We start from the raw sequence: 1153433 nt of genomic DNA, 5'->3' as shown, positions 1-1153433 counted from the left end.
ACTAGCAAGTCGTCACATAAATTATATGTCCCTCTCTCAATAGCGATCCCCGTTCCCATAGCTCTTACGTCTCAGGCCTGGGTGTTATAGTGAATAGGATCCAATAAGTCCCCCCCCCACCCCCCACTGTCCGTTTGGGCATATGTAACTTTTGAGCTTACGTCAGGGTTGGTGCTGTTGCTGGGTCAGTGGGTTGGGGTAGTGGCTCAGCGTCTGAGTGGGTATAGGTCTCCCAGTAAAACAGCATAGAGCAGTAGAAATCTAGTCTGTTGGTTTTATGATAGTGGAATTTTTCTAGGGTTAATAGATGCGTGACATTGCGCCTCCACTCGGGCAAAGAGGGTATGACACATTGTTTCCATAATCTGGGAATTAATTGTTTAGCGCTGCTGAGCATGATGTATAGCAAAACAGTTTTGTATCTACATTTAATCCTGGGTGGTTTATTAAATAACATTGTCCAGGGGTCCATGGGAATAGATTGTGTGAGAACTTTTTGAATCTCCCCATGTATGGCCTTCCAGAACGGTTGGAGAAGAGGGCAATCCCACCAGATATGACTAAGAGTACCGGGATATTTACAGCCTCTCCAGCAAAGGGGGTCAGCTTGTGGATAAATCTTAGCCAGCCTGCTGGGGTATAAGTACCACCTCCCTAATAGTTTCTTGTTGGTTTCTGTGATGCTCATTGATGAGGGTGCCTTGCCCATCTGCTGGAATATGACTTCCCAAGTTTTTGGCGGGACAGACAGACCCAACTCTTCTTCCCAGGCTTTGGTGTAGGACGGAAGAATTTTAGAGTGATTTGCGAGTAAAATTTTATACGTTGCAGAGAGTATGCCCCTTGACACTTGTGGGGACCAGCAGAGTGCCTCAAAAGGGGTTAAACTGCGAACAAGGTTAGGCTTGTTTTTATGGCTTGAGAGGAAGTGGGAGAGTTGGAGATACTCCAGCCATCTAGCAAAGAAAGGTATACCCCTATCAGCTATCGCAGTTTTAGACAATATAGTTCCACTCTCTATAACCTGACAGCAAGGAAGGCCAGTTGAAATCATATAAGGATCCCCTATCCAACTGTGTTTCAATGGTGGGAAATCGTTATTATGAAGTAGGGGAGTCAGTGGGGAGGGGATTGATGAAATCCCCCTCTGATGGTTAGCTAGGTTATCCCATGTAGAGAGCGTGTCTGACACTAGGGTAGGGGAGAGTGGAGATCTATTTATGTGATGTCTGGAGATCCAGCAGAGCGCCCCCAAGCTTTTAATGCCTTCTAAATCATGTTCAAGTTTCACCCATTCCTTATCTTTTATATTTTTACACCAGTCAACTATTCTAGTCAGTTGCGCTGCTTGGTGATAGTATAGAAGGTTGGGTACTCCCAAGCCCCCTCTGTCTCTATTTCTATAAAGTATGGACTTAGACATTCTAGGATGCTTGTGTGCCCATGTGAAATCATTCACAAGTGCCTGTGCAGCTCTTATATATTGGAGGGGTAGTTGTATGGGAACAGTTTGAAATAGGTAAAGAAAACGGGGTAGAATGCTCATTTTGAAAGCCTGTATCCTGCCTAGCCATGAGAGACTTTTACTCCGCCATGCCAGCAGGTCCGATCTAATAGTTTTAAGTAAGCTCTGGAAATTCATTTGGAGAAAGGAATCCCTAGAAAGCGAGAGCTGTATCCCTAGGTATTTTATGGAGTCTTGTTTCTGTGTAAAGTGGAATTGTGAAGCAATCTGGTGAGCCGTTCGCCCGGTGATCCCTACTCCCAGGAATTCAGATTTGGACATGTTAATTTTAAAATTTTATAGATTGCTGTATTGTTTAATGACAGGCATTAGTGCAATAAGAGATTATATAGGGGAGGTAAATGAGAAAAGCACATCATCGGCATAAAGGGTAGTTTTGTATTGTGTGTCTGCAATTTGGATGCCATGTATTTTATCGTCCTCTCGGACCCTGGCTGCTAGCACTTCCATTGCAAGGATAAAAAGTAGGGGGGGAAAGGGGACAACCCTGCCTCGTGCCATTCATTATGGGAAGGGGGTCTGACAAGGTATCATTCAGTTTGATGCGAGCCTTCGGGGTGTTATAGAGAGCAAATATCTTCCCTATCAGGACCTCCCCCATGCCAAACCTTTCCAGGGTGGACTTCAAGAATAGCCAGTCCAGCCTATCAAATGCCTTCTCGGCATCTATTGCTAAATAGATAGAGGGTATGCTGTGAGTTTGTGAATATTCTATCAGGTTAAGAACCTTGAGCGTATTGTCCCGTGCCTCTCTATTAGGCACAAAACCAACTTGGTTGAGATGTATCAGTAGCGGTAGGAACTTATTGATTCTGATGGCTATCAATTTCGCATAAAGTTTTACATCAACGTTTAATAGTGATATAGGACGGAAGTTGGATGGGGTGTCAGGAGGCTTGCCAGGCTTGGGGATAACAGCGATATGGGCTTCAAGCATGGTGGGGAGGAAGGGATGATCATTATCTGTGGCGTTGAATAAGGTGCATAACTGAGGGAGGAGAATTGGTGCAAATTTCTTATAGTATGTGACGGTAAAACCATCCTGGCCTGGGCTTTTGCCCATGGGGAGCTGTTTAAGTGCAGCCAATAATTCCATTGTTGAGAAAGGGGCTTCTAGTTCCTCCACCTGCGCGGTAGTGAGTTGGGGGAGAGGCGTATTTAGTAAATATGCTTTTATGGCGCTTACTCTATCGCTGGGCGAGGTGGGCTTTGGTAGATTATATAATTCAGAGTAGTACGTCCGAAATTGAGTGAGAATCTTGGGCGTAGTGTTCGCTTTTTGATGTGTAGGGGTACGAACCTCGTGTATGAAGGATTTTAACTTTTTCAGTTTGAGAGGGAGCGGGCCAAAAGTTTGCCAGCTCGATTGCTCTCTAAGTGAAATTTCTGCTTGGTTTTTAAGGCTAAGACGTTTGCCTCCTGCAACAGTTGGTCGTGTACTGTCTTTCTTGCCTTTTCTAGGTCTGCAAGAATTTGTGGGGAAGTGGGGGCACATTTGTGTTCATATTCTAGTTTAGATAGCAGTTCAGTAGAGGTTTTATATAGTGAACGCGCTTTGTGTCTAATATGGGCTTTGTATTTTATGAATTCCCCTTTAATGAAACATTTGTGAGCTTCCCACACAATCTGGGGGTCTGTCTCGGGTAAGGAGTTGAGCTGGAAGTACTCGGGGAGAAGTTTTTCTATCTTATCTTTAAAGTTGGGAAAGTTTAGTAAGCTGTCGTCCAGCCTCCAGAAGAAGGTGGATTTAGGGACTGAGGGCCACTGAAGCTGTGTGAGGACTGCAGAGTGGTCTGACCAAACAGTGTGAGAGAGCCGGGAAGAGAGGACATAGGCTAGGCCATTCTGATTTGTTATGTGATAGTCAATTCTGCTATAGGAGTGATGGGGAGCCGAGAAGAAGGTATAATCCCTCTTTCCCGGATTTTTAAATCTCCAAACATCAAACAGTGTCTGCTCTAGCATTGTCCGCCATAGGTTCTTGGTTGTATGCTTTGAGATTGAAGGTCGGGGGTTTGTGGTGTCAAGGTTCGGTTGCAAAGGAATATTGAAGTCACCCCCTATGTAAAGGGCACCAATCCCATGGTCTAATACTTGAGCAAAGCATTTTTTTAAGAAAGGGAGCTGTCTAGAGTTTGGAGAGTACATACTGACCAAAGTTACAGGGGAGCCATACAATAAGCCTGTGACACACAAAAATCTGCCTTCGGAGTCTGTGTACGTTTGTATGGGGGCGTAGGGTAAATGTTTGCTCAAGAGGATACTGACACCGTTACATTTATGATCATAAGAGCTATGAAAACATTGTGTGTAGTATCCCCCAAAGTAACCTGGTTCTTTGCTCTTTAAAAAATGAGTCTCCTGTAAAAAAATTATGTCGCCTCCCATAGCTAGAGAGCGTTTTTGGGCTGAGTTAAGACCCCTGGAGTTCTGGCTGAGCAGTGTTATGGTTCTGTTATTGTTTGTGGTCATTGGGAGGTGTTGGTGATAAAAGTATAGAAATATCTAGATATATGTCGACTCCTAACTTTCCGGTAGCCTGATTCTGGAAAAAGAGGACAGAACAATCCTGCATACCCGTGCCTCCGCTGCGCAGCATGAACATTAAAATCATTAGAATAAGATTTTGCAAATAGCATAAATTACATGTGAGTACAAAGTATCTTAACAATTAAGAAATCATATGACAATAAACCTTGTATGAGGGGAAAGAAATCAATCCGCAACCACTTCATAACATATTAATTTGAAATCTGACTATTGCCCAGCCGCCGTTTCGACTAACCTCCGTTGTGGGGGGTGTCCACCGCTGCAGGCCCCCACCCCGGAAGCCAGAGGAAGTGCGCTATAAGTTTTATATAGTAACAAATCACTTTTTGCATATAAAAGAACAAACAGTAAATAGCATATAAAAAGAGAGCAAGAGAAGAAAAGATCAGGCATAACCGTTAAACAAAACATATATAAACTTGAGAACAAAAGTCAAAGGAAGGGATAGGTGAAGGTGTAATGACAGGAACTCCCCACATGTACGTCTGTATTATATATATATATATATATATATATATATATATATATATATATATATATATATATATATATCCCCAACAATTGCTGCTGCTCCAACTGTGAAGTGAAGGAATAAATATATACAATGTAACACTAGAGAGTCCTCTGACAGGAGTCTGCCCACAAAACGTGTCCCACACAACACTAGTGGTAATGCAAGGTGTATAAGATTAGCTGTGCTCTATAGCCGGAGTTCACATAGAGAGCATACAGACGGCATGGAGTACACAATATCCACAGTGTTAAAAGCTGTCATTACCCGGATCATGTAAGACAAACATACAAATAGGCCAGCATAAGTCAGTCACTATACCTTCGTGTTTGATGCCTGTGCGTCCTGCTTGATATCGCAGCTGAGTCCTGTGTCCACCTTCCACAGCGGTCAATCTTAGAACCTCCTCCTGTTGCAAACGCCAAAACTGTGTGTGTGTATTTACGGTCTTCACCCTAGGAATAGTGCTCACTTCCTGGCCAAAAGTCAATGATAGCAAAACGGAAAAATATGGAGGAGCACAAACCGGGTGGAATGCAAAATAAAAGGTTTATTTAAACCATGCGCCGTAGCGCGGCATGAGAATAGACACAAATACAAATAACAACGGTTCACAAATTAATGTGGTGGAGGGGATAAGCACCCCAGGTTAAACACGGAATACCATACAAATGGCTGGGACTGAAAATATATCTGGTAAACGCGTTTCAGCGTATAGCCTTACTCATTACCTAATCTAAAATAGTACAATGTGCACTATTAAAACCCTCAGCCCAGCTTCTCATTGATCAGCAGGTACACGCCCTCCTCCTTAACCTGACCAATAGGTAGATGGTGTAGAACCAGCCCCTTTCTGACAAGTAAAGAAAAACATTGTAATACAAGCTAGCAGGTAAATGTTGCTACATTAATATGCATACAAAGAACAATGTTATATAATATAATCTAGTGAAGGGAACACATTGAGGACCAGTGCTGGAAATAACTAATTATAAGTATATATATAATATAATAATATGGGCTCAGCAAAAAGATTAATAAATAAATAGATGAATGTGAACAGAAACACGTTCACCTCCACTAACCTCATATTAACCCCTGCCAACAAAAGCTGATAGGCAGATAAAGGTGAATCATTCTCAACTATAAATATATATAAATAAATGAATAAATGAGTGGGTTACATGTTGGGTATACAAACAAAATATTTAAATAAATAAATAAATAAATGTAGACGATAAGTACATTTCTCCAAGGAGCGTAAACTTCAGTGGACAGCAGGATCTCCTGTATAAAAGAGAATCAAACAGTTAAACCAACGGAAGCTAATTATCAATTCCTAATATATAATGAACTATACCTATGCACATCTGAATACCCTGAAACCCTGGTAGCTGGAGGGACAAGTGTTTAGGATGTAACAACATCCCACAGACCATCACTGCTCCACAAAAATAATAATAATATAAATGAAAATTAAATAAATAAGTGAATATCGCCAAGCGGTAAATTGACTCATTACGAGGCACGAATGATTAAATTTAAAGAAGGAGTGAGAGTAAAAATTAAAAATTAGCGTCATTTCTTGGAAAGAATACAGGGAGAGAGAAGAGAGTGGAGTAGGGGGGAGTGCAGACTCATTGACCCTACATGGTCACCAAAAGTTGATGAGGTCATACTCTGAATTGAGGCCCCCTGGTATTACAATGTTTTTCTTTACTTGTCAGAAAGGGGCTGGTTCTACACCATCTATCTATTGGTCAGGTTAAGGAGGAGGGCGTGTACCCGCTGACCAATGAGAAGCTGGGCTGAGGGATTTAATAGTGCACATTGTACTATTTTAGATTAGGTAATGAGTAAGGCTATACGCTGAAACGCGTTTACCAGATATATTTTCAGTCCCAGCCATTTGTATGGTATTCCGTGTTTAACCTGGGGTGCTTATCCCCTCCACCACATTCATTTGTGAACCGTTGTTATTTGTATTTGTGCCTATTCTCATGCCGCGCTACGGCGCATGGTTTAAATAAACCTTTTATTTTGCATTCCACCCGGTTTGTGCTCCTCCATATTTTTCCGTTTTGCTATCATATGTAAACTTGGCCATACTTTACCACTTCACCCGGCCATATATCCAACTTGAAAATCAATACAGTCTTTCTGGGTCTCTAATATAGAATATAAGGAAAAAGTCCCACTTGTAGGAGGGTCCTCCCAGAGAGAGATAGCATGTGCCGTTGACTGAGTGTTCTTGGCTTTAGAGGACACTCAATGCCAGTTTTCCTGCTCTGGCCTAGCCAATTTTTTCTTCCTGGGGGTTTCCACAGAGTCCTCTGCTGAGAACCCCGCCGGGGGATCTATTTCCAGTGCAGCACAAAAATTGCTAATGTCATCTTACGTTTTGCATATTAATTCTCTGTTACCAAGGAGTGTGGTCAAGCAAGACAAATCCCTTCTCCTCTTTAAAGTCCTCTGCAACAGATCTTGATAGAATTGGAGGACCACCCCCGAAACTTCACGGGCTGTTTTTTTCGGGAGAGGTTCAAGAGCTCCTCTTTCTCACGAAACTCCTTAAACTTCATGATGATGTCTCTCGGGGGCGCCGTATCTGAGGGCTTTGGTCGGAGGGCCCTATGGGCTCTGACCCATGGTATTTCCGTGGTAGGTGAGGTATTCCTGAGATGGGCGAACAGAGCGGGAAGATAGAGTGGGAAGTCTTTAGGTAGTACCGCTTCTGGCACACCACGGATCCTTAGATTCTTCCGACGACTACGATTTTCCAGATCTTCAATCTTATCATAAAGGTCAGCAATAATCTCTGTATGGTGGTTCGCGGTATCCTGGGTCTCGTTGATTTCTACCTGTAGTTGGTCTGTAAATTCTTCTAGTGCCTCCACCCTACCGCCCACCGAGTGAAGGTCTTGCCTTATCTCGGCAATTTCCTCACGAATGCAAGAACGAATGATATCTGCGATATCCTGCTTAGACGCCAGTGTAGATAGAATTGTGTTAGGTACAGAAGTACTTTCCTCCGTGTCATCTGTTGATCTCTGTGGGGTGAGCATCTTTTTCTGTGGTGAGACACCAATTTCTTTAGGCGCTATAGTTTTTGAGACTGAGGGGGAGAAGAAATTATCTACCAAGTTGTCTTTTGGACCCGACAACTTAGATATCTTGTTAAGTTTTGCTGCACGTTTGGGATTCATGACGAACAGCAGTTCTGTAGATAACGATATGATAAACCTCTCTTCTCTGAGCTACCTCTGTTGCACCTATAGAGCAAGTGACAATCCCTTTAAGTGTAACCCTGTTCCATAAAGTCTCACCAGAAGATGAGTTTCATATATTGCTACAGAGGTTGTATTTCAAAGATGAATTCTTTCTCCTCCTGCTGCTGCAGAGTGATCCCTTATACCTGAGCTCTCCCACCTCTCTCCACCTCTCAGCTTCTTTTCTCTCCCTTCTTTCTTTCCTTTACCCTCCTTTATTGTAGGAGCCTGTATTTATCTATTTTCTACTTTTTCCTCCTCCCTTCTTTTTTATGAGGGTTGCTTTATTATGTGAAAATTATGTGGAAAGTGAACGTGGAAAAGAGTTCTCTGTTACCACTCACAAGGGTTCCTTTTCTAGGGACTCTGATAGATTCTGTAGAGATGAAGATTTACCTGACGGAGTCCAGGTTATCAAAGATTCTAAATGCTTGCCGTGTTCTTCATTCCATTCCAAGGCCACCAGTAGCTCAGTGCATGGAAGTAATCGGCTTAATGGTCACGGCAATGGACATAGTGCCAATTGTGCGCCTGCATCTCAGACCGCTGCAATTATGCATGCTAAGTCAGTGGAATGGGGATTATTCAGATCTGTCCCCTCTACTGAATCTGGACCAGAAGGCCAGAGATTCTCTTCTCTGGTGGTTGTCGCGGGTTCATCTGTCCAAAGGAATGACTTTTCGCAGGCCAGATAGGACGATTGTAACAACAGATGCCAGCCTACTAGGCTGGGGCGCAGTCTGGAACTCCCTGAAGGCTCAGGGATCGTGGACTCAGGAGGAGAAACTCCTCCCAATAAATATTCTGGAATTAAGAGCAATATTCAATGCTCTTCCAGCTTGGCCTCAGTTAGCAACACTGAGGTTCATCAGATTTCAGTCGGACAACATCACGACTGTGGCTTACATCAACCATCAAGGGGGAACCAGGAGTTCCCTAGCGATGTTAGAAGTCTCCAAGATAATTCGCTGGACAGAGTCTCACTCTTGCCACCTGTCAGCGATCCACATCCCAGGCGTGGAGAACTGGGAGGCGGACTTTCTAAGTCGCCAGACTTTTCATCCTGGGGAGTGGGAACTTCATCCGGAGGTCTTTGCTCAACTGATTCATCGTTGGGGCAAACCAGAACTGGATCTCATGGCGTCTCGCCAGAACGCCAAGCTTCCTTGTTACGGATCCAGATCCAGGGACCCGGGAGCGGTGCTGATAGTTGCTCTAGCAGCCCCTTGGGGTTTCAAGATGGCTTATGTGTTTCCTCCGTTTCCGTTGCTGCCTCGATTGATTGCCAGGATCAAACAGGAGAGAGCATCGGTGATTTTGATAGCGCCTGCGTGGCCACGCAGGACCTGGTATGCAGACCTAGTGGACATGTCGTCCTGTCCACCATGGTCTCTGCCTCTGAGGCAGGACCTTCTAATTCAGGGTCCTTTCAACCATCCAAGCCTAATTTCTCTGAGGCTGACTGCATGGAGATTGAACGCTTGATTCTATCAAAGCGTGGTTTCTCGGAGTCGGTTATTGATACATTAATACAGGCTCGGAAACCTGTTACCAGAAAAATTTACCATAAGATATGGCGTAAATATTTATATTGGTGTGAATCCAAGAGTTACTCATGGAGTAAGGTCAGGATTCCTAGGATATTGTCTTTTCTACAAGAGGGTTTAGAAAAGGGTTTATCCGCTAGTTCGTTAAAGGGACAGATTTCTGCTCTGTCTATTCTTTTACACAAACATCTGGCGGAAGTTCCAGACGTTCAGGCTTTTTGTCAGGCTTTAGCTAGGATTAAGCCTGTGTTTAGGACTGTTGCTCCGCCGTGGAGCTTAAACTTAGTTCTTAAAGTTCTTCAAGGTGTTCCGTTTGAACCCCTTCATTCCATTGATATTAAGCTGTTATCTTGGAAAGTTCTGTTTTTGATGGCTATTTCCTCGGCTCGAAGAGTCTCTGAGTTATCTGCCTTACATTGTGATTCTCCTTATCTGATTTTTCATTCAGACATGGTAGTTCTGCGTACTAAACCTGGGTTTTTACCTAAGGTAGTTTCTAACAGGAATATCAATCAAGAGATTGTTGTTCCATCATTATGTCCTAATCCTTCTTCAAAGATGGAACGTCTTTTGCATAATCTGGATGTAGTCCGTGCCCTGAAGTTCTACTTACAGGCAACTAAAGATTTTAGACAAACTTCTTCTCTGTTTGTCGTTTATTCTGGACAGAGGAGAGGTCAAAAGGCTTTGGCCACCTCTCTCTCTTTTTGGCTTCGTAGCATAATTCGTTTAGCCTATGAGACTGCCGGACAGCAGCCCCCTGAAAGAATTACAGCTCATTCCACTAGAGCTGTGGCTTCCACCTGGGCCTTTAGGAATGAGGCCTCTGTTGAACAGATTTGCAAGGCTGCAACTTGGTCTTCACTTCATACCTTTTCAAAATTTTACAAATTTGACACTTTTGCTTCTTCGGAGGCTGTTTTTGGGAGAAAGGTTCTACAGGCAGTGGTTCCCTCTGTTTAATGTTTCCTGCCTTGTCCCTCCCATCATCTGTGTACTTTAGCTTTGGTATTGGTATCCCATAAGTAATGGATGACCCATGGACTGAACACACTTAACAAGAGAAAACATCATTTATGCTTACCTGATAAATTTATTTCTCTTGTAGTGTGTTCAGTCCACGGCCCGCCCTGTCTTTTTTAGGCAGTTCTAAATTTTAATTAAAACTCCAGTCACCACTGCACCCTATAGTTTCTCCTTTCTCGTCTTGTTTCGGTCGAATGACTGGATATGACATGTGAGGGGAGGAGCTATATAGCAGCTCTGCTTGGGTGATCCTCTTGCAACTTCCTGTTGGGAAGGAGAATATATCCCATAAGTAATGGATGACCCGTGGACTGAACACACTACAAGAGAAATAAATTTATCAGGTAAGCATAAATTATGTTTTTCTATCCCTGTCTCTCTTCCTCCCCCTCTGACTCTCTCATCCCTTATGTGTCTCTCTAACCCTCTGTGTGATTGTGTCTCTCTTTCTCTCTAACCCTCTTTGTGTCTCTCTCCCTCTCCCCTGTCTCTCTCTCCCTCTCCCCTGTCTCTCTCTCCCTCTCCCCCGTCTCTCTCTCCCTCTCCCCCCGTCTCTCTCTCCCTCTCCCCCCGTCTCTCTCTCCCTCTCCCCCCGTCTCTCTCTCCCTCTCCCCCCGTCTCTCTCTCCCTCTCCCCCCGTCTCTCTCTCCCTCTCCCCCCGTCTCTCTCTCCCTCTCCCCCCGTCTCTCTCTCCCTCTCCCCCCGTCTCTCTCTCCCTCTCCCCCCGTCTCTCTCTCCCTCTCCACCCCTCTCTCTCTCCCTCTCCCCCCGTCTCTCTCTCCCTCTCCCCCCAAGTGCTTTTCTGTATTTCGGTCTTCCTTTTATTTATTTAATTAATGAATTGGTGGTTCCATCTGAGGATGTGGCTTTATTTAAAGGGGTGAGGTCAATTTCACCAGCTGCCACTGGATGAAGATATTTTTATATTTACTGAATAATGAAGGAATCTATGAGCATAATTTGCAGCATTAAAGTAAAAAGTATGTTTTAAACATATTTAAATGGGCCTGGATTTCTAGATCTCATTATCAGAGCAAGCATTTTGTTATCTGGCAAGACTTTGTTACAATCCTTTAGACTAAAATCAGATGTTTACTAAGTTGACCAGTTTTCCAAGACACCATTTAAAGGGACATGAAACCCATATGTTTTCTTTCATGATTTAGAAAGAACATGCAATTTTAAATAACTTTCCAATTTACATCTAATATCTAATTTTCTTCATTCTTTTGATATTATTTGTTTAAAATCATATATAAATATGCTAAGTAGCTGCTGATTGGTGGCTGTACATAGATACCTCATGCGATTGGCTCACCCATGTGCATTGCTATTTCTTCAACAAAGGATATCTAAAGAATGAAGGCTTATCCTAGCCCCTGCCTCACTAGCCTCTGATGTCACCGCACGTTACTGGTATAACGCTACTATCTACCCTCATAATGAGAATACGAAATAAGCTTAAAAAAGGGGGAATTATTTATTTTTGGAATCTCTATGAACATCTACATGATCACTTTTCTATTGTATACCACTTTAGACTTGCGGAGATTCTTCATTATAATCTTCACATATAAAATATTAATGTATTTGGATATTATTATAAGTCCTTGCAAAGAAATATATATATATATATATATATATATATATATATATATTTTTTTTTTTTTTTTTTTTTTTTTTTATTTTTTTATTTCTTGTAATTGGCAAGAGTCCATGAGCTAGTGACTTATGGGATATACATTCCTACAAGGAGGGGCAAAGTTTCCCAAACCTCAAAATGCCTAAAATTACGCCCCCCACCACACCCACAATTCAGTTTTACAAACTTTGCCTCCTATGGAGGTGGTGAAGTAAGTTTGTGCTAGATTTCTACGTTGCTATGCGCTTCTCAGCATGCTGAAGCACGGTTCCTCTCAGAGTGCAGTAAATGACAGAGGGATGTGAAGGGAATCTTACCTATTGAATACAATGGTCATCCTAACGGGATCTATTTCATAGGTTCTCTGTTATCGGTCGTAGAGATTTATCTCCTACCTCCCTTTTCAGATCGATGATATACTCTTATATACCATTACCTCTACTGATTCTCGTTTCAGTACTGGTTTGGCTGTCTACTTTATGTAGATGATTGTCTTTTGGTGAGTATGTTTTCTTTTATTTAAGACACTCTCAGCTATGGTTTTGCACTTTATATGTAAAGTTCTAAATATATGTTTTGTACTTATATTTGCCATGATTCAGGTTAATCAGTATATTTCCTTTCTGCAGACTGTCAGTTTCATATTGGGAAATGCATATAAAAAAAAAAAATTCTTACCTGAATTTTTTCAAATTGACTCTTTTTCTAAATTGCGGGCTGTTAGGCTCGCGGGAGCGCAAAATGCTATAATTTATTCCGTCATTCTTGGCGCAAGACGTTTTTGGCGCGAGAATTACGTTTGTTGACATAATTTCGTCATTTCCGGCGTCTTAGTTGGCACCGAGAGTTTTCACGTAGTTGCGTCATCTATGATGCTCGTGTTTGTTGCAGACATTCTTGGCGCCAAAAAATATTTTGTCAGTTGTGGGCGTCATACTTGGTGCCAGATTTTTGACATTTTTTAAAGGGCCATTATACACTCATTTTTTTCTTTGCATAAATGTTTTGTAGATGATCTATTTATAAAGCCCATAAAGTTTTTTTTTTTTTTTTTTTAAATGTATAGTTTTGCTTATTTTTAAATAACATTGCTCTGATTTTCAGACTCCTAACCAAGCCCCAAAGTTTTATTTTAATACCGTCAGCTACCTTCTCCAGCTTGCTCCTGTTTTTGTAAAGGGTCTTTTCATATGCAAAAGAAGGGGGAGGGGGGGAGTGTCTTATTTCCGACTTGCTGTGGGCTTTCCAACTGCCTTTTTAACAATTAAACTGAAAGCTTCTAAGTACATTTTTAAACCATTTTATACTGGATTTTTATATCAGTATCTGTGCATCTTATTCTTTATAGTAGTGTCTATTACATGCAGTTATATGAAAATGAGTGTATACTGTCCCTTTAAGTCTTTATTTCATTTTGCTTCTGGTTTCCAGAGGCTTATTTTGTTTGCATTTTTTCCCATTCCTGAAACTGTCATATAAGGAAATTGATAATTTTGCTTTATATGTTATTTTTTCTATTACATATTGCATGATGTCTCAATCTGATCCTGTCTCAGAATCTACTACTGGAATCCTGCTGCCTGATGTCAGTTCTACTAAAGCTAAGTGCATTTGTTGTAAACTTGTGGTAACTGTTCCTCCGGCTGTAGTTTGTGTAAGTTGTCATGATAAACTTTCAAATGCAGACAATATTTCCATTAGTAGTAATCCATTACCTGTTGTTGTTCCTTGAACATCTAATGCTCAGGATATTCCTGTTAATGTGAGAGAATTTGTTTCTAATACCATTCAGAAGGCTTTGTCTGTCATACCACCTTCTAATAAATGTTAAAGGTCTTTTAAAACTTCTCATAAAATTGATGAATTTTTAAATGACTGACAGCATTCTGATTTATCTATCTCTGATGAGGATCTATCTGGTTCAGAAGATTCTGCCTCAGATATTGACACTGACAAATCTTCATACTTATTTATAGAGCTGCAACAACTAATCGTCATAATCGATAATAATCGATTATGAAAATAGTTGTCAACTAATCTCATAATCGATTAATTGGTTAGTTGGTTTGCAATTAGTTGGTCTGTGCACAACACCATCTGCTACACTCCAATGAACTCCTGCATATGGTATTGTGTTTTATGGTTATGTACTTAGCCTAAAGGACGTCTACAGACATCTACTTTTCACTTTTTCAGGACAGTATAAGTTTACAACTACCCCTGGCTTATGTGCAACCCAGATATAATAGGAGTCATTTGGATTGTTTATATTAAATCTGGTGATTTGGAACTATGCTTTTCATGATATAGTGCCAAGCTTGTTGTTTACACCTTGCCCCTAGATTGATGGGAGTTATTTAAATTGATGTGCACTATTATCTGTTTGCACAATTATTAGCATATTACTTGCTATTGCTGATTATATGTACTGTATAAATAAATGTGTAAGGCTTTGTCCTGTTATTGATATACAGTCCTTGTTTTTCTCTTGTAAGTTGTATCCAGTCTATGGATCATCCATTACTTGTGGGATATTCTCCTTCCCAACAGGAAGCTGCAAGAGGATCACCCACAGCAGAGCTGTCTATATAGCTCCTCCCCTAACTGCCACCTCCCAGTCATTCTCTTGCAGCTCTCGACAATAAAGGAAGTAGCTAGAGAGATGTGGTGAATTAATGTAGTTTATCTTCAATCAAAAGTTTGTTATTTTCAAATGGTACCGGAGTTGTACTATTTTAGCCTCAGGCAGAAAGTTGAAGAAGAGTCTGCCTGTGGTCTTTGATGATCTTAGCAGGTTGTAACTAAGATCCATTAATGTTCTCACACATAACTGAAGAGATGGGTAACTTCAGCTGGGGGAATGTCGATCAGGGTCTCCTGCTCTGAGGTATGTGCAGTTTTAAATTTTTCTAGAGAAATGAATATGCTAGAAAATGCTGACAATACCGGATTTATTTAAGGTAAGCCTGATTACAGTGATTTAATAACGACTGGTATCATGCTTGCTGTAAAGGGTAATATTTTTACTATTTACTCACATTACTGAATAGATATAACGTTTGCTTGAAGTGTATAAACGTTTATTACATATTGGTGATAAAACTTTATTCTGGGGCCCAGTTTTCTCTTGTTAAGTGTATCCAGTCCACGGATCATCCATTACTTGTGGGATATTCTCCTTCCCAACAGGAAGTTGCAAGAGGATCACCCTCAGCAGAGCTGCTATATAGCTCCTCCCCTCACTGCCATATACAGTCATTCTCTTGCAACTCTCAACAAAGATGGACGTAGTAAGAGGAGAGTGGTGTATTATAGTTAGTTTTTTAACTTCAATCAAAAGTTTGTTTTCTTCTGTTAGGTGTGATCAGTCCACGGGTCATCATTACTTCTGGGATATTACTCCTCCCCAACAGGAAGTGCAAGAGGATTCACCCAGCAGAGCTGCATATAGCTCCTCCCCTCTACGTCACTCCCAGTCATTCTCTTGCACCCAACGACTAGATAGGATGTGTGAGAGGACTATGGTGATTATACTTAGTTTTATATCTTCAATCAAAAGTTTGTTATTTTAAAATAGCACCGGAGTGTGTTATTACCTCTCTGGCAGAGTTTGAAGAAGAATCTACCAGAGTTTTTGCTATGATTTTAGCCGGAGTAGTTAAGATCATATTGCTGTTTCTCGGCCATCTGAGGAGAGGTAAACTTCAGATCAGGGGACAGCGGGCAGATGAATCTGCATAGAGGTATGTAGCAGCTTTTATTTTCTGACAATGGAATTGATGAGAAAATCCTGCCATACCGATATAATGTCATGTATGTATACTTTACACTTCAGTATTCTGGGGAATGGTACTTCACTAGAATTACACTGTAAGAAGTACATAAAGCTGTTTATTAACTAGAAATTATGTTTAACGTTTTTGCTGGAATGTAAAATCGTTTTCATTTGCTGAGGTACTGAGTGAATAAATGTTTGGGCACTATTTTTCCACTTGGCAGTTGCTTAATCTTTTTTCTGACAGTTTCTGTTCTCTCTCACTGTTGTGTGTGAGGGGGAGGGGCCGTTTTTTGGCGCTTTTGCTACGCATCAAATATTTCAGTCAGCAGCTCATGGTATTTCCTGCATGATCCGGTTCATCTCTACAGAGCTCAGGGGTCTTCAAAACTTATTTTGAGGGAGGTAATTTCTCTCAGCAGAGCTGTGAGAATTATAGTTGACTGAGATAAAAAACGTTTATTCTGTAATTTGTTTCCTGCTTTCAGAATTTGTTATCTTTGCTAATGGGATTAAACCTTTGCTAAAGTTGTGTTGTTTACACTATAACTGTTTTCAATTTATTAATTTTCAACTGTCATAGATCTTCTGTGCTTCTTAAAGGCACATTACGTTTTTAATATTATTCTAATTGAATTGTATTCCAAGTTGCAAGTTTATTTGCTAGTGTGTTAAACATGTCTGATTCAGAGGATGATACCTGTGTCATTTGTTGCAATGCCAAAGTGGAGCCCAATAGAAATTTATGTACTAACTGTATTGATGCTACTTTAAATAAAAGTCAATCTGTACAAATTGAACAAATTTCAACAAACAACGAGGGGAGAGTTATGCCGACTAACTCGCCTCACGTGTCAGTACCTGCATCTCCCGATCGGGAGGTGCGTGATATTGTAGCGCCGAGTACATCTGGGCGGCCATTACAAATCACATTACAGGATATGGCTGCTGTTATGACTGAAGTTTTGGCTAAATTACCAGAACTAAGAGGTATGCGTGATCACTCTGGGGTGAGAACAGAGTGCGCTGATAATATTAGGGCCATGTCAGACACTGCGTCACAGGTGGCAGAACATGAGGACGGAGAACTTCATTCTGTGGGTGACGGTTCTGATCCAAACAGACTGGATTCAGATATTTCAAATTTTAAATTTAAACTGGAAAACCTCCGTGTATTACTAGGGGAGGTGTTAGCGGCTCTGAATGATTGTAACACAGTTGCAATACCAGAGAAAATGTGTAGGTTGGATAAATATTTTGCGGTACCGGCGAGTACTGAGGTTTTTCCTATACCTAAGAGACTTACTGAAATTGTTACTAAGGAGTGGGATAGACCCGGTGTGCCGTTCTCACCCCCTCCGATATTTAGAAAAATGTTTCCAATAGACTCCACCACACGGGACTTATGGCAAACGGTCCCTAAGGTGGAGGGAGCAGTTTCTACTTTAGCTAAGCGTACCACTATCCCGGTGGAGGATTGCTGTGCTTTTTCAGATCCAATGGATAAAAAATTAGAGGGTTACCTTAAGAAAATGTTTGTTCAACAAGGTTTTATATTGCAACCCCTTGCATGCATTGCGCCGATCACGGCTGCAGCGGCATTCTGGATTGAGTCTCTGGAAGAGAACATTAGTTCAGCTACTCTGGACGACATTACGGACAGGCTTAGAGTCCTTAAACTAGCTAATTCATTCATTTCGGAGGCCGTAGTACATCTTACTAAACTTACGGCGAAGAATTCAGGATTCGCCATTCAGGCACGCAGGGCGCTGTGGCTAAAATCCTGGTCAGCTGATGTTACTTCTAAGTCTAAATTACTTAATATACCTTTCAAAGGGCAGACCTTATTCGGGCCCGGGTTGAAAGAGATTATCGCTGACATTACAGGAGGTAAAGGCCATGCCCTGCCTCAGGACAAAGCCAAAGCTAAGGCTAGACAGTCTAATTTTCGTTCCTTTCGTAATTTCAAAGCTGGAGCAGCATCAACTTCCTCTGCACCAAAACAGGAAGGAGCAGTTGCTCGCTACAGACAAGGCTGGAAACCTAACCAGTCCTGGAACAAGGGCAAGCAGACCAGGAAACCTGCTGCTGCCCCTAAAACAGCATGAATTGAGGGCCCCCGATCCGGGATCGGATCTAGTGGGGGGCAGACTTTCTCTCTTCGCCCAGGCTTGGGCAAGAGATGTCCAGGATCCCTGGGCGCTAGAGATAATATCTCAGGGATACCTTCTGGACTTCAAATACTCTCCTCCAAGAGAGAGATTTCATCTGTCAAGGTTGTCAACAATCCAGACAAAGAAAGAGGCGTTTCTACGCTGCGTACAAGAGCTCTTGTTAATGGGAGTAATCCATCCTGTTCCACGATCGGAACAGGGACAGGGGTTTTACTCAAATCTGTTTGTGGTTCCCAAAAAAGAGGGAACTTTCAGACCAATCCTGGACTTAAAGATCCTAAACAAATTCCTAAGAGTTCCATCGTTCAAGATGGAGACTATTCGGACAATTTTACCTATGATCCAAGAGGGTCAGTACATGACCACTGTAGATTTAAAAGATGCCTACCTTCACATACCGATTCACAAAGATCATTACCGGTACCTAAGGTTTGCCTTCCTAGACAGGCATTACCAGTTTGTGGCTCTTCCATTCGGATTGGCTACAGCTCCAAGAATCTTCACAAAGGTTCTGGGTGCTCTTCTGGCGGTACTAAGACCGCGGGGAATCTCGGTAGCTCCATACCTAGACGACATTCTGATTCAAGCTTCAAGCTTTCAAACTGCCAAGTCTCATACAGAGTTAGTACTGGCATTTCTAAGGTCACATGGATGGAAGGTGAACGAAAAGAAAAGTTCACTCGTTCCACTCACAAGAGTTCCCTTCCTGGGGACTCTTATAGATTCTGTAGAAATGAAGATTTACCTGACAGAGGACAGGCTAACAAGACTTCAAAGTGCTTGCCGCACCCTTCATTCCATTCAACACCCGTCAGTGGCTCAATGCATGGAGGTAATCGGCTTAATGGTAGCGGCAATGGACATAGTACCCTTTGCACGCTTACACCTCAGACCACTGCAACTGTGCATGCTAAGTCAGTGGAATGGGGATTACTCAGACTTATCCCCTTCTCTGAATCTGGATCAAGAGACCAGAAATTCTCTTCTATGGTGGCTTTCTCGGCCACATCTGTCCAGGGGGATGCCATTCAGCAGACCAGACTGGACAATTGTAACAACAGACGCCAGCCTTCTAGGTTGGGGTGCCGTCTGGAATTCTCTGAAGGCTCAGGGACAATGGAGTCAGGAGGAGAGTCTCCTGCCAATAAACATTCTGGAATTGAGAGCAGTTCTCAATGCCCTCTTGGCTTGGCCCCAGTTGACAACTCGGGGGTTCATCAGGTTTCAGTCGGACAACATCACGACTGTAGCTTACATCAACCATCAGGGAGGGACAAGAAGCTCCCTAGCTATGATGGAAGTATCAAAGATAATTCGCTGGGCAGAGTCTCACTCTTGCCACCTGTCAGCAATCCACATCCCGGGAGTGGAGAACTGGGAGGCGGATTTCTTAAGTCGTCAGTCTTTTCATCCGGGGGAGTGGGAACTCCATCCGGAGGTCTTTGCCCAAATACTTCGACGTTGGGGCAAACCAGAGATAGATCTCATGGCGTCTCGACAGAACGCCAAGCTTCCTCGTTACGGGTCCAGATCCAGGGATCCAGGAGCAGTCCTGATAGATGCCCTGACAGCACCTTGGGACTTCAGGATGGCTTACGTGTTTCCACCCTTCCCGATGCTTCCTCGATTGATTGCCAGAATCAAACAAGAGAGAGCATCAGTGATTCTAATAGCTCCTGCGTGGCCACGCAGGACTTGGTATGCAGACCTGGTGGACATGTCATCCTGTCCACCTTGGTCTCTACCTCTGAAACAGGACCTTCTGATACAGGGTCCCTTCAAATATCAAAATCTAACTTCTCTGAAGCTGACTGCTTGGAAATTGAACGCTTGATTTTATCAAGACGTGGGTTTTCTGAGTCAGTTATTGATACCTTAATACAGGCTAGGAAGCCTGTTACCAGAAAGATTTACCATAAGATATGGCGTAAATACCTATATTGGTGTGAATCCAAATGTTACTCTTGGAGTAAGGTTAGGATTCCTAGGATATTGTCTTTTCTACAAGAAGGTTTAGAAAAGGGTTTATCTGCTAGTTCATTAAAGGGACAGATCTCAGCTCTGTCCATTCTGTTACACAAACGTCTGTCAGAAGTTCCTGACGTCCAGGCTTTTTGTCAGGCTTTGGCCAGGATTAAGCCTGTGTTTAAAACTGTTGCTCCACCATGGAGTTTAAACCTTGTTCTTAATGTTTTACAGGGCGTTCCGTTTGAACCCCTTCATTCCATTGATATAAAGTTGTTATCTTGGAAAGTTCTATTTTTAATGGCTAGTTCCTCGACTCGAAGAGTCTCTGAATTATCAGCCTTACATTGTGATTCTCCTTATTTGATTTTTCATTCGGATAAGGTAGTTCTGCGTACTAAACCTGGGTTCTTACCTAAGGTAGTTACTAACAGGAATATCAATCAAGAGATTGTTGTTCCTTCCTTGTGCCCAAATCCTTCTTCGAAGAAAGAATGTCTACTGCACAACCTGGATGTAGTCCGTGCTCTGAAATTTTACTTACAGGCAACTAAGGAATTTCGACAAACGTCTTCTCTGTTTGTCGTTTACTCTGGGCAGAGGAGAGGTCAAAAAGCTTCTGCTACCTCTCTTTCTTTTTGGCTTCGTAGCATAATTCGTTTAGCTTATGAGACTGCTGGACAGCAGCCTCCTGAAAGAATTACAGCTCATTCTACTAGAGCTGTGGCTTCCACTTGGGCCTTCAAGAATGAGGCCTCTGTTGAGCAGATTTGCAAGGCTGCAACTTGGTCTTCGCTTCATACTTTTTCCAAATTTTACAAATTTGACACTTTTGCTTCATCGGAGGCTATTTTTGGGAGAAAGGTTCTTCAGGCAGTGGTTCCTTCTGTATAAAGAGCCTGCCTATCCCTCCCGTCATCCGTGTAATTTTGCTTTGGTATTGGTATCCCAGAAGTAATGATGACCCGTGGACTGATCACACTTAACAGAAGAAAACATAATTTATGCTTACCTGATAAATTCCTTTCTTCTGTAGTGTGATCAGTCCACGGCCCGCCCTGTTTTTAAGGCAGGTAAATATTTTTTAATTTATACTCCAGTCACCACTTCACCCTTGGCTTTTCCTTTCTCGTTGGTCCTTGGTCGAATGACTGGGAGTGACGTAGAGGGGAGGAGCTATATGCAGCTCTGCTGGGTGAATCCTCTTGCACTTCCTGTTGGGGAGGAGTAATATCCCAGAAGTAATGATGACCCGTGGACTGATCACACTACAGAAGAAAGGAATTTATCAGGTAAGCATAAATTATGTTTATTTTTAAATGGTACCGGAGTGTACTGTTTCATCTCAGGCAGCATTAGAAGAAGAATCTGCCTGTGATTTCTATGATCTTAGCATAAGTAACTAAGATCCACTGCCGTTCTCACATAATTCTGAGGAGTGAGGTAACTTCAGAGGGGGAATGGCGTGCAGGTTTTCCTGCAATAAGGTATGTGCAGTTAACATATTTCTAGGGATGGAATTTGCTAGAAAAATGCTGCTGATACCGGATTAATGTAAGTTAAGCCTTAAATGCAGTGATAGCGACTGGTATCAGGCTTATTAACAGAGATACATACTCTTATAAAGGTGTAATATAAAATGTTTGCTGGCATGTTATTAGTTTTTATATATGTTTGGTGACAAAACTTATTGGGGCCTAGTTTTTTTCCACATGGCTGGCTTGATTTTTGCCTAGAAACAGTTTCCTGAGGCTTTCCACTGTTGTAATATGAGTGGGAGGGGCCTATTTTAGCTTTTTTCTGGGCAGCTAGAATTACAGACTGAGACACTCTGCTTCCTTCTGCATGATACAGGACATCTCTGATGGGCTCAAAAGGCTTCAAAGTCGTGTTTGAGGAGGGTAACAACCACAGTAGACTGTAGCAGTTGTTGTGACTGTGTTTTAAAAAACGTTTTTGTCATTTATTATTCCGTTTTTGGTATTAAGGGGTTAATCATCGATTTGCAAGTGGGTGCAATGCTCTGCTGACTTGTTACATACACTGTAAAAATTTTGTTAGTGTAACTGCCTTTTTTCACTGTTATTTCAAATTTTGTCAAAATTTGTTTCTCTTAAAGGCACAGTAGCGTTTTTTATATTGCTTGTTAACTTGCTTTAAAGTGTTTTCCAAGCTTGCTAGTCTCATTGCTAGTCTGTACAAACATGTCTGAAACAGAGGATACTTGTTCATTATGTTTAAAAGCCATGGTGGAGCCCCATAGGAGAATGTGTACTAAATGTATTGATTTCACCTTAAACAGTGAAGATCAGTCTTTATCTATAAAAGAATTGTCACCAGAGGGGTCTGTCGAGGGGGAAGTTATGCCAACTAACTCTCCCCACGTGTCGGACCCTTCGCCTCCCGCTCAAGGGACGCACGCTAATATGGCGCCAAGTACATCAGGGACGCCCATAGCGATTACTTTGCAGGACATGGCTGCAATCATGAATAATACCCTGTTAGAGGTATTATCCAGATTGCCTGAATTGAGAGGCAAGCGCGATAGCTCTGGGGTTAGACGAGATACAGAGCGCGTAGATGCTGTAAGAGCCATGTCTGATACTGCGTCACGATATGCAGAACCTGAGGACGGAGAGCTTCAGTCTGTGGGTGACGTCTCTGAATCGGGGAGACCTGATTCAGAGATTTCTAATCTTAAATTTAAGCTTGAGAACCTCCGTGTATTGCTTGGGGAGGTATTAGCTGCTCTGAAAAACTGTGACACAATTGCAGTGCCAGAGAAATTGTGTAGGCTGGATAAATACTATGCAGTGCCGGTGAGTACTGATGTTTTTCCAATACCTAAAAGGCTTACAGAAATTATTAGTAAGGAGTGGGATAGGCCCGGTGTGCCCTTTTCCCCACCTCCTATATTTAGAAAAATGTTTCCAATAGATGCCACTACACGGGACTTATGGCAGACAGTCCCTAAGGTGGAGGGAGCAGTTTCTACTTTAGCAAAGCGTACCACTATCCCGGTTGAGGACAGTTGTGCTTTTTCTGATCCAATGGATAAAAAATTAGAGGGTTACCTTAAGAAAATGTTTATTCAACAAGGTTTTATTTTACAGCCCCTTGCATGCATTGCGCCTGTCACTGCTGCGGCGGCATTCTGGTTTGAGGCCCTGGAAGAGGCCATCCATACAGCTCCATTGACTGAAATTGTTGACAAGCTTAAAACTCTTAAGCTAGCTAACTCATTTGTTTCTGATGCCATTGTTCATTTGACTAAACTAACGGCTAAGAATTCCGGATTCGCCATCCAGGCGCGTAGGGCGCTATGGCTCAAATCCTGGTCAGCTGATGTGACTTCTGGTTTGAAAGAAATTATTGCTGACATTACTGGAGGTAAGGGTCATACCCTTCCTCAGGACAGGGCCAAATCAAAGGCCAAACAGTCTAATTTTCGTGCCTTTCGAAATTTCAAGGCAGGTGCAGCATCAACTTCCTCTGCTTCAAAACAAGAGGGAACTTTTGCTCAATCCAAGCAGGCCTGGAAACCTAACCAGTCCTGGAACAAGGGCAAGCAGGCCAGAAAGCCTGCTGCTGTCTCTAAGACAGCATGAAGGAGCGGCCCCCTATCTGACAACGGATCTAGTAGGGAGCAGACTCTCTCTCTTCGCCCAGGCGTGGGCAAGAGATGTTCAGGATCCCTGGGCATTGGAGATCATATCTCAGGGATATCTTCTGGACTTCAAAGCTTCTCCTCCACAAGGGAGATTTCACCTTTCAAGATTATCTGCAAACCAGATAAAGAAAGAGGCATTCCTAAGCTGCGTACAAGATCTCCTTGTAATGAGAGTGATCCATCCAGTTCCGCGGTCGGAACAAGGACAGGGGTTTTATTCAAATCTGTTTGTGGTTCCCAAAAAAGAGGGAACCTTCAGACCAATTTTGGATTTAAAGATCCTAAACAAATTCCTCAGAGTTCCGTCATTCAAGATGGAAACTATTCGAACCATTTTACCCATGATCCAAGAGGGTCAGTACATGACCACAGTGGACTTAAAGGATGCCTACCTTCACATTCCGATTCACAAGAATCCTCATCAGTTCCTGAGGTTTGCCTTTCTAGACAGGCATTACCAATTTGTAGCCCTTCCATTCAGGTTGGCTACAGCCCCAAGAATTTTTACAAAGGTTCTGGGCTCTCTTCTTGCGGTCCTAAGACCGCGAGGCATAGCGGTGGCTCCTTACCTGGATGACATCCTGATACAGGCGTCAAGCTTTCAAATTGCCAAATCTCATACAGAGATAGTTCTGGCATTCCTGAGGTCGCATGGGTGGAAAATGAACGAAGAAAAGAGTTCTCTATCTCCTCTCACAAGGGTTTCCTTCCTAGGGACTCTTATAGATTCTGTAGAAATGAAAATTTACCTGACGGAGTCCAGGTTATCAAAACTTCTAAATGCTTGCCGTGTTCTTCACTCCATTCCGCGCCCCACTGTGGCTCAGTGCATGGAAGTAATCGGCTTAATGGTAGCGGCGATAGACATAGTGCCATTCGCGCGACTGCATTTCAGACCGCTGCAATTATGCATGCTCAGTCAGTGGAATGGGGATTACACAGATTTGTCCCCTCTACTAAATCTGGATCAGGAAAGCAGAGATTCTCTTCTCTGGTGGTTATCTCGGGCCCATCTGTCCAAGGGTATGACCTTTCGCAGACCAGATTGGACAATTGTAACAACAGATGCCAGCCTTCTAGGTTGGGGTGCAGTCTGGAACTCCCTGAAGGCTCAGGGTTCATGGACTCAGGAGGAGAAATTCCTCCCAATAAATATTTTGGAGTTAAGAGCAATATTCAATGCTCTTCTAGCTTGGCCTCAGTTAGCAACACTGAGGTTCATCAGATTTCAGTCGGACAACATCACGACTGTGGCTTACATCAACCATCAAGGGGGAACCAGGAGTTCCCTAGCGATGTCAGAAGTCTCCAAGATAATTCGCTGGGCAGACACTCACTCTTGCCACCTGTCAGCGATCCATATCCCAGGTGTAGAGAACTGGGAGGCGGATTTTCTAAGTCGACAGACTTTTCATCCGGGGGAGTGGAAACTCCATCCGGAGGTGTTTGCTCTATTGGTTCTCCGTTGGGGCAAACCAGAATTGGATCTCATGGCGTCTCGCCAGAACGCCAAGCTTCCTTGTTACGGATCCAGGTCCAGGGACCCAGAAGCGGCAATGATAGATGCTCTAGCAGCGCCTTGGTTCTTCAACCTGGCTTATGTGTTTCCACCGTTTCCTCTGCTCCCTCGTCTGATTGCCAAAATCAAACAGGAGAGAACATCAGTGATATTGATAGCGCCTGCGTGGCCATGCAGGACCTGGTATGCAGACTTAGTGGACATGTCATCCTTTCCACCATGGACTCTGCCTCTGAGACAAGACCTTCTAATACAAGGTCCTTTCAATCATCCGAATCTGCTTTCTCTGAGACTGACTGCATGGAGATTGAACGCTTGATCCTATCAAAGCGTGGCTTCTCCGAGTCAGTAATTGATACCTTAATACAGGCACGAAAGCCTGTCACCAGGAAAATTTACCACAAGATATGGCGTAAATATCTTCATTGGTGTGAATCCAAGAATTACTCATGGAGTAGGGTTAGGATTCCTAGGATATTGTCCTTCCTCCAAGAGGGTTTGGACAAAGGACTGTCAGCTAGTTCTTTAAAGGGACAGATTTCTGCTCTGTCTATTCTTTTACACAAGCGTCTGGCAGAAGTTCCAGACATTCAGGCATTTTGTCAGGCTTTAGTTAGAATTAAGCCTGTGTTTAAACCTGTTGCTCCTCCATGGAGCTTAAACTTGGTTCTTAAAGTTCTTCAAGGGGTTCCGTTTGAACCCCTTCATTCTATTGATATCAAACTTCTATCATGGAAAGTTCTTTTTCTGATGGCTATTTCCTCGGCTCGAAGAGTCTCTGAGTTATCTGCCTTACATTGTGATTCTCCTTATCTGATCTTTCATTCAGATAAAGTTTTTCTACGTACAAAACCTGGGTTTTTACCTAAGGTGGTTTCTAACAAGAATATCAATCAAGAGATTGTTGTTCCATCATTATGTCCTAATCCTTCTTCAAAGAAGGAACGTCTTTTGCATAATCTAGACATAGCTGTGCCTTTAAGTTTTACTTACAGGCTACTAAAGATTTTCGCCAAACATCTAACCTGTTTGTTGTTTACTCTGGACAGAGGAGAGGTCAGAAGCCTATGAGACTGCTGGACAGCAGCCTCCTGAAAGGATTACAGCTCATTCTACTAGAGCTGTGGTTTCCACCTGGGCCTTTAAAAATGAGGCCTCTGTTGAACAGATTTGCAAGGCTGCAACTTGGTCTTCGCTTCATACTTTTTCCAAATTTTACAAATTTGATACTTTTGCTTCTTTGGAGGCTGTTTTTGGGAGAAAGGTTCTACAGGCAGTGGTTCCTTCCGTTTAAGTTCCTGCCTTGTCCCTCCCATCATCTGTGTACTTTAGCTTTGGTATTGGTATCCCACAAGTAATGGATGATCCGTGGACTGGATACACTTAACAAGAGAAAACATAATTTATGCTTACCTGATAAATTTATTTCTCTTGTAGTGTATCCAGTCCACGGCCCGCCCTGTCCTTTTAAGGCAGGTCTAAATTTTTAATTAAACTACAGTCACCACTGCACCCTATGGTTTCTCCTTTCTCGGCTTGTTTCGGTCGAATGACTGGATATGGCAGTGAGGGGAGGAGCTATATAGCAGCTCTGCTGTGGGTGATCCTCTTGCAACTTCCTGTTGGGAAGGAGAATATCCCACAAGTAATGGATGATCCGTGGACTGGATACACTACAAGAGAAATAAATTTATCAGGTAAGCATAAATTATGTTTTTTCCACATGGTTTCCTAGATTTTGCCTAGGGATAGTTTTTTAAGGCCCTCTCACTGTGAATACAGGTTGAGAGGGGCCTATTTTCGTTTTTGCATTGAGACATCCAGCTTCCCTGAAGGAGTCCCCTGAACATTTAGGACCTCTCTAAAGGTTTTTCTGCCTTCCAAAGTTTTCGTATGGGCAGGTAGGGCCACAGTAGAGCTGTGGCAGTTTGTTGTGACTGTTTAAAAATGTTTATATTGTTTTTTTGATCCAGTTTTGAAACTAAGGGGTAATCATCCATTTGCAAGTGGGTGCAATGCTCTTTCAGCCTATTATACACACTGTAAAAATTTCGTAAGATTTACTGCTTTTTTCACTGTTTTGCAGTTTCTGTGATTTTTTTTTCTCTTAAAGGCACAGTACCGTTTTTATTTTTTGCTTGTTCACAGTTATTAAAGTGTTTTCCAAGCTTGATGATCTCATTACTAGTCTGTTTAAACATGTCTGACATAGAGGAAACTCATTGTTCATTATGTTTAGAAGCCATTGTGCAACCCCCTCTTAGAATGTGTACCAAATGCACTGATTTTACTATAGATTATAAAGACCATATTCTGGCTTTAAAAAAATTATCACCAGAAAAAATTGACAAGGAGGAAGTTATGCCGGCTAACTCTCTCCACGTGTCAGATTCTATAAATCCCGCTCAGGGGACGCCTAGTACTTCTAGCACGCCAATTGCGTATACCTTGCAAGACATGGCGGCAGTTATGAATCATACCCTTACAGAGGTATTATCTAAACTGCCAGGATTGCAGGGAAAGCGAGACAGCTCTGGGAATAGAATAAATACAGAGCTCTCTGACGCTTTAGTAGCTATGTCTGATACACCTTCACATTATACTGAAGCTGAAGCAGGGGGGCTTCAATCTGTGGGTGATTTTTCTGATTCAGGGAAGATATTTCACTCTGATTCTGATATGTCTACATTTAAATTTAAGCTTGAACACCTCCGCGTATTGCTCAGGGAGGTTTTAGCAACTCTGGATGACTGTGACACTATTGTAGTCCCAGAGAAATTATGTAGATTGGATAAATACTATGCAGTACCTACTTACACTGATGTTTTTCCAATCCCTAAAAGGTTTTCTGAAATTATTACTAAGGAATGGGATAGACCAGGTGTACCGTTCTCTTCCCCTCCTGTTTTTAAAAAGATGTTTCCTATAGACGCCGCTACACAGGACTTATGGCAGACGGTCTCTAAGGTGGAGAGAGCAGTTTCTACCCTAGCTAAGCGTACCACTATCCCTGTCGAGGACAGTTGTGCTTTCTTTCATGTAATTAGCAAGAGTCCATGAGCTAGTGACATATGGGATATACATTCCTACCAGGAGGGGCAAAGTTTCCCAAACCTCAAAATGCCTATAAATACACCCCTCACCACACCCACAATTCAGTTTTTACAAACTTTGCCTCCCATGGAGGTGGTGAAGTAAGTTTGTGCTAGATTCTACGTTGATATGCGCTTTGCAGCAGGCTGAAGCCCGGTTTTCCTCTCAGAGTGCAGTGAATGTCAGAGGGATGTGAAGAGAGTATTGCCTATTTGAATTCAATGGTCTCCTTCTACGGGATCTGTTTCATAGGTTCTCTGTTATCGGTCGTAGAGATTCATCTCTTACCTCCCTTTTCAGATCGACGATATACTCTTATATACCATTACCTCTACTGATTCTCGTTTCAGTACTGGTTTGGCTGTCTACTATATGTAGATGAGTGTCTTAGGGTAAGTAAGTCTTATTTTATTATGACACTCTAAGCTATGGTTGGGCACTTTATATGTAAAGTTCTAAATATATGTCTTTAAACTTATATTTGCCTTGATTCAGGATAATCAGTATTCCTTATTTCTCCTGTTAAGTGTAGTCAGTCCACGGGTCATCCATTACTTATGGGATTATATCTCCTCCCTAACAGGAAGTGCAAGAGGATCACCCAAGCAGAGCTGCTATATAGCTCCTCCCCTCTATGTCATACCCAGTCATTCTCTTGCACCTAACTAATAGGACGTGTGAGAGGACTAGACAGTCTAATTTTCGTGCCTTTCGTAACTTCAAGGCAGGAGCAGCATCAACTTCCTCAGCTCCAAAACAGGAAGGAACTGTTGCTCGCTACAGACAGGGCTGGAAACCTAACCAGTCCTGGAACAAGGGCAAGCAGGCCAGAAAACCTGCTGCTGCCCCTAAGACAGCATGAAGTGAGGGCCCCCGATCCGGAAACGGATCTAGTGGGGGGCAGACTTTCTCTCTTCGCCCAGGCGTGGGCAAGAGATGTCCAGGATCCCTGGTCTTTAGAGATCATATCTCAGGGATATCTTCTGGACTTCAAAGCTTCTCCTCCAAAAGGGAGATTTCATCTTTCAAGGCTGTCAGCAAACCAGCTAAAGAGAGAAGCGTTTCTACGCTGTGTACAAGACCTTTTACTAATGGGAGTGATCCATCCAGTTCCGCGGTCGGAACACGGACAAGGGTTTTACTCAAATCTGTTTGTGGTTCCCAAAAAAGAGGGAACCTTCAGACCAATTTTGGACTTAAAGATCTTAAACAAATTCCTAAGAGTTCCATCGTTCAAAATGGAGACTATTCGGACAATCTTACCTATGATCCAAAGGGGTCAATACATGACCACAGTGGATTTAAAGGATGCCTACCTCCACATACCGATTCACAAGGATCATTATCGGTACCTAAGGTTTGCCTTCCTAGACAGGCATTACCAGTTTGTAGCTCTTCCCTTCGGGTTAGCCACGGCTCCAAGAATCTTTACAAAGGTTCTGGGCTCTCTTCTGGTGGTACTAAGACCGCGAGGAATTTCGGTAGCTCCGTACCTAGACGACATTCTGATACAAGCGTCAAGTTTCCAGACTGCCAAGTCTCATACAGAGTTGGTTCTGGCATTTCTAAGATCGCATGGGTGGAAGGTGAACGTAGAAAAGAGTTCTCTAAGGCCACTCACAAGAGTTCCTTTCTTGGGGACTCTTATAGATCCTGTAGAAATTAAAATTTACCTGACAGAAGACAGGTTAACAAAACTTCTAAATGCTTGCCGTGTCCTTCATTCCATTCAACACCCGTCAGTGGCTCAATGCATGGAGGTAATTGGCTTAATGGTAGCGGCAATGGACATGGTACCTTTTGCATGCCTGCATCTCAGACCACTACAATTGTGCATGCTAAGTCAGTGGAATGGGGATTACTCAGATTTGTCCCCTATGCTGAATCTGGATCAAGAGACCAGAGATTCTCTTCTATGGTGGCTTTCTCGGCCACATCTGTCCAGGGGGACGCCCTTCAGCAGGCCAGACTGGACAATTGTAACAACAGACGCCAGCCTACTAGGTTGGGGCGCTGTCTGGAATTCCCTGAAGGCTCAGGGATCATGGACTCAGGAGGAGAGTCTCCTTTCAATAAACATTCTGGAATTGAGAGCAGTTCTCAATGCTCTTCTGGCTTGGCCTCAGCTAGCAACTCTGAGGTTCATCAGGTTCCAGTCGGACAACATCACGACTGTGGCTTACATCAACCATCAGGGAGGGACAAGGAGTTCCCTAGCGATGATGGAAGTCTCAAAGATAATTCGCTGGGCAGAGTCTCACTCTTGCCACCTATCAGCGATCCACATCCCAGGAGTGGAGAACTGGGAGGCGGATTTTCTAAGTCGCCAGACTTTTCATCCGGGGGAGTGGGAACTTCACCCGGAGGTATTTGCACAACTGCTTCGGCGTTGGGGCAAACCAGATCTGGATCTCATGGCGTCTCGCCAGAACGCCAAGCTTCTTTGTTACGGATCAAGATCCAGGGACCCGGAAGCGGTTCTGATAGATGCTCTGACAGCACCTTGGGTCTTCAACATGGCTTATGTGTTTCCACCCTTCCCGATACTTCCTCGCCTGATTGCCAGGATCAAGCAGGAGAGAGCATCGGTGATTCTAATAGCGCCTGCGTGGCCACGCAGGACCTGGTATGCAGATCTAGTGGACATGTCGTCCTGTCCACCATGGTCTCTGCCTCTGAGACAGGACCTTCTGGTTCAGGGTCCTTTCAAACATCCAAATCTAATTTCTCTGAGGCTGACTGCATGGAGATTGAACGCTTGATTCTATCAAAGCGTGGATTCTCGGAGTCAGTGATTGATACCTTAATACAGGCTAGGAAACCTGTTACCAGGAAAATTTACCATAAAATATGGCGTAAATACTTACATTGGTGCGAATCCAAGAGTTACTCATGGAGTAAGGTTAGGATTCCTAGGATATTGTCTTTTCTACAAGAAGGCTTAGAAAAGGGTTTATCTGCTAGTTCGTTAAAGGGACAGATCTCAGCTCTGTCCATTCTTTTGCACAAGCGTCTGTCAGAAGTTCCAGACGTTCAGGCTTTTTGTCAGGCTTTGGCCAGGATTAAGCCTGTGTTTAAAACTGTTGCTCCGCCATGGAGCTTAAACTTAGTTCTTAATGTTTTACAGGGTGTTCCGTTTGAACCCCTTCATTCCATTGATATCAAGCTGTTATCTTGGAAAGTTCTGTTCCTAATGGCTATTTCCTCGGCTCGAAGAGTCTCTGAGTTATCAGCCTTACATTGTGATTCCCCTTATCTGATTTTTCATTCAGACAAGGTAGTTCTGCGTACTAAACCTGGGTTCTTACCTAAGGTAGTCACTAAAAAGAATATCAATCAAGAGATTGTTGTTCCTTCATTGTGCCCTAATCCTTCCTCAAAGAAGGAACGACTTCTGCACAATCTGGACGTTGTCCGGGCCCTGAAATTCTATTTACAGGCAACTAAAGATTTTCGACAAACTTCTTCCCTGTTTGTCGTTTATTCGGGACAGAGGAGAGGTCAAAAGGCTTTCTGGCTTCGTAGCATAATACGTTTAGCCTATGAGACTGCTGGACAGCAGCCTTCTGAAAGAATTACAGCTCATTCTACCAGAGCTGTGGCTTCCACTTGGGCCTTTAAAAATGAGGCCTCTGTTGAACAGATTTGCAAGGCTGCAACTTGGTCTTCTCTTCACACCTTTTCCAAATTTTACAAATTTGACACTTTTGCTTCTTCGGAGGCTGTTTTTGGGAGAAAGGTTCTTCAGGCAGTGGTTCCTTCCGTGTAAAGGTCCTGCCTGTCCCTCCTGTCATCCGTGTACTTTTAGCTTTGGTATTGGTATCCCATAAGTAATGGATGACCCGTGGACTGACTACACTTAACAGTAGAAAACATAATTTATGCTTACCTGATAAATTCCTTTCTCCTGTAGTGTAGTCAGTCCACGGCCCGCCCTGTTTTTACGGCAGGTCTAAATTTTAAATTAAACTCCAGTCACCACTGCACCCTATAGTTTATCCTTTCTCGTTTGGTTTTGGTCGAATGACTGGGTATGACGTAGAGGGGAGGAGCTATATAGCAGCTCTGCTTGGGTGATCCTCTTGCACTTCCTGTTAGGGAGGAGATATAATCCCATAAGTAATGGATGACCCGTGGACTGACTACACTACAGGAGAAAGGAATTTATCAGGTAAGCATAAATTATGTTTTTCAGACAGTCAGTTTCGTTATTGGGATAATGCATATGAAATATTTTTTTCTTACCTTTAAAGAATTTTTGTCAATTGACCTTTTTTTCCCTGTGGGCTGTTAGGCTCGCGGGGGCTGAATATGCTTCAATTTATTGTGTCATTCTTGGCGCAGACTTTTTTTTCGCAAAAAAATTCATTTCCGGCGCCCTAATTGACGCTGGAAGTTTATGCATGGTTGCGTCATTTTGTTTTGCGCCAAAATTGTGGGTGTCGTTTTTTTTTGGCGTCACAGGAAGTGGCGTCATACTTGGCGCCAAAAAATATGGGCGTTGTACTTGGCGCCAGTAATGTGGGCGTCATTCTTGGCGCCAAAAATGTGGGCGTCATTCTTGTCTCCACCTTTTTTTCACATTATTTCAGTCTCATTTTTCATTACTTCTCGTTACTAGAAGCTTGTTCATTTGGCATTTTTTCCCATTCCTGAAACTGTCATTTAAGGAATTTGATAATTTTGCTTTATATGTTGTTTTTTCTATTACATATTGCAAGATGTCTCAACATGACCCTGGATCAGAATCTACTTCTGGAAAGACGCTGCCTGATGCTGGTTCTATCAAAGTTAAGTGCATCTGTTGTAAACTTTTGGTATCTGTTCCTCCGGCTGTTGTTTGTGATAACTGTCATGATAAACTTTCTAATGCAGATTGTATTTCTATTAGTAATAATTCATTACCTGTTGTTGTTCTTTCAACATCTAATGTTCAGGATGTCCCTGTTAATGTAAAAGAATTTGTTTCTAAATCTATTAGGAAGGCTCTGTCTGTTATTCCTCCTTCCAGTAAGCGTAAAAGGTCTTTTAAAACTTCTCATATTTCAGATGAATTTTTAAGTGACCATCATCATTCTGACTTATCTGTTTCTGATGAGGATCTATCTGGTTCAGAAGATTCTACCTCAGATATTGACACTGATAAATCTTCATATTTATTTAAGATGGAGTTTATTCGTTCTTTACTTAAAGAAGTGTTAATTGCATTTGATATGGAAGAGTCTAGTCCTCTTGATACTAAATCTACTAAGCGTTTAAATTCGGTTTTTAAACCTCATGTAGTTATTCCAGAAGTTTTTCCAGTTCCTGATGCTATTTCAGAAGTAATTTCTAGGGAATGGAATAGTCTGGGTACTTAATTTACTCCTTCTCAAAGGTTTAAGAAATTGTACCCTGTGCCATCTGATAGATTAGAATTTTGGGATAAAATCTCTAAAGTTGATGGGGCTATTTCTACTCTTGCTAAACGTACTACTATTCCTACGACAGATAGTACTTCCTTTAAGGATCCTTTAGACAGGAAGATTGAATCCTTTCTAAGGAGAGCTTATTTATGTTCAGGTAATCTTCTTAGACCTGCTATTTCTTTGGCTGATGTTGCTGCAGCTTCAACTTTCTGGTTGGAGGCTTTAGCACAACAAGTGTCAGACCATAATGTTTATAGCATTGTTAAACTTCTTCAACATGCTAATAACTTTATTTGTGATGCCATTTTTGATATCATTAGAATTGATGTCAGGTATATGTCTTTAGCTATTTTAGCTAGAAGAGCTTTATGGCTTAAATCTTGGAATGCAGATATGACTTCTAAGTCAACTTTGCTTTCTCTTTCTTTCCAAGGTAATAAATTATTTGGTTCACAGTTGGATTCTATTATTTCAACTGTTACTGGGTTGAAAGGAACCTTTTTGCCGCAGGACAAAAAATCTAAAGGTAAATTCAGGGCTAATCGTTTTTGTTCCTTTCGTCAGAACAAGGAACAGAAGCCTGACCCTTCCCCTAAAGGAACGGTTTCCGTTTGGAAGCCTTCTCCAGTCTGGAATAAATCCAAGCCTTTTAGAAAGTCAAAACCAGCTCCCAAATCCGCATGAAGGTGCGGCCCTCATTCCAGCACAGCTGGTAGGGGGCAGGTTACAATTTCTTCTGTTATGTGTGATCAGTCCACGGGTCATCATTACTTCTGGGATATAACTCCTCCCCAACAGGAAATGCAAGAGGATTCACCCAGCAGAGCTGCATATAGCTCCTCCCCTCTACGTCACTCCCAGTCATTCTCTTGCACCCAACGACTAGATAGGATGTGTGAGAGGACTATGGTGATTATACTTAGTTTTTATAACTTCAATCAAAAGTTTGTTATTTTACAATAGCACCGGAGCGTGTTATTGCCTCTCTGGCAGAGTTTGAAGAAGAATCTACCAGAGTTTTTACTATGATTTTAACCGGAGTAGTTAAGATCATATTGCTGTTTCTCGGCCATCTGAGGGAGGTAAAAGCTTCAGATCAGGGGACAGCGGGCAGATGAATCTGCATTGAGGTATGTAGCAGTTTTTATTTTCTGAATGGAATTGATGAGAAAATCCTGCCATACCGTCATAATGACATGTATGTATACTCTACACTTCAGTATTCTGGGGATGGTATTTCACTGGAATTACTCTGTTAAAAGTACATTAAACCTTTGAATAGGTATTTATTATGTTAAACGTTTTTGCTGGAATGTAGAATCGTTTGCATTTTCTGAGGTACTGAGTGAATAAATGTTTGGGCATTATTTTTCCACTTGGCAGTTGCTTGTTTTAAATTGTGACAGTTTCGTTTCTCTCTCACTGCTGTGTGTGAGGGGGAGGGGCCGTTTTTGGCGCTCTTTGCTACGCATCAAAAATTTCCAGTCAGTTACTCTTGTATTTCCTGCATGATCCGGTTCATCTCTAACAGAACTCAGGGGTCTTCAAACTTCTTTGGAGGGAGGTAGATTCTCTCAGCAGAGCTGTGAGACTTATATATTGACTGTGATTAAAAACGTTGCTCTGTAATTTTTATGTTTCAAATTTAATTATTGTTACTTTACTAAGGGGAACAAACCTTTGCTAAAAGTTGTGTTGTTTTTAAGGATTGATGCTATAACTGTTTTTCAGTTCATTATTTCAACTGTCATTTAATCGTTTAGTGCTTCTTTGAGGCACAGTACGTTTTTGTTAAATAAGATTGTAACCAAGTTGCAAGTTTATTGCTAGTGTGTTAAACATGTCTGATTCAGAGGAAGATACCTGTGTCATTTGTTCCAATGCCAAGGTGGAGCCCAATAGAAATTTATGTACTAACTGTATTGATGCTACTTTAAATAAAAGCCAATCTGTACAAATTGAACAAATTTCACCAAACAGCGAGGGGAGAGTTATGCCGACTAACTCGCCTCACGTGTCAGTACCTGCATCTCCCGCCCGGGAGGTGCGTGATATTGTGGCGCCTAGTACATCTGGGCGGCCATTACAGATAACATTACAAGATATGGCTACTGTTATGACTGAAGTTTTGGCTAAATTACCAGAACTAAGAGGCAAGCGTGATCACTCTGGGGTGAGAACAGAGTGCGCTGATAATACTAGGGCCATGTCTGATACTGCGTCACAGCTTGCAGAGCATGAGGACGGAGAGCTTCATTCTGTGGGTGACGGTTCTGATCCAAACAGATTGGATTCAGATATTTCAAATTTTAAATTTAAATTGGAGAACCTCCGTGTATTACTAGGGGAGGTTTTAGCGGCTCTTAATGATTGTAACACTGTTGCAATACCAGAGAAATTGTGTAGGTTGGATAAATACTTTGCGGTACCGGCGAGTACTGACGTTTTTCCTATACCGAAGAGACTAACTGAAATTGTTACTAAGGAGTGGGATAGACCCGGTGTGCCGTTCTCACCCCCTCCAATATTTAGAAAGATGTTTCCAATAGACGCCACCACACGGGACTTATGGCAAACGGTCCCTAAGGTGGAGGGAGCAGTTTCTACTTTAGCTAAGCGTACCACTATCCCGGTGGAGGATAGCTGTGCTTTTTCAGATCCAATGGATAAAAAATTAGAGGGTTACCTTAAGAAAATGTTTGTTCAACAAGGTTTTATATTGCAACCCCTTGCATGCATCGCGCCGATTACGGCTGCGGCAGCATTTTGGATTGAGTCTCTGGAAGAGAACCTTAGTTCAGCTACGCTGGACGACATTACGGACAGGCTTAGAGTCCTTAAACTAGCTAATTCATTCATTTCGGAGGCCGTAGTACATTTAACCAAACTTACGGCTAAGAACTCAGGATTCGCCATTCAGGCACGTAGGGCGCTGTGGCTAAAATCCTGGTCAGCTGATGTAACTTCTAAGTCCAAATTACTTAATATACCTTTCAAGGGGCAATCTTTATTTGGGCCCGGTTTGAAAGAAATTATCGCTGACATTACAGGAGGTAAGGGCCACGCCCTGCCTCAAGACAAAGCCAAAGCTAAGGCTAGACAGTCTAATTTTCGTCCCTTTCGGAATTTCAAAGCAGGAGCAGCACCAACTTCCACTGCACCAAAACAGGAAGGAGCTGTTGCTCGTTACAGACAAGGCTGGAAACCTAACCAGTCCTGGAACAAGGGCAAGCAGGCCAGGAAACCTGCTGCTGCCCCAAAGACAGCATGAACCGAGGGCCCCCGATCCGGGACCGGATCTAGTGGGGGGCAGACTCTCTCTCTTCGCCCAGGCTTGGGCAAGAGATGTTCAGGATCCCTGGGCGCTAGAGATCATATCTCAGGGATACCTTCTAGACTTCAAATTCTCTCCCCCAAGAGGGAGATTTCATCTGTCAAGGTTGTCAACAAACCAGATAAAGAAAGAAGCGTTTCTACGCTGTGTACAAGATCTGTTATTAATGGGAGTGATCCATCCGGTTCCGCGGTCGGAACAAGGACAAGGGTTTTACTCAAACCTGTTTGTGGTTCCCAAAAAAGAGGGAACTTTCAGGCCAATCTTGGATTTAAAGATCCTAAACAAATTCCTAAGAGTTCCATCGTTCAAAATGGAAACTATTCGGACAATCTTACCCATGATCCAAAAGGGTCAGTACATGACCACAGTGGATTTAAAGGATGCTTACCTTCACATACCGATTCACAAAGATCATTACCGGTATCTAAGGTTTGCCTTCTTAGACAGGCATTACCAGTTTGTAGCTCTTCCATTCGGATTGGCTACGGCTCCAAGAATCTTCACAAAGGTTCTGGGTGCCCTTCTGGCGGTACTAAGACCGCGAGGAATTTCGGTAGCTCCGTACCTAGACGACATTCTGATACAAGCTTCAAGCTTTCAAACTGCCAAGTCTCATACAGAGTTAGTTCTGGCATTTCTAAGGTCGCATGGATGGAAAGTGAACGAAAAGAAAAGTTCTCTCTTTCCTCTCACAAGAGTTCCATTCTTGGGGACTCTTATAGATTCTGTAGAAATGAAGATTTATCTGACAGAAGACAGATTAACAAAGCTTCTAAATGCATGCCGTGTCCTTCATTCCATTCAACTCCCGTCAGTAGCTCAATGCATGGAGGTGATCGGCTTAATGGTAGCAGCAATGGACATAGTACCCTTTGCACGTCTACATCTCAGACCGCTGCAATTGTGCATGCTGAGTCAGTGGAATGGGAATTACTCAGACTTGTCCCCTACTCTGAATCTGGATCAAGAGACCAGAAACTCTCTTCTATGGTGGCTTTCTCGGCCACATCTGTCCAGGGGGATGCCATTCAGCAGGCCGGACTGGACAATTGTAACAACAGACGCCAGCCTACTAGGTTGGGGCGCTGTCTGGAATTCTCTGAAGGCTCAGGGACAATGGAATCAGGAGGAAAGTCTCCTGCCAATAAACATTCTGGAATTGAGAGCAGTTCTCAATGCCCTTCTGGCTTGGCCCCAGTTAAAAACTCGGGGGTTCATCAGGTTTCAGTCGGACAACATCACGACTGTAGCTTACATCAACCATCAAGGAGGGACAAGAAGCTCCCTAGCAATGATGGAAGTATCAAACATAATTCGCTGGGCAGAGTCTCACTCTTGCCACCTGTCAGCAATCCACATCCCGGGAGTGGAGAACTGGGAGGCGGATTTCTTGAGTCGCCAGACTTTTCATCCGGGGGAGTGGGAACTTCATCCGGAGGTCTTTGCCCAAATACTTCGACGTTGGGGCAAACCAGAGATAGATCTCATGGCGTCTCGCCAGAACGCCAAACTTCCTCGCTACGGGTCCAGATCCAGGGATCCGGGAGCGGTTCTGATAGATGCTTTGACAGCACCTTGGAACTTCGGGATGGCTTATGTGTTTCCACCCTTCCCGCTGCTTCCTCGATTGATTGCCAAAATCAAACAGGAGAGAGCATCAGTGATTCTAATAGCGCCTGCATGGCCACGCAGGACTTGGTATGCAGATCTAGTGGACATGTCATCCTGTCCGCCTTGGTCTCTACCTCTAAGACAGGACCTTCTGATACAGGGTCCATTCAAACATCAAAATCTAACTTCTCTGAAGCTGACTGCTTGGAAATTGAACGCTTGATTTTATCAAAACGTGGTTTTTCTGAGTCGGTTATTGATACCCTGATACAGGCTAGGAAGCCTGTTACCAGAAGGATTTACCACAAGATATGGCGTAAATACCTATACTGGTGCGAATCCAAAGGTTACTCCTGGAGTAAGGTTAGGATTCCTAGGATATTGTCCTTTCTACAAGAAGGTTTAGAAAAGGGTTTATCGGCTAGCTCATTAAAGGGACAGATCTCAGCTCTGTCCATCTTGTTACACAGGCGTCTGTCAGAAAATCCAGACGTCCAGGCCTTTTGTCAGGCTTTAGCTAGGATCAAGCCTGTGTTTAAAACTGTTGCTCCGCCATGGAGTTTAAACCTTGTTCTTAACGTTCTACAAGGAGTTCCGTTTGAACCCCTTCATTCCATTGATATAAAGTTGTTATCTTGGAAAGTGTTATTTTTAATGGCTATTTCTTCGGCTCGGAGAGTCTCTGAGTTATCAGCTTTACATTGTGATTCTCCTTATTTGATTTTTCATTCAGATAAGGTAGTTCTGCGTACAAAACCTGGGTTCTTACCTAAGGTAGTCACTAACAAGAACATCAATCAAGAGATCGTGGTGCCTTCTCTGTGCCCGAATCCTTCTTCAAAGAAGGAACGTCTTCTACACAATCTGGATGTAGTTCGTGCCCTCAAGTTCTACTTGCAGGCAACTAAGGATTTTCGACAAACGTCTTCCCTGTTTGTCGTGTACTCTGGTCAGAGGAGAGGTCATAAGGCTTCGGCTACCTCTCTCTCCTTCTGGCTTCGTAGCATAATTCGTTTAGCCTATGAGACTGCTGGACAGCAGCCTCCTGAAAGAATTACAGCTCATTCTACTAGAGCTGTGGCTTCCACTTGGGCCTTTAAGAATGAGGCCTCTGTTGAACAGATTTGCAAGGCTGCAACTTGGTCTTCGCTTCATACTTTTTCCAAATTTTACAAATTTGACACTTTTGCTTCTTCGGAGGCTATTTTTGGGAGAAAGGTTCTTCAGGCAGTGGTTCCTTCTGTATAATGAGCCTGCCTATCCCTCCCGTCATCCGTGTACTTTTGCTTTGGTATTGGTATCCCAGAAGTAATGATGACCCGTGGACTGATCACACATAACAGAAGAAAACATAATTTATGCTTACCTGATAAATTCCTTTCTTCTGTTGTGTGATCAGTCCACGGCCCGCCCTGTTTTTTAAGGCAGGTAAATATCTTTTAAATTATACTCCAGTCACCACTTCACCCTTGGTTTCTCCTTTCTCGTTGATTCTTGGTCGAATGACTGGGAGTGACGTAGAGGGGAGGAGCTATATGCAGCTCTGCTGGGTGAATCCTCTTGCATTTCCTGTTGGGGAGGAGTTATATCCCAGAAGTAATGATGACCCGTGGACTGATCACACAACAGAAGAAAGGAATTTATCAGGTAAGCATAAATTATGTTTTTTCAAAGATATTTGGATCAATTCGGTTCACAGTCTTTGGATTCAGAACATTGTTTCTCAAGGATACAGAATAGGTTTCAAGATAAGACCTCCTGTGAGAAGATTTTTTCTCTCTCGCATTCCAGTAAACCCAGTAAAGGCTCAGGCATTTCTGAAATGTGTTTCAGATCTAAAGTTGGCTGGGGTAATTGTGCCAGTTCCAGTTCTGGAACGGGGTCTGGGGTTTTATTCAAATCTATTCATTGTACCAAAGAAGGAGAATTCCTTCAGACCGGTTCTGGATCTAAAAATATTGAATCGTTGAATAGTTATGTAAGAATTTCAACATTCAAAATAGTGACTATAAGGACTATTCTGCCTTTTTTTCAGCAAGGGCATTATATGTCCACAATAGATTTACAGGATGCATATCTTCATATTCCAATTCATCCAGATCACTATCAGTTTCTGAGATTCTCTTTTCTAGACAAGCATTACCAGTTTGTTGCCTTTCCGTTTGGCCTAGCAACAGCTCCGAGGATCTTTTCAAAGGTTCTCGGTGCCCTTCTCTCTGTCATCAGAGAACAGGGTATTGCGGTATTTCCTTATTTGGATGATATCTTGGTACTTGCTCAGTCTTTACATTCTGCAGAATCTCATACGAATCAACTTGTGTTGTTTCTTCAAAGACATGGTTGGAGGATCAATTTACCAAAGAGTTCTTTCATTCCTCAGACAAAGGTAACCTTTTTGGGCTTTCAAATAGATTGTGTCCATGACTTTGTCTCTAACAGAAAAGAGACGTATGAAGTTGGTTTCAGCTTGTCGAAACCTTCAGTCTCAGTCATTCCCTTCGGTAGCTTTTTGCATGGAAATTCTAGGTCTCATGACTGCTGCATGGGACGCGATCCCCTTTGCTCGTTTTCACATGAGACCTCTTCAGCTTTGTATGTGAACCAGTGATGCAGGGATTATACAAGGATATCACAAATAATATCCTTAAATCCCAATGTTCGATCTCTGACTTGGTGGTTGAATCACCATTGTTTAATTCGAGGGGCCTCTTTTGTTCGTCCAACCTGGACTGTGAACTCAACAGATGCGAGTCTTTCAGGTTGGGAAGCTGTATGGGGATCTCTGACAGCGCAGGGGGTTTGGGAATCTCAGGTGGCGAGATTACCAATCAACATTTTGGAACTCTGTGTGATTTTCAGAGCTCTCCAGTTCTGGCTTCTTCTGAGGAGAGAATCGTTTATTTGTTTTCAGATGGACAATGTCACAACTGTGGTGTATGTCAATCAACAAGGTGGGACTCACAGTCCTCAAGCTATGAAAGAAGTATCTTGGATACTTGTATGGGCGGAATCCAGCTCCTGTCTAATTTCTCCGGTTCACATCCCAGGTGTAAACAATTGGGAAGCGGATTATCTCAGTCGCCAGACGTTTCATCCGGGCGAATGGTCTCTTCACCCAGAGGTATTTAGTCAGATTGTTCAGATCTGGGGACTTCCAGAAATAGATCTGAAGGCTTCTCATCTAAACAAGAAACTTCCCAGGTATCTGTCCAGATCCAGGGATCCTCAGGCGGAGGCAGTGGACGCGCTGTTGCTTCCTTGGAATTATCATCCTGCCTATATCTTTCCGCCTCTAGTTCTTCTTCCAAGAGTGATTTCCAAAATTCTATTGGAACGTTTGTTTGTACTGCTGGTGGCTCCAGCATGGCTTCACAGGTTTTGGTATGCTGATCTCATTCGTATGGCCAGTTGCCAACCTTGGACACTTCCGTTAAGACCAGACCTTCTTTCTCAAGGCCCTTTTTTCCATCAGGATCTCAAATCATTAAATTTGAAGGTATGGAAATTGAACGCCTGATTCTTAGTCATAGAGGTTTCTCTGACTCAGTAATTAATACTATGTTACAGGCTCGTAAATCTGTGTCTCGAAAGATTTATTATCGAGTCTGGAAGACTTACATTTCTTGGTGTTCTTCTCATAAGTTCTCCTGGCATTCTTTTAGAATTCCTAGAATTTTACAGTTTCTACAGGATGGTTTGGATAAAGGTTTATCTGCAAGTTCTTTGAAAGGACAAATCTCTGCTCTTTCTGTTCTTTTTCACAGAAAGATTGCTAATCTTCCTGATATTCATTGTTTTGTACAGGCTTTGGTTCGTATCAAGCCTGTCATTAAGTCAATCTCTCCTCCTTGGAGTCTTAATTTGGTTCTGAGGGCTTTACAGGCTCCTCCGTTTGAACCTATGCATTCTTTGGATATTAAATTACTTTCTTGGAAAGTATTGTTCCTTTTGGCTATATCTTCTGCTAGAAGAGTTTCTGAGTTATCTGCTCTTTCTTGTGAATCTCCTTTTCTGATTTTTCATCAGGATAAGGCAGTGTTGCGGACTTCATTTCAATTTTTACCTAAGGTTGTGAATTCTAACAACATTAGTAGAGAAATTGTTGTCCCTTCATTGTGCCCTAATCCTAAGAATTCAAAGGAGAGATCTTTACATTCTTTGGATGTAGTAAGAGCTTTGAAATATTATGTTGAAGCTACTAAAGATTTTAGAAAGACTAGTCTATTTGTTATCTTTTCTGGTTCCAGGAAAGGTCAGAAAGCTTCTTGCATTTCTTTGGCATCTTGGTTAAAGTCTTTGATTCATCATGCTTATGTGGAGTCGGGCAAGTCCCCGCCTCAAAGGATTACGGCTCATTCTACTAGGTCAGTTTCTACTTCCTGGGCTTTTAGGAATGAAGCTTCTGTTGATCAGATTTGCAAAGCAGCAACTTGGTCTTCTTTGTATACTAAATTCTACCATTTTGATGTTTTCTCTTCTTCTGAAGCAGTTTTTTTGTAGAAAAGTACTTCAGGCAGCTGTTTCAGTTTGATTCTTCTGCTTATGATTTCAGTTTTTTTCATTATTTAGATTAAAACTTTTGATTTGGGTTGTGGATTATTTTTTCAGCGGAATTGGCTGTCTTTATTTTATCCCTCCCTCTCTAGTGACTCTTGCGTGGAAGTTCCACATCTTGGGTATCTACTATCCCATACGTCACTAGCTCATGGACTCTTGCTAATTACATGAAAGAAAACATAATTTATGTAAGAACTTACCTGATAAATTCATTTCTTTCATATTAGCAAGAGTCCATGAGACCCACCCTTTTTGTGGTTGTTATGATTTTTTTGTATAAAGCACAATTATTCCAATTCCTTATTTTTTATGCTTTCGCACCTTTCTTATCACCCCACTTCTTGGCTATTCGTTAAACTGAATTGTGGGTGTGGTGAGGGGTGTCTTTATAGGCATTTTGAGGTTTGGGAAACTTTGCCCCTCCTGGTAGGAATGTATATTCCATATGTCACTAGCTCATGGACTCTTGCTAATATGAAAGAAATGAATTTATCAGGTAAGTTCTTACATAAATTATGTTTTTCTAGATCCAATGGACAAAAAATTAGAGGGTTACCTTAAGAAAATTTTTATTCAACAAGGGTTTATTCTCCAGCCCCTTGCATGCATTGCCCCCGTCACTGCTGCTGCGGCCTTCTGGTTTGAGTCTCTGGAAGAGGCTCTACAGGTAGAAACCCCATTGGATGATATCCTTGACAAGCTTAAAGCCCTTAAGCTAGCCAATTCATTTGTTTCTTATGCCATTGTTCATTTAACCAAACTGACGGCTAAGAACTCAGGTTTTGCTATTCAGGCGCGTAGGGCGCTATGGCTTAAATCCTGGTCAGCTGACGTTACTTCAAAGTCTAAGCTTCTCAACATTCCCTTCAAGGAGCAGACCCTATTCGGGCCTGGACTGAAGGAGATCATTTCTGATATTACTGGAGGAAAAGGTCACGCCCTTCCTCAGGATAGGTCCAGCAAATTAAGGACCAAACAGCCTAATTTTCGTGCCTTTCGAAATTTCAAGAGTGGTGCAGCTTCAACTTCCTCTAATACAAAACAAGAGGGACATTTTGCCCAGTCCAAGCCGGTCTGGAGACCTAACCAGGCTTGGAACAAAGGAAAGCAGGCCAAGAAGCCTGCTGCTGCCTCTAAGACAGCATGAAAGATCAGCCCCCGATCCGGTAACGGATCTAGTAGGGGGCAGACTTTCTCTCTTAGCCCAGGCTTGGGCAAGAGATGTCCAGGATCCCTGGGCGTTGGAAATTGTGTCCCAGGGATACCTTTTGGACTTCAAAGCTTCTTCCCCAAAAGAAAGATTTCACCTCTCACAATTATCTGCAAATCAGATAAAGAGAAAGGCATTCTTACATTGTCTTCAAGACCTCCTAGTTATGGGAGTGATCCACCCAGTTCCAAAAGAGGAACAGGGGCAAGGCTTCTATTCAAATCTGTTTGTGGTTCCCAAGAAAGAGGGAACCTTCAGACAAATCTTAGATCTTAAGATCCTAAACAAATTTCTCAGAGTCCCATTCTTCAAGATGGAGACTATTCAAACCATCCTTCCTATGATCCAGGAGGGTTAATATATGACTACAGTGGATTTAAAGGATGCTTATCTTCACATTCCGATACACAGAGATCATCATCGGTTTCTCAGATTCACCTTCCTAGACAGGCATTACTAGTTTGTGGCTCTTCCCTTTGGGTTGGCCACGGCACCAAGAATCTTTACAAAGGTTCTGGGGTTACTCCTGGCGGTCCTAAGGCCACGGGGTATAGCAGTAGCCCCTTGCCTAGACGACATTCTGATACAGGCGTCAAATTTTCAAATTGCCAAGTCCCATACGGACACTGTTCTGGCATTCCTGAGGTCTCATGGGTGGAAAGTGAACGAAGAAAAGAGTTCTCTATCCCCTCTCACAAGAGATTCTGTAGAAATTAAGATTTACCTGACAGAGGCCAGGATGTCAAAACTTCTAAATTCCTGCCGTGTTCTTTATTCTACTTCTCACCCTTCAGTGGCTCAGTGTATGGAAGTAATCGGCTTAATGGTAGCGACAATGGACATAGTGCCGTTTGTCCACCTACATCTCAGACCGCTGCAAGTCTGGAAGCTCAGTCAGTGGAATGGGGATTACACGGATTTGTCCCCTCTACTAAATCTGGATCAAGAGACCAGGGATTCTCTTCTCTGGTGGCTATCTCGGGTCCATCTGTCCAAAGGTATGACCTTCCACAGGCCAGATTGGACAATAGTAACAACAGATGCCAGCCTTCTGGGCTGGGGTGCAGTTTGGAACTCCCTGAAGGCTCAGGGATCGTGGACTCAGGAGGAGGCACTCCTTCTGATAAACATTCTGGAACTAAGAGCGATATTCAATGCTCTTCAGGCTTGGCCTCAGCTAGCTGCGGTCAGGTTCATCAGATTTCAGTCGGACAACATCACAACTGTAGCTTACATCAACCATCAAGGGGGAACAAGGAGTTCCCTAGCAATGTTGGAGGTTTCAAAGATAATTTGATGGGCAGAGATTCACTCTTGCCATCTATCAGCTATCCATATCCCAGGAGTAGAGAACTGGGAGGCGGATTTTCTAAGTCAACAGACTTTTCATCCGGGGGAGTGGGAGCTCCATCCGGAGGTGTTTGCACAGTTGATTCAACTTTAGGGCAAACCATAACTGGATCTCATGGCGTCTCGTCAGAACGCCAAGCTTCCTTGTTACGGATCCAGGTCCAGGGATCCCAAGGCAGCACTGATAGATGCTCTAGCAGCACCTTGGTCCTTCAACCTGGCTTATGTGTTTCCACCGTTTCCTCTGCTCCCTCGTCTGATTGCCAAGATCAAGCAGGAGAGAGCATCAGTGATTTTGATAGCACCTGCGTGGCCACGCAGGACTTGGTATGCAGATCTGGTGGACATGTCATCCTTTCCACCATGGACTCTGCCTCTGAGACAGGACCTTCTACTTCAGGGTCCTTTCAATCATCCAAATCTAGTTTCTCTGTGTCTGACTGCTTGGAGATTGAACGCTTGATTTTATCAAAGCGTGGTTTCTCCGAGTCGGTCATTGATACCTTAATACAGGCGCGAAAGCCTGTCACCAGGAAAATCTATCATAAGATATGGTGTAAATATCTTCATTGGTGTGAATCCAAGGGTTACTCATGGAGTAAGGTCAGGATTCCTAAGATATTATCTTTTCTCCAAGAAGGATTGGAGAAGGGTTTATCAGCTAGTTCCTTAAAGGGACAGATTTCTGCTCTGTCTATTCTTTTGCACAAATGTCTGACTGAGGTTCCAGACGTTCAGGTGTTTTGCCAGGCTTTAGTTAGAATCAAGCCTGTGTTTAAACCTCCGCCATATAGTTTAAATTTAGTTCTTTAGGTTCTTCAAGGGGTTCCGTTTGAACCTTTGCATTCCATAGATATTAAGCTCCTATCTTGGAAAGTTCTGTTTTTAGTAGCTATCTCCTCGGCTCGAAGAGTTTCGGAGTTATCTGCTTTAGAATGTGATTCCCCTTATCTCATTTTCCATGCAGATAAGGTAGTGTTATGTACCAAACCGGGTTTTCTACCTAAGGTGGTATCTAATAAAAATATCAATCAGGAGATTGTTGTACCGTCACTGTGTCCTAATCCTTCTTCAAAGAAGGAACATCTTTTACACAATCTTGACGTGGTTCATGCTTTAAAGTTTTATTTGCAAGCTACTTAAGATTTTCGTCAAACATCTACATTGTTTGTTGTCTACTCTGGACAGAGGAGAGGCCAAAAGGCTTCCGCAACTTCTCTTTCTTTTTGGCTAAGGAGTATAATACGCTTAGCTTATGAGACTGCTGGCCAGCAGCCTCCTGAAAGAATTACAGCTCATTCTACTAGAGCGGTAGCTTCCACATGGGCTTTTAAGAATGAGGCTTCTGTTGAACAGATTTGTAAGGCGGCGAATTGGTTTTCGCTTCATACTTTTTCTAAATTCTATAAATTTGATACTTTTGCTTCTTCGGAGGCTATTTTTGAGAGAAAGGTCTTACAGGCAGTGGTGCCTTCCGTTTAAGCGCCTGCCTTGTCCCTCCCTTCATCCGTGTCCTATAGCTTTGGTATTGGTATCCCACAAGTAATGGATGATCCGTGGACTGGATACACCTTACAAGAGAAAACAAAATTTATGCTTACCTGATAAATTTATTTCTCTTGTGGTGTATCCAGTCCATGGCCCGCCCTGTCATTTTAAGGCAGGTGTTTTTTATTTGTAAGCTACAGTCACCACTGCACCCTATAGTTTCTCCTTTCTCTTGCTTGTCTTCGGTCGAATGACTGGGAGGTGGCAGTTAGGGGAGGAGCTTTATAGACAGCTCTGCTGTGGGTGATCCTCTTGCAGCTTCCTGTTGGGAAGGAGAATATCCCACAAGTAATGGATGATCCGTGGACTGGATACACCACAAGAGAAATAAATTTATCAGGTAAGCATAAATTTAGTTTTTTTATATTTTTAATAAATTGTGATATGTACCAGATTCAACCTTTATAAGTATATATTCGTTATTTTTAGAGCAGACTAGATATTTCCCCTAACCTTATAGCTGGTAATTTACCATTGCATATAGATATTCAAGTAGAGCCGGATTGGTCAGCCGGGATACCGGGAAAAATCCCGGTGGGCCGCCAGCTGACAGCTCAGCTGCGCTGGCCTGGACTCCAGGGCTCAGAGTCAGCTGCAGCTGCGGCAGAAGAGAGCAGCAATTTTGATGTGTAGTGTAACTCTCAGAATCTGATATATTTGCTTTATTTATATTATACATTGCAATTTGTATGTATACGGTATACCTGTTGTTGTTATTTAAGTTGTTACGTTACTGACTGACTCTCAAATCCCTGCTCACTCTTACTGTGTGTAATTAAGAGTCTAAAAACCATTCAATGTTAACCCCCTCTCTGGCCAGGGCCGTTCCGCAGCGATTCGCTACCTTACCGCAATGCAAGCCAAGCAATCAGACTGATCTGTCTGACTGTCAATCACACAGGCAGATCAGTCTGTCACTGTATGAGGGCGGCCAGGGACTCAGAGAGTAAGGAATGCGGGGGTGGGCCGGGTCGGCCCGGCTGCGGCTTACGTGACCCACGTGACATATTGTGGAGGGACCCTCAGCCTGGGAGTCTGGGACGCTACCAGCCAGGCTGGGGAGCGTGAGCGTCAGCAACAAGCATATTTGAGCTTCAGACAGTAGTTGGAGGAGGCAGCCTGGAGGCCATGTGGGGTCACACACGCAGAGGCAGGCAGCCAGCAATTCCAGCCAGAGAAGTGAGTATAGATTCGGAGTCAGTACTGTCAGTCTGTCTCAGACTCTCTGTAAAGTATTCAGTGTCACTGTCAGACAATGAGTGAATAATAGAACTACCACCATCAGCTCGTTCAGACGGTGCAGCATAATTATAAATGTATGTAAAATTTAAATTATTTAAATTAAATTACCCTTGTGTTTAAAAAAAATGAACAAAAATAGTAGTATTAACTGCTCAACTGTTATGTACTTAGTTTTGGCATTAATGGCATTGATTATAATACTACTACACCATCATTGCTGTGTGTGTATATATATATATATATATATATGACTCATTGATTTTGGTTTTAGCCCCCATGATTTCATAATCCCCCCACTATATATATATATATATATATATATATATATATATATATATATATATATATATATATATATATACTATGTGAATCTAATGCAAGGAAACGGATGAACAGCCAGCAGTGAGTACTATGCCTCTTGACAGATGACTTAACACACGTTTTGCTGACAGTGCACTATAGGTTCAAAGCAGCATGTTTGTTAGGCTGCACCTCTCCCTATTTGTAAATGCTGTCTTTGCATTAAGTACACAAATAAAAGGCAATTAAGTCTTGTAGCAGTATTCTATTTTTTTGTATATTTAGTGTATGGATCACCCCAGGAGCTGACACATAAATGCTTAGGGGTTATAATAACAGGTAAATAGCAATTCAGTAGGTAAATATTTTCCCCAGGATGAGAGACAGATAGTGAATAGGAAATTTATTTTCTTGTGGTGTATCCAGTCCACGGGTTCAGCCATTACTTGTGGGATATTCTCCTTCCCAACAGGAAGTTTCAAGAGGACACCCACAGCAGAGCTGTCTATATAGCTCCTCCCCTAACTGCCACCCCCAGTCATTCGACCGAAGACAAGCAAGAAAAAAGGAGAAACTATAGGGTGCAGTGGTGACTGTAGTTTAAAAATAAAAAACACCTGCCTTAAAATGACAGGGCGGGCCATGGACTGGATACACCACAAGAGAAATACATTTATCAGGTAAGCATACATTTTGTTTTCTCTTGTAAAGGTGTATCCAGTCCACGGGTTCATCCATTACTTGTGGGATACCAATACCAAAGCTTTAGGACGCGGATGAATGGAGGGACAAGGCAGGAACTTAAACGGAAGGCACCACTGTCTGTAAGACCTTTCTCCCAAAAATAGCCTCGGAAGAAGCAAAAGTATCGAATTTGTGGAATTTAGAAAAAGTGTGAAGCGAAGACCAAGTTGCCGCCTTACAAATCTGTTCAACAGAGGCCTCATTTTTAAAAGCCCATGTGGAAGCCACCGCTCTAGTGGAATGAGCTGTAATTCTTTTAGGAGGCTGCTGGCCAGCAGTCTCATAAGCTAAGCGGATTATTCTTCTCAGCCAAAAAGAAAGAGAAGTTGCCAAAGCCTTTTGGCCCCTCCTGTCCAGAGTAGACAACAAACAAAGCAGATGTTTGACGAAAATCCTTCGTAGCTTGTAAATAAAACTTTAAAGCAAGAACCACATCAAGATTGTGTAAAAGACGTTCCTTCTTTGAGGAAGGATTAGGATATAATGAAGGAACAACAATCTCCTGATTGATGTTCTTATTAGATACTACCTTAGGAAGAAACCCAGGTTTGGTACGCAAAGCTACCTTATCTGCATGGAAAATCAGATAAGGGGAATCACACTGTAAAGCAGATAACTCCCAAACTCTTCGAGCCGAAGAGATAGCTACTAGAAACAGAACTTTCCAAGATAAAAGTTTAATATCTATGGAATGCAAAGGTTCAAATGGAACCCCTTGAAGAACTTTAAGAACCAAATTTAGCAACAGGTTTAAACACAGGCTTAATTCTAACTAAAGCCTGACAAAATGCCTGAACGTCTGGAACCTCAGCCAGACCTTTGTGCAAAAGCATAGACAGAGCAGAAATCTGTCCCTTTAAGGAACTAGCAGACAATCCTTTCTCCAATCCCTCTTGGAGAAAGGATAAGATTCTAGGAATCCTGACTTTACTCCATGAGTAACCCTTGGATTCACACCAATGAAGATATTTACACCATATCTTATGATAGATTTTCCTGGTGACAGGCTTTCGAGCCTGGATTAAGGTATCAATGACCGACTCGGAAAAACCACGCTTTGATAGAATCAAGCGTTCAATCTCCAAGCAGTCAGACGCAGAGAAATTAGATTTGGATGTTTGAAAGGACCTTGAAGTAGAAGGTCCTGCCTCAGCGGCAGAGTCCATGGTGGAAAGGATGACATGTCCACCAGATCTGCATACCAAGTCCTGCTTGGCCACGCAGGAGCTATCAAAATCACAGAAGCTCTCACCTGCTTGATCTTGGCAATCGGACGAGGGAGCAGAGGAAACGGTGGAAACACATAAGCCAGGCTGAAGGACCAGGGCGCTGCTAGAGCATCTATCAGCGCTGCCTTGGGATCCCTGGACCTGGACCCGTAACGAGGAAGCTTGGCGTTCTGACGAGACGCCATGAGATCCAGTTCTGGTTTGCCCCATAGTTGAATCAACTGGGCAAATACCTCCGGATGGAGCTCCCACTCCCCCGGATGAAAAGTCTGCCGATGGATAGCTGAGAGATGGCAAGAGTGAACCTCTGCCCATAGAATTATCTTTGAAACCTCCAACATTGCCAGGGGGCTCCTTGTACCCCCCTGATGGTTGATATAGGCTACAGTCGTGATGTTGTCCGACTAAAATCTGATGAACCTGACCGCAGCTAGCTGAGGCCAAGCCTGAAGAGCATTGAATATCGCTCTTAGTTCCAGAATGTTTATCGGAAGGAGGGCTTCCTCCTGAGACCACGAGCCCTGAGCCTTCAGGGAGTTCCAGACTGCGCCCCAACCCAGAAGGCTGGCATCTGTCGTCACTATAGTCCATTCTGGTCTGCGGAAGCTCATTCCCCTGGACAGATGGACCCGAGATAGCCACCAGAGAAGAGAATCCCTGGTATCCTGATCCAGATTTAGCAGTGGGGACTAATCTGGTAATCCCCATTCCACTGACTGAGCATGCAAAGTTGCAGCGGTCTGAGATGTAGGTTGGCAAACGGAACTATGTCCATTGCCGCTACCATTAAGCCGATTACTTCCATACACTGAGCCACTGACGGCTGAGAAGTGGAATAAAGAGCATGTCAGGAAGTTAGAAGTTTTGACAACCTGACTTCTGTCAGAAAAATCTTCATTTCTCCAACATAGGTGTGTCCGGTCCACGGCGTCATCCTTACTTGTGGGATATTCTCCTCCCCAACAGGAAATGGCAAAGAGCCCAGCAAAGCTGGTCACATGATCCCTCCTAGGCTCCGCCTACCCCAGTCATTCTCTTTGCCGTTGTACAGGCAACATCTCCACGGAGATGGCTTAGAGTTTTTTAGTGTTTTGCAGATAAGGTGGTTTTACGTACTAAACCTGGTTTTCTTCCAAAAGTTGTTTCTAACAAAAACATTAACCAGGAGATTATCGTACCTTCTCTGTGTCCGAAACCAGTTTCGAAGAAGGAACGTTTGTTGCACAATTTGGATGTTGTTCGCGCTCTAAAATTCTATTTAGATGCTACAAAGGATTTTAGACAAACATCTTCCTTGTTTGTTGTTTATTCCGGTAAAAGGAGAGGTCAAAAAGCAACTTCTACCTCTCTCTCTTTTTGGATTAAAAGCATCATCAGATTGGCTTACGAGACTGCCGGACGGCAGCCTCCCGAAAGAATCACAGCTCATTCCACTAGGGCTGTGGCTTCCACATGGGCCTTCAAGAACGAGGCTTCTGTTGATCAGATATGTAGGGCAGCGACTTGGTCTTCACTGCACACTTTTACCAAATTTTACAAGTTTGATACTTTTGCTTCTTCTGAGGCTATTTTTGGGAGAAAGGTTTTGCAAGCCGTGGTGCCTTCCATCTAGGTGACCTGATTTGCTCCCTCCCATCATCCGTGTCCTAAAGCTTTGGTATTGGTTCCCACAAGTAAGGATGACGCCGTGGACCGGACACACCTATGTTGGAGAAAACAGAATTTATGTTTACCTGATAAATTACTTTCTCCAACGGTGTGTCCGGTCCACGGCCCGCCCTGGTTTTTTAATCAGGTCTGATAATTTATTTTCTTTAACTACAGTCACCACGGTATCATATGGTTTCTCCTATGCAAATATTCCTCCTTAACGTCGGTCGAATGACTGGGGTAGGCGGAGCCTAGGAGGGATCATGTGACCAGCTTTGCTGGGCTCTTTGCCATTTCCTGTTGGGGAGGAGAATATCCCACAAGTAAGGATGACGCCGTGGACCGGACACACCGTTGGAGAAAGTAATTTATCAGGTAAACATAAATTCTGTTTTCTACTGAATCGATCAGAGTTCCTAGGAAGGAAACTCTTGTGAGAGGGGAGAGAGAACTCTTTTCTTCGTTCACCTTCCACCCGTGAGACCTCAGGAATGCCAGAACAATGTCCGTATGGGACTTGGCGATTTGAAAAGTCGATGCCTGTATCAGAATGTCGTCTAGGTAAGGAGCCACCGCTATGCCTCGTGGCCTTAGAACCGCCAGTAGGGACCCTAGAACCTTCGTAAATATTCTTGGTGCCGTGGCTAACCCGAAGGGAAGAGCCACAAACTGGTAATGCCTGTCTAGGAAGGCAAACCTGAGAAACAGATGATGATCTCTGTGTATCGGAATGTGGAGATAAGCATCCTTTAGATCCATGGTAGTCATATATTGACCCTCCTGGATCATGGTTCAAATAGTCTCCCAAGGATGGGACCCTGAGAAATTTGTTTAAGATCTTGAGATCCAAGATTGGTCTGAAAGTTCCCTCTTTTTTGAGAACTATGAACAGATTTGAATAGAATCCCTGCCCCTGTTCCTCCCTTGGAACTGGGTGGATCACTCCCATGACCAGAAGGTCTTGAACACAACGTAAGAATGCATCTCTCTTTATCTGGTTTGCAGATAATTGTGAGAGATGAAATCTCCCCTTTGGAGATGAGGCTTTGAAATCCAGAAGATATCCCTGGGAAACAATCTCCAGAGCCCAGGTATCCTGGACGTCTCTTGCCCAAGCTTGGGCAAAGAGAGAAAGTCTGCCGCCAACTAGATCCGGTCCCGGATCGGGGGCTACTCCTTCATGCTGTCTTAGAGGCAGCAGCAGGTTTTTTGGCCTGCTTTCCCTTGTTCCAAGCCTGATTTGGTCTCCAGACTGGCTTGGACTGGGCAAAATTTCCTTCTTGTTTTGCAGCAGAGGAAGTCGAAGCTGCGCCACTCTTGAAGTTTCGAAAGGAACGAAAATTGGTCTGTTTGGTCCTTGATTTGTTGGACCTATCCTGGGGAAGGGCGTGGCCTTTCCCTCCAGTAATATCAGAAATGATCTCCTTCAATCCAGGCCCGAATAAGGTCTGCCCTTTGAAGGGGATGTTAAGAAGCTTAGACTTTGAAGTAACGTTAGCTGACCAGGATTTAAGCCATAGAGCCCTACGCGCCTGAATGGCAAAACCTGAATTCTTAGCCGTTAGCTTTGTTAAATGAAAAACGGCGTCAGAAATAAATGAATTGGCTAACTTAAAGGGCCATAATAGCCAAATGTTTAAACACTTGAAAGTGATGCAGCATAGCTGTAAAAAGCTGATTAGAAAATATCACCTGAACATCTCTATGTAAAAAAGAAATATTTTTTACCTCAAAAGTTCCTCAGTAGCCACCTCCCATTGTAAAGGATTTCTAAGCAGCATATTAGTGTGTCTGTCCTGGGGCAGCTGAAAGGATGAGCATCGTGCACTCTCATATTATTTCACCAATCAGGTAAACGAAGCTTACTATGAAATCTCATGAGTGTTAAGTCAAATCTGATGAGATCACAGTAAGAGTTCATGACCTCAGCACTGCTGATGCTGATTGGCTGCTGTTCATTTGTTTTTATTTTTTTTTACCTGCAGCTGGGAGCAGCTGAGTATAACTTTCTCCAACATAGGTGTGTCCGGTCCACGGCGTCATCCTTACTTGTGGGATATTCTCTTCCCCAACAGGAAATGGCAAAGAGCCCAGCAAAGCTGGTCACATGATCCCTCCTAGGCTCCGCCTACCCCAGTCATTCTCTTTGCCGTTGTACAGGCAACATCTCCACGGAGATGGCTTAGAGTTTTTTAGTGTTTAACTGTAGTTTTTATTATTCAATCAAGAGTTTGTTATTTTGAAATAGTGCTGGTATGTACTATTTACTCAGAAACAGAAAAGAGATGAAGATTTCTGTTTGTATGAGGAAAATGATTTTAGCAACCGTAACTAAAATCCATGGCTGTTCCACACAGGACTGTTGAGAGCAATTAACTTCAGTTGGGGGAACAGTGTGCAGTCTCTTGCTGCTTGAGGTATGACACATTCTAACAAGACGATGTAATGCTGGAAGCTGTCATTTTCCCTATGGGATCCGGTAAGCCATGTTTATTACGATGGTAAATAAGGGCTTCACAAGGGCTTATTAAGACTGTAGACTTTTCTGGGCTAAATCGATTCATTATTAACACATATTTAGCCTTGAGGAATCATTTTATCTGGGTATATTGATATTATAATATCGGCAGGCACTGTATTAGACACCTTATTTCTTAGGGGCTTTCCCAAAGCATAAGCAGAGCCTCATTTTCGCGCCGGTGTGGCGCACTTGTTTTTGAGAAGCATGGCATGCAGTCGCATGTGAGAGGAGCTCTGATACTTAGAAAAGACTTTCTGAAGGCGTCATTTGGTATCGTATTCCCCTTTGGGTTTGGTTGGGTCTCAGCAAAGCAGATACCAGGGACTGTAAAGGGGTTAAAGTGTTAAAACGGCTCCGGTTCCGTTATTTTAAGGGTTAAAGCTTCCAAATTTGGGGTGCAATACTTTTAAGGCTTTAAGACACTGTGGTGAAAATTTGGTGAATTTTGTACAATTCCTTCATGTTTTTTCGCAATTGCAGTAATAAAGTGTGTTCAGTTTAAAATTTAAAGTGACAGTAACGGTTTTATTTTAAAACGTTTTTTGTACTTTATTATCAAGTTTATGCCTGTTTAACATGTCTGAACTACCAGATAGACTGTGTTCTGAATGTGGGGAAGCCAGAATTCCTGTTCATTTAAATAAATGTGATTTATGTGATAATGACAATGATGCCCAAGATGATTCCTCAAGTGAGGGGAGTAAGCATGGTACTGCATCATTCCCTCCTTCGTCTACACGAGTCTTGCCCACTCAGGAGGCCCCTAGTACATCTAGCGCGCCAATACTCCTTACTATGCAACAATTAACGGCTGTAATGGATAATTCTGTCAAAAACATTTTAGCCAAAATGAACCCTTGTCAGCGTAAGCGTGGCTGCTCTGTTTTAGTTACTGAAGAGCATGACGACGCTGATATTAATATCTCTGAAGGGCCCCTAACCCAATCTGAGGGGGCCAGGGAGGTTTTGTCTGAGGGAGAAATTACTGATTCAGGGAACATTTCTCAACAGGCTGAACCTGATGTAATTGCATTTAAATTTAAGTTGGAACATCTCCGCATTCTGCTTAAGGAGGTATTATCCACTCTGGATGATTGTGAAAAGTTGGTCATCCCAGAGAAACTATGTAAAATGGACAAGTTCCTAGAGGTGCCGGGGCTCCCAGAAGCTTTTCCTATACCCAAGCGGGTGGCGGACATTGTTAATAAAGAATGGGAAAGGCCCGGTATTCCTTTCGTCCCTCCCCCCATATTTAAAAAATTGTTTCCTATGGTCGACCCCAGAAAGGACTTATGGCAGACAGTCCCCAAGGTCGAGGGAGCGGTTTCTACTTTAAACAAACGCACCACTATACCCATAGAGGATAGTTGTGCTTTCAAAGATCCTATGGATAAAAAATTAGAAGGTTTGCTTAAAAAGATGTTTGTTCAGCAGGGTTACCTTCTACAACCAATTTCATGCATTGTCCCTGTCACTACTGCCGCATGTTTCTGGTTTGATGAGCTGATAAAGGCGCTCGATAGTGATTCTCCTCCTTATGAGGAGATTATGGACAGAATCAATGCTCTCAAATTGGCTAATTCTTTCACCCTAGACGCCACTTTGCAATTGGCTAGGTTAGCGGCTAAGAATTCTGGGTTTGCTATTGTGGCGCGCAGAGCGCTTTGGTTGAAATCTTGGTCGGCTGATGCGTCTTCCAAGAACAAGCTACTAAACATTCCTTTCAAGGGGAAAACGCTGTTTGGCCCTGACTTGAAAGAGATTATCTCTGATATCACTGGGGGTAAGGGCCACGCCCTTCCTCAGGATCGGCCTTTCAAGGCGAAAAATAGACCTAATTTTCGTCCCTTTCGTAAAAACGGACCAGCCCAAAGTGCTACGTCCTCTAAGCAAGAGGGTAATACTTCTCAAGCCAAGCCAGCTTGGAGACCAATGCAAGGCTGGAATAAGGGAAAGCAGGCCAAGAAACCTGCCGCTGCTACCAAGACAGCATGAAATATTGGCCCCCGATCCGGGACCGGATCTGGTGGGGGGCAGACTCTCTCTCTTCGCTCAGGCTTGGGCAAGAGATGTTCTGGATCCTTGGGCGCTAGAAATAGTCTCCCAGGGTTATCTTCTGGAATTCAAGGGACTTCCCCCAAGGGGGAGGTTCCACAGGTCTCAGTTGTCTTCAGACCACATAAAAAGACAGGCGTTCTTACATTGTGTAGAAGACCTGTTAAAAATGGGAGTGATTCATCCTGTTCCACTAAGAGAACAAGGGATAGGGTTCTACTCCAATCTGTTCATAGTTCCCAAAAAAGAGGGAACGTTCAGACCAATCTTAGATCTCAAGATCTTAAACAAGTTTCTCAAGGTTCCATCGTTCAAGATGGAAACCATTCGAACTATTCTTCCTTCCATCCAGGAAGGTCAATTCATGACCACGGTGGATTTAAAGGATGCGTATCTACATATTCCTATCCACAAGGAACATCATCGGTTCCTAAGGTTCGCATTCCTGGACAAACATTACCAGTTCGTGGCGCTTCCTTTCGGATTAGCCACTGCTCCAAGGATTTTCACAAAGGTACTAGGGTCCCTTCTAGCGGTGCTAAGACCAAGGGGCATTGCAGTAGTACCTTACCTGGACGACATTCTGATTCAAGCGTCGTCCCTTCCTCAAGCAAAGGCTCACACGGACATCGTCCTGGCCTTTCTCAGATCTCACGGCTGGAAAGTGAACGTGGAAAAGAGTTCTCTATCCCCGTCAACAAGGGTTCCCTTCTTGGGAACAATTATAGACTCCTTAGAAATGAGGATCTTTCTAACAGAGGCCAGAAAAACAAAACTTCTAGACTCTTGTCGGATACTTCATTCCGTTCCTCTTCCTTCCATAGCTCAGTGCATGGAAGTGATCGGGTTGATGGTAGCGGCAATGGACATAGTTCCTTTTGCGCGCATTCATCTAAGACCATTACAACTGTGCATGCTCAGTCAGTGGAATGGGGACTATACAGACTTGTCTCCGAAGATACATGTAAATCAGAGGACCAGAGACTCACTCCGTTGGTGGCTGTCCCTGGACAATCTGTCACAAGGGATGACGTTCCGCAGACCAGAGTGGGTCATTGTCACGACCGACGCCAGTCTGATGGGCTGGGGCGCGGTCTGGGGATCCCTGAAAGCTCAGGGTCTTTGGTCTCGGGAAGAATCTCTTCTACCGATAAATATTCTGGAGCTGAGAGCGATATTCAATGCTCTCAAGGCTTGGCCTCAGCTAGCGAGGACCAAGTTCATACGGTTTCAATCAGACAACATGACGACTGTTGCGTACATCAACCATCAGGGGGGAACAAGGAGTTCCCTAGCGATGGAAGAAGTGACCAAAATCATTCTATGGGCGGAGTCTCACTCCTGCCACCTGTCTGTTATCCACATCCCAGGAGTGGAAAATTGGGAAGCGGATTTTCTGAGTCGTCAGACTTTGCATCCGGGGGAGTGGGAACTCCATCCGGAAATCTTTGCCCAAGTCACCCAGCGGTGGGGCATTCCAGACATGGATCTAATGGCCTCTCGTCAGAACTGCAAAGTTCCTTGCTACGGGTCCAGATCCAGGGATCCCAAGGCGGCTCTAGTGGATGCACTAGTAGCACCTTGGACCTTCAAACTAGCTTATGTGTTCCCGCCGTTTCCTCTCATCCCCAGGCTGGTAGCCAGGATCAATCAGGAGAGGGCGTCGGTGATCTTGATAGCTCCTGCGTGGCCATGCAGGACTTGGTATGCAGATCTGGTGAATATGTCATCGGCTCCACCTTGGAAGCTACCTTTGAGACGAGACCTTCTTGTTCAGGGTCCGTTCGAACATCCGAATCTGGTTTCACTCCAGCTGACTGCTTGGAGATTGAACGCTTGATTCTATCGAAGCGAGGATTCTCAGATTCTGTTATTGATACTCTTGTTCAGGCCAGAAAGCCTGTAACTAGAAAGATTTACCACAAGATTTGGAAAAAGTATATCTGTTGGTGTGAATCTAAAGGATTCCCTTGGGACAAGGTTAAGATTCCTAAGATTTTATCCTTCCTTCAAGACGGATTAGAAAAAGGATTATCTGCAAGTTCCCTGAAGGGACAGATTTCTGCCTTGTCTGTGTTACTTCACAAAAAGCTGGCAGCTGTGCCAGATGTTCAAGCTTTTGTTCAGGCTCTGGTTAGAATTAAGCCTGTTTACAAACCTTTGACTCCTCCTTGGAGTCTCAATTTAGTTCTTTCAGTTCTTCAGGGGGTTCCGTTTGAACCCTTACATTTCGTTGATATTAAGTTATTATCTTGGAAAGTTTTGTTTTTAGTTGCAATTTCTTCTGCTAGAAGAGTTTCAGAATTATCTGCTCTGCAGTGTTCTCCTCCTTATCTGGTGTTCCATGCAGATAAGGTGGTTTTACGTACTAAACCTGGTTTTCTTCCAAAAGTTGTTTCTAACAAAAACATTAACCAGGAGATTATCGTACCTTCTCTGTGTCCGAAACCAGTTTCAAAGAAGGAACGTTTGTTGCACAATTTGGATGTTGTTCGCGCTCTAAAATTCTATTTAGATGCTACAAAGGATTTTAGACAAACATCTTCCTTGTTTGTTGTTTACTCCGGTAAAAGGAGAGGTCAAAAAGCAACGTCTACCTCTCTCTCCTTTTGGATTAAAAGCATCATCAGATTGGCTTACGAGACTGCAGGACGGCAGCCTCCCGAAAGAATCACAGCTCATTCCACTAGGGCTGTGGCTTCCACATGGGCCTTCAAGAACGAGGCTTCTGTTGATCAGATATGTAGGGCAGCGACTTGGTCTTCACTGCACACTTTTACCAAATTTTACAAGTTTGATACTTTTGCTTCTTCTGAGGCTATTTTTGGGAGAAAGGTTTTGCAAGCCGTGGTGCCTTCCATTTAGGTGACCTGATTTGCTCCCTCCCTTCATCCGTGTCCTAAAGCTTTGGTATTGGTTCCCACAAGTAAGGATGACGCCGTGGACCGGACACACCTATGTTGGAGAAAACAGAATTTATGTTTACCTGATAAATTACTTTCTCCAACGGTGTGTCCGGTCCACGGCCCGCCCTGGTTTTTTTAATCAGGTCTGATATTTTATTTTCTTTAACTACAGTCACCACGGTACCATATGGTTTCTCCTATGCAAATATTCCTCCTTAACGTCGGTCGAATGACTGGGGTAGGCGGAGCCTAGGAGGGATCATGTGACCAGCTTTGCTGGGCTCTTTGCCATTTCCTGTTGGGGAAGAGAATATCCCACAAGTAAGGATGACGCCGTGGACCGGACACACCGTTGGAGAAAGTAATTTATCAGGTAAACATAAATTCTGTTTTTTACACAGAACTTATTCTGCTGAGCTGAGGAGAATGTGAGGTAAAATATCTTCCTTTTTTACATAGAGATGCTCAGGTGATATTTTCCTGTCAGCTTTATACAGTTATACTGCATCAGTTTCAAGTGATTTCGCATATGAGTATTATGTCCCTTTAAGGGTTTTAAGCCTGTCTAGGATATCATCCAACGGGGTCTCCACCTGTAGAGCCTCTTCAAGAGACTCGAACCAGAAAGCCGCTGCAGCAGTGACTGGGGCAATGCATGCAAGAGGCTGGAGAATAAAACCTTGTTGTATAAAGATTTTCTTAAGGAAACCCTCTAATTTTTTATCCATTGGATCTAGGAAAGCACAACTGTCCTCGACGGGGATAGTTGTACGCTTAGCTAGGGTAGAGACTGCTCCCTCCACCTTAGGGGACCGTCTGCCACGAGTCCCGTTTAGCGGCATCTACGGGAAACATCTTTTTAAAGGCAGGAGGGGGAGAGAACAGTACACCTGGTCTATCCCATTCCTTCGTAATAATTTCTGAAAACCTCTTAGGGATTGGAAAAACATCAGTGTAAACAGGCACAGCAAAGTATTTGTCCATTTTACACAACTTCTCTGGGACTACAATGTTGTCACAGTCATCCAGAGTCGCTAAAACCTCCCTGAGCAACACGCGGAGGTGTTCAAGTTTAAATTTAAATGCTGTCATTTCAGAGTCAGACTAAAGTAACGCCTTCCCTGAATCAGAAATGTCACCCACAGATAGAAGCTCTCCTGCTTCGGCTTCTGTACATTGTGAGGGTATATCAGACATAGCTACTAAAGCGTCAGAAAGCTCTGTATTTATTCTAGCCCCAGAGCTGTCTCGCTTTGCTTGTAACCCTGGCAGTTTGGACAATACCTCTGTGAGAGTATGATTCATAACTGCCACCATGTCCTGTCAAGTAAACGCATTGGACGTGCCAGATGTACTTGGCGTACTTGGCATCACTTGAGCGGGAGTTATAGGTTCTGACACATGTGGAGAGTTAGATGGCATAATCTCCCTTTTGTCAGTCTGAGAAACCTCTGGTGATAAATCTTTAAAAGCCATAATATGGTCTTTATAACTTATAGAAAGGTCAATGCATTTGGTACACATTCTAATAGGGGGTTCCACAATGGCTTCTAAACATAATGAACAAGGAGTTTCTTCTATGTCAGACATGTTTAACAGACTAGTAATGAGACCAGCAAGCTTGGAAACACTTTAATAAATGTGAAAAGCAATTAAACACTAATGGTACTGTACGTTTAAGAGAAGAAAACTACCATATAAACTGCAAATCAGTGTTAAAAAGCAGTAAACTCTACAAAATTTTTACAGTGTGTACAAGAGACTAAAGCAGCATTGCACCCACTTGCAAATGGATGATTAACCCCTTAGGCCCAAAAACGGATTAGAAAAACGGTAAAACCGTTAAAAAACAGTCAAACACACTGCCACAGCTCTACTGTGGCTCCTACCTGCGCTTAAACAAGATTTTCGCAGGAAAGAACCCCTCTATAGTGGTCCTAGATGCCAGAGGACTCCTTTAGGGAAGCTGGATGTCTCAGTCTGTATAACAACTGTGCATAAAGTGTGCGAAAATAGGCCCCTCCCACCATGCACTCACAGTCAGAGGGCCATAAAAAACTACTCCTAGGAGTAAAATAACAGCCATGTGGAAAACTAGGCCCCAAATAAAGATTTATCACCCTTAGAGAAAAAACGTTTTTTCTGTTAAGTAATGCAAACGTTTTAACACTAAGTACTATGAGATAACATAAAAGTTACCCTTATCTTGTAAGCATGATCCCAGTCGCTGTTAAAACACTGTATCAGGCTTACCTCAAATATATCAGGCACTGTCAGCATTTTCTAGACTTTATCATCTCTCTAGAAAAAAATATACTGAACATCAGTATAAATCAGGTGATTTGCCAACCGTCCCGCCAACTGAAGTTTTCTTTCCATACTCTTCAGTTATGTGTGAGAACAGTAATGGACCTTAGTTACAAACCGCTAAGATCATCAACCTCCAGGCAGATTCTTCTTCCAATTTCTGCCTGAGAGTGAAACAGTACAACGCCGGTACCGTTTAAAAATAACAAACTTTTGATTGAAGGTAAAACTACACTAAGTCACCACATATCTCTTGATACTTCCTTTCTTGTCGAGAGCTTGCAAGAGAATGACTGGGGGTGGCAGTTAGGGGAGGAGCTATATAGACAGCTCTGCTGTGGGTGTCCTCTTGCAACTTCCTGTTGGGAAGGAGAATATCCCACAAGTAATGGATGAACCTGTGGACTGGATACACCTTTACAAGAGAAATGGGCGTCTGCATTCTACAAACTCAATGAAAAATAGGGCTGGTCTTCAAATTTTTCCAGGGCTGCTTTTTGATCCATGTCCGGCCCTGTATTCAAAATATTTTTATTATGTTAGAATTAAGTCAAGGGTTACTTTATTGAGAGGCCCCTTGCCAAGGTAGAAAACACTTAGCGTTGGTGAAGAGCTAAGAAAGATAAATATCCCACTTTGGTGAAATTGGCAAAACCCTACTTATGCACCTCAACAGCCTTTTCTCTGCTGCAGGAAATATAGCTGCAAACAGAGAACCAGCCTTAGCCAGAAGCATGTGGACATGTTGAGATTTTTGCATTTCAATGCAAAGTTTCTGAAAGAGTGAACAGAATGTTATTAAAAGTGATAGTCTAACTCTTTCTAATTCTACCACTTTTCAAACAGTTTGTGGTTTTGTTTTGTTTAATTATAAAACTGTGCTCTGCTGCTTAAAAATTGAAGAAACAGTTGTGTTAATGTAAAGTTTTAGTCTGAAGTTTATATTTGTAACACTCATTATGTGGATTGTATTTAATACATGGAAAACTATTATTGATTCTCTTTTTATCCGATTAGTCGATTAATCGAAAAAATAATCGGCCGATTAATCGATTATGAAAATAATCGTTAGTTGCAGCCCTACTTATTTAAAATGGAGTATATTTGTTCCTTATTAGAAGAGGTGTTGATTGCATTATATGTGGAGGAGACTAGTCCTCTTGATATTAAAACCAGTAAACGTTTAAATTTGGTTTTTAAACCTCATGTAGTTATTCCAGAGGTTTTTCCAGTTCCTGATGCTATTTCAGATGTAATTACTAGGGAATGGAATAGACTGGGTACTTCTTTTACTCCTTCTTCAAGGTTTAAGAAACTGGATCCTTTGCCGACTGATAGATTGGAGTTTTGGGAAAAGATCCCCAAAGTTGATGGTTCCATCTCTACTCTTGCTAAACGTACTACTATTCCTATGGCAGATAGTACTTCTTTTAAAGATCCTTTATATAGGAAACTTGAATCTTATCTAAGGAAGGCTTATTTATGTTCAGGTCATCTTCTTAGGCCTGCTATTTCTTTGGCTGATGTTGCTGCTGCTTCAACTTTTTGGTTGGAAACTTTTGCACAACAAGTACCAGATCATAATGTGTATAGCATTGTTAAGCTAATTCAGCATGCTAATAATTTCATTTGTGATGCCATTTTTAATATCATTAGAATTGATGTCAGATATATGTCTTTTGCTATATTAGCTAGAAGAGGTTTATGGCTTAAATCTTGGAATGCTGATATGACTTCTAAATCAACGTTGCTATCTCTCTCTTTCCAAGGTAATAAATTATTTGGTTCTCAGTTGGATTCTATTATTTCAACTGTCACTGGGGGGAAGGGAGCTTTTTTGCCTCAGGATAAAAAATCTAAGGGTAAATTTAGGGCTGCTAACCGTTTTCGTTCCTTTCGTCAAAATAAGGAACAGAAACCTGACCCTTCCCCTAAGGGAACGGTTTCCAATTGGAAGCCTTCTCCAGTCTGGAATAAATCCAAGCCATTTAAAAGATCTAAATCAGCCCCCATGTCCGCATGAAGGTGCAGCCCTCATTCCAGCCCAGCTGGTAATGGGCAGACTAAGATTTTACAAGGATGTTTGGATCAATTCAATCCAATATCATTGGATTCAGAACATTCTCAAGGGTACAGAATAGGTTTCAAAGTAAGACCGCCAGTGAGAAGTTTCTTTCTCTCACGCATTCCAGTGAACCCAGTAAAGGCTCAGGCTTTCCTGAAGTGTGTTTCAGACCTGGAGTTATCTGGGGTAATTGTGCCAGTTCCTTTTCAGGAACGGGGTCTGTGATTTTATTCAAATCTGTTCATTGTTCCAAAGAAGAAGAATTCTTTCAGACCAGTTCTGGATCTAAAAATTTTGAATCGTTATGTAAGAATACAAACATTCAAGATGGTGACTATAAGGACTATTCTGCCTTTTGTTCAGCAAGGGCATTATTATATGTCCACAATAGACTTATAGGATGCATATCTTCATATTCCGATTCATCCAGATCACTATCAGTTCCTGAGATTCTCTTTTCTAGACAAGCATTACCAATTTGTTTCACTTCCTTTTGACCTAGCAACAGCTCCAAGGACCTTTTCAAAGGTTCTTGTTGCCCTACTCTCTGTAATCAGAGAGCGGGGTATTGCGGTGTTTCCTTATTTGGACGGTATCTTGGTACTTGCTCAGTCTTTACATTCTGCAGAATCTCACACGAATCAACTAGTGTTGTTGGAGGATCAATTAACCAAAAAGTTCCTTGATTCCTCAGACAAGGGTAACCTTTTTAGGATTCCAAATAGATTCAGTATCCATGACTTTGTCTCTAACAGACAAAAGACGTCTGAAATTTGTTTCAGCTTGTCGGAGCCTTCAGTTTCAATCATTCCCTTCAGTAGCTATGTGCATGAAGGTATTGGGTCTCATGACTGCAGCATCGGACGCGATACCCTTTGCTCGTTTTCACATGAGACCTCTTCAGCTTTGTATGCTGAGCCAATGGTGCGGGGATTATACAAAGATATCTCAATTAATATCCTTAAATCCCAATGTTCGAATATCTCTGACTTGGTGGTTAGATCACCATTGTTTAGTTCAAGGGGCCTCTTTTGTTCGTCCAACCTGGACTGTGATCACAACAGATGCAAGTCTTTCAGGTTGGGGAGCTGTCTGGGGACCTCTGACAGCGCTGGGGGTTTGGAAATCTCAAGAGGCGAGATTACCAATCAATATTTTGGAACCTTGTGCGATTCTCAGAGCTCTTCAGTTTTGGCCTCTACTAAAGAGAGAACCGTTTATTTGTTTTCAGACAGACAATGTCACAACCTTGGCGTATGCCAATCATCAGGGTGGGACTCACAGTCCTCAGGCTATGAAAGAAGTATCTCGGATACTTGCTTGGGCGGAATCCAGCTCCTGTCTAATATCTGCGGTCCATATCCCAGGTATAGACAATTGGGAAGCGGATTATCTCAGTCGTCAGACTTTACATCCGGGAAAGTGGTCTCTTCACCCAGATGTGTTTTTTCAGATTGTTCAGATGTGGGGGCTTCCAGAAATAGATCTGATGGCTTCTCATCTAAACAGGAAACTTCCCAGGTATTTGTCCAGGTCCAGGGATCCTCAGGCGGAAGCAGTGGATGCGTTGACACTTCCTTGGAATTATCAACCTGCTTATATTTTTCCGCCTCTAGTTCTTCTTCCAAGAGTGATTTCCAAAATCATAATGGAGTGTTAGTTTGTACTGCTGGTGGCTCCAGCATGGCCACACAGGTTTTGGTATGAGGATCTTATTCGGATGTCCAGTGGCCAACCTTGGCCACTTCCGTTAAGGCCAGACCTTCTATCTCAAGGCCCGTTTTTCTATCAGGATCTCAAATCATTAAATTTGGTATGGAGATTGAACGCTTAGTGCTTAGTCATAGAGGTTTCTCTGACTCAGTGATTGATACTATGTTGCAGGATCGTAAATCTGTGTCTAGAAAGATTTATTATCGAGTTTGGAAGACTTACATTTAATAGTGCTCTTCTCATAAATTCTCTTGGCATTCTTTTAGAATTCCTAGAATTTTACAGTTTCTTCAGGATGGTTTAGATAAAGGTTTGTCTGCAAGTTCCTTGAAAGGACAAATCTCTGCTCTTTCTGTTCTGTTCCACAGAAAAATTGCTAATCTTCCTGATATTCATTGTTTTGTTCAAGCTTTGGTTTGTATCAGGCCTGTCATTAAATCAATCTCTCCTTCTTGGAGTCTTAATTTGGTTTTGAAGGCTTTACAGGCTCCTCCGTTTGAGCCTATGCATTATCTGGACATTAAATTACTTTCTTGGAAAGTGTTGTTCCTTTTGGCCATCTCTTCTGCTAGAAGAGTTTCTGAATTATCTGCTCTTTCTTGTGAATCTCCTTTTCTGATTTTTCATCAGGATAAGGCGGTTTTGCGGACTTCGTTTAAATTTTTACCTAAAGTTGTGAACTCCAACAACATTAGTAGAGAAATTGTTGTCCATTCTTTGTGTCCTAATCCTAAAAATTCTCTGGAGAGATCTTTACATTCTTTGGATGTGGTAAGAGCTTTGAAATATTATGTTGAAGCTACTAAAGATTTCAGGAAGTCTTCTAGTTTATTTGTTATCTTTTCTGGTTCTAGGAAAGGTCAGAAGGCCTCTTCTATTTCCTTGGCTTCTTGGTTAAAGCTTTTGATTCATCATGCTTATTTGGAGTCGGGTAAATCCCCGCCTCAGAGGATTACGGCTCATTCTACCAGGTCAGTTTCTACTTCCTGGACTTTTAAGAATGAAGCTTCTGTTGATCAGATTTGCAAAGCAGCAACTTTGTCTTCTTTTTTACTAAATTCTACCATTTTGATGTTTTTTCTTCTTCAGAAGCAGTTTTTGGTAGAAAAGTACTTCAGGCTGCTGTTTCAGTTTGATTCTTCTGCTTATGATTTCAGTTTTTTTCATTATTAAGATTAAAACTTTTGATTTGAGTTGTGGATTTATTTTTCAGCGGGATTGGCTGTCTTTATTTTTATCCCTCCCTCTCTAGTGACTCTTGCGTGGAGTTCCACATCTTGGGCATTTGCTATGCCATACATCACTAGCTCATGGACTCTTGCCAATTACATGAAAGAAAACATAATTTATGTAAGAATTTACCTGATAAATTCATTTCTTTCATATTGGCAAGAGTCCATGAGACCCACCCTTTTTATGGTGGTTATGATTTTTTTGTATAAAGCACAATTATTCCAATTCCTTGTCAGGGGTTCACACCTAATCAAAATATTTTTGGTGTATCCCACTGTCTGCCTATACTGTTAGTTTTTATAAAATATGAAAAGACAACAATAAATATTGTACATATACATATATATACACGTAAACTCATTTATATATATACATGTATATAAGCAAATCTCTTGAGCTATCTTCACATTCCTTGTGACTTATTGACGTATTCTCCTGCTATTACAATCCTATAGTAAATGATTAATTGTTGTAGCAAAATGTGTGTATGTATTTCTTTTCTTATTTATGCTTACAAAATGGCTTTAGAAACTGTTAATTCATATGGTTAATTTCTATTAGTCAATTATAGGTTTTTTCTCTATTAGTGTGTTTTCTCACTATCTTTTCCTATGTATATCCTTTTAATAAATATGGTTCCTACTGTGATACAAGTATGGTCCTACTCTGTATCTTTATCTCTATACTATTATATTGATTTAGATAGGATTAAGTTTATTTGGAATTTCGATTTTAAAGAAATGCTGCTAGGTCCATGTCTTCATTTAGACTTGTGGGAGTCATAGTGCCCATGTAATGTATCCAAAAAGATTCTCTTTGTCTTAATCTTTGAAATCTATCTCCTCCCCTATTAGGTACAGAGAAATGTTCTAAAATAGTTCCTCGCACAAATTGGCGGTTTTGTTGATGGACTTTTCTGAAGTGTCGGGGGAGGCTATGGTCCTTGAACCCTGTCTCTATATTTTTTATATGTTCAAGTAGACCTGTCTTGTAGGTTTGTTTGGTGCGCCCTATATACTGTAACTTACAAGGACATTCCAGTAGATAAACTACAAAAGTGGTCTTGCAATTGGTTAGTTTATTGATAATGCAATTTTTATCTGGAAATGTATTGGATGTAATTATTTTTGTTGGTTTTTTAGGGTCATAAGCATGTTCACAACCTATACAATTTAATCTATTGCACTTAAAAAACCCTTTGCTGTTGTCTGTTAACCAATTATTTCCTGTTCTCTGTTTTATTTGGCTTGGTTTCAGCATCTGTTTAAAATTTCTATTTTTCCTAAACGTTATTTTGGGTGTATATCCAATATTATCTTTTAGGAACTTGTCCTGTTGAAGAATAGTCCAATATTTTTTCAGGATTTTTTTTATCTCGGGTGCGGCCTCACTGTAGGTAGTTATCATATTAATATTCCTATTTTGATGGTTCTGTTTTTTTCCGAGATTTCTCCCATTTGTTAGTAGACTTTTTCTTTCTAAGTTTTTTACTCTGTTTCTAGCGTTTTCTATCATTTTTTTTTTCCGGATATTTATTTTTAAGAATTTCTGCTTCTTTATTATAGTCACTTAGTTTGGTACAATTCCTTTTTAAACGTTGAAATTGTCCGAACGGGATGTTATTGATCTATGAGGGTATATAGTAGCGTTATACAGATCGCGGGACTAGTCCCGAGAGAAAGTAATCAGTAATCGTTAGCTTGGAAACACCAGACGCACGTTCTAACACTTGATGCCGGGATCCTGTGACGTGCCCACGTCACGCCGTAGAAGGAAAAACCACACCCACAAATTATCTTTTAAAATTTAAAGCCGGTCGAGCTGTACACTAACTTACCTCTGACGAAGAAGTAGCTAACACTTCGAAACGCGTAAGGAATTGGAAGTCACAAGTGGGTGTACAGTTTTTCTTTCTACGATATAGATACCAGCATTATTTGACTTTGAGTGAATTTGAAGCTCATTGTTTTCATAACCGCAAACATTGCATAGGCTTGTTTCCCTGTCTCACTGTATTCTTAAGACTCTTGCAAGTGCACTGCATTATTTGGAATAAAGAACAGGACAGTGAGACTAGAACCGGGAGCATTCCATTGTTTTTACACTTGCACCCCTCATACGCAAAGTTATGAAAAGATATCCATATGAATAGTATATAACATAAGGATATGGTGCAATTTTTATACAATCAGTTTTAAAAAATTTTGAATTTTAAAGAATATTTGTTATTAGGTCAAAGTTACCTACCAACTAAAAGAGTGGAGAACTATCTACAATAGCAGTATAAGTACAACCTTATATCTGTGTATAAGTGTGAATGCTTACCTCATCAAGGATTGAGGGCATGAAATGTAAGTGCAAATCGTTTTACATGTAACAGAATAAATAATTTGCTTAACAGAGTTATGCTATGTGCCTTTTTCTTGTTTCTTCCTCTATACCTTGCTGAAAAAATTGGTGAATAAGGAACATACACCATATATACCATACTCCTGGGAGACACCAAGATATATCGCAGGGGGAGTTGGAAGTTTCTACCAGAAAAGGGGTTCTAAAAAGCCAACAGAGACATACTGATTAAAAGCCTTAGAAGATTTTCTTCCACACCCTCCTTCTCTAAAAGGATCAACGGAGGAAAACAACTACAGACCAGGGATTAGACCAGTATTGGCCCTCCTGTGCGCATACATTACCTCATATGATTGGGGTAATCTCTGGTAAGAAGAAAACCATTTACCAGCAATATTAATGCCATATTGATTTTGTGACTGTACTACTATTTACTACACATTCTTTTAAGTTATATGGAACTTTAGTATTTAGTAGCAGAACCATCCAGTTGTATCTTTGTGCACTGAATTATATTGATTTGTTCTCTTGTTTATTAATATATGTATATATATATGTGTGTGTAAAATATATATATATATATATATATATATTAACACACTGTAAGTAAAAGCGCACACAGAGACTATTACGTAAAGAGCAAATTAACTCAGAAGTACCTGTAACTTGCTTGCTGTCTGATAATACGCTGGGGAGCAGATGAGTCTGAATGTGTGGAGATCTGCAGCTGTGACATCCGAGCCGGTCTGTAATCAGCGTCCCAAATAAATGTCATATGTTCCACAAGATTGATCACCACATAAAGCGCAAAGGATCTCCTTGATACAATAAAACTTCCTTTATTAGTCGTAACAAAAGTAAAAACATGACAGCCTACACACAGCTGTAATAAAGCACTATAGGTAAAAACACAATGTCAGCGATCGAGACCACACGCAGACATGTTTCGTGCGGTTGCGCACTTGATCACTGCTTGAAAGCAATCCTGATCGCTCTTGCTTTATAGCAATTTTCTTAAAGAGACACTTATAAATATAGAAGACATTGTGTTTGTTTTCACTGATCACTACCTTTTCTTTGTTGAAAGACATCTTAAGTAATTTCTTTTTGCATAATTATTGATACTTAATTCTAAACATTGACTAAACACCATATAGATGTTTTTATTATTCCATTTGGTATATTTCATATGCAGGTCTTTCATTTTTTCTTTTTTGCTTAGTTCCTTGAATATATTTTATATACAATATTAAATATAGAGATACTCAAGTTATTATGTTTAGCTGAAACTCTTAATATCATGAAATGATTTTATTATATCATGCAATGTTTGGTTATTATTACATAATTTAATTTTATAAATGAAAAAAAGGATTTTGTATAATTGTATGTATGTTAAGCTCATATTATTTATAGCTATATTTTGTTTCTCCCTGCCTAATATGTTCAATTTAACATACCTGCACCACAAATGTTGCTGTGAAATACGATTTATTTCATGTAATTAGCAAGAGTCCATGAGCTAGTGACGTATGGGATATACATTCCTACCAGGAGGTGCAAAGTTTCCCAAACCTCAAAATGCCTATAAATACACCCCTCACCACACCCACAAATCAGTTTTACAAACTTTGCCTCCTGTGGAAGTGGTGAAGTAAGTTTGTGCTAGATTCTACGTTGATATGCGCTCTGCAACAGGTTGGAGCCCGGTTTTCCTCTCAGCGTGCAGTGAATGTCAGAGGGATGTGAAGAGAGTATTGCCTATTTGAATTCAATTATCTCCTTCTACGGGGTCTATTTCATAGTTTCTCTGTTATCGGTCGTAGAGATTTATCTCTTACCTCCCTTTTCAGATCAACGATATACTCTTATATATACCATTACCTCTACTGATTCTCGTTTCAGTACTGGTTTGGCTTTCTACTATATGTAGATGAGTGTCCTGGGGTAAGTAAGTCTTATTTTCTGTGACACTCTAAGCTATGGTTGGGCACTTTTTTTTATAAAGTTCTAAATATATGTGTTTAAACATTTATTTGCCTTGATTCAGGATGTTCAACGTTCCTTATTTCAGACAGTCCGTTTCATATTTGGGATAATGCATATGAATTAATCATTTTTTCTTACCTTAAAATTTGACTTTTTCCTGTGGGCTGTTAGGCTCGCGGGGGCTGAAAATGCTTCATTTTATTGCGTCATTCTTGGCGCGGACTTTCTTGGCGCAAAAATGTTCTTGTCATTTCCGGCGTCATACGTGTCACCGGAAGTTGCGTCATTTTTTTGACGTTTTTTGTTCGCCAAAAAAATGTCGGCGTTACCGGATGTGGCATTTAGGCGCCAAATAATGTGGGCGGCTTTTTTGGCGCTAAAAAATTTGAGCGTTGTTGTTTCCACAATATTTAAGTCTCATTATTTATTGCTTCTGGTTGCTAGAAGCTTGTTCATTGGCATTTTTTTTCCCATTCCTGAAACTGTCATTTAAGGAATTTGATAAATTTTGCTTTATATGTTGTTTTTTCTATTACATATTGCAAGATGTCTCATATTGACCCTGAATCAGAAGCCACTTCTGGAAAAACGCTTAACTGAGTTTCAGTTCTACCAAAGCTAAGTTCATTTATTTTAAATGTTATACATGCTTATCTTTAGCTATGGTTTGTAATAAGTTATTATGATATACTTTTACATGCAGCATCCATTAGTGTTTATGCTTTATATATTTCCATTCTTACATCTTATGTACAAGAAATATTTAGAAGATTTATAAGAAATATTTTTCTGATTCTATTTTAAAGGCTTTGTCTGACTTCATGCCTTGTAATACATTTTTTAGGTCTTTTTCACTTCTTTTTTAATTATTGAAGTTTCAAATGACCAACAACATACTGATTTATCCTTCTCTGATCATGTTTTTTCTCTTTCAGAAATTTTCTTCATCAGATATTGACACTAACAAATCTACTTTTTTATTATTTTTCTATTATTAAAGTACATTTGTTCTTTGTTGAAAAGGTGTTGATTATTTTGGATATTAAGGTAACTAGTTCTTTAAGACTAGCTGACACTATTTCTGCCTATTTATTTCTTCTGTGTTTTCAGAGGTTTTTCTTTCCAATTCCCCATTCTAGGGAATGGAATAGGCTGAGAATTTTCTTTTATTCCTTCTTCTAAGGTTTTAAACTATATTCTTTGCCAGCAGTTAAATTCAATTTGGAGGGTTCTCCAATTTATTGGGGCTATCTCTACTTCTACTAATTATGCTATTGTTTCTATAGCAAAATAGTATTTATTTTCCTTTAGATAGTTGTATCTTATTTATGGAGAATTATTTAGTTTCAGGTACTTTTCTTGGTCCTGTAATTTATTTGGATATTGCAATTGCTTCATTTTTTCTGTTTACTTTAAGATCAAGTATCAGATTATGATTTATTTTAGCATTGTTAAGGGACAACATTTACTAGACTAGGTGCTGTTGCATTTGTCTTGTTATTTTGCATTTGATTATGCAAGTCCACTGTATTGACTGGTCCTTTAAACTGGACTATCATGCTAATGATTTCATTTGTGTCTTTATTTTATTGAATATTTTCGCAAATGGGGGTTAATCTATGGTTTAAGCTATTTTAGCTAGAAGAATTTTGTGATTTTTAAAAAATAAATAAAAAAAAATCCATATTTCTTTGATTTTATTCCAGTAAGGCTAACACTTTCTTTAAGTGTGTTTCTGTCCTATATATTTTGGATACTGTTGAAGCATGGCTAGGCACCCATGGGGTTCAAGCGCTGCTCAGACCTGGAATCTTCTGGGGTATTTCTTCCAGTTCCTTTTTTAGGAACCGGGTTTGGAGTTTTATTCAAACTATTTTGCCTTTTTATGGTCATTGATAGCATTATTTGTTTTCCTTAGATACAATAAATGCATATTTTCATTTTTCTGTTTTCATTCAGATTATTTTCTGAGGATGCGGAATCTCATATGATTCACTTGCTCTTCAGGACATAGTTAGAGGATCTTTTTTTCGAAAGCTCTTGATTCCTCAAACAAGGGTCACCTTTTTTAGGTTTCCAGATAGTTTGTGTCACTGTCTTTGTCTCTATCAGACAAAGGGAAAATTCTATTGGGTTCCGTCTGTCGGTACCTTTAGTCTCTATTATTTCCTTCAGTTGCTATATATGCACAGAAGTTTTAGGTCTTATGGCCTCAGCATTGGATTCAATTCCCTTTGCTCATTTTCACTAGAAAGAACCTTTCCAGTCTTTTATGAGTGTTGTTTCTTCTAGAACATGGTTGGAGGATCAATTTACCAAAAAGTTTGTTGATTCCTCAGACAAGGGTAACCTTTTTAGGTTTCCTGATAGATTCAGTGTCCTTGACTCTTTCTCTGACAGACAAGAGACGTCTGAAATTGGTTTCAGCTTGTCGAAACCTTCAGTCTCAATCTTTCCCTTCGGTAGCTTTATGCATGGAAATTCTAGGTCTTAGGACTGCTGCATTGGACGCGGTCCCCTTTGCTCGTTTTCACATGCGACTTCTTCAGCTCTGTATGCTGAACCAGTGGTGTAGGGATTATACAAAGATATCTCAATTAATATCTTTGAAACCGATTGTACGACACTCTGACGTGGTGGACAGACCACCATTGTTTAGTTCAGGGGGCTTCTTTATGTTCTTCCAACTTGGACTGTGATTTCAACAGATGCAAGTCTGACAGGTTGGGGAGCTGTTTGGGGGTCTCTGACAGCACAAGGGGTTTGGGAATCTCATGAGGTGAGATTACCAATCAATATTTTGAAACTCCGTGCAATTTTCAAAGCTCTTCAGTCATGGCCTCTTCTAAAGAGAGAGTCGTTCATTTGTTTTCAGACGGACAATGTCACAACTGTGGCATATGTCAATCATCAAGGAGGGACTCTCAGTCCTCTGGCTATGAAAGAAGTATCTCGAATTCTGGTATGGGCGGAATCCAGCTCCTGTCTAATTTCTGCGGTTCATATCCCAGGTATAGACAATTGGGAAGCGGATTATCTCAGTCGCCAAACGTTACATCCGGGCGAATGGTCTCTTCACCCAGAGGTATTTCTTCAGATTGTTCAAATGTGGGGACTTCCAGAAATAGATCTGATGGCTTCTCATCTAAACAAGAAGCTTCCCAGGTATCTGTCCAGATCCAGGGATCCTCAGGCGGAGGCAGTGGATGCATTGTCACTTCCTTGGAAGTATCATCCTGCCTATATCTTTCCGCCTCTAGTTCTTCTTCTAAGATTCTAAGGAGTGCTCGTTTGTTCTGCTGGTGGCTCCAGCATGGCCTTACAGGTTTTGGTATGCGGTTCTTGTCCGGATGGCCACTTTCCAACTGTGGACTCTTCCGTTAAGACCAGACCTTCTATCACAAGGTCCTTTTTTTCCATCAGGATCTCAAATCCTTAAATTTGAACGCTTGATTCTCAGTCATAGAGGTTTCTCTGACTCTCTGATTAATACTATGTTACAGGCTCGTAAATCTGTATCTAGGAAGATATATTATCGAGTCTGGAAGATTTACATTTCTTGGTGTTTTTCTCATCATTTTTCTTGGCATTCTTTTAGAATTCCGAGAATTTTACAGTATCTTCAGGATGGTTTGGATAAAGGTTTGTCTGCAAGTTCATTGAAAGGACAAATCTCTGCTCTTTCTGTTCTTTTTCACAGAAAGATTGCTAGTCTTCCTGATATTCATTGTTTTGTACAAGCTTTGGTTCGTATAAAACCTGTTATTAAGTCAATTTCTCCTCCTTGAAGTTTGAATTTGGTTCTGGGGGCTCTTCAAGCTCCTCCGTTTGAACCTATGCATTCGCTGGACATTAAATTACTTTCTTGGGAAGTTTTGTTTCTTTTGGCCATCTCTTCTGCTAGAAGAGTTTCTGATTTCTCTGCTCTTTCCTGTGAGTCTCCTTTTCTGATTTTTCATCAGGATAAGGCGGTGTTGCGAACTTCTTTTAATTTTTACCTAAGGTTGTGAATTCTGACAACATTAGTAGAGAAATTGTGGTTCCTTTATTGTGTCCTAATCCTAAGAATTCTAAGGGAAGATCGTTGCATTCTTTGGATGTAGTTAGAGCTTTGAAATATTATGTTGAAGCTACTAAAAATTTCAGAAAGACTTCTAGTCTATTTGTTATCTTTTCCGGTTCTAGGAAAGGTCAGAAGGCCTCTGCCATTTCTTTGGCGTCTTGGTTAAAGTCTTTGATTCATCATTCTTATGTCGAGTCGGGTAAAACTCCGCCTCAAAGGATTACAGCTCATTCTACTAGGTCAGTTTCTACTTCCTGGGCGTTTTAGGAATGAAGCTTCGGTTGATCAGATTTGCAAAGCAGCAACTTGGTCTTTGCATACTTTTACTAAATTCTACCATTTTTGATGTGTTTTCTTCTTCTGAAGCAGTTTTTGGTAGAAAAGTACTTCAGGCAGCTGTTTCAGTTTGATTCTTCTGCTTATAATTTCATTTTTTTTCATTATAAGATTTAAACTTTATTTTGGGTGTGGATTATTTTCAGCGGAATTGGCTGTCTTTATTTTATCCCTCCCTCTCTAGTGACTCTTGCGTGGAAGATCCACATCTTGGGTATTCATTATCCCATACGTCACTAGCTCATGGACTCTTGCTAATTACATGAAAGAAAACATAATTTATGTAAGAACTTACCTGATAAATTCATTTCTTTCATATTAGCAAGAGTCCATGAGGCCCACCCTTTTTTGTGGTGGTTATGATTTTTTTTTTATAAAGCACAATTATTCCAATTCCTTATTTTTTATGCTTTCGCACTTTTGTCTTATCACCCCACTTCTTGGCTATGCGTTAAACTGATTTGTGGGTGTGGTGAGGGGTGTATTTATAGGCATTTTGAGGTTTGGGGAACTTTGCCCCTTCTGGTAGGAATGTATATCCCATACGTCACTAGCTCATGGACTCTTGCTAATATGAAATAAATGAATTTATCAGGTAAGTTCTTACATAAATTATGTTTTTTCTAAAGGGGAGAGAAAATTAGTATTGAAGATACAAGAGATAAGGACTTTATCAACCCATATACACTACGGTGATTGGAATTATATGAATCCCTGGTCTCTGAACAAACAAAAGTATCAGCCATTACACACAATAAAGCACTTATTTACACATAATATGTTTGTGTTTATAATTTTCACTACTCAATATCCTTGAATGAAATGGATAATTTAAGAGAACAAAGCTATGTATTAGGGGATTTTCAAGATGACATCTCTGAAACATATAATCAAATTATACATACTATAGACAGCTTATTATTTTAAATGGATACCTTAAGAAAAAAGGATATTAAACTGGATCTAGATCTTAAATCATTTTCCATATATAAACAGGATCATAGGATACCAAGAGGTCTCCGTATCAAGAAATGTCCATCTTTTGTGGTGATGGACATAGAATTTGTCTCTAAATGGAACAGTATTTTAGATGCATGTTCATTTGCATTAATTGATTTGCTCATGGAACACAAGAGAAAACAAAGAGCAGAGCTGTTACAGGAGATGAAAGAGGTGCAAAACAAACTCAGAGATTTCCAACATCATAAAGACTTCAAGGAATATGATAAAAAGTTTGAAACCACCCTGAATACATTTAGACAAGAAATATGGCAATTCAAGTCAAGAAAAATGACAAGAGACAAGAAGGATTACGATCAGAAGCAAGTTTACAGATGGACACAAGAGGAATATCCTAGGAGATTCCAGAGAAGACAACAAAGAAGAATACACAAAGGAGGAAAAACAGTGACATTTTCAGACACGGAATACGAAATGGACTCATCTGATAATGATACACAGATTGAGGAAGAAATACCAGCAGTGTTTCAGGAACTAGAAGAACAAGCTATAACATCAAGATCTCATAAGGAGTCAAAAAACAAGGACCCCCAGACTTTCCCAAGAAAAACACAAAAAAACACAGAGGAAGAAGGGGCAAGAGGAGAAATCGGCAACAGATACAACAAACAACATCAGAGGAAAGGACAACAGAAGAAATACATCACGAGATCACAGGGACAGAACAAACAGAAATAAATAAGGATTTGAATGTCTGCAATCTATCTGACATTACCCTGAGTCACACAGAAATCAAACTGTTATACAAAGGTCTCAACTTTGTGCCATCAGCTCACTTCAATCTGTTTGAAACAGTATTAGATGTAAATAAGTTTGTGCGCAAGCTTACTTTGAAAAAACATTTTTTTTCTGAAAGTGAGCACATGACACAAATTGGGACCAAAGATTCCACTAATGAGAGTGTCACGTCAGCCATTAATGATGTCTTGTCATTTTCTGATTTATGTGCCATTAAAGATTTGCAAGATCTAGCTGAAGAGAGTAATAAGGAGTCTATTGATAAGATAGTAGAAGAGGAAATTAAACTCAGTCATCTAAAGAAAAAAAGCACCTTTTACCCAGTCCACACTAGACCAAAGGTGTTAGATATTTTTCAGAAAACAGTGGAAAATAAGTTAAGGATTTTACATGAAAAGAACCTTAAAAGTAAAAAAAAGAGATATTCTAATTTAACAAATAAAGAAAAGGCAGCTTTATTGACCCTTCAGGAAAACAAAAACATAATGATCCGTCCTTCAGACAAAGGAGGAAATGTGGTCATTTTAAATACTGCAGACTATATTAAAGAAGCAAAGAGACAGTTGTCTGATCAGGAAGTATACATTAAATTGGATGGAAATCCCACAAGAGAGTTTAGGAAAGAGTTATCAAAAATAACTAACATAGCCAAACTAAACAACATCATTACTCCTACATTGGAAGAAGTCTTAACCCCATCCAACTCAGTAATTCCAATATTCCATTACTTCCCTAAACTACATAAAGATCTAGTTTGTCCACCGGGACGTCCCATAATTGCGGGCATTAACTCATTAAATGAACCGTTATCAGACCTAGTGGATACTTTTCTTCAACCACTGGTCAAAAACTTACTTAGCTACATACAAGACAGTACATCACTTCTTAACAAATTACAGAATATCAAGTGGAAAGAGAAATATAGGTTCTTAGTAGTGGATGTATTGTCTTTATATACGTGTATAGATCACAATTTAGGCTTAACAGCCATAGAGGTTTTTTTTTAATCAATATACTGATTATGAATCAGCAACAAAAGCATTTATACTTAATGCAATTGAATATCTCTTGTCACATAATTTTTTTATGTTTGGATCAGATTTCTTTCTCCAAAGGCGTGGAACAGCCATGGGGGCCAAGTTTGCCCCATCTTGCGCCAACCTATTTATGGGTTGGTGGGAGCTGTTCCACGTCTTTGGAGAGAGAAATCCCCACAGAGAGAGGGTCATACATTTTTTTTAGATATATAGACGATTTACTGTTCATTTATGAAGGAGACACAGAACAAGTGGAATAATTTTATATATACCTCAATAATAACAGATGTGGGTTGAAATTCACAGGAGAACAGAGTACAGAGTCAATAGATTTTTTAGATCGGACGTTAAAAGCAGATATAGAACATGAAAAGATAATATCTACACTCTATAGAAAGCCAACAGCAGGAAATACCACACTTCTATACAAATCATGTCATCCAAGACACGTCCTAAAAGGTATACCAAAAGGCGAATTTATTAGGGCTAAAAGAAACTGCTCTAATGAGGAAGATTACACTAAACAATGTACAATTATTGAAGCAAGATTAAAACAGAGAGGATATAGTGAGGATGCCCTCAATAAAGCCAAAGAAAGTGTACAACAAAGAACAAGGGAGGACTTACTCAAATACAAAAAGAAAGACTTGAAATTGAGGGATATTGAGAAACCTAGGTTTATCACCACCTATAGTACTGATTTTAAAAACATCAGTAAAATCATTAAAGACACTATCCCTATACTATACTCAGATCCAGTATTAAAAACAATAACGAGTGAAGGTGTTGATGTAATATCTTAAAGAGGAAAAACACTTTCTAATTACCTCTCTCCATCTAATCTTCCAACAAAACAAAATAAGTGTTGGCTAAAAGAAAGAAAGGGATTCTTTAGGTGTAGAAGAAATATATGTAAAACCTGCAATCATGTAATTGAGGGTGACAGTTTTTCTTCATCTGTAACACAGCAAGAATACAAAATTAAATACTACATAAATTGTTCAACTAAGCATGTAGTATATCTATTAACATGTGACCTTTGCAAAATCCAATATGTAGGTAAAACCAAGCGAAGTATCAAAGATAGGTTCCTACAGCATCTAAGATCGATTGAGGGTGACGATACAGACACTCCAGTGTCTAGGCATTTTAAAAGTCAACATAATTCAGATGTATCTCTACTAAAGATTCAAGGTATTGATCACGTTCCTCTATGGAAACGTGGAGTTGACAGAGAAGACAAACTTAACAAACGTGAAGTCTTTTGGATTTTCACATTAAAAACATGTAATCCACAAGGACTAAATATGCGTAGAGATGTAGATCTATTTGTGAATTAAAAAGCCTAGTGAAATTGAACATATTAGGCAGGGAGAAACAAAATATAGCTATAAATAAAATGAGCTTAACATACATACAATTATACAAAATCCTTTTTTTCATTTATAAAATTAAATTATGTAATAATAACCAAACATTGCATGATATAATAAAATCATTTCATGATATTAAGAGTTTCAGCTAAACATAATAACTTGAGTATCTCTATATTTAATATTGTATATAAAATATATTCAAGGAACTAAGCAAAAAAGAAAAAATGAAAGACCTGCATATGAAATACACCAAATGGAATAATAAAAACATCTATATAGTGTTTAGTCAATGTTTAGAATTAAGTTCACAAACATTATCAATAATTATGCAAAAAGAAATTTCTTAAGATGTCTTTCAACAAAGAAAAGGTAGTGATCAGTGAAAACAAACACAATGTCTTCTATATTTATAAGTGTCTCTCTAAGAAAATTGCTATAAAGCACGAGCGATCAGGATTGCTTTCAAGCAGTGATCAAGTGCGCAACCGCACAAACCATGTCTGCGTGTGGTCTCGATCGCTGACATTGTGTTTTTACCTATACTGCTTTATTACAGCTGTGTGTAGGCTGTCATGTTTTTACTTTTGTTACGACTAATAAAGGAAGTTTTATTGTATCAAGGAGATCCTTTGCGCTTTATGTGGTGATCAATCTTGTGGAATATATATATATATATATATATATATATATATATATATATATATTGTTTTAAGAAAAAAGAAAAAATGTTAGACCGTTGGCCCACACTTGTTTCCCTGATTCCAGCACCAGAGCATAAGGTCCATTATATCCTAACCATTTTGATAGTGATAATAGCCGCCACAAAATAGGGTTCCCTAAAGCCTCCTAAACAACTTAAACAATTCTATACTATTACTATGTTACAAAATGAGATCAATACATTGATATACTAAGTGATTACTTTATTGCTACAAGAGATAACACAGTCATTTATTGCAAATTACTAAACGTGGGCCAAATTTTTTTAGCAGACTGAGAAAAGAGTTCCTTAAAGGGTATTGATGTTTAAAGTCCCATACAGTTTGTCTGATAACTTATGCACCACATTTACGTTACTTTGTTGCAATCTTCAGTGGGAGATTATGGCAAGGTATTTTAACACTCTCGGGTATTTAACACTCACTGGTATTTATATTCCAACAGTCACAGCTTTAGTTGTATTGTAGGTGTATACGGAAAACTGAGTCATTATCACTTGTCTCAAACGCTCAACTTGTATTGCATGCAAACAACGCCTCACCAGGTAGGCTTGTAGTACTCCTCCCTGCTTATTATTTCAAGCAAGTTGTGAATGCAGCTTAATCTTATCCTGCACTTACCTTGATTGCAGATCCTCAATGACTTTGCTTTCGTTCCTACTTACAAGACAGCTGTAGTCGGCAACCTGCGTTCCGTTCCGCTTCTGTGGCGGTTTCCCATCCGTGAGTGTACCTGCTACTCAACCACTCCTGTGATTCAATATCTCCGGTTAGCAAACAACATAGAGGGTACAGCTGTTACCCTCACAGAAACTGATTGCTTTTAGCTAGCGACGCGTGTTTCACCTATATATATATATATATATATATATATATATATCCACTGCAATCCCCTAAAACCCCATAGCATGTAAGCCTATGAGCCCAGCTGTTTGTCGTTCACCTTCATAAGAGCCGACTACAACAGTGCAACTATCAGCAGGACCCTTGACCCATTTGATCCTTGTAATCGTTTTTATTTACCACCCATGTTCATAATGCTGCGGAACCTGTTGGCGCTCTACAAATACCTGATGATGATGATGATAATAATATATATATATATATAGTACAAAAATATCAGATACTGTATATGTAGAAATATTTATTTATGAATAAATAGAAAATATTCAGTTATGTGAAGCACATTGGAATGTGAAATATTCATATGTTCTTGTTGGGTTAGCGCAGATGAAAATATGCAATCGAGTTTCCACTTTTTTTTCTCCATTGACTTTTATGGGGGAATACCTTTTACGGGCATACAATATTGTAAATTCAGTTTTTTGTGTTCGTCTGATTAGCGTGCAAGCAAAACCAGTTTACTTTCAACTCATAATAGGAGTGCAATCCTACACTCAAAAAATGCTTCTTTCTAGCACAATTGACTTTCAAGCGGGAGCATTAATTAGCATTCCACTCGTAATCTGGCCTTATATGTAATCATTAATGAAGGGAAGTGTTCAATATTTTAATAAATTGTTATTAGTTTGTTCAAAATGAATGAGTGTGTAATATAAAATGAGTATACAAATTTTTGACATTTAAATGTGTGTGTAATGTGTGTATGTATATATTTTTTTGAATTAATAAAATTCCATTTTTTATTTAATTGTCAATTTGGTTTCTCCGTACTTGCTTTAGCTGTGCATGAAGACCATACGAAACTTTGTGGATTTTAAAGAAATACCATTTTTAAGGCGCGCAGGTGAGTATAGTGTACTTGTAATTATATTTTAAATGATTGCTTTTACGTTAAATTAGGTTTTCTTTCATGTAATTGGCAAGAGTGCATGAGATAGTGACATATGGGATATACAATCCTACCAGGAGGGGCAAAGTTTCCCAAACCTCAAAATGCCTATAAATACACCCCTCACCACACCCACAATTCAGTTTTACAAACTTTGCCTCCTATGGAGGTGGTGAAGTAAGTTTGTGCTAAGATTTCTACGTTGATATGCGCTTCTCAGCATTTTTGAAGCCTGATTCCTCTCCGAGTACAGCGAAAGTCAGAGGGACGTGAAGGGAGTATCACCTATTGAATACGATGATTTCCCTAACGGGGGTCTTTTTCATGGGTTCTCTGTTATCGGTTGTAGAGATTCATCTCCTACCTCCCTTTTCAGATCGACGCTATACTCTCAAATTTACCATTACCTCTACTAAAGAACTGTTTTAGTACTGGTTTGGCTATCTGCTATATGTGGATGGGTGTCTTTTGGTAAGCTATGGTTTGGCACTTTATGCAAATTATATAAAGTTCTAAATAGTCATATAACAACAACACAAAGAAGAAATGCAAGGATAAATCTCCAATGAAAAAAAATATGAAATGAAATACAAATAACATAATCATGTCCTCACCGGATCAATAGAGTCTAACAAATCCCAAATAATTCAAGAATATATCATCATTCAAAGAATTTTTGCATAGTCTTACAACCGTAGTCCTATTATCGACTCTGAATTACTCTAATAGGAGATTATCCTAAAGTGGCTATTCCTTTTTTTTCCCTATTTTCCTACTCATAACATTACAAAACAAAAAGACAAAACAAAAAACAAACAAAATAAAGAGAAGAGAGAGAAAGGGGAAAAAAATCCTCCTCACACCGGAATTTACCTAAAATATCAACCCAAAATAGGGATTATCCAACCATATTCCTATTTCTTATCCATGAATCTGGAAACACCCCATGTATAACCAGTTCTGCAAAACTTATTGAAGCCACAAATGGTCTCAGGATCTGTCTCTGTGAGCCGATAGGAAATGTCTTAATGACCACCGCCCAATCTTCAAAGAAATTTCTAATTTTCCTTTCAGAGACAAATTGTATATGGAAGGATTAAAAAATAATCTGCGCTTGTATATCTCTTAAGACTTGAGACAAACTAGGGGCCTTTTTCACCATCCAATTTTTAAAAATATTATATCTAACTATAAGTATAATTGTGTTGAGTATTTAATCTATCCCCTCTTCTTATTTCATGAAAAAGTAGGACTATTTCCTCAAATGTAAACGAAATAGTAGAATTAAACTCTCAATTGTACCAAAATTGGACTTTCGCCCATAGCTGAAATATCTTCGGGCAGGTCCATAACATGTGGCGGAGGTCAGCCCGGCTAAAGGCACAATGTTCACAACGGTAGTTTTTATCAGGATAGAATTTGGACAGACGGGCCAGCGAAAGATAAGAGTTATTTATTATCTTTAAATGGGATTCTTTCCAGTTAACCGGTACAATAAGTTTAGCGACTCTCTCCAGACTATCACTAACCTTATCAAAATCTATAGACATCATAAATGGACGCCAGGAGTTAATTATTTTCTCCTCCATCAGTATACCTTGCTTAGTCAGCATGATGTCGTAAATCAAAGAAATTGAGAGTCACCTAAAATAAATCTTCTAATGCATCCCTTAATCTCAGTCCAGTCACTCGCTCTACTTGCCTGCCAATCTTGGGCATTCACAAAATGCCGGACCTGAAAATATGCGAACCGCTGCCACCTAGAAAGAGAAAATTGTTCCCTAATAGTATACCATGAAAGCATCTGAAAATCATCATCCACTAATTGCTGAACAAATTCTAATCCCTTAACCTGCCAGTCGTAAAAAGATTTCTGATCAATACCTGGAAGAAATAATGGATTCTTATTAATTGGTAGATATTCAGAGAAGGAAGCATCAATTTTCATCAGTCTACATAGTTTGTCCCAAGCTATAATTATATTCCTGAAAGACAACAGTGAAGATACCTCCAGTGGGAGAGACTGCGGAGGACAATGAACGAGGGCTTTTAATGACCATGGTTTAACCATGTAAGATTCGATATCAAAAATGTAAACCGCTCAGTTTGGGCAATCCAATTAAAGACCAACTTAATTAAAGCAGCATAATTGTATAACCTTATACTAGGTAGTGCTAGTCCTGCACTGGTGTATTTTTGTGCGAGCCTATCCAGGGATAAACAGGGTTTTTTCGATTTCCAAATAAATTTTGAAAAACTGGCTGTCAGTTTCCTGAGATCCTTGTTGGAAGTCACAAGGGGTAAATTTTGGAGATAATAAAGAATTTTTGGAAAAATTATCGTTTTAATGAGAGTAACCGCTGCCGTAAGGGATAACGGAAATGTTACCCAATTCTTAAGATCCTCTTGGATTTTCTGAAATAATCCTTCAAAATTGGCCTGATACCAAAGTTTTGGATTTCTATTAATCTCACGGCCAAGGTATCGCACCGCCTCCACCATATGAAAAATAGTTAAGGGATAATCCTTGCTCGGTTCCCCTAACCACATCAATTCACTTTTTTCCATGTTGATCTTGTAACCTGCAAATGAACTAAATTGATTTATCACGTATATTACATTCGGGATTGTTTCAGCCACTTTATTAAGAAAAAGAAGGATAGTCCGCGTTGAGGACAGAGATAGGCCTATATGCGGCCGGATCTTTTGGATTTTTCCCTTTTTTAAGGATCAAAGAGATATTAGCAGCTGTAAAAAATGAAGAGGGGGTATTATCTGCTGTAAAATAACTATTAAATAACTTTTCTAATATTGGAATATGCGGCTCTGACAGGGTTTTGTAAAATTTGGATGGAAATCCATCCGGACCTGCAGCGTTATTCAATTTAACCCTTGAGATTGCCCTACTGATTTCTTCCCTTGAAATGGGGGCATTCAACATATCCAAATCTTCTGGTTGTACTTGAGGGACCAGAATCGAAGACCAGAAGTTCGTTTCATTATCTTGATTAAAATCCCCTTCCGTATATAATTGTTTGTAAAAGTCAAGAAAAATTCCAGAGATTTCTTCCGAATCCGATGTGGATCTACCCTCATGCTGTAACACCGGGATGAAATTCTTATGTTTCCTTACTTTGACTAATCTGGCCAGGCTCTTAGCAGAGCACCCATGAATACTCTTAAAACACAAGTTGATTTTTTACCTCTTCTTGTTGGTGTTTTTGTATCAAAACAACATCTCTCTCTTTCTTGGCGTTCAGATAAATATTCCAATTAATCCTAGTAGGTGAACCACAATAATTCCTAAAGGCATTTCTTACCTGGTTAGATAATAGTACTTCTCTAGCGCGGATTATCTTATTCCACAAATATAAAAATCCCTTTATTTCACCCCTTAAGACCGCTTTACCTGCCTCCCAAAAAGTTTCAATTTTATGAAGATAATCCACATTATGTCTGAAATACTCATTCCATCTTTCTTCTAGCCAGGCCATAAATCTGGGCTCATTAGATAGATACCTAGGATAAAAAAAAACTAGAATTCTTATCCTCCAATCCATTTTGTATAAATAAGGAGACCGAGATTATCGCATGATCAGAAATCATAATATCTCCTATTTCAGCCTCCAATTTACCACTTGAAATTGAGCCTGCTACCAAAAAAAAGATCTATTCGCGAAAACGTTCTATGAGCTTTAGATTCACAAGTAAATTTTTGAATATCCGGATTTAATCTGCGCCACACATCATGAACCTGTAATTTCTGACAAAATTTCAGAAAATATTTTGAGCTTCTCTTATTTTCTGAATTTTTTTTAGCTGAAAGCCTGTCCATTTCCGGATATAGGGTCATATTGAAATCCCCTCCAATTATTAAGTTTTCTTTAATAAAGGGGAATAATTTGGTCTTCATTTTATCCCAGAATCCTCCATTAAATTTATTGGGACCATAAATATTACATAGAGTAAATTTAGTTTTGTTTATATTGATATGTAGAATAATAAATCTAGGTTCCGCGTCTATCTCAGCCTGGATAATGTTATAATCAAGGGCCTTATTTATCAAAATCGCTACTCCACATTTCCTACCTTTAGCCGCAGAGGTTATCACCTCCCCTACCCACTTAATCTTGAGCTTATTGGCTACCTTTTCATCTAAAAGCGTTTCTTGGAGGAAGGAGATATCTGAATTCTTCCTTGCTAGGAGTTTGACAATAAGCTTACGTTTGGAGGGAGAAGAAATCCCCCCCACATTCCAAGAAGTTATCCTAAGCACCATTGAGTACTAAAAAGTACATATCTTAGGACCTGTGGCTAGCAAAAGAGGAAGGGAGGAAGTGGAAGAGGGAGAGAGAGAGAAAAAAAAAAGGGGAAAATATTTAATGGACATGCAACATTCTTATCTTGCATAGCATAAAAAAAACAATCTTGATTGAAATTTAACCCAACAAATTTAGAATCAAAAGATATAAGGAGGGTGGTGCATATAGAACATACACCACACTCCTAGGGGGCGCTAACAATAAGCAGCAAACAGTAAGCAGATATATACAGATAATTAAGAGAATATACAATAAACCTAGCAGACTTATATCAGATTATTAGAGATGATATGCTCACAAGTGGACCCAGATGATATTGGTATAATCAAATAACAAAATGTCCACACAAAGAATAATCCAAAAGAAAGAAGGCAGCTCTCTGTCATTGGACGGTCATCCTGGTGTGGCGTGATCTATAAGAGAAAGAAGCACAGAGGCGCCAACATGGCCTAGTAACGTCACGGCAGTCGGATACAAAACATCAGCAGGATAGGAAATATACTCACAAGCGTAGCGCACCCAAATGGTGCTATTGTGGCAGCCTGGAACATCAAACAGTGGTCCAGCTCACTGGTGTCTCCAGCCAGATAGAGATGATCCTTGGCGAGGGCCTATCCTATGATGCCTATAAGGGCAAAAAAGGCACACACATAGCCCAGTAACGTTTGTACACCAGATAAAAAAGGATTCAAGGTTGTACTTACAGGAAACAAAGCACCACCAGGTGCAATATCAGCAGTACTGGGACCTCTCAGCCGCCCAGTAGACTGTGGAATCCAATTTGCAGGATGCAGAAAATCACCATTTTGGAAGATAGAACTAGCACACACACTCTGCCCCCAAACAGGAGCAGAATAATTGTGATAAAGCAAGTGTATATTTAAAAACTTTTATTTTAAAAACAGCAACATGTTTCTCAGCCACCACAGGCTGTTTCCTCAGGCTATGTTAAAATGTTAACAACACTTGCTTTATAAAGACAATAGAACACATAAAACTAAATCTGATAGGCTAATTAATTTCTAAAGTGTGAACACCTGTTGCACAGGTCAGCAGTTGGTAGGCATGGAAACCCCTATATACAAAGCTCTCATATGTAACACAAACCATTTTGAGCAAATCCCAAATAAGAATAGATATCTCTGTATTAACCTCCATACCATTGCCATACCCAAAATAGACAATAGCAATAACCTTGTAACCCTTCAAATTAAGATTAAAAAATAAAAAATGGAAAACAGTAATATAACAATCACAATAAAAACATTTGTTATACACCTCAAAATAAAATAATCACAATATGTACAACAATATAATATACCCACATAAAAAACATAAGCAGGATATTTAGAATCAAGCATAGCTAGAGTCACTAAACATCTCTGAATTTTAACACATTTTTGTATTCTCGTAAGCCATTTTATCATACTAATACTGACAAACCTCAGGGTTATTTGTCTCATCGAGCTTATTTATCTTTAAGGAATTATTTAGCTTCCTCAGCCTCAGAGAAGCTCAGACGAGATCCTCCGTACTCAACTATAATTTTTTCAGGATAAATCATACGTGCCTGAATTCCTTTATTAATAATTTGAGTACATAGGGGGGCCATCGTCCGTCTTCTCTGGGAGGTTTCCACCGAAAAATCCTGCAACAGCATAACTGTGTTATTACCAAAAATCAGGGGCTCCTTTAGTTTTTTGTATAGTTTCATTATTTCCGTTTTATCTTGAAAGTTCAATACTTTGCATATAGAGATCCTATTTCTACCCTGCGCTGATTCTAAGGGTTTCTTTTGACCAATCCTATGGGCTCTCTCAATTGCAATAGGAAGCATTGATTGAGGGACTCCCAGTCTCTGCGGTAATACCGTAGACGTAAACTGTAACAGATCTTCAAACTCCGCTGACTCTGGGAGACCCACAATCCTTATATTGTTCCTTCTGGCCCTATCCTCCAGGTCATCCAACCGCCCCTGTAAGAAATTAACTTTCACATCTTGTCGGGTAATGATATTATCTTGAGCGCTGACCTGGTCCTCTAAGTCGGATATCCTGCTCTCAGCTTCCTGCATTCGATTAGCGGATTGTCTTACCTCAGCTGACAGAGATGTAATTTCAGTGGATATTGAACCCAATTCTTTTTTAATCATATCGAATTGAGGTGAAAATAAATCGGACAATTGGGTAATCAAAGAATGTGTCTCAGTAGTATTACATAGTAACTCTGCTGAATCATCAGTATTAACCTCTAGGACTTTCGCTCTTTTGTCTTTTATTTTGCTCGGCATTCTGGGGGAGGAAGATTTCCCTTATGAAAGGTATTTATCCATATAATAATACGTGAAAAATCAAAGTGAACCAAAAAAAAAAAAAAAGTGGAAAGAATTTGTGAAGTGCTCGCGTGAATATTTTATTGTGAAGAGCTCGCGTGAATATTTTAACTTATACAAAATAAGCCGTGTTGTCGACAGAAAACAATAAATGATTTATAAAAGTGTTCTAGACCAGAAATTTCCTAAGAGGGGCACGTGATTTCTCTTTGATCGCCGCTAATATCCCCAAGCACCAGGTGAGTGTAACCACATAATAAGGTGAATTAAAGTGAAAAGAAAAAAAAATTCCTCCACAGAACGCCACTCCACTATTTATCCGTATTAAACTATATACACTCCACCAGCATATAGACAATTCCTAGCAGGGCTATCTGCAATCTACAATCTAGCAATCCGCAATCTCGCTAGCTTAATGTGAAATACAGAGTTAAACAGCAATCAGCTCCGTCTTTGTCATACAACCGTAATATAAATCAAGCACTTAGATCTATCAAGGCAAAATATACTAACAAAGCAACACATATGTTCTAAGTGCAAGATAGCTAGGCTAGTAACTAGATTTTAGCACCTTTAGTAATGACAACTAGCACTATATTATTGTGGAAAACAGAAGGAGAGACATTAAGATTATTCAAAACAGTCAATCTAAGTATCTACATATCACATAATCTATACAGCAGAAGAGAGATTCATTAGATTAACAAACCACTGTACAACACCCATAAGTCTTAAATACACATAAACATTAAATCTCTTATTGTTTTAGTTCCCCCCCTTCTACTGCCTTTAGGTAATGGTATCCCCACTATTATCTAACTTCCCTCCTAATATACAACAGCAAAGACAAGATTATCACAACAGGTCCTAATTGGGGCCCAACACATAACAATATTTACTATCGAATTGGTATATTCGATCAATATAGTCCCAATTAGTGACTCAGAATGGTGTCTGTTCCAGGATCATTATACAGTCCTGTCACTATATTCCTCAGGACTACCAGACCCCACTTCGTGAAGCATTCAAAAACAAAACCAATCAGAAATTTGCAATTGCAATACTTATCGGGATAGCGTCTTTCATGTGTCTGTTGTTATACCATTGGCTGCCAGGGATCCCTCAGGTAGGTATGATCTTTATCTGCTTTTATCGCTCACCAGGGAGCGCCTGTGGGAATATATTCAAGACCGGCACTGGATCTCACTGTGTGATTTCGCTGGGTATTCGGTCCCCCTCGCCAACCCGTGTAGCCACTCAGCAACCAATACTTTCACTCGGGCTTACGTTCAGGCTTACCCAATCAGCAACGGACCAAGCCGCCACGGCTCACAAACGGAAGCACCGTACAATCTCCACCATAGATGATCACCCCGGACCAGACGACCACAGTCACCGGACACCCACACCGGCTCCACAGCCCACCCGGGGGCCCTCAGTGTGGATCAAACCGGTAGCGTGTCCCCAATGCAAAAGGGTTCCTGGGAGAAATCAGGTATTTATAGGCCTCTGTAGAGCCCGCCCAGAGTTAGACTGATTCAGTTGTTTCAGAGTTCCAGTTTAGAGTACCGTAGCTAATTACAGCTCACCAGGGAGTGGCTACGCTCAGCAACATGCGGCTATACGATCCCCATTGCCACCAGGTCTCATGCAGCTGTATTTATCTCCAGATAGCTTTATCTCCAGGTAGCTTGTTGCAAAGGACGGGGCACTTGTAAAGCAGCAATAGCAAAATAAGGAAAGTTTAAAATCACAGCAGCTGAAAAGCAGGTGCAGCCGTTTGGCTCGTATAGACTTCAGCTCTCGTGTGGGTCGAAGCCCAGCTGAGTGCCACACTCAATCGCCTGGGGACATTTACCAGGACAAGTGGCAGAGAGCGGGAAACTGCTGGAATCGGCGTCCTCTCACAACACCGGCATGTAGCCGACCTGCATGTCTCCTCCCCCAACGGAAGTCCTCCCATACACTCTCGATGTTCTTGTACGTTGATATGCGCTTCTCAGCATTTTTGAAGCCCGATTCCTCTCCGAGTACAGCGAATGTCAGAGGGACGTGAAGGGAGTATCACCTATTGAATACGATGATTTCCCTAACGGGGGTCTTTTTCATGGGTTCTCTGTTATCGGTCGTAGAGATTCATCTCCTACCTCCGTTTTCAGATCGACAATATACTCTCAAATTTACCATTACCTCTACTAAAGAACTGTTTTAGTACTGGTTTGGCTATCTGCTATATGTGGATGGTTGTCTTTTGGTAAGTATGTTTTCATTTACTTAAGACACTCTCAGCTATGGTTTGGCACTTTATGCAAATTATATAAAGTTCTAAATATATATATTATACTTATATTTGCCATGAGTCAGGTTCATGTATTTCCTTCTGCAGACTGTCAGTTTCATATTTGGGAATATAAACACTTTAAGAAATGTGTTTCTTACCTGGGGTTTAGTCTTTTTCAATTTGACTACTTTTTCATTTGCGGGTATTAGGCCCACGGGTGCGTCAAATGTTAGACTTTATTGCGTCATTTTTGGCGCAAACTTTTTTGGCGCAGGAAATTACGTTTTTGACGCAACTTCGTCATTCCCGGCATCATACATGACGTCAAGACCTTTCACACGGCGGCGTCATTAGTGACGCAAGTGTGTCATTTCCGGTCATTTTTGTCGCCAAAAAAGTTTTCGTTACGATGTGCGTCATACTTGGCGCCAATTTTTCTTCATTATTTCATTACCCCATTGTTGTTTGCCTCCTGCTTTCTTTTCTATCAAGAGGCCTATGCTTTTGCATTTTTTCCCATTCCTGAAACTGTCATTTAAGGAAATAGATAATTTTGCTTTATAGGTTGTTTTTTCTCTTACATTGAGCAAGATGTCCCAATCTGATCCTGTCTCTGAAGTTTCTGCTGGAACATTGCTGCCTGACATCGGTTCTACCAAAGTTAAGTGCATTTGTTGTAAAATTGTAGAAATTATTCCACCAAATGTCATTTGTAATAAATTCCACTAGTGTGGCGCTTACCGTTCCTGCGAGGGTCCGGGGTCCTTTCACTGAGCAGCGTCACTTCAGCGTGTCTGAGAGATAATAGTGTATCACGTCCGTTCCGCTCCTCCGTGCAGACTGTGTGAGAAATCCGGAAGTAGGGAGCCCAGCCGACACGCCTCTGTCCAGGCGTGATGAGAATACAAAGTGCAACGTGAGAGAACGGCTACAGGGCTACAAACCTACTTAATCCAGTGAAAAAGGGGACAGCAAAAACAAAGTTTGTAAAAGTAAAAAGGCTTTATTGTGTAACACTAAAAACAAGTAGAGCCGTAGCTCAAAACAGCATACACTGACAAAAGGGGTAACAGTGCAGCACAGCAGACATGTTTCGTGTGTCCTCAGCACACTTGTTCACTGCTATCTGATTGCTGCCGCTGTTACTCCTATTTAAAGGAACAACACACATTAATTAAAAACAAAAATTAACCCCTTATTGTCCTATAGAATTGAGTATGTTAGGCTAAAAAATTGACAGAATGGCATAGGGTACAGAGAGGGAGTTCAAGCAGCTAGATTATAGGCACATTAGTATATTATATAACAAAAATTAACTAGAAATCCAAACTGGCTCAATTAAGAGCAACTTAAAAAGAATAAGAATGTATATACATTTGTATGTGTTCTTAAATTATGCTGCTGATGACTCATATTAGGGGTACCTTAAATAGATTTGAGGAAGGGGATACAGACACAGACAAAGTCCTAGATGTAAGAGTGCAACAAACCAAAAGTACCCATAATCCCTAGTTACTGAGCCCTAGATTAGGTATGTTATAATTTGGTGAGCAGTTATAATACACTATTATTGGCTATATGCACTGTTGGTTTTTAGAAAAAGTATAATTATACCGGATATCACTTTAGTATAACAAAAAAGGAAATGTAATGTTAGATAAACAGATTGACATCGCTTTCTTTATTAATGCCATATGGATATCTGGTGTTAAGTAGAAAAATCCATTGGGCTTCCTTATAGTCCAGCCTTTGGATTCCCTAAGAAACAACAAACAGATAGTGATCAAGGAATCAGATAAAGGGGGGAATGTTGTGATAATGAACCGAGATTATTACACTAAGGAAGCCTATAGACAGCTGAATGAGGAAGCGGTTTACACTAAACTAACATTTAACCCCACAAACAAATTTAAAGATAAATTAGGGGACATTCTCACCCTAGGCAAGCAAATAGGAGCCTTCACAGAATCCTTTTTTGATACGTTATTACCATCCACACCTTATACACCAATTTTTTACTTTCTGCCAAAGTTGCATAAGGATAACAAAGAGCCTCCAGGCCGACCCATTATTTCGGGGGTGGGTTCACTTCTTGAGCCCCTCTCGGAATTGGTAGATTCATATCTCCAACCTTTGGTTGTTAATTTGATGAGTTACATTAAGGACTCTACAGATGTCCTTCAGCGTTTAAATAATCTTGCATGGAAAGAGACCTATTGCTTAATGACAATTGATGTAACTGCATTATACACATCCATCCCACATCGCCAGGGGTTAGAGGCTTTGTCATATTTTTTAAATAACTTCTCTAGCTACAACAAAGATATTGTATATTTTTTACTAACGGCTGTGGAATTTCTTTTAACGCACAATTATTTTCTTTTTGAGGGACAATGCTATCTCCAGAGACGTGGCACGGCCATGGGAGCAAGGTTTGCCCCCTCCTACGCTAACCTCTATATGGGGTGGTGGGAGGCTGCCCACGTCTATGGAGATAGCAATCCCCACAAGGAACATATTATTTACTATGGTAGGTATATTGATGACCTGCTGGTGGTGTGGGATGGAGATGTGGAATCTGCCAAAGTTTTTGTCAAGGACATCAATGAAAATGATGTGAATCTTAAATTTACTTCACAGATAAGTCTTGACCATATAGAATTTTTGGATGTTGACATTATAGTCAATACAGCACAAAAAACCATTAATACCTCGGTGTATAGGAAACCCACAGGGGGGAATACTATACTAAATTATAAATCTGGCCATCCTCAACATGTCAAGAAAGCTATCCCTAAGGGACAATTTATTAGAACTAAGAGACTCTGCTCAGATAAACAAACTTTTGAAACTCAGTGTCAAATACTAGAGCACAGACTCTTACAAAGGGACTATCCTCTACCCTTGTTGAGGCAAACCAAAGAAGAAGTGGATAAAATTCCAAGAGATAATTTGTTAGTGTATAAACATAAAACTAACAAACAAAGTGGTGCCAGACAAAATACACAAAAAGAGGGCAAACTTGTGTTCAGTACACCGTACAGTTTAGAATATCACAAAATTTGTGACATTATAAAACAATCATTACCTATTCTGGCCACCGATACAAACTTGACACAGATAGTTACGGAGGGTTGCAGATATGTAGCAAGAAAGAGTAAGACTATTGGAAATATTATAGCACCCTCCGATCTTGCAAGTGCCAATACACGTACTTGGCTCCCACAAAGGTTTGGTTTTTTCAAATGTAGGACACAAAGGTGCAAAACCTGTAGACACGTAGTGGAAGGGGCAAATTTTTCCTCAACTTCAACAAGTCGCACATATAATATTAGATTCAATCTTAACTGTAAATCCAATCATGTGATTTACCTGCTGACCTGCAGGGGGTGCAACATACAATATGTCGGGAAAACCAAACGACTTGTTAGGGACAGAGCCCAGGAACATGTCAGGGATATAGAAGACCCAGATATCTTCACTCCCGTAGCCAGACACTTCAAATCTGAACACTCGGGCAATGCTGCCCTTTTGTCCATACAGGCAATTGACCATGTACCACCACATAAAAGAGGTGGTGATAGAATCCAAAGGCTGGACTATAAGGAAGCCCAATGGATTTTTCTACTTAACACCAGATATCCATATGGCATTAATAAAGAAAGCGATGTCAATCTGTTTATCTAACATTACATTTCCTTTTTTGTTACACTAAAGTGATATCCGGTATAATTATACTTTTTCTAAAAACCAACAGTGCATATAGCCAATAATAGTGTATTATAACTGCTCACCAAATTATAACATACCTAATCTAGGGCTCAGTAACTAGGGATTATGGGTACTTTTGGTTTGTTGCACTCTTACATCTAGGACTTTGTCTGTGTCTGTATCCCCTTCCTCAAATCTATTTAAGGTACCCCTAATATGAGTCATCAGCAGCATAATTTAAGAACACATACAAATGTATATACATTCTTATTCTTTTTAAGTTGCTCTTAATTGAGCCAGTTTGGATTTCTAGTTAATTTTTGTTATATAATATACTAATGTGCCTATAATCTAGCTGCTTGAACTCCCTCTCTGTACCCTATGCCATTCTGTCAATTTTTTAGCCTAACATACTCAATTCTATAGGACAATAAGGGGTTAATTTTTGTTTTTAATTAATGTGTGTTGTTCCTTTAAATAGGAGTAACAGCGGCAGCAATCAGATAGCAGTGAACAAGTGTGCTGAGGACACACGAAACATGTCTGCTGTGCTGCACTGTTACCCCTTTTGTCAGTGTATGCTGTTTTGAGCTACGGCTCTACTTGTTTTTAGTGTTACACAATAAAGCCTTTTTACTTTTACAAACTTTGTTTTTGCTGTCCCCTTTTTCACTGGATTAAGTAGGTTTGTAGCCCTGTAGCCGTTCTCTCACGTTGCACGTCATTTGTAATAGTTGTCATGATAAACTTTTACATGCAGATAGTGTTTCCATCAGTAATAGTACATTGCCAGTTGCAGTTCCTTCAACTTCTAATGTGCATGATATGCCTGTAAATTTTAAAGAATTTGTTTCTGAATCTATTATGAAGGCTTTGTCTGCATTTCCACCTTCTAATAAACGTAAAAGTTATTTTAAAACTTCTCATTTAGCTGATGAAATTTCAAATGACCAACAACATAATAATTCATCCTCTTCTGATGAGGATCTATCTGAAACAGAAGATCCTTCCTCAGATATTGACACTGACAAATCTACTTATTTATTTAAAATAGAGTATATGCGTTCTTTATTAAAAGAAGTTGTTAATTACTTTGGATATTGAGGTAACCAGTCCTATTGACGTTCAGTCTAATAAACGTTTAAATGCTATTTTTAAACCTCCTGTGGTTTCTCCAGGTGTTTTTCCTATTCCTGAGGCTATTTCTGATATGATTTCTAGGGAATGGAATAAGCCAGGTACTTTCTTTATTCCTTCTTCAAGGTTTAAGAGATATTGTATCCTTTACCAGCAAAATCTATAGAGTTTTGGGAAAAAATCCCCAAAGTTGATGGGGCTATTTCTACTCTTGCTAAACGTACCACTATTCCTATGGAAGATAGCACTTCCTTTAAGGATCCTTTAGATAGGAAGCTTGAATCTTATCTAAGGATGGCCTATTTATATTCAGGTCATCTTCTCAGACCTGCTATTTCTTTGGGTGATGTTGCGGCTGCATCAGCTTTCTGGTTGGAAAATTTAGCGCAACATGAATTGGATTCTGACATATCTAGCATTGTTCGCCTACTACAACATGCTAATCATTTTATTTGTGATGCCATTTTTGATATTATCAAAATTGATGTTAGAGCTATGTCTTTAGCTGTATTAGCTAGAAGAGCTTTGTGGCTTAAATCTTGGAATGCTGATATGACATATAAATCTAGATTACTATCTCTTTCTTTCCAAGGTAATAATTTATTTGGTTCTCAGTTGGATTCTATTATTTCAACAATCACTGGAGGAAAAGGAATTTTTTTGCCTCAGGATAAAAAACCTAAGGGTAAATCTAAGGCTTCTAACCGTTTTCGTTCCTTTCGTCAGAATAAGGAACAAAAAATCAATCCTCCTCCCAAGGAATCTGCTTCCAGTTGGAAGCCTTCCTCAAATTGGAATAAATCCAAGCCATTTAGGAAACCAAAGTCTGCCCCTAAGTCTGCATGAAGGTGCGGCCCTCATTCCAACTCAGCTGGTAGGGGACAGATTAAGGTTTTTCAAGGATTTTTGGATAAAATCTGTCCAAAATCATTGGATTCAGAGCATTGTCTCTCAAGGGTATCGAATAGGATTCAAAGTAAGACCTCCTGTGAGAAGATTTTTTCTCTCACACATGTGAATCCAGTAAAAGCTCAGGCTTTTCTGAAGTGTGTTTCAGACCTGGAGTTTTCAGGGGTAATCATGCCAGTTCCTCCTCAGGAACAAGGTTTGGGGTTTTATTCAAACCTATTCATTGTACCAAAGAAAGAAAATTTGTTCAGACTAGTTCTGGATCTGAAAATTTTGAATCGTTATGTAAGAGTACCAACTTTCAAGATGGTGACTATAAGGACTATTCTGCCTTTTGTTCAGCAAGGACATTATATGTCCACAATAGACTTGCAGGATGCATACCTTCATATTCCGATTCATCCAGAACACTATCAGTTTCTGAGATTCTCTTTTCTAGACAAGCATTACCAATTTGTTGCTCTTCCATTTGGCCTAGCAACAGCTCCAAGAATCTTTTCAAAGGTTCTGGGTGCCCTATTATCTGTAATCAGAGAACAGGGTATTGCTGTGTTTCCTTATTTGGACAATATCTTGGTACTAGCTCAGTCTTTACATACTGCAGAATCTCACACGAATCAACTAGTGTTGTTTCTTCGGAAACATGGTTGGAGGATCAATTTACCAAAAAGTTTCTTGATTCCTCAGACAAGGGTCACCTTTTTAGGCTTCCAGATAGATTCAGTGTCCATGACTCTGTCTCTAACAGACAAGAGACGTTTAAGATTGGTCGCAGCATGTCGGCTCCTTCAGTCTCAGTCATTCCCTTCAGTGGCTATGTGCATGGAAGTCTGCTTTGTATGCAGAATCAATGGTGCAGGGATTATACACATATATCACAATTAATATCCTTGAATTCCAATGTACAACACTCTCTGACATGGTGGATAGATCACCATTGTTTGGTTCAAGGTGCTTCTTTTGTTCGCCCAACCTGGACTGTGATCACAACAGATGCAAATCTTTCAGGTTGGGGAGCTGTTTGGGGGTCTTTGACAGCACAAGGGGTTTGGAAATCTCAAGAGGCGAGATTACCAATAAATATTTTAGAACTCCGTGCAATTCTCAGGGCTCTTCAGTTCTGGCCTCTACTAAAGAGAGAACCGTTTATTTGTTTTCAGACAGACAATATCACAACTGTGGCTTATGTCAATCATCAGGGTGGGACTCACAGTCCCCAAGCTATGAAAGAAGTATCTCGGATACTTGCTTGGGCGGAATCCAGCTCCTGTCTAATCTCTGCGGTGCATATCCCAGGTGTAGACAATTGGGAGGCGGATTATCTCAGCCGCCAGTCTTTACATCCAGGGGAGTGGTCTCTCCATCCAGATGTGTTTTCTCAGATTATTCAGATGTGGGGGCTTCCAGAGATAGATCTCATGGCCTCTCATCTAAACAAGAAACTTCCCAGATACCTGTCCAGGTCCAGGGATGTTCAGGTGGAAGCAGTGGATGCGCTGACACTTCCTTGGTGTTATCAACCTGCTTACATCTTCCCGCCTCTAGTTCTCCTTCCAAGAGTGATTTCCAAAATCATCATGGAACAGTCTTTTGTGTTGCTGGTGGCTCCAGCATGGCCACACAGGTTTTTGTATGCGGATCTGGTTTGGATGTCCAGTTGCCCGCCTTGGCCACTTCCGTTACGGCCGGACTTACTATCTCAAGGTCCATTTTTCCATCAGGATCTCAAATCATTAAATTTGAATGTATGGAAATTGAACTCTTAGTTCTAAGTCATAGAGGTTTCTCTGATTCAGTGATTAATACTATGTTACAAGCTCGTAAATCTGTCTCTAGAAAGATTTATTCTAGAGTTTGGAAGACTTACATTTCATGGTGGTGTTCTCATAATTTCTCCTGGCATTCTTTTAGAATTCCTAGAATTTTGCAGTTTCTTCAGGATGGTTTGGATAAGGGTTTGTCTGCAAGTTCCTTGAAAGGACAAATCTCCGCTCTTTGTTTTATTTCACAGAAAAATTGCTATACTTCCTGATATACACTGTTTTGTACAGACTTTAGTTCGTATTAAGCCTGTCATTAAGTCAATTTCTCCTCCTTGGAGTCTTAATTTGGTTCTGAGGGCTTTACAGGCTCCTCCATTTGAACCTATGCATTCTTTGGACATTAAACTACTTTCTTGGAAAGTGTTGTTCCTTTTGGCTATCTCTTCTGCTAGAAGAGTTTCTGAGCTATCTGCTCTTTCTTGTGAGTCTCCTTTTCTGATTTTTCATCAGGATAAGGCTGTTTTGCGGACTTCTTTTCAATTTTTACCTAAGGTTGTGAATTCTAACAACATTAGTAGAGAAATTGTTGTCCCTTCCTTATGTCCTAATCCTAAGAATTCTTTGGAGAAATCCTTACATTCTTTGGATGTGGTAAGAGCTTTGAAATATTATGTGGAAGCTACTAAAAATTTCAGGAAGACTTCTAGTCTATTTGTTTTATTTTCTGGTCCTAGGAAAGGTCAGAAAGCTTCTGCTATTTCTTTGGCTTCTTGGTTGAAACTTTTGATTCATCAAGCTTATTTGGAGTCGGGTCAAACCCCGCCTCAGAGAATTACAGCTCATTCTACTAGATCAGTCTCTACTTCATGGGCTTTTAAGAATGAAGCTTCAGTTGATCAGATTTGCAAAGCAACCACTTGGTCCTCTTTGTATACATTTACTAAATTCTACCATTTTGATGTATTTGCTTCTTCGGAAGCAGTTTTTGGTAGAAAAGTTTTCAGGCAGCTGTTTCAGTTTGATTCTTCTGCTTTTTTATTTAAGTTTTTTTTCTTTCAAAAGTGAAAATAACTTATTTTTGGGTTGTGGATTATTTTCTCTGTGGAATATGGCTGTTTTTTTTGTTTTATTCCCTCCCTCTCTAGTGACTCTTGAGTGGAAGACCCCACATCTTGGGTATTGATATCCCATATGTCACTAGCTCATGGACTCTTGCCAATTACATGAAAGAAAACATAATTTATGTAAGAACTTACCTGATAAATTCATTTTTTTCATATTGGCAAGAGTCCATGAGGCCCACCCTTTTTATGGTGGTTATGATTTTTTGTATAAAGCACAATTATTTCCAAATTTCCTTGTTGATGCTTTCTACTCCTTTCTTTTTCACCCCACTGCTTGGCTATTCGTTAAACTGAATTGTGGGTGTGGTGAGGGGTGTATTTATAGGCATTTTGAGGTTTGGGAAACTTTGCCCCTCCTGGTAAGATTGTATATCCCATATGTCACTAGCTCATGGACTCTTGCCAATATGAAATAAATAAATTTATCAGGTAAGTTCTTACATAAATTATGTTTTTTTTTTTGTTTTTGTTTTTTAAAAACTTGTAAAGTTTTCAAAAGTCAGTTATCGGGCAGTAAAACATAAAGGGTCATTCTAGTGTATACAATTATTTTCTTCCTAAATGGAGAGAGTACACAGCTGCATTCATTACTTTTGGGAAATAAGAACCTGGCCACCAGGAGGAGGCAAAGACACGCCAGCCAAAGGCTTAAATAATCCTCCCACTTCCCTCATCCCCCTTTTTTCTTTCAAAAGTGAAAATAACTTATTTTTGGGCTGTGGATTATTTTCTCAGCGGAATATGGCTGTTTTTTGTTTTATTCCCTCCCTCTCTAGTGACTCTTGAGTGGAAGACTCCACATCTTGGGTATTGATATCCCATATGTCACTAGCTCATGGACTCTTGCCAATTACATGAAAGAAAACCATAATTTATGTAAGAACTTACCTGATAAATTCATTTCTTTCATATTGGCAAGAGTCCATGAGGCCCACCCTTTTTATGGTGGTTATGATTTTTTGTATAAAGCACAATTGTTTCCAAATTTCCTTGTTGATGCTTTCTACTCCTTTCTTTATCACCCCACTGCTTGGCTATTCGTTAAACTGAATTGTGGGTGTGGTGAGGGGTGTATTTATAGGCATTTTGAGGTTTGGGAAACTTTGCCCCTCCTGGTAGGATTGTATATCCCATATATATTGTATATCCCATATCCCAGAAGTTTATTTTGTCTCTTATGGAGTGTAGTACTCTTCGACATGGGACGGGAGCTTTAAGTAATCCTATCAGTCTCTCAGTGAGGGCCTGGATGAAAATTAGAGTCCGGAGATGCAGGGAGGGTCTTTCTGCGAAACCATCCCGACTCATATTAACAGCTCCACAAGCAACCAGTGTTGTTGAACTTTGCTTCGCTGCCTGCTTTCTTCTCTCAAGTCCGTGGCGAAGGCGCTGCTACTATTCGTCACACTTGGAGGGCTGTTTTCCTGTTCCACGGCGTAGATTCCGGTAAGATCATTTCATTTTTCTACATCAGAATGTACTGCAACTTGTTTCCCGTAAGGAACTATCTTGCAGGACCTATTAAGTGTGTGTGTATATATATATATATATATATATATATATATATATATATATATATATATAGTGAGGCTCCTTTGGTATCTTGGAATCGAGGGTTAATATCTCCCGAGGGGGATTATTGAACGGGGGGGGGGGTTGTTAAATCATGTTTGTTATGTGATTCAGCTTTTTTTTTTTTTACTGTACGGTTCACCTTGTGACTGGATGTGTTTATGTTCTGGTCTTCCATTTCCGCATTTCTGACCGTGTGGCGACTGAAAAATTAGAGTCTGCTAGTGTCTGGTGCTGGTGCATTGTGGGTGTCAGGTGCCGTTGTATTCTCTTTCTAGTTATAGAGGATTCTGATGATGAGACTGTTTAATTTTCAGATTCTTTGACTTGTGAAGAATGCAAATTGGCCCCTGTTGACGCAGGTCAATCAGTTATGTTTTATATGCCGTATTAAAGTGCCCTGTTGCTCGAGCTCGGGGAACCAGGGGTCTGCTGAGCCATCCGCCTCTGGGGGTTCTGCCCTCCGAGAGGCGAATTCCCTCCCTACTACTACACATGCGGGTATCCCAGATTATGTTTATCCCTCCTTACAGGGCTGCTTGTTCCCCCCTGGAGGTTGCAGCTTGATTTTGCTTTCACATATTTTTGGCGATTGTGCGTCTGCAAAGTCCAGACATTTATTTGCGTTTGTGCTCGTGCCCGATCGTCCTGGTGGGTCTACCGGCCTTGGGTGGGACTATACAGTTCCCTGTGGGTGTAGTTGTCCCTGAGTGTTGTGCATTTCGTTACAGAATAGCACGTCTTCACGTTTTACTCACACGTTTTTAAGTTATTAGAGGATCCTAACCTTAACGGATACAGGAATCCGCAGTATTTTACTTCAAATGGCTCACCTCATTAGACATGAGGGGATGACGTAATTTCCAAATTGTCTGCTTATTGAGATCTTTCCCAGTTTTTTGTTGGAAGAGCAGGGTTCCGTTTGGCTGGCCCTGCGGGCATGCCTGTTTTCTTCCGGGGTTTTAACCTACGGTTGCCTTATATTTTCTGTTATCTGGTTAGGATGTCTTTTAATTTTGATTATGTGTTTCCTTCTGGAACTTCTGGGATCAATTCTCTCTGGTTGCTTCTTCGGAAGTTGGTTAAGGGACACGTTAGTCATATGTTTGTCTATTTTACCTTCCCCTCTGAGGGAGGTTTTAGGCAACTTGACAGTTATGACCTCAGCTGCCGCTGGTCCTGCTGGGATTCAGATCTTCTGTCCTGTGGCTTATTCAGACACATGGCACCTGTTCTGCCTGGCTGGTCCGGTGGGGCGCTGAGTGCTCACAATGATTATTTGTGTGTTTACTTGTTTTTATTTACAAGTTCAGCTAAACACTCTAAAAGGATCTGTATGGCAGGGAGGATTGTGTCAGTCCTTATTCAAACTTCAATCTGGTTGACCGGGTTAGTCACTCTCTTTGCTCCGATTTCCTTGGGGCCTAGAGTTTCTTTCCTCTCTTGGGAGGATTGGGGGCTTAGCGCCTCCTTACAGTCATTTTGTGCGGTTTGGCCTTCTAAGGCTCTGGAATGTTCCTTGGACTTGTTCCTGCTGTGGTTCTGTTCTTGAGACCTTTCGGACTTCGTCCGTTCCTTGGGTTCCTTAGGGGGACCTGGTTCCCTTCGGGAGTTGGTTCCTTTGTATTGACATGGGCAGTATGGTCTCCTTGAGCTCTGTTTAGGGTTTCTTCCCCAGAGCTGGGGGATGCTCTGCATCCTTCTTTCTTCTTCTCCTCTGATTTTTGGGGCTGATGTGGAGACTAACCTTTGTTTGAGTTACTTTGTCCTTGAGGTATCCCCTTATTCTTGTTCTCTAGTAACCTTGTTTCGGTCTTTACTTCCTTAGCTCCTTGGAGCATTAGTCTCTGGCAAGGGGTGGTCTCGTCTTTTGGTCAGGACTTGCAAGTTTTTCTTGTTGTACATTTTACTTTGGACATTGTATTGTTATCTACCGGGGGTCAGTTTTTTATATCAGACGGGGGATTTCAGTTTTCGGGTTCTTGTTTGTTTGGGGGCTCAGACCTCTCCTCACTGGTTCTTCCGGTGGCTGAGGTTCTTACTCAGCATTTCCTTTGTGGATCCCGTTGCGGGTTGTACCGGACTGTTAGGATCTAGAGCTGGTCCAGGGATCCCCAGTTCCAGGAAACTTGGGCTGTCTCCTTTGGTTGGGCTAGTTGAACTGGTTCAGTTGGCCAGGTTTTTCTGGGTGCCGATGCCCTTTGGGCTTGCCTTTCGCCTATTGGTCGGTTTCCCTTGGTCGGCTTGCTGAAATAGTGTGATGGCTTCGCTGCTCTGCAAGCAAAGGGTTCGCTGTGGAACCACTGCAGCTATGGCACCTTGTCTGTGTGCTAGCAAGTTAAAATCTTCAGGGGATTACTTCCAGGCCAGGGCATTGGAGATTTGTTCTCTCGGTTCAGCTTATGGCTGTGTCCTGGGGGCAGGTGCTCTGTCCTTCTGTCCCTTTTGCCGGCCTCCTTTGTCTTGGGTGGGGCCTATATCCTTCTTTCGGAAGAGTGGTCCCTATCTTAGGGCTTCTCCTATCTTCAGGAGGTTTGGACAGACGGGTTATCCTATTTCGGAGAGAGGTATGCTCTCTGGGTTGTTCTGTCCATCTGGAGAGTTGCTGGCTCTGCCTTGAGTTTATGTTGGGCTTTTAGCTAGATCTCTAGGTCTACGGTCTCCATGTGGTGTTTCGGGTTGGCATCCAAGCACTGTTGTAATGGCTGTGCCATTTTTCCGCTCGTTTTTTGAGCTGGGGTTTTTCTGGTCCCCTGGTTTCAGACCTGCCAATGCTTGGGCTTGTCCAGCTGGAGGTAGGTACTGTGATCTGTTGTTCTTTTCGGATCTTGGGGGCGCATTGGTCCTCGTTGAGGTTCTGGGCTCTGCTTTTATTTTCGAGACCTATGTGTAGATCTGACGTTTTTGGTTGCCTAGAGTGTGCTTTCTGTAGTGGAGGTTTAGCACTCTACATTTTGGTAGCCGCTTCTAGCAAGTATTTCTTATGTGTCATCCTGAGGATCGCTGCGTGTGCCTGAATACTTCAGTGTTCTGAGTTTGGATGATGTTTGGTCTCCGTTTTCATTTGTTCCAAGGCGCTGGTTGACTTGCTGCCTGGCAAGTGAAGAGTTGCTCTTTAAAAACCAGCGGCAGCTCTTTGCGCCTTGATCGTGTGCTAGCTAGCTGTTCCAATCCTTTGCAGGATTTTTGGTGAACCTTCTCTCTGTTCTGCTACCTGGCTCTAAACCTTGTGGTTTCTATTTGGATTGGGCGTTGTTTTCTCTTATTGTCAGGACCCATTTAGGATTTGCAAGCATGGTTTGATTTGGGTGTTTTCTTCTACTAGATACGACGAGTCCACAGATTCATCCTTGTGGGATATTATCCTCCTGCTAACAGGAAGTGGGAAAGAGCATCACAGCAGAGCTGTATATATAGCTCCTCCCTTCTCTCCACCCCCAGTCATTCTTTTTGCCTATACTAAGTAATTGGAAGAGGTAAAGTGAAAGAGGTGATAAAATAATGGTTTTTATTTTCTTCAAGCAAGACTGTTTTATTTTAAATGGTACCGGTGAGTGCTATTTTGCCTCAGGCAGCAAATGGAAGAAGATTCCTGCCTGGAGGTTGATGATCTTAGCAGTGGTTACTAAGATCCAGAGGAGCTCCCACAGAATGGCTGAGGAGTACATGAGAAGCTTCAGTGTGGGGAAAGGTCTTCATGCTACAAGCATTGAGGTATGTTCAGTCATTTTTTTCTGAAGAGACTGTGGTATTTCAGAACCGGCTGACATAGTTCCCATGAGGGAAGGGGTAAGCAGTAATCCTACAATGAAGGGATGTTACTGGGTCCTGTTATATTATGGGCTATAAATTGAAAGACACTGGTTGCATAATGTTTGTGTGTAAACGATTTATGTGCAGTTGCAAATAACGTTTTTTTCTGAACTAACGTTTGTGTGTTTATGGTACTGGAGGGTTTCACATGGCTGACAATATTGTACTGGGTAAATGAAAACCCACATGGCTAGTTCCTATAACGCTTTACAGGGTTTTCACTAGGCTGTGACATTGTGTATGATGGGCGGGGCCTAATTTCGCGCCTTAGATGTGCAGTTGTATTTCACTGAATGCAGCAAGCTCCATCTCCAGTGGGCCTCAACTGCAGAGATAGCCTTATCGAAGTGAGAGTGTATTTCTCAGAACCCAGAGGGCAGGTAGGCGCCACAGCAGAGCTGTGGCAAGGTGCAGGGGGTTGCTAGTTTATTTTTCATAACGTTTTTTGGGTAACGTTTTTGTTAATAGAGGGTTAATAGTCCCTTACTTGTGGTGCAATCTTAGGCTGCCAGATTAGACACATATATGAACAAATTGGGAGTGTTATAACTTTTTAGAGCAGTTTTGGAAAAATTGTATGCTTTTTTTCTCTTAAAGGCGCAGTACCGTTTTTCAGATTGTTGTGTTTTTCATTAAATAAAGTGTTTTCAAGTCTTTTTGTGGTTATTACTAGCCTGTTCAACATGTCTGACATTGAGGAAAGTCAATGCTCTATGTGTTTAGAAGCCATGGTGGAACCCCCACTTAAAATGTGTCCCTCATGTACTGAAAGGGCCTTACATTGCAAAGAACATATTTTAGCTGATAAAAGTATGTCTCAGGATGATTCTCAGTCTGAAGAGAATCAGGTTATGCCATCCAAGTGTCAACCTTTAACGCCCGCTCAAGCGACGCCAAGTACTTCTAGTGCGTCTAATTATTTCACCCAGCAAGATATGGCTGCAGTAATGTCTACTACCCTTTAAGACGTATTGTCTAAACTGCCAGGTTTACAGGGTAAGCGCAGTAGGTCAGGTATTAGAGTAATTGCTGAGCCCTCTGATGCTTTATTGGCCATCTCCGATATACCCTCACAGTGTTCTGAGTTGGGGGTGGGGGATTTACTGTCTGAGGGAGAGCTTTCAGACTCAGGAAAGATGTTCCCTCTAACAGACTCAGATGTGACGGCCTTTAAGTTTAAAGGGCCACTGTAAGTAAATATTTTCTATGCCTGTTACTAACTAACTACCCCAAATACGCTTTTTATCAATAGCATTTCATTAACATATCTCTACCGTATATCAGAAATCTTGTCTGCAAATTTAATTGTTTTCCAAACCCACTCCATGGGTATCCTTTGCTCTGTACCAATCCGCTTACAATACCTAGGTTTCAAAATGGCGTTTTAAACACAAAGTTATTGGTTTAAGTATTTTGAACACGCAGTGCTGAAAATAGTGGGCAGGATAACGTGACATCATCGGCGAATAAAAGATATAACTTTTAGAACGTTATGAAACTTCGTTTTGGAGAAAATATAGGTCAGTAGGTTTTAATTAATGTTTATTAACTTTAATATGTTAGATGTTTAGCTTAAAAATTATAACAGAAAGTAATCCTTTAAGCTTGAACACCTCCGCTTGCTACTCCGGGAGGTTTTAGCGACTCTGGATGATTGTGACCCTATTGTAATACCACCAGAGAAATTGTTTAAAATGGATAAATATCTAGAAGTACCTACTTACACTAATGTTTTTCCGGTCCCTAGAAGGATTTCGGACATTGTTACTAAGGAATGGGATAGACCAGGCATTCCGTTCTCTTCCCCTCCTACTTTTAAGAATATGTTTCCCATATCTGACACCATTCGGGATTCATGGCAGACGGGCCCTAAGGTGGAGGGAGCTATTTCTACCTTGGCTAAGCGTACAACTATACCTATTGAGGACAGTTGTGCTTTCAAAGATCCTATGGATTAAAAACTAGAGGGTCTTTTAAAGAAATTGTTTATTCATCAGGGTTTTCTTCTACAACCTATAGCGTGCATTGTTCCTGTAACTACTGCAGCAGCTTTTTGGTTTGAGGCTCTAGAGGAGTCTCTTAAGGTTGAGACCCCATTAGATGATATTTTGGATAGAATTAAGGCTCTCAAGCTAGCTAATTCTTTCATTACCGATGCCGCTTTTCAAATGGCAAAATTAGCGGCAAAAAATGCAGGCTTTGCCATTTTAGCGCGTGGAGCGTTATGGCTTAAGTCTTGGTCTGCTGATGTGTCATCAAAATCTAAACTTTTAGCTATTCCTTTTAAAGGTAAGACACTATTCGGGCCTGAACTAAAGGAGATCATTTCCGACATTACTGGAGGTAAAGGTCATGCCCTTCCTCAGGACAAGACGGTTAAAATGAGGACCAAACAAAATAATTTTTGTTCCTTTTGAAATTTTAAAGGTGGACCCTCTACTTCCTCATCAGCCACAAAGCAGGAGGGGAGATTTGCACAATCCAAGTCAGTTGAGACCTAACCAGACCTGGAATAAAGGTAAACAGGCCAAGAAGCCCGCTGCTGCTACTAAGACAGCATGAAGGGGCAGCCCCCGATCCGGGACCGGATCTAGTAGGGGGCAGACTTTCTCTCTTCGCTCAGGCTTGGGCAAGGGAGGTTCAGGATCCTTGGGCATTAGAAATCGTTACCCAGGGGTATCCACTAGAGTTCAAGTATTTTCTCCCAAGGGGAAGATTTCATCTTTCACGTTTGTCTGTAGACCAGACAAAAAGAGAGGCGTTCTTACGCTGTGTAGAAGACCTATTTACCATGGGTGTAATCTGCCCAGTTCCAAAACTAGAACGGGGCAGGGGTTTTACTCAAATCTGTTTGTGGTTCCCAAAAAATAGGGAACATTCAGACTGATTTTAGATCTCAAATGCCTAAACAAATTTCTCAGAGTCCCATTGTTCAAGATGGAGACCATTCAAACTATTTTACCAATGATCCAGGAGGGTCAATATATGACTACCGTGGACTTAAAGGATGCATATCTTCACATTCCTATCCACAGAGATCATTACCAGTTTCTCAGGTTCTCATTCCTGGACAAACACTTCCAGTTTGTGACCCTTCCTTTCGGGTTGGCCACAGCTCCCAGAATCTTTATAAAGGTGCTAGGGTCCCTTCTGGCAGTTCTAAGGCCGCGGGGCATAGCAGTGGCGTCCTATCTGGACGATATTTTTATTCAGGTGTCAACTTACCAGCTAGCTAAATCTCACACGGACATCGTGTTGGCTTTTCTGAGAACTCACGGGTGGAAGGTGAATATACAAAATAGTTCACTAGTTCCACTGACAAGAGTTCCTTTCTTAGGAACTCTGATAGACTCGGTATACATGAAAATATTTCTGACGGAGGTCAGAAAGTCAAAGATCCTAACTACTTGCCGAGCACTTCAGTCCACTCCTCGGTCATCAGTGGTGCAGTGTATGGAGATCATCGGATTAATGGTAGCGGCAATGGACATTGTGCCGTTTGCTCGCTTACATCTCACACCACTGCAGCTGTTCATGCTCAGATAGTGGAATGGGGATTATGTGGATTTATCTCCTCGGATAAATCTGGATCTAGAAACCAGAGAATCTCTTCTTTGGTGGTTGTCACAGGATCATCTGTCCTAGGGAATGTGCTTCCGCAGGCCAGCATGGGTCATAGTGACGACGGACGCCAGCCTCTTGGGCTGGGGTGCAGTCTGGAATTCCCTGAAAGCTAAGGGTTGTTTGGACTCAGGAGGATTCCCTACTTCCAATCAATATTCTGGAACTGAGAGCAATATTCAACGCGCTTCAAGGGTGGCCTCAGTTGGCCTTGGCCAAATTCATAAGATTCCAGTCGGACAATATCACGACTGTAGCATATATCAATCATCAAGGGGGAACAAAGAGTTCTCTAGCTATGATAGAGGTTTCCAAGATAATTCAATGGGCAAAGACTCACTCTTGCCATCTATCAGCAATCTATATCCCAGGAGTAGAGAACTGGGAAGCGGATTTTCTAAGTCGACAGACTTTTCATTCGGGGGAGTGGGAGCTCCATCCGGAGGTGTTTGCGGCATTGATCCGTCAATGGGGCACACCGGAATTGGATCTGATGGCATCTCGTCAGAATGGCAAACTTCCTTGTTACGGGTCCAGATCAAGGGATCCCCAAGCAGTACTGATAGATGCCCTAGCAGTACCTGGCTTATGTGTTTCCTCCTTTTCCTCTCCTACCTCGTCTGATTGCCAGAATCAAACAGGAGAGGGCTTCGTTAATCTTGATAGCGCCTGCTTGGCCACGCAGGACTTGGTATGCAGATCTAGTGGAAATGTCATCTGTGCCACCATGGAAACTGCCACTGAGACAGGACCTTCTCATTCAAGGTCCGTTCCAACATCCAAATCTAAATTCTCTGCAGCTGACTGCCTGGAGATTGAACGCTTGATTTTATCTAAGCGAGGATTCTCTGAGTTGGTCATTGATACCTTGATTCAGGCTCGAAAGCCTGTCACTAGGAAAATTTACCATAAGTTATGGCGTAAATATCTTTACTGTTGCGAATCCAAGGGCTACTCATGGAGTAGGGTTAGGATTCCTAGGATTTTGTCCTTTTCTCCAAGAAGGATTGGAGAAGGGATTATCAGCTAGTTCCTTAAAGGGACAGATTTCTTCTTTGTCAATTTTACTACACAAATGTCTGGCGGATGTCCCAGACGTTCAGTCTTTTTGTCAGGCTTTAGTCAGAATCAAGCCTGTGTTTAAACCTGTTGCTCCGCCATGGAGTTTGAATTTAGTTCTAAATGTTCTTCAAGGGGTTCCGTTTGAACCCATGCATTCCATAGATATTAAGCTTTTATCTTGGAAAGTTTTTTTTTTTTGTTTGCTATCTCTTCTGCTCGAAGAGTTTCTGAGCTTTCTGCGCTACAATGCGATTCACCTTATCTTCTATTCCATTCTGATAAGGTGGTTTTGCGCACTAAACCTGGATTCCTTCCTAAGGTTGTTTCAAATAAGAATATTAATCAGGAAATTGTTGTTCATTCTCTATGTCCTAATCATTTTTCTAAGAAGGAGCGTCTGTTACATAACTTGGACGTGGTTTGTGCCTTGAAGTTTTACTTACAAGCAACCAAGGATTTCCGTCAAAAATCTTCTTTTTTTGTTGTTTATTCTGGAAAGCGCAGGGGTCAAAAAGCTACGGCTACCTCTCTTTCTTTTTGGCTGAAAAGCATCATCCGTTTGACATACGAGACTGCTGGACATCAGCCTCCTGAAAAAAATTACAGCTCATTCTACTAGAGCGGTGGCTTCCACATGGGCTTTTAAAAACGATGCTTCTGTTGAACAGATTTGTAAGGCTGCGACTTTGTCCTCCCTTCATACTTTTTCCAAATTTGATACTTTTGCTTCTTCTGAGGCTTTTTTTGGGAGAAAAGTTCTTCAAGCAGTGGTGCCTTCTGTTTAGGTATCTGACTTGTCCCTCCCGTTCATCCGTGTCCTGTAGCTTTGGTATTGTATCCCACAAGTAAGGATGAATCCGTGGACTTGTCGTATCTAGTAGAAGAAAAGCAAATTTATGCTTACCTGATAAATTGATTTCTTCTACGATACGACGAGTCCACGGCCCTCCCTATCATTTTAGACATATTATATTTTTGTTTTTCAAAACTTCAGTCACCTCTGCACCTTTTAGCTTTTCTTTTCTCTTCCTATACCTTCGGTCGAATGACTGATGGTGGAGAGAAGGGAGGAGCTATATATACAGCTCAGCTGTGGTGCTCTTTGCCACTTCCTGTTAGCAGGAGGATAATATCCCACAAGTAAGGATGAGTCTGTGGACTCGTCGTATCGTAGAAAAAATCAATTTATCAGGTAAGCATAAATTTCCTTTTCCCTTTTATGGCGTTTGTGGTAACCTTTCGGTTTCCATGTGGTTCTTCCTTGCCTTATTCTTTTGGGAGTTTCGGCTAGGGTCCCCTTCGGTGGTGGGGGACCTAATGTTGGGCGACGGTATCTCCCGGAGGACTGTTTTCTCATTTGAGTCTTAAGTTTGTGGTCTCTAGCTAGGCTTCCGGGCTATCTGCTGGTCAGTATCCTTGGGGCCTTTTCCCTTCCTGTTTTCTCGGCTTCGGCTTTTTTTTTTTTTACAAAGATATGACGAGTCCACGGATTTCATCCTTGTGGGATATTATCCTCCTGCTAACAGGAAGTGGCAAAGAGCACCACAGCAGAGCTGTATATATAGCTCCTCCTTTCCCCTCCACCCCCAGTCATTCTCTTTGCCTGTGTTATACTAGGAAGAGGTAAAGTGAGGTCTTAGTTTTAGTTTCTTCAATCAAGAAGTTTTTTATTTTAAAATGGTACCGGTGTGTACTATTTTCCTCAGGGAGATATGGAAGAAGATTTCTGCCCTGAGGTTAATGATCTTAACAGTCGTAACTAAGATCCATGTTGGTTCCCACAGAGTGCTGAAGGTAGTGCAAGAGAAATCTTCAGTGTTGAGAACGGTTGCATGCTACAAGCATTGAGATATAAATAAAAAGAGAGAAGCGCTCAACCTGGGAACGAACAATAGCATAATAGCTTGTTCTATGGCTATTTACCACCCTAGAAGCAGCCTCTTTTTGCTCAATATGTGCCTTTCACAGAGAAGAACTTTCCTGTAGCATATCAGTCTGATCCTAACTTCACAGTACAGTCCAGCCCCAAAATACCAGGCAATCCCTCTCTAAACGAGAGAAACAGCAAAACCCCAGACGTACGTTTCGGCCTATTGTGGGCCTCCTCAGTGAGGTGCAGCCATATCCCTCTAGGCACACTGAGCAACGGGTTCATGTCTGGATTCCCGCATCACACTTAGGGAGACTTCCCTAAGTATCACAATTTGCATAAATAAAAAGAGAGAAGCGCTCAACCTGGGAACGAACAATAGGATAATAGCTTGTTCTATGGCTAGTTACCACCCTAGAAGCAGCCTCTTTTTGCTCAATATGTGCCTTTCACAGAGAAGAACTTTCCTGTAGCATATCAGTCTGATCCTGACTTCACAGTACAGTCCAGCCCCGAAATACCAGGCAATCCCGCTCTGAACAAGAGAAACAGCAAAACCCCAGACGTAAGTTTCAGCCTCTTGTGGGCCTCGTCAGTGAGGTGCAGCCATATCCCTCTAGGCACACTGAGCAACGGGTCCACATCTGGATTCCCGCATCACACTTAGGGAGACTTCCCTAAGTGTCATAATTTGCATAAATAAAAAGAGAGAAGCGCTCAACCTGGGAACGAACAATAGCATAATAGTTTGTTCTATGGCTATTGGCTAGTTAACACCCTAGAAGCAGCCTATTTTTGCTCAATATGTGCCTTTCACAGAGAAGAACTTTCCTGTAGCATATCAGTTTGATCCTGACTTCACAGTACAGTCCAGCCCCGAAATACCAGGCAATCCCTCTCTGAACAAGAGAAAAAGCAAAACCCCAGACGTACGTTTCGTCCTATTGTGGGCCTCGTCAGTGAGGTGCAGCCATATCCCTCTAGGCACACTGAGCAACGGGTCCACATCTGGATTCCCGCATCACACTTAGGGAGACTTCCCTAAGTGTCATAATTTGCATAAATAAAAAGAGAGAAGCGCTCAACCTGGGAACGAACAATAGCATAATAGCTTGTTCTATGGCTAGTTACCACCCTAGAAGCAGCCTCTTTTTGCTCAATATGTGCCTTTCACAGAGAAGAACTTTCCTGTAGCATATCAGTCTGATCCTGACTTCACAGTACAGTCCAGCCCCGAAATACCAGGCAATCCCTCTCTGAACAAGAGAAACAGCAAAACCCCAGACGTACGTTTCGGCCTCTTGTGGGCCTCGTCAGTGAGGTGCAGCCATATCCCTCTAGGCACACTGAGCAACGGGTCCACGTCTGGATTCCCGCATCACACTTAGGGAGACTTCCCTAAGTGTCATAATTTGCATAAACAATAGGCCGAAACGTACGTCTGGGGTTTTGCTGTTTCTCTCGTCCAGAGAGGGATTGCCTGGTATTTCGGGGCTGGACTGTACTGTGAAGTCAGGATCAGACTGATATGCTTCAGGAAAGTTCTTCTCTGTGAAAGGCACATGTTGAGCAAAAAGAGGCTGCTTCTTGTGTGGTAACTAGCCATAGAACAAGATATTATGCTATTGTTCGTTCTCAGGTTGAGCGCTTCTCCCTTTTTATTTATGCAAATTGACATTTCGGGAAGTCTCCCTAAGTGTGATGCGGGAAGCCAGACATGGACCCTTTGCTCAGTGTGCCTAGAGTGATATGGCTGCACCTAACTGACGAGGCCCACAATAGGCCGAAACTTACGTCTGGGTTTTGCTGTTTCTCTCGTTTAGAGAGGGATTGCCTGGTTTTTCGGTGCTGGACTGTACTGTAAAGTCAGGATCAGACTGATATGCTTCAGGAAAGTTCTTCTCTGTGAAAGGCACATGTTGAGCAAAAAGAGGCTGCTTCTTGGGTGGTAACTAGCCATAGAACAAGCTATTATGCTATTGTTCATTCTCAGGTTGAGCGCTTCTCTCTTTATTTAAGCATTGAGGTATGTTCAGTCTTTTATTTCTGAGGAGACCTGTTATATCCGAATTGGCTGACATTTTGTTCCCTGCAAGGGACGGGGTAAGAAGTAGACCTGTGCACAAAGGGTGTTACTTAAAATCCTGTGTTTAACGTTTTTTATTGACATAGTTCTGGGCTGAAGTGTTATTAAAAGGGACATTTGGAGAGGCAGCTTATCGTTTTATTTGAGACACAAATATCAGTATGGCTGCAGCATTACTGTGCTTTTTTCTCTTGTTAAGTCTGTTCAGTCCACGGGTCATCCATTACTTATGGGATATATTCTCCTTCCCAACAGGAAGTTGCAAGAGGATCACCCAAGCAGAGCTGCTACATAGCTCCTCCCCTCACATGTCATACCCAGTCATTCTCTTGCAACCCTCAACAAAGAAGGAGGTCGCGAGAGGAGCTGGAGTTTTTACTTAACTATTCTTCAATCAAAAGTTTGTTATTTTAAATGGCATCGGAGTGTGCTGTTTTTCTATCTCAGGCAGTATTTGGAAGAAGAAACTGCCTGTGTTTTTTATCTATGATCTTAGCAGGCGTAACTAAGATCCACTGGCTGTTCTCGACATTCTGAGGAGTGGGGTAACTTCAGAAACTGGGAATAGCATGCGGGGTCCTCCGCAAATGAGGTATGTGCAGTACTTTATTTCTCCAACATAGGTGTGTCCGGTCCACGGCGTCATCCTTACTTGTGGGATATTCTCTTCCCCAACAGGAAATGGCAAAGAGCCCAGCAAAGCTGGTCACATGATCCCTCCTAGGCCCCGCCTTCCCCAGTCATTCTCTTTGCCGTTGCACAGGCAACATCTCCACGGAGATGGCTCAGAGTTTTTTGGTGTTTAAATGTAGTTTTTATTCTTCTATCAAGAGTTTGTTATTTTAAAATAGTGCTGGTATGTACTATTTACTCTGAAACAGAAAAGAGATGAAGATTTCTGTTTGTAAGAGGAAAATGATTTTAGCAACCGTTACTAAAATCGATGGCTGTTTCCACACAGGACTGTTGAGAGGAATTAACTTCAGTTGGGGGAAACAGTGAGCAGACTTTGGCTGCTTGAGGTATGACACATTTCTAACAAGACTTGGTAATGCTGGAAGCTGTCATTTTCCCTATGGGATCCGGTAAACCATTTTCTTAATTTTCAATATAAGAATAAAAGGGCTTCACAAGGGCTTTAAAGACTGGTAGACATTTTTCTGGGCCAAAACGATTACTTTATAAGCATATTTAATGGTTTATAACTTTGGAGAGTTATTTTAATCTTGGGAATTTTGTTAAAAAAACGGCAGGCACTGTATTGGACACCTTTTTCACTGGGGGCCTTTTCTAGTCATAGGCAGAGCCTCATTTTCGCGCCACTAATGCGCAGTTGTTTTTGAGAAGCAAGGCATGCAGATGCATGTGTGAGGAGCTCAGGTCCACTGAAAAAGCTTATTGAAGGCGTCATTTGGTATCGTATTCCCCTCTGGGCTTGGTTGGGTCTCAGCAAAGCAGATACCAGGGTTAAATGTAAAAACGGCTCCGGTTCCGTTATTTTAATAGTTAAAGCTTTCAAATTTGGTGTGCAATACTTTTAAGGCTTTATGACACTGTGGTGAACTTTGAACATTTCCTTCATACTTTTGCGTATATTCAGTAAAAAAGTGTGTTCAGTTTAAAATTTAAAGAGACAGTAACGGTTTTATTTTAAAATGTTTTTTGTGCTTTGTTATCAAGTTTATGCCTATTAACATGTCTGAATTATCAGATAGACTATGTTCTGTATGTTCGGAAGCCAAGGTTCCTCTCCATTTAAATATATGTGATGAATGTGACAAACAAAGTAGGGACAATGATGCCACTGATAATAATGTTGCCCAAAATGATTCCTTAAGTGAGGGGAGTAAGCATGGTACTGCATCATCTCCTTCTATGTCTACACCAGTCTTGCCCACTCAGGAGGCCCCTAGTGCATCTAGTGCGCCAATCCTCCTTACTATGCAACAATTAACGGCTGTAATGGATAATTCTATTAAAAACATTTTAGCCAAAATGCCCACTTATCAGCGAAAGCGCGACTGCTCTGTTTTAGATACTGAAGAGCATGAGGACGCTGATGATAATGGTTCTGTCATGCCCTTACACCAGTCTGAAGGGACTAGGGAGGTTTTGTCTGAGGGAGAAATTTCAGATTCAGGAAAAATTTCTCAACAAGCTGAACCTGACGTTATTACATTTAAATTTAAATTGGAACATCTCCGCGCTCTGCTTAAGGAGGTGTTATCTACTCTGGATGATTGTGACAATTTGGTCATTCCAGAGAAATTATGTAAGATGGACAGGTTCCTAGAGGTCCCGGTGCCCCCCGAAGCTTTTCCTATACCCAAGCGGGTGGCGGACATTGTAAATAAAGAATGGGAAAGGACCGGCATACCTTTTGTCCCTCCCCCTATATTTAAGAAATTATTTCCTATGGTCGACCCCAGGAAGGACTTATGGCAGACAGTCCCCAAGGTCGAGGGGGCGGTTTCTACTCTAAACAAACGCACCACTATCCCTATAGAAGATAGTTGTGCTTTCAAAGATCCTATGGATAAAAAATTAGAGGGTTTGCTTAAAAAGATGTTTGTTCAGCAAGGTTACCTTCTACAACCAATTTCATGCATTGTTCCTGTCACTACAGCAGCGTGTTTCTGGTTCGAGGAACTAGAAAAGTCGCTCAATCAAGCATCCTCTTATGAGGAGGTTATGGACAGAGTTCAAGCACTTAAGTTGGCTAACTCTTTTACCTTAGACGCCACTTTGCAATTAGCTAGATTAGCGGCGAAAAATTCAGGTTTTGCTATTGTGGCGCGCAGAGCGCTTTGGCTGAAGTCTTGGTCAGCGGATGTGTCCTCCAAGAACAGATTGCTTAACATCCCTTTCAAGGGGAAAACGCTGTTTGGCCCTGACTTGAAAGAGATTATTTCAGACATCACTGGGGGAAAGGGCCACGCCCTTCCTCAGGATAGGTCTTTTAAGGCTAAAAATAAAACAAATTTTCGTCCCTTTCGCAGAAACGGACCAGCCTCAAATTCTACATCCTCTAAGCAAGAGGGTAATTCTTCTCAAACCAAGCCAGCCTGGAGACCGATGCAAGGCTGGAACAAAGGTAAGCAGGCCAAGAAGCCCTGCTACCGCTACCAAGACAGCATGAGATGCTGGCCCCCGATCCGGGACCGGATCTGGTGGGGGGCAGACTCTCTCTCTTCGCTCAGGCTTGGGCAAGAGATGTTCAGGATCCTTGGGCGCTAGAAATAGTTTCTCAAGGTTATCTCCTGGAATTCAAGGAACTACCCCCAAGGGGAAGGTTCCACAGGTCTCAATTGTCTTCAGACCAAATAAAAAGACAGGCATTCTTACATTGTGTAGAAGACCTGTTAAAAATGGGAGTGATTCATCCTGTTCCATTAGGAGAACAAGGGATGGGGTTTTACTCCAATCTGTTCATAGTTCCCAAAAAAGAGGGAACATTCAGGCCAATTTTGGATCTCAAGATCCTAAACAAATTTCTCAAGGTCCCATCGTTCAAGATGGAAACCATTCGGACAATTCTTCCTACCATCCAGGAAGGTCAATTCATGACCACGGTGGATTTAAAGGATGCGTATCTACATATTCCTATCCACAAGGAACATCATCGGTTCCTAAGATTCGCCTTTCTGGACAAGCATTACCAGTTTGTGGCACTTCCATTCGGACTAGCCACTGCTCCAAGAATTTTCACAAAGGTACTAGGGTCCCTTCTAGCGGTGCTAAGGCCAAGGGGCATTGCAGTAGTACCCTACTTGGACGACATACTGATTCAAGCGTCGTCTCTGCCACAAGCAAAGGCTCATACGGACATTGTCCTAGCCTTTCTCAGATCTCACGGGTGGAAAGTGAACGTAGAAAAAAGTTCTCTATTCCCGTCAACAAGAGTTCCCTTCTTGGGAACAATAATAGACTCCTTGGAAATGAAGATTTTTCTGACAGAAGCCAGAAAATCAAAACTTCTAAGCTCTTGTCAAGTACTTCATTCTGTTCTTCTTCCTTCCATAGCGCAGTGCATGGAAGTAATAGGTTTGATGGTTGCGGCAATGGACATAGTTCCTTTTGCGCAAATTCATCTAAGACCATTACAACTGTGCATGCTCAGTCAGTGGAATGGGGATTATACAGATTTGTCCCCGACGATCCAAGTAGATCAGAGGACCAGAGATTCACTCCGTTGGTGGCTGACCCTGGACAACCTGTCCCAAGGGATGAGCTTCAGAAGACCAGAGTGGGTCATTGTAACGACCGACGCCAGCCTGGTGGGCTGGGGCGCGGTCTGGAAACACCTGAAGGCTCAGGGTCTATGGTCTCGGGAAGAATCTCTTATCCCGATAAACATTCTGGAACTGAGAGCGATATTCAATGCTCTCAAGGCTTGGCCTCAACTAGCAAAGGCCAAATTCATAAGGTTTCAATCAGACAACATGACGACTGTTGCATATATCAACCATCAGGGGGGAACAAGGAGTTCCCTGGCGATGGAAGAAGTGACCAAAGCAATTCACTGGGCGGAGCTTCACTCCTGCCACTTGTCTGCTATCCACATCCCAGGAGTGGAAAATTGGGAAGTGGATTTTCTGAGTCGTCAGACTTTTCATCCGGGGGAGTGGGAACTCCATCCGGAAATCTTTGCCCAAATAACTCAATTATGGGGCATTCCAGACATGGATCTGATGGCGTCTCGTCAGAACTTCAAGGTTCCTTGCTACGGGTCCAGATCCAGGGATCCCAAGGCGACTCTAGTAGATGCACTAGTAGCGCCCTGGACCTTCAACCTAGCTTATGTGTTCCCACCGTTTCCTCTCATTCCCAGGCTGGTAGCCAGGATCAATCAGGAGAGGGCTTCGGTGATCTTGATAGCTCCTGCTTGGCCACGCAGAACTTGGTATGCAGACCTGGTGAATATGTCATCGGCTCCACCATGGAAGCTACCTTTGAGACGGGACCTTCTTGTTCAAGGTCCGTTCGAACATCCGAATCTGGCATCACTCCAACTGACTGCTTGGAGATTGAACGCTTGATTTTATCAAAGCGTGGGTTCTCAGATTCTGTCATTGATACTCTTATTCAGGCTAGAAAGCCTGTAACTAGAAAAATTTACCATAAAGTATGGAAGAAATATATCTGTTGGTGCGAATCGAAAGGATTCCCATGGAACAGGGTAAAAATTCCTAAGATTCTGTCCTTTCTACAAGAGGGTTTGGAGAAAGGATTATCTGCAAGTTCTTTGAAGGGACAGATTTCTGCTTTATCTGTTTTACTTCACAAGAAGCTGGCGGCTGTGCCAGATGTTCAGGCTTTTGTTCAGGCTCTGGTTAGAATCAAGCCTGTTTACAAACCTTTGACTCCTCCTTGGAGTCTCAATTTAGTTCTTTCAGTTCTTCAAGGGGTTCCGTTTGAACCCTTACATTCCGTAGATATTAAGTTATTATCTTGGAAAGTTTTGTTTTTGGTTGCAATTTCTTCTGCTAGAAGAGTTTCAGAGTTATCTGCTCTGCAGTGTTCTCCTCCTTATCTGGTGTTCCATGTAGATAAGGTGGTTTTGCGTACTAAACCTGGTTTTCTTCCGAAAGTTGTCTCTAACAAAAATATTAACCAGGAGATAGTTGTGCCTTCTTTGTGTCCGAATCCAGTTTCAAAGAAGGAACGTTTGTTGCACAATTTGGATGTAGTTTGTGCTCTAAAATTCTATTTAGAGGCTACAAAGGATTTCAGACAAACATCTTCCTTGTTTGTTGTTTATTCTGGTAAAAGGAGAGGTCAAAAAGCAACTTCCACCTCTCTCTCTTTTTGGCTTAAAAGCATCATCAGATTGGCTTATGAGACTGCCGGACGGCAGCCTCCTGAAAGAATCACAGCTCATTCCACTAGGGCTGTGGCTTCCACATGGGCCTTCAAGAACGAGGCTTCTGTTGATCAGATATGTAAGGCAGCGACTTGGTCTTCACTGCACACTTTTACCAAATTTTACAAATTTGATACTTTTGCTTCTTCTGAGGCTATTTTTGGGTGAAAGGTTTTGCAAACCGTGGTGCCTTCCATCTAGGTGACCTGATTTGCTCCCTCCCATCATCCGTGTCCTAAAGCTTTGGTATTGGTTCCCACAAGTAAGGATGACGCCGTGGACCGGACACACCTATGTTGGAGAAAACAGAATTTATGTTTACCTGATAAATTACTTTCTCCAACGGTGTGTCCGGTCCACGGCCCGCCCTGGTTTTTTAATCAGGTCTGATGATTTATTTTCTCTAACTACAGTCACCACGGTATCATATGATTTCTCCTATGCAAATATTCCTCCTTTACGTCGGTCGAATGACTGGGGAAGGCGGAGCCTAGGAGGGATCATGTGACCAGCTTTGCTGGGCTCTTTGCCATTTCCTGTTGGGGAAGAGAATATCCCACAAGTAAGGATGACGCCGTGGACCGGACACACCGTTGGAGAAAGTAATTTATCAGGTAAACATAAATTCTGTTTTTCTGGGAATGGAATTGACTAAGAAAATACTGCTGTTACCGTATGATGTAAGTACAGCCTTAAATGCAGTAGTAGCAACTGGTATCAGGCTGATAAATGTATGCGCAGTCGAGTTATATTCTAGGGACTAGAATTTGACTGAGAAATTACTGTTAACACTGAAATAATACTTAAGCCTTCTCTGCAGTGGTAGCGACTGGTAGCAGGCTTAGTGATAGCTTTGCATGACATTGAAAAATGTTGTTTTTAGTAAAACGTTTACTGGCATGTTATTCGTTTTTTGTGAGGTACTTTGGTGATAAATCGCTTTGGGCATGATTTTTTCCACATGGCTAACATATTTTTCTGCATGGAAACAGTTATATCAGGGCTCCCACTGTTGTGATTGGAGTGGGAGGGCCCTTGTTTTAGCGCCTTTTTGCGCAGTTAAAATTATTGCACAGTCTTTCTGCTTCTTCCTCCTTGATCCAGGACGTCTCTAGAGAGCTCAGGGGTCTGCAAATTTCATTTGTGAGGGAGGTAATCAGTCACAGCAGATCTGTGACAGTGTGCTGACTGTGATTAAAAGCGTTAAATCTTAATTGATATCTGTTTTATCCGTTTTAGGTATCGAGGGGTTAATCATCCTTTTGCTAATGGGTGCAATCCTCTGCTAATAGTACACTTCTTGTTAAGAATTGTTTAATTATATCTGTATTTTTGAAGCGCTGCAGCGGTTTTTTTTTTTATATTGCTTGTAAAACTTATTGAAAGTGATTTCCAAGCTTGTTAGTTTCATTGCTAAGTCTGTTTTAAACATGTCTGATTCAGAGGAAACTGTTTGTTCATCATGTTCAAAAGCCAATGTGGAGCCCAATAGAACGATGTGTACCAATTGTATTGATATTGCTTTGAATAAAAGTCAATCTGTACCGATAAAGAAGCTATCACCAGACAACGAGGGGGAAGTTATGACGCCTAACTTTCCTCACGTGTCAGTACCTGCGTCTCCCGCTCGGGAGATGCGTAGGATTGAGACACCTAGTACATCTAGGCCCTTACAAATCACTTTACATGATATGGCTAATGTTATGAAAGAAGTATTATATAATATGCCCGAATTAAGGGGCAAACGCGATAGCTCTGGGTTAAGGACAGAGCGCGCTGATGACACGAGAGCCATGTCTGATACTGCGTCACAACTTGCAGAACATGAGGACGGTGAGCTTCATTCTGTCGGTGACGGTTCTGATTCGGGGAGACCGGATTCAGAAATTTCAAATTTTAAATTTAAGCTTGAGAACCTCCGTGTGTTACTAGGGGAGGTATTAGCGGCTCTGAATGATTGCGACACGGTGGCAATTCCAGAGAAATTGTGTAGGATAGACCCGGTGTGCCTTTTTCCCCTCCCCCTATATTTACAAAAATGTTACCTATAGACGCCACCACACGAGACTTATGGCAGACGGTCCCTAAGGTGGAGGGAGCAGTTTCTACGTTAGCCAAGCGTACCACTATCCCGGTGGAGGATAGCTGTGCTTTCTCAGATCCAATGGATAAAAAATTAGAGGCTTATCTTAAGAAAATGTTTGTTCAACAGGGTTTCATATTGCAGCCTCTTGCATGCATTGCGCCTGTCACGGCTGCAGCGGCATTCTGGTTTGAGTCTCTGGAAGAGGCGATTCGCACAGAGCCGTTGGATGAGGCCTTGAGCAAAGTTAGAACCCTTAAGCAAGCTAATGCGTTTGTTTCAGATGCCGTAGTACATCTAACCAAACTTACGGCTAAAAATTCCGGATTCGCCATACAGGCGCGCAGAGCGCTCTGGCTTAAATCCTGGTCAGCGGATGTAACTTCCAAGTCTAAACTACTTAACATTCCTTTCAAAGGGCAGACCTTATTCGGGCCCGGCTTGAAGGAAATTATTGCTGACATTTCGGGAGGTAAGGGCCACGCCCTTCCTCAGGACAGGGCCAAACCAAAGGCCAAACAGTCTAATTTTCGTGCCTTTCGTAACTTCAAGGCAGGAGCAGCATCGACTTCCTCCGCTCCAAAACAGGAAGGAACTACTGCTCGTTACAGACAAGGTTGGAAAGGCAACCAGTCATGGAACAAGGGCAAGCAGGCCAGAAAGCCTACTCCCGCCCCTAAGACAGCATGAAGTCAGGGCCCCCTATCCAGAGACGGATTTAGTGGGGGGCAGACTTTCTCTCTTTGCCCAGGCTTGGGCAAGAGATGTGCAGGATCCCTGGACGTTAAAGATTATATCTCAGGGATACCTTCTGGATTTCAAATCCTCTCCTCCACAAGGGAGGTTCCATCTTTCGAGGTTATCGAAAAACCTAGTAAAGAGAGAGGCATTTCTACAATGTGTACAAGACCTCTTAATCATGGGGGTGATCCACTCAGTTCCGCGATCGGAACAGGGGCAAGGATTTTACTCAAATCTATTTGTGGTTCCCAAAAAAGAGGGAACCTTCAGACCAATCTTGGACTTAAAGATCTTAAACAAATTCCTAAGGGTACCGTTGTTCAAGATGGAAACCATTCGAACCATCTTACCCATGATCCAAGAGGGTCAACATATGACCACGGTGGACTTAAAGGATGCTTACCTTCATATACCGATTCACAAAGATCATTATCGGTACCTGAGGTTTGCCTTTCTAGACAGGCATTACCAGTTTGTGGCTCTTCCCTTCGGGTTAGCCACGGCCCCGAGAATTTTTACGAAGGTTCTGGGCTCACTTCTGGCGGTACTAAGACCACGAGGCATAGCGGTGGCTCCGTACCTAGACGACATTCTGATACAAGCGTCAAGTTTTCAGAATGCAAAGTCTCATACAGAGATAGTTCTAGCATTTCTGAGGTCGCATGGGTGGAAAGTGAACGTGGAAAAGAGTTCTCTGTTACCACTCACACGGGTTCCTTTTCTAGGGACTCTTATAGATTCTGTAGAGATGAAGATTTACCTGACGGAGTCCAGGTTATCAAAGATTATCAGTGCTTGCCGTGTCCTTCATTCCATTCCAAGCCCATCGGTAGCTCAGTGCATGGAGGTAATCGGCTTAATGGTAGCGGCAATGGACATAGTGCCATTTGCGCGCCTGCATCTCAGACCGCTGCAACTATGCATGCTCAGTCAATGGAACGGGGATTACTCAGATCTGTACCCTTTGCTAAATCTGGACCAGGAGACCAGAGATTCGCTTCTCTGGTGGTTGTCACCGGATCATCTGTCCAAAGGAATGACCTTTCGCAGGCCAGATTGGACGATTGTAACAACGGATGCCAGCCTTCTAGGCTGGGGAGCAGTCTGGAATTCCCTGAAGGCTCAGGGATCGTGGACTCAGGAGGAGAAACTCCTCCCAATAAACATTCTGGAATTAAGAGCAATATTCAATGCTCTTCTGGCTTAGCCTCAGTTAGCAAATCTGAGGTTCACCAGATTTCAGTCGGACAATATCACGACTGTGGCTTACATCAATCATCAAGGGGGAACCAGGAGTTCCCTAGCGATGTTGGAAGTCTCGAAGATAATTCGCTGGGCAGAGTCTCACTCTTGCCACCTGTCAGCGGTTCACATCCCAGGCGTAGAGAACTGGGAGGCGGATTTCCTAAGTCGCCAGACTTTTCATCCGGGAGAGTGGGAACTTCACCCGGAGGTATTTGCCCAACTGATTCGTCGTTGGGGCAAACCGGATCTGGATCTCATGGCATCTCGCCAGAACGCGAAGCTTCCTTGTTACGGATCCAGGTCCAGGGACCCGGGAGCGGTGCTGGTAGATGCATTAGCAGCCCCTTGGGTTTTCAACATAGCTTATGTGTTTCCACCATTTCCGTTGCTACCTCGGCTGATTGCCAGGATCAAACAGGATAGGGCATCTGTAATTCTGATAGTGCCTGCGTGGCCACGCAGGACCTGGTATGCAGACCTAGTGGACATGTCGTCCTGTCCACCATGGTCTCTTCCTCTGAGGCAGGACCTTCTAATTCAGGGTCCTTTCGACCATCCAAACCTAATTTCTCTGAGGCTGACTGCCTGGAAATTGAACGCTTGATTCTATCAAAGCGTGGGTTTTCGGATTCGGTTATTGATACATTAATACAGGCTCGGAAACCTGTGACAAGAAAAATTTACCATAAGATATGGCGTAAATATTTATATTGGTGCGAATCCAAGAGTTACTCATGGAGTAAGGTTAGGATTCCTAGGATATTAGCTTTTCTACAAGAGGGTTTAGAAAAGGGTTTATCTGCTAGTTCGCTAAAGGGACAGATTTCAGCTCTGTCTATTCTTTTACACAAACGTCTGGCAGAGCATCCAGACGTCCAGGCCTTTTGTCAGGCTTTGGCTAGAATTAAGCCTGTGTTTAAAGCTGTTGCTCCTCCGTGGAGCTTAAACTTGATTCTTAAAGTTCTTCAGGGTGTTCCGTTTGAACCCCTTCATTCCATTGATATTAAGCTTTTATCTTGGAAAGTTTTGTTTTTGATGGCTATTTCCTCGGCTCGAAGAGTATCTGAGTTATCTGCCTTACATTGTGATTCTCCTTATCTGATCTTTCATTCAGATAAGGTAGTTCTGCGTACTAAACCTGGGTTTTTACCTAAGGTTGTTTCTAACAGGAATATCAATCAAGAGATTGTTGTTCCATCATTATGTCCTAATCCTTCTTCAAAGAAGGAACGTCTTTTGCATAATCTAGACGTGGTCCGTGCTCTGAAGTTCTACTTACAGGCAACTAAAGATTTTAGACCAACTTCTTCTCTGTTTGTCGTTTACTCTGGACAGAGGAGAGGTCAAAAGGCTTCGGCTACCTCTCTCTCTTTTTGGCTTTGTAGCATAATACGTTTAGCCTATGAGACTGCTGGACAGCAGCCTCCTGAAAGAATTACAGCTCATTCCACTAGAGCTGTGGCTTCTACCTGGGCCTTTAAGAATGAGGCCTCTGTTGAACAGATTTGCAAGGCTGCAACTTGGTCTTCACTTCATACTTTTTCCAAATTTTCCAAATTTGACACTTTCGCTTCTTCAGAGGCTGGTTTTGGGAGAAAGGTTCTACAGGCAGTGGTTCCTTCTGTTTAATGTTCCTGCCTTGTCCCTCCCATCATCCGTGTACTTAGCTTTGGTATTGGTATCCCATAAGTAATGGATGACCCGTGGACTGAACACACTTAACAAGAAAAAACATAATTTATGCTTACCTGATAAATTTATTTCTTTTGTAGTGTGTTCAGTCCACGGCCCGCCCTGTTTTTTTCAGGCAGGTTCTAAATTTTAAAATTATAACTCCAGTCACCACTGCACCTTATAGTTTCTCCTTTCTCGTCTTGTTTCGGTCGAATGACTGGATATGACATGTGAGGGGAGGAGCTATGTAGCAGCTCTGCTTGGGTGATCCTCTTGCAACTTCCTGTTGGGAAGGAGAATATATCCCTTAAGTAATGGATGACCCGTGGACTGAACACACTACAAGAGAAATAAATTCATCAGGTAAGCATAAATTATGTTTTTTTGGGGTGACCACATGGTTTTTCTTTCTAACCGCTTCCCATGCGGTATTACAGATTACTTGTTTGCCTTCCATGATGGGTGGGGCCTATTTTCGCGCGCTCAGACGCACAGTATACTCTGACTGATAAAGCATCAGGCATTAGCTCTGGTTGGGCCTAAACTTATGTTCTGATGACCGGATCGTTATAGAGTCATTTTGGGGTACCCTGAGGGCAGGTAGGCGCTACAGCAGAGCTGTGGCGAGGTGCAGGGGTCATTTTTTCAAACAAATTATATTTTTTGCTATAAATGTCCTGTAAAGGTTAATTTAGTCCTTTGCTCTTAAGGTGCAATAATTTTTGGCCACATTAAACATGTGTATGTATTCTTATTGCGTTATTTAGCATTTTTAAGCAGTTTTGGGAAATATTTACGCTTTTTTATTTCTTAAAGACGCAGTACATTTTTTTTGTAAAATCATTGAAATAAATAAATAAATAAATAAGGTGTTTAACGACTATTGTGGTTATTGCTAGTCTGTTCAACATGTCTGACATTGAGGATACTAATTGCTCTATGTTTTTAGAAGCCATTGTGGAACCCCCGCTTACTTTGTGTACTTCTTGTTCTGAAAAGGCCTTATAATGTAAAAAAGAATATTTTTAGGTAAATAAAGTGTGCCTAAGGATGATTCTCAGTCTGAAGAGAATCAGGATATGCCATCCAATTCTCCCCAAGTGTCACAACCTTTAACGCTCACACAAGCGACGCCAAGTACCTTTAGTGCGTCTAATTCCTTTACTCTGCAGGAGATGGCTGCAGTTATGCCAACTACCCTTACTGAGGTATTATCTAAATTACCAGTGTTACAGGGTAAACGCAGTAGGTCAGGTATTGCTGTGAATACTGAATCCTCTGATGCTTTATTAACTATTTCCGATGTCCCCTCACAGTGTTCTGAGTTGGGGGTTAGGGAATTGCTGTCTGAGGGAGAACTTTCAGACCAAGAAATATGTTACCTCTGACAGATTCGGATGTTCTGTCCTTTAAATTTAAGCTTGAACACCTCCGCCTGTTACTACGGGAGGTTTTAGCGACTCTGGATGATTGTGACCCTATTGTGATACCACCAGAGAAATTGTGTAAGATGGACAAATATCTAGAAGTGCCTACTTACACTGATGTTTTTCCGGTTCCTAAAAGTATTTCGGAAATTGTAAAAAAGGAATGGGATAGACCAGGTATACCGTTCTCTCCCCCTCCTAATTTTAAGAAAATGTTTCCCATATCAGACGTCATTCGGGACTCGTGGCAAACGATCCCTAAGGTGGAGGGAGCTATATCTACCCTGTCTGTGTACAACTATACCTATTGAGGACAGTTGTGCTTTCAAAGACCCTATGGATAAAAAGCTAGAGGGTCTTCTAAAGAAATTATTTATTCATCACGGTTTCCTTTTACAACCTACGGCTTGCATTGTTCCAGTAACTACTGCAGCAGCTTTTTGGTTTGATGCTCTTGAAGAGTCTCTGAAGGTTGAGACTCCATTAGATGACATTTTGGATAGAATTAAGGCTCTCAAGCTAGCTATTTTTTTTATTACTGATGCCGCTTTTCAAATTGCTAAATTAGCGGCGAAAAATGCAGGATTTGCCATTCTAGCGTGTAGAGCGTTATGGCTCAAATCTTGGTCTGCTGATGTGTCATGAAATTCTAAACTTTTAGCTATTCCTTTTAAAGGTAAGACCCTATTCGGGCCTGAGTTAAAGGAGATCATTTCTGACATTACTGGAGTTAAAGGCCATACACTTCCTCAGGATAAGTCTGTTAAAATGAGGGGTAAACAAAATAATTTTCATTCCTTTCGAAACTTTAAAGCAGGACCCTCTGCTTCCTCTGCCTCCATAAAGCACCAAGGGATTTTTGCCCAATCTAAGTCAGTTTGGAGACCCAACCAGACTTGGAATAAAGTTAAACAATCCAAGAAACCTGCTGCTGCTACCAAGACAGCATGAAGGGGCGGCCCCCGATCCGGGACCATATCTAGTAGGGGGCAGACTTTCTTTCTTTGCTCAGGCTTGGGCAAGGGATGTTCAGGACCCCTGGGCACTGGAAATAGTGACCCACGGGTATCAACTGGAATTCAAGGATTTTCTTCCAAGAGGGAGATTTCATCTTTCACGATTATCTGTAGACCAGATAAAAAGAGAGGTGTTCTTACGCTGTGTAAAAGACCTCTCTACCATGGGAGTAATTTGTCCCTTTCCAAAACAGGGACAGGGGTTTTACTCAAATCTTTTCGTGGTTCCCAAATAAGAGGGAACTTTCTGACCCATTTTAGATCTCAAGTTTCTCAGAGTCCCATCGTTCAAGATGGAGACTATACGAACTATCTTACCAATGATCCAGGAGGGTCAATATATGACTACAGTGGACTTGAAGGATGCTTACCTTCATATCTCTATTCACAAGGATCATCATCAGTTTCTAAGATTTGTCTTCCTGGACAAACATTATCAGTTCATGTCACAGCACCCAGAATCTTCACAAAGGTTCTAGAGTCTCTTCTAGTGGTTCTCAGACCACGGGGCATAGCAGTGGCACCTTATCTGGATGATATTCTGATTCAGGCGTCAACTTATCATTTAACAAAATCTCACACGGACATAGTATTGTCTTTCCTGAGAACTCACGTTTGGAAAGTGAACATAGAAAAGAGTTCATTAGTTCCACGGACAAGGCTTCCCTTCTTGGGGACTCTTATAGACTCGGTAGACATGAAAATATTTCTGACGGAGGTCAGAAAAACAAAGATTCTGAATACTTGCCGAGCACTTCAGTCCATTCATCGGCCTTCAGTGGCTCAGTGCATGGAGGTCATTGGATTAATGGTAGCGGCAATGGATATCATTCCATTTGCCCGCTTTCATCTCAGACCACTGCAGCTGTGCATGCTCAGACAGTGGAATGGGGACTATGCAAATTTATCTCCTCAGATAAATCTGGATCAAGAGACCAGAGACTCTCTTCTTTGGTGGTTGTCGCCGGATCATCTGTCCCAGGGGACATGTTTCCGCAGACCCTCGTGGGTGATAGTGACAACGGACGCCTGTCTTTTGGCTGGGGTGCATTCTGGAATTCCCTGAAGGCTCAGGGTGTTTGGACTCAGGTGGAGTCTATACTTCCAATCAATATCCTGGAACTGAGAGCAATCTTCAATGCGCTTCAGGCATGGCCTCAGTTGGCTTCGGCCAAATTCATCAGATTCCAGTCGGACAACATGACGACTGTGGCCTATATCAATCATCAGGGGGAACGAGGGGTTCCTTAGCGATGATAGAAGTATCCAAGATAATCCGATGGGCGGAGGCCCATTCTTGTTATCTGTCGGCAATCTACATCCCAGGAGTAGAAAACTGGGAAGTGGATTTTCTAAGTCGGCAGACTTTTCATCCGGGGAGTGGGAACTCCATCCGGAAGTGTTTGCTTCATTGATTCGCCAATGGGGCAGACCAGAACTGGATTTGATGGCATCTTGTCAGAATGCCAAACTTCCACGTTACGGATCCAGGTCGAAGGATCCACAGGCCAAACTGATAGATGCCCTGGCAGTGCCTTGGTCGTTCAGCCTAGCTTATGTGTTTCCACCGTTTCCTCTCCTTCCACGCGTGATTACTCGAATCAAACAGGAGAGAGCTTCAGTAATCCTGATAGCGCCTGTGTGGCCATGCAGGACTTGGTATGCGGATCTAGGGGACATGTCCTCTCTACCACCGTGGAAACTTCCTTTGAGACAGGACCTTCTCATTCAAGGTCCGTTCCAACATCCAAATCTAAATTCTCTGCAGCTGACTGCTTGGAGATTGAACACTTTATTTCTCTTGTAAGATGTATCGAGTCCACGGATTCATCCTTACTTGTGGGATATTCTCCTCCCCTACAGGAAGTGGCAGAGAAAGCACCCACAGCAGAGCTGCCTATATAGCTCCCCCCTTAGCTCCAACCCCCAGTCATTCTCTCTGCCTGATTAACTACTAGGAAGGGCAAAGAGGAGTGTGGTGACAAAAATGTTAGGTTTTTATTTTCTCAAGCAAAAGTTTATTTTAAATGGTACCGGTGTGTACTATTTACTCTCTGGTAGAAAAGGGATGAAGATTTCTGCAAGGAGGATGATGATCTTAGCATTTTGTAACTAAGATCCACTGCTGTTCTCACAGGGGCTGAAGAGTACAGGAAAACTTCAGATGGGGGAACAGTTTGCATGCTAAACTGCATTAAGGTATGTTCAGTCTATTTTTTTCTAGACAGACACTGTTATTTCTAGAAAGGCTGGCAATATTCCCATGAGGGAAGGGTAAGCTGTATTCAGACACTTGGATAGGAATTTCAGCTTGCATGAAGGGCTCATTAGTTACTGGTGACACTGTTTGGTAAAAACGTTTTTGTTTATTCAGTAAATGATGCAATTATAACGTTTTTTTTTTGAAGGGACAAAAGGGGTCATTGTGGCTTGTTTTTTTGTTTTTTTTAACCCACATGGTTAATTTAGAGACACTCTAGTGTTTTTCTAATAGGCCTCTAAACTCGAATGAGGTGGGAGGGGCCTATTTTCACGCCTCAGTTGTGCAGTTTCTTTTCCTCTGAGACTTCTAACTGTTTCTCCAGAGGTTCCTGACGTGTTTGTGGGGGGAAAAAAAATTCTTTTACAGCCCTCAAATTGTTCTGAAGGGCAGGTAGGCGCCACAGCAGAGCTGTGGCAAGGTGATGAAAGTCTTTTTTACCGTTTTTGATGTTTTTTCAATAAGGTTTTGCCATTAAGGGATTAATTGTTTATTTGCATAGCTGTGCAAAGTTACTACGGCTTTATGATACTACTGTAAAAATTTTGTTAAGTTTACTGCTTTTTTACACTGTTTTGCAGAATTTGTGCAGCTTTTTTTCTCTTAAAGGCACAGTACCGTTTTATTTCTAAGTGTTATTTACTTTGATTACATTGTTTTCCAAGCTTGCTTGTTACATTACTAGCCTGTTTAACATGTCTGACACCAAGGACAGGTACCCCCCTCTTAGAATGTGTCCCAATTGTACTGATATGTCTATAAACTATAAAGAACATATATTAGCACTTTAAAATAGAGCAATAGATGATTCTCAGTCAGAAGTTAATGAGGGTTCGCCATCTAGCTCTCCCCAAGTGTCACAACCAGTAACGCCCCCGCACAAGTGACGCCAAGTACCTCTAGTGCGTCGAATTCATTTATTTTACAAGACATGGCCACAGTTATGAATATAACCCTCACAGATGTTTTATCCTAACTGCCTGGTTTACAATGAATGCGGGACAGCTCTGGGTTAAGGAAAAATGCTGAGCAGTCTGACGCTTTAGTACCCGTATCTGATATGCCCTCACAATTCTCTGAGGTAGGGGTGAGGGATTTGTTATCTGAGGGAGAAATTTCTGATTCAGGAAAGATGCTTCCTCAGACAGATTCTGATATGACGGCCTTTAAATTTAAGCTTGAACACCTCTGCTTATTGCTCAGGGAGGTATTAGTGGCTCTAGATCATTGTGACCTTATAGTGGTCCCAGAGAAATTGTGTACGATGGATAAATACTTAGAGGTTCCTGTTTACACTGAGGTTTTTTTCCAGTCCCTAAGAGGATTGTGAATAGTATTGCTACGGAGTGGGATAGACCAGGTATTCCGTTTATTCCCCCTCCTGTTTTTAAGAAAATGTTTACCATATCTGACACCATGCAGGACTCGTAGCAGACAGTTCCTAAGGTGGAGGGAGCTATTTCTACTCTGTCTAAGCATACAACTATACCTATTGAAGTCAGTTGTGCTTTCAAAGATCCTATGGATAAGAAATTAGAGGGTCTCCTGAAGAAAATTTTTGTTCATCAAGGTTTTCTTCTTCAACCTATTGTGTGCATTGTTCCTGCAACTTCTGCAGCTGCTTTCTGGTTTGAGGCTGTAGAAGAGGCTCTTCAGATGAAGACTCCATTAGAAGAAATTTTGGACAGAATTAAGGCCCTTAAATTGGCTAATACTTTTATTACAGATGCCGCTTTTCAACTGGCTAAATTAGCGGCAAAGAATTCAGGTTTTGCCATTTTAGCACGCAGGGCGTTATGGCTTAAATCCTGGTCTGCTGATGTTTCATCTAAAACTAAGCTTTTGAACATCCCTTTCAAGGGAAAGACCCTATTTGGGCCTGTATTGAAAGAGAATATTTCAGACATCACTGGAGGGAAAGGTCATGCCCTCCCTCAGGATAGATCAAATAAGATGAGGACCAAACAAAATAATTTTTGTTCCTTTTGGAATTTCAAGAGTGGTCCCGCTTCAGCTTCCTCTGTTGCAAAGCAAGAGGGGAATTTTGCTCAGTCCAAGTCAGTCTGGAGAACTAACCAGGCTTGGAACAAGGGTAAACAGGCCAAGAAGCCTGCAGCTGCCTCTAAGACAGCATGAAGGGGTAGCCCCCGTTCCAGGACCGGATCTAGTAGGCGGCAGACACTCTCTCTTCGTTCAGGCTTGGGCAAGAGATGTTCACGATCCCTGGGCTTTAGAAATTATGTCCCAGGGATATTTTCTGGAGTTCAAAGGCTCTCTTCCAACGGGGACTTTTCACAATTCTCGATAGTCTGTAAACCAGACAAAGAGAGAGGCGTTCTCACACTGTGTAGAAGACCTACATACCATGGGGGGTGATTCGCCCAGTCCCAAAAGAGGAACAGGGGCTAGGATTTTACTAAAACCTGTTTGTGGTTTCCAAAAAAGAGGGAACTTTCAGATCAATCTTGGATCTTAAAATTCTAAACAAGTTCCTCAAAGTCCCATCATTCAAAATGGAGACTATTCGGTCTATTCTACCTCTGATCCAGAAGGGGCAATATATGACCACCGTGGACTTAAAGGATGCATATCTACACATCCCTATTCACAGAATTTTCCCAAGGGTGCTAGGGTCCCTTCTGGCGGTTATACGACCACGGGGCATAGCAGTGGCGCCTTTTCTTTATTCAGACGTCAACTTTCCAGTTATCCAAGTCTCACATGGACATTGTGTTGGCTTTTCTGAAATCTCACGGGTGGACGGTGAACATAAAGGGTTCTCTCTTCCCTCTTATAAGAGTTTCCTTCCTAGGGACTCTGATAGACTCTGTAGAAATGAAAATATTTCTGACGGAGGTCAGAAAATAAAAACTTCGGACTCATGGTAGCAGCAATGGACATAGTTCCTTTTGCCCGCCTACACCTCAGACCACTGCAACTGTGCATGCTCAAACAGTGGAATGGGGATTATACAGATTTGTCTCCTCAACTGCATCTGGACCATGAGACCAGAGATTCTCTTCTCTGGTGGTTGTCTCAGGACCACCTGTCTCAGGGAATGTTCCCACAGGCCAGAGTGGCTCATTGTAACAACAGATGCCAGCCTGCTAGGCTGGGGTGCAGTCTGGAACTCCCTGAAAGCACAGGGCTTATGGTCTCGGGAGGAATCTCTTCTCCCGACAAATATTCTAGAACTGAGAGCGATATTCAATGCGCTTCAGGCATGGCCTCAGCTTGCTGCGGCCAAATTTATCAGGTTTCAGTCGGACAACATCACGACTGTAGCTTATATCAATCGTCAAGGAGGAACAAGGAGTTCTCTAGCGATGATGGAGGTAACCAAAATAATCGGATGGGCAGAGGATCACTCTTGCCATCTCTCAGCAATCCACTTCCCAGGAGTAGTGAACTGGGAGGCGGATTTCCTAAGTCGTTAGACTTTTCATTTCCGGGAGTGGGAACTCCATCCGGAGGTATTTGCCCAGCTGATTCAGCTATGGGGCACACCAGAATTGGATCTGATGGCGTCCCGTCAGAATGCCAAACTTCCTTGTTACGGGTCCAGGTCCCGGGATCCCTAGGCGCTACTAATAGATGCTCTAGCAGTGCCTTGGTCCTTCAATCTGGCCTATGTATTTCCTTTCCTTCTACGTCTGGTTGCCATAATAAAGCAGGAGAGAGCTTCTGTGATTCTGATAGCACCTGCGTGGCCACGCAGGACTTGGTATGCAAACCTAGTGGACATGTCCTTGGTTCTACCATGATCTCTGCCAATGAGGCGGGACCTTCTAATCCAAGGTCTGTTCATGCATCCAAATCTAATTTCTCTGCGCCTGACTGCTTGGAGATTGAACGCCTGATTCTATCAAAGCGTGGTTTCTCTGAGTCGGTCATTGATACCCTGATTCAGGCTAGAAAGCCTGTCACCAGGAAGATCTATCATAAGATTTGGTGCAAGTATTTTTATTGGTGCGAATCCAAAGGTTACTCGTGGAATAAGATTAGGATTCCTAGAATATTGTCTTTTCTCCAAGAAGGTTTGGAGAAAGGATTATCGGCTAGTTCCCTAAAAGGACAAATATCTGCTTTGTCTATTCTATTACACAATCGTCTGGCAGATGTCCCAGACGTTCAAGCATTTAGTCAGGCTTTGGTCAGAATCAAGCCTGTATTTAAACCTGTTGCTCCGCCATGGAGCCTAAACTTAGTTCTTAAAGTTCTTCAAGGGGTTCCGTTTGAACCTATGCATTCCATGGATATTAAGCTTCTATCTTGGAAAGTTTTATTTTTAGTAGCTATCTCTTTTCGGCTCAAAGAGTTTCTGAGCTATCTGCTTTACTGTGTGATTCCCCTTACCTTGTTTTCCATGCAGATAAGGTGCTTACCAAACCTGGGTTTCTTCCTAAGGTTGTTTCTAATAAGAATATCAATCAAGAGATTGTTGTTCCTTCACTGTGTACTAATCCTTCATCAAAGAAGGAACGTCTGTTACACAATCTTGATGTGGTTTGTGTTTTAAAGTTCTACTTACAAGCAACTAAAGATTTCTGTCAAACATCTTCATTGTTTGTTGTTTATTCTGGTAAGCGGAGAGGTCAGAAGGCTACGGATACCTCTTTCCTTTTGGCTGAAAAGCATAATCCGTTTGGCCTATGAGACTGCTGGACAGCAGCCTCCTGAAAGAATTACTGCTCATTCTACTAGAGCTGTGGCTTCCACATGGCTTTTAAAAATGAGGCTTCTGTTGAACAGATTTGTAATGCGGCGACTTGGTCTTCGCTTCATACTTTTTACAAATTTTACAAATTTTATACTTTTGCTTCTTCGGAGGCTATTTTTGGGAGAAAGGTTCTACAAGTAGTGGTGCCTTCCGTTTAAGGTCCCTGTCTTGTCCCTCCCTTCATCCGTGTTCTAAAGCTTTGGTATTGGTATCCCACAAATAAGGATGAATCCGTGGACTCGATACATCTTACAAGAGAAAACATAATTTATGCTTACCTGATAAATTTATTTCTCTTGTGATGTATCGAGTCCTTACTTGTGGGATATTCTCCTCCCCTACAGGAAGTGGCAAAGAGAGCACCCACAGCAGAGCTGCCTATATAGCTCCCCCTTAGCTCCACCCCCCGACCGAAGGCTAGGAAGAAAAAGGAGAAACTATAGGGTGCAGTGGTGACTGAAAGTTTAAAAATAAAAACATATATGCCTGTCTTAATAAACAGGGCGGGCCGTGGACTCGATGTATCGAGTCCACGGCCCGCCCTGTTTATTAAGACAGGCATATATATTTTTATTTTGATTTTGACAGGCGCGAGCTGCACTTTTATTGTGACAGGAGCGATCTGCACTTAGTCTTATGGCGCGGTCGGGCCAGGCTGTGACTATACAGCTGGCCCGATGCGCTGAGGAAATATAACAGACCCGCTCAGCAGAGAGCAGAGAGCAGGTCTGTGAAACAGCGCTTTCTTTGAAAAATGAATAGGGGAAATTACGTTTAAATAATGTTTAGCTAATATAATGTTATATAATTCTGCACTATGTGCAGAATTATATAATATTATTTTTAAGGTTTACTGTCCCTTTAAGGTCACATATATCATTGGGCATAATGTAAGCACTGACCAGGGGCATGGGCCCTCTACCCCTAGGTCAAGAGTAGGACTCGCAGCTTCCCAATATATAGTATAGTATAAAAATATAACTAGTATAAAAAGGATAAAGGGCTGACAAATATATATATATATATATATATATATATATATATATATATTGGAACAGTAGAACTTGGGTCTAAAAATACTCTAGCGATATACATTAAACTAGAGATGGATCTCAGCAATAATAATCCGTCAATAAAGCTATATATGTAAGGTCCTGGATGAAAAATTTCACAATCAACCATTGTTTGGTGTGGAATACATATACATATATACATTGTAAGCTTTATAAACTTCCTTGTTATGTCCTGCACACTACACCAGCACTATGTCACTAAACATATAATCCCATTATTGTTATCAAGCACAAGCTGGCATGCCTCTAACAGGGAGCAAAATATACATATAGGTAGACACTACTATGTCTAAACATATATATTATATTGGAGCAATCGGTACAATAACAATTTTAACTGTATAAACAATATGTAAAGTACAGGAATCCTAAAAAAAAATAAAAAAATAAGGAAGTCTAAAACTGCGGAGCTAAGGTGAGAGGGGAGCTCACGAGTTACATCATTAAAAATTCTTTACACCAACCCTATCACTGTATTCACATATGAATTATATGTGGGAATGTGAAAGAAACAAAATAAGCTATAGTGAGCTAATAGCACCTATCCTTGGTCTATAGTGCCTAGATATATATATATTCGCTATTGATAGACAGTACTATGGCTAGATAATATCACAATAAAGAAAAGACAACCTAGGTATATATAAATAATATATGTCCAGTAACTAAGTACTGAAATAGTGACCCAGTGTGCACAACAGTACTGTCATTCCTCTAAGAGAGGTACAATCAAATATAGATGAGGTTAAAATTACACTTTATTTACATATATGCTAACTAGACGTTACCACAGGAAGAATGCTGCCAAGGTATATTAAGAAATGGGTATATTCGCCTCCAGATTCTTACTATCATAAACCTTATTAGTCAGCATACACCTGTTAATAATCACACAAAAAAAGATGCAAGAGTGGGCAATTAGGGGTGGGAATTATCACTTCCACCACTATAAATTCTGCAGCCTCTACTACATTGCATCTTAGGATAAAAATGGAAAAAAAATAATAAGGGCTAGTGGACCCGGTGTGCATGTATGGTCACTAATGTAACAATAGGATACAGCAAATAGCAGGCTATTAGGGGTTAAACCACACTAGACACTATTCACACTAGGTGTCAAACAGGCTATGCGCTCGAGGGCGTCCTCCTACCTGCGTACTGCTTTGATTGAACAAAGTCAGCTGATTTCTAGCTAGTATCCCTAAGTTGTAAAATAAATCAGACCCCATACATACACAGCATTCACAATCCTAACTCATGCGTTTAAATAAAGGCTCAAATAAGTCTATATGTTAACCCAGTTTTTCTCAGCCGGCTAAGTATCTTATACATGTAGTTGATACAGTGTATTTGTATATGTGATTACGATGTAGTAATATAATCAGTGTGTGCTACAATGTAAACTTGGTTAATCACCAGAGACCAACTTTATTTGAAGCCCAACATGGTATCAAAAGGTTTTAGCATAAAAGTTTCTATAGCTCTATTAGGAGAGAACCGCTGTGAATGCTCTGTGTTAGTGTATTTGGATCACGCTCAACACCAGGCCACGCCCACCGACGCGTTTCCGTCACATGAACGTGACTTCGTCAGGGCATAGGGCCAGCCCAGCGTTAGGTTCCACTCTTTATTCATGATCGTTGTCATAGCAACGTTAGTATTATTTACTCAAAGTTATGCGGAAGTGTAACACCGCAATGGCCTATACTATTTTTATCAATAGGAATAATCCGTACGAATGGATGATTGCTTCAAAATATGCCAACTGGATATTTAAACGGCTCAATTGTGGCACTCATATGGAGTATTAGTAATGTTATCTATACATGCAATGGGTGACTGTTATTAATATTGACAATATGTTGCTTATTGTACATAAACATATATTGATCCTAATTCACTATGTAGCTTCTTATCGAAAATATTGACTGGGATTATCAAAAGGAAAAAAAGAAGAAAAAAGAGTGTAAATTGGCCATAGATACGTGGTAAACCACAGATATTATCAATTCTAACTGTCCATCACTCAGATATTTCAAACACTCATACCGGAATGAATGCTCATGTCTCTCAGAGAAATCTTTGACATTTTCATTTGTATAGAGTTAGCAGAATTTCTAAAATGTATTTAGACAGTATTAGTACCACCATAGTTATCAGTCAAAACTAACCATCAATAAAGTATAATAGACACTCATCAGAATGATTGCTGGTATCACTCACAACGATCATCAATAGTTATACTAGATAAGGTTTGCAAATTTTTAACATAATGTTTTAATCTTCCAGTCCCTGAGGGTATTAATTGTTATTTAGTATATGAAAAATTTTCTCATCTATGTTTTCCCCTACTCTATAACTGACAAGTCTAACACCACAAATATAGTGCCATAATTTTAGGAAGGTTCAAAATTAATCTGGTGAATCGTCCGCACGTGTATTTGTATGTGACAATAGACACAGTTTTAGACAGAGTAGATTATATTCAACTCATCATACCCACTGATTGTGGATTAAACTTTATTGTATGTTATGCTGACCCACTGCTTTGATTCCAAAATAATCTTCTGAGTCTGGTATATCAGTAGAGCGCATATCAATGACAGATCCACTCCCAAGTCTCTTGATGTTTTGCCACATTTTATAAGAAGCATTTGTATGATATTGCTTCATTCAGGCCCCTAGGTGCAGTGGATTGTAATTCATGAATCCATCTGCATTCTTTCTGTAGTAACATCCTTGTGATATCACCCCGTCTTCCTTTAAGTTTTATTTGCTCAATTGCAAAAAAATAAATTTCATATTTATGTCCCTGATGTGCATTGTTCATGTGTTGTGCAACCGGTACATTTCTATTCCATTTTATGTCGCCAATATGTTCCAGTACCCTGGTGCGTAGTTCCCTTGCTGTTTCACCCACATAGATTCTAGGGCATTTGCACATCGCAATATAGATCACTCGTTTTGATCGGCAGTTCAAAAAATCTTTGATTTCATACCATTTGTCTGTATTTGGATGTACGAAGATTTTTGTAGGGGTCATGTTTTTACAGGCTTGACATCTCCCACATTTATGGAAGCCTTTAGTTTCTCTTAGCCAAGTTCTTGGTTGTTCTCTAGAGTAATGGCTCTCCATGAGAATATCTTTTAGATTTTTGGACCTTCTATATGTTATTGTTGGCTTTTCGGAGATTACCTCTCTCAAGTCTTCATCCTCTTGAATTACATGCCAATGTCTTTGAATGATGTTTTTGATGCAAATGTTTTTGTCATCATAGGGTCCCTATTATTCTTATAGAGTTTAACTCATTTATTTGTGGTTCCTTCACCTTGTTTGTATTATTTGTCTTATTTAAGAGTGAAGCTCTGTCTAGAGATTTGGCTCTTTGATGTGCCTTCTTCAGACATCTGCCTGGATACCCCCCTCTCTTTGAATCTTCTTCGTAGTTCTCTGGCCTCTGCCTCAAAGTCAGATTCCGTACTGCAATTTCGTCTGGCTCTCAGATACTGGCCAAATGGAATGCCCATTTTTTGTTTCTTTGGGTGAAAACTGTCCCATTGCAGAAGACTATTCGTGGATGTCTCCTTTCTGTAAAGTTTAGTATTCAGGGTACCATCATTTTCTTTCCTGATTTCCAGATCCAGGAATGAAATTTGCGTACATTAGTGTTAGTGTTACATTAGTGACCATACACACACACCGGGTCCACTAGCCCTTATTAGTTTTTTCCATTTTTATCCTAAGATGCAATGTAGTATAGGCGGCAGAATTTATAGTGGTGGAAGTGATCATTCCCACCCCTAATTGCCCACTCTAGCATCTTTTTTTTTATCTTTTTGTGTGATTATTAACAGGTGTATGCTGACTAATAAGGTTTATGATAGTAAGAATCTGGAGGCGAATATACCCATTTCTTAATTACCTTGGCAGCATTCTTCCTGTGGTAACGTCTAGTTAGCATATATGTAAATAAAGTGTAATTTTAACCCCATCTATATTTGATTATCCTAGTGTATAATTCTACACTTGACTTTAATGTCACAAATCCCCTCTTCCTTCCCTAACCTTTATTATTGTATCTAAGTGATTTAATTCACAATCACAAATTTGGGACTAGAGTGGTATCTAGTTTAGATAGTTATGGCCGGCTATCTATCCTCTACTATAGATTTTGACCAATGGAAACAGGAAGCAGAGAGAGTATTTACTCTAAATGTGGGAAATGTATGCCCACAAGCTACCAATATTGAAGAAGCTTTTAAAAGTATTGCCAAAATAAATGAAGAAACAAGTAAAATAATTCTGGGAAGTTTTTAGCCTAGAGAGTTATGTTAAAAATAAATTAATCCCTAGAGGACTGAGGATTTAGTTAGCACCATCTTTCCGTATTTCAGATGAAAATTTTGTACTTAGGTGGCAGGAAATATCGACACAATGTTCTCTAGATCTATTGAAGTTAACTTTGGAGTATGAAAGAAAACAATACGAACAGTTAACTAAATTAATAGATGAAGCTAAGATACAAACTAATAAATTTATCACATATAAAGATTTTGAAACTAATAAATTTACCACACATAAAGATTTTGAGACATTGGATATAAAACTCAAATTCCACATTGACAAATTAAAGGAAGAGTTAAGTCAAGCCAAGAATAGAAAATTACAAAGAGACTGGTCTGACCACCAATAAGGCAATATTTATAAAGTACACCAGAAACGTAGAAATTTTAGAAACACACAAGACCCTAGAGGTAGTAATAAGAATACCACCCCTGATAATTCCACTACTGATTCAGAACCCTCAGGTGAGGAAGTAATACAAACACCCATAGCGAGTGCAGCAACATCAGAACCATCTATAACTAGGATTTTTTTAGAGAAAGATCTTTTTCCCCCAAAGAGGACAATAAGAACAAGACAGCAAAACAAATTAAAACCTCCCAACAAACAAAAGTAGCTATGGATAATTTACAAATAATCTGACAGAAACAACTCTAGAAAAAGAACATCACACATTATTATCAAAAGGATTGACTTTTATACCAACCCCACATTATGATACATTCAATTGGATCAAGGACATACATCTTTTTGCTAGAAAACTAGCATTACATAAATTCCATAAAATGGCTAATACAAACTCCCTTAAAGACATGGGTATAGAGCAAGAGGACCATGAAATGGTCAATTTAATGCTGACATTATTAAATTAAAATGATGACACACCTGAGATGAGAAAAGAAAGTGTGGTTAAACCAAAAAGCAAATTTATGCCTGTGCTTTCTAAATATATTTATCCATTGAAAAATTTGTAGCTTTGGTGACAACTGAAATTGAGGGACTGAATCAAAAGAGTAAAGTGAACAAGAACTTGAGCTATAAGTAAGGGAGAGCCCTCAAACAGTTACAAAATAATAAAGAAATCACCATAAAAAATGCAGACAAGGGAGGGAATATGGTCATTATGACTAATACTCAATATGAACAAATATGTAGTGACATTCTGGGTAATGTGGAAAACTACAAAGTCCTAACACATGATCCAACCAATATTTTTACAAAGGAATTGAAATCTCTTTTGGATAGGGGTCTACAGGAAAGAGTAATAACAAAAGCAGAATATCTGTTTATGAGTAATGTGACACCTAGAATTGCGCCATTCTATAGCCTTCCTAAAGTCCATAAGAATATGGAAAACCGCCCCGGTAGACCTATAGTCTCCGGGAATGGCTGTTTAACTGAAAATGCTAGTATATTTTTAGATAAAAAACTTAGACACTTTGTACACACTCTCACATCATTTGTGCAAGATACAAAAGATGTCTTGAAATGTCTGGCAGACATTAGAGTTGATGACAACACTTTACTAGCAAGTATAGATGTGGAAAGTCTTTACTCCAACATCTCTCACAACTTAGGCTTGGAAGCAGTCGCATTTTTTCAAAGAACTACGAATCCCAAAGGCAGTGATGAAGATGAATTCATCATTGACCTATTGGATTATGTACTAAAACATAACTACTTTCTGTTTAATAAAAAGGTCTTTTTGCAGAAAAGGGGCACAGCAATGGGCACATGCTGTGCTCCAACTTATGCGAACATCTTTCTGGGTTGGATCGAAAACACAAGCATTCTGAATGAAGATATCAATCCATATATGAAATATATGGATCTATATATTAGATATATAGATGATGTCCTAATCTTATGGACAGGCACACAGAATGACTTTGCACATTTTATGCTATGGCTAAATAACAACAAAGATGGGATGAGGTACACCTCTACAATTAACTTTCATTCATGGATCTGGAAATCAGGAAAGAAAATGATGGTACCCTGAATACTAAACTTTACAGAAAGGAGACATCCACGAATAGTCTTCTGCAATGGAACAGTTTTCATTCTAAAAGATATATAAGAAGCGCTCACAAGGGCTAAAGACAATTTAAATTTATTAATTACAAATTCAACTTTGATTAAAATAAAAAAAAAAAAAAAAAAAACGGTTAAGATTTGAAAATACCAAATAACGTTCTGTGTATCCTTTGTGTCCTATCATCAACGCGTTTCCGCTCACAATGAGCCTTTTTCAAGATGCAAGATGCTTGAAAAAGGCTCATTGTGAGCGGAAACGCGTTGATGATAGGACACAAAGGATACACAGAATCAGACACACAGCCTTAGAAGTCTGATTTGGACATAAAGGAGTGATTTCCAAGGATCGGCTTCCACAAAAGCTGTGCAAACTTGCTAAGGAGACCGCAAGTAAATATCGGGTGTGAAAATCAAGAACCCGCATCTATAAGCAAATGAGAGGATTCCCTTTAGCCTGGAGGCAATAGAGGCTGACTGTCCGTTGTCATCGGAGGGCGGGGATTTCTTCTTGTTCTTACAAGTGAAGATCAGCGGTTGAAAAATCACGGTAAGCCGTATCTGTTACACCGCTAAAAATAACTGTGTGAAGCCAAAATAGATACTTTTTTACACAAAGAACTGCAACATTAAAAGTAACAAGTATCTTAAAGAGACTAAAGAACTTTGGTTTTAAAATAGCCTGGATACAATCACCGGTAAAACGGTTAAGATTTGAAAATACCAAATAACGTAAACAGAGAGACCTGATTGGTTATTGGATTTGAATCTAATTGAACTTAAGGAGCTAAATCGATCTCCCCACCTTTGTTATATAAATCTTGCTTAGAAATAAACAAGAGACTTGGGAAAGTTTGTTTTATCACCAATATCTGCTAACAGCACCTTTTGCACATAAGAAAAGAAAAGTTGGCTTAAGATAAAGTTTTTTTGAATTAATTAAAGAATTGTTGTAAGGTTTAGTTTAAATTGTCTTGTAAGAGTGCGCACTCTGAAGTTTTATTTTATTTTATTTTAATCAAAGTTGAATTTGTAATTAATAAATTTAAATTGTCTTTAGCCCTTGTGAGCGCTTCTTATATATCTTTTAGAATTTAATATATATTAACTGTTTACAGGTCAGTTTTTTATAAGAAGTTTGACAACATTTACTATTAAAACGTTTTAAACAATTTATTTTTATGGAACAGTTTTCACCCAAAGAAACAAAAAATGGGCATTCCATTTGGCCAGTATCTGAGAGCCAGACGAAATTGCAGTACGGAATCTGACTTTGAGGCAGAGGCCAGAGAACTACGAAGAAGATTCAAAGAGAGGGGGGTATCCAGGCAGATGTCTGAAGAAGGCACATCAAAGAGCCAAATCTCTAGACAGAGCTTCACTCTTAAATAAGACAAATAATACAAACAAGGTGAAGGAACCACAAATAAATGAGTTAAACTCTATAAGAATAATAGGGACCCTATGATGACAAAAACATTTGCATCAAAAACATCATTCAAAGACATTGGCATGTAATTCAAGAGGATGAAGACTTGAGAGAGGTAATCTCCGAAAAGCCAACAATAACATATAGAAGGTCCAAAAATCTAAAAGATATTCTCATGGAGAGCCATTACTCTAGAGAACAACCAAGAACTTGGCTAAGAGAAACTAAAGGCTTCCATAAATGTGGGAGATGTCAAGCCTGTAAAAACATGACCCCTACAAAAATCTTCGTACATCCAAATACAGACAAACGGTATGAAATCAAAGATTTTTTGAACTGCCGATCAAAACGAGTGATCTATATTGCGATGTGCAAATGTCCTTGAATCTATGTGGGTGAAACATCAAGGGAACTGCGCACCAGGGTACTGGAACATATTGGCGACATAAAATGGAATAGAATTGTACCGGTTGCACAACACATGAAAAATGCACATCAGGGACATAAATATGAAATTTATTTTCTCTTGTTAAGTGTATCCAGTCCACGGATCATCCATTACTTATGGGATATTCTCCTTCCCAACAGGAAGTTGCAAGAGGATCACCCACAGCAGAGCTGCTATATAGCTCCTCCCCTCACTGTCATATCCAGTCATTCTCTTGCAACTCTCAACAAAGATGGAGGTCGTAAGAGGACTGTGGTGTTTTATACTTAGTTTATTTCTTCAATCAAAAGTTTGTTATTTTTAAATGGTACCCGAGTGTACTGTTTATCTCAGGCAGTATTTAGAAGAAGAATCTGCCTGCGTTTTCTATGATCTTAGCAGAAGTAACTAAGATCCTTTGCTGTTCTCACATATTCTGAGGAGTGAGGTAACTTCAGAGGGGGAATAGCGTGCAGGTTTTCCTGCAATAAGGTATGTGCAGTTAAATTATTTTTCTAGGGATGGAATTTGCTAGAAAATGCTGCTGATACCGAAGTAATGTAAGTAAAGCCATAAATGCAGTGATAGCGACTGGTATCAGGCTTATTAATAGAGAGACATACTCTTATAAAAGTGTAATATAAAACGTTTGCTGGCATATTTAATCGTTTTTTATATATGTTTGGTGATAAAACTTCTTGGGGCCTAGATTTTTCCACATGGCTGGCTTGAATTTTGCCTAGAAACAGTTCCTGGAGGCTTTCCACTGTTGTAATATGAGTGGGAGGGGCCTATTTTAGCGCTTTTTTGCGCAGCAAAAATTACAGACACAGACATCCAGCTTCTTCCTGCATGATCCAGGACTTCTCTGAAGGGCTCAAAAGGCTTCAAAAGTCGTATTGAGGGAGGTAAAAAGCCACAGTAGAGCTGTGGCAGTTGTGACTGTTTAAAAAACGTTTTTTGTCATTTGTTATTCCGTTTTTGGTATTAAGGGGTTAATCATCCATTTGCAAGTGGGTGCAATGCTCTGCTAACTTGTTACATACACTGTAAAAATTTTGTTAGTGTAACTGCCTTTTTTCACTGTTATTTCAAATTTTGACAAAATTTGTGTTTCTTAAAGGCGCAGTAACGTTTTTTATATTGCTTGTAAACTTGTTTTAAGTGTTTTCCAAGCTTGCTAGTTTCATTGCTAGTCTGTTTAAACATGTCTGATACAGAGGAACCTACTTGTCCATTATGTTTGAAAGCCATGGTGGAGCCACATAGGAGAATGTTTACTAAATGTATTGATTTCACCTTAAACAGTAAAGATCAGTCTTTATCTATAAAAGAATTATCACCAGAGGGTTCTGTCGAGGGGGAAGTTATGCCGACTAACTCTCCCCACGTGTCAGACCCTTCGCCTCCCGCTCAAGGGACGCACGCTAATATGGCGCCAAGTACATCAGGGGCGCCCATAGCGATTACCTTGCAGGACATGGCTGCAATCATGAATAATACCCTGTCAGAGGTATTATCTAGATTGCCTGAATTAAGAGGCAAGCACGATAGCTCTGGGGTTAGGAGAGATACAGAGCGCGCAAATGCTGTAAGAGCCATGTCTGATACTGCGTCACAGTATGCAGAACATGAGGACAGAGAGCTTCAGTCTGTGGGTGACATCTCTGACGCGGGGAAACCTGATTCAGAGATTTCTAATTTTAAATTTAAGCTTGAGAACCTCCGTGTATTGCTTGGGGAGGTATTAGCTGCTCTGAATGACTGTAACACAGTTGCAATTCCAGAGAAATTGTGTAGGCTGGATAGATACTATGTGGTGCCGGTGTGTACTGACATTTTTCCTATACCTAAAAGGCTTACAGAAATTATTAGCAAGGAGTGGGATAGACCCGGGGGGGCCCTTTTCCCCACCTCCTATATTTAGAAAAATGTTTCCAATAGACGCCACTACACGGGACTTATGGCAGACGGTCCCTAAGGTGGAGGGAGCAGTTTCTACTTTAGCAAAGCGTACCACTATCCCGGTTGAGGACAGTTGTGCTTTTTCAGTTTACCTTAAGAAAATGTTTATTCAACAAGGTTTTATTCTACAGCCCCTTGCATGCATTGCGCCTGTTACTGCTGCGGCGGCATTCTGGTTTGAGGCCCTAGAAGAGGCCATCCGTACAGCTCCATTGGATGAAATTATGGACAAGCTTAGAACGCTTAAGCTAGCTAACTCATTTGTTTCTGATGCCATTGTTCATTTGACTAAACTAACGGCTAAGAATTCCGGATTCGCCATCCAGGTGCGCAGTGCGCTATGGCTTAAATCCTGGTCAGCTGAAGTGACTTCAAAGTCTAAGTTACTCAACATTCCTTTCAAAGGGCAGACCTTATTCGGGCCTGGCTTGAAGGAAATTATTGCTGACATTACTGGAGGCAAGGGTCATACCCTTCCTCAGGACAGGGTCAAATCAAAGACCAAACAGTCTAATTTTCGTGCCTTTTGAAATTTCAAGGCAGGAGCAGCATCAACTTCCTCCGCTTCAAAACTAGAGGGAACTGTTGCTCATTCCAGACAGGCCTGGAAACCTAACCAGTCCTGGAACAAGGGCAAGCAGGCCAGAAAGCCTGCTGCTGCCCCCAAGACAGCATGAAGGGACGGCCCCCTATCCGGAAACGGATCTAGTGGGGGGCAGACTTTCTCTCTTCTCCCAGGGGTGGGCAAGAGATGTTTAGGGTCCCTGGGCGTTGGAGATCATATCTCAGGGATATCTTCTGGACTTCAAAGCTTCTCCTCCACAAGGGAGATTTCATCTTTCAAGGTTATCAGCAAATCAGATAAAGAAAGAGGCATTCCTAAGCTGTGTGCAAGAACTCCTAGTAATGGGAGTGATCCATCCAGTTCCGCGGACGGAACAGGGACAGGGGTTTTATTCAAATCTGTTTGTGGTTCCCAAGAAAGAGGGAACCTTCAGACCAATTTTGGATCTAAAGATCTTAAACAAATTCCTCAGAGTTCCATCATTCAAAATGGAAACTATTCGGACCATCCTACTCAATGATCCAAGAGGGTCAGTACATGACCACAGTGGACTTAAAGGATGCCTACCTTCACATACCGATTCACAAAGATCATTATCGGTTCCTAAGGTTTGCCTTTCTAGACAGGCATTACCAATTTGTAGCTCTTCCCTTCGGGTTGGCCACAGCCCTGAGAATTTTTAGAAAGGTTCTGGGCTCACTTCTGGCGGTTCTAAGACCACGAGGCATAGCGGTGGCTCCGTATCTAGACGACATCCTGATACAGGCGTCAAGCTTTCAAATTGCCAAGGCTCATACAGAGATAGTTCTGGCATTTCTGAGGTCGCACGGGTGGAAAGTGAACGTGGAAAAGAGTTCTCTATCCCCACTCACAAGAGTCTCCTTCCTAGGGACTCTTATAGATTCTGTAGAGATGAAAATTTACCTGACGGAGTCCAGGTTATCAAAACTTCTAAATGCTTGCCGTGTCCTTCATTCCATTCCACGTCCGTCAGTGGCTCAGTGCATGGAAGTAATCAGCTTAATGGTAGCGGCAATGGACATAGTGCCATTTGCGCGCCTGCATCTCAGACCGCTGCAATTATGCATGCTAAGTCAGTGGAATGGGTATTACTCAGATTTGTCCCCTCTACTAAATCTGGATCAAGAGACCAGAGATTCTCTTCTCTGGTGGTTATCTCGGTTCCATCTGTCCAAGGGTATCAACTTTTGCAGGCCAGATTGAACGATTGTAACAACAGATGCCAGCCTTCTAGGTTGGGGCGCAGTCTGGAACTCCCTGAAGGCTCAGGGATCGTGGACTCAGGAGGAGAGACTCCTCCCAATCAATGTTCTGGAGTTAAGAGCAATATTCAGTGCTCTTCTGGCTTGGCCTCAGTTAGCAACCCTGAGGTTCATCAGATTTCAGTCGGACAACATCACAACTGTGGCTTACATCAACCATCAAGGGGGAACCAGGAGTTCCCTAGCGATATTAGAAGTCTCAAAGATAATTCGCTGGGCAGAGTCTCACTCTTGCCACCTGTCAGCGATCCACATCCCAGGTGTAGAGAACTGGGAGGCGGATTTTCTAAGTCGTCAGACTTTTCATCCGGGGGAGTGGGAACTCCATCCGGAGGTATTTGCTCAACTGATCCATCGTTGGGGCAAACCAGAACTGGATCTCATGGCGTCTCGCCAGAACGCCAAGCTTCCTTGTTACGGATCCAGGTCCAGGGACCCGGGAGCGACGCTGATAGATGCTCTAGCAGCTCCTTGGTTTTTCAACCTGGCTTATGTGTTTCCACCGTTTCCTCTGCTCCCTCGATTGATTGCCAAAATCAAGCAGGAGAGAGCATCAGTGATTCTGATAGCGCCTGCGTGGCCACGCAGACCTAGTGGACATGTCATCCTTTCCACCATGGACTCTGCCTCTGAGGCAGGACCTTCTAATACAAGGTCCCTTCAATCATCCAAATCTAATTTCTCTGAGACTGACTGCATGGAGATTGAACTCTTGATTCTATCAAGGCGTGGCTTCTCCGAGTCAGTCATTGATACCTTAATACAGGCACGAAAGCCTGTCACCAGGAAAATCTACTATAAGATATGGCGTAAATACCTTTATTTGTGTGAATCCAAGAATTACTCATGGAGTAAGGTTAGGATTCCTAGGATATTGTCCTTTCTCCAAGAGGGTTTGGACAAAGGATTATCAGCTAGTTCTTTAAAAGGACAGATTTCTGCTCTGTCTATTCTTTTGCACAAGCGTCTGGCAGAGGTTCCAGACGTCCAGGCATTCTGTCAGGCTTTGGTTAGAATTAAGCCTGTGTTTAAAACTGTTGCTCCCCCGTGGAGCTTAAACTTGGTTCTTAAAGTTCTTCAGGGAGTTCCGTTTGAACCCCTTCATTCCATTGATATTAAACTTTTATCTTGGAAAGTTCTGTTTTTAATTGCTATTTCCTCGGCTCGAAGAGTCTCTGAGCTATCTGCCTTACAATGTGATTCTCCTTATCTGATTTTTCATGCAGATAAGGTAGTTCTGTGTACCAAACCTGGGTTTTTACCTAAGGTGGTTTCTAATAAGAATATCAATCAAGAGATTGTTGTTCCATCATTGTGTCCTAAACCTTCTTCAAAGAAGGAACGTCTTTTACATAATCTGGACGTAGTCCGTGCCTTGAAGTTTTACTTACAAGCTACTAAAGATTTTCGCCAAACATCTTCCCTGTTTGTCGTTTACTCTGGACAGAGGAGAGGTCAAAAAGCTTTGGCAACCTCTCTTTCCTTTTGGCTTCGGAGCATAATTCGCTTAGCCTATGAGACTGCTGGACAGCAGCCCCCTGAAAAGATTACAGCTCATTCTACTAGAGCTGTGGCTTCCACCTGGGCCTTTAAAAATGAGGCCTCTGTTGAACAGATTTGCAAGGCTGCGACTTGGTCTTCGCTTCACACCTTTTCAAAATTTTACAAATTTGATACTTTTGCTTCTTCGGAGACTGTTTTTGGGAGAAAGGTTCTTCAGGCAGTGGTTCCCTCCGTATAATCCTGCCTTGTCCCTCCCATCATCCGTGTACTATAGCTTTGGTATTGGTATCCCATAAGTAATGGATGATCCGTGGACTGGATACACTTAACAAGAGAAAACATAATTTATGGTTACCTGATAAATTTATTTCTCTTGTAGTGTACCCAGTCCACTGCCTGCCCTGTCCTTTTAAGGCAGGTCTAAATTTTAATTAAACTACAGTCACCACTGCACCCTATGGTTTCTCCTTTCTCGTCTTGTTTCGGTCGAATGACTGGATATGACAGTGAGGGGAGGAGCTATATAGCAGCTCTGCTGTGGGTGATCCTCTTGCAACTTCCTGTTGGGAAGGAGAATATCTCATAAGTAATGGATTATCCGTAGACTGGATACACTACAAGAGAAATAAATTTATCAGTTAAGCATAAATTATGGTTTTTTTTGCAATTGAGCAAATAAAACTTAAAGAAAGACGGGGTGATATCACAAGGATGTTACTATAGAAAGAATGCAGATGGATTCATGAATTACAATCCACTGCACCTAGGGGCCTGAATGAAGCAATATCATACAAATGATTATTTTAAAATGTGGCAAAACATCAAGAGACTTGGGAGTGGATCTGTCATAGATATGCGCTCTACTGATATACCAGACTCAGAAGATTATTTTGGAATCAAAGCAGTGGGTCAGCATAACATACAATAAAGTTTAATCCACAATCAGTGGGTATGATGAGTTGAATATAATCTACTCCGTCTAAAACTGTGAATTCAGGACTGTGTCTATTGTCACATACAAATACACCTGCGGACGATTCACCAGATTAATTTTGAACCTTCCTAAAATGATGGCACTATATTTGTGGTCTTAGACTTGTCAGTTATAGAGTAGGAGATAACATAGATGAGAAAAATTTTCATATACTAAATAATAATTAGAACCCTCAGGGATTGGAAGATTAAAACATAATGTTAAAAATTTGCAAACCTTATCTAGTATAACTATTGATGATCGTTGTGAGTGATACCAGCAATCATTCTGATAAAAGTGTCTATTATACTTTATTTGGTTAGTTTTGACTGATAACTATGGTGGTACTAATACTGTCTAAATACATTTTAGAAATTCTTCTAACTCTATACAAATGAAAATGTCAGATTTCTCTGAGAGACATGAGCATTCATTCCGGTATGAGTGTTTGAAATATCTGAGTGATGGACAGTCAGAATTGATAATATCTGTGGTTTACCACGTATCTATGGCCAATTCCACATTTACACTCTTTTTTCCTCTTTTTTTTCCTTTTGATAATCCCATTCAATATTTTAACCAAGCATTGTCATGTTAGTTGTGCCCTAATGTTTACATATATTAACCTTGTCATATGTAAATATAAGAAGCTACATAGTGAATTAGGATCGATATATGTTTATGTACAATAAGCAACATATTGCCAATATTAATAACAGTCAGCCATTGCATGTATAGATAACATTACTAATACTCCATACGAGTGCCGCAATTGAGCCGTTTAAATATCCAGTTGGCATATTTTGAAGCAATCATCCATTCGTACTGATTATTCCTATTGATAAAAATAGTATAGGCCATTGCGGTGTTACACTTCCGCATAACTTTGAGTAAATAATACTAACGTTGCTATGACAACGATCATGAATAAAGAGTGCAACCTAACGCTGGGCTGGCCCTATGCCCTTACGAAGTCACGTTCATGTGACGGAAACGCATCGGTTGAGCGTGATCCGAATACACTAACACAGAGCATTCATAGCGGTTCTCTCCTAATAGCGCTATAGAAACTATTATGCTAAAACCTTTTGATACCATGTTGGGCTTCAAATAAAGCCGGTCTGTGGTGATTAACCAAGTTTACTTTGTAGCACACACTGATTATATTACTACATCGTAATCACATATACAAATACACTGTATCAACTACATGTATAAGATACTTAGCCGGCTGAGAAAAACTGGGCTAACATATAGACTTATTTGAGCCTTTATTTAAACGCATGAGTTAGGATTGTGAATGCTGTGTGTGTATGGTGTCTGATTTATTTTACAACTTAGGGATACTAGCTAGAAATCGTCTGACTTTGTTCAATCAAAGCAGTACGCAGGTAGGAGAACGTCCTTGAGCGCATAGCCTGTTTGACACCTAGTGTGAATACGAGTGTCTAGTGTGGTTTAACCCCTAATATCCTCCTATTTGCTGTATCCTATTGTTACACTAGTGACCATACACGCACACCGGGTCCACTAGCCCTTATTATTTTTTTCCATTTTTATCCTAAGATGCAATGTAGTAGAGGCTGCAGAATTTATAGTGGTGGAAGTGATCATTTCCACCCCGAATTGCCCACTCTAACATCTTTTTTATCTTTTTGTGTGATTATTAATAGGTGTATGCTGACTAATAAGGTTTATGATAGTAAGAATCTGAAGGCGAATATACCCATTTCTTAATATACCTTGGCAGCATTCTTCCTGTGGTAACGTCTAGTTAACATATATGTAAATAAAGTGTAATTTTAACTCCATCTATATTTGATTATCCTAGTGTATAATTCTACACTTGGCTTTAATGTCACAAATCCCCTCTTCCTTCCCTAACCTTTATTAAGAGAGGTACAATGTAAGTAATATTAAAGTCCATGTATATTATTATAACGATAAGCATAAACTAGGGATAACCATATGAAAACAGCATAAATGAACATCTAAAGTCCTCATATGAAGGTCTCAAGTAAAACAAGCCTCAGTCTCATAGAAGCATCATGCTACATTTGGGCATATGAGACTCGCAAATATAGTTCTTGGTGTGGAGCCATGTTACCGTTCTTTTATCCTATCCCATGTCTACTCCGCAAGATTGCTTCAACCTGTAATTGCACTTCACACAAGGAATATGCCCTGTGCCAGTATGCCCCTATGGCCATTGATGGGCTTTGTATACACTCAAAGAGAGGACATCCTCTTATGGCTCCATCTAAGGTCAAACCAACCTCATCACACCGCTGCTATTTATCACAGAGTTCGGTAGAGAACCTCTCCATCCTCCTCGGTTCCCCAGATTGGAATGCCAGAGCTTCCGGGACTCAATCTGCTACTCCCCAGCCAGTAAGTATTATGGCTTCATCCGTCTCCAGCAGAAACCCCTGATGCTCATCACAAAATCTCCCCCAGGGACCGGCCGCATCCCCCGGTGAGCGAGTGGGTGGGAAGGACTGAAGGGGGTTCCGACTAGAGGGATCCAGTGATATAGCTTGCAGAACAACTGGGGAGCATGTAGCTGTCTACCGGATATATATTGGCCCCTTGTTATCCGTTGGCATCTGTGAGACGATCCCTCTAGGCCTCAGAGATGGAGGAGGGCACTTGAAATGTATTCCATGCTGTATGCTCCGGGAAGATCAGTAGGACAAATTGTGGTAATAGCAGCGTTTTTGTTAAAACAAGCCTTTTGCTGGGAAGCTACATCGTGGCTTTAGTAGCACAGTGCGGATATCCAGGATTCGCAGCATAAGGTCATAATTACTTCATCACACCGTTGTACCTCAGTTTCTCATTGATTTTAATGAAGATTGCTTCAGAATCCATACGATTTTAGGGCTATTTTAAAAAAAAAGGGTTATGTAAAAGCAGGAGCTCTCGAGGTACACGTCCTGTCGCAACGGTAGTTAGCTCCGCCCCCCCCCCCCCCCCCCCCGTCCCTTCATACTTTTTTACAAATTTGATACTTTTGCTTCTTCTGAGACTGTTTTTTGGAGAAAAGTTCTTCAAGCAGTGGTGCCTTCCGTTTAGGTCTCTGTCTTGTCCCTCCCGTTTCATCCGTGTCCTATAGCTTTGGTATTGGTATCCCACAAGTAAGGATGAAATCCGTGGACTCGTCATATCTTTGTAAAAGAAAAGTAAATTTATGCTTACCTGATAAATTAATTTCTTTTACAATATGACGAGTCCACGGCCCACCCTATTCTTTTAAGACAGATTTATTTTATTTTTTGTAAACTTCAGTCACGTCTGCACCTTTAGCTTTTCCTTTCTCTTCCTAAACCTTCGGTTGAATGACTGGGGGTGGAGGGGAAGGGAGGAGCTATATATACAGCTCTGCTGTGGTGCTCTTTGCCACTTCCTGTTAGCAGGAGGATAATATCCCACAAGTAAGGATGACATCCGTGGACTCGTCATATCGTAAAAGAAATGAATTTATCAGGTTAGCATAAATTTACTTTCTTTCATGTAATTAGCAAGAGTCCATGAGCTAGTGATGTATGGGATATACATTCCTACCAGGAGGGGCAAAGTTTTCCAAACCTTAAAATGCCTATAAATACACCCCTCACCACACCCACAATTCAGTTTTACAAACTTTGCCTCCCATGGAGGTGGTGAAGTAAGTTTGTGCTAGATTCTATGTTGATATGCGCTTCGCAGCAGGCTGAAGCCCGGTTTTCCTCTCAGAGTGCAGTGAATGTCAGAGGGATGTGAAGAGAGTATTGCCTATTTGAATTCAATGGTCTTCCTCTAGGGGATCTATTTCATAGGTTCTCTGTTATCGGTCATAGAGATTTCTTCTCCTACCTCCCTTTTCAGATCGACGATATACTCTTATATACCATTACCTCTACTGATTCTCGTTTCAGTACTGGTTTGGCTATCTACTATATGTAGATGAGTGTCTTAGGGTAAGTAAGTCTTATTTCTATTTATGACACTCAAAGCTATGGTGGGCACTTTATATGTAAAGTTTTAAATATATGTGTTTAAACTTATATTTGCCATGATTCAGGATATTCAGTATTCCTTCATTCAGACTGTCAGTTTCATTTTGGGAAAATGCATATAATTTCATATTTCTTACCTTCAATTTTCAATTGACTTTTTTTCAAAATTGCGGGCTGTTAGGCTCGCGGGTGCAGAAAATGATTCAATTTATTGCGTCATTTTTGGCGCAAACATTTTGTCATTTCCGGCGTCATAGTTGGCGCCGGAAGTTTTTTCGTAATTGCGTCATTTTTGACGTATGTGTATTGCGGACGGTTTTTTTGCGCCAAAAAATATGGCCGCCATTCTTGGTGCCAAAATGTGTGGGCGTCATTCTTGGCGCCAGTGTTTTTCACATTATTTCAGTCTCACTTTTCAGTTGCTTCTGGTTTTCTAGAAGCTTGTTTCATTTGCATTTTTTTCCCATTCCTGAAACTGTCATTTAAGGAATTTAATAATTTTTCTTTATATGTTGTTTTTCTATTACATATTGCAAGATATTCCAAAAACTGTTCCTGTATCAGAAAATACTGAGGGATTCCTGATGACTGATATCAGTCCTACCAAAGCTAAGTTCATTTATTTTAATGTTATGAATGTTTATCTTTAGCTATGGTTTGTAATAAGTTATTATGATAAACTTTTACATGCAGAGTCCATTAGTATTTATGCATTATCTATTGCTATTCTTTTTACATCTAATGTACAAGATATATTTAGGAATTTATAAGAATATTTTTCTGATTCTATTCTAAAGGCTTTGTCTGCCATCCCACCTTCTAATAAAATTTTTAGGTATTTTTTAAACTTCTCATTTAGTTGATGAAGTTTCAAATGACCAACAACATAATGAATTATCCTTCTCTGATGGTGTTTTTTCTCATTCAGAATATTCTTCATCAGATATTGACACTAACAAATCTACTTTTTTATTTTTAAATAGAGTACATTCGTTCTTTGTTGAAAAGGTGTTGATTATTTTGGATATTAAAGTAACTAGTTCTTTTGATTAAGACTAGCTAACATTTAAATTCTGCTTATTAACCTTTTGTGGTTTCTTCAGAGGTTTTCTCCAGTTCCTGATACTAGAGAATGGAATAGGTCGGGAATTTATTTTATTCCTTCTTTAAGGTTTTTAAATTGTATCCTTTGCCGGCAGTTAGTTTTAAGTTTTGAGGAAAGATTCCCCAAGTTAATGGGGCTATCTCTACTCTTGCTTAACATACTACTATTCCTATAGCAAATAGTATTTATTTTTTTCCTTCAGATGGGAAACTTGTATCTTATTTAAGGAAAATTATTTATTTTCAGGTACTTTTTTTAGACCTGTAATTTATTTGGCTGATGTTGCAACAACATGCTAATAATTTCATTTGTGTCAACATTTTTTTGATATTTTCGCAAATGAGGTTTAATCTATGTCTTTAGCTATTTTAGCTAGAAGAACTTTGTGACTTCAATCTTGGAATGCTAATTTGATTTCTAAATTCCATATTTCTTTTTTTCCAAGGTAATCAATTATTTGGTTCACAATTGGATTCAATTCTTCTACTGTTACTCTGGGCTTCAAGATTGAGCTCTAAGACTAAATCTTAAGCTTATATTAGTTTTTGTTCTAACTAAGGAACGGAATCCTATTTCTTCCCCAAGTAACATGTTTATAATTGGAAGTTTTCTTCATTCAATTTAAGCCATTTAAAATATCAAAGTCAGCTCCCCAAATTTGCATGTAGGTGCGGTTCTTATTACAGCTTAGCTGGTAAGGGGCAGGTTAAGACTTTTTTAAGATTGTTTGGTTCAATTCGGTCCAAACTTCTTAGATTTGGGTACAGAATAGGATTCAGAGTAAAACCGCCTGTGAGAAGTCTTTTTTTCTCTAACATATTCCAGCTATTCCAGTAAGGCTCACACTTTCCTGAAGTGTGTTTCAGACCTGTATGTATTGGGTTCTTGTGAAGAGCGGCTGGTCACCCGTTGGGGCTCAAGGCGCTGCTCAGACCTGGAGTTTTCTGGGGTATTTATGCCAGTTCCATTTTAGGAACAGGGTTTGGGGGTTTTATTCAAAACTATTCATTGTCCCAAAGATAGAAAATCTTTTTGAATTGTCATAAGTGTACCATCTTTTAGAATGGTGTTTATATGGTCTATTCTGCCTTTTGGTCAGTGAGGGCATTATTTGCTTACAATAGATACAATAGATGCATATCTTCATTTTCTGTTTTCATTCAGATTATTTTCATTTTCTGAGATTCTCTTTTTTTGACAAGCATTACCATTTTGTTGCTTTTCCTTCTGGTCTAGCGACAGCTCTAAGAATCTTTTCAAGGTTCTCAGTGTTTCCTTATTTGGATGGTCTCGTGGTACTGGCTCAGTCTTTTCGTTCTGCGGAATCTCATACGATTCAACTTTTGTTGTTTCTTCAAAGACATGGTTAGAGGATCTTTTTATCAAAAGCTCTTTGATTCCTCAGACAAGGGTCACCTTTTTTAGGTTTCCAGATAGATTGTGTCAATAACTTTGTCTCTAACAGACAAGTGACAATTTTATTGAGTTCCGTTTGTCGGAACCTTCAGTCTCTATTATTTCCTTCAGTTGCTATATGCATGGAAGTTTTAGGTGTCATGGCTGCAGCATTGGATTCGATTCTCTTTGCTCATTTTCATAGGAAACCTTTCCAGTTTTTTTATACTGAATTAATGGTGCAGGGATTCTAGGATATCACTTTTTATATCTTTGAATCCCAATGTTCAACTATCTTTGACTTGGTGGTTAGATCACCATCATATAGTTCTATGGGTCTCTTCGGTTCATTCAACCTGGACCATGATCACTACAGACGCGAGACTTTTAGGTTGGGAGGCTGTCTGGGGATCTCTGTCAGCACAAGGGGTTTTGAAATCTCAGGAGGCGAGATTACCATTCAATATTTTGGAACTCCGTGCATTTCTTAGAGTTCTTCAGTTTTGGCTTCTTTTTGAAGAAAGAGACGTTTATTGTTTTGCAGACAGACAATGTCACAACTGTGGCGTATGTCAATCATCAGGGTGGGACTCTCAGTCATTAGGCTGTGAAAGAAGTATCTTGGATACTTGCTTGGGCTAAATCCAGCTCTTGTCTAATTTCTGCGGTCCATTTCCCAGGTATAGACATTTGGGAAGCGGATTATCTCTGTTTATCAAGCTTTACATCCGGAAGAATGGTCTCTTTACCCAGATGTGTTTTTTTCAAATTGTTCAGATGTGAGGGCTTCCAGAAATAGATCTGATGGCATCTCATCTAAACAAGGAACTTCCCAGGGGCCTATTCAGGTCCAGGGATCCTCAGGCGGAAGCAGTGTATGCATTGACACTTCCTTGGAGTTTTCAAACTGCCTATATTTTTTCGCCTCTGGTTCTTCTTTTTAGAGTCATTTTCAAAATCATCAGGGAGCAATCTTTTGTATTGCTGGTGGCTCCAGCATGGCCACACAGGTTTTGGTATATGGTTCTTGTTTGGATGTCCAGTTGCCAATCTTGGTCACTTCCATTAAGGCCAGACCTTATATCTTTTTTTTTTTTTTTTTTTTTTTTTTTTTATCATATTTTTATTGAGGTTGAAAACAGGTTACAACATACATGTCATGCCTCAAGAAGTATGTTAATACAGAAAGAAAAAACAAAACAGAATTACGTCCAGTGTACTTTCAGAGATATAGTCATAAACATTGTAACACAAAGAAATTTAAACATACAGAATAAATACCTCACATTTTTAAATTTAGTTTAGCTTTGAGACATTCAGCAGGCATGCATGACTAATTTTATAACATAGAGAATTAAGAGATTCCCTTATTTCTTGAAACACTCCATAGATATACCGTATACTTATGTTACCACATAGATGAGTTTAATGAGTGCTACATTAATGCTTGTGAGATTTAAGGGAAACATTTTATAGACATGCATGACTAGTTTTGTAATAGAAAAAAAATTAAGAGATTCCCTAGGGGCTGCAAGAAGCGTGAAGTACTGTATACTTAGAAGGAATCTCTCAGCTTCAAACTTAATTATACTTTGAGACATTCTATAGACATATATAACTAGTGACACAATATAGGCGAGATTAAGGAATGTCACATTAATACTTGTATTATTTAGAGTTGCGGTACGTGTCAGATAAACCGCGTGAGTGGCCCTCCTGAACAAGGAGGTACATTATATAGAAATAGGGGTGGTGGGTAGGAGGTGGTCATTTGGATGTGATTGGTGATATAAATTAAAAGCTATGGCAAGGGAATAATTGTTGATAGTACAGAAGGAATTGCTCAGCAGGTAAGGAAGCTTAAGAAGATGCACAGACATTTGAAACATGTTAGACTGGTCTGTAATGTACCATAAGTATTCACTTCATGAGAAAATGGGGGAAGCCAATTATAGTAGGAGTTTTTAGATATAATGTTAGCTCCTATGTATTTGGCTATCTCAGTATTAGTTCACCACAGGAATTAGCATTAATTCAGACACCATAACACATGTAGGATTCTCATAAAAGAGACTTGTAAGCAAGACAATCTCTGATAGGCTACACCGTGATTACATGGGTGGACAAAGTGATAATAGATCTACCACAGGGCATGGGCCCTATGCCCTGCAGTATTAGATATATAAATCCAACATGCAATCGAGCACAAACTGAGTAACATAATCTTTCAAAGCAGCTATAGCATAGAAGGGAGTCTGAGTTATGCTGATGCTAAAATATGTAGTTTTGAGAATATAACTATATTGTTGAGAAATACGTAGTGATACAGGCTGAATAGTGTTAATTACAGACAACCATAAAAATGATCTCAAGCTATATAAACAATAAGGAGCCTGTATATAATTGTACATAGTATATAGACATTGTCATCATCCCATATAACAATCTAGGTAGTATATAAAAAGTATAGCTGAACTAGTTAGGAGGAAACTTTAATAAGGATGCCTAATCACACTGAAATCAAAAGGTAAAACCTTAGCATATTAATATGAGTAGTCCCAAGTCTGTAATACAAGAGTCCAGCTTTTGAGACAAATAGAAGGGCGCAGGCCTCCGTTAACTTATGTCCATCTTGAGAGCTGTAACAACTAACTGTAACGTTCTTCTCTGCAGCACTGTTCTTCTCTGCAGCGTCAGTCGAAATGGCTTTAAAGTTAATAAGTACCAAAGGTGAACTTATATAGGTGAAGAAACTATACTTATAGAAACAGCACCGCAGACTATATCAAACTGAACCAGAAAATAATCAGTGTCTTCATGGTGCATTGAGATAACGTATATTCAAGGTAGTCAGTCATAAACAAGTAGGTATGTAGCTCATCGCTGGAAAGTATTGCTGTATCAAGGACAAGAAACTTATGGGCGACATTACTGCTAAGTTCGGCTTCCGCTATGTCTGTCCAGTCTCATGTCAGTATACCTTCAACCAATGCCTCTAGGGATCGAGGATTCTGTGCTCATCCGTAACGACCACTCCAAGAGGCTGTCTGAAGGGTTATCTCTTACAGCATGGTCAGCATCGAGGATGGTAAGTGTAGACACGTTGCGTCCCTTAGCTGCGCTACGGAGCACAGGGAGAGCACTCCAAGTGAGATTGCCGGCTGAGCCAATACCATGCCCCGTGACTACGCGAATGCTCGGGAGAGTGGTGCGGTCTGTTCCCCGGTCTGACGACCCGCCTTGTAGCCTAGGTTTAGTGTGATTGTCAGGGTGGTCATCCACCACACCTTCCGCGAACATGTCCTTCCCATATACGGCACAATTGTTGTCACGGCAGTCAGGTAGGTCGCCATATTGTAAAGAGTCGGGCAGGGAGCACAAGGACCCGGGGGTTAGAGATGCAGTATGGTTACCCCGATCCAGGTCAATGACATCGGCAATCAAGCTAGGGGCAGCAGACACTGGTAAGCTAGACCTAGACCAACACTCCATTAATGTTTTCTCCATCCTCATGAAATGTTCCTGTAGGAGCTGCGCCACGGCCAGCTCCTAGTTAATCGGGGCCTCCATTCCGGTCATATCCTCTGTAGAGATAGTCCTTTGATCAAAAAGATCCACTCAAGCTTCACTTGGATCTGTGATGCTAGCAAGAAGTACAGGATCTCCTTATTGTGCATAAACACTTTATTTGAAGGGAAATAAGCATTTTAAAACTAAATAGAACCAGGAGCTTCACTCATGGACGCCTGTTTCCCTTGGCAGTTGGCTCCGCCCCCTCCCAGACCTTATATCTTAACATTCGTTTTTTCCATCAGGAACTCAAATTACTAATTTGATGGTATGGAAATTTAACACTTAGTACTTAGTCATAGAAGTTTCTCTGACTCAGTGATTAATACTATGTTGCAGGCTCGTAAATCTGTGTCTAGTAAGATTTATTTTCGAGTTTGGAAGATTTACATCTCATGATGCTCTTCTCATAAATTATCTTGGCATTCTTTTGGAATTCCTACGATTTTATAGTTTCTTCAGGATAGGTTTGGATAAGGGTTTTTTTCTGCAAGTTCTTTGAAAGGACAAATCTCTGTTTTTTCTGTGCTGTTTTCACAGAAAAATTTGCTAATCTTTCTGTTATTCATTGTTTTGTTCAGGCTTTGGTTCGTATCAAGCCTGTCATTAAGCCAATTTCTCCTCCTTGGAGTCTTAATTTGGTTTTGAGGGCTTTACAGGCTCCTCCGTTTGAGCATATGCATTCTTTGGACATTTAATTACTTTCATGGAAAGTATTGTTCCTTTTGGCCATCTCTTCTCCTAGAAGAGTTTTTGAATTATCTGCTCTTTCTTGTGAGTCTCCTTCTCTGATTTTTCATCAGGATAAGGTGGTTTTGCTGTCTTCATTTCGATTTTTACCTAAGTTGTGAATTCTAACAACATTAGTAGAGGAATTATTGTCCCTTTCTTGTGTCCTAATCCTAAGAATTCTTTGGAAAGATTCTTACATTCTTTGGATGTGGTAAGGGTTTTGAAATATTATGTTGAAGCTACTCAGATTTCAGAAAGACTTCAGTCTATTTGTTATCTTTTCTGGTTTTAGGAAAGGTCAGAAGGCTTCTGCCATTTCTTTGGCATCTTGGTTAAAGCTTTTGATTCATCATGCTTATGTGGAGTCGGGTAAATCCCCTCCTCAGAGGATTACGGCTCATTCTACTAGGTCAGTTTCTACTTCCTGTGCTTTTAAGAATGAAGCTTCTGTTGTTCAGATTTGCAAAGCAACGACTTGGTCTTCTTTGCATACTGTTTTCTCTTCTTCAGAAGCAGTTTTTGGTAGAATAGTACTTCAGGCAGCTGTTTCAGTTTGATTCTTCTGCTTATAATTTCAGTTTTTTTTCATTATAAAAATTGAAACTTTTGATTTGGGTTGTGGATTATTTTTTCAGCGGAATTGGCTGTCTTTATTTTATCCCTCCCTCTCTAGTGACTCTTGGGTGGAAGTTCCACATCTTGGGTATCTGCTATCCCATACGTCACTAGCTCATGGACTCTTGCTAATTACATGAAAGAAAACATAATTTATGTAGGAACTTACCTGATAAAATTCATTTCTTTCATATTAGCAAGAGTCAATGAGGCTCACCCTTTTTGTGGTGGTTATGATTTTTTTGTATAAAGCACAATTATTTCAATTCCTTATTTTTGATGCTTTCCCTCCTTTCTTATCACCCCACTTCTTGGCTATTCGTTAAACTGAATTGTGGGTGTGGTGAGGGGTGTATTTATAGGCATTTTAAGGTTTGGGAAACTTTGCCCCTCCTGGTAGGAATGTATATCCCATACGTCACTAGCTCATGGACTCTTGCTAATATGAAAGAAATTAATTTATCAGGTAAGTTCCTACATAAATTATGTTTTTTTGGGTAGTGGTTTCAGGCCTGGTGCCCTCAGAATGGGCCACCTCTTGTACCCTCCCATTTTGGCATTCAGTGTCCTCTATAGCTTGGGTATTGTTTTCCCAAAATTAATGAATGCAGCTTTGGACTCTTTCCATTTAGGAAGAAAAACATAAATTATGCTTACCTGATAATTTTCTTTTCTTCCGATGGATGCTGGTTTGTTACTTAAAGGGACACTAAACCAAAAAAAATTATTTCATAATTCAAGTAGAGAATAACATTTTAAACAACATTCCAATTTACTTCTGTTATCTAATTTGCTTAATTTTTTTTATATATCCTTTGTTGAAGAAATAGCAATGCACATGGGTGAGCCAATCACACGAGGCATCTATGTGCAGTCACCAATCAGCAGCTAATGAGCCTATCTAGATACGCTTTTCAGCAAATAATATCAAGAAAATGAAGCAAATTAGAAAATAGAAGTAAATTAGAAAGTTGTTTAAAATTACATACTCTTTCTATATCATGAAATAAAAAATTTGGCTTTCATTTCCCTTTCAGAGCATGCAAGATTCATGCGCACCAGTCAGCAGCCCTTCAAACGTGGTGGAATTATGTAATACTTGGAAACTGGTGTCAAAGTTATAAGAAGCCATTTTTTGAATCTTGAATCCAAAACATGCTTAAAGTGACATTAAAGAATGTTTTGTATGCATAGTATATATTAGCAATTAAGTAATGCTTTGCAAATTATATGCATACATCAAGTAATATATAAATATTTTCCAAAATATGCAGTCCTCTCTAGTTCAAGACATACATTTTTATAAAGCCTTTTAAAGGGACATTAAACCCCAAGAATGTATTTAATGATTCAGATAGATAATACCATTTTTTAAAAGTTTCCAATTTACTTCTATTATCAAATGTATTTAATTCTTATGCTATTCTTTGTTGAAGAGATACCTAGGTAGGTAGCGTGCACATGCCTGAAGCACTACATGACAGGAAATAGTGCCGCCATCTAGTGCTCCTGCTAATGTATAACAATGTTGCAAAACTGCTGCTATATAGTGCTGCAGACACGTGCACACTCTTGAGCTTACATTTCTGCTTTTTACCAAAGGATATCAAGAAAACGAAAAAAAAATGGTAAGTTAATTAGAAAGTTGTTTAAAATGTTATGTTCTATCTAAATCATGAAAGAAAATTTTGGGGTTTTATGTCCCTTTAAGTGTGATTTTAGCTTCTTTTCTTTTTTAAGATACGATGAGTCCATGGATTTCATCCTTACTTGTGGATTACGCCTCCTTGCCAGCAGGAGGAGGCAAAGAGCACCACAGCAGAGCTCTATATATATATAGCTCCTCCCTTTCCTCCCACTCTAGTCATTCTCTTTGCCTGTGTTAGTGATAGGAAGAGGTAAAGTGAGGTGTTAGTTATAGATTCTTCAATCAAGAGTTTATTATTTTTAAAGTAGTACCAAAGAGTGCTACTTTGTTCTAGGGTGTAGCCTAGACCAGATCATTCTCTGCAGTAGAGCATTTGGTGGCTTTAAAGCAATGGGAACTTGTGAGACATAATTCTCACTGCGCCTCCCATACTGATGCTGCCCTGCTTGTAAAGTCTGAGGTAAGAGAGAAACTCAGTACTTTTTATTTCCACAGGCCAATGTGAGGAGAAAATTAGGACCTTGCAAGCCGGGTGGACTGCCTTTGCTGTCGGGCAGAATAAGGTAAGTGCTGACTTTTATTTCTGGGGTTACAAGAAGAAAAAACTCAAGAAGTTGGGCACTTGCTTTGTACTGGATTGGGCACTTTATTTTTATTTGGCATAACTTGTCTCTGATACATAGGAGACTAAATGCGACAGCTAGCGCAGGCACTGGAGGGCTCTCTTTATTAAACATATAACAATGGTGGTAGTCATATCTCCCGGCGGTTCTTAGAGAAAACATACCGACCGGGAGATGTCTCTACTGATATCGCCCGTGGCGGGCATAATTGGACACTTTTGTTTTTCTTTTAGACAAGTACCTCAGCAGTTTTTTCATGCTGAGGGGTGTTGATAATTCACTGCGGCTGTGCTCTAAATTGCAGAGGCTTTCAAGCTTTTAAAACAGTTAATGAAAAAAAAAAAAAAAGATTACCCTTTAAAATTTAAAGGGACAGTAACATTTCTGCATTTATTATAGAATTACAGAATTCTTTGGAAAATCTTGTTTTTTTTTTTTTTTTTGTGAAAAATGGACCAAGAGGCTATGCAGGGACTCTTTCTTTTGTGTTGTTGCACAATGTTTTATCCACCAATTAATTTGCAATTTCTCCTGTATGTGAGGAATTTTATTTTTAGAAATCTAATTACACATCCCAAATTGTATTGCCCTCACATGCAGTGGCCTGCGTTTCCTATATAACTCATTTGGGTTGCTTTCTAGACTTTGCTCTCTTCATGAGTTCTGATGCGGTGTCTGCTTTCCAGATATTGGGGAAGCGTTAGAGGAAGAACAGAGATTCAGTTTATTTTTTATAAGTGTTTTTTTAAAAAAAAAAAAGTTAGCTTTTAAAATTTAAAGAGACGGTAAAGTTTTTTTATTGTTAACTTTTATTACAAAATGTAACATGTTGATTGGTTTAATTCATCCTTGTGATTTAGGATGGCTTTTGAGCACACAAAAATTAACGTTACTTTTAACATTTAAAGGGACAGTAACGTTTTTGTATATACATTTTTTTTTTATTGAAAATGTATGTATTGCTGTCTAGGAGTCTGTTGACAATGATCAATCTCTGCCACACTCTTCTACTATAGTGTCCCTCTAAACTTTATGGACACATACAGTGCTCTGTGCTTCCTTTCTCACTCCACTCGGAGTTGTTCTGCATTCGTACATTATATGTTTTTCCCACAAGAAAACTTCACTAGAGGTTTTATTTTCAATCATTTAGAATTGAAACTTAATTGATTAAGTAGTTTCTATTTCGAATGGTTTTTCCCTGTTACCTGAAATAGGAAGATACTTCGGTTTACCTGAGGGAGAATTATCATACTCGGATGGAACATTATTTATTTTAATCCTGAGGTTGTTTTTTCTTTCAGTTTTTAGCTTGCACACCTCCATTTGTTACTTTAGGAGGTTTTAGCTACCCTGGGCGACTCCAACATTACCAGTGTCAGTGTTCCTAGTGCGTCCAGCAAGTTGTAAAGAATGGAAACAGCCAGCTGTAGTAGCCTGATGGTTAGCTTAGCTGTCTAGCTAGCGGAAGGTTTGCAGTTTGCAACCAACTGCAGCTATTCACTGCATTCCCTATGTTTAAGGAGTTGTTTTCCATAGCCGTCTCGGCTATGGAGGCTGGGCAATCATTCCCTAGGGTTGAAGGAGTAGTTTCCAGCTTAGATAAGAGAACTTTTATACCCTTATAGGATAGTTGGGTTTTTCAAAGATCCTATGGACAAAAATTAGAGGGGGGGTGTACACCAGGGGTTACAATGGCAGCCAGTGGTGTACTTTGCTAATGTCATTGGTATGACGGCATATTGGTTTGATGTGTTGTCTGATACTATTACATCAGAAACTCCCCTGGATAAGATCCAGGATGGGATATAGACTTTCAAATTGGCTTATTTCAAATTCTTACCTTGAGGTTATCAAAGTGGAGCGTAGGTTTCAGGTTTTTCTGTCCCAGCTCACTGAGCCTTATAATTAGAGCCTTGTTATACAGATGTATTCTCTAAGTCTAAATTTTTTTAACGGTTCTTTATAAGAAGGCTTTGTTGGAACCTTGCTTGATGGAGATCAGGCTTGGGTTTGAGATGTTCAGAATCCCTAGACAATGGAAAATAGTGTTTCCAGGATTCAAAGTGTACAGGTGTCTGCCTTCTGCAGACCAGGTAAAAAAGAGGCATTTTCACATTGTGTATGAGACCTCTATTCCATGGGAGTACTTTGTCCTGTTCCTATACAGGAACAAGGGCAGGGTTTTTATTCAAATCTGTTTGTAGTTCCCAAAAAGGAGGGAACTTTCAGACCTATCTTAGACCTCAAGAGTCTATATAAGTTTCTCAGAGTTCCATCTTTTAGGATGGAAATTATTCGTACCATCCTTCCATTGATACAGGAGGGTCAATTTATGACGACAGTGGATCTGATGGATGCATTTCTGCATGTTAATCAGGAGATTGTTGTTCCTTCCTTGTGTCCTAATCCTCCTCCTCAGAAGGAACGCCTGCTTCACAATTTAGACGTAGTCCGTGCTTTAAAGTTATACTTTCAAGCGACTATGTATTTTTGTCAATTGTTTTCTTTGTCATTTTTCCAGGAAATCGTAGGGGTCAGAAAGCTACGGCTACCTCTCTTTCTTTTTGGCTGAAGAGTATCTTACGGTTTGCATATGTGACTGCTGGACAGCAGCCACCTGAAAGAATTATAGCTCATTCCGCTAGGGCTGTTGCTTTCTCATGGGCATTCAAAAATAATGCTTCTGTTGAACAGATTTGCAAGGCTGCATCTTGGTCCTCTCTTCACGTTTTTTCTAAATTTTACAAATTTGATACCTTTGCCTCGGCTGAGGCTGTTTTTGGGAGAAAGGTTCTTCAAGCAGTGGTGCCTTCCGTTTAGGTTCCGTGTCTTGTCTTTTCATCCGTGTACTATAGCTTTGGTATTGTATCCCACAAGTAAGGATGAAATCCGTGGACTCATTGTATCTTAAAAAAAGAAAAGAAAATTTATGCTTACCTAATAAATGTATTTCATTTTGGATACAATGAATCCACGGCCCGCCATGTTTTATGAGACAGGTCTTTATTTTTGTTAAACTTCAGTCACACCTGCACCTTGGCTTTTCCTTTCTCTTCCTAACTTCAGTCGAATGACTGGAGTGGGAGGAGCTATATATACAGCTCTTCTGTGGTGCTCTTTGCCTCCTCCTGCTGTCCAGGAGGCGTAATCCACAAGTAAGGATGAAATCCGTGGACTCATCGTATCAGGTAAGCATACATATTTATTTTTTTTACTTCCATAAAACTATATCCCCATCATTCATGGTCATGGGTAGATAACCTTGGGGTAGGTAGAAACTCTCCTTCCTTGAGTCAGTCCGTCACAGCAATATCAACAACCATATCCGCCAACGACTTTAAGTAACAGCTTATTATTTTGGTGTGTGCTAACTTACAAAGGTTTGTTCATAGATTGCTTGTGTACTGCAACCACATGTATCAGTCATGTTAAGTTACTCCAAGTTGCCAAGCAAAGCTTGTACAAAGGCTTCCGGATTCCTGTATTCCTGAGTTGCTTATGTGCATCAAAAATTAACAGCTAAATTGCGAGTTTTGTGGTAAGCTGAAAAAGCAGTGTTATCAGGTTATAACGCTGCTTTTTTACTACCGCTGGTATTACGAGTCTTGAAGATTTAGGGGCACCGCACACTTTTTTGGCCTTACCGCAAATCGACTTACGCAATTTGCATATAGTCTTCTTTCAATGGGACTCACATAGCGATGGTATTACGAGTTTGTCTTGGGAGGCCAGAAAGTGAGCGGTACACCCTATCCTGTCAAGATTCCTACCGCATTTTAAAGTCCGTAGTTATGAGTTTTATACTACAAAGCCGTAGCATAAAACTCATAACTAAAGTGCTAAAAATTACACTAACACCCATAAACTACCTATTAACCCCTAAATTGAGGCCCTCCCGCATCGCAAACACTAAAATAAAATTATTAACCCCTAATCTGCCGCTCCGGACATCGCTGCCACTATAATAAACATATTAACCCCTAATCCGCCACACTTCCGCCTTGCAAACAGTAGTTAAATATTATTAACCCCTAATCTGCTGTCCCTAACATCGCCACCACCTGTCTACATTTATTAACCCCTAATCTGCCACCCCCATTATATTAAATTTATTAACCCCTAAATCTAAGTCTAATCTTAACACCCATTAACTTAAATATAATTTAAATAAATCTAAATACAATTACTATTATCACCTAAATTATTCCTATTTAAAACTGAATACTTACCTATAAAATAAACCCTAATCTAGCTACAATATAACTAATAGTTACATTGTATCTAGCTTAGGTTTTATTTTTATTTTACAGGCAAGTTTGTATTTATTTTAACTAGGTAGAATAGTTATTAAATAGTTATTAACTATTTAATAACTACCTAGCTAAAATAAATACAAATTGACCTGTAAAATAAAACCTAACCTAAGTTACACTAACACCTAACCTAACCCTACAATTAAATAAATTACCTAAATTAAATACAATTAAATAAATTAAATAAAATTAGCTAAATTACAAAACCCCACTAAATTACAGAAAATTAAAAACAAATTACTAATTACACCTAATCTAAGAGTCCTATCAAAATAAAAAAAAAGCCCACCCAAAATAAAAAAAAAAACCTTAGCCTAAACTAAACTATCAATAGCCCTTAAAAGGGCCTTTTGCGGGGCATTGCCCCAAAGAAATCAGCTCTTTTACCTGAGAAAGAAATACAAACACCCCCCCAACAGTAAAACCCACCACCCACACAACCAACCCCCCAAATAAAAGCCTAACTAAAAAAGCCTAAGCTCCCCATTGCCCTGAAAAGGGCCTTTGGATGGGCATTGCCCTTAAAAGGGCATTTAGCTCTATTGCTGCCCAAAGCCCTAACCTAAAAATAAAACCCACCCAATACACCCTTAAAAAATCCTAACACTAACCCCCGAAGATTCACTTACCGGGAGAAGTCTTCATCCAAGCGGCAAGATGTCCTCAACAAAGCCGGCAGAAGTGGCCCTCCAGACGGCATTGTCTATCTTCATCCATCCGGCGCGGAGCGAGTCCATATTCAAGACATCCGACGCGGAGCATCCTCTTCTTCTGACGGACTAACGACGAATGAAGGTTCCTTTAAATGACGTCATCCAAGATGGTGTCCCTTAGATTCTGATTGGCTGATAGAATTCTATTAATTCCGATTGGCTGATAGAATTCTATCAGCCAATCGGAATCTAAGGGATGCCATCTTGGATGACGTCATTTAAAGGAACCTTCAGTCATCGTTGTCAGTCTGTCGGAAGAAGAGGATTCTCCGCGTCGGATGTCTTGAAGATGGACCCGCTCCGCGCCGGATGGATGAAGATAGAAGATGCCGTCTGGAGGACCACTTCTGCCGGCTTCATTGAGGACATCTTGATGCTTGGATGAAGACTTCTCTCGGTAAGTGAATCTTTGGGGGTTAGTGTTAGGATTTTTTAATGGTGTATTTGTGTGGGTTTTATTTTTAGGTTAGGGCTTTGGGCAGCAATAGAGCTAAATGCCCTTTTAAGGGCAATGCCCATCCAAATGCCCTTTTCAGGGCAATGGGGAGCTTAGGTTTTTTTTAGTTAGGCTTTTATTTGGGGGGTTGGTTGTGTGGGTGGTGGGTTTTTTCCTGTTGGGGGGGGGGTTGTTTGTATTTCTTTTTCAGGTAAAAGAGCTGATTTCTTTGGGGCTCTTAGATAAGGTGTAATTAGTTTAAAGATCTTGTAATTTGTTTTTTATTTACTATAATTTAGTGGGGGGGGTTTTGTAATTTAGATAATTGTATTTAATTTTATTTAATTTAGGTATTTTTTTAATTGTAGGGTTAGGTTAGGTGTTAGTGTAAATTAGTGTAAATTAGGTTAGGTTTTATTTTGCAGGTCAATTTGTATTTATTTTAGCTAGGTAGTTATTAAATAGTTAATAAATATTTAATAACTATTCTACCTAGTTAAAATAAATACAAACTTGCCTGTAAAATAGAAACAAAACCTAAGCTAGATACAATGTAACTATTAGGGTTTATTTTATAGGTATTTAGTTTTAAATAGGAATAATTTAGGTGATAATAGTAATTTTATTTAGATTTATTTAAATTATATTTAAGTTAGGGGTTGTTAGGGTTAGACTTAGATTTAGGGGTTAATAAATTTAATATAGTGGCAGTGACGTTGTGGGCGGCAGATTGGGGGCTAATAAATGTAGGTAGGTGGCGGCGATGTTAGGGACAGCAGATTAGGGGTATATGTATAATTTAGGTGGTGGCGATGTCCGGAGCGGCAGATTAGGGGTTAATAAGTATAATGTCGGTGTTGGCGATGTCGGGGGCGGCAGATTAGGGGTTAATAAGTGTAAGATTAGGGGTGTTTAGACTCGGGGTTCATGTTAGGGTGTTTGGTGTAAACATACATTTTATTTCCCCATAGGAATCAATGGGGCTGCGTTACTGTCTTATACGCTGCTTGTTTGCAGGTGTTAGACTTTTTCTCAGCCGGCTCTCCCCATTGATGTCTATGGGGAAATCGTGCATGAGCACGTACAACCAGCTCACCGCTGATGTAAGCAGCGCTGGTATTGGAGTGCAGTGTGGAGCTCAATTTTGCTCTACGCTCACTTCTTACCTGTTAACGCCAGGTTTGTAAAAACCCGTAATACCAGTGCTGCAGGTAAGTGAGTGGTGACAATAAAGTGCACGTTAGCAACACACCCCTGTTACCACAAAACTCGTTATCTATGTATAAGTTTCTTCAGCACTTATATTTACTTTTAAGTACAGTAAAGCCTGTATGTATTATATGCATAGGTTTGGCAAGGATTTCTTCCATACACTTTTAAGCAATGGATCTGCTGCACATGGTTTTTTTATAAATGTATAGTTTTGCTTATTTTTAAATAACATTGCTCTGATTTTCAGACTCCTAACCAAGCCCAAAAGTTTTATGAGAATACCATCAGATACCTACTCCAGCTTGCTCCTGTTTGTGTAAAGGGTCTATTCATATGCAAAAGCAGGGGTAGGGGGGAGAATCTTATTTCCCACTTGCAGTGGGCTTTCCAGCTACCTTTTCAATGGAGCTAAACTGAGAGCTTCTAAGTAAGTTTTTAAACAGTTTTATACTGGATTTTTATATCAGTATCTGTGCATCTTATTCTTTATAGTAGTGTCTTTTACTTGCAGTTATATGAAAATTGGTGTTTACTGTCCCTTTAAGGCTTGTTGTAATGATTTCAGCCCTTTTATCAATTGATAATTAAAGGGATAGGAAAGTCAAAATTAAACTTGCATGATTCAGATATAGCATATCATTTTAAGACACTTAAATTCACTTCTATTTTCAAATGTGCTTCGTTCTCTTAGTATCCCTTGTTATAAAATGAATATGCACATATCATACACTAGTGGGAACTACTGCTAATTGGTGCCTGCACACATTTGTCTCTTGTGATTGGCTAACTAGATGTTTTCAGCTAGCTGCCAGTAGTGCAATGCTGTCCCTTCAGCAATGGATAACAAGAGAATGAAGCAAGTTTGATAATAGAATTAAATTGGAAAGTTGTTTAAAATTGTATGTTCTATCTTAATCATAAAAGAAAAATTTGGGGTTTACTATCCCTTTAACATGGTGCCATTAGTCCCAGGGATGGCATTTTCTACAATCATATTGTACTGACATTTTTAATGATACCAATCTTTTGGTTGTCGACGGTGTTGGATTTGTATTGTCCTAGAATGTTTTGCCAACAAGGTAACATTATGAAGTAGCTAGGTGGGGATGAAGTAATCATTTGCAATGTTATAACATTTTCTCTTATTTAAAAAAAAAAAAAAAATATGCAGAGAGGTAAAAATTTAAATATGCATAGGTGCATTTCAATTTTAAATATACACATTTTTACGATATACATCCATTAGCAAAAATGCTTCTAGTAAGTTATTACTATTTCCTTTATACAGGTGGTGAAAGCCCACAATCCATTACTCCTCCATTACTTCCCTGCCACTAGGAGGAGGCAAAGATTCCCAAACCCCAAGAGCTCTATAAAACCGATCCAGCCTTACTGGCAAAATAGTCTTGTCTTTGCCTCCGCTGGAGAAAGGTGTAGAATGAAGATGTGTTTTTTATTCTTCAGTGAGAGGGGTTCTAAGACCAAGTTGAGTCCCGTTTCCCCTTAAGAGCATAGTGTTTGTCAGAGGGTTGTATATTGAGTATGGGTAGTGACTGTTTCCTCATGGGAAATTAGTCACAAACATTCCACAAGTGTTGCATGGACTTGTCCTTTGCCTCCTTATGTTGGGTCTACAGTATTCTCCATAATCAAAATTCTCTGCTGATATTTTTCAGCACTGGTTTGGCTTTCTACTGGTTCTACCAGTAGATGAGTTTCTCTTGGTGAGTAGTATTTTCTTTTATACCACTAGGAAGAGGCAAATATTCCCAACCCCAATAACTCTATAAAAACACTGGCTACAATGCAACTCTTTTAAAAAAATAACTGAAATAAGGAGGCAGTTTGCAGAGGCTTAGATACAAGATAATCACAGAGGTAAAAAGTGTATTAATATAACAGTGTTGGTTATGCTAAAATAGGGAATGGGTAATAAAGGGATTATCTATTTTTTAAAACAATAAAAATTCTGGTGTAGACTGTCCCTTTAATGCTTTGTCTTGGGTGTCTTCAACTCCTGGTTGCCAGGTGAAGTATTTCCTATCAGTTTTGAATGGATTTTGTGGACTCTCACTGAAAAGAAAGAAAACAATGTGTGTGTGCTCATGTCTTTCAGGAGAGTGGGCGTTTTTCTTTCTTTTTAAAGATACGATGAGTCCACGGATTTCATCCTTACTTGTGGGATTACACCTCCTGGTCAACAGGAGGAGGCAAAGAGCACCACAGCAGAGCTGTATATTTAGCTCCTCCCTTCCCTCCCACTCCAGTCATTCCTTTTGCCTCTGTTAGTAATTGGAAGAGGTAAAGTGAGGCGTTAGTTTAGATTCTTCAATCAAGAGTTTTTTATTTTTAAAATGGTGCTAGTGAGTACTATTTTATTACAGGGTGTAGCCGTATTCCTTGTCAGCCTCTGGAGTAGAGCAACAGGTGGCTTTAAAGCATTGGGAACTGGTGGGATTAAATTCTCACTGCGCCTCCCATACTGTGTGCTGCCCTTCTGATGATGGTCTTGGCAGATATTAACTAAGACCCTGTATGTCTCCACAGAACTGCAGGAGGGAAAGAAGACCTCTTGATCCTGTGGGACCGTTCATGCTGTCGCTCAGCATTAAGGTATGTGCAGCGTTATTTTCTGGGACAGTACTAACTCAGAGACAGCTGTAACTTTTCTTCATCTGATTCCCCTAATTTAATTGCACCTCAGGGCTTCTCTATTTAATACGAGGGAAGATGCGGTGGGGGAAGTTCAGGACAAGGAGCGCTCAGGATATAAAATGGAGGTTATACACACTTTCTTATTGTAGCGCATGACAGCTGTGGGCTAGACGCTGGGGACCCTGGTTACGGAGTTACCAAATTAAGACTCTGGTGTAGGGGTAATTGTTTTGTATTGAGGTTCCAGATAGTGGTAGACATAAGTGTGCGTTCAACGTATTATTCAGTAAATTATGCTGGGCATTAGTTATCGGCATTTTTCTAACAGGAAGTACTAGTGTGTTCTTTAACGCCCACGAAAGGCGGGGTTATCTACGCGCGCTCAAGGAAAAGCCGTGCAGTTGTTTGTAATTAGCAAGAGTCCATGAGCTAGTGACGTATGGGATATACATTCCTACCAGGAGGGGCAAAGTTTCCCAAACCTCAAAATGCCTATAAATACACCCCTCACCACACCCACAAATCAGTTTTACAAACTTTGCCTCCCATGGAGGTGGTGAAGTAAGTTTGTGCTAGATTCTTTGTTGATATGCGCTTCGCAGCAGGCTGGAGCCCGGTTTTCCTCTCAGTGTGCAGTGAATGTCAGAGGGATGTGAAGATAGTATTGCCTATTTGAATTCAATGATCTCCTTCTACGGGGTCTATTTCATAGGTTCTCTGTTATCGGTCGTAGAGATTCATCTCTTACCTCCCTTTTCAGATCGACGATATACTCTTATACCTTTACCTCTACTGATTCTCGTTTCAGTACTGGTTTGGCTTTCTACTACATGTAGATGAGTGTCCTGGGGTAAGTAAGTCTTATTTTTGTGACACTCTAAGCTATGGTTGGGCACTTTTATATAAAGTTCTAAATATATGTGTTTAAACATTTATTTGCCTTGATTCAGGATGTTCAACATTCCTTATTTCAGACAGTCAGTTTCATTATTTGGGATAATGCATTTGAATAATCAATTTTTCTTACCTTAAAATTTGACTTTTTTTCCTGTGGGCTGTTAGGCTCCCGGGGGCTGAAAATGCTTCATTTTATTGCGTCATTCTTGGCGCAGACTTTTTTGGCGCAAAATTTTCTTTGTCATTTCCGGCGTCATACTTGTCGCCGGAAGTTGCGTCATTTTTTTGACGTTTTTGCGCCAAAAATGTCGGCGTCACCGGATGTGGCGTCATTTTTGGCGCTTAAAGCATTTAGGTGCTAAATAATGTGGGCGTCTTTTTTGGCGCTAAAAAATATGGGCGTCATTATTGTCTCCACATTATTTAAGTCTCATTATTTATTTGCTTCTGGTTGCTAAAAGCTTGTTCATTGGCATTTTTTCCCATTCCTGAAACTGTCTTTTAAGGAATTTGATCAATTTTGCTTTATATGTTGTTTTTTTCTATTACATATTGCAAGATGTCTCAGATTGACCCTGAATCAGAAGATACTTCTGGAAAATAGCTGCCTGATGCTGGTTCTACCAAAGTTAAGTGTATTTGTTGTAAACTTGTGGTAACTGTTCCTCCGGCTGTTGTTTGTAATGAATGTCATGACAAACTTGTTAATGCAGATAATATTTCCTTTAGTGATGTTACATTACCTGTTGCTGTTCCATCAACATCTAATATTCAGGGTGTTTCTGTTAACATAAGAGATTTTGTTTCCAAATCTATTAAGAAGGCTATGTCTGTTATTCCTCCTTCTAGTAAACGTAAAAGGTCTTTTAAAACTTCTCATTTTTCAGATGAATTTCTAAATGAACATCATCATTCTGATTCTGACAATGATTCTTCTGGTTAAGAGGATTCTGTTTCAGAGGTTGATACTGATAAATCTTCATATTTATTTAAAATGGAATTTATTTGTTCTTTGCTTAAAGAAGTCTTAATTGCATTAGAAATAGAGGAATCTAGTCCTCTTGATACTAAATCTAAACGTTTGAATACGGTTTTTAAACCTACTGTAGTTATTCCAGAGGTTTATCCTGTCCCTGATGCTATTTCTGAAGTAATTTCCAGGGAATGGAATAATTTGGGTAATTCATTTACTCCTTCTAAACGGTTTAAGCAATTATATCCTGTGCCATCTGACAGATTAGAGTTTTGGGACAAAATCCCTAAGGTTGATGGGGCTATCTCTACTCTTGCTAAACGTACTACTATTCCTACGGCAGATAGTACTTCCTTTAAGGATCCTTTAGATAGGAAAATTGAATCCTTTCTAAGAAAAGCTTACTTATGTTCAGGTAATCTTCTTAGACCTGCTATATCTTTGGCGGATGTTGCTGCAGCTTCAACTTTCTGGTTGGAAGCTTTAGCACAACAAGTAACAGATCATAATACTCATAGCATTGTTAATCTTCTTCAACATGCTAATAATTTTATTTGTGATGCCATCTTTGATATCATTAGGGTTGATGTCAGGTATATGTCTTTAGCTATTTTAGCTAGAAGAGCTTTATGGCTTAAATCTTGGAATGCTGATATGTCTTCTAAGTCAACTTTGCTTTCCCTTTCTTTCCAGGGTAATAAATTGTTTGGTTCACAGTTGGATTCTATTATTTCAACTGTTACTGGGGGGAAAGGAACTTTTTTACCACAGGATAAAAAATCTAAAGGTAAATTTAGGTCTGCTAATCGTTTTCGTTCCTTTCGTCACAATAAGGAACAAAAGCCTGATCCTTCCCCTACAGGAGCAGTAATGGTTTGGAAACCATCTCTAGTCTGGAATAAATCCAAGCCTTTTAGAAAGCCAAAGCCAGCTCCCAAGTCCACATGAAGGTGCGGCCCTCATTCCAGCCCAGCTGGTAGGGGGCAGATTACAATTTTTCAAAGAAATTTGGATCAATTCGATTCACAATCTTTGGATTCAGAACATTGTTTCACAAGGGTACAGAATAGGCTTCAAGAGAAGGCCTCCTTCAAGAAGATTTTTTTCTTTCCCGTGTCCCAATAAATCCAGTGAAGGCTCAAGCATTTCTGAAATGTGTTTCAGATCTAGAGTTGGCTGGAGTAATTATGCCAGTTCCAGTTCTGGAACAGGGGCTGGGGTTTTACTCAAATCTCTTCATTGTACCAAAGAAGGAGAATTCCTTCAGACCAGTTCTGGATTTAAAAATATTGAATCGTTATGTAAGGATACCAACATTCAAAATGGTAACTATAAGGACTATTCTGCCTTTTGTTCAGCAAGGGCATTATATGTCCACAATAGATTTACAAGATGCATATCTGCATATTCCGATTCATCCAGATCACTATCAGTTTCTGAGATTCTCTTTCCTAGACAAGCATTACCAGTTTGTGGCTCTGCCGTTTGGCCTAGCAAGAGCTCCAAGGATTTTTACAAAGGTTCTCGGTGCCCTTCTATCTGTAATCAGAGAACAGGGTATTGTGGTATTTCCTTATTTGGACGATATCTTGGTACTTGCTCAGTCTTCACATTTAGCAGAATCTCATACGAATCGACTTGTATCGTTTCTTCGAGAACATGGTTGGAGGATCAATTTACCAAAGAGTTTGTTGATTCCTCAGACAAGGGTAACCTTTTTAGGTTTCCAGATAGATTCAGTGTCCATGACTCTGTCCCTGACGGACAAGAGACGTCTGAAATTGGTTTCAGCTTCTCGAAACCTTCAGTCTCAATCATTCCCTTTGGTAGCCTTATGCATGGAAATTCTAGGTCTTATGACTGCTGCATCGGACGCGATCCCCTTTGCTCGTTTTCACGTGCGACCTCTTCATCTCTGTATGCTGAACCAGTGGTGCAGGGATTATACAAAGATATCTCAATTAATATCTTTAAAACCGATTGTACGACACTCTCTGACGTGGTGGTCAGACCACCATCGTTTAGTTCAGGGGGCTTCTTTTGTTCTTCCGACCTGGACTGTGATCTCAACAGATGCAAGTCTGACAGGTTGGGGAGCTGTATGGGGGTCTCTGACAGCACAAGGGGTTTGGGAATCTCAGGAGGCGAGATTACCAATCAACATTTTGGAACTCCGTGCAATTTTCAGAGCTCTTCAGTCGTGGCCTCTTCTAAAGAGAGAGTTGTTCATTTGTTTTCAGACGGACAATGTCACAACCATGGCATATGTCAATCATCAAGGAGGGACTCACAGTCCTCTGGCTATGAAAGAAGTATCTTGAATACTTGTATGGGCGGAATCCAGCTCCTGTCTAATTTCTGTGGTTCATATCCCAGGTATAGACAATTGGGAAGCGGATTATCTCAGTCGCCAAACGTTACATCCGGGCAAATGGTCTCTTCACCCAGAGGTATTTCTTCAGATTGTTCAAATGTGGGGATTTCCAGAAATAGATCTGATGGCTTCTCATCTAAACAAGAAACTTCCCAGGTATCTGTCCAGATCCAGGGATCCTCAGGCGGAGGCAGTGGATGCATTGTCGATTCCTTGGAAGTATCATCCTGCCAATATATTTCCGCCTCTAGTTCTTCCAAGAGTGATTTCCAAGATTCTAAAGGAGCGTTCGTTTGTTCTGCTGGTGGCTCCAGCATGGCCTCACAGGTTTTGGTATGCGGATCTTGTCCGGATGGCTTCTTGCCAACCGTGGACTCTTCCGTTAAGACCAGACCTTCTATCGCAAGGTCCTTTTTTCCATCAGGATCTCAAATCCTTAAATTTGAAGGTATGGAGATTGAACGCTTGATTCTCAGTCATAGAGGTTTCTCTGACTCCGTAATTAATACTATGTTACAGGCTCGTCCTCCTTGGAGTTTGAATTTGGTTCTGGGGGCTCTTCAAGCTTCTCCGTTTGAACCTATGCATTCGCTGGATATTAAATTACTTTCTTGGAAAGTTTTGTTTCTTTTGGCCATCTCTTCTGCTAGAAGAGTTTCTGAATTATCTGCTCTTTCTTGTGAGTCTCCTTTTCTGATTTTTCATCAGGATAAGGCGGTGTTGCGAACTTCATTTAAATTTTTTCCTAAGGTTGTGAATTCTAACAACATTAGTAGAGAAATTGTGGTTCCTTCATTGTGTCCTAATCCTAAGAATTCTAAGGAAACATCGTTGCATTCTTTGGATGTAGTTAGAGCTTTGAAATATTATGTTGAAGCTACTAAAGATTTCCGAAAGACTTCTAGTCTATTTGTTATCTTTTCTGGTTCTAGGAAAGGTCAGAAGGCTTCTGCCATTTCTTTGGCATCTTGGTTAAAGTCTTTGATTCATCATGCTTATGTCGGGTAGAACTCCGCCTCAAAGGATTACAGCTCATTCGACTAGGTCAGTCTCTTCTTCCTGGGCATTTAAGAATGAAGCTTCGGTTGATCAGATTTGCAAAGCAGCAACTTGGTCTTCTTTGCATACTTTTACTAAATTCTACCATTTTGATGTGTTTTCTTCTTCTGAAGCAGTTTTTGGTAGAAAAGTACTTCAGGCAGCTGTTTCAGTTTGATTCTTCTGCTTATAATTTCAGTTTTTTTCATTATAAGATTTAAACTTTGTTTTGGGTGTGGATTATTTTTCAGCGGAATTGGCTGTCTTTATTTTATCCCTCCCTCTCTAGTGACTCTTGCATGGAAGATCCACATCTTGGGTATTCATTATCCCATACGTCACTAGCTCATGGACTCTTGCTAATTACATGAAAGAAAACATAATTTATGTAAGAACTTGCCTGATAAATTCATTTCTTTCACATTAGCAAGAGTCTATGAGGCCCGCCCTTTTTGTGGTGGTTATGATTTTTTTGTATTCCAATTCCTTATTTTTTATGCTTTCACACTTTTTTCTTATCACCCCACTTCTTGGCTATTCGTTAAACTGATTTGTGGGTGTGGTGAGGGGTGTATTTATAGGCATTTTGAGGTTTGGGAAACTTTGCCCCTCCTGGTAGGAATGTATATCCCATACGTCACTAGCTCATGGACTCTTGCTAATATGAAAGAAATTAATTTATCAGGTAAGTTCTTACATAAATTATGTTTTTCTGGCTACAGAGCATCTGGATCAGTGACTTTGCTGGCATTGCTAAGACTGCATGGTTAGACATTGAAGCAAGTGGTCTTAGGCAGTGGTAAACTCGGCAGGCAGTGGTCGGAGTAACGTGGGAGCAGGTAGGCGCCTCAGCAGAGCTGTTGAGGCGACAGGTGTACTATTTCATTGTCATTTTTTTGCCAAGCACATTAGATTAACGGCAGACTTGCTTTTAAAAAATTGGGCTTATTTTGTTTTAACCATACTGTTACATCAGTGTGAGTGCTGTTAATTTGAAGTTTAAAGGCACAGTTACACGTTATTTTCAGGAGAATTTTGAGAACAGTCATATTAGGCTGTACTAATACTATTTTTAGTTATTTCTTTTTGCAACCCACGACCAACTTTGCCTTGCTTAATTTGTTCCCATGGAAGATCTTCAGAACGTTCCATGTGTTTGCATGTGGAACCTCCTGTTACTTTTTGTCCCTCATGCACTGAGAGGGCATTGCAGTTTAGAGACCAAATTTTCTTTGATAAAAGTTTGACAAAGGTGGATGCTTCTCAGGGTTCTACCGATGAGATACAGAGTATGCCACAACTTTCTCCCCAAGCGTCACAGCCCTTAACGCCCGCTCAGGCGCAGCCTAGTACCTTTGCAGCTTCTGCTGCAATTACACTGAAGGACATAGCTGCAGTTACGTCATCTACACTTTCAGGTGCGTTATCTGCCTTCCCCGTATTTCAAGTCAAACGCAGAAGCAAGGACACCCACGGGGTCCATACAGCTTCTGAGGCTTTGATAGCGATCTCAGATGTACCCTCCCAGGGCTCTGAATTGGAGGGTATGGAGGTCCTTTCCGAAGGCGAACTTTCTGACTCAGAAAGTGTCTTACCACTGACAGATTAAGAAGTGGTTTCTTTCAGGTTCAAACTGGAACACCTCCGCCTGTTACTGAGGGAGGTTTTAGTGACTCTGGACGACTGCGATTCAATTGTAGTTCCTCCAGAAAAGTTGAATAAGTTGGACAGATATCTAGAAGTCCCTTCTTATTCTGATGTTTTTCCAGTTCCCAAGAGAATTTCAGAGATGTATCCTATAGCTGACGCTATCAGGGATTCTTGGCAGACGGTTCCTAAGATGGTAGGAGCTATTTCCACCTTGGCTAAACGAACTGCTATTCCTATTGAGGATAGTTGTGCTTTCAAAGACCCTATGGATAAGAAATTAGAGGGTCTCCTTTAAGAAGATTTATGTTCATCAAGGGTTGCTTTTGCAACCGGCAGCTTGCATTGTCACGGTTACGAGTGTGGCTGCATATTGGTTTGATGCTCTGGAAGAGTCTCTTAAGACTGAGACTTCTTTGGAAGAGATACAGGATAGAATTAAAGCTCTTAAATTCTTTTATTACAGATGCTTCTCTGCAGATTACCAAATTGGCTGCTAAGAGTTCGGGGTTTTCCATCTTAGCACGTAGAGCCTTATGGTTGAAAGCCTTATGGTTAAAATCTTGATCTGCAGGTGTGCCATCCAAGTCTAAGCTTTTGGCCATTCCTTACAAGGGGAAGACCCTGTTTGGACCTGACTTGAAGGAAATTATTTCAGACATCACGGGAGGCAAGGGTCATCTCCTCCCTCAGGATAAAAAATCCAAACAGAGAGGTCGACAGAGTAATTTTCGTTCCTTTCGAAATTACAAGGGTATGCCCCCTTCTTCTTCTTCTAAAAAGGAAGGGAACTATTCGCAAACTAAGTCTACCTGGAGACCAAACCAGTCTTGGAACAAGGGTAAACAGTCCAAGAAGCCCGCTGCTGCGCTCAAGTCAGCATGAAGGGTTGGCCCCCGATCCAGGACCGGATCTAGTAGGGGGCAGACTATCCTTCTTCATCCAGACTTGGGTGAGATACGTTCAGGATCCCTAGGCAATAGATATAGTGTCTCAGGGATACAAAGTGGAGTTCAGAAATTCTCCTCCCAGAGGAAGGTTTCTTCTTTCTCGATTGTCTGTAGACCAGATAAAGAGAGAGGCGTTCTTACGCTGTATAAGAGACCTCTCCTCCATGGGAGTAATCTGTCCCATTCCAATTCAGGAACAGGGACAGGGATTTTATTCAAATCTGTTTGTAGTTCCCAAAAAAGAGGGAACTTTCAGACCTATCTTAGATCTTAAGAGTCTAAACAAGTTTCTCAGAGTTCCATCCTTCAAGATGGAAACTATTCGTACCATTCTTCCATTGATCCAGGAGGGCCAATTTATGACGGTGGATCTAAAGGATGCGTATCTTCATGTGCCTATCCACAGAGATCATCACAAGTTCCTAAGGTTTGCCTTTCTGGTCAAACATTTTCAGTTTGTGGCTCTCCCTTTCGGTCTGGCCACGGCGCCCAGAATTTTCACGAAGGTTCTGGGGTCTTTGTTGGCGGTTCTGAGGCCACGGGGCATTGCGGTGGCGCCTTATCTGGACGATATACTGATCCAGGCGTCATTATTTCAACTAGCTAAGTCCCATACCGAAATTGTGCTTTATATATATATATATATATATATATATATATATATATATATATATATATATATATATATATATATATATATATATATATGAAACACTGAAACATTTTTACTGTATACAGTTTTACAGTTGTATGTGGCTTAGGTAGGCCTAAATAATCTTTGAATTAAAGATACTTTGTTGTACTCTCATTTTCTTCCCACCCTAAATACATTAGAACTGGTTTGTATTCATCTCACCTGGTAAATGTTGAACTAAATATGCTAAGATAACTAGAATTTAAAGCAACAAACCAAAATGTCCATATCTTTATCATAGTTAAAACTTACCAATGATTGTCAGTGCCTTATTGCTCTTTTCATCCCATTATGGACAGCATATGAGTGACTTGATGCAGAACAGACACCTTTTAACTTGGTAAATGTAAATTAGGATATAAGATCTATCATATATAGGAACGTCTGTGCTTTTTTAATTTTTTTTATTTATTATTTTTCTCATTTTATAATAAAATAACATACTGTGTCATTGTATTTTACATGAGATAGTTAATACAATACCCTGATCAGGTTCCAGAGATAAATTCAAAAAACAACAACCAATGTATACTTAACAAGCTTCTAAGAAAAAAGAAAATAAGAAAGAGTTCTTCTAAATGTCCAGTTGGTCTCTACTTATTCTATTTTTAAAAGCACAAGTGGGTGGGTAGAACTACATTTCTACTGTCCTATTAACAGTTGTTAATCTAGAGACAAAAGTACATCTGAGCGTAGTCACGCCCCAATGAACATATACAATTCAATACTCCATTTCTCTTAAGATCCATACCTGATCTCCCCCTCTCTCGTCCCGAGGCTGAAGGATGCCCCATCCTCAAGGTGTTCGCTGACATGTCTGTGTTGTGTGTGTGAGCCCCATATTGAAAATTGTAGGACCTATAGTGAGTGTAGTGATTCTTCCCATAAAAATTTGGCATTAAGAAAAAAAGTGGATTTATTACGTTTCAAGTAGCCAAACTCTTCTAAGCTCCAGAGCTCCGCTATTCTATCCAACCAGTTTGTTTTCGAGGGGACTTCAGGGGTTTTCCATGCCCGGGCTATTAGGGATCTGGCACCATTCAGCCCCATCTGCATTACCAGGGCTCTTAGTTTACAGGATATCTTAGGTACGTCATTTAAAAGTGCGATTTTTGGTGACGGAACTAATTCCCCTCCCAGAATTAACTGGAGATGAGTCTCCACCTCCTTCCATAAAGGCTTGACTTTAGGGCAAAACCACCACATGTGTGCTAAGCTACCTAATTCCCTGCATCTCCTCCAACACATACGCGACGACTCAGGGTATATTGTATTCAGTCTGGTCGGTGTAAGGTACCAGCGTGTCAGTATTTTATAGTTCATCTCAAGTATCTGAGGGGAGGTCGAGGATCTCCTAGTAGCTTTGAAAATTCTGTGCCATTCTTTTATGTCCAAGTCTGTGTTCAGCTCCCTTGACCATTTGGTTGTATATAACGGTAATTGCGTTGTGTGCTGTGCTACAAGTAGTTTGCGGGATAAGGAAAGGGGGTAGGCAACTAGAGTACCACTCTCGCACAGTCTTTCGAATGGGGTGAGGGGTCTCAGCAAATCTTGTTTATATTGTGAAGTTTGTATAAAGTGATGCAATTGTGCATATTTTAACCACCCTGCATAAGCCCCGTCTGCTACGTCTCTAAGCCTATATCTATCCTTGAGCTTCCCTCCTTCTAATAAAACGACTAAGAGGGACAGTGTAACCCCATTCCGCTAGCCTCCTAAATCCCCTATCTAAGCCTCCAATCATTTCTACATTTTTCACAATTGGAAATAAGGAGGACCTACTTGAAGTTATGTGGGGTGTAGACTTGGAACGTCTGTGCTTTTAATGTCTGGTTTTCTTGATTTTCTTCCCCTTGAGTGATGGGAGTATATTCACAGATTGATAAATGTATGCAAAATAGACTTGCTCTTTTTGCAGTTTTCAGGGGTGCAACAGTTTTAACAAGGGAGTTCTGCATGTAGGATGGCTGTGGTGTTAGAGAAGGTGACAGACAACGGGAAAGACCCAAGTTGCCAGTCTAGAGTAGTTTATTTTTTTTACTGTTGGTTCCTTTTATTAAAAAAATTCTGGGCTAAACTAATTAGCATAAATACATGTATACAATAACCTAAAATGCCATACTTTTTTAGGGTGCTATTTAGAATGACATTTTCATACTGTTTAATTGTAATTATTATTATACAGGAAGTAATTTACATATGACCCTAACTGGGCACAGCAAGGGAGACAGGATAAACATATATAAGGGGTTATAGGTAATATTCTGGACTACTATAAATAACAAAATCTTCTTAATTTTATTAACAAAATGTTTGAAACACTTCAGACATTTACTTTAATGCAGTTTTCTTTTTGCAATGCGTGATTAATTGCTGATACATACAATGAAAATATAAATAAAGCGTTTAATAAAGGATATATATTTAATCATTTAGAGTGTTGCTAATATCATATGTCGCATGTATGATGTAATCTGGCCAATACCTATAATAAAATGTTTTAATGCGTTAATTCTCTACAAGCAATACTAAAATAAACTCCCACAGTTAAAGTCAGCTTGGGAACAGCACTGTACTGGTATGGAGCATGTGTGCCTAGCTGCCAGTAAGCAAACCTTTTTAGTTTAGGATTGGCTGTGCTTTTCTGAATCTCACTTTGGCTATGTGTTTAACCCCATTGATGGGTCTGTGTAAGCAATAATTCAATAATAAAATGCTCTAGCACATTAGTAACATTTTATTATTGATATGCCCCTTTAAATTGTACAGTCAGCTGTGCTGCACTTGAACCCTAGTAGAGACAAACCTTCCATAAAACTTTACTCTGACATGTTTAAAAAAAAATGAAAAATTAGTTAAATTGGTTATAAATGTGTTTTTATTTCTCCAACATAGGTGTGTCCGGTCCACGGCGTCATCCTTACTTGTGGGATATTCTCTTCCCCAACAGGAAATGGCAAAGAGCCCAGCAAAGCTGGTCACATGATCCCTCCTAGGCTCCGCCTACCCCAGTCATTCTCTTTGCCGTTGTACAGGCAACATCTCCACGGAGATGGCTTAGAGTTTTTTAGTGTTTAACTGTAGTTTTTATTATTCAATCAAGAGTTTGTTATTTTAAAATAGTGCTGGTATGTACTATTTACTCAGAAACAGAAAAGAGATGAAGATTTCTGTTTGTATGAGGAAAATGATTTTAGCACCGTAACTAAAATCCATGGCTGTTCCACACAGGACTGTTGAGAGCAATTAACTTCAGTTGGGGGAACAGTGTGCAGTCTCTTACTGCTTGAGGTATGACACATTCTAACAAGACGATGTAATCCTGGAAGCTGTCATTTTCCCTATGGGATCCGGTAAGCCATGTTTATTAAGATAGTAAATAAGGGCTTCACAAGGGCTTATTAAGACTGTAGACTTTTTCTGGGCTAAATCGATTCATTATTAACACATATTTAGCCTTGAGGAATCATTTATTCTGGGTATTTTGATATGATTATATCGGCAGGCACTGTTTTAGACACCTTATTCTTTAGGGGCTTTCCCTAATCATAGTCAGAGCCTCATTTTCGCGCCGGTATGGCGCACTTGTTTTTGAGGACAGCATGGCATGCAGCTGCATGTGTGTGGAGCTCTGATACATAGAAAAGTCTTTCTGAAGGCATCATTTGGTATCGTATTCCCCTTTGGGCTTGGTTGGGTCTCCGCAAAGCAGATTCCAGGGACTGTAAAGGGGTTAAATATAAAAACGGCTCCGGTTCCGTTATTTTAAGGGTTAAAGCTTCCAAATTTGGTGTGCAATACTTTTAAGGCTTTAAGACACTGTGGTGAAATTTTGGTGAATTTTGAACAATTTCTTCATACTTTTTCGCAATTGCAGTAATAAAGTGTGTTCAGTTTAAAATTTAAAGTGACAGTAACGGTTTTATTTTAAAACGTTTTTTGTGCTTTGTTATCAAGTTTATGCCTGTTTAACATGTCTGAACTACCAGATAGATTGTCTTCTGACTGTGGGGAAACCAAGGTTCCTTCTCATTTAACTATATGTATTTTATGTCATAAAAAAATTTAGTAAAAATGATGCCCAAGATGATTCCTCAAGTGAGGGGAGTAAGCATGGTACTGCATCATCCCCTCCTTCGTCTACACCAGTCTTGCCCATACAGGAGGCCCCTAGTACATCTAGTGCGCCAATACTCCTTACTATGCAACATTTAACGGCTGTAATGGATAATTCTATCAAAAACATTTTAGCCAATATGCCCACTTATCAGCGAAAGCGCGACTGCTCTGTTTTAGAAAATTCTGTAGAGCATGAGAACGCTGATGATATGGTTTCTGAAGGGCCCCTACACCAGTCTGAGGGGGCCAGGGAGGTTTTGTCTGAAGGAGAAATTTCAGATTCAGGAAACATTTCTCAACAAGCTGAACCTGATGTGATTACTTTTAAATTTAAGTTGGAACATCTCCGCGCTCTGCTTAAGGAGGTGTTATCCAATTTGGATGATTGTGATTATCTGGTCATTCCAGAACCACTATGTAAAATGGAAAAGTTCTTAGAGGCCCCGGGGCCCCCCGAAGCTTTTCCTATATCCAAGCGGGTGGCGTACATTGTTAGTAAAGAATGGGACAGGCCCGGTATACCTTTAGTACCTCCCCCCATATTTATAAAATTGTTTTCCTATAGTCGACCCCAGAAAGGACTGATGGCAGACAGTCCCCAAGGTCGAGGGGGCGGTTTCTACTCTACACAAGCGCGCCACTATACCCATAGAAGATAGTTGTGCTTTCCAAGATCCTATGGATAAAAAATTAGAAGGTCTGCTAAAGATGTTTGTTCAGCAAGGTTGCCTTCTACAACCAATTGCATGCATTGTCCCTGTCACTGCAGCCGCGTGTTTCTAGTTTGATGAGCTAGGAAAGGCGATTATTAGTAATTCTTCTTCTTATGAGGAGATTATGGACAGAATTCGTGCTCTTAAATTGGCTAATTCTTTCACCCTAGACGCCACCTTGCAATTGGCTAGGTTAGCGGCGAAAAAATTCTGGGTTTGCTATTGTGGCGCAGAGCGCTTTGGTTAAAATCTTGGGCAGCGGATGCGTCTTCCAAGAACAAATTGCTTGACATTCCTTTCAAGGGGAAAACACTCTTTGGCCCTGACTTGAAAGAGATTATCTCTGATATCACTGGGGGCAAGGGCCACGCCCTTCCTCAGGATAGGTCTTTTCAAGACCAAAAATAAACCTAAGTTTCGTCCCTTTCGCAGAAACGGATCAGCCCCAGGGCTACGTCCTCTAAGCAGGAAGGTAATACTTCTCAAGCCAATCCAGCCTGGAGACCTATGCAAGGCTGGAACAAAGGAAAGCAGGCCAGGAAACCTGCCACTGCTACCAAGACAGCATGAAATGCGGGCCCCCGATCCGGGACCGGATCTGGTGGGGGGCAGACTCTCTCTCTTCGCTCAGGCTTGGGCAAGAGATGTTCTGGATCCTTGGGCGCTAGAAATAGTCTCCCAAGGTTATTCTCTGGAGTTCAAGGGGCTTCCTCCAAGGGGGAGGTTCCACAGGTCTCAGTTGTCTTCAGACCACATAAGAAGACAGGCATTCTTACATTGGGTAGAAGACCTGCTAAAAATGGGAGTGATTCATCCTGTTCCATTAGGAGAACAAGGGATGGGGTTCTACTCCAATCTGTTCATAGTTCCCAAAAAAGAGGGAACGTTCAGACCAATCTTAGATCTCAAGATCTTGAACAAGTTCTCAAGGTTCCATCGTTCAAGATGGAAACCATTCGAACACTTCTTCCTTCCATCCAGGAAGGTCAATTCATGACCAAGGTGGATTTCAAGGACGCGTATCTACATATTCCTATCCACAAGGAACATCATCGGTTCCTAAGGTTTGCATTCCTGGACAAGCATTTCCAGTTCGTGGCGTTTTCTTTCGGATTAGCCACTGCTCCTAGGATTTTCTCATAGGTACTAGGGTCCCTTCTGGCGGTGCTAAGACCAAGGGGCATTGCTGTAGTACCTTACTTGGACGACATTCTGATTCGAGCGTCGTCCCTTCCTCAAGTAAAGGCTCACACGGACATTGTCCTGGCCTTTCTCAGATCTCACGGATGGAAAGTGAACGTGGAAAAGAGTTCTCTATCTCCGTCAACGAGGGTTCCCTTCTTGGGAACTATAATAGACTCCTTAGAAATGAGGATTTTTCTGACAGAAGCCAGAAAAACAAAACTTCTAGACTCTTGTCGGATACTTCATTCCGTTCCTCTTCCTTCCATAGCGCAGTGCATGGAAGTGATAGGTTTGATGGTAGCGGCAATGGACATAGTTCCTTTTGTGCGCATTCATCTAAGACCATTACAACTGTTCATGCTCAGTCAGTGGAATGGGGACTATTCAGACTTGTCTCCAAAGATACAAGTAAATCAGAGGACCAGAGACTCATTCCGTTGGTGGCCGTCCCTGGACAACCTGTCACAAGGGATGACCTTCCGCAGACCAGAGTGGGTCATTGTCACGACCGACGCCAGTCTGATGGGCTGGGGCGCGGTCTGGGGATCCCTGAAAGCTCAGGGTCTTTGGTCTCGGGTAGAATCTCTTCTACCGATAAATATTCTGGAACTGAGAGCGATATTCAATGCTCTCAAAGCTTGGCCTCAGCTAGCGAGGGCCAAGTTCATACATCAACCATCAGGGGGGAACAAGGAGTTCCCTAGCGATGGAAGAAGTGACCAAAATCATTCTATGGGCGGAGTCTCACTCCTGCCACCTGTCTGCTATCCACATCCCAGGAGTGGAAAATTGGGAAGCGGATTTTCTGAGTCGTCAGACATTGCATCCGGGGGAGTGGGAACTCCATCCGGAAATCTTTGCCCAAGTCACTCAACCGTGGGGCATTCCAGACATGGATCTGATGGCCTCTCGTCAGAACTTCAGAGTTCCTTACTACGGGTACAGATCCAGGGATCCCAAGGCGGCTCTAGTGGATGCACTAGTAGCACCTTGGACCTTCAAACTAGCTTATGTGTTCCCGCCGTTTCCTCTCATCCCCAGGCTGGTAGCCAGGATCAATCAGGAGAGGGCGTCGGTGATTTTGATAGCTCCTGCGTGGCCACGCAGGACTTGGTATGCAGATCTGGTGAATATGTCATCGGCTCCACCATGGAAGCTACCTTTGAGAGACCTTCTTGTTCTAGGTCCGTTCGACCCACTCCAGCTGACTGCTTGGAGATTGAACGCTTGATCTTATCAAAGCGAGGGTTCTCAGATTCTGTTATTAATACTCTTGTTCAGGCCTGAAAGCCTGTAACCAGAAAAAGTACCACATAATTTGGTATATCTGTTGGTGTGAATCTGCAGGATTCCCTTGGGACAAGGTTAAGATTCCTAAGAGTCTATCCTTCCTTCGAGAAGGATTGGAAAAAGGATTATCTGCAAGTTCCTTGATGGGACAGATTTCTGCCTTGTCTGTGTTACTTCACAAAAAGCTGGCAGCTGTGCCAGATGTTCTAGCCTTTGTTCAGGCTCTGGTTAGAATCAAGCCTGTTTACAAAATTTTGACTCCTCCTTGGAGTCTCAACCTAGTTCTTTCAGTTCTTCAGGGGGTTCCGTTTGAACCCTTACATTCCGTTGATATTAAGTTATTATCTTGGAAAGTTTTGTTTTTGGTTGCAATTTCTTCTGCTAGAAGAGTTTCAGAATTATCTGCTCTGCAGTGTTCTTCTCCTTATCTGGTGTTCCATGCAGATAAGGTGGTTTTGCGTACTAAACCTGGTTTTCTTCCAAAAGTTGTTTCTAACAAAAACATTAACCAGGAGATAGTTGTGCCTTCTTTGTGTCCTAATCCAGTTTCAAAGAAGGAACGTTTGTTGCACAACTTGGATGTAGTTCGTGCTCTCAAATTTTACTTAGCAGCTACTAAGGATTTCAGACAAACTTTGTCTTTGTTTGTTGTTTATTCTGGTAAACGGAGAGGTCAAAAAGCAACTTCTACCTCTCTCTCCTTCTGGATTAAAAGCATTATCCGATTGGCTTATGAGACTGCCGGACGGCAGCCTCCTGAAAGAATCACAGCTCACTCCACTAGGGCTGTGGCTTCCACATGGGCCTTCAAGAACGAGGCTTCTGTTGATCAGATATGTAAGGCAGCGACTTGGTCTTCACTGCACACTTTTTCTAAATTTTACAAATTTGATACTTTTGCTTCTTCTGAGGCTATTTTTGGGAGAAAGGTTTTGCAAGCCGTGGTGCCTTCCATTTAGGTGACCTGATTTGCTCCCTCCCTTCATCCGTGTCCTAAAGCTTTGGTATTGGTTCCCACAAGTAAGGATGACGCCGTGGACCGGACACACCTATGTTGGAGAAAACAGAATTTATGTTTACCTGATAAATTACTTTCTCCAACGGTGTGTCCGGTCCACGGCCCGCCCTGGTTTTTTTTTTAATCAGGTCTGATAATTTATTTTCTTTAACTACAGTCACCACGGTAACATATGGTTTCTCCTATGCAAATATTCCTCCTTAACGTCGGTCGAATGACTGGGGTAGGCGGAGCCTAGGAGGGATCATGTGACCAGCTTTGCTGGGCTCTTTGCCATTTCCTGTTGGGGAAGAGAATATCCCACAAGTAAGGATGACGCCGTGGACCGGACACACCGTTGGAGAAAGTAATTTATCAGGTAAACATAAATTCTGTTTTTTAACAATGTTATCTTTGTTTTCTTTCTAGTTTGGTTATTTACAAATTATTACCATTTATACTTACCTGGAGTTCATTATTGTTCAGAAGTACTGACTGACCTCACCAATACATTGCTAAACAGGAGCATGTGGCAAGAAGTACTTTGTTTGATGGAAGCTGGGTCTGTTGTTAAAATACTGGTAAGTGTTTTTCACCAGGAATAAATCTAAATGTTGAGTTAAATAGATTAGAATTTCTTTCCACTGGCATGGAGCGTCCACGAATCCATTCAATTACTAGTGGGAATTCAACTCCTGGCTACCAGGTGGAGGCAAAGAACACCCCAGCAGAGCTGTTAAAGGGACAGTCAAGTCCGAAAAAATATTTCATGGTTCAAATAGGGCATGTAATTTTGAACAACTTTCCAATTTACTTTTATCACCAATTTTGCTTTGTTCTCTTAGTATTCTTAGTTGAAAGCTAAACCTAGGAGGTTCATATGCTAATTTCTTAGACCTTGAAGGACTCCTCTGCATTTGACAGTTTTCTTGAAGGCCTTCTCTGCATTTGACAGTTTTTCACCACTAGAGGGCATTAGTTCATGTGTTTCATATAGATAACCATGAGCTCATGCACGTGAATTTACTGAGGATTGGCTAAAATGCAAGTCTGTCAAAAGAACTGAAATAATTCTGACAGTCTGTAGAGGCTTAGATACAAGGTAATGACAGAGGTAAAATGTGTATTATTATAACTCTGTTGGTTATGCAAAATGGGGGAATGGGTCATTAAGGGATTATCTATCTTTTAAAACAACAAAACTTCTGGTGTTGACTGTCCCTTTAAGTATCACTTCCCCTTCCCATAAACCCCCAGTCATTCTTTGTCTTGTACATCAGGTGGATGTGCAAAAATGGTGGCTACAGATATTAATCCTTTAATGGGTACTTTTCCCTGCAAGCAAGGATTGGGGCTATACTGTGTCCATGTAATCCTCTTTAGTAAGAGTAATGGTGTCTTTTAGCAGTTGGAAGACGACAAGGTTATCCTTGCTTAACTTCCAACATGTATGCTACCCCTATATAGAAAACCAGGGTTGGTCTGTCATACCTAAGAAGCTGTTCCTGCCCTGCAGCTATTTTCCACAGGTAGGTGTTTTTTTTTCCTTTTAGGTTAGGAGGATATATCACTTCAGGGTGTGAATCTGGGTATAATATCCCTTTACTTTGGGTGGGGATTATATTGGGCAGCAGACCCAGGGTACTTCTGCTTGGGAGTCCCCCTTTTTTTTATATTTTTATTTTTGTGTGCATCTACAGAAAATAATTACTTTCAGCATAGTTTACATACAACATGTTTACATTGCATAAGGTACATATTATACTGATTACACCTCTCCTTCTAACATCCAAGATAGTAAGGACTAATTGTCCCAAAGTATTGTTTCTGTTCTTTGAGAAAAGATGTCTCTTATCTGTACATTAATAGATTATGAATTTCCATAGTGCACTATTTTCTTTTTTTTCCTTCACATCATTTAAATTTCTCCTGACCAGTTAGTCAGTCTTTAACAAATTTGCATTGGGCTGCCCAGTTATAAAGTTCAAAATTGGGCAATGCCAGTCCTCACATCTCCCGTGATGCTGTGAGCTTCAAGTAGCTAAACCTATGCTTTTTATTGTTCCATACAAAATTGAGAACCATTTGTGTAATGAATTTGAGGTAGTTTATTTAAGTATTCCTGGTACTGCTTGGAAGAAATAGAGCAATTTAGGAAAATAGATCATCTTTATGAGACCTACTGTACCAGACAAAGAGAGTGGTAGCTGAGCCCATCATTTTATTAAGCTATATCGTTTTTTGAGCAGTGGAGTATAGTTAGAGTACCATTTACGTGGGTCTATATGCAGGGTTATGCCTAGGTATTTAAAATTCCCTTCTACTGTTTTAAAGTCATATCCCGAAATGTGTTTCTCTCTGTGTGATAACAGCCAAATTAATTCCATTTTATCTGTGTTAATCTTATACCCAGAAACTTGACTAAACTCTGTGGTTAGTTCCATTATCTTTGGTATGTTGTTATGTGAGTCATGAATATAGAGCACCATGTCATCTGCAAATAGTGAGACATGCAGAGAGGTCTCGCCAATTTGTAATCCTTCCAATTGTTGCCTAATTTTCCATGCCAGGGGTTCTATAGCTATGTCGAATAGAAGTGGGGAGAGGGGGATGGCCGTTCAATTTATCAGTAAGGATGCCTGCTGGATTCTGTACAAATTAGTGATAGCCTTAAAAAACGAGCCTTCTATTCCCATCCTCCCTAGGTAAACAGGTGGTCCCACAAAACCTTATGCTTATCAAAGGCTTTTTCGGCATCTATTAATAGCACCGCTTTTGCATGTTCCTCCCTTCTCTTTTTGTCCCGTGAGATCATCCAGTAATGTTGAATGAGTGTTTTTACTCTCCTAATATTAAGCACAGAGGATCTCCCCTTGACAAAACCTGTCTGATCACTATGCACTATAGATGGTAAAATTATCACTAGTCTGTTTGCTAGGATTTTAGTTAGAATTTTGTAATTCTGGTTAAGCATTGAGATGGGGCGGTATGATTGTGCCAGGAGGGGATCACGTCCCTCCTTCATGATAATACTTATATTAGCCTCTGAAAATCTAGGGGAGGGTTTAACAGTGTCGTCTAGCAAACCGTTATACAACCGCGCTAGGGGTGAGCATATATCTTGGCCCATAATTTTGTAGAACTCCGCCAGTAGCCCATCCGGGCCCGGAGTTTTCTCTAGTTTTAACTCTTTAATTGTTTCAAGTATCTCTTCGCGGGTAATGAGTCGATTGAGACCCTCTAGTTGGGAATTACCTACTTTAGGTAGCTGTATTTGTTGCCAGAAGCTCGCTTTCTCAGTGGATTGTATGTGCTGTACCGAGTAGAGATCCTTATAAAAATTGATAAATGTCTCTTGAATGTCTGCTTCCTTATTTAGGATGTTGTTCCCTTGCTTAACTGCTAATATTGAGCTTTTTTTCTTAGTTAGTCTAGTGATGTTAGCTAGTAATCTTCCAGTTTTATTCCCAAACCTATAGAATTTGGCTAGAGTTTTAGCGTGGGAGTTATTTGCCTGTTGGAAGATGTAATTATCCCTAGTAACATGAGTCAAAATTCAAAGAAAGATCTACACGACCTTTCAAGTTATGACGTTGAACATGCATTGAGTATCACACTATAAAACAATCAAACGTGGTAGGCTACATAACAATATCTATATAATAGTAGACAACTTCAGACATTAGTAAGGGTAGAAAGTCCTATACTCAAGATAAACATAATAGGTGCATATCAGGAACAAAGGGGAGCTTGGAGCTTACTAAGTAACAACGGTCATCATCAGAACCGGCGTAATATTATAACTTTAAGTAATGTAGAGAAACAGTTGTCTAACATTGAGCTATTATACATTATGAAAAAAAAAGCTGAAATGTCATACATATCTTATATATTAATAGTAACATGTGATAGAATGATCAGGAACCTCATTTCTTTTACAAAGATATGACGAGTCCATGGATTTCATCCTTACTTGTGGGATATTAACCTCCTGCTAACAGGAAGTGGCAGAGCTGTATATATAGCCCCTCCCTTCACCTCCACCCCCAGTCATTCTCTTTGCCTGTGTTATACTAGGAAGACATGGTAAAGTGAGGTGTTAGTTTTACTTTCTTCAATCAAGCAGTTTTTTATTTTAAATGGTACCGGTGAGTACTATTTTCCTCAGGGGGATATGAAAGAAGATTTCTGCCCTGAGGTTAATGATCTTAGCAGTTGTAACTAAAATCCACGTTGTTTCCCACAAGACTTCTGAAGGTAACCATGAGACATCTTCAGTGTGGAGACCGGTTTCATGCTACAAGCAGCATTAAGGTATGTGCAGCCTTTTTTATTCGGAGGAGACTTGATATATCAGAACTGGCTGGCATTTTTTTCCCTGTATAGGGAATGGGGTAAGCAGTATTCCTATGTTATATAAAGGGTATTACTGGAGTCTCTGATTTTATTTAATTGACTTATGGGCATTGTGTAACACTATGGGCATTCAAAGAAAAATGATACATAACGTTTTTTATTTCTGATATTCATATGTTTGCTTTCTGGTGCATTTGAGGGGTTGTAGGACATTAGCTGTTTAAACTTAGGTGTGAAACCGCTTTCCATGTGGTTATGTTTGGGCCTACTTCGGCATCGACCTTAAGGGGCGTGGACTATTTTTGTGCGCTCAGATGCGCACTTCCTTCAGGCTAGGCAGCAGCAAGCAGTAACTCCGGTGGCTCCTGGACTGTGCAAGCTGGTCTGAAGTGTTGGAAAGTTATTTTGAAGTACCCTGGGGGCAGGTAGGCGCCACAGCAGAGCTGTGGCGAGGTGCAGAGGGTATTTTTGACTATAAAATGACTAATTGTTGATATAAGTACTTTAGAGCAGTGATTTTCAACCAGTGTCAATGGACCCGCACATATGTTTATATGTCTGTGTGTGTGTGTGTGTATGTATGCATGTGTGACTGTATGTATGTATGTGTATTTATGTGTATATGTATGTGTATATATATATATATATATATATATATATTCCAGGCTCCACATATAATCTTGTGCTCCACAGATAACACTTTTCCCAGTTTTTTATATTTTGAAATTATATATATATATATATATATATATATATATACATACTGTATAATTAGGCTACAACGTGTGATTTTGTAAAATTTTGGGATGGTGGTGTGCCACGGGATTTTTTTAAAGGAAAAAAATGTGACACGGCAAAAAAAAGTTGAAAATCACTGCTTTAGAGCCTTATTTCTGCCCTTGCTTCAGGGTGCAGTAATTTTTGGATAAACCAACGATCTTAGGTTAAATTTTGAGATTTCACGTTATTTGAGCTTGGAAAAATTGTTCACTTTTTCTTTTCTTAAAGGCGCAGTACACGTTTTTTCTAAAGTTTATTTTATGCAATAAATTATTGTTTAAACGACTTTTGTGGTTATTACTAGTCTGTTCAACATGTCTGACATTGAGGATTCTGAGTGTTTAGAAGCTATTGTGCAACCCCCTCTAACATTGTGTAACTCTTGTACTTAAAGATCCTTACATTGTAAAGACCATATATTAGGTCAAGAAAGTGTGCCTAAGGATGATTCTCAGTCTGAAGAGAATCAGGATATGCCATCCAATTCTCCCCCCAAGTGTCACAACCTTTAACGCCCACACAAAAGCGACGCCAGGTTCCTCAACCGCGTCTAATTCATTTACTCTGCAGGAGATGGCTGCAGTTATGTCAACTACCCTTACAGAGGTATTGTCTAAATTACCAGTGTTGCAGGGTAAACGCAGTAGGTCAGGTATTAATGTAAATACTGAATCCTCAGATGCTTTATTAGCTATTTATGTTCCCTCACAGTGCTCTGAGTTGGGGATCAGGGAATTACTGTCTGAGGGTGAAATTTCGGACAGATTCGGACGCTATGTCTTTTAAATTTAAGCTTGAACACCTCCGCCTGTTACTTAGGGAGGTTTTAGGGACTCTGGATGATTGTGACCCTATTGTGATTCCTCCAGAGAAATTGTGTAAAATGGATAAATATTTGAAAGTACCTACTTACACTTATGTTTTCTTTGATGTAATTAGCAAGAGTCCATGAGCTAGTGACGTATGGGATATACATTCCTACCAGGAGGGGCAAAGTTTCCCAAACCTCAAAATGCCTATAAATACACCCCTCACCACACCCACAATTCAGTTTTACAAACTTTGCCTCCTATGGAGGTGGTGAAGTAAGTTTGTGCTAGATTCTACCTTGATATGCGCTCCGCAGCAAGTTGGAGCCCGGTTTTCCTCTCAGCGTGCAGTGAATGTCAGAGGGATGTGAGGAGAGTATTGCCTATTTGAATGCAGTGATCTCCTTCTACGGGGTCTATTTCATAGGTTCTCTGTTATCGGTCGTAGAGATTCATCTCTTACCTCCCTTTTCAGATCGACGATATACTCTTATTTATATACCATTACCTCTGCTGATTTTCGTTTCAGTACTGGTTTGGCTTTCTACAAACATGTAGATGAGTGTCCTGGGGTAAGTAAATCTTATTTTCTGTGACACTCTAAGCTATGGTTGGGCACTTTATTTATAAAGTTCTAAATATATGTATTCAAACATTTATTTGCCTTGACTCAGAATGTTCAACATTCCTTATTTTCAGACAGTCAGTTTCATATTTGGGATAATGCATTTGAATCAATCATTTTTTCTTACCTTAAAAATTTGACTTTTTTTCCCTGTGGGCTGTTAGGCTCGCGGGGGCTGAAAATGCTTCATTTTATTGCGTCATTCTTGGCGCGGACTTTTTTGGCGCAAAAAATATTTTCTGTTTCCGGCGTCATACGTGTCGCCGGAAGTTGCGTCATTTTTTGACGTCCTTTTGCGCCAAAAATGTCGGCGTTCCGGATGTGGCGTCATTTTTGGCGCCAAAAAGCATTTAGGCGCCAAATAATGTGGACGTATTATTTGGCGCCAAAAAATATGGGCGTCACTTTTGTCTCCACATTATTTCAATCTCATTTTTTCTTTGCTTCTGGTTACTAGAAGCTTGTTTATTGGCATTTTTCCCATTCCTGAAACTGTCATTTAAGGAATTTGATCAATTTTGCTTTATATGTTGTTTTTTCTCTTACATATTGCAAGATGTCTCACGTTGCATCTGAGTCAGAAGATACTTCAGGAAAATCACTGTCTAGTGCTGGAACTACCAAAGCTCTGCTGTAAACTTTTGGTAACTATTCCTCCGGCTGTTGTTTGTATTAATTGTCATGACAAACTTGTTAAGCAGATAATATTTCCTTTAGTAATGTACCATTGCCTGTTGCAGTTCCCTCAACATCTAAGGTGCAGAATGTTCCTGATAACATAAGAGATTTTGTTTCTGAATCCATCAAGAAGGCTATGTCTGTTATTTCTCCTTCTAGTAAACATAAAAAATCTTTTAAAACTTCTCTCTCTACAGATGAATTTTTAAATGAACATCATCATTCTGATTCTGATGACTCTTCTGGTTCAGAGGATTCTGTCTCAGAGATTGATGCTGATAAATCTTCATATTTATTTAAAATGGAATTTATTCGTTCTTTACTTAAAGAAGTACTAATTGCTTTAGAAATAGAGGATTCTGGTCCTCTTGATACTAATTCTAAACGTTTAGATAAGGTATTTAAATCTCCTGTGGTTATTCCAGAAGTTTTTCCTGTTCCTAATGCTATTTCTGAAGTAATTTCCAGAGAATGGGATAAATTGGGTAATTCATTTACTCCTTCTAAACGTTTTAAGCAATTATATCCTGTGCCGTCTGACAGATTAGAATTTTGGGACAAAAAGTCGATGGGGCTATTTCTACCCTTGCTAAACGTACTACTTTTCCTACGTCAGATGGTACTTCGTTTAAAGATCCTTTAGATAGGAAAATTGAATTCTTTCCAAGAAAAGCTTATCTGTGTTCAGGTAATCTTCTTAGACCTGCTATATCTTTGGCTGATGTTGCTGCAGCTTCAACTTTTTGGTTGGAGACTTTAGCGCAACAAGTAACAGATCATGATTCTCATAATATTATTATTCTTCTTCAGCATGCTAATAATTTTATCTGTGATGCCATTTTTGATATTATCAGAGTTGATGTCAGGTTTATGTCTCTAGCTATTTTAGCTAGAAGAGCTTTATGGCTTAATACTTGGAATGCTGATATGGCTTCTAAATCAACTCTACTTTCCATTTCTTTCCAGGGTAACAAATTATTTGGTTCTCAGTTGGATTCCATTATCTCAACTGTTACTGGTGGGAAAGGAACTTTTTTACCACAGGATAAAAAATCTAAGGGTAAAAACAGGGCTAATAATCGTTTTCGTTCCTTTCGTTTCAACAAAGAACAAAAGCCTGAACCTTCATCCTCAGGAGCAGTTTCAGTTTGGAAACCATCTCCAGTCTAGAATAAATCCAAGCCTTCTAGAAAGACAAAGCCTGCTTCTAAGTCCACATGAAGGTGCGGCCCTCATTCCAGCTCAGCTGGTAGGGGACAGGTTACATTTTTTCAAAGAAATTTGGATCAATTCTGTTCACAATCTTTGGATTCAGAACATTGTTTCAGAAGGGTACAGAATTGGTTTCAAGATGAGACCTCCTGCAAAGAGATTTTTTCTTTCCCGTGTCCCAGTAAATCCAGTGAAAGCTCAAGCATTTCTGAATTGTGTTTCAGATCTAGAGTTGGCTGGAGTAATTATGCCAGTTCCAGTTCTGGAACAGGGGATGGGGTTTTATTCAAATCTCTTCATTGTACCAAAGAAGGAGAATTCCTTCAGACCAGTTCTGGATCTAAAAATATTGAATCGTTATGTAAGGATACCAACGTTCAAAATGGTAACTGTAAGGACTATCTTGCCTTTTGTTCAGCAAGGGCATTTTATGTCCACAATAGATTTACAGGATGCATATCTGCATATTCCGATTCATCCAGATCATTATCAGTTCCTGAGATTCTCTTTTCTGGACAAGCATTACCAGTTTGTGGCTCTGCCGTTTGGCCTAGCTACAGCTCCAAGAATTTTTACAAAGGTTCTCGGTGCCCTTCTGTCTGTAATCAGAGAACAGGGTATTGTGGTATTTCCTTATTTGGACGATATTTTGGTACTTGCTCAGTCTTTACATTTAGCAGAATCTCATACGAATCGACTTGGACATGGTTGGAGGATCAATTCACCAAAAAGTTCATTGATTCCTCAGACAAGGGTAACCTTTCTGGGTTTCCAGATAGATTCAGTGTCCATGACTCTGTCTTTAACAGACAAGAGACGTCTAAAATTGATTTCAGCTTGTCGAAACCTTCAGTCACAATCATTCCCTTCGGTAGCCTTATGCATGGAAATTCTAGGTCTTATGACTGCTGCATCGGACGCGATCCCCTTTGCTCGTTTTCACATGCGACCTCTTCAGCTCTGTATGCTGAATCAATGGTGCAAGGATTACACAAAGATATCTCAATTAATATCTTTAAAACCGATTGTACGACACTCTAACGTGGTGGACAGATCACCATCGTTTAATTCAGGGGGCTTCTTTTGTGCTTCCGACCTGGACTGTAATTTCAACAGATGCAAGTCTCACAGGTTGGGGAGCTGTGTGGGGATCTCTGACGGCACAAGGAGTTTGGGAATCTCAGGAGGTGAGATTACCGATCAATATTTTGGAACTCCGTGCAATTTTCAGAGCTCTTCAGTCTTGGCCTCTTCTGAAGAGAGAATCGTTCATTTGTTTTCAGACAGACAATGTCACTACTGTGGCATACATCAATCATCAAGGAGGGACTCACAGTCCTCTGGCTATGAAAGAAGTATCTCGAATTCTGGTTTGGGCGGAATCCAGCTCCTGTCTAATCTCTGCGGTTCATATCCCAGGTATAGACAATTGGGAAGCGGATTATCTCAGTCGCCAAACGTTGCATCCGGGCGAATGGTCTCTTCACCCAGAGGTATTTCTTCAGATTGTTCAAATGTGGGAGCTTCCAGAAATAGATCTGATGGCGTCTCATCTAAACAAGAAACTTCCCAGGTATCTGTCCAGATCCCGGGATCCTCAGGCGGAAGCAGTGGATGCATTATCACTTCCTTGGAAGTATCATCCTGCTTATATCTTTCCGCCTCTAGTTCTTCTTCCAAGAGTAATCTCCAAGATTCTGAAGGAATGCTCGTTTGTTCTGCTGGTAGCTCCGGCATGGCCTCACAGGTTTTGGTATGCGGATCTTGTCCGGATGGCCTCTTGCCATGCGTGGACTCTTCCGCTACGACCAGACCTTCTGTCGCAAGGTCCTTTTTTCCATCAGGATCTCAATTCCTTAAATTTAAAGGTATGGAGATTGAACACTTGATTCTTGGTCAAAGAGGTTTCTCTGACTCTGTGATTAATACTATGTTACAGGCTCGTAAATCTGTATCCAGAGAGATATATTATAGAGTCTGGAAGACTTATATTTCTTGGTGTCTTTCTCATCATTTTTCTTGGCATTCTTTTAGAATTCCGAGAATTTTACAGTTTCTTCAGGATGGTTTAGATAAAGGTTTATCCGCAAGTTCTTTGAAAGGACAAATCTCTGCTCTTTCTGTTCTTTTTCACAGAAAGATTGCTAATCTTCCTGATATTCATTGTTTTGTACAAGCTTTGGTTTGTATAAAACCTGTCATTAAGTCAATTTCTCCTCCTTGGAGTTTGAATTTGGTTCTGGGGGCTCTTCAAGCTCCTCCGTTTGAACCTATGCATTCATTGGACATTAAATTACTTTCTTGGAAAGTTTTGTTCCTTTTGGCAATCTCTTCTGCCAGAAGAGTTTCTGAATTATCTGCTCTTTCTTGTGAGTCTCCTTTTCTGATTTTTCATCAGGATAAGGCAGTGTTGCGAACTTCTTTTGAATTTTTACCTAAAGTTGTGAATTCTAACAACATTAGTAGAGAAATTGTGGTTCCTTCATTATGTCCTAATCCTAAGAATTCTAAGGAGAAATCATTGCATTCTTTGGATGTTGTTAGAGCTTTGAAATATTATGTTGAAGCTACTAAGTCTTTCCGAAAGACTTCTAGTTTATTTGTTATCTTTTCTGGTTCTAGAAAAGGCCAGAAAGCTTCTGCCATTTCTTTGGCATCTTGGTTTAAATCTTTAATTCATCTTGCCTATGTTGAGTCGGGTAAAACTCCGCCTCAAAGGATTACAGCTCATTCTACTAGGTCAGTTTCTACTTCCTGGGCGTTTAGGAATGAAGCTTCGATTGATCAGATTTGCAAAGCAGCAACTTGGTCCTCTTTGCATACTTTTACTAAATTCTACCATTTTGATGTATTTTCTTCTTCTGAAGCAGTTTTTGGTAGAAAAGTACTTCAGGCAGCGGTTTCAGTTTGAATCTTCTGCTTATGTTTTTCATTAAACTTTATTTTGGGTGTGGATTATTTTCAGCAGGAATTGGCTGTCTTTATTTTATCCCTCCCTCTCTAGGGACTCTTGCGTGGAAAGATCCACATCTTGGGTAATCATTATCCCATACGTCACTAGCTCACGGACTCTTGCTAATTACATGAAAGAAAACATAATTTATGTAAGAACTTACCTGATAAATTAATTTCTTTCATATTAGCAAGAGTCCATGAGGCCCGCCCTTTTTTTGGGGTGGTTATGATTTTTGTATAAAGCACAATTATTCCAATTCCTTATTTTATATGCTTTCGCACTTTTTTATCACCCCACTTCTTGGCTATTCGTTAAACTGAATTGTGGGTGTGGTGAGGGGTGTATTTATAGGCATTTTGAGGTTTGGGAAAATTTGCCCCTCCTGGTAGGAATGTATATCCCATACGTCACTAGCTCATGGACTCTTGCTAATATGAAAGAAATGAATTTATCAGGTAAGTTCTTACATAAATTATGTTTTTCCGGTTCCTAAGAGAATTTCGGAAATTATTAGAAAGGAATGGGATAGACCAGGTATACCGTTTTTTCCCCCTCCTAATTTTAAGAAAATGTTTCCCATAGCAGATAATATCCGGGACTCATGGCAAACGGTCCCTAAGGTAGAGGGAGCTATATCTACCCTAGCTAAGCGTACTACTATACCCATTGAGGATAGTTGTGCTTTCAAAGACCCTATGGATAAGAAATTAGAGGGTCTACTAAAAAAATTATTTGTTAATCAGGGGTTTCTTTTACAACCTACGGCTTGCATTGTTCCAGTAACTACTGCAGCAGCTTTTTGGTTTAAAGCTCTAGAAGAGTCTCTTAAGGTTGATACTCCATTAGATGACATCTTAGATAGAATTAAGGCTCTCAAGCTAGTTAATTCTTTTATTACTGATGCCGCTTTTCAAATTGCTAAATTAGCGGCAAAGAATGCAGGATTTGCTATTTTAGCACGTAGAGCATTGTGGCTCAAATCTTGGTCTGCTGATGTATCGTCAAAACATAAGCTTTTAGCTATTCCCTTTAAAGGTAAGAAACCTTTTCGGGCCAGAATTGAAGGAAATCATTTCTGATATTACAGGAGGTAAAGGCCATGCCCTACCTCAGGATAAGTCGGTTAAAATGAGGGGTAAACAGAATAATTTTCGTTCCTTTCGGAACTGTAAAGGAGGACCCCCGCTTCTTTTTCTTCCTCAAAGCAGGAAGGGAATTTTACCCAATCTAAGTCAGTCTGGAGACCCAATTAGAACTGGAATAAGGGTAAACAATCCAAAAAGCCCGCTGCTGCTCCTAAGACAGCATGAAAGGGCGGCCCCTGATCCGGGACCGGATCTAGTAGGGGGCAGACTTTCTTTCTTTGCTCAGGCTTGGGCAAGAGATGTTCAGGATCCCTGGGCACTAGAAATAGTGACCCACTGTTATCAATTGGAATTCAAGGACTTTCTCCCAAGAGGGAGATTTCATCTTTCAAAGTTATCTGCAAACCAAAAAAAAAAAGAGAGGCGTTTTTACGCTGTGTAAAAGACCTTTCTACTATGGGATTCATTTTTCCAGTTCCAAAATTGGAACAGTGACAGGGGTTTTACTCAAACCTATTTGTGGTTCCCAAAAAAGAGGGAATGTTCAGACCCATCTTAGAGTTCCATCATTCAAGATGGAGACAATACGAACAATTTTACCAATGATCCAGGAGGGTCAATATATGACTACCGTGGATTTGAAGGATGATTACCTTCATATCCCAATCCACAAGGATCATCATCAGTTTCTAAGGTTTGCCTTCTTGGACAAACATTATCAGTTTGTGTCTCTTCCCTTCGGGTTGGCCACAGAACCCAGAATCTTCACAAAGGTTCTAGGGTCTCTTTTGGCGGTTCTCAGACTGCGAGGCATAGCGGGGTTGCCTTATCTGGACGATATTTTGATTCAGGCGTCAACATATCATCTGACAAAATATCACACGGACACTGTGTTGTCCTTTCTGAGAACTCACGGCTGGAAGGTGAACATAGAGAAGAGTTCACTTGTCCCACAGACAAGGGTTCCTTTCTTGGGAACTCTGATAGACTCGGTAGCCATGAAAATATTTTTGACGGAGGTCAGAAAATCAAAGATTCTAAATACTTGCAGAGCACTTCAGTCCATTCCTCAGCCATCAGTGGCTCGGTGTATGGAGGTAATTGGATTAATGGTAGCGGCAATGGACATCCGTTTGCTCGCTTTCATCTCAGACCACTGCAGCTGTGCATGCTCGGACAGTGGAATGTGGATTATGCGGACTTATCTCCTCAGATAAATCTGGATCAAGAGACCAGAAAGTCTCTTCTTTGGTGGTTGTCGCCGGATCATCTGCCCCAAGGGACTTGTTTCCGCAGACCCGCGTGGGTGATAGTGACAACGGAGGCTAGCCTTCTGGGCTGGGGTGCAGTTTGGAACTCCCTGAAGGCTCAGGGTATTTGGACTCAAGTGGAGTCTCTTCTTCCAATCATTATTCTTGAACTGAGAGCAATATTTAATGTGCTTCGGCCAAATTCATCAGATTCCAGTCGGACAACATTACGACTGTGGCATATATCAATCATCAGGGGGGAACAAGGAGTTCCTTAGCGATGATAGAAGTATCCAAGATAATTTGTTGGGTGGAGGCCCACTCTTGTCATCTGTCAGCGATCTACATCCCAGGAGTAGACAACTGTGAAGCGGATTTTCTAAGTCAACAGACTTTTCATATGGGGGAGTTTGCCTCATTGATTCTCAGATGGAGCAGACTAGAATTGGATTTGATGGCATCTCGACAAAATGCCAAGCTTCCAAGATACGGATCCCGGTCAAGGGATCCTCAGGCCGGACTGATAGATGCTTTGGCAGTGCCTTGGTTGTTCAGCCTAGCTTATGTGTTTCCACCGTTTCCTCTCCTCCCACGCGTGATTGCTCGAATCAAACAGGAGAGAGCATCAGTGATCCTGATAGCACCTGCGTGGCCACGCAGGACTTGGTATGCGGATCTAGTGGACATGTCCTCTCTGCCACCGTGGAAACTTCCATTGAGACAGGACCTTCTCATTCAAGGTCCTTTCCAACATCCAAATCTAATTTCTCTGCAGCTGACTGCGTGGAGATTGAACGCTTGATTTTATTGAAGCGAGGATTCTCTGATTCGGTCATCAATACTTTGATACAGGCCAGAAAGCCTGTCACTAGAAAAATCTATCATAAGATATGGCGTAAATATCTTTATTGGTGTGAATCCAAGGGTTACTCATGGAGTAAAGTTAGGATTCCTAGGATTCTGTCTTTTCTCCAAGATGGAGTTCCTTAAAGGGACAAATTTCAGCTTTGTCAATTCTGTTTCATAAACGTTTGGCAAATGTTCCAGACGTTCAGTCTTTTTGTCATGCTCTGTCTAGAATTAGGGCCTGTATATAGACCCATTACTCCTCCCTGGAGTTTGAATTTAGTTCTTCGAGTTCTTCAAGGGGTTCCGTTTGAACCTATGCATTCCATGGATATGAAATTGTTATCTTGGAAAGTTCTGTTTTTAGTTGCTCTTCCTTCTGCTCGAAGAGTTTCTGAGCTTACAGTGCGTTTCCCCTTATCTTATTTTTCATTCTGATAAGGTGGTGTTACGTACCAAACCTGGATTCCTTCCTAAGGTTGTTTGAAATAAGAATATTAATCAGGAAATTGTTGTTCCTTCCTTGTGTCCTAACCCTTCTTCTATGAAGGAGCGTATGTTGCATTATTTGGATGTGGTCCGTGCCTTAAAGTTTTACTTACAGGCAACTAAGGATTTCCATCAATCATCTTCATTATTCATTGTTTATTCTGGAAAGCGTAGGGGTCAGAAAGCTACGGCTACCTCTCTTTCTTTTTGGCTGAGAGGTATCATCCGCCTGGCATATGAGACTGCTGGACAGCAGCCTCCTGAAAAAATTACGGCTTATTCTACTAGGGCTGTGGCTTCCACATGGGCTTTTAAAAACGATGCATCTGTTGAACAGATTTGTAAGGCTGTAACTTGGTCTTCCCTTCACACTTTTTCCAAATTTTCCAAATTTGATACTTTTGCTTCTTCTGAGGCTATTTTTGGGAGAAAGGTTCTTCAAGCAGTGGTGCCTTCTGTTTAGGTTCCTGTCTTGTCCCTCCCTTTCATTCGTGTCCTATTGCTTTGGTATTGGTTTCCCACAAGTACGGATGAAATCCGTGGACTCGTCATATCTTTGTAAAAGAAAAGTAAATGTATGCTTACCTGATAAATTAATTTATTTTATGATATGACGAGTCCATGGCCCACCCTGTTCTTTTTAAGACAGTTTTTCTTTATATTTTTTGTAAACTTCAGTCACCTCTGCACCGTTTAGCTTTTCCTTTTCTCTTCCTATACCTTCGGCCGAATGACTGTGGGTGGAGGGGAAGGGAGGGGCTATATATACAGCTCTGCTGTTGTGCTCTTTGCCACTTCCTTTTAGCAGGAGGTTAATATCCCACAAGTAAGGATGAAATCCGTGGACACGTCATATCGTAAAAGAAATTAATTTATCAGGTAAGCATAAATTTACTCCATAAGTAGGGTCTGCTGGGATTGGAGTATGTGACACTCTGACCGACTAACAATTTCTAAATAATAGTGGAGTGTAAGAGATTTGTGGGAGCAGGGAAACATCACTAGAGTTGAGGGTCTGGCCTTGCTAGGCTAGTTATTTACAGGCTACTCTCACCAGCCATGTAGTAACCTAGCCACCTCTATTAATCGCACTAGGTGCTTATGTGGGATGGATCTCTACCGATAATCTAAATGATCAGATCTCACCATGAATGTTATACCTAATAATAGTTCTTCTACAAAGAGGTGACAACCACTACAATTAATATAAAAACAACAGACATGGTGTATATGGGGTCTAGTGCTTAATGTTAAGGTAAATAGGTTCCATTCATTATATGTATAGTGGTGTATGGTAGGTCAGATCTATTTGGGTCTGCATCTGAAGAGTTAACTGCAGGGTAAAACTACTATTAAGGAGCCTAATTGTGAGTTTAGGAGAATCTGGGTCTGTGAGAGGGTTAATCTATTTAGCTTGTCATAGCAATCTGTGCAGGTACTCAAACTGATGTGAGAAGTGTAAGGTCTGAATTGGGAGCATGTGTAGTATAAGCTGAACAATTCCACTGAGTTTATTCCCAGCATCATAAATCAATCCCTCTAACTAGAGAGCCCAGGATATAGAGATTGTTTAATACAAGAGAAGCTTCAACAATAAGCAAAAGATAGTTGGTCGTAGTATGGGCAGGCACAATCACAAACAGAGAGAAAAGGAGAAGAAAAAAGACAAAGAAAGAAAAAGGTCGGGAATCAGCAAGTACATAGCTTATCAGTATAGGCGAGTGTTTTGCTTAGAGTGCAAAAGGCCAGGACCTTAATAGAAAAATATTAATCATTCCCTCTTGGTGTTCAGAGTGACTTTCGTATTAGCCCACACCATGTCTACAAAAAACTTTCTGTGGAGCGGGTACCGTTACCCCGCAATAGACTTGTATTGTGTGGGATGGAAGGTGGAAATAGCGATCTGTCTCTGTAGAAGATTTGACAAAATCCCCAAGAAGTTTAGGCAGCAAGACTGAGGTTCCGGCTTCGTGGTAAGTAACTACAGGTTTTTGCCGGGTCCCTGTCAATAGTGACTCATATCTATTGAAGCTGATGGTTACAGTCATGTCACCGGATCTGGTCGGGGCCCCTACTAAGGAATGCTGTGTTCTAGGACTCTGAGTACTCCAGTGACCATAAGGAGCATGATAGAGGCTACGAGGTCCATCTAGACATTCTGCTCGGGGGTCAGTCGTATCCTCCCAAGTAATCGCCGAGAACCGGTCCTCTTCTACTGTCAAGCCGTAATAACTTGAGGTAGGTGTGGTAGATTGTCCTTTAAAGATAGCTTACTCGTTAATTATCTGTGCGTTTTGGCTATGCAACCAAGACATCGCTGAGGTGGAGGAGGAAAAGTCTAGGTCAAAGATCGATGGGTTCTCTCTCACCTCTAGTATGATGTCCGGATTGGGGTGAGCGGTTGGTGTTGGTTGAGGGTGTGGGGCTGCTTTTAGTCACTTGCCTCCGGTTATCTATAGGTATAGTAGGTTCCAAGTTGGGGGGTCTCAGTGAAGGGTCCTCAGATGTTCCCCCTCTTAGTATCAAAGTTAGGTCATTGAAGCTACTCTGCATTTGTTTCTCCAGACCAGCTTGGAGAATATGCATTGCATCGTGGAATTCCTCCCTGTTGAGAGAAGGCAGGTTGAGCTTTTTAAGCCTGTGCTCCGGATGGAGGGGGGGGGGCTGATTGAATGCGTGGTAGGCCCCAGCTAAATGTCTCGTCGGCAAAGGTTGTCTTTAGGAGATCACAGAAGTAAAGGTTTTACATGGATCTATGCAGCAAAGCTTCACAAATCTGTTGATTCACTTTCTAGTAGAGAATTCAACCTTTATTTAATGATATTTAGTGGATCGTCTTGATCTCTGCCAGAGTCTCAGCAAATAATCATGGCGCTGCTTAGACAAGCCCCCTGGTCTGAGATAGTTATTGGGTCAATGGTAGTATCTATTATTCTGGGGCATAGATTTGTTGATACAAGAAAATAGTCAAGTCTGGACAGTGTGTCGTTTGCTACCGACATTCATGTATAATTTTTCTGCTCTGGATGCCTGGCTCTCCAGACATCCTGTAGGTTTAAAGATCTCATAAGTGTGCAGAGTATAAGAGATTCCTTCCTAGAATTTCGGAACATTTGGGTTGTGACAATAGTCTTATCAGGATTATGAAACCTATCTGCAGGCACCTGAGGTGCAATGTTATAGACCCCACCAATTATAATACAGTGTGTGGCAAACTGTATTATTTTAGACTGTATAGTCCTCCAGAATACTTGCTTCTGTTTCTGTTGGCCATAAACTCCAACTAGTGTGAATGAGAAGCCCTGGACCTCCAACTGCAACATGATAAACCTCCCTGGTCAATGATTGATTTGGTAATGGTGTATTCCAAGTTTTTCCTCAACAGAATCGCCACCCCTCTAGCTCTTTTTTGTTCAAATGGTGTGAATATATCCTCCCCCACCCAACTCTGCTTCGTTTTCTGGTGTTCTAAATTAGATAAATGTGTCTCCTCCAAAATAGCAATATCAGCCTTTTTAGAATGCAAATAGCGTAGTATTGATCTGCGTTTTTGTGGTGACGTTATGCCTCCTACATTCCAGCTTATAATGTGTAAGTTGTTAGTCGTCATAATATATTACCATGAGTGTATGGTGCGGCAAAAGGTACCTTACTTGAAGAAATTGCAATGTAGAGGCATTATAGTGCAATTTCTCTTTCAATAAGAGCCTGTCCGTTTGATCCAGTTTGAGGAGCACTTCCCCACCTGTGAAACCCCAGGGAGAAAGGAGAGCTTTCCGTCGGCTAAACAAGAGAGTAAGTAGTGATAGAAAAAAAATAACAAAATAATATTAGTTTCAAAACATCTATAACAGGTTGAATAGGTTGAACTATTCATGAAAACAATTTCCCTCTTATTCAGTTAAGTTATCCTAATGTAATCATGCACCAAACCTCCACTCTTTTTAAGTAAGGAAAATACACCAAGTATGAGAGTTGTCTGGAAGTTTATATTCCCCAGGGAAATAGGAGGCAGCCCAACAAAGTGCCCACCCCTCCCCACCTGAGGCTGGTTGTTATAGTTGATTGATCTCCCACTTCTAACTCATGACACCTTGGGTTCAAGATCTAGAGCAAGTGTTAAACATTACTAAACTAAAATGACAGATGAGTCCTCCATCAGAGTCTTTAACAGTACCTTATTAACCTATTGTTCCTTACTTAGAGGTGAATTCAAATACCCCCTAACTATTCTAGTACAAAGAATTGTTGAACAATCTGACTGCCTAACATTTACTATACTGTTACCTAAACTATGTAGAACACTGCCTCCTGCTCGGCTTCCCACCCGTCACTTTCTCAAGAGAATCATTATCAACATTATTATTATTATTCTTTATTTATAAAGCGCCAACAGATTCCGCAGCGCTGTCCATGGGTACAAAGATAAAAGTACAGTACAATACAAAGTTTAACAAACAAATACAGGGGGAATTGGGTGCCCTGTTCCTGTGGGAACTTACAATCTAGATGGGTAGGTGGTTGAGAAACAGAAGGTGGGGACTGCAAAGGTGAGAATGATGTTAGTGTGGAGTTAGATGAGGACAGCAATTAGGCAAGTGGAATTCATTTGTTACTGATTTGGAGATAGGCTTCCATGAACAGAAAGGTCTTTAGGGAGCGTTTAAAGGATGAAAGGTTAGGGGAGAGTCTGACAGCTCTATGAAGTGCATTCCAGATGGTTGGTGACGCACGAGAGAAGTCCTGTAGCCTGGCATGGGAGGAGGTGATGGTAGAAGATGCAAGGAGCAGGTCATTGTTGGATCTTAGGGGGCGGGTTGGAGTATATTTGTTGATGAGTGAGGACAGGTGGGGTGGGGGGCTGCGTTGGTAAGGGCTTTGTAGGTCAGGATGAGAATTTAGAATTCTGCTGTGGATGGGGAGCCAGTGAAGAGACTTGCAGAGAGGTGCAGCAGATGCAGAGCGTCGGAAGAGGTGTCCTCAAAAAACTTGATTCCCTGTTGGGTTTGAAAGCCTTGCTGGGAACAGTAGGGACACTGAGGGTCCAGCTTCCAGCAGTGATTTACAATACAATGAAAACTCTCTACGCCTCCTATAGATCTCCGCTGAGTAGTCCTGGAATATAAGGATTTCCTTCCCTTCATAAAGTAGGGGTGAGTTTTGACAGTAAGCTCTCAGAAGAAGGATTTTATCCTTGAAGTTTACATAACGAATCATGACTTGACGTGGTCCCCTTGTATTCTTTGGATCCTGATTGATGTTGCCCACTCTATGGGCTCTCTCGGCCACACATGGGATTTCTTCTGGCTTTACTTTCAGCAGTGCAGGCAATGTTCGCTCAGCAAACATTATTAGCTCCGTGCTTGGGACAGACTCTGACAGCCCAACAATATGCAGATTGTTGCGTCTTAAGCGGTTCCATCAATAATCTGTTTTGAGCTTCAAGCGCATTAACCTTTATGGAGCTTTCACCTACTCTTTGTTCAATATGTTGGAGTCTAGAGGAAAAGGACTTAAACTCTGATGATAATGAGTCCATCCTGGACTGTAGTTGCTCTATTTTGGGCAAGAATATAGCCAATATCTGGGAATCAATTGTGTGCGTCTCCTGGGTGATAGTATCTGCAGACTCCTAAGCCATGTTTTCCGCAGCATGCACCTCCACTGTGGGTTTCAATTTCTTTTCCTGGTGTTTTTGCCTGTTGGAAATGCTACCTGTGGTTTTGACAAAGCTGGAGTAATAATTCTGCATGCACTTTTCAGACAATGTTGCTTCTTTCTTTTTGATATGGCAGTTATTAACAGCAGCAGAAGCTCAAACCACAGAGCCTCAGGTGTGTAGTTATCCACTAGGGGCCTCAGAGTTTATCAGCTCTTAGTAGTAGTAAGTTGTCTAGAGGTGTTGCAGATGTCTGGAAGTCCGGTGCACATCTCAATCACTGTCTCATTCTGTCTCCCCCCCACTTCTACCAAACCAAGCAGAACTTGAAACCAATTCCTTCATAGTTGTCCGAGGTCGCCTTGCAGTATTAACTTGAATGTTGGTAAGTAGAGGTAGGAAAAGTGCCTTGTCTTGTCTTGCTAATTTTTATTGTCTTCTCATACAGTGTAGGCTGTACTACAGCAGTTTTAGGCTCTGCGCAGCAGTCCCCCTGTTGTTTTTTTAAAATACAGTTTTGCCTCTGTGGTAGGAACTGTTTGATGTTTTAATTCCTCCCTTCTCTTGATCTCCGTTTAACTGTAGTCTATTACCTTTTCCTTTCTACAAGTGTGTCCCAGCACTGTATTGATTGTATTAAAATACCAATGAGCTGTATGTTTGTCTGAGCCTACCACATGGCTGGTACAGAAGCTATATTTGCTAACTTATTCTCCCGTACAGTCCCTTATAAAATGGGCCCTCTTCTGTGGTATTATATTATGTCTGGGAATTGAATTTGCTCAGCGCTCCCCCCTTCCGTGAGTGCAAACTTACTGACGCTTCACGCCTAATGGCGGTAAGATGGTGGCCTTCCGCAGCACAGTCTGTGGGGTTGTAAGAGCTTACACCACTTTCCTTGCTGGCTATCCTCCACTAACTCCGATCAGATTTGTGGTAATGCAAGTGTGGCACTGAACGGCTATAGTAAGGACCGGAAGACTCCTGTGTCTGTCGCAATCGCGGCTCTCCTCATCTTCCTCCGAAGTTGGTGCTAGCCGGTGGGGGAGCCGATGACACTGGCTACTTGCTCTTAATTATCCAGACAGGTTAATGTCCTTCCCTGCCAAGGATTGCAAACTTTTTAGGAAAAGTTGAGAGAACGGTTTTGGGTTTTACAGAACTACAATAACGGAGCCCCTTCTCCCTGCGACCGTTTGCGGTGCCTGCCCACCGGAAGTGGAAGTCCCTTTTTACTTATTCAGTCCTTTCCCTTAGCATCTTCAGGGAAGTGGGGACATTGAAAGGTGTCCAGCTGGCACCTCATTACCTTATAGAAGAGTCTGGAGACATTGGTTATATCCTCTGCTGGGAATATCAATTTAATCTGAACAGCCTAGAACGAAGAAGCGGGCTGAAAATCCCTGCTCTCATGCAAACGGCGGGGCTGACCTTTCTCTCCTTAACAGGAGCCGCTATACACCATATTTTGATATCCCAGGATTCAGTATACCACTAATGGGGAAGGCTGTATTAATGTGAGTAAAGCAGGGGGTTATTCTAAACATTCTTAGTTATGGGACCTCCGCTGTTCATATCCTATTTACTAAGGGATATTTACAGCTATTTTTCACAGAGGAGGTTAAGACGCTTACTTTTTAGTAGGCACGTAGTTTATCCCTCCAGTTTTATTCCCTTGTTTATTTTAAGTTTGATAAAGGGTTTTTTTCTTCGCCAGTCAAGGATCTGGTAGAGATGGGGTGAAGCAACACCGCTTCCATGTGGTCCCTGTTCTGCGCAATTACCTCATGAGGTAGGGCTGGTACACCAGTCTATGGGTTAAGGTACAGTTTACTTTCGTCCGGCTTATACTTTTAAGTATTTTAGAGGAGACAAGACGGGGTCTAGAAAGACTGCTTGCTCATACAGTCCGCTCACGCTCCTCTGATCTCTCTGTCTCATGTAGTAGGACCGGCAATATTAGGCTTTAGCGTTTTTTCTTCAGCCGGCTTCTGGCTCCCTACTTCTCTGGGAGAGCCCTTAAGACAGGATGACTGTTTTTGGTTGCCGGTCACAATACTGATTATAGGCATATACGTCTGTATTTGGTGGCGATAGCTATGCGCACAATTAGCGCATCGCCTTACTTGTATGCTCTTTGTTGGGACAGGTTTTTATGAAAGGGGTTTTCTTTTATTGGGCTCCTATTATATTTTCCCTACAAGGTTAATCCTCAGTGGTACCCGAAATACACCATTAGGCTATGTTTTTTCTTTGGCACCATTTTATATATTCCTTGGCGGCGGTACGCACTTTAGTCTGCGCTTTCTGCCACGACCAGTGTTTCCTTCTTAATATGAGGAGAGTCCACGGCTTCATTCCTTACTTGTGGGAAATACTGAACCTGGCCACCAGGAGTAGGCAAAAACACCCCAACCAAAGGCTTAAATACCTCCCCCACTTCCCTCATCCCCCAGTCATTCTTTGCCTTTCATCACAGGAGGTTTTCAGAGAAGTGTCAGAAGATACAGAGTAGTTCCTTATGGAGGTAGTTCCCATTCGGAATGGGACTGGAGATTTCAGTCTTGTCAGCCTCTCAGTGAGAGCATTGGCGAATGTTAGAGTCTGGAGATTCAAGGAGAGTCTTTCTGCGAACCCATTCAGACTCGTATTAACAGCTCCTAAGCAATCAGTGTTGACGAGTTTCACTGCCTGTTTCTATCACTCAAGTCCATGTCAGGAGCGATTCGACAAGACTGTCAAACTTGAGGGGCTGTGTTTCTGTTCTACGGCATAGATTCCGGTAAGATTGTTTCATTTTTTATACACATTTGATAAAGCAAGAAGACAGGATCAAAGTGTGATTCCTTTTATCTGAATGGAATCAAGGGTCATTGTCTCCGGAAGGGGATTATTGAACAGGAGGGATTAATCACATATTTTTAATATTGTGTTTATGCTGTGACATGTGTGAGATGAGGCTCAAGTAGATGTTGGAACGTACAGGTTTTACTTTCATTTTGGAGTGCTGCGCAGCCTGTTAGGCTTTTAGTGGTGCAGGGGCGGTCCTGCATGGCACACCACGTGACCTGGTGTTGCCACATTGATTCTCTTCTTCCTGACCGTGCGGTTTTCTGGAGATGAAGCGGTTTCTCTCTTGGGCCTGGGTCATAAGAGGTGGTGAGTGCCCAGCCATTCTGGGTATAAAGGTGCCATTTATCTTTGTCTATAGTCCTAATAATAATTGCAAGGTATGGAGGACTATACGATACGTTAGAGGGTACTCTCTCTTTACCTAAATCTAATGTCTGTCAATATTGTGAGGAGGCCATAGTATACCCGCCTGCTCAATTATGTTCCACATGCCTTGATAAAGTAATATTATCAAAGAAAGCTAATATGTTTAGCACTATTGAGCCTTCTACCTCTGAGGAGTCTCCATCCCGTGAGGTGCGCACCCTACAGTCATCTCCTAATACACATGCAGCTTCCTGTAGCACTCCTATTCCTCCATCTGGAGGGGCCCTTTTACCTCCAGACTTTACTGAACAGTTAGTGTCTGCGGCCTTTAGTGCTTTACCTCGCCCTGCTAAGCGCAAGCGAAAGGTTAAATATTGCTATCCTTCCCAGGGGTCATCTACTAGCTTATTGGATTTATCTGATACAAGATTATCCGATGATGAAGATGCCTCTGATACTTCAGAGGATGCTCTTTCTGGGTCGGTATCTGTTGCCTCCAGCTGCGGAGGAACCAGACTTTAGATTTAGGATTGAACACTTACGCTTTCTGCCAATGGAAGTTTTGGCTACTTTAGAGGTTCCAGAACCTAAATTACCTGAGGAACCTTGTATTCCTAAATTAGATAAGGTCTACGAGGACAGACTTTCCCGGTTCCCATAAAGATGGCGAACATTATTAAGAATGAATGGGAAAGACGCGGTTCTTCTTTTTCCCCTTCAACTTTAAGAAATTGTTCCCGGTTCCGGAACTCTCAGTTGGAGTTGTGGGGTTCCGTCCCTAAAGTAGACGGTGCTATCTCCACGCTTGCTAAACGCACTACAATCCCTCCTGAGGATAGTTTGTCGTTTAGAGAGCCCATGGATAAGAAGCTGGAAACTCTATTAAGAAAAATGTTTCAGCATACGGGATATTTGTTTCAACTGGCAGTGGCTGTTGCTGCGGTTGCGGGAGCGGCTACATATTGGTGCGACTCTTTATCTGAGTTGATCGAGGTGGAGGGTCCCCTCGATATGATCCAGCAAAGAAATAAGGCCTTAAGGGTAGCTAATTCTTTTATTTGTGATGCAAATATGCAGATTATTTGCCTAAACGCCAAGGCTTCAGGTTTTCTTTCTAATGACACAGTGAGTCCATGGATCATCTTAATTACTGTTGGGAATATCACTCCTGACCAACAGGAGGAGGCAAAGAGCACCAAAGCATAAGCAGCTAAATGCCACTCCCCTTACCCACAATCCCCAGTCATTCTCTTTGCTTGTATCAGTTGCAAGGAGGGGTAAAGATAGGTGTTTGATTCTTCAATCAAGAGTTTATTTTTTAAGCAGAGCAAGTTTGCTCTGGTTTTCTTTGGGGTTTAGCTGTAGTCCATGTCAGTCTCTTCAGTAGAGCAAGTGGTGCCTTTTAAGCATTTGGGAACTTGTGGGGTATAATCCCCACTGCGCCTCACAAGTAATTTTACGCTGCCCTTGGTTGAAAGTTTGTGTAAGTTTACTCAGCCTTTACTTTTTTCACAGGTCCATGTGAGGTAGGAAGCCCCATCTCATACCAAGTGAGCTGTCCTTCTGCAGGACAGATTTCAGAGGAAAGTGCCTATTTCTTTCCCTGTTTTGATATAGGAGAATTTGGCACTTTGACAGTTAATTCTGTCTAAATATACAATCGGCCTTCTAGGTTAACGGTTTATTGTAAGGCAGTTTTGCAGGCACTGGGGATGTTTGGCTCAGTTTATTATGTTTTCACTTTGGTGTACATGTTTTTTGTTTGTGTATTAATGGCTACCGGGAGCTTTGTCTGTTTAAAATTTAAAGGGACAGTAACGTTTTTTTGTTTCATTAAAATTCTGATTTGAATTTAGGATTTTTTATTGATTAAGGTTTTTTCCTTTGGAATTCTTATTATTATTATCGGTTATTTGTAGAGCGCCAACAGATTCCGCAGGAATAAGATAGACCAAGAGGCCCTGCAAGCTGTTGCTTGTTCTCTATGTTTAAATACTAATGTTGAGCCTCCTATCCCTTTTCTTTCATGTAATTAGCAAGAGTCCATGAGCTAGTGACGTATGGGATATACATTCCTACCAGGAGGGGCAAAGTTTCCCAAACCTCAAAATGCCTATAAATAAACCCCTCGCCACACCCACAAATCAGTTTTACAAACTTTGCCTCCTGTGGAGGTGGTGAAGTAAGTTTGTGCTAGATTCTACGTTGATATGCGCTTCTCAGCAGGCTGGAGCCCGGTTTTCCTCTCAGCGTGCAGTGAATGTCAGAGGGATGTGAAGAGAGTATTGCCTATTTGAATTCAATGATCTCCTTCTACGGGGTCTATTTCATAGGTTCTCTGTTATCGGTCGTAGAGATTCATCTCTTACCTCCCTTTTCAGATATACTCTTATATATACCATTACCTCTACTGATTCTCGTTTCAGTACTGGTTTGGCTTTCTACTACATGTAGATGAGTGTCCTGGGGTAAGTAAGTCTTATTTTTGTGACACTCTAAGCTATGGTTGGGCACTTTTATATAAAGTTCTAAATATTTGTGTTTAAACATTTATTTGCCTTGATTCAGGATGTTCAATATTCCTTATTTCAGACAGTCAGTTTCATTATTTGGGATAATGCATTTGAATAATCATTTTTTTCTTACCTTAAAATTTGACTTTTTCCCTGTGGGCTGTTAGGCTCGCGGGGGCTGAAAATGCTTCATTTTATTGCATCATTCTTGGCGCTGACTTTTTTGGCGCAAAAAATTTTCTTTGTTATTTCCGGCGTCATACTTGTCACCGGAATTTGCGTCATTTTTTGACGTTTTTGCGCCAAGAATGTCGGCGTTACCGGATGTGGCGTTATTTTGGCGCTAAAAGCATTTAGGCGCCAAATAATGTGGGCGTCTTTTTTGGCGCTAAAAAATATGGGCGTCATTATTGTCTCCACATTATTTAAGTCTCATTGTTTATTTGCTTCTGGTTGCTAGAAGCTTGTTCACTGGCATTTTTTCCCATTCCTGAAACTGTCATTTAAGGAATTTGATCAATTTTGCTTTATATGTTGTTTTTTCTATTACATATTGCAAGATGTCTCAGATTGACCCTGAATCAGAAGATACTTCTGGAAAATCGCTGCCTGATGCTGGACCTACCAAAGTTAAGTGTATTTGCTGTAAACTTGTGGTATCTGTTCCTCCAGCTGTTGTTTATAATGAATGTCATGACAAACTTGTTAATGCAGATAATATTTCCTTTAGTAATGTTACATTACCTGTTGCTGTTCCATCAACATCTAATACTCAGAGTGTTCCTGTTAACATAAGAGATTTTGTTTCTAAATCCATTAAGAAGGCTATGTCTGTTATTCCTCCTTCTAGTAAACGTAAAAGGTCTTTTAAAACTTCTCATTTTTCAGATGAATTTTTAAATGAACATCATCATTCTGATTCTTATAATGATTCCTCTGGTTCAGAGGATTCTGTTTCAGAGGTTGATGCTGATAAATCTTCATATTTATTCAAAATGGAATTTATTCGTTCTTTACTTAAAGAAGTCTTAATTGCATTAGAAATAGAGGATTCTGGTCCTCTTGATACTAAATCTAAACGTTTAAATAAGGTTTTTAAATCTCCTGTAGTTATTCCAGAAGTCTTTCCTGTCCCTGATGCTATTTCTGAAGTAATTTCCAGGGAATGGAATAATTTGGGTAATTCATTTACTCCTTCTAAACGGTTTAAGCAATTATATCCTGTGCCATCTGACAGATTAGAGTTTTGGGACAAAATCCCTAAAGTTGATGGGGCTATCTCTACTCTTGCTAAACGTACTACTATTCCCATGGCAGATAGTACTTCCTTTAAGGATCCTTTAGATAGGAAAATTGAATCCTTTCTAAGAAAAGCTTACTTATGTTCAGGTAATCTTCTTAGACCTGCTATATCTTTAGCGGATGTTGCTGCAGCTTCAACTTTTTGGTTAGAAGCTTTAGCGCAACAAGTAACAGATCATAATTCTCATAGCATTGTTAATCTTCTTCAACATGCTAATAATTTTATTTGTGATGCCATCTTTGATATCATTAGGGTTGATGTCAGGTATATGTCTCTAGCTATTTTAGCTAGAAGAGCTTTATGGCTTAAAACTTGGAATGCTGATATGTCTTCTAAGTCAACTTTGCTTTCCCTTTCTTTCCAGGGTAATAAATTATTTGGTTCACAGTTGGATTCTATTATTTCAACTGTTACTGGGGGGAAAGGAACTTTTTTACCACAGGATAAAAAATCTAAAGGTAAATTTAGGTCTAATAATCGTTTTCGTTCCTTTCGTCACAATAAGGAACAAAAGCCTGATCCTTTCCTTACAGGAGCGGTATCAGTTTGGAAACCATCTCCAGTCTGGAATAAATCCAAGCCTTTTAGAAAGCCAAAGCCAGCTCCCAAGTCAACATGAAGGTGCGGCCCTCATTCCAGCCCAGCTGGTAGGGGGCAGATTACGATTTTTAAAAGAAATTTGGATCAATTCGATTCACAATCTTTGGATTCAGAACATTGTTTCAGAAGGGTACAGAATAGGCTTCAAGATAAGGCCTCCTGCAAGAAGATTTTTTCTTTCCCGTGTCCCAGTAAATCCAGTGAAGGCTCAAGCATTTCTGAAATGTGTTTCAGATCTAGAGTTGGCTGGAGTAATTATGCCAGTTCCAGTTCTGGAACAGGGGCTTGGGTTTTACTCAAATCTCTTCATTGTACCAAAGAAGGAGAATTCCTTCAGACCAGTTCTGGATCTAAAAATATTGAATCGTTATGTAAGAATACCAACATTCAAAATGGTAACTATAAGGACTATTCTGCCTTTTGTTCAGCAAGGGCATTATATGTCCACAATAAATTTACAGGATGCATATCTGCATATTCCGATTCATCCAGATCACTATCAGTTTCTGAGATTCTCTTTCCTAGACAAGCATTACCAGTTTGTGGCTCTGCCGTTTGGCCTAGCAACAGCTCCAAGGATTTTTTACAAAGGTTCTCGGTGCCCTTCTGTCTGTAATCAGAGAACAGGGTATTGTGGTATTTCCTTATTTGGACGATATCTTGGTTCTTGCTCAGTCTTCACATTTAGCAGAATCTCATACGAATCGACTTGTTTTGTTTCTTCGAGAACATGGTTGGAAGATCAATTTACCAAAAAGTTCATTGATTCCTCAGACATGGGTAACCTTTTTAGGTTTCCAGATAGATTCAGTGTCCATGACTCTGTCTCTGACAGACAAGAGACGTCTAAAATAGGTTTCAGCTTGTCGAAACCTTCAGTCTCAATCATTCCCTTCGGTAGCCTTATGCATGGAAATTCTAGGTCTTATGACTGCTGCATCGGACGCGATCCCCTTTGCTCGTTTTCACATGCGACCTCTTCAGCTTTGTATGCTGAACCAGTGGTGCAGGGATTATACAAAGATATCTCAATTAATATCTTTAAAACCGATTGTACGACACTCTCTGACGTGGTGGACAGACCACCATCGTTTAGTTCAGGGGGCTTCTTTTGTTCTTCAAACCTGGACTGTGATTTTAACAGATGCAAGTCTGACAGGTTGGGGAGCTGTTTGGGGGTCTCTGACAGCACAAGGGGTTTGGGAATCTCAGGAGGTGAGATTACCGATCAATATTTTGAAACTCTGTGCAATTTTCAGAGCTCTTCAGTCATGGCCTCTTCTAAAGAGAGAGTCGTTCATTTGTTTTCAGACGGACAATGTCACTACTGTGGCATATGTCAATCATCAAGGAGGGACTCACAGTCCTCTGGCTATGAAAGAAGTATCTCGAATACTAGTATGGGCGGAATCCAGCTCCTATCTAATTTCTGCGGTTCATATCCCAGGTATAGACAATTGGGAAGCGGATTATCTCATTCGCCAAATGTTACATCCGGGCGAATGGTCTCTTCACCCAGAGGTATTTCTTCAGATTGTTCAAATGTGGGGACTTCCAGAAATAGATCTGATGGCTTCTCATCTAAACAAGAAACTTCCCAGGTATCTGTCCAGATCCAGGGATCCTCAGGCAGAGGCAGTGGATGCATTGTCACTTCCTTGGAAGTATCATCCTGCCTATATCTTTCCGCCTCTAGTTCTTCTTCCAAGAGTAATTTCCAAGATTCTAAAGGAGTGCTCGTTTGTTCTGCTGGTGGCTCCAGCATGGCCTCACAGGTTTTGGTATGCGGATCTTGTCCGGATGGCCACTTGCCAACCGTGGACTCTTCCGTTAAGACCAGACCTTCTATCGCAAGGTCCTTTTTTCCATCAGGATCTCAAATCCTTAAATTTGAAGGTATGGAGATTGAACGCTTGATTCTCAGTCATAGAGGTTTCTCTGACTCTGTGATTAATACTATGTTACAGGCTCGTAAATCTGTATCTAGGAAGATATATTATCGAGTCTGGAAGATTTACATTTCTTGGTGTCTTTCTCATCATTTTTCTTGGCATTCTTTTAGAATTCCTAGAATTTTACAGTTTCTTCAGGATGGTTTGGATAAAGGTTTGTCTGCAAGTTCCTTGAAAGGACAAATCTCTGCTCTTTCTGTTCTTTTTCACAGAAAGATTGCTAGTCTTCCTGATATTCATTGTTTTGTACAAGCTTTGGTTCATATAAAACCTGTTATTAAGTCAATTTCTCCTCCTTGGAGTTTGAATTTGGTTCTGGGGGCTCTTCGAGCTCCTCCGTTTGAACCTATGCATTCGCTGGACATTAAATTACTTTCTTGGAAAGTTTTGTTTCTTTTTGCCATCTCTTCTGCTAGAAGAGTTTCTGAATTATCTGCTCTTTCTTGTGAGTCTCCTTTTCTGATTTTTCATCTGGATAAGGCGGTGTTGCGAACTTCTTTTAAATTTTTACCTAAGGTTGTGAATTCCAATAACATTAGTAGAGAAATTGTGGTTCCTTCATTGTGTCCTAATCCTAAGAATTCTAAGGAAAGAGTGTTGCATTCTTTGGATGTAGTTAGAGCTTTGAAATATTATGTTGAAGCTACTAAAAATTTCCGAAAGACTTCTAGTCTATTTGTTATCTTTTCCGGTTCTAGGAAAGGTCAGAAGGCCTCTGCCATTTCTTTGGCGTCTTGGTTAAAGTCTTTGATTCATCATGCTTATGTCGAGTTGGGTAAAACTCCGCCTCAAAGGATTACAGCTCATTCTACTAGGTCAGTTTCTACTTCCTGGGCGTTTAGGAATGAAGCTTCGGTTGATCAAATTTGCAAAGCAGCAACTTGGTCTTCTTTGCATACTTTTACTAAATTCTACCATTTTGATGTGTTTTCTTCTTCTGAAGCAGTTTTTGGTAGAAAAGTACTTCAGGCAGCTGTTTCAGTTTGATTCTTCTGCTTATAATTTCAGTTTTTTTCATTATAAGATTTAAACTTTATTTTGGGTGTGTATTATTTTCAGCGGAATTGGCTGTCTTTATTTTATCCCTCCCTCTCTAGTGACTCTTGCGTGGAAGATCCACATCTTGGGTATTCATTATCCCATACGTCACTAGCTCATGGACTCTTGCTAATTACATGAAAGAAAACATAATTTATGTAAGAACGTACTTGATAAATTCATTTCTTTCATATTAGCAAGAGTCCATGAGGCCCACCCTTTTTGTGGTGGTTATGATTTTTTTGTATAAAGCACAATTATTCCAATTCCTTATTTTTTATGCTTTCACACTTTTGTCTTATCACCCCACTTCTTGGCTATTCGTTAAACTGATTTGTGGGTGTGGTGAGGGGTGTATTTATAGGCATTTTGAGGTTTGGGAAACTTTGCCCCTCCTGGTAGGAATGTATATCCCATACGTCACTAGCTCATGGACTCTTGCTAATATGAAAGAAATGAATTTATCAGGTAAGTTCTTACATAAATTATGTTTTTGTTCCTCTTGTATTGAGAGAACATTACATTACAAGGATAGACTTTTTTATTCTGAGCCTTCATTGTCTAGGGCGGATGTTGTTCAGGAGTCTCCTGTTCAGGCTAATCCGCAGCTTTCTCCTCATACGTCCCAATCTTCTGCAGTGCCCTGTGTTTCATGTCAGGTTGATTTTTCCTTGCAGGATATGGCTACCCATATATCCTCGGCAGTATCTGAGGCTTTGTTTGCTTTTCCTATGTTACAGGGGAAGTGCAAGAGGAAATATAAGGTTTCTGATTCTGTTGCAATTGTGTCTAGTGTTTCTTCTCATAAGTCTGAGGAGGAAGATACTTCAGTAGCATCTGAGGGTGAGATCTCGGATTCTGATAGTGTAAATCCTTCTTCAGAACCTGAGGTTGTTTCCTTTAGGTTTAAGTTGGAGCACCTCTGTTTGTTACTAAAGGAGGTGTTGGCTACCTTGGATGACTCTGAGGCATCAGTCATAGTTATTCCTAAGAAATCTAGTAAACTTAATACGTTTTTTTGATGTCCCTTCCTCGGTGGAAGTTTTTCCTATAACAGATCGTTTTTCAGATATTATTGCACGAGAATGGGAGAAGCCTGGGATTCCTTTTTCCCCTTCTCCAATTTTTAGGAAGATGTTTCCTATTGCTGATTCTATTAAGGAATCTTGGCAGATGGTTCCTAAGGTGGAGGGAGCAGTTTCCACTCTGACCAAGAGGACCACTTTTCCTATTCAGGACAGCTGTTCCTTTAAAGATCCTATGGATAAGAAGTTGGAAGCTTTGCTTAAAAAGATTTATGTTCACCAGGGGTATCAATTGCAACCGGCTGCATGTATTGCTACGGTTACTAGTGTGGCGGCATATTTTTTTGATGCATTGTCTGATTCTATTCAGCAAGATACTCCTCTTGAAGAAACTCAAGATAGAATCAAGGCTTTGAAGTTGGCTAATTCCTTTATTGCAGATGCTGCTCTACAGGTCATCAAGTTGGGAGATAAAATTTCTGGTTTTGCCATTTTAGCTCGCAGAGCTTTATGGTTAAAATCCTGGTCTGTGGATGTGTCCCCTAAGTCTAAGCTTTTGTCTATTCCTTACAGAATAATATTACAGATTATTTCTGATATTACGGGAGGGAAGGGGCATTCTCTTCCTCAGGTTAAAAGAAATAAACAGAAGGGTCGGCTGAGTAATTTCCGTTCCTTTCGTAACTTCTCTGGTAAATCTTCCTCTTCTTCCTCCAAGCAAGAACAGTCCAAGCCATCTTGGAAGTCAAATCAGTCTTGGAATAAGGGGAAGCCGTCCAGGAAGCCTTTTGCTGACTTAAAATCAGCATGAAGGGTCTGCCCCTGATCTGTGAATGGATCTCGTGGGGGGCAAACTCTTTCTTCGCTCAAGCTTGGGTTCAAGATGTTCAGGATCCCTGGGTGGTAGATATCGTTTCCCAGGGTTACAAACTGGAGTTCAATAATTTTCCTCCCAGAGGCAGGCTTCTTCTCTACAGGTTATCTGTAAACTAGATAAAAGGAGAGGCGTTCTTACATTGTGTTTAGAATCTTTCCGACATGGGAGTGATAGTTCCTGTTCCGGTTCAGGAACAGGGTCTGGGTTTTCTCTTGTAAGGTGTATCCAGTCCATGGATTCATCCTTTACTTGTGGGATATTCTCCTTCCTAACAGGAAGTGGCAAAGAGAGCACACAGCAGAGCTGTCCATATAGCTCCCCCTCTAGCTCAACCCCCCAGTCATTCTCTTTGCCGGCTCTAAGCAACAGGGTCTCTCTCGGAAGGGTAAAGTGAATGTGGTGATAGAATTGTAATTTTTGTTCTACAAGCAAAAGTTTGTTATTTTTAAATGGTACCGGTTTGTACTATTTACTCTCCAGCAGAAAAGGGATGAAGATTTCTGCAGAGAGGAAGATGATTTTAGCATGTTGTAACTAAAATCCACTGCTGTTCCCACACAGGACTGAGGAGTACAAGAAAACTTCAGTTGGGGGGAACGGTTTGCAGATTAGGCTGCAATAAGGTATGTTCAGTCATTTATTTCTAGACAAGACTGTGATAATGCTAGAAAAGGACTGATAAGATCCCCATGAGGGAAGGGTAAGCTTTATTCAGAGACTAAGTATGGAATTACAAGCTTATATAACAGGGCTATTTTATGCTGGTTGACACTATTTATTTCATGTAATTAGCAAGAGTCCATGAGCTAGTGACGTATGGGATATACATTCCTACCAAGAGGGGCAAAGTTTCCCAAACCTCAAAATGCCTACAAATACACCCCTCACCACACCCACAATTCAGTTTTACAAACTTTGCCTCCCGTGGAGGTGGTGAAGTAAGTTTGTGCTAGATTCTACATTGATATGCGCTTCTCAGCAGGCTGGAGCCCGGTTTTCCTCTCAGAGTGCAGTGAATGTCAGAGGGATGTGAAGAGAGTATTGCCTATTTGAATTCAATGGTCTCCTTCTACGGGATCTATTTCATAGGTTCTCTGTTATCGGTCGTAGAGATTCATCTCTTACCTCCCTTTTCAGATCGACGATATACTCTTATATATACCATTACCTCTACTGATTTCGTTTCAGTACTGGTTTGGCTATCTACTATATGTAGATGAGTGTCCTGGGGTAAGTAAGTCTTATTTTTTGTGACACTCTAAGCTATGGTTGGGCACTTTTTATATAAAGTTCTAAATATATGTCTTTAAACTTATATTTGCCATGATTCAGGATGATCAATATTCCTTATTTCAGACAGTCAGTTTCATTATTTGGGATAATGCATATGAATAATCAATATTTTTCTTACCTTAAAAATTGTTTCAATTGACTTTTTTCCCTGTGGGCTGTTAGGCTCGCGGGGGCTGAAAATGCTTCAATTTATTGCGTCATTCTTGGCGCGGACTTTTTTGGCGCCCAAAAAATTTTTTTTGTCATATACGGTGTCATACTTGACGCCGGAAGTTGTTTGTGTTTGCGTAATTTTTTTGACGTTTTGCGCCAAAAATGTCGGCGTCACCGGATGTGGCGTCATTCCTGGCGCCAAAAAATGTAAGGCGACAATAATGTGGGCGTCTTTTTTGGCGCTAAAAAATGTTGGCGTCATTCTTGTCTCCACCTTTTTTTCACATTATTTCAGTCTCATTTTTCATTGATTTGTATGGCAAACGTTTTTACTTATAAATAACGTTTTTGAGACACTTAGAAGGTCCCTTTGGGTTTTCTTTCAGGGGTTGTTACCCACATGGCTAATATTATAACTCCTAAGAGTGTTTATTTAGGCCTCACATCACCGGAGTAAGGTGGGAGGGGCCTAATTTTGCGCCTCAGGTGCGCAGTTAGATTGACTAGATCTTCAGGCTGTGTTCACATGGTGGCTCCTGCTACAGTTTGAGGACCCATAAGAAGCTTTTTCCCCATAAATTGTGTGCCTTTTTTATTTCTTAGAGGCACAGTAACGTTTTTTTGCAAAGTGTGTTTTTGCTTGATTAATGTGATTTCTAAGCCTGTTTGTCTTACTACTAGTCTGTTAAACATGTCTGTCACCAAGGAAAATCCTTGTTCAATGTGTTTAGATGCCATGGTGGAACCCCCTCTCAAAATGTGTCCCACGTGTACTGATATATCTATACATTTTAAAGACCATATTGTTGCACTTAAAAATGTGGCCCAAGATGATTCTCAGACAGAAGGTAATGAGGTTAGCCCGTTGACCTCTGCACAAGTGTCACAACCAGTTACGCCTGCTCAAGCGACGCCTAGCACCTCTAGTGCGTCTAACTCTTTTACCTTACAAGATTTGGCGGCAGTTATGGATAATACCCTCTCAGTATTTTTTATCTTAGCTGCCTGTGTTACCTGCAAAGCGTGATAGCTCTCTTTTAAGAACAGATTATGAGCATTCTGACGCTTTAGTAGCCGTATCCGATATACACTCACAACGCTCTGAAATGGGGGCGAGGGATGTGCTGTCTGAGGGAGAAATTTCCGATTCGGGAAAGGTTGCTCCTCAGACAGACTCAGATACGTTGGCTTTAAATTTAAACTAGAACACCTCCGTTTATTACTCAGGGAGGTATTAGTTACTCTGGATGACTGTGACCCTTTGGTGGTTCCAGAGAAATTGTGTAAAATGGACAAGTACCTAGAAGTTCCTGTTTACACTGATGTGTTCCCGGTCCCTAAGAGGATTGCGGATATAGTAACTAGGCAGTGGGATAGACCAGGTATTCCGTTAGTTCCCCCTCCTGTTTTTAAGAAAATGTTCCCCATATCTGACACCACGCGGGACTCATGGCAGACGGTCCCTAAGGTGGAGGGGGCTGTTTCTTCACTTGCTAAACGCACAACCATACCAATTGAGGACAGTTGTGCTTTTAAAGACCCTATGGAAAAAAAGTTAGAGGGTTTACTTAAGAAAATTTTTGTTCATCAAGGTTTTCTTCTCCAACCTATAGCGTGCATTGTTCCTGTAACTACTGCAGCTGCTTTCTGGTTCGAGGCGCTGGAAGATGCGCTCCAGGCGGAGACCTCATATGAGGATATTATTGACAGAATTAATGTTCTTAAGCTGGCTAATTCTTTTATCACAGATGCCGCTTTCCAACTAGCTAAGTTAGCGGCAAAGAATTCAGGTTTCGCCATTCTGGCTCAAGTCCTGGTCGGCCGATGTGTCTTCAAAATCCAAACTGCTGAACATCCCTTTCAAAGGAAAGACCCTTTTCGGGCCTGAATTGAAAGAGATTATCTCAGAAATCACTGGGGGAAAAGGCCATGCTCTCCCTCAGGACAAGTCCTTTAAGACAAAGAACAAACAAAATAATTTTAGTTCCTTTCGAAATTTCAGGAGCGGTCTCGCTTCATCCTCCCCTGCTGCAAAGCAAGAGGGTAACACTTCACAACCCAGGGCAGCCTGTAAACCTTACCAGGGCTGGAACAAGGGTAAACAGGCCAAGAAGCCTGCAGCTGCCCTCAAGACAGCATGAAGGGGTAGCCCCCGATCCGGGACCGGATCTAGTAGGGGGCAGACTCTCTCTCTTCGTTCAGGCCTGGGCAAGAGACGTACACTATCCCTGGGCCTTAGAGATTGTATCCCAGGGATATCTTCTAGAATTCAAGGACTCCCCTCCAAGGGGAAGGTTCCATATTTCTCGTCTGTCTACAGACACGACAAAGAAAGAGGTGTTCTTACGCTGTGTAGAAGACCTACATACAATGGGAGTGATCCACCCAGTTCCAATTGCGGAACAAGGGCTGGGGTTTTACTCAAACCTGTTTGTGGTTCCCAAAAAAGAGGGAAATTTTAGACCAATCCTGGTCAATATATGACTACCGTGGATCTAAAGGATACGTATCTAAATATTCCTATCCACAAAGATCATCACCAGTTTCTTAGGTTTGCTTTTCTGGACATGCATTTTCAGTTTGTGGCTATCCCTTTCGGGTTGGCCACTGCTCCCAGAATTTTCACAAAGGCGCTAGGGTCCCTCCTGGCGGTGCTAAGACCGCGGGGCATAGCAGTGGCGCCTTATCTAGACGACATCTTAATTCAGTTATTAGAAACAAGTTTGAGCAATGGCACTACACTTGGACACACTCCCCAATGTGTATACAGTGGTTGGTCACAATTAGTTATTATAAAATATTCCTGTAATGTTGAAGGGAGGGGTGCTACCGCACAAAAGATACATTAACACTGAAAGTGAAGGTGATAAAGTCACTTCCACGAAAGAATGCGGATGAAGCACTCACTGTCTAGACCACTGGGCGGCGTAAAATTCCTGAGTGTAAAACTTAACTTTTATTTAATATTAATAAAAATGAGGGAGAAGGGGGAAACATAAACGATTAAAAACCTAGGGTAGAGTAGTCATGTATAGATTCCTTAATATACAAAAATTGTATAAATAGGCCTTTGGGGTATGATAACCCAAATAGTAATATTACGGTATGATCTATACATAGATCACTGTGGCAACAAGACTCAATTAAGTACAGCTTGAGTAAATGTTGTGTAGGTTAGTATAAGACACAAGAGTGAGTGATTACTTCTTGTTGCAACTGATTGTAGGTTGTTTGATCACAGTAATTATTTAAATATTGAGTGAGATAACTAGTCAATTTAATACTGACATAGTGCACTTATATAAGTATTACTGTAATCCATGATATGAGTTTGTAATTTATTTGAAGTGACAGTCACATGTGAAATAATATACACAAAAAATAATAGGATGATATGGGTTGTCCAGTGATGGAAACAATGTGTGTTACTGTGTTGGGCTTTAATTTATATATAAGATACCTTAGATGTTATAACTAACAATGTTATTGAGCCAGGTACTAAATGTGGTATTGATGTGAATAACTAAAAATAACTAGTATTGTTCTAAGTATATTGTATCCAATCTAGAGGTGTATATTTCCCATCATCTGGTAGTATTGTATTCACCAGAGTATGGTTAATTTTATTTGTTCACTGTTTGCAAATTCTTGCTATAGCGAGTGCCTAATATAACAATGAACTGCCAGTCTCAGGTTGGTATCTGAATACAGTCTATCTCGTATAAACAGACCTCTGTGAAGTACAACTAGATTGATTCACTTATAGTTCCCTGAAAAGTCGGTAGCATAGAGGTTTATATTAAATAAAAATAATTTTCATCAACTAAAAGGTCCCAACAGTAATATTATAATAGTACGTGATCGTTTGGTCTGGAATAGATTCACATTAGTAGTAACCTTAATATTGGATGTTGTCAAAATATTATTGTTTCGAACTTGAGTGTGATCTGCTATATATATACCCAATATGTTTAACAATAGCTATTTGAGCATTGAAAAGGCACTTAATAATATGCACTATCACGTCAGAGCAGCAGTGTATATGTTTTCGTGATATATTTTTAGTAGTAAATGTATTAGGTAACTTTGTTTTTATAAGCAGCAGTAATTTTGCTACAGTAGTATCACTACAAATGCCAAGGTATAATATTATGCACTAACGGTAGTTGTTATAATGATTAACTTCAATAATTGTGTTGCAGTAGTATCGCTACAAGTACCAAAGTATATTCTTATGTAACAGTGATCATTGATATGACAATGAACTTTATTTCTTATAGACGGTAGTGATGTTACTACAAGTGCCCAGGTATAGTCTTCTGCAGCAATGGTAGTTAAATAAAATAATTAACTTCGGTTCTGTAGAGAGTAATGGTATTGCTATAGTAGTATTGCTACAGGTACCAGAGTATAGTATTGTGCAACAACGGTAGTGACTGTAATGATTAACTTAAGTTCCATAAGCGTTGATAATACTGCTTTAATAGTATCACTATCGGTACCTAGGTGTAGTATTCTGCAACAATAGTAGATTGACTTAGACTCTATAAGCGGCAATAATGTTGCTGCAGTAATATCGCTGCGAGTGCCACAGTAAAATAATGCTGTAAATCAGGGGTGTCCAAACTTTGCTCTCCAGAGGTTTTGGAACTACATTTCCCATGATGCTCAGCTAGATAAAATGCTGGCTGAGCATCATCGGAAATGTAGTTCTAAAAACCTCTGGAGGGCAAAGTTTGGACACCCCTGCTGTAAATGATTTAAAACACTTGTGAGATGTATTTACATGCTATTTAAATTGTCTGTTCTATTCACAGGATAATTATAAAACTGCCGACGGGTAGTTAATTGTGTTTGTTTGCTATTGTAAATCTGTTTGTGTGTCAGTTGCCTGATCTTACAGCAGATTATTATGTTTGGTTTTGCTATTAGTATTGGCTAGCTTGGTTTCACATGTAAACAACCCTATCAGGATACAACCATATTAGTTAACCTATAATTTGCTGGGATATCGGGAGGTCATTAGTTTGTATTCTATCATAAATAAAGTTTACTGTGATTATCAGTGTGGGGATGACCCTCTCAATACCCGTTCCCAATGGTTTAACAACAAAGATATCCTATCGTTGCCAATATGCCACGATTTAAAGTAAAGAACTACTCATTCCTAATATTAAAAAAAGAGCTAACAATGCTCTAACACTACACCTAACGTGTTTCGCCCGTACAGGGCTTTATCAATAATACCGATAATCACAGTAAACTTTATTTATGATAGAATACAAACTACCTTTGCTGCATTGGAAACAGTGTAGTCAGATAATTTCTGGGTTTAAAGCAAGTCTTCTGACTTGTTTAGATTTGTAAATGGTTTACACAATGAGTTATTTTCTCTATATTTTGTATTTAGTGAAGGATTTTAAACTCACTTTTCGCCTCCCCATAATTTTATTTGTTGTTGAATTTCCCTCAGAAATGAACTTTACCAAGCAGTGATTCAACCTACTCCCAGCTGATGAGTGGCAAAACCACGAAACAGCTGTCCTGGGATTGGTTAGAATCACTATACTAACCCTAGCTAAGCATAAAAGCTGTGTAATGCAGCAGTGCTATGGCGTAAAGGGAAGTCTGTCTTTAAAAAGCAGGCTAAAAGTAAAAAGGTGAGTCGTGAACCTCATTTGCATATCTTACCCGGATTCCATTGCTGCATTGGAAACAGTGTAGTCAGAGAGTTTCTGGGTTTAAAGCAAGTCTTCTGACTTGTTTAGATTTGTAAATGGTTTACACAATGAGTTATTTTCTCTATATTTTGTATTTAGTGGAGGATGTTAAACTCACTTTTCGCCTCCCCATAATTTTAATTGTTGTTGAATTTCCCCCAGAAATGAACTTTACCAAGCAGTGATTCAACCTACTCCCAGCTGATGAGTGGCAAAACCATGAAACAGCTGTCCTGGGATTGGTTAGAATCACTGTACTAACCCTAGCTAAGCATAAAAGCTGTGTAATGCAGCAGTGCTATGGCGTAAAGGGAAGTCTGTCTTTAAAAAGCAGGCTAAAAGTAAAAAGGTGAGTCATTGTGAACCTCATTTGCATATCTTACCCGGATTCCTTTGCTGCATTGGAAACAGTGTAGTCAGAGAGTTTCTGGGTTTAAAGCAAGTCTTCTGACTTGTTTAGATTTGTAAATGGTTTACACAATGAGTTATTTTCTTTATATTTTGTATTTAGTGGAGGATTTTAAACTCACTTTTCGCCTCCCCATAATTTTAATTGTTGTTGGATCTCAAGAGTGCAAACAAGTTTCTCAGGGTTCCGTCTTTCAAATATTCATGCCATTCTTCCTTTGGTTCAGGAAGGTCAGTTCATGACCACAGTGGATCTAAAGGATGTGTATCTGCATATTCTCATTCACAGGGATTATTACAGGTTCCTAAGATTTCCATTTCTAGACAAACATTTTCAGTTTGTAGCTCTTTCTTTTGGTCTGGCAACAGCTCCCAGAATTTTTTCAAAGGTCCTGGGAGCATTGTTGGTGGTGCTTCGATTGAAGGGTGTTGTAGTGGTTCCTTATCTGGACGACATTCTAGTTAAGGCTCCATCTTTTCAACTAGCAAACTCCCACGCGGAGTTGTTGTCTTTTCTGCGCTCCCACAGTTGGAAGGTGAATTTAGGAAAAAGTTCCTTAATAACGGCTACAAGAGTGGTATTTTTGGGGACCATTATAGATTCTCTAGAGATGAAAATTTCTCTTGTAAGGTGTATCCAGTCCACGGATTCATCCATTACTTGTGGGATATTCTCCTTCCCAACAGGAAGCTGCAAGAGGATCACCCACAGCAGAGCTGTCTATATAGCTCCTCCCCTAACTGCCACCCCCAGTCATTCTCTTGCCGCTCTCGACAAGGGAAGTAGCTAGAGATATGTGGTGACTCAGTGTAGTTTATCTTCAATCAAAAGTTTGTTATTTTTAAATGGTACCGGCGTTGTACTGTTTTTACCTCAGGCAGAAATTAGAAGAAGAGTTTTGCCTGAGGTTTTTGATGATCTTAGCAGGTTGTAACTAAGATCCACTGCTGTTCTCACACATACAGTGGGGAAAAAAAGTATTTAGTCAGCCACCAATTGTGCAAGTTCTCCCACTTAAGAAGATGAGAGAGGCCTGTAATTTTCATCATAGGTATACCTCAACTATGAGAGACAAAATGTGGAAACAAATCCAGACAATCACATTGTCTGATTTGGAAATAATTTATTTGCAAATTATGGTGGAAAATAAGTATTTGGTCACCTACAAACAAGCAAGATTTCTGGCTCTCACATACCTGTATCTTATTCTTTAAGAGGCTCCTCTGTCCTATACTCATTACCTGTATTAATGGCATCTGTTTGTACTTGTTATCAGTATAAAAGACACCTGTCCACAATCTCAAACAGTCACACTCCAAACTCCACTATGGTGAAGACCAAAGAGCTGTTGAAGGAGACCAGAAACAAAATTGTAGACCTGCACCAGGCTGGGAAGACTGAATCTGCAATAGGCAAGCAGCTTGGTGTGAAGAAATCAACTGTGGGAGCAATAATTAGAAAATGGAAGACATACAAGACCACTGATAATCTCCCTCGATCTGGGGCTCCACGCAAGCTCTCACCCCGTGGGGTCAAAATGATCACAAGAACGGTAAGCAAACATCCCAGAACCACACGGGGGGACCTAGTGAATGACCTGCAGAGAGCTGTACCAACATAACAAAGGCTACCATCAGTAACACACTACGCTGCCAGGGACTCAGATCCTGCAGTGCCAGACGTGTCCCCCTGCTTAAGCCAGTACATGTCCGGGCCCATCTGAAGTATGCTAGAGAGCATTTGGATGATCCAGAAGCAGATTGGGAGAATGTCATATGGCCAGATGAAACCAAAGTAGAACTGTTTGGTAGAAACACAACTTGTCGTGTTTGGAGGAGAGAGAACACCATACCTACTGTGAAACATAGGGGTGGCAACATCATGCTTTGGGGCTGTTTCTCTGCAAAGGGAACAGGACGACTGATCCGTGTACATGAAAGAATGAATGGGGCCATGTATCGTGAGATTTTGAGTGCAAACCTCCTTCCATCAGCAAGGGCATTGAAGATGAAATGTGGCTGGGTCTTTCAGCATGACAATGATCCCAAACACACCACCCAGGCAATGAAGGAGTGGCTTCGTAAGAAGCATTTCAAGGTCCTGGAGTGGCCTAGACAGTCTCCAGATCTCAACCCCATAGAAAACCTTTGGAGGGAGTTGGAAGTCTGTGTTGCCCAGCGACAGCCCCAAAACATCACTGCTCTAGAGGAGATCTGCATGCAGGAATGGGCCAACATACCAGCAACAGTGTGTGACAACCTTGTGAAGACTTACAGAAAACGTTTGACCTCTGTCATTGCCAACAAAGGATATATAACAAAGTATTGAGATGAACTTTTGATATTGACCAAATACTTATTTTCCACCATAATTTGCAAATAAATTCTTTCCAAATCAGACAATGTGATTGTCTGTATTTGTTTACACATTTTGTCTCTCATAGTTGAGGTATACCTATGATGAAAATTACAGGCCTCTCTCATCTTCTTAAGTGGGAGAACTTTCACAATTGGTGGCTGACTAAATACTTTTTTTCCCCACTGTAACTGAAGAGTATGGGAAAACTTCAGCTGGGGGAACGGCCTGCAGAATTAACTGCCCTGAGGTATGTTCAGTATATTTTTTTCTAGAGAGATGATAAGAAGTCTAGAAAATGCTGACAGTGCCTGATATATTTAAGGTAAGCCTGATTGCAGTGATTTAACAAACGACTGGCATCATGCTTGCAGTAAAGGGTAATGTTCATGTTACTTACGCTTATGGCTTAGTATGTTAAACGTTTACAGGATTTATAAAGAACGTTTTTTTACTAAGGGTGATAAATCTTTATTTGGGGCCTAGTTTTCCACATGGCTGTTATTTTATTCCTAGGAATAGTTTTTTAAGGCCCTCTGACTTTGAGTGCATGGTGGGAGGGGCCTATTTTCGTGCTCTAATTGCGCAGTAGTTTTTACATTCTGAGACATCCAGCTTCCCTGAAGGAGTCCCCTGACATATTGGACCTCTATAAAGGGTTTTTGTGCCTACAAAAGTTGTTTTATGGGAAGATAGGAGCCACAGTAGAGCTGTGGCAGTTTGCTTGTGATTGTTATAACGGTTTTACAGTTTTTATGCTTGGTTTTTGAGCCTGAGGGGTTAATCATCCATTTGCAAGTGGGTGCAATGCTATTTGAGTCTATTATATACACTGTAAAAATTTTGTAGAGTTAACTGCTTTTTCTCTTGTTAAGTGTGTTCAGTCCACGGGTCATCCATTACTTATGGGATATATTCTCCTTCCCAACAGGAAGTTGCAAGAGGATCACCCAGCATTCTCTTGCAACCCTCAACAAAGAAGGAGGTCGCGAGAGGAGTTGGAGTTTTTACTTAATTATTCTTCAATCAAAAGTTTGATATTTTAAATGGCACCGGAGTGTGCTGTTTTTCTATCTCAGGCAGTATTTGGAAGAAGAAACTGCCTGCGTTTTCTATGATCTTAGCAGGCGTAACTAAGATCCACTGGCTGTTCTCGACATTCTGAGGAGTGGGGTAACTTCAGAAAATGGGAATAGCATGCGGGGTCCCCCGCAAATGAGGTATGTGCAGTACAATATTTTCTGGGAATGGAATTGACTAAGAAAACACTGCTGTTACCCGTATGATGTAAGTACAGCCTTAAATGCAGTAGTAGCGACTGGTATCAGGCTGATAAATGTATGCACAGTAGAGTTATTTTCTAGGGACTAGAATTTGACTGAGAAAATACTGTTAATACTGAAATAATGCTTAAGCCTTATCTGCAGTGGAAGCGACTGGTAGCAGGCTTAGTGATAACTTTGCATGACATTAAAAAAGTTTGTTTTTAAAACGTTTACTGGCATGTTATTCGTTTTGTGAGGTACTTTGGTTATAAATCCTTTTGGGCATGATTTTGTTCCACATGGCTAACGTATATTTCTGCATAGAAACCGTTATATCAGGTCTCCCACTGTTGTAAATGAGTGGGAGGGACCTTTTTTTTTTTTTTAGCGCCTTGTTGCGCAGTTAAAATTCTAGCACAGTCTTCCTGCTTCTTCCTCCTTGATCCAGGACGTCTCTAGAGAGCTCAGGGGTCTTCAAAATTCGTTTTTGAGGGAGGTAATCAGTCACAGCAGACCTGTGACAGTGTGTTTCACTGTGATAAAAGCGTTAAATCTTAATGATATCCATTTTTTGGGTATTGAGGGGTTAATCATCCTTTTGCTAATGGGTGCAATCCTCTGCTAATTAATTCATTTACCGTTAAGAATTGTTGACTAATACTGAATTAGTTCTTTGTTATTCAACTGTGTTTGTTAAAAACGCTGCAGCGTTTTTTATATTGCTTGTAATTTTATTGAAAGTAATTCCAAGCTTGCTAGCTTCATTGCTAGTCTGTTTAAACATGTCTGATACAGAGGAATCTGCTTGTTCATTATGTTTAAAAGCCGATGTGGAGCCCAATAGAAATATGTGTGTATTGATATTACTTTGAATAAAAAGTCAATCTGTACCGATAAAGAAATTATCACCAAACAACGAGGGGGAAGTTATGCCGTCTAACTCTCCTCACGTGTCAGTACCTTCGTCTCCCGCTCGGGAGGTGCGTGAGATTGAGGCGCCAAGTACATCAAGGCCCTTACAAATCACTTTACATGATATGGCTAATGTTATGAAAGAAGTATTATACAATATGCCCGAGTTAAGAGGCAAGCGCGATAGCTCTGGGTTAAGGACAGAGCGCGCCGATGACACGAGAGCCATGTCTGATACTGCGTCACAATTTGCAGAACATGAGGACGGAGAGCTTCATTCTGTGGGTGACGGTTCTGATTCGGGGAGACCGGATTCAGAAATTTCAAATTTTAAATTTAAGCTTGAGAACCTCCGCGTGTTACTAGGGGAGGTGTTAGCGGCTCTGAATGATTGTGACACGGTAGCAATCCCAGAGAAATTATGTAGGCTGGATAAATACTATGTGGTACCGGTGTGTACTGACGTTTTTCCTATACCAGAAAGGCTTACAGAGATTATTAGCAAGGAGTGGGATAGACCCGGTGTGCCTTTTTCCCCCCCTCCGATATTTAGAAAAATGTTCCCTATAGACGCCACCACATGAGACTTATGGCAGACGGTCCCTAAGGTGGAGGGAGCAGTTTCTACTTTAGCCAAGCGTACCACTATCCCGGTGGAGGATAGCTGTGCTTTCTCAGATCCAATGGATAAAAAATTATAGGGTTACCTTAAGAAAATGTTTATTCAACAAGGTTTTATATTACAGCCTCTTGCATGCATTGCGCCTGTCACTGCTGCAGCGGCATTCTGGTTTGAGTCTCTGGAAGAGGCGATTTGCGCAGCACCATTGGATGAGACTTTGAGCAAGCTAAGAACGCTTAAGCTGGCTAATGCGTTTGTTTCAGATGCCGTAGTGCATTTAACCAAACTTACGGCTAAGAATTCCGGATTCGCCATACAGGCGCGCAGAGCGTTATGGCTTAAATCCTGGTCAGCAGATGTAACTTCTAAGTCTAAACTACTGAACATTCCTTTCAAAGGGCAGACCTTATTCGGGCCCGGCTTGAAGGAAATTATTGCTGACATTACTGGAGGTAAGGGCCACACCCTTCCTCAGGACAGGGCCAAATCAAAGGCCAAACAGTCTAATTTTCGTGCCTTTCGTAATTTCAAGGCAGGAGCAGCATCAACTTCCTCCGCTCCAAAACAGGAAGGAACTACTGCTCGTTACAGACAGGGTTGGAAAGGCAACCAGTCATGGAACAAGGGCAAGCAGGCCAGAAAGCCTACTTCCGCCCCTAAGACAGCATGAAGACAGGGCCCCCTTTCCGGAGACGGATCTAGTGGGGGGCAGACTTTCTCTCTTCGCCCAGGCTTGGGCAAGAGATGTACAGGATCCCTGGACGTTGGAGATTATATCTCAGGGATACCTTCTGGATTTCAAAACTTCTCCACAAGGGAGGTTTCATCTGTCGAGGTTATCAACAAACCTAGTAAAGAAAGAGGCATTTCTACAATGTGTACAAGACCTCTTAGTGATGGGAGTAATCCACCCAGTTCCGCGAACGGAACAAGGGCAAGGGTTTTACTCAAATCTGTTTGTGGTTCCAAAAAAAGAGGGAACCTTCAGACCAATCTTAGACTTAAAAATCTTAAACAAATTCCTAAGGGTTCCATCGTTCAAGATGGAAACCATTCGGACCATCCTACCCATGATCCAAGAGGGTCAATATATGACCACAGTGGACTTAAAGGATGCCTACCTTCACATACCGATTCACAAAGATCATTATCGGTACCTAAGGTTTGCCTTTCTAGACAGGCATTACCAGTTTGTAGCTCTTCCCTTCAGGTTAGCTACGGCCCCGAGAATTTTTACAAAGGTTCTGGGCTCACTTCTGGCGGTACTAAGACCACGAGGCATAGCGGTGGCTCCGTACCTAGACGACATTCTGATACAAGCGTCAAGTTTTCAAAATGCAAAGTCTCATACAGAGATAGTTCTAGCATTTCTGAGGTCGCATGGGTGGAAAGTGAACGTGGAAAAGAGTTCTCTGTTACCACTCACAAGGGTTCCTTTTCTAGGGACTCTTATAGATTCTGTAGAGATGAAGATTTACCTGACGGAGTCCAGGTTATCAAAGATTCTCAATGCTTGCCGTGTCCTTCACTCCATTCCAAGCCCATCAGTAGCTCAGTGCATGGAAGTAATCGGCTTAATGGTCGCGGCAATGGACATAGTGCCATTTGCGCGCCTACATCTCAGACCGCTGCAACTATGCATGCTAAGTCAATGGAACGGGGATTACTCAGATCTGTCCCCTTTGCTAAATCTGGACCAGGAGACCAGAGATTCTCTTCTCTGGTGGTTGTCACGGGTTCATCTGTCCAAAGGAATGACCTTTCGCAGACCAGATTGGACGATTGTAACAACAGATGCCAGCCTGCTAGGCTGGGGAGCAGTCTGGAACTCCCTGAAGGCTCAGGGATCGTGGACTCAGGAGGAGAAACTCCTCCCAATAAACATTCTATAATTAAGAGCAATATTCAATGCTCTTCTAGCTTGGCCTCAGTTAGCAACACTGAGGTTCATCAGATTTCAGTCGGACAACATCACGACTGTGGCTTACATCAATCATCAAGGGGGAACCAGGAGTTCCCTAGCGATGTTGGAAGTCTCGAAGATAATTCGCTGGGTAGAGTCTCACTCTTGCCATCTGTCAGCGATCTACATCCCAGGCGTGGAGAACTGGGAGGCGGATTTTCTAAGTCGCCAGACTTTTCATCCGGGGGAGTGGGAACTTCACCCGGAGGTATTTGCTCAACTAATTAGTCGTTGGGGCGAACCGGATCTGGATCTCATGGCATCTCGCCAGAACGCCAAGCTTCCTTGTTACGGATCCAGGTCCAGGGACCCGGGAGCGGTGCTGGTAGATGCACTAGCAGCCCCTTGGGTTTTCAACATAGCTTATGTGTTTCCACCTTTTCCGTTGCTACCTCGACTGATTGCCAGGATCAAACAGGAGAGAGCATCAGTGATTCTGATAGCGCCTGCGTGGCCACGCAGGACCTGGTATGCAGACCTAGTGGACATGTCGTCCTGTCCACCATGGTCTCTACCCCTGAGGCAGGACCTTCTAATTCAGGGTCCTTTCAACCATCCAAACCTAATTTCTCTGAGGCTGACTGCATGGAGATTGAACGCTTGATTCTATCGAAGCGTGGTTTCTCGGAGTCGGTTATTGATACATTGATACAGGCTCGGAAACCTGTGACCAGAAAAATTTACCATAAGATATGGCGCAAATATTTATATTGGTGTGAATCCAAGAGTTACTCATGGAGTAAGGTTAGGATTCCTAGGATATTGGCTTTTCTACAAGAGGGTTTAGAAAAGAGTTTATCCGCTAGTTCGCTAAAGGGACAGATTTCTGCTCTGTCTATTCTTTTACACAAACGTCTGGCAGAGAACCCAGACGTCCAGGCTTTTTGTCAGGCCTTGGCTAGGATTAAGCCTGTGTTTAAAGCTGTTGCTCCTCCGTGGAGCTTAAACTTGGTTCTTAAAGTTCTTCAGGGTGTTCCGTTTGAACCCCTTCATTCCATTGATATTAAGCTTTTATCTTGGAAAGTTCTGTTTTTGATGGCTATCCAACAGGCTATTCCAACAGGAATATCAATCAAGAGATTGTTGTTCCATCATTATGTCCTAATCCTTCTTCAAAGAAGGAACGTCTTTTGCATAATCTAGACGTGGTCCGTGCCCTGAAGTTCTACTTACAGGCAACTAAAGATTTTCGGCAAACTTCTTCTCTGTTTGTCGTTTATTCTGGACAGAGGAGAGGTCAAAAGGCTTCGGCTACCTCTCTCTCTTTTTGGCTTTGTAGCATAATACGTTTAGCCTATGAGACTGCTGGACAGCAGCCTCCTGAAAGAATTACAGCTCATTCCACTAGAGCTGTGGCTTCCACCTGGGCCTTTAAGAATGAGGCCTCTGTTGAACAGATTTGCAAGGCTGCAACTTGGTCTTCACTTCATACTTTCTCCAAATTTTCCAAATTTGACACGTTTGCTTCTTCGGAGTCTGTTTTTGGGAGAGAGGTTCTACAGGCAGTGGTTCCTTCTGTTTAATGTTCCTGCCTTGTCCCTCCCATCATCCGTGTACTTTAGCTTTGGTATTGGTATCCCATAAGTAATGGATGACCCGTGGACTGAACACACTTAACAAGAGAAAACATAATTTATGCTTACCTGATAAATTTATTTCTCTTGTAGTGTGTTCAGTCCACGGCCTGCCCTGTCTTTTTTGAGGCAGGTTCTAAATTTTAAATTATAACTCCAGTCACCACTGCACCCTGTAATTTCTCCTTTCTCGTCTTGTTTCGGTCGAATGACTGGATATGACATGTGAGGGGAGGAGCTATATAGCAGATCTGCTGGGTGATCCTCTTGCAACTTCCTGTTGGGAAGGAGAATATATCCCATAAGTAATGGATGACCCGTGGACTGAACACACTACAAGAGAAATAAATTTATCAGGTAAGCATAAATTATGTTTTTCACTGTTTTGCAGTTTTGGTGTTTGTTTTTTTTTCCCTTAAAGGCACAGTACCATTTTTTATATTCTGCTTTTTCACATTAATTAAAGTGTTTTCAAAGCTTGCTGGTCTCATTACTAGTCTGTTAAACATGTCTGACATAGAGGAAACTCCTTGTTCATTATGTTTAGAAGCCATTGTGGAACCCCCTCTTAGAATGTGTACCAAATGCACTGATCTTACTATAAGTTATAAAGACCATATTCTGGCTTTAAAAGATTTATCACCAGAGGAAATTGACAAGGGGAAAGTTATGCCGACTAACTCTCCCCACGTGTCAGAACCTATAACTCCCGCTCAAGGGGCGCCAAGTACATCTAGCGCGCCCATTGCGTATACTTTACAAGACATGGCGGCAGTTATGAATCATACCCTTACAGAGGTATTGTCTAAACTGCCAGGGTTGCAAGGAAAACGAGACAGCTCTGGGGCTAGGAAAAATACAGAGCTCTCTGACGCTTTAGTAGCTATGTCTGATATACCCTCACAATGTACAGAAGCCGAGGCAGGAGAGCTTCTATCTGTGGGTGATTTTTCTGACTCAGGGAAGACACTTCAACCTGATTCTGATATGTCTACATTTAAATTTAAGCTTGAACACCTCCGCGTGTTGCTCAGGGAGGTTTTAGCAACTCTGGATGACTGTGACGCCATTGTAGTCCCAGAGAAATTGTGTAAATTGGATAAATACTATGCAGTGCCTGCTTACACTGATGTTTTTCCAATACCTAAGAGGTTTTCAGAAATTATTACTAAGGAATGGGATAGACCAGGTGTACCGTTCTCTCCCCCTCCTGTTTTTAAAAAGATGTTTCCCATAGATGCCGCTACACGGGACTTGTGGCAAATGGTCCCTAAGGTGGAGGGAGCAGTCTCTACCCTGGCGAAGCGTACAACTATCCCTGTCGAGGACAGTTGTGCTTTTCTAGATCCAATGGACAAAAAATTAGAGGGTTACCTTAAGAAATTTTTTATTCAACAAGGTTTTATTCTCCAGCCCCTTGCATGCATTGCCCCTGTCACTGCTGCTGCGGCCTTCTGGTTTGAGTCTCTAGAAGAGGCTCTACAGGTAGACACCCCATTGGATGATATCCTTGACAAGCTTAAAGCTCTTAAGCTAGCCAATTCATTTGTTTCTGACGCCGTTGTTAATTTAACCAAACTAATGGCTAAGAACTCAGGTTTTGCTGTTCAGGCGCGTAGGGCGCTATGGCTTAAATCCTGGTCAGCTGACGTTACTTCAAAGTCTAAGCTTCTCAACATTCCCTTCAAGGGGCAGACCCTATTCGGGCCTGGACTGAAGGAGATCATTTCTGATATTACTGGAGGAAAAGGTCACGCCCTTCCTCAGGATAGGTCCAACAAATTAAGGACCAAACAGCCTAATTTTTGTGCCTTTCGAAACTTCAAGAGTGGCGCAGCTTCAACTTCCTCTAATACAAAACAAGAGGGAAATTTTGCCCAGTCCAAGCAGGTCTGGAGACCTAACCAGGCTTGGAACAAAGGAAAGCATGCCAAAAAACCTGCTGCTGCCTCTAAGACAGCATGAAAGATCAGCCCCCGAGCCGGTAACGTATCTAGTAGGGGGCAGACTTTCTCTCTTCGCCCAGGCTTGGGCAAGAGATGTCCAGGATCCCTGGGCGTTGGAAATTGTGTCCCAGGGATATCTTCTGGACTTCAAAGCTTCTTCCCCAAAAGGAAGATTTCATCTCTCACAATTATCTGCAAACCAGATAAAGAGAGAGGCATTCTTACATTGTGTTCAAGACCTCCTAGTTATGGGAGTGATCCACCCAGTTCCAAAGGAGGAACAGGGGCAAGGCTTCTATTCAAATCTGTTTGTAGTTCCCAAGAAAGAGGGAACCTTCAGGCCAATCTTAGATCTCAAGATCCTAAACAAATTTCTCAGGGTCCCATCCTTCAAGATGGAGAATATTCGAACCATCCTACCTATGATCCAGGAGGGTCAATAATATATGACCATGGATTTAAAGGATGCTTATCTTCACATTCCGATACACAGAGATCATCATCGGTTTCTCAGGTTCGCCTTCCTAGACAGGCATTACCAGTTTGTGACTCTCCCTTTGGGTTAGCTACGGCACCAAGAATCTTTACAAAGGTTCTGGGGTCACTCCTGGCAGTCCTAAGGCCGCGGGGTATAGCAGTAGCCCCTTACCTAGATGACATTCTGATACAGGCGTCGAATTTTAAAATCGCCAGGTCCCATACAGACATTGTTCTGGCATTCCTGAGGTCTCATGGGTGGAAAGTGAACGAAGAAAAGAGTTCTCTATCCCCTCTCACAAGAGTTTCCTTCCTAGGAACTCTGATAAATTCTGTAGAAATGAAGATTTACCTGACAGAGGCCAGGTTGTCAAATCTTCTAAATTCCTGCCGTGTTCTTTATTCTACTTCTCGCCCTTCAGTGGCTCAGTGTATGGAAGTAATCGGCTTAATGGTAGCTGCAATGGACATAGTGCCATTTGCCCTCCTACATCTCAGACCGCTGCAACTCTGCATGCTCAGTCAGTGGAATGGGGATTACACATATTTGGATCAAGAGACCAGGGATTCTCTTCTCTGGTGGCTATCTCGGGTCCATCTGTCCAAGGGTATGACCTTCCGCAGGCCAGATTGGACAATAGTAACAACAGATGCCAGCCTTTTGGGCTGGGGTGCAGTCTGGAACTCCCTGAAGGCTCAGGGCTCGTGGACTCAGGAGGAGGCACTTCTTCCGATAAACATTCTGGAACTAAGAGTGATATTCAATGCTCTTCAGGCTTGGCCTCGGCTTGCTGCGGTCAGGTTCATCAGATTTCAGTCGGACAATATCACGTCTGTAGCCTACATCAACCATCAAGGGAGAACAAGGAGTTCCCTAGCAATGTTGGAGGTTTCAAAAATAATTCTATGGGCAGAGGTTCACTCTGCCGTCTATCAGCTATCCATATCCCAGGAGTAGAGAACTGGGAGGCGGATTTTCTAAGTCGACAGACTTTTCATCCGGGGGAGTGGGAACTCCATCCGGAGGTGTTTGCGCAGTTGATTCAACTTTGGGGCAAACCAGAACTGGATCTCATGGCGTCTCGTCAGAACGCCAAGCTTCCTCGTTACGGATCCAGGTCCAGGGATCCCAAGGCAGCACTGATAGATGCTCTAGCAGCACCTTGGTCCTTCAACCTGGCTTATGTGTTTCCACCGTTTCCTCTGCTCCCTCGTCTGATTGCCAAGATCAAGCAGGAGAGAGTTTCTGTGATTTTGATAGCACCTGCGTGGCCACGCAGGACTTGGTATGCAGATCTGGTGGACATGTCATCCCTTCCACCATGGACTCTGCCGCTGAGGCAGGACCTTCTACTTCAGGGTCCTTTTAACCATCCAAATCTAATTTCTCTGCGTCTGACTGCTTGGAGATTGAACGCTTGATTTTATCAAAGCGTGGTTTCTCTGAGTCGGTCATTGATACCTTAATACAGGCTCGAAAGCCTGTCACCAGGAAAATCTATCATAAGATATGGTGTAAATATCTTCATTGGCGTGAATCCAAGGGTTACTCATGGAGTAAAGTCAGGATTCCTAGGATATTATCTTTTCTCCAACAAGGATTGGAGAAGGGATTGTTAGCTAGTTCCTTAAAGGGACAGATTTCTGCTCTGTCTAGTCTTTTGCACAAGTGTCTGGCAGATGTACCAGACGTTCAGGTGTTTTGTCAGGCTTTAGTTAGAATCAAGCCTTTCTTTAAACCTGTTGCTCCGCCATGGAGTTTAAATTTAGTTCTTAAGGTTCTTCAAGGGGTTCCGTTTGAACCTCTGCATTCCATAGCTATCAAGCTTTTATCTTGGAAAGTTCTGTTTTTGGTAGCTATCTTTTCGGCTCGAAGAGTTTCAGAGTTATCTGCTTTACAGTGTGATTCCCCTTATCTGATCTTCCATGCAGATAAGGTAGCTTTGCGTACCAAACCTGGTTTTCTTCCTAAGGTGGTATCTAATAAGAATATCAATCAGGAGATTGTTGTTCCGTCACTGTGTCCTAATCCTTCTTCAAAGAAGGAACGTCTTTTACACAATCTTGACGTGGTTCGTGCTTTAAAGTTTTATTTACAAGCTACTAAGGATTTTCGTCAAACATCTGCATTGTTTGTTGTCTACTCTGGACAGAGGAGAGGCCAAAAGGCTTCAGCAACTTCTCTTTCTTTTTGGTTAAGAAGTATAATCCGCTTATGAGACAGCTGGCCAGCAGCCTCCTGAAAGAATTACAGCTCATTCCACTAGAGCGGTGGCTTCCACATGGGCTTTTAAAAATGAGGCTTCTGTTGAACATATTTGTAAGGCGGCGACTTGGTCTTCGCTTCATACTTTTTCTAAATTCTACAAATTTGGTACTTTTGCTTCTTCGGAGGCTATTTTTGGGAGAAAGGTCTTACAGGCAGTGGTGCCTTCCGTTTAAGCGCCTGCCTTGTCCCTCCCTTCATCCGTGTCCTATAGCTTTGGTATTGGTATCCCACAAGTAATGGATGAATCCGTGGACTGGATACACCTTACAAGAGAAAACAAAATTTATGCTTACCTGATAAATTTATTTCTCTTGTGGTGTATCCAGTCCACGGCCCGCCCTGTCATTTTAAGGCAGGTGTTTTTTATTTTTAAACTACAGTCACCACTGCACCCTATAGTTTCTCCTTTCTCTTGCTTGTCTTCGGTCGAATGACTGGAGGTGGCAGTTAGGGGAGGAGCTATATAGACAGCTCTGCTGTGGGTGATCCTCTTGCAGCTTCCTGTTGGGAAGGAGAATATCCCACAAGTAATGGATGAATCCGTGGACTGGATACACCACAAAAGAAATAAATTTATCAGGTAAGCATACATTTTGTTTTTTCTGACAGATGCAAGAAAGTCAAAGATTTTCAATATGTGTCTTGTTCTTCAGTACTTTCCTCGGCCGTCAGTGGATGCATGGAGGTTATTGGTCTGATGGTTTCAGTCATGGACATCATTCCGTTTGCTCGGTTCTATCTCAGACCTTTGCAGTTATGCTTGCTCAGGCAGTGGAACGGGGATTATGCGGATCTATCTCCAAAGACTGTTCTAGATCAGATGTCCAGAGATTCTCTTCCATGGTGGTTGTCTCAGGATCTTCTCAGGGAACTTGCTTTCGCAGACCTGCCTGGGTGATTGTAACCATGGATGCCAGTTTGCTGGCCTAGAGTGCTGTCTTGGGTTCATTAAGGGCGCAGGATCTGTGCACTTGGGAGGAGTCAGTTCTTCCTATAAATGTTTTGGAACTGAGAGCAATTTTTAATGCTCTTCTAGCCTGACCTCAGCTAGCTTCAACCCAGTTTATCAGGTTTCAGTCGGACAACATAACGTCAGTAGCTTACATCAATCATCAGGGTGGAACTCTGAGTTCCTTGGCCATGACAGTGGTAGCCAAGATTATTCAGTGAGCGAAGATTAACAACTCTTGTCTGTCTGCTATCCACATTCCAGGGGTGGACATTTGGGAAGCGGATTTTTTGAGCAGATAGACTTTTTATCCAGGGGAGTGGGAAATTCAAGTAGAGGTATTTTCCAGCTTGATTCTCAGTTGGGAGCAGCCGGAGTTGGATCTCATGGCGTCTCGTCAGAATGCCAAGATCCCAAGGTACTAGTCGAGGTCAAAGGATCCTCAGGCTGCTCTGATAGATGCTCTGGCAGTTCCTTGGACTTTCAGTCTGGCATATGTGTTCCCTCCGTTTGCTCTTCTTCCTCGGGTCATTGCTCGGGTCAAACAAGAGAGGGCATCGGTAATTCTCATTGCTCCGGCGTGGCCTCGCAGAATCTGGTTTGCAGATCTGGTGGAGATGTCTTCCCCTTTCACCTTGGCGTCTTCCATTAAGGAAGGACCTGCTTTTGCAGGGTCCCTTTATTTATCCAAATCTCATTTCTCTGAAGCTGACTGCTTTGAGATTGAACGCTTGATTCTTTCTAAGCGGGGTTTTTCTGAGTCAGTCATTGAGACTATGATTCAGGCTCGTAAGCCTGTGACTAGGAAGATTTATCATAAGATTTGGCATACATATTTGTATTGGAGCGAATCCAAAGGCTACTTGTGGAGTAGAGTTAGGATTCCTAGGATTTTGTCTTTTCTCCAGGAGGGTTTGGAGAAAGGTTTATCTGCTAGTACCCTGAAGGGTCAAATTTCTGCTTTATCTATTTTATTGCACAAGCGCCTGGCGGATGTGCCAGATGTTCATTCTTTTTGTCAGGCCTTGGTTAGAATTCGGCCTGTGTTAAGGTCTACTACTCCACCTTGGAGTCTTAATTTGGTTCTTAGAGTCCTTCAACAGGCTCCATTTGAACCCTATGCATTCTTTGGATATTACGATGTTATCTTGAAAGATTTTGTTTCTGGTGGCTATTTCTTCGGCTCAAAGAGTTTCAGAGCTTTCAGCCTTATAGTATGAATTGCCTTTTCTTACTTTTCACTATGATAAGGTAGTTCTGCGTACTGCCCTGGGTTTTCTTCCCAAGGTTGTTTCTGATAAGAATATTAATCAAGAGATTGTTGTTGTTCCTTCTTTGTGTCATAATCCTTCTCATAAGGAGCATTTGTTTTACATCCTGGATGTGGTTTGTGCATTGAAATATTATTTGTAGATGACTAAGGATTTTCGCCAGTCTTCTTCTTTATTTGTTGTATTTTCTGGGAAGCGTAAGGGTAAGAAAGCTACGGCTACTTCAATTTCTTGTTGATTGAGGAGTGTTATTCGCTTGGCATATGAGACTGCTGGTCAGCAGCCTCCTGAGAGAATCACGGCTCATTCCATGAGGGCTGTTTCATCTTCTTGGGCTTTCAAAAATAGAGCTTCTGTAGATCAGCTTTGCAAGGCTGCGACTTGGTCATCTGCATACTTTTTCTAAATTTTACAAATTTGATACTTTTGCTTCAGCAGAGGCTTCTTTTGGGAGAAAGGTTCTTCAAACAGTGGTGCCTTCTGTTTAGGTTAACTGTCTTGTCCCTCCCTTATCATCCGTGTCCTCTAGCTTGGGTATTGGTTCCCAACAGTAATTAAGATGATCCGTGTGACTTACTGTGTCATTAGAAAGAAAACATAATTTATTCTTACCTGATGATGAATTTATTTATTTCTTGACACAGTGAGTCCACGGCCCGCCCTGTTTATCAGACAATTTGCTTCTCTATAAACTTCAGGCACCTCTGCACCTTAGATTACTTCCTTTCTCCTTTCCCTTTGGTCGAATGACTGGGGATTGTGTGTAGGGGGAGTGGTATTTAACAGCTTTTGCTGTTGTGCTCTTTGCCTCCTCCTGCTGGTCAGGAGTGATATTCCCAACAGTAATTAAGATGATCCGTGGACTCACTGTGTCAAGAAATACATTTATCAGGTAAGAATAAATAGTTTTTCTGTGCTAGCCCGTAGGCCACTCTGGCTGAAGTCTTAGTCTGCAGACATGACTTCGAAGTCTAGACTTCTTTCCCTCCCATTTAAGGGAAAGTTTATTTTTGGTCCAGGCCTGGACTTTTTCATATCCACTGTTACTGGAGGCAAAGGTGCCTTTTTACAGCAGGATAAGAAGAATAAACCTAAGGGACAAGGTCCTAATTTTCGTTCCTTTCGTTTAGATAAATCCCAATGTCAGCAGCCCTCTGCAAAGCCGGAGCAGTCCAGGGGAACTTGGAAACCTCCTCAGTCCTGGAATAAATCCAAGCAGAATAAGAAGCCCGCCGAGTCAAAGTCGGCATGAAGGGGCTTTGGATCTGGTAGGCCGCAGACTGTTACTCTTTTCAGAAGCTTGGTTTGGGGACATGCAAGACACTTGGGTACTGGAGGTCATCGCTTAGGGATACAGGATAGGTTTCAAGTCTCATCCTCCCAAGGGCAGATTCCTCTTATCAAACCTGTCTTCAAGGCCAGAAAAGAGACTTTTCTAGGGAGTGTGAGGGATCTCTCAGCCCTGGGGGGCATTGTACCGGTACCTCCAGCAGAGAGAGGTCTGGGATACTACTCAAACCTGTTTGTGGTCCCAAAGGAGGGTACTTTTCATCCAATTGTGGACCTAACGTGTTTAAACAAATTCCTGTTTGTCCCCTTGTTCAAGATGTAGACAATAAGGTCCATTCTTCGAAAGAGAGAGAACAGCACTCTATGAGATAGAACAAAAGCTAGAATGACTTCCATGCTTGTTCATTTTTATTACAACTCTTGCACATTATGCCCCTTCACAGAGAAAAAATATCCTGTAGCATATCAGTCTGACCCTGCCCAACGACCGAAAATACCAGGCAATTCTTCTCTGAACAAGGGAAGCAACAATCCCAGACGATTGTTTCGGCCTCCTATGGGCCTCGTCAGTGAAGTGCAGTTGTATCTCTCTAAGGGCAAGTGTGCATGGAGTCCACTTCTGGTTTCCCCATTACTCTTAGGGTGACCCAAGAGCAATTTGCATAAAAATCGAAAGAGAGAGAACAGCACTCCATGAGATAGAACAAAAGCTAGAATGACTTCCATACATGTTCATTATTATTACAACTCCTCAGGGTGCACGTTCTTTTTGCACACTATGCCCCTTCACAGAAAAAAAATATACTGTAGCATATCAGTCTGACCCTGCCCAATGACCAGCACCCTGATATACCAGACAATTCTTCTCTGAACAAGGGAAGCAACAACCCCAGAGAATCGAGTGCTGTTCTCTCTCTTTCGATTTTTAAGGTCCATTCTTCCTTTAGTCCAGGAAGGACAATTTAGGACTACCATAGACCTGAAGGATGCCTACCTGCACGTCCCAATACAAAAGGAACATTTCAGGTTCCTTAGATTTGCGTTCCTGGACCTGCACATCCAGTTGTTGCACTACCGTTTTGTCTAGCTACTGATCCAAGAGTTTTTACGAAGGTTCTAGGGGCTCTGCTCGCAGTGGCCAGAACCCGAGGGATTGCAGTGGCGCAGTACTTAGATGACATTTTGATTAAAGCACCGTCCTGTCGTCTGACAGAGGACTATTCGAAAGCCCTTCTTTCTCTTCTTCGATCTCATGGATGGAAGATAAACTTAGAAAAGAGTTCTCTTATTCCCAGTACCAGGGTGGAGTTCCCAGATATGATAATAGACTCCATATCCATTAGGATATTTCTTACAGACCAGAGATGTTACAAGCTAACTTCCAATTGTCTTGCCCTCCAGATCTCCTTCAGGCCATCTGTGGCTCAATGTATGGAGGTAATTTGGGCTCATGGTGTCCTGCATAGACATCATCCCCTTTGCCAGATTTCATCTCATACCTCTTCAGCTGTGCATGCTAAAACAGTGGAACGGCAATCATTCAGATCTGTCTCAAAAGATTTCTCTGCCAGCCAGTCGAGAGAATCGCTCTTCTGGTTGCTCAGTCCAGATCACTCCCAAGGGACGTCCTTCTTGAGACCATCCTGGGAGATTGTGACTACGGATGCGAGTCTCAAAGGATGGGGAGCTGTTTGGGGTGCCAGGAAGGCATAGGGCCTCTGGACTCAAGAGGAATCCCTCCTCCTGATCAACATATTGTAACTTCGAGTGATCTTCAATGCTCTGAAGGCTTGGCCTCTTCTGGGTTCGGCCCAGTTTCTCAGATTCCAATCGGACAACATAACATCGGTGGCTTACATAAACTATCAGTGGGGGGGGGACGAGGAGCTCCCTAGCAATGAGGGTAGTATCTCAAATTCTGGAATGGGCAGAGGCCCACAACTGCTGGCTGTGAGCGATCCACATTCCGGGTGTAGACAACTGGGAAGTGGTTTTCCTCAGCAGACAATCCTTTCACCCGGGGGAATGGTCTCTCCATCCCGAGGTGTTTGGGGAGATTTTCAACAGATGGGGGACGCTGGAGATTGATCTCATGGCTTCCCGGCTCAATTCCAAGCTACCCAGATATGGGTCGCGGTCCAGGGATCCTCAAGCGGAGCTAATATATGCATTAGCATAGCCCTGGAAGTTCAGTCTGATCTACATTTTTCTATCGTTACCACTTCTCCCTCGTGTAGTGGCCCGCATCAAGCAGGAGCAAGCATCAGTGATTCTAATAGCTCCATCGTGGCCACGGAGGATGTGGTTCGCGGACCTGATGGGGATGTCCTCATCTCCTCCATGGAGGAGGTTACCTTGTTGCAGGGATCTGTTGGAGCAAGGTCCTTCTGTTCATCAAAATCTAGATTCTCTGAGGCAACTGCATGGAGATTGAATGCTTAGTCCTAGCCAAGAGAGGTTTCTCTGAAAGAGTTATTGATACTCTCATTCAAGCTCGTAAGCCGGTTACTCATTGCCTGGCATAAGGTCAGGGTTTCCAGGATTCTTTCTTTTCTCCAAGATGGTCTGGAGAAGGACTTTCGGCTAGCTCTCTTAAGGGACAGATTTCGGCCCTATCTGTTTTACTGCACAAGAGACTCGCTGAGCTTCCAGATCGCCAGTCTTTTGTTCACGCTGTGGCCTGTGTTTAGATCTAGTGCTCCTCCTTGGAGTTTAAATCTTGTTCTTAAAGTTTTGCAGAAGGCTCCGTTTAAGCCTATGCATGGAGTTGACATTAAATTACTGTCTTGGAAGGTTCTTTTCCATCTAAAGGGGAGGAGAGTCCACTGCTTCATTCATCACTTGTGGGAAATTAGAACCTGGCCACCATTAGTAGGCAAAGACACCCCAGTCAAAGGCTTAAATACCTCCCCCACTTCCCTCATCCACCAGTCATTCTTTGCCTTTCGTCACAGGAGGTTGGCAGAGAAGTGTCGGAAGATTCGGAGTAGTTTCTTATGGAGGGTAGTACTCTTCGCAGTGGGACTGGAGTTTTTAGTAGTCCTGTCAGCCTCTTAGCGAGAGCATGGGTGAAAGTTAGAGTCCGGAGATGCAGGGGGAGTTCTGCTGAAACCATCCCGACTCGTATTAACAACTCCTTAAGCAATCAGCATTGACGAGTTACGCCGCCTGCTTTTATTCTCTCAAGTCCATGTCAGAAGCGACGCTACTAACCTCTCACACTTGAAGGGCCGTGTTTCTGTTCCATGGCGATGATTTTTGTATGATCGTTCCATTTTATATATATATATATATATGTGTGTGTGTGTGTGTGATAACGCAAGAAGACAGGGTCACAGTGTGACTCCTTTTATCTGAAAAGAATCTAGGGTAATACCCTTGGTAGGGGGTTATGGAACAGGGGGGATTTTAATATTCATAATAATCTTTATTGTGTTTTTTACTGCACTTGTGTGAGATGAGGCTCTGTCAGTGTGGAACAGTTAGAGAGAGATTGAGGCAGGCTTTTTTTGCGCATCTCTTGCTCAGTGCAGGGGCGGTCCTGCATGGCACCCCATGTGACCAAGTGCCCTGGCTATTGGGATATAAAGGTGCCATTGAATCAATAATAAATTCTGTAATAAAGGCACAAGCTATGGAGGACTGATATGTTGGAGGATACTCCTTCTTAATCTAAGCCTACTAACTGTGTATACTGTGAGGAGGTTCCTGTGGAACTGCCGTTACAGCTCTGTTCCACATGTTATGACAATATTACTTCCCAAAAGAATAAAGTATTTAGTACAACTGAGCCGTCCACCTCTGAGGGTTCTCCGTCCCGCGAGGTGCGTTCCCTACAAGCATCTCCAATTACACAAGCAGTTCCCCAGGGAACTACTAACCCTTTGGCCTCCAGATTTCGCCGATCAATTGCAGACGGCAGTCTCGGCGGCCATAATTGCTATGCCTCGTCCTACTAAGCGCAAGCGTAAGGTACGGCACTACTTTCCGTCTCAGGGGTCTTCGACTCTGCTGGATATCTCGGACAGATTATTTGCGGAGGACAATTCCGACTTGTCGGAGGATGTCGCTTCTGAATTGGAATCGTCTATTTCTCCAACATAGGTGTGTCCGGTCCACGGCGTCATCCTTACTTGTGGGATATTCTCTTCCCCAACAGGAAATGGCAAAGAGCCCAGCAAAGCTGGTCACATGATCCCTCCTAGGCTCCGCCTACCCCAGTCATTCTCTTTGCCGTTGTACAGGCAACATCTCCACGGAGATGGCTTAGAGTTTTTTAGTGTTTAACTGTAGTTTTTATTATTCAATCAAGAGTTTGTTATTTTAAAATAGTGCTGGTATGTACTATTTACTCTGAAACAGAAAAGAGATGAAGATTTCTGTTTGTATGAGGAAAATGATTTTAGCAACCGTTACTAAAATCCATGGCTGTTCCACACAGGACTGTTGAGAGGAATTAACTTCAGTTGGGGGAACAGTGAGCAGTCTTTTGCTGCTTGAGGTATGACACATTCTAACAAGACGATGTAATGCTGGAAGCTGTCATTTTCCCTATGGGATCCGGTAAGCCATTTTTATTCAGACAGTAAATAAGGGCTTCACAAGGGCTTATTAAGACTGTAGACATTTTCTGGGCTAAATCGATTCATATATTACACATATTTAGCCTTGAGGAATAATTTAATCTGGGTATTTTTGTTAAATAATATCGGCAGGCACTGTTTTAGACACCTTATTCTCTAGGGGCTTTCCCTAATCATAGGCAGAGCCTCATTTTCGCGCCGGTATTGCGCACTTGTTTTTGAGAAGCATGACATGCAGTCGCATGTGTGAGGAGCTCTGATACATAGAAAAGACTTTCTGAAGGCGTCATTTGGTATCGTATTCCCCTTTGGGCTTGGTTGGGTCTCAGCAAAGCAGATACCAGGGACTGTAAAGGGGTTAAAGTTAAAAACGGCTCCGGTTCCGTTATTTTAAGGGTTAAAGCTTCCAAATTTGGTGTGCAATACTTTTAAGGCTTTAAGACACTGTGGTGAAATTTTGGTGAATTTTGAACAATTCCTTCATACTTTTTCGCAATTGCAGTAATAAAGTGTGTTCAGTTTAAAATTTAAAGTGACAGTAACAATTTTATTTTAAAACGTTTTTTGTACTTTGTTATCAAGTTTATGCCTGTTTAACATGTCTGAACTACCAGATAGACTGTGTTCTGAATGTGGGGAAGCCAAGGTTCCTTCTCATTTAAATAAATGTGATTTATGTGACACTGAAAATGATGCCCAAGATGATTCCTCAAGTGAGGGGAGTAAGCATGGTACTGCATCATTCCCTCCTTCGTCTACACGAGTCTTGCCCACTCAGGAGGCCCCTAGTACATCTAGCGCGCCAATACTCCTTACTATGCAACAATTAACGGCTGTAATGGATAATTCTATCAAAAACATTTTAGCCAAAATGCCCACTTATCAGCGTAAGCGCGACTGCTCTGTTTTAGATACTGAAGAGCATGAGGACGCTGATGATAATGGTTCTGAAATGCCCCTACACCAGTCTGAGGGGGCCAGGGAGGTTTTGTCTGAGGGAGAAATTTCAGATTCAGGGAAAATTTCTCAACAAGCTGAACCCGATGTGATTACATTTAAATTTAAGTTGGAACATCTCCGCGCTCTGCTTAAGGAGGTATTATCCACTCTGGATGATTGTGAGAATTTGATCATCCCAGAGCAACTATGTAAAATGGACAAGTTCCTAGAGGTCCCGGGGCTCCCAGAAGCTTTTCCTATACCCAAGCGGGTGGCGGACATTGTAAATAAAGAATGGGAAAGGCCCGGTATACCTTTCGTCCCTCCCCCCATATTTAAAAAATTGTTTCCTATGGTCGACCCTAGAAAGGACTTATGGCAGACTGTCCCCAAGGTCGAGGGAGCGGTTTCTACTTTAAACAAACGCACCACTATACCCATAGAAGATAGTTGTGCTTTCAAAGATCCTATGGATAAAAAATTAGAAGGTTTGCTTAAAAAGATGTTTGTTCAGCAAGGTTACCTTCTACAACCAATTTCATGCATTGTCCCTGTCACTACAGCCGCGTGTTTCTGGTTCGATGAGCTAGTAAAGGCGATCGATAGTGATTCTCCTCCTTATGAGGAGATTATGGACAGAATCCGTGCTCTCAAATTGGCTAATTCTTTCACCCTAGACGCCACTTTGCAATTGGCTAGGTTAGCGGCGAAGAATTCTGGGTTTGCTATTGTGGCGCGTAGAGCGCTTTGGTTGAAATCTTGGTCAGCGGATGCGTCTTCCAAGAACAAACTCCTTAACATTCCTTTCAAGGGGAAAACGCTGTTTGGCCCTGACTTGAAAGAGATTATCTCTGATATCACTGGGGGTAAGGGCCACGCCCTTCCGCAGGATAGGTCTTTCAAGGCCAAAAATAAACCTAATTTTCGTCCCTTTCGTAGAAACGGACCAGCCCCAAGTGCTACGTCCTCTAAGCAAGAGGGTAATACTTCTCAAGCCAAGCCAGCCTGGAGACCAATGCAAGGCTGGAACAAGGGAAAGCAGGCCAAGAAACCTGCCACTGCTACCAAGACAGCATGAAATGTTGGCCCCCGATCCGGGACCGGATCTGGTGGGGGGCAGACTCTCTCTCTTCGCTCAGGCTTGGGCAAGAGATGTTCTGGATCCTTGGGCACTAGAAATAGTCTCCCAAGGTTATCTTCTGGAATTCAAGGGGCTCCCCCCAAGGGGGAGGTTCCACAGGTCTCAATTGTCTTCAGACCACATAAAGAGACAGGCATTCTTACATTGTGTAGAAGACCTGTTAAAAATGGGAGTGATTCATCCTGTTCCATTAGGAGAACAAGGGATGGGGTTCTACTCCAATCTGTTCATAGTTCCCAAAAAAGAGGGAACGTTCAGACCAATCTTAGATCTCAAGATCTTAAACAAGTTTCTCAAGGTTCCATCGTTCAAAATGGAAACCATTCGAACAATTCTTCCTTCCATCCAGGAAGGTCAATTCATGACCACGGTGGATTTAAAGGATGCGTATCTACATATTCCTATCCACAAGGAACATCATCGGTTCCTAAGGTTCGCATTCCTGGACAAGCATTACCAGTTCGTGGCGCTTCCTTTCGGATTAGCCACTGCTCCAAGGATTTTCACAAAGGTACTAGGGTCCCTTCTAGCGGTGCTAAGACCAAGGGGCATTGCAGTAGTACCTTACTTGGACGACATTCTGATTCAAGCGTCGTCCCTTCCTCAAGCAAAGGCTCACACGGACATAGTCCTGGCCTTTCTCAGATCTCACGGATGGAAAGTGAACGTGGAAAAGAGTTCTCTATCTCCGTCGACAAGGGTTCCCTTCTTGGGAACAATAATAGACTCCTTAGAAATGAGGATTTTTCTGACAGAGGCCAGAAAAACAAAACTTCTAAACTCTTGTCAAACACTTCATTCCGTTCCTCTTCCTTCCATAGCGCAGTGCATGGAAGTAATAGGTTTGATGGTAGCGGCAATGGACATAGTTCCTTTGGCGCGCATTCATCTAAGACCATTACAACTGTGCATGCTCAGTCAGTGGAATGGGGACTATACAGACTTGTCTCCGAAGATACAAGTAAATCAGAGGACCAGAGACTCACTCCGTTGGTGGCTGTCCCTGGACAACCTGTCACAAGGGATGACCTTCCGGATAGCTCCTGCGTGGCCACGCAGGACTTGGTATGCAGATCTGGTGAATATGTCATCGGCTCCACCATGGAAGCTACCTTTGAGACGAGACCTTCTTGTTCAAGGTCCGTTCGAACATCCGAATCTGGTCTCACTCCAGCTGACTGCTTGGAGATTGAACGCTTGATCTTATCAAAAAGAGGGTTCTCAGATTCTGTTATTGATACTCTTGTTCAGGCCAGAAAGCCTGTAACTAGAAAAATTTACCACAAAATATGGAAAAAATATATCTGTTGGTGTGAATCTAAAGGATTCCCTTGGGACAAGGTAAAGATTCCTAAGATTCTATCCTTTCTTCAAGAAGGATTGGAGAAAGGATTATCTGCAAGTTCCTTGAAGGGACAGATTTCTGCCTTGTCTGTGTTACTTCACAAAAAACTGGCAGCTGTGCCAGATGTTCAAGCCTTTGTTCAGGCTCTGGTTAGAATCAAGCCTGTTTACAAACCTTTGACTCCTCCTTGGAGTCTCAACTTAGTTCTTTCAGTTCTTCAGGGGGTTCCGTTTGAACCCTTACATTCCGTTGATATTAAGTTATTATCTTGGAAAGTTTTGTTTTTGGTTGCAATTTCTTCTGCTAGAAGAGTTTCAGAATTATCTGCTCTGCAGTGTTCTCCTCCTTATCTGGTGTTCCATGCAGATAAGGTGGTTTTACGTACTAAACCTGGTTTTCTTCCAAAAGTTGTTTCTAACAAAAACATTAACCAGGAGATAGTCGTGCCTTCTTTGTGTCCGAAACCAGTTTCGAAGAAGGAACGTTTGTTGCACAATTTGGATGTTGTTCGCGCTCTAAAATTCTATTTAGATGCTACAAAGGATTTTAGACAAACATCTTCCTTGTTTGTTGTTTATTCTGGTAAAAGGAGAGGTCAAAAAGCAACTTCTACCTCTCTCTCTTTTTGGATTAAAAGCATCATCAGATTGGCTTACGAGACTGCCGGACGGCAGCCTCCTGAAAGAATCACAGCTCATTCCACTAGGGCTGTGGCTTCCACATGGGCCTTCAAGAACGAGGCTTCTGTTGATCAGATATGTAGGGCAGCGACTTGGTCTTCACTGCACACTTTTACCAAATTTTACAAGTTTGATACGTTTGCTTCTTCTGAGGCTATTTTTGGGAGAAAGGTTTTGCAAGCCGTGGTGCCTTCCATTTAGGTGACCTGATTTGCTCCCTCCCTTCATCCGTGTCCTAAAGCTTTGGTATTGGTTCCCACAAGTAAGGATGACGCCGTGGACCGGACACACCTATGTTGGAGAAAACAGAATTTATGTTTACCTGATAAATTACTTTCTCCAACGGTGTGTCCGGTCCACGGCCCGCCCTGGTTTTTTAATCAGGTCTGATAATTTATTTTCTTTAACTACAGTCACCACGGTATCATATGGTTTCTCCTATGCAAATATTCCTCCTTAACGTCGGTCGAATGACTGGGGTAGGCGGAGCCTAGGAGGGATCATGTGACCAGCTTTGCTGGGCTCTTTGCCATTTCCTGTTGGGGAAGAGAATATCCCACAAGTAAGGATGACGCCGTGGACCGGACACACCGTTGGAGAAAGTAATTTATCAGGTAAACATAAATTCTGTTTTCTTGGCCTCCGTTCATTGAGGAACCAGATTTAAGATGGAGCATTTGCGTTTCCTACTGAAGGAAATGCTTGATTTGCTGGAGGTTCTGGAACTGACGCTACTGGAGGAACCTTTAATATCTAAATTGGATAGGGTTTACGAGTACAGGGTAGTGCCCCAGGCCTTCCTGTTTCCTATCAAAATGGCGAACATTATTAAAAATGAATGGGAGACACTAGGTACGCCCTTTTCTTCCTCGTCTTCTTTTAAGAAGCTTTTCCCTGTTCTGGATGCGCAGCTTGAACTGTGGGGAAACGTCCCTAAGGTGGATGGTGCTATCTCCACGCTCGCTAAGAGAACGACCATTCCGCTTGAGTATAGCTCCTCTTTTAAGGAACCCATGGATAAAAAGATGGAGTCCATGTTGCGGAGGATGTTCCAACTGATGGGGTTCGTTTTCCAACCAGCGGCGGCTGTCGCTGCGGTGGCTGGGGCGGCTACTTATTGGTGTGACGCACTAGCATTAATGGTCGAGGTGGAGACCCCCCTCGAGGAGATTTTGTATCGAATCAAAGCCTTAAAGGTAGCACATTCGTTCATTTGTGATGCTAACATGCATATTATTCGCCTGAATGCTAAGACGACAGGATTTTCTGTTTTAGCTCGCAGGGCTCTGTGGCTAAAATCGTGCTCTGCAGACATGACATCTAAGTCTTGCTTGCTTATCCTTCCATAAAAGGGGAAGGTTTTGTTTGGCCCGGGCCTGGATTCTGTTATATCTACAGTCACTTGTGGCAAGGGTGCCTTTTTACTTTTTTGTCCTTTTCGTGCAGACAAGTCTCAGCGCCAGCAGCCTTCTGCTAAATCGGAGCAATCCAAGGGATCGTCCAAGCAGACCAAGAAACCCGCTGAGTCAAAGTCGGCATGAAGGGGCAGCCCCCGACCCATCCTTGGGCCAGGTAGGGGGCAGACTATCTCTTTTTGTGGCGGCCTGGAGAGGCAGGTTCCTCCTGTCAAACACCTCTTCAAAACCAGAAAAGAGAGAAGCCTTCCTGGGATATGTTAAGGATCTTTCATCTCTCGGGGTAATCGTCCCAGTTCCTCCTGCAGAAAGAGGTCTGGGGTATTATTCAAACCTTTTCGTGCTCACAAAGGAGGGGGGTACGTTTCGTCCAATTCTGGATCTAAAGGCCCTAAACAAGTTTCTGTCAGTCCCATCGTTCAAGATAGAGACGATCAGGTCAATTTTGCCCTTGGTTCAAGAGGGGCAATTCATGGCAACTATAGACCTGAAGGATGCTTACCTTCATGTTCCAATCCACAAGGATCATTTCAAGTTCCTAAGGTTCGTCTTACTGGACCAGCATTTCCAGTTTGTGGCACTTCCGTTTGTTCTGGTGATGGCCCCAATAGTCTTTACAAAGGTTCTGGGAGCTCTTCTCGCAGTAGCGAGAGCCAGAGGAATTGCAGTGGCTACGTATCTGGACGATATCCTGGTCCAGGCTCCATCCTACAGTCTGGCGGAGGACCATTCGGGAGCACTTCTACTACGATCCCACGGGTGGAAGATAAACGAAGGGAAGAGTTCATTGGTCCCATGGTGGAGTTTCTGGTTACGATAATAGATCCTTCGGTGATGAAGATATTCCTGACAGACCAGAGACGTTGCAAGCTGGTGTTCAACTGTCTAACCCTGCAGACATCCTCCAGGATATCTGCAGCCAGATGTATGGAGGTAATCGGGCTCATGGTATCCAGCATAGATGTCTTTCCATTCGCCAGATTTCATCTTAGACTTCTGCAGCTGTGCATGTTGAGACAATGGAACGGCGATCATTCAGATTTGCCCCAACAGATATCTCTGGACAGACCTTTTAGGGAGTCCCTGTCTTGGTGGACACGGCGGGGCCAGTTGTCCCAGGGGACTTCTTTCCTGAGACCATCCTGGGAGATTGTAACCATGAATGCAAGTCTATCAGTTTGGCTAGCCGTTTGGGGTGCCAGAAAGGCACAAGGCAGATGGAGGAATCAAACCTACCTATAAACATTATGAAACTTTGAGCGATTTTCAACGGACAATATCACCTTGGTGGCTTATATAAACCACCAGGGGGGGACTAGAAGCTCCCTAGCATTGAGGGAAGTATCTGGAGTGGGCAGAGACTCACAGTTGTTCACTCTCAGCGATCCACATTCCAGGTGTGGATATTCTGAGCAGACAGACGTTTCATCCAGGGGAATGGTCTCTCCACCCCGAGATGTCTGCAGCAGCCAAGAGAGGTTTTTCGGAGAGGGTGATCGACGCACTCATCCAGGCCAGGAAGCCGGTCACTAGACGCATCTACCACAAGGTGTGGAGGAACAAGGATACCCTTGACGCAAGGTCAAGGTATCCAGGATTTTGGCCTTTCTCCAGGATGGTCTGGATAAGGGTCTTGCCGCCAGTTCCCTAAGGGGGCAGATCTCGGCTTTATCTGTACTGTTGCACAAGAAGCTTGCTGAGCTTCCTGATATTCAGCCCTTTGTTCAGGCTCTGGTCAGGATTAGACCGGTCTTCAGAAATCTGGCTCCTCTTTGGAGTTTAAACTTGGTGCTTAAGGTCTTGCAGAGGGCTCCGTTTGAGCCTATGCATGCTCTGGACATTAAGATTCTCTCATGGAAGGTCCTGTTATTGGCTATTGCTTCAGCACGCAGAGTCTCTGAGTTAGCGGCCTTTCAATTTCAGCCTCCTTATTTGGTTTTTCCTGCTGAAAAAGCCGTTCTGCAAACTGGTTTGGGATTTCTCCCCAAGGTTGTGTTGAGTCGTGACATTAACCAGGAAATAGTGGTTCCTTCCTTGTGTCCTAACCCATCCTCTTCAAACTAGAGGTTACTTCATAATCTGGATGTGGTTCGGGCCTTGTAGTTTTATCTTCAAGCCACAAAGGAGTTCAGGCAGACGTTGTCCTTATTTGTTGTGTATTCTGGAAGGCGCAGGGGGCAGAGGGCCTCTGCAACATCTCTATCCTTTTGGTTGAGGAGTATGATCCGTCTGGCTTATGAGACAGTGGGACACAAGCCTCCTCAGAAGATTAAGGGTCACTCGACTAGAGCTGTGGCCTCTTCTTGGGCCTTTAAGAATGAGGCTTGTATGGAGCAGATTTGTAAGGCATCTACCTGGTCATCCTTACACACTTTTGCAAAATGTTACAAAATTTAAGTTTTTTCTTTCAGCGGAGGCAGCTTTTGGGAGAAAGGTTCTGCAGGCTGTGGTTGTTCCCACAAGTGATGAATGAAGCAATAGGGACTTCTTCCCTTTAGATGGAAAACATAAATTATGCTTACGTGATAATTTTATTTCCATCGTGGGGAGGAGAGTCTGCTGCACCCGCCCGTTCTCTGGTCCCAAATTTATTTTTCGTTCTTCTGGCACCATTTATTCCCTGATATTTCTTCTACTGTTCCTTGTTCCCTTTGCAGAATGACTGGGGGATGAGGGAAGTGGGGGAGGTATTTAAGCCTTTGGCTGGGGTGTTTTTGCCTCCTCCTGGTGGCCAGGTTCTTATTTCCCACAAGTGATGAATGAAGTAGTGGACTTTCCTCCCCACGATGAAAATGAAATTATCAGGTAAGCATAATTTATGTTTTTCTACTGGCTATTGCCTCAGCGCGCAGAGTATCCGAGATGGCTGCCTTGCAATTGCAGCCCCCTTACCTAGTATTCCATGCTGATAAGGCTGTTCTTTGTACTGGGTTAAGTTTTCTTCCTAAGGTTGTTTCAGATAGCAACATCAATCAGGAGATTGTGGTTCCTTCCCTGTGTCCTAATCCTTCTTCTTCGAACGAGCGGTTACTTCATAATTTGGATGTGGTTCGGACCTTGAAGTTCTATCTTTAGGCTACAAAGGAGTTTAGACAAACTTCTTCCTTGTTTGTTGTCTACTCTGGGAAGCGTAGGGGGCAGAAAGCCTCGTCCACTTCCTTGTGCTTTTGGTTGAGGAGCATTATTTGCTTAGCTTATGAGACAGCGGGATATAAACCTCTTCAGAGGATTAAGGCTCATTCAACTAGAGCTGTGTCTTTCTCTTAGGCCTTCAAGAATGAGGCCTCTATGGATCAGATTTGTAGGGCGGCTACCTGGTCTTCCTTACATACCTTTTCAAAATTTTACAAGTTTGACGTTTTTGCTTCGGCTGAAGCAGCTTTTGGGAGAAAGGTTTTGCAGACTGTGATGCACTCAGAATAGGATCCGCCTTTCTTTTTACCCTCCCTTTTTATTCAGTGTCCTCTAGAGCTTGGGTATATGTTTCCCACAAGTAAGGAATGAAGCCGTGGACTCTCCTCATATTAAGAAGGAAAACATAAATTATGCTTACCAAATAATTTCCTTTCCTTCTGTATTAGGAGAGTCCACGACTCCCGTCTGTATTCTCCGTTGGGCGGACCTAAATTTGTTTTGTTCTTCTGGCACCATTTATACCCTGATATTTCTCCTACTGTTCCTTGTTCCCTTGACAGAATGACTGGGGGATGCGGGAAGTGGGGAAGGTATTTAAGCCTTTGGCTGGGGTGTCTTTGCCTCCTCCTGGTGGCCAGGTTTAGTATTTCCCACAAGTAAGGAATGAAGCTGTGGACTCTCCTCATACAGAAGGAAAGGAAATTATCTGGTAAGCATAATTTATGTTTTTTGGCGCCCTTTGTTGCATTGCACCATAGTGCCTTGCGTTACGTTTTATTTAATATGAAAGTAGTTATGGAGGGGGATTGAGTTGCTTTGCGCTTAAAGCTTATATACAGTTGGCAGGACATTTTCTCCTGTCCTTTTCCATGTTTCCCTGGTGTTTGCTGCCATCTTGTGGCAGATTGATGTTACTGCATGTTTTATTTTATGCTTTTTATTGTATGGATGCCAACTTTTATCTCCTTCATAATGATTTTTTCTTCATTTATTGCGGCCAATTCTATTTGTATTTTGTAAAATCAAACTTATATTTGCTGCAGCATCCTTGGGTAATACGTAGAAGACATATTTATATATTTATTCAATTTCCTGCTTATGTTTTTATTATTCAAGGGAACAATTTTATAATCTCTCTCATAGCAAGGACATTTTTTAGCCCTTATGTTCATTTGCATGTGACTCTGTTTTGTATATGGAGACAATTTTTTTAGCACTCTCATATTGAGGGGTTGTTCCTTATGTCTGTGACATCATGGATCCCTACATAACATATTTCTATTTCTTTCATGTAATTAGCAAGAGTCCATGAGCTAGTGACGTATGGGATATACATTCCTACCAGGAGGGGCAAAGTTTCCCAAACCTCAAAATGCCTATAAATACACCCCTCACCACACCCACAAATCAGTTTTTACAAACTTTGCCTCCTATGGAGGTGGTGAAGTAAGTTTGTGCTAGATTCTACGTTGATATGCGCTCCGCAGCAGGTTGGAGCCCGGTTTTCCTCTCAGCGTGCAGTGAATGTCAGAGGGATGTGAGGAGAGTATTGCCTATTTGAATTCAATGATCTCCTTCTACGGTGTCTATTTCATAGGTTCTCTGTTATCGGTCGTAGAGATTCATCTCTTACCTCCCTTTTCAGATCGACGATATACTCTTATATATATACCATTACCTCTACTGATTTTCGTTTCAGTACTGGTTTGGCTTTCTACAACATGTAGATGAGTGTCCTGGGGTAAGTAAGTCTTATTTTCTGTGACACTCTAAGCTATGGTTGGGCACTTTTTTATAAAGTTCTAAATATATGTATTCAAACATTTATTTGCCTTGACTCAGGATGTTCAACTTTCCTTATTTCAGACAGTCAGTTTCATATTTGGGATAATGCATATGAATAAATCAATTTTTTCTTACCTTAAATTTGACTTTTTCCCTGTGGGCTGTTAGGCTAGCGGGGGCTGAAAATGCTTCATTTTATTGCGTCATTCTTGGCGTGTACTTTTTTGGCGCAAAATTTTTTTTCTTATGTTTCCGGCGTCATACGTATCGCCGGAAGTTGCGTCATTTTTTACGTTCTTCTGTGCCAAAAGTGTCGGCGTTCCGGATGTGGCGTCATTTTTGGCGCCAAAAGCATTTAGGCGCCAAATAATGTGGGCGACTTTTTTGGCGCTAAAAAAATATGGGCGTCACTATTGTCTCCACATTATTTAAGTCTCATTATTTATTGCTTCTGGTTGCTAGAAGCTTGTTCACTGGCATTTTTTTCCCATTCCTGAAACTGTCATTTAAGGAATTTGATCAATTTTGCTTTATATGTTGTTTTTTCTATTACATATTGCAAGATGTCCCACGTTGAAACTGAGTCAGAAGATACTTCTGGAAAATCGCTGCCTGGTGCTGGAGCTACCAAAGCTAAGTGTATCTGCTGTAAACTTATGGTATCTGTTCCTCCAGCTGTTGTTTGTACTGATTGTCATGACAAACTTGTTAATGCAGATAATATTTCCTTTAGTACTGTTACATTACCTGTTGCTGTTCCGTCAACATCTAATACTCAGAGTGTTCCTGATAACATAAGAGATTTTGTTTCTAAATCCTTTAAGAAGGCTATGTCTGTTATTCCTCCTTCTAGTAAACGTAAAAAGTCTTTTAAAACTTCTCATTTTTCAGATGAATTTTTAAATGAACATCATCATTCTGATTCTGATAATGATTCCTCTGGTTCAGAGGATTCTGTCTCAGAGGTTGATGCTGATAAATCTTCATATTTATTCAAAATGGAATTTATTCGTTCTTTACTTAAAGAAGTCCTAATTGCATTGGAAATTGAGGATTCTGGTCCTCTTGATACTAAATCTAAACGTTTAGATAAGGTTTTTAAATCTCCTGTGGTTATTCCAGAGGTTTTTCCTGTCCCTGGTGCTATTTCTGAAGTAATTTCCAGGGAATGGAATAATTTGGGTAATTCATTTACTCCTGCTAAACGTTTTAAGCAATTATATCCTGTGCCATCTGACAGATTAGTGTTTTGGGACAAAATCCCTAAGGTTGATGGGGCTGTCTCTACTCTTGCTAAGCGTACTACTATTCCTACGGCAGATGGGACTTCCTTTAAGGATCCTTTAGATAGGAAAATTGAATCCTTTCTAAGAAAAGCTTACTTGTGTTCAGGTAATCTTCTTAGACCTGCTATATCTTTAGCGGATGTTGCTGCAGCTTCAACTTTTTGGTTAGAAGCTTTAGCGCAACAAGTAACAGATCATAATTCTCATAGCATTATTATTCTTCTTCAACATGCTAATAATTTTATTTGTGATGCCATCTTTGATATTATTAGAGTTGATGTCAGGTATATGTCTCTAACTATTTTAGCTAGAAGAGCTTTATGGCTTAAAACTTGGAATGCTGATATGTCTTCTAAGTCTACTTTGCTTTCCCTTTCTTTCCAGGGTAATAAATTATTTGGTTCTCAGTTGGATTCTATTATCTCAACTGTTACTGGAGGGAAAGGAACTTTTTTACCACTGGATAAAAAATCTAAAGGTAAATTTAGGTCTAATAATCGTTTTCGTTACTTTCGTCACAACAAGGAACAAAAGCCTGATCCTTCATCCTCAGGAGCGGTATCAGTTTGGAAACCATCTCCAGTCTGAAATAAATCCAAGCCTTTTAGAAAATCAAAGCCAGCTCCTAAGTCCACATGAAGGTGCGGCCCTCATTCCAGCTCAGCTGGTAGGGGGCAGATTACGTTTTTTCAAAGAAATTTGGATCAATTCCGTTCACAATCTTTGGATTCAGAACATTTTTTCACAAGGGTACAGAATTGGCTTCAAGATAAGGCCTCCTGCAAAGAGATTTTTTCTTTCCCGTGTCCCAGTAAACCCAGCGAAGGCTCAAGCATTTCTGAAATGTGTTTCAGATCTAGAGTTGGCTGGAGTAATTATGCCAGTTCCAGTGCTGGAACAGGGACTGGGGTTTTATTCAAATCTCTTCATTGTACCAAAGAAGGAGAATTCCTTCAGACCAGTTCTGGATCTAAAAATATTGAATCATTATGTAAGGATACCAACATTCAAAATGGTAACTGTAAGGACTATCCTGCCTTTTGTTCAGCAAGGGCATTATATGTCCACAATAGATTTACAGGATGCATATCTGCATATTCCGATTCATCCAGATCACTATCAGTTTCTGAGATTCTCTTTCCTAGACAAGCATTACCAGTTTGTGGCTCTGCCGTTTGGCCTAGCAACAGCTCCAAGAATTTTTACAAAGGTTCTCGGTGCCCTTCTGTCTGTAATCAGAGAACAGGGTATTGTGGTATTTCCTTATTTGGACGATATCTTGGTACTTGCTCAGTCTTCACATTTAGCAGAATCTCATACGAATCGACTTGTGTTGTTTCTTCAAGATCATGGTTGGAGGATCAATTTACCAAAAAGTTCATTGATTCCTCAGACAAGGGTAACCTTTTTAGGTTTCCAGATAGATTCAGTGTCCATGACTCTATCTTTGACAGACAAGAGATGTCTAAAATTGATATCAGCTTGTCGAAACCTTCAGTCACAATCATTCCCTTCGGTAGCCTTATGCATGGAAATTCTAGGTCTTATGACTGCTGCATCGGACGCGATCCCCTTTGCTCGTTTTCACATGCGACCTCTTCAGCTCTGTATGCTGAACCAGTGGTGCAGGGATTACACAAAGATATCTCAATATCTTTAAATCCGATTGTACGACACTCTCTCTGACGTGGTGGACAGATCACCATCGTTTAGTTCAGGGGGCTTCTTTTGTTCTTCTGACCTGGACTGTAATTTCAACAGATGCAAGTCTTACAGGTTGGGGAGCTGTGTGGGGGTCTCTGACAGCACAAGGGGTTTGGGAATCTCAGGAGGTGAGATTACCGATCAATATTTTGGAACTCCGTGCAATTTTCAGAGCTCTTCAGTCTTGGCCTCTTCTAAAGAGAGAATCGTTCATTTGTTTTCAGACAGACAATGTCACAACTGTGGCATACATCAATCATCAAGGAGGGACTCACAGTCCTCTGGCTATGAAAGAAGTATCTCGAATTCTGTTATGGGCGGAATCCAGCTCCTGTCTAGTTTCTGCAGTTCATATCCCAGGTATAGACAATTGGGAAGCGGATTATCTCAGTCGCCAGACGTTACATCCGGGCGAATGGACTCTTCACCCAGAGGTATTTCTTCAGATTGTTTAAATGTGGGGACTTCCAGAAATAGATCTGATGGCCTCTCATCTAAACAAGAAACTTCCCAGGTATCTGTCCAGATCCAGAGATCCTCAAGCGGAAGCAGTGGATGCATTGTCACTTCCTTGGAAGTATCATCCTGCCTATATCTTTCCGCCTCTAGTTCTTCTTCCAAGAGTAATCTCCAAGATTCTGAAGGAATGATAGTTTGTTCTGCTGGTAGCTCCAGCATGGCCTCACAGGTTTTGGTATGCGGATCTTGTCTGGATGGCCTCTTGCCAACCGTGGACTCTTCCGTTAAAACCAGACCTTCTGTCACAAGGTCCTTTTTTCCATCAGGATCTCAAATCCTTAAATTTAAAGGTATGGAGATTAAAACTTGATTCATAGTCAAAGAGGTTTCTCTGACTCTGTTATTAATACTATGTTACAGGCTCGTAAATCTGTATCTAGTGAGATATATTATAGAGTCTGGAAGACTTATATTTCTTGGTGTCTTTCTCATCATTTTTCCTGGCATTCTTTTAGAATTCCGAGAATTTTACAGTTTCTTCAGGATGGTTTGGATAAAGGTTTGTCTGCAAGTTCTTTGAAAGGACAAATCTCTGCTCTTTCTGTTCTTTTCCACAGAAAGATTGCTAATCTTCCTGATATTCATTGTTTTGTACAAGCTTTGGTTCGTATAAAACCTGTCATTAAGTCAATTTCTCCTCCTTGGAGTTTGAATTTGGTTCTGGGGGCTCTTCAAACTCCTCCGTTTGAACCTATGCATTCATTGGACATTAAATTACTTTCTTGGAAAGTTTTGTTCCTTGTGGCCATCTCTTCTGCCAGAAGAGTTTCTGAATTATCTGCTCTTTCTTGTGAGTCTCCTTTTCTGATTTTTCATCAGGATAAGGCAGTGTTGCGAACTTCTTTTAACTTTTTACCTAAGGTTGTGAATTCTAACAACATTAGTAGAGAAATTGTGGTTCCTTCATTATGTCCTAATCCTAAGAATTCTAAGGAGAAATCATTGCATTCTTTGGATGTAGTTAGAGCTTTGAAATATTATGTTGAATTTCCGAAAGACTTCTAGTCTATTTGTTATCTTTTCCGGTTCTAGGAAAGGTCAGAAGGCCTCTGCCATTTCTTTGGCATCTTGGTTGAAATCTTTAATTCATCATGCTTATGTCGAGTCGGGTAAAACTCCGCCTCAAAGGATTACAGCTCATTCTACTAGGTCAGTTTCTACTTCCTGGGCGTTTAGGAATGAAGCTTCGGTTGATCAGATTTGCAAAGCAGCAACTTGGTCTTCTTTGCATACTTTTACTAAATTCTACCATTTTGATGTGTTTTCTTCTTCTGAAGCTGTCTTTGGTAGAAAAGTACTTCAGGCAGCTGTTTCAGTTTGAATCTTCTGCTTATTTTTTCAGTTTTTTTCTTTATAAAATTTAAACTTTATTTTTGGGTGTGGATTTTTTTCAGCGGAATTGGCTGTCTTTATTTTATCCCTCCCTCTCTAGTGACTCTTGCGTGGAAGATCCACATCTTGGGTAGTCGTTATCCCATACGTCACTAGCTCATGGACTCTTGCTAATTACATGAAAGAAAACATAATTTATGTAAGAACTTACCTGATAAATTCATTTCTTTCATATTAGCAAGAGTCCATGAGGCCCACCCTTTTTTGTGGTGGTTATGATTTTTTTGTATAAAGCACAATTATTCCAATTCCTTATATTTATGCTTCGCACTTTTTTCTTATCACCCCACTTCTTGGCTATTCGTTAAACTGATTTGTGGGTGTGGTGAGGGGTGTATTTATAGGCATTTTGAGGTTTGGGAAACTTTGCCCCTCCTGGTAGGAATGTATATCCCATACGTCACTAGCTCATGGACTCTTGCTAATTACATGAAAGAAATGAATTTATCAGGTAAGTTCTTACATAAATTATGTTTTTTTATTAGTGATATTTGGTCACTAATATGTTTATATTTTCATTAACCTAATTTTATGTATAGGGGCACTATGATATAATTTCCCTCATGTTGAGGGAAATTATATCATAGTGCCCCTATACATAAAATTAGGGAACATTTCAAGTTCCTGCGGTTTGCCTTTTTGGACAAACACTTCCAATTTGTAGTTCTACGTTTCGGCCTCGCCACTGCCCCTCAAATCTTTACGAAAGTTCTAGGGGCTCTTCTGGCTGTGGCCAGATCTCAAGGAATTGCGGTGGCTCCTTACCTGGCCGATATCTTGGTTTAGGTGCCATCTTTTCATTTAGCAAGATCCCATACAGATTCACTGTTGTCTATTCTCCGCTCTCATGGGTGGAAGGTGAATCTGGAGAAGAGTTCTTTGGTGGCAGATACCAGGGTATGTTTTCTGGGGATAATCATAGACTTGATCCCCATGAATATTTTCCTTCTTACTGCCTGTTCAGTTCACTTTCCGTCCATAAGTAGCGATGTATATGGAAGTAATGGTCTCATAGTGACTTCCATGGACATTATTTTGTTTGCTCGTTTTCATCTGAGACCTCTACAGTATGCATGCTCAAACAATGGAAAGGAAACCACTCAGATCTATCTCAGAGGATAGTCCTAGACATTCGGACAAGAGATTCTCTGTCCTGGTGGCTCTATCAGTACAATCCGTCCCAGGGCACATGCTTCCTGAGACCGTCTTGGGAGATCGTTGCCACAGACGCCTGCCTTTCAGGCTCGGGTGCAGTTTGGGGTTCCTTAAGAGCTCAGGGATTTTAGACTCAGGAGGAGTCTGCCCTCCCAATAAATATTCTAGAGTTGAGAGCCATTTTTAATGCACTTATAGCTTGGCCTCAACTGTGTTTGGTCCGGTTTATCAGATTCCACTCGGACAACATTACCTCGGTGGAGTACATCAACCACCAGGGAGGAACTCTGAGCTCCTTGGCTACGAAGGAGGTGACTCGCATTCTTCAGTGGATGGAGTCTTAAATTTGTCACCTTTCTGCCATCCACATCCTAGGGGTGGACAACTGAAGTATTATATGCAGGCAACTAGAGACTTTCGACAATTTTCTGCCCCTTTTGTCATGTTCTCTGGTAAACATAAGGGTCATTATTTTACTCTTTCCTTTTGGTTGAGAAGTGTCGTCCAGCTGTCTCATAAGCCGAATAACAGCCTCCTGAGAGGATTGTAGCTCTTTCCACTAGGGCTGTCTATTCCTCCTGGGCCTTTAAGAACGAGGCTTCTGTGGAACAAATCTACAATGTGGTCACTTGTTCCTTGTTGCATATTTTTTCCAAATTCTACAAATTCAATGTTTTGAGGCTTTTTTTGGGAGGAAAGTTCTTCAAGTAGTGGTGCCTTCTGTTTAGATCTGTCTTTCTTGTTCTCCCTCCCTTCCATTCTGTGTCCTCAAGCTTGGGTATTGGTTCCCACTAGTAATTGAATGGATTTGTTGACTCACCATGCCATTGGAAAGAAAACAAAATGTATGCTTACCTGATAAATTATTTTCTTTCCTGACATGGACAGTGCACGACCTGCCCTTATTGAATGAAGGCAGCTTTATGTCATTTTCTAAACCTCAGGCACTTCTATACCTTTGTGTCCTCTTCTCTTTCCATATTCCTTCGGCTGAATGACGGGGGGTTTATGGGAAGGGAGAAGTGATACTTAAAGGGACATAAACCAATTTTTTTCTTTCATGATTTAGATAGAGCACCAAATTTTAAACAACTTTCTAATTTACTTTTATTATCATATTTTCTTCATTTTCTTGTTATCCTTATTTGAAAAGCAGAAATGTAAGCTCAAGAGTGTGCACATTTCTGCAGCACTATATACCAGCAGTTTTGCAACAATGTTATACATTAGCAAGAGCACTAGATGGCAGCACTATTTCCTGTCATGTAGAGCTTCATTAGACATCCATATCCTCAAGTCCCATACTCCAGGCTCTCTATGTTGGCTACCTAAACAAAGTAGACCCATCACTTGCAAGATTTCCCCTTTTTACAGGCACATCTTTGAATCTTGGGATCGGCTGATTAAGGTGTTTGCATGTATTTCCCCCCCTCTTCCCTATATCTCCAAACATGGAATTCTTGAGTGGTTTTGAACCTAAAGGGAAAATTTTATATAATACACAAAATCACAGATACCGTACCCAATGCAGCATTGCTGGATCAAGGTAAACTGAAGTCACGCCACAACCTCAAACAGGTTTTAAAAGGCTCATTTGCATCATGGCTAAAATACTCCCAACTACATCACTTTCTGCAAAACACTCAATTTAGACAGGACCTTACTAGACCTCCGACCACATCTGAACGTTGTGCCTGTCGGCCACAATATCTAGGGGTTGCTTCTCACTTTCTAAAAAAATTACTTGATTCAGCTCAGTACATCACTCTCCCCTCATAAACTACACAATGACACCTAGAATTAGGGACACACTTAGAGAATAAAGAATGGATCCAAATTTATAACAGCACCTGCAAATCCTCTACCTACGCTGTTATCTAACGCCAGTCAGACTTAAAGGGGCATTAAAGTCATAATGAGACATTCATGATTTAGACAAAGCATACAATTTTAAACAATATACCAATGTACTTCTTTTATTTAATTTGCTTCCTTCTCTTGTTATCCTTTGCAGAAAGGTTTATCTAGGTGAGCTCAGGAGCAGCTAATAACTCAGGTTCTAGCTGCTGATTGGTGGCTGCATAAATATACCGATAGTCATTGGCTCACCCATGTGTCCAGGTAGCAACCAGCTGCTCCTTCAACAAATGATACCAAGAGAATGGAACAGATTTGATAATAGAAGTAAACTGGAAAGTTGTTTAAAATTGTATGTTCTACCTAAATTATGAAAGAAAAATGTTGTGTTTCATGTCCCTTTAAAAAAAGTATCCAGCAACTTCTTCCCAGTGTTGGTGAGGTTGTCTCTCAAGGCATTATGCTTTATATGTGGTGGTCATGCCCTCTTCTGGAAATCCGTAGAGAGAGTTTTCCGTGCATTACTTGGTGCAGACTTCACTTTATCATCCACCATAGCACTGTTGAACAAAAGCTTAAAATGCAGATGTAAAATGTGTTCCACTTTGCTGGGTATGGAAATCATACCCAGCTACCTACCTTAGATTTGTGGTTCCACAAAACAGAGGAACTGTTGCTCCTGGAAGAGAGTTTGCTTTATATCTCAGAAATAAGATATATCATTTTTTGCAGATATGACATTTTAGACATTTTATTGGGAGATGATTCGCCACACATCTCATAACTATACCACTTTCCTTTGCACATATACTATATTGTGGCTACTATACCCCTCCTTATCCTTTTGCACTTTGGCAACTTTGCAATTTCGTTTTTTTTTTCTCAAGTCTAGTTGAAGTACACTGTATAAATATATGGTTATTCACACAAGTTTGCTGTTTCCATTTTATTAGTTAATTTGTTTATTCATTTTATTGGAAAAAACATTCACTGACAATTGACATAAAGCTGCAACCAATTACCTTATTTAAACACAGGATGACATTAACAATTCTTCCCTTAAAGGGACTTTTGACTTCCATCCTGATTTCTGCTCCTTGTTCTTTTTTTACATATAATGATGTGTTTATGCTACTTGCGGTATCAGTGTTTGTATTAAAAAATTTAATAAATACATAAAAATATTTACACAATACAGTAACTTTAATGTTTCCTTCTTATGTTATTTAGAATTTTTTACTCAGAAATGACTTTCAAACGTTGGAGGTCTGTGGGAACACCTACCTATACCTCTCACTTTCCTTTTTGAGTCAGTTTAGACTCTAAAGCCACCTAAGGTGAGGCTCTATTCCAGCTGAAGTTTTTTTTATTTGCAGAGATGAAGAGAGAATGTGTTTAACCCATCTCAGTACATAAGCAGGTGTTTTGCCACCCCCTGCAGTTGGGCCTGTCTGTGATGTCGAAAACGGAGTTGGCATACAGACACCTCCTGTATTTGAAATGAAATGATTCACTTGGATTTATTTTAAAAAGATATGACGAGTCCACGGATTTCATCCTTACTTGTGGAATTTATCCTCCTGCTGACAGGAAGTGGCAAAGAGCACCACAGCAGAGCTGTATATATAGCTTCTCCCTTCCCTCCCAATCTAGTCATTCTGTTTGCCTATGTTAGTACTAGGAAGAGGTAAAGTGAGGTGTTAGTTTTATTTTCTTCAATCAAGAATTTTTTATTTTACAATGGTGCCAGTGAGTACTATTTTTCTCAGGGAGAAAATTGTCAGTTCCTTCCTAAGAGGAGTGGGGACATTTGATTTTCTGTACTGATGTTGATGATCTTAAGAAATACAAAGAGTAGAGAGAGGGCGCCACAATAGCGTGATACGTCTGGAAATGCAGGTACAGGTAGAAGTAAGTATTATACTTACCAAATAGTGTAGCACTGTGCTGTGACCAGTGCGTGAAAGCAGGCTAGCACTTAACAGTGGCTAGTACACTGTGGAAGCCAGGCTCCAAGGGCACTTGTCCTAGTCCCAACTTGATGTATGCCTCCTAATGGCTGGACTTCAAATGCTGCAAAGGTAGAATCTTTCTGTGTGTTGTTCTATTAGTATTGAAATACCACAACACAGACAACTTCAAATAAAATAGCTTTTAATGTTTATGACGCGTTTCTCAACCTCCACTGGGTCGTTTCATCAGATAAAAAAAAAAAATCCACTCACTTTTTTTATCTGTGTAGTTTTTATTATCTTCAATCAAAAGTTTGTTATTTTAAATGGTACCGGTTTGTACTATTTACTCTCTAACAGAAAAGTGATGAAGATTTCTGCTGAGAGGAAAATGATTTTAGCATGTTGTAACTAAAATCCACTGCTGTTCCCACACAGGACTGAGGAGTACCAGAAAACTTCAGTTGGGGGGAACAGTTTGCAGGGGAACTGCAATAAGGTATGTTCAGTCATTTATTTCTAGACAAGACTGAGATAATGCTAGAAGAGACTGGCAATATCCCCATGAGGGTAGGGTAAGCTGTGTTCAGAGACTTATTAAGGAATTGAATGCTTACATAACAGGGCTAATTATGTTGGTTGACACTAAAGGGCAATCGATTGCTTTATTAGGAAAAAAGACACTTGGAAAATCCTTTTGGGTTCTTTCTGGGGTTATTACCCACATGGCTATTTTTTATTCACTTTGGAGTGATTTCTTAGGCCTCACAGCTCCGGAGTAGAGTGGGAGGGGCCTAATTTTGCGCCTCAGATGCGCAGTTAGAATTCCATAGAAGTTCATGCTGCTTCACATGGAGGGTCCTGCTGCTGTTTGAGGGCCTAAAAGAAGCTATATTCCCCCAAATCTGGTCCCTAAGGGCAGGTAGGGCCACAGCAGTGCTGTGGCAAGGTGCTGTAGTAATTTTAACCGGGTGTTGGCTTTAGGCTGCTCCGGTTTGAGCATTAAGGGGTTAATCGTTTTGCTACTAGTGGTGCAATCTTACTAAGGCTCTCGGTACATACTGTGAAATTTTCAAAAGGATTACTGCATTTTTCACTGTTTGCAAAATTGTGTGCCTTTTTTATCTCTTAAAGGCACAGTAACGTTTTTTGCAAATTGTGTTTTTTATTTTATTAAAGTGATTTCCAAGCCTGTTTGTGTATACTACTAGTCTGTTAAACATGTCTAACACCAAGGAAAATCCTTGTTCAATGTGTTTAGAAGCCATGGTGGAACCCCCTCTCAGAATGTGTCCCACTTGTACTGATATGTCTATACACTTTAAAGATCATATTGTTGCACTTAAGAATGTGGCCCAAGATGATTCTCAGACTGAAGGTAACGAGGGTAGCCCGTCTGCCTCTCCCCAAGTGTCACAACCAGTTACGCCCGCTCAAGCGACGCCTAGTACCTCTAGTGCGTCTAACCCTTTTACATTACAAGACTTAGCGGCAGTCATGGATAATTTTCTTGCAGCTTTCTTATCTAAACTGCCCGTGTTACCTGCAAAGCGTGATAACTCAGTTTTAAGAACAGATTATGAGCATTCTGACACTTTGGTAGCTGTATCGGATATACCCTCACAACGCTCTGAAGTGGGAGCAAGGGATTTGATGTCTGAGGGAGAAGTCTCTGATTCAGGAAGGCTTCCTCCTCAGACAGATTCCGATACATTGGCTTTTAAATTTAAACTAGAACACCTCCGCGTTTTGCTCAGGGAGGTATTAGCTACTCTGGATGACTGCGACCCTTTGGTGCTCCCAGAGAAATTGTGTAAAATGGACAAGTACTTAGAGGTCCCGGTTTACACTGATGCGTTTCCGGTCCCTAAGAGGATAGCGGATATCGTTACTAGGGAGTGGGATAGACCAGGTGTCCCTTTTGTCCCCCCTCCTGTTTTTAAGAAAATGTTCCCCATATCTGACCCCATGCGGAACTCGTGGCAGACGGTCCCTAAGGTGGAGGGGGCTGTTTCTACACTTGCTAAACGCACAACCATACCAATTGAAGACAGTTGTGCTTTTAAAGACCCTATGGATAAAAAATTAGAGGGTTTACTTAAGAAAATTTTTGTTCAACAAGGTTTTCTTCTCCAACCTATTGCCTGCATTATTCCTGTAACTACTGCAGCTGCTTTCTGGTTTGAGGCGCTGGAAGACTCGCTCCAGACGGAGACCTCATATGAGGAAATTATGGATAGAATTAAGGCTCTAAAGCTAGCTAATTCTTTTATCACTGACGCCGCTTTCCAAATAGCTAAGTTAGCGGCAAAAAATTCAGGTTTCGCCATTTTGGCGCGCAGGGCGCTATTGCTAAAGTCCTGGTCGGCCGATGTGTCGTCTAAATCCAAGCTTTTGAATATTCCTTTCAAAGGAAAGACCCTCTTCGGGCCTGAATTGAAAGAGATTATTTCAGATATCACCGGGGGAAAAGGCCATGCTCTCCCTCAGGACAAGTCCTTTAAGACAAAGAACAAAGCTAATTTTCGTTCCTTTCGCAATTTCAGGAACGGCCCCGCTTCATCCTCTCCGGCTGCAAAGCAAGAGGGTAACGCTTCACAGCCCAAGGCAACCTGGAAACCTTACCAGGGCTGGAATAAGGGTAAACAGGCCAAAAAGCATGCAGCTGCCACCAAGACAGAATGAAGGGGTAGCCCCCGATCCGGGATCGGATCTAGTAGGGGGCAGACTCTCTCTCTTCGCTCAGGCCTGGGCAAGAGATGTACACGATCCTTGGGCATTAGAGATTGTAGCCCAGGGATACCTTCTAGAATTCAAGGACTCTCCTCCAAGGGGAAGGTTCCACATTTCTCGTCTGTCTACAGATCAGACAAAGAAAGAGGCGTTTTTACGCTGTGTAGAAGATCTACATACAATGGGAGTGATCCACCCAGTTCCAATTGCAGAACAAGGACTGGGGTTTTACTCAAACCTGTTTGTGGTTCCCAAAAAAGAAGGAACTTTCAGACCAATCCTGGATCTCAAAATTCTAAACAAATTCCTCAGAGTCCCATCATTCAAGATGGAGACCATTCGGACAATCTTACCAATGTTTGCGTACCAAACCTGGTTTTCTTCCTAAAGTTGTTTCTAACAAGAATATTAACCAGGAAATAGTTGTTCCTTCTCTGTGTCCTAATACTTCTTCTAAGAAGGAACGTCTGTTACACAATCTTGATGTAGTTCGTGCTTTAAAGTTCTATTTACAAGCAACTAAGGATTTCAGACAAACATCTTCCTTGTTTGTTATCTATTCTGGTAAAAGGAGAGGTCAGAAAGCGACTGCTACCTCTTTCCTTTTGGCTGAAAAGCATCATCCGTTTGGCCTATGAGACTGCTGGCCAGCAGCCTCCTGAAACTGTTACTGCTCATTCCACTAGAGCAGTGGCTTCCACAGGGGCTTTTAAAAATGAGGCTTCTGTTGAACAGATTTGTAAGGCAGCGACTTGGTCTTCACTTCATACTTTTCTTTCATGTAATTAGCAAGAGTCCATGAGCTAGTGACGTATGGGATATACATTCCTACCAGGAGGGGCAAAGTTTCCCAAACCTCAAAATGCCTATAAATACACTCCTCACCACACCCACAAATCAGTTTTACAAACTTTGCCTCCTATGGAGGTGGTGAAGTAAGTTTGTGCTAGATTCTACGTTGATATGCGCTCCGCAGCAGGTTGGAGCCCGGTTTTCCTCTCAGCGTGCAGTGAATGTCAGAGGGATGTGAGGAGAGTATTGCCTATTTGAATGCAGTGATCTCCTTCTACGGGGTCTATTTCATAGGTTCTCTGTTATCGGTCGTAGAGATTCATCTCTTACCTCCCTTTTCAGATCGACGATATACTCTTATATATACCATTTCCTCTACTGATTCTCATTTCAGTACTGGTTTGGCTTTCTACTACATGTAGATGAGTGTCCTGGGGTAAGTAAGTCTTATTTTCTGTGACACTCTAAGCTATGGTTGGGCACTTTTATATAAAGTTCTAAATATATGTATTCAAACATTTATTTGCCTTGACTCAGGATGTTCAACATTCCTTATTTCAGACAGTCAGTTTCATATTTGGGATAATGCATATGAATAAATCATTTTTTCTTACCTTAAAAATTTGACTTTTCCCTGTGGGCTGTTAGGCTCGCGGGGGCTGAAAATGCTTCATTTTATTGCGTCATTCTTGGCGCCGACTTTTTTGGCGCAAAATTTTTTTCTGTTTCCGGCGTCATATGTGTCGCCGGAAGTTGCGTCATTTTTTACGTTTTTTTTGCGCCAAAGGTGTCGGCGTTCCGGATGTGGCGTCATTTTGGCGCCAAAAGCATTTAGGCGCCAAATAATGTGGGCGGCTTTTTTTGCGCTAAAAAAATATGGGCGTCACTATTGTCTCCACATTATTTAAGTCTCATTATTTTGTGCTTCTGGTTGCTAGAAACTTGTTCTATGGCATTTTTTTTCCCATTCCTGAAACTGTCATTTAAGGAATTTGATCAATTTTGCTTTATATGTTGTTTTTTCTATTACATATTGCAAGATGTCCCACGTTGAAGCTGAGTCAGAAGATACTTCTGGAATATCCCTGCCTGGTGCTGAAGCTACCAAAGCTAAGTGTATCTGCTGTAAACTTTTGGTATCTGTTCCTCCAGCTGTTGTTTGTACTGTTTGTCATGACAAACTTGCTAATGCAGATAATATTTCCTTTAGTACTGTTACATTACCTGTTGCTGTTCCGTCAACATCTAATTTTCAGAGTGTTCCTGATAACATAAGAGATTTTGTTTCTAAATCCATTAAGAAGGCTATGTCTGTTATTCCTCCTTCTAGTAAACGTAAAAAGTCTTTTAAAACTTCTCATTTTTCATTGGCAATCTCTTCCGCTATCTTTATCCGGACGGATTGCTTTGTTTAAAATGATCTTGCTCCCAAAACTCCTCTACGTTCTCCAGAACGTCCCATTAATTCTCTTGGAGAAAGACATCCGCTGCTTAAATGGCTCACTTAGCAAATTCCTCTGGCAGGAAAAAAGACCTAGGATATCCCTAAATAAACTTTTTCTATCAAAAGAGAGTGCTGGTCTTGCATTGCCAGATATCCGATCCTATAATTATGCTTTTTTAGCCCGCGTGGTGGCCGACTGGTTATCCCAGAGTAACTATGTTACGAATCAGCCCCTGGAAGAGAACATGTGTAGCCCGTATCAGTTGATAGCGCTGGTCCACTGCCCACCAAAAGACCTACCAGGCAGAATCAAAAGATTTAAATCTGTTTCTAATCCACTAAGGGCCTGGTGGAGAATAAGTAATCTATTATCCCTAAATGGGAAAATTTCTCACTATCTTCCAATACAGGGAAATCCGAAATTCCCCGCAGGAGTCAGTTCAGGAACCTTTAGGAAGTGGCAAGACCTAGGTTTGAGTAGGGTAATACAACTTTGGGACCCAGAAAGGAACATTGTCAAATCCTTTGACGAGCTAAAAGGAGAGTTTCACATCAACAATAAGGAATTTTTTGCATTCCTACAAGTTAGACACTTTCTACTCGAACTAGTGAACGAGGTAGGATGGAGCTGGAATATGGGAAAGCTGGAAGGCTGGATCACTCTGTTCAAGAACGGCATCAGGTCCATCTCCCCATGCTACCAGCTACTTAAATCAGGCAAAGGTGTTGTAGAGCTAGAGAAAATTACTGCTTTATGGAACAGGCTATTACCACAATCAACTATTGATACAAAAACTATTCAAAGCTCAATTTGCAAAGTGGCTCAGGTTTCTCTCTCAGCTACATGGCGTGAGATGCACATTAAACTTCTTCACAATGCATACTTCACCCCCAAAAAAGGCGATAAAATTCATTATGCCAGCTTTAACAAATGTCCAAAGTGTTCACTCCCCGCAGCGGATGTAATACACATGATTTGGAGTTGCCCCAGAATAAGATACCTCTGGTATAAATTAGAGTTCTGGATTGGTCATGGGGAACACAATCCAGAGAATAAATTGATATTTTTATCTATTTTAGCAACTAGATATCTTATCTTCAAAAAATGGAAGACGAGGGCAATACCATCTATCTCAGAGATAAAGAACTGTCTGAAAAAACAATGCCTTTTAGAACAAAGGGACACTAACCTAGATAATGACCTAGACATTAGACGATTCTTTAGTAAATGGTCTGCCTTCATCAAGTCACTACAAGACACAGAAATGCATGACCTTATATTCCCCTTCAGGATCTCGGAATTGGTCCTTCTGGGTGCTTGGTAGAGACCTGAAGGTGCTCTGACGCGGGGGGGGTTCTCTCTCACATCCCTATATTCCTCTTCTTTTTTTTCACCCCCTCCCTCCTCTACTTCCCTTTCCTCCCCCCCCCTCCTTCCTCCCCCGTCTTTCCTTCCCCCCCCCTTTTTTTTTTTTTTTCTTTTTTCTTTGTTTGTTTTGTTGTCTGCTTGTTTTGTTTTGTTCTGTTTTGTTCTAATTTTTTCTCTTTTTCGTTTCTTTAACCAGTATAAATAAAATAGAAAAGACTCCAGTTTAGTGTACAAATTTTACGCTGTGGGGACCAACTTATTAAGATAAAATGAAGTTATTGTTTTAAACTATTTTTCTCCAACATAGGTGTGTCCGGTCCACGGCGTCATCCTTACTTGTGGGATATTCTCTTCCCCAACAGGAAATGGCAAAGAGCCCAGCAAAGCTGGTCACATGATCCCTCCTAGGCTCCGCCTACCCCAGTCATTCTCTTTGCCGTTGTACAGGCAACATCTCCACGGAGATGGCTTAGAGTTTTTTAGTGTTTAACTGTAGTTTTTATTATTCAATCAAGAGTTTGTTATTTTAAAATAGTGCTGGTATGTACTATTTACTCAGAAACAGAAAAGAGATGAAGATTTCTGTTTGTATGAGGAAAATGATTTTAGCAACCGTTACTAAAATCCATGGCTGTTCCACACAGGACTGTTGAGAGCAATTAACTTCAGTTGGGGGAACAGTGAGCAGTCTCTTGCTGCTTGAGGTATGACACATTCTAACAAGACGATGTAATGCTGGAAGCTGTCATTTTCCCTATGGGATCCGGTAAGCCATGTTTATTAAGATAGTAAATAAGGGCTTCACAAGGGCTTATTAAGACTGTAGACTTTTTCTGGGCTAAATCGATTCATTATTAACACATATTTAGCCTTGAGGAATCATTTAATCTGGGTATTTTGATAAGATTATATCGGCAGGCACTGTTTTAGACACCTTATTCTTTAGGGGCTTTCCCAAATCATAGGCAGAGCCTCATTTTCGCGCCGGTGTTGCGCACTTGTTTTTGAGAGGCATGACATGCAGTCGCATGTGTGAGGAGATCTGATACTTAGAAAAGACTTTCTGAAGGCGTCATTTGGTATCGTATTCCCCTTTGGGCTTGGTTGGGTCTCAGCAAAGCAGATACCAGGGACTGTAAAGGGGTTAAGGTTAAAAACGGCTCCGGTTCCGTTATTTTAAGGGTTAAAGCTTCCAAATTTGGTGTGCAATACTTTTAAGGCTTTAAGACACTGTGGTGAAATTTTGGTGAATTTTGAACAATTCCTTCATATTTTTTCGCAATTGCAGTAATAAAGTGTGTTCAGTTTAAAATTTAAAGTGACAGTAACGGTTTTATTTTAAAACGTTTTTTGTACTTTGTTATCAAGTTTATGCCTGTTTAACATGTCTGAACTACCAGATAGACTGTGTTCTGAATGTGGGGAAGCCAGAATTCCTTCTCATTTAAATAAATGTGATTTATGTGACAATGACAATGATGCCCAAGATGATTCCTCAAGTGAGGGGAGTAAGCATGGTACTGCATCATTCCCTCCTTCGTCTACACGAGTCTTGCCCACTCAGGAGGCCCCTAGTACATCTAGCGCGCCAATACTCCTTACTATGCAACAATTAACGGCTGTAATGGATAATTCTGTCAAAAACATTTTAGCCAAAATGAACACTTATCAGCGTAAGCGCGACTGCTCTGTTTTAGATACTGAAGAGCATGACGACGCTGATAATAATGGTTCTGAAGGGCCCCTAAACCAGTCTGATGGGGCCAGGGAGGTTTTGTCTGAGGGAGAAATTACTGATTCAGGGAACATTTCTCAACAAGCTGAACCTGATGTGATTACGTTTAAATTTAAGTTGGAACATCTCCGCATTCTGCTTAAGGAGGTATTATCCACTCTGGATGATTGTGACAAGTTGGTCATCCCAGAGAAACTATGTAAAATGGACAAGTTCCTAGAGGTCCCGGGGCTCCCAGAAGCTTTTCCTATACCCAAGCGGGTGGCGGACATTGTAAATAAAGAATGGGAAAGGCCTGGTATTCCTTTCGTCCCTCCCCCCATATTTAAAAAATTGTTTCCTATGGTCGACCCCAGAAAGGACTTATGGCAGACAGTCCCCAAGGTCGAGGGAGCGGTTTCCACCTTAAACAAACGCACCACTATACCCATAGAAGATAGTTGTGCTTTCAAAGATCCTATGGATAAAAAATTAGAAGGTTTACTTAAAAAGATGTTTGTTCAGCAGGGTTACCTTCTACAACCAATTTCATGCATTGTCCCTGTCGCTACAGCCGCGTGTTTCTGGTTTGATGAGCTGGTAAAGGCGGTCGATAGTGATTCTCCTCCTTATGAGGAGATTATGGACAGAATCAATGCTCTCAAATTGGCTAATTCTTTCACCTTAGACGCCACTTTGCAATTGGCTAGGTTAGCGGCTAAGAACTCTGGGTTTGCTATTGTGGCGCGCAGAGCGCTTTGGTTGAAATCTTGGTCAGCTGATGCGTCTTCCAAGAACAAGCTACTTAACATTCCTTTCAAGGGGAAAACGCTGTTTGGCCCTGACTTGAAAGATATCATCTCTGATATCACTGGGGGTAAGGGCCACGCCCTTCCTCAGGATCGGCCTTTCAAGGCAAAAAATAAACCTAATTTTCGTCCCTTTCGTAGAAACGGACCAGCCCAAAGTGCTACGTCCTCTAAGCAAGAGGGTAATTCTTCTCAAGCCAAGCCAGCTTGGAGACCAATGCAAGGCTGGAACAAGGGAAAGCAGGCCAAGAAACCTGCCACTGCTACCAAGACAGCATGAAATGTTGGCCCCCGATCCGGGACCGGATCTGGTGGGGGGCAGACTCTCTCTCTTCGCTCAGGCTTGGGCAAGAGATGTTCTGGATCCTTGGGCGCTAGAAATAGTCTCCCAAGGTTATTTTCTGGAGTTCAAGGGGCTTCCCCCAAGGGGGAGGTTCCACAGGTCTCAGTTGTCTTCAGACCACATAAAAAGACAGGCATTCTTACATTGTGTAGAAGACCTGTTAAAAATGGGAGTGATTCATCCTGTTCCATTAGGAGAACAAGGGATGGGGTTCTACTCCAATCTGTTCATAGTTCCCAAAAAAGAGGGAACGTTCAGACCAATCTTAGATCTCAAGATCTTAAACAAGTTTCTCAAGGTTCCATCGTTCAAGATGGAAACCATTCGAACAATTCTTCCTTCCATCCAGGAAGGTCAATTCATGACCACGGTGGATTTAAAGGATGCGTATCTACATATTCCTATCCACAAGGAACATCATCGGTTCCTAAGGTTCGCATTCCTGGACAAGCATTACCAGTTCGTGGCGCTTCCTTTCGGATTAGCCACTGCTCCAAGGATTTTCACAAAGGTACTAGGGTCCCTTCTAGCTGTGCTAAGACCAAGGGGCATTGCCGTAGTACCTTACTTGGACGACATTCTGATTCAAGCGTCGTCCCTTCCTCAAGCAAAGGCTCACACGGATATTGTCCTGGCCTTTCTCAGATCTCACGGATGGAAAGTGAACGTGGAAAAGAGTTCTCTATCTCCGTCAACAAGGGTTCCCTTCTTGGGTACAATAATAGACTCCTTAGAAATGAGGATTTTTCTGACAGAAGCCAGAAAAACAAAGCTTCTAGACTCTTGTCGGATACTTCATTCCGTTCCTCTTCCTTCCATAGCGCAGTGCATGGAAGTGATAGGTTTGATGGTAGCGGCAATGGACATAGTTCCTTTTGCGCGCATTCATCTAAGACCATTACAACTGTGCATGCTCAGTCAGTGGAATGGGGACTATACAGACTTGTCTCCGAAGATACAAGTAAATCAGAGGACCAGAGACTCACTCCGTTGGTGGCTGTCCCTGGACAACCTGTCACAAGGGATGACCTTCCGCAGACCAGAGTGGGTCATTGTCACGACCGACGCCAGTCTGATGGGCTGGGGCGCGGTCTGGGGATCCCTGAAAGCTCAGGGTCTTTGGTCTCGGGAAGAATCTCTTCTACCGATAAATATTCTGGAACTGAGAGCGATATTCAATGCTCTCAAAGCTTGGCCTCAGCTAGCGAGGGCCAAGTTCATACGGTTTCAATCAGACAACATGACAACTGTTGCGTACATCAACCATCAGGGGGGAACAAGGAGTTCCCTAGCGATGGAAGAAGTGACCAAAATCATTCTATGGGCGGAGTCTCACTCCTGCCACCTGTCTGCTATCCACATCCCAGGAGTGGAAAATTGGGAAGCGGATTTTCTGAGTCGTCAGACATTGCATCCGGGGGAGTGGGAACTCCATCCGGAAATCTTTGCCCAAGTCACTCAACTGTGGGGCATTCCAGACATGGATCTGATGGCCTCTCGTCAGAACTTCAAAGTTCCTTGCTACGGGTCCAGATCCAGGGATCCCAAGGCGGCTCTAGTGGATGCACTAGTAGCACCTTGGACCTTCAAACTAGCTTATGTGTTCCCGCCGTTTCCTCTCATCCCCAGGCTGGTAGCCAGGATCAATCAGGAGAGGGCGTCGGTGATCTTGATAGCTCCTGCGTGGCCACGCAGGACTTGGTATGCAGATCTGGTGAATATGTCATCGGCTCCACCATGGAAGCTACCTTTGAGACGAGACCTTCTTGTTCAGGGTCCGTTCGAACATCCGAATCTGGTCTCACTCCAGCTGACTGCTTGCAGATTGAACGCTTGATCTTATCGAAGCGAGGGTTCTCAGATTCTGTTATCGATACTCTTGTTCAGGCCAGAAAGCCTGTAACTAGAAAGATTTACCACAAAATTTGGAAAAAATATATCTGTTGGTGTGAATCTAAAGGATTCCCTTGGGACAAGGTTAAAATTCCTAAGATTCTATCCTTCCTTCAAGAAGGATTGGATAAAGGATTATCTGCAAGTTCCCTGAAGGGACAGATTTCTGCCTTGTCTGTGTTACTTCACAAAAAGCTGGCAGCTGTGCCAGATGTTCAAGCCTTTGTTCAGGCTCTGGTCAGAATCAAGCCTGTTTACAAACCTTTGACTCCTCCTTGGAGTCTCAATTTAGTTCTTTCAGTTCTTCAGGGGGTTCCGTTTGAACCCTTACATTCCGTTGATATTAAGTTATTATCTTGGAAAGTTTTGTTTTTGGTTGCAATTTCTTCTGCTCGAAGAGTTTCAGAATTATCTGCTCTGCAGTGTTCTCCTCCTTATCTGGTGTTCCATGCAGATAAGGTGGTTTTACGTACTAAACCTGGTTTTCTTCCAAAAGTTGTTTCTAACGAAAACATTAACCAGGAGATTATCGTACCTTCTCTGTGTCCGAAAATTCTATTTAGATGCTACAAAGGATTTTAGACAAACATCTTCCTTGTTTGTTGTTTATTCCGGTAAAAGGAGAGGTCAAAAAGCAACTTCTACCTCTCTCTCTTTTTGGATTAAAAGCATCATCAGATTGGCTTACGAGACTGCCGGACGGCAGCCTCCCGAAAGAATCACAGCTCATTCCACTAGGGCTGTGGCTTCCACATGGGCCTTCAAGAACGAGGCTTCTGTTGATCAGATATGTAGGGCAGCGACTTGGTCTTCACTGCACACTTTTACCAAATTTTACAAGTTTGATACTTTTGCTTCTTCTGAGGCTATTTTTGGGAGAAAGGTTTTGCAAGCCGTGGTGCCTTCCATTTAGGTGACCTGATTTGCTCCCTCCCTTCATCCGTGTCCTAAAGCTTTGGTATTGGTTCCCACAAGTAAGGATGACGCCGTGGACCGGACACACCTATGTTGGAGAAAACAGAATTTATGTTTACCTGATAAATTACTTTCTCCAACGGTGTGTCCGGTCCACGGCCCGCCCTGGTTTTTTAATCAGGTCTGATAATTTATTTTCTTTAACTACAGTCACCACGGTATCATATGGTTTCTCCTATGAAAATATTCCTCCTTAACGTCGGTCGAATGACTGGGGTAGGCGGAGCCTAGGAGGGATCATGTGACCAGCTTTGCTGGGCTCTTTGCCATTTCCTGTTGGGGAAGAGAATATCCCACAAGTAAGGATGACGCCGTGGACCGGACACACCGTTGGAGAAAGTAATTTATCAGGTAAACATAAATTCTGTTTTTGAGGTTCTCCGAAATGTGGTTTACCTGGCCCTGCGTGGCACAAAGAGGTTGAATTTATTTTGACTGTACACTCTGCTGGATTTAAATAAATATTTAAAAAAAAAAAAAAAAAAAAACTTCTCATTTTTCAGATGAATTTTTAAATGAACATCATCATTCTGATACTGATATTGGTTCTTCTGATTCAGAGGATTCTGTCTCAGAGGTTGATGCTGATAAATCTTCATATTTATTTAAAATGGAATTTATTCGTTCTTTACTTAAAGAAGTCCTAATTGCATTAGAAATTGAGGATTCTAGTCCTCTTGATACTAAATCTAAACGTTTAGATAAGGTTTTTAAATCTCCTGTAGTTATTCCAGAAGTTTTTCCTGTCCCTGGTGCTATTTCTGAAGTAATTTCCAGGGAATGGAATAATTTGGGTAATTCTTTTACTCCTTCTAAACGTTTTAAGCAATTATATCCTGTGCCATCTGACAGATTAGAATTTTGGGACAAAATCCCTAAGGTTGATGGGGCTGTCTCTACTCTTGCTAAGCGTACTACTATTCCTACGGCAGATGGTACTTCCTTTAAGGATCCTTTAGATAGGAAAATTTAATCCTTTCTAAGAAAAGCTTACTTGTGTTCAGGTAATCTTCTTAGACCTGCTATATCTTTAGCGGATGTTGCTGCAGCTTCAACCTTTTGGTTAGAAGCTTTAGCGCAACAAGTAACAGATCATAATTCTCATAGCATTATTATTCTTCTACAACATGCTAATAAATTTATTTGTGATGCCATCTTTGATATCATTAGAGTTTATGTCAGGTATATGTCTCTAGATATTTTAGCTAGAAAGAGCTTTATGGCTTAAAACTTGGAATGCTGATATGTCTTCTAAGTCTACTCTGCTTTCCCTTTCTTTCCAGGGTAATAAATTATTTGGTTCTCAGTTGGATTCTATTATCTCAACTGTTACTGGAGGGAAAGGAACTTTTTTACCACAGGATAAAAAATCTAAAGGTAAATTTAGGTCTAATAATCGTTTTCGTTCCTTTCGTCACAACAAGGAACAAAAGCCTGATCCTTCATCCTCAGGAGCGGTATCAGTTTGGAAACCATCTCCAGTCTGGAATAAATCCAAGCCTTTTAGAAAACCAAAGCCAGCTCCCAAGTCCACATGAAGGTGCGGCCCTCATTCCAGTTCAGCTGGTAGGGGGCAGATTACGTTTTTTCAAAGAAATTTGGTTCAATTCTGTTCACAATCTCTGGATTCAGAACATCGTTTCAAAAGGGTACAGAATTGGCTTCAAGATAAGGCCTCCTGCAAAGAGATTTTTTCTTTCCCGTGTCCCAGTAAACCTAGCGAAGGCTCAAGCATTTCTGAAATGTGTTTACCAACATTCAAAATGGCAACTATAAGGACTATCCTGCCTTTTGTTCAGCAAGGGCATTATATGTCCACAATAGATTTACAGGATGCATATCTGCATATTCCGATTCATCCAGATCACTATCAGTTTCTGAGATTCTCTTTCCTAGACAAGCATTACCAGTCTGTGGCTCTACCGTTTGGCCTAGCTACAGCCCCAAGAATTTTTGGACGATATCTTGGTACTTGCTCAGTCTTCACATTTAGCAGAATCTCATACGAATCGACTTGTGTTGTTTCTTCAAGATCGTGGTTGGAGGATCAATTTACCAAAAAATTCATTGATTCCTCAGACAAGGGTAACCTTTTTAGGTTTTCAGATAGATTCAGTGTCCACGACTCTGTCTTTGACAGACAAGAGACGTCTAAAGTTGATATTAGCTTGTCGAAACCTTCAGTCACAATCATTCCCTTCGGTAGCTTTATGCATGGAAATTCTAGGTCTTATGACTGCAGCATCGGACGCGATCCCCTTTGCTCGTTTTCACATGCGACCTCTTCAGCTCTGTATGCTGAACCAGTGGTGCAGGGATTACACAAAGATATCTCAATTAATATCTTTAACACCGATTGTACGACACTCTCTGATGTGGTGGACAGATCACCATCGTTTAGTTCAGGGGGCTTCTTTTGTTCTTCCGACCTGGACTGTAATTTCAACAGATGCAAGTCTGACAGGTTGGGGAGCTGTTTGGGGGTCTCTGACAGCACAAGGGGTTTGGGAATCTCAGGAGGTGAGATTACCGATCAATATTTTGGAACTCCGTGCAATTTTCAGAGCTCTTCAGTCATGGCCTCTTCTAAAGAGAGAATTGTTCATTTGTTTTCAGACAGACAATGTCACAACTGTGGCATACATCAATCATCAAGGAGGGACTCACAGTCCTCTGGCTATGAAGGAGTATCTCGAATTCTGGTATGGGCGGAATCCAGCTCCTGTCTAGTTTCTGCGGTTCATATCCCAGGTATAGACAATTGGGAAGCGGATTATCTCAGCCGCCAAACGTTACATCCGGGCGAATGGTCTCTTCACCCAGAGGTATTTCTTCAGATTGTTCAAATGTGGGGACTTCCAGAAATAGATCTGATGGCCTCTCATCTAAACAAGAAACTTCCCAGGTATCTGTCCAGATCCAGGGATCCTCAAGCGGAAGCAGTGGATGCATTGTCACTTCCTTGGAAGTATCATCCTGCCTATATCTTTCCGCCTCTAGTTCTTCTTCCAAGAGTAATCTCCAAGATTCTGAAGGAATGCTCGTTTGTTCTGCTGGTAGCTCCAGCATGGCCTCACAGGTTTTGGTATGCAGATCTTGTCCGGATGGCCTCTTGCCAACCGTGGACTCTTCCGTTAAGACCAGACCTTTTGTCGCAAGGTCCTTTTTTCCATCAGGATCTCAAATCCTTAAATTTAAAGGTATGGAGATTGAACGCTTAATTCTTAGTCAAAGAGGTTTCTCTGACTCTGTGATTAATACTATGTTACAGGCTCGTAAATCTGTATCTAGGGAGATATATTATAGAGTCTGGAAGACTTATATTTCTTGGTGTCTTTCTCATCATTTTTCCTGGCATTTTTTAGAATTCCGAGAATTTTACAATTTCTTCAGGATGGTTTGGATAAAGGTTTGTTTGCAAGTTCCTTGAAAGGACAAATCTCTGCTCTTTCTGTTCTTTTTCACAGAAAGATTGCTAATCTTCCTGATATTCATTGTTTTGTACAAGCTTTGGTTCGTATAAAACCTGTCATTAAGTCAATTTCTCCTCCTTGGAGTTTGAATTTGGTTCTGGGGGCTCTTCAAGCTCCTCCGTTTGAACCTATGCATTCGTTGGACATCAAATTACTTTCTTGGAAAGTTTTGTTCCTTTTGGCTATCTCTTCTGCCAGACGAGTTTCTGAATTATCTGCTCTTTCTTGTGAGTCTCCTTTTCTGATTTTTCATCAGGATAAGGCGGTGTTGCGAACTTCTTTAAATTTTTACCTAAGGTTGTGAATTCTAACAACATTAGTAGAGAAATTGTGGTTCCTTCATTCTGTCCTAATCCTAAGAATTCTAAGGAGAGATCATTGCATTCTTTGGATGTTGTTAGAGCTTTGAAATATTATGTTGAAGCTACTAAGAATTTCCGAAAGACTTCTAGTCTATTTGTTATCTTTTCCGGTTCTAGGAAAGGTCAGAAGGCCTCTGCCATTTCTTTGGCATCTTGGTTGAAATCTTTAATTCATCATGCTTATGTCGAGTCGGGTAAAACTCCGCCTCAAAGGATTACAGCTCATTCTACTAGGTCAGTTTCTACTTCCTGGGCGTTTAGGAATGAAGCTTCGGTTGATCAGATTTGCAAAGCAGCAACTTGGTCTTCTTTGCATACTTTTACTAAATTCTACCATTTTGATGTGTTTTCTTCTTCTGAAGCTGTTTTTGGTAGAAAAGTACTTCAGGCAGCTGTTTCAGTTTGAATCTTCTGCTTATCATTTAAACTTTATTTTGGGTGTGGATTATTTTTCAGCGGAATTGGCTGTCTTTATTTTTTCCCCCCCTCTCTAGTGACTCTTGCGTGGAAAGATCCACATCTTGGGTAGTCATTATCCCATACGTCACTAGCTCATGGACTCTTGCTAATTACATGAAAGAAAACATAATTTATGTAAGAACTTACCTGATAAATTCATTTCTTTCATATTAGCAAGAGTCCATGAGGCCCACCCTTTTTTGTGGTGGTTATGATTTTTTTGTATAAAGCACAATTATTCCAATTCCTTATTTTTTATGCTTTCGCACTTTTTTCTTATCACCCCACTTCTTGGCTATTCGTTAAACTGATTTGTGGGTGTGGTGAGGGGTGTATTTATAGGCATTTTGAGGTTTGGGAAACATTGCCCCTCCTGGTAGGAATGTATATCCCATACGTCACTAGCTCATGGACTCTTGCTAATATGAAAGAAATGAATTTATCAGGTAAGTTCTTACATAAATTATGTTTTTCCAAATTTTACAAATTCAATACTTTTGCTTCTTCGGAGGCTATTTTTGGGAGAAAGGTTTTACAAGCAGCGGTGCCTTCCGTTTAAGCTACCTGTCTTGTTCCCTCCCTTCATCCGTGTCCTAAAGCTTTGGTATTGGTATCCCACAAGTATGAATCCGTGGACTGGATACACCTTACAAGAGAAAACAGAATTTATGCTTACCTGATAAATTACTTTCTCTTGTGGTGTATCCAGTCCACGGCCCGCCCTGGCAATTGAGTCAGGTAAAAAAATTGTTTGTTTAAACTACAGTCACCACTGCACCCTATGGTTTCTCCTTTTTCTTCCTAACCTTTGGTCGAATGACTGGGGGGTGGAGCTAGAGGGGGAGCTATATGGACAGCTCTGCTCTGTGCTCTCTTTGCCACTTCCTGTAGGGAAGGAGAATATCCCACAAGTAAAGGATGAATCCGTGGACTGGATACACCACAAGAGAAAGTAATTTATCAGGTAAGCATAAATTCTGTTTTTTTGCTGCATTATTTTTTGGCTATAATATAATTCAGAGATAAAAGATTGTTTTATAAACGACTAAATTTGAGATTGCTAATCTGTTTAGCATGTCTGACTCTGAGGAGGAAACTCATTGTTCTATGTGTTTAGATGCCACTCTGGAACCCCCTCTATCTTTTTTGTCCCTTGTGTACTGAGAGGGCCTTACAATGTAAAGCACAGATTGTATGTAAAGAAAATATGTCTAAGGATGATTCTCAGTCTGAGGAGAATCAAGGTATACCGCTAACTTCTCTCCAAGCGTCACAACCTTTAACGCCCACCCAAGCGACGCCTGGTTCTTCAACCGCGTCTAATTCATTTACTCTGCAGGATATGGCTGCAGTTATGTCAACTACCCTTACAGAGGTATTATCTTAGTTGCCAGTGTTACAGGGTAAACGCAGTAGGACAGAGGTCAATTTGCATGAACCTTCTGATGCATTGTTAGCTATTTCCGATGTACCCTCACAGGGATCTGAATTGGGGGTCAGGGAACTTCTGTCTGAGGGTGAGCTTTCCAATTCGAGAAGTGCATTACCTCAGACGCACTCGGACGTCATGTCCTTTAAATTTAAGCTTGAGCACCTCCGTCTGTTACTTAGGGAGGTTTTAGTGACTCTGGATGACTGTGACCCTATTGTGGTCCCACCAGAGAAATTGTGTAAGATGGACAAATACTTAGATGTACCTGCTTACACTGACGTTTTTCCAGTTCCTAAGAGAATCTCGAAGATTATTAATGGGACAGACCGGGTATCCTGTTTTCACCCTCTCCTAATTTCAAAAAATTGTATCCTATATCTGACACTGTTCGGGACTCGTGGCAAACAGTCCCTAAGGTGGAAGGAGCTATATCTACCCTGGCTAAGCGTACAACTATTCCTATTGAGGACAGTTGTGCTTTTAAAGAACCTATGGATAAGAAATTGGAGGGTCTTCTAAAGAAGTTGTTTATTCATCATGGTTTCCTTGTACAACCAATGGCCTGCATTGTACCAGTTACTACTGCGGCGGCCTTCTGGTTTGATGCTTTAGAAGAGTCTCTTAAGACTGAGACTCCTTTGGAGGATATTTTGGACAGAATCAAGGCTCTTAAGCTGGCTAATTCTTTTATTACAGATGCCGCCTTTCAGATTGCCGAACTGGCCACTAAGAATGCTGGGTTTGCCATTTTAGCGCGTAAAGAATTATGGTTAAAATCTTGGTCTGCTGATGTGTCATCTAAGTCTAAGCTTTTTGCTATCCCTTTCAAAGGGAAAACCTATTCGGGCCTGACTTGAAAGAGATCATTTCTGACATTACGGGAGGTAAGGGTCATCTCCTACCTCAGGATAGAACTGCTAAACTGAGGGGTAAACAGAATAATTTTCGTTCCTTTCGGAACTTTAAAGGAGCCCACTCTTCTTCCTCTTCTTCCGCCAAGCAGGAAGGGAATTTTGCTCAGGCCAAGCCCATCTGGAGACCCAACCAGGCATGTAACAAGGGTAAACAACCCAAGAAGCCCGCTGCTGCTACCAAAACAGCATGAAGGGGCTGCCCCTGATCCGGGACCGGATCTAGTAGGGGGCAGACTTTCTCTCTTTGCCCAGGATTGGGTAAGAGATGTTCAGGATCTTTGGACACTGGAAATCGTGCCCCAAGGGTATCAGCTGGAATTCAAAAGTTCTCTCCCAAGGGGGAGGTTTCTTCTTTCATGATTGTCTGCAGACCAGAAAAAAGAGAGGCGTTCTTACGTTGTGTAAAATACCTCTCTACTATGGGAGTAATTCGTCCCGTTCCAAGACTGAACCAGGGACAGGTGTATTACTCAAATCTTTTCGTGGTTCCCAAAAAGGAAGGCATGTTTCGACCCATTTTATATCTAAAGAGTCTAAACAAGTTTCTCAGAGTCCCATCCTTCCAAAGGGAGACTATTTGCACAATTCTGCCATTGATCCAGGAGGGTCAATATATAACTACCGTGGACTTGAAGGATGCATACTTTCATATTCCTATTCACAAGGATCATCATCAGTTCCTAAGGTTTGCCTTCCTGGACAAACATTTTCAGTTCGTGGCTCTTCCCTTCGGGTTGGCCACAACACTCCGGATCTTCACAAAAGTTCTAGGGTCCCTTCTGGCGGTTCTCAGGCCGTGGGGTATTGCAGTGGCGCCTTATCTGGATGATATTCTGATTCAGGTGTCGTCTTACCATCTGGCAAAGTCTCACACAGACATGGTCCTGTCCTTTCTGAGGACTCACGGGTGAATCTAGAAAAGAGTTCATTAACTCCACAGACCAAGGTTCCCTTCCTGGGAACTCTAATAGATTCCATATCCATGAAAATTTTCTTGACAGAGCTCAGAATGTTAAAGATTCTGAATACATGCCGAGCCCTTCAGTCCAATCCTCGGCCATCAGTGGCCCAGTGCATGGAGGTAATTGGATTGATGGTGGCGGCAATAATCATTACGTTTGCTCGTTTTCATCTCAGACCGCTACAGCTGAGCATGCTCGGACAGTGGAATGGGGATTATACAGATTTGTCTCCTCAGATAAATCTGGATCAGGAGACAAAAGAATCTCTTCTTTGGTGGTTGTCTCAGGATCATATGTCCCAAGGGACGTGCTTCCGCAGACCCTTGTGGGTGATAGTAACGACGGACGCCAGCCTTCTAGGTTGGGGTGCAGTCTGGAATTCCCTAAAGGCTTAGGGTGTGTGGACTCAGTCAGAGTCACTTCTTCCAATCAATGTTCTGGAATTGAGAGCAATATTCCATGCGCTTCAGGTGTGGCCTCAGTTGGCTTCGGCCAAGTTCATTCGCTTTCAGTCGGACAACATCACGACTGTGGCTTACATCAACCTTAGCGATGACAGAGGTATCCAAGATAATTCGGTGGTCGGAAGCCCACTCTTGTTGTCTGTCAGCAATTTACATCCCAGGAGTGGACAACTGGGAAGCGGACTTTTTAAGCAGACAGACGTTTCATCCGGGGGAATGGGAACTCCATCCAGAGGTCTTTGCCACTCTGATCCTCCGATGGGGCAGACCGGACTTGGATCTGATGGCATCTCGTCAGAATGCCAAACTCCCAAGATACAGATCCAGGTCAAGGGATCCTCAGGCCGAACTGATAGATGCCTTGGCCTTGGTCGTTCAACCTAGCGTATGTGTTTCCACCGTTTGCTCTCCTGCCCCGGGTGATTGCTCAGATCAAACAGGAAAGGGTGTCAGTAATTCTAATCGCCTGCGTGGCCTCGCAGGACTTGGTATGCCGATCTAGTGGACATGTCTTCTCTGCCACCGTGGAAGCTTCCATTGAGCCAGGACCTTCTCATTCAGGGACCTTTCCAACACCCAAATCTAGTTTCTCTGCAACTGACTGCTTGGAGATTGAACGCTTAATTTTATCTTAGCGGGGGTTCTCTGAATCGGTCATTGATACTTTGATTCAGGCACGTAAGCCTGTTACTAGAAATATCTACCATAAGATATGGCGTAAATATCTTTATTGGTATGAATCCAAGGGCTACTCATGGAGTAGAGTTAGGATTTCCAGGATTTTATCTTTTCTCCATGAGGGATTGGAGAAGGGGTTATCAGCAAGTTCCTTAAAGGGACAAATTTCTGCCTTGTCGATTTTACTACACAAACGTTTGGCAGATGTTCCAGACGTTCAGTCTTTTTGTCAGGCTTTGACCAGAATCAAGCCTGTGTTTAGACCAATTGCTCCACCCTGGAGTTTGAATTTAGTTCTTAATGTTCTTCAAGGGGTTCCGTTTGAACCCATGCATTCCATAGATATTAAGTTGTTATCTTGGAAAGTTTTGTTTTTGGTTGCTATTTCTTCTGCTCGTAGAGTTTCTGAGCTTTCAGCATTACAATGTGACTCGCCTTATCTTATCTTCCATTCTGATAAGGTGGTTTTACGTACCAAACCTGGTTTCCTTCCTAAGGTTGTTTCTAATAAGAATATTAATCAGGAAATTGTTGTTCCTTATGTCCTTATCCTTCTTCTAAAAAGGAGCGTAAGTTGCATAACCTGGACGTGGTCCGTGCCTTATAGTTTTACTTGCAGGCGACTAAAGATTTCCGTCAATCATCTTCATTATTCATTGTTTATTCTGGACTGCATAGGGGTCAGAAAGCTACGGCTACCTCTTTCTTTTTGGCTGAAGAGTATCATCCGTCTGGCATATGAGACTGCTGGTCAGCAGCCTCCTGAAAGAATTACGGCTCATTCTACTAGGGCTGTGGCTAACTCATGGGCATTTAAAAATGATGCTTCTGTTGAACAGATTTGCAAGGCTGCAACTTGGTCGTTTCTTCATACTTTTTCCAAATTTTACGAATTTGATACTTTTGCTTCTTCTGAGGCTGTTTTTGGGAGAAAGGTTATTCAAGCAGTGGTGCCTTCCGTTTAGGTTCCTCTCTTGTCCCTCCCTTTCATTTGTGTCCTATAGCTTTGGTATTGGTATCCCACAAGTAAGGATTAAATCCGTGGACTCGTCATATCTTTGTAAAAGAAAAGGAAATTTATGCTTACCTGATACATTTATTTATTTTACGATATGACAAGTCCACGGCCCACCCTGTCATTTTTAAGACAGGTATATATTTATTTTTATTAAACTTCAGTCACCTCTGCACTTTTAGCTTTTCCTTTCTCTTCCTAACTTTGGTCGAATGACTGGATTGGGAGGGAAGGGAGGAGCTATATATACAGCTCTGCTGTGGTGCTCTTTGCCACTTCCTTTCAGCAGGAGGATAAATCCCACAAGTAAGGATGAAATCCGTGCACTCGTCATATTGTAAAATAAATACATTTTTCAGGTAAGCATAAATTTCCTTTTTCCAGCTGGTTTAAATAAAGTTGCTTGCTCTAAATTTACCTTCTGCCAGTTACCATCACCCATATAACATTATTCTGCATGGGCAGAACACATAGTGTAATGACTCTTAGTTCACATCCTAGAATCAGCAAACATTTCTGCCCAAATGTATTTATCAGACTTTTGACATGTCACCTAGTTATTGTTAAGCTCTAACCTTATAATTTACCTTGTTATTAATGTAGAGCTTCCTAAACTTCCTCAAATGCTGTATCTCTCTCTTTGAGGGGCTATATTTCTGTGGACTCTTCTCCCTCAGCAGGAAATAGCATTTAAAGGACATTTTATTCTAAAAATATAAACCTTTTTTTCATTTGACTATTTGTTTGGGTTACTCTTCAGTAGATAAGCGATATATCCTTATTTGGAGTAGTGCAGGAATGGACTTGTGTGTGACTTTGCTGGAGTTAAACACATAGTAAAAGAAGGTCTTATTAAAAAAAAACTGTTTCGTGCCAGTTGATGTAACAGATTGATGATGAAATTGCCTAAGGCAGTTTTATTGAATGTTAAAGGACAGTAGACACTTGTTTAATTATGTGTAGTAAAACAAAACTTTGCAATATGTGTTCATTTTTTATGTTGCTCCACCATGATAAGAATCGTATAATGAGTCTCACGGTGGGATTGGAAAAGGAACACATTTCCATCTTAATACGAGGAGAGTCCACGGCTTCATTCATTATTTGTGGGAATGTCAGGGTGCCAGGAATCAGACTGAGATGAGAAGTGCAAAAATAATCACACCTTTATTAATAGCAAAAAATAATAAAAAGTCCACAAGTCAAATAACAAGCCAGGAATCAAAACCAGAGCTGGTAGTCAGACAAGCCGAGACAGGAGCCAAAGCGAGTAGTCAGACGAGCTGGAATCGGGAACAAGGAGAATAAAAGAGTCAGAAACAAGCCAGGGATCCGGAACCAGGAAAGACGTCAGACAGCCAGGTAATACACAGAAACTCTCACAAACAGGTCTGAGACAGCGCAAGGGCAAAGCATACTTAACAGAGGCCCTTTAAATAATAAGTGATGACATCACAATTCTGAGACTGCATCCTGTCTCACACGGATGATGTACACCAGTCTGGCCATAAAAGCAAGTTTAGGAAATGAGCAGCATCACACAGTATGCACCAGAGTCAGCAAGAGAGGTGAGTAAAATGGCTGCCAGCAGCACATGGCAAACAAAACAGGGAAAAACCCTGACAGTACCCTCCCCTCAACGACCTCTCCCCCGCGGGAGGACAAAAGGCTTATTGGGGAAACGGGCATGGAGGAGGGCGGGAGCATGAACATCAGAGGAGGGAACCCATGAACGCTCCTCCGGACCGTAGCCCCTCCAGTGAACCAAATACTGTACGCGGCCCCTGGACATACGAGAGTCAATAATGCTGCTGACCTCATACTCCTCATGGTTGTCAACAAAGATAGGATGGGGACGAGGCAACACAGTGGTAAACCGATTGCAAACCAATGGTTTCAAGAGGGAGACATGAAAAACATTGGAGATGCGCATTGCAGGAGAAAGGTCAAGAGCGTAGGCCACAGGATTGACCCGTCTGAGTATTTGAAAAGGACCAACATAACAGGGAGCCAGTTTATTGGAAGGTACACAAAGATTCAAGCTGCGGGAGGACAGCCAAACTCTCTCACCAACCTGGTAGGAAGGCGTGGGCAGACGCCTATGATCAACCTGGAACTTTTGGCCCTGCATAGAATGATGAAGGCAATCCTGAATCTGCACCCACGTGGAACGGAGTTGCCGGAGATACCCCGCCAAAGCTGGAATACCCTGAGACATAAATGAATCAGAAAACAAGGATGGTTGAAACCCATAATTTGCCATGAACGGGGATAACTTGGAGGAAGCATTAATAGCACTGTTACGAGCAAACTCTGCCCAAGGTAACTGTTCAGACCAATTATAGTGGTAATATGAGTCATAGCAATGGAGGAACTGTTCCACAGCTTTACTAGACCGTTCCGCAGCCCCATTGGATTGAGGGTGATATGCCGAGGAGAAGGAAAGCTGGATCCCCATTTGAGCACAAAAGGAACGCCAAAATCTGGAGACAAACTGGCTACCCCGGTCCGACACTATCTCCTTGGGTAACCCATGTAAACGGAAGAAAAATTGAAGCAAGCTCCTGAGCGGTAGGCAACTTCTTCAAGGGAATGCAATGTGACATTTTAGAAAAACGGTCAACCACCATAAGGATAATAGTATTGCCATTGGAAACAGGGAGCTCGACAATGAAGTACAAGGTAAGATGTGTCCAATCCTGTGATGCCCATCTTTCACCACCTGCCCAAAACCCACAGAGATCTGGCCAATCCTCCTGGACGCCCAATCATATCGGGCATTGGTTCATTATTTGAACCATTATCGCAATGGGTTGATTCTGTTTTACAGCCTTTGGTAAAAGGCTTGAGTAGCTTCCTTAGGGATTCGGGCCATTTGATCTCGCTCCTTGAGAGTGTGGAGTGGTGTGAGGGTTTTGGGTGGGTGGTGATAGATGTGGTATCACTTTATTCCAACATCCCCCATGTTTTAGGACTAAAAGCAATTGAATTCTTCCTTAAAACTAGGACAGACTACTCTGATATCTTTTGTGCTTACATTTGTGACTGCGTCGGGTTCCTGCTATCCCATAATTTTTTTTTATTTTTTTTTTGAGTTTCAAAAGAGCTTTATTTCGTTTGTCATTCTTACAGGAAATAATATGCATACAGTGAAAGAAGGTAACAAAACATAAACAAGATTAGTAATTCAAGGACTCATAACATCCTTTAGCTGATCTAAAACACACTTTTTGAGATGCAAAATGAGTAATACACAAGAATTCCGCATGTATAATGGTTAGTTTGAAACATATAATGAGGTTTTGTAAAACAGATGGGGGAGAACTAAGTAGTTCCCACCCAGGCGGAAAAGAAGGGGGGGTAAGAGAATAGAAATAGGAAGGGTGTAGGAGAAGCAGGGGGTTTGGGGAATATATCATTAAGCTAGAGAAGTCACATCGAAAGGGAGGAGGTTAATTCTGGTGAAGTCTCTCTATAGCTCAAGCACCCTAATCCGTCCAGAAGGGCTAAGAGGGAGAGAGGACATTGGGTCTCCAGGTTGTGTCGTAAATAACTTGCCAGTCGGCCCATATCAGCTCAAATAGGTCAGAGTTGCCTAGATTGTAAAATATACTTTTTTCCATGGTGTATAGGTAAGCCATATAGGAGCAGACTCTCGCCCAGCTGGGGGGGGATTCTGACTTCCAGTCAGAGGCTATCAGGTGTTTGATGGACATGAAAAGGTAGATACTTATGCAAGCATGGTGTTTGGGGATGGAATGAGTGCCTATGTGTAGGAGGGCTACTGCTGGAGAATTATGTAGGGAAATTCCTAATTTGGGAAGGACTCTGAAACATTTAAGCCACAGGGGGCGTATTTTGGGACATTCCCACCAGATGTGTAGGGAGTCCCCTCTCTGACCACAGTCTCTCCAACAGTACGGAGATGTGCCAGGATATATTTTAGCTAACCTAGTGGGCACATAGTACCAGTGAGCCATCAGCTTATAAAAAGTTTCAAAAAGGGTGATACAATGTATAGTTTTTTTAGTTCGTTCAAGCGCCTGTTCCCAATCAGTTGCCGTAAAAGTTCTGCTCAGGAGGGATCCCCACTTTACAAGGTGTGGGGCCAGGTCTGAGGATGGTTCAGAGTTCAACAGAGTGTAATGCCTGGAGAGGGGACTATGGAGCCTCTCACCCTGTTTCCAGGTGGACTCCCACAAGGTTAAGGGCCGATTTGACTGAGGTTTAAAGCCCCAGGAGATCAAGAAGTTTTTAACTCTAAGATATTCAAATTTCAGAATGTGGGGCAATGCGCCGTCTGCTCCGAGCTGTGTATCAGACTTAAATCCACATTCCGGTGTCGGAAGCCAAAGATCCGAAACCGTCAATATTCCTAACTGGGACCATTTGGATGGATGGGCATCCTGCAGTCCCACTAGTAGGCCGGGCAAGGAGGCTATGGGAGAGGGGTGGGGAGCAATCTGTGCGGAGTGGCGGATTTTATCCCAGAATTGCAGGCATTCCCGAATGATAGGATTTATTAGGAACAAATCCCTGCGACAATGTGCAGGCGTCCAGATCAAGTCACGTAGGGTTAGGTTGAAGGGTAAAGAGGCCTGCTCAATAGACTTCCATTTAGGAGAAGACTGTGAGACTCCCCATTGGGAGACATGGGTGAGCATGGCTCCCTCATAGTATTTTACCATTGAGGGAGAGCCCAGACCTCCCTGAGACCGAGGCAACTGTAAGATTCTCTGCGCCACCCTTGGGGGTTTACCCTGCCAGATGTGCTTAGTAACCTCGCTCTGAAACTGTAGTAAGATATACCTGGGAACTTTGATTGGTAGACATCGGAATAAATATGTGAGTCGAGGAAGGAAGGACATTTTTAGGGCAGCGATTCGTCCGAGCCAGGAAACCTGGGAAAGGTTCCACTTCTCGTTAAGGGAACGAAGGTCTGATAATAGGGGGAGGTAGTTGTCCCTTATGACCCGAGGGAAGTCGTTGGACAGTCTAACTCCCAAATGGGTTACTGAGGATTCCGACCATTTATACGGGTATTTAATCTTTAAGTGGGCAATATACGAATTCTGAAAGCCTTGAGTGTAGATCTCAGTTTTAGAGATATTAAGTTTATAATGAGAGTGAGCACCAAACTCCCTGACTAAAAGTAGGAGTCTGGGCAGGGTGGTCGCGAGGTCTGACGAGAAGAGGGTAATGTCGTCAGCAAATAAGGCTATGTTGTGTTTCGTGCCACATAGGGTGATGCCACTCATATGTGGGTCAAGTCTGATTTTTTCAGCCAACGGCTCAATGGCCAGTGCGAAAAGGAGGGGCGATAGGGGGCAGCCCTGTCTAGTCCCATTGGAGATTTGAAAGGGGGGAGTTTGGAAGCCGACACCCCTTACCGAAGCGGAGGGGGTAGAGTATAAGGCTTTAATTGCGCCCAATAGGGAACTTGGGAACTTAAGAGTGTTAAGTACTTCCCAGAGGAATCGCCATCTCACCCGATCAAAGGCCTTTTCTGCATCCAATGATATAATTGCCACGGGCTTGTTCATACTGGAAGACAGGGCCATAATATTCAAGAGACGTCTGGTGTTATCCGGGCCCTCCCTTTTAGGGATAAATCCCACCTGGTCTGGGTTGATTAGAGAGGGGAGAAGGTTGGCGATACGATTGGCTAAGATTTTGGAGAAAAATTTAATATCAGTATTGATTAGTGAGATTGGCCTGTAGCTGGAGCAAAGGGAGGGATCTTTACCAGGTTTTAGTATAGTTACAATGGTGGCTACAAGGAATTCACTCTTGAATTTACCCTCTTCTCTAGCTAGATTAAAGAGTCTAAGGAGTAGGGGGGAGATTTCTTGGTTATAAGTTTTATAAAAGTGTACTGGAAAGCCATCCGGTCCAGGTGATTTGAATGACTTAGAATTTTTAATAACTTGTTGAACTTCTCTAAGAGAGAATGGTGAATTTATAGTATCACTTTGATCGGGTGAGAGGGATGGAAGATTGAGAGATTTTAAATATTCACGAATGGAATCCTCCGGGGTTACTGGGGGGTTCTCGGATTTTTCAATATTATATAGTTTAGAGTAGAACTCGGCAAAAGATTCCCCTATACGCGAGGGGATTTTAAGGAGAGAGCCTTCCCTGACAATACCATGTATACGTGAAATACTAGTCCTATTCCTGAGCTTCCTGGCTAAAAGGGTGTCCGCCCTGTTGCCCTTATAAAAGTAAAGTTGTTTGAGTTTAGTTAGGTTATTCTGTGTTCTCCGCAGTTCTAGTTGGGAAATGTGATTTTTAATATCAATTATTTGGGCTGTTAGGGGGGCAGTAGGTTTAGTTCTATTTTGGCCTTCAAGTTCTCTGAGCTTAATGTGAGACTGAGCCAGCGAGAGACCCGCTTGCCTTCTAAGTTTAGCTTGTTCAGATATCATGAAGCCTCTTATGGTTGCTTTAGCAGCTCCCCATAGGGTATCATCGGCTACCTGTGCCTGGTCATTAACTTTAAGGAAATGCCCAATTTCCGTGCGTAGTTTCTCCCTGAAAGGGATATCCTGTAGTAAGTGGTGGGGCATGCGCCAGGAGGGTCTAGAGTGGGTGGTATTGGTAGAAATGAGGTCAATGATAACGCAGTCATGGTCTGACCAATGGCAGATTTGGATGGACGCGTTAGTCACTAGGTCTAGAGAGTCTGCTGTGGAGAATATGTAGTCTAGACGTGAGTATTGTCGGTGTGAGTGTGAGTAGTGTGTGTAGTCTCGATCTTGAGTGTGGATAGACCTCCAGATATCAAACAGTCCTGATCCTGTCATGAGGGTGCGAAAGTTTGCTGCCAGTCGTTCGTTAGGAGAGAGGGCCCCAGCCTTGTCAGGAGCTGTCCTGTCTAATCTGGGTTCCCAGGTCATATTGAAATCGCCCGAGATAATAACCCTGCCTTGTTGATGTTGAGAGATGATATGAAGTATGTGTTTAAGGCACTTAGGTTGATGAGTGTTGGGTAGGTAAACTGATGCAAGTGTGTAGAGCACATGATTAATGTTACAAATTAGAATTATATATCTGGCTTGTGGGTCTTTGACAGTCAAGATTGGTTCAATGGCTAGCCTCCTGTGAAGGAGGATTGCAGTACCTCTAGCCTTTTTTGTGAATGGAGCGTACTCAATATGTGTATAATCTCTAGAGGAGAGTCTAATCTGTTCATCTTTGAGCCAATGAGTCTCCTGTAGGAATACCACATCAGGGTTCCCATAATTTTTTTATGTTTGACAATGAGTATTTTTTGCAAATTTGCGGAACAGCAATGGGGGCAAAATTTGCCCCATCATTTGCTAATTTGTTTATGGGATGGTGGGAGCTCGGCGCAATCTACAATGTGAACAACCCCTTTAAAGACAATATTCATCTATATATGCGTTATATAGATGATCTTATTTTTATTGTCAAAGGGGATTTTGTTTTTGATGATTTTATGCGGTACATCAATGATAATGAACTCAGTTTGGGGTTCACGGGTGGCATGCATTTGAATGAAGCCCAGTATTTGGATTTAAAACTGGTCGGTTGTGTTCAAAGTGCCAGTATATTTACTGACACATATAGGAAGCCGACAGTGGGCAACACAATTCTGCATGCCACCTCGTGTCACCCCAAACATTTGATAAAGGCCATTCCCAGAAGTCAATTTCTGCGCTTACGCAGAAATGCTACCAAAGATTCATCATTTAAAAAACAGGCAGCTGACCTTAAGTATAGACTTCATGCCAGAGGTTACAATTTGGACACTTTGGAAAAAAGTCTTTCAGAGGTTAGAGAGGAACACTGTGTGAGAGAAAACAAGAGAAACGTTAATAAAGAGAAAAATGGTTTCTCAGATTCAATAGTTTTTTCCACACAGTATTCTTCACAATTCAATGAGATCTGTAAAAATCTGCAAAATTTGTCTCAAAAAAAGCACCCACATTGGGAAACATGTTGGCACCTAGTTTGGTATCTAATCACCCTGATAAGAGGAAGAAGAACTGGCTAGACCGTAAAGGCACTTTCTCATGTTTATCACTTAATTGTGGCACATGTGAGGTTGTCTCTGGTGGTGACAGTTTTAGAAGTTTTACAACTGGTCTTAGCTATAAAATTAATCATTACATGAATTGTTCTTCAACTTTTGTCATCTATTTGTTGGAGTGTAACCTTTGTGGGGTTCAATACGTAGGTCAGACCTCACATACCCTGAGAAAGCGAGTGGGAGAACACAAAAGAGATATTAAAAATTATGTAAAGACATCTAGGGTTGCAAACCATTTTAATTGGTATCATTTTTCTAATATTCCCAATCTTAATGTAAAAGCCATTGATAAAGTGTTCTTGCCACCAAGAGGTGGTAATAAATTCAATATTCTAACTAAGAAAGAATTATTTTGGATTTTTACATTATGTACAAGGGAACCCCAAGGTTTAAATAAGGAATGGGATATTAGTTTATTCACAGATTAGATTAAAGCAGACGGTTAATAATATATTTACATATGTGTTTGTGTTTAATTCAAAACTGAATTTCTATCTATTTCATTTAGTGCCCTGCATCTCTGTATTATTAGTCTCTTTTTTTGAATAGTGGTATTAATGTAAATCAAGCATAGTAGATCTTTAAGATTTAAACTGTTAATAATATTCCTAGTTGTTTTTTTCTAGTATGTATATGGAATATTATGGAATGGTTAGGTCCTTTGATACATTGTTTTAACTGTTTTGGCCTTTTTTACACTTGCCTGATTATTTCCAGCCTTGATTCACATATCTGATTGGTGCAGGTTGGAATTTAACCAGGCCGTGTTCAACAGGCTAACATCCTATGACTAAGTGCCCTAAGGCACGAAACGCGTAAGTACACGCCCCCTTCTTAACTCCTACCTGTGTGTATGTTTGTACTCTGAATCGATATGGATTAAACATCCTATTTTATTTTGCAAATACAACGCTGTGCTGCCTTTTTTGTTCCATTGTTTACCCAGGGGACGGCTTGGTCCCCAACCAGTGCCTGCACCTTTCCGTGACCCTAATAGCTCTGTCTTTCCAATTTCGGAACAAATTCGCTGCCATTTCTACAGCACCGGAAGTCTGCACCCGGCGTCTGCAACACTTACCCGGCTGGTTCGCCTGAAGCTACGCCTTCACTTCTACACGAAAGATGTGTCCAAGGACACTCACCTTTAGCAATAGGTTGAAGAAGACCCACAGGAAGATGTTGAGGAGTCTTATTCTGTGCACAAACTGAGCAGGAGGCAACATACGCAGCAACATCAGAACGAAGACCTGGCCACCAAAATTGTCAAATGACAGACCAAATCATTTGGTTCTTGTCTGGGTGACCTGCGGCTTTAGGATAGTGGTAAGTGTGCAACAGTTTAGTTCTAAGATTCTCAGGAACAAAACACTTACCTATAGGTCTCTCAGGAGGTGCATTGGTTTGTGCAGCCAGGATCTCCTCCCCCAAGGGAGAAGTCAAATTAGTACGTATGGTAGCCAAAATATGGTCAGGAGGTATAACAGGAGTAGGTACAGACTCCTCCTTGGACAGAGGGGAAAATTGTCGAGAGAGGGCATCAGCCCTAACATTCTTACTACCAGGCAGGTAGGAGACCACATAATTAAACCGAGACAAAAATAGTGTCCATTTGGCCTGTCGGGCGACAAACGTTTTGCTTCAGATAGATAAGTTAAATTCTTGTGGTCAGTAAGAATTAGCACTGGCACGCTAGTACCCTCGAGAAGATGCCTCCATTCCTTGAGTGCTAAAATTATGGTCAGTAATTCCCTGTCGCCAATTTCATAATTGCACTCCGCTGGAGACAATTTCTTAGAGAAGAAACCACACGGATGCAAGGAACTGTCAGGCGTAGGACGTTGAGACAAGAGGGCACCTACTCCAGTCTCAGACGCATCGACCTCAAGAATGAAAGGCAGGACAGAGTTAGGATGAGCCAGAACTGGAGCGGCAGCAAAAGCAGTCTTAAGACTATCAAAGGCCTTAATGGCAGTAGGACACCAGTGGAGTGGATCATTCTCTTTACAGGTCATGTCTGTGATAGGTTTGACCAAGGAATTAAAAGTTTTTAATAAACTTTCTAAAGTAATTGGTGAACCCCAAAAATCATTGAATAGACCGAACACTAACTGGGTGAGACCACTGCAGATAACTTGTCAGGATCCATAGAGAACCCTGCAACGGAGATAACATAACCTAGGAAGGTTACTTGAGTCTGATGGAACTCACCTTTCTCACATAGTCTCTGAAGAACCCGTGTAACATCAGATCTATGAGCCTCAAGTGTGGGTGAGTGTATGAGGATGTCGTCTAAGTACACCACAACACACTGTTGCAACATATCTTGGAGGACATCATTAATAAATTCCTGAAAAACGGCAGGAGCATTATATAGGCCAAAGGGCATTATAAGATACTCATAATGCCCGTTCCTGGTGTTAAATGCTGTTTTCCATTTGTGGCCATCCTTGATCCTAACGAGATTGTACGCTCCTATCAAATCAAGGTTAGTAAAGACCGTAGCTCCCTTGAGGCGGTCAAAGAGTTCCGTAATGAGCGGAATAGGGTAAGCATTCTTAATGGTAAGATGATTAAGACCCCTATAATCGATGCATGATCTTAACTCGCCACCCTTTTTCTTTACAAAGAAGAAGCCAGCCCTTGCAGGAGAGCAGGATTTGCGGATGATCCCCCGCGACAGAGCATCAGCAACATACTCCTCCATAGCACAATTCCTCCGCAAGAGACAGAGGGTAAACCCGGCCCCGAGGAAGAATGGCTCTGGGTTGCAGGAGGCAACGTACCGGTGAGGAGGCAACGTACCTGCACTCACCTTGACAAAAACGTCTAGGAACTCTCGGTACTCCTTTGGCAATTGAGATGCCGAAAAAGTGCACAAGACTTTAACTGGTTTCCGAATACAAGTGGAAATACATTGCGGGGACTACGACAAAATTTCGGACCTGTGCCAGTCGAGACTGGGATTGTGCTTTTGGAGCCAGGGATAACCCAGAACAACCGGAAAATGCGTAGAGTTTATCACTTGTAACTGGAGGGTTTCAAAATGGAAAGCCCCAACAGCCATGGATAACGGAGCAGTTTCGTGAGTAACGAGTGCGGGCTGAAGAGGCCTGCCATCAATGGCCTCAATAGAAAGCGGAAAGGACCAAGGCAAAACAGGAATGGAGTGCTTTGATACAAAAGCACTGTCAATGAAATAGCCCACAGCACCGGAGTCAATAAGAGCCTGGGTGACTATGGAGGAGTCTACCCAGGAAAGGACAACCATGAGCAGAGGTTTCTCCTTTAGCGGTTCCGGGGACATGGATAAACCACCCAAGGTCTGCCTCAGACAGAACCTTAGGTGTGAGCGTTTCCCGGCCGTGTAGGACACAACTTCAAAAGGTGACCCTGTAACCCACAATAGAGGCAGAGCCCCCCCCCCCCTCCTAAAGGCCCTCTCCGCCGCGGCGAGACACGTGAATCCCAACTGCATCGGCTCAGCAGTACCTTGTGACTCGGGACCAGGAGGCATGGGAGAAGAGGGAGTCATGGGTGGGAACGAACATGTAGGAGACAGTGGAACAGGAGGCTTCCGCAAGCGCTCCTTTAAAGAGAGCCTTTCACTTAGTCTGATGTCAAATAGGATAAAAAAGACACCAATGCCTCGATCTTCTGGTAAATCTGTGGCATCAACTTAGTCTTTAATCGCATCAGAGAGCCCATGAAAGAAGGCCGCAACAAGGGCGTCATTGTTCCAACCTATCTCTGCGGCAAGCATACGGAACTCAATGGCATACTGAGCAACAAATCTTGTACCTTGCTGAATGGACATGAGTCGTTTAGCAGCAGAGGAGGAGCGAGCCGGAACATCAAATACCCTTTGAAAGAAGGCCACAAATTCAGGGTAATTTGAAAGCACAGGTTTATTAGTCTCCCACAAGGGATTAGCCCAGGCAAGAGCTGTGTCAGTGTTATGTTCCTGTCCCTTTAAATCAGGATGTTCAGGTATTCACATCCCTATATAAGGCCCCTCCTCCAGTCTACCTATGCTTGGTAATTTGTATTCACTTAGCTATAAGCTGAGCAACAACGAAGACACCTTGCTGATATTCCTAACCAAGGAATTTACTCATAATAACTACAACTGCTGTGTGCTTTTCAACTTTGGATCGTCATATACCAGGTTTCCTTGTTTTGTCCGGAATCCTTAAAGTATCTCTTACTTGTTAATACTGTTTCTCCCGGCTTCTACATTGAAGCCGTGTATCGGCGTCTGACGTCACCGTAAGTCTCTGGAGCTCTCTCTCACTCTGGCTGCAAACAACCAACTCCTGTGCTTAATAGCAACTCACCTTGAAGCTGCGGTAACCGTTACTATTCCTTACTCTCTGAAGTTGGTAACGTATTACACCTTAATTCACTTACTACTTTGAAGGACTTTCCTGCATGTTTTACAGTGTGACGCTTATGCAAATACAGCTACCGTTAACATTCTGATTGCCTGTAATATCATTTGATTCAGCTTGATGAACTGTGCTTAATTATTCTATGTGCTTTATCAAATAATCATACTATTGGTTGTGAAAGACTGCCTGCTGTTTATATGAATAGTAACAACGTTATAGACTAACTAAGGACTGCCTGTTAACTAAAAACAACATAACCTGTTATAGAGCTCTCCTGCTTACTTTATATAGAAACACCTCCTGGTTGCAACCTGTGTTATTTGAGGCTGACATTCACCTACTAATACTTAACCTTACCTATATCTTTCATTTATCTACTATCTCTATAATTATCTGCATATTGCAACCTGGTTTTGCAATCGGGATAATATACCTTTAAATCTCATTTCTTTCTCTCTGCATAATTATCTGCATATTGCAAACTGCTATTGCAATCGGGATAATATACCTTTAAATCTCATTACTTTCACTCTGCATCCATGCAGCAGTGACCCTCAGATCTATGAGCAAAAACTAGGTTCTTGATTACATCTAATGAACCTAAAGGTTTGGTGTGAGACTGAGTGGTCCTGCAGTTAAGGATATTAAATACTTGCACCTAACATAACATATTACCAAGCATCAACATATATCCTACAGCATGGATATCACTGAACTTACAAACCGTGTTGGTTCCCTTGCACAAAGCATGGACCATATGCTACAAGGCCTCAGAGAAATTAAAATTGAAAATGATCACATTAGGAAGTTTATTAATGAGCACTTATCTGATAAACCTGCTCCTATTGAATTAACACCTGAACCAACTGTTTCTCCACCTGAAAAATTCTTTGGTGACAGGACTCAGTTTAGAGAATTTAAAAACTCCTGTACTCTGTACTTTTCTTTAAAATCCCGAACCTATACATCTGATCGGGTCAAAGTTCTAACGGTCATCTCATACCTCAGAGGAGAGGCTAAATCCTGGGCTAACGCCTTTTATGAGAACAATGACCCCATATTGGACTCCTTAGATGCCTTTTTCTCTGCCATGTCCCTATTATATGAAGACCATCATAAGCAGAATACTGCTGAGACTGCTCTTAGGAGCCTACGACAAGGTAAAAGAGCAGTAGAAGAATATATCACGGACTTTAAAAGATGGGCACCAGACACCCAATGGAATGAACCTGCTCTGAGAAATCAGTTCAGAACAGGTCTTTCTGAAACATTAAAAGATGAATTAGCCCGTGGTGCAGTTCCTGTGGAATTAGAGAATCTTATGACCTTATGTATCACTGTTGATAGAAGGATAAGAGAACGTAGATCTGAAAGGGCACTATCTGATCCTGTTGCCAAGAAAATCCCGGTATACCATCCTGTGGTCACTGCACCATCTAAATCAAATGATGAACCTATGGAAGTTGCTGTCATGAGGGGTCCTCTAAAACCAGAGGAAAAAGCCAGAAGGAAGCTACATAACTTGTGTTTATATTGCGCAGCAAAGGACCATGCTGTTAGAGACTGTCCTGTGCTTATGAGACAGAAGAGGGGTAAGAATCTTCAGCACCAAAATTGCCTTAATAAATTGTCTGCGCTTACCACTCATTTACCAATTTCTGTTCTTTTGCAGTGGCGTCTACAGAAGACAAAAACCCAGGCCGTTATTGACTCTGGTGCATCTGGGAATTTCATTGACCAAGCATTTGTAACAAAACATAAAATACCCACAATAAAAAAAGATAGTGCACAAGCCATAAGATTGGTTGATGGTTTTCTTATGAATACAGGGCCTATCACCCATCACACTACACCCTTACAAGTTATCACACAGAAGGGCCATACTGAGACATGTACATTTGACATTTTGCCCTCTAGTTTATACCCGTTAATTTTTGGTATCAATTGGTTGATAAAGCATGATCCTGATATATCTTGGAAGCAAGGTGTTGTGAATTTTAATTCCACTTACTGTAAGGAAGTCTGTTTTCCCAAAGCTTCTGTGTGTTGTATGACTGATCATGTTTTACCTGAATGTTATAAAGAATTTTCCGATGTGTTTGACAAAGTAGAAGCTCAGAACTTACCCCCCCCCCATAGGTCTTATGACTGTCCGATAGACTTACTACCGGGCAGTTCTATTCCCTTTGGTCATATATACCCTATGTCAGAACCTGAATTGGTTCATTTGAAACAGTACTTAGAGGATAACCTTAAGAAAGGTTTTATAAGACCTTCCACCTCTCCAGCGGGTGCTGCAATGTTTTTTGTTAAAAACAAGGACGGATCACTTCGTCCTATTATCGACTACAGACAACTTAACAAATGCACCAAGAAAAACAGGTACCCACTCCCACTTATCCCTGAACTTATAGAACGGTTGCAAGGAGCTAAAATTTACACAAAATTAGATCTTAGAGGAGCTTATAACTTGATAAGAATGAGGAAAGGCGATGAGTGGCTAACAGCTTTCCGCACACGTTATGGACTGTATGAATATACAGTAATGCCTTTTGGGCTGTGCAACGCTCCTGCAACGTTCCAGTGTTTTATAAATGACGTATTTCATGACTTACTTGATGTCTGTATGGTCATTTATTTAGATGACATTTTAATCTATTCTGACAATATAACAAACCATCACACCCATGTCAAGCTTGTTTTGTCCAGACTTCGTTCACACCATCTCTATGCCAAGTTAGAGAAATGCATTTTTAATACCACTACTATTTCCTTCTTAGGATACCATGTTTCCCCTTCTGGTATCGCCATGGAAGCAAACAAAGTGGAAGCTATTACTAACTGGAGCACCCCCCGTACAAAAAAGGATGTTCAGAGATTTCTTGGGTTTGCAAACTTCTATAGGAAGTTTATCAAGGGCTTTTCTGAGATTGCTAGACCCTTGACTAAATTAACTCAGAAAAAACCTGGTTTCTCTTGGAATATCCATGCTGAGAACGCATTTAATATATTAAAGGAGAGGTTTGTAACAGCACCGATACTCAAATTCCCAGATCCCAGTTTACAGTACACGCTTGAGGTTGATGCTTCTGAGTACGCTCTTGGAGCTGTACTTTCACAAAGAGTATCACCCAAGGAAGCACTGCATCCAATATCATATTACTCTAGGGTAATGAGCTCAGCCGAGCTAAATTATGCTATTGGTGAAATAGAGCTTCTCGCTATAAAATCAGCACTAGAGTTCTGGAGACACCTCCTTGAGGGTACTAAACATACTATTCTTATACTTACGGATCATAGAAACCTTGAATATTTAAAAACCAGCAAAATGTTAACATCTAGACAAGTTAGATGGAGCCTCTTCTTTTCAAGATTTGATTTTACCATCACTTACCGCCCGGGTTCCAAAAATACAAAAGCAGATGCGCTTTCAAGGAAGGATCCAAAACCTCAGCATTATATACCTCCAGATTCTATCATTCCACAAAATAAGTTCATTGGATTAACTTCAATCACTGAAACCTCTATAAAAGAGTATCAGAGAGCAGATCCAAAACTCCCATTAGCAGATCTACAAAAACACAGTAGTAATCTGTATTACCATGGAAACCAGATATACATACCAGAACCTCTACGTAATGAATTGATGCATTCTGCACATGATTCTCTTCTTTCAGGACATCCTGGACTTCATAAAACACTACGCATACTTCAAAGAGACTATTGGTGGCCCAATATGAAAAGTTCTGTCTCTTCTTACATTCGATCCTGTTCAGTCTGCGCTACTTGCAAACATACTAGAACTCGTCCTTATGGTCTTCTACTCTCATTACCAGTTCCTGAAAGACCCTGGAAGGACATAGCAATGGACTATATAGTGGAGCTACCCCCATCCTCTAACCATAACACAATTCTAGTCATTGTTGATCTGTTTTCTAAAATGGCACATTTTATTCCACATATGGGTTTACCAACCGCATCCGAAACAGCCATACTGTTCTTGAATCATGTTGTAAAGTTACATGGACTACCCGACTCCATCACATCTGATAGAGGATCTCAATTCACCTCTAAGTTCTGGACTCAGTTATGTTCTATTCTCAAGATTACTAGGAGATTAAGTACTGCTTATCATCCCCAGACTAATGGTCAGTGCGAAAGGACTAACCAGTCTCTTGAACAGTATCTGAGATGCTATTGTACCAACCAACAGGATAATTGGTTCGCTCTGCTGCCTACTGCAGAATTTGCACATAATAACATGACCAACGCATCCACAAAAACTTTGCCATTCTATATTAATTATGGTTTTCACCCTTCATATCATCTTTTCCACAGAACCGATTCCTTGCTACCTACGGTTGATCAGACTGTCAATACTATTGCTGAGGGGTTTTCTGTTCTCAAAACAACCTTACAAGAAGCTCAAGCTTCACAGAAACATCATTATGATTTAAGACGTTCAAAACCCCCTCTTTATAAACCTGGGGATAAAGTTTGGCTAAGTACCAAACACCTGAAACTCTGTATTCCAAGTAAAAAGCTTGGAAGTCTTTTCATAGGTCCCTATGACATAGTTAAGGTTGTTAATCCAAATGCTGTGACTCTTCAGCTGCCTCCTTCTCTCAGGATACATCCTACATTCCATGTGTCCCTCCTGAAACCTTTCTCTCCGATAAGGGATCCCCCTCATCCTTCGTTGACTAACCCTCCAGTTGTGGATGATGTTGAGTATGAGGTGGATTCTATCTTGGACTCTCGTTTATACCGCAATCAACTCCAGTACCTGGTACGATGGAAAGGTTTTGGGGCTGATGAGGACTCCTGGGAACCATACTCTAATTTGTCGGCACCCCGTCTTCTTTCAATTTTTCATCGGAGACATCCCGACCGACCCAAGCCTTGATCCGCGGAGCGGCTCTTTTTAGGGGGGCGTCCTGTTATGTTCCTGTCCCTTTAAATCAGGATGTTCAGGTATTCACATCCCTATATAAGGCCCCTCCTCCAGTCTACCTATGCTTGGTAAATTGTATTCACTTAGCTATAAGCTGAGCAACAACGAAGACACCTTGCTGATATTCCTAACCAAGGAATTTACTCATAATAACTACAACTGCTGTGTGCTTTTCAACTTTGGATCGTCATATACCAGGTTTCCTTGTTTTGTCCGGAATCCTTAAAGTATCTCTTACTTGTTAATACTGTTTCTCCCGGCTTCTACATTGAAGCCGTGTATCGGCGTCTGACGTCACCGTAAGTCTCTGGAGCTCTCTCTCACTCTGGTTGCAAACAACCAACTCCTGTGCTTAATAGCAACTCACCTTGAAGCTGCGGTAACCGTTACTATTCCTTACTCTCTGAAGTTGGTAACGTATTACACCTTAATTCACTTACTACTTTGAAGGACTTTCCTGCATGTTTTACAGTGTGACGCTTATGCAAATACAGCTACCGTTAACATTCTGATTGCCTGTAATATCATTTGATTCAGCTTGATGAACTGTGCTTAATTATTCTATGTGCTTTATCAAATAATCATACTATTGGTTGTGAAAGACTGCCTGCTGTTTATATGAATAGTAACAACGTTATAGACTAACTAAGGACTGCCTGTTAACTAAAAACAACATAACCTGTTATAGAGCTCTCCTGCTTACTTTATATAGAAACACCTCCTGGTTGCAACCTGTGTTATTTGAGGCTGACATTCACCTACTAATACTTAACCTTACCTATATCTTTCATTTATCTACTATCTCTATAATTATCTGCATATTGCAACCTGGTTTTGCAATCGGGATAATATACCTTTAAATCTCATTTCTTTCTCTCTGCATAATTATCTGCATATTGCAAACTGCTATTGCAATCGGGATAATATACCTTTAAATCTCATTTCTTTCACTCTGCATCCATGCAGCAGTGACCCTCAGATCTATGAGCAAAAACTAGGTTCTTGATTACATCTAATGAACCTAAAGGTTTGGTGTGAGACTGAGTGGTCCTGCAGTTAAGGATAATAAATACTTGCACCTAACATAACAGTCAGAGAGTAACGAGATTAGAAATCCCACCTTAGCTCTGTCAGAGGGAAACGCCTGAAGTAACTTCTCAAAGTAAATGCCCACCTGGTTCAAAAACCCTCTGCACTGATTAGGATCGCCTCCATAACGCTGAGGTAGAGGTGCAGAACCGGACATGCTCCTGGTAGGACTAGGTGCAGCAGCAGAAACAGGAGCAGCCATAACTTGCGGGACACTTTGGTCCAAATGTGCAGTGCGAGTCAGCAGGGTTTGCAGGGGTAGTGCAAATTGATCCAAGCAGTGATCCTGTTCATCCATCCTGAAAATTATGGCAGGTAAAGGTGGATTATTGGCACTTTCAGGATTTATGGCCCTTGTGTAATGTCAGGGTGCCAGGAATCAGACTGAGACGAGAAGTGCAAAAATAATCACACCTTTATTAATAGTAAATAATAATAAAAAAGTCCACAAGTCAAATAACAAGCCAGGAATCAAAACCATAGCTGGTAGTCAGACGAGCCGAGTCAGGAGCCAGAGCGAGTAGTCAGACGAGCTGGAATCAGGAACAAGGAGAACAGCAGAGTCAGGAACAAGCCAGGGATCAGGAACCAGGAGGAACGTCAGACAGTCAGGTAATACACAGGAGCTCTCACAAACAGGTCTGAGACAGCGCAAGGGCAAAGCATACTGAACAGAGGCCCTTTAAAGAATAAGTGATGACATCACAATTCTGAGACTGCATCCTGTCTCACACGGATGATGTACACCAGTCTGGCCATAAAAGGAAGTGCAGGAAATGAGCAGCATCACACAGTATGCACCAGAGTCAGCAAGAGAGGTGAGTAAAATGGCTGCCAGCAGCACATGGCAAACTAAACAGGGAAAAAACCCTGACAGGGAAATATAGAACCTGGCCACCAGGAGGAGGCAAAGACACCCCAGCCAAAGACTTAAATCCCCAACTCTCCTCATCCTCCAATCATTCTTTGTCTTTCATCACAGGAAATGGGGGACTCTGGAGATAGATCTCATGGCCTCGAGACTCAACTTCAAGCTACCCAGATACAGGTAGCGGTCCAGGGAACCCCAGGCAGAACTGATAGATGCCTTAGCAGTGCCTTGGGGATTCAACCTAGTCTACATATTTCCACCGTTACCACTTCTACCTCAAGTAGTGGCCTGCATCAAGAAGGAGCAAGCATCAACTATTCTGATTGCTCCGTCGTGGCCGCGGAGGATTTGGTTTGATGATCTGGTGGGGATGTCATCGTCTTCTCTATGGAGGTTGCCCTGTCGCAGGGATCTGCTGGTACAGGGCCCCTTTGTGCATTAAAATCTAGATTCTCTGAGGCTGACTGCATGGACGCTTAGTCTTAGCCAGGAGAGGGTTTTCTTAGAGTGTGATTGATACTCTCATTCAAGCCAGGAAGCCGGTCACCCGACACATCTATCATAAGGTGTGGAGGACCTAATTACTCTGGTGTGAGACTTGTGGATATTCCTGGCACAAGGTCAGGGTATCCAGGATACTTTCCTTTCTCCAGAAAGGTTTGGAGAAGGGTCTTGCCACTAGTTCCTTAAAGGGACAGTTTTCAGCTCTATCTGTGTTGTTACTTAAGAAGCTTGCTGAGCTTCCTGATATACAGTCTTTTGTTCAGGCCCTATCCTGGATCAGGCCTGTATTTAGACATTCTGCTCCTCCTTGGAGTTTGAATCTGTTTCTTAGGGTTTTGCAGAGGGTCCAGTTTGAGGCTATGCATTCTCTTGACATTAAGATACTGTCTTGGAAGGTTCTTTTTCTACTGGCTATTGCTTCAGCACGCAGAGTCTCTGAGTTGGCGGCCTTGGAATGTGAGCCTCCTTACTTGGTTTTTTCATGCTGATAAGTCTGTCCTTCGCACTGGGTTGGAATTTCTCCCTAAAGTTGCGTCTGATTGCAACATTATTCAGGAGATTGTAGTTCCTTCCTTGTGTCCTAACCCTTATTCTTCAAAGGAACGGTTACTTCATAACTTGGATGTGGTTTTAGCTTTGAGATTTTATCTTCAGGTTACAAACGATTTCATACAGACTTCAGCATTGTTTGTTGTCTATTCGGGGAAGCACAAAGGGCAGAAGGCTTCTACCACTTTCCTATCTTTTTGGCTGAGGAGCATGATTCGCTTGGCTTATGAGACAGCGGGACATAAGCCTCCTCAGAGGATTACGGCTCACTCAACTAGAGTTGTGGCTTCTTCTTGGGCCTTCAAGAATGAGGCCTCTATGGAGCAAATTTGTAAGGCGGCTATCTGGTCCTCCTTACAGACTAGGATCCCCCTCTTTTTTTACCCTCCCGTTTTCATTCAGTGTCCTCTAGAGCTTGGGTATTTGTTTCCCACAAGTAATGAATGAAGCCATGGACTCTCCTTGTATTAAAATGGAAAACTTAAATTATGCTTAACTGATGATAATTTAATTTCCATCTGTACGAGGAGAGTCCACAGCTCCCGCCCAGCTGTCCGTTGGGCGTACCTAGTTTTCGTTTTTCTTCTGGCACCATTTATACCCTGATATTTCTATTACTGTTCCCTTGTTCCCTCGGCAGAATGACTGGGTGATGAGGGAAGTGGGGGAGGTATTTAAGCCTTTGGCTGGGGTGTCTTTGCCTCCTCCTGGTGGCCAGGTTCTGTATTTCCCACAAGTAATGAATGAATCCGTGGACTCTCCTCGTACAGATGGAAATTAAATTATCGGGTAAGCATAATTTAAGTTTTTCTTTTAAAATTGCATGAAAACTGAGATAAAGTGCTAATAGTAAGTAATTATTTATATTTATTGCAATGTTCTTTTGATTTTAATTAAAGTTTTTTTTTATTTCCCTTTTAAAAAATTGTAGTGTTTCACTCCCTCCATACTCCTGCGCAGTTATTGGGCGGTACATGCAGGAACTTTTTCATGGGATTACACGTGGGATTACAGTGCATCAAGAGCCACCACACACAGACAGATCCTGGATATCGGCTTCAAATGTCATATTCCTCTTGTCAAGCCACTCCTGAACATTAAACAACGTCAGAAGCGTCTTACCTGGCCTAAAGAAAAACAGACCTGGTCTGTTGCTCAGTGGTTCAAAGTCCTCTTTTCTGATGAGAGCAAATTTTGCATCTCATTTGGAAACCATGGACCCAGAGTATGGAGGAAGAATGAAGAGGAACACACTGCAAGATGCTTGAAGTCCAGTGTGAAGTTTCCAAGACACTTCTGACGTTGTTTGTTGTTCAGGAGTGACTTGACAAGAGGAATTTGAAGCCCATGTCCAGGATCCGTCTGTGTGTGGGGGCTCTTGATGCACTGACTCCAGCCTCAGTCCACTCCTTGTGAAAATCCCCAACACTTTTGAATGGCCTTTTCCTGACAATCCTCTCCAGGCTGCGGTCATCCCTGCTGCTTGTGCACCTTTTTCTTCCACACTTTTCCCTTCCACATAACTTTCTATTAATGTGCTTTGATACAGCACTTTGGGAACATCCAAATTCTTTTGCAATTACCTTTTGAGGCTTTCCCTCCTTATGGAGGGTGTCAATGATGGTTTTCTGCACAACTGTCAGGTCAGCAGTCTTTCCCATGATTGTGATTCCTACTGAACCAGACTGAGAGACCATTTAAAGGCTCAGGAACCCTTTGCAGGTGTTATGGCTTAATTAGCTGATTTGAGTGGGACACTTTGAGCCTAGAATATTGCACCTTTACACAATATTCAAATTTTCTGAGAATGTGGATTTGGGGTTTTCATGAGCTGTATGCCATAATCATCACAATTATAACAAATCACGGCTTGAACTATCTTGCTTTGCATGTAACGAGTCTATCTCATATATTAGTTTCACCTTTTAAGTTGCATTTGGGAAATAAATTAACTTTTGCACAATATTCTAATTTTTCGAGTTTCATCTGTATCTTCAGCTGTGGTATGTAATAGTTGTCATGATAAGCTTTTACATTCAGATAATGTGTCCATCAGTAATAGTATTATGCCTGTTGTTCCTTCAACATCAAATGTACAATATATACCGGTGAATATAAAAGATTTTATTGCTGTTGCGTTTCAGAAGGCTTTGTCTGCCATCCCGCCTTCTAATAAACGTAAAAGGTCTTTTAAAACTACTCCTAAAGTTGATGAAATTTCTAATGACCGACAACATACTGAATTATCCTCATCTGACGTGGATCTATCTGAATCAGAAGATCCTTCCTCAGATATTGACACTGACAAATCTACTTATTTATTTAAAATGGAGTATATTCGTTCCTTGTTAAAAGAAGTGTTGATTACATTGGATATTGAGGAAACTAGTCCTCTTGATATTAAAACTAGTAAATGTTTAAATTCTGTTTATTAACCTCCTGTGGTTACTCCAGAGGTTTTTCCAGTTCCTGATGCTATTTCTGATATGATTTCTAAGGAATGGAATAGGCCTGTTACTACTTTTATTCCTTCTTCAAGGTTTAAAAAATTGTATCCTTTGCCAGCAGTTAGATTGGAGTTTTGGGAAAAGATCCCCAAAGTTGATGGGGCTATTTGTACTCTTGCTAAATGTACTACTACTATTGCTATGGAAGATAGTACTTCTTTTAAAGACCCTTTAGATAGGAAACTTGAATCTTATCTAAGGAAAGCTTATTTGTATTCTGGTAATCTCCTCAGGCCTGCCATTTCTATGGCTGATGTTGCAGCTGCATCAACGTTTTGGTTGGAAAGTTTAGCGCAACAGGAAACTGATCCTGATTTGTCTAGCATTGTTCGCTTGCTTCATCATGCTAATCATTTTATTTGTGATGCCATTTTTTATATAATCAAAATTGATGTTAAATCTTTGTCTTTAGCTATTTTAGCTAGAAGAGCTTTGTGGCTTAAAGGGACAGTCAACACCAGAATTTTTGTTGTTTTAAAAGATAGATAATCCCTTTATTACCCATTCCCCAGTTTTGCATAACCAACACAGTTATAATAATACACATTTTACCTCTGTAATTATCTTGTATCTAAGCTTCTGCTGACTGCCCCCTTATTTCAGTTCTTTTGACAGACATGCAGTTTAGCCAATCAGTGCTCAGTCCTAGGTCACTTTACGTACATGAGCTCAATGTTATCTATATGAAACATGGGAACTAATGCCCTCTAGTGGTCAAAATGTATTCAGATTAGAGGCAGTCTTCAAGGTCTAAGAAATTAGCATATGAACCTCCTAGTTTTAGCTTTCAACTAAGAATACCAAGAGAACAAAGCAAAATTGGTGATAAAAGTAAATTGGGAAGTTGTTTAAAATTGCATGCCCTATTTAAAACATGAAAGTTTTTTTTGGACTTGACTGTCCCTTTAAATATCGGAATGCTGACATGGTATCTAAGTCTAGATTACTGTCTCTTTCTTTCCAAGGTAATAAGTTATTTGGTTCTAAATTGGATTAGATTATTTCAACTGTCACTGGGGGGAAGGGAGTTTTTTTGCCTCAGGATAAAAGACCTAAGGGTAAATCTAAAGCTTCTAACCGCTTTTGTTCCTTTCGACAAAATAAGGAACAGAAACCTAATCCTTCCCCCAAAGAATAAGGTTTCAATTTGAAACCTTCTTCAAGTTGGAGTAAATCCAAACTGTTTAAGAAACCAAAGCCAGCCCCCAAGTGTGCATGAAGGTGCAGCCCTCATTCCAACTCAGCTGGTAGGGGGCAGATTAAGATTCTGCCAATAGATTTGGGCAGATTCTGTCCAAAATCATTGGATTCAGAGTATTGTCTCTTAAGGGTACCGAATAGGATTCAGAGTAAAACCTCCTGTGAGACTTTTTTTTCTCTCACGCATCCCAGTAAATCCAGCAAAGGCTCAAGGTTTTCTGAAGTGTGTTTCAGACCTGGAGCTTTCAGGGGTAATCATACCAGTTCCGTTTCAGGAACAGGGTCTGGGATTTTATTCAAATCTATTTATTGTCCCAAAGAAAGAAAATTCATTTAGGCCAGTTCTGGATCTGAAAATTTTGAATTGTTATGTAAGAGTGCCAACTTAAAAAATGGTGACTATAAGGACTATTCTGCCTTTTGTTCAGCAAGGGCATTATATGTCCACAATAGACTTACAGGATGCTTATCTTCATATTCCGATTCATCCAGACCATTATAAGTTTCTGAGATTCTCTTTTCTAGACAAGCATTACCAATTTGTCGCTCTTCCGTTTGGCCTAGTGACAGCTCCAAGAATCTTTTCGAAGGTTTTCGGTGCCCTACTCTCTGTAATCAGAGAACGGGGTATTGCGGTATTTCCTTATTTGGATGATATCTTGGTACTTGCTCAGTCTTTAAATTCTGCAGAATCTCACACAAATCAACTAGTGTTGTTTCTTCAAAGACATGGTTGGAGGATCAATTTACCAAAAAGTTCCTTGATTTCTCAGACAAGGGTCACCTTTTTAGGTTTCCAGATAGATTCAGTGTCCATGAGTCTGTCTCTAACAGACAATTTCCTGTTATTCCCTTCATTGGCTATGTGCATGGAAGTTTTAGGTTACATGACTGCAGCATCGGACGCGATCCCCTTTGCTCGTTTTCATATGAGACCTCTCCAGCTTTGTATGCTGAACCAATGGTGCAGGGATTATACAAAGATATCACAATTAATATCCTTAAATCCCAATGTTCGACTTTCTCTGACTTGGTGGTTAGATCACTATCGTATAATTCAAGGGCCCTCTTTTGTTCGTCCAACCTGGACTGTGATCACAACAGATGCAAGTCTTTCAGGTTGGGGAGCTGTCTGGGGATCTCTGACAGCACAAGGGGTTTGGAAACCTCAAGAGGCGAGGTTACCAATCAATGTTTTAGAACCTGCTTATATCTTCCCGCCTCTAGTTCTTCTTCCAAAAGTGATTACCAAAATCATCATGGAACAATCGTTTGTGTTGCTGGTAGCTCCAGCATGGCCTCACAGGTTTTGGTATGCGGATCTTGTTCGGATGTCCAGCTGCCAACCTTGGCCACTTCCATTAAAGGACCAGTCAACACTGTAGATTTGCACAATAAACAAATGCATGATAAGAAGACAATGTAATAGCACTTAGTCTGAACTTCAAATGAGTAGTAGATTTTTGTTAAATACATTGCAAAGTTATGTCTATTTCCACTCCCCCTGTATCATGTGACAGCCATCAGCCAATCACAAATGCATATACGTATATGCTGTGAATTCCTGCACATGCTCAGTAGGAGTTGGTGACTCAAAAAGTGTAAATATAAAAATACTGTGCACATTTTGTTAATGGAAGTAAATTAGAAAGTTGTTTAAAATTGCATGCTGTATTAGAATCATGAGGTTTAATTTTTACTTGAGTGTCCCTTTAAGGCTAGACCTCCTGTCTCAAGGTCCGTTTTTCCATTAGGATCTCAAATCATTAAATTTGAAGGTATGGAAATGGAACGCCTAGTGCTTAGTCATAGAGGTTTCTCTGACTCAATGATTAATACTATGTTACAGGCTCTTAAATCTGTTTCTAGGAAGAATTATTATCGAGTTTGGAAAACTTATTTCATGGTGTTCTTCTCATAAATTCTCCTGACATTCTTTTAGAATTCCTAGAATTTTACAGTTTCTTCGGGATGGTTTTTATAAACGTTTGTCTGCAAGTTCCTTAAAGGGACTAATCTCTGCTCTTTCTGTTTTATTTCACAGAAAGATTGCTAAGCTTCCTGATATTCACTGTTTTGTACAGACTTTGGTCCGTATCAAGCCTGTCATTAAATCAATCTCTCCTCCTTGAAGTCTTAATTTGGGTTTGAAGGCCTTAATAGGTTCTTCCTTTTGAGCCTATGCATTCTTTGGACATTAAACTACTTTCTTGGAAAGTGTTGTTCCTTTTGGACATCTATTCTGCTAGAAGAGTTTCTGAATTATCTGCTCTTTCTTGTGAATCTCCTTTTCTGATTTTCCATCAGGATAAGGCAGTTTTGCGGACTTCATTTAAATTCTTACCTAAGGTTGTGAATTCTAACAACATTAATAGAGAAATTGTTGTCCCTTTTTTGTGTCCTAATCCTAAGAATTTATCAGGTTTTTTACCTGTTTTGTTTGCCATGTGCTGCTAGCAGCCATTTTACTCACCTCTCTTGCAGACTATGGTGCATTGTGGGGGGTGCTGCTCTTTTCCTGCACTTCCTTTTATGGCCAGCCTGGTGTGCATCATCCGTGTGAGACAGGATGCAGTCTTAGAATTGTGATGTCATAACTTATTTTTTAAATGTTCTCTGTTCAGTATGCTTTGCCTTTGCATTGTCTCAGACCTGTTTGTGAGAGCTCCTGTATATTACATGGCTATCTGACGTCCCTCCTGGTTCCTGATTCCTGACTCTGCTGTTTTCCTTGTTCCTGATTCCGGCTCATCTGACTACTCAATTTGGTTCCTGACTCGGCTCGTCTGACTACCAGCTCTGGTTTTTGATTCCTGGCTTATTTGACTTGTGGAATTTTAATTATTTTTTGCTATTAATAAAGGTGTGATTATTTTTGCACTTCTCGTCTGTCTGATTCCTGGCACCCTGACATTACGCAAAGGCCATGAATCCTGATGGTGCTGATTATCCACCTTTACCTGCCATAATTTCCAGGATGGATGAACAGGATTACCGCTTGGATCAATTTGCACTAGCCCTGCAAACCCTGCTGACTCGCACTGCACATTTGGACCAAAATGTCCCGCACGTTATGGCTGCTCCTGTTTCCGCTGCTGCACCTAGTCCTACCAGGAGCATGTCCGGTTCTGCACCTCTACCTCAGCGATATGGAGGCGATCCTAATCAGTGCAGAGGGTTTTTGAACCAGGTGGGCATTTACTTTGAGATGTTACCTCAGGCGTTTCCCTCTGACAGAGCTAAGGTGGGATTTCTCATCTTGTTGCTCTCTGACGCAGCTCTTGTTTTGGCTAATCCCTTGTGGGAGACTAATAAACCTGTGATTTCAAATTACCCTGAATTTGTGGCCTCCTTTCGAAGGGTATTTGATGTTCCGGCTCGCTCCTCCTCTGCTGCTAAACGACTCATGTCCATTCAGCAAGGTACAGGATCTGTTGCTCAGTATGCCATTGAGTTCCGTACACTTGCTGCAGAGGTAGGTTGGAACAATGAGTCGCTTGTTGCCGCCTTCTTTCATGGGCTCTCTGATGCGATTAAAGATGAAGTTGCTGCCAGAGATTTACCAGAGGATCTTGAGGCATTGGTGTCTTTTTTTATCCTAATTGACATCAGACTAAGTGAAAGGCCTTTCAAGGAGCGTTTCCGGAAGCCTCCTGTTCCGTTGTCTCCTAAGTGTTTGTTCCCACCCATGCTTCCCTCTCCTCCCTTGCCTCCTGGTCCCGAGTCACCAGGTACTGCTGAGTTGATGCAGTTGGTATTCACGCGACTCTCCGCGGTGGAGAGGGCCTTTAGGAGGAGGGAGGGGTTCTGCCTCTATTGTGGGTTACAGGGCCACCTTTTGAAGTCTTGTCCTACACGGCCGGGAAACGCTCACCCCTAAGGTCCTGTCGGGGGCAGACCTTGGGTGGTTTATCCTCGTCCCCGGAGCCGCTAAAGGAGAAACCTTTGGTCACGGTTGTCCTTTCCTGGGTGGACTCCTCCATAGTCACCCAGGCTCTTGTTGACTCCGGTGCTGCGGGCTATTTCATTGACAGTGCTTTTGTATCAAAACACTCCATTCCTGTTTTGCCTCGGTTCGTTCCGCTTGCTATTGAGGCCATTGATGGCAGGCTCCTTTAGCCCGCACTCGTTACTCAGGAAACTGCTCCGTTATCCATGGCTGTAGGGGCTCTCCATTTTGAAACCCTCCAGTTCCAGGTGATAAACTCTCCGCATTTTCCGGTTGTTCTGGGTTTTTCCTGGCTCCAAAAGCACAATCCCAGTCTCGATTGGCGCAGGTCCGAAATTTTGTAGTGGTCTCCGCAATGTATTTCCACTTGCCTTCGGAAACCAGTTGAAGTCTTGTGCACTTCTTCGGTATCTCAATTGCCAGAGGAGTACCGAGAGTTCCTAGACGTTTTTGACAAGGTGCGTGCCAGTACGTTGCCTCCTCACCGGTCTTACGATTGTGCCATAAACCTGCAACCTGGAGCCATTCTTCCTCGGGGCCGGGTTTACCCTCTGTCTGTTGCAGAGAATTGTGCTATGGAGGAGTATGTTGCTGATGCTCTGTCGCGGGGGGTCATCCGCAAATCCTGCTCTCCTGCAGGGGCTGGCTTCTTCTTTGTGAAGAAAAAGGGTGGCGAGTTAAGACCATGCATCGATTATAGGGGTCTTAATCGTCTTACCATTAAGAATGCTTACCCTATTCCGCTCATCACGGAACTCTTTGACCGCCTCAAGGGAGCTATGGTCTTTAATAAACTTGATTTGAGAGGAGCGTACAATCTCGTTAGGATCAAGGAGGGCCGCGAATGCAAAACAGCATTTAACACCAGGAGCGGGCATTATCAGTATCTTGTAATGCCCTTTGGCCTATGTAATGCTCCTGCTGTTTTCCAGGAATTTATAAATGATGTCCTACGAGATATGTTGCAACAGTGTGTTGTGGTGTACTTAGACGACATGCTCATACACTCACCCACACTTGAGGCTCATCGTTCTGATGTTACACGGGTTCTTCAGAGACTACGTGAGAACGGCCTGTTTTGTAAACTCGAGAAGTGTGAGTTCCATCATACTCAAGTAACCTTCCTATGTTATTTCTGTTGCAGGGTTCTCCATGGATCCTGACAAGTTATCTGCAGTTCTGCAGTGGCCTCGCCCAGTTGGTCTTCGGTCTATTCAACGTTTTTTGTGGTTCCCCAATTACTATAGAAAGTTTATTAAAAACTTTTCTTCCTTGGTCAAACCTATCACAGACATGACCCGTAAAGAGAATGATCCACTCCATTGGTCACCTACTGCTATTAAGGTCTTTGATAGTCTTAAGACTGCCTTTGCTGCCGCTCCAGTTCTGGCTCATCCTAACCCTGTCCTGCCTTTCATTCTTGAGGTTGATGCGTCTGAGACTGGAGTAGGTGCCTTCTTGTCTCAACGTCCTACGCCTGACGGTTCCTTGCATCCGTGTGGTTTCTTCTCTAAGAAATTGTCTCCAGCGGAGAGCAATTATGAAATTGGTGACAGGGAATTACTGGCTATAATTTTGGCACTCAAGGAATGGAGGCATCTTCTCAGGGGTACTAGCGTGCCAGTGCTCATTCTTACTGACCACAAGAATTTAACTTATCTTTCTGAAGCAAAACGTTTGTCACCCCGACAGGCCAGATGGGCGCTATTTTTGTCTCGGTTTAATTTTGTGGTCTCCTATCTGCCTGGTAGTAAGAATGTTAGGGCTTATGTCCTCTCTCGACAATTTTCGCCTCTGTCCAAGGAGGAGTCTGTACCTTCTCCAGTTATACCTCCTGACCATATTTTGGCTACCATACGTACTAATTTCACTTCTCCCTTGGGGGAGGAGATCCTGGCTGCACAAACCAATGCATCTCCTGAGAAACCTAGTGGTAAGTGTTTTATTCCTGAGAATCTTCAAACTAAACTTTTGCACACTTACCACTGTCCTAACGCCGCAGGTCACCCAGGCAAGAACCAAATGATTTGGTCTGTCACTCGACAATTCTGGTGGCCAGGTTTTCGTTCTGATGTTGCTGCGTATGTTGCCTCCTGCTCGGTTTCTGCACAGAATAAGACTCCTCGACATCTTCCTGTGGGTCTTCTTCAACCTATTGCTAATGGTGAGCGTCCTTGGACACATCTTTCTATGGACTTCATTGTCGAGCTCCCTGTTTCCAATGGCAATACTGTTATCCTTATGGTGGTTGACCGTTTTTCTAAAATGTCACATTGCATTCCCTTGAAGATGTTGGCTACCCCTCAGGAGCTTGCTTAAATTTTTTGCCCGGGAGGTCTTCCGTTTACATGGGTTACCCAATGAGATAGTGTCGGACCGGGGTAGCCAGTTTGTCTCCAGATTTTGGCGTAACTTTCTTCTAGGCTAAGATACGACGAGTCCACGGATTTCATCCTTACTTGTGGGATATTAACCTCCTGCTAACAGGAAGTGGCAAAGAGCACCACAGCAGAGCTGTATATATAGCCCCTCCCTTCCCTGCACCCCCAGTCATTCTCTTTGCCTTTGTTAGTAATAGGAAGAGGTAAGTGAGATGTTAGTTTTAGATTCTTCAATCAAGAAGTTTTTTATTTTAAATGGTACCGGTGAGTACTATTTTCCTCAGCGAGATATGGAATGAAGAAGATTTCTGCCCTGAGTTTGATAATCTTAGCAGATGTAACTAAGATCCATGTTGGTTCCCACAGAGCTTCTGAAGGTAGTGCAAGACAAATCTTCATTGTGGAGAACGGTGTCATGCTACAAGCAGCATTGAGGTATGTTCAGTCTTTTATTCTGAGGAGACTTGGTATATCAGAGCTGGCTGACATTTTTTCCCTGCAAGGGAAGGGGTAGCAGTAGACCTGTACACTGAGGGTGGTACTGAAAATCCTTTGTTTATACATATTGCTTTGACATATGGCTTTGACAGTGTATGGGGCTTGACACTGGGAGAGGCAGCTTGACATTTTATATTTTATTAAAACAAAAGTCAGTAGAGCTGCAAGTTTTAGTGAAAGATTATAAGGGGACCACATGGCTTATTTTCAAACCCTGGGGGCAGGTAGGTGCCACAGCAGAGCTGTGGCGAGGTGCAGGGGTCATTTTTTTAAGTTTAGATATATTTTTTTGGTTAAAATGTCTCTCTGAGGGTAATTTCACCTTTTACTTATAGGGTGCAATAATTTTTGGGCCAATTGAATCTTTATATTTAATTGTGTAGCATTTTTTAACGTTTTAGGCAGTTTGAGAAAAAATTGTGCACTTTTTATTTCTTAAAGGCGCAGTAAACATTTTTCTAAAAGTAGTTTAAATCAATAAATTAGGTCATTTACGACTATTGTGGTTATTTCTAGTCTGCTCAACATGTCTGACATTGATGAAACTAATTGTTCTATGTGTTAAGAAGCCATTGTGGAGCCCCCTCTTACTTTGTGTACCTCTTGTACTTAAAGGGCCTTACAATGTAAAAAGCATATTTTAAGTAAAGAAAGTGTGCCTAAGGATGATTCTCAATCTGAAGAGAATCAGGATATGCCATCTAATTCTCCCCAAGTGTCACAACCTTTAACGCCCACACAAGCGACGCCAAGTACCTCAAGTGTGTCTAATTATTTTACTCTGCAGGATATGGCTGCAGTTATGTCAACTACTCTTACAGAGGTGTTATCTAAGTTACCAGTGTTACAGGGTAAATGCAGTAGGTCAGGTATTAATGTGAATACTGAATCCTCTGATGCTATATTGGCTATTTCCGATGTACCCTCACAGGGCTCTGAGTTGGGGGTCAGGGAGTTGTTACCTCAGACAGATTCGGACGTCATGTCTTTTAAATTTAAGCTTGAACATCTCCGCCTGTTACTTTGGGAGGTTTTAGCGACTCTGATTGTGACCCTATTGTAATTCCTCCAGAGAAATTGTGTAAGATGAACAAATATCTAGAAGTACCTACTTACACTGATATTTTTCCGGTTCCTAAAAGAATTTCGGAAATTATAAAAAATGATTGGACAGACCGGGTATACCGTTCTCACCTCCTCCTAATTTCAAGAAAATGTATCCCATATCAGACACCATTCGGGACTCTTGGCAGTCGGTCCCTAAGGTGGAGAGAGCTATTTCTACCTTGGCTAAGCGTACAACTATACCTAATTTAAAACAGTTGTGCTTTCAAAGACCCTATGGATAAAAGTTAGAGGGTCTTCTAAAGAAATTATTTATTCATCAGGGTTTCCTTTTACAACCAACAGCTTGCATTGTTCCCGTTACTACTGCAGCAGCTTTTTGGTTTGATGCTCTAGAAGAGTCTCTGAAGGTTGAGACCCCTTTAGAGGACATTTTAGATAGAATTAGGGCTCTCAAGCTAGCTAATTCTTTTATTACAAATGCTGCCTTTCAAATTGCTAAGTTGGTGGCAAAAAATGCAGGATTTGCCATTTTAGCGCCTAGAGCGTTATGGTTAAAATCATGGTCTGCTGATGTGTCATCTAAATCTAAGCTCTTAGCTATTCCTTTCAAGGGTAAGACCCTATTCGGGCCTGAGTTGAAGGAAATCATTACTGGAGGTAAAGGTCACGCCCTACCTCAGGATAAGTCTGTTAAGATGAGGGGTAAACAAAATAATTTTCGTTCCTTTCGAAATTTTAAAGGAGTACCCTCTGCTTCCTCTTCCTCCACAAAGCAGGAAGGGAATTTTGCTCAGTCCAAGTAGTCTGGAGACACAACCAGGCTTGGAACAAAGGTAAACAACCCAAGAAGCCCGCTGCTGCTACAAAGACAGCATGAAGGGGCGGCCCCCGATCCGGGAACGGATCTAGTAGGGGGCAGGCTTTCTTTCTTTGCCCAGGCTTGGGCAAGAGATGTTCAGGACCCCTGGGCACTGGAAATCGTGACCCACGGGTATCAACTGGAATTCAAGGATTTTCTCCCAAGAGGGAGATTTCTTCTTTCACGGTTGTCTGAAGACCAGATAAAAAGAGAGGCGTTCTTACGTTGTATAAAAGACCTCTCCACTACGGGAGTAATTCGTCCCGTTCTATGGCTAGAACAGGGACAGGGATTTTACTCAAATCTTTTTGTGGTTCCCAAAAAAGAGGGAACGTTCAGACCTATTTTAGATCTCAAGAGTCTAAACAAGTTTCTCAGAGTCCCATCCTTTGAGATGGAGACCATCCAAACAATTTTACCAATGATCCAGTAGAGTCAATATATGACTACCATGGATCTGAAGGATTCATACCTTCATATTCCTATTCACAAGGATCATCATCAGTACCTAAGGTTTGCCTTCCTGAACAAACATTTTCAATTTGTGACTCTTCCCTTCGGGTTGGCCACAGCACCCAGGATCTTCACAAAGGTTCTAGGGTCCCTTCTGGCGGATCTCAGACCGCGGGGCATAGCAGTGGCGCCTTATCTGGATGATATTTTGATTCAGGCGTCGACTTATCTAACGAAATCTCACACAGACACAGTGTTGTCTTTTCTGAGAACTCACGGATGGAAGGTGAACCTAGAAAAGAGTTCACTAGTTCCACGGACAAGGGTTCCCTTCTTGGGAACTCTGATAGACTCTGTAGACATGAAAATATTTCTGACAGAGATCAGAAAATCAAAAATTCTAAATACTTGCAGAGTCCTTCAGTCCATTCCTCGGCCATCAGTGGCTCAGTGTATGGAGGTAATTGGATTAATGGTAGCAGCAATGGACATCATTCCGTTTGCTTGTTTTCATCTCAGACCACTGCAGCTGTGCATGCTCGGACAGGGGAATGGGGACTATGCGAATTTATCTCCTCAGATAAATCTGGATCAAGAGACCAGAGACTCTCTTCTTTGGTGGTTGTCGCCGGATCATATGTCCCAAGGGACGTGTTTCTGCAGACCCTCGTGGGTGATAGTGACAACGGACGCCAGCCTACTGGGCTGGGGTGCAGTCTGGAATTCCCTGAAGGCTCAGGGTGTATGGACTCAGTTGGAGTCTCTACTTCCAATCAATATTCTGGAATTGAGAGCAATCTTCAAAGCGCTTCAGGCGTGGCCTCAGTTGGCTTCGGCCAAATTCATCAGATTCCAGTCGGACAACATCACGACTGTTGCTTATATCAATCATCAGGGGGGAACGAGGAGTTCCTTGGCGATGATAGAAGTATCCAAGATAATTCGAAGGGCAGAGGCCCACTCTTGTTATCTGTCGGCTTTCTACATCCCAGGAGTAGAAAACTGGGAAGTGGATTTTCTAAGTCGACAGACTTTTCATCCTGGGAGTGGGAACTCCACCCGGAGGTGTTTGCCTCACTGATTCTCCGTTGGGGCAGACCAGAATTAGATCTGATGGCATCTCGACAGAATACCAAGCTTCCAAGATACGGATCCAGGTCAAGGGATCCTCAGGCCAAAACTGATAGATACCTTGCCAGTGCCTTGGTCGTTCAGCCTAGCTTATGTGTTTCCACTGTTTCCTCTCCTTCCACGCGTGATTGCTCGGATCAAACAGGAGAGAGCTATAGTAATTCTAATCGCGCCTGCATGGCCATGCAGGACTTGATATGCGGATCTAGTGGACATGTCCTCTCTGCCACCGTGGAAACTTCCATTGAGACAGAACCTTCTCATTCAAGGACCTTTCCAACATCCAAATCTAAATTCTCTGCAGCTGACTGCTTGGAGATTGAACGCTTGATTTTATCTAAGCGGGGATTCTCCGATTCGGTCATCGATACTTTGATACAGGCACGTAAGCCTGTCACTAGAAAAATCTATCATAAGATATGGCGTAAATATCTTTTTTGGTGTGAATCCAGGGACTACTCATATTGTAAAGTTAGGATTCCCAGGATTCTGTCTTTTTTCCAAGAAGGATTGGAGAAAGGATTATCAATGAGTTCCTTATAGGGACAGATTTCTGCTTTGTCAATTTTGCTAAACAAACATTTGGCAGATGTTCCAGATGTTCAGTCTTTTTGTCAGGCTCTAACCAGAATTAAGCCTGTATTTAGACCAATTACTCCACCTTGGAGTTTGAATTTAGTTCTGAGAGTTCTTCAAGGGGTTCTGTTTGAACCCATGCATTGCATAGATATTAAATTGTTATCTTGGAAAGTTTTGTTTTTGGTTGCTATTTCTTCTACTCGTAGAGTTTCTGAGCTTTCAGCGTTACAATGTGATTCGCCTTATCTTATCTTTCATTCTGATAAGGTGGTTTTGTGTACTAAACCTGGATTCCTTCCTAAGGTTGTTTCAAATAAGAATATTAATCAGGAAATTGTTGTTCCTTCCTTGTGTCCTAATCCTTCTTCTAAGAAGGAGCGTCTGTTACATAACCTGGACGTGGTCCGTGCCTTGAAGTTTTACTTGCAGGCGACTAAGGATTTCTGTCAATCATCTTCATTATTCATTGTTTATTCTGGAAAGCGTAGGGGTCAGAAAGCTACGGCTACCTCTCTTTCTTTTTGGCTGAAGAGTATCATCCGCTTGGCATATGAGACTGCTGGACAGCAGCCACCTGAAAGAATTACGGCTCATTCTACTAGGGCTGTGGCTTCCACATGAGCTTTTAAAAACGATGCTTCTGTTGAACAGATTTGCAAGGCTGCGACTTGGTCGTCTCTTCATACTTTTTCCAAATTTTACAAATTTGATACTTTTGCTTCTTCTGAGGCTGTTATTGGGAGAAAAGTTCTTCAAGCAGTGGTGCTTTCCGTTTAGGTCTCTGTCTTGTCCCTCCCGTTTCATCCGTGTCCTGTAGCTTTGGTATTGTATCCCACAAGTAAGGATGAAATCCGTGGATTCGTAGTATCTTGTAGAAGAAAAGTAAATTTATGCTTACCTGATAAATTTATTTCTTCTACGATATGACGAGTTCACGGCCCTCCCAGTCATTTTTCAGACAGATTTAAATTATATTTTTTATAACTTCAGTCACCTCTGCACCTTTTAGCTTTTCCTTTCTCTTCCTAAACCTTCGGTCGAATGACTGGGGGTGGAGGGAAGGGAGGAGCTATATATACAGCTCTGCTGTGATGCTCTTTGCCACTTCCTGTTAGCAGGAGGTTAATATACCACAAGTAAGGATGAAATGGACGATGGACTCGTCGTATCGTAGAAGAAATTAATTTATCAGGTAAGCATAAATTTACTTTTTGTGCTCAAATGGGGATCCAGCTTTCCTTCTACTCGGCATATCACCCTCAATCCAATGGGGCTGCGGAACGGTCTAATCAAGCTCTGGAGCAGTTAGTCTGTTGCTATGTCTCAGATCACCACAATAATTGGTCTGAACTGTTGCCTTGGGCTGAGTTTGCTCGTAATAGTGCTATTAATGCTTCCTCCAAGTTATCCCCATTCATGGCGAATTATGGGTTTCAACCATTTTTGTTGCTCGATTCATTCATGTCTCAGGGTATTCCGGCTTTGGAGGAGCATCTCCGGCAACTCCGTTCCACGTGGATGCAGTTTCAGGATTGCCTTCATCGTTCTATGCAGCGCCAAAAGTTTCAGGCTGATCGTAGGCATTTCCCCGCGCCTTCCTATCAGGTTGGTGAGAGAGTTTGGCTGTCCTCCCGCAACTTGAACCTTCGTGTGCCTTCCAATAAACTGGCTCCCCGTTATGTTGGTCCTTTTTCAATACTCCGACGGGTCAGTCCTGTGGCTTACGCTCTTGACCTTCCTCCTGCAATGCGCATCTCCAATGTTTTTCATGTCGCCCTCTTGAAACCATTGGTTTGTAATCGGTTTACCACTGTTTTGCCTCGTTCCCGTCCTATCTTTGTTGACAACCATGAGGACTAAGAGGTCAGCAGCGTTATTGACTCTCATATGTCCAGGGGCCGCGTACAGTAGTTGGTTCACTGGAGGGGCTACAGTCCGGAGGAGTGTTAATGGGTTCCCTCCTCTGATGTTCATGCTCCCGCCCTCCTCCGTGCTTTCCATGTCCGTTTCCCCAATAAGCCTTTTGTCCTCCCGCGGGGGAGAGGTCGTTGAGGGGAGGGTACTGTCAGGGTTTTTACCTGTTTTGTTTGCCATATGCTGCTGGCAGCCATTTTACTCACCTCTCTTGCAGACTATGGTGCATTGTGGGGGATGCTGCTAATTTCCTGCACTTCCTTTTATGGCCAGCCTGGTGTGCATCATCCGTGTGAGACAGGATGCAGTCTCAGAATTGTGATGTCATCACTTATTATTTAAATGGCCTCTGTTCAGTATGCTTTGCCTTTGCGTTGTCTCAGACCTGTTTGTGAGAGCTCCTGTATATTACTTGGCTATCTGACGTCCCTCCTGGTTCCTGGCTTGTTCCTGACTCTGCTGTTTTCCTTGTTCCTGATTCCGGCTCGTCTGACTACTCGATTTGGCTCCTGACTCGGCTCTTCTGACTACCAGCTCTGGTTTTTGATTCCTGGCTTGTTATTTCTGGTTCTAGGAAAGGTCAGAAGGCTTCTGCCATTTCCTTGGCATCTTGGTTAAAGCTTTTGATTCATCAGGCTTATTTGGAGTCAGGTGAGGCTCCGCCTCAGAGAATTACAGCTCATTCTACTAGATCAGTCTCCACATTGTGGGCTTTTAAGAATGAAGCTTCAGTTGATCAGATTTGCAAAGCAGCAACTTGGTCTTCTTTGCATACATTTACTAAATTCTACCGTTTTTATGTATTTGCTTCTTCAGAAGCAGTTTTTGGTAGAAAAATTCTTCAGGCATCTGTTTCAGTTTGATTCCTCTGCTTATGTTTTAAGTTTTTTTCTTTCATTTATGAGAAAAACTTAGTTTTTTCATTGTAGATTTAATTTTTTTCAGTGAAAAATGGCTGTTTTTATTTTTATCCCTCCCTCTCTAGTGAGTCTTGCGTGGAGTTCCACATCTTGGGTATTGATATCCCATACGTCACTAACTCATGGACTCTTGCCAATTACATGAAAGAAAACAATTTATGTAAGATCTTACCTGATAAATTAATTTATTTCATATTGGCAAGAGTCCATGAGGCCTACCCTTTTTATGGTGGTTATGATTTTTTTGTATAAAGCACAATTATTTCCAAATTTCTTTGTTGTTGCTTTTTACTCCTATCTTTATCACCCCACTACTTGGCTATTTGTTAAACTGAATTGTGGGTGTAGTGAGGGGGTGTATTTATAGGCACTTTGAGGTTTGGGAAACTTTGCCCCTCCTGGTAGGATTGTATATCCCATACGTCACTAGCTCATGGACTCTTGCCAATATGAAAGAAATTAATTTATCAGGTAAGTTCTTACATAAATTGTTTTATCACCAATTTTGCTTTGTTCTTTTGGTATTCTTAGTTGAAAGCTAAACCTTGGAGGTTCATATGCTAATTTCTTAGACCTTGAAGGCCGCCTATAATCTGAAAGCATTTGGACAATTTTTTACCACTAGAGGGCATTAGCTCTTCATGTGTTTCATATAGATAACATTGAGCTCATGCACGTGAAGTTACCATGGAGTGAGCACTGATTGTCTAAAATGCAAGTCTGTCAAAAGAACTGAAATAAGGGGGCAGTTTGCAGAGACTTAGATACAAGGTAATCACAGAGGTAAAAAGTGTATTATTATAACTGTGTTGGTTATGCAAAACTGAGGAAAGGGTAATAAAGGGATTATCTATCTTTCTAAATAACAAAAATTCTGGTGTTGACTGTCCCTTTAATTGATGCTTGAAATCCTGTAACTAGGAGAATCTATCATAAGGTCTGGAAGGCCTTTATTTTTTGGTATATAGATCTTGTTTTTTTCCTGGCATTCTTTCAGAATTCCTAAGAATTTGCAGTTCTTACAGGATGTTCTGGATAAATCTGCCAGTTCTCTGAAGGGGCAGTTTTTTGTTCTTTCAGTTTTGTTCCATAGGAAGATTACTAATCTTCCTTATATTCATGTAGCCACCAATAAGCAAGCACAACCCAGGGTTCTGAACCAAAAATGGGCTGGTTCGTAAGCTTACATTCCTTCTTTTTCAAATAAAGACACCAAGAGAACGAAGAAAAATTGATAATAGGAGTAAATTTGAAAGTTGCTTAAAGGGACAGTCAACACCAGAATTTTTGTTGTTTTAAAAGATAGATAATCCCTTTATTACACATTTTCACAACCAACACTGTTATATTGATACACTTTTTAGTTCTGTGATTACCTTGTATCTAAGCATCTTCTGGCAGCCCCCTGATGACATTTTATTTATTATCTATTGACTTTCATTTTAGCCAATTAGTGCTGTGTCTGCCACAATCCCCGAGCGTGATCACAATGTTATCTATATGGTTTACATGAACTAGCTCTCCCCTGTTGTGAAAAGCAAATAAGGCCTGTGATAAGAGGCGGCCTTCAAAGGCTTAAAAAATTATCATATGAGCCTTCCTAGGTTTAGCTTTCGACTAAGAATACCAACAGAACAAAGCAAAATTAGTGATAAAAGTAAATTGGAAAGTTATTTAAAATTGCATGCCCTATTTGAAACATGAAAGTTTTTTTTGGACTTGACTGTCCCTTTAAAATTGCATGTTCTATCTGAATCATGAAAGAAAAAAAAATGTGGGTTCAGTATCCCTTTAGTTCAAGCTTATACTCCTGTAACTAGGAAAATCTATCATAAGGTTTCGATAGCCTTTATTTCTTGGTGTATAGATCATGGCTTTTCCTGGCATTGTTACAGGATATCTGCCATTTCTTTCATGTAATTAGCAAGAGTCCATGAGCTAGTGACGTATGGGATATACATTCCTACCAGGAGGGGCAAAGTTTCCCAAACCTTAAAATGCCTATAAATACACCCCTCACCACACCCACAAATCAGTTTTACAAACTTTGCCTCCTATGGAGGTGGTGAAGTAAGTTTGTGCTAGATTCTACGTTGATATGCGCTCCGCAGCAGGTTGGAGCCCGGTTTTCCTCTCAGCGTGCAGTGAATGTCAGAGGGATGTGAGGAGAGTATTGCCTATTTGAATGCAATGATCTCCTTCTACGGGGTCTATTTCATAGGTTCTCTGTTATCGGTCGTAGAGATTCATCTCTTACCTCCCTTTTCAGATCGACGATATACTCTTATATATATACCATTACCTCTGCTGATTTTCGTTTCAGTACTGGTTTGGCTTTCTACAAACATGTAGATGAGTGTCCTGGGGTAAGTAAGTCTTATTTTCTGTGACACTCTAAGCTATGGTTGGGCACTTTTTTATAAAGTTCTAAATATATGTATTCAAACATTTATTTGCCTTGACTCAGGATGTTCAACGTTCCTTATTTTCAGACAGTCAGTTTCATATTTGGGATAATGCATTTGAATCAATCATTTTTTCTTACCTTAAAAAATGTGACTTTTTCCCTGTGGGCTGTTAGGCTCGCGGGGGCTGAAAATGCTTCATTTTATTGCGTCATTCTTGGCGCGGACTTTTTTGGCGCAAAAATGTTTTCTGTTTCCGGCGTCATACGTGTCGCCTTAAGTTGCGTCATTTTTTACGTTCTTTTGCGTCAAAAGTGTCGGCGTTCCGGATGTGGCGTCATTTTTGGCGCCAAAAGCATTTAGGCGCCAAATAACGTGGGCGTCTTATTTGGCGCTAAAAAAATATGGGCGTCACTTTTGTCTCCACATTATTTAAGTCTCATTATTTATTGCTTCTGGTTGCTAGAAGCTTGTTCACTGGCATTTTTTTCCCATTCCTGAAACTGTCATTTAAGGAATTTGATCAATTTTGCTTTATATGTTGTTTTTTCTATTACATATCGCAAGATGTTCCACGTTGCAACTGAGTCAGAAGATACTTCAGGAAAATCGCTGCCCGGTGCTGGAGCTTTCAAAGCTAAGTGTATCACTTTTGGTATCTGTTCCTTCAGCTGTTGTTTGTATTAAATGTTATGACAAACTTGTTAATGCAGATAAAATTTCCTTTAGTACTGTTACATTACCTGTTGCTGTTCCGTCAACATCTAATACTCAGAGTGTTCCTGATAACATAAGAGATTTTGTTTCTAAATCCATTAAGAAGGCTATGTCTGTTATTTCTCCTTCTAGTATACATAAAAGTCTTTTAAAACTTCTCTTTTTTCAGATGAATTTTTAAATGAACATCATCATTCTGATACTGATAATGGTTCTTCTGGTTCAGAGGTTTCTGTCTCAGAGGTTGATGCTGATAAATCTTTGTATTTGTTCAAGATGGAATTTATTCGTTCTTTATTTAAAGTATTAATTGCATTAGAAATAGAGGATTCTGGTCCTCTTGATACTAAAACTAAACGTTTAAATAAGGTTTTTAAATCTCCTGTAGTTATTCCAGAAGTGTTTCCTGTCCCTGATGCTATTTCTGAAGTAATTTCCAGGGAATGGAATAATTTGGTTTACTCCTTTTAAAACGTTTTAAGCAATTATATCCTGTGCCATCTGACAGATTAGAGTTTGGGACAAAATCCCTAAGGTTAATGGGGCTGTCTCTACTCCTGCTATATTTTTAGCGGATGTTGCTGCAGCTTCAACTTTTTGGTTAGAAGCTTTAGCGCAACAAGTAACAGATCATAATTCTCATAGCATTATTATTCTATAACATGCTAATTATTTTATTTGTGATGCCATCTTTGATATCATTAGAATTGATGTCAGGTATATGTCTCTAACTATTTTAGCTAGAAGAGCTTTATGGCTTAAAACTTGGAATGCTGATATGTCTTCTAAGTCAACTTTGCTATCCCTTTCTTTCCAGGGTAATAAATTATTCGGTTCTCAGTTGGATTCTTTTATCTCAACTGTTACTGGAAGGAAGGGAACTTTTTTACCACAGGATAAAAAATCTGAGGTAAATTTAGGTCTAATAATTGTTTTCGTTCCTTTCATCACAACAAGGAACAAAAGCCTGATCCTTCATCCTCAGGAGCGGTATCAGTTTGGAAACCTTCTTCACTTTGGAATATATCCAAGCCTTATAGAAACCCAAAGCCAGCTCCTAAGTCCCCATGAAGGTGCGGCCCTCATTCCAGCTCAGCTGGTATGGGGCAGTTTACGTTCTTTTCAAAGAAATTTGGATCAATTCCGTTCACAATCTCTGGTTTCAGAACATTGTTTCAGAAGGGTACAGAATTGGCTTCAAGTTAAGGCCTCCTGCAAAGAGATTTTTTTTTTCTTTCCCGTGTCCCAGTAAACCCAGCAAAGGCTCAAGCATTTCTGAAATGTGTTTCAGATCTAGAGTTGGCTGGAGTAATTATGCCAGTTCCAGTTCTGGAACAGGGGCTGGGGTTTTATTCTATCTCTTCATTGTACCAAAGAAGGTCAATTCCTTCAGACCAGTTCCGGATCTATCAATTTTGAATCGTTATGTAAGGATACCAACATTCAAGATGGTAGCTGTAAGGACTATCCTGCCTTTTGTTCAGCAAGGGCATTATATGTCTACAATAGATTTACAGGATGCATATCTGCATATTCCGATTCGTCCAGATCACTTTTAGTTTCTGAGATTCTCTTTTTTAGACAAGCATTACCAGTTTTGTGGCTCTACCGTTTGGCTTAGCATCAGCTCCAAGAATTTTTACAAAGGTTCTCGGTGCCCTTCTGTCTGTATTCAGAGAACAGGGTATTGGTATTTCCTTATTTGGACGATATCTTGGTACTTGCTCAGTCTTCACATTTTACAGAATCTCATACGAATCGACTTGTGTTGTTTCTTCAAGATCATGGTTGGAGGATCAATTTACCAAAAAGTTCATTGATTCCTCAGACAAAGGTAACCTTTTTAGGTTTCCAGGTAGATTCAGTGTCTATGACTCTGTCTTTGTCAGACAAGAGAAGTCTAACATTGATATCAGCTTGTCAAAACCTTCAGTCACAATCATTCCCTTTGGTAGCCTTATGCATGGAAATTTTAGGTCTTATGACTGCTGCATCGGACGCGATCTCCTTTGCTCATTTTCACATGCGACCTCTTCAGCTCTGTATGCTGAACCAATGGTGTAGGGATTACACAAAGATATCTCAATTAATATCTTTAAAACCGATTGTACGACACTCTCTGACGTGGTGGACAGATCACCATCGTTTAGTTCAGGGGGCTTCTTTTGTTCTTCCAACCTGGACTGTAATTTCAACAGATGCAAGTCTTACAGGTTGGGGAGCTGTGTGGGGGTCTCTGACAGCACAAGGGGTTTGGGAATCTCAGGAGGTGAGATTACCGATCAATACTTTGGAACAATTTTCAGAGCTCTTCAGTCTTGGCCTCTTCTGAAGAGAGAGTCGTTCATTTGTTTTCAGACAGTCAATGTCACAACTATGGCATACATCAATCATCAAGGAGGGACTCACAGTCCTCTGGCTATGAAAGAAGTATCTCGAATTCTGGTTTGGGCGGAATCCAGCTCCTGTCTAATCTCTGCGGTTCATTTCCCAGGTATAGACAATTAGGAAGCGGATTATCTCAGTCGTCAAACGTTGTATCCGGGCGAATGGTCTCTTCACCCAGAGGTATTTCTTCAGATTGTTCAAATGTGGGAACTTCCAGAAATAGATCTGATGGTTTCTCATCTAAACAAGAATCTTCCCAGGTATCTGTTCAGACCCCGGGATCCTCAGGCGGAGGCAGTGAATGCATTATCACTTCCTTGGAAGTATCATCCTGCCTATATCTCTCCGCCTCTAGTTCTTCTTCCAAGAGTAATTTCCAAGATTCTGAAGGAATGCTCGTTTGTTCTGCTGGTAGCTCCAGCATGGACGGATTCTTTTTCGGATGGCCTCTTGCCAACCGTGGGCTCTTCCGTTAAGACCAGACCTTCTGTCGCAAGGTCCTTTTTTCCATCAGGATCTCAAATCTTTAAATTTAAGGGTATGGAGATTGAACGCTTGATTCTTGGTCAAAGAGGTTTCTCTGACTCTGTGATTAATACTATGTTACAGGCTCGTAAATCTGTATCTAGAGAAATATATTATAGAGTCTGGAAGACTTATATTTCTTAGTGTCTTCTCATCATTTTTCCTGGCATTCTTTTAGAATTCCGAGAATTTTTTTACAGTTTCTTCAGGATGGTTTAGATAAAGGTTTGTCCGCAAGTTCCTTGACAGGACAAATCTCTGCCCTTTCTGTTCTTTTTCACAGAAAGATTGCTAATCTTCCTGATATTCATTGTTTTGTACAAGACTTGGTTCGTATAAAACCTGTCATTCAGTCAATTTCTCCTCCTTGGAGTTTGAATTTGGTTCTGGGGGCTCTTCTAGCTCCTCCTTTTGAACCCATGCATTCATTTGGACATTAAACTTCTTTCTTGGAAAGTTTTGTTTCTTTTGGCCATCTCTTCTGCCAGAAGAGTCTCTGAATTATCTGCTCTTTCTTGTGAGTCTCCTTTTCTGATTTTTCATCAGGATAAGGTGGTGTTGCGAACTTCTTTTGAATAAAAAAAAAAATAGGAACATTTTTTCCTAAGGTTGTGTATTCTAACAATATTAGTAGAGAAATTGTGGTTCCTTCATTATGTCCTAATCCTAAGAATTCTAAGGAGAAATCATTGCATTCTTTGGATGTTGTTAGAGCTTTGTAATATTATGTTGAAGCTACTAAGTCTTTCCGAAAGACTTCTAGTCTATTTTTCATCTTTTCTGGTTCTAGAAAAAGCCAGAAAGCTTCTGCCATTTCTTTGGCATCTTGGTTGAAATCTTTAATTCATCATGCCTATGTCGAGTCGGGTAAAACTCCGCCTCAAAGGATTACAGCTCATTCTACTAGGTCAGTTTCTACTTCCTGGGCGTTTAGGAATGAAGCTTCGGTTGATCAGATTTGCAAAGCAGCAACTTGGTCCTCTTTGCATACTTTTACTAAATTCTACCATTTTGATGTGTTTTCTTCTTCTGAAGCAGTTTTTGGTAGAAAAGTACTTCAGGCAGCGGTTTCAGTTTGAATCTTCTGCTTATGTTTTCATTAAACTTTATTTTGGGTGTGGATTATTTTCAGCAGGAATTGGCTGTCTTTATTTTATCCCTCCCTCTATAGTGACTCTTGCGTGGAAAGATCCACATCTTGGGTAGTCATTATCCCATACGTCACTAGCTCATGGACTCTTGCTAATTACATGAAAGAAAACATAATTTATGTAAGAACTTACCTGATAAATTCATTTCTTTCATATTAGCAAGAGTCCATGAGGCCCATCCTTTTTGTGGTGGTTATGATTTTTTTGTATAAAGCACAATTATTCCAATTCCTTATTTTATATGCTTTCTCACTTTTTTCTTATCACCCCACTTCTTGGCTATTCGTTAAACTGATTTGTGGGTGTGGTGAGGGGTGTATTTATAGGCATTTTAAGGTTTAGGAAACTTTGCCCCTCCTGGTAGGAATGTATATCCCATACGTCACTAGCTCATGGACTCTTGCTAATATGAAAGAAATGAATTTATCAGGTAAGTTCTTACATAAATTATGTTTTTTCTGAAGGGGCAGATTTAATTTTTTTTCATGGTGGTGAGAGTTTACGAGACCGCACCTTATATTTTTGGGTTTAGTATTTTCTTTTTCACATCTTTTTTTCCTTTAATTCCTTTTATTTCTCTTATTTCCTTTTTTTTTAACTTTATTTTCCTTGGCTATATGTTAAACTGAGGTACATTTGAGGTGGGAGGGATTTTATATAGCTCTTGGTTTGGGAATCTTTGACAACTTCTATTGATAAGGAAGAGTAATTCCCAGGAGTAATGGATCGTAGACACTCACCACCATGAAATAAATTAATTTAACAGGTAAGCATAAATTAAAGGGGTTTTTTTGTTTCTAGTGCTTTAATTGAAGAAAAATTTCAAACGTTAGCTCACAGAAAATATGAGTTTTAAAGTGGTCGGCCGCAGCACAGGTATTAGAATGACACGTCTATATAAAAAGTAAGTTACGGGGCGGAGCCTGGCCACGCAGGGACATGGCTGCTTAAACCCTGGCTCCTATGCCCTGCGCCCAATGTTTTAATTTAATCCAAGGAAGCAGCCTTTAAAATTTAATCATAACTCAGGGTACTAATTTACAACCTCCCCTGGCACTGCATTGGAATTTATTCTGAGCTCCCCGCTATTCCTAGGGAGCTGTTAGCAGTTGCGGCCTAGTCAATATAGCGGAGGAACGGATCGGAGCTTCATAATTTGTGCCGCATCACCAACTCGATTTGCCGGAGATCACCCGACCGCTCACTGCCTATAGCGGTCATATGCGGGACACGGACTTTCCCCAGAGATAAGCCGGCAACCTCACCTGGATTCCAGCCGAAGGCGACACACAGCGCTTGGGCTGCGCTCTCTACGCGACCCGCTCGCCAAAAAAGGTACGTCAGTTACCAGAACCGGAGGATAAGGGGGCACTTTCAAATCACCTCCGATACATACCGCATATCTGTGGGGAAGCAGGACTTCCGATTAACATAACGAGCACAACGCTCAAACTTCTGGCTCACGGTAGCTGCTAACTATCAGGGGCTGTTAAGACCGACAAACGTACAGAAATAGACGAGTCTCTGGGCAACCCCACACTGACAAGCTACTGAGGGGAAACGATAATCTAGAGGGGGTGGGTTACAGAGAGCTGACAGACTCAGGAGGGGAATTGTGTGCCCTTACCCAGAATCTACCACGGACAGGCCTGTTTCCTCACTCTGTCAGCTTATACAGCAACACAGGACTTTGATCTGTCTGGGGGTTGCCTCATTGGCAGGGCCTAGATCAGGAGAAGATCCTTTTTACATCGCATATAGCTCAATAGAATTATATCCTTTAAGTCCCTTATTAGCAATGTCCAGCAGAAAAAACACAAAGGGGGACAAAGGGCCTAAAAGTGCCAGCCTTACCAACTACCTAAAGATGGCATCAGCTGGGCCTGACCAAGCTGGCAATGAACCCACGACATCATCCCCCCCCTCAACAGCTATCTCTGATGCAATACTGCCAACACAAACACAGGGACCACTGTCTGGAGAGGACCTTAGTGTTCATTCCACTAAAGCTGACATTAATGTGGTATTGTCTGAGATGAGAACCCTCTTTGGAGACTTAAAAAAAGATTTCCATCAGGTTAGCCGGCGGGTCTGCACCTTGGAGACAAAGCAAGAGAATATGCAAGCTCAAGTGACGGCTAACACCCAGAGAGCTCTTGCCCAGGAGGGGGATATTCAATTTCTGTTGTCCAGGGTTGAGGACCTGGACAACAGAGGCAGGCGGAACAACCTCAGGATTAGAGGAGTCCCAGAAACGGTCAATAATACAGCAATAGACGGCTATTTACAGGACTTGTTTCGTACCATAAAGGGCACACCAAGTTCCCCGGATGTTCTCTTGGAGAGGGCGCATCGTGCTCTCCGACCTAAACCATCCCCCAAAGCCCCCCCACGAGACATTATAGTGAAATTTTTAAGTTACAGAGACAAAGATGCGATTTCCCAGAAAGCAAGAGCCATTAAAGATCTTACACATGCCGGCATTCCTATTCAAATATTCTCTGACTTGAGTCAACTCACGTTACAGAAGAGAAGAAACCTACGGTTTTTAACAAGCGCACTTCAGTCCCATAAGATACAGTACAAGTGGGGTTTCCCAGTTTGCCTCATCGCTGCTTGCAATGGGAAACAGGCAATTTACAGAACCCAGGAAGACCTACAGGATTTCTGCAAAACACTGGACATTGATGTCCCTACCCCAGGGGAGGAGATTGCTCCCCCAAGAGACTAGAACATGCGGAATAGTTCTTCATTGACATAATGCCTGTTTGGCACTGGAATGCAGAGACACCCTCCTGGATTTCAGATAAGTAATGTATTCACAATATTACACTGTCGATGAGCTCTCTTCATTGTGACTGTCCACTGGCTCCACTTATGCTCTCTGTGTGACTTGGCTGTCTTTATTTGATAGGCGAAGACCACACTTAAAAGTTACCCAAAATACCACTTGGACTATGCACGGGGCCCACTAGCACACTACTAAGATAAGCTCCTATGGCCAGAAGCATAACAAGGCTTCTATAGCTATAGTGTGTATACCTAATCTAAAATAGTGCACTAGGCAGATGGTAAATAATCATTTAAGATGTTACATGTGTTATGCTATTATTGTTTTGTTTTGTGTTTTTGTGGGGTGGGGGGAAAAAAGAAAAAATATGACTGGCCCTGGGCCAAGGTTCCTTACTGAGTTGGGGATTATGTTTGGATTGAATTTGTTTAACTAAACATTTTGTCACTTTTGACTGCTTATAACGAATGGATGCCCACACCACACGCTAATCATTATATAGGCTTTTGTACTTATTATTCTATTATTAATGTTTTTATATTGACATTTGCTTTGTGTAACCTTAAAAAATCCATTAACTGTGTTTTACATGATAATGCTTCCTTCTGTGCCTTATTACTACATGCTGCTCTGAGTTCCTTTTGAATGTCTACCTTGTCTGGGCATAATATGCCCCTTCCTTTTATCCTTTATCCCTTATCTAACGGCATTGGGCGTGGGGACACAGATCCCACACCTTTTCTCACTTCCTTATTTTCTATTCTTTTTGGTCGCTGCCTTGGCTGGTCGCCCTCAGCGGCGGCTCAGCCAACTAGCGCCTCTCCCGGCCACTTTCCATTTTTTGGATATAGTGACCGAAACTTCTGTTTCTTATATACTATCTTATTCCCACCTTGCTCTTTCTCTTACTAGTCTATAACTTCCTTTATTTCCTTTATCTCATTGCCCCATCTATCTTTCCTTTAATCTTACATTGATCCATCTCCTTTCCTCCCCCCTAACCTCCTCTGTCTCCCCCTCCCCCCCCCCCCTTTTTTTTTTTTTTTTTTTTTTTTTTTTTTCTCTTCCCCTCCAACATGGCCGCGCACGGCACGCACACCTTGTCCTTTATGACTTTAAACGCTAAAGGATTAAATATCCCAGAAAAGCGGTCACATCTAATTAGAGATGGGATACGGGCACACTGCGACATTATGTTTTTGCAGGAGACCCATTTCTGTAGAGGTAAGGAACCAAAGTGGTTTACCCCTAAATTCCCAACCTCCTTTTTTGCCTCAGGGCCCTCTAAGAAAAATGGGGTAGGCATCCTGATAAAGCACTCTTCCCCATTCTCCCCCACCCACATCGAACGGGACCCGGAGGGTCGCTATCTGCTTGTAGTGGGCACTCTCTTTAATAGAATGGTCACTCTTGTCAATGCCTACTTCCCTAACCAACACCAGAACAAATTTATGTCCGTCCTCACTAATAAAATCTCAGAACTACGTAAGGGTGCCTTGATTCTAGGAGGGGACTTCAATGTCCCCCTCAATCCAGTTTTGGACACCTCCGCAATGACAGCTTCAGTTGCCAAAAAGGTACTTCGACAATGCAATGCTAGACTGGAGGAACTAGCGGTACACGACACTTGGCGCACACTTTACCCTACAAGACGTGACTACACTTTTTATTCCCACCCGCATGAAGTTTATAGCAGAATTGACTACTTCTTTACTGACCAGTCGACCTTAGCGGGGGTCATGTGTACTCAGATACTCCCGATGACTTGGTCTGACCACTCCCCGGTCATTTGTAAAATAAACTGGCCCTCTGTACCGGACAGGCCATTCATCTGGAGGTATGATGACTTGTTGTTGAATAACCAAGTGATCCAGAATCAAATTGAAACTAAATTGAGAGATTATTTCCAAAACAATGAAACTGGGGAGGTGTCGGACCAGATGGTGTGGGAGGCACACAAGTGTGTACTCAGAGGTGAGCTGATCCAACAAAAAGCACATCAATCTAAACAATTTAGACTTAAATACACTGCCCTTCTAAAACAGATAAAAACACTGGAGGCCAGACACAAAGTGACTCCCACTGACTCACAACTTAAACGGGACTTGACACAGGCTAGAAAAGAAATACAGGACATGCACTCCAGAGACCACCAGGTTCTAGCTCTAAAGCTACAGCAGAAATACTACGAGTTTGGAGATAAACCCGGAAAGCTTCTGGCAAGAGCCTTAAAGAGAAGGCAATCTAAATCCCATATCCACACCATTTTAAATCACCAAAACCAACCCTGCTCGGATAGCCCAGCTATAGCAGAGGTATTACGCTCGTATTACCAAAAACTTTATAATTTACAAAACGACGATGTATCACCCCAAAATACCGCGGAAGCCCCACACGGGTCCTCTATAGATTCATACCTGGATTCCCTAGCTCTTCCGGCTCTGACCGAGGAGGAGAGAGAGAGTCTGGAAACAAACATTACTGTGGAAGAAGTAACTAAGACTATAGAGAGTCTGCCAGCAGGCAAAAGCCCAGGTCCAGATGGGTTTAGTGTAAAATACTATAAAACCTTCAAAGAAATTTTGTCACCTCGCCTCGCCTCCCTGTTTAACGGGATCGGGGGTGCTAATGGCTTCCCGTCATCCATGTTACTTGCACATGTCACCACTATCCCGAAACCAGGGAAGACACCAGATCGACCTGGAAATTTCAGGCCGATCTCACTTTTAAATGTGGATTTGAAGATATTCGCAAAAATTCTTTCGTTGCGATTAAACAAATTCCTACCCCGACTGGTATCTCCGGACCAGGTGGGGTTTGTCCCTGGAAGGGAGGCCAGGGACAATACCATCAAGGCTACCCTCTTAGTGAATTATGCGCAACTTAATAACATTCCCTCGGTGCTTATATCAACAGATGCCGAGAAGGCTTTTGACAGGGTCAGCTGGAGTTTCCTCAAAGCTGTCCTGTCAAAAATGAACATTGGCCAAATTTTTATGCAAAAGATTTTCTCCCTTTATTCGGACCCTACGGCACAAGTAAAAATTAATAACATTCTATCGGACCCCTTCAAAATTTCAAATGGCACCCGTCAGGGTTGCCCTTTGTCCCCTTTGTTGTTCGCTCTATCCATTGAGGTATTGGCGCAAAAGATTCGGGACAACCAACAAATTTCTGGAATTAAGATAGGCGACCGCGAGCATAAAGCCTCCTTATACGCAGACGACATCTTGCTCTCAGTGACGGATCCCGTGACTTCAATCCCGGAAATCCTTCGGGAATTTGAGGATTACGGCAGAGTGTCCAATTTCCACCTAAATCACACTAAGTCAGAAATCTTGAACATCAACCTACCTCAAGCGGACTTAAACCGCATTTCAGACATCTGCAACCTGCGAATAAAAACCCGCACGCTCAAATACTTGGGGATAAATCTTACCCCTAGAGTGGAGAGCCTTTTTGAAGCCAATTATATCCAATTATCGCAATCCATTTTGGGGGACCTCTCGTCGTGGAAAAATAAAAAAATTTCGTGGTTGGGCAGGATAGGAGTGGTGAAAATGAATATTCTTCCTCGAATTTTATACTATTTTCAAACCCTCCCAACTCCGTTTCCTGCTCATTATTTATCAAAGTTACAGGGTCATTTAGAGGAATACATATGGGGAGGCCTTAGACCACGGGTTTCCAAAAACACCCTTTATTTACCAAAGGAGAAGGGCGGATTGGGTATTCCAAACCTCTTACTTTATAAAAAGGCCATTAATCTCCAACATCAGGTGGAGTGGTGTACCAACTCTATGGATAAAACATGGGTCCAGATGGGTCGGACAATAATAGGGGTACAGAACGTGGGCTCACTGGGATGGATCTCGGGCAAAAACAGACCTAAAGTGATTGGTCTATACCCATTCATGCGGGAATTTTTCTCACAATGGGATAAATCACTTGTGGAACATCCGCACACTTCCTCTACCCCCTCCCCTTTAACACCTTTCGTACACAACCCTGACATACCATTCTCCAACTCAACTCAGTTGAACGTCAATAAAACGCACCTGGATCAGACAATGTTTCATAGGTTGTTGTCAAACAAAAACTTCAAAGATCTTGAAGAATTGACTGAATCAGGTCTTAATATTTCATGGTTTTTCCACAGACAGTTACGACACTACCTATTTACTCATAAAAAAGCAGATAACATAACTAGACAACCGACTCTCTTGGAATCACTATGCTTGTTAACCTCCACTCCGAAGCATCTGATATCTATCATGTATAGATTATTGACGTTTCACAAAGACTTCTGCACACCTACCTTTGTTAGGCAATGGAATCATGAACTAGGCCAGGCTCTCACAGACACTGAATGGCAAAACATATTCCACAACCATACCAGAGCCTCGGTTTCGGCCAGCACCCTAGAATCCAACTATAAATTTCTGTCCCGCTGGTACCTCACACCAGTTAGACTTAAAAAAATATACAAAAAATCGGACGGTAGATGTTGGAGGGGCTGCGGGGAGGCGGGCTCCGTTCTCCATATATGGTGGTCTTGCGAGTTGATCCAACCGTTTTGGAGAGATGTGCTGGACAGGATAGAGTCTATATTGGGCGTTACATTGCGGAGGTGTCCAGATCTCCTGTTATTTCATGGGCTACCTAAACTGATAGAGAAACCCAAAAAACATCTCTTGTACATACTACTAAATAGCGCAAAAGTTCTTGTCCCTAGGCATTGGAAAACAGATAGAATCCCCCAGATTTCAGACTGGGAATCCCAAGTAGATAGGAATCTATCCCTAGAGAGGTATCGTTATATGAGGGATGATAGAATTGAAATCCACGAGTACATGAAAGAACTCTGGAAACCTTTAATTAGATGAAATCTATACTGCAGGGCCCTCCGGTCTCCTTCCTTAAGGAGTGTGTGGTTTCGTGCGGGGTTGTATGATCCCCCCCCCCCTTTTTTTTTTTTTTTTTTTTTTTTTTTTCCCTCCACCCTTTCACCCTCCCCCTTCCTGACGGTGAACTCCCCTTCCCTTCCCTTCCCATCCCCTTTACTGTGATCATCAATACTTACTTTCTCCCACTATTACTCCTCATCTGATTTTCTTTCTTTCTTTTTCTACCTTTTCTTTCTCTCAGGATATACATTTGAATTTCAGCTGTGTATCTCACTTTATGTTAATAAGGGTGTTTGTTACTACACCCGAGCTAGTTTCGTCATAACTGTATACTTATGATTGCCTGAGTGTCTTACATAGCGGATAGCTACATATTGACTTTTGGAGTCTAACATGCACACTCTGGGGTCTTGTTCCATGGACTTGAAGTAAATGACTCTGAATGAATATCACTCACCAATTTGCTTGTTCCTCGCCTTAACCCAGATTTCTTATGTTGGCTAAAGTTTCAGTATGTTGAAAAATGGGGAAAAAAAAAAAAAAAGCCATATTTTGTAGCAAAGCTTGTTGTAATTTACCATTTCACTCATTGGTATATTGTACTTTGACGATTTTCAATAAAGCTTGTTTGAAAATAAAAAAAATAAAAAAAAAAAAAAAAGTAAGTTACAATGCATCTTCATTAGAAGTGATCAATTTAAATCCATCTAAAATACAGCTTAGATTCCGGACCTGATTTTAAAAGTTCTTCATCATCTCCTTATTTTTTGTGATGTATTAAATGTAGTTAGATTGCTGCAGATTCTAAAAAAGTATAACCAACTAGAGGGGACGCTAGATGCAAACAACAATATTAATGGTCAACAATTATCAATATACAAAGTCCACTATATAATGAAATATAAACATGACTAAAATAATTATATGTGTGTATAAAAACTGGAAATTAATATAATATATACAAATATAAAGAGGGAAGTCCCAGATAATCTTTTTCACTTTCAGAGCATAAGAAAGTCCTCTTTGGTGTAGATTAGATGTATAATGGCAGCCTCCTCCTCTGCGACAGATCCGGGTTATCACTCTAGAATAGGAAAAAATAGAGGGGCGCTTCATGTGCAAGATCATCAAGTGTATGTGTGAGTAAAATACTATTTGTGCCAAATGGGTACTCACATATTCGTATAGCACAGCAATGTGCTGGTAGGTGCAGCCTGTAGAATTATCGGGTGTAACAGCTCACCCTCAGTTAGAATATTCGCTATGCTGCAGTGGATATGTAAAGCATAAAGAGAAAGCACTACATGTGCATATCAATCAAAATATGACTGTGTAACTTTCATAGATGCCAAATGGGTACTCACATGCTGGCCAAGTACACCAATGTGCTGCTAGGAGCAGGCTGGGAGATTTCAAATAGGTGTGTCAGCTCACCCCCAAAGATCAAGGTCCAGGTGCAGGTAAACAAATGGCAAATATATTCCAAAAAGGTGATGCACATAAGCAGGTAGGTAAGGTGTTTCCACTCAAGACAGTATAAAAAAGTAATTTATTAAAATCAAAATTAATTTTAAAAACAGATTCAAAAAGTGGAATAGGGGTATTCAAATATCCCCCTATACTTGCAACGCTTTTCCCAGCTCTGAGGCTGTTTCTTCAGGCATAGTGTAGACCTTACCAATCTACCTGCTTTATATAGCCCCTACCTAATACAAATGGACAATGTTCACCACTAAATGGGGGCGTGTTCTCTGCTTAGTTAATTAATTCTATCCACCTGCATATTTTAAATCAACCTAGGTGAATGGAAAAAAAGTCTAGGCTGTGCTTGCTGTATTGAACTAGATTATACTATCCAAATATATGCAAAAAGCAACCACAACACACAACCCAGAATTCCCTCCATCAGAAGGCAGCCCAAAAACCAACAATACATTTCAAATTCCTCTATGCATTTACACATTTCTGTTAAATTTCATTTATGTTAAATCTCATCAACATCATCAACAGTGATTATTAAAAAAACATCAGTTGGCGTAATGAAACCGAGTTTGTCTCACAACAACCTCCCCTATGTTAGTTTCTGGTTTTTATTTTTGCCATTATAGAGATTTTATTACAGGGAAACAGATCTTTAGCACCATTTTTACTACCGTCAACATTTCCTACCTTTGTAGCGTTATTTCTTTCCGTCCCAAAGTGGTATAAATCTGTTTGTTTGGATCAAATATATACTAGTTTGCTAGCTCCATATGTTACGAACGCTTCTCTATATTTACAAACACTTCCGTGTTTGGGTTTCATGATCGCTCACTTAACCAATGTGTGCTTACTATAACAATGACCAATATGAGAGCCTATTACAACTAAGGGGCGTTTATTCTTGTTGCAGCCCACTTAGTCCTATAACATATGGGATTGTTCTTGTGTGCCTTACCCCCTTATTGGATTGATTCAAGTGTAAAATAAATTAGATAAACCGAGGTGGATTTAACTTAACCCCTTTCCTTACTGTCTAAGCTACTCATCCTTAAAGAGATCTATAAGATGTGAACCGCAACCGATAAAATTAAAATGTATATGTCTAACCTCTAAATCATAAACGATGTGGTTATAGATCGTGATGGATATGTCTATATAATGTGTAGGGTAATCAAATCGATGTTACAATAAGAATAGTGTATGTGCATTATATGTCTTATATCTCCTATTCTCAACTTTGTTGTGTGATGAACCTAGTAATTTAAATCTATACGCGTTATCTCCTTTATATCTATATATGATGTCAGTAAACACAGATAAAGGTATATTATCTTTCACCATGTAAAATAAGTTAATATATATAATAATATCATGTAAAAGTGTGTAAAAATAAACTATCTACATATAGTGCCGAGATGTATAATTAGTATAATAAAATCATGTAAAAGTGTGTAAAAATAAACTATCTACATATAGTGCCGAGATGTATAATTAGTATATGAGAATATACATTATTTGATACATATGGTGACAAAAATAATTGTTTCACCCAGGTAGTTATATTAAGTCTATTCATGTTGTGTAATGGTTATTCTAGTGAACGGTGTGTATATTATATCGATATGTGAATGATACTAAATATATAGTGAAATTAAAACTAAATATGTGAATAATGAGTCTTCTAATCCATATCGTAAATAGTGAATCTTCAAAAATTTCTTGTGTTATGTGATCTTACTTCTACAGTGGTGAGTGATGTATTCGATAGTATTATATAGAGCCTTATTTGGGGTAATTGTACAAAGTATCTTATAAATTATTATTAGTGAAGGGATGATGTCACTGAAATGCTGCCAGATCTAATACTTCGTTTAGGCCAGAGGGGAACAACATATCCAAAAGGTCTGTCTTTCTTTCCATTGATGGAGTTGAATCCATGATGCTTTACTCCGGCTTAGTTATTTGCTCCATATTATTTGATTAATACCCATCACTGTTTAAGGACTGTTTAAGGAATATTCTTTCTTTTTACATTTATATATATATATATATATATATATATATATATATAATAAAGTTTGTAAATGGAAAAATTGCAAAATTTCTTGAGATTTATCGGAGTGTTATTCTGAAAGAATTCAGATTATTAATTTCGCCATATATTGGCATGTGGTGCAGACCCATATAATAGAAATCACTTATTATTTATTAGAAGACAAAGTGACATAAATTAGTATCACTTTAACAAAGACTGGGATTTCAGCACTCTTTTAGTTATAATAAATTACACAACACTCTCATGATATAGTATCAAACTTGTGGGTTTATTACGTGTCAAATGTACCCGGAAGATCACGAACATGACTTAAAAAATATTATTCAACACACAAAATACAATACAGTGAATATAAAAGCTTATTCCATATCTTCTAGAATTCCTCCTAGAACATAATAGGACCGGCCCCAATGACTACCACACCTCTACAAATGTTAACCCGTATAGTTAGAAAAAGGATAAGTTTATTGAGACTCTATATGAGTCGTCAAGTCTTTCGTAGTTTAGGTCAATTAATCCAGACCTATATGTATCCTTTCTAACTAGACGTGGCATTCAGCAAAAGTTAAAACGTACATATTCATGACGTGCATACATGATAATATTGCACTAACATTTGTCTACATATTCAATAATAATCTTACATAGACCTACTTTGTACAACAAAAAACGAAATGCCACTATTATGTTTCACATTACAATTGGAGTTAGCATTAGAGTAGCAAAATATAGTTGCGGCAAAGAGAGCACTGTTCTAATATTAAACAGCTTTTTTCCTTCAAAGTTGCTCCATTTCTTCTGTTATGTGTGATCAGTCCACGGGTCATCATTACTTCTGGGATATAACTCCTCCCCAACAGGAAATGCAAGAGGATTCACCCAGCAGAGCTGCACATAGCTCCTCCCCCCTACGTCACTCCCAGTCATTCTCTTGCACCCAACGACTAGATAGGATGTGTGAGAGGACTATGGTGATTATACTTAGTTTTTATAACTTCAATCAAAAGTTTGTTATTTTACAATAGCACCGGAGCGTGTTGTTGCCTCTCTGGCAGAGTTTGAAGAAGAATCTACCAGAGTTTTTTACTATGATTTTAACCGGAGTAGTTAAGATCATATTGCTGTTTCTCGGCCATCTGAGGGAGGTAAAAGCTTCAGATCAGGGGACAGCGGGCAGATGAATCTGCATTGAGGTATGTAGCAGTTTTTATTTTCTGAATGGAATTGATGAGAAAATCCTGCCATACCGTTATAATGACATGTATGTATACTCTACACTTCAGTATTCTGGGGATGGTATTTCACCGGAATTACTCTGTTAAAAGTACACTAAACCTTTTAATAGGTATTTATCATGTTAAACGTTTTTGCTGGAATGTAGAATCGTTTGCATTTTCTGAGGTACTGAGTGAATAAATATTTGGGCATTATTTTTCCACTTGGCAGTTACTTGTTTTAATTGTGACAGTTTCGTTTCTCTCTCACTGCTGTGTGTGAGGGGGAGGGGCCGTTTTTGGCGCTCTTTGCTACGCATCAAAAATTTCCAGTCAGTTACTCTTGTATTTCCTGCATGATCCGGTTCATCTCTAACTGAACTCAGGGGTCTTCAAACTTCTTTGGAGGGAGGTAGATTCTCTCAGCAGAGCTGTGAGACTTATATATTGACTGTGATTAAAAAAAACGTTGCTCTGTAATTTTTATTTTCAAATTTAATTATTGTTAATTTACTAATGGGAACAAACCTTTGCTAAAAGTTGTGTTGTTTTTAAGGATTGAGACTATAACTGTTTTTCAGTTCATTATTTCAACTGTCATTTAATCGTTTAGTGCTTCTTTGAGGCACAGTACGTTTTTGTTAAATAAGATTGTAACCAAGTTGCAAGTTTATTGCTAGTGTGTTAAACATGTCTGACTCAGAGGAAGATACCTGTGTCATTTGTTCCAATGCCAAGGTGGAGCCCAATAGAAATTTATGTACTAACTGTATTGATGCTACTTTAAATAAAAGCCAATCTGTACAATTTGAACAAATTTCACCAAATAGCGAGGGGAGAGTTATGCCGACTAACTCGCCTCACGTGGCAGTACCTGCATCTCCCGCCCGGGAGGTGCGTGATATTATGGCGCCTAGTACATCTGGGCGGCCATTACAGATAACATTACAAGATATGGCTACTGTTATGACTGAAGTTTTGGCTAAATTACCAGAACTAAGAGGCAAGCGTGATCACTCTGGGGTGAGAACAGAGTGCGCTGATAATACTAGGGCCATGTCTGATACTGCGTCACAGCTTGCAGAGCATGAGGACGGAGAGCTTCATTCTGTGGGTGACGGTTCTGATCCAAACAGATTGGATTCAGATATTTCAAATTTTAAATTTAAATTGGAAAACCTCCGTGTATTACTAGGGGAGGTTTTAGCGGCTCTTAATGATTGTAACACTGTTGCAATACCAGAGAAATTGTGTAGGTTAGATAAATACTTTGCGGTACCGGCGAGTACTGACGTTTTTCCTATACCTAAGAGACTAACTGAAATTGTTACTAAGGAGTGGGATAGACCCGGTGTGCCGTTCTCACCCCCTCCAATATTTAGAAAGATGTTTCCAATAGACGCCACCACACGGGACTTATGGCAAACGGTCCCTAAGGTGGAGGGAGCAGTTTCTACTTTAGCTAAGCGTACCACTATCCCGGTGGAGGATAGCTGTGCTTTTTCAGATCCAATGGATAAAAAATTAGAGGGTTACCTTAAGAAAATGTTTGTTCAACAAGGTTTTATATTGCAACCCCTTGCATGCATCGCGCCGATTACGGCTGCGGCAGCATTTTGGATTGAGTCTCTGGAAGAGAACCTTAGTTCATCTACGCTGGACGACATTACGGACAGGCTTAGAGTCCTTAAACTAGCTAATTCATTCATTTCGGAGGCCGTAGTACATTTAACCAAACTTACGGCTAAGAACTCAGGATTCGCCATTCAGGCACGTAGAGCGCTGTGGCTAAAATCCTGGTCAGCTGATGTAACTTCTAAGTCCAAATTACTTAATATTCCTTTCAAGGGACAAACTTTATTTGGGCCCGGTTTGAAAGAAATTATCGCTGACATTACAGGAGGTAAGGGCCACGCCCTGCCTCAAGACAAAGCCAAAGCTAAGGCTAGACAGTCTAATTTTCGTCCCTTTCGGAATTTCAAAACAGGAGCAGCATCAACTTCCACTGCACCAAAACAGGAAGGAGCTGTTGCTCGTTACAGGCAAGGCTGGAAACCTAACCAGTCCTGGAACAAGGGCAAGCAGGCCAGGAAACCTGCTGCTGCCCCAAAGACAGCATGAACCGAGGGCCCCCGATCCGGGACCGGGTCTAGTGGGGGGCAGACTCTCTCTCTTCGCCCAGGCTTGGGCAAGAGATGTTCAGGATCCCTGGGCGCTAGAGATCATATCTCAGGGATACCTTCTAGACTTCAAATTCTCTCCCCCAAGAGGGAGATTTCATCTGTCAAGGTTGTCAACAAACCAGATAAAGAAAGAAGCGTTTCTACGCTGTGTACAAGATCTGTTATTAATGGGAGTGATCCATCCGGTTCCGCGTTCGGAACAAGGACAAGGGTTTTACTCAAACCTGTTTGTGGTTCCCAAAAAAGAGGGAACTTTCAGGCCAATCTTGGATTTAAAGATCCTAAACAAATTCCTAAGAGTTCCATCGTTCAAAATGGAAACTATTCGGACAATCTTACCCATGATCCAAAAGGGTCAGTACATGACCACAGTGGATTTAAAGGATGCTTACCTTCACATACCGATTCACAAAGATCATTACCGGTATCTAAGGTTTGCCTTCTTAGACAGGCATTACCAGTTTGTAGCTCTTCCATTCGGATTGGCTACGGCTCCAAGAATCTTCACAAAGGTTCTGGGTGCCCTTCTGGCGGTACTAAGACCGCGAGGAATTTCGGTAGCTCCGTACCTAGACGACATTCTGATACAAGCTTCAAGCTTTCAAACTGCCAAGTCTCATACAGAGTTAGTTCTGGCATTTCTAAGGTCGCATGGATGGAAAGTGAACGAAAAGAAGAGTTCTCTTTTTCCTCTCACAAGAGTTCCATTCTTGGGGACTCTTATAGATTCTGTAGAAATGAAGATTTATCTGACAGAAGACAGATTAACAAAGCTTCTAAATGCATGCCGTGTCCTTCATTCCATTCAACTCCCGTCAGTAGCTCAATGCATGGAGGTGATCGGCTTAATGGTAGCAGCAATGGACATAGTTCCCTTTGCACGTCTACATCTCAGACCGCTGCAATTGTGCATGCTGAGTCAGTGGAATGGGGATTACTCAGACTTGTCCCCTACTCTGAATCTGGATCAAGAGACCAGAAACTCTCTTCTATGGTGGCTTTCTCGGCCACATCTGTCCAGGGGGATGCCATTCAGCAGGCCGGACTGGACAATTGTAACAACAGACGCCAGCCTACTAGGTTGGGGCGCTGTCTGGAATTCTCTGAAGGCTCAGGGACAATGGAATCAGGAGGAAAGTCTCCTGCCAATAAACATTCTGGAATTGAGAGCAGTTTTCCATGCCCTTCTGGCTTGGCCCCAGTTAAAAACTCGGGGGTTCATCAGGTTTCAGTCGGACAACATCACGACTGTAGCTTACATCAACCATCAAGGAGGGACAAGAAGCTCCCTAGCAATGATAGAAGTATCAAAGATAATTCGCTGGGCAGAGTCTCACTCTTGCCACCTGTCAGCAATCCACATCCCGGGAGTGGAGAACTGGGAGGCGGATTTCTTGAGTCGCCAGACTTTTCATCCGGGGGAGTGGGAACTTCATCCGGAGGTCTTTGCCCAAATACTTCGACGTTGGGGCAAACCAGAGATAGATCTCATGGCGTCTCGCCAGAACGCCAAACTTCCTCACTACGGGTCCAGATCCAGGGATCCGGGAGCGGTTCTGATAGATGCTTTGACAGCACCTTGGAACTTCGGGATGGCTTATGTGTTTCCACCCTTCCCGCTGCTTCCTCGATTGATTGCCAAAATCAAACAGGAGAGAGCATCAGTGATTCTAATAGCGCCTGCATGGCCACGCAGGACTTGGTATGCAGATCTAGTGGACATGTCATCCTGTCCGCCTTGGTCTCTACCTCTAAGACAGGACCTTCTGATACAGGGTCCATTCAAACATCAAAATCTAACTTCTCTGAAGCTGACTGCTTGGAAATTGAACGCTTGATTTTATCAAAACGTGGTTTTTCTGAGTCGGTTATTGATACCCTGATACAGGCTAGGAAGCCTGTTACCAGAAGGATTTACCATAAGATATGGCGTAAATACCTATACTGGTGCGAATCCAAAGGTTACTCCTGGAGTAAGGTTAGGATTCCTAGGATAATGTCCTTTCTACAAGAAGGTTTAGAAAAGGGTTTATCGGCTAGCTCATTAAAGGGACAGATCTCAGCTCTGTCCATCTTGTTACACAGGCGTCTGTCAGAAAATCCAGACGTCCAGGCCTTTTGTCAGGCTTTAGCTAGGATCAAGCCTGTGTTTAAAGCTGTTGCTCCGCCATGGAGTTTAAACTTAGTTCTTAACGTTTTACAGGGTGTTCCGTTTGAACCCCTTCATTCCATTGATATAAAATTGTTATCTTGGAAAGTTCTGTTTTTAATGGCTATTTCCTCGGCTCGAAGAGTCTCTGAGTTATCAGCCTTACATTGTGATTCTCCTTATCTGATCTTTCACTCAGACAAGGTAGTTCTGCGTACTAAACCTGGGTTCTTACCTAAGGTAGTCACTAACAGGAATATCAATCAAGAGATTGTTGTTCCATCCTTGTGTCCAAATCCTTCTTCAAAGAAGGAACGTCTTCTACACAATCTGGATGTAGTTCGTGCCCTCAAGTTCTACTTGCAGGCAACTAAAGATTTTCGCCAAACTTCTTCCCTGTTTGTCGTTTATTCTGGACAGAGGAGAGGTCAAAAAGCTTCTGCTACCTCTCTCTCTTTTTGGCTTCGTAGCATAATACGTTTAGCCTATGAGACTGCTGGACAGCAGCCTCCTGAAAGAATTACAGCTCATTCCACTAGAGCTGTAGCTTCCACTTGGGCCTTTAAGAATGAGGCCTCTGTTGAACAGATTTGCAAGGCTGCAACTTGGTCTTCGCTTCATACTTTTTCCAAATTTTACAAATTTGACACTTTTGCTTCTTCGGAGGCTATTTTTGGGAGAAAGGTTCTTCAGGCAGTGGTTCCTTCTGTATAATGAGCCTGCCTATCCCTCCCGTCATCCGTGTACTTTTGCTTTGGTATTGGTATCCCAGAAGTAATGATGACCCGTGGACTGATCACACATAACAGAAGAAAACATAATTTATGCTTACCTGATAAATTCCTTTCTTCTGTTGTGTGATCAGTCCACGGCCCGCCCTGTTTTAAGGCAGGTAAATATCTTTTAAATTATACTCCAGTCACCACTTCACCCTTGGTTTCTCCTTTCTCGTTGATTCTTGGTCGAATGACTGGGAGTGACGTAGGGGGGAGGAGCTATGTGCAGCTCTGCTGGGTGAATCCTCTTGCATTTCCTGTTGGGGAGGAGTTATATCCCAGAAGTAATGATGACCCGTGGACTGATCACACAACAGAAGAAAGGAATTTATCAGGTAAGCATAAATTATGTTTTTTAAAGCTGAAATTCCTTGCTCAAAGCTATTGTTACTGCAGAGTGAAAGCATGCATGCAATTTAAAGCCAATCGTAGAGTTGTGTCAGTATGTTAGAAAGTTCACCAAACCAGGTTGGGATAGCGACACTGCACAGCTAGAGGGCTTAGGCAGTTAGTAAAGCAAAGGAGATTGTAGCCAAAAGTTAATTTGAAAGCAAAGAAAGCAAGTGTTTTTTTACGGAATAGGTACAGGAGGATACTTTTGTGTTTGCATACTGTACCCCTCTGTCGACTTCACCTTTCCTTATTAGCTTAGCAATCTCATCAAGCAGTCTGTGCCAGGATCTTCGTGCTTTAGATGGATAAGAAGATAATTTTTAGTTCTTTCTCTCCTCCTCTTTTCTGTGAGCACCTCACAGGCTTCCTTGCTTGCCGTCTTTTAACGGATAGATTTCCCATAAAGTAAGGCCTTCTTTATCTACAGCTGAGCGTTCAGCTTTCAAACTTGCCGCTTATCGAGAACAGCTCTACTCAATAGCTAGCTCCTTCAGCGTGGTAGATCACATGGGTCCGGTCAGCCAATAGCCGACGTGCGTTTCACCCCCTCGTCATAGAGAGATAGACGGGGCTTCCTCAGGGCATGTTTCATGAACTTACAATGCGCTACTTTATACGGTAGCTAAGATAGGACCGCCCATAGGTAAAGGTGAAAGTTTAAGAATACAAACATTATGCACAAATTCACATATTAATTCGCAATTGTGTTAGTGTTACTGTTACATGTAAAAGATAGACTTACTTAGGACAACTCTAAAAAATTATCATAATCGGAGGAACTAGAAGTTATAAATTTGTATGTATTGGACACTACAATCTAGACGCAAATATATTATTGCAAATAGCTTGCCATGTCCAATTTTTCATTCATTCCGCCTGGACCAGTGGTAGATAGGTTAAATATCCACCTGCATTTTTTCTGTAGCAGGGTTTTATCGTTATTACCTCCTCTCCCACTGGTGACGCCTTTGTCTATACCCATGACTCTCATACTGTCTGGAATACTGTTATGAAAAATTTCAAAGTGTTTAGCAACACTGCTGCTTTGAACCTTATTTTTTATATTGTCACAATGTTCTAATATTCTATCTTTCAGAATTCTTTTGGTTTTGCCAACGTAAAAATAAGGGCAAGAACATGACAGTAAGTAAACAACACCCTCAGTGTTACAATTAAAGAAATATCTCACCTTAAAGATTTTATCTGGATGTACTGAGAACACTTTTGTCTGATGCATGAATCTACATGCAACACATCTCTTGCAGGGAAAGTTACCAACTATTTTTTGTCTAGATAGCCAGTTCTTCTGAGGTGAAACAAATTTACTTTTAAAAAGCTTGTCTTTCAGATTTGGTGCCTTCTAGCCGTAAGGGTAGGAAAATCACCTACTTCTTTTGCAACACTATCATCATTTAAGAGGATACTCCAATTTTTCTGAAGTATATTCCTGACACTCCCCCAATGACAGTTAAACTTTGTTATCAATCTTATTTTCCCATCTTTCTTTTTTTCTTTGGGAAACAGAAGTTGACTTCTGTCCAATTTCTTAACAGATTTCCTTACATGTGAAAGTGCTCTCTTAGAGTAACCTCTTATTTTAAATCTTTCTTCCATCAGTGCAGCATGTTCATCATATTTCGTTAATGATGAACAATTTCTGCACAGACGCAAGAATTGTCCTTTAGGAATCCCCTTTTTAAGGTGGACTGGATGATGGCTGTGAGCTTCAAGCAAACTATTTGTAGCAGTCTCTTTTCTGAAGTTCTCAGTCATTAAAACATTTGTGACCACAGTAATTTGCACGTCTAGGAAGGATAAATCGGTCTTACTGAAAATCAATGTTAAAGTAATATTTCTTTCATTTTTATTTAACAAAGACACAAATTCTTTAAGTTCACTCTCTGATCCTTCCCAAATTAGAAGGATGTCATCCACATAGCGTAGCCACAAGTGGATGTGCTCATTAAATGCTTCTGTTTGAAATACCTCCTCCATCTCCCATGAACCTAGGTGGAGGCAAGCATAAGTCGGGGCACACGTTGCCCCCATCGCTGTTCCTCTGATTTGTTTATATACTTTATTATCAAAAGAAAAAACATTGTTTTCAAGTATAAATTGTAAAAGTTTGACAGTGAATTTAGTATGTTCAGAGTAAGTTATTCCTCTAGTTTCCAAAAAATGCTGGGCTGCCCTAATTCCTACTGAATGGGGAATTGATGAATAGAGACCCTCTACGTTGAGGGAGACGAGGTATGCTCCATTTGGAATGGTCAAGCCATCAATCTTTCTTAGCAAATCTGCCGTATCAATTACATATGATGGCATAGTGTTAAGGAAAGGTTTGAGAAAACTATCCACATAATTACCCAAATTTTCAGTTAAACTACCTATCCCCGAAATGATGGGACGGCCTGGGGGGTTCAGCATGTTTTTATGGATTTTCGGTATGCAATAGAACACCGGCATAATTGGGTATTCCGTATATAAATATTTAAACTCTGCTAGACTAATGATGCCATTTGATTTTGCATCATTGAGTATTTTGAATAGGGCATTTTTAATGGTGGGAATAGGGTTTTCTGGTAAGCGCAAGTATTGGTTCCTATCCAATAATTGTCTTTTGACTTCCAGAGTGTAACTTGTCGCGTCCCAAAGGACCACATTCCCACCCTTATCAGCTGCTTTAATTACCACATTATCTGCATTGCTCAGTTCATTCAGGGCATTTCTCTCTGCCTTAGTTAGATTATCACCTATGATTCCTGTAAACGTCAATTGTTTAATGTCTTTCTCAACTTGTTTGACAAACAAGTTCACAGCTGGAATGGACGCTAATTGGGGCATATAGTTATATTTTTGTTTGAAACCTGATCTTACTATACTTTGCATGGTGGGGGTCGGTACTGAATCACCTAAAGCTTCATTCTGGAGGTTTAAGAGATCTTCCAGATCTGCTAGTGCCAATCTCATTCCTATCTAATGCCAGGTCATCAATAATATTCTTTTAAAAATTTGTGATAAGACAATTTGTCTAGCAAAGGAATGAAGGTATTTGATAAATTCAAATTTGTCAAACCCATTTGTGGGACAAAAAGAAAGACCTCTTTTTAGAACGTTCATATGGACCTGGTTCAATTTAAAGGATGACAGATTGATAACCTGCAGATCATTATCGGGGGATTTTAATAGCCCCTCCTGCTTCTTTGTCTCCGTGGGCGACCCCTGCGTCCTCTCTCCTGACTGTAGTCCCTCTCTCTGTTTGTTCTGAAAGGATATCGTCTCCCTTCGAAATTGGTACTCCCCCCTCCTGTGTCTCTTCCTGCCCCCTCTCCTTCCATACCAGTTTGTGTTCTTACCTGTTCATTTTTTGACTGACTAGGATCAATTTCAATATCTGAGCTGTCTGTTCCTGAATCATATGCTCCTCTTATAGATTGATAATTGTATACCCGTTTCTTGACATAGTCATCATTATCCCTAGCCAGTTTTCTGCTTTTCCTTAGTTTAATGTCAGCTTGTAATCTAGCTAATTGCTCTTGAATTTCTTTATTAAGTTTCTCAAAATTCGGATTCTGCTCAAAATTATTAACTACCTTTAATGCTTCTTCTACAGGTAGTTTCATTTTTTTCAAACCTTTCCTTATTTCTTTTAATCATTTTATTCATCAAAGTTATAGAACATTCTGATAGGCTTTGATTCCATTCTTCCATGAAGGTATCACCCCCCTCGTCCTCCCTTAAGTTTGTACCAGGGTCTAATCTGAGTCTTAAACCTCTAGGGATAATGTTATTTCTCTTGTTAAGTGTATTCAGTCCACGGATCATCCATTACTTATGGGATATATTCCCTTCCCAACAGGAAGTTGCAAGAGGATCACCCAAAGCAGAGCTGCTATATAGCTCCTCCCCTCACATGTGATATCCAGTCATTCTCTTGCAACTCTCAACAAAGTAGGAAGGTGTGAGAGGAGTGTGGAGTTTTTATACTTAATTATTTCTTCAATCAAAAGTTTATTTTAAATGGCACCGGAGTGTGCTGTTTTTCTCTCAGGCAGTATTTAGAAGAAGAATCTGCCTGCGTTTTCTATGATCTTAGCAGAAGTAACTAAGATCCACTGGCTGTTCTCGCACATTCTGAGGAGTGGGGTAACTTCAGAAAGGGAATAGCATGCAGGGTCCCCTGCAGATGAGGTATGTGCAGTAAAATATTTTTCTAAGGAATGGAATTGACTAAGAAAATACTGCTGATACAGATGTAATGTAAGTACAGCCTTAAATGCAGTAGTAGTGACTGGTATCAGGCTGATGAATGTATGTGCAGTAAAGTAATTTTCTAAGGAATGCAATTTGACTAAGAAAATACTGTTAATACTGAAGTAATGTATGAGCCTTAACTGCAGTAGAAGCGACTGGTAGCAGGCTTATTGATAACACTACATAACTTTTAAAATGTATGTTTAAAACGTTTACTGGCATGTTATTCGTTTTTGTGAGGTACTTTGGTGATAAATCTTTTGGAGCATGATTTTTTCCACATGGCTGACGTATATTTCTGCATAGAAACGGTTAACTGAGGTTTCCCACTGTTGTAATATGAGTGGGAGGGGCCTATTTTTGCGCTTTTTTGCGCAGTAAAAATTCAGTTACAGTCTTCCTGCTTCTTCCTCCTTGATCCAGGACGTCTCTAGAGAGCTCAGGGGTCTTCAAAATTCATTTTGAGGGAGGTAATCAGTCACAGCAGACCTGTAACAGTGTGTTTGACTGTGATAAAAACGTTAATTGTTAAATTGATTATCCGTTTTTGGGTATTAAGGGGTTAATCATCCATTTGCTAGTGGGTGCAATACTTTGCTAAATTAATACATTTACTGTGAAAATTTGGTTGCTATAACTGATTTGGTTCATTGTTATTTCAACTGTGACAGTTTTTTTGTGCTTCTTAAAGGCGCAGTAGTGTCTTTTATATTGCTTGTAAACTTATTTGAAAAGATTTTCCAAGCTTGCTAGTCTCATTGCTAGTCTGTTTAAACATGTCTGACACAGATGAATCTGTTTGTTCACTATGTTTGAAGGCCAATGTGGAGCCCCATAGAAATATGTGTACTAAATGTATTGATGTCACTTTAAATAAAAGTCAGTCTTTATCTGTAAAGAAATTATCACCAGACAACGAGGGGGAAGTTATGCCGACTAACTCTCCTCACGTGTCAGTACCTTCGCCTCCCGCTCAGGAGGCGCGTGATATTGTGGCGCCAAGTACATCAGAGAGGCCCATACAAATCACTTTGCAAGACATGGCTACTGTTATGACAGAGATATTATCTAAATTGCCAGAATTAAGAGGCAAGCGCGATAGCTCTGGGTTAAGGACAGAGCGCGCTGATGATGTGAGAGCCATGTCCGATACTGTGTCACAATTTGCAGAACATGAGGACGGAGATCTTCATTCTGTGGGTGACGGATCTGATCCAGGGAGACCGGATTCAGAGATTTCTAATTTTAAATTTAAGCTTGAGAACCTCCGTGTATTGCTAGGGGAGGTATTAGCGGCTCTGAATGATTGTAACACGGTTGCAATTCCAGAGAAATTATGTAGGCTGGATAGATACTATGCGGTGCCGGTGTGTACTGACGTTTTTCCTATACCTAAAAGGCTTACAGAGATTATTAGCAAGGAGTGAGATAGACCCGGTGTGCCCTTTTCCCCTCCTCCGATATTTAGGAAAATGTTTCCAATAGACGCCACCACACAAGACTTATGGCAGACGGTCCCTAAGGTGGAGGGAGCAGTTTCTACTTTAGCTAAACGTACCACTATCCCGGTGGAGGATAGTTGTGCTTTTTCGGATCCAATGGATAAAAAATTAGAAGGTTACCTTAAGAAAATGTTTGTTCAACAAGGTTTTATCTTACAGCCCCTTGCATGCATTGCGCCTGTCACTGCTGCTGCGGCATTCTGGTTTGAGTCTCTGGAAGAGGCCATTCGCACAGAGATTATGGACAAGCTTAAAGCACTTAAGCTAGCTAACGCATTTGTTTCTGATGCCGTTGTACATTTAACCATACTAACGGCTAAGAACTCCTGATTCGCCATCCAGGTGCGCAGTGCGCTATGGCTTAAATCCTGGTCAGCTGACGTGACTTCTAAATCTAAATTGCGTAATATTCCTTTCAAAGGGCAGACCTTATTCGGACCCGGCTTGAAAGAAATTATTGCTGACATTACTGGAGGTAAGGGTCATACTCTTCCTCAGGACAGGGCCAAATCAAAGGCCAAACAGTCTAATTTTCGTGCCTTTCGTAACTTCAAGGCAGGAGCAGCATCAACTTCCTCCGCTCCAAAACAGGAAGGAACTGTTGCTCGTTACAGACAGGGCTGGAAAGCTAACCAGTCCTGGAACAAGGGCAAGCAGGCCAGAAAACCTACTTCTGCCCCTAAGACAGCATGAAGAGAGGGCCCCCTATCCGGAAATGGATCTAGTGGGGGGCAGACTTTCTCTCTTCACCCAGGCTTGGGCAAGAGATGTCCAGGATCCCTGGGCGTTGGATATCTCAGGGATATCTTCTGGACTTCAAAGCTTCTCCTCCACAAGGGAGCTTTCATCTTTCAAGGTTATCAGCAAACCAAATAAAGAAAGAGGCATTTCTACGCTGTGTACAAGACCTCTTAGTAATGGGGGTGATCCACCCAGTTCCGCGGACGGAACAAGGGCAAGGTTTTTACTCAAATCTGTTTGTGGTTCCCAAGAAAGAGGGAACCTTCAGACCAATCTTGGACCTAAAAATCTTAAACAAATTCCTAAGAGTTCCATCATTCAAAATGGAAACTATTCGAACCATCCTACCCATGATCCAAGAGGGTCAATACATGACCACAGTGGACTTAAAGGATGCCTACCTTCACATACCGATTCACAAAGATAATTATCGGTACCTAAGATTTGCCTTTCTAGACAGGCATTACCAGTTTGTAGCTCTTCCCTTCGGGTTAGCTACGGCCCCGAGAATTTTTACAAAGGTTCTGGGCTCACTTCTGGCGGTGCTAAGACCGCAAGGCATAGCGGTGGCTCCGTACCTAGACGACATTCTGATACAAGCGTCAAGTTTTCAAATTGCCAAGTCTCATACAGAGATAGTTCTGGCATTTCTGAGGTCGCATGGGTGGAAGGTGAACGTGGAAAAGAGTTCTCTATTACCTCTCACAAGAGTTCCCTTCCTGGGGACTCTTATAGATTCTATAGAGATGAAGATTTACCTAACGGAGTCCAGGTTATCAAAGCTTCTGAATGCTTGCCGTGTCCTTCATTCCATTCCACGCCCGTCAGTAGCTCAGTGCATGGAAGTAATCGGCTTAATGGTAGCGGCAATGGACATAGTACCATTTGCGCGCCTGCATCTCAGACCACTGCAATTATGCATGCTACGTCAGTGGAATGGGGATTACTCAGATTTGTCCCCTCTACTAAATCTGGATCAAGAGACCAGAGATTCTCTTCTCTGGTGGCTTTCTCGGGTCCATCTGTCCAAGGGGATGACCTTTCGCAGGCCAGATTGGACGATTGTAACAACAGATGCCAGCCTTCTAGGTTGGGGCGCAGTCTGGAACTCCCTGAAGGCTCAGGGATTATGGACTCAGGAGGAGAAACTCCTCCCAATAAATATTCTGGAGTTGAGAGCAATATTCAATGCTCTTCTAGCTTGGCCTCAGTTAGCAACACTGAGGTTCATCAGATTTCAGTCGGACAACATCACGACTGTGGCTTACATCAACCATCAAGGGGGAACCAGGAGTTCCCTAGCGATGTTAGAAGTCTCAAAGATAATTCGCTGGGCAGAGTCTCACTCTTGCCACCTGTCGGCAATCTACATCCCAGGCGTGGAGAACTGGGAGGCGGACTTTCTAAGTCGCCAGACTTTTCATCCGGGGGAGTGGGAACTTCATCCGGAGGTCTTTGCTCAACTGATTCATCGTTGGGGCAAACCAGAACTGGATCTCATGGCGTCTCGCCAGAACGCCAAGCTTCCTTGTTACGGATCCAGGTCCAGGGACCCGGGAGCGGCGCTGATAGATGCTCTGGCAGCCCCTTGGGTTTTCAACATGGCTTATGTGTTTCCACCATTTCCGCTGCTACCTCGACTGATTGCCAAGATCAAACAGGAGAGAGCATCAGTGATTCTGATAGCGCCTGCGTGGCCACGCAGGACCTGGTATGCAGACCTAGTGGACATGTCGTCCTGTCCACCATGGTCTCTGCCTCTGAGGCAGGACCTTCTAATACAATGTCCTTTCAACCATCCAAATCTAATTTCTCTGAGGCTGACTGCATGGAGATTGAACGCTTGATCCTATCAAAGCGTGGCTTCTCGGAGTCAGTTATTGATACCTTAATACAGGCACGGAAGCCTGTTACCAGAAATATTTACCATAAGATATGGCGTAAATATTTATATTGGTGCGAATCCAAGAGTTACTCATGGAGTAAGGTTAGGATTCCTAGGATATTGTCCTTTCTACAAGAGGGTTTAGAAAAGGGCTTATCTGCTAGTTCGTTAAAGGGACATATTTCTGCTCTGTCTATTTTCTTACACAAACGTCTGGCAGAAGACGTCCAGGCTTTTTGTCAGGCTTTGGCTAGGATTAAGCCTGTGTTTAAGACTGTTGCTCCTCCGTGGAGCTTAAACTTGGTTCTTAAAGTTCTTCAAGGGGTTCCGTTTGAACCCCTTCATTCCATTGATAGTAAGCTTTTATCTTGTAAAGTTCTGTTTTTGATGGCTATTTCCTCGGCTCGAAGAGTCTCTGAGTTATCTGCCTTACATTGTGATTCTCCTTATCTGATTTTCCATTCAGACAAGGTAGTTCTGCGTACTAAACCTGGGTTTTTACCTAAGGTAGTTTCTAACAGGAATATCAATCAGGAGATTGTTGTTCCATCATTATGTCCTAATCCTTCTTCAAAGAAGGAACGACTTTTGCATAATCTGGACGTAGTCCGTGCCCTGAAGTTCTATTTACAGGCAACTAAAGATTTTCGTCAAACTTCTTCCCTGTTTGTCGTGTACTCTGGACAGAGGAGAGGTCAAAAAGCTTCGGCAACCTCTCTCTCCTTTTGGCTTCGTAGCATAATACGTTTAGCTTATGAGACTGCTGGACAGCAGCCCCCTGAAAGAATTACAGCTCATTCCACTAGAGCTGTGGCTTCCACCTGGGCCTTTAAGAATGAGGCATCTGTTGAACAGATTTGCAAGGCTGCAACTTGGTCTTCGCTTCACACTTTTTAAAAATTTTACAAATTTGACACTTTTGCTTCTTCGGAGGCTGTTTTTGGGAGAAAGGTTCTACAGGCAGTGGTTCCTTACGTTTAAGTTCCTGCCTTGTCCCTCCCATCATCCGTGTACTTTAGCTTTGGTATTGGTATCCCATAAGTATCGGATGATCCGTGGACTGAATACACTTAACAAGAGAAAACATAATTTATGCTTACCTGATAAATTTATTTCTCTTGTAGTGTATTCAGTCCACGGCCCGCCCTGTCTTTTTTAAGGCAGATCTAAATTTTAATTAAAACTCCAGTCACCACTGCTCCCTATGGTTTCTCCTTTCTTGTCTTGTTTCGGTCAAATGACTGGATATGACATGTGAGGGGAGGAGCTATATAGCAGCTCTGCTTTGGGTGATCCTCTTGCAACTTCCTGTTGGGAAGGGAATATATCCCATAAGTAATGGATGATCCGTGGACTGAATACACTACAAGAGAAATAAATTTATCAGGTAAGCATAAATTATGTTTCTTTCATGTAATTAGCAAGAGTCCATGAGCTAGTGACGTATGGGATATACATTCCTACCAGGAGGGGCAAAGTTTCCCAAACCTTAAAATGCCTATAAATACACCCCTCACCACACCCACAATTCAGTTTTACAAACTTTGCCTCCGATGGAGGTGGTGAAGTAAGTTTGTGCTAGATTCTACGTTGATATGCGCTCCGCAGCAAGTTGGAGCCCGGTTTTCCTCTCAGCGTGCAGTGAATGTCAGAGGGATGTGAGGAGAGTATTGCCTATTTGAATGCAGTGATCTCCTTCTAAGGGGTCTATTTCATAGGTTCTCTGTTATCGGTCGTAGAGATTCATCTCTTACCTCCCTTTTCAGATCGACGATATACTCTTATATATACCATTACCTCTGCTGATTCTCGTTTCAGTACTGGTTTGGCTATCTGCTATATGTAGATGAGTGTCCTGGGGTAAGTAAGTCTTATTTTCTGTGACACTCCTAGCTATGGTTGGGCACTTTGTTTATAAAGTTCTAAATATATGTATTCAAACATTTATTTGCCTTGACTCAGAATGTTCAACTTTCCTTATTTTTCAGACAGTCAGTTTCATATTTGGGATAATGCATTTTAATTTAACATTTTTTACCTTAAAATTTGACTTTTTCCCTGTGGGCTGTTAGGCTCGCGGGGGCTGAAAATGCTTCATTTTATTGCGTCATTCTTGGCGCGGACTTTTTTGGCGCAAACAAATCTATTTCCGTTTCCGGCGTCATACGTGTCGCCGGAAGTTGCGTCATTCTTTGACGTTATTTTGCGCCAAAGATGTCGGCGTTCCGGATGTGGCGTCATTTTTGGCGCCAAAGAGCATTTAGGCGCCAAATAATGTGGGCGTCTTATTTGGCGCGAAAAAATATGGGCGTCACTTTTGTCTCCACATTATTTTAGTCTCATTTTTTATTGCTTCTGGTTGCTAGAAGCTTGTTCTTTGGCATTTTTTCCCATTCCTGAAACTGTCATTTAAGGAATTTGATCAATTTTGCTTTATATGTTGTTTTTTTCTTTTACATATTGCAAGATGTTCCACGTTGCAACTGAGTCAGAAGATACTTCAGGAAAATCACTGCACAGTGCTGGAGCTACCAAGCTAAGTGTATCTGCTATAAACTTTTGGTATCTGTTTCTCCAGCTGTTATTTGTATTGCATGTCATGTCAAACTTATTAATGCAGATAAAATTTCCTTTAGTACTGTTACATTAACATGTTCCGTCAACATCTAATTTTCAGAGTGTTCCTGATAACATAAGAGATTTTATTTTTTAAATCCATTAAGAAGGCTATGTCTGTTATTTCTCCTTCTAGTATACATAAAAGTCTTTTAAAACTTCTCTTTTTTCAGATGAATTTTTAAATGAACATCATCATTCTGATACTGATAATGGTTCTTCTGGTTCAGAGGTTTCTGTCTCAGAGGTTGATGCTGATAAATCTTTGTATTTGTTCAAGATGGAATTTATTCGTTCTTTACTTAAAGAAGTGTTATTTGCATTAGAAATAGAGGATTCTGGTCCTCTTGATTCTAAATGTAAACGTTTAAATTAGGTTTTTAAATCTCCTGTAGTTATTCCAGAAGTGTTTTATCTCCCTGATGCTTTTTCTGAAGTAATTTCCAGGGAATGGAATAATTTGGGTAATTTATTTACTCCTTCTAGACGTTTAAGCAAATTATATCCTGTGCCATCTGACAGATTAGAGTTTTTTGAGACAAAAATCCCTAAGGTTATGGGGCTGTCTCTACTCCTGCTAATGTACTACTATTCCTACGGCAGATAGTACTTCATTTAAGGATCCTTTAGATAGGGAAATTGAATCCTTTCTAAGAAAAGCTTACTTATGTTCAGGTAATCTTCTTAGACCTGCTATTTTTAGCGGATGTTGCTGCAGCTTCAACTTTTTGGTTAGAAGCTTTAGCGCAACAAGTAACAGATCATAATTTTATAGCATTATTATTATTCTATAACATGCTAATAATTTTTTTGGTGATACCATCTTTTGATATCATTAGAGTTGATGTCAGGTATATGTCTCTAGCTATTTTAGCTAGAAAAGCTTTATGGATTAAACTTGGAATGCTGACATGTCTTCTAAGTCATCTTTGCTTTCCCTTTCTTTCCAGGGTAAATAATCATTTTAGTTCCTTTCCTCACAAGGAACAAAAGCCTGATCCTTCATCCTCAGGGGCGGTATCAGTTTGGAAACTATTTCCAGTTTGGAATATATCCAAGCCTTATAGAAACCTATAGCCAGCTCCTAAGTACCTATGAAGGTGCGGCCCTTATTCCAGCTCAGCTGGTATGGGGCAGATTACGTTTTCTTCAAAGAAATTTGGATCAATTCCGTTCTTAATCTCTGGTTTCAGAAACATTGTTTCAGAAAGGTACAGAATTGGCTTCAAGTTAAGGCCTCCTGCTAAGAGATTCTTTTCTTTCCCGTGTCCCAGTTAACACAGCAAAGGCTCAGCATTTCTGTAATGTGTTTCAGATCTAGAGTTGGCTGGAGTATTTATGCCAGTTCCAGTTCTGGAACAGGGGCTGGGGTTTTATTTTATCTCTTCATTTGTACCAAAGAAGGTCAATTCCTTCAGACCAGTTCCGGATCTGTCATTATTGAATCGTTATGTTAGGATACCAACATTCAAGATGGTTACTGTAGGACTATCCTGCCTTTTGTTTAGCAAGGGCATTATATGTCTACAATAGATTTACAGGATGTGTATCTGCATATTCCGATTCATCCAGATCACTTTTAGTGTCTGAGATTCTCTTTTTAGACAAGCATTACCAGTTTTGTGGCTCTACCGTTTGGCCTAGCCTCAGTTCCAAGAATTTTTTTCAAAGGTTCTCGTGCCCCTTTTTTCTGTAATCAGAGAATAGGGTTTTGGTATTTCCTTATTTGGACGATATCTTGGTACTTGCTCAGTCTTCTCATTTTTGAAGAATCTCATACGAATCGACTTGTGTTGTTTCTTCAAATTCATGGTTGGAGGATCAATTTACCATCAGTTCATTGATTCCTCAGACAAGGGTAACCTTTTTTAGGTTTCTAGATAAATTCAGTGTTTATGACTCTGTCCTTGTCAGACAAGAGAAGTTTAACATTGATATCAGCTTGTCAAAACCTTCAGTCACAATCATTCCCTTTGGTAGCCTTATGCATGGAAATGTTGGGTCTTAGGACTGCCGCATCAGATGCGATCTCCTTTGCTCGTTTTCACATGCGACCTCTTCAGCTCTGTATGCTGAACCAATGGTGCAGGGATTACTCAAAGATATCTCAATTAATATCTTTAAACCGATTTTACAACACTCTCTGACATGGTGGACAGATCACCATCGTTTAGTTCAGGGGGTTTCTTTGTTCTTCCGACCTGGACTATAATCTCTACAGATGCAAGTCTTACAGGTTGGGGAGCTGTGTGGGGGTATCTGACGGCACAAGGGGTTTGGGAATCTCAGGAGGTGAGATTTCCGATCAATATTTTGGAACTCCGTGCAATTTTCAGAGCTCTTCAGTCTTGGCCTCTTCTCAAGAGAGAGTTGTTCATTTGTTTTCAGATAGACAATGTCACAACTGTGGCATACATCAATCATCAAGGAGGGACTCACAGTCCTCTGGCTATGAAAGAAGTATCTCGAATTTTGGTTTGGGCGGAATCCAGCTCCTGTCTAATCTCTGAGGTTCATATCCCAGGTATGGACAATTGGAAAGCGGATTATCTCAGTCGCCAAACGTTGCATCCGGGCGAATGGTCTCTTCACCCAGAGGTATTTCTTCAGATTGTTCAAATGTGGGAACTTCCAGAAATAGATCTGATGGCTTCTCATCTAAACAAGAAACTTCCCAGGTATCTGTCCAGATCCCGGGATCCTCAGGCGGAGGCAGTGGATGCATTATCACTTCCTTGGAAGTATCATCCTGCCTATATCTTTCCACCTCTAGTTCTTCTTCCAAGAGTAATCTCCAAGATTCTGAAGGAATGCTCGTTTGTTCTGCTGGTAGCTCCGGCATGGCCTCACAGGTTTTGGTATGCGGATCTTGTCCGGATGGCCTCTTGCCAACCGTGGACTCTTCCGTTAAGACCAGACCTTTTGTCTCAAGGTCCTTTTTTCCATCAGGATCTGAAATCCTTAAATTTAAAGGTATGGAGATTGAACGCTTGATTCTTGGTCAAAGAGGTTTCTCTGACTCTGTGATTAATACTATGTTACAGGCTCGTAAATCTGTATCCAGAGAGATATATTATAGAGTCTGGAAGACTTATATTTCTTGGTGTCTTTCTCATCTTTTTTCTTGGCATTCTTTTAGAATACCGAGAATATTACAGTTTCTTCAGGATGATTTAGATAAGGGTTTGTCCGCAAGTTCCTTGAAAGGTCAAATCTCTGCTCTTTCTGTTCTTTTTCACAGAAAGATTGCTATTCTTCCTGATATTCATTGTTTTGTACAAGCTTTGGTTCGTATAAAGCCTGTCATTTAGTCAATTTCTCCTCCTTGGAGTTTTGAATTTGGTTCTGGGGGCTCTTCAAGCTCTTCCATTTGAACCTATGCATTCATTGGATATTAAATTACTTTCTTGGAAAGTTTTGTTCCTTTTGGCCATCTCTTCTGCCAGAAGAGTTTTTGAATTATCTGCTCTTTCTTGTGAGTCTCCTTTTCTGATTTTTCATCAGGATAAGGCGGTGTTGCGAACTTCTTTTGAATTTTTACTTAAGTTGTGAATTCCAACAACATTAGTAGAGACATTGTGGTTCCTTCATTATGTCTTAATCCTAAGAATTCTAAGGAGAACTCGTTGCATTCTTTGGATGTTATTAGAGCTTTGAAATATTATGTTGAAGCTACTAAGTCTTTCCGAAAGACTTCTAGTTTATTTGTTATCTTTTCCGGTTTTAGAAAGGCCAGAAAACTTCTGCCATTTCTTTGGCATCTTGGTTGAAATCTTTAATTCATCTTGCCTATGTTGAGTCGGGTAAGACTCCGCCTCATAGGATTACAGCTCATTCTACTAGGTCAGTTTCTACTTCCTGGGCGTTTAGGAATGAAGCTTCGGTTTATCAGATTTGCAAAGCGGCAACTTGGTCCACTTTGCATACTTTTACCAAATTCTACCATTTTGTTGTATTTTCTTCTTCTGAAGCAGTTTTTGGTAGAAAAGTACTTCAGGCAGCGGTTTCAGTTTGAATCTTCTGCTTATGTTTTTCATTAAACTTTATTTTGGGTGTGGATTATTTTCAGCAGGAATTGGCTGTCTTTATTTTATCCCTCCCTCTCTAGTGACTCTTGTGTGGAAAGATCCACATCTTGGGTAGTCATTATCCCATACGTCACTAGCTCATGGACTCTTGCTAATTACATGAAAGAAAACATAATTTATGTAAGAACTTACCTGATAAATTCATTTCTTTCATATTAGCAAGAGTCCATGAGGCCCGCCCTTATTTTGTGGTGGTTATGATTTTTTTGTATAAAGCACAATTATTCCAATTCCTTATTTTATATGCTTTCGCACTTTTTTCTTATCACCCCACTTCTTGGCTATTCGTTAAACTGAATTGTGGGTGTGGTGAGGGGTGTATTTATAGGCATTTTAAGGTTTGGGAAACTTTGCCCCTCCTGGTAGGAATGTATATCCCATACGTCACTAGCTCATGGACTCTTGCTAATATGAAAGAAATGAATTTATCAGGTAAGTTCTTACATAAATTATGTTTTTTTTAACATAGTTCTCCAGACACAGTGTTGGTGTTATTCACATTTATTTTGATGCTGTCAGAGCTAACCAATTTGTTTAGAAAACAAAATGAATATCATTAAGCCCGATTGTCTTTTTGCCCTTCATTCTTGTGCCAGAAAGGGGCCAAGAAATCTTACAAGGTTTCTTTAGCCAACTCGATTTACATTGCAATCTCAAAAAAGTGGATTCTTTTTAAGATCCTTTAGATTTTTACTTGTGTGGTCGCATCTTCTTGGTCATCATGAATACTCTATGGACATTTATGCAAAGCAGCCATCCTATGTAGCATACTCCTTGAAACCCATCTTCCTTTTGTTATTTTGTGCTACATGGGTACATGCAAAAATATTTAACTGATGCTTTTTTCTTAGTTGTGAATGTTATCATATCCCTTTAATGATTAGTAATGATTCACAACATTATTTTTAAAAAAGGGACATGAGTCAAAATTAATGTTTCATGAGTCCCATAGAACATCATCAGTACATGTAATTTTAAGACACTTTTAATTGGACTTTATTCTTGTGGTATCCTTTGTTAAAAAGAATATGTGCATGTATGAAGCAGCAGCAGCAGCAATGCATTGCTCAGAGTTAAATGGTGGCTACACATATTTGTCTTTTGTCATTAACTCACCATATGTGTTCAATTAGCTCCCAGTAGTACTTTGCTGTTATGGAGCTAACATTAACTTTGTGTTTAATCCCTTTGCAGCGGTTAAAGGGACACTGAACCCAAATTATTTCTTTTGTGATTCAGATAGAGCATGCAATTTTAAGAAACTTTCTAATTTACTCCTATTATCAAATTTTCTTCATTCTCTTGGTATCTTTATTTGAAAAACAAGAATGTAAGTTTAGATGCCGGTCCATTTTTGGTGAACAACCTGAGTTGTTCTTGCTAATTAGTGGATACATTCACCCACCAATAAACAAGTGCTGTCCATCGTACTGATTCAACAATTGGCTGGATCCTTAGCTTAGATGCCTTCTTTTTCAAATAAAGATAGCAAGGGAACGAAGAAAAATTGATAATAGGAGTAAATTAGAAAGTTGCTTAAAATTATGCTTAAAATATGCTCTATCTGAATTATGCTTAAAATATGCTCTATCTGAATTATGCTTAAAATATGCTCTATCTGAATCATGAAAGAAAAAAATTGGGTTCGGTGTCCCTTTAAACACATAATTATATGCAAGCAACAGTGCAATAATAAAATGCTCAAACAAATATTAGAGCATTTTCTTTTTGCCCTTTCATGTCCCTTTAAGAACACAAACTGCAATGCAGAGCGTTGGCACTCTAATATTTTTCTTTTTATTATTTCTAGCCTTCTGTTGAGACACTCATCAAATTGTTTGATCACATTGCATCTGCAGGCTTAAGCAAGACAATACCAGTTTTAGTGGAGATGCTATGTAAGGTATGATAATAATATTTAACTAATGTGCATTAAGTAAGTGTGTTGTCTGTCAGTCATCTTTATTTCTTTTATCAGCTTTTGGAAGCTGGCACGGTTTTTACACCTGAACACTGCAACCGTGTAATAAAGATATTGAACCAACTACATGCAACACAGACAGACATCAACATTGTATTAGCCATGCTATCAAGGTGAGGTTATTATAGTGCTACTATACTCAGTAACTCATGCTATGAAAAATAAAGCCTTGTATTATCCATAATGTTTTCATTGTACTCACTTTTGCTGAAAAAAAATGTGTTTTCTTCTGGCTGAGATGCTGGAGTACATTTAACCCTTTGGCTGCTAAGCCATTTCCCACCTGGGTGCTAAGCAGGTTTTTAATTTTTTTCTTTTTTTTTTTAAATATATATATATTTTCTCTTTTTGGAAAGGTTAGGCAATTACCTTTCCAACGGTGGGTCTTGGGGGTCTGTAGCTGCTTAGATGCATGACATACAGGCTTCTAAGCAGCATGGCCCCATCTCCATATGATAATTTTAAATAAAGTTGTGCTATGACGTCATCACGTCATTGCGTGTGACGTCACTGCGCAAAACGTCAAGTCCCGGTGATGCCTGTCCCTATACAGGCCAGATCGCCGGGGTGGGAGTAGATGGGAGCCCCCAGATTGCCCTCAATCATGGGAGCCCCTGAATCGTGCAGCCAGCAGCGCCAGTTTCTGCTTGAGACTAGTATTGCTCTGCAGTTCCAGAGTGGTACTTCTACTGTGTGTTTAACCTTTTTGCGGGGTTAAACAAACAGTAGTGCAGGGTCAAATGAATTAGAGCATGTAATTTTTCGACTACTATGGCTCTTTAAGTATGTTGCAGTTTTTCTGCCCCAGACCTTTTTTTACAGTTCAGGAGCTCAGGGACAATTGAGCCTTATTGGGCACACCAAATTACAACAGTGTTTTACACATGGATTGCTTTATTATGCTGATTTTTCGTTATGCAGTGCTTAATTGCTGACGTATATTATGCAGATAATAACAAATTACTTTCCCTTTTAAATGTTTTTCAAAAGTGTATTTATTTAAATATGTATTTGTATAGCTGCATGTCACATATTATATTTATAAACACAAACTTCCACTGCTATTTCAACTATGTGCTGAAGCCATCTTTGTCTGTTGAATTTGGTTTCAGTGTTTTTCTGAGAGTTACCCGTGCAAATATGGCAAGTCCCATTTAGAAAATACCTTTAGCTTGCATAAATACACAAAAATGAATTACAACAAAGTGATTTTTTTTGCTGCATGTTATTTTCTGTCAGACAACTGTGTGTTAGTTTTAATTCTCTAAATATTTTAAGCACACACTCTATGGTTCTGCATTTAGCACCAGTTCACCTTATCAAAACACTAAAATTTAGCATTCTTTACGAGATATATGCATTCAGATACTTTGTTGGTGTCTGAATACAGAAGAAGACGGATGCTCGCAGCATTCGACTTCTTCTTTTAGAGCCGTAAAACACCCTAAGATTTGTGCAAATCCTGATCTTAGTGTTTTGTACTTTCATAAAGACAATTCCAGCACCGAAAAAAGCTCAATGCTGCGAGAGACCACCGCCTTCTGTATTCGGATACTAACGTAAAGTATCCAATTGCGCATATCTATTATTTACCAATAACTAATTGTAAATTACAATTTACAATTTAGTATTTGTACTTCCTATCATCTATTTGCCATTGCTGTAACATTCACCTGTCAAGTGGAAATAAAAGGATTGTCCCCATACATATTGTGTGAGGGAGTGGCTAACCCACCAATCACGATTTGTTCTGGGCATATGACCCCCTAATTTGAATGAGGGACTTCTTTTGTTTCACTGGCCCATTTTAGTACTTAGATTGCTTCGCTAGTCTGTTGTATAGTTTAGAGCAGTGTTAACCAACTCCAGTTCTCAGGACCCTTAACAGGCCACATTCATTATATCTTAGCTAGAGCACAGGTGAAATAATCAGCTGATGTGTGAACTGATTATTTAATCTGTGCTCTAGTTAAGATATAAAGAATATGTGGCCTGTTAAGGGTCCTGAGGACTGGGTTTGGGAAACACTGGCTTAGAGCATCATAAATATCATCAAGCAAAGTACTTTTGCTTGCAATCCTTCCTAGAGGAGCTTAAATTACTTATTTGAAAGAGGAGAATATTCACTATCATATGAGTTATAAGTATATATTGTGTGATACTTACTCCTCGTACTCCTCTCTTCTTTTTTATGACACAATGAGTCCATGGATCATCTTAATTACTAATGGGATATTCACCTCCTGGTCAGCAGGAGGGGCAAAGAGCACCACAGCAAAGCTGTTAAATAGCTGCTCCCTTCCCTCCCACCCCAGTCATTCTCTTTGCCTACGTTAGTGCTTGGAGATGGTAAAATTAGGTGTTAGAAAAGATTCTTCAATCAAGAGTTTATTATTTTTAAAGTAGTACAAGATTGTGCTGCTTTTGTCCTAGGGTGTAGCCATAGTCCATATCAGTCTCTTCAGTAGGGCATTGGTGGCTTTAGAGCAATGGGAACTTGTGGGACATAATTCTCACTGTGCCTCCCATACTGATGCTGCCCTAACCCTGAAAACCTGAGGGACCTTACTCAGTTTTTCTTTTATCACAGCTCCATAGGAGGGAGAGGACCTCTTAAACCTGGGAACTGACTTGCTGTCAGGCAGAAGATGAGGTAAGTGCTGACTTTTTTTCTGGGGGTAGAGAAATCTCAGAAAAAAGTTTGGGCACTTTATTATTTTATTCAAGCCTCATTAAAATTGGGATAGATTCTCCTATTGTGTTAGGGGACACTATGGCAGCTTGGACGCAGGCACTGCGACATGACCCTAATCTCCCGGCGGTTTCATAACATAATATTAACCGACTAGGAGATTACATGATTACTACGACGAGTTTGGGCGCTGCTACAGTAAAATTAGAGCAAGCTCAGTGCATAGGGGTTTTTTGTGTTGAAATGTACAAACGGACTACGTAGCTGTCTAAAAAGCTGATTAATCCATTATTTGTTTACGGTGGTCAAACTTTGGATAATGACGACAGAGGAGAGAGTTATTGATATGCCCACGATGGGCGGGACTTATGTGGCGCCAATTTAGTTGTGCAGCTTGTTCCTAACTCTTCCGGTTATCGGAAGGAATGGAGGCTGTTTAGTTTAAGTTTTTGCGCTTAGGAGCAGCGCTACAGTTGCAACAGAATTTTCTGCGGATGGGCTGGCAGGCACCTCAGCTGCGTTAATCTGAGGTGTAGAGGGGTTTTGCAGAGGCAGACTTCCTTATGTACCGATCCACCCATTCCTGCCTGCATAACAATAAAAATGTAATCTTTAAAATTTAAAGAGACAGTAACGTCTGTAATGTAACCCAATGCTTCATATGTGAGTCAGTTTGGTCCAACAGACCCTACAGAGTGTCACCTTATGTTTTTTGTAACAAATGTGGAATCTCCAATCCCTTTCTTTGTTCGTTATGTTGTGAGAACTATAGGGATTAAAAAAAAAATTCTCCTCAAATGTTAATACAATTTTATAGCCCACACATGCAGTGCCCTGCAATTCTTCACTAACTCCATTTGGAGTTACTTGCAAGACACTATTCCGAATGTTTCTTCCCTGAAACCTGTAGAGGAAAATACTTCGGTAGTATATAAGGGGAAAAAATATCAGACTCTGGGTAATTCCTTTGTCCAATACTGAAGTTGTTTAAGCTTGAACACCTCCATTTGTTCCCTAAGGAGGTTCTAACTATCTGAACGACTCCGACATTTCTGGCGTAGTCGACCCTAATCCGTACAGTAAAGCTATACAATTTTTTTTTTATGTGCCCTCCAAGGTGTACGTATTTTTTGGTACCAGAAACCGGGTACCCCTTTTTTCTCCTAACTTTAATGGATGTGTCCGGTGCCAGGCTCTATTGAGGAGTCTTGGCTGACGGTTCCCTAGAAAGTATAATAATGTATGTACACCAGGGTTTACAATGACTACATGCAGTGTTCACATTACTAGTGTGGCAGCATAAAAAAAAAAAAATATATATATATATATATATATATCCAGGACTGGATATGGGCCTTGAAGTTATCCAACTTATTCTCTTCAGAGGCTTGCCTTCAGGGGAAGTTAAGTTTTCAAGCTTCCTATAATAATCCGCAGAGTATTAGGGTTAAGATCCTGGTCTGCGGATGTCTCATCTAAGTCTAAACTTTGGGGATCCTTACAAGGGAAGGACCTTGTTTGGACCTGGTTTGACGGAGATAACTCTGATATTACTGGAGATAAGGACTTTTCCCTCCCTGAGGATAAGAGAAATAAATCGGACGTCAGAGTAAGTTTGTATCCTCCATTTTCGAGGGAGATTCTTCCACCCCCTCTTCCAAGCGGGAGCAGTCCAAGCCTTCCTGGAGACCCAGTCGGTCTTGGAATAGGAGAATACAGTTCAAGAAGGCCTACTGTTGAATCAAAGGTCTACTCAGTTTCAGCCTCTTGAGGTTTTCCTTCTTCGTTTAAGATTTTTCCTCCCAGGGGCAGGTTCTGCCTTCAAGATCTTCTGCAGACCAAACAGATAGAGAGTCGTTCTTACATTGTGTGTAAGAGACCTCTCCGACCTGGGAGGGATAGTTCCTGTTCCGATTCAGGAACAGGGTCTGGGATTTTATTCCAATCTGATGGTGGTTCCCAAAAATAGAGGGAACTTTTAGGCCTGTTTTAGATCTCATGAGTCTTAAACAAATTTCTTAGAGTACAGTCCTTCAAGAGGGAAACTATTCGTTCCATTTTTTAAAGATTCTGGGATCGCTGTTGGTGGTGCTTTGGTTACGGGGCATTGCGGTGGCGCCCTATCTGGACGACATCCTAGTCCAGACGCCATCCTTCCAACAAGCAAGATCACACACGAAAATGTTATCCTTCCTGCGATCTCACGGATGGAAGGTAAATTCGGAAAAGAGTTCCTTAGTCCCAAATACAAGGGTAACTTTCTTGGGAATCATAACAGATTCCCTATCAGTGTAGATTTTTCTGACAGAAGTCAGGAAATCAAAGATTTTCAATACGTGTCTAGCTCTTCAGTCCACTTCTCGGCCATCAGTGGCTCAGTGCATGGATGTATTTGGGCTGATGGTAGCGGCAATGGACATCATCCTGTTGGCTCGGTTCCATCTCAGACCTCTGTGTTTAAACATGCTCAGGCAATGGAATGGAGAGTATGCGGATTTGTCTCCTCAAATACTTCTGGAAGCAGGAGACAAGGAATTCTCTTCAATGGGGGTTGTCTCGGGATCATCTTTCTCAGGGAACCTGTTTTCGCAGACCTTCCTGGGTGATAGTGACAACAGACGCCAGCCTTCTAGGATTGGGAGCAGTCTGGGGCTCCCTAAAGGTTCAGGGAGTTTGGACTCAGCCAGAGTCTGTTCTTCATATAATCATTCTGGAACTGAGAGCGATCTTCAGTGCTCTTCCGGCCTGGCCCCAGTTATCATCGGTCCAGTTTATCAGGTTCCAATCGGAGTACATAACTTCAGTGGCTTACATCAATCATCCGGGAGGAACGAGGAGTTCCTTAGCGATGACAGAGGTAACCAAAATAGTTCAGTGGGCGGATACCTACTCTTGCTGTCTGTCGGCGATCCACATCCCAGGGGTGGACAATTGGGTGTCAGGCTTACTGAGCAGGCAGACCTTTTATCCGGGGGAGGGGGAACTCCATCCGGAAGTGTTTTCCAGCCTGATTCTCAATTGGGGTCAGCCGGAATAAGATCTCATGGCATCTCGACAGAATGCCAAGCTCCCAAGATACGGGTCGAGGTCCAGGGAACCCCAGGCAGAACTGATAGATGTTCTGGCGGTTCCTTGGACTTTCAATTGCGCATACCTTTTTCTTCTGTTTGCACTTCTTCCTCGGGTCATCGCTCGAATCAAGCAGGAGAGGGCATCAGTGATCCTCATTGCTCCTGCTTGGCCTTGCAGGGGTTGGTATACAGAGCTGGCGGACATGTTATCTCTTACACATTGGAGACTTCCGTTTAGGAAGGACCTTCTAATTCAAGGTCCATTCCTTCACCCAATTCTAGTTTCTCTGAAGTGGACTGCTTGGAGATTGAACGTTTAATTTTGTCCAAGCGGGGTTTTTCTGACTAGGTCATAGAAACCATGATTCACATAGGATATGGCGTAAATATCTCTGTTGGTGTGAATCCAAGGGCTACTCATGGAGTAGAGTTAGGATTCCTAGAATTTTGCATTTTCTCAAAGAAGGTTTGGAGAAAGGTTTATGGACTAGTTCCCTAAAGGGTAAAATCTCGGCCATATTTATTTTGTTACACAAACGTCTTGCGGATTTTCCAGATGTACAAACTTTTTGTCAGGCCTTGGTCAGGACCAGGCCTGTGTTCAAACCAGTTACTCCTCCATGGAGTCTTAATTTAGTTAATTTAGTTAATGCAAAAAAGATTCCAAAAACGAAGGTGTAGAAAATGTGTAGATTTTATTCCTTAAAAAAGTATGCTTCTGCATATAGCAACATGGGGTTAGTCTAGACAAATACAAATCTTTTTTAAGGAATAAAATCTACATTTATTTTCTACAGCTTCGTTTTTTTGAATCTTTTTTGCATTTACTATTCACATTGAACAAGGCTTTCGTCTATTGGACAGGTGATTTTCTCTAGGCTATACATATGTTTACTCCAGGATCGGCGGTAGCTGTCTAGCACTCCCCAGGTTTGTGGACTTTGGACACCTGCTTTGAGGACATCAGCGGTGACATTTGGGGGTCTAATAGTTCCCAGCTGTATCCTGTGTGTGTATTTTGCGTGCGTAACTGCACTGTCAGCCCGGACTGTACTATTCACACAGCTGCTGGTGACGTCATCGAGAAGGAAGCCGGTTCGACTGTGGATAGGTTCGTTTCCAACATGTGGTACGCCACACGCAGCTAGCATGAGCAGAGGTGAAACCGCTTGTGCCAGAATGCTTAGTTTGCAGCATTCTGGCACAAGCGGTTTCACCTCTGCTCATGCTAGCTGCGTGTGGCGTACCACGTGTTGGAAATGAAGGAGGATATCGGCTCCACTTGGCTCCTATCAGCTCCACTTGGCCCCTATCGGCTTGAATGAACTACCGACATCAACGCACAGAGGGTGAGTGCTAAAACCGCTAGCTCCTGAAGTATTTCATGATTATAACTGCTGCTGTCTACTAATGTTTGTAAGCTCTTAATGCACACTGGTATACAAAACACAGACAAGCATCCTGTCCTAATGTATGGACTCAACAACACTCAGACATAAGTTGCTCAATAGTGTTTGTTATACAGCCGCACCAGATCTCGTTACTGGTCCTCCGGTTACTTATTTCAATATCATGTAGGTCTGCCTTTTGGTGGGATATTGTCACTAATAGACTCTGCAGGCCTTTAGCAGATACAGGCCGCAACGGCCGTAAGCAGCACTTTTGCACCATTTCCGCTTCAGATCAACTGCTCATCAGACCTGAGGGAGAACAGTAACAACGCGGATCGGCCATATCAGAGGTATCAGTTGTTTGTTGCATTGGGCACCAGGTACCCAACTGTAAAGCTCATAATTGGTGCTGCAATCGTCATTACACATGACAAGGTTATGGAGGAATCTTCCTCAGTACATTCCATTGACAACAGTAAATGCATGCTTTGTAAGTTAATCAATCTGAACCCTCTGGCACAACTATGTAAATGCTGCCTAACATATGTCCTGAAGACTTATTCAGGAGGCCCAAGCAGACTGGCTGCTGAGGAGCTCCCATGTGACCTGTCTCCAGCAGGCCCTACTGCGTCTTCTCAAGTCTCCGCTGATGCGACATCCCTGTCTAACAGCCTATGAATTCAACCACAGAATGCTGCGCAGAGAGCGACACAGCCCCTGCTGGGGTTGGCACTTCACCTAAGGACATCACGGCCCATATACAGACAGATGGCTGTTTCCTCTGGCCTGAGTGCTAGGCCAGTATCAGGGAAGGGAAAAAGAAAGGTTAAACATTTCTCTCCAGCATGTAGCCCAGATGCGGTGGTGGAGGCCTCGACCAACAGTAACAGGCAACCTTCTGATGACGAACCCTTAGCTCTAAAGGAGAACTTTCTTCCTCTGACCCTTGTGAAGGAGAGTCGGAAGAGGACTCTGTGGAGGGTACGATTAGATTCAAAGTGGAGCAGCTCAGGCTCCTGTTGAAGAGGGTTCTATCTACCCTGGGGGTTCCGGCAACAAAACCACCTAAGGAGTAACAGGTTCTAAAGCTGTAATCAGTATTTAGACTTAGGCCTAGGGCCCCGGAGGTATTTCCTGTACCCCCTTTTATCACATAGATCATCTCCAAGGAATTAGAGTATCCAGAGCTTGTTTCTTGCTCCAGCTACCCATGCAGTGGTTTGGAACTGCTTCCCTAAGGTTGATGGTGTTATATCTACATTGGCTAAGTGCACTACTATTTCGCTTGAGGATAGTACTTCCTTTAAGGATCCGCTAGACAGAAAACTTGAGGGGCACCTTAGAAGTCGGGGGCCTTGTTTCAACCTGCAATTGGATTAGTTGCAGTCAAAGGGGCCACTAAGTTCTGGTTTGAATCTTTAGCGGACCTGATTACGGTGGAAACTCCCCTTGAGGAAATCCAGGAACATCTGCAATCCCCAAGGCTGGCAAATGTCTTTAGCATTGATGCCAATAATTTGCAGAATGGCATCCCTGATGAAAACTCTAGCTTTGTGATTCTGGCTAGGAGGACCTTGTGGCTCAAGTCGTGGTCAGTGGATACCGTGTCTAAATCACTACTATCCTTATCTTTCAAGGGCAAGTCCCTGTTCGGTCCAGGTCTGGATTATATTATAGGCATAGTCATAGATAGAAAGGAAGCTTTCCTACCGCAGGACAACAAATCTAAGCCTAAGGGTCGTTCAGCGGGAAATATTAGTTCCTTTTGCCCGAACAGGAGTCAGAGACCACTGGTCATGTCTCGCCTGTCACAGGAAAGGACTTTGGACATTCTTATAGCTCCTGCGTGGCCAGGCAGGTCTTGGTATGCGGATCTGGTTCAGTTGTTCTGTGCCACCCCATGGCGTCTTCCTCTTTGACCAGACCTACTGGTACAAGGTTCTTTCTTTTATCAAAGTCTTCAATATCTCAGCTTAACTGCTTGGAGGTTGAATGGTTGGTTCTTTCTCAAAGAGGTCTTTTGTTCCTTAGTTCAAGTGTGCAAACCAGTCACAATAAAAATGTACCACAAGGTGTGGAAGGTCTATTTTTCTCAGTGTTCGGAGAGGGGCTATTCTTGGCAATTTGTATTCCTCGTGTTTTGGAATTTCTTCATGGAGGTCTGGATAAGGGTCTCTCTTTTAGTTCAATAAAGAGTCAGATTTTATCTCTTTCTGTGCTGTTTTATAGAAAAGTAGCTAGTCTGCTGGATGTTCAAGCTTTTATTCAGGCTCTTGTTTGCATTAGGCCGATAGTTCGTTCTCCATCTCCCCCTTGAAACCTTAATTTGGTATTGTGAATTCTTCAGTTGTTTTTGAGGCAATTAATGATGTTGACATTAATCTCCTTTCTTGGAAAGTTATTTTTCTTCTGGCCATCTCGTAGGCCAGGAGGGTTTCTGAATTGACTGCGTTGTCGTGTGAATCTACTTTATTTGTTGCTTCACCAGAATAAGGTGGTGTCTCATTCGTTTGGTTTACTTGGAGGCTGGTGAACAACCACTGGTGAGGATTACTGCTCACTCTACCTGCTCAGTGGCTACATCATGGGCTTTTAAGAATGAGGCTTCAGTAGAACAAATTTGCAGGGTGGCAACATGGTCTTCTCTGCATACTTTTACCAGCTCAAGGTTTTTTCCTCAGTGGAGGCTTCTTTTGGAAGGAGGGTATTACAGGTGGTGATACCTGGGAAATAAGTGTCTGCTTCCCCCCCCCCTTCTTTTTTTCGTGGACCTCTCAGCTTGGGTATAGGTTCTCAAGTGTAAGATTGTGGACTCTCACAACCATTAGAAACATAATTTATTCTTACCTGATAAATGTATTTATTTCTTGCTTGTGAGAGTCCATGAACCCGCCTGTATGTTTTCAGTTGTGACAGTTTTTTGTTGAACCTCTTTATCCCAGTTATTCCTGGTCCTTCTTTCTCTTTTATCTGGGCTATACGTACTACTGGGAGAGGAGAGAGAGATATTTAAAGCTCTGGTTTGGGGTTTCTTTGCCGCCTCCTGGTGCCAAGGTGAAGTATCCCCAAGTGTAAGATCAAGGACTCTCAAAACCAAGAAATAAATAAATTTATCAGATAAGAATAAATTGTTTTTTTACAGCAATTGCTATTCTTTAAAATAAATAGAATACTGGAGTTTGTGGATGGAAAAATATGCAATCGTTAAATTTACGAGTGTTATGGCGTATATTAATAAGTCGTCCCAATATTGAGCATAAGAATTCTACTGGAACGTTTTAATTTAGAACAATTGGTTCAGACCCATAACGTAATTTATAGAATCAATAGAAAGAGAGATAAAGCGACACAAAATAATATCACTTCTAAAAAACTGGGAAATCAGCACTCTTTTAAGTAACAAAGACTAAACACTCATACTGGGAAATCAGCACTCTTTTAAGTAACAAAGACTAAACACGCATACAATATCAAAATATAGGTTTATTTGTGCAAACTGCTGGCCGAGGGCCCAGAACAAGGAAAATATCAAGGATTGCATAGGGTACTATTCAAAACATTATTAAAACACTAAAATATAAACTTGGACAAGGTCCAAGTTTGCAATACAGTTTACAATACAGGACCGGCCCCAGTGACGAACATGCAAGTACACAGGCAGCAAGACAGTACATATTCAACAATAAAGAGTGTGATATGCAAATAATGAGTGATGGGACATGAATAGGTATATGGGTCCCGTTCAGATATTCAGACCAAAATAGGTTTTAGTAATAAACTGAACTGAACTGACTTTGGGAACAATATTACCTATACACGACCATCACCATTTAAACCAACTTATACATAAATGGCTTAAAAAGCACAAAGCACACATTCACAAAATGCAGTTTTACTATATAAATACTGTGCAGGAAAAGCTAAATGCGTGGCAACGCACAGAAAATATATTGTTGATCACACCCCTGTATATGAAGATAACAGGACAAATAATTTGAGGTTACTGTTGCTGGTCAGGAAAATGGACCGACAGCCTTGTCAGGAACAGTTCATATTTCTTAAAACTCAAATTAAAGAGTCATCCATTTATTAGTGGCAAGCTGTCAGTATATTAAAATGTAGCAAATGATATAGCAGACTCAAAGTTCTGTACAGATGAAGCAGAGTATTTGAGTAGATTATTAAAGCAGTCAGAAGGATATGTGACAAAACTAAGTCAGTAGAGACAGCAAGGTATTAAACACATGCAAAAGTTGGGTTACTAAGGCATGGTGTCCGGTACAGGAGGATACCTAGTTATTGATTATGTACCCCTCTGTCAACTGTACCTGTTCCTACGACGAACATCGACATATGCCTAACAGTCCTGTATGGTGTCACTCCACTCAAACAGTGTCCTCTTTTAAGACACCCATAAGACTTGCTTACTTGTTACTTTACTGCTTAGCCTGACATAGGGATAAATCTGTGAGTTCAAAATTTAACGCCAATGTTCAGCGTTCTTCAAGTAGGTGCTCTGCCACAAACCAGCAGGGAAAGTCACGTGAGTCAGTCAGCCAATTGCCGATGCGTGTTTCACCCCCTCGTCATCAGAGAGATGGGGCTTCCTTAGGGAATAATATTAAGACGTTGTGTGCTAATTTATAGCATTACAGAACTCCGCCCATATTTGGAGGTGAAGTTACGAATAACAACTAAAAATAAGTTTTGATCGTCTGCACAATCTTTTACACAAACGAACATACACATAGAGTGCAAATTACTAAATATACAAAATAAATTTTTAGTTACGTAATATATACATTCCCATAGACACAAGTTTATTCTATAAAGACGGAAAAACTGCACTTGGGAGAAAAGAAGGTTATTTAGGTTAATATTTACAGAAAACTTGCCATTTCTAGTTTTGCATTCATACCTCTCGGTCCAATGGTAGAGAGGTTATAAATTCATCTACACCCTTTTTGTAGAAGGGCTCTATCATTGTCTCCACCTCTACCATTGCTAATTCCTCTACTGTTATGAAAAATTTTAAAGTTCCTAGCTACACAACTATTTTGTGCTTTATATTTTATATCATCACAATGTTCCAGGATCCTGTCTTTCAGGATTCTTTTGGGTTTTTTCAACGTAAAAGCTGGGGCAAGAGCAGGATAGTTAATACACTACCCCCTCTGTGTTACAATTTAAAACATATTTTAATTTGTAAGTCCTCTCTGGACTAACAGAAAATAATTTTGATCAAAATAAATAGTTGTGTGCCTCAGAGGGGTATAAAGTTTAAAATAGGGGCTCTATAAAAGCCTAACTCCTCTGATCAAGTGCAATCATAATTGTCTTATTTTCTTCCTCATTATGCATTAAGCCAAACACTATGTAGTTATGCCATTGCCACCATGCAGCTGTTGTGGAAATACTTGCTTTGAAATGTTACCTTTGGTCTCTTCTAGCTCTGCCACTCACCCATATTATGAAGGGTAAGGAATTTGAAATACGTTTTGGACTCGTGGGATTGTTAAACTCATCCATGAGCCCAGACTACTTCTAAATCTGGTTAAGCAATAGATTGTTCATTAATTTATCTTGTAACTATTGGAGAAATATACCATTTATAAGGATCTTTTTCTCAAATAATTCAAAGATTCTATTTATGTATTTTCCTAGTGAAGAAGATAGAAGGTATTTACAGGCCAGTATATTAGCTTAAAACCAATACCTACCTGAGAGTCATGTAAATCAGTCACACAGAAAAAATAAAATAATTACGTTGATAGACAGTATAGAATCAATAAATGTACAATTAGAAGGAAACAGGGGCTGCTGTTTCAGTTATAACAATAAAATACCACAGTGTGACTCCTTTTATCTGTATAGAATCAAGGGTTAATATCTCCTGAGGGGGATTATTGAACAGTGGGGAATAATCTTATATGTTTATTTGATTTTATGCTGCTTTTATGTGTGAGATGTTATGGGTTCATAGGCTGTTATGGAATAGACGGGTTTTACTTTCACTTTGAGAGCCATGCAGCTTACAAGCTTGGCACACTTTTCTCTTGTAAGGTGTATCCAGTCCACGGATCATCCATTACTTGTGGGATATTCTCATTCCCAACAGGAAATTGCAAGAGGACACCCACAGCAGAGCTGTAATATAGCTCCTCCCCTAACTGTCATACCCAGTCATTCTCTTGCAACTCTCAACAAGCTAGGATGTTGTAGGAGAGAGTGGTTAAATATAGTTAGTTTATTTTCTTCAATCAAAAGTTTGTTATTTTTAAATAGTACCGGAGTTGTGCTATTTTATCTCAGGCAGTAAATAGAAGAAGAATCTGCCTGAGGTTTCTATGATCTTAGCAGGTTGTAACTAAGATCCATTGCTATTCTCACATATGTCTGAGGGGATTACACAGCGAGAGAATGGCAGTTTATTCTGCTATCGGGTATGTGCAGTTATAATTTTTTCTAGAGATGGAAAACACTAGAAAATGCTGCTGATACCGGATTAATGTAAGTTAAGCCTGAATACAGTGATTTAATAACGACTGGTATCATGCTTACTCCCAGGGGTAATACCCTTATGATATTGCAATATAAACGTTTGCTGGCATGTTTAATCGTTTTTATATATGCATTGGTGATAAAACTTTATTGGGGCCTAGTTTTTTCCACATGGCTGGCTTAAATTTTGACTAGAAACAGTTTTACTGAGGCTTTCCACTGTTATAGTATAAAAGTTACAGTTGGTGCAGTTAAAATTACAAACTGTGACATCCAGCTTCCCTCAGGAGTCCCCTGTATGCTATAGGACATCTCTAAAGGGCTCAAAGGCTTTCCAAAGTCGTTTATTGGGGAAGGTAGGACCACAGCTTGCTGTGGCAGTTGGTTGTGACTGTAAAAAAAAAAAAAAAAAAGTCTATTTCGTTTTTTGGATCCGTTTTTTGAACTAAGGGGTTAATCATCCATTTGCAAGTGGATGCAATGCTCTGCTAGCCTTTTACATACACTGTAAAAATTTCGTTTGATTTACTGCATTTTTTCACTGTTTTTCAAATTCTGACAAAATTTGTTTCTCTTAAAGGCACAGTACCATTTTTTATATTTGCTTGTTAACTTGATTTAAAGTGTTTTCCAAGCTTGCTAGTCTCATTGCTAGTCTGTATAAACATGTCTAACATAGCAGAAACTCCTTGTTCATTATGTTTAAAAGCCATGGTGGAACCCCCTCTTAGAATGTGTACCAAATGTACTGATTTCATTTTATGCAATAAAGATCATATTCTGTTTTAAAAAAAATTATCACCAGAGGAATCTGACGAGGGGAAAGTTATGCCGACTAACTCTCCCCACGTGTCAGACCCTTTGACTACCGCCCAAGGGACTCACGCTCAAATGGCGCCAAGTACATCTAGGGCGCCCATAGCGTTTACTTTACAAGACATGGCGGCAGTCATGGATAATACACTGTCAGCGGTATTAGCCAGACTACCTGAACTTAGAGGTTAGCGAGATAGCTCTGGGGTGAGACAAAATGCAGAGCATACTAACGCTTTAAGAACCATGTCTGATACTGCCTCACAATATGCAGAAGCTGAGGAAGGAGAGCTTCAGTCAGTGGGTGATGTTAATGACTCAGGAAAGATACCTGATTCTAATATTTCTACATTTAAATTTAAGCTTGAACACCTCCGCGTGTTACTTAGGGAGGTTTTAGCTGCTCTGAATGACTGTGATACCATTGCAGTGCCAGAGAAATTTTGTAGACTGGATAAATGCTTTGCAGTGCCGGTGTGTACTGATGTCTTTCCAATACCTAAAAGGTTTAAAGAAATTATTAATAAGGAATGGGATAGACCAGGTGTTCCGTTCTCTTCCCCTCCTATTTTTAGAAAAATGTTTTCCAATAGACGCCACCACACGGGACTTATGGCAGACAGTCCCTAAGGTGGAGGGAGCAGTTTCTACTCTAGCAAAGCGTACTACTATCCCTGTCGAGGACAGTTGTGCTTTTTTAGAGCCAATGGATAAAAAATTAGAGGTTACCTTAAGAAAATATTTATTCAACAAGGTTTTATCCTACAGCCCATTGCATGCATTGCCCCTGTCACTGCTGCTGCGGCGTACTGGTTTGAGTCTCTGGAAGAGGCTTTACAGGTAGAGACTCCATTGGATGACATACTTGGCAAACTTAGAGCACTTAAGCTAGCCAATTATTTTATTTCTGATGCCATTGTTCATTTGACTAAACTAACGGCTAAGAATTCTGGTTTTGCTATACAGGAGCGCAGAGCGCTATGGCTTAAATCATGGTCAGCTGACGTGACTTTAAAATCTAAGCTACTTAACATTCCCTTCAAGGGGCAGACCCTATTCGGGCCTGGTTTGAAGGAGATTATTGCTGATATCAAGGGAGGAAAAGGTTGTGCCCTTCCTCAGGACAGGTCCAAATCTAGGGCCAAACAGTCTAATTTTCGTGCCTTTCGAAACTTTAAGGCAGGTGCGGCATCAACTTCCTCTAATAATAAACAAGAGGGAACTTTTGCTCAATCCAAGACGGTCTGGAGACCAAACCAGACCTGGGAAAAAGGTAAGCAGGTCAAAAAGCCTGCTGCTGCCTCTAAGACAGCATGAAGGAACGACCCCCTATCCGGTAACGGATCTAGTAGGGGGCAGACTTTCACTCTTCGCCCAGGCGTGGGCAAGAGATGTTCAGGATCCCTGGGCGTTGGAAATTATATCCCAGGGATACTTCTGGACTTCAAAGCTTTTCCTCCAAAAGGGAGATTTCACCTTTCACAATTATCTGAACCAGATAAAGAGTGAGGCATTCTTACACTGTGTACGAGACCTCCTAGTTATGAGAGTGATCCATCCAGTTCCAAAGGAGGAACAGGGTTTTTACTCAAATCTGTTTGTGGTTCCCAAAAAAGAGGGAACCTTCAGACCGATTTTGGATCTAAAGATCTTAAACAAATTCCTCAAAGTTGGAAACTATTCGTACCATCCTACCACTGATCCAGGAGGGTCAATATATGACTACAGTGGATCTAAAGGATGCTTATCTTCACATTCCTATACACAAAGATCATCATCGGTTTCTCAGGTTTGCCTTTCAAGACAGGCATTACCAGTTGTAGCTTTTCCCTTTGGATTAGCTACAGCCCCAAGAATCTTTACAAAGGTTCTAGGGTCGCTTTTGGCGGTCCTAAGGCCGCGGGGCATAGCAGTAGCCCCTTATTTAGACGACATCCTGATACAGGCGTCAAACTTCCAAATTGCCAAGTCTCATTATTGACGTAGTACTGGCATTTCTGAGGTTGCATGGGTGGAAAGTGAACGAGGAAAAGTGTTCTCTATCCCCACTCACAAGAGTTTCCTTTCTAGGGACTCTGATAGATTCTGTAGAAATGAAAATTTACCTTGACGGAGTCCAGGTTATCAAAGCTTCTAAATTCCTGTCGGGTTCTTCATTCCATTCCGCGCCCTTTGGTGGCTCAGTGTATGGAAGTAATCGGCTTAATGGTAGCGGCAATGGACATAGTGCCGTTTGCACGCTTACATCTCAGACCGCTGCAACTATGCAGGCTCAGTCAGTGGAGCAGGGATTACACAGATTTGGTCCCTCAACTGAATCTGGACCAAGAGACCAGGGATCCTCTTCCCTGGTGGCTATTTCGGGTCCATCTGTCCAAAGGTATGACCTTCGCAGGCCAGATTGGACTATTGTAACAACAAATGCCAGCCTTCTAGGTTGGGGTGCAGTCTGGAACTCCCTGAAGGCTCAGGGATCGTGGACTCAGGAGGAGTCTCTCCTTCCAATAAATATTCTGGAACTAAGAGCGATATTCAAGGCTCTTCAGGTTTGGCCTCAGTTAGAAACTCTGAGGTACATCAGATTTCAGTCGGTCAACATCACGACTGTAGCTTACATCAACCATCGAGGGGGAACAAGAAGTTCCCTAGAGATGTTAGAAGTTTCAAAAATAATTCACTGGGCAGAGATTGACTCTTGCCACCTATCAGCTATCCATATCCCAGGTGTAGAGCACTGGGAGGCGGATTTTCTAAGTCGTCAGACTTTTCATCCGGGAGAGTGGGAACTCCATCCGGAGGTATTTGCACAACTGATTCTCCGTTGGGGCAAACCAGAACTGGATCTCATGGCGTCTCGCCAGAACGCCAAGCTTCCGTGTTACGGATCCAGGTCCAGGGATCCCAAGGCGACACTGATAGATACTCTAGCAGCGCCCTGGTCTTTCAACCTGGCTTATGTGTTTCCACCGTTTCCTCTGCTCCCTCGACTGATTGCCAAGATCAAGCAGGAGAGAGCATCTGTGATTCTGATAGCACCTGCGTGGCCATGCAGGACCTGGTATGCAGATCTAGTGGACATGTCATCCTTTCCACCATGGTCTCTGCCTCTGAGACAGGACCTTCTACTTCAGGGTCTTTTCAACCATCCAAATCTAATTTCTCTGAGGCTGACTGCCTGGAGATTGAATGCTTGATTTTATCAAAGCGTGACTTCTCTGAGTCAGTTATTGATACCTTAATACAGGCACGAAAGCCTGTCACCAGGAAAATTTACCATAAGGTATGGCGTAGATATCTTTATTGGTGTGAATCCAAGGGTTACTCATGGAGTAAGGTCAGGATTCCTAGGATTTTATCTTTTCTCCAAGAAGGTTTGGAAAAAGGATTGTCAGCTAGTTTCTTAAAGGGACAGATTTTTGCTCTGTCTATTCTTTTGCACTAGCGTCTGGCAGATGTTCCAGACGTTCAGGCATTTTGTCAGGCTTTAGTTTGAATCAAGCCTGTGTTTAAACCTTTTGCTCCACCATGGAGCTTAAACTTGGTTCTTAAGGTTCTTCAAGGAGTTCCGTTTGAACCTCTTCATTCCATAGATATCAAACTTTTATCTTGGAAAGTTCTTTTTTTTTTTTTTGGTAGCTATTTCCTCGGCTCGTAAAGTCTCTGAGCTATCTGCCTTACAATGTGATTCTCCTTATCTGATTTTTCATACGGATAAGGTAGTCTTGCGTACCAAACCTGGGTTCTTACCTAAGGTGGTATCTAACAAGAATATCAATCAAGAGATTGTGGTTCCATCCTTGTGTTACACAATCTGGACGTGGTCTGTGCTTTAAAGTTTTACTTACAAGCTACTAAAGATTTTCGTCAAACATCTGCTTTGTTTGTTGTCTACTCTGGACAGAGGAGAGGTCAAAAGGCTTTGGCAACCTCTTTTTCTTTTTGGCTAAGAAGCTTAATCCGCTTAGCCTATGAGACTGCTTGACAGCAGCCTCCTGAAAGGATTACAGCTCATTCCACTAGAGCTGTGGCTTCCACTTGGGCCTTTAAAAATGAGGCTTCTGTTGAACAGATTTGCAAGGCGGCGACTTGGTCTTCGCTTCATACTTTTTCAAAATTTTAAAAATGTGATACTTTTGCTTCTTCGGAGGCTATATTTGGGAGAAAGGTTTTACAGGCAGTGGTTCCTTCCATTTAAGTTCCTGCCTTGTCTCTCCCTTCATCCGTGTACTTTAGCTTTGGTATTGGTATCCCACAAGTAATGGATGATCCTCGGACTGGATACACCTTACAAGAGAAAACACAATTTATGCTTACCTGATAAATTTATTTCTCTTGTGGTGTATCCAGTCCACGGCCCGCCCTGTCATTTTAAGGCAGGTAATTTTTAAATTTAAACTGCAGTAACCACTACACCCTATGGTTCCTCCTTTCTCGGCTTGTTTTCGGTCGAATGACTGGCTATGACAGTTAGGGGAGGAGCTATATTACAGCTCTGCTGTGGGTGTCCTCTTGCAATTTCCTGTTGGGAATGAGAATATCCCACAAATAATGGATGATCCGTGGACTGGATACACCACAAGAGAAATAAATTTATCAGGTAAGCATAAATTGTGTTTTTCTCATAGCAGGGACGGTCCTGCATTGTGCACCATGTGATTCTTTCCTGACCGGGTGTCTATCAGCGAGGAGTCCTAAATCTCTGTACTGTCTGGGTCATGGGATTTGGTGAGTGCCCCAGCCATTAGTATATAAAGGTGCAGTTCTTTTGAATAAAATAAGATGTTTTATTTCTATAGTTCTCCGGTTATTGCATTAGCGATGGAGGATTCTGTTACTTAGAGAGCACTCCCTCTATTCCTATAGAGTAATTCCCTTTTATATTATGAGGAGGCCTTAGTTCCGCCCCCTCAATTATGTTCCATATGCCTTGATAATGTGATAATATCAAACATGTTTGATACCACTGAGCCGTCCACCTCTGAGGAGTTGTCGTCCAGTGAGGTGCATAACGTACATTCTTATCTCTCTACACATGCAGTTTCCCATAGCATTGCTGTCCCTCCATCTGGAGGAGGCCATTTTTTCACCAGCCGTTACTGCGCAGTTCAGACGGCTGTGTCTGCGGCCTTTGATGCTTTACCTCACCCTGCTAGGTGCAAGCGAAAGGTTACATATTGCACTCCTTCCCAGAGTACATCAGATAATTTATTTATATTTAACTGATAGGGTTATCCGAGGATGAAGTTCTTTCTGAGACTTCAGTGTATGAACATTTTGGGTCTGAGTCTGCTGCCTCTAAACCTCCGGCTGCGGAGGAACCAGGCTTTAGTTTTAGGAATTTGTGCTTTCTTCTAAAGGAAGCTTTTTGGCAAAGTCAGAGGTTCCAGAGGCCAAATTGCCTGATGAACCTTTGATTCCTAAATTTTTATAGAATTTGAGTACAGGGTGGTACATTATCCTTCCCTGCTCCTGTTAGATGGTAAAGATTATTGAGAATGAATGGGACAGGATTGGATTCCTTTTTCCCCTCTTCTCCCTTTAACAAAATGTTCCCGGTCCTGGACTCTCAATGGAGCTGTGAGGTTCCGTCCCTAAAAGGGATAGCGCTATCTTCACTTTTGCTAAACGTACTACTATCCAAGATAGCTATTCGCTTAAAGAGCCCATGGATAATGGATTGAAACTCTGTTAAGAAAGATGTTTCAACATACAGGATATTTGTTTCAACTGATGGCGGCTGTGCCGCGGTTGCTGGAGCAGCTACCTACGGGGGTAACTCCTTATGAAATTTGATCGAGGGGTAGGGTCCCCTCGACGTTATTCAGGAAAGAATTAAGGCCTTGAGGGTTGCTAATTCTTTTATCTGTAATGCTATTAAGCAGATTATTTGCCTGAATGCTATGGCTTTAGTTTTTTCTGTTCAGGCCCATCGGGTTCTGGCTGAAGTCATGGTCTGTGGATATGACTTCTAAGTCTAGACTTCTTTCCCTTCCCTTTAAGGGAATGATTTTGTTTGGTCTAGGCCTGGACACAATTATCTCCACAGTCTCAGGGGGCAAGGGTGCCCTCCTACCACAAGAGAATATGAACTAGTCTAAGGGAACATTTTTGTTCTGATAAAGCCCATGTCAGCAGTCCTCCGCTAAGCCAGAATAATACAAGAGCTCTTGAAAGCCGACTCAGTCCTGGAATACATCCAAGCAGAGTAAGAAGCCCCGCCAAGTCTAAGTCAGCGTGAATGGGCGGCCCCCGGTCCTCTCTGAATCGTGTAGGGGGCAGTCTGTCGCTCTTTTCAGTCGCTTGGTTCTGGGACGTACAGGATCCAGGGGTCCTGGAGGTCATAGCTCAGGGTTACAAGATAGGTTTCTAGTCTCAGCCACCTAAGGGCAGTTTCCTCCTCTCTCTCCTGTCTTCCTGACCAGAGAGGGAGGGAAGCCTTTCTGGGGTGCGTACGGGATTAGTCCGCCTAGGAGTTATTGTCATGGTGTCTATCGCAGCGAGTGGTTTGGGTTACTATCCAAACCTTTCTGTGGTCCCAAAGAAGAAGGTAACTTTCCATCCGATTCTGGACCTAAAGTGCTTAAACAAGTTTTTCTATGTCCCTTTGTTCAAGCTGGAGACAATAAGGTCCATCCTTCCCCTCGTTCGAGAAGGGCAGTTCATGACCACAATAGATCTTAAGGATGCTCCCTTCATGTACCAATATTCAAGGACCTTTTCCAGTTCCTAAGGTTTGCGTTCCTGGACCAGCACTTCCAATTTATTGCACTTCCGTTTGGACTAGATACGGCTCCAAGAAATATTTAGAAGAGTGGACCGTTCGGAATCTCTCCTGTCTTCTTTGATCCCATGGATGGAAGATAAATCTAGAGAGCGTTCTCTTGTATCAAGTACCAGGGTAGAATTCTCGGGTACTATAATAGACTCCATAGACATGAGAATATTTCTAACAGACCAGAGACGTTGCAAGCTAGCTTCAACATGTCTTGCCCTCCAGACCTCCTTAAGGTCATCTGTGGCTCGGTGTATGGAGGTGATTGGTCTCATGGTGTCCAGCATGGACATCATTTCCTTTGCCAGGTTTCACTTCAGACTGTTGCATCTGCGCATGCTGAAGCAGTTGAACGGTGATCATTCGGATCTGTCTCAACAGATTTCTCTGGACAACCGATCGAGAGAATCACTCTCTTGGTGTTTTTGTCCGGACCACTTGTCCCAAGGGACGTCCGTCTCAAGGCCATCCTGGGTGATTGTGACTACGGTTGCAAGTCTGTCAGGATGGGGAGCTGTTTGGGGTGCCAGGAAGGCACAGGGCCTCTGGTCTCAAGAGGTAAAGCTCTTTCCCGATCACATTTTGGATCTTCGGGCAATATACAATGCTCTCACGGCTTGGCCTCCACTGGTTTTGTCCCAGTTTATCAGATTCCAATCAGATGATTTATCCTTGGTGGCTTACATCAACCATCAGGGGGAACGAGAAGCTCTCTAGCTATGAGGGAAGTATCTCAGATTCTGGAGTGGGCGGAGACCCACATTTGTTCATGGTCAGCGATCCATATTCTTCCGGGTGTGGACAACTGGGAAGCGGATTTCCTCAGCAGACAATCCTTTCATCCGGGTGAATGGTCTTTCCATCCTGAGTGTTTGCGGAGATTTGCAAGAGGTGGATCTTATGACATCTTAATACCAAGCTACCCAGATATGGGTCGAGGTATAAGGATCCTCAGGGGGAGCTAACAAATGCATTAGCGGTGCCTTGGAGGTTCAATCTAATTTATCTTTTCCGGCCGTTACCACTACTGATAGTAGTGATACTGATTGCTCTGTCTTGGCCACTAAGGATATGGTTCACAGACTAGGAGGGATGTCATTATCTCTTCCATGGAAGTTACCTTGTTGCAGGGAGCTGCTGACCAAGGTCTCTTTGTTCATCTATATCTAGATTCTCTGAGGCTGACTGCATGAAGATTGAACGCTTAGTCCTAGCCAAGAGAGGGTTTTCTGAGTGTTATTTTACTCTCATTCAAGCTCGTAGCTGGTTGCTCATCACATCTATCATAAGGTGTGGAGGACCTACTTATTGTTTTCTCCAGGATGAACTGAAGAAGGGCTTTTCTGCATGTCCCCTGAGGAGACAGATTCGGCCCTGTCTGTGTTACTGCACAAGAGGTTCGCTGAGCTTCCTGATGTGCAGTCACTTGTTAAGGCTCTGCTAGGATCAGACCTGTGTTTAGATCTATTGCTCCTCCTTGGAGTTTAAATCCTGTGCATGAAGTAAATTATTGTCTTGGAAGGTTCCTCTTCTACGGGCTATTGCTTCTGTGCGCATAGTATCTGGGATTGCTGCCTTGCAATGCGTCCCTCCTTATCTGGCTTTCCATGCTGATAAGGCTATTCTACAAACCAAGTTAGGTTTTCTTCTTAAGGTTGTGTCAATTCGCAACATCAATCAAGAGATTGTGGTTCCTTTCTTATGTCCTACTTCTTCTTCGTCGAAGGAACATTTTCAACGTAGTTCTGGATGTGGTTTGTGCCTTGAAGTCCTATCTTCAGGCTGCGAAGGAATTTAGACAAACTTCTTTCTCTGTTTGTTCTCTTTTCTGGGAAGCGTGGGGGTCAGAGGGCCACTTCCTTATCTTTTTGGCCGAGGAGTGTCCCCCGTTTAGCATTGAGACAAGGGGACATAAGCCTCCTCTGAGGATTATGGCTCATTCTACGGGAGCAGTGGTTTCCTCTTGGGCCTTCAAGAGGCCTCTATGGATCAGATTTGTAAGGCGGCTACCTGGTCTTCCTTACATACTTTTTGCTTCTGCTGAAGCAGCCTTCAGGAGAAAAGTTTTGCAGGCTGTGGTGCCCTCAGATTAGGGTCCGCCTCTCTTTTTTTTCCCCTCCCGTTTGGCATTCAGTGTCCTTTATAGCTTGGGTATTGTTTTCCTAAAAGTAATAAATGCAGCTGTGGCCTCTCCCCGTTTAAGAAGAAAAACTTAAATTATGCTTACCAGATAATTTTCTTTTCTTCTGACGGGAAGAGGCCACAGCTCCCCACCCGTTTTTATTCTATGGGGCGGCCTTATATTTTATTTGTTCTTCTGGCACCTTTTTCACCCTGATATTTCTCCTACTGTTCCTTGATCCCTCAGCAGAATGACTGGGGGATGAGGGAAGTGAGTAGGTATTTAAGTCTTTGTCTGGGTTTTCTTTGCCTCCTCCTGGTGGCCAGGTTCTGTGTTTCCTAAAAGTAATGAATGCAGCTGTGGCATCTCCCCGTCAGAAGCATAATTTAAGGGTGTTTTTAAATGTTTGTTGATTCAAACTTTTTTTGCATCAAACTTTTGTTGCATCCTGTGCAGTTGGTTTACAAATTGGCTTCATGCATCCTGTGGCCCTATTTTTGCCAGTCCACCATTTTTAGATCATTATGGCAGATCATTAGTGAGCTCTGAAGGTAGTATGTAAGGCGGGCAAAATATGGTTGGGGTTGGGTGCAGGGCACGGCAGTATATCAGACTCATCCTCCAGTCTCTTCCCTCTTCTTTTTTCAGCCCACCATCACTAGACCACTGAGGCAGGTGGGTAGTGAGCACTTAAGGTGCTGATTTGTCTATGTAACAAACAGCAAACCAATTTGCTGTCCGAGCATATATATCTTCAGTGTCAGGTTAATGCTGTTGTTTCCAGTTTCACTAACTGGAATCAATGGCTGAGTGGCTCAGCTCACTAAAATCCCTTATTGAAGCACTGAACATTAACACAATCCAGAAAAAAGTCTACAACGAAACTATTGCATAAAATACATACAGGCATGGTACTGATGAAGCCGAAGGCAAGAGTTTATGTGTTGTGGCCAGGCATAGAAATGGATGTGCACAGACTTCTGTTTGGTTTTTTTATCTGAAAATATTTTATCTGAAAATAATTATTTTAAAGTGACATTGATGTTTTGTTAAAAAAAAAATTCTGGAAGTAAAAAAATTAAAATATGGTATTTTCAGCTTTTAAACAGCAATGCAACCATTACAAGTCTTGTCGGTATAGGTGTACCTCAAGCCTTTTAGCCTGTAACGCAACGTCAGTCCCGCACTCTTAAAAATTACGTTTTTTTAATAGGAATCCCATAGTGCTGGTATTACGACTTTTGCATTCTGGGAAAAAAAACGGCGTTACAGCCTAAAACGACAAGATCCGTAACGCCATCTACAAGCAGTAGTTATGAGTTTTACTCTACAAATCTGTAACATATAACTCATAACTAAACTGCTACAAAGTACACTAAACACCCATAAACGACCTATTAACCTCTAAACCGCCGCCCTCCCACATCGCAAACACTAAAAATATTAACCCCTAATCTGCCGTCCGCCCCCACTATACTTAAGTTATTAATCCCTACACCACCGCCACTATAAAAAACCTATTAACCCCTAAACTACAAGCCCCCCCACAACAAAATATATTAAAATAAACTAGTAACCCCTAAACCTAACACCCCTCTAACTTTAGATTAAAATTACAATTTCCCTATCTTTCCCTATCTTAAATTAAATTAAAACTTACCTGTCAAATTAAAAGAACTAAGTTTAACCTAACAATTAAACGAATATAACTATTAAACTAAAATTAAACTAACTACCAATTAAATTAAACTAAACTACACATTAAAAAAATCCTAACACTACTCTAAAAATTACAAAGCATCTAATTACAAAAAATAAAATAGGGGTTAATGGTTTAATTTAGATTTTTGCGAAGTGGGGGGCTGGCGGTTTAGGGGTTAATAGATTTATTTAGTGGTAGTGATGTGAGAGGCCAGAGGTTTAGGGGTTAATAGTTTTATTTAGTTGTGGCGATGTCGGGAAGTGGCAGAATAGGGGTTAATAGATTTATGATAGTGTGGGCGATGTTGGGGTGCAGGGGAATAGCGGTTAATAACTTTAGTATAGTGGTGGCGATATTGGGAGCGCCAGATTAGGGGTTAATAGTTTTATTTAGGTGGCGGCGATATCTGGGGCGGTAGATTAGTGGTTAATAACATTATGTAGGTGTCGGCAATGTCGGTGGGGGGCAGATTAGGGGTGTTTAGACTCAGGGTTTATGTTAAGGTGTTAGGTTTAAATGTAACTTTTATTTTCCCCATAAACATCAATGGGGCTGCGTTACGGAGCTTTTCTTTCCACAATCGCAGGTGTTAGACTTTTTTCTGACCCTCTCTCCCCAGTGATGTCTATGGGGGAAGCGTGCACGAACACGTCAAAACAGCGCTTGTTTTTTGTGCGGTATGTAGCTTAAAAACCCAATACCGCACGCACAAGCCGGGTTTTTGAAAACTTGTAATGGCTGCGCTATAGGGGGTTAAATAACGCAACTTTTCTTGCGTTCGGTAATTTCCCTATAGCTTGCATAACTCGTAATCTAGTTGATAGTTTGCAAAGATATTCAACCGCTCTACTTTGGAAGCTCCTGTTTGAATATCTAAGAAAAATTGGCCTAATGGCTTTGATTTTATCTAATTAGTCTCTGCCTCTGAAACTTTAAAACAACAAGCATTTTTTCTCTAGATAAAAGTCAGACTATGGATAAGGATCCTTAGGCTGCAGTTCTGAAGGGAAGCTGTGACAATAAAGAATAAACATTCTACATCAATAGGAGATATAGAACTCAAACTGCATCCATTATAAAAAGAATATTAAGTAATATCAGAGTCTTTGGACACTGTTGAATCAATTAACCCATAGTTAAGACTGCATAACATTACCCGCGTACTGCAGACAAAATGTTGTCTTTAAAACTCAGAATTAAAAAATGGATGAGACTTGTGAAGGAAGACAAGAAGAGGCTATCCCTCACTTTAAAGGAGCTACAGAGGTCAGTGGCTGAGACTGGCTTAAATGTGCATCAATCAACAAAAGCAGTGTATGAAACTGGCCTGTAAGCGAGGGTGTGGCAAGAAATAATCCATTACTCCAAACCACCCATATGAAAAAATGCCTGGGGTTTGCTAAATTGCATAAGATATGACTAAACTATGGGAAAATATTTTTTGGTCAATGATACCAATATAGAGACTCAAAATTCTGCCCGTATCTCAACAAATACTATTCATCCCTACATAAAGGTATGGTGGTGGCAGCATCATGCTATGGGTTTGAGTGGACCAAGCAAACATTTTTCTCCAACATTGGTGTGTCCGGTCCACGGCGTCATCCTTACTTGTGGGAATATCTCTTCCCCAACAGGAAATGGCAAAGAGTCCCAGCAAAGCTGTCCATATAGTCCCTCCTAGGCTCCGCCCACCCCAGTCATTCTCTTTGCCGTTGCACAGGCAACATCTCCACGGAGATGGTTAAGAGTATGTGGTGTTTGGTTGTAGTTTTTTTATTCTACTATCAAGAGTTTGTTATTTTAAAGTAGTGCTGGTGTGTACTATTTACTCTGAAACAGAAAAAGATGAAGAGTTCTGTTTGTGAGAGGAAGATGATTTTAGCAGACAGTAACTAAAATCGTTTGCTGTTTCCACATAGGACTGTTGAGATGAAGTATCTTCAGTTGGGGGAAACAGTTAGCAGACTTTTCTGCTTAAGGTATGACTAGCCATATTTCTAACAAGACTGTGTAATGCTGGAAGGCTGTCATTTACCCTCATGGGGACTGGTAAGCCATTTTCTTAGTCTCAAGCAGAATAAAGGGCTTAATATGGGCTATAAAACTGGTAGACACTTTTATGGGCAAAATCGATTCCTTTTTTGGGCATTTTATACATGTTTATGCTTGTAATTCACACTTATAAGCTTGGGGAACGTTTTTTAACGTCATGCACTGTGTTAGACACCTTTCCAGTCAGGAAGGGCCTTCCCAGTTGTAGGCTGAGAATCATTTTTGCGCCATTACTGCGCGGTTAATTTTGAGAGCAAGACATGCAGATGCATGTGTGAGGATCTGAAAGTAGTTGGAAAAGTTCCTAGAAGGCTTCATTTGGTATCGTATTCCCCCCCTGGGTTTGGTAAAGTCGCAGCAAAGGCTGTAGCTGGGACTGTAGAGGGGTTAAAACTGTAACCGGCTCCGGTTTCTTTTTTTTAAGGGTTAAAGCTCTGAAAATTGGCGTGCAATACTTTGAAAGCTTTAAGACACTGTGGTGAAAATTTGGTAAATTTTGAACAATTCCTTCATACTTTTTCACATATTCAGTAATAAAGTGTGCACTGTTTAAAATTTAAAGAGACAGTAACTTTTTTGTTTTAGAACGTTTTTTGTACTTTATTGACAAGTTTAAGCCTGTTTAACATGTATGTACCTTCAGATAAGCTATGTTCTATATGTATGAAAGTCAATGTGTCTCCCCCTTCAAAATTGTGTGATAATTGTGCCATAGCGTCCAAACAAAGTAAGGACAGTACTGCCACAAATAGTAAAGTTGCCCAAGATGATTAATCAGATGAAGGGAGTAGACATAGTTCTACATCATCTCCTTCTGTGTCTATACCAGTTTTGCCCACGCAGGAGGCCCCTAGTACTTCTAGCGCGCCAATGCTTATTACTATGCAACAGTTGACGGCTGTAATGGATAACTCCATAGCAAATATTTTATCCAAAATGCCTGCATATCAGAGAAAGCGCGATTGCTCTGTTTTAAACACTGAAGAGCAGGAAGGCGCTGATGATAATTGCTCTGTCATACCCTCACACCAATCTGAAGGGGCCATGAGGGAGGTTTTGTCAGATGGGGAAATTTCAGATTCAGGTAGAATTTCTCAACAGGCTGAACCTGATGTTGTGACATTTAAATTTAAATTAGAGCATCTCCGCGCACTGCTTAAGGAGGTGTTATCTACTCTGGATGATTGTGACAACCTGGTCATTCCAGAAAAATTATGCAAGATGGACAAGTTCCTAGAGGTTCCGGTGCACCCCGGCGCTTTCCCTATACCCAAGCGGGTGGCGGACATAGTGAATAAGGAGTGGGAGAAGCCCGGCATACCTTTTGTCCCCCCTCCTATATTTAAGAAATTATTTCCTATGGTCGACCCCAGAAAGGACTTATGGCAGACAGTCCCTAAGGTCGAGGGGGCAGTTTCTACTCTAAACAAGCGCACTACTATCCCTATCGAGGATAATTGTGCTTTCAAAGATCCTATGGATAAAAAATTGGAGGGTTTGCTTAAAAAGATTTTTGTACAGCAAGGTTACCTCCTGCAACCCATTTCGTGCATTGTTCCTGTCACTACAGCAGCGTGGTTCTGGTTCGAGGAACTAGAAAAGTCGCTCAGTAGAGAGACTCCGTATGAGGAGGTTATGGACAGAGTTCACGCACTTAAGTTGGCTAATTCTTTTATTTTAGATGCCGCTTTGCAATTAGCTAGATTAGCGGCGAAAAATTCAGGGTTTGCAATTGTGGCGCGCAGAGCGCTTTGGCTAAAGTCTTGGTCAGCGGATGTATCTTCCAAGACAAAATTGCTTAATATCCCCTTCAAGGGTAAAACTCTCTTTGGGCCAGAATTGAAAGAGATTTTTTCAGACATCACTGGGGGAAAGGGCCACGCCCTCCCACAAGATAGGCCTTTCAAAGCCAAGAATAAGTCTAATTTTCGTTCCTTTCGCAATTTCAGGAACGGACCGGCCTCTAACTCTGCATCCTCTAAACAAGAGGGTAATGCTTCACAAACCAAACCAGCCTGGAAACCGATGCAAGGCTGGAACAAGGGTAAGCAGGCCAAGAAGCCTGCTGCTGCTAACAAAACAGCATGAAGGAGTAGCCCCCGATCCGGGAACGGATCTAGTAGGGGGCAGACTCTCTCTCTTTGCTCAGGCTTGGGCAAGAGATGTTCAGGATCCCTGGACACTAGAAATAGTTTCTCAGGGTTATCTTCTGGAATTCAAGGAACTACCACCAAGGGGAATGTTCCACATGTCTCACTTATCCTCAAACCAAATAAAGAGACAGGCATTCTTACATTGTTTAGAAGACCTGTTAAAGATGGGAGTGATACACCCAGTTCCAACGGTGGAACAAGGAATGGGATTTTACTCAAATCTGTAGTTCCCAAAAAAGAGGGAACTTTCAGACCAATTCTGGATTTAAAGATCCTAAACAAATTTCTCAGAGTACCATCGTTCAAAATGGAAACCATTCAAACGATTCTACCTACAATCCAGGAAGGTCAATTTATGACTACCGTGGATCTAAAGGATGCGTACCTACATATTCCTATCCACAAAGAACATCATCAGTTCCTAAGGTTCGCCTTTCTGGACAAACATTACCAGTTTGTGGCCCTCCCATTCGGGTTAGCCACTGCTCCAAGGATTTTCACAAAGGTACTCGGGTCCCTTCTAGCGGTTCTAAGACCAAGGGGCATTGCAGTAGTACCGTACTTGGACGACATTCTAATACAAGCGTCGTCTCTTTCAAAGGCAAAGGCTCACACAGACATCGTTCTGGCCTTTCTCAGATCTCACGGATGGAAGGTGAACATAGAAAAAAGTTCCCTGTCTCCGTCGACAAGAGTTCCCTTCTTGGGAACAATAATAGATTCTTTAGAAATGAGGATTTTCCTGACAGAAGTCAGAAAGTCAAAACTTCTAAACGCTTGTCAAGTTCTTCATTCTATTCCTCTTCCTTCCGTAGCTCAGTGCATGGAAGTAGTAGGGTTGATGGTTGCAGCAATGGACATAGTTCCTTTTGCGCAAATTCATCTAAGACCATTACAACTGTGCATGCTGAAACAGTGGAATGGGGACTATACAGACTTGTCTCCAGTGATTCAAGTAGATCAGAAGACCAGAGACTCACTCCGTTGGTGGCTAACCCTGGACCACCTGTCCCAGGGAATGAGCTTCCGCAGACCAGAGTGGGTCATCGTCACGACCGACGCCAGTCTAGTGGGCTGGGGCGCGGTCTGGGAATCCCTGAAAGCCCAGGGTCTATGGTCTCGGGAAGAGTCTCTTCTCCCGATAAACATTCTGGAACTGAGAGCGATATTCAATGCTCTCAGGGCTTGGCCTCAACTAGCGAAGGCCAGATTCATAAGATTCCAATCAGACAACATGACGACTGTTGCTTATATCAATCATCAGGGGGGAACAAGGAGTTCCCTGGCGATGAAAGAAGTGACCAAAATAATAAAATGGGCGGAGGATCACTCCTGCCACCTATCTGCGATCCACATCCCAGGTGTGGAAAACTGGGAGGCGGATTATCTGAGTCGTCAGACATTCCATCCGGGGGAGTGGGAACTCCACCCGGAAATCTTTGCCCAGTTGACTCAATTATGGGGCATTCCAGATATGGATCTGATGGCGTCTCGTCAGAACTTCAAGGTTCCTTGCTACTGGTCCAGATCCAGGGATCCCAAGGCGACTCTAGTGGATGCACTAGTAGCGCCTTGGACCTTCAACCTAGCCTATGTGTTTCCACCGTTTCCTCTCATTCCCAGGCTGGTAGCCAGGATCAAGCAGGAGAGGGCCTCAGTGATCTTGATAGCTCCTGCGTGGCCACGCAGGACTTGGTATGCAGACCTGGTGAATATGTCATCGGTTCCACCATGGAAGCTACCTTTGAGACAGGATCTTCTTGTACAGGGTCCATTCGAACATCCAAATCTGGTCTCCCTCCAGCTGACGGCTTGGAAATTGAACGCTTGATTCTATCAAAGCGTGGGTTTTCAGATTCTGTGATAGATACTTTAGTTCAAGCCAGAAAACCGGTAACTAGAAAAATTTACCATAAAATATGGAAAAGATATATCTGCTGGTGTGAATCCAAGGGATTCTTATGGAATAAGATCAAAATCCCTAAGATCCTTTCCTTTCTACAAGAGGGTTTGGATAAAGGATTATCAGCGAGTTCTCTAAAGGGACAGATTTCTGCTTTATCTGTCTTATTACACAAACGACTGGCAGCTGTGCCAGATGTTCAAGCATTTGTTCAGGCTCTGGTTAGGATCAAGCCTTTTTACAGACCTTTGACTCCTCCCTGGAGTTTAAATCTTGTTCTTTCAGTTCTTCAAGGGGTTCCGTTTGAACCTCTACATTCCATAGATATTAAGTTGTTATCTTGGAAAGTTCTGTTTTTGGTTGCTTTTTCTTCTGCTAGAAGAGTTTCTGAGTTATCTGCTCTGCAGTGTTCTCCGCCCTATCTGGTGTTCCATGCAGATAAGGTTGTTTTGCGTACTAAGCCTGGTTTTCTTCCAAAGGTTGTTTCTAACAAAAATATTAACCAGGAGATAGTTGTACCTTCTTTGTGTCCGAATCCAGTTTCAAAGAAGGAACGTTTGTTACACAATTTAGACGTAGTCCGTGCTCTAAAATTGTATTTAGAAGCTACAAAAGAGTTCAGACAAACTTCTTCTCTGTTTGTCGTCTATTCTGGTAAAAGGAGAGGTCAAAAAGCGACTTCTACCTCTCTTTCCTTTTGGCTTAAAAGCATCATCCGATTGGCTTACGAGACTGCCGGACGGCAGCCTCCTGAAAGAATCACAGCTCACTCCACTAGGGCTGTGGCTTCCACATGGGCCTTCAAGAACGAGGCTTCTGTTGATCAGATATGTAAGGCAGCGACTTGGTCTTCACTGCACACTTTTGCCAAATTTTACAAATTTGATACTTTTGCTTCTTCAGAGGCTATTTTTGGGAGAAAGGTTTTGCAAGCCGTGGTGCCTTCTGTTTAGGTAACCTGATTTGCTCCCTCCCTTCATCCGTGTCCTAAAGCTTTGGTATTGGTTCCCACAAGTAAGGATGACGCCGTGGACCGGACACACCAATGTTGGAGAAAACAGAATTTATGCTTACCTGATAAATTACTTTCTCCAACGGTGTGTCCGGTCCACGGCCCGCCCTGGTTTTTTAATCAGGTTTGATGAATTATTTTCTCTAACTAGTCACCACGGCACCCTATAGTTTCTCCTGTTTTTTCCTCCTGTCCGTCAGTCGAATGACTGGGGTGGGCGGAGCCTAGGAGGGACTATATGGACAGCTTTGCTGGGACTCTTTGCCATTTCCTGTTGGGGAAGAGATATTCCCACAAGTAAGGATGACGCCGTGGACCGGACACACCGTTGGAGAAAGTAATTTATCAGGTAAGCAAAAATTCTGTTTTTTTTAGTCTCCTTAAAAGCTGCAAAAGTAAATTTAGCATGACCCACCTACTGTATCCCAGTCAAAGCTCTGATATCAATCCTATTGAGAATCTGTGGCATGATTTGCAAATGATAGTCCACAAGCACCACTCAACCAACCCAAACCACCTGAAGCAAATTTGACAAGAAGAATGGGCAAAAGTGTGCAATACTGGTAGATACAAACCCCAAAATACTTAAAGGGACATGAAACCCATTTTTTTTCATTTCAGATTCAGGTAGAGAGTACTTATTTTTTCAAATGTATTTGTTCTATTGATTTTTGAAAAGCAGGGGCGTGCATATGCTTTGAAAACAACATGGCAGCAGTTTTGAAATAATAGTTTTAACAATTGTAAATATTGTGAAAAATTTTCTACCACCTTGTGCTCACAGCAATTGCTGTCATATAATCCTCCAGACACCTGCAACGCAACCTACCTATTCTCCATCAAGGAACACTGTGAAAGAAAAATGTTGTGTTTCATGGTGGCTCGGAAAAATATTAATCAGAGGCGTTTGCATACTTATGCAAGCATTGTATTACATTTCTCTTGTAAGGTGTATCCAGTCCACGGATCATCCATTACTTGTGGGATATTCTCATTCCCAACAGGAAGTTGCAAGAGGACACCCACAGCAGAGCTGTAATATAGCTCCTCCCCTAACTGTCATAGCCAGTCATTCTCTTGCAACTCTCAACAAGCAAGGACGTTGTAGGAGAGAGTGGTTAAATATAGCTAGTTTATTTTCTTCAATCAAAAGTTTGTTATTTTTAAATAGTACCGGAGTTGTGCTATTTTATCTCAGGCAGTAAATAGAAGAAGAATCTGCCTGAGGTTTCTATGATCTTAGCAGGTTGTAACTAAGATCCATTGCTATTCTCACATATGTCTGAGGGGATTACACAGATGAGGTAACTTCAGCGAGAGAATGGCGTGCAGTTTATTCTGCTATCAGGTATGTGCAGTTATAATTTTTTCTAGAGATGGAAAACACTAGAAAATGCTGCTGATACCGGATTAATGTAAGTTAAGCCTGAATACAGTGATTTAATAACGACTGGTATCATGCTTACTCCCAGGGGTAATACCCTTATGATATTTACAATATAAAACATTTGCTGGCATGTTTAATCGTTTTTATATATGCTTTGGTGATAAAACTTTATTGGGGCCTAGTTTTTTCCACATGGCTGGCTTAAATTTTGACTAGAAACAATTTCCACTGTTGTAGTATAAAAGTTACAGTTGGTGGTTAAAATTACAAACTGTGACATCCAGCTTCCCTCAAAGGCCCTCTGAATGCTATAGGACATCTCTAAAGGGCCCAAAGGCTTTCCAAAGTCGTTTATTGGGGAAGGTAGGGCCACAGCTTGCTGTGGCAGTTGGTTGTGACTGTTAAAAAACGTCTATTTCGTTTTTTTGATCCGTTTTTTGAACTAAGGGGTTAATCATCCATTTGCAAGTGGGTGCACTGCTCTGTTAGCCTATTATACACACTGTAAAAATTTCGTTTGATTTACTGCATTTTTTCACTGTTTTTCAAATTCTGACAAAATTTGTTTCTCTTAAAGGCACAGTACCGTTTTTTATATTTGCTTGTTAACTTGATTTAAAGTGTTTTCCAAGCTTGCTAGTCTCATTGCTATTCTGTATAAACATGTCTGACATAGAAGAAACTCCTTGTTTATTATGTTTAAAAGCCATGGTGGAACCCCCTCTTAGAATGTGTACCAAATGTACTGATTTCATTTTATGCAATAAAGATCATTTTCTGTCTTTAAAAAATGTATCACCAGAGGAATCTGACGAGGGAGAAGTTATGCCGACTAACTTTCCCCACGTGTCAGACCCTTTGATTCCCGGTTAAGGGACTCACGCTCAAATGGCGCCAAGTACATCTAGGGCGCCCATAGCGTTTACTTTACAAGACATGGCGGCAGTCATGGATAATACACTGTCAGCGGTATTAGCCAGACTACCTGAACTTAGAGGTAAGCGAGATAGCTCTGGGGTGAGACAAAATGCAGAACATACTGACGCTTTAAGAACCATGTCTCATACTACCTCACAATATGCAGAAGCTGAGGAAAGAGAGCTTCAGTCAGTGGGTGATGTTAATGACTCAGGAAAGATACCTGATTCTAATATTTCTACATTTAAATTTAAGCTTGAACACCTCCGCGTGTTGCTTAGGGAGGTTTTAGCTGCTCTGACTGTGATACCATTGCAGTGCCAGAGAAATTGTGTAGACTGGATAAATACTTTGCAGTGCCGGTGTGTACTGATGTTTTTCCAAATACCTAAAAGGTTTACAGAAATTATTAATAAGGAATGGGATAGACCAGGTGTGCCGTTCTCTTCCCCTCCTATTTTTAGAAAAATGTTTCCAATAGACGCCACCACATGGGACTTATGGCAGACAGTCCCTAAGGTGGAGGGAGCAGTTTCTACTCTAGTAAAGCGTACTACTATCCCTGTCGAGGACAGTTGTGCTTTTTTTTTTTAGATCCAATGGATAAAAAATTAGAGGTTACCTTAAGAAAATATTTATTCAACAAGGTTTTATCCTACAGCCCCTTGCATGCATTGCCCCTGTCACTGCTGCTGCGGCGTACTGGTTTGAGTCTCTGGAAGAGGCTTTACAGGCAGCGACTCCATTGGATGACATACTTGGCAAACTTAGAACACTTAAGCTAGCCAATTCTTTTATTCTGATGCCATTGTTCATTTGACTAAACTAACGGCTAAGAATTCTGGTTTTGCTGTACAGGCGCGCAGAGCGCTATGGCTTAGATCATGGTCAGCTGACGTGACTTCAAAATCTAAGCTACTTAACATTCCCTTCAAGGGGCAGACCCTATTCGGGCCTGGTTGAAGGAGATTATTGCTGATATCACTGGAGGAAAAGGTCATGCCCTTCCTCAGGACAGGTCCAAATCTAGGGCCAAACAGTCTAATTTTCGTGCCTTTCAAAACTTCAAGGCAGGTGCGGCATCAACTTCCTCTAATAATAAACAAGAGGGAAATTTTGCTCAATCCAAGACGGTCTGGAGACCAAACCTGACATGGAAAAAAGGTAAGCAGGTAAAAAAGCCTGCTGCTGCCTCTAAGACAGCATGAAGGAACGGCCCCCTATCCGGGAACGGATCTAGTAGGGGGCAGACTTTCACTCTTTGACCAGGCGTGGGCAAGAGATGTTCAGGATCCCTGTGCGTTGGAAATTATATCCCAGCGATATCTTCTGGACTTCAAAGCTTCCCCCCCAAAAGGGAGATTTCACCTTTCACAATTATCTGCACACCAGATAAAGAGAGAGGCATTCTGTGTACGAGTCCTCCTAGTTATGGGAGTGATCCATCCAGTTCCAAAGGAGGAACAGGGACAGGGTTTTACTCAAATCTGTTTGTGGTTCCCAAAAAAGAGGGAACCTTCAGACCAATTTTGGATCTAAATATCTTAAACAAATTCCTCAAAGTTCCGTCATTCAAGATGGAAACTATTCGTACCATCCTACCACTGATCCAGGAGGGTCAATATATGACTACAGTGGATCTAAAGGATGCTTATCTTCACATTCCGATACACAAAGATCATCATCGGTTTCTCAGGTTTGCCTTTTAAGACAGGCATTACCAGTTGTAGCTCTTCCCTTGGGATTAGCTACAGCCCCAAGAATCTTTACAAAGGTTCTAGGGTCACTTATGGCGGTCCTAAGGCCGCGGGGCATAGCAGAAGCCCCTTATTTAGACGACATCCTGATAAAGGGCGTCAAACTTCCAAATTGCCAAGTCTCATACGGACGTAGTACTGGCATTTCTGTGGTCGCATGGGTGGAAAGTGAACGAGGAAAAGAGTTCTCTATCCCCATTCACAAGAGTTTCCTTTCTAGGGACTCTGATAGATTCTGTAGAAATGAAAATTCACCTGACGGAGTCCACGTTATCAAAGCTTCTAAATTCCTGCCGGGTTCTTCATTCCATTCCGCGCCCTTCGGTGGTTCAGTGTAAGGAAGTAATCGGCTTAATGGTAGCGGCAATGGACATAGTGCCGTTTGCACGCTTACATCTCAGACCGCTGCAACTATGCATGCTCAGTCAGTGGAGCGGGGATTACACAGATTTGTCCCCTCAACTGAATCTGGACCAAGAGATCAGGGATTCTCTTCTCTGGTGGCTATCTCGGGTCCATCTGTCCAAAGGTATGACCTTTCGCAGGCCAGATTGGACAATTGTTACGACAGATGCCAGCCTTCTAGGTGCAGTCTGGAACTCCCTGAAGGCTCAGGGATCGTGGACTCAGGAGGAGTCTCTCCTTCCATTAAATATTCTGGAACTAAGAGCGATATTCAAGGCTCTTCAGGCTTGGCCTCAGTTAGCAACTCTGAGGTACATCAGATTTCAGTCGGACAACATCACGACTGTAGCTTACATCAACCATCAAGGGGGAACGAGAAGTTCCCTAGAGATGTTAGAAGTTTCAAAAATAATTCGCTGGGCAGAGATTCACTCTTGCCACCTATCAGCTATCCATATCCCAGGTGTAGAGCACTGGGAGGCGGATTTTCTAAGTCGTCAGACTTTTCATCCGGGAGTGTGGGAACGCAATCCGGAGGCATTTGCACAACTGATTCATCGTTGGGGCAAACCAGAACTGGATCTCATGGCGTCTCGCCAGAACGCCAAGCTTCTGTATAACGGATCCAGGGCCAGGGATCCCAAGGCGACACTGATAGATGCTCTAGCAGCGCCCTGGTCTTTCAACCTGGCTTATGTGTTTCCACCGTTTCTTCTGCTCCCTCGACTGATTGCCAAGATCAAGCAGGAGAGAGCATTGGTGATTCTGATAGCACCTGCGTGGCCACGCAGGACCTGGTATGCAGATCTAGTGGACATGTCATCCTTTCCACCATGGTCTCTGCCTCTGAAACAGGACCTTCTACTTCAGGGTCCTTTCAACCATCCAAATCTAATTTCTCTGAGGCTGACTGGCTGGAGATTGAACGCTTGATTTTATCAAAGCGTGGCTTCTCAGAGTCCGTTATTGATACCTTAAGACAGGCACGAAAGCCTGTCACCAGGAAAATTTACCATAAGGTATGGAGTAGATATCTTTATTGGTGTGAATCCAAGGGTTACTCATGGAGTAAGGTCAGGATTGCTAGGATATTATCTTTTCTCAAAGAAGGTTTGGAAAAAGGATTGTCAGCTAGTTAAGCGTCTGGCAGATGTTCCAGACGTTCAGGCATTTTGTCAGGCTTTAGTTAGAATCAAGCCTGTGTTTAAACCTGTTGCTCCACCATGGAGCTTAAACTTGGTTCTTAAGGTTCTTCAAGGAGTTCCGTTTGAACCTCTTCATTCCATAGATATCAAGCTTTTATCTTGGAAAGTTCTTTTTTTGGTAGCTATTTCTTCGGTTCGTAGAGTCTCTGAGCTAACGGCCTTATAATGTGATTCTCCTTATCTGATTTTTCATACGGATAAGGTAGTCCTGCGTACCAAACCTGGGTTCTTACCTAAGGTGGTATCTAACAAAAATATCAATCAAGAGATTGTTGTTCCATCCTTGTGTTACACAATTTGGACGTGGTCCGTGCTTTAAAGTTTTACTTACAAGCTACTAAAGATTTTCGTCAAACATCTGCTTTGTTTGTTGTCTACTCTGGACAGAGGAGAGGTCAAAAGGCTTCGGCAACCTCTTTTTCTTTTTGACTAAGAAGCTTAATCCGCTTAGCCTATGAGACTGCTGGACAGCAACCTCCTGAAAGGATTACAGCTCATTCCACTAGAGCTGTGGCTTCCACTTGGGCCTTTAAAAATGAGGCTTCTTTTGATCAGATTTGCAAGGCGACGACTTGGTCTTCGCTTCATATTTTTTCAAAATTTTACAAATTTGATACTTTTGCTTCTTCGGAGGCTATATTTGGGAGAAAGGTTTTACGGGCAGTGGTTCCTTCCATTTAAGTTCCTGCCTTATATATAGCAGCTCTGCTGTGGGTGATCCTCTTGCAACTTCCTGTTGGGAATGAGAATATCCCACAAGTAATGGATGATCCGTGGACTGGATACACCACAAGAGAAATAAATTTATCAGGTAAGCATAAATTGTGTTTTTTTCTTTTTGTTTTAAATATCTAATCAGAAATACCTAATTTTGACTTTAAAATATACTGTTGGAGAAAATGAGTTTGTAAAAAATTAATCAAAATAACTGTCTGAATACTATTGCAAGGTACTTGATGTAAATTAAAGGGACACTGAAACCAAATGTTTTCTTTCATAATTCAAATAGAGCATGCATTTTTAAGCAACTTTCTATTTTACTCCTATTATCAATTTGTCTTAGCTCTCTTACTTTCTTTATTTGAAAAATAAGGCATCTAAGCTAAGGAGCCAGTCAATTTTCGGTTGAGACTACGGACAGCACTTGTTTATTGGTGCTGCCCAATCAGCAAGGACAACCCAGGTTGTGAACCAAAAATGTGCCGGTGTCCTAAAGTAATGCGTCTACCATAGGTATTTTAATACCACGTCACTTCCGGTGACGTATAAACAGCTGGTGGAGGCTTGTGGCGCTCACTGCGCATGCGCTAGAGGCCCAAGCTCCTTACAACAGCTGATTACAATACGAGGTATTATGTGGCACGCGCACGTTACGGGTTACAAAATCACAATGAACAAGCGGTCTGTCATTGGATTTTGTAACTAGAATTGAAAGACACTGGTTTCTAGGGTGCATCAAAAGGATACAATGGCTGATAAATAGCTCTCTATGATTGTATACATAGTAAGGGAGATACTTTACTGTTACTGCATTGTAGCTAGGCACGCAGAAATAGCACTGTCACCTCTGTCTACGAGTCCTGCGCTATCATAGCCCTGGAAGCATCCACCGTGTCCTTAAGGGCTGGTATACTGCAGATTTTTAACATGAAGAATGTCCTATACAACTATTCCAATACCTAACAAATCTTTATGCCCCTTTAAAGGAACATAGTAGCAATAAGACAATGTTGCAACACATTAAAGCATTTTCTTATTGCACTATTGTTTGCGTTTACCAAAAGGGGTTAAATGCAGACAGCTAAAGTCTGCTATAGAGTTGCAACACACTCCTCAACACAGCTAGTGATTGGCAGACACTCATTTATCTTCCGATTAATTATTTTAAAAAAAACGCCAAAAAACAGGTGAATATTAATTCAGCAGTTTTGACCATTTATAAACCTAAACACCAGCGCCTGCTTGCCTACATTATCAGGAATCAACTGGAAACAGTTCTTAATACAACATATCTGACTGGAGCATCTGAAAGTGAAAACTGGATAGTGTTATAGATTTTTCATGCCAAATATGAAAACAATCTACTCCAGAATTTGTATTGTTAAAAAAAGATAATCCCCTGATTACACATTCCCCAGTTTTGCATAACCAATACGGTTATATTAATATACTTTTTACCTCTGTGATTACCTTGTATCTAAACCTCTGCAGACTGCCCCCTTATTTCAGTTATATTAATATATTTTTTACCTCTGTGATTACCTTGTATCTAAGCCTCTTCAGACTGCCCCTTATCTCAGTTTTACCTCTGTGATTACCTTGTATCTAAGCCTCTGCAGACTGGCCCCATATCTCAGTTTTACCTCTGTGATTACCTTGTATCTAAGCCTCAGCAGACTGCCCCTTATCTCAATTTTACCTCTGTGATTACCTTGTATCTAAGCCTCTGCAGACTGACCCTTATCTCAGTTTTACCTCTGTGATTACCTTGTATCTAGGCCTCTGCAGACTGCCCTCTTATCTCAGTTATATTAATATACTTTTTACCTCTGTGATTACCCTGTATCTAAGCCTCTGCAGACTGCCAATTATCTCAGTTTTACCTCTGTGATTACCTTGTATCCAAGCCTCTGCAGACTGACCCTTTATCTCAGTTTTACCTCTGTGATTACCTTGTATCTAAGCATCTGCAGACTGCCCCTTATCTCAGTTTTACCTCTGTGATTACCTTGTATCTAAGCCTCTGCAGACTGACCCCTTATCTCAGTTTTACCTCTGTGATTACGTTGTATCTAAGCCTCTGCAGACTGACCCCTTATCTCAGTTTTACATTTCTGATTACCCTGTATCTAAGCCTCTGCAGACTGCCCCATTAGTTCTTTTGACAGACTTGCATTTTAGCCAATCAGTGCCCTCTCATAAGTAACTCCACAGACGTGAACACAATGTTCTATGTGAAACACAAACGTCCTCTAGCTGTGAAAAACTGTCAAACGAATCGACATAAGACTAAATACGGTCAACAAACTTTCACATACCGTATTTTTCGCTCCATAAGACGCACTTTTTTCCCTTTCAAAAGTAAGGGGAAATGTCTGTGCGTCTTATGGAGCGAATGTGACTGATAAAAAAAATATTCCCTCATATGCACCCGGCCGTGCATTGATTTTAATGGCCCCCAGTGCCGGCGCTTGAATTAGGCAATCTAGGCAGCTGACTATCTGTCATTTTGGAAGTCACGCACACTAGTTTTCAGGGAGGCAGCAATGCATTATTTATTTGCAATTTTGCATGATGGTGCGGTGGTCATGGTCAGGAGTGTGTGGGCAGTGGGCACTTAGCATCGGACTATACTAGTCTCAGGGCTGCTGGGCACTGTGGGCGGGCGGGCCGCTTCACAACGGTGACATCACTCACACTTGCGCTGCTGCTGCCTGCTAGTGTGTAGTGTCAGTCAGTGACAGTGAGTGACGTGATGAGAGGCTCAAGCGGCGGGACAGCGGTGGAGGCAGAGCACTGGAGCTGCTGCTGACTGTTGTGCTGTGAAGAACGATGAGAATGGACAGAGAGAGAAACCGCCCGGCACAGCAGTGAGAGAGGTAGGTCAGGTGGCGCATCATGTTTGTTTGGTGACAAACCGTATGACTATTTACAAGCAGTCCAAATATCAACACAAGAAATTTATGAATCAAACTCCGGTAAAGTAGGGTAGCCTTGGTAGGGGGAGGAGGGGGTCTTATAAGGGAGCCTGCTAGGCTGCTCGTGGGCTTTATGCTGCATTTTGTTCCGGGGAAGAGTTGGATACAATCCAGGTGCAAATTCCAACCAACACTTAGTGGGGAAGGGATAGTTTTTAAATTAAATAGTTTCCCAGTTACTATTTTTGGGGTGCGGATTCCTGTGGCCAGAACCTTGTACATTTCCCCCATCATGTCTTTGCTTTTTGTACAACAGGCAAAGAAAATTACACACACAAAACTTAATGTTATATGGGTCACAAGGCTCCATATAATAAAACCACATGGCTTTCCTCTGAACACCAGTTTCCTGTTACTGATCCCTACTAATCTAACCGCATTCGCATGATTCGGGGGATCTGGTCAGGAAGGATCCAGCTGGGGCGGTGAAGATTTATGAGAACACATTGCGTTATAGAAGCCCTGTTTAGAGACCCACAGAACAAGAACACATTGCAGACTGTATACACAGCAGATACTAGTAGCACATAAAGAGTGCTTAGACCCTAGTTAGCAGTAAGGATGCCCAGTGCTTATCATGTGTGTTATCCACAATACAGGCAACAATCAATTCACACCAGCAGTAAAACAAATACATTCTACTGTAAAGTCGCTGCAGGAGGCAATGTCAGAAGAAGCAGGAAGGGATAATTTACTTGTACGCTAAAATGTACTCCATTCTCCTCTTGGTATCCTTTGTTGAAAGTAGGTAGACTCAGGAGTGTGGGCATTTTTTTCTTGTATTCCTCCTCTAAAAATTAGGTGCGTCTTATGGTCAGGTGCGTCTTATGGAGCTAAAAATACGGTACTTTATCTTTTGTCAAACAGAATTGTTTTTAATAAATGTATTATTGGTGGCTTATGACATTTTTTACTAATGACTTATCTAGCACTGGCTTGCACACAGAGAGCTCATAATACAACTATATATATTTGTGCATTTTGGCTATTAGGCTAATACGACTATATATAATTGTGCATTTTGGCTATTAGGCTAATGGTAACATTTGATTGCAGCTGTGCTTTTTCCTTCATATTTATAAATAGCTAATATGTGAACTCATGTTGTTAAATCTAAGTGCATTGCTTGATACTGGAAACTACAACAATGTGATATTTATGAAAAAACCTTTAGGACCTGGAAACTACAACAATGTGATGTTTATGAAAAAACCTTTAGGACCCATTTAGGGAATATAAGAAAGAAAAGCATAAATGTTCTAACTCTACTTATGTTCAGTGTTCTAACATATACATAATCCAGGGTATTGGGAGAGATTTACACAACACTGAGCTTTGTTGCTCCATTATCCTTTTTCACATTTTCCCTCATATTAACCACCAAGTCCTTCTGAGTTTCCTGCTCACACTGGGCAACTCATTTGCTCCCATTTTATTGCTTATCTCAGACTCCACACACCTAGCATGTCTGCCCAAGAGGTGTCTGAGTCAGTGCCAGCAATGCTTCTTCTTACCATCTTGCGGGCAGTGTCAACTCATCACTTCAGTGCAAACCCACAATTTAATAAAGCAAATTGGAAAGTTGTTTAAAAAAAATTGTATGCTCTGTCTGAATCCTGAAATAATTTGAGTTTCATGTCCCTTTAAGATGTGCTGCATCACAGCCTCTTTCCCATGTTATATCCGTTTAGTATTATCAAATGCTGCAGTCCCACTATCACCTCATCACCATTATACGGATGGCATCAAATTCAAATTAATACAGTAGTTTTAGAAATTTATTCACATTCAAATAAGCTATTATGAGAATCAAATAAATTGGAACTTTTTCTCATAGAATGTCAGCCCTAGTGTCCTTTTTTAACACATTATTATCACATGCTGCCCTGTGCTCAGGATACACACTTTGTATTCTTTAACATTGTGTGATGTTTAAAGGACTGGTTGAAGCATGTGCAAGAATATATAGTATAGCATTATGGATATATTTTCTAGGCTGTATAACACTGTGCAGTGATTAATAGCAAAGTTAGATGTAAAGCACAAATATTATTCTTTTTTTATTTTTTTTCTACACAGGCAAAAGCGACTATTGAGTGATTTTAACCCCTTAGCTTCCAAAAAAGGCTGCAACACTATTTCTTTTTTGCATTAATTATTATAATTTTGATAACATTTCATACTACATGGGTCTGATTGTCACGAAGCCTTGATCAGGATTGCTATACAATGTGATCTAGGTAAAGTGTGTTTATCTGAGTTTAGATAATTTTAACCCAATCCTTCTCTTTCTTTCTTTTATGTAATTGGCAAGAGTCCATGAGCTAGTGACGTATGGGATATACATTCCTACCAGGAGGGGCAAAGTTTCCCAAACTTCAAAATGCCTATAAATACACCCCTCACCACACCCACAATTCAGTTTTACAAACTTTGCCTCCCATGTAGGTGGTGAAGTAAGTTTGTGCTAGATTTCTACGTTGATATGCGCTTCGCAGCAGGCTGAAGCCCGGTTTTCCTCTCAGAGTGCAGTGAATATCAGAGGGATGTGAAGAGAGTATTGCCTATTTGAATTCCATGGTCTTCCTCTAGGGGATCTATTTCATAGGTTCTCTGTTATCAGTCGTAGAGATTTCTTCTCCTACCTCCATTTCAGATTGACAAAATACTCTTATATACCATTACCTCTACTGATTTTTGTTTCAGTACTGGTTTGGCTATCTACTTTATGTAGATACATACAGAGAGAAATGCACTCACAGGAACGAACATCAAGCTCAATACCATTGTTAGCCTGTTCCATGGCGATTTACCACCTGGGTGCAACTTCTTTTAGCCCAGCAATGCTTTTCACAGAGTAAAACTTTCCTGTAGTATATCAGTCTGATCCCGCCTATTACGGTCAGTCCAGCACCGAAATACCTGGCAATTCTTCTCTGAACAAGGAACACAGCAACCCCAGACGATCGTTTCGGCCTTCATTGGGCCTCGTCAGTGAGGTGTAGCCCCATTCCTCTAAGCACACTGAGCAAGGAGTCCACGTCTGGTTGCCCCTTTTTCCCTTAGGGAGACTAAATACATACAGAGAGAAATGCACTCACAGGAATGAACATCAAGCTCAATACCATTGTTAGCCTGTTCTATGGCGATTTACTACCTGGGTGCAACTTCTTTTAGCCCAGCAATGCTTTTCACAGAGTAAAACTTTCCTGTAGTATATAAGTCTGATCCCGCCTATTACGGTCAGTCCAGCACCGAAATACCAGGCAATTCTTCTCTGAACAAGGAACACAGCAACCCCAGACGATCGTTTCGGCCTTCATTGGGCCTCGTCAGTGAGGTGTAGCCCCATTCCTCTAAGCACACTGAGCAAGGAGTCCACGTCTGGTTGCCCCTTTTTCCCTTAGGGAGACTAAATACATACAGAGAGAAATGCACTCACAGGAATGAACATCAAGCTCAATACCATTGTTAGCCTGTTCTATGGCGATTTACCACCTGGGTGCAACTTCTTTTAGCCCAGCAATGCTTTTCACAGAGTAAAACTTTCCTGTAGTATATCAGTCTGATCCCGCCTATTACTGTCAGTCCAGCACCGAAATACCAGGCAATTCTTCTCTGAACAAGGAACAAAGATCATATTCTGTCTTTAAAAAATTTATCACCAGAGGAATCTGACGAGGGGAAAGTTATGCCCACTAACTCGCCCCACGTGTCAGACCCTTTGACTCCCGCTCAAGGGACTCACGCTCTAATGGTGCCAAGTACATCTAGTGCGCCCATAGCGTTTACTTTACAAGACATGACGGCAGTCATGGATAATACCCTGTCAGCGGTATTATCCAGACTACCTGGGTTTAGAGCAAAGCGAGACAGTTCTGGAGTTAGAAGAAATACAGAGCATACTGCCGCTTTAAGAGCTATGTCTGATACTCCCTCACAATATACAGAAGCTGAGGAAGGAGAGCTTCTTTCTGTGGGTGATGTTTCTGACTCAGGGAAAAAGATTCTGATATGTCTACATTTAAATTTAAGCTGGAACACCTCCGCGTGTTGCTCAGGGAGGTTTTAGCTGCTCTGAATGACTGTGATACAATTGCAGTGCCAGAAAAATTGTATAAATTGGACAAATACTATGCAGTGCCGGTGTGCACTGATGTTTTTCCAATACCTAAAAGGTTTACAGAAATTATTACTAAGGAATGGGATAGACCAGGTGTGCCGTTCTCTCCCCCTCCTATTTTTAAGAAAATGTTTCCAATAGATGCCACCACGCGGGACTTATGGCAGACAGTCCCTAAGGTGGAGGGAGTAGTTTCTACCCTAGCTAAGCGTACTACTATCCCTGTCGAGGACAGTTGTGCTTTCTCAGATCCAATGGATAAAAAGTTAGAGGGTTACCTTAAAAAAATGTTTATTCAACAAGGTTTTATTCTGCAGCCCCTTGCATGCATTGCCCCAGTCACTGCTGCTGCGGCTTTCTGGTTTGGGTCTCTGGAAGAGGCTTTACAGGTAGAGACCCCATTGGATGACATACTTGACAAGCTTAGAGCACTTAAGCTAGCCAATTCTTTTGTTTCTGATGCCATTGTTCATTTGACTAAACTAACGGCTAAGAATTCTGGTTTTGCTATTCAAGCGCGCATTGCGCTATGGCTTAAATTATGGTCAGCTGACGTTACTTCAAAGTCTAAGCTGCTTAATATTCCCTTCAAGGGGCAAACCCTATTCGGGCCTGGTTTGAAGGAGATCATTTCTGATATCACTGGAGGAAAAGGTCATGCCCTTCCTCAGGATAGGTCCAAATCAAGGGCCAAACAGACAAATTTTCGTGCCTTTCGAAACTTCAAGGCGAGTACGGCATCAACTACCTCTAATGCAAAACAAGTGGGAACTTTTGCCCAGTCCAAGTCGGTCTGGAGACCTAACCAGACCTGGAACAAAGGTAAGCAGGCCAAAAAGCCTGCTGCTGCCCCTAAGTCAGCATGAAGTATCAGCCCCCTAACCTGTAACGGATCTAGTAGGGGGCAGACTTTCACTCTTCGCCCAGGCTTGGGCAAGAGATGTCCAGGATCCCTGGGCGTTGGAAATTGTATCCCAGGGATATCTTCTGGACTTCAAAGCTTCACCTCCAAAAGGGAGATTTCACCTTTCACAATTATCTGCAAACCAGATAAAGAGAGAGGCATTCTTACACTGTGTTCAAGACCTCCTAGTTATGGGAGTGATCCATCCTGTTCCACAGGAGGAACAAGGACAGGGATTTTACTCAAATCTGTTTGTGGTTCCCAAAAAGGAGGGAACCTTCAGACCAATTTTAGATTTTATTACGTAATTTTATTACGGTCAGTCCAGCACCGAAATACCAGGCAATTCTTCTCTGAACAAGGAACACAGCAACCCCAGACGATTGTTTTGGCCTTCATTGGGCCTCGTCAGTGAAGTGTAGCCCCATTCCTCTAAGCACACTGAGCAAGGAGTCCACGTCTGGTTGCCCCTTTTTCCCTTAGGGAGACTAAATACATACAGAGAGAAATGCACTCACAGGAACGAACATCAAGCTCAATACCATTGTTAGCCTGTTCTATGGCGATTTACCACCTGGGTGCAACTTCTTTTAGCGCAGCAATGCTTTTCACAGAGTAAAACTTTCCTGTAGTATATAAGTCTGATCCCGCCTATTACGGTCAGTCCAGCACCGAAATACCAGGCAATTCTTCTCTGAACAAGGAACACAGCAACCCCAGACGATCGTTTCGGCCTTCATTGGGCCTCGTCAGTGAGGTGTAGCCCCATTCCTCTAAGCACACTGAGCAAGGTGTCCACGTCTGGTTGCCCCTTTTTCCCTTAGGGAGACTAAATACATACAGAGAGAAATGCACTCACAGGAACGAACATCAAGCTCAATACCATTGTTAGCCTGTTCTATGGCGATTTACCACCTGGATGCAACTTCTTTTAGCCCAGCAATGCTTTTCACAGAGTAAAACTTTCCTGTAGTATATCAGTCTGATCCCGCCTATTACTGTCAGTCCAGCACCGAAATACCAGGCAATTCTTCTCTGAACAAGGAACACAGCAACCCCAGACGCCATAGAACAGGCTAACAATGGTATTGAGCTGGTTGTTCGTTCCTGTGAGTGCATTTCTCTCTGTGTGTACTTTATTTAGATGAGTGTCTTTGGGTAAGTAAGTCTTATTTTATTTATGACACTTTCAGCTATGGTTTGGCACTTTATAAACTTTTTTCTAAATATATGTTTTATACTTATATTTAATTAAACAAAGAGAAACTCTTAATACTGTGCCAGCCGTTCAGACATATATCTAAGTCCAAATCGTATAAAGTTCAAAAGTATGTGAACCAAATGTGTTGCCAATGTAAGTAAAATTAAGATAGTGTAAAATGTCTGTTGGTCGCGAGCTGCCCCAGGTAATTGCACTATACAGGCAAACAATTCATATCTTATAGCATATAGCAATGCTTATAACAAATGTTTGGCACTCTTAAGCAAACCAAACCAAACGATAACCTTCACTCACCCGTGTTCTGCGGAATGGGGGTACTTCTGGCAAACCTCTGCCGCTTTGTTTCCGCCAGACTCCGTGCAGGCAAAGCTCCACTCAGGAAAAAGGCAAGTAGACCGCAAGGCGCCAGGACGAAGCGGTGTACCTCTGCCGCCTCAACTTATCCCAGCCGTAATACTTCCTAGTGTCTTGTATGTTGCTCCTCCCCCCTGCTCCGCTCCGTAACACGGTGAGACTTAGTGATGAAAACAGTGGTCACCGGGACCGTAAGTGCAAGGCTAAACACAAATGGTCATCATACTTGCTCCAAAGTATCGATCAGTGTCCATAATCAGCCAATGCTACTGGTGTACTGGAAAGTGGAAAAATCAAAGAAAGGAAGTCCCAGTAGCATAAAATATAATCCTTTATTCTTGGTTCAAATAAAATAAAACATGGAGAGTCACAGCAAAGAAGATGTGGAAGGTGCTGAGGGCGCAGCACTAACTGGCTTACATGTTTCGGAAATGATCCGTAGTCATAGCCTGCAGTGCTGAGCCCCACACCTGTTTAAAAGCAATTCAAACAAATGTGATAGGTTAAAATACAACAACGCCCTCAAACTAAACCTGTGCACACCTGGATAATAAATTAATGCCTGTACTGCTTGGACTTATTTACATAATAGAAAGGATATACTGGTAGTAAATATCTAATAGTAATATATGCATACGTAAACAAAGAATAAAACACATTTTGAATTTAATTGAAAAAATAGAATGGAATGATGGATACAAATGGCTCACTGTGGATGCTGTTTCATTGTACTCTAGCATTCCACACCAGGTGGGAGTACAAGCCATAGCGTTTTTTCTGGAACATGAGTCAGAGTACAATGAGACCTTTACAGAGTATGTCATAAGAGTAACTACTTTACTACTCACACACAACTTTTTCAAGTTTGAGGATGTCTACTATCTCCAAAGATGTGGCACTGCAATGGGAGCGAAATTTGCACCATCATTCGCGAATCTGTTTCTAGGATGGTGGGAGCTTTGCCACATCTTTAGAGATAGTAATCCTTACAGGGATTGTATCTCCTTTTACAGGAGGTACATCGATGACCTCCTTTTTGTGTGGACTGGGGACCTAACCAGTATTTCTCTGTTTATGAATTTTCTCAATAGCAATGAGTTTGGCCTCAGGTTCACTTATGAACTTAATGACAAATCCATTCATTATCTTGACCTCACTTTGGAGGCCACAGACAATGGCACAGTCAAATCGACTATCTATCGTAAACCCATTTCGGGCAACTCTCTACTTTTGGGTTCCAGTTGCCACCCAAAACATGTCCCTTTTGCTATAGCAAATGGTGAATATACCAGGCTTAAGAGGAACTGTACTCTGCACACTGATTTCCAGAGAGAATCCAGGGGACTGGATAAGAGACTTAGGGATAGGAACTATCCCCCTAAGGCCATAAGAAAAGCCAGGGAACAGGTCCAAACCATTCCCAGGGAAAAGTTGCTGGGAACCAAACAGGACACCAGGCATGGGAAACAGGGGGTAACTTTTGTTACCACTCATAGTGTACAATATCCATTGGTATGCAACATTGTTCGCAAACATTTCCCATTGCTTTTGGCTGAGGAAAAACTAGTGGATACTGTGAAATCAGGACTAAGATGTGCATATAGGAAGAGCCCCACTTTAGGCTCCATTCTTTCACCCACACTATTAAAGTCAGATAAATCCAAACAAAGTTCCTGGCTCAAACACCCAGGCATGTACAAATGTGGACATCGGAAATGTAAACCCTGTGATTTTGTCAACATCACTAAAGGCTTTGTAAGTGAAGTAACAAAAAAAGAATATGAGATCAGATCCTGCATGAATTGCAAGACAGAATCTGCTATTTACTTGATCGAGTGCACTTTGTGCAAAATCCAGTATGTTGGACTCACGTCACGTGACCTAAATACTAGGATTAGAGAACATTTGTCCTCATTCAATACTAAGAGGGCATCAACCCCTATTGTTCAACATTTTGGGGTGTATCATGACAATAATCTCCAGGGCTTCACCTGGTGTGCGATTGAGAAAGTGAATAGACCTACCAGGGGAGGAGATATTGATATTCTCCTCGCCAGACGTGAAGCCTTCTGGATTTTCACACTCGGCACACGGGTACCTGTAGGATTAAATTCCAGATATGATGTTTTAAATTTCTGGGAATAATCCTTGGAACATAGACTTTGTTGCCCTCCACATTTGCAAGGTGCATGGTCCTTACAATATCCTATTATATAATATATAATATTCTTTAACTCAATAATAGATTACACATCTTGGTCACCCTTTTAATCTTTATACTATATACTTGACTTTGCCATATATTTTACATTGGCACCTCAATATCCCACACTGTCGGGTACAACATTACCATTAATATCGTTGTAATAGGCCTCAGCACTAGACATTATACGTATCATAAGCCATATATATATATATATATATATATATATATATACACACTTTCCACAGTAATTGTCTTTATTATATACTATGGGAGTCATTGTGTTTAAATTTATCTAATGGTGTAGCTAGAAATTGTAGTGGGTTTGGTTTAGCTGATACTTGGGAGTATATATCTTACACAATTATATATCTTACATATATTTATTTATGTTCATTTACCCAGTCAGGTATACTACAGGGCTATTTACAATAACCAATACTTATCTAACACCTTAGCATGTATGTGACAGCTTAGACTAACACTTTATGCCTTTTTACACTGCTAGGTTTTCTCGTGGGTTATATGTACCCAGAAAATATTTTTGTTCTTACATAGGATTGACCCGAAACAACTTTGTATCCAATGGGCATTTATAACCATCTGCATTAAATAGCCTAGTTATACATATCATACCGGGTCTATCACAATTATATGGCTTATATAGCACTAGAATTCTTAATATATTTTTTGTGTATATCCCTTTAGACATTACCTATATATTATATATTATAAATGTAGCAAAGGTTAGACCAAAGCACTTTCAGACTATATTATCTACATTAGTTTGAGATTAGCTATATATTTCAATACCTGGGTCATTTACTGTACAAGTAGCATTTTAGTTTTAGTTTAGTTTAGTTTAATAACATTTGCTCATATCCCACACGAGTCTTTATGGTTCACCTTATAAGAGTATGCACGTATCGCATGTTAGATCAAGGCATTTAAATGCAGTCCCGGCTCCCTCCTTCTACATCTAAAGTATTTTGTTCTACAACCAAAGTATTTTGTTCTTTGTTTACGTATGCATATATTACTATTAGATATTTACTACCAGTATACCCTTTCTATTATGTAAATAAGTCCAAGCAGTACAGGCATTCATTTATTATCCAGGTGTGCACAGGTTTAGTTTGAGGGCGTTGTTGTATTTTAACCTATCACATTTGTTTGAATTGCTTTTAAACAGGTGTGGGGCTCAGCACTGCAGGCTATGACTACGGATCATTTCCGAAACATGTAAGCCAGTTAGTGCTGCGCCCTCAGCACCTTCCACATCTTCTTTGCTGTGACTCTCCATGTTTTATTTTATTTGAACCAAGAATAATGGATTATATTTTATGCTACTGGGACTTCCTTTCTTTGATTTTATACTTATATTTGCCATGATTCAGGTCAATCAGTTTATATTCCTTCTTTCAGACTGTCAGTTTCATTTCTCTTGTAAGGTGTATCCAGTCCACGGATCATCCATTACTTGTGGGATATTCTCCTTCCCAACAGGAAGTTGCAAGAGGATCACCCACAGCAGAGCTGCTATATAGCTCCTCCCCTAACTGCCATATCCAGTCATTCTCTTGCAACTCTCAACAAGCATGGAGGTAGTAAGAGAGAAGTGGTGTAACGTAGTTGTCTTTTCTCCTGTTAAGTGTAGTCAGTCCACGGGTCATCATTACTTCTGGGATATTAACTCCTCCCCAACAGGAAGTGCAAGAGGATCACCCAAGCAGAGCTGCTATATAGCTCCTCCCCTCTACGTCACACCCAGTCATTCTCTTGCACCCAACTAATAGATAGGATGTGTGAGAGGACTGTGGTGATTATACTTAGTTTTTATATCTTCAATCAAAAGTTTGTTATTTTAAAACAGCACCGGAGTGTGTTGTTCCCTCTCAGGTAGAATTTGAAGAAGAAGTTTTTGGATGATTTTAGCCGGCGTAGCTAAAATTCATTTTGCTGTTCTCGGCCATTCTGAGGAGTGAGGTAAACTTCAGATCAGGGGACAGCGGGCAGGTTCACCTGCAAAGAGGTATGTTGCAGTATATTATTTTCTGAGGAATGGAATTGACTGAGAAAATACTGCCAATACCGATATAATGTAAGTTCAGCCTTAAATGCAGTAGTAGCAACTGGTATCAGGCTGTTTATGTATATATGTGTACACTTCAGTATTCTGGGGAATGGCACTTCTCTGGGTAATACTATATGCATATCATTTTTAGCCTAACTTGCAGTGGGAACGTCTAGCAACAGGCTGTTTAATGACATTTCATGTTATTTGATTTTAAACGTTTTTGCTGGCATGCTAAATTGTTTAATTATCTGAGGTACTGGGTGAAAAATTGTTTTTGGGCACTGTTTTTCCACTTGGCTGTCGTTTATTTTAATTTAAGACAGTTTACTGAACTTCCCTCACTGCTGTGGGTGAGGGGGAGGGGCCTATTTTGGCGCTTTTGCTACGCATCAAAAATTCAGTCAAAAGTCTGTTTCTCTTCCTGCATGATCCGGATCGTCTCTACAGAGCTCAAGGGTCTTCAAAAATTATTTTGAGGGAGGTAATCACTCACAGCAGACCTGTGAGATTGTGCTTTGACTGTGATAAAAAACATTTATATTTTGTACATTTTTTTCTGCTATTAAGGGTTAGTTATCCATTGCTAATGGGGGCAATCCTTTGCTAAATTTATGCCTTTACCGGGAAAAATCTGATTTTTATAATTTTTCCGGTTCCTTATTATTAAACTGTCATAATTTTTTTCTGTGCTTCTTAAAGGCACAGTGCGTTTTCCATATTACTTGTAATTTGAGTGAAAAGTATTTCCAAGCTTGCTAGTTTAATTGCTAGTTTGTTAAACATGTCTGACTCAGAGGAATATCTCTGTGCTATATGTGCAAAAGCCAAGGTGGAGCCCAATAGAAATTTATGTACTAATTGCATTGATGCTACTTTGAATAAGAGTCATTCTGTACAAATTGAACATCATTCACCAAACAACGAGGGGGAAGTTATGCCGACTAACTTGCCTCACGTGTCAGTACCTGCATCTCCCGCTCGGGAGGTGCGTGATATTGTAACGCCGAGTACTTCAGGGCGGCCATTACAAATAACACTACAGGACATGGCTAATGTTATGACTGAAGTTTTGTCTAAATTACCAGAACTTAGAGGTAAGCGAGATCACTCTGGGGTGAGAACAGAGTGCGCTGATAATATTAGGGCCATGTCAGATACTGCATCACAATTTGCAGAATATGAGGACGGAGAGCTTCATTCTGCGGGTGACGGATCTGATCCAAATAAACTGGATTCAGACATTTCAAATTTTAAGTTTAAGCTGGAAAACCTCCGTGTATTACTAGGGGAGGTCTTAGCGGCTCTGAATGATTGTAACACAGTTGCAATACCAGAGAAAATGTGTAGGTTGGATAAATATTTTGCGGTACCGTCGAGTACTGACGTTTTTCCAATACCTAAGAGACTTACTGAAATTGTTACTAAGGAGTGGGATAGACCCAGTGTGCCTTTCTCACCCCCTCCTATATTCAGAAAGATGTTTCCAATAGACGCCACCACACGGGACTTATGGCAAACGGTCCATAAGGTGGAGGGAGCAGTTTCTACTTTAGCTAAGCGTACCACTATCCCGGTGGAGGATAGCTGCGCCTTTTCAGATCCAATGGATAAAAAGTTAGAGGGTTACCTTAAGAAAATGTTTGTTCAACAAGGTTTTATATTGCAACCCTTTGCATGCATTGCGCCTGTCACGGCTGCAGCAGCATTTTGGTTTGAGTCTCTGGAAGAGACCCTTGAATCAGCTCCATTAGATGAGATTACACACAAGCTTAAAACCCTTAAGCTAGCTAATTCATTTATTTCTGATGCCGTAGTACACTTAACTAAACTTACGGCTAAGAATTCCGGATTCGCCATTCAGGCACGCAGAGCGCTGTGGCTAAAATCCTGGTCAGCTGATGTTACTTCTAAATCTAAATTACTTAACATACCTTTCAAAGGGCAGACCTTATTCGGGCCCGGTTTGAAGGAAATTATCGCTGACATTACAGGAGGTAAGGGCCATGCCCTGCCTCAAGACAGAGCCAAACCTAGGGCTAGACAGTCTAATTTTCGTGCCTTTCGTAACTTCAAGGCAGGAGCAGCATCAACTTCCTCTGCACCTAAGCAGGAAGGAGCTGTTGCTCGCTACAGACAAGGCTGGAAACCTAACCAGTCCTGGAACAAGGGCAAGCAGGCCAGAAAACCTGCTGCTGCCCCTAAGACAGCATGAAGTGAGGGCCCCCGATCCGGGAACGGATCTAGTGGGGGGCAGACTCTCTCTCTTCGCCCAGGCTTGGGCAAGAGATGTCCAGGATCCCTGGGCGTTAGAGATCATATCTCAGGGATATCTTCTGGACTTCAAAGCCTCTCCCCCAAAAGGGAGATTTCATCTTTCAAGGTTGTCAACAAACCAGATAAAGAAAGAGGCGTTTCTACGCTGTGTACAAGATCTTTTACTAATGGGAGTGATCCATCCGGTTCCGCGGTCGGAACACGGACAAGGATTTTACTCAAATCTGTTTGTGGTTCCCAAGAAAGAAGGAACCTTCAGACCAATCTTGGATTTAAAGATCCTAAACAAATTCCTAAGAGTTCCATCGTTCAAAATGGAAACTATTCGGACAATTTTACCCATGATCCAAAAGGGTCAGTACATGACCACAGTGGATTTAAAGGATCCTACCTTCATATACCGATTCACAAAGATCATTACCGGTATCTAAGGTTTGCCTTCCTAGACAGGCATTACCAGTTTGTAGCTCTTCCATTCGGGTTGGCTACGGCTCCAAGAATCTTCACAAAGGTTCTGGGCTCTCTTCTGGCGGTGCTAAGACCGCGAGGAATTTCGGTGGCTCCGTACCTAGACGACATTCTGATACAAGCGTCAAGCTTTCAAACTGCCAGGTCTCATACAAAGTTAGTACTGGCATTTCTAAGGTCGCATGGGTGGAAGGTGAACGAAGAGAAGAGTTCTCTCTTACCACTCACAAGGGTTCCCTTCTTGGGGACTCTTATAGATTCTGTAGAAATGAAGATTTACCTGACAGAAGACAGGTTAACAAAGCTTCAAAATGCTTGCCGTGTCCTTCATTCCATTCAACACGCGTCAGTGGCTCAATGCATGGAGGTAATCGGCTTAATGGTAGCGGCAATGGACATAGTACCCTTTGCACGCCTGCATCTCAGACCGCTGCAATTGTGCATGCTAAGTCAGTGGAATGGGGATTACTCAGATTTGTCCCCTACTCTGAATCTGGATCAAGAGACCAGAAATTCTCTTCTATGGTGGCTTTCTCAGCCACATCTGTGCAGGGGGATGCCATTCAGCAGACCAGATTGGACAATTGTAACAACAGACGCCAGCCTACTAGGTTGGGGCGCTGTCTGGAATTCCCTGAAGGCTCAGGGATCATGGACTCAGGAGGAGAGTCTCCTTCCAATAAACATTCTGGAATTGAGAGCAGTTCTCAATGCCCTTCTGGCTTGGCCTCAGTTAACAACTCGGGGGTTCATCAGGTTTCAGTCGGACAACATCACGACTGTAGCTTACATCAACCATCAAGGAGGGACAAGAAGCTCCCTAGCGATGATGGAGGTATCAAAGATAATTCGCTGGGCAGAGTCTCACTCTTGCCACCTGTCAGCGATCCACATTCCTGGAGTGGAGAACTGGGAGGCGGATTTCCTAAGTCGTCAGACTTTTCATCCGGGGGAGTGGGAACTTCATCCGGAGATCTTTGCTCAAATACTTCGACTTTGGGGCAAACCAGAGATAGATCTGATGGCGTCTCGCCAGAACGCCAAGCTTCCTTGTTACGGTTCCAGGTCCAGGGACCCGGGAGCAGTCCTGGTAGATGCTTTGACAGCACCTTGGACCTTCGGGATGGCCTATGTGTTTCCACCCTTCCCGATGCTTCCTCGATTGATTGCCAGGATCAAACAGGAGAGAGCATGGGTGATTCTAATAGCACCTGCGTGGCCACGCAGGACCTGGTATGCAGATCTAGTGGACATGTCATCCTGTCCACCTTGGTCTCTGCCTCTGAGACAGGACCTTCTAATTCAGGGTCCGTTCAAACATCAAAATCTAATTTCTCTGAAGCTGACTGCTTGGAAATTGAACGCTTGATTTTATCAAAGCGTGGTTTTTCGGAGTCAGTTATTGATACCTTAATACAGGCTAGGAAGCCTGTTACCAGAAAGATTTACCATAAAATATGGCGTAAATACTTACATTGGTGCGAATCCAAGTGTTACTCATGGAGTAAGGTTAGGATTCCTAGGATATTGTCTTTTCTACAAGAAGGTTTAGAAAAGGGTTTATCTGCTAGTTCCTTAAAGGGACAGATCTCAGCTCTGTCCATTCTTTTACACAAGCGTCTGTCAGAAGTTCCAGACGTTCAGGCTTTTTGCCAGGCTTTGGCCAGGATTAAGCCTGTGTTTAAAACTGTTGCTCCACCATGGAGCTTAAATTTAGTTCTTAACGTTTTACAGGGTGTTCCGTTTGAACCCCTTCATTCCATTGATATCAAGCTGTTATCTTGGAAAGTTCTGTTTTTGATGGCTATTTCCTCGGCTCGTAGAGTCTCTGAGTTATCAGCCTTACATTGTGATTCTCCGTATCTGATTTTTCATTCAGATAAGGTAGTTCTGCGTACTAAACCTGGGTTTTTGCCTAAGGTTGTCACTAACAAGAATATCAATCAAGAGATTGTTGTGCCATCATTGTGTCCTAACCCTTCTTCAAAGAAGGAACGACTTCTGCACAATCTAGATGTAGTCCGTGCCCTGAAATTTTATTTGCAGGCAACTAAAGATTTTCGCCAAACTTCTTCCCTGTTTGTCGTTTATTCTGGACAGAGGAGAGGTCAAAAAGCTTCTGCTACCTCTCTCTCTTTTTGGCTTCGTAGCATAATACGTTTAGCCTATGAGACTGCTGGACAGCAGCCTCCTGAAAGAATTACAGCTCATTCCACTAGAGCTGTGGCTTCCACTTGGGTCTTTAAGAACGAGGCCTCTGTTGAACAGATTTGCAAGGCTGCAACTTGGTCTTCTCTTCATACTTTTTCCAAATTTTACAAATTTGACACTTTTGCTTCTTCGGAGGCTGTTTTTGGGAGAAAGGTTCTTCAGGCAGTGGTCCCTTCCGTATAAGATCCTGCCTGTCCCTCCCGTCATCCGTGTACTTTAGCTTTGGTATTGGTATCCCAGAAGTAATGATGACCCGTGGACTGACTACACTTAACAGGAGAAAACATAATTTATGCTTACCTGATAAATTCCTTTCTCCTGTAGTGTAGTCAGTCCACGGCCCGCCCTGTTTTTATGGCAGATCTAAATTTTTAAATTATACTCCAGTCACCACTGCACCCTATAGTTTCTCCTTTCTCGTTTGGTTCTCGGTCGAATGACTGGGTGTGACGTAGAGGGGAGGAGCTATATAGCAGCTCTGCTTGGGTGATCCTCTTGCACTTCCTGTTGGGGAGGAGTTAATATCCCAGAAGTAATGATGACCCGTGGACTGACTACACTACAGGAGAAAGGAATTTATCAGGTAAGCATAAATTATGTTTTTTCTTCAATCAAAAGTTTATTATTTTTAAATGGTACCGCAGAAAATAGAAAAAGAGTCTGCCTGTGATTTCTATGATCTTAGCAGGTTGTAACTAAGATCCATTGCTGTTCTCACACATGACTGAAGAGAGAGGTAACTTCAGCGGGGGAATGGCGTGCAGGTTATCCTGCTATGAGGTATGTGCAGTTAAAATTATTTCTAGAAGATGTGAATGCTAGAAAATGCTGCTGATACCAGATTTATGTAAGGTAAGCCTGAATACAGTGATTTAATAGCGACTGGTATCATGCTTACTTTCTGAGGTAATACTCTTATAGATTTGCAATATAAAACGTTTGCTGGCATGTTTAAACGTTTTTATGTATACTTTGGTGATAAAACTTTATTGGGGCATAGTTTTTTTCCACATGGCTCGCTTAAATTTGCCTAGAAACAGTTTCCTGAGGCTTTCCACTGTGTTACTATGAGTGGGAGGGGCCTAATTTAGCGCTTTTTTGCGCAGTAACTTTTACAGACTGAGACATCCAGCTTCCTCCAGGAGTTCCCTGAATGCTATAGGACCTCTCTCAAGGGCTCTTAGGCTTTCCAAAATCGTTTGTTGGGGAAGGTAGGCCCACAGCAAGGCTGTGGCAGTTTGGTGTGACTGTTAAAAAAACGTCTATCGTTTTTTTGATCCGTTTTTTTAACTAAGGGGCTAATCATCCATTTGCAAGTGGGTGTAATGCTCTGTTAGCTTATTATACACACTGTAAAAATTTCGTTTGATTTACTGCTTTTTTTCACTGTTTTTCAAATTCTGACAAAATTTGTTTCTCTTAAAGACACAGTACTGTTTTTATTTTTTGCTTGTTAACTTGATTTAAAGTGTTTTCCAAGCTTACTGGTCTCATTGCTAGTCTGTTTAAACATGTCTGACATAGAGGAAACTCCTTGTTCATTATGTTTAGAAGCCATGGTGGAACCCCCTCTTAGAATGTGTACCAAATATACTGATTTCACTTTAAGTAATAAAGATCATATTCTGTCTTTAAAAAATTTATCACCAGAGGAATCTGACGAGGGGAAAGTTATGCCGACTAACTCGCCCCACGTGTCAGACCCTTTGACTCCCGCTCAAGGGACTCACGCTCTAATGGCGCCAAGTACATCTAGTGCGCCCATAGCGTTTACTTTACAAGACATGGTGGCAGTCATGGATAATACCCTGTCAGCGGTATTATCCAGACTACCTGGGTTTAGAGCAAAGCGAGACAGTTCTGGAGTTAGAAGAAATACAGAGCATACTGCCGCTTTAAGAGCTATGTCTGATACTCCCTCACAATATACAGAAGCTGAGGAAGGAGAGCTTCTTTCTGTGGGTGATGTTTCTGACTCAGGGAAAAAGATTCTGATATGTCTACATTTAAATTTAAGCTGGAACACCTCCGCGTGTTGCTCAGGGAGGTTTTAGCTGCTCTGAATGACTGTGATACAATTGCAGTGCCAGAAAAATTGTGTAAATTGGACAAATACTATGCAGTGCCGGTGTGCACTGATGTTTTTCCAATACCTAAAAGGTTTACAGAAATTATTACTAAGGAATGGGATAGACCAGGTGTGCCGTTCTCTCCCCCTCCTATTTTTAAGAAAATGTTTCCAATAGATGCCACCACACGGGACTTATGGCAGACAGTCCCTAAGGTGGAGGGAGTAGTTTCTACCCTAGCTAAGCGTACTACTATCCCTGTCGAGGACAGTTGTGCTTTTTCAGATTCAATGGATAAAAAGTTAGAGGGTTACCTTAAAAAAATGTTTATTCAACAAGGTTTTATTCTGCAGCCCCTTGCATGCATTGCCCCAGTCACTGCTGCTGCGGCTTTCTGGTTTGGGTCTCTGGAAGAGGCTTTACAGGTAGAGACCCCATTGGATGACATACTTGACAAGCTTAGAGCACTTAAGCTAGCCAATTCTTTTGTTTCTGATGCCATTGTTCATTTGACTAAACTAACGGCTAAGAATTCTGGTTTTGCTATTCAAGCGCGCATTGCGCTATGGCTTAAATCGTGGTCAGCTGACGTTACTTCCAAGTCTAAGCTGCTTAACATTCCCTTCAAGGGGCAAACCCTATTCGGGCCTGGTTTGAAGGAGATCATTTCTGATATCACTGGAGGAAAAGGTCATGCCCTTCCTCAGGATAGGTCCAAATCAAGGGCCAAACAGACACATTTTCGTGCCTTTCGAAACTTCAAAACAAGTGGGAACTTTTGCCCAGTCCAAGTCGGTCTGGAGACCTAACCAGACCTGGAACAAAGGTAAGCAGGTCAAAAAGCCTGCTGCTGCCCCTAAGTCAGCATGAAGTATCAGCCCCCTAACCGGTAACGGATCTAGTAGGGGGCAGACTTTCACTCTTCGCCCAGGCTTGGGCAAGAGATGTCCAGGATCCCTGGGCGTTGGAAATTGTATCCCAGGGATATCTTCTGGACTTCAAAGCTTCACCTCCAAAAGGGAGATTTCACCTTTCACAATTATCTGCAAACCAGATAAAGAGAGAGGCATTCTTACACTGTGTTCAAGACCTCCTAGTTATGGGAGTGATCCATCCTGTTCCACAGGAGGAACAAGGACAGTGATTTTACTCAAATCTGTTTGTGGTTCCCAAAAAAGAGGGAACCTTCAGACCAATTTTAGATCTCAAGATTTTAAACAAATTCCTCAGAGTTCCATCATTCAAAATGGAGACTATTCGTACCATCCTACCTATGATCCAGGAGGGTCAATACATGACTACAGTGGATTTAAAGGATGCTTATCTTCACATTCCGATACACAAAGATCATCATCGGTTTCTCAGGTTTGCCTTCCTAAACAGGCATTACCAGTTTGTAGCTCTACCCTTTGGGTTAGCTACAGCCCCAAAAATCTTTACAAAGGTTCTGGGGTCACTTCTGGCGGTCCTAAGACCGCGGGGAATAGCAGTGGCCCCTTATTTAGACGACATTCTGATACAGGTGTCAAATTTCCAAATTGCCAAGTCTCATACGGACATAGTTCTGGCATTTCTGAGGTTGCATGGGTGGAAGGTGAACGAGGAAAAGAGTTTTCTATCCACTCTCACAAGAGTCTCCTTTCTGGGAACTCTAATAGATTCTGTAGAAATGAGTATTTACCTGACAGAGCCCAGGTTATCAAAACTTCTAAATTCCTATTGTGTTCTTTATTCCACTTCTCGCCCTTCGGTGGCTCAGTGTATGGAAGTAATCGGCTTAATGTTAGCCGCAATGGACATAGTGCCGTTTGCACGTCTACATCTCAGACTGCTGCAACTATGCATGCTCAGTCAGTGGAATGGGGATTCCACAGATTTGTCCCCTCTACTAAATCTGGATCAAGAGACCAGGGATTCTCTTCTCTGTTGGCTATCTCGGGTCCATCTGTCCAAGGGAATGACCTTTTGCAGGCCAGATTGGACAATTGTAACGACAGATGCCAGCCTTCTAGGCTGGGGGGCAGTCTGGAACTCTCTGAAGGCTCAGGGATCGTTGACTCAGGAGGAGACACTCCTTCCAATAAACATTCTGGAACTGAGAGCGATATTCAATGCTCTTCAGGCTTGGCCTCAGCTAGCGACAATGAGGTTCATCAGATTTCAGTCGGACAACATCACGACTGTGGCTTACATCAACCATCAAGGAGGAGCAAGGAGTTCCCTAGCGATGTTAGAAGTCTCAAAGATAATTCGCTGGGCAGAGATTCACTCTTGCCACCTTTCAGCTATCCATATCCCAGGTGTAGAGAACTGGGAGGCAGATTTTCTAAGTCGACAGACTTTTCATCCGGGGGAGTGGGAACTCCATCCGGAGGTGTTTGCACAATTGATTCATTGTTGGGGCAAACCAGAACTGGATCTCATGGCATCTCGCCAGAACACCAAGCTTCCTTGTTACGGATCCAGGTCCAGGGACCCCAAGGCAACGCTGATAGATGCTCTAGCAGCGCCTTGGTCCTTCAACCTGGCTTATGTGTTTCCACCGTTTCCTCTGCTCCCTCGTCTGATTGCCAAAATCAAGCAGGAGAGTGCATCTGTGATCTTGATAGCGCCTGCGTGGCCACGCAGGACTTGGTATGCAGATCTGGTGGACATGTCATCCTTTCCACCATGGACTCTGCCGTTGAGACAGGACCTTCTACTTCAAGGTCCTTTCAACCATCCAAATCTAATTTCTCTGAGGCTTACTGCCTGGAGATTGAACGCTTGATTTTATCAAAGCGTGGTTTCTCCGAGTCAATCATTGATACCTTAATTCATGCACGAAAGCCTGTCACCAGGAAAATATATCATAAGATATGGCGTAAATATCTTTATTGGTGTGAATCCAAGGGCTTCTCATGGAGTAAGGTCAGGATTCCCAGGATATGATCTTTTCTCCAAGAAGGATTGGAGAAAGGATTGTCAGCTAGTTCCTTAAAGGGACAGATTTCTGCGCTGTCTATTCTTTTGCACAAGCGTCTGGCGGATGTTCCAGACGTTCAGGCATTTTGTCAGGCTTTAGTTAGAATCAAGCCTGTGTTTAAACCTGTTGCTCCACCTTGGAGCTTAAATTTGGTTCTTAAAGTTCTTCAGGGGGTTCTGTTTGAACCTCGTCATTCCATAGATATCAAACTTTTATCTTGGAAAGTTCTTTTTTTGGTAGCTATTTCCTCGGCTCGTAGAGTTTCCGAGTTATCTGCCTTACAATGTGATTCTCCTTATCTGATCTTCCATGCAGATAAGGTAGTTCTGCGTACCAAACCCGGGTTTTTACCTAAGGTGGTATCTAATAAGAATATCAATCAGGAGATTGTTGTTCCATCATTGTGTCCTAATCCTTCTTCAAAGAAGGAACGTCTATTACACAATCTTGACGTGGTTCGTGCTTTAAAGTATTATTTACAAGCTACTAAAGATTTTCTTCAAACATCTGCTTTGTTTGTTGTCTACTCTGGACAGAGGAGAGGCCAAAAGGCTTCGGCAACCTCTCTTTCATTTTGGCTAAGAAGTATAATCCGCTTAGCTTATGATACTGCTGGCCAGCAGCCTCCTGAAAGGATTACAGCTCATTCAACTAGAGTTTTGGCTTCCACATGGGCCTTTAAAAATGAGGCTTCTGTTGAACAGATTTGCAAGGCGGCGACTTGGTCTTCGCTTCATACCTTTTCAAAATTCTATAAATTTTATACTTTTGCTTCTTCGGAGGCTATTTTTGGGAGAAAGGTTTTACAGGCAGTGGTACCTTCCGTTTAAGTACCTGCCTTGTCCCTCCCTTCATCCGTGTACTTTAGCTTTGGTATTGGTATCCCACAAGTAATGGATGATCCGTGGACTGGATACACCTTACAAGAGAAAACATAATTTATGCTTACCTGATAAATTTATTTCTCTTGTGGTGTATCCAGTCCATGGCCCGCCCTGTAATTTTAAGGCAGGTATTTTTTAATTTTAAACTACAGTCACCACTGCACCCTATGGTTTCTCCTTTCTCTGCTTGTCTTCGGTCGAATGACTGGATATGGCAGTTAGGGGAGGAGCTATATAGCAGCTCTGCTGTGGGTGATCCTCTTGCAACTTCCTGTTGGGAAGGAGAATATCCTACAAGTAATGGATGATCCGTGGACTGGATACACCACAAGAGAAATAAATTTATCATGTAAGCATAAATTATGTTTTTTGGGGAAAATGCATATGAATGAAATGAAATGACGTCATTTCCAGCGTTGTATTTGACGCCGGAAGTTTTCACGTAGTTGCGTCATTTTTGACTCTCGTGTTTATTACAGACTTTTTTGGCGCCAAAAAATATGTGGGCATCATACTTGGCGCCAGTTTTTTTACATTATTTAAGTCTCACTTTTTAGTTGCTTCTGGTTTCTAGAGGCTTGTTCTGTTTGCATTTTTTCCCGTTCCTGAAACTGTCATTTAAGGAATTTGATAATTTTGCTTTATATGTTGTTTTTCTATTACATATTGCAAGATATTCCAAAAACTGTTCCTGTATCAGAAAATACTGTTGGATTCCTGATGACTGATATCAGTCCTACCAAAGCTAAGTTCAATTATTTTAATGTTATGAATTTTATCTTTAGCTATGGTTTGTAATAAGTTATCATGATAAACTTTTACATGCAGAGTCCATTAGTATTTATGCATTATCTATTGCTATTCTTTTTACATCTAATGTACAAGATATACCTAGGAATCTATGAGAATGTTTTTCTGATTCTATCCTAAAGGCTTTGTCTGACATCCCGCCTTCTAATAAAATTTATAGGTCTTTTTTAAACTTCTCATTTAGTTGATGAATTTTTAAATGACCGACAACATACTGAATTATCCTTCTCTGATGATGTTTTTTCTCATTTAGAATATACTTCATCAGATATTTGACACTAACAAATCTACTTTTTTATTTCTAAATAGAGTACATTCGTTGTTGAACAGGTGTTGATTATATTCAGTCTAGTTCTTTTGATTTAAGACTAGCTAACATTTAAATTCTGCTCATTAACCTCCTGTGGTTTCTTCAGAGGTTTTTTAAATTGTATCCTTTGCCGGCAGTTAGTTTAAAGTTTTGAGGAAGATCCCCAAAGTTCATGGGGCTTTCTCTACTCTTGCTAAACATACTACTATTCCTATAGAAAATAGTATTTATTTTTTTCCTTCGGATGGGAAACTTGTATCTTATTTAAGGAAAATTATTTTATTTCAGGTCCTTTTCTTAGGCCTGCAATTTATTTGGCTGATGTTGCAAATGCTTCAACTTTCTGGTTGGATACTTTAGTGCAACAAGTATCGGATTATGATTTGTTTTAGCATTGTTAAGTTGATCAACATGCTAATAATTTCATTTGTGTCGTCATTTTTTTTATATTTTCACAATTGAGGTTTAATCTATGTCTTTAGCTATTTTTAGCTAGAAGAACTTTGTGACTTAATCTTGGAATGCTAATTTGATTTCTAAAATTCATATTTCTTTTTTTCCAAGGTAATCAATTATTTGGTTCACAATTGGATTCAATTTTTTCCAACTGTTACTCTGGGAAAGGGAGTTTTTTTGTTGCTTCAAGATTGAGTTCTAAGAGTAAATCTTAAGCTTATATTAGTTTGTTCTTAATAAGGAACGGAATCCTAATTCTTCCCCAAGTAACATGTTTATAATTGGAAGCTTTCTTCAACATGGAATGAAATTAAGCTATTTAAAAGATCAAAGTCAGCCCCCCAAATTTGCATGTAGGTGCGTTTTTTTTATTCCAGCTTAGCTGGTAAGGGGCAGGTTTTGACTTTTTTAAAATTTGTTTGGTTCAATTCAGTCCAAACTTCTTAGATTGGGGTACTGAATAGGATTCAGAGTAAAACCGCATGTGAGAAGTTTTTTTCTCTCTAGCATATTCCAGCTATTCCAGTAAAGGCTCACACTTTTCTGACGTATGTTTCAGATCTGTATGTGTTTGGTACTTGTGAGGCGCGGCTGGTTACCGTTGGGGTCTCAAGGCGCTGCTCAGACCTGGAGTTATCTGGGGTATTCATACCAGTTCCATTTCAGGAACAGGGTTTGGGGTTTTGTTCAAAACTATTCATTGTCCCAAAGATAGAAAATCTTTCTGATTTGTCATATAAGAGTTCCTTCTTTCAGGATGGTGTTTATATGGTCTATTCTGCCTTTTTGGTCAGTAAGGGCATTATTTGCTTACAATAGATACAATAGATGCATATCTTCTTCTGTTTTCATTCAGATTATTTTTCATTTTCTGAGATTCTATTTTTTTTTTTTTTTGACAAGCATTACCAATTAGTTGCTTTTTGACAAGCATTACCAATTAGTTGCTTTTCCTTCTGGTCTAGCGACAGCTCTGAGAATCTTTTCAAGGTTCTCAGTGTTTCCTTATTTGGTCAATCTCGTGGTACTGGCTCAGTCTTTTCGTTCTCCAGAATCTTATACGATTCACTTTTGTTGTTTCTTCTAAGACATGGTTGGAGGATCTTTTTATCAAAAGATCCTTGGTTGCTCAGACAAGGGTCACCTTTTTTAGGTTTCCAGATAGATTGTGTCAATGTCTTTGTCTCTAACAGACAGGAGACAATTATATTGGGTTCAGTTTGTCGGAACCTTCAGTCTCTATTATTTCCTTCAGTAGCTATATGCATGGAAGTTTTAGGTCTCATGGCTGCAGCATTGGATTCATTTCCCTTTGCTCATTTTCATATGAAACCTTTCCAGTTTTTTATGCTGAATTAATGGTGCAGGGATTCTAGGATATAATTTTTAATATCTTTGAATTCCAATGTTCAACTATCTTTGACTTGGTGGTTAGATCACCATCATATAGTTCTATGGGTCTCTTCGATTCATCCAACCTGGACCTTGATCACTACAGATGCGAGTCTTTTAGGTTGGGAGGCTGTCTGGGGATCTCTGTCAGCACAAGGGGTTTGGAAATCTCAGGAGGTGAGATTACCATTCAATATTTTGGAATTTTGCATTCTCAGAGTTCGTCAGTTTTTGCCTTCTTTTTGGAGAGAGAGACGTTATTGTTTTTCAGACAGACAATGTCACAACTGTGGCGTATGTCAATCATCAGGGTGGGACCCTCAGTCCTTAGGCTGTGAAAGAAGTATCTTGGATACTTGCTTGGGCTAAATCCAGCTCCTGTCTAATTTCTGCCGTCCATATCCCAGGTTTAGACAATTGGAAAGCGGATTATCTCTGTCAATCAAGCTTTACATCCGGGAGAATGGTCGCTTTACCCAGATGTGTTTTTTCAAATTGTTCTGGTGTGAGGGTTTCCAGTAATAGTTCTGATGGTATCTCATCTAAACAAGAAAACTTCCCAGGTACCTATTCAGGTCCGGGGATCCTCAGGCAGAAACAGTGTATGCATTGACACTTCCTTGGGGTTATCAATCTGCCTATATTTTTGCTCCTTCTGGTTCTTCTTTTTAAGAGTGATTTTTCAAAATCATCATGGAGCAATCATTTGTGCTGCTGGTGGCTCCTGCATGGCCACTCAGGTTTTGGTATATGGTTCTTGTTCGGATGTCCAGTTGCCAACCTTGGTCACTTCCATTTAGGCCAGACCTTATATCTTAAGATTCGTTTTTTCTGTCAATCAAATTATTAAATTTGATGGTATGGAAATTAAAACGCTTAGTGCTTAGTCATAGAGGTTTCTCTGACTCAGTGATTAATACTATGTTGCAGGTTTGTAAATCTGTGTCTAGAAAGATTTATTATCGAGTTTGGAAGACTTACATCTTATGATGCTCTTCTCATAATTTCTCTTGGCATTCTTTTAGAATTCCTAGGATTTTATAGTTTCTTCATAAGGTTTTGTCTGCAGGTTCCTTGAAAGGACAAATCTCTGCTCTTTCTGTGCTGTTTCACAGAAAAATTGCTAATCTTTCTGATATTCATTGTTTTGTTCAGGCTTTCGTATCAAGCCTGTCATTAAGCCAATTTCTCCTCCTTGGAGTCTTTATTTGGTTCTGAGGGCTTAACAGGCTCTTCCGTTTGAGCATATGCATTCTTTGGACATTGAATTACTTTCATGGAAAGTATTGTCCCTTTTGGCCATCTCTTCTGCTAGAAGAGTTTTTGAATTATCTGCTCTTTCTTGTGAGTCTCCTTTTCTGATTTTTCATCAGGATAAGGTGGTTTTGCTGTCTTTATTTAAATTTTTACCTCAAGTTGTGAATTCTATCCTTCCAGAGCCTTCCTCTGAGATTATTCTTCAGCTCTTCAGGACAATTGGACTATCCTTAGCAGAATTGGCACACAATTCTGACTGGCATTCTTCTTTTTGGCTACTCCTTTTCATGCTGCTCATGAATATCATCCAAGAATATGGAGGCATCCTGCAATACCTTTTTAGAAGACTCCGATGCAGAGAGGGCCACTCTGTGGCCCTCTCTGCACCGGTAGTTCGTTGGTGGGTGGGAGCGCAACAGGGAGGTGGGTGGGCGGCCCATCGCTACCCGGCATCCGGTTCCTAGAAGTGCAATGTGCACGCCGGGTGCCGGGAGCGCGCGGGGGTGCGCGTGCGCGCGCATTAGCTGGCCACTGACACCAATGAGGGAAGAGGGGGGGGGGGAAATATATATTTTTTAAAATCATATAAAAGGATCTGGGAGGGGGAGGGGGTAGGGGTATTGTGGGGGGCTGCTACACTACAGAAACCCCCCCAAAAAAGAAAAAAATACTTATATGTTTTTGTGCAAATTGGGTACTGGCAGACAGCTGCCAGTACCCAAGATGGCCGCAATTAGATAGGGGAGAGGGTTAGAGAGCTGGGGGGGGGATCATGGAGGTTGGGGCTAAGGCAGGAGTCCATCACAGCTAAAATATTTTATTTTTTTTATAAAAAAAAAAAAAACTCCTTTTATTTAGTACTGGCAGACTTTCTGCCAGTACTTAAGATGGCGGGGACATTTGTGGGGTGGAGGAGGGAAGAGAGCTGTTTGGGAGGGATCAGGGGGTGGGATGTGTCAGGTGGGAGGCTGATCTCTACCCTAAAGCTAAAATTAACCCTGCAAGCTCCCTACAACCTACCTAATTAACCCCTTCACTGCTGGGCATAATTTACGTGTGATGCGCAGCAGCATTTAGCGGCCTTCTAATTACAAAAAAGCAATGCCAAAGCCATATAAGTCTGCTATTTCTGAACAAAGGGGATCCCAAAGAAGCTTTTACAACAATTTGTGCCATAATAGCACAAGCTGTTTGTAAATAATTTCAGTGAGAAACCTAAAATTGTGAAAAATGTAAAGTTTTTTTTTTTTTATTTGCTCGCATTTGGCGGTGAAATGGTGGAATAAAATATACCAAAATGTGCCTAGATCAATACTTTGGGTTGTCTTCTAACAAAAAATATATACATGTCAAGGGATATTCAGGTATTCCTGACAGCTATCAGGGTTCCAGTGTAACTAGCGCTAATTTTGAAAAAAAGTGGTTTGGAAATAGCGAAGTGCTACTTGTATTTATGACCCTATAACTTGCAAAAAAAGCTAAGAACATGTAAATATTGGGTATTTCTAAACTCAGGACAAAATATAGAAACTATTTAGCATGGGTGTTTTTTGGTGATTGTAGATGTGTAACAGATTTTGGGGGTCAAAGTTAGAAAAAGTGTGTTTTTTTCCATTTTTTCCTCATATTTTATTATTTTTTTTTAGTAAATTATAATATATGATGAAAATAATGGTATCTTTAGAAAGTCCATTTAATGGCGAGAAAAACGGTATATAATATGTGTGGGTACAGTAAATGAGTAAGAGGAAAATTACAGCTAAACACAAACACTGCAGAAATGTAAAAATAGCCATTGTCATTAAGGGTAAGAAAATTGAAAAATGGTCCGGTCATTAAGGGGTTAATAGAGGAATTAATTTTCCTTCCTTGTGTCCTAAATCCTAAGAATTCTTTGGAAATATCCTTACATTCTTTGGATGTGGTCAGAGTTTTGAAATATTATGTTGAAGCTACTAAGATTTCAGAAAGACTTCTAGTCTATTTGTTATCTTTTCTGGTTTTAGGAAAGGTCAGAAGGCTTCTGCCATTTCTTTGGCATCTTGGTTAAAGCTTTTGATTCATCATGCTTATGTGGAGTCGGGTAAATCCCCGCCTCAAAGGATTACGGCTCATTCTACTAGGTCAGTTTCTACTTCCTGGGCTTTTAAGAATGAAGCTTCTGTTGATCAGATTTGCAAAGCAGCAACTTGGTCTTCTTTGCATGCTTTTACTAAATTCTACCATTTAGATGTTTTTTCTTCTTCAGAAGCAGTTTTTAGTAGAAAAGCACTTCAGGCAGCTATTTCAGTCTGATTCTACTGCTTATAATTTCAGTTTTTTTCATTATAAATATTAAAACTTTTGATTTGGGTTGTGGATTGTTTTTTCAGCGGAATTGGCTGTCTTTATTTTCAAGAGTCTAGTGACTCTTGCGTGGAGTTCCACATCTTGGGTATTTGCTATCCCATACGTCACTAGCTCATGGACTCTTGCCAATTACATGAAAGAAAACATAATTTATGTAAGAACTTACCTGATAAATTAATTTCTTTTATATTGGCAAGAGTCCATGAGACCCACCCTTTTTTGTGGTGGTTATCATTTTTTTGTATAAAGCACAATTATTCCAATTCCTTGTTGATGCTTTCGTTCCTTTCTTATCACCCCACTTCTTGGCTATTCGTTAAACTGAATTGTGGGTATGGTGAGGGGTGTATTTATAGGCATTTTGAGGTTTGAGAAACTTTGCCCCTCCTGGTAGGAATGTATATCCCATACGTCACTAGCTCATGCACTCTTGCCAATATGAAAAAAATTAATTTATCAGATAAGTTCTTACATAAATTATGTTTTATGCCAGATATTACCAGATAAATTCCTTTCCTTTCGGATAGGGAGAGTCCACGACACCCGCCTGTTTTTTCTTGTCTATGAGCGGTCCCCTATTATTTATTTATTCTTCTGGTACCATTTATACCCTAATGTTTCTCCTACTTTTCCGTGTTCCCTCGGCAGAATGACTGGGGTAATGAGGAAGTGAGAGGGATATTTAAGCCTTTGGCTGGGGAGGTCTTTGCCTCCTCCTGGTGGACTCTCCGTAAGGAAAGGAATTTATTTAGTAAGCATAAATTGTTTTTCTAAAATTTGTTTACAGGTCTTCAAGTCCAAATTACTATGTCCCCTTCATTTCAGTTGCTTGGACTCCACTGCTTAAATGGACATGAAACCCCAAGTTATTTTTTTCCTAGTTCATATAGAGCATGGGATTTTCCAATGTACTTAAATTATAAAATTTGCTTCATTCTTTTGATATTCTTTGTTAATGGAGCAGAAGTGCACTACTGGCAGCTAGCTGGACAAATCTAGATAAACAATGACAAGAGGTAATTGTGTGCTGCCACTAATCAACAGCTTTTCAAATAAGGATACCAAAATAATGAAGCAAATTAGATAATAGAAAACTGAAAATTTATAACTCACACGCTGTTTCTTAATCATCAAAGAAAATGTTTGGGTTTCATGTCCCTTTCAGCACACATACCACAAATCTACACACACAAACATTGAATCCGTTGTTAAAGTTTCAGAGTAGGGGGCAAGATTACAGTAGTGAGTCTCCTGCAAAAGCACTCTTTACTCCAACTGGGCATAGTGGGGTACTATGCTGTAAAATGCCTCCATGGTTCTGTTTGACAGATTGTACAGTACTAGAGGGGTAGTTATAGCTGGCTCAGGTTAAGGCAGGCAGTAAGGTATACATGGGTTTAATTAGGCTACTTATGGAAGAGTGTGGTCAGGCTTCTTAAAAGGCAGCTCACAAAACACTGCAGAGAGAGAAGGGAGAGAAACTCTGGGCTTCCGATTTGTTGAAATCCTCTCCCCCTACAAGTGGTACTCATTTGAGTTATGGTGGAGATAAAACCATATAATTAAAATCCTCTGTTACATAAAAGTAAGAGATATGAAATTATTGGATAATGTACAGGTACTACTGAAAAATATATTTTTATAAAGTGTTTGAAGGCTAATTTGTTACCTGGCATTAGTGAGGGAACTAGGCAGGTTTGTTGTGTACCTGGCCATGTTTAGTTACTTCTCCAATAAGGAGATCATTTTTTGTTTGTTTATTGCTATTGTTTTGTTTGAAATTAAAGAGACAGTGTTAACGGGGCAGTATACACCAATTTTCATATAACTGCATGTAATAGACACTACTATAAAGAATAATATGCACTGATACTGATATAAAAATCCAGTATAAAACTGTTTAAAAACTTACTTAGAAGCTCCTAGCACAATGTTAATTAAAAATAAGCAAAACTATACTTTTTTTAAAAAAAACTGTATGTGTTATATAAATGGATCATCTACAAAACATTTATGCAAAGAAAAAATTAGTGTATAATGTCCCTTTAACTGAGTGCAACAACTCAGTGCTGGTCATAGGACCCCCCAGTCTGTGGAAGCAAGCTTATTGTGTTGTTTGCTTGATATGCACATCCAGTAAAGGGCCCACATTGTTATATTCTGTTACAGGTATTATGAAATTAGAGGATTTGGGAAACCTCCATAAAATGCTCTGAAGGTTGACATATATAGATTGTAATTTATATTGGTTGCTGGTGTGGCTTAAATGGTGGATAGATTGAAAAGGAGAATGTGCCATAAATTTGCTTGTGACAAGAAAAACCTCCCCCTTTATTTATTTTTTGCATGAACAGTATTAAAGTGCTCCATTTCTCATCACGTTCTTAATTGACTGGACTTTAAGAATACCATGTAAGCACTGCATTTATGATTATTTAAATAAATATCTAAATTATATTCAAACATGTTAGACTGCTGTATTATAGTACCTGATTCATGTAATTTGATAAAAAAAAATCTTATTGTCTTGAAATGTTTTCACTGTGTTGTGTTTTTTGTTTTGTTTTTATCCACACTGGTTTTAATGAAGATTTGACACAAAACAATCCATAAAGAATTACCTTTGTGACTTGGATTTAGCAATTGCAGAAATCGAGGTAAGTTATAAGATAAATTAATAAACTTGTACTATATCTTCTCACACCAAATGTCTGAAATTTTAATTTTTCTCTAGCAAAATATATATATATATATTATTCCTGTTTCCTCTGTGATTCATTTTATATTCTATGATTGCTGAAAGACAAATTGTGCATTCCAGTAATAAGATATTGAATTATGCATTAAAGGGATGAGAAAGTCAAAATTGCGATATTTAGAGCATGCAATTTTAAGACACTTTTAATTTAACTTCTATTACAAAATTGACTTTGTTTTTGTGTTGCATTTTGGTAAAAAGAATATGTACATATAAGCTACTGGGAGCTAACTTTTGAATGGTGGTCACACATTTGTCTCTTGTCATTGGCTCACCAGATATGGTCAGCTAGTAGTGCTTTGCTGCTCTTGAGCTGACTTTAATTATGTGGATGTTCACTTATCAGGGGTTAAACCCACAGTTATATACAAGCAGCAGTGCTATAACAAAATGCATATTTTAATATAGTAGATAAGATTGAAAGAAGATAGAAATCCATTGAGTTAACCAATGGAGAGACTACCTCATTTACAATCACTACCTTAAATTAAACAATTAGAAAGCCTACCCATTTAACACAAGCAGTTATATCCCTGAATTCTGTTTTTAGCCAGAAATGTATCTAAGTCTTTTTTTAAGGTATTTGTAGTCACTACCTCTTTTGGCAAGGTTCCACAATTTGATTGCTCTTACCATGAAAAAAACATGTTGCTTGAGATTAAATCTCCTTTCATCTAGCCTTAAAGGAATAGTCTAGTCACATTTAAACTTTCATGATTTAGATAGAGCATGTTATTTTAAGCTACTTTCTTATTCTTATTTACTCCTATTATACATTTTTCTTCGTTCTCTTGGTATCTTTATTTGAATGTAAGCATAGGAGCGAGACCATTTTTGGTTCAGCACCTGGATAGCACTTTCTAAATGGTGTCTAAATGTAGCCACCAATCAGCAAGCGCTACCCAGGTGCTGAACCAAAAATGGTCTGGCTCCTAAGCTTACATTCAAATAAAGATACCAAGAGAACGAAGAAAAATGTATAATTGGAGTAAAATTGCATGCTCTATCTCAATCATGAAGGTTTAATTTCTTTCCTAAGATATGGAGAGTCCGCAACGTCATTCAATTAATAGTGGGAATATCACTCCTGGCCAGCAGGAGGCGGCAAAGAGCACCACAGCAAAGCTGTTAAGTGTCACTCCCCTACCTATAATCCCCAGTCATTCTCTTTGCCTCTGTCAATGGAGGAGGTGAGGTTTGGTGTCTGAAGAAATATATTTCTTTTTCGGGTACTTTTCCCTGCAAGCAAGGATTGGGGTTTAGCTGAGTCCACGTCAATCTCTTCAGTAGAGTAGTGGTGGCTTTTAAGCAGTTAGGAAACAAAGCAAGGAGTTCCTCACAACTTCCTAACACATTGCTGCCCATGGTACAGAAAGCCAGAGTTGGTTACTCGGTTCTTTCTTTTTCTACAGGTCTCTGTAAGGAGTATGTGTCCTTTCACACCTTGTGAACTGTCTTGCTGCCGTACAGCTAGACTGCAGGTAAGTGCTTTTGTCTTCTAGGTCTTAGAGACTTGCACTTCAGAAGAATATGTCATATGCAGTAGATGGGGACATTTTTAAAATCCTTTCTTTCTCTTGTTAAGTGTATCCAGTCCATGGATCATCCATTACTTGTGGGATATTCTCCTTCCCAACAGGAAGTTGCAAGAGGATCACCCACAGCAGAGCTGCTATATAGCTCCTCCCCTCACTGCCATATCCAGTCATTCTCTTGCAACTCTCAACTAAGATGGAGGTCGTAAGAGGACTGTGGTGTTTTATACTTAGTTTATTTCTTCAATCAAAAGTTTGTTATTTTTAAATGGTACCGGAGTGTACTGTTTATCTCAGGCAGTATTTAGAAGAAGAATCTGCCTGCGTTTTCTATGATCTTAGCAGAAGTAACTAAGATCCTTTGCTGTTCTCACATATTCTGAGGAGTGAGGTAACTTCAGAGGGGGAATAGCGTGCAGGTTTTCCTGTAATAAGGTATGTGCAGTTAAAATATTTTTCTAGGGATGGAATTTGCTAGAAAATGCTGCTGATACCGAAGTAATGTAAGTAAAGCCTTAAATGCAGTGATAGCGACTGGTATCAGGCTTATTAATAGACATACATACTCTTATAAAAGTGTATTTTAAAACGTTTGCTGGCATGTTTAATCGATTTTTACATATGTTTGGTGATAAAACTTATTGGGGCCTAGTTTTTTCCACATGGCTGGCTTGAATTTTGCCTAGAAACAGTTCCCTGAGGCTTCCCACTGTTGTAATATGAGTGGGAGGGGCCTATTTTAGCGTTTTTTTGCACAGCAAAAATTACAGACACAGACATCCAGCTTCTTCCTGGATGATCCAGGACTTCTCTGAAGGGCTCAAAAGGCTTCAAAAGTCGTATTGAGGGAGGTAAAAAGCCACAGTAGAGCTGTGGCAGTTGTTGTGACTGTTTATAAAACGTTTTTGTCATTTGTTATTCTGTTTTTGGTATTAAGGGGTTAATCATCCATTTGCAAGTGGGTGCAATGCTCTGCTAACTTATTACATACACTGTAAAAATTTTGTTAGTGTAACTGCATTTTTTCACTGTTATTTCAAAATTTGGGAAAATTTGTGTTTCTTAAAGGCGCAGTAACGTTTTTTTATATTGCTTGTAAACTTGTTTTAAAGTGTTTTCCAAGCTTGCTAGTCTCATTGCTAGTCTGTTTAAACATGTCTGACACAGAGGAACCTACTTGTTCATTATGTTTGAAAGCCATGGTGGAGCCCCATAGGAGAATGTGTACTAAATGTATTGATTTCACCTTAAACAGTAAAGATCAGTCTTTATCTATAAAAGAATTATCACCAGAGGGTTCTGTCGAGGGGGAAGTTATGCCGACTAACTCTCCCCACGTGTCAGACCCTTCGCCTCCCGCTCAGGGGACGTACGCTAATATGGCGCCAATTACATCAGGGACGCCCATAGCGATTACCTTGCAGGACATGGCTGCAATCATGAATAATACCCTGTCAGAGGTATTATCTAGATTGCCTGAATTAAGAGGCAAGTGTGATAGCTCTGCGGTTAGGAGAGATACAGAGCGCACAAATGCTGTTAGAGCCATGTCTGATACTGCGTCACAGTATGCAGAACATGAGGACGGAGAGCTTCAGTCTGTGGGTGACATCTCTGACTCGGGGAAACCTGATTCAGAGATTTCTAATTTTAAATTTAAGCTTGAGAACCTCCGTGTATTGCTTGGGGAGGTATTAGCTGCTCTGAATGACTGTAACACAGTTGCAATTCCAGAGAAATTGTGTAGGCTGGATAGATACTATGCGGTGCCGGTGTGTACTGACGTTTTTCCTATACCTAAAAGGCTTACAGAAATTATTAGCAAGGAGTGGGATAGACCCGGTGTGCCCTTTTCCCCACCTCCTATATTTAGAAAAATGTTTCCAATAAACGCCACTACACGGGACTTATGGCAGACAGTCCCTAAGGTGGAGGGAGCAGTTTCTACTTTAGCAAAGCGTACCACTATCCCGGTTGAGGATAGTTGTGCTTTTTCAGATCCAATGGATACAAAATTGGAGGGTTACCTCAAGAAAATGTTTATTCAACAAGGTTTTATTTTACAGCCCCTTGCATGTCTGGTTTGAGGCCCTGGAAGAGGCCATCCAGACAGCTCCATTGAATGAAATTATTGACAAGCTTTGAACGCTTAAGCTAGCTAACTCATTTGTTTCTGATGCCATTGTTCATTTGACTAAACTAACGGCTAAGAATTCCGGATTCGCCATCCAGGCGCGTAGGGCGCTATGGCTTAAATCCTGGTCAGCTGACGTGACTTCAAAGTCTAAATTACTCAACATTCCTTTCAAGGGGCAGACCTTATTCGGGCCTGGCTTGAAGGAAATTATTGCTGACATTACTGGAGGCAAGGGTCATACCCTTCCTCAGGACAGGGCCAAATCAAAGGCCAAACAGTCTAATTTTCGTGCCTTTCAAAATTTCAAGGCAGGAGCAACATCAACTTCCTCCGCTTCAAAACAAGAGGGAACTGTTGCTCATTCCAGACAGGCCTGGAAACCTAACCAGTCCTGGAACAAGGGCAAGCAGGCCAGAAAGCCTGCTGCTGCCCCCAAGACAGCATGAAGGAACGGCCCCCTATCCGGAAACGGATCTAGTGGGGGGCAGACTTTCTCTCTTCGCCCAGGCGTGGGCAAGAGATGTTCAGGATCCCTGGGCGTTGGAGATCATATCTCAGGGATATCTTCTGGACTTCAAAGCTTCTCCTCCACAAGGGAGATTTCATCTTTCAAGGTTATCAGCAAACCAGATAAAGAATGAGGCATTCCTAAGCTGTGTGCAAGACCTCCTAGTAATGGGAGTGATCCATCCAGTTCCGTGGACGGAACAAGGACAGGGATTTTATTCAAATCTGTTTGTGGTTCCCAAAAAAGAGGGAACCTTCAGACCAATCTTGGATCTAAAGATCTTAAACAAATTCCTCAGAGTTCCATCATTCAAAATGGAAACTATTCGGACCATCCTACCCATGATCCAAGAGGGTCAGTACATGACCACAGTGGACTTAAAGGATGCCTACCTTCACATAACGATTCACAAAGATCATCATCGGTTCCTAAGGTTTGCCTTTCTAGACAGGCATTACCAATTTGTAGCTCTTCCCTTCGGGTTGGCCACTGCCCCGAGAATTTTTACAAAGGTTCTGGGCTCACTTCTGGCGGTTCTAAGACCGCGAGGCATAGCGGTGGCTCCGTATCTAGACAACATCCTGATACAGGCGTCAAGCTTTGAAATTGCCAAGTCTCATACAGAGATAGTTCTGGCATTTCTGAGGTCGCATTGGTGGAAAGTGAACGTGGAAAAGAGTTCTCTATCACCACTCACAAGAGTCTCCTTCCTAGGGACTCTTATAGATTCTGTAGAGATGAAAATTTACCTGACGGAGTCCAGGTTATCAAAACTTCTAAATGCTTGCCATGTCCTTCATTCCATTCCACGCCCGTCAGTGGCTCAGTGCATGGAAGTAATCGGCTTAATGGTAGCGGCAATGGACATAGTGCCATTTGCGCGCCTGCATCTCAGACCGCTGCAATTATGCATGCTAAGTCAGTGGAATGGGGATTACTCAGATTTGTCCCCTCTACTAAATCTGGATCAAGAGACCAGAGATTCTCTTCTCTGGTGGCCTTCTCGGGTCCATCTGTCCAAGGGTATGACCTTTCGCAGGCCAGATTGGACGATTGTAACAACAGATGCCAGCCTTCTAGGTTGGGGCGCAGTCTGGAACTCCCTGAAGGCTCAGGGATCATGGACTCAGGAGGAGAAACTCCTCCCAATAAATATTCTGGAGTTAAGAGCAATATTCAAGGCTCTTCTAGCTTGGCCTCAGTTAGCAACACTGAGGTTCATCAGATTTCAGTCGGACAACATCACGACTGTGGCTTACATCAACCATCAAGGGGGAACCAGGAGTTCCCTAGCGATGTTAGAAGTCTCAAAGATAATTCGCTGGGCAGAGTCTCACTCTTGCCACCTGTCAGCGATCCACATCCCAGGCATAGAGAACTGGGAGGCGGATTTTCTAAGTCGTCAGACTTTTCATCCGGGGGAATGGGAACTCCATCCGGAGGTGTTTGCTCAACTGGTCCATCGTTGGGGCAAACCAGAACTGGATCTCTTGGCGTCTCGCCAGAACGCCAAGCTTCCTTGTTACGGATCCAGGTCCAGGGACCCGGGTACAACGCTGATAGATGCTCTAGCAGCTCCTTGGTTCTTCAACCTGGCCTATGTGTTTCCACCGTTTCCTCTGCTCCCTCGACTGATTGCCACAATCAAACAGGAGAGAGCATCAGTGATTCTGATAGCGCCTGTGTGGCCACGCAGGACCTGGTATGCAGACCTAGTGGACATGTCATTTCTTCCACCATGGACTCTGCCTCTGAGGCAGGACCTTCTAATACAAGGTCCTTTCAATCATCCAAATCTAATTTCTCTGAGACTGACTGCATGGAGATTGAACGCTTGATTCTATCAAGGCGTGGCTTCTCCGAGTCAGTCATTGATACCTTAATACAGGCTCGGAAGCCTGTCACCAGGAAAATCTACCATAAGATATGGCGTAAATATCTTTATTGGTGTGAATCCAAGAGTTACTCATGGAGTAAGGTTAGGATTCCTAGGATATTGTCCTTTCTCCAAGAGGGTTTGGACAAAGGCTTATCAGCTAGTTCTTTAAAAGGACAGATCTCTGCTCTGTCTATTCTTTTGCACAAGCGTCTGGCAGAAGTTCCAGACGTCCAGGCATTTTGTCAGGCTTTGGTTAGGATTAAGCCTGTGTTTAAAACTGTTGCTCCCCCGTGGAGCTTAAACTTGGTTCTTAAAGTTCTTCAGGGAGTTCTGTTTGAACCCCTTCATTCCATTGATATTAAACTTTTATCTTCGAAAGTTCTGTCTTTGATGGCTATTTCCTCGGCTCGAAGAGTCTCTGAGTTATCTGCCTTACATTGTGATACTCCTTATCTGATTTTTCATTCAGACAAGATAGTTCTGCGTACCAAACCTGGGTTTTTACCTAAGGTGGTTTCTAACAGGAATATCAATCAAGAGATTGTTGTTCCATCATTGTGTCCTAATCCTTCTTCAAAGAAGGAACGTCTTTTGCATAATCTGGACGTAGTCCATGCCTTGAAGTTTTACTTACAGGCTACTAAAGATTTTCGGCAAACATCTGCCCTGTTTGTCGTTTACTCTGGACAGAGGAGAGGTCAAAAAGCTTCGGCAACCTCTCTCTCCTTTTGGCTTCGGAGCATAATACGCTTAGCCTATGAGACTGCTGGACAGCAGCCCCCTGAAAGGATTACAGCTCATTCTACTAGAGCTGTGGCTTCCACCTGGGCCTTTAAAAATGAGGCCTCTGTTGAACAGATTTGCAAGGCTGCGACTTGGTCTTCGCTTCACACCTTTTCAAAATTTTACAAATTTGACACTTTTGCTTCTTCGGAGGCTGTTTTGGGGAGAAAGGTTCTACAGGCAGTGGTTCATTCCGTTTAAGTTCCTGCCTTGTCCCTCCCATCATCCGTGTACTTTAGCTTTGGTATTGGTATCCCACAAGTAATGGATGATCCGTGGACTGGATACACTCAACAAGAGAACACATAATTTATGCTTACCTGATAAATGTATTTCTCTTGTAGTGTATCCAGTCCACGGCCCGCCCTGTCCTTTTAAGGCAGGTCTACATTTTAATTAAACTACAGTCACCACTGCACCCTATGGTTTCTCCTTTCTCGTCTTGTTTCGGTCGAATGACTGGATATGGCAGTGAGGGGAGGATCTATATAGCAGCTCTGCTGTGGGTGATCCTCTTGCAACTTCCTGTTGGGAAGGAGAATATCCCACAAGTAATGGATGATCCGTGGACTGGATACACTACAAGAGAAATAAATTTATCAGGTAAGCATAAATTATGTTTTCTCCAACATTGGTGTGTCCGGTCCACGGCATCATCCTTACTTGTGGGATATTCTCTTCCCCAACAGGAAATGGCAGAGTCCCAGCAAAGCTGGCCATATAGTCCCTCCTAGGCTCCGCCCACCCCAGTCATTCTCTTTGCCGTTGCACAGGCAACATCTCCATGGAGATGGTTAAGAGTTTTTTGGTGTTTAAATGTAGTTTTTATTCTTCTATCAAGTGTTTGTTATTTTAAAATAGTGCTGGTATGTACTATTTACTCTGAAACAGAAAAGGATGAAGATTTCTGTTTTGTGAGAGGAAGATGATTTTAGCAGACAGTAACTAAAATCGATTGCTGTTTCCACATAGGACTGTTGAGATGAAGTAACTTCAGTTGGGGGAAACAGTTAGCAGACTTTTCTGCTTAAGGTATGACTAGCCATATTTCTAACAAGACTGTGTAATGCTGGAAGGCTGTCATTTCCCCTCATGGGGACCGGTAAGCCATTTTCTTAGTCAAACAAACAGAATAAAGGGCTGAATATGGGCTAAAAAACTGGTAGACATTTTTATGGGCTAAATCGATGGCTTTATTTGGGCATATTATTCAGATTTAGGCTGACAATTTGCATTTATAATCTTGGGGAACGTTTATAAAACGGCAGGCACTGTGTTAGACACCTTTTCCAGTCAGGGGGCCTTTCTAGTTATAGACTGAGCCTCATTTTCGCGCCATTACTGCGCAGTTGTTTTTTGAGAGCAGGGCATGCAGATGCATGTGTGAGGATCTAAAAATCACTGGAAAAGCTTCTAGAAGGCGTCAATTGGTATCGTATTCCCCTCTGGGCTTGGTTGGGTCTCAGCAAAGACTATAGCTGGGACTGTATAGGGGTTAAATTTAAAAACGGCTCCGGTTCCGTTATTTTAAGGGTTAAAGCTCTGAAATTTGGTGTGCAATACTTTTAATGCTTTAAGACACTGTGGTGAAATTTTGGTAATTTTTGAACAATTCCTTCATACATTTTCACATATTCAGTAATAAAGTGTTTTCTGTTTGAAATTTAAAGAGACAGTAACGGTTTTGTTTTAAAACGTTTTTTGTGCTTTGTTGACAAGTTTAAGCCTGTTTAACATGTCTGTATCTTCAGATAAGCTATGTTCTATATGTATGAAAGCCAATGTGTCTCCCCATTTAAATTTATGTGATAATTGTGCCAAACAAAGTAAGGACAGTACTGCCACAGATAATGAAATTGCCCAAGATGATTCCTCAAATGAGGGGAGTAAACATGATACTACATCATCTCCTACTGTGTCTACACCAGTTTTTGCCCACGCAGGAGGCCCCTAGTACATCTAGTGCGCCAATGCTTATTACCATGCAACAATTAACGGCTGTAATGGATAGCTCCATAGCAAATATTTTATCCAAAATGCCTACTTATCAGAGAAAGCGCGATTGCTCTGTTTTAAACACTGAAGAGCAAGAGGGCGCTGATGATAATTGTTCTGTCATACCCTCACACCAATCTGAAGGGGCCATGAGGGAGGTTTTGTCAGATGGAGATATCTCAGATTCAGGAAAAATTTCTCATCAAGCTGAACCTGATGTTGTGACATTTAAATTTAAATTAGAACATCTCCGCGCACTGCTTAAGGAGGTGTTATCTACTCTGGATGATTGTGACAACTTGGTCATTCCAGAGAAATTATGCAAGATGGACAAGTTCCTAGAGGTTCCGGTGCCCCCCGATGCTTTTCCTATACCCAAGCGGGTGGCGGACATAGTAAATAAGGAGTGGGAAAAGCCCGGCATACCTTTTGTTCCCCCCCCCCTATATTTAAGAAATTATTTCCTATGGTCGACCCCAGAAAGGACTTATGGCAGACAGTCCCTAAGGTCGAGGGGGCAGTTTCTACTCTAAACAAACGCACTACTATTCCTATCGAAGATAGTTGTGCTTTTAAAGATCCTATGGATAAAAAATTGGAAGGTTTGCTTAAAAAGATTTTTGTACAGCAAGGCTACCTTCTACAACCAATTTCATGCATTGTTCCTGTCACTACGGCAGCGTGGTTCTGGTTCGAGGAACTAGAAAAGTCGCTCAGTAGAGAAACTCCATATGAGGAGGTTATGGACAGAGTTCACGCACTTAAATTGGCTAACTCTTTTATTTTAGATGCCGCTTTGCAATTAGCTAGATTAGCTGCGAAAAATTCAGGGTTTGCAATCGTGGCGCGCAGAGCGCTTTGGCTAAAGTCTTGGTCAGCGGATGTGTCATCCAAGACAAAATTGCTTAACATCCCTTTCAAAGGTAAAACTTTATTTGGACCAGAATTGAAAGAGATTATTTCAGACATCACTGGGGGAAAGGGCCACGCCCTTCCACAGGATAGGTCTTTTAAGGCTAAAAATAAGTCTAATTTTCGTCCCTTTCGCAGAAACGGACCGGCCTCTAATTCTGCATCCTCTAAGCAAGAGGGTAATGCCTCACAACCCAAACCAGCCTGGAAACCAATGCAAGGCTGGAACAAGGGTAAGCAGGCCAAGAAGCCTGCCACTGCTAACAAAACAGCATGAAGGAGTAGCCCCCGATCCGGGACCGGATCTAGTGGGGGGCAGACTCTCTCTCTTTGCTCAGGCTTGGGCAAGAGATGTTCAGGATTCTTGGGCGCTAGAAATAGTTTCTCAAGGTTATCTCCTGGAATTCAAGGAACTACCCCCAAGGGGAAGGTTCCACATGTCTCACTTATCCTCAAACCAAATAAAGAGACAGGCATTCTTACATTGTGTAGAAGACCTGTTAAAGATGGGAGTGATACACCCAGTTCCAATAAAGGAACAAGGAATGGGATTTTATTCCAATCTGTTCGTAGTTCCCAAAAAAGAGGGAACGTTCAGACCAATTTTGGATTTGAAGATCCTAAACAAATTTCTCAGGGTACCATCGTTCAAGATGGAAACCATTCGAACGATTCTACCCACCGTCCAGGAAAGTCAATTTATGACTACCGTGGATCTAAAGGATGCGTACCTACATATTCCTATCCACAAAGAACATCATCAGTTCCTAAGGTTCGCTTTTCTGGACAAGCATTACCAGTTTGTGGCCCTCCCATTCGGATTAGCCACTGCTCCAAGGATTTTCACAAAGGTGCTAGGGTCCCTTCTAGCGGTTCTAAGACCGAGGGGCATTGCAGTAGTACCTTACTTGGACGACATTCTAATACAAGCGTCGTCCCTGTCAAAAGCAAAGGCTCATACGGACATCGTTCTAGCCTTTCTCAGATCTCACGGATGGAAGGTGAACAAAGAAAAAAGTTCTCTGTCTCCGTCGACAAGAGTTCCCTTCTTGGGAACAATAATAGATTCCTTAGAAATGAGGATTTTTCTGACAGAGGTCAGAAAATCAAAACTTCTAAGCTCTTGTCAAGTGCTTCATTCTGTTCCTCGTCCTTCCATAGCGCAGTGCATGGAAGTAGTAGGATTGATGGTTGCAACAATGGACATAGTTCCTTTTGCACGAATTCATCTAAGACAATTACAACTGTGCATGCTCAAACAGTGGAATGGGGATTATACAGACTTGTCTCCAATGATTCAAGTAGATCAAAAGACCAGAGATTCACTCCGTTGGTGGCTGACCCTGGACCATCTGTCCCAGGGAATGAGCTTCCGCAGACCAGAGTGGGTCATTGTCACGACCGACGCCAGTCTAGTGGGCTGGGGCGCGGTCTGGGAATCCCTGAAAGCTCAGGGTCTATGGTCTCGGGAAGAGTCTCTTCTCCCGATAAACATTCTGGAACTGAGAGCGATATTCAATGCTCTCAGAGCTTGGCCTCAACTAGCAAAGGCCAGATTCATAAGGTTCCAATCAGACAACATGACGACCGTTGCATATATCAATCATCAGGGGGGAACAAGGAGTTCCCTGGCGATGAAAGAAGTGACCAAAATAATTCAATGGGCGGAGGATCACTCCTGCCACTTGTCTGCAATCCACATCCCAGGAGTGGAAAATTGGGAGGCGGATTTTCTGAGTCGTCAGACATTCCATCCGGGGGAGTGGGAACTCCATCCGGAAATCTTTGCCCAAATAACTCAATTATGGGGCATTCCAGACATGGATCTGATGGCGTCTCGTCAGAACTTCAAGGTTCCTTGCTACGGGTCCAGATCCAGGGATCCCAAGGCGACTCTAGTAGATGCACTAGTAGCACCTTGGACCTTCAACCTAGCTTATGTATTTCCACCGTTTCCTCTCATTCCCAGGCTGGTAGCCAGGATCAATCAGGAGAGGGCCTCGGTGATCTTGATAGCTCCTGCGTGGCCACGCAGGACTTAGTATGCAGACCTGGTGAATATGTCATCGGCTCCACCATGGAAGCTACCTTTGAGACAGGACCTTCTTGTTCAGGGTCCATTCGAACATCCAAATCTGGTCTCCCTCCAGCTGACGGCTTGGAGATTGAACGCTTGATTCTATCGAAGCGTGGGTTTTCAGATTCTGTTATAGATACTCTGGTTCAGGCCAGAAAACCTGTAACTAGAAAAATTTAGCATAAAATATGGAAAAAATATATCTGTTGGTGTGAATCCAAAGGATTCCCATGGAATAAGATAAAAATTCCTAAGATTCTCTCCTTTCTACAAGAAGGTTTGGAGAAAGGATTATCTGCAAGTTCTCTAAAGGGACAGATCTCTGCTTTATCTGTCTTACTACACAAAAGACTGGCAGCTGTGCCAGATGTTCAAGCATTTGTTCAGGCTCTGGTTAGGATCAAGCCTGTTTACAGACCTTTGACTCCTCCCTGGAGTCTAAATCTAGTTCTTTCAGTTCTTCAAGGGGTTCCGTTTGAACCTTTACATTCCATAGATATTAAGTTACTATCTTGGAAAGTTTTGTTTTTAGTTGCAATTTCTTCTGCTAGAAGAGTTTCTGAGTTATCTGCTCTGCAGTGTTCTCCGCCCTATCTGGTGTTCCATGCAGATAAGGTGGTTTTGCGTACTAAGCCTGGTTTTCTTCCTAAAGTTGTTTCTAACAAAAATATTAACCAGGAGATAGTTGTACCTTCTTTGTGTCCGAATCCAGTTTCAAAGAAGGAACGTTTGTTACACAATTTGGACGTTGTCCGTGCTCTAAAATTCTATTTAGAGGCTACTAAAGATTTCAGACAAACATCTTCCTTGTTTGTTGTTTATTCTGGTAAAAGGAGAGGTCAAAAAGCGACTTCTACCTCTCTTTCTTTTGGCTTAAAAGCATCATCCGATTGGCTTATGAGACTGCCGGACGGCAGCCTCCTGAAAGAATCACAGCTCACTCCACTAGGGCTGTGGCTTCCACATGGGCCTTCAAGAACGAGGCTTCTGTTGACCAGATATGTAAGACAGCGACTTGGTCTTCACTGCACACTTTTGCCAAATTTTACAAATTTGATACTTTTGCTTCTTCGGAGGCTATTTTTGGGAGAAAGGTTTTGCAAGCTGTGGTTCCTTCCGTTTAGGTAACCTGATTTGCTCCCTCCCTTCATCCGTGTCCTAAAGCTTTGGTATTGGTTCCCACAAGTAAGGATGACGCCGTAGACCGGACACACCAATGTTGGAGAAAACAGAATTTATGCCTACCTGATAAATTACTTTCTCCAACGGTGTGTCCGGTCCACGGCCCGCCCTGGTTTTTTAATCAGGTCTGATGAATTATTTTCTCTAACTACAGTCACCACGGTACCATATGGTTTCTCCTATATATATTTCCTCCTGTCCGTCGGTCGAATGACTGGGGTGAGCGGAGCCTAGGAGGGACTATATGGCCAGCTTTGCTGGGACTCTTTGCCATTTCCTGTTGGGGAAGAGAATATCCCACAAGTAAGGATGACGCCATGGACCGGACGCACCGTTGGAGAAAGTAATTTATCAGGTAAGCATAAATTCTGTTTTTACAAAGATATGACAAGTCCACGGATTTCATCCTTACTTGTGGGATATTAACCTCCTGCTAACAGGAAGTGGCAAAGAGCACCACAGCAGAGCTGTATATATAGCCCCTCCACCCTCAGTCATTCTCTTTGCCTGTGTTATACTAGGAAGACGTGGTAAAGTGAGGTGTTAGTTTTAGTTGCTTCAATCAAGAAGTTTTTTATTTTAAATGGTACCGGTGCATACTATTTTCCTCAAGGGGATATGGAAGAAGATTTCTGCCCTGAGGTTGATGATCTTAGCAGTTGTAACTAAGATCCATGCTGGTTCCCACAAGACTTCTGAAGGTAACCATGAGACATCTTCAGTGTGGAGACCGTTTTCATGCTACAAGCAGCATTAAGGTATGTGCAGCCTTTTTTTCTGTGGAGACTTGGTGTGTCAGAACTGGCTGGCATTATTTCCCTGTATGGGAATGGGGTAAGCAGTAATCCTGATTTCTCCAACATAGGTGTGTCCGGTCCACGGCGTCATCCTTACTTGTGGGATATTCTCTTCCCCAACAGGAAATGGCAAAGAGCCCAGCAAAGCTGGTCACATGATCCCTCCTAGGCTCCGCCTACCCCAGTCATTCTCTTTGCCGTTGTACAGGCAACATCTCCACGGAGATGGCTTAGAGTTTTTTAGTGTTTAACTGTAGTTTTTATTATTCAATCAAGAGTTTGTTATTTTAAAATAGTGCTGGTATGTACTATTTACTCAGAAACAGAAAAGAGATGAAGATTTCTGTTTGTATGAGGAAAATGATTTTAGCACCGTAACTAAAATCCATGGCTGTTCCACACAGGACTGTTGAGAGCAATTAACTTCAGTTGGGGGAACAGTGTGCAGTCTCTTGCTGCTTGAGGTATGACACATTCTAACAAGACGATGTAATGCTGGAAGCTGTCATTTTTCCCTATGGGATCCGGTAAGCCATGTTTATTACGATGGTAAATAAGGGCTTCATAAGGGCTTATTAAGATTGTAGACTTTTCTGGGCTAAATCGATTCATTTTTAAAACATATTTAGCCTTGAGGAATCATTTTATCTGGGTATATTGATATTATAATATCGGCAGGCACTGTATTAGACACCTTATTTCTCTGGGGCTTTCCCAAAGCATAAGCAGAGCCTCATTTTCGCGCCGGTGTGGCGCACTTGTTTTTGAGAGGCATGGCATGCAGTCGCATGTGAGAGGAGCTCTGATACTTAGAAAAGGCTTTCTGAAGGCGTCATTTGGTATCGTATTCCCCTTTGGGTTTGGTTGGGTCTCAGCAAAGCAGATACCAGGGACTGTAAAGGGGTTAAAGTGTTAAAACGGCTCCGGTTCCGTTATTTTAAGGGTTAAAGCTTCCAAATTTGGTGTGCAATACTTTTAAGGCTTTAAGACACTGTGGTGAAAATTTGGTGAATTTTGTACAATTCCTTCATGTTTTTTCGCAATTGCAGTAATAAAGTGTGTTCAGTTTAAAATTTAAAGTGACAGTAACGGTTTTATTTTAAAACGTTTTTGGTACTTTATTATCAAGTTTATGCCTGTTTAACATGTCTGAACTACCAGATAGACTGTGTTCTGAATGTGGGGAAGCCAGAATTCCTGTTCATTTAAATAAATGTGATTTATGTGATAATGACAATGATGCCCAAGATGATTCCTCAAGTGAGGGGAGTAAGCATGGTACTGCATCATTCCCTCCTTCGTCTACACGAGTCTTGCCCACTCAGGAGGCCCCTAGTACATCTAGCGCGCCAATACTCCTTACTATGCAACAATTAACGGCTGTAATGGATAATTCTGTCAAAAACATTTTAGCCAAAATGAACCCTTGTCAGCGTAAGCGTGGCTGCTCTGTTTTAGTTACTGAAGAGCATGACGACGCTGATATTAATATCTCTGAAGGGCCCCTAACCCAATCTGAGGGGGCCAGGGAGGTTTTGTCTGAGGGAGAAATTACTGATTCAGGGAACATTTCTCAACAGGCTGAACCTGATGTAATTGCATTTAAATTTAAGTTGGAACATCTCCGCATTCTGCTTAAGGAGGTATTATCCACTCTGGATGATTGTGAAAAGTTGGTCATCCCAGAGAAACTATGTAAAATGGACAAGTTCCTAGAGGTGCCGGAGCTCCCAGAAGCTTTTCCTATACCCAAGCGGGTGGCGGACATTGTTAATAAAGAATGGGAAAGGCCCGGTATTCCTTTCGTCCCTCCCCCCATATTTAAAAAATTGTTTCCTATGGTCGACCCCAGAAAGGACTTATGGCAGACAGTCCCCAAGGTCGAGGGAGCGGTTTCTACTTTAAACAAACGCACCACTATACCCATAGAGGATAGTTGTGCTTTCAAAGATCCTATGGATAAAAAATTAGAAGGTTTGCTTAAAAAGATGTTTGTTCAGCAGGGTTACCTTCTACAACCAATCTCATGCATTGTCCCTGTCACTACAGCCGCATGTTTCTGGTTTGATGAGCTGATAAAGGCGCTCGATAGTGATTCTCCTCCTTATGAGGAGATTATGGACAGAATCAATGCTCTCAAATTGGCTAATTCTTTCACCCTAGACGCCACTTTGCAATTGGCTAGGTTAGCGGCTAAGAATTCTGGGTTTGCTATTGTGGCGCGCAGAGCGCTTTGGTTGAAATCTTGGTCGGCTGATGCGTCTTCCAAGAACAAGCTACTAAACATTCCTTTCAAGGGGAAAACGCTGTTTGGCCCTGACTTGAAAGAGATTATCTCGGATATCACTGGGGGTAAGGGCCACGCCCTTCCTCAGGATCGGCCTTTCAAGGCGAAAAATAGACCTAATTTTCGTCCCTTTCGTAAAAACGGACCAGCCCAAAGTGCTACGTCCTCTAAGCAAGAGGGTAATTCTTCTCAAGCCAAGCCAGCTTGGAGACCAATGCAAGGCTGGAACAAGGGAAAGCAGGCCAAGAAGCCTGCCACTGCTACCAAGACAGCATGAAATATTGGCCCCCGATCCGGGACCGGATCTGGTGGGGGGCAGACTCTCTCTCTTCGCTCAGGCTTGGGCAAGAGATGTTCTGGATCCTTGGGCGCTAGAAATAGTCTCCCAGGGTTATCTCCTGGAATTCAAGGGACTTCCCCCAAGGGGGAGGTTCCACAGGTCTCAGTTGTCTTCAGACCACATAAAAAGACAGGCGTTCTTACATTGTGTAGAAGACCTGTTAAAAATGGGAGTGATTCATCCTGTTCCAATAAGAGAACAAGGGATGGGGTTCTACTCCAATCTGTTCATAGTTCCCAAAAAAGAGGGAACGTTCAGACCAATCTTAGACCTCAAGATCTTAAACAAGTTTCTCAAGGTTCCATCTTTCAAGATGGAAACCATTCGAACTATTCTTCCTTCCATCCAGGAGGGTCAATTCATGACCACGGTGGATTTAAAGGATGCGTATCTACATATTCCTATCCACAAGGAACATCATCGGTTCCTAAGGTTTGCATTCCTGGACAAACATTACCAGTTCGTGGCGCTTCCTTTCGGATTAGCCACTGCTCCAAGGATTTTCACAAAGGTACTAGGGTCCCTTCTAGCGGTGCTAAGACCAAGGGGCATTGCAGTAGTACCTTACCTGGACGACATTCTGATTCAAGCGTCGTCCCTTCCTCAAGCAAAGGCTCACACGGACATTGTCCTGGCCTTTCTCAGATCTCACGGCTGGAAAGTGAACGTGGAAAAGAGTTCTCTATCCCCGTCAACAAGGGTTCCCTTCTTGGGAACAATTATAGACTCCTTAGAAATGAGGATCTTTCTAACAGAGGCCAGAAAAACAAAACTTCTAGACTCTTGTCGGATACTTCATTCCGTTCCTCTTCCTTCCATAGCTCAGTGCATGGAAGTGATCGGGTTGATGGTAGCGGCAATGGACATAGTTCCTTTTGCGCGCATTCATCTAAGACCATTACAACTGTGCATGCTCAGTCAGTGGAATGGGGACTATACAGACTTGTCTCCGAAGATACAAGTAAATCAGAGGACCAGAGACTCACTCCGTTGGTGGCTGTCCCTGGACAATCTGTCTCAAGGGATGACGTTCCGCAGACCAGAGTGGGTCATTGTCACGACCGACGCCAGTCTGATGGGCTGGGGCGCGGTCTGGGGATCCCTGAAAGCTCAGGGTCTTTGGTCTCGGGAAGAATCTCTTCTACCGATAAATATTCTGGAACTGAGAGCGATATTCAATGCTCTCAAGGCCTGGCCTCGGCTAGCGAGGACCAAGTTCATACGGTTTCAATCAGACAACATGACAACTGTTGCGTACATCAACCATCAGGGGGGAACAAGGAGTTCCCTAGCGATGGAAGAAGTGACCAAAATCATTCTATGGGCGGAGTCTCACTCCTGCCACCTGTCTGCTATCCACATCCCAGGAGTGGAAAATTGGGAAGCGGATTTTCTGAGTCGTCAGACATTGCATCCGGGGGAGTGGGAACTCCATCCGGAAATCTTTGCCCAAGTCACTCACCTGTGGGGCATTCCAGACATGGATCTGATGGCCTCTCGTCAGAACTTCAAAGTTCCTTGCTACGGGGCCAGATCCAGGGATCCCAAGGCGGCTCTAGTGGATGCACTAGTAGCACCTTGGACCTTCAAACTAGCTTATGTGTTCCCGCCATTTCCTCTCATCCCCAGGCTGGTAGCCAGGATCAATCAGGAGAGGGCGTCGGTGATCTTGATAGCTCCTGCGTGGCCACGCAGGACTTGGTATGCAGATCTGGTGAATATGTCATCGGCTCCACCTTGGAAGCTACCCTTGAGACGAGACCTTCTTGTTCAGGGTCCGTTCGAACATCCGAATCTGGTTTCACTCCAGCTGACTGCTTGGAGATTGAACGCTTGATTTTATCGAAGCGAGGATTCTCAGATTCTGTTATCGATACTCTTGTTCAGGCCAGAAAGCCTGTAACTAGAAAGATTTACCACAAAATTTGGAAAAAATATATCTGTTGGTGTGAATCTAAAGGATTCCCTTGGGACAAGGTTAAGATTCCTAGGATTCTATCCTTCCTTCAAGAAGGATTGGAAAAAGGATTATCTGCAAGTTCCCTGAAGGGACAGATTTCTGCCTTGTCGGTATTACTTCACAAAAAGCTGGCAGCTGTGCCAGATGTTCAAGCCTTTGTTCAGGCTCTGGTTAGAATCAAGCCTGTTTACAAACCTTTGACTCCTCCTTGGAGTCTCAATTTAGTTCTTTCAGTTCTTCAGGGGGTTCCGTTTGAACCCTTACATTCCGTTGATATTAAGTTATTATCTTGGAAAGTTTTGTTTTTAGTTGCGATTTCTTCTGCTAGAAGAGTCTCAGAATTATCTGCTCTGCAGTGTTCTCCTCCTTATCTGGTGTTCCATGCAGATAAGGTGGTTTTACGTACTAAACCTGGTTTTCTTCCAAAAGTTGTTTCTAACAAAAACATTAACCAGGAGATTATCGTACCTTCTCTGTGTCCGAAACCAGTTTCAAAGAAGGAACGTTTGTTGCACAATTTGGATGTTGTTCGCGCTCTAAAATTCTATTTAGATGCTACAAAGGATTTTAGACAAACATCTTCCTTGTTTGTTGTTTATTCAGGTAAAAGGAGAGGTCAAAAAGCAACTTCTACCTCTCTCTCTTTTTGGATTAAAAGCATCATCAGATTGGCTTACGAGACTGCCGGACGGCAGCCTCCCGAAAGAATCACAGCTCATTCCACTAGGGCTGTGGCTTCCACATGGGCCTTCAAGAACGAGGCTTCTGTTGATCAGATATGTAGGGCAGCGACTTGGTCTTCACTGCACACTTTTACCAAATTTTACAAGTTTGATACTTTTGCTTCTTCTGAGGCTATTTTTGGGAGAAAGGTTTTGCAAGCCGTGGTGCCTTCCATTTAGGTGACCTGATTTGCTCCCTCCCTTCATCCGTGTCCTAAAGCTTTGGTATTGGTTCCCACAAGTAAGGATGACGCCGTGGACCGGACACACCTATGTTGGAGAAAACAGAATTTATGTTTACCTGATAAATTTCTTTCTCCAACGGTGTGTCCGGTCCACGGCCCGCCCTGGTTTTTTAATCAGGTCTGATAATTTATTTTCTTTAACTACAGTCACCACGGTACCATATGGTTTCTCCTATGCAAATATTCCTCCTTAACGTCAGTCGAATGACTGGGGTAGGCGGAGCCTAGGAGGGATCATGTGACCAGCTTTGCTGGGCTCTTTGCCATTTCCTGTTGGGGAAGAGAATATCCCACAAGTAAGGATGACGCCGTGGACCGGACACACCGTTGGAGAAAGAAATTTATCAGGTAAACATAAATTCTGTTTTATAAGAGGGGTATTACTGGAGTCCCTATATTATATATATCATTGGTTGACTTTATTGGGCAATGTGACATGGGAGGCAATGAAAAAACGATGTATTACGTTTTTTATTATTGGCATTTAAACTTGTTTGTTTATGGTTTGAGGGGTTGTATACTGTGTGTACATTAACATTGGTGCAAAACCGCATTCCCATGCGGTTGTGTTTGGGCCTACTCCGGCATTGACCTTAAGGCGCGGGGCTTATTTTTGCGCGCTCAGATGCGCACTTCTTTCAGGCTAAGCAGCAGCAAGCAGTAACTCCGATTGCTCCTGGACTGTGTAGCTGGTCTGAAGGGTTGGAAACTTGTTTCGAAGTACCCTGGGGGCAGGTAGGCGCCACAGCAGAACTGTGGCGAGGTGCAGAGGGTATTTTTATCTATCTTTTGACTAGTTGTTGATATAAGTTCTTTAAAGCCTTATTTCTGCCCTTGCTTCTGGGTGCAGTAATTTTTGGATTAACCAACGATCTTAAGTTAAATTTGGAGTTAATTTAACGTCAATTGAGCATTTTGGAAAAATTGTTCACTTTTTCTTTTCTTAAAGGCACAGTACACGTTTTTTCAAATGTTTATTTTATGCAATAAAGTATTTAAACGGCTTTTGTGGTATTACTAGTCTGTTCAACATGTCTGACATTGAGGATTTTCATTGTTCTGTGTGTTTAGAAGCTATTGTGCAACCCCCTTTAACATTGTGTAACTCTTGTACTGAAAGGGCCTTACAATGTAAAAAGCATATTTTAAATAAAGAAAGTGTGCCTAAGGATGATTCTTAGTCTGAAGAGAATCAGGATATGCCATCCAATTCTCCCCAAGTGTCACAACCTTTAACGCCCACACAAGCGATGCCAAGTACTTCTAGTGCGTCTAATTCCTTTACTCTGCAGGAGATAGCTGCAGTTATGTCAACTACCCTTACAGAGGTATTGTCTAAATTACCAGTATTGCAGGGTAAACGCAGTAGGTCAGGTATTAATGTAAATACTGAATCCTCTGATGCTTTATTAGCTATTTCCGATGTTCCCTCACAGTGCTCTGAGTTGGGGATAAGGGAATTACTGTCTGAGGGTGAAATTTCTGATTCAGGGAATGTTTTACCTCAGACAGATTTGGATGCTATGTCATTTAAATGTAAGCTTGAACACCTCCGCCTGTTACTTAGGGAGATTTTAGCGACTCTGGATGATTGTGACCCTATTGTGATTCCCCCAGAGAAATTGTGTAAAATGGATAAATACTTGGAAGTACCTACTTACACTGATGTTTTTCCAGTTCCTAAGAGAATTTCAGAAATTATTAGAAAGGAATGGGATAGACCAGGTATACCGTTTTCTCCCCTTCCTAATTTTAAGAAAATGTTTCCCATATCAGATACCATTCGGGACTCATGGCAAACGGTCCCTAAGGTAGAAGGAGCTATATCTACCCTAGCTAAACGTTCTACTATACCCATTGGGATAGTTGTGCTTTCAAAGACCCTATGGATAAGAAATTAGAGGGTCTACTAAAGAAATTATTTGTTAATCAGGGGTTTCTTTTACAACCTACAGCTTACATTGTTCCAGTAACTACTGCAGCAGCTTTTTGGTTTGAGACTCTAGAAGAGTCTCTTAAGATTTAGACTCCATTAGATGACATCTTAGATAGAATTAAAGCTCTCAAGCTAGCCAATTCTTTTATTACTGATGCCGCTTTTCAAATTGCTAAATTGGCGACAAAAAATGAAGGATTTGCTATTTTAGCACGTAAAGCATTGTTGCTCAAATCTTGGTCTGCTGATGTGTCATCAAAATATAAGCTTTTAGCTATTCCCTTTAAAGTTAAGACCCTTTTTGGGCCAGAATTGAAGGAAATCATTTCTGATATTACAGGAGGTAAAGGCCATGCCCTACCTCAGAATAAGTCTGTTAAAATGAGGGGTTCCTTTCGGAACTTTAAAGGAGGACCCCCCGCTTCTTCTTCTTCCTCAAAGCAGGAAGGGAATTTTACCCCATCTAAGTCAGTCTGGAGACCTAATCAGAACTGGAATAAGGGTAAACAATCCAAAAAACCAGCTCCTGCTCCTAAGACAGCATGAGGGGGTGGCCCCCGATCCGGGACTGGATCTAGTAGGGGGCAGACTCTCTTTCTTTGCTCTGGCTTGGCCAAGAGATGTTCAGGATCCCTGGGCACTAGAAATAGTGACCCACGGTTATCAATTGGAATTCAAGTACTTTCTCCCAAGAGGGAGATTTCATCTTTCAAAGTTATCTGCAAACCAGATAAAAAGAGAGGCGTTCTTACGTTGTGTAAAAGACCTTTCTACTATGGGAGTAATTTGTCCAGTTCCAAAATTGGAACAGGGACAGGGGTTTTACTCAAACCTATTTGTGGTCCCCAAAAAAAGAGGGAACGTTCAGACCCATTTTAGATCTCAAGTGTCTAAACAAAAAGAGTTCCATCATTCAAGATGGAGACAATACGAACAATTTTACCAATGATCCAGGAGGGTCAATATATGACTACCGTGGATTTGAAGGATGCTTACCTTCATATTCCAATCCACAAGGTTCATCATCAGTTTCTAAGGTTTGCCTTCTTGGACAAACATTATCAGTTCATGGCTCTTCCTTTCGGTTTGGCCATAGCACCCAGAATCTTCACAAAGGTTCTAGGGTCTCTTTTGGCGGTTCTCAGGCAGCAAGGAATAGCGGTGGCGCCTTATCTGGACGATATTCTGATTTAGGTGTCAACATATCATCTGACAAAGTCTCACACGGACATAGTGTTGTCTTTTCTGAGAACTCACGGTTGAAAGGTGAACATAGAGAAGAGTTCACTTGTCCCACAGATAAGGGTTCCTTTCTTGGGAACTCTGATAGACTCGGTAGCCATGAAAATATTTCTGACGGAGGTCAGAAAATCAAAGATTCTAAATACTTGCCGAGCACTTCAGTCCATTCCTCAGCCATCAGTGGCTCAGTGTATGGAAGTAATTGGATTAATGGTAGCGGCAATGGACATTGTTCCGTTTGCTCGCTTTCATCTCAGACCACTGCAACTGTGCATGCCCGGACAGTGGAATGGGGATTATGCGGATTTATCTTCTCAGATAAATCTGGATCAAGAGACCAGAAACTCTCTTCTTTGGTGGTTTTTGCCAGATCATCTGTCCCAAGGGACTTGTTTCCGCAGACCCTTGTGAGTGATAGTGACAACAGATGCCAGCCTTCTGGGGTGCAGTTTGGAACTCCCTGAAGGCTCAGGGTTTTTGGACTCAAGTGGAGTCTCTTCTTCCAATCAATGTTCTGGAACTGAGAGCAATATTCAATGCTTTCAGGCGTGGCCTCAGTTGGTTTCGGCCAAATTCATCAGATTCCAGTCTGACAACATCACGACTGTGGCATATGTCAATCATCAGGGGGGGAACAAGGAGTTTCTTAGCGATGATAGAGGTATCCAAGATAATCAGTTGGGCGGAGGCCCACTCTTGTCATCTGTCAGCGATCTACATCAGAGGAGTAGAGAACTGGGAAGCAGATTTTCTAAGTCGACAGACTTTTCATCCGGGGGAGTGGGAACTTAACCCGGAGGTATTTGCCTCATTGATTCTCAGATGGGGCAGACCAGAATTGGATTTGATGGCATCCTGACAGAATGCCAAGCTTCCAAGATACGGATCCCGGTCAAGGGATCCTCAGGCCGAACTGATAGATGCCTTGGCAGTGCCTTGGTTGTTCAGCCTAGCTTATGTGTTTCCGCCGTTTCCTCTCCTCCCACGTGTGATTGCTCGAATCAAACAGGAGAGAGCTTCAGTGATCCTGATAGCGTCTGCGTGGCCACACAGGACTTGGTATGCGGATCTAGTGGACATGTTCCATTGAGAGAGGACCTTTTCATTCAAGGTCCTTTCCAACATCCAAATCTAATTTCTCTGCAGCTGACTGCGTGGAAATTGAACGCTTGATTTTATCGAAGCGAGGATTCTCTGATTCAGTTACCAATACTTTGATACAGGCTAGAAAGCCTGTCACTAGAAAAATCTATCATAAGATATGGCATAAATATCTTTATTGGTGTGAATCCAAGGGTTACTCATGGAGTAAAGTTAGGATTCCTAGGATTCTGTCTTTTCTCCAAGAAGGATTGGAGAAAGGGTTATGAGCGAGTTCCTTAAAGGGACAAATTTCAGCTTTGTCAATTCTGTTTCACAAACGTTTGGCAAATGTACCATATGTTAAGTATTTTTGTCACGCTCTATCTAGAATTAAGCCTGTATTTAGACCTATTACTCCTCCCTGGAGTTTGAATTTAGTTCTTCGAGTTCTGCAAGGGGTTCCATTTGAACCTATGCATTCCATAGATATTAAACTGTTATCTTGGAAAGTTCTGTTTTTGGTTGCTATTTCTTCTGCTCGAAGAGTGTCTGAGCTTTCAGCGTTACAGTGTGATTCGCCTTATTTCATATTTCATTCTGATAAGGTGGTTTTACGTACCAAACCTGGTTTTCTTCCTAAGGTTGTTTCGAATAAGAATATTAATCAGGAAATTGTTGTTCCTTCCTTGTGTCCTAATCCTTCTTCTAAGAAGGAGCGTCTGTTACATAACTTGGACGTGGTCCGTGCCTTAAAGTTTTTCTTACAGGCAACTAAGGATTTCCATCAATCATCTTCATTATTCATTGTTTATTCTGGAAAGCGTAGGGGTCAGAAAGCTACGGCTACCTCTCTTTCTTTTTGGCTGAGAAGTATCATCTGCCTGACATATGAGACTGCTGGACAGCAGGATGAAATCTGTGGACTCATCATATCGTAAAAGAAAGTAATTTATCAGGTAAGCATAAATTTCGTTTTATACAGGATTTTCTTTGGCAGTGGGCAGGCACATTATGTATGTTGAGACTATGGGTTAATCTTCCCTTTATTGGTACTTTTTCCTCTTTGGGCTAATTTTGTTGAAATACTTAGTATGTGTGTAGCTTATGTTTTATACAGGGATTTATGTATAAACTTAAAATTTGGCAGTTGGTTTTCTTTGCTTGCTTAGCTAGAACAGGCTAACTGACTGCTTGAGCATTTGTGTAAATTAAGCTCCAGTGTTGTAGGCAGAGGGAAACGCGCGCCTTTTACTTGCTGCGTAGTTTCCTCTCTCTGCCGGTCATGTAGCCTCTCTCTGCTGTCGGATAATCACGGAGCGAAGCGGTGTCATTGAATTTCAGTCTCTTCGATCTACTATATGATCGTATAAGTGTTACGATAAGACACCTCAGCCTGTCTGAGGTGTAGGGGGCCTGATTGGTTTAGTATTTTAAAGAGTTTTCGCATAACGTTAAGTGGCTGTGGTATTAAAACTTCTTAAAGTGACAGAGTATTTAAAAAAATTCTACAATTTGGGGTAATTTTTTATTTTTATTTTATAACAATATTCTTTTATTGAGGTTTTGCAAACGAAAAGATATACAAATAATGTCTTAGCATAAATTACATTTTCATGGAATACATATATAAAATACAAAATAAATTCTGAAGTATAAACATCTGAAAACTCCATTTTAAAATTATAAATGCTGTTATGAGTGACTAATGAGCCGGCCACTTATGGGCCTCTTGATATTAGAAACACTGGTTAGGCATGTTAGCCAAATTGAAGACCCCATTGTGTCTAATGCCACTTATTAAACAGGTAAGTAGGGATAAATGATAATAGTAATAATCTAAGAGAAATTAGCAGCGGGTAAACACCGCTTGGTATTTTATTGTAAGTAAAATTAACATATGTAATGTTGATACTGTAAAGTATCATAGAATGACACTGATGTGGAAGGGGGGAGGGGTTCAAATTGAAGCGAAACCTTAGTGTCTACCAGTTTTAGGTGATAATGATATAAAAGGCCACTATTGGGCCAATAGTTTAGTGAATATACACTTGAGCTGGCTAAATTAAAATGCAGACATAACTGATAGTGGCTCCTCATCAAGTATTATATGTTATGAAATGACTAAGGTATTTGAGTCTAAGTGTTGTTGCTTCAAGCTATTATTTAGAATCTTTCCAACCCTCGCCGGCTCAGAGAAGGAAATTAGAGCCTTTTATGAGCTATTGAGACGTATGGAATATGACTACCTATATTAGCAAAATCATCATCAGCCATGTTAGTAATGATAAATTGTGGATAACATGGAATTAACATATAGCTAATATGTGACATCAATACATAAAATTATAATAGTGTAGCATAAGTAACATACAAAAAAACATAATATAGACTACTGATACTAGAGCATTGTTTAATAGTCTGAACCCCAAAGTATATATGAAATATTAAATGATAACTTAATATACAGTGGGTAAACACCGCTTTTAACAATGTAGTATAAATATTGAGCATGATACAGGTATATCAAGTAAACTTTGATGGGTGGGAGGAGGATCAACAATAAAATGATGCGGAGTATTAGGATATGGAATATCAATATGAGCAGAACAGAGGAGCTATTTGCTAAAGCTATCGCTGGAGAATTGCTAGGCCACTAAATAATTATACTAAACTAGTGAAATACATTAACTTCTGGGGTTCTTGGTGGAGTATGGAAAAGAGTAAATAATCCCAGTAGGGAGGTACCTGGGTTCAAGTTTATTGAAATAACATTATGCTTACCCAGTATTAGACTAGGTGTGTACAAGTATCCTAGATCCCCTTAGTAGCTGTTTTACCACATTAAAAGTTATCAGCTGTAGGTGGGGTATCTTGGTTATTGCAAGTCTAGGGGATAGAAATCTGCCATGAAATAAGTATAAGGGGGCGAGGCTAGTTATATGTATGGTGTTAGGTATAGATCATAGAACAAGCAACCTGCAGAATAAATAATATAGTATTTCTAAATGAGCCTGCTGCAAAGGATAATAAAACAGAATATGCAGTAAAAAAGGTTTTGCGAATAGACGTAAGGTTGGAGAAAGAAGAAAAGTGTAAATGTGAAGTATGTAAATAAATGAGGTATGATTTCACAGTAATACAATAGGGGATAATGTCTAACTGCCAGATAATGAAATGTCTCCATATATATATATTAATCTTTCTTGAACTTGTAAAGTACCCTAAAGTGCCATGCTATTGAGTTAATGCTGTCATAATAAAAATATAAAAAGGTTCACAATACAATTTGGGAGCATATTATCAGTTGAGATCAGTTAGCTATAGTCCTTCATAGTAGCTGGTGGAAAGTGTGATCTAGTAATCTAATAGGTTAATAATGCCATATGTTTAACTAACAGTCAGCAAGCTTTCATCCTATGCCCCTCTTGGCTCGGCAAACTGTTATCAAGAGAGCTATTGGCATATTACAGTAAGTGAGAGACATTAAGAGTAGCCGTTGCTGTCGTATCTAATAGGAGCTAACTGAAATAATACTTTGTAATAAAATATACAGTTAAGTTGTTAAATAGCCTCATGTGAGTAAATAGATTATTATATATCTCTACTTAAACTTTAAATAGCCTCATGTGAGTAAATAGATTATTATATATCTCTACTTAAACTCTAAGTGGCAATGATCAGTAAAGAGAGTGTGCAGGGCTACTGAATATTTCCTCTCTATTGACTCTGTCCCTCTATCAGAACGCCATGGGTAAATAAAGCACTGAACATATATATATATATATATATATATATATATATATATATATATATATATATATATATATATACACATAAATATAACAGACTGTCCCGGGGTTACGACATTGGTAATACATTTCAGAGAGGAAGACACGCTATATCTTCAGTCCCACTGGTAAGTCTAGAAATTATCTGCTAGCAGATCAGAGGTTACCAGAGCAAAATAGCCAAATGCTACACCTGATATATAGAGGATACGTTATCGTCCCATCTGTACCACATCAGGAAGTCCCAATACGCGTACATTTGGCAGGGTGATATGTGAGATGTATCGCCAGGGTCCCACAACGGCGGTCTATCAAGCAACTTTGGTAGATGCCTCCTTTGCCCATTGACAACAGGCGCTGAATTACAGCTGCTTCGCTTTGCAGGGACACTGTGTGAGCACCGGCAAGTAAGGGCCATATGCAGCCTCTTCGCTAGGGCTCCTCGCCACTTCGCACTTTGTGCTAAGCAATTGGAGGACTGCTAGGGTGATATGTTCTTTAGGAGTAGTGCTGGCTTCAGGCTCGTTGTCAAATGGGGTCTCAGTCTCTTGCAACAAGGCGGATTCAGAGCCTGACCTGTTCTTATGCTCCCAACTCGGGAGCTCCCGCTTGCTGCTCTTCACCAAGACATTCAAGTAGGCACAGGGTGTAGTTATAGGTTCCTTTAGTTGAAAGGCTTCCGTTTCTTCTGCTCTTTGCTCTCTAAGTGCGTTCTCACCCTCACCTCTCTGCGTGCTGCTTCACTGCACTGTTCTTGGCTTCATCCGAGGCGACCGCTGAGGGCCTTGCAGTATTGCACCCCGCATGCGGACCGTCAATGATGCCAGTAGTGCCAGCTGTGTCGGTGGGGGATTTCAATATGGCAACGCAGCTCCCATGATGTTGGTCCAGGCGGGAGCATAGATCCTGCAGGAGAAATATAGCCAACTCTGTCATATTAGGAAAGAGGGTGCCGTATATTACTAGCCCGTTGTATTAGTATAGGAGTCCACCACGTGGTTGTCTCATCTGGTTTCAGATTAAGTTTGTCGGACGATTTTTAGTTCTTGGAGTCCCCAAAGCTTCATTGAGGACATCTAGATACGAATTAACAACTGCCCCTATTTAGAAAACATATAGAGTCGGAAAGTAGTTGACAATTCATAGCTTAGCTCCGGAGCTCCGTCAAGATGTGTCCGGTCATTACAGGAGTTAGCTCCTCCCCCAATTTGGGGAATTTTTTATTTAGTATTATAGGCATGGATCAAGACTGTGTCTTTTGACAAATGCTTGTTATGCCTTGAGGTACAAATTGTTTTGCCTATGCAATTATGTGCTTCATGCTTAGCTAGAACCCTCTGAGCTCAATGTCTCTCAGGATGATGCTGTTCAGGCAATGCCACAGTTTTCTCCTCAAACGTCCCAAGCCTCTATGGCGTCACACACAGTGTCCTGCAGTTCCTGTCAGCCTCCTGGAGGAGTTTATTTGCCTGCAGATATAGCTGCACAGGTATCTTGTGCGGTATCTGCGGCATTATCTGCTTTTCCTATGCTGGGAAAACGCAAGAGAAAAATTAGACATTCAGATAGTAAGGTTTCTGTTCCACCTACTGCTACACAGGTTGCCCTCCCTCATAGGTCTGATGAGGAGGATACGTCGGTAGCCTCTGAGGGTGAAATCTCAGATTCGGAAAGTATTATTCCTTCATCTGATACTGAAGAAGTAAACTTCAGATTTAAGCTTGAACACCTTCTTGTACTGTTGAAGGAGGTATTGGCTACTCCGATACTTTTGTCGTTGTCAATTCTAAGAAGTCTAGTAAACTTAATAAATACTATGATGTTCCTTCCTCTGTGGAAGTGTTTTCTGTTCCAGACCGTGTGACGGAGATTATTTCACAGGAATGGGAGAAGCCATGGATTCCTTTCTCCCCATCTCCCGTATTTAAAAAAATGTTTCCTGTTGTTGACTCCATAAAAGATTTATGGCGCACGGTCCCTAAAGTAGAAGGGGCTAATTCTACTCTGGCTAAGAGAACTATGATCCCTATAGATGCAAGCTGCTTCTTTGAGGATCCCTTGGACAAAAAGCTGGAGGATTATTTAAAAAAGATGTATGTTCATCAAGGTCTTCAATGGCAACCTGCAGTTTGTATTGCCACAGTAGCAAGTGTGGCATCTTATTGGTGCAACGCCTTGTCTGAATCAATTTTAGTAGAGACTCCGTTGGAGGAGATCCAAGATAGGATTTAGGCTCAAACTAGCCAATTACTTTATTTCTGATGCTAACATGCAAGTTATTAGACTTGGAGCCAAGATGTCTGGCTTCACTGGCTAAAATCTTGGTCAACTGATGTTACCTTCAAGTCCAAGCTTCTGGCGCTTCCTTACAAGGTTAAGACCTTTTTTGGACCTGGTCTGGCAGAAATAATTTCTGATATTACGGGTGGAAAAGGGTCTTTTCTACCACAAGACAAGAAGAACAGACCTAAAGGGCGTCAAAGTAATTTTCATTCCTTTCGTAACATCAAAGGTCAAAAGTCTTCCTCTCCCTCTTCCAAGCAGGAACAATCCAAGTCTTCTTGGAAGCCCAATCAATCTTAGAATAAGGGGAAGCAATCAAAGAAACCTTCAGCTGAGTCTAAGCATGAAGTCTGAGTCTTCAGCATGAAGGGTCGGCCCCCGATATGGGATCGGATCAAGTGGGGGTCAGACTTTCCGTGTTTTGTCAAGCGTGGATACGAGATGTCCCAGATCCTTGGGCATAGTAAACAGCTGTTGATGATGAAATAATTAGTGAAAAAATGTTTGATTATTTGTTTAACCAGAATCCTAAAACCCCTAATTTCTATGTATTACCTAAAATACATAAGGATCTTTGTGATCCACCGGGTAGGCCCATAGTGGCCTCCATTGACTCCTTGTTCAGTCCAATTGCTAAGTTTTTGGAAAAAGTTCTCACTCCTTTAGTAAGACAGGGACGATCTTTTTTGAAAGACACTAGTGATTTTCTGAGTAAAATCAGAAGTTTGGCTGACCTACCAGAGGATATCATTTTGGCTACTTGGGATGTAAGTAGTCTGTATACTATAATCCCCCATGCTGATGGTTTAAACAGTGTATGGTCTTCTCTGATGCGGTCAGCCAAATACTCTGATAGACAAATTAACTTCTTTATGGAGTTATTAGAACTAGTGTTAACTCACAATTATTTTTCTTTTGATGACAGATTTTTTCTGCAGTTACGGGGTACCTCAATGGGTTCAAATGTTGCCCCTGCCTACGCCTGCCTTTACATGGATCAATTGGAGGAACAAGTGATATATATTGATCCTGAGTTTCATAAGTGTTTGGCTTGGTGGCGCTATATAGATGATTTGTTTATCATTTGGCAGGGCAGCATTGAATCCATTGAGGCACTCCGTTTAAGAATAGAAAATAAGGTGCCAGCAGTAAAATTTACTGCTAATTATCATATTGAGAGAGTGGCTTTCCTAGACACTGTTGTTATGCGTGCTGGCAACCATTTTGAGACAGACATTTTTAGAAAGCCTATTGATAAGAATACTTTATTGTCCCGTCAAAGCCATCACCCACCAAGAGTTTTCAAGAGTGTACCAAAATCGCAATTTCTTAGAGTGAAGAGTATAGTCTCAGACCCCTTAACCTATTCATTGCACTTAGATGAGATGCGCAAGAGGTTTCAAGAAAGAGGTTATTCTTGTGGGGAATTGGAGTCTGTCAATCTTCAACCTAAGCAAAATGGAGATGAGACTAAGAAATTGGCCTTTGTTTCTAACTTTAGCAATATGAGTGTCAAATTTCATAAAGTGATTTGTAAGAATTGGTTTATGTTAAGGGATTCTATGCCTGAAATTAGGGATTTTAAATTTCCACCTTTTTCTTCTTTTAGAAAGGGTAATTCTATTGGTAAGCAATTGGTCAGGGCTAAGGTAAAGTCCATGAAAAGTGTACAAAGGGTTTTTCGACCTATTGAGAATGGGACTTTTCCCTGTCTCAACTGCTCTCATTGCAATAGCATTATTAAGGGTAACACAATAAGTCATCCCCATTCAGGCAAACTTTTTTATATTAAAGGCCATTTCACTTGTAAATCGTCTTATGTGGTGTATGCTCTAAAGTGTCCGTGTGGACTATTATATGTCGGTGAGACGACACAGAGTGTTAAGGAGCGACTCACCCAACATAAGTCTACTATTAGGAACTCCAAAATGAGACACCTTCCTGTCCCCTTTCATTTTTTTGAGAGGGGACACCAGGTGAATCAGTTAAGATTTATGGTACTTGACTCTGTTTCAAAAGGTTCTATTGGCTTTGACAGGGAAAGGATGTTGCTGAAAAAAGAAGCTATGTGGATACATAGACTTAGCACGTTACATCCTAGAGGGCTTAATAGAGAATATAATTTAGCTGGTCTGTTTTAATACTCTTTAGGTTAGAGAGAGGATAATAAGTAACAATAATAAAGAAATAAAAAACAAACAAACAAAAGAAATATTAATAACAAAACAACAACATCCCAAATGCATGAAATGTATATATGGTATGCGTTTAAGGGATTAGTAGAGAGTGAGAAATTAGCTTATTGTTTGGAATTCATCAAGAGTTATAAGTAATATGCATACATAGCGTTAGAAGTTGTGATTTATGATGTTTGAACATTAGATTATAAATGAGATTGGTTGTTTAGTGTTATTAATTGAAATTGCACTATATGTGTGTTTTCTTTCCTTAATGATGTCATAATTGTTAATTGGGGGTGGGTCTATTTGGCTATATAAGATGTACATTTGGCATTTGTCTGTATTGAGCCTGAGGAGGGGGTAACTTACCCCGAAACGTTGCTCTGTATGTGCTGCTGCCTACAGTAAAGAAATTTTGATTTGAATTGATTCCTTTCTGCCTAATTTCTTTGACATACATAGTATCTCAGGGTTACAAAATCGAATTCAAAACTTTCCCTCCCAGGGGCAGATTCCTCCTCTCAAGTTTATCTGCAGACCAGGTAAAAAGAGAGGCATTCTTGAACTGATGATAGCCTGATGAAACAGTGTTGAACACTGAGAAACGCGTTGCTGTTGTTTTTAATTTGGAATAAATTTTATTACATTTTAACTCTCCATCTGCTGCATCATTTTTGGCCTAGGCCAATTTTATATCACTACCATCCATTTGGTTTTTTTGGGACTTTCTGGTATGAACCATATTGGATACTGACTTGCTCCCATCACACCATTTTGGATTTCCCTGGACTCTCCCTGTTGAGACGAGGAATCCCACCTGACGACATCCCTTGAAAGAGGTCTACCGGACGACGTGTGGTTCCGGACTGCGAATACTGCACATTAGTGCTCTACACTGTGTGAGTAGGATTCTTGTGATCCATTTGCTGCTGTTTTTATATATTTTTATGATCTGCACCATGTGGCGCCCTCTATCCTTTCCTTCCTAGGCTGGGAAGTAGTCTAGGACTCGTTAAAGGCGCAGGGACTATGGACTCGGGAGGAGTCTGCTGTCCCAATAAACATCTTGGAGTTGAGAGCGATTTACAATGCTCTGATGGCTTGGCCTCAATTGTCTTTAGCCCGGTTTATCAGGTTTCAGTCGGACAACATCACCTCAGTGGCTTACATCAGCCACCAGGGAGGAACTCAGAGTTCCTTAGCCATGAAGGAGGTGGCACGGATTATTCAGTGGGCGGAAGCTCACAATTGTTGTCTATCTGCCATCCACATTCCTGGAGTGGACAACTGGGAAGCGGATTTCCTGAGCAGATATTTCATCCCAGGGAGTGGGCTCTCCATCCGGAGGTGTTCTCTAGGTTAACCCTCAAATGGGGGGTGCTGGAGTTGGATCTGATGGCGTCTCTGCAGAACGCCAAGCTTCCAAGGTACGGTTCAAGTTCAAGAGATCCTCAGGCCGTTCTGATAGATGCTCTAGTGGTTCCTTGGGATTTCCGTCTAGCATACCTGTTTCCTCCGTTTACGCTCCTTCCACGAGTTATTGCTCGTATCAAACAAGAGAGAGCATTGGTAATTCTAATAGCTCCTGCATGACCTCGCAGGATCTCGTATGCAGACCTAGTGAAGATGTCATGTCGGCCGCCTTGGAGGTTGCCTCTGATGAAGGATCTTCTAACTCAGGGTCCATTCCTCCATCCAAATCTCATTTCTCTGAAGCTGACTGCTTGGAGATTGAATTCTTAGTTCTGTCTAAGCGTGGATTTTCTCAGTCAGTCATTGAGACCATGATCCAGACTCGCAAGCCTGTCTCGAACATTTTACCATAAGGTATGGCGTAAATACCTTTATTGGTGTGAATTTAAGGGCTACACTTGGAATAGTGTCAGGATTCCTAGAATTTTGTCTTTTCTCCTGAAAGGTCTGGAGAAAGGGCTGTCAGTTCTCTGAAAGGTCAGATTTCTGCATTATCTGTTTGGTACACAAGCGTCTGGCGGATGTGCCAGATGTTCAAACTTTTTGTCAGGCCCTGGTCAGACTCAGCCCTGTGTTTAAACCTGTTGCTCCTCCTTGGAGCCTTAATCTTGTTCTTAAAGTTTGCAGCAGGCTCTGTTTGAGCCAATGCATTCCATAGATATTAAGTTGCATCTTGGAAGGTTTTGTTTCTTATTGCTATATCTTTTGCTCAGAGAGTTTCGGGAAAACTCTTGGCTTTGCAGTGTGTTTTGCCTTACCTTATCTTTCATGCGGATAAGGCGGTTCTTCGTACTAATTTGGGATTTCTTCCTAAAGTAGTTTTGGATAGAAATATTAATCAGGAAATTGTTGTTCCTTCTCCTCTCTGTCCCAATATCCTTCTCATAAAGAACGTCTGTTGCATAACGTGCAGGCGACTAAGGATTTCTGCCAGTCTTCTGACCTGTTTTTTTTTAAGGAAATCGTAAGGGTCAGAAGGCTACTTCTACTTCTCTTTCCTTCTGGTTGAGAAGTATGATTTGTTTTGCTTATGAGACTGCTGGAAAGCAGCCTCCTTAGTGAATTACAGCTCATTCCACTAGGGCTGTCTCCTCTTAAGCTTCTGTGGAACAGATTTGCAAGGCTCCAACTTGGTCTTCTCTGCATACTTTCTAAAATTTTTCCAAATTTGATACTTTTGCCTCTTTTGGGTCTTGTTTAGGTCTGCCTGTCTTGTTCTCCCTCTCTCTCTTGTGTGGAAGTTCCACATCTTGGGTATTTGCTATCGCATACGTCACTAGCTCATGGACTCTTGCCAATTACATGAAAGAAAACATAATTTATGTAAGAACTTACCTGATAAATTCAGTTTTTTCATATTGGCAAGAGTCCATGAGGCCCACCCTTTTCTTGTGGTGGTTATGATTTTTTTGTATAAAGCACAATTATTCCAATTCCTTGTTGATGCTTTCGCTCCTTTCTTATCACCCCACTTCTTGGCTATTCGTTAAACTGAATTGTGGGTGTGGTGGGGGCGTATTTATAGGCATTTTGAGGTTTGGGAAACTTTGCCCCTCCTGGTAGGAATGTATATCCCATACGTCACTAGCTCATGGACTCTTGCCAATATGAAAGAAATTAATTTATCAGGTAAGTTCTTACATAAATTATGTTTTTAGATGCTGGATTTTCCTCCCAATGTTTCAACCATACAGCATGTCCTGCCAAATTAGATATACTACCTAGCATTAAAGAGACACTAAACTTTAGTGTCTCTTTAATGCTAGGTAGTATATCTAATTTAGTGACTAAAGTCAAAATGAAACTTTCATGATTCAGAGTATGCAATTTTAAGAGACTTTCCCATTTACTTACATTATTACATTTTGCACAGTTTGTTCCTTTCATGTAATTAGCAAGAGTCCATGAGCTAGTGACGTATGGGATATACATTCCTACCAGGAGGGGCAAAGTTTCCCAAACCTTAAAATGCCTATAAATACACCCCTCACCACACCCACAATTCTGTTTTTACAAACTTTGCCTCCCATGGAGGTGGTGAAGTAAGTTTGTGCTAGATTCTTCGTTGATATGCACTTCGCAGCAGGCTGAAGCCCGGTTTTCCTCTGAGTGCAGTGAATGTCAGAGGGATGTGAAGAGAGTATTGCCTATTTGAATACAATGGTCTTCCTCTAGGGGATCTATTTCATAGGTTCTCTGTTATCGGTCGTAGAGATTTCTTCTCCTACCTCCCTTTTCAGATCGACGATATACTCTTATATACCATTACCTCTACTGATTCTCGTTTCAGTACTGGTTTGGCTATCAACTTTATGTAGATGAGTGTCTTGGGGTAAGTAAGTCTTATTTTATTTGTGACACTCTAAGCTATGGTTGGGCACTTTATATGTAAAGTTCTAAATATATGTGTTTAAACTTATATTTGCCATGTTTCAGGATAATCAGTATTACTTCATTCAGACTTTCAGTTTCATTATTTGGGATAATGCATATGAATAAATATTTTTTTCTTACCTTGAATATTTTCAATTGGCTTTTTCCCCTGCGGGCTGTTAGGCTCGCGGGGGCAGAAAATGCTTCAATTTATTGCGCCATTTTTGGCGCAAAATTTTGTCATTTCCGGTGCCTTAGTTGACGCCGCAAGTTTGTTCGTAGTTACGTCATTTTTTGACGCATGTGTGTTCAGACATTTTTTTGCGCCAAAAAATGTGGGCGTCGTTTTTGGCGTCAGAGGATGTGGCGTCATACTTGGCGCCAAAAAATATGGGCGTTGTACTTGGCGCCAATAATGTGGGCGTCATTCTTGTTCCACTTTTTTTCACATTATTTAAGTCTCACTTTTTTGTTGCTTCTGGTTGCTAGAGGCTTGTTTATTTTGCATTTTTTCCCATTCCTGAAACTGTCATTTAAGGAATTTGCTAATTTTGCTTTACATGTTGTTTTTTTCTATTACATATTGCAAGATATTCAAACACTGTTCCTGTATCAAGAAATGCTGAGGGATTCTTGTTGACTGATATCAGTCCTACCAAAGCTAAGTTCATTTATTTTAATGTTATGAATGTTTATCTTTAGCTATGGTTTGTAATAAGTTATCATGATAAACTTTTACATGCAGAATCCATTAGTATTTATGCTTTATATATTGCTATTCTTTTTATATCTTATGTGCACGATATACTTAGAAATTTATAAGAATATTTTCTGATTCTATTTTTAAGGCTTTGTCTGACATCCCGCCTTCTAATAAAATTTTTAGGTTTTTTTTCAAACTTCTTTTTTAGTTGATGAAGTTTCAAATGACCAACAACATAATGAATTATCCTTCTCTGATGGTGTTTTTTCTCATTCAGAATTTCTCTTCATCAGATATTGACACTAACAAATCTACTTTTTTATTTTTTAATAGAGAACATTTGTTTTGTTCCAAAGGTGTTGATTATTTTGGATATTGAAGTAACTAGTTCTTTTGATTTTAAAAACTAGCTAACATTTCAATTCTGCTTATTTATCTTCTGTGGTTTCTTCAGAGGTTTTTTTCCAGTTCCTGATACTAGGGAATGGAATAGGCTGAGAATTTTCTTTTAGTCCTTCTTTAAGGTTTTTAAATTGTATTCTTTGCCGGCAGTTAGTTTTCAGTTATGAGGAAAGATTCCACAAGTTAATGGGGCTATCTCTACTCCTGCTAAATATACTATTATTCTTATAGCAAATAGTATTTATTTTTTTCCTTCAGATGGTCGTATCTTATTTAAGGAAAATTATTTTCAGGTACTTTTCTTAGACCTGTAATTTATTTTGCTGATGTTGCAATTGCTTCAGCTTTCTGGTTGGATACTTTAACAAGTATCGGATTATGATTTGTTTAGCATTGTTAAAAGGACAAAATCTACTACTTATTTGAAGTTCAGACTAAGTGCTATTGCATTGTCTTGTTATCTTGTTTGTTGATTGTGCAAGTCCAGTTTGTTGACTGACTGGTCCTTTAACTTGATTAACATGCTAATAATTTCATTTGTGTTGTAATTTTATTAAATATTTCCGCAAATGAGGTTTAATCCATATTTCTTTTCTCTTGTAAGGTGTATCCAGTCCACGGATCATCCATTACTTGTGGGATATTCTCATTCCCAACAGGAAGTTGCAAGAGGACACCCACAGCAGAGCTGTAATATAGCTCCTCCCCTAACTGTCATAGCCAGTCATTCTCTTGCAACTCTCAACAAGCAAGGACGTTGTAGGAGAGAGTGGTTAAATATAGCTAGTTTATTTTCTTCAATCAAAAGTTTGTTATTTTTAAATAGTACCGGAGTTGTGCTATTTTATCTCAGGCAGTAAATAGAAGAAGAATCTGCCTGAGGTTTCTATGATCTTAGCAAGTTGTAACTAAGATCCATTGCTGTTCTCACATATGTCTGAGGGGATTACACAGATGAGGTAACTTCAGCGAGAGAATGGCGTACAGTTTATTCTGCTATCAGGTATGTGCAGTTATAATTTTTTCTAGAGATGGAAAACACTAGAAAATGCTGCTGATACCGGATTAATGTAAGTTAAGCCTGAATACAGTGATTTAATAACGACAGGTGTCATGCTTACTCCCAGGGGTAATACCCTTATGATATTTACAATATAAAACGTTTGCTGGCATGTTTAATCATTTTTATATATGCTTTGGTGATAAAACTTTATTGGGGCCTAGTTTTTTCCACATGGCTGGCTTAAATTTTGACTAGAAACAATTTCCACTGTTGTAGTATAAATGTTACAGTTGGTGCAGTTAAAATTACAAACTGTGACATCCAGCTTACCTCAAAGGCCCTCTGAATGCTATAGGACATCTCTAAAGGGCCCAAAGGCTTTCCAAAATCGTTTATTGGGGAAGGTAGGGCCACAGCTTGCTGTGGCAGTTTGTTGTGACTGTTAAAAAAACGACTATTTCGTTTTTTTGATCCGTTTTTTGAACTAAGGGGTTAATCATCCATTTGCAAGTGGGTGCAATGCTCTGTTAGCCTATTATACACACTGTAAAAATTTCGTTTGATTTACTGCATTTTTTCACTGTTTTTCAAATTCTGACAAAATTTGTTTCACTTAAAGGCACAGTACCGTTTTTTATATTTGCTTGTTAACTTGATTTAAAGTGTTTTCCAAGCTTGCTAGTCTCATTGCTATTCTGTATAAACATGTCTGACATAGAAGAAACTCCTTGTTTATTATGTTTAAAAGCCATGGTGGAACCCCCTCTTAGAATGTGTACCAAATGTACTGATTTCATTTTATGCAATAAAGATCATTTTCTGTCTTTAAAAAATGTATCACCAGAGGAATCTGACGAGGGGGAAGTTATGTCGACTAACTTTCCCCACGTGTCAGACCCTTTGACTCCCGCTTAAGGGACTCACGCTCAAATGGCGCCAAGTACATCTAGGGCGCCCATATTGTTTACTTTACAAGACATGGCGGCAGTCATGGATAATACACTGTCAGCGGTATTAGCCAGACTACCTGAAATTAGAGGTAAGCGAGATAGTGAGACAAAATGCAGAGCATACTGACGCTTTAAGAACCATGTCTAATACTGCCTCACGTTATGCAGAAGCTGAGGAAAGAGAGCTTCAGTCAGTGGGTGATGTTAATGACTCAGGAAAGATACCTGATTCTAATATTTCTACATTTAAATTTAAGCTTGAACACCTCCGCGTGTTGCTTAGGGAGGTTTTAGCTGCTCTGAATGACTGTGATACCATTGCAGTGCCAGAGAAATTGTGTAGACTGGATAAATACTTTGCAGTGCCGGTGTGTACTGATGTTTTTCCAAATACCTAAAAGGTTTACAGAAATTATTAATAAGGAATGGGATAGACCAGGTGTGCCGTTCTCTTCCCCTCCTATTTTTAGAAAAATGTTTCCAATAGACGCCACCACATGGGACTTATGGCAGACAGTCCCTAAGGTGGAGGGAGCAGTTTCTACTCTAGTAAAGCGTACTACTATCCCTGTCGAGGACAGTTGTGCTTTTTTTTAGATCCAATGGATAAAAAATTAGAGGTTACCTTAAGAAAATATTTATTCAACAAGGTTTTATCCTACAGCCCCTTGCATGCATTGCCCCTGTCACTGCTGCTGCGGCGTACTGGTTTGAGTCTCTGGAAGAGGCTTTACAGGTAGCGACTCCATTGGATGACATACTTGGCAAACTTAGGGCACTTAAGCTAGCCAATTCTTTTATTCGGATGCCATTGTTCATTTGACTAAACTAACGGCTAAGAATTCTGGTTTTGCTATACAGGCGCGCAGAGCGCTATGGCTTAGATCATGGTCAGCTGACGTGACTTCAAAATCTAAGCTACTTAACATTCCCTTCAAGGGGCAGACCCTATTCGGGCCTGGTTGAAGGAGATTATTGCTGATATCACTGGAGGAAAAGGTCATGCCCTTCCTCAGGACAGGTCCAAATCTAGGGCCAAACAGTCTAATTTCTTTCATGTAATTAGCAAGAGTCCATGAGCTAGTGACGTATGGGATATACATTCCTACCAGGAGGGGCAAAGTTTCCCAAACCTCAAAATGCCTATAAATACACCCCTCACCACACCCACAATTCAGTTTTACAAACTTTGCCTCCGATGGAGGTGGTGAAGTAAGTTTGTGCTAGATTCTACGTTGATATGCGCTCCGCAGCAAGTTGGAGCCCGATTTTCCTCTCAGCGTGCAGTGAATGTCAGAGGGATGTGAGGAGAGTATTGCCTATTTGAATGCAGTGATCTCCTTTTACGGGGTCTATTTCATAGGTTCTCTGTTATCGGTCGTAGAGATTCATCTCTTACCTCCCTTTTCAGATCGACGATATACTCTTATATATACCATTACCTCTACTGATTCTCGTTTCAGTACTGGTTTGGCTTTCTACAAACATGTAGATGAGTGTCCTGGGGTAAGTAAATCTTATTTTCTGTGACACTCTAAGCTATGGTTGGGCACTTTGTTTATAAAGTTCTAAATATATGTATTCAAACATTTATTTGCCTTGACTCAGAATGTTCAACTTTCCTTATTTTTCAGACAGTCAGTTTCATATTTGGGATTATGCATTTGAATTATTCATTTTTTCTTACCTTCAAAAATTTGACTCTTTTTTCCCTGTGGGCTGTTAGGCTCGCGGGGGCTGAAAATGCTTCATTTTATTGCGTCATTCTTGGCGCAGACTTTTTTGGCGCAAAAATTATTTTCCGTTTCCGGCGTCATACGTGTCGCCGGAAGTTGCGTCATTTTTTGACGTTATTTTGCGCCAAAAATGTCGGCGTTCCGGATGTGGCGTCATTTTTGGCGCCAAAAGCATTTAGGCGCCAAATAATGTGGGCGTCTTATTTGGCGCTAAAAAATATGGGCGTCGCTTTTGTCTCCACATTATTTAAGTCTCATTTTTCATTGCTTCTGGTTGCTAGAAGCTTGTTCTTTGGCATTTTTTCCCATTCCTGAAACTGTCATATAAGGAATTTGATCTATTTTGCTTTATATGTTGTTTTTTCTCTTACATATTGCAAGATGTCTCACGTTGCATCTGAGTCAGAAGATACTACAGGAAAATCGCTGTCTAGTGCTGGATCTACCAAAGCTAAGTGTATCTGCTGTAAACTTTTGGTAGCTATTCCTCCGGCTGTTGTTTGTATTAATTGTCATGACAAACTTGTTAATGCAGATAATATTTCCTTTAGTGACCATTGTCTGTTGCAGTTCCTTCAACATCTAAGGTGCAGAATGTTCCTGATAACATAAGAGATTTTGTTTCTGAATCCATCAAGAAGGCTATGGGGGGTAGTTATCAAGCCGTCTACTTTTCTGGCTTCGCCGGCCCAATACGTCCGCCTAAGCTCGCCTACCTTCGCCGCCGCGGACCTTAAAAAATACGCCTAAGTTATCAAATAAAGCTGTCAAAAAGCCGCGGGGCGATGAGCAGCGGACTGTGACAGTTATCACTCATCCGATCTCGCTGCCCTTCGGCTTTTTCCCAGCTTTATTGCTAGCCTGTCACTAAGCACTCACACTAAACTGCACTGTTCTACCCCCTATACCGGCGCCCCCGGAGGCCCCCGCAACTAAATAAAGTTACTAACCCCTAAACCGCCGCTCCTAGACCCTGCCGCAAGTCTTATAAATGTATTAACCCCTAAACCGCCGCTCCCGGACACCGCTGCCACCTACATTATACCTAGTAACCCCTATCCTGCCCCCCCTATACCGTCGCCCTCTATTATAAAATTATTAACCCCTATCCTGCTGATCCCGCACCTCTCCGCAACTAAATAAATAGTTTAACCCCTAAACCGCCGCTCCATGAACCCGCCGCAACCTATATTAAACCTATTAACCCCTATCCTGCCCCCCCTACACCGTCGCCACCTATAATAAATTTATTAACCCCTATCCTGCCCCCCACTACGCAGCCGCCACTGTAATAAAATGATTAACCCCTAAACCTAAGTCTAACCCTAACCATAACGCCCCCCTAACTTAAATATTAATTAAATAAATCTAAATAAATTAACTCTTATTAACTAAATGAATCCTATTTAAAACTAAATACTTACTTATAAAATAAACCCTAATATAGCTACAATATAAATAATAATTATATTCTAGCTATCTTAGGATTTATATTTATTTTACAGGTAACTTTGTATTTATTTTAGCTAGTTAGAATAGTTATTAAATAGTTATTAACTATTTAATAACTACCTAGCTAAAAGAAATACAAAATTACCTGTAAAATAAATCCTAACTTAAGTTACAATTAAACCTAATACTACACTATCATTAAATTAACTAAATAAACTACCTACAAATAACTACAATTAAATACAATTACATAAACTAACTAAAGTACAAAAAATAAAAAAAGCTAAGTTACAAAAAATAAAAAATTAAGTTACAAACATGTTAAAAATATTACAACAATTTTAAGCTACTTACACCTAATCTAAGCCCCCTAATAAAATAACAAACCCCCCCAAAATAAAAAAAATCCCTACCCTATTCTAAATTAAATAAATTTCAAAGCTCTTTTACCTTACCAGCCCTTAAAAGGGCCATTTGTGGGGGCATGCCCCAAAAAGTTCAGCTCTTTTGCCTGTAAAAGAAAAATACAACCCCCCCAACATTAAAACCCACCACCCACATACCCCTAATCTAACCCAAACCCCCCTTACAAAAACCTAACACTAATCCCCTGAAGATCATCCTACCTTGAGTCGTCTTCACTCAGCCGAGCCACCGATGGAACTGAAGAGCACATCCGGAGCGGAAGAAGTTAATCCTCCAAGCGGCGCTGAAGAAATCTTCCATCCGATGAAGTCATCATCCAGGCGGCGCTGAAGAAGTCTTCGATCCAGCCGATGTCATCTTCAAAGAGGCGCTGAAGAGGTCTTCTATCCGGGCGAAGTCATCTTCCAAGCCGGGTCTTGAATCTTCCTTCCGCCGACGCGGAACCACCTTCTTCACCGACGGACTACGACGAATGACGGCTCCTTTAAGGGACGTCATCCAAGATGGCGTCCCCTCAATTCCGATTGGCTGATAGGATTCTATCAGCCAATCGGAATTAAGGTAGGAAAATCTGATTGGCTGATGGAATCAGCCAATCAGATTCAAGTTCAATCCGATTGGCTGATCCAATCAGCCAATCAGATTGAGCTCGCATTCTATTGGCTGATCGGAACAGCCAATAGAATGCGAGCTCAATCTGATTGGCTGATTCCATCAGCCAATCAGATTTTTCCTACCTTAATTCCGATTGGCTGATAGAATCCTATCAGCCAATCGGAATTGAGGGGACGCCATCTTGGATGACATCCCTTAAAGGAGCCGTCATTCGTCGTAGTCCGTCGGTGAAGAAGGTGGTTCCGCGTCGGCGGAAGGAAGATTCAAGACCCGGCTTGGAAGATGACTTCGCCCGGATAGAAGACCTCTTCAGCGCCTCTTTGAAGATGACATCGGCCGGATCGAATACTTCTTCAGCGCCGCCTGGATGTTGACTTCATCGGATGGAAGATTTCTTCAGCGCCGCTTGGAGGATTAACTTCTTCCGCTCCGGATGTCCTCTTCAGTTCCATCGGTGGCTCGGCTGAGTGAAGACGACTCAAGGTAGGATGATCTTCAGGGGATTAGTGTTAGATTTTTGTAAGGGGGGTTTGGGTTAGATTAGGGGTATGTGGGTGGTGGGTTTTAATGTTGGGGGGGTTGTATTTTTCTTTTACAGGCAAAAGAGCTGAACTTTTTGGGGCATGCCCCCACAAATGGCCCTTTTAAGGGCTGGTAAGGTAAAAGAGCTTTGAAATTTATTTAATTTAGAATAGGGTAGGGATTTTTTTTATTTTGGGGGGGTTTGTTATTTTATTAGGGGGCTTAGATTAGGTGTAAATAGCTTAAAATTGTTGTAATATTTTTAACATGTTTGTAACTTAATTTTTTATTTTTTGTAACTTAGCTTTTTTTATTTTTTGTACTTTAGTTAGTTTATGTAATTGTATTTAATTGTTGTTATTTGTAGGTAGTTTATTTAGTTAATTTAATGATAGTGTAGTATTAGGTTTAATTGTAACTTAGGTTAGGATTTATTTTACAGGTAATTTTGTATTTCTTTTAGCTAGGTAGTTATTAAATAGTTAATAACTATTTAATAACTATTCTAACTAGCTAAAATAAATACAAAGTTACCTTTAAAATAAATATAAATCCTAAGATAGCTATAATATAATTATTAATTATATTGTAGCTATATTAGGGTTTATTTTAAAGGTAAGTATTTAGTTTTAAATAGGATTCATTTAGTTAATAAGAGTTAATTTATTTAGATTTATTTAATTAATATTTAAGTTAGGGGGGCGTTAGGGTTAGACTTAGGTTTAGGGGTTAATAATTTTATTACAGTGGCGGCGGTGTAGTGGGGGGCAGGATAGGGGTTAATAAATTTATTATAGGTGGCGACGGTGTAGGGGGGGCAGATTAGGGGTTAATAAATTTATTATAGGTGGCGACGGTGTAGGGGGGGCAGGATAGGGGTTAATACATTTAATATAGGTTGCGGCGGGTTCAGGGAGCGGCGGTTTAGGGGTTAATACATTTATTATAGTTGCGGTGGGCTCCGGGAGCGGCGGTTTAGGGGTTAATATGTATAGAGTAGCTTGCGGTGGGCTCCGGGAGCGGCGGTTTAGGGGGTAATAACTTTATTTAGTTGCGGCGGTGTAGGGGGGGTCAGATTAGTGGTGTTTAGACTCGGGGTACATGTTAGGGTGTTAGGTGTAGACAGCTCCCATAGAAATCAATGGGATGTCTGTCAGCAGCGAACTTGTACTTTCGCTATGGTCAGACTCCCATTGATTCCTATGGGATCCGCCGCCTCCAGGGGTGGCGGATTGAAAACCAGGTACGCTGGGCCGTAAAAGTGCCGAGCGTACCTGCTAGTTTTTTGATAGCTAGCAAAAGTAGTGAGAATGTGCCGCACTTGTGTGCGGAACATCTGGAGTAACGTAAGAATCGATCTGTGTCGGACTGAGTCCGGCGGATCGATGCTTACGTCACAAAATTCTACTTTTGCCGGTCTCGAGCCTTTGATAACTAAGGCGAATCAGCCTCGCCACAAATACGCTGCGGAATTCCAGCGTATTTGAGGTTGACGGCTTGATAACTAGGCCCCTTGGTCTGTTATTTCTCCTTCTAGTAAACGTAAAAAATCTTTTAAAACTTCTCTCCCTACAGATGAATTTTTAAATGAACATCATCATTCTGATTCTGATGACTCTTCTGGTTCAGAGGATTCTGTTTCAGAGATTGATGCTGATAAATCTTCATATTTATTTAAAATGGAATTTATTCGTTCTTTACTTAAAGAAGTATTAATTGCTTTAGAAATAGAGGATTCTGGTCCTCTTGATACTAATTCTAAACGTTTAGATAAGGTATTTAAATCTCCTGTGGTTATTCCAGAAGTTTTTCCTGTTCCTAATGCTATTTCTGCAGTAATTTCCAAAGAATGGGATAAATTGGGTAATTCATTTACTCCTTCTAAACGTTTTAAGCAATTATATCCTGTACCGTCTGACAGGTTAGAATTTTGGGACAAAATCCCTAAAGTTGATGGGGCTATTTCTACCCTTGCTAAACGTACTACCATTCCTACGTCAGATGGTACTTCGTTTAAAGATCCTTTAGATAGGAAAATTGAATCCTTTCTAAGAAAAGCTTATCTGTGTTCAGGTAATCTTCTTAGACCTGCTATATCATTGGCTGATGTTGCTGCAGCTTCAACTTTTTGGTTGGAAACTTTAGCGCAACAAGTAGCAAATCATGATTCTCATGATATTATTCTTCTTCTTCAGCATGCTAATAATTTTATCTGTGATGCCATTTTTGATATTATTAGAGTTGATGTCAGGTTTATGTCTCTAGCTATTTTAGCTAGAAGAGCTTTATGGCTTAAGACTTGGAATGCTGATATGGCTTCTAAATCAACTCTACTTTCCATTTCTTTCCAGGGTAACAAATTATTTGGTTCTCAGTTGGATTCTATTATCTCAACTGTTACTGGTGGGAAAGGAACTTTTTTACCACAGGATAAAAAATCTAAAGGTAAAAACAGGGCTAATAATCGTTTTCGTTCCTTTCGTTTCAACAAAGAACAAAAGCCTGATCCTTCGTCCTCAGGAGCAGTTTCAGTTTGGAAACCATCTCCAGTCTGGAATAAATCCAAGCCTGCTAGAAAGGCAAAGCCTGCTTCTAAGTCCACATGAAGGTGCGGCCCTCATTCCAGCTCAGCTGGTAGGGGGCAGGTTACGTTTTTTCAAAGAAATTTGGATCAATTCTGTTCACAATCTTTGGATTCAGAACATTGTTTCAGAAGGGTACAGAATTGGTTTCAAGATGAGACCTCCTGCAAAGAGATTTTATCTTTCCCGTGTCCCAGTAAATCCAGTGAAAGCTCAAGCATTTCTGAATTGTGTTTCAGATCTAGAGTTGGCTGGAGTAATTATGCCAGTTCCAGTTCCGGAACAGGGGATGGGGTTTTATTCAAATCTCTTCATTGTACCAAAGAAGGAGAATTCCTTCAGACCAGTTCTGGATCTAAAAATATTGAATCGTTATGTAAGGATACCAACGTTCAAGATGGTAACTGTAAGGACTATCTTGCCTTTTGTTCAGCAAGGGAATTATATGTCCACAATAGATTTACAGGATGCATATCTGCATATTCCGATTCATCCAGATCATTATCAGTTCCTGAGATTCTCTTTTCTGGACAAGCATTACCAGTTTGTGGCTCTACCGTTTGGCCTAGCTACAGCTCCAAGAATTTTTACAAAGGTTCTCGGTGCCCTTCTGTCTGTAATCAGAGAACAGGGTATTGTGGTATTTCCTTATTTGGACGATATCTTGGTACTTGCTCAGTCTTTACATTTAGCAGAATCTCATACGAATCGACTTGTGTTGTTTCTTCAAGATCATGGTTGGAGGATCAATTTACCAAAAAGTTCTTTGATTCCTCAGACAAGGGTAACCTTTCTGGGTTTCCAGATAGATTCAGTGTCCATGACTCTGTCTTTAACAGACAAGAGACGTCTAAAATTGATTGCAGCTTGTCGAAACCTTCAGTCACAATCATTCCCTTCGGTAGCCTTATGCATGGAAATTCTAGGTCTTATGACTGCTGCATCGGACGCGATCCCCTTTGCTCGTTTTCACATGCGACCTCTTCAGCTCTGTATGCCTAATCAATGGTGCAAGGATTACTCAAAGATATCTCAATTAATATCTTTAAAACCGATTGTTCGACACTCTCTAACGTGGTGGACAGATCACCATCGTTTAATTCAGGGGGCTTCTTTTGTGCTTCCGACCTGGACTGTAATTTCAACAGATGCAAGTCTCACAGGTTGGGGAGCTGTGTGGGGATCTCTGACGGCACAAGGAGTTTGGGAATCTCAGGAGGTGAGATTACCGATCAATATTTTGGAACTCCGTGCAATTTTCAGAGCTCTTCAGTTTTGGCCTCTTCTGAAGAGAGAATCGTTCATTTGTTTTCAGACAGACAATGTCACAACTGTGGCATACATCAATCATCAAGGAGGGACTCACAGTCCTCTGGCTATGAAAGAAGTATCTCAAATTTTGGTTTGGGCGGAATCCAGCTCCTGTCTAATCTCTGCGGTTCATATCCCAGGTATAGACAATTGGGAAGCGGATTATCTCAGTCGCCAAACTTTGCATCCGGGCGAATGGTCTCTTCACCCAGAGGTATTTCTTCAGATTGTTCAAATGTGGGAACTTCCAGAAATAGATCTGATGGCGTCTCATCTAAACAAGAAACTTCCCAGGTATCTGTCCAGATCCCGGGATCCTCAGGCGGAGGCAGTGGATGCATTATCACTTCCTTGGAAGTATCATCCTGCCTATATCTTTCCGCCTCTAGTTCTTCTTCCAAGAGTAATCTCCAAGATTCTGAAGGAATGCTCGTTTGTTCTGCTGGTAGCTCCGGCATGGCCTCACAGGTTTTGGTATGCGGATCTTGTCCGGATGGCCTCTTGCCAACCGTGGACTCTTCCGTTAAGACCAGACCTTCTGTCTCAAGGTCCTTTTTTTCCATCAGGATCTGAAATCCTTAAATTTAAAGGTATGGAGATTGAACGCTTGATTCTTGGTCAAAGAGGTTTCTCTGACTCTGTGATTAATACTATGTTACAGGCTCGTAAATCTGTATCTAGAGAGATATATTATAGAGTCTGGAAGACTTATATTTCTTGGTGTCTTTCTCATCATTTTTCTTGGCACTTTTTTAATATACCGAGAATATTACAGTTTCTTCAGGATGGTTTAGATAAGGGTTTGTCCGCAAGTTCCTTGAAAGGACAAATCTCTGCTCTTTCTGTTCTTTTTCACAGAAAGATTGCTATTCTTCCTGATATTCATTGTTTTGTACAATCTTTGGTTCGTATAAAACCTGTCATTAAGTCAATTTCTCCTCCTTGGAGTTTGAATTTGGTTTCGGGGGCTCTTCAAGCTCCTCCATTTGAACCTATGCATTCATTGGACATTAAATTACTTTCTTGGAAAGTTTTGTTCCTTTTGGCCATCTCTTCTGCCAGAAGAGTTTCTGAATTATCTGCTCTTTCTTGTGAGTCTCCTTTTCTGATTTTTCATCAGGATAAGGCGGTGTTGCGAACTTCTTTTGAATTTTTACCTAAAGTTGTGAATTCCAACAACATTAGTAGAGAAATTGTGGTTCCTTCATTATGTCCTAATCCTAAGAATTCTAAGGAGAAATCGTTGCATTCTTTGGATGTTGTTAGAGCTTTGAAATATTATGTTGAAGCTACTAAATCTTTCCGAAAGTCTATTTGTCATCTTTTCCGGTTCTAGAAAAGGCCAGAAAGCTTCTGCCATTTCTTTGGCATCTTGGTTGAAATCTTTAATTCATCTTGCCTATGTTGAGTCGGGTAAAACTCCGCCTCAGAGGATTACAGCTCATTCTACTAGGTCAGTTTCTACTTCCTGGGCGTTTAGGAATGAAGCTTCGGTTGATCAGATTTGCAAAGCAGCAACTTGGTCCTCTTTGCATACTTTTACTAAATTCTACCATTTTGATGTATTTTCTTCTTCTGAAGCAGTTTTTGGTAGAAAAGTACTTCAGGCAGCGGTTTCAGTTTGAATCTTCTGCTTATGTTTTTCATTAAACTTTATTTTGGGTGTGGATTATTTTCAGCAGGAATTGGCTGTCTTTATTTTATCCCTCCCTCTCTAGTGACTCTTGTGTGGAAAGATCCACATCTTGGGTAGTCATTATCCCATACGTCACTAGCTCATGGACTCTTGCTAATTACATGAAAGAAAACATAATTTCTTTCATGTAATTAGCAAGAGTCCATGAGCTAGTGACGTATGGGATATACATTCCTACCAGGAGGGGCAAAGTTTCCCAAACCTCAAAATGCCTATAAATACACCCCTCACCACACCCACAATTCAGTTTTACAAACTTTGCCTCCGATGGAGGTGGTGAAGTAAGTTTGTGCTAGATTCTACGTTGATATGCGCTCCGCAGCAAGTTGGAGCCCGGTTTTCCTCTCAGCGTGCAGTGAATGTCAGGGGGATGTGAGGAGAGTATTGCCTATTTGAATGCAGTGATCTCCTTCTACGGGGTCTATTTCATAGGTTCTCTGTTATCGGTCGTAGAGATTCATCTCTTACCTCCCTTTTCAGATCGACGATATACTCTTATATATACCATTACCTCTGCTGATTCTCGTTTCAGTACTGGTTTGGCTTTCTACAAACATGTAGATGAGTGTCCTGGGGTAAGTAAATCTTATTTCTCCAACATAGGTGTGTCCGGTCCACGGCGTCATCCTTACTTGTGGGATATTCTCTTCCCCAACAGGAAATGGCAAAGAGCCCAGCAAAGCTGGTCACATGATCCCTCCTAGGCTCCGCCTACCCCAGTCATTCTCTTTGCCGTTGTACAGGCAACATCTCCACGGAGATGGCTTAGAGTTTTTTAGTGTTTAACTGTAGTTTTTATTATTCAATCAAGAGTTTGTTATTTTAAAATAGTGCTGGTATGTACTATTTACTCTGAAACAGAAAAGAGATGAAGATTTCTGTTTGTATGAGGAAAATGATTTTAGCAACCGTTACTAAAATCCATGGCTGTTCCACACAGGACTGTTGAGAGGAATTAACTTCAGTTGGGGGAACAGTGAGCAGTCTTTTGCTGCTTGAGGTATGACACATTCTAACAAGACGATGTAATGCTGGAAGCTGTCATTTTCCCTATGGGATCCGGTAAGCCATTTTATTCACACAGTAAATAAGGGCTTCACAAGGGCTTATTAAGACTGTAGACATTTTCTGGGCTAAATCGATCATATTTACACATATTTAGCCTTGAGGAATCATTTAATCTGGGTATTTTTTGTAAAATAATATCGGCAGGCACTGTTTTAGACACTTTACTCTATTGGGGCTTTCCCTAATCATAGTCAGAGCCTCATTTTCGCGCCGGTATGGCGCACTTGTTTTTGAGAACAGCATGACATGCAGCTGCATGTGTGTGGAGCTCTGATACATAGAAAAGTCTTTCTGAAGGCATTATTTGGTATCGTATTCCCCTTTGGGCTTGGTTGGGTCTCAGCAAAGCAGATTCCAGGGACTGTAAAGGGGTTAAATATAAAAACGGCTCCGGTTCCGTTATTTTAAGGGTTAAAGCTTCCAAATTTGGTGTGCAATACTTTTAAGGCTTTAAGACACTGTGGTGAAATTTTGGTGAATTTTGAACAATTCCTTCATACTTTTTCGCAATTGCAGTAATAAAGTGTGTTCAGTTTAAAATTTAAAGTGACAGTAACGGTTTTATTTTAAAACGTTTTTTGTGCTTTGTTATCAAGTTTATGCCTGTTTAACATGTCTGAACTACCAGATAGATTGTGTTCTGACTGTGGGGAAGCCAAGGTTCCTTCTCATTTAAATAGATGTGATTTATGTCATAAAAAAAAAAAATTTAGTAAAAATGATGCCCAAGATGATTCCTCAAGTGAGGGGAGTAAGCATGGTACTGCATCATCCCCTCCTTCGTCTACACCAGTTTTGCCCATACAGGAGGCCCCTAGTACATCTAGCGCGCCAATACTCCTTACTATGCAACAATTAACGGCTGTAATGGATAATTCTATCAAAACATTTTAGCCAATATGCCCACTTATCAGCGAAAGCGCGACTGCTCTGTTTTAGAAAATACTGAAGAGCATGAGGACGCTGATGATATTGTTTCTGAAGGGCGCCTACACCAGTCTGAGGGGGCCAGGGAGGTTTTGTCTGAGGGAGAAATTTCAGATTCAGGAAAAATTTCTCAACAAGCTGAACCTGATGTGATTACTTTTAAATTTAAGTTGGAACATCTCCGCGCTCTGCTTAAGGAGGTGTTATCCAATTTGGATGATTGTAATTATCTGGTTATTCCAGAAACACTAAGTAAAATGGACAAGTTCCTAGAGGCCCCGGGGCCCCCCGAAGCTTTTCCTATACTCAAGCGGGTGGCGTACATTGTTAATAAAGAATGGGACAGGCCCGGTGTACCTTTCGTACCTCCCCCCATATTTAAAAAATTGTTTCCTATAGTCGACCCCAGAAAGGACTTATGGCAGACAGTCCCCAAGGTCGAGGGGGCGGTTTCTACTCTAAACAAGCGCACCACTATACCCATAGAAGATAGTTGTGCTTTCCAAGATCCTATGGATAAAAAATTAGAAGGTTTGCTAAAAAAGATGTTTGTTCAGCAAGGTTACCTTCTACAACCAATTGCATGCATTGTCCCTGTCACTACAGCCGCGTGTTTCTGGTGAGATGAGCTAGAAAAGGCGATTATTAGTAATTCTTCTTCTTATGAGGAGATTATGGACAGAATTCGTGCTCTTAAATTGGCTAATTCTTTCACCCTAGACGCCACCTTGCAATTGGCTAGGTTAGCGGCGAAAAATTCTGGGTTTGCTATTGTGGCGCGCAGAGCGCTTCGGTTAAAATCTTGGTCAGCGGATGCGTCTTCCAAGAACAAATTGTTTGACATTCCTTTCAAGGGGAAAACACTGTTTGGCCCTGACTTGAAAGAGTTTATCTCTGATATCACTGGGGGCAAGGGCCGCGCCCTTCCTCAGAATAGGTCTTTCAAGGCCAAAAATAAACCTAATTTTCGTCCCTTTCGCAGAAACGGACCAGCCCCAAGTGCTACGTCCTCTAAGCAGGAGGGTAATACTTCTCAAGCCAATCCAGCCTGGAAAAGCAGGCCAAGAAACCTGCCACTGCTCCCAAGACAGCATGAGATGCGGGCCCCCGATCCGGGACCGGATTTGGTGGGGGGCAGACTCTCTCTCTTCACTCAGGCTTGGGCAAGAGATGTTCTGGATCCTTGGGCGCTAGAAATAGTCTTCCAAGGTTATCTTCTGGAAGTGATTCATCCTGTTCCATTAAAAGAACGAGGGATGGGGTTCTACTCCAATCTGTTCGTAGTTCCCAAAAAAGAGGGAACGTTCAGACCAATCTTAGATCTCAAGATCCTAAACAAGTTTCTCAAGGTTCCATCGTCCAAAATGGAAACCATTCGAACAATCCTTCCATCCAGGAAGGTCAATTCTTGACCACGGTGGATTTAAAGGATGCATATCTACATATTCCTGTCCACAAGGAACATCATCGGTTCCTAAGGTTCGCATTCCTGGACAAGCATTACCAGTTCGTGGCGCTTCCTTTCGGATTAGCCACTGTTCCAAGGATTTTCACAAAGGTACTGGGGTCCCTTCTGGCGGTGCTAAGACCAAGGGGCATTGCTGTAGTACCTTACTTGGACGACATTCTGATTCAAGCGTCGTCCCTTCCTCAAGCAAAGGCTCACACGGACATAGTCCTGGCCTTTCTCGGATCTCACGGATGGTAAGTGAACGTGGAAAAGAGTTCTCTATCTCCGTCGACAAGAGTTCCCTTCTTGGGAACAATAATAGACTCCTTAGAAATGAGGATTTTTCTGACAGAGACCAGAAAACCAAAACTTCTAAACTCTTGTCGGATACTTCCTTCCGTTCCTCTTCCTTCCATAGCGCAGTGCATGGAAGTGATAGGTTTGATGGTAGCGGCAATGGACATAGTTCCTTTTGCGCGCATTCATCTAAGACCATTTCAATTGTGTATGCTCAGTCAGTGGAATGGGGACTATACAGACTTGTCTCCGAAGATACAAGTAAATCAGAGGACCAGAGACTCACTCCGTTGGTGGCTGTCCCTGGACAACCTGTCGCAAGGGGTGACCTCCCGCAGACCAGAGTGGGTCATTGTCACGACCAACGCCAGTCTGATGGGCTGGGGCGCGGTCTGGGGATCCCTGAAAGCTCAGGGTCTTTGGTCTCGGGAAGAATCTCTTCTACCGATAAATATTCTGGAACTGAGAGCGATATTCAATGCTCTCAAGGCTTGGCCTCAGCTAGCGAGGGCCAAGTTCATACGGTTTCAATCAGACAACATGACGACTGTTGCGTACATCAACCATCAGGGGGGAACAAGGAGTTCCCTGGCGATGGAAGAAGTGACCAAAATCATTCAATGGGCGGAGACTCGCTCCTGCCACCTGTCTGCAATCCACATCCCAGGAGTGGAAACTTGGGAAGCGGATTTTCTGATTCGTCAGACATTGCATCCGGGGGTGTGGGAACTCCATCCGGAAATCTTTGCCCAAATCACTCAACTGTGGGGCATTCCAGACATGGATCTGATGGCCTCTCGTCAGAACTTCAAGGTTCCTTGCTACGGGTCCAGATCCAGGGATCCCAAGGCGACTCTAGTAGATGCACTAGTAGCACCTTGGACCTTCAACCTAGCTTATGTATTCCCGCCGTTTCCTCTCATCCCCAGGCTGGTAGCCAGGATCAATCAGGAGAGGGCGTAGGTGATCTTGATAGCTCCTGCGTAACCACGCAGGACTTGGTAGGCAGATCTGGTGAATATGTCATCGGCTCCACCATGGAAGCTACCTTTGAGACGAGACCTTCTTGTTCAAGGTCCGTTCGAACATCCGAATCTGGTCCTACTCCAGCTGACTGCTTGGAGATTGAATGCTTGATCTTATCAAAGCGAGGGTTCTCAGATTCTGTTATTGATACTCTTGTTCAGGCCAGAAAGCCTGTAACTAGAAAAATTTACCACAAAATATGGAAAAAATATATCTGTTGGTGTGAATCTAAAGGATTCCCTTGGGACAAGGTAAAGATTCCTAGGATTCTATCCTTTCTTCAAGAAGGATTGGAGAAAGGATTATCTGCAAGTTCCTTGAAGGGACAGATTTCTGCCTTGTCTGTGTTACTTCACAAAGAGCTGGCAGCTGTGCCAGATGTTCAAGCCTTTGTTCAGGCTCTGGTTAGAATCAAGCCTGTTTACAAACCTTTGACTCCTCCTTGGAGTCTCAACTTAGTTCTTTCAGTTCTTCAGGGGGTTCCGTTTGAACCCTTACATTCCGTTGATATTAAGTTATTATCTTGGAAAGTTTTGTTTTTGGCTGCAATTTCTTCCGCTAGAAGAGTTTCAGAATTATCTGCTCTGCAGTGTTCTCCTCCTTATCTGGTGTTCCATGCAGATAAGGTGGTTTTACGTACTAAACCTGGTTTTCTTCCAAAAGTTGTTTCTAACAAAAACATTAACCAGGAGATAGTCGTGCCTTCTTTGTGTCCGAAACCAGTTTCGAAGAAGGAACGTTTGTTGCACAATTTGGATGTTGTTCGCGCTCTAAAATTCTATTTAGATGCTACAAAGGATTTTAGACAAACATCTTCCTTGTTTGTTGTTTATTCTGGTAACAGGAGAGGTCAAAAAGCAACTTCTACCTCTCTCTCTTTTTGGATTAAAAGCATCATCAGATTGGCTTACGAGACTGCCGGACGGCAGCCTCCTGAAAGAATCACAGCTCATTCCACTAGGGCTGTGGCTTCCACATGGGCCTTCAAGAACGAGGCTTCTGTTGATCAGATATGTAGGGCAGCGACTTGGTCTTCACTGCACACTTTTACCAAATTTTACAAGTTTGATACTTTTGCTTCTTCTGAGGCTATTTTTTGGGAGAAAGGTTTTGCAAGCCGTGGTGCCTTCCATTTAGGTGACCTGATTTGCTCCCTCCCTTCATCCGTGTCCTAAAGCTTTGGTATTGGTTCCCACAAGTAAGGATGACGCCGTGGACCGGACACACCTATGTTGGCGAAAACAGAATTTATGTTTACCTGATAAATTACTTTCTCCAACGGTGTGTCCGGTCCACGGCCCGCCCTGGTTTTTTAATCAGGTCTGATAATTTATTTTCTTTAACTACAGTCACCACGGTATCATATGGTTTCTCCTATGCAAATATTCCTCCTTAACGTCGGTCGAATGACTGGGGTAGGCGGAGCCTAGGAGGGATCATGTGACCAGCTTTGCTGGGCTCTTTGCCATTTCCTGTTGGGGAAGAGAATATCCCACAAGTAAGGATGACGCCGTGGACCGGACACACCGTTGGAGAAAGTAATTTATCAGGTAAACATAAATTCTGTTTTTCTGTGACACTCTAAGCTATGGTTGGGCACTTTGTTTATAAAGTTCTAAATATATGTATTCAAACATTTATTTGCCTTGACTCAGAATGTTCAACTTTCCTTATTTTTCAGACAGTCAGTTTCATATTTGGGATTATGCATTTAAATTATTCATTTTTTCTTACCTTCAAAAATTTGACTCTTTTTCCCTGTGGGCTGTTAGGCTCGCGGGGGCTGAAAATGCTTCATTTTATTGCGTCATTCTTGGCGCGGACTTTTTTGGCGCAAAAATTCTTTTCCGTTTCCGGCGTCATACGTGTCGCCTGAAGTTGCGTCATTTTTTGACGTTATTTTGCGCCAAAAATGTCGGCGTTCCGGATGTGGCGTCATTTTTGGCGCCAAAAGCATTTAGGCGCCAAATAATGTGGGCGTCTTATTTGGCGCTAAAAAATATGGGCGTCGCTTTTGTCTCCACATTATTTAAGTCTCATTTTTTATTGCTTCTGGTTGCTAGAAGCTTGTTCTTTGGCATTTTTTCCCATTCCTGAAACTGTAATTTAAGGAATTTGATCAATTTTGCTTTATATGTTGTTTTTTCTCTTACATATTGCAAGATGTCTCACGTTGCATCTGAGTCAGAAGATACTACAGGAAAATCGCTGTCTAGTGCTGGATCTACCAAAGCTAAGTGTATCTGCTGTAAACTTTTGGTAGCTATTCCTCCGGCTGTTGTTTGTATTAATTGTCATGACAAACTTGTTAATGCAGATAATATTTCCTTTAGTAAAGTACCATTGTCTGTTGCAGTTCCTTCAACATCTAAGGTGCAGAATGTTCCTGATAACATAAGAGATTTTGTTTCTGAATCCATCAAGAAGGCTATGTCTGTTATTTCTCCTTCTAGTAAACGTAAAAAATCTTTTAAAACTTCTCTCCCTACAGATGAATTTTTAAATGAACATCATCATTCTGATTCTGATGACTCTTCTGGTTCAGAGGATTCTGTTTCAGAGATTGATGCTGATAAATCTTCATATTTATTTAAAATGGAATTTATTCGTTCTTTACTTAAAGAAGTATTAATTTCTTTAGAAATAGAGGATTCTGGTCCTCTTGATACTAATTCTAAACGTTTAGATAAGGTATTTAAATCTCCTGTGGTTATTCCAGAAGTTTTTCCTGTTCCTAATGCTATTTCTGCAGTAATTTCCAAAGAATGGGATAAATTGGGTAATTCATTTACTCCTTCTAAACATTTTAAGCAATTATATCCTGTACCGTCTGACAGGTTAGAATTTTGGGACAAAATCACTAAAGTTGATGGGGCTATTTCTACCCTTGCTAAACGTACTACCATTCCTACGTCAGATGGTACTTCGTTTAAAGATCCTTTAGATAGGAAAATTGAATCCTTTCTAAGAAAAGCTTATCTGTGTTCAGGTAATCTTCTTAGACCTGCTATATCATTGGCTGATGTTGCTGCAGCTTCAACTTTTTGGTTAGAAACTTTAGCGCAACAAGTAACAAATCATGATTCTCATGATATTATTATTCTTCTTCAGCATGCTAATAATTTTATCTGTGATGCCATTTTTGATATTATCAGAGTTGATGTCAGGTTTATGTCTCTAGCTATTTTAGCTAGAAGAGCTTTATGGCTTAAGACTTGGAATGCTGATATGGCTTCTAAATCAACTCTACTTTCCATTTCTTTCCAGGGTAACAAATTATTTGGTTCTCAGTTGGATTCTATTATCTCAACTGTTACTGGTGGGAAAGGAACTTTTTTACCACAGGATAAAAAATCTAAAGGTAAAAACAGGGCTAATAATCGTTTTCGTTCCTTTCGTTTCAACAAAGAACAAAAGCCTGATCCTTCATCCTCAGGAGCAGTTTCAGTTTGGAAACCATCTCCAGTCTGGAATAAATCCAAGCCTGCTAGAAAGGCAAAGCCTGCTTCTAAGTCCACATGAAGGTGCGGCCCTCATTCCAGCTCAGCTGGTAGGGGGCAGGTTACGTTTTTTCAAAGAAATTTGGATCAATTCTGTTCACAATCTTTGGATTCAGAACATTGTTTCAGAAGGGTACAGAATTGGTTTCAAGATGAGACCTCCTGCAAAGAGATTTTTTCTTTCCCGTGTCCCAGTAAATCCAGTGAAAGCTCAAGCATTTCTGAATTGTGTTTCAGATCTAGAGTTGGCTGGAGTAATTATGCCAGTTCCAGTTCCGGAACAGGGGATGGGGTTTTATTCAAATCTCTTCATTGTACCAAAGAAGGAGAATTCCTTCAGACCAGTTCTGGATCTAAAAATATTGAATCGTTATGTAAGGATACCAACGTTCAAGATGGTAACTGTAAGGACTATCTTGCCTTTTGTTCAGCAAGGGAATTATATGTCCACAATAGATTTACAGGATGCATATCTGCATATTCCGATTCATCCAGATCATTATCAGTTCCTGAGATTCTCTTTTCTGGACAAGCATTACCAGTTTGTGGCTCTACCGTTTGGCCTAGCTACAGCTCCAAGAATTTTTTCAAAGGTTCTCGGTGCCCTTCTGTCTGTAATCAGAGAACAGGGTATTGTGGTATTTCCTTATTTGGACGATATCTTGGTACTTGCTCAGTCTTTACATTTAGCAGAATCTCATACGAATCGACTTGTGTTGTTTCTTCAAGATCATGGTTGGAGGATCAATTTACCAAAAAGTTCTTTGATTCCTCAGACAAGGGTAACCTTTCTGGGTTTCCAGATAGATTCAGTGTCCATGACTCTGTCTTTAACAGACAAGAGACGTCTAAAATTGATTGCAGCTTGTCAAAACCTTCAGTCACAATCATTCCCTTCGGTAGCCTTATGCATGGAAATTCTAGGTCTTATGACTGCTGCATCGGACGCGATCCCCTTTGCTCGTTTTCACATGCGACCTCTTCAGCTCTGTATGCTGAATCAATGGTGCAAGGATTACACAAAGATATCTCAATTAATATCTTTAAAACCGATTGTACGACACTCTCTAATGTGGTGGACAGATCACCATCGTTTAATTCAGGGGGCTTCTTTTGTGCTTCCGACCTGGACTGTAATTTCAACAGATGCAAGTCTCACAGGTTGGGGAGCTGTGTGGGGATCTCTGACGGCACAAGGAGTTTGGGAATCTCAGGAGGTGAGATTACCGATCAATATTTTGGAACTCCGTGCAATTTTCAGAGCTCTTCAGTTTTGGCCTCTTCTGAAGAGAGAATCGTTCATTTGTTTTCAGACAGACAATGTCACAACTGTGGCATACATCAATCATCAAGGAGGGACTCACAGTCCTCTGGCTATGAAAGAAGTATCTCGAATTTTGGTTTGGGCGGAATCCAGCTCCTGTCTAATCTCTGCGGTTCATATCCCAGGTATAGACAATTGGGAAGCGGATTATCTCAGTCGCCAAACGTTGCATCCGGGCGAATGGTCTCTTCACCCAGAGGTATTTCTTCAGATTGTTCAAATGTGGGAACTTCCAGAAATAGATTTGATGGCGTCTCATCTAAACAAGAAACTTCCCAGGTATCTGTCCAGATCCCGGGATCCTCAGGCGGAGGCAGTGGATGCATTATCACTTCCTTGGAAGTATCATCCTGCCTATATCTTTCCGCCTCTAGTTCTTCTTCCAAGAGTAATCTCCAAGATTCTGAAGGAATGCTCGTTTGTTCTGCTGGTAGCTCCGGCATGGCCTCACAGGTTTTGGTATGCGGATCTTGTCCGGATGGCCTCTTGCCAACCGTGGACTCTTCCGTTAAGACCAGACCTTCTGTCTCAAGGTCCTTTTTTCCATCAGGATCTGAAATCCTTAAATTTAAAGGTATGGAGATTGAACGCTTGATTCTTGGTCAAAGAGGTTTCTCTGACTCTGTGATTAATACTATGTTACAGGCTCGTAAATCTGTATCTAGAGAGATATATTATAGAGTCTGGAAGACTTATATTTCTTGGTGTCTTTCTCATCATTTTTCTTGGCATTCTTTTAGAATACCAAGAATATTACAGTTTCTTCAGGATGGTTTAGATAAGGGTTTGTCCGCAAGTTCCTTGAAAGGACAAATCTCTGCTCTTTCTGTTCTTTTTCACAGAAAGATTGCTATTCTTCCTGATATTCATTGTTTTGTACAAGCTTTGGTTCGTATAAAGCCTGTCATTAAGTCAATTTCTCCTCCTTGGAGTTTGAATTTGGTTCTGGGGGCTCTTCAAGCTCCTCCATTTGAACCTATGCATTCATTGGACATTAAATTACTTTCTTGGAAAGTTTTGTTCCTTTTGGCCATCTCTTCTGCCAGAAGAGTTTCTGAATTATCTGCTCTTTCTTGTGAGTCTCCTTTTCTGATTTTTCATCAGGATAAGGCGGTGTTGCGAACTTCTTTTGAATTTTTACCTAAAGTTGTGAATTCCAACAACATTAGTAGAGAAATTGTGGTTCCTTCATTATGTCCTAATCCTAAGAATTCTAAGGAGAAATCGTTGCATTCTTTGGATGTTGTTAGAGCTTTGAAATATTATGTTGAAGCTACTAAATCTTTCCGAAAGACTTCTAGTCTATTTGTTATCTTTTCCGGTTCTAGAAAAGGCCAGAAAGCTTCTGCCATTTCTTTGGCATCTTGGTTGAAATCTTTAATTCATCTTGCCTATGTTGAGTCGGGTAAAACTCCGCCTCAGAGGATTACAGCTCATTCTACTAGGTCAGTTTCTACTTCCTGGGCGTTTAGGAATGAAGCTTCGGTTGATCAGATTTGCAAAGCAGCAACTTGGTCCTCTTTGCATACTTTTACTAAATTCTACCATTTTGATGTATTTTCTTCTTCTGAAGCAGTTTTTGGTAGAAAAGTACTTCAGGCAGCGGTTTCAGTTTGAATCTTCTGCTTATGTTTTTCATTAAACTTTATTTTGGGTGTGGATTATTTTCAGCAGGAATTGGCTGTCTTTATTTTATCCCTCCCTCTCTAGTGACTCTTGTGTGGAAAGATCCACATCTTGGGTAATCATTATCCCATACGTCACTAGCTCATGGACTCTTGCTAATTACATGAAAGAAAACATAATTTATGTAAGAACTTACCTGATAAATTCATTTCTTTCATATTAGCAAGAGTCCATGAGGCCCGCCCTTTTTTTGTGGTGGTTATGATTTTGTATAAAGCACAATTATTCCAATTCCTTATTTTATATGCTTTCGCACTTTTTTATCACCCCACTTCTTGGCTATTCGTTAAACTGAATTGTGGGTGTGGTGAGGGGTGTATTTATAGGCATTTTGAGGTTTGGGAAACTTTGCCCCTCCTGGTAGGAATGTATATCCCATACGTCACTAGCTCATGGACTCTTGCTAATATGAAAGAAATGAATTTATCAGGTAAGTTCTTACATAAATTATGTTTTATGTAAGAACTTACCTGATAAATTCATTTCTTTCATATTAGCAAGAGTCCATGAGGCCCACCCTTTTTGTGGTGGTTATGATTTTTTTGTATAAAGCACAATTATTCCAATTCCTTATTTTATATGCTTTCGCACTTTTTTCTTATCACCCCACTTCTTGGCTATTCGTTAAACTGAATTGTGGGTGTGGTGAGGGGTGTATTTATAGGCATTTTGAGGTTTGGGAAACTTTGCCCCTCCTGGTAGGAATGTATATCCCATACTTCACTAGCTCATGGACTCTTGCTAATATGAAAGAAATGAATTTATCAGGTAAGTTCTTACATAAATTATGTTTTTCGTGCCTTTCAAAACTTCAAGGCAGGTGCGGCATCAACTTCCTATAATAATAAACAAGAGGGAACTTTTGCTCAATCCAAGACGGTCTGGAGACCAAACCTGACATGGAAAAAAGGTAAGCAGGTAAAAAAGCCTGCTGCTGCCTCTAAGACAGCATGAAGGAACGGCCCCCTATCCGGGAACGGATCTAGTAGGGGGCAGACTTTCACTCTTTGCCCAGGCGTGGGCAAGAGATGTTCAGAATCCCTGGGCGTTGGAAATTATATCCCAGGGATATCTTCTGGACTTCAAAGCTTCCCCCCCAAAAGGGAGATTTCACCTTTCACAATTATCTGCAAACCAGATAAAGAGAGGCATTCTTACACTGTGTACGAGTCCTCCTAGTTATGGGAGTGATCCATCCAGTTCCAAAGGAGGAACAGGGACAGGGTTTTTACTCAAATCTGTTTGTGGTTCCCAAAAAAGAGGGAACCTTCAGACCAATTTTGGATCTAAAGATCTTAAACAAATTCCTCAAAGTTCCAAAGGAGGAACAGGGACAGGGTTTTTACTCAAATCTGTTTGTGGTTCCCAAAAAAGAGGGAACCTTCAGACCAATTTTGGATCTAATGATCTTAAACAAATTCCTCAAAGTTCCGTCGTTCAAGATGGAAACTATTCATACCATCCTACCACTGATCCAGGAGTGTCAATATATGACTACAGTGGATCTAAAGGATGCTTATCTTCACATTCCGATACACAAAGATCATCATCGGTTTCTCAGGTTTGCCTTTTAAGACAGGCATTACCAGTTGTAGCTCTTCCCTTGGGATTAGCTACAGCCCCAAGAATCTTTACAAAGGTTCTAGGGTCACTTATGGCGGTCCTAAGGCCGCGGGGCATAGCAGTAGCCCCTTATTTAGACGACATCCTGATACAGGCGTCAAACTTCCAAATTGCCAAGTCTCATACGGACGTAGTACTGGCATTTCTGTGGTCGCATGGGTGGAAAGTGAACGAGGAAAAGAGTTCTCTATCACCCCTCACAAGGGTTTCCTTCCTAGGAACTCTGATAGATTCTGTAGAAATGAAAATTCACCTGAGGGAGTCCAGGTTATCAAAGCTTCTAAATTCCTGCCGGGCTCTTCATTCCATTCCGCGCCCTTCGGTGGTTCAGTGTATGGAAGTAATCAGCTTAATGGTAGCGCCAATGGACATAGTGCCGTTTGCACGCTTACATCTCAGACCGCTGCAACTATGCATGCTCAGTCAGTGGAGCGGGGATTACACAGATTTGTCCCCTCAACTGAATCTGGACCAAGAGACCAGGGATTCTCTTCTCTGGTGGCTATCTCGGGTCCATCTGTCCAAAGGTATGACCTTTCGCAGGCCAGATTGGACAATTGTTACGACAGATGCCAGCCTTCTAGGTTGGGGTGCAGTCTGGAACTCCCTGAAGGCTCAGGGATCGTGGACTCAGGAGGAGTCTTTCCTTCCATTAAATATTCTGGAACTAAGAGCGATATTCAAGGCTCTTCAGGCTTGGCCTCAGTTAGCAACTCTGAGGTACATCAGATTTCAGTCAGACAACATCACGACTGTAGCTTACATCAACCATCAAGGGGGAACGAGAAGTTCCCTAGAGATGTTAGAAGTTTCAAAAATAATTCGCTGGGCAGAGATTCACTCTTGCCACCTATCAGCTATCCATATCCCAGGTGTAGAGCACTGGGAGGCGGATTTTCTAAGTCGTTAGACTTTTCATCCGGGAGAGTGGGAACTCCATCCGGAGGCATTTGCACAACTGATTCATCGTTGGGGCAAACCAGAACTGGATCTCATGGCGTCTCGCCAGAATGCCAAGCTTCCGTGTTACGGATCCAGGTCCAGGGATCCCAAGGCGACACTGATCGATGCTCTAGCAGCGCCCTGGTCTTTCAACCTGGCTTATGTGTTTCCACAGTTTCCTCTGCTCCCTCGACTGATTGCCAAGATCAAGCAGGAGAGAGCATCGGTGATTCTGATAGCACCTGCGTGGCCATGCAGGACCTGGTATGCAGATCTAGTGGACATGTCATCCTTTCCACCATGGTCTCTGCCTCTGAAACAGGACCTTCTACTTCAGGGTCCTTTCAACCATACAAATCGAATTTCTCTGAGGCTGACTGCCTGGAGATTGAACGCTTGATTTTATCAAAGCGTGGCTTCTCCGAGTCAGTTATTGATACCTTAAGACAGGCACGAAAGCCTGTCACCATGAAAATTTACCATAAGGTATGGCGTAGATATCTTTATTGGTGTGAATTCAAGGGTTACTCATGGAGTAAGGTCAGGATTGCTAGGATATTATCTTTTCTCCAAGAAGGTTTGGAAAAAGGATTGTCAGCTAGTTAAGCGTCTGTCAGATGTTCCAGACGTTCAGGCATTTTGTCAGGCTTTAGTTAGAATCAAGCCTGTGTTTAAACCTGTTGCTCCACCATGGAGCTTAAACTTGGTTCTTAAGGTTCTTCAAGGAGTTCCGTTTGAACCTCTTCATTCCATAGATATCAAGCTTTTATCTTGGAAAGTTCTTTTTTTGGTAGCTATTTCCTCGGCTCGTAGAGTCTCTGAGCTATCTGCCTTACAATGTGATTCTCCTTATCTGATTTTTCATACGGATAAGGTAGTCCTGCGTACCAAACCTGGGTTCTTACCTAAGGTGGTATCTAACAAGAATACCAATCAAGAGATTGTTGTTCCATCCTTGTGTTACACAATTTGGACGTGGTCCGTGCTTTAAAGTTTTACTTACAAACTACTAAAGATTTTTGTCAAACATCTGCTTTGTTTGTTGTCTACTCTGGACAGAGGAGAGGTCAAAAGGCTTTGGCAACCTCTTTTTCTTTTTGACTAAGAAGCTTAATCCGCTTAGCCTATGAGACTGCTGGACAGCAGCCTCCTGAAAGGATTACAGATCATTCCACTAGAGCTGTGGCTTCCACTTGGGCCTTTAAAAATGAGGCTTCTTTTGATCAGATTTGCAAGGCGACGACTTGGTCTTCGCTTCATATTTTTTCAAAATTTTACAAATTTGATACTTTTGCTTCTTCGGAGGCTATATTTGGGAGAAAGGTTTTACGGGCAGTGGTTTCTTCCATTTAAGTTCCTGCCTTGTCCCTCCCTTCATCTGTGTACTTTAGCTTTGGTATTGGTATCCCACAAGTAATGGATGATCCGTGGACTGGATACACTTTACAATAGAAAACACAATTTATGCTTACCTGATAAATTTATTTCTCTTGTGGTGTATCCAGTCCACGGCCCGCCCTGTCATTTTAAGGCAGGTAATTTTTAAATTTAAACTACAGTAACCACTGCACCCTATGGTTCCTCCTTTCTCGGCTTGTTTTCGGTCGAATGACTGGCTATGACAGTTAGGGGAGGAGCTATATTACAGCTCTGCTGTGGGTGTCCTCTTGCAACTTCCTGTTGGGGATGAGAATATCCCACAAGTAATGGATGATCCGTGGACTGGATACACCACAAGAGAAATAAATTTATCAGGTAAGCATAAATAGTGTTTTTTTCCAAGATAATCAATTATTTGGTTCATAATTGAATTCAATTCTTTAACTGTTACTCTGGGCTTCAAGATTGAGTTCTAAGACTAAAACTTTAAGCTTATATTAGTTTTCTGTTCTTACTAAGGAACGGAATCCTGAATTCTTCCCCAAGTAATATGTTTATAATTGGAAGTTTTTTTTCCTCATTCAATTAAGCCTTTTAAAAGTTCAAAGTCAGCTCCCCAAATTTGCATGTAGTTGCGGTTCTTTTTCCAGCTTGGCTGCTAAGGGGCAGGTTAAGCCTTTTTTTAAATTTATTTGGTTCTATTCGGTCCAAACTTCTTAGTCTTTGGGTACAGAATAGGTTTCAGAGTAAAACCGTCTGTGAGAAGTCTTTTTTTCTCTATCATATTCCAGCTATTCCAGTAAAACTAACACTTTCCTGAAGTGTGTTTCAGACCTATATGTTTTGGGTACTGGTGAAGTGCGGCTGGTCACCCGTTGGGGCTCAAGCGCTGCTGAGACCTGGAGTTTTCTGGGGTATTTATTCCAGTTTCATTTTAGGAACTGGGTTTTGGGGTTTTATTCAAGACTATTCATTGTTCCAAAGATAGAAAATCTTTTTGAACTGTCATAAGTGTACCATCTTTTAGAATGGTGTTATATGGTCTATTCTGCTTTTTTGGTCAGTGATGGCATTATTTGTTTACAATAGATGCATATCTTCATTTTCTGTTTTCATTCAGATTATTTTTTATTTTCTGAGATTCTCTTTTTTTGACAAGCATTACCAATTTGTTGCTTTTCCTTCTGGTCTAGCGACAGCTCTAAGAATCTTTTCAAGGTTCTCAGTGTTCCTTATTTGGACGGTATCGTGGTACTGGCTCAGTCTTTTCTTTCTGCAGAATCTCATACGATTCACTTTGTTGTTTCTTCAAGACATGGTTAGAGGATTTTTTTTATCAAAGCTCCTTGATTCCTCACACAAGGGTCACCTTTTTTAGGTTTCCAGATAGATTGTGTCAATGTTTTGTCTCTAACAGACAAGTGACAAGTTTATTGGGTTCCGTTTGTCGGAACCTTCAGTCTCTATTATTTCCTTCAAGTTGCTATATATGCATGGAAGTTTTAGGTTTCATGGCTGCAGCATTAGATTCGATTCCCTTTGCTCATTTCATAGGAAACCTTTCCAGTTTTTTATGCTGAATAATAGTGCAGAGATTCTAGGATATCACTTTTTATATCTTTGAATCCTAATGTTTAACTATCTTTGATTCGGTGGTTAAGATCACCATCATTTAGTTCTACAGGCCTCTTTGATTCTTTCAACCTGGACCATGATCACTACAGACGCGAGTCTTTTAGGTTGGGAGGCTGTCTGAGGATCTCTGTCAGCACTAGGGGTTTGGAAATCTCAGGAGGCGAGATTACCATTTGATATTTTGGAACTCCGTGCATTCTCAGAGTTCTTCAGTTTGGTTTCTTTTTGAAGAAGAGACGTTTTTTCAGACAATGTCACAACTGTGGCGTATGTCAATCATCAGGGTGGGACTATCAGTCTTTAGGCTGTGACAGAAGTATCTCGGATATTTGCTTGGGCTAAATCCAGCTCCTATCTAATTTCTGTGGTCTTTTTCCCAGGTATAGACATTTGGGAAGCAGATTATCTCTGTTAATCAAGCTTTACATCTGGGAGAACGGTCTCTTTACCCAGATATGTTTTTCAATTTTTCAGATGTGAGGGCTTCCAGAAATAGATCTGATGGCATCTCATCTAAATAAGGAAGTTCCCAGGGGCCTATTCAGGTCCTGGAATCCTCAGGCGGAAGTAGTGTATGCATTAACACTTCCTTGGAATTATCAATCTGCCTATATTTTTTCATCTCTGGTTCTTCTTTTTAGAGTGTTTTTCTAAATCATCAGAGAGCAATCTTTGGTGTGGCTGGTGGCTCCAGCATGGCCACACAGGTTTTGGTATATGGTTCTTGTTCGGATGTCCAGTTGCCAATCTTGGTTACTTCCATTAAGGCCAGACCTTATATCTTAACATTCGTTTTTTTCATCAGGAATTCAAATTATTAATTTGATGGTATGAAAATTTAACGCTTAGTACTTAGTCATAGAAGTTTCTCTGACTCAGTGATTAATACTATGTTGCTGGCTCGTAAATCTGTGTCTAGTAGGATTTATTATCGAGTTTGGAAGATTTACATCTCATGATGCTCTTCTTATGAATTCTCTTGGCATTCTTTTAGAATTCCTAGGATTTTATAGTTTCTTCATAAGATTTTGTCTGCATGTTTCTTGAAAGGACACATCTATGCTTTTTCTGTGCTGTTTCACAGTAAGAATTGCTAAATCTTTCTGATATTCATTATTTTGTTCAGGCTTTGGTTCGTATCAAGCCTGTCATTAAGCCAATTTCTCCTCCTTGGAGTCTTATTTTGGTTCTGAAGGCTTTACAGGCTCTTCTGTTTTAGCATATGCTTTCTTTGGACATTAGTTACTTTCATGGAAAGTATTGTTCTTTTTAGACATCTCTTCAGCTAGAACAGTTTTTGAATTATCTGTTCTCTCTTGTGAATCTCCTTTTCCTTAGCAAGAGTCCATGAGCTAGTGACGTATGGGATATACATTCCTACCAGGAGGGGCAAAGTTTCCCAAACCTCAAAATGCCTACAAATACACCCCTCACCACACCCACAAATCAGTTTTACAAACTTTGCCTCCTATGGAGGTGGTGAAGTAAGTTTGTGCTAGATTCTACGTTGATATGCGCTCCGCAGCAGGTTGGAGCCCGGTTTTCCTCTCAGTGTGCAGTGAATGTCAGAGGGATGTGAGGAGAGTATTGCCTATTTGAATTCAATGATCTCCTTCTACGGGGTCTATTTCATAGGTTCTCTGTTATCGGTCGTAGAGATTCATCTCTTACCTCCCTTTTCAGATCGACGATATACTCTTATATATATATATATACCATTACCTCTGCTGATTTTCGTTTCAGTACTGGTTTGGCTTTCTACAACATGTAGATGAGTGTCCTGGGGTAAGTAAGTCTTATTTTCTGTGACACTCTAAGCTATGGTTGGGCACTTTTTTATAAAGTTCTAAATATATGTATTCAAACATTTATTTGCCTTGACTCAGGATGTTCAACATTCCTTATTTCAGACAGTCAGTTTCATATTTGGGATAATGCATTTGAATCAATCATTTTTTTCTTACCTTAAAATTTGACTTTTCCCTGTGGGCTGTTAGGCTCGCGGGGCCTGAAAATGCTTAATTTTATTGCGTCATTCTTGGCGCGGACTTTTTTGGTGCAAAAAAATTTTTTTGTTTCCGGCGTCATACGTGTCGCCGGAAGTTGCGTCATTTTTTGACGTTCTTTTGCGCCAAAAGTGTTGGCGTTCCGGATGTGGCGTCATTTTTGGCGCCAAAAGCATTTAGGCGCCAAATAATGTGGGCGTCTTATTTGGCGCTAAAAAAATATGGGCGTCACTTTTGTCTCCACATTATTTAAGTCTCATTATTTATTGCTTCTGGTTGCTAGAAGCTTGTTCACTGGCATTTTTTCCCATTCCTGAAACTGTCATTTAAGGAATTTGATCAATTTTGCTTTATATGTTGTTTTTTCTATTACATATTGCAAGATGTCCCACGTTGAAACTGAGTCAGAAGATACTTCTGGAAAATCGCTGCCTGGTGCTGGAGCTACCAAAGCTAAGTGTATCTGCTGTAAACTTTTGGTAGCTGTTCCTCCAGCTGTTGTTTGTATTGAATGTCATGACAAACTTGTTAATGCAGATAATATTTCCTTTAGTAAAGTTCCATTACCTGTTGCTGTTCCGTCAACATCTAATACTCAGAGTGTTCCTGATAACATAAGAGATTTTGTTTCTAAATCCATTAAGAAGGCTATGTCTGTTATTCCTCCTTCTAGTAAACGTAAAAAGTCTTTTAAAACTTCTCATTGTTCAGATGAATTTTTAAATGAACATCATCATTCTGATTCTGATAATGGTTCTTCTGGTTCAGAGGATTCTGTCTCAGAGGTTGATGCTGATAAATCTTCATATTTATTTAAAATGGAATTTATTTGTTCTTTACTTAAAGAAGTCCTAATTGCATTAGAAATTGAGGATTCTGGTCCTCTTGATACTAAATCTAAACGTTTAGATAAGGTTTTTAAATCTCCTGTAGTTATTCCAGAAGTTTTTCCTGGTGCTATTTCTGAAGTAATTTCCATGGAATGGAATAATTTGGGTAATTCATTTACTCCTTCTAAACGTTTTAAGCAATTATATCCTGTGCCATCTGACAGATTAGAGTTTTGGGACAAAATCCCTAAGTTTGATGGGGCTGTCTCTACTCTTGCTAAGCGTACTACTATTCCTAAGGCAGATGGTACTTCCTTTAAGGATCCTTTAGATAGGAAAATTGAATCCTTTCTAAGAAAAGCTTATTTGTGTTCAGGTAATCTTCTTAGACCTGCTATATCTTTGGCGGATGTTGCTGCAGCTTCAACTTTTTGGTTGGAAGCTTTAGCGCAACAAGTAACAGATCATAATTCTCATAGCATTATTATTCTTCTTCAACATGCTAATAATTTTATTTGTGATGCCATCTTTGATATCATTAGAGTTGATGTCAGGTATATGTCTCTAGCTATTTTAGCTAGAAGAGCTTTATGGCTTAAAACTTGGAATGCTGATATGTCTTCTAAGTCTACTCTGCTTTCCCTTTCTTTCCAGGGTAATAAATTATTTGGTTCTCAGTTGGATTCTATTATCTCAACTGTTACTGGAGGGAAAGGAACTTTTTTACCACAGGATAAAAAATCTAAAGGTAAATTCAGGTCTAATAATCGTTTTCATTCCTTTCGTCACAACAAGGAACAAAAGCCTGATCCTTCATTCTCAGGAGCGGTATCAGTTTGGAAACCATCTCCAGTCTGGAATAAATCCAAGCCTTTTAGAAAATCAAAGTCAGCTCCTAAGTCCACATGAAGGTGCGGCCCTTATTCCAGCTCAGCTGGTAGGGGGCAGATTACGTTTTTTCAAAGAAATTTGGATCAATTCCGTTCACAATCTTTGGATTCAGAACATTGTTTCAGAAGGGTACAGAATTGGCTTCAAGATAAGACCTCCTGCAAAGAGATTTTTTCTTTCCCGTGTCCCAGTAAATCCAGCGAAGGCTCAAGCATTTCTGAAATGTGTTTCAGATCTAGAGTTGGCTGGAGTAATTATGCCAGTTCCAGTTCTGGAACAGGGGCTGGGGTTTTATTCAAATCTCTTCATTGTACCAAAGAAGGAGAATTCCTTCAGACCAGTTCTGGATCTAAAAATATTGAATCGTTATGTAAGGATACCAACATTCAAAATGGTAACTGTAAGGACTATCCTGCCTTTTGTTCAGCAAGGGCATTATAGATTTAGATTTACAGGATGCATATCTGCACATTCCGATTCATCCAGATCACTATCAGTTTCTGAGATTCTCTTTCCTAGACAAGCATTACCAGTTTGTGGCTCTGCCGTTTGGCCTAGCAACAGCTCCAAGAATTTTTACAAAGGTGCTCGGTGCCCTTCTGTCTGTAATCAGAGAACAGGGTATTGTGGTATTTCCTTATTTGGACGATATCTTGGTGCTTGCTCAGTCTTCACATTTAGCAGAATCTCATACGAATCGACTTGTGTTGTTTCTTCAAGGTCATGGTTGGAGGATCAATTTACTAAAAAGTTCATTGATTCCTCAGACAAGGGTAACCTTTTTGGGTTTCCAGATAGATTCAGTGTCCATGACTCTATCTTTGACAGACAAGAGACGTCTAAAATTGATATCAGCTTGTTGAAACCTTCAGTCACAATCATTCCCTTCGGTAGCCTCATGCATGGAAATTCTAGGTCTTATGACTGCTGCATCGGACGCGATCCCCTTTGCTCGTTTTCACATGCGACCTCTTCAGCTCTGTATGCTGAACCAATGGTGCAGGGATTACACAAAGATATCTCAATTAATATCTTTAAAACCGATTGTACGACACTCTCTGACGTGGTGGACAGATCACCATAGTTTAGTTCAGGGGGCTTCTTTTGTTCTTCCGACCTGGACTGTAATTTCAACAGATGCAAGTCTTACAGGTTGGGGAGCTGTGTGGGGGTCTCTGACGGCACAAGGGGTTTGGGAATCTCAGGAGGTGAGATTACCGATCAATATTTTGGAACTCCGTGCAATTTTCAGAGCTCTTCAGTCTTGGCCTCTTCTGAAGAGAGAATCGTTCATTTGTTTTCAGACAGACAATGTCACAACTGTGGCATACATCAATCATCAAGGAGGGACTCACAGTCCTCTAGCTATGAAAGAAGTATCTCAAATTCTGGTTTGGGCGGAATCCAGCTCCTGTCTAGTTTCTGCGGTTCATATCCCAGGTATAGACAACTGGGAAGCGGATTAACTCAGTCGCCAAACGTTTCATCCGGGCGAATGGTCTCTTCACCCAGAGGTATTTCTTCAGATTGTTCAAATTTGGGGACTTCCAGAAATAGATCTGATGGCCTCTCATCTAAACAAGAAACTTACCAGGTATCTGTCCAGATCCAGGGATCCTCAAGCGGAAGCAGTGGATGCATTGTCACTTCCTTGGAAGTATCATCCTGCCTATATCTTTCCGCCTCTAGTTCTTCTTCCAAGAGTGATCTCCAAGATTCTGAAGCAATGCTCGTTTGTTCTGCTGGTAGCTCCAGCATGGCCTCACAGGTTTTGGTATGCGGATCTTGTCCGGATGGCTTCTTGCCAACCGTGGACTCTTCTTTAAGACCAGACCTTCTGTCGCAAGGTCCTTTTTTCCATCAGGATCTCAAATCCTTAAATTTAAAGGTATGTAGATTGAACTCTTGATTCTTAGTCAAAGAGGTTTCTCTGACTCTGTGATCAATACTATGTTACAGGCTCGTAAATCTGTATCTAGGGAGATATATTATAGAGTCTGGAAGACTTATATTTCTTGGTGTCTTTCTCATCATTTTTCCTGGCATTCTTTTAGAATTCCGAGAATTTTACAGTTTCTTCAGGATGGTTTGGATAAAGGTTTGTCTGCAAGTTCCTTGAAAGGACAAATCTCTGCTCTTTCTGTTCTTTTTCACAGAAAGATTGCTAATCTTCCTGATATTCATTGTTTTGTGCAAGCTTTGGTTCGTATAAAACCTGTTATTAAGTCAATTTCCTCCTTGGAGTTTGAATTTGGTTCTGGGGGCTCTTCAAGCTCCTACGTTTGAACCTATGCATTCATTGGACATTAAATTACTTTCTTGGAAAGTTTTGTTCCTTTTGGCCATCTCTTCTGCCAGAAGAGTTTCTGAATTATCTGCTCTTTCTTGTGAGTCTCCTTTTCTGATTTTTCACCAGGATAAGGCGGTGTTGCGAACTTCTTTTGAATTTTTACCTAAGGTTGTGAATTCCAACAACATTAGTAGAGAAATTGTGGTTCCTTCATTATGTCCTAATCCTAAGAATTCTAAGGAGAAATCATTGCATTCTTTGGATGTAGTTAGAGCTTTGAAATATTATGTTGAAGCTACTAAGAATTTCCGAAAGACTTCTAGTCTATTTGTTATCTTTTCCGGTTCTAGGAAAGGTCAGAAGGCCTCTGCCATTTCTTTGGCATCTTGGTTGAAATCTTTAATTCATCATGCTTATGTCGAGTCGGGTAAAACTCCGCCTCAAAGGATTACAGCTCATTCTACTAGGTCAGTTTCTACGTCCTGGGCGTTTAGGAATGAAGCTTCGGTTGATCAGATTTGCAAAGCAGCAACTTGGTCTTCTTTGCATACTTTTACTAAATTCTACCATTTTGATGTGTTTTCTTCTTCTGAAGCTGTTTTTGGTAGAAAAGTACTTCAGGCAGCTGTTTCAGTTTGAATCTTCTGCTTATATTTTCAGTTTTTTTCATTATAAAATTTTAACTTTATTTTGGGTGTGGATTATTTTTCAGCGGAATTGGCTGTCTTTATTTTATCCCTCCCTCTCTAGTGACTCTTGCGTGGAAAGATCCACATCTTGGGTAGTCATTATCCCATACGTCACTAGCTCATGGACTCTTGCTAATTACATGAAAGAAAACATAATTTATGTAAGAACTTACCTGATAAATTCATTTCTTTCATATTAGCAAGAGTCCATGAGGCCCACCCTTTTTGTGGTGGTTATGATTTTTTTGTATAAAGCACAATTATTCCAATTCCTTATTTTTTATGTTTTCGCACTTTTTTCTTATCACCCCACTTCTTGGCTATTCGTTAAACTGATTTGTGGGTGTGGTGAGGGGTGTATTTGTAGGCATTTTGAGGTTTGGGAAACTTTGCCCCTCCTGGTAGGAATGTATATCCCATAAGTCACTAGCTCATGGACTCTTGCTAATATGAAAGAAATTAATTTATCAGGTAAGTTCTTACATAAATTATGTTTTTCTGATTTTTCATCAGGATAAGGTGGTTTTTGCTGTCCTCATTTCAATTTTTACCTAAAGTTGTGAATTCTAACAACATTAGTGGAGGAATTATTGTCCCTTCCTTGTGTCCTAATCCTAAGAATTCTTTGGTAAGATTCTTACATTTTTTGGATGTGGTAAGAGTTTTGAAATATTATGTTGAAGCCTACTCAGATTTCAGACAGACGTCTAGTCTATTTGTTATCTTTTCTGGTTTTAGGAAAGGTCAGAAGGCTTCTGCCTTTTCTTTGGCATCTTGGTTAAAGCTTTTGATTCATCATGCTTATTTGGAGTCGGGTTAATCCCCGCCTCTGAGGATTACGGCTCATTCTACTAGGTCAGTTTCTACTTCCTGGACTTTTAAGAATGAAGCTTCTGTTGTCCAGATTTGCAAAGCAATGACTTGGTCTTCTTTACATACTTTTACTAAATTCTACCATTTTGATGTTTTCTCTTCTTCAGAAGCAATTTTTGGTAGAATAGTACTTCAGGCAGCTGTTTCAGTTTGATTCTTCTGCTTATAACTTCAGTTTTTTTCATTATAAAAATTGAAACTTTTGATTTGGGTAGTGGATTAATTTTTCAGTGGAATTGGCTGTCTTTATTTTATCCCTCCCTCTCTAGTGACTCTTGCGTGGAAGTTCCACATCTTGGGTATCTGCTATCCCATACTTCACTAGCTCATTACTAATTACATGAAAGAAAACATAATTTATGTAAGAACTTACCTGATAAATTCATTTCTTTCATATTAGCAAGAGTCCATGAGGCCCACCCTTTTTGTGGTGGTTATGATTTTTTTGTATAAAGCACAATTATTCCAATTCCTTATTTTTGATGCTTTCGCTACTTTCTTATCACCCCACTTCTTGGCTATTCGTTAAACTGAATTGTGGGTGTGGTGAGGGGTGTATTTATAGGCATTTTAAGGTTTGGGAAACTTTGCCCCTCCTGGTAGGAATGTATATCCCATACGTCACTAGCTCATGGACTCTTGCTAATATGAAAGAAATGAATTTATCAGGTAAGTTCTTACATAAATTATGTTTTTTAGATTTAAACATTCTGAGGTACTAGTTACTACTGAGCATGTGCAAGAGTGCACAGTATATACATACATGACTCTGTGATTGGCTGAAGGATGTCACATGATACAGAGGGCAGGGGAAATCAATCTTACATTTCTTAGAAAAAAATCATCTACATCTATTCCTGAGCATTTACCACCAATAGCAGTGCTTCCAGCACGTTTGTAAATAGTCTGGGAGCCGTAGCTAACTCAAGAGCCACAAATTGTGTTTGTCCAAATAAACAAACCTGAGAAATTGGTAATAATCCCTAGAGATGTGTGCTAACCTGATCCTCCTCATGCCAGATCCCTGGCCGCTCTAACAGGAGGCTTAGTGAGCTGCACACCCATGCCTGTACTAACTTTAGCCTCTTGTTAGCCGCGGCCAGGGCTCTGGTAAGAAGAGGAAAGGGTTAGCATGCTCTCTAAAGCGTGTTGAACTTTTAGCCTATAGCTTTGAAACACATTTGTTTTACCGAAAACAAATTTAAACGTTTAATGAAAATTCAGTATTCATTTCATTTTAAAAAACAAAACATGGCTGCACATGTCTTTATAGACATCTTGGAAACCAAGAAATGTTTAGAATGTGTCCAAACAATCTAAGACGTCATCCACCTCTAATACATCTGCATTTAGGAGCTGCCCCTTACTCCGTTCTGGTAGGGGGCAGATTGAACCTTTTTTTGAGAAGGTCTGGTCAGAGTCGGTTCAGGATCCCTGGGTTCTTAGCATAGTTACTCAGGGATACCAGAGTAGGTTTCATTCAAAGCCCCCTCAGAGAAGGTTCCCCAAGAATCAGTTTAAATCAAACACTTTTTTGTCCAGTGTGTTCTTGAATTGAAACAAATGAGAAAGGATTCTATTAAAATCTTTTCATTGTTCCAAACAATGAAGGAACTTTCAGACCCATTGTGGACCTAAAGACACTAATCAATTCTACCACTTGTTCAACAGGTTAAATTTATGACCACCATAAACCTGAAGGATGCTTACCTTCATATCTCAGGGATCATTAGACATGTGCAGCCATGTTTTGTTTTTTAAAATGAAGCAAATACTGAATTTTCATTAAACATTTAAATTTGTTTTTGTTAAAACAAATGTGTTTCAAAGCTATAGGCTAAAAGTTCACCTGTAGCTACATTACTTACCCTAACACGCTTTAGAGAGCATGCTAACCCTTTCCTCTTCTTACCAGAGCCCTGGCCGCGGCTTACAAGAGGCTAAAGTTAGTACAGAAAGGAAAACAATATACAGAGGTGCAAGATGGAAAAAACACACAATATTCTGTACAAATGAACTAAGAACTGATACTCTCCTTTAGGTCAGACCGCAGCCTTCTTGCAGTCTCTCCCTTGTGACTGTGTGTAGATAGATAGTAGTAGTAGATGGCGCTGGTCTATTGAGTGATTTTCTCTAGTAAGTGAAGAGAAAAAAGGCTTGATGCATATATTGAAGCCAATTAATATGGGTGCAGTATACTCACCCCATAAGATGAATCTTTACAGCTGAAAGGGAACGTAGCGTCAGATGGCAAGAGTCCACAGGTTCCTGGAGTCAAATACTGAATTTTCAGGTTTATCCAAAAGTGGACTATAAATGAATAGAGACCCAAATGACATAAGTATCCAGTGTATAATTGAAAAAATGTAGTAACTTACTCCATAAATAAGGAGATTCCAGCTCAGCACAGCAAAACAAGATCTTGACAATCTTTCAACAAAGGATAAAAGGTTTTATTTGCTCAACGCGTTTCAACGTATTACACGTCTTTATCAAGAGCATACATTAAAACAAGTAAAACAGGTAAGTAAAACCAAGTATTGGGTGTGCAGCTCACTAAGCCTCCTGTTAGAGCGGCCAGGGATCTGGCATGAGGAGGATCATGTTAGCACACATCTCTAGGGATTATTACCAATTTCTCAGGTTTGTGTATTTGGACAAACACAATTTGTGGCTCTTGGGTTAGCTACGGCTCCCAGACTATTTACAAACGTACTGGAAGCACTGCTATTGGTGGTAAATGCTCAGGAATAGATGTAGATGATTTTTTTCTAAGAAATTTAAGATTGATTTCCCCTGCCCTCTGTATCATGTGACATCCTTCAGCCAATCACAGAGTCATGTATGTATATACTGTGCATTCTTGCACATGCTCAGTAGTAAGTGCCTCAATGTTTAAATCTAAAAACAAACTGTGCAAAATGTATTAATGTAAGTAAATGGGAAAGTCTCTTAAAATTGCATACTCTGAATCATGAAAGTTTCATTTTGACTTTAGTGTCTCTTTAATGCTAGGTAGTATATCTAATTTGGCAGGGCATGCTGTATGGTTGAAACATTGGTAGGCAAATCCAGCATCTAAACTTAATTTACCAAACATACCTTTTGAGTCATCTCTATTGTGTAGACTGAAGCTTGATAATTTTATTGTAAAAAGGACTAGAAGAATAAACCCTTTTTCCCAAGGTACTAAAGACATATGATCAGCAGGATATTTTGTTTCCCATAGATTTTGGGCTTGTGCTTCCAAAAATTCTTCTAGAAAAACTTTTAAATTCCCAAGCATTGAAACAAGCTGTAGTTTCAAGAGGGAAGATTAGAGGAAATTTGTGTCTTCAAAGAAATCAAAGCCCCAATGACTAGCTCAGGGACCAGACTGTTCTAGATGGAGCGGGCCTGCTATGGCCATATCTGATCAATCAGTGCTAACAGTTCTGATAAGAGTCCTACAAACAGTTCAGGAACAATCCTCCAGTTCCTGATTTTGTTTAAAGATTCCTCAGGATTAACACAATCAGGGTGCTGTTTCGTTCAGTATATAAATTAATTTTATTTTTTAACCTTCCTAGTAAAGAAGAAAGATGGGACCTGGAGACCAGTGCTGGATTTAACAGTTGGTCTAATGCTCAGTTCTGGAGGTTTGCTATATGGAATAGTCGATTCCAGTTTCTAACCCTACCATTCATCATTTCCACAGCACCAAGAACATTTATCAAGGTGGTGTTGCCACTGGTAGCTGAAATTCAAAAACAAGGAGATTTTTCTGTTGCATCTGGACAACATATTGTTGGTAGCAGTATCAGAGCAAGAGGCAATCTCTCATACTGACTGAGTTTTTCAAATTGTTCAGGAATATGGCTGAGCAAAAGTCAATCTACTCAACAGTTTCTTTTTGTGTGCTCTATGTAATGCAACAAAGGGGGTAGTTTCCTTTTATAAAAAAAAAAAGAATTTATATACGCATTTTTACCTGTCAGTCAAGGTTTGCATTAAACTTCTAGGAAAGATAACACCAACCATACATCTGGTGGGCAAGATAGAAAATGTGCAGTTTCAAGTTAATTTTCATCATCACTTGAAAAATTGCCCTTGTCTCAGCCTATTCATTTCCGATTGTCCCGAAAACAGGATATACAATGGTGGTTTGTTAAAGAATCTTACTCATTCCAGCAGTCGCGGTTTGGGTATGACTTGTAAGCAGCAGCAAGATTAGGACACATGGTCTCATTCAGATTAAGTCCTTACAGCAAGCATGCTGGACAGCACAGCAGTTTTTCAAGCACCCAAAACATTTCATAATATTATGCAGAATCAGTCAGTCAATATTCTTTCAGACAATAATACTACAGTGACATACATCCAGTTCCAGGAAGGAACAAGTAGTATAGCTGTTCTATGGGCAGTGACCCCTATATTCCAGTGGGCTCAAAGTATCTTTCTCTAAAATTCCAGTGGGCTCAAAACATCTTTCTCTAATACCAACTTTTTATCTTTCAGTTAGTCTTAACCTAGACTACTATTTTTTTAGCAGATCTCGGGTCCTGTCAACAAAATGGCAGCTTTGCATGGGATATTTCTTAAGATAACCAAAATGTGGGAGAACTGTAGAGGTACAGATGATGGCCACCAATCGCAACTGCTAAGTTAACCGGTTTTACAGTCATTTCAAATCCACAGGATCGATGAGAGTATATATATTTGCTCATGGCTTTCCTCCTTTATCCTTTATTCCATGGCTTCTCAAGAGGGATGAGAAGAGATTTATTAGTGATTGTGTCTTACTGGTCATGGAGACTTTGGTTTGTAACCCTTCAGCAACTTGCAATACGTCCACCTAAATACTATGTCTGGGTGCTCTGTTTCACTCAAATCCTCACAAGCTGTGTTAATGGCTGCTGAGTGGGCAAGGTATAAAAACTTAAATATTTCTGAAAAAGTGATTGTGACACTACTGAAGGTTACAAAAGTATCTACCTCAACAGTATACTATGGGATTTTGGATGTCTATGATTCATGGATTCAACAGCCTAATGCTTCTCTTAAAAATATCAAGATCTGTAGGGGTGGAGTTTGGCAGCAGGAGAAAATGGCTGCTATTTGAATGAGCTTTGTGGCTGGGGATAAAATTAACATGAGGAGGCTTCTATGATGCACTATAAAGCGTTTGTAGAGCACATCTACTGATGGCTTATTCCTTTACAGCTTGGGAGATCAGGCCGCAGGCAGGAGTGCCTGCCATCTTGGAGCACAACATTCCTCCTCTGCAGAGCATAGAGTGGAATACGAGCAGCCATACTCTCTTAACTACACGCTTCAGCAAGCAACCGTCATGGTGTCTACCTATGAAATATAAGGTGGGCAGGCAGCTATCAGATTCAGAAGACTGCAGCACAGTAAGCCTGTATATTATATAATTTATTTGTTTGCATAGCATTGATAAGTGGCAGAGTAAGATAGGCTCAGTAATATATGCACAGCACCTCAACCAGATGAAGCCTGTCAGTATTTATATATAAGTTCATCTTGATATTGATTTCTGTGTGGAGAGAATTTCTGTGAGATGTTACGTGCCCTAGAAGGTAAGCCTGCTCACTGTATTTTAATGGGCCTTTTCTCCATCTCTTGTGACATCTGAAATAAATATGCATCGTTTCATTCTTACACGAAAGGGTTCTCTCTCCCCAAAGAAGCGTTCTATGGCACTACATGATTTTTATAATAAAAAAAAAGGGAGAGTCTGTCACTTTAAAACAAGAAGCACATTTTAAGTTGCAACATGAACTAAAAATTCCAAAAAATAATTTCCCACTGCAATACTTTAGCTCCAACACTGGCAAACACAACAGAGTGGCATTCAGGAAAATTGTTCAATTCTCCCTGATATCCACAACATAGGGATGAGAAAGGCAGTTTACTCATCCTTACTTGTTTGCTCTACAGTAGCCCTATCGCAATAGCCAATATAGATGCTCTTCACAGGGGCCACACTAAATTCTATCAACACACTCTAAACAATCTTCTTGTAGTGGCTAAGGATCCCATATATTTGGGAGGTGATTTAAACTTGTTTAGATATTTCTACTGGTACTTTCCATGTTTATAAAGCAGTAAGACGGACAGTGGGTCTGCAATTACTACACCTGTTTGCAACATCCTTCAACAAAGGATTACACATTTTTTCCTCCACCCTTTGTTAAAATATTCTTGTTCAGATTATATTTTTTTCTAATCATTAAGGATTCTTCTATTTCGTTTCTTCCCATATCTCACATATTATGTGGTCAGTTCATTTGGCGGTGGTCTGTATGTTAAATACTCCAAACTCAAGATTTAATTGTAGGCTAGGCGACTCTTTTTTCACAGATGTTTATCACTAACTTCTTTACAAAAAAAATAGGACATCTGATACCTCTCCATTTGTTAACTGGATGGCATACAAATGCTATGTTTTAAGCTAAGATCCAGTATAAAAAAACAAAAATGGGCGCTGTATCAGTCGCTTCTTTATAAAGCTAATAGACATTGACCATCAATTTATATGATCTCCCTCAGATCAACAGATTTTTGGAGACTTATTGAAAGCTAGAGAAGATTAGAATAACTAACTTCAACACAGGCAAATCTTCCTATACTAGCTCTAAGTTTTATGCAAAAAACAATAAAGCTGGCAAACTTAGCTAGGGCCCTTAGGAAAAAACAATACAAAACATTTGTTAGTTCTTTAAAAGATGAAAAGGGCACTACCATAACATCAAGTAAGTAAATTGTGGAAGCCTTTAGGCAATATTATATGACACTTTACAACATATCCCCTCCACTTAATTCCACTTCTGGAGCTTTGGCTTCTCTTCAAACTTACCTGCAAAATACAAAAGTCCCAACTCTATCCACAAAACACAAGCAATTTCTAGACTCTCCTATAAGATAAATTATTAATTTACTTAAAGATAAAGCCCCATGCCTCAATGGATTCAGTACAAAATATTACTCTTTATTTAAAGATACTTTGGCCCCTCTCCTAATATAAGTCTTTAAAGTCAAAATTAAACTTGCAAATGTGCTCCGTTCTCTTAGTATCCCTTGTTAAAAAATGAATATGCACATATCATACACTAGTGGGGGCTGCTGCTGCTAATTGGTGCCTCCACACATTTGTCTCTTGTGATTGGATAACTATATGTGTTCAGCTAGATGCCAGTAGGACAATGCTGTCCCTTCAGCAATGGATAACAAGAGAATTAAGCAAATTTGATAATAGAAGTAAATTGCAAATTTGTTTAAAATTGTATGTTCTATCTGAATCATAAAAGAAAATTTTGTGGTTTACTATCCCTTTAAGTATATAAAGACCACTCTTTACCTAATTGTGGCTTTTATTTCATACACACTGCCGGGGTTGGTATTCAGCTCTCAATTTATAGATCATATTCTAGCCCTATATCATTGCTGCACAGTGCAGGTTACAGTAAATTGAGACATATCACAGTAATTTGCAATAAGGAATGGTCCGAGACAGGGTTGTCTCCTAGTCTTTTTGTGCTTACTATCGAATTATTGCGAGTAGGATTAGGCACAATTCATTAATACAGGGCTTAACAATAGCTTCTCCAGATTATAAACTATCTTAATTTGCAGACAATATTCTATTGATTCTGACTAATCCCACCTCTTCTAGGAAGCATCTTGAGAGTGAGATAGCAGAATACTAAATATTAATCTCTCAATATCAGACTACAACAATTACAACATCAATATGGCTATAACTCTCAAAAAAAAATCTGATGGCCAAAATCTTATTAATAAATTTATTTGGGGCAGTTTTCGCTCTAGAATGGCTAAAAAATTATAAGAGAGCGGGAAGTTCGGTAAATTCCAATTTTTTAAAATTAGTATCAAACTACTCACCTAATGAGTATTTGGAACTCGCACAGTGGTAGGAAAGATAAAAATTGGATGGTCCTCAAAGAAGATTTTGTGGCCGTAAATAACTTTGGAAGTTAATGTGGACTGTGCAATAAAAATAGGCTTATACATGAGCATAACTAATTAATGTCGGAATCCCTGACTGTTTTGTATAGGATACTATTCCCTCACCCTTGACCCCTTTAAAAGAAAGTCCAAAACTTCCCATTGTTAAAATATTATCATATCCTAATTAATTTGGCCCTGAGAGTTATGTCCTGGTTTTCAAAATTCTCAACCAGGGGGTTCTAAAATCTATGTTTGAACTTAATGAGGAATTGGGCCCCCCTTTCACTTACTGGTTGTCATATGTTCAGGTTAGGGACTATATTAATAAACATAAACAAAAGGCTTACTTTTCATGTTCCTTTACCCCTTAACAACATAACTTCAATTTGCTCAATTCAGTCATTGGTCATTAACACCTTACAAAAATATTTGTATTATGATAAATCAGCTCGACATTTAATGTCTATCTTTTACAAATTGCTATTAAATATAGACTCTACTCCCCAATACCTCATCAAGTGGGAGGTGGAGCTAAAAATCTCATTCACACAAAACAGATTTTGCACAGCACTATTAATAGCTCATTGTCTGTGCTATCGTTGGAAACAATTACTAACTTACTGGAACCTTACACCACACAGACTCCACCAAATATACCCGAGTGCATCAGATAGATGGTGGAGGGGATATGGAGAAAAAGGTACTCTGCTAAACATATAGTGAGATTTTCTGGTATTCTTTACATCGTACAATAACTCAATTACTTGATTGTAATATACCCAAATCCTCTGATATGTCGTTTAAATGATAGATTTGAACCTCTGTGTAAATTCTGAGCTACCCTCTTCAGTATATAGCTGATAAATAGAAACTTCAAACGCCTTAATTTACAGTAGGTTAATTTGGTTAGTTGCACTTTACAGCTAAAACAAATTTCATATTCCTTTCAAGAGAGAAGAGACTCCTTTGCAACAAAGGAATCCTTCTGGAGTGTAGAGAGGATTCACACTTTAATGCTCACAAATGAGTAGATGAAACTTCAAATAACATTCCTGATACTGTCCTTGACACATTAGCGGGTTGAGGAAGGGATGGAAACATTTATCTGCTTTTCTGATCATATGGGTCTGACTAGGATGTCGACCATATCTTCTATTTGGGGAATAATAACAGAAATATAAAGGAACCATACCTGGGCTGGGGCTCCTCCTGTCAGTCATTTATGTGGTTTGTATTGATAGTGTTTATCAGCTGCTTACTGGAACATTGAATTCCTTTTTGACACACACTCGTTTTTAGTAGATGTTCTGTCTGTTGGCATTTTGTATTATATATTGATAGACAGTGTTATACTGGTCTTGACTATGTCTTCTTAATTATTATTTTATTGTATTCTCTTTTGTACTTATATTTTGAAAATGCAATAAAAATAATAAACTCCAGCAAGAAAAAAATACCCAGATCTGTAATATTTTCCATTTTTTGAATAATTGCTTCAAACAAGGATCATTTACAGTCACCCTCATAGTACAGATTGTTATCAGTTACTTCAATCTCAGGATCCTCTTTGTCATCAGAAGAATCCTTTCATGTGTTTCATGCAGATACACTTTTTCTTAAGAGTCCCAGAGCTTTTCCCCCTAGGTGGTAACAGGCTGTCATTCCTTAAGGATATTGTGTTACCTTCATTCTCCATGTAAAAGAAACTAATTGATGGTAAACTGTTGTATACATGTAGATAGGACCTGAGATTTTCAACTGCTGATGTTTGTCATCCCTTAGAGAAATAGATGGAGGTCACTCATGAGCAAATACTACTTTATCCTGTTGGATTGTCTTTGACATCAGCTAAAAAAAAGATAATTTCCAGATGGCATTCTTGCACATTCTACTCAGGCTGTAGCAACATTTTGGGCACTGGAGAATAAAGCATTCTTGTCAAGCCACAGTATGGAACACTCCTCATACTTCCATTTCATAATACATGTTAGATGTTGCTAAGTCAGCTTCTGCAAAGTTTGGGCGCATGTTTCTTCATTGAGTTTCTCAACAAATTATATTTTTTTTGCATTGATGGCTTGTGTCTTGATTATTTTTACACCCTATTTGTTTGGGGTACTGCTTTGTCTTTGTCACACCTGGTAAGTGTATGGATAGGAGGGCCAAGTTTAATAAAAATTATAGCAATAAAAGCTCATTTTTGTATCCTATCCAACACTTACCAGGGATTCTTGGGTCGTATTATTGTTTTGCTTATTTTATGATGGACAGGTTAGGAATGGCCTAAGGTAAAATGGAGTCCCATGTTAACAGGTAATAGGGTGCATTGTACTTTTCTGTCCATGGACCCTATAAGGAGGGTATCACCAGGACGATATAGGCCAAGATATAGAAATTTCTGTGTTTATTGCAATAACTTTATAGATTTTTTTCTCCTGTTAAGTGTAGTCAGTCCACGGGTCATCCATTACTTATGGGATATTAACTTCTCCCCAACAGGAAGTGCAAGAGGATCACCCAAGCAGAGCTGCTATATAGCTCCTCCCCTCTACGTCACACCCAGTCATTCTCTTGCACCCAACTAATAGATAGGATGTGTGAGAGGACTGTGGTTGTTAAACTTAGTTTTTATTTCTTCAATCAAAAGTTTGTTATTTTAAATGGCACCGGAGTGTGTTGTTTTTTCTCAGGCAGCATTAGATGAAGAATCTACCTGAGTTTGTGTATGATCTTAGCGGACGTAACTAAGATCCATTTGCTGTTCTCGGCCATTCTGAGGAGCGAGGTAACTTCAGAACAGGGGACAGCGGGCAGGTTCACCTGCAAAGAGGTATGTTGCAGTATATTATTTTCTAAGGAATGGAATTGACTGAGAAAATACTGCTAATACCGATGTAATGTAAGTACAGCCTTAAATGCAGTAGTAGCGACTGGTATCAGGCTGATATATATGTATGTTTACAATTAAGTATTTCTGGGGAATGGCACTTCACTGGGAAAATACTGTATACATATAACTTTTAGCCTAATCTGCAGTGTGAGCGACTAGCAGCAGGCTTTTTAATAACATTTCATAGATTTTATTTTAAACGTTTGCTGGCATGTTAATCGTTTATTTATCTGAGGTACTTGGTGAAAAATTGTTTTGGGCGTTATTTTCCACATGGCTGTCGTTTGTTTTGAATTAAAACAGTTTACTGAGCTTCCCTCACTGTTGTATTGTGAGTGGGAGGGGCCTATTTTGGCGCTTTTACTGCGCATTAGAAATTCAGTCACAGTCTGCCTTCTTCTCCCTGCATGATCCAGGACGTCTCTACAGAGCTCAGGGGTCTTCAAAACTAGTTTTGAGGGAGGTAATCACTCACAGCAGACCTGTGAGACTGTGCTTTGACTGTGATTAAAACGATTATATTTTCAATTGTTAACCGTTTTTCTGATATTAAGGGGTTAATCATCCATTGCTAGTGAGTGCAATCCTTTGCTAACTTTATGCATTTACTGTGAAAATTTGGTTTCTATAACTAATCCGGTTCATTGTTATTTCAACTGTGACACTTTTGTGTGCTTCTTAAAGGCACAGTAACGTTTTTTATATTGCTTGCAAATTTATTTGAAAAGTATTTTCCAAGCTTGCTAGTATAATTGCTAGTTTGTTTTAACATGTCTGACATAGAGGAATCTCTTTGTGCAATATGTTCAAAAGCCAATGTGGAGCCCAATAGAAATTTGTGTACTAATTGCATTGATGCTATTTTAAATAAAAGCCAATCTGTACATTTTAAGAAAATTTCACCAGACAACGAGGGGAAAGTTATGCCGACTAACTCTCCTCACGTGTCAGTACCTGCATCTCCCGCTCAGGAGGTGCGTGATATTGCGACGCCAAGTACATCAGGGCGTCCATTACAAATCACTTTACAAGACATGGCTAATGTTATGACTGAAGTTTTATCTAAATTACCAGAACTTAGAGGTAAACACGACCACTCTGGGGTGAGAACAGAGTACGCTGATAATGTTAGAGCCATGTCTGATACTGCGTCACAGATGGCAGAACATGAAGACGGAGAGCTTCATTCTGTGGGTGACGGATCTGATCCAAATAAACTGGATTCAGACATTTCAAATTTTAAATTTAAGCTTGAGAACCTCCGTGTGTTACTAGGGGAGGTATTAGCGGCTCTGAATGATTGTAACATGGTTGCAATCCCAGAGAAAATATGTAGGCTGAATAAATATTTTGCGGTACCGACGTGTACTGACGTTTTTCCTATACCTAAAAGGCTTACAGAAATTGTTAACAAGGAGTGGGATAGACCCGGTGTGCCTTTCTCACCCCCTCCTATATTTAGAAAAATGTTTCCAATAGACGCCACCACACGGGACTTATGGCAGACGGTCCCTAAGGTGGAGGGAGCAGTTTCTACTTTAGCTAAGCGTACCACTATCCCGGTGGAGGATAGCTGTGCTTTTTCAGATCCAATGGATAAAAAGTTAGAGGGTTACCTTAAGAAAATGTTTGTTCAACAAGGTTTTATATTGCAACCCCTTGCATGCATTGCGCCTGTCACGGCTGCGGCGGCATTCTGGTTTGAGTCTCTGGAAGAGACCATTAGCTCAGCTACATTGGATGAGATTACAGACAAGCTTAGAGTCCTTAAGATAGCTAATTCATTTATTTCTGATGCCGTAGTACATTTAACTAAACTTACGGCTAAGAACTCCGGATTCGCCATTCAGGCGCGCAGAGCGCTGTGGCTTAAATCCTGGTCAGCTGATGTGACTTCTAAATCTAAATTGCTTAACATACCTTTCAAGGGGCAGACCTTATTCGGGCCCGGTTTGAAAGAGATTATCGCTGACATTACTGGAGGTAAGGGACATGCCCTGCCTCAAGACAGAGCCAAACCAAGGGCTAGACAGTCTAATTTTTGTGCCTTTCGCAACTTCAAGGCAGGAGCAGCATCAACTTCCTCCGCTCCAAAACAGGAAGGAACTGTTGCTCGCTACAGACAGGGCTGGAAACCTAACCAGACCTGGAACAAGGGCAAGCAGGCCAGAAAACCTGCTGCTGCCCCTAAGACAGCATGAAGTGAGGGCCCCCGATCCGGAAACGGATCTAGTGGGGGGCAGACTTTCTCTCTTCGCCCAGGCTTGGGCAAGAGATGTCCAGGATCCCTGGGCATTAGAGATCATATCTCAGGGATATCTTCTGGACTTCAAAGCTTCTCCTCCCAAAGGGAGATTTCATCTTTCAAGGTTGTCAACAAACCAGACAAAGAAGGAGGCGTTTCTACGCTGTGTTCAAGATCTTTTGCTAATGGGAGTGATCCACCCGGTTCCGCGGTCGGAACACGGACAAGGGTTTTACTCAAATCTGTTTGTGGTTCCCAAGAAAGAAGGAACCTTCAGACCAATCTTGGATTTAAAGATACTAAACAAATTCCTAAGAGTTCCATCGTTCAAAATGGAAACTATTCGGACAATTTTACCCATGATCCAAAGGGGTCAGTACATGACCACAGTGGATCTAAAGGATGCGTACCTTCACATACCGATTCACAAGGATCATTACCGGTACCTAAGGTTTGCCTTCCTAGACAGGCATTATCAGTTTGTAGCTCTTCCCTTCGGGTTAGCTACGGCTCCAAGAATCTTTACAAAGGTCCTGGGCTCTCTTCTGGCGGTACTAAGACCGCGAGGAATAGCGGTAGCTCCGTACCTAGACGACATTCTGATACAAGTGTCAAATTTCCAAACTGCCAAGTCTCATACAGAGTTAGTTCTGGCATTTCTAAGGTCGCATGGGTGGAAGGTGAACGTAGAAAAGAGTTCTCTATTACCACTCACAAGAGTTCCCTTCTTGGGGACTCTTATAGATTCTGTAGAAATGAAAATTTACCTGACAGAGGACAGGTTAACAAAACTTCTAAATGCTTGCCGTGTCCTTCATTCCATTTCACACCCGTCAGTGGCTCAATGCATGGAGGTAATCGGCTTAATGGTAGCGGCAATGGACATAGTACCTTTTGCACGCCTACATCTCAGACCGCTGCAATTGTGCATGCTAAGTCAGTGGAATGGGGATTACTCAGATTTGTCCCCTATGCTGAATCTGGATCAAGAGACCAGAGATTCTCTTCTATGGTGGTTTTCTCGGCCACATCTATCCAGGGGGATGCCCTTCAGCAGGCCAGACTGGACAATTGTAACAACAGACGCCAGCCTATTAGGTTGGGGCGCTGTCTGGAATTCCCTGAAGGCTCAGGGAACATGGACTCAGGAGGAGAGTCTCCTTCCAATAAACATCCTGGAATTGAGAGCAGTTCTCAATGCCCTTCTGTCTTGGCCTCAGTTAGCAACTCTGAGGTTCATCAGGTTTCAGTCGGACAACATCACGACTGTGGCTTACATCAACCATCAGGGAGGGACAAGGAGTTCCCTAGCGATGATGGAAGTTTCAAAGATAATTCGCTGGGCAGAGTCTCACTCTTGCCACCTGTAAGCGATCCACATCCCAGGTGTAGAGAACTGGGAGGCGGATTTCCTAAGTCGCCAGACTTTTCATCCGGGGGAGTGGGAACTTCATCCGGAGGTCTTTGCCCAAATACTTCGACGTTGGGGCAAACCAGATATGGATCTCATGGCGTCTCGCCAGAACGCCAAGCTTCCTTGTTACGGGTCCAGATCCAGGGACCCGGGAGCGGTCCTGATAGATGCTCTGACAGCACCTTGGATTTTCAAGATGGCTTATGTGTTTCCACCATTCCCGATGCTTCCTCGATTGATTGCCAGGATCAAACAGGAGAAAGCATCGGTGATTCTAATAGCGCCTGCGTGGCCACGCAGGACCTGGTATGCAGATCTAGTGGACATGTCATCCTGTCCACCTTGGTCACTGCCTCTGAGACAGGACCTTCTAATCCAGGGTCCTTTCAAACATCAAAATCTAATTTCTCTGAAGCTGACTGCATGGAGATTGAACGCTTGATTTTATCAAAGCGTGGATTTTCGGAGTCAGTAATTGATACCTTAATACAGGCTAGGAAACCTGTTACCAGGAAAATTTACCATAAGATATGGCGTAAATATTTACACTGGTGCGAATCCAAGAGTTACTCATGGAGTAAGGTTAGGATTCCTAGGATATTGTCTTTTCTACAAGAAGGTTTAGAAAAGGGTTTATCTGCAAGTTCTTTAAAGGGACAGATCTCAGCTCTGTCCATCCTTTTACACAAACGTCTGTCAGAAGTTCCAGACGTTCAGGCTTTTTGTCAGGCTTTGGCCAGGATTAAGCCTGTGTTTAAGACTGTTGCTCCACCATGGAGCTTAAACTTAGTTCTTAACGTTTTACAGGGTGTTCCGTTTGAACCCCTTCATTCCATTGATATCAAGCTGTTATCTTGGAAAGTTCTGTTTTTAATGGCTATTTCCTCGGCTCGTAGAGTTTCTGAGTTATCGGCCTTACATTGTGATTCTCCTTATCTGATTTTTCATTCAGACAAGGTAGTTCTGCGTACTAAACCTGGGTTCTTACCTAAGGTAGTCACTAACAAGAATATCAATCAAGAGATTGTTGTTCCATCATTGTGCCCTAATCCTCCTTCGAAGAAGGAACGACTTCTGCACAATCTAGACGTAGTCCGTGCCTTGAAATTTTATTTACAGGCAACTAAAGATTTTCGACAAACTTCTTCCCTGTTTGTAGTTTACTCTGGACAGAGGAGAGGTCAAAAAGCATCTGCTACCTCTCTCTCTTTTTGGCTTCGTAGTATAATACGTTTAGCCTATGAGACTGCTGGACAGCAGCCTCCTGAAAGAATTACAGCTCATTCTACGAGAGCTGTGGCTTCCACGTGGGCCTTTAAGAATGAGGCCTCTGTTGAACAGATTTGCAAGGCTGCAACTTGGTCTTCTCTTCATACTTTTTCCAAATTTTACAAATTTGACACTTTTGCTTCTTCTGAGGCTGTTTTTGGGAGAAAGGTTCTTCAGGCAGTGGTTCCTTCCGTGTAAAGATCCTGCCTGTCCCTCCCGTCATCCGTGTACTTTAGCTTTGGTATTGGTATCCCATAAGTAATGGATGACCCGTGGACTGACTACACTTAACAGGAGAAAACATAATTTATGCTTACCTGATAAATTCCTTTCTCCTGTAGTGTAGTCAGTCCACGGCCCGCCCTGTTTTTTTATGGCAGGTCTAAATTTAAATTAAACTCCAGTAACCACTGCACCCTATAGTCTCTCCTTTCTCGTTTGGTTTCGGTCGAATGACTGGGTGTGACGTAGAGGGGAGGAGCTATATAGCAGCTCTGCTTGGGTGATCCTCTTGCACTTCCTGTTGGGGAGGAGTTAATATCCCATAAGTAATGGATGACCCGTGGACTGACTACACTACAGGAGAAAGGAATTTATCAGGTAAGCATAAATTATGTTTTTTCTCTCTGCACATCTTTAACAGTGGTTCTGCTTGTGTTTGCTGTGCACAATGTAAAAAGTGCAGCCTGCATTATAAGAGCAAGTAATGTCAGGCCCTTTTTAAGTATACAACAGAAGTGACCAATGTAGCAAAAATAAAAGAACCTGTGTTCACTGATACACACGTTAGAAAACCTGTGATCGTTGAAACAAATTTAAGTACACCTGTGATTTCCAATTAGCCTAATTGCATAAACATGGTTATAAAATGACCTGTGAACACAATAACTTTTTCAATTTTGGACCTCTGGACTGTGTCTATCTGCATGCCTGCACCATGGTTCCAAATGGAAAAGAATTTCTAGAGGAATTCAAAAATCTGATTGTGAAACTTCACAAAGATGGAAAAGGATGAAGGAAGATCAACTAAAAATCTGTTGAAACACAGTTGTAGCAGTAATTAAAAAGGTATAGCCATAACACCACTAATCAGAGTCGCAGTGGCTATCCTCCAAAAATTATGCCACAAACAGTGCGCTACTTGCCTGATCTAGCTCTGAAAAACAGATGTGCATGTGCTTAAGACTTTGCTCAGGGTTTATCAATAGAAATCGGCGTTTCTGTGACAGCTCAGACAGTGCGAAGGACATTGCATAACGTCAACCCCTATGGCTGGCATCCTAGAAAAAAGCTTTGCTTGCTCTTTGCACAAAACTATATGATTAAACTTTGCTAAAGAACATGAAAAGAAGTCTGATGAATACGAGGAGCGCATTCTTTGGTCAGATGAGATCAAGATACATTTTTTAGTCTCATATGTGGTACAGCATGTTTGGTGTGAACTCAGGACTACAACAGTGAATGCATAGTCCCAACAGTGAAGCACAGAGGTGGAAGTGTGATATGGGGCTGCATGTGTGCAAAAGGTGTTGTGGAAATGACTTTTATAGATGGCACTAGGAATGCCTGTGGATATACCAAAATACTGGCTGACAAGATGACTCATTCTCCAGAAGTTTGGCAGAAGAGGAATATCCCAGCATGATAACGGTCCAAAGCACACTGCAAAAATCACGAAAGAGTTTCTAAAGAAGAAAAAAGTGAAAACTATGATCTGGCCAAGTATGTCGCCTGACTTGAATCCAATAGAACTCCTTTTGGGTATTTTAAAGACAAAGGTAAACCAACACAATCCCTCAAGCAAACAGTAGTTGAAAAAAATAGTCTCTGAAGAATGGCAGAACATATATCTAGAGATTTGTGCAACACTGGTATCCTCCATGCCGAGGAGGATTGAGTCTGTCATCAAAAATAAAGGTGGACATGTACATAAATGGAACACTGATTTAGATATGCAATTAGGCCTCAATGAATGGAACAAAATATTTCAGGCACACAAAACGGCCTCTATTTCAACAAAAATTTAAGAAATTAATTTTAAATTACTATCAAGGTGATACTTAACACCCGTAAGAATAAGAAGCATTTACAGAAAAACAAACTGGCAAAGTTGGAGGGGATGCAGGGAGAAGGCTGATCTTTTACATATTTGGTGGAAGTGTGAGAAGATAAGACCATTTTGGCATGAGATAATTTCACATATAAATAAGATATTTTTGACCCAAAGATCCTGATTTCTCATTTTTTACCTAAACTTACAGATGTAGTCAGAAGATCACTTTTTTTTTTATTCTCCTTAACAGTGCTTAGTCCCTCATTCCACAAAGATGGAAGACTCCAGAGGTGCCCACACTAGACATATGGAAACAACAAGTAATGACAACACTCCATGAAAGTTATCACTGTCTGAGCTTGGGGAAAGTTGAAATACATGAATTGTTGCTGGCAATGTGGAACCCAGCTACTGACACTTAGAGATTAAAAATACACTCCTCAGTCTCCGCCTTGACTTAGATTTCTTTCTTTGCTCTTGTTCCTTCCTCACTCCATATCCCCTCTTACCACCCCCCTACCCTATTTCTACTCACCTTTTCTAATTACTTGCTCAGACAGAGCTACAGCTCTTATATGTAATGACTGCAATGATTACAGTTTTAGTAGCTCCCCCTGATCTTTTCTTTCATGTAATTAGCAAGAGTCCATGAGCTAGTGACGTATGGGATATACATTCCTACCAGGAGGGGCAAAGTTTCCCAAACCTCAAAATGCCTATAAATACACCCCTCACCACACCCACAAATCAGTTTTACAAACTTTGCCTCCCATGGAGGTGGTGAAGTAAGTTTGTGCTAGATTCTACGTTGATATGCGCTTCGCAGCAGGCTGGAGCTTGGTTTTCCTCTCAGTGTGCAGTGAATGTCAGAGGGATGTGAAGAGAGTATTGCCTATTTGAATTCAATGATCTCCTTCTACGGGGTCTATTTCATAGGTTCTCTGTTATCGGTCGTAGAGATTCATCTCTTACCTCCCTTTTCAGATCGACGATATACTCTTATATATACCATTACCTCTACTGATTCTCGTTTCAGTACTGGTTTGGCTTTCTACTACATGTAGATGAGTGTCCTGGGGTAAGTAAGTCTTATTTTCTGTGACACTCTAAGCTATGGTTGGGCACTTTTATATAAAGTTCTAAATATATGTGTTTAAACATTTATTTGCCTTGATTCAGGATGTTCAACGTTCCTTATTTTCAGACAGTCAGTTTCATATTTGGGATAATGCATATGAATAATTCAATTTTTTCTTACCTTAAAATTTGACTTTTTTTCCTGTGGGCTGTTAGGCTCGCGGGGGCTGAAAATGCTTCATTTTATTGCGTCATTCTTGGCGCAAAAATTTTCTTGTCATTTCCGGCGTCATACGTGTCGCCGGAAGTTGCGTCATTTTTTTTACGTTTTTGCGCCAAAAAATGTCGGCGTTACCGGATGTGGCGCCATTTTTGGCGCCAAAAGCATTTAGGCGCCAAATAATGTGGGCGGCTTTTTTGGCGCTAAAAAATTTGAGCGTCATTGTTGTCTCCACAATATTTAAGTCTCATTATTTATTGCTTCTGGTTGCTAGAAGCTTGTTCATTGGCATTTTTTTTCCCATTCCTGAAACTGTCATTTAAGGAATTTGATCAATTTTGCTTTATATGTTGTTTTTTCTATTACATATTGCAAGATGTCTCAGATTGACCCTGAATCAGAAGCCACTTCTGGAAAAACGCTTAACTGAGTTTCAGTTCTACCAAAGCCAAGTTCATTTATTTTAAATGTTATAAATGTTTATCTTTAGCTATGGTTTGTAATAAGTTATTATGTTATACTTTTACATGCGGAATCCATTAGTATTTATGCTTTATATATTTCCATTCTTACAAGAAATATTTAGAAGATTTATAAGAAATATTTTTCTGATTCTATTTTAAAGGCTTTGTCTGACTTTGTGCCTTCTAATAAAATTGTTAGGTCTTTTTCACTTCTTTTTTAATTATTGAAGTTTCAAATGACAAACAACATACTGATTTATCCTTCTCTGATGATGTTTTTTTCTCTTTCAGAAATTTTCTTCATCAGATATTGACACTAACAAATCTACTTTTTTATTATTTTTCTATTATTAAAGTACATTTGTTCTTTGTTGAAAAGGTGTTGATTATTTTGAATATTAAGGTAACTAGTTCTTTAAGACTAGCTGACACTATTTCTGCCTATTTATTTCTTCTGTGTTTTCAGAGGTTTTCTTTCCAATTCCCCATACTAGGGAATGGAATAGGCTGAGAATTTTCTTTTATTCCTTCTTCAAAGGTTTTAAACTATATTCTTTGCCAGCAGTTAAACTCAATTTGGAGGGTTCTCCAATTTATTGGGGCTATCTCTAATTCTACTATTTATGCTATTGTTTCTATAGCAAAATAGTATTTATTTTCCTTTAGATAGTTGTATCTTATTTATGGAAAATTATTTAGTTTCAGGTACTTTTCTTGGTCCTGTGATTTATTTGGATATTGCAGTTGCTTCATTTTCTCTGTTTACTTTAAGATCAAGTATCAGATTATGATTTATTTTAGCATTGTTAAAGGGACAACATTTACTAGACTAGGTACTGTTGCATTTGTCTTGTTGTTTTGCATTTATTGATTATGCAAGTCCACTGTATTGGCTGGTCCTTTAAACTGGACTATCATGCTAATAATTTAATTTGTGTCTTCATTTTATTGAATATTTTCGCAAATGAGGGTTAATCTTTGATTCATCATGCCTATGTTGAGTCGGGTAAAACTCCGCCTCAAAGGATTACAGCTCATTCTACTAGGTCAGTTTCTACTTCCTGGGCGTATAGGAATGAAGCTTCAGTTGATCAGATTTGCAAAGCAGCCACTTGGTCTTCTTTGCATACTTTTACTAAATTCTACCATTTTGATGTGTTTTCTTCTTCTGAAGCAGTTTTTGGTAGAAAAGTACTTCAGGCAGCTGTTTCAGTTTGATTCTTCTGCTTATAATTTCAGTTTTTTTCATTATAAGATTTAAACTTTATTTTGGGTGTGGATTTTTTTCAGCGGAATTGGCTGTCTTTATTTTATCCCTCCCTCTCTAGTGACTCTTGCGTGGAAGATCCACATCTTGGGTAGTCATTATCCCATACGTCACTAGCTCATGGACTCTTGCTAATTACATGAAAGAAAACATAATTTATGTAAGAACTTACCTGATAAATTCATTTCTTTCATATTAGCAAGAGTCCATGAGGCCCACCCTTTTTTGTGGTGGTTATGATTTTTTTGTATAAAGCACAATTATTCCAATTCCTTATTTTTTATGCTTTCGCACTTTTTTCTTATCACCCCACTTCTTGGCTATACGTTAAACTGATTTGTGGGTGTGGTGAGGGGTGTATTTATAGGCATTTTGAGGTTTGGGAAACTTTGCCCCTCCTGGTAGGAATGTATATCCCATACGTCACTAGCTCATGGACTCTTGCTAATATGAAAGAAATTAATTTATCAGGTAAGTTCTTACATAAATTATGTTTTTCGTATAATGTTTTATTAATATGTTGTATTCAAACCTATCCCTAGTGACTAGATAACATACTAGGAAATTTATTATGGTTCTTTTTCTTTACTCACAATATTATTATCACTTGCTAATTATATTAAATGTTTTGTACACTTCCTTACTTCATAAATTATAAAAAAAAATTGGAGCTTGAGAAAGAAGCCAGTTAAGAGACAAACATGTGACCTCTACAACAGGCACCTAAATGGACTTTCGCCCCCAAACAGGGAAGTCTTAACTATATTTTGTCATTCCTATCTCTAGTAAATGGACGATTCCTGTGCATAATTAAAGGGACACAACCCACATTTTTTCTTTTATGATTCAGACAGAACATGCAATTTTAACCCCTTAAGAACCACAGCACTTTTCCATTTTCTGTCCATTTGGGACCAAGGCTATTTTTACATTTCTGCAGTGTTTGTGTTTAGCTGTAATTTCTCTTGTTAAGTGTATCCAGTCCACGGATCATCCATTACTTATGGGATATTAACTCCTCCCCAACAGGAAGTGCAAGAGGATTCACCCAGCAGAGCTGCTATATAGCTCCTCCCCTAACTGCCATTACCAGTCATTCTCTTGCACCCAACGAATAGATAGGATGTGTGAGAGGACTGTGGTGATTATACTTAGTTTCATACCTTCAATCAAAAGTTTGTTATTTTATAATAGCACCGGAGTGTGTTATTCCTTCTCTGGTAGAATTTGAAGAAGAATCTACCTGAGTTTTTCTATGATTTTAGCCGGAGTAGTTAAGATCATATTGCTGTTTCTCGGCCATCTGAGGAGAGGTAAACTTCAGATCAGGGGACAGCGGGCAGATTAATCTGCAAAGAGGTATGTAGCAGCTTATTATTTTCTGACAATGGAATTGATGAGAAAATTCTGCCATACCGATATAATGTAAACTCAGCCTTAAATGCAGTAGCAGCAACTGGTATCAGGCTGTCATGTATGTATATTTTACACTTCAGTATTCTGGGGAATGGCACTTCACTGGAATTATACTGTATGCATAAGACTTTAGCCTAATTTGCAGGGACTAGCATCAGGCTTTTTAATAACACTCAATTTATTAATGTTAAACGTTTTTTGCTGGCATGTAAAATCGTTTAATTTTCTGAGGTACTGGGTGAAAAAATGTTTTGGGCACTATTTTTTTCCACTTGGCAGTCGTTTTATTTAATTTATGACAGTTTACTGATCTCTCTCACTGTTAGCTATCAGGGTTAGTTATCCTTTGCTAATGGGAGCAATCCTTTGCTAAAATTGTGTTTTTTACAAAGATTTGATGCTATAACTTTTCAGTTTATTAATTTTCAACTGTCATAACTTTTTCTGTGCTTCTTATAGGCACAGTACGTTTTCATATTATAGTAAATTACTTGAAAAGTATTTCCAAGTTGCTAGTTTATTTGCTAGTGTGTTAAACATGTCTGATTCAGAGGAAGATATCTGTGCTATATGCGCTAAAGCCAAAGTGGAGCCCAATAGAAATTTATGTACTAACTGTATTGATGCTACTTTAAATAAAAGTCAATCTGTACAAATTGAACATATTTCACCAAACAACGAGGGGAGAGTTATGCCGACTAACTCGCCTCACGTGTCAGTACCTGCATCTCCCGCTCGGGAGGTGCGTGATATTGTAGCGCCAAGTACATCTGGGCGGCCATTACAAATCACATTACAGGATATGGCTACTGTTATGACTGAAGTTTTGGCTAAATTACCAGAACTAAGAGGTAAGCGTGATCACTCTGGGGTGAGAACAGAGTGCGCTGATAATATTAGGGCCATGTCAGACACTGCGTCACAATTTGCAGAACATGAGGACGGAGAGCTTCATTCTGCGGGTGACGGTTCTGATCCAAACAAACTGGATTCAGATATTTCAAATTTTAAATTTAAGCTGGAAAACCTCCGTGTATTACTAGGGGTGGTGTTAGCGGCTCTGAATGATTGTAACACAGTTTCAATACCAGAGAAAATGTGTAGGTTGGATAAATATTTTGCGGTACCGGCGAGTACTGACGTTTTTCCTATACCTAAGAGACTTACTGAAATTGTTACTAAGGAGTGGGATAGACCCGGTGTGCCGTTCTCACCCCCTCCGATATTTAGAAAGATGTTTCCAATAGACGCCACCACACGGGACTTATGGCAAACGGTCCCTAAGGTGGAGGGAGCAGTTTCTACTTTAGCTAAGCGTACCACTATCCCGGTGGAGGATAGCTGTGCCTTTTCAGATCCAATGGATAAAAAGTTAGAGGGTTACCTTAAGAAAATGTTTGTTCAACAAGGTTTTATATTGCAACCTCTTGCATGCATTGCGCCTGTCACGGCTGCAGCAGCATTTTGGTTTGAGTCTCTGGAAGAGACACTTGAATCAGCTCCATTAGATGAGATTACACACAAGCTTAAAGCCCTTAAGTTAGCTAACTCATTTATTTCAGATGCCGTAGTACATTTAACTAAACTTACGGCTAAGAATTCCGGATTCGCCATTCAGGCACGCAGAGCACTGTGGCTAAAATCCTGGTCAGCTGACGTTACTTCTAAATCTAAATTGCTTAATATACCTTTCAAAGGGCAGACCTTATTCGGGCCCGGGTTGAAAGAAATTATCGCTGACATTACAGGAGGTAAAGGCCATGCCCTGCCTCAAGACAGAGCCAAACCTAAGGCTAGACAGTCTAATTTTCGTTCCTTTCGTAATTTCAAAGCAGGAGTAGCATCAACTTCCTCTGCACCAAAACAGGAAGGAGCTGTTGCTCGCTACAGACAAGGCTGGAGACCTAACCAGTCCTGGAACAAGGGCAAGCAGGCCAGGAAACCTGCTGCTGCCCCTAAGACAGCATGAATCGAGGGCCCCCGATCCGGGAACGGATCTAGTGGGGGGCAGACTTTCTCTCTTCGCCCAGGCTTGGGCAAGAGATGTCCAGGATCCCTGGGCGTTAGAGATCATATCTCAGGGATACCTTCTAGACTTCAAATTCTCTCCCCCAAGAGGGAGATTTCATCTGTCAAGGTTGTCAACAAACCAAATAAAGAAAGAGGCGTTTCTACGCTGCGTACAAGATCTTTTATTAATGGGAGTGATCCATCCGGTTCCGCGGTCGGAACAAGGACAAGGGTTTTACTCAAATCTGTTTGTGGTTCCCAAAAAAGAGGGAACTTTCAGGCCAATCTTGGATTTAAAGATCCTAAACAAATTCCTAAGAGTTCCATCGTTCAAAATGGAAACTATTCGGACAATTTTACCCATGATCCAAAAGGGTCAGTACATGACCACAGTGGATTTAAAGGATGCTTACCTTCACATACCGATTCACAAAGATCTTTACCGGTATCTAAGGTTTGCCTTTCTAGACAGGCATTACCAGTTTGTAGCTCTTCCATTCGGATTGGCTACGGCTCCGAGAATCTTCACAAAGGTTCTGGGTGCTCTTCTGGCGGTACTAAGACCGCGAGGAATTGCGGTAGATCCGTACCTAGACGACATTCTGATACAAGCTTCAAGCTTTCAAACTGCCAAGTCTCATACAGAGTTAGTACTGGCATTTCTAAGGTCGCATGGATGGAAGGTGAACGAAAAGAAGAGTTCTCTCTTTCCACTCACAAGAGTTCCCTTCTTGGGGACTCTTATAGATTCTGTAGAAATGAAGATTTACCTGACAGAAGACAGGTTAACAAAGCTTCAAAATGCATGCCGTGTCCTTCATTCCATTCAACACCCGTCAGTAGCTCAATGCATGGAGGTGATCGGCTTAATGGTAGCAGCAATGGACATAGTACCCTTTGCACGCCTACATCTCAGACCGCTGCAATTGTGCATGCTAAGTCAGTGGAATGGGGATTACTCAGACTTGTCCCCTACTCAAGAGACCAGAAATTCTCTTCTATGGTGGCTTTCTCGGCCACATCTGTCCAGGGGGATGCCATTCAGCAGGCCGGACTGGACAATTGTAACAACAGACGCCAGCCTACTAGGTTGGGGCGCTGTCGGGAATTCTCTGAAGGCTCAGGGACAATGGAATCAGGAGGAGAGTCTCCTACCAATAAACATTCTGGAATTGAGAGCAGTTCTCAATACCCTTCTGGCTTGGCCCCAGTTAACAACTCGGGGGTTCATCAGGTTTCAGTCGGACAACATCACGACTGTAGCTTACATCAACCATCAGGGAGGGACAAGAAGCTCCCTAGCAATGATGGAAGTATCAAAAGATAATTCGCTGGGCAGAGTCTCACTCTTGCCACCTGTCAGCAATCCACATCCCGGGAGTGGAGAACTGGGAGGCGGATTTCTTAAGTCGTCAGACTTTTCATCCGGGGGAGTGGGAACTTCATCCGGAGGTCTTTGCCCAAATACTTCGACGTTGGGGCAAACCAGAGATAGATCTCATGGCGTCTCGACAGAACGCCAAGCTTCCTCGTTACGGGTCCAGATCCAGGGATCCGGGAGCGGTTCTGATAGATGCTTTGACAGCACCTTGGACCTTCGGGATGGCTTATGTGTTTCCACCCTTCCCGATGCTTCCTCGATTGATTGCCAGAATCAAACAGGAGAGAGCATCAGTGATTCTAATAGCGCCTGCATGGCCACGCAGGACTTGGTATGCAGATCTAGTGGACATGTCATCCTGTCCACCTTGGTCGCTACCTCTGAAACAGGACCTTCTGATCCAGGGTCCCTTCAAACATCAAAATCTAATTTCTCTGAAGCTGACTGCTTGGAAATTGAACGCTTGATTTTATCAAAACGTGGTTTTTCTGAGTCAGTTATTGATACCTTAATACAGGCTAGGAAGCCTGTTACCAGAAAGATTTACCATAAGATATGGCGCAAATACTTATATTGGTGCGAATCCAAGAGTTACTCATGGAGTAAGGTTAGGATTCCGAGGATATTGTCTTTTCTACAAGAAGGTTTAGAAAAGGGTTTATCCGCTAGTTCCTTAAAGGGACAGATTTCAGCTCTGTCCATTCTTTTACACAAACGTCTGTCAGAAGTTCCGGACGTTCAAGCTTTTTGTCAGGCTTTAGCTAGGATCAAGCCTGTGTTTAAAACTGTTGCTCCACCATGGAGTTTGAACTTAGTTCTTAATGTTTTACAGGGGGTTCGGTTTGAACCCCTTCATTCCATTGATATCAAGTTGTTATCTTGGAAAGTTCTGTTTTTAATGGCGATTTCCTCGGCTCGAAGAGTCTCTGAGTTATCTGCCTTACATTGTGATTCTCCTTATCTGATTTTTCATTCAGACAAGGTAGTTCTGTGTACTAAACCTGGGTTCCTACCTAAGGTGGTCACTAACAGGAATATCAATCAAGAGATTGTGGTTCCATCTTTGTGTCCTAATCCTTCTTCGAAAAAGGAACGTCTGCTACACAATCTAGATGTAGTCCGTGCCCTGAAATTTTATCTACAGGCAACTAAGGATTTTCGACAAACGTCTTCCCTGTTTGTCGTTTATTCTGGTCAGAGGAGAGGTCAAAAAGCTTCGGCTACCTCTCTCTCCTTTTGGCTTCGTAGCATAATACGGTTAGCCTATGAGACTGCTGGACAGCAGCCTCCTGAAAGAATTACAGCACATTCTACTAGAGCTGTGGCTTCCACTTGGGCCTTTAAGAATGAGGCTTCTGTTGAACAGATTTGCAAGGCTGCAACTTGGTCTTCTCTTCATACTTTTTCCAAATTTTACAAATTTGACACTTTTGCTTCTTCGGAGGCTGTTTTTGGGAGAAAGGTTCTTCAGGCAGTGGTTCCTTCCGTATAAAGAGCCTGCCTGTCCCTCCCGTCATCCGTGTACTTTAGCTTTGGTATTGGTATCCCATAAGTAATGGATGATCCGTGGACTGGATACACTTAACAAGAGAAAACATAATTTATGCTTACCTGATAAATTTATTTCTCTTGTAGTGTATCCAGTCCACGGCCCGCCCTGTCACTTTAAGGCAGGTAATTTTTCCATTAAACTACAGTCACCACTGCACCCTATGGTTTTCCTTTCTCTGCATGTTTTCGGTCGAATGACTGGTAATGGCAGTTAGGGGAGGAGCTATATAGCAGCTCTGCTGGGTGAATCCTCTTGCACTTCCTGTTGGGGAGGAGTTAATATCCCATAAGTAATGGATGATCCGTGGACTGGATACACTACAAGAGAAATAAATTTATCAGGTAAGCATAAATTATGTTTTTCCTCTTACTCATTTACTGTACACACACATATTATATACCGTTTTTCTCGCCATTAAATGGACTTTCTAAAGATACCATTATTTTCATCATATCTTATAATTTACTATAAAAAAATTATAAAATATGAGGAAAAAATGGAAAAAAACACACTTTTTTTTAACTTTGAACCCCAAAATCTGTTACACATCTACAACCACCAAAAAACACCCATGCTAAATAGTTTCTAAATTTTGTCCTGAGTTTAGAAATACCCAATGTTTACATGTTCTTTGGGGTTTTTTTGCAAGTTATAGGGAAATAAATACAAGTAGCACTTTGCTATTTTCAAACCACTTTTTTTCAAAATTAGCGCTAGTTACATTGGGCCACTGATATCTTTCAGGAATACCTGAATATCCCTTGACATGTATATATATTTTTTTAGAAGACATCCCAAAGTATTGATCTAGGCCCATTTTAGTATATTTCATGCAACCATTTCACTACCAAATGCGATCAAATAAAAAAAAATTGTTCACTTTTTCACAAATTGTTTCACAAACTTTAGGTTTCTCACTGAAGTTATTTACAAACAACTTGTGCAATTATGGCATAAATGGTTGTAAATGCTTCTCTGGGATCCCCTTTGTTCAGAAATAGCAGACATATATGGCTTTGGCATTGCTTTTTGGTATTTAGAAGGCCGCTAAATGCCACTGCGCACCACACGTGTATTATGCCCAGCATTGAAGGGGTTAATTAGGGAGCTTGTAGGGTTAATTTTAGCTTTAGTATAATGTAGTAGACTACCCAAAGTATTGATCTAGGTCCATTTTGGTATATTTCATGCCACCATTTCACCGCCAAATGCGAAATAATAAAAAATAGCTTTACATTTTTTACAATTTTAGGTTTCTCACTGAAATTATTTACAAACAGCTTGTGCAATTATGGCATAAATTGTTGTAAAAGCTTCTCTGGGATCCCCTTTGTTCAGAAATAGCAGACATATATGGCTTTGGCTTTGCTTTTTGGTAATTAGAAGGCAGCTAAATGCCTTTGCGCACCACACGTGTATAATGCCCAGCATTGAAGGGGTTAATTAGGGAGCTTGTAGGGTTAATTTTAGCTTTAGTGTAGGTATCAACCTCCCACATGACACATCACACCCCCTGATCCCTCCCAAACAGCTCTCTTCCCTCCCCCACCCCACAATTGTCCCCGCCATCTTAAGTACTGGCAGTAAGTCTGCCAGTACTAAAATAAGAGTTTTTTGGGGATTTAAAAAAAAAAACAATAATAATTCTGCTCTGTATGATCCCCCCTTAGCCCCCAACCTCCCTGATCCCCCCAAACAGCTCTCTAACCCCCCTCTCTGCCTTATTATGTGCCATATTGGGTACTGGCAGCTGTCTGCCAGTACCCAGTTTGAAATCAAATATGTTTTTTATCAATTTTTTTATTTTATTATTTTAAAAATACTATTTTCTGTAGTGTAGCTGCCCCCCCTCAACCCCCAACCTCCCACCCTCCCAGATCGTTAAAATGTTTAATGTTCCCACCCTCTCTCCCACCAAGTACCACAGTTGTTCCATAGTGTAGGTTTCCCACCCCCCGCGCGCGCACCCGCTCCCGTGCACACGCGCGCACACATGCTCACATGCACGCGCGCGCACTTGCGTGCACTCGATCCCGCCCCCTTCCCACCGATGGCCGCCCACCCGCCTCCCTGGATCAGCTCCCACCCACCAACGAACATGGCCATTGATGACCGATGCAGAGAGGGCCACAGGGTGGCTCTCTCTGCATCGGACGGCTAAAAAATGTTATAGCAGGATGCCTCAATATCGAGGCATCACTGCTATAACATGAAAGCAGTTGGAAGTGATCAGGATCGCTTCCACTGCTTTCAAAGACCAACGACATACGGGGTACGTCCTTGGTCATTAACTGCATTTTTTTGCAGGACGTACCCCATACGTCGTTGGTCGTTAAGGGGTTAAGCAACTTTCTAAATTACTCCTATTATCAATTTTTCTTCGTTCTCTTGCTATCTTTATTTGAAAAAGAATGCATCTAAGCTTTTTTTGTTTCAGTACTCTGGACAGCACTTTTTGATTGGTGGATGAATTTATTCACCAATCAGCAAGAACAACCCAGGTTGATCACCAAAAATGGTCCGTCATCTAAACTTACATTCTTGCATTTCAAATAAAGATACAAAGAGAACGTAGAAAAATTGACAATAGGAGTAAATTAGAAAGTTGCTTAAAATGTCATGCTCTATCTAAATCACGAAAGAGAAAAATTTGGGTTCAGTGTCCCTTTAACATTATTACTTCATTTGTTTCATTACTGGCTGTTTAACACTATGTTGTAAAATGTTACTTTTCTATAAAGCTCTTTTCAAAAATAAAAAAAATACAATAAATAAATGTGGACATACAAATTATTTAAAAATTAAAAGATTTGAATCTCATTAAAGGACCAGTAAATATAGTAGATTTGCGTATTAAACAAATACATAATAACAAGACAATGGAATAGCACTTCAAATGAGTAGTAGATGTTTTTTTCTGACAAATTTCAGTTGTGTATTTCCATTCCTCCTGTATCATGTGACAGCCATCAGCCAATCACAAATGCATACACGTATATTCTGTGAATTCTTACACATGCTCAGTAGGAGCTGGTCTCAAAAAGTGTTACTCTAAAAAGACTGCACATTTTGTTAATAGAAGTAAATTGGAAAGTTGTTTAAAATTGCTGCTCTACCTGAATCATGAGTTTAATTTTGACTTGAGTGCCCCTTCAATGAAAGGTGCACTGACTTTTCTTCCTGCTATACGGATTGTATTTTTAATATAGTAAATCTAAACTGTTAGGTTTTAGTTTTACACAAGAGCAAACACCCTACTGTTCAACTTAGAAGTAATGCAATTACTGTAAGGCACTGGTTTTCAAACCTGTCCTCAGGCCTCCCTAACAGGCCCCATTTTGAGAGGATCTCTGAAATGGAGAACAGGTAAAATAATCAGCTGATTAGTAAACCTGGTTATTTTACCTGCTCTCACCTAAGGTAATCCTGGAAATCTGGCCTGTTGGGGTGATACAATTTTGAACCATTTAGCATTTAAGTGATATTTTACAGGGGTGTATTAGCTTCTGCTGTATACTTAGGTGGGTGGGTATGTGTGTGTATATATATATATATATATATATATATATATATATACGGTGTATATATATATATATATATATATATATATATGTGTGTATATATATATATATATATATATATATATATCTCTTGCAAGGTGTATCCAGTCCACGGATTCATCCTTACTTGTGGGATATTCTCCTTCCCTACAGGAAGTGGCAAAGAGAGCACACAGCAGAGCTGTCCATATAGCTCCCCCCCTGGCTCCACCCCTCAGTCATTCTCTTTGCCGCGTTAACGCACTAGGTTCTCTCTCAGGGAGGGTAAAGTGAATGTGGTGTTAGAATTGTAGTTTTATATCTTCAATCAAGAGTTTGTTATTTTTAAATGGTACCGGTTTGTACTATTTACTCTCTAGCAGAAAAGTGATGAAGATTTCTGTTGAGAGGAAAATGATTTTAGCATGTTGTAACTAAAATCCACTGCGGTTCCCACACAGGACTGAGGAGTACCAGAAAACTTCAGTTGGGGGGAACAGTTTGCAGGCTTGACTGCAATGAGGTATGTTCAGTCATTTATTTCTAGACAAGACTGAGATAATGCTAGAAGACTGACAAGATCCCCATGTGGGGAGGGTAAGCTATGTTCTGAGACTTAGTATAGAATTGAATGCTTACATGACAGGGCTAAATAGGCTGGTTGACACTAAGGCAGGGTAATCGATTATTTATTAAAAAATACTAATTGGAGACACCTTTTTAGGCACTTTGGAGTGTTTTACTGGGGTTATTATCCACATGGCATAAATTTAGTCACTTAGAAGTGATTTTTGTAGGCCTCACAACTCCGGAGTGGAGTGGGAGAGGCCTAATTTCGTGCCTCAGATGCGCACTTAGAATTGAGAGACTGTTTCATGCTCCTTCACATGGAGGGTCCAGCTGCTGATTGAGGGCCTAGAAGAAGCTTTATTTCTCCAAAACTGATCCCTAAGGGCAGGTAGGGCCACAGTAGTAAGCTGTGGCAAGGTGCTGTAGTTTGTTAACCGGTTGTTGGCTTTAGGCTGCTCCGGTTTGGGCATTAAGGGGTTAATCGTTCTGAAACTTGCTGTGCGATCATATTAAAGCCTTAGGTACATACTGTGAAAATGTCAAAAGGATTGGTGCATTTTTCACTGTTTTGTAAAATTGTGTGCTCTTTTTATTTCTTAAAGGCACAGTAACGTTTTTTTTCAAATTTTGTTTTTTATTTGATTAAAGTGTTTCCCAGGCTTGCTTGTGTATGTTACTAGTCTGTTAAACATGTCTGACACTAAGGAAAATCCTTGTTCAATGTGTTTAGAAGCCATGGTGGAACCCCCTCTCAGAATGTGTCCCAATTGCACTAATATGTCTATACGCTTTAAAGATCATATTGTTGCACTTAAAAATGTGGCCCAAGATGATTCTCAGACTGAAGGTAATGAGGATAGTACGTCTACCTCTCCCCATGTGTCACAACCAGTTACGCCTGCGCAAGCGACGCTTAGTGCCTGTAGTGCGTCTGCCCCTATTACATTGCAACAACTAGCGACAGTTATGGATAATTCCCTTGCGGCCTTTCTATCCAAACTGCCAGTTTTTCCTACAAAGCGTGATAGCTCTGTTTTAAGAACAGATTATGAACAGTCTGAAGCTTTGGTAGCCTTATCTGATGTACCCTCACAACGCTCTGAAATGGAGGTGAGGGATTTGATGTCTGAGGGAGAAATTTCCGATTCAGGAAAGGTTTCTCATCGGGCAGAGTCAGATTCATTAGCATTTAAATTTAAATTGGAACACCTCCGCGTTTTGCTCAGGGAGGTATTAGCTACTCTGGATGATTGTGACCCTATGGTGGTCCCAGAGAAGTTGTTGGACAAGTACCTAGAGGTTCCTGTATACACTGATGCATTTCCGATCCCTAAGAGGGTTGCGGATATTGTTACTAGGGAGTGGGATAGACCAGGTGTCCCTTTTGTCCCCCCACCTATTTTTAAGAAAATGTTTCCCATTACTGACCCTAGACGGGACTCGTGGCAGACGGTCCCTAAGGTAGAGGGGGCTGTTTCGACACTTGCTAAGCGCACAACCATACCAATTGAAGACAGTTGTGCTTTTAAAGATCCTATGGATAAAAAGTTAGAAGGTTTACTTAAGAAAATCTTTGTTCAACAAGGCTTTCTTCTCCAACCTATTGCCTGCATTGTTCCTGTAACTACTGCAGCAGCTTTCTGGTTTGAGGCGCTGGAGGAGTCGCTCCAGAAGGAGACCTCATATGACGAAATTATGGATAGAATTAAGGCTCTAAAGCTGGCTAATTCATTTATCACAGATGCCGCTTTGCAATTAGCTAAGTTGGCGGCAAAAAATTCAGGCTTCGCCATTATGGCACGCAGAGCGCTTTGGCTCAAGTCATGGTCGGCCGATGTGTCGTCAAAATCCAAATGATTAAATATCCCTTTCAAGGGAAATAACCTTTTTGGGCCAGAATTGAAAGAGATTATTTCAGAAATCACCGGGGAAAGGGCTATGCTCTCCCTCAGGACAAGCCTTTCAAGGCTAAAAACAAAGCTAATTTTCGTTCCTTTCGTAATTTCAGGAGCGGTCCCATCAGCCTCTACAGCTGCAAAGCAAGAGGGTAACGCTTCACAGCCCAAGGCAACCTGGAAGCCTTATCAGGGCTGGAACAAGGGTAAACAGGCCAAAAAGCCTGCAGCTGCTACTAAGACAGCATGACGGGGTAGCCCCCGATCCGGAACTGGATCTAGTTAGGGGGCAGACTTTCTCTCTTTGCTCAGGCCTGGGCAAGAGATGTTCTCGATCCCTGGGCTTTAGAGATTGTTACCCAGGGATATCTTCTAGAATTCAAGGACTCCCCTCCAAGGGGAAGGTTCCATATTTCTCGTCTGTCTACAGACGCTGTGTAGAAGACCTACATACAATGGGAGTGATCCACCCAGTTCCAATTGCGGAACAAGGGCTGGGGTTTTACTCAAACCTGTTTGTGGTTCCCAAAAAAGAAGCAACTTTCAGACCAATCCTGGATCTCAAATTTCTAAACAAATTCCTCAGAGACTCATCATTCAAGATGGAGACCATTCGGACAATCTTACCTATGATCCAGGAAGGTCAATATATGACTACCGTGGATCTAAAGGATGCGTACCTGCATATCCCAATCCACAAAGATCATCATCAGTTCCTCCGGTTCGCTTTTCTAGACAAGCATTACCAGTTTGTGGCTCTTCCATTCGGTTTAGCCACTGCTCCCAGAATTTTCACAAAGAAGGGTCCCTTCTGGCGGTTCTAAGACCGCGGGGCATAGCAGTGGCGCCTTATTTGGACGACATCTTAATTCAGACGCCGTCTTTTCACAGAGCCAAGGCTCACACGGAGATTGTATTGGCCTTTCTAAGGTCTCACGGGTGGAAGATAAACATCAAAAAGAGTTCCCTGTCCCCACTCACAAGGGTTCCCTTCCTAGGAACACCAATAGATTCGGTAGAAATTAAAATATTTCTGACAGAGGTCAGAAAGTTGAAACTTTTAACTACTTGCCGAGTTCTTCATTCCATTCCTCGGCCATCTGTAGCTCAAACTGAGGGCGATATTCAACGCGCTTCAGGCATGGCCTCACCTATCTGTGGCCAAATTCATAAGATTCCAGTCGGACAACATTACGACTGTAGCTTACATCAATCATCCAGGGGGAACAAAGAATTCTTTAGCGATGAGGGAAGTAACCAAAATAATCAGGTGGGCGGAGGCCCACTCCTGCCATCTCTCAGCAATTCACATCCCAGGTGTAGACAACTGGGAGGCGGATTTTCTAAGTCGTCAGACTTTTCACCAGGGGGAGTGGGAACTCCACCCGGAGGTATTTGCCCAGCTGACTCAGCTATGGGGCATTCCAGAGTTGGACCTGATGGCGTCCCATCAGAACACCAAGCTTCCTCTCTACGGATCCAGGTCCCGGGACCCCAAGATGACATTGATAGATGCTCTAGTAGCGCCTTGGTCCTTCAATCTGGCTTATTTTTTCCCACCGTTTCCTCTTCTCCCTCGTCTGATCGCCAGAATCAAGCAGGAGAAGGCGTCAGTGATTTTGATAGCGCCTGCGTGGCCACGCAGGACTTGGTTTGCAGACCTAGTGGACATGTCATCTGTCCCACCATGGACACGGCAAATGAGGCAGGACCTTCTAATACATGGTCCATTCAAGCATCCAAATCTAGTTTCTCTACGTCTGACTGCTTGGAGATTGAACGCTTAATTTTTTCAAAGCGTGGTTTTTCTGAGTAAGTTATAGATACTCTGATCCAGGCTAGAAAGCCTGTCACCAGGAAAGTCTACCATAAGATATGGTGGAAATATCTTTGTTGGTGTGAATCCAAGGGTCACTCATGGAGTAAGATTAGGATTCCCAGGATATTGTCTTTTCTCCAAGACGGTTTGGAGAAAGGATTGTCGGCTAGTTCTTTAAAGGGACAGATATCTGCTCTGTCTATCCTTTTGCACAAGCATCTGGCAGAGGTACCGGACGTTCAAGTGTTTGCACAGGCTTTAGTCAGAATCAAGCCTGTCTAGAAACCTGTGGCTCCGCCATGGAGTGTAAATCTAGTTCTTTCAGTTCTTCAAGGGGTTCCGTTTGAACCTTTACATTCCATAGATATTAAGTTGTTATCTTGGAAAGTTTTGTTTTTGGCAGCTATCTCTTCTGCTCGAAGAGTCTCAGAATTATCTGCCTTACAGTGTGATTCACCTTATCTGGTGTTCCACGCAGATAAGGTAGTTTTGCGTACCAAACCTGGTTTTCTTCCTAAAGTTGTTTCTAACAAGAATATTAACCAGGAAATAGTTGTTCCTTCTCTGTGTCCTAACCCATCTTCGAAGAAGGAACATCTTTTGCATAATCTTGATATAGTTCGTGCTTTAAAGTTCTATTTACAAGCAACTAAGGATTTCAGACAAACATCTTCTTTGTTTGTTATCTATTCTGGTAAGAGGAGAGGTCAGAAAGCGACTGCTACCTCTCTTTCCTTTTGGCTGAAAAGCATCATCCGTTTGGCCTATGAGACTGCTGGCCAGCAGCCTCCTGAAAGAATTGCTGCTCATTCTACCAGAGCAGTGGCTTCCACATGGGCTTTCAAAAATGAGGCTTCTCTTGAACAGATTTGTAAGGCAGCGACTTGGTCTTCACTGCATACTTTTGCCAAATTTTATAAATTCTATACTTTTGCTTCTTTAGAGGCTATTTTTGGGAGAAAGGTTTTGCAAGCAGTGGTGCCTTCCGTTTAAGGTACCTGTCTTGTTCCCTCCCTTCATCCGTGTCCTAAAGCTTTGGTATTGGTATCCCACAAGTAAGGATGAATCAGTGGACTGGATACACCTTGCAAGAGAAAACAGAATTTATGCTTACCTGATAAATTACTTTCTCTTGTGGTGTATCCAGTCCACGGCCCGCCCTGGCAATTAAGTCAGGTATAAAAAAAAAAAAAAAAATTTGTTTAAACTACAGTCACCACTGCACCCTATGGTTTCTCCTTTGGCTTCTTAACCTTTGGTCGAATGACTGGGGGGGTGGAGCTAGGGGGGAGCTATATGGACAGCTCTGCTGTGTGCTCTCTTTGCCACTTCCTGTAGGGAAGGAGAATATCCCACAAGTAAGGATGAATCCGTGGACTGGATACACCGCAAGAGAAAGTAATTTATCAGGTAAGCATAAATTCTGTTTTATATATATATATATATATATATTTATATATATATATATATATATATATATATATACACACTCACTGGCCATTTTATTAGATACACCTGTTGAATTGCTTGGTAACACATATTGCTAATCAGCCAATCACATGGTAGCAACTCATTGCATTTAGGCATCTAGACGTAGTGAAGACGACTAGCTGAAGTTCAAACCGAGCACCAGAATGTGGAAGAAAGGGGATTTAAGTAACTTTGTACGTAGCATTGTTGTTGGTGCCAGATGGGCTGGCCTGAGTATTTAAATAACTGCTGATCTACTGGGATTTTCACGCACAACCATCTCTAGGGTTTACAGAGAATGGTCTGAAAAGGAGAAAATATCCAGTGAGTGGCAGTTGTGTGGACGAAAATGCCTTGTTGATGTCAGAGGAGAATGGGCAGACTGGCTTGAGATGAAAAAAGGCAACAGTAACTCAAATACCCAGTAGTCTACAACCAAGGTTGTAGAATACCATCTCTGAACACACAACACGTCGAACCTTGAAGCAGATGGGCTACAGCAGCAGAAGACCACACCGGGTGCCACTCCTGTCCGCTAAGAACAGGAAACTGAGGGTACAATAGGCACAGGCTCACCAAAATTGGACAATAGATGAACGTTGCCTGGTCTGATGAGTCTGGATTTCAGCTGTGACATTCAGATGATAGGGTCAGAATTTGGCGTAAACAACATGAAAGCTGCCTTGTATCAATGGTTCAGGCTGGTGGTGGTGGTGTTATGGTGTGGGGGATATTTAATACAAGCTGTAGTTAATTATCTTCAGACTGCACTGCCATAAAAATAATGCATGACATGTCTAATATATAGTCCTCTAATAGCAGAGCTTAATAGGTCAACATATGAAATTATATTCCTTTTTTTGTCATGCCTTGGCTTCAATTAAATATTAAATTGGCAGTAACCTTTCTAAGCTATCATGACTTTAGAACATAATTTATATGAGTAAATAATATATATATTTTTTTTCACAGCATTGTAAAGAAAAGAATGAGTGGGTCAAACTTGGAACTTTGTATCTTAATAGCCGCAAAGGATCTGAAAATTTAACTGATCTTAAGAAAGTTTCAAGTTGTATTGCAAAAGCTCTCATGAAAGATTTAAAGGAAGACCAACTAGAAACACCATACTGTAAATTCACCCATGCAGGTAAATATGTTTATGTTTTGTTTAAATTAATTAGTATTTAATATTTTGTGTATTGCGGTTTTCAAGAAGGGAGCTTCACAGATAAAGTCTAAACATTGTTCCAGCCAGACCAGTATGGAAATGTACTAAGAAATTATCAACAAAACTTTCTTAAATAGTAAAGAAAATAGTTCTATGCAGAAAATTTTGGCCAGCCAGATGGCATTATAAAGAAGCCGGGTGGGGTAGTATAATACTTTGCATTATTATAAAATTTTCTGTTATTTATAAATGTTATTCAAGTTATTCAAAGCAGAACATAATTGCATAATTTAATGTACATTGATCTAATGATAATTTGTGCAACAAACATTGAATAAAATATTTGCTAATTTAATCTTGTTGGCTTAAATTTTAGCCAGGAGTTAACTCCGCTAGAAGAAAGCTTTCTCTGTGCGTCGGGGTTGTGCTTGTATTAGAAGTTAAAATAAACTGTTTTGACTTGCCCGCTAACCCTACGAACGTAAAAAGGTTTACTTACAATACAGTGCATGATAACCTATCTTGCGCATATACCCGATTGCATATTCTTAAGTGCGCTAACTCAACATGAAAATATGAATATTTCACATTCCAATGTTCACTTATAAGAATATATTCTAATTCTTCATAAATACATATTTCTACATATATCTGATGGTGTTTCTGTAAAATATATATCTATACCTATATATGATTATATATAGGTTTAGATATGTGCAGATATATAGGAATAGCTATTTAAAAATACAAAGAACATATTCTGCTATGTGCAGAACAATGGCATGTGAAATACACAGTATAACATTTTATTGCATATAAATATTTCATAAATATGCTTTTACATGTTTTCATCTAACTGCAAAGGGCTTTATATGTATATATACGGGGCTTTTTTTGTCACCAACGCACACTCATACAGCACAGCTCACACTGACACAACAACTTACCACTGAGTAACACACAATGTGACCAACACACACTCATACAGCACAGCTCACAGACACGACATCACACTGACGCACACATTGTGACCTACCCACACTTATACAGCACAGCCCACTCAGACATAACTTCACACTGACACACATATTGGGACATGCCCGCACTCATACAGCACAGCTCACCCAGACACAACTTCACACAGATACACACATTGTGAGCTACTCTCACTTATACAGCACCGCTCACCCAGACACAACTTCACACTGACACACATATTGTGAACTACCCGCACTCATATAGCACAGTTCACAGACACCACATCACACTGACACACACATTGTGACCTACCCACACTCATACAGCACAACTCACACTGACAAACACACACACATACATTGTGACCTACCCACACTCTTTTGACACAGCTCACAGAGACTTCACACTGACACACACACACACACACATGCAGCACTGCTCACACTGACACAACTTTACACTGAGAAACTCACACATTGTCCCCAAACATGAAAAGTATAATGTGCTTGTTTGATTAACTTTATACACAAGTACTCGCATAAGAAACTCACACATTATTTATCATCATCACACACTCATATAGCACAGCTTACACAGACACAACTTGACACTAACAAACACACACATTGTGAGCTACCCACACTCATATAGCAGAGTTAACAGACACCACATCACACTGACACACACATTGTGACCTACCCACACTCATACAGCACAACTCACACTGACAAACACACACACATACATTGTGACCTACCCACACTCTTTTGACACAGCTCACAGAGACTTCACACTGACACACACACACACACACACATGCAGCACTGCTCACACTGACACAACTTTACACTGAGAAACTCACACATTGTCCCCAAACATGAAAAGTATAATGTGCTTGTTTGATTAACTTTATACACAAGTACTCGCATAAGAAACTCACACATTATTTATCATCATCACACACTCATACAGCACAGCTCACACAGACACAAGAACTTCACACTGACGCACACAGTTACCAACACACACTCATACAGCACAGCTCACACAGACAAAAACTTTACACTGACACACACAGTTACCAACATACACTCATACAGCACAGCTCACACAGACACAAACACACATTGTGACCAATCCTACCCACACTCTTAAAGCACAGCTCACACACACAGACACACACACACACACACACACATTGTTACCTACCCACACTCATGCAGCACAGCTCACACACTCACCCACACTCATACAGCACAGCTCACACACACATTGTTACCTACCCAGATTCATACAGCACAGCTCACACAGACACAACTTTACACTAACAAACACACACATTGTGAGCTACCCACTCATACAGCACAGCTCACACAGACACAAGAACTTTACACTGACACACATAGTTACCAACACACACTCATACAGCACAGCTCACACAGACACAAGAACTTTACACTGACGCACACAGTTACCAACACACTCATACAACACATCTAACATAGACACAAGAACTTTACACTGACACATACAGTTACCAACACACACTCATACAGCACAGCTCGCACAGACACAAACACACATTGTGACCAATCCTACCCACACTCTTACAGCACAGCTCACACACACAGACATTGTTACCAATACCTACCCACACTCATGCAGCACAGCTCACACACATTGTTACCTACCCACACTCATACAGCACAGCTCAAACAGACACACACACACATTGTTGCCTACCCAGACTCATACAGCACAGCTCACACATACACACACACATTGTTACCTACCCACACTCATACATCACAGCTCACACAGACACACATACATTGTTACATACCCAGACTCATACAGCACAGCTCACACAGACACACACACATTGTTACCTACCCATGCTCATACAGTACAGCTCACACAGACACACCGACTTAACACTGAGAAACACACAATACTAACAGTATATCTGCATTTTTATTAGAAACTCTGCATGTCTACACACTACATAGGAAGGCTGCTTCCTTTAGTACCAGAAGACCCCTCCCTCCCCACTGATCTTCCCCAACACAGCCAAGAGGGCTATTGACACACTAAATCATTTATGCCGGTGATGCAGAACATATGTTTATACAAACTGTGAAACTGTCACCCCAGGGGTGAGCAAATCTTTAATTATGCAGCACATGAAAAACTTAAAACTTTTTATCTTAATTGAAATTAATTATAGTAGTGCAGAAAATATTAGTGCAGAAATCGTTTTTATTTACATGATCTCTCCCCTTCCCCCCTCCCCAACTGTGGATTTGGTTTAATCCTCAAGTCAGGACAGAGAAAGTGCCATCTGTGTAGGAACAGAGAGAATAATATACACTACAGCAGTGTTTTTCAACCAGTGTGCCGTGAGAGATCCTCAGGTGTGCCACGGCAGACTGACAACAGTGTGACATATTTTTTAAACTTTGCTTGTTTTTTACTCCCAGTGCAGGGGTAGTTTGTAGGAGGCATGGCATAACAGCACAATACATACAGTATGTGTGTGTTTGTGTGTATGTGTATATATATATATATATGCTGTATTAGGCTACAATTTGTGATTTTTTTTAAATTTTGGGATGGTGGTGTGCCACAGGATTTTTTAATGTAAAAAAGTGTGCCACGGCAAAAAAAAGGTTAAAAATCACGGCACTACAGTACCTACTGCGCAGAGAAAGAGGAGAACAGCAGTCTAATTATTGCAGCGTGTTGTGTGTGGGCCAGCAATCTCCCTGTGCAATCTGAGGTCACTGTTATGTTTGAAGACTGCACAATACTGAGACTCAGGGTGCGCTGCTGTTAATAGTTGTGAGAGTATGACCCGCCCTCACATCACACGCCATCATTTCCCCCCATAACAGACTGTGACTATGTCGTTCCAGATGCCATTTAATTTGACATCACCAGCAGTTTAACCCTTTTTTTTTTTTTTTTGCAAGCGTGTTTTGCTGAAAATAACCTGTCAGTTTTTAATACTGCAGCAATTTCACCTGATATTATTTAGATAATCCTGATGATCTAACAAAGTCAGATGTGCTTTGAGGAGGTGCCATTGCGTACCGGCAGAAAAAAGCCCTGTGTGTGTGTGTATATATATATATATATATATATATATATATATATATATATATATATATATATATATGTGTGTGTGTATATATATATATATATATATATGTGTGTGTGTTTGTACATATGTATTTGTTTCTTTCATGTAAATGGCAAGAGTCCATGAGCTAGTGATGTATGTGATATACATTCCTACCAGAAGGGGCAAAGTGTCCCAAACCTCAAAATGCCTATAAATACACCTCCCACCACACTTACACCTTAGTTTTATAAATGTTGCCTCCTATGGAGGTGGGGAAGTAAGTTTGTGCTTGATTTCTTCTATGATAAGCGCTTCTAAGCATTTTGAAGCACAATTCCTCTCAGAGTACAGTGTTTGTCAGAGGGATGTGAAGGGAGTATCGCCTGTTGATTTCTTTCATGTAATTGGCAAGAGTCCATGAGCTAGTGACGTATGGGATATACATTCCTACCAGGAGGGGCAAAGTTTCCCAAACCTCAAAATGCCTATAAATACACCCCTCACCACACCCACAATTCAGTTTTACAAACTTTGCCTCCCATGGAGGTGGTGAAGTAAGTTTGTGCTAGATTTCTACGTTGATATGCGCTTTGCAGCAGGCTGAATCCCGGTTTTCCTCTCAGAGTGCAGTGAATGTCAGAGGGATGTGAAGAGAGTATTGCCTATTTGAATACCATGGTTTCCACTAGGGTATCTATTTCATAGGTTCTCTGTTATCGGTCGTAGAGATTTCTTCTCCTACCTCCCTTTTCAGATCGACGATATACTCTTATATACCATTACCTCTACTGATTCTCGTTTCAGTAATGGTTTGGCTATCTGCTATATGTAGATGAGTGTCTTAGGGTAAGTAAATCTTATTTCTCTTGTTAAGTGTATCCAGTCCACGGATCATCCATTACTTGTGGGATATTCTCCTTCCCAACAGGAAGTTGCAAGAGGATCACCCAAAGCAGAGCTGCTATATAGCTCCTCCCCTCACTGCCATATCCAGTCATTCTCTTGCAACTCTCAACAAAGATGGACGTAGTAAGAGGAGAGTGGTGTATTATAGTTAGTTTTTTAACTTCAATCAAAAGTTTGTTATTTTTAAATGGTACCGGAGTGTACTGTTTCATCTCAGGCAGCATTAGAAGAAGAATCTGCCTGTGATTTCTATGATCTTAGCAGAAGTAACTAAGATCCACTGCCGTTCTCACATATTCTGAGGAGTGAGGTAACTTCAGAGGGGGAATGGCGTGCAGGTTTTCCTGCAATAAGGTATGTGCAGGTTTTCCTGCAATAAGGTATGTGCAGTTAATATATTTCTAGGGATTGAATTTGCTAAAAAAATGCTGCTGATACCGGATTAATGTAAGTTAAGCCTTAAATGCAGTGATAGTGACTGGTATCAGGCTTATTAACAGAGATACATACTCTTATAAAAGTGTAATATAAAACGTTTTCTGGCATGTTAATCGTTTTTATATATGTTTGGTGACAAAACTTATTGGGGCCTAGTTTTTTTCCACATGGCTGGCTTGATTTTTGCCTAGAAACAGTTTCCTGAAGCTTTCCACTGTTGCAATATGAGTGGGAAGGGCCTATTTTAGTGCTTTTCTGTGCAGCTAAAAATACTGACAGAGACATTCAGCTTCCCTCTGCATGATACAGGACATCTCTGAAGGGCTCAAAAGGCTTCAAAGTCGTGTTTGTGGAGGGTAACAATCACAGTAGACTGTGGCAGTTGTTGTGACTATGTTTAAAAAACGTTTTTGTCATTTATTATTCTGTTTTTGTTATTAAGGGGTTAATCATCCATTTGCAAGTGGGTGCAATGCTCTGCTGACTTGTTACATACACTGTAAAAATTTTGTTAGTGTAACTGCCTTTTTTCACTGTTATTTCAAATTTTGTCAAAATTTGTTTCTCTTAAAGGCACAGTAACGTTTTTTATATTGCTTGTTAACTTGCTTTAAAGTGTTTTCCAAGCTTGCTAGTCTCATTGCTAGTCTGTACAAACATGTCTGAAACAGAGGATACTTGTTCATTATGTTTAAAAGCCATGGTGGAGCCCCATAGGAGAATGTGTACTAAATGTATTGATTTCACCTTAAACAGTAAAGATCAGTTTTTATCTATTAAAGAATTGTCACCAGAGGGGTCTGTCGAGGGGGAAGTTATGCCGACTAACTCTCCCCACGTGTCGGACCCTTCGCCTCCCGCTCAAGGGACGCACGCTAATATGGCGCCAAGTACATCAGGGACGCCCATAGCGATTACTTTGCATGACATGGCTGCAATCATGAATAATACCCTGTCAGAGGTATTATCCAGATTGCCTGAATTGAGAGGCAAGCGCGATAGCTCTGGGGTTAGAAGAGATACAGAGCGCGTAGATGCTGTAAGAGCCATGTCTGATACTGCGTCACAATATGCAGAACCTGAGGACGGAGCGCTTCAGTCTGTGGGTGACGTCTCTGAATCGGGGAGACCTGATTCAGAGATTTCTAATTTTAAATTTAAGCTTGGGAAGGTATTAGCTGCTCTGAATGACTGTGACACAATTGCAGTGCCAGAGAAATTGTGTAGGCTGGATAAATACTATGCAGTGCCGGTGAGTACTGATGTTTTTCCAATACCTAAAAGGCTTACAGAAATTATTAGTAAGGAGTGGGATAGGCCCGGTGTGCCCTTTTCCCCACCTCCTATATTTAGAAAAATGTTTCCAATAGATGCCACTACACGGGACTTATGGCAGACTGTCCCTAAGGTGGAGGGAGCAGTTTCTACTTTAGCAAAGCGTACCACTATCCCGGTTGAGGACAGTTGTGCTTTTTCCGATCCAATGGATAAAAAATTAGAGGGTTACCTTAAGAAAATGTTTATTCAACAAGGTTTTATTTTACAGCCCCTTGCATGCATTGCGCCTGTCACTGCTGCAGCGGCATTCTGGTTTGAGGCCCTGGAAGAGGCCATCCATACAGCTCCATTGACTGAAATTGTTGACAAGCTTAGAACTCTTAAGCTAGCTAACTCATTTGTTTCTGATGCCATTGTTCATTTGACTAAACTAACGGCTAAGAATTCCGGATTCGCCATCCAGGCGCGTAGGGCGCTATGGCTCAAATCCTGGTCAGCTGATGTGACTTCAAAGTCTAAATTACTCAACATTCCTTTCAAGGGGCTGACCTTATTCGGGCCTGGTTTTAAAGAAATTATTGCTGACATTACTGGAGGTAAGGGTCATACCCTTCCTCAGGACAGGGCCAAATCAAAGGCCAAACAGTCTAATTTTCATGCCTTTCGAAATTTCAAGGCAGGTGCAGCATCAACTTCCTCTGCTTCAAAACAAGAGGGAACTTTTGCTCAATCCAAGCAGGCCTGGAAACCTAACCAGTCCTGGAACAAGGGCAAGCAGGCCAGAAAGACTGCTGCTGCCTCTAAGACAGCATGAAGGAGCGGCCCCCTATCCGACAACGGATCTAGTAGGGGGCAGACTCTCTCTCTTCGCCCAGGCGTGGGCAAGAGATGTTCAGGATCCCTGGGCGTTGGAGATCATATCTCAGGGATATCTTCTGGACTTCAAAGCTTCTCCTCCACAAGGGAGATTTCACCTTTCAAGATTATCTGCAAACCAGATAAAGAAAGAGGCATTCCTAAGCTGCGTACAAGATCTCCTTGAATTGGGAGTGATCCAACCAGTTCCGCGGACGGAACAAGGACAGGGGTTTTATTCAAATCTGTTTGTGGTTCCCAAAAAAGAGGGAACCTTCAGACCAATTTTGGATTTAAAGATCCTAAACAAATTCCTCAGAGTTCCGTCATTCAAGATGGAAACTATTCGAACCATTTTACCCATGATCCAAGAGGGTCAGTACATGACCACAGTGGACTTAAAGGATGCCTACCTTCACATTCCGATTCACAAGAATCATCATCAGTTCCTGAGGTTTGCCTTTCTAGACAGGCATTACCAATTTGTAGCTCTTCCATTCGGGTTGGCTACAGCCCCAAGAATTTTTACAAAGGTTCTGGGCTCACTTCTGGCGGTCCTAAGACCGCGAGGCATAGCGGTGGCTCCTTACCTGGACGATATCCTGATACAGGCGTCAAGCTTTCAAATTGCCAAATCTCATACAGAGATAGTTCTGGCATTCCTGAGATCGCATGGGTGGAAAGTGAACGAAGAAAATAGTTCTCTATCTCCTCTCACGAGGGTTTCCTTCCTAGGGACTCTAATAGATTCTGTAGAAATGAAAATTTACCTGACGGAGTCCAGGTTATCAAAACTTCTAAATGCTTGCCGTGTTCTTCACTCCATTCCGCGCCCCACGGTGGCTCAGTGCATGGAAGTAATCGGCTTAATGGTAGCGGCGATGGACATAGTGCCATTCGCGCGCCTGCATCTCAGACCGCTGCAATTATGCATGCTCAGTCAGTGGAATGGGGATTACACAGATTTGTCCCCTCTACTAAATCTGGTTCAGGAAACCAGAGATTCTCTTCTCTGGTGGTTATCTCGGGCCCATCTGTCCAAGGGTATGACCTTTCGCAGACCAGATTGGACAATTGTAACAACAGATGCCAGCCTTCTAGGTTGGGGTGCAGTCTGGAACTCCCTGAAGGCTCAGGGTTCATGGACTCAGGAGGAGAAACTCCTCCCAATAAATATTCTGGAGTTAAGAGCAATATTCAATTCTCTTCTGGTTTGGCCTCAGCTAGCAACACTGAGGTTCATCAGATTTCAGTCGGACAACATCACGACTGTGGCTTACATCAACCATCAAGGGGGAACTAGGAGTTCCCTAGCAATGTCAGAAGTCTCCAAGATAATTCGCTGGGCAGAGACTCACTCTTGCCACCTGTCAGCGATCCATATCCCAGGTGTAGAGAACTGGGAGGCGGATTTTCTAAGTCGTCAGACTTTTCATCCGGGGGAATGGGAACTCCATCCGGAGGTGTTTGCTCAATTGGTTCTCCGTTGGGGCAAACCAGAATTGGATCTCATGGCGTCTCGCCAGAACGCCAAGCTTCCTTGTTACGGATCCAGTTCCAGGGACCCAGAAGCGGCACTGATAGATGCTCTAGCAGCGCCTTGGTTCTTCAACCTGGCTTATGTGTTTCCACCGTTTCCTCTGCTCCCTCGTCTGATTGCCAAAATCAAACAGGAAAGAGCATCAGTGATATTGATAGCGCCTGCGTGGCCACGCAGGACCTGGTATGCAGACCTAGTGGACATGTCATCCTTTCCACCATGGACTCTGCCTCTGAGACAAGACCTTCTAATACAAGGTCCTTTCAATCATCCGAATCTACTTTCTCTGAGACTGACTGCATGGAGATTGAACGCTTGATCCTATCAAAGCGTGGCTTCTCCGAGTCAGTAATTGATACCTTAATACAGGCACGAAAGCCTGTCACCAGGAAAATTTACCACAAGATATGGCGTAAATATCTTCATTGGTGTGAATCCAAGAATTACTCATGGAGTAGGGTTAGGATTCCTAGGATATTGTCCTTCCTCCAAGAGGGTTTGGACAAAGGACTATCAGCTAGTTCTTTAAAGGGACAGATTTCTGCTCTGTCTATTCTTTTACACAAGCGTCTGGCAGAAGTTCCAGACGTTCAGGCATTTTGTCAGGCTTTAGTTAGAATTAAGCCTGTGTTTAAACCTGTTGCTCCTCCATGGAGCTTAAACTTGGTTCTTAAAGTTCTTCATTCTATTGATATCAAACTTCTTTCATGGAAAGTTCTTTTTCTGATGGCTATTTCCTCGGCTCGAAGAGTCTCGGAGTTATCTGCCTTACATTGTGATTCTCCTTATCTGATCTTTCATTCAGATAAAGTTGTTCTGCGTACAAAACCTGGGTTTTTACCTAAGGTGGTTTCTAACAAGAATATCAATCAAGAGATTGTTGTTCCATCATTATGTCCTAATCCTTCTTCAAAGAAGGAACGTCTTTTGCATAATCTAGACGTAGTCCGTGCCTTGAAGTTTTACTTACAGGCTACTAAAGATTTTCGCCAAACATCTAACCTGTTTGTTGTTTACTCTGGACAGAGGAGAGGTCAGAAGGCCTCGGCAACCTCTCTTTCTTTTTGGCTTCGAGGTATAATCCGTTTAGCCTATGAGACTGCTGGACAGCAGCCTCTTGAAAGGATTACAGCTCATTCTACTAGAGCTGTGGCTTCCACCTGGGCCTTTAAAAATGAGGCCTCTGTTGAACAGATTTGCAAGGCTGCAACTTGGTCTTCCCTTCATACTTTTTCCAAATTTTACAAATTTGATACTTTTGCTTCTTCGGAGGCTGTTTTTGGGAGAAAGGTTCTACAGGCAGTGGTTCCTTCCGTTTAAGTTCCTGCCTTGTCCCTCCCATCATCCGTGTACTTTAGCTTTGGTTTTGGTATCCCACAAGTAATGGATGATCCGTGGACTGGATACACTTAACAAGAGAAAACATAATTTATGCTTACCTGATAAATTTAATTCTCTTGTAGTGTATCCAGTCCACGGCCCGCCCTGTCCTTTTCAGGCAGGTCTAAATTTTAATTAAACTACAGTCACCACTGCACCATATGGTTTCTCCTTTTCTCGGCTTGTTTCGGTCGAATGACTGGATATGGCAGTGAGGGGAGGAGCTATATAGCAGCTCTGCTGTGGGTGATCCTCTTGCAACTTCCTGTTGGGAAGGAGAATATCCCACAAGTAATGGATGATCCGTGGACTGGATACACTACAAGAGAAATGAATGTATCAGGTAAGCATAAATTATGTTTTCTATTCATGACACTCAAAGCTATGGTTGGGCACTTTATATGTAAAGTTCTAAATATATGTGTTAACTTATATTTGCCATGATTCAGGATAATCAGTATTCCTTCTTTCAGACTGCCAGTTTAATTTTTTGGGGAAAATGCATATAAATTATATTTTTTCTTACCTTAAAAATTTTCAATTGACTTTTTTTCAAATTTGCGGGCTGTTAGGCTTGTGGGTGCAGAAAATGCTTCTATTTATTGCGTAATTTTTGGCGCGAGACGTTTTTGGCACAAAAATTTCGTCATTTCCAGCGTCATTGTTGGCGCCGGAAGTTTTCACGTGATTGCGTCATTTTTGAGGTATGTGTGTTGCGGACGTTTTTTGGGGGGTTTTTTTGGCGCCAAAAAATATGGGCGTCATGTTTATTTCACATTATTTCAGTCTCACTTTTTAGTTGCTTCTGGTTTTCTAGAGGCTTGTTTCATTTTGCATTTTTTCCCATTCCTGAAACTGCCATTTAAGGAATTTGATAATTTTGCTTTATATGTTGTTTTTTCTATTACATATTGCAAGATGTCACTACCTGACCCTGGATCAGAATCTACTTCTGGAAAGACGCTGCCTGATGTCGGTTCTACCAAAGCTAAGTGCATTTGTTGTAAACTTTTGTTAACTGTTCCTCCGGCTGTAGTTTGTGTTGTCATGATAAACTATCAAACGCAGATAGTAATTCCATTAGTAATAATCCATTACCTGTTGTTGTTCCTTCAACATCTAATGTTCAGGATGTTCCTGTTAATGTAAAAGAATTTGTTTCTAAATCTATTCGGAAGGCTCTGTCTGTTATTCCGCCTTCTAGTAAACGTAAGCGGTCTTTTAAAACTTCTCATATTTCAGATGAATTTTTAAATGACCGCCATCATTCTGACTTATCTATTTCTGATGAGTATCTATCTGGTTCAGAAGATTCTGCCTCAGATATTGACACTGATAAATATTCATATTTGTTTAAGATGGAGTTTATTCGTTCTTTTCTTAAAGAAGTGTTGATTGCATTAGATATGGAGGAGTCTAGTCCTCTTGATATTAAAAATAATAAGCGTTTAAATTCAGTTTTTAAACCTCATGTAGTTATTCCAGAAGTTTTTCCAGTTCCTGATGCTATTTCAGAAGTCATTTCTAGAGAATGGAATAGTCTGGGTACTTCATTTACTCCTTCTCCAAGGTTTAAGAAATTGTACCCTTTGCCATCTGATAGATTAGAGTTTTGGGAGAAAATCCCCAAAGTTGATGGGGCTATCTCTACTCTTGCTAAATGTACTACTATTCCTACGGCAGATAGTACTTTGTTTAAAGATCCTTTAGATAGGAAGCTTGAATCCTTTCTAAGGAAGGCTTATTTATGTTCAGGTAATCTTCGTAGACCTGCTATTTCTTTGGCTGATGTTGCTGCAGCTTCCACTTTCTGGTTGCAGGCTTTAGCGCAACAAGTGTCAGACCATAATGCTTATAGCATTGTTAAACTTCTTCAACATGCTAATAACTTTATTTGTGATGCCATTTTTGATATCATTAGAATTGATGTCAGGTATATGTCTTTAGCTATTTTAGCCAGAAGAGCTTTATGGCTTAAGTCTTGGAATGCAGATATGACTTCTAAGTCAACATTGCTTTCTCTTTCTTTCCAAGGTAATAAATTATTTGGTTCTCAGTTAGATTCAATAATTTCAACTGTTACTGGGGGGAAGGGAGCCTTTTCTTTCATGTAATTAGCAAGAGTCCATGAGCTAGTGACGTATGGGATATACATTCCTACCAGGAGGGGCAAAGTTTCCCAAACCTCAAAATGCCTATAAATACACCCCTCACCACACCCACAATTCAGTTTTACAAACTTTGCCTCCGATGGAGGTGGTGAAGTAAGTTTGTGCTAGATTCTACGTTGATATGCGCTCCGCAGCAAGTTGGAGCCCGGTTTTCCTCTCAGCGTGCAGTGAATGTCAGAGGGATGTGAGGAGAGTATTGCCTATTTGAATGCAGTGATCTCCTTCTAAGGGGTCTATTTCATAGGTTCTCTGTTAACGGTCGTAGAGATTCATCTCTTACCTCCCTTTTCAGATCGACGATATACTCTTATATATACCATTACCTCTGCTGATTCTCGTTTCAGTACTGGTTTGGCTATCTGCTATATGTAGATGAGTGTCCTGGGGTAAGTAAGTCTTATTTTCTGTGACACTCCAAGCTATGGTTGGGCACTTTGTTTATAAAGTTCTAAATATATGTATTCAAACATTTATTTGCCTTGACTCAGAATGTTCAACTTTCCTTATTTTCAGACAGTCAGTTTCATATTTGGGATAATGCATTTTGATTTGACCATTTTTTCTTACCTTAAAATTTGACTTTTTCCCTGTGGGCTGTTAGGCTCGCGGGGGCTGAAAATGCTTCATTTTATTGCGTCATTCTTGGCGCGGACTTTTTTGGCGCAAAAATTCTATTTCCGTTTCCGGCGTCATACGTGTCGCCGGAAGTTGCGTCATTCTTTGACGTTATTTCGCGCCAAAAATGTCGGCGTTCCGGATGTGGCGTCATTTTTGTCGCCAAAAAGCATTTAGGCGCCAAATAATGTGGGCGTCTTATTTGGCGCGAAAAAATATGGGCGTCGCTTTTGTCTCCACATTATTTAAGTCTCATTTTTTATTGCTTCTGGTTGCTAGAAGCTTGTTCTTTGGCATTCTTTCCCATTCCTGAAACTGTCATTTAAGGAATTTGATCAATTTTGCTTTATATGTTGTTTTTTCTCTTACATATTGCAAGATGTCTCACGTTGCATCTGAGCCAGAAGATACTACAGGAAAATCGCTGTCAAGTGCTGAATCTACCAAAGCTAAGTGTATCTGCTGTAAACTTTTGGTAGCTATTTCTCCAGCTGTTGTTTGTATTGATTGTCATGACAAACTTGTTAAAGCAGATAATATTTCCTTTAGTAAAGTACCATTGCCTGTTGCAGTTCCCTCAACATCTAAGGTGCAGAATGTTCCTGATAATATAAGAGATTTTGTTTCTGAATCCATAAAGAAGGCTATGTCTGTTATTTCTCCTTCTAGTAAACGTAAAAAATCTTTTAAAACTTCTCTCCCTACAGATGAATTTTTAAATGAACATCATCATTCTGATTCTGATGACTCCTCTGGTTCAGAGGATTCTGTCTCTGAGGTTGATGCTGATAAATCTTCATATTTATTTAAAATGGAATTTATTCGTTCTTTACTTAAAGAAGTTCTAATTGCTTTAGAAATAGAGGATTCTAGTCCTCTTGATACTAATTCTAAACGTTTAGATAAGGTATTTAAAGCTCCTGTGGTTATTCCAGAAGTTTTTCCTGTTCCTAATGCTATTTCTGCAGTAATTTCCAAAGAATGGGATAAATTGGGTAATTCATTTACTCCTTCTAAACGTTTTAAGCATTTATATCCTGTGCCGTCTGACAGATTAGAATTTTGGGACAAAATCCCTAAAGTTGATGGGGCTATTTCTACCCTTGCTAAACGTACTACTATTCCTACGTCAGATGGTACTTCGTTTAAGGATCCTCTAGATAGGAAAATTGAGTCCTTTCTAAGAAAAGCTTATCTGTGTTCAGGTAATCTTCTTAGACCTGCTATATCTTTGGCTGATGTTGCTGCAGCTTCAACTTTTTGGTTGGAAACTTTAGCGCAACAAGTAACACATCGTGATTCTCATGACATTATTATTCTTCTTCAGCATGCTAATAATTTTATCTGTGATGCCATTTTTGATATTATCAGAGTTGATGTCAGGTTTATGTCTCTAGCTATTTTAGCTAGAAGAGCTTTATGGCTTAAAACTTGGAATGCTGATATGGCTTCTAAATCAACTTTACTTTCTATTTCTTTCCAGGGTAACAAATTATTTGGTTCTCAGTTGGATTCCATCATTTCAACTGTTACTGGTGGGAAAGGAACTTTTTTACCACAGGATAAAAAATCTAAAGGTAAAAGTAGAGCTAATATTCGTTTTCGTTCCTTTCGTTTCAACAAAGAACAAAAGCCTGATCCTTCATCCTCAGGAGCAGTTTCAGTTTGGAAACCATCTCCAGTCTGGAATAAATCCAAGCCAGCTAGAAAGGCAAAGCCTGCTTCTAAGTCCACATGAAGGTGCGGCCCTCATTCCAGCTCAGCTGGTAGGGGGCAGGTTACATTTTTTCAAGGAAATTTGGATTAATTCTGTTCACAATCTTTGGATTCAGAACATTGTTTCAGAAGGGTACAGAATTGGTTTCAAGATAAGACCTCCTGCAAAGAGATTTTTTCTTTCCCGTGTCCCAGTAAATCCAGTAAAAGCTCAAGCATTTCTGAAATGTGTTTCAGATCTAGAGTTGACTGGAGTAATTATGCCAGTTCCAGTTCAGGAACAGGGGATGGGGTTTTATTCAAATCTCTTCATTGTACCAAAGAAGGAGAATTCCTTCAGACCAGTTCTGGATCTAAAAATATTGAATCGTTATGTAAGGATACCAACGTTCAAAATGGTAACTATAAGGACTATCTTGCCTTTTGTTCTGCAAGGGAATTATATGTCCACAATAGATTTACAGGATGCATATCTGCATATTCCGATTCATCCAGATCATTTTCAGTTCCTGAGATTCTCTTTTCTGGACAAGCATTACCAGTTTGTGGCTCTGCCGTTTGGCCTAGCTACAGCTCCAAGAATTTTTACAAAGGTTCTCGGTGCCCTTCTGTCTGTAATCAGAGAACAGGGTATTGTGGTATTTCCTTATTTGGACGATATCTTGGTACTTGCTCAGTCTTTACATTTAGCAGAATCTCATACGAATCGACTTGTGTTGTTTCTTCAAGATCATGGTTGGAGGATCAATTTACCAAAAAGTTCTTTGATTCCTCAGACAAGGGTAACCTTTCTGGGTTTCCAGATGGATTCAGTGTCCATGACTCTGTCTTTAACAGACAAGAGACGTCTAAAATTGATTGCAGCTTGTCGAAACCTTCAGTCACAATCATTCCCTTCGGTAGCCTTATGCATGGAAATTCTAGGTCTTATGACTGCTGCATCGGACGCGATCCCCTTTGCTCGTTTTCACATGCGACCTCTTCAGCTCTGTATGCTGAAGCAATGGTGCAAGGATTACACGAAGATATCTCAAACAATATCTTTAAAACCGATTGTTCGGCACTCTCTAACATGGTGGACAGATCACCATCGTTTAATTCAGGGGGCTTCTTTTGTGCTTCCGACCTGGACTGTAATTTCAACAGATGCAAGTCTCACGGGTTGGGGAGCTGTGTGGGGATCTCTGACGGCACAGGGAGTTTGGGAATCTCAGGAGGTGAGATTACCTATCAATATTTTGGAACTCCGTGCAATTTTCAGAGCTCTTCAGTTTTGGCCTCTTCTGAAGAGAGAATCGTTCATTTGTTTTCAAACAGACAATGTCACAACTGTGGCATACATCAATCATCAAGGAGGGACTCACAGTCCTCTGGCTATGAAAGAAGTATCTCGAATTTTGGTTTGGGCGGAATCCAGCTCCTGTCTAATCTCTGCGGTTCATATCCCAGGTGTAGACAATTGGGAAGCGGATTATCTAAGTCGCCAAATGTTGCATCCGGGCGAATGGTCTCTTCACCCAGAGGTATTTCTTCAGATTGTTCAAATGTGGGAACTTCCAGAAATAGATCTGATGGCGTCCCATCTAAACAAGAAACTTCCCAGGTATCTGTCCAGATCCCGGGATCCTCAGGCGGAGGCAGTGGATGCATTATCACTTCCTTGGAAGTATCATCCTGCCTATATCTTTCCGCCTCTAGTTCTTCTTCCAAAAGTGATCTCCAAGATTCTGAAGGAATGCTCGTTTGTTCTGCTGGTAGCTCCAGCATGGCCTCACAGGTTTTGGTATGCGGATCTTGTCCGGATGGCCTCTTGCCAACCGTGGACTCTTCCGTTAAGACCAGACCTTCTATCACAAGGTCCTTTTTTCCATCAGGATCTGAAATCCTTAAATTTAAAGGTATGGAGATTGAACGCTTGATTCTTGGTCAAAGAGGTTTCTCTGACTCCGTGATTAATACTATGTTACAGGCTCGTAAATCTGTATCTCGAGAGATATATTATAGAGTCTGGAAGACTTATATTTCTTGGTGTCTTTCTCATCATTTTTCTTGGCATTCTTTTAGAATACCGAGAATTTTACAGTTTCTTCAGGATGGTTTAGATAAGGGTTTGTCCGCAAGTTCTTTGAAAGGACAAATCTCTGCTCTTTCTGTTCTTTTTCACAGAAAGATTGCTATTCTTCTTGATATTCATTGTTTTGTACAAACTTTGGTTCGTATAAAACCTGTCATTAAGTCAATTTCTCCTCCTTGGAGTTTGAATTTGGTTCTGGGAGCTCTTCAAGCTCCTCCGTTTGAACCTATGCATTCATTGGACATTAAATTACTTTCTTGGAAAGTTTTGTTCCTTTTGGCCATCTCTTCTGCTAGAAGAGTTTCTGAATTATCTGCTCTTTCTTGTGAGTCTCCTTTTCTGATTTTTCATCAGGATAAGGCGGTGTTGCGAACTTCTTTTGAATTTTTACCTAAAGTTGTGAATTCCAACAACATTAGTAGAGAAATTGTGGTTCCTTCATTATGTCCTAATCCTAAGAATTCTAAGGAGAAATTGTTGCATTCTTTGGATGTTGTTAGAGCTTTGAAATATTATGTTGAAGCTACGAAATCTTTCCGTAAGACTTCTAGTCTATTTGTTATCTTTTCCGGTTCTAGGAAAGGCCAGAAAGCTTCTGCCATTTCTTTGGCATCTTGGTTGAAATCTTTAATTCATCTTGCCTATGTTGAGTCGGGTAAAATTCCGCCTCAGAGAATTACAGCTCATTCTACTAGGTCAGTATCTACTTCCTGGGCGTTTAGGAATGAAGCTTCGGTTGACCAGATCTGCAAAGCAGCAACTTGGTCCTCTTTGCATACTTTTACTAAATTCTACCATTTTGATGTATTTTCTTCTTCTGAAGCAGTTTTTGGTAGAAAAGTACTTCAGGCAGCGGTTTCAGTTTGAATCTTCTGCTTATGTTTTTCGTTAAACTTTATTTTGGGTGTGGATTATTTTCAGCAGGAATTGGCTGTCTTTATTTTATCCCTCCCTCTCTAGTGACTCTTGTGTGGAAAGATCCACATCTTGGGTAGTCATTATCCCATACGTCACTAGCTCATGGACTCTTGCTAATTACATGAAAGAAAACATAATTTATGTAAGAACTTACCTGATAAATTCATTTCTTTCATATTAGCAAGAGTCCATGAGGCCCGCCCTTTTTTTGTGGTGGTTATGATTTTGTATAAAGCACAATTATTCCAATTCCTTATTTTATATGCTTTCGCACTTTTTTATCACCCCACTTCTTGGCTATTCGTTAAACTGAATTGTGGGTGTGGTGAGGGGTGTATTTATAGGCATTTTGAGGTTTGGGAAACTTTGCCCCTCCTGGTAGGAATGTATATCCCATACGTCACTAGCTCATGGACTCTTGCTAATATGAAAGAAATGAATTTATCAGGTAAGTTCTTACATAAATTATGTTTTTGCCTCAGGATAAAAAATATAAGGGTAAATATATAGGGCTGCTAATCGTTTTCATTCCTTTCGTTAGAATAAGGAACAAAAGTCTGACCCTTCCCCTAAAGGAACAGTTTCCATTTGGAAAACTTCTCCAGTCTGGAATAAATTCAAGCCTTTTAGAAAGTCAAAACCAGCCCCCAAATCCGCATGAAGGTGCGGCCCTCATTCCAGCACAGCTGGTAGGGGGCAGGTTATGATTTTTCAAAGATGTTTGGATCAATTCAATTCAAAGTCTTTGGATTCAGAACATTGTTTCACAAGGGTACAGAATAGGTTTCAAGGTAAGACCACCTGTGAGAAGATTCTTTCTCTCACGCATTCCAGTAAACCCAGTAACGGCTCAAGTGTTTCTGAATTGTGTTTCAGACCTGGAGTCAGCTGGGGTAATTGTGCCAGTTCCAGTTCTGGAACGGGGCCTGGGGTTTTATTCAAATCTGTTCATTGTTCCAAGAAAGAGAATTCTTTTAGACCAGTTCTGGATCTAAAAATATTGAATCGTTATGTAAGGATACCAACATTCAAAATGGTGACTATAAGGACTATTCTGCCTTTTGTTCAGCAAGGGCATTATATGTCCACAATAGACTTACAGGATGCATATCTTCATATTCCAATTCATCCGGACCACTATCAGTTCCTGAGATTCTCTTTTCTAGACAAGCATTACCAGTTTGTTGCTCTTACTTTTGGCCTAGCAACAGCTCCAAGGATCTTTTCGAAGGTTCTCGTGCCCTTCTCTCTGTAATCAGGGAGCAGGCTATTGCGGTATTTCCTTATTTGGACGATATCTTGGTACTTGCTCAGTATTTACATTCTGCAGAATCTCACACGAATCAACTTGTGTTGTTTCTTCAAAGACATGGTTGGAGGATCAATTTACCAAAGAGTTCCTTGATTCCTCAGACAAGGTTAACCTTTTTGGGTTTCCAAATAGATTCAGTGTCCATGACTTTGTCTCTAACAGAAAAGAGACGTCTGAAATTGGTTTCAGCTTGTCGAAACCTTCAGTCTCAATCATTCCCTTCGGTAGCTTTGTGCATGGAAATTTTAGGTCTCATGACTGCTGCATCGGACGCGATCCCTTTTGCTCGTTTTCACATGAGACCTCTCCAGCTTTGTATGCTGAACCAATGGTGCAGGGATTATACAAAGATATCACAATTAATATACTTAATTCCCAATGTTCGATCTTCTCTGACTTGGTGGTTGGATCACCATCGTTTAGTTCAAGGGGCCTCTTTTGTTCGTCCAACCTGGACTGTGATCTCAACAGATGCGAGTCTTTCAGGTTGGGGAGCTGTATGCGGATCTCTGACAGCGCAGGGAGTTTGGGAATTTCAGGAGGCGAGATTACCAATCAATATTTTGGAACTCCGTGCGATTTTCAGAGCTCTTCAGTTCTGGCCTCTTCTGAACAGAGAATCGTTTATTTGTTTTCAGACAGACAATGTCACAACCGTGGCATATGTCAATCATCAAGGGGGGACTCACAGTCCTCAGGCTATGAAAGAAGTATCTTGGATACTTGTATGGGCGGAATCCAGCTCCTGTCTAATTTCTGCGGTTCACATCCCAGGTATAGACAATTGGGAAGCGGATTATCTCAGTCGCCAGACGTTACATCCGGGCGAATGGTCTCTTCACCCAGAGGTATTTCTTCAGATTTTTCAAATCTGGGGACTTCCAGAAATAGATCTGATGGCCTCTCATCTAAACAAGAAACTTCCCAGGTATCTGTCCAGATCCAGGGATCCTCAGGCGGAAGCGGTGGACGCGTTGTCACTTCCTTGGAATTATCAACCTGCTTATATCTTTCTGCCTCTAGTTCTTCTTCCAAAAGTGATTTCCAAAATCCTAATGGATCGTTCGTTTGTACTGCTGGTGGCTCCAGCATGGCCACACAGGTTTTGGTATGTGGATCTCGTTTGGATGGCCAGTTGCCAACCTTGGACACTTCCGTTAAGGCTAGACCTTCTATCTCAAGGCCCATTTTTCCATCAGTCTAACAGTTTCAGTATGGGAATCATTAAATTTGAAGGTATGGAGATTGAACGAGAGGTTTCTCTGACTCAGTGATTAATACTATGTTACAGGCTCGTAAATCTGTGTCTAGAAAGATCTATTACCGAGTCTGGAAGACTTACATTTCTTGGTGTTCTTCACATAAATTCTCTTGGCATTCTTTTAGAATTCCTAGAATTTTTACAATTTCTTCAAGATGGTTTGGATAAGGGTTTGTCTGCAAGTTCCTTGAAAGGAAAAATCTCTGCTCTTTCTGTTCTTTTTCACAGAAAGATTGCTAATCATCCTGATATTCATTGTTTTGTACAGGCTTTGGTTCATATCAATAAATAAAAAGAGAGAAGCGCTCAACCTGAGAACGAACAATAGCATAATAGCTTGTTCTATGGCTAGTTACCACCCAAGAAGCAGTCTCTTTTTGCTCAAATGTGCCTTTCACAGAGAAGAACTTTCCTGAAGCATATCAGTCTGATCCTGACTTCACAGTACAGTCCAGCCCCGAAATACCAGGCAATCCTTCTTTGAACGAGAGAAACAGCAAAACCCCAGACGTACGTTTCGGCCTATTGTGGGCCTCGTCAGTGAGGTGCAGCCATATCCCTCTAGGCACACTGAGCAACGGGTCCACGTCTGGATTCCCGCATCACACTTAGGGAGACTTCCCTAAGTGTCATAATTTGCATAAATAAAAAGAGAGAAGCGCTCAACCTGAGAACGAACAATAGCATAATAGCTTGTTCTATGGCTAGTTACCACCCAAGAAGCAGCCTCTTTTTGCTCAAATGTGCCTTTCACAGAGAAGAACTTTCCTGAAGCATATCAGTCTGATCCTGACTTCACAGTACAGTCCAGCCCCGAAATACCAGGCAATCCTTCTTTGAACGAGAGAAACAGCAAAACCCCAGACGTACGTTTCGGCCTATTGTGGGCCTCGTCAGTGAGGTGCAGCCATATCCCTCTAGGCACACTGAGCAACGGGTCCACGTCTGGATTCCCGCATCACACTTAGGGAGACTTCCCTAAGTGTCATAATTTGCATAAATAAAAAGAGAGAAGCGCTCAACCTGAGAACGAACAATAGCATAATAGCTTGTTCTATGGCTAGTTACCACCCAAGAAGCAGCCTCTTTTTGCTCAAATGTGCCTTTCACAGAGAAGAACTTTCCTGAAGCATATCAGTCTGATCCTGACTTCACAGTACAGTCCAGCCCCGAAATACCAGGCAATCCTTCTTTGAACGAGAGAAACAGCAAAACCCCAGACGTACGTTTCGGCCTATTGTGGGCCTCGTCAGTGAGGTGCAGCCATATCCCTCTAGGCACACTGAGCAACGGGTCCACGTCTGGATTCCCGCATCACACTTAGGGAGACTTCCCTAAGTGTCATAATTTGCATGAATAAAAAGAGAGAAGCGCTCAACCTGAGAACGAACAATAGCATAATAGCTTGTTCTATGGCTAGTTACCACCCAAGAAGCAGCCTCTTTTTGCTCAAATGTGCCTTTCACAGAGAAGAACTTTCCTGAAGCATATCAGTCTGATCCTGACTTCACAGTACAGTCCAGCCCCGAAATACCAGGCAATCCTTCTTTGAACGAGAGAAACAGCAAAACCCCATACTGATATGCTACAGGAAAGTTCTTCTCTGTGAAAGGCACATATTGAGCAAAAAGAGGCTGCTTCTAGGGTGGTAACTAGCCATAGAACAAGTTATTATGCTATTGTTCATTCCCAGGTTGAGCGCTTCTCTCTTTTTATTTATGCAAATTATGACACTTAGGGAAGTCTCCCTAAGTGTGATGCGGGAATCCAGACGTGGACCCGTTGCTCAGTGTGCCTAGAGGGATATGGCTGCACCTCACTGACGAGGCCCACAATAGGCCGAAACGTACGTCTGGGGTTTTGCTGTTTCTCTCGTTCAAAGAAGGATTGCCTGGTATTTCGGGGCTGGACTGTACTGTGAAGTCAGGATCAGACTGATATGCTTCAGGAAAGTTCTTCTCTGTGAAAGGCACATTTGAGCAAAAAGAGGCTGCTTCTTGGGTGGTAACTAGCCATAGAACAAGCTATTATGCTATTGTTCGTTCTCAGGTTGAGCGCTTCTCTCTTTTTATTTATGCAAATTATGACACTTAGGGAAGTCTCCCTAAGTGTGATGCGGGAATCCAGACGTGGACCCGTTGCTCAGTGTGCCTAGAGGGATATGGCTGCACCTCACTGACGAGGCCCACAATAGGCCGAAACGTACGTCTGGGGTTTTGCTGTTTCTCTTGTTCAGAGAGCTATTGCCTGGTATTTCGGGGCTGGACTGTACTGTGAAGTCAGGATCAGACTGATATGCTACAGGAAAGTTCTTCTCTGTGAAAGGCACATATTGAGCAAAAAGAGGCTGCTTCTAGGGTGGTAACTAGCCATAGAACAAGCTATTATGCTATTGTTCGTTCCCAGGTTGAGCGCTTCTCTCTTTTTATTTATGCAAATTATGACACTTAGGGAAGTCTCCCTAAGTGTGATGCGGGAATCCAGACGTGGACCCGTTGCTCAGTGTGCCTAGAGGGATATGGCTGCACCTCACTGACAAGGCCCACAATAGGCCGAAACGTACGTCTGGGTTTTTGCTGTTTCTCTTGTTCAGAGAGGGATTGCCTGGTATTTCGGGGCTGGACTGTACTGTGAAGTCAGGATCAGACTGATATGCTACAGGAAAGTTCTTCTCTGTGAAAAGCACATATTGAGCAAAAAGAGGCTGCTTCTAGGGTGGTAACTAGCCATAGAACAAGCTATTATGCCATTTGTTCGTTCCCAGGTTGAGCGCTTCTCTCTTTTTATTTATGCAAATTATGACACTTAGGGAAGTCTCCCTAAGTGTGATGCGGGAATCCAGACGTGGACCCGTTGCTCAGTGTGCCTAGAGGGATATGGCCTTTCACAGAGAAGAACTTTCCTGAAGCATATCAGTCTGATCCTGACTCCACAGTACAGTCCAGCCCCGAAATACCAGGCAATCCTTCTTTGAACGAGAGAAACAGCAAAACCCCAGACTGATATGCTACAGGAAAGTTCTTCTCTGTGAAAGGCACATATTGAGCAAAAAGAGGCTGCTTCTAGGGTGGTAACTAGCCATAGAACAAGCTATTATGCTATTGTTCGTTCCAAGGTTGAGCGCTTCTCTCTTTTTATTTATGCAAATTATGACACTTAGGGAAGTCTCCCTAAGTGTGATGCGGGAATCCAGACGTGGACCCGTTGCTCAGTGTGCCTAGAGGGATATGGCTGCACCTCACTGACGAGGCCCACAATAGGCCGAAACGTACGTCTGGGGTTTTGCTGTTTCTCTTGTTCAGAGAGGGATTGCCTGGTATTTCGGGGCTGGACTGTACTGTGAAGTCAGGATCAGACTGATATGCTACAGGAAAGTTCTTCTCTGGGAAAGGCACATATTGAGCAAAAAGAGGCTGCTTCTAGGGTGGTAACTAGCCATAGAACAAGCTATTATGCTATTGTTCGTTCCCAGGTTGAGCGCTTCTCTCTTTTTATTTATGCAAATTATGACACTTAGGGAAGTCTCCCTAAGTGTGATGCGGGAATCCAGACGTGGACCCGTTGCTCAGTGTGCCTAGAGGGATATGGCTGCACCTCACTGACGAGGCCCACAATAGGCCGAAACGTACGTCTGGGGTTTTGCTGTTTCTCTTGTTCAGAGAGGGATTGCCTGGTATTTCGGGGCTGGACTGTACTGTGAAGTCAGGATCAGACTGATATGCTACAGGAAAGTTCTTCTCTGTGAAAGGCACATATTGAGCAAAAAGAGGCTGCTTCTAGGGTGGTAACTAGCCATAGAACAAGCTATTATGCCATTTGTTCGTTCCCAGGTTGAGCGCTTCTCTCTTTTTATTTATGCAAATTATGACACTTAGGGAAGTCTCCCTAAGTGTGATGCGGGAATCCAGACGTGGACCCGTTGCTCAGTGTGCCTAGAGGGATATGGCTGCACCTCACTGACGAGGCCCACAATAGGCCGAAACGTACGTCTGGGGTTTTGCTGTTTCTCTTGTTCAGAGAGGGATTGCCTGGTATTTCGGGGCTGGACTGTACTGTGAAGTCAGGATCAGACTGATATGCTACAGGAAAGTTCTTCTCTGTGAAAGGCACATATTGAGCAAAAAGAGGCTGCTTCTAGGGTGGTAACTAGCCATAGAACAAGCTATTATGCTATTGTTCGTTCCCAGGTTGAGCGCTTCTCTCTTTTTATTTATGCAACTTATGACACTTAGGGAAGTCTCCCTAAGTGTGATGCGGGAATCCAGACGTGGACCCGTTGCTCAGTGTGCCTAGAGGGATATGGCTGCACCTCACTGACGAGGCCCACAATAGGCCGAAACGTACGTCTGGGGTTTTGCTGTTTCTCTTGTTCAGAGAGGGATTGCCTGGTATTTCGGGGCTGGACTGTACTGTGAAGTCAGGATCAGACTGATATGCTACAGGAAAGTTCTTCTCTGTGAAAGGCACATATTGAGCAAAAAGAGGCTGCTTCTAGGGTGGTAACTAGCCATAGAACAAGCTATTATGCTATTGTTCGTTCCCAGGTTGAGCGCTTCTCTCTTTTTATTTATGCAAATTATGACACTTAGGGAAGTCTCCCTAAGTGTGATGCGGGAATCCAGACGTGGACCCGTTGCTCAGTGTGCCTAGAGGGATATGGCTGCACCTCACTGACGAGGCCCACAATAGGCCGAAACGTACGTCTGGGGTTTTGCTGTTTCTCTTGTTCAGAGAGGGATTGCCTGGTATTTCGGGGCTGGACTGGACTGTGAAGTCAGGATCAGACTGATATGCTACAGGAAAGTTCTTCTCTGTGAAAGGCACATATTGAGCAAAAAGAGGCTGCTTCTAGGGTGGTAACTAGCCATAGAACAAGCTATTATGCTATTGTTCGTTCCCAGGTTGAGCGCTTCTCTCTTTTTATTTATGCAAATTATGACACTTAGGGAAGTCTCCCTAAGTGTGATGCGGGAATCCAGACGTGGACCCGTTGCTCAGTGTGCCTAGAGGGATATGGCTGCACCTCACTGACGAGGCCCACAATAGGCCGAAACGTACGTCTGGGGTTTTGCTGTTTCTCTTGTTCAGAGAGGGATTGCCTGGTATTTCGGGGCTGGACTGTACTGTGAAGTCAGGATCAGACTGATATGCTACAGGAAAGTTCTTCTCTGTGAAAGGCACATATTGAGCAAAAAGAGGCTGCTTCTAGGGTGGTAACTAGCCATAGAACAAGCTATTATGCTATTGTTCGTTCCCAGGTTGAGCGCTTCTCTCTTTTTATTTATGCAAATTATGACACTTAGGGAAGTCTCCCTAAGTGTGATGCGGGAATCCAGACGTGGACCCGTTGCTCAGTGTGCCTAGAGGGATATGGCTGCACCTCACTGACGAGGCCCACAATAGGCCGAAACGTACGTCTGGGGTTTTGCTGTTTCTCTTGTTCAGAGAGGGATTGCCTGGTATTTCGGGGCTGGACTGTACTGTGAAGTCAGGATCAGACTGATATGCTACAGGAAAGTTCTTCTCTGTGAAAGGCACATATTGAGCAAAAAGAGGCTGCTTCTAGGGTGGTAACTAGCCATAGAACAAGCTATTATGCTATTGTTCGTTCCCAGGTTGAGCGCTTCTCTCTTTTTATTTATGCAAATTATGACACTTAGGGAAGTCTCCCTAAGTGTGATGCGGGAATCCAGACGTGGACCCGTTGCTCAGTGTGCCTAGAGGGATATGGCTGCACCTCACTGACGAGGCCCACAATAGGCCGAAACGTACGTCTGGGGTTTTGCTGTTTCTCTTGTTCAGAGAGGGATTGCCTGGTATTTCGGGGCTGGACTGTACTGTGAAGTCAGGATCAGACTGATATGCTACAGGAAAGTTCTTCTCTGTGAAAGGCACATATTGAGCAAAAAGAGGCTGCTTCTAGGGTGGTAACTAGCCATAGAACAAGCTATTATGCTATTGTTCGTTCCCAGGTTGAGCGCTTCTCTCTTTTTATTTATGCAAATTATGACACTTAGGGAAGTCTCCCTAAGTGTGATGCGGGAATCCAGACGTGGACCCGTTGCTCAGTGTGCCTAGAGGGATATGGCTGCACCTCACTGACGAGGCCCACAATAGGCCGAAACGTACGTCTGGGGTTTTGCTGTTTCTCTTGTTCAGAGAGGGATTGCCTGGTATTTCGGGGCTGGACTGTACTGTGAAGTCAGGATCAGACTGATATGCTACAGGAAAGTTCTTCTCTATGAAAGGCACATATTGAGCAAAAAGAGGCTGCTTCTAGGGTGGTAACTAGCCATAGAACAAGCTATTATGCTATTGTTCGTTCCCAGGTTGAGCGCTTCTCTCTTTTTATTTGGTTCATATCAAGCCTGTCATTAAGTCAATCTCTCCTCCTTGGAGTCTCAATTTGGTTCTGAGGGCTTTACAGGCTCCTCCGTTTGAACCTATGCATTCTCTGGATATTAAATTACTTTCTTGGAAAGTATTATTCCTTTTGGCCATCTCTTCTGCTAGAAGAGTTTCTTAGCTATCTGCTCTTTCTTGTGAATCTCCTTTTCTGATTTTTCATCAGGATAAGGCAGTGTTACGGACTTCATTTAATTTTTTACCTAAGGTTGTGAATTCTAGCAACATTAGTAGAGAAATTGTTGTCCCTTCTTTGTGTCCTAATCCTTAGAATACTCTGGAGAGATCTTTACATTCTTTGGATGTAGTTAGAGCTTTGAAATATGTTGAAGCTACTAAAGATTTCAGGAAGACTTCTAGTCTATTTGTTGTCTTTTCTGGTTATAGGAAAGGTCAGAAGGCTTCTGCCATTTCTTTGGCTTCTTGGTTAAAGTCTTTGATTCATCATGCTTATGTGGAGTCGGGTAAATCTCCGCCTCAAAGGATTACGGCTCATTCTACTAGGTCAGTTTCTACTTCCTGGGCTTCTAAGAATGAAACTTCTGTTGATCAGATTTGCAAAGCAGCATCTTGGTCTTCTTTGCATACTTTTACTAAATTCTACCATTTTGATGTTTTTTCTTCTTCTGAAGCAGTTTTTGGTAGAAAAGTACTTCAGGCAGCTGTTTCAGTTTGATTCTTCTGTTTATAATTTCAGTTTTTTTCATTATAAGATTAAAACTTTTTGATTTGGGTTGTGGATTATTTTTTCAGCGGAATTGGCTGTCTTTATTTTATCCCTCCCTCTCTAGTGACTCTTGCGTGGAAGTTCCACATCTTGGGTATCTGCTATCCCATATGTCACTAGCTCATGGACTCTTGCCAATTACATGAAAGAAAACATAATTTATGTAAGAACTTACCTGATAAATTCATTTCTTTCATATTGGCAAGAGTCCATGAGGCCCACCCTTTTTGTGATGGTTATGATTTTTTTGTATAAAGCACAATTATTCCAATTCCTTGTTGATGCTGTTGCTCCTTTCTTATCACCCCACTTCTTGGCTATTCGTTAAACTGAATTGTGGGTGTAGTGAGGGGTGTATTTATAGGCATTTTGAGGTTTGGGAAACTTTGCCCCTCCTGGTAGGAATGTATATCCCATACGTCACTAGCTCATGGATTCTTGCCAATATGAAAGAAATGAATTTATCAGGTAAGTTCTTACATAAATTATGTTTTTGATGGTTTCACTCATGGGAAATCTTTTCAAGCGTTCTCTGTTATCGGTCGTAGTGATTCATCTCCTACCACCCTTTTCAGATCGACGATATACTCTTATACCATTACCTCTGCTGATAGTTTTCAGTACTGGTTTGGCTGTCTGCTATATGTGGATGGGTGTCTTTCGGTAATTATGTATCATTATTTAAGATGCTCTCAGCTATTGGCGCTTTATGTATTAATATAAAGTTTTAAATATATGTTTTTACTCATATGAGTCAAGTCTATGTGTATTTCCCTTTGCAGTCTAACAGTTTCAGTATGGGAATCATGTTTTAGGAAGTTATTTTTTAATATTTTCTTACCTGCGGTCTAGTGTTTCTTTCCAATTTGACTTTTCTTTAAGTTTCGCAGGCAAATCTAGGCTCCCAAGGGCGCAAAATGCTGTTATTTATTGCGTTATTTTTGGCGTGAAAAAAATTTGGCGCGAATTTGCATCTATAGTGTCACAAGTTTCGTCATTTCCTTCGTCTTTAGGTTGTTTTATATTATATATATATATATATATATATATATATATATATATATATATTACCCCACTTCCTTTATGCTCCTTGCTCTCTTTATATTCTAGAGGGCTATGCTGTTTGCTTTTCTGCCTATTTAGCATATGCATTTTTTTCACATCCCTGAAACTGCTATATGAGGAAATTTTATATTTTGTTTAAATGTTATTTTTTCTTTTACATTTTGCAAGATGTCTCAGTCTGATCCTGTCTCAGAAGCTACTGTAGGAACCACACTGCCTGAACACAGTTCTACCAAAGCTAAGTGTATCTGTTGTAAGCAAGCTGAGATTATATCTCTGGCTATATTATGTAACAGTTTTCATGATAAGCTTTTGCATGCCGATGATGTTTCTATTAGTACTAGTACAGTGTCTGTTGTTCCCTCAACATCCAATGTACATGATATCCCTGTTGATATGAAAAATTATATTGCTGATGCATTACAGAAGGCTATGTCTACTATTCAACCTTCTAATAAACGTAAAAGATCTTTTAAAACGTCTCATAAAACTGATGAAATTTGTAATGACCGACAACATACTGAAATATCCTCCTCTTAAGAGGATCTCTCTGGTTCATAAGATCCTATTTCAGACATTGAAATTTATAAATCTTCTTATATTTTTAAGATTGAATATATTCAGTCTTTGTTGAAAGAAGTATTGGTTACTTTGGGTATTGAGGAGTCTGGTCCTCTTGATAACAAAACCAGTAAACGTTTTTAAACCTCCTGTGATTACTCCTGAGGTTTTTCGTGTCCTAGATGCGGTTTCTGATGTGATTGCTAAGGAATGGTCTAAACCTTGTGCTTCTTTTAATCCTCCTTCTAGGTTTAAGAAGTTATATCCTTTACCAGTCACTAATTTGGAGTTTTGGGGAAAAGTCCCTAAGGTTGATGGAGCTATTTCTTCTCTTGCCAGACATACTACTTTTCCTATGGAAGATAGTACTTCTTTTAAGGATCCTTTAGATAGGAAGATTTAATCTTATCTGAGGAAAGCTTATTTACATTTTGGTTATATTCTCAGTCCTGCCATTTCTATGGCTGATGTTGCGGCTGCATCAACTTTTTGGTTGGATAGCTTAGCACAACAGGAAGCAGATCCTGATTTGTCTAGTATTGTTCGTTTGCTTCAGCATGCTAATCATTTTATCTGTGATGCTATTTTTGATATAATCAAGATTGATGTTAAATCTATGTCTTTAGCTATTTTAGCTAGAAGGGCTTTATGGCTTAAATCATGGAATGCTGACATGGTATCTAAATATAGATTACTATAGCTATCTTTCCAGGGTAAAAATGTATTTGGTTCTCAGTTGAATTAGATTATTTCCACTATCACTGGGGGAATGGAGTTTTTTTGCCCCAAGATACAAAATCTAAGGGTAAATCTAAAGCTTCTAATCATTTTCGTCCTTTCGTCAGAATAGAGAACAGAAAACCACTCCTTCCCCTAAGGACTCTGGTTCCAATTGGAAGCCATCTTAAAGTTGGAATAAATCCAAGCCTTATAAAAAAAACAAAGCCAGCCCCCAATCCTGCATGAAGGTGCGGCCCTCAATCCAGTTCAACTGGTGGGGGGCATATTGAAATTATTTCAAAACATTTGGGCAGTAAATTCAGAGCATTGTCTCTCCAGGGTATCGAATAGGTTTCAGAATAAGACCTCGTGTGAGAAGATTCTTTTTCTCTCACGTTCCAACAATCCTGTGAAAGCTCAGACTTTTCTGAAGTGTGTTTCAGATGTGGAGCTTTCAGGGGTGTTAATTTTACCAGTTCCGCTTCAGGAACAGGGTCTGGGTTTTTATTCAAATCTATTAATTGTCCCAAAGAAAGAAAATTCATTCAGACCAGTTCTTTATCTCAAGTTTTTTAATTGTTTTGTAAGGGTCCCAACTTTCAAGATGGTGACTATAAGGACTATTCTGCCTTTTGTTCAGCAAAGTCATTACATGTCCACGATAGACTTACAGGACGCTTATCTTCACATTCCGATTCATCCAGATCACTATCGGTTTCTGAGATTCTCTTTTCTAGACAAGCCTTACCAATTTGTTGCTCTTCCATTTGGTCTAGCGACATCTCCAAGAATCTTTTCGAAGGTTCTAGGTGCCCTTATATCTGTAATCAGAGAGAAGGGTATTGCAGTGTTTCCTTATTTGGACGATATCTTGGTACTTGCTCAATCTTTTCATTTAGCAGAATCTCACACAACTACTGCTAGTGTTGTTTCTTCAAAGACATGGTTGGAGGATCAATGTACCAAAGAGTTTCTTGATTCCTCAGACAAGGGTCACATTTTTAGGTTTTCAGATAGATTCAGTGTCCATGACTCCGTCTTTAACAGACAAGAGGCGAATGAAATCGGTTTCAGCCTGTGGAAGTTTTAGGTCTCATGACTGCAGCATCGGACGCGATCCCCTTTGCTTGTTTTCACATGAGACCTCTGCAGCTTTGCATGCTGAATCAATGGTGCAGGGAGTATACTCGGATATCACAATTGATATTCTTAAATCCCAGCATTCTCTGACTAGTGGTTAGATCATCATGATATTGTTCAAGGGCCCTCTCTTGTTCATCCTTCCTGGACTGTAGTCTCAGCAGATGCAAGTCTTTCGGGTTGGGGAGCTGTTTGGGGGTCTCTCACAGCACAAGGGGTTTGGAATCCTCTAGAGGCAAAGTTACCAATCAATATCTTAGAACTCCATGCTATTTTCAGGGCTCTTCAGGCTTGGCCTCTATTAAATAGAGAACTTTTCATTCGCTTTCAGACAGACCATATCACAACTGTGGCGTATGTCAATCATCAGGGAGGGACTCACAGTCCTTTAGCAATGAAAGAAGTAGCATGGATACTTTCTTGGGCGGATTTCAATTCTTGTCTAATTTCTGCGATTCATATCCCATGTGTAGACAATTGGGAAGCGGATTATCTCAGCCATCAGACTTTACATCCGGGGGAGTGGTCTCTCCATCCAGATGTGTTTTTTCAGATTGTACAGATGTGGGGTCTTCCAGAAATAGATCTGATGGCTTCCCATCTAAACAAGAAGCTTCCCAGATACCTTTCAAGGTCCAGGCATCCTCAGGCGGAGATGGTGGATGCGTTAGCAGTTCCTTGGTCTTACCAACTTGCTTATATTTTTCCGCCTCTAGTTCTTCTTCCAAGGGTGATCTCCAAGATCATAATGGAACAATCGCATGTGTTTCTGATAGCACCTTTTGGTATGCGGATCTTGTCCGGATGTCCAGTTGTCAACCTTGGCCACTTCCTTTAAGGCCAGATCTTATGTCTCAAGGGCCGTTTTTCCATCAAAATCTCAAATTGCTAAATTTGAAGGTATGGAAATTAAACGCTTAGTGCTTAGTAATAGAGGTTTCTCTGACATAGTGATTAATACAGGCTTGTAAGTCTGTTTCAAGAAAGATTTATTATCGGGTTTGGAAAACCTATATTTCATGGTGTTCTCATAAATTCTCTTTGTATTCTTTTAGAATTCCTTGAATTTTACAGTTTCTTCAGGACGGTTTGGATAAAGGTTTGTCTGCAAGTACTTTGAAGGGACAAATCTCTGCTCTTTCTGTTTTATTTCATAGAACAATTGCTAAACTTCCTGATATTTATTGTTTTGTTCAGGCTTTGGTCCGTATCAAGCCTGTTATTAAATATATTTCTCCTCCTTTTGAGCCTATGCATTCTTTGGATATTAAACTACTTTCTCGGAAAGTATTGTTCCTTTTATCTATCTCTTCTGCTAGAAGAGTTTCTTAATTGTCTGCTCTCTCTTGTGAGTCTCCTTTTCTGATTTTCCATCAGGATAAAACTGTTTTGCGGACTTCGTTTAAATTTCTTCCTAAGGTTGTGAATTCTAACAGCATTAGTAGGAAAATTGTTGTTCCTTCCTTGTGTCCGAATCCTAAGATTTCTCTTGAGAAAACGTTACACTCTTTGGATGTGGTAAGAGCTTTGAAATACTATGTTGAGGCTACTAAAGATTTATTTGTCTTTGTTGTCTTTTCTGGTTCTAGGAAAGTTTAGAAAGCCTCTGCCATTTCTTTGGCATGTTGGTTAAAGGGATACTAACCCCACATTTTTTTCTTTCATGATTCAGATAGAGCATGCAATTTTAAGCAACCTTCTAATTTACTCATATCAATTTTTCTTTGTTCTCATGTTATCTTGATTTGAAAAAGCAGTAATAAAAGGTTAGGAGCTGGCCCATTTTTAGTTCAGCACCTTGGTAGAGCTTGCTGATTGGTTTGCTACATTTAGCCACAAATCGGCAAGTGCTACCCAGGTGCTGAACAAAAAAAGGTCCGGCTCTAAAGTTTACAGTACTACTTTTTCAAATCAAGATAGCATGAGAACAAAGAAAAATTTATAAAAGGAGTAAATTAGAAAGGTGCTTAATATCTTATGCTCTATCTGAATCATGAAAGAAAAAAATTTGGTTTAGTATCCCTTTAAAGCTTTTGATTCACAAGGCTTACTTGGTGGCGGGGCAGTTTCCGCCTCAGTGAATTACGGCTCATTCTACTAGAGCAGTTGCCACTTCTTGGGCTTTTAAGAATGAAGCTTCAGTTGATCAGATTTGCAAAGCAGCAACTTGGTCTTCTTTGCATACATTTACTAAATTTTTCCATTTCGATGTATGTGCTTCTTCTGAATCAGTCTTTGGTAGGAAATGTCTTCAGGCAGCTGTCTCAGTTGTTTATATTTTAAGTTTTATTCTTGAAATTTATAAGAAAAACATATTTTTTGTTTGGATTTAATTTCTCAGCGGAAATAGCTGTTTTTATTTTATCCCTCCCTCTCTAGTAAATCTTCTGTGGACTTCCACATCTTGGGTATTTTATCCCATACCTCAATAGCTCATGGACTCTTGCCATTTACATGAAAGAAAACATAATTTATTTAAGAACTTACCTGATAAATTAATTTCTTTCATAATGGCAAGAGTCCATGAGGCCCACCCTGTTTTTTGTGGTTATATTTTTTTGTATAAAAGCACAATATTATTTTCCAGTTCCTCTTTTTTTGTATGCTTTTTACACCTCACTACTTGGCTATACGTTAAACTAAGGTGTGAGTGTGGTGGGAGGTGTATTTATAGGCATTTTGAGGTTTGGGAAACTTTGCCCCTCCTGGTATGATTGTATATCCCATACGTCACTAGCTCATGGACTCTTACCATTATGAAAGAAATTAATTTATCAGGTAAGTTCTTACATACATTATGTCTTTTATATGTGTATATATATGTTTATAAATACATACATACATATCTTTACACAAATAAACACACATATATATATATATATATATACATATACATTTTTAGACATGTATGTATCTCTCTTAAAGCCCTTTGTCGTCTTCTTTTTCTTACACCTGAGACATATCTTTGAGCTCTTATAACTTTTATTAGATGGTGTTATTATGAGAGTAACTGTACTTTGTAATGTATTTTTGATGTTTTGTGTGGCACTTTTTTGTTTCATGAAACAAATAGTATAAGTTAATTTGGATCATCCAACAAAAAGAAGACTTGTCTTACCATTGATCGTAAAGTCTGGCATCTGTTGACAAAAATACAGGAGCAAAAACTCATAATATATTGAACTATGTAATATAAATATGGAAAAATGTTTAACTGTATCTACATATTAACAATCAAATAGAGATGGAGGAAAATATTCACCTCCTGTATTTAATAACATCATGATTGTTTGGTCACTGAAACTAAAGTAATACATATATTTTGAAGTCATAACAACCATCCTATATGTTTTTACCCATAAATATTGTTTTTGATGATGGCTTAGTTCTACAGAACACAATAAAACAGACTGCTGAGGGAGAGACATTACATCTTTTGACATTCAGTGCTGTGATGAAATGTGATTGAACATTCGAGAATGGAATGTTGCCAAGAATGACTTAAAAATACATTTCTTTCATACAGATGGTGAGGTTCCATATTCCATTACTCCTGGGAATTACTCTTCTCTACCACTAGGAGGAGGCAAATATTCCCAAACCCCTAGAGCACTATAAAACCCCTCCATCCTTACATATACCTCAGTCTTTACTTTGCCTCCGCTGGAGGTCTTTCAAGAATGAATATATGCATTTGACTATTCATAGAAAGGGGTTTTTAGTCTATGTTGAGGCCTGGTTTCACCTCAGCATACAATGCTTGTCAGAAGGATGTATATGGGGTATGGTTTGTGACTCTTTTTTTCACCTCATGGGGAATTTTTCATAAACCTTCCTTAATCTCAGGGACTTGTTTTCTGCCTCCCTTTATGGATCTACAATATACTCCTAGTCCTTAAAGGAAGAGAAAAGTTAAAATTAAACTTGCATCATACAGATACAGCATGTAATTTTAAGACACTTTTAAAATTATTTCTATTTTCAAATGTGCTTCGTTCTCTTGGTATCCCTTGTTGAAAAAGAATATGCATATATCCTACACTAGGAGGAGCCTGCTGCTGATTGGCGCCTGCACACATTTATCTCTTCTGATTGGCTAGCTAGATGAGTTCAGCTAGCTGCTAGTAGTGCAATACTGTTCCTTCAGCAAAGGATAACAAGAGAATGAAGCAAATTTGATAATGGAAGTAAATTTGGAAAGTTGTTTAAAATTCCTTTACTGTTTTGCGTGCATCTGCCTTTTTAGTGAGCTTAGTTTGAATTTCACACCTTGGCCTGGCACAAGTCCCTTCAGTCTTTCTATAGTACTTTGGCAAGTCTGGTTACCGCATGTTCGTCCTAGGCTATGCGCACGTCGGGTTTTGGCGGGCTAAAATTCCTTTTTTTTTTTTTTTTTTTTTAGCACTTGTTATTTCATTCTGATGAGCGTTATCTGCCTTTGGATGTTATGTTAATCCCTCCTGCTTTGTTTTGCTGTTCAGCTTAGTGTGCATTGTTCCTGTGAGTTTATTTAAAAAGCTACTTTCATTCCTCAATAGTTTTTTTTTTATGAAATATTTTTTATTTATTTTTAAAGTGTCAATTTACAGAAATAAACAAAAGGTTAGCAGTACATATAAAAATGTTGACCTGTTGTTCTGTTCCACAGCATGGATCCTGGAGGTAAGATTGTTTCAATTGTTACACATAAAACGCTATAAGAGGGTCACAGTGTGGCTCCTTTATACCTAGATAGGATCCAGGGTTAATATCCTCTGAAGGGGGTTTATTGAACAGTTAGGGTTAATTAATCAGTGTATTAATTATTTACATGCTGCTTTGTGTGTGTTTTTTCCTGAGCTTGATAGACTGTGTGTTTTTGGCTGGAACAAACAGGTTCTAGAGGATGCGCTGCCTGAAGATCCTATGATACCTAAATTAGACAGAGTTTACGAAGACAGGAAAGTTCCTATGATTTTTCCTGTGCCGGTTAAGATGGTGAACATTATTAAGAACGAATGGGAAAGAATTGGTTCTTCCTTTTCCCCCTTGTCTACTTTTAAAAAGTTGTTCCCGGTCCCGGACTCTCAACTGGATTTTTGGGGCTCCATTCCTAAGGTGGATGGTGCTACCTCTACGCTTGCTAAACGTACTACTATACCTCTTGTGGATAGTTCTTCGTTCAGAGAGCCGATGGATAAGAAAATGGAAACCTTCCTGAGAAAGATATTTCAACATACAGGTTTTTTGTTTCAACCGGTGGCTGCAGTTGCCGCGGTAGCCGGAGCGGCTACCTACTGGTGCGACTCTTTGTCGGAACTCTTTGACAGAATTAAATCTTTGAGAATTGCTAATTCTTTTATCTGTGATGCGAACATGCAAATTATTCACCTAAATGCAAAGGCCTCTGGCTTGCGGTCCTAGCTCGCCGGGCGCTCTGGTTGAAGTCTTGGTCTGTGGATATGACTTCTAAGTCCAAACTCCTTTCTCTTCCCTTCCTATCTTCCCTTTCTCTTGCCTTCCTACCGCAAGATAAGAAGAACAAGTTTAAGGGGCGACAATCTTCTAATTTTCGTTCCTTTCATTCTGACAAATCCCAACGACGACAATCCTCCTCCAAGCCAGCAACCCAAGAGTACTTAAAAGCCGGCTCAGTCCTGGAATAAATCCAAGCAGAATAAGAAGCCCGCCAAAAACAAATTGGCATGAAGGGGGCGGCCCGGATCCGGGATCGGATCGTGTAGGTATCAAACTGTCTATTTTTTCAGACGCCTGGTTCAAGGACCTACAGGATCCATGGGTCCTGGAAGTGGTATCTCAGGGATACAAGATAGGCTTTAAATCTCATCCTCCAAGGCACAGATTCCTTCTCTCGAATCTGTCTACCAGACCAGAAAAGAGGGATGCCTTTCTAGGGTGCGTTCGAGATCTTTCCTCCTTAGGAGTTGTTGTCCCGGTGCCTATCGAAGAAAGAGTTTTGGAGTTTTATTCAAACCTTTTCGTGGTCCCAAAGAAAAAGGGAACTTTCCGCCCAATTCTGGACCCAAAGTGCTTAAAGTCCCTTCCTTCAAGATGGAGACGTTAAGGTCCATCCTTCCTTTAATTCAGGAAAGCCAGTTTATGACCACTATAGATCTAAAGGACGCTTACCTTCATGTTCCAATCCACAGGGAACACTTTCAGTTCCTGAGGTTTGCATTCCTGGAAAAGAAGGCAATCTCCAGCAGTGAGCAAAGTGACTTTTATTTTTGAACACAGGTCAAATACAGCAACGTTTCGGGCTAACAATAAGCCCTTTCTCAAGCCTGACATAAGTTAAACAAAACGATAAAAGTGTATATCCTGCGCAGATAACAGAAGGGAAAGGGGATATGGAATACCTCTGGCTCTCCTCAGCGGGTCCCTAGTGTACCCAATATGAAAGTAGAAAATAGATGGGGGTGGAGGTGAGCGCCAAAAAAGGCTGAGGTAGGGAATGGGGACACCTGTTAGACTGATAGAGCGGTGTCCACAATGTAGGTTCTCTTGTTGACGTTGGTGGAATCGATGTACAAATAGTATAATAACTATAAATTAGTTGTAAACTTTAAGAATGTATATCAATGTTTAATCCACACAAAGATGTTAAAATATCTCAGATCTACTTAAAAACATACACAATCCTAAAAATAGAAATAAAAATAACAATCATATAAAATCATGGATCCATGTTACAATAAAATAAATGCAAAAAATGGGAATGCACAATAAAAACCTTTTTGCAATAATTGATCTGATAGACCAAGTATCCTAATTAGGCCACGTCTCCTAATTGGAGTAGTTTATTTAGAAACAGTCCAGATGGTGGTAAATGTTCTTATGGTTATATTTGTCCAATTAAATCACAATATGGCAAAAAAATTAGTGTCTCTGTCCGTGACCAATTCTGAAATAATTCCAAAGCAGTGTGTGTCCTGTGCCTGAAATGGTGAGAAAATGGAAAATCCAAAAATGTGTGATCACTTAATGTGAAAAAAAGGGGAAAAAAATGTAGAAAAAATGTAGAAAACGGACGTAACTGGCTGGATTCGGCTCGTTCGCTGTTTGTCTGACGCCGGTCAGTGGCCTCGATTTGTGCTGTGAAACGGAATTTAATTTAATTGTACAGCACGTTTTTGCACAATGTTATTTGGTTTTTGATTGGATCATACTGAGCTACAACTTCATTGCACAGAAATCACTATATCACATTGGACACTTTTTTAATCACCTTGAATACTCACTTTTTGACACATAAACTGGAGGATTCTCACATTTTTTGCAAGGTTACACATTTTTTCTACATTTTTTCTACATTTTTTTCCCCTTTTTTTCACATTAAGTGATCACACATTTTTGGATTTTCCATTTTCTCACCATTTCAGGCACAGGACACACACTGCTTTGGAATTATTTCACAATTGGTCACGGACAGAGACACTAATTTTTTTGCCATATTGTGATTTAATTGGACAAATATAACCATAAGAACATTTACCACCATCTGGACTGTTTCTAAATAAACTACTCCAATTAGGACACGTGGCCTAATTAGGATACTTGGTCTATCAGATCAATTATTGCAAAAAGGTTTTTATTGTGCATTCCCATTTTTTGCATTTATTTTATTGTAACATGGATCCATGATTTTAGATGATTGTTATTTTTATTTCTATTTTTAGGATTGTGTATGTTTTTAAGTAGATCTGAGATATTTTAACATTTTTGTGTGGATTAAACATTGATATACATTCTTAAAGTTTACAACTAATTTATAGTTATTATACTATTTGTACATCGATTCCACCAACGTCAACAAGAGAACCTACATTGTGGACACCGCTCTATCAGTCTAACAGGTGTCCCCATTCCCTACCTCAGCCTTTTTTGGCGCTCACCTCCACCCCCATCCATAAGTTAAACAAAACACCATTTAAATAGCCATATTGGCGCCAAACAATTGTGAAAAAATTGCACATATATCGCCCTCCAGTGGTGGACTTGGATATTGCGTGTCAAAATACATTTCTTTCATGTAATTAGCAAGAGTCCATGAGCTAGTGACGTATGGGATATACATTCCTACCAGGAGGGGCAAAGTTTCCCAAACCTCAAAATGCCTATAAATACACCCCTCACCACACCCACAATTCAGTTTTACAAACTTTGCCTCCGATGGAGGTGGTGAAGTAAGTTTGTGCTAGATTCTACGTTGATATGCGCTCCGCAGCAAGTTGGAGCCCGGTTTTCCTCTCAGCGTGCAGTGAATGTCAGAGGGATGTGAGGAGAGTATTGCCTATTTGAATGCAGTGATCTCCTTCTACGGGGTCTATTTCATAGGTTCTCTGTTATCGGTCGTAGAGATTCATCTCTTACCTCCCTTTTCAGATCGACGATATACTCTTATATATACCATTACCTCTGCTGATTCTCGTTTCAGTACTGGTTTGGCTTTCTACAAACATGTAGATGAGTGTCCTGGGGTAAGTAAATCTTATTTTCTGTGACACTCTAAGCTATGGTTGGGCACTTTGTTTATAAAGTTCTAAATATATGTATTCAAACATTTATTTGCCTTGACTCAGAATGTTCAACATTCCTTATTTTCAGACAGTCAGTTTCATATTTGGGATAATGCACTTGAATTAATCATTTTTTTCTTACCTTCAAAAATTTGACTCTTTTTTCCCTGTGGGCTGTTAGGCTCGCGGGGGCTGAAAATGCTTCATTTTATTGCGTCATTCTTGGCGCGGACTTTTTTGGCGCAAAAAAAATTATTTTCCGTTTCCGGCGTCATACGTGTCGCCGGAAGTTGCGTCTTTTTTTGACGTTATTTTGCGCCAAAAATGTCGGCGTTCCGGATGTGGCGTCATTTTTGGCGCCAAAAGCATTTAGGCGCCAAATAATGTGGGCGTCTGATTTGGCGCTAAAAAATATGGGCGTCGCTTTTGTCTCCACATTATTTCAGTCTCATTTTTTTCATTGCTTCTGGTTGCTAGAAGCTTGTTCTTTGGCATTTTTTCCCATTCCTGAAACTGTCATTTAAGGAATTTGATCAATTTTGCTTTATATGTTGTTTTTTCTCTTACATATTGCAAGATGTCTCACGTTGCATCTGAGTCAGAAGATACTACAGGAAAATCGCTGTCTAGTGCTGGATCTACCAAAGCTAAGTGTATCTGCTGTAAACTTTTGGTAGCTATTCCTCCGGCTGTTGTTTGTATTAATTGTCATGACAAACTTGTTAATGCAGATAATATTTCCTTTAGTAAAGTACCATTGCCTGTTGCAGTTCCTTCAACATCTAAGGTGCAGAATGTTCCTGATAACATAAGAGATTTTGTTTCTGAATCCATAAAGAAGGCTATGTCTGTTATTTCTCCTTCTAGTAAACGTAAAAAATCTTTTAAAACTTCTCTCCCTACAGATGAATTTTTAAATGAACATCATCATTCTGATTCTGATGACTCTTCTGGTTCAGAGGATTCTGTCTCAGAGATTGATGCTGATAAATCTTCATATTTATTTAAAATGGAATTTATTCGTTCTTTACTTAAAGAAGTACTAATTGCTTTAGAAATAGAGGATTCTGGTCCTCTTGATACTAATTCTAAACGTTTAGATAAGGTATTTAAATCTCCTGTGGTTATTCCAGAAGTTTTTCCTGTTCCTAATGCTATTTCTGCAGTAATTTCCAAAGAATGGGATAAATTGGGTAATTCATTTACTCCTTCTAAACGTTTTAAGCAATTATATCCTGTGCCGTCTGACAGATTAGAATTTTGGGACAAAATCCCTAAAGTTGATGGGGCTATTTCTACCCTTGCTAAACGTACTACTATTCCTACGTCAGATGGTACTTCGTTTAAGGATCCTTTAGATAGGAAAATTGAATCCTTTCTAAGAAAAGCTTATCTGTGTTCAGGTAATCTTCTTAGACCTGCTATATCATTGGCTGATGTTGCTGCAGCTTCAACTTTTTGGTTGGAAACTTTAGCGCAACAAGTAACAGATCATGATTCTCATGATATTATTATTCTTCTTCAGCATGCTAATAATTTTATCTGTGATGCCATTTTTTATATTATCAGAGTTGATGTCAGGTTTATGTCTCTAGCTATTTTAGCTAGAAGAGCTTTATGGCTTAAGACTTGGAATGCTGATATGGCTTCTAAATCAACTCTACTTTCCATTTCTTTCCAGGGTAACAAATTATTTGGTTCTCAGTTGGATTCTATTATCTCAACTGTTACTGGTGGGAAAGGAACTTTTTTACCACCGGATAAAAAATCTAAGGGTAAAAACAGGGCTAATAATCGTTTTCGTTCCTTTCGTTTCAACAAAGAACAAAAGCCTAATCCTTCATCCTCAGGAGCAGTTTCAGTTTGGAAACCATCTCCGGTCTGGAATAAATCCAAGCCTGCTAGAAAGGCAAAGCCTGCTTCTAAGTCCACATGAAGGTGCGGCCCTCATTCCAGCTCAGCTGGTAGGGGGCAGGTTACCTTTTTTCAAAGAAATTTGGATCAATTCTGTTCACAATCTTTGGATTCAGAACATTGTTTCAGAAGGGTACAGAATTGGTTTCAAGATGAGACCTCCTGCAAAGAGATTTTTTCTTTCCCGTGTCCCAGTAAATCCAGTGAAAGCTCAAGCATTTCTGAATTGTGTTTCAGATCTAGAGTTGGCTGGAGTAATTATGCCAGTTCCAGTTCCGGAACAGGGGATGGGGTTTTATTCAAATCTCTTCATTGTACCAAAGAAGGAGAATTCCTTCAGACCAGTTCTGGATCTAAAAATATTGAATCGTTATGTAAGGATACCAACGTTCAAGATGGTAACTGTAAGGACTATCTTGCCTTTTGTTCAGCAAGGGCATTATATGTCCACAATAGATTTACAGGATGCATATCTGCATATTCCGATTCATCCAGATCATTATCAGTTCCTGAGATTCTCTTTTCTGGACAAGCATTACCAGTTTGTGGCTCTGCCGTTTGGCCTAGCTACAGCTCCAAGAATTTTTACAAAGGTTCTCGGTGCCCTTCTGTCTGTAATCAGAGAACAGGGTATTGTGGTATTTCCTTATTTGGACGATATCTTGGTACTTGCTCAGTCTTTACATTTGGCAGAATCTCATACGAATCGACTTGTGTTGTTTCTTCAAGATCATGGTTGGAGGATCAATTTACCAAAAAGTTAATTGATTCCTCAGACAAGGGTAACTTTTCTGGGTTTCCAGATAGATTCAGTGTCCATGACTCTGTCTTTAACAGACAAGAGACGTCTAAAATTGATTTCAGCTTGTCGAAACCTTCAGTCACAATCATTCCCTTCTTCAGCTCTGTATGCTGAATCAATGGTGCAAGGATTACACAAAGATATCTCAATTAATATCTTTAAAACCGATTGTTCAACATTCTCTAACGTGGTGGACAGATCACCATCGTTTAATTCAGGGGGCTTCTTTTGTGCTTCCGACCTGGACTGTAATTTCAACAGATGCAAGTCTCACAGGTTGGGGAGCTGTGTGGGGATCTCTGACGGCACAAGGAGTTTGGGAATCTCAGGAGGTGAGATTACCGATCAATATTTTGGAACTCCGTGCAATTTTCAGAGCTCTTCAGTTTTGGCCTCTTCTGAAGAGAGAATCGTTCATTTGTTTTCAGACAGACAATGTCACAACTGTGGCATACATCAATCATCAAGGAGGGACTCACAGTCCTCTGGCTATGAAAGAAGTACCTCGAATTTTGGTTTGGGCGGAATCCAGCTCCTGTCTAATCTCTGCGGTTCATATCCCAGGTATAGACAATTGGGAAGCGGATTATCTCAGTCGCCAAACGTTGCATCCGGGCGAATGGTCTCTTCTCCCAGAGGTATTTCTTCAGATTGTTCAAATGTGGGAACTTCCAGAAATAGATCTGATGGCGTCTCATCTAAACAAGAAACTTCCCAGGTATCTGTCCAGATCCTGGGATCCTCAGGCGGAGGCAGTGGATGCATTATCACTTCCTTGGAAGTATCATCCTGCTTATATCTTTCCGCCTCTAGTTCTTCTTCCAAGAGTAATCTCCAAGATTCTGAAGGAATGCTCGTTTGTTCTGCTGGTAGCTCCGGCATGGCCTCACAGGTTTTGGTAGGCGGATCTTGTCCGGATGGCCTCTTGCCAACCGTGGACTCTTCCGTTAAGACCAGACCTTCTGTCTCAAGGTCCTTTTTTCCATCAGGATCTGAAATCCTTAAATTTAAAGGTATGGAGATTGAACGCTTGATTCTTGGTCAAAGAGGTTTCTCTGACTCTGTGATTAATACTATGTTACAGGCTCGTAAATCTGTATCTAGAGAGATATATTATAGAGTCTGGAAGACTTATATTTCTTGGTGTCTTTCTCATCATTTTTCTTGGCATTCTTTTAGAATACCGAGAATTTTACAGTTTCTTCAGGATGGTTTAGATAAGGGTTTGTCCGCAAGTTCCTTGAAAGGTCAAATCTCTGCTCTTTCTGTTCTTTTTCACAGAAAGATTGCTATTCTTCCTGATATTCATTGTTTTGTACAAGCTTTGGTTCGTATAAAACCTGTCATTAAGTCAATTTCTCCTCCTTGGAGTTTGAATTTGGTTCTGGGAGCTCTTCAAGCTCCTCCGTTTGAACCTATGCATTCATTGGACATTAAATTACTTTCTTGGAAAGTTTTGTTCCTTTTGGCCATCTCTTCTGCCAGAAGAGTTTCTGAATTATCTGCTCTTTCTTGTGAGTCTCCTTTTCTGATTTTTCATCAGGATAAGGCGGTGTTGCGAACTTCTTTTGAATTTTTACCTAAAGTTGTGAATTCCAACAACATTAGTAGAGAAATTGTGGTTCCTTCATTATGTCCTAATCCTAAGAATTCTAAGGAGAAATCGTTGCATTCTTTGGATGTTGTTAGAGCTTTGAAATATTATGTTGAAGCTACTAAGTCTTTCCGAAAGACTTCTAGTCTATTTGTTATTTTTTCCGGTGCTAGAAAAGGCCAGAAAGCTTCTGCCATTTCTTTGGCATCTTGGTTGAAATCTTTAATTCATCTTGCCTATGTTGAGTCGGGTAAAACTCCGCCTCAGAGGATTACAGCTCATTCTACTAGATCAGTTTCTACTTCCTGGGCGTTTAGGAATGAAGCTTCGGTTGATCAGATTTGCAAAACAGCAACTTGGTCTTCTTTGCATACTTTTACTAAATTCTACCATTTTGATGTGTTTTCTTCTTCTGAAGCAGTTTTTGGTAGAAAAGTACTTCAGGCAGCGGTTTCGGTTTGAATCTTCTGCTTATGTTTTTCATTAAACTTTATTTTGGGTGTGGATTATTTTCAGCAGGAATTGGCTGTCTTTATTTTATCCCTCCTTCTCTAGTGACTCTTGTGTGGAAAGATCCACATCTTGGGTAATCATTATCCCATACGTCACTAGCTCATGGACTCTTGCTAATTACATGAAAGAAAACATAATTTATGTAAGAACTTACCTGATGAATTCATTTCTTTCATATTAGCAAGAGTCCATGAGGCCCGCCCTTTTTTTGTGGTGGTTATGATTTTGTATAAAGCACAATTATTCCAATTCCTTATTTTATATGCTTTCGCACTTTTTTATCACCCCACTTCTTGGCTATTCGTTAAAGTGAATTGTGGGTGTGGTGAGGGGTGTATTTATAGGCATTTTGAGGTTTGGGAAACTTTGCCCCTCCTGGTAGGAATGTATATCCCATACGTCACTAGCTCATGGACTCTTGCTAATATGAAAGAAATGAATTTATCAGGTAAGTTCTTACATAAATTATGTTTTTCTTGCAATTACAAAGATACAAATGTGTTACAAAATATTTTACATTGTATATATTGCACAAATTCAATAACCAACTTCATAAGTAAAGTGCCAAGTGATCCTATAAAAATGAAAAATAAAAAGTAAAAAATTAGAATACTAAAAATAATATTTGTGACAACTAAATTCAATGTGAATATATTAGTGAAAATAAATATATTAAATATTCAAATTTATTGGAATTTAAAATTTAAAATTAATCACAATACTCATATCAAAATTTATTACTATATATATATATATATATATATATATATATATAGGAACACAATCAATCGAATGGACTATATATAGATTAAAAAATTGATATATATGCGAATCCTTCAACAAAGGATACCCATATTACAGTAAGTCAGAAATTTAAAAACTAATGGGTACTCAGTGAATATGCAGGTAATGCCAAATGTCTATATCCAATAATGTCACTCAAATGACCTTTTTTGACTTACTAGTTAAGGTATAATCCACTATAATGCTAAATTTAAATATATAGCAAAGGTAAATGCAAACCCCTACGCTTACTAAAAGAAGTAACCTATTTATTTTACTCAATATTAAGTTACAATTTTTAGATTTTAAATGTTGTCCAGTTACACTCCCTATTGAGGCCTTTAGGCCATAAGGTGTTAAGCTCATTGATCCAAAAGGCTTCCCTTTTATTCAATAAGGCCTCTCTATCACCACCTCTCCTAGGCATGTGTATATGTTCCAAAATTTGGAAGCGTAACTGGCTGATACTATGTCCTGCTTGTAGAAAATGTGCAGACACTGGAGCATCCTTGCCACATCTAATATTTGACTTGTGCTCAGATATCCTCTCACGTGCCTCTCTTGTCGATTGTCCAATGTGTACTGGCAATGAACTGGACCAGCACTTCCAGTTCATTGCCAGTTCAGAGAGGTTTTTCTGAACGTGTCATTGATACTCTTATTCAAGCTCGTAAACCAGTTACTCGGCGTATCTACCACAAGGTGTGGAGGACCTACTTATTCTGGTGTGAAGAACATGTTTTTTCCTGGCACAGAGTTAAGGTTGCCAGAATATAATATTTTTCCAGGATGGGATAGAGAAGCCTTTCTGCTAGTTCCCTGGGGGGACAGATTTCTGCCCTGTTGTTTTTTTGCACAAGACACTGGCTGAGCTTCCAGACGTGCAGTCCTTTGTTAAGGCTCTGATTAGGATCAGACCTGTGTTTAGATCTGGGGCTCCTCCTTGGAGCCTAAATCTTGTTCTTCAGATTTTGCAACAGGTTCCGTTTGAGCCTCTGCATTCCATTGACATTAAATTATCTTGGAAGGTTCTCTTTTTCTTCATAAATAGAAAGAGTCCTCAGCTGCATTCATTACTTTTGGGAAATAAGAACCTGGCCACCAGGAGGAGGCAAAGACACCCCGCCAAAGGCTTAAATACTCCTCCCACTTCCCTCACCCCCCAGTCATTCTTTGCCTTTCGTCCCAAGAGGTTGGCAGAGAATTGTCAGAATTTATTTTGTCTCTTATGGAGGGTAGTACTCTTTGACATGGGACAGGAGTTTTAAGTAATCCTATCAGTCTCTCAGTGAGGGATTGGATGAAAGTTAGTCTAGAGATGCAAGGAGAGTCTTTCTGCGAAACCATCCTGACTCATGTTAACAGCTCCTCAAGCAATCGGCGTTGTCGAACTTCGCTCCGCTGCCTACTTTCTTCTCTAAAGTCCATCGCGGAGGCGATGCTACTATCCGTCACACTTGAATGGCCGTGTTCCTGTTCCACGGCGTAGATTCCGGTACGATCATTTTATTTTCGTCATGATTGTATTGTATTGCAAATGTTTCCTGAGAGGCTACACACCTTGTGGGACTAACTTAACATAAGGCTCTCAGTGAGGCGCCTTTTGTATCTTGGAATCAAGGGTAATATCTTCTGAGGGGGGTTATTGAACAGGGGGGGTTAATCATGTTTGTTATGTGATTCGACCTGCTTATGCGTAGTGTTACTTAGGCTCATGGCTTGTGGAACATAACAACCTTTGGAAGTGACGCGGCCTTTACGGTCGTGCACGCTTTTCTAGACTGTGCGGTTCACCTTGTGACCGGGCATGGTCACATTTTTTGACTCTCCATTTCCGCATTCCTAGCCCTGTGGCGACGGAGAAATTCGGATATGCTGGTATAGGGCTCTTGGGAGGAGTGCCCCAGCCATTGTGGGGAGCCGTTTAAGTTTTGGGTCCAAATCTTGTATCAATATCCTAGCTATGGAGGAGTCTGATTCAGCGGAGACGACGTCTCTGTTTTATTTTCTACTCTGTGCGCAGAATGCGTATTGCCCCGGATGAATCTAGCCTATCAGTTATCTTCTGAATGCCGTGTTAGAGTACTCAATTCCTCGGGATCAGGGAATCAAGGAGCTGCTGAGCCATCTGCCTCTGAGGCCTCTGTCCTCCGAATGGCGAGTTCCCTTCCACCATCGCTTAATACGCATGCAGGTAACCCAAAATGTGCTTCCCATTCTCCAGAAGGTAGCTTCTTCCTGCCAGGGGTTTCGGCACAATGTCGCATGTCCATCATTTTGGCACTAGCAAATATGCAACTTCCAGATGTTGGTTTTGGATACTGTTCGTGTTCCGTTATCCAGGGCACTTCAGGCATAAGTTGGCCTGTTCAACTACCTGGGGGAATGACTGTCCCTGAGGCTTCAGGGGGTCAGCCTTCGAGGCCAGGTATGCTGCGCTTTTCGGTAAAGAATGACTAGCCTTCGTGTTCTTTGGAGGCACGCTTTGGCCTTGTTGGAAGATCCCATCCTTATTGGATCTGAGACTTCTCAGTCTGCTTCTTCGAATAGCTTGCAGAAATAGACATAAGGGGATGAAGTAATCTTCTTATAGTCTTGTTATCGAGTACTTTTTCCAGTTTGAGCTTGGTAGAACAGGGGCCCTGTTGGGCATTCCTGCGGGTACGTCTGTTCTACTTAGGCGATAAACCTGCGGTTTGCCTTATCCTTTTATTTTATTTGAATAACTTTCATATTTTATGTTTCCTTTGGGAAGTTTGTCTGGAATCGATACTCACGATGTTTGATCGCATTGTTACTTCTAAGGAAGTTTGTTAAGGACGTGTTTAGTCCTATGTGTGTCTACTGTTTTCCCTCTCTCGGGGGGATGCTATACGGCCTTGACAGGAACAGTCCTTCTGTACTAAAGCCTTGTTCAGACACGTGACACCTGTTCTGCCTGGCTGGTCCGGTTGGGCGCTGATTGCCTCACATATTATTGTGTTATGCTTGTTCTCTTTTACAAGTTTCAGTTTATTGTGAGTGGACCTGAGGGTTCGTGAGGCTTGAGTGATTGGTTCAGTCCTCATTGATCTCTCCAGCTGGCTGATGCCGGCAAGGTAACTCAGTTGGTAAAATGCTCTGACTACTAGGCCTGTTCAAAGACCCTAGGGTCTCAGATTCTGTCCCGTCAGGGCCAACTTTGCCCTTCATCCTTCTGACGATACGTTGAGTACCATTCAGATTGGGTAATAGTCACAGCTATTAATTTTCAGCTGCCGATTTGGTTAATCCGAGTGCGGGCGCTGGAAAAGTGCTTCATGGCCCACTGGAAGAAGGGCACTATATAAATACTAGTTTGACTCTCTCATGATTCCGTCTTTATGTCGGTATGTGGAGTATTCCTCCCCGTGTAGGTTGGAGGTTGGGAGGATTTAAGACCTCCTTGCCCCCAGATGGGACTTGTATGTTGCCCCTTAGCGGTCTTGGCCGCCTTATGGGAGGTCCTTGTGGCTTTTTCCTACTTCGGGAATTAAGTTGTTCCCTATCAGGGACGATAGGCTGTTCTGTCTCCTTCTCCAAGCTTCGCCTTTGGGGTTTTTTATACCGGGGTTGAGGATGCTCTGCATTCTTTTTCCTTGGGTATGGTACTCTGATACTCCGGAGGGGATTATGGAGACTAGCCTTTGTTTTGCTCACTCTTCGGTTGACCTTGACCTGAGCGTTGTTTTATCGCCTTGGTGGGCTTCTAGGCCACTTGTGCGACTTTGTCGTACTTTAGTTCCCTTTGGAGTGTCTTCTTCCCTTTTGGGTTGAGATTTCAGAGGAATGGAACAATCTGGGATTTAGGCCTATAGATTTTACTCAGGCCTATAGTTTTGTTGTGGATCTTCCGGATGTCCGGCAGACTTACCTGTGGCTGGTTCGGTGCGATCCAGTTTTCTCTTGTTAAGTGTATCCAGTCCACGGATCATCCATTACTTATGGGATATTAACTCCTCCCCAACAGGAAGTGCAAGAGGATTCACCCAGCAGAGCTGCTATATAGCTCCTCCCCTAACTGCCATTACCAGTCATTCTCTTGCACCCAACAAATAGATAGGATGTGTGAGAGGACTGTGGTGATTATACTTAGTTTCATACCTTCAATCAAAAGTTTGTTATTTTATAATAGCACCGGAGTGTGTTATTCCTTCTCTGGTAGAATTTGAAGAAGAATCTACCTGAGTTTTTCTATGATTTTAGCCGGAGTAGTTAAGATCATATTGCTGTTTCTCGGCCATCTGAGGAGAGGTAAACTTCAGATCAGGGGACAGCGGGCAGATTAATCTGCAAAGAGGTATGTAGCAGCTTATTATTTTCTGACAATGGAATTGATGAGAAAATTCTGCCATACCGATATAATGTAAACTCAGCCTTAAATGCAGTAGCAGCAACTGTTATCAGGCTGTCATGTATGTATATTTTACACTTCAGTATTCTGGGGAATGGCACTTCACTGGAATTATACTGTGTGCATAAGACTTTAGCCTAATTTGCAGGGACTAGCAACAGGCTTTTTAATAACACTCAATTTATTAATGTTAAACGTTTTTTGCTGGCATGTAAAATCGTTTAATTTTCTGAGGTACTGGGTGAAAAAATGTTTTGGGCACTATTTTTTTCCACTTGGCAGTCGTTTTATTTAATTTATGACAGTTTACTGATCTCTCTCACTGTTATGTGTGAGGGGGAGGGGCCTTTTTTGGGCTTTTGCTACGCATCAAAAAATTCAGTCAGAAGTTTGTCTTCCCTGCATGATCCGGTTCATCTCTACAGAACTCAGGGGTCTTCAAAACTTGTTTTGAGGGAGGTAATCACTCACAGCAGAGCTGTGAGATTGTAGTTGACTGTGATAAAAAAACGTTTATTTCTGTATTTTTTTTTTTTATTTTTTTTTTCTGCTATCAGGGTTAGTTATCCTTTGCTAATGGGAGCAATCCTTTGCTAAAATTGTGGTTTTTTACAAAGATTTGATGCTATAACTTTTCAGTTTATTAATTTTCAACTGTCATAACTTTTTCTGTGCTTCTTATAGGCACAGTACGTTTTCATATTATAGTAAATTACTTGAAAAGTATTTCCAAGTTGCTAGTTTATTTGCTAGTGTGTTAAACATGTCTGATTCAGAGGAAGATATCTGTGCTATATGTGCTAAAGCCAAAGTGGAGCCCAATAGAAATTTATGTACTAACTGTATTGATGCTACTTTAAATAAAAGTCAATCTGTACAAATTGAACATATTTCACCAAACAACGAGGGGAGAGTTATGCCGACTAACTCGCCTCACGTGTCAGTACCTGCATCTCCCGCTCGGGAGGTGCGTGATATTGTAGCGCCGAGTACATCTGGGCGGCCATTACAAATCACATTACAGGATATGGCTACTGTTATGACTGAAGTTTTGGCTAAATTACCAGAACTAAGAGGTAAGCGTGATCGCTCTGGGGTGAGAACAGAGTGCGCTGATAATATTAGGGCCATGTCAGACACTGCGTCACAATTTGCAGAACATGAGGACGGAGAGCTTCATTCTGCGGTTGACGGTTCTGATCCAAACAAACTGGATTCAGATATTTCAAATTTTAAATTTAAGCTGGAAAACCTCTGTGTATTACTAGGGGAGGTGTTAGCGGCTCTGAATGATTGTAACACAGTTGCAATACCAGAGAAAATGTGTAGGTTGGATAAATATTTTGCGGTACCGGCGAGTACTGACGTTTTTCCTATACCTAAGAGACTTACTGAAATTGTTACTAAGGAGTGGGATAGACCCGGTGTGCCGTTCTCACCCCCTCCGATATTTAGAAAGATGTTTCCAATAGACGCCACCACATGGGACTTATGGCAAACGGTCCCTAAGGTGGAGGGAGCAGTTTCTACTTTAGCTAAGCGTACCACTATCCCGGTGGAGGATAGCTGTGCCTTTTCAGATCCAATGGATAAAAAGTTAGAGGGTTACCTTAAGAAAATGTTTGTTCAACAAGGTTTTATATTGCAACCTCTTGCATGCATTGCGCCTGTCACGGCTGCAGCAGCATTTTGGTTTGAGTCTCTGGAAGAGACACTTGAATCAGCTCCATTAGATGAGATTACACACAAGCTTAAAGCCCTTAAGTTAGCTAACTCATTTATTTCAGATGCCGTAGTACATTTAACTAAACTTACGGCTAAGAATTCCGGATTCGCCATTCAGGCACGCAGAGCACTGTGGCTAAAATCCTGGTCAGCTGACGTTACTTCTAAATCTAAATTGCTTAATATACCTTTCAAAGGGCAGACCTTATTCGGGCCCGGGTTGAAAGAAATTATCGCTGACATTACAGGAGGTAAAGGCCATGTCCTGCCTCAAGACAGAGCCAAACCTAAGGCTAGACAGTCTAATTTTCGTTCCTTTCGTAATTTCAAAGCAGGAGCAGCATCAACTTCCTCTGCACCAAAACAGGAAGGAGCTGTTGCTCGCTACAGACAAGGCTGGAGACCTAACCAGTCCTGGAAAAAGGGCAAGCAGGCCAGGAAACCTGCTGCTGCCCCTAAGACAGCACGAATCGAGGGCCCCCGATCCGGGAATGGATCTAGTGGGGGGCAGACTTTCTCTCTTCGCCCAGACTTGGGCAAGAGATGTCCAGGATCCCTGGGCGTTAGAGATCATATCTCAGGGATACCTTCTAGACTTCAAATTCTCTCCCCCAAGAGGGAGATTTCATCTGTCAAGGTTGTCAACAAACCAAATAAAGAAAGAGGCGTTTCTACGCTGCGTACAATATCTTTTATTAATGGGAGTGATCCATCCGGTTCCGCGGTCGGAACAAGGACAAGGGTTTTACTCAAATCTGTTTGTGGTTCCCAAAAAAGAGGGAACTTTCAGGCCAATCTTGGATTTAAAGATCCTAAACAAATTCCTAAGAGTTCCATCGTTCAAAATGGAAACTATTCGGACAATTTTACCCATGATCCAAAAGGGTCAGTACATGACCACAGTGGATTTAAAGGATGCTTACCTTCACATACCGATTCACAAAGATCATTACCGGTATCTAAGGTTTGCCTTTCTAGACAGGCATTACCAGTTTGTAGCTCTTCCATTCAGATTGGCTACGGCTCCGAGAATCTTCACAAAGGTTCTGGGTGCTCTTCTGGTGGTACTAAGACCGCGAGGAATTGTGGTAGCTCCGTACCTAGACGACATTCTGATACAAGCTTCAAGCTTTCAAACTGCCAAGTCTCATACAGAGTTAGTACTGGCATTTCTAAGGTCGCATGGATGGAAGGTGAACGAAAAGAAGAGTTCTCTCTTTCCACTCACAAGAGTTCCCTTCTTGGGGACTCTTATAGATTCTGTAGAAATGAAGATTTACCTGACAGAAGACAGGTTAACAAAGCTTCAAAATGCATGCCGTGTCCTTCATTCCATTCAACACCCGTCAGTAGCTCAATGCATGGAGGTGATCGGCTTAATGGTAGCAGCAATGGACATAGTACCCTTTGCACGCCTACATCTCAGACCGCTGCAATTGTGCATGCTAAGTCAGTGGAATGGGGATTACTCAGACTTGTCCCCTACTCTGAATCTGGATCAAGAGACCAGAAATTCTCTTCTATGGTGGCTTTCTAGGCCACATCTGTCCAGGGGGATGCCATTCAGCAGGCCGGACTGGACAATTGTAACAACAGACGCCAGCCTACTAGGTTGGGGCGCTGTCTGGAATTCTCTGAAGGCTCAGGGACAATGGAATCAGGAGGAGAGTCTCCTACCAATAAACATTCTGGAATTGAGAGCAGTTCTCAATGCCCTTCTGGCTTGGCCCCAGTTAACAACTCGGGGGTTCATCAGGTTTCAGTCGGACAACATCACGACTGTAGCTTACATCAACCATCAGGGAGGGACAAGAAGCTCCCTAGCAATGATGGAAGTATCAAAGATAATTCGCTGGGCAGAGTCTCACTCTTGCCACCTGTCAGCAATCCACATCCCGGGAGTGGAGAACTGGGAGGCGGATTTCTTAAGTCGTCAGACTTTTCATCCGGGGGAGTGGGAACTTCATCCGGAGGTCTTTGCCCAAATACTTCGACGTTGGGGCAAACCAGAGATAGATCTCATGGCGTCTCGACAGAACGCCAAGCTTCCTCGTTACGGGTCCAGATCCAGGGATCCGGGAGCGGTTCTGATAGATGCTTTGACAGCACCTTGGACCTTCGGTATGGCTTATGTGTTTCCACCCTTCCCGATGCTTCCTCGATTGATTGCCAGAATCAAACAGGAGAGAGCATCAGTGATTCTAATAGCGCCTGCATGGCCACGCAGGACTTGGTATGCAGATCTAGTGGACATGTCATCCTGTCCACCTTGGTCGCTACCTCTGAAACAGGACCTTCTGATCCAGGGTCCCTTCAAACATCAAAATCTAATTTCTCTGAAGCTGACTGCTTGGAAATTGAACGCTTGATTTTATCAAAACGTGGTTTTTCTGAGTCAGTTATTGATACCTTAATACAGGCTAGGAAGCCTGTTACCAGAAAGATTTACCATAAGATATGGCGCAAATACTTATATTGGTGCGAATCCAAGAGTTACTCATGGAGTAAGGTTAGGATTCCGAGGATATTGTCTTTTCTACAAGAAGGTTTAGAAAAGGGTTTATCCGCTAGTTCCTTAAAGGGACAGATTTCAGCTCTGTCCATTCTTTTACACAAACGTCTGTCAGAAGTTCCGGACGTTCAAACTTTTTGTCAGGCTTTAGCTAGGATCAAGCCTGTGTTTAAAACTGTTGCTCCACCATGGAGTTTGAACTTAGTTCTTAATGTTTTACAGGGGGTTCCGTTTGAACCCCTTCATTCCATTGATATCAAGTTGTTATCTTGGAAAGTTCTGTTTTTAATGGCGATTTCCTCGGCTCGAAGAGTCTCTGAGTTATCTGCCTTACATTGTGATTCTCCTTATCTGATTTTTCATTCAGACAAGGTAGTTCTGCGTACTAAACCTGGGTTCCTACCTAAGGTGGTCACTAACAGGAATATCAATCAAGAGATTGTGGTTCCATCTTTGTGTCCTAATCCTTCTTCGAAAAAGGAACGTCTGCTACACAATCTAGATGTAGTCCGTGCCCTGAAATTTTATCTACAGGCAACTAAAGATTTTCGACAAACGTCTTCCCTGTTTGTCGTTTATTCTGGTCAGAGGAGAGGTCAAAAAGCTTCGGCTACCTCTCTCTCCTTTTGGCTTCGTAGCATAATACGGTTAGCCTATGAGACTGCTGGACAGCAGCCTCCTGAAAGAATTACAGCACATTCTACTAGAGCTGTGGCTTCCACTTGGGCCTTTAAGAATGAGGCTTCTGTTGAACAGATTTGCAAGGCTGCAACTTGGTCTTCTCTTCATACTTTTTCCAAATTTTACAAATTTGACACTTTTGCTTCTTCGGAGGCTGTTTTTGGGAGAAAGGTTCTTCAGGCAGTGGTTCCTTCCGTATAAAGAGCCTGCCTGTCCCTCCCGTCATCCGTGTACTTTAGCTTTGGTATTGGTATCCCATAAGTAATGGATGATCCGTGGACTGGATACACTTAACAAGAGAAAACATAATTTATGCTTACCTGATAAATTTATTTCTCTTGTAGTGTATCCAGTCCACGGCCCGCCCTGTCACTTTAAGGCAGGTAATTTTTCCATTAAACTACAGTCACCACTGCACCCTATGGTTTTCCTTTCTCTGCATGTTTTCGGTCGAATGACTGGTAATGGCAGTTAGGGGAGGAGCTATATAGCAGCTCTGCTGGGTGAATCCTCTTGCACTTCCTGTTGGGGAGGAGTTAATATCCCATAAGTAATGGATGATCCGTGGACTGGATACACTACAAGAGAAATAAATTTATCAGGTAAGCATAAATTATGTTTTTCCAGGGTACACAGGCTATGACCTTTGGTCTGTGCCCTTTGTCTGAGGTGTACTCTTATTCTTTTGGGGAGTTACTCGATGTTCATCTATGACGTCTAGATGATTTCATTTGGAATTGTTTCCTCAGCCTATGGCTTCATGGCTTATGAGCTTGTGCGCTGTTTCTTCTGTACTCTCCCATTCGGAGGGGTCGTTTCTCCTCCTTATGGGGGTGGTATTTCCTCTCTCTGGAGGTTGATGATCCTGTCCTGTGTTCAGGTTGTTGGAACGGGAGTTTTTTATCCTCTAGAGGAGAGCCTCCGTTCTCTGGGGTGATGATGTCTTCATGTTCGAGACTGTCATGGAATGTCGTGCTGGCGCTTCTGAGGCTCTATTGTATTTTCTCTGTTCCTCTCCTATGAATGCTCTTGGACTTCCTATTTTTCGACTTCTTGGGTTGGCACCTGATTTCCGTTGGGTGACTGAGTCCATATTTTTCCGTCCCTTTTTGGGGTTGGGTGGGGTTTTTCTGTTCCCCTGTCCTTCAGACCTGACAGCCAGCTGTAGAGGCCTGTGGGTTACTTTACTGTATAGCAAGCGGGAGGTTGCAGTTTGAACTCAGTCGCAACAGTTTGCACTTTATCGGTGTGTTGGCAGATTTTCACCAAGTCTCTAGTTCGCCTTTGGGCCCTTGTAGTACGGTGAGCCTTTTTGAGGTTTCTGTGCTTCTCCATGTTCAGGATATAGAGTAGGGCTGGCGGATTTTTTGTTACTCCTGAGCAGGGTCCACTGTTTAGTGGATGTTCTTTAGTTGGTGGTAGGGTTTATGACCTATCCTCTGCTTTTCTTACTTGCATGCAAGTAGTTTACTACTGGCGTCATCCTGAGTATGATTGTAGTGTCTAGTATGGATCCAGAGGCTTGCCTTCTGGGTTTTGCTGCACGTATATCGTATTTCGTTTATGAAGACTGCAGTATTTTGAGTTCCTTGAGGACTCTGTCTTCAGTCTTCTTTAGGTTGTGGTTACACTATCTTGTTGAGAAGTTATTCTCTGTGTCGGATTCCTGGTTTTAACCTTGTGGTTTCTGTACATTTAGGGTCTGGGCGTTGCCTCCCCTTAATCTCGCATCTGGCTTCGGTCTATGTGAGTTTGGCTTGGTTCTTGATGTTTTCCTTTTTTGGAAATTGTTATACCCTTTTTTGGGGTTTTCGGGGAATCTTTGCTTATTCCCCCTTCTCTGGTAAGTTGTTGAGGACCGCTTTCTGAGCGACGGTGTCTCCTGGAGGCGTGCTGGCTCAGCTGTGTTCTTCTGCGGTCTCTAGCAAGGCTGGTGGACTAGCTATGGGTCAGTGACCTTGGGGGCCTCTTTTCCTTTCCAAAGTTTCTTGTCTTCGAACGAAGCAGGTTTTTTGTGGGGTAAGGGTTTTTCAAGCCTGGTGCCCTCAGAATGGGCCGCCTTTTCTACCCTCCCGTTTGTGCATTTAGTGTCCTCTATAGCTTGGGTATTGTTTTCCCAAAAGTAATGAATGCAGCTGTGGACTCTTTCCATTTATGAAGAAAAACATAAATTTTGCTTACCTGATAATTTTCTTTTCTTCAGATGGAAAGAGTCCACAGTCTGTTATTTCTTCTGGCACCTTTTCACCCTGGTATTTCTTCTACTGTTCCTTGTCCCTCGGCAGAATGACTGCGGGATGAGGGAATTGGGAGGAGTATTTAAGCCTTTGGCTGGGGTGTCTTTGCCTCCTCCTGATGGCCAGGTTCTTATTTCCCAAAAGTAATGAATGCAGCTGTGGACTCTTTCCATCTGAAGAAAACAAAATTATCATGTAAGCATAATTTATGTTAATTTGTAATGACACAGTGAGTCCACGGATCATCATAATTACTATTGGGAAATACCACTCCTGGCCTGCAGGAGGAGGCAAAGAGCACCACAGCAAAGCTGTTAAATACCACTCCCCTTACCCACAACCCCCAGTCATTCTCTTTGCTTGTAGTGCATGGAGGTGGTAAAGTTAGGTGTCTGATTCTTCAATCAAGAATTTTTTATTTTTCTAAACAAAGCAAGTTTGTTTTTGTTTTTTTTTCTTTGGGGGTTTAGCTGTATTCCACATCAGTCTCTTCAGTAGAGCTGTGGTGGCTTTTGAGCTCCGGAGAACTTGGGGGGTATAATCCCCTCTGCGCCTCTCAGGTTGTGATGCTGCCCTTTTTCTTTGATAAGAGACTATATAGGTTTACTTAGTCTTTTGTTTCTTTCTACAGGTTCTTGTTTGAATGGAATCCTCTCAAGCCTAGGGAACTGCCTTGCTGCCAGGCAGTATATTCTGTAAAAGTAAGTGCTATTTTTTTTTTCATTTTCTGCTTAAACAGGAAAGATTCTTATGGCACTTATTGGATAACTCTGCCTTGCAGGTTTTCTTTTCTGGCAGGGACCGTGTTATGTGCTTATCGGCGTGGGGCACTGTTATGTTGGGAGTTTTTTTGGCTCTTAGTTTTTTATTTTCCCCTATTGTTCTGGTCTTCCAGGGTTTGGAAGTAGGTTAGAGGGGTTCAGCTTGGTTTTCACTTGCCCTTTGCTTTGAGTGTTATGCTGCGCAGTGCTCCCGGCGGCTGTTTGTTTTACTCTTAGGCCGTCCGGGAGGTGGGGAGGCACGCCCACGATGGGAGGTGTTTTGCTTTGGCGTGAGTTTTCACGCGCTCTCCTCCTCATTAGTACGGAACTGCCGTAGTGTGCAGTTCCTGTTGAGGCCTGTATTTTCAGTGGTACGCTGAATGGGTGCAGTGTTTTTCTTCCTCAAGTCCGGATTCCGTTTCTGGTTGGAGGGGGTAAGATTATCACCTCAGCAAAAGTTGTTTGGTTGGTGTAGAGGTGTGCTGTAGGATTTCTGTCTGCGTTTTAGAAGTTCAGCCTGTTATTTGTTTGTTTTCTTTAAAAGAAAAAAAAAAAGACAAACGTCTATTAAAGGGACAGTAACGTTTTATTTTTGGGCAGTTTTTTTCTGTAAAATTTTATTTTTCTGTTTAAATTGTCGGAGGTTCAGTCTGGCATACGTGTTTCCCCCGTTTGCCCTTCTTCCTTGGGTCATTGCTCGGATCAGGCAAGAGAGGGTGCCAGTGATTCTCATTGCACCAGCCTGGCCTAGCAGGATCTGGTATGCAGATCTGGTGGAAATGTCATTGTCTCCTCCGTGGAGTCTTCCATTAAGGAAGGACCTTCTACTTCAAGGGCCCTTCCTTCATCCAAATCTCGTTTCTCCAATTATTTCATGGTTTTCCTCTCATAAATTCTCTTGGCATTCTTTTAGAATTCCTAGGATTTTACAGTTTTTTCAGTATGTTTTGGATAAAGGTTTGTCTGCAAATACTTTGAAGGGACAAATCTCTGCTCTTTCTGTCTTATTTCATAGAAAGATTGCTAAACCTCCTGATATTCACTGTTTTGTTCAGGCTTTGGTTCATGTCATACCTGTTGTTGTCTATTTCACCTCCTTGGAGTCTCAATTTGGTTTTAAGGATTTTGCAGGCTCCTCCTTTTGAGCGTATGCATTCTTTGGACATTAAACTACTTTCTTGGAAAGTGTCATTTCTTTTGGCTATCTCTTCTGCTAGAAGAGTTTCTAATTTGTCGGCTCTCTCATGTGAGTCTCCTTATCTGATTTTCAATCAAGACAAAGCTGTTTTGCGGACTTCGTTTAAATTAGAATAAGAATTCTCTTGAAAGATCTTTACATTCTTTGGATGTGGAAAGAGCTTTGAAATACTATGTTAAGGCTACTAAGGATTTCAGAAAGACTTCTAGTCTATTTGTTATTTTCTCTGGTTCTAGGAAAGGTCAGAAAGCCTCTGCCATTTCTTTGGCATCTTGGTTAAAACTTTTGATTCGCAAAGCTTATTTGGAGGCGGGGCAGTCTCCACGTCAGAGAATTACAGCTCATTCTACTAGATCAGTTGCCATTTCTTGGGCTTTCAAGAATGAAGCTTCAGTTGATCAGATTTGCAAAGCAGCAACTTGGTCTTCTTTGCATACATTTACTAAATTTTACCATTTTGATGTATTTGCTTCTTCTGAAGCAGTCTTTGGTAGAAAGGTTCTTGAGGCAGTTGTCTCAGTTTGATTCTATTGCCTATGATTTCAGTTTTTTAAAATTTTTAAGAAAACTTAATTATTATTTGGATTTAATTTCTCAGCGGAAATAGCTATTTTTATTTTATCCCTCCCATACATCACTAGCTCATGGACTCTTGCCACTTACATGAAAGAAAACATAATTTATGTAAGAACTTACCTGATAAATTCATTTCTTTCATAATGGCAAGAGTCCATGAGACCCACCCTATTTTTGGTGGTTATGATTTTTTTGTATAAAAGCACATTATTTTTTCCAGTTCCTCTTTTTGTATGCTTTTTTACTCCTTTTTACACCTCACTACTTGGCTATACATTAAACTAAGGTATGAGTGTGGTGGGAGGTGTATTTATAGTCATTTTGAGGTTTGGGAAACTTTGGCTCCTCCTGGTAGCAATGTATATCCCATATGTCACTAGCTCATGGACTCTTGCCACTATGAAAGAAATTAATTTATTAGGTAACATCTTACATAAATTATGTTTTTTTACCATAAGACAAGATTAATAGACCTAAAGGAATTTGCCTCCATTCCGGAATTGGTCCAAGTGGGGGGGTTGCACTTCTCTGTTTGTTTTCAATCATGTATGCAAGATGTCCCAGATAGGCTGTAGACATAGTACCTCAGGGTTGCTACATATTAATCATTCCTTCTCTCCCTGAGGCAGGTTCCACCTCAAAAAATGTATCTGTAGGCCAGATAACAGTGAGGCGTTTTTGTAGTGCGTTTGCAACTTCTTTTCCCTGTGAGTGATAGTTCCAGTTCCTGTAAGGGAACAGGGGCTTAGATACCCGAAAAGGAGGGAATTTTTTCGTCTCAGGGTACCGTTCTTCAAATGGAAACCAATGGTTCCATTCTTCCTTTGGTCTAGGAGGGTCAGTTCATGGTGACCTTAGACCTGGAGGACGTGTATTTTCAAGTTCCTGAGCTTTGCTTTTCTATCTAAACACTTTCAGTTTGTGGTTCTTCCTTTTGGCTTTGCCATGGCTCTCAGAGGGGGCTATATTGGCAGTGATCAGGTTTCAGGGAGTTGCTTGTGTACCCTTCCTGGATGTCATAATGGTTCAGACGCCATCTTTTAAACACTCATTCAGAGATCTTGTTGTCCTTTTTCATTCCAACGGATGGAAGTGATTCTGAAGACCAGTTCCCTTGTTCCATCTACAGGGGTAGTTTCGTAGAGACCATATTAGTTTCCCTATCTCTTAAAATATTTTTGTCAGAGAATAGAGAATTCTTGCCTCTTTCGGCACTTCATTAGCTCAATGTATGAAGGTAATTGGCCTTTGCTCGACCCCATCTGAGGTTCTGCTGTTATGCATGTTCAGATAGTGTACCGGGGATCCTGTGGCTCTGTCTTGGAGGATAGATCTAGATCTGTCGACATTAGATTCTTCCCTGTGGATCAGAGAGGGGAATAAGTGGTAGAGCGCTCGCTTAGCTTGCGAGAGGTAGCTAGATCGTTGCCCATATTCTCCAGAATCTTTTATTTGTCTCGGGTCACATGCTTCCGGAGACCTTCCTGAGTAATAGTGACCACAGTCGCTAGCCTGTTGGATTGGTGACTATGGACTTGGGTGGAGTTTGCTCTCCCCATAAACATTTTGGAGCTGAAAGTTCCTTTGCCATTTTTGGTGTGGATTGTTCGGGGGGGCGGACGCTCACATTCGTTGTTTATCCACTATTGACATTTCAGGAGTGAATACAGGGAACGTGGGTGCTTCTCCCGGAGGTGTTCTCCAGGTTAGTCTTCAAATGGGGGTGCTGGAGCTGGAGATGGCAGTATGTTAAAGGGCAAGAGATCAGCAGGCTGCTCTGTTAAATACCCTGGCGTTTCCTTGGGATTTCAGTCTGACATCCCTGTTCATTAGTTTGCTCTCCTTCCATGAGTCATTGTTCGTATCAAATGGGAGTGAGCATTGGTATTTTAATAGTTTCTGCATAGTTTCGCTGGATCTGGTATACAGATCAAGCAGAGATGTATTTCTTCCACCTTGGTGGTTGTTCCTGAGGAAGGACTTTCTAATTAAGGGTACATTCGTTCATCCAACTTCATTTTCTTTGAAGCTTTCTGCTTGGAGATTGAATGCTTAGTTTTGTCTAAGCGTGGTTTTTCTGAATTGGTCATTGAGACCATGATTCAGGTTTGCAAACCTGTTACTAGTAACTTTTACCATAAGGCATGGCGTAAATTCCCTGGTTGATGTGAATCCCACGCTTGGAAGTAGGGTCTGGCGGATGTTCCAGACATATAATCTTTTTGTCAGGCCTGTGTTTGTCTGTTGCTCCTCTTGGAGCTTAAACCTTGGTTTTAAGGTTCTGTAGCAGGCTCAGTTTGAGCCATAGCATTCCATAGATTTTAAATTTTTATCTTGGAAGTTTTATTTATTTTTGCTATATCTTCTGCTCAGAGAGTTTAGGTACTCTCGGCTTTGCTGTATGATTCAGCTTATCTTATCTTTCTTGCCTATAAGATGGTCCTTCCTTAAGTTGTTTCTAATTGAAATATTAATCAGGAAATTGTTGTTCCTTCTCAATGTCCTAATCCTTCTTTTCATAAGGAACGTTTGTTGCACAACTTGGATGTGGTGCGTGATCTTAAATTCCATCTACAGACGACTAAGGATTTTCGTCAGTCTTCTGCCCTGTTTGTTTATCTGGGAAATGTTTAGGTCAAAAACCTACTGCTACTTCTCTTTCTCTCTGGTTGAAAAGTATATTTTGTTTGGCATATGAGACTGCTGGACAGCAGTCTCCTGAGAGGATTACAGCTCGTTCATAAGGACTGTTTTCCTTTTCTTGGGTTTTCAAGAATGGAGTTTCTGTTGAACAGATTTGCAAGGTTGCAACTTGATTTTCCTTGCATTGTTTTTACAAATTCTATAAATTTTATACTTTTGCTTAGGCTGAGGCTTCTTTTGGGAGGTGGTGCCTTCTGTTTAGGTTACCTGTCTTATCCCTCCCTAATCATCTGTGTCCTCTAGCTTGGGTATTGCTGTGCACTCACAATATCTTAGGAAAGAAAACATAATTTATGCTTACCTGATAAATTTATTTATTTATTTCCGGATACGGTTATTTTTTTACTAAAACCTCAGGCACCTTTGTGTTTTTTTTTCTTTTTTTAATTTCCCTTCGGCTGAATGACTTTGGGTTATGGGTAAGGGAAGTGACATTTAACAGCTTTGCTGTGGTGCTCTTTGCCTCCTCCTGCTGGCGATTAGTGATATTCCAATCCATGCTCCTTTTATGGCTCTTATTACTTTTTCTTTCCTCACTTTGCATGGCTATACGTTAAACTAAGGTATGTGTGAGGTGGAAGGGATTTTATAGAGCACTTGGGCTTTGGGAATCTTTGCTGAGAAGAGTAATTCCCAAGAGTAATAGATTGTGAATTTTCACCACCATGAAAGAAATGAATTTATCAGGAAAGCATAAATTATGTTTTTTACCTCTGTGATTACCTTGTTTCTAAGCCTCTGCAGACTTGCATTATAGCCACTCAGTGCTGACTCATATGTAAATTCACAGGAGTGAGCACAATGTTAGTCATATGGCACACATCAACTAGCGTATTCTAGCTGTGAAAAACTGTCCAAATGCACCAAGATGAGATGCTGACTTCAAGGGCTTAGAAATTAGCAAATGAGCCTACCTAGGTTTAACTTTCAACAAAGAGTACCAAGAGAACAAAGCAAATTTGATAATTAAAGTAAATTGGACATGTGTTAAACATTACATGCCCTATCTGAATCATTCAAGTTTAATTTTGACTAGGCTGTCCCTTTTAATATTAGTTAAAAATTTAGCTGAGTGGTCAGTAAAATCAGCTGATTGGTGCACCCACTAAAAAGGTCCTGTTAAGAACATTACTTATTCCCAATGATCATTATTGTTTTCTAAGATTTGCATTCCTGGACAAGCATTTCCTAGTGTGGTGCTCTTCCGTTTAGTCTGGCTACCGCTACCAGAAATTTTACAAAAGTTCTGGGGACTCTATATCGTTATAAGAACTTTGTGTTTTGGTGGTTTCTTGCCTGGACAATATTTTGTTACAGGCTTCATCTTTACATTTAGCAATATCTAATACCAACAGACTTTTGTTGTTTCTTCAAAAGCATGGTTAGATAATCAATTTTCTCTTCTCGGTCCAGGGTTTGATAAAAGATTCAGTCTCTGAGACTTTCCTTTATAGATGAGAGAAGGCTGAAATTTCTTGCAGCTTGTGCAAATCTTTAGTCTGTTCCTTTTCCTTCTGTAGCTCTTTGCATGGAAGTATTAGGTCTGATGATAGCAGCTTCTTATGATTTTCCCTTTGCTCGGTTGCACGAGACCTCTTTAGCTTTATATGTTTCGTCAGTAGTGCAGGGATTACAATCTGCTGTAACAGAAGATTCTTCTGGATTTCAGAACAAGGCAATCTCTTTCTTTGTGGATAAATCATCAGTCCATTGATCAAGGGGCATTTTTGCCCGTCTAAAATGGACTGTGATCATGACAGATGCAAGTCTTTCAGGTTGGGGTGCAGTCTGGGGTATCTCTAATTCTGACTTGGGCAGAGATCAATTTTTTTTATAAATAAAGAGAGAGAAGCGCTCAACTCGGAAACGAACAATAGCATAATAGCTTGTTCTATGGCTAGTTACCACCCAAGAAGCAGCCTCTTTTTGCTCAACATGTGCTTTTCACAGTCTGCTCAGTCTGATCCTGACTTCACAGTACAGTCCAGCCCCGAAATACCAGGCAATCCCTCCCTGAACGAGAGAAACAGCAAAACCCCAGACGTACGTTTCGGCCTATTGGGGGCCTCGTCAGTGAGGTGCAGCCATATCCCTCTAGGCACACTGAGCAACGGGTCCATGTCTGGATTCCCGCAACCACACTTAGGGAGACTTCCCAAAATGTCATAATTTGCATAAATAAAAAGAGAGAAGCGCTCAACCTGGAAACGAACAATAGCATAATAGCTTGTCCTATGGCTAGTTACCACCCAAGAAGCAGCCTCTTTTTGCTCAACATGTGCCTTTCACAGAGAAGAACTTTCCTGAAGCATATCAGTCTGATCCTGACTTCACAGTACAATCCAGCCCCGAAATACCAGGCAATCCCTTTCTGAACAAGAGAAACGGCAAAACCCCAGACATACGTTTCGGCCTATTGTGGGCCTCGTCAGTGAGGTGCAGCCATATCCCTCTAGGCACATGGAGCAACAGGTCCACGTCTGGATTCCCGCATTACACTTAGGGAGACTTCCCAAAATGTCATAATTTGCATAAATAAAAAGAGAGAAGTGCTCAACCTGGAAACGAACAATAGCATAATAGCTTGTTCTATGTCTAGTTACCACCCAAGAAGCAGCCTCTTTTTGCTCAACATGTGCCTTTCACAGAGAAGAACTTTCCTAAAGCATATCAGTCTGATCCTGACTTCACAGTACAGTCCAGCCCCGAAATAGCAGGCAATCCCTCTCCGGACGAGAGAAACCGCAAAACCCCAGACGTACATTTCGGCCTATTGTGGGCCTCGTCATTGAGGTGCAGCCATATCCCTCTAGGCACACTGAGCAACGGGTCCACGTCTGGATTCCCGCATCACACTTAGGGAGACTTCCCAAAATATCATAATTTGCATAAATAAAAAGAGAGAAGCTCTCAACCTGGAAACCATCACAATTGGGCAGAAAGAAGCTACTTCCAGGTTGTGACCGGGCCATAGAACAAGCTATTGATGCTGCTGTTCGTTCCTGGCAGACTGCTTCTCTTTCTGTTTTGCATATGTAAATATGACCCTGGGGACAGTCTCCCTATGGGTGATGGGGGAAACCAGACGTGGACTCCTTGCTCAATGTGCTTAGAGGAATATGGCTGCACCTCACTGATGAGGCCCACAGAAGGCCGAAACGATCGTCTGGGGTTGCCTTTTCCTTGTTCAGAGGAGAATTGCCTGGTATTTCGGGGCTGGACTGACCTTGTCGGTGGGATCAGACTGATATACTACAGGAAAGTTTTCCTCTGTGAAAAGCACAATTGGGCAGAAAGAAGCTACTTCCAGGTGGTAACCGGGCCTCAGAACAAGCTATTGATGCTTCTGTTCGTTCCTGGCAGACTGCTTCTCTTTCTGTTTTGCATATCAATTTTTTTAATCTGTGTGATTCATATTCTAGGGGTGAATCATTGGGGAACAAATTTTCTCAGTCGCCAATCCCTTCATCCAGTGGAATAATTTCTTCATCTGTAAGTTTTCATATAGATTCACAAATACTTTGTGAGGTTAAGGGATCCTCAGGTGGAGTTTTTGGATGCTTTATTAGCTCATTGTTTTTTTCGTCTGGATTACGTTGTTCCTCCACTTATTCTGTTACTAAGAGTGATAGCCAGGATCAACCAGGAGGTATCATCAGTAATTCTGATTGCTCCAGATTGGCCTTGCAGAACTTGGTTTGCGGATCAGATGTCCAGTTGTCCTCCATGGCCTCTTCCGCTGTGCCAAGATCTTTTGTCTCAACTTTGAAGTTTTATTTGCAGGCTGCTAAGGATTTTAGGCAATACTCTAGTTTGTTTGTTAATTTTTCCGGGTACACTAATGGTCAAAAGGCTTCAAATGTTTTGTTAGCCTCTTTTTTTTTTTATTCATAAGGCTTACTTGGAGGCTGGGCAGTCTCTTCCTAAATGTATTACTGCCTATTCTACTAGGTCAGTGGCTACTTCCTGGGCTTTTAAGAATGAGGCATCTGTTGATCAAATTTGCAAGGCTACTTGGTCTTCCTTACATAATTTTTCTAAATTCTACAATTTTTATGTTTTTGTAGCATGAACATAAAAAATTATTAAATATATTAAAAATTAAAAAATATAATTAAATATTAAGTTATCATTTTGTCCCGCACTCATTACTCGTGGACTCCTCAGCTTGGGAATTACTTTTCTAGGAGTAATGTTTTTTGGACCTATATGAAAGAAAATTTAATTTATGTTTACCTGATAAATAAAAAAAAAAATCATGGTGTGGAGAGTCCACGAGACCCCGCCTATTTTTTCATGTAATTTTAATTTTTTTTAATTTAGTTTTTTTTTGTATGGAAGCAGTTTCAGGTATGCACCTCTTTTTTTTTCCCTACTCCATTTTTTTGCTATTATTCATTTCTACCCTCCTTCTCGTTGCATGGCTATATGTCAGACTAGTTTCCAGTAGGGTGGGAGGGGATTTAAGAACTCTTGTAGGTTTGGCTATCTCCTCCTAGTGGTCAGGAGAGTATTTCCCAGGAGTAAGGGCTCATGGACCCTCACCACCATGAAAGAAATGAATTTATTAGGTAAGCATAAATTATATTTCTCTTGTAAGATGTATCCAGTCCACGGATTCATCCATTTTTTGTGGGATATTCTCCTTCCCAACAGGAAGCTGCAAGAGGATCACCCACAGCAGAGCGGTCTATATAGCTCCTCCCCTAACTGCCACCTCCAGTCATTCTCTTGCAGCTCTCGACAAGGGAAGTAGCTAGAGAGATGTGGTGAATTAGTGTAGTTTATCTTCAATCAAAAGTTTGTTATTTTTAAACCGTGCCGGCGTTGTACTGTTTTTTACCTCAGGCAGAAATTAGAAGAAGAATTTGCCTGAGGTTTTTGATGATCTTAGCAGGTTGTAACTAAGGTCCACTGTTGTTCTCACACATAACTAAGAGTATGAGGAAACTTCAGCTGGGAGAACGGCCTGCAGAATTAACTGCCCTGAGGTATGTTCAGTATATTATTTTCTAGAGGATGATAGAACTAGAAAATGCTGACAGTGCCTGATATAGTTAAGGTAAGCCTGATTGCAGCGATTTAATAAACGACTGGCATCATGCTTGCAGTAAAAAGTAATTTTCATATTACTTTCTATTATGGCTTAGTATGTAAAACGTTTGCATTTATATAAAGAACGTTTTTTACTGAGGTGATAAATCTTTGTTTGTGGCCTAGTTTTCCACATGGCTGTTATTTTACTCCTAGGAATAGTTTTTTAAGGCCCTCTGAGTTTGAGTGCATGGTGGGAGGGGCCTATTTTCGCACTCTAATTGCGCAGTTGTTTTTTACATTCTGAGACATCCAGCTTCCCTGAAGGAGTCCCCTGACATATTGGACCTCTGTAAAGGGTTTTGTGCCTACAAAAGTCGTTTTATGGGAAGGTAGGAGACACAGTAGAGCTGTGGCAGTTTGCTTGTGACTGTTTTAACGTTTTTTACAGTTTTTTTGCTTTGTTTTTGAACCTGAGGGGTTAATCATCCATTTGCAAGTGGGTGCAATGCTATTTTAGTCTATTATATACACTGTAAAAATTTCATAGAGTTAACTGCTTTTTTCACTGTTTTGCAATTTTTGTGTTTGTTTTTTTCCCCTTAAAGGCACAGTACCATTTTTTATAATCTGCTTTTTCACATTAATTAAAGTGTTTTCCAAGCTTGCTGGTCTCATTACTAGTCTGTTAAACATGTCTGACATAGAGGAAACTCCTTGTTCATTATGTTTAGAAGCCATTGTGGAACCCCCTCTTAGAATGTGTACCAAATGCACTGATCTTACTATAAGTTATAAAGACCATATTCTGGCTTTAAAAGATTTATCACCAGAGAAAATTGACAAGGGGGAAGTTATGCCGACTAACTCTCCCCACGTGTCAGAGCCTATAACTCCCGCTCAAGGGGCGCCAAGTACATCTAGCGCGCCCATTGCGTATACTTTACAAGACATGGCGGCAGTTATGAATCATACCCTTACAGAGGTATTGTCCAAACTGCCAGGGTTACAAGGAAAGCGAGACAGCTCTGGGGCTAGAACAAATACAGAGCTCTCTGACGCTTTAGTAGCTATGTCCGATATACCCTCACAATGTGCAGAAGCCGAAGAAGGAGAGCTTCTATCTGTGGGTGATTTTTCTGACTCAGGGAAGACACTTCAACCTGATTCTGATATGTCTACATTTAAATTTAAGCTAGAACACCTCCGCATGTTGCTCAGGGAGGTTTTAGCAACTCTGGATGACTGTGACGCCATTGTAGTCCCAGAGAAATTGTGTAAATTGGATAAATACTACGCAGTGCCTGTTTACACTGATGTTTTTCCAATACCTAAGAGGTTTTCAGAAATTATTACTAAGGAATAGGATAGACCAGGTGTACCGTTCTCTCCCCCTCTTGTTTTTAAGAAGATGTTTCCCATAGATGCCGCTACACGGGACTTGTGGCAAACGGTCCCTAAGGTGGAGGGAGCAGTCTCTACTCTAGCGAAGCGTACAACTATCCCTTTCAAGGACAGTTTTGCTTTTCTATATCCAATGGACAAAAATTTAGAGGGTTACCTTAAGAAAATTTTTATTCAACAAGGTTTTATTCTCCAGACCCTTGCATGCATTGCCCCTGCACTGCTGCTGCGGTCTTCTGGTTTGAGTCTCTAGAAGAGGCTCTACAGGTAGAAACCCCATTGGATGATATCCTTGACAAGCTTAAAGCTCTTAAGCTAGCCAATTCATTTGTTTCTGACGCCGTTGTTCATTTAACCAAACTAACGGCTAAGAACTCAGGTTTTGCTATTCAGGCGCGTAGAGCGCTATGGCTTAAATCCTGGTCAGCTGACGTTACTTCAAAGTCTAAGCTTCTCAACATTCCCTTCAAGGGGCAGACCCTATTCGGGCCTGGACTGAAGGAGATCATTTCTGATATTACGGGAGGAAAAGGTCACGCCCTTCCTCAGGATAGGTCCAACAAATTAAGGACCAAACAGCCTAATTTTCGTGCCTTTCGAAACTTCAAGAGTGGCGCAGCTTCAACTTCCTCTAATACAAAACAAGAGGGAAATTTTGCCCAGTCCAAGCTGGTCTGGAGACCTAACCAGGCTTGGAACAAAGGAAAGCAGGCCAAAAAACCTGCTGCTTCCTCTAAGACAGCATGAAAGATCAGCCCCCGATCCGGTAACGGATCTAGTAGGGGGCAGACTTTCTCTCTTCGCCCAGGCTTGGGCAAGAGATGTCCAGGATCCCTGGGCGTTGGAAATCGTGTCCCAGGGATATCTTCTGGACTTCAAAGCTTCTTCCCTAAAAGGAAGATTTCACCTCTCACAATTATCTGCAAACTAGATAAAGAGAGAGGCATTCTTACATTGTGTTCAAGATCTCCTAGTTATGGGAGTGATCAACCCAGTTCCAAAGGAGGAACAGGGGCAAAGCTTCTATTCAAATCTGTTTGTGGTTCCGAAGAAAGAGGGAACCTTCAGACCAATCTTAGATCTCAAGATCCTAAACAAATTTCTCAGGGTCCCATCCTTCAAGATGGAGACTATTCGAACCATCCTACCTATGATCCAGGAGGTTCAATATATGACTACCATGGACTTAAAGGATGCTTATCTGCACATTCCGATACACAGAGATCATCATCAGTTTCTCAGGTTCGCCTTCCTAGACAGGCATTACCAATTTGTGGCTCTTCCCTTTGGGTTAGCTACGGCACCAAGAATCTTTACGAAGGTTCTGGGGTCACTCCTAGCGGTTCTAAGGCCGCGGGGTATAGCAGTAGCCCCTTACCTAGACGACATTCTAATACAGGCGTCGAATTTTCAAATCGCCAGGTCCCATACAGTAGTTGTTCTGGCATTTCTGAGGTCGCATGGGTGGAAAGTGAATGAAGAAAAGAGTTCTCTATCCCCTCTCACAAGGGTTTCCTTCCTAGGAACTCTGATTCTGTAGAAATGAAGATTTACCTGACAGAGGCCAGGTTGTCAAAACTTCTAAATTCCTGCCGTGTTCTTTATTCTACTTCTCGCCCTTCAGTGGCTCAGTGTATGGAAGTAATCGGCTTAATGGTAGCGGCAATGGACAAAGTGCCATTTGCCCGCCTACATCTCAGACCGCTGCAACTCTGCATGCTCAGTCAATGGAATGGGGATTACACAGATTTGTCCCCTCTACTAAATCTGGATCAAGAGACCAGGATTTTTTTGGTGCAAAAATTTTCTTTGTCATTTCCGGCGTCGTACTTGACGTTTTGCGCCAAAAATGTCGGCGTTGCCGCATGTGGCGTCATTCTTGGCGCCAAAAGCATTTAGGGGCCTAATAATGTGGGCGTCTTTTTTGGCGCTAAAAAATATGGGCGTCATTATTGTCTCCACATTATTTAAGTCTCATTGTTTATTTGCTTCTGGTTGCTAGAAGCTTGTTCATTGGCATTTTTTCCCATTCCTGAAACGGTCATTTAAGGAATTTGATAGATTTTGCTTTATATGTTGTTTTTTCTATTACATATTGCAAGATGTCTCAGATTGACCCTGGATCAGAAGCTACTTCTGGAAAAACGCTTGACTGAGTTCAGTCCTACCAAAGCTAAGTTCATTTATTTTAAATGTTATGAATGTTTATCTTTAGCTATGGTTTGTTATAGGTTATCATGATAAACTTTTACATGCAGAATCCATTAGTATGTATGCTTTATATATTGCCATTCTTTTTACATCTTATGTACAAGAAATATTTAGAAGATTTTTAAGAAATATTTTTCTGATTCTATTTTAAAGGCTTTGTCTGACTTTGTGCCTTCTAATAAAATTTTTAGGTCTTTTTCAAACTTCTTTTTTAATTATTGAAGTTTCAAATGACCAACAACATACTGATTTATCCTTCTCTGATGATGTTTTTTCTCATTCAGAATTTTCTTCATCAGATATTGACACTAACAAATCTACTTTTTTATTTAAGTACATTTGTTCTTTGTTGAAAAGGTGTTGATTATTTTGGACATTAAGGTAACTAGTTTTTTTCAGGACTAGCTAACACTATTTCTGCTTATTTATTCTTCTGTGTTTTCAGAGGTTTTTTTCCAATTCCTTATACTAGGGAATGGAATAGGCTGAGAATTTTCTTTTATTCCTTCTTCAAAGGTTTTAAACTATACTCTTTGCCGGCAGTTTAATTCAATTTGGAGGGTTCTCCAATTTATTGGGGCTATCTCTACTCCTACTAATTATGCTATTGTTTCTATAGCAAAATAGTATTTATTTTCCTTTAGATGGTTGTATCTTATTTATGGAAAATTATTTAGTTTCAGGTACTTTTCTTGGACCTGTGATTTATTTGGATGTTGCAATTTCTTCAGTTTTCTGTTTACTTTAAGATCAAGTATCAGATTATGATTTATTTTAGCATTGTTAAAGGGACAAAATTTACTAGACTAGGTGCTGTTGCATTTGTCTTGTTGTTTTGCATTTATTGATTATGCAAGTCCACTGTATTGTCTGGTCCTTTAACTGGACTATCATGCTAATAATTTCATTTGTGTCTTCATTTTATTGAATATTTTCGCAAATGAAGTTTAATCTATGTCTTTAGCTGTTTGAGCTAGAAGAATTTTGTGATTTCTAAAAATCCATATTTCTTTTGTTCTAAGATAATCAATTATTTGTTTTATAATTGGATTCAATTCTTAACTGTTACTCTGGGCTTCAAGATTGAGTTCTAAGACTAAAACTTTAAGCTTATACTAGTTTGGTTGTTCTTATTAAGGAATGAATTCCTGAATTCTTTCCCAAGTAACATGTTTTTAATTGGAAATTTTTTCAGTTCGAAATCAGCTCCCTTAAATTGCGATGTATGTGCCGTATTCCAGCTTGGCTGGCAAGGGGCAGGTTAAGACTTTTTTGAAATGTATTTGGTTCTATTCTGTCCAAATTTCTTTGATTTTATTCCAGTAAGGGTAACACTTTCTTTAAGTGTGTTTCGGTCCTATTTATTTTGGGTACTGTTGAAGCATGGCTGGTCACCCGTGGGGTTCAAGCGCTGCTCAGACCTGGAATCTTCTGGGGTATTTCTTCCCGTTCCATTTTTAGGAACTGGGTTTTGGAGTTTTTATTCAAACTATTCTACCTTTTTTTGGTCAGTGATAGCATTATTTGTTTTCATTAGATACAATAAATGCATATTTTTTCTGTATTTATTCAGATTATTTTCTGAGGATGCGGAATCTCATATGATTCACTTTGTTCTTCAGGACATAGTTAGAGGATCTTTTTTTCAAAAGCTCTTGATTCCTCTCACAAGGGTCACCTTTTTTAGGTTTCCAGATAGTTTGTGTCACTGTCTTTGTCTCTATCAGACAAGGGACAATTTTATTGGGTTCCGTCTGTCGGTACCTTTAGTCTCTATTATTTCCTTCAGTTGCTATACATGCATAGAAGTTTTAGGTCTTATGGCCACAGCATTGGATTCAATTCCCTTTGCTCATTTTCAATAGACAGAACCTTTCCAGTCTTTTATGCTGAATTATGGTGCAGGGATTCTAGGATTTCGCATTTTAAATCTTCAAATCCTAATATTTATCTCTCTTGATTTGGTGGTTAAGATCACCATCATTTAGTTCTCAACCTGGACCATGATCTCTACAGATGTGAGTCTTTTTGGTTGGGAGGCTGTCTGAGGATCTCTGTCAGCACAAGGGGTTTGGAAATCTCAGGAGGCGAGATTACCATTTGATATTTTAGAACTCCGTGTTTTCTCAGAGTTTTTCAGTTTGTTTCTTTTTGAGGAAGAGACGTTTATTGTTTTTCAGACAATATCACAACTATGGTGTATGTCAATCATCAGGGTAGGACTATCAGTCCTTAGGCTGTGACAGAAGTGTCTCGGATATTAGCTTAGGCTAAATCCAGCTCCTATCTAAATTCTGTGGTTTTTTTCCCAGGTATAGATATTTGGGAAGCGGATTATCTCTGTTAATCAAGCTTTACATCCGGGAGAATGGTCTCTCATACCCAGATAAGTTTTTCAATTTTTCAGATGTGAGCATTTCTAGAAATAGATCTGTTGGCATCTCATCTGAAAAAAGAACTTCCCAGGGGCCTATTCAGGTCCGGGGATCCTCAGGCGGAAGTAGTGTATGCATTGACATTTCTTTGGAAATTATCTTTTTGCCTCTAGTTCTTCTTCCAAAGTGATTTCCAAAATTCTGATGGAGTATTTCTTTGTTATGCTGGTGGCTCCAGCATGGCCTCTCAGGTTTTGGTATGCGGATTTCATTCGGATGGCCAGTTGCCAACCTTGGACACTTCCGTTTAAACCAAACCTTCTTTCTCAAGGCCCATTTTTTCCATCAGGATCTCAAATCATTAAATTTGAAGGGATGGAGATTGAACGCTTGGTTTAAGGCTCGTAAATCTGTCTCTAGAAAGATTTATTTTTGAGTCTGGAAGACCTTCTTTTCTTTGCATTCTTTTAAAATTCATAGAATTTTTTATTTTTTTCAGGTTGGTTTGGATAAGGTTTTGTCTGCAGTTCTTTGTTAGGACAAATCTCTATTCTTTCTGTTCTTTTTTCACAGAAAGATTGCTAATCATCCTGATATTCATTGTTTTGTTCAGGCTTTGGTCCGTATCAAGCCTGTCATTAATTCAATCTCTCCTCTTTGGAGTCTCAATTTGGTGCTGAGGGCTTTACAGGCTCCTCCGTTTGAAACTATGCATTTTCTGAACATTAAATTACTTTCTTGGAAAAGTATTGTTCCTTTTGGTTATTTCTTCTGCTAGAAGAATTTTTGAGCTATCTGCTCTTTTTTGTGAATATCTTTGTCTGATTTTTCATCAGGATAAGGCAGTGTTACTTCCTGATAGTCATCATTTTTTTCAGGTTTTGATTCGTATCAAACCTGTCATTAAGCCAATTTCTCCTCCTTGGAGTCTTAATTGGGTTCTGAAGGTTTTTCAGGCTCTTCTATTTGAGCATATGCTTGCTCTGGACATTAATTACTTTCATGGAAAGTATTGTTCTTTTTGGACATCTCTTCAGCCAGAACATCTTTTGAATTATCTGTTCTTTCTTGTGAATCTCTTTTTTCTGATTTTTTTTCATCAGGAAAAGGTGGTTTTTGCTGTCCTCATTTCAATTCTTACCTAAAGTTGTAAATTCTAACAAACATTAGGAAGGAATTATTGTTTTCCTAAGACTTCTTTGGTGAGATTCTTACTTTCTATGTTGAAGCTATTCAGATTTCAGATAGACTTCTAGTCTATTTTTTATCTTTTCTGGTTTTAGGAAGGTCAAAAAGCTTCTGCCGTTTATTTGGCATCTTGCTTAAACTTTTGATTCATCATGCTTATTTGGAGTCGGGTGGATTCCCGCCTCGGAGGATTACGGCTCATTCTACTAGGTAAGTTTCTACTTCCTGGGCTTTTTAAAGAATGAAGCTTCTGTTGATCAGATTTGCAAAGCAATGACTTGGTCTTCTTTGCATACTTTTACTATGTTCTACCATTTTGATGTTTTCTCTTCTTTAGAAGCAGTTTTGGTAGAATGGTACTTCAGGCAGCTGTCTCAGTTTGATTCTTCTGCTTATAATTTCAGTTTTTTTCATTCTAAAAATTGAAACTTTTTTGATTTGGGTAGTGGATTCATTTTTCAGCGGAATTGGCTGTCTTTATTTTATCCCTCCCTCTCTAGTGACTCTTGCGTGGAGGTTCCACATCTTGGGTATTTATTATCCCATACGTCACTAGCTCATGGACTCTTGCTAATTACATGAAAGAAAACATAATTTATGTAAGAACTTACCTGATAAATTAATTTCTTTCATATTAGCAAGAGTCCATAAGGCCCACCCTTTTTTGTGGTGGTTATGATTTTTTTGTATAAAGCACAATTATTCCAATTCCTTATTTTTTTGATGCTTTCGCCCTTTTTTTTTATCACCCCACTTCTTGGCTATTCGTTAAACTGAATTGTGGGTGTGGTGAGGGGTGTATTTATAGGCATTTTAAGGTTTGGGAAACTTTGCCCCTCCTGGTAGGAATGTATATCCCATACGTCACTAGCTCATGGACTCTTGCTAATATGAAAGAAATGAATTTATCAGGTAAGTTCTTACATAAATTATGTTTTCTCTGCGTCTGACTGCTTGGAGTTTGAACGCCTTATTTTATCAAAACGTGGTTTCTCCGAGTCGGTCATTGATACCTTAATTCAGGCTCGAAAGCCTGTCACCGGGAAAATTTATCATAAGATATGGTGTAAATATCTTCATTGGTGTGAATCCAAGGGTTACTCATGAAGTAAAGTCAGGATTCCCAGAATATTATCTTTTCTCCAAGAAGGATTGGAGAAGGGGTTGTCAGCTAGTTCCTTAAAGGGACAGATTTCTTCTCTGTCTATTCTTTTGCACAAGCGTCTGGCGGATGTTCCAGACGTTCAGGCGTTTTGTCAGGCTTTAGTTAGAATCAAGCCTGTGTTTAAACCTGTTGCTCCGCCATGGAGTTTAAATTTAGTTCTTAAAGTTCTTCAAGGGGTTCTGTTTCAACCTCTGCATTCCATAGATATCAAGCTTTTATCTTGGAAAGTTCTGTTTCTGGTAGCTATCTCTTCGGCTCGAAGAGTTTCAGAGTTATCTGCCTTGCAGTGTGATTCCCCTTATCTGATCTTCCATGCAGATAAGGTAGTTTTGCGTACCAAACCTGGGTTTCTTCCTAAGGTGGTATCTAATAAAAATATCAATCAGGAGATTGTTGTTCCGTCACTGTGTCCTAATCCTTCTTCAAAGAAAGAACGTCTTTTACACAATCTTGACGTGGTTCGTGCTTTAAAGTTTTATTTACAAGCTACTAAAGATTTTCGTCAAACATCTGCATTGTTTGTGGTCTACTCTGGACAGAGGAAAGGCCAAAAGGCTTCAGCAGCTTCTCTTTCCTTTTGGTTAAGAAGTATAATCCGCTTAGTTTATGAGACTGCTGGCCAGCAGCCTCCTGAAAGAATTACAGCTCATTCCACTAGAGCGGTGGCTTCCACATGGGCTTTTAAAAATGAGGCTTCTGTTGAACAGATTTGTAAGGCTGCGACTTGGTCTTCGCTTCATACTTTTTCTAAATTCTACAAATTTGATACTTTTGCTTCTTCGGAGGCTATTTTTGGGAGAAAGGTCTTACAGGCAGTGGTGCCTTCCGTTTAAGCGCCTGCCTTGTCCCTCCCTTCATCCGTGTCCTATAGCTTTGGTATTGGTATCCCACAAGTAATGGATGAATACGTGGACTGGATACGCCTTACAAGAGAAAACAAAATTTATGCTTACCTGATAAATTTATTTCTCTTGTGGTGTATCCAGTCCACGGCCCGCCCTCTCATTTTAAGGCAGGTGTTTTTTATTTTTAAACTACAGTCACCACTGCACCCTATAGTTTCTGCTTTCTCTTGCCTGTCTTCGGTCGAATGACTGGAGGTTGCAGTAAGGGGAGGAGCTATATAGACAGCTCTGCTGTGGGTGATCCTGTTGCAGCTTCCTGTTGGGAAGGAGAATATCCCACAAGTAATGGATGAATCCGTGGACTGGATACACCACAAGAGAAATAAATGTATCAGGTAAGCATAAATTTTGTTTTTATCTAAATTACATATAAACAAAAGTGTTGCTTTCCTATGTGTTTAAGCCCATGCAGATGAGAATGCAAATAGTTACTGAAACATACATGTGTGTGCCTGTTCGTGAATGGATGAAGCACTTTATGCATATTTGGATTGAAACAGGAGCTCATCTTTTTTTCAACAGTCCACTCTAACATATTCATAAAAGAGAACTTCGAAAAAGTCAAAGAAAAAAAAATTAGAAACAATGTCAGCTTTGCAATAGTGAGACAAGACCTTGAGGTGAGATACTTCACAAGGACAATAGAGTCTGTATGAATTCCACATGCTTAGCATTCATGTAGGTAAAAAATTCCAACAATGCCCCTGGAACACCCCAGAATACTCTTGTTGTCCAAGGCACCTTCCATTCTATCTAATAAAGACTAATTTTCTATAACAAAACAGGCCTACAAATATATTAGAATCACAAAGAATTGTATTGTATTAACCATGTATTTGTGGAGGTTGCAATTTTTTGTAAGTGTTCCAAATGACTTGTTTTACCTACTGCAGAGTATTAAATGTATGGGGAATTTTTCCTTCATGATTATTATTGTATTTAAAATAGCTGGTTTTGCTCATTAAAGCAATCTGTTGTCCTCATGGACATGTCCATAAAAATGGGATTAGCCCGCAGTCGCAGATAAAGCAGACCTGCTAATGTTTTCTCTTTTTTAAACACAGTTAGGTATTGATATTCTAATTATGCTGGGGATCCAGTGAACATGACCAGCTATTTCAGATCCAATCTCTCACGTTTCCTACCCCCCACTAGGAGATTAATTAGTGCTATTGTCTCCTGTTTACATAGCTTTTCTACAGATAATGTTTATTTCATATTTTCAATATAGGTGGCGATTTTTACAGGGTAAAGCAGTTATTTTAAATGATAATCTAAAGGTAAGGGTAAACACACTGCAGCAGGTAAAACTGAACATTAGGAACTCATTAAAAGGCAGAAAAATTTAGAGTGCAATATCCCTTTAACCACTTACCAAAAGGTTCTTATTTTATGTGTGCAAGTTCATGTATTTTGGCACGTAATGCAACTATAGATGTTAATGGCAGGAATGGCCACTAGTAAATATGTGGTGAAGCAATGCTCAATTAATTTTTAACACTTGTATATGGGAAATTAGAAGGGATAGATCCAAGTGCATTAAACACAAATTTTAACAATTCATGAATTCATGATTTTCTTTCATACAGGTGGTGAGAGTCCACAATCTATTACTCCTGGAAATTACTCATCCCCGACGCTCAATCTTTCACACACATCGGCCTAGCGCATATTAGCTTCTTTTTTTTTTTTTTGCACGTATGCCCTCTGGTTTGCGTACATATTATTTTTCACGCTCAATGGCGAGTTAACACCCGTCAAACTTTGGTACACTTTTTTCTTTATTTGTTTCACGTGCAATCCCTATCTGTTAGCACCCTACCCAGTCGTTATTTTTATTTCGCATTAGCGTGCATCGCCTAGTAAGTTTTTGTAGAGCTACTTTTGGAGGGTTTAAGTTTTTCCTTTCCAGATCTCTTTTTGTGGGGATTTAACTACTCATTTATGTATGCATTTTCTTCTTTTGTAGTTTGCAGCAATAATATGGAGTCTTCTGATTCTGTTCCTAAATTTCCTTAGAAGTTGGGCCCTTTGAACACTTTCCTACCAGTGTTAAGTGTGTTTATTGTAAAAAGGCTGATGTATCTCCTCCATCATATTTATCTTTAACAATACTTAATATTTTAATGCATTGATTATGAGTTTTACTTCTCCTACTGTTTGTTCTTTACAGGGAAGTGCAACTGACTTCTTTATTTTGCCTTCTATTAGTTTAAACCTCCTGAAGCTGATGCTACTGCTAATGTTTCTCACATGTCTTCAGAAGGAGAGGTTTTCTCTCATGATCAGGGGTCTTCCTCTGATCATGAACCAGAACCTTCCTATCTTTTGTTTAAAGTTGAACATATTCATTCTCTTTAAAGATCCTAAGGTAGCTGAGGATAAATCTACTAATCATTTAGATAAGCCTTGGGTTAAAACCCCTGAAGGTTTTCCTGTCCTTGACGCTTTCTCTGAGATGATTTCTAGGGAATGGTCTAAGCCAGCTAATCCTTTTAATCCTTCTGCAAGGTTTAAGAAAATCTATCCCCTTCCTCCTTCTAATATTGTTCTTTGGGAGACTGTCCCTCAGGTAGATGGGGCTATTTCTACTCTGGTTAAGCGTACTACTACTGGACCCTTTAGATAGGGAATTAGAGTCCTTTCATAGACTGGCCTTTTTGCAAGCCGGTTTACTTATTTAGGCCAGCTATTTCTATTGATGACATTGCTGCTGCCTCTTCCATTTGGTTAAATAATCTCTGAGCAGTTTTGTAAAGATTCTGCTAGTGAAGATTTTTTTTTTAACCTTTTAGGATTTCTTAAATCTAATTTATTTGTGATGCTGTATTTGACATTATTAAGATTAATGCCTAGTGTATGCCTTTGGCAGTTCTTTCCAGAAGAGCTTTGGGGTTGAAATCTTGGTCTGCTGATTCTGTTGGTTTCTAAATCTAAGTCTAAGACTTCAAATTGTTTTTGTCGCTTCCAAAAGAACAGGGAACAATCTGATTCCTCCTCTCATAAGCAAGGTCCCTCTGACCCTTCCTGGAAGCCACATTCCAATTTGAACTGGCCTAAAAAATCCCCCCAAAAAACTACTCCTACTTTCAAGTCTTCATGAAGGTACTGCCCCCGATCCAGATGCTCTGGTAGGGGGCAGGCTGTGCCTTTTTCAGGAATTCTGATTCCAGTCTGCTTCAAATGCCTGGGTTCTGAATATAATTTCTCAGGATTATTAGATAGGTTTCAGAACAAGGCCTCCTAGAGGAACGTTAATTTCTTTCATGTAATTGGCAAGAGTTCATGAGCTAGTGATGTATGGGATATATATTCCTATCAGGAGGGGCAAAGTTTCCCAAACCTCAAAATGCCTAAATACACCCCCCACCACACCCACAATTCAGTTTTACAAACTTTGCCTCCTATGGAGGTGGTGAAGTAAGTTTGTGCTAGATTTCTACGTTGATATGCGCTTCTCAGCATGCTGAAGCCCGGTTCCTCTCAGAGTGTAGTGAATGACAGAGGGATGTGAAGGGAGTATTACGTATTGAATACAATGGTCATCCTAACGGGATCTATTTCATAGGTTTTCTGTTATCGGTCGTAGAGATTCATCTCCTACCTCCTTTTTCATATCGACGATATACTCTTATATATACCATTACCTCTACTGATTCTCGTTTCAGTACTGGTTTGGCTATCTACTTTATGTAGATGAGTGTCTTTTGGTAAGTATGTTTCCTTTTATTTAAGACACTCTCAGCTATGGTTTGGCACTATATATGTAAAGTTCTAAATATATGTTTTGTACTTATATTTGCCATGATTCAGGTTAATCAGTATATTTCCTTTTTGCAGACTGTCAGTTTCATTTTGGGAAAAGCATATTAAAAATAAAAAAAATTTAAAAAAAATCTTACCTGAGATTTTCATATTGACTCTTTTTTAAATTGCGGGCTGTTAGGCTCGCTGGAGTGCAAAATACTATAATTTATTGTGTCATTCTTGGCACGAGACTTTTTTGGCTCAAGAATTACGTTTGTTGACGTAATTTCGTCATTTCCGGCGTCTTAGTTGGGGCTGAGAATTTTCACGTAGTTGCGTCATCTATGATGCTCGTGTTTGTTGCAGACGTTTTTGGCGCCAAAAAATATTTTGTCAGTTGTGGGCGTCATTCTTGGCGCCAGATTTCTGACATTATTTAAGTCTTTATTTCATTTTGCTTCTGGTTTCCAGAGGCTTATTTTCTTTGCATTTTTTTTCCATTCCTGAAACTGTCATATAAGGAAATTGGTATTTTGCTTTATATGTTGTTTTTTCTCTTACATTTGCAAGATATCTCAAAAACTGTTCCTGTATCAGAAAACACTGTTGGATTCCTGCTGACTGATATCAGTCCTACCAAAGCTAAGTTCATTTATTTTAATGTTATGAAATTTTTTCTTTAGCTATGGTTTGTAATAAGTTATCATGATATATGTTTACATGCAGAGAAAATGTCCATCAGTATTAATGCATTGTCTATTGCTATTCTTTTAACATCTAATGTACAAGATATACCTAGGAATTTATAAGAATATTTTTCTGATTCTATTCTGAAGGCTTTGTCTGCCATCCCGCCTTCTAATAAAATGTAAAGGTCTTTTTTAAAACTTCTCATTTAGTTGATGAATTTTCAAATGACCGACAACATACTGAATTATCCTTCTCTGATGATGATTTATCACATTCAGAATATCCTTCATCAGATATTGACACTAACAAATCTACTTTTTTACTTTTAAATAGAGTACATTCGTTCTTTGTTGAAAAGGTTTTGATTATATTGGATATTGAGGAGACTAGTCCTCTTCTTGATTTTAAGACTAGCTAACATTTAAATTCTGCTTATTAACCTCCTGTGGTTACTTCAGAGGTTTTTTCCCAGTTCCTAATACTAGGGAATGGAATAGGCCTGGGACTTCTTTTATTCCTTCTTTAAGGTTTTTAAATTGTATCCTTTGCCAGCAGTTAGTTTGGAGTTTTGGGAAAAGATCCCCAAAGTTAATGGGGCTATCTCTACTCTTGCTAAACATACTATTATTCCTATGGAAAATAGTATTTATTTTTAAGATCCTTCAGATGGGAAACTTGTATCTTATCTAAGGAAAATTATTTTATTCTCAGGTCCTTTTCTTAGGCCTGCAATTTCTTTGGCTAATGTTGCAGCTGTTTCATCTTTTTTGGTTGGAAACTTTAGTGCAACAAGTATCGGATTATGATTTGTTTAGCATTGTTAAGTTTATTCAACATGCTAATAATTTAATTTGTGATGCCATTTTTTGATAGATTTAACCTCAATTGTGAAAATATGTCTTTAGCTATTTTAGCTAGAAGAACTGTGTGAGTTAAATCTTGAAATGCTGATTTGATTTCTAAAATCCAGATTTCTATTTTTCCAAGGTAATAAATTATTTGGTTCACAATTGGATTCATTACTTTCAACTGTTACTCTGGGGAAGGGAGTTTATATGCTTCAAGATTAAGTTCTAAGGGTAAATCTTAAAGGACACTGAACCCAAATTTTTTCTTTCGTGATTCAGATAGAGCATTAAATTTTAAGCAACTTTCTAATGTACTTCTATTATCAAATTTTTTTCATTCTCTTGGTATCTTTATTTGAAATGCAAGAATTTAAGTTTAGATGTCGGCCCATTTTTGGTGAACAACCTGGGTTGTCCTTGCTGATAGGTGGATAAATGAATCCACCAATAAAAAAGTGCTGTCCAGAGTTCTGGGCCAAAAAAGCTTAGATGCCTTCTTTTTCAAATAAAGATAGCAAGAGAACGAAGAAAAAATTATAATAGGAGTCAATTAGAAAGTTGCTTAAAATTGCATGCTCTATCTGAATCACGAAAGAAACAATTTGGGTTCAGTGTCCCTTTATGCTTATATTAGTTTTTGTTCTAAATAAGGAACGGAATCCTAATTCTTCCCCAAGTAACATGTTTCTAATTGGAAGCTTTCTTCAAAATGGAATGAATTCAAGCCATTTAAAAGATCAAAGTCAGCCCCCAAATTCGCATGAAGGTGCGGCCCTTATTCCAGCTTAACTGGTAAGGGGCAGGTTAAGACTTTTCTAAAGTTGTTTGGTTCAATTCGGTCCAAACTTCTTAGATTGGGGTACAGAATAGGATTCAGAGTAAGACCGCCAGTGAGAAGTCTTTTTCTCTCTCACATATTCCAGCTATTCCAGTAAAGGCTCAGACTTTCCTGAAGTGTGTTTCCGACCTGGAGTTATCTTGGGTATTCATACCAGTTCCGTTTCAGGAACGGGGTCTGGGGTTTTGTTCAGAACTATTCATTGTCCCAAAGATAGAAAATCTTTTGAATTGTCATGTAAGAGTACCATCTTTCAGAATGGTGTTTATAAGGTCTATTCTGCCTTTTGGTCAGCAAGGGCATTATTTGCCTACAATAGACTTACAGGATGATATCTTCATATTCTGTTTTCATTCAGATTATTTTCATTTTCTGAGATTCTCTTTTTTAGACAAGCATTGCCAATTCGTTGCTTTTCCTTTCTGGCCTAGCGACAGCTCTAGGAATCTTTTGAAAGGTTCTCGGTGTTTCCTTATTTGGACAATATCGTGGTACTTGCTCAGTCTTTTCGTTCTGCAGAATCTCATACAATTCAACTTCTGTTGTTTCTTCAAAGACTTGGTTGGAGGATCATTTTACCAAAAGTTCCTTGATTCCTCAAGACAGGGGTCACCTTTTTTAGGTTTCCAGATAGATTGTGTCAATGTCTTTGTCTCTTACAGACAAGAGACAATTTTATTGGGTTCAGCTTGTCGGAACCTTCAGTCTCTATTATTTCCTTCAGTAGCTATACGCATGGAAGTTTTAGGTCTCATGACTGCAGCATTGGATTTGTTTCCCTTTGCTCATTTTCATATGAAACCTCTCCAGTTTTTAATGCTGAATTAATGGTGCAGGGATTATTCTAGGATATCACATTTAATATCCTTGAATCCCAATATTCAACTATCTCTGACTTGGTGGTTAGATCACCATCGTATAGTTCTACGGGTCTCTTTGGTTCATCCAACCTGGACCGTGATCACAACAGATGCAAGTCTTTTAGGTTGGGAAGCTGTCTGGGGATCTCTGACAGCACAAGGGGTTTGGAAATCTCAAGAGGCGAGATTACCTATCGATATTTTGGAACTCCGTGCGATTCTCAGAGTTCTTCAGTTTTGGCTTCTATTTGAAGAGAGAGACATTTATTGTTTTTTAGACAGACAATGTCACAACTGTGGCGTATGTCAATCATTAGGGTGGGACTCAAAGTCTTCAGGCTATGAAAGAAGTATTTCGGATAGAGATTAGTGTTAAACAGGAGCGCTGTAGCTAAAGGTGTAAACTAAAGTGAACCAAAGTGTAGCAAACTATTAGATATAAGTAGTAATGGGACATATAAAAATGTGTCAAATTATTAATAATGTGCAAAAATATATCAATGAAGTGAAGTACTTAGTGATAAAGTGATTCGTGCATACTATGAAGTTAATTATAATAAGAAATATATTGTTGGTATCTAATAAAATAAATAGTGACAAACTTGTGCTATTAAGCAAGGCTCTGCCTAAAATTTAATGCATCAAAAATAAATAACAAAGTGAAAAACACAAAGAGATATATTAATAGTAAAAACGGACGTCTCCGTATATAAAAGGGATTTGCCAGTACACCAAAGGTATTGGAATGTTTATCCTTATGGCCAAATGGATTTGAACAGTCCAGATACATGATATTTTGTGAATAAATGTTGCAGGCTTACCCCCAAACAATGCGTCTCTCAATGAAAGGCAAAAAAGAAAATTACCGCCGTATCGGAAGTGACGTCATCTATATGGGCGCTGGCCAGACTGAGCCCTCCGATTGGTCCTTATACGATCGCTTCTCAGGTTCCAGCTGCTAGATTCCACAGCCGCAAGATATCCGCTCTTTATGTGCCCAAAAGCACGCAGGATACTGTTGAAAGATGCTGCAGCTTTTTCGAGTAGGTATAGAGTTCAGCTTATCAACCTTTAATAAACCTTGTAGTTTCGGTGCATAAATAAGCACCAGAATATTGCAAAGTTCAGGATTTCAGAGTTTCACAGGCGGCAAACAGGCATCAATCTGTGACAGCAACTTGTGGCTGTAAAGTACTCTTTGGAGTTAGATAATGGCAACAAACATCAACGCGTTTCTCCCTCTACAGGGCTTTCTCAAGATCGTACAAGGACCAATCGGAGGGCTCAGTCTGGCCAGCGCCCATATAGGTGACGTCACTTCCGCTACGGCTGTAATTTTCTTTTTTGCCTTTCATTGAGAGACTCATTGTTTGGGGGTAAGCCTGCAACATTTATTCACAAAATATCGTGTATCTGGACTGTTCAAATCCATTTGGCCATAAGGATAAACATTCCAATACCTTTAGTGTACTGGCAAATCCCTTTTATATACGGAGACGTCCGTTTTTACTATTAATATATCTCTTTGTGTTTTTCACTTTGTTATTTATTTTTGATGCATTAAATTTTAGGCAGAGCCTTGCTTAATAGCACAAGTTTGTCACTATTTATTTTATTAGATACCAACAATATATTTCTTATTATAATTAACTTCATAGTATGCACGAATCACTTTATCACTAAGTACTTCACTTCATTGATATATTTTTCCACATTATTAATAATTTGACACATTTTTATATGTCCCATTACTACTTATATCTAATAGTTTGCTACACTTTGGTTCACTTTAGTTTACACCTTTAGCTACAGCGCTCATGTTTAACACTAATATCTGTCTACTCTATTTACCTATATTAGGGACTTTTTAGGTATATCAGGAGTTTGGTGCCTTTACCCTGCGCTTTTTAAACCACACTTTAGATTTCTTACATTAAGTATTTTGGATACTTGCTTGGGCAAAATCCAGCTCCTGTCTAATTTCTGCGGTCCATATCCCAGGTATAGACAATTGGGAAGCGGATTATCTTCGTCATCAAGCTTTACATCCGGGAGAATGGTCTCTTCACCCAGATGTCTTTTTTTTCAAGTTGTTCAGATGTGGGGGCTTCCAGAAATAGATCTGATGGCATCTCATCTAAACAAGAAACTTCCCAGGTACCTATCCAGGTCCAGGGATCCTCAGGCGGAAGCAGTGGATGCATTGACACTTCCTTGGAGTTATCAACCTGCCTATATTTTTCCGCCTCTAGTTCTTCTTCCACGAGTGATTTTCAAAATCATCATGGAGCAATTGTTTGTGCTGCTGGTGGCTCCAACATGGCCGCTCAGGTTTATGTATGTGGATCTTGTTCGGATGTCCACTTGCCAACCTTGGCCATTTCCATTAAAGGGACACTGAACCCAAATTTTTTCTTTTGTGATTCAGATAGAGCATGCAATTTTAAGTAACTTTCTAATTTACTCCTATTAGCAAATTTTTCTTTGTTCTCTTGCTATCTTTATTTGAAAAATAAGGCATCTAAGTTTTTTGTTTGTTTCAGTACTCTGGATAGCACTTTTTTATTGGTGGATGAATTTATCCACCAATCAGCAAGGACAACCCAGGTTGTTCACCAAAAATGGGTCGGCATCTAAACTTACATTCTTGCAGTTCAAATAAAGATACCAAGAGAATGAAGAAAATTTGATAATAGGAGTAAATTAGAAAGTTGCTTAAAATGTCATGCTCTATCTGAATCACAAAAGAAAAAATTTGGGTACAGTGTCCCTTTAAGGCCAGACCTTATATCTCAAGGTTTGGTTTTTCCATCAGGATCTCAAATCATTAAATTTGATGGTATGAAAATTGAATGCTTAGTCATAGAGGTTTCTTTGACTCAGTGATTAATATTATGTTGCAGGCTCGTAAATCTGTGTCTAGAAAGATTTATTATCGAGTTTGGAAGACTTACATTTCATGGTGCTCTTCTCATAAATTCTCTTGGCATTCTTTTAGAATTCCTAGAATTTTACAGTTTCTTCAGGATGGTTTAGATAAGGGTTTGTCTGCAAGTTCTTTGAAATGACAAAATCTCTGCTCTTTCTGTTCTGTTCCACAGAAAAATTGCTAAACTTCCTGATATTTATTGTTTTGTACAGGCTTTGGTTCGTATCAAGCCTGTCATTAAATCAATTTCTCCTCCTTGGAGTCTTAATTTGGTTTTGAAGGCTTTACAGGCTCCTCCGTTTGAGCCTATGCATTCTCTGGACATTAAATTACTTTCTTGGAAAGTGTTGTTCCTTTTGGCCATCTCTTCTGCTAGAAGAGTTTCTGTTTTATCTGCTCTTTCTTGTGAGTCTCCTTTTCTGATTTTTCATCAGGATAAGGCGGTTTTTGCAGACTTCGTTTAAATTTTTACCTAAAGTTGTGAACTCCAACAACATTAGTAGAGAAATTGTTGTCCCTTCTTTGTGTCCTAATCCTAAGAATTCTTTGGAGAGATCCTTACATTCTTTGCATGTGGTAAGAGCTTCAAAATATTATGTTGAAGCTACTAAAGATTTCAGGAAGACTTCTAGTCTATTTGTTATCTTTTCTAGTTCTAGGAAAGTTCATAAGGCTTCTACCATTTATTTGGCATCTTGGTTAAAGCTTTTGATTCATCATGCTTATTTGGAGTCGGGTAAATCCCCGCCTCAGAGGATTACGGCTCATTCTACTAGGTCAGTTTCCACTTCCTGGGTTTTTAAGATTGAAGCTTCTGTTGATCAGATTTGCAAAGCAGCAACTTGGTCTTCTTTGCTTACTTTTCCTAAATTCTGCCATTTTGATGTTTTCTCTTCTTCAGAAGCAGTTTTTGGTAGAAAGTACTTCAGGCAGCTGTTTCAGTTTGATTCTTCTGCTTATATTTTCAGTTTTTTTTCATTATAAGATTAAAACTTTTGATTTGGGATGTGGATTAATTTTTCAGCGGAATTGGCTCTTTATTTTTATCCCTCCCTCTCTAGTGACTCTTGCGTGGAGTTCCACATCTTAGGTATTTGCTATCCCATACGTCACTAGCTCATGGACTCTTGCCAATTACATGAAAGAAAACAAAACATAATTTATGTAAGAATTTACCTGATAAATTAATTTCTTTCATATTGGCAAGAGTCCATAAGACCCACCCTTTTTATGGTTATGATTTTTTTGTATAAAGCACAATTATTCCAATTCCTTGTTGATGCTTTCGCTCCTTTCTTATCAACCCACTTCTTGGATTTTCGTTAAACTGAATTGTGGGTGTGGTGGGGGTGTATTTATAGGCATTTTGAGGTTTGGGAAACTTTGCCCCTCCTGGTAGGAATGTATATCACATACGTCACTAGCTCATGGACTCTTACCAATATGAAGAAATTAATTTATCAGGTAAATTCTTACATAAATTATGTTTTTGTCCAATGTCCCAAAAAAACATTGAAGGCTCAAGCCTTTTTTTAATCAATGTCAGACCTAGAAACTATGGGAGTGATTGTATATGGAGGGAATCAAGTGATATAAACGGTCACTCTTGGACCTTTGTACATTAGCGGAAATATAGGAGATAACTAGCAATTGTTAAGCGTAGAAACATGTTATGTAACTGAACTATGCTTGGACCTTTAGATAAGGATAAAAGCATTTGAAGAACAACAAAATTGTAGAATATCAATGTAAAAGATAACTTTAGAAAGTTGTAATAGGAAGTGTGTGAGCCACCTTTCTACTGATAACTATAAATGAATGCCAACTTCAGAGTTGGAACCATTGATAATAGGGTAATTGCCACATACCAAAGTAAGTTAAGTGGTAATACTTAAAGGGATCAATACTATACAACTGTAATTTCCTGTCTTTGTTTCTGAGGGGTGGGGAGGGTAGGAGCAATCTGATAAGTAAAAAAAGAAAAAAGACTTAACTAGGATTGCATTTGTTGTAACTGTAATATGTAGGTCATAGCTAATATACAATGTATAGCGTTTAACTATATATAACCTCCTATATAGACTAAGTGATTATTATGAGGACAGTTAGCTAATTAGGTCTAATATATAAACCATGAAAATTCTTAGAGCTCTTCTACAAAGGTAAAAACCCACAAAGTTAGCCTCCACAAATTAAGCATAGAATGAAAAATCTTGCTGCCGCTTGCTGCTCAACATCCTTTAAAGGGACACTGAACCCAATTTTTTTCTTTCATGATTCAGATAGAGCATGAAATTTTAAGCAACTTTCTAATTTACTCCTATTATTAAATTTTCTCCATTCTCTTGGTATCTTTATTTGAAATGGAAGAATGTAAGTTTAGATGCCAGCCGAATTTTGGTGAACAACCTGGGTTGTCCTTGCTGATTGGTGGATAAATTCATCCACCAATAAAAAAGTGCTCTCCACTGTTCTGAACCAAAAAAACAGCTTAGATGCCTTCTTTTTCAAATAATGATAGCAAGAGAATGAAGAAAAATTGATAATAGGAGTAAATTAGAAAGTTGCGTTAAAATCCCTTTAACTTATACATTATTATTAGTGCTAACCTGTAGGCTCAAATAGCAAGCAGTATGTTCTATAAATCAACAGAGCTCTAGAAAAAGGTTACCATAAACATAAAGAAAATATGAGAATCATAAAAGGTATCCCATAAATTTAGCAAGTTAACTCTAAACTGTGGCCGTGCTACTCAGATATGGTATTATCATTTAGGAGATTACAATTGTATATTATAGAAAACAAGTTAATAGGGTAGGGATTACAGGACTATAGCAGAACAACATCTTGGTTATTTGTTCCCAGGAGTAATGGATTGTGATTTACCACATGACTCTTACCACCTGTATGAAAGAAAACATAACTCTTCCCTCATCGCCCTCATATAAAAATTTGGGCTTTGCACGCATCATTTGTTTGTTCTATCAATATATTAATCATTGTTTTTTAAAAGAGTCGCTTGCTCGTTTAACATTTTGCAACAGATTTTTTTCCATGGCAACTTTTTCTTATGATGGCAATTAAGGCGCTTATAATATATTTTTGCAACTAAAACGTTTTTTTTTTTTTAAATAATGTATCTTAACCAGTCCCAGAATTTACCATAGGAACTGATCTGCCTGAATATGTTTCTACAAAAGCTGTGTGTTTATTGTAAGAAAGCTAAACAGATTTCTTCAGCTCAATTATGTGGCTCCTGTTTTGAAATGTTATTACATTCTTACAATATTTCTATGAGTACAAATGCTTCCACTGTTTTCCCACTCAGTCTAATGCAGATGGCATTCCTGCACCAATGAAAGATTTTATTGCTTCAGTCATAGAGAAGGCAATCACTGCTATACCGCCTTCAAATAAGCATAAAAGGCCAGCACAACATTTGCCTAAAACTAGTGAATTTTGTACTGGCCGACAGCATACTGACCTATATTCTACTTATGGAAATTGCTCTGATTCAGAGGATCTTCCATCAGAGACTGATAACCCTTCTTTTTTTATTCAAAATGTAACACATTTGCTCTCTTTTAAAGGAAGTATAATTCACTTTAAGTATTAAGGAGTCTAATACTTCTGATGATAAACCATGTAATTATTTAAATTCTGTGTTTAAAAACTGCTGTTAATAATGCTGAGGTTTTTCCTTTTCCAGACGCTATCTCTAATGTTATCAGTAAAGAATGGTCTAAACCTGGTACTTCTTTTAACCCTTCTTATTGTTAATTTGGAACTTTGGGAAACGGTTCCTAAAGTAAATGGGGCTATTTCCACGCTTGCCAAACGGACTACAATCCCTATGGAAGAGAGCACTTCTTTCAAAGACCCTTTTGATAGGAAGCTTGAATCTTATCTCAGAAGGTTATACTTACATACTGGTTATATTCTTAGACCAGTCATATCTATTGCTGATGTTGCTTCTGCATCTACCTTTTGGTTATCCAGTCTCGCTCAGCAGTTGTCTTCAGACCCTAAATTATCTAACATTCTCATTTTGCTTTAACATGCAAATCATTTTATTTGCAATGCAATATTTGATTTAATGAAAATCAACATTAAATCTGTCTTTGGCTATTCTTACTAGAAGAACTTTATGGCTTAAATCTTGGAATGCTGATATGGTATCTAAAACGAGATTACTATCTCTTTCTTTTCAAGGTAAAAACCTTTTTGGTTCACAATTGAACTCAATTATTTCCACAGTTACTGGGGGTAAAGCATTTTTTTCTCCCCTAAGACAAGAAATCTAAGGGAAAATTTAAAACTACCAATTGTTTTCGGTCCTTTCGTCAGAATACAGAACAGAAAACTGCCCCTTTATTAAAGCCCCTGGATCTAACTGGAGACCCTCTCCAAATTGGAATAGATCCAAACAATATAAAAAACCTGAATTATGCGCCTAAGCCAGCATGAAAGTGCGGCCCCCAATCCAGTTCTTCTGGTAGGGGGCAGGCTGAAACACTTTCAAGAATCTTGGTCAGACTCTGTCCAAAATCTGTGGATTCAGAATCTAATTTCTTGGGGGTATCGAATTGGATTCAGAATTTTTCTTACCTGTGTCCCAAGTCACCTAGTAAAGGCCCAAGCATTTCTGAAATGTGTTTCAGATCTAGAACTTTTGGGGGTGATTGTCCCAGTTCCTCTACAGCAGCGCTTTCCAAACTGTGTGTCGTGGCACATTAGTGTGTCGGCAGCAGTGTGTAGGTATGTCCCTGCTTCAGCACAAATTGTTTTGAAAATACATTTTTTTTTTTTTTTTTTTGGTTTCCGACTTTCTGCCTACCTGCTGCGCATATCACATGGTTGACACGTGATTGATACCTAGTGGGTCACAGATCATCTTAACCTATTGGCGCAGCTCAGTGGGAACTGAAACTATTCCCATAGGCGGCTTTGGCGGCACATTGGCTCCTGACTGCATGTGTAGTCAGTGAGTGGGACAGCACTGTGTTTGCAGCGCGGGCATTAGTCAATCGGACTCACCGAGCCCTGAGGACAGCAGCTTAAGTGCTGAGCTGAAGTCAGATGTCAAAGTGGGGTTTTTCTGCAACTAATTCCCAGTAGTGCATTGCTGCTCCTGCTCTTAATATATGGAAAGGATGTGGAAGCTTAAAAATGCTTGATGATGGGGGAGGAGCCAGCAGCCGATGCAGCAAGTCATGAATCTCCTGAGCTCCCAATTTCTGATCAAATAAATCACTTTAACATGCAAGCAAACAAATTTTCTACATAAATTCTTTATTAATTGAGCCTTGGGACTCTGGACAAACTTTTTGGGACTTTGACAATAAGAAATTGGGGCCTTTAGTGCCGTGTCAAAATGGAAGAGTACCATGCCACGCTTATCACTTTGCTGACTGCGCTCGAATTGAAGATAGACAAGAGTTATGGAGACCTTCTGGCTATAACTAAGGGTGACTGTGTCGAAGAGGAGACCGGTTCATCAGCGTGTCATAAACAAGACACATCTTTATTTCTTGGGGTACACCCTGGCGCAGACCGGATCATTGCACCACAGAAGGAGGCATTTGAACAACCCGGTGTCCCTACAAGCCCTCACGCTAAGGAGGAAGTGTGCGACCACATGTATGCTCTCGCTGAGCTTGAGATCACTAGTGCAGCTGCAGAAGGTATTTTTCTGGCTCTGGTCCCTGGCAGGGGAGATGCGACCGGCTCCCGCGGCTGGGCTCCAGAGTGGCTTGGCTGCGGCCCTCCAGTTGGCAGATCTGCGTGGTCAGCGCATGTGAAAGGAAGAGCAGCAGCGATGTCTCTATATGTGTTAGAGGGCTTCCTACCCTCAATTGCCCTGGACACTCTAAACTCCGGCTGTAAGGCGCCAGATCTTTGTGGCAACATGCAGTATAGCTACCGCTCTGGTGTAGGGTAAGCAGGAGAACATTGCGGTATTACAAGGTCAGCCTGCACATGGCTATATGGACAAATAGACCCTCTCTATCGTTTTGAGTTATCAGAATAAAGTTTAATGACACGTTTTGTTATGCTCCCAGTTATATGTTATTCATTCTTGTTAATCACTGTTATTTGAGAATCCTAGTACATGTATGCCTATTGAATGTTTATTTTGGAGTGTAATCTTGCCACGTGTAAACTAACTTCACATGCTGATATTCGCTCTTCCTAATCAAAATAGCTATATTACCTATATGTTTCGTGTCTTCTGGACTATATTTACGTTTGAATGCATGCTCACTTAAGCTAGGTTTATCTCCTTTCATATGAACTTTATGCTTTATGAGGACTGTAGGGGTTAATTTTTTAGTAGATGCCTCGGTGTGGGGTTGCTGTTAGTATGCCTTAGCACTCATGGAGGGGGGATTTATGTATATCAATCAGCAGCTCATTATGCAGGTTATACAATGTGTTACCTCTATATTTGCTTAAGCTTCCCCACTACCACTCCTTATTGCCCTATTGTTATTTTATAATATCTGTATACCATTAGTTGGGAGTGATAGGTTAGAGCTATCTTTCTGTATTTCTATAGACTAGTCTAATATTGCTTTATTTCAAGTGATTAGATAATTCTCTGTTTCTACTGAATTCTGGGGTGTTTGGGGCAGTTCGGAGGTGCTGGACCAGTTTCTAGCTCAGCTTATTTATCAGTATACTGAGGGTTACATATGATAATCCTAATTTCTTACACTAAATATGTAATTTATTTCAATTGAGTCTGCCCCCCATGTGCTGTTCTCCTCACCATAAAGCCTTTATATATCAAAGCCCCTGCCAGGTGGAGTAGCAACCTCATTTAGCTTCATGTAGATTCACTTGTCAGTTACAGTCCTACTTTGACTCATATAACCTATAATTGCCAATGCTATGATTTAAGAGCTTGAAAGTTTTATCTATGACACCCTTTTATCAGCGTTTATTATATTATCAGCTTAATGTTTTCTATATTTTCTCTTCCAGAATCAAGGGCTATATATCATATTAACCCCTCCTCCCCCCCCCCCCCATATTCCTTATCTATTCACCCAATTTGGTGATATTTTTAATGGTATTAATCCATTACTATGTACCAGAAACTCTATTTTGGGAAAAAAAGTACCTCTCAGTTGGAATACCTATCCTATGTATGTCAGACAAAAGTATCCTACCAAAGGACGGAATGTCTCACTAAAGAGGTTATCTAAATATCTAAAACAATGAAAAAATAGGTATCATTACCCAGTAGAAATAATGAATATATGTGCCTTTAGCTTGTTTAATTGGGTTTCAACACTTAATTTGGATTTTTATACACGTCTCAGCTGTATTATTGATGAAGATATGTGTCTTTTGTAGTATTCTTTCATTCCATGCTTTACGTACACTGGTTATTATGTACTAAAGATGTTGTATCTAATGTCTCTTTAATTACTTTGTAATGCTAAATACCTAAATAAAAAAACCTACAATATAAAAAAAAAAAAATGCTTGATGATGAAATGCGAGTGTCTTTATCTAATATTCCACCAAATATTCAGAAACTGTGTTCATCCCATTAACCTCATACATCCCATTAAAATAGTAAGTAGCTATTGGTGTTATTAAACTTTTTTTAAATTCTTGCACATACTTACATACTGTTACTTGTAAATACATTTCATTATTATATAATTTATGTATGTGTCCGTAACTCTAAAAAACAAGTTAGTTTAACCTACTTTTTGCTAGTACAACTGAATTACTGTGTCGCGAAATGATGTAGGTCTAAAAAGTGTGTCACCAACATGAAAAGTTTGGAAAGATCTGCTCTACAGGGGGGTTGGTGTTTTTTCAAACCTTTTCATTGTTCCAAAGAAGGAAAATTCTTTCAAACCAATTTTGGATCTGAAAACTTTAAATTGATTTGTAACAGACTGTAAGGACTAATTCTGCCTTTTGTTCAGCAAGGTCAGTTTATGTCCACAATAGACTTACAGGATGCTTATCTTCACATCCCAATCTACCCAGATCATTATTGATTTCTGAGATTCTCTTTTCAAGACGAGCATTACCAATTTGTTGCTCTTCCTTTTGGCCTATCAACAGCTCCGAGAATATTCTGAAAGGTTGCAGTGTTTCCTTATTTGGACGATATCTTGGTACTAATCTTTTCATTCAGCAGAATCAACACAAAACAACTATTGTCGTTCCTTCGAAGTCATGGTTGGAGGATTAATTTACAAAAGTTTTTGATTCCTCAGACAAAGATCACCTTTATAGGTTTCCAGATAGATTCAGTGTCCATGACTTTATCCCTAACAGACAAGAGACGATTAAAATAGGTTTCAACTTGTCTAAACCTTCAGTCTCTATCATTCCCTTTAGTGGCCATGTGTATTAAAGTTTTCATTATTGCAGCATCGGAAATTATCCCCTTTGCTTGTTTTCATATGAGACCTCTACTTTCGCCAATGGTGCAAGGACTATACTCGAATATCACAACTGATATTCTTAAATCCCAGCACACAACTGTATCTGACTTGGTGGTTAAACCACCATTTTATTGTTCAAGTGGCCTCTTTTGCTTGTCCTACCTGGTCTGTAATCACCACAGATGCAAGTCTTACAGGTTGGGGAGCTGTCTGGGGATCTCTGACAGCACAGGGAGTTTGGAATCCTTAAAAGGCGAGGTTACCAATCAATATCTTGGAACTCTGTGCTCTATTCATAGCTCTTCAGGCTTGGCATCTATTACAGAAATAATCCTACATGCGTTTTAAGACAGACAATATCACAACAGTGGCATATGTCAATCATCAAAGGGGAGCTTGCAGTTCTCTAGCTATGAAAGAAGTATCTCAAATACTTTCTTGGGCAGGATCCAATTCCTGTCTTATCACCCCGATTTACATCCCAGGTGTGGAAAACTGGGAAGCAGACTATCTCGGCTGTCAGTCCCTATATTCAGGGAGTGGTCTGTTTACCCAGATGTGTTCTATAATCTAGTTTTGATGTGGGGCCTTCCAGAAATAGATCTGATGGCCTCACGTTTGAACTAGAAACTTCCCCGGTATCTTCAAGGTCCAGGGATCCTCAAGCATAGGAAATGGATGCTCTAGCAGTACCTTGGTCTAACCAACCTGCTTACATATTTCCCCCTCTGGTCTTACTTCCCAGAGTGATATTCAAAATCAAAATGGAACAATCCTCTGTGCTTCTGATATCCCCAGCGTGGCCTCACAGGATTTGGTATGCAAACCTTGTCCAGATGTTCAGTTGCCCGTCCTAGTCTCTTCCGCTAAGGTTAGACCTATCGCAAGGTCCATTCTTCCATCCAGATCTCAAATCTCTAAACTTAATGGCATGGATTGAACGTTTAGTCCTCAGTCATAGAGGTTTCTCTGACTCACAAGCCTGTTTCAAAAAAGATATACCACAAAGTTTGGAAAACATTTATCTCATGTCGTTCTTCTCCTGATTACTCCTTGTAGTCTTTTATAATTTCTAGGATTCTTCAGTTTCTTCAGGATGGTTTGGATAAAGGTTTGTCTGCCAGTACTTCTGTTTTGTTTAACAGAAAGATTGCTCATCTTCTTGATATTCACTGTTTTGTTCAGGCTTAATTCGACTTAAAGGGACAATAAACCCATTTTTTTTTTCTTTAATGATTCAGATAGAGTATGCCATTTTAAGCAGCTTTCTAATTTATCTATTATAAATTTTTCTTTGTTCTCTTGCTATTTTTTCTTTTCTTTTTTAAAAACAGGAATGTAAAGCCTAAGAGCTGGCCCATTTTTGGTTGAGAATATTGGTTATGCTTGCTTATTGGTTTGCTAAATGTAGCCACCAATAAGCAAGCGCTATCCAGGGTGCTGAACCTAAAATGGGCTTGCTCCTAAGCTTTAAATTCCTGCTTTTTAAATAAAGATAGTAGGAGTAAATTAGAAAGGTGCTTAAAAATATAATCATTAAAGTAAAAATTGGGGTTTTATTATCCCTTTAAACCTGTAATTAAACCAATTTCTGCTCCCTGGGTTCTTGATCTGGTATTAAAGATTTTGCAGGCACCTTCATTTCTTCATTTGAGCCTTTGTATTCTTTGGACATTAAACTACTTTCTTGGAAAGTGTTGTTTCTTTTGGCCATCTCTTTTGCTTGAAGAGTTTCTGAATTGTCTGCTCTCTCTTGTGAGTCTCCTTATCTGATTTTCCATTAAGATAAAGCTGTTTTGCAGACTTCATTCAATTCAGTTTTTACTAAATTTTGTTAATTCTACCAACATTAATAGGGGAATTATAGTTCCTTCCTTGCGTCCTAATCCATAAAAATCCTTGCATTCCTTGGATGTTCTTAGAGCTTTGAAATATTATGTGGATGCTACCAAAGATTTCTGACAGACTTCTAGTCTATTTGTTCTTTTTTCTGGTTCTAGGACAGGTCAGAAAGCCTCTGCCATTTATTTAGCCTCTTGGTTAAAACTTGATTCACAAAGCTTACTTGGAGGCGGGCCAGTCTCCACCTCAGAGAATTACAGCTCATTCTATAAGATCAGTTTTCACATCTTGGGCTTTCAAGAATGAAGTTTCAGTTGATCAAATCTGCAAATTGGCCACTTGGTCTTCTTTGCATACCTTTGCTAAATTTTACCAATTTGATGTTTTTGCCTCTTCAGAAGCAGCTTTTGATTGAAAGGTTCTTCAGGCAGCTGTCTCAGTTTGATTCTAGTGCCTATTTTTGAGTTTTTTTTTATTTAGCAAAAGACTTTTATTTTTGGATTTAATTTCTCAGTGAAAATAGCTCTTTTTATTTTATCCCTCCCTTTATTGTTACTTGTGGACTTCCACATCTTGGGTATTATATCCCATACGTAACAGCTAATGGACTCTCGCCACCTGTATGAAAGAAAACATAATTTATGTAAAAACTTACCTGATGATAAATGTATTTATTTCATGGTGGCAAACGTTCACAAGACCCACCCATCTTTTTGGGTTATAATTTTTTGTTACAGCACATCTTTTTTTTTCCTGCTCCTCTTTTTTATGCTTTTACTTTTTTAAACACCTCACCACTTGGCTATACTTTAAACTGAGGTATGTATGAGGTGGGAGGGGTATTTATAGGCTTTTGAGGTTTGAGAAACTTTGCCTCCTCCTGGTAGGAATGTATATCCCATAAGTGACAGCTCATGGACTCTCGCCACCATGAAAGAAATGAATTTATCAGGTATGTTTTTACATAAATTATGTTTTCCCCTAACTGCATCACATCTTAAGATTATGATTGAGTTATTTTCCTCCTTATTCTTATTACAAAGCAAATGAGCATTATATTCATAACATCCCTGCATGCATAATTTTGAGAATGAGTAACCACTTTTAAAACTAGACTGGAAGCCTTACAGTGAGATAAAAAAGCACAATTCATTTTATCTGTGTGTATACCTCATATCCAATTATTAATTTCCTGGAATGGTCTTTCTATCAGGATGTTTTCTTTCAGATTGTTTGAGGTCTTTCTGAAATAGATCTGATGGCTTCTCTGCTAAACAACAAACTTCCCAGGTATTGTGCAAGGTCCATGGATCATCAGACGATGTTTGTGGATGCTCTAGTAGTTCCTGGGTCCTTTCAGCTAGCTTATGTATTTCCTCCTCTGGTTCTTCTTCCCAGGGTTATTTCCAAGATCAGTAATTCTGATTGCTCCAGCTTGGCCTTGCAGGGTTTAATATGCAGATGTGGTTTAGATGTCCAGTAGTCCAGCTTGGCCTCTTCCTCTGTGGCCAGACCTTTCTCAGTGTCTTTTTTTTCACCTGGATCTCAAGTCTCTGAGCTCGATGGCATGGAGATTGAACGGTTAGTTCTTAGACATAGAGGTTTTTGTGGTTGAGACGTTGAGCCAGGCCTGGAAGGCCTTTATTTCTTGGTGTTTGTATCATGGTTTTTCTTTTTATTCTTTTTTTCAGAATTTATAGGATTCTGCAATTTTTAAAGTCTTTCAGTTTTGTTTTATCTGAAGATTGCCAACCTTCCTGATATTCATGGTTTTGTTCAGGCTTTGGATCGTAATTAAGTCTGTTATTAAGCCAATTTATCCACCTTTTAATCTAAATTTGGCATTGAAGGTTCTACAGGTGCCTCCGTTTGAGCCTATGCATAAGGTGGATATTAGGCTTCTTTCTTGAAAAGTTTATTTTCTTTTTGATATCTCTTCTGCTAGAAGAGTTTTAGAATTGTCTGCACTTTCTTGTGATTCTCCTTATCTTTGAATTTTTGCCTAAGTTTGTGTCAAAAGTCAAAAAATTGTTGTCCTTTCTTTGTGTCTCAATTCAGAAAGACTTCTTCACAATTTGGATGTTGTTAGAGCCTTGAAGTATTATGTTAATGCTACTTAGGATTTCAGACAAACTTCTAGTTTGTTGGTCTATTTTTCTGGTTCTAAAAGAGGGCAGAAAGCTACTGCTGTTTCTTTGGCTTCTTAGTTGAACATTTGATCCATAAACCTTACTCGGAGGTGGGACAACCTCCACCTAAACCGATTACTTCCCATTCTACCAGATCAGTTGCCACTTCTTGTGCTTTCAAAAATGAGGCTTCTGTTGACCATATTTGCAAGGCATCTACTTGGTGGTCTTTGCATACTTTTACTAAATTCTACAATTTTTATGTTTTTACTTCTTCTGAGGCAGCCTTTGGCAGGAATGTTCTTTAGGCAGTAGTCTGAGCGTAATTTTTTGTTTGTGCCTCTAGGTCATTTTAAGTGTATATTAAAAAAAAACGTACAATTTATTTGTTGGATTCTATTTGGGTTGTGGATTTAGCATTCCCAGTTAAAAAAAATGTTATTTATCTTGCCCTTTTTTCATTACTCATGGACTCCACAGCTTGGGTATTCGTTCCAGTAGTAATGGGTTGTGGACTCTCACCACCTGTATAAAAGAAAACATAATTTTTGTTTACCTGATGAATTCATATTTTTTTCTAGATGGTGAAAGTCCATGAAACCCCACCTTGTTTATTTTCTGATGATGGTTTATCTTTTTTCCCTGCTCCTATTATTTTTCTCTTATTACTTTTCCTACCTCTTTTGCTTGACTATACGTCAGACTAGTTTACCAGTGAGGTGGGAGGGGTTTTAAAGTTTTCTTGGGGTTTGGGAATCTTTGCCTCTTCCTAGTGGCAGGGAAGAGTAATTCCCAGGAGTAATGGATTGTGGACTCTCATTACCATGAGAGAAATTAATTAATCGGGTAAGCATAAATTGCGTTTTTCATGCTTAGGCATAAGCCTGTCTTGTAGTTCCATTCTCAGAAAAATTGGACTCTGCTATCACACTTTGCTTTGTATTAAAATTTTGAAAATTGCCTAATTTTAAGAAGGGTATTCCACTATTTATCCTATTGGACTTTCATTCTTAATGATTCATAAAACCATTATAGGTTTAAATCAAACATTTCTTCATGTATCAAAGTGTGGGGGGGGATAATAAAAGAACATGAAGGAAATGTAACTGCCACTATAAGGGTCTCATTTATCTAATTTTTACAAATTTGAAATTAACTTTAACTTTATTTTGACATTGATCTGGTTTACAACTTGATACTGTATCAAATCTTCAGGTTTGATGGATTCTTCTCATCTTTCCTATATAAATAAATAATTTGATGTGTAGATCTAGTTTATTCTAAATTTGTATTTGATGTCCTGTATTTAGATTTAGTATTAGACTATTACCTACAGATATTGTGCTCTTCTTAATTAATCAATCATTTTGTTTTTTAGTTCAAGCAGAGTCTCAACTTAATGAAGTGGACAGAAATATTCTTGGAAGTATTGGAATCTCAGTTTTGTATAATTACTACCGAAATGAGCTTTGGGAAAAGGTATTTTGTTTTTAACTTTTTAGTTTAGGTGATATTTTATTATAAACCTTTTCATATTTTGTGATGACTAAATTATGTAATTATGCACAGATTAAAGCATTGGGACTTTTTCAAAGTGTGTATCAGTAATAAACTTTAAGATCCGCATAGATAAATATGCAAAATTATGCTAATGAACATTTAAAAATGTGATTTTATGAGCAATATATACACTGGTTTGCAGTTTCAGAACATGTCACGTAAAGCCACTTTACTATAACTCATTTGCTCTGTTTTTGGCCAGAATTAAAAGTGAGTGAGTTTTGCGCTGATGTAAGCAAACACTGCATAACAAGTGGCAGAGTTAGAAAAGCATCACCACTCAACTTTTCTGAGGAAATACAAAGGCTAACATTGAAAAGGAAAGAAAAAGAAGCATTCCCCAGGCACACCACAACTTTAAAAAGCCTACTATGAGTGAAAAAAGTATTTAAAACAGAACTTTAAAGAACCAGTAAATACAGTAGATTTGCACAATCAACACATGCATGATAAAAAGACAATGCAATGGCACTTAGTCTGAAATAAATTCAAATGAGTAGTAGATTTATTTCTGACAAATATCCCACTCTCCCTGTATCATGTGACAGCCATCAGCTAATTACAAATGCATATACCTGTACGTATATTCTGTGCATTCTTGGAAATGCTTAGTAGGAGCTGGTGACTCAAAAAGTGTAAATATAAAAAGACTATGCTCATTTTGTTAATGGAAGTAAATTGGAAAGTTTTTTAAAATTGCGTGCTCTATCTGAATCATTAAAGTTTAATATTTACTTGAGTGACCTTTTAATACCAAATAATAAAAATATTGACAAGTGTGATATACACACAATCCATTAAAGCAAAAAACATATAACACATAAAAACCCTCTCCTCTATTAGAAATAGGTAATATCCAAATCTAAGAAATACAAATAATGATGCTATGTAAACGTAATGTAGTCAAAATGAGGTCAGCACAATGTGGGTAACTATCTCCATTAATATGTGAATGGCAAGTACAATAGGCCCTTATCCAAATAATAATTTTGTGTCTATTACCACCCAAAAATGCAATAAAGGGAGGGCACTATCTATTCTTTCGCTGTTCTCAGAGTTAATCACTTAAATTAGCTGGGTATTGCTGTGCTACACCTCCTATAAAAAGACAAATCTTAAGATCTACTATTAACGCAAAGCACAAAAGTCTGATACATATACAATATCAAAGAGGAGCAAATATGTATATATTTTTATTATTTGTTAATAAAATTAAAATGTTAATTAATTGTTTGCTCATAGTGGACACTACAGTAAATAGAGTAGTGTACTTGGGGATGCTTCTTTTTCTTTCCTTTTGAATTTAATAATTATTGTATCTGTCACAGCCTTCTAGGTAATATGTTGGTTTGTACCTGGAGGGATTGTGTGGTGTCCATATATTTATTTCATAAGGTAGTGAGAGTCCACAAGCCATTATTCCTGGAATTCCACTTCTGGCCACTAGGAGGAGGTAAAGATTCCCAAAACTCTAAGAGCACTTTATCCCTGTAACCTGTCTGACCTATTGCCAAGAAAGGAGTTCTGGTTTTCTTTGCTTTTTCCTTTTCCTACATTTCTGCTTCTCCTCTCTTGGGTATTCGTCAGATTGGAATAACAGAGAGGTGACAGGAATCAAGTGCTCTTAAAGTTTTGGGTATCTTTGCCTCCTCCTAGTGGCCAGGAGTTGAAAAACAAGCATAATGGCTTGTGGACTTTCACCACCATTAAAGAAATTAATTTATCAGGTAAGCATACATTTTGTATTTTCCCTGAAGTCTTGTGTGTTCTGTGTTTAACATACTTTTTATTTACTTCAAGGAATACAAAAGGCACAATTTTCAGAGGAAACTAATTAATAAATGCAGTTTTCTTTTTTATTTTACTATACTTGGTAACAAATTTTATTGATTTTGAGTTTAATATCTAGGCAAAACTAGGCTAGATTAAATTGCAGCTGAAAAAGATTAGAACTAGTATTGTAAGCAAAAAAAAAATATACTGTGTATTTATTTTCTAGTCATTATTTTTAAATTCTCTGCGATTTGTGTGAGTTAAAGTGAATGTCAACTTTCACGAATGAAAGCCCTGTTTTTAAAAATACTATTAAAAACAGGGGCACTTTCACTTATGAAAGTTTACATTGAAGCCGGTTTTTAAAATACTTACCTTTTATTCCTAGCAAGCATGGAACACCGGAGCAGCGATTCCCCCGCCTCCAGGTCGTCTCTTCTTACGTCAGAAATGCTGAATCCGGCTTCCTCCAATAACGGCTTCCCCCCAGAGAAAACATTGCCTGAGGCCACGCCGTGATTGGAGGAAGCTAGATTTGTCATTTCTGAAGTAAGAAGAGACATCCTGGGGCGGAGGAATCGCTGCTCTGGTGTTCCACGCTTGCTCACAGAGTGGCCTCAGGCAATGTTTGCTCTGGGGGGGAAGCTGTTGGAGGAAGCCGGATTCAACATTTCTGACGTAAGAAGAGATGACCTGGAGGCGGGGGAATCGTTGCTCTGGTGTTCCACGCTTGCTAGGAATAAAAGGTAAGTATTTAAAAAAACGGCTTCAATGTAAACTTTCATGAATGAAAGTGCCCCTGTTTTTAATAATATTTTTTAAAAACAGGGCTTTCATTCGTGAAAGTTGACATTCACTTTAAGTAATGTGTGTGGGGTTTTTTGTTTAGGTTCAGTTCTTTAGAGTTTTGATTTGCAAATAAAAATGGAAATGAACTAATATTTATTGAAATATTTATGTCTGGCAGTTAAAAAGATCCAGTGAGAAACCAAAATATTGCTACATGCTATTTTAGTTGTTGTGTTTGTTTGGGTGTTTTGTTTCTCTTGTAAGGTGTATCCAGTCCACGGATCATCCATTACTTGTGGGATATTTTCATTCCCAACAGGAAGTTGCAAGAGGACACCCACAGCAGAGCTGTTATATAGCTCCTCCCCTAACTGCCATACCCAGTCATTCTCTTGCAACTCTCAACACGCATGGAGGTAGTAAGAGAGAAGTGGTGAAATATAGTTAGGTTTTTTTTCTTCAATCAAAAGTTTGTTATTTTTAAATGGTACCGGAGTTGTACTATTTTATCCCAGGCAGTAAATAGAAGAAGAATCTGCCTGCGTTTTCTATGATCTTAGCAGATTGTAACTAAGATCCATTGCTGTTCTCACATATGACTGAGGAGAGAGGTAACTTCAGCGGGAGAATGGCGTGCAGGTTATCCTGCTATGAGGTATGTGCAGTTAAAAAAATTTCTAGAGAAGTAAATGCTAGAAAATGCTGCTGATACCGGATATATGTAAGGTAAGCCTGGATGCAGGGATTTAATAGCGACTGGTATCATGCTTACTTTCAGAGGTAATACTCTTATAAATTTACAATATAAAACGTTTGCTGGTATGTTTAATCGTTTTATATATGTTTTGGTGATAAAACTTTATTGGGGCCTAGTTTTTTCCACATGGCTGGCTTAAATTTGCCTAGAAACAGTTTCCTGAGGCTTTCCACTGTTAGCTGTGGCAGTTTGTTCTGACTGTTAAAATCCGTTTTTTGAATTAAGGGGTTAATCATCCATTTGCAAGTGGGTGCAATACTCTGCTAGCTTATTATACACACTGTAAAAAATTTGTTTGATTTACTGCCTTTTTTCACTGTTTTTCAAATTCTGACAAAATTTGTTTTTCTTGAAGGCACAGTACCGTTTTTTTATATTTGCTTGTTAACTTGAATTAAAGTGTTTTCCAAGCTTGCTGGTCTCATTGCTAGTCTGTACAAACATGTCTGACATAGAGGAAACTCCTTGTTCATTATGTTTAAAAGCCATGGTGGAACCCCCTCTTAGAATGTGTACCAAATGTACTGATTTCACTTTAAGCAATAAAGATCATATTCTGTCTTTAAAAAATGTATCACCAGAGGAATCTGACGAGGGGGAAGTTATGCCGACTAACTCTCCCCACGTGTCAGCTCCTTTGACTCCCGCTCAAGCGACTCACGCTCAAATGGCGCCAAGTACATCCAGGGCGCCCATAGCGTTTACTTTACAAGACATGGCGGCAGTCATGGATAATACACTGTCAGCGGTATTAGCCACACTACCTGAGTTTAGAGGAAAGCGAGATAGCTCTGGAGTTAGACTAAATACAGAGCATACTGATGCTTTAAGAACCATGTCTGATACTGCCTCACAATATGCAGAAGCTGAGGAAGGAGAGCTTCAGTCTGTGGGTGATGTTTCTGACTCAGGGAAGATGATGCAACCTGATTCTGATATTTCTACATTTAAATTTAAGCTTGAACACCTCCGTGTGTTACTCAGGGAGGTTTTAGCTGCTCTGAATGACTGTGATACAATTGCAGTGCCAGAGAAATTGTGTAGACTGGATAAATACTATGCAGTGCCGGTGTGTACTGATGTTTTTCCAATACCTAAAAGGTTTACAGAAATTATTACTAAGGAATGGGATAGACCAGGTGTGTTTCCAATAGACGCCACCACACGGGACTTATGGCAGACAGTCCCTAAGGTGGAGGGAGCAGTTTCTACTCTAGCAAAGCGTACTACTATCCCTGTCAAAGACAAAGACAGTTGTGCTTTTTTAGATCCAATGGATAAAAAGTTAGAGGGTTACCTTAAAGGGACATAATACTCATATGCTAAATCACTTGAAACTGATGCAGTATAACTGTAAAAAGCTGACAGGAAAATATCACCTGAGCATCTCTATGTAAAAAAGGAAGAAATTTTTCCTCAGCTCAGCAGAGTAAGTTCTGTGTAAAAAGTTATACTTCACCTGCTCCCAGCTGCAGGTAAAAAAATTATAAATGAAGAAATGAACAGCAGCCAATCAGCATCAGCAGTGCTGAGGTCATGAACTCTTACTGTGATCTCATGAGATTTGACTTAACTCTCATGAGATTTCATAGTAAGCTTCCTTTACCTGATTGGTGAAATAATATGAGAGTGCACGATGCTAGTCCCTTCAGATGTCCCAGGACAAACACACTAAAATGCTGCTTAGAAATCCTTTACAATGGGAGGTGGCTACTGAGGAACTTTTGAGGTAAAATATCTTTCTTTTTTACATAGAGATGTTCAAGTGATATTTTCTAATCAGCTTTTTACAGCTATGCTGCATCACTTTCAAGTGTTTAAACATTTGGGTATTATGGCCCTTTAAGTAAATGTTTATTCAACAAGGTTTTATCATACAGCCCCTTGCATGCATTGCTCCTGTCACTGCTGCTGCGGCGTTCTGGTTTGAGTCTCTGGAAGAGGCTTTACAGGTAGCAACTCCATTGGATGACATACTTGACAAGCTTAGAGCACTTAAGCTAGCCAATTCTTTTGTTTCTGATGCCATTGTTCATTTGACTAAACTAACGGCTAAGAATTCTGGTTTTGCTATCCAGGCGCGCAGAGCGCTATGGCTTAAATCATGGTCAGCTGACGTTACTTCAAAGTCTAAGCTGCTTAACATTCCCTTTAAGGGGCAGATCCTATTCGGGCCTGGTTTGAAGGAGATTATTGCTGATATAACTCGAGGAAAAGATCATGCCCTTCCTCAGGATAGGTCCAAATCAAGGGCCAAACAGTCTAATTTTCGTGCCTTTCGAAACTTCAAGGCAAGTGCGGCATCAACTTCCTCTAATGCAAAACAAGAGGGAAATTTTGCTCAGTCCAAGACGGTCTGGAGACCTAACCAGACCTGGAACAAAGGTAAGCAGGCCAAAAAGCCTGCTGCTGCCTCTAAGACAGCATGAATGAACGGCCCCCTATCCGGTAACGGATCTAGTAGGGGCAGACTTTCGCTCTTCGCCCAGGCGTGGGCAAGAGATGTCCAGGATCCCTGGGCGTTGGAAATTATATCCCAGGGATATCTTCTGGACTTCAAAGCTTCCCACCCAAAAAGGGAGATTTCACCTTTCACAATTATCTGCAAACCAGATAAAAAGAGAGGCATTCTTACACTGGGAGTGATCCATCCAGTTCCAAAGGAGGAACAGGGACAGGGATTTTACTCAAATCTGTTTGTGGTTCCCAAAAAAGAGGGAACCTTCAGACCAATTTTGGATCTAAAGATCTTAAACAAATTTCTCAGAGACCATCATTCAAGATGGAGACTATTCGTACCATCCTACCTATGATCCAGGAGGGTCAGTACATGACTACAGTGGATTTAAAGGATGCTTACCTTCACATTCCGATACACAAAGATCATCGGTTTCTCAGGTTTGCCTTTCTAGACAGGCATTACCAGTTTGTAGCTCTTCCTTTCGGGTTAGCTACAGCCCCAAGAATTTTTACGAAGGTTCTGGGGTCGCTTCTGGCGGTCCTAAGGCCGCGGGGCATAGCAGTGGCCCCTTATTTAGACAACATCCTGATTCAGGCGTCAAGCTTCCAAATTGCCAAGTCTCATACGGACATAGTGTTGGCATTTCTGAGGTCGCATGGGTGGAAGGTGAACGAGGAAAAGAGTTCTCTAGTCACCCTCACAAGAGTTTCCTTCCTAGGGACTCTGATAGATTCTGTAGAAATGAAAATTTACCTGACGGAGTCCAGGTTATCAAAACTTCTAAATTCCTGCCGGATTCTTTATTCCATTCCTCGCCCTTCGGTGGCTCAGTGCATGGAAGTAATTGGCTTAATGGTAGCGGCAATGGACATAGTGCCGTTTGCACGCCTACATCTCAGACCGCTGCAACTATGCATGCTCAGTCAGTGGAATGGGGATTACACAGATTTGTCCCCTCTACTAAATCTGGATCAAGAGACCAGTGATTCTCTTCTCTGGTGGCTATCTCGGGTCCATCTGTCCAAAGGTATGACCTTTCGCAGGCCAGATTGGACAATTGTAACGACAGATGCCAGCCTTCTAGGTTGGGGTGCAGTCTGGAACTCCCTGAAGGCTCAGGGATCGTGGACTCAGGAGGAGACACTCCTTCCAATAAATATTCTGGAACTGAGAGCGATATTCAATGCTCTTCAGGCTTGGCCTCAGTTAGCGACTCTGAGGTTCATCAGATTTCAGTCGGACAACATCACAACTGTGGCTTACATCAACCATCAAGGGGGAACAAGGAGTTCCCTAGCGATTTTAGAAGTCTCAAAGATAATTCGCTGGGCAGAGATTCACTCCTGCCACCTGTCAGCTATCCATATCCCAGGTGTAGCGAACTGGGAGGCGGATTTTCTAAGTCGTCAGACTTTTCATCCGGGGGAGTAGGAACTCCATCCGGAGGTGTTTGCACAATTGGTTCATCATTGGGGCAAACCAGAGCTGGATCTCATGGCGTCTCGCCAGAACGCCAAGCTTCCTTGTTACGGATCCAGGTCCAGGGATCCCAAGGCAACGCTGATAGATGCTCTAGCAGCGCCCTGGTCTTTCAACCTGGCTTATGTGTTTCCACCGTTTCCTCTGCTCCCTCGCCTGATTGCCAAGATCAAGCAGGAGAGAGCATCGGTGATCTTGATAGCGCCTGCGTGGCCACGCAGGACCTGGTATGCAGATCTAGTGGACATGTCATCCTTTCCACCTTGGACTCTGCCATTAAGACAAGACCTTTTGCTACAAGGTCCTTTCAATCATCCAAATCTAACTTCTCTGAGACTGACTGCCTGGAGATTGAACGCTTGATTTTATCAAAGCGTGGCTTCTCCGAGTCAGTCATTGATACCTTAATACAGGCACGAAAGCCTGTCACCAGGAAAATTTACCATAAGATATGGCGTAAATATCTTTATTGGTGTGAATCCAAAGGTTACTCATGGAGTAAGGTCAGGATTCCCAGGATATTATCCTTTCTCCAAGAAGGTTTGGAAAAAGGATTTGTCAGCTAATTCCTTAAAGGGACAGATTTCTGCCCTGTCTATTCTTTTGCACAAGCGTCTGGCAGATGTTCCAGACGTTCAGGCATTTTGTCAGGCTTTATTTAGAATCAAGCCTGTGTTTAAACCTGTTGCTCTGCCATGGATCTTAAATCTGGTTCTTAAAGTTCTCCAAGGAGTTCCGTTTGAACCTCTTCATTCCATAGATATCAAACTTTTATCTTGGAAAGTTCTTTTTTTGGTAGCTATTTCCTCGGCTCGTAGAGTTTCCGAGTTATCTGCTTTACAATGTGATTCTCCTTATCTGATCTTTCATGCGGATAAGGTAGTCCTGCGTACCAAGCCTGGGTTTTTACCTAAGGTGGTATCTAATAAGAATATCAATCAAGAGATTGTTGTTCCATCTTTGTGTCCTAATCCTTCTTCAAAGAAGGAACGTCTATTACACAATCTGGACGTGGTTCGTGCTTTAAAGTTTTACTTACAAGCTACTAAAGATTTTCGTCAAACATCTGCTTTGTTTGTTGTCTACTCTGGACAGAGGAGAGGTCAAAAGGCTTCGCCAACCTCTCTTTCTTTTTGGCTAAGAAGCATAATCCGCTTAGCCTATGAGACTGCTGGCCAGCAGCCTCCTGAAAGGATTACAGCTCATTCTACTAGAGCTGTGGCTTCCACATGGGCCTTTAAAAATGAAGCTTCTGTTGAACAGATTTGCAAGGCGGCGACTTGGTCTTCGCTTCATACTTTTTCAAAATTCTACAAATTTGATACTTTTGCTTCTTCGAAGGCTATTTTTGGGAGAAAGGTTTTACAGGCAGTGGTACCTTCCGTTTAAGTACCTGCCTTGTCCCTCCCTTCATCCGTGTACTTTAGCTTTGGTATTGGTATCCCACAAGTAATGGATGATCCGTGGACTGGATACACCTTACAAGAGAAAACATAATTTATGCTTACCTGATAAATTTATTTTTCTTGTGGTGTATCCAGTCCACGGCCCGCCCTGTCATTTTAAGGCAGGTAATTTTTTCATTTAAACTACAGTCACCACTGCACCCTATGGTTTCTCCTTTCTCTGCGTGTTTTCGGTAGAATGACTGGATACGGCAGTTAGGGGAGGAGCTATATAACAGCTCTGCTGTGGGTGTCCTCTTGCAACTTCCTGTTGGGAATGAGAATATCCCACAAGTAATTGATGATCCGTGGACTGGATACACCACAAGAGAAATAAATTTATCAGGTAAGCATAAATTATGTTTTTTTGGGGTGTTTTTTTTTTTAATAAAAAAAAGTCACTGAAGCGACGGAGGTTTGATGAATGTGCCTTAGGGAACTGAGACATGATATGAGCATTTCAATAAATTTTATTTAATTTCTATTTATATTGGCTCACCCTTGTAGCACACACCAACAAAGATTTACCGAGCTTTAGCTTTAAAGAGCAGCCAGAATTAGAAACACGCAAATGAGAAATCATTCTGAAAACAGGTAGAAGCCAACAGAGACCTTTTCTTCCAAAACTGATCTTAGTTGTGAATATCTAATCTCTGGTGTTTTCATAAACATGAGGAAAAATCAATTCTGTTTTGCTTTCCTAAATACATGGAAACTGCCCTTGTGGAATGAGGTCCATCTTGTTCTGATGTCCATGTTAAAACACAAGTAGCCTCCCAGTTTGCATCTGTTCTTTTAACCGGAACAGTTTAAATGTGAAGACCACAAACAGTGTATATCTATTTCTCACTGACAGATGTCTTGAGATGCATTGATTGCTTAAAGAGAAATAGCCAAAAGAGAAATTTCCTTTAGTGAGAGATTCTAGAGGAATGTTTCCCATAATGGTTCAAAGGAAGATGGCATCAAGGCTCCCAGGACTAGAGGTAAATGCCTTGGATGCTTGAACTTACGTCTTATGTGAGTCAAAGTTTAAACCTACATTGTTGCCTTGCCATCATGTAAATCAATAGAACAAGAAGTTAAAGCAGAATCCAGAATTTTCCATAGCACTCAAAGGATCAGAAGTAATGGAGGAAGAACCTACATGTCCCTCACTGCATATCCTTCTGGGAGAGGAAACCACCTGAGAAGCCTTTCTATTTAAGTGCATATAAACTATACCGATTTTTTTTTTTTTATCGCTGGATGCGCACAATACCATATAAAGGTTCGAGACAAAAACACTCTTAATGAATATAGGAAGATAATTCTTGAACAAAAATGTTTAAGTCTACTTCTCTCCAACCAACTACTTAAAGGGACATAATACTCATATGCTAAATCACTTGAAACTGATGCAGTATAACTGTAAAAAGCTGACAGGAAAATATCACCTGAGCATCTCTATGTAAAAAAGGAAGATATTTTACCGCACAATCTCCTCAGCTCAGCAGAGTAAGTTCTGTGTAAAAAGTTATACTCAACTGCTCCCAGCTGCAGGTAAAAAAAATTGAAGAAATGAACAGCAGCCAATCAGCATCAGCAGTGCTGAGGTCATGAACTTTTACTGTGATCTCATGAGATTTGACTTGACTCTCATGAGATTTCATTGTAAACTTCCTTTACCTGATTGGTGAAATAAGATGAGAGTGCACGATGCTCATCCCTTCAGATGTCCCAGGACAGACACACTAAAATGCTGCTTAGAAATCCTTTACAATGGGAGGTGGCTACTGAGGAACTTTTGAGGTAAAATATCTTTCTTTTTTACATAGAGATGTTCAGGTGAAATTTTCTAGTCAGCTTTTTACAGCTATGCTGCATCACTTTCAAGTGTTTAAACATTTGGGTATTATGGCCCTTTAATGTTACTTGCAAAGATCCAGAAACTATAAGAACACAAAACAGAGGGATAATTTGCATATCATACTTAACCTGATTATTCTCGTTAAATGATACAAATGTTTTTCTCCAGACTGAACATCCCACTGTACTTGGTCTAGAAAGATGTGAAAAAATGATGCTTGAATGCAATATCGTTTGATAAAGACAAAATCAACATATCTCAATAAATTATAAACTTAACCGATTGCTTTTCTGAGTTCTGCAGTAAATGTCACTAGAAAATCGGTAATTTCTATTAGTGCAGTAGAAAACTGAAGGACAGGCAAACAAACTAGCAATTGCCATCTCCCATGGAGAATCTGAGAAAGTACCAATGAGCAGCAGCAAATGAAATACACAAATATGACTCTTCATGATCTTCCATTAACATAAATGCTTGTTCAATGCCCAATGACATTTGCCATGAATCCCCTTTCCTGGAAGCAATAAAGATATGGGAGTAAAACACGATGTAACATTACCCTTCTGAATGACTTTGAGGAACATTAAAACATAATTGTGTCTTTTATACACTTTATGTATGTATTGAAAGGTCATCTACAAATATGTGCTTTGAAACTTACATTTGCTACTAAATGTATCAACCAAACCTCTTTTTTGGCAATATTACAGGGCATTATGCCTTTGGCATATTACTTCATCAAGTCTGCCCTTGCTTCAGCTGAAAACAAAAACAAGTAAAATGTTAGTAGCATGTCCTGTGACCATAGGTTTGCCAATAAATCTTTAATAAGGTTGGCTGACCATTACCCTAAAGCTTTTACAAAATAGCAAGCAGAGGTGACGTTGCACCTTGCAACAGAAAAAGATCTCTAAATGTTTTTTTTTTTTATATATGCATGATTTATAATCATCCTTTTCACAAAATGTTAAATAGCATTATTAACTTTTGGAAGATATTCAATATATTTAGGTACTGATAGTGGAATAGTTATATAGAACATGCTTTTCTAACTGTAACAAGGCAGTAGAAATGGTAAATTACCCAATTTTGTCTAAATTAAGGTGCTTAAAAAAATGTTTTTTGTTGATTTAGACTTGACTGACTCGTGAATATTGAGGATGTCTATAAAAGCCTGAATAGTGTGTAAGCATGGATAATGCAAATGAAGTTGGCTCTTTAAGAATGGGTATACCATTAGCATTACCATGCTTTTCTCTATATTAGAGGGTACATCAGAAGTGCTGGATTTTCTGCATTCAGATTACACATCCACCACAGACTTTAAATGCGGTTTGCCAGAAGCAGGATGGGTATAGAGCACTTTAAACAGGAACAAGAATTGTCTCCCAGTAATTAGTGTATACTGATCATAGGGGAATGGCATTCTTACATTTTATTGCACCTTTTCTGTGAAAACATGAAAAAGAAACATATAGCCAGCAACCCGTGCTCTTGAATCTGTGGGAATGGAGTTCACTATCATGCATAATATATGTAGCCTACCAAAGCAGAGTAACATGAACACCATACACCAAAAATACAATGAGTACAAAATAAACTCCTTACTCAGTGGACCATATTTATGAAAAGGCGAACGGACAAGTTCCCAGCTAGGGAACCTGTATGCTCACTTTTATTATTGTTCAAGCAAAGTCTTTATATAGTACCACCCTCCTCTTTCATACAACCTCATTTGTTGTGGTGATTTAACTCTGACACCTTAACCACTAGTTAAGTGGTTAGTAATCCTGCTCCACAAAGGCTCCAAAACTGAAGCTTTATAAATGGAGCCCAGTGTATTAAACTAAAACAGTAGGTAAGGTAGTATATGTCCACATCCAAGCTAATACTTCATTTGTGACTTCCATAGCAAAATAGAAAGCAATGCTAAAGGAAAATTTAGTACCTGTGTAAAATTACAAATGCTTATATTACATACATGCTGCCCAAATTATTTTTCATAAGATGGTGAGAGTTCATGAGCCATCACATGTGGGATTAAAGTCTAGTCCTGCAGGAGGAGGCAAAACACCCCACACATCAGAGCTTTAATCCCTCCCACTTTCCACTGATTCCTCAGTAATTTTTTTTGCCTACAGCAAGGAGGATGGTGAAACTTGAAGTGCTGATCTACACATTGATTGAAAGGGGTCCTTAAACTGATCTGAGACCTGATATCCCCCTCAGAGAGCCGGGAATAAGACTGAGGGGTGTAAAGGAGTACATTGGCAGTGAGAGTAAATCTCCTGCAGGAGTTTGTTACTTCCCTGCCACCTGTGTCACTTGGACTGGTCCGGCAGCCTTTCCCTTTTGGCTGCGTCAGAGTACTCCTTCCTTTGATCCTACTGGAAGCAGGTCCCCTTCAGCTTTGTAAGCATGGTAGAGCGAGTGCTGACAGGTAACTAGGTACTTTAGACTTAAATTGAAGAAATCTCTATCTTGATGGCAGACTCAACAATCTTGGTTTAGGGAGCCTCTTTCCTCCTTCTGAATTGGGTAGTATTTACCGCTGATGCCAGCCGGCTGGGTTTGCATGCAGTCTGCAGTTCTCAGAAAGTGCAAGTTTGGTCTCCTCGGGAGCCGAAGTTTTGGATCAACTCCAGCTCCATACAATCTTCAAGCCTATACAGAGTTGCTGCCTGTTAAGATTGGAGTCTTTTCTGAGGATTTAGTTAGACAATGTCACAGTAGTGGCTTACATCAATCATCAAGGTGGTACTTAAAGTGCCTTAGCAATGAAAGAGGTAGCCCACATTCTGACTTGGGCACAACGCCATCATTGCATGATTTCAGCTATTTACATTCCAGGTGTGAAAAATTGGGAATCGGACTTCCTCAGTCGTCAGTACCTTTCCCCCATGAATGATCTTTAAATCAGGAGGTACATTATGAGTTGTTGGGGAAGGTCAGACATAGACCTTATGGCTTCTTGCTTGAATTATATGCTACCACAGTATTGTGCAAGATCTTGAGATCCACAAGCATCTCCATTAGAAGCACTAGTGATTTCCTGGTCATTCAATCTGATTTACATCTATCCTCCTTTTTGTTTTACAATGGAAGATATTTCTCTCTCAAGGTCCCTGCTTCCATCAAGATCTCAAATCTTAATTTGAATGCATGGCTATTCAACATCTGATTTTGTGTCCAAAGTGTCTTCAGATCAAGTGAAACACTTTGCTTTAGGCCAGTTAGCCTCTTACAGGAATAATTTATCACAAAGTCTGGAGAGTTTAAGAGTCTAAGGGGCCCATTTATCAAAGGGCTTGCGGACCTGATCCGATACTGCGGATCAGGTCCGCAAGACCTCGCTAAATGCGGAGAGCAATACGCTCTCCGCATTTAACATTGCACCAGCAGCTCACAAGAGCTGCTGGTGCAACGCCGCCCCCTGCTGACTCGCGGCCAATCGGCCACCAGCAGGGGGGTGTCAATCAACCCGATCGTATTCGATCGGGTTGATTTCCGACGATTCCTGTCCGCCTGCTCAGAGCAGGCGGACAGGGTTATGAAGCAGCGGTCTTTAGACCGCTGCTTCATAACTTGTGTTTCTGGCGAGTCTGAAGACTCGCCAGAAACACGGCCCTTCAAGCTCCGTACGGAGCTTGATAAATGGGCCTGTATGCACTATCATTGGAACATTTTTAGATTTCTCAAATCCTTAATTTTTGTTGTAGGATGGTCTGGATATGGGTTTATCAGCCAGTTCCCTTAAAGGCCAAATTTCTGCCCTTTCAGTCTTCTATCACAAGAAGATTTTGAGACTTCTTGACATTCAAGCCTTTGGTCAGGATAAGACCAGTTATCGTGCCTGCTTCTTTCTGTGGAACCTTAACTTGGTTTTAAGGGTTTCTTCACTCTCAGCTGTTTGAACCTATGCATAGTCTGGACACTAAACCGTTGTCTTGAAAGGTTATTTCTTTCCTAAGATATGGTGAGTTCACAGCATTATCATCAATTACTGTTGGGAATATCACTCCTGGCCAGCAGGAGGAGGCAAAGAGCACCACAGCAAAGCTGTTAAGTATCACTTCCCTTCCCACAACCGCCAGTCATTCTCTTTGCCTGTGGTGCAAGGAGGAGGGGAAGTTTTTTTTTTTTCTCACAATGGACCTAGAGTCTTTTCCTTCTGCAGAATGCAAGCTTAGTCTATATAACCAATTAGAATCTCCCTTGCCTTTTTGTTCCTCATGTATTTAGAGGACATTACTGTACAAAGATTAAAAAAAAAAAATCTGAGCCACCATTCTCTATGGATGATGCTGTTCAGGCTATTCCATGGCTTCCTCCTAAGATGTCCCAAGCCGTAATGACGTCACGGGCAGTGCCCTGGGTTTCCTCTCAATCTCCTGGAGGAGTGTTATTGCAAGCATACATTGCTGCCCAGGTATCTTCTGCGGTATCTAAAGCATTAACAGCTATTCCCATACTACATGGAAGACGCAAGAGGAAATTTAGAGATTCAAATTGTAAGGTTTCTGATCCAGCTCCGAATAACCAAGTTGCTCTTTCTCATAAGGCTGATGAGGAAGATACGTCGGTGGCCTCTGACGGTGAAATCTCACATTCAGACAGTGTAAGTCCTTCATCTGATGCTGAAGTTGTATCCTTCAAATTTAAGCTTGAACACCTCTGTGTTTTGTTAAAGGAGGTTTTGGCTACTCTGGACGACTCCGATAACCCTATCGTTGTCAACCCTAAGAAATCCAGTAAACGTAATAAGTACTTTGATGTTCCTTCCGCTGTGGAGGGGTTTCCTGTACCTGACCGTGCTACGGACATTATTACACGGGAATTTGAGAGGCCTGGGATTCCTTTTTCTCCGTTGCGGGTGTTTAAAAAGATGTTCCCGCTGGCTGACTCCATTAAGGAGTCGTGGCAGATGGTGCCCAAAGTGGAAGGGGCATTTCTACTTTGGCTAAGAGAACTACTATTTCTATTGAGGATAGATGCTCTTTTAATGACCCTATGGACAAAAAATTAGAGGCCTTTTTAAAAAAGATGTATGTTCATCAGGGTTTGCAATGGCAGTCGGACTTTTGTATTGCCACTGTGACAAGTGCGGCAGCCTATAGGTTCGATGCTTTGTCTGAGTCTCTTCAAGCAGAGATCCAGGACAGGATTAAGGCTCTTAAGTTAGCCAATTCCTTTATTACTGATGCTTCTTTACAGGTCATCAAATTGGGAGCCAAAATATCTGGTTTCGCAGTACTAGCCTGCAGGAGCTTATGGTTAACATCTTGGTCAGCGGATGTTTCATCTAAATCCAAGCTTTTGGCGATCCCTTACAAGGGTAAAACCTTGTTTGGACCTGGTCTGGCAGAAATCATTTCCGATATCACGGGTGGTAAAGGGTCTTTTCTGCCGCAAGATAAGAAGAATAGACCGAAAGGACGTCAGAGTAATTTTCGTTCCTTTCATAACTTCAGAGCTAAGCCTTCCCCTGCCAAGCAGGAACAGTCCAAACCTAATTGGAAACCCAATCAGTCTTGGAACAAGAGGAAGCAATCAAAGAAACCTTCCAGCTGATTCCAAATCAGCATGAAGGGTTTGCCCCCGAACCGGGATCGGATCAAGTGGGGAGCAGACTTTCTCAGTTCTCTCTGGCTTGGATACGGGATGTTCCATATCCTTGGGCTGTGGACATAGTATCCAGGGTTACAAGTTAGAGTTCAAGACTTTTCCTCCCAGGGGAAGGTTCCACCTCTCAAGATTATCTGCAGACCAAATAAAAAGAGAGGCGTTCTTGAAATGTGTACAGGACCTTTCCGACCTGGGAGTGATAGTTCCAGAACGGGAACAGGGTCTAGGATTCTACTCCAATCTGTTCATAGTTCCCAGAAAAGAGGGAACTTTCCTACCGATTCTAGATTTGAAGTGCCTAAACAAGTTTCTCAGGGTACCTTCCTTCAAGATGGAAACTATTCATTCCATTCTTCCCTTGGTCCAAGAGGGTCAGTTCATGGCGACCATAGACCTGAAGGATGCGTACCTTCATGTTCCCATTCACAGGGATCATCACAAGTTTCTGAGATTTGCCTTTCTAGACAAACACTTTCAGTTTGTGGCTCTTCCATTTGGCCTTGCCACAGCTCCCAGAATTTTTTTTCAAAGGTTCTGGGGGCTTTATTGGCAGTGATTCGGTCTCCGGGAATTGCAGTGGTGCCCTATCTGGACGACATTCTGGTTCAGGCGCCATCGTTTCAACAAGCAAACTCTCATACAGAGATCTTGTTGTCTTTTCTACGTTCTCACGGATGGAAAGTGAATCTGGGAAAGATTTCCCTTGTTCCAGCTACAAGCGTAGTTTTCTTAGGGACCATAATAGATTCCCTATCGATGAAAATATTTCTGATGGAGGGCAGAAAAGCCAAGATTCTGGCCTCTTGCCTGTCCCTCCAGTCTTTTGTTCGGCCATCAGTGACTCAGTGTATGGAGTTAATTGGTCTGATGGTGACTTCCATGGACATCATTCCATTCGCTCGATTCTATTTGAGAGCTCTGCAGTTATGCATGCTAAGTCAATGTAACGGGGACTATGCGAATCTGTCTCAGAGGATAGATCTAGATCAGTCGACAAAAGACTCTCCCGTGGCCGCTGTCTCAGGAGCATCTCTCTCAGGGAACATGCTTTCAGAGACCTTCCTGGGTAATTGTGACCACGGACGCTAGCTTGCTGGGCTGGGGAGCAGTCTGGGACTTGTTAAAGGCGCAGAGCCTCTGGACTCAGACGAGTCAACTCTCCCCATAAACATCTTGGAGTTGAGAATGATTTTCAATGCTCTGATGACATGGCCTCAGTTAGCATTAGCCCGGTTTATAAGATTCCAGTCGGACAACATAACCTCAGTGGCTTTCATCAACCACCAGGGAGGAACTCGGAGTTCCTTAGCCATGAAAAAGGTGGCTCAGATTATTCAGTGGGCGGAGGCCCACAATTGTTGTCTATCTGCCATCCACATTCCAGGTGTGGACAACTGGGAAGCGGATTTTCTGAGCAAACAGACTTTTCATCCTGGGGAGTGGGAACTCCATCCGGAGGTGTTCTCCAGTCTGACCCTCAAATGGGGGGTGCCGAAGCTAGATCTGATGGCGTCTTGGCAGAATGCCAAGCTCCCGGGGTACGGTTCAAGGTCAAGGGATCCAAAGGCCGCTCTGATAGATGCAAGAAAAGAAGAATTCGGCAGCACAGCGGTAAAATTTCAAAAGACACTTTATTCTTTGTAAAGGGCAAGCATGTACAAACATGGAATGACGTCTGATGCGTTTCGCGCCCCCTAGTGGCGCTTCATCGGAGCTGCGGTGAGGCCTGACTACGTCATACGTGTGAGACACATACTGGATGCCGACAGGTGAATTAGGAGTGGTCGCTGCTCTCTTTGCCCACTCTGATAGATGCTCTAGCAGTCCCTTGGAATTTCAGGCTGGCATACCTGTTTCCTCTGTTTGCTCTCCTTCCACTAGTCATTGCTCGTATCAAGCAGGAGAGAGCGTCAGTGATTCTCATAGCCCTTGCGTGGCCTTGCAGGATCTAGTATGCAGACTTAGTGGAGATGTCGTCTCTCCCACCTTGGAGACTGCCTCTTTGGAAGGACCTTCTGCTGCAGGGCCCCTTCCTTCATCCAAATCTCGTTTCTCTGAAGCTGACTGCTTGGAGATTGAACGCTTAGTTTTATCCAAGCTAGGGTTTTCTGAGTCGGTCATTGACATTATGATTCAGGCTTGCAAGCCTGTTACTAGAAAGATTTACCATAAGATATATGGTGTAAATATTTTTATTGGTGTGAATCCAAACCAGCAGGGGAGCCATAACTTTGCTCAACCCAACATAGAGACTTTATGGACAATCTCTATATTGGACTCCACTTGGGGACAAAAGTTCCTCAATGATTTTCACCAAATTACACTTATCGCCATATCAAAACCATGGCCAGTAAAACCACAGCGATCCTCTGTCAGGCCATGATGGAAAAACTTGTTTGTTGCTGAGACATTGTTCTCGGTTGCAACTAATGTACAGGACAGTTATTCTCTACAGAGTTCTATGGGACTTTACATGGAGGACAAACGTTGGTAACTATATATCACCATAAAATAAAGGGAAGTGCAATACGCATATATTTGTGGACAATAAGTGAGAGGGTTATAAGTCCCTTGCCTGCCTACTTATATATATATATATTCTGTTGTAGCTTTTGGTCAGTCAGACCTCTTCAAGAAAAAGTTTTCACCAGTTTCCATGTGTCTTTTAAAATTAGGCATGTGCAGCACAGATCTTAGTGTTTTGCACTTTCACAAGAAGAAATCTGGCTCAGAAAAGAGCCAATGATGCAAATACCTGAGCGGCTGCCTTCTTCCACATTCGGAGGCATCTGAAACCTCCAAATGCACGTCTATTTTCGATGGTGTAGGAAACTGTCCTTAGCTTTATTTGAAATCTTAAGGAAAGATATACACTGTTAAGGGTTATAATGGTCAAGATAAAAAAACAATTTTGCTAACCTAAACACGTTACTTTTTTGTTTTCCCTTTATTTTAATATTGAGACATAATTGTAAAATAAATACATATAAGACTGTTCTGGAACATGTTAATTACAGCGCTTTTCCAGTCTAACATATTTCGAATCAAATAATACCGTGTTTCTTAGACTGTAGTTTTCATAATGTTTAACTCATTTCCGTAACACTTTCTTTAAACTGTGGTTGTCTCATTTTTACATAATTCTATTCATACACAAAAAAATAAGTCATTGTATTTACAAAAAAGAAACATATCCAGTTCCTAACGAACAGCATTCTTCATTTATCCAAACAAACTATATACTATCATTTATGATACCAATAACTTAAAGGCTACTCTTGGAGTAGAGTCAGGATTCCTAGGATTTTGTTGTTTCTCCAGGAAGGTCTGGAGAAGGGTTTGTCAGCAAATACTCTGACGGGTCAGATCTCTGCTTTGTCTGTTTTGCTACACAAGCGTCTGGCGGATTTGCCAGACATGCAATCTTTTTGTCAGGCCCTGGTCAGAATCAGGCCTGCGTTTAAACCTGTTACTCCTCCTTGGAGTCTTAACCTTGTTCTTAAAGTTTTGCAGCAGGCTCCGTTTGAGCCTATGCATTCCAAAGATATTAAGTTGTTATCTTGGAAGATTTTGTTTCTTGTTATCTCTTCTGCTAGGAGAGGCTCTGAACTCTCAGCTCTGCAGTGTGATTCTCCTTATCGTGTCTTTCATGCTAAGGTGGTTCTTCATACTAAGTTAGGTTTCCTTCCTAAAGTTGTTTCAGACAGGAATATTAATCAGGGAATTGTTGTTCCTTCTCTATGCCCTAATTCTTCTTGTCATAAGGAACGCTTGTTATACAACCTGGATGTTGTGTGTGCTCTGAAATTCTACTTACAGGTGACTAAGGATTTTCGCCAGTCTTCTGCCTTGTTTGTTTGCTTCTCTGGGAAACGCAAAGGTCAGAAAGCTGCAGCTACTTCTCTTTCTCTCTGGCTGAGAAGTATAATTCGTTTGGCTAGACAGCAGCCTCCTGAGAGAATTACAGCTCATTCCACGAGGGCTGTTTCCTCCTTTTGGGCCTTCATAAATGAAGCTTCTGTGGAACAAATTTGCAAGACGGCATCTTGGTCTTCTCTGCACATTATTTGATACTTTTGCTTCGGCTGAGGCGTCTTTTGGGAGAAAGGTTCTTTAAGCGGTGGTGCCTTCTTCTCCCTCCCTAATCATCTCTGGCTTGGGTATTGATTCCCAACAGTAATAGATGATGATGCCGTAGACACTCCATATCTTAGGAAAGAAAACAAAATTTTTGCTTACCTAATAAATTTATTTATTTCCGGATATGGTGAGTCCACGGCCCCCCCCTTTATTTTAGACAGTTTTTCTTGTGAAAACCTCAGGCATCTCTACACCTTGTGTTGCTTCTTTTCTCCATTTACCTTCGGTCGAATGACTGGGGGTTTTTGGAAGGGAAGTGATACTTAAAGGGACAGTCTAGGCCAAAATAAACTTTCATGATTCAGATAGAGCATGTAATTTTAAACAATTTTCCAATTTACTTTTATCAACAATTTTGCTTTGTTCTCTTGGTATTCTTAGTTGAAAGCTTAACCTAGGAGGTTCATATGCTAATTTCTTAGACCTTGAAGCCCACCTCTTTCAGATTGCATTTTAACAGTTTTTCACCACTAGAGGGTGTTAGTTCACGTATTTCATATAGATAACACTGTGCTCGTGCACAAGAAGTTATCTGGGAGCAGGCACTGATTGGCTAGACTGCAAGTCTGTCAAAAGAACTGAAAAAAGGGGCCGTTTGCAGAGGCTTAGATACAAGATAATCACAGAGGTTACAAGTATATTATTATAAATGTGATAGTTATGCAAAACTGGGAAATGGGTAATAAAGGGATTTTCTATCTTTTAAAACAATAAAAATTCTGGTGTAGACTGTCCCTTTAACAGCTTTGCTGTGGTGCTCTTTGCCTCCTCCTGCTGGCCAGGAGTGATATTCCCAACAGTAATTGATGATGATGCCGTGGACTCACCATATCCGAAAAGAAAGAAATTTACCAGGTAAGCAGTGGTCCCTCTTATATAGTTCTCTAACCCTCCCTCCTGCAAATAGTCCTACCATCTTAGGTAAGTTTAAGGGCTTTTTTATTTTTGCATAAATTCATTTTATGGGGCCTATTTATCAAAATGTCAACTGAAAATACGCTGGAATTCTGCGTTGTAAAGTGTTTTTTCTCTTAGACTTTTCCTCACCAGAAGAGCAAGCATGATCTTGTAATTCTCCTGACCTGATTTTTCTTTCATGTTTAAGATAAAGCATTTGATTTTAAACAACTTTACAATTTACTTCTAGATTGTACGTTTCTGACAAGAGTAGAGCCATTAATTCCTCCAGTATGTGTTTGTCAAATTTTGTCTTGTCTCTTAAAAGGTGTTTTTAACATTTTATTCAAATGAATTGTACCCATGGACAGTGCTGCAGAATATGTTGGTGCTTTATAAATAAAGTATAATAATAATAATAATACCTCATGTTATTGGCTAACCCAATGCGTTAACTAGCTCCCACTCCCAGTTATGCATTGCTGCTTCTTCAACAAAGGATACCAAGGGAATAAAGCAAATTAAATAATGGAGGTAAATTTAAAAGTTGTTTAAAATTGTATTCTCTATCTGAATCATGAAATAAAAAATTTGGGTTTATGTTCCTTTAAAAACAAACTACTATTTCCTTCCTAAAGTTGTTTCTTATGAAAACATCAACTAGGAAATCTTAGTCCCATCTCTCTGTGTCTCTGTGCAGCACCAAAAAAAAAAACTTAACTTGGATGTAGTATGGGTCTTGAGATTTTCAAGCCACTAAAGATCACAGAATTTCTTCTTTCTTGTTTATTTGTTTTTCAGGTCTCCTGCAATGGACAGAAAGCTGCTGCAATCACCTTGGCAGCGTGGCTTAAAGCTTTGATTTGCATAGTGTTCCTTGTTGTGGGGAAGTCACCCCCTGAATGAATTACTGCTCATTCTACCAGAGTAGTAGCCATTTCTTGGGTTTTAAGAAATGAAGCTTCCATTGGATAGATGTGCAAGGCAGCTACTTGGTCACCTTTTCATATTTTTACCAAGTTCTATAATTTTGTCTCTTCTGAGGCTGCTTTTGGTAGGAAAGTTCTGCAGGCCGCAGTGCCTGTCTAGTACCTCTACCTGCCTTAACTAGCCCTCCTTATTTCATGGTGGTCTTGTGGACTTCACAGCTTGGTATTGGATCCCACAATAAATCAATTTATTAATTTATTTCATGATGGCAGCAACTGCTTTTCCTTTCCTACTTTCTTATTTTCTCCTTTCTTTTGGCCATATGTATGAATGTGGAATCATGGGAAAGTGGGAGGGAATAAAGCTCTGTTGTGTGTGTTGTTTTTCCTCCTCCTGTAGGACTGGACTTTAATTCCACATGTGATGGTTTGTGGACTCTCCTAAATTTTTGTTTGTATTGCCAGTGTCTGAGGGACAGGGAAAAAATATTGGAACCTGGAAGTTTAAGGGTCATTGTTCATTATAATTAAGATTAAATAAAAAGGTTGAGTTCCATGTTTTGGACTCCTGTCTGTCCCCATATATTAGTTGTCAATCTTTATTGGAGAGTGCTATTAGGGTGAGCCAATACCATAATATTTTATACCAAAAGAAATTATTAAAATGTGCGTATATTTTAGTGTAATGATAAATACTATAAATGTCCTTTTTAAAGGGAAAGCTGGTGTTGAACAGGCTTCGCAAGATGCAGATTCCATTTACAGTACTAAAAGGACTCATTGGTAAAGAACCTCTAGCATCGCGCTGCCAGGTGGTTAACATTGCAGCAGAAATCTATCTAAAGTGTAGAAACCTACAAAGTGCATTGTGGGTGCTAAAAGGTAACGTTTACTCCAGTTGTATTGTTTGATAAAAAAATTGCATTTCAGACTATGAAACCAAATACCTTGCAGTTATTATCAATATATATATATATATATATATATATATATATATATATAAAGAACAGTCAGAGTGGATTTGCACTCACATCTCAAAAGAAACAGCAACTGCCAGGGTGTCAGGAAAAATAAATTGTATCCAATATAGTAAACATCCGTACTGGACTGGTGTTAATTGTGATATTTATTATTTATTAATAAACTATAATATCACAATTGGCACAAGTCCAGTGAGTGTGGATCTTTACTATATTGGATATATATATATATATATATATATATAATTATTATATAATTGGAATAGGTAGAAATCATCATATAATCTCTCCCCTTCCTGTTATCTTCAGTTATCTTTATATCTATTTTATGTATGTGAGTTTTTGCTCTTTCTCTGTCTTGTTTTTTGTTTTTTATAATTTTAAACGGATATGGATAGAAATGTATTATTATTAGTTTTAGCATGGTTTACTGATGTAAAGGACTGGCCATCCTATGTGTCTTAGTTTGGGATCCAACAAGCAGTCTGCCAACACTTAACCCCTTAACGACCAAGGATGTACCCTGCGCGTCCTCAGTGTTTTCAAGAGCTGGAAGCGATCGTGATTGGGTGGGGCATCTACACTTCAGAAAAATGGGGTATATTTAGGAAAAAAGACAAATTTTAACCAAACTGGGTACTGGCAGACTGCTGCCAGTACCTAAGATGGCAGAAAATAGGTTGGGGGGGGGGCATCAGGGAGGTTGGGGGCTAAGGAGGATCCAACACTGCATTATATGTATAATAAAAAAAAATATATATATATATATATAGTTTTTTATTTTAGTACTGGCAGACTTTTCTGTCAGTACTTAAGATGGCGGTGACTATTCTGAGGAGGGGGAGTTAAGAGAGCTGTTTGGGAGGGGTCAGGGAGGGATCAGGGGGTGGGATGTGTCAGATCTCTACACTAAAGCTAAAATTAACCCTACAAGCTACCTAATTAACCCCTTCACTACAAGGCATAATACAAGTGTGGTGCGCAGCAGAATTTAGTGGCCTTCTATTTACCAAAAAGCAACGCCAAAGTCATATGTCTGCTATTTCTGAACAAAGGGGATCCTAGAGAAGCATTTACAACTGTTTGTGTCATAATTGCACAAGCTGTTTGTAAAAAATTTCAGTGAGAAACCTAAAATTAGTAAAAATGTTAACGATTTTTTTTTCATGTAATTGGCAAGAGTCCATGAGCTAGTGACGTATGAGATATACAATCCTACCAGGAGGGGCAAAGTTTCCCAAACCTCAATTCAGTTTTACAAACTTTGCCTCCTATGGAGGTGGTGAAGTAAGTTTGTGCTAAGATTTCTACGTTGACATGCGCTTCTCAGCATTTTGAAGCCCGATTCCTCTCCGAGTACAGCGAATGTCAGAGGGACATGAAGAGAGTATCAACTATTGAATGCAATGATTTTCCTAACGGGGGTCTATTGCATAGGTTCTCTGTTATCGGTCGTAGAGATTCATCTCCTACCTCCCTTTTCAGATCGACACTATACTCTCATATACCATTACCTCTACTGATAACTGTTTCAGTACTGGTTTGGCTATCTGCTATATGTGGATGGGTGTCTTTCGGTAAGTATGTTTTTTATTACTTAAGACACCTCAGCTATGGTTTGGCACTTTATGCATTTATATAAAGTTCTAAATATATGTATTGTACTTATATTTGCCATGAGTCAGATTCATGTATTTCCTTTTGCAGACTGTCAGTTTCATATTTGGGGAAGATTAACATATTAAGAAATATTTTTTCTTACCTGGGGTTTAGTCTTTTTTCAAATTGACTATATTTATTCTTGCAAATTGCGAGCATGATTAGGCCTGCGGGTGCGCCAAATGCTAGACTTTATTGCGTCATTCTTGGCGCGAGAATTTTTTGGCGCGAAGGTACGTCCATTGACGCAAGTTCGTTATGTAAGAGTACCATCTTTCAAATGGTGACTTTCAGGACTATTCTGCCTTTTGTTCAGCAAGAACAGTTTATGTCCTCAATGGACTTGCAGGATGTATACCTTCATATTCCGATTCATTCAGATCATTTTCAGTTCCTGAGATTCTCTTTTCTAGACAAGCATTCCAATTCCATTTGGATTAGCAACCTCTCAAATAATCTTTTTAAAGGTTCTAGGTGCCCTGCTTTATGGAAACCAGAGAGCAGGGTATTGCAGTGTTTCCTTATTTGGATGATATCTTGGTACTAGCTCAGTCTTTACATTCTGCAGAATCTCACACAAATCAACTAGTGTTGTTTCTTCGGAAACATGGTTGGAGGATCAATTTACCAAAAGTTTCTTGATTCCTCAGACAAGGGTCACCTTTTTTAAGTTTCCAGATAGATTCAGTGTCCATGACTCTGTCTCTAACAGACAAGAGACGTTTGAAATTGTTTGCAGCCTGTCGGCACCTTCAGTCTCAGTCATTCCTTTCAGTGTTTATGTGCAAGGAAATTTTAAGTCTCATGACTGCAGCATCGGACGCTATTCTCTTTGCTCGTTTTCACATGAGACCGCTCCAGCTTTGTTTGCTGAATCCATGGTTCAGGGATTATACAAAAATATCACAATTAATATCCTTAAATCCCAATGTTTGACTCTCTCTGACGTGGTGGTTAAATCACCAGCATTTGGTTCAAGGGGCTTCTTTTGTTCGGCTAACCAGGACTATGTTCACTTCAGATGCAAGTCTTTCAGGTTGGGGAGCTGTTTGGGGATCTCTGACAGCACACAAGGGGTTTGGAAATCTCAAGAGGCGAGATTACCAATCAATTTTTTAGAACTCCGTGCAATTCTCAGAGCTCTTCCATTTTGGCCTCTGTTGAAGAGAGAACCGTTCATTTGTTTTCAGACAGACAATATCACAAACAGTGGCATTTGTCAATCACCAGCGTAGGACTTACAGTCCACAAGCTATGAAGAAGTATCTTGGATACTTGCTTGGGCGGAATCCAGCTCCTGTCTAATTTCTGCGGTGCATTTCCCAGGTATAGACATTGGGAGGCGGATTATTTCAACCGTCAGACTTTACATCCAGGGGGGTGGTCCCTCCATCCAGATGTTTTCTCATCTAAACATGAGACTTCCCAGATGCCTGTCCAGGTCCAGGGATTTTCAGGCGGAAGCAGTGGGTGCACTGACTTCTTTGGTGTTTTCAACCTGCTTATATTTTCCCGCCTCTAGTTCTTCTTCCAAGAGTGATCTCCAAAATCATCATGGAACAATCATTTGTGTTGCTGGTGGCTCCAGCATGGACTCACAGGTTTTGGTATGCAGGTCTTGTTCGGATGTCCAGTTGCCAACTTTGGCCACTATCGTTAAGGCCAGACCTACTGTTTAAAGGGACATTATACACTCATTTTTTCTTTGCATAAATGTTTTGTAGATGATCTATTTATATAGCCCATAAAGTTTTTTTGTTTTTTTTTAAATGTATAGTTTTACTTATTTTTAAATAACATTGCTCTGATTTTCAAACTCCTAACCAAGCCTCAAAGTTTTATGAGAATACTGGCGTATACCTACTCCAGCTTGCTCCTGTTTGTGTAAAGGGTCTTTTCATATGCAAAAGAAGGGGGAGGGGGGAGTGTCTTATTTGTCACTTGCAGTGGGCTTTCCAGCTACCTTTTCATCAGAGCCAAACTGACAGCTTCTAAGTAAGTTTTTAAACAGTTTTATACTGGATTTTTATATCAGTATCTGTGCTTATTATTCTTTATAGTAGTGTCTATTACATGCAGTTATATGAAAATGAGTGTATACTGTCCCTTTAAAGGTCCGTTTTTCCATCAGGTTCTCAAATCATTAAATTTGAAGGTATGGAAATTGATCGTTTAGTGTTAAGTCATAGAGGTTTCTTTGATTCAGTGATTAATACTATGTTACAAGCTCGTAAATCTGTCTCTAGAAAGATTTATTTTCGAGTTTGGAAGACTTACATTTCTTGGTGTTCTTCTTATAAATCTTTTTGGCATTCTCTTAGAATTGTAAGTATTTTACAGTTTCTTCAGGATGGTTTGGATAAGGGTTTGTCTGCAAGTTCCTTGAAGGGACAAATCTTTGTTCTTTCTGTTTTATTTCACAGAAAGATTGCTAAACTTCCTGATATTCACTGTTTTTTACAAGCTTTAGTTCATATTAAGCCTGTCATTAAATCAATCTCTCCTCCTTGGAGTCTTAATTTGGTTTTTGAGGCCTTTACAGGTTCCTCCATTTTGAGCCTATGCATTCTTTGGACATTTAACTACTTTCTTGGAAAGTGTTAATTCTTTTGGCCATCTCTTTTGCTAGAAGAGTTTCTGAGTTATCTGCTCTTTCTTGTGAAATTCCTTTTCTGATTTTTCATCAGGATAAGGCAGTTTTGCGGACTTCATTTACATTTTTTTCCTGAAGTTGTGAATTCTAACAACATTGGTAGAGAAATTGTTGTCTTTTTCTTGTGTCCTAATCCTATGAATTCTTTGGAAATATCTTTACATTCTTTGGATGTGGTGAGAACTTTGAAATATTATTTTGAAGCTACTAAAGTTTTCAGGAAGACTTCTAGTCTATTTGTTATATTTCTGGTCCTAGGAAGGTCAGAAGGCTTCTGCTATTTCCTTGGCTTCTTGGTTAAAGCTTTTGATTCTTCAAGCTTATTGGAGTCAGGTCAGGCCCCGCCTCAGAGAATTACAGCTCATTCTACTAGATCAGTCTCCACTTTGTGGGCTTTTAAGAATGATGCGTCAGTTGATCAAATTTGCAAGCAGCAACTTGGTCTTCTTTACATTAATTTACTAAATTCTACCGTTTTGTTGTATTTGCTTTTTTCAGAAGCTGTTTTTGGTAGAAAAGTTCTTCAGGCAGCTGTTTCAGTTTTATTCATCTGCTGATGTTTTAAGTTTTTCTTGTCATTTGAAGAATAAACTTATATTTCTTCTACAAGATACGAGTCCACGGATTTCATCCTTGTGGGATATTAACCTCCTGCTAACAGGAAGTGGCAAAGAGCACCACAGCAGAGCTGTATATATAGCTCCTCCCTTCCCTCCACCTCCAGTCATTCTCTTTGCCTGTGTTAGTAATAAGAAGAGGTAAAGTGAGGTGTTAGTTTTAGATTCTTCAGTCAAGAAGTTTTTTTATTTTAAATGGTACCGGTGAGTACTATTTTCCTCAGGGAGATATGGAATGAAGAAGATTTCTGCCCTGAGGTTGATGATCTTAGCAGCTGTAACTAAGATCCATTTTGGTTCCCACAGAGCTTCTGAAGGTAGTGCAAGAGAAATATTCAGTGTGGAGAACGGTGTCATGCTACAAGCAGTATTGAGGTATGTTCAGTCTTTTATTTCTGAGGAGACTTGGTATATCAAAACTGGCTGACATTTTTCCCTGCAAGGGAAGGGGTAAGCAGTAGACCTGTATCACTGAGGGTGTTACTGACAATCCTGTGTTTTATACATATTGCTTTGACACTGTATTGGGGCTGGACACTGGGAGAGGCAGCTTGACATTATATATTTTAATAACAAGTCAGTAGGGCTGCAGTTTCTTGTTAAAGATTTTAGGGGACCACATGGCTTTATTTTTCAAACCGCTTCCCATGCGGTTATACAGACTTTTAAGACGACGTCCATGATGGGTGGGGCCTATTTCGCGCGCTCAGACGCGCAGTTTACTCTGACTGAGAAGGCAGCAGGCATTAGCTCCGGTGGGGCCTAGAGTTGTTTGCAGGGGTCATTTTTTCTGTTAATATATATGTTTTGATTAAAATGTCTCTTAGAGGGTAAATTCACCTTTTACTTATAGGGTGCAATAATTTTTGGGCCAATTAAATTATTATATTTAATTGTGTAGCGTTTTTAAACGTTTAGGCAGTTTAAAGGGACAGTCAACCCAAATTTTCAAATATGTTATTTCTATAACGTTGCTAATGATATTTAGTTTGCACTGTAGCCTAATTCATTACCCTAAATCGTTTCTGAGCATTACTACTTACTTGTTTGATCTTTGCAGTTTAAAATGCCCGCCTGCCCCCTCCCCTATTTCGTCATCAAGATCCTAAGTTTGTTCAGTCCCTAGCTCTATGTCGGCTACTTCTCGAGAATCCACGCTCCTGGTACTTTAGCGCATGCGCATTGCGCTGCTAACGCTAGGGGGAAGGAACTAAAAATACTTTCTCAAGTTCCGACACGTCTGATATTTCAGACGTACCAGTGTGCTGCCTGTCATCGTAGTCTTTGAACAGTCTCCGGCAGTGTGCAGTCATTGCGTGAGAACTCATTTATAGAGGTAGCTTACAGATAGGCTGCGTGTACTGTTTATACTGTATACGTATACTAGTAAAGGACATTTGCTTACATTACATAAGTGCTAAAAGGCCGGCCACTAACTTCATTATTGTGCAGGTGCACATACATATTGCTGATTTATGTCCCTCAGTAATACCTGTGCCAAAATCAAAAAACGCTGGTTACAGATGTCAACGGATTTTGAAATAGAATGCATATGCATGAAAAATTTGTAAATCAAATAGTGAAATTACCCCCTTCTCCTGTAAACCTGACTTAGCCAGCTCAGACAAAAAAAAACACACTGGATTTGTAAAGATAAACAGCAAATTGTAGATTAATATCTTAAAAAATGTTCTAATACCGTATGTATTTACATAAAATGGTTACATTACATACAATCATTCTGAGAATGTCCAAAATGAAAAGACATTGTTTAAATATTTTAAAGTCACTAAAATCGTTTCTCCCCTTCAAAAAATGCCTTTTATAAAGAAAATATTAAATAAAATTTTAGGACATATAAAATTCCCACCCAGAAAATTTCAGCAAAAAATATTTAAATTTACAAAGAAAGAAAAAAAGGCAATAATTGGCTTTTTGTACAGTATAACAGCATACAAATAACTGTGATAAACCGGCATTTTTAACTTGCTCCTGAAACTCATATAAACATACAATCAAAATCATAGTAATTACATAAGTATTGAAGTAACACAGTTTGAAAATACTGTTTTAAAATACCATCTTATTGCGGTCACAGAAATAAGCCGTTTGCCCAGGAGGACACGGACTTGATCGTACTGCCCAGAATAATTTATAGCAACATACTTATAACGATCAAGTCCGTCTCCTCCTGGGCAAACGGCTTATTTCTGTGACAGCAATAAGATGGTATTTTAAAACGGTATTTTCAAACTATGTTACTTCAATACTTATAAACATACAATCAAAATCATAGTTATTACATAAGTATTGAAGTAACACAGTTTTCCATACACGATAAAGAAACTTCTCCTCTAAATATCTACATTAAAGGGACAGTCATGGTAGGTATATGTGTAGAATAAAGAAAAGCTTTTAGACAAAATTTACTTAATTAGAGATTTTTTTTTAATCTGTTTCTAGATCTCTAGTTTAAAAGGTAGAGTCTTTAAAAAGTGAAATTTCATTTTGAGTATATGATGGCTGCAAAAGCATTTGTCCTGTTCGTTTAACACAAACTGTTTTGTGACAAGTGTCAGATGCATAGTTATCAAGTTTTTCAAAAAATGATTATCGCCATGTCAAAGAAAATAATTCCAGAGGACATTGTGTTTGGTACAGTATTGAAGTAACACAGTTTGAAAATACTGTTTTAAAAAAGCCTGTCCCAAAATTCAGCTTTTTTATTGTTCTGCAAGTTTAAGCAACATTCCATAGCTATAAAAACATGCTCCCATAAGTGGGCCCATGTATATCTATATATCTTTTGGCTTTATAAGCTTATCAGTACTTACTCTTGACTGGGTTTAAGTGTTGTTAACTCTTTTTTCGCTACTACTGTGTGAATGTTGGTTCCTAGTTATACAAATAAAGATTTAAGGTATGAATGATATGGAACTTTTTAAATATATAGTGTAATCTTTATCTGAATCCATTACTTGGAGTTCACATTGATATACAATTTGTGGTATTCTCTGCTATGAATCCTAATGTATTCCTCATACAATTAGTTTTTCTAGTTGTTTAGTTCTGTTTTCTGAGATCCCACATCAGATACTGATCCCATTTAGTGATACTTAACATAATATATAGATACATAATATATGTATTGTAATACAAATAAGGGTACTGTATCTGTTATTATTTAACTCCAACCAATCCACCACAACCTAAGTTCTAAACTTTGCAGTGCCTGTTTACACTGATGTTTTTCCAATCCCTAAGAGGTTTTCAGAAATTATTACTAAGGAATGGGATAGACCAGGTTTGCCGTTCTCTCCCCCTCCTGCTTTTAAGAAAATGTTTCCTATAGATGCCGCTACACAGGACTTGTGGCAGACGGTCCCTAAGGTGGAGGGAGCAGTCTCTACCCTAGCTAAGCGTACAACTATTCCTGTCGAGGACAGTTGTGCTTTCCTAGATCCTATGGATAAGAAATTAGAGAGTTTCCTTAAGAAAATCTTTATACAACAAGGTTTTATTCTCCAGCCTCTTGCATGCATTGCCCCAGTCACTGCTGCAGCGACTTTCTGGTTCGAGTCTCTGGAGGAGGCTTTACAGGTAGAGACCCCGTTGGATGATATCCTTGACAGGCTTAAAGCTCTTAAGTTAGCCAATTCATTTATTTCTGACGCCATTTTTCATTTAACCAAGCTAAAGCTAAAAATTCAGGTTTTGCCATTCAGGCACGTAGGGCGCTATGGCTTAAATCCTGGTCAGCTGATGTCACTTCAAAGTCTAAACTTCTCAAGATCCCCTTCCAAGGGCAGACCCTATTTGGGCCTGGACTGAAGGAGATCATTTCTGATATTACTGGAGGAAAAGGCCACGCCCTTCCCCAGGATAGGTCCAACAAGTTAAGGAACAAACAGACTAATTTTCGTTCCTTTCGAAACTTCAAGAGTGGCGTAGCTTCATCTTCCTCTTCTACAAAACAAGAGGGAAATTTTGCCCAGTCCAAGCCAGTCTGGAGACCTAACCAGGCTTGGAACAAGGGCAAACAGGCCAAAAAGCCTGCTGCTGCCTCTAAGACAGCATGAAGGAGTAGCCCCCGATCCGGGACCGGATCTAGTGGGGGGCAGACTTTCTCTCTTCGCCCAGGCTGGGGCAATGTTGTACCTTTAGGATAAATAATCACACCTGCACAATGTACTGAAGAGTAGTTCCTAAGCTAGGAGTGAACATCCAATCAGATAGTCAGCAGTTAAGTTTTAACTATCCAATCAGATAGCGGTGGGTATTTTAAAAGTGTTCATTGTATGTTTTGTTCTCAAGCTATGATTACGGCAGTAGCCAAAACGCGTAAGCAAAGAGAATGCTGAGCTATCTATGTACATGTTATTGTAGTCTGTAAGATTTTAATTTAAGCTACAGAGTTCAATAAAAGTTACGTTTTATTTTATTGAAACCTGCCTGGTGCTCCTCATTCTTGATCGTTTGATCACTACACCTGTATTGAGCCAATTGGGGAATCTTGAGTGAGCACAGGTAGCAACAAACCAACCGTCAAAATCGTCAGACCCTGGGTGAGAGCGGGATACCCCTGAAAGCACCAAGTTATAAGCAGCAATGGATTAACCCAAGAAGGAGGTGAAGCTGTAGCAGTCCAATTTACTATTGAGTGATCGAGGAGGGAGCCGGGCTAACAGAAGCCCATTCATCTACGAAGATATACAAATTGAAATTTAAAGAAAGGCTCCTGTGGACCGACACACAAGTGGGACTCAGAATACAGAGACCGTTCCAGATTGAGCGTGTAAGACCTACCAGTTTGTACAACTACTGCTTATACGGAAATATTGTGACATTCTGTTTTCATCAATGTTTTTGTAGTGAATGCATCCTTAATACAAGGGATTGAATTACTTGCAAGTGCTGAGAGGTAATCCTGAACCACAGGAAATTTAATCTAGAAAGTGTTTAAAGTTACCCTTGGTGCTGGGACTTTGTCTATGTACTTTTCTGTTGTACTGGGGCAAGAGACGTCCAGGATCCCTGGGCTCTGGAGATTGTTTCCCAGGGATATCTTCTGGATTTCAAAGCTTCATCTCCAAAGGGGAGATTTCATCTCTCACAATTATCTGCAAACCAGATAAAGAGAGAGGCATTCTTACATTGCGTTCAAGACCTACTAGTTATGGGAGTGATCCACCCAGTTCCAAAGGAGGAACAGGGGCAGTGCTTCTATTCAAATCTGTTTATAGTTCCCAAGAAAGAGGGAACTTTCTCCAACATTGGTGTGTCCGGTCCACGGCGTCATCCATAACTTGTGGGAATATTATCTTCCCCAACAGGAAATGGCAAAGAGCACAGCAAAAGCTGTCCATATAGTCCCTCCTAGGCTCCGCCCACCCCAGTCATTCTCTTTGCCGTTGCACAGGCAGCATCTCCACGGAGATGGTGAAGAGTATGTGGTGTTTAGTTGTAGTTTTTTATTCTACTATCAAGAGTTTGTTATTTTAAAATAGTGCTGGTATGTACTATTTACTCTGAAACAGAAAAGGATGAAGAGTTCTGTTTGTGAGAGGAGTATGATTTTAGCAGCAGTAACTAAAATCGTTTGCTGTTTCCACATAGGACTGTTGAGATGAGATAACTTCAGTTGGGGGAAACAGTTTGCAGACTTTTCTGCTTAAGGTATGACTAGCCATATTTCTAACAAGACTGTGTAATGCTGGAAGGCTGTCATTTTTCCCCTCATGGGGACCGGTAAGCCATTTTCTTAGTCTCAAACAGAATAAAGGGCTTAATATGGGCTATAAAACTGGTAGACACCTTTATGGGCTAGATTGATTGCTTTATTTGGGCATTTTATACAACTTGAGGTTGAAATTCACATTTTATATCTGTGGAGAACGTTTTTTTAGGTCAGGCACTGGTTTAGACACCTTCCCAGTCAGGATGGGCCTTCTAGGTAGTAGGCAGAGCCTCATTTTCGCGCCATTACTGCGCAGTTACTTTTGAGAGCAGGACATGTAGCTGCATGTGTATGGGTCTGGAAGTAGTTGAAAAGGTCCCTAGAAGGCTTCATTTGGTATCGTATACCCCCCTGGGTTTGCTAAAGTCGCAGCAAAGGCTGTAGCTGGGACTGTAGAGGGGTTAAAACTATAAATGGCTCCGGTTTCGTCATTTTAAGGGTTAAAGGTCTGAAAATTGGGGTGCAATGCTTTGAATGCTTTAAGACACTGTGGTAAAAATTTGGTTAAATTTGAACAATTCCTTCATAGTTTTTCACATATTCAGTAAAAAAGTGTGCCCTGTTTAAAATTTAAAGAGACAGTAACGGTTTTGTTTTAAAATGTTTTTTGTACTTTATTGACAAGTTTAAGCCTGTTTAACATGTCTGTGCCTTCAGATATACTAAGTTCTGTATGTATGGAAGCCATTGTGTCTCCCCCTTCAAAATTGTGTGATAATTGTGCCATAGCGTCCAAACAAAGTAAGGACAGTGCTGCCACAGATAGTAAAGTTGCCCAAGATGATTCATCAGATGAAGGGAGTAGACATAGTTCTACATCATCTCCTTCTGTGTCTATACCAGTTTTGCCCGCGCAGGAGACCCCTAGTACTTCTAGCGCGCCAATGCTTGTTACTATGCAACAATTGACGGCAGTAATGGATAACTCCATAGCAAATATTTTATCCAAAATGCCTGCATTTCAGAGAAAGCGCGATTGCTCTGTTTTAAACACTGTAGAGCAGGAAGGCGCTGATGATCATTGTTCTGTCATACCCTCACACCAATCTGAAGTGGCCATGAGGGAGGTTTTGTCAGATGGGGAAATTTCTGATTCAGGTAGAATTTCTCAACAGGCAGAACCTGATGTTGTGACATTTAAATTTAAATTAGAGCATCTCCGCGCTCTGCTTAAGGAGGTGCTATCTACTCTGGATGATTGTGACAACCTGGTCATTCCAGAAAAATTGTGCAAGATGGACAAGTTCCTAGAGGTTCTGGTGCACCCCGACGCTTTTCCTATACCCAAGCGGGTGGCGGACATAGTGAATAAGGAATGAGAGAAGCCCGGCATACCTTTTGTCCCCCCTCCTATATTTAAGAAATTATTTCCTATGGTCGACCCCAGAAAGGACTTATGGCAGACAGTCCCTAAGCGCACTACTATTCCTATCGAGGATAATTGTGCTTTTAAAGATCCTATGGATAAAAAATTGGAGGGTTTGCTTAAAAAGATTTTTGTACAGCAAGGTTACTGGTTCGAGGAACTAGAAAAGTTGCTCAGTAGAGAGACTCCGTATGAGGAGGTTATGGACAGAATTCACGCACTTAAGTTAGCTAATTCCTTTATTTTAGATGCCGCTTTGCAGTTAGCTAGATTAGCGGCGAAAAATTCAGGGTTTGCAATTGTGGCGCGCAGAGTGCTCTGGCTAAAGTCTTGGTCAGCGGATGTATCTTCCAAGACAAAATTGCTTAATATCCCCTTCAAGGGTAAAACCCTTTTTGGGCCAGAATTGAAGGAGATTATCTCAGACATCACTGGGGGTAAGGGCTACGCCCTTCCACAAGATAGGCCTTTCAAGGCCAAGAATAAGTCTAATTTTCGTTCCTTTCGCAATTTCAGGAACGGACCGGCCTCCAACTCTGCAGCCTCGAGACAAGAGGGTAATGCTTCGCAAACCAAACCAGCTTGGAAACCGATGCAAGGCTGGAACAAGGGTAAACAGGCCAAGAAGCCTGCTGCTGCTACCAAAACAGCATGAAGGGGGGGTAGCCCCCGATCCGGGACCGGATCTAGTAGGGGGCAGACTCTCTCTCTTTGCTCAGGCTTGGGCAAGAGATGTTCAGGATCCCTGGGCACTACAAATAGTTTCTCAGGGTTATCTTCTAGAATTCAAGGAACTACACCCAAGGGGAAGGTTCCACATGTCTCACTTATCTTCAAACCAAATAAAGAGACAGGCATTCTTACATTGTGTAGAAGACCTGTTAAAGATGGGAGTGATACACCCAGTTCCAACTGCGGAACAAGGTCAGGGGTTTTACTCAAATCTGTTTGTAGTTCCCAAAAAAGAGGGAACTTCCAGACTAATTCTGGATTTAAAAATTCTAAACAAATTTCTCAGAGTTCCATCGTTCAAAATGGAAACCATTCGAACAATTTTACCTACAATCCAGGAGGGTCAATTTATGACTACCGTGGATTTAAAGGATGCGTATCTACATATTCCTATCCACAAAGATCATCATCAGTTCCTAAGGTTCGCCTTTCTGGACAAACATTACCAGTTTGTGGCTCTCCCATTCGGGCTAGCCACTGCTCCAAGGATTTTCACAAAGGTACTCGGGTCCCTTCTAGCGGTTCTAAGACCAAGGGGCATTGCAGTGGCACCTTATTTGGACGACATTCTGATACATGCGTCGTCTCTTTCAAAGGCAAAGGCTCACACAGACATCGTCCTGGCCTTTCTCAGATCTCACGGGTGGAAGGTGAACATAGAAAAGAGTTCCCTGTCTCCGTCGACAAGAGTTCCTTTCTTAGGGACAATAATAGATTCTTTAGAAATGAAGATTTTCCTGACAAATGTCAGAAAGTCAAAACTTCTAAACGCTGGTCAAGTTCTTCATTCTGTTCCACGTCCTTCCATAGCTCAGTGCATGGAAGTAGTAGGGTTGATGGTTGCAGCAATGGACATAGTTCCTTTTGCGCGAATTCATCTAAGACCATTACAACTGTGCATGCTGAAACAGTGGAATGGGGTCTATACAGACTTGTCTCCAGTGATTCAAGTAGATCAGAAGACCAGAGACTCAGTCCGTTGGTGGCTAACCCAGGATCACCTGTCCCAGGGAATGAGCTTCCGCAGGCCAGAGTGGGTCATCGTCACGACCAACGCCAGTCTAGTGGGCTGGGGTGCGGTCTGGGACTCCCTGAAAGCTCAGGGTCTATGGTCTCGGGAAGAGTCTCTTCTCCCGATAAACATTCTGGAACTGAGAGCGATATTCAATACTCTCAGGGCTTGGCCTCAACTAGCAAAGGCCAGATTCATAAGATTCCAATCAGACAACATGACGACTGTTGCTTACATCAACCATCAGGGGGGAACAAGGAGTTCCCTGGCGATGAGAGAAGTGACCAAAATCATAAAATGGGCGGAGGATCACTCCTGCCACCTATCTGCGATCCACATCCCAGGAGTGGAAAACTGGGAGGCGGATTATCTGAGTCGTCAGACATTCCATCCGGGGGAGTGGGAACTCCACCCGGAGATATTTGCCCAGTTGACTCAATTATGGGGCATTCTAGACATGGACCTGATGGCATCTCGTCAGAACTTCAAGGTTCCTTGCTACGGGTCCAGATCCAGGGATCCCAAGGCGACTCTAGTGGATGCATTAGTAGCGCCTTGGGCCTTCAACCTAGCTTATGTGTTTCCACCATTTCCTCTCATTCCCAGGCTGGTAGCCAGGATCAAACAGGAGAGGGCCTCGGTGATTTTGATAGCTCCTGCGTGGCCACGAAGGACTTGGTATGCAGACCTGGTGAATATGTCATCGGCTCCACCATGGAAGCTACCTTTGAGACAGGATCTTCTAGTACAGGGTCCATTCGAACATCCAAATCTAGTTTCTCTCCAGCTGACGGCTTGGAAATTGAACGCTTGATTTTATCTAAGCGTGGGTTTTCGGATTCTGTGATAGATACTCTGGTACAAGCCAGAAAATCTGTAACTAGAAAAATTTACCATAAAATATGGAAAAGATATATCTGTTGGTGTGAATCCAAGGGATTCTCATGGAGTAAGATCAAAATTCCTAGGATCCTTTCCTTTCTCCAAGAAGGTTTGGATAAGGGATTATCTGCAAGTCCTCTAAAGGGACAGATTTCTGCTTTATCTGTCTTGTTACACAAACGACTGGCAGCTGTGCCAGATGTTCAAGCTTTTGTTCAGGCTTTAGTCAGGATCAAGCCTGTTTACAGACCTTTGACTCCTCCCTGGAGTCTGAATTTAGTTCTTTCAGTTCTTCAAGGGGTTCTGTTTGAATCTCTACATTCCATAGATATCAAGATGTTATCTTGGAAAGTTCTGTTTTTGGTTGCTATTTCTTCTGCTAGAAGAGTTTCTGAGTTATCTGCTCTGCAGTGTAATCCGCCCTATCTGGTGTTCCATTCAGATAAGGTTGTTTTGCGTACTAAACCTGGTTTCCTTCCAAAGGTAATTTCTAACAAGAATATTAACCAGGAAATAGTTGTGCCTTCTTTGTGTCCGAATCCAGTTTCAAAGAAGGAACGTTTGTTACACAATTTAGATGTAGTTCGTGCTTTGAAGTTCTATTTAGAAGCAACAAAGGATTTCAGACAAACGTCTTCTCTGTTTGTCGTTTATTCTGGCAAAAGGAGAGGTCAAAAAGCTACTGCTACCTCTCTTTCCTTTTGGCTGAAAAGCATCATCCGATTGGCTTATGAGACTGCCGGACGGCAGCCTCCCGAACGCATCACAGCTCACTCTACTAGGGCTGTGGCTTCCACATAGGCCTTCAAGAACGAGGCTTCTGTTGATCAGATATGTAAGGCAGCGACTAGGTCTTCCCTTCACACTTTTGCCAAATTCTACAAATTTGATACTTTTGCTTCTTCGGAGGCTATTTTTGGGAGAAAGGTTTTGCAAGCCGTGGTGCCTTCCGTTTAGGTAACCTGATTGGCTCCCTCCCTTCATCCGTGTCCTAAAGCTTTGGTATTGGTTACCACAAGTTATGGATGACGCCGTGGACCGGACACACCAATGTTGGAGAAAACAGAATTTATGCTTACCTGATAAATTACTTTCTCCAACGGTATGTCCGGTCCACGGCCCGCCCTGGTTTTTTAATCAGGTTTGATGAATTTCTTTCTTTAACTACAGTCACCACGGCACCCTATAGTTTCTCCTGTTTTTTTTCTCCTGTCCGTCGGTCGAATGACTGGGGTGGACGGAGCCTAGGAGGGACTATATGGACAGCTTTTGCTGTGCTCTTTGCCATTTCCTGTTGGGGAAGAGAATATTCCCACAAGTTATGGATGACGCCGTGGACCGGACACACCGTTGGAGAAAGTAATTTATCAGGTAAGCATAAATTCTGTTTTCAGACCAATCTTGGATCTCAAAATCCTAAACAAATTTCTCAGGGTCCCATCCTTCAAGATGGAGACTATTCGAACCATCCTACCTATGATCCAGGAGGGTCAATATATGACTACCGTGGATTTAAAGGATGCTTATCTACATATTCCGATACACAGGGATCATCATCAGTTTCTCAGGTTCGCCTTCCTAGACAGGCATTATTAGTTTGTGGCTCTTCCCTTCGGGTTAGCCATGGCACCAAGAATCTTTACGAAGGTTCTGGGGTCCCTTCTGGCGGTTCTAAGACCGCGGGGTATAGCAGTAGCCCCTTACCTAGACGACATCCTGATACAGGCGTCAACTTTTCATATCACCAGGTCCCATACGGACATTGTTCTGGCATTCCTAAGGTCTCACGGGTGGAAGGTGAACGAATGAAAGAGTTCTCTCTCACCTCTCACAAAAGTTTCCTTCCTAGGAACTCTGATAGATTCAGTAGAAATGAAGATTTATCTGACAGAGGTCAGGTTGTCAAAACTTCTAACTTCCTGCCGTGCTCTTTATTCCATTTCTCGTCCGTCAGTGGCTCAGTGTATGAAGGTAATCGGATTAATGGTAGCGGCAATGGACATAGTTCCGTTTGCCCGCCTACATCTCAGACCACTGCAACTTTGCATGCTCAATAAGTGGAATGGGGATTACACAGATTTGTCCCCTCTACTAAATCTGGATCAAGAGACCAGGGATTCTCTTCTCTGGTCCATCTGTCCAAGTGAATGAGTTTCCGCAGGCCAGAATGGACTATAGTAACGACAGATGCCAGCCTTCTGGGCTGGGGTGCAGTCTGGAACTCCCTGAAGGCTCAGGGTTCGTGGACTCAGGAGGAGGCCCTCCTTCCGATAAACATTCTGGAACTAAGAGCGATATTCAATACTCTTCAGGCTTGGCCTCAGCTAGCTGCGGTCAGGTTCATCAGGTTTCAGTCGGACAACATCACGACTGTAGCCTATATCAACCATCAGGGGGTAACAAGGAGCCCCCTGGCAATGTTGGAGGTTTCAAAGATAATTCTATGGGCAGAGGTTCACTCTTGCCATCTCTCAGCTATCCATATCCCAGGAGTAGAGAACTGGGAGGCGGATTTTCTATGTCGCCAGACTTTTCATCCGGGGGAGTGGGAGCTCCATCCGGAGGTATTTGCCCAGTTGATCCAACTTTGGGGCAAACCAGAACTGGATCTCATGGCGTCTCGTCAGAACGCCAAGCTTCCTTGTTACGGGTCCAGGTCCAGGGATCCCAAGGCAGCGCTGATAGATGCTCTAGCAGCGCCCTGGTCCTTCAGCCTGGCTTATGTGTTTCCACTGTTTCCTCTGCTCCCTCGTCTGATTGCCAAGATCAAGCAGGAGAGAGCTTCGGTGATCTTGATAGCCCCTGCGTGGCCACGCAGGACTTGGTATGCAGATCTGGTGAACATGTCATCCTTTCCACCATGGACTCTGCCGCTAAGGCAGGACCTTCTACTTCAAGGTTCCTTCAAACATCCAAATCTAATTACTCTACGTCTGACTGCTTGGAGATTGAACGCTTGATTCTATCAAAGCGTGGTTTTTCCGAATCAGTCATTGAAACCTTAGTTCAGGCTCGAATGCCTGTCACCAGGAAAATCTATCATAAGATATGGTGTAAATATCTTCATTGTTGTGAATCCAAGTAAGGTCAGGATTCCTAGGATATTATCTTTTCTCCAAGAAGGATTGGAGAAGGGATTGTCAGCTAGTTCCTTAAAGGGACAGATTTCTGCTCTGTCTATTCTTTTGCACAAACGTCTGGCTGAGGTTCCAGACATTCAGGCATTTTGTCAGGCTTTAGTTAGAATCAAGCCTGTGTTTAAACCTGTTGCTCCGCCATGGAGTTTAAATTTAGTTCTTAAAGTTCTTCAAGGGGTTCCGTTTGAACCTTTGCATTCTATAGATATTAAGCTTTTATCTTGGAAAGTTCTATTTTTAGTAGCTATCTCCTCGGCTCGAAGAGTTTCAGAGTTATCTGCTTTACAGTGTGATTCCCCTTATCTGATTTTCCATGCAGATAAGGTAGTGTTACGTACCAAACCTGGGTTTCTGCCTAAGGTGGTATCTAATAAGAATTTCAATCAGGAGATTGTTGTTTCTTCCCTATGTTTTAATCCTTTTTCAAAGAAGGAACGTCTATTACACAATCTTGATGCGGTTCGTGCTTTAAAGTTTTATTTACAAGCTACAAAAGATTTTCATCAAACATCTGCTTTGTTTGTTGTCTACTCTGGACAGAGGAGAGGCCAAAAGGCTTCGGCAACTTCTATTTCCTTTTGGCTAAGAATAATTGAAAGAATTACAGCTCATTCTACTAGAGCAATAGCTTCCACATGGGCTTTTAAACATGAGGCCTCTGTTGAACAGATTTGTAAGGGACGACTTGGTCTTCGCTTCATACCTTTTCTAAATTCTATAAATTTGATACTTTTGGGAGAAAGGTCTTACAGGCAGTGGTGCCTTCCGTTTAAGTTTCCTGCCTTGTCCCTCCCTTCATCCGTGTCCTAAAGCTTTGGTATTGTATCCCACAAGTAATGGATGAACCCGTGGACTGGATACACCTTTACAAGAGAAAACAAAATTTATGCTTACCTGATAAATTTATTTCTCTTGTGGTGTATCCAGTCCACGGCCCGCCCTATCATTTTAAGGCAGGTGTTTTTTATTTTTAAACTACAGTCACCACTGCACCCTATAGTTTCTCCTTTTTTTCTTGCTTGTCTTCGGTCGAATGACTGGGGGTGGCAGTTAGGGGAGGAGCTATATAGACAGCTCTGCTGTGGGTGTCCTCTTGCAGCTTCCTGTTGGGAAGGAGTATATCCCACAAGTAATGGATGAACCCGTGGACTGGATACACCACAAGAGAAATAAATTTATCAGGTAAGCATAAATTTTGTTTTTACGTTTATTAGAAGGCGAAATTGCATACAAAGCCTTCTGAATCGCATCAGCAATAAAAATCTTTTATGGGGGTTGAGCTAGCCGCAGCACAACATGGACGTGCTTGAACTGAGCTCCTGAGCAGTTATAGGTGTAAATACCCTTTTAACTAACTTTCTTGCATCTAAATCAGAGATAAGTGGGCATAAACGTGGACCCCTGCCCCATTCTACAGTTTGGCTGACTTTTTTCGGGCTAAAAAGTTAACTGAGGACTTAACATCTGGCCTCACCGGGAGCAGCCCCTACACGGAGCCTTTGGAGACAGACTGCCGCGCTGCACTGGAGGAGAGCTACCAACCCACAAACACTACAGTCTCCTATTGGGATACGTTGCTGAGGACTGCCATCTCCGGAGGGTCGGGGCTCTGCTCTGGAGACTTGAACCATCGTACCCCCAGCTGACATCACTCACCTGCTTCTCACCGCATTGCTCCGGAGGGTCGGGGATCCGCTCCGGAGCACACACCTAGAAGACCGGCCGTCCACCACACAGAGACCAGGAGATCGGGTGCTTTGCTTGGCCGCACCCTCAAGTCGCTGCCCCTTGCCTGATGAACTTAGCCACCAGTTTGTCTCCAGTGTCCCTGAAGAGGTGCCTGATTTGGTGAACAGTGTGCGAAAAGACGCCATCTTGGGCCTACCTGCCTGCTCCTCGTTGGAGGTCTAGCCTAAAGCCTTACATTTACATCCACCCGCTACGCTACCTTGGACATAGTGGCGTTTGGGAGTGGGACGCTGTAATTCTAACTGCTCACTTAGACCTGTGGTGGATTCTCTGCCTCCCTTTGCTGTGACCCGGAGGGTCTGGGCTCCGCTCTGGGGCCGCTGTCAGTTGCCGAGTTACGAGGAGCGCTGGGCGGCCGCCTACCTAGAGAGGATCTGCCTTGGAGCTGGACTGTCACCTTGACCAGCTGCCCTCTTGACTCCGCAGACTAGCTTCCGCTGGTCTTTGTTGAGGACACGGTGAGACAGTTAGACCTCTAAGTGCGCCACAATCCCTGTGGCGTGAACTTCCGACACCCTGCGGCCTGATCATCAGACTTAGCTGAGGGGCCTGTGCAGTAGAGCGGCATTATAGGAGCAGAGCACTCTGGACAATAAGGGTAAGAACTACTTGTGTTTATTTGAGTACATTCATGCCCACACCTTAAGGCACTACATAGCAGCATTTCTATCAGGCTGCACCCCATAGCAGAGTTGAGTTAGCTGCCGTCTGCTGGGCCCCTAGCCACAATAGTTGGATTCACTATAGCGACCTAATAGCTGGCCATCTTAGTGTAGGTCTCTGATAAGGGTCACTGCACACTTGCTAGACTTTAACTAGGGGACCTTTGCTGCCTAGGCTTACCCCTCCACATAACCAGCTTGTGCACGGCCTGCCAGAAAACCAGATACTACCTGGGATGCTCCTGCAAGTCTCCCTGCTGGTCTCCTTTCCTTTCTCACCTGCTCGGAGAGGAACAACCTGTTTAACAGAGGCACAGTAATAGAGACACTAGAGTTCTGGAGCCTAGGCTATATGCTCTATAACCCCATCAGCCTTATCAGTATTCACATGGTTATCATATAGACTCTGTGAAAGGATATAGACTGCCAGGAGCCAATTTGCATCAAATCTGCCACCTACACACAGGAACTTCCGTGTATAAACTCACACTGACTTGGTGCACTTTGCATCTTGGCTTTCATCACCTTTGGCTGCTGCGACAGCTTATGTGCCTTTAGGTTCCTAATCTAAAGTGGAGTGTAGCTTCATATATTTGCTTTGCTAACCACTTTTGCCCCTAACAGGTTGTGTACATCATGCTCCTTCTTTACCATTTCTTCCTTTTCAGGTTGTCTATATTAAGGAGTGGACTGCTAAATTCTCACTTTTTAGTTAGGTCTGTAGTATTTCTTGTCTTCACAAATTGTGTACGTGGGTCCCTCACTTCTCCGCTCCTGCCCAGCTAGTCTGGGTGGGTCACCTCCATTTCCCTTTTCCCCTTCCTTCGGGTAGTATCCCCAGGTTCCCCCGAAGTGAGGGGCTAACACGAGTGCCACACTCCTTGGCTACGGGTTTTTTTTTGCATATCAATGATGTAACTCTTTTCTTTGAAGTGTAACTCAGCCCCGCTCTAATTATGGGATAGCCCGTTAGTAAACTGTGTGCTTGAATGTGCCATGTATAACCCTTGACTTTTTTTTCAGCACAGCAGCTTCTTACATATGAGCCCTTAGGGATCTTTCACTCTGTTACCAGGGAACTAGCATCTGGGCATCAAAATGCCTCATATGATGAAGAAACATTCAAAATCAAACCCCAAACCTAAGAAGACAGTGTTTGACCATTTCGTGCACTCCTCTAAGGAGTCCCTACCCCACCCAGGAGGGGAAATGAGTGAACTGGACTCTCAGGATGAGGAGTCTCAATCCAGCCTACACACTTCCCAACATTATATTACCAACATTATATTACAGAATCATCACTAAAGAAAGTTTTAGCCATTCAGACTAAATCCATCACCCAAGAAATCCAGCGCAGCTCTGCAAAACTTAAGAAAGAAATATCAGAAATTGGAGACAGAGTCGACGCGCTGGAGCGCAAGCAGGATGATCAGGCTGTAGATCAGTCCAACATTCTGGCCTATGCCGAAAATCTGGCTGAGCAGATTTCACAACTAGAATCTAAACTGGCTGACATGGAGGACAGATCGAGACGTAGTAATATAAGATTCAGAGGAGTCCCAGAATCTGTAGCTCAGGCAGATATTCAGGGCTACCTTCAGGATCTTTTCAGAGAGCTTATAGGCACCCCTGAAGGCCTCACTAGCACAATGGAGAGGGCTCACAGGGCTTTGCGCCCTAGGACAGTGAGTTTCTGACAAGCCGAGATATCATAGTGTGCTTTCATAGTTTCCTATATAAGGATCGCCTTCTTCAAGCTGCCTACCGCAAACCAAATCTTAGTGGTAGATTTGAGGGAGTCCAGCTGTTACCAGACTTATCAGCGCACACCCTCCAACAGCGTCGCCACTTTCAGCCAGTCACTACTGCCCTACGCAAGGCCAACTTCCGGTATAGATGGGGATTCCCTACCAGGCTCATAGTAACCAAAGATAACCAGACCATAACCATCACCACACCCTCTCAGGGTATGACTCTTCTAGCCTCTTGGGGTCTAATGTCGGGCCCCCTGAGTACACGGGTCCAACCCCAATCTGCCTTAAGAGCCTCAGCTCCTGAATGGTCGACAAAAGATCAGAGGGCGAAAAGACCTAAGATGTAACAATTGCAAGACTCCCAAGAACAACCTGAGCCTACTGCGTAGGTCCCTCGGAAGGTCAATGATCCTGGTCTGAAGGTATATTGGCTTCTGGGTCTCCGCTGATTGACCTTGCTGACTTGTTTGTCATGCAGGGTTTTAGTGAGGCCTAGAGAAGCCGCCAAATTGTTTACTCACTTTATATGATATATGTTATCTTTCTTGGTTAGAAATGTTATTTGCTGTCTTATAAGCACTTTTGTTTAAGCACTATATGTTAAGTTAATTATGTTATTAGAGCGGGGCTGACGTTTCTGCCCCACTGCACTAGCTCCAGAGCTATATGCTCACCCCCCACGTTAGGGCTCCCTTGAGGTGGACTACTTTCACCACTCCAGAGGCACTTCCAAGTGTCTTCTCTTCTTCCTTACCTTTTCTTTCCTTACCTTCTCCCCCCACCCTTTCTCCCAGACATTCACATTCGGGTCTCCTGTACCTAGCCCTTAATCACGACTAGATATGACTGGTTCTCCTTTGAGGTTCCTTACCCAAAACGTTAGGGGACTCAACACTCCCTTTAAGAGAAGTCTTTTGCTGCGCACACTGAAACATCACAACCCTGACGTAGTGTTCCTTCAAGAGACGCATTGGCTAATTGATGAGCCGATTAGGCTCTCCACTAGGGAATATACGCATATAGAATCTGCACCCTTCACGAAAAAAGCCAGAGGCACAGCTATACTTCTGCATAAGAAGTTAGCTGTCAAACCAGTCCTGACAATTAGAGATCCACAGGCTAGATATGTTATCTTAATCTGTAACATCAACCACGTGCTATATACACTTGTGTCAGTCTACCTGCCCAACACTCGCCAACCTAAGTGCCTCAAACACATACTTCATGTCATTTCCCAGCACAAACAGGGTAGGGTTATTGTTTCGGGAGACTTCAACATGACTTGGGACCCGAAGGTAGACAGAAAATCCTCTGACGTGCCCAGGACCCCCCCTCTTACAGAACGGCTTGCTGTGAAATTCCGTGCTCTCATGACCGGCTCAGGTTTCTTTGATATATGGAGGGCTATCCACACTAAGGACCGAGACTATACTCATTACTCACAACCACATAGACAATATGCCAGGCTTGACTATATGTTCTCTACAGCGGACTCTCTAGATCTGGTTACTAATTCAGCCATTTCTATCTGCCCATGGTCTGACCATGACTGCGTCATTGCCGACCTCATCTCGACAAATACTACCCGCTCTAGAGCCTCCTGGCGCATGCCCCATAACCTCCTACAAGATATTGCCCTTAGAGAAAAATTGCACATTGAAATTCAACACTTCCTGGAAACTAATGACAATGGCCATGTCGGAGAGGACACCATCTGGGGAGCTGCTAAAGCAACCATTAGAGGCTTGATGATCTCTGAACAGGCTAAACTTCGAAAGCAGACGGGTCTCTCGTTGTCCCAGGCCCATATCAAACTAAGAACCCTAGAGTCCCAAAACAGAATAAAGCCTAATAACTCTTTGGCAGCCCAAATTATTGATCTTAAAAATCACATCTCGCAACTAGAGCTTAGGAGAACTCAAGAGAACCTAACTAAACTAAAACAACTGTTCTTTTATAAGGGCAATAAGGCGGACACCCTCCTGGCTAATAAAATCAGAAACAGAACTAGCAACTCGCGCATTCATAGCATTGCCACAGAGAGCTCCCTTCTCAAGATGCCCTCGCAGATAGGCGAGGCTTTTGCTGAGTTCTACTCTAAACTCTACAATATAGAGAGGCTTGAGAGTCCCCCAGTGACCCCGGCAGACTCCATCCGCGAATACTTAAAAGCACTGAATCTCCCGTCCCTCTCACCCGATCAAAAGGATTCACTAAACTTGCCATTCTCTCTCAGAGAAGTGCAACAAGTCATCAAGAATTGTAAATCTTTCAAATCGCCTGGTCCAGACGGCTTCCCAGTCCATTTCTATAAAATTTATCTTCAAGAACTTTCCCCCTTGCTTCTTCGACTGTTTAACTTAGCCAGAAAGGAAGGCAAATTCAAGAGTGAATTTCTAGGTGCCACTATTATAACAATTTTGAAACCCAATAAGGACCCCACTCTTTGTGCCAGCTATAGACCTATCTCGCTAATTAACACTGATATAAAATTCTTCTCAAAAATTTTAGCCAATCGTATAGCCAACCTCCTTCCCCATCTAATTAACCCAGACCAAGTGGGGTTTATCCCCAAAAGAGAAGGGCCAGATAACACTAGACTTTTGAATGTGATGAGCCTGTCGACCAGCCTTAACAAACCTCTGGCGATTATTTCATTGGACGCTGAAAAGGCCTTTGATCGGGTGAGATGGCGGTATCTGTGGGAAGTGCTAGGCACCTTTCAATTCCCAAATTCCCTTGTAGGAGCAATTAAGGCCTTATATTCCACTCCTTCCGCCTCTGTGAAGGGCCTCGGTTTCCAAACTTCCCCATTCTTTATCTCCAACGGGACTAGACAGGGATGTCCTTTATTGCCCCTACTCTTTGCTCTGGCTATTGAGCTGCTGGCAGAGCAAATTAGATTGGACCCACACAAGGGTGGGATCACCTTATGTGGTACCAAGCACAATATTGCCTTAAAAATCAGTCTCACAATGGGGAGTTAAACAGTCTACCTGCAAATGGCGCTCCATTGAACAGGCCTCGCTGCCCCATAACTTAACCTTACGAGACCTCATTTGGACGCCCACATATTGTCGCAGAGGTTTAACTTTGACAAACCCTATTATTCGTGAATGCCTGCTCTTCTGGGATAAAATCCATCATTCTAGACATATCGCTCCCCACCCATCTCCCATCACCTCAATACCTGGCCTGCTGGCAGGTTTACAGGATGCCCACCCACTGAAATGGGCACAAATAGGAATTAATGTGGTCTCTGACCTCTGGCATCCGTCACCGGAAAGTGGATTCAGATCTCTCTCTCAGTTAGGGACAGATGTAACCTTACCCCATATCCTAAAATTCGAACATCATAGAATTAAAAGCTTCTTGACCTCTTGGGGCTTTAAGCCTCAGTTGGCTCGACCATTAACCCCGTGGGAGACCACTTGGAGTCAGGGAAACAGGCTTTTTCGACCTCTCTCCAGACATTATACTCTATTAGACTCACACACAAATTCGGAAACAACTCCCCACCTTGCGAAGTGTGAATCCCTACTTGAGGAATCATATACGGAGGAGGTTTGGGGATACACCCTTGAGCATACCAAAAAGGCCATACATTGCACAACCTTATTTGAGACTTATTACAAGCTGTTGGCTCATTGGTATTATGTACCCACCAGGTTAGCTAAAATATTTACTGGTGCGTCCCCTTACTGCTGGAGGGATTGTGGTCAGAGAGGAGACTCCCTACACATTTGGTGGGAATGCCCCAAAATTCGCCCTTTATGGGTAAGATGTTTTAGAGTCCTCCCTAAACTAGTAACTCGCGGGCAGTTGCCCTTCTACACATAGGTGTCCATACTATCCCTAAGCATCATGCATACATTAGCATCTACCTTTTTATGTCCATTAAGCACCTTATAGCTTGCGATTGGAAAACTGAGTCCCCGCCTAGCTGGACAAGGGTCTGCTCTTAATGGCCTATTTATACACCATGGAAAAAGACATATTTCTCTTGTTAAGTGTATCCAGTCCACGGATCATCCATTACTTATGGGATATTAACTCCTCCCCAACAGGAAGTGCAAGAGGATTCACCCAGCAGAGCTGCTATATAGCTCCTCCCCTAACTGCCATTACCAGTCATTCTCTTGCACCCAACGAATAGATAGGATGTGTGAGAGGACTGTGGTGATTATACTTAGTTTCATACCTTCAATCAAAAGTTTGTTATTTTATAATAGCACCGGAGTGTGTTATTCCTTCTCTGGTAGAATTTGAAGAAGAATCTACCTGAGTTTTTCTATGATTTTAGCCGGAGTAGTTAAGATCATATTGCTGTTTCTCGGCCATCTGAGGAGAGGTAAACTTCAGATCAGGGGACAGCGGGCAGATTAATCTGCAAAGAGGTATGTAGCAGCTTATTATTTTCTGACAATGGAATTGATGAGAAAATTCTGCCATACCGATATAATGTAAACTCAGCCTTAAATGCAGTAGCAGCAACTGGTATCAGGCTGTCATGTATGTATATTTTACACTTCAGTATTCTGGGGAATGGCACTTCACTGGAATTATACTGTATGCATAAAACTTTAGCCTAATTTGCAGGGACTAGCAACAGGCTTTTTAATAACACTCAATTTATTAATGTTAAACGTTTTTTGCTGGCATGTAAAATCGTTTAATTTTCTGAGGTACTGGGTGAAAAAATGTTTTGGGCACTATTTTTTTCCACTTGGCAGTCGTTTTATTTAATTTATGACAGTTTACTGATCTCTCTCACTGTTATGTGTGAGGGGGAGGGGCCTTTTTTGGTGCTTTTGCTACGCATCAAAAAATTCAGTCAGAAGTTTATTGTCTTCCCTGCATGATCCGGTTCATCTCTACAGAACTCAGGGGTCTTCAAAACTTTATTTCTTTTTTTTGTTTTTTTTTTTGCTATCAGGGTTAGTTATCCTTTGCTAATGGGAGCAATCCTTTGCTAAAATTGTGTTTTTTACAAAGATTTGATGCTATAACTTTTCAGTTTATTAATTTTCAACTGTCATAACTTTTTCTGTGCTTCTTATAGGCACAGTACGTTTTCATATTATAGTAAATTACTTGAAAAGTATTTCCAAGTTGCTAGTTTATTTGCTAGTGTGTTAAACATGTCTGATTCAGAGGAAGATATCTGTGCTATATGTGCTAAAGCCAAAGTGGAGCCCAATAGAAATTTATGTACTAACTGTATTGATGCTACTTTAAATAAAAAAAAAAAAAAGTCCTCACGCTGTTAATTTATATTTACCTGGGTTATTTCACCTGTATTATTGATAAGTTCAATAAAGCTCTTTTGAAAACTCAAAAAAAAAAAATCTTTTATATTCACAGGGATATCATGTACATTAGATGTTGAAGGGACAGTCATTGTACTAGTACTGATGGATACATTCTCTGCATGTAAAAGCTTATCATGACAACTGTTACAAACTACAGCTGGAGATATAATCTCCGCTAACTTACAACAGATACACTTAGCTTTGGTAGAACTGCTATCATGCAGCAGGGTTCCAATAGTTGTTTCTGAGACAGGATCAGATTGAGACATCTTGCAAATGTAAGAGGAAAAAATCAAAAACATAATTTATGTAAGAACTTACCTGATAAGTTCATTTCTTTCATATTGGCAAGAGTCCATGAGCTAGTGACATATGGGATATACAATCCTACCAGGAGGGGCAAAGTTTCCCAAACCTCAAAATGCCTATAAATACACCCCTCACCACACCCACAATTCAGTTTAACGAATAGCCAAGCAGTGGGGTGATAAAGAAAGGAGTAGAAAGCATCAACAAAGGAAATTTGGAAATAATTGTGCTTTATACAAAAAAATCATAACCACCATAAAAAGGATGGGCCTCATGGACTCTTGCCAATATGAAAGAAATGAATTTATCAGGTAAGTTCTTACATAAATTATGTTTTCATTTCATGTAATTGGCAAGAGTCCATGAGCTAGTGACATATGGGATATCAATACCCAGGATGTGGAGTCTTCCACTCAAGAGTCACTAGAGAGGGAGGGAATAAAATAAAAACAGCCATATTCCGCTGAAAAAATAATCCACAACCCAAAAAATAAGTTATTTTCACTTTGAAAGAAAAAAACATAAAGGGACAGTAAACCTTAAAAATAATGTTATATAATTCTGCACATAGTGCAGAATTATATAACATTATATTAGCCAAACTTTGTAAATCATAATATTCCCTTTTTATTTTGTAAAAATACCGCTGTTTTACAGACCCGCTCTCTGTACTCTGCTGAGCGGGTCTGTTGTTTTTACTGAGCGCATCGGGCCAGCTGTATAGTCACAGCCCGGCCCGACCGCGCCATTAGACACAGTGCAGCTCGCTCCTGCTGTCAGACAGAGCGGGAGCGAGCTGCACTGTGTCTAATGGCGCGGTCGGGCCGGGCTGTGACTATACAGCTGGCCCGATGCGCTCAGTAAAAACAACAGACCCTCTCAGCAGAGTACAGAGAGCGGGTCTGTAAAACAGCGGTATTTTTACAAAATAAAAAGGGAATATTATGATTTACAAAGTTTGGCTAATATAATGTTATATAATTCTGCACTATGTGCAGAATTATATAACATTATTTTCTCCTACATTGGTGTATCCAGTCCACGGCTTCATCCTTACTTGTGGGATATTCTCAATCCCTACAGGAAGTGGCAAAGAGAGCACACAGCAGAGCTGCCCATATAGCTCCCCTCAGGCTCCGCCCCCCCAGTCATTCTCTTTGCCGCTCTAACTAGTAGCATCTCCACGGGGGTGGTAAAGAGTATGTGGTGTTTAGTTGTAGTTTTTTATTCTTCTATCAAGAGTTTGTTATTTTAAAATAGTGCCGGTTTGTACTATTTACTCTGCAGCAGAAAGTGATGAAGATTTCTGCCGAGAGGAATATGATTTTAGCACCAGTAACTAAAATCCATTATTGTTCCCACGCAGGACTGTTGAAACCAGAGAACTTCAGTTGGGGGGAACAGTTTGCAGGCTTAACTGCTTCAGGTATGATCAGTCCTTTTTCTAACAAGACCTAGTAATGCTAGAAGACTGTCAGCAATCCCCTCTGGGATAGGTAAGCCATTTTTCTTAGATTCTGTATAAAATTATGGCTTATATTAAGGGCTCTATGCTGGTTGACACTATTGTGGGCTAAATCGATTGCTTTTTAGCATGTTTTCACTATAAATAAGGTGTTTTTTCAGACTTTAAAACACTTTTGGGGTTTTATTTTGCGCCTGGCACTTATTTGGACACCTATTCTAGTCAGAAAGGCCCCTCCACTCTGGAATGAAGAGGGAGGAGGCCTCATTTTCAGGCCTCAATTACACAGTTGTTTTGCTTAGGCAGTTCATGCAGCTTCACGTGGGGAGTCCAGAGGCATCAGAAAAGACTCCAGAGAGAATTATTTCCTACTAAAATAATCCCTAAGGAAGGTAAAGGCCACAGTGGAAGCTGTGACATAGTACTGTAGTGTTTTTAACAGGTTAATTGCTGTTATTAGCTCCGGTTTGGGTTAAGACACTGTGGTGAAAATTTCATTAAAATCGGATGTTTATTTGATGTTTTTTTGATGTTTTAGTAATATAGTGTGCACTTTTATTATTTAAAGACACAGTAACGTTTTTGTCAAAAATAATTTTTATTGCATTGAAGATCTGTTTAAGTCTGTCAAACATGTCTGACCCTTCAGATAACCTATGTTCTGTATGTTCAAAGGCCAAGGTGGTTCCCCCATTAAATTTATGTGTGAAGTGTGCCATAGCATCCAAACAGCTTAAGGACAATCACGCTTAAAGATATAGCCCAAGATGATTCTTTAGCTGAAGGTAGTGAGGATAGCTCACTATCCTCTCCTTCTGTGTCAACACCAGCTATGCCCGCGCAAGCGATGCCCAGTACATCTAGCGAGCCAATTTTTATTACTATGCAACAGTTAGCAGCAGTAATGGATAATTCTCTCGCAGCATTTTTATCCAAACTGCCAGCTTTTCCTAGGAAGCGTGATTGCTCAGTTTTAAATACAGAAAATGAGCAAGCAGACGCAGAGGATAATTTATCTGTAGTGCCCTCACATCAATCTGACTTGGCGGTGAGGGAGGGCCTGTCTGAGGGAGAAATTTCTGACACAGGAAAAGTTTCTCAGCAGGCAGAGCCTGATACCATAGCATTTAAATTTAAGCTAGAACACCTCCGCGCTCTACTTAAGGAGGTCCTAGCTACTCTTGATGATTGTGACCCTTTGGTGGTCCCAGAAAAATTGTGTAAAATGGATAAATTCTTAGAGGTCCCAGTACACACTGATGCGTTTCCGATACCTAAGAGGGTGGTGGATATAGTGAATAAGGAATGGGAGAAGCCAGGTGTACTTTTATTCCCCCTCCTATATTTAAGAAAATGTTCCCCATTGTTGACCCCAGAAGGGACACATGGCAGACGGTCCCTAAGGTAGAGGGGGCAGTTTCAACGCTAGCTAAGCGCACAACTATACCAATAGAAGACAGTTGCGCTTTCAAAGATCCTATGGATAAAAAATTAGGTTTACTTAAAAAAAATTTTGTTCAACAAGGTTTTCTTCTTCAACCAATTTCTTGCATTATTCCTGTAACCACTGCAGCTGCTTTTTGGTTTGAGGAATTAGAAAACTCGCTCCAGAAGGAGACTTCTTATGATGAAGTCATGGATAGAATTCACGCCCTCAAGTTGGCTAATTCTTTCATTACAGATGCCGCTTTTCAGTTAGCTAAATTAGCGGCGAAAAATTCTGGTTTTGCAATAGTGGCGCGTAGGGCGCTTTGGCTAAAATCGTGGTCAGCGGATGTGTCGTCCAAAACAAAATTGCTTAATATTCCTTTCAAGGGTAAGACCCTATTCGGGCCAGAGTTGAAAGAAATTATTTAAGATATCACTGGGGTAAAGGGCCATGCCCTGCCACAGGATAGACCTTTCAAAGCTAAAAATAAGTCTAATTTTCGTTCCTTTCGCAATTTCAGGAACGGACCGGCTTCTACCTCTACAGCCACTTGGCAAGAGGGTAATGCACCCCAGCCCAAACCAGCATGGAAACCATTGCAAGGCTGGAACAAGGGTAAACAGGCCAAAAAGCCTGCTGCTGCTACCAAGACAGCGTGAAGGGGTAGCCCCCGATCCGGGACCGGATCTAGTAGGGGGCAGACTTTCTCTCTTTGCTCAGGCCTGGGCAAGAGATGTTCCGGACCCCTGGGCACTAGAAATTGTCTCTCAGGGGTATCTTCTAGAATTCAAGGACCTTCCTCCAAGGGGAAGGTTCCACATGTCTCGCTTATCTTTAGACCAGATAAAGAGACAGGCATTCTTACGTTGCGTAGAAGACTTTTTAAAAATGTGTGATAAACCCAGTTCCAACAGCAGAACAAGGACTGGGATTTTACTCAAACCTGTTTGTAGTTCCCAAAAAGGAAGGAACTTTCAGGCCAATTCTAGATTTAAAGATCCTAAACAAATTCCTCAGAGTTACATCATTCAAAATGGAAACCATTCGGACAATTTTACCAATGATCCAGGAGGGTCAATATATGACTACCATGGACTTAAAGGATGCGTACCTGCATATTCCTATCCACAAAGATCACCATCAGTTTCTGAGGTTCGCCTTTCTGGACAAGCATTACCAGTTCGTGGCTCTTCCCTTCGGATTGGCCACTGCTCCCAGAATTTTCACAAAGGTGCTAGGGTCCCTTCTAGCGGTGCTAAGGCCAAGGGACATTGCAGTAGCACCTTACCTAGACGACATTTTAATACAGGCGTCGTCCTTTCACAAAGCAAAGGCTCATACGGACATTGTTCTAGCCTTTCTAAGGTCTCACAGGGGGAAGGTGAACATAGAAAAAAGTTCTCTGTCCCCGTTCACAAGGGTTCCCTTCCTGGGAACAATAATAGACTCGGTAGAAATGAAAATCTTTCTGACAGAGGTCAGGAAATTAAAACTTTTGAACACTTGTAGAGTTCTTCAATCCATTCCTCAACCCTCCATAGCTCAGTGCATGGAGGTAATAGGACTAATGGTTGCGGCAATGGACGTGGTTCCTTTTGCTCGAATTCATTTAAGACCATTGCAACTGTGCATGCTCAAACAATGGAATGGGGATTATGTAGATTTGTCTCCCCAGATTCAGATGGACCAGCAAACCAGAGACTCACTCCTCTGGTGGTTGTCTCAGGATCACCTGTCTCAGGGAATGAGTTTCCGAAGACCGGAGTGGATCATTGTCACGACTGACGCCAGCCTCTTAGGCTGGGGCGCGGTCTGGAAGTCCCTGAAGGCTCAGGGTCTGTGGTCTCGGGAAGAATCTCTTCTCCCGATAAACATTTTGGAATTGAGAGCGATATTCAATGCGCTCCAGGCATGGCCTCAACTAGCCGAGGCCAAATTCATCAGATTTCAGTCGGACAACATGACTGTAGCGTACATCAATCATCAGGGGGGAACAATGAGTTCCCTGGCAATGAGGGAGGTATCCAAGATCATCAAATGGGCAGAGGATCACTCCTGCCATCTATCAGCAATTCACATCCCAGGAGTGGACAACTGGGAAGCGGATTATCTGAGTCGTCAGACTTTCCATCCGGGGGAGTGGGAACTCCACCCGGAGGTTTTTGCTCAGCTGACCCAGCTATGGGGCATTCCAGATCTGGATCTGATGGCGTCACGTCAGAACTCCAAAGTTACACGTTACGGGTCCAGGTCCAGGGATCCCAAGGCGACATTGGTAGATGCCTTAGTAGCGCCTTGGTCGTTCAATCTAGCTTATGTCTTTCCACCGTTTCCCCTTCTCCCCCGGCTAGTAGCCAGGATCAAACAGGAGAAAGCTTCGGTAATTCTGATAGCTCCTGCGTGGCCATGCAGGACTTGGTATGCAGACCTGGTGAATATGTCATCGGTTCCACCATGGAAGCTGCCTTTGAGGCAGGACCTTCTAATTCAAGGTCCATTCGAACATCCAAACCTAGTTTCTCTGCAACTGACTGCTTGGAGATTGAACGCTTGATTCTAGCTAAGCATGGGTTTTCGGAATCAGTTATAGATACTCTGATCCAGGCTAGAAAGCCTGTCACCAGGAAAATTTACCATAAGATATGGCGGAAATATCTTTGCTGGTGCGAATCCAAGGGTTACTCATGGAGTAAGATTAGGATTCCAAGGATACTATCTTTTCTCCAAGAAGGATTGGAGAAAGTTCTGTCAGCTAGTTCTTTAAAGGGACAGATATCTTCTCTGTCTGTTTTGCTACACAAGCGTCTGGCAGCCATGCCAGATATTCAGGCGTTTGTACAGGCTTTAGTCAGAATCAAGCCTGTCTACAGACCTGTGGCTCCTCCATGGAGTCTAAATTTAGTTCTTTCAGTTCTTCAAGGGGTTCCGTTTGAACCTCTACATTCCATAGATATTAAGTTACTATCTTGGAAAGTTTTGTTTTTAGTAGCTATTTCTTCTGCAAGAAAAATTTCTGAATTGTCTGCTTTGCAGTGTAATTCACCCTATCTGGTGTTTCATACAGATAAGGTCGTTTTACGTACCAAACCTGGTTTTCTTCCAAAAGTGGTTTCCAATAAGAATATCAACCAGGAAATAGTTGTTCCTTCTCTGTGTCCTAATCCAGTTTCTAACAAGGAACGTCTGTTACACAATCTTGATGTGGCTGAAAAGCATCATCCGGTTGGCTTATAAGACTGCTGGAAGGCAGCCTCCTGAACGAATTACAGCTCACTCTACTAGAGCTGTGGCTTCCACATGGGCTTTCAAGAATGAGGCTTCTGTTGAACAGATTTGTAAGGCAGCGACTTGGTCTTCACTGCATACGTTTGCCAAATTTTACAAATTCGATACTTTTGCTTCTTCGGAGGCTATTTTTGGGAGAAAGGTTTTGCAAGCAGTGGTGCCTTCCGTTTAGGTTACCTGACTTGTTCCCTCCCTTCATCCGTGTCCTAAAGCTTTGGTATTGGTTCCCACAAGTAAGGATGAAGCCGTGGACCGGATACACCAATGTAGGAGAAAACAGAATTTATGTTTACCTGATAAATTTCTTTCTCCTACGGTGTATCCGGTCCACGGCCCGCCCTGGCATTTTGGTCAGGTTTAAATTTATTTCTTTCATGTAATTAACAAGAGTCCATGAGCTAGTGACGTATGGGATATACATTCCTACCAGGAGGGGCAAAGTTTCCCAAACCTTAAAATGCCTATAAATACACCCCTCACCACACCCACAAATCAGTTTTACAAACTTTGCCTCCAAGGGAGGTGGTGAAGTAAGTTTGTGCTAGATTCTACGTTGATATGCGCTCCGCAGCAAGTTGGAGCCCGGTTTTCCTCTCAGCGTGCAGTGAATGTCAGAGGGATGTGAGGAGAGTATTGCCTATTGAATGCAGTGATCTCCTTCTACGGGGTCTATTTCATAAGGTTCTCTGTTATCGGTCGTAGAGATTCATCTCTTACCTCCCTTTTCAGATCGACGATATACTCTTATATTTACCATTTCCTCTACTGATTCTCGTTTCAGTACTGGTTTGGCTTTCTACAAACATGTAGATGAGTGTCCTGGGGTAAGTAAGTCTTATTTTCTGTGACACTCTAAGCTATGGTTGGGCACTTTATTTATAAAGTTCTAAATATATGTATTCAAACATTTATTTGCCTTGACTCAGAATGTTCAACTTTCCTTATTTCCAGACAGTCAGTTTCATATTTGGGATTATGCTTTAATTATCATATTTTTTCTTACCTCAAAAATTTGACTTTTTCCCTGTGGGCTGTTAGGCTCGCGGGGGCTGAAAATGCTTCATTTTATTGCGTCATTTTTGGCGCGGACTTTTTTGGCGCAAAAATTCATTTCCGTTTCCGGCGTCATACGTGTCGCCGGAAGTTGCGTCATTTTTTGACGTTATTTTGCGCCAAAAATGTCGGCGTTCCGGATGTTGCGTCATTTTTGGCGCAAAAAGCATTTAGGCGCCAAATAATGTGGGCGTCTTTTTTGGCGCCAAAAAATATGGGCGTCGCTTTTGTCTCCACATTATTTCAGTCTCATTTTTCATTTGCTTCTGGTTGCTAGAAGCTTGATGTTTGGCATTTTTTTCCCATTCCTGAAACTGTCTTATAAGGAATTTGATCTATTTTGCTTTATATGTTGTTTTTTCTCTTACATATTGCAAGATGTCTCACGTTGCATCTGAGCCAGAAGATACTACAGGAAAACCTCTGCCTGCTGGATCTACCAAAGCTAAGTGTATCTGCTGTAAACTTTTGGTAGCTATTCCTCCAGCTGTTGTTTGTATTAAATGTCATGACAAACTTGTTAATGCAGATAATATTTCCTTTAGTGATGTACCATTGCCTGTTGCAGTTCCCTCAACATCTAAGGTGCAGAATGTTCCTGATAACATAAGAGATTTTGTTTCTGAATCCATAAAGAAGGCTTTGTCTGTTATTTCTCCTTCTAGTAAACGTAAAAAGTCTTTTAAATCTTCTCTTTCTACAGATGAATTTTTAAATGAACACCATCATTCTGATTCTTTGGACTCTTCTGGTTCAGAGGATTCTGTCTCAGAGATTGATGCTGATAAATCTTCATATTTATTTAAGATGGAATTTATTCGCTCTTTACTTAAAGAAGTACTAATTGCTTTAGAAATAGAGGATTCTAGTCCTCTTGATACTAATTCTATACGTTTAGATAAGGTTTTTAAAGCTCCTGCGGTTATTCCAGAAGTCTTTCCTGTTCCTAATGCTATTTCTGCAGTAATTGCTAAGGAATGGGATAGATTGGGTAATTCATTTACTCCTTCTAAACGTTTTAAGCAATTATATCCTGTTCCGCCTGACAGGTTAGAATTTTGGGACAAAATCCCTAAAGTTGATGGGGCTATTTCTACCCTTGCTAAACGTACTACCATTCCTACATCAGATGGTACCTCGTTTATGGATCCTTTAGATAGAAAAATTGAATCTTTTCTAAGAAAAGCTTATCTATGTTCAGGTAATCTTCTTAGACCTGCTATATCATTGGCTGATGTTGCTGCAGCTTCAACTTTTTGGTTGGAAACTCTAGCGCAACAAGTAACAAATCGTGATTCTCATGATATTATTATTCTTCTCCAGCATGCTAATAATTTCATCTGTGATGCCATTTTTGATATTATTAGAGTTGATGTTAGATTTATGTCTCTGGCTATCTTAGCCAGAAGAGCTTTATGGCTTAAGACTTGGAATGCTGATATGGCTTCTAAATCAACTCTACTTTCCATTTCTTTCCAGGGAAACAAATTATTTGGTTCTCAGTTGGATTCTATTATTTCAACTGTTACTGGTGGGAAAGGAACTTTTTTACCACAGGATAAAAAGTCTAAAGGTAAAAACAGGGCTAACAATCGTTTTCGATCCTTTCGTTTCAACAAAGAACAAAAGCCTGATCCTTCGTCCTCAGGAGCAGTTTCAGTTTGGAAACCATCTCCAGTCTGGAATAAATCCAAGCCTGCTAGAAAGGCAAAGCCTGCTTCTAAGTTCACATGAAGGTACGGCCCTCATTCCAGTTCCGCTGGTAGGGGGCAGGTTACGTTTTTTCAAAGAAATTTGGATCGATTCTGTTCACAATCTTTGGATTCAGAACATTGTTTCAGAAGGGTACAGAATTGGTTTCAAGATGAGACCTCCTGCAAAGAGATTTTTTCTTTCCCATGTCCCAGTAAATCCAGTGAAAGCTCAGCATTTCTGAATTGTGTTTCAGATCTAGAGTTGGCTGGAGTAATTATGCCAGTTCCAGTTCCGGAACAGGGGATGGGGTTTTATTCAAATCTCTTCATTGTACCAAAGAAGGAGAATTCCTTCAGACCAGTTCTGGATCTAAAATTATTGAATCGCTATGTAAGGATACCAACGTTCAAGATGGTAACTGTAAGGACTATATTGCCTTTTGTTCAGCAAGGGAATTATATGTCCACAATAGATTTACAGGATGCATATCTGCATATTCCGATTCATCCAGATCATTATCAGTTCCTGAGATTCTCTTTTCTAGACAAGCATTACCAATTTGTGGCTCTACCGTTTGGCCTTGCTACAGCTCCAAGAATTTTCACAAAGATTCTCGGTGCCCTTCTGTCTGTAATCAGAGAACAGGGTATTGTGGTATTTCCTTATTTGGACGATATCTTGGTACTTGCTCCGTCTTTACATTTAGCAGAGTCTCATACGAATCGACTTGTGTTGTTTCTTCAAGATCATGGTTGGAGGATCAATTTACTAAAAAGTTCTTTGATTCCTCAAACAAGGGTAACCTTTCTGGGTTTCCAGATAGATTCAGTGTCCATGACTCTGTCTTTAACAGACAAGAGACGTCTAAAATTGATTACAGCTTGTCGAAACCTTCAGTCACAATCATTCCCTTCGGTAGCCTTATGCATGGAAATTCTAGGTCTTATGACTGCTGCATCGGACGCGATCCCCTTTGCTCGTTTTCACATGCGACCTCTTCAGCTCTGTATGCTGAATCAATGGTGCAAGGATTACACAAAGATATCTCAATTAATATCTTTAAAACCGATTGTTCGACACTCTCTAACGTGGTGGACAGATCACCATCGTTTAATTCAGGGGGCTTCTTTTGTTCTTCCGACCTGGACTGTAATTTCAACAGATGCAAGTCTCACAGGTTGGGGAGCTGTGTGGGGATCTCTGACGGCACAAGGAGTTTGGGAATCTCAGGAGGTGAGATTACCGATCAATATTTTGGAACTCCGTGCAATTTTCAGAGCTCTTCAGTTTTGGCCTCTTCTGAAGAGAGAATCATTCATTTGTTTTCAGACAGACAATGTCACAACTGTGGCATACATCAATCATCAAGGAGGGACTCACAGTCCTCTGGCTATGAAAGAAGTATCTCGAATTTTGGTTTGGGCGGAATCCAGCTCCTGTCTAATCTCTGCGGTTCATATCCCAGGTGTAGACAATTGGGAAGCGGATTATCTCAGTCGCCAAACGTTGCATCCGGGCGAATGGTCTCTTCACCCAGAGGTATTTCTTCAGATTGTTCAATTGTGGGGGCTCCCAGAGATAGATCTGATGGCCTCTCATCTAAACAAGAAACTTCCCAGGTATCTGTCCAGATCCCGGGATCCTCAGGCGGAGGCAGTGGTTGCATTATCACTTCCTTGGAAGTATCATCCTGCCTATATCTTTCCGCCTCTAGTTCTTCTTCCAAGAGTAATCTCCAAGATTCTGAGGGAATGCTCGTTTGTTCTGCTAATAGCTCCGGCATGGCCTCACAGGTTTTGGTATGCGGATCTTGTCCGGATGGCATCTTGCCAGCCATGGACTCTTCCGTTAAGACCAGACCTTCTGTCACAAGGTCCTTTTTTCCATCCGGATCTGAAATCCTTAAATTTAAAGGTATGGAGATTGAACGCTTGATTCTTGGTCATAGAGGTTTCTCTGATTCCGTGATTAATACTATGTTACAGGCTCGTAAATCTGTATCTCGAGAGATATATTATAGAGTCTGGAAGACTTATATTTCTTGGTGTCTTTCTCATCATTTTTCTTGGCATTCTTTTAGAATACCGAGAATTTTACAATTTCTTCAGGATGGTTTGGATAAGGGTTTGTCCGCAAGATCTTTGAAAGGACAAATCTCTGCTCTTTCTGTTCTTTTTCACAGAAAGATTGCTATTCTTCCTGATATTCTTTGTTTTGTACAAGCTTTGGTTCGTATAAAACCTGTCATTAAGTCAATTTCTCCTCCTTGGAGTTTGAATTTGGTTCTGGGAGCTCTTCAAGCTCCTCCGTTTGAACCTATGCATTCATTGGACATTAAATTACTTTCTTGGAAAGTTTTGTTCCTTTTGGCTATCTCTTCTGCTAGAAGAGTTTCTGAATTATCTGCTCTTTCATGTGAGTCTCCTTTTCTGATTTTTCATCAGGATAAGGCGGTGTTGCGAACTTCTTTTGAATTTTTACCTAAAGTTGTGAATTCCAACAACATTAGTAGAGAAATTGTGGTTCCTTCATTATGTCCTAATCCTAAGAATTCTAAGGAGAAATCATTGCATTCTTTGGATGTTGTTAGAGCTTTGAAATATTATGTTGAAGCTACGAAATCTTTCCGTAAGACTTCTAGTCTATTTGTTATCTTTTCCGGTTCTAGGAAAGGCCAGAAAGCTTCTGCCATTTCTTTGGCATCTTGGTTGAAATCTTTAATTCATCTTGCCTATGTTGAGTCGGGTAAAACTCCGCCTCAAAGAATTACAGCTCATTCTACTAGGTCAGTATCTACTTCCTGGGCGTTTAGGAATGAAGCTTCGGTTGACCAGATCTGCAAAGCAGCAACTTGGTCTTCTTTGCATAATTTTACTAAATTCTACCATTTTGATGTATTTTCTTCTTCTGAAGCAGTTTTTGGTAGAAAAGTTCTTCAGGCAGCGGTTTCAGTTTGAATCTTCTGCTTATGTTTTTTGTTAAACTTTATTTTGGGTGTGGATTATTTTCAGCAGGAATTGGCTGTCTTTATTTTATCCCTCCCTCTCTAGTGACTCTTGTGTGGAAAGATCCACATCTTGGGTAGTCATTATCCCATACGTCACTAGCTCATGGACTCTTGTTAATTACATGAAAGAAAACATAATTTATGTAAGAACTTACCTGATAAATTCATTTCTTTCATATTAACAAGAGTCCATGAGGCCCACCCTTTTTTGTGGTGGTTATGATTTTTTTGTATAAAGCACAATTATTCCAATTCCTTATTTTATATGCTTCGCACTTTTTCTTATCACCCCACTTCTTGGCTATTCGTTAAACTGATTTGTGGGTGTGGTGAGGGGTGTATTTATAGGCATTTTAAGGTTTGGGAAACTTTGCCCCTCCTGGTAGGAATGTATATCCCATACGTCACTAGCTCATGGACTCTTGTTAATATGAAAGAAATGAATTTATCAGGTAAGTTCTTACATAAATTATGTTTTTTTGTAAACTACAGTCACCACTGCACCCTATGGTTCTCCTTTTTCTCCTAACCGTCGGTCGAATGACTGGGGGGGGCGGAGCCTGAGGGGAGCTATATGGACAGCTCTGCTGTGTGCTCTCTTTGCCACTTCCTGTAGGGATTGATAATATCCCACAAGTAAGGATGAAGCCGTGGACCGGATACACCGTAGGAGAAAGAAATTTATCAGGTAAACATAAATTCTGTTTTTAAGGTTTACTGACCCTTTAAATCAAAAGCAGAAGAATCAAACTGAAACAGCTGCCTGAAGAACTTTTCTACCAAAAACTGCTTCCGAAGAAGCAAATACATCAAAATGGTAGAATTTAGTAAATGTATGCAAAGAGGACCAAGTCGCTGCTTTGCAAATCTGATCAACTGAAGCTTCATTCTTAAAAGCCCATGAAGTGGAGACTGATCTAGTAGAATGAGCTGTAATTCTCTGAGGCGGGGTTTGACCCGATTCCAAATAAGCTTGATGAATCAAAAGTTTCAACCAAGAAGCCAAGGAAATAGCAGAAGCTTTCTGACCTTTCCTAGGACCAGAAAATAAAACAAATAAACTGGAAGTCTTCCTGAAATTTTTAGTAGCTTCCACATAATATTTCAAAGCTCTTACCACATCCAAAGAATGTAAGGATCTCTCCAAAGAATTCTTAGGATTAGGACACAAGGAAGGAACAACAATTTCTCTATTAATGTTGTTAGAATTCACAACCTTAGGTAAAAATTGAAAAGAAGTCCGCAAAACTGCCTTATCATGATGAAAAATCAGAAAAGGAGACTCACAAGAAAGAGCAGATAGTTCAGAAACTCTTCTAGCAGAAGAAATAGCCAAAAGGAACAACACTTTCCAGGAAAGTAGTTTAATGTCCAAAGAATGCATAGGCTCAAATGGAGGAGCCTGTAAAGCCTTCAGAACCAAATTAAGACTCCAAGGAGGAGAAATTGATTTAATGACAGGCTTAATACGAACTAAAGCCTGTACAAAACAGTGAATATCAGGAAGAATATCAATCTTTCTGTGAAATAAAACAGAAAGAGCGGAGATTTGTCCTTTCAAGGAACTTGCAGACAAACCCTTATCCAAACCATCCTGAAGAAACTGTAAAATTCTAGGAATTCTAAAAGAATGCCAGGAGAATTTATGAGAAGAACACCACGAAATGTAAATCTTCCAAACTCTATAATAAATCTTTCTAGAAACAGATTTACGAGCTTGTAACATAGTATTAATCACTGAGTCAGAGAAACCTCTATGACTTAGAACTAAGCGTTTAAATTTCCACACCTTCAAATTTAATGATTTCAGATCCTGATGGAAAAACGGACCTTGAGATAGTAGGTCTGGCCGTAACGGAAGTGGCCAAGACGGGCAACTGGACATCCGAACCAGATCCGCATACCAAAACCTGTGTGGCCATGCTGGAGCCACCAGCAACACAAAAGACTGTTCCATGATGATTCTGGAGATCACTCTTGGAAGGAGAACTAGAGGCGGAAAGATGTAAGCAGGGTGATAACACCAAGGAAGTGTCAGCGCATCCACTGTTTCCGCCTGAACATCCCTGGACCTGGACAGGTATCTGGGAAGTTTCTTGTTTAGATGAGAGGCCATGAGATCGATCTCTGGAAGCCCCCACATCTGAATAATCTGAGAAAACACATCTGGATGGAGAGACCACTCCCCTGGATGTAAAGTCTGGCGGCTGAGATAATCCGCCTCCCAATTGTCTACGCCTGGGATATGCACCGCAGATATTAGACAGGAGCTGGATTCCGCCCAGGCAAGTATCCGAGATACTTCTTTCATAGCTTGGGGACTGTGAGTCCCACCCTGATGATTGACATAAGCCACTGTTGTGATATTGTCTGTCTGAAAACAAATGAACGGTTCTCTCTTTAGTAGAGGCCAGAACTGAAGAGCCCTGAGAATTGCACGGAGTTCTAAAATATTTATTGGTAATCTCGCCTCTTGAGATTTCCAAACCCCTTGTGCTGTCAGAGATCCCCAAACAGCTCCCCAACCTGAAAGACTCGCATCTGTTGTGATCACAATCCAGGTTGGGCAAACAAAAGAAGCCCCTTGAACCAAACGATGGTGATCTATCCACCATGTCAGAGAGTGTCGTACATTGGGATTCAAGGATATTAATTGTGATATCTTTGTATTATCCCTGCACCATTGATTCAGCATACAAAGCTGTAGAGGTTTCATGTGAAAACGAGTAAAGGGGATCGCGTCCGATGCTGCAGTCATGAGACCTAAAACATCCATGCACATAGCCACTGAAGGGAATGACTGAGACTGAAGGTGCCGGCAGGCTGCAACCAACTTTAAACGTCTCTTGTCTGTTAGAGACAGAGTCATGGACACTGAATCTATCTGGAAGCCTAAAAAGGTGACCCTTGTCTGAGGAATCAAGAAACTTTTTGGTAAATTGATCCTCCAACCATGTTTCCGAAGAAACAACACTAGTTGATTCGTGTGAGATTCTGCAGTATGTAAAGACTGAGCTAGTACCAAGATATCGTCCAAATAAGGAAACACCGCAATACCCTGTTCTCTGATTACAGATAGTAGGGCACCCAGAACCTTTGAAAAGATTCTTGGAGCTGTTGCTAGGCCAAATGGAAGAGCAACAAATTGGTAGTGCTTGTCTAGAAAAGAGAATCTCAGAAACTGAAAGTGTCCTGGATGAATCGGAATATGAAGGTATGCATCCTGCAAGTCTATTGTGGACATATAATGTCCTTGCTGAACAAAAGGCAGAATAGTCCTTATGGTCACCATCTTGAAAGTTGGTACTCTTAAATAACGATTCAAAATTTTCAGATCCAGAACTGGTCTGAACAAATTTTCTTTCTTTGGTACAATGAATAGGTTTGAATAAAACCCCAAACCTTGTTCCTGAAAAGGAACTGGCATGATTACCCCTGAAGACTCCAGGTCTGAAACACACTTAAGAAAAGCCTGAGCTTTTACTGGATTTACAGGGATGCGTGAGAGAAAAAATCTTCTCACAGGAGGTCTTACTTTGAATCCTATTCGATACCCTTGAGAGACAATGCTCTGAATCCAATAATTTTGGACAGATTTTATCCAACAATCCTTGAAAAACCTTAATCTGCCCCCTACCAGCTGAGCTGGAATGAGGGCCGCACCTTCATGCGGACTTAGGGGCAGACTTTGGTTTCCTAAATGGCTTGGATTTATTCCAATTTGAGGAAGGCTTCCAACTGGAAGCAGATTCCTTGGGAGGAGGATTGAGTTCTTGTTCCTTATTCTGACAAAAGGAACGAAAACGGTGAAAAGCCTTAGATTTACCCTTAGGTTTTTTTATCCTGAGGCAAAAAAACTCCTTTTCCTCCAGTGATAGTTGAAATAATAGAATCCAACTGAGAACCAAATAAATTATTACCTTGGAAAGAAAGAGATAGTAATCTAGATTTAGATGTCATATCAGCATTCCAAGATTTAAGCCATAAAGCTCTTCTAGCTAATACAGCTAAAGACATGGATCTAACATCAATTTTGATTATATCAAAAATGGCATCACAAATAAAATGATTAGCATGTTGCAGTAAGCGAACAATGCTAGATATGTCAAAATCCAATTCATGTTGCGCTAAAGTTTCCAACCAGAAAGTTGATGCAGCCGCAACATCACCCAAAGAAATAGCAGGTCTGAGAAGATGACCTGAATATAAATAGGCCTTCCTTAGATAAGATTCAAGTTTCCTATCTAAAGGATCCCTAAAGGAAGTGCTGTCTTCCATAGGAATAGTGGTACGTTTAGCAAGAGTAGAAATAGCCCCATCAACTTTGGGGACCTTTTCCCAAAACTCTATAGATTTTGCTGGTAAAGGATACAATCTCTTAAACCTTGAAGAAGGAATAAAGGAAGTACCTGGCTTATTCCATTCCCTAGAAATCATATCAGAAATAGCCTAAGGAATGGGAAAAACACCTGGGGAAACCACAGGAGGTTTAAAAACAGTATTTAAACGTTTATTAGACTGAACGTCAATAGGACTGGTTACCTCAATATCCAAAGTAATTAACACTTCTTTTAATAAAGAACGCATATACTCTATTTTAAATAAATAAGTAGATTTGTCAGTGTCAATATCTGAGGAAGGATCTTCTGTTTCAGATAGATCCTCATCAGAAGAGGATGAATTATTATGTTGTTGGTCATTTGAAATTTCATCAGCTAAATGAGAAGTTTTAAAAGACCTTTTACGTTTATTAGAAGGTGGAAATGCAGACAAAGCCTTCATAATAGAATCAGAAACAAATTCTTTAAAATTTACAGGTATATCATGCACATTAGAAGTTGAAGGAACTGCAACTGGCAATGTACTATTACTGATAGAAACACTATCTGCATGTAAAAGTTTATCATGACAACTATTACAAATGACATTCGGTGGAATAATTTCTACAATTTTACAACAAATGCACTTAGCTTTTGTAGAACCCATGTCAGGCAGCAATGTTCCAGCAGAATCTTTAGAGGCAGGATCAGATTGGGACATCTTGCTCAATGTAAGAGAAAAAACAACATATAAAGCAAAATTATCTATTTCCTTAAATGACAGTTTCAGGAATGGGAAAAAATGCAAAAGCATAGGCCTCTTGATAGAAAAGAAAGCAGGAGGCAAACAACAATGGGGTATTGAAATAATGAAGAAAAATTGGCGCCAAATATGACGCACAACGTAACGTAAACTTTTTTGTCGCCAAAAATGACCGGAAATGACACACTTGCGTCACTAATGACGCTGCCGTGTGAAAGGTCTCAACGTCACGTATGACGCCGGAAATGACGAAGTTGCGTCAAAAACCTAATTTCCCGCGCCAAAAAAGTTTGCGCCAAAAATGACGTAATAAAGTCTAACATTTGACGCACCCGCGGGCCTAATACCCGCAAATGCAAAAAGTAGTCAAATTGAAAAAGACTAAACCCCAGGTAAAAAATAAATTTCTTAAAGTGTTTATATTCCCAAATATGAAACTGACAGTCTGCAGAAGGAAATACATGAACCTGACTCATGGCAAATATAAGTACAATACATATATTTAGAACTTTATATAATTTGCATAAAGTGCCAAACCATAGCTGAGAGTGTCTTAAGTAAATGAAAACATACTTACCAAAAGACACCCATCCACATATGGCAGATAGCCAAACCAGTACTAAAACAGTTCTTAGTAGAGGTAATGGTAAATTTGAGAGTATATCGTCGATCTGAAAAGGGAGGTAGGAGATGAATCTCTACGACCGATAACAAAGAACCCATGAAAAAGACCCCCGTTAGAGAAATCATCGTATTCAATAGGTGATACTCCCTTCACGTCCCTCTGACATTCGCTGTACTCTGAGAGGAATCGGGCTTCAACAATGCTGAGAAGCGCATATCAACGTAGAAATCTTAGCACAAACTTACTTCACCACCTCCATAGGAGGCAAAGTTTGTAAAACTGAATTGTGGGTGTGGTGAGGGGTGTATTTATAGGCATTTTGAGGTTTGGGAAACTTTGCCCCTCCTGGTAGGATTGTATATCCCATATGTCACTAGCTCATGGACTCTTGCCAATTACATGAAAGAAATGATCAATTTCCTTATATGGCAGTTTCAGGAATGGGAAAAAAAATGCAAACAGCATAGCCCTCTGAGCATAGAAAAAGGCAAGAGGCATATAGGAAGTGGGGTTTAAATAATTCAATAATTTGGCACCAATCATGACGCACAACGCAAAATGAAAGTTTTTGGTGCTAACAACATCCGGAAATGACGCAACTTGCGTCACGGCAGAAGCAACCTTGTGCAAGGAAACCTGGCGTCAACTAAGATGCCGGAAATAACGAATTTGCATCACCGAACGTACCTCCGCGCCAAGAAAATTCTCGCGCCAAGAATGACGCAATAAATATCAGCATTTTGCAACCTCATGAGCCTAATTTTGCCTGTGAAAATTAAATGAAAAAGTAGTCAATTTGAAGAAAAGACTATAGTCTTTTTACTTCCTAAATATGTTTCTCAATTTTGAAAATGATAGTCTGCAAAAGGAAATATACATAAACCTGACTCATGGCAAATATAAGTACAATACATATATTTAAAACTTTATATTAATACATAAAGTGTCAAATCATAGCTGAGAGTGTCTTAAGTAATGAAAACATACTTACCGAAAGACACCCATCCACATATAGCAGATAGCCAAACTAGTACTGAAACAGTGTCAGTAGAGGTAATGGAATATATTGTCGATCTGAAAAGGGAGGTGAATCTCTACGATGGATAACAGAGAACCTATGAAAAGATTTCCTGTGAGGAAAACCATAGAATCAATAGGTGATACTCCCTTCACATCCCTCTGACAAACACTGTACTCTGAGAGGAATCGGGCTTCAAAATGCTGAGAAGTGCATATCACAGAAGAAAATCAAGCACAAACTTACTTCACCACCTCCAAAGGGAGGCAAAGTTTGTAAAACTGAATTGTGTGTGTGGTGAGGGGTTTATAGGCATTTTGAAGTTTGGGAAACTTTGCCCCTCCTGGTAGGATTGTATATCCCATATGTCACTAGCTCATGGACTCTTGCCAATTACATGAAATAAATATATTTTTATTTAAAATAATAAATGCATCAAGGAAGAATATCTACATTTTAATTTATATATTCAATATTTAAACTAATATGAATTATACATGACCATGCACTTTATTTCAAAGATTGTAGATATAATGTAGTCAGGCCTTGCATTGCTATTCAATATTTTAACAGTTATGCATGTGTATTGAATATAAATTAAAATGTGTTTCTGTAAACTTGTTGTGTTTTTAGGGATAACATAGATATATATGTTAATATATATTTGTTATAGTAGTCAGTATCATTAAATTGTATTTTTACATAACAGGTATGCAGTTATGTATATCTATAATGTTATACTTTCTTTAATTATAAATAATAAAACACAACAAGCGACATTAACCACATTTTAATTTATATGCAACTATTTAAACATAATACATTGTACATAACAATGCATCATTTAAATATTGAATATTTATGTGTAGGGCATTATCTTATACAGTTAGTTTTAATTTATGTTTAAATAATCTTTTTCATGTACAATGCATATTGTTTAAATTATTGTAGATACGTTTAAAGGGATTTAATGTTTGCTTAATATTATTTTAAACATAACCATATATTTTCAAATATATATTTATGTTTGAAATAATAGCAATCAATAATTAAATCCCTTTTAAGATACCATCAACACATTAAATAATCCTTATTGTACATGACAATGTATATTTTGTCATGGAGATAAGGTAAACGCCAAAGGATTGGCAAAACCTCCTTGGCCTATCTGGGCTCCTGGAACTCCGTGCCGAACCGCAATATTTGAAGTGTGTCTACACTGAAACTAATTTTAGTATCAGTGACCGCACTGTTTGCTCTGTGTAGACCCATTTCAAATAGAGCCCCTCCGCAGTAAAATGCAGATGAGCGGCGATGTGGGCAGTGGCGTCACTCTCCCATTAAATTCTATGGGAGCGGCATCACTCGCAACGGACCATCGGGCTGCGATTCCGACGAGGCAATCAAAGCAGTTTCCCGATAGTCTGTCAATGTTTTCATCATCGGGGCCTAAAAGAGGGTCTCTACAGCTTGGGTATTGGTTTCCCAGGCGTGATGGCACATGGACTCTGATCACCCTTATGAACGAAAGTATAAATTTTGTTTACCTGATTAATTTCTTTCATGTTCTTTAGAGTCCATGAGACCCGCCTATTAATTATATTTTCTTTCCTAAGATATGGAGAGTCCATGAAGTCATTCAATTACTAGTGGAAATATCACTCCTGGCCAGCAGGAGGAGGCAAAGAGCACCACAGCAAAGTTGTTAAGTGTCACTCCCCCACCCATAATCCCTCATTTTCTTTGCCTCTGTCAATGGAGGAGGTGAAGTTTGGTGTCTGAAGAAATTAATTCCTTTTTCGGGTACTTTTCCCTGCAAGCAAGGATTTGGGTTTAGCTGAGTCCACGTCAATCTCTTCAGTAGAGTAGTGGTGGCTTTTAAGCAGTTAGGAAGTTGTGAGGTAGTCCTTGCTTTATTTCCTAACACATTGCTGCCCATGGTACAGAAAGCCAGAGTTGGTTACTCTGTTCTTTCTTTTTCTACAGGTCTCTGTAAGGAGTATGTGTCCTTTCACGCCTTGTGAGCTGTCGGACAGCTAGACTAGCGGAGGAAGTGCTGGAGCGGCTACCAGGATTAAAAGGTAAGTTTTTTAAGAAAACGTGTGAAATGTCAATTTTGATGAATTAAACTGCCCTTGTTTTTAATAGGATTATTAAAAATCAGGCACTAATTCATCAAAATTGACCTTCACTTTAAGATAAAAATAAAATATATATACAGTGTTTAACGTTAAGTCTGATTAAATTACTTGTATGAGAGGTGAGGAGCACCCCAACTATATATGTATATGAATGGAGACTGGGTCAACATAATAACTATATATTAAGCTAATATCAAAATAGGAACATAATCCCACAAGGTCCGGTGATATCGTACCACCAAGTTAATACAACGGTACTATTGCTTAATGTCAAGTTAATACTCAGTCGCTGTGGAACATATTTCACACAGCTGGCTAAGAGCAATAATATACAGCAAGTAGCAGTTAGACTATAGCAAATGTCCAGATTAAAGTACTAGTATGTGGTTAGATCGAAGGGATATGTTCCCCAGTACGGTACCAATATCCTATATACCAGTTCCCAAAATACCATAAAACTTATAAGATCATATATACTAAATATATGTGGAATATTTTTCACACATATACTCTAAATAACGTTATGCACAGAGTAATGTAGCCTTGATGCGCATTTCGTCTCGGCTTCTTCAAAAGGCAAACCCGGTAGTCGTTGGACCTACCCTTAAAGGGACACTGTACCCAAAAAAAATCTTTTGTGATTCAGATTGAGCATGAAATTTTAAGCAACTTTCTAATTTACTCCTATTATCAAATTTTCTTAATTCTCTTGGTATCTTTATTTGAAATGCAAGAATGTAAGTTTAGATGCCGGCCCATTTTTGGTGAACAACCTGGGTTGTCCTTGCTGATTGGTGGATAAATTCATCCACCAATTAAAAAGTGCTGTCCAGAGTATTGAAACCAAAAAAAAGCTTAGATGCCTTCTTTTTCAAATAATGATAGCAAGAGAACGAAGAAAAATTGATAATAGGAGTAAATTAGAAAGTTGCTTAAAATTGCATGCTCTTTCTGAATTGCAAAAGAAAAAAATTGGGTACAGTGTCCCTTTAAGAATACTTAGTTGACCAATCGGTAGGCCGTGTGGTTCACACGCCCACTAGAGAGCCTATTAGGGCATGGTAAATTGCAATTGGACAGGACATTTGACGATGTTTCGTCAGCATGTTAATCGGATTGGTTAGGAGTTAACACACCTTCTTCCAGTGATTGGCTGGAGATCGTAACTATAAACAAAGGCAGCGTGTAACGTGTTATCCATTAACAGAGTGGAAATCACTACTGCCGATCGCGTCTATGATTGTTCACTGTTACTTTGAAAATGTATAGTTCGATCACACAAATAATTTTTACCATCAGTGTATATGGGCTTATTGCGAGACAAAGCGCTATATGCAAGTATGCAAATACCAATAAAATGGGGGGGCGGAGCCTACTGTCAAGGAGAGCAGACGTGCATGCTTGGAGCTCCTCTCCTATAAAAAGTTAAATATGAGCAAATACCTAATTTAATGTCAACTTAAGTCTTCAAAGTGATCAGGCTCTAAGGGCGACTACTTATACAGACTTTTCAGGGAGAAAAATCTGAACATGTGAACTTGGAAGCTATATCGAAGGTTCTGCGAATCGGGGCCTACCACAACTGGCAACTAGTAGCAGTGAGAGAAGCCGTATGACACATGCTATAACTCTTTCTACCACAACTATACTATTACTGCAACTTCGCCCAAACCACCAAAATTAATCTGTTATATTACGACATAATGGAGAGTTTAGAAGAAGTAAGAGCCCTCTTAATAGATCTGGACAAACGCATGACGAGCCAATTCAACTCTCTCCAAAGCGTCATACACTCTGGCTCTGGTCAAAAAGAGGCATATGCAGCTACAGGGGAGTTTGAGAAACGAATAGACCTCCATTACAGTGCACAGGCACCCGTGATTCAGGCAGATGTAAACCGGAGCGCTAAAACGACTATACCATATCAGAGTGCTGGGGCTTCCTCTCTCAGTGCACAATCTCCATTTGCCCAAGGAGGGTTTGTGCACCTTCAAGTTGGCGCCATTAACTTAGCATCCTCTGACATGGAGCCTACTGGACTGTTTGCGGGGTCACTCGTGGCTCTACAACTGGCCGAGAAGAGCAAAAGGCTTGCGGTTAGTGCCGCAGATATCAGGGAGAATACCGGAGCTATGCTGTGCAACGCTGACTGCCCGACACGCTCATGTAAGAACCCCTCATACACTGGCACCGGACATTTACAGTTTACTAAACCGGGCTGTTCTTTTGAAATAATATTACTCACGCAATCTCAATTAGTGCCTGTATTGCTTTTGGGGGCCTTTAACCTACGGACCGATGTGCGGTGTGGAAGTTGGGTCCGCCTGGGTATTGGTTAGAGTGGAGATTTTTGCCAAGATGGGTATGGAGGCAAGCTGGGGCTGGATTGCCCTTCTTTCTCTAATGGTGCCTCCTGGATGCCTGCGTATACCCAAGGAAGTAATTGCTAATTTGGACTGGTTTATAATGTCTCGGGCAGTATAAGACGCCCCAAGTACCCCACGGAATGTATCCCCAGTCACTGTAAACGGCAGCATATATGACAAGCTTTATTATACATGCTGTATAACTGTTCTTAGCTTCAAGATGGCAACCGCCCAAGGTGTATTAGCCCTTCATGACTATTAAATTAGACTTCTCTGTTCTCATTTCTGCACCCCATTTGTGGCTGAAGCTGGACTCCTGTCATATGGCTCATCTAACTGGGGCTTCCCTACTGAACTCTTGCTGAGACTAGACTTTTGAGGGGTTTGGACTAATGTAGCACGTAGATATAGTTATATAACTGATATATTACTGTTGAATATGAACATTAACTGTCTGCTGTGATGATATTACCTATTTACCGACCCTAAGCTAGAAGTATACATTGTGCTCTCACCTTTCTACCCTTGTACTAATAACCATACATATATCACATCCAGATGTCATATTACTCCACCTAAGTTAATGCCCTGATAGTGAACATAGTGTAATTATAAAGGGGTGCGCTCCCTTGGCTATCCTGATTACTTAATCTACTTTTTTATTGCAGTTGCTGTAAGAAGGGCAACATATATTACTGCCTTTATTATGGGCTGAGTCTCAATCTTCCATAAACCTACTTTATATATCAGTGGTGGACATGTGTTTAGCTTCTGTTATATAAATACATTCACCTCAATCCTCTCTTACTGCTGCAGCGTTAATAATTTGGCTCTCAGTATTAAGCACCTGTTTCGCTGACTGGGTCAGTTAACATACAGGCTTAGCTTATACAGCATAAAAATTAAATTATATCCAGGTATGTTCCTTAGCCTACATTAGTTATATTTACACACGGGTGCTACAGGGCGTTTTGTTATGCTAATTACTTACATGAATAAGGCCATATTAGAGTAGTGACAATTCAGTTTTCACAGTTGAATACATATTTCCACCTAGTATACTATATTCCCAAATATTCAATAAATATTTTTCCCCTAATCTATCACCCAATGCCACAGTTTACATGTGGCCTGAGCTCTGAAAAATGCTACCCTTCTGATCGCACTTATGTGGATTATATGAGCACTAGGTTCATCTACATGTTATAGATCATATCTGTCTAAGTGCTTGACAACTTAGCTAGTTTATGAACAAATGTATAATCCTATTACTCATGTTTGATGTTTTGTATGTAAGGGGACTCCTAATTATAAGTGGGACTGTCTATATTATTGTTGATATTTATTAGTGACGTCCTACAGCTTGTACAGACGATGCTCAAAGTTGCATGTTATGGATAATGGCATACCCACTATGTAGTGTTAATAGGTTACGCAAAGTGTCTACCCTGCTGAGCTCCTCTCTTCCCTTTCCCGCCAGTACATCTTATCTGCGGGTCATATCCCTACTCCTTTTTCCCACATCGCTTATAGCTAGCATTTCCCCAGGAGAGGAGCTCTACCAGAAGTCTCTTATGCTTCATACTCTCCAGTTTACCCCTCTTTCCATTACCTTATTACTGCATTTATACTTCTATATGACGCTACATAAAACAATGTACTCTACCTGTAAATGAGAGGTTACATATATGACAAATGTATGCTTAATTTTGTGTTTGGCTCACTTGCTGATTATATTTGAATTGCATTAGACTTTCCTATTAGTCACATAACTCTCCTCAGAGTTACTAGCTCTATTATACTGAACTTAAACATATTTTTATATATTAAAGTCAGAAATTTGCGTGTGTACAAAAGTATGATAAAAGGTCTGAGCTGACAGTAAAGTTTTATGTATATTAGTTAGATGGATGGGAAGCTAGTTGCGTTTAGCTTATAGTACTCTACATGATGTGAAACAGTCTGAAAAAGTGCATAGATTAAATGTTATCTCATCGCAAGAATAAGGTATGAGGTATGAAACTAAAATTTATAGCTTCATTTTACAATGGGTCTCTTGCCCTGAAACTAAATGTTTGCTCCTCGCATGTTTAAAGTTAGAGTTATGTTTCCATATGCAATGAAACAGTCTGTAAAAGTCCACTGATTCGTTGCTATTTCTTCGCTGAAACAAGTTCCCTATTGGAATGGAGTCAGGCAGGAATTAAGCCTTTTTATTTGTAAATGATCTTGCAACCAATATGGCAATATATCCTTTAGACATAATTGTGTGCATCTCTTCAAACAGAAGTAACACAAGTAGCACTATGAAAACTGCTGTTTTATAGCTCAATTTATGTTTGTTTCCTTATTATACATTAGGTGTTAATTCTGATACTTATGGCATTTTTGCTTCTGGGTAAGCTGGAACCCCTGGAAGGAGATAATTGCATATATTTTTTGATCAAATTATCCCGCCAGACATGCATTTGGAGACATCAGTAAAGTTACATTTAGAGTAATCTCCCTAATATAGATTACTACAGAAAATGTATTATTACATGTTTTAATGTGTACATTACCCAATTCATATATAGACTCTGAGCCCGCCCAATAGCTTATGCCTAATTGCCGAGCTTATAGATTGATCTACTTGGTTAGTGATTATATCTTGTCAAACCCAGATATAGGAGGTTATATACCCCCACCCCCTGCAGTTACAGCTATATGTGCTTAACAAATATGTGTAACATAACGCCACTTTCTCTCACATGACTAATAATTCATAGCTGGGTAACTAGATATCTTGGCCCATTTACTTAACTACACTACCAAGTTTAATAGGCCCCCCCAAGTCTCCTACTATACTCCTATATTCCTATGGCTCCGCCCTCCATTCTCACTCTCCCTAATAAACATAGCGGTGCTTACCGCTGAATATCCCCCTTCCCCCACTTATTATACACGTATTCATGCTCCTTTTGAAGCTATTAAAATATTAGATTTCTGGTCATCAGATATCTATTATCTCCTATACTCTGGGTCCACTGGGCCTAAAGCAAAGCTCCTTATAGGCCAGATACGCATGATATACTTTGAAGCTCCTAGCGAGCTAGACTCCTGACCATCAGATAGCTACTATTTTTCATATTTTTGGCCCATAGGGCCTGAATCTCTGTTTCTAACAGGTCAGCCACATGTGATATATTATTGAAAAATCGAGGTTTCATTAGCCTTTCACCAAGCTATTGTATGATTTCCGAAATTTTTCGGGTAACTATGTTTATATTTTGTATTTTGTTCTTCTTGCAAAATGGTGTATTGTGTTTTATGTATGTTCTACGCAAAAACCTCAATAAAAAATTATTTAAAAAAAAAAAAAATACCAATAAAATGGTAAGGATCGTAATTTTAAGTGGAAATCATAAAAAATTGATTATTGCTGATAAACCTCACAATGAATATCAATAAGTGGAGAGAAACAATTATGTGTAACCTGTGAGATATTGTACAAAAATACAGTCAAGTCATCTTGGTGTTTAATCACAAAGCATCTAAGGCAGATCTGTTAAGATCATATCAACTGTTATCCATTATTAAAATAGCCAGGGAGAGTGTCAGATTAGTTATTTATACTTGCGTTCCCAGGTGGATCTCACAGTAACCAAATTTACGATATATGATTTGTTATGTAAATCACAGATATTAACAGGAAAATAATAATGTAGGTAGCATGTTTTGTGCTAATGGAGTAATATCCAGTAGCAAACATGAGCTTATAAAGATGTGTGTCAGTATTGCCAACTTAGTGAAAATACCAGAAGCAAATATAAGACACCTAAATATGCGTCATCAGTTATGGCAGTTATTAGGAAGAGTAGCAATATGGCTATTAGAATTAATCCACCATGTAATTCACTATTAATCCAGAATCTTTATATATGATGTGGTAGCGTGTTATCTATCTAATCATAGATATCATTGTACTCTAACTTACAGTATGCTAGGGGAAGATTGAGGCGTGCATATCATCAGAAAGATAGTAGTATAGATCAATACAGATGGAATAACATCCAGCATGTAAGAGGTAATAAAAGACAGGTATATGCATTTCGGACAAAGTACCACCCAAATGTTTGCAGAATAGGGAAGTGACCGTTGTACAGTGTTTCAATGATGATAATAGGTAGAAGAGTAATTCTAAGGACACTTTGATACATATCCTCAGACATGATCACAGGAATGAGCCAAAACCATTATTCTCATTCATCCCATTAGGAGTCATTGAGTTCAGTAAAAATATCCATTTACTTTCATGTTGTAATAGGGTGCGTTCAATGTTACCCTCTCTTATGCCTGTTTTAATGACTTGTAGAACTGACATTTTTATATCTGGTTTTGCTTTGTGGTATTTGAGAAAGTGTCTTTTTACTGTTTTCCACACTGTTTTTTATTTTATTCAGATGTTCACCCAGACTGAAACGTAGTTCCCTTGTTATACCAACGTAAATCATTGCAAACAATAAATAACATTCTTTGTTCTGCAATTGGCATAATTGCACTTTTGTTTACTCCTTCTGGGAATGTTCTGATTTCTCTCATGTTAAACATGTATTTACAAAAGGTGCATGAGCTGAAGCTGTAGGTGCGAATGATGGACTGCTGTCTTTTTTTCCTTATGAAATGGCTTCTAACTAATTTGTTACTCGAAGTCGGTGCCCTTTTCCAACTCACAGACACACATTCATTATAGGTGGTCACAAATCTCACCCTCTTATCAGTGATGTTAGTTTTAATTTTAGGTGTCAAAAGACTAGCTCTATCCATGTGTAGTGCTCGATGATATGCCTTCTTGATGACTTTACAAGTATACCCTCTTGACTTCAACCTCTGCTTAAGTTCTTTTTATCTTATAAAGAACGTTTGTGAGTCTGAACAGTTCCTCCTTAATCGAAGGAATTCACCAACTGGAATTGCTTTTTTCGTAGGCCATGAGTGACAACTGTTAAATTCAAGAATGGAGTTGGTAGCCGTTGGTTTCCTAAATAAGTCTGTGTTTAGATGACCATTCTCATCCTTATAGATCTTGACATCAAGAAATTCAACAGCTTCAGTACTCACACAGTAAGTTAACCTTAAATTCAGATCATTATTATTAAGTTTTCCAATAAAATCTTTTAACATATTTGCTTCTCCTTTCCACAAAATCAGTAGGTCATCAATATATCACACCCATAGTTAGATGTTGTCAGTATATTCTGCATAAGTATCCCCAAAGACAGTCTCTCTCTCTCCTACCAGCCCAGATAGATATTGGCATAGGTGGGAGCACATGAGGAGCCCATGGCAGTACCTTGGGTTTGTAGGTAAAAACGGTCATTAAATATGAAGAAGTTATGTTCTAGGACAAATTTTAATAGCTTTAGAATAAATCTGTTTATGTCCTGTTTATCATGAGCTTCCATATTTAGAAAGTATTGTACCACTAAGCAGCCTTTTTCGTGTTTAATGGATGTGTAGAGTCATTCTATATCACACGTAATCAGAAGTGTTATTTTCTACCACTATACCTTCTATTTTTGATAGATCATCCATGGTATCCCTCACATAAGAGGGTTAGGTGATTTCCTATCAAATTTTGGTATTTAGAGTGAAAACCCTCATTTGGATTAGAGAAAAGAAGTTTATAGCAGTGTTTATTATTGAGTTGTCTCATGGCTTTCTTAAAGGGACATGAAACCCAAATTTTTTCTTTTATGATTCAAATAGAGAATACAATTTTAAACAACTTTCTAATTTACTTCTATTATCTAATTTGTTTTAGATAGACAGTAATTGGATAAGAAAGAATCCGAAACCATACAGACAAAGTGTGCCAAGATCAAGGAGATATAAAAGATTTTGAAAAAGGTAGGGTTTTCACGTGGGACGATAGAATGCCCAGAAGGAGACAGACTAACACACTACCACCCTCAAAAACCAATACTCTATCAGATAACGATTCTTCTGCTGTAGAAGATAGTGATAGCGATACTCAGACAACAAGTGAGAATCAGCAACATACTTCCATATCTTTTTTTAGAGAAAGGCAACCAACCCACTACAAACACTACAAGAGAGAGACAAGGAGAGGTGGGGTGGAAGGAAGGGCCCTTCGAGACAGAACGAGATGGGGTTACAGATCAGACCACCAGCATCGGAGGTGGGAGGATTGGTCAAGGAGACCATGATGGAAACACAGGAAATAAAATATGTTCAGATAATTAACTTATCTAATAAGGTTCTGACCAATACTTACTCTATATCCAAGTCCTATCTAGGAGTCTCTCCTTTTCACCCACACCCTCCATCGACAAATTTACATTGATTAAAGATCTTATCTTGTTTTGTCGTAAATTAGCATTAAAAAAAAAAAGTATACTAAACATGAAGATACGGACTCACAGACATTGGTGACTCTCGTTGACTTGTTGAAGGAAAATGAAATAGACACAATACCCGACAATCCTGGTAATCCTGACGATAAGTTAAGAAGAATTTGAAATTTATGCCACAATTAAATAAATACCCCATGATAGAGGCCTTTTTGAAAGTGGTTATCAAAGAACTATTAAGTATTGATGACATTTGTGCCAAAAACCTCATGAGAAGAGAAAATACAGCATTACAGGAAATACAAGGGTGGGATGATGTCATCATAAAGCCTTCAGACAAGGGTGGTAACATCATAATTTGGGACAAGGAACTATATGTTAAGGAAGCCATGAGGCAACTCAATAATAAACACTGCTATAAACTTCTTTTCTCTAATCCAATTGAGGGTTTCCTCTCTAAATACCAAAATCTGATAGGAAATGCAAAATTACATGATATCATTACCAGTAAAGAGTGGGATTTCTTAAATACTACATCACCTAAGATATCTACTTTTTATCTGTTCCCTAAAATACACAAAAACAAAGACAAGCCACCGGGCAGGCCAATAGTTTCAAGCATAGATAGTCTCTGTGAACCTGCAAGTCAGTTTTTGGATATGTGTCTCAGAGATATTGTAATCACCTTACCCTCTTATTTGAGTGATACCATGGATGTTCTATCAAAAATAGAAGGTATAGTGGTAGAAAATGACACACTTCTGATCATGTGTAATGTAGAATCACTCTACACATCCATTAAACACGAAAAAAGGCTGTTTAGCGGTGCAATACTTTCTAAATATAGAAGCTAATGATAAACAGGACAGAAACAGATATATTCTAAAGCTATTAAATTTTGTCCTAGAACATAACTTCTTCGTATTTAATGACCGTTTTTACCTACAAACCCAAGGTACTGCCATGGGCTCCTCATGTGCTCCCACCTATGCCAATATCTATCTGGGCTGGTGGGAGAGAGGGACTGTCTTTGGGGATACTTATGCAGAATATACTGGCATCTTACTATGGGTGATATATATAGATGACCTACTGATTTTGTGGAAAGGAGACGCAAATATGTTTAAAGATCTTATTGAAAAAACTCAATAATAATAATCTGAATTTAAGGTTAACTTACTGTGTGAGTACTGAAGCAGTTGAATTTCTTGATGTCAAGATCTGTAAGGATGAGAATGGTCATCTAAACACAGACTTATTTAGGAAACTAACAGCAGCCAACTCCATTCTTGAATTTAACAGTTGTCATTCATGGCCTATGAAAAAAGCAATTCCAGTTGGTGAATTCCTTTGATTAAGGAGGAACTGTTCAGACTCACAAACGTTCTTTATAAGATCAAAAGAACTTAAGCAGAGGTTGAAGTCAAGAGGGCATACTTGTAAAGCCATCAAGAAGGAATATCATCGAGCACTACACACGGATAGAGCTAGTCTTTTGACACCTAAAATTAAAACTAACATCACTGATAAGAGGGTGAGATTTGTGACCACCTATAATGAGAAACACAGTGAACTCATAAATATTGTAAATAAACACTCTGACATTTTGAGAGCAGATGATGACCTAACAGGAACTGTGGGTGAATGTGTGTCTGTGAGTTGGAAAAGGGCACTGACTTCGAGTAACAAATTAGTCAGAAGCCATTTCGTAAGGAAAAAAAGGTAGCAGTCCATCATTCACACCTACAGCTTCAGCTCATGCACCTTTTGTAAATACATGTTTAACATGAGAGAAATCAGAACATTCCCAGAAGGAGTAAACAAAAAACTTATGGATTATGCCAATTGCAGAACAAAGAATGTTATTTATTGTTTGCAATGTGACTGTCCCAAGATTTACGTTGGTATAACAAGGGAACTACGTTTCAGTCTGGGTGAACATCTGAATAACATCAAAAACAGTGTGGAAGACAGTAAAAAGGGTAAAACTCTCACACCGGTAGCGAGACACTTTCTCAAATAGCGCAAAGCAAAACCAGATATAAAAATGTCAGTTCTACAAGTCATTAAAACAGGCATACGAGGGGGTAATTTTGAACGCACCCTATTACAACATGAAAGTAAATGGATATTTTTACTGAACTCAATGACTCCTAATGGGAAGTTTCCAGATTAATAGTGACTTACATGGTGGATTAATTCTAATAGCCATATTGCTACTCTTCCTAATAACTGCCATAACTGATGACACATATTTAGGTGTCTTATATTTGCTTCTGGTATTTTCACTTTGTTGGCAATACTGACACACATCTTTATAAGCTCATGTTTGCTACTGGATATTACTCCATTTTCATAAAACATGCTACCTACATTATTATTTTCCTGTTAATATCTGTGATTTACATAACAAATCATATATCGTAAAATTTGGTTACTGTGAGATCCACCTGGGAACGCAAGTATAAATAACTAATCTGACACTCTCCCTGGCTATTTTAATAATGGATAACAGTTGGTATGATCTTAACTGATCTGCCTTAGATGCATTGTGATTAAACACCAAGATGACTTGACTGTATTTTTGTACAATATCTCACAGGTTACACATAATTGTTTCTCCCCACTTATTGATATTCATTGTGAAGTTTATCAGCAATGATCAATTTTGGATGATTTCCACTTAAAATTACGATCCTTACCATTTTATTGGTATTTGCATATATACTTGCATATAGCGCTTTGTCTCGCAATAAGCCCATACATACTGATGGTAAAATTCTTTGTGTGATCGAAGTATACATTTTCTAAGTAACAGTGAGCAATCATAGACGCGATCGGCAGTAGTGATTTCCACTCTGTTAACGGATAACGCGTAACACGCTGCCTTTGTTTATAGTTACGATCTCCAGCCAATCACTGGAAGAAGATGTGTTAACTCCTAACCAATCCGATTGATTAACATGCTGACGAAACATCGTCACATGTCCTGTCCTGTCTAATTGCAATTTACCATGCCCTGAGAGGCTCTCTAGTGGGCGTGTGAACCACATGGCCTAACGATTGGTCAACTAAGTATTCTAAAGGACAGGTCCAACGACTAGCGGGTTCGCCTTTTGAAGAAGCTGAGGTGAAATGCGCATCAAGGCGACATTACTCTGTGCATAACTTTATTTAGAGTATATGTGTGAAAAATGTTCCACATATATTTAGTATATATGATCTTATAAGTTTTATGGTATTTTGGGGACTGGTATATAGGATATTGGTACCGTACTGGGGAACATATCCCGTAGATCTAACCACATACTAGTACTTTAATCTGGACACTTGCTTTAGTCTAACTGCTACTTGCTGTATATTATTGGTCTTAGCCAGCTGTGTGAAATATGTTCCACAGTGACTGAGTATTAACTTGACATTACGCAATAGTAGCGTTGTATTAACTTGGTGGTACGATATCACCGGACCTTGTGGGATTATGTTCCTATTTTATTAGCTTTATATATAGTTATTATTTTGATCCAGTCTCCTTATATAGTTGGGGTGCTACTCACCTCTCATACTAGTAATTTAATCTGACTTAACGTTATACACTGTATATATATTTTTTTTTATCTTAATATTGAGGCGATTCCCCCCCCCCCTTTTATTTATTTATCCAATAAAAGTTATATTTTATTCTATCTAACTGTATGTCGTTGTTTCCTTCACTCTAAATAGTATCTAAGCGAGTGCTCTTTATGGTGTAAGTTTTCTTTACAATAGATAATCATCTTTTAAACAAGCAAACTCTCATACAGAGATCTTGTTGTCTTTTTCTACGTTCCACGGTTGGAAAGTGAATCTGGATAAGAGTTCCCTTGTTCCAGCTACAATGGTGGTTTTCTTAGGGACCATAATAGATTCCCTATTTATTAAATTTTTTCTGACGGAGGTCAGAAAATCCAAAATGCACTCTTGCTCTCTCTTCAGTCTACTGTCCGGCCATCAGTTGCTCAACGTATGGACGTAATTGGTCTTATGTTCGCTTTCATGGACATCATTCCCTTTGCTTGATTCCATTTGAGAGCTCTGCAATTATGCACGCTTAGACAGTGGAATGGAGACCATTTGGATCTGTCTCAGAGGATAGATCTAGACCAGTCTATAAGAGACTTGTGGCTTTCTCAGGGCACATGCTTCCGGAGACCTTCCTGGGTAATTCTGACCACGGACGCCAGCCTGCTAGGCTGCAAAGCAGTCTGGGACTCGTTAAAGGCGCAGGGACTATGGACACGGGAGGAGTCTGCTCTCCCCATAAACATCTTGGAGTTGAGAGTGATTTACAATGCTCTGAAGGCTTGGCCTCAATTGTCCTTAGCCCGGTTTATCAGGTTTCAGTCGGACAACTTTACCTCAGTGGCTTACATTAACCACCAGGGAGGAACTCAGAGTTTTTTAGCCATAAAGTAGGTGGCACGGATTATTCAGTGGACAGAAGCTCTCAATTGTTTATCTGCCATCCAACATACTGGAGTGAGCAACTGGAAAGCGGATTACCTAAGCAGACAGACTTTTCCTCCCAGGGAGGGAGTGGGTTCTCCATCCGGAGGTGTTCTCCAGGTTAACCCTCAAATGGGGGGTGCCGGATTTGGATCTGATGGCGTCTCAGCAGAACGCCAAGCTTCCAAGGTACGGTTTAAGGTCAAGAGATCCTCAGGCCGCTCTGATAGATGCTCTGGCAGTTCCTTGGGATTTCGGTCTAGCATACCTGTTTTCTCAGTTTTCGCTCCTTTCACGAGTTATTGCTTGTATCAAACAAGAGAGAGAGCATCAGTAATTCTAATAGCTCCTGCATGGCCTCGCAGGATTAGTACAGAGTCAGACTGTGCCAACTCCCCTTTCAGAGACTTGCTTCACTTACCGGGTTGCTGTGGGGGCGAGGCGTCTGCTGCTGAGAAGGGAGTTTGTGAAGTGTCTGCAGAATTTCTTCTTAACCTGCACACTGCCAGAACTATCACCTCCATATTCACTTTGGGAGACGGAGATCAGGCTGCTGAGCATGGACGGATGTGACCACTTTTCCGTTGGAGTTTCCTCATACCAACAAGTGCGAGAGGATAGCTATCTGGACGGCTAAAAACGGTCCAGCAGGCGTTTGTGGCACTTCTCAAGTGCTATATACTTTGTAAGTACAACCTGTATGTGCGTGTCTGATGACCTAGTACCACTGATCGTGCACTATTGTGGCACCCTCTTCTATCGTTTTACAGATTTATATGCTTGCTTGCCATCAAGTTTTTTGAAGAAGTTTGCAGCCTCAGGTCGTTTAAACACCCTGGTTGTTGGAACCAAGACATCACAAGGAATTGTTGTTTACCTTCTTGGGACTTACTGAGGACATTATCACTATATAGCATAGTGATCAAGTTTGTTTTTGTTTGAATCACTTTTGTGGTATTTTAGTTCACATATTCAATTTACATTAATTATTCATTATTATTTTTTTATTATTATTAATATCCCAGTAAAACATTATCACTCCTTACTAGAGGGATTTGGGTCTGTACACCTACTGTGTCTGTTCTCTGTATTATATACAACTAAACATTGTTATACATTATCATTATAGAATCATTTGTGTCAACTTAGTTGCAATTAACAGTTGAAACATATGGTTAATTTATTTTGATTTGTGCACATACATTTTATAATTGTATTTGCTCAATTTATTCACACTTTATCACAGGGATTTTTTGATTGTTAATCCCCAATAGGATTTTTTTCTAGGAGTAGGCGCATCTAAGTTGTTAACACCATTTCTCCTGTTAAGTGTAGTCAGTCCACGGGTCATCATTACTTCTGGGATATTAACTCCTCCCCAACAGGAAGTGCAAGAGGATCACCCAAGCAGAGCTGCTATATAGCTCCTCCCCTCTACGTCACACCCAGTCATTCTCTTGCACCCAACTAATAGATAGGATGTGTGAGAGGACTGTGGTGATTATACTTAGTTTTTATATCTTCAATCAAAAGTTTGTTATTTTAAAACAGCACCGGAGTGTGTTGTTCCTTCTCAGGTAGAATTTGAAGAAGAATCTACCTGAGTTTTTGGATGATTTTAGCCGGCGTAGCTAAGATTCATTTTGCTGTTCTCGGCCATTCTGAGGAGTGAGGTAAACTTCAGATCAGGGGACAGCGGGCAGGTTCACCTGCAAAGAGGTATGTTGCAGTATATTATTTTCTGAGAAATGGAATTGACTGAGAAAATACTGCCAATACCGATATAATGTAAGTTCAGCCTTAAATGCAGTAGTAGCAACTGGTATCAGGCTGTTTATGTATATATGTGTACACTTCAGTATTCTGGGGAATGGCACTTCTCTGGGTAATACTATATGCATATAATTTTTAGCCTAACTTGCAGTGGGAACGTCTAGCAACAGGCTGTTTAATGACATTTCATGTTATTTGATTTTAAACGTTTTTGCTGGCATGCTAAATTGTTTAATTATCTGAGGTACTGGGTGAAAAATTGTTTTTGGGCACTGTTTTTCCACTTGGCTGTCGTTTATTTTAATTTAAGACAGTTTACTGAACTTCCCTCACTGCTGTGGGTGAGGGGGAGGGGCCTATTTTGGCGCTTTTGCTACGCATCAAAAATTCAGTCAAAAGTCTGTTTCTCTTCCTGCATGATCCGGATCGTCTATACAGAGCTCAAGGGTCTTCAAAAATTATTTTGAGGGAGGTAATCACTCACAGCAGACCTGTGAGATTGTGCTTTGACTGTGATAAAAAACGTTTATATTTTGTACATTTTTTTCTGCTATTAAGGGTTAGTTATCCATTACTAATGGGGGCAAAATAATACTTGTAATTTGAGTGAAAAGTATTTCCAAGCTTGCTAGTTTGTTAAACATGTCTGACTCAGAGGAATATCTCTGTGCTATATGTGCAAAAGCCAAGGTGGAGCCCAATAGAAATTGATGTACTAATTGCATTGATGCTACTTTGAATAAGAGTCATTCTGTACAAATTGAACATCATTCACCAAACAACGAGGGGGAAGTTATGCCGACTAACTTGCCTCACGTGTCAGTACCTGCATCTCCCGCTCGGGAGGTGCGTGATATTGTAACGCCGAGTACTTCAGGGCGGCCATTACAAATCACACTACAGGACATGGCTAATGTTATGACTGAAGTTTTGTCTAAATTACCAGAACTTAGAGGTAAGCGAGATCACTCTGGGGTGAGAACAGAGTGCGCTGATAATATTAGGGCCATGTCAGATACTGCGTCACAATTTGCAGAACATGAGGACGGAGAGCTTCATTCTGTGGGTGACGGATCTGATCCAAATAAACTGGATTCAGACATTTCAAATTTTAAGTTTAAGCTGGAAAACCTCCGTGTATTACTAGGGGAGGTGTTAGCGGCTCTGAATGATTGTAACACAGTTGCAATACCAGAAAAAATGTGTAGGTTGGATAAATATTTTGCGGTACCGTCGAGTACTGACGTTTTTCCAATACCTAAAAGACTTACTGAAATTGTTACTAAGGAGTGGGATAGACCCGGTGTGCCTTTCTCACCCCCTCCTATATTCAGAAAGATGTTTCCAATAGACGCCACCACACGGGACTTATGGCAAACGGTCCCTAAGGTGGAGGGAGCAGTTTCTCTTGTTAAGTGTATCCAGTCCACGGATCATCCATTACTTATGGGATATTAACTCCTCCCCAACAGGAAGTGCAAGAGGATTCACCCAGCAGAGCTGCTATATAGCTCCTCCCCTAACTGCCATTACCAGTCATTCTCTTGCACCCAACGAATAGATAGGATGTGTGAGAGGACTGTGGTGATTATACTTAGTTTCATACCTTCAATCAAAAGTTTGTTATTTTATAATAGCACCGGAGTGTGTTATTCCTTCTCTGGTAGAATTTGAAGAAGAATCTACCTGAGTTTTTCTATGATTTTAGCCGGAGTAGTTAAGATCATATTGCTGTTTCTCGGCCATCTGAGGAGAGGTAAACTTCAGATCAGGGGACAGCGGGCAGATTAATCTGCAAAGAGGTATGTAGCAGCTTATTATTTTCTGACAATGGAATTGATGAGAAAATTCTGCCATACCGATATAATGTAAACTCAGCCTTAAATGCAGTAGCAGCAACTGGTATCAGGCTGTCATGTATGTATATTTTACACTTCAGTATTCTGGGGAATGGCACTTCACTGGAATTATACTGTATGCATAAAACTTTAGCCTAATTTGCAGGGACTAGCAACAGGCTTTTTAATAACACTCAATTTATTAATGTTAAACGTTTTTTGCTGGCATGTAAAATCGTTTAATTTTCTGAGGTACTGGGTGAAAAAATGTTTTGGGCACTATTTTTTTCCACTTGGCAGTCGTTTTATTTAATTTATGACAGTTTACTGATCTCTCTCACTGTTATGTGTGAGGGGGAGGGACCTTTTTTGGTGCTTTTGCTACGCATCAAAAAATTCAGTCAGAAGTTTATTGTCTTCCCTGCATGATCCGGTTCATCTCTACAGAACTCAGGGGTCTTCAAAACTTGTTTTGAGGGAGGTAATCACTCACAGCAGAGCTGTGAGATTGTAGTTGACTGTGATAAAAAAAAAACGTTTATTTCTGTATTTTTTTTTTTTTTTTTCTGCTATCAGGGTTAGTTATCCTTTGCTAATGGGCGCAATCCTTTGCTAAAATTGTGTTTTTTACAAAGATTTGATGCTATAACTTTTCAGTTTATTAATTTTCAACTGTCATAACTTTTTCTGTGCTTCTTATAGGCACAGTACGTTTTCATATTATAGTAAATTACTTGAAAAGTATTTCCAAGTTGCTAGTTTATTTGCTAGTGTGTTAAACATGTCTGATTCAGAGGAAGATATCTGTGCTATATGTGCTAAAGCCAAAGTGGAGCCCAATAGAAATTTATGTACTAACTGTATTGATGCTACTTTAAATAAAAGTCAATCTGTACAAATTGAACATATTTCACCAAACAACGAGGGGAGAGTTATGCCGACTAACTCGCCTCACGTGTCAGTACCTGCATCTCCCGCTCGGGAGGTGCGTGATATTGTAGCGCCGAGTACATCTGGGCGGCCATTACAAATCACATTACAGGATATGGCTACTGTTATGACTGAAGTTTTGGCTAAATTACCAGAACTAAGAGGTAAGCGTGATCACTCTGGGGTGAGAACAGAGTGCGCTGATAATATTAGGGCCATGTCAGACACTGCGTCACAATTTGCAGAACATGAGGACGGAGAGCTTCATTCTGCGGGTGACGGTTCTGATCCAAACAAACTGGATTCAGATATTTCAAATTTTAAATTTAAGCTGGAAAACCTCCGTGTATTACTAGGGGAGGTGTTAGCGGCTCTGAATGATTGTAACACAGTTGCAATACCAGAGAAAATGTGTAGGTTGGATAAATATTTTGCGGTACCGGCGAGTACTGACGTTTTTCCTATACCTAAGAGACTTACTGAAATTGTTACTAAGGAGTGGGATAGACCCGGTGTGCCGTTCTCACCCCCTCCGATATTTAGAAAGATGTTTCCAATAGACGCCACCACACGGGACTTATGGCAAACGGTCCCTAAGGTGGAGGGAGCAGTTTCTACTTTAGCTAAGCGTACCACTATCCCGGTGGAGGATAGCTGTGCCTTTTCAGATCCAATGGATAAAAAGTTAGAGGGTTACCTTAAGAAAATGTTTGTTCAACAAGGTTTTATATTGCAACCTCTTGCATGCATTGCGCCTGTCACGGCTGCAGCAGCATTTTGGTTTGAGTCTCTGGAAGAGACACTTGAATCAGCTCCATTAGATGAGATTACACACAAGCTTAAAGCCCTTAAGTTAGCTAACTCATTTATTTCAGATGCCGTAGTACATTTAACTAAACTTACGGCTAAGAATTCCGGATTCGCCATTCAGGCACGCAGAGCACTGTGGCTAAAATCCTGGTCAGCTGACGTTACTTCTAAATCTAAATTGCTTAATATACCTTTCAAAGGGCAGACCTTATTCGGGCCCGGGTTGAAAGAAATTATCGCTGACATTACAGGAGGTAAAGGCCATGCCCTGCCTCAAGACAGAGCCAAACCTAAGGCTAGACAGTCTAATTTTCGTTCCTTTCGTAATTTCAAAGCAGGAGCAGCATCAACTTCCTCTGCACCAAAACAGGAAGGAGCTGTTGCTCGCTACACACAAGGCTGGAGACCTAACCAGTCCTGGAACAAGGGCAAGCAGGCCAGGAAACCTGCTGCTGCCCCTAAGACAGCATGAATCGAGGGCCCCCGATCCGGGAACGGATCTAGTGGGGGGCAGACTTTCTCTCTTCGCCCAGGCTTGGGCAAGAGATGTCCAGGATCCCTGGGCGTTAGAGATCATATCTCAGGGATACCTTCTAGACTTCAAATTCTCTCCCCCAAGAGGGAGATTTCATCTGTCAAGGTTGTCAACAAACCAAATAAAGAAAGAGGCGTTTCTACGCTGCGTACAAGATCTTTTATTAATGGGATTGATCTATCCGGTTCCGCGGTCGGAACAAGGACAAGGGTTTTACTCAAATCTGTTTGTGGTTCCCAAAAAAGAGGGAACTTTCAGGCCAATCTTGGATTTAAAGATCCTAAACAAATTCCTAAGAGTTCCATCGTTCAAAATGGAAACTATTCGGACAATTTTACCCATGATCCAAAAGGGTCAGTACATGACCACAGTGGATTTAAAGGATGCTTACCTTCACATACCGATTCACAAAGATCATTACCGGTATCTAAGGTTTGCCTTTCTAGACAGGCATTACCAGTTTGTAGCTCTTCCATTCGGATTGGCTACGGCTCCGAGAATCTTCACAAAGGTTCTGTGTGCTCTTCTGGCGGTACTAAGACCGCGAGGAATTGCGGTAGCTCCGTACCTAGACGACATTCTGATACAAGCTTCAAGCTTTCAAACTGCCAAGTCTCATACAGAGTTAGTACTGGCATTTCTAAGGTCGCATGGATGGAAGGTGAACGAAAAGAAGAGTTCTCTCTTTCCACTCACAAGAGTTCCCTTCTTGGGGACTCTTATAGATTCTGTAGAAATGAAGATTTACCTGACAGAAGACAGGTTAACAAAGCTTCAAAATGCATGCCGTGTCCTTCATTCCATTCAACACCCGTCAGTAGCTCAATGCATGGAGGTGATCGGCTTAATGGTAGCAGCAATGGACATAGTACCCTTTGCACGTCTACATCTCAGACCGCTGCAATTGTGCATGCTAAGTCAGTGGAATGGGGATTACTCAGACTTGTCCCCTACTCTGAATCTGGATCAAGAGACCAGAAATTCTCTTCTATGGTGGCTTTCTCGGCCACATCTGTCCAGGGGGATGCCATTCAGCAGGCCGGACTGGACAATTGTAACAACAGACGCCAGCCTACTAGGTTGGGGCGCTGTCTGGAATTCTCTGAAGGCTCAGGGACAATGGAATCAGGAGGAGAGTCTCCTACCAATAAACATTCTGGAATTGAGAGCAGTTCTCAATGCCCTTCTGGCTTGGCCCCAGTTAACAACTCGGGGGTTCATCAGGTTTCAGTCGGACAACATCATGACTGTAGCTTACATCAACCATCAGGGAGGGACAAGAAGCTCCCTAGCAATGATGGAAGTATCAAAGATAATTCGCTGGGCAGAGTCTCACTCTTGCCACCTGTCAGCAATCCACATCCCGGGAGTGGAGAACTGGGAGGCGGATTTCTTAAGTCGTCAGACTTTTCATCCGGGGGAGTGGGAACTTCATCCGGAGGTCTTTGCCCAAATACTTCGATGTTGGGGCAAACCAGAGATAGATCTCATGGCGTCTCGACAGAACGCCAAGCTTCCTCGTTACGGGTCCAGATCCAGGGATCCGGGAGCGGTTCTGATAGATGCTTTGACAGCACCTTGGACCTTCGGGATGGCTTATGTGTTTCCACCCTTCCCGATGCTTCCTCGATTGATTGCCAGAATCAAACAGGAGAGAGCATCAGTGATTCTAATAACGCCTGCATGGCCACGCAGGACTTGGTATGCAGATCTAGTGGACATGTCATCCTGTCCACCTTGGTCGCTACCTCTGAAACAGGACCTTCTGATCCAGGGTCCCTTCAAACATCAAAATCTAATTTCTCTGAAGCTGACTGCTTGCAAATTGAACGCTTGATTTTATCAAAACGTGGTTTTTCTGAGTCAGTTATTGATACCTTAATACAGGCTAGGAAGCCTGTTACCAGAAAGATTTACCATAAGATATGGCGCAAATACTTATATTGGTGCGAATCCAAGAGTTACTCATGGAGTAAGGTTAGGATTCCGAGGATATTGTCTTTTCTACAAGAAGGTTTAGAAAAGGGTTTATCCGCTAGTTCCTTAAAGGGACAGATTTCAGCTCTGTCCATTCTTTTACACAAACGTCTGTCAGAAGTTCCGGACGTTCAAGCTTTTTGTCAGGCTTTAGCTAGGATCAAGCCTGTGTTTAAAACTGTTGCTCCACCATGGAGTTTGAACTTAGTTCTTAATGTTTTACAGGGGGTTCCGTTTGAACCCCTTCATTCCATTGATATCAAGTTGTTATCTTGGAAAGTTCTGTTTTTAATGGCGATTTCCTCGGCTCGAAGAGTCTCTGAGTTATCTGCCTTACATTGTGATTCTCCTTATCTGATTTTTCATTCAGACAAGGTAGTTCTGCGTACTAAACCTGGGTTCCTACCTAAGGTGGTCACTAACAGGAATATCAATCAAGAGATTGTGGTTCCATCTTTGTGTCCTAATCCTTCTTCGAAAAAGGAACGTCTGCTACACAATCTAGATGTAGTCTGTGCCCTGAAATTTTATCTACAGGCAACTAAGGATTTTCGACAAACGTCTTCCCTGTTTGTCGTTTATTCTGGTCAGAGGAGAGGTCAAAAAGCTTCGGCTACCTCTCTCTCCTTTTGGCTTCGTAGCATAATACGGTTAGCCTATGAGACTGCTGGACAGCAGCCTCCTGAAAGAATTACAGCACATTCTACTAGAGCTGTGGCTTCCACTTGGGCCTTTTAAGAATGAGGCTTCTGTTGAACAGATTTGCAAGGCTGCAACTTGGTCTTCTCTTCATACTTTTTCCAAATTTTACAAATTTGACACTTTTGCTTCTTCGGATGCTGTTTTTGGGAGAAAGGTTCTTCAGGCAGTGGTTCCTTCCGTATAAAGAGCCTGCCTGTCCCTCCCGTCATCCGTGTACTTTAGCTTTGGTATTGGTATCCCATAAGTAATGGATGATCCGTGGACTGGATACACTTAACAAGAGAAAACATAATTTATGCTTACCTGATAAATTTATTTCTCTTGTAGTGTATCCAGTCCACGGCCCGCCCTGTCACTTTAAGGCAGGTAATTTTTCCATTAAACTACAGTCACCACTGTACCCTATGGTTTTCCTTTCTCTGCATGTTTTCGGTCGAATGACTGGTAATGGCAGTTAGGGGAGGAGCTATATAGCAGCTCTGCTGGGTGAATCCTCTTGCACTTCCTGTTGGGGAGGAGTTAATATCCCATAAGTAATGGATGATCCGTGGACTGGATACACTACAAGAGAAATAAATTTATCAGGTAAGCATAAATTATGTTTTCCACTTTAGCTAAGCGTACTACTATCCCGGTGGAGGATAGCTGCGCCTTTTCAGATCCAATGGATAAAAAGTTAGAGGGTTACCTTAAGAAAATGTTTGTTCAACAAGGTTTTATATTACAACCCCTTGCATGCATTGCGCCTGTCACGGCTGCAGCAGCTTTTTGGTTTGAGTCTCTGGAAGAGACCCTTGAATCAGCTCCATTGGATGAGATTACACACAAGCTTAAAGCCCTTAAGCTAGCTAATTCGTTTATTTCTGATGCCGTAGTACATTTAACTAAACTTACGGCTAAGAATTCCGGATTCGCCATTCAGGCACGCAGAGCGCTGTGGCTAAAATCCTGGTCAGCTGATGTTACTTCTAAATCTAAATTACTTAACATACCTTTCAAAGGGCAGACCTTATTCGGGCCCGGTTTGAAGGAAATTATCGCTGACATTACAGGAGGTAAAGGCCATGCCCTGCCTCAAGACAGAGCCAAACCTAGGGCTAGACAGTCTAATTTTCGTGCCTTTCGTAACTTCAAGGCAGGAGCAGCATTAACTTCCTCTGCACCAAAACAGGAAGGAGCTGTTGCTCGCTACAGACAAGGCTGGAAACCTAACCAGTCCTGGAACAAGGGCAAGCAGGCCAGGAAACCTGCTGCTGCCCCTAAGACAGCATGAAGTGAGGGCCCCCGATCCGGGAACGGATCTAGTGGGGGGCAGACTCTCTCTCTTCGCCCAGGCTTGGGCAAGAGATGTCCAGGATCCCTGGGCGTTAGAGATCATATCTCAGGGATATCTTCTGGACTTCAAAGCCTCTCCCCCAAAAGGGAGATTTCATCTTTCAAGGTTGTCAACAAACCTGATAAAGAAAGAGGCATTTCTACGCTGTGTACAAGATCTTTTACTAATGGGAGTGATCCGTCCGGTTCCGCGGTCGGAACACGGACAAGGGTTTTACTCAAATCTGTTTGTGGTTCCCAAGAAAGAAGGAACCTTCAGACCAATCTTGGATTTAAAGATCCTAAACAAATTCCTAAGAGTTCCATCGTTCAAAATGGAAACTATTCGGACAATCTTACCCATGATCCAAAAGGGTCAGTACATGACCACAGTGGATTTAAAGGATGCCTACCTTCATATACCGATTCACAAAGATCATTACCGGTATCTAAGGTTTGCCTTCCTAGACAGGCATTATCAGTTTGTAGCTCTTCCGTTCCGGTTGGCTACGGCTCCAAGAATCTTCACAAAGGTTCTGGGCTCTCTTCTGGCGGTGCTAAGACCGCAAGGAATTTCGGTGGCTCTGTATCTAGACGACATTCTGATACAAGCGTCAAGCTTTCAAACTGCCAGGTCTCATACAGAGTTAGTACTGGCATTTCTAAGGTCGCATGGGTGGAAGGTGAACGAAGAGAAGAGTTCTCTCTTACCACTCACAAGGGTTCCCTTCTTGGGGACTCTTATAGATTCTGTAGAAATGAAGATTTACCTGACAGAAGACAGGTTAACAAAGCTTCAAAATGCTTGCCGTGTCCTTCATTCTATTCAACACCCGTCAGTGGCTCAATGCATGGAGGTAATCGGCTTAATGGTAGCGGCAATGGACATAGTACCCTTTGCACGCCTACATCTCAGACCGCTGCAATTGTGCATGCTAAGTCAGTGGAATGGGGATTACTCAGATTTGTCCCCTACTCTGAATCTGGATCAAGAGACCAGAAATTCTCTTCTATGGTGGCTTTCTCGGCCACATCTGTCCAGGGGGATGCCATTCAGCAGACCAGATTGGACAATTGTAACAACAGACGCCAGCCTACTAGGTTGGGGCGCTGTCTGGAATTCCCTGAAGGCTCAGGGATCATGGACTCAGGAGGAGAGTCTCCTTCCAATAAACATTCTGGAATTGAGAGCAGTTCTCAATGCCCTTCTGGCTTGGCCCCATTTAACAACTCGGGGGTTCATCAGGTTTCAGTCGGACAATATCACGACTGTAGCTTACATCAACCATCAAGGAGGGACAAGAAGCTCCCTAGCGATGATGGAAGTATCAAAGATAATTCGCTGGGCAGAGTCTCACTCTTGCCACCTGTCAGCGATCCACATTCCTGGAGTGGAGAACTGGGAGGCGGATTTCCTAAGTCGTCAGACTTTTCATCCGGGGGAGTGGGAACTTCATCCGGAGATCTTTGCCCAAATACTTCGACTTTGGGGCAAACCAGAGATAGATCTGATGGCGTCTCGCCAGAACGCCAAGCTTCCTTGTTACGGGTCCAGGTCCAGGGACCCGGGAGCAGTCCTGGTAGATGCTTTGACAGCACCTTGGACCTTCGGGATGGCCTATGTGTTTCCACCCTTCCCGATGCTTCCTCGATTGATTGCCAGGATCAAACAGGAGAGAGCATCGGTGATTCTGATAGCGCCTGCGTGGCCACGCAGGACCTGGTATGCAGATCTAGTGGACATGTCATCCTGTCCACCTTGGTCTCTGCCTCTGAGACAGGACCTTCTAATTCAGGGTCCTTTCAAACATCAAAATCTAATTTCTCTGAAGCTGACTGCTTGGAAATTGAACGCTTGATTTTATCAAAGCGTGGTTTTTCGGAGTCAGTTATTGATACCTTAATACAGGCTAGGAAGCCTGTTACCAGAAAGATTTACCATAAAATATGGCGTAAATACTTACATTGGTGCGAATCCAAGAGTTACTCATGGAGTAAGGTTAGGATTCCTAGGATATTGTCTTTTCTACAAGAAGGTTTAGAAAAGGGTTTATCTGCTAGTTCCTTAAAGGGACAGATCTCAGCTTTGTCCATTCTTTTACACAAACGTCTGTCAGAAGTTCCAGACGTTCAGGCTTTTTGCCAGGCTTTGGCCAGGATTAAGCCTGTGTTTAAAACTGTTGCTCCACCATGGAGCTTAAACTTAGTTCTTAACGTTTTCCAGGTTGTTCCGTTTGAACCCCTTCATTCCATTGATATCAAGCTGTTATCTTGGAAAGTTCTGTTTTTGATGGCTATTTCCTCGGCTCGTAGAGTCTCTGAGTTATCAGCCTTACATTGTGATTCCCCGTATCTGATTTTTCATTCAGATAAGGTAGTTCTGCGTACTAAACCTGGGTTTTTGCCTAAGGTTGTCACTAACAAGAATATCAATCAAGAGATTGTTGTGCCATCATTGTGTCCTAACCCTTCTTCAAAGAAGGAACGACTTCTGCACAATCTAGATGTTGTCCGTGCCCTGAAATTTTATTTGCAGGCAACTAAAGATTTTCGCCAAACTTCTTCCCTGTTTGTCGTTTATTCGGGACAGAGGAGAGGTCAAAAAGCTTCTGCTACCTCTCTCTCTTTTTGGCTTCGTAGCATAATACGTTTAGCCTATGAGACTGCTGGACAGCAGCCTCCTGAAAGAATTACAGCTCATTCCACTAGAGCTGTGGCTTCCACTTGGGCCTTTAAGAACGAGGCCTCTGTTGAACAGATTTGCAAGGCTGCAACTTGGTCTTCTCTTCATACTTTTTCCAAATTTTACAAATTTGACACTTTTGCTTCTTCGGAGGCTGTTTTTGGGAGAAAGGTTCTTCAGGCAGTGGTTCCTTCCGTATAAAGATCCTGCCTGTCCCTCCCGTCATCCGTGTACTTTAGCTTTGGTATTGGTATCCCAGAAGTAATGATGACCCGTGGACTGACTACACTTAACAGGAGAAAACATAATTTATGCTTACCTGATAAATTCCTTTCTCCTGTAGTGTAGTCAGTCCACGGCCCGCCCTGTTTTTTATGGCAGGTCTAAATTTTTAAATTATACTCCAGTCACCACTGCACCCTATAGTTTCTCCTTTCTCGTTTGGTTCTCGGTCGAATGACTGGGTGTGACGTAGAGGGGAGGAGCTATATAGCAGCTCTGCTTGGGTGATCCTCTTGCACTTCCTGTTGGGGAGGAGTTAATATCCCAGAAGTAATGATGACCCGTGGACTGACTACACTACAGGAGAAAGGAATTTATCAGGTAAGCATAAATTATGTTTTTTATATTCTGGTATGCAGACCTAGTGAAGATGTCTTCTCGGCCACCTTGGAGGTTGTCTCTGAGGAAGGACCTTAGAACTCAGGGTCCATTCCTCCATCCAAATCTCATTTCTCTGAAGCTGACTGCTTTGAGATTGAACATTTAGTTCAGTCAAAGCAGGGATTTTCTGAGTCGGTCATTGAGACCATGATCCAGGCTCACAAGCCTGTTACTCGAAAAACTTAAGGTATGGTGTAAATACCTTTATTGGTGTGAATCTACTACTCTTGGAGTAGGGTCAGGATTCCTAGAACTTTGTCTTTTCTCCTGGAAGGTCTGAAAAAAGGGTTGTCAGTCAGTTCTCTGAAAGGTCAGATTTCTGCATTATCTATTTTGTTACACAAGCGTCTGGCGGATCTTTTTGTCAGGCCCTGGTCAGAATCAGGCCTATGTTTAAACCTGTTGCTCCTCCTTGGAGCCTTAATCTTGTTCTTAAAGTTTTGCAGCAGGCTCCTTTTGTGCAAATGCATTCCATAGATATTAAGTTGCTATCTTGGAAGGTGTTGTTTCTTATTGCTATCTCTTCTGCTCAGAGAGTTTCGGAACTCTCGGCTTTGCAGTTTGATTTTCCTTACCTTATCTTTCATGTGAATAAGGCGGTTCTTCGTACTAAATTGGGGTTTCTTCCTAAAGTGGTTTCGGATAGAAATATTAATCAGAAAATTGTTGTTCCTTCCTTGTTGTTCCTTCTCTCTGTCCCAATCCTTCTTCTCATAAAGAATGTCTGTTGCACAACTTCGATGTTGTGCGTGCTCTAAAATTCTACTTACAGACGACTAAGGAGTCTTCTGCCCTGTTTGTTTGTTTCTCAGGAAATCGTAAGGGTCAGAAGGCTATTTTTACTTCTCTTTCCCTCTGGTTGAGATGTATGATTTGTTTTGCTTATGAGACTGCTGGACAGCAACCTCCTGAGCGAATTACAGCTCATTCCACTAGGGCTGTCTCCTCTTCTTGGGCTTTCAAAGATGAAGCTTCTGTGGAACAGCTTTGCAATGCTGCAACTTGGTGTCCTCTGCATACTTTTTCCAAATTTTCCAAATTTGATACTTTTGCCCCGGCTGAGGCATCTTTTGGAAGAAAGGTTCTTCAAGCTGTGGTGCCTTCTGTTTAGGTGTGCCTGTCTTGTTCTCCCTCCTTGTTCATTCTGTGTCCTCTAGCTTAGGTATTGGTTCCCTCTAGTAATTAAATGATGTTGTGGACTCTCCATATCTTAGGAAAGAAAACAAAATGTATGCTTACCTGATAAATTTCTTTCTTTCCGGATATGGAGAGTCCACGACCCCACCCTTTATTAAAACAGTTATTTTTTACTAATCCTCAGGCAACTCTACACCTTTGTGTTATTCTTTTTCCATTTCCCATAATGACTGGGGATTATGGGTAGGTGGAGTGACACTTAACAGCTTAGCCCACTAGTAATTGAATGACGTCTTGGGCTCTCCATATCCGGAAAGAAAGAAATTCATCAGGTAAGCATACATTTTATTTTTTTCTGGCGACAGTTTAAGTATGCACCTCCTTTTTGGTTCAGTTTCTCCCTTGTACTAGTAAGTGAAATCTTATAATTATGCTTGACCTTTCAGTATTTTTTTTTTTTTGTGGCAATATTGCAACAGCATTTAGTCTGAGTACATTAGCATAATATGTATTTGTTGGCATGCTTGTTCATTAACTAATATAAAGGATTGTTGTAAACAACTGTTTATAATTCAGTGCATTTCAGTTTTGATTGGAATCATTTTGCAATATACTTTCATGTTTTAGTGATATTGGGTGTAGTGCATATGGGCTTGGAACATATTGTTATAGTTTACATGCACCCGCATCCACTGTTTTCCCTTCATTGAGCATAAGGAGATTAATATTTCAGAAGAAAATATTGCATTATTATATTAACCAATTGTTTTCTCTTTGCAGAGTCTGAATGGATAATAAATACCTCAATATGGCCCTGTGACCGAATGGATGTGCTCAACCGCCATAATCTGCTGTGTACAATTGCTAATGAAACACTATCTAAGAGTATGTTTCTTGTTTGTTTTGAGGTCCTTCAAAATTTGCCGGGATTGCAAGACTCTGAATGTAAGACTACAAACTATGTATTAAACATTCACAAGCATAACATTTCAGTTTATTAAAGGGACAGTCAACACCAGAATTGTTGTTGTTTTAAAAGAAAGATAATCCCTTAAAGGGACATAATACTCATATGCTAAATCACTTGAAACTGATGCAGCATAACTGTATAAAGCTGACCGGAAAATATCACCTGAGCATCTCTATGTAAAAAAGGAAGATATTTTACCTCACAATTTCTTCAGCTCAGCAGAGTAAGTTCTGTCTAAAAACTTATACTTAAGCTGCTGCTCAGCTGTAGGTTAAAAAAAAAAAAAAAATGAAGAAATTAACAGCACCCAATCAGCATTAGCAGTGCTGAGGTCATGAACTCTTTTACTGTGATCTCATGAGATTTCACTTAACTCTCATGAGATTTCATAGTACACTTCCTTACACTGAATAGGGAAATAAGATGAGTGTGCACGAAAGCTCGCTGCTTCTTTTTTCCCGGGACAAACATACTGATTTGCTGCTTAGAAGTCCTTTACAATGGGATGTGGCTACTGAGGAACTTTTGAGGTAAAATATCTTTCTTTTTTACATAGAGATGTTCAGGTGATATTTTCTAGTCAGCTTTTTACAGCTATGCTGCATCACTTTCAAGTGTTTAAACATTTGGGTATTATGGCCCTTTAATTACCCATTCCCCAGTTTTGCATAACAAACACAGTTATAATTATACACGTTTTACCTCTGTAATTACCTTGTAGCTAAGCCTCAGCAGACTGCCCCGTTCTTTTGACAGACTTGCATTTTAGCCAATCAGAGCTGTCTCCATGGTAAATTCACGTGCATGAGCTCAATGTTATCTATATGAAACACATGAACTAATGCCCTCTAGTGGTGAAAAACTATCAAAATGCATTTAGATTAGAGGCGGCCTTCAAGGTCTAAGAAAATAGCATATGAACCTCCTAGGTTTAGCTTTCAACTAAGAATACCAAGAGAACAAAGCAAAATTGGTGATAAAAGTAAATTGGAAAGTTGTTTAAAATTACATGCCCTATTTAAACCATGAAAGTTTTTTTGTTTTTTTTTACTTGACTGTCCATTTAAGGGTTTTGCTTTGAGTTTATTTATATTTAGCCAATATCGGTCTCAAAATGGAATTGGCTGCTCCTTCTGATAACAATAGTCCACACTTCTGTTTCTTTCCAATGGCAGGGAGAGTCCACAAATTCATTCATTACTGTTGGGAACCAGGAGGCGGCGAAGACACCCCAGCCAGAGCTATAAATATCCCTTCCACTTCCCCCAGTCATTCTTTGTTTAGTTAACTAGGATGTTGGTGAAGAAAGTGCTATGAAGAAATTTGAGTCCTTTAGTAGGTAGTTTCCCTGCAAAACAGGACTGGGGTACACAGAGTAACCATGTAAATCTCTTAACCAGGGTATTGGTGAAAGTATGCTGCTGGATGTCGCAGGGAAGCCTCTCTGTCCTCCTTCCAGCACCTTATGCTAACACCCCCTTTGGCAACCAGTTTAAGCTTAAACTGCTTTCCTTTATCCTCAGGTCCCTGCCAGAGTTGGATGAAGCTGTCAGACCTAGGGCTGTGTCTGCTCTATAGCAATATCCATGGAGGGTAAGTTCTTTTATTTTTATTCCCTATGGGGGTTTACAAGAGTTTTTAGTGGGACGTTTTATCCTTTGAGGGATATTTATTTTTTATGAGCAATTTAAACAGGAGTCCGTGTGTGGCATGCGTGCAGTGGAGATTTCATTCTGTGACTTGGGGGCTCTATATTTAAGGTTATGCAGAATTAATAGGGAGGTGGATTTATAGGACCCCATATTTTGTGGCTGCACATTCTGTTTTTACAGCGTCTTTCTGTGATGGGATTGTGGACTTTCATTACATTTCTTTTTAAAGACACAAGTCCACGGATTTCATCCTTACTCGTGGGATATTCACCTCCTGGTCAGCAGGAGGAGGCAAGGAGCACCACAGCTGCTATATATAGCTCCTCCCTTCCCTCCCACTCCAGTCATTCTCTTTGCCTACATTAGTGATAGGAAGAGGTAAAGTGAGGTGTTAGTTAAAGATTCTTCAATCAAGAGTTTGTTATTTTTAAAGTAGTGCCAGAGAGTGCTGCTTTGTTCTAGGGTGTAGCCGTAGTCCATATCAGTCTCTACAGTAGAGCTATTGGTGGCTTTAGAGCAATAGGAACTGGTGGGACATAATTCTCACTGCGCCTCCTATACATTTATGCTGCCCTTATCCTAATAGCCTAAGCAGATTTAACTCAGGCTTATGATTTTCCGCAGGGCTATGTAAGGGAGAGGACCTCCTAAACCTGCTGAGCTGCCCTGCTGGCGGGCAGATTTTAAAGGTAAGTGCTGGCTTTTTTATTCTGGCTCTGAAAAAAGTAAGATTCAGGACAGAGGAAGTGTAGCACTTTTCTGGGACTTAAAACTCCTTCATATATATAAAGGGAGGATCCTGTGACAGCTTTTTATTAGCAGGCACTGGGGCTGAGGAGAATTTTCTCTGGGGGTTTGTATAGCCTCAATCACGCAGTAAACTTAATATTACTCTGTTAATGTGTTTAATTTACTTGGACCGAGCTGACTATAGGAGGGCTCAGGGAGTGTGATTGATTTGTGTATTACCTAATATGCGGTATTGCACTTTGCCCCACGTTTACAGTGTACGGTTCAGATCTCCCGGAGTACTAAAGATAGTAATGGCGACCGGGAGAAGTGTGTGGTAACGCCCACGACGGGCGGGGGTTATGTTTGGCGCCGTTTTTTGGAGCGCAATTTTCTATCTCTAGGCAGATTCAAGATTCTTTATCACGCCCACGAGTGGCGGAGCTATGTTGAAGCTGACTGAGGCTGTACTCGCTACATTCCTTCCGTTCATCGGATGGTTGAGCGTTTTTTCCTTTCTAGCACAATACTTAGTGCTGTCATTAGGTGGGTCCGGATTGCGATCCAGATCTGCCTGGGAACTATGTTATTGAATTCAAGCATGGAGTTCTGATGTATCACCTCAGCAAGGTTTATCTGAGGTGTACGTAGGTGTTATGATGCTATTCTAACTTTTTTCTGCACACAAAAATAAAAAGTTGCAGTTTAATATTTAAAGAAACAGTAACGTTTTTTTATCTGTTAATTTTATTAAAGGAATGTCAGCTATTCTTTGTTGATTCATCCGTTGTGACTTAGGATGGAACAATAGCACACAAATATAAAGTTACTTTTAAGATTTAAAGAGACAGTAACTTTTTTATGTGTAAATTTTATTTAAAGAATTCAGCTGTTTATTTGTTAATTCATCCTTTTTGTCTTAGGATGGAACAAAAGCACACAAACATAAAGAGATACTTTTAAGATTTAAAAAAAAAACAGTAACATTTTTTGTTTTTATGTGTAAATTTTAATTAAGGAATTTCAGCTGTTTATTTGTTAATTCATCCTTTGCGTCTTAGGATGGAACAGAAACACACAACAATAAAGTTACTTTTCAGATTTAAAGAGACAGTAACATATTTTATGTGTAAATTTTTAAAAAAAATTATAATAAAAAAATTCTGAACCTACTTCCCCTAAAGCGATTGCTGTTTAGGAGCCTGTTGACAATGGTCAAGTTATGCCACAAATTTCTCCTATAGTGTCCCACAAGATTTTATGGCCCACATGCAGTGCCCTGCGCTTCCTTTTACACTCCGCTCAGAGTTATGATGCATTATGTTTTTCCCATGAGGACGAAAACATTCCTAGCGGAATTATTTCAGTAGTTGTTTTTTCTAATGGTTCCTCCATGTTATTGAAGGAGGAAGATTCTTTGGGATTATCTGAGAGAGAATTCTCAGACTTTTTACATTTCCGGTGTAATCTATACTAGTGCGTCCAGTGAATTATAAGGATGGCCGCATTCCCTTTGTTTACAAAACTGTTTCCCATCGCCGACTCAGCTAAGGAGGCTGGGCAAACATTCCCTAAGGGGGACGGAGTAGTTTCAGCTTAGCTAAGTGAACTACTATACCCTTAGAGGATAGTTGGGGGGTTTTTAGAGGTCCTATGGACAAAAATTACAAGTGGGATGTACGCCATGGCTTACAATAGCAACCAGCTGTGTTCTTGGCTACCGTCACTATTGAGACGGCAGATTGGTCTGATGCTACTAAGTCAGAAACTTCCGTGGATAAAATCCAGGACAGAATAAAAGCTTTCAAATTGGCTAATTCCTTTATTTCAATTTATCAAACTGGGAACATAGGTTGCTCTGTTCCATCTCACAGAGCTTTATGCTTAGAGCCTTGTTCTACGGATATATGCTCTAAGTCTCAGCTTTTAGTGATTCCTTACTAGGAAAAGACCCTGTTGCGACCTGGTTTAATGGAAATAATTTCTTTTGAAATTTTAATTTTTTTTAAAAAAAAAATAATAATCATAGCCTGCTGTTGAATCAAAGACAGCATGAAGGACATGCCCCCGATCAGGGATCGGATTTTGTAGGGGGCAGACTTTCTGTCTTCGCTTAGGCTTGGGTTCAAGATCAAAAGTTTTCCTCCCAGAGACAGGTTTTCTGTTTTCAAAATGATCTGTAGATCAGACAAAAGGAGAGGCGTTCTTACACTGCGTAGGAGACCTCTCAGACCTGGGAGTGATTTTTCCAGTTCCAATAGAGGTTCAGGTTCTTGGTTTTTTTATCCCAAATGGGTTGTGGTTCCCAAAAGAGGAGGGAACCTTCAGACTACTTTTTAGATCTGAAGAGTCTACACTAATTTCTTAGTGGACCGTCCTTCAAGATGTAAACTATTCATTTCATTCTTTCCTTGATCCAAAAGGGTTAATTAATGACAACAGTGGATTTAAAGGACGCTTACCTTCATGTGCCATTCACGAGAATCGTCTCAAGTTCTCAGGTTGGTCTTTCTAGACAAATGCTTTCAGTTTGTGGCTCTTACTTTCAGTCTTGCCACAGCTCTCAGAGTTTTCATAAAAGCTCCGGGATTGCTGTTGGGATGCTTCGGTTACGGGGCATTGCAGTGGTGCCCTATCTGGATGACATTCTAGTCCAGGCGCCATCTTTATAGCGAGCGAGATTTCTCATGGACATGGTGTTTTCTTTCCCGTGATCTCATGGGTGGAAGGTAAATTTAGAAAAATGTTCCTTAGTCCCAAGCACAAGGGTAACTTTCTTGGGAATCATAATAGATTCCATATCAATGAAGATTTTTCTGACAGAAGTCAGGAAATCAAAGATTAACGATATTTGTATAGTCCTTCAGTCCACTCCTCGGTCTTCAGTGGCTCAGTGCATGGAGGTAATCGGGCTGATGGTGGCGGTATTGGACATCATCAAATTTGCTCGGTTCCATCTCAGACCTCTGCAGCTAAACATGCTCAGGCAATGGAACGGGAATTATGCAGACTTGTCTCCTCGAATAATTCTGGAACAGGAGACAAGGAACTCTCTTCAATGGTGGTTGTCTCTGGATCATCTCTCCCAGGGGACTTGCTTTCGCAGACCATCTTGGGTGATTGTGACAGCAGACACCAGCCTTTTGGTGTGGGGCGCAGTCTGGGGCTCCCTGAAGACTCAGGGAGTTTGAACTCTGTCAGAGTCTGTTCTTTCTATAAACGTTTGAGCTAAGAGAGATCTGCAATGCTCTTCTGGCCTGGACTCAGTTAGTCACGTTCCAGTCTGACAGCATAACTTCAGGCTTACATCAATCTTCAGGGAGGAATGAGAAGTTTCTTAGCGATGACAGAGATAGCCAAAATAATCTAGTGGGCAGAGGTCCACTCTTGTTACCTATCGGCAATCCACAGCCCAGTGGTGGACAATTGGGAAGCGGATTTCCTGAGCAGGCGGATTTTTTATCCAGGGGAGTGGAAACTCCATCCGGAAATGTTTTCCAACCTGGTTCTCAAATAGGGTCGGCCGGAGTTGGATCTCATGGTATCTCGTCAGAATGCCAAGCTCCCGAGATACGGGTCGAGGTCCAGGGATACCCAGGCAGAACTGATAGATGCTCTGGCAGTTCCTTGGTCCTTCAATCTTGCATATCTATTTCCTCCGTTTCCGCTTCTTCCTCGAGTCATTGCCAGAATCAAACAGGAGAGGGCATCAGTGATCCTCATTGCTCCTGCGTGGCCTCGCAGGATTTGGTGTGCAGATCTGGTGGACATGTCATCTACCACCTTGGAGACTTTCGTTGAGGAAGGACCTTCTCATCAAGGGCCTGTTAGGGTGCCAGGAATCAGACTGAGACGAGAAGTGCAAAAATAATCACACCTTTATTCATAGCAAAAAATAATAAAAAGTCCACAAGTCAAATAACAAGCCAGGAGTCAAAACCAGAGCTGGTAGTCAGACGAGCCGAGTCAGGAGCCAAAGCGAATAGTCAGACGAGCCGGAATCAGGAACAAGGAAAACAGCAGAGTCAGGAACAAACCAGGGATCAGGAACCAGGAAGGACGTCAGGCAGCCAGGTAATACACAGGAACTCTCACAAACAGGTCTGAGACAACGCAAAGGCAAAGCATACTGAACAGAGGCCCTTTAAATAATAAGTGATGGCATCACAATTCTGAGACTGCATCCTGTCTCACATGGATGATGCACACCAGTCTGCCAATAAAAGGAAGTGTAGGAAATAAGCAGCATCCCCCACAATGCACCATAGTCAGGAAGAGAGGTGAGTAAACAACAGGGAAAAAACCCTGACAGTACCCTCCCATCAACGACCCCTGCCCCGTGGGAGGACAAAAGGCTTAGTGGGGAAACAGCCATGGAAGGCACGGAGGAGGGCGGGAGCATGAACATCAGAGGAGGGAACCCAAGAACACTCCTCCGGACCGTAGCCCCTCCAGTGAACCAAATACTGTACACGGCCCCTGGACATACGAGAGTCAATAATGCTGCTGACCTCAGACTCCTCATGGTTGTCAACAAAGCTAGGACGGGGGCGAGGCAACACAGTGGTAAACCGATTACAAACCAATGGTTTCAAGAGGGAGACATGAAAAACATTGGAGATGCGCATAGCAGGAGGAAGGTCAAGAGCGTAGGCCACAGGATTAACCCGTCGGAGTATTCGAAAAGGACCAACATAATGGGGAGCCAATTTATTGGAAGGCACACAAAGGTTCAAGTTGCGGGAGGACAGCCAAACTCTCACCAACCTGGTAGGAAGTTGCGGGCAGACGCCTACGATCAGCCTGGAACTTTTGGCGCTGCATAGAACGATGAAGGTAATCCTGAATCTGCACCCACGTGGAACGGAGTTGTCGGAGATGCTCCTCCAAAGCCGGAATACCCTGAGACATGAATGAATCGGGCAACAAAGATGGCTGAAACCCATAATTCACCATGAACGGGGATAACTTGGAGGGAGCATTAATAGCACTATTACGAGCAAACTCTGCCCAAGGTAACAGTTCAGACCAATTATTGTGGTGATCTGAGACATAGCAACAGAGGAACTGTTCCAGAGCTTGATTAGACCATTCCGCTGCCCCATTGGATTGAGGGTGATATGCCGAGGAGAAGGAAAGCTGGATCCCCATTTGAGCACAAAAGGAACGCCAAAATCTGGAGACAAACTGGCTACCCCGGTCCGACAGTATCTCCTTGGGTAACCCATGTAAATGGAAGACCTCCCTGGCAAAAATCGAAGCGAGCTCCTGAGCAGTAGGCAGCTTCATCAAGGGAATGCAATGTGACATTTTAAAAAAACGGTCAACCACCATAAGGATAACAGTATTCCCATTGGAAACGGGGAGCTCGACAATGAAGTCCATGGAAAGATGTGTCCAAGGACGCTCACCATTAGCAATAGGTTGAAGAAGACACACAGGAAGACGTTGAGGAGTCTTATTCTGTGCACAACTGAGCAGGAGGCAACATACGCAGCAATATCAGAACGAAGACCTGGCCACCAGAATTGTCGAGTGACAGACCAAATCATTTGGTTCTTTCCTGGGTGACCTGCGGCTTTAGGATAGTGGTAAGTGTGCAAAGTTTAGTTCGAAGATTCTCAGGAACAAAACATCACTTGGTTTCTCAGGAGGTGCATTGGTTTGTGCAGCCAGGATCTCCTCCCCCAAGGGAGAAGTCAAATTAGTACGTATGGTAGCCAAAATATGGCCAGGAGGTATAACAGGAGTAGGTACAAACTCCTCCTTGGACAGAGACGAAAATTGTCGAGAGAGGGCATCAGCCCTAACATTCTTACTACCAGGCAGGTAGGAGACCACATAATTAAACCGAGACAAAAATAGCGCCCATCTGGCCTGTCGGGGCGACAAACGTTTTGCTTCAGATAGATAAGTTAAATTCTTGTGGTCAGTAAGAATGAGCACTGGCACGCTAGTACCCTCGAGAAGATGCCTCCATTCCTTGAGTGCCAAAATTATGGCCAGTAATTCACTGTCGCCAATTTCATAATTGCACTCTGCTGGAGACAATTTCTTAGAGAAGAAACCACACGGATGCAAGGAACCATCAGGCGTAGGACGTTGAGACAAGAGGGCACCTACTCCAGTCTCAGACGCATTGACCTCAAGAACGAAAGGCAGGACAGGGTTAGGATGAGCCAGAACTGGAGCGGCAGCAAAGGCAGTCTTAAGACTATCAAAGGCCTTAATGGCAGTAAGTGACCAATGGAGTGGATGTCTGTGATAGGTTTGACCAAGGAAGAAAAGTTTTTAATAAACTTTCTATAGTTATTGGCGAACCCCAAAAAACGTTGAATAGACTGAAGACCAACTGAGCCAGGCCACTGCAGAACTTCAGATAACTTGTCAGGATCCATGGAGAACCCTGCAACGGAGATAACATAACCTAGGAAGGTTACTTGAGTCTGATGGAACTCGCATTTCTCGAGTTTACAAAACAGGCCGTTCTCACGTAGTCTCTGAAGAACCTGTGTAACATCAGAACGATGAGCCTCAAGTGTGGGTGAGTGTATGAGGATGTCGTCTAAGTACACCACAACACACTGTTGCAACATATCTCGTAGGACATCATTAATAAATTCCTGAAAAACAGCAGGAGCATTACATAGGCCAAAGGGCATTACAAGATACTCATAATGCCCGCTCCTGGTGTTAAATGCTGTTTTCCATTCGTGACCCTCCTTAATCCTAACAAGATTGTACGCTCCTCTCAAATCAAGTTTAGTAAAGACCGTAGCTCCCTTGAGGCGGTCAAAGAGTTGCTGAATAGGGTAAGCATTCTTAATGGTAAGACGACCCCTATAATCGATACATGGTCTTAACTCGCCACCCTTTTTCTTCACAAAGAAGAAGCCAGCCCCTGCAGGAGAGCAGGATTTGCGGATGATTCCCCGCGACAGAGCATCGGCAACATACTCCTCCATAGCACAATTCTCTGCAACAGACAGAGGGTACACCCGGACCCGAGGAGGAATGGCTCCGGGTTGCAGGTCTATGGCACAATCGTAAGACCGGTGAGGAGGCAACGTACCGGCACGCACCTTGTCAAACACGTCTATGAACTCTTGGTACTCCTCTGGCAATTGAGATACAGAAGAAGTGCACAAGACTTTAACTGGTTTCCAAAGACAAGTGGAAATACATTGCGGGGACCACGACAAAATTTCAGACCTGCGCCAGTTGAGACTGGGATTGTGCTTTTGGAGCCAGGGATAACCCAGAACAACCGGAAAATGCGGAGAGTTTATCACCTGGAACTGGAGGGTTTCAAAATGGAGAGCCCCAACAGCCATAGACAATGGAGCAGTTTCGTGAGTAACGAGTGCGGGCTGAAGGGGCCTGCCATCAATGGCCTCAATAGCAAGCGGAACGGACCGAGGCAAAACAGGAATGGAGTGCTTTGATACAAAAGCACTGTCAATGAAATAGCCCGCAGCACCGGAGTCAACAAGAGCCTAAGTGACTATGGAGGAGTCCACCCAGGAAAGGACAACCGTGACAAAAGGTTTCTCCTTAAGCGGTTCCGGAGACGAGGATAAACCACCCAAGGTCTGCCCCCGACAGGACCTTAGGTGTGAGCGTTTCCCGGCCGTGTAGGACAAGACTTCAAAAGGTGGCCCTGTAACCCACAATAGAGGCAGAGCCCCTCCCTCCTCCTAAAGGCCCTCTCCGCCACGGAGAGACGCGTGAATCCCAACTTCATTGGCTCAGCAGTACCTGGTGACTCGGGACCAGGAGGCATGGGAGGAGAGGGAGGCATGGGTGGGAACGAACATGTAGGAGACAACGGAACAGGAGGCTTCCGCAAGCGCTCCTTGAAAGAGGGCCTCTCTCTGAGTCTGATGTCAATTAGGATCAAAAAAGACACCAATGCCTCGAGATCCTCTGGTAAATATCTGGCAGCAACTTCGTCTTTAATCGCATCAGAGAGCCCATGAAAGAAGGCAGCAACAAGGGCTTCATTCTTCCAACCTACCTCTGCAGCAAGCATACGGAACTCAATAGCATTCTGAGCAACAGATCTTGTACCTTGCTGAATGGACAAGAGTCGTTTAACAGCAGAGGAGGAGCAAGCCGGAACATCAAATACCCTTCGAAAGGAGGCCACAAATTCAGGGTAATTTGAAATCACAGGTTTATTAGTCTCCCACAAGGGATTAGCCCAGGCAAGAGCTGTGTCAGAGAGTAACAAGATTAGAAATCCCACCTTAGCTCTGTCAGAGGGAAACGCCTGAGGTAACATCTCAAAGTAAATGCCCACCTGGTTCAAAAACCCTCTGCGCTGAATAGGATCGCCTCCATATCGCTGAGGTAGAGGTGCAGAACCGGACATGCTCCTGGTAGGAATAGGTGCAGCAGCGGAAACAGGAGCAGCCATAACTTGCGGGACACTTTGGTCCAAATGTGCAGTGCGAGTCAGCAGGGTTTGCAGGGCTAGTACAAATTGATCCAAGCGGTGATCCTGTTCATCCATCCTGGAAATGATGGCAGGTAAAGGTGGATTATTAGCACCATCAGGATTCATGGCCTTTGCGTAATGTCAGGGTGCCAGGAATCAGACTGAGACGAGAAGTGCAAAAATAATCACACCTTTATTCATAGCAAAAAATAATAAAAAGTCCACAAGTCAAATAACAAGCCAGGAGTCAAAACCAGAGCTGGTAGTCAGACGAGCCGAGTCAGGAGCCAAAGCGAATAGTCAGACGAGCCAGAATCAGGAACAAGCCAGGGATCTGGAACCAGGATGGACCTCAGGCAGCCAGGTAATACACAGGAACTCTCACAAACAGGTCTGAGACAACGCAAAGGCAAAGCATACTGAACAGAGGCCCTGCAAATAATAAGTGATGACATCACAATTCTGAGACTGCATCCTGTCTCACATGGATGATGCACACCAGTCTGCCAATAAAAGGAAGTGTAGGAAATGAGCAGCATCCCCAACAATGCACCATAGTCAGGAAGAGAGGTGAGTAAAATGGCTGCCAGCAGCACATGGCAAACATGGAAAAAACCCTGACAGGGCCCTTCCTTCACCCAGATCTAGTTTCTCTGAAGCTGACTGCTTGGAGATTGACCGTTTATTCCTTTCCAAGCGGGGGTTTTCTGATTCGGTCATAGAGACCATGATCCATGCTCGTAAACCTGTGACTAGAAGGATTTACCATAGGATATGGCATAAATATTTTATTGGTATGAATCCAAGGGCTACTCATGGAGTAGAGTTAGGATTCCCAGAATTTTGTCCTTTCTCCAAGAGGATTGTTTCCTAATCCTCCTTCTCAAAAGGAACGTCTTTTGCACAATTTGGATGTGGTCCGTGCTTTGAAATTTTATTTACAAGCGACTAAGGACTTTCGTCAGTCATCTTCTTTGTTTGTCGTTTTTTTCTGGAAAGCGTAAGGGTCAGAAAGCTACGGCTACCTCTCTCTTTTTGACTAAAGAGTATCATCCGTTTTGCATATGAGACTGCTGGACAGCAGCCTCCTGAAAGAGTTACGGCTCATTCCACTAGGACTGTTGCTTCCTCATGGGTATTCAAAAATGAAGCTTCTGGGGAACGGATTTGGAAGGCTACAACTTGGTGCTCCCTTCACACTTTTTCTAAATTTTACAAATTCGATACTTTTGTCTCGGCTGAGGCTGTTTTTGGAAGAAAGGTTCTTCAAGCAGTGGTGCCTTCCGTTTAGGTTACCTGTCTTGTCCCTCCCTTATCATCCATGTACTCTAGCTTTGGTATTGTATCCCACAAGTAAGGATGAAATCCGTGGACTCGTGTCTTTAAAAAGAAAAGAAAATTTATGCTTATCTTATATTTTTTTTCTTTTTAGACACGAGTTCACGGCCCACCCTGTTCTCTGAGACAGGTTATTAATTTTTGTAAACTTCAGACACCTCTGCACCTTGGCTTTTCCTTTCTCTTCCTAAACTTCGGTCGAATGACTGGAGTCGGAGAGAAGGGAGGAGCTATATATAGCAGCTCTGCTGTGGTGCTCTTTGCCTCCTCCTGCTGACCAGGAGGTGAATATCCCTCAAGTAAGGATGAAATCCGTGGACTCATTGTGTCTAAAAAGAAATAAATTTATCAGGTAAGCATAAATTTTCTTTTTTTACAGCTGTTATACGCAAAGCCGCTTTGCACGCTTTTCCGGCCTTTTAGAGCGGCGTGCCACGTGATCAGACGTGCTCGATAGTTCTCTATTTCCTCCGATCGCTGTCAGAGCTTGTTCCCTGCAAATGTGTGCTCAAAGATTAGAGTGTTTCTGCCCAGGAAAGTTGGTAAGTGCCCGGCCATTGCGTTTTTAATAGAAGTGCCTTTTTTTACTTTTTATATTTTTTTTCTTTATTATTATTTTTTAATGAGGTTTAATTCACAGCACACAAATTTGAGTAAAGTCTATACAAAGAAATAGTTTCCAGATATACATCCAATATTAGTTAAACAAGATAGACATAGCATAGTTATATGACATTGTTTAGGAATATTAGTAAACATATACCTAGATTACGAGTTTTGCGTTACGATGCTTTGCGGCTTTTAACACTGAAAAAATGGCCATTACACTGGAATGGTCAGGAACGCATATTACAAGTCGTGTCGGTATAGCTATACCGCAAGCATTTTAGCCTGTAATGCAACGTCCATTCCGCACTCAAAAAAATTATGTTTGAGTGTGGGATTTTCATAGCGCCAGTATTACAGGTTGTGCGTTCAGGCTAAAATGCTTGCGTTACAGCCTATACGGATACAAGCCATACAGCCATCTGAGAGCAGTGGTTATGGATTTTGCAAAACAAAAATGTTTCACAAAACTCATAACTAAACTCTTACAAAGTACACTAACACCCATAAACTACCTATTAACGCCTAAATCGTCGTCCTCCCACATCGCAAACACTATTTAAAATGTCGCCCACCCACATTGCGATTATTAAATAAACCTATTAACCCCTCAACTGCCGCTCCCCGACATTGCCGACACTATAATAAAGTTATTAACCCCTAAACTGCCAGCCCCCCACATCGCAAAACACTAAATTAAACTATTAACCCCTAACCCCCCAACTTTAAATTAAAATTACAATATAACTATATTTAAATAAATAAAAACTTACCTGTAAAATAAAAATAAACCTAAGTTTAAACTATAAATTAACCTAACATTACTATTCTAATAAATTTGAAAAAATTACCAATTAAAAAATCTAAATGACAGTTTTAAAAAAACCTAACATTACTATTCTAATAAAATTGAAAAAATAACCAATTAAAATAATTAAATGACAAATTTAAAAAAACCTAACGCTGGGTGGCGTGTCCTGGCAGCAGCTATGACAGGTCGTGTTTTCTAGGGCTCCTATGTGACCTCCATTAATCCGCCTAATACAAAGATTACTTTGCAACATCAGAAGAGTACACCGCAACATCAGACAGATGAAGCTGTGAGGTGTCGACTGATATCTATACTTGCAGTATTTATGACCATTGAGCCCAAATCTAGTTCTTAGACGTCGGCCTAGTGACGAGACCTTCAGCACCACCACTGTAAAACGGGGAACACAGTAGCCCAAAGACTGCCTCCCTATAAAAGCAAACCAAACCTATACATATTATGGAGGACCGTTACAAGTCCATAAAAATTGCATTTCTGCAGCTTGAAGCTAAAATAGACAGCTGCGTGACCAATCTCATTATAACAGCCCGGTATACAGATCGAAAAGCGGAAGTCAAAGCGAGGACCGACTTGGATATGGAGGCTATCTCATTGCAAAAGCTGGTGTGGCCTAGCTTTGAGAAAACACATACGCCTGACGTACATGACCACATTCTTTCCGATGCATGGAAGATAGCACACTACAGTGCCGCACCTTCGGGCAGCAGTACAAGAGGGGATCTGAGTCATGCAGGGCCTGAGTCGGAAGCCAGCACAGAGCCACCATCAAGCACACAAAACGCCTCATCCCTTCAACCACCTACTCCCAGTCCTTGCTATGTGGGGGACAAGAAAATTCAACACTCATCTCTGCTGCTGAGCGGGGGGAGAGCGGCCGGCTCCCACCATCGGGCTCAGGAACTACCAACTCTAAGCGCACCCCACAAGGAACGGGTGGTTACCAGCCCGCCGATCCCAATGTCCACCTTAGCTACTCACACTTACTTCCTCCAGCTGCAGAAGAGCAGTTTTGTCGGCAGGGATCTCATACTGATGAGATCTATTGGGGCGCCACTTCGCTGTGTTTTCCTGTCATCTGAAATATCCAGATTACACCGGAGGGCCGGTGTGGGATGACGGAATTCTTCCAGAGAGATTACCTGCTGGACCCCTCAGGGAGACTCACTTACCACACGGTACCTTATATGATGGCCACATGGTCTGAATCCTTGAGTACACTGCTAACCTACATATCAAACTACTGAAAAGTCTGCTGCTTGATGAGACTCACATATTCCTTTTACTACCTCTACATATGTTGTGCTGTTTAAACTAACATTACATTTATTACATGCTTAGTGAGAATCCTCTGATAATGGGGGATATCTATTGTATATTTTCTTTTAATGCAACTGTTAATATGATACCATACTCACCTATAGGCAAGATATCATCTCCAACCCTCTGGATATCGAGGCCTCTACACAGGAGCATATACTCCCTCTCCACATTTTATCGCAACTTTAGAATGTTAGGGTAGTCGTAGATTTGATATGTCTAGACTAGTTGCATGCATGATAGCTGATATGGGGAATGCCCTCCATTTAAGCAGGTCTCAGGTAGCGATGGGAGTAGGGAGGGAGCCCATCTCTTAGTTGAGCTCGATTATAGCTCAACTAGATAAGTTAATATACCACTAGACCTCTACTTCATACAGCGCTCAGCCAATCTATGTCTGTTATTATTTTTACACTGCCTAACAAAGTGACAAACTAGTACAATGTAATTTGCCCATATGTTTTCTTAGATGCAAACCTTATCCACATAGCTGTATTACATCTTGATACATATCAGAAGTAGTAATTTCGCCTGAACTGTATAAATTGACCCTATTCAGGCAGACTAAAGTTCGGCCCCTTCTGGCCTCCATGTATGCGCAATATAGGACTGAACACCAGTATTCCCAGGAGGGTCCCTAGATTTATCTGTTGCACCTTACAATCACCTCACCAGCGGGATTAAAGTGATACAGGTAGATTATGCTGTTTGATCTTGCTATGAGTGAACAGAGATAGGACCTATAAAGCTGTTGGTCACTCTATTATCATAACTGGCACCCTCTAAATCCCTAATTGGAGACAAGCACTAATTTCTCAAGCTCATATATTAAAAGGGCATTCATTTTTTATTTTTTTTTCACGTGTTTGATGTTTATTTTGACACAAGGGACTTGTATTTCACTAAAGACAATTTGGATAATGTTATGATTTGTAAAGTGATTTTTGTAGAAGTGTATGGTTGCACAGTAAGGGTTTTTTCTTCTTTTTTTTTCTCTCCTTTTCTCTCTTTCCTTCTCTCTCTCTCCCCTCTCGGTTGCCGCGTCCTCAAATAAGACGGTATATTTCAAATCTGATAGAAGATGGTAATTAAAATTACATCATGGAATGTGGGAGGTTTTCATTCACCCATTAAAAGACATACGATCATTACACATTTAAGAAGGTTAAAAACGGATATAGCGTTTTTACAAGAAACGCATCTATCTGATCAGGAACATATAAAACTATGCAGAGATTGGGTGGGGACTGTAATTTATGCTTCTTACTTGAGGGCTAAAAGAGGGGCAGCAATTTTGTTTGGCAAACGTCTCAATGTTGAAATTCTCAACACAATTATAGACAAAGAAGGAAGGTATGTGATAGCACAGGTTAAGATTGAAGGCAGGATACTGACTCTCTGCAACATCTACGCTCCAAATGAAAAATCTAATAGATTCTTGATGAAATTGATACAAAAGTTGCTTCCATTTCAAGATAGAAATTTAATCTTGGGGGGAGATTTCAACTTAGCTCCTGATCCGGTATGTGATAGGTTAAGAATAAGTCAGAATAGAACTGACCAAAAAAATAGGGCTACAGGCGCATTTGAAAGGAAAATATTTGAAAAACTTAAGGAACTTCTTCATCTAAGGGACATCTGGAGATTACGTAACCCAGATGGTAGAGATTACACATGTGCCTCAAAAGCGGTTCCTACTCTATCAAGAATAGATTTATTTCTAATCTCAAATATACTTATTCCTAGGGTATCTGGAACCAAGATACATAGAGTAATAGTATCAGACCATGCACCCATAGAATTAAATATTCAAGATAAAGATTCTTGTAAAAATAGAAACACATTTAGATTCCCCTATTATTTATATCCCTCAAAAAAATTCCAAGACTATGTAATACAGTCATGGAATGATTATGCATCAGACAACATAGAACATTTTAAAAAAACAGAGCTATTTTGGGAAACAGCTAAGGTAGTGATAGCAGGCAATATAATCTCTCATGATTCAAATTTGCGTAAGAATGCCCAACAGTAATTGCAAATTCTTCAGGAAAATCTGGCTAGGGTTTATCATGATTATTGTAATAGACCATCAACAGAATCACGAGAAATATACTAGAGATGTAAAGAGGAACTGGATGCCCACTTAGTTGAACAAGCAACGCGGTCACAATTGAAGAACAATAGTAGATATTACAGGTGGGGAAATATATCGGGTAAGCTCTTAGCTTCTATCATCAAGGCTAGAGCGGCTCGAAAGCACATAGCTGCGATTAAATATAAAGGAACTACTTATAAGACGCCAGAAGATATCGTGAAAGCCTTTGGGGCTTATTTTACTGAATTATATACTAAGCAGGGTACGGATATAGCTCATTGGAGGGAAAAACTATGGGAAAATATAGACTTACCTAAGATCACAGAGGAGCAACTGGAAAATCTAAATGCACCTATTTCTGAGCAAGAAATTGGCAAGATTATATCCTTATTAGCAAATGGGAAAGCACCGGGTCCGGATGGGTTACCCATAGAAGTATATAAAATTTTAAGAGCACAAATAATTCCACCATTATGTAGACTCTACAACGAATATCTTCGGGGGGAAAAATCACCTTCACAGTTTTTCTCAAGTGCCTATATTTCCTTAATTTTGAAGCCTAAAAAACAAGAAGAGCAACCAGAGTCGTATAGACCTATCTCGTTGCTCAATGCTGATTATAAGATTCTAATGAAACTACTAGCCGAAAGATTAAAAACTATTTTACCAGATCTGATTAATTCAGAACAGACTGGTTTTATGCATGGAAGAACATCAGTAAAAAATTTAAGAAGAATCTTACATGCTATTTCACATTTCTGGGTGGATCCCTCTAAGGAGGGGCTAAATACCCAGCCGGGGGCCTTCCTGCTGTCCTTGGACGCAGAGAAGGCCTTCGACAGGATAGAATGGAATCATCTGTTCATAACCCTGGAGAGGTTTGGTTTCAAGGGCCCTTTTTTGTCGCTAATACAGAGTATATATTCTACCCCGATAGCGTATATATTGGTAAATGGAGTCTTCTCAACAGGGGTTAAGTTGCAAAGAGGAACTAGACAAGGGTGTCCCTTGTCGCTACTCCTCTTTAACTTGAGTCTTGAGCCTCTAGTTACAAAATTGAGAATGTCGTATCCAGGGTTGGGAATAGGAGGGGCTAGATTACACCTGTCACTTTACGCAGACAATATGCTATTGTTTGTAGAAGATCCAGTGAGATATATACCAATAATTATACAAGTATTAGAGATATTTGGGAAAATTGCAGGATATAAAGCTAACATGGAAAAATCTGAGATTTTGTGGTTAAATAAAAGCAGCAAGGACAAGCATAAATATAATTTTCCATTCAAAGAAGTATATCAAACTTTAACATACTTGGGTATACACCTATCTAATGATCCTTCTGCTATATATAAATTATATATTTCTAAGCAGTGTGCAGAAGTGGTGGCTTTATTGGAGAGTTGGCATCATCTGCCTTTGACGATAGCTGGAAAAGTAGATCTTATTAAGATGGTAATATTACCAAATATTCTATATCCCCTTATGATGCTTCCGGTTCTTCTGATAAAAAGAGATCTGCACAACTTAAACAGCGCAGTACGAAAGTTTTTATGGAAAGGGAAAAAAGCAAGAATTGCGCTTAAAAAGCTATGTGCACCTTTTTTAAGTGGAGGCCTGTGCCTACCGGATTTCAGGCTATATAATTGGGCAGCTCTAACACGTATTGTAATGGATTGGCAATTAAATTCACATCATTTCTATGAAGAGGCATTAGAACAAGCAGTTCTTGGAGAAGTAGGTATATCTTTTTTACCATATAGTCAACATAGGGACTTGCCAACAAATATCCAATTTAATTTATTATACAAAGATGCTCTAACAGCCTGGAGATTAGCACATAAATATTTGAATTGATCATGTCCGTCTCCTAAATACATCCCTCTAATGGGGAACAGGGAATTTCCGCCCGGGCTTGATACAAGCCCTTTTCGTATCTGGAAAGAGAAAGGACTTCAAAGGGTTGGAGACATTTTGGACCCTTTAAATAAAACAGTTTCAGGATTTACAGATTAAATATGAGTTGCCCAGAGCACACTTCTATGTTTATTTACAAACAAGATATTATATTATGAAATTATTAAAAAGGGACCTATTCCGATTTTTAATTCATCTCAAACGGAATACGAAAATAGGTCCTTTTCATTATCAGGATTTTATGGAAATCTGAATTTCAAGAATACCAGAGATGGATTGGAGGCACTGGCAGATAAATGAAGCGTAGATGTTGCGGAGAGTCTGACACCGACACAAATAACTGATAGTCTAAAAGCAGTTAAAAAAGCTACTCTCGCGATGCCCCTTAGGGAATCACAGCTAAAATTATTACATAGAGATTATATTACGCCACGTAGAATAATAAAATGGAACCCAGAATTTGATAATAGGTGTAATAAATGTCAAAAGGAAAATGCAGAGTTTATCCACTACTTTTATAATTGTCCTAAGATTAAATACTTTTGGTGCAGAATACAGTATTGGATTAAACAGAAGCTAAAGATAGAAATTCATTTAGGAATAGCTCAAATATGTTTGTTGAAATGGGACAAGGCTCATTGCAAAGAACAAAATTTGATAGTAGTGATCATTCTTCTAGCAAGGAAATGTATATTAGAGCAATGGATCAATAAAAAGGGTCCCACTATGTCACAGATTGGAATCTGCTTAAATAAAAGGACCAAATATGCAGATAAATAAGTTGTATTTCACATGTTTCAGAAAATAAATTTGTTTGTTCCTATCTGAGTCATTGAGCTAACATACTGGTTAGTGATATGACTCAGTTAGAATTTAATTTACCACTGTGTAGTTAGATGTTGTTTAATCTTTAACAAACACATAACTGCAGTGTGGATTCAAACTATAAAGTTAAGTTTAGACAAAAATATATATATATAATGGAATCACTTAGATTGATAGAAACTTTCCTTTGGGATAATATTATCATCTGTGAGTGCACTGATCAGATAGAGTAACAATGTAGATACCTTTGTAAAAGTAGATAAAAGTTCCGGTAACATAAGTCACTTCAAATTCCAATTTGGAAATGGCAGAATGACAATGGAAGTTCTTTAGGCAGGACAAGAAATAAGAGTTGTATAAGCCAAAGCGTTAAGTACTTACACGCTGGTGAGAGGGAGAGGAGTCTCAGACTGCAGCTGCGGTACAAGTGTTTGAGCGCGAAGTCCGTGCACAGAGGGAGGCGGTCCTGAGGCGGAGAAACCTGTGACAGCGTAAGCTGTCAGATTACTCAGAGGCAGATAGATCCGAGAGGCAGGAGGCTTGGAGAATCCAAAAACAGGGAATGAACTCAATTACAAGCGATGAAGGTTAGGACAAGAGGTCCTTATAAAGGAAGCTTAGCCACCATATTTAAAGGTACAGTGTATAAGGCTCACTATATGACAGGTCCCCCACCCAAGGAAAACCTCCAGGTTTTCAAAAAGTGGGTCTATCCGGATGCCGTATATGGAAAAGATTTATCAAACGAGGAGCAGAGACCTGTGAAGCAGATACCCAAGAGTCATCATCTGGGGTATAACCAGACCAGCGAACAAGATACTGTAAGTCCCCTCGATACAGTCTAGAGTCTATAATGTCAGAGACCTCGTAATCCACTTCCGAAGGTTGAGTTTCAGGGGCTACAGTCAAAGGGACTGGCTGCGTTCGAACAGGTGTGTATGGTTTCAGTAAAGAAACATGGAATGAGGGATGTATACGGAACTTCTCAGGTAATTGCAGGACTACAGCGTTGGGATTAATGATCTTAGTGATCGGAAAGGGTCCGGTATACAACTGGTTAAACTTTGCCTTAGAAGCCGTAATTTTCAAATGCCGGGTGGATAACCAAACAGAATCTCCAACTTTATAGTTAGGTGCTGGTCGCCTTCTAAGGTTATAATAACGTTGGTGTTGGTTTTGTGCCCGTTGAATATTTTCCTTTACAAGATTAAAAGTTTGTGCTATAGAGTTGACCAAATCATTAACAACAGGACATGGCACATGGATGTTACGATGAAATTCATAATCTGGATCAAATCCATAATTTGCAAAAAACGGAGTCATTTGTGTGGAGGCATTCTTTGTATTGTTATAGGCAAATTCTGCAGTAGCCAAGAAATCTGCCCACTTCTCTTGTTGTTGAGAACAATGAATTCTCAAGTATTGTTCCAAGGATTGGTTAGTGCGCTCACACTGGCCATTGGTTTGCGGGTGATAAGATGTAGTTAATTTTCTTGTGATATTCAACTTTTGACATAATGAAAGCCAGAACTTTGACGTAAATTGACTTCCACGATCAGTTAAAACACTGGTTGGAAGACCATGTAATCTAACTATATGGTTCAAAAATAGGTCAGCTGTTTGTGAAGCAGTGGGTAATGCTTGTACAGGTAGGAAATGTGCCATTTTAGTAAAAAGGTCAATTACCACTAGTATTGTGGTGTAATTTTTTGAGGTTGGAAGTTCTACAATGAAGTCCATTGCCACTTCCTTCCATGGCCGTTCTGGAATGGGTAGAGACATTAAATATCCAAACGGCTTTTTATGTTCCTTTTTATATTGAACACAAATTGTACAAGTACGGACATATTCCTCGACTGATTTCCACATTTTGGGCCACCAGTATTTTCTTCTCAATAATTGATAAGTGTTTTGAACACCTGGATGACCATTTAGAATAGAGTCGTGGTTTTGTTGTAATATACTTCCTTGTAAAGTAGGGGGTATATACAATAGATTGCCAAAATAATACAATCCATCTGAACGTTTTGTGAGGTTGTATTTTTCTGTGTTACAGTCTCTACCTAGAGAATATTCTCTCTCTTGTTCTAAACTCAAGGTACAAGAGATGAATTGTGTAATTGGTAGTACAGTACCAGGTTGAGATCTTTTATTATCTGGCAAAGTCTGTCTAGATAATGCGTCTGCTTTTTTATTCCTTGTACCTGGTCTATATTGAATATGGAAATTGAACCTGGAGAAAAACAAACTCCATCTGAGCTGTCTCGAAGATAAGGTGCGATTAGTTTGTAAATATTCTAAGTTTTTATGGTCTGTATAAACTAGAATTGGCGTCTCAGTCCCTTCCAATAAGTGTCTCCAATTTTCAAAAGCTGACTTAATGGATAGAAGCTCTTTTTCTCCAATAGGGTAATTAATTTCTGCTGGAGATAGAGATCTTGAAAAATATGCCACTGGGTGCATTGGTTCTGAGAGACTTTTCCTTTGAGACAAAATAGCACCTAAAGCACAATCAGACGCATCCACCTCAAGTACAAACTGCTTGGTGGGATCTGGGAATTGAAGAATGGGTGCTGTAGTGAAACTAATTTTAAGAGTTTCAAATGCTTGTTGAGCTTCTGTATTCCAAATGAAAGGTACATGCTTTCCTGTGAGTCTTGTCAATGGTTTCACAATATGTGAAAAATTGTTAATAAATTTTCGGTAAAAATTTGAGAACCCTAAAAAACTTTGTAACTCCTTTACTGTAGTTGGTCTTGGCCAACCTGTTATAGCTGATATTTTTGTATCTTCCATATTGATACCTTCAGCAGTTATTCTATAACCTAAAAAGGAGATATCTTGTGTGTGAAAGATACATTTTTCAGGTTTAGCAAAGAGTTGGTTCTCTCTGAGTCTTGATAAAACTGTTGTAACATCTTTGATATGTTGTTCCAAGGACTCGGAATAAATTAGAATATCATCCAAATAAATTATAACACAGACATCCAATAAATCTCTAAATATCTCATTTATGAAATACTGGAATGTCGCGGGGGCATTACAGAGCCCGAATGGCATGACAGTATATTCGTACAATCCGTACCTAGTACGAAATGCTGTGAGCCATTCGTCTCCCTTCCTTATTCGAATTAAATTATAGGCACCCCTTAAATCCAACTTGGTAAAAATTGTTGCGTTACCCAAACGTTCAATTAATTCTGTAATTAGAGGCAAGGGATATCGATTTTTTCGTGTGACCTTATTTAGTTGCCTATAATCAATGATGGGTCTGAGAGTACCATCTTTGTTACGTACGAAAAACATTCCAGCTGCTGCTGGAGAGGTGGATGGTCTTATAAACCCCTTTCTCAAATTTTCATCTAGATATTGTTTTAGATGTGAAAGTTCGGGTTGAGATAAGGGATAAATATGACCATGAGGTATTGGGGAACCAGGTAACAACTCTATAGGACAATCGAAAACCCTGTGTGGGGGTAAAGACTCTGCCTCTTTTTTGTCAAAGACATCTTGGAAAGAGATATATTCTTTAGGTATAGGGTCTGGTTTGTTGTCTAAAACCGATTGTATAGTACAGACTTTAGACAAACAGCTGTTTCTGCAGTGTTCTGAAAAAAAATGAATTTTATTTGTAGACCAATCAATAATTGGTTGATGTTGTTGTAACCATTTTAACCCCAAAATTATCGGGAATAAAGGAGAAGGTGTTATGTCAAAAGATATCTTCTCTATATGTCCTTCTTGTGTACTCATAACTATATTATGTGTCTGGTGTGTGATTGAACCGTTAATTGCCTGGCTACCATCAAAAACTCTTAAAACATAAGGATGATTAATGTTTTTTATTGGTATATCATGTTTACACACCACATGATAATCTATGAAGTTGCTTGTTGCACCGGAATCAATGAGTGCCTTCAAAGTAATCTCTTTTGATCCCCACTGCAAAGAAATAGGTAAGAGACAATAAGTTGAATTTCTACTACAATTGTCAGGGGATTTTGGTATCATATTTTTCTCACCTCTCTTTGTCTTTAGAAGGTTAGGGCATTCCTTGACCTCATGTTCTTTGGCAGCACAATAAAGGCAAAGATTATTATCCCTTCTTCTTTTTTTTTCTTCCATGGAAAGGGGACCCCTAATCACACCTATTTCCATAGGTTCATCAGGAGTTTTATACTGTTGAGAACTAGTGGGATAAGCTATTCTCTTTACTCCAGTTTCTTGACTAAATCTTTCTCTCTTTCTTTCCCTCAATCTTCTATCTATATTTATAGATAATGACATTAAATTGTCTAAAGTATCTGGAATATCAACTCGTAAAAGTTCATCTTTCAATGCATCTGACAATCCAAGTCTAAATTGATTCCTCAATGATATGTTATTCCATTGTGAATCTTTAGATACTCTCTTAAACTCTGCTATGTAGTCCTCTACGGGCCTTTTCCCTTGTTTTAGGGCTCTCATAGCATTTTCTGATGTTATCTGTTTACAAGGGTCATCATAAAGTAGGGCCATAGCTTGGAAGAAATCCTCCAGACTGTCCAAGATAGGGTCATTTAGTTCAAAATAAGAGTTAGCCCATGTTCTAGGTTCTCCTCTTAAATAAGAAATTACAGTTAGAACTCTCTGTTTATCTGTGGTATAGGTTTTAGGTCTGAGGGTGAAGAGTAAATAACAAGAATTTTTGAAGTCACGAAATTGACTTCTGTCAACAAAAATTTTTTTCTGGTGGTGATACATTTGGCTCATTGGTAGAATCTACAGTTAACTGTTTTGGAGTTACTGTGTCTTTAAGGATATCTTTTAATGTCTGGTTTTCTAATTGAAGTTGTCTTAATCCTTGTGAGAGTTGATCTACCCTCTGGGATAAATTATAAACATGAGAAGGCAATTCTGCTTGATCCATCTTTATAGGCTTGTAATTCTGTCACAGATTGGAATCTGCTTAAATAAAAGGACCAAATATGCAGATAAATAAGTTGTATTTCACATGTTTCAGAAAATAAATTTGTTTGTTCCTATCTGAGTCATTGAGCTAACATACTGGTTAGTGATATGACTCAGTTAGAATTTAATTTACCACTGTGTAGTTAGATGTTGTTTAATCTTTAACAAACACATAACTGCAGTGTGGATTCAAACTATAAAGTTAAGTTTAGACAAAAATATATATATATAATGGAATCACTTAGATTGATAGAAACTTTCCTTTGGGATAATATTATCATCTGTGAGTGCACTGATCAGATAGAGTAACAATGTAGATACCTTTGTAAAAGTAGATAAAAGTTCCGGTAACATAAGTCACTTCAAATTCCAATTTGGAAATGGCAGAATGACAATGGAAGTTCTTTAGGCAGGACAAGAAATAAGAGTTGTATAAGCCAAAGCGTTAAGTACTTACACGCTGGTGAGAGGGAGAGGAGTCTCAGACTGCAGCTGCGGTACAAGTGTTTGAGCGCGAAGTCCGTGCACAGAGGGAGGCGGTCCTGAGGCGGAGAAACCTGTGACAGCGTAAGCTGTCAGATTACTCAGAGGCAGATAGATCCGAGAGGCAGGAGGCTTGGAGAATCCAAAAACAGGGAATGAACTCAATTACAAGCGATGAAGGTTAGGACAAGAGGTCCTTATAAAGGAAGCTTAGCCACAATATTTAAAGGTACAGTGTATAAGGCTCACTATATGACACACTATCACACAGTTGAAGAATAAAACACAGAGACAGCTGTGGATAGAACAATGGGATGCCAAACTAGATTCGTCAAATAGATTAAAAGGTTTCCTGAATAAATGGCAAATATATATAAAAGCGCTTGATCCGAGTGAGCAGAAACAAATATTGATACCATTTATTAATTCTGAAATAATAATGGAGGGTAGACTTAGAGGAGAATGGCCCAGTTTGGATGAAACTTAGGAGATGATGGGGGGGGGGGCGCGGAGGAAGAGAGTTTTTTGTTTTGTTTTTTTTTCTTTTCTCTGTTTGATCATTCTTTAAAGCTAGGTCTTATATCCAGATGAGTAGTATTTAAGGCGGCTGCTGGATGAATAGGAAAATACTCTCAGAGGTTGACTGTGAAATGAAGGGAACTAAGAGGGTAATTGTATTTGATTAGATAGACGGCAAAATCCATATTTTTAAAACAAGGCGAAACGCAGAGAAAAATAGCTACAGTAAAAGGGGACAATAAATATGGATTTAGAAATATCACATATTGTATTGTTTAATGATGTAGTAATAAGAGAGCTATTGCAATTGATTTTGATAAGGCATCTAATGCATAATGTAACAGTGGGATACACTAATACTAGTATATTATCTTGGAATAAGATACTGCGTTTGAAAGTATTATGACATGTTATGGTATTGTATGGATATTCACTGCTTTGTATGATAAGCATGTTGTATTTGTCTGAATAATAATAATTAAAAAAAGGGCATTAATACCTGTCGTTAAACGCCTACTTAGAGTTCATCTCTCAATGTAGAGTCAAATGCCTTAAAAGAACACTTCTACTTAAGATCTGCTCTATAGAAGACCCCGGATTCATCTTGCATAGATCTATCATGAGGCCCCCCCATTTAAATCTGGTTACTATAACATAACCCTCCCTATGCAGAAGAGAGCCAATTAGGTCCATCTTTCCCCCTGGGAACTGATACTTTCATTGTATGCAAAGGGTATCAGGCACACACCTTGGTAATCTCTATTCTTTGTATATATATATATATATATATATATATATTTTCCAATGGATTGTCCCCACTTGTAGCGCAAAAAATCTCTCTCCAAAGAAAAGTAAAACTTCCTTTATTGTAGTATCAAAAGTAAAAACATGACAGCCTACACACGACTGTAATAAAGCACTTAATGTAAAAACACAGTGTCAGTGATCTGAACCACATGCAGACATGTTTCGTGCAGTTATGCACTTGATCACTGCTTGAAAGCAATCCTGATCACACCTGCTTTATAGCACTTTTCTTAAAGAGACATTTGTAAATGTTAGACACTGTGTGCTTGAACTCTCTCTTTACTGCCTATCCTTTGTTGAAGAACATGTTTCAAAAAGTTATTTAATACATTTGCAGAAATTTTTTTCTCTTCTACATGTATATTAATAATAATATGATGTTAACTTTTATATATTAAGAATTGTTTCTCTTCTACATGTATATTAATAATAATATGATGTTAACTTTTATATATTAAGAATTTTTTCTCTTCTACATGTATATTAATAATATGATGTTAACTTTTATACATTAAAAATTACCTTATGTCTTTGCCTCATTTCTCATAAGTATATCTTATACCACTAGATAAAATTGCAATCTTTCAACTGTAGTACTTTGATGTAATTTATATATGACACTATGTGTCATACAAAAAATGTTAAATTTATTTCTAGAGTAAGGTTTAGAGTTTACAATGTATGTAAAAATAATTTATTGTTTAAGACTAATATGATGGCCATATATTATTTCTCCCCTTTTCCTTATCTAAAAGAAAAGCTGTTGTGTATATATTAATTCATAAAAAGATCCAGGTCTCTACGCATATTGAGACCTAATGGATTACATGTTTTTAATGTGAAAATCCAGAAGACTTCACGTTTGTTAAGTTTATCTTCTCTGTCTCCTCCTCGTTTCCATAGAGGAACATGATCTATACCTTGAATTTTTAATAAAGAGACATCTGAATTATGTTGACTTTTAAAATGTCTCGACACTGGTGTGTCGGTGTCATCATCCTCTATTGATCTGAGGTGCTGAAGGAACCTATCTTTAATGCTACGCTTGGTTTTACCTACATAGTTAATTTTACAGAGATCACACGTAAGTAAATATACTACATGTGTAGTTGAACAATTTATGTAATACTTAATTTTATAGTCTTGCTGGGTAGCAGATGAAGAAAAAGTATCGCCCTCAATGACATGGTTACAAGTTTTACATATATTTCTCCTGCATCTAAAGAATCCCTTTCTCTCTTTTAGCCAGCATTTATTGTGTTTTATTGGAAGATTAGATGGAGAGAGGTAGTTTGAAAGTGTTTTTCCTCTTTTGGGTATAATATCTACACCCTCTTCCATTATAATTTTTAGTACTGGATCTGAATATAACACAGGTACAGTATCTTTAATGATTTTACTGATGTTTTTAAAATCAGTACTATAGGTAGTTATAAACCTGGGTTTCTCAGTGTCCCTTCTTTTTGCATCTTTCCTTTTATATTTTAGTAAATCCTCCCTAGTTTTTTGCTGAACACTTTCTTTTGCTTTAATTAAAGTGCCTTCATTATATCCTCTCTGTTTTAGTCTTTCTTCAATAATTTTACACTGTTTATTATAATCTTCCTCATTAGAGCAATTTCTTTTGGCCCTAATGAATTCACCCTTTGGTATTCCTTGTAGCACATGTCTCGGGTGACATGATTTGTATAAAAGTGTAGTATTGCCTGCTGTTGGCTTTCTGTAAAGTATAGAGACTATTTTTTCATGTTCTACATCTGCTTTTAATGTAAGATCTAGAAAGTCTATTGACTCCGTACTTTCTTCTCCTGTGAATTTCAAACCACATTTGTTATTATTTAAATAAGCACAGAAATCTTTTACTTGATCTGTGTCTCCTTCAAAAATGAAAAGTAAATCGTCTATATATCTGAAAAAATGTATGATTCTCTCTCTATGGGGATTTCTCTCTCCAAATGGAACAGCATTCTAGATGCATGCTCATTTGCATTAATTGATTTGCTCATGGAGCACAAAAGAAAACAAAAAGCAGAGCTGTTACAGGAGATGAAAGAGGTTCAAAACAAACTTAGAGATTTTCAACATCACAAAGACTTTAAGGAATATGACAAAAAATTTGAAACAACCATGAATACTTTCAGACAAGAAATATGGCAATTTAAGTCAAGAAAAATAACAAGAGACAAAAAAGATTACGATCAGAAACAAGTTTACAGATGGACACAGGAAGAATATCCTAGGAGATTTCAGAGAAGGCAACAGAGAAGAATACATAAAGGAGGAAAAACTGTGACATTCTCAGACACAGAATACGAATTTGACTCATCTGATAATGATTTGCAGACTGAGGAAGAAACACCAGCAGTATTTCAAGAACTGGAGGTACAAGCTACAACATCAGGATCTCATAAGGAGTCAAAAAACGAGGACCCCCAGACTTTCCCAAGAAAAACAAAAAAACCCATAGAGGAAGTAGGGGCAAGGGCAGCAAGCGGAAACAGATACAACAAACAACATCAGAGGAAAGGACAACAGAAGAAATACATCACGAGATCACAGGGACAGAACAAAAAGAAATAAATGCAGATCTGAGTGTCTGTAATCTGTCTGATGTTACCCTGAACTCCATAGAGATTAATCTTTTGTCCAAAGGTCTCAACTTTGTGCCATCAGCTCAGTTTAATTTGTTTGAAACAGTATTAGACGTTAACAAGTTTGTACGCAAACTTACTTTGAAAAAACATTTTTTTTCAGAAAGTGAGCATATGACACAAGTTGAGACTAAAAATGATATTAATGAGAGTGTCACGTCAGCCATTACTGATGTCTTGTTATTTCCTGACTTATGTGCTATTAAAGATTTGCAAGAACTAGCTGAGGATAGCAATAGAGAATCTATAGATAAGATAATGGAAGAAGATATCAAATTTGGTCACTTAAAGAAAAAGAGCACCTTTTATCCAGTACACACCAGACCTAAGGTGTTAGATATTTTCCAGAAAACAGTGGAAAGTAAGTTAAGAATACTACATGAAAAGAATCTAAAAAGTAAAAAAAGAAGGTACTCTAATTTAACAAATAAAGAAAAAGCAGCTTTATTAACTCTTCAAGAAAATAAAGATATAATGATCCGCCCTTCTGATAAAGGAGGAAATGTAGTCATTTTAAATACTGTAGACTACATTAAAGAAGCCAAAAGGCAACTGTCTGATCAAGAAGTGTATATCAAACTAGATGGTAATCCCACGAGAGAGTTTAGAAAAGAGCTAATTAAAATCACTAAGATAGATAAACTAAACAATATCATAACTCCTACATTAGAAGAAGTCCTAACTCCAACTAATTCAGTAATTCCAATATTTCATTATTTTCCCAAGTTACATAAAGATTTAGTCTGTCCACCAGGACGACCTATAATTGCAGGTATCAACTCATTAAATGAGCCGTTATCAGATCTGGTGGACACTTTCTTACAACCACTTGTTAAAGATTTACTAAGTTACATACAGGATAGCACATCATTGCTTAATAAGTTACAGAATATCAAATGGAAAGAAAACTACAGATTTCTAGTAGTGGATGTATCATCCTTGTATACTTGTATAGATCACAACTTAGGCATAACAGCTATAGAATTTTTCTTGAACCAGTGTACTGACTATGAATCAGCAACAAAAATGTTTATACTTAATGCAATTGAATATCTTTTAACGCATAATTTCTTTATGTTTGGATCAGATTTCTTTCTCCAAAGGCGTGGAACGGCGATGGGGGCCAAGTTTGCCCCATCATACGCCAACCTATTTATGGGTTGGTGGGAGCTGTTCCACGTCTTTGGAGAGAGAAATCCCCATAGAGAGAGAATCATACATTTTTTCAGATATATAGACGATTTACTTTTCATTTTTGAAGGAGACACAGATCAAGTAAAAGATTTCTGTGCTTATTTAAATAATAACAAATGTGGTTTGAAATTCACAGGAGAAGAAAGTACGGAGTCAATAGACTTTCTAGATCTTACATTAAAAGCAGATGTAGAACATGAAAAAATAGTCTCTATACTTTACAGAAAGCCAACAGCAGGCAATACTACACTTTTATACAAATCATGTCACCCGAGACATGTGCTACAAGGAATACCAAAGGGTGAATTCATTAGGGCCAAAAGAAATTGCTCTAATGAGGAAGATTATAATAAACAGTGTAAAATTATTGAAGAAAGACTAAAACAGAGAGGATATAATGAAGGCACTTTAATTAAAGCAAAAGAAAGTGTTCAGCAAAAAACTAGGGAGGATTTACTAAAATATAAAAGGAAAGATGCAAAAAGAAGGGACACTGAGAAACCCAGGTTTATAACTACCTATAGTACTGATTTTAAAAACATCAGTAAAATCATTAAAGATACTGTACCTGTGTTATATTCAGATCCAGTACTAAAAATTATAATGGAAGAGGGTGTAGATATTATACCCAAAAGAGGAAAAACACTTTCAAACTACCTCTCTCCATCTAATCTTCCAATAAAACACAATAAATGCTGGCTAAAAGAGAGAAAGGGATTCTTTAGATGCAGGAGAAATATATGTAAAACTTGTAACCATGTCATTGAGGGCGATACTTTTTCTTCATCTGCTACCCAGCAAGACTATAAAATTAAGTATTACATAAATTGTTCAACTACACATGTAGTATATTTACTTACGTGTGATCTCTGTAAAATTAACTATGTAGGTAAAACCAAGCGTAGCATTAAAGATAGGTTCCTTCAGCACCTCAGATCAATAGAGGATGATGACACCGACACACCAGTGTCGAGACATTTTAAAAGTCAACATAATTCAGATGTCTCTTTATTAAAAATTCAAGGTATAGATCATGTTCCTCTATGGAAACGAGGAGGAGACAGAGAAGATAAACTTAACAAACGTGAAGTCTTCTGGATTTTCACATTAAAAACATGTAATCCATTAGGTCTCAATATGCGTAGAGACCTGGATCTTTTTGTGAATTAATATATACACAACAGCTTTTCTTTTAGATAAGGAAAAGGGGAGAAATAATATATGGCCATCATATTAGTCTTAAACAATAAATTATTTTTACATACATTGTAAACTCTAAACCTTACTCTAGAAATAAATTTAACATTTTTTGTATGACACATAGTGTCATATATAAATTACATCAAAGTACTACAGTTGAAAGATTGCAATTTTATCTAGTGGTATAAGATATACTTATGAGAAATGAGGCAAAGACATAAGGTAATTTTTAATGTATAAAAGTTAACATCATATTATTAATATACATGTAGAAGAGAAAAAATTCTTAATATATAAAAGTTAACATCATATTATTATTAATATACATGTAGAAGAGAAACAATTCTTAATATATAAAAGTTAACATCATATTATTATTAATATACATGTAGAAGAGAAAAAAATTTCTGCAAATGTATTAAATAACTTTTTGAAACATGTTCTTCAACAAAGGATAGGCAGTAAAGAGAGAGTTCAAGCACACAGTGTCTAACATTTACAAATGTCTCTTTAAGAAAAGTGCTATAAAGCAGGTGTGATCAGGATTGCTTTCAAGCAGTGATCAAGTGCATAACTGCACGAAACATGTCTGCATGTGGTTCAGATCACTGACACTGTGTTTTTACATTAAGTGCTTTATTACAGTCGTGTGTAGGCTGTCATGTTTTTACTTTTGATACTACAATAAAGGAAGTTTTACTTTTCTTTGGAGAGAGATTTTTTGCGCTACAAGTGGGGACAATCCATTGGAATATATTCTATTTACTCAGATGCTGACTACAGACCGGCTCAGTCTCCACAGCTGCAGATCTCCATACACTCTGAGCCAATTGCTCCCCAGCGTGTTACCGGACAGTGAGTGGTATACAGGTACCTTTTGAAATTATATTGCTAAAATCTATGTGTGCGCTACTTACTTACAAAGTGTTCTTTTATATATATATATATATATATATATATATATATATATATACATGGCCGTTGCTGCGACAAATGGTTGCTTCCTATATAGGGAGCTCTTGTTTTAAGCGGTACCATACTACAAATTTTGCCCCAATCTTTCTCATCACACACATCTCCAGGGCATTTTGATCTCCAACATCTGCACTCCCCATATTTGTAGCTCCCCCCATTATACCCTATTTCCACAGGATTTTTTACTTAAATAAGACAGAGATGTGATAAATCACTACTCCGTTGAGACGACTCAGAGATAATCCGCTCCCCTATAGATATAGCTTTTGCTTATACCACTTTTGTTTAACACATTCGTATATCATCTATGGGTAACCCCTTTCATATTTGTAGTCACTATTTTCTTATTAATAGATAATATGTTCATAGTTATATTTCAATTTAACAGGCCCAAGAGTATTGTTAGGTCATTCTAGTATACTTCCAGAAATGTATGCTAGTCATCATAAGTCCAAGAATATTCTACAACCTATAGGGGAGGTCTATGAAATAAATAAGGGGTTTCATATATATATATATATATATATATATATATATATATATATATATATATATACACTCAGTCTGTAATGTGGACAACTCTGTCATTCTCTCTTTGTATATGTTGACCACTAATGTTATTATTATCACAGTGTACCCCTGCCTATAAAGCAAACATTATACTCCCCTGGCTGAGGTATACAATGCTGACCTATTTCCGTATCTAATTTGCCTCTTCTACTAGATGTTAATGTACCTATTTGATAGTGAGCTTTGCAATTATGACGCTGCCTATAGTTAACTTCCACAGACACGTCTTCCCCCTTCCTATTTATAAAGCAGCTTTTGCCTGCTGACTACCCCCTTACCCTTTATCAAGTGACCTACATGTAACTACCAATTCCGAATAAATTGCTGATCTACCTGGCCCAAGAGTGGCTTATGTTTTAGTTACACCATTCCTATAATTAATAAGAAAAATGAGGTTTAATTGATGTTTTTTTTTCCTTTTATTTTAGGTACTTCTTAGCCTGCTATTGTTTGATATGTTGTAACTTATATGCTTGACCTGCAGGCTCCGTTTATCACACAGTTGTTTCTGAAGCAAAGCATAATTTTATTGCATAACTATGACATTGCCTGGACCTGTCAACTTCTTGTGTTCTCACTTTGGTTTCTTTGTTATTACATAAAAACCTCAATAAAAAATATTTATTTTAAAAAAAAAAAAACTTACACTAGAAAAAATTTTAAAAAATCTAAAATTACAAAAAATAATAAACACTAAATTATAAAAAATTAAAAAACACTGATTACAAAAAATAATAAACGAAATTATCAAAAATAAAAACAATTATACCTAATCTAATAGCCCTATAAAAATAAAAAAGCCCCCCCCCCCACCAAAAAAAAATTAAAACACCCCCTAGCCTACAATAAACTACCAATAGCCCTTAAAAGGGCATTTAGTAGGGCATTACCCTAAGTTAAACAGCTCTTTTACCTGTAAAAAAAAATACAAAGTCCCCCAAACAGTAAAACCCACCACCCAACCAACTGTTATCAGTGGCGTGGTAGTTGAACCATTCAAATTTGTTCTGTCACTCTTTAGAATATTGCGATCATGCCGCCTCAGCCGATGGAAGCACATCGCCATGATCAAAGCAGCAAGTGAAAGGAGAAATGGTATTAAGTAAAACACAAATAGGCTCTGACTCAATAAAGTTAGTTTCTTATCGTAACTTATCTGGGTGGTCTTCTCTAAGGGCATCTGAGTAGGAAGCATAACTACCCCATCTTAGTATTTACATGAACATATATATAACACAAATTACAAATATACACTGGTGATATCCTGCTAATTTTGTGGTTGGGATCTGGGGAATTTAGAATAGATATTTAGTAGTATCTACTATAAATAAATATACCCAAATGCAAAAAGTGTCCAGGCCGGTTCATGCCAGAGAATATGTATAAGAGACGTCAAAAATTGTCAATTCTTGGACATACAGAGAAATAATCTGATAAAGACTACAGATCTGTCCATTTCCTATATCATCTTCATCCTATACTGGTTCTTTTGTGTGGACTTCTGTATACAGGGCTTTTAAACAAGCTCATACACCATCCTGGCTGAAATTGATTGCAGTGGATATAGGGTCCTAATAAGCCCCAACTTCGACTTCGAAGTTTCCCTTCAGGTCTGGGCCACAACACCCAGGATGGCGTCATCACAATCTTGCCACCTCTAACAATAGATTGTATCACCTCTGACTGCGGTAGCCCAACACTTGGCTCATTGGCATACATCTGCTCATCTTTCAGTGGCTGTAAGTGTGAAGCATCTGTCGCCTTCGGTTGGAGATCCACAGGTTCATCACTTTCTATCTGCATTGCGCTATTGTCTACTCCAGGTTTATCTGGTTGTAGGTCTCATAGGGGGAGAAATGCACTATTCACAGTCAGCTGAGCTACAGTTTCCGAGGTCGGTAGGAAGGCGTCTCCCATCTCTGGTTGTGTCATTGCTCCTGAGACTGCCATCTCTGTAGATCCGAATCCCGTTTGCAAGACTGGAACATTTTCTGGGATTTCAAGAATGCCTCTCCACACATCTCTGCGTTATCAGCTCCCTCCCATGCCACTAATACGCTCTCTTCAAGTTGTGAGAAGTGATTACAAAGTAGACAGTCCAGTGTCTCCAGCAGAGTTGGACTTGAATATTAATATATTAATAAAATGCTGCAAACAAGATCACTGTAGGAAGAAAATTTGTCATTTTTGCAAGCAATCTTCATTTCTTTCACAAGGTGGTGAGAGTCCGTGAGCCTTGACATGTGGGATTGAATGCCTGCCACTAGGGGAAGGCAAAAATACCCCAAACACTAAGAGCTTTTGAACCCACCCAGCTGCCTGTATATCTCCATTTTTGTCTTTGCCTGCACAGGAGTACTTGAAGAATTAAAGATTATTGTTTCAGATTATACATTGAACGGGGTTCTCAGACCTACGTAAGACACGTCAGCCCCCTCGTACAGCAACCTTTGGATAAAGGGTTTTATGGAGTATTGGGTAGTGACATATTTACCTATGGGATTTTAGTCACAAGCCTGCAACAGGTGTCACAGGGACCTATCCCTAGCCTCCTCCTGTTTGGTCATCGTTGTATTCCTCTCTAAATCCTCTGCTGTTCCTTACACAGCACTGGATGGGCTCTCTACTGAAAGCAGCTCTTCTCTACAGCTTGTTAGCACAGTAGAGTGGGTAGTGTTACAGGTAAGCACAGTGCACCCACATAGCCTGCAGGCTATTACTAGGTACATTTTTAATGTATAGCATATCCAGGGACAACTTAGGTTACACACAAACATGTTATACCGAAGCTACATACATATTACTGGTGTAGTGTTTTTACACTTAATATGTGTTTGTGCAGTCAGCAGATAGCAAATTAACCTTTTATTTATGGGTCTTTTTTTAGGGCCTCATTTGCTATTCATTGTGCTCTGTCTTTATTGCTGGCCGGCCTACTGACTGCTCTCCCATTATCTTAGTGCTTTTGTCAGCGACAGCCAGCACCACTATTCAGTATTCAGAGCTCCAACTTTTTTTTATTTTCTGTGCGCTACAGGGGAGTATGGGTCAGCACGCTCCTCATATGGGCTAATGTTTGTTAGCGAGGCAGGTGTGCTATTACCGGCAGGTCAACAGTTACATTTTTTACCTCCTTTGCTTGTGTGCGCTTCTTCATCTGGCTCTATAAAACCTCTTCTACTTCGCATGTACCTCAGTCTTTACTTTGCCTCAGGTGGGCGAAGAATTAAGATGTGCATTTGATTCTTTAGAGAGAGGGGTTCTCAGTATATTTTGCCTTTTATACAGCAAGGTCAGTTTATGTCCACAATAGATTTAAAGGATGCTTATCTTCATGTTCCAATACACAGGGAATATTACCAGTTTCTGAGGTTTTCCTTTCTAGAGAAGCATTTTCAATTTTTGTTTATTTAATATATGTTTGTTAGATTTTGGACATAAATACACTCAAACAAGACATACAAATAAATACAATTCGTCTATACGACACCACATTTGCTTCTATGATCTTGTACATAAACAAACATCCTTCTCGAAAGTCTTACAGAAAAGAATATGATAAGGAAGCATAAAAAGTATACATATCTATGATGGATACAAGGTGTTTTAAGACAGATAATAACATATACAGTGTAAAAAGAAAAGAAAATTAAGCATTGATCTATAAATTCAAGATTGTGTCTTCACATTCTGATCCTGGCAGAAAGATTAACAGGTAAATCAGGTTTATTTCCAAGCATATACAAGACATAAACATTCCTTAAAACTGTAATTTTTGAAAACTTAATAACATAAAAATAAGTTTAGCATATGATGCCAATATGACATAAAAAAAAGAGAAAAAAAAATAAATTTGTCCCTCCTCCCTCCCACCACTTCCTTCATGTTGCAGTCCTTCTGCCTCACCATATTCCAAGAAGAGCTAGATTTATACTCCTAAAAGGGAATATCATAATATTTTGCTCCTCCTTGGACAGGGATCTAATGTAGATAGACCATTTTCCAAAGAACGATAAAATCTGTGATTCAGAATTAGTGTCTGTATCTCTGTTCTAGAATACATCGCTTTTTAATAAATCCCATTGTTTCTGAAAATTTAGGTACTAATTTATCTTTCCATTTATGGAAGATGAGACTCCTTATAGAGAGAATAAGAGAATTAACACATTTATTACTACCTGAATCTAAGATGCAGGAGGAGAGGAAGACCATTCTGCGTTTGGTAAAATTAGGTTATCTTTAGAACATTTTTAACCCAATATTCTACTTTTATCCAGTTGTTTTATTTTTGGACAGTCCCAAAACATGTGCATTAGGTCTTCTCCTAATAATTGACATTTAGGGCATTTATTTATTTTTTATTTTTTTTTTAATCTTTTTTTTTTTCAGTCTTCTTTTTTTTATTTTGAAATACCATAACATTGGTAACAGGTATACAATAAACCAAAATTTACACCACAATAAGTTTACCTATACACTTTTCGTAGGAAAAAATATCTTAGTTATTTCCACTGATTACATCTTGTTCACCCATAAAACGACGTGGAAACTAGTCTTTTTTGGGGAACATACACAATAACAAAAAAAGGGGGAGAAAAAAAAAAAGTTCCCCCCCCCTCCCCGGTCTCCCCCACCCCCCTGCCTGCCACATAGTTCCTTCCATGACTATTCTGTTTAGCTTAGCCATTGTACAGGTAATACTTCTGCTGCAATTAGTTCAATAAAGGGAGATGCATTCCTAAGTGGCTCTATAAATTGCTTTTGTAGCTCTAATGGCCATGAACAAATATACTTCTTCCATTTCTTAAAAAATTTAGTGAATGTGTTTCGGGCATTCACTCTCAAGTTTTGCCGTTCAATGATCATCTGAAGCTTGATATTATTGACTAGTTCATATAAACTGGGGGCTTGTTTATGTTTCCACGTCTTAAATATTAAGTTGCGTGCAACTAAAATCACCATATTTAGTAATTGCCTGTCCCCCACTTTCTCCTTTTGACACATGAAGAATATTTCTGTGGAATCTAGTACCGCCTTATCGCAAAGATATTTATTAACCCAGAATTGTACTTTTAACCAGTATTGTTGTATCTTTGGGCAGCTCCATAGATAGTGTAATATATTAGCCCTATCTTAGCTGCATTTGTGGCACACGTTTTGTTGTGTCGTTGCCCATTTACTCATTCTTTCCGGTATTAAATAATAGCTATTTATTAATTTACGTTGTGATTCTCTCAAATTAACCCTATCTGTGGTCTCATCTACTCTTTTGATACTACTCATAATGTCCTCCTCTTGTATATTACCGAAATATTTCATAAATTTGTGCTTCAGCTTATTCATATGTTGCTGTCCTGTGCTTTTTAATATCTGCTGGTACCAGTATGATATTGATCTAATGCCTGCCTTATATATTTTTAGACCTGCGTCCGTGTACTCTTGCCCCCAATCCGTGCTGTATTCGCGATTTTTTATGGCTATGTAGTGGCGAATTTGTAGGTATGCTAAGAAGTTCTTTGCAGGGAGTCTAAATTCTATTGCTAGGTTTTCAAACGTTTTAATCTTGGTATTATCCACCATTCTTAGTTGTACAAATTCTTTAATACCTTTCTCCTGCCATTCCTGAAATACTTTATTCTGAAGCCCTGGTAGGAAATCCACACACCCGACTATTGGTAATATTTTAGAGACCTGATATTTTTGTCCTAGGATTTTACAATATTTCTGCCATGCCAGCACTACATATGCACATGTTAGTAAATTGCTAATGTTACTTGGTAGGTTCCTAAAGGGACAGTGTAATGTGGCTTTTAAATTAAATGGTTTAACCATTTCTGATTCCAGTTGGTAATACGTGACATAGTTTGATTATGTGAGCCAATCAAGGCCAAATTTAATTAAGGTAACAATGTTGTAATATTTAATACTTGGTAAAGCAAATCCCCCAACTTGCTTGTTTTGAGTTAATTTTCCAAAAATATTATTCCTAATGCAAAACCTCCCTATTTTCATCCCGAAAAAGGATCTGGATAGATATAACAAGGCATGTGGGAAGTTTATTTGGGGGAAGAAGAAAGGGCGTTTATCAATGGAAAAATTAACTCATGACATTTAGGGCATTTATTAAAGTTTAGGTTATACCATTTATATCCTTTTTTTAGGAGTGTAATATGTCATATATAGAATTTTCAGATGTGATTCCCTCCAGGACGCAGATAGTGTACAATCAAAGACACTATTAATAGATTTCTTAACATCATGGGTGGTGGTATTTTCAAATAAGGGTTGCCATTTGGATGCAATATATAGTAGATTTTCCTCTCCTTTTAGCTGAAACAAGAGCTTATACTGGGGGAAATGGAGGCAAACCAATTTTGGCCAATTAATTCCACGAGTCTAGCTTTTCCCAGGACCAATTCCAGCCATGTAAGACGATAATGTTAGTAATTTAATGCCTTATCTGAAGGTAGGAGAAAAAAATCTATATTATCCAAAGAATATTCCTCTTTTAAGTCTCAGAAAGATTTAACAATTTTGCTAGTAAAATTTACAAAATGAGCCCCGGATTAGCCCATTTTTAAAAAAACATTGGTGTAGATCTCTGAAATAAAATCTGGGTACCCTCTTGTAATCTGATCATTAGAAATCACATAGTTAAGCCCCAATAGCAAACAAATCTTGTGCCAAGCCAAAAGGAGATTGTATACCGATTTTTTTTTTTTTAGTTTTTTGGGGGAGGGGTTTTGTTGTTTTTTTATCAAGCAATTTTTTATTGAGGTTTTGAGAAATTACCATGAGTAACATGTGTCCGTAAAACAATTTTCAACATAATAATAAAATGCATACACATATCAAGTAAGGTGCCATCATGAATAATAACATCCAAATACAGATATTGTAACCATATCTGTTCTATCAAAACTATTATGATGCTATACCTATGGATAATGATAGTCATTGTAGAATAAGGCATTTTCCAAAATATGAGAGTAACTGCTAGCAATAGTCATGGTACCACATCTTGCATTCCAGATGAATATGCAAAAGAGAGAAATCCCAACTGATGCATGCTTTAAGGAACAATCTGGGACATAGAACCATAAGACCTCATTTTTTTTTTATAACAATATTATTTCTCTTGTAAGGTGTATCCAGTCCACGGGTTCATCCATTACTTGTGGGATATTCTCCTTCCCAACAGGAAGTTGCAAGAGGACACCCACAGCAGAGCTGTCTATATAGCTCCTCCCCTAACCCCCACCCCCAGTCATTCTCTTGCAACTCTCGACAAGATAGGAAGTATCAAGAGATATGTGGTGACTTAGTGTAGTGTTACCTTCAATCAAGAGTTTGTTATTTTTAAACGGTACCGGCGTTGTACTGTTTTACTCTCAGGCAGAAATTAGAAGAAGAATTTTGCCTGGAGGTGGATGATCTTAGCGGTTTGTAACTAAGGTCCATTGCTGTTCTCACACATAACTGAAGAGTATGGGATAACTTCAGTTGGGGGAACGGTCTGCACATTATCTGCTTTGAGGTATGTTCAGTATTTTTATTTCTAGAGAGATGCATAAGTTCTAGAAAATGCTGACATAGCCTTGTGTATTTGAGGTAAGCTAGATGCAGTGATTTAACGACTGGGGTCATGCTTACAAAACAGGGTAATACTCATATTACTTAGTGACAAAACGTTTACATGTTTCATAAATAGGACGTTTTTTCTCTAAGGGAGATAAGTCTTTATGTGGGGCCTAGTTTTCCACATGGCTAGTCAGATACTCCTAGGAGTATTTTCTTAAGGCCCCTCTGACATCCAGTAACATGGTGGGAGGGGCCTATTTCTCTTGTAAGGTGTATCCAGTCCACGGATTCATCCATTACTTGTGGGATATTCTCCTTCCCAACAGGAAGCTGCAAGAGGATCACCCACAGCATAGCTATCTATATAGCTCCTCCCCTAACTGCCACCTCCCAGTCATTCTCTTGCAGCTCTCGACAAGGGAAGTAGCTAGAGAGATGTGGTGAATTAATGTAGTTTATCTTCAATCAAAAGTTTATTATTTTAAAATGGTACCGGAGTTGTACTATTTTGGCTTCAGGCAGAAAGGTGAAGAAGAGTCTGCCTGAAGTTTTTTGATGATCTTAGCAGTTTGTAACTAAGGTCCACTGCTGTTCTCACACATAACTGAAGAGATGGGTAACTTCAGCTGGGGGAATAGCGTGCAGGGTCTCCTGTTCTGAGGTATGTGCAGTTTTAAATTTTTCTAGAGAGATGATAAAAGCTAGAAAATGCTGACAATACCGGATGTATTTAAGGTAAGCCTGATTACAGTGATTTAATAACGACTGGTATCATGCTTGCTGTAAAGGGTAATATTTTTGTTATTTACTCTCATTACTTAATAGATATAACGTTTGCTTGATGTATATAAACGTTTACTACAAATGGTGATAAAACTTTATTCTGGGGCCCAGTTTTTCCACATGGCTGACTAGATTTTGCCTAGGGATAGTTTTTTAAGGCCCTCTCACTGTGAGTACATGTTGGGAGGGGCCTATTTTCGCGCCTTAATTGCGCAGTATTTTTTGCAGCTTGAGACATCCAGCTTCCCTGAAGGAGTCCCCTGACATATAGGACCCCTCTACAGGGTTTTTGTGCCTTCCAAAGTCATTGTATGGGCAGGTAGGAGCCACAGTAGAGCTGTGGCAGTTGGTTGTGACTGTTTAAAAACGGCTATATCGTTTTTTTGATCCGGTTTTGAAACTAAGGGGTTAATCATCCATTTGCAAGTGGGTGCAATGCTTTTTCAGTCTATTATACACACTGTAAAAATTTCTTAGAATTTCCTGTTTTTTTCACTGTTTTGCAGTTTATGTGATTGTTTTTTTCTCTCAAAGGCACAGTACCGTTTTTATTTTTTGCTTGTTCACAGTTATTAAAGTGTTTTCCAAGCTTGCTGGTCTCATTGCTAGTCTGTTTAAACATGTCTGACATAGAGGAAACTCATTGTTCATTATGTTTAGAAGCCATTGTGGAACCCCCTCTTAGAATGTGTACCACATGCACTGATTTTACTATAGATTACAAAGACCATATTCTGGCTTTAAAAATTTTATCACCAGAAGAAATTGACAAGGAGGAAGTTATGCCGTCTAACTCTCCCACGTGTCAGAACCTATAACTCCCGCTCAGGGGACGCCAAGTACATCTAGCGTGCCCATTGCATATACCTTACAAGATATGGTGGCGGCAGTTATGAATCATACCCTTACAGAGGTATTATCTAAACTGCCAGGATTGCAAGGAAAGCGAAAAAGCTCTGGGACTAGAATAAATACAGAGCTCTCGGACGCTTTAGTGGCTATGCCTGATACACCCTCACAATGTACTGAAGCTGAAGCCGGGGAGCTTCAATCTGTGGGTGATTTTTCTTATTCAGGGAAGATACTTCAACCTGATTCTGATATGTCTACATTTAAATTTAAGCTTGAACACCTCCGCATATTGCTCAGGGAGGTCTTAGCAACTCTGGACGACTGTGACGCTATTGTAGTCCCAGAGAAATTATGTAGATTGGATAAATACTATGCAGTACCTACTTACACTGATGTTTTTCCAATCCCTAAGAGGTTTTCTGAAATTATTACTAAGGAATGGGATAGACCAGGTGTACCGTTCTCTCCCCCTCCTGTTTTTAAAAAGATGTTTCCTATCGACGCCACTACACAGGACTTGTGGCAGACGGTCCCTAAGGTGGAGGGAGCAGTTTCTACTCTAGCTAAGCGTACCACTATCCCTGTCGAGGACAGTTGTGCTTTTCTAGATCCAATGGATAAAAAATTAGAGGGTTACCTTAAGAAAATTTTTATTCAACAAGGTTTTATTCTCCAGCCTCTTGCATGCATTGCCCCAGTCACTGCTGCTGCGGCTTTCTGGTTTGAGTCTCTAGAGGAGGCTCTACAGGTTGAAACCCCGTTGGAAGATATTATTGACAAGCTTAAGGCCCTTAAGCTAGCCAATTCATTTGTTTCTGACGCCGTTGTTCATTTAACCAAGCTAACGGCTAAAAATTCAGGTTTTGCTATTCAAGCGCGTAGGGCGCTATGGCTTAAATCCTGGTCAGCTGACGTGACTTCAAAGTCTAAACTTCTCTACATTCCCTTCAAAGGACAGACACTATTCGGGCCTGGACTGATGGAGATCATTTCTGACATCACTGGAGGAAAAGGTCACTCCCTTCCTCAAGACAGGTCCAACAAATTAAGGACCAAACAGTCTAGTTTTTGGCCCTTTCGAAACTTCAAGAGTGGCGCAGCTTCAACTTCCTCTAACACAAAACAAGAGGGAACTTTTGCCCAGTCTAAGCCGGTCTGGAGACCTAACCAGGCTTGGAACAAGGGGAAAGAGGCCAAGAAGCCTGCAGCTGCCTCTAAGACAGCATGAAGGAGCAGCCCCCAATCTGGAAACGGATCTAGTAGGGGGCAGACTCTCTCTCTTCGCCCAGGTTTGGGCAAAAGATGTCCAGGATCCTTGGGCATTGGAAATTGTGTCCAAGGGTTATCTTCTGGAATTCAAAACCTCTCCCCCAAAAGGGAGATTTTAACTCTCACATTTATCTGCAAACGAGATAAAGAGAGAGGCATTCTTACATTGTGTTCAAGACCTCCTAGTTATGGGAGTTATCCACCCAGTTCCGCAGGAGGAGCAGGGGCAGGGCTTCTATTCAAATCTGTTTGTAGTTCCCAAGAAAGAGGGAACATTCAGACCAATCTTAGATCTCAAGATCTTAAACAAATTCTCAGAGTCCCATCCTTCAAGATGGAGACTATTCGAACCATCCTTCCTATGATCCAGGAGGGTCAATATATGACTACCGTAGACTTAAAGGATGCTTATCTTCACATCCCGATACACAAAGATCATCATCGTTTTCTCAGGTTTGTCTTTCTAGACAGGCACTACCAGTTTGTGGCTCTTCCCTTCGGGTTGGCCACGGCACCAATAATCTTTACAAAGGTTCTAGGGTCCCTCCTAGCGGTCCTAAGGCCGCGGGGTATAGCAGTAGCCCCTTACTTAGACGACATTCTGATACAGGCGTCAACTTTTCAAATCGCCAGGTCCCATACGGACATTGTTCTGGCATTCCTGAGGTCCCATGGGTGGAATGTGAATGAAGAAAAGAGTTCTCTATCACCTCTAACAAAAGTTTCATTCCTAGGGACTCTGATAGATTCGGTAGAAATTAAGATTTCCCTAACGAAGGCCAGATTGTCAAAACTTCTAGACTCTTGCCGTGTTCTTTATTCCACTTCTCGTCCTTCAGTGGCTCAGTGTATGGAAGTAATCGGTTTAATGGTAGCGGCAATGGACATAGTACCGTTTGCCCGCCTACATCTCAGACCGCTGCAACTTTGCATGCTCAGTCAGTGGAATGGGGATTACACAGATTTGTCCCCTCTACTAAATCTGGATCAAGAAACCAGGGATTTTCTTCTCTGGTGGCTATGTCAGATACATCTGTCCAAGAGGATGAGCTTCCGCAGGCCAGATTGGACTTAGTAACGACAGATGCCAGCCTTCTGGGCTGGGGTGCAGTCTGGAACTCCCTGAAGGCTCAGGGCTCGTGGACTCTGGAGGAGGCACTCCTTCCGATAAACATTCTGGAACTTAGAGTGATATTCAATGCTCTTCAGGCTTGGCCTCAGCTCGCTGCGGTCAGGTTCATCAGATTTCAGTCGGACAACATCACGATTGTATCCTATATCAACCATCAGGGGGGGACAAGGAGCCCCCTGGCAATGTTGGAGGTTTCAAAGATAATTCTATGGGCAGAGGTTCACTCTTGCCATCTCTCAGCTATCCATATCCCAGGAGTAGAGAACTTGGAGGCGGATTTTCTAAGTCGGCAGACTTTTCATCCGGGGGAGTGGGAACTCCATCCGGAGGTATTTGCCCAGCTGATTCAACTATGGGGCAAACCAGAACTGGATCTCATGGCGTCTCGTCAGAACGCCAAACTTCCTTGTTACGGGTCCAGGTCAAGGGTTCCCCAGGCAGCGCTGATAGATGCTCTAGCAGCGCCCTGGTCCTTCAGCCTGGCTTATGTGTTTCCACCATTTCCTCTGCTCCCTCATCTGATTGCCAAAATCAAGCAGGAGAGAGCTTCGGTGATTTTGATAGCTCCTGCGTGGCCACGCAGGACTTTGTATGCAAATCTGGTGGACATGTCATCCTTTCCACCATGGACTCTGCCGCTGAGGCAGGACCTTCTACTTCAAGTTCCCTTCAAACATCCAAATCTAATTTCTCTGCGTCTGACTGCTTGAAGATTGAACGCTTGATTTTATCAAAGAGTGTTTTTTCCGAGTCAGTCATTGATACCTTAATTCAGGCTCGAAAGCCTGTCACCAGGAAAATCTATCATAAGATATGGTGTAAATCTCTTCATTGATGTGAATCCAAGGGTTACTCATGGAGTAAAGTCAGGATTCCCAGGATATTATCTTTTCTCCAAGAAGGATTGGAGAAGGGATTGTCAGCTAGTTCCTTAAAGGGACAGATTTCTGCTCTGTCTATTCTTTTGCACAAGCGTCTGGCAGATGTTCCAGACGTTCAGTCGTTTTGTCAGGCTTTAGTTAGAATCAAGCCTGTGTTTAAACCTGTTGCTCCGCCATGGAGTTTAAATTTAGTTCTTAAAGTTCTTCAAGGGGTTCCGTTTGAACCTCTGCATTCCATAGATATCAAGCTTTTATCTTGGAAAGTTCTGTTTTTAGTAGCTATCTCTTCGGCTCGAAGAGTTTCAGAGTTATCTGCCTTACAGTGTGATTCCCCTTATCTGATCTTCCATGCAGATAAGGTAGTTTTGCGTACCAAACCTGGGTTTCTTCCTAAGGTGGTATCTAATAAGAATATCAATCAGGAGATTGTTGTTCCGTCGCTGTGTCCTAATCCTTCTTCAAAGAAGGAACGTCTATTACACAATCTTGACGTGGTTCGTGCTTTAAAGTTTTATTTACAAGCTACTAAAGATTTTCGTCAAACATCTGCATTGTTTGTTGTCTACTCTGGACAGAGGAAAGGCCAAAAGGCTTCAGCAACTTCTCTTTCTTTTTGGTTAAGAAGTATAATCCGCTTAGCTTATGAGACTGCTGGCCAGCAGCCTCCTGAAAGAATTACAGCTCATTCCACTAGAGCGGTGGCTTCCACATGGGCTTTTAAAAATGAGGCTTCTGTTGAACAGATTTGTAAGGCGGCGACTTGGTCTTCGCTTCATACTTTTTCTAAATTCTACAAATTTGATACTTTTGCTTCTTCTGGGGCTATTTTTGGGAGAAAGGTCTTACAGGCAGTGGTGCCTTCCGTTTAAGCGCCTGCCTTGTCCCTCCCTTCATTCGTGTCCTATAGCTTTGGTATTGGTATCCCACAAGTAATGGATGAATCTGTGGACTGAATACACCTTACAAGAGAAAACAAAATTTATGCTTACCTGATAAATTTATTTCTCTTGTGGTGTATCCAGTCCACAGCCCGCCCTGTCATTTTAAGGCAGGTGTTTTTTATTTTTAAACTACAGTTACCACTGCACCCTATAGTTTCTCCTTTCTCTTGCTTGTCTTCGGTCGAATGACTGGGAGGTGGCAGTTAGGGGAGGAGCTATATAGACAGCTCTGCTGTGGGTGATCCTCTTGCAGCTTCCTGTTGGGAAGGAGAATATCCCACAAGTAATGGATGAATCCGTGGACTGGATACACCACAAGAGAAATAAATTTATCAGGTAAGCATAAATTTTGTTTTTCGCGCTCTAGATGCGCAGTTTCCTTCAGACTGAGACATTCAGCTTCCCTAGAGGAGTCCTCTGGCATCTGAGGACCAGTATAAAGGGTTTATTTCTTCTCTAAATTGTATTTGAGGGCAGGAGCCTCAGCAAAACTGTGGCAAGGTGCTCAACTGTCTTTTACCGGTGGTTGACGTTTTTTAAATCCGGTTTGGGGGCTAAGGGGTTAATCTTCCATTTGCAAGTGGGTGCAATGTTGCTTTAGTCCCTTACACACACTGTAAAAATTTTGAAGGCTTTACTATATTTTTACACTGTTTTGCAGTTTAAGTGCTAGTTTTTTTCTCTTAAAGGCACAGTAACGTTTTTGTTTAATTGCTGTTTCACCTTTATTAAAGTGTTTTCCAAGCTTGCTTGTCTCATTACTAGTCTGTTAAACATGTCTGACATAGTGGAAACTCCTTGTTCAATATGTTTGGAAGCCATTGTGGAACCCTCTCTTAGAATGTGTACCAAATGTACTGAAATTTCTATAAACTATAAAGACCATATTATGGCGCTTAAAGATTTATCTCCAGAGGATTCTCTGACTGAAAAAAGGGAGATTATGCCATCTAGCTCTCCCCATGTGTCAGAACCTATAACTCCCGCTCAAGTGACGCCAAGTACATCTAGCGCTTCTAATTCTTTTACCTTACAGGACATGGCAGCAGTTATGAATGCTACCCTCTCAGAGGTATTGTCCAAACTGCCAGGGTTACAAGGAAAGCGAGACAGCTCTGGGGCTAGAACTAATACAGAGCTTTCTGACGCTTTAATACCTGTGTCCGATATACCCTCACAATACTCAGAAGCAGAGGCAGGTGAGCTTCCATCGGTGGGTGACATTTCAGATTCAGGGAAGGTGTTGCTTCAGTCTGATTCTGAAATGACAGCGTTTAAATTTAAGCTCGAACACCTCCGCTTATTGCTTAGGGAGGTTTTAGCGACTCTGGACGACTGTGAACCCATTGTAGTTCCAGAGAAATTGTGTAAGATGGACAAATACTTTGCAGTACCTGTTTACACTGATGTTTTTCCAGTCCCTAAGAGGTTTTCAGAAATTATTACTAAGGAATGGGATAGACCAGGTGTACTATTCTCTCACCCTCCTGCTTTTAAAAAGATGTTCCCCATAGATGCCGCCATACGGGACTCATGGCAGACGGTCCCTAAGGTGGAGGGAGCAGTCTCTACCCTAGCTAAGCGTACAACTATCCCAGTCGAGGACAGTTGTGCTTTCCTAGATCCTATGTATAAAAAATTGGAGGGTCTCCTTAAGAAAAATTTTATACATCAAGGTTTTATTCTCCAGCCTCTTGCATGCATTGCCCCAGTTACTGCTGCAGCGGCTTTTTGTCTTGAGTCTCTTGAGGAGGCTCTACAGTTGGAGACCCCGTTAGATGATATTTTAGACAGGATTAAAGTTCTTAAGTTAGCTAATTCCTTTATTTGTGACGCCGTTTTTCATTTAACCAAGCTAACGGCTAAGAATTCAGATTTTGCCATTCTGGCGCGTAGGGCGCTATGGCTTAAGTCCTGGTCAGCAGACGTTACTTCAAAGTCTAAGCTTCTTAACATCCCCTTCAAGGGACAGACCCTATTCGGGCCTGGTCTGAAGGAGATCATTTCTGATATTACTGGAGGAAAAGGTCACGCCCTTCCTCAGGATAGGTCCAATAAGTTAAGGACCAAACAGAATAATTTTCATTCCTTTCGAAACTTTAAGAGTGGCGCAGCTTCCTCTTCCTCTAATACAAAACAAGAGGGAAATTTCGCCCAGTCCAAACCAGTCTGGAGACCTAACCAGGTTTGGAACAAGGGGAAGCAGGCCAAAAAACCTGCTGCTGCCTCTAAGACAGCATGAAGGAGTAGCCCCCGATCCGGGACCGGATCTAGTAGGGGGCAGACTTTCTCTTCGCTCAGGCTTGGGCAAGAGACGTCCAGGATCCCTGGGCACTAGAGATTGTTTCCCAGGGATATCTTCTGGAATTCAAAGGTTCATCTCCAAAGGGGAGATTTCACCTCTCACAACTATCTGCAAACCAGATAAAGAGAGAGGCATTCTTACGTTGCGTTAAAGACCTACTGGTTATGGGAGTGATCCACCCAGTTCCAAGGGAGGAACAGGGGCAGGGTTTCTATTCAAACCTGTTTATAGTTCCCAAAAAAGAGGGAACGTTCAAACCAATCTTGGATCTCAAGATCCTAAACAAATTTCTCAGGGTCCCATCTTTCAAGATGGAGACAATCCGAACCATCCTCCCTATGATCCAGAAGGGTCAATATATGACTACCGTGGACTTAAAGGATGCTTATCTCCACATTCCGATTCACAGAAATCATCATCAGTTCCTCAGGTTCGCCTTCCTAGACAGGCATTACCAGTTTGTGGCTCTTCCCTTCGGATTAGCCACGACGCCAAGAATCTTTACGAAGGTTCTAGGGTCTCTACTGGCGGTTCTAAGGCCGCGGGGCATAGCGGTGGCTCCTTACCTAGACGACATCCTGATCCAGGCGTCGACTTTTCAAATCACCAAGTCCCATACGGACATTGTTCTGGCCTTTCTGAGGTCTCACAGGTGTAAGGTGAACAGAGAAAAGAGTTCACTCTCTCCTCTCACAAGAGTTTCCTTCCTAGGAACTCTGATAGATTCGGTAGAAATGAAAAATTTTCTGACAGAGGTCAGGATATTAAAACTTCTAACTTCTTGACGTGCTCTTCATTCCACTTCCCGGCCGTCATTAGCTGGGTGTATGGAAATGATCGGCCTAATGGTAGCAGCAATGGACATAGTTCCGTTTGCCCGCCTACATCTCAGACCACTGCAACTTTGCATGGTCAATCAGTGAGATGGGGACTTCACAGATTTGTCTCCTCTGTTAAATCTGGATCAAGAGACCAGGGATTTTCTTCTCTGGTGGTTATCTCGGATCCATCTGTCCAGGGGAATGAGTTTCCGCAGGCCAGAGTGGACTATAGTGATGACAGATGCCAACCTTCTGGGCTGGGGTGCAGTCTGGAATTCCCTGAAGGCTCAGGGTTCGTGGACTCAGGAGGAGGCCCTCCTTCCGATAAACATTCTGGAGCTAAGAGCGATATTCAATGCTCTTCAGGCTTGGCCTCAACTAGCTGCGGTCAGATTCATCAGATTTCAGTCGGACAATATCACGACTGTAGCCTATATAAACCATCAGGGGGGAACAAGGAGTCCCCTGGCAATGATGGAGGTTTCCAAAATAATCCTATGGGCAGAGGTTCACTCTTGCCATCTCTCAGCTATCCATATCCCAGGAGTAGAGAACTGGGAGGTGGACTTTCTAAGTCGGCAGACTTTTCATCCGGGGGAGTGGGAGCTCCATCCAGAGGTATTTGCCAAGCAGATTCAACTATGGGGCAAACCAGAACTGGATCTGATGGCGTCTCGTCAGAACGCCAAGCTTCCTCGTTACGGCTCCAGGTCAAGGGATCCCCAGGCAACGCTGATAGATGCTCTAGCAGTGCTCTGGTCCTTCAGCCTGGCTTATGTGTTTCCACCATTTCCTCTCCTCCCTCGTTTGATTGCCAAGATCAAGCAGGAGAGAGCTTTGGTGATTTTGATAGCACCTGCGTGGCCACGCAGGACTTGGTACGCAGATCTGGTGGACATGTCATCCTTTCCACCATGGACTCTGCCGCTGAGGCAGGACCTTCTACTCCAAGGTCCATTCAATCATCCAAATCTAGTTTCTCTGCGTCTGACTGCTTGGAGATTGAACGCTTGATTTTATCAAAATGTGCTTTCTCCGAGTCGGTCATTGATAACTTGATTCAGGCTCGAAAGCCTGTCACCAGGAAAATCTTTCATAAGATATGGTGTAAATATCTTCATTGGTGTGAATCCAAGGGTTACTCGTGGAGTAAGGTCATGATTCCTAGGATACTATCCTTTCTCCAAGAAGGATTGGAAAAGGGATTATCGGCTAGTTCCTTAAAGGGACAGATTTCTGCTCTGTCTATTCTTTTGCACAAGCGTCTGGCTGATGTTCCAGACGTTCAAGTGTTTTGTCAGGCTTTGGTTAGAATCAGGCCTGTGTTTAAACCTGTTGCTCCGCCATGGAGTTTAAATTTAGTTCTTAAAGTTCTTCAAGGGGTTCCGTTTGAACCCTTGCATTCCATAGATATCAAGCTTTTATCTTGGAAAGTTCTGTTTTTAGTAGCTATCTCTTCGGCTTGAAGAGCTTCAGAGTTATCTGCCTTACAGTGTGATTCCCCTTATCTGATCTTCCATGCAGATAAGGTAGTTTTGCGTACCAAACCTGGGTTTCTTCCTAAGGTAGTATCTAATAGGAATATCAATCAGGAAATAGTTTTTTCCGTCACTGTGTCCTAATCCTTCTTCAAAGAAGGAACGTCTGTTACACAATCTTGACGTGGTTCGTGCCTTAAAGTTTTATTTGCAAGCTACTAAGGATTTTCGTCAAACATCTGCATTGTTTGTTGTCTACTCTGGAAAGAGGAGAGGCCAAAAGGCTTCGGCAACTTCTATTTCTTTTTGGCTGAGAAGCATAATCCGTTTAGCTTATGAGACTGCTGGCCAGCTGCCTCCTGAAAGAATTACAGCTCATTCTACTAGAGCGGTAGCTTCCACATGGGCTTTTAAACATGAGGCCTTTGTTGAACAGATTTGTAAGGCGGCGACTTGGTCTTCGCTTCATACTTTTTCTAAATTCTACAAATTTGATACTTTTGCTTCCTCGGAGGCTATTTTTGGGAGAAAGGTCTTACAGGCAGTGGGGCCTTCCGTTTAAGTGCCTGCCTTGTCCTTTCCTTCATCCGTGTCCTAAAGCTTTGGTATTGGTATCCCACAAGTAATGGATGAACCCGTGGACTGAATACACCTTACAAGAGAAAACAAAATTTATGCTTACCTGATAAATTTCTTTCTCTTGTGGTGTATCCAGTCCATGGCCCGCCCTGTCACTTTAAAGGGACAGTATACACTCATTTTCATATAACTGCATGTAATAGACACTACTATAAAGAATAAGATGCACAGATACTGATATAAAAATCCAGTATAAAACTGTTTAAAAACTTACTTAGAAGCTTTCAGTTTAGCTTTGTTGAAAAGGTAGCTGGAAAGCCCACTGCAAGTGGCAAATAAGACACTTTTCCCCCCTCCCCCTTCTTTTGCATATGAAAAGACCCTTTACACAAACAGGAGCAAGCTGGAGAAGGTATACATCAGTACTCACATAAAACTTTGGGGCTTGGTTAGGAGTCTGAAAATCTGAGCAATGTTATTTAAAAATAAGCAAAACTAAACATTTTTTTTTTTTTAAAAAAAACTTCATGGGCTATATAAATAGATCATCTACAAAGCATTTATGCAAAGAAAAAATGAGTGTATAATGTCCCTTTAAGGCAGGTGTTTTTATTTTTTGAACTACAGTCACCACTGCACCCTATAGTTTCTCCTTTTTCTTACTTGTCTTCGGTCGAATGACTGGAGGTGGGGGTTAGTGGAGGAGCTATATAGACAGCTCTGCTGTGGGTGTCCTCTTGCAACTTCCTGTTGGGAAGGAGAATATCCCACAAGTAATGGATGAACCCGTGGACTGGATACACCACAAGAGACAGAAATTTATCAGGTAAGCATAAATTTTGTTTTCATCTGATGATAAGAGATAATATCGGGAACCTGTGGATGACAGATAGAAGAGGCGCCTCATGGGACAAGTATCGTCTTGAGCAACAGAGGAGAACAATAACAGCGGACCCCCCACATAGTATTACTCACAAGAGCGGCGGTACAAACGTGTACCCAGACAAACAGGACGGAACCAAAAGTCGCCCGTCAGACAAGCGCAAGCACAGTACGCTGAGGGGGACGTCACTCAGCAGACAGCGTCGGAGTCGACCCAGCAGAGGAACCAATGGAGTGGATGGAAACTCGGCACAGCGGACCTGGACTGGCAGTTTTTTGTTTGTTTTTCAAATGTGGAGAAGGTCAGCCACAAGTGAATTTTGAGTTTTGTAGCGGGGTCTTGGAGGACAGAATCCCAAACATACCCTAGTAAAACACTTATAATGTCTTTAGTGGCTTTCCTTAAAGGGACAGTAGAGTCAAAACTTAAGGTATTAAGTACTGTGGTTGCGCTTGTCTGACGGGCGACTTTTGGTTCTGTCCTGTTTGTCTGGGTACACGTTTGTACCGCCGCTCTTGTGAGTAATACTCTGTGGGGGTTCCGCTGTTATTGTTCTCCTCTGTTGCTCAAGACGATACTTGTCCCATGAGGCGCCTCTTCTATCTGTCATCCACAGGTTCCCGACGTTCATCTACAACTTCTAAGAGAGCTGCCTGGATTGCTGGTTGCTGAATCCGCCATCTTCTACATGCTGTGATCATTTGCGCACTTCCATAGAGACTCCGCTGTTCTCTTTTCTTTTATAAGAGATAATAGGCCAATAGGACATGTTTAGGTATAGGGAACTATCTATATAAGGATAAGTATGATTGAGTACATCTCTAACCAATGTCTGAAGTTAAGAGAATATATAAATCCTGTTGAGTTTTTTTGCGGCGTGTGGGCTAGAATATTAAGTAGTGAGTACTAAGTTCTAAAAAGTTAGCATTAAGGGTGAGAAGGGAGATTGAGTTGTACTCCTGGAGTTAATAATAGAAAAGTTCCCACATTCCGGCCTAGATTTGGAGTTCGGCGGTAGCCGTCAAAACCAGCGTTAGAGGCTCCTAACGCTGGTTTTGGCCGCCCGCTGGTATTTGGAGTCAGTGATTAAAGGGTCTAACGCTCACTTTTCAGCCGCGACTTTTCCATACCGCAGATCCCCCTACGCCATTTGCGTATCCTATCTTTTCAATGGGATCTTCCTAACGCCGGTATTTAGAGTCGTTTCTGAAGTGAGCGTTAGAGCTCTAACGACAAAACTCCGCCGCCTGAAAATAGCAGGAGTTAAGAGCTTTCTGGCTAACGCCGGTTTATAAAGCTCTTAACTACTGTACCCTAAAGTACACTAACACCCATAAACTACCTATGTACCCCTAAACCGAGCTCCCCCCACATCGCCGACACTCGATTAAAATATTTTAACCCCTAATCTGCCGACCGCCACCTACGTTATACTTATGTACCCCTAATCTGCTGCCCCTAACCCCGCCGACCCCTGTATTACATTTATTAACCCCTAACCTGCCCCCCACAACGTCGCCGCCAGCTACTTAAAATAATTAACCCCTAATCTTCCGACCGCAAAGCGCCGCCACCTACGTTATCCCTATGTACCCCTAATCTGCTGCCCCTAACACCGCCGACCCCTATATTATATTTATTAACCCCTAATCTGCCCCCCTCAACGTCGCCGACACCTGCCTACACTTATTAACCCCTAATCTGCCGAGCGGACCTGAGCGCTACTATAATAAAGTTATTAACCCCTAATCCGCCTCACTAACCCTATCATAAATAGTATTAACCCCTAATCTGCCCTCCCTAACATCGCCGACACCTACCTTCAATTATTAACCCCTAATCTGCCGAGCGGACCTCACCGCTATTCTAATAAATGTATTAACCCCTAAAGCTAAGTCTAACCCTAACACTAACACCCCCCTAACTTAAATATAATTTACATCTAACGAAATAAATTAACTCTTATTAAATAACTTATTCCTATTTAAAGCTAAATACTTACCTGTAAAATAAATCCTAATATAGCTACAATATAAATTATAATTATATTATAGCTATTTTAGGATTTATATTTATTTTACAGGCAACTTTGTAATTATTTTAACCAGGTACAATAGCTATTAAATAGTTAAGAACTATTTAATAGTTACCTAGTTAAAATAATAACAAATTTACCTGTAAAATAAATCCTAACCTAAGATATAATTAAACCTAACACTACCCTATCAATAAATTAATTAAATAAACTACCTACAATTACCTACAATTAACCTAACACTACACTATCAATAAATTAATTAAACACAATTCCTACAAATAAATACAATTAAATAAACTAGCTAAAGTACAAAAAATAAAAAAGAACTAAGTTACAAAAATTAAAAAAATATTTACAAACATAAGAAAAATATTACAACAATTTTAAACTAATTACACCTACTCTAAGCCCCCTAATAAAATAACAAAGCCCCCCAAAATAAAAAATTCCCTACCCTATTCTAAATTAAAAAAGTTACAAGCTCTTTTACCTTACCCGCCCTGAACAGGGCCCTTTGCGGGGCATGCCCCAAGAATTTCAGCTCTTTTGCCTGTAAAAAAAAACATACCATACCCCCCCCCCCCCCAACATTACAACCCACCACCCACATTACCCCTAATCTAACCCAAACCCCCCTTAAAGAAACCTAACACTAAGCCCCTGAAGATCTTCCTACCTTGTCTTCACCATCCAGGTATCACCGATCCGTCCTGGCTCCAACATCTTCATCCAACCCAAGCGGGGGTTGGCGATCCATCATCCGGTGGCTGAAGAGGTCCAGAAGAGGGTCCAAAGTCTTCCTCCTATCCGGCAAGAAGAGGACATCCGGACCGGCAAACATCTTCTCCAAGCGGCATCTTCGATCTTCTTCCATCCGGTGCGGAGCGGGTCCATCTTGAAGCAGGCGACGCGGATCCATCCTCTTCTTCCGTTGTCTCCCGACGAATGACGGTTCCTTTAAGGGACGTCATCCAAGATGGCGTCCCTCGAATTCCGATTGGCTGATAGGATTCTATCAGCCAATCGGAATTAAGGTAGGAATTTTCTGATTGGCTGATGGAATCAGCCAATCAGAATCAAGTTCAATCCGATTGGCTGATCCAATCAGCCAATCAGATTGAGCTTGCATTCTATTGGCTGATCGGAACAGCCAATAGAATGCGAGCTCAATCTGATTGGCTGATTGGATCAGCCAATCGGATTGAACTTGATTCTGATTGGCTGATTCCATCAGCCAATCAGAAAATTCCTACCTTAATTCCGATTGGCTGATAGAATCCTATCAGCCAATCGGAATTCGAGGGACGCCATCTTGGATGACGTCCCTTAAAGGAACCGTCATTCGTCGGGAGACAACGGAAGAAGAGGATGGATCCGCGTCGCCTGCTTCAAGATGGACCCGCTCCGCACCGGATGGAAGAAGATCGAAGATGCCGCTTGGAGAAGATGTTTGCCGGTCCGGATGTCCTCTTCTTGCCGGATAGGAGGAAGACTTTGGACCCTCTTCTGGACCTCTTCAGCCACCGGATGATGGATCGCCAACCCCCGCTTGGGTTGGATGAAGATGTTGGAGCCAGGACGGATCGGTGATACCTGGATGGTGAAGACAAGGTAGGAAGATCTTCAGGGGCTTAGTGTTAGGTTTCTTTAAGGGGGGTTTGGGTTAGATTAGGGGTATGTGGGTGGTGGGTTGTAATGTTGGGGGGGGGTATGGTATGGTTTTTTTTACAGGCAAAAGAGCTGAAATTCTTGGGGCATGCCCCGCAAAGGGCCCTGTTCAGGGCTGGTAAGGTAAAAGAGCTTGTAACTTTTTTAATTTAGAATAGGGTAGGGAATTTTTTATTTTGGGGGGCTTTGTTATTTTATTAGGGGGCTTAGAGTAGGTGTAATTAGTTTAAAATTGTTGTAATATTTTTCTTATGTTTGTAAATATTTTTTTAATTTTTGTAACTTAGTTCTTTTTTATTTGTTGTACTTTAGCTAGTTTATTTAATTGTATTTATTTGTAGGAATTGTGTTTAATTAATTTATTGATAGTGTAGTGTTAGGTTAATTGTAGGTAATTGTAGGTAGTTTATTTAATTAATTTATTGATAGGGTAGTGTTAGGTTTAATTATATCTTAGGTTAGGATTTATTTTACAGGTAAATTTGTTATTATTTTAACTAGGTAACTATTAAATAGTTCTTAACTATTTAATAGCTATTGTACCTGGTTAAAATAATTACAAAGTTGCCTGTAAAATAAATATTAATCCTAAAATAGCTATAATATAATTATAATTTATATTGTAGCTATATTAGGATTTATTTTACAGGTAAGTATTTAGCTTTAAATAGGAATAAGTTATTTAATAAGAGTTAATTTATTTCGTTAGATTAAAATTATATTTAAGTTAGGGGGGTGTTAGTGTTAGGGTTAGACTTAGCTTTAGGGGTTAATACATTTATTAGAATAGCGGTGAGGTCCGCTCGGCAGATTAGGGGTTAATAATTGAAGGTAGGTGTCGGCGATGTTAGGGAGGGCAGATTAGGGGTTAATACTATTTATGATAGGGTTAGTGAGGCGGATTAGGGGTTAATAACTTTATTATAGTAGCGCTCAGGTCCGCTCGGCAGATTAGGGGTTAATAAGTGTAGGCAGGTGTCGGCGACGTTGAGGGGGGCAGATTAGGGGTTAATAAATATAATATAGGGGTCGGCGATGTTAGGGCAGCAGATTAGGGGTACATAGGGATAACGTAGGTTGCGGCGGTTTACGGAGCGGCAGATTAGGGGTTAAAAAAATATGCAGGGGTCAGCGATAGCGGGGGCGGCAGAATAGGGGTTAATAAGTGTAAGGTTAGGGGTGTTTAGACTCGGGGTACATGTTAGAGTGTTAGGTGCAGACGTAGGAAGTGTTTCCCCATAGGAAACAATGGGGCTGCGTTAGGAGCTGAACGCTGCTTTTTTGCAGGTGTTAGGTTTTTTTTCAGCTCAAACAGTCCCATTGTTTCCTATGGGAGAATCGTGCACGAGCACGTTTTTGAGGCTGGCCGCGTCCGTAAGCAACTCTGGTATCGAGAGTTGCATTTGCGGAAAAAATGCTCTACGCTCCTTTTTTGGAGCCTAACGCAGCATTTGTTTGAACTCTCGATACCAGAGTTAAATTTATGGTGCGGCCAGAAAAAAGCCCGCGGAGCGTTAACAGCCCTTTTACCGCCAAACTCCAAATCTAGGCCTCCAGTTGTAAAAAATAATGAAAAAAAGTAATCTGTAGATGTGTGAAATAGTAGCTTAAAGGGCATCATCAGATGATGATTATAGGGTATATTTTTCAGTGGACAAAAGCCGCTCTGAGTGGGGGGGGGAAGAGGCTTTTTAAATTGACATAGAGTTTTAGTAAATATAATGAGAGGAGTGTTTTCACTATAAGAGAGTGTATGGCGTATGTTCTTTCGTAATAATAACTGGCATATTAGTTATTGTCAAGCCTAGATAATAAAGTACCCAGGAAATTGTATATGTAACACAAAGGGAATACATTATCACAGATGACAGTTGGTCCACAAAGACTAAACAGAATAGGCTAACAACGTTATATAGACCTAAGAGGATTATACAACAGACTAACATATTCACTTTAGGTAAAGTTAAATTAGTAGTGATACCAATATATATAACAGAGAGAATATGAACATCAGTGCCCCTTATCTTTGTTCTCTATGATTTAACAGGACGAAGGTTATCCATATTTAGATATCAAACAAAAACTAGAACTATACTTTGCATGTTCTTATAGGCATGCCCCTTACAACAGGTATCATATGGTATATAGAGCAGGGATTCTGTCACCGTATTATATAACTGTGGTGAGCTGTGTACATCAGGTTGACTCCTCTTCATAACCTACAGTGTAGTTGTATGTATGTACACTATTTAAGTAAGTCTATGAGATGTAGATATATCTTGTGCTATATTTGATCATAGTAGTTGTTGCTATATATTCAATAACCATTGAGCCATCTTCTATATTGTGATATGATTAGTAAAGAAGTACATAAAGTAAAAACATCAGCGTAATCTTACATGCAAGACAAACCCCTGTATCCAAGATCTTAGTAAAAAACATTTAGAACATGTGTGAGCAAAAACTGAGCTTTGTGTGGAGGTGAAAATAATATGGTTCTCAACTATTAATTAAAGAAAGTAGGCTCATACATTAGGACAATTTTAGGTTTTTAATTGATCTAGGGATAGTTTTAAGATTACAATGTAAAACAGCTATAGGTAAATATGGGTATAGTACATTTTCTTCCAGTTCTAGATTTGAAAAATAAGTTCCCAAGCCAACCCACAGCAAATCTCCCCAAAGAAACTAGACTATATAATCTGAGATCAGGGAGAGCTAGGCCACCAACGTTTTACGGTAAAAATAATCTATTCAGAGCAATTCTAGGTTTTTGGCTTGCATTTTTAACTCTGTTAGTGTTGTAGAGTGAATAAGTAAGGTGTCCCGTTCTTTCTTAGCATTAATATATTTGAACCAATTTTTCTCTTGTAAGGTGTATCCAGTCCACGGATCATCCATTACTTGTGGGATATTCTCCTTCCCAACAGGAAGCTGCAAGAGGATCACCCACAGCAGAGCTGTCTATATAGCTCCTCCCCTAACTGCCACTACCAGTCATTCTCTTGCAGCTCTCGACAAGATAGGAAGTAGCTAGAGAGATGTGGTATATTTATGTAGTTTATCTTCAATCAAAAGTTTATTATTTTCAAATGGTACCGGAGTTGTACTGTTTTAGCCTCAGGCAGAAGTTGAAGAAGAGTCTGCCTGTGGTTTTTGATGATCTTAGCAGGTTGTAACTAAGATCCATTGCTGTTCTCACACATATCTGAAGAGATGAGGTAACTTCAGCTGGGGGAATGGCGTGCAGGGTCTCCTGCTATGAGGTATGTGCAGTTTAATTTTTTCTAGAGAAATGAATATGCTAGAAAATGCTGTTAATACCGGATTTATTTAAGGTAAGCCTGATTACAGTGATTTAATAACGACTAGTATCATGCTTGCTGTAAAAGGTAATATTCTTATTACTTTCTCACATTACTGAAAATAAGATAACGTTTGCTGGAAGTGTTTAAACATTTTTTTCTACATATTGGTGATAAAACTTTATTGGGGCCCAGTTTTTCCACATGGCTGGCTAGATTTTGCCTAGGGATAGTTTTTTATGGCCCTCTCACTGTGAGTACAGGTTGGGAGGGGCCTAATTTCAGGCATAAATCGTGCAGTAGATTTTGCAGCTTGAGACTTCCAGTTTCCCTGAAGGAGTCCCCTGAACACTTAGGACCTCTACAAAGGGTTTTTGTGCCTTCAAAAATCGTTGTATGAGCAGGTAGGGCCACAGCAGAGCTGTGGCAGTTTGTTGTGACTGTTAAAAAACGTTTATATTGTTTTTTTGATCCGGTTTTGAAACCAAGGGGTTAATCATCCATTTGCAAGTGGGTGCAATGCTCTGTTAGTCTATTATACACACTGTAAAAATTTCATAAGATTTACTGCTTTTTATCACTGTTTTTCAATTTCTGACAAAATTTGTTTCTCTTAAAGGCACAGTACCGTTTTTATTTTTTGCTTGTTTACATTTATCAAAGTGTTTTCCAAGCTTGCTGGTCTCATTGCTAGTCTGTTTAAACATGTCTGACATAGAGGAAACTCCTTGTTCATTATGTTTAGAAGCCATTGTGGAACCCCCTCTTAGAATGTGTACCAAATGTACTGATTTTACTTTAAGTTATAAAGATCATATTCTGTCTTTAAAAGATTTATCACCAGAGGAAATTGACAAGGGGGAAGTTATGCCGACTAACTCGCCCCACATGTCAGAACCTTTGACTCCCGCTCAAGGGACTCCCGCTCAAGTGGCGCCAAGTACATCTAGCGCGCCCATGGCGTTTACTTTACAAGACATGGCAGGAGTTATGGATCATACCCTTACAGCGGTATTGTCCAAACTCCCAGGGTTACAAGGAAAGCGAGACAGCTCTGGGACTAGAAAAAATACAGAGCTCTCTGACGCTTTAGTAGCTATGTCTGATATCCCCTTTAGTAGCTATGTCTGATATCCACCCACAGAAAGAAGCAGGAGAGCTTCTTTCTGTGGGTGATTTTTCTGACTCAGGGAAGATGCTTCAACCTGATTCTGATATGTCTACATTTAAATTTAAGCTTGAACACCTCCGCGTGTTGCTCAGGGAGGTTTTAGCTACTCTGGATGACTGTGACACCATTATAGTGCCAGAGAAATTGTGTAGATTGGATAAATACTATGCAGTGCCTGTTAACACTGATGTTTTTCCAATACCTAAAAGGTTTTCAGAAATTATTACTAAGGAATGGGATAGACCAGGTGTACCGTTCTCTCCCCTTCCTATTTTTAAGAAAATGTTTCCAATAGATGCCGCTACACGGGACTTATGGCAAACGGTCCCTAAGGTGGAGGGAGCAGTTTCTACCCTAGCTAAGCGTACAACTATCCCCGTCGAGGACAGTTGTGCTTTCCTAGATCCAATGGATAAAAAATTAGAGGGTTACCTTAAGAAAATGTTTATTCAACAAGGTTTTATTCTCCAGCCTCTTGCATGCATTGCCCCGGTCACTGCTGCTGCGGCCTTCTGGTTTGAGTCTCTGGAAGAGGCCTTACAGGTAGAAACTCCATTGGATGATATACTTGACAAGCTTAAAGTGCTTAAGCTAGCCAATTCATTTGTTTCTGACGCCATTTAACCAAACTAACCGCTAAGAACTCAGGTTTTGCTATACAGGCGCGTAGGGCGCTATGGCTTAAATCCTGGTCAGCTGACGTTACTTCAAAGTCTAAGCATCTCAACATTCCCTTCAAGGGGCAGACCCTATTTGAGCCTGGACTGAAGGAGATCATTTCTGATATTACTGGAGGAAAAGGTCATGCCCTTCCTCAGGATAGGTCTAATAAAATAAGGACCAAACAAACTAATTTTCGTGCCTTTCGAAACTTTAAGACGAGCGCGGCATCAACTCCCTCTAATGCAAAACAAGAGGGAAATTTTGCCCAGTCCAAGCCGGTCTGGAGACCTAACCAGGCCTGGAACAAAGGTAAGCAGGCCAAGAAGCCTGCTGCTGCCTCTAAGACAGCATGAAAGAGCAGCCCCCGATACGGTAACGGATCTAGTAAGGGGCAGACTTTCTCTCTTCGCCCAGGCTTGGACAAGACATGTCCAGGATCCCTGGGCGTTGGAAATTGTGTCCCAGGGATATCTTCTGGACTTCAAAGCTTCTTCCCCAAAAGGAAGATTTCACCTCTCACAGTTATCTGCAGACCAGATAAAGAGAGAGGCATTCTTACATTGTGTTCAAGACCTCCTAGTTATGGGAGTGATCCACCCAGTTCCAAAGGAGGAACAGGGGCAAGGCTTCTATTCAAATCTCTTTGTTGTTCCCAAGAAAGAGGGAACCTTCAGACCAATCTTATATCTCAAGATCCTAAACAAATTTCTCAGGGTCCCATCTTTCAAGATGGCGACTATTCGAACCATCCTACCTATGATCCAGGAGGGTCAATACATAACTACCGTGGACTTAAAGGATGCTTATCTTCACATTCCGATACACAAAGATCATCATCGGTTTCTCAGGTTCGCCTTCCTAGACAGGCATTACCAGTTTGTGGCTCTTCCCTTTGGGTTAGCTACGGCACCAAGAATCTTTACAAAGGTTCTGGGGTCACTTCTGGCGGTCCTAAGGCCGCGGGGCATAGCAGTAGCCCCTTACTTAGACGACAGTCCCATATGGACATTGTTCTGGCATTCCTGAGGTCTCATGGGTGGAAAGTGAATGAAAAGAAGAGTTCTCTATCCCCTCTCACAAGAGTTTCCTCCCTGGGAACTCTGATAGATTCTGTAGAAAGGAGGATTTACCTGACAGAGGACAGGTTGTCAAAACTTCTAAATTCCTGCCGTGTTCTTTATTATACTTCTCGCCCTTCGGGGGCTCAGTGTATGGAAGTAATAGGCTTAATGGTAGCAGCAATAGACGTAGTTCCGTTTGCCCGCCTACATCTCAGACCGCTGCAACTCTGCATGCTCAGTCAGTGGAATGGGGATTACACATATTTGGATCAAGAGACCAGGGATTCTCTTCTCTGGTGGCTATCTCGGGTCCATCTGTCCAAAGGTATGACCTTCCGCAGGCCAGATTGGACAATAGTAACAACAGATGCCAGCCAGAACTCTCTGAAGGCTCAGGGGTCGTGGACTCAGGAGGAGGCACTCCTTCCAATAAACATTCTGGAACTAAGAGCGATATTCAATGCTCTTCAGGCTTGGCCTCAGCTAGCGGCAGTGAGGTTCATCAGATTTCAGTCGGACAACATCACGACTGTAGCTTACATCAACCATCAAGGGGGAACAAGGAGTTCCCTAGCGATGTTGGAGGTTTCAAAGATAATTCTATGGGCAGAGGTTCACTCTGCCGTCTATCAGCTATCCATATCCCAGGAGTAGAGAACTGGGAGGCAGATTTTCTAAGTCAGACTTTTCATCCGGGGGAGTGGGAGCTCCATCCGGAGGTGTTTGCACAGTTGATTCAACGTTGGGGCAAACCAGAACTGGACCTCATGGCGTCTCGCCAGAACGCCAAGCTTCCTTGTTACGGATCCAGGTCCAGGGATCCCAAGGCAGCGCTAATAGATGCTCTAGCAGCGCCTTGGTCCTTCAACCTGGCTTATGTGTTTCCACCTTTCCTCTGCTCCCTCGTCTGATTGCCAAGATCAAACAGGAGAGAGCATGGGTAATTTTGATAGCACCTGCGTGGCCACGCAGGACTTGGTATGCAGATCTGGTGGACATGTCATCCTTTCCACCGTGGACTCTGCCTCTGAGGCAGGACCTTCTACTTCAGGGTCCTTTCAACCATCCAAATCTAATTTCTCTGCGGCTGACTGCTTGGAGATTGAACGCTTGATTTTATCAAAGCGTGGTTTCTCCGAATCGGTCATTGATACCTTAATACAGGCGCAAAAGCCTGTCACCAGGAAAATCTATCATAAGATATGGTGTAAATATCTTCATTGGTGTGAATCCAAGGGTTACTCATGGAGTAAGGTCAGGATTCCTAGGATATTATCTTTTCTCCAAGAAGGATTGGAGAAGGGTTTGTCAGCTAGTTCCTTAAAAGGACAGATTTCTGCTCTGTCTATTCTTTTGCACAAACGTCTGGCTGAGGTTCCAGACGTGCAGGCGTTTTGTCAGGCTTTAGTCAGAATCAAGCCTGTGTTTAAACCTGTTGCTCCGCCTTGGAGTTTAAATTTAGTTCTTAAGTTTCTTCAAGGGTACCAAACCTGGTTTTTTACCTAAGGTGGTATCTAATAAAAATATCAGGAGATTGTTGTACCGTCACTGTGTCCTAATCCTTCTTCAAAGAAGGAACGTCTTTTACACAATCTTGACGTGGTTTGTGCTTTAAAGTTTTATTTACAAGCTACTAAAGATTTTTGTCAAACATCTGCATTGTTTGTTGTCTACTCTGGACAGAGGAGAGGCTAAGAGGCTTCGGCAACCTCTCTTTCTTTTTGGCTAAGGAGCATAATACGCTTAGCTTATGAGACTGCTGGCCAGCAGCCTCCTGAAAGGATTACAGCTCATTCTACTAGAGCGGTAGCTTCCACATGGGCTTTTAAAAATGAGGCTTCTGTTGAACAGATTTGTAAGGCGGCGACTTGGTCTTCGCTTCATACTTTTTTCAAAGTTCTATAAATTTGATACTTTTGCTTCTTCAGAGGCTATTTTTGGGAGAAAGGTCTTGCAGGCAGTCGTGCCTTCCGTTTAAGCGCCTGCCTTGTCCCTCCCTTCATCCGTGTCCTATAGCTTTGGTATTGGTATCCCACAAGTAATGGATGATCCGTGGACTGGATACACCTTACAAGAGAAAACATAATTTATGCTTACCTGATAAATTTATTTCTCTTGTGGTATATCCAGTCCACGGCCCGCCCTGTCATTTTAAGGCAGGTGTTTTTTATTTTTAAACTACAGTTACCACTGCACCCTATAGTTTCTCCTTTCTCTTGCTTGTCTTCGGTCGAATGACTGGTAGTGGCAGTTAGGGGAGGAGCTATATAGACAGCTCTGCTTTGGGTGATCCTCTTGCAGCTTCCTGTTGGGAAGGAGAATATCCCACAAGTAATGGATGATCCGTGGACTGGATACACCACAAGAGAAATAAATTTATCAGGTAAGCATAAATTATGTTTTTTTGGAACGGTTAAGGAGGTAAGTATATATATATATATATATATATATATATATATATATATATAGTAACTAACACCTAGATTATGAGTTTTGCGTTCCGGTTTTAACGTTGAAAATATGGCCATTTCAGCGTAAAAACCTGAACGCAGCCATTACGAGTCTTGTCAATATAGCTTTACCGCAAGCATTTTTGCCTTTAACACAACGTCAATCCTGCACTCAAAAAAATTACGTTTTTGCATGGGATTTCCATGGCGCCAGTATTCCGCTATCTGACACCAGTAGTTACGAGTTTTGCGCAACAAAAATGTTTCACAAAACTCATAACTAAAATGTTACAAAGTAAACTAACACCCATAAACTATCCTTTAACCCCTATTTCTCCTCCCTCCCGCATCGCAAATACTATATTAAACGTATTAACCCCTAATCTGCCGCTCTCGACATCACCGCCACTAATAAAATGTATTAACCCCTATTCCGCCGCTCCCCAAGATCGCCACCACTATAATAAAGTTATTAACTCCTATTCCCCAGCACACCAACATCGCAGACACTATAATAAAGCTATTGAGCCCTATTCCGCAGCTCCCTTTAAAAGGACCTTTTGTAAGGCATTGCCCTAAAGAAATCTTCTCTTTTCCCTGTAAAAAAAAAAATACAAAGACCCCCCAACAGTAAACCGACCACCCAACCAACCCCCCAAAATAAAAAAACTCTCTAACAAAAACCTAAGCTACCCATTGCCCTGAAAAGGGCATTTGTATGGGCATTGCCCTTAAAAGGGCATTTAGCTCTTTTAAGAAAGCCCAAACCCTAATAAAAAAAAAAACACCCCAAAAATGTTTTAAAAAAAACCTAACACTAACCCCTGACGATCCACTTACAGTTTTTGAAGTCCGGAGATCCAGGCGGCGAGGTTTTCTTACTTCATCCAGGCGGCGAGGTCTTCTATCTTCATCCATCCAGGCGGCGAGGTCTTCTATCTTCATCCATCCAGGCGGCGAGGTCTTCTATCTTCATCCAAGCGGCGTCTTCTATCTTCATCCAGGCGGCGTCTTCTATCTTCATCCAGGCGGCGTCTTCTATCTTCATCCAGGTGGCATCTTCTATCTTCATACAGGCAGCATCTTCTATCTTCATCCCGGCAGCGCGGAGTGGGTCCATCCTTCAAGACATCCAGCGCGGAACATCCTCTTCATATGGTCGCCACCGTACACTGAATCTTCAATGCATGTGAGCCTTTTCAAAATGGTGTCCCTTGCATTCCTATTGACTGATTTGATTTTTGAAATTCAAATCAACCAATAGGATGAGAGCTACTGAAATCCTATTGGCTATTCAAATCAGCCAATAGGATAAGAGCTACTGGAATTTTATCTATTCAGTTGCTGAATGCCCATACAAATGCCCTTTTCAGGCAATGGGTAGCTTAGGTTTTTTTAGTTAGGTTTTTTATTTTGTGGGGTTGGTTGGGTGGTGGGTTTTACTGTTGGGCGGTCTTTATATTTTTTCTTAGATAAAAGAGCTGATTTCTTTAGGGCAATGCCCTACAAAAGGCCCTTTTAATGGCTATTGGTAGTTTATTGTAGGCTAGGGGGTGTTTTTATTTGGGGGGCTTTTTTATTTTTATAGAGCTATTAGATTAGGTGTAATTTAGAGTTTATTTTTCGTAATTTAGTATTTTTATTTTTGTAATTTTAGTAGTGTTATTTTTTTTAATGTGTAATTTAGTTTATTTAATTGGTAGTTATTTTAATTTTTGGAAAAATAGTTATGTTAGGTTAATTGTTAGTTTAACCCCTTAATGACCACAGCACTTTTCCATTTTCTGTCCGTTTGGGACCAAGGCTATTTTTACATTTTTGCTGTGTTTTGTGTTTAGCTGTAATTTTCTTTTTACTCATTTACTGTACCCACACATATTATATACCGTTTTTATCGCCATTAAATGGACTTTCTAAAGATACCATTATTTTCATCATATCTTATAATTTACTTTAAAAAAAAAATATAAAATATGAGGAAAAATTGGAAAAAAACACACTTTTCTTTCATGTAATTGGCAAGAGTCCATGAGCTAGTGACATATGGGATATACAATCCTACCAGGAGGGGCAAAGTTTCCCAAACCTCAAAATGCCTATAAATACACCCCTCACCACACCCACAATTCAGTTTTACAAACTTTGCCTCTTATGGAGGTGGTGAAGTAAGTTTGTGCTAAAGATTTCTACATTGATATGCGCTTCTCAGCATTGTTGAAGCCCGATATTTGCCATGAGTCAGGTTCATGAATTTCCTTCTGCAGACTGTCAGTTTCATATTTGGGGAATATAAACATTTTTTTAAAGAAATGTATTTCTTACCTGGGGTTTAGTCTTTTTTTCAATTGACTGCTTCTTGCAAATTGCGGGTATTAGGCCCGCGGGTGTGTCAAATGCTAAACTTTATTGCTTCATTCTTGGCGCGAAAATATTTTTGGCGCGAAAAAATACATCTATGAGGCAACTTCGTCATTTCCGGCGTCATACTTGACGCTGAGACCTTTCACACGGTTGCGTCATTAGTGACGCAAGTGTGTCATTTCCGTTTTTTTGGCGCCAAAAAAGTTTTTATTACGTTGTGCGTCATACTTGGCGCCAAACTTTTTAATTATTTCAATACCCCATGAATGTTTGCCTCTTGCTATTTTGATGGGGCTATTTCTACTCTTGCTAAACGTACCACTATTCCTATGGAAGATAGTACTTCCTTTAAGGATCCTTTAGATAGGAAGCTTGAATCTTATCTAAGGAAGGCCTATTCATCTTCTCAGACCTGCAATTTCTTTGGCTGATGTTGCGGATGCATCAACTTTCTGGTTGGAAAATTTAGCGCAACAAGAATTGGATTCTGACATATCTAGCATTATTCGCTTACTGCAACATGCTAATCATTTTATTTGTGATGCCATTTTTGATATTATCAAAATTGATGTTAGATCCATGTCTTTAGCTGTATTAGCTAGAAGAGCTTTGTGACTTAAATCTTGGAATGCTGATATGACATCTAAATCTAGATTACTATCTCTTTCTTTCCAAGGTAATAATTTATTTGGTTCTCAGTTGGATTCTATTATTTCAACTATCACTGGGGGAAAGGGAGTTTTTCTGCCTCAGGATAAAAAACCTAAGGGTAAATCTAAGGCTTCTAACCGTTTTCGTTCCTTTCGTCAGAATAAGGAACAAAAACTCAATCCTCCCCCCAAGGAATTTGCTTCCAATTGAAAGCCTTCCTCAAATTGTAATAAATCCAAGCCATTTAGGAAACCAAAGTCAGCTCCTAAGTCCGCTTGAAGGTGCGGCCCTCATTCCAGCTCAGCTGGTAGGGGGCAGATTAAGGTTTTTCAAGGATATTTGGATAAAATCTGTCCAAAATCATTGGATTCAGAGCATTGTCTCCCAAAGGTATCGAATAGGATTCAGAGTAAGACCTCCTGTGAGAAGATTTTTTTTCTCTCACGTATCCCTGTAAATCCAGTAAAAGCTCAGGCTTTCCTGAAGTGTGTTTCAGATCTGGAGTCTTCAGGGGTAATCATGCCAGTTCCTCCTCAGGAACAAGGTTTGGGGTTTTATTCAATCCTATTCATTGTACCAAAGAAAGAAAATTTATTCAGACCAGTTCTGGATCTGAAAATTTTGAATCGTTATGTAAGAGTACCAACTTTCAAGATGGTGACTATAAGGACTATTCTGCCTTTTGTTCAGCAAGGACATTATATGTCCACAATAGACTTACAGGATGCATACCTTCATATTCCGATTCATCCAGAACACTTTCAGTTTCTGAGATTCTCTTTTCTAGACAAGCATTACCAATTTGTTGCTCTTCCATTTGGCCTAGCAACAGCTCCAAGAATCTTTTCAAAGGTTCTGGGTGCCCTACTATCTGTAATCAGAGAACAGGGTATTGCGGTGTTTCCTTATATGGACGATATCTTGGTACTAGCTCAGTCTTTACGTACTGCAGAATCTCACACGAATCAACTAGTGTTGTTTCTTCGGAAACATGGTTGGAGGATCAATTTACCAAAAAGTTTCTTGATTCCTCAGACAAGGGTCACCTTTTTAGGCTTCCAGATAGATTCAGTGTCCATGACTCTGTCTCTAACAGACAAGAGATGTTTAAAATTGGTTGCAGCCTGCCGGCACCTTCAGTCTCAGTTATTCCCTTCAGTGGCTATGTGCATGGAAGTTTTAGGTCTCATGACTGCAGCATCGGACGCGATCCCCTTTGCTCGTTTTCACATGAGACCTCTACAGCTTTGTATGCTGAATCAATGGTGCAGGGATTATACAAAGATATCACAATTAATATCCTTGAATCCCAATGTACGACACTCTCTGACATGGTGGATAGATCACCATCGTTTAGTTCAAGGGGCTTCTTTTGTTCGCCCAACCTGGACTGTGATCACAACAGATGCAAGTCTTTCAGGTTGGGGAGCTGTTTGGGGATCTCTGACAGCACAAGGGGTTTGGAAATCTCAAGAGGCGAGATTACCAATAAATATTTTAGAACTCCGTGCAATTCTCAGAGCTCTTCAGGTTTGGCCTCTGCTAAAGAGAGAACCGTTCATTTGTTTTCAGACAGATAATATCACAACAGTGGCTTATGCCAATCATCAGGGTGGGACTCACAGTCCTCAAGCTATGAAAGAAGTATCTTGGATACTTGTTTGGGTGGGAATCCAGCTCCTGTCTAATCTCTGCGGTGCATATACCAGTTATAGACAATTGGGAGGCGGATTATCTCAGCCGCCAGACTTTACATCCAGGGGAGTGGTCTCTCCATCCAGATGTGTTTTCTCAGATTGTTCAGATGTGGGGTCTTCCAGAGATAGATCTCATGGCCTCTCATCTAAACAAGAAACTTCCCAGATACCTGTCCAGGTCCAGGGATGTTCAGGCGGAAGCAGTGGATGCGCTGACACTTACTTGGTGTTATATCATCCTGCTAACATTTTCCCGCCTCTAGTTCTCCTTCCAAGAGTGATCTCCAAAATCATCATGGACCAGTCATTTGTGTTGCTGGTGGCTCCAGCATGGCCACACAGGTTTTGGTATGCGGATCTGGTTTGGATGTCCAGTTGCCCGCCTTGGCCACTTCCGTTACGGTTAGACCTACTATCTCAAGGTCCATTTTTCCATCAGGATCTCAAATCATTAAATTTGAAGGTATGGAAATTGAACGCTTAGTACTAAGTCATAGAGGTTTCTCTGACTCAGTGATTAATACTATGTTACAAGCTCGTAAATCTGTCTCTAGAAAGATTTATTATAGAGTTTGGAAGACTTGCATTTTATGGTGTTCTTCTCATAAATTCTCTTGGCATTCTTTTAGAATTCCTAGAATTTTACAGTTTCTTCAGGATGGTTTGGATAAGGGTTTGTCTGCAAGTTCCTTGAAAGGACAAATCTCTGCTCTTTCTGTTTTATTTCGCAGAAAGATTGCTATACTTCCTGATATACAATGTTTTGTACAGGCTTTGGTTCGTATTAAGCCTGTTATTAAATCAATTTCTCCTCCTTGGAGTCTTAATTTGGTTCTGAAGGCTTTACAGGCTCCTCCATTTGAACCTATGCATTCTTTGGACATTAAACTACTTTCTTGGAAAGTGTTTTTTCCTTTGGCCATCTCTTCTGCTAGAAGAGTTTCTGAGTTATCTGCTCTTTCTTGTGAGTCTCCTTTTCTGATTTTTCATCAGGATAAGGCAGTTTTGCGGACTTCTTTTCAATTTTTACCTAAGGTTGTGAATTCTAACAACATTAGTAGAGAAATTGTTGTCCCTTCCTTGTGTCCTAATCCTAAGAATTCTTTGGAAAGATCCTTAAATTCTTTGGATGTGGTAAGAGCTTTGAATTATTATGTGGAAGCTACTAAAGATTTAAGGAAGACTTCCAGTCTGTTTTATTTTCTGTCCCTAGGAAAGGTCAGAAGGCTTCTGCTATTTCCTTGGCTTTTTGGTTGAAACTTTTGATTCATCAAGCTTATTTGGAGTCGGGTCAGGCCCCGCCTCAGAGAATTACGGCTCATTCTACTAGATCAGTCTCCACTCCTTGGGCTTTTAAGAATGAAGCTTCAGTTGATCAGATTTGCAAAGCGGCAACTTGGTCCTCTTTGCATACATCTACTAAATTCTACCATTTTGATGTATTTGCTTCTTCGGAAGCAGTTTTTGGTAGAAAAGTTCTTCAGGCAGCTGTTTCAGTTTGATTCTTCTGCTTTTTATTTAAGTTTTTTTCTTTCAAAAATGAAAATAAACTTATTTTTTTGGGTTGTGGATTAATTTTGTCAGCGGAATATGGCTGTTTTTATTTTTATTCCCTCTCTTGACTCTTGAGTGGAGATCCACATCTTGGGTATTGATATCCCATATGTCACTAGCTCATGGACTCTTGCCAATTACATGAAAGAAAACATAATTTATGTAAGAACTTACCTGATAAATTAATTTCTTTCATATTGGCAAGAGTCCATGAGGACCACCCTTTTTATGGTGGTTATGATTTTTTGTATAAAGCACAATTATTTCCAAATTTCCTTTGTTCATGCTTTCTACTCCTTTCTTTATCACCCCACTGCTTGGCTATTCTTTAAAATGAATTGTGGGTGTGGTGAGGGGTGTATTTATAGGCATTTTGAGGTTTGGGAAACTTTGCCCCTCCTGGTAGGATGGTATATCCCATATGTCACTAGCTCATGGACTCTTGCCAATATGAAAGAAATGAATTTATCAGGTAAGTTCTTACATAAATTATGTTTTTCTAACCCCCAAAATCTCTTACACATCTAATACCAACAAAAAACACCCATGCTAAATAGTTTCTAAATTTTGTCCTGAGTTTAGAAATACCCAATGTTAACATGTTCTTTGCTTTTTTTGCAAGTTATAGGGCCATAAATACAAGTAGCACTTTGTTATTTCCAAACCACTTTTTTTCAAAATGAGCGCTAGTTACATTGGAACCCTGATATCTGTCAGGAATACCTGAATATCCCTTGACATGTATATATTTTTTTTTAGAAGACATCCCAAAGTATTGATCTAGGCCCATTTTGGTATATTTCATGCCACCATTTCACCGCCAAATGCGATCAAATAAAAAAAATTCTGAAGAGACAGATGCGCCTCATGGCCCAATATTGTTTGGTCCAAAACTTATAGGTGGATAGGTAAGAGATGAACTCACATTTATCAAAACACCTCAATCAGTGCTGTAGAGGCAGTCTGGGATCTATTCAGTCACCCAGAAGACTAACTTCCGGCACAGGATGTGATATCTGTATAGAAAATCTGTATAGAAAGTCTGCCAGTACTAAAATAAAAAGGTATCTTTGATTTTTTTTTTTATTTACATATGCTGCTGTGTAGGATCCCCCTTTAGCCCCCAACCTCCCTGATCCCCCCAAAACAGCTCTCTAACCCTCCCCCTCTGCCTTATTGGGGGCCATCTTGGGTACTGTCTGCCAGTACCCAGTTTGCAAAACAAATGTTTTTTTATTTATTTTTTCCTGTTTTTTCTGTAGCTTCCCCCCCCCCACAGACCAACCCCCACCCCTAACTGATGTTTTTTTAAACATTTATATTACCCACTTTTACTATAAAATTTTCTGTAGTGTAGCGGTTCCCACCCGCTCCCTCACTGTGCACACACCCGCCCCCGTGCACAATCCCGCCCCCCTCCACATCACCAGGGCCATCGATGGCCGCCACCCGCCTCCCACACCGGCTCCCACCCACCAACGAAGAAAGCCACCGATGTCCGGTGCAGAGAGGGCCACAGAGTGGCTCTCTTTGCACCGGATGGCTAAAAAATGTTATTGCAGGATGCCTCGATATCGAGGCATCACTGCAGTAACCGGAAAGCAGCTGGAAACGAGCAGGATCGCTTCCAGCTGCTTTCCACACCGAGGACGTGTAGGGTACGTCCTTGGTCGTTAATTGACTTTTTTTAGAGGACGTACCCTGCATGTCCTTGGTCGTTAGGGGTTAAAATTAGTGTTTTTTTTTTAATTTCACAGGTAAGTTTTTATTTATTTTAAGATAGGGATATTGTAATTTTAATATAAAGTTAGAGGGTTGTTAGGTTTAGGGATTAATAGTTTAATTTAGTTTTTTGCGATGTGGGGGGCTGGCGGTTTAGGGGTTAATAGGTTTATTTAGTGGCGGTGACGTGGGAGGCCAGAGGTTTAGGGGTTAATAACTTTCATTAGTGGCGGCGATGTTGGGGAGCAGAGGAATAGGGGTTAATAACTTTTATTATATTGTCGGTGAGTGGCGGGGATGTGGGCGGGCGGCAGATTAGGGGTTAATACATTTTAAATAGTGTTTGCGATGCGGGAGGGTGGCGGAATAGGGGTTAATAGGTAGTTTATGGGTGTTAGTGTACTTTGTAACAGTTTAGTTATGAGTTTTGTGAAACATTTATGTGGCACAAAACTCATAACTACTGGTCTCAGATAGCGGAATGGATCATGTCGGTATAGGCTGGAACTCAAGCATTTTAGCCTGCAGACTCGCCAGAAACACGGGCCCTCAAGCTCCAACCTGGAGCTTGATAAATGTGCCCCTGGAAATCAGGTTTGATTCCGTATTTTGTATCCTTTAGAAATGCTATTCGGAAACAGTTCTTAATAGAACAATATGATATCTGGTATATGCTCGAATAGAATGTTGAGCAGTTTTTTGAAAAATGGAAATGCTGGATATTACAGCTAAAACAAGCTGAACAGGAAATTTTGGTTAAGAAATTTGAATCAACTCAATATATAGTAGAAAGCAATCGGTATAGACACCTAATTTAGCACTAAAGTACAGATAAATGGAAATATATATGCTCACATTTTTTATTTATTTATTTTTCTCTCTCTTCCTCTGTGACCCCTGGGAGGTTTATGTTTAATTTATTGGTATCATAAATGATAGTATATAGTTTGTTTGGATAAATAAAAAATACTGTTCGTTAGGAACTGGATATGTTTTTTTTTTTTTGTAAATACAATGACTTATTTTTTTGTGTATGAATAGAATTATGTAAAATGAGACAACCACAGTTTAAAGAAAGTTACAGAAATGAGTTAAACATTGTGAAAACTACAGTCTAAGAAACACAATATTATTATTTGATTAGAATTATGTTAGACTGGAAAAGCGCTGTAATTAACATGTTCCAGAACAGTCTTATATGTATTTATTTTACAATTATGTTTCAATTTTAAAATAAAGGGAAAACAGAAAAAGTAACGTGTTTAGGTTATCAAAATATTTTTTTTTTATCTTGACCATTATAACCCTTAACAGTGTATATCTTTCCTTAAGAGAAATTTCAAATAAAGCTAAGGACAGTTTCCTACACCATTGAAAATAGACGTGCATTTGGAGGTTTCAGATGCCTCCAAATGTGGAAGAAGGCAGCCGCTCAGGTATTTGCGTCATTGGCTCTTTTCTGAGCCAGGTTTCTTCTTGTGAATGCAACACACTAAGATCTGTGCTGCACATGCCTAATTTTAAAAGACACATGGAAACTGGTGAAAACTTTTTTCTTGAAGACTTACCAAAAGCTACAACAGAATTTGAAGACAAGTTTCTAGGAGTCTTTCTTCAAGCACAGCTTAACACATAGTAATTTATTTAGAATTAAAGGGAGAACAGTCAGGGATTAAAAAAGGACCTACAAAAAAAGACAGTGATTGCAGCATACAAATCAATCATTATTTATTTTACAAAAATATTTATAGTGCACACCTAAATGTGATCAAATACAACAAAAATGAACCCGGTTTATAGATATAATAAAACTATCATTCATGAAAACAGAGTCGGTTAGCTCAACGTAGTGCAGTAGTACACATAAAAATATAAATGAAAGTTCACAGCAGCACCTCCACTAGAGGGTGGCTTTGCCACAAGAGTGAAAATCTGCTTCCATAATGAACCTTTGCAGCAAATAGTGTACATACAGGTTGTTTATGGTCAGTGAAATTGATATGGGGTATGCGCAACACCATTACCAGAGGGCACCACAACATATCACTGTGTCATGGAAAGTTCATATATCAGGATCTATGTGCACCCCCCAGTTATATCAAGTCAATACCTGTACAAAAGAATAACACAGATGAAAAGTGGTGCTGTTACCGGATTAACACCTATCACTTAGTACTATCAATGATATAGGCATAGTGAGAACAACATCAGGGAAACAAGTAGGCAGACGAGGGACTTATAACCCTCTCACTCATTGTCCACAAATATATGCGTATTGCACTTCCCTTTCTTTTATGGTGATATATAGTTACCAACGTTTGTCCTCCATGTAAAGTCCCATGGAACTCTGTAGAGAATAACTGTCCTGTACATTAGTTGCAACCGAGAACAATGTCTCAGCAACAAACAGGTTTCTCCAACATAGGTGTGTCCGGTCCACGGCGTCATCCTTACTTGTGGGATATTCTCTTCCCCAACAGGAAATGGCAAAGAGCCCAGCAAAGCTGGTCACATGATCCCTCCTAGGCTCCGCCTTCCCCAGTCATTCTCTTTGCCGTTGCACAGGCAACATCTCCACGGAGATGGCTCAGAGTTTTTTGGTGTTTAAATGTAGTTTTTATTCTTCTATCAAGAGTTTGTTATTTTAAAATAGTGCTGGTATGTACTATTTACTCTGAAACAGAAAAGAGATGAAGATTTCTGTTTGTAAGAGGAAAATGATTTTAGCAACCGTTACTAAAATCGATGGCTGTTTCCACACAGGACTGTTGAGATGAATTAACTTCAGTTGGGGGAAACAGTGTGCAGACTTTGCTGCTTGAAGTATGACACATTTCTAACAAGACTTGGTAATGCTGGAAGCTGTCATTTTCCCTATGGGATCCGGTAAGCCATTTTCTTAATAAGAATAAAGGGCTTCACAAGGGCTTTAAAGACTGGTAGACATTTTTCTGGGCTAAAACGATTACTTTATAAGCATTTTTAATAGATTATAGCTTTGAGGAGTTATTTTAATCTTGGGAATTATGTTAAAAAAACGGCAGGCACTGTATTGGACACCTTTTTCACTGGGGGCCTTTTCTAATCATAGGCAGAGCCTCATTTTCGCGCCACTAATGCGCAGTTGTTTTTGGGAAGCAAGGCATGCAGATGCATGTGTGAGGAGCTCAGATACACAGAAAAAGTTTACTGAAGGCGTCATTTGGTATCGTATTCCCCTCTGGGCTTGGTTGGGTCTCAGCAAAGCAGATACCAGGGACTGTATAGGGGTTAAATGTAAAAACGGCTCCGGTTCCGTTATTTTAAGAGTTAAAGCTTTCAAATTTGGTGTGCAATACTTTTAAGGCTTTAAGACACTGTGGTGAAATTTTGGTGAATTTTGAACAATTCCTTCATACTTTTTTTCATATTCAGTAATAAAGTGTGTTCAGTTTAAAATTTAAAGTGACAGTAACGGTTTTATTTTAAAACGTTTTTTGTGCTTTGTTATCAAGTTTATGCCTGCTTAACATGTCTGAACTATCAGATAGACTATGTTCTGTATGTGAGGAAGCCAAGGTTCCTTCTCATTTAAATAGATGTGATGTATGTGACAAACAATTTAGGGAAAATGATGCCCAAGATGATTCCTCAAGTGAGGGGAGTAAGCATGGTACTGCATCATCCCCTCCTGTGTCTACGCCAGTCTTGCCCACACAGGAGGCCCCTAGTACATCTAGTGCGCCAATACTTCTTACTATGCAACAATTAACGGCTGTAATGGATAATTCTATTAAAAACATTTTAGCCAAAATGCCCACTTATCAGCGTAAGCGCGACTGCTCTGTTTTAGATACTGAAGAGCATGAGGATGCTGATGATAATGGTTCTGACATGCCCTTACACCAGTCTGAAGGGGCCAGGGAGGTTTTGTCTGAGGGAGAAATTTCAGATTCAGGAAAAATTTCTCATCAAGCTGAACCTGATGTTATTACATTCAAATTTAAATTGGAACATCTCCGCGCTCTGCTTAAGGAGGTGTTATCTACTCTGGATGATTGTGACAATTTGGTCATTACAGAGAAATTATGTAAGATGGACAAGTTCCTAGAGGTCCCGGGGCCCCCCGAAGCTTTTCCTATACCCAAGCGGGTGGCGGACATTGTAAATAAAGAATGGGAAAGGCCCGGCATACCTTTTGTCCCTCCCCCTATATTTAAGAAATTGTTTCCTATGGTCGACCCCAGAAAGGACTTATGGCAGACAGTCCCCAAGGTCGAGGGGGCGGTTTCTACTCTAAACAAACGCACTACTATCCCTATAGAAGATAGTTGTGCTTTCAAAGATCCTATGGATAAAAAATTAGAGGGTTTGCTTAAAAAGATGTTTGTTCAGCAAGGTTACCTTCTACAACCAATTTCATGCATTGTTCCTGTCACTACAGCAGCGTGTTTCTGGTTCGATGAACTAGAAAAGTCGCTCAATAAAGAATCTTCTTATGAGGAGGTTATGGACAGAGTTCAAGCTCTTAAATTGGCAAACTCTTTTACTTTGGACGCCACTTTGCAATTAGCTAGATTAGCGGCGAAAAATTCAGGTTTTGCTATTGTGGCGCGCAGAGCGCTTTGGCTAAAGTCTTGGTCAGCGGATGCGTCCTCCAAGAACAAATTGCTTAACATACCTTTCAAGGGGAAAACGCTGTTTGGCCCTGATTTGAAAGAGATTATTTCAGATATCACTGGGGGAAAGGGCCACGCCCTTCCTCAGGATAGGTCTTTTAAGGCTAAAAATAAACCAAATTTTCGTCCCTTTCGTAGAAACGGACCAGCCTCAAATTCTACATCCTCTAAGCAAGAGGGTAATACTTCTCAAACCAAGCCAGCCTGGAGGCCAATGCAAGGCTGGAACAAAGGTAAGCAGGCCAAGAAACCTGCCACTGCTACCAAGACAGCATGAGATGTTGGCCCCCGATCCGGGACTGGATCTGGTGGGGGGCAGACTTTCTCTCTTCGCTCAGGCTTGGGCAAGAGATGTTCTGGATCCTTGGGCACTAGAAATAGTATCCCAAGGTTATCTTCTGGAATTCAAGGAGCTACCCCCAAGGGGAAGGTTCCACAGGTCTCAATTGTCTTCAGACCACATAAAAAGACAGGCATTCTTACATTGTGTAGAAGACCTGTTAAAAATGGGAGTGATTCATCCTGTTCCGTTAGGAGAACAAGGGATGGGATTCTACTCCAATCTGTTCATAGTTCCCAAAAAAGAGGGAACATTCAGACCAATCTTAGATCTCAAGATCCTAAACAAATTTCTCAGGGTTCCATCGTTCAAAATGGAAACCATTCGGACAATTCTTCCTACCATCCAGGAAGGTCAATTCATGACCACGGTGGATTTAAAGGATGCGTATCTACATATTCCTATCCACAAGGAACATCATCGGTTCCTAAGGTTCGCCTTTCTGGACAAACATTACCAGTTCGTGGCACTTCCATTCGGATTAGCCACTGCTCCAAGGATTTTCACAAAGGTACTAGGGTCCCTTCTAGCGGTGCTAAGACCAAGGGGCATTGCAGTAGTACCTTACTTGGACGACATACTGATTCAAGCGTCGTCTCTGCCACAAGCAAAGGCTCATACGGACATTGTCCTAGCCTTTCTCAGATCTCACGGGTGGAAAGTGAACGTAGAAAAAAGTTCTCTATCCCCGTCAACAAGAGTTCCCTTCTTGGGAACAATATTAGACTCCTTAGAAATGAAGATTTTTCTGACAGAGGCCAGAAAATCAAAACTTCTAAGCTCTTGTCAAGTACTTCATTCTGTTCTTCTTCCTTCCATTGCGCAGTGCATGGAAGTAATAGGTTTGATGGTTGCGGCAATGGACATAGTTCCTTTTGCGCGAATTCATCTAAGACCATTACAACTGTGCATGCTCAGACAGTGGAATGGGGATTATACAGACTTGTCTCCGACGATCCAAGTAGATCAGAGGACCAGAGATTCACTCCGTTGGTGGCTGACCCTGGACAACCTGTCACAAGGGACGAGCTTCCGCAGACCAGAGTGGGTCATTGTCACGACCGACGCCAGTCTGGTGGGCTGGGGCGCGGTCTGGGAACCCCTGAAAGCTCAGGGTCTATGGTCTCGGGAAGAATCTCTTCTCCCGATAAACATTCTGGAACTAAGAGCAATATTCAATGCTCTCAAGGCTTGGCCTCAACTAGCAAAGGCCAAATTCATAAGGTTTCAATCAGACAACATGACGACTGTTGCATATATCAACCATCAGGGGGGAACAAGGAGTTCCCTGGCGATGGAAGAAGTGACCAAAATAATTCGATGGGCGGAGATTCACTCCTGCCACTTGTCTGCAATCCACATCCCAGGAGTGGAAAATTGGGAAGCGGATTTTCTGAGTCGTCAGACATTTCATCCGGGGGAGTGGGAACTCCATCCGGAAATCTTTGCCCAAATAACTCAATTATGGGGCATTCCAGACATGGATCTGATGGCGTCTCGTCAGAACTTCAAGGTTCCTTGCTACGGGTCCAGATCCAGGGATCCCAAGGCGACTCTAGTAGATGCACTAGTAGCGCCCTGGACCTTCAACCTAGCTTATGTATTCCCACCGTTTCCTCTCATTCCCAGGCTGGTAGCCAGGATCAATCAGGAGAGGGTTTCGGTGATCTTGATAGCTCCTGCGTGGCCACGCAGAACTTGGTATGCAGACCTGGTGAATATGTCATCGGCTCCACCATGGAAGCTACCTTTGAGACAGGACCTTCTTGTTCAAGGTCCGTTCGAACATCCGAATCTGGCCTCACTCCAACTGACTGCTTGGAGATTGAACGCTTGATTTTATCAAAGCGTGGGTTCTCAGATTCTGTCATTGATACTCTTATTCAGGCTAGAAAGCCTGTAACTAGAAAAATTTACCATAAAATATGGAAAAAATATATCTGTTGGTGCGAATCTAAAGGATTCCCATGGAACAAGATTAAGATTCCTAAAATTCTATCCTTTCTACAAGAAGGTTTGGAGAAAGGATTATCTGCAAGTTCTTTGAAGGGACAGATTTCTGCTTTATCTGTTTTACTTCACAAAAAGCTGGCGGCTGTGCCAGATGTTCAAGCTTTTGTTCAGGCTCTGGTTAGAATCAAGCCTGTTTACAAACCTTTGACTCCTCCTTGGAGTCTCAATTTAGTTCTTTCAGTTCTTCAAGGGGTTCCGTTTGAACCCTTACATTCCGTAGATATTAAGTTATTATCTTGGAAAGTTTTGTTTTTGGTTGCAATTTCTTCTGCCAGAAGAGTTTCAGAGTTATCTGCTCTGCAGTGTTCTCCTCCTTATCTGGTGTTCCATGCAGATAAGGTGGTTTTGCGTACTAAACCTGGTTTTCTTCCGAAAGTTGTTTCTAACAAAAATATTAACCAGGAGATAGTTGTGCCTTCTTTGTGTCCGAATCCAGTTTCAAAGAAGGAACGTTTGTTGCACAATTTGGATGTAGTTCGTGCTCTAAAATTCTATTTAGAGGCTACAAAGGATTTCAGACAAACATCTTCCTTGTTTGTTGTTTATTCTGGTAAAAGGAGAGGTCAAAAAGCAACTTCTACCTCTCTCTCTTTTTGGCTTAAAAGCATCATCCGATTGGCTTATGAGACTGCCGGACGGCAGCCTCCTGAAAGAATCACAGCTCACTCCACTAGGGCTGTGGCTTCCACATGGGCCTTCAAGAACGAGGCTTCTGTTGATCAGATATGTAAGGCAGCGACTTGGTCTTCACTGCACACTTTTACCAAATTTTACAAATTTGATACTTTTGCTTCTTCGGAGGCTATTTTTGGGAGAAAGGTTTTGCAAGCCGTGGTGCCTTCCATCTAGGTGACCTGATTTGCTCCCTCCCATCATCCGTGTCCTAAAGCTTTGGTATTGGTTCCCACAAGTAAGGATGACGCCGTGGACCGGACACACCTATGTTGGAGAAAACAGAATTTATGCTTACCTGATAATTTACTTTCTCCAACGGTGTGTCCGGTCCACGGCCCGCCCTGGTTTTTAATCAGGTCTGATGAATTATTTTCTCTAACTACAGTCACCACGGTATCATATGATTTCTCCTATGCATATTCCTCCTTTACGTCGGTCGAATGACTGGGGAAGGCGGAGCCTAGGAGGGATCATGTGACCAGCTTTGCTGGGCTCTTTGCCATTTCCTGTTGGGGAAGAGAATATCCCACAAGTAAGGATGACGCCGTGGACCGGACACACCGTTGGAGAAAGTAATTTATCAGGTAAGCATAAATTCTGTTTTTTCCATCATGGCCTGACAGAGGAACGCTGTGGTTTTACTGGCCGTTGTTTTGATATGGCGATAAGCGTGATTTGGTGAAAGTCATTGAGGAACTTTTGTCCCCAAGTGGAGTCCAATACAGAAACAGTGATTGTTCATAAAGCCTCTATGTTGGGTTGAGCAAAGTATCATGTTATGGCTCCCCTGCTGCTTTGCTCTTTGGTTTTCCATTTTTAACAATATTATAACGTAACGGATATTAACTCTACAATTAGATTTATCCATAACATAACAGAAATCAAGTTTGGTCTGGCCAGAACCAGGCGGGGAGGGAAAGGGTGTAGGTAGAAGGTGTGCAAAGAAAAAGGGGGGGGGTATTTATAAGTAGAGGAAGAGGGGAGTGTCTCCCTATCTCATTACCTCCTCTGAGAGGGGGGGTAGTACCTCTAGTGTAGGTTATGGTTGGACGGTGGAGTTGTTCTGGGGTATGTTAAAACCAAGGGTCCACATTTGTACCATTAGTTCGTTGGTCTCTATTTTTGTTAATTTCAAATAGTAGTATCTTTCCAACCCAAGAGTGTACTTCACTTTTGCTCGCCACTCCCCAATCTTGGGAATAACGTTAGATTTCCAATGCTGGGGTATTAGGCTCTTAGTGCACATCAACATTAGTATGAGGAGTAATTTCTGAGGGTAACTTGGGAGTGCGAATGGTATGTGAAGCAGATGTATGTCGGGTTCAGGGTGTGTGTTGATATGTAGGATCTTATTAATCTCCTCCCAGACTGAGGCCCAATACTCCTTTATCAGGGGACAGGTCCACCAAATATGCAGCATTGTACCCGCCATATCGCATCCCCTCCAGTATGTACCATTGGTATATTTTTTTTTTAGTCTACTAGGTTTGAGATACCATTGGCTCAAGAATTTGTAATGTGATTCTTGTGTGCAAGCTGATACTGAAACACACTTGCCAAGTTTGAAAATGTTGCACCACTCCTGGGCAGAGAATATTTTACCTAACTCCTTTTGCCACCTTTGGGTGTAAGCAGGGAGTGTTTCTTCTGATGGTGTCAAGAGGAGCCCATAAACCAAGTAAATGAGGTGCTTGGGCATATGTTGTGCTATGCAAAGTTTCTCGAAAGTAGTGGTGTCTCTGATAAATGCGCATTTGTGTTTATGGATTGTGATGTAATGGGTGACGTTTGTTGAGGTTTAAGTTTGTCCTGGTCAAGTAGGTTCCTAAGTCTATTGATTTTGAATTGTTTAGTGATGGGGGGGTAAGGGTTTTCAAGTTCAGGGTTATTGTATATGGGTGTCAGGGGGGAGTAGGCAGTTGATATGTGTGAGCTTGTGTGTATGGTCCTATCCCACTCCTCCCATATCTCTCTTAGTATGGGGAAGTGGTCCATGATCTGCGGTCTGTGTTTCTTATCACACCATGCCAATGAGCCTAGGTTATCTGTTTGGAGGATATTGGAGGCCAGTTGTAGCCATTCTTTCTGATCACTCTGGTGGCATCCTTCTACTAATATGTTTGAGCATTATTGCCCGCCTATAGTAATGCAGAAGATACAGTATTCTGGGGAGGATATTCATTTTGATTACCCCGATTCTACCTAACCAGGAGATAGTTTTGTTTTTCCAGGCGGACAAGTCATGGGTAATCTCTTTTTTAAGGGGGTTGTTTTGAAAAATGTCAGAAGCTGTGCTGGAGAGGTTGATTCCCAGGTATTTTATATAGTCAGGTTTGATTATGAAAGGATTATGTTCTCTTAGCCATTTATTGTGGTATGCGTCAGTGATATGTTGAGGAGTTTGGATTTAGTAAGGTTTAAGAGAAAGTAAGAAACTTCCCCGTATCTTTTAAATTCTGTAAGGGTTGCTGGCATAGATTTTTCTACATTTGTGATAGTGAGCAGTATGTCATCAGCATATATTGCCAGTTAATGCTCTGTGTCTCCTACTGTAACTCCTGCAATTTGTTTATTAGCTCTTATGTTGCTGGCCAAGGTCACTATTGAGATTGCAAAGAGTAGAGGTGAGAGGGGACATCCTTGTCTCGTCCCGTTAGAAATATGAAAAGGGTCAGACAGGATGTTATTAACCTTAATTTGGGTGTTGGGTTTGGAGTATAGGGCGAAGACCATTTTTAAACATTTATCTCCAAATCCCATTTTCTCCATGGTTTTTCTAAGAAAAAGCCAGTTAACTCTATCAAACGCTTTTTCAGCGTCTGTCAAGAAAAGAGTCAAGGGGATAGAGTTTCATTTAGAGAAGCCTATAAGGTGAAGTACTAAGAGTATTATCCCTTGCCTCTCCGTGGGATGAAACACACTTGGTCAGTGGAAATAAGGGAAGGAAGGTATTTGTTGACCCTATTGGTCTAGTGTATTTGATAATGTTTTTACATCAGTGTTAAGCAGAGAAATTTGTCTGTAACTCTCCAGTTTGTCTGCTGGCTTACCAGGTTTGGGAAGGACTGTGACATGTGCTGTTAGCATCAATGAGGGTAATGTACCTGAGCTATGTAGGTTGTTAAATACTGTTTGGAGGTGTTTCAAGAGGATGGGGCGGAATGTCTTATAATATTTTAAGCCCAGGCCATCCAGTCCTGGACTCTTCCCATTGGGAAGATCTTTGATCACTTCTGATATTTTGTTGAGGGTCAATGGGGGAGTCTTAAAATGTGATGTCTTCTTTTTGCAAGGTTGGTAAAGAGGTATTCAGATATTTTTCTGTCCATTGGAGGTGTTTAAGTCATTGGGGATTCCCCTGTGTCATTTTGTATGTTTTTTACAGCTTGTTATAAAATGTGTGGAATACTTTTGCTATATTAATGCTATCATTGAATTTTTCTCCTGTCTTAATTTTTTATTGTGTGGAAGTGTGTTTTGAGTTGCTTACGTTTAATGACTCGGGCTAGCAATTTCCCTGCTTTGTCCCCCTCTTCAAAGTACAATTGTTTTATTTGCAGGGCTTTATTTTATTGGTCCTCTTGAAGGAGTTGTTTAAAATCTAGTCTGGCTTGAGTGAGTCTGTATTCTAAATTTGTGTCTGTGGTGTTTGTTTTGTGTTGGGCTTCTAGAGATTGGATCAATTTAAGTATATTGCCATATTTTTCTTTTTGTTGCTTTATAAATTTGGTTTTGTGTTCTCATTGAATAACACATTTTTGTGCTTGCCATACCGTTGATGAAGATAATTTGTCAGTGGTATTGAGTGAGAAGTATTCAGATAATGAGACTAGCTCTGCCTTGATCAGTGGGTTGTCTAGCATGGTGTCTCTAGATAAAAGGTGTACCGGGAATGTTGGGCCAGTTAATGCCGCAAGTGACTGGGGTGTGGTCTGACCAAGTGATATTATTGATCTCCCTCGTTGTAACGTAGGAGATACCCATGGAATCTATAAATAGGTAGTCAATATGGGAGTATTTTTTGTGTGGATTGGAATAGAATGTATAATCTTTATCAGTAGGATGATGTGTATGCCAGATATCGTGCAAGAGGAGTGTTTTTAGGGTGGTGTTACAGTTTTTAATCATGTGAAAGGGGTACGCTGGATATGCCATTAGAGGTGTCTAAGTGGGGGTTGAGTGGGATGTTGAAGTCTCCTCCAAGAAAGACCACCCTTCTTGACACCTCTAGAAGTTTGTTTGAAAATGTTTTGAGGAAGGTATGTTGCAATGTGTTGGGAGCATAGATGTTGGCTAGAGTGACGTGGCATCCGTAAAGCAGGGCCCGTAACCATCAGGAACCTGCCCTCTCTGTCCTTTTCTATGTGTGTAATTTGGAACTGTACTTTATGGTGTTTCAGTATTCCCACGCCATTTTGTTTCTGGGGCCCCGATGAAAAGTAAGCTTTAGGGAATCTATGGTCATGCTATTTTAGTTCTTTGTTTTTGAGGAATGTAATTCTTGTAGGAATGTGATATCTCCATTAAGTTTATGTAGCTTGCTTGAAACTATTGACCGTTTGCCGGGGCTATTAAGGCCTTTGACATTTGTTGGTGGGTGGTCTGTGGTGCCAACGTTTGTGGTCTCATGTTATAGTGTTTATCTAAACTCCAGGGATGTATATTACAGGTATAGCTCAGTAGAAGTAGAAAGAGGAGGGGGGTAGGGTTCATTAGTGGTCCTGTCTGGTTCTCACAGCGGTCTGAGTGTTTTTTGATATTCTAGCAAAAATTGCTAGTGGGGTTTTGATGGAGCTGAGGGAGAGTTGTGGATTAGTGTTATTGTACAGCGGTACACTACTCTTGTTTTGTGGATGTTAATGACAGGTCAAGTGGGGGAAGTAAGAATGAAGGGGGTTGTTGGTGAGGGAGAGTACTAGTAGAGTAAGGGAAAGCCTTTGTGGGCAGTTTAGAGAGTGTGTGCCATGTTAAAGGGACAGTCAAGTCCAAAATAAAGTTTCATACTTTAAATAGGTCATGTAATTTTAAACAACTTTCTAATTTACTTTTATCACCAATTTTGTTTTGTTCTCTTGGTATTCTTTGTTGAAAGCTAAACCTAGGAGGCTCATATGCTAATTTCTTAGACCTTGAAGGCCGCCTCTTATGTGAATGTAATTTGACATTTTTTTCACCACTAGAGGGAGTTAGTTCATGTGTGTCATATAGATAACATTGAACTCATGCACGTGAAGTTACCTATGAGTAAGCACTGATTGGTTAAAATGCAAGTCTGTCAAAAGAACTGAAATAAGGGGGCAGCTTGCAAAGGCTTAGATATACTGTAAGGTAATCACAGACAAGGTACAAAGTGTATTATTATAACTGTTGGTTATGCAAAACTGTAGAATGGGTAATAAAGGGATTATCTATCTTTTTAAACAACAAAAATTCTGGTGTTGACTGTCCCTTTAAGGCCCTGTTCTTATCTGTGGTTCTGTTGAAGTGATGTAGAGATAGCAAGCTTTAGTGAGGTCGTTACTGTGTGATAAGGGAAAACAAATGTTAGATAATATATACATTAATAACATTGCAAGTTATATTGAACAAAAACTGAGATAGTTATTAGAGAATGGTCTAAGCCAGGTAATTCTTTTAATCCTTCTGCAAGGTTTAAGAAATTATATTCGTTACCTGCCTCTAATATTGAACTCTGGGAGACACAGTAAAGTAGATGGGGCTATTTCCACTCTGGCTAAGTGTACTACTATCCCTTTGGAAGATGGTACCTGTTTTAAGGACCCTTTAGATAGGAAGTTAGAATCCTTTCATAAAAGGGCCTTTCTGCAAATAGCCAGCCATATATATTGCTAATGTAGCTGCTGATTCTTCTTTCTGGGTAAATCGTCTCTCTGAGTGATGATTTTTTGAAACTTTTGTGATTAATCAAGAATGCTAATTCCTTCATTTGTGATGCTGTATTTCACATTGATTACTGTCAGGGACATGCATTTCTTTCTTGAAGAACTTTGTGGCTTTATTCCTGGTCTGCTGATTTGGTCTCTAAATCTAGACTTTTGTCTCTCTTTCCTTTTGAGAAAAAAAATGTTTGGTTCTGATTTGGATTCTGTAATTCCTACTGTTACTCTATGTAAAGGGGCATTTCTTCCTCAGGACAAGAAGTCCAAGGGGAAATCTAAAGCATCCAATCTTTTTGTTCCTTTAGTAAGAACAAGGAACTGAAAAGTATTCATCCTCTCCAAAAATCCACCCCTACTTCCAAGTCTGCATGAAAGTACAGCCCCCGATCCAGAGGCTCTGGTATATGAGGCAGGTTATACCTTTTTTCAGGAAGCTTGGTTTCAGTCTATTCCAGATCCCTGAGTTCTAAATATAATTTCTCAGGGTTATCAGGTAGGTTTCAGAACAAGGCCTCCCAGAGGAAGGTTTTTTTCTGTCTAATGTTCCCAGGCCATGAGAGGAAGTATCTCAAATTCTTTCATGAGCAGTAGCCAATTCTGGGAAGCAGATTTTCTCAGTAGTCAGTCTTTGCATCCAGGGGAATCGGCTCTTCACTAGGATGTGTTCAATCAGATGGTGGGTCTTTGGGGTCTCCCAGAGATAAATCTGATGGCTTCTTGGTTAAAGAACAAACTTCCCTTGTACTTTGCAAGGTCCAGGGATCCTCGAGCAGAGTTTGTGGATGCTCTAGTAGCTCGTTAGTCATTTCAACTTGCTTATCTGTTTCTTCTTCCCAGAGGGATTTCCAAGATAAGGCTAGAGAACATGTCACAGTTCGGCCTTGCAGGATTTTGTATGCAGTTGATTCAGATGTCCAGTTCCCCTCCTTCACCTCTTCCTCTACAACCAGATCTTCTGTCTCAAGGTACGTTTTTCCATCTGGAGCTCAAATCTCTAAGCTTGATGGCATGGATATTGAATGGTAAGCTCTTAAGCATAGAGGTTTCTCAGATTTTGTAATTGAGACTTTAATCCAGGCTCTTAGCCTGTGAAAAGTAAGATTCATCATAAGGTCTGAAATGCTTTTATTCTGAAATGTTTTTTTCTGCCATTCTTTTAGAATTCCTAGAATTTTGCAGTTCTAACAGGATGGTTTGGTAAGCGTTTACCTGCCAGTTCTTTAAAAGGGCAGATTTCTTCCCTTTCAGTTTTGTTTCATAGGAAGATTGCTAATCTTCTTGACATTCATAGTTTTGTTTAGGCTTTAGTTCGGATTAAGCCATTTTCTCCTCCCTGGAATCTTAAAGAGACAGTCTACACCAGAATTGTTATTGTTTAAAAAGATAGATAATACCTTTATTACCCATTCCCCAGTTTTGTATAATCAACAGTTATATTAATACAGTTTTTACCTCTGTGATTACCTTGTATCTAAGCCTCTGCAGATTGCCACTTATTTCAGTTCTTTTGACAGACTTGCATTTAATCCAATCAGTCATGACTCCTAGGTAACTCCATGGGTGTGAGCACAATGTTATTTATTTGGCACACATGAACTAATGCCCTCTAATTGTGAAAAAATGTCAAAATGCCCTGAGATCAGAGGCGACCTTCAAGGGCTTAAAAATTAGCATATGAGCCTACCTAGGTTTAGCTTTCAGCTAAGAATACCAATAGAACAAAGCAAAATTGATGATACAAATAAATTGGGAAAATTGTTTAAAATTACATGCCCTATCTGAATCATGGAAGTTATTTTTGACTAGACTGTCCCTTTAAGTTGATGTTAAAGGATTTGCAGGTTCATCCATTCAAGCCGATAAATAAAGTGGATGTTAAGCTTATTTCTTGGAAAGTGTTGTTCCTTTTGGCTATCTCTTCTGCTAGAAGAGTATCTGAATTATCTGCTCTTACTTGTTATTCTCCTTATCTTATTTTCCATCAGGATAAGGCTGTTTTTTTTTGCCTAAGGTAGTGTCTTCGGATTCAGGAAATTGTTGTCCCTTCTTTATGTCCTTATCCAAAGTCTTTTCAGAAAGGCTTCTTTATAATTTGGATGTTGTTACAGCCTTGAAGTATTATGTTGATGCTACTAAAGATTTTAGAAAAACTTCTAGTTTTTTTTGGGGGGGGGGTTTCAGTTCCCAGACAAGGGCAGAAAACTTCTGCTGTTTCTTTGGCTTCCTGGTTGAAGCGTTAGATTCATAAAGCTTACTTAGAGGCATGACAGTCTCCACTCAAACGGATTACTGCTCATTCTACCAGGTTGGTGCCTACTTCCTGAGCTTTCAAGAATGAGGCCTCTGTTGATCAAATTCCTTCAAATAGTGATATCCGTTTAATATTTTGCCTATAGGCTATTTTAAATGCATGTTAAAAAAAAAAAGCGATAGTAAGATATTCTTTCAGGTTGAGGATTTAGTTTCTTTTTGAATTTTTTTTTCTATCCTGCCCTTTCTTTTCATTACTCATGGATTCCACAGCTTGGGTATTAGTTCCTAAGAGTCCACGAGGCCCCACCTTGTTGTATTTGTCTGTGATGGTTATGTTTTCCCTGATCCTATTATTTTTGGTTCTTCATCCCTTTTCCCACCTTTTTGTGCTTGTCTATACGTCAGACTAGTTTCTGGTAAAGTGGGAAGGGTTTTATAGAGCTCTTGGGGATTGTGGACTCTCACCAACATGAAAGAAATGCATTTATCAGGTAAGCATTAATTATGTTTTTTTTTATTTATGTGAATCTTGATGTGACTAAATACAATTCATGGGTAATTTTAAGCTGTTTTTGAGCATTTCGATACCTTTCAGAAATAGTCCTTTTCTTTGAAACTCAAAAATATTTACCTGTACCCAATAGCCTCAGCTCCTCCTCCACACATCATTTAATTTGGTGTAGCTGGTACTGGTTGAAGAAGTTGTTTAATAGCAACTTCACAAAAGTTGGAAAACAGCACACAATTTCTTTGTTGAGGGGCACGGAATGCAGAACTTGCCAAGTCCACTTATTCAATCTGTAACATAGAGATTCCATCCTCCAAGTTTAGCATAGAAAGACCTTTATTTTTCACATATGGTCCAGAGCAAACAATAAAATGTTTCAGGCCCTTACTAGGCGCTTAGTCATGTATATCCATATACATGACTAAGCGCCTAGTAAGGGTTTGAAATGTTATATTGTTTGCTCTGGACCCTATGTGAAAAATTAAGGTCTTTTTATGCCAAACTTGGAGGCTGGAATTTCTATGTTACAGATTGAATAAATGGTTCCCCAATTTTGTAATGGTTTGAGACTTGTATGCTAACTTACACAAATAATATGATATTCAAACCCTGTACAAAGGGGCCTTTTTTGCTGTTTGTAAATTATGATTGGGTTCCTAAAATTGTTTATTTGGTGAAGGTGATGAGGAAAAAAATGTTTTTGAAAAATATAAGCATAAAATGAAAGAGGGAAAGAAAATCAAAATACTACGTGATACATTTTGACTTCTGTAATGAGTATCTGCTGTTATAATTCTACACAACTGAAAATAAAACATTGCACACTAAATTGTAAAATAAGATAAGGTTACAAATCCCTCTTCTAAATCATTTAGTATTAGTGTAGAGACAATAACCCATTTCTGGACCATAAAGTATAGATAATAAAAATGTTAGTATGGTTAATGTGCAACAAATGTTTTATTTCAGCTGTTGTGGACGTCTGTCAATATGGGAACATTTTCAATAGCCTTCTAAGCTCCTGCATTGAAAACAAGAGCCTTGCTATATCCTCCTCTGTGTCAGATTTCATGGCCTCAAAGAAAATACCAATTGACTTCTCGTTGCTAAGAATGTTAATTACTGTCTTGGGTCAAAGCTGTTTATGGCTGAGAGCAAGGATACATTATAAGTGTAAGTATTTTTTTTTGTTTTTTAACGATAAACATACCAGCTTTTTGATTACATGTCTAAACTCACACTAAATGTCAGTTAAGCTATAAGTCCATACCAATTGGCTGATTGACACAAACAGGATAACAACTATTGGCATCCACAGATATTATTCCAGGGGAGGGGGACAATAAAGTGAAATATGACCAGAAAATAAACACACATATATATATATATATATATATATATATATATATATATACCCTAGTACACTAGACATTTTGGGTTCACTATATGCTAAACTTTAATACACTTTTATTTGGGTGTAATAAAATTAATGTCTTTATCCAGACTCCTAGCTTAAAAATAAAAATAAAGTAAGCATATAGTTTTAATTATTATTTATTTCATAAAATGATGATGGTCCACAGTCCTCCATAACATATGGGATATCTTTCCCTCCACTAGGAGGAGGTCAAGAACCAATACAAGAGCTTTAAAACTCTCCCACCTCAAAGTCAAAATCAATTGATCCTTATGGTTATAATCTTGGTAAGCAGTCATGAGCTCTAAAAATAGACTGATGACTCTTTCCTTCCAAAGGAAGATTCTATTCGGATCAAATTTGGACTCTATTATTAAGACAGCTACTGGTGGGAAATGAGACTCAAAGAACAGAAGGGGAAATCAGTTTTATTCCTTTCGGTCCTCAGAAGAGCAGAAATCCTCTTCTTCTAAGAAAACTGAGCCCTCCAAGTCAGCCTGGAAGCCTGGAACAAGCAATCCAAAAAGTCCAACACCACAACTAAATTGGTGTGGCCCCCAAACCAGAATCTGTTCTGGTAGGTGGCAGACTGAGTCTCTTTCAGAAGGCCTGGTGCAGGTCAGTCCAGGACCCCTGGGTTTAAAAAATCATTTCTCAGGGTTACAGGATAGGCTTTCGGTCCAGACCTCCTCGAGGATGATTCCTTCTGCCACATGTTCCCAAACTTTAGTCAAAAGCAGCTGCTTTTCAGTGTGTTTGGGAATTAGAGGATATGGGGGTAATTATACCAGTACCTGTACCTCAACAGGGTCAAGGGTTTTACTCCAAATCTGTTCATTGTCCCAAAGAAGGAAGGGACCTTCAGACCTTTCTTGGACCCAAAGACGTTAAACATGATTGTGCAAATGGTTTCCATCTTGAAAGTGGGAACTCTGACAATCTTTCCCTTAATTCAACAGGGTCAATTTATGACTACAAAATACCTCAATGATGCATACCTGCACATTCCCATACACAGGGATCACTATCAATACCTGAGGTTTGCTTAGATGGACAAACACTGCCAGTTTTTCGCTCTTCTGTTTTGGTCTGGCTACAGCTCCACGCATATTTACAAAAGTGCTAGGTGCTCTGTTGGTGGTGATTAGAGCTCAGGGGATTTCAATTGCACTGTATCTGGACGACATAATGGTGCAAGCTCCTTCTCCTTCCTTTCTCCAAAACCATGGTTGGAAAATCAATGTTCCCAAAAGCTTGTTACATCCTGATACAAGGGTAACATTTTTAGGAAAGAATTCAAATTCCTGCTACATCTTTCGGCTGATCAAACAGCCTTTCTCAAGCAGTAGGTCCTACTACTGCTTGAAGAAAGGCTGTTTGATCAGCCAAAATGCGTAGCAGGAATTTGAAGCACAGCTTCAAATAATCTATCTATTATCACTTGATATTATAGCTTTTTGGTACAATTACACATTAACTAAATACTTACTCCCTTCACATTTGCACTACTATGCCTTTAGAAACACTCCCCAAATTTAGCATCTGATATTATAGAATATTGCAATTTTTGGTATTATCACACATTAATTCAAACACTTATCCTTTTACAATCATATTTTCATTTTTTTCAGAATTTATTTGTTACTTTTATTTCTTTTACAAAGATATGACGAGTCCACGGATTTCATCCTTACTTGTGGGATAATAAGCTCCTGCTAACAGGAAGTGGCAAAGAGCACCACAGCAGAGCTGTATATATAGCTCCTCCCTTCCCTCCACCACCAGTCATTCTCTTTGCCTGTGTTAGTACTAGGAAGAGGTAAAGCGAGGTGTTAGTTTTAGATTCTTCAATCAAGAAGTTTTTATTTTAAATGGTACCGGTGAGTACTATTTTCCTCAGGGAGATATGAGAAGAAGATTTCTGCCCTGAGGTTGATGATCTTAGCAGATGTAGCTAAGGTCCATTTTGGTTCCCACAGAACTTCTGATGGTAGTGCAAGAGAAATCTTCAGTGTGGAGAACGGTGTCATGCTACAAGCAGCATTGAGGTATGTTCAGTCTTTTATTCTGAGGAGACTTGGTATATCAGAGCTGGCTGACATTTGTTTCCCTGCAAGGGAGGGGGTAAGCAGTAGACTTGTACAATGAGGGTGTTACTGAGAAACCTATGTTTATTCATATTGCCTAACATAGAAACGTTCAGACAGATTCGGACATCATGTCTTTTAAATTTAACCATGAACACCTCCGCCTGTTACTTAGGGAGGTTTTAGTGACTCTGGATGATTGTGACCCTATTGTAATCCCACCAGAGAATTTGTGAAAAATTGACAAATATTTGGAGGTGCCTACTTACACTGATGTTTTTCCAGTTCCTAAAAGAATTTCGGAAATTATAAAAAAGGAATGGGACAGACCGGATATACCGTTCTCTCCTCCCCCTAATTTCAAGAAAATGTATCCCATATCAGACACCATTCGGGACTCTTGGCAGTTGGTCCCTAAGGTGGAGGGAGCTATTTCTACCCTGGCTAAGCTATAACTATACCTATTGAAGACAGTTGTGCTTTCAAAGACCCTATGGATAAGAAGTTAGAGGGTCTTCTAAAGAAATTATTTATTCATCAGGGTTTCCTTTTACAACCAACAGCTTGCATTGTCCCAGTCACTACTGCAGCGGCTTTTTGGTTCGATGCTCTAGAAGAATCTCTAAAGGTTGAAACTCCTTTAGAAGACATTTTAGATAGAATTAAGGCTCTCAAGCTAGCTAATTCTTTTATTACAGATGCCGTTTTTCAAATTGCTAAGTTAGCGGCGAAAAATGCAGGATTTGCCATTTTAGCGCGAAGAGCGCTATGGCTTAAATCGTGGTCTGCTGATGTGTCATCAGAATCTAAGCTTTTAGCTATTCCTTACAAGGGTAAGACCCTATTCGTGCCTGAATTGAAGGAAATCATTTCTGACATTACTGGAGGTAAAGGCCACGCCCAACCTCAGGATAAGTCTGTTAAGATGAGGGGTAAAAATAATTTTCGTTCCTTTCGAAATATTAAAGGCGTACCCTCTGCTTCCTCTTCCTCCACAAAGTAGGAAGGGAATTTTGCTCAATCCAAGTCCGTCTGGAGACCCAACCAGGCTTGGAATAAGGGTAAACAATCCAAGAAGCCCACTGCTGCTACTAAGACAGCATGAAGGGGGCGGCCCCCGATCCGGGACCGGATCTAGTAGGGGACAGAATTTCTTTCTTTGCCCAGGCTTGGGCAAGAGATGTTCAGGACCCCTGGGCACTGGAAATCATGACCCACGGGTATCAACTGGAATTCAAGGATTTTCTCCCAAGAGGGAGATTTCATCTTTCACGATTGTCTGTAGACCCGATAAAAAGAGAGTCGTTCTTACGCTGTGTAAAAGTCCTCTCTAACATGGGAGTAATTTGTCCCGTTCCAAAACTGGAACAGGGACAGGGGTTGTACTCAAATCTTTTTGTGGTTCTCAAAAAAGAGGGAACTTTCAGACCCATTTTAGATCTCAAGTGTCTAAACACGTTTCTCAGAGTCCCATCGTTCAAGATGGAGACTATACAAACAATCTTACCAATGATTCAGAAGGGTCAATATATGACTACCGTGGACTTAAAGGATGCATATCTTCATATCCCTATTCACAAGGATCATCATCAGTTCCTACGGTTTGCCTTTCTGGACAAACATTTTCAGTTTGTGGCTCTTCCCTTCGGGTTAGCCACAGCACCCAGGATCTTCACAAAGGTTCTAGGGTCCTTTCTGGTGGTTTTAAGACAGCGGGGAATAGCAGTAGCACCTTATCTGGACGATATTTTGATTCAGGCGTCAACTTATCATCTGACAAAATCTCACACGGACACAGTGTTGTCCTTCCTGAGAACTCACGGTTGGAAGGTGAATATAGAAAAGAGTTCACTAGTTCCACGGACAAGGGTTCCCTTCTTGGGACCTGTGATAGACTCGGTAGATATGTAAATATTTCTGACGGAGGTCAGAAAATCAAAATTCTAAATACTTGCCGAGCACTTCAGTCCATTCCTCGGCCATCAGTGGCTCAGTGTATGGAGGTAATTGGATTAATGGTAGCGGCATTGGACATCATCCCGTTTGCTCGCTTTCATCTCAGACCACTGCAGCTGTGCATGCTCGGACAGTGGAATGGGGACTATGCGAATTTATCTCCTCAGATAAATTTGGACCAAGAGACAAGAGATTTTCTTCTTTGGTGGTTGTCGCTGGATCATCTGTCCCAGGGGACATGTTTCCGCAGACTCTCGTGGGTGATAGTGACAACGGACGCCAGTCTACTGGGCTGGGGTGCAGTTTGGAATTCCCTGAAGGCTCAGGGTGTATGGACTCAGGTGGAGCCTCTACTTCCAATCAATATTCTGGAACTGAGAGCAATATTCAACGTGCTTCAGGCGTGGCCTCAGTTGGCTTTGGCCAAATTCATCAGATTCCAGTCGGACAATATCATGACTGTGGCTTATATCAATCATCAGGGGGGAACAAGGAGTTCCTTGGCGATGATAGAAGTATCCAAGATAATCCGATGGGCGGAGGCCCACTCTTGTTAACTGTCGGCAATCTACATCCCAGGAGTAGAAAACTGGAAAGCGGATTTTCTAAGTCGTCAGACTTTTCATCCGGGGGAGTGGGAACTCCACCCAGAGGTGTTTGCTTCATTGATTCGCCAATGGGGCAGACCGTAATTGGATCTGATGGCATCTCGTCAGAATTCCAAGCTTCCACGTTACGGATCCAGGTCAAGGGATCCTCAGGCCGAACTGATAGATGCCTTGGTCGTTCAGCCTAGCTTATGTGTTTCCACAGTTTCCCCTCCTTCCATGTGTGATTGCTCAGATCAAACAGGAGAGAGCTTCAGTAATCCTGATAGCGCCTGCGTGGCCACGCAAGACTTGGTATGCGGATCTAGTGGACATGTCCTCTCTGCCACCGTGGAAACTTCCTTTGAGACAGGACCTTCTCATTCAAGGTCCTTTCCAACATCCAAATCTAAATTCTCTGCAGCTGACTGCTTGGAGATTGAACGCTTGATTTTATTTAAGCGGGGATTCTCAGATTCGGTCATTGATACTTTGATACAGGCATGTAAGCCTGTCACTAGAAAGATTTATCATAATATATGGCGTAAATATCTTTTTTGGTGTGAATCCAAGGGCTACTCATGGAGTAAAGTTAGGATTCCTAAGATTCTGTCTTTTCTCCAAGAAGGATTGGAGAAAGGGTTATCAGCGAGTTCCTTAAAGGGACAGATTTCTGCTTTGTCAATTTTGCTACACAAACGTTTGGCAGATGTTCAGTCTTTTTGTCAGGCTCTAACCAGAATTAAGCCTGTATTTAGACCAATTGCTCCTCCATGGAGTTTGAATTTAGTTCTTAGAGTTCTTCAAGGGGTTCCATTTGAACACGTGCATTCCATAAATATTAAATTATTATCTTGGAAAGTTTTGTTTTTGGTTGCTATTTCTTCAGCTCGTAGGGTTTCTGAGCTTTCAGCGTTACAATGTGATTCGCCTTATCTTATATTTCATTCTGATAAGGTGGTTTTGCGTACCAAACCTGGATTCCTTCCTAAGGTTGTTTCAAATAAGAATATTAATCAGGAAATTGTTGTTCCTTCCTTGTGTCCTAATCCTTCTTCTAAGAAGGAGCGTCTGTTACATAATTTGGACGTGATCCGTGCCTTGAAGTTTTACTTGCAGGCAACTAAGGATTTCCAATAAATGAGGTTAGAAATGAGCGCAGGGTGAAGTCACCAAACTCCTGAAAGGACCTAAGAGTCCCTGACATAGGTCATAGACAATAATACAAAATTACAAAAACAGGAGCGCTATAGCTAAAGGTGAAACAGACAATAAAAGTGACTAAGCAGAGTTGCTATGATATAAAAGTAAAAGGTGTATCCCTTAAAATTAAAGTGTACTTCTAGCACTATAGCTAAAGGTGAAACCAACAATTTTAATATAAATGTGATATTGCAGAAAAATGTAATATAAAAATAACAGGTGTATCCCTTTAATTAAAGTGCTAATTAGCCTAAACCAATAAGTATACTTATAGTGATAAATAGTAATGGTAAATGAAGTCCAAACAATAAATAAATGTAATATGGCTATGCCAAATTTAATAAACACAATAAAAGACAGTACTAAAAATGCCTATCTGTTAAAAATAGTAGTATAAAAAACGGACGTCTCCGTTAAAAATTAGAACTAGGTTGCCACCACATAAAAACAGATCTGTAGAAATATATAATTGAGGCCGTAAATGTAGAACCAGTAATACTTGACTCAGTCCAAACTTAAAGTCTCAAGGGTGAAAGTTCCAAAAAAAAATGCTTAATTTTAGATTGCGAGCAACGCAGGCTTACCCCCAGGCTGTATGTACTCTTTGATCTCTGTGAGTAAAGTTACCGCCGTAGCGGGATGACGTCACCTTTATGGGCGCTGTCCTGGATTAGCCGCCTGATTGGTCCTTTAGCGGAGCGGCTTCAAATGGTAACTTTGACTTCCAACAACAAAGTATCTGCTCTTACGTGCCTGCCAGCACGCAAGATACCTTTGAAGGATGGTGTGTGGAAGAAAACGGATTGTTTAGCTTTGTCCAATCTCCAATTACAGAGGATCAGTTACCTCGCTGTACAATGGATCAGTTGGTCCTGTGATAGCCTGTTAGACCGTGCTGACCTTGTTACCAATTCTGTCAGTCTCTGCCAGCGTGGTCTGCAGTTTTCAATTAATCACTAATGCACAGGGTATTAAATCCCAAAAGTGATCAAAATAAAGGTTATAGCTCCAGCTACAAATAGGTATAGAAATATCAAGAGTTACAACTACATCAACGCGTTTCTCCCTATACAGGGCTTTTTAAAGATGAATTAGTTACAACGCATGTGCCTTTTTAAAGGTGTATCCCAAATCTCATTGGTCAAAAGTCCATTAGTTGTTTCTTTAAGGTGGTAAAGACTTAAGGTGATATTGGCAGAGCTATGTAATAAGGCAACCAATTGCTGAGAATATATTTCATATATAAAAAAATAATATTAATAATTTAATCTGTATATAGGAATTCAAGCAAAGCCTAAATTTAAAGAATTAATAACTTAGAAAGTTTAGAAAAAGCTTAGTTGTTTACAACACACAATAATAATGTATACTAACAGCGTGACTATACTGTGCTATAACCTGACAATAAAAACTATTAAAATAATACAAAGATATAGGGAAAAAGACAGATGATGATATTATATATAGGGAACTAAAGATCTAGTATCGGTATGACCAGTATACATTATTAATAACCCAATAACTAATCTAATAAAAATGGGGAAATGTCCAGCTCAGAGTTTAGGCCAACAGGAAATAATGTGTCATACTTATATATAAATTCAGCCTCTTTTAATTTTAGGAATTTTTCTATGTTTCCTCCTCTCCAATTCTGCTTGACTTGTAATATCCCCCAATATTTTAGGTCTTTAGTGTTACTATTGTGTACTTGTTTAAAGTGCTTATAAAGATTAGTGTCCTTCTCAATACATAAGAGGTACTCCCTTATTCTATCCCTAATCATTCTCTTGGTTTCTCCAAAATATACCAAATTACATGTGCATTTGATAACATAGATTACCCCTTTTGTTGTACATCTAATACATTCTTTAATGGTGATTTCTTCTCCTGACTTATGTACACTTACTACACTTCTTTTATCACTGTGTTTACACGCCTTGCAGGAATAGCAGGGGAAATAAACAGATATCTTTTCTCCATGTAAATTCTTTTGTGTGGAGCATTGTTTTTTTATTTACATTTCGAGCACTAGGTGCCAGAATAGATTTAAAGTTTTTTGTTTTTCTAAAAATCATTCTGGGTTTTTCTGGGAGTAAATCCCCCAATATAGGATCAGCTTTAAGTATAGTCCAATGTTTATTTAAAATCTTTCTCATAATGCCATGGTCTATATTATATTCCATAATTAAAGGTACATCAATAATTTCTGGGTTTTTATTGGGATTTTTTTGTTTATATGAAAGGAGAGATTTCCTATCAGTTTCCCTTGCCCTCATCACAGCCTTATTCACAAACTCATCATTATATCCCCTATCTCTAAACTTGTCAATTAGTGTCACAATTTGATTCTCAAAATCTGAGAGTCTGGAGCAATTTTTCCTCACTCTCAAACTTTGGCCAACAGGGATGTTATCTTTCCATTGTTGGAGGTGACAACTATTGGCGTGTACAAAGTTATTAGAGTCCACCTCCTTAAAGTGTGTCCTTGTTTCCAAATTCTTATTAATAGCCATAATTTCTAAGTCTAAAAAGACCACTCTTTCTTTACTGTAATCAAAAGTAAATTGCATACCCATATTATTGGCATTTATATTAGTAAACAGATCTTGTAACTCCAACTCGGAACCTCGCCATATTATCAGGACATCGTCAATGTACCGTCTATAGAGCACGAGGTTCGCACCATAGCTACCCTCCTGAAAGAAAGACTCTTCCCAGTTACCAACAAAAAGGTTGGCGTAACTTGGTGCAAACCTCGTGCCCATAGCCGTACCCTCTGTCTGCAGATAAAACTTATCATTATACATAAAGTAATTATTTCTCAATATAAAAGCTATACTTTTTAGTAAAAAATCTTTTTGTTCCGACTTCATATCTGGATCAGTGTCTAAATATCACATTTATATTAAAATTATTGGTTTCACCTTTAGCTATAGTGCTAGAAGTACACTTTAATTTTAAGGGATACACCTTTTACTTTTATATCATAGCAACTCTGCTTAGTCACTTTTATTGTCTGTTTCACCTTTAGCTATAGCGCTCCTGTTTTTGTAATTTTGTATTATTGTCTATGACCTATGTCAGGGACTCTTAGGTCCTTTCAGGAGTTTGGTGACTTCACCCTGCGCTCATTTCTAACCTCATTTATTTGATTTATCTCTGGGTCCCTTTTTATGAGCTGTGGGTGTATTTTAGAGATTTAATTATTGCTTACACTTTTAGCACAGTGATATATTTTTTGCACTCTACACCTTTTACACATTTTTTCACTTATTTGTAGTTTATTGATTATTATTAAAAAGGAGATTCTCCCTTGAAATTCACTTCATTTGGAATTTTCCCTTGAAATTCAATTCACTTAGTAATGTCCCCTCCTTCCAGTATGGAAGACATTTTTGAATTTAGGGGTCATTTATATAAAGAACTATACGAATTCTATATTTATATCAATTTCATCTACACAAAGAAGATGAAATTGATATAAATATAGAATATGAAAGTCTGGAAGATATTATGAATAAATTAGAAAAACTTTTAATTAAAGAATTAAAACAAAAAACTGAGATTGTCTTTTTAAATAAATATATTGGGAAAGGTATAATCCCTAAAGGTCTAATCTTAACTAAAACATGTGCTTTCTTTCATGTAATTAACAAGAGTCCATGAGCTAGTGACGTATGGGATATACATTCCTACCAGGAGGGGCAAAGTTTCCCAAACCTTAAAATGCCTATAAATACACCCCTCACCACACCCACAAATCAGTTTTACAAACTTTGCCTCCAAGGGAGGTGGTGAAGTAAGTTTGTGCTAGATTCTACGTTGATATGCGCTCCGCAGCAAGTTGGAGCCCGGTTTTCCTCTCAGCGTGCAGTGAATGTCAGAGGGATGTGAGGAGAGTATTGCCTATTGAATGCAGTGATCTCCTTCTACGGGGTCTATTTCATAAGGTTCTCTGTTATCGGTCGTAGAGATTCATCTCTTACCTCCCTTTTCAGATCGACGATATACTCTTATATTTACCATTTCCTCTACTGATTCTCGTTTCAGTACTGGTTTGGCTTTCTACAAACATGTAGATGAGTGTCCTGGGGTAAGTAAGTCTTATTTTCTGTGACACTCTAAGCTATGGTTGGGCACTTTATTTATAAAGTTCTAAATATATGTATTCAAACATTTATTTGCCTTGACTCAGAATGTTCAACTTTCCTTATTTCCAGACAGTCAGTTTCATATTTGGGATTATGCTTTAATTATCATATTTTTCTTACCTCAAAAATTTGACTTTTTCCCTGTGGGCTGTTAGGCTCGCGGGGGCTGAAAATGCTTCATTTTATTGCGTCATTCTTGGCGCGGACTTTTTTGGCGCAAAAATTCATTTCGTTTCCGGCGTCATACGTGTCGCCGGAAGTTGCGTCATTTTTTTGACGTTATTTTGCGCCAAAAATGTCGGCGTTCCGGATGTGGCGTCATTTTTGGCGCCAAAAGCATTTAGGCGCCAAATAATGTGGGCGTCTTATTTGGCGCCAAAAAATATGGGCGTCGTTTTTGTCTCCACATTATTTCAGTCTCATTTTTCATTTGCTTCTGGTTGCTAGAAGCTTGATGTTTGGCATTTTTTTCCCATTCCTGAAACTGTCTTATAAGGAATTTGATCTATTTTGCTTTATATGTTGTTTTTTCTCTTACATATTGCAAGATGTCTCACGTTGCATCTGAGCCAGAAGATACTACAGGAAAACCTCTGCCTGCTGGATCTACCAAAGCTAAGTGTATCTGCTGTAAACTTTTGGTAGCTATTCCTCCAGCTGTTGTTTGTATTAAATGTCATGACAAACTTGTTAATGCAGATAATATTTCCTTTAGTGATGTACCATTGCCTGTTGCAGTTCCCTCAACATCTAAGGTGCAGAATGTTCCTGATAACATAAGAGATTTTGTTTCTGAATCCATAAAGAAGGCTTTGTCTGTTATTTCTCCTTCTAGTAAACGTAAAAAGTCTTTTAAATCTTCTCTCTCTACAGATGAATTTTTAAATGAACACCATCATTCTGATTCTTTGGACTCTTCTGGTTCAGAGGATTCTGTCTCAGAGATTGATGCTGATAAATCTTCATATTTATTTAAGATGGAATTTATTCGCTCTTTACTTAAAGAAGTACTAATTGCTTTAGAAATAGAGGATTCTAGTCCTCTTGATACTAATTCTATACGTTTGGATAAGGTTTTTAAAGCTCCTGCGGTTATTCCAGAAGTCTTTCCTGTTCCTAATGCTATTTCTGCAGTAATTGCTAAGGAATGGGATAGATTGGGTAATTCATTTACTCCTTCTAAACGTTTTAAGCAATTATATCCTGTTCCGCCTGACAGATTAGAATTTTGGGACAAAATCCCTAAAGTTGATGGGGCTATTTCTACCCTTGCTAAACGTACTACCATTCCTACATCAGATGGTACCTCGTTTAAGGATCCTTTAGATAGAAAAATTGAATCTTTTCTAAGAAAAGCTTATCTATGTTCAGGTAATCTTCTTAGACCTGCTATATCATTGGCTGATGTTGCTGCAGCTTCAACTTTTTGGTTGGAAACTCTAGCGCAACAAGTAACAAATCGTGATTCTCATGATATTATTATTCTTCTCCAGCATGCTAATAATTTCATCTGTGATGCCATTTTTGATATTATTAGAGTTGATGTTAGATTTATGTCTCTGGCTATCTTAGCCAGAAGAGCTTTATGGCTTAAGACTTGGAATGCTGATATGGCTTCTAAATCAACTCTACTTTCCATTTCTTTCCAGGGAAACAAATTATTTGGTTCTCAGTTGGATTCTATTATTTCAACTGTTACTGGTGGGAAAGGAACTTTTTTACCACAGGATAAAAAGTCTAAAGGTAAAAACAGGGCTAACAATCGTTTTCGTTCCTTTCGTTTCAACAAAGAACAAAAGCCTGATCCTTCGTCCTCAGGAGCAGTTTCAGTTTGGAAACCATCTCCAGTCTGGAATAAATCCAAGCCTGCTAGAAAGGCAAAGCCTGCTTCTAAGTTCACATGAAGGTACGGCCCTCATTCCAGTTCAGCTGGTAGGGGGCAGGTTACGTTTTTTCAAAGAAATTTGGATCAGTTCTGTTCACAATCTTTGGATTCAGAACATTGTTTCAGAAGGGTACAGGATTGGTTTCAAGATGAGACCTCCTGCAAAGAGATTTTTTCTTTCCCATGTCCCAGTAAATCCAGTGAAAGCTCAAGCATTTCTGAATTGTGTTTCAGATCTAGAGTTGGCTGGAGTAATTATGCCAGTTCCAGTTCCGGAACAGGGGATGGGGTTTTATTCAAATCTCTTCATTGTACCAAAGAAGGAGAATTCCTTCAGACCAGTTCTGGATCTAAAATTATTGAATCGTTATGTAAGGATACCAACGTTCAAGATGGTAACTGTAAGGACTATATTGCCTTTTGTTCAGCAAGGGAATTATATGTCCACAATAGATTTACAGGATGCATATCTGCATATTCCGATTCATCCAGATCATTATCAGTTCCTGAGATTCTCTTTTCTAGACAAGCATTACCAATTTGTGGCTCTACCGTTTGGCCTTGCTACAGCTCCAAGAATTTTCACAAAGATTCTCGGTGCCCTTCTGTCTGTAATCAGAGAACAGGGTATTGTGGTATTTCCTTATTTGGACGATATCTTGGTACTTGCTCCGTCTTTACATTTAGCAGAGTCTCATACGAATCGACTTGTGTTGTTTCTTCAAGATCATGGTTGGAGGATCAATTTACCAAAAAGTTCTTTGATTCCTCAAACAAGGGTAACCTTTCTGGGTTTCCAGATAGATTCAGTGTCCATGACTTTGTCTTTAACAGACAAGAGATGTCTAAAATTGATTACAGCCTGTCGAAACCTTCAGTCTCAATCATTCCCTTCGGTAGCCTTATGCATGGAAATTCTAGGTCTTATGACTGCTGCATCGGACGCGATCCCCTTTGCTCGTTTTCACATGCGACCTCTTCAGCTCTGTATGCTGAACCAATGGTGCAGGGATTACACGAAGATATATCAATTAATATCTTTAAAACCGATTGTTCGGCACTCTCTAACGTGGTGGACAGATCACCATCGTTTAATTCAGGGGGCTTCTTTTGTTCTTCCGACCTGGACTGTAATTTCAACAGATGCAAGTCTCACAGGTTGGGGAGCTGTGTGGGGATCTCTGACGGCACAAGGAGTTTGGGAATCTCAGGAGGTGAGATTACCGATCAATATCTTGGAACTCCGTGCAGTTTTCAGAGCTCTTCAGTTTTGGCCTCTTCTGAAGAGAGAATCGTTCATTTGTTTTCAGACAGACAATGTCACAACTGTGGCATACATCAATCATCAAGGAGGGACTCACAGTCCTCTGGCTATGAAAGAAGTATCTCGAATTTTGGTTTGGGCGGAATCCAGCTCCTGTCTAATCTCTGCGGTTCATATCCCAGGTGTAGACAATTGGGAAGCGGATTATCTCAGTCGCCAAACGTTGCATCCGGGCGAATGGTCTCTTCACCCAGAGGTATTTCTTCAGATTGTTCAAATGTGGGGGCTCCCAGAGATAGATCTGATGGCCTCTCATCTAAACAAGAAACTTCCCAGGTATCTGTCCAGATCCCGGGATCCTCAGGCGGAGGCAGTGGATGCATTATCACTTCCTTGGAAGTATCATCCTGCCTATATCTTTCCGCCTCTAGTTCTTCTTCCAAGAGTAATCTCCAAGATTCTGAGGGAATGCTCGTTTGTTCTGCTAATAGCTCCGGCATGGCCTCACAGGTTTTGGTATGCGGATCTTGTCCGGATGGCATCTTGCCAACCATGGACTCTTCCGTTAAGACCAGACCTTCTGTCTCAAGGTCCTTTTTTCCATCCGGATCTGAAATCCTTAAATTTAAAGGTATGGAGATTGAACGCTTGATTCTTGGTCATAGAGGTTTCTCTGACTCCGTGATTAATACTATGTTACAGGCTCGTAAATCTGTATCTCGAGAGATATATTATAGAGTCTGGAAGACTTATATTTCTTGGTGTCTTTCTCATCATTTTTCTTGGCATTCTTTTAGAATACCGAGAATTTTACAGTTTCTTCAGGATGGTTTAGATAAGGGTTTGTCCGCGAGTTCTTTGAAAGGACAAATCTCCGCTCTTTCTGTTCTCTTTCACAGAAAGATTGCTATTCTTCCTGATATTCATTGTTTTGTACAAGCTTTGGTTCATATAAAACCTGTCATTAAGTCAATTTCTCCTCCATGGAGTTTGAATTTGGTTTTGGGAGCTCTTCAAGCTCCTCCGTTTGAACCTATGCATTCATTGGACATTAAATTACTTTCTTGGAAAGTTTTGTTCCTTTTGGCCATCTCTTCTGCTAGAAGAGTTTCTGAATTATCTGCTCTTTCGTGTGAGTCTCCTTTTCTGATTTTTCATCAGGATAAGGCGGTGTTGCGAACTTCTTTTGAATTTTTACCTAAAGTTGTGAATTCCAACAACATTAGTAGAGAAATTGTGGTTCCTTCATTATGTCCTAATCCTAAGAATTCTAAGGAGAAATCATTGCATTCTTTGGATGTTGTTAGAGCTTTGAAATATTATGTTGAAGCTACGAAATCTTTCCGTAAGACTTCTAGTCTATTTGTTATCTTTTCCGGTTCTAGGAAAGGCCAGAAAGCTTCTGCCATTTCTTTGGCATCTTGGTTGAAATCTTTAATTCATCTTGCCTATGTTGAGTCGGGTAAAATTCCGCCTCAAAGAATTACAGCTCATTCTACTAGGTCAGTTTCTACTTCCTGGGCGTTTAGGAATGAAGCTTCGGTTGACCAGATCTGCAAAGCAGCAACTTGGTCCTCTTTGCATACTTTTACTAAATTCTACCATTTTGATGTATTTTCTTCTTCTGAAGCAGTTTTTGGTAGAAAAGTTCTTCAGGCAGCGGTTTCAGTTTGAATCTTCTGCTTATGTTTTTTGTTAAACTTTATTTTGGGTGTGGATTATTTTCAGCAGGAATTGGCTGTCTTTATTTTATCCCTCCCTCTCTAGTGACTCTTGTGTGGAAAGATCCACATCTTGGGTAGTCATTATCCCATACGTCACTAGCTCATGGACTCTTGTTAATTACATGAAAGAAAACATAATTTATGTAAGAACTTACCTGATAAATTCATTTCTTTCATATTAACAAGAGTCCATGAGGCCCACCCTTTTTTGTGGTGGTTATGATTTTTTTGTATAAAGCACAATTATTCCAATTCCTTATTTTATATGCTTCGCACTTTTTTTCTTATCACCCCACTTCTTGGCTATTCGTTAAACTGATTTGTGGGTGTGGTGAGGGGTGTATTTATAGGCATTTTAAGGTTTGGGAAACTTTGCCCCTCCTGGTAGGAATGTATATCCCATACGTCACTAGCTCATGGACTCTTGTTAATATGAAAGAAATGAATTTATCAGGTAAGTTCTTACATAAATTATGTTTTTCCCTTGAAAGAGACCTTTCAACGAGAATGGGAGGAAGTATTATCTAAAGCTTCAGGAGATCTAATGGAGATTTTAAAAAAATCTAGGAAAGATACTCTAGTAGATCTAGAGAAAGATATAATAGAAATTAAAGATAAACTGAGATAAGAAGTCAATGGCTTTTAAAGAGAAACAAAAAGCTATGATTGAAAGGATAGATACGTTAAATAAAGACATCCTAAAAACCAAATGGAAAAAGCTTGATAGAGACACAAAAAAACCAAACTCAGGCATTGAGAATGTTACCAGCAATATGGAGTCCAAGACCTCTAAAGAGGAATGGACAGTAGTCAACCATAATAAAAGGAAAGATAACAGAAATTATAATAATTTTTCCAGACAAAATACCTACAGGAACAGAGAGAGAGATAGTAGGGATTATAATAGATCTTGCAGGCCAGACCACTCCTACACTAATAGAACATATTATGGTTATAATTGCAACTATAGGAATTCCGATATGTATGATAGACAGAATGAATACTACTCGGGGGCAAGAAGTAGTAACTATAGCAACTATCCAGATAAGAATAGATCAGTATCACATAGAACCAATAGACCCTTTGGGATAATAAAGACAAATGGGAAACACCAGTGAGGAATAGATATACCCCCTAAATTATGAATCAGATAGAACAAGGTATAAGGAGAATGAGGCCTCTTTTTTTAGTGAAGAGCCCTCTAAGGGAGGGCACATCAAAAGATCTTGTGGAACACAACAAGACAAACGTATGGGTACACAAAAACAAAAAAAGACCTCCAGAGGGACAAGAGGAAGTGGGATCAGTACACGAAGCCAAAAGGGGGAGGTAAAGAAAAATGGGGTTTTTAATATCAGTAGCACTGTTTTACAGGATGATGAATTAAGAATTTTAAGTCATGGTCTTTCTTTTGCACCTAGCAGTAGGTTAAATACTATAGCTTTTATATTGAGAAATAATTACTTTATGTATAATGATACGTTTTATCTGCAGACAGAGGGTACGGCTATGGGCACGAGGTTCGCTCCAAGTTACGCCAACCTTTTTGTTGGCAGCTGGGAAGAGTCTTTCTTTCAGGAGGGTAGCTATGGTGCGAACCTCGTGCTCTATAGACGGTACATTGACGATGTCCTGATAATATGGCGAGGGTCCGAGTTGGAGTTACAAGATTTGTTTACTAATATGAATGCCAATAATATGGGTATGCAATTTACTTTTGACTACAGTAAAGAAAGAGTGGTCATTTTAGACTTAGAAATTATGGCTATTAATAAGAATTTGGAAACAAGGACACACTTTAAGGAGGTGGACTCTAATAACTTTGTACACGCCAATAGTTGGCACCTCCAACAAAATGGAAAGATAACATCCCTGTTGGCCAAAGTCTGAGAGTGAGAAAAAATTTCTCCAGAAAATCTGTTTTCTTCCACACACCATCCTTCAAAGGTATCTTGCGTGCTGGCAGGCACTTAAGAGCAGATACTTTGTTGTTGGAAGTCAAAGTTACCATTTGAAGCCGCTCCGCTAAAGGACCAATCAGGCGGCTAATCCAGGACAGCGCCCATAAAGGTGACGTCATCCCCCTACGGCGGTAACTTTACTCACAGAGATCACAGAGTACATACAGTCTGGGGGTAAGCCTGCGGTTGCTCGCAATCTAAAATTAAGCATTTCTTTTGGAACTTTCACCCTTGAGACTTTAAGTTTGGACTGAGTCAAGTATTACTGGTTCTACATTTACGGCTTCAATTATATATTTCTACAGATCTGTTTTTATGTGGTGGCAACCTAGTTCTAATTTTTAACGGAGACGTCCGTTTTTTATACTACTATTTTTAACAGATAGGCATTTTTAGTACTGTGTTTTATTGTGTTTATTAAATTTGGCATAGCCATATTACATTTATTAGATAATATTAACCAAAGGGTGATAAATCAGTTGCGCCTTAAAACAACAAATACAAATAATATATCTGATAAAAAAATATGTGCAATACAACAATTATAAGTGCAAAACACAAAAATATGATGCCCACTCGCTAAATTGTGTGAGGTGAAACTCACAAACAATGATATCAATCAAACCGAAAACCTGGTGTGTGATCACAAAAGTCCAAAGTTCAAATAATGAAGGTGTGGCGGCAAAAACTTCTTCCAAAAGTTGAAGGCAATTCAAACGAAGCAAATCTGTATAGAACACAAAAAAGAAGGCGCCAACATAGTGTGATTCTGTATTGAAAGTTGTTCACTCCCCACACATAAATTGTACTTACAAGAAGTCCGGCACTTGAGAAGTGCTACAACGGCTTTCTGGAGCATTAACAGCTGTCCAGGTAGCTGCTCTTTCGTGGTAAAGATGTAATCCTTGGTGCTGCGTACGATCTGCAGAAATTTTGCAGCTAGACCCCTAAAGCCGGCAACTTTCTCTCGTACTATTCGTGCTAGGAGAGAAGCCCAAACCAGGTTGGCTAGCAGCTATATTCAGAAGTCAAATATTGTGAAATTATCACACATATAAAATATCACTCCAGCCGTGATAAAGATATAGTTAAAAACAAATGTTTATTTAGTAAACATATATCACAACGCGTTTCCCGGTCTACCTTGACCGCTTCCTCAGGTGAATAAACTATATCTAAATTACACAGCTTATATGTGCTTAATTCGGCGTTCAAGCCGAAACAGAGCGCATGCGTGAAGGAGTGCGCAGTACCCAGAGTCAAAGGGGGTGTGTATCAACGCCTAAGTGATTGGTTGTCGGCCGTGGAATCGGACCAACCAGAGGGAAATGTAGCAACACACCTCTATAGTGTGTGTGAGGTTCTACCCAATAATTTCATGATCTACAGGTGACTATCGATAGCGTAATTCAATAACCACCCAGCTCGATACATAGTGTTAAGTAAAAGTATCAAATCGCTGATGTATAATAACATGTAATAGTTAACAAAAGATACATTTGGCGGCGATGCGATACAAAATTCTTATATGCGTACGTACAACCCCCAATTCTTATATGCGTACGTACAACCCCCAATCGGGATGCATGAAGGAGTAGTATCCCGATTGGGGGTTGTACGTACGCATATAAGAATTTTGTATCGCATCGCCGCCAAATGTATCTTTTGTTAACTATTACATGTTATTATACATCAGCGATTTGATACTTTTACTTAACACTATGTATCGAGTTGGGTGGTTATTGAATTACGCTATCGATAGTCACCTGTAGATCATGAAATTATTGGGTAGAACCTCACACACACTATAGAGGTGTGTTGCTACATTTCCCTCTGGTTGGTCCGATTCCACGGCCGACAACCAATCACTTAGGCGTTGATACACACCCCCTTTGACTCTGGGTACTGCGCACTCCTTCACGCATGCGCTCTGTTTCGGCTTGAACGCCGAATTAAGCACATATAAGCTGTGTAATTTAGATATAGTTTATTCACCTGAGGAAGCGGTCAAGGTAGACCGGGAAACGCGTTGTGATATATGTTTACTAAATAAACATTTGTTTTTAACTATATCTTTATCACGGCTGGAGTGATATTTTATGTGTGTGACAATTTCACAATATTTGACTTCTGAATATAGCTGCTAGCCAACCTGGTTTGGGCTTCTCTCCTAGCACGAATAGTACGAGAGAAAGTTGCCGGCTTTAGGGGTCTAGCTGCAAAATTTCTGCAGATCGTACGCAGCACCAAGGATTACATCTTTACTACGAAATAGCAGCTACCTGGACAGCTGTTAATGCTCCAGAAAGCCGTTGTAGCACTTCTCAAGTACCGGACTTCTTGTAAGTACAATTTATGTGTGGGGAGTGAACAACTTTCAATACAGAATCACACTATGTTGGCGCCTTCTTTTTTGTGTTCTATACATATTACATTTATTTATTGTTTGGACTTCATTTACCATTACTATTTATCACTATAAGTATACGTATTGGTTTAGGCTAATTAGCACTTTAATTAAAGGGATACACCTGTTATTTTTATATTACATTTTTCTGCAATATCACATTTATATTAAAATTGTTGGTTTCACCTTTAGCTATAGTGCTAGAAGTACACTTTAATTTTAAGGGATACACCTTTTACTTTTATATCATAGCAACTCTGCTTAGTCACTTTTATTGTCTGTTTCACCTTTAGCTATAGCGCTCCTGTTTTTGTAATTTTGAACTAAGGATTTCCGTCAATCATCTTCATTATTTATTGTTTATTCTAGAAAGCGTAGGGGTCAGAAAGCTACGGCTACCTCTTTCTTTTTGGCTGAGAAGTATCATCCGCCTGGCATATGAGACTGCTGGACAGCAGCCTCCTGAAAGAGTTACGGCTCATTCTACTAGGGCTGTGGCTTCCACATGGGCTTTTAAAAATGATGCTTCTGTTGAGCAGATTTGCAAGGCTGAGACTTGGTCGTCTCTTCATACTTTTTCCAAATTTTACAAATTTGATACTTTTGCTTCTTCTGAGGCTGTTTTTGGGAGAAAAGTTTTTTAAGCAGTGGTGCCTTCCGTTTAGGTCTCTTGTCTTGTCCCTCCCGTTTCATCCGTGTCCTATAGCTTTGGTATTGGTATCCCACAAGTAAGGATGAAATCCGTGGACTCGTCATATCTTTGTAAAAGAAAAGTAAATTTATGCTTACCTGATAAATTAATTTCTTTTACGATATGACAAGTCCACGGCCCACCCTGTTCTTTTAAGACAGATTTATTTTATACTTATTTTTTGTAAACCTCAGTAACCTCTGCACCTTTGGCTTTTCCTTTCTCTTCCTAAACCTTCAGTCGAATGACTGGGGTTGGAGGGAAGGGAGGAGCTATATATACAGCTCTTCTGTGGTGCTCTTTGCCACTTCCTGTTAGCAGGAGGTTATTATCCCACAATTAAGGATGAAATCCGTGGAGTCGTCATATCGTAAAAGAAATTAATTTATCAGGTAAGCATAAATTTATCCGAGTGTGCTTTGACATATATCCCCAAGGTTGGACTATATAGCCTACATACCTTGACCGTAAGTCGGTTTTGTAACGATCATATACAGGATCTGTGAGATTGAACACATACCACTGTTTGACGAATTAAATATCATATAGCAACAACTAGGTAGTTCTATGACTTGATCATGATGTTTAGTTGAGGCTGTTAGAACGATTTGTGGACCCGCCCCCTTTCGGATTCCTCTCCTCTATGATTGGTGCATATGCACACACCCCTCAATACACGGAGGTGGCTACGAGGGTTGGACCATTTGGCGGTGACACCATGAATGTTTGTTTTACGTCTTTGAAAGAATCAGGCTTCTCAAAAGCCATATACAGGCAGGTGGAATCCTTATAAATTTGATTTTGTAGTATTGAGTGAAGCCTTATTATTATTTTATTAGTGATTTATAAACTTAGAACAAGTATAACAAGCCAACGTCTGATATGCGTATTTTCTTCCTATTTTACCCTAACTGGTGCGATCTGAGGGGTATAATGGGTTCATATGGCTATTTGATTGAGTGCAATACTGTTATTTATATTTGGATAGGTCTGATTCAAGATTGCATATGTCTGAACTAGTGCTTTGGCATCTTGCATGCCATGATACAAGGATTTATGTGGGGTGAGTGTGTGTGTGGGGGGAGGTTTGAGTTTTATAGAATGCAATGTTTCTATATTAATTCTTTTTATATCATATTGTGTATGTACAGTTTGAATTTATCTGTATATACGAAGCCTACTTTTGTTACCATGTCAACTGATATTTTGTAAACCATACATATGTTATATCCCATTTGTGAGGTCAGCAGATATTTATTATTATTTTTAATTGGTTATGCACACTGTTTCTTTGATTGATACTCTATATGAAGTTATGATTATATATTTTATGTAGTGGTTTTAAGAATGAATTATTATTATTTACATTTTATATTCTAAATTAATTAATAAAAGTTGTTACAGTGTAACTTGATGACTATATGAATTTGTTCTCCCTATTTTAATACATCCCATGAATGGTTACATTTTAGCTAGATTTTACTTATTCACACAGTATTGCTCTGAATAGCAAGTACACATATACTCCATAACAGTTAAACTTATCTTTTAGACTGAGATTCCCATTTGGGTATCTTTAGGCGCACCCAAATATATATATTTCTAAAATTCTCGAGGAGTGCAAGGAGTTTGGTCACCTTTAGAGTCAAGCTTACCAATAAACATTCTGGAACTTTAAGCGATTCTTTGAGCTCTTCTGACCTGGCTTCTGTTGAAGGAGGAAAAATGTATCCACTTCTAGTCAGACAATATCACAGTGGTGGCCTATATAAATCATCAAGGAGGTACCCACAGTCTACTGGCCATGCAGGAAGTTTCTCAGATTCTGTCCTTGGCGGAGAGGAATCAGTGCTCGCTATCAGTGAATTACATACCAGGTGTGAACAACTGGAAAGCGGACTAACTAAGCCGTCAATCAGTACATCCAGGAGAATGGTCTCTCCATCAGGATGTATTCAATCAGCTTGTGATCAAATGGAGCCTACCAGACATAGATCTGAAGGCTTCACACTTAAATCACAAGCTTTCATAGTACTGTGCAAGATCAATAGATCCAAGGGCTCACATGGTAGATGTCTTGCTATGTACATGGGAATTCCATCTAGCATACCTGTTTCCTCTGTTTGTTCTTCTGCTGAGAGTCATTGCTCGTATCAAACAGGAGTCAGCATCAGTAATATTAATAGCTCCACCCTGGCCCCCCCAGGACATGGTATGCGAACCTAGTACAGATGTCATCACCGTCTCCATGGCGACTTCCTCTGAGAGAAGACCTGTTATCACAAGGTCCTCTTTTCCTTCAGGATCTCAAATCTCTAAGTTGACGGTGTGGAGTTTGAACACCTAGTTTTGAGACAGAGGATTCTCAGACTCTGTGATCGATACTCTGATACAGGCTAGGAAACCTGTGACTCAAAGGATTTACCACAAAATTGGAAAGCATATTTTGTGTGGTGCTCCTCTAAGGGATTTTCTTGGTGTTCCTTTTTTCAATTCTTACAAGATGGCATTGAAAAGGGTTTATCAGCTAGTTCCCTGAAAGTTCAAATTTCAGCTTTATCTGTCATTTTAGGAAGTTGGCTAAATGTCCTGATGTTCAGTCCTCTGTTCAGCGTTAGTTAAAATTAGACCAGTTGTAAGACCTATTTCTCCTCCCTGGAATTTGAACCTCCTTTTGAACCAATGCACTCCATTGGCATAAAACTGTTGTCTTGGAAGGTGCTTTTCTTGTTAGCTATCTCTTCTGCTAGAAGGGTTTCTGAGTTGTCCTTGTTATCCTGTAAACCTCAATTTTTTTTATTTTTCACAAGGATAAGGCTGTACTATAAACCCCAAATTCTACTGATAACATCAATCAAGTAATTGTTATTCCTTCTCTTTGCCAGACCTGCTAACTCTAAAGAAAGATTGTTACATAATGTGGACGTAGTCCAAGCTACTAAAGTTTGTTTGTGCATTACTCTGGGAATTGTAAAGGACAGAAAGATAATAAGGTAGCGTTGGCATCTTGGCTTAAATAGATGATTCACAAAGATTACTAAGTCGCCTCCTAAACGTATTTCAGCTCACTCTACCAGAGCAGTGGCAACATGGTGGACCTTTAGGAATTATGCATTTTTGGAGCAGATTTGCAAAGCTGCCATATGGTCCTCCTTACATACTTTTTCCAAATGTTATCGTCTTGATGTCTTTGCTTCTTTGCAAGCAGTCTTTGGCAGGAAAGTCCTTCAGGCTGCGGTGTCGGCTAAATAGAAATTGTCAGAGAAAGTATTTTACCACCCAGTCCGTAACATAGACTATCTGCTTAGGGTATTAATCCCATATGTTATAGAGGACTGTGGAAAATCCTCATTTTACAAATAAAAACAAAATGTATGCTTACCTGATAAATTATTTTCTTTTGGAATGATGATGGGTCACAGGCCCCACCCGTTTCATTGGGGGACAGTTCTAATGACACCTCTATAGACTCTGCTTTGCCTTTCCTACCTTTCTTTACTATTCTCTACTTGGCTATACACCCCAAGGCAGAACATACAGTGATGTGAGATGTCATCGCAGAAAATGCAGCATGTCTGCAGAAAGAACAGGCTACATGCAGGAGCTGTTAGTGATTTTAACTTTTCTGCGCTGCTACACATTAGGCTGTTCTCTTCAAACAGAGCTGTGCTCTGGCTGCACTATCTGTGTTTTCCTGATCAAAGTTCATCCAGAGCAAAGTGCTGTTTTAAATGAACAGTGAAATATGCAGTAGCGCTGCAAAAGAGTAGTGCATTGATTGACTGGCTCTTATAGATTGTTTCAAACCCATCCCCTAGCCTTTAACTGTCTGCAAAGCTGTTTTTTTCTGAATGTAACACGTTTGTATGAGCAATGCACCCTTTTTATTACTACTTCTATGTTAGACTATGTCTGCAGCTAATTTGCAATGACATTTTCAACTACCGCACTATATTATAAAACTTTAAATATTGCTTTATTCTCCATTTAACTAATATGTTGCAGTTAAACTGGTGCTTTAGTGTAACTACCTAATTTAAAATTAAATTTGATTTAAAAATGACCTGCAGAAAATTTTTCACTAAAAAAAAATCTCATCGCAGAAAGTGAAAAAAAGTTCTGCCTCTGGGGCTATACGTAAAACTAAGAGAGAGGTGGGAGGGTTTTAAAGCTGTTGTATGGGTTCTTGTCCTCCTCCTAGTGGCGGGAAATATATCCCATATGTTAGGGAGGACTGTGGACCATCATCATTCCGAAAGAAAATAATTTATCAGGTAAGCATACATTTTGTTTTAGTGATTTGTTTATTTGATCTGTTGCAATATACAGTTATAAAGATGAAAAACATAATCAAAATTAAACAGAGTTAACCTATAGATATAAAGCCTAAAACTGCTACATTACCTACAATATGCAAAATAAACATTCCTCTATTTGAGCTATTGGTAAAACTTTTAACAAACTATTCCACTATGTGAGTAGGAGGACTTTGCACAGAAAGTGTTAATATGGAGCACATTACCATTAATATGATACCTTATGCTTTGCTGCTGCTGCTATTAAAAAAGTGGTGGGAGTGTACTCTCTGCCTTCCTGGAAGCTTACTCCACACCACTGTATATTGCATGCTGGGAATTAGAGTCCAGAACTGCAGTGGCACAATACTGAGAGGGAAACAGTGAACTATAAATTACAGAATGCTATGTAACTCCCAGAATATTGTGCTGCTTCTTTTAAAACGGAGCTAAATTCAGGGGAATTAAAAGAAAAAAAAACACATTAAATTGTCTTTTTTTTTTCTGCAGTTTGTATTCCATGTGGATGCTCATGGTAATAACCAGTCAGATTCTTTAAAGGATCAAAATCCTGCAGGATATTTGTTCCTATCCTTAGGACAGTTTAGTGGACATATTCTATCCTGTTTTGCATATTAAAACTATATTTCAGAACTGCTGTGTGGATCCATGTTAGCATGTATCTGGTCCAACAAAGAACCTTGGTGCTGAAGTTTAACAAAAGTAAAATGTGGCTTTTATTTCTTTCATACAGGTTGTGAAAGTCCTCGATCTATTACTCCTGGGAATTACTCTACCACTAGGAGACGGCAAAGATTCCCAAACTCCAAGAGCCCTATAAAACCCCTCTCACCTCACACATACCTCAGTCTTTACTTTGCCTCCGCTGGAGGTGGTTGAAGAATGAAGATTTGTATTTGATTCTTTAGATAAAGGGGTTTTCAGTCTATATTCAGGTTCAGTTTCCCCTCACAGTACAATGCTTGTTAGAGGAAAGTATATGGGGTACGGTTTGTGATTCTTTTTTCACCTCATGGGAACTTTTTCATAAACCTTCCAAAATTGGTCGCAGGGATCTTTATGGATCTATAATATACTCCTATTCCATAACCTCTACTTGTATGTTTCAGTACTGGTTTGGCTGTCTGCTGCTTGCTTGCTGGTGGACGAGTGTCTATTGGTAAGTATAATTTATTATAAAGGAAGCTTACAGCTGGATCACGGTGTCTGCAATTTCATCCAGATAAGTGCTTTAATATACTAAATCATTACATGAACTGGCAATTCCGCATAGTGGAGTGTCTATTGAATAGACTTGGTTGCCATCAAATGAAACATTGTTGCTATCTGGAACTTTGACACCATTAAAACTTGACAAGTACATATTGTAACATATTGGGGTCATTTTGTTGCATATGATATTGTTTGCTTATAAATCCATGTTTTGATGTGCATACCTAACATCTTACCGCTAAGTTTAGATCCCTTTTTTACTATACCTGCCCAGAATTGGCCCTGTAATTTACAGGGTTCTGTGAGCAGCTGGGTGTAACTTTAGCAGTATGTAGTGAAAGGTAAGATTGTGAAATACACAACACTATTGGTAAACTGTTTATGCACTGATGTTTACACCTATCATCTTATCGCTAAGCTTAGATCCCTATTATTATACCTGCCCAGATATGGCCCTTTAATTGAATAGGGTTCTGTGAGCAGCTGGGTGTAGCTTATGCGATATATAGTGAGAGGTGAAAGTGTATCAAGCTGAATATTATGTCTCTACACTGACACATACGGTTTGATACTACATACAGGGTAATGTTTTAAGTCACGTGACTTCAGTTATAAGGTTAACACAATGTGGATAGAATTTTTGAAAACTTTATGCCATATGTGATTTTAATATTGAGTATTTCTATATATTGGACGTGTACCTACTACACTTTAACCACTTTATTTTTATATTAGTAACTGAGAGCAGTATTATTTCATTTATATTGGCCATTTGTCTTTAATCTCATATATATATATATATATGTATGTATATGTATATATATGTGCAAATATATATGACCCTGAGACAGAATCCTTTAAATTAGTCCTTTTTTGCTGTTTTGCGAGCATCCGCTTTTTGGCGCGCTTAGTTTGAATTTCGCATGTTGGCCTTTTGGGTTTATGCTCGTCAGGGTTTTGCACAGGTGGCTATGAGTAAGGCTTACGCCGAAACGCGTCAGCCATAGTATCTGCTAGCTCTCAAGATTTTTGTGTCTGTATTTTACCCGAGGGTATCGACCCTCCAACACTACGTTTGTATTCTGTTTTGGATTTCCTATCCATTATATTCACTTACCAGCAACCGCTCTGTGCTTCTCATTTTGTTTTCTTGTTTCTTGCGCACATTGGGTTAACGCTTGTCGGGTTAGCACACATCCATTTGGTTTTATTATAGTTACTTTCACAGTTCAGCTGGATTACGCACGTCAGGTAGTGCACATTCGTCCTCGACTATGTGCACGTCGGGTTTAGACTAAATCCTTTATAACTGTTATACAGTGATACTGTTATGTCTTCAGATGGAGAAGTTTTCTCTGGTATGAGGAATCTTTCACTGATGTTTGAACCTGATATTTCCTCTTTTTTGTTTAAAGATGAACATATTTGTTCTCTTTTAAAGGAGGTCTTAATTACTTTAGGGGTCAATGATCCTAAAGTTTCTGATGATAAACCTTGTAATTGTTTAAATTTAGATTTTAAGACTATTGTTAATCTCCCTGAGGTTTTCCCTATTCCTGATGCTGTCTCTGACATAATTTCTAGGCAATGGTCTAAGCCAGTTAATTCATTTACTCCTTCTGCAATGTTTAAAAAGTTACATCTTTTACCTGCTGCTAATATTTGTGGGAAACCGTTCCCAAGGTGGATGGTGCCATTTCCACTAAACCTACTACAATTAATTTGGAACATTTCTTTTAAAGACTCTTTAGATAGAAAAGTAAAGCCTTTTCAAAGAAGGGCATTTTTACAAGCAGGGTATTTGCTCAGGCCAGCTATTTCTATTGCTGATTAGGCTGCTGCTTCAACTTACTGGTTGTCTAGTCTTTTAGATCAGTATTCTAATGACTCTGCTAGTGCAAAATGTTGTGATGTTGTATTTGATATGAAGATTAATGTCAAAAGCAAAGTATTTTGCAGTTCTTGCCAGGAGAGGTTTATAGCTTAAATCCTGGTCTTCTAATACGGTGTCAAAATCCAGATTATTAACTCTTTCCTTTCAGGGAAAGAAGTAATTTGCTTCTGATTTAGATTTAATATCTACTGTTTCTGGAGGTAAAGGGGCTTTTCTTTTTCAGGACAAAAAGTCTAGAGGGAAATCTAAACTTTCTAATCATTTTCGTTCCTTTTACCAGAATAGAAAACAAAAGGTTAACGACTCTGCTCAGAAGCAAGACACCTCTGGCTCAGTGTGGAGACCGAGTGCTAACTGGAACAAATGAAAACATGAAGGGGCAGCCCCCGATTCAGATGTTCTGGTAGGGGGCAGCTTAAGACTCTTTAGGAGGTTTGGTTTTAGTCTGTTCCAGATCCTTGGGTTATGATTATAGTTTCTTAGGAACATCAAATAGGTTTCAGAACAAGGCCTCCCAAAATAAGGTTTTCTCTTTCCATTGTTCCAAGGAATCCTTTAAAAGCTCAAACTTTTTTCTAGTCTTTCTCATATCTAAAAGCTATATGAGTGATTGTTCCACTTCCTTTGCAGGAACCGGGGATACGATTTAATTTTAATATCTTCTTTGTTCAAAAGGAGAAAGGAAAGTACTTTCAGACCAGTTCTGTATCTGAAAGCTCTGAACAAGTTTGTAAAGATTACGTCTTTCAAAATGGAAACTATTCGGACTATTCTGCCTTTCGTTCAGCAAGGTCAATTTATGTCCACAATAGATTTAAAGGATTCTTTACTTTCATGTTCCAATTCACAGAGAACATTTCCAGTTTTTGAGGTTTGCCTTTCTGGACAAGCATTTTTAGTTTGTTTATCTACCATTCGGTCTGGCTACAGCTCCATATCATGATCAGAACTCAGGGTATTGCAGACAATGTTTCAAGCTCCATCTTTTCCTTTAGCAGAATCTCACACCGACTTACTCTTGTTGTTTCTTCAACAACATGGTTGAAGGATAGATTTTTCAAAAACTTCTTTGATTTCTCAAACAATGGTAACTTTTTGGGATTTCAAATAGATTTTATCTCCATGTGTCTTTCTCTAACAGAGCAGAGAAGGTTAACATTTATTTCAGCTTCTCTGGACCTTTTGTCTCTCTCTCTCTCTCTCTCTCTCTCTTTCCCTCTCTCTCTTTCCCCTCGGTTGCTCTTTGTATGTAAGTTCTAGGTCTTATGATTATAGCTTCAGATGCAATTCCATTTGCTATTTCTTTCATGTAATTAGCAAGAGTCCATGAGCTAGTGACGTATGGGATATACATTCCTACCAGGAGGGGCAAAGTTTCCCAAACCTCAAAATGCCTATAAATACACCCCTCACCACACCCACAAATCAGTTTTACAAACTTTGCCTCCCATGGAGGTGGTGAAGTAAGTTTGTGCTAGATTCTTCATTGATATGCGTTTCGCAGCAGGCTGGAGCACGGTTTTCCTCTCAGTGTGCAGTGAATGTCAGAGGGATGTGAAGAGAGTATTGCCTATTTGAATTCAATGATCTCCTTCTACGGGGTCTATTTAATAGGTTCTCTGTTATCGGTCGTAGAGATTCATCTCTTACCTCCCTTTTAAGATCGACGATATACTCTTATATATACCATTACCTCTACTGATTCTCGTTTCAGTACTTATTTGGCTTTCTACTACATGTAGATGAGTGTCCTGGGGTAAGTCTTATTTTTGTCACACTCTAAGCTATGGTTGGGCACTTTTATATAAAGTTCTAAATATATGTGTTTAAATATTTATTTGCCTTGATTCAGGATGTTCAACATTCCTTTTTCTCCAACATTGGTGTGTCCGGTCCACGGCGTCATCCTTACTTGTGGGACTATCTCTTCCCCAACAGGAAATGGCAAAGAGTCCCAGCAAAGCTGGCCATATAGTCCCTCCTAGGCTCCGCCCACCCCAGTCATTCTCTTTGCCGTTGCACAGGCAACATCTCCACGGAGATGGTTAAGAGTTTTTTGGTGTTTAAATGTAGTTTTTTATTCTTCTATCAAGTGTTTGTTATTTTAAAATAGTGCTGGTATGTACTATTGACTCTGAAACAGAAAAGGATGAAGATTTCTGTTTGTGAGAGGAAGATGATTTTAGCAGACAGTAACTAAAATCGATTGCTATTTCCACATAGGACTGTTGAGATGAAGTAACTTCAGTTGGGGGAAACAGTTAGCAGACTTTTCTGCTTAAGGTATGACTAGCCATATTTCTAACAAGACCATGTAATGCTGGAAGGCTGTCATTTCCCCTCATGGGGACCGGTAAGCCATTTTCTTAGTCAAGCAAACAGAATAAAGGGCTTAATATGGGCTATAAAACTGGTAGACACTTTATGGGCTAAATCGATTGCTTTATTTGGGCATTTTATTCATGTTTATGCTGATAATTCACATTTATAAACTTGGGGAACGTTTTTTAATGGCAGGCACTATGTTAGACACCTTTTCCAGTCAGGGAGGGCCTTCCCAGTTGTAGGCTGAGCCTCATTTTCGCGCCATTACTGCGCAGTTGTTTTTGAGAGCAAGACATGCAGATGCATGTGTGAGGATCTGAAAGTAGCTGGAAAAGTTTCTAGAAGGCGTCACTTGGTATCGTATTCCCCTCTGGGCTTGGTTAGGTCACAGCAAAGGCTATAGCTGGGACTGTATAGGGGTTAAATTTGTAAACGGCTCCGGTTATTTTAAGGGTTAAAGCTCTGAAAATTGGTGTGCAATACTCTTAATGCTTTAAGACACTGTGGTGAAATTTTGGTAATTTTTTAACAATTCCTTCATACTTTTTCACATATTCAGTAATAAAGTGTTTTCTGTTTAAAATTTAAAGAGACAGTAACGGTTTTGTTTTAAAACGTTTTTTGTGCTTTATTGACAAGTTTAAGCCTGTTTAACATGTCTGTGCCTTCGGATAAGCTATGTTCTATATGTATGAAAGCCAATGTGTCTCCCCATTTAAATTTGTGTGATAATTGTGCCATAGCGTCCAAACAAAGTAAGGACAGTACTGCCACAAATAATGAAATTGCCCAAGATGATTCCTCAGATGAGGGGAGTAAACATGATACTACATCATCTCCTACTGTGTCTACACCAGTTTTGCCCACGCAGGAGGCCCCTAGTACATCTAGCGCGCCAATGCTTATTACCATGCAACAATTGATGGCTGTAATGGATAACTCCATAGCAAATATTTTATCCAAAATGCCTACATATCAGAGAAAGCGCGATTGCTCTGTTTTAAACACTGAAGAGCAGGAGGGCGCTGATGATAATTGTTCTGTCATACCCTCACACCAATCTGAAGTGGCCATGAGGGAGGTTTTGTCAGATGGGGAAATTTCAGATTCAGAAAAAATTTCTCAACAAGCTGAACCTGATGTTGTGACATTTAAATTTAAATTAGAACATCTCCGCGCACTGCTTAAGGAGGTGTTATCTACTCTGGATGATTGTGACAACTTGGTCATTCCAGAGAAATTATGCAAGATGGACAAGTTCCTAGAGGTTCCGGTGCACCCCGACGCTTTTCCTATACCCAAGCGGGTGGCGGACATAGTGAATAAGGAGTGGGAAAAGCCCGGCATACCTTTTGTTCCCCCCCCCCCTATATTTAAGAAATTATTTCCTATGGTCGACCCCAGAAAGGACTTATGGCAGACAGTCCCTAAGGTCGAGGGGGCAGTTTCTACTCTAAACAAGCGCACTACTATTCCTATAGAGGATAGTTGTGTTTTCAAAGATCCTATGGATAAAAAATTGGAGGGTTTGCTTAAAAAGATTTTTGTACAGCAAGGTTACCTTCTACAACCCATTTCGTGCATTGTTCCTGTCACTACAGCAGCGTGGTTCTGGTTCGAGGAACTAGAAAAGTCGCTCAGTAGAGAGACTCCATATGAGGAGGTTATGGACTTAAGTTGGCTAACTCTTTTATTTTAGATGCCGCTTTGCAATTAGCTAGATTAGCAGCGAAAAATTCAGGGTTTGCAATCGTGGCGCGCAGAGCACTTTGGCTAAAGTCTTGGTCAGCGGATGTGTCATCCAAGACAAAATTGCTTAACATCCCTTTCAAAGGTAAAACTCTATTTGGACCAGAATTGAAGGAGATTATCTCAGACATCACTGGGGGAAAGGGCCACGCCCTTCCACAAGATAGGCCTTTCAAGGCCAAGAATAAGTCTAATTTTCGTTCCTTTCGCAATTTCAGGAACGGACCGGCCTCTAATTCTGCATCCTCTAAGCAAGAGGGTAATGCCTCACAACCCAAACCAGCCTGGAAACCGATGCAAGGCTGGAACAAGGGTAAGCAGGCCAAGAAGCCTGCTGCTGCTAACAAAACAGCATGAAGGAGTAGCCCCCGATCCGGGACCGGATCTAGTAGGGGGCAGACTCTCTCTCTTTGCTCAGGCTTGGGCAAGAGATGTTCAGGATCCCTGGGCATTAGAAATAGTTTCTCAGGGTTATCTTCTGGAATTCAGGGAACTACCCCCAAGGGGAAGGTTCCACATGTCTCACTTATCCTTAAACCAAATAAAGAGACAGGCGTTCTTACATTGTGTAGAAGACCTGTTAAAGATGGGAGGGATACACCCAGTTCCAATAAAGGAACAAGGAATGGGATTTTATTCAAATCTGTTCGTAGTTCCCAAAAAAGAGGGAACTTTCAGACCAATTTTGGATTTGAAGATCCTAAACAAATTTCTCAGGGTACCATCGTTCAAGATGGAAACCATTCGAACGATTCTACCCACTATCCAGGAAGGTCAATTTATGACTACCGTGGATCTAAAGGATGCGTACCTACATATTCCTATCCACAAAGAACATCATCAGTTCCTAAGGTTCGCCTTTCTGGACAAACATTACCAGTTTGTGGCCCTCCCATTCTGGTTAGCCACTGCTCCAAGGATTTTCACAAAGGTACTAGGGTCCCTTCTAGCGGTTCTAAGACCGAGGGGCATTGCAGTAGTACCTTACTTGGACGACATTCTAATACAAGCGTCGTCCCTGTCAAAAGCAAAGGCTCATACAGACATCGTTCTGGCCTTTCTCAGATCACACGGATGGAAGGTGAACATAGAAAAAAGTTCTCTGTCTCCGTCAACAAGAGTTCCCTTCTTGGGAACAATATTAGATTCCTTAGAAATTAGGATTTTTCTGACAGAGGTCAGAAAGTCAAAACTTCTAAGCACTTGTCAAGTTCTTCATTCTGTTCCACGTCCTTCCGTAGCGCAGTGCATGGAAGTAGTAGGGTTGATGGTTGCAGCAATGGACATAGTTCCTTTTGCACAAATTAATCTAAGACCATTACAACTGTGCATGCTCAAACAGTGGAATGGGGACTATACAGACTTGTCTCCAATGATTCAAGTAGATCAGAAGACCAGAGATTCACTCCGTTGGTGGCTGACCCTGGACCATCTATCCCAGGGAATGAGCTTCCGCAGACCAGAGTGGGTCATTGTCACGACCGACGCCAGTCTAGTGGGCTGGGGCGCGGTCTGGGAATCCCTGAAAGCTCAGGGACTATGGTCTCGGGAAGAGTCTCTTCTCCCGATAAACATTCTGGAACTAAGAGCGATCTTCAATGCTCTCAGGGCTTGGCCTCAGCTAGCAAAGGCCAGATTCATAAGATTCCAATCAGACAACATGACGACCGTTGCGTATATCAATCATCAGGGGGGAACAAGGAGTTCCCTGGCGATGAAAGAAGTGACCAAAATAATTCAATGGGCGGAGGATCACTCCTGCCACCTATCTGCGATCCACATCCCAGGTGTGGAAAACTGGGAAGCGGATTATCTGAGTCGTCAGACATTCCATCCGGGGGAGTGGGAACTCCACCCGGAGATCTTTGCCCAACTAACTCAATTATGGGGCATTCCGGACATGGATCTGATGGCGTCTCGTCAGAACTTCAATGTTCCTCGCTACGGGTCCAGATCCAGGGATCCCAAGGCGACTCTAGTAGATGCACTAGTAGCACCTTGGACCTTCAATCTAGCTTATGTATTTCCACCGTTTCCTCTCATTCCCAGGCTGGTAGCCAGGATCAAACAGGAGAGGGCCTCGGTGATCTTGATAGCTCCTGCGTGGCCACGCAGGACTTGGTATGCAGACCTGGTGAATATGTCATCGGTTCCACCATGGAAGCTACCTTTGAGACAGGACCTTCTTGTTCGGGGTCCATTCGAACATCCAAATCTGGTCTCCCTCCAGCTGACGGCTTGGAGATTGAACGCTTGATTCTATCAAAGCGTGGGTTTTCAGATTCTGTGATAGATACTCTGGTTCAGGCCAGAAAACCGGTAACTAGAAAGATTTACCATAAAATATGGAAAAGATATATCTGTTGGTGTGAATCCAAAGGATTCCCATGGAATAAGATAAAAATTCCTAAGATTCTCTCCTTTCTATAAGAAGGTTTGGAGAAAGGATTATCTGCAAGTTCTCTAAAGGGACAGATCTCTGCTTTATCTGTCTTACTACACAAAAACTGGCAGCTGTGCCAGATGTTCAAGCATTTGTTCAGGCTCTGGTTAGGATCAAGCCTGTTTACAGACCTTTGACTCCTCCCTGGAGTCTAAATCTAGTTCTTTCAGTTCTTCAAGGGGTTCCGTTTGAACCTCTACATTCCATAGATATTTAGTTACTATCTTGGAAAGTTTTGTTTTTGGTTGCTATTTCTTCTGCTAGAAGAGTTTCAGAGTTATCTGCTCTGCAGTGTTCTCCGCCCTATCTGGTGTTCCATGCAGATAAGGTGGTTTTGCGTACTAAGCCTGGTTTTCTTCCAAAGGTTGTTTCTAACAAGAATATTAACCAGGAGATAGTTGTACCTTCTTTATGTCCGAATCCAGTTTCAAAGAAGGAACGTTTGTTACACAATTTGGACATAGTCCGTGCTCTAAAATTCTATTTAGAGGCTACAAAAGATTTCAGACAAACATCTTCTTTGTTTGTTGTCTATTCTGGTAAAAGGAGAGGTCAAAAAGCGACTTCTACCTCTCTTTCCTTTTGGCTTAAAAGCATCATCCGATTGGCTTATGAGACTGCCGGACGGCAGCCTCCTGAAAGAATCACAGCTCACTCCACTAGGGCCGTGGCTTCCACATGGGCCTTCAAGAACGAGGCTTCTGTTGACCAGATATGTAAGGCAGCGACTTGGTCTTCACTGCACACTTTTGCCAAATTTTACAAATTTGATACTTTTGCTTCTTCGGAGGCTATTTTTGGGAGAAAGGTTTTGCAAGCCGTGGTGCCTTCCGTTTAGGTAACCTGATTTGCTCCCTCCCTTCATCCGTGTCCTAAAGCTTTGGTATTGGTTCCCACAAGTAAGGATGACGCCGTGGACCGGACACACCAATGTTGGAGAAAACAGAATTTATGCTTACCTGATAAATTACTTTCTCCAACGGTGTGTCCGGTCCACGGCCGCCCTGGTTTTTTAATCAGGTCTGATGAATTATTTTCTCTAACTACAGTCACCACGGTACCATATGGTTTCTCCTATATTTTTCCTCCTGTCCGTCGGTCGAATGACTGGGGTGCGCGGAGCCTAGGAGGGACTATATGGCCAGCTTTGCTGGGACTCTTTGCCATTTCCTGTTGGGGAAGAGCTATTCCCACAAGTAAGGATGACGCCGTGGACCGGACACACCGTTGGAGAAAGTAATTTATCAGGTAAGCATAAATTCTGTTTTTTCAGACAGTCAGTTTCATTATTGGGATAATGCATATGAATAATCAATTTTTCTTACCTTTAAATTTGACTTTTTTCCTGTGGGCTGTTAGGCTCGCGGGGGCTGAAAATGCTTCTTTTTATTGCGTCATACTTGTCGCCGGAAGTTGCGTCATTTTTTTGACGTTTTTGCGCCAAAAATGTCGGCGTCACCGGATGTGGCGTCATTTTTGGCGTTTAAAGCATTTAGGCGCCAAATAATGTGGGCGTCTTTTTTGGCGCTAAAAAATATGGGCGTCATTATTGTCTCCACATTATTTAAGTCTCATTGTTTATTTGCTTCTGGTTGCTAGAAGCTTGTTCATTGGCATTTTTTCCCATTCCTGAAACTGTCATTTAAGGAATTTGATCAATTTTGCTTTATATGTTGTTTTTTCTATTACATATTGCAAGATGTCTCAGATTGACCCTGAATCAGAAGATACTTCTGGAAAATTGCTGCCTGATGCTGGATCTACCAAAGTTAAGTGTATTTGTTGTAAACTTGTGGTAACTGTTCCTCCGGCTGTTGTTTGTAATGAATGTCATGACAAACTTGTTAATGCAGATAATATTTCCTTTAGTAATGTTCCATTACCTGTTGCTGTTCCATCAACATCTAATATTCAGGGTGTTTCTGTTAACATAAGAGATTTTGTTTCTAAATCTATTAAGAAGGCTATGTCTGTTATTCCTCCTTCCAGTAAACGTAAAAGGTCTTTTAAAACTTCTCATTTTTCAGATGAATTTTTAAAGGAACATCATCATTCTGATTCTGTTTCTGATAATGATTTTTCTGGTTCAGAGGATTCTGTTTCAGAGGTTGATACTGATAAATCTTCATATTTATTTAAAATGGAATTTATTCGCTCTTTACTTAAAGAAGTCTTAATTGCATTTATACTAAATCTAAGCGTTTGAATACGGTTTTTAAACCTCCTGTAGTTATTCCGGAGGTTTTTTCCCGTCCCTGATGCTATTTCTGAAGTAATTTCCAGGGAATGGAATAATTTGGGTAATTCATTTACTCCTTCTAAACGGTTTAAGCAATTATATCCTGTGCCATCTGACAGATTAGAGTTTTGGGACAAAATCCCTAAGGTTGATGGGGCTATCTCTACTCTTGCTAACCGTACTACTATTCCTACGGCAGATAGTACTTCCTTTAAGGATCCTTTAGATAGGAAAATTTAATCCTTTCTAAGAAAAGCTTACTTATGTTCAGGTAATCTTCTTAGACCTGCTATATCTTTGGCGGATGTTGCTGCAGCTTCAACTTTCTGGTTGGAAGCTTTAGCACAACAAGTAACAGATCATAATACTCATAGCATTGTTAATCTTCAACATGCTAATAACTTTATTTGTGATGCCATCTTTGATATCATTAGGGTTGATGTCAGGTATATGTCTTTAGCTATTTTAGCTAGAAGAGCTTTATGGCTTAAAACTTGGAATGCTGATATGTCTTCTAAGTCAACTTTGCTTTCCCTTTCTTTCCAAGGTAATAAATTGTTTGGTTCACAGTTGGATTCTATTATTTCAACTGTTACTGGGGGGAAAGGAACTTTTTTACCACAGGATAAAAGATCTAAGGGTAAATTTAGGTCTGCTAATCGTTTTCGTTCCTTTCGTCACAATAAGGAACAAAAACCTGATCCTTCCCCTACAGGAGCGGTATCAGTTTGGAAACCATCTCCAGTCTGGAATAAATCCAAGCCTTTTAGAAAGCCAAAGCCAGCTCCCAAGTCCACATGAAGGTGCGGCCCTCATTCCAGCCCAGCTGGTAGGGGGCAGATTACGATTTTTCAAAGAAATTTGGATCAATTCGATTCACAATCTTTGGATTCAAAATATTGTTTCACAAGGGTACAGAATAGGCTTCAAGATAAGGCCTCCTGCAAAAAGATTTCTTCTTTCCCGTGTCCCAATAAATCCAGTGAAGGCTCAAGCATTTCTGAAATGTGTTTCAGATCTAGAGTTGGCTGGAGTAATTGTGCCAGTTCCAGTTTTGGAACAGGGGCTGGGGTTTTACTCAAATCTCTTCATTGTACCAAAGAAGGAGAATTCCTTCAGACCAGTTCTAGATTTAAAAATATTGAATCGTTATGTAAGGATTCCAACATTCAAAATGGTAACTATAAGGACTATTCTGCCTTTTGTTCAGCAAGGGCATTATATGTCCACAATAGATTTACAGGATGCATATCTGCATATTCCGATTCATCCAGATCACTATCAGTTTCTGAGATTCTCTTTTCTAGACAAGCATTACCAGTTTGTGGCTCTGCCATTTGGCCTAGCAACAGCTCCAAGGATTTTTACAAAGGTTCTCGGTGCCCTTCTATCTGTAATCAGAGAACAGGGTATTGTGGTATTTCCTTATTTGGACGATATCTTGGTACTTGCTCAGTCTTCACATTTAGCAGAATCTCATACGAATCGACTTGTATCGTTTCTTCGAGAACATGGTTGGAGGATCAATTTACCAAAGAGTTTGTTGATTCCTCAGACAAGGGTAACCTTTTTAGGTTTCCAGATAGATTCAGTGTCCATGACTCTATCGCTGACGGACAAGAGACGTCTGAAATTGGTTTCAGCTTGTCGAAACCTTCAGTCTCAATCATTCCCTTCGGTAGCCTTATGCATGGAAATTCTAGGTCTTATGACTGCTGCATCGGACACGATCCCCTTTGCTTGTTTTCACATGCGACCTCTTCAGCTCTGTATGCTGAACCAGTGGTGCAGGGATTATACAAAGATATCACAATTAATATCTTTAAAACAGATTGTACGACACTCTCTGACGTGGTGGACAGACCACCTTCGTTTAGTTCAGGGGGATTCTTTTGTTCTTCCGACCTGGACTGTGATTTCAACAGATGCAAGTCTGACAGGTTGGGGAGCTGTATGGGGGTCTCTGACAGCACAAGGGGTTTGGGAATCTCAGGAGGCGAGATTACCAATCAACATTTTGGAACTCTGTGCGATTTTCAGAGCTCTTCAGTCGTGGCCTCTTCTAAAGAGAGAGTCGCTCATTTGTTTTCAGAAGGACATTGTCACAACCGTGGCATATGTCAATCATCAAGGAGGGACTCACAGTCCTCTGGCTATGAAAGAAGTATCTTGAATACTTGTATGGGCGAAATCCAGCTCCTGTCTAATTTCTGCGGTTCATATCCAAGGTATAGACAATTGTGAAGCGGATTATCTCAGTCGCCAAACATTACATCCGGGCGAATGGTCTCTTCACCCAGAGGTATTTTGTCAGATTGTTCAAATGTGGGGACTTCCAGAAATAGATCTGATGGCTTCCCATCTAAACAAGAAGCTTCCCAGGTATCTGTCCAGATCCAGGGATCCTCAGGCGGAAGCAGTGGATGCATTGTCACTTCCTTGGAAGTATCATCCTGCCTATATCTTTCCGCCTCTAGTTCTTCTCCCAAGAGTGATTTCCAAGATTCTAAAGGAGCGTTCGTTTGTTCTGCTGGTGGCTCCAGCATGGCCTCACAGGTTTTGGTATGCGGATCTTGTCCGGATGGCTACTTGCCAACCGTGGACTCTTCCGTTAAGACCAGACCTTCTATCGCAAGGTCCTTTTTTCCATCAGGATCTCAAATCCTTAAATTTGAAGGTATGGAGATTGAACACTTGATTCTCAGTCATAGAGGTTTCTCTGACTCCGTAATTAATACTATGTTACAGGCTCGTAAATCTGTATCTAGGAAGATATATTATCGAGTCTGGAAGGCTTACATTTCTTGGTGTTCTTCTCATCATTTTTTTACAGTTTCTTCAGGATGGTTTGGATAAAGGTTTGTCTGCAAGTTCCTTGAAAGGACAAATCTCTGCTCTTTCTGTTCTTTTTCACAGAAAGATTGCTAATCTTCCTGATATTCATTGTTTTTTACAGGCTTTGGTTCGTATAAAACCTGTCATTAAGTCAATTTCTCCTCCTTGGAGTTTGAATTTGGTTCTCGGGGCTCTTCAAGCTCCTCCGTTTGAACCTATGCATTCGCTGGATATTAAATTACTTTCTTGGAAAGTTTTGTTTCTTTTGGCCATCTCTTCTGCTAGAAGAGTTTCTGAATTATCTGCTCTTTCTTGTGAGTCTCCTTTTCTGATTTTTCATCAGGATAAGGCGGTGTTGCGAACTTCATTTAAATTTTTACCTAAGGTTGTGAATTCTAACAACATTAGTAGAGAAATTGTGGTTCCTTCATTGTGTCCTAATCCTAAGAACTCTAAGGAAAGATTGTTGCATTCTTTGGATGTAGTTAGAGCTTTGAAATATTATTTTGAAGCTACTAAAGATTTCCGAAAGGCTTCTAGTCTATTTGTTATCTTTTCTGGTTCTTGGAAAGGTCAGAAGGCTTCTGCCATTTCTTTGGCATCTTGGTTAAAGTCTTTGATTCATCATGCTTCTGTTGAGTCGGGTAGAACTCCGCCTCAAAGGATTACAGCTCATTCGACTAGGTCAGTCTCTACTTCCTGGACATTTAGGAATGAAGCTTCGGTTGATCAGATTTGCAAAGCAGCAACTTGGTCTTCTTTGCATACTTTTACTAAATTCTACCATTTTGATGTGTTTTCTTCTTCTGAAGCAGTCTTTGGTAGAAAAGTACTTCAGGCAGCTGTTTCAGTTTGATTCTTCTGCTTATTATTTCAGTTTTTTTCATTATAAGATTTAAACTTTGTTTTGGGGTGTGGATTATTTTTCAGCGGAATTGGCTGTGTTTATTTTATCCCTCCCTCTCTAGTGACTCTTGCGTGGAAGATCCACATCTTGGGTATTCATTATCCCATAGTTCACTAGCTCATGGACTCTTGCTAATTACATGAAAGAAAACATAATTTATGTAAGAACTTACCTGATAAATTCATTTCTTTCATATTAGCAAGAGTCCATGAGGCCCACCCTTTTTGAGGTGGTTATGATTTTTTTGTATAAAGCACAATTATTCCAATTCCTTGTTTTTTATGCTTTCGCACTTTTTTCTTATCACCCCACTTCTTGGCTATTCGTTAAACTGATTTGTGGGTGTGGTGAGGGGTGTATTTATAGGCATTTTGAGGTTTGGGAAACTTTGCCCCTCCTGGTAGGAATGTATATCCCATACGTCACTAGCTCATGGACTCTTGCTAATATGAAAGAAATGAATTTATCAGGTAAGTTCTTACATAAATTATGTTTTTTCACAAGAACTCTTCATCTTTGTATGCTTCATCAATGATGCAGAGACTATACTCGGCTGTCTCAAAAGACATTTTTGTATCCCAATACAAATCAGTCTCTGACTTGGTGGCTGTATCATCAGTTTATTATTCAGGGGGTTTCTTTTGCTCCTCCTACCTGGACTGTGATCACTACAGATGCAATTCTCTCAGGTTGGGGCACAGGGAGTTTGGGATCCTCAGGAGGTGAGGTGACCTATAAATATTCTAGAACTTTGTGTAATTTTCAGAACTCTTAAAGCTTGGCCTCTGTTGAAAAGAGAATCATAAGGGGGCATGTACAGTTCCCTGGCCATGAGGGAGGTTTATTGGATTCTCTCATGGGCAGAAATCAATTGTTGTCTAGTTTTCTTTGATTCATATTCCAGGGGTGAACAATTGGGAAGCAGACTTTCTCTGTCGTCAATTTCTACATCCAGGGTAGTGGTCTCTGTACCAGGATGTGTTCACTCAGATTTTGGATCTTTGGGGGTCTCCCAGCGTTAGTTCTGATGGCCTCTTGTTTGAACAACAAACTTTCCAGGTACTTTGCGAAGTCCAGGGATTTTAGCTTGCTTATATTTCCTCCTCTGGTACTTCTACCCAGAGTAATTTCCAAGATAAGTCCAGAGAAATCTTCAGTAATCCTGATTGCCCCAGCTTGGCCTTGGTATGCAGATTTGGTTCAAATGTCCAGCTGTCATCCTTGGCCTCTGCAGTCAGACCTTCTGTCTCAAGGTCCATATTTTTCATCCGGACCTCAAGTCATAAATGATGGCATAAAAATTGAATGTTTAGTCCTTAGACATAGGGGTTTCACTGATTCTGTGATTGAAACCTTAAAGGGACAGTCTAGGCCAAAATAAACTTTCATGATTCAGATAGAGCATGTAATTTTAATCAATTTTCCAATTTACTTTTATCACCAATTTTGCTTTGTCCTATTGGTATTCTTAGTTGAAAGCTTAACCTAGGAGGTTCATATGCTAATTTCTTAGACCTTGAAGCCCACCTCTTTCAGATTGCATTTTAACAGTTTTTCACCACTAGAGGGTGTTAGTTCACATATTTCATATAGATAACACTGTGCTCGTGCACGTGAAGTTATCTGGGAGCAGGCACTGATTGGCTGGACTGCAAGTCTGTCAAAAGAACTGGAAAAAGGGGCAGTTTGCAGAGGCTTAGATACAAGATAATCACAGAGGTTAAAAGTGTATTAATATAACCGAGTTGGTTATGCAAAACTGGGAAATGTGTAATAAAGGGATTATCTATCTTTTAAAACAATAAAAATTCTGGTGTAGACTGTCCCTTTAATTCAGGCTCGTAAACCTGTAACTAAGAGACTCTATCATAAAGTCTGGAAGGCCTTTATGTCTTGGTGTGTAGATGTTTTTCTTCTTTCAGATAAGAGCTTATCTGCCAGTTCTCTGAAGGGGCAGATTTCTGCTCTTTCAGTTTTGTTCCATAGGAAGGTAGCTAATCTTCCTGATATTCATAGTTTTGTTTGCGCTCTGGTCTGTATTAAACCTGTAATCAAGCCAATTTCTCCTCCATGGAATCTTAACTTGGTGTTAACGGTTTTGCAAGCTCCTCATTTTGAACCTTCATAACGTGGATATTAAACTGCATTCTTGAATTGTGTTATTTCTTTTGGCAATCTTTCTGCTAGAAGAGTTTCTGAATTATCTGTTCTTTCTTGTGATCACCTTATCTGATTTTACATCAGGATAAAGCAGTTTTACAGACTTCTTTTGACTTTTTGCCATAGGTTGTTTTTTTCAGACCACTTTAGAGAGAGATTGTTATTCCTTCTTTGTGTCCTAATCCCCAGAATGCTTCAGAGGGATCTTTCCATTCTTTGGACGTTATTATGGCATTGAAATATTACATTGATGCTACTTTAGAGAAACTTCTAGTTTGTTCATTCACTTTTCTTGTCCTAGGAAAGGTCAGAACGTTTCTGCTGTTTCTCTGGCCTCTTGGTTGAAACTTTTGATTCACAAGGCTCACTTGGTGGCATGTCAGCCTCGACTGCAGCGGATTACTGCTCATGCTCCTAGGTCAGTTGCCACTTGGGCTTTCAAGAATAAGTCTTCAGTTGACCAGATCTGTCAATTTTATTGCAATATGGTGATTGGTGCCTTCTGCTGAATGTAAGCTTTGCCTTGAAACCCAAGTAGAACCTCCTTTGTCTTTTTGTTCTTCTTGTGTTGAAAGAACATTAATGTATAAAGATAGACTTTTTGTTGCTTAGCCACCATCCTCTCATGTTGATTCTGGTCAGGCAGGGTCGCAGCTTTCACCTCAAGCATTTCAAGCCCTAACAACGTCACATGCATTGCCCTGCGGTTCCTCACAAAAAGTTTTTTTGCATGCAGAAATTGCTGCCCAGGTATCCTCGGCGGTATCTGAGGCATTAGCTGCCATTCCCATGCTACAGGGAAGACCCAAGAGGAAACTTAAAGATTCAGATTATAAGGTCTCTGATCCGGTCCTGACTAACCAAGTTGCTCTTTCTCATACATCTGAAGAGGAAGATACGTCGGTAGCTTCTGAGGGTGAGCTCTCAGATTCGGATAGTGTAATTCCTTCTTCTGATGCGGAAGTTGTATCCTTCAGATTTAAGCTTGAACACCTTTGTATTTTGTTTAAGGAGGTTTTAGCTACCCTGGACGACTCCAACACTCCTTTCGCTGTCAACCCTAGGAAATCTAGCAAATTGAAAAGATACTTTGCTGTTCCCTCCTCTGTGGAGGTGTTTCGTGTGATACGGAGATTATTGCCCGGGAATGGGAGAGACCCGGAATTCCTTTTTCCCCATCCCCGGTTTTTAGAAAGATGTTTCCGGTGGCTGACTCCATTAAGGAGTCATGGCAGACGGTGCCCAAGGTGGAAGGGGCGATTTCTACTCTGGCTAAGAGAACTACTATTCCGATTGAGGATAGCTGCTCTTTCAAGGATCCAATGGACAAGAAGCTGGAAGCTTACTTGAAAAAAGATGTATATTGATCAAGGTCTCCAGTGGCAACCTGCGGTCTGTATCGCTACCGTGACAAGTGCGGCAGCTTATTGGTTTGACACATTTTCTGAGTCACTTCAAGCAGAGACTCCTTTGGAGGAGATCCAGGATAGGATTAAGGCACTTAAGTTAGCCAATTCCTTTATTACTGACGCCTCTTTGCAAGTCATCAAGGGACACTGAACCCAATTTTATTCTTTCGTTATTCAGATAGAGCATGCAATTTTAAGCAATTTTCAAATTTACTCCTATTATCAATTTTTCTTTGTTTTCTTGCTATCTTTATTTGAAAAAGACATCTAAGCTATTTTTTGGTTCAAGACTCTGGACAGCCCTTGTTTATTAGTGGGTGAATTTATCCACCATTCAGCAAGAACAACCCAAGTTGTTTACCAATAATGGTCCAAAAATAAAGATAAGAGAATTAAGAAAATTTGACATTAGGAGTAAATTAGAAAGTTGCTTAAAATTGCATGCTCTATCTGAATCACAAAAGAAAAAGTTTGGGTTCAGTGTCCCTTTAAGTTGGGAGCCAAAATATCTGGTTTCACGATTTTGGCATGTAGAGCGTTATGGCTGAAATCTTGGTCAACAGATGTTTCGTCTAAGCTTTTGGCGATTCCTTACAAGAGTAAGACCTTGTTTGGATCGGGTTTGGCAGAAATTATTTCCGATATCACAGGTGGTAAAGGATCTTTTCTGCCACAAGATAAGAAGAATAGGTCAAAAGGACGTCAGAGTAATTTTTGTTCCTTTATTAACTTGAGGTAAGTCTTCCCCCTCCTCTGCCAAGCAGGAACAGTCCAACCCATCTTGGAAACCCAGTCAGTCTTGGAATAAGGGGAAGCACTCTAAGAAGCCCGGATCAAGTGGGGGGCAGACTTGCTCAGTTCTCTCAAGCATGGATACGAGATTTCCCAAATCCGTGGGCCGTGGACATAGTATCCCAGCATTACAAATTAGAATTCAAGACCTTACCTCCCAGGGGCAGGTTCCACCTCTCAAGATTATCTGACCAGACCAGATAAAAAGAGAGGCCTTCTTGAAATGTGTTTAGGATCTTTCCCTCCTGGGAGTGATAGTCAAAGTACAGGAACAGGGTTTATGGTTCTATTCCAATCTTTTTGTGGTTCCCAAAAAAAGAGGGAACTTTCAGACCCATTCTAGATCTAAAGTGTCTAAACAAATTTCTCAAAGTGCTGTCCTTCAAGATGGAAACTATACGTTTCATTCTTCCATTAATGCAAGAGGGTCAGTTCATGATGACCATAGACCTGAAGGATGCGTACCTTCATGTTCCCATTCACAGGGATCATCACAAATTTCTGAGATTTGCCTTTCTGGACAAACACTTTCAGTTTGTGGCTCTTCCATTTGGCCTGGCCACAGCTCCCAGAATTTTCTCAAAGGTCCTGGGGGCTCTTTTGGCAGTGATTCGGTCTCTGGGAATTGCAGTGGCGCCTTATCTGGACGATATTCTGTTTCAGGCGCCACCTTTTTAACTCGCAAAATCTCACACAGAGATCTTGTTCTCTTTTCTTTGTTCCCATGGATGGAAGGTGAATTTGGAAAAGAGCTGCCTTGTTCCGACTACAAGGGTTTTTCTTCTTAGGAACCATTATAGATTCTCTATCAATGAGAATATTTCTGACAGAGCCAAGTTTCTTTCCTCTTTCCTATCCTATACAGTCTGCGGTACGGCCATCAGTGGTCCAATGTATGGAGGTAATTGGTCTGATGGTGGCTTCCTTGGACATAGTTCCCTTTGCCCGATTCCATCTGAGGGCTCTACAGTTATGTATGCTCAAGTCAATGGAACAGGGATTATGCAGATCTGTCTTCGAAAATAGTTCTAGATCAGTCAACGAGAGACTCTCTTCCGTGCTGGCTGTCTCAGGAACATCTGTCTCAGGGGACTCTCCTGGGTGATTGTGACCACTGATGCCAGCCTGATGGGCTGGGGAGCAGTTTGGAACTCATTGAATGCTCATTGAGAGCGATCTTCAATGCCTAGATGGCTTGGCCTCAGCTGGCCTTAGCCCAATTTATCAGGTTTCAGTCAGACAACATAACCTTGGTGGCTTACATCAACCACCAGGGAGGAACTCAGAGCTCCTTAGCCATGAAGGAGGTGGCTCCAATCATTCAGTGGGCGGATACTCACAATTGCTGTCTTTCTGCCATCCACATTCCAGGAGTGGACAACTGGGAAGCGGATTTCCTGAGCAGACAGACTTTTCATCCCGGGGAGTGGGAACTCCATCCGGAGGTGTTCTCCAGGTTAACCAACAAATTGGGGGTACCGGAGTTGGATCTGATGGCGTCTCAACAGAATGCCAAGCTTCTAAAATGTGGTTCGAGGACAAAGGATCCTCAGGCCTTCCTGATTGATGCTCTGGCAGTTCCTTGGAACTTCAGGATGGCATACTTATTTCCTAAGTTTGCTCTCCTTCCACGAGTCAATGCCCGTATCAAGCAGGAGAGAGCATCAGTGATTCTAATAGCTCCGGCGTGGCCTTGCAGGATCTGGTATACGGACCTAGTGCAAATGTCGTCTCTGCTGCTGTGGAGACTACCCTTGAGGAAGGACCTTCTACTTCAAGGTCCCTTCCTTCATTTGAATCTCGTTTCTCTGAAGATGACTGCTTGGAGATTGAACGCTTAATTCTGTCTAAGTGTGGTTTTTCTGAGTCAGTCATTGAGACCATAATTCAAGCTTGTAAGCCTGTTACTATAAAGATTTACCATAAGATGTGGCATAAATATCATTATTGGTGTGAATCCAAGGGCTACTCTTGGAGTAGGGTCAGGATTACCAGAATTGTGTCTTTTCTCCAGAAAGGTCTAGAGAAAGGTTTGTCGGTCAGTACTCTGAAGGGTCAGATTTCTGCTCTATCTATTTTGCTGCAGAAGCGTCTGGCGGATGTGCAATCTTTTTGTCAGTCCTTGGTCAGAATCAGGTCTGTGTGTAAGTCTGTTGCTCCGCCTTGGAGCTTTAACCTTGTACTTAAGGTTTTGCAACAGGCTCAGTTTGAGCCAATGCATTCCTTAGATATTAAGTTGTTATCTTGGAAGGGTTTGTTTCTTATTGCTATTTCTTTTGCTCTGAGAGTTTCGGAACTTTCTCAGATTTGCAGTGCGATTCACCTTCTAATCATTCATCTAATTTTTCATGCAGATAAGGCAGTTCTTCGTACTAAGTTTGGGTTTCTTCCTAAGGTTGTTTCGGATAGAAATATTAATGTCTCTTTTTTCTTGGGCTTTCAAGAATGAAGCTTCTGTGGAACAGATTTGCAATGCTGCAACTTGGTCCTCTTTGCATACTTTTTATAAATTTGATACTTTTGCCTCGACTGAGGCTTCTTTTGGGAGAAAGGTTCTTCAAGCAGTGGTGCCTTCCGTTTAGGTATACCTGTCTTGTCCCTCCCTAGTTCTTCTTGTCCTTTAGCTTGGGTATTGGTTCCCAATAGTAATTGAGGACATCGTGGACTTACCATATTTTAGGAAAGAAAACAAAATTTATGCTTACCTGATCAATTTCTTTCTGGATATGGTGAGTCCACGGCCCCACCCTGTTTTTTTAAAGACAGGGTTTTTTTACTAAACTTCAGGCACCTCTACACCTTGAGTTTCTCCTTTTCTCCATTTTCCTTCGGTCGAATGACTGGGAATTGTGGGAAGGGGAGGGATACTTAACAGCTTTGCTGTGGTGCTTTTTGCTCCTCCTGCTCGCAAGGAGTGATATTCCCAACATTAATTGAGGACGCAGTGGACTCACCATATCCGGAAATAAAGAAGAAATTTATCAGGTAAGCATAAATTTTGTTTTTTAAAAATCACTCATTTTATGTTATTACTTGTGGACTCCACAGCTATAAGTTCCCAAAAGTAATGGATTGTGGGCTCTCACTACCTGTATGACAGAAAACATAATTTATGCTTACCTGATAAATTAATTTTTTTCATGGTGGTGAGAGTCCACAAGACCCCACCCTTATGTTTTTTAGGGTTATTTTTTTTTTTTTTTTTTTAGCACATCTTTTTTCCCCTGCTGCTTTTATTGCTCTTATTTATTTTTATAGGGCTCTTGGGGTTTGGGAATCTCTGCCTCCTAGTGGTAGAGAAGAGTTATTCCCAGGAATAATGGATCGTGGACTCTCACCACCATGAAAAAATACATCTATCAGGTGAGCATAACTTATGTTTTTCAATAAATAAGTATAAAAGCATCCATAATACACATCCACAAATGTCTCTCAGAACGGTTAAGCTTATGCATTTCGGCTGTAAGGTCCATACTGAGTGAGTAGAGGTGAAGTCCTCAATGCTGTAAACGTTAATTAACATTAACACAGGACTGTATATTTCCCTGAGTACCTCAAATTAGCCTGGGCTTATAATTTGAACACTGATTTTGTTTTTGGCATAGTGCTTTTTTGTTGAGTATAATCATGTATCTGCTGCTATGTGTTTTTCATTGAGAAAAAGAATCTGAGTTGAAAATTATTATTTTATTATTGCTATTAAAAATAATTCAGCACCCCCATTTCTAAATGGGCTGTAAATGTACCAAATAACTGCACAGAATATCAATATTTGCAGTGCATTGTGCACATTCATGCATTTAAAAAAAAAAAGATAATTTTACAACTTCATCTTTATTACCCCTATGGATGGTTTTGTATTCACCCTAGGGGTCCCCTTCTATGGATTTTTTTTACATATACTTTTAGAAGCCATACTGCCAGCACCTTTAAAGCAAAGGAGAAGGTATATAACTGAGAAGATTCCGGACATTATATTGTCTCGTAACCAGTCTGTTGCCATGCCAGAGGCTAGATGGGAATGTTACGAAAACTAACATCAACAGTTCACATTGTCAAATGGAAAAGATGACAGAATGCAACAGCAGCAGTACTTCCTGCAGAAATGCTGCAAAAGGTCTAATTGTCCCCAAACATACACTTCTGCGTGCATCTGAAACAACATCCAGAGTGGCAGCTACAGAGGCAAAATCTCACCACTTTCATTCTAATCTGAGGCAGTCTAAAAATTCACAAATCTGCTATTTCAGATAATCAAGGTTTTTAATAGCTGCAAGAGTCCATGTCTTTTTCCAGGTATTGACTCATATCCAACTTGTTATGATGTCTGATAAACTTCATTGGGATCTACTATGGTTCTTGATGCTCTGTTGAAACTTTAACCCTTTACACAAACTTCTTTATGGTTGTTAATGCTTAGAACTATATTGATAGCTACTGTATTACGTATTCAATATAGTTTGAGAACAGCATGCACTTTCAGGAAAGGACCGTATTTGTTACTCCATATTGACAAAGTGATTTGAATACAGGTCACAAAACCTTCTTAAACATTCTAGTGATGCTCATTAATAATGAGAACAGTTTTATGAATAGGGAAGTGCATTCAGCAGCTTTGTTACATGCCAAATGTGGAAGAAGGTGACCACTTGTGGCCTTCGCTCTTTTCAGAGACTGATTTCTTCTTGCATTTTCACAAGAAGAAATCCGGCTCCGAAAAGTGCTGTATTGTTAGCTGCCAAATACACATCCTTACTTATGATTCTTGTACATTTAGATGGTACCAGTTATAAGCAATGTATGTATTTCATTAATTTCCTAACAAAGCAAGGATTGTTAATCAACAACAACAGCAAAAAGCTCTTATTTCATTCATTGCATGCTTCAAAACAACTGTCCTATTTGGATGAAAATTCTGTGAAAATATTTCTCCTTGGTTTCCGTGGAATAGTAAAGATGGGGGGGGATATATACAGTCATGGCCACAAATATTGGCACCCCTGTATTTCTGTCAGATAATGCACCACTTGGCCCAGAAAATTGTTGCAATTACAAATGCTTATTTATTCTCATGTTTCTTTTGTTTGTATTGGTATGACACAAAAAAGTGGAGAGAAAAAAGCAAAATCTGAAACATTCCACACACAACTCCAAAAATGGACTAGACAAAATTATTGGCACCCTCAAATTAATATTTGGTAGCACACTCCTTGGAAATAAATAATTGAAATAAATTGTTTCCTGTAAGCATCAATGAGTTTCTTACACCTCTCTACTGGAATTTTGGACCACTCTTCTTTCGCCAACTGCTCTAAGTCTCTCTGATTTAGATATCTGATTTAGATATATCTCTGACTTAGATATATCTCTGTTTAGATATCTCTCCACAGGTACTCTATAGGATTAAGATCTCGACTCATTGCTGGCCAGTTCAGTACTCTCCAGCGCTTTGTCTTAAACCATTACTGGGTGCTTTTTGGTGTGTGCTTTGGCTCATTGTCCTGCTGTAAGACCCATGATCTCTGATGGAGACTCAACTTTCTTACATAGGGCTCTACATTGCACCACAGAATTCTTTGGTATTCTTCAGATTTAACCTCTTAAGGACATATGACAGAATTTTTCCGTCATAAAACAATTGAGCAAACTGAAAGCTGTGTCCTTAAAGGGTTAATAATGCCATGCACACAGACAAGACATCCAGTGCCTGAAGCAGCAAAGCAACCCCAAAACATCAGTGAACCTCCACCATGTTTGACTGTAGGGACTGTATTCTTTTCTTTAAAAGCCTTGTTTCTTTTTCTGAAAACAGTAGAATGATGGGCTTTGCCAAAAAGCTGTAATTTTGTTTCATCTGTCCACAGCACATTCTCCTAAAAGGATTTTGGCTTCCTCAGGTAAGTTTTGGCAAACTCCAATCTGGCTTTTTTATGTTTCTGTGTCAGCTGTGGGGTCCTTCTGGGCCTACTACCATAGCGTCCCTTTTTGCTCAGATGGTGACGTAAAGTGCGAGCTGACACATTTGTATCCTGTGCCTGAAGGTCAGCTTTAATTTGTCTGGAAGTTGATCAAGGTTCTTTATCCGCCATTTGAACAATCCTTTGTTGCAATCTTTAATCAATTTTTCTCTTTCGTCCACCTCCAGGGAGATAAGCTACAGTGCCATGTGCTGTAAACTTCTTGACAATTTTGCGAACAGGGGACACAGGAACATTAAGATCTATGGAGATGGACTTGTAACCTTCAGGTTGTCCATGCTTTTCCACAATTTTTGTTCTCAAATCCTCAGACAATTCTTTGCTGCTCTTTCTCTTCTCCATCCTCAGTGTGGCACACAAATACATACAACAGGTTGAGTCAATTTTTCACCTTTTTAGCTGGTTGCCAGTGTGATTTCTATATTATCAGCACCTGTTAATTGATACAGTTGAGTTTAATTACAAATTACAGGAGCATCACAAACTTGGAATGCAATTATTTCTTACAATTTTAAGAAGGTGCCAATAATTTTGTCCAGTCTATTTTCCGAGTTTTGCATGGAATGTATCAGATTTGGCTTTTTTTTCTCCACTTTTTTGTGTCATACCAATACACACAAAAGAAATAAAAATAACAATACCTAAACATTTGTAATTGCAACAATTTTCTGCAAAATGGTGCATTTTCTGACAGAAATGCAGGGGTGCCAATATTTTGGGCCATGACTGTATATATATAATTTATTTTTCGACTAAAGATATGGCATGCAGATTTTTTCTATAAGTTTATATCCATCTATCTGAACAAGTCTAACAAGCCTTATAATGGTGGGAAAAAAAACCATTATCTGCAAAAAGTAAATATATATTTTTATAGGAAATTTCTCACTATTGCTGCCAGCACATTGTTTTGGGGTGAATAATGGAACATGAGTACATTCAATTGCAATAGTCTGTGAAAGGCTCTCATTTCCCAAGCTCCTGAAGTTACCATGGATATGACTGGCTGTTTTCTAGTTTCAACACATTCAATATTCAGCAATTAAAGTAAATTACAACAGCTAAGCAGCAGTAGCTTACATTAGGTTTTCTTGAGGTATACAAGGCCCACAACGTATACAAGAAGTAAAAACATATATAAAACCAGTTCTTTGAAATCATCAGATCATTTTTGAGTAAATTATCTGAGTAGGATTCTTTGATTGACATATGCAGTATTGTCTTTCAGTCGCAGGTGAAATTTTCAGCCTGTATGCTTCTTATTTCTTTTCATTCTGTCATCTGTTTGCAAGATTTATCAGGACAAAGTAGTAATAGTGTCCAGTGTTTTGTTTTTTCTTTATGAAGATTTTCATTAATTTGTCCTTCATTCAGGTTAACTACTCCTATAAGACTTCCCTATTGTCCTAGTAAATTATGTCACCATTTAAACTTTTGAAAACATCTTCATTGTGGAATCTTTCATTAAACACTTCAACACAGTTTCAGAATTTTTCATTATAGGAAAGTGGTCTTGTCCCAGATTTGTTGCCTTAAATCGATTTAGAATTGCACATCAAGAAATTCTATATTTAAGATTTCTTATCCTAAGAATAATACAAAGGCTCTTCTTCATAGACAGTCTGGGGTTAGAGTCTGTAAGTATTATAAGGACACCACTAGGTATATCAAGAAGACAAAGTAACTTTTTTTTGTCACCACTTGTGTGGTATAAATCTTCTTTTTATAAAATCATGATGCCACCTATAAATCTCCTCAATACTGAGGAGAATCTGGTTAACCTGAAACACATCAGGGACTAATATAGAGTGCAGAATTATATTGTACAGTGTTTTAAAAAAAATAAAAAGTTTGCTATTTACTTCTCACACCAAATTAACTTACGCCTAGATTTAGAGTTCTGCGTTAGCCGTCAAAAGCAGCGTTAAGGGCTCCTAACGCTGCTTTTTACCGCCCGCTGGTATTTAGAGTCAGCCAGGAAAGGGTCTAACGCTCACTTCCAAGCCGCAACTTTTCCATACCGCAGATCCCCTTACGCCAATTGCGTAGCCTATCTTTTCAATGGGATATTCCTAACGCCGGTATTTAGATTCTTGGCTGAAGTGAGCAGTAGACCCTCTACCGACAAGACTCCAGCCTCAGAAAAAAGTCAGTAGTTAAGAGCTTTCTGGGCTAACGCCGGTTTATAAAGCTCTTAACTAATGTGCTTTAAAGTACACTAAGACCCATAAACTACCTATGTACCCCTAAACCGAGGTCCCCCCACATCGCCGCCACTCTAATACATTTTTTTAACCCCTAATATGCCGACCGCACACCGCCGCCGCCTACATTATCCCTATGTACCCCTAATCTGCTGCCCCTAACATCGCCGACACCTACATAATATTTATTAACCCCTAATCTGCCCCTCCCAACGTCGCCGCTACCTTACCTACACTTATTAACCCCTAATCTGCCGACCGGACCTAGCCGCTACTCTAATAAATGTATTAACCCCTAAGCCGCCTCAAAAACCCTATAATAAATATTATTAACCCCTAATCTGCCCTCACTAACATCGCCGACACCTAACTTCAAGTATTAACCCCTAATCTGCCGACCGGACCTAGCCGCTACTCTAATAAATGTATTAACCCCTATAGCTAAGTCTAACCCTAACACCCCCCTAAATTAAATATAATTTTAATCTAACAAAATAAATTAAATATTATAAACTAAAGTCTTCCTATTTAAAACTAAATACTTACCTGTAAAACAAACCCTAATATAGCTACAATATAACGAATATTGTATCTATTTTAGGATTTATATTTATTTTACAGGCAACTTTGTATTTATTTTAACTAGGTACAATAGCTATTAAATAGTTATTTACTATTTAATAGCTACCTAGTTAAAATAATTACAAAATTACCTGTAAAATAAATCCTAAACTAAGTTACAATTAAACCTAACACTACACTATCAATAAATTAATTAAATCAATTAACTACAAGTGCCTACAATTAAATAAACTAAACTAAATTACAAAAAAAACCCACTAAATTACAAAAAATAAAAAAGATTACAAGGATTTTAAGCTAATTACACCTACTCTAAGCCCCCTAATAAAATAACAAAGCCCCCCAAAATAAAAAAATTCCCTACCCTATAGAATGCGAGCTCAATCTCATTGGCTGATTGGATCAGCCAATCGGATTGATCTTGAATCTGATTGGCTGATTCAATCAGCCAATCAGATTTTTCCTACCTTAATTCCGATTGGCTGATAGAATCCTATCAGCCAATCGGAATTCAAGGGACACCTTCTTGGATGACATCACTTAAAGGAAACATCATTCGTCGGGAGGAAGAGGATGTTCCGCGCCAGAGGCTCCTCGTCGGATGGATGAAGATAGAAGATGCCGCCTGGATGAAGATGTCTGCCGGTCCCGATGTCCTCTTCTGCCCGGATAGGATGAAGACTTCTGCCGCTCCGGATGTCTTCTTTTGGTCCATCGGTGCTCGGCTGAGTGAAGACGACTCAAGGTAGGGAGATCTTCAGGGGGGTAGTGTTAGGTTTATTTAAGGGGGGTTTGGGTTAGAGTAGGGGTATGTGGGTGGTGGGTTGTAATGTTGGGGGTGGTATTGTGTTTTTTTTACAGGCAAAAGAGCAGATTTCATTGGGGCATGCCCCGCAAAAAGCCCTTTTAAGGGCTGGTAAGGTAATAGAGCTGTTAACTATTTTAATTTAGATTAGGATAGGGAATTTTTTTATTTTGGGGGGCTTTGTTATTTTATTAGGGGGCTTAGAGTAGGTGTAATTAGCTTAAAATTCTTGTAAACTTTTTTTATTTTTTGTAATTTAGTGTTTGTTTGATTTTTGTAATTTAGTTTATTTAATTGTAGGTACTTGTAGTTAATTGATTTAATTAATTTATTGATAGTGTAGAGTTAGGTTTAATTGTAACTTAGGTTAGGATTTATTTTCCAGGTAATTTGGTAATTATTTTAACTAGGTAGCTATTAAATAGTAAATAACTATTTAATAGCTATTGTACCTAGTTAAAATAAATACAAAGTTGCCTGTAAAATAAATATAAATCCTAAAATAGATACAATATAATTATTCGTTATATTGTATATTAGGGTTTATTTTACAGGTAAGTATTTAGTTTTAAATAGGAAGACTTTAGTTAATAATATTTAATTTTTTATTTTTATTTCGTTAGATTAAAATTATATTTAACTTAGGGGGGTGTTAGGGTTAGGGTTAGACTTAGCTTTAGGGGTTAATACATTTATTAGAGTAGCGGTGAGGTCCGGTCGGCAGATTAGGGGTTAATACTTGAAGTTAGGTGTCGGCGATGTTAGGGGGGGCAGATTAGGGGTTAATACTATTTCTTTCATGTAATTAGCAAGAGTCCATGAGCTAGTGACGTATGGGATATACATTCCTACCAGGAGGGGCAAAGTTTCCCAAACCTCAAAATGCCTATAAATACACCCCTCATCACACCCACAAATCAGTTTTACAAACTTTGCCTCCTATGGAAGTGGTGAAGTAAGTTTGTGCTAGATTCTACGTTGATATGCGCTCCGCAGCAGGTTGGAGCCCGGTTTTCCTCTCAGCGTGCAGTGAATGTCAGAGGGATGTGAGGAGAGTATTGCCTATATGAATTCAATGATCTCCTTCTACGGGGTCTATTTCATAGGTTCTCTGTTATCGGTCGTAGAGATTCATCTCTTACCTCCCTTTTCAGATCGACGATATACTCTTATATATACCATTACCTCTACTGATTTTCGTTTCAGTACTGGTTTGGCTTTCTACTACGTGTAGATGAGTGTCCTGGGGTAAGTAAGTCTTATTTTCTGTGACACTCTAAGCTATGGTTGGGCACTTTTTTATAAAGTTCTAAATATATGTGTTCAAACATTTATTTGCCTTGACTCAGGATGTTCAACGTTCCTTATTTCAGACAGTCAGTTTCATATTTGGGATAATGCATATGAATTAATCAATTTTTTTCTTACCTTAAAATTGACTTTTTTCCCTGTGGGCTGTTAGGCTCGCGGGGGCTGAAAATGCTTCATTTTATTGCGTCATTCTTGGCGCAGACTTTTTTAGCGCAAAATTTTTTTTCTATTTCCGGCGTCATACGTGTCGCCGGAAGTTGCGTCATTTTTTACTTTTTTTGCGCCAAAAGTGTCGGCGTTCCGGATGTGGCGTCATTTTTGGCGCCAAAAGCATTTAGGCGCCAAATAATGTGGGCGTCTTTTTTGGCGCTAAAAAATATGGGCGTCATTATTGTCTCCACATTATTTAAGTCTCATTATTTATTGCTTCTGGTTGCTAGAAGCTTGTTCACTGGCATTTTTTCCCATTCCTGAAACTGTCATTTAAGGAATTTGATCAATTTTGCTTTATATGTTGTTTTTTCTATTACATATTGCAAGATGTCCCAGTTTGACCCTGAGTCAGAAGATACTACTGGAAAATCGCTGCCTGGTGCTGGATCTACCAAAGTTAAGTGTATCTGCTGTAAACTTGTGGTATCTGTTCCTCCAGCTGTTGTTTGTAATGAATGTCATGACAAACTTGTTAATGCAGATAATATTTCCTTTAGTAATGTTACATTACCTGTTGCTGTTCCATCAACATCTAATACTAGTGTTCCTGTTAACATAAGAGATTTTGTGTCTAAATCCATTAAGAAGGCTATGTCTGTTATTCCTCCTTCTAGTAAACGTAAAAGGTCTTTTAAAACTTCTCATTTTTCAGATGAATTTTTAAATGAACATCATCATTCTGATTCTGATAATGATTCCTCTGGTTCAGAGGATTCTGTTTCAGAGGTTGATGCTGATAAATCTTCATATTTATTCAAAATGGAATTTATTCGTTCTTTACTTAAAGAAGTTTTAATTGCATTAGAAATAGAGGATTCTGGTCCTCTTGATACTAAATCTAAACGTTTAAATAAGGTTTTTAAATCTCCTGTAGTTATTCCAGAAGTTTTTCCTGTCCCTGATGCTATTTCTGAAGTAATCTCCAGGGAATGGAATAATTTGGGTAATTCATTTACTCCTTCTTAACGTTTTAAGCAATTATATCCTGTGCCATCTGACAGATTAGAGTTTTGGGACAAAATCCCTAAGGTTGATGGGGCTGTCTCTACTCTTGCTAAACGTACTACTATTCCTACGGCAGATAGTACTTCCTTTAAGGATCCTTTAGATAGGAAGATTGAATCCTTTCTAAGAAAAGCTTACTTATGTTCAGGTAATCTTCTTAGACCTGCTATATCTTTAGCGGATGTTGCTGCAGCTTCAACTTTTTGGTTAGAAGCTTTAGCGCAACAAGTAACAGATCATAATTCTCATAGCATTGTTAATCTTCTTCAACATGCTAATAACTTTATTTGTGATGCCATCTTTGATATCATTAGAGTTGATGTCAGGTATATGTCTCTAGCTATTTTAGCTAGAAGAGCTTTATGGCTTAAAACTTGGAATGCTGATATGTCTTCTAAGTCAACTTTGCTTTCCCTTTCTTTCCAGGGTAATAAATGATTTGGTTCTCAGTTGGATTCTATTATCTCAACTGTTACTGGAGGGAAAGGAATTTTTTTACCACAGGATAAAAAATCTAAAGGTAAATTTAGGTCTAATAATCGTTTTCATTCCTTTCGTCACAATAAGGAACAAAAGCCTGATCCTTCATCCACAGGAGCGGTATCAGTTTGGAAACCATCTCCAGTCTGGAATAAATCCAAGCCTTTTAGAAAACCAAAGCCAGCTCCCAAGTCCACATGAAGGTGCGGCCCTCATTCCAGCCCAGCTGGTAGGGGGCAGATTACGATTTTTCAAAGAAATTTGGATCAATTCAATTCACAATCTTTGGATTCAGAACATTGTTTCAGAAGGGTACTGAATTGGCTTCAAGATAAGGCCTCCTGCAAAGAGATTTTTTCTTTCCCGTGTCCCAGTAAATCCAGCGAAGGCTCAAGCATTTCTGAAATGTGTTTCAGATCTAGAGTTGGCTGGAGTAATTATGCCAGTTCCAGTTCTGGAACAGGGACTGGGGTTTTATTCAAATCTCTTCATTGTGCCAAAGAAGGAGAATTCCTTCAGACCAGTTCTGGATCTAAAAATATTGAATCGTTATGTAAGGATACCAACATTCAAAATGGTAACTATAAGGACTATTCTGCCTTTTGTTCAGCAAGGGCATTATATGTCCACAATAGATTTACAGGATGCATATCTGCATATTCCGATTCATCATCATGTGCAGGGATTACACAAAGATATATCAATTGATATCTTTAAAACCGATTGTACGACACTCTCTGACGTGGTGGACAGATCACCATCGTTTAGTTCAGGGGGCTTCTTTTGTTCTTCCAACCTGGACTGTGATTTCAACAGATGCAAGTCTGACAGGTTGGGGAGCTGTTTGGGGGTCTCTGACAGCACAAGGGGTTTGGGAATCTCAGGAGGTTAGATTACCAATCAATATTTTGGAACTCCGTGCAATTTTCAGAGCTCTTCAGTCATGGCCTCTTCTAAAGAGAGAATCGTTCATTTGTTTTCAGACAGACAATGTCACAACTGTGGCATATATCAATCATCAAGGAGGCACTCACAGTCCTCTGGCTATGAAAGAAGTATCTCGAATTCTGGTTTGGGCGGAATCCAGCTCCTGTCTAATTTCTGCGGTTCATATCCCAGGTATAGACAATTGGGAAGCGGATTATCTCAGTCGCCAAACGTTACATCCGGGCGAATGGTCTCTTCACCCTGAGGTATTTCTTCAGATTGTTCAAACGTGGGGACTTCCAGAAATAGATCTGATGGCTTCTCATCTAAACAAGAAACTTCCCAGGTATCTGTCCAGATCCAGGGATCCTCAGGCGGAAGCAGTGGATGCATTGTCACTTCTTTGGAAGTATCATTCTGCCTATATCTTTCCGCCTCTAGTTCTTCTTCCAAGAGTAATCTCCAAGATTCTGAAGGAATGCTCGTTTGTTCTGCTGGTGGCTCCAGCATGGCCTCACAGGTTTTGGTATGCAGATCTTGTCCGGCTGGCCTCTTGCCAACCGTGGACTCTTCCGTTAAGACCAGACCTTCTGTCGCAAGGTCCTTTTTTTTTCCATCAGGATCTCAAATCCTTAACTTTGAAGGTATGGAGATTGAACGCTTGATTCTTAGTCAAAGAGGTTTCTCTGACTCTGTGATTAATACTATGTTACAGGCTCGTAAATCTGTATCTAGAAAGATATATTATCGAGTCTGGAAGACTTACATTTCTTGGTGTCTTTCTCATCATTTTTCCTGGCATTCTTTTAGAATTCCAAGAATTTTACAGTTTCTTCAGGATGGTTTGGATAAAGGTTTGTCTGCAAGTTCCTTGAAAGGACAAATTTCTGCTCTTTCTGTTCTTTTTCACAGAAAGATTGCTAATCTTCCTGATATTCATTGTTTTGTACAAGCTTTGGTTCGTATAAAACCTGTAATTAAGTCAATTTCTCCTCCTTGGAGTTTGAATTTGGTTCTGGGGGCTCTTCAAGCTCCTCCGTTTGAACCTATGCATTCTCTGGACATTAAATTACTTTCTTGGAAAGTTTTGTTTCTTTTGGCCATCTCTTCTGCTAGAAGAGTTTCTGAATTATCTGCTCTTTCTTGTGAGTCTCCTTTTCCGATTTTTCATCAGGATAAGGCGGTGTTGCGAACTTCTTTTAAATTTTTACCTAAGGTTGTGAATTCTAACAACATTAGTAGAGAAATTGTGGTTCCTTCATTGTGTCCTGATCCTAAGAATTCTAAGGAGAGATCATTGCATTCTTTGGATGTAGTTAGAGCTTTGAAATATTATGTTGAAGCTACTAAGAATTTCCGAAAGACTTCTAGTCTATTTGTTATCTTTTCCGGTTCTAGGAAATGTCAGAAGGCCTCTGCCATTTCTTTGGCATCTTGGTTGAAATCTTTAATTCATCATGCTTATGTCGAGTCGGGTAAAACTCCGCCTCAAAGGATTACAGCTCATTCTACTAGGTCAGTTTCTACTTCCTGGGCGTTTAGGAATGAAGCTTCGGTTGATCAGATTTGCAAAGCAGCAACTTGGTCTTCTTTGCATACTTTTACTAAATTCTACCATTTTGATGTGTTTTCTTCTTCTGAAGCAGTTTTTGGTAGAAAAGTACTTCAGGCAGCTGTTTCAGTTTGATTCTTCTGCTTATAATTTCAGTTTTTTTCATTATAAGATTTAAACTTTATTTTGGGTGTGGATTTTTTTCAGCGGAATTGGCTGTCTTTATTTTATCCCTCCCTCTCTAGTGACTCTTGCGTGGAAGATCCACATCTTGGGTAGTCATTATCCCATACGTCACTAGCTCATGGACTCTTGCTAATTACATGAAAGAAAACATAATTTATGTAAGAACTTACCTGATAAATTAATTAATTTCTTTCATATTAGCAAGAGTCCATGAGGCCCACCCTTTTTTGTGGTAGTTATGATTTTTTTGTATAAAGCACAATTATTCCAATTCCTTATTTTTTATGCTTTCGCACTTTTTTCTTATCACCCCACTTCTTGGCTATTCGTTAAACTGATTTGTGGGTGTGGTGAGGGGTGTATTTATAGGCCTTTTGAGGTTTGGGAAACCCCTCCTGGTAGGAATGTATATCCCATACGTCACTAGCTCATGGACTCTTGCTAATATGAAAGAAATGAATTTATCAGGTAAGTTCTTACAAAAATTATGTTTTATTATAGGGTTTGCGAGGCAGGAGTGCGGCGGTTTAGGGGTTAATACATTTATTATAGTGGCGGCGAGGTCCGGTCGGCAGATTAGGGGTTAATAAGTGTAGGTAGGTAGCGGCGACGTTGGGGGTGGCAGATTAGGGGTTAATAAATATAATTTAGGTGTCGGCGATGTTAGGGGCAGCAGATTAGGGGTACATAGCTATAATGTAGGTTGCGGCCGTGTCCGGAGCTGCAGATTAGGGGTTAATAATATAATGCAGGGGTCAGCGATAGTGGCTGCGGCAGATTAGGGGTTAATAAGTGTAAGGTTAGGGGTGTTTAGACTCGGGGTACATGTTAGGGTGTTAGGTGCAGACTTAGAAACTGTTTCCCCATAGGAAACAATGGGGCTGCGTTAGGAGCTTAACGCTGCTTTTTTGCAGGTGTTCTTTTTTTCAGCCCAAACTGCCCCATTCTTTCCTTTGGGGATATCGTGCATGAGCACGTTTTTCCAGCTAGCCGCTACCGTAAGCAACGCTGGTATTGAGAGTTGAAGTGGCGGTAAATATGCCTGTACGGAGCGTACAGGCATATTTACCGCCACTTCAACTCTCAATTTTTTTGGAGCCTAACGCAGTCCTTCAGAGAACTCTAAATACCAGCGTTATTTAAAAGGTGCGGTGGGAAAAAAAACATGCGTAGCTAACGCACCCCTTTGGCCGCAAAACTCTAAATCTAGGCGTTAGTTCTCCTAGGGACTGATGATCTAAAGCTCTCTACTCTGGCGAGATGATTTAATGTGTCTCGTGAGTACCGCTAGGTCCCTCAAAGACTTTTGAAAAGGCAATTTTTTTATTGAGAGTTGTTTATTTCTCTATGCGGAGTTCTGGATTTGAAGAAGAGACATCTGCATAGCAATATAATGTTAAAAAAAATGCTGTAACGTAAGAATTATGTCAAAAATAGTAATAGAGAGAACAAAAGAGAACTATAAAAAAAAATCAATATTTGGTGTGACCAGCCTTTGCCTTCAAAGGGCATCAATTCATCTTGGTACATTTGCACAAAGTCGAGGATTTTGTAGGCATATAGTCATGTGCATGAGTAAACAACTATACCAAACAGATGCTAATAATCTTAAATTTAAAAACACAATCATTAACTGAAACAGCTGTGTAAGAGGAATAAAACTGGATGAAGAACAGCCAGACTCTGCTAAAAAGGTAAGGTTGCTGAAGACAAATGTCAAAAGTCATGCATTATGGCAAGACTTCGCCCAGCAACAAAACTCAAGGTAGTTATACTGCATAAGCAAGGTTACTTCCAGACAGCAATTTTAAGGCAGACAGGGGTTTCCAGATATGCTCTCCAAGCTCTTCTGAAGAAGCATAAAGAAACAGGCAAAGTTGAGGACCATAGACACAGTCGCCAGCCAAGGAAACTTGGTGCAGCAGATGAAAGACGACACATGTACTTCCCTTTGCAAACTGGATGTCCAGCAGTTCCATCAGCTCAGAATTAGCAGAAACCAGTGGGACCCTGGTATCCCATCTACTGACTGAAGTAGTCTGGTCAGAAGTGGTCTTCATGGGAGACTTGCAGCCAAAAAGCCATACCTCTGATCTGGAAACAAGGCCAAGCAACACAACTCTGCACGAAAACACAGGAACTGTGGTGTAAAATAGCAGCAGGTGCTCTGGACTAATAAGTCAAAATTTGAAATAGTTTGCTGTAGCAGAAGGTAGTTTGTTTGCCAAAGGGCTAGAAAGTAATACCAGAATGAGTGTCTGCACATAAAAGTGATGCATGGTGGAGGTTCCTTGCAAGTGTGGGGCTGGGATTTGGTCAGAATTAATGGTCTCCTCAAAAGTACAGGCAGATACTTATCTATCATGCAATGCTATCAGGGATGCATCTGGTTGGCCCCAAATGTATTTTGCAGTATGACCATGAATATACAGCCAAAGCCATTAAGAATTATTTTATGCATATAGAAGAAAAATAAGTCCTGGAACTGATGGCTCCCACAGAGCCCTGATCTCAACAGCATCAGATATTTCTGGAATTACATGAAGAGACAGAAGCAACTGAGGCTGCCTAAATCCATAGAGGAACTGTGGTTAGTTCTCCAAGATGTTTGGAACAACCTACCTGCCAAGTCTATTTAAAAACTGTGTGCAAGTGTACCTAGAAGTAGTGGTGCTGTTTTAAAGGCAAAGGGTGGCCACACCAAATATTAATTTGATTTAGATTGTTCACGCACTTTGCATTTTGTTGATTGATAAAAATGAAACTATTAACATTTAAAAAAATGAAAGTATTCTTGCTTTACAGCATTGTTTCACACTTGCCTAAAGCTTTTGCACAGTAATGTGCCTAGGCAGGTAGCATGCAAAAAAGTGCAGCCATCTAGTGATCTTACAAATTTATAACATTCTTGCAAAACTGCTGCCATATATAGTGCTGCAGACACATGCACACTCCTGACCTTACTTCCCTGATTTTCAACAAAGGACACTAACGGCTAGATTTAGAGTTTTGTCGGTAAAGACCCGCGTAGCTAACGCAGCTTTTTTCCCAACGCACCCTTAAGACAGCGCTGGTATTTAGAGTTGTCTGAGGGGCTGCGTTAGGCTCCAAAAAGGAGCGTTGAGCCGAATTTACCGCCACATCAACCATCAATACCAACGTTGCTTACGGTAGCGGTAAGCTGGCAAAACGTGCTCATGCACGATTTCCCCATAGGAAACAATGGGGCAGTTTGGGATGAAAAAAAAAACTAACACCTGCAAAAAAGCAGCGTTAAGCTCCCAACGCAGCCCCATTGTTTCCTATGGGGAAACAGTTTCTAAGTCTGCACCTAACACCCTAACATGAACCCTGAGTCTAAACACCCCTAACCTTATACTTATTAACCCCTAATCTGCCGCCCCCGCTATCGCCGACACCTGCATTATATTATTAACCCCTAATCTGCCGCTCCGTACACCGCCACAACCTACATTATCCCTATGAACCCCTAATCTGCTGCCCCTAACATCGCCGACACCTACATAATATTTATTAACCCCTAATCTGCCCCCCCCCCAACGTCGCTGCTACCTAACTACACTTATTAACCCCTAATCTGCCGACCGTACCTTGCCGCTACTATAATAAATGTATTAACCCCTAAAGCTAAGTCTAACCCTAACACCCCCCTAAATTAAATATAATTTTAATCTAACGAAATAAATTAAATCTTATTAACTAAAGTATTGCTATTTAAAGCTAAATACTTACCTGTAAAATAAACCCTAATATAGCTACAATATAACTAATAGTTACATTGTAGCTATTTTAGGATTAATATTTATTTTACAGGCAACTTTGTATTTATTTTAACTAGGTACAATAGCTATTAAATAGTTATTTACTATTTAATAGCTACCTAGTTAAAATAATTACAAAATTACCTGTAAAATAAATCCTAACCTAAGTTACAATTAAACCTAACACTACACTATCAATAAATTAATTAAATAAATTACCTACAATTACATACAATTAAATAAAATAAACTAAATTACAAAAATAAACAAACACTAAATTACAAAAAATAAAATTACAAGAATATTAGGCTAATTACACCTACTTTAAGCCCCCTAATAAAATAAAAAAGCCCCCCAAAATAATAAAGGTCCCTACCCTATTTTAAATGAAAAAGTAACCAGCTCTTTTACCAGCCCTTAAAAGGGCTTTTGCGGGGCATGCAAGTAATCAGCTCTTTTGCCTGTAAAAAAAAATACAACCCCCCCCACATTAAAACCCACCACCCACATACCCCTACTTTAACCCAAACCCTCCTTAAATAAACCTAACACTACCCCCCTGAAGATCTCCCTACCTTGAGTCGTCTTCACCCAGCCGGGCCAAAGTCTTCATCCGATGGGGCAGAAAAGGACATCCGGACGGACAGAAGTCTTCATCCTATCCGGGCAGAAGAGGACATCCGGACCGGCAGACATCTTCATCCAAGCGGCATCTTCTATCTTCATCCATCCGACGAGGAGCGGCTCCATCTTCAAGACCTCCGGCGCGGAACATCCTTCTTGACCGACGACTACCCGACGAATGAAGGTTCCTTTAAGTGACGTCATCCAAGATGGCGTCCCTCGAATTCCGATTGGCTGATAGGATTCTATCAGCCAATCGGAATTAAGGTAGGAAAAATCTGATTGGCTGATTGAATCAGCCAATCAGATTCAAGGTCAATACGATTGGTTGATCCAATCAGCCAATCAGATTGAGCTCGCATTGTATTGGCTGTTCCGATCAAAATTTTATTATAGTGGCGGTGGGGGACCTCGGTTAAGGGGTACATAGGTAGTTTATGGGTGTTAGTGTACTTTAGAGCACAGTAGTTAAGAGCTTTATAAACCGGCGTTAGCCCATAAAGCTCTTAACTACTGACTTTTTTCTGCGGCTGGAGTCTTGTCTGTAGAGGCTCTACCACTCACTTTAGCCAAGACTCTAAATACCGGCGTTAGGAAGATCCCATTGAAAAGATAGGATACGCAATTGGCGTAAGGGGATCTGCAGTATAGAAAAGTCGCGGCTTGAAAGTGAGCGTTAGACCCTTTCCTGCCTGTCTCTAAATACCAGCGGGCGGCCAAAAGCAGCGTTAGGAGCCCTTAACGCTGCTGTTGACGGCTAACGCAGAACTCTAAATCTAGGCGTAAGAGAACTAAGAACATTTAAAAATAGAAGTAAATTGGAAAGTTGTTTAAAATTGAATGCTGTATCTGAATCATTGCAGAAACACTGGTTTTTATGTCCCTTTTATATATAATAAACTAAATAATTGCTTTAAATAGTTATATTGCCTTTGAATTAACTTGAATTTGTACCGAACTCTAGGCACCAGTTATGATTATGTGTATAACTTTCAAGATAGATTTTTTTATTTATTTTTTAAGATGTAACAAGCTATGTTTAGCCTCTATTTGCATACTTTTTTTTCCTTTGCAGAGCTAGCATTTATGCCTCCGTATTGATCACACTTTAAACTATGGGGACATCTACATGTTTTGTCATAATATACTAGATGTGTTACAATGTATCAAGATAAAGCAATATTGTTGTTGGGTTTTTTTGTTCTGTTTTTTAAATTTACTTCTCCTTTTACAAAAGTAAAAAAACAAACAAATGGTGAGGTGGTTACTGTTTAAATTCACTCTTACAATTGTTGCTATTTTTTTTGTATAGGAGCAAAGAAAGGTACAGTATATTATTGATAACTTGTGTTTTTCTTTTAATATCTCTCTCTATGCAAGAATTCTACAACACTGATATAGCCATAATATAGAACTGTATTTAAAGGGATACTAACCCCTCATTTTTTTCTTTCATGATTCAGATAGAGCATGCAATTTTAAGCAACTTTCTAATTTACTCCTATTATCATTTTTTCTTTCTTCTAATGTTATCTTGATTTGAAAAAGCAGTAATAAAAGGTTAGGAGCCGGCCCATTTTTTTAGTTCAGCACCTTGGTAGAGCTGCTGATTGGTTTGCTACATTTAGCCACAAATCAGCAAGTGCTACCCATGTGCTGAACAAAAAATGGTCTGGCTCTAAAGCTTACAGTACTGCTTTTTCAAATCAAGATAGCATGAGAACAAAGAAAAATTGATAATAGAAGTAAATTAGAAAGGTGCTTAAAATCTCATGCTCTATCTGAATCATGAAATAAAAAAAATGGGTTTAGTATCCCTTTAACTGTTTTATACTTTTTAAGTTATCGATCTTAAACAATACCTTAGCTGTATTTTCCTTCCTAAGATAGGGAGAGTCCACAGCTTCATTCCTTACTGTTGGGAAATACAACAACTGGCCACAAGGAGGAGGCAAAGACACCCCAGCCAAAGGCTTAAATATCCCTCCCACCTGCTCATTACCCCAGTCATTTTTTGCCTTTCATCATAGGAGATGGCAGAGAAGTGTCAGATTCGGAGAGTCCTGAAAAAGGGTATCTGCCCTTAGAGATAGGACTGGAGTTTTAAGTAGTCATGTCAACCTCTCAGTGAGAGTATTGATGAAAGTTAGAGTCTGGAGATGCAGGGAAAGTTTTTCTGAGAAACCATCCAGACTACTGCTAACAGCTCCTAAGCAATCAGTGTTGATGAGTTTCACTGCCTGCTTTCTCTCACTCAGGTCCATGCCAGGAGTGCTGCTATAAGACTGTCGCACTTCAGAGGCTGTGTTCTGCTCCACAGCATGGATCCTGGAGGTAAGATCGTTTCAATTTTTTTTTACATAAAACGCTATGACAGGGTCACAGTGTGGCTCCTTTTTACCTTGATAGGATCCAGGGTTAATATCCTCTGAGGGGTGTATTAATTATTTACTTGCTGCATTGTGTGATTTTATTCTCTGGGCTCATAGACTGTGTGTTTTTGGCTGGAACAAAGAGGTTCCACTTTCGTTTTTGAAGTGTTGCACAGCTCCTATTAGCTTGCTGTACTTTTCATAGCATGTGGTCTATGTTCATTTCCTCCATTACGGTTGAGACTTCAACCTGAGGAGAGCGTTTCCTCTGTTAACTGTCTGGGTCTAGGAGGTGGTGAGTGCCCCAGCCATTGGGAGTATATAAAAACAATGTTTTTATTTGAGTCTGTGGATATAACCTGAGCTATGGAGGACTCTGACATGTTAGAAGGACTCCTTCTGTACTAAATCATACAAGTTTATATTGTGAGGAGGCCGTGGTTTTCCGGCCCACTCAATTATGTTCCACATGCCTTTACACCGTTATAAAGTCTAAGAAGGTAGACAAGCCTGCTAAGGCTATTAGTCTCTCTGAGTCGTCTACCTCTCAGGACTCAGTGTCCCGTGAGATCACTACCTTTGCTACATTATCCACTCCACATGCAGTTCCCCGTAGCACATCTAATCCTCCATCCGGAGGGGGCCTTCTTCCTGCGAACTTTGCCGCACAGTTACAAACGGCGGTGTCTGCGGCCCTCAGTGCATTACCTCACTCTAACAAACGCAAAAGAAAGGTTAAACATAGCTCTCCTGACCCGGAGTCATCTAAATATTTATTGAATTTAGCTATTATGTCCCAGTTGTGTCCCAGATGATGAATTAACCTCTATAGCTTCAGAGGGTGAACTTTCTGGGTCGGAGTCCTTAGCGTCTAAGCCTCCTGCTGTGGAGGAACCGTCCTTTAGATTTAAAATTGAGCACTTGTTTTTTTTATTAAAGGAGGTTCTAAGTTAGAGGTTTCAGAGGCCGCGCTGCATGATACCTAAATTAGACATAGTTTACGAAGACAGGAAAGTTCCTTTGACTTTTCCTGTACCGGTTAAAATGGCGAACATTATTAACAACGAATGGGAAAGCATTGGATCTTCCTTTTCCCCCCTTCTACTTTTAAAAAGTTGTTCCCGGTCCCGTACTCTCAACTGGATTTGTGGGGCTCCATTCCTAAGGTGGATGCTGCTATCTCTACGCTTGCTAAACATACTACTATACCTCTTGAGGATAGTTCTTTGTTCAGAGAGCTGATGGATAAGAAAATGGAAACCTTTCTGAGAAAGATGTCTCAACATACGGGATTTTTGTTTCAACCGGAGGCTGAAGCGCGTCCCTCGGGAAAGATAATCTGTGAAAAGCACAATTGGGCAGAAAGAAGCTACTACCAGGTGGCAACCAGGCCATAGAATAAGCTATTTATGCTGCTGTTCGTTCCTGACAGACTGCTTCTCATTCTGTTTTGCATATGTAAATATGACCCTGGGGATAGTCTCCCTAAGGGTGATGGGGGAAACCAGACGTGGACTCCTTGCCCAATGTGCTTAGAGGGATATGGCTGCACCTCACTGACGAGGCCCAAAGGAGGCCGAAACGATCATCTGGGGTTGTCATGCTCCTTGTTCAGAGGAGAATTGCCTGGTATTTCGGGGCTGGACTGACCATGTCGGCGGGATCAGACTGATATACTACAGAAAAGTTTTCCTCTGTGAAAAGCACAATTGGGCAGAAAGAAGCTACTACCAGGTGGCAACTAGGCCATAGAACAAGCTATTGATGCTGCTGTTCGTTCCTGGCAGACTGCTTCTCATTCTGTTTTGCACAAGTCTATTATAGTACCCAGGAATTCCACCCATGTACTTGGGATAAGAGAACTCTTTTCCAAGTTTATCTTTCATCCATGTGATCAAAGAAGACTGAGAAGGGACTGTAAAACGAAAAGATGGTGCTTGCACCAGAATATCATCCAAGTATGGGGCTACTGCCTTCGTAAGGATTGTTGGAGCAGTAGCTAGGCCAAACGGAAGGGCAATGAACTGGAAGTGCTGGTCCAGGAAATCAAACCTCAGGAACTGAAAGTGTTCCCTGTGGATTGGAACATGAAGCTAAGCGTCCTTCAGATCTATAGTGGTTATAAACTGGTTTTCCTGAACCTAAAGGAAGGATAGACCTTATCGTCTCCATCTTGAAGGAAGGAAATTTGTTTAAGCACTTTAGGTCCAGAATTGGGCGCAAAGTTCCCTCCTTCATTGGGACCACGAAAAGGTTTGAATAAAACCCCAAACCTCTTTCTTCGATAGGCATGGGACAACAACTCCTAAGGAGGATAGGTCCCGAATGCACCCTAGAAAGGCATCCCTCTTTTCTGGTCTGGTAGACAGGTTCGAGAGTAGGAATCTGCCCCTGGGCAGATGAGATTTGAAGCCTTTCTTGTATAACTGAGTACGACCTCCAGGACCCACGGATCCTGTATGTCCCTGAACCAAGCGTCTGGAAAAAAAGAGACAGTCTGCCCCCTACACGATCCGATCCCAGATTGGGGGCTGCCCCTTCATGCCGATTTGTTTTCGCCAGGCTTCTCATTCTGCTTGGACATATTCTTGGACTGAGCCGGCTTCCAAGTACTCTTGAGTTGCTCGGGCTTGGAGGAGGATTGTTGTCGTTGAGCTTTGTCAGAACGAAAGGAATGAAAATTAGAATATTGTCGACACTTAGACTCTTCTTCTTATCTTTCTTCCGGTAACCGTTGAAATAATGGAGTCGAGGCCTGGACCAAATAAAATCTTTCCCTTGAAGGAAAGAGAAAGGAGTCTGGACTTAGAAGTCATATCCGCAGACCAAGACTTCAACCATAGCGCCCGGCGGGCTAGTACCGCAAAGCCAGAGGCCTTTGCATTTAGGCGAATAATTTGCATGTTCGCATCACAGACAAAAGAATTAGCAATTCTCAGAGCTTTAATTCTGTCTTGAATATCCTCAAGGGGAGACTCCACTTTAATGAGTTCTGACAAAGAGTCGCACCAGTAGGTAGCTTCTTAAGACCATCCTGGGAGATTGTGACTATGGACACAAGCCTATCCAGATGGGGAGCTGTTTGTCCCAGTTTATCAGATTCCAATCAGACAATATATCCTTGGTGGCTTACATCAACCATCAGGGGGAATGAGAAGTTCCTTGGCTATGAAGTAAGTATCTCAGATTCTGGAGTGGGCGGAGGCCCACAGCTGTTTGCTGTCAGTGATCCACATTCCAGGTGTGGACAACTGTGAGGCGGATTTTCTCAGCAGGCAATCCTTCCACCCAGGGGAATGGTCTCTCCATCCCAAGGTGTTTGCAGAGATATGCAGCAAGTGGGGGACGCCGGAGATAGATCTCATGGCGTCCCATCTCAATACCAAGCTACCTTGGTACTGGTCTAAGTCGAGGGATCCCCAAGCGGATCTAATAGATGCACTAGCATTGCCCTGGAGGTTCAAACTCATATATCTTTTTCCTTCATTACCGCTTCTTCCTCGAGTGGTGGCCCACATCAAGCAGGAGTGGGTATCAGTAATCCTGATTGCTCCATCGTGGCTGCAAAGGACGTGCTTCGCTGAGCTAGTGGGGATGTCCTCATCTCCTCCGTGGAAGTTACCTTGTCGCAGAGACCTGCTGTTACAAGGTCCATTTGTTCATCAATATCTAGATTCTCTGAGGCTGACTGCGCGGAGATTGAACACTTAGTCTTATCCAAGAGAGGTTTCTCTGAGAGTGTCATTGATACTCTTATTCAAGCTTGTAAACCAGTTACTCAGTGTATCTACCACAAAGGGTGGAGGGCCTACTTATTCTGGTGTGAAGAGCATGTTTTTTCCTGGCACAGAGATAAGGTTGCCAGGATCTTATATTTTCTCCAGGATGGACTGGAGAAGGTCCTTTCTGCTAGTTCCCTGAGGGGACGAATTTCGGCCCTGTCGGTTTTATTGCACAAGAGACTGGCTGAGCTTCCAGACGTGCAGTCCTTTGTTAAGGCTCTGATTAGGATCAGACCTGTTTTTTGATCTGGGGCTCCTCAATGGAGCCTAAATCTTGTTCTTCGTGTTTTGCAACAGGTTCCGTTTGAGCCTCTGCATTCCGTTGACATTAAATTGTTATCTTGGAAGGTTCTCTTTTTATTGGCTATTGCCTCTGCGCGCCACTTTTCTGAGAAATCTGCTTTGCAATGTGAGTTCCCTTATCTGATTTTTCATGCAGATAAGGCAGTTTTTCGTACTAAATTAGGTTTTCTTCCTAAGGTTGTGTCTGATCGCAACATCAACCAAGAGATCGTGGTTCCTTCCTTGTGTCCTATTCACCATTTGGATGTGGTTCGCGCCTTGAAGTTCTATCTTCAGGCTACTAAGGAGTTTAGACAATCTTCCTCTTTGTTTCTTGTCTATTCAGGGAAGCGTAAGGGGCAGAAGACTACTTCGACTTCCCTATCTTTTTGGTTAAGGAGTGTCATCCGCTTAGCTTACGAGACAGCGAGACATCCTCCTCCTGAGAGGATAACGGCTCATTCCACTAAAGCAGTGGCTTCCTCTTGGGTCTTTAAGAACAAGGCCTCTATGGATCAGATTTGTAAGGCAGCTACCTGGTCCTCCTTACATACTTTTTCAGCAGCATTCAGGAGAAACGTTTTGCAGGCTGTGGTTCCCTCAGAATAGGGTCCGCCTCTGCCTTTTTGTTCCCTCCCGTTATTCATTTAGTGTTCTCTGGAGCTTCGGTATATTTTTCCCAACAGTAAGTAATTAAGCCATGCACTCTCCCTATCTTAGGAAGGAAAACATAATTTATGCTTACCAGATAAATTCCTTTCCTTCCGGATGGGGAGAGTCCATGGCCCCAGTTTTTCTTGTCTAAGGGCGGCCCCCATTATTTATCTTATTCTTCTGGCACCATTTTTAACCTTGTTTTTTCTCCTACTTTTCCTTGTTCCCTCGGCAGAATGATTGGGGTAATGAGGAAGTGGGAGGGATATTTAAGCCTTTGGCTGAGGTGTCTTTGCCTCCTCCTGGTGGCCAGGTGTTGTATTTCCCAACAGTAAGGAATCAAGCCATGGAAATGAAGGAAAGGAATTTATCTGGTAAGCATAAATTATGTTTTTCTTTCAATTTTCTGAAAGTCATTGATGATGTTTTTAGGTGCACTATCTTTGGGATGCTACCCTCCGCTGGAAGGAAATCTGTACCGTAAAATACTTAACATCCCTTCTTGCATGTCCGAAGTAGAAATGCTCTTAGCTATTGAAATTTTCATGGTCACTCATGCTAGTAGCATTCAATCGCCTGGTGGATCCAACCAGACTCTACAAATTATTCTAAAAAGGTTAGTTAAATAAAAATTATATTTTTGCTAAAATGCATTAATGTAATATGCAATTATATAATAATGCTAAAATGTTTAATTAGTTTTATTTTTAAAGGGACAGTCAACACCAGAATTTTTGTTGTTTTAAAAGATAGATAATCCCTTAATTACCAATCCCCCAGTTTTGCATAACCAACACAGTTATAATTATACACATTTTACCTCTGTAATTACCTTGTATCTAAGCCTCAGCAGACTGCCTGCTTATTTCAGTTCTTTTGACAGACTTGCATTTTAGCCAATCAGAGCTGTCACCATGGTAAATTCACTTGCATGAGCTCAATGTTATCTATATGAAACACGTGAACTAATGCCTTCTAGTGGTGAAAAACTATCAAAATGCATTTAGATTAGAGGCGGCCTTCAAGGTCTAAGAAATTAGCATATGAACCTCCTAGGTTTAGCTTTAACTAAGAATACCAACAGAACAAAGCAAAATTGGTGATTAAAGTAAATTGGAAAGTTGTTTTAAAATGACATGCCCTATTTGAAACATGAAAATTTTCTTTGGACTTGTGACTGTCCCTTTAAGCATATAGATTTTTTTATGTCATTTTTAAAATTATATTCCATATTGCTGGGTCATAATTTGATTGATAGATGCCAAAGCAAAGAGTTGGTTGTTGTAGGAATCGGTGAAAGGAGGGGTGAAATAATCTGCAAAAACAAGGATTCAAGCTAAAGGGGTTACAGACTGGTATGGTGAGTGAGAGGAAGACTTCTTGGGTTCTTAAAGGAACAGTCTACACAAAAATTGTTATTGTGATAGATAATGCCTTTACTACCAATTCCCCAGCTTTTCACAACCAACATTGTTAGATTAATATACTTTATAACATCTAAACCTCTACATTTCTGCCTGTTTCAAAGGCTCTATTGACAGACTCTTAATCACATGCTTTTTATTTGCTTTTCACAACAGTAGACTGCTTGTTCATGTGGGCCATATAGATAACAATGTGTTCATACCCAGGGACTTATTTAAGAGTTAGCACAATGCAGTACTAAATGCAAGTCAATAGATAATAAATGCAAAGTCATGTGATCAGGGGGCTGGAAGAAGGTTCCTAGATACAAGGTAATCACAGAGGTAAAAAGTGTATTAATATAACTGTTGGTTGTGCAAAACTGGGGAATTGGTAATAAAGGGATTATTTATCTTTTAAAACACTAACTATTCTAGTGTAGACTGTCCCTTTAAGGGCACGTGAGTGAGGAGTGTGAGTAAAAAGTTTGCATCATTTACTTTGCTTAAACTTGTGCTGCATACTGTGTTCTCCACAGAATTTTTTGCCAGCCAGGTGGCATTATAAAGTAGCTGGGTGGGGGCAGTATAATATTATAACATTTTCTGTTAACTTAAAGCAAAAAATGAATTCCATAATTTAGCATACATTTATTTATTTTACAAAGATATGATGAGTCCACGGATTTCATCCTTTCTTGTGGGATATTAACCTCCTGCTAACAGGAAGTGGCAAAGAGCACCACAGCAGAGCTATATATATAGCCCTTCCCCTCCAACCTCAGTCATTCTCTTTGCCTGTGTTATACTAGGAAGACATGGTAAAGTGAGGTGTTGGTTTTAGTTTCTTCAATCAAGAAGTTTTTTATTTTAAATGGTACTGGTGCATACTATTTTCCTCTGGGTGATATGGAAGAAGACTTCTGCCCTGAGGTTTGATGATCTTAGCATTTGTAACTAAGATCCACGCTGGTTCTCACAAGACTTCTGAAGGTAACCATGAGACATCTTCAGTGTGGAGACCGGTTTCATGCTACAAGCAGCATTAAGGTATGCGCAGCCTTTTTTTTCTGAGGAGACTTGGTGTATCAGAACTGGCTGGCATTATTTCCCTGTATGGGAATGGGGTAAGCAGTAAAACCTATTTTAATAAGAGGGGTGTTACTGGAGTCCCTATTTTATATTTATCATTAGTTGATATTTGGGCATTATGTGACATGGAAGACAATATAAAAAACAATGTTTTATGTTTTTTTATTTTTTGGCACTTAAAACTTATTTGTTTTATGCTTGAGGGTTGTATTGTGTGTGTATTTTTACTTTAGTGCAAAACTGCAATTCCATGCGGTGTTGTTTGGGCCTACTCTGACTTTTGACCTTAAGGGGCGGAGCCTATTTTGGCACACTTTCTTCAGGCTTAGCAGCAGCAAACAGTAGCTCGGTGGCTCCTGGACTGTGTAGCTGGCCTGAAGGGTTGGAAACTTGATTTGAAGTATCCTGGGGGCAGGTAGGTGCCACAGCAAAGCTGTGGCGAGGTGCAGAGTGTATTTTTATTTAACTTTTGACTAAATGTTGATATAAGTACTTCTAAAGCCTTATTTCTTTCCTTGCTTCTGGGTGCAGTAATTTTTGGATTAACCAACGATATTAAGTTAAATTTGGGAATAATTTAACGTTTTTTGTGCATTTTGGAAAAATTGTTCACTTTTTCTTTTCTTAAAGGCACAGTACACGTTTTTTTCTAATGTTTATTTTATGCTATAAATAAGTGTTTAAACGACTTTTGTGGTATTACTAGTCTATTCAACATGTCTGACATTGAGGTTTCTCATTGTTCTATGTGTTTAGCAGCTATTGTGCAACCCCCTCTAACATTGTGTAACTTTTGAACTGAAAGGGCTTTACAATGTAATAAAGTGTGCCTAAGGATGATTCTCAGTCTGAAGAGAATCAGGATATGCCATCCAATTCTCCCCAAATGTTACAACCTTTTATGCCCACACAAGCGACGCCTAGTACTTCTAGTGCGTCTAATTCCTTCACTCTGCAGGAGATGGCTGCAGTTATGTCATCTACCCTTACAGAGGTATTGTCTAAATTACCAGTGTTGCAGGGTAAACGCAGCAGGTCAAGTATTAATGTAAATACTGAATCCTCTGATGCTTTATTAGCTATTTCCGATGTTCCCTCACAGTGCTCTGAGTTGGGGATCAGGGAATTACTGTCTGAGGGTGAAATTTCTGATTCAGGGAATGTTTTGCCTCAGACAGATTCGCATGCTATGTCATTTAAATTTAAGCTTGAACACCTCCGCCTGTTGCTTAGGGAGGTTTTAGCGACTCTGGATGATTGTGATCCTATTGTGATTCCTCCAGAGAAATTGTGTAAAATGGATAAATATTTGGAAGTTCCTACTTACACTGATGTTTTTCCAGTTCCTAAGAGAATTTCGGAAATTATTAGTAAGGAATGGGATAGACCAGGTATACCGTTTTCTCCCTCTCCTAATTTAAAGAAAATGTTTCTTATATCAGATACCATTCGGGACTCATGGCAAACGGTCCCTAAGGTAGAGGGAGCTATATCTTCCCTAGCTAAGCGTACTACTATACCCATTGAGGATAGTTGTGCTTTTTAAGGACCCTATGGATAAGAAATTAGAGGGTCTACTAAAGAAATTATTTTAATCAGAGATTTCTTTTACAACCTACGGCTTGCATTGTTCCAGTAACTACTGCAACAGCTTTTTGGTTTGAGGCTCTAGAAGAGTCTCTTAAGGTTGAGACACCATTAGATGACATTCTAGATAGAATTAAGGTAATTCTTTTATTGCTGATGCCGCTTTTCAAATTGCTAAATTAGCGGCAAAAAATGCAGGATTTGCTATTTTAGCACGTAGAGCATTGTAGCTCAAATCTTGGTCTACTGATGTGTCATCAAAACATAAGCTTTTAGCTATGCCCTTTAAAGGTATGACCCTTTTAGGGCCAGAATTGAAGGAGATCATTTCTGATATTACAGGAGGTAAGGGCCGTGCCCTACCTCAGGATAGGTCGGTTAAAATGAGGGGTAAACAGAATAATTTTCGTTCCTTTCGGAATTTTAAAGGAGGACCCCCCGCTTCTTCTTCTTCCACAAAGCAGGAAGGGAATTTTTGCCAATCTAAGTCAGTCTGGAGACCCAATCAGAACTGGAATAAGGGTAAACAATCCAAAAAACCCACTGCTAGTCCTAAGACAGCATGAAGGGGTGGCCCCCGATCCGGGACCGGATCTAGTAGGGGGCAGACTTTCTTTCTTTGCTCAGGCTTGGGCAAGAGATGTTCAGGATTCCTGGGCACTAGAAATAGTGACCCATGGTTATCAATTGGAATTCAAGGATTTTCTCCCAAGAGGAAGATTTCATCTTTCAAAATTATCTGCAAACCAGATAAAGAGAGAGGCGTTCTTACGCTGTGTAAAATACCTTTTTACTATGGGAGTAATCTGTCCTGTTCCAAAATTGGAACAGGGACAGGGGTTTTACTCAAACCTATTTGTGGTCCCCAAAAAAGAGGGAACGTTCAGACAATTTTGGACCTCAAGTGTCTAAACAAATTTCTAAGAGTTCCATGATTAAAGATGGAGACAATTCGAACGGTTTTACTAATGATACAGGAGGGTCAATATATGACTACCGTGGATTTGAAGGATGCTTACCTTCATATTCCAATCCACAAAGATCATCATCGATTTCTAAGGTTTTCCTTCTTGGACAAACATTATCAGTTCGTGGCTCTTCCTTTGGGGTTCGCCACAGCAACCAGAATCTTCACAAAGGTTGTAGGGTCTCCTTTGGCGGTTCTCAGACCGCAAGGGATATCGGTGGCGCCTTATCTGGACGATATTCTGATTCAGGCGTCAACATATCATCTGACAAAATCTCACACGGACACAGTGTTGTCTTTTCTGAGAACTCACGGCTGGAAGGTGAACATAGAGAAGAGTTCACTTGTTCCACAGACAAGGGTTCCTTTCTTGGGAACTCTGATAGACTCGGTAGCCATGAAAGTATTTCTGACGGAGGTCAGAAAATCAAAGATTTTGAATACTTGCCGAACACTTCTGTCCATTCCTCAGCCATCAGTGGCTCAGTGTATGGAGGTAATCGGATTAATGGTAGCGGCAATGTACATCGTTCCGTTTGCTCGCTTTCATCTCAGACCACTGCAACTGTGCATGCTCGGTCAGTGGAATGGGGATTATGCAGATTTATCTCCAAAGATGATTCTGGATCAAGAGACCAGAAACTTTCTTCTTTGGTGGTTGTCGCAGGATCATCTGTCCCAGGGGACTTGTTTCCACAGACCCCCGTGGGTGATAGTGACAACAGATGCCAGCCTTCTGGGCTGGGGTGCAGTTTGGAATTCCCTGAAGGCTCAGGGTGTTTGGGCTCAAGTGGAGTCTCTACTTCCAATCAATATTTTGGAACTGAGGGCAATATTCAATGCGCTTCAGTCGTGGCCTCAGTTGGCTTCGGCCAAATTCATCAGATTCCAGTCGGACAACATAACGACTGTGGCATATGTCAATCATCAGGGGGAACAAGGAGTTCCTTAGCGATGATAGAAGTATCCAGGATAATCAGTTGGGCAGAGGCCCACTCTTGTCATCTGTCAGCGATCTACATCCCAGGGTAGAGAACTGGGAAGCAGATTTTCTAAGTCGACAGACTTTTCATCCGGGGGAGTGGGAACTTCACCCGGAGATATTTGCCTCATTAATTGTCAGATGGGGCAGACCGGAATTGGATTTGATGGTATCTCGTCAGAATGCCAAGCTTCCAAGATACGGATCAAGGGATCCTCAGGCCAAACTGACATAGGAGACTGCTGGACAGCAGCCTCCTGAAAGAATTACGGCTCATTCTACTAGGGCTGTGGCTTCCACATGGTCTTTTAAGAACGATGCATCGGTTGAACAGATTTGTAAGGCTGCGACTTGGTCGCCCCTTCACACTTTTTCCAAATTTTTCAAATTTGATACTTTTGCTTCTTCTGAGGCTATCTTTGGGAGAAAGGTTCTTCAAGCAGTGGCGCCTTCCGTTTAGGTTCCTGTCTTGTCCCTCCCTTTCATCTGTGTCCTATTGCTTTGGTATTGGTTTTCCATAAGTAAGGATGAAATCTGTGGACTCGTCATATCTTTGTAAAAGAAAACTAAATTTATGCTTACCTGATAAATTACTTTCTTTTACGATATGACGAGTCCACGGCCCACCCTGTTCTTTTTAAGACAGTTTTTATTTTTATATTTTTGTAAACTTCAGTCACCTCTGCACCTTTTTAGCCTTTCCTTTTCTCTTCCTATACCTTCGGCCGAATGACTAGGGTGGAGGGGAAGGGAGGGGCTATATATACAGCTCTGTGGTGCTCTTTGTCACTTCCTGTTAGCAGGAGGTTAATATCCCACAAGTAAGGATGAAATCCGTGGACTCGTCATTTCGTAAAACAAAGTAATTTATCAGGTAAGCATAAATTTCGATTTAATGATAATTTGAATAATAGACATTGAAAAAATAAATATAATTTTAGTTTAAAGGGACAGTTCTTAAAGTCTTACCTTAGATTAAGCTGCAAATAGCCTCCTGCATCTCTTCTATGTTATGCAGTAGGAATGGTAAAAAAGTTATTTTAAAATGAATATTGTTTCTGGCCACTATGAATGGTTGCCAAGCGAAGCCCACTGATGACATCACGATCTGGGGTGCATATGTCAGCTAATTACAAAACGCTCACTAATTGGATTCAACAGACTGTCAATGCTATTTAGCAGAGTGCCTAGATGAAGTCCAGATCGTGATGTCATCAGTGGGTGGAGCATGGCAGCCATTTCAAAGTGGCCAGAAACAATATTCATTTTAAAATAACTTTTTTACCTTTCCTGCTTCATGATATAAAAAGAGGTGAATGAGGCTATTTGCAGCTTAATCTAAGGTAAGACTTTAAGATGACTAAAGTGTAGACTGTCCCTTTAATCTTGGCTAAAATTTTAGCTGGTTGGTGTACCCATTAAAAATGGCCTGGGGAGAACACTGGCATATTTCATGCCATATGCCAATGATATTCTAACTAAATATATCTAGCATCTCACCACATTTTTGGTTCAGCATCTGGGTAGAGCTTGGCTACATTTAGACACCAATCAGCAAGTGCTACCCAGGTGCTGAACAAAATATGGGCCTGCTCCCAAGCTTACATTATTGCTTTTTCAAATAAAGATACCAAGAGAACGAAGAAAAATTGATAATGGGAGTAAATTAGAAAGTTGCTTAAAATTGCATGCTCTATCTAGATCATTAAAGTTTAATTTTGACTAGACTATCCCTTTAACCCCTTAACGACCAGGGACGTGCAAGGAAAGTCCTACAAAAAACACCCTTAATGACCCTTTCCTGGCACGTCCTCTGGGGTTTGAAGCTCTGGAAGCGATCCTGATCGCTTCCAGGTTATTGCAGTGATGCCTCGATATTCAGGCATCACTGCAATTCCCTTTTTACCCCACCGATGCAGAGAGCCACTCTGTGGCCCTCTCTGCAGCAGCAATCGATGGGGCAGTTCGTTGGTGGGTGGGAGCTGCAGCTGGGAGGTGGGTGGGCGGCCCCTCGTTACACACAAACCAGTGATCAGTCCTCAACCTGTTTTGCAAGTCCTGCGGTTGCCAGCTGGTTATATTAAGTAATGGGAAGGAGGAAGACGGAAGGTGGTGTAAAACGTGCTTGGGAAGGAATCTAGGAGGGGAAGGGTGGGTAGGGTATTGAGGGGGGCAGCTACACTACGGAAAATATAATTTTTAAAATTTAAAAATAAAAAACATTTTTTGGGGCAAATTGGGTACTGGCAGACAGCTGCCAGTACCCAAGACCGCAGCAAATAGGTAGAGGAGGGGTTAGAGAGCTGTATGGGGGGTCAGGGAGGTTGGGGGCTAAGGGGGGATCCTACACAGCAAAATTATGTTTTTTTTTTTTTGTTTTTTTAAAACGAAAAAAAATTATTTTAGTTCTGGCAGAATTTCTGCCAGTACTTATGATGGCGGGGACAATTGTGGGGTGGGGGAGGGAAGAGAGCTGTTTGGGAGGGATCAGAGGGTGTGATGTCTCAGGTGGGAGGCTGATCTCTACACTAAAGTTACAATTAACCCTGCAAGCTCCCTAATTAACCTTGTCACTGCTTGACATAATACACGTGTGATGCACAGCAGCATTTAGCGGCCTTATAATTACCAAAAAGCAATGCCAAAGCCATATATGTGTGCTATTTCTGAACAAAGGGGATGCCAGAGAAGCATTTACAACCATTTTTGCCATAATTGCACAAGCTGTTTGTAAATAATTTAAGTGAGAAACCTAAAGTTTGTGAAAACATTTGTGATAAAGTGAACGTTTTTTTGATTTGCATTGCATTTGGCGGTGAAATGGTGACATGAAATATACCAAAATGGGCCTTGATCAATACTTTGGGATGTCTTCTAAAAAAATATATATACATGTCGAGGGATATTCAGGGATTCCTGATAGATATCAGTGTTTTGAAAAAAAGTGGTTTGGAAATAGCAAAGTGCTACTTGTATTTATTGCCCTATAACTTGCAAAGAACATGTAAACATTGAGTATTTCTAAATTCAGGACAAAATTTAGAAACTATTTAGCATGGGTGTTTTTTGGTGGTTGTAGATGTGTAACCGATTTTGGGGGTCAAAGTTAGAAAAAGTGTGTGTTTTTTTCAATTTTTTCCTAATTTTATCATTTTTTTTATAGTAAATTATAAGATATGATGAAAATAATGGTATCTTTAGAAAGTCCATTTACTGGCGAGAAAAACGGTATATAATATGTGTGGATACAGTAAATGAGTAAGAGGAAAATTACAGCTAAACAGAAAAAACACAGAAATGTAAAACGGTCAGAACATGGAAAAGTGCTCTGGTCACTAAGGGGTTAAGAGATGTTTACCTATGGCAGAGATCTGTATGTTAAAGAGAGACTCCTACATTACAATATAAGTCCAAAAAAAATATATATATATCCCAGATATTTAGTGTGATTTCTCTCCATGCCAAGTTATAGATCGTCTGGCCCTTAGTGATAAAAAAAGATTAAATCATAATGTCTGATATTTTTTTGCAGAAATGAGGAGAACATGCTTTGTGATGAGATCTATCAGTCAGCAGCACGCAGGCTCATACAAGCTTCTAGACTCTCAGCTCCCAGACTGTTCCTCAAGCACATGACTGTAAACAAAACTAACGATCAGGTGTATTCCCTAGAACACAGCTCTTCAGTGAAGTGGCTGAGTGAGAATATGAAATGGGCAGGGAAAGTCTGGCTTTTTCGCTAGTCCAGATTAATAATAGTTTATTCTAAGGTTGTTTTTTTTGTCATCTTCGTTAAATAATTATTGTTAATATAATTTGAAAGCAATAAAAATATGTTGTGTATGTTTCATTTGTATTATCAATTATGATGTGTCTTGATTTCATTATTCATTAATGCTAGTAAATTTACAAATATCTGAAGATTGTTCTTTGTGTACAGTGATAAAGTGATCTGAAAATATAACTAGTGGTTGGAAAATCAAAACTGTTCCTGCAGCTGCCACTATGGACCCTCCTGGGTGTTTTTTTCCCACACATTTATGTGTATTAGGCAAATAATAAAATAATGTAACAAAAGGATCTTGCTGTACCAAAAGTTTGTTTCAAATCTTCCTCTATGATCTCTTTATACTTTATTCTAAATTTAGGATTCCATCCCACTTAAAAATCATATATTTTACAGTTTAAAATACATTAATGGAGAGAGAGAAAATTAAGAGAATTGTCTTTTTAAAAGAGATACATAAGTGTGGCCCCCCTCTCTCTGTGTGTCAGGGTATCTGTGGGTAACATTAAATAAACTACAGATGCATCATAGAAGCTAATATTTCATTTTGTAGCTACAAAATCCAATTTGATATGAGATGGTCTTGGCTGGGTGAAACAACCCCCCTTCTTCTTGCTCTGAAACATTTGGTCATTAGTTCAGGCAATTTATTCCAAAGAGATGGTCATCTATATGACTGTGTATTGCAAATCTTAGATCAGACACAAGATACCTTTCTCCTGATTAATATGCCAACAGAAATGATGTCTGAGAATTTCTTTTGAAATAGATTCAGAAAGAGAACCAGTTTTGGTGGAAGATATGATCAGAAGCCCCTTGAAGATTCTCAATATACAACCATTCTCGAAGGATGTAGCTCAATCTCATTTAGGTGTTAAATTGGTACCTGCTGTGTTTGAATACATAGCTCCCAGACAAGCTGGCGTTTCAAGTCTTTATCTGAGATTTAGTTTCCTATGTCTTACAAGGGAATTGTGCCTAAATCTTCATAATAATTTAAAATACACAGATCATATTAGGATAGATATAGATAGATAGATAGATATATATATATATAGATAGATAGATAGATAGATATATATAATTGATCTGAAACTGATACTATATTGGATAAATGTCTGCTATATTGAACAAGTATAATTGATTCTCAGAATGTATAAATATATATATATATATATATATATTCCTCGTTTGCAAGAAGGCACTCACTGGTCTTTAGTAAAAAACAACTTTTAATTCATAGATTTAAAAAGCAATTACATTCATAACGTTTCGATGTCGTTATGACATCTTTGTCAAATGTTCTGCTAACATCACCAATATAGGACAAACATGTTCCCAAAGTAGAAAATCGCTAACAACATACATTTAAATACAACCTTATATACCCATTCATATTCACATCTTCCCGCTCCTGCAGATCCTCCATCTACCCCCTGACGTCATCGCGCTCAGACGCGAGCGTGAGCGTGACGTCATTCGTTTCCAATTGGCAATGTGTCTCCATGGCAACCGCTTGTAAACACACTACAGTGTGTTTTTCTTAGCCGCTCCCACTGTTGTCATCATGCAACTGCGTGACTATAGCCCTATCGTATAGGCTGATCAGCAGGCGGTTGTCATGGGAACCTACAGCCAGGAAGAAAAAACATAAACACCAACAAACTGTGTTAGTCCCAATATAAGGCGTATGAGTTCAGATAGGTATCAAACGATATGACAACTTGCGGATGAAGATAAACTTCCTATGAAGCACAACTGTGACTTTCAATTACAGATCCACAAGTGGTTTAACCGCGATCGATACTATCCCCACACATAACAGCCTAAAATAAAGGGACACATTGAATATATACAAAATTAAAAACAATGTAACTGTTTAGCAAATATCACCCATGCTGATAGCTTGCAATTCCTGACTGACATAGTTAGCACCATATTCCCTGATAACATTATCATTGGTATGTACACTTGACTCCATTTTTGTATATTTTTTTGATACATAGAAAAACATCTCCTTCATGTCTGATTGGAATAGATAGAAACCAGTGTGTACCCAAATGGAGTCAAGTGTACATACCAATGATAATGTTATCAGGGAATATGGTGCTAACTATGTCAGTCAGGAATTGCAAGCTATCAGCATGGGTGATATTTGCTAAACAGTTACATTGTTTTTAATTTTGTATATATTCAATGTGTCCCTTTATTTTAGGCTATGTGTGGGGATAGTATCGATCGCGGTTAAACAACTTGTGGATCTGTAATTGAAAGGCACAGTTGTGCTTCATAGGAAGTTTATCTTCATCCGCAAGTTGTCATATCGTTTGATACCTATCTGAACTCATACGCCTTATATTGGGACTAACACAGTTTGTTGGTGTTTATGTTTTTTCTTCCTGGCTGTAGGTTCCCATGACAACCGCCTGCTGATCAGCCTATACGATAGGGCTATAGTCACGCAGTTGCATGATGACAACAGTGGGAGCGGCTAAGAAAAACACACTGTAGTGTGTTTACAAGCGGTTGCCATGGAGACACATGGCCAATTGGAAACGAATGACGTCTCACGCTCGCGTCTGAGCGCGATGACGTCAGGGGGTAGATGGAGGATCTGCAGGAGCGGGAAGATGTGAATATGAATGGGTATATAAGGTTGTATTTAAATGTATGTTGTTAGTGATTTTCTACTTTGGGAACATGTTTGTCCTATATTGGTGATGTTAGCAGAACATTTGACAAAGATGTCATAACGACATCGAAACGTTATGGATGTAATTGCTTTTTAAATCTATGAATTAAAAGTTGTTTTTTACTAAAGACCAGTGAGTGCCTTCTTGCAAACGAGGAATGGATACAATTTATATGAAGTGCACCCTGGCAGTTGTGGTAATGTAAGACTGTGCTTATCTCTCTTTGGAGGATATTTATATATATATATATATATATATATATATCCTGAGAAGAAATGCCTAACAGTAACATATTAGATAAGTGTATACTGAACTTAATGAATAGCTGTATGGTAGATGTATAAATGTTTGTTTCAAAATGGTAAAATTTGTTTCTTTATTTTACAAACGGCAAGATGTCCTATGAATATTAGCCATAAACATGGATCTGTGTACTCAAAAATGATTAGGAATGTGAAATATGCTGTGTTTGTATGAATATAATGCCAGGATGTTAAATACTATGATTCTGGGGAGAGCAAATAATTGACAGTGCAATTGCTTATTAATATGATTTTTAAACGCATTTTCTTTTTCAAGATACAATGAGTCCACGGATTTCATCCTTACTTGTGGGATATCGCCTCCTGGTCAGCAGGAGGAGGCAAAGAGCACCACAGCAGAGCTGTATAAGTAGCTCCTCCCTTCCCTCCCAACCCAGTCATTCTCTTTGCCTGTGTTAGTGATAGGAAGAGGCAAAGTGAGGTGTTAGTTTAGATGCTTCAATCAAGAGTTTGATTTTAAAATGGTACCAGTGAGTGCTATTTTATTCAGGGTGTAGCTGTATTCCTTGTCAGCCTCTAGAGTAGAGCTACAGGTGGCTTTTAAGCAATGGGAACTGGGGAGATTTTCATTCTCTCTGCGCCTCCCATACTATGTGCTGCCCAGCTGATGATGGTCTTAGCAGATATTATCTAAGACCCTGTTTGTTCCCACAGATCTACAGGAGGAGATGAAAAGGACCTCTTCATCGTGTGGGACAGATCATGCTGTCGCTCAGCATTGAGGTATGATGCTTTCATGGCAATTTTAGATGTACCCTCCCAGGGCTCTGAATTGGAGGGTATGGATTTTCTATCCGAGGGGGAACTTTCTGACTCAGGAAGTGGCTTACCTCTGACGGATCCAGATGCGGTTTCCTTCAGGTTTCAGCCTGTTATTGAGGGAGGTTTTGGTGACTCTGGACGACTGTGATTCAATTGTGGTTCCTTCAGTGAAATTGAGTAAGTCGGACAGATACTTAGAGGTCCCTTTTTATTCGAGTGTATTTCCAGTTCCTAAGAGAACTTCTGAAATTATTGCTAAGGGATGGGAGAGACCGGGTATTCCCTTTTCCCCTTCTCCAGTTTTCAAGAAGATGTACCCTATAGCTGACGCCATTAGGGACTCTTGGCCGATGGTCCCTAGGGTGGAGGGAGCTATTTCAACCTTGGCAAAACAAACTACTATCCCTATCGAGGATAGTTGTGCTTTTAAGGACCCTATGGATAAGAAATTGGAGAGTCTGCTTAAAAAAATATATGTTCAACAGGAGTTGCTATTGCAACCGGCGGTCTGCATTGTTACAGTTACGACTGCGGCTGCTTATTGGTTTGATGCTTTAGAAGAGTCTCTTAAAACTGAGACTTCTGTAGAAGAAATACAGGATAGAATTAAAGCTCTTAAGTTAGCTAATTCTTTTATTACAGATGCTTCTTTTCAGATTACCAAATTGGCGGCTAAGAGTTCAGGATTTTCCATCTTAGCACGCAGAGCTATATGTTTAAAATCTTGGTCTGCAGATGTGTCATCTAAGTCTAAGCTTTTGGCTATTCCGTACAGCGGAAGACCCTGTTCGGACCTGACTTGTTCGGACTGACCTGAAGGAGATTATTTCTGACATTACGGGAGGCAAGGGTCATCTCCTCCCTCAAGATAAGAAATCTAAACAGAGAGGTTGTCAAAGTAATTTTTGTTCCTTTCGAAACTTCAAGGGAATTCCTCCTTCCTCTTCCTCTAAGCAGGAAGGTAACTATTCACAAACCAAGTCTACTTGGAGACCGACTCAGTCTTGGAACAAGAGTAAACAATCCAAGAAGCCTTCTGCTGCTTCCAAATCAGCATGAAGGGTTGGCCCCCGATCCGGGACCGGATCTAGTAGGGGGCAGACTGTCTTTCTTCATCGAGGCTTGGATGAGAGATGTTCAGGATCCCTGGGCATTAGAGATAGTGTCTCAGAGATACCAGCTGGAATTCAGAAATTCTTCCCCCAGAGGCCGGTTTCTTCTTTCTCGATTGTCTGTTGACCAGATAAAAAGAGAGGTGTTCTTACACTGTGTAAGAGACCTATCCTCCATGGGAGTCATCTGTCCCATTCCTATTCAGGAACAGGGACAGGGGTTTTATTCAAATCTGTTTGTAGTTCCCAAAAAGGAGGGAACCTTCAGACCTATCTTAGATCTCAAGAGTCTAAACAAGTTTCTCAGAGTTCCATCTTTCAAGATGGAAACTATCCATACCATTCTTCCATTGATTCAGGAAGGTCAATTTATGTCAACGGTGGATCTAAAGGATGCATACCTTCATGTTCCTATCCACAGAGATCATCACAAGTTCCTGAGGTTTGCCTTTCTGGACAAACACTATCAGTTTGTGGCTCTTCCTTTCGGTCTTGCCACGGCGCCCGGAATTTTTACAAAGGTTCTGGGGTCTTTGATAGCGGTTCTACGGCCGCGGGGCATTGCGGTGGCGCCTCATCTGGACGATATACTGATCCAGGCGTCGTCATTTCAACTGCCATACCGACATCGTACTTTCCTTCCTAAGGACCCACGGGTGGAAGGTAAACCTGGAAAAGAGTTTGTTAGTTCCTCAGACAAGAGTAGCCTTTCTGGGAACCCTAATCGACTCTGTCACAATAAAGATTTTTCTGACGGAGGTCAGAAAGTTAAAACTTCTGAATACATGTCGGTCAATTCACTCCACTCCTCGTCAGTCAGTGACTCAGTGCATGGAGTTGATCGGATTGATGGTGGCGGCAATGGACATTGTCCCGTTTGCTCATTTTCATCTCAGGCCTCTGCAACTAAGCATGCTCAGGCAGTGGAATGGAGATTATACAGATTTGTCTCCTCACATAAATCTAGACCAGGAGACAAGGGACTCTCTTCTATGGTGGTTGTCGCTGGATCATCTATCCCTGGGGACCTGCTTCCGCAGACCCTCATGGGTAATAGTGACAATGGATGCCAGCCTGGTAGGATGGGGAGCGGTCTGAAACTCCCTAAGGGCTCAAGGTGTGTGGGTTCGGGCAGAGTCTCTCCTTCCCATCAATATCCTAGAGTTGAGAGCAATATTCAATGCGCTTCAGGCTTGGCCTCAGTTCGCTTCGGCTCAATTCATCAGATTTCAGTCGGACAACATAACGACTGTAGCTTACATCAATCATCAGGGAGGAACAAGGAGTTCCTTAGCGATGACAGAAGTAACCAAGATAATTCAGTGGGCGGAGTCTCGCTCTTGCCATCTGTCAGCGATCCACATCCCAGGGGTGGAAAACTGGGAAGCGGATTTTCTGAGCAGACAGACATTTCACCCGGGGGAATGGGAACTCCATCCGGAGGTGTTTTCCAGCCTGATTCTCAGATGGGGCAGGCCGGATTTGGATCTCATGGTGTCTCGTCAGAATGCCAAGCTTCCGAGGTACGGGTCCAGGTCCAGGGATCCCCAGGCCGAGCTGATAGATGCCATGGCAGTGCCTTGGTCTTTCAGCCTATCTTATGTATTCCCTCTGTTTGCTCTCCTTCCTCGGGTGATTGCTCGAGTCAAACAGGAGAGGGCTTCGTGATCCTCATTGGCCCTGCGTGGCATCGCAGGATTTGGTATGCCGATCTGGTGGACATGTCTTCTCAGCCACCGTGGAAGCCCCCTTTGAGGAAAGACCTTCTCATTCAGGGCCCCTTCCATCACCCAAATCTAGTTTCTCTGCAGCTGACTGCTTGGAGATTGAACATTTAATTTTATCTAATCGAGGGTTTTCTGATTCGGTCATAGATACCTTGATTCAGGCACGTAAGCCTGTTACTAGGAAAATTTACCATAAGATATGGCGTAAATATCTTTTTTGGTGTGAATCCAAGGGCTACTCATGGAGTAAGGTTAGGATTCCCAGGATTTTGTCTTTTCTCCAAGAAGGATTGGAGAAAGGGTTGTCAGCAAGTTCCTTAAAGGGACAGATTTCTGCTTTATCTATTTTGTTACACAAGCATCTGGTTGATGTTCCAGATGTGCAATCTTTTTGTCAGGCTCTGACTAGAATCAGGCCTGTATTTAGACCAATTGCTCCTCCTTGGAGTTTGAATTTAGTTCTTAAAGTTCTTCAAGGGGTTTAATTTGAACCTAAGCATTCCATAGATATTAAGTTATTATCTTGGAAAGTTTTATTTCTCCAACATAGGTGTGTCCGGTCCACGGCGTCATCCTTACTTGTGGGATATTCTCTTCCCCAACAGGAAATGGCAAAGAGCCCAGCAAAGCTGGTCACATGATCCCTCCTAGGCTCCGCCTACCCCAGTCATTCTCTTTGCCGTTGTACAGGCAACATCTCCACGGAGATGGCTTAGAGTTTTTTAGTGTTTAACTGTAGTTTTTATTATTCAATCAAGAGTTTGTTATTTTAAAATAGTGCTGGTATGTACTATTTACTCTGAAACAGAAAAGAGATGAAGATTTCTGTTTGTATGAGGAAAATGATTTTAGCAACCGTTACTAAAATCCATGGCTGTTCCACACAGGACTGTTGAGAGGAATTAACTTCAGTTGGGGGAACAGTGAGCAGTCTTTTGATGCTTGAGGTATGACACATTCTAACAAGACGATGTAATGCTGGAAGCTGTCATTTTCCCTATGGGATCCGGTAAGCCATTTTTATTCAGTCAGTAAATAAGGGCTTCACAAGGGCTTATTAAGACTGTAGACATTTTCTGGGCTAAATCGATTAATATATTACACATATTTAGCCTTGAGGAATCATTTAATCTGGGTATTTTTGTTAAATAATATCGGCAGGCACTGTTTTAGACACCTTATTCTCTAGGGGCTTTCCCTAATCATAGGCAGAGCCTCATTTTCGCGCCGGTATTGCGCACTTGTTTTTGAGAAGCATGACATGCAGTCGCATGTGTGAGGAGCTCTGATACATAAAAAAGACTTTCTGAAGGCGTCATTTGGTATCGTATTCCCCTTTGGGCTTGGTTGGGTCTCAGCAAAGCAGATACCAGGGACTGTAAAGGGGTTAAAGTTAAAAACGGTTCCGGTTCCGTTATTTTAAGGGTTAAAGCTTCCAAATTTGGTGTGCAATACTTTTAAGGCTTTAAGACACTGTGGTGAAAATTTGGTGAATTTTGAACAATTCCTTCATACTTTTTCGCAATTGCAGTAATAAAGTGTGTTCAGTTTAAAATTTAAAGTGACAGTAATGGTTTTATTTTAAAACGTTTTTTGTACTTTGTTATCAAGTTTATGCCTGTTTAACATGTCTGAACTACCAGATAGACTGTGTTCTGAATGTGGGGAAGCCAAGGTTCCTTCTCATTTAAATAAATGTGATTTATGTGACACTGAAAATGATGCCCAAGATGATTCCTCAAGTGAGGGGAGTAAGCATGGTACTGCATCATTCCCTCCTTCGTCTACACGAGTCTTGCCCACTCAGGAGGCCCCTAGTACATCTAGCGCGCCAATACTCCTTACTATGCAACAATTAACGGCTGTAATGGATAATTCTATCAAAAACATTTTAGCCAAAATGCCCACTTATCAGCGTAAGCGCGACTGCTCTGTTTTAGATACTGAAGAGCATGAGGACGCTGAGGATAATGGTTCTGAAATGCCCCTACACCAGTCTGAGGGGGCCAGGGAGGTTTTGTCTGAGGGAGAAATTTCAGATTCAGGGAAAATTTCTCAACAAGCTGAACCCGATGTGATTACATTTAAATTTAAGTTGGAACATCTCCGCGCTCTGCTTAAGGAGGTATTATCCACTCTGGATGATTGTGAGAATTTGATCATCCCAGAGAAACTATGTAAAATGGACAAGTTCTTAGAGGTCCCGGGGCTCCCAGAAGCTTTTCCTATACCCAAGAGGGTGGCGGACATTGTAAATAAAGAATGGGAAAGGCCCGGTATACCTTTCGTCCCTCCCCCCATATTTAAAAAATTGTTTCCTATGGTCGACCCTAGAAAGGACTTATGGCAGACTGTCCCCAAGGTCGAGGGAGCGGTTTCTACTTTAAACAAACGCACCACTATACCCATAGAAGATAGTTGTGCTTTCAAAGATCCTATGGATAAAAAATTAGAAGGTTTGCTTAAAAAGATGTTTGTTCAGCAAGGTTACCTTCTACAACCAATTTCATGCATTGTCCCTGTCACTACAGCCGCGTGTTTCTGGTTCGATGAGCTAGTAAAGGCGATCGATAGTGATTCTCCTCCTTATGAGGAGATTATGGACAGAATCCGTGCTCTCAAATTGGCTAATTCTTTCACCCTAGACGCCACTTTGCAATTGGCTAGGTTAGCGGCGAAGAATTCTGGGTTTGCTATTGTGGCGCGTAGAGCGCTTTGGTTGAAATCTTGGTCAGCGGATGCGTCTTCCAAGAACAAACTCCTTAACATTCCTTTCAAGGGGAAAACGCTGTTTGGCCCTGACTTGAAAGAGATTATCTCTGATATCACTGGGGGTAAGGGCCACGCCCTTCCTCAGGATAGGTCTTTCAAGGCCAAAAATAAACCTAATTTTCGTCCCTTTCGTAGAAACGGACCAGCCCCAAGTGCTACGTCCTCTAAGCAAGGGGGTAATACTTCTCAAGCCAAGCCAGCCTGGAGACCAATGCAAGGCTGGAACAAGGGAAAGCAGGCCAAGAAACCTGCCACTGCTACCAAGACAGCATGAAATGTTGGCCCCCGATCCGGGACCGGATCTGGTGGGGGGCAGACTCTCTCTCTTCGCTCAGGCTTGGGCAAGAGATGTTCTGGATCCTTGGGCACTAGAAATAGTGTCCCAAGGTTATCTTCTGGAATTCAAGGGGCTTCCCCCAAGGGGGAGGTTCCACAGGTCTCAATTGTCTTCAGACCACATAAAGAGACAGGCATTCTTACATTGTGTAGAAGACCTGTTAAAAATGGGAGTGATTCATCCTGTTCCATTAGGAGAACAAGGGATGGGGTTCTACTCCAATCTGTTCATAGTTCCCAAAAAAGAGGGAACGTTCAGACCAATCTTAGATCTCAAGATCTTAAACAAGTTTCTCAAGGTTCCATCGTTCAAAATGGAAACCATTCGAACAATTCTTCCTTCCATCCAGGAAGGTCAATTCATGACCACGGTGGATTTAAAGGATGCGTATCTACATATTCCTATCCACAAGGAACATCATCGGTTCCTAAGGTTCGCATTCCTGGACAAGCATTACCAGTTCGTGGCGCTTCCTTTCGGATTAGCCACTGCTCCAAGGATTTTCACAAAGGTACTAGGGTCCCTTCTAGCGGTGCTAAGACCAAGGGGCATTGCAGTAGTACCTTACTTGGACGACATTCTGATTCAAGCGTCGTCCCTTCCTCAAGCAAAGGCTCACACGGACATAGTCCTGGCCTTTCTCAGATCTCACGGATGGAAAGTGAACGTGGAAAAGAGTTCTCTATCTCCGTCGACAAGGGTTCCCTTCTTGGGAACAATAATAGACTCCTTAGAAATGAGGATTTTTCTGACAGAGGCCAGAAAAACAAAACTTCTAAACTCTTGTCAAACACTTCATTCCGTTCCTCTTCCTTCCATAGCGCAGTGCATGGAAGTAATAGGTTTGATGGTAGCGGCAATGGACATAGTTCCTTTTGCGCGCATTCATCTAAGACCATTACAACTGTGCATGCTCAGTCAGTGGAATGGGGACTATACAGACTTGTCTCCGAAGATACAAGTAAATCAGAGGACCAGAGACTCACTCCGTTGGTGGCTGTCCCTGGACAACCTGTCACAAGGGATGACCTTCCGCAGACCAGAGTGGGTCATTGTCACGACCGACGCCAGTCTGATGGGCTGGGGCGCGGTCTGGGGATCCCTGAAAGCTCAGGGTCTTTGGTCTCGGGAAGAATCTCTTCTACCGATAAATATTCTGGAACTGAGAGCGATATTCAATGCTCTCAAGGCTTGGCCTCAGCTAGCAAAGGCCAAGTTCATACGGTTTCAATCAGACAACATGACGACTGTTGCGTACATCAACCATCAGGGGGGAACAAGGAGTTCCCTGGCGATGGAAGAAGTGACCAAAATCATTCAATGGGCGGAGACTCACTCCTGCCACCTGTCTGCAATCCACATCCCAGGAGTGGAAAATTGGGAAGCGGATTTTCTGAGTCGTCAGACATTACATCTGGGGGAGTGGGAACTCCATCCGGAAATCTTTGCCCAAATTACTCAACTGTGGGGCATTCCAGACATGGATCTGATGGCCTCTCGTCAGAACTTCAAGGTTCCTTGCTACGGGTCCAGATCCAGGGATCCCAAGGCGACTCTAGTAGATGCACTAGTAGCACCTTGGACCTTCAAACTAGCTTATGTATTCCCGCCGTTTCCTCTCATCCCCAGGCTGGTAGCCAGGATCAATCAGGAGAGGGCGTCGGTGATCTTGATAGCTCCTGCGTGGCCACGCAGGACTTGGTATGCAGATCTGGTGAATATGTCATCGGCTCCACCATGGAAGCTACCTTTGAGACGAGACCTTCTTGTTCAAGGTCCGTTCGAACATCCGAATCTGGTCTCACTCCAGCTGACTGCTTGGAGATTGAACGCTTGATCTTATCAAAACGAGGGTTCTCAGATTCTGTTATTGATACTCTTGTTCAGGCCAGAAAGCCTGTAACTAGAAAAATTTACCACAAAATATGGAAAAAATATATCTGTTGGTGTGAATCTAAAGGATTCCCTTGGGACAAGGTAAAGATTCCTAAGATTCTATCCTTTCTTCAAGAAGGATTGGAGAAAGGATTATCTGCAAGTTCCTTGAAGGGACAGATTTCTGCCTTGTCTGTGTTACTTCACAAAAGACTGGCAGCTGTGCCAGATGTTCAAGCCTTTGTTCAGGCTCTGGTTAGAATCAAGCCTGTTTACAAACCTTTGACTCCTCCTTGGAGTCTCAACTTAGTTCTTTCAGTTCTTCAGGGGGTTCCGTTTGAACCCTTACATTCCGTTGATATTAAGTTATTATCTTGGAAAGTTTTGTTTTTGGTTGCAATTTCTTCTGCTAGAAGAGTTTCAGAATTATCTGCTCTGCAGTGTTCTCCTCCTTATCTGGTGTTCCATGCAGATAAGGTGGTTTTACGTACTAAACCTGGTTTTCTTCCAAAAGTTGTTTCTAACAAAAACATTAACCAGGAGATAGTCGTGCCTTCTTTGTGTCCGAAACCAGTTTCGAAGAAGGAACGTTTGTTGCACAATTTGGATGTTGTTCGCGCTCTAAAATTCTATTTAGATGCTACAAAGGATTTTAGACAAACATCTTCCTTGTTTGTTGTTTATTCTGGTAAAAGGAGAGGTCAAAAAGCAACTTCTACCTCTCTCTCTTTTTGGATTAAAAGCATCATCAGATTGGCTTACGAGACTGCCGGACGGCAGCCTCCTGAAAGAATCACAGCTCATTCCACTAGGGCTGTGGCTTCCACATGAGCCTTCAAGAACGAGGCTTCTGTTGATCAGATATGTAGGGCAGTGACTTGGTCTTCACTGCACACTTTTACCAAATTTTACAAGTTTGATACTTTTGCTTCTTCTGAGGCTATTTTTGGGAGAAAGGTTTTGCAAGCCGTGGTGCCTTCCATTTAGGTGACCTGATTTGCTCCCTCCCTTCATCCGTGTCCTAAAGCTTTGGTATTGGTTCCCACAAGTAAGGATGACGCCGTGGACCAGACACACCTATGTTGGAGAAAACAGAATTTATGTTTACCTGATAAATTACTTTCTCCAACGGTGTGTCCGGTCCACGGCCCGCCCTGGTTTTTTAATCAGGTCTGATAATTTATTTTCTTTAACTACAGTCACCACGGTATCATATGGTTTCTCCTATGCAAATATTCCTCCTTAACGTCGGTCGAATGACTGGGGTAGGCGGAGCCTAGGAGGGATCATGTGACCAGCTTTGCTGGGCTCTTTGCCATTTCCTGTTGGGGAAGAGAATATCCCACAAGTAAGGATGACGCCGTGGACCGGACACACCGTTGGAGAAAGTAATTTATCAGGTAAACATAAATTCTGTTTTTTAGTTGCTATTTCTTCTGCTCGAAGAGTATCTGAGCTTTCGGCTTTACAATGTGATTCTCCTTATCTTATTTTCCACTCGGATAAGGTGGTGTTGAGAACCAAACCAGGTTTTCTTCCTAAGGTTGTTTCAAAAAAAATATTAATCAGAAAATTGTTGTTCCTTCCTTGTGTCCGAATCCTCCTTCTTCAAAGGAGCGTCTGTTACATAATTTGGACGTGGTCCGTGCTTTGAAGTTCTACTTACAGGCGACCAAGGATTTTAGTCAATCGTCTTCCTTGTTTGTTGTTTTTTCAGGGAAACATAGGGGTCAGAAAGCTACGGCTACCTCTCTTTCTTTTTGGTTGAGGAGTATCATCCGTTTTGCATATGTGACTGCTGGACAGCAGCCTCCTGAACGAATTACGGCTCATTCCACTAGGGCTGTGGCTTCCTCATGGGCATTCAAGAATGATGCTTCTGTTGAACAGATTTGCAAAGCTGTAACTTGGTCGTCTCTTAACACTTTTCCCAAATTTTACAAATTTGATACTTTTGCCTCGGCTGAGGCTGTTTTTGGGAGGAAAGTTCTTCAAGCAGTGGTGCCTTCCGTTTAGGTTCCCTATCTTGTCCCTCCCTTTCATCCATGTACTATAGCTTTGGTATTGTATCCCACAAGTAAGGATGAAATCCGTGGACTCTACATAGAAAAGGAGATAAAAGAAGGCGCCTTCTTTTATCTCCTTTTCTATGTAGTATCCACCCCTGGGTCACCAACAGGGATCGTTTGAAGAAGTGCTTGCCTCCTGTGATTTGGACAATACGCCCACCACATTTGTATACATTTGAACTTTGTGTATTGGGACGATTTCACTAGATCGTTGTATCTATTAACGATTTAACTATATCGCTGTGTCTATTAACAACCATTGCCTTGTATTTTAAATGCCAGTACCCCCTTTTTTAATTAAGGAGTATACTGCCAAGACAGCACTAATTTACTATCACCATTTGTTATTTAAGTTTAGACCTAGGAATAACTTATTTGTTTCCTACTTGGTCTCAATTTTTGAAATTATCACTTTATGATTGCCATCTGCATATACACTTTTTATATTGATAGTTGATTTTAGACCGTTGGCGCACTAATTTTACACTTTTATATTTTAAATCCGTGGACTCATCGTATCTTGAAAAAAAAAATTATGCTTACCTGATAAATTTGTTTATTTTTCGATACAATGAGTCCATGGCCCACCCTGTTATATGAGACAGGTTATTAATTTTTGTTAAACTTCAGACACCTCTGCACCTTAAAGCAGGAAAAAGAAGGCGCCAATAGGGTGATAACGTTGACGAAGGGACTTATACTGGAGACAGACGAAGATTATACTCACAAACGGAGCGGCACTGAGACGTGCCCGAAATAGCAGACCGGGACCTCACAGTCGCCCGGCACTTTCCTCCAGAGGATGTTCTCCGCCAGTCAGAAGTGGATCAGCGTACACACCTTCCTCCCAAGGTTCCTATCAGCGATAGCGGTTTGGAAGGGGTATGTGGGCAGGATACACGCTAATAATAATGTCCAAAGTGAAAATATTCAGCAGTATCAGGTAGTTAAGAAGGAAAGATCAACTCCAAGAGGGTACAAGTTAAAACAATTTATTAAAAGTTCTAAAAACCAGCAAATTCAAAACTTATATTCCACTACTCAAATTACAATTACATATTTGAAATGCAATTTCAAATATGTAATTGTAATTTGAGTAGTGGAATATAAGTTTTGAATTTTATTTTCCCAATCGTTAGTGCATATTACGTCACCTTTGATATTAGGGTAGTGTCAATAAAGTCTTGATCTTATTGGTCAGAGGGGGTACTTATACAGCAGGTCTGTCTAAAGTTATTATTACAGCCTGTTGAAACGGCTCTGTGCAGCCGAGAAACGCGTTGCTGGTTTTTAGAACTTTTAATAAATTGTTTTGTACCCTCTTGGAGTTGATCTCCTTTCCTTCTTAACTACCTGATACTGCTGAATATTTTCACTTTGGACATTATTATTAGCGTGTATCCTGCCCACATACCCCTTCCAAACCGCTTTCGCTGATAGGAACCTTGGGAGGAAGGTGTGTACGCTGATCCACTTCTGACTAGCAGAGAAGATCCTCTGGAGGAAGGTGTGGGTGCTGATCGATCTCCGATTGGTGGAAGAAATCACGTGTGGTGTCTGCCGGGTGACTGTGAGGTCCCAGTCTGCTATGAGGTCCCAGTCTGCTATTTCGGGCACTTCTCAGTGCCGTTCCGTTTGTGAGTATAATCTTCGTCTGTCTCCAGTATTATGTCCCTTCGTCAACGTTATCACCCTATTGGCGCCTTCTTTTTCCTGCTTTAGGATTGTCGTCTCACTTCTGTATTTTGGGAGAGCAGCCTCTGACACAAGCACTGTTGTTTGGACTTTCGGCCATTTTCGTCTACGACCTAGCGCACCTCTATAGGGTGCCTTTGATCCTAATTTTCTTTACCTCTGCACCTTGGCTTTTCCTTTCTCTTCCTAACTTCGGTCGAATGACTGGGTTGGGAAGGGAGGAACTATTTATACAGCTCTGCTGTGGTGCTCTTTGCGTCCTCCTACTGACCAGGAGGCGATATCCCACAAGTAAGGATAAAATCCGTGGACTCATCGTATCGAAAAAGAAACAAATTTATCAGGTAAGCATAAATTTCCTTTTTAATATATCATAAGTGGAATATTTTCACGTTCGGTCTTAAAATGATCAGAAAAAAATGGTACTGTGTGATCCATGTGTATTTGAACGTGGCTTATTAATACTAAGAAATTATAGTATGTTGAATAAAAATATATAAGTGTGTTAAATGAACACTTTAAATGATATATTAAGCTGTGGCAATAATTGATGGTGAAACTGCATTTCTGGTCGTTTGCTGCCCCCTAGGGGATTAAAAATGGTATGACAGCCAAAACGAATTGACTGCTCAAAACATGTTTCTTTTACAAAGATATGACGAGTCCACGGATTTCATCCTTACTTGTGGGATATTAACCTCCTGCTAACAGGAAGTGGCAAAGAGCACCACATCAGAGCTGTATATATAGCCCTTCCCCTCCACCCTCAGTCATTCTCTTTGCCTGTGTTATACTAGGAAGACATGGTAAAGTGAGGTGTTAGTTTTAGTTTCTTCAATCAAGAAGTTTTTTATTTTAAATGGTACCGGTGCATACTATTTTCCTCAGGGGGATATGGAAGAAGATTTCTGCCCTGAGGTTTGATGATCTTAGCATTTGTAACTAAGATCCACGCTGGTTCCCACAAGACTTCTGAAGGTAACCATGAGACATCTTCAGTGTGGAGACCGGTTTCATGCTACAAGCAGCATTAAGGTATGTGCAGCCTTTTATTCTGAGGAGACTTGGTGTATCAGAACTGGCTGGCATTATTTCCCTGTATGGGGATGGTGTAAGTATTAAAACCTATTTTAATAAGAGGGGTGTTACTGGAGTCCCTATATTGTATTTATCATTAGTTGATATTTGGGCATTATGTGACATGGGACACAATATAAAAAACAATGTTTTATGTTTTTTATTTTTAGCACTTATAACTTATTGGTTTTATGCTTGAGGGTTGTATTGTGTGTGAATTTTTACTTTAGTGCAAAACCGCATTCCCATGCGGTGTTGTTTGGGCCTACTCCGACTTTTGACCTTAAGGGGCGGAGCCTATTTTGGCGCATTTCCTTCAGGCTTAGCAGCAGCAAACAGTAACTCGTGGCTCCTGGACTGTGTAGCTGGTCTGAAGGGTTGGAAACTTGATTCGAAGTACCCTGGGGGCAGGTAGGCGCCACAGCAGAGCTGTGGCGAGGTGCAGAGTGTATTTTTATCTATCGTTTGACTACATATTGATATAAGTACTTCTAAAGCTTCTGGGGGCAGTAATTTTTGGATTAACCAACGATATTAAGTTAAATTTGGGAATAATTTAAAGTTTTTTGTGCATTTTGGAAAAATTGTTCACTTTTTGTTTTCTTAAAGGCACAGTACACGTTTTTTCTAATGTTTATTTTATGCTATAAATAAGTGTTTAAACGACACTTGTGGTATTACTAGTCTGTTCAACATGTCTGACATTGAGGTTTCTCATTGTTCTATGTGTTTAGAAGCTATTGTGCAACCCCCTCTAACATTGTGTAACTTTTGTACTGAAAGGGCTTTACAATGTAAAAAGCATTTTTTTTAAATAAAGTAAGTGTGCCTAAGGATGATTCTCAGTCTGAAGAGAATCAGGATATACCATCCAATTCTCCCCAAGTGTCACAACCTTTAATGCCCACACAAACAACGCCTAGTAGTTCTAGTGCGTCTAATTCCTTTACTCTGCAGGAGATGGCTGCAGTTATGTCAACTACCCTTACAGAGGTATTATCTAAATTACCAGTGTTGCAGGGTAATCGCAGTAGGTCAAGTATTAATGTAAATACTGAATCCTCTGATGCTTTATTAGCTATTTCCTATGTTCCCTCACAGTGCTCTGAGTTGGGGATCAGGGAATTACTGTCTGAGGGTGAAATTTCTGATTCAGGGAATGTTTTGCCTCAGACAGATTCGGATGCTATGTCATATAAATTTAAGCTTGAACCCCTGTTGCTTAGGGAGGTTTTAGCGACTCTGGATGATTGTGATCCTATTGTGATTCCTCCAGAGAAATTGTGTAAAATGGATAAATATTTGGAAGTTCCTACTTACACTGATGTTTTTCCGGTTCCTAAGAGAATTTCGGAAATTATTAGTAAGGAATGGGATAGACCAGGTATACTATTTTCTCCCTCTCCTAATTTTAAGAAAATTTTCCTATATCAGATACCATTCGGGACTCATGGCAAACGGTCCCTAAGATAGAGGGAGCTATTGCTTCCTTAGCTAAGCATACTACTATACCCATTGAGGATAGTTGTGCTTTCAAGGACCCTAAGAAATTAGAGGGTCTACTTAAGAAATTATTTGTTAATCAGGGATTTCTTTTACAACCTACGGTTTGCATTGTTCCAGTAACTACTGCAGCAGCTTTTTGGTTTGAGGCTCTTGAAGAGCCTCTTAAGGTTGAGACTCCATTAGATGACATTCTAGATAGAATTAAGGCTCTTAAGCTAGCTAATTCTTTTATTACTTTTATTACTGAGGCCGCTTTTCAAATTGCTAAATTAGCAGCAAAAAATGCAGGATTTGCTATTTTAGCACGTAGAGCATTGTGGCTCAAATCTTGGTCTGCTGATGTGTCATCAAAACATAAGCTTTTAGCTATTCCCTTTAAAGGTAAGACCCTTTTTGGGCCAGAATTGAAGGAGATCATTTCTGATATTACAGTAGGTAAGGGCCATGCCCTACCTCAGGATAGGTTGGTTAAAATGAGGGGTAAACATAATAAGGAGGACCCCCCCGCTTCTTCTTCTTCCACAAAGCAGGAAGGGGATTTTTCCCAATCTAAGTCAGTCTGGAGACCCAATCAGAACTGGAATAAGGGTAAACAATCCAAAAAAACCACTGCTGGTTCTAGGACGGCATGAAGGGGTGGCCCCCGATCCGGGACCGGATCTAGTAGGTGGCAGACTTTCTTTCTTTGCTCAGACTTGGGTAAGAGATGTTCAGGATTCCTGGGCACTAGAGATAGTGACCGACGGTTATCAATTGGAATTCAAGGATTTTCTCCCAAGAGGGAGATTTCGTCTTTAAAATTATCTGCAAACCAGATAAAAAGAGAGGCGTTCTTACGCTGTGTAAAAGACCTTTTTACTATGGGAATAATCTGTCCTGTTCCAAAATTGGAACAGGGACAGGGGTTTTACTCAAACCTATTTGTGGTCCCCAAAAAAGAGGGAACGTTCAGACCCATTTTGGACCTCAAGTGTCTAAACAAATTTCTAAGAGTTTCATCATTCAAGATGGAGACAATTCGAACGATTTTGCCTATGATCCAGGAGGGTCAATATATGACTACCATGGATTTGAAGGATGCTTACCTTCATATTCTAATCCACAAAGATCATCATTGGTTTCTAAGGTTTGCCTTCTTGGACAAACATTATCAGTTCGTGGCTCTTCCTTTCGGGTTGGCCACAGCACCCAGAATTTTCACAAAGGTTCTAGGGTCTCTTTTGGCGGTTCTCAGACCGCAAGGGATAGCGGTGTTGCCTTATCTGGACGATATTCTGATTCAGGCGTCAACATATCATCTGACAAAATCTCACACGGACACAGTATTGTCTTTTCTGAGAACTCACAGCTGGAAGGTGAACATAGAGAAGAGTTCACTTGTTCCACAGACAAGGGTTCCTTTCTTGGGAACTCTGATAGACTCGGTAGCCATGAAAGTATTTCTGACGGAGGTCAGAAAGTCAAAGATTTTGAATACTTGCCGAGCACTTCTGTCCATTCCTCGGCCATCAGTGGTTCAGTGTATGGAGGTAATCGGATTAATGGTAGCGGCAATGGATATCGTTAAGTTTGCTTGCTTTCATCTCAGACCACTGCAACTGTGCATGCTCGGTCAGTGGAATGGGGATTATGCGGATTTATCTGCAAAGATAATTCTGGATCAAGAGACCAGAAACTCTCTTCTTTGGTGGTTGTCGCCGGATCATCTGTCCCAGGGGACTTGTTTCCCCAGACCCTCGTGGGTGATAGTGACAACAGATGCCAGCCTTCTGGGCTGAGGTGCAGTTTGGAATTCCCTGAAGGCTCAGGGTGTTTGGGCTGAAGTGGAGTCTCTACTTCCAATCAATATTTTGGAACTGAGGGCAATATTCAATGCGCTTCAGGCGTGGCCTCAGTTGGCTTCTGCCAAATTCATCAGATTCCAGTCGGACAACATAACGACATGGCGGCGTGGCAAATGTCAATCATCAGGGGGAACAAGGAGTTCCTTAGCGATGATAGAAGTATCCAAGATAGTCAGTTGGGCAGAGGCCCACTCTTGTCATCTGTCAGTGATCTACATCCCAGGGGTAGAGAACTGGGAAGCAGATTTTCTAAGTCGACAGACTTTTCATCCGGGGGAGTAGGAACTTCACCCAGAGATATTTGCCTCATTGATTCTCAGATGGGGCAGACCGGAATTGGATTTGATGGCATCTCGTCAGAATGCCAAGTTTCCAAGATACGGATCCCGGTCAAGGGATCCTCAGGCCGAACTGATAGATGCCTTGGCAGTACCTTGGTTGTTCAGCCTAGCTTATGTGTTTCCGCCGTTTCCTCTCCTCCCACACGTGATTGCTCGAATCAAACAGGAGAGAGCTTCAGTGATCCTGATAGCGCCTGCGTATGCGGATCTAGTGGACATGTCCTCTCTGCCAAAGTGGAAATTTCCGTTGAGACAGGACCTCATTCAAGGTCCTTTCCAACATCCAAATCTAATTTCTCTTGAATCCAGGGGTTACTCATGGAGTAAAGTTAGGATTCCTAGGATTTTGTCTTTTCTCCAAGAAGGATTGGAAAAAGGGTTATCAGCAAGTTCCTAAAAGGGACAAATTTCAGCTTTGTCAATTCTGTTTCACAAACGTTTGGGAAATGAATCAGATGTTCAGTCTTTTTGTCAGGCTCTATCTAGAATTAAGCCTGTATTTAGATCTATTACTCCTCCCTGGAGTTTGAATTTAGTTTTTCGAGTTCTGCAAGGGGTTCCGTTTGAACCTATGCATTCCATAGATGTTAAACTATTATCTTGGAAAGTTCTGTTTTTGGTTGCTATTTCTTCTGCTCGAAGAGTTTCTGAGCTTTCAGCATTACAGTGTGATTTGCCTTATCTCATATTTCATTCTTATAAGGTGGTTTTACGTACCAAACCTGGGTTCCTTCCTAAGGTTGTTTCGAATAAGAATATTAATCAGGAAATTGTTGTTCCTTCCTTGTGTCCTAATCCTTCTTCTAAGAAGGAGCGTCTGTTACATAACTTGAACGTGGTCCGTGCCTTAAAGTTTTACTTACAGGCAACTAAGGATTTCCATCAATCATCTTCATTATTCATTGTTTATTCTGGAAAGTGTAGGGGTCAGAAAGCTACGGCTACCTCTCTTTCTTTTTGGCTGAGAAGTATCATCCGCCTGGCATATGAGACTGCTGGACAGCAGCCTCCTGAAAGAATTACGGCTCATTCTACTAGGGCTGTGGCTTCCATATGGGCCTTTAAAAACTATGCATCTGTTGAACAGATTTGTAAGGCTGCGGTCGTCCCTTCACACTTTTTCCAAATTTTTCAAATTTGATACTTTTGCTTCTTCTGAGGCTATCTTTGGCAGAAAGGTTCTTCAAGCAGTGGTGCCTTCTGTTTAGGTTCCTGTCTTGTCCATCCCTTTCATCCATGTCCTATTGCTTTGGTATTGGTTTCCCACAAGTAAGGATGAAATCCGTGGACTCGTCATATCTTTGTAAAAGAAAACTAAATTTATGCTTAGCTGATAAATTACTTTCTTTTACGATATGACGAGTCCACGGCCCACCCTGTTCTTTTTAACACAGTTTGTTCTTTATATTTTTTGTAAACTTCAGTCACCTCTGCACCTTTTAGCCTTTCCTTTTTCTCTTCCTATACCTTCGGCCAAATTACTGAGAGGGGAAGGGGAGGGGCTATATATACAGCTCTGCTGTGGTGCTCTTTGCCACTTCCTCTTAGCAGGAGGTTAATATCCCACAAGTAAGGATGAAATCCGTGGACTCGTCATATAGTAAAAGAAAGTAATTTATCAGGTAAGCATAAATTTAGTTTTCCAGTAGGCCAATTAAATATTTCAACTCTAAGGGCGGACCAGGGAAAAGCACCGGATAAAGGGACAATCCAAATTCTGTGGGAGTGATTAAAGAAACGGGGGAGGAATTCTTTATTCTTGGAATAAAGGTCCAGACAGCTTACTGCTAAAGAGAGACAGACTCAAAGAAGCATTAACTTTGGAGAGAAAATAGACAGGCTTTGGGCCCAGTATTTACTTTGCCATCTTGGGACACTTTCTTGAACAAGGAAAGATTAACAATTTGAGAGCTGTACCTTTGCATATTGTGAAGTAAACCCTCTATAGATGACCCACAAGAACTCTGGAAGCTGAAACATTGATTTGCTTATTTGTGTGAAGTATAAGAAATTGTTAAGTATATAATTTGATATTTTAAAGCAAATACATTGTTTCTACAGTCTAATTGCATCTAGTAAATTTAAAAGGGCACAGTTTGTATTTCAAGCTTGTGTTTCATAGCCCTGTGTAGTTTAAACCTAGTCTTTTGTTTGCCAAGTAATTTATAATTGCAGCCATATAAATATATTTTAGCATTTGAACAAAAGAGGGTGTGACCCTACAACAAAAGTGTGTAACTAATAGGACTCTTCATCTCTATAGTAGCCTATCTAAACAATATTAATATAGTTACAAACATATGTTTATATAAGACAGAAATTGTTTCCCTACAGGGAAAACTGCGGTTAAAAATTTAAAACTTTATTGTTCATAATTAAAATTGGGACATAAATATTAAAAACAAAAAGTGGAAGAGCTCATTCTTATATGTAAATCATTTAGATATACAGATGGATGATAATAGATGGGCCTAATATATATTAATATAATAGCTCCTGTAGAAATCTGGGTATATATTGCATAATAAATGAATATATGTTAATTGCAGGCTCTTGTATACTGTGTATGAGCTGTATGCAATAAAACACAAAGGATAGATATTCAATAAGTTATGATCACAGGTATATATAGACAGTATATGTGCTATATACAATAAAGCACAACAGGTTAATATTAATTAGCGCTCTGCAACTATATATTGTGGTCACTGGTTCATATAAACAGTATATTAGCTTTATGCAATAAAGCACAAAGGATTGATAGTTAATTGTGCTCTGTAAACATATATTGTGGTCACTGGTTCTCATAGACAATTTATGCGCTATATATTATAATATACAAAAGGTTGTTGGTTAATTGCGCTCTGAAATGGTGTGTTGTGGTCACTGGTTCATATCGACAGTATATGTGCTATATGCAATAAAGTCCAAAAGATTCATGGTTGAATGTACTCTGTAAATGTATGTTGTAGTCACTGATTTCTATAAGCAGTATATGCGCTAAAAGGGTTAATAAATAATTGTGCTCTATATCAGGGCTTCCACCATTACTAGTTAACCATATATTTCACCTAATTAAGGTAGGTGGCTTGTGATAATCACAAAGAATTATTACATATAAAGTTATTACAATATCTCTACGAAATTTTCAAAAATAAACAAGGTAAAACCCGTGTTACAATGCTATGTGGGATTAAATTGAATCAGCCTCTCAGAACAAATTTGCTATGGTAAATAGATATAGTAAAATTCCCTGTTGGTGTAGCGATTACTTGAGAAACAGTGTTACTAATAAAGCCCTCTAAGTCAGAGGAACTTACTGTTTATATACATTTATTAGAATAGTAATCCACTATGTTAAAAGTCTAGTTGTTACATAGTTGGGATAAATTACATATATTGTCATTCAGCTAGGACAGTAAGTTATAATACTTAGTCTTAGATATTATCAATAATATGGTGGCTGTTATCAGTTCAATGGGTTCTCAGTAGTTTGGTTTCTATATATCAGGGAAAACACAGTACTTGTTTCTCTTAGGAAATGTTTATTATAGAATAGCTATAACTTGCCTGTTGAGTGATGAAATAGAAAACAAAAGCAAAATAAGTCACTATTATACGTTATTATAGTGAGTAGACTTTTAAATAAAAACTTCTGGTTTTAATATTATGTAGGTTTCCCAGCGAGTCTAATAGTTAGTGACTGTGCGTCCACACAATTTAACTTTAGAAGGGCTAGTTATTTGAGCACAAAGAAACCTACACAAATATGATTGGTTATATCATGCAAAACAATATTATAAAGAATGTATGATAAAGCATAAGATTGCCAGAAAGCACCTAATATAACTGCTAATGGTCCGGAGAGTGATATCACCCAGTATCTAGCCTATTGCTAATAATTATGACCCATCGTTCTCACTTGGATATACCAAGTATTGAGTATAGTAAAATGCCTATAATGTAGAAATCAACCACTTTTACATTATAATTGAGGATCCCAAAATCCTCCAACACAAACTCCCTAACATGTTTCGCACATTTACTGTGCTTTTTCAAAGTGGTTGAGTTCTACATTATAGGCATTTTACATGCAAAATCTGGGTTTTAATGCAAAATCTGGGTATAACAATTATCCATACTCCTATGGTAAATGTTGGAACTATTCCAATACATGTTATTGTGCATAACATGACCCCACAGGATATAACCTTATCCAAGGGAACTACCATAGGATATGCGCTGGAATCAAGTTATTAAACTTTTGGATTCCAGAATAATGTAATTGGGCTAATACCTGAAGGATACTTAACTGAAGAACAATTAATAGAACAATCCTTTGCATCTATGCCAGAGGGTCTATTTACAATTCAGTCTATTTATCCCTTCAGCTCAGAGGAAGGCATCTGTAAAATTGAAGAAGCATCTCTAGTATTTGAACAGCAGATCAAAGATCAAGAATACCCCAATACCCAGAGTCATGGGGGCAATGTAAATTATAATCAAGGGGACCTCACCTCTAGGTTGTAAGAAGCTTATGAAATAGAACAGCCTGAAAACTTTCCAGGATTTCAGCAAATAGTCGAAGATCAAATATCTTTAGCTAATGGCTGTTCCAGTGATGATGAACGCCGACAGCTACGAGAATTCCTGATGGAATACAAGAATATTTTTGCTAGGGATTTTTATGACAGTGGGACTACAGACTTGCACATTGCAATAATCCAAACAGATCCCAATGCACCACCTGTCTTTGTTAAACAAAACAGACTTCCTTTAGCTTCATATGATTCTCTCGCAGAAATCATAAGAAACTTGGAAGAAAGAGGTATTATCAGACAGGTGCATAGCTCTTATAACAATCCTATTCTAGGTGTTCTTTAGCCCAATGGACAATGGCGTTTGTGTGCTGACTTAAGACAGCTAAACAAGCGAGTGTACTTGTCTGGCTGGCCTGTGCCATATATTGACCAGTGCTTAGCACAGATGCAGGTATCTAAAATATTCACTGCCATTGATTGTGCACAGGGATATTGGACCATAAAGGTACATGAAGAGGACCAGTATAAGCTTGCATTCTCGTTCCAAAAGGTAGATCCAGTATGCATTCCAAAGACTCCCGTTTGGATACATAAATTCAGGACATGAATTTGCTGTATTCATGCATAAGGCAATACCTGATGCACTGGAAAGGGGGACCTCATCTTATGTTGTTGATGTTTTAATCAAAAGCACAGACTTTGAAAAACACATCACAGAGCTTAAACACGTCCTCAGCCAACTTAAAAGGGCAGGTGTCAAATTATCCCTACAAAAAGCTCAATGGTGCCGCTATTGTTTAAACTTCTTAGGACATGAAGTTACTTCTGAAGGGTTAAATCCTCGGAAGAAAAAGGTGGAAGCTATAATAAATTCTAAAAAACCCAACTAACCTAAAGGAATTGAGATCATTCCTGGGTATGATGAATTATTCTCGCAAATGTATTGATAATTATGCAGAATTAGCTAAAACACTGCTACTTCTTCTAAAGAAGGATGTGAAATGGCACTGGAGTGAGACTCAAGAGACAGCCATCAAGGAGCTGAAGAGAAAACTCACTCAAGCACCTTGGTTAGCATACCCTGAAGGGGGTAAACCTTTCTTCTTAGAGACAGGTTACACAGATATAAGCATGAGTGCTGTTTTATACCAAAAGCATGATAATTTAAGCAAAGTCATTGCTTATGCGAGCAAAACTCTATCTCCAGTAGAAATAAAATTTAGCGATTGCGAAAAAGCCCTCTTATCTACTGTATGGGCTCTACAAAATTTCCGCAGCTATATACAGGGCGAGAAAACTATTGTAGAAACGGTCCGTCAGCCTTTGCTATATCTGCAAAGTGAGAGAATAAGAGAGGGGAACTTGTCTAATAGCCGCATAACATAACTCTTTCCTTACAAGGCTGGCCTTTAGAAATTTGCTATAAGCAAAACAAAAAGAATCCAGTCGCACAGGGGTTTGCTGAGCTCCATGACTGTACTGCTAAGGATCATGGGGAAGAGTTATTAGAAGATGATTTCCTGGAGGAACAATTGCTTTCCCCATATAAAGTATACAATGAGGACCATTGTCAAACATTACCTTGGGTATATGTTGATGGTTGCTCTTACCATGCCACTATTGATAATGAGCGTAGATTAGTCACTGGCATTGGTATAACCTGGGCAAATGGATTCCCAAATATTTCTATAAGTTTCAACATTGGACCAAGATCCAGTCAAGTTGCAGAACTAACCGCTGTTCTTAAAACCATTGAAATGGCTATTGAACAAGATATTTATGAATTTGTGATCATTACTGACTCAAATTATGTGAGTGATAGTTTTGTTGAATTACCTGCCAACTTGGAAAAGGAATGGCATGCAGAAAAGTAACAACAAACCAGTCAAGCATGGCAAGTTGTTCTGCGAGATTGATAACCTAGTGGTATCCAATGGGTTAACCATACACTGGAAAAAGACCAAGGGTCATTCCAGGGTTCTAGGTCCTGATAAGGAAGGCAATGATCTTGCGGATTCATTAGCCAAACAAGGAGCTATAACTGGAGAACTCCTTAATATTGACCACTTAATGGATACAATTCAGGTAGAAGCCCTTACCAGAAACAAGGCTAAACAACAAAATGAGCCTAACCTGGTACAATGGAGTCAGTATTCTCCTAATGAAGTCCAGATCACAATTCAAGTTACAGGATGGTTTGTTAATTAGAACCTCCAAAACTGGCATCCAGCAATGGGTAGTACCAACCAAGTTCAGAGGTCTCATGCTTCAACATGCCCATGATGCTCCAACATCTGGCCATCGTGGTGCCAAATTAACGTATTAAATATTGCGTGACTACGCCTTTTGGCCACACATGTTGAAAGATGTTCAAACTTACTGTCAAGGTTGTTTAATCTGTCCACAGTTCCAACCCACTGCACCAACACATAGAGCACCATTGCAGAAAAGGGGGATGGTAATGCCATGGTCAGATATACTAATTGATTTTATTGGTCCAGTAACTAGGTCATCAAGAGGTAACAAATACATGTTAACAGTGACATGCCTATTCACTAAATGGGTAGAGTGCACTTAACAATAGTGCTGAAACATGCGCAGCATTGCTCATCAACCACGTGTTTTCCAGATTTGGTTTACCCCAGAGAATCGAATTCGATCGGGGAACTCACTTCACTAGCGAAGTGATGACCCAGATGTGGAAAATACTAGGGGTCAAAAGAAAGCTCCATTTTGCATATAGAGCTGCCTCAAGTGGTGGTGTAGAGAGTTACAACCAGTTCATTGTGAAAATCCTCAAAACTATTGTGAGTGAAACGGGTAAAGACTGGGATGTAAAATTACCTCTAGTCCTAATGGCATTAAGAGCAACTCCAAGTAGTGCTACCAAGATGTAACCTTTTGCGTTGATGACTGGTAGAAGAATGGTTCTACCTCAGCATCTACTGTACCATACATAAGACCAGAACTTGATAAACGCACCAATATGTGGAGAATGTAAGGAAGCACCTGCAATATGCCTTTGCATTTGCTCAAAGGAACTTAGAGAAAACCGCAACTGCCACTAAAACCTACTATGATCTCAAAACCATCCAAAGACAACAGTAGGGGACATCAGAACTCTTATGTTCCTAGAAAAACAGAAGGTCAGAACTGGACCACAGTCCAAAACAGAAGCTATCAAAGAGAACACTTTAGAAATCAGAGTAACTCACACCATACAAATGGAAATTATAGATACGATCAACATGACAATCACAGACCAAATCATGCAGCAAATCAGAGTAATTATGGATCAAGAATCCACCAATCAAACACAAACAAACATACATCATATCATCACCATGGGACCTATCAAAGTCAATTCCATGGTAATAACAATAACACTTACAAACCACGCTATAACTCTCCTTACCAAGGCCCTATGCCCTATTCACATCCAAACACACACAAAAATATCTCCAATCAGGGCTCAAAAGATGAGTATTTACAACAAAATAATAGAACCCTTTTAGAAAGACCACATGACCAGACACCAAAATCAAACATTTCTTATGAACATCAGAATAGATATGGCATTTTAGCATCAATTTCTGATGGAGAAAATACGCCCAGCACTTCACATGAATACTCCTCATCTTTTTTAGAGAATGGCCACAACCAAAACAGATTATTTTTCCCGCACACCAATTTAGAAAATCAAAGAAAAAGACCATTCCCTTTAGACCAAGAGGTGCAAGAGGAAGGGGTCTTTCAGCCCAAAAAGAGAAACTTTCCAAATTAGAACATGGTATATTTAATTTGTCATCACATACTTTAACTACCAATGAAAAAAGAGTCCTCCACAAGGGTCTCTCCTATTGTCCACCCAATCCCCACAACTTATATCATCTGTTTGTTGATGTCAACAAATTTACCAGAAAATTATCCTTGCAAAATTTTTTTGCACAGAAAAAACTCAAACAACAAAAATATACACACACGGATAATACACAGCCTATTTTAGTGAATAGTATGAACCCCAACAGAAATATGCAAGTGATATATTCAGAAACAGAGGGCCTAACTACTCATCTGTTTGAAGATTACATCCACACAGACATAAAGGTCAAATCCCAATTTATACCATCACTATCAACCAATCATTATATTGAACTATTCCAAAGATCAGTTATTGAAGATCTAGAGAAATTATCCAAAAATCAAAATAAACAATATTATTTTCATAAAAGTGAACAAATAGCTTTAAATACTTTGGCCAATAACAAAAATTTGATAATCAGGGATGCCGACAAGGGCGGTGGTATTGTCTTACAAGACATTGGTGACTATTTAAAAGAGGCAAATAAAATTTTAACAGATACAAACTATTACAGAGAAATCATGTTTAATCCCACTAATACCTTCATAAAGGGATATAATGATTTGATACAGAAAGGAATTGCAACAGGCATTTTGAACAAAGAAGAAAAAGAATTTCTAAAAGTAACCAATCCTAGTGTAGCACACTACTATCACCTGCCCAAAATACATAAAAACCAAGCTAATCCACCTGGGCGCCCTATTATAGCAGGTATAGGCAATCTTACCAATAACCTATCTTTTTATTTAGACCAATTCCTACAGAAATATGTGGTCAATTTACCCTCTTATATCAAAGACAGCACTCATCTTTTATACCAACTCAGAAATGTTTGCAATAATAATAACCTAATATGGATCACTTGTGATGTTGGTTCCCTCTATTCCAATATTTGTCACAACATGGGAATCAATGCGATTTCAGTTTTCCTAGAGAAAGATCTATATATGCCAGATCTTCAAAAGGAATTCATTTTGGAAGGGATAGAGTACATACTCAAAAATAATTATTTTATTTTTCAGGACAAATTTTTCTTGCAAGTCAAGGGTACGGCCATGGGTACCAGGTTCGCCCCAAGTTTTGCCAATCTCTTTATAGGAATTTTTGAAAACCAATACATTTATTCTGCAAACTTTTGGGTGAACCTGGTTTTCTATGGCCGTTACATTGACAATCTCATTTTCATTTTAAAAGGTGATATTGCTCTTGCCAATTCAATAGTAGAACATTTAAATAACAACCATATGGGTCTTACTTTCAAAGCTAATATCCAAAATTCCTCAATAGAATATTTGGATCTATTGTTGAGCTGGGGTAGTACAGGGAATGTTGTCTCCAAAACCTTTTTTAAAAAGGTGGACAGTAACAGTTACCTTGATTATTCCAGTAACCACCACATTGGGTGGAAAAGAAATATCCCTTTTAGTCAATTCCAAAGAATTCGTCGGAATTGTTCAGAGTTAGATACCTTTGACTCACAAAGCATGATTTTTGTATCAACGTTTTTTGGACAAAGGTTACCCAAGCTGATTTACTTGATCGATGTTTAAAAAAAAGCACGAGACTTGGATAGAGATCTCTTTTTTGAGAAGTTTGAAAATAACGCAACCAATCCAAATAAAACAATGAATAGGGATGCTAATAGTGAACCTCTCTTTATAACACAATATAACAGCAATCATAAAAAAATTTGCAATATACTCAACAAACATTGGAACATTATTCAAAAGGATCCTTTTTTAAAAAATATAGTTAAGGAGAGACCTAAAATTGTTTACAGACGGGCACCAACCCTTAGGAACAAACTAGCACCCAGCAAAAGGGTTAAACACAGTCAATCATCCATAAGTAATTTGAAAAAAACACAGAGTTTTTTGAGATTATATGGTTCATATAAATGTGGCAAAAGAGGATGTAATATGTGTAAATTTATATGTTCTCAAAAAACATTTAAATCTAACACTACTGGTTTGTCTTATCAGATATCACATCGCCTCAATTGCGAATCTAAGTATATTATATATCTTTTAAATTGTGTTTGTGGGGTCCAATACATTGGGCTTACCATTAGGAACGTACGCACCCGGAATTGTAAAAACTGTAAAAAAAAGCAAGATTAATCACAGTGTTCCAAATCACTGCAAAACAATACATGATGGTAGAGCAGATATTTTTAAAATAATTCCGATAGACCATGTACCCCCATCCACTGATTATGATTGTCTAATCAAACTTAGACAATTAGAAACTTACTGGATACACAAACTTAAAACTTTGTATCCACTGGGTTTGAATGCCAATGTTGATTTGGCTGCTTTCATATAATTCCGTCCTTTGCAGAGATCACATTACATACCACATTCAGTTTACAACAACAGATATCCAACAATATTTCTCATACATTTATTAATATGACATTTTCTTAGATACATACACCATATTTAGATTACATATACACATCCAGTTTATACCAATAGATTCTCCACAATATTTTCTAATACATTTACCAACCAAGAAATTACCATCAGAGTTACACACAAACACGAAGAATCAATGAGTCGAATCAATCCTATTAGTGTACAGCATTTTTAATGTTATATCGATTAGTTTAGAGTCAACCACACTAAGATTCCTATATACTTTGCTATTTACAGATAGCTCATCGGACTAAACATAGGGTTCTTACATATATAGACACGGGTTCGTATACTACCCGAAATAATTGAAACAATTCATTATCAATATGAGTTCAGAAAAAGAATATCATGAGCAGTATTACTAGAACCTTCACAGTTAGCATTTAGTAAAAACATATGCTTTTAACGTAGGTTCTTATTATATATACATACTTTTATAGTAAAAACATATGCTTTTAACAAAGGTTCTTATATATACATACTTTTATAGTAGTATATCAATATATTTCTTAATATATATATTTTTTAATATTTCTCAATAGGTTTTTTATGAACCATTTTTTACCATTTTCATAACAGTTAGCATACAGCGTAATTATATCTCTCCAAACAAGGATTGCTATATTCTTCTATTAATCTTCATTCAACTCCTTAACATTTACATAGACATTCAATTTATATTTGGGACCGCCAGTTTGAGATAGCGCTCCTTAAATTATTGTCCAGACACATAAAAGACCATCGAACATAACCATCTTATTTTTGTTCCTAAAAAATAAGACATGAGGGCTCTTTACAAGAACAATGTTCTCTGCAAACTCATATTTCTAATACATCCACAATATCTACTATTGTTTGGTATATTGTGAGTGATATCAATATCATTTGTTGTCATATATGAATAGCTCTTTTAGATCAGTAAAAGCCTAGCATACATAAGGTCAAGGGTTCGAGCCCAACTCAGAGGAAAACATATATATATATATTCTAGCTCTTATATATTTTTTCTAGCTTTTATATATTCATTATTGATTATATACAGATTTGTTTTACACACCAAATAGCAGTCACCATTGGGGTCTTATTTTCATGTAGCCCAGTGGTCTTGTGAGGTGACAACATGTTTATCTGTGGGATGGGATACATACACAGGTTTAGCACTTTTTCAGAAACACTATCACAGGTGTTACTCATCAATGCAAATACATGTTGTTTTTATGTTGTTCTTTTTGTTTTTAGTTTCTTGCATGATATGAATATATTATCTGATTGCTGCTCAAACACAATTTTGATACATGTTCAATTTTTTATTGTATTTTTGTTTTTTTAACATTTTATTGTCAATTTTTTTGGAGATGACCTCCACATTAGATTCCGGGTCACTGTCAGGTATAAATGGTAGCCTGTTGAACACCTTTGTATATGCCTGAGGAAACGGTCCTTTACGGACTGAGAAACGCGTAGCAATTAAATACTTGTTTTTAGACAGACCCGGTTTTCTGTGCTTTTTTAATATTACCACTGTTTGCAGTGGTTATACCCAGTATTGTCTATATCCGTTTGTTCCATACACGGATATTGGAAATTCGTTTGGAAACAAGGCTGATCGTGTGAGCAGTTACCTTTTGGGATAAACAACACAGCCCTTTGGACTTCCACAGTGGCGATCCGGCTCACCAGACGATTCACAGCCAACTCCATCTATCTCATTTGACCCATCCATAGGTCTCCCGGGTGAGACCCCCAGCGTACTGACTGCTGGTACTGAAGGTCAGCCTGCCTGTATGCACCCAGTTGGTTCTAGGTGCCACTCCACTTGTGAGTAGATTTTATTATAACTACTGCTTTCCAGTGTTCCAAACTGATTCACACTATGTTGGCGCCCCTTGTTTTTCTATCTTCCATGATCTCAAAACGTCCAAGAAGGAATATGAAATAAATGATAAAGTTTATCTTTATAACTTTGGAAGAGATCAGGTTAAGGAGAAGAAATGTTTTCTATCATGGAAGGGTCCTTTTGTCGTTACTGACAAAATATGTCCAGTTGCTTATAAAATTAGGATACCCAAAAATGATACTTTTATGGATAAATGACTCCATATTAATCAGTTGTGAGCATGCCATCCTAGATCCCAACTACAAGTCATAGAGGGAGAATGAAATTTCATATCCCCAAATGCACTAAAGAAATATTGTAGTTTAATGATGCCTAGCTCATGAGCATGAGGGCTCAAAAATAACGGACTCTTCATAGAAGGCTGTCTATGATGCATACTGTCAATACACTCACCAAATACCACTGACTATAAGCTAATTCCAATACATGTGTCCTACATCCATTGAAAATTGGAAGGGGGAATTATGTCAGTGTATTTGTGAGTAACATTAAATAAACTAAAGATGCATCATAGAATCTAATATGTCATTTTGTAGCTACAAAATCCAATTTGATATTAGATGGTCTTGGCTGGGTGAAACAACCCCCCTTCTTCTTGCTCTGTAACATTTGGTCATTAGTTCGGGCAATTTATTCCAAAGAATTGGTCATCTATAAGGCTGTTTATTGCAAATCTTAGATCAGACACAAGATACCTTTCTCCTGATTAATATGCCAACATATATGATGTCTGAGAATTTAATTTGAAGCTTAAATAGATTCAGAAAGAGAACCAGTTTTGGTGGAAGATATGATCCAAAGCCCCTTGAAGATTCTCAATATACAACCATTCTCGAAGGATCTGTGTAGAAGAAAGAACAAGAGCGCAACCTCCGACTCAAGTGTAATTTTATTAAATACACAATAAGCTCAAAAACATAATGCACTTACAAAAGTTAAAATGATGGTCAGCCTGTCAATCTGTTAAGTCCGCTGTGTTCCTGTAAATGATCCTAAGCCCTTGTTATGCTTCAGTAGTCTTATTTATAGACACACCAATCACGGTGGGACCTCCACGGGCTGTTTCTCAGGCAATTTCCAAACTTATGTACTCCTCAACTCGTTTCCCCCGACGCCGGTCAGGCTTTCTCAAGAGGTTGGAATGTATGGCAGCTTCGGCATCCGCTGGCTTTTTTTGTATTAAAAAGAAACCGCCCTCTATTACCATCTAACCAATCATTCACTGTTGATTTGTGACGTTGCCGTAGCTGTCAAACATGGTTTCTCACAGGATTAGTATCTCCACATGTGCTTTTCGATTGAATCATTTGCCATACAATCTTTCTGCATACAAAGAAATTACATTGTGTCTGAATAAAAAATACATATTTGATTAAAAAATACAAAATGGGCTAAAAATACAAAATTGATTATAAAATATAAAGTCGATTTAAACAAATAGTAGATTTAAAAAATACATGCTCATTTAAAAGTTACAGACTTACTTTTCAAGGTTACAAATATAAATAAATAAATGTAGATAAATAAATTAATGTAAATATAATATAACTGCTCATTTTTAAATATAATTGTAAAAATAAATGAATATATAAATATATCACATTACTCTACTATTTCTTATCTATATTTACACCTACTATATGAATCATCTGAACATTATACTAGCATAAAAGTCTATAAATTGTCACCTTCTTTTAATTTTTTTTACATTTCTATTACATATATGCCTGTATATCTAAATCAACATTTAAACCTTTGGGTTCCAAACTCTCTAGTTTAAAAATCCAATAGGTTTCCTTAGTTTTAGGAGCCTATTTTCTACTGAGGGGGCAATCCAATCGATCACCTGTATTTTTAAAGATCTAGGGTCACAATTGTGAACCTCTAAAAAAATGTTTAGATACACTATGTTTTATTAATTTTGTTTTAATATTATATAGGTGCTTGCTAAAGCGTTTTCTTATTTTTGTTTTGTATGCCCTACGTACTTTAAGCCACACCCACAAGTGAGAAGGTAAACCACAAACATTGTGTTGCAATTATTTTTACATTTGATTTCAAAATTAGTTATCTGAGTTGCTAAAATGTATTGAATAATCAATATGTGTGCACATACTGCACTTTGTTTTTCCACATTTTTTAGTTCCTTTAAGATTAGTGAGCCAATTACTATTATCCAATCTGATAGAACTACCTTTTAATTTGCTAGGAGCCAAGATATTTTTTAAATTTTTACCTTTCTTATAAATTATATGTGGACGATCTCCTAGGGTTGTGCCCAAAATGGGATCGGCTTTTAAAATTGCCCAGTGCTTATTCAGAGTTTTTTGTATCAGACCGGAACCTTCGTTAAAGGTAGTCACAAATCTAGCTTCTCCGATAGTATTGGGTTTTGCTTGATTAACTGTGTTTTTATTTTTATATTCCAGAAGTTAATTTCTATCCTGATTACGAGCTTTTGATTTGGCTGTTTTTAATAGATTGCTGTCATATCCATTTTCTAAGAATTTATTATCTAATATATTTGATTCACTTTCAAAATCCTCAAAATTACTACAACTTCTTCTAAGTCTCAAATACTGACTATAAGGAACATTTTGTATCCAATTCCTTTTATGATTACTTTCTTTTTCAAGATACGATGAGTCCACGGATTTCATCCTTGTGGGATATCGCCTCCTGGTCAGCAGGAGGAGGCAAAGAGCTCCACAGCAGAGCTGTATAAATAGCTCCCCCCTTCCCTCCCAACTCAGTCATTCTCTTTGCCTGTGTTAGGGATAGGAGGAGGCAAAGTGAGGTGTTAGTTATAGTTTCTTCAATCAAGTGTTTATTATTTTTAAAGTAGTGCCACAGTGTGCTACTTTGTTCTGGGGTATAGCCTAGACCAAATCACTCTCTTCAGTGCAAAAAGCATTTGGTGGCTTCAAAGCAATGGGAACTTGTGGAACATAATTTTCACAGCGCCTCCCATAGATGGATGCTGCCCTGCTTGTAAAAGTCTGAGGGAGTAAATGCTCAGTACTTTTTATTTCCACAGGCCAATGTGAAGAGGAGGAAAGAACTTCACAAGCCGGGTGAGATGCCTTACTGCCAGGCAGACAAAGTCTAAGGTAAGTGCTAATCTTTATTTTCTGGAGAATATGCACACAGAAATGACTTAACACTCTATTTATGGACTATCCCTGGGATGGGGGTAAGTTTTAAACGGCAGCTCTGTACCTCAGAGACGGCTTATTAATACTTTGACAGCCGGCGGAGAGGCTTATCCTTTTTCACTACTTATGTGTTATATAGGATTCTTGTAAGGGTATGTGATATGTTACTTATCCCTGTGTCTTCCGCTTGCTATTACTGAAAAGCCTACAGACAGGGTGCTCCTATTTAAGCATCATGTGCTCTAACATAATGTTCCAATATTTTTATTTCGGTAACAATGGGAACTGACTGGGAGATTTCTTATGCTTTAGTGACTGTTGCATTTCTAACACTGCCCCTGCTCACTTCAGCTTAGACGGGGCATTGCGTTCCTCAGCTGACAGGGAAATTTCTGTGTCCCACTCATGCAGAGTTTACTGAGATGACACCCGGACCGCGGGTGCCTTTTTTTAGTGTGTATTACTTTAGTGCTGACTGGGGCTCCCGGCAGCTCCATTTTGTTTTGCAAAATTTGCTGCGCACAGGAGATTGAGCTCGATACGCCCACGATGGGCGGAGCTTCGTTACGCGCCATTGTGTGCGCGCCATTTACCTCCTTATTGATCTTCCGGTGGCTTCATTTTTTTTCCCTCGCACTAATTGTTTGTATAAGCCCACGATGGGCGGAGCGTTGTTAGTGCCATTGTGTGTGCGTTGTGTTTAAAAAACAACATACAGCTGGGAGGTTTTTCTCGCGCCGTCTAGAGAGTTTTTAGAGAGCTTTTAGAGTGAGGTGACGGCTTCTCTGTCACGATGGGCAGAGAGGCGTCACAAGTAGCACGAGTTCCAAGTAAAGTTAGCATTAATTGGAGGTGCAGCTAAAATGATCTGTATTATCGATTACATGAAGCATTACATACATTTTGACCCTTATACGAAAGGAACAGATGGTGTTGTTCCCCATGTGTTATGAGAACTACCTTCAGTATTGGTTCCTATAAGCTGCATTTTGACTGTTGGCATGTCAGCTTTTATACCTCAGAGTCTCCAGTCAATTCCCTATACTGAAAGGGAAATATATTTTAAGGTCTTGCCTCTAATTCTTTTAAATAAATTAAACATGCTGTTGCAAGGTTTCTTTACATAAAGAACACTGCTCAGGGAATTAACCAGTTCCATTTGCATGTTTTTTTTCTGAGGGGTCACTTCGTTATGCAATATTGCATGAGACTATAAACAGAGTTTTTTATTTTTCTGCTGTTTATTGGTATGTCTCCATCCTTTGTGACTTAGAATGGCACACACGTGCACAACTATACTTTTTCCTTTAATATTTAAAGAGATATAAGACAGAATTTGAACTCTTAATTAGCTACTTCATCTACTACAGCTGCTCCTTTGCTGATTGCCAACCAAGGATTTGAGTTAGCTTAGTGGTTTGCTGTGTGCAGCTTAAAGGTTGTTGGTTTGAATCCACGTTCTGAATGACCATTTTGATTGAAGGCTAAGAGTGTGGGGTTTTCCACCTTAGCACGCATAGCGTTGTGGGTGAGATCCTAGTCTGCGGCTATGTGCCCACCCAATCTATGTTTTTGGTTTTTCCCTACTAGGGGAAAGTTCTGTTCGGGCCTGACTTGAAAGAAATTGTTTCTGACATCTCGGCGGGTTATCTTCCCCATCGGGGTAGAAGTCCAAACAGAGTAATTTTCGCATCTTTCGAAATTTCAAGGGAACCCCCCTTCCTTTCCTTTTACGACAGGACAGGAACTATTCACATTGTATTCCCATCGAAATTTAAGGCCCGCATGCAGTGTCCTGCGGGTCCCTAATCCCAGGCAAGGTCTACTCAGCCTTTCATCCTTCTGAGGTTGATAAAATGCGCAGCGTCTTGAGACCCTTACGGGTGATTAGCCGCGCTTTCAAGTACCCAATACATACAAAGTGATATAAATCACATTTTAAACTGTAGGAGACTCCCTTGGGGGAGATACAAGACAAGATAAAGGCTATGATACTTGTTAATGCCTTTATTGCAGACGCTTATTTGCAGGTCTTCAGCTGGCCAATAAGAGTTCGGGTTCTAGCCCGCAGGGCCTTATGGCTACGGCCTTGGTCCGTGGATGTGTCTTATGAGACTAAGCTTCTTATTTTTTCTTGCAAGGGTAAGGACCTTGTCCGGATCTGCTCTGCAGGGGATCATTTCTAATATCTTGAGTACATCTTCTCCCGCAGGATAAGATGATTAAACTTGAGGGATGACAGACTAGGTTTCGGTCCCTTCGGAATTCCAGAGGAATTGTTTCCTCTTTCTCCGCTAAGCAGGAATAACCTAAGCCTGCATGGAGGCCCATCCTTTCCTGAAAGCCCAAGCAAATCAAGAAGCCTGAAATTGGAACTAACTCGGCATGAAGGGCATGCCCCTGATCCAAGGCAGAATCTGGTAGGGGACAGACTATCCCTTTTTTTGTTCAGGCCTGGGTGCGAGATGTTCAGGTTCCCTGGGCTTTAGATATAGAGTGATCATTCCTGTTCCAGCAAAATCTGTTTTGTGGCTCCTGATAAAGAGGGAACCTTCAGACCACTCTTAGACCTCAAGAGTCTACACGATTTCTAGAGTTCCGTCCTCACGATGGAAACTATACGTTCCATGCTACCACTGATTTCAGAAGGTCAGTTCATGACCACAGTGGATCTAAAGGATGCATACCTTCATGTTCCCATTCACAGGGACCATTACAGGTTTCTAAGGTTTGCATTTTAGCAAACACCTTCAGTTCATGGCCTTACTTTTCAGCATGGCCACTGCTCCAAGAATATTTACAACAGTGCTGGGATCTCGTCGGCAGTTTTTAGACCACAGGGCATTGGAGTGGCGCCGTCTCTGGACGACATTCTAATTCAAGCGCCATCATTTCAACAAGCCAGATTCCATACTAACCTGGTATTATCCTTCCTGTGTAGTGGACGATAATTTAAGAAGAAAAAAAAATGCTCCTTCTTTCTAAGTACAAGGGTAACCTTTCTAGGGACCATAGTAGATTCCCTGTCGATTAAAAGATTTTCTGATAGAGGTCAGAAAAACTAAGTTGTTACATACCTGTTGTGTCCTTCAGGCCACTCTCCGGCCTTCGGTGCCTCTATGTATGGAGGTAATTGGGCTGATGGTGGCGACAATGGATATCATCCCTTTTTTGCTCGGTTCCATCTCAGACCTCTACAGCTAAGCATGCTCAGGCAATGGAACCGGGATTATACAGACCTGTCTCATCTGATAACTCTAGATCAGGAGACAAGGGATTCTCTTCATGGTGATTGTCTCTGGACCATCTATCCTAGGGAACCTGCTTTCACAGGCCGGCTTGGGAAATTGTGACAACAGACGTCAGCTTTCTGGGGTGGGGAGCTATCTGGAACTCCCTGAAGGCTCAGGGACTTTGGACTCAGTCAGAGTCGGTTCTCCCTATGAACATTTTGGATCTGAGAGCGATTCTCAATGCGCTTCTGGCCTGGCTTCAGTTACAGCGGCCAATTTTATCGGGTTCTAGTCGGACAATTAACTTCTGTGACTTACAACATTCATCAAGGGGGGACAAGGAGTTCCCTAGCGATGACAGAAGTATCCAAAATAATTAAATGGGCGGAGACCCGTTCTTGATGCCTGTTAGCAATCCATATCTCGGAAGTAGACAATTGGGAGACAGATTTCTTTAGCAGAGGGGGAGTGGAAACTCCATCCGGAGGTATTTTCCAAACTGATCCTCAAGTGGGGACAGCCGGAGTTGGATCTGATGGTCTGCGGGTCTGATAGAGGTGGCATCTCTACCACTTTGGAGACTGTCGTTGAGTAAGGACGTTCTCATTCAGGGTCCCTTCCTTCATCCAAATCTAGCTTCTCTGAAGCTGTCTGCATGGAGATTGTATGCTTAATTTTATCCAAGTGTGGGTTCTCTGATCCGGGTATGGAGACCCTGATTCTGACTCGTAAGCATGTAACTAGAAGAATCTACTATAAAGATTTGGCATAGATACTTTTATTGGTGTGAATCCAAGGGCTACTCTTGATTTAGAGTTAGGATTCCTAGAGTTTTGTCTTTTATCCAGGAACATCTGGAGAGGAGTTTATCTGCTAGTTCCCTAAAAGGTCAAATTTCGACTCTATCCATTTTGTTTCACGAATGTCTAGCAGGTGTACCAGATGTACAATCTTTTTGTCAGGCCTTGGTAAGAATCAGGCCTGTGTTCGACCAGTTACTCCTCCATGGAATCTTCTTCTAGTTCTCACAGTTCTTCAAGGGGTTCCGTTTGAGCCTATGCAGTCCGTAGATATCAAGTTACTATCTTGGAACATTCCTTTCTGGGTACTATTTCTTCTGCGCGAAGAGTCTCGGAACTCTTGGCGCTGCGATGCGAATCTCCATACCTTATTTTCCACTCAGATAAGTTAGTGCTTTGAACAAACTTAGGTTTTCTTCCTAAAAGTCGTTTCAGATGGGAACATTAACCAAGAAATTGTTGTTCCTTCCTTGTGTTCTAATCCTTCTTCCCGGAAGGAGAGACTTCTTCACAATTTAGATGTGATTCGGGCCCTGAAGTTTTATCTTCAGGTGGCTAAGGACTTTTGTCAGTCCTCTTCTTTGTTTGTAGATTTTTTCTGGCAGATGTAAGGGTCAGAAAGCTACGGCTTCTTCTCCTTTTTTTTTTGTAGATGAAGAGTATCATATGTCTCGCATATGAGACTACTGGGCAGCACCCTCCTGAGAGGGTTACGGCTCATTCTGCTAGGGCTGTGGCTTATTCATGGGCATTCACAGATGATGTTTCTGTTGAACAGTTTGCAAGACTGCAACTTGGTCCTCCCTTCACTCTTTTTACGAATTTTACAAATTTGAAACTTTTGCTTCTACTGAGGCTGTTTTTGGGGAAGTTCTTCAAGCAGTGGTGCCTTTCGTTTAGGTTCCTTGTCTTGTCCCTACCCTTTCATCCATGTACTATAGCTTTGGTATTGTATCCCACAAGTAAGGATGAAATCCATGGACTCATCGTATCTTGAAAAAGAAAAGGAAATTTATGCTTACCTGATAAATTTATTTCTTTTTCGATACGATGAGTCCACGGCCCGCCCTGTTTTATGAGACAGGTTATTTAATTTTTGTTAAACTTCAGACACCTCTGCTCCTTGGCTTTTCCTTTCTCTTCCTAACTTCGGTCAAATGACTGGGTTGGGAGGGAAGGGAGGAGCTATTTATACAGCTCTGCTGTGGAGCTCTTTGCCTCCTCCTGCTGACCAGGAGGCGATATCCCACAAGTAAGGATGAAATCCTGGGACTCATTGTATCGAAAAAGAAATAAATTTATCAGGTAAGCATAAATTTCCTTTTTTGCATTTATAAAACTGTTTTTCTCAGTAGGTTTTCTATAGTTTTTGACTGAGACACGTTTATGTTCATCCTTATGTAACAATAGATCTAAAAATTCAATATGATCACGGTAATGTTTACCTGTAAATTTAAGGTTATAATTATTATTATTTAAATAATAGTAGAACTCTACAATACTTTCTAATGTACCTCTCCAGATGATAATAATATCATCTATGTATCTATTGTAATACCTACTATTTCCACTGAAAGGATTGTTAGCCCAAATATATTTCTGTTCAAAACCATTTACATACAAGTTGGCATAGGATGGGGCAAATGTTGTCCCCATCACTGTGCCTCTTGTCTGCAAATAGCATTTGTTCTCAAAATGAAAGAAATTATGTGTCAAAATAAATTCTTTACATTTGACTAAGAAATCTATATGTTTGATGGGAATTCTCCAATTATGTAATTCAATCCTCACTTCCTCCACACCTGCAACATGGGGAATGCAGGTGTAGAGGGAGGACACGTCACATGTAACCCACCAATAATCTTCCTCCCAAGATATACCTTCATATAGTTTTATCACTTCTAGTGTATTTTTTATGTAAGCTTTGGTTTTCTTCACAATGGGTTGGAGGTAAAAATCCACATATTTTGAAAGATTATCACATGATTTTGGGAAGGTGATAAAAAATGGATTTTCTAGGGAATGGTTCATATAGAAAACGACATTCTTCATTGTTCACTATCTTATCATTTTTAGTTGTAATTAATTTTAATAATCTATTTAATTGCAGAACATATTTAGGGGTGGGATCATTTTCTAATATCATCACTCAGTAGCTTGTAGGCCTCTGTTAGGTAGTTTGTTTTAGATTGAATAACTACTCCACCACCCTTGTCTGCTGCTCGAAAAACCACATTATGATTGTCGGATAATTTCTTTAAAGATTTTCTTTCTAAGATACTTAGATTATCATTATATTTGTTTACCATGTGGTTCTTTTTAGAAGAGAGAGCTTCCTCTATATCTTTTAATACCATTTTGGTGAATACCGGTATCTGATCTCCCTGTGCACTCAAAGGGTAAAACGATGATTTGTTCTTAAGTGATGAATGCTGTATTTCCGGTTCAGTTTCATACACAGAAAATCTAATACTTCCTCTATATTACCTTTTAAAGTACATGAAGTACTTGCATCTACTCCATTATCATATTGTAATTCTTTTAGAATCCTAAGAGTATCTAAATCTCTACTTTCTAAATAATCATTTTGTGGCAGAGCATTCAGTTGTGGATTTTTTAGATAATATCTCTGCAAAGTTAATTTACATATATATTTTTGTAAATCCAAATATATCTCAAACTTATTAGGTGGTGCTTTAGGTGCAAAATTAAGTCCTTTATTCAGTAGTCTTATATCATTATTATCTAGATTTAATTGTGCTAAGTTGTAAATATCGGCTCTAGCTTTTCCTAATGTCTGGGTCTCCTTTCTTTTGGTCTGAACTCTTGCTCCTGCTCTGACTTCCCTTCTATTTCTAAAGCTCATTTGTTTTGCATTTTCTGATGTTGTTCTCTCAAGGGCAATCTCTCTTTCCTCAAGTCCCTGTTGGGTTTGTGGTAACTTTTCTGATCTGACCTCCACTATTGATTGAATTGTCCTAAAAAATGATTTTCATGGTATTGTTTTTCTTGTAAGATTTCGGTTTTGCTCCCTGATGTTCCCAATCAGAACCATAAGTTGTACAATTGGGTCCATTTTTACTTTCATCTAGTACTTCATATCTATTGCTAGAATGAACCCATGATTTTTTATAATTATTATTATAAGAATTTTTATAATTACCTTGTTTTTTTGGAGTTTTGTTGGAAATTTTAGTAAGATTCCCCATAGGCTCTCCTATATCTCTTACCATTATGTGGTCTTCCCTGACCATATTTTTAGATACAGTATTCTGTTTTGAAGAATTAGAACTGTTAATTTGTTTGTTTTTACTCGCATTTTTATTATAATTTGTTTGGTTGTTTTTTTTAAGATTTTTATTCTTATATGTGAATATTTTATTATCCCTGAAATCTTGAACATCTCTCATAAACTTTTGTTGTTTATTAATTTTTTTTTATTATTATTTTTTGTTTTTGTTTTTAACAAGCTTTATTGTTGAAGAATTTCACATGTACAAAGTTGACAAATCTTTTTGTAAATAACTTTCTTGCAATCTTACATATATATATATACTCTGGTCAGAGCATAGAGTTAACTAATACAACAACAGTGTGACTACCGTAGCAAATTAACATAAACCATAATATGATATCTTCAATTTGAACAAAACTTCATACCTATAATTAACACTTGAATATATTCAATTTAAGGAAGATCAAAAACTTACATAAAAATTTTCTACCCAACAACATACCACATTAATCTATTCCGTAGCAACCTATGCTCTATATACATGTTACCTGCTTTAGTCAATATGATAATAATTCTATCCTCTGAACTTGGTGTGCTCCTGCGAGGGGGAGGTGCGGGAGGGAGAAGCGGGGAGGGAGAGAAAAAAAAAAAAAAAAACCCCATCCATATGAACACTAAATTCCACTCCAACTTTGAGGGAATGAACCTGCTAAAATATTAATCATAACATATTCTGTATTTCTGAAAGGGGCTATCAGTTGTATTTGTACATTCAAAGGCAACAAGAAAATCAACTTTTCCCATTTCTTAAAAAAAACATCCAAATAGAGATTGGATACCTCACGTATATCATATTGTTCTAACATACATTGTCTGATTATCCCATTTTTACAGGTCACAAATTTCGGAGCTTTCACTCCTTTCCACTCCTTAAGAATCCAATTCCTGGTTACAAAAATTATTGTATTGATTAACTCGTTATTTCTATGTCTATCTGAATATTTTACCAAGAAAAAAACATGAAAACTTTGAATTTCAAAATCTATATGAAGTTTCCTCTTAAGCTAATAATTAATTTGTCTCCATAGCTGGTACACCATTGGGCAATCCCAAAAATAATGAATGATATCTGCTTTCTCTGCACTGCACTTAGGGCATGTTAAGATATCTCCATACCATTCAGTTATGCTAGCATTAGTTATATAGACTTTCCTGATCAGTTTTAGATGTGACTCTCTCCAGTTAGTCGGAACCCAATATCTATAGCTTAATTTAAAAGATTGCCTTATTTCCTCTATCTTTAAATTAGGAAACTCTTTGTACCATCTATCTTTTATTGATTTTAAATGTGCTTCATTATTGAAAGAATTAATCATATTATACACAATTGAGATTGATGTCTTACCATTTTCATATAATTTTATGGTATTATCAAAGATCCCCATAGACCAGTTGGGCTTGTATTTAGTTTGTAAATTATTTATATAGTGGCAAATCTGAAGAAAGGCGAAGAAATCATTTTTTGTAAGATCATAAATTCAGGCTAAGTTTACAAATGAGTTAACTGTCAGATCTTCTGACAACAGTTGTCTAACATAAACTAAGCCTTTCCTTTTCCAACGGTGAAATACTGTTTGTGTAAAACCGGGGTGGAATTCTGGGTTACCACAAATACTGAGGAAATCTGTGCAAAAAGGATTCACTTGCACTCAATTACAGACTTGTTGCCATGCCTTTATAGTGTTTTTGAATATTGATATGTTCGTAATTCTCTTAGGGATTTTAGATATAGGACAATGTAGGAGTGTACCCAAATTAAATGGTTCACTCATATTATTTTCTATATAGCCAAATGTTGAATATTCTTGGTTTGTTAACCAATCCATTGCGTATTTGGCTGTAGTTGCTAAATTATACACTTCTATGTCCGGAATATCCATACCTGCTATTAATTTACTATATTGTAGTTTGTCTAAGGCAATCCGTGGTCTTTTCCCTGCCCAAATAAATTGTGTGCAGTGTTTTTTAAAACATTTGATATATTTTTTATGTAATAGTAGCGGGATGTTTTGGCATAGGTAAAGAATTTTGGGAAATAATATAGATTTGATTAACATTACTCTTGCGCTTAGAGATATGGGTAAATTAGCCCAGGATACTAGTTTCTTTTTACATTCTTCGAATACTTTGGGATAATTTAATTCATAACATTCCATCATGTTTTTGGACAGTATAATGCCAAATATTTAATCTGTAATGTTTCTTTAAAAGGCAATATTCTTTTAAAATCTGGTGGCTTTTTTAACCAAAGGAGTTCCGACTTCCCATAGTTTATTGTATAACCTGAGATCTCACTGAATAATTGAATTTCTTTCAACATTAAAGGTAAAGTTTCTTCTATATTGCTTAGATATATCAACAAATCGTCTGCATATAGCGAGAGAACCATTTTTTGTTCTCCAATATGTATACCTGGCAAACATTCTCTTAAAGTTTTTGCAAGAGGTTCAATAGATAGATTAAATAGTAATGGGGATAGGGGGCATCCCTGCCGTGTCCCTCTCTGTAATCTAAAGCTCTCGGATGTATTCCCATTAACTACCACCGCTGATATTGGGTTATTATATAGAATTTTTATTAGCTTTGTAATATTGTCTTTAAATCCAAACTTATCTAATGTCGTAAATAAATGATCCCAGCTAATATAGTCAAAAGCTTTTTCAGCATCGACCGCAAGTATTGCCGCGTCCAAAACCCCCCTCTCCCCTACCATTCTTAATTTTATCTTGAATATATTCTAGTATCAACATTGTTTTCCGAATATTTTTTACTGGGTTTCTCCCAGGCATGAAGCCGGTTTGGTTATCATGGATAATATCAGATATACATGGTTTGAGGCGATTGGCTATTATAGAAGTCAATAGTTTATAGTCTATATTGAGTAGGGATATAGGACGATATGATGCCGGGTTTTCTGGGTCTTTATCTTTTTTGAGAAGAAGTGTAATGTTGGACGTGGCAAAACCAGCCGAACAATGCTTATGTTGTAGGAAATAGCTGTTATATAAATTAAATAGAACTGGCGAAACTTCTTTCGATAATATTTGATAAAATTCTGCAGGTAGCCTATCTGGTCCTGGGGCTTTATTAGCTTTAAGTTTTTTTATTCCTTGTTCAATTTCTGCTAATGAAATTGGGGCATTGATAGTTTCCATTGTCTCCTGCGATAGTTTAGGTAAATTAACTTTATCCCAGAACTTATTTTTAGCCTCTTGATTAGTTATACCTGCAGTGTATATATTTTTAAAAAACTCTACAAAGATCTTCTGTATCTCTTTGTTTGTGGTAACTCTAAGTTCTCCCTGTTTAATTGCCCCTATATTATTTTTGGATCTCCTTTTTGTTATATATGCTAAATATTTAGCGGATCTTCCCCTAAATCCTCCATATAATGCTTTTATACGCATATCTTCCTGTATCATATTTTGTTTTAGTAGTAAGTCTCTCTGCATTTTTAGCTTTATATATTTGTCCCAATGGGCTTTCATTGGATGTGCTATATATGTGTTAAAACTATTTTTAACAGCATTAGAGAGCTGTTCTTCCTGTTGTTTGTTAGTTTTTTTGGCCTTACAAAGATATGCCTTAATTTCCCCCCTTAAGACTGCTTTACCACATTCCCAAAATATTTCTGGTTTATTTTCATATGATTTATTGTCTATTACGTATTCTTGCCACCTACTCTTCATCCAATTTTGAAAGGGAATATTTTTTGCTAGATACTTAGGGAAGAATACTTCATTACTGCGATGTCTTTGATAAGTTTTTAATTCTATATTTAATAAAATTATGGCATGGTCTGATATCTTTATTATTATTATTAATTTTTAATTCTTTTTCTAATTCTGCAATTCTGGTCTGTATACTGGTATTGCGTGTTTTCCATTTTTCTTCCATTTTATAAGGTTGTATTTTTCCCAAAACTTCCTCTATATCTATCTTTGTTTTGTTCAAACGATATTCTCTATAGCTAATAAGTATCTATATCATTTTTATAGAACACTCGTGGAGTGCAGTTTTCCACTCCGTAGTAAATTATATTTCTTCCAGATCAAAAGCTGGATTTTTAAAAATTGTGACCCTAGATCTTTAAAAATACAGGTGATCGATTGGATTGCCCCCTCAGTAGAAAATAGACTCCTAAGACTAAGAAAACAGGAAACCTATTGGATTTTTAAACTAGAGAGTTTGGAACCCAAAGGTTTAAATGTTGATTTAGATATACAGGCATATATGTAAACAAATGTTTTTAGTAAGGTGACAATTTATAGACTTTTTTGCTAGTATAATGTTCAGATGATTCGTATAGTAGGTGTAAATATAGATAAGAAATAGAGTAATGTGATATATTTATATATTCATTTATTTTTTTACAATTATATTTAAAAATGAGCAGTTATATTTACATTCATTTATTTATCTACATTTATTTATTTATATTTGTAACCTTGAAAAGTAAGTTTGTAACTTTTAAATGAGCATGTATTTTTTAAATCGACTATTTGTTTAAATTGACTATATATTTTATCATCAATTTTGTATTTTTAGCCCATTTTGTATTTTTTAATCAAATATGTATTTTTTATTCAGACACATTGTAATTTCTTTGTATGCAGAAAGATTGTATGGCAAATGATTTAATCGAAAAACACATGTGGAGATACTTTTATCCTGTAAGAAACCATGTTTGACAGCCAGGGCAACGTCACCAATCAACAGTGAATGATTGGTTAGATGGTAATAGAGGGCGGTTTCTTTTTAATACAAAAAAGCCCACAGATGCCGAAGCTGCCATACATTCCAACCTCTTGAGAAAGCCCGACCGGCGTCTGGGGAAACGCGTTGAGGAGTACGTAAGTTTGGACATTGCCTGTTAGTGAGAAACAGCCCGTGGAGGTCCCACCGTGATCGGTGTGTCTATAACTAAGACTACGGAACCATAACGAGGGCTTAGGATCATTTACAGGAACACAGCGGACTTAACAGATTGACAGGCTGACCATCATTTTAACTTTTGTAAGTGCATTATGTGTTTGTGCTTATTGTGTATTTAATTAAAAATTTCACTTGAGTCGGAGGTTGCGCTCTTGTTCTTTCTTCTATTCAGATTATTCAGCCCTTCTCCGAAGCAGGGGAAACATTGGATAGAAGAGCAGCACCTGACAAGAATACTCTAGCGAGACGGATATAAACAGTACCTGCAATCCTAATACAAACTGGGTATAGGAGATTGAAAGTATAATACCTGTGGACTGCCTTTAAAAGAGATCCTGACCCAGGGACTAACCTTGCCTATTTTACAGGTCATATAAATACAATAACGAAAAAACATTTGAACTGAATTCATATTATCAATTTGTTGGATGTTCTTTTATGATAAGATGTTTTTATAACGGTATTTTAATAGATGTTACAAACAGACGATAAGGAGCCTAACATTTCATATTGAATAGTATAGATCAAATCGTGCTCCCTTTTTTATGCAATGTATGTGTATTTCAAAAACATTTAGGTATATTTTAATTTAATACAATAATGTAATACATTCATTTATCAATTTGTTTGCATATAAGTGGGATTTTATCTTATCTGCATTAGCGCCGATATATCCTTTTTTGTCATTCTCGAAGGATTTAGCTCAATCTTATCTAGGTGTTAAATTGGTACCTGCTGTGTTTGAATACATAGCTCCCAGGCAAGCTGGCGTTTCAAGTCTCTATCTGAGATTTAGTTTCCTATGTCATACAAAGGAATTGTGCCTAAATCTTCATAATAATTTAAAATACACAGATTATATTAGGGTGTATATATATATATATATATATATATATATATATATATATATATCTGAAACTGATACTATATTGGATAAATGTCTGCTATATTGAACAAGTATAATTGATTCTCAGACTTTATAAAAAAAAAATATATATATATATATATATATATATATATCCTGAGAAGAAATGCCTAACAGTAACATATTATATAAATGTATACTGGACTTAATGAATAGCTTTATGGTAGATGTATAAATGTTTGTTTCAAAATGGTAACATTTGTTTCTTTATTTTACAGACAGCAAGATGTTCTATGAATATTAGCCATAAACATGGATCTGTGTACTCAAAAATGATTAGGAATGTGAAATATGCTGTGTTTGTATGAATATAATGCCAGGATGATAAATACTATTATTCTGGGGAGAGCAAATAGTTGACAGTGCAATTGCTTATTAATATGATTTTTAAACGCATTTTTCATAAGTGGAATATTTTCACGTTCGGTCTTAAAATTATCAGAACAAAATGGTACTGTGTGATCCATGTGTATTGGAACATGTGACTTATTAATACTAAGAAATTATAGTATGTTGAATAAAAATATATGTGTGTTAAATGAACACTTTAAAATGATATATTAAGCTGTGACAATAATTGATGGTGAAACTGCATTTCTGGTCGTTTGCTGCCCCCTAGGGGATTAAAAATGGTATGACAGCCAAAACGAATTGACTGTTCAAAACATATGTTTCCAGTAGGCCAATTAAATGTTTTAACTCTAAGGGCGGACCAGGGAAAAGCATAGGATAAAAGGACAATCCAAATTCTGTGGGCGTGATTAAAGAAACAAGGGAGGAATTCTTTATTCTTGGAATAAAGGTCCAGACAGCTCACTGCTAAAGAGAGACAGACTCAAAGAAGCATTAATTTTGGAAAGAAAGTACACAGGTTTTGGGCCCAGTATTTCCTTTGCCATCTTGGGACACTTTCTTGAACAAGGAAAGATTAACAATTTGAGAGCTGTACCTTTGCATATTGTGAAGTAAACCCTCTATAGATGACCCACAAGAACTCTGGAAGCTGAAACATTGATTTGCTTATTTGGGTGAAGTATAAGAAACTGTTAATGTATTTGATTTAAAAAATCAAATTATATACTTAATTGTTGCTACAGTCTAATTGCAGTTAGTAAATTTAAAAGGGCACAGTTTGTATTTCAAGCTTGTGTTTCATAGTCCTGTGTAGTTTAAACCCAGTCTTTTGTTTGCCAAGTAATTTATAATTGCAGCCATATAAATATATTTTAGAATTTGTCTTAATTGTAGATAATTAAGAATTTATTTCAGCTCAAATAAATTGGCATAGTCGTTTGCACAAATAATATATATAATTTCTGATGTTTTAAATTAGAGTTATATAGGATCAATTGTAGGCTAAGTAGTTTAGTTGTACTGGTCTGAAAGTTAGTTGGTCATACTTTGATTTGGGAGATTATTGTGAGTAAAGTTAATTGTAAAGGTATATTTGGTTTGCTTTGTAAAGAATATTGTAACAACATAAGTGTGTATCATTTGATTCATAATCTGGTTTCTATAAATATAATTCAATGTGTCTATAACTTTAACTTATCGTAAAGAACTTAGAAATAAATATTGTTTAATTGTTTCGTATATGCATTTTAATTGGAGGTTATTTTAAAGAATAAATTAAGTAAATTGTTTATAACCCTGGTATATACTGACAGTGTAATTGGTGCAAACCAATTAGATAATTACCACAAAGGAATTTCAGCACTCTTTTAGAAAATGTATTGTTATTATTAATTTATTAACTACAGTCACTCTAAAACACAGCGACTTAAATCACATAATACATCCTTTAAAAACATAAAAAAAACATGATTTATACTTACCTGATAAATTATTTTCTTTCCTGGCATGGAAAGTCCACAAATCCATTCAATTACTAGTGGAATTCAACTCCTGACCACCAGGTGGAGGCAAAGAATACCCCAGCAAAGCTTCAAGTATCCTCTCATTACACACAATCCCCAGTCATTCAGCTGAGGAATTATGGAAAGAGAAGACACAAAGGGTATAGAAGTGCCTGAGGTTTAGAAAAATGACAAAAAGCTGTCTTAAAAATAAGGGCGGGTTGTGGACTCTTCATGCCAGGAAAGAAAATAATTTATCAGGTAAGTATAAATTGTTTTCTTTCCAATGGCATGGAGAGTCCACGAATCCATTCAATTACTAATGGGAACCAATACCAAAGCTAAAGTCCACATAATGGAAGGGAGGGATACACAAGACAGGTGAACCTAAACAGAAGGCACCACAGCTTGAAGAACTTTCCTCCCAAAAACATCAAATTTATAAAATTTGGAAAAAGTATGCAATGATGACCTAGTGGCCGCCTTGCAAATCTGTTCCATAGAAGCATCATTTTTAAAAGCCCAAGAGAATGCAACAGCCCTAGTGGAGTGAGTCATAATTTTCTCTGGCGGCTGCTGTCTAGCTGTCTCATAAGCCAATAGAAAAACACTTCTCAATCAGAAGGAGAGAGTAGAAGTGGCCTTCTAACCTCTCTGTTTACTAGAAAAGACAACAAAATATTACCAAAAATCTCTCGTAGCCTGTAAATAGAACCTTAAAGCATGCACAACATCCAGAAGGTTAATATTGCTTTCCGAGACAATCTTAGGTAGAAATCCTAACTTAGTACGCAGAATGACCTTATCCGCATGAAGAATAATATACGGAGAATCACACTGTAGAGCTGAAAGTTTAGAAACTCTACGGGCAGAGGAGATTGGCCACAGCCAAAAGAGCCCCTAGAACTTTCGTAAAGATTTGAGGAGCAGTGGCAAGGCCTGAAAGGCAGGGCTACAACTTGAAAATGTTAATTCAAAAAAGCAAACCTAAGGTACTTAAAATGTTCCCTGTGGATGGCACGGGCAGAGGAGATTGCCAGCAGAAACAAAACCTTCCAGGACAATAACTTGATATCAACAGAATGCATAGGTTCAAATGGAGCCTGCTGCGGAACTTTAAGAACCAGATTAAGACTCCAAGGAGGAGCAATAGACCTAAACACAGGTCTGATTCTAACCAAAGGCCTGAACAAAAGATTGAACAGCCACCGAAATGATGTTGTCCGATTGAAATCTGATAAACCAGACTAAACTCAGTTGAGGCCAAGCTGATAGAGCATTGAGAATTGCTCTCAATTCTAGGATATGTATAGGGAGGGTAGAATCCTCCTGAGTCCAAAGTCCCTGAGCTCTTAGGGACCCCCAAACTGCTTTCCAGCCTAACATGGCATCCATGGTCACGATCTCCCAAGAAGGTCTCTGGAAACAAGTACCCTAAGACAAATGGTCCTGGGAGATCCACCAAGACGGAGACATCCTTGTTTGAGAGCCTAAAACTATCCTCCGAGAGAGATCCAAGTGGTCTCCGTTCCATTGATTGAGCATACATAACTGTAGAGGTCTTAGATGGAAGCGAGCAAACAGAATAATGTCCATATATGCCACCATGAAACCAATTCCATGCATACAGCCACCAATGAATGAACAGAGGATTGAAGAGAATGACAGGCCTCCAGAAGCTTGAATTTTCTGACCTCCATCAAAAAAAATCTTCATAGATACTGAGTCTATGATTGTCCCCAGAAAACATACCCTGGTACTTGGCACCAAGGAACTTATCCCTAGAGTCACCTTCCACCCGTGAGAGCAAAAGATAGCTAACAGAGAATATGTATGGGATCTTGCTAACTGAAAAGATGGTGCCTGGACCAAGATATTGTCCAGGTAAGAGTCACCGCAATAACATTCATGAAGAAAAAAAGATATCTCAAAACAGCACTCTTAGTCCAATATTTTTACTTGGTAGACAGTAGTTTACAACCTCAATAAACTAGCTACTGTGCATAGTTTTCACAACACTACATGTGGTATAACGCATACAAGCAGGTAGATACAGTCTAATACCTGTCAATAACACATTATAACAGAAGAAAAAAGGAAGGAAAAAACACACATAAATAACAGCGTAATTGAGCAACAAGTTCATAGTAAGCAGCACTGATATGTTATACTTATCGTTGGCCAACGTAGCTGCTGTCCATGCGATGTAGGTAATAACCGTTAGCGGTTAACTTTAAATATATCCGCTTATTTGTAATCCAAGAGATGTGGTTTCCCAAGCCTATAGTTCGGCAGCTTGTGTAGTATGAGATCCTGGTGATCATGGAAGGAGCTCCTTAATACATATTCTCGGCCGAAGACCGGGTAATCCCAGTACACGCAAGCCGTGTCGCAGACTAGTGTTGTGATCCTGACACACTCTCCTTCTACACCCGCCTCACTTCCTGCTTGAACGGAACCCGTCACAAAAGTGAATCCTCCTGGAATGCTGCTAGAGCCGCTGAGTGTGTCCTTCTTAGAAGAGCTCAGAATCAGACTGAGCATATGCCGACGTACGTTTCACCAGTAGTTAGGCTTCATCCGGGCAACTGTATAGAGAAGTATAGTAATGTCCTCTTTTAAGGCAATACTGTGTGCTACCGCCTCCGGAAACAAGGCCGGTGAATATTGGTTCCAAATGTCAATATATTTACAATTGATATATTGTGCCATTACAATTTGTCTGTTACTGTTATTTACAAATAGTGATATATATTAAGCATCATAATAAATACTTAAACCATCCTTGCTAATCAGTATTTTTATTCATACTATAAGCTATATAGATGCTAGTGTAAAATAAACACTCTGTGAAATGTCTTGCCACACTTGAGGTAGTAACATCATGTTCAATGTCTCTTATATGTTCAAGTGTTCGATCGCGTAGGGCCCTAGTAGTTTTGCCCACATAGTACAGTGGACAATTACACTTAGCAAGATACACCAGCCTTTCCGTCCTACATGTTATCTTAGAATGGATTCTGTAAATTTTACCTTTGCTATCAGAGAAAAAACGTATTCTCTCTATGTAATTATAGGCTTTGAATTGCTTGCATGGATAACAGCCTGGTTCTATACTTGTTTTATTCAACCAATTACCACTCAAGAGTCGCAGAACCACCTTATCCGCATGAAGAATAATATAAGGAGAATCACACTGTAGAGCTGAAAGTTTAGAAACTCTACGGGCAGAGGAGATTGCCAGCAGAAACAAAACCTTCCAGGACAATAACTTGATATCAACAGAATGCATAGGTTCAAATGGAGCCTGCTGCAGAACTTTAAGAACCAGATTAAGACTCCAAGGAGGAGCAATAGACCTAAACACAGGTCTGATTCTAACCAAAGGCCTGAACAAAAGATTGAACAGCCACCGAAATGATGTTGTTTTATTCAACCAATTACCACTCAAGAGTCACCGCAATCCCTAAAAATCTGGCCAGTGGCCACAGCCAAAAGAGCCCCTAGAACTTTCGTAAAGATTTGAGGAGCAGTGGCAAGGCCTGAAAGGCAGGGCTACAACTTGAAAATGTTAATTCAAAAAAGCAAACCTAAGGTACTTAAAATGTTCCCTGTGGATGGCACGGGCAGAGGAGATTGCCAGCAGAAACAAAACCTTCCAGGACAATAACTTGATATCAACAGAATGCATAGGTTCAAATGGAGCCTGCTGCGGAACTTTAAGAACCAGATTAAGACTCCAAGGAGGAGCAATAGACCTAAATACAGGTCTGATTCTAACCAAAGGCCTGAACAAAAGATTGAACAGCCACCGAAATGATGTTGTTTTATTCAACCAATTACCACTCAAGAGTCACCGCAATCCCTAAAGATCTGGCCAGTGGCCACAGCCAAAAGAGCCCCTAGAACCTTCGTAAAGATTTGAGGAGCAGTGGCAAGGCCTGAAAGGCAGGGCTACAAATTGAAAATGTTAATTCAAAAAAGCGAACCTAAGGTACTTAAAATGTTCCCTGTGGATGGCACATGAAGATATGCATCCTTTAGGTTTATAGTGGTCATAAACTAACCCTCCTGAACTAGAGGCCAAATAAAATGAATAGTCTCTTTTTTTTAAGTTTCAAAAACTTTTATTGTGACAAAAATAAAAATCTGACACAAAAAAAATCAATAAAGGTAGTAATAAAGAAGGCACACAGGCCTCTGCAGTCTAACATATAAACTGTACAAATAATAAGTAAACATCACATATATGGCATACATAAATATAGTAACATCTGAACATCTGATGTTCTTAAGTAGTGAGGTGAGGAAAGCAGGGGAGAAAAAGGTGGGGAAGGAGGGAAAAGGAAGAGGTCGAGGTAGATAGTCATTACCATCCAGTTTAAGAGTTGGCCATGACATTAGGTGTCCAGGTAGTGTCGTAACTTGCTCCCCAATCTGCCCAAATAAGCTCGAATAACTCTGATCTATCTAGCGTTTGGAATATACCTTTCTCCATTGTATAGGTATATGCCATTGAATTTAATATCGTAGGCCAACTAGGAGGGGACGTGGCTTTCCACGCCTTGGCAATTGCCGCCTTAGTCGCAGTTAAGAGATATATACATAAATATGCCTGGTGTTCAGGGAGGGTATGAGTTCCAATGTGAAGGAGAGCATTAGAGGGCGTCTTGGGGAGGGTGATACCCAAACCGGATAACACACGGAAACAGGTATTCAATAGAGGTAAAATTTTAGGGCATTCCCACCAATCATGCAAAGTGTCACCTATCTGTCCACAGTCACGCCAGCACAAAGGTGAGGTAGATCCATACATTCTGGCCAGTCTTGTAGGAATATAATACCAATGCGTCAGTAACTTGTAATAGGTCTCAAATAATGTGACACAGTGTAGTGCCTTTTTAGTAAGGGTTAGAGTAGATTGCCAAATTTGTAGGGATAAGGTGGTGTTGAGGTATAGCTCCCACTACACTACACCCTCATAGGCAACAATCTGTGTTGCCTATGAGGGTGTAGTGTAGAGATAGAGGTTTGCGTAATCTATTACCCTGTTGCCAGACTATTTCCCACACTGTGCGAGGGCGAGACAAGTCTGGATTTTAAAGCCCCAGCTTGTCAGAAAGTTTTCTAATGTGTTCAAATTTCATATATAGGTGTGTTGAAGTCTCATCTGTTATTTCTTCTAGTGTGCGGAAACGCGGTTGTGGAGAAGAGGACCAAAGGTCTGAGACCACCTTTGCTCCTAGTTGTGTCCACTTTTGGGGGTGAGAGTCAGGGAGACCCAAGAGTAAACCCACAAGAGAGGTAACCGGAGAAGGGTGTGGGGCTATGTGAGGATAATGTCTGATCTTGTCCCACATCCCCAGGCACTCAGATGGGGTTAGTAATATTTAAGGTTCGACTGGAGTGGGGGGGATCCAAATTAAGTCAGGCAGGTGTATATGGTGTGGCAAGGAGGCTTGTTCAATGAGTTTCCATTTACTGGGGGATTTTGTTGCCCCCCATTTTGAGATATGAGTTAACATTGCCCCTTCATAGTAACTGAAAACAGATGGGGAAGCTATCCCTCCATGTTGAAGGGGACTCTGTAGAATTTTGTGGGCCACTCTAGGGGGTTTATGTTGCCAGATGTATTTGGTAAATCCACTTTGAAACTGGTGGAGCAAGTGCCTAGGGATTCGAACTGGGAGATACCGAAAGAGGTATGTTATTTTAGGCAAAGAGGACATTTTGAGGACTGTGAGTCTGCGTATCCAGGAAATGTATGTATAGTCCCATTTATTTTTCAGGGTACGTAGCTCAGACAGCAGGGGAAGATAATTGTCCTTGACGATCTGCACTAAATTATGTGATATCTTGACGCCTAGGTGTTTTGAGGCGTTGAACCGCAACTTGGGGTATACCCCATGTAAAAATTTTGGTTTTAGCTTCAATTTATAAAAGGACATATGTCCAAAAGAATCAAGGATATCTTCAAGCCTGGGAAGTGAGGATAAAGGGTCTGATGAGAAAATGGTGACATCATCAGCAAAAAGAGCTATTTTGTGATTTGTACCATGTAGAGTGATGCCATCTATCTGTTTGTCCACTCTGACTTGGTCAGCAAGGGGTTCATCCCTGTCTAGTTCTGTTGGAGATTGGGAAAGATGGCGAGTGATACCCTAATCCTTTCACCGTCGCTGTGGGAATAGAGTACAGTATAGCGCTTGAATGTCTCTCGGGATGTTTTCTGGGAAACCAAAGGTTTTAAGAACCTTCCATAGGTAACTCCACCGGACTCGATCAAAAACTTTCTCTGCATCCAAGGAGATGACAGAGAGAGGCCTATTCAGTGTGGTAGATTCGGTAAAGATATTGAGTAACCGCCTAGTATTGTCAGGGCCTTCCCGGTCGGGTATGAACCCTACTTGGTCTAGGTCAATAAGGTGGGGGAACAAGAGGGAAATACGGTTAGCTAGTAATTTGGCGTAGATTTTTACATCTAAGTTGCATTTTAGCCAATCTGTGCTGACTCACAAATAACTCCATGGGAGTGAGCACAACATTATCTATATGACACAAGTGAACTAGCGCTGCCTATCTGTGAAAAACTGTCAAAATGCACCGATATAAGAGGAGGCCTTCAAGGGCTTAGAAATTAGCATATAAGAATACCTAGATTTAGCTTTCAATAAAGAAAACCAAGAAAACAAAGCATAGTTGATGATAAAATTAAATCTGAATCATAAAAGATTAATTTTGACTAGACTGTCCCTTTAAGCACGCCTCCTCCCTTGACTTGCCCATATCTGTCCTGGTTGATTAACACCCTAGACAGTGCCTCTGCTGCTGTGACCAGCTCCACAAGTGAGTACACTAGTCCTACAACACAAACATAGATGAAGACTGCCTACCCAGGGTGAGAGACACCCAACATTTCCACATTAGCTAGTCATCAGACCCAGCTGTATCCCCTTACCAAATTTGTTTTAGAGCTAGTATATCAAGGTCCTCAAATCTAGTCACACCACCCAAGACTCTCCTATCAATCCTACTGCACCTCCAACCCTGTCAACAAGACCCATGATCTAATGGAAACCTGCCCATTCATGCGCCACAGTGAGCATTAAAGATCTGGCTTTAAAAGTTGTGGCTAGCCCATTGTCCAACCCATTCTCCTGATCCAATAACCCCTTAAAGTGTGCACCCACATGGCACACATCTGCAAAAGGTCTCATGAAGACCTCAAGGCCTCCCCAAACTGTTATCCAGGTCCAGAGAGATCTTCCATCTAAGAATCCAGCAGTTCAAAGGACTCATCTTCATCACCATCTCTAGCTTCGAAAGCAGCCAACAATTCCCCAGCCTCCAAGTCCCACTCAAAATGATACAAGCAACAATGATACCCACAGGTCTCTCCATCACTGTCAGGGTTTTTTCCCTGCCTTGTTTGCCATGTGCTGCTGGCAGCCATTTTACTCACCTCTCTTGTTGACTCTGGTGCATATTGTGTGATGCTAATCATTTCCTGCACTTCCTTTTATGGCCAGACTGGTGTACATCATCCGTGTGAGACAGGATGCAGTCTCAGAATTGTGATGTCATCACTTATTATTTAAAGGGGCTCTGTTCAGTATGCTTTGCCCTTGCGTTGTCTCAGACCTGTTTGTGAGAGCTCCTGTGTATTACCTGGCTGTCTGGCGTCCCTCCTGGTTCCTGATCCCTGGCTTGTTCCTGACTCTGCTGTTCTCCTTGTTCCTGATTCCGGCTCGTCTGACTACTCGCTTTGGCTCCTGACTCAGCTCGTCTGACTATTCGCTTTGGCTCCTGACTCGGCTCGTCTGACTACCAGCTCTGGTTTTGATTCCTGGCTTGTTATTTGACTTGTGGACTTTTTATTATTTTTTGCTATTAATAAAGGTGTGATTATTTTTGCACTTCTCGTCTCAGTCTGATTCCTGGCACCCTGACAATCACCTTAAATTCCATACTCCATACTCAAGCTTAGGATTTACTATGGATTTATATAGGAGAGGAATTATGCTTTCTTTTCTTGTCATATTTTATGTGCCTGATGCCTGGCATTTGTTCTCCACAACTATCCCTAAATAATTTTCCAGTTTTCTTTTGCTCAGTCTTGCCCTATGTTAGAAATGAATAGCATGCTTATTTTTTCTTCCAGAATGTAAAATCTTACATTTATCAGTGTTAAATCTCATTTTCCATTTACCAGTCCATTATTCCAGTTTTTTCAGATCCAACTGCATTGCCTAATCAACCTACATAATTTAATATCACATACAACAATAAGAGATGATATAATCCTTCCTCTACATAATTTATAATAAAATAAAATTTAAAATATAAATTATTATTATCATTTATTTGTATAGCACCGCCAAATTCCGTAGCGCTGGGTACAGTGATAGGGGTATACAATGACAAGGATTTGATACAATGACAAGGATAAAATACAAAACGAAATAAATCTAGTACAGGAGGAAGAGGGCCCTGCTCCGGAGAACTCACAGTCTACAGGTTTAGGGTGTAGAGACATAAGGTTGGGGGTAGCTTGTCACATCAGTTGTAGTTGCAGCAGTGAGTCAGGCAGTTCATTTATTAGTTTAGATGGTAAGCCTCTCTGAATAGGTGGGTTTTCAAGAAGCGTCTGAAGCTATACAAGGTTGGAGACAGTCTTATGAAGCGGTGTAGAGAGTTCCAGAGGACAGGAGCTGCACGTGCGAAGTCTTGGAGACAGGAGTGGGACGTAGAGATAACAGGAGTGGAGAGACGTAGGTCAGAGGTTGATCGAAGAGGATGGGATGGGGAATATTTCACGATGAGAGAGGAAATATAGTTGGGAGTTAGACTGTTGAGTGCTTTGTAAGTTAGGGTTAATACTTTAAATTGTATTCTGGAGTGTATGGGGAGCCAGTGTAGAGACTGATGCAGATCAGAGGGAATGAATAAGTATTTCTTTCATGTAATTGGCAAGAGTCCATGAGCTAGTGACGTATGGGATATACAATCCTACCAGGAGGGGCAAAGTTTCCCAAACCTCAAAATGCCTATAAATACAACCCTCACCACACCCACAAGTAAGTTTGTGCTAAGATTTCTACGTTGATATGCGCTTCTCAGCATTTTGAAGCCAGATTCCTCTCAGAGTACAGTGAATGTCAGAGGGATGTGAAGGGAGTATCACCTATTGAATGCAATGGTTTTCCTCACGGGAGATCTATTTGATAGGTTCTCTGTTATCGGTCGTAGAGATTCATCTCCTACCTCCCTTTTCAGATCGACAATATACTCTCATATTCCATTACCTCTACTGATAACCGTTACAGTACTGGTTTGGCTATCTGCTATATGTGGATGGGTTTCTTTTGGTAAGTATGTTTTCATTACTTAAGACACTCTCAGCTATGGTTTGGCACTTTATGCATTAATATAAAGTTCTAAATATATGGTATTGTACTTATATTTGCCATGAGTCAGGTTTAAGTATATTTCCTTTTGCAGACTGAGGTATAGTCTTTTTTCAATTGACTGTTCTTTTTAATTCGTTGGCAAAATTAGGCTCGCAAGGGCGCAAATTGCCAAAGTATATTGCTTCATTTTTGGCGCAAGATTTTTTTGGCGCAAAGTTACGTTCGATGACGCAAATTTGTCATTTCCGGCGTCTTAGTCGATGCTGAGTCCTTTCACAAGGTTGCGTCTTCCGGATGTTGTTAGCGCCAAAAAAAATTCTGTTTGTGTTGTGCGTCATACTTGGCGCCAAATATTTTCATTATTTAAAACCCCATTGCTATATGCTTCTTGCCTTTTTTCTCTATCAGAGGGCTATGCTGTTTGCATTTTTCCCCATTCCTGAAACTGCCATATAAGGAAATTGATCATTTTGCTTTATATGTTGTTTTTTCTCTTACATTTGCAAGATGTCTCAATCTGATCCTGTCTCAGAAATCACTGTTGGAACCCTGCTGCCTGATAACACTTCTATCAAAGCTAAGTGCATTTGTTGTAAACTTGTGGAGATTATTTCTCCAGCTGTGGTTTGTAATAGTTGTCATGATAAGCTTTTAACTGCAGAGAATGTGTCCATCAGTAATAGTGCATTGCCTGTTCTTGTTCCTTCAAAATCTAATGTACAAGATATACCTGTGAATTTAAAAGATTTTATTGCTGATTCTATTCAGAAGGCTTTGTCTGCCATCCCGCCTTCTAATAAACGTAAAAGGTCTTTTAAAACTTCTCATAAAGTAATGAAATTTCAAATGACCAACAACATACTGAATTATTCTCCTCTGATGAGGATCTATCTGATTCAGAAGATTCTTCCTCAGATATTGACACTGACAAATCTATTTATTTATTTAGGAAACTAGTCCTCTTGTTATTAAGACAAGTAAACATTTAAATTCTGTTTATAAACCTCCTGTGGTTACTCCAGAGGTTTTTCCAGTTCCTGATGCTATTTCTGATATGATTTCTAAGGAATGGGATAGGCCTGGTACTTCTTTTATTCCTTCTTCAAGGTTTAAAAAATTGCATCCTTTGCCAGCAGCTACATTGGAGTTTTGGGAAAAGATCCCCAAAGTTGATGGGGCTATCTCTACTCTTGCTAAATGTACTACTATTCCTACGGAAGATAGTACTTCTTTTAAAGATCCTTTAGATAGGAAACTTGAATCTTATCTAAGGAAAGCCAATTTATATTCTGGTCATCTTCTCAGGCCTGCAATTTCTTTGGCAGCTGCATCAACTTTTTGGTTGTAAAATTTAGCGCAACAAGAAATGGATTCTTTTTTTTCTAGCATTGTTCGCATGCTTCAACATGCTAATCATTTTATTTGTGATGCCATTTTTTATATCAAAATTGATGTTAAATCTATGTCTTTAGCTATTTTAGCTAGAAGAGCTGTGTGGCTTACATTTTGGAATGTTGACATGACTTCTAACTCTAGATTGCTATCTCTTTCTTTATAAGGTAATAAGTTATTTGGTTCTCAGTTGGATTCGATTATTTCAACTGTCACTGGAGGGAAGGGTAAATCTAAAGCTTCTAATCGCTTTCGTTCCTTTCGACAAATTAAGGAAAATAAACCTAATCCTTCCCCAAAGGAATCTGTTTCCAATTGGAAACCTTCTTCAAATTGGAATAAATCCAAGCCGTTTAAGAAACCAAAGCCAGCCCCCAAGTCCGCATAAGGGTGCGGTCCTCATTCCAGCTCAGCTGGTAGGGGGCAGATTAAGATTTTTCAAGGCTGTTTGGACAAATTCTGTCCAAAATCAATAGATTCTGAGTATTGTCTCTCAGGGGTATCGAATAGGATTCAGAGTAAGACCTCCTGTGAGAACATATTTTCTCTCACGCATCCCAGCAAATACAGTAAAGGCTCAGGCTTTTCTGAAGTGTGTTTCAGACATGGAGCTTTCAGGGGTAATCATGCCAGTTCCGTTTCGGGAACAGGGTCTGGGGTTTTATTCAAATCTATTCATTGTCCCAAAGAAAGCAAATTCATTCAGACCAGTTCTGGATCTAAAAATTTTGAATCGTTATGTAAGAGTAGCAACTTTCAAAATGGTGACTATAAGGACTATTCTGCCTTTTGTTCAGCAAGGGCATTATATGTCCACAATAGACTTGCAGGATGCATATCTTCATATTCCGATTTATCCAGATCATTATCAGTTTCTGAGATTCTCTTTTCTAGACAAGCATTATAAATTTGTCGCTCTTCCATTTGGCCTAGCGACAGCTCCAAGAATCTTTTCAAAGGTTCTCAGTGCCCTACTCTCTGTAATCAGAGAACGGGGTATTGCGGTGTTTCCTTATTTGGACGATATCTTGGTACTAGCTCAGTCTTTACATTCTGCAGAATCTCACACAAATCAACTAGTGTTGTTTCTTCAAAGACATGATTGGAGGATCAATTTACCAAAAAGTTCCTTGATTCCTCAGACAAGGGTCACCTTTTTAGGTTTCCAGATAGATTCAGTGTCCATGAGTCTGTCTCTAACAGACAAGAGATGATTAAAATTGGTTTCAGCTTGTCGGAACCTTCAGTCTCAATCAATCCCTTCAGTAGCTATGTGCATGGACGTTTTAGGTCTCATGACTGCAGCATCGGACGCTATCCCCTTTTCATATGAGACCTCTCCAACTTTGTATGCTGAATTAATGGTGCAAGGATTATACAAGGATATCACAATTAATATCCTTGAATCCCAATGTTCGACTAGCTCTGACTTGGTGGTTAGATCACCATTGTATAGTTCTAGGGGCCTCTTTTGTTCGTCCAACCTGGACTGTGATCACAACAGATGTGAGTCTTTCAGGCTTTTTGGGGATCTCTGACAGCACAAGGGGTTTGGAAATCTCAAGAGGCGAGATTACCAATCAGATTTGGCCTCTATTGAAGAGAGAACCGTTCATTTGTTTTCAGACAGACAATATCACAACTACGGCATATGTCAATCATCAGGATGGGACTCAGTCCCCTAGCTATGAAAGAAGTATCGCCGATACTTTCTTGGGTGGAATCCAGCTCTTGTCTAATTTCTGCGGTACATATCCCAGGTGTAGACAATTAGGAAGCGGATTATCTCAGCCGTCAGACTTTACATCCGGGGGAGTGGTCCCTCCATCCAGATGTGTTTTCTCAGGTTGTTCAGATGTTGGGTCTTCCAGAAATAGATCTAATGGCTTCTCATCTAAACAAGAAACTTTGCAGGTACCTGTCCAGGTCCAGGGATTTTCAGGCGGAAGCAGTGGATGCGTTGACACTTCCTTGGTGTTACCAACCTGCTTATATTTTCCTGTTTCTAGTTCTTCTTCCAAGAGTGATCTCCAAAATCATCTTGGAACAATCGTTTGTGTTGCTGGTAGCTCCAGCATGGCCTCACAGGTTTTGGTATGCGGATCTTGTTCGGAATGTCCAGTTGCCAACCTTGGCCACTTTCATTAAGGCCGGACCTTCTATCACAAGGTCCGTTTTTCCATCAGGATCTCAAATCATTAAATTTGAAGGTATGGAAATTGAACACCTAGTGCGTAGTCATAGAGGTTTCTCTGACTCCGTGATTAATACTATGTTACAAGCTCGTAAATCTGTTTCTAGAAAAGATTTATTATCGAGGTTGGAAGACTTATATTTCATGGTGTTCTTTTCATAAATTCTCCTGGCATTCTTTTAGAATTCCTAGAATTTTACAGTTTCTTCAGGATGGTTTGGATAAGGGTTTGTCTGCAAGTTCCTTGAAGGGACAAATCTCTGCTCTGTCTTATTTCACAGAAAGATTGCTAAGCTTCCTGATATTTACTGTTTTGTACAGGCTTTGGTCCATATCAAGCCTGTCATTAAATCAATCTCTCCTCCTTGGAGTCTTAATTTGGTTTTGAAGGCTTTACAGGCTCCTCCATTTGAGCCTATGCATTCTTTGGATATTAAACTACTTTCTTGGAAAGTGTTGTTCCTTTTGGCCATCTCTTCTGCTAGAAGAGTTTCTGAATTATCTGCTCTTTCTTGTGAATCTCCTTTTCTCATTTTTCATCAGGATAAGGCTGTTTTGCGGACTTCATTTAAAGTCTTGCCTAAGGTTGTGAATTTTAACAACATTAATAGAGAAATTGTTGTCCCTTCCTTGTGTCCTAACCCTAAGAGTTCTTTGGAGAGATCCTTACATTCTTTGGATGTGGTAAGAGTTTTGAAATATTAAGTTGAAGCTACTAAAGATTTCAGGAAGCCTTCTAGTTTATTTGTTATCTTTTCCGGTTCTAGGAAAGGTCAGAAGGCTTCTGCTGTTACCTTGGCATCGTGGCTAAAGCTTTTGATTCATCATGCTTATTTGAAGTCGGGTCAAGCCCCGCCTCAGAGAATTACAGCTCATTCTACTAGATCAGTCTCCACTTTGTGGGCTTTTAAGAATGAAGCTTCGGTTGTTCAGATTTGCAAAGCAGCAACTTGGTCTTTCCATACATTTACTAAATTCAACCGTTTTGATGTATTCGCTTCTTCGGAAGCAGTTTTTGGTAGAAAAGTTCTTCAGGCAGCTGTTTCAGTTTGATTCTTCTGCTTATATTTTAAGTTTTTTCTTTTCATTCATGAGAATAAACTTATATTTTGGGTTGTGGATTAATTTTTTTCAGAGAAAAATGGCTGTTTTTATTTTTATCCCTCCCTCTCTAGTGACTCTTGCGTGGAGTTCCACATCTTGAGTATTGCTATCCCATACGTCACTAGCTCATGGACTCTTGCCAATTACATGAAAGAAAACATAATTTATGTAAGAACTTACCTGATAAATTCATTTCTTTCATATTGGCAAGAGTCCATGAGGCCCACCCTTTTTATGGTGGTTATGACTTTTTTGTATAAAGCACAATTATTTCCAAATTCCTTTGTTGATGCTTTTTACTCCTTTCTTTATCACCGCACTACTTGGCTATTCGTTAAACTGAATTGTGGGTGTGGTGAGTATTGTATTTATAGGCATTTTGAGGTTTGGGAAACTTTGCCCCTCCTGGTAGGATTGTATATCCCACACGTCACTAGCTCATGGACTCTTGCCAATATGAAATAAATGAATTTATCAGGTAAGTTCTTACATAAATTATGTTTTTTGTAGTTTTTTGAGTAAGGAAGGGACGAATTCTGGAAATGTTGCGTAGGTGTGAACGGCAGGATTTAGTAAGTGCTTGTATATGTGGGTTGAATGTGAGTTCTGAGTCAAGTGTAACCCCAAGACAGTGGACCTGGGGTGAGGTGTTGAGAATAGAGTCTCCTTTCCAACCATCAGAGAAATGTCAGGTATTGGATGTCTCGAAGAGGGAGGAATAAGAAGCAGCTCAGTTTTGGACAGATTGAGTTGGAGGTAGTGTGAAGACATCCAAGAGGAAATTGCAGTCACTTAAAACTTTTGCCTAATTTGAGAATGGTCCATTTGTTACAACGCATTGTTCCCTGTATTTTAACCAGTTGTTTACCCAAGTGTTAATATTTTAATATTGTTTAAAGGGCCATAATAGTCAAATAATTACATGTTCTAATTCTGCTGATTGTATCAGCAGCAGTTTCTGCTCCGGGCCAGCAGTGCCCTTACTAAAACCTTAATAAAATTATTTAAAAAATAAAATAAAATAAAAATACATCTGCATATCATTTTAGTCCAATCTTTACTTTAAAGGGACATGAAACCCATTATTTTCTTTCATGATTCAGTGCATACACTTTTAAACAACTTTCCAATGTACTTATATTATGAAATAATATGCAGCCTCCAATCAGCAGCAGGCTCCCAGTGGTGCATTGCTGCTACTGAGCCTACCTAAGTATGCTTTTCAACAAATGATACCAAGAGAATGAGGCAAATTTGATACCAGAAGTAAATTAGAAAGTTGTTTGAAATTGCATGCTCTGTCTGAATCAAGAAAGTTTAATTTTTACTTTACTGCCACTTTAAAGGTACAGTAAAGTCAAAATTAAACTTTAATGATTCAGATAGAACATGTCATTTTAAACAACTGTCCAATTTACTTCTATTATCAACGTTACTTTGGTCTCTTGTTAACTTTTGTTGAAGAGTAAATCTAAGTAGGCTGATGGAGCTTATGAGAGTGCACATATATTTAACCCCTTAACGACTGTGACATACCCTGTACTGGTCGTTAAAGGCAGGACCGTCTTTAACACAGGGCAAAAGGGGCAGCTGCCCTGGGCCCAGTCTCTGTTGAGGGGCCTAAGAGTCCTAAAAAAAAAAAAAAAATTTTTTTTTTTTTTTTTTTTTTATGGTTCATACCAGACTGCTGATGTGACATGGGGAACACACAAATTCAGTCCTAATACTGTCACAGTTCAAAGTACTCTGCTTATATTTTTTTTAAAAACTGTGCCAGTGTCATGTGACATGCCAAGCTAGTGCCATGTGCTGTTTTAGATGTGCACTGTGCAGCACTGAATGCAAAGCCCTAACTCGGAATCCAGCCATTTCCCACTGCATCAGAAAAGGTCCTACTGGGGTTACCCTTGTTACCAGGTAACTGCTCTGGTGGTGGGGATTGTTTCTGGGTAGGGCTGACTGTAGGCGCATGCAGCAGAAAGCTGGAGCGGCAGGCACATGAGGATTTGAGCATCTGTGCAGCTGCATACACTGCTCTCTTCAGTCTAGAGACTGTGTGTCTCATCTCACACTGTATCCATGCAGCCTTGGACAGACAGCATCCAGTCTACTGGTCCCCTTAGCCCTGCTCTTTCTGCTGTGGCCCTAAGATCAACTAACTGAAGTTTGTTAGGGGAATAGTGCTTTGTAGAAAGGTGTCAGTGGGAAGAATAAGTGAGTGCACACACGCCCCTCCCCATGCAGCATTGTCTAGTTCAGGGTGAGAGGGAACTTGTTCCTAGCAAAGAAGCGACATGTGCTGATGTGGCTGATGTATAGCGTCATGCTGATACTTCACACATTAATGTAAGGTTTATTTTTATAGTTTTTATTTTTTCTCTGTCTCAGATTTTACAGCTTCCCATAGTAGTTCTGCTGTTCCAGTCAGTAAACTTATATTTGTCTGCACCTCCATGCTTCCTCCTTTACCTTGCTTTGCTCCTGTTAGCTGCCCTAAATCTCTTTAACCAGCTAACCTCACACCAGAATCACATTCAAAAGAATATTAAATGAATCCACAGTGTAGGAATTTATATATTTATTTACTCGTACTGCTTAGATCCAGTTTCACATATTGCAATTTTTTTTTTTTTTAAATGATTAGCCCAGCAGTGGATCATCCACCGCTGGGCTAATAATAAAAAAAAAATTGATTTAGTTGTTTTTTGGGATGTTGGGGTGGAGAGCGAAATTGCATGGGGTGGCCCAAGAAAATTTTTGCCCAGGGTCCAATCAATATTAAAGACGGCCCTGGTTAAAGGGATACTAAACCCACATTTTTTCTGTCATGATTCAGATAGAACGTGCAATTTTAAGCAACTTTCTAATTTACTCCTAATATCAATTTTTCTTTGTTCTCTTGCTATCTTTATTTGAAAAAGCAGGAATGTAAACTTAAAGGGACACTAAATCCAGATTTTGTATGTAATGATTCAGATAGGAGTAAATTAGAAAGTTGCTTAAAATTGCATGCTCTATCTGAATCATGAAAGAAAAAATGTAAGTTCAGTGTCCCTTTAAGCGTTACATTCCTGCTTTTCAAATAAAGATAGCAAGAGAACATAGAAAAATTGATAATAGGAGTAAATTAGAAAGTTGCTTAAAATTGCATGCTCTATTATCAATTTTTCTATGTTCTCTTGCTATCTTTATTTGAAAAGCAGGAATGTAACGCTTAAAGGGACACTGAACCTACATTTTTTCTTTCATGATTCAGATAGAGCATGCAATTTTAAGCAACTTTCTAATTTACTCCTATTATCAATTTTTCTTCATTCTCTTGCTATCCTTATTTGAAAAAGAAAGCATCTAAGGAGCCAGCAAATGCTTGGTTCAGTACCATGGACAGCACTTGTTTATTGGTGCTGTCCAATCTGCAAGGACAACCCAGGTTCTTCACCAGAAATGGGCCGGCATCTAAACTTACATTCTTGCTTTTCAAAGAAACATACCAAGAGAATTAAGAAAATTTGATAATAGGAGTAAATTAGAAAGTTGCTTAAAATTGCATGCTCTATCTTAATCACGAAAGAAAAAATTTGAGTTCAGTATCCCTTAAAAGGGACATGAAACCCAAATGTGTTCTTTCATGATTTAGAAAGAGCATGCAATTTAAAACAACATTCTAATTTACTTTTATTATCTATTTTGCTTCATTCTCTTGATATTATTTGCTAAATAAGCATATCTATATAGGCGCAGTAGCTGCTAATTGGTGGCTGCACATACAGTAGGTGTCTCATCTGATTGGCTCACCATGTGCTTAGCTATTTCTTCAACAAAGGATATCTATAAAATGAAGCAAATTAGATAATAGAAGTAAATTGGAATGTTGTTTAAAATTGTATTCTCTACCTGAATCATGAAAGAATTTTTGGGGGGTTTAGTGTCCCTTTAAGAGCCAGACCATTTTTGGTTCAGAACCTGGGTTATGCTTGATTATTGGTTTGCTAAATGTATCCAACAATAAGCAACCACTATCTAGGGTGCTGAACCCTAAATGGGCTGGCTCCCAAGTTTTAAATTCCTGCTTTTTAAATAAAGATAGCAAAAGAACAAGTGATAGTAGGAGTAAATTAGAAAGTTGCTTAAAATTGTATGTTCTATCTGAATAATGAAAAAAAAATGGGTTTAGTATCCCTTTAAGGGATTGTCTGGGTAAAATAGTGCAGGTCTACAGCGCTATTAGACCCTCTCTCCCTCTTGAAGGCTTGCTAAAATAGCTATTGAAAATGTTACCCCCATAGAAAGACCAGGGAAGTACAGGATACGTCTGGTCATTAAAGGGACACTGAACCCAAATGTTTTCTTTTGTTATTCAGATAGAGCATGCAATTTTTAGCAACTTTCTCATTTACTCCTATTATCAAATGTTCTTCATTCTCTTGGTATCTTTATTTGAAAAGCAAGAATTTAAGTTTAGATGCCGGCCCATTTTTGGTGAACAACCTGGGTTGTTCTCACTGATTGAAGTATAAATTCACCCACCAATAAACAAGTGCTCTCCAGGATCTAAACCAAAAAAAAATCGCTTAGATGCCTTATTTTTCAAATAAAGATAACAAGAGAACGAAGAAAAATTGATAATAGAAGTAAATTAGAAAGATGCTTAAAATTGCATGCTCTATCTGAATCACAAAATAAAAAAATTGGGTTCAGAGTCCCTTTAAGGGGTTACTATTCTATGGCAGCAGTGTTTGCCATTATGTATTTCATTGCTTTAAACAATGTTGCAAACACTGCTGCCATATGGCTAAATACATGTGCACGCTCCTGGGCTCACCTAGGATTACTCTTTAACAAAGGATACCAAGAGAACTAAGCAAAATTGATAATAAAAGTAAATTATCATGCTTGAACCAATTCATTTATGTTTAATTTTTAATTTACTGTCCATTTAAATACACTATTATGCCATTTTCCCCTAGTGCTTAGTGTCCTTAAAACCACACAGATGTTCTCTCCTATCAATTCCTGCAAACTAGTCTAGTAGCTTCCCTACCACAGATGTCAAATTTACAGATCTATTGGGCTGGTTTTAAACAGTGGCACCACCGTGGCTGAGGAGATTGAGTCTTGAAAAATATAAATTTGGCCGTTACAGAGCTAAATACCCTTAGAATGCTTGGTTGTATTTCATTTACACCTAGAACTTTATTTGCCTTTATATTATCCTGTATCATCTATAGTCAATCAAGTTTTTATTTTTATGGTTCTGTTTTGCAACAATGGGGTTTTCCCCTGGCTCATCTATTGTCTATAGAGAACAAAAGAATTCAATATTCTGTCCCTTCCTTGGATACTTTTATCATCATGCTACTTTTCATACATTTGTCTGATTTTAATATTTTCAAGCGTATCTGTGAGAGTGATAAAATCAATAGCACTTGTTTCACTTTTTATAATTTATTTAGATAAAGTAATTAAGTAAATGTAGTTTACAAAATACAGTAGATTTTACAAAATACAGTAGATAATGGTGTTAGAAATGTCAGCTGAAAACAAACTCGCACTTTATATCTGTACAATTTAAAACAACAGAAAACGATGGCTTGAAACGTCCAGGCCTATTTTTAGTATTTGTATTAGAATCCTGCATTTAAGGAGAATGTGCATGGCTGATCCAGGAAAATATTTTCACTATAAAAACGATAAACATATTTCCGTTTGTAAGTTTATGGTTCATCCACTATATTACACAACTGTCACGCAAAACCCACGAACACAACACAGACAGTTGTGTTTTTAGGGACAGGCCCACATTTGCACGTCATGGTCGCTGATTCGCTAGTTGAGTAGGTGGGTTTAGGTGACGTCAGACAAAAATAATCGCTTCGGAGATTTGTACCAATCATCCTGTGCTCTACATTTGATTGTTGCTGCCTGGCGGATATAATATTGCTCTCGTTCCCCGCAGGCAGGTAAGATGGTGCGGTTGGGTTGTGTCAAATAGCTGCTAGTGTCGTCACTTGCGACGTAAATGATGTGGCTGGTTCCTAGGTCCCCTGCGTAGCCAGCAGTAGTTACGTAACCATAGAAACGGTCTGGTCAGGGTGTCAGGCTAGTTATGCACTCTGCCCCCTGGTGGCAATTACAGGCAGGTCAAGTAGGGTACATTTGGAGATACCGCAAAGACAGCTGGGCCGAGGGATGCGGAGGCCGAGTAACTGGCCAGTTTACATAACCTCTGTTTATGTATTAGAATCCATGACCTTGCTGACTGTTTTAAAAATACTATGAAAGATGTTACTGCACATGTAAGGACAGTCTCCTATTTAGGCTCTGTTTTTAAATTAGTTTAGCAATTACCACTTTTCTTACAATAACAATTGTTTATCCCACCTGACACAAAATACTCCCAACTCAAGAAGATTTTTTTTAAAATATACGATAAACACTAATAAAAGCTAAATAGATATTCTCTATGCCAAGAATGAGTGTGCAGTAGTTAAGTTTTCTATAATAACTCTTTATACCTAATAGAGCAAACAATATCTAAAAAAAAAAAGAAAGGAGATTCCTCACTCTTTTCAAAGTTGTATACAAATCATTCAGGCTAATAGATCTTGGTTAGATCAAGTGTTTATTCCGTTAGATCTAACAAGCAAAAGCTATTAACAATTATTGGGAGTGGGGGCTAACCCGTCATCAGCCACCCTTAACAAAAATTGGACAAAAAGTTATATCATCTGATAGGTATCTGTTAGATCAGGTGTTAATCAACCCGTTGTTTTGCTAGACCTAATATACTTACAGAGATAAAAGGTATTAAATTGGGAGGCTAGCCCTCCATTTAAAAATGCAGGCAAACAAATCATTCAGGCTAATAGGACTTTGTTAGATCAAGTGTTTATTATGTCAATCTAACAAGGAAAAGCTGGTATTAACAATTTATTTTTTGGGGGTTAACCTGTCATCAGCGTCCCCCCTAACTAAAATTTGGACAAAAGTTATTTAATTTGATAGATATTTTGTTGGATAAGGTATGATCAGTCCGGTGCTTTGATAGCTTTAACATACTTACACAGATATTAGGTATTAAATTGGGGGGCTAGCCCCTCCCCAAATCAAAATTTCAGTAAAAAAAAATCAATCGGGCTAAAACCTTTTTCATCAGGTTAGGTAACTTTTTTATAACGTTAGATCAAACGTGCAAAACCTGTCTGCCTGGCATCACAGCCAGCAATATGCTGCCCACATTTAACATTGCACAAGCCGCTGTGTGCGCAATACCGCCCCCTGCTGGTGCGCTAACAGAGGCTGTCAATTACCTCGGTTGAACTTGTCAGGGGTGATTGCAAACCGCAAACTCAGAGGTGGCGTATATAGGACAAAGGGATATAAAGTTCAAAAATGAAATCTGAATGGGTACACGTCAAATTGAAATATAAGCATTTTTGCATTATACTTTCATTAGCACAAATGCTTCTAGTTAAAGTTATTACTGTTTTTCTGAGTCATGTGCGCATATGCCAGACATCCCAACCTGCAAAAACTAATTTCAGGGAGGTGGCTTCACCCGCTACTGTGCCGGCACCCCCCCTTCCAGTTATATATTGGACACCTTGAAATTAGGGTTGCCACCTTTTGCCCAAAAAAATCCTGGACAGTTTTTAAGTGGGCGTGGCTTGGGCGTGGCTTGCACATTATTTGATGTTTTACTTTGTTGATTTAATGTATTTTTCAAAATATATACTCATTTCACATCTGATGACTGCAACACACCAAAAAAATTGGAACAGTCGACTGTTTACCACTGTGTAACATCACCTTTTCTTTTAATAACTCTTATTAAAGGGACATAATACTCATATGCTAAATCACTTGAAACTGATGCAGTATAACTGTAAAAAGCTGACAGGAAAAGATCACCTGAGCATCTCTATGTAAAAAAGGAAGATATTTTACCTCACAATTTCCTCAGCTCAGCATAGTAAGTTCTGTGTAAAAAGTTATACTCAGCTGCTCCCAGCTGCAGGTAAAAATAAAAAAAATAATTAAGAAATGAACAGCAGCCAATCAGCATCAGCAGTGCTGAGGTCATGAACTCTTACTGTGATCTCATGAGATTTGACTTAACTCTCATGAGATTTCATAGTAAGCTTCCTTTACCCGATTGGTGAAATAATATGAGAGTTCACGATGCTCATCCCTTCAGATGTCCCAGGACAGACACACTAAAATGCTGCTTAGAAATCCTTTACAATGGGAGGTGGCTACTGAGGAACTTTTGAGGTAAAATATCTTTCTTTTTTACATAGAGATGTTCAGGAGATATTTTCTAGTCAGCTTTTTACAGCTATGCTGCATCACTTTCAAGTGTTTAAACATTTGGGTATTATGGCCCTTTAAGCGTTTGGGCAGTGAAGAGACCAGTTGGTTAAGTTTAGCAAGCAGAATTTCCCCCCATTCATCCATTATGCATGTCTTCAGCTGTGCCACTGTATGGGGCCTTCATTGCCTTATTTTGCGCTTCATAATGGGCCACACATTCTCAATTGGAGACAGGTCAGGACTGCAGGCAGGCCATGCTAGCACCCGCACTCGTTGCTTACGCAACCATGCGCTTGTAATCCGGGCAGAATGTGGTTTGGCCTTGTCCTGCTGGAAAATGCAGGGATGTCCCTGGAAAGATGACGTCTGGATGGCAGCATATGTTGCTCCAAAATGTATACATATCTTTCTGCATTAATAGAGCCCTCACAGATGTGCAAGTTACCCATGCCATGGGCACTGACACACCCCATACCATGTCAGATGCAGGCTGTTGGACCTGACGCTGATAAAAGCTTGGGTGGTCCTTTTCCTCTTTGGCCCAGAGAACACAACGGCTGTTTTTTTTTCAAAAAAATATTTGAAATGTTGACTCTTTGGACCACAAAACACAATGCCACTGTGCTACTGTCCATCACAGATGAGACCGAGCCCAGAGAAGTCGGCGGGGCTTCTGGACAGTGTTGATGTATGGCTTCTGCTTTGCATAGTAATCATTAACTTGCATCTGTGGACAAAAGTTTACCAAAGTATTCCCGAGCCCCATGTCAAGATATCCATTACAGACTCATGATGGTTTTGGAGACAGTGACGTCTGAGGGATCGGAGATTACGCGCATTCAGAAGTGGTTTTCGGCCTTGCCTTCACACACCAAGATTTGACCAGATTCCTTCAATCTTTTAATTACATTGTGCAATGTAGAAAGTGAAATGCCCAAAATCCTACCAATTTGTCTTTGGGGAATGTTGTTCTCAAAGTGTTGCATTATTCGCTAACACATCTGTTGGCAGATTGATGGGCTCGACCCATCCTTGCTCTTGAAGGACTAGGCATTTTTTGGAGGCTCCTTTTATACTTTGATTACACGATTGCCTCACCTGTTTTACATCACCTTCTTATTTCAACTTGTTACATTGCTATTAGTCCTAAATTGTCCCTGTCCCAACTTTTTTGGAACGTGTTGCAGTCATCGGATTTGAAATGAGTGTATATTTTGAAAAAAACATCAAATAATGTGTTAATGTGTTTTCAATATAGTACAGGGGGAATTGAATTTTCAAATGCCTCTTTTTGTTTGTTTTTTTGCAATTCCCATACTGTCCCAGATTTTTCAGAATTGGGGTTTTAGTTTTTTCATTTAAATAGGATTTTTTTTTAAAATAAAATGCTTTTTGAAAAAAAAAATATATCTAAAGATAGTTTCTATTTAAGATGCATTATAGTCTAAATGTTATTCATATTTTTTTTAATTATATAGCAAGATGCTGTATATTCATGGGTGGAACGTTTAATTTTTTTTGGTAAATTAATTCCATTAATCCTTTCACAATGTCATGTTGCCCCAGAGTTTTCTGTCAGTTTATTTTGGGCAATTCTTCTATCTTGAAGATATTATCACATATTATTTGTTTTGTAGTTCTCAAAACTGTGAATTTGTATCTGCAGAAATAACATGCTCCTTCTTCACAGCAAAAATGATATAAAATAAACATACAGAGATAGACCTTAAAGGGTCATAGTCGTGAAAGAAAACTTTTGGGTCTAAGGTAGAGCATAACCTTTTCAGAATTACTTCTATTCTCAAATTTGTTTCATTCTCTTGGTATCCTTTGTTGAAGAAGAGCAATGCTCTACCGGGGCCTAGATGAACACATTAAGTGAGACAGTGACAAGCAGCTACCTAACAGAAGTGCATTGCTTCTGAGCCTACCTATGTATCCTTTTCAACAATGGATACAAAGAGAACTAAACAAATTAGATAAGAGAAGTTTAATTTTGACTTTACTGTCTCTTTAATGTCTGCAAATTTTTATACACAGAATCAACCCATACTGAGTTTCAAGAAGCTCACTGAACTGAAAATTGTTTGGAGTGGAACAGATCTGCACATGGACTTAAGTGTGATTAGGGCGGGTCAAGCTTTAAAAATTAAATGTAATGCTTTTTTTTTATAAAACTATTTAAATTATTATTAAGGTAATCATTATTTTTGTCCTTCCAATAAAGTACAGCTGAAAAGTTGATCAAATATGAATGATTAACGTATTAAACAGGAGATAGTTCACCTCTCAATAATTTCATTCATTTCAAAGGTCTGTCTATGCATATCTAATAATATTTAACCAAATCAGTAATGATATAACCAAAAAAGTTATTATTCTAAAAATGTAAAACCATGATTTAAATCGGTTTTACTGACTAGTGATTTGAATCGTGATTTAAGTCATGATTTAAATCCAAATTATTTAAATCAATCTACCCTGGCATAGAGGCTCCTACAATATGATTTTTAATGCCAGCTTTTAGGTGTAATAAAAAAAACTTACTCTAAACTGATATAAAAAATATCTTTTAGCCTTAATGTTTTTTTTTCTGAAATTTAATTAATTAGGCTAGCCCATCTTTATGTTACATCTAACAAAACAACTGAATTATCATATCTAATCTAACAAAGGGACTGTAAGCAGCCAATCAAAATGCTAGTCCTGGGACTTGTAAGGATCATGCATCTTGCATGTGCAGCATACGGGTTTACTATGAAATTTCTCAAGATTTCAGTGAAATCTCATGAGATCACAATAAAGAAAAATGTGGCACGAGCAATGATGAAGCTGATTGGCTGTTTTATTTCTTTTTTCAATATGCAGCTGACAGCAGCAGGAGAATCACTTTTCACAGAGCACTTATTATTGTAAACTGATTTTTTTTTTTAGGTAAAACATATCTTCCTTTTTTACATAGAGGTATTCAGGTGATATTTTCTTGTCAGATTTTTAGTTATGTTGCATTACGTTTAAGAGATTTAGCATATGGGTATTTTTTTCCCTTTTATATCACCTTTTGCATGTTATATTTAACATAATAAACACGTGATCTAATCTGATGTAAAAAGGTCTATTAGCCTGGATGATTTTTTTTTTGCCTGGAATGTTTAAGTGGGGGACTAGCCCCCCTAATTTAATACTTAATATCTCTGTAATTATTTTAGATATAACAAAACAACTGACTAATCATACATTATCTACAAATATCTATCAAATTATATAACTTTTTGTTTATTTTTGTTACGGGGGGCTGGCACCTGCATATTGAATACATATGAGTTCCCACAATATGATTATTAATACCACCTTTTGCAAGTTAGATCTTATGTAATAAACACACAAACTAACCTGTTCTAACAAAGATCTGTTAGCCTGAATGATTTTTTTGTCTGCAATCTTGATTTGGGGTCTACCCCCCCCCCCCATTTAAAACCTAATATCTCTGTAATTGTGTTAGATCTAATAAAACAACAGACTGATCGTACCTGGTCTAACAAATTAAATACCTTATTGTCCATTTTTTAATGTTAAACAACATTCCAATTTACTTCTTTTATTTAATTTGCTTCATTCTTTAGTTATCTTTTGTTGAGGAAATAGCAATGCACATGGGTGAGCCAATCACACGAGGCAACTATGTGCAGCCACCAATCAGCAGTTACTGAACCTATTTAGAAATGCTTTTAAACAAAGGATATCAAGAAAATAAAGCAAATGATATAATTGAAGTGAAGTGGAAATTTGTATAAAATTGCATGCTCTCTCTAAATCATGAAAGAAAAATATTTGGTTACATGTCCCTTTTTTCTTTTTCTTTTTTTATGCTGAACAAATCAATAAACCATGAGACAGACAGAGACACAAAAAAAAAAAAAAGTTTTATATAATAATAATAATGATAGTAATAATAGTCCCCCCGTCTCTCTCTCTCACTCCCCCCAACCAGCCAAGCGTTAGGAAGATGTCCAGCGTAGATATTTAATTGGACATAAGGGGATTTAACCAAAGGTTAAACTTATTAATACCATTTTGTGCTGATTCCTGTAGTGACAATATAAACACTTTCCATTTTTCAAAAATAAGGCCAGTTATTCATCTGAAGGGTTCAGCAGATTATACTGCTCTATCGTACATTGAGTAATCAGAGCATTTTTAAGCTCTGAGAATTTAGGAGCAGACTGGGATTTCCAAAGTTTTAGAATAAGATTGCGACCAATTAATAAGATTGTGTTTATAAGCTTACAATTTTTAGAAGCACCTTGAAATTTAGCAAGAAAGAAAACCTCAATTGGTTTAATATAATAATCCAACAGTAATACTGAATTCATCCAATATGTCACTTTATACCAGAACTGCGTAATTTTTGGGCATCCCCAGAAACAATGGAAGAGGTCAGCATGAGTTGCATTACATCTAGAACAAAGAATATTCGATTTGTACCATCTAGACAGGGTATCTGGAGTAAGATAAATCCTTAGACTTATCTTAATCTGTATCTCTCTCCATGTCGTCAAAACCCAGGCTTGTTCAGTTATTTTAAAGCTATCCACTATAGTCTGGCCATTAATCTCAGGAAAAATTTTAATCCACTTTGCCACTATATCATTAATTTGATCAGATGAGGGGCGTTGGATTAATAAGGAATAAACGGGGGAGATGGAATATATGCCAGATTGATATCCATTAATCCTGCTGTGCAAATCACCTAGGGACCAGTCTGTACCAAATTTTTGTTTCAATTCATAAATAAAATGTCTTAGTTGTAAATACGCATAAAACTCTTGCCTTGCAAGACCACACAAAATGTTTCTGGAGAAAGATCAGGTCCTAGAATTTGATGAATCCACTTTAAACCTTTAGTGGCCCACTGCCTAAACACCGGACTTGACAATCCTGGTGTAAAATTCAGATTACCTCCAATGGGAAGGAACTTTGATACGTGGGGGAAACATCCTATCACAAAGCAGAACTTCTGCCATGCCACTATGATATTCTTAATGGTTATCAAAGAAAAAACAGTGGAAGGTAGAGATGTTATTGGGCAATGCAGTATTGTATTCAGATGAAAGGGAGCAACAAGATTAGATTTGCATAGAAGCAAGGTAACCTGTTCCTTTTTCAGTGATCCAATCAATAGCTATTTTCAATAACGCCACAAAATTATAAGATTGAATATTAGGCAGGGCCAACCCTGCAGCAAGCTTAGAGTTCATACGCCGGTGAATGGCTATCCAAGCTTTAACACCTTTCCTAAGGAAACAGGCACAAAATTTATTATATCGAAGGATATAATTTTTATGTATGAAAATCGGTATAGTTTGGATTAAATAGAGTAATTTAGGAAAGAGTACAGTTTTAATCAATGTGGCTCGGGCCGACAAGGAAATAGAGAGATTAGACCAGTCCTCTAATTTTTTTGCAGTTATTTAAACAATGAGGATAATTCAAACTCTTCTTAATATTACTTAAAAAATAGCAAAAGGTCATCAGCATAAAGTAATAAAACCAGCTTCTGGCCACTCAATCGTATTCCTTCAAGTTATTGGCGAAGCAAAATCGCCTGGTACCCCTTTGAAGAACTAGGCGTTGTGAAATAGAATTATTGATGATTAATGCGAATGTGGGTGAGCTATAGATTAACGGAATAAAGTTATTAAAATGGCCTACGAGGGCCGAATTGCTCTAAAGAGAAAAACGGGGATCCTTGGAGATACGATTGAAGGCTTTTTTCCGTTAGTATAGCCAAGTCAGCCAGATCTCTACGTCTAGACGATTTATATTTATTCCAGAAAAAATCAAGAACCAGCATAAACGTCCTCGTGTTTCTTACAGGGTTTCTCCCGGGCATAAAACCTGATTGGTTCTCATGGATTAATCCCCCAAGAAAGGGTTTAAGATGGTTAGCTACAATGGAAGTTAGAAGTTTATAATCTGCATTCAGCACCGAGATAGGCCTGTATGAGGCTGGAAGTTCTGGGTCTTTGTTTTTCTTTAAAATTAAAGAAATATTGGCGGCAGCGAAGTAGCGTGAACAATTAGTATTGTCTGAAAAATAGAGTGATCTGTGACTGTAAAATTCTATGGGAAGGGGAGTCTGGTCCAGCAGCTTTATTTAATTTGGCTATAATAGCTTCTAAAATTTCAGCATCTGAAATGGGCAAATTAATTCCGGACATAATTTCTGAGGGGAGTTTGGGTACTTTAATTTTATCCCAGAATTCTTTTTTCTTGATTACATCAGATCCTTCACATTTTATATAGATCATTAAAGAAGTCAGTATCCTTTTTAATAGCAGAAATAGTATTTCTCAAGACTGATTTAGTAATTCTGGGGAGGAACTTAGCTGACCTACCATGATGACCCCCATATAGAGTTTTCAATCTAAACTCTTCTTGAGCATTTTTCTGCTTAAGATGGATATCGCGAGCTGTCTTAGCGTTCACATATGTATTCCAGTGTGGTCTAATAGGGTTATCTATATAAGCTCTATAGGAATTTTTAACTTGATTTGCTAATTGGATTTCAGTTAGTCTTAATCTTTTTCTTCTACAAGATACGACGAGTCCACGGATTTCATCCTTACTTGTGGGATATTATCCTCCTGCTAACAGGAAGTGGCAAAGAGCACCACAGCAGAGCTGTATATATAGCTCCTCCCTTCCCTCCACCCCCAGTCATTCTCTTTGCCTGTGTTATACTAGGAAGAGGTAAAGTGAGGTGTTAGTTTTAGTTTCTTCAATCAAGAAGTTTTTTATTTTAAATGGTACCGGTACCGGTGCATACTATTTTCCTCAGGGGGATATGGAAGAAGATTTCTGCTCTGAGGTTTGATGATCTTAGCATTTGTAACTAAGAGCCACGCTGGTTCCCACAGAGCTTCTGAAGGTAATACAAGAGTCATCTTCAGTGTGGAGAACGGTTTCATGCTACAAGCAGCATTGAGGTATGTGCAGCCTTTTATTTCTGAGGAGACTTGGTATATCAGAACTGGCTAACATTTATTTCCCTGCAAGGGAAGGGGTAAGCAGTAGACCTGTAAAACAAAGGGTATTACTGAGAAACCTGTGCTTAATTTATTTTATTGACATATTGGGCCAAGCATTTATAATGGGCTTAACAGCAATATAAAGAGACACTGGGAGAGGCAGGAGGGTCAATATATGCTTAACGGTTTTTATTGTGTGTTCAAATAAACAGTTTGGCTGTATTTTGTGTGTACTTAGGAGTTAAACAAATCCACATGGCTTATACTCTAAACCGCTTCACCATGCGGTTGTTCAGTCCTATGCGATCATCATCCATGATAGGCGGGGCTTATTTTCGCGCGCTCAGACGCGCACTTTACTCTGGCTAAGAAGGCAGCAGACATTAGCTCCGGTTGAGCCTAGACTGGTGTTCTGTTAACCGGATCGTTGTCGAGTCATTTTGCAGTACCTTGGGGGCAGGTAGGCACCACAGCAGAGCTGTGGCGAGGTGCAGGGGTTATTTTTTTTTCAAATCTAACATATTTTTGACTATAGATATCTTTTAGAGGTTAATTTCCCCCCTTACTCTTGGGGTGCAATTATTTTTTGGAACTATTGATTAGGTGTAGCTAATTTTAAAAGCATTAATTAAAGTTTTGAAGCAGTTTGGGAAAAATGTTGCGCTTTTTTATTTCTTAAAGGCACAGTACACGTTTTTTAAAAAATTGTTTAAATCAATAAATAAAGTGTTTAACGACTATTGTGGTTATTACTAGTCTGTTCAAACATGTCTGACATTGAGGGAAACTCATTGCTCTTTGTGTTTAGAAGCCATTGTGGAACCCCCTCTTACATTGTGTACCTCTTGTACATTGTAAAACGCATACTTTAGGTAAAGAAAGTGTGTCTAAGGATGATTCTCAATCTGAAGAGAATCAGGATATGCCATCCAATTCTCCCCAAGTGTCACAACCTTTAACGCCCACACAAGGGACGCCAAGTACCTCTAGTGCGTCTAATTCTTTTACTCTGCAGGAGATGGCTGCAGTTATGTCAACTACCCTTACAGAGGTATTATCTAAATTACCAGTGTTACAGGGTAAATGCAGTAGGTCAGGTATTAATGTGAATACTGATCCTCTGATGCTTTATTGGCTATTTCCGATGTACCATCACAGTGCTCTGAGTTGGGGGTCAGGAATTGCTGTCTGAGGGAGAACTTTCAGACTCAAGAAATGTGTTACCTCAGACAGATTCGGACGTGATGTCCTTTAAATTTAAGCTTGAACACCTCCGCCTGTTACTTCGGGAGGTTTTAGCGACTCTGGATGATTGTGACCCTATTGTGAGAAATTGTGTAAGGTGGACAAATATCTAGAGGTGCCTACTTACACTGATGTTTTTCCGGTTCCTAAAAGAATTTCGGAAATTGTAAAAAAAGGAATGGGATAGACCAGGTATTACCGTTCTCTCCCCCCTTTAAGAAAATGTTTCTCATATCAGACACCATTCGGGACTCGTGGCAAACGGTCCCTGAGGTGGAGGGAGCTATATCTACCCTGGCTAAGCGTACAACTATACCTATCAAGGACAGTTGTGCTTTCAAAGACCCTATGGATAAAAAGTTAGAGGGTCTTCTAAAGAAATTATTTATCATCAGGGTTTCCTTTTACAACCTACGGCTTGCATTGTTCCAGTTGCTACTGCAGCAGCTTTTTGGTTGATGCTCTAGAAGAGTCTCTGAAGGTTGAGACTCCATTAGATGACATTTTGGATAGAATTAAGGCTCTCAAGCTAGCTAATTCTTTTATTACTGATGCTGCTTTTCAAATTGCTAAATTAGCGGCGAAAAATGCAGGGATTTGCCATTTTAGCGCGTAGAGCGTTATGGCTCAAATCTTGTCTGCTGATGTGTCATCAAAATCTAAGATTTTAGCTATTCCTTTTAAAGGTAAGACCCTATTCAGGCCTGAATTGAAGGAAATCATTTCGGACATTACTGGAGGTAAAGGCCATGCCCTACCTCAGGATAAGTCTGCTTAAGATGAGGGGTAAACAAAATAATTTTCGTTCCTTTCAAAACTTTAAAGGAGGACCCTCTGCTTCCTCTTCCTCCACAAAGCAGGAAGGGGGATTTTGCTCAATCTAAGTCAGTCTGGAGACCCAACCAGGCTTGGAGTAAAGGTAAACAATCCGAGAAGCCTGCTGCTGCTACAAAAGACAGCATGAAGGGGCGGCCCCCGATCCGGGACCGGATCTAGTAGGGGGCAGACTTTCTTTCTTTGCTCAGGCTTGGGCAAGAGATGTTCAGGATCCCTGGGCGCTGGAAATCGTGACCCACGGGTATCAACTGGAATTCAAGGATTTTCTCCCAAGAGGGAGGTTTCATCTTTCACGATTATCTGTAGACCAGATAAAAAGAGAGGCGTTCTTACGCTGTGTACAAGACCTCTCTACTATGGGAGTAATTTGTCCCGTTCCAAAACTGGAACAGGGCAGGGGTTCTACTCAAATATTTTCGTGGTTCCCAAAAAAGAGGGAACTTTCAGACCCATTTTAGTGTCTAAACAAGTTTCTCAGAGTTCCATCATTCAAGGATGGAGACTATACGAACAATTACCATGATCCAGGAGGGTCAATATATGACTTCCGTGGACTTGAAGGATGCATACCTTCATATCAGTATTCACAAGGATCATCATCAGTTCCTAAGGTTTGCCTTCCTGGACAAACATTATCAGTTTGTGGCTCTTCCCTTCGGGTTGGCCACAGCACCCAGGATCTTCACAAAGGTTCTAGGGGTCCCTTCTGGCGGTTCTCAGACCGCGGGGCATAGCCGTGGCGCATTATCTGGACGATATTTTGATTCAGAGCGTCGACTATCATCTGACAAAGTCTCACATGGACACAGTGTTGTCTTTCCTGAGAACTCACGGTTGGAAGGAGAACATAGAAAAGAGTTCACTAGTTCCACGGACAAGGGTTCCCTTCTTGGTGAACTCTGATAGACTCGGTAGACATGAAGATATTTCTGACAGAGGTCAGAAAAATCAAAGATTCTAAATACTTGCCGAGCACTTCAGTCCATTCCTCGGCCATCAGTGGCTCAGTGTATGGAGGGTATTTGGATTAATGGTAGCGGCAATGGACATCATTCCGTTTTGCTCACTTTCATCTCAGGACAACTGCAGCTGTGCATACTCGGACAGTGGAATGGGGATTATGCGAATTTATCTCCTCAGATAAATCTGGATCAAGAGACCAGAGACTCTCTTCTTTGGTGGTTGTCGGCCGGATCATCTGTCCCAGGGGACTTGTTTCCGCAGACCCTCATGGGTGATAGTGACAACGGACGCCAGTCTACTGGGCTGGGGTGCAGTCTGGAATTCTCCTGAAGGCTCAGGGTGTTTGGGACTCAGGTGGAGTCTCTACTTCCAATCAATATTCTGGAACTGAGAGCAATATTCAATACGCCTTCAGGTGTGGCCTCAGTTGGCTTCGGCCAAATTCATCAGATTCCAGTCGGACAATATCTTGACTGTGGCGTATATCAATCATCAGGGGGGGAAACAAGGAGTTCCTTAGCGATGATAGAAGTATCAAAGATAATCCGTTGGGCGGAGGCCCACTCTTGCTATCTATTAGCAATTCACATCCCAGGAGTCGAGAACTTGGAAGCGGATTTTCTAAGTCGTCAGACTTTTCATCCGGGGGAGTGGGAACTCCACCCGGAGGTGTTTGCCTCATTGATTCGCCAATGGGGCAGATCGGAATTGGATCTGATGGAATCTCGTCAGAATGGCCAAGCTTCCACGTTTACGGATCCAGGTTGAGGGATCCTCAGGCCGAACTGATAGATGCCTTAGCAGTTACCTTGGTCGTTCAGCTAGCTTATGTGTTTCCACCGTTTCCTCTCCTTCCACGCGTGATGCTCGGATCAAACAGGAGAGAGCTTCAGTAACACTGATAGCGCCTGCGTGGCCACGCAGGACTTGGTATGCGGATCTAGTGGACATGTCCTCTCGTAAGCCTGTCACTAGAAAAATCTATCATAAGATATGGCGTAGTAATATCTTTATTGGTGTGAATCCCACTGTTACTCATGGAGTAAAGTTAGGATTCCCAGGATTTTGTCTTTTCTCCAAGAAGGATGGGAGAAAGGGTTATCAGCAAGTTCTTTAGATAAATATTTTTATTAAACCACAAACCTCCTCTTTACACTTCAGATACACTACAGTAAGATACATTAAGCAAGCACAAAAAAAAGCACAAAAAAAAACAGAGAAGACATCAGCTGCATGATAAAGAGTACCTACTCATACTTATATAATGAGGTACGGATGATTCTAAGCTGAAGACCGTTCCTTGAGCAGAATTCCCAATAAGACCCTCTGTATTTATTTTTATCCTCATGTCCATAAGGTATCTCCAATTAAATTATGCTGCCTACCTTTGCTGTAGTCTGTCTCAGTGTTTATGGAGGTTCTTCTCCCCTTTTCATACTTTTCCTTCCATTACTTCTTTTATACATCCTTGGATATATGACTCTTTGTTAGAAGTAACTAATCATGGGGGGTCAGATTCACATAACTTTAGCATTTATCGTTAATCTAATTAGAACAGATAAACAAAACTCAACATTTCTCATAACATAACAAATTAACACTAATGGAGTCACGGGTACCCTCACGCCTTTAATCTCACTTATATTACTATTAGTAGCTTCCTCATCAATTTTCCTTATATTAAATATTCTCTCCGTCGTGTCAGATCAGCGACTATCTTCCTCTAAAGGAGTCCCTGTTTTTCTTCCTACCTTATTTCTGCACCTCTTTAATTATCAGTAAAACCAGATCTTCTGGAACGTAGGCCCTGTGTCCTGTATATATGGCTGCTGTCCTCATACATTAAATAAACCATCTGTATTCTATTAAGGACCTCTGTCCACGTCGGTATCCTCGCTTTTCCAATATTTAGCTATAGCTATTCTTGTAGTGGTACATAAAATTCGAATAAAAGTGTTTATGTGTGGGTTTAATCTTGGGACCGTCTCATGCAACAACCCTGGGCTGGTTGTGAGCGAGATCTGTTCGGTTAGTAGGGTGCTCAGCAATAGAGACAGCTCTCGCCAAATGGTTTGGACTCTAGGGCATTCCCACCACATATGGAGATATGTTCCTCTGGACCCCACACTCCTGCTGTAGCAAAGTCTAAGTTTTCCCGGTGTCATATGAGATGTTTTTCATGGTGTTAAGTACCATCTAAGGTTGTTTTCAGTACGTTCTCTCTAAGGTCTGCGCTCATAAGGCTCTTTACTAGCGTAATAGAATATATCATTCCATTTGTCAATCGCATACTCTCCAGCAATATCCTCCTCCCAGTTTAGCAGCAGTGTAGATTTAGTTACCATTGTTATCTTCTTGTAGTGATATGTATAATCTAGAAATTGCTTTCTTGGGTCTAATGGCTGCTGAGCATAGTTTTCGAGGATGTCGTCCTTTGACTATGTGTCTTGGCCCGTGTTGATATATGGTTGTATAGGCTGAAATGACCTGTAGGTAGAGGAACCATTGTATCTGAATAGCTCTAACTTCTGTCTAAGTTTGTGTAAAGGTCAATATTTACCTTGTGACTGCATATCTGCCACCCTGTATAGGCCTTTGTTTCTCCCATTTCTTTATATGGTATATAAATTCCTTATTTATCAAATATTTTAATGGTATCAGTAGGGTTTGTTGAGGCATCAGTTTCCCTATCCTTTGTATCTTAGTCCATTGTTGCTTGGGGTCATTTGTGTAGTTTTTTTTTGATAAACCATTGTGTCTTATTCTTTAGAATACCCCAGAGGGATATCATCGGGTTCCTCCATCCCCCCCCATAGCTGCCTCTAAAGCAGGCCAGAGAACATCTTTCTGTCTTCTCGCAAGTATTGAGTCCCTGCGCAGTCTAGCTGCTTTATAGTAGTCATGTAAGTTGGGGGCCCCCACTCCCCCCAATTGTCTGTGTCTCGTCAGAATTGATGTGGAATCCTCGGGTGTTTGTTGTCCCTTAAGAATCTATGTATGTCTCGTTGAAGATTATCTAAATCTAAAGTTGTTGATTTTTAATTGGGAGGACCCTAAATAGATAGGAGGATTCTGGGCAGAATCGTCATCTTGACGGCAGATAGTTCTCCCATACCAAGAAAAACCCATCTTCCTCCATTTTCCTAAGTCTGATCTAATTGCCTTGTATATGGGAAGGTAATTTGCGGGCATATAACTTGAGGAGTGAGTGGGTCAATTTTATCCCCAGGTATTTTAGCCCCTCTGAAACCCACTTAAAATCAAAATTGTCTCAATCGTCTTAATGGGTATGTTTAGGTACGATAGGGGAAGTGCTTCACATTTGTCCACATTAATTTTATAACCCGATATCTGAGAAAATAATTGTATGGCCTGATATACATGTGGCAATGGAGATCAGTGGTTTCGAGATGGTTAGTAGCACATCATCTGCGAACAAAGTAATCTTATGATGTATCGTCCCTACCTCTAGTCCCCATATATCCGGGGCAGTTACGTATATATGCAGCAAAGGTTTCTATGCAAAGCGCAAAAATCAAGGGCGACAGAGGACATCCCTGACGTGTGCCATTGAGTATATGTATGGTTTTGACTGATGTCCAATTGCTCTGGACCTGGGCTGTGGGTGTCGAGTATAGTCCCTCAATAGCGTTCATAAACCGTCCCTTAAATCCCATTAATGTCAGCAATCGCAGCATGTATTTCCAATCAACCCGGTCGAAATGCCTTCTCCGCATCCAAAGATAGGATCAGAGAAGGCATCCCCTTATCCCGAAGAAAGTCAATGACCGATACCATCCTTCGAATATTATCAGGGGCTTCCTATCTTCACAAATCCGACTTGGTCAGGAATGTATACTGAGGGTAGGAGTGTGTTTCAGCCTGTTAGCTAAGATTTTTGTAACTATTTTAAGATCCTGGTTGATAAGGGAATTCGGTCTATAATTAGCGCAAAAATGGGGGGTCCCTCCCCTGTTTTGGTATCACCACTATCCTAAGCCTGAAGCAGTTCTATAGGTATATCTCCCCCTTTCCATAATGTGATCTGCAAATACTACCAGGTGAGGGTATTAGAGTATCCCTGAAAGCTTTATAATATTCCCCCGAGAAACCGTCTGGCCTGGGGCTTTGCTTGGCTTAAGATCTTTGATTAGCTACTCGGACCTCTGCATAGGTAATTTTAGCATTAAGGATCTCTCTATCGTGCCTCAGTAATTGGTTTCAGGTTTGCTTTGTGTAGAAAAGAGTAAATAGTTTGTCCGTCTGGGGGGAATGTTGCACTTTAGTCCCATCGTACAGTTCGCTATAAAATTGTGCAAATGTGTCCACAATTTCCTGTGGGTGGGATGTCATATGACCGTTGAATTCTGTATGTTTGGTATTGATAATGCCTGATAATTGTCTCTAATTTTTTTCTCCAGGTATTTATCTGGCTTGTTGGAGAAAATAAAGTATTTGGTTTTCAATCTGTGTGCCGCCTTTACGGATTGTTCGTTCAATATGGCTTGTAGCTTATTTTAGTTGGTTGTCAGTTGTGTCAATTATATCTTGGGATTTAGTTATTCTATGTGTCTTTTCTAATGAAGTAATCTCCGAGTATAGCTGCCTCAAGCGAAGGGTATATTGTTTCCTAGCTGTTGTCTTTTCTTTAATCAAGTACACCCCTAATCACTGCCTTATGTGCCGCCCATGGTATGATAGGATTGTTTGTGGTATCTAGGTTAATCCGCCAATATTCTTCTAGATCTTTAAGGATTTTATCCTTGATGATCGGTGTTTTTTGATACAAGATGGGTCATATGTCCAAGATTTCGTTCTCTTTGGGTCTAACAGGTCCACCTAGATTGAGTTTAGTGATTGAGTGGTCTGACCATACACAGGGAAGAATATCTATATGTTGTAATATTGGTAGGAGGTATCTGACTCGTATATATATAGTCTATCTTCGTGTAGCTATTGTGTGCTGATGAATAGAATGTAGTATCTCTAGCATCCCCATGGAGTATCTGCCAAGTGTCCTGCAGTGTGGGCTGCTCAAGCATCCCCCTATGTTTTAGCTACCCCTCTCTGTCTGTGTTTCTTTTAGATTGCAAATTGGCCGTAATCTTTTGTTAATGCTTGTATGTCTATGTTAAAGTCTCCTGCCAGAACTATACGCCTCCTAGACCAATCAGTCAGCAGGGTGAGATATGTTTTGGAAGAATTTGTCTTGTTGCTCATTTGGAGCATACACATTACAGAAGAGTATATCTATTCCTCCTATTTGGCCAGACACCAGGAGGTATCTGCCCTCCTTATCTGCTATTGTTTCTTTGTGTGTGAAGGGGATGAAGAATGAATAAGAATGGAAACTCCTCTTTTTTTGGAGTCTATCGTGGATTGGAATTGCTGTGGGAAATCTTTTGCCCAGTATTTTAGTATGGTGGAGTGTAGGAAGTGTGTTTCCTGAAGGAAAATTACATTAGCCTCTAGTCGGCCTATAGTTAGTCATTGCAGTCCTTCTTTTTATGTCAGTGTTAAGGCCTCCTCGCGTTGTGTGAGAGTAATGTAATTCTAGGTAATGACATTCTTAACCCCTTAAGGACCAGCGACGTACCCTGTATGTCCGCTGCCTTTTTTTGGGACTTGATTGTTTTAAAGCGCGGTCTTGCCACCAGTGTTGCGACTATTCTATTCCACAAAGCCTTCTGGAGGGAAGGCATTAATAGCGTGTTCTTGCTACACCTTGTGCTATTATGTCCTGAAAAAACCCTTAACAGACCAGTGACATAACAGGGGTACATTGTGGTCATTAAGGGGTTAAAGGTAGGTTGTTACTCTACTCTTTTCTTACAGATAGTTAAAAATTCTAAGGGTACCCTAATCACCATCTGATGAGACCTCTCCCGGAATCTCACCGGTCTACTCATAATTGATGAGCTCTGTGTGTAAGGCATCCCGTGACTCCAAACAACAAAGAAAATATAAACATTAAGTATAACTAATAACTTAACATTGTAAAATAATGTACTACACAACATGTGTTCAATACCAACCACGGTGTGTGTTTCCGTACGTGGTCACAATCAAAAACCACAATAATAAATATCATATAAGTATTAATGAACATATAGTCGTTCTTTAGACCTAGTGCCGTCCTTATCCCCTCTCTTTGTCGTGAGGTTAAGAATCTTCCTCTATAGCTCATGTTCCTATATCAGGAAAATAAAAATCTTTCAAGTGGGTTACTGTTCTGTTTATATCTGAGTCTCAGGTTTTAGCTTTCTTTTAGTAACTTTTTTCCATCTTGGGCTCTGAGGTTTTGCTTGAGAGTGAGAGGGTTCCGAAGACCTGCTGTTGTGTCCCCCTCTACAATTTCTGGCGGGTCCAGCTCCAAGAATTTGCAAATATCAGGTATTTCTGCTGTGGATTTGATCGTGGCTGTTCTGGCCATTCCTCATAACATGCAGGGCAAAGGGGAAACCCCATCTGTATGGAATATGGTGCTTTCTGAGGAGGAGGGGTGAGCGGGTCGAAGGGTAAATCTTCTTTGCAGGGTCTTAATGCAGAGATCCTGGAAAAACTGGATAACATTACCCTGGAATTTAAACGTGGGGATTATGTCTGGCAGCTGGTTAATATTTTTTTCTCTGTCAGGAAATCTCAGAAGCTTAAGTATCACATCTCTCGGGGGTTGCTCTGGTTTAGGCTTTGCTCTGAGGGCCCTATGGGCTCTTTCTATTTGGATTTCAGAGTCGGCTGGTGCTCCCAATAATTGCCCTGAATAGCAGTTGGAGGTATTCATTGTAGGTCGTCGCGTCTCCGATTGTCTCGGGAACCCCTTTAAGTCGAATATTGGATCTTCTGCTCTATTTTCGATATCCTCAATTTTCTCTTCCAGCTCTGTTATTGTTTGTTGTTGAGTTGTCAGTGTTTGGGATACTCAGCCATTTCTTCGCTCATTTCATCAGTTGCGGTTTCTAAGGAATCCACCCGAGTCCCTAGTTCTGAGATCTCAGTTTTTGATAACAGTGAGACTGTTAGTAATTGTTTCTTGGAAGCTATCCATCCTTTTCCCAGAGTTTATCGAAGTTGGATGCAATATCCTGCTTGGATACCAAGGCATGGAGGGTCCGCCCTTAGTCACAGGGGTCATGTCCTCAAGATCTCCCTCATTTTCAGATTCAGGATCTTCCTCAGCTTCATTAGAGAGAAGCTCTTTATTTTTATGGATTCTGGGTGTTCTAAAGAATGCCTCCATGGATGCGGATTCACCACTTTTATCCGCTTTGTTCCCTTTCCTGGTAGACATTCTGAATATCTTTTCAGGTCTCCCCTTCCGTGGGTCAAATAGGTAGTTTAGGGAATCTTGCAGGAGATAATAAAAACCAGGATCTCTTGACGTTCTTTGACGTATTGAGGGTTATAATACTGATTTAATTCTTCAGAAGCCTTCCTCCTCTATATGGTTAGGGGCGTGATTCCGTATATTTATCTTACATCCCTTTCTTCTTAGAGTGCTTTAAATGGTATATATATGTGATATCATGAGGGACGAATAGTGTGGGGGTGGAAAAGGCACTATTCTGCTTACATCTGTACTAATTTGTCTTAGTCTATGCGGTATTGTTGGACCATTCTAACACACATCTTTACATCTTTAATTTCCTTTAATATCTCAGTGGCTTGTTTTGTGCAAATGGGTCTCGCATGCGTTCATCTATCTTGTAGCTTGAGATCTGGACAGGCCCCACTGGTCTCCATACCCCAGGGCAGTTGTCCCCACTGGACAGAGACGGGCAAGGATATTAGGGGTATGACCCACTGACACTGCGTTCAGGCAGGAAAGGAAGGGGATAAAGACCAGTCCTGCAATGAGGTATTTTGCATTAGTGTCTCTGTGAGCAAACTTTGTAATTATGCAGTGAGAGTTATGTGAAGCTATCCAGTTACTATGGAGCTGCTGGCTGTGTGCACAATTCAGCTTATTAAATCTTCTGTCATGTAGCGTTAATCTAGCTGTTCACTAGATGTTATTGCCTTGCTTGCGTATTAACTCTGTATGGAATTAGGGGAGACATCTGCCCATTAGGCGCCTTATTTTGATCTGAGGGGAGCAACAAAGGTCAGAAAAATAAAGAATCTCTTTCTATTTTTCCCCCTCTCAATTCGTTTCTGTGTGTTGATTGTAAAGCTGTTTGAAGACTGTAGTTAACTTGTGGGAGCCTTTCTGTATAAACTGTGTTCCTCCTTTCACCCCTCTCCTCACCATATATATGTGCAGAAGGCAGGGTATAACTTTTTCAGCAGACCGTTGTATTCTGGCGATGTTTGGGGCTGTTACTAAAATGGCGATTTTTCGCGGCCATTTACTGTCCTCCCGCCTTACTTGTATGTAATGTCTCTCCCCAACTTAAGTCTATCTTGCAGGGGTTCTAGCAAAACAGGTGATCCACCTCCACAGTGTCCCCAATGCTCGCCCACCTTACCGCAATGCTTCTTCTGGGCCGCTGTGTCGAGTCGGTAAAGAGGGGTCTCTCACCACACACACCTCTGATGATCCTCAAGATTGCAATGGCGGCTCCGGAGCGGAGCCCCGACCCTCCGGAGTCGTAAATCAGCTGCCGGTGGCCTGGTGAGATGCAGAATCAGAGTCCTTGTCTCTGCAGCTGTGAAGCAGCAAGTCCGATGGCTGTTACGGGAGTCGAAATACTCATTTTAAAGGGGATTTATGTCTTTATAGAGTCGCTGTTCCCTCTTTACTGAATAAAAAAATTTTAAGACACTTTTCAATTTACTTCCATTGTCAAATTTTGCACAATCTTTTTATATACACACTTTCTAAGGAACAAGATCCTGCTAAGCATGTGCACAAGCTCAGAGTATATGTATACTCATCAGCAAGTTCTTTAAAGGGACAGATTTCTGCTTTGTCAATTTTGCTTCACAAACGTTTGGCAGATGTGCCAGATGTTCAGTCTTTTTGTCAGGCTTTCAGCATTACAATGTGATTCGCCTTATCTTATATTTCATTCCGATAAGGTGGTTTTGCGTACCAAACATGGATTTCTTCCTAAGGTTGTTTCAAATAAGAATATTAATCAGGAAATTGTTGTTCCTTCCTTATGTCCTAATCCTTCTTCTAATAAGGAGCGTCTGTTACATAATCTGGACGTGGTCCGTGCCTTGAAGTTTTACTTACAGGCAACCAAGGATTTCCGTCAATCATCTTCATTATTCATTGTTTATTCTGAAAAGCGTAGGGGTCAGAAAGCAACGGCTACCTCTCTTTCTTTTTGGCTGAGGAGTATAATCCGCCTGGCATATGAGACTGCTGGACAGCATCCTCCTGAAAGAATTACGGCTCATTCTACTAGGGCTGTGGCTTCCACATGGGCCTTTAAAAATGATGCATCTGTTGAACAGATTTGTAAGGCTGCGACTTGGTCGTCCCTTCATACTTTTTCCAAATTTTACAAATTTGATACTTTTTCTTCTTCTGAGGCAGTTTTTGGGAGAAAAGTTCTTCAAGCAGTGGTGCCTTCCGTTTAGGTCTCTGTCTTGTCCCTCCCTTTCATCCGTGTCCTGTAGCTTTGGTATTGTATCCCACAACTAAGGATGAAATCCGTGGACTTGTTGTATCTTGTATGCTTACCTGATAAATTGATTTCTTCTACGATACGACAAGTCCACGGCCCTCCCTGTCATTTTAAGACAGATTATATTTTATTTTTACAACTTCAGTCACCTCTGCACCTTTTAGCTTTTCCTTTCTCTTCCTAAACCTTCGGTCGAATGACTGGGGGTGAAAGGAAGGGAGGAGCTATATATACAGCTCTGCTGTGGTGCTCTTTGCCACTTCCTGTTAGCAGGAGGTTAATATCCCACAAGTAAGGAGGAAATCTGTGGACTTGTCGTATCGTAGAAGAAATCAATTTATCAGGTAAGCATAAATTTCCTTTTTTAAGTTGGCAAATATAAGATTTAATCTTGCCCCTCAGGACAGCCTTGGCTGCTTCCCAGGACACCTCCGTTTTCTCTAAATACGCGTAATTATGTTTATAGTATTGCCCCCATCTGCTTCTTAACCAATTTTGAAATTTGATATAGTTAGCTAAATGTTTAGGGAAATAAATATTATTATTAGGTGGATATAGTAAACGAGTATTAAGATTTAATGATATAGGGGCGTGGTCCTAAATTAAGATATCATTAATTCAAGCTTCCCAATTCAGACCTACTAGGGATTCTGAATTTAGAAAAAGGTCAACCCTAGATAGAGACTGATGACCTTTAGACATACAGGTATATGATCGTAGATAGGGATTTTTCTATCCCTATTAATTGGCACTTTTTTGTTTAGCCTATCTAGGGTTGGTTCTGCTATTAAATTAAAATCTCCCACTACTATAAGATTTTGTCCTATGTATTTATGTAGTTTAAATGTTAAATTATTCAAAAATTCCCTATCGACATTATTTGTGCCATAAACATTACATAAAATAAAACGAGATTTATTAAGAGCTATTTCTATGATTTGAAACTGTCCTTCAGGATCCAATTCAGTAGCCTCAATTTTATATTCTAAATCTTTATTCAAAAGGATTGCTACCCCTTTTTTTCTTGAATCATGTGGGGCGGCAATAACCTCTCCAACCCATTTAGTTTTGAGTTTGGGTATTTCTACAGCCTTTAGATGTATTTCCTGTAAAAAAACAATATCAGGTTTAGACTTACCCAGTTGCTTAATTATGGACTTTCTTTTGATTGGAGAGCTTATGCCACCCACATTCCATGATATTAGATTAAGGTTTACTGCCATTGACCAAGACTGTTAAAAAAAAAAATGCGAAGGGGGGGGGGGGGAGAGAGAGGGGGAATGAGGAGAGAGAAAAAAAACTCCACTCCATATCCTAGCATTAGCACCAAAAATGTTATCAATTATAACAAATACTTATTGGTTAGGGTAAGCCAACCTCTTTACAAAACAATTCAGCTTCTGAGACATTGAGAGTATGAGAGATTCCTTCTCTTATCACTACCAGCTTAGCTGGATAGATCAATCTAATATTGTAATTGGCCTTCATAAGTTTACCATAAAAAAGAGACATCTCCCTTCTTTTAGTTAATGTTTCTGCTGAAAAATCTTGGAAGATAAGAATTTTATTTTAAAATATTTTTATTGAGGTTTTCAAACAATATAATCATGTACATACAATGTGAGAAATAACAGATTGTCAGCTGTTACATTGCAATAATATCTTAACAATAAAAGACAAAAAGCATTAGAACAGCATAAATGTTGCCGTATGAATTAGGGTTAGAACCTCACTTTTCAAAAGTTAACGTGCAGCTCATAATAATATATATAAAAAAAAGTGATAAACAATATTGTTGAGCTTGGAGGGTAGCGTGGGATAGGGTCAATGTTATGATGTTCTACAAGCTATGCTTATAAGAAGGGAATTAGGGTGCGGTAAACGCGAGACAAACCGCGTATTTAACCCTCCTGGTATAGGAGGTTTATTATAGTGGGGGGGGGGAGGTGATATTTTGTGTATGGTAAGCAAATTAGTAATCAGAACTCCATATCAATTTTGCATGGTCCATGCAAGTTGTTTAACTATATATGAAAACATAGCTATAAATAGAATATGCCGCGTAGGTTAATTAATATAGGATGGTAAAGAGAACAGAAGATAAGAATTTTATGAGTGCCAATTACAAAAGGATTACATTTCCTGTAATATTTAAGATATAACATTTTGTCTTGGCAATTCACGAATTTGAAAATAATTGGTCTTGGCTTGACATTATCAGTATTCCCTTTATAATACCGTATCCTATGTACTCTTTCTATTTGAAAGGGGATTGTTGGAGGCGGGATCAAAAGTGTCTGAGGTAGAGTGACAGAGACAAAGGCCATTAAATCTTGAAATTCTACAGTTTCTGGGAGACCAATGACTTTCAGGTTATCGCGTCTCGAACGGTCCTCAAGATCCTAAATTTTTGTCTGAAGTATTGTAAATTGCATCTGTCCTCTAAATCAGACACTCTAGTCTCCACCTCCTCGAGCCTTGATGAGAACTGTCTGACTTCTATAGTCAAGCTAGATATTTCTTTCTTGATTTCCTGTTTAATTGTGTCTAGCTGAGGAGCTATCATTTTGACAACTTCAGCAGCAAATTCTGACTTATCATTTGAGGTAGAGTTAACCATCCCTTTATCTTGTGAGATGTCTGCAGCTGGGTCAGAGTTTTAATCCCTTTCCTATCTCTTTGTTTAGGAGGCATGTTAGGAGAAGAGCCTTTGTTTAGTGTAATGAATCTATCCATGGACCTAAAACTAATAGTGCAGTGAGAGTTATATAAGGCGTTGTTAGACGCTGTTGTAATTTAAACTAATGTGAAGAGTGCTAATAATATATAAAAAAAAGAAACTCTGAAACAGTGCGATTGCAAACAAATAACAAAGAAAAACCTCAAAAACTTGAGGCAAACCCAGTGAAGTTAGTCAAATATTTAGAAGGGGTATTCTATGGCCCTATAGCGTCTTAGTCTTAATAAGAGTTATGGCTGATTAAAAAAAAAAGGGGACCCAAAATATACTAGTGTGCTCCTCCTTCTCTGTCCTTTACTTAGAACAAGTAATTGTGCACAGTCTAGTTGCGGTAGCACAGTGACTGTGTATAAATGTGTGTGAATGTGAAACAAAATATCTAGCAGTGTGTGAAAAGAATATAAAAAAAAAAAAGTTAACGAAAACAAAGACTCTTTTGTAACCAATAGTTGATCAGACTATAAGAAAGTATGCCTGACTAGCAACTTTGTATCACATCAGGAAAGGATCTAACTAAGCAGAAACACAAGAGATTATATTGAATCCAATGCATCGGAAGACCAGACTATATTCTCACAATTATAGTTTCAGCAGTGAAGCAGATATATAGAACAGTATATGCCCAGAAACTTAAATTTTCTGTATAGCCTTAACCTGGGGCCCAATACTGTAGCCATACATATCAAAAAACAAACAACAGGTTGTCAATATAACCAATGGAATCAAACTATTCCAAAACATATATACAGTAAGGTGTTCTTGCAACCATAAGAGACCATGTGTTTTTTAATGCTCCTGGATCAAGCAATATCTAAATTCCCAGTTCTAAATCTGGGGGATATCAAGAATCTGGAAGCACGTAGTATATACTGGAAGGCAAAGATAGCCCACTGGCACAGTTCAAAGTTCAATATAACTAGAAATGCGGCGGCTTAGGAGAGTTTACTAGCCTGTTTGCAATTTGCCGCCCTGAAGTATGGTTAAAAAAATCAGACGCAGCGGCAATGCGGCCGGGCAGCGCGCAAGTAATCTTAGCCTTTTTCTCACTAGGCGTACTAGGCTACAGCGGGAACCTTTCATTTGGGTAATAGCCCTCCAAATGGTCAGCACCAAGTCTTTACTTCAACCAGCAGCGCCCATAGGACGACACCTCTTAGTGGCCAATCAAAGCAGCAGGTCCCCACACTCGGCAAAGGAACAACCTCAAGATCCGCACCTCAACACCCGGGAGCAGACCCGCCTAAGCAGATCGCCAAGAAAATACCAGAGACCAATAGCACCCACAATGTGTTATCTCCTGGTAAGCAATCAGTGTATCCGAACCCCTTAGCAGGCAGGGGACAACCAAGGATGAAACCCAGGCCTCCACGCCAAGCATCAACCGAGTGATCCACCAAGAAAATAAGGTAAGTGAACGGAAGGAAGCGCCACACAAATGCGGTAGATGCTTAGGGGCCCATTCATTTCTTATTGAGCCAGATAGTTTAGGCAGAGAGCCGCGAGATTAGCCCATCCCTCCGCAGAATACTTTAATCCAACGTCGATATCCAGGCTATCCACTCTTAGAGAAGAATCACTACGGTTTCTCCACACTGGTGATGGAATTATTTACGAAGGGCTGCAGAATTTGCCCGTCCTTCCACATAGTACTTTACTCCAATGTTGATAACCAGGCTATCTACTCCTAGGAAGAAATCACTATGGCTTCACAGATCCAATAGTGGATAGAGATCCGCTATATTTATTAACTTTAGCTTTCAGAAGCTGCTACTGTTACTGCTCTTAATTCAACAGTGGTTTCCGACCACACGCCTGCAGGGCTTTCTGTCCTTTAAACAGACCAAGTTGATTTTAGGGGTGCATTAACAAGCAAAACCTTTGTAGGAGCTATGAAGCGTTTGGAAAAAAAGAGCAGTTTTAAGAATAGCAGGAATATAGGTGGAGTGCTTCAACCACCAAGCACATTTATGCTGTAAGTGAGACTTCCACTGCTTGATCCGAAGATCAGATATCCAAGCCAAACACACTCGGCAGGGTCAAGGAAAATTGCGGTGAGGCTGGTAGAAGAAAAGTATCTCAAACGTTGAGATCCGGAGCAGCGGCAGCTACCTACTGCTACCTGTTCGCTCCGCCTCCAGCCAGAAGTCGCCTCGTTCAGGTGTTGGTTACATGTCCCTTAATACCAGCTTTTGCTTGCTAGAGCTAACATAATAATTCTTGATCTAACCAAAATCTATTCACCTGAATTATTTTTTTGTCTGAAATTTTTATTTGGTATAAATACCTAATATATCTCTAGTTAGATCTAACGAAACTGACTGATCATACCTGATCTAACAAATATCTTTTATATTATATAACTTTGACCAATTTTTTGTTAAGGAGGGACTGATGACCAGTTATCCCACCTCCAAATAAATGGTAATACTGCATTTAGTAAGCTAGATCTAACAAAAACAACAATATATCTAACCTGATCTAACCAACTGAATGAAGTTTGCTTTAACATTTTGATTTGGGGGGCTTACCCGGCTGATGTTAAATTTCCTTAGGATAATTTGCTCCAATGATCTAGCAGCATTATATACCAGTGTTTAATAATGAGCATACAACGTAAACCTAGCTTGGCGTTAGGAGCTGAAAATGTCTTTCTCAGCAAGCAGTAACTTCATATGTTGACAGAATACTCACAGCCAGGTTATGCAATAGCAGTTGCGCATATCTGTTTCCCGGAGCAATGCAAGTCATGCTCACACCTATATATTTCCTTGCAGCTCTGTATACACACTGCTTCTCTGTTACACAAGTATCCTCTTGGCAAAGTTGTATCAAAACAACAGCTTTAATGATCACAGCTTCTGCTGCTCATTAGTGATCAAAAACTCACTGGCTCTGTGAGTGGGTTTTTATGGGCCTCCTTGTTAACCCTGATCTGAACCCCATTGAGAACCTGTGGTCCATCATCAAATGTGAGATTTACAAGGCAGGGAAAACAGTACACTCTCTGAACAGTGTCTGGGAGGTGTGGTTGCTGCTGCACGCAATGTTGATGGTGAACAGATCAAACACTGACAGAATCCATGGATGGGCAGGCTTTTGAGTGTCCTTGCAAAGAAAGGTGGCTATATTGGTCACTGATTTGTTTTTGTTTTGTTTTATGAATGACGAAATGTATATTTGTGAATGTGAGATGTTATATTGGTTTCACTGGTAAAAATAAATAATTGAAATGGGTATATATTTGTTTTTTGTTAAGTTGCCTAATAATTATGCACAGTAAATAGTCACCTGCACACACAGACTATCCCCCTAAAATAGCTAAAACTAAAAACAAACTAAAAACTACTTCCAAAATATTCAGCTTTGATATTAATTAGTTTTTTGGGTTCATTGAGAACATGGTTGTTGTTCAATAATAAATTAATCCTCAAAAATACAACTTGCCTAATAATTCTGCACTCCCCTGCAGTCCAAATTAAACTTTCATGATTCAGATAGGGCATGTCATTTTAAACTTTCTAATTTACTTTTATCATCAAATTTGCTTTGTTCTCTTGTTATTCTAGTTGAAGGCTAATACTAGGTAGGGTAAAGGGGGGAGACATAAATAAAAAAATTGTTAAGGGCAGAAGCAGAACTTATTTTCCTATTTAAAAGTTTAGACCCAAGAGGACTTAATGGAAACTCAAGTCAAAATTAAACTTTCTTTATTCAGATAGGCATGCAGTTTTAAACAACTTTCCAATTTACTTCCATTAAAAAAATATGCACAGTCTTTTTATATTTAAACTTTTTGAGTCAACAGCTCCTACTGAGCATGTGCAAGAATACGCGTGTATGCATTTGTGATTGGCTGATGCTGTCACATGGTACAGGGGAGTGGAAAATAGACATAACTTTTAAAAATTGTCCAAAAAAAAAAATCTACTACTCACTTGAAGTTCAGACTAAGTGCTATTGCGTTGTCTTGGTATCTTGCATTTGTTAATTATGCAAATCTACCCATCTTGATGGTCCTTTAATGTTGAGTTAGACTTGAATTCCATTATGGAATGATATATGAAGGGAACACTAAAATTTGAGGACTAGCACTAGTCACTTTAAATTTTTAAGCATATGTATATGTGTGTATTATATATATGTATATGTATGTGTGTATATATATATATATATATATATATATATATATATATATACACATACTTCATACATATACACATTTACAGTTGAGTTAGGATTTGAATTCCATTATGGATTGACTAAAGAGGGAAACATTATAATTTGAAACACTAGCACTAGTTACCACAAAATTAAAAAGAATACTATATTCAATTAAATATATGTGTGTGTATGTATGTATTCTGTATGTATGTATGTATGTGTGTATATATATATTATATGTATACAGTGTGTATATATATTATATATATATATATATATATATATACACACATGTATACATCTAATCCATATTGTGTGTGATATTTATGTACAATAAATATATATATTTTAGGGGTATATATCATTATGAATGTATTTATAAAACACTTAAATTCACTATCACATTTTGAGTAATGATTTTATTAAGGGAGTGTATAGTATTAACATATCTTCTGCACACTTATTTCATTTTATTTTCACTTTCAAAAAGCTTTTATTGTGAATATTCAACCCACACTTTTATCTGTATTAATATTTCAATAATAAATTGTTTTTAATCCCTCTACCTCTCATGAATAGTAATAGATTTGTTTTGTTAAAAATGTTTTGAACAAGTTGTTTTTAATATACAAACACATTGGCCCCAAGAAAAACTTTCAAAGTATGGCTATAATAAATGGCTACACCTTTAAGAAAGAATCAAAGGAAGATCTTCAATTAAGGAATTGACGGATAAATAGGGGAGTATGGGTAAGAAAAGTTCCATCTTGAAAAAGGCTGAAACGCGTAGATGATGATGACAAGCTGTTTCTAACTCCAAGATCAGAGCACTCTGATGAGTTTAATGCAACAAGCATTTAATACATTCATGCTGGATACTTTGTACACTTATTACACTTCACTCAAACAGGCCCATTTATCAAGCTCCGTACGGAGCTTGAAGGGCCGTGTTTCTGGCGAGTCTTCAGACTCGCCAGAAACACAACTTATGAAGCAGCGGTCTAAAGACCGCTGCTCCATAACCCTGTCCGCCTGCTCTGAGCAGGCGGACAGGAATCGCCGGAAATCAACCCGATCGAATACGATCAGGTTGATTGACAGCTCCCTGCTGGCGGCCAATTGGCCGCGAGTCAGCAGGGGGCGGCGTTGCACCAGCAGCTCTTGTGAGCTGCTGGTGCAATGTTAAATGCGGAGAGCGTATTGGCTCTCCGCATTTAGCGAGGTCTTGCGGACCCTGATCCGCACTGTCGGATCAGGTCCGCAAGCCCTTTGATAAATGGGCCCCCAAAGACCTTCTTTCAACAACCCGGTAATCCGCTTCTTCTATTTGTTCATCTAAATCCCTGTGACCTGAACACGTGACCCGGAACTAGGATCTGGAAAAGCAACCCACAGTAAAGAACGGTAGAGTCTTGAAAGGTGATACACCGGACGCCGGATCTAAGGGGAAGCTGAGTCACGCAAACATAGAAGCGGAGAAATCAATAAGGATTTCGGATTCTGGGGAAAGAGTGAGCCACGGACCAAGCAGATATCAGTAATGTAAAGTATTGAAGCCGAGTGTACAAACATATATTACATCCAATAACAGCAGAACTTTTACCTTGCCCCTCTTTATATGCTAAATACATGGGATCAATCCATTTGCTAACAGAAATTGTTGTAAACCACCTGCTATGAACTGCCTATTTTGAACATAGAGGGTTATATCCTCGGACAGCCATCGCTTTTTTGATTTTTATAGGGCCATTCCTTACAAATTTTAACATATTTTTTATTATTTTTATACATTTTATACCACCGGTGGTTTTCATTTAACATTTTTTGTTGATCATTATTAAATATATATATTATACATAAGATTTTTTGGGTATATAAGTTTTTTTAGAGTATTAACTCTGAGTATTATTGATCTCTCATATAGCTGCTTGTTTGTAGCGCTCCACTGATTTGTCATCTTTGATACTAGGTAGGCTCATATGCTAATTTCTAAGCCCTTGAAGGCCGCCTCTAATTTGAATGCATTTGACTATTTTTCACAGCTAGAGGGCGTTAAATCATGTGTTTCATATAGATAACATTGTGCTCATGCATGTGGTTATTTGAGTCAGTACTAATTTTCTGTAATGCAAGTCTGTCAAAATATCTGACATAAGGAGGCAGTCTGCAGAGGCTTAGATACAAGGTAATTACAGAGGTAAAAAGTATATTTATATAACAGTGTTGGTTATGCAAAACTGGGGAATGGTAAATAATGGGATTATCTATATTTTTAAACCATAACATTTTTGGGGTTTACTATCCCTTTAACTTTTTTTTTTTAGGCATTCATTCAATTGTTGCATGCTGCACCTCACAGCAAAACAGTTATGTTTGGTTGCTGCCATTCCACAAAAAGGTGAGAATTATTTTTTTTTCAAACTTTTATGTTGTACTTTTACATTTTGTGTTTGTGTTTTTTGCCAAGTTCTTAGCACAGTTCTACTAAGACAAATTCATATTTGGCATTCATATTCAAATTGTGTATATATATATATATATATATATATATATATATATATATATATACAGTATATATAACAATAAGCATGTATCTAAGCACTATACACACATATATATAAATACACACACACACACACGCATATATATAAATACACACACACATATATATATATATATACACACACACACACACACACACATATATATATAAATACACACACACACACACATATATATTTGGAGTGTTATTGCAAAGTTCTAACAACATAGCACAGAGAGGTACTGAGGTACACTGGTGTCTCTATAACAGTGATTTATAGAAGCCAGTGAGATCTTATGCATCATTATAGCCATGTTGCTGAGATTTATGCTCCTGTAAAGATCTTATGAATGAAAAATGTATTGCGCTTATAAAAAGTTTCAACCTAGACATCTACATGAGAAGCATTTTTGCATAAAAAGTTGAGGCAGATGTAAGCATGTGCACATATATGCTCTGTATTATACACTGTACACCTTCCCCTCTTTTAGATTAGGCTTGTGGAAGGTGCTTCAGAAGCATCTCTTTCAAGCCAGGACCTTATCGGGTGCTGATGCTGTCAATGCCCTGAGACCTTTCTATTTTGCTGTACATCCGGACTTCTTTGGGCAATATCCAAGGGAAAGGGTAAGTGTTTTTCTCTTTGTAGTTAGATATTCAATGCCACATTTCTTCAGTCTGCCGTACTGATTTGCTGCTTCTTCCATGGATGACAAAGATTTGGAATGAATAGTTTGTTTGTTTCTCTTTTTGTAGCTCATTATTTCTTTATTTATTTTAGGAAGTGAATGAAAATTCCCTCAAGAGATTAAATGGATACTTAGAAAATCTTCAGAAGCCGGGCAGGCCACATAAACCCGCCCAACTCACTTTTTATGTACGACAAACAGTGCAAAATGCTGTAGATGTTAAAGATGCTACAACACCACAAGGTGAATATTGTTTGTAATTAGCAGCAATCCTGTAGCTCTCAAAGAATATTTTTTTTTATTTAAAGGGGCATGAAACTTAAAAATGCATGCAGCTTTAATTAGCTTTCTAATTGTTAGTATCTTTTGTTAAAAAGCAGGGAAATAAGCTCAGGAGCGTTCATGTGTCTGGAGCACTTGATGGCAGCTGTTTTTCAGTAATGTTATCCATTTGCAAGAGCCCTAGATGGCAGTTGTTTTTCAGTAATGTTATTCATTTGCAAGAGCCCTAGATGGCAGTTGTTTTTCAGTAATGTTATTCATTTGCAAGAGCACTTGATGGCAGCTGTTTTTCAGTAATGTTATTCATTTGCAAGAGCCCTAGATGGCAGCTTGTTTTTCAGTAATGTTATCCATTTGCAAGAGCACTAGATGGCAGCTGTTTTTCAGTAATGTTATCCATTTGCAAGAGCACTAGATGGCAGTTGTTTTTCAGTAATGTTATTCATTTGCAAGAGCACTTGATGGCAGCTGTTTTTCAGTAATGTTATTCATTTGCAAGAGCCCTAGATGGCAGTTGTTTTTCAGTAATGTTATTCATTTGCAAGAGCACTTGATGGCAGCTGTTTTTCAGTAATGTTATTCATTTGCAAGAGCCCTAGATGGCAGCTGTTTTTCAGTAATGTTATTCATTTGCAAGAGCACTTGATGGCAGCTGTTTTTCAGTAATGTTATTCATTTGCAAGAGCCCTAGATGGCAGCTTGTTTTTCAGTAATGTTATCCATTTGCAAGAGCACTAGATGGCAGCTTTTTTTCAGTAATGTTATCCATTTGCAAGAGCCCTAGATGGCAGCTGTTTTTCAGTAATGTTATCCATTTGCAAGAGCCCTAGATGGCAGCTGTTTTTCAGTAATGTTATCCATTTGCAAGAGCACTTGATGGCAGTTGTTTTTCAGTAATGTTATTCATTTGCAAGAGCCCTAGATGGCAGCTTGTTTTTCAGTAATGTTATCCATTTGCAAGAGCACTAGATGGCAGCTTTTTTTCAGTAATGTTATCCATTTGCAAGAGCCCTAGATGGCAGCTGTTTTTCAGTAATGTTATCCATTTGCAAGAGCCCTAGATGGCAGCTGTTTTTCAGTAATGTTATCCATTTGCAAGAGCACTTGATGGCAGTTGTTTTTCAGTAATGTTATTCATTTGCAAGAGCCCTAGATGGCAGCTTGTTTTTCAGTAATGTTATCCATTTGCAAGAGCACTTGATGGCAGTTGTTTTTCAGTAATGTTATTCATTTGCAAGAGCCCTAGATGGCAGTTGTTTTTCAGTAATGTTATCCATTTGCAAGAATGGCAGCACTATTTCCTGCCTTGTAGTGCTACGGACACCTACCTAAGTATTTCTTCAACAAAGAATACCATGGAAACGAAGAAAATGTGATAATAAATTGGAAACTTTTATTTTAAAATGATATGCTTTGTCTGAATCAAAAAAGATAAATGTAAACCAAGGCAATGAGCTGAGCTCAAACGACAAACAGTCAATTAGAAATTAGTCTAATCGTAGTGTGGGTCAGGCTCATCGATTAAGTGGTATAATTACAGCAATACTGCAAATGTGATATGTAGCGTTCCTGCCAAAAGACAACCAACTCTGATCCCAGAAAGTAATTTGACACCTTGCTCACCTCCTCCATGTTCAGCTCCAAACTGCCCACTCAAGGGAAAAGCATTGCTCTCCTTCTCCAATAGACTTGCGCTAAGGAACTGTTAATCACATGGGTTGGCTGCACACACAGCCCATTCAACCAGCCTCTCCGTGAGCAATGGACTCCTGTTCCGGACTGTTGGAATCACATACGATCATTTTTGGGTTTCATACCCCTTTAAATATGTGTGCAAAATGTATTTGATATGTACACAGAAATTTTTTTATAATTAGAATTTGTTTTGTGCGTTTTTATTTATAAACTTCTCTCTTTTTACTTGAATATGCACCATCAATTTGATCTGTTTCACCAAAAAATTATAGTAAAAGTACTTAGATTATAAGCTGTGTATGAAGCAGGGCTTTGTAAACCTTCTGCCTCAGTCTGCCGTCCCTGTCTTTATTTATTTTACTCCATGTATAGCGCTGCACAGTATGTTGGCACATTGCATATAAAGATAAAAATAATACTTTGATGAGGATATGAGTTTACTTTACTGTGACAGCCATGTTATCAAGTAGCATCAGTTTCAATGTGACGACACTTGGCTACCTTTCTTCTCTGCACTGGCTTTTGTTTCAGTCCTTGGGCTTCTGAAACTAAATTCACTAAAGCTAAGCTAAATGTGTATTATTTTTACTTTCATGCTTTCTAACTTTCCATTTCTATGTTGCTTCATTCCTTCATAACTACCTTACCTTTTGGTCTTTCCACTCACTGCTGTTCTTCTCTTGTGCCCTCTCTCTTTGAATCTGACTCACCCACTTATTTTCTACCCCCGCATTTCCAAATTCCCATGGTTCTCTCTATGTATTGGTGTTTGACGAAAAAGTCAGAAATAAGATAAGGAAGACTGTGTAAATAATTAGCTAAGCTATTTAGGCCTGGTAACCCTACAAGGATAGCTCAGCCCATTTCATTGGGTTGTGGTTTCAATTTGCAGAAACAACTATTTCATATACAAAATATACTGTATATAAGGGAGCAATTTCCCATACATCTAAAACTCAGCAGCTGGTATAACAAGCCACTGGAAACACATTAAGGGAAAACAATTTTACAGTACACTGTCCCTTTAATGTTCAACTTATATTCCACTCACTCAAGAAAGGCTGGAGTCCCACATTTGTCTTAAAGGGACATGAAACACTTTATAAGATAAATTGTTTGATTATGTGATGTAAAACAAAAAAGTAAAAACGTCCTATTTTGCCCCCTTTCCCTATAACTAAGAAAATTGTGGGTTTTACAATTCCCAAAAGAATTGGAAATACAAATGCCATACTTCACAACGCCCATCCTGTTACATTCTACACAGTCATTGTTTGATCACCGTAGAAGCTCATTTATATTTGTCCCTTGCTGTCCTCTACAAAATGAACATCTTTATAATGAGTGCTGCAAAACAAAATTATAGTGACTAGCTGTGTATACTTCAATAACAAATCACACTGATAAGCTACATAGAAGTGGTGATGACCATTTAAAAACAATTGTAGCAAAGAAGGTGTTAATGTATTTAGAACATTTTCACACCTGACTGGTAAGTTAATTTAGTACAAGACTACACAAAAGTCTTGCAATTACATTCTACACAGTGATTGCTTAGATCAAAACACACATTTATTTACATCTGACCCTTATTTGCCACAGCAAAGGAAACCAGGAGCATGGCTTCCACCAGGCATATCAAGAGATATATCCCTGAACTGTTCTTGATTCACTTGTGTTTTTTTTGTTTGTTGCATCTAGGGTTTCGATCAGTTAGCTTTACATTGAATACCAAAGATTTGTTAAAGACGGTGTTGGATATTCTCAGCTCCTGCAGTTTATCTACCGACCACGTGCAAGGCTCATCAGTAGACAGTAGGGAAGTAAAACATGGATTCTACAGACCAATAAGATGGGACAAAACATATTATGCATTCACTGGATTCAAGGATCCCGAGGAGGAGTTGGAGCAAGCCCAAAGAGTAGAGATAACCATTAAGTAAGTCCCAAACTGGTTTCCCTACAAATTGTTTTTCTGTGTATATAAATGAAGCAGTAACTCATTAATGATATTAAAATGAAGAATAGAAATTTAAAGGGACAGTAAAGTCAAAATTAAACCTTTATGATTCAGATAGAGCAAGCAATTTGAAACAACTTTCCAATTTACTTTTATCTAATTTGCTTTTTTCTCTTGGTATCCTTTGTCTTTGATGTGTTCAGCTATCTCTCAGTAGTGCGTTGCTGCTTCTTCGACAAAGGTTACAGAGAGAATGGCCCAAAAATGTTCTTGATTGGTAAATCTTTTTGAATCACAAATGGTATTTTATAAGCATTGGATGGTACCATTATTATTGTTGTATTAGGTGAATTGTATTATATTATTCTACAGTTAAATATAACACATGTACCAACTGTAACATATATATCAAAATCATATTTTATTAATGTAGCCCTATCTTATCTGTCAATCTGAAGAAATATGTAGTTATTTCCTCTAAACCAAATGTTCTTGATTAGTAAATTGTGAATTACTGGTAAGTAGCAAAGACGTATGCTATCTTCATATTACAAATAAATGGTAATATTTGCTCACTCACAGTTCAAGTTCAGCATGAAGACCATCTTATGCAAACCAAGCCATCCTTTTTTCTAAACATATATATCCCATGTTGTATATCTGCAAATATAAATGCCATGACGGGTTCTGCATTAGGCAAAAGCATGCACAACAAAACATACTATTGCAGCAAACTGATGTGAGTTTATCAGTAATGTTAATTAGTTTAAAACCTTAAAAAAGCCTTAGGTTATGCCAGAATATGTGGCAATAGTGTAGTATGCAGAACCCAAAAAAAATATTGACTTCTAGATTTTGAACACATTTTTCAAGCTGTAACTATTTTAAAGGGACAGTCTGCTCCAGAATGTTTTGTTTTAAAAAAATAGGTAATCCCTTTTATTACCCATTCCCCATTTTTTCATAACCAACACTGTTATATTAATACTTTTTACCTCGTATCTAAGCCTCTGCAGACTGCCTTCTTATCTCAGTTCTTTTAACAGACTTGCATTTTAGCCAATCAGTTCTGACTCATAAATAACTCCATGGGAGTAAGAACAATGTTATCCATATGGCACACATGAACTAGCGCTGTCCTGGAGTGAAAAAACTGTGAAAATGCATTGAGATAAGAGGCAGCCTTCAAGGGCTTAGAAATTAGCATATGAGCCTACCTAGATTTAGCTTTCAACAAAGGATACCAAAAATACAAAGCAAATTTGATGATAAAAGTCAATTGGAAAGTTGTTTAAAATTGCATGCCCTATCTGAATCATGAAAGTTTAATTTTGATTAGACTGTCCCTTTTAATCTTAATCAAAGTATTTATTGGTTTGTGGTAATATAAAACAGCTAATATTTGTGTGATTCGTCAATGCTATTAGAGTAATGCTCTATAGAGCTGCAGGAAGAGGGGGAAATCCTGCTTATATGATGACATCACATGGGGAATTTATAAAGATATACATAAATGTATATATTATATAACATAGCTCTTAATGCCCCACAACTGTTTTGTTTTTATTTGTGTCGTAACAAAAGTGCAACATACTTTCTCTCAAACAAGGCTGCTCCCTGCTTTACCATGATCCTGGTCTTTTTCACCTCATGTGTGTCACAGACTAGCTTACGACATGTCTACATGTTCCTATACTTAGCTTGTGCCATCCAACTGGTGCCAATAATAGGGAATAAACCCTAGAACTTCAGGTCTTGATATCACTTAATTGAGCTCATAGGAGCGCGTCTGTCAATCATAAAGTTGTGTTTAATTAAAGGGACAGTATACACTCATTTTCATATAACTGCATGTAATAGACACTACTATAAAGAATAAGATGCACAGATACTGATATAAAAATCCAGTATAAAACTGTTTAAAAACTTACTTAGTAGCTCTCTGTTTACCTCTGTTGAAAAGGTTGCCGGAAAGCCCACTGCAAGTGGGAAATAAGACACTCCCCCCTCCCCCTTCTTTTGCATATGAAAAGACCCTTTACACAAACAGGAGCAAGCTGGAGTAGGTAGCTGACGGTATTCACATAAAACTTTGGGGCTTGGTTAGGAGTCTGAAAATCAGAGCAATGTTATTTAAAAATAAGCAAAACTAAACATTTTAAAAAAACAAAAACTTTATGGGCTATATAAATAGATCATCTACAAAACATTTATGCAAAGAAAAAATGAGTGTATAATGTCCCTTTAAAACACTATAAAAAATCTAAATTTAGCCTGCGGGAGATTTTTTTTAAAATTCCTTTTACTGAATTGAAAGTAAATGTTTTCTATCCTTAGGCAGAACATTTGCACAACTGTTTTGCCTAGGGCTCAATCACATTCATTTGTAAATTGACATTTCTTATACCATTTATTATGCTATAATGTTTGTGTGCACGTTATCAAAACTAGTGTGATCATGGCTTCTTCTTTTCAAAGGCAAACAAATAGTTTCCCCCTTGGTTTGTTATAATTTATTCTGATTTAGTTTGGTATTTTTTTATATTGTATAAAGAATTTGCTCCAGTAAAGGAATATTATGTAATGTGTAATGCATAGTTTATACACTATATGGCCAATATTTATCCACACCCATTCCTAACAGGTGCATAAAATTACACTTGTGTTTCCAAAGCTTATAAAACTTTTTCTAGATTAGACATGTTCCTGATCTCAGAAAAATTATTTGGAATCGAAGCAGAAGCTATAATAAGAGAGATAATAATTTCTGACCATGCTCCGATCATTTTAAATTTGAAAATAAATATTTTTAACTCTCAAATAAAAAGATTTCGCTTCCCTGTATACTTACTGGATGATGCAAAATGTAATGCCTATCTAGTTGAAAAATGGCAAGAATATGTGTTTAATAACCATGAATATTTAGATAGACCGGAAACCTTTTGGGAAGCGTCTAAAACGGTAAGGAGAGGCGAAACTATAGCATACATAAGTAGGATGAAGAACAAACAAAGAAAGAGAAAGAAGGAAATAATAAGGAGACTTACGTCAGCATATAATAGAGTCCTAAGTGAACCCTCTAAAAATAATTGGCAGAGATATGAAGAAGCTAAAGAAGCTAGAGATTTATGGATATTTAATAATACTACACAACAAGAGATTAGAGCTAGTTCAAATTATTATAGGTTTGGAAACAAATCTGGAAAACTCCTTGCAAAATTAGCTAATAAATCAAGAGGACATAATTTTATTGGTACACTGAATAAAGATGGGTTAATATTGGGTAAAACAGAGGATATTATGAAATCATTACAAGAATATTATCAAAATGCTTATAATGCAGAAACGCCAAATTTATTTAATAAAGAAAAATTTTGGTCAGGATTAAAACTCCCTACTGTAGATATGGATAAAATGAATAGAATTATAGAACCAATTACAGAAAAGGAGATTGAAAAGGCAATAAAAAACTTGAAGAATAATAAATCTCTGGGACCAGACTTATTGCTGAGTGAATATTGTAAAATATTGTCAGGACATATAATACCTAGCCTAAAGTCTCTATTTAATTCATATTACTTAGAAGGAAAAGAGATGTCAGCTAACTTCATTTAATCTTGGACCTCACTAATACTTAAACCTAATAAAAAAGTGATCAGATGGATTCTTATAGACCTATATCTCTTTTGAATGTAGATTATAAATTATTGACAGGATTAATGGCTGATAGATTTCAAACAATACTTAAATCAATAATACATGAAGACCAAACAGGATTTTTGAAAGGGAGAAATTCTGCGTCTAACATCAGGAAAGTTTTCCTTGTATTAGACTATTATAAAAAACAAGATAATATTTCTTCACAAATTAAGAAACAGGACATAGCAATTATATCTTTGGATGCACAAAAAGCCTTTGACTCAATAGACTGGAATCATTTATATACTTCACTTAGGCATTTTGGTTTTCACGAAAAAATTATTAAATTAATTGAAAACTTTTATAATTTCCCTAATATAGCGTTATTAGTAAATTGTCAAACATCAAATAAGATAATCTTGAAAAGAGGTACCAGACAAGGGTGCCCTCTATCTTCTTTATTATTTGACATTGTAATAGAACCGCTAGCGTGCGTACTTAGAAAGAGAATGGAAGAAATCAAAATAGATCAATTTGAGTGTAAGATAGCATTATATGCCGATGACCTTCTTTTATTTGGAAAATAATATTCCTCTAGCAATGGAAATAATAGCTTGTTTTAGTTCTTTCTCCGGGTATAAAATAAATCCCAGTAAATCTGAAATGATGATGGTCCGTGGACAAATTAATGCCAGAATCAATCAATATTTCAAAATAGCACAAGAAGGCATAAAGTATCTGGGAATCTATATTTCCCCGCATGAGAATAGATGGTATGGTATGAACTATACACCATTATTTAAGAAGATAAAGGATAAGTTTAAGTTCTGGACCAAGTTACCGTTATCTATATCTGGTAGAATTAATCTATATAAAATGATAATTTTTCAAAAAATACTGTATATTATGCAAAACATTCCAGTACCGATTCTCAAAAAAGATTTAAAAATGTCACAATGAGATATTCAAACATTTATATGGAATGAAAAGAAATCTAGAATATCCCTGAGTAAATTATATTTACAAAGGGAAAGTGGGGGATTTGCACTCCCAAATTTAGAATACTATAATTGGATAAATCTTTGGTAGAATGGATCTCAGAAATTGCATATTATACAATACCAAGGATAGAACAGCACTTTTTTCCCCTGTTTAAATTGCATAATATTATACATATACCATGTCAAGAATTACCCATAGAGGTTAAGAAGTCAAAAACAATGTATTACCCTATTTGGGCCTGGCAGAAAATATGTGTAAAACTAAAAATTTAATCTGGTATGTCCAAATACTTGGCAATACAGAACAATCCGGAATTTTCGGAATGTATAAATTCAGCAGTATTCAAAAATTGGGAAAGAAGAGGATTGAAATTTATATACCAAATTATAAATCAAGAAAGAAAATTTGTTAAGACCTTTGAAATGTTAAAGAGTTTTCTTTACATAATAATGAGTTTTTTGCTTTTCTGCACATTAAACATTATGTAGATAAAATTATTAGAAATAATCGATATGAATGGAATTGGGAAAGAATGGCTTCTCGGATAGGAATGACTAAGCAAGGAATATACCCCATATCACCTTGGTACAAATATATGTTAATACAAGAAGGCCTTGTTAATCTGGAACAGTTGACTAGAAAATGGAACCCCTACATAAACCAGATAGATATAGATTACTTAAAAGAATCAATACAAATATTGTCAGAGACATGGAGGGAGGCACATATAAAATTGATGTATAAAACTTATTATACCCCCAAAAAAGGAATGGGTAACAAAGAGTTTGTTATATGCAGCAGACCTCATTCATATGATATGGGAATGTCCAATGGTAAAACAATTCTGGTTAAAAATTGAATATTGGCTCTCAAAAATCCTTAATAGACAAAATCATATCAATTTAGAATAAATAATATTCTTGATAAATAATACAGGCATGAAGCAAGATGATAAATTAATAAATATGGTCGTGCTTACTGGTAGAAGTGTAATATTTAAAAACTGGAATAATAGACAAAATCTAAATTTAAAGAATGGAAGAATTACCTCATGAAACAAATGATCATAGAACAACATTTAAAAAATGGGGTCCTTTGATACGTTCATTAGATAAAATACAACAGGAACAGCTAGTTTACCCATTTAGAGATTCGTTGTCAGCCATTTCCTGGTTTCTTGTCGGGGAGGGTTAAAGAACCAGTGGAAGGGAAGAAGAAAGTGGGGTCGAGGAAGGGAAGGGAAAGGAGAGGATTATTATTATTATTATTTTTTATTTTTTATTTTTTTATTTGGTTTTGTTTTTAGTTGGTGATAATGAATGCTGGAAAATCCCCAGCAATGTTAGGTGCAATAATAATAATAAAATGTCTATGTAAATGTCTGTTGACTTGCATGAAGGAGATCAAGAAGACATCAATATAATTTGCTTTTCTTTGCAAGCTTCCGGCTAGATATTATGTACATCTTTACTTTATGATGCTCTTGTTATGTGAAAATCTCATGTGTATCTTATATTGTTGGTTTAAATGAAAATAAATTAAAAAAAAGATAATGATTTAACACCTATTCTGAATTTTAAATAAGCAGAACATTGTTTTTTTTCTGAAAAAATATTTTTTCACCCATTTTCCGGCCCCCTGTATCATGTGACAGACATCAGCCAATCACAGACTAGTATACGTATACCCTGTGAGCTTGTGCACATGCTTAGTAGGATCTTGTTCCCCAAAAAGTGTTATTTGATAATGGAAGTATATTGGAAAGTCTTAAAACTGCATGCTCTTTCTGAATCATAAAAGTTTATTTTGAGTTGAGTGCCCATTTAAGTCCTTTTAAACTTATATTTACTTGGTGTTAGTATTATTACATGTTTTTATACATTTTTTTTATTTCTCTTTAGAGGCTATATAGAACTCACTTATTAGGAAGGAAGGTCCAAAAGTGGCGCCTTCTTATCCAGCTCCTTAGTCAATTAATATTTCTATGTGTTTGAAGTCCAAGAGTAGCCTCTTTCGATTCAGAAAGGGGGGAAATGGAGGCTGTTCTATTGTATAATCACTATTGTTTTACAGGTATAATGTATACATTTTGACATAACATTTGTTTATACAGATGATTTTGTGTCTCATACTGACTTTATTATTATGCTATACCTTGTACACCTGTATGTTCTATATTTTGTCCTCCATAAAAAAAAAGTGCAGACTCCTGGCTTTGCACAGCTATATTCTACAGTCATTGCTTGCACACCCTAGTGACCCATTTATAACCATCTTTAAATATTCTCAGGACAGAAGGAAACCTAGCTTACAGCATTGTGATGTCCATTGCTTTATAGAGACTAAAACATTTAACTTTTTAATGAATTAAAAAATTCTCAGACTAATCTTTTCTTTGAATACATCATTTTATCTAGCATTTATTTAATGTTTTATGTCCCCTGAACAGTTCTAAAAATAAAATAGAAAAATAAAGAAATAAATACTAGACCGATATTAAAATGGAAAGGGACATATCTTTTGAGTTCTAGTTATATTAAGATTCATTGACTATGGAAATCTTGTATTAGTAAAAGCATAATGGGTATCAATTGTAGGAGTAACGCAAAACTTAGAGTGCAAACTATACATTATGCTTATGTCCATAACCCATAAGATAATTACATTGACAGTCTATTGTACTAACAAATTAGAGCATTTTATTTATGTGGGTTATTGTTCCCCTATTAATGCTTGCTAACGTTGGCCTAGATTACGAGTGGAGAGCAAAATTGTGCTCACGCGAGCGCAATATTTGTGCTCCATTTAGTAATACCAGCACACACAAATGTGCGTTGGTATTACAAGTTAGGCGAATTGCGAACGCGATCTCGTGTTTGCATTGTAGGGAAGCTTTACGCTCACAAGAGGCTCCAATGGGACCCTCATTCTCATGCCATTAGAAACGGCAGAGAACCTAGCGCAGTAAACAGGGAGAGTCGCACAGTGTTGGGCAGCAAAGTATAAATATATACAGTTGTAATCAAAATTATTCAACCCCCATTGCAAATCCGGTTTATTGTCAAAATTTACAGACTTTCAGCTGTTTGCAATGAACAGATCAAACAAAAGCAATTGAAATACCTCAACACAACCAATGCTTCAAGTGGTTTGCCCAAATTCAACTGAAAATGCAAATTTTAATGAATTCTGCAGTCTTAAAATTATTCAATCCCTTCATGGCAAGCATCTTTAGTATTTAGTAGAGCACCCTTTTGCTGTTATGACCTGCTGCAAACGAGATGCGTAGCCAGATACCAGCTTCTGGCAGCGTTCCTGAGGAATGTTATCCCATTCTCATGAGCAATAGCCTCCAGTTCAGTAATATACTTGGGCTGCTTGATACGACTGCCTTCTTCAAATCCCACCAGAGATTTTTCATGGTGTTCAAGTCAGGTGACTGTGATGGCCACAGTAGAATCTTCCAGGACTTCTTCTGCAACCAAGCCTTGGTGGCATTTGAGATATGCTTGGGATCATTGTCCTGTTGGAAAGTCCAATGACGCTTCAGCTTCCTCACAGACGGCATGAAGTTTTCTCCTAGGATTTCCTGATACTTCCATGAATCCATCTTGCCTTCTACATGCTAAAGGTTTTCAGTGCCACAGAATGCAAAGTAGCCACAGAGCATCACCGAGCCGCCACCACGATTTTTAACTGTAGGCAGAGTATTCTTTTCAGCGTATGCTTCATTCTTCATCCTCCAGATATACCGCTGATCCATTGTGCTAAAAAGTTCCAGTTTTGTTTCATCGCTCCACAGAACAGAATCCCTTTTGGGTCAGTAGTGGTGTACATCTTAGAGTTCGGGCATGGAAACCTTACTGTGCAAACTGAAACCTCAGTGCCTGTTGCCACTAAGTCTTGCTGCAGGTCTTTTGCAGTCACTCAAGGGTTTTTCTCACCTTCTCAGAAGTCTGGTTGCAGCCGTTGATGGCTTCCCTTTTCTGCCCCGTCCAGGTAGTGTAACCATCTTTAACTTTGAACTTGCAAACTATGCTTTCAATGGTGTCACCAGGAACATTTAGTGCCTTCACTATCTTTTTGTATCCTGTTCCTTGTTTGTGAAGGGCGATGATCTCTTCTCTTAACTTTTTGGACCATTGTTTTGACTAAGCCATATTTATAACATGCAGTCAAACGTGACCCTCCACAAACCCCTAGCCAGTTCAGGTTTTTCATGTGTTCTAGCTCAAGCACACCTGGTGCAACTAATGAAACCCTTGATTAGTTGCATCAGGTGTGCTTGAGACAACACCTGTTTTGCATTTTTGTTCTGTGGTGAGGAATTCTATTCATGGGGTTGAATAAATTTGAGACTGCAGAATTCATTAAAAGTTGCAGTTTCAGTTGAATTTGGGGAAACCACTTGAAGCATTTGTTGTGTTGAGCTTTTTCAATTGCTTTTGTTTGATTTGTTCATTGCAAACAGCTGAAAGTCTGTGAATTTTGACTATAAACCTGATTTGCAATAGGGGTTGAATAATTTTGATTACAACTGTATGTATATGAATATATACACATATTAACACATAAATATATATGTATATAAGCATATACATATATATTTAGAGTGAACAGACAGTCCCCATAGACCGCAATGTAAAGGCACTTTTCAGTGCCGTTTTTTTTTCTACACCCTACACCCGCCCACATTGCAGTTGCTATTTTATAAAAAAAAAAAGATGCTACATTTTTATTTATTTTTTAACAAGAAGGACCCTCATACCTTTGGTTAATTTTTGGAGCGCTAATTGCAACCACAAGCTTGTAATGCCTGATTATTTATCTTGTGCCTGTAAATGGGCGAATTTGCCCATTACAGGCGTGTAATATGTTATCGATACACTTGTAATCTAGTCTGTTGTGTTTTGCAACGTTACTGGTTAGACACATAAATAAGGTTTGACTAAGGAGCCACAACACATTGCAGCTGCTAAGCAGGACTCAACAGTCTGACAATTTTGAGCCATTCGGCTGCTGTGTCCTTTTGAGAAGCTTTAATGGTTGTGGATCCTAAGTGAAACTTTATGTATGTGCTTAGCCCCTTCACACACTAAATACATTTCATAAGCACAGTACTGAGGTGCCACCATGTTGAAATGTAGCTTTCACTTAATTCCATTGCTAAAATGTTTTAGCATATGTGCAGCAACTCTCCTTCAGATACCTGCAACAAAATCCTAGGTTTCAAAATGGTGGTCCATTTAAATAAATTAGTAGCATATTAGTGCATAGCATGCTGGATAGAATTAGAACATTTTATTCTTGCATTATATTGTTCCTTTTTTAACATGGCAGACATACATCCTTTTATGTTGCATTCAAGTATAAGAATGATAAGTTGTATTATTATTATAATCTTTTAATTTTTGTTACTTATAGCTCATGGTTAGAAAGCAATCAAGAGTTGGCTAACCAGAAATTAAGCAATAGTTACCCACTAAGAAAGGAACTGGAGCGATTAAAGAATGAGCTCGCTCACCAATTTCAGCTGTCGGATGTTCGGTATGTAGTCTTTCTTAACTTTCTGAAAAAAGTTTTTTTTCCCACTTCTCTTGCAATTGGTTATTGATTTATCTGTTTTATAACCAATGTACTGTATGTTATAATATAGATAAGGGATCGACAAATCTGTTTACTATTTAGGAGCAAGACATACTGTTAGGATCCAGACTGTGGAGCCAGTGGCTACCTGGCTCCTGGGTTTGTCGAGCCCTGATATAGATAATACAAAAGGTTAATTTGTCATTGAAATTAAAGATGTGGTTTCCAAATTTATTAGCTGTGTGAAATTTTGCATGATTGTGTGAAACCATATAAGTTCATCGAAGGTGACTGCTGCTAATAGTTTATTACTTATGTATACAGTAAATGTATTTATTTCATAATAATACTCTTAAAATCCTACTTTTATGATTCATCTGCATTTAAGACTGAACATCTTGAGTATGACGCCTTAGACCGCTCGGCCATCCTGACATACTCATCTGCATTTAAAAAATGCCATAATGCCTCATGATTTTTATGTCAGTGCACTGCATCTCACAGTTACTTAATAGGAAGATGGAAATTGTAAGCTTACTTCACTTTGGCGCCTTTAAGGGACATAAAACCTTAAAAAGATTTTTTTTTAAAGAATATTAATTAAAAACATATTTCATAATTCAGTGTTAATGATTTTAAAGGGACAGTATACACCAGAATATTGATTCAAAAGATAGATAATCCTTTTATTACCCATTCCCCAGTTTTTGCATAACCAACACAGTTATATTAATACACTTTTTACCTCTGTGATTACCTTGTATCTAAGCCTCTGCAGACTGCCCCCTTATCTCAGACTTGCATTTTAGCCAATCACTGCTGGGTCCTAGGAACTCCACGTGCGTGAGCACAGTGTTATCTATATGAAACACATGAACTAACACCCTCTAGTGGTGAAAAACTGTCCTGAGATGAGAGGCGGCCTTCAAGGGCTTAGAAATTTGCATATGAACTTCCTAGGTTTAGCTTTCAACTAAGAATACCAAAAGAACAAAGCAAAATTAGTGATAGATGTAAATTTGAAAATTCTTTAAAATTGCATGCCCTATCTGAATAAGGAACTTTGTTTTGGACTAGACTGTCCCTTTAAACATTTAATGTTGAAAATTAACTTATAATTTTTCTTTATTTGCACTCCCTTCATTTGGCTCATTATGCAAAGCCAACCATGGATGGCTCCATTCTACATATGTTTGATCCCATAATTCGGTGATCAGCTTGTAGTAGGAGGAGTTCTTCACTGCTCTGTCTGTACACTCTCTTCCTGTTGGGCGGTAGTCACATGACACTGCTGTGTTCAAGGGGAGCGTTAGGAGCAGGAAGGATAACTGAGATCGGTGTGCTCGTATGTTTGACCCCTATTGCACATGTGACCAAACATGGTAAAGAACAAACAAAACAAAAAAAATACAATTTTCAGGGTATTGTTGGTTATGAAACTAAAAAAATAACTGTGTGTAACAATTTGCATTTGTTGTCCAAAAGTCATGACGTGTTATGGAATGTAACAACTTTTAAAGCTATGAATCATGATTTAAAAAACAAACAAAATTTATGCTTACCTGATAAATTCCTTTTTTTCCTAAGATATGGTGAGTCCACAACTTCATCAATTACTGTTGGGAATATCACTCCTGGCCAGCAGGAGGAGGCAAAGAGCACCACAGTTAAACTGTTAAGTATCACTTCCTTTCCCACAAACCTCAGTCATTCTCTTTGCCTTCGGTGCAAGGAGGAGGTGAAGTTTTGGTGTCTGAAGAAGATTGGATTTATTTCACTTCAATCAAGATTTTATTATTTTGAATGCCAGAGTAGGTTTGCTCTGATCTTTCTTTGTTCTACAGGTCTCTGTGAGGAGTGGCTTCCTTGCACGCTGTGTAAGCTGTCCTCCTGCCGGACGGCTAGATGCAGGTAAGTGCCTTTTGTCTTCTGGGGCTAGGAGGCTGGCACTGTAATGGTTAAGCTAGGAAATTGCTGCCCAAAATTTTCTGCACTCATTTCAGGGACTAGAATCCTGAGTTCAGGATTAATTCTGGCAGGGGCAGGCGCTTTATTTGACATTTGAGACAGATTGCATCCCCTTTGGTAGTATGAAGGGGTTATTGGTATGTAAGACTATTTTTTTTTATGTGGAAATGAGCCTGTGTGTTTATCAGTCTGATAATTTTTAGGCTGCTAAGGGTCGCTGTGCAATATTTCTCCTCAGCCTTAGTCTGTCCGGATTGTGAGGAGCTATTAAGGGTCTGCCTTGTAACGCTTCAGCGCTTTAGACAGATAACTTTTAACTTACTTTTAAAGTTACTATTTGTTTAGTTTAATGAAGGCAGCACATTTAGGATATGTCTTAACAAAATACAGACACAGGAGTTATGTGCACCATTAATCTAGTTGCGCACTGTGTTTTTCTTGCTTTCCTATGGCTCCTCCTCCTTCTTAGATAGAACGGACCAACGCCATTGTTTTTTTGCTGCTGAACCTCTCAGCGACAGCTCCTTCTCAAGCTGAGAACGGAGCGGAGGTCTTGGTTTTAGTCTCAGTGTGTTTGAGACTGTGTAGTTAGCTGAACAATGTTTCCGGTCTGGGTGACTGTTGCTGCTTCCATTTTCACATGGAATGCATATGACACCAGCTAGTTCACTTTACATTATTAAAGTTTTAACACATACTCGTACCCTTAATCCTTCTACTGTTAGAGGTATGATAGAATTCCTTCTCTTAAGGAATTATTTTAAATATTAGTCTTTTTCATAACTATTCTAAAAAAAGAATTTTCTATAGTTAGAGAATTGGGGTTGTTTTCATGTTATACTGCAGAAGTGTAAGATTGGAACAATGGTCTGTTCCTATTTATATTTATATTTTTCCTGTTCTAAGACAAGCCTCTATAGTCTTAAAGTGGTGGTGTTCATTTTTAAGTATTTTCATTTTCAATGATTATAGCAAATACATTTTAATAGCCTCATGTCTCTCAGGATGATGCTGTTTAGGCAATGCCACAGTTTTCTCCTCAATCGTCCTAAGCCTTTTATGGCGTCACATACAGTGCCCTGTGGTTAATCTCAATCTCCTGGAGGAGTCATTTGCCTGCAGAATTGCTGCCCAGGTATTTTCTGCGGTATCTGTGGCATTATCTGCTTTTCCTATACTAAAGGGAACTTGCACGAGAAATATTAGAGCTTCAGATAGTAAGGTTTCTGTACCTCCTACTGCTACACTGGTTCCTTCCTCATAGATCTGATGAGGAGGATCCGTCAGTAGCCTCTGAGGGTGAAATCTCAGTTTCGGACAGTATAATTCCTTCATCTGATGCTGAAGAAGTATCCTTCAGATTTAAGCTTGAACACCTTTTGTGTATGGTAAAGGAGGTATTGGCTTTTTTGGAGCAACTCTGATACGTATGTCGTTCTCAACTGTAAAGAATCTAGTAAATTTTATAAGTACTAGGATTCCTCTGTAAAAGTTTTTCTTGTGCCAGACCGTGCTTGGAGATTTTTCACAGGAATGGGAGAAGTCAGTGTTTCTTTTTTCCCCGTCTCCTGTCTTTAAAAAGATGTTTTCTGTCGCTGTCTCCATTAAATATCAGGGTGCACAGTAGTAGGGCATTTTTACTCTGGCTAAGAGAACTATGATTCCTAGAGAGGATAGATGTTCTTTTCAGGATCAATGGAGGTTTACATGGCAATTTGTATTGCCACTGTGTCAAGTGTGGCATCTTATGGGTGCGATGCTTTGTCTGATTCTAATTTAGTAGAGACTCCTTTGGAGGAGATCCAGTACAGAATTAAGGCTCTTAAGCTAGTCAATTCTTTTATTTCTAAAGGATCCAAGATATCTGGCTTCGCTGTGCTAGCCATGGGACGTAGTGGAAAGTCCTAGTTTCTGGTGCTTCCGTTCAAGGGGAAGACCTTGTTTGGTAGCCAGCTTTAGTAGCCTGATTGTTAGCTTAGCTGCCTAGCAAGTGGAAGGTTTGCTGAAACCAGCTGCAACTACTTGCACCTTGAATGTTTAAAGAATTTAATAAGAATAGGCTGTGGACATAGTTCCTCAGGGTTGCTAAATAGTAGGCATTCCTTCTCTCCCTGAGACAGGTTCCACCTCTCAAATTTTATCTGCAGGTCAGATAACAGTGAGGTTTTTTTGTAGTGCTTTTGGGACTTCCTTCCCTGTGAGTGATAGTTCCAGTTTCTGTAAGGGAACGGGGGTTAGGATTTTATTTTCCCCTGTTGTGGTTCCCGAAACAGAGGGAAGTTTTTCATCCTATGGTAGACCTAAAGTGTTTCAGCAAGTTATCTCAGGTTACCATTCTTCAAATGGAAACCAGTGGTTCCATTCTTCCTTTGGTCTAGCAGGGTCAGTTCAGTGTGACCATAGACCTGGAGGACGTGTATTTTCAAGTTCCTGAGTTTTGCTTTTCTGTCAAAACACTTTCAGTTTGTGGCTCTTCCTTTTGGCCTTGCCATGGCTCTAAGAGGGGGCTATATTGGCAGTGATCAGGTTTCAGGGAATTGCTGTGAATAATGGTTCAGGCGCCATCTTTTAAACATGCAAACTCTCATACAGAGATCTTGTTGTCTTTTTTTCATTCCCTCGGATGGAAGTGAATCTGAAAATGAGTTCCCTTGTTCCAGCTACAGGGGTAGTCTCTAAGGGTACATATTAGTTTCACTATCTCTGAAAATATTTTTGACAGAGGTCAGAAAATAGAGGATTCTTTCCTCTTGCCTCTTTCGGCACTCTACTGTTTTGTCCTTCAGTGGCTCAATGTATGGAGGTAATTGGTCTGATGGTTGCTTCATTGGACATCATCCCTTTGCTCAATTCCATCTGATAGTCTGCTGTTATGCATGTTCAGAAAGTGGACCGGGGTGGCTCTGTCTCGGAGGATAGATCTAGATCTGTTGACATGAGAGTCTTCTCTGTGGATCAGATAGGGAAATTAGTGGTACAGAGCTCACTTAGCTTGCGAGAGGTAGTGGGATCATTGCCCGCATTCTCCAGAATCTTTTGGTTGTCTCAGGTGCATCTGTCTCAGGGCACATGCTTCCAGAGGCCTTCCTGAGTAATAGTGATCACGGTCGCTAGCCTGTTGGGTTGGTGGACTTGGGAGGAATCTGCTCTCCCCATAACCATTTTGGAGTTGAAAGCGATCTACAATGCTCTGATGGCTTAGCCTCAGTTGTCTTAACCTGTTTTCAGGTTCTAGTTGAACAATTTAATCTCAGTGGTTTACATTTAACCACCTGGCAGGAACCTGGAGTTCCTTTGCCATGATTGGCGTGGATTGTTCGGTGGGCGGAAGCTCACATTCATTGTTTATCCACTATTCACATTTGGTCATTGAGCCCACAGGAGTCAGATTTTTCATCCTGGGGAGTGGGCACTTCTCCTGGAGGTGTTCTCCAGGTTAACCCTCAAATTGGGTGGCTGGAGTTGGAGATGGTAGTAAGCCAAGCTGCCAAGTTATGTTAAAGGTCAAAGAGATCAGTAGGCTGCTCTGTTAAATACCCTGGCATTTCCTTGGAATTTCAGTCTGACATCCCTGTTCCTCAGTTTGCTCTCCTTCCACAAATTGTTGCTCGTATCAAATGGGAGTAAGCATCAGTATTTTAATAGTTCCTGCATAGCTTCGCAGGATCTGGTATACAGACCTAGCGGAGATGTATTTCTTCCACCTTGGTGGTTGTTCCTGAGGAAGGACCTTCTAATTCAATGTCCATTCTTTCATCCAACATTTTCTCTGAAGCTTTCTGCTTGGAGATTGAATGCTTAGTTCTGTCTAAGCTGGGTTTTTCTGAATCGGTCATTGAGACCATGATTCAGGCTCGCAAGCCGGTTATTGGTAACTGTTACCATAAGGTATGGTGTAAATTCCCTGATTGGTGTGAATTCCAGGACTACTCTTGGAAGTATGGTCAGGATTCCTAGGGTTTTTTGCCCTTTCTCCGGGAAGGTCTGAAAGATGGTTTGTCAGTTAGTTCTCTGAAGGGTCAGATTTCTGCGTTACCTTTTTTTATACTAGTGTCTGGCAGATGTGCCAGACGTGTAATCCTTTTGTCAGACCCTGGTTAGTATCAGGCCTATGTTTAAGTCTGCTGCTCCTCTTGGAGCTTTAACCTTGGTTTTAAGGTTTTGCAGCAGGCTCAGTTTGAGCCATAGCATTCCATAGATTTAAGATTTGTATCTTGGAAGTTTTTTCTTTTTTTGCTAAATCTTCTGCTTGGAGAGTTTAGGTACTATACTATGTGGAAATATTGTTGGGGAATTGTTGTTCCCTCTCTGTCTCCTCATTCTTATCTCTTGAGGAACATGTGTGCACGATTTGATATTGTACGTGCTTAATATTTTTCTTCTGTTTGTTTTTTTCTGTAACAGAAAGCTACTGCTACTTCTCGTTTCTCTGGTTGAGAAGTTTAATTTATTGCTTTTCAGACTGCGGGGCTGCGGTATCCTGAGAGAGTTATGGCTCATTACATGAGGGCTGTCTCTTCTTTTTGGGCTTTCACAGATGTAGCTTCTGTGGATCGGTTTTGCAAGGCTGCAACTTGGTCTTCTTTGCATACTTTTTCCATGTGTGCAAGATTTGATATTGTACGTGCTTAATATTTTTCTTCTGTTTGTTTTTTTCTGTAACAGAAAGCTACTGCTACTTCTCGTTTCTCTGGTTGAGAAGTTTAATTTATTGCTTTTCAGACTGCGGGGCTGCGGTATCCTGAGAGAGTTATGGCTCATTACATGAGGGCTGTCTCTTCTTTTTGGGCTTTCACAGATGTAGCTTCTGTGGATCGGTTTTGCAAGGCTGCAACTTGGTCTTCTTTGCATACTTTTCCCCAATTTTTTCAATTTGATTTTTATGCCTTGGATGAGGTTTCTTTTGGCAGAAAAGTTCTTCAAGCGGTGGTGCCTTCTGTTTAGCTCTGCCTGTCTTGTCCGTTCCTAGTCATCCTTTGTCCTCGAGCTTGGGTATTGGTTCCCAACAGTAATTGATGACGTTGTGGACTCACCATATCTTAGGAAAGAAAACAAAATTTATGCTTACCTGATGAATTTATTTATTTCCAGATATGGTGAGTCCACGATCCCGCCCTTTATTTTTAGACAGTCGTTTTTTGACTAAATCTCAGGCACCTCTACACCTTTGTGTTTTTTCTCCATTACCTTCGGTCAAATGACTGGGGTTTGTGGGAAGGGAAGTGATACTTAACAGTTTAATTGTGGTGCTCTTTGCCTCCTCGTGCTGGTCAGGAGTGATATTCCCAACAGTAATTGATGACGTTGTGGATTCACCATATCCGGAAAGAAAGAAATTTATCAGGTAAGCATACATTTTGTTTTCTTTCCACAAAAATTGTGGGTGAACTCTCACCACCATCAAAGAAAAATGGAAAGGAATAAAATGGTAGGAATCTATTTTCACGACAATGCTGTCTGAAGGACTTTCCTACCAAATGCTATTTCAAAAGGAACAAAAAAAACTCAAAATGGAAAAGCCTTGTTAAACTATGTAGGGATGACCAATTTGCTGCATAACAAAATCTGCCTTTTTGAATGCCCAAGAAGTAGAAACAGATCTAGTGGAATGACCTGTGATATATTTTGGAGGAGGCTTGCATGCCTTCAAGTAAGCTTTGAGAAACAAAGATCTAAGCCAAGCATATATAGATACAGTTGATGTTTTCAAACCCTTCAGGGGACCTGAAAGAACAAAAACACTACCCTATTGTCTAAAATATTTGGTAGCTTGTAAAAAAGAGCCAAATTCAAAATTCATATTCCATGTAGGGTATAATTGGCTTGAGCACAGGATGAATTCTAGCTACAGCCTGGACAAAATCGTGTAGTTTCTCAATCTTTCTGTGATACAACACAGACAAAGCTGAAATTGGACCTTCTGGAGAGTGGTCAGATAAACATTTATTCAAACCCTCTTGTAAAAATTGAAGAATCTTAGGAATTTTGAAATAATGACAATAATTCTTTTCAAAACACTCTAGAAAAGTCTACCAATTCTTGAGATAATTTATTCTAGTAACAGGTTTTCTGGCTTGGAGTAAGGCTTCTTTCACTTTATCAGAAAAACCTCTCTGATGCAGAATCAGACATTCAATCTCCAAGCCTACAAGTTGAAAGACTTGAAATCTTGATGATAGAAGGGATCTTGCGATAAAAGATCTGATTGAACACTACCGGCTGCAGAGACGATTCTCCAGGATGAAGAGATTGACAACTCAGACAATCTGCTTCCCAATTTCCCAATGATCCTTCTCCGCCCAAGAAAAAATTTGAGAGACTCCTTTCATTACTAGAGAACTGTTAGTTCCCCCTTGCTGTCTGATGTATGCCACTGCTGTAACAATGTCTGATTGAAAGAGGAGATACATCTCTCTTATCAGAAGAGGCCAGTTTTGAAGAGCCCTCACAATCGACACAGAGTTATAAGATGTTAATTGGTAACCTCACCTCCTGAGTAGACCAAACTCCCTGTGCTCTCCTAGACCCCCATACTGCACCACCCCAACCCAAGAGACTTACATCTGTCGTGATTATTGTACAGGATTTAAGGACAAAAGACGCTCCCTGAAGAATGGATTGGCTCTCTATCCACCAAGATAGAGAAATTGTTGTAGCTGGATCCAAAAGTAGTGTAGTCCTTGCAACACTGACGAAGCATGTATAACTGAAGATGTCTCATATGAAACCAAGCAAATTGAATTGTCTGATGCTGCATTCATCAGACCTAGAACTTCCATATATTGTGATATTCCTTTTAGGATTATCCCCTCCCTCCTAATTAACTTTCCTTTATAGGGCAGTAACTTTCAACACTCATTGCCTGAATATTGAAGCTCACAGTTACGTTTGCTTCCTTGTGCCATTCCTACTTGCTAATTGTAGATACAGCTGATTCCCTTGAGGATTTTCTACCTGACATCGTCTTCAGATTCATACGCATCCGGATCTACATCCTCAGCGTTCCGGAAACCAAGCCGCGCACACACAGCTTCTCACCGCCATCGGCGGTCACTGCTTAGCTCTGCTCTTATCGGATCTTTGTGGGGTATTGTATGTTGGCTATCTGGATAATACTTACCTTGCTTTGTATCCTCTAATTTACTTCACGTTTGAACTGACTTACTCTGTGCAGCAATGTTATACTTATGTTCCTAATTCAGTATAAGTTGTGCCATATAAAACCGCAACAAACTCTGCTCACTACTATCAGTAAAGTTTGGAACATCCAATTATGATATATTGTTTGTGTGGTTTGGATTGCTTGGAACTGTATATATTTTAGAATGTCTGTGTGTGTGCGTGAAGACAGGTTTTGACTTCAATACCTTTGAATTGCTATCTCAATATTAATTCTACCTGACTAAAAGTTATACCTACTCAGCTGTCTCAAACCTTTATGTTATTTACTAAAAGATTTCTAAAGTAACAATCTCACAGTATCTATTCAGGTAATTTAAACTACCATTACCTGCTTAGTTTACAAAAGAGAAACACATCCTTTATTTATTGAAGGATTTTTGTTATATTTCAAACCCTTAATACAAAAGTGTACCAGTTGCTACATAATATTCAGGCCTAAAAAATAAGGGTTTATTTATTTTTTTTTTAAACTTTTATTTTTTTTCAAACCAGCAAAAAGAAATCGTACAGACAATGTCCGTGTCTATGACCAAAAACATGGGTCCAGACGTCGGTAATAAAACAAATACATTGACCCAGCCTTTATGTTAATAACTGACACAAAACTGGTGTTACATCATGTTCTGACAATCCTAATACTGGAATTTCTATTTCAGTTAACTTAAAAGAAAGAAAAAAAAAAAAAAAAAAAAAAAAAAAAAATAAAACCCACAGAGAGAAGGGAAAAAAAAAAAAAAAAAAAAAAAAAAAAAAAAACCCACACACCCCCCCCCTCCCCCCTGTTCATCCGGGTTGACTTTATCTTTGCTCAGCCCAGTAAGGCGGGAGAAAACCTGTAACTATGGCTATATCAAAAAACTCAGATTTGCGTAAGGGGTGAATAATCTGTAATTGCGTTGTAAGTGGGCGAGATTTTATAAGTTTTAGCCATTTATTAAAAAAACTTCTAAATTGTTTTTCACTACTTGGATCTAATTGATATTGTTCTATCGTAGTTTGTTCATACATTTTTTGTACAAATTCTACAATATTCGGTGCTTTAGCTGACTTCCAATGTAGCAGAATTATATTCCTAGCCACCAGGATGGCCGTATTAATAAAATCTCTGTCTTTCTTTCCTTCTTGAGAGGTTGAATTAAATAGGAAAAAGATTGTTTTTGCGAGCAAAACCACTTTTTGATGCGTGAATTTGTTTACCCAGAAGTTAACTCTGTTCCAAAATCTGGCAATCTTTGGGCAGGACCAAAAACAGTGTAGAATATCTGCCTTCGGGAATTTGCAATGGAAACAATTACCTGAACACTTTTTATCCCATTTGGCTAGAATTACCGGAGAGATATAGGAAAAGTTTAGTATTTTGCTATGGGACTCTTTCCATGTTATATTATTACTGCCTGCTGATAGAATGCTTGTTTTAATATCATCTAGTTCTGTATCTCGCAGCACTCTCTGCCATTTGGAGAGAATTGACTCCAGGTGTTGTTGACCGTATTTTAACATGATCATCTTATACCAGCTGGATATTGAATAATATCCACTCTTAAACATTCCAATACCAGATTCTATTATTCCTAAGTCTCGTACGATGTGTGGGTATTGTGTCCCATACAGAATATAATGTCTGATTTGGAGGTACGCGTAGAAGTGATGTTTTGGGAGATCAAATTCCCTTCTGATACTTTCAAAGGTTTTCACGACGCCCATGCTTGGTTCTAGTAGCTGGGCAACATACTTCAGGCCCCGCAGACGCCAACCCTGAAATATACCGGGAGAAAGTCCCGGTACAAATCCAGGGTTACCTGTTATGGGGAGATATTTGGAAAAGGTATAACTTAACCCAAGTTCCCCACAAAATTTTTGCCAGGCTATAATTATATTGTAAGTCACCCTCAAATTACTGATACTGGATGGTAGACTGCTCAACGGCATGTGAAGAATTGCTTTTAACGAAAAAGGTTTAATCATTCCCTCCTCTAAGTCAAAGAGGGTGAAATGATTGGCTTCGGTTATCCAGTCTACTGCAATCTTCACCAAGGTAGCCCAATTGGTTACTTTGATATTTGGGAGTCCAAACCCTCCTGAATCCTTATTTTGTTGCAAAAATCGTATAGATAGACGTGGTCTCCCCTTTCCCCATAGCAGACCTGTGCATAGTTTATTAAAGAGTTGAACGTCTGAGTTTTTCATTATTATTGGTAGATTTTGCATTATATACAAGAGACGTGGAAACATGAATGTTTTTAGTAAAGTAATTTTAGCAGACAAAGAAATTGGAAGTGACTTCCACTTATCTACCATGGACGTGGCTTCCCCAAAAAATTTTGTATAGTTAAGTGCATACCATTTTTTGGGGTTGCCAGACAAATAAATCCCTAAATACTTAATATGATCTACTATCTGAAAGGGAAAATCCCTTAAACTGTCTTTCCTCTTATAAATCCATAACAATTCTGATTTGTTTTGATTAACCTTGTAACCAGAAAACAGGCTGAACTCCTTTATTATCCCCAAGAGAGTGGGTATACTATCTTTAGTTTTCGATAGAAATAATAGGAGATCATCCGCATATAACGATAGAGTGAGTTTGGTGTCCCCCAAAGAGATGCCTTCCAATTCTTGTTTCAAACGGGTCGCGAGAGGTTCAATTGAAAGATTGAAGAGAAGTGGCGACAGAGGACACCCCTGTCTAGTTCCTCTCGCTAACGTTATTTTTGAAGAAAGACCCCCATTAATTAGTAGATAGGAGCAAGGGTTATTATATAATAGTTTTATAAAGTTTAAAAAGCCCCCTGTTAAGCCAAAATGCTTTAAAGTAGTAAATAGGTGGTTCCATTCTATTGAATCGAAGGCTTTCTCCGCATCAAGCGTCAATAGCGCCAAATCTACTTTGGGAGCCTTACCGCCATCTTGCACTCTATTCCAAAAATGGTCTATTGTTAACAATGCTTTGCGTATATTTTTAGTTACGCTTCTACCTGTCATAAAACCCGTCTGGTCTATATGAATTAGATTATTCATACACTTTTTCAGTCTGTCTGCCACTATATGAGTAAGAAGTTTGTAATCGTTATTCAATAACGAAATAGGGCGATAGGAGCCTGGGAGCTCTAAATCCTTGTCTTTTTTGGGAATAAGGGTCACGACCGATGTGGTAAAGTATAGTGAATCCATTCTGTTATTAGTATAGTATTTATTAAATAATTTTACTAATGTTTCCGGAATATTATCTATCAGTATTTTGTAGAATTCGGTTGGTAATTGATCTGGCCCGGGGGCTTTATTCATTTTTAATTTCTCTATAGCCGTCACCACTTCTTCTATCAAAATTGGCTGGTTCAGTTCTTGTAATTGTTCCAGAGATACTTTAGGTAAAGTGATTTTGCTCCAAAATGCCTCCTTAGCCCTATCTTCTGTTTTTTGAGCTGAATAAAGCTCTTGGTAATATTCATATAGAGCCTCCCTGATCTCAAGTGGTGTTGTATGCCTTTTATTATTCTTGGTTATACATGGGATATTGTCTCTCCCTTTCCCTGCTTTAATGATTTTAGCCAGAAGTTTAGCCGACCTCCCGTGATGACTCTTAAAAAAGGCTTTTGCTTTGAGATCTTCCCTTTGTCCCTTCTGTTTAAGGAAGGTATCCCTCTCAGCTTTGGCTTTCTTATAATTATCCCACGCATTGGCGGAGTGGTTAGAAATGTATGTTTTATATGCATTCCTTACTTGGTTGGTCAATTGGAGGTTTCTAGCAGAGGTTTTTTTCTTCCATTTAATCATGTATGCTCTGATCTTTCCGCGAAGAACCGCCTTCGCTGCTTCCCAAAATATTTCTATTTTGTCTATGTATCCCCTATTAAACCCTGCATACTCTATCCATGCTTGCTTTAAAAAATTCCTAAATTCATTATCCTGTATAAGATATTTGGGGAAGGAAAAAAAGTTTTGCTCGGCTAGTTTCTTGACCTCTTCCACTTCTAGGCTAATTTTAGCGTGGTCTGAAATTACTATATCTTGAATGGTGGGTTTTAGATCTAACTTAACCATGCTATCTGATATCAAAAAAAGATCGATACGGGAAAAACTCTTATATACTTTAGATTCGCAAGAAAATGCTTTTACATCTGGGTTATTTATTCTCCAGATGTCGTGAAGGTTTAGTTTGTTCATAAAATTCCTAAAAACTTTTCTCTCCCTGTTTCTCTCTTGCATGTTTGTGCCTGATTTACTTCTGTCTAGATAAGGGCATATAGTCATATTGAAGTCTCCTGCTATAATTAGATTTTGATTTATATATGGAAAGAGTTTAATATATAAGCCGTCCCAGAATTTGGTATCTATGACGTTCGGGGCGTATATGTTACACAGTACATATATTGCCCCCCTGTGTTCTATCTTAACAATGAGAAATCTACCGTTTAAATCAAGTTCCTGCGACAGGATCGTATATGTCAGTTTTTTAGAAAAAAGGAGGGCCACTCCTCTCTTACGCGCTGAAACGGGAGTAGCAATTACTTTTCCAACCCATTTACATTGCAATTTAGGGATCTCTTTACTCTTGAGATGTGTTTCTTGTAAAAAAACCACATCAGGATGATGTTGTTTAAGTTGTTTTAAAATAATACTTCTTTTGGGTGGGGAGGTTATTCCCCCCACATTCCAAGAAAGAAAATTCAACATTTATTTGAAGCAACGAACTTTAACATAATGTCGGTGAACAGGAAGGAAAGGGAGGGAGAGAAAAAAAAAAAAAAAAAAAAACCAAAAACACAACAGCGCCCCTAAAAAGGAAAAACATCAAAAACCCCATTATGGACATATATGTCTAATATCTGGGACCTTTTCTTGACCTACCACTCAATCTAGGTTAGTGATTTTATGAACTCTTTAGCTTCGTGTGGATTATTTAAAGTATAGCTTTCGCCCTTTACGTTTACAACTATTTTTGCAGGATACAACATTCTTGCCTGAATGCCTTTCTTAAAGAGCATCGAACAATATGGGGCCATCTCTCTCCTTTTAAGTGATGTTTCTACCGAAAAGTCTTGAAACAACATGATTTTATCTTGACCATAAATCAAAGCATTAGATTTCCTGAAATGACTCATCAGTGTAATCTTGTCTTGAAAACATAAATATTTAACCAAAACTGGCCTGGGTTTAGTAATACCATCTGTGTTAGAACGTGCCACCCCCAACCTATGGGCTCTTTCAACTATGAATGGCTTCTCAGCATTTTGGATGCCCAGCAGTTGGGGTAATACCACTGCCGCAAAATTAACTAAGTCTTGTTGTTCAATCGATTCAGAGAGACCTATGATTCTAACATTATTTCTGCGTGAACGGTCTTCTAAATCCTCCAACCGTGAATGTAACGTTTTAATTAGCTCCCCTTGTTTTTGAATAATTGTATCTTGTACCCCAGCTTGGTCTTCCAGATCAGAGACCCTAGATTCTACTTCAGCAAAGCGTGTTGAAAATTGTCTTACTTCTCCAGCCAGATCTGAAATTTCAGCTTTAAGTATATTGAATTGAGGCATAATCAGGTCTGCGATCTGGTTGATCAAGATTTGTTTATCTGCATTTAAAGAAACTGGAGATTGGATCTCTAGACTATTCTCCATCTCGCTGCTCTTAGCCTTTTTTTCCCTTTGCTTTGCCGGCATAGCTGGCGATCTATTTTTACCCTGAGTGACAAACCTTTCCATAAAATGCAATCAAGAAATACAGTGTAGTGAAAAAAACAAACAAAAAAAAAAAAAAAAAAAAAAAAAAAAAAAAAAGGGCACCCCGCCAACTCCTCTATAAAACAGTGAAACAACAATCATGTGAAAAAAAAAAAACCAATGGACCAAGTGTTAAATGTATATGTATGTAAACCTATACACAGACCTGTATATATCTATATCTCTACATACAAATAAACACATACAGTGATAAAAGTGTCTCTCTTAACTTGTGAATTTCCTAGTATATTGTATGTGTGCTGCTGTCAACAATGCAGCACTTCTGAAATAAGTATATCTTGTGTCTAAATATCTAACAGTGCTTTAAATTACACCTTGATTCTGTGTCGTTCTTCCAGTTACAAACTCCTTATTCCTAGTGTAAACAGTCAAAGTGTAGTGCCACCACAACCCTAAATTATTATCGACAGCTATCTATTATTGTTGCAGCTCTAAAAAAAGGGCAATAAGGGGGGGAGAAAAAAAAGGGAAGAAAAGAGAAAAGGGAGAAAGAGAAGGGGAGAGAACACAATATGCAGCAGAAAACCAGGCTTCTATATTAAAAAAAAAAAAAATTCAATCAAATTCAGTCCAAAGTTCCCAGACCGTAGTAAAGAGGCCACTCGAACCAGTCTAGTTTATAGCAATAGTCTATTTAGTTTAGGGGGTCTCCCTGTATCGTCCCAGCTTAACTTGAGATCCTTCTCCTGTGCTTTGTCTTCTCCGCTTTAACTTCCTTAGGCTCAGTTGCTATCTGCCTAATATAAGACCTTATATTCTATTCTCGGAGAGTATTTAGTCACAGCTGTTTTACCAGGACTTAATACAGCGCTTGTGTCCCTGCTTCGCCAGATCAGCAGTTCACAGAAAGCATTTTCTTGTTGAATATCTAAGGGGGGTGCATGCCTCTTCCATCAGAAACTTGCCAGCTTCCTCAGACTAACGGCTCCAGGGTAGTGCTTTAAGTCTGCCCAGGTTTAACCTCTCTCTTTACAGGCGCCCAACCATGCAGAGACAGCGCCCACCCTTGTTAGTTATACACTTTCAGACCAGCAGAAAAGAAGCAGTTCTACTCAGGTGAGGCTGCTAATTTCACCGTTTCAGTGGGACTACAATAGAGGGAAACACGCTTTAAATACAGACTCACCCCGGTTCCAATCTCCGGCTTTCAGACAAAGCAGCAACAGTTCTCTGCCGGGGCAAGCGTCGCTTCAAACTGTTCAGCGCAGTAAACTTTTGTCCCCTATGTGTCCCACCTCCACTTTTCGCGGAGGCGGCTCCAAGCGTTCACTCACCCGCTCTGCTGGGACTGTTCACGTCGTCTCGCCGGCTGTAGGTAATGCTCTGCTTCACATGCACCCCTCCCGGACTTAGCACCAGAGAAAACCTGAGACCTCGATCTTTACTATGTTCCGCTCTGGAACCACCATACTGCTCGTGCAGGTTTCTTTCTAGTCAGATATCGGCATCTCTCTGACCATCTTGCTGGCTCCGCCTGCTCTTGGGCTGCCCTCCTTTACCGTCCAGAGTGTCAGCAGTCTCCCCAAAGTGGAGGTCAGTTTATGCACAGGGGTTTTCCAGGCCTTTGCGACTTGGCCCACTTCAACGGCTAATGAGCTTCCGACTCGCCACTGTGTCTCTTAGCTCAAGTGTGTAGTTACTCGGCACAAGAGTCTTGGCGTGGAGGGATAAGATGGCTTGTATTCACCCGCTACTGTCGGGTGCTCTGTTCACAGGTGCTCTGTTCACAGGTGCTTGCACAGGTGTGTGCAAGGCCCCTCCTCAAACGGAACTCCTCATGAGCAAGGGGGGGGGTTTATTTATATAACAACCTAACATGAATCCTCAGGAAGTAAAGAATGAGTTAACTAATATATATCAAAAACTAGACTATTTAAATAAAGGGTTAACTGAAGTGCAAGCAGAAACTGCTGCATTGAGAGCTTTACTAAAAGACTGTTTACCTATTAAAAGTGCTGAAAGCCCAGAACCACATGTTCATTATCCCCAACCATTTACTGGTAAAAGGAATGAGTTTAGGGATTTTAAAAATGCCTGCCATCTACTTTTTTCTCTAAGACCACGTACATATCATACAGAGAGAATCAAAGTATGCACAACCATTTCCTTTTTACAAGGGGAACCAAGAACATGGGCTAATAGGTTTTTTGAAAGTAATAATCCTATCCTAGATTCACTACAAGATTTTTTTCGAGCACTCACAAACCTATATGAGGATTCCAACAGTCAAATCACTGCAGATACAAAATTACGTTCCTTAAAGCAAGGAAAAAGAACCATTGAGGAATACACAACTGAATTCCAAATGTGGGCAGAAGACTCTCAATGGAATGAGATTAGTTTGCGTACTCAATTTCGCTTAGGATTGTCAGAAAACTTAAAAGACGAACTCTCCCGCCTGGATGCCCCTGACAGTCTTCTCTCTCTTATAAAACTCAGTACAACTTTAGATAGAAGACTCCGTGAAAGAAAGGCTGAAAAAGCAGGTTATGATGTCATACCAAAACGTCCCTTTAACTATACCTCTACTCAGGAAAGATCTAGTACCATTACGCCTATGGAAATTGGAGTCATCAAAGGTCCCCTCACACCAGAGGAAAAAGCCAGGAGAAGAATGGAAAATTTGTGTCTCTACTGTGCTCATAAAGAGCATACTGTTTCTTCATGTCCTCAACTTCTGAAGCAAAAGAAGGGTAAGCTAACCCACAGCACTCATTTATTTAATCTAACATTGGAAACACAAATGACTTTGTTTTTTTCATTACAGTGGGACCAGAAAAACATTCAATCTAAAGCTTTGGTTGATTCAGGGGCCTCACGGAGTTACATAGATACTACCTTTGTTAAGAATAATAAAATACCCATTGTGTGTAAAGCAAAACCTCTCTTTGTTAAATTAATAGATGGTTCACTAATACAACAAGGTCCAATAACTCATCACACTATACCTTTACTTATAACCACTAAGGAAGGTCATACTGAATATATCTCATTTGATTTAATTCCTATATCATTACACACAATAATTCTGGGGTTTTCCTGGTTGCAGAAACACAACCCGAATATAGACTGGTCTCAAAATAAAATAACACTAAGTTCTTCTTATTGTTTGAAGACCTGTTACCCACACTGTACCATAGCTACTCTAGAGAATGGGATACCCAGACCTTATCAGGATCTGGCAGAGGTTTTTGACCTTAAAGAGGCAGAAAGTCTTCCCCCACACAGGGAGTTCGATTGCCCGATAGATCTAATACCTGGGTCACAAGTTCCACATGGGAAAATATATCCCCTCTCTCAAACCGAACTAGCTTTTGTAAGAACCTACTTAGACGATAATCTACGCAAAGGGTTCATTTCACATTCTACTTCCCCTGCAGCAGCAGGTATGTTTTTAGTTAAAAACAAGGATGGGACGATACGTCCTATTATTGACTACAGAGCACTAAATGATATTACCATAAAGAACAGATACCCACTACCCTTAATTCCTGAGCTTCTTGAACGCTTACACGGCGCCACCATCTATTCTAAACTTGATTTGAAGGGTGCTTATAATTTAATTAGAATCAAACAAGGTGACGAATGGAAAACAGCGTTTAGAACACGTTATGGGCTATATCAATACAATGTGATGCCTTTCGGCTTAAGTAATGCGCCCGCTACATTCCAACATTTTATTAACGAAATCTTTCGAGATTTATTGGATGTATGTGTTATAATTTATTTGGATGACATCCTCATTTATTCTAAAACATTACAAGATCATGAGAAACATGTACGTTGGGTGCTTACTAGGCTAAAAGACCACAAACTATACGCTAAGCTTGAGAAATGTTCTTTTCACGTTCAAGAAATTAAGTTCTTGGGTTATATTATAACACCAAATAAAATCATGATGGATCCAGAAAAGGTTTCTGCAATTGTAAATTGGCCAGTTCCCACAACTGTTAAAGCTCTACAAAGATTCATTGGGTTCTCAAATTTTTATCGTCGTTTTATTAAAGATTTTTCACTAATTGTAAAACCGTTAACACAACTAACAAGTAAGAAACAGAGATTTACTTGGACCAAGGAAGCTCAATTATCTTTTGAGACTCTAAAGAATCAATTCATTAATGCACCAGTTTTAACATTACCCAACTTTGATACACAATTTATTCTTGAAGTAGACGCCTCAAATACTGGTATTGGGGCAATTCTTTCACAAAAGAATAAAGATAAAACAGAAACCCATCCCATAGCCTTCTATTCAAGAATGCTCACTACTGCTGAAAAGAACTATACTATAGGGGATAAAGAATTACTGGCAATAAAATGTTCACTGGAACATTGGAGACATCTCCTTGAAGGTTCAAATCTCCCTTTCATAATTTTCACTGATCACAAGAACTTAGAATACTTAAAGAAAAGTAAAACACTTAATTCACGACAGGTCCGTTGGTCCATCTTTTTAGACCGGTTTAATTTTTTAATTACATATAAACCAGGGAAACTCAATATTAAGGCAGACGCCTTATCTAGAATGTATGAAAAAGATCTGTCTGATGACCCTGAGTTTGTAATCCCTGAAGAAAGATTCATAGGAGTTATATCTTCTCTAGAACAAGAAATACTTGAGGTTCTAAATAAAGACCCTAACATACCTGGATCTTGTGATAAAGATCCACAGACGGGACTATATTATTACAAAAGGAAGTTGTTCATTCCTGAATCTTTAAGGAACACTATCCTTAAACAAACCCATGATGGAACTTTAGCTGGTCACCTGGGAATCCAAAAAACCATAGAATTAACTAGAAGAAATTTCTGGTGGCCTGGGATGAACCACACAATTTACCTATACATAACAAACTGTGATGTTTGTGCTAGAAACAAGATCTCCCATAAAAAACCCATAGGCCTCTTAAGACCTCTGCCTATCCCAGATAAACCATGGGAGACCATATCTATGGATTTTATTGTTGATCTCCCTAAATCTCAACATCACACTACCATACTAGTTGTAATAGATCATCTAACGCGTCTGGCTCATTTCATACCTATGAAAGGTTTGCCTTCCGCTCTTGCAACAGCTACAGCCTTTTTGAATCAAATTGTAAGATTACATGGATTACCCACCGTAATAATTACGGACAGGGGTACACAATTCACCTCTTCTTTCTGGAAATCCCTATGCATATTACTAAAAGTAGATAGTAGATACACTACTGCATTCCATCCCCAAACAAATGGACTTACAGAAAGAACGAATCAAACCCTTGAACAATATCTTAGGTGTTTCATTACCTACTTACAAAATGATTGGATTGATTATATCCCCATGGCAGAATTTTCTTACAACAATTCTGTTTCCACTTCTCTTAAAATGTCACCTTTCTTTGCTACTTATGGATTTAATCCCAATACCGTATCTCTTTCTAGAAAAGAAGTAAACTCACCTAGTGCCACAGAATTCACCAATTCTTTACAAGAAAGGTTAGATCAATTGAAGGATCCTCTCTCAAAGGCAAAAGACTATCAAAAACGTAACTATGATAAACATCATAGTCCAAGTCCCACTTATCAAATTGGTGATCAAGTTCTACTATCCATCAGGAACCTTAAGTTGCAAATACCATGTAAAAAACTTGCCAATCAATTTTTAGGACCTTTTACGATTGATAAGATCATCAACCAGAACGCAGTTAGACTCATTTTGCCTGATTCATATAAAATACATTCCACATTTCATGTGTCTCTCATTAAACCTTATTCTGCTAAAGACCATCAAGGTATTAATCTAAGACCCCCGCCTATCTTGGTGGAGAATCAGGAAGAATTTGAAGTTGAGTCTATTCTTGATTCCAGAGTAAGACGACATAAGCTGGAATATTTAATAAAGTGGAAAGGTTATGGTCCGGAGGAAAATTCTTGGCAAAGGTCTACTGAGATACATGCACCTCGTCTGGTTACTGCTTTTCACCGTCGTTACCCAGAGAAACCTCGGAGGGAATCCCCTGAGGTGATTCCTTGACTGGGGGGATCTGTGATATTCCTTTTAGGATTATCCCCTCCCTCCTAATTAACTTTCCTTTATAGGGCAGTAACTTTCAACACTCATTGCCTGAATATTGAAGCTCACAGTTACGTTTGCTTCCTTGTGCCATTCCTACTTGCTAATTGTAGATACAGCTGATTCCCTTGAGGATTTTCTACCTGACATCGTCTTCAGATTCATACGCATCCGGATCTACATCCTCAGCGTTCCGGAAACCAAGCCGCGCACACACAGCTTCTCACCGCCATCGGCGGTCACTGCTTAGCTCTGCTCTTATCGGATCTTTGTGGGGTATTGTATGTTGGCTATCTGGATAATACTTACCTTGCTTTGTATCCTCTAATTTACTTCACGTTTGAACTGACTTACTCTGTGCAGCAATGTTATACTTACGTTCCTAATTCAGTATAAGTTGTGCCATATAAAACCGCAACAAACTCTGCTCACTACTATCAGTAAAGTTTGGAACATCCAATTATGATATATTGTTTGTGTGGTTTGGATTGCTTGGAACTGTATATATTTTAGAATGTCTGTGTGTGTGCGTGAAGACAGGTTTTGACTTCAATACCTTTGAATTGCTATCTCAATATTAATTCTACCTGACTAAAAGTTATACCTACTCAGCTGTCTCAAACCTTTATGTTATTTACTAAAAGATTTCTAAAGTAACAATCTCACAGTATCTATTCAGGTAATTTAAACTACCATTACCTGCTTAGTTTACAAAAGAGAAACACATCCTTTATTTATTGAAGGATTTTTGTTATATTTCAAACCCTTAATACAAAAGTGTACCAGTTGCTACATATATAGAGCAAGAGAAGGATTGCATAGAGACTGAAGTTTCACACATGTTGTCTGCAATTTGGATTGTGTTTGTTCTGTTACTGAAAGTCTCAGTGATGTGGAGTCTAATATGACTCCAAGAAAGTATACTCTGGTCTGAGGAGATATAGAGGCCGATTTACCAAATGTCTGTCAGACCTGATCAGTGCGGATCAGGTCCGACAGACCTCGCTGAATGCGGAGAGCAATACGCTCTCCGTATTCAGCATTGCACCAGCAGCTCACAAGACTTGTGGCCAATGGGCCGCCAGCAGGGAGGTGTCAGTCAACCCGATCGTATTCGATTGGGTTGAATTGTGGCAATTCCTGTCCTCATCTTTAGACTGCTGCTCCATAACCGTCCGGAGCTTGATAAATGGGCCTCAAAGACTCTTTGGAACCTTGATTCTTCAACTATAATTGTGAAGAACAACAAACGTTTGTATGATATACAGCTAAAGGTAAGGAACTACTGGAATACCTTGGGCCCGAATTACAGACAGAAGGCCTCCCCAGAACCGCTGTAAAAATCCTGGGAGTGGTAGCCAGTCCAAATGGAAGAGTGACAAACTAATGTTTGTCCTAGAAGGCAAAATTAAGGACTGGTGATAGTTTTCTGAGGATAGGAATATGAACGTAGACAACCTTCAAATCTATTGTGGACATAAGTTGCTCCTGTTGAACAAGGGGAAGGGTTGTTGTTGAATTGTTTCCATCTTGAAGGTAGGGAATCTGAGAAATTTGTTTAGAGTCTTTAAATCCAGAATTGGCCTCAAAGTTCCCTCTTTCTTTGGAACTATGAACAGAATGGAATAAAAAAACTTGTTCTAATATCGGAACTGGAACTATTACTCTCATGAGTTCTAGTTCCTGAATACAATGAAGAAAGGCTTTAGCTTTCACAGGGTTTTTCGAAACATGGGACAGAAGAAACCTTCCTCTGAGAGGCCTTGATCTGAAACCCATCCTGTATCTAAGAGAAACTATATTGATAATGAGGAAAATCAATGGCACTACCTCAGGAATTAATGTCTAAACTGCTATATTGTGTAATAATAATTAGAGCAGGGAGGTGCTGTCTATTAGACAAAGATTGGTTCATTAACAATCAGTGGAAAGACTGCCACCGATTGCAATAAGAATACACTTATAGCACTCTCAAAATTCCTAAAGAGAAATGTAAATCATAAATGTAAGGTGTTGGTGTAACTCTGTGCACAGGCACAAATAAAAAATAACTTTATTAGAATATTTAAAACCAGGGAATATTAAAAACAACAATTCACTTAAAGACCTAAGTGAAATATATAACGAATAGCCAGGAATAATAGCACAAGTATCGATGATAATGGGAACTATTGATACACTAATGTGTTGTGTATAATTCACAAATATGTTCTAATATCAACACATGCTCCTGTAACCTAGTGACCAATAAAGCACACTAGTGCTATAACGCCGATAACCACAGATAAATAAACTTATTTACTATATTATTGTAATTGGACCAAAAAGATCCGTGTACTGTTGCTTTAAACGTCCAGGAGTTGGGAGATATTAAATAAGACTACCTCATATAGTGAGCATACGTGAATGGTGCAGAAATAACTGTCGGCTAGAGATGCTAATCATCAGGTCAGGTGATATAAAGTCTATAATGTAGCAGTCACAAAATTACTTTGTAACTGGTGTCTATAGTAGTATAATCGCTATATCTATATTAATAGTTCATATGAGTCACCGTGTCTAAATGTTACAACACAGATTGTGTTAATAGATAGCAGCAGTGATCAAATATAGTTAAATTACTCTGTGATAGTAAATTCAAACTATAAGCCCACACAATTGCTGGGCTGTTATTCCGGACAAATATCCCAGAATATAGATATCACAGAGTATATACTGTAGTATGTAGCACTGGTGCTAATTCAACCACTTATTAGCAACTGCAAATATGCATGTAGCTATGCAACTCAATATAATTGATTTAAATTTATAGAAGTATTTCAATCCTAAGCCCGCACATATTGCTGGGCTATAAATTTGAACCCAGTACCAAAAAAAAAAAATGTAATACGATATTACTGATATATCTCCTGAGTGACAACAGTAAGTGCACAGTACCTTGTACCTCCATGGAAATAAGTTTATATGAGTTTAAATAATTCAATTGTAAGCCCGCACATTTTGAATAGCCAATAGAATTTCAGTAGCTTTCATCCTATTGGCTGATTTGAATTTAAAAAATCAAATCAGCCAATAGGAATGCAAGGGACGCCATTTTGAAAAGGCTCCCTTGCATTGAAGATTCAGTGTACGGCGGTGACCGTATGAAGAGGATGCTCCGCGCCGGACGTCGGGATGAAGATAGAAGACGCCGCCTGGATGTCGGGACTTCAGAAACTGTAAATGGATCGTTGGGGGTTAGTGTTAGGTTTTTTTTTTTTTCAAACAACTTTATTGAAAGTTAAATAGAACAATACAGGTAGTAGGAGGCGCAGCTCCTCAGTTGTTTAATTTCAACAGCTGTTATTTTTACAGGTTCACATAACCAGTTCTTACAATCAGCAAAAATTAAAGAAAAACGATTTTTGCAACCCTTAGTTAAGGGTCTTAGTAATATATTATACTCTTAGAAAGTTGAAGATATATATAAGAAAAGAAGAGGAAAAGAATAGGGCAGTAAAGGAAGTAAATATTCCAGAATGAGGAAGTATAGGAAAAAGGGAAGAGTAAAGAGGGGGGTCGTCCTGTCCCAGACCCAGCGTCCCATAGTGTTCATATCACACATTTATTTTTTATTTTTTTTATTTTTTTTAATATTTTGTTTCTTATATGTCTGTACATATGCATCCCACGTGCAGGAAATCTCTGCATAGATCTCCATTCGTTCAGTTTTAAGATAATGATATTATTCAATTAAATCTGTAACCTTTCCGACCCACATATCTAAGGAGGGGACCTCTCTATGTTTCCAGTTTTTTGCAATCAATGTTTTGATCCCATTAGTCATGATCTTAAATAAACGGAGATAGGGTTTGTATTTAATGTGGGGGGGGGGGGTTAATTTAATAGCCATATCAATGGGTCTAGTGGAAACTCAATACTTAATATTGATTCTATTTCGGTGATTATTTGTCTCCAGTAGTTTTGAACGGCATTACACCACCACCACATATGTGCGGCATTACTATTTACATGTCCACATCTCCAACACTCATTTGATTGTGAGCGAAATAATCTATGTATTTTCTGAGGAGTAAAATACCATCTATGCAACAATTTGAAATTGACTTCTAAAATGGAGGAGGAGATGGAGGATTTCATGGTGGCTTGGAGTATAGATAGACTCGTCTGAGGGGTGATTACAATTCCGAGATCAGTTTCCCATCTCTCTAAGTATGGGGGTATATATCCTGGTGGTTTTTGGAGTAGTAGTTTATATATTTTCGACAGTGTGTGTCTAAGTGGAGGCGCTTGCACGCATAAACTTTCGAAGTTTGTCATTGGTCTGGTCATATTGTTAGATTGTTTGTGCTTGAGTATGTAATTTCTTGCCTGTCTGTATGTAAACCAGTTGACAAAACACTCATATCCTTCATCTGTTAGTTCTGATTGTGTACGTATAGTTTCATTTGTTAATATAAAGTGAATTCCGAAGTCTCTGTTGACCATGTCTGTTGTTGACAAATTGGAGTAGGCCTCAGTGTATATTCTCCATTTTCTATCAAAGATGTCAGGGGAGAAGGGATAGAGGAGATAAACAATGACGTGGTGATGGTCCTCCTCCACACCTGATATGTTTCTTGTGTTACTGGGTTATCATATGTTGTTATTTTGTGTTTATTTGTATCACTCCAACACATTCGACCAAGATGTGGTTTTTGTGCTATAAGATGTTCTAGGGGCACCCAACGTTTGTGGTGATAGTGGATATTCCAGTCCACAATCCGTTGTAAAAATATGGCCTGTCTATATAATTCAAGGTTTGGAACTCCCAACCCTCCCTGAGATTTAGGGGATTGCATTATTTGGCGATTGATTCTTGGGGGTTTCTTGTTCCAAATATAATCACTAAAAGCTTTTTGTATAGTGTGTAAATAATTTGTCGGGAGTGGAATAGGTAAAGTTTGAAGGTAGTAGAGTATTCTTGGGAAAACGTTCATTTTAATTACTTCTATGCGTCCTAACCAGGAAATTTGTTTAGATCTCCACGATGATAGATCATTAATAATTGCACGCTTAATTGGGATGTAGTTTAGAGTATATATATCTGTGAATGTTGGAGCAAGTTTAATTCCCAAATAGTTTAATGCTGAGTGGCACCATGTGAATGTGGTGAGTTGTTTGATGGTTCGTCTGTCAGTGTCATTCAGATTTATATTTAGAATTTCAGATTTGTTTTTATTTATGACAAAATTGGAGAGTAAGCGGAATCTCTCAAACTCTCCATTTAAGTGTGGTATGGATTCCTCGAGTTTTGTAAGGGAGAAAAGCATGTCGTCAGCAAAAAGGGAGACCGTATATTGTTGGGAGCCTAGATTAATTCCGTGTATCTGTGGGTTGTGTCTAATGCTTGTAGCCAGTGTCTCTATTACACATGTGAACAAAAGGGGTGATAGGGGACATCCTTGACGCGTCCCATTCATTATTGGGAAGGGATTGGATAGGCATCCATTTATCATTATTCGTGCACTAGGTTGAGAGTATAAGGAGAATATTCTATTTAGTATTTGTGGGCCAAAACCAAAATGAGTCAGAGTGGCTTTTAAATAATCCCAGGCAACACAGTCAAAAGCCTTTTCGGCATCTGTTGATAAGAGTATAGATGGTATATTATTTTTCTTGGCATAGTGTATCAAATGCAGGGCCCGTGTTGTCTTTAGCTTCATGACCTGGGATAAAGCCAACTTGGTCCGGGTGTATATTAGGTAAAATTTTGTTTAGACTATGGGCCAATACCTTAGCAAAAATTTTGATGTCTATGTTTAATAGCGAGATCGGACGGTAATTTGCGGGGAGAATTAATGATTTATTTGGCTTTGGTAACAATGTTATGTGGGCCTCTAAAGCTAATGCTGAAAAGGCCTTAGAAGAATCGATAGAATGGAAGTAAGCTAAAATGTGTGGGGACAGGGTTTCTCGGAAAATCGAATAGTATTTGTGGCCAAAGCCATCTGGGCCCGGTGCTTTCCCAGTCGGTAAATCTTTGATAACTAGGTTTACTTCTTCTAGTGTTAAGTTGTTCTCTAGGTTGTCTCTTTATTCAGTCGTAATAGTAGGAAGGTTCAAGTGTTGTAGGAAGTCATCTATTAGTTGTGATTGTGGCCTATGGTCGTTTATATGTGAGTCAGAGTCTTTTTTAATACTGTAAAGTTTTTGGAAGAATGTTTTGAATGTTTGAGCTATAGTGTGTGTGGAGTATTGCGACCGTCCTTTCTCATCGACAATATGTTGAATATAATTTTTATGTGCTTTATGTTTAAGATAGCGTGCTAGCAGGCGACCAAATTTATTACGTCCCTCATAGTGGTTTTGGTGGATGTGCAAAGCCCTTCTTTTATGTTCTTTAGATAGATGGGAGACCAGTTTTTTCCTTTCTAGTGTAAGTTCTGTTAATATGTCTCTGTCTGAGGGGAGTCTTTTGTGTGCAATCTCAAGTTGTTGAATTTTGAATAAAAAGGATTGGACAGATTCCCTTTTAATTTTATTTATGTATGCTTTCATGGCCATCAATTCACCTCGAACCACACTTTTATGTGCTTCCCAGAGCATTTGCGGAGAAGTCTCCGCATTGGTGTTTAATTGAAAATATTCTGTGATTACTTTGTCTATCTTAATTACATTCTGTGGGTCTAATAGTATGGAGTCATCTAATTTCCATATAAAGTTCTTTATAGGTTTAGATGGCCAAGAGAAAGAGCTAGTTAATGCTGAATGGTCAGACCATGTCATTGGGCATATTTTTGCTGATTTAAATAGGGATAGACCTCCCACGTCAGTAAATACATAGTCGATCCTAGTGTATGTTGCATGTGGGTATGAGTAGAAGGAATAATTCCTAAAATGGGGATGCAATATCCTCCATACGTCGTGTGCTACTATGCTTTTGAAATATTGTTTAATTTTATTCAGATGGGAGGGTGGGAATGAGGAGTGACCTGATGAACAATCAAGTTCGGGGTTCAACGCTATGTTGAAGTCCCCGCACATGATAAGTACCCCTTTCTGGTGATCTAACAACAGGTTAGACAGTTTTCTAAAAAATGATTGTTGATTTGCATTTGGTGCATATATAGAGACAAGGGTTATCGGCCTATTATATAATAAGCCAATTAGTATGATATATCTTCCTTCTTTGTCTTTTATGTTTTGCAACTCTATAAAAGGAATCCCTTTTTTAATTATAATACCAACCCCCTGTTTTTTATGTTTGTTATGTGAGGCCCAGTAGCACGTGCCAAACAAGCGAGCAAATGTTGTGGGTTCCTTTCCCTTTCTAAAGTGTGTCTCCTGGAGAAACATCAAATCAGCCCCTTGACTGCGACATTCCCTCAGAACTACTGATCTCTTGTTCGGGATGTTGAGGCCTTTGGCATTCACCGAATATAAGCGCAGGTCATTTGTAGTTAAGGGTTGAGACTGGTGTTTAGCCATGTTCATACTGATTATCTGATCTAACGAGTGTGAAGTGTAAATTCTGCACGTGAAAGCACATTCTAACGTTCTGTTTGAGAACACCGGGCAGAACAGGACAGATCCTCAAGAGTATAGGGAGAAGAGGAAAGAAAGAAAGAAAGTATAGATCTAAACATAACATGTCTTGAGTGTGAGGTAGCATGTCTTTGATTAAGTCACCGGCTCTCTTGAAACAATATAAATTAGAGAGAATCCATCTAACATTTTTACTTACTATCTGCCTTTATGAACTTTCAGGAAAAACAAACATGAATAAGAAGAGAAAAAAAACAAAACAAAAACATTGACATATACATGCTATATTTGTAGTTTCTACCGTGTCTTTGTCATGATAGTAAAGATGACATAATTTATAGATTTCGAAATATGGTGAGGCGTTTTTAGTGTCTAACAGGTTAACAACTCTCACTAGCAGTTGGCCAGTCAACATATAGTATGTCTAATCACTAGGTTGGGCCTACATTAAGGCAAGTTCTACGTCTAACAATGGCTTATCAGGAACTTAACAATTTGCTGCTCGCAATGGTTTGTTAAACATGTTATCCGATAATATGACATTTAAGTATAATCATCATAAATCCTGTTATATCTTTGTACAGATTCTGTCATTCCCTCTTAGCAAGATTGTAGATATCACAAGTAAATTACTCTTATGGTGCATAAGGTCATCCTTTCAATAGGTACCAACAAAAGTTCAACAGTTCATAACAACTACTTATCTATCAGCATAACAAATAATAAACATATTCATGTTAACTAGAACAAAACATTAAATATACTTATCAGTCCATATGTATCTTGATGAGATACCTCTCCACCTGGAAATAAAGGATTGAAATCACCTTGTGGTAGCATGGTGAATGTTCAGGTAGTGTTTGTGGGCAACTCCACCTTCTTTTTCTTGTGTTGGACGGTAGACCATTGTGGTCTTTGAGGAAGAGGAGCGGTTTCTCTGCGTGATGTTGAGGCCTGTAGGTTAGGTTGCGGAAACTCCATATTCAAACCTCTAGAAAATGAGTCCAAGTCATTGGGATCTTTATAAATGTGTGTTTTGCCTTCTTTTTGCACAATAACACTGAAGGGAAACCCCCATCGGTATCTCACTTTTCTTTCCTGTAGACTTTGAGTGATGTAGCGGACTTCTTTTCTCTTTTCTATGGTTGTAGGGCTAATGTCCTGGAAAATTTGGATACTATAAGTTTGAAATTTAAGCTCTCGCTGTGTTCTAACATGTTTCCAAATAGCATCTTTATCCGAGTAGTTGGTAAATTTTATGATTATATCCCTGGGAGGTTTTGGTGGGGTCGGCATTGGTTTCAATGCTCGATGGGCCCTCTCCATCGATGATTCTGAGAGTTTAAGATTTGGTATGATATATTCAAACAGTTGCAGCAAATATGAGGTCAGAGATTCCTTGGTGGCCTCTTCTGGCACTCCCCGTATCCTCAGATTGCTCCTTCTATTCCTATTTTCCAAATCTTCCACCTTTAACTGTAGTGCCTGGATAACTGTATCTTGTCTTGTCAGTTGGTGGTCGACGTCTGATACCATATTGTTTAAAGTCTCCTGTCCTTCTTCTAGATATTCTAATCTGGACCCCATTTCATTGATATCCCTTCTCAGAGAGGACATCTCATTTTTAATAAAGGATTTTAAATCTGCAAGGTCTGATTTAGATGGAAGAAGTGAGATATTTGATTGTATCTGATTTAATTGGTCTATATGTGAGCTTTGGTTGTCAGGATTTGAGTTTAGTTGTGAGGCGTCACTATTATTGAATGTCTGTGAATGATCCAGCCCCTCTGAGTCTTGTTTTGGAAAAAAGGAGTTCATAGTAGCCGTATTAGTTATTTTCTTTTCAGGTTTGGTGTTTCTTTTGGAGGCCATTTGGAAAAAGTGTGAGTTCCAACTTCTGATTATCACTTGTGGGCCCCGTTAGTATAATATAATACGAGATGTATAAATATAGCAGGCAAACTGATTCCCCACACCTCTATCTCACATCGTTCAGTGAATAAGTCCCATTAAAGTATTGTAACAGCTTTGATTGTGGTTCTCCGTTTGCCCTGCTGTTTGTGAGGTTTTAGTAAGTTAGTTTTGCTTGGCTGTTCTAACAATAAAACGTTCCGGCCGCTGAGAGGTGGAGAATCTCGGGCACTTTCTAATTTTTATAAGGGTTAGGTTCGTGTGATACAATACAGATGTGCAGGGCTTTCAGCCGCGTCTATGATCAGTTGCCGTCTTTATCACTTACCACGTGGAGCAGCGCAATGGCGGCGGTCTCTCATACACCCACCCGACTTAACCGGATGGTCTCTGCCGGTCTCTTTCTTACTCTAGGTGCTGTTCAAGTCGCTATGAGGTTCAGCCTGCAATGCGATCTTTGTCCCAATCCCTGCCACTCAATTCCCCTCACCTCCAGGTGCGCGGGACGCCTCTGACTGATTTCAGTATTTTTCCCGTAGCCGTTCAGAATTATATTAGCCGTTGCTTATAACTCTCGTGGTCTGTCACTTCAATCCGATGTAGTTTTAGGGATATCTCTCAGCTCAGAAATAGATGTATGAGCCGGTGACCTAAGACATGTCACGGAGCTAGCTTAACATGCGGCCATGTTCCTGCATGGCTACGCTCCGCCTCCAGTGTTAGGTTTTTTAAAACTTTTTTTGGGTGGGTTCTTTTCTTTTAGATTAGGGTTTGGGCTTTTCTTAAAAGAGTTGAATGCCTTTTTCAGAGCAAGAAAAACACTGCAATGGGTAGCTTAGTTTTTTTTTTTAGAGTTATGTTTTTTATTTTGGGGTGTTGGTTGGGTGATGGGTTTTACTGTTGGGGGGCCTTTGTATTTTTTTCAGAGAAAAGAGCTGATTTCTTTAGGGCAATGCCCTACAAAAGGCCCTTTTAAGGGCTATTGGTAGTTTATTGTAGGCTAGTTTTTTTTTATTGGGGGGGGCTTTTTTATTTTTATAGGAGTATTAGATTTGGTTTAATTGTTTTTATTTTGGATAATTTCGTTTGTTATTTTTCGTAATTTAGTATTTGTTATTTTTGTACTTTTTGTATTTTTTGTAATTGTAAATCTATTTATTTTTTTAGTAGTATTAGGTTTTTTTAAATGAGTAATTTATTTAATTGATAGTTATTTTAATTTTAGTATAATAGTAAAGTTAGTTTAATTTATAGTTTAAACTTTTTTTTAATTTCCCAGGTAAGTTTTTATTTATTTTAAGATAGGGATCTTGTAATTTTAATTTAAAGTTTTTAGAGTTAATTTAGAGGTTTGTTAGGTTTAGGGGTTAATAGTTTAATTTAGTTTTTTGTGATGTGTGGGGCTGGTGGTTTAGGGGTTAATAGGTTTATTTAGTGGCAGTGATGTGGGAAGCCAGAGGTTTAGGGGTTAATAACTTTATTTAGTGGCGGCGATGTTGGGGAGCGGCGGAATAGGGGTTAATATCTTTATTATAGTGGCAATATCGGGAGCGGCAGATTAGGGGTTAATAACATTATGTAGGTGTCGGCGATATCGGGAGCGGCAGATTAGGGGTTAGTAACATTATGTAGGTGTCGGCAATGTCGGGGGCGGCAGATTAGGGGTGTTTTTTTTTCCCCCATAGACATCAATGTGGTTGCGTTACGGAGCTTTTCATTCCGCGATCGCAGGTGTTAGGTTTTTTTCTAACCCTTTCTCCCAATTGATGCCTATAGGGAAAGCGTGCATGAGCACGTCAAAGCAGCGCTTGGATTTTGTACAGTATGGAGCACATCACAACCATATCGCACGGTCAAGGTGGCTTTTCCAAAACTCGTAATGGCAGCGCTATGGAGGGTGAAATAACACAACTATTGTTGCGTTCGTTTTGCACCCTCTATAGCACAAAACTTTTAATCTAGGTGATTTTTAGTTGTGAACTTTCTGGTGTCTGTTGCATTTATCTAAAATAGAGAAGAAAAAACAGGCAGACACTCAATATAATCAAGTCCAATAAGCACTTTACTTCATAGGCAGCAGTACAGGCAGAGCAACGTTTCGGGGCTTACACCCCCTCCTCAGGCTGCATTTATCTAAGATGTCATAAATTAGTTTTAGGTATGAGGTTCAGGGGTCATTTCTGACATTTTTTGTGGGTATATAAGGGTGTATTGTATATAAGGACAATAAATACAGTAGATTTGCATAATCAAAAAATGCATGATAAAAAGACAATGCAATAGCACTTAGTCTGAACTTCAAATGAGTAGTAGATGTTTTTTCTGACAAATTTCAGTTCTGTCTATTTTCACTCCTCCTGTATCATGTGACAGCCATCAGCCAATCACAAATGCATATATGTATATTCCGTGAATTCTTGCACATGCTCAGTAGGAGCTGGTGACTCAAAAAGTGTAATTATAAAAATACTGCACACATTTTGTTAGTATTTGGAAAGTTGTTTAAAATTGCCTGCTTTATCTGAATCATGAAAGTTTCTGGAAAGTGTCTCTTTAAGGACATTTCAACACCACTAGAGGTACAGGTGTGTTTTCTTTAACTTGTAGGTTATGCTACCTAGGTTGGCACCCATTGCGGCTCTTTTTGCACAATTCACCAACCTCTTTGTTGTACCCTTTTCTTAGTTTAAGATAATTGTAATTCCTAAGTCCCACTGTAGATGTCTTATCGGTTATGCACCCGTGTTCGGTATTTGAAATAATAATGTAACACTTTCTTACTGAGGCTAAATGTGGAAGACAACAAAGACTTAACCCATGACCATATATTTTAGGAAACTGAAAAGATTGAAAGAGGCACATGGATTCTATGGCTAATTCAATGCTCTTTCAAGCTTTTCATGTCATTGATACTTGTTTTAGAACTTTGTTTTAGGGGCAGCAAATAGGCAACTTAAGGAATGATTAAATCAACTGAACCTTGTTAACTAGCTTATTATCAATCAAGGCATTTCTGACAGCCTGACATGCTTTGTTGCAGATTGTTGAGAATTGCTTAGAATTTCAGGACTGAACTGTCTTTTAGCCTGATATACTGCAGGAGACTTCACCTCTATCAAAGGCATAGTGCTATATAATGAAAAACGGCACCATGAATTGGCATCATCCTATTGAATGAGATCATTTTTGTTCTCTTTTTTGTTGAGTTAATCTATCTTCTTTATATTTATTCTTGGCCCAATAGGACTGGGGTTCGATTCTCAGTCTCTGAGTGAACATATCTAATCCTATTTTGATTTCAAGATATTAACTGTTTAAATCGCCAATTATTTTTCTCTTTAGGCTTTAATTATGGGCTGTTCCATTTTGAGACTTTGTTGTCTCCTCACAGGAATACCTTTACATGCCTCCCAATATTTAAAAGTTGAAACTTGTATTAGTGGGTGTGGTCTGAGAAGTCTTGCAGTGGGAAATTGGTGGTTTGGGGTAAATCTCGGCTGTCTGGGATGTAATTTGATCAGTGTTTGGGCAATGTCAGATTTATAGAAAAACTAAGACATAAAGAAAATGGGACAGCAGGACTGAGTTCACTCTTTGAGATTTTACCTTAATACTATGGGCTAAGTCACCACAAATACATCCTTGCAGTTATTGTTAATTTGCAAGATAAGCTTTGTGTTTATTTCAAAATATTATTTGTAACACAGTTTTATATTTTTAAAAAGCTCAACCTAAACTTTCAGCAAAATAAACAGTACAGTTTATTGAATGAATATTTGCCATTAGTAGGTTTAATCTAATTTGCACATTATTTGTATACATAATCCTATACATATATTTTCCATAGCTCAACAAATGTGTGATCATGTAAGCTAATGACCTTAATATGCATCAAGGATATGCTATTGTAAAACTATAGAGAAAATAGAAATAGATCATGTCAAACTAATATAATTAGATTCTACGAGAAAGTAAATGCAGGATGAAATTGTTTTACAAGGGGATTTACAAAAAATAGAAGAATGGGCAGGTAAATGGAAAATGGCATTTAATACTGGAAAATATAAGGTTCTACATTTTGGAAGTAAATATAAGCAGGCAACCTATTATTTAAATGGGACTTTACTTAGTAAAACATAGGAGGAAAGGGATATAGGAGTACCTATAGCTAACAAGCTAAAGATGGGTGCACAATACAGAGCAGTGGCTCACCCATGTGTTCAGTCAGAAACAAGTATTGCATTCCTACTCATTCAACAAAGCAAGAGAACAAAGAACATTTGATAATAGGAGTAAATTAGAAAGTTGCTTAAAATTGAGTGCTCTATCTGAATCATGAAAGAAATAATTTGAGTTTAATTTCTCTTTAAGACTAATAAGATACTAGCATGTATTAAAAGAGGCATTGATGCAAGAGAGGAAAGCATAATTCTGTCACTATAAATCCCTGGTAAGACCTCACCTTGAGTATGGAGTGCAGTTCTGGGGACCAATATCTAAAGAAAGACAATTCAGAGTTAGAAAAAGTTCAGAGCAGGGCCACAAAACTAATAAGGGTTATGGAAAATTTAAGCTATGAGGAGATGTTAGCCAAACTGTGTCTGTTTTCGCTAGAAAGGTGACACGATTACTTTATATAAATATATTTAAGGCCCTTATACAGAGATGGTAGAAGCTCTGTTTATTCCAAGAAAATTGTTTTTTTTTCCCCAAAAGCTCACAATTTAACCCCTTAAGGACCGGGCATTTCAGCCAAAAACTACCCCAAAAGACCAGAGCATTTTAGCATTTTTGCCATCACTATATTTAAACAGAAATAGAACCTTTTTTATATATATTTATCTATCAAAATTATATATTTTTTAGTAGACAACCCAAAGTATTGATCTAGGCCCATTTTGGTATATTTCATGCCACCATTTCACCGCCAAATGCAATCAAATAAAAAAATAGTTTCACAATTTTAGGTTTCTCACTGAAATTATTTACAAACAGCTTGTGCAATCATGGCACAAATGGTTGTAAATGCTTCTCTAGGATCCTCTTTGTTCAGATATAGCAGACATATATGTCTTTGGCATTGCTTTTTGGTAATTAGAAGGCAGCTAAATTCCGCTGTGCACCACACTTGTATTATACCCAGCAGTGAAGGGGTTAATTAGGTAGCTTGTAGGGTTATTTTTAGCTTTAGTGTGTAGGTTACCCTCCCACCTGACACATCCCACCCCCTGATCCCCCCTAATCCCTCTCAAACAGCTCTCTTCCCTCCCCCACCCCACAATGGTCACTCCCATCTTAAGTACTGGCAGAAAGTCTGCCAGTACTAAACGAAAAGGCTTTTTTTTAATATATATAGTTTATATATTGTGCAGTGTAGGATCCCCCCCTTACCCTCCAATCTCCCTGATCCCCCTCCCAAACAGCTCTCTAACCATACCCCCTCTAACTATTAGCCGCCATCTTAGGTACTGGCAGCTGACTGCCAGTACCCAGTTTGACCTAATTTCTCTTGTTAAGTGTAGTCAGTCCACGGGTCATCCATTACTTATGGAATATATCTCTTCCTAACAGGAAGCTGCAAGAGGATCACCCAAGCAGAGCTGCTATATAGCTCCTCCCCTCTCATGTCATATTCAGTCATTCTCTTGCAGCCTAACTAAAGATAGGTCGCTGTGAGAGGTCTGTGGTGTTTTTTAACTTAGTTTATTTCTTCAATCAAAAGTTTGTTATTTTAAATGGCACCGGAGTGTGCTGTTTGTTCTCAGGCAGCATTAGAAGAAGAATCTGCCTGCGTTTTTCTATGATCTTAGCAGACGTAACTAAGATCCACTGGCTGTTCTCATCTGAGGAGTGAGGTAACTTCAGAAAAGGGGAATAGCATGCAGGGCCCCCCTGCAAATGAGGTATGTGCAGTAAATTATTTTTCTGAGGAATGGAATTGACTGAGAAAATACTGCTGATACCAATGTAACGTAAGTTCAGCCTTAAATGCAGTGATAGCGACTAGTATTAGGCTGATGAGTGTGTGTACACTGAATGTATTTTTCTAAGGAATGGAATTGACTCTGAAAATACTGTTAATACTGAAATAATGTATGAGCCTTAACTGCAGTGAAAGCGACTAGTAGCAGGCTTATTAATAACACTTCATAACTTTTAAAATGTATGTTTAAAACGTTTACTGGCATGTTAATCGTTTTTTGTGAGGTACTTGGTGATAAAACTTATTGGGGCATGATTTTTACCACATGGCCATCTTTGTTTTCTGCATAGAAACAGTTATCTGAGCTTCCCCACTGTTGTAATATGAGTGGGAGGGGCCTATTTTAGCGCTTTTTTGCGCAGAAAAAATTCAGTCACAATCTGTCTACTTCATCCTCCATGATCCAGATCGTCTCTAGAGAGCTCAGGGGTCTTCAAAATTCATTTTGAGGGAGGTAATCAGTCACAGCAGACCTGTGACAGTGTGTTTTGACTGTGAGAAAAACGTTAATTATTAAATTGTTATCCGTTTTTGGGTATTAAGGGGTTAATCATCCATTTGCTAAGAAACCTGCTGCTGCCCCTAAGACAGCATGAAGAGCGGGCCCCCTATCCGGAAACGGATCTAGTGGGGGGCAGACTTTCTCTCTTCGCCCAGGCTTGGGCAAGAGATGTCCAGGATCCCTGGGCGTTGGAGATAATATCTCAGGGATATCTACTGGACTTCAAAACTTCTCCTCCACGAGGGAGATTTCATCTTTCAAGGTTATCAGCAAACCAAATAAAGAAAGAGGCGTTTCTACGCTGTGTACAAGACCTCTTACTACGGACGGAACACGGGCAAGGATTCTATTCAAATCTATTTGTGGTTCCCAAGAAAGAGGGAACCTTCAGACCAATCTTGGACTTAAAAATCCTAAACAAATTCCTAAGAGTTCCATCATTCAAAATGGAAACTATTCGTACCATCCTTCCCATGATCCAAGAGGGTCAATACATGACCACAGTGGACTTAAAGGATGCCTACCTTCACATACCGATTCACAAGGATCATTATCGGTACCTAAGATTTGCTTTCCTAGACAGGCATTACCAGTTTGTAGCTCTTCCCTTCGGATTAGCTACGGCTCCAAGAATCTTTACAAAAGTTCTGGGCTCACTTCTGGCGGTACTAAGACCGCGAGGCATAGCGGTGACTCCGTACCTAGACGACATTCTGATACAAGCGTCAAGTTTTCAAACTGCCAAGTCTCATACAGAGATAGTTCTGGCATTTCTGAGGTCGCATGGGTGGAAGGTGAACGTGGAAAAGAGTTCTCTATTACCACTTACAAGGGTTCCCTTTCTAGGGACTCTTATAGATTCTGTAGAGATGAAAATTTACCTGACAGAGGCCAGGTTATCAAAGCTTCTAAATGCTTGCCGTGTCCTTCATTCCATTTCACACCCGTCAGTAGCTCAGTGCATGGAAGTAATCGGCTTAATGGTAGCGGCAATGGACATAGTACCATTTGCGCGCCTGCATCTCAGACCGCTGCAATTGTGCATGCTAAGTCAGTGGAACGGGGATTACTCAGATTTGTCCCCCCTACTAAATCTGGATCAAGAGACCAGAGATTCTCTTCTATGGTGGCTTTCTCGGCCACATCTGTCCAAGGAGATGACCTTTCGCAGGCCAGATTGGACGATTGTAACAACAGACGCCAGCCTTCTAGGCTGGGGCGCTGTCTGGAACTCCCTGAAGGCTCAGGGACTATGGACTCAGGAGGAGAAACTCCTCCCAATAAATATTCTGGGATTAAGAGCAATATTCAATGCTCTCCTAGCTTGGCCTCAGTTAGCAACTCTGAGGTTCATCAGATTTCAGTCGGACAACATCACGACTGTGGCTTACATCAACCATCAAGGGGGAACCAGAAGTTCCCTAGCGATGTTGGAAGTCTCAAAGATAATTCGCTGGGCAGAGTCTCACTCTTGCCACCTGTCAGCGATTTACATCCCAGGCGTGGAGAACTGGGAGGCGGATTTTCTAAGTCGCCAGACTTTTCATCCGGGGGAGTGGGAACTTCATCCGGAGGTCTTTGCTCAACTGATTCATCGTTGGGGCAAACCAGATCTGGATCTCATGGCGTCTCGCCAGAACGCCAAGCTTCCTTGTTACGGATCCAGGTCCAGGGACCCGGGAGCGGTGCTGATAGATGCTCTGACAGCCCCTTGGGTCTTCAACATGGCTTATGTGTTTCCACCATTTCCGATGCTTCCTCGTTTGATTGCCAAGATCAAACAGGAGAGAGCTTCAGTGATTCTGATAGCGCCTGCGTGGCCACGCAGGACCTGGTATGCAGACCTAGTGGACATGTCGTCCTGTCCACCGTGGTCTCTGCCTCTGAGACAGGACCTTCTAATTCAGGGTCCTTTCAAGCATCCAAATCTAATTTCTCTGAGGCTGACTGCATGGAGATTGAACACTTGATTCTATCAAAGCGTGGCTTCTCGGAGTCGGTTATTGATACCTTAATACAGGCTAGGAAGCCTGTTACCAGAAAAATTTACCATAAGATATGGCGTAAATATTTATATTGGTGCGAATCCAAGAGTTACTCATGGAGTAAGGTTAGGATTCCTAGGATATTGTCCTTTCTACAAGACGGTTTAGAAAAGGGCTTATCTGCTAGTTCGTTAAAGGGACAGATTTCTGCTCTGTCTATTCTTCTACACAAACGTCTGGCTGAAGTTCCAGACGTTCAGGCTTTTTGTCAGGCTTTAGCTAGGATTAAGCCTGTGTTTAAGACCGTTGCTCCGCCGTGGAGCTTAAACTTAGTTCTTAACGTTCTTCAAGGCGTTCCATTTGAACCCCTTCATTCCATTGATATCAAGCTGTTATCCTGGAAGGTTCTGTTTTTGATGGCTATTTCCTCGGCTCAAAGAGTCTCTGAGTTATCTGCCTTACATTGTGATTCTCCTTATCTGATTTTTCATTCAGACAAGGTAGTTCTGCGTACTAAACCTGGGTTCTTACCTAAGGTAGTTACTAACAGGAATATCAATCAAGAGATTGTTGTTCCATCACTGTGTCCTAACCCTTCTTCAAAGAAGGAACGACTTTTGCATAATCTGGACGTAGTCCGTGCCCTGAAGTTCTATTTGCAGGCAACTAAAGATTTTCGTCAAACTTCTTCCCTGTTTGTCGTTTACTCTGGACAGAGAAGAGGTCAAAAGGCTTCGGCTACCTCTCTCTCTTTTTGGCTTCGTAGCATAATACGTTTAGCCTATGAGACTGCTGGACAGCAGCCTCCTGAAAGGATTACAGCTCATTCTACTAGAGCTGTGGCTTCCACCTGGGCCTTTAAAAATGAGGCCTCTGTTGAACAGATTTGCAAGGCTGCAACTTGGTCTTCACTTCACACTTTTTCAAAATTTTACAAATTTGACACTTTTGCTTCTTCGGAGGCTATTTTTGGGAGAAAGGTACTTCAGGCAGTGGTTCCTTCTGTTTAATGTTCCTGCCTTGTCCCTCCCTTCATCCGTGTACTTTAGCTTTGGTATTGGTATTCCATAAGTAATGGATGACCCGTGGACTGACTACACTTAACAAGAGAAAACATAATTTATGCTTACCTGATAAATTTATTTCTCTTGTAGTGTAGTCAGTCCACGGCCCGCCCTGTCTTTAAGGCAGATCTAAATTTTAATTAAACTCCAGTCACCACTGCACCCTATGGTTTCTCCTTTCTCGTCTGGTTTTGGTCGAATGACTGAATATGACATGTGAGGGGAGGAGCTATATAGCAGCTCTGCTTGGGTGATCCTCTTGCAGCTTCCTGTTAGGAAGAGATATATTCCATAAGTAATGGATGACCCGTGGACTGACTACACTACAAGAGAAATAAATTTATCAGGTAAGCATAAATTATGTTTTTTATTTATTTCACCCAGTTATTTTTTTTTTGTAGTGTAGCTGCCCCCCCCTCATTACCATACCCCCCTCCCCATCCCAGATCCCTTTCCCTCAAAGGATCCCACATAGGATCCCCCTCATTGCCCCTCCTTCCCCCTCACTGACGCAGCTTTTTTTTTTCCCCTTACCTGTAGCGTGGCGTAGCGGTCCCTCCAGCGATGGGCCGCCCACCCACCTCCCTCCTTACCCGCCCACCAAAGATCGGCACCACCGCTTTCCGATGCATACAGGGCCCCAGAGTGGCCCTCTCTGCATCGGTAACTCTGCAACTCTATTTCTTCAGTGCCTCACCCGTGGGACATGCAGAAATAGTACAATCTCGCTATTTTTAGCGAGGTCATGGCAGAGAGAAGCCCAGGGTACGGCGCTGGTTGTTAAGGGGTTAAGGCTGGAGGAAGGGAGATTTAATCTCCAGCAACGTAAATGTGTTTTCACTGTCATAGCAACTCCATTGTGGAACTCATTACCTAAGGAGGTAGTAAATGCCAATACCTTAGATACATTTAAAAATGGTTTAGATACATTTCTGGTTAGAAACAGAATTCAGGGATATGATTGCTGGTGTTAAATGGGTTACCTTTTTAATGGGATTAATTTAAGATCCACTGGAGCTTTTATTGTAAATATATTAAGATTTGTATAGGTTGAACTTGATGGACTTCTGTCTTTTTTCAACCTAATCTACTATGTTACTTCATCTGTGTCTGTTCTACAGCTTCATGCTACTGATATTACTAGAGCTGATGTAACCTATATTATATATGTTTAATTACAGGTGGCAAAGAAGTTGGGGTATCTCACATCGCTGCAGCCAACTTCATAGTTTAAGTCGTTTAAGTCAACAAAATCCTGAGTATTTGAAAATGGCTAAAGGTAAAAATCATGCTTACTATTTTTTGTCTTTTTTTTTTGTCTTCATCATCAAATGACATTTGTATGTATACATCAGTGGCTGTTAAATATATTTGTTTATTTTACATTAAAATGTAGGAGGCAGCAAGAAAATTGAGGATCCAATCGCAATAATCTTTCTTTCAGATCAACTTTACTTCATTTTGTCTTTTTTAGTAAGGTATAAAGATAGAAGATGTTCTCCAAAAAATATTTTATTATTATTTTAAATGTGGTGAGTTTTGACACATAATATCAACTGCTAATATTAAAGTGAAAGTAAATCCTAGCGTTTTACAAACACTAGGATTTACTATTGAAACAAATAAAGGGCACTTTCATTCATGAAGTATAAGATACTTCATGTAGAAAGCGCCTTTATTTTGATTCAATTGATTACCGTTCTTAGCTCCTACAGCAGCGCATGGCTAAAAAAAAAATTTGGCTTAGAGGTGACGTTTTCACCTCTTAGCCAATAGCCATGCGTTAAATCGGGCTCCCATGGGCGCCAAGCCGGATTTACCGCACGGCTATTGGCTAAGAGGTGAAAACGTCACCTCTTAGCCAAACATTTTTTTTAGCCATGGGCTGCTGTAAGAGCTAAAAGCGGCGATCGATTGAATCAAATAAAGGAGCTTTCTACATGAAGTATCTTATACTTCATAAATGAAAGTGCCCTTTATTTGTTTCAATAGTAATCCTAGCGTTTGTAAAACGCTAGGATTTACTTTCACCTTAACAGTTCATTGCTGCTGCATGAATCACATTTACCCAAACGCTAACACATTAAGGCCTAGATTACAAGTGGAGCGCTATTAATAATGCAGGGTGCACTATCAATATTGCTAGGTCTAATATTACAAGTCCATGGTAAAACTGAATAACCAGAAAAAGTTCAATACTTCTGAAATCCCTATACTTTCAATGAACGGAGCACCCTCACTAATCATAGCTCATATTACAAGCTGAAATTTATGGGATGTGCACCCTAAAAAAGGTAGCGTGATTTAAGACCTGAAGTAAAGTGTTAGGGCTACAAGTAGTAAAGTATATCATAACACAAGTAAAAAATATTTAGTGGACCCCAGACAAGCCTGGATGCAAAGTCCACAGGGAACATCACACAACCAAGCACACAGCTAGACTAAAAGCAAAATGGAAGAGTTAGTTATAGCATTTGGCCAAATGATAAGCAGAGGACCGCATCAAGGTCTGTTCCTCCCTGGTTCCCTAACCTACAGCCACACAACGCATGCCTTCAACTGAACACACTGAGATACAAACAAGGGTGACACAATTATTTTGTTTAGTTTTGTAGTGTCTTGGGAAATTCCAAAGGACCTGTTTGTATCTCAGTGTGTTGGGTTGAATATGTTTTTTTTTTTGTTGTTTGTTTTTGTGTTTTTTTTTAAAGAAATCTTTGTATTTCTCCTGTTAAGTGTAGTCAGTCCACGGGTCATCCATTACTTATGGAATATTTCTCTTCCTAACAGGAAACTGCAAGAGAATTACCCAGCAGAGCTTGCTATATAGCTCCTCCCCTCACCTGTCATACTCAGTCATTCTCTTGCAGCCTAACTAGATAGGAAGCTGTGAGAGATCTGTGGTGTTTTTTAACTTAGTTTAATTCTACAATCAAAAGTTTGTTATTTTTAAATGGCACCGGAGTGTGCTGTTTATTCTCAGGCAGCTTTAGAAGAAGAATCTGCCTGGGTTTTTTTCTATGGTCTTAGCAGACGTAACTAAGACCCACTGGCTGTTCTCATCTGAGGAAAAGTGAGGTAACTTCAGAGAAGGGGAATAGCATGCAGGGCTCCCCTGCAACAAATGAGGTATGTGCAGTAAATTATTTTCTGAGGAATGGAATTGACTGAGAAAATACTGCTGATACCATTGTAAAGTAAGTTCAGCCTTAAATGCAGCGATAGCGACTGGTATCAGGCTGATGTGTGTGTGTGCACTGAATGTATTTTCTAAGGAATGGAATTGACTCTGAAAATACTGTAAATACTGAAATAATGTATGAGCCTTAACTGCAGTAAAAGCGACTGGTAGCAGGCTTGTAAATAATAATACATAACTTTTAAATGTATGTTTAAAACGTTTACTGGCATGTTAATCGTTTTTTGTGAGGTACTTGGTGATAAAACTTATTGGGGCTTGATTTTTACCACATGGCCATTTTTGTTTTCTGCATAGAAACAGTTTCTGAGCTTCCCCACTGTTGTAATATGAGTGGGAGGGGCCTATTTTAGCGCTTTTTTGCGCATTAAAAATTCAGTCACAATCTGTCTACTTCATCCTCCATGATCCAGATCGTCTCTAGAGAGCTCAGGGGTCTTCAAAATCCATTTTGAGGGAGGTAATCAGTCACAGTAGTCCTGTGACAGTGTATTTGACTGTGAGAAAAACGTTAATTATATAATTGTTATCCGTTTTTGGGTACTAAGGGGTTAATCATCCATTTGCTGGTGGGTGCAATCCTTTGCTAACTTAATACATTTACTGTGAAAATTTGGTTGCTATAACTATTTTTGTTCATTGTTATTTCAACTGTGTCAGTTTTTCTGTGCTTCTTAAAGGCACAGTAACGTTTTTTATATTGCTTGTAAATTAATTTTGAAAAGTATTTCCAAGTTTGCTAGTCTCATTGCTAGTTTGTTTAAACATGTCTGACTTAGATGAATCTCTTTGTTCACTATGTTTAAAGGCCAATGTGGAGCCCAATAGAAATTTGTGTACCAATTGCATTGATGCTACTTTGAATAAAAGTCAATCTTTACATGTAAAGAAATTATCACCAGACGACGAGGGGGAAGTTATGCCGACTAACTCTCCTCACGTGTCAGTACCTGCGCCTCCCGCTCAGGAGGTGCGTGATTTTGTTGCGCCAAGTAGATCAGGGAGGCCCTTACAAATCACTTTGCAAGACATGGCTACTGTTATGACAGAAGTATTATCTAAGTTGCCAGATTTAAGAGGCAAGCGCGATAGCTCTGGGTTAAGGATAGAGCGCGCGGATGAGATGAGAGCCATGTCAGATACTGCGTCACAGTTTGCAGAACGTGAGGACGGAGAGCTTCATTCTGTGGGTGACTGATCTGATCCAGGGAGACTGGATTCAGAGATTTCCAATTTTAAATTTAAGCTAGAGAACCTCCGCACATTGCTAGGGGAGGTATTAGCGGCTCTGAATGATTGTAACACGGTTGCAATTCCAGAGAAATTATGTAGGTTGGATAAATACTATGCGGTACCGGTGTATACTGACGTATTTCCTATACCAAAAAGGCTTACAGAGATTATTAGCAAGGAGTGGGATAGACCTGGTGTGCCTTTTACCCCTCCTCCCATATTTAGGAAAATGTTTCCTATTGACGCCACCACACAAGACTTATGGCAGACGGTCCCTAAGGTGGAGGGAGCAGTTTCTACTTTAGCTAAGCGTACCACTATCCCGGTGGAGGATAGTTGTGCCTTTTCAGATCCAATGGATAAAAAAATAGAGGGTTACCTTAAGAAAATGTTTGTTCAACAAGGTTTTATTTTACAGCCCCTTGCATGCATTGCGCCTGTCACTGCTGCGGCAGCATTCTGGTTTGAGTCTCTGGAAGAGGCCATTCACTCAGCTCCATTGGATGAAATAATGAACAAGCTTAAAACACTTAAGCTAGCTAACGCATTTGTTTCTGATGCCGTTGTGCATTTAACCAAACTTACGGCTAAGAACTCCGGATTCGCCATCCAAGCGCGCAGAGCGCTATGGCTTAAATCCTGGTCAGCTGACGTGACTTCTAAATCTAAATTGCTTAATATTCCTTTCAAAGGGCAGACCTTATTCGGGCCCGGCTTGAAAGAAATTATTGCTGACATTACGGGAGGTAAGGGCCATGCTCTACCTCAGGACAGGGCCAAATCAAAGGCCAAACAGTCTAATTTTCGTGCCTTTCGTAACTTCAAGGCAGGAGCAGCATCAACTTCCTCCGCTCCAAAACAGGAAGGAGCTGTTGCTCGTTACAGGCAGGGCTGGAAAGTTAACCAGTCCTGGAACAGGGGCAAGCAGGCCAAGAAACCTGCTGCTGCCCCCAAGACAGCATGAAGAGAGGGCCCCCTATCAGGAAACGGATCTAGTGGGGGGCAGACTTTCTCTCTTCGCCCAGGCTTGGGCAAGAGATGTCCAGGATCCCTGGGCGTTGGATATCATATCCCAGGGATATCTCCTGGACTTCAAGACTTCTCCTCCACTAGTCCACCCAGTTCCGCGGACGGAACACGGGCAGGGATTCTATTCAAATCTATTTGTGGTTCCCAAAAAAGAGGGAACCTTCAGACCAATCTTGGACTTAAAAATCCTAAACAAATTTCTAAGAGTTCCATCATTCAAAATGGAGACTATTCGAACCATCCTTCCCATGATCCAAGAGGGTCAGTACATGACCACGGTGGACTTAAAGGATGCCTACCTTCACATACCGATTCACAAGGACCATTACCGGTATTTGAGATTTGCCTTCCTAGACAGGCATTACCAGTTTGTAGCTCTTCCCTTCGGATTAGCTACGGCTCCAAGAATCTTTACAAAAATTCTAGGATCACTTCTGGCGGTACTAAGACCGCGAGGCATAGCAGTGACTCCGTACCTAGACGACATTCTGATACAAGCGTCAAGTTTTCAAACTGCCAAGTCTCATACAGAGATAGTTCTGGCATTTCTGAGGTCGCATGGGTGGAAGGTGAACGTGGAAAAGAGTTCTCTATTACCACTTACAAGAGTTCCCTTTCTAGGGACTCTTATAGATTCTGTAGAGATGAAAATTTACCTGACAGAGGCCAGGTTATTAAAACTTCTAAATGCTTGCCGTGTCCTTCACTCCATTCCACACCCGTCAGTATCTCAGTGCATGGAAGTAATCGGCTTAATGGTAGCGGCAATGGACATAGTACCATTTGCGCGCCTGCATCTCAGACCGCTGCAATTGTGCATGCTAAGTCAGTGGAACGGGGATTACTCAGATTTGTCCCCCCTACTAAATCTGGATCAAGAGACCAGAGATTCTCTTCTATGGTGGCTCTCTCGGCCACATCTGTCCAAGGGGATGACCTTTCGCAGGCCAGATTGGACGATTGTAACAACAGACGCCAGCCTTCTAGGCTGGGGAGCAGTCTGGAATTCCCTGAAAGCTCAGGGATTATGGACTCAGGAGGAGAAACTCCTCCCAATAAATATTCTGGAGTTAAGAGCAATATTCAATGCTCTCCTAGCTTGGCCTCAGTTAGCAACTCTGAGGTTCATCAGATTTCAGTCGGACAACATCACGACTGTGGCTTATATCAACCATCAAGGGGGAACCAGAAGTTCCCTAGCGATGTTGGAAGTCTCGAAGATAATTCGCTGGGCAGAGTCTCACTCTTGCCACCTGTCAGCGATCTACATCCCAGGCGTGGAGAACTGGGAGGCGGATTTTCTAAGTCGCCAGACTTTTCATCCGGGAGAGTGGGAACTTCATCCGGAGGTCTTTGCTCAACTGGTTCGTCGTTGGGGCAAACCAGATCTGGATCTCATGGCGTCTCGTCAGAACGCCAAGCTTCCTTGTTACGGATCCAGGTCCAGGGACCCGGGAGTGGTGCTGATAGATGCTCTGACAGCCCCTTGGGTCTTCAACATGGCTTATGTGTTTCCACCATTCCCAATGCTTCCTCGTTTGATTGCCAAGATCAAACAGGAGAGAGCTTCGGTGATTCTGATAGCGCCTGCGTGGCCACGCAGGACCTGGTATGCAGACCTAGTGGACATGTCATCCTGTCCACCGTGGTCTCTGCCTCTGAGACAGGACCTTCTAATTCAGGGTCCTTTCAAACATCCAAATCTAATTTCTCTGAGGCTGACTGCATGGAGATTGAACGCTTGATTCTATCAAAGCGTGGGTTCTCGGAGTCGGTTATTGATACCTTAATACAGGCTAGGAAGCCTGTTACCAGAAAAATTTACCATAAAATATGGCGTAAATATTTACATTGGTGCGAATCCAAGAGTTACTCATGGAGTAAGGTTAGGATTCCTAGGATATTGTCCTTTCTACAAGAGGGTTTAGAAAAGGGCTTATCTACTAGTTCGTTAAAGGGACAGATTTCTGCTCTGTCTATTCTTCTACACAAACGTCTGGCTGAAGTTCCAGACGTTCAGGCTTTCTGTCAGGCTTTAACTAGGATTAAGCCTGTGTTTAAGTCTGTTGCTCCGCCGTGGATCTTAAACTTAGTTCTTAATGTTCTTCAAGGCGTTCCATTTGAACCCCTTCATTCCATTGATATCAAGTTGTTATCTTGGAAATTCTGTTTTTGATGGCTATTTCCTCGGCTCGGAGAGTATCTGAGTTATCTGCCTTACATTGTGATTCTCCTTATCTGATTTTCCATTCAGACAAGGTAGTTCTGCGTACTAAATCTGGGTTCTTACCTAAGGTAGTTACTAACAAGAATATCAATCAAGAGATTGTTGTTCCATCTCTGTGTCCTAACCCTTCTTCAAAGAAGGAACGACTTTTGCATAATCTGGACGTAGTCCGTGCCCTGAAATTCTATTTGCAGGCAACTAAGGATTTTCGTCAAACTTCTTCCCTGTTTGTCGTTTACTCTGGACAGAGGAGAGGTCAAAAGGCTTCGGCTACCTCTCTCTCTTTTTGGCTTCGTAGCATAATACGATTAGCCTATGAGACTGCTGGTCAGCAGCCTCCTGAAAGGATTACAGCTCATTCTACTAGAGCTGTGGCTTCCACCTGGGCCTTTAAAAATGAGGCCTCTGTTGAACAGATTTGCAAGGCTGCGACTTGGTCTTCGCTTCACACTTTTTCAAAATTTTACAAATTTGACACTTTTGCTTCCTCGGAGGCTGTGTTTGGGAGAAAGGTACTTCAGGCAGTGGTTCCTTCTGTTTAATGTTCCTGCCTTGTCCCTCCCTTCATCCGTGTACTTTAGCTTTGGTATTGGTATTCCATAAGTAATGGATGACCCGTGGACTGACTACACTTAACAGGAGAAAACATAATTTATGCTTACCTGATAAATTCCTTTCTCCTGTAGTGTAGTCAGTCCACGGCCCGCCCTGTTTTTACGGCAGGTCTAAATTTTAATTAAACTCCAGTCACCACTTTACCCTATGGTTCCTCCTTTCTCGTATGCTTGGTCGAATGACTGAGTATGACAGGTGAGGGGAGGAGCTATATAGCAAGCTCTGCTGGGTAATTCTCTTGCAGTTTCCTGTTAGGAAGAGAAATATTCCATAAGTAATGGATGACCCGTGGACTGACTACACTACAGGAGAAAGGAATTTATCAGGTAAGCATAAATTATGTTTTTTACGAACAAGAAAATGTCATTAAAATAAAACAAATAAAATATATACATATATATATATTTAATTAAAAATAAAGACATTATCTTCTAAGTGAAGAATAAAGGTATTTTAAGTATTTCTTAACGCACCTTCAGCTTTGATGCAGTTGTCCTAGCGCACCTTTGGGTTAGCACACAAGCAAAAGCCAGAACAGGCATTTGCAGCATGCACCATAGAAGTCTATGGGGAAAGGGAGTTAGCACAGTAGCACTATCCAAACTCCAGATGTTTGCGCATAGTTTTAATCATATAAAAATCCCATACATAGTTTTAATCATATAAAAATCACATACATAGTTTTAATCATATAAAAATCACATACATAGTTTTAATCATATAAAAATCACATACATAGTTTTAATCAAATTAAATTGTGCTTACAAACATTGATATTCAACCATCCCTTGGCTCTGCGTTCAGCTTGTATTGCTCCACACAAGTCTGTACAGAAGCCGGCACAGGACAAGCTTCTTCAATACAGGTTCTCATAACAAATAGTTCTTGTGTATGCGTACATAAACACACCCACGTGGGTAAAATAAAGCTTGGTGCATTTCTAGGCAGACTTTCTCAAGAGTTTCAGAAAAGTGGATCACAAACCTTATCAATTTGTGCAAATAATTATATATACAAGTTTATCTGTATTGCCCCTTAAAGGTACTTACCTGTCCTCTGTAAGGTAATAAAATGGTTACTACTTATTGTTCCAATCCTTTTTCTCGGCTCAACAGTTCATTTGCTGCCTCCTTTGTCAGTGCAGTCTTCTGTGTGCTTTATCCAGTCTGGTTGGTATAGTTTAACCCTGTCACTGCTGAGGTATTTTAAAGCCCTGAGCAGGAGCTGCTCAAAGTCTTTTGCAACATTAATATAAAAAACACACCAAACTATCTCTAAATGTGCTTCTGTAGTGTTAAAATGTATCCCACCTCGTGTCACACTCAGTCCTAGAGACCCAGTTCTGTTGGTGTTTATTGGCTAAGGTCAGCATGAGGATTCCTGATAATTTTATTGTATGTGAATGTCGATATTGGAATGAGAATGTTACAAAATACACCTAAATGCAGGTGCTTCTTTTGGACGTCAGCTTTCCAATAGGGAAACCAATAATTGTTGGTAAAAGCATTTGTAATTTGTTTGTATTAAACAAAAGAGACACAAGAGGGCACCAGCATCACATGTTGCCCACATAAACCATTTAAGTCTGATTGTAACAGTAAAATCACGGTGTGTGTGTGCATATGTTGATTGCAGTAGCTATGTTAGTCCACTGATTGAGAGACAAAAATAACAAGCAATGATCATTTTTATTTCACTAACTAAACATTTTTAAAAAGAAAGCTTTTGAAAGTGTCCTCTCTTTCTCAAGTTTGAAGCAATATTACTTCAGACCTGAGGAAGAAAGGAAACTCTCAAAATCTTGTCATTTTTTTAAATGTATCATTATACTAATGTATCTGTTGTATAAATCTACCAAATTGGTTGAATAATCCTGCAAGTAGGTATTATCTTGCATTTATATTATTTATATTTATATTTTTTACTTAATACCTGCACCCTGGCTAAGTGTGAGTGCAGATCCTATTGGAACGATATTATACAGACGTGGCCACAAGTATTGGTACCCATGAATTTTAATCAAATAAATAATGTACCATTCGCCCTGAAATAACTTTTGTCATCCCTACATTGTTCAGTTGTGCACAATGGGGCCTATCTATCAAGCTCCGAATGGAGCTTGATTCCCCGTGTTTCTGGCGAGTCTTCAGGCTCGCCAGAAACAGCAGTTATGAAGCAGCGGTCACAAAGACATCGCCGCAATTCAACCCGATTGAGTACGATCGGGTTGATTGACACCTCCCTGCTGGCGGCCGATTGGCCGCGAGTCTGCAGGGGGCGGCGTTGCACCAGCAGCTCTTGTGAGCTGCTGGTGAAAATGCTGAATACGGAGACTGTATTGCTCTCCGTATTCAGCGAGGTCTGGCGGACCTGATCCGCACTGTTGGATCAGGTCCGCCAGACCTTGTTAAATAGAGGCCAATATATGGAGCAAATTCTTGCTTATTCTATAAATACATTGTAAAATGACCTGGACAATACTATTGATACCCTTTAAAAGTTACAATAAAGAATAGTTTTTAGTGGTACTTCAAGCAGACTATTCTCTTTTAATTAGTATCACAGGTGTCTTTTAATCTTATAATCACTCAGTCAGCCACTTTAAATGGAGGCAAGTACTCTGCTGTTGTGTGTCACTGTGTGTATCACACTGAACATGGAAAAGAGTATGAAAACCAGAGAGTTGTCTGAGGAGGTTAGAAAGAAGGTACTAGGCAAGCGCGGTCAATGTAAAGGCTACAAGACCATCTCTAAAGAGCTTGACGTTCTTGTGAGCACTGTTCCCAATATTATGAAAAAGTTTAAGGCACATGGGAATATAGCCAACATCCCTGGACGTAGCGGCAAGAGGAAAATTGACCCAAGAATGATGGGAAAAAAAGATTGAATAGTGGATAAAAAACCAAGGACAACTTCAATACAGATGCAAGCTGACATTGAAGCTCAAGGTGCAACAGTTTCAAGTAGCTGTCTGAATGAAAATGGGCTCCATGGTAGAAGGGAAGGACCCCACTTCTAAGAGAGAAACACAAAAAAGCCTCACTGGAGTTTGCCAAAATGCATGTTGACAAGCCACATTCCCTCTGGGACAATGTCCTTTGGACAGACAAACCAAAAGTAGAGCTTATTAGCAAATCACAACTACCGTGAAACTTGGAGGAGGCTCAGTGATGTTTCTTTGCTGCCTCTGGCATTGAGTGCCTAGAATTTGTGCAGGGCACAATGAAATCAAAAGACTATCAAGGCATTCTGAGGCAAAACATTCTTCCCAGTATCAGAAAGCTGTGTCTCAGTCACAGGTCATGGATCCTCCATCAGAATAATGACCTTAAACATACCTCCAAAAAGTACCCAAGAATAGATGAGAAGAAAACATTGGACCCTTCCGAAGTGACCTTCTATGAGTCCAATTCTAAATCCAAGTGAAAATCTGTGAAAAGAACTGAAACTTGCAGTTGGGAAAAGGCATCCATCAAACCTGAGAGAACTGGGGCAGTTTGCCCAAAAATAGTGGACCAAAATCCCAGTTGAAAAGTGTAGAAATCTTATTCAGAGCTACAAAAATCACTTGATTGCAGTTATTGTCTCCAAGTCTGTGCTGCCAAATATAAGGTTACAAGTACCAATTTTTTTGTCCTTACCATTTTCATTTGTTTTACTGTTTAGAGTAATATGTGAAGTCATAAATCAAAAGTTAGTTTCTGGTATATTACATTTGAATTAAAGAATGGTGGCTACCAAATACTTTTTTTTTCCTTTTTATTGAGGTAAGAAGGAGAAAATAAAATACACATTACACTTGAGAAAAACATGATGAATACATGAGTACATCATTGAGGTACCAAATACTTTTATCAATTTTTACAATTGTGTGTTTTTCTAAAAATAAAATGGAAGGGTACCAATACTTTTAGCCATATCTATATCTATCTATCTACTATAATTTTCAATACATTTAAAGGGACATTAAACCCAAATTTTTTTCTTTCATGATTCAGATAGAGAATACCATTTTAAACATCTTTCTAATTTACTTCAATTATATAATTTGCTTTATTCTCTTAATATTCTTTCCTAAAAGCATATCTAGATAGGCTCAGTTGCTTCTGATTGGTGGCTGCACATAGATGCCTCATGTGATTGGCTCACCAATGTGCATTGCTATTTTTTAAACAAAGGATATCTAAAGATTGCACCAAATTAGATAATAGAAGTAAATTGGAATGTTGTTTAAAATTGTATTCTCTATCTGAATCATGAAATATTTTTTTTGGGTTTAATGGCCCTTTAACTAATGAGGGTCATATACTATATATCGGCACTCTAACTTAACGTCTAATGTTCTTGGGCACTGAGTAGTAATTTAATACATTTGGGATATACAATATTGTCCACACCCACTCTTAGGATATATGCCCCAATATACATACATACATATATATATATATATATATATATATATATATATATATATATATATATATATATATATACATATATATATATATATATATATATATATATATATATATATATATATATATATATATTTGCTAATTATGTATGTATAATAAAGGCATGTATATTAAGAGTGGGTACACTGTACAATTTTTGTTGTGTATCCCAAATGTAGGTGTAACACCCATGCCCAGGATTGATCCTGGGACTCTGGGTCTGCAACCTTTTGCCTTGTGCTGTGATTTGTCTTCCGGGCTCCTGAGCTTAGGTGATCCTTTAACCATCCTTCCAGTTTTCTCCTGTGTAAGATGAAAGATTGGACTGATACCTGCTTTCCTGACCTCTGGCTTAGACTTTGCTTTTGGGTTTCTGTATGCTCACCTGTCTAGGCACAGATCCTATTCCAGTGTTCGCTCACCTGTCTAGGCACAGACCCTGTTCCAGTGTTTGCTCATCTATCTAGGCACAGACCCTGTTCCAGTGTTCGCTCAACTGTCTAGGCACAGACCCTGTTCTAGTGTACACTCACCTGTCTAAGCACAGAACCTGTTTCAGTGTACACTCATCTGTCTAGGCACAGACCCTGTTCCAGTATACACCCTCCTGTCCAAGGCCCTGGTGCGGGCATTCCTCCTGTCCAAGGCCCCAGGGTGGGCCCTCCCAAGTCCTGTGTCTCCTGCCAAATCGATTGACCTGCACAGCCTCCTAGCCCTGTGCTCTGTGCACCAATCCTTTGTCTCTTGCTGCTCAGTCTCCAAGTCTAGTGTCCAATAAACTAGGTTTTCTAAGTTTATGCCATAATCCGTAAAAGGGGTATTAGCTCAAAGAAACACATAGCGCTGGCCCCTTTTTACTCACAAAGGACACATAAGCCTGACACCTCAACCACTGGGCTCCCAACACCTAGCACCGATCAGCCGAGGGTGACAGTACGAAATTACTACTCTGTGCCTAAGAAGATTAGAAGTCCAGTTAGAGTGCTCTTATAGACAGTACTGTATATGACGCATATTAGTCAAATGTATTTAAAGTGAAATTTTAATACTAAAATCATGACATTGCTTTAGTCTACTTTTGCATATATTTTTTTGCTGTAAACAAAATAACCGTGTTCGTGTACAAATGTATCACCATTTACTATAGTTCTTGATAGCCAGAATACTCTGATATATCCTAACATAAAGTGATTTTTTTTTTTTGTATTGTCTTGCTCTTAGATTTTATTATTGAAATGTCTCTCTCTCTAGGGCGCACAGTAATATTTACAGAACACACTGGCATGAGTGCAGCAGGCCATGTGATGCTGGGTACCACTGACGTTCATCACCACTGGAGCAATGTAAGTATTATAGCTGTAATATCCTAAATATAATAAACCATTTTGATAAGAAACCATGAAGTTGAACATGACAATTACGTTTGCCAAAGTAATTACAGTACAATTATACAATATATTAAATACTACAATAAAAAGTTAGGCACTAGTGAGACAAAAATTGTGATGGTTTTTATGGTACTCAATGTAACTGAATACTTTATTGTATGTGTGTTTTGTATAAGCACTATGAAAGATTTGCAAGATATGCAATTTATTTGTAGACTGGGGCTGGTAACTATTGGAGTTTACTTCACTATTCTTCAGGCCTGCCTATACGTAACTCAGGACATTCACACAAGCTTGCATACAATGTTTTTATACTAGGATGTTCCTTTAATACTTTCTTATCCCCGAATTCCTGGCTACTGTGTACTTTGTATATATTCTGTTTTAGAAATCTAATAGCATCAGTCAATAGCACCTGGGGTGTCCTCCATAATGCTATTCCTGCACTGCTTTACTCCTGAGGCATGCAGAAGTAGCGCGTTCACACTGACAGGGCAGACACAGGCGAGCTTACAGCCCAGGACACATCCCAGCGTCGCCGTTAAAGGGACATGAAATCCAATTTTGTTTCTTTTATGGTTCCAATAGATCACTGGTTTTCAAACCTGTCCTCAGGCTTCCCCAACAGGCCAGATTTTCAGGATTACCTTGGGTGAGAGCAGGTAAAATAACCATGGTTACTAATCCGCTGATTATCTCACCTGTGCTCTAGTTCAGATATACTCAAAATCGGTTCTATTTCTATTATCACATTTGCTTTGTTCTCTTGGTATCTTTTGTTAAGAAGCAGGGACATAAGGTCTGGAGCACTATATGGCAGCAGTTCTGCATGGATGCTATGTACGTGTAAGAACACTATATGAAAGCACTATTTCCTGTGCTCCAGACACATATCTAGGTATCTCTTCAAAAAAGAGTAACGTGGGAAAGAAGCGTAATTTATATATTTGTGACATTTATATTAAAGCGAAAATTAAACTTTCATGATTCAGAAAGAGCATGCAGTTCTGAATCTGACTTTCCAATTTACTTACATTTTCAAATGTGCAGATTTTTCTTATATGCGCACTTTCTGAGGCACCAGCTACTACTGAGCATTTGCACAGAGTTTACCTATTCTAGTATTTGATTGGTTGATGACTGTCACATGATACAGGGGGCTAGCAAATGGGAATACTGCTTATTTGAAATTCAGAGTGAGTGTTATTGTATTGTCTTTTTATTATGCACTTATTCAATTCTACTCTATTTAATGGTCCTTTAATCAACCACTCAAATGTGACCTTGTGCCTCAGAGTTGATGTTTGTCTGAAAAGTTTTATATTTTACATGATTTTTTTTAACATTTACACAATAGGGGAAATATCAGGAATAATTTATAGTAGGGTTCATTGGTTGTTGTTGTTTTTTTCACTCCAATGGCCAGCGTGGCCTCTCATTTTATAAAGAAGACACCAGATTTATTTAGATGAATGTTCTGTTTCTACATATAATTTAGTAGATAATAATTAATCAAATAATCTAAAACATTTTATGTTTTTTTTTGTTGTTGTAATGAAATATAATGTTTCACAAGGATGTTTGATCTTTTGCTATATATTATGTGGCCCCTGCAGTGTTGACAACACTAATATTACTTGTCACCTTGCAGCTGGCACAACTAATTCCATTAACTCCTTACAAACAAGAGAGTTTTGCAATGCATTGTGTTGTAGACCGTTCTGGCATCCAGCATATTAACCCTAGCCACATTGTCCAGACTTACCTTTTTGTTCAGATGGGCAAGTGGCATCATTGAATATTGTCACTGTCGTGGGTGACAAGATTTTCTTACACGTATGATCGAATTGCTCAATATTTTGACAATGCTAATTTTTCAGATGATTTTTGTGCTGTTCCATTATCTCTAATACCATCCCTTTTAAGAAAGGAACAATAAAATCTGTTATGTCAATTGTTAGGGTAGAATTAGCCAAATGAATAACATACTAAACAATAAAGTGATTTATATTGAATGGTTTAAATTTGTTTCTAGCACCTCTTGGGAGCGTTCTATCCATTATCATGTTGTGTTTAATAAATTATTTCTGTTACCTAACCATAAAATAAATCAGTTGTTTTAGGTTTTCGCACTAAACTGTATAAAGCTGTGAGTTTATGTTATCATATTTGGTTGCTTTTATAATTACTTTTAAAGCAAGCTACTTCATATAATGTTCATCGCTTGATTTTCCTTATGTGCAAGCTTTTCGAGAGGTTGCCCAGTTACTATCACCTTCAGAAGAAGTTACTGCATCTACAAGAAAGAATAAGTCATCTCCTAGGGGGAATAGAAATCTTACATATGGAGGAACTACAGCCACTGTTGACAATAGAAGAATACTATTCAACCTTAGATGCGTTTTGCAACAAGCTGTTAAAGAGAAGAGTGCCCATCCATCCTCGTAGTTTGCGTGGCCTTCAAATGATACTTGAGAAGTAAGTCATTAAAGCTCTTCATATTGGCCTTCTAGGTATATCCCAGCACATTAAATGGATATAAAACAGTATTTTTATTGTTGTATTAAAAATGCTCTAAGAAGTGGGTTACACTTAATAGAAATCATTAGTCATCATTTTAAAATTATTTGACCTTTTATTTTCTTCTTTTTTTTTTAACTTTATTTGTGATGTGTCCATTAATTTCTGTCAAAGCCCTACAAGGGGGCTGAGGTCTCTACAGGAAAGCATATCTAGTTTATTGTCCTAAAACTTCTAGAATAACATGAGCTGGTTTACTAGTAAGTGAAAGCTAGAGAGACAGGCTACACTGAGAATTTCTAAGTGCTCATTTTGCAAGAAAACAAGTAATTGTTTGCTTTTTTTTAACGAAATCTGTTTTTTTATGTTTACTTTACTTTGATTTACAATATATATTTTTACTAAAGGATAACTGTTTCATATTCTTTTAAACCTATACAGTACTCACACAATTTATTTTATGCCTATGAAGAAGAAGCATTTAAACGTGTGAAAATGTTTTATCTAAAAAAGTCTATGTAAAATCTTTTTAAACACTTGTCTACTTTGTATTATTGCTTTACTGAATAAGAGAGAGAGGTCTCCGCAACCCTGATAAGACAATTTTAATTTTATTCAACATAGGAATTAGAAGTTAAAATATATATATATATCATTTTACATGTCCTCTTTTAGATTAATAAAAAAAAACATTCCAATTTATTATGAAATCTCTAAACATTTACTAATACATCAAACGTGGGTTTACTGTCTGGTTGTGTGTGTCTACATGGCATGAACAGTTAATGACTATTCACAAAGCTGCAAGGATGAATATTCTTTCATAATCAAACTTTAATATACCAGTATTTAATTTTGCATTCAGATGTGATCTTGTGACTAGAAAAAAAAACAACGTATTTTTAACTGTCCTTTATGTTAAAATATTTTATATTCAAAGATCATCACAAAACATATTAAAGAATATCATCCCTGTTTCATGCCGTTTTTTTATATGTATGAGCCTGGAGTGATGATCTATAGCTCTGACTGTAGCTGTGGGTTTGGAATATATACTTTGTAGAGCTGTAGTAAAGGGTCCCGTGAATCCCATCTTGTCCAAAACTGAAAACATGTATATCGATTCAATTCTATTAAGCGCCTTATCCGCGTCCATTGATAGAACCAATAGTTGTGATTATGTGTCTAACATTATCTGGCGCCTTTCTACCTGCCACAAATCCAACCAGATCCGGGTGAACTATATCTGGTAAAATGGGTTTGAGTCTATTTGCCAATATCTTGGTTAATATCTTTAGGTCCTGGTTTATGAGAGATATGGGTCTATAGCTAGTTCACCACTTCGAATTCTTTCCTGGTTGGGTATTACAACTATCCTGGCTCTGAGAATCTCGGGGGGGGGTATCTCGTGTCCCTGCATAATATGATTGGAGAATTTGACTAGATAGGGAAGTAAAGAGGACTTAATCAATTTGCAATATTCCCCCGGGAGACCATCAGGACCCAGGGGCCTTGCCTGGTTTCAGGTCTTTATTGGCCCGCTGAACCTCCGCTATCATTATTGCCTGATTTAAATTATCTCTGTTCGTCTCTGTTAAAGAAGGTAGTTGGGCCTTGTCTAAGAATTGTGCTAATAGGGTTGTAGTCTGTGTGGATTGAGTCACCTTAGTTCTGTCGTATAAGTCACTGTAGTATTTGGCAAAACAATCCACTATCTCTTGTGGATGTGTGGTTATGGTGCCGTCATCTTTCTGAAATTGGGATATAGCCTCTAATCTCAGTTTTTCGCGGATTTTGTTTGCCATGTATCTATCTGGTTTATTAGAGTATATATAGTAGTTAGCTTTAAGTCGAAATGCTGCTTTAACCGCTTGGTCATTGAGTAAGTTGGCTAATGTTGTGCGTTTATCCTGTAGTTGTTTTAGAATGGCCTTAGATTGTGTGAGTCTGTGTTGTTTCTCCTTGGAGCACTAATCTTTGGGTGTTTGTCTTCTTGATAAAGGCTGATTTATTTATTTTATGAGTAGCCTTCTTAAAAAGGTTTTGTGAGCAGCCCATGTCGAAATAGGGTTGTCCGTCGTCCCTGTATTATTTTCCCAATACTCCAACATGTATCGTGTGATAGCCTGTTGAATTATAGGGTCCTTCAGACAGGAGGGGTCATACGTCCAGGATTTGGTCCTATTAGAGTTCTGCAAGCCCCCCAATTTGTTGTATTATTGAGTGGTCCGACCACACACAGGAGTGTATAGTAGCTGAGTCTAGGGTGGGCTGTAAAATTTGGCTGACGAATATGTAATCTAGCTTTGTGTATGTCTTATGTGCCGCTGAATAGTATGTGGTGTTTTTGTACAGGGTTTCCCAAGAATCAATTAAGGAATGTGTCGCTAGGTGGTTTAATATCACTTTAGTTATTTTATATTGTCTGTTTTGTTTGTGGGTTATTAAGTGGAGGCGATTTCTGAGGTGCGACGCGAGATCCACATTGAAATCCCCCGCTAGTATTGTCCTTGTCTGAGACCAACTTGTTAGCTGTTGTGCTATTTGTTAGAAGAAGGCATCTTGCTTATCATTAGGGGCATAAACCTTGCAGAATAAAATGTCAGTATTTTGGATCTGGCCTCTAACTAACTATTAAAAATCTGCCTTCTTTGTCCTCGATTGTTTCGGTATGTATATAGGGTATAGAGGAATGTATGAGTATTGAAACCCCTAGTTTTTTAGAATCAGTTGTGGCATGGTAGTGATGTGGAAATTCCCTTGTCCAATATCTGGGTTTCTGTGAGTTTAAAAAGTGTGTTTCCTAGAGGAAAATCACATTAGCTTTTAGAAGCTTATACTGTGTAAGTGCTGTCCTGCGTTTAATGTCTGAGTTCAGCCCTCTGACATTATGCGATGACAAATTAATGGCCCAAGAATCCATTGACAGTGTAAAAGCTGTAGCAATTAGAATGGTTAATGCCTTCTGTCCTACATGTGTGTTGGAGTGAGTGACCCCTATTCCGCCCAGGTTTTGCTGAACCGGAACATATCGCTAGAGTGGGTACTTTAGTGTAATTCTCAATTCTCCTCCTCAACCTGCATGACACAACAAACAAGCATGAGTGTAGATGGCAAATCAGTGACCAATTAAACATAGCAAGTTTACAGCATGAATAAATCCATGCTGGATAAACCATCATAAATAAAACAGTAACATATTGCATAAAAACATCTGCAAAAAAAATGTAACTCAGAACTATAAACTTCTGGCATTGAAAAAATACACATTGGGGTTAATGTGCATGGCAATGATATATGTTGTAAGTATATTCTATTCTGAAAGTGTGCGCAGATTTCCTAGGGTAGATCCTTGAGTGCACAATAATAGGAGTGATATACATTGTTTACAATACAAAGGTCTACAGTAAAGTTCTGAATTTGGCTGCCTTAGCCGGGAAGTACGGATCTCTACTGTGTCTTTTCACCTCTTCTTCCCATCCCCTTCCACCCCCTTTTACCCATTGGGTATGTCCATCTTGAATCAAAGCAGTCACAGCAACCTCTAAAGCAGTATACATATAAAAAGCTATACTCCTCTGTAGATCGTCTTCTGCAGAGAGATTCCTATCAGGTGAAGTCCCTCATTATGATGATGCTGCTGATGAGCTCTTCCAGCAGGTTTCCTGTAGTCAAACTACTGAGTCATATGAAACTCATGTTTTTTGCTTTTTCTTTGGAACTTTCAACCATTTCCCCCTAGATGAAGATCCTTGCTGCGTGGAGGTATGAGATATGCTGCTCTCCTGAGGTGGATTTGGAAGCTCCGGACAGTCCACTTTTAAATATTCGCATATCTCTGGAATCTCTGATGGATTTCTAAATGAGATTTCAGAACAATGGAAAATTATCATGTTATTACTAAACTATCCTGCACCCCACTGTGAGTGTAATTTATTCTGCTGGCTGTGTTTACTTAGACTATTCAATAGCTGAGACTCCAGTATCAAAACTTTCAGTATAGGTTGGGAAACCACAGGCTAAATCAGCTATTTCAAAGGACAAAATAGGGGTAAAGGAGCTACTTGTAAACAATTTAATACACTCCAGCAGGTAAAATGAAAAATAATTGGGAACAATTTAATCGATATATCCACTGTTTCAGTTTGTAACAACTTTTTGTGTCTATTTCCTCCTCTCCTCAAGTGAGGTACATGGTCTATCAGCATAGTTCTCATACTGGCCACAGTGTGGCCTGCTTGCACAAAATGTTGTGCAACCGGCTGGTCAGAGGTTTCTTTCTTGATGCCCTCTCGAATGGAGCAGTGATAGTTTGCCATCCTCTCTCTGAATGTGGTTCAGGTCTTACCCACATACACCAGGGAGCACGGACAAGAAAGTGTATACATCACAAATTCACTTGTGCATGATAATCGATGATGTATCTTATACTTCTTCCCTGTGTATGGGTGATGGAAGCTTGGTCTGGTGAGCATGCTGTTACAGGTGGTGCAATCTCCACATTTATAGCATCCCAACTTCCTTTTCCCATCTGTCCAGGTGCCTTTTTGATAACAGGTCACAGGATCATTGTGCACTAATAGATCCCTTAGGTTGGGTGCCTTCTTGTAGACCACCCTTGGAGCTTCCATTTGTGTGAATGGTAACGCTTTATCTGACTTGACTATATTCCAATTCCTTTTAATGTATTGTTCAATCGCCTTGTGTAAAGGTGAATAAGTTGTTACAAAGTTCACTCTCTCTGTCTTTGTTCTCTCAGATTACCCTTTGTGCAGTAGTATCAGTAAGTTGGTTATGGGCCTCAGTGATAGCTTTAGACTGATAGCCCCTCTGTTTTAATTTCATCTTCATATCATTCTCTTGTACCTTCCTAGTTTCTTCCAGTGTGTTATTACGTGCCACCCTCATGAGCTGAGAAGAGATCACACTCTTTTTTTGATGTAATGGGTTAAAACTTTGTGCAGATAATAAATCATTTTTATCTGTAGGCTTAGTATATAGTGTTGTGGTAAAGGTAAACGTATCATTGTCATCATGTTTGATAATATTAAGATCCAAAAAAGATATGTTGACCCTATCAAACTCGAACTTAAATCTAATAGGGGAGTTAGTACTATTCAACATGTCTATCCAAGCAATAAGTGAGTCTGTGGACCCCCTACATACTAGGAACACATCATCAATATATCTAACGTAGAATTTAATCTGGGGAATAGTTAGCGTTCTCATGACATGTGTTTCATACCATAGCATATGTAAGTTGGCATATGCTGGTGCCATATTTGAACCCATAGCGGTTCCTGTTATCTGGAGATAAAAATCATCTTCAAACTTGAAATAGTTCTTTTCTAGACAGAATGTTAATAGTTCCAACAAAAAATTCAATGGGCGGGCCCGCATATGCCAAGGAAGTGCTCAAGATGGATCTGACAGCCTGCATACCCTCCACATGAGGAATGACCGTATACAGGCTGTCAACATCCATCGTGACCAGAAGATCATCATGTTCGAGCCACGTGATATCCAACAGACTTCTGATCAAGGTGGCAGAGTCAAGCAAAAAAGAAAAGGATTCCTTTACAACAGGCTGAAGATGGTGATCAATATATTCAGCCACATGTGAACAAAGAGATCCTCTGGCAGACACAATAGGTCTGCAAGGAGGATTCTCCAGTGACTTATGAATTTTCGGTAGTGGATATAATACCGGTATTATCGGGTATCACACATTCATAAACTCATATTCCTTTTCATTTACATATCCTGCCTCTAAACCACAATCAAGAATCACTGTTAATGCTTTCTGAAAGCTATTGGTCGGGTTTCCTCTCAATTTATTATAAACTGTGGTGTCCGTCAATTGTCTGTGTACTTCTTTTCTATAGTCACAATAATTTTGAAAAACTATAGAGCCGCCTTTATCGTCAGCCTGTATGATGATATTCTTGTCATATTTAAGGCTCTGTAGTGCTAACGTCTCCTCTCTATCCAAATTAGAGAAATGTGTTTCTATCTGGGCTTGCTCACAATCACTGGTCAATATCCTAATGAAACTGCGTAATGAAGGATGAGTAGTGGAGGGCTCAAAGATAGAAGGTGACCTGAAGGTGTCAACAATTGTCTGTGCCTTGTCATGAAAAAAATCACGTAATTTGAGTGGTCTCTGCAACTTGTAAATATCAACATTTGTCCTAAATTTGTCTATTTTGGGAGTAGGGACAAAGGACAGACCCCTGTTGAGAACCTTCATTTCACCCTCAATCAACACATGATCACTTAAGTTGTACACAATATTCATTTGCATTTGGGAAGTTTTTTCTTTGTGGTCTCCCCTTCTAACGTGGCTCCTCCATCGTTTTTTGTCAAAGGTATGGGGGGTTTGCCTGCCGACCGACTGGTTATCCCTCCTAAAGGGCCACTCAAATTGAGCTTTTCTGTTTTGACTACTGTTGTCACCCTCAGATGTCTCTCCACCACTACTATCTACCGTGTCCACAATCTTTCTACCTCTGTATTGTCTTCTACGTCTAAATTGATATTGTGTTTCCTCCTTACCATATAGCCACTAAAGTCTTTTCTCCCGATAATCAGTTTCTACGGTAACTAATTTGCTATTCTTAAAATTCAGCAAATCATTTTTATATTTAGCCAATTGTACTGTATCTCTAATTTATTGACCCAATTTTCACTGCTATCCTCAGTTATAATGTGGTAACTGGTCTGCTTGATTTGTTTAATCTCCTTTTTAACTAGCACACATAATCTATTGGTTTCTTCAATTACTAGGAGAATGAGATCATAGGAACTTGTATTTAATATTGAGCACCATTTCCTGCAGAAATCGGGATTAGTTCTGCCTATAGTGGGAATATTCCTAATCCGAAAACCTCTAGGGATCTGCCTGTTTCTATGATAATTAGATAAATAGACTAAATGTAAATGGTGGTCAAGTTCTTTTTTTTGTAAATTTAATAACGTGTGATACACATCCAAGGGTAACTCACCCCTCAGCTCATGAAGGTCAGCCACTACACGTATGCGTTCAGCATCCTCCTCTGAGAAGATGAAAGAATCTTTGTTAACAGAGTCATCATAATCTGTGTTAGCCATCTGTTGAGAGGCAGTTGCCATCTCCATTATAGAACAGTCCCAAAAATATATATAAACGTTAAAAAGCCACTTAAAATCTTGAGGCCCAAACCAACCTTACTAATGCAAAAGCAATCAGCCGATTTTGTCTTCAATAAAACCAATTGCACATATGGTAAAAGGCAAATGTAGTAATTACTATATCCAGTTCATAAATCACAGTCGAAAATTATCCTTATCAAGGCAATGTCAGTCCACATAGCAAAATCTGTGTGTGGGGTGCAATTCAGAAAATTCACATAAAGCAATTTTCAAAAAGCATTGCACTCACCAATCCAGAATGTGTAGTACCGGGGTGCTGTGTAGAAAATAGCAAAGTTGAAATCCATTCATCCAGAACAGAAAACTGCACTCACCAGATTTTTATAGGAATAAAAAGTCCTTTTATTGATACAAAGTTAAAACATGAATAACCCCAAACGTTTTGACACCCACTGTGGCGCCTTGTTCACTGGGAGCTAAAGTGCAAAAAAGTGTATAGTGTTCACCACTACCCCCACCTCTATAAATACCCATAGTGCTCTTAGTTCACAGTGCTAAGGCCAATCATCAACGATCTTTAACACCTGTTAGTACTCATCCTAACTTTACTTTAACAGCCTCCTATTCAAGCATCGTCATCATTACTATTACACCAAACAAGTAATATATCCAAGATCATAATTAAATAAGCCCTAATGATGTTGCTATCTAAATTAAAAACAAACACATATCCAATGTTTAAACTATGTTAATGCACACAGCGTGGGTAACGTGACACGCTATCGGGAGAACAACACGCCCCCTGCAAGCACATGGCTAATTATACTAACCAATACAACCATTGGCTACGTAATTGCTACGTCACGTATATCGTCGCCTTCACGCCCACCTGGATGTAAATACATAGTAAAAAACTCAGCCTATCACAGTGGTGAACACTATACACTTTTTTGCACTTTAGCTCCCAGTGAACAAGGCGCCAGTGGGTGCCGAAACGTTTGGGGTTATTCATGTTTTAACTTTGTATCAATAAAAGGACTTTTTCTTTCTATGAAAATCCGGTGAGTGCAGTGTTCTGTTCTGGATGAATGGATTTCAACTTTGCTATTTTCTACACAGCACCCCGGTACTACACATTCTGGATTGGTGAGTGCATTCCTTTTGGACATTGCTATATATATATATATATATGTATATGTTTCTTCTGTTATGTGTGATCAGTCCACGGGTCATCATTACTTCTGGGATATAACTCCTCCCCAACAGGAAATGCAAGAGGATTCACCCAGCAGAGCTGCATATAGCTCCTCCCCTCTACGTCAGTCCCAGTCATTCTCTTGCACCCAACGACTAGATAGGATGTGTGAGAGGACTATGGTGATTATACTTAGTTTTTATGACTTCAATCAAAAGTTTGTTATTTTAAAATAGCACCGGAGCGTGTTATTACTTCTCTGGCAGAGTTTGAGGAAGAATCTGACAGAGATTTTTTACTATGATTTTAACCGGAGTCGTTAAGATCATATTGCTGTTCTCGACCATCTGAGGGAGGTAAAGGCTTCAGATCAGGGGACAGCGGGCAGATGAATCTGCATTGAGGTATGTGGCAGTTTTTATTTTCTGAATGGAATTGATGAGAAAAGCCTGCCATACCGTTAAAATGACATGTATGTATACACTTCAGTATTCTGGGGATGGTATTTCACCGGAACTACTGTGTTAAGGTCACTAATCCTTTTAATAACTATTCTCATGTTAAACGTTTTTGCTGGAATGTAGAATCGTTTACATTGCTGAGGTACTGTGTGAATAAATGTTTGGGCATTATTTTCCACTTGGCAGTTTTTTGCTTTAATTGTGACAGTTTCGTTTCTCTTCACTGCTGTGTGGGAGAGGGAGGGGCCGTTTTTGGCGCTCTTTGCTACGCATCAAAAAATTCCAGTCAGCTACTTTTATATGTCCTGCATGATCCGGTTCATTTCTGACAGATCTCAGGGGTCTTCAAACTTCTTTGAAGGGAGGTAAATTCTCTCAGCAGAGCTGTGAGAATTCTTATAGTGACTGTGTATAAAAAAAACGTTGTTTTGTTTTCTTATGTACAAATTTAATTAGTGTTGTTTTTTACTAATGGGAACAAACCTTTGCTAAAAGTTGTGTTGTTTTAAAATTTGATGCAATAACTGTTTTTCAGTTCATTATTTCAACTGTCATTTAATCGTTAGTACCTCTTTGAGGCACAGTACGTTTTTTGCTAAAAAAGATTATAACCAAGTTGTAAGTTTTTTGCTAGTGTGTTAAACATGTCTGACTCAGAGGAAGATATCTGTGTCATTTGTTCCAATGCCAAGGTGGAGCCCAATAGAAATTTATGTACTAACTGTATTGATGCTACTTTAAATAAAAGTCAATCTGTACAATGTGAACAAATTTCACCAAACAGCGAGGGGAGAGTTATGCCGACTAACTCGCCTCACGCGACAGTACCTGCATCTCCCGCCCGGGAGGTGCGTGATATTTTGGCGCCTAGTACATCTGGGCGGCCATTACAGATAACATTACAAGATATGGCTACTGTTATGACTGAAGTTTTGTCTAAATTACCTGAACTAAGAGGCAAGCGTGATCACTCTGGGGTGAGAACAGAGTGCGCTGACAATGCTAGGGCCATGTCTGATACTGCGTCACAGCTCGCAGAGCATGAGGACGGAGAGCTTCATTCTGTGGGTGACGGTTCTGATCCAAACAGATTGGACTCAGATATTTCAAATTTTAAATTTAAATTGGAGAACCTCCGTGTACTACTAGGGGAGGTCTTAGCAGCTCTCAACGATTGTAACACTGTTGCAATACCAGAGAAACTGTGTAGGTTGGATAAATACTTTGCGGTACCGGCGAGTACTGACGTTTTTCCTATACCTAAGAGACTAACTGAAATTGTTACTAAGGAGTGGGATAGACCCGGTGTGCCGTTCTCACCCCCTCCAATATTTAGAAAGATGTTTCCAATAGACGCCACCACTCGGGACTTATGGCAAACGGTCCCCAAGGTGGAGGGAGCAGTTTCTACTTTAGCTAAGCGTACCACTATCCCGGTGGAGGATAGCTGTGCTTTCTCAGATCCAATGGATAAAAAATTAGAGGGTTACCTTAAGAAAATGTTTGTTCAACAAGGTTTTATATTACAACCCCTTGCATGTATCGCGCCGATTACGGCTGCGGCAGCATTTTGGATTGAGTCGCTTGAAGAGAACCTTAGTTCCTCTACGCTAGACGACATTACGGACAGGCTTAGAGTCCTTAAACTAGCTAATTCTTTCATTTCGGAGGCCGTAGTACATTTAACCAAACTTACGGCTAAGAACTCAGGATTCGCCATACAGGCACGCAGGGCACTGTGGCTAAAATCCTGGTCAGCTGATGTTACTTCTAAGTCCAAATTACTTAATATACCTTTCAAGGGGCAGTCCTTATTCGGGCCCGGTTTGAAAGAAATTATCGCTGACATTACGGGAGGTAAGGGCCACGCCCTACCTCAAGACAAGGCCAAAGCTAAGGCTAGACAGTCTAATTTTCGTCCCTTTCGGAATTTCAAAACAGGAGCAGCATCAACCTCCACTGCACCAAAACAGGAAGGAGCTGTTGCTCGTTACAGGCAAGGCTGGAAGCCTAACCAGTCCTGGAACAAAAGCAAGCAGGCCAGGAAACCTGCTGCTGCCCCAAAGACAGCATGAACCGAGAGCCCCCGATCCGGGACCGGATCTAGTAGGGGGCAGACTCTCTCTCTTCGCCCAGGCCTGGGCAAGAGATGTTCAGGATCCCTGGGCACTAGAGATCATATCTCAGGGATACCTTCTAGACTTCAAATTATCTCCCCCAAGAGGGAGATTTCATCTGTCAAGGTTGTCAACAAACCAGATAAAGAAAGAAGCGTTTCTACGCTGCGTACAAGATCTGTTAACAATGGGAGTGATCCATCCGGTTCCGTGGTCGGAACAAGGACAAGGGTTCTACTCAAACCTGTTTGTGGTTCCCAAAAAAGAGGGAACTTTCAGGCCAATCTTAGATTTAAAGACTCTAAACAAATTACTAAGAGTTCCATCGTTCAAAATGGAAACTATTCGGACTATTTTACCCATGATCCAAGAGGGTCAGTACATGACCACAGTGGATTTAAAGGATGCTTACCTTCACATACCGATCCACAAAGATCATCACCGGTATCTAAGGTTTGCCTTCTTAGACAGGCACTACCAGTTTGTAGCTCTTCCATTCGGATTGGCTACGGCTCCAAGAATCTTCACAAAGGTTCTGGGTGCCCTTCTAGCGGTACTAAGACCGCGAGGGATTTCGGTAGCTCCGTACCTAGACGACATTCTAATACAAGCTTCAAGCTTTCAAACTGCCAAGTCTCATACAGAGTTAGTTCTGGCATTTCTAAGGTCGCATGGATGGAAAGTGAACGAAAAGAAGAGTTCTCTCTTTCCTCTCACAAGAGTTCCATTCTTGGGGACTCTTATAGATTCTGTAGAAATGAAGATTTACCTGACAGAAGACAGGTTAACAAAACTTCAAAATGCATGCCGCGTCCTTCATTCCATTCAACACCCGTCAGTAGCTCAATGCATGGAGGTGATCGGCTTAATGGTAGCGGCAATGGACATAGTACCTTTTGCACGCCTACACCTCAGACCGCTGCAACTATGCATGCTAAGTCAGTGGAATGGGGATTACTCAGATTTGTCCCCTACTCTGAATCTGAATCAAGAGACCAGAAATTCTCTTCTATGGTGGCTTCATCGGCCACACCTGTCCAGGGGAATGCCATTCAGCAGGCCAGACTGGACAATTGTAACAACAGACGCCAGCCTACTAGGTTGGGGCGCTGTCTGGAATTCTCTGAAGGCTCAGGGACTATGGAATCAGGAGGAGAGTCTCCTTCCAATAAACATTCTGGAATTGAGAGCAGTTCTCAATGCCCTTCTGGCTTGGCCCCAGTTAATAACTCGGGGGTTCATCAGGTTTCAGTCGGACAACATCACGACTGTAGCTTACATCAACCATCAGGGAGGGACAAGAAGCTCCCTAGCAATGATGGAAGTATCAAAGATAATTCGCTGGGCAGAGTCTCACTCTTGCCACCTGTCAGCAATCCACATCCCGGGAGTGGAGAACTGGGAGGCGGATTTCTTGAGTCGCCAGACTCTTCATCCGGGGGAGTGGGAACTTCATCCGGAGGTCTTTGCCCAAATACTTCGACGTTGGGGCAAACCAGAGATAGATCTCATGGCGTCTCGCCAGAACGCCAAACTTCCTCGCTACGGGTCCAGATCCAGGGATCCGGGAGCAGTTCTGATAGATGCTTTGACAGCACCTTGGAACTTCAGGATGGCTTAGGTGTTTCCACCCTTCCCGCTGCTTCCTCGATTGATTGCCAAAATCAAACAGGAGAGAGCATCAGTAATTCTAATAGCACCTGCTTGGCCACGCAGGACTTGGTATGCAGATCTAGTGGACATGTCATCCTGTCCGCCTTGGTCTCTACCTCTGAGACAGGACCTTCTGATACAGGGTCCATTCAAACATCAAAATCTAACTTCTCTGAAGCTGACTGCTTGGAAATTGAACGCTTGATTTTATCAAAACGTGGTTTTTCTGAGTCGGTTATTGATACCCTGATTCAGGCTAGGAAGCCTGTTACCAGAAGGATTTACCATAAAATATGGCGGAAATACCTATACTGGTGCGAATCCAAAGGTTACTCCTGGAGTAAGGTTAGGATCGCTAGGATATTGTCTTTTCTACAAGAAGGTTTAGAAAAGGGTTTATCAGCTAGTTCATTAAAGGGACAGATTTCAGCTCTGTCCATCTTGTTACACAGACGTCTGTCAGAAAATCCAGACGTCCAGTCCTTTTGTCAGGCTTTAGCTAGGATCAAGCCTGTGTTTAAAGCTGTTGCTCCACCATGGAGTTTAAACTTAGTTCTTAACGTTTTACAGGGTGTTCCGTTTGAACCCCTTCATTCCATTGATATAAAAATGTTATCTTGGAAAGTTCTGTTTTTAATGGCTATTTCCTCGGCTCGAAGAGTCTCTGAGTTATCAGCCTTACATTGTGATTCCCCTTATCTGATTTTTCACTCAGACAAGGTAGTTCTGCGTACTAAACCTGGGTTCTTACCTAAGGTAGTCACTAACAGGAACATCAATCAAGAGATTGTTGTCCCATCCTTGTGTCCAAATCCTTCTTCAAAGAAGGAACGTCTTTTACACAATCTGGATGTAGTTCGTGCCCTCAAGTTCTACTTGCAGGCAACTAAAGATTTTCGCCAAACTTCTTCCTTGTTTGTCGTTTACTCTGGACAGAGGAGAGGTCAAAAAGCTTCTGCTACCTCTCTCTCTTTTTGGCTTCGTAGCATAATACGTTTAGCCTATGAGACTGCTGGACAGCAGCCTCCTGAAAGAATTACAGCTCACTCCACTAGAGCTGTGGCTTCCACTTGGGCCTTTAAGAATGAGGCCTCTGTTGAACAGATTTGCAAGGCTGCAACTTGGTCTTCGCTTCATACTTTTTCCAAATTTTACAAATTTGACACTTTTGCTTCTTCGGAGGCTATTTTTGGGAGAAAGGTTCTTCAGGCAGTGGTTCCTTCTGTATAATGAGCCTGCCTATCCCTCCCGTCATCCGTGTACTTTTGCTTTGGTATTGGTATCCCAGAAGTAATGATGACCCGTGGACTGATCACACATAACAGAAGAAAACATAATTTATGCTTACCTGATAAATTCCTTTCTTCTGTTGTGTGATCAGTCCACGGCCCGCCCTGTTTTAAGGCAGGTAAATATCTTTTAAATTATACTCCAGTCACCACTTCACCCTTGGTTACTCCTTTCTCGTTGTTTCTTGGTCGAATGACTGGGACTGACGTAGAGGGGAGGAGCTATATGCAGCTCTGCTGGGTGAATCCTCTTGCATTTCCTGTTGGGGAGGAGTTATATCCCAGAAGTAATGATGACCCGTGGACTGATCACACAACAGAAGAAAGGAATTTATCAGGTAAGCATAAATTATGTTTTTAAAGTTTATTGTAATGTTTTATTCAGAAAACAATAAAAAATTATTGTTAAAAAAAAAGCTGGTTTTACATGCTCGTGCACGATTTCGCCATAGACATCAATAGGGAGAGCCGGCTGAAAAAAAGCCTAACACCTGCAATAAAGGAACGTAAAGTTCCGTAACGCAGCCCCATTGATTACTATGGGGAAAAAAAATGTATGTTTACACCTAACATGAACCCTGAGTCTAAACACCCCTAATCTGCTGCCCCTGACATCACCGACACCTACATTACACTTATTAGCCCCTAATCTGCCGCCCCCGACATCGCTGCCACCTACCTACACTTATTAACCCCTAATCTGCCGCCCCCAATGTCGCCGCCACCTACTTACACTTATTAACCCCCAGACATCGTCGACACCTACATTATATTTATTAACTCCTAATCTGCCACCCCCAACATCGCCGACACCTACATTATACTTATTAACCCCTAATCTGCCGCCCCCGACATCGCCGACACCTATATTATACTTATTAAACCCTAATCTGCTGCCCCCAATATCGCTGACACCTACCTAAATTTATTAACCCCTAAACCTAACCCCAAGTCTAACCCTAACACCCACTAACTTTAATGTAATTAAAATAAATCTGAATAAAACCTACTATTAATAACTAAATAATTCCTATTTAAAACTGTAAAATAAACCCTAAGATAGCTACAATATAACTAATAGTTACATTGTAGCTTTCTTAGGTTTTATTTTTATTCTACAGGTACATTTGTATTTATTTTAACTAGGTAGAATAGTTACTAAACAAATTCCCCGAATGGAAACTTGGAAAGGGGCGCGCTGATAAATACTGTTAAGAGCGTGTATACACAAAAGTCAATGTTCAGATAATATGATATATAAAGTTTAACTCCCGGAGGGGAAAAATCACCCAAATTGGTGACTGATCAACGATTGTGAAACCGTCTTGGCAAGATCTGAAGATTGGACCGCTCCTCTGGTTCCCGGTGTGTGGGATATCTAGGTGATCAAATTAAAAGGAGAGGGCGCCTCATAGTGTGAATAAGTCTTGATAAGACCATATGGTACAAATTGAGAAGGCTTACCAGATAAAAATGCACCGTACTAGTGACCGGTGCCAGCAGGCGGACTAACTCTTGACAGTGGTTAGCACACTGATATGGCTCGTTGGTTCCACTGTGTCTGGATCTGTACCGGAATAGTCTCGGCTGTGCTCGAGGAACCCTTATCCCAAACAGTGGGTTAGTGTAGCTGTTAGCTTGCTGTGCGATCAAAAAGCAATGACAACTTCCGATCAAAGTAAAAATGACAGGCTTTTATTCGAACACTGCCAGTTCCTGGAGCACAGCTGAGACTATTCTGGTACAGATCCAGACACAGTGGAACCAACGAGCCATATCAGTGTGCTAACCACTGTTAAGAGTTAGTCTGTCTACTGGCACCGGTCACTAGTACGGTGCATCTTTATCCGGTAAGCCTTCTCAATTTGTACTATATGGTCTTATCAAGACTTATTCATACTATGAGGCGCCCTCTCCTTTTTCTTTGATCAGAATAGTTACTAAATAGTTATTAACTATTTACTAACTACCTAGCTAAAATAAATACAAATTTACCTGTAAAATAAAACCTAACCTGTCTTACACTAACACCTAACCTTACACTACAATTAAATCAATTACATAAATTAAATACAATTAACTAAATTACAAAAAAAACCCACTAAATTACACAAAATAAAAAAAGAAATGATCAGATATTTAAACTAATTACACCTAATCTAATAGCCCTATCAAAATAAAAAAAAGCCCCCCAAAATAAAAAAAAACCTAAACTAAACTACCAATAGCCCTTAAAATGGCCTTTTGCGGGGCATTGCCCCAAAGAAATCACCTCTTTTACCTGTAAAAAAACGACCCCCCAACAGTAAAACCCACCACCCACACAACCAACCCCCCAAATAAAATCCAAATAAAATCCTAACTAAAAAACCTAAACTCCCCATTACCCTGAAAAGGACATTTGGATGGACATTGCCCTTAAAAGGGCATTTAGCTCTTTTTCCACCCAAACCCTAATCTAAAAATAAAACCCACCCAATAAACCCTTTAAAAAGCCTAACACTAACCCCCAAAGATCCACTTACAGTTTTTGAAGACTCGACATCCATCTTTAACGAAGCCGGCAGAAGTCCTCAACGAAGCGGCAGAAGTCTTCATCCAACCGGGCAGAAGTTTTCATCCAACCGGGCAGAAGTCTTCATCCAGACGGCATCTTCTATCTTCATCCATCCGGTGCGGAGCGGGTCCATCTTCAAGACATCCAGCGTGGAGCATTCTCTTCAATCAACATCTTTTTGAACAGTGAATTCTCCTTTAAATGACGTCATCCAAGATTAGAAGATTAGAATTCTATCAGCCAATCGGAATTCAAGGGACGCCATCTTGGATGACGTCCTTTAAAGGAGAATTCATTGTTCAAGAAGACGTCGATTGAAGAGGATGCTCCGCGCCGAATGACTTGAAGATGGACCCGCTCTGCGCCGGATGGATGAAGATAGAAGATGCCGTCTGGATGAAGACTTCTGCCCGGTTGGATGAAGACTTCTGCCGGCTTCATTGAGGATGGATGTCGGGTCTTCAAAAACTGTAAGTGAATCTTCGGGGGTTAGTGTTAGGCTTTTTTAAGGGTTTATTGAGTGCGTTTTATTTTCAGATTAGGGTTTGGGCGGAAAAAGAGCTAAATGCCCATTTAAGGGCAATGCCCATCCAAATGCCCTTTTCAGGGCAATGGGTAGCTTAGGTTTTTTAGTTAGGATTTTATTTGGGGGGTTGGTTGTGTGGGTGGTGGGATTTACTGTTGGGGGTTGGTTGTATTTTTTTTTTACAGGTAAAAGAGCTGATTTCTTTGGGCAATGCCCCGCAAAAGGCCCTTTTTGCCTTTTTTTATTTTGATAGGGCTATTAGATTAGGTGTAATTAGTTTAAATATCTGATAATATCTTTTTATTTTGTGTAATTTAGTGTTTGTTTGTTTTTTTTGTAATTTAGTTAATTGTATTTAATTTATGTAATTTTAGCTAGGTAGTTTGTAAATAGTAAATAACTATTTAGTAACTATTCTACCTAGTTAAAATAAATACAAACTTGCCTGTGAAATAAAAATAAAACCTAAGCTAGATACAATGTAACTATTAGTTATATTGTAGCAAGCTTAGGGTTTATTTTACAGGTAAGTATTTAGTTTTAAATAGGAATTATTTAGTTATTAATAGTAGGTTTTATTTAGATTTATTTTAACTACATTAAAGTTAGTGGGTGTTATGGTTAGGGTAAGACTTAAGGGTTAGGTTTAGGGGTTAATAAATTTAGTATAGTGGCGGCGACGTTGGGGGTGGCAGATTAGGGGTTAATAAATGTAGGTAGGTGGCAGTGATGTTAGGGGCGGCCGATTGAGGGTTAATAATATTTAACTAGTGTTTGCGATGCGGGAGTATGGTGGTTTAGGGGTTAATATGTTTATTATAGTGGCGGCGATGTCCGGAGCGGCAGATTAGGGGTTAATAATTTTAGTGTTTGCGATGCGGGAGGGCCTCGGTTTAGGGGTTAATAGGTAGTTTATAGGTGTTAGTGTACTTTTTAGTTTTATGTTACAGCTTTGTAGCGTAACACTCATAACTACTGACTTTCAGTTTACGTTATGGATCTTGAAGTTTTAGGGTGTACCGCTCACTTTTTGGCCTCCCAGGCAGACTCGTAATACCGGCGCAAAGGAAGTCCCTTTGAAAAAGGACTTTTTGAAAGCTGTGGTAGTTACGTTGCGTTACGGCCAAAAAAGTGTGCGGTGCACCTAAACCTGCAAGACTCGTAATACCAGCGGTAGTGAAAAAGAGCCTTAACGCTGCTTTTGCACTCGTACCGCAAAACTCGTAATCTAGCCGTTAGTTTTTTATCATTGTGTCAGTTCACATGATTTTATTATAAACACATAGAGCAAAAAGGGTTTGCAAAGTATGAACTTGAATGACTTTTTGTCTTCATCTACTGTGTTACATTTTATCAAGAAACATAGGTGAAATAAGGAAGCTATGTAGCATATTATAGACTCTGACTGTATTTCATGTTATAAACTGTGATGTTTATGTCTATTTTATATTGGCAATATCATTTCCTTTGATTTAAACATTACAGTGATCTGTTCATGCCTCGCTTACATGAGCTGGGACACTTTCATATACCAACGGTTTGTGATCCTGCATCACTGCAATGGTTTATCATGGCTCATGCCCAACAAGCCAGGGAAAGACTGAAGCGGAAAGAGGAGTAAGTATTCATATGTCCCAGCCCAGTGTGTGTTTCTTTATTATTGTGTTCTACATTTATGGTACAGGACTGATTTACAAATGTATTAATAGTGTCAGTATAGTGATATATTAAATTGTACAATCATTAAACAATCAATTAAACCATTGTTGTATTCACTACTACAAAAGGAATTTGGAGCCCCGTTTGTTATACAAAGCAAATGTTCAAATTTTGAGAGAAAAAAATAATTCAGTTAATGAGGCTTTATAGATTCTAATGCTGATCATGGTTACATGTAATCTGATTTAAAATGTGAGGTATCTAGTAAACATTTAAGCTGATGAGGGATATGTCAGAACTATGTAAGTACAGGGAGTGCAGAATTATTAGGCAAATTAGTATTTTGACCACATCATCCTCTTTATGCATGTTGTCTTACTCCAAGCTGTATAGGCTCGAAAGCCTACTACCAATTAAGCATATTAGGTGATGTGCATCTCTGTAATGAGAAGGGCTGTGGTCTAATGACATCAACACCCTATATCAGGTGTGCATAATTATTAGGCAACTTCCTTTCCTTTGGAAAAATGGGTCAAAAGAAGGACTTGACAGGCTCAGAAAAGTAAAAAATAGTGAGATATCTTGCAGAGGGATGCAGCGATCTTAAAATTGCAAAGCTTCTGAAGCGTGATCATCGAACAATCAAGCGTTTCATTCAAAATAGTCAACAGGGTCGCAAGAAGCGTGTGGAAAAACCAAGGCGCAAAATAACTGCCCATGAACTGAGAAAAGTCAAGCGTGCAGCTGCCAAGATGCCACTTGCCACCAGTTTGGCCATATTTCAGAGCTGCATCATCACTGGAGTGCCCAAAAGCACAAGGTGTGCAATACTCAGAGACATGGCCAAGGTAAGAAAGGCTGAAAGACGACCACCACTGAACAAGACACACAAGCTGAAACGTCAAGACTGGGCCAAGAAATATCTCAAGACTGATTTTTCTAAGGTTTTATGGACTGATGAAATGAGAGTGAGTCTTGATGGGCCAGATAGATGGGCCCGTGGCTGGATTGGTAAAGGGCAGAGAGCTCCAGTCCGACTCAGACGCCAGCAAGGTGGAGGTGGAGTACTGGTTTGGGCTGGTATCATCAAAGATGAGCTAGTGGGGCCTTTTCGGGTTGAGGATGGAGTCAAGCTCAACTCCCAGTCCTACTGCCAGTTTCTGGAAGACACCTTCTTCAAGCAGTGGTACAGGAAGAAGTCTGCATCCATCAAGAAAAACATGATTTTCATGCAGGACAATGCTCCATCACACGCATCCAAGTACTCCACAGCCTGGCTGGCAAGAAAGGGTATAAAAGAAGAAAATCTAATGACATGGCCTCCTTGTTCACCTGATCTGAACCCCATTGAGAACCTGTGGTCCATCATCAAATGTGTGATTTACAAGGAGGGAAAACCGTACACCTCTCTGAACAGTGTCTGGGAGGCTGTGGTTGCTGCTGCACGCAATGTTGATGGTGAACAGATCAAAACACTGACAGAATCCATGGATGGCAGGCTTTTGAGTGTCCTTGCAAAGAAAGGTGGCTATATTGGTCACTGATTTGTTTTTGTTTTGTTTTTGAATGTCAGAAATGTATATTTGTGAATGTTGAGATGTTATATTGGTTTCACTGGTAAAAATAAATAATTGAAATGGGTATATATTTGTTTTTTGTTAAGTTGCCTAATAATTATGCACAGTAATAGTCACCTGCACACACAGATATCCCCCTAAAATAGCTATAACTAAAAACAAACTAAAAACTACTTCCAAAAATATTCAGCTTTGATATTAATGAGTTTTTTGGGTTCATTGAGAACATGGTTGTTGTTCAATAATAAAATTAATCCTCAAAAATACAATTTGCCTAATAATTCTGCACTCCCTGTATAGTGGCTGCACTCATTTTGAATTAAATTGAAGAAGCTGTGTAATAAGAAGGCTAATTAGAAGTTAAAAGGACATTAAACCCAAATTGTTTCTTTCATTATTCAGATAGAGAATACAATTTTTAAAAAGTTTCCCATTTACTTTTATTATCAAATTTATTTCATTCTCATGTTATTCTTTGCCTGAAGCACTACACAACAGGAAATAGTGCTGCCATCTAGTGCTCCTGCTAATGTATAACATTGTTGCAAAACTGCTGCCATATAGTGCTGCAGACACGTGCACACTCTTGAGCTTTCATTTCTGCTTTTGCAAATAAGGATAACAAGAAAACGAAGAAAATATGATAATAGAAGTAAATTAGAAAGCTTTTCAAAATGTTATGTTCTATCTAAATCATGAAACAAAAAAATTGGGTTTTATGTCCCTTTAAAGTGACATGGAAGGCAATAACATGCTAGCGCTATTTAGTGGCCCATACAGGTCAAACAACATCTGAGATTAACTGTACAAATCCAAGAGAACAAAGAGAATTACCTGGAATTTTGGAGCTGGACTGTTCTTTTGGATGGGATTAGACTGATATACTTCATGACAGTTCTCTTCTGTAAAAGGCATAATTATTATTGTCATTTGTTTGTATAGTGCTGCAAAATTCTATATCGCTGATAAGTGTGCTAAATGAGGCTGCACCCTGGGTGGGACAAGGTATTGAGCTCTGTCCATCTCCAATTCAGCACTTTTCTTTCCTCGTTTTTTTAGACTATACATTTGGGCATAAAATTTGCAAAGACTACAGTCTACTGACCTTACTTGACAATCAGCATGGGAGTTAGCAGAGAGATCTGCACTGTGTTCTGTACGAGCACATACTGCTAATCTAAGTTTTAATAAAAACCTTTTTTATACTTTTTGTAGCAGCTTATTCACACTAGTATGCTCTCTTTAAAGCTATAGGTCAAAACTGAAATGTGCATAGGTACATTTCAGTTTTATATAGATACATTTTTGCATTATACTTAAATTAGCAAAAATGTTTCTTGTAAAATGTATTACTCAATGTGTTTGCAAACGGAACCGCTGCTACAAACAGACTGCTGACTCTCCTCTGGATACCAGAACTGTATGGTGGGAGGGGAAGACTACAATTCCCATTCTGTTGTGGGGTGGGACCGGAACGGCTGAGTCATCCGAAAGTCCAAAATACAAGAAAAAACGGCCAGCACTCAAAAAAGCACTTGAAATGTAAAATCCTTTATTGAAATGACACGGGAGCGTGACACAAATAATCACCTGACATGTTTTGTGCCTACACCGGGCACTTAGTCATGCCCGGTGTAGGCACAAAACGCATCAGGTAATCATTTGTCTCACGCTTCCGTGTCATTTCAATAAAGGATTTTACATTTCAAGTGCTTTTTGAGTGCTGACCGTTTTTTCTTGTATTTTGGACTTTCGGATGACTTAAAAAGTTATTACTGTTTTAACTGCATATGCACATATGCTGTGAGTGATTAGTGGATCAAGATTCAAACAGCATGCCTGCTCACAGAGCTGACAGTGGTGTGTATTGCATCAGTGAGTACTTAATTTGTATAATACAAGTCACTACTTACTCTGAGAAGGTGTGGTCTTTGAATACTGGTGCACAGGGCACTCACGGCCTATGTGTGTATGCTACGGAAGAACTGATAACTTTTACAAGAAGCATTTTTGCTAGTGGAATAATATTGCAAAAATGCTTCTATTTAAAACTGAAATGCACCCATGTACATAATGTGAGGAAAATAAACTAATTTTGTAAGGTTTTGCTAGCGGATGTTACAAGATTTGTTATTTACTATATTTGAATGAGAGCTCATGTAAGTAATGTACTTAAAGGGACACTGAACCCAAATTTTTTCTTTTGTGATTCAGATAGAGCATGCAATTTTAAGCAACTTTCTAATTTACTCCTATTATCAAATTTTCTTCATTCTCTTGCCATCTTTATTTGAAAAAGAAAGCATCTAAGCTTTTTTTTGGCTCAGATCTCTGGACAGCACTTTTTTATTGGTGGATGAATGTATCCACCAATCGGCAAGGATAACCCAGGTTGTTCACCAAAAATGGGCCGGCACCTGAACTTACATTTTTGAATTTCAAATAAAGATACCAAGAGAATGAAGACAATTTGATAATAGGAGTAAATTAGAAAGTTGCTTAAAATGTCATGCTCTATCTGAATCATGGAAGAAAATATTTGGGTTCAGTGTCCCTTTAAGAGAACTTTTGATCCTGGTAGCATGAGCACATTTAGTATTAGGGCAAAAAAGTAGAAAATCAAATAGCCAGATGCTGGCAGCATCCTAAAATCCAGAATTTGTTGTGTTTGTGATGGAAGATTGTGTAGGTTATGATTAACAAACAGTACTTTGTTATCCCAACACAAAACCCAAAACTAACGCAATACGCCCATTCACACCTCTTAAGGTTACATTAAAGATCTATTCAAGTAACCCCTTTGTTCACTGTGTAAGGGAAATACTCATTTACATGTGGAACATTAACCTATTGTAATCCAAATCTATTCTCAACACTTATTAACCATATGAATGCCATATGTATCTTGTCATGATGGGCATACTAGTGACTATAATCACTTCAGGATCCCAACATCTACAAATGGTGTGTTTTTAATTTTAATATTTGATTGAAAACCACACTGACGTGATTGTTACTATCAGTACTGGGGTCTTTAAAATCAGGTTTTAAAAGGGGAATGCACAATCACAACTTTCATAGCAAACTATTGTAATCCTTTTCCATCCGCACCACTGCAAAACCATCTGATTGCATCTTTTATGTTGTCAGGATGGGCTGACTGTGGACATTTTTCTATATGGTCACATTTAACCCCTTCATGCAAGAGGGCAAGTGCTTAGATCGGAACAAAGTTCCAATATAAACAGTTGCTGGAAAAATTAAATCACGTGATCACATGATTTCAAGGCCGGGATCGGATCATGAGGGACTGCCTTAGCTGCTAGGCGCACTGCTCAGTCCGATTTTTAATTACATAAAAGGAGAAGGCTGCAGTACGCCATATAAGGTAGGCATTTCCATGCCATACTAGCGGCATTAAAGCCCAGCACTGTTAGAACGGCATGGAAAATCCTAACGGTTTGAAGGGGTTAAACAAGTTATTGTTTTGAACAATATTTTGTTTCTATAGACAATATGGCGACTTTGGGTTTTTATTGAAAGGACTTATAATATCTTCTTATACTGAGTTCTAACACAACTGAAACTGCAAATCATGAACCTGCTGTCTTACAGCATTGTATCTGCCTAGGAGACCCTTAAATGAGATCGCACCTTCTTTAATAAGTTTTTATTAGGGACACACCTCCATGCACGCTAAGTCCAAACACGGTCACGAGAGTGCATTTCAAAGTGCTTGCACCTACTTTACAAGTTAAAATATGTATACAATGTCTCCTGTGGCCATTTCCAATTTGCTTGTGTGCAAGATAATAGACTGTTTGCAAATAGCCGTGAAATTGTTCTAAAGATGTCCAAAATGACGTTTGGAGGACACTTTAAGTGCCTAGAAGTGTCACAATTTAAAGAAATAAGGCTCTTAAAGAAGATCCAATAACACGTTTGTGAGTGCGGAAAAGAGCCGAAAAAACTCTTTTGTCATCACATTGAATCCAAAAGTAGCCTTAATGCTCCGAAAAAGAGCTAAAATAAATGCAGCTGATAGATTTTGATTGAAGCCAATATTAGTTTCATTATTAAAGAAATAAGTGTAAGGTTGTAGTCTTTATAAAGTAAATGGCTCATTCATGTTGTACAGGAACAAAGTGCAACAGCCAGACCGCTGCTAAAAGTCCAAATCTTTATTATAATCAATCAAAAGTGTACATAGTGTCTCATGTATAAAAGTGCAGACAAATAAATGGCTATAACTGGCTTACTCGTTTCAGCTTTAGAGCCGTAGTCATAGTCTTGTTCATGTTGTAGCCTAAGTTTTTCAAAAGTTCTCTGCTGTGGTCAGTTAGCAACAGTTATAAAATAGAGTATGCAGTGTTCATTAAACATTTTATATTATGATCTCAATCTGTTTAATGTCCCTTTATGTATAGTAAAAACATTTGCTATATACTTTCATTAATTTTTATTCCCCTTTTCCTGTAGTTTAACTCAGAGAAATAGTTGGTTCTCAAAATTTCTCTTAGTTTAGACATTTTATTTATATAAACTTATCTGTGCCATCATGTTGAAACCTAGGTTTTACCCTTTGTCTCTTCTGCTAGAGACATTTAGAGACAGCTATAGCAATCCTGTATTCTATTCAATCTTGTTTGCACATTCTCTTTTATTGCCTGTTTTTATATTTGTCTCTAATTGTCCTCAGTAGTAGAGACAAAGGGGGGGAAACTGTTTCAACATGATGGCACCAATTACTTTTATAAAATCTAAAGTACTTTATAGAAACTAAATCTTTACACTTAAATATTTTAAAATGTAAACCACTAATATCATTTTAAAAAGTATGTGTACATAGATTTTTACTGTTTAATATACTTTTATGGCTGGAGTTTGCACTTTCAATTCTCTCAGGAATGGAAAAGCCCACAATTGTCAGTAATACATTAAAAATAAAAGGGGACACAATAAATAATGCAAATTGTTTATTTATTTTTTATATAATTTAACATCTTTTAGTACAATCTGAAAGGGTATAAAGACCCTTTTCTATAATTTGTCTAAATGTTGAACTTGATCATAGGTTAATGGGAATAAACGAATCCATGTAAAATGACTTATGTTGTCAATACATCACATATAGCAGAATGAGTAAAGTATAAGTATTGTAAAAAGGTCTCTTTTTTTATCCACAGATTAAAGATGATAGAACTAGAGGTGACCAAAGCCTACAAGGACAGGTCTTCCCTCAAGAGACTGTACAAGGAGCCCAGTGTGTCATGTGTGCAGATGATTGACTGCTGCAGACGGTTGATAGAGGAGCCCCTACCTTACCTGCAAGGCATGCACCTCTGTGTCTCACATTATTATTCCGTACTTCAGGATGGAGATTTGTGCATCCCGTGGAACTGGAAGAGTTGAAAACTGTTATTTATTTGGCCAACGCAATAATCATACGTACTGTACAGCTACAAAACTATATAAAGATATTTTATAGAAACCCATGAACTACAATGCTGTCAAAGTGGAGTTAAACAATATAAATAATTGAAGAGCACATTTGCTAAATGTTTATTAGATCTGTTGACTACAGTGTTTCAGTGTTGCTGTCATTTTAACATGCCACAAGGTTACTTTCAGTATTTCCTGATAGACATTCAGGGCTAGGTATGATGGCTGCTCGTGCAATGCTGAGAGCTAAAGATCTCTCAAAACAAACCGTTAGTCCTTTGCATTAGCCCTGTATATTATGTCCCAAATTCCAAAACAACAGAGACAAAACAATTTTTAATTTTCTATTTTACACGTTTTTGAGATACCTTCCATGTTTGTTAGAGAATAATCAGCCATAGGCATAGACTTCAGTTTCTCTTTAACAGTCAAGGCACCAGTTGTTGTCTATGTTTTTACCAAGAACTCTAAGAAGAATTAACGAATAGAACAAGGGTCAGTGTCACATATGTCCTTGTGGAGATACCTAATGATAAATGTTAAGAAACCCAAGGACTTTAAATAAAGTGGTGAATTACCCAACAATACCTTTTCTATAAATATTTGTTAAAGGGACAGTCAAGTCCAAACAAAACTTTCATGTTTTAAATAGGGCATGCAATTTTAAACAACTTCCCAATTTACTTTTATCACTAATTTTGCTTTGTTCTCTTGGTATTCTTAGTTGAAAGCTAAAACTAGGAGGTTCATATGCTAATTTCTTAGACCTTGAAGACTGCCTCTAATCTAAATACATTTTGACCACTAGAGGGCATTAGTTCACATCTTTCATATAGATAACATTGAGCTCATGCACGTAAAGTGACCTAGGAGTGAGCACTGATTGACTAAAATGCACGTCTGTCAAAAGAACTGAAATAAGGGGGCAGTAAGCAGAAGCTTAGATACAAGATAATTACAGAGGTAAAATGTGTATTATTATAACTGTTGGTTATGCAAAACTGGGGAATGGGTAATAAAGGGATTATCTTTCTTTTTAAACAACCCAAATTCTGGTGTTGACTGTCCCTTTAACAAAAAATACCTCTAAAATTAAATTGCATTGATAACCATATATTAAAAACCATAAACGGATAGTAAAGAAAAGAGACATGAGACCTGGAATGGGGACCATCGCTTCCACTCCCAATATTTTCAAGTCTGGTCTCACAGAAGGAAGTTTAAAAACTCACAGAGCCACGTTTTATTTCCAGTGGAATCTGAGCCCAGGATACATATTTATACCATAATCATCAAATGCCTGTATACAAGTTACTCCATCATCATTAAAACGAAGGGAATAAGGAGAAGGATATTCCTCAAAAACGTTCACACAGCTTGAACTTCTAGGCGCTCATAGGCGGCCTGCCTGCAAGCGTCCTGTTACTAAACACATTCAGCCGATTTGCGGCTAAAATTCACTAGTTCTAATCAGTTAACAAGCACTCACATCATTTGTGCAACATAAATGGTTATAATATTCATTAACAATCTACATAAATTGAAACAAATGTTGACAGTGGTACACCACTCTCACTCGCCGTTACTATGGGCCCATCATTTTTTAGCAATATCCTACTCCTTATTCCCTTCGTTCGAATGATGATTATGGTTTACATATGAATCCTGTGCTCATATGCCTGATGAAAAAAACTTCCTTCTGTGAGACCAGACTTGAAAATATTGGGAATATAAGTCATGGTCCCCATTCCAGGTCTTTTCTTTACTATTCTTTTATGGTTTTTAATATATGGTTATAAAAAAAATGTAGTTTTAGATGTATTTATTGTTAAAAAATATTTATATGAGATACCTGATGCCTTAGAGGACAATTCAGTATATTAGTTTACCTTTATCTGTTTTTTTCGTTTTTTTAATGTTTTATTATTTATTATTATTTTTTACATTCTATCTTGCTCATGACATATATGTCTCTATACTGTGCTATGACTACTTCTAAAACAATTACAGTTTTATATGCCAGTAAAGTTAAAGTGAATTCATGGGATTTAATACACGGCATCCAACTTCCTATACCTGGCAGGTACACTGCTTTTTTCCGGGAGATAAAAACAAAATTAAGATGGTGCCAAAATAATTTTCTTTTATTGGTGATTATGATTTATTTTTCCTATCCATAAACTAAAACCTTGCAACCATAGTGTAATGAATTATCAGCCTAATTCTGTACTGTTTATTGTTTTACCTCCATTTTTGATCTAGACATTTCTAGATTAAAAGAACCTTTTAATGAATTGATTCATCTAGTGTAGTGCTGATTATTTTATTTCACAAAGGTGGTTTCTTCAGTGTGTGTTTTTCATTGTTTTCTGTTGTTAACTTGAGATAGGAAATAATATATGCATGGTTCAGAAATGAGACATTCAATTAACTGAGAATCGAAATAAAGAAAACGCCATTGACTTACTAAAAAAAAATCTGTTTAACCATTTTGTATTAAATATGACTTCCTCCCAGCTTTAGACAGGAAAGTACACCCTGTCTCAGATTGTAAAATATAAGAACAATGAAAAGAGTTCTATGTTTAGTTTTATTTTTTCAATAAAGAAATAAAAGCAGGCAAACTATGTGACTTTTTTACTGTGTAACCGTTTTTAAAAAGTTACTGTAGAGTCTAATCATTTTATTTTAGCGTGCTCTTCGGTTTACACAGTATAATTGGATTAATTTGTGGTTGCCTGGAACACCTTATTAGCGAATTGCATATTTTATGTGTTTATATTGGAGTTATCTGAAATAAACATTTAAACACTCTTCAGTTACCTCTAGTCTTTCTTTGTGGAAACCATTAAAAATGAGTTCCCCCATAGAGCAGTGGTCTTAGTAGTTGTATCTACCATATGGGTTTAGGATGCTATCTCTATGACAAATCCATTTGTCTATAGTTGATGACTCCAACAATGTTATTTTGCTGTTGTATGTTCTTTAAAATCTGGCAATGCTCAGCTGAAGTGCGCTATTGCTACACGCCTCTTCCTGTATATGTGATATTCATTTTTTTTTTCTAGATACACAAAATTATAGTTCATTTAATTCTAGACTTTCAAACAATTAAGGCCAGCTTACGAGTGGAGCGCAAATCTTTACACTCAAGCAATATTGGGTTTTTGCGCAAGTTAAATTGTGATCGTATTACAAGCTGAAAGTAAACCCGATTGCTTGAGCGCAATCGCAATTTATACTAGAATGATTACTGTAACTTCAGAGCTTTGGTTAACTGTTTTGCAAAAATAAAAAGTTGCACAAAATGCATCAAAAATATATTACAAAGTATAGTTATACTCATAATAAAAATTATTAAAATATATATATATATATATATATATATATATATATATATATATATTACACACAAAAGTTTTATAAGGGCTCAAAGATATGAGGTCTTAGGTGTTTGAAAAAAAAAATGCCAAAGGGCTTTAACATTGAGATACATACATATACATCTCTAAAGATGGCTATGTATGTGTGTATATATATTTACAGATGTATATACAAATTTAAATACATATGTACACACATATAGAGATGTATAGAAGTGCATTGGAGCCCTTTGCAGTTAAGTAGATGAAAACATGAAAATTCATATTTATGCAATATTCATATTTAATTGTGTTATACTGTGTATTTACTGTAAATATTGCACATTTCAATGTTCTGCACATAGGGGAATATGTTTCAAGTATTTATAAATAGATATTCCTAGAAATATCTGTATATATCTATGCCTATATATAATCATATGTGTGTGTGTGTATATATATATATATATATATATATATACTGTATATATAGGTATAGATATATATTGTACCAAAATACCATCAAATATATGTGGAATTTATGAATAAATAGAACATATTCTATGTGAAGAACATTAAAATGTGAAATATTCATATTTTCATGTCGGGTTAGCGCACTTGAGAATATGTGATCGGGTTAGCACAGATGAGAATATGAGTTCGGGTCAGGGATAGGCACAGACAAAGGCTGTGCTGGATATTTTCCAAAGTACAGACCTTTGTGAAGGACACCAAGGTACATTTGAAATTAAAAACCTTATTTTATAGTGCTTGGTGTTATTATACTGATACAGATACCACTTATCCTATAACCAGCCCTCCTCTGGCTATACCCATGTGCCAGTGTCACTACTGTGTCTTTGTATAGTGCTTGGTGTTATTATACTGATACAGATACCACTGATCCTATAACCAGCCCTCCTCTGGCTATACCCATGTGCCAGTGTCACTACTGTGTCATTATATAGTGCTGGGTGTTATTATACTGATGGAGATACCACTGATCCTATAACCAGCCCTCCACTGGCTATACCCATGTGCCAGTGTCACTACTGTGTCTTTGTATAGTGCTTGGTGTTATTATACTGATACAGATACCACTGATCCTATAACCAGCCCTCCTCTGGCTATACCCATGTGCCAGTGTCACTACTGTGTCATTATATAGTGCTGGGTGTTATTATACTGATGGAGATACCACTGATCCTATAACCAGCCCTCCTCTGGCTATACCCATGAGCCAGTGTCACTACTGTGTCATTATATAGTGCTGGGTGTTATTATACTGATGCAGATACCACTGATCCTATAACCAGCCCTCCTCTGGCGATACCCATGAGTCAGTGTCACTACTGTGTCTTTGTATAGTACTTGGTGTTATTTTACTGATGCAGATACCACTGATTCTATAACCAGCACTCCTCTGGTTATACCCATGTGCCAGTGTCACTACTGTGTCATTATATAGTGCTGGGTGTTATTATACTGATGCAGATACCACTGATCCTATAACCAGCCCTCCTCTGGCTATACCCATGAGCCAGTGTCACTACTGTGTCATTTTATAGTGCCGGGTGTTATTTTACTGATGCAGATACCACTGATTCTATAACCAGCACTCCTCTGGTTATACCCATGTGCCAGTGTCACTACTGTGTCATTATATAGCGCTGGGTGTTATACTCATGCAGATACCACTGACCCCATAACCAGCCCTTGTCTGGCTATACGCATGTGCCAGTTTCACTACTGTGTCATTATATAGTGAGGGGTGTTATTATACAGATGCAGATACACATCCAGTATTTCACTTAGGCTTTATTTATTCCATAACTTATCACCCAATATCACTAGCAGTCTCTTCACAAGCCACTAACTTTATTCACACAACATATTTTATTTTTTTATTCCTTATATTTAATCAAGGTGTCCACGTACGGACACCTTGCCTATCCCTGGTTCGGGTTAGCGCGCGAGTAAGGTGTTAGGGTTTTTTTCCACTTTTTTTTCTCCATTGAATTCTAAGGGGGACTAGGTTATCGTTAATTAATTGTATTAATTGCTAGAAGTAAGTTGTTTGCACGAGAGCGGAACACAACGTGCACAAAAAGTTTACTTGCGCAAATAGCGCTCTAGGAACAATGTGTGGGAAGGAAAGAGAGAATTCCCACAAAAGAATGTGATGTAGCACTCTCTGCCCTGACTACTAGGCAGAAGGTAAAGAAAAATTTAAAATATAACTTTTATTAGTTACACAATAAAATAGGATAAGAATTTAAATAAAACCGTTGAAAGAGGAATGGAATAAAGGTAACCCTCAAAATTAGTATTTAAATGGGCCTTTGTGGTTAAATAACCTCCCATAATAGTAGAGTTAAGTTAGTACTTGGAGCAATAAGGAGAATAATATGGAGTAATATATTTATATCTGATATGATGTCAGAATAAGTCCTCTAATTTCATATGACCCCTATAGGATTAAAGTGGTGCATCATCCATGGAGTTCAATTCTATCCAAAATTATGAAAAGTCAAAGTAATATTATTGTTATGTTAGGATGCCCACTCAGTTCCATGGGGAAAAGATTATCTCTTTCAACGCTTATAGCAACTAGTGTCTGGGATAGTATGCTAATCCACATATGGTTGTTGAGTTAACGATTTCAGCAATACTAAGTAACAGACTTGGATACAAAATTTGTAAACCGGACCGGGGTAATGTAGTGTTATGATTTTACACTATAGTGACCTGTTTCAAGGAAATATAACATGGGTGAATACCACTATTCAGGTCATATAGATATAAAAGATACCCTTGTTTATAGATTATAGTAAAGATAGGTTACCAACACAATTGCAAGGACAAAGGTGGTAATTTACAGTATGGTAGTATTTAGTTGCTGGTGTAGTGAATTGCTACCTTTAACAGATACTATTCATTAATGGGACACTGAACCCAAATTTTTTCTTTCGTGATTCAAATAGAGCATGCAATTTTAAGCAACTTTCTAATTTACTCCTAATATCATTTTGTCTTTGTTCTCTTGCTATCTTTATTTGAAAAAGAAGGCATCTAAGCTTTTTTTGGTTAAGAACTCTGGACAGCACATTTTTATTGGTGGATGAATTTATCCACCAATCAGCAAGGACAACTCAGGTTGTTCACCAAAAATGGGCCGGCATCTAAACTTACATTTCTTGCATTTCAAATAAACATACCAAGAGAATAAAGAAAATTTGATAAAAGGAGCAAATTAGAAAGTTGCTTACAATTTCATGTTCTATCTGATCACGAAAGAAAACATTTTGGTTCAGTGTCCCTTTAACAATTGTTTAAGTATCCAAAGCACTCGTGCTTGATACCTTGATGCAGATACTGTATAGTTAATATTACTGGCAGCTGTCTACAAAGTGTCTTGTTACTTAGTTGTGTGTCCTTGAATCAAACACTGTTCAGCTAAGTATGTATAGCCCTGCAGGGCATCACTCTTTCGGTATTAGTTGTATAGTTCAATTATAAATAAGCAGTACTTATCGCCGTACTGATTGCTTCAATAGTAGTAATTGCAATGTTTGCTATAAATAGCTGATATTCGTATAAAGTGATGGATTTCTACATTATAAAGGTCAATAGCGCTTCTGTCTTGCTGTTAAATAGCTGGTATTTGTATACAGTGTTAGATTTTTAAATTATAAGGTCAATAGCACTTCTATTTTGCGCTTATACAACCTATTGGTTCAATACTAGTTGCTGCAATAGTGGTAACTACAATGTTAGCTGCTAATAATTGATGTTAGTATAAAGTTTTAGATTTTAAATTACAAAGGTCATAAGCGCTTCTATTTTGCGCTTACACAAAATATAATAAACCCGATATAGATATATTTGTTATACCACAGCCTTAACCAACAGTCGTACGTTTGCGAACGTCTCTTAGTGCTAGCCACGGACACAGTTACATATAAGTGGTTATAACATGAAATTATTATGCTCTGTAGTTATAATAATACCACAACTGCTTTCCCTTAAAAAAAGAGCCCCCATAAGCTCTTGTAGAACTCCCTCAAACTTAGTTATTGTTTTCAAATATAGGTTACTGGAGAAAAGAAAGTTACACAGTCTCACGCTGCTTTTATTATCATTGTACTAACATGAGAAGAAGAATTGAAAGTAATCTTGCACCTGGATCAGTTTTTCATGGGTATCATTATGCATCCAAAATGTCTCAGGAGTGGTGCGGAGAGCATTAACAGCAAACACCTCATAATAACAATTCATTTCCGTTGTCGTGTTATAGAACAATATATCAGCCAAGTCTAAATGATTTTAAAATAAAGCAAGCCGTTACTACCAGGAGGCCTACAACCACCATCTTACCTCAGAGTGTAGGAGGCCTACAACCACCATCTTACCTCAGAGTGTAGGAGGCCTACAACCACCATCTTACCTCAGAGTGTAGGAGGCCTACAACCACCATCTTACCTCAGAGTGTAGGAGGCCTACAACCACCATCTTACCTCAGAGTGTAGGAGGCCTACAACCACAATCTTACCCCAGAGTGTAGGAGGCCTACAGATTTTTTTAGAACTGTCATCTTACCCCAGAGTATGATTTTGCACAGACCTACCTGTGCTTGTTCTGGCATTGTGAGTGCTGGTGGTGAGGATAGACATTTAAACTGTTTCTAAAGAGAGTTGTCAACTATTTGGTGCTGTATTAGCTGTGAGGCCGCTTCAGAAAAAATCAGCAAAATGTAGCATGGAGAAGAGCAGCCATATTTGTCAGCAGTGGCGTGTAATAGAAACAATTTCATATGATTAGGAACGTCAATGGGAGAACCAGACAACACTATCTACTTTTGCAATGTCAAAATCAAGAAATGAGAGCAAAATTAGAGTATATTGTGAACAGATTTAGGGGACATAACATTCACTTAGTAGGTTTACTGTGCCTAGTAATACTTTGATCAGCTTCACTTCTATGGATCTTCCAAGGTTTTTACAGATTACTGAACGTCAGTAATCACATGGCAGCGCTAATAATCCTTATACAGAAAGGAAGGCTAGATCCTTTTCAATTTGTGCAAGGTCCATACATATATTGGATGTTTAATGTCTTAGGAATCCAGAGATATCAAACGGCAGTTGAAACTTAAATGGTAGAATTATGAACATTTCTAGGAGACTGGGAAAGTGTTTATGAGAATAATATGGCAAAAAAAATAAATAACTTCTATATAAAAAAAGAAGAAGTAGAGATGGTAAAAATCAAGAATTTCCATGATACAACCATCATCACTTTAGACCCCCTTTATTTTTCATTCAATTTAAAAAGAAAAATATATCCCTACACTAAAAGATTGGGAAAATCAAGTCACCCTAAATCTCACCTTGGAAAAATCTCAATATCTACTAACAAACAGAATTGATGTATTACATGCATCTTTCCTACTGTTGGCGTTACACATCTAACACAGGGTAAAGAATCTCTTCCTACAATAGTCTTGTCATATCTAGGTTAAAGGTTACTTATACATTTAGCATTTTCTTACAGTTGATTAAATTATAGTAATGTTATGTTCAGAAATTATAATATATATCTTGTATTGGTAAACAACTATACACTGAACAGATTACGCCCTATCCTGTTATTTATTTAAATTCTATAAGTGGCCTTAGGCTCTCCAAAATAATAAGTGTGATTTCGATGACAGACCTTATGATTGACTGATTTGCTGAATTTACCGGACTGTACAATGGGAATAAAGCTGGAAGGAAACTTTTCAGTTAGGGTCCAGAGGACTCTTCCCATCTTCTGTAAAGTGAGTAGGCTCCCTTCCATACCTAGGCCAGAGTCAAATGTACTTTCTTGTGAATAAGGTATTATTGCTTATTTTACCAACATACTAGATTTAATTATTGCTTTGATTTAAGATTTTGTTCATCCATGTTTGTGTATTCAAATATAATTGTACGTGTATTATTGTCAAGTTGTTTATTGTTTACCATTTGCTGATTACAATAAAAGCTCAATAAATAAATAAAAAAGTTCAAGAGATTCAAATGATTGCAAAGCTTCTTTCTCCTCTGAAGTTTACAAATTGTTGTCTGAGAGTTCCCTATATTTAGCTTTGCTCTATAATAGGATACTTTATATTAGCCTTATTTCTAAGCCAGGCAAAGATCTTACTTAACCATCATCCTACCAATCAATACCATTATTGAATATAGGTTACAAGTTATTGTTAACAGATTGTAGCCTATCTTATCACAAATGATACACATAGACCAGACTGGTTTTGTTAAAGGGACATAAAACAAGTTGAAATAGAGACAAAATATAATAATATGTACTTTTATTACTTTACCCGCAAATTTATACTGCAGTGCCTCACCATTAACCCTTTCTTTTAAGTTTCTGAATTTACAGCTCTAACTCCCCCCACACAATTCCTTCTATGGCTGTATCTATATCTATTGTTGTTTTGGTAAAATGCACAAATGAATAGGGATTATCTGCTGGAGCATGCCTAGAAGCTCTGAACACTGATAAGAGGGGTGGAGCACAGTGTCCAGACAGCTTGGCAATTTCAAGTATTTTTGCTTATTTTTGAAAATTATTTTAAAATACTTGCCAACAATTTTTGAACATTTTTTTAATGCAAATTATTTTTTCTTAATTAGCCCTTTTTAGGATATGCACAGATCTCAACATGATTTATGGCACTTTAAATCGAGTTCATCTGTGACCAATATGAAGAAGGGTGGTGTGGGGAGTCCTGAGTCATGTCTGTGTGCTGGGAATTGACGCATAGAAGGAATTTGAAAAGCTCCTCTGGGACCATCAGTACTCTGCATTGGAATTACTGACTTTGGAGAGGCCTTCTCTTGGCTGATTGCAAATATCTATAGAAGGCCTAGGGCTGCTTTACTGATTGATGAGAAAATGTCTGAATGGTTTGGATTGTATAGTATAAGGGAACAAGGCTGCTGATTTTAGCACCTTTGCTGGCTTAACAGTTCACAGAAATAAATAGTAAATGATTTGGTTGCATAAGTCTAAATAGTTATTATTTTCCTTTTTAAATAGTTATACATAACAGATTTGGGGCGCGATCCGATATACATCGTAGTTTGCGGCGCAAGTGAGGGAACCCCCACCGCCCATAGTTTCAGCTCGCAACTCAAGCTATCCAATATACCTCGCCGGCAATTGCTAAAGTGCCGTAAGTCGGATAAACTAGCGATGTCCAGAAATCTGCGTAAGTACAAATTTCTGGAGTCGCCAGTGACTTACGGCACTTTAGAAACTGCCGGCGCCTTCAAAACCTGACTAAGTTATTAAATCTCCCGTACTGTCTAACACGCCTCTCAAACATAGCCCGACACGTATACCCCTCTATCCGCTATCCCCCATCACTCTCCTAATAATAAATTTATTAACCCCTAAACCGCCGCTCCCGGACCCCGCCGCACCTAATAAAGTTATTAACCCCTAAACCACCGCTCCCGGACCCCGCCGCCCCTAATGTGAGCTTCTTACACCGCCGCCATCTACATTACCTACCCCCTAATGTGAGCTCCTACCCCGCCACCAGCTATATTAAAATTATTAACCACTCATCTAATGCCCCTACCCTGCCGCCAGCTATATTAAAATTATTAACCCCTAATCTAATCCCCCTACCCCGCCACCAGCTATATTAAAATTATTAACCCCTAATTTAATCCCCCTACACCGCCCCCAGCTATATTAAATACATTAACCCCTAATATAATCCCCCTAAAGTAATCAGCTCTATTACCAGCCCTTAAAAGGGCCTTTTGCGTGGCATTGCCCCAAAGTAACAGCTCTATTGCCAGCCCTTAAAAGGGCTTTTTGCGGGGCATTGCCCCAAAGTAATCAGCTCTTTTACCAGCCCTTAAAAGGGCTTTTTGCGGGGCATTGTCACAAAGTAATCAGCTCTTTTGCCGCTAATCTAAATCCCCCTACACCGCCGCCGCCACCTATATTAAATGTATTAACCCCTAATCTAATCCCCCTTCACCGCCGCCACCTATAATAACTATATTAACCCTAATTATATTAGGGTTAATATAGTTAATATAGTTATTATATTATATATATTAACTATATTAACCCTAATTATATTAGGGTTAATATAGTTATTATATTATATATAGTAATATATATAGTAACTATATTAACCCTAATTATATTAGGGTTAATATAGTTAATATAGATATTATATATATATATATATATATATATATATATATATATATATATTAAGTATAATAACCCTATCTAACTTTAAAATTAAAATAAATCTAATTAATATTAATATTATTAATTAAAATATTCCCATTTAAATCTAAATACTTACCTATAAAATAAACCCTAAGATAGCTACAATATAATTAATAATTACATTGTAGCTATTTTAGGGTTTATATTTATTTTACAGGTAACTTGGTGTTTATTTTAACTAGGTACAATAGCTATTAAATAGTTAATAACTATTTAATAGCTACCTTGTTAAAATAATTACTAATTTACCTGTAAAATAAATCCTAACCTAAGTTACAAATACACCTACACTATCAATACATTAAATAAACTACAATTATCTAAACTAAAATACAATTAAATACACTAAACTAAATTACAAAAAAAAACACTAAATTACAAAAAATAAAAAAAGATTACAAGAATTTTAAGCTAATTACACCTATTCTAAGCCCCCTAATAAAATAACAAAGCCCCCCAAAATAAAAAAAATTCCCTACCCTAATCTAAATTACAAAAGTTAACAGCTCTATTACCAGCTTTTAAAAGGGCTTTTTGCGGGGCATGCACCAAAGTAATCAGCTCTTTTGCCTGTAAAAAAACACACAATACCCCCCCCAACATTACAACCCACCGCCCACATACCCCTACTCTAAACCCACCCAAACCCCCCTTAAAAAAACCTAACACTAAGCCCCTGAAGATCTCCCTACCTTGAGTCGTCTTCACCCAGCCGGGCCAAACTCTTCATCCAATCCGGGCGATGTCTTCATCCAAGCGGCAAAGAAGAAGTCTTCCATCCGGGCGATGTCTTCATCCAAGCGGCAAAGAAGTCTTCCATCCCGGCGATGTCTTCATCCAAGCGGCAAAGAAGAGGTCCTCCATCGGGACAAAGTTTTCCTCCAAGCGGCATCTTCAATCTTCTTTCTTCCGACCTCCGACGCGGAACATCCAGCTGGCCCGACGACTGAAAGACGAATGAAGTTTCCTTTAAATGACGTCATCCAAGATGGCGTCCCTCGAATTCTGATTGGCTGATAGGATTCTATCAGCCAATCGGAATTAAGGTAAGAAAATCTGATTGGCTGATTCAATCAGCCAATCAGATTCAAGTTCAATCCGATTGGCTGATCCAATCAGCCAGTCATATTGAGCTCGCATTCTATTGGCTGATCGGAACAGCCAATAGAATCAGCCAATAATTAGGGTTAATATAGTTAATATAGGTGGCGGCGGTGTAGGGGGATTAGATTAGGGGGTAATACATTTATTAGGTGGCGGTGGTGTAGGGGGATTTAGATTAGAAGCAAAAGAGCTGATTACTTTGTGACAATGCCCCGCAAAATTTGTAGGCTTAGACTTAGGTTTAGTGGTAGGGATATTTTAGTATTTTAGGGGTTAATTAATTGAATATAGGTGGCGGCGGTATAGGGGGATTCGATTAGGGGTTAATAATTTAATATAGGTGGCGGCAGTATAGGGGGATTATATTAGGGGTTAATAATTTAATATAGGTGGCGACGGTATAGGGGGATTAGATTAGGTGTTAATAATTTAATATAGGTGGCGGCGGTGTAGGGGGCTCACATTAGGGGTTAATATAGTTTAAATAGGTGGCGGCGGTGTAGGGGGATCATATTAGGGGGTAACATAGTTAATGTAGGTGGCGGCGGGGTAGGGTGCTCACATTAGGGGGTAAAATATTTAATGTAGCTAGCGGCGGTGTAGGGGGCTCAGATTAGGGGGTGATATAGATAATGTAGCTGGTGGCGGGGTCCAGGAGCGGCGGTTTAGGGGTTAAGTACTTTATTAGGGATTGCGGCGGGGGATCGCGGTTGACAGGTAAATAGACATTGCGCATGCGTTAGGTGTTAGGTTTTATTTAGCAGTTCGCGGTTGACAGGTAAATAGACATTGCGCATGCGTTAGGTGTTAGGTTTTATTTTGCAGGTAGTTTAGGGAGTTACGGGGCTCCAATACACAGCGTAAGGCTACTACGCCTGCAATTTGTGGCGAGGTGAAAATGGAGTAAGATTTCTCCATTTTCGTCACGTAAGTCCTTATGCTGTATATTGGATAACAAACTGCGCTGGTTTGGTATACCTGTCTATGGGCCAAAAAACTACGGCCGAAGGCAGAAATATACGAGCGTAACTTCTAGGTTACGCCGTATATGTGATACCAAACCAGCGCAAAATTTGGCGTCACCGGCTTTTGCGGGCGACGCTGCATATCGGATCGAGGCCTTGATGATAAAAGTGTTCAAACCTAAACATGTATTTTGAAGGGACGTAAGAATAGAATTGGAAGGAGGAAAAAAGTATTCTCATGGGGGTGGGTGCATTTCCCCTCTCTCTATCTTTTTACAGCATTCTAAAGCAGTGTCTTTCAACCAGTGTGCCGTGGCACACTAGTGTGCCGTGAGAGATCCTCAGGTGTGCCACGGCAGACTGACAACAGTGTGACATATTTTTTAAACTTTGCTTGTTTTTTACTCCCAGTGCAGGGGTAGTTTGTAGGAGGCATGGCATAACAGCACAATACATACAGTATGTGTGTGTTTGTGTGTATGTGTATATATATATGCTGTATTAGGCTACAATGTGTGATTTTTTTTAAATTTTGGGATGGTGTTGTGCCACAGGATTTTTTAATGTAAAAAAGTGTGCCACGGCAAAAAAAAGGTTAAAAATCACTGTTCTAAAGTATCTCAATTACTGCAGATGATTCAGAACTACCTATAATTTAGATATATAATAGTTTGGCAGAAAGCATTTGAGACTAGATAATCATTTAACAAAATACTTGCCTCTTTAGGGATTTTTTTTATTCATACCAGGGAAGATGATTATGCCCTGGGTAGGGATATAATATTAGGAACAACCACCTACTGAACAAGCAAAGACAGTCAATCGTTCTCAAAGGTTTGCATAGTTACATTATATTAATAGTTTGTTGTATAATACCACTTTAGATAGAAGTATAAACTTGTTTACAAATACAGGAAGGGATGTATTGATTGGGAGTGGTGTTATATTCACTATTCCAGCACTATAACTAGTACCTATGAGGTGACAAATCAGAAATATCAGAATCCAGATGACAGGGTCAGCAACAGATAAGTCAGACAGTACCCAAGTAAGAATCAATCCTGAGACAATGCTGGCTGGCAACATTATATCAGGAGTTGTATTCAATATATGGATAAAATATGGCTGCAATTAGGATATTTAAAGGGACAGTCTAGTTAAAATTAAACTTTCATGATTCAGATAGGGCATGCAATTTTAAACAACTTTCCATTTTACTTTTATCATGAAATTTGCTTTGTTTTCTTGGTATTTTTTGTTTAAACTAAACCTAGGTAGGCTTCTATGCTAATGTCTAAGCCCTTGAAAGCTGCCTCTTATCTCAGTGCATTTTGACAGTTTTTCACAGTGACAGTGCTAGTTCATGTGTATCATATAGAGAGCATTGTGCTCACTCCCGTGGAGTTATTTATGAGTCAGCACTGATTGGCTAAAATGCAAGTTTGTCAAAAGAACTGAAATAAGGGGTCAATCACAGAGGTAAAAAGTATATTAACATAACCGTGCTGGTTATGCAAACCTGGGGAATGGGTAATAAAGGGATTATCTATCTTTTTAGACAATAAAAATTCTGTAGTAGAATGTCCCTTTAAATGGTCGAGGCCATGAAAAAATATCATGCAAACCCAACACTGAACGAACACAACACAACGGTAAAGAATAATGCAGCCTGTGAAACTGCGCCAAATAAAAATCATAATACTATTCCAAGGACATAAAAATAAATGCTTTGCATAGCACAGTATACTAAATTAAGCAAATTGCTCCATAAAACTTTTCTCATGCCCAAAATGTATAATAATTTTGCTCATGACAAATTAAACATAAGTAAACACTGTAAGAAATGCAATTATCCTAATCCAAGTACTGAGCATTTGTTTTGGTCTTGTCCAAGAATCTAGAAGTGGTGGATGAAAGTGATGTAAGATATGTTATTCCAGGTTCCCAGAGATGTAAGAACGAAGTAAAAACTCTTGTTTACTATTGCACTGATAGGTAGGAAAAATGTAAACCCTGGAATGCTGAGTAGGAACAACTAGTTATTGACCATATGATATAAAGGGGTTGTCAATAAATGTGTTTACAAACATAGCTTACAGGCGCTTTAAGGTGTATTCTTAAACAGGAGCTGTTGGTCAAATCTGATTTAAAAAGTTGCACTTGAAATCCAGGGTGCACAGGAAAAATAATAGCAGTGAGACAAGTCACCTATAGTCACCGAAAATTTGAGTTTTGAAAAGATAATAGAATTTGCCTTTGTTGTAACCCTGAAAGTGTGACAATGGAAAATTCACATTTATTTATGCATGAGTGAACCCATTTATTAAAAATATCCTCGCAACTCGTAAGAATACAAATTAAAAAATATCCTTTTTTCATGTGATCTTGCAAGCTAACTTTTAAAGGGTCATAAAAAAAAACCCAAAAAATTTCATGATTCAAACAGAAAATACAATTTTAAACAACTTTCCAATTTACTTCTATTATCACATTTTCTTTGTTTTCTTGTTATCCTTTGTTGAAAAGCAGGAAGGTAAATTCATTCGTGTGCAGTTGTCTTTAGTGTAATTGGCAGCAGTTTTGCTACAATGTTATACATTAGCAAGAGCACTAAATGGCAGCACTATTTCCTGTCATGCTGTGTTCCAGACATGTGCACGCTGCCTATCTAGTTATCTCTTCAGCAAAGAATAACATGAGAATGGAGCAAATTTGATAATAGAAGTAAATTAGAATTTTTTAATTTAAAGGGACAGTCAAGTCCAAAAAAACTTTCATGTTTCAAATAGGGCATGTAATTTTAAACAACTTTCCAATTTACTTTTATTACCAATTTTGCTTTGTTCTCTTGGTATTCTTAGTTGAAAGCTAAACCTAGGAGGTTCATATGCTAATTTCTTAGACCTTGAAGGCCGCCTCTAATCTAAATGCATTTTGATAGTTTTTCACCACTAGAGGGCATTAGTTCACGTGTTTCATATAGATAACATTAAGCTCATGCACGTGAATTTACCATGGAGACAGCTCTGATTGGCTTAACTGCAAGTCTGTTGAAAGAACTGAAATGAGGGGGCAGTCTGCTGAGGCTTAGCTACAAGGTAATTACAGAGGTAAAACGTGTATAATGATAACTGTGTTCGTTATGCAAAACTGGGGAATTGGTAATTAAGGGATTATCTATCTTTTAAAACAACACAAATTCTGGTTCTCTATCTGAATCATGAAAGAAAAATTTGGGGTTTCATGTCCCTTTTATTTTTCAACAACAGATATTTTTAAAGGGAAATGAAACCCAAAAAATTTCCTCTGTAATTCAGAGCATACAATTAAAAAGAAAGGTTTCCAATTTACTTCTATCATAAAATTTGCTTTGATCGTATTCTTTGTTGAAGAGCTACCTAAGAAATAGTTCTGCCATCTAGTGCTCTTGCATATGGATAATTCTTACAAAACTGCTGCCATATAGTGCTCCAGAAATGTGCATGCTCCTGAGCTTATGTTCCTGCTTTTCAGCAAAAGATGCCAAGAGAACAAAGAAATTGTTTAAAAAGTCATGCTCTATCTGAATCATTAAAGAAAAATATTGAGTTTCATGTCCCTTTAATTTTTATTTTGAAGAGTGCAAGGATAATTTTAATTCCATCCTAGAAGAGAACTTGAGGGCCAGTTGGTTCTTTCATTCTAATCATATATCTGTAAACTGAAGTGAAACAATGAATAATATATTTGCTGTTGATTATACACTACCACTCATAGGCACTGCCACAGACACGAGAGTCTACTTGTAACGTGGAGTGGGTAATGATTTCTATTTTTAGCGTAGGCTGTATTACTATTTCTGAGTAGAATTAGAAACACATTTGGAGATTATTTCAATTATTAAAAGTGTAGAATATTAATTTTGAGATGTTAATATGGTTTGTATTAAAAATGTATTGTGCTTGAAATGTGATGATAAATTGTCATCTATACATGGTATTGGATCAAATAAATACAAGTTAATATAAATGCTCCTATAAAATAGAGTATTTTATTTTTACACTAAAATGAGCCTTTAACTTTTATTTCCAGACTACAAATATTCACTATCCAGGCAATTTCACTGCATGATGCAAAGTACTTAGTGATCCTTTAAGGTTAAATCAAAATGTAACATACATCATTGTTTTCAACCTTTACAACTTTGATATTTGATCCTCCTCTCCTCGCTCGCTTGCTCACTCCCTTTACAAACATATGTGAGACCTGCACCACTATTCATCAAATCTTCTGTGGGTTTCACATTTCTCTTCATTTTTATTGGATGACTTCCATGATCCTTATAACTCCAACAATCTTGTAGCAAGCAGGAGAAATTCAAATCTATCTTCTCTCTCTGATCACTGTTGTTAAAGATTTTAAATGAAGTTGCATGTCTCTAATGCTATCTTGTCATCAAAGTAGTCTATCATATTACATTCAGAGACCCCCATGTATAGACAGTTAGCCCACCATTAAAGTTGAAGTCTAGAATTCAATCTATTGTGTCGTTTCAGCAGTTTGTTTAAAATATTAATTCCTGTTTGAAACCGGAATTATTTTCTCTTGTATCATTATACATCTCATTTTTTTTTTTTTATTAAAAAAACATTATTCAATCGACTACTTCTAATGAAAAACTATTTCACATAAGTCCTAAGCTCTTTGTAATAGTACTCACAAGAAAATCATTTCCCATTCTAACTAAAGAGGGTGACCTTAGAATTATTTTTTTCACCTTCAGTTTTAAATATTTAAAGGGGCACTTGAATACAAATACAATGTTTTCTTTGTGTGTGTGTGTGTGGGGGGGGGGGGTCAGCTTAAAGCACCATTAAACTTGAGATTTAAACAATTCATAGAATGTTTCATTATTGCAAGTGAAACATTATTGCAATATACATTCATTATTTATTTTGCAGCCTGTGTTTGTTTCATTTATGTAAACTTTTGTTTACTTTTTACTCCCTCCCTAAGCTTCTAAGGTGTCACATGGTTTTAAAAATGTGGATTATCAGTTTTACATCAGCAATCATGATAGCCAAATCATTATTCTCAATAGTAACCAAGTTGAATTAGTGCTAAACCACCTTAAGGGAATACAGAGTGCAGGCTACCCCTGCTATATCTGAATACTAGTTTGTGATTGGCTAGCAATGATTCTTTTATTCTGGGGGACAGGGAAATCAGTAAAAAGAATAAACACAAAACAATATACTCATTTGACAAAATAAATCTGCAGTTTTCATTGCAAAGTAATTCTTATATATGAAGGTTTATAATCATGTAGTTTACAATTTGTGTTTAGTGTCCCTAATGTCATGAATTGCATCCCAAAAGTAAGGCATTTTTCTACTGCCCTGTTGCTGGTAGTTAGTGCAGTCAATAAGGAGATAGGCATGTACACAGTGTCAACTTGTTATTGGTCATAGAAATTCACAGCTACTCACTGTGGAAATGCACATATGGTCCTATTACTTTCATAACTGATTACACAAGTTGGTACATGGAAAAGTCACCCATTTTAAATTAAAGGGACATTATCTTTCATGATTAAGATAAAGCATTCAATTCTAAACAACTTTGCAATTTACATCTATTATCTGTTATTTCCTCCATTCTCTTTATATCTTTTGTTGAAGGAGCAGATAGCAATACATTACAGGAAGCTTGTTGAACACATCTGGTAAACCAATGATAAGAGGCATTTATGTGCAGCCACCAATCAGCAGCTAGCTCCCAGTAGTGTTTGCCTACCTATGTATGCTTTTCAACAAAGGATATCAAGAGAACATAGCAAATTAGACAATAGGCATAAATTGTAAAGTTGTTTAAAATCACATGCTCTAACTGTATCATGAAAGAAAAAACTGTGTTTCATGTCCCTTTAAAAGTATCATTTATATTGTACAAATATGCATTTTAAAAAAAAGTTAGCCTTATAAAATATGTTTCTAGTACATATCTTTGTAGGAATTATTTAAAAAAACAAAGAAATATTCTATTAAATTACAGAATTGACCATAGAAGAAAACCCATTTGTTTTTAATGGAACTAATCTCCCATGATAATTACTGTTTTGCAACAAGATATCATGCTTGTTTTAGTTAGCGCTTCGGAATCTGTTGGCGCTCTACAAATAACCAGAAAAATAATAATTTATATTGCTAATATTAAAAGTAAGTCACATATTTCATCCTTCCTGACTGTATACCTGGTCTAGATTGAGATTCAAAAAGCAGAAGAACCAGCGAGTCATCCAAAGCACAAGTGAGTAAAAATTCCAAACTTTATTTAAACAGGATACAAAAATGTAAATATAAAAAGCAGCAGACAATAAGCTGACTCATGCATTTATAGACTATCTAGTGAACATTTAACTTCCCCTGCCATTACCACACTTATATAGTTTATGGAGAATGCTCTGTAAGTAGCTTTTAACTGATGTAAAAGTGTGCTACAGATGACAATCCTCGGTATAACATGTTACAAGTAAGTAGGTGATAAATTCTCACCAAAAAATCCAAATATTAGATGGCTATAGATGCCTAAATTCATAATACCTGTCTGTCATAATTATATCTTAATATGTCACCTTAGCAAATGCAGTGGCTCACAATTCATCATATCATTATTACATTAGGGTTATCATTAGAGAAGGTATATGGTTAAGTGTACACTCCATAAGGGTCCAGAGATGTCTAATATCTCTAAATGTAGTCATCATTTATGGGCCTAGGGTTGCCAAAAGTTAATTATGTCCCCATCTATGTTGAGACCTTTAGGTCTCCTGGTTTGTAAAAGGAAGATCCTGAAAGCCTCTCTGTACAGTAATCTATTTACTCTGTTACCACCCCTGGCTTTAGGGCGAACAGATTCAATAACTTACCAACCAAAGTAGGACACATCCTGTTCATAGCAATTTATAAAATGCCTTGCCAGGTCAGAGCATTCTCTGCCATTGTTTATATCATTTAGATGCCCCTTAAGCCTGGTCCTCACTTCTCTGGTAGAGCAACCTGTGTACTGTACCTCACATCGGGTGCACTCAATTAGGTAGACCTAGGTAGGTAGTAGTTAGAACAACAGTCAAGGTTGTAAACTTTCTGTGTATGTGTAGATTGGAATTGGGATCCAACTTTAGTGTAGGAACAGGCAATACACTTTACAAAATGACTTTTATAATGTCCCTTGGCTGTTAGCCAACTGCTAGCTGCCACCTTTAATTTTTTGAGCATACTGGGTGATACTATATTTCCTATCGTGCAACCTCTCCTAGATACAAAGTTACATCCTCCAGAGGCATAGTCCTTGACACTATCCTCTGTTGTAACTATGGGCAAATGTTTAGCAATTATTCCACAGATCTCTTTAAATTGTGGGCTAAATGTTGTTGCAAAAAGTGGTTTGGATTTGTCTAATTTAGTGTTGGAACGACTCATTTCGTTACCCATCAAGGACTCTCTATCTATACGTGAAACCTCTAGTAAGGCACTGTTCGGGGTTTTAGGTTTATAGCCTCTTAAAATCAATGATTCTTTCATCTTCTCACTCTCCAAAAGGAAATCCGAATTCTCAGAACAGTTTCGTTTAATACGTAGAAAGTGGCCTTTAGCGCCCCCAAAGCCAGTATGGTTCAGATGGCAACTTCTGGCGTGTAAGGTAATGTTCAAGGATATGGGTTTCCTGTAGAGGGTACTAGTGATCTTAGGGTAGCCACCTCAGACATGTTTTCCTGGATACTTGTGAGTTACACATGCTGTAGGGTGTACAGGGAGGAACATGTATTCTGCTGTTATTCAGCACTTATTCATGTGATGTCCAGAGGCACAATACATGTTCCACCCTGCTTACCCTGCTGCATGCGTAACTCATAAGTGTCCAGGAAAACATGGCCGAGGTGGCAACCATAATTGTGAGGGTGGCAACAAGGAATGAAAGGGTGTAGTAGTTTATATTAAAGAAACAATGTACTTGTGGTTTTCTATTATGTATATGATTGCCTGAAAAAAATGTGAAGTAAAAGTTCTTTAAATTTAACTTGATTAATGCAGCTGTATTAGCTGTGTACATCCTGCTAATACTCAAATAGCTGACTAAGGCGCTAATAAGCCTGAGATAAAAAGGCACAGCTGATAAATCTGTATTTATTTCAAGTTACATTTAAACAGTGTTTAAAGGGATAGACTAGTCAAAATTAAACTTTCATGATTCAGAAAGAGCTTGCAATTTTAAGCAACTTTCTAATTTACTCCTATTATCAATTTTTCTTTGTTTTCTTGGTATCTTTATTTGAAAAAGCAAGAATGTAGGCTTAGATAATAAATAATAATAATAAAATGTAGCCACCAATCAGCAAACGCTACCCATGTGCTGAACCAAAAATGGGTTGGCTTCTAAGCTTACATTACAGCATTTTTTCAAATAGAGATACCAAGAGAACAAAGAAAATTTGATAATAGGAGTAAATTAGACAGTTGCTTAAAATTGCATGCTGGGGGAGGGGAACCTTTTTTATGATTTCCAGGCAAATAAACATACATACATATTAACTATTATGGCAACCAGATGGACTCTAAAGCAAGACAAGTTAGTGAAACCTACGTCTGGGAGAACACTCACTATGTCCTCATTCCTGCTATGCTCTGACCCAGCAGAAATTTCTCCTACTAACCAAAAACAAAGGGATAAACTTCCAGCAACCTCCTCTCAGGACTCACAACCCTGCAGGTCCCAAACAGAGGATCTTCAAATCCCAGCCTCTCTATTGCAAAGTTTACCCTCAAAGCAAGACATTGCAGATATAGTACGCTCTTGCATAAGAGAGGAGTAAACAGAGATGAAACAGGATATACACACACTTGGCTTTCATGTCAAGACTCTAGAAAGTAACCAAGATACCATCAAAGAAGACATCCAACAACTTACAGATCACTATGTCTCACAACAAGAAACTATTCTATCACTCCAATAAAAGTTAGAAGATCTTAAGAATCAGTGTTACCTAGAGACTTCCCATCTAACTGCAAAACCTGTTTCACCATCTGAAATATCCTACTTTCCTGGAAGAGATAAAATGAGTCAGAGCACACAGAACCCTGAGACCCAAACCTCCAGACTCCGCTCCACCACGGG

At 40.3% G+C, this 1153433-nt stretch overlaps 2 protein-coding genes across 2 annotated transcripts; both read left to right on the top strand.

Annotated features, from left to right (window-relative positions):
* Window positions 1–191232: 191232 nt before the first annotated feature.
* On the top strand, window positions 191233–930893 carry TOPAZ1 (testis and ovary specific TOPAZ 1; the record flags this gene model as incomplete). The annotated part of the gene is made up of 11 exons (XM_053715746.1): window positions 191233–191376; window positions 375158–375250; window positions 375326–375441; window positions 447804–447870; window positions 559018–559192; window positions 659248–659348; window positions 682290–682455; window positions 759281–759445; window positions 849736–849939; window positions 921552–921735; window positions 930683–930893. Coding segments are annotated over 11 exons (1626 nt in total), but the record flags the coding sequence as incomplete, so codon positions are not given.
* A 71096-nt stretch (window positions 930894–1001989) lies between these two features.
* Window positions 1001990–1133353, top strand: TCAIM (T cell activation inhibitor, mitochondrial). Its single transcript, XM_053714262.1, has 11 exons — window positions 1001990–1002046; window positions 1033279–1033352; window positions 1033988–1034123; window positions 1034278–1034428; window positions 1037864–1038101; window positions 1048188–1048310; window positions 1089449–1089546; window positions 1102276–1102367; window positions 1104658–1104890; window positions 1123347–1123478; window positions 1130284–1133353. Exons 2-11 carry the CDS (start codon window positions 1033324–1033326, stop codon window positions 1130507–1130509), a joined length of 1458 nt encoding a protein of 485 aa, XP_053570237.1. The 5' UTR covers window positions 1001990–1002046; window positions 1033279–1033323; the 3' UTR covers window positions 1130510–1133353.
* Window positions 1133354–1153433: the final 20080 nt, after the last annotated feature.

Source organism: Bombina bombina, chromosome 5 (assembly GCF_027579735.1).
Source record: "Bombina bombina isolate aBomBom1 chromosome 5, aBomBom1.pri, whole genome shotgun sequence".
Lineage (NCBI taxonomy): Eukaryota > Metazoa > Chordata > Amphibia > Anura > Bombinatoridae > Bombina > Bombina bombina.
The sequence above is the reverse complement of the archived record's forward strand: the minus strand, read 5'-3'. Positions and strand labels throughout refer to the sequence as shown.

What these genes read in the sequence shown, in the direction of transcription:
- TCAIM (XM_053714262.1), top strand. Translation starts at nt 1,033,324, where the DNA reads ATGTTTGGTTGCTGCCATTCCACAAAAAG. An exon ending in TGCTGCCATTCCACAAAAAG is followed by an intron (nt 1,033,353 to 1,033,987) that starts GTGAGAATTATT and finishes CCCCTCTTTTAG; the next exon opens with ATTAGGCTTGTGGAAGGTGC. An exon ending in GGCAATATCCAAGGGAAAGG is followed by an intron (nt 1,034,124 to 1,034,277) that starts GTAAGTGTTTTT and finishes TATTTATTTTAG; the next exon opens with GAAGTGAATGAAAATTCCCT.